Source organism: Camelus dromedarius, chromosome 3, assembly GCF_036321535.1.
Source record: "Camelus dromedarius isolate mCamDro1 chromosome 3, mCamDro1.pat, whole genome shotgun sequence".
Taxonomy (NCBI): Eukaryota; Metazoa; Chordata; class Mammalia; order Artiodactyla; family Camelidae; genus Camelus; species Camelus dromedarius.
Window position 1 is genome coordinate 110097919 of NC_087438.1, and position 1153433 is coordinate 111251351.

General features: G+C 40.9%; 5 protein-coding genes and 3 non-coding genes across 16 annotated transcripts in view; 4 read left to right on the forward strand and 4 right to left on the reverse strand.

Annotated features, from left to right (window-relative positions):
* Positions 1 to 94499: 94499 nt before the first annotated feature.
* SGCD (sarcoglycan delta) lies at positions 94500 to 935320 on the forward strand. 7 transcript variants are annotated; one of them, XM_064484486.1, is made up of 10 exons: positions 94500 to 95027; positions 420348 to 420511; positions 460281 to 460401; positions 592633 to 592821; positions 743613 to 743714; positions 809284 to 809371; positions 816039 to 816158; positions 852774 to 852846; positions 930736 to 930859; positions 932421 to 935320. In XM_064484486.1, exons 3-10 carry the CDS (start codon positions 460315 to 460317, stop codon positions 932592 to 932594), a joined length of 957 nt encoding a protein of 318 aa, XP_064340556.1. In that variant the 5' UTR covers positions 94500 to 95027; positions 420348 to 420511; positions 460281 to 460314; the 3' UTR covers positions 932595 to 935320. The 7 variants fall into 7 exon arrangements, with proteins under 7 accessions (XP_064340556.1, XP_064340555.1, XP_010985556.1 ...); XM_064484485.1 differs by lacking the exon at positions 94500 to 95027 and adding an exon at positions 389330 to 389788; XM_064484487.1 differs by lacking the exon at positions 94500 to 95027 and adding an exon at positions 401151 to 401201.
* On the forward strand, positions 662797 to 662869 carry TRNAV-CAC (transfer RNA valine (anticodon CAC)). Its single transcript has one exon. It is a non-coding gene; the product is annotated as a tRNA-Val (tRNA).
* Positions 768351 to 768457, forward strand: LOC116152429 (U6 spliceosomal RNA). Its single transcript, XR_004136060.1, has one exon. It is a non-coding gene; the product is annotated as a U6 spliceosomal RNA (small nuclear RNA).
* Positions 899822 to 899894, reverse strand: TRNAA-GGC (transfer RNA alanine (anticodon GGC)). Its single transcript has one exon. It is a non-coding gene; the product is annotated as a tRNA-Ala (tRNA).
* Positions 935321 to 1050357: 115037 nt separating the features above from the next.
* Positions 1050358 to 1111729, reverse strand: TIMD4 (T cell immunoglobulin and mucin domain containing 4). 2 transcript variants are annotated; one of them, XM_064484488.1, is made up of 9 exons: positions 1111577 to 1111729; positions 1077637 to 1077978; positions 1075177 to 1075449; positions 1073754 to 1073837; positions 1072627 to 1072686; positions 1055859 to 1055905; positions 1054303 to 1054396; positions 1052940 to 1052979; positions 1050358 to 1051865 (listed from the first exon to the last, which is right to left on the reverse strand). In XM_064484488.1, the coding sequence occupies exons 1-9, from the start codon at positions 1111641 to 1111643 to the stop codon at positions 1051793 to 1051795; spliced, it is 1080 nt and encodes a 359-aa protein (XP_064340558.1). In that variant the 5' UTR covers positions 1111644 to 1111729; the 3' UTR covers positions 1050358 to 1051792. The 2 variants fall into 2 exon arrangements, with proteins under 2 accessions (XP_064340558.1, XP_010985553.1); XM_010987251.3 differs by lacking the exon at positions 1111577 to 1111729 and adding an exon at positions 1082136 to 1082232.
* LOC116149537 (enhancer of rudimentary homolog) lies at positions 1094604 to 1094873 on the forward strand. The gene has a single exon (XM_064484617.1). The coding sequence runs from the start codon at positions 1094604 to 1094606 to the stop codon at positions 1094871 to 1094873; it is 270 nt and encodes an 89-aa protein (XP_064340687.1).
* HAVCR1 (hepatitis A virus cellular receptor 1) lies at positions 1111661 to 1129995 on the reverse strand. The gene is made up of 8 exons (XM_031442019.2): positions 1129750 to 1129995; positions 1127500 to 1127832; positions 1124054 to 1124710; positions 1123708 to 1123800; positions 1118229 to 1118284; positions 1115278 to 1115392; positions 1114359 to 1114395; positions 1111661 to 1111782 (listed from the first exon to the last, which is right to left on the reverse strand). The coding sequence occupies exons 1-8, from the start codon at positions 1129793 to 1129795 to the stop codon at positions 1111680 to 1111682; spliced, it is 1440 nt and encodes a 479-aa protein (XP_031297879.2). The 5' UTR covers positions 1129796 to 1129995; the 3' UTR covers positions 1111661 to 1111679.
* A 22650-nt stretch (positions 1129996 to 1152645) lies between these two features.
* HAVCR2 (hepatitis A virus cellular receptor 2) overlaps positions 1152646 to 1153433 on the reverse strand; it is a 17407-nt gene continuing 16619 nt past the window's right edge. For both annotated transcript variants that reach the window (XM_031449408.2, XM_010987247.3), the window contains one exon: positions 1152646 to 1153433. This exon is cut by the window's right edge and continues 2210 nt beyond it. The gene's annotated coding sequence lies outside the window, so the exon portion shown is untranslated.

Here is a 1153433-nt window from a genome sequence, read left to right on the forward strand (position 1 = left end):
TCTATGGTTTTAGAGCAAATTGGTGCATCAGGAATGTTCACTACTCTTTCTCCTCACTTGCCAGGGTCATAGTGACACTGTCCACTGTGCTGATTCAAACTAGGAGCCTGGAGGAGCAGAGCAGGCAGGACACGGTGCAGGAAAGTCATGCTTCAGGGCCCCACAAGGCGGGGCGATGACAATAAGCAGGCTCTTCCAAAAGACTGTTCTTTTTGTCTTTACTTCCAAGTGTGACTCCACAAATTCACCTTAGGACAGATATTCTCATAGGGAGCCGCTGTGGCCTTTAGCAGACAGGGGTGTCCTTCATTCTTACAAGCCTGTTCCCTGTCAAGAAGCTATGGGATCTCGGATGCGAGAGTAGGACACTTCCGGGCTTGACAGACAGCTTCTCTGCAGGTTCCTGCAGTTTGCCTTTGAATAAGCCACTATAATTCTTTCCTATTTTGAAAAGTCAAAGCAATTAGAGACTTTGCATAATATTCCATTTATAGAACCTAAGAAATCAAAGATTTGGTCTGTGACTGTCTAGGTTTCTATCCACACCACCCACCCTGCCCTGCATCAGTGTGGGTTTGTTGAAGAACAAAATTAAGAAGCATCATCCATCGTCGCTTGAACACAAACACGCCTAATTGATCTTAAGTCCAATTGCGATTGTTGTAGCAGAAATTCCTCTGCATCAGCAGGAAGGGGCAACAGCTTGGCTGGGGGCCATCCATCTCTCCTTTTTTCTTACCACTTTTTGTGGAGTCATGAGTCGATCTCACATTTGGGCATGGGATGCAGGTGTCAAAATAGAATTCAGAGGCTAGGTCTGATGATGAGCTGACACACTGATGTAAGGTCCCAGACATGAGTGACTCTAGCAGTCTCTTGGTTTGAGTCAGATTTACAGTTTGTTCATAGTGGTCCCTGGGAAATTACACTTTGATCCATCTAAATGTGTTTTACAGTTGCTTCTCCAGTACTGAGGAAGGATGGCGTGGTTCTTGAGCAACAGGGGGAAAAAATCTGAGCTTGGCTGCTGCCATCTGTTATCTTGATCAATGTCACTAGCTTTTGCAGGAGGAAAGGAGTTCAAGTTACCAAAAACTTAGAGGGATCTGAGTGGAAAAATGCATCCCCACATTTTCTTTTTTTTCTGAGACATTTTCCTGGTAATGTTTCAAATGGACAACCAGAGCCATTTCCCTGGACACAGGAGGCAGGGAGATATGCCAGTCTAGCTCATGACAGTTCACACGACAGTGCCACGCTCACGTATGGACATGTGAGCACAGTATGTGTTTAAAACAGGCCACAAGGTCTACCATTGCCCCCTTTTCATTTGCAAAAGCAAGGAAGTTATTCGCTGTCTCTAAAGCAAATGTCCCCAAAGTTACAGAGGTTATCTTGTAGTTGGATGAAGACATATGCTCAGAACCTTGCTCAAAGAATTCCCTCTGCATCCAGCAACAACAACAAAACAAATACATGCATGCCTTTGATGCGCCCATTTCCCACGCACTCCTCATCCTCGGAAGGCTCTTCTGAATAAAGGACCCCAACTGTATCCAATTTTAATGGAATATTTCAACCAATCAACCACCAAGTATAATAGCAGCCAGTCAATTGATTAAGGGACAAACCAAGCACAGATTCATCAAAGCCACTGTTTTGCTTCCTAATTAGTACTCATAATCACTGTGCTGGGTGTTTTTCCCTCCAAATTCATCAAGGTCTGATTTAATTGTCACAAAAACCTGAATAGCAAATTAAAATGGGCGTTCCAGGCATTTTGGCTAAAAGCAGGGATGATGAGGCTTACCTTCTTACTCAGGAGAGGACCTTCAAAGTTTCTGGTCATTTTTAGATAATTTTCTTTGGCATTTCCTATGGTCTGGCTTTCCGCATCGTAAACCGGAGGGAGGAGTTGTGGGGAGGCCACGCATTTGTTTTTCTAATGAGTACGTTGCTTCAGTGATTTCCCAATTACAGTGGAGCACGTTGGGTACCACAATTGCTGGCCCACGTTTTCAAAGACTGCCTCTTTTGTGAAGGGTTCTGGGGAAATGCATTTGCTCCTGATCTAATGGTAAATGTGTAAGTTCATCATTTGACACAATGAATAGAGAATCATAGATGAATGCTCTTGGTTTTTCTTTTCTTTTTTTCTCTTTTTGTCTTGTCTCTATGGAAAGGGAAATGGAAAACTTAGAAAGATATAGTTTCTGTTTCCAGGCATTGTCCTAGATTTGCCCAGTCCTCTCCATCCCCTCCTGGTCCTAAAATCTTCCTTGGCAGGTAAAGGGCAGGAGATTCTCACCTTCCCTGCTTCTATTTCCTACTACATCCCTGCCCCCAGTGCATTCTTCATTCTGCAGCCACGGTGACCTCTTACAATCTAAATGTGACCCCATCTCTCTTCTGCTGAAATGCTTTCTGTGGCTCCCTGTAATAGGTAGAATAAAAGTGTAAGTCCTTATGTTCTAAAATGCCCTAAATGATACAGTCCCTGTGACTTCTCTGATCTTCCACTGCTCCTCTGACTTCTCTCCACACCTTACCAAAAAATGCATGTGTGTATGTGCTTGCACACACACACACACACACACACACACACACACACACACACACACACACACACACACACACACACCCCTTCCAGCTTCTAGCCAAGGGCAGTGGGGGAAGAAGGAAGGGACTAGGGGACAAAGGGCTTTCAAAAATGCCCTTCACTCTGTCTCTAATGTTCTTCCTCACATTTTCCCCCTAAACCTAGATGCACAGAATTAAGTTAATCATAATCTTGGACTCATGAAACACTCTTTACATTGGTAGTAGTTTGGAAATTAGAATATCAACAATAACTTGCATTAACCTATTGCTGAATGCAAGCTCGTGTGCTTGATGCACCATGTGGCTAAACAAACTGAAACGTCGGAGTTTGGAGCAGAGAAAGGTTTATTGCAGGGCCGAGCAAGGAGGACGGGGTGGCTCACGCCCAAGGAAAGCCCAAACTCCTAGAAGCATTTTAGCAAAGTGTATTTAAAGGCCAGGCAAGGGAAGGGGGTGTTGCAGGGTACGTGGTCAGATCATGCACAATTCTCTGATTGGTTGATGTCGAGGGATCAGGGTGGTCAACACTATCAAGCCATAGGTGCCAGGAGGTCTGGGGGCTATGCGCTTTTGATCAAGTAGTCAATTTCTTCACTTCGGTGATGCTTTTTAGCCTCCGAAAAACTCAGGGAATATGCATGAGATACTATTATCTGGGTACATCAGAGAGGAGCTAAGCAGAGGCTATAGGAGAGGGGTCTGAGCCTGGAAGGCCCCACAGGGTCCTGCTCGGTTACAAACCAATGAGATTCTCCACTTTTCTGATCTCCTGCTTCTTTCCATCCAAAGGAACCTCTATCACAATCTTGAATTGATCTTTCCTCTTTCTCTCTCGGGTTCCTTCCTTCCATCTCTATGTATTCTTAAAATGTATGTTATTTAATTACGGTTTCTTTTACTTATTACAATGGTATGCTGTATATAATCTTTTGTGGTTTTTTTCTTACTTTTTTACTCTTTCTTCTTTTTACCTTTTTAAAATTCAATATTGTTCAGATTCACCCACCTGATTGTAATAGCTATACCACACTCTTTTTGACTAGCACATAATATTCCACTGAATGAATATACCTCAGTGAATTTATCCATTCTTCGGTTGATAGGCATTTGGGCTGTTTCCAAGTTTTTGTTACGTGTTTAGGGCTACCCACAAGACTTTCTGTGGTATATGTCCTAGGACAGGGATTGTGCTGAGTTTTAGGTACATGAATGTTGATTTTATGCTATAATGGCTGTCCCAAGTGACTCCACTAATTTATACTCCATAGCAGTGGCTAAGAGATCCATCCCATAGTCCTATCCTCTCCAGTGGCATAAATCAGCAAGCTCAACAATACTGTCTTTGTTACGTGCTGTTACAGTGGTATCAAATTGCATCTTATGATCTTTATTTCTATTCCTTGATCATCCATGAGTATGAATGAGGGTAAATTCTTCCCATTCTTCAATATGTTAAGTCCTATTCAAACATCAGGTCTCAGCTTAAATGTGTTTCTTTATATTGGCTTTTTTTTTTTTTCAACTCCCTAATTCAAATCAGTCCTCTAAACCTTCTCTACTCTAGGCATCTATGGGCAATTTTTTTTTTCAGTGCGGGTATCTCAATACTATCTTCTTTGCCAAGAGAAGTCCCCTTTATACTTTAGATAGTTCTAAATGTATGATGAGTAAGTTATATAAAATGATGAGGCCAAGTAATTTCAGAAGTGGGAGAATCTTTAGAAATTGTTTAATCAAATCTTCTTGTATTAGTTTAAAAGTGAAAGAAACCCCATTCAAACTGACTTTAAAACAAAAGGAACATTCATCAGTCAATGTAACTAGTGTTTCCAGAACCTGAGATCCAGGTCTGGATGGATCAAGCTGTTAAAACAGAGTTACTAGAACTCTGTTTCTGTTATCGTCATTCAGCTGTGCTTTTGTCTATTTTTGTTCTCTCCTATTGCAGATAGCTTTTTCCATGCTGCCAGGCAAGATATCTTGGTACCACATGCTTCCCATCACCAATACTGTAACTCCAGAGATAGAAGGATTCTTTTTCAACATCTGTGTAAGAAACCAGGAAATAATAACAGAAAGTAACACAGCTAGCATTTGTTGGCTATTTGCTTTATGCTCCTAGCTTTGCAGTCATTCTTGTGTGAAGTTACACAGTTCTATGAAGAAGCCACTATTATTACCTCTACTTAGAAACTGAGGCTTAGAGAAGTTATTTAAGCTGTCAGAATTCACACAGCTAGCAAGCAGCAGAGCTAGATTTAGAAACCAGGCAGTCTCAGTGGGTGTCATGTTTCTTGAGTTCCTCACTGGCCGGGGCGTGCGGCACCATGAGTGACCCAGTCTTTGCCTCACTTGCATGTCAGGCCAGGGGTGTATAGTTGTCCCTCTGTATCTGTGAGGGATTGGTTCTAGGACCCCCAAGGATACCAAAATCCGTGGATGCTCAAGTTCCTTATGTAAAATGACATGGTATCTGCATATAACCTATGCATGTCCTCCCATATACTTTAAATCACCTCTTCATTCAATGTAAATGCTATGTAATTAGTTGTACATACAATATAAATGCTCTGTAAATAGTTGCCTATGTGTAAATTCAAATTTTGCTTTTTGAAACTCTGGAATTTTTTTCCAAATATTTTTTATCTGTTGTTGGTTGGGTCCCCAGATGCCAGACCCATGGATAGAGAGGGCCTTACTGTACGTGTAGAGAGGACCATTAGGTCTCATGGGTCAGGGATGGAGTGCCAACCCCCGCCCCAGCCCTCCTCCAAAGGGGAGAGCGTTACCAAAACTAAAGGGACAAGAGGGCATTCTGGGAAGATAAAGCAGTGGTAGTGCCCACAGCCCACCACATCTCTCATTTGACAGGCAAGGACGTGCATTCTGGAGAGAGGACATGTCTTTTCCAAGGTTAAGAGCCACAGGGATGTTATGGTGAAAACACAAAGCCAGACACTCTGACTCTTAGACATGCTTTCTCCTCTGGGTCCCTGGACCTGCAAAAGAGTAAAGGACTGCATCCCCTAGGCCACAAGTATGAGAGAATCCTCCCCTCCCCCAGGCTCTGTGCACAGAGCACACAGTCCATTGGCTGAGTATGCTGGTCTGAATTCACCGTGAAGGATCTACAATACACAATTTGAAGAGGCTGTTTCCCAGCCCCTACCCTGAAGTATCTGTAAAAGTATTAAGGATTCCCCCCTGCTCCCATGGTGACAGCAAGAGCACCGAGCACCAGGGGCTGCCGTGGAAATGGTGGGCTCGTGGCTCCACTGCGGTTGCCTGAGCAGATGCCTGATGCATTGCCGCGCCTGTCACTTACTGTTTTAGACAGATCCATGCTTCCCAGCATCAAACTAGATTGAATTTCCATAAAAAAGAATAATCCCTTCCTCGGCTTGTCAGAAGCCCTGCCTAAAGTTAGCAGCAAATGTAATCTGTTCTGTACATGAGGCTTTTCCTTTGATGCACGTGGTCGTTGATGAAGGCAGTGATTCACTTCAAGTCTCCCCATCTCTCTTCCCACATCATGCTCCTCCTCCCACCTCCGTGTTCATTTCACTAGCTGCTAAGGCAACCCCAGCTGATTTGGATTAAAATGATACAGACGGGTTCTCGGACCCCTGTCTATGTTGGGTCTTGGAATCCTGAGACAGAAATTTTCCCCTTTAATTGAGTTCTCCAGTTGAGTTTTGCAAATTTCCTACCAGCAAAGAGTCTTTCTCTGACTTTCCCTTAGGCTCAGAGAATCCTATTCTGGAAGGAGCAGATGGTCTGTGTTGAACTGAAAAAGAAGAGGCCTGGGCTGGAAAGCCAGGAGATCTGATTTCTAATCCTGGCACTGCCTCCATGGTCTCCTTACTCTTCCTCTCTTAGTCTGTGGTCTTCGTACAGCGGAGACCTCAACCCCCTTGAGCGCAAAGGACATCAAGGCAGGCATCAAGTCCCGGCAAATATAAAAGGTGGGTTTGTAAGTTTTGTGTGTCAGCCCAGCCTTAGGAAGTTTATGGCATGTCATACTGTTCGTGGTTTGAGCCAAGAAAAATTTTCCAAAGGACAAAACTTGCAAATATTTTGATTTGCAGTTTGGGTTTCACGCTAGCCTTTCTGAATAATCTGCATTATATTGTTACATTCCTCCAGACACAATCTCCGAGGGGAAACTGGTATCACATCAACTGCCTCAAGAACTGATATTACTTACCGTATTTTGAGATGAGATGTTCTTTAGCCATAAATGTGAGCACTTAGGATTAACTCCCTTTCCTCATTTAAATCCAATTCCTTGTGAAAACAGCTAGCGGAAAGATTTATGGCTGAGGGTATCTCGTGGGAAGATTGACTCTGAAAGTTCAGGGTTGGGGCAGATGCTGACAAAGTCAAAATACTGATTCTGAATAAGAACTTGGCTTGTAAAGGAGTTTTGGATATGAATAAATCCATATTCCACGAGGGGCGATGACATTGTTCTAAACTGCAGCTTTATGTGGCAGTATTCGCGTGAGAGCCGGTCCGCAGACATGTTCCCCAGGCTGCAATAAGCAACACACTTAATACTCCTTCTCCCAGGACAGGTATTTTCAGAGGACATACCTGCCTTGTGCCAGGGTCTGTGTTAGGTTCTGGGTCTATACCGTTGACCAAGGCAGACAAGATCCTTGCTCATTTGGAAGTGTGGCAGGATGAGTAACGGGCCCCTAAAGACGTGTCATCATCCCTAGAATCTGTGAATGTTACCTTATACAGCAGAAGGGACTTTGCAGGTGTGATTAAGTTAAGGATCTTGGGCAGAGCAGATTTTCCTACATTATCTAGTGGACTTAATGTAACACACGAGGGCCTTTATAAGAAGAGGTAAGAATCAGTGGGAGACATGACAATGGAAGCAAAGGAGTGAAATGATGCAAGGAAGGGGCCAAGAGTTCAAGGAATGCAGGCGGCTTCTAGAAACTGAAAAAGACAAGGAAAGGGATGCTTCTTTGAAGTTTCCAGAAGGAATGCAGCCTCGATTCTAGATTTCTGACGTCTAGAACTGTAAAAGAATAAATGTGTGTTGTTTAAGCTGCTCAGTCAGTGTAATCTGTTATAGCAGCAATAGGAGACTAGTACAGGGGCTTACATTTCAGATGGGAGCCATGGCTAACAAACAAACCAGTATTTCTCAAGAGGGGCATGACTGGCCTTTGGGGTGGGGCTGGTTCTCATTGTTTAACTTGCTCAGGCTTTGTAGGACATTTAGCATCCTTTAGCCTCATCCGCTAACTGTCAGCAGGGCCTCTCATCATCATGTCAATGAAAACTATCCCCACACATTTCCAAATACCTCCACGTGAGGCAGCATTGCCCCTGGCTGAGAACCACTGATTGGGAGCACACAAGGTGGCAAGAAGATTTTGAAATGGAGTGACGTGGTATGGAGGGACTAGGGTTCTGCTTTATTATAGACTGAGAATCCTCAGGAGGGCCCCTCCGAGGAGGTGAGACCTGAACCAAGGTTGCACTGTGGGAGGGAAGCAGGCTGGTGACCATCTGGGGCAAGGTGCTGTAGACTCAGGGGAATACCATCATATGTAAAGGTCCTGAGGCAGGAACACGTGTTGTGTGTTGGAAGAAGAAATATAAGGAAGGGCAATACAATGGATTGAATGTATACGTCCCCTCCCAAATTCATATGTTGAATTTTAATTCCCACAGTGATGGGGTTGGAGGATGGGGCCTTTGGGAAGTGATTAGTGCCCCTATAAAAGAGACTTCAGAAAGCTCCTTTGCCCCTTTTGCTGTGTGAAGACATGGTGGAAAAATGGCTGTTAATTAGGAAACAAGTCCTCACCAGACACCAAAATTTTCAGCTCCATGATCTTGGACTTCTCAGCTTCCAGGCTGTGAGATGTAGATGTTTGTTTATAAGCCACATAGTTTGTAGTATTTTTCTTACAGCATCTGGACCAGACTAAGATAAGTAGATTGCCTAGATCTAGGAGAGGAAGGTTGGAGACGAGACCAGGAAGGAAATAGGTCTAGCAAGTCATGGTAAGGAGTATGGCTTTTATTCCAAGCAATAAACTCATTCAAAGTGATCCCCATTGTCAATGCAAGACACATTAATTTGATGTGTTCACTGGATAGTTTGCTTTTGATGCACACATTTTAATGGATTGCAACCAGAGTTAAACTGAAGAAACATGGGAGTGGACGAAATAAGAAAAAGAAACAAACGAAAAGAAAGGAAAAGGAAAGAAAAGTTCGAGAAGTTTTCCACTGGATTCTTTAAACAGTAATATTTATAATATTGCTGAAGGTATTTTCTTATACTGTAGAGTGCTTTGCAGTTTACAAAATATTGTTTTCATATCTTGTCTCAGTGAAGGTTTCCCGAATTTTGTGAAGTACACAAGGGTTGTCTGTATTTTCCATAGGAGGAGCTGCCCACAAGGATAGCTCCAAAGTCCCACATCCATTAGCCTCATGTCCACTATGCAGCTGGCGCTGCCTCTGTAAAAGGGTGGAGAGCTAGAAATGCTCTCAGTCAAGATGTTGACTTTTTCATCTGTTTCACTTGTTTCTAACCATTCCTTACGTGTATAATACTCTGGATTTTCCAAAGTGCTTTCCCATCTCACTTTTATTTGATCATTACAATAATCTTGGAAGGGCATGTGCCTCTTTTATAGAGGAGGAATCCAAGGCTCAGCACTCGCAAGAGGTCCCAGGGAGCAAGGCTTCTGACTTTGAATATGGTGTCTCTCCTTCCCTTTTCTTTCCTTCCCTTTTCTCTTTTCTTTTCCTCTCCTGGACGAGAAAACAGTCCTTTCAGAGTAGGTTTCTTCCCTTTCATTGCCCTTCCTCTTTTCCCCTGTCTTTGTGGACATAGGTCTTGGACTCCAGTACACACAGACCTGAGTTCGCTCTGATTCTCAAGGTGTGAAACCTCAGGCACATCCTGTGACCTTCCTCGTCTCCATTGATGTCTGTAAAGCGGGGATACCAACGCCTGTCTTCCCTCAGCAGGGTCCTCAGAGCACAGGGCCTGCACTAGCAGCATCAGCATCACCTCTGACTTTAGAAATGCAAATTCTCTGGCCGGGCTTCAACTGGCTGAATCAGAGACTCTGGGGTGGGGTCCAGCATGCTGGTTTTAACAAGCCCCCAGGTGATTCCGATGCAGCCGAAATTTTGGAAATCACTGCATCCGAGGGACCAAATAAATAAAGTAAATGGCACATTGTATATAGAGAGCTGGGAAAATAGTAGATGCTCAATAAATGGCAGTCATGGTTATTATTATTCCAGGAACAGAGAGGCAGTCTAGTGTCTCTTCTGATGGGCTACACTGTTTCTCCAAGCTTTTTTTTCTACTGTTTCCTTTTCATTCATCCTTGTTTAATCTTGCATATAATTTCGATTTCAGGACTTAATGCTGGCACATGTATTTTTAAGCAGGTAATTTGCTGGGCAATGACTCAAACTTTAGTTACATCTAAGGAAGCTAATGTTTTATTACATCAATCATACCCTCATTGTTGGAACTCAGTAGATTAATATGGCCCATTTGATGAGGCAATAACATGCTTCTTTAGCTGCATTAATTCTGTAAAACTTTCGATTGTGCATTATGTTGTTTAGTTAGTAGGAAATTATAGCAGAACTATATTCCTGGAAGTACTCAGAAAAAAATCTGTGTTTTCATCCTAGGCCAGATCTGAGGATGTCCCAAATAATGTGATACAAGTCTACAAGTTCCCCAACAGAGATACTATCAGTTCATCCTCCTATCCCCAAGAACCATACTTACTCAGCCAAGATCATCCTAGTAAGCACAAAACATAATCACCATCCTCACTTCTTCCAGAAATTTAGATCCTGTAAGTTTCTCTTCCCTCATTTGCCAGAGAGCCTAGATGGCTGAAAAAAGATATTCATGAACATCTGTGCGATACTTTGCAGCTCACTGAGCAGTTACATGGGAGATGGCAGGCTGGTAAGATACTGTCCCTGTTTTATGGACTAGCACATTGAGTCTCTGGGAAATCAAAGCAGCTTCCTCAAGCTCTTGCAACTTTGGCAAGATCACTGGGATCTTAGATAGAGGTCCTTTGGCTTCGGAGTTTGGGATTGTTTTCCTACTGTGCAGCTGGAGTGCCCCGGGGTTCTCTTAGTTAAACTGGAAACGTCTTAGCCTGAATATGAAAGAAGGTACTCCAGTTTGACTTGGCTCAGTCACAGTTCGGAATCATGGCTCCCACGCAGATAACTCAGGACAGGCAAGTGTTATACAGAACGCCAGCCCAAACCAGATAGAACCAAATACAAGAAGCATCTGGGGTCTGGAGCCAAGAAAGGAAATAATGGCACTCATTCATAATTTTGGAAGCAGTTACAATATGTTAGGCAGAGTATTAAGCATATATGTACATTATCTCATTAGGGCTTTATAATTGTCCTATGCAGTTGGTATTCTAATTACCCCCATTTTATAAATGAGATGTTTCAGGCTTAGAGAGGTTAAGTAGCTTGCCCAGAGTTATTAGACAGATAGCAAGCTGGCAAGGTGGGAGGCAAGTTCTGTCTATCTGACTCCTAAACCTGTGCTCTTAATCATTCTTATACTTGCTGACGAGGCAGCAGGAGATTGAGATCATTTCCTAGTCTCCCTCCTCACTCATCAAGTTTTCTCTTTGCATCCCACCCGCCTCTCCAAGTTCTCAGTGATGAACGGGATAAAGAACACTATGTCTTTTTGTCTATCAATCGGAGGTGCTTATCTAAATGATGCAGGTGTCAGAACCCATCCTGGACCTCAAGATGTACCACCACACCACAAACGGGCTTCTGGGCTCTGCTTCCCTGTAGTCTAACATCGTAGCACTTGCTCTTCATCAGTTGCTCTGGGCAATTGGTCACGCAGTGAATAAACACATCAACTGACTTAGACTTCTTGAGCACAAAGGGAAAATAGATATAAGTGCAGTCAGATTTATTACGGCCTAATTTAATAAAAATACCAACAAATGAATGCACATTTAGCTGGGAAATAAATATCAAGGATGAGGAAAGCTGACAGCAGAGTAGGTTGTAGGAAATTAACATTAAATGGTTTGGGTTGACAGTGACTATAAAACAAAATTGCGCCTTGGAGACATCTTGAAACAATTTAACAAATGTGTGCTTTGAACATGAGAGGAGGCAAATGAATCAAGGCAGCTTTGATATAGGACAGGGGTCCACAGAGCTGTGGAGAGCAATCACTTGCATTCTGTCCTATACATCTGCAAAACGCCATCTTGTGCAAACCAGGACCAATCATCTGAAGATCATTTTCCCAAATGTAACGGACTTCTCACACCAAATGGAGCTCTTCTATAAATTCTCACCAAAGATAAATAAATAAAAATTGTTGTTCTTGACAAGATCTGTCTGATGCCTGGCACAGCAAAAGTCGAGTGGCTTTTAACTTTGTCAGATCTGGGTATATATCCTAGACTTGCAGCTTAATAGCTGTGTGATCTTGACCACGTTGCCAAACCTCTCTGAGCCTTGACTGTGAAAAAGAGAACATTTACTGCAGAAGGTTATTGTGCGTATCCCAAACAGCTACTACAACGCCTGATGTGATGTAGAAACTCAGTAAATCTTACTCCCTTAAGATACTCATTTATTCAGCACATCTTTATTGAGTATCTCCTACATGCCGACAGTAAATTTGGGGTCACTGAATGAACTCTTCCTTCAGGAAGCTTATGTTACAGCATATAGAGACAGATGATAAACAGATAAACTATATAATGTGTTAGGTTGTATATCAAGGCAAAAATGGCAGTGGGGTGTGTGGGAAGGGTGGGTTACAATTTTAAAGAGGAATATCAAGGTAGGCTTCATTGATAAGATATTTGAGGAGAGTTGCCAGATTTAACAAGTGAAAATACCAGAGTTCCAGTTAAATTGAAATTTTAAATAAACCAGTAATTTTTAGCATAAGTATGCCCCCAAATCAAATATCCTAGATATCACACGTCCCAGGTATGGTATGTTGCATGTCACTGTTTATCTAAAACCTCAGATTTCACTGGGTGTCTTATAATTTATCTGGCGAACCTACAACTTGAGGGAAGACTAGCAGAAGTTATGTGTGTATATCTCTGTCTGTCATTGTCTCTCATCACAAAAGCAAACTGATAAGCTTTTTATTTTTCTAGTGGAAGGACAGGGGGTTGAGCCCACCTAAAAGTAGAGGAAATTCCTGGTTCCCATCCTGTGCCTGATGGACGGGGAAGGCTCATTCATTGGAGTGAATTTACGGCTGTCCTGTTGTAACATTTCTGGTCCACTCTCCAGACCCTCACCTACAGACAGATAAGCTCATGACGAGTTACCCAGTGGTCCACTCAGAAATCTCTGCTGGTCTGAACTTATGGGGCTCAACTCTCTTGTTCTGAGCCTCTCCAAAGACTTTTTAAAAATACATTTTTAAATTTTGGAATAATTTCAGATTTACAGAAAAATTGCAAGATAGTACAGAGAGTCCCGGTGTCCACCTCTCATCTTTCCTCTAAAGATAGCATCTTACATTAGCGTGGTGCATTTGTCAAAATGAAGAGGCCAGCTTGGTCCTGATTTTACCAGATTTATCTGCTGATGTTCTTTTTTCGTTCCAGGATTGAAGCCAGGGCACCACGTTGCGTTTAGCTGTCATGTCTCCCCAGCCTCTTCTGGTCTCTGACAGCTTCTGGGTCTCTTCTTATTTCACTTGACCTTGACAGTTTTGAGGTTTCTGGTTGGTTTCACACTTTGTAAAATGGCGCTCAATGTGTGTTTGATGTTTTCCTTCTAACTAGACTGGAGTTTTGGCTTTTTGGGGGAGAATAAGACAAAGTGCCTTTTTCATCATATCACTTTGGGGTCACATGACATTAACATAACTTCTGTCTAATAATGTTAACTTTGATCATTTGGTTAAGGTGGTGCCTACCAGGTTTTTCCACAGTAGAGGTACACTTTTCTCCCTGCCTGGCTTGGGGGTGTAACGGTATTGGCAAATTGGGAGTAAAGACAACTTCCCATTCTCCTGGTTGGAGCCCAGTTTATAGGAAGGCAGAATATTGTCTGTGTAGCATGGTTTAAGAGGCAGTCTTAAGTCTCCTTTCTTTCCTACCCCACTCCAAAATATCTCTCTTATCCACAAGATGCCTGAAATTTCTGCATTGGAGTTCCAATCTTTCTGTCTTTTAAAATAGTTTCCAATTAAAATAAAATTATACTCTGCTTCATTAAAAGTGACCTTTTATTCCCATTGACAATTTAGGTAAATCACTTGCTTCCATTGGCCCCCCATATTTGGTCATCTGTAAAGGAAAAGATTGGACCAGACTGACTGATTCATTTATTCTTTCACCAAACTTGCAATATGCCAGATAGAGTTGGACCTAAGGGATTCCTCCAGAGTTTAGGTTTTGTCTTACAGGTCATCTGGAAGCCCTGAATGTTTTAACATGACCTGCAATGTGATTTTTTAGGGTGATACTCTTGGGGTCATACTGGTTCCCGTACGTGGCAACAGAGCAGCCCTGGGGTGGGGAGACAAAGCAGGGGCCTGTTGCATCCAGGCGGGCCCAGGATGGACAGTGCCCAATGCTGCACTTGACAAATGAGGTTCTGTGCCTGCCAAAGTCTGAAGCCATAATCCCCAAGGGATCTTATGGAGTAATTAGGAGGAGACAGCTTCAGGAAGACTGATTTTTATTTTTTAAGACCCTTGTCATTTGTGTGCAGAGCCGGCCAGGTTTACTGACCTGTCACATGCTGATTTTCCAGCAGTGAGACTGGGTTGTGCTGAGTCATCTTCATAGCCTCATGAGGTATGTCTTGAAATTAATAGCAAAGACTTTTAACAGATCTGCCCATAGTTGGAATGCCCTGTTACTCCTGCCATTAGTAATGGTATTAATGATTATAGCCAATACTACATAACTCTTACTGTGTGCTGGGCACTGAGATGGATAAATAGCTTTCCGTATCTATGTCTATATATATATACATGCATAGACACACATACACCCTCCCTGACTTCATAAGCACCCTATGAGGTTTGTAGTATTATTATTTTATTTTATTTTAGACTAAAAGGTATTGTAACGTATCCAAGGGTCATATAGTTATTAAATGACAAAGACAAGATTTAAGCCCAGACTTCTGGCTTTAGATTTCTGGCTCTTAACCATACTCTCTGCTCCTGATTTGAATATATCTTCTCTGCCTTCTTCAAGATAACTCCCCAGGTAACCACCAGGTCCTATCCCTACTCCGTGCCTCCAGATTCCTACATCTCAAGGTCCTGCCCTACCAAGTCTGTCTTCCACAAGTCTTGCGCATGAACTCCCTCCTGTGCCTCCACCCACCCCAGGACCTCTCGGGGTCTTTCCCATCCCCCAGCTCCCTTTCCCTGGGTATCACTGGCTCAGCGATATATCATAGATTGAGCCGATATGATGAAATAACTTACTCTCTAGGGAGGTATTCACATTTCGAAACAGGGCTACTAGCAAAGTTGATTTGTGAACTAGGTTCCTGCTTCTCCATTCTTTGGCCATTGAATAAAGCTTGTGCTATTCTAGTCTCAAAAAAAAAAAAAACAAACAAAAAAACCCTAAACCAAAAAACAAAATAGGGCTACTAGCTTAACCCAAAGGAGTATATTCTAATAGAAGGCATCAATAAAAGACAAGTAATAAGGATAATAATAATACTGTCAGCTAAGCAGCACGTAAATGCAGCAGCTAGCCTTTACTGAATACTTCTTTTTTTTAAGTCACTAGAGGTGGAGTCATTTGCCCAAGCTAATACACCGAGGAGCTGGAGACTGGTCGGCAGCAGTGAGCCTTCAGCAACCCTTACCCTTGACCTTGATGCAGTACTGACTAGATACCCCTCAAATGATACTGCACCCCCAGACCCAATTTCATATAATTCAGTGCTGTTCAAAATCTATCTGTGGAAATAAACCATCTGCAATTTTTGTTTCCTACCTATTATGGATTAGTATTTCTGACTTCTACGGTCACATGCCTGGATGCTATACCCAAGTCACCTTGTTATCAACATCTCTAAATGCTTTCTCTTAATTTCCATACTCACCCCAGTGGACTGGTGACCCACAGCTCACAGACTGGCCCCAGTCTGTGGACTCTTCTTGGAACACTACTGATCCAGCTTCATTATTTGAAATACTGTCATTGTATGTCTAGATGTAACTGAATTTTTATTTCTTTGTAAAGTGTGTTAGACTCTCTGTTCCAAGTGTTGGTTATTAAACCCATAAACATTAGGCAGGCCCAAAGCCAGGCAAATCTGGATTTGAATCTGATCCTGCCTGTCCTCCCTGTGTGATTTTGAGTAACAACTTCTCTGAGCCTGTTTTATCACCAATAAAATGGGGATAATAATAATATTTGCCTGGATGGATAGTTGTGAGAATTCAGTGGGACAGGGGTGCCTGGGAGACAGAAAGCACTCACTAGATTTTTTTCCCTACCACCCCACCCCACCCCACAGACACCAATTAGACTAATGCTAAGTGGACGTAACAAGAAGATCATCTGGTGTGCACATTAGGGGGCTGGTAGACTCCCATAAATTGTTAACATGTGTTCTAATGACTGACCAGTGCTCAGACACTTCTGATTATGGAGAAAATCCCATAACCCACTCTGACCTAGGGGACACAGTTATCAGAAATGGAGACAGCTTGTGTACTTGAAAGGAGAAGCTCTCTTTGAGCAACAGTTTCCATCCAGCAAAGCAATTCATTAGTCTTGGGGAGGTCGAGGCTCCTCTGACCCTTCTGCTCCTGGGAGCTGCTGCCCCAGGCTCACCCAGGGAGGACACGGCTCCAAGTCGCCACACAACAGATGAAGACTGATGTCAAAATATTAATTTAGAGTCAGCACTGCTGATGTAAACTAAACATGGAGTCAATTAGGTTGTAATTCTTCTCATTTCTTAGCCTAGAAGAGGAAGAGAGTTTTGTTGGCAGGTGCCCCAGCTGCCTGAAAAGTTAAGGCAGGGAGCCGATGGGGGCTGCCTTGTTGGGGAATCCACCAGCTAATATCCTGGAAATTATAGGATTGGAGAAAGCTAGAGCTGGACAGGGCCTTAGGGATCAACTTGCCTTTTAAAATTCGAGGGATAAGGCTGGCTAAGCGGTCAGGCCTTGGAGTCAGGTCACCTCCTCGATCTGCCACTCATGAGCAGTGTGACTTGACTTCCCTGAACCTTGGTGTCCACATCTGTAAAATGGGAATTTAAAAAAGGCCCACATTATAGATGATGGCGTGTGGCGTAGTCTCAAAGACACGCCTATCACTGGTTCTCTAATTCTCAAGGGTTCAGAGAAAATCTTTTTCTCACAAGACTTTGATTCGTTCCTTTGTTCACCATGTTTTCTGCACCCGTGGTAGGTGCACAGATGGCGGGGGAGAGCAGAGATAGACCTTGTCCCATCCCCGTGGAGGGAGCAGCGAGACAGGCCTGGTCAAGTCACCACACTGAGCAGTGTAAGTGTAACAGCCACACGTGCTGTGGAAGAACTATTCTTGGTGCTGTCAGAAGGTGTCCCAGGGGCATCTGATTGAGTTTGGGAGGCCAGGCCAGGCTCCTCTGAAGCAACAGCCCGTCTGAGATCTGTTGGATGAGTAGAGGTTTGGCACATGGGCAGGAGCAGGGTAAGCCAAGGAAATAGCATGACTGAGTCTCTGTGCTACCTGCGGAGAAGGGGGCGGTATGCAGAGGGCTGGGGACAATAGCAGGGCTTGAGCTTGGACAGGAGGGCAGGGGCCAGGCTGGGGGTGTGGCCATGCTAAGGCTTTGTCGTCTGCATCCCGAGAGCAGTGGGGAGGCTGAGTTTCACGAAAATCAGTCTGAGTGCAGTAAGGAAGGCGAGACTGTGTTCTCAAGAGTTCCCTTGTCCTCAGCCCGATGTCCAGGCTCTACCCTCTGTGTTCCTCTTCCTTGTCTGTTGGCTTCATTCCCCTGCCAGCCAGCCCACTAGAGTCACACCTACCACTCTCCATGCTGCCCTGTCAGCTCTCCCAGTGCCTTCCCCTCCATCCTTTAGAGGCACCTCTCTTTGTCCTGGCTTCACTGGTCCTCCTAGATGTGTTCCATCCTCTCACCCTCCAGTCGTCTTCCCTGTAACCAGTCCTCGGGGAGATTTCCCGCCTCCGTAGAGTCACCAGGACAAGCAGCACTCAGTACATGATGTTTTAAAATTTAATGAAGCCCTTTTGCATTTGTTCCTCTATTAGCTCCTCATTATAACCTCATAAAATAAATTAGAGAAGAATTATTATCCCCATTTGCTAGCTAAGAAAACAGTAAGAGACAAGTTAAGAGACCCATGTGTGCCCATGCAGATGGTAGGTAGTGGGGCTCCCACTTGGAGGTTAGGTCTTGTAACTCTGAGTTCTTTGATTTGTTTTCTTTTTTTTCCTTTTTTTTTCACTTAGGATTCATTCTTATTGTTTTGCTTCTTTATTTTTTTAGCAGCCTTATTGGTAAACTGAACATGAAGTGCATACTTTGATAAGTTTTGGCATATAAATAGACCTGTGAAATCATCATTCTCAGAAGTTTCCTTATGCCCCTTTGAGCCCCCTCTTTCTGCTCCTCCATGCACCACAAACCCCTCACCAGGCAACCACTGATCTGCATTTTATCCTTAGAAATTACACTTTCTAGTATTGCATAAAAATGGAATCATACATCCTTTGTGCTGTTTTTCTGGCTTCTTTCCCTCGGCATGATTGTTGTGAGTTTCATCCTTGTTGTTGTGTGTGCCGATAATTCCTTCCTTTTCATTGCTGAGTAATGTTCTGTTGTGTGGATATCTAACCAGTGACTGTCCAATCACCCGTTGAAAAACATTTGGGTGGCTTCCCATTTGGGGTTATGACAAATGAAGCTGCTGTGAACATTTGTGTGTAAGTCTTTGAACCTTGACTTTCTTTTCTCTTGGATAAATACCTTGGAGTTGAGTGGCTGGATTGTATAGTAGATAAATTTTAGCTTTTTAAGCCAGATGGAGTGTACTGTTTTCTAAACTGTTTTACAAAGTGTCTTTGCTATTTTACAATCCTCCTGGCGGGGTGTGAGAGTTCCAGTTGCTCTACATATTTGTCAGTGCTTGACATGGTTAGTGCTTTAAATTTTAGGCATTCTCGTAGGTACAGAGTGGTGTCTCATTGTGACTTTGTTTTGCATTTCTCAAATGATTAACGATGTAGATTTTAAAGTGTTCCTGCTTGTTTTCAGGACTTATCCTATTCGGTTTTAATAATAAACCTCTTTGGTTAAATCTGATACATGTTATTAGATTTGTCTGTTTTCATGAATAAGATAAGAAGATGGCTTTTTACATTTTAGGTGTGATCCCATGATACACATTCATCGAGAGTGCCATTTATCACATCGTACAATGATCTCTTCTTTGTAAATCTGCCTCTTCTCCACTACACAGTGAGCACCTCAACAAAAAGTCTGTGTCTGATTTATTTTCACATCCCCCATGTCCATCCCAGTGCCAGGCTCATAGTAGGGGATTTGTAAATGTTTATTGAATTGAAATTCGTGTTTATCTACAAGAACTAAGCTCTATGGTAGATGCTCAAAAGATATTTAGAAGTTTAAGTGAATAAGTGAATTTTGGATTTGAAGCCATATGGTGTTGACCAGCTCTTGTCCTCTTTCTTATCCTCAGTTTTCCTGTCTCCCAAATGGGCAAGTTTGTTCAGATGCATTTCAATCTTGCTAAGGGTTACCAATGTCTCCAGACCTCACCTACCTACAAGAACAAAATAAGGTCATATTTGTCTTAATGCTCAAATTGACTCTGACTCATGCTCAGATGAATGAGGAGTCTGGTCCTGAGATTTCTTACCCTCAGTCTCCCTCAGATTATCACTCTAAGAATCATCCTGCCTGGATGAGAAAGATGCATCTCACAAGAGGATGTAGAACCCTGGGGTCACCCTCTCCTTCACCCTATTCCTCCCGATGTTTTGAAGAAAGATTTTGCTTTGCATTCAATTAATTGTTTCCCACACTTAAAATGAACAACAAACAAAAACCCCGCTCTAGGCCATTGAGATGGGCCTCTTACGAAGGCCGTTTCAGTTGAGATCTGCCAGGGAGGCTGGGTCAGGGAGGGTATCACCTAAAGTGTTCTCTCTGTACCCCAGCCTACAACCCTGTCTTCCCACAAGGGTTCTTCTCTGGGCCCAAAGGAATCCTCTGGTAATCCACTTGGCCTCAGTCATAACCAACCCATTCTCCATCAGATACCTTCTATTAACATTAAACCTTAAAGGGAAGTTACCCTATTGCCCTTACTCCAAAAAGTCTGCTTGTTTCTTTTGTAAAATTGTTATGTGCCAATAAATCCCTGAGAAAGGCACCCCTAGTTGACTCTATACCACCACCTCAGCTCTAGAATGGTATTTTTCAGAACGTGTTCCGTGGACCATGTATCAGAATCCTTGGGTTCTTGTTTAAGATTCTTTAGCATTACTCCAGAACAGAATCCCTGGAGAAGGGCGCTGAGTTTTGCAGTTAAAGCATTAGGTGTTCAATATGCATATGAAATGTTTGAAAACCTGGCCTTAGACCCCCTACTGCCTCCCCAAATTGTAATGATAATAAGTAGCTGTGCTTCTCCCCCAAGAGAGTCCAGTTAGTACTTGGTTTTCTCCTCTGTAACTAAAAGTTCTACTCAAGTGGCTCCTATTCATAAGGTTACTTGACCTCCCTCTTTTCCCTCACTGGTCTGCCAAGCACCTGAAGAGCTAGACGCGGTGCTAGGAACTGGGCTTCATTCAGCAGGGAACGAGGCTTCATTCAGCATGATTCCCGGCCTCACTGAGCTTGCATTCTAGTTAGAGGGACACAGACAAGAAATAAGTTAAAAAAAAAAAAAAAAAGAAAAGAAAAGAAAAGAAAGATCAAGACAGCTACAGTGCAACAGCACATTGAAGGAAGCAGACAGAGAGAGGTGATCATAAGTGAGTTTAAGCGAGGAGATGGGGAGCACAGTCAGAGTCAGGACACCCTCTCAGAGGAGGATGTGAAGTGGGTGGGGCCTAAGACAGGACTTGACAGCCAGGCATTCAGGTAGAGGAAATATGCAGTGCAAAGGCCCCGGGGTCAGTGGAAGGTCTTTGCTCCAGAAATAGAAAGAGGCCATTGTGGCTAAGGTATGAGGGGTGAGAGGGGGAAAGGAAAGCAGGCACACAGTTAGTTATGGTAAGGGAGCTGCAAGGCAGAGAAGTGTTCAGTGCTCTCTAACAAGAGAGCGAGAGCGATAGCAGTAACAGTCAAGAAAGAAACAACTGAAGAGGAAGGGATGGGATGGGTTTGTCCGCTCTCCCTAGGGAGGATTACCAAAATGAGCAAGCAGGGAGGGAAAGCAGTGAGGTGACCATACGGGCTACTTTATGGAAATAGGAAGTGAATTCATTCCTGTGGAAGGTAATTAAGCCAAGCGAGTGAGCGCAGGTTCAAGAGTCAACACAGTTTATTTATGGAGATGGAGAGAAGGCAAGGATCTGGTGACAATGCTGGGAGATGAGATTAAAATAAATGTAAAAAGGGTTGGCATATTGACTGTGTGACCTTATACTGTTCTAAAATTTAATTTTGTCCAAAGACTCATATTAAATATGGAAAGTCTGTTGCTGCTTTAGAGTCATCTCATATTCAGAACAATGTCCTTGCAACAATCAGATCATTTTCACTCCGTGGCTATGCTAGCAGCAATGTTCTTTTTTTTTTTTTTTTTTTTGGTCTTTTGCCTCAGAAATATTGCAGTCACCACCTTTAATCTTTTGAAAAGTCAGATCCTTTCAACAAGGAAAAAAATTACTTTTTTTTGATGGAGTGGTGAGGTAAATGATATTTTATTGTAAAAATTATGTAATTACTTTATTGCAGGCAAACCTGTCCTCATGCAGAGGGCTGCGTATTAGAGGTTGAAACTCTGTTTCCTTTTCTCAAGTTCTTAAATGAGACGCCAGCAGAGCTCTGAGAAGAGTGTTAACATTTGTGGTCAGTTCTTGGGGTGGTGCCTTTGTGAGAGATCCCAGGTGCTAATCTAAGACAGTGGACTTCTTTTTCTTTAAAAATTATTTATTATTGGATGATTTGTGCAAAGATCATTTTATGTTGCATCTAAAGCCTCAGTTGTATTGGTCTAGGGGAACCTTCAGGTCAGGAGCATTTTAAATGATATACCCAGCTTAATTAAATAAGGCAGGCTTCCTGATGGTGGTGAACTTTTAAGGTAGCAATTACAAACTCAGATGTTCACACATGTGTGAACCAGGGCTCACTGTCTTTTTTCTCCTAAACCTTCAGTAGACACATACATGTAGAACCTTTGATTTCCTTCTAACTATGCTATTAGATAAAATGACGGCTGACACCTGGCCTCAGTGTCTGAGAGACAGCAAGGAGGAGTGGAGACTGTGGCATCTGGAGATTACCTGTTCTGCTAAAGGGGCAGGCGGTCTCCATTCAGCCCTAGCCGATGGTTGCCTAGAAGTGTCAACCCATTACTGCCAGTCATCCCTTTTCTTTACAGGGAAGCTGGAATTCTGGATTTTTTTTTTTCAATGTGAAACCTCTATTTTTTTTTTCCCAATTATCCACTACTTCAGACATTTTATAAACTCTGTTTAACACTAGTGCGTTGCCTAAATCCAACACACTTCTGGGGACATTGCAGCCCACTGGCCTCCGATCATGCCTCTGTCCAAGGAAACCTCTCTGTTTCTCTCCAGTGCACAGTGTTCCACTGCTCTCCCCCCGCCTGCAGTCTTAGCGCAAATTTAGAAGAAAATCAAACGAATTATATGTTTATGAGCTCAAAGACAAGTTCTTGCTGGATATTAGAATTTCCAAGAAAGGTCAAATTTGGCGTCTTATAAAATGTTGTCTCTATTACTCATTCTTGAAGAAGCCTGGTTTTATTCACAGCCATGGCTCTAACTTAGTTTTGAAAAATACCTCTAGCTCTGAAAAGAGATATTTTATGTGACACGGTAGCAAAACTCGGATATTTTCCTGTTTAGATTTATGGCTATTTCTTGCTCTCGGAAGGGCTGCTGCTGGCTCCGTCAGTGAAATGGTGAATTGTCTCTGACAGCAATGAATTCACTCAACGTACTCTTAAACCTTCCCAATTACTGGCTTTTTCCTAAGCCTCAGAGTACATTAATCATGTAACTGAGGAAAGACTTATTATGACCTTCTTTTGTATCCATTTTAGATCTATCCTCTATGTGAAAAAGCTGTCTGTAGATGTGTTCACTATTTTCCCTGAGAATTTAGGTAAATCAAACAAGAAATGGAAATGGAAAGTTGAAAGAGGAAATTAAAATCTTTTAAGGAGAGCGCCATGTCTTCATATTCTTGTTTAACTTAGATTTTGTCTTTGCCTAAAGAGAGAGCAGGAGTGAATGAGAGTTCTGCCTGTCATTTTAACCTCTGTCAGGAAGGAGTGATGGGAGACACACCAGAGTCTGCTTTTGTTCAATTAGTTTATATGCTCATGTGCTCCCAATGTGAGCATCTTATGGAGAGTACAGAGTTTAAAACTGCATATTTTTAAAACATGACCCATAAGCAAGCCAAGCACAGCATTTGATGCTCAGTTGAGCTACATAAATGTAGTAAGTCTTATTAAGAAGCTTATTACAAAAGCCTTATTGAGAGATAATACTTTGATACCCAATGTGGCCCTTTGCTGATATATTTTTCAAGGATAGACTTGATCGTCTACATTTTTCACTTGACGTGCTACCGTCTGAGTGAGATGTTATCTGCAGTATACTCAGTCACTCTCACCCATCACCCTCTTCACCATGACCTCCACTGTTACTGCACCCACAGTAGGTGGCCCCAATCCGCACCTCTCTTTCCACACTCCACGCTGCTGTCACTCGTGTGGGAGAAGTCACTGAAGAAACTGCTTTCATGGGTTGATCCATTGAAGCATTAAAAAAAGAGATAATTATATGAAAGGTGATTTTTTTTCTTTCCTATTTCCCATATTCCGTTTTTGTTCCCTTTTGAACATGAACACTACACTAAGTGCAGACCATTTAAAGGAACACATTTCTGGCCTGGTGAGCATGTGGAGGATATTATAACATCTTAGCCCCCCCCCCCTTTTTTTTAATTGAAGTATAGTTGATTTACAATGTTGTGTTACTTTCTGGTGTACACCACAATGATTCAGTGATATATATATATATATATATATATATATATATATATATATATATATATAAAAATACACACACACATACACATATATATATATATATGTGTGTGTGTGTATATATATATATATATGTAGATATTCTTTTTCATTGCAAGATGTTGGATATAGTTCCTGTGCTGTACAGTAGGGCCTTCTTTATCTATTCTGTATATAGTAGTTTGTATCTGCTAATCCCAAACTCCTAATTTGTCCACCCCCCAGCTTTTCTCCTTTGGTAGCCATAAGTTGGTTTTCTACCTCTATGAGTCTCTTTCTGTTTTATAAGTTAAGTTCATTAGTGTCTTTTTTTTTAGATTTTACATGTAAGTAATATCATATGATATTCGACCATCTTAGCTCTTTGTTTGCTAAGGGCTTGTCATAGAGAGAAGGATCCATCCATTAGGTGCTGGAATAGCATTTAAAATGCCCTCTTTAGGAAAGTAGACTAGGTTTTGTTTTGCTTTGTTTCATTTTAAGGATGACTGGGAAGAGGTGGCCAGAAGAGAAAAAAGCAAAAGAGGAGCTATGGAATTTTTAAGGGGAAATTGGAGAGAAGGTTGAGTTGTTCCTAGATATTCAAACTAGGCGGCTATCCAGGGTTAACTGAATACCTATTATCTGTGCAGTTTGGTGTTAAGTGCATTAAAGGGAAATGAAGAGGTGGGAGGAGCTGACAACCAACCTGACGAGAATGAAATGGCATTAAAAGTACATGGTGGAGTAGTTATCCAGTTCTTAGAGCTTGAAAAGTACTTAGAGAAAGTACCTTTCTTGACTCACCAGTTACTTTAAGTCAGTGATTATGATCCTAATCTAACAGATAAGGAAGCTGAAGCCCGCAGGGCGTAAAATAGTTTGTCCAGCTAGTTGGTAGCTTCGCCTGTTTTGAACTCAGATGTTCTGACTCCATTCTAACCGTGGAAGCATGAGTGAAAGACAGTTCTCCATCCCATCTCGGATTTCTTGGTGTCTTGTGAACAGAACTGACTTCCTTTGCTCCAGACCATCTTTTCAAAGATGTCTGTAGAGCAAAGAGCCTTGAAAGGTGGAGACTGTTTTCCCCTCAGGAGCAGAAGACGGGTTTTTTTGTTTACTGTCCATTACAGTGGAGGTGATATCCTCCTCTTGGGCAAAAGGTCTGGCCCATTATTGAAGATTTGTGTTCCCTAAGAATCATACTTTATGGATTGAAGGGTTATTAGAAGCTCTACAATCCAACCCCCTTAAAAAAAAAAGCTTTATTGAGATGCAATTTAAATACAGTCAAATCAACCAACTTTAAATGTGCAATTTGATGACTTTCAACAAATCTATGTAGAACTGCAACCACCAACACAATCAAGGTATGATGTACAGTATTTCCTTTACTCTCAAGAAAGTTCTTTGTGCAGTTCATTTCCTCTACCAGTCTCCTGCCCTTGGCAACCACAGACTTCTGTTACTCTAGTTTTCCATCCCTATGGTTTTGTCTTTTCTAGGATTCCATGTAAGTGGAATGATACAGTATTCTGTCTTTTATGTCCAGTCTCTTTCCCATAGCAGAACGTGTTTGACGTTCACCTGTGTTGTGGTGTGGATCATTCCTCTTTATCACCGAGTAGTAGTATGTGTACATACATCAACTTGTTATCCCGTCACCAGCTGAGAGGCATCCAGATTGTTTCCAGTTTGGGGCCATAAAGTTGCTAAGTATAAACATGCAAATTTTTGTGCAGGTATATCTTTTTCATTTCTCTTGGGTAAATTTGGAGTAGGATTGCTGAGTTATATGATAAGTATCTATTTAACTATTTAAAAATAGCCAAACCATATTCCAGCAGCTGTACCGTGCCTGCATTCTCATTAGAAGTATATGAGTTTTCCAGTTGTCCTACATCTTCACCAACACTGGCATGATCAATCTTTTCAACCGTAGCTATTCTAAGAGGGTGTGTAGTAGTATTCTGTGCTTTTAATTTGCATTTCCCTGATAACTGATGTGTTCAGCATATTTCATAAACTTATGTGCCATCTGTGTACCTTTGGTGAGGTGTTCAAATCTTTTTGGCTATTTTTAAAAAGCTGTCCTGTTTTGTTTCTTACTGAGTTATAAAAGTATTTTTATATATTCTGGAAATAGGTCCTTTATCAGATGTTTGTTTTGAAATTATTTTTCAGTTTCTTTACAGTGTCTTTTAAAGAGGGACACTTTTACTTTTGATGATGTCCAATTTGTCAGTATGTTCATGTCTGATCTCTTTGTGCTTTTTGTTACCTATTAAAAAATATTCACTTACCCTAAGGCTGCTTATATTTTCTTCCAAGTTTTCTTCTAGTAATGTTAGAGCTTTAAATTTTACGTGTAAGTCTATCATCCACTTCAAGTTAATTTCTTTCATGTGGCATGAGCTGAGGGCTAAGGTTCATTATTTTACATGTTCAATAGTTCCAACACCATTTGTTGAAAAAGATTATCCCTTCCCTACTGAATTCTTTGGTAATTTTGTTGCAGATTGATTGATCATGTTAAGTATGGGCCTATTTCTGGGATATCTGTTCTCTTCCATTAATCTATATGTCTTTTTTTATGACTAAGGCATTTTTAAAAATTGAAGTACAGTCAATTACAATGTGTCAATTTCTGGTATACAGCACAATGTCCAAGTCATGCATGTACATACATACATTGGTTTTCATATTTTTTTCTATATGTCTATCTTTATACCAAATACTATGTTGTTTTAATTATTATAGCTTTATGGTAAGGTGAAATGATCCCCCAGTGATGGAAAGGCACTTGTCCCAGATCACACAGCAAGGGAGCTTCCAATCCAGGACTAGCATTGGCTTACACCTACTCCCAACCGAGTTCTCTTCCCTACATTGCCTCATGTTGCCATTTGTTTCTGAAATCCTGCCTTCACTCAGTTTCCCTATGGCAGAAAAGAGTGAAAATGTAGTGATCTATTTTTTTATGGTAAAAATTCATGAGATTTTTGCATTTTGCTCAATCACATACTGTTCTGTGTAATATAAAATAGATTTTTTTCCATCTACCCCCTTTCTTATCCTCCTCCCCGCAAATCCAAGTAAACTTGATCCTCTAGGAAAACGAGTCCCTTCTATCATCCATATACCTCTGGCATGTACCTCAACTAAATGGAATGGGCTGATGCAAATCAGGAGTGATTACTGGGCCATGAGGACACAAGCCAGCAGTGCCATAAGGTCGGCTGGCCAGCAGACTCTCCAGAGTCACACCTGGGGAGTTTTCTCTCCTTAATAAGAACTTCTCTGATAGTAGCAGATGGTTGGTACAATATGGAGAAAATAGTCCACACAAGCCGGCTTCTTTTGCTAAACTTCCTTTTTGTTGTCAGCAAACATGAAACTCAGGCATCTGACGAGTCAGCCGACACGGGATTCCCAAATCGGTGTCCTCTCTCATGCGTTCTCTCCACTCTGTGTTTTCTGCTTCAGATGCAAGGATTTGCACAGACCTTGGAGCCTTCCTTCTCTGTGTCTGGAACGCTGGCCATGTGAGTGACAGGAATCCAGCCATAGAAGGAGAATCCTGAAACAGCTTTCACTGAAATGTTGGCTCCAGCTGAGAAGTAAGTATTGCTTGAAATAAGGATCTTAACCACGTTTCATCCAGATTCCACTACCATTGCAGTTTTGTGCTTCTTTAAATTTAAGCTTATAGGGTAATCGCTCCATCCTGACTTCAAAGGCACAACTAAAATATTGATTGAGAATCTTGTGCTCCGGGGAAGAGTGCATGAACGTATGTGTGTATACGTGTGTGTGGGGTTGGTGGATAGGGATGGAATATCAAAAACTGCATTTTATTGAAAAGATTTGAAAAATCATAATTAGCAAGCCCAGAAGGAGAAAGCAAGGGAAGGGTCATATATCACTTGGAAATAGATTATATATGATAGAAGCTAAGGAATTTGGTAGGCTCACTCTTCTACGTCTAAGGTAACCCTTTCCTCCTTCCCTCTCCCCGCATAAGGAAAAAGAAGATCAATGTAGTATAGAAAGTTTATGGAGTCTTATGCACTGACAACCCAGTGTATTTAACTGCTAAGTATAGTAAAATCTCACTTAACTAAAGGACTCTAAGAATGGTGTTCGAGTTATTTTACTTCTTGATTGAGGGTTTAAATAGACTCTTCCTCTTCAGCTTTTATTGAAAAAACTCCCCAAAATGTATGAATATACTTCCCTGTCTTTGTAATGCTAGGGAACATAATTGTGTTCTTCTCCTGATTCAGGATCTGAAGATTTAGGTAGGGGTCATTTGGAAAATGCATTTTTCCTTTTTTTGGGCTATAATAGCAGTGGCGAAACTGTGGGAATCCCATTGAGTGAACAAGAACCCCAGCTCTCAGTGATCTTATTGTGAAAAGAGAAAATGGCACTGCATTTATGGTTTGGGGACTGCATTGTGTAAAGCCCCCAGCCCCCTATATATCATGCACAGCCTGAGATGTTTTAAAGATTGTAGTTTCGAATCATCGCACCGATCCTAGGAGGTGGTTATTACCATCCTTGTTTTATACCTGTCGAAACTAGGGCTAGTGAGGCTGCATGCCTTGGCCAAGGTCGTAGAATGAGCACGAGAGAAAGCCAGCAGCAAATTCTGAGCTTTTTCCCTGTAGTTCTTGCCACTGGGCCCAATGTTGTCAAATTTCAGTGATTTCTTGCAACTTTGCTTTCACTTCCCACTGGTCCCTGTGCACTGAAAGATTCTGATGTAGGTTTGCCCTCTTTTGGTAATGCCTCATGCTAAAAACTGTCCCCCTCAACAGCTATTATCTCGGGACCCAGTATCAGCTAGCTCTAATCTGAGTATACGCACGTTTTGGAAACAGTCATACAGAGAAGCACAACCTACTCCATAAGGACAAAGTGTGTAACAGTGGCAGGAGGGCCAAGGGGATTCTGGCGTATGTGTCATTCCCCACACCCAAGTGCCACACACAGGCAGCCCTCACCTACTCCGTGTGTAGAACTGGCTGGTCCTGGGGGAGTTGCCAACAGCTTCTCACCACGTACCATATCCCAGAGCTTTCAGCTTTGAACGGATGTGGCAGACATTGGGATTTTGTCTCCTAGAAGGACAAGGGTCACTGCATGACACTAGTTGCTCCAGAAAAGGAAATCGAGTTGATGGAGGTCAGCTATCTCTTCCCATCTTCTCATTAGAGCAGCATTTCCACAGAGAGGAGTGTATTTACCATTCTTCTGAGCTGCAACTTACAAGCAAGCTGTAACTTACAAGCATGCGGGTCCATTTGTCTGCACCATAAAAATAACCTTATACTCTTGAGTTAAAGGGCACAAGCCAGGGGTTGTTTGAGCCTCCTTGCCTTGTCTTCCTTTAGAGGTCCTGAGGTTGGACCTTAAATATTTGTTCCCTGCTTTGGGCTTCTTTTAGGGATACATCAAATAGATTGCAAAGCAAGGAATAGAAGTTTATTTCTCAGCCTGTTTTGTTTTTAACTGTTAAAAATTAAAAGCATCACATTTTATTATAGAAAATCTGGAAGGAACCAAAGACTATAGAGAAGAGAGAGAAATTGTTTTAAAATGCAAATCTAGTCATGTCACTCTGCTGCCTAAAACACTTCAGTGGTTTCTACTCGTACCTAGAATAAATTCTAAACTCCTTCTTGCTTACAAGATTCTGCACATTGGTATGTTTTATTAAATTTCTAATGCACTTTATATTGTTATGAGCATCATTTCATAAGAACTTTACCATTCTATTCCAAAAACAAAAAAATACTTGAAAACATCATTGTCATCACCTGACCACGTTATATGTCTATATCATAACATACTCATTTTCCTAAAGTTGAATAATTAGGTTATTTTCAGTTATTTTCTGTTATAAAGAGCACCGGGAGGAATGTCTTTGTATATATTTATAGGCATTTTTAGATGGGAAAGACTGTGGCAATTAGGAGACAGAACAGGTCATTTAAATGAGATAATGGATCAAAATACTTAACTGTACTTTTATGTACATTGTCATAATGAATGTAAATTATGCTACCTTCAGATTCATCTCATTCCAGCACTGACTTTCGAAGTAAACTGACTACCTTACGGTATTACTAACCAGTCTGTCCCTTAATCCTGCAATTTATGATTGTAAATGTTATTGGTCCAAGGTTGGCTATTCCAGTATTGTTCATGCTATAGACTGTGTCCAAATCCTCTGAGGAGGATGTGCGTGGTTCCTTCTTTCTGTTAGAGGCTATGTGGCCATCAATACCATCTTGGGGCAGACGTCCCAGGAGTACACTTCCAAGTGCATCTTCAACAGCCTCAGGGGAAGGTGTTATTAAAATAAATTATTTTACACTTCAGTTGCTGCCTTAAGAGAAGCCTGAATCTTTCTCTTTTTTATATTTTTAACAGGAGCTTCGTGGGAGTTTGTTTATGTTTGACAGGGTCACGAAAAGATGGGAAGGCCAGAAAGAACCAGTTGCTTTTTTAGTTGCCGCTTGTTTTTCTTTTTTTTTTTTTAATCCTATTCCCTTGCTATTTGAATACACAACTTAATCTTTTTATTTTATATTCATTCTGTTTTGGAAAATACTTCATCACACAGTAAAAGAGAAGAACACCCTATTTTTTTTTTAATCTCTATTTTATATATTTCCTCTCTGATCTTTATTATTTCCATCCTTCTGCTGACTTTTGAGTTTTTTTGCTCTTCTTTTTCTAATTCTTTTAGCTGGTGGGTTAGATTGTTTATTTGAGATTGTTCTTCTTTTTTGAGGAAGGCCTGTATCAATATAAACTTCCCTCTTAGCACTGCCTTTTCTGCATCCCATACATTCTGTGTGGTTGTGTTTTCATTTTCATTTGTCTCAAGGTATTTTTTAATTTCAGCTTTGATTTCATCATTGACCCATTGGTTTTTTAAATAGCATGTTGTTTGATCTCCATGCTTTTCTTTTTTTCTCCTTTGTGTCTCTGTAGTTGATTTCTAGTTTCATGGCATTGTGGTCAGTAAGGATGCTTGAGATAATTTCTATCTTCTTAAAACTGTTGAGGCTTCTTTTGTGCCCAAGTACATGATCTATCCTAGAAGATATTCCATGTGCACTTGAAAAGAATGTATATCCTATTCTTGGGGGGGTGTCATGCTCTGAAAATACCCACCAAATCTAATTTTTCTATTGTATCATTTAATTTCTCTATTGCCTTATTTATTTTCTGTCTGGAAGATCTGTCCTGTGATGTTAATGCGGTGTTAAAATCTCTACAATGATTGTATTTCCATCAGTATCCCCCTTTATCTCTGTTAGTAGTTGTTTTATGTACTCAGGTGCTCCTGTATTGCATGCATATGTATTAACGAGAACACCCTTCTAACAGGTAGGAAGTGTTTGGGGAAGGGAAGTCTGTGAAACAGCAGCAGGAGAACACAGCTGATTATTCAGGGCCAAAAGGGGAGCCACCATCCTTGCCGCCCTGCAATTTGCGGTGGTACTCTCAGTCCCATCTTTCCACTGCCAAGTCCTACATCTTGGTTCCAGACTCAGACACCTACATGGTCCAGACAGATGGCATAAATTCAGTCAGCCAGTTTGGGACAGAGGAGACTGGAAGGATATTTTATTTTATTTTATTTTATTTTATTTATTTTATTTTATTTTATTTTATTTTATTTTATTTTATTTATTTATTTATTATTATTATTTTATTTTTCCTGTTATCTTTTAAAATTTTTTTGAGCTTTAACTAATTAATTTTTAACTTTTTTTATTGAGTTATAGTCAGTTTACAACATTGTGTCAATTTCCAGTGTAGAGCACAATTTTTCAGTTCTGCATGAACATACCTATATTCATTGTCACATTTTTTTTTTCGCTGTGAGCTACCACTAGATCTTGTATGTATTTCCCTGTGCTATACAGTATAATCTTGTTTATCTGTGGAAGGACATTTTAAGAACACTGTGCAGGCCTTAGAGAACATGTCTACAAGCTAAATGCAGCCCACATGTGACTTAGATGCATGTCAGTCTAGCTCTGTATGCGCAGGTCACATGTGACTCAGTCTGATGTGTGTGTGTATCTGTATACGGCCCCTCAAGTTTACAACCTTGACGTCGCCTTGTTCACGAAAGTAGTTTGTGGTACTAAACAGAACGCTTAGCCTTTTTGTCAGAATGTTTGCATTTGTATTCATACCTCAGTTTAGGGCTTCTTCAACAACAGGGTGATGGGGTGGTGTTTAGGGATACCTATTAACATCCTGCACATGTTTTATGGAATACATTTGGGAAATGGAAAATGTTTTCCTGTAGTATTTATTATGCCTGCACAGCCATATAAGATATAATTACAGGCATCTCCTGCTTAACATCAGTAATCTATTCTTGAAAAATCAGATATCTATACAAAAACACTCACCCAAGATGCATATTTCCTGTTATTTTAAATGGGAAAAGTTATAATGCATTATTCATCAACCCCAAATCCCCAACTAATTTCCTAAAACACAATTTAAATGCACACACACATAACAAATTATCATTTAAGATGTAAAATGCTTCAAACATTGCTTCCTGATAACCAAATTATCAATATGATTGTTAGCAAACAGTTGGTTTGGGTACAGAGCATGATACTCTAAGTCTCTTTGCACTGGCAACATTCCCTTTGATAATAATCAGCATACTCTTAAAAAAATGTGATTCTGATATTCCACTTTTCGTATTTGGAATGTAACTTGACAGTTGTCACCACACGTTGTTTTGTTTAGAATGTTGTACTGAGTGTTTAAGACTTACATATAATTTTTTTAAATATATAAAGGGAAGTGAAAAACCATTGTATTGAAAAATATGTAAGTGCTATGAATTTGTGTAGTATTTTTTTTTAAAAAGAGTCATTCTATTAGGAAACATTAACTGTAGAGGCTGTCAGATATGACCATAATGACACAGTTTATTGTTCACAGCATAATGACATAATAAAGTGCCTCGCTAGGCGTCTAGTACAGAGTCTGAGACTTGGTTGGTGCCCAAACAATATTTTAACTCTTACTTTAAAAAAAAAATTCCATCAGTAAATTCATCAATTAGGATTATGTTTCTATTTCCATTATAATTAGAATATCTCATTTATTTTAAGAAACATTTGTGAGCCTCAATCATAAATATGGGTTTAAATTTTCACCTACTGTAAATTGAAGGCTGTGTCTGGGTACTTACTAGGAAAAAAAAAAATCCCAGCCCACAAGGACTAATCCAGGTGTGGTTTCAGATGCAGAGAAACAAAATCCAATAATCAAAAATAATTATGATGAAGTATGCTCCTAAGAGATCTCTTCTGCTGTAGATAGTCACTATAAATTCTGGACAAAATATGAAAAAACAACCACTTGAAGCATCTGAGAATGAGCAAAAGCAGACAGATTCCAGAGAGTGATAGAATCTTAGAAAAAAAGACTAGCATAGGATAAATTTCCTATTAAAATGAATTCTAGTCTGAGGGCATGCAAAGTAGGTTCCATGTGGCATCTAAACCTTTGACAGAAACTACAGGTCTGCAGACTACACTTGGAGTACAAATTACTCAGCTAAGCAATAAAAGAACTAAATAAATTTGAGCTGCTGCCCATCAGGCACAGTTTGAAGTAGGATTCCAACCAAGTTCATCGTCTCCTTAAACAAACCAAAAATGTTAACAATTTTGGGAGCAATGTAACAGAATTCAGTCTCTATGACATAACATTGCAATGCCCAGAATACAATCCAAAATTACTTGACATACAAAGAATATAAACATGTGACCCATTTTCAAGAGAAGTAACAGTCAACAGAAGCTAACCCCAAGATATGTCAGACATCAAAATTAGCAGACAGAATTTTAAAGTAGCTATTATAAGTATTATTAATGAGGTACAGGAAAATATGATCATGAATAAGAAAATAGATGATCTTAGCAGATAAACAGATAATATAATAAAGAGACAAATGGAAAACCTAAAACAAATGATACAATATCTGAAAATAAACAAATAAAATTAATCTGAATCTTTAATATAAATCTTTTACCTTCCAGGTAAAAGGTACTAAAGGGTATGTGTATTCTCAAGTCACAGAAAACATTTTTACAGTCTTTTCCTTGATGCCTCTTTCAGTTCTCCATGTGGTTGGCAAGTGCTGCCCAATGAAGTGTTCTTTTTACTACCATATTTTACCACTTCCAGTCTCCCCCAAGTTTCTACCAACATCCTACCTGAAAAGCTTTTCTTGATTCTTCTCTTTTCTTTTTTCCTTTCTCTTCCCTTTTCCTTCTCCCTCTGAACTTTTCTGGATTCTGTTATTTCTCATTGTCCAGGAGCTCCACAGGAATGGGGACTCAAATTTTGCCCCAGTAGGTAACACTGTTTTTCCTTTGAAAAGAAAGGAGTAGACATGAGGTGAGACATACAGTGACTACTCATGGATGTATTATTTGTTCCTAAACCTCTGCCGGTATATCCATGGGCTTGTATATCTGAATACGTGTCACATTTATTGGTGTGCCCTGTTCTCTAGTGTGCTCTGCTTTCGACACCCTTCTTTTCCATTGATCATTATTATTTATTTAGCTGCCAAGTTTTATGTCTTTCCACTGCCTACACTACTGTCAACTTCTACTGACTCACTGACCTCCAAGGCCACCACTGCTTTGGAATCATCTAGTTTTCCCAGGCCACTGACTGCATCCACTTTTAAAATTATTTCTTTATTTATTTACTTTATTGAACTATAGTTGATTTACACTACTGTGTTAGTATCTGGTGCACAGCATAGTGATTCAGATACACACACACACACACACACACACACACACACACACACATATATTTATATTCTTTCTCATTATAGGTTATCACAAGGTACTCAACATAGTTCCCTATGCTACACAGTAGGCCTTTGTTGTTTACCTGTTTTGTATATAGTAGTGTGTATCTGCTAATCCCAAACTCCTAATTTATCCCTCCCTCCCCCCTTTCCCTTTGGTAACCGTAAGTTTGTTTTCTATGTCTGGGTGACTGCATCTGCTTTTGTCCTTTTTCAGCTAATAGGAAAGTCATTACCCTTTCTTATGACCATGCCTTCAGAGGGAGTTCCAACAGCATAGTTGTTGAATTGCTAGTGATCTAGTTTTTTCCTTTGTACTATAGCTCTTGCCCTTTAAGAAGTCACAGGTGAGTAGTGGAGCAAAGAGTGAGTTGAGGTTTGGTGAGAGCCAGACTCTCAAATGGAGGACCTGTTCAGGCTGGATCACTGTATTGTACATATATTTTGATTTTCTGTATATCATGATGTTCTGACATCTTAAAATACCTTTCTAGTCAGGGAGAAACTGCCCCTCCCTGAGGTAGCCAATTCTTAGAGACAGCAAAGGGCCCAGTCAAGATTATGCCTTTGACATACAAACTAACCAATCCAGAGCCATCCCTCCCCTATCTGGCCCTTATACCCCTGGAGTAATAGTCCTCTGCCTTAATCATCCTGGGACCAGGTAATAGGCAACTAAGGATCAATCCTGTAGCCTAAAGACAGCTGGAATTATTCAACGTAGCCAATCCTAATTCTGCCCTGCCTTGCCTTTCCCAAGGAAACCCCAAGAAGGGCTGCAGCCTGAGTGTTCTCCTTGCTCCCATCTTCTGCCTCCTGACCACTCTGGTGTCTCTCCCATGTGGCCCTGGGTAGTGTGCCATTATTCATATATTTAGGACTTGTGAGTTTAATAAACCTTAGTTTTTCACTTGAGCTTCTCTTCCACTTGTAGCAGCATCTGACTGACCATGTCATCAAAGAATATAAAACAATCACTCTTCCTGATGCTTCCGCAGGATTCTTTTCCATCCAGGCCTTCATTGTCCCTTCTCTCAGGCTGGCCTCTTCCAGAAAATCCCTATTCATCAGGCTGACCTGAATCCCAGCTGTAGTCTAGTTTCATGTCCTAACCCACCATCCTTCTTTGTCCTTGATAAGTTGAGGGATGTGATTGGGTGTAAATGTTTACAGTTAACCCAGAACATTCTGTGATGGTGAAAATCTAGAGAGACATTTCAAGAAATTTCATGATGTCTGGCCTTCTCAGAGCATACAGAGGACCTCCAGTGAGATGTATGCCTGGCCATAAAAGTATTCTGGGAGGTAAGATTTCTCCTCTACTCTCTTAGGGCCTCCAGCTGGGACTGATGTAAGAGATAAACAAGAGAAAAGCATACATATTTTATTTAATAAGTTTTCCATATACACGGGGGTTTTCAGAAGAAAAATGAAAATTCAGAGAAGCAGGTAGGATCCAAAGCTTACATACTAGATTGGACAAAGAGTAGTAAATTTTGGAAACATGACAAAACAAAGGGGTTTGGGCTACAGCAGTTAATTATAGAAAAATACCTGGAGAGAAATGGTTTGCTTAACAATGTGTTTGTACAGATCTCTCCTGGCTCCCACTTCTGGTCTCCAGTGACTTGAATACCTTCCTTACTTCTGGTACAAGGAGGGCACCTTTCACCTGGGAGTTTTATCTCCTGCTTTTAGGGAGAAGAAAGATGGTCAGAATGCCTGTCTTGTGTCTGCTATTTCTCAAGTGCCTTTAACTCAAAATGATCCATGTGCCAAGGTGGCAGATTTTAGGATGACATGCTCTGAAGCTCTGCAATTTCCAACGTTTGAAGGTGCATTTTGTTCACAATTCACAGACACAGGCCATTTCGTTTCTTTAATTTCTGTCAAAATATGGTAGTAAGTCAATGAGGCATCATGTAATTCATGATGTCTTAGAATTGAGGAGCTATGGTGGTTTTAATTAGGGCTGGGGTGGTTAGTTAACTAGGGTCCATGGTGGTGGTGGTTCTAACAGAGGAAATGGCATCTACTGGACCCCGAAGGGTGGTTGTTCCTTTGTCAGATGGTGGCTGACGTAGAAGGGTATTCTGGGAAGAGAGAACAGCATAAGAAGACCCCAACAAAGAGGGCAAGTCTGGGGCTTTTGAGGCCTTGTGAAATGTTTTAGATCATGAAGATGGGTTTTATAGATGGGATGGGCGATAAATTTGAAACCCTAGTTGTCTTATTTTGTTGGCTGAGAATTGAAAGCTAAGAGCATTTATTTTCATCGGATACTGGAATAACTGAAGGGTTTCACGGAAGAGTTTAAGTCTTACTACATTGAATTTTCAGCAGTAAGTAATAAGTGATAAGATCAGTAGGGTAGTTCCGGCAGTGGCCTAGCAAGAGATGATGAGCATTTGATCTAGAAACTGTAACAGAGAGAAGTGGGAAAAGGGGGAATAAAGTGACCTTCCAAAAACATGCCATGTAGGTGGTTTTGGGGGAAAAAGAGGTAAAAGGTGAATCAAGAGTTTCCACCTTGGGGACTGAAGAGATGATGGAGTCATTTATTGAGAGAGTAAACACAGGAAGAGAAGCAGACTTAAGATCTTACAGCATGGGATGAAAAAGACAGAGGTATACTATATGTACACAAACTTACAGGTGCCCTACGTGGAAAAGAATTAGATAATAAGAAGTTCTGGGGAATTTCTTGGGACAGGGATTTGAACTAAAGACATGGACACGTTCTTTATTTTATTTTGTCATTCAAAATTTGGGGGGGGGGGTCTCATCTGTGCAAGGTTTCATTCTCGGTGCTAAGGATACACAGATGAAAAAGATACAGTTCCTACCCTCAGAGAAATCACAGTTTAGGGGAGGAGCTCCATGAACTCATCCAAATCCCATGTCTAGATGGGTGTGATTAAAGTACTATCATTAAAGTATGATGAGAGTCCCATGGCAGACCCTGCTCATGCCCCGCCTTGCCTGCTCAGCTCTTGACATTCCTGGGCATGCCGACCCCACCACTTCCAACTTCCAGCACCTGCCTCTTCCTGAGAACTTTCTCTGGCAGGGGGAACCCTCTGAAAGTGTCAGGGAGTTACCACCACCTCCCCAACAGGTAACACTCAACCCATGACTGTGAAGAGTTGGGAGATAAATAGCAACCTTGCCTCTCAGTTGGGGTAACGATGAGGTGTACTCTGCTCTGCATCACATGTTTACCATTGAGATTGAGCCCTAGTTGTCCACTGCATTAACTTGCTGGTTAAGTCCCTCTAAATGGACTTTGTTTGCTTTGTGTCTCCCTTTGCTCTTCCACTGATGCTTCTGGAAGCCTCTGCTCAAGGGAACTACATACATGCACGTGAATCCTTGGCTCAAAGGCTGCTTCTGCAATAGCTTTTAAACACATCCACAAGCTCTGTGACATGCCTCCCATCCACAGATGGGATCTAGGTCCCCACCCATTGAATCTAGTAAAGTTTTGACCTGTAGAATGTTCTAGAAGTAATGCTGTGTGACTTTTGAGCCTGGGTCAGAAATGGCCACTTACCTTTTCTCTTGTTCACTGACATTTGCTGCTGGAGTTCTGAGCTACTGTGTGAGGAGTGCTGGAGAGGGCACAGTGAGAGGCCACACAACGCGTCCTGAGACTCTATTTACTTACAGTGAGATGCCGAGCGAGCCTGAGCCCTTGATGTCATTCTAGCCCAGGCACAAGGCATATGAGTGAGGAAGCCTCCTGGGGACTTCAGGCCCCAGGATTTGAGTCACCCTTAGCCGTTCCAAGTCTTCTTAGCTGGATTTCCAGGCAGAGACCAGCTTCTCTGTGCCCTGCCTGAATTCCCAGCCCACAGCATTCATGAACATAATAAAATGGTTGTTTAACACCACTGGGTTTGGGGGTCATAACACAGCTATTGACTTAAGATAGTACTTTCATGAAGGAAGCATCACGAACATCTATGAGATGCTTGGAAATAGGAGTATGAATTACTCCATCAAGGGAAAGAGTGCAGCTCAATTATTTTCTCCCATGCAGAGGTGATGTCTTTTACCTAAAAATGTGTATATTCTGTATACAGCCTGTCTTCCATCATAGGACCCGTCTCAATTGATATTATCTGGAAACAGTGGCTTTCAGGAAGTTACATGGTCTGAATTAGACCAATAAATTACAAAAGAACTACCAAGGGGCCACTGGCTAATAGGTTTTCAATAGCTTTCCCAATTTAAAGGTATTTTCTTGTGCTTTATCATTAGTGATCTACATACATTTGGTTAGAAATTTCTTCTATATAGCACAAAGAGCTGTATTCAATATCTTTTACTAACCTTTAATGAAAAAGAATATGAAAATGAATATATTTGTGTATATGCGTGATTGGGACATTGTGCTGTACACCAGGAATTGACACATTGTAACTGACTGTACTTCAATTAAAAAAAGAGAAAAAAGTACATGGGACCTGAAAAAAGGCATTACAGCAGAGATTCTGCCTGAGTGAAGCCCTAGGTTCTATCTAGTTTGAACATGAGGTGAAGGGGAGGGGAGGGTTCTCAGGTGATTGGAAATGATTTCTGCGTTGGATGTGATGTCTGTCGTATCCAATCACCTGGTGCCTGTTTAGGATTAGACATATGACAGCAGGTGGAAGTGTGCCTTTTGATCCTGAAATGGCAACAGACCCTCACGTCTGTAGTTTCATTTGACAAATTTGGCAGGAGGGAAGAGGTCTGGAACCAGAAGCATCTGCCACTGAGTTGGGAGAGCTGAAATAAATGCTTTTATGAAAGCCTTTTCCTTCCATTGCCACCCAGTGAGCTTACTGTGGACACAAGATTAGATCCAAGTATGTTTATCAATATTAGGATCCTGGGATCATCTGTCTATGACTCATTGGTGTTTCTGAGATTCAGTTTGAATCTGTTCAGTTGACTTCAATTCAAGAGACATTTACATGGCTACCGGGCGTTAGGTGTGTGTGTGTCTGTACTGGGGCCTTGGAGGAAACCTGAGTAAAGTGTAGTTCTTGCCTTCAGGATGGTCATTCTCCCTCCTGTCATTGGACAGCTGCCTCATCACCAGGTGAGAGGCCTTCCCCAACCTGAATGGACTACAGTTCCATGAAAAATAAAAAAGGAAAACAGTTTCAGTACAGAAGAAAGTGATGTCACTATTAAATACTGTGGTGAGCAAGCTGATTTTAAAAGCAATGGAAAAATTCACAGAGGGAAGAGGTGATAGTTTGTATACAGATGAACAAAAGCTGCTTTAGGTCATAAATAATCTGAAGCAAAATAGAAATGACAGTTTGAGGACAATATTTGTGAGAAATAATTTGGTTAACATCCTAATCATGAGAAGAAGTCTTACCAATCAGCTAAAAAAAATACTAATGGGTAGAGAATATGAACCAATAATTCACCAAAGGTACAAATGACTAATAGAAGTATGAATAAATGAAAAGAGTTAAAGAGATGCCCCATTTTACCTATCAGATTTACTGAGATTCCTTGGAAGCAATAATATGCATTGGGGTGAAAGCGTGGTGAGGCGCACTGCCAGTAGGAACAGTATTTCTGCACACTTCTGAAAGCAAATTGACAGTCTGTGTCAAGACACTAAAAGAACTCAGAAGCTTTTTGGTTCATCAGTAGCACTTCTACGGAGCTGTTCTAAAGACAAAAGCGATGAACTCAAAGGTTTATGAAAAGAATAATTCTCAAAATGAGGTTGATTATAAAAGTAATATAAAAACAATCTAAATGCCTCCCAAAGGGTGTGGCTGAATACATTTGTATACATGCGTAGCATGTAGCAATTGGTAAAAGTTAAATTTATAAAGGATATTTGATGACATGGAAAAACTCTTTGTCAGAATGCTGATGAGCAAAACAGAGAAAAACAAAATATTAACAGTTTGTTACCAATTTTGAACATGTATTTGTAAACACTACAAAACAAATATGCCAAAAATGTGAAAATGTCTGCCACTGCTGAGCGGTGAGACATTGGGTGATATTTACTTTCTTCCGTTGAACTCTTTGGGATGTCCTACGTCTCTACAATGAACATTGAGTTTGTTTCTGTTGCTGCACAAGGTACCACATATTTAAGATCTTAAAACAAGATCACGTGTTACCTCCCGGTTTCTGCAGGTCGGAAGCCTGAGGTTGGTTTATTTGGATTACCTGCTCAGGGACACAAGGCTGAAAGAGGGTGGGAGGTGAGCTGAGGTGAATTCTCATCTGGAGTATAGGGTTTTCGTTCAAGCTCACTTAGGTTGTTGGCACAATTCCGTTGCTGTGATTCTAGGGCTGAGGTCCCTGCTTTCTTGCTGGTTGTCAACCAGGGACCACTCTTAGCTCGAGGCTGCCCGCGGTTCTTTCCCATGTGACCCCATAGGCAGGTCACAACGTGGATGTTCGCTTTCTTCCAGATGAGCCTGAGGGTGTGAGTGTCCTCTTCTGTGACCAGCTGCAGAAAACTCTGCTTTTAAAGGGCTCACTGATTAGGTCTGGCCCACCTGGATAATCCCCTCGGGAAATGTCCACTACTTTGGAAACTTAATTACCCCTTCCAAATCCTTTTATAGCGGTACCTAGATTAGCATTTGGGTCAATACCGGGAGAATATACATGAACACCAGGGGTTTGGAATCCTGGGGGCCAGCTTAGAATTCTGCTTACCACAGCACGTGTTAGCAGGTGAAGCTTTGGGGGAAAACACCAGACTGCTTGGATTTTAATTCTTCCTCTGACTGATCAACAGACTTGGGGCAAGTTACTTAACCTCTCTGAGCTTCAGTGATCTTTAAGGTGGGAGAATAATAGTAATCATAATAGTAATTATCTCAAAGAATAATTGTAAAATTTGTCACATATTTAAATGTACTAATATTTTATTACTTAATTTGGCATGAAGTCTGGTTTTCAGGCTCAGGATCAGAAAATACAAAAGCAAAATTAAGAAGCCCACAAAAACTAGTTAGGCAGAAGACAGTCTGACCAACTGTAAGAAAGAACTTCAGATTTTTCTCTTTATCATTCTCTATTTTAAGTCAACAGCTAGGAGCCTGTTTATTCCCTACCTCTGTGCAGTACTGGTCTGCAGCAAAGTGAAGTAACTGAGCACCCCTCTGGCTCTCCAAACCCTTTTCTTGATGCTCTGCTTCCCTCTCCAGTAAAGAAAAGCATTTTGTGCTTCTCCATAGCTGGGAAACCTTGTTAAAACGCAAACGTTATCTTAAAAAGAGAGGCCACATACGGTAGTTTAGCACGGCTTGTGTTATTTTGAAAATTCTGTAATGGGAGCCCAAAAGAAAGAGGTGATACCCTGGTGAACTACCACCCCTTCTAGAGATAAGAAGATGGCGAAAGTCATGAAAACATTAGTTTCTTGAGAAAAAAAAATCTGAGAGAAAGAATAATAGAATCTCTCTTCTAGAAAGACCCTGAGTCCCGGTAGCCACAGGGTACTACAGTCCCTGCAAAAGGTTGCTCACTGCCTCGCTTGGATTTATTTCTGGTCATTGGAGAGTTTTGTTTGTCTGTGGAAACTCCTGCTTCTCTTCTTGGCAGTCCCACATGGCGAGTTCAAGCCTGCTTCTCCAGGTCAGCCTTTGGGTGCTCGACAGCGTGGAAAAGGGGATGAAGAAATGCCAAAAACAAACCATGCTACTTTTGAGCCCAGCCCACCCTCTTTGCATTCTGGGCTGTTTCTACTCCCTGCCACCCAACCCCACACTTCATCTCTGCCCACCTCCCTGGCTGCTATCTCACCTCCCTGTGTGAGAAGAAAATGACTGCAAGCAGGTCACATCTGCTTTCAGGTTTCCCAAAAAGTGCTACATGTGAGGAGGGCCAGGTTACTGGATGCTGGGTTGAACCTTTCCTTCAACTGGAGCTGAAGGAATCATGGAAGCATGTGGCCAGCTGAATGAGACCAGGTTCTCTGGCAGATTTCTGTGGATTTTATAGACCTGGTATTTTTTAACCCAGAGTGTGTGTTGAGTGAACACCTTTGAATGGAATGAAACAATACCAACTCCTAAAGATGAATGTGCTAATATTTTGAATTATCTAAGAGTTATTCTCTCATTGTGGATTGATAATACAGGTATTTCGAGTATGAGTTGGGTTAAAAAAAAGAATAATGTCCTATAAAATTACATCAGTATATATATTTTTCGTATTTATTATGCATTAGGCACTGTGCTAGGTGCTTTACAAACACGATCTCATTTAATCCCCATTAGACTATAAGCTCATGAAGGCAGAGCCAAAGCCTTCGCTGCATGTTGTGGTATTGGTGTCTAGCAGAGTGGCTGGCATGTGGCAGTGGATAATGTCTGTGAATTACTTCGACATAGATTTATTTAAGGAGCAACGTCTTTGTGCTAGAGCAACCTGTCAAACAGGCGCTGGATGCTAATGCTGAGTACGAGGCATTAAGCAGTGTATAAAACACACAGAAATCCTGGTCCTCATGGAAAGTAGTCTTTAAGAAGAAAGACTGGATTCAGGTTTAAATTCTGTTTCTGCCACTTACTGGCCATGTGACTTTGGCAGTTCTTTCCTATCTCTGGGACTCTGTTTTCTCACCTGTAAAATGGACATGATCCTAGTAGGATCTGGGTCTTAGAGTGTCTGGAAGATAACAGAGCACTGCCTGGCCCATGGTGTGTTCTCAGAACATGGCTACCATTATTTTTATAACAGTCATTCTATAAGAATTCGTTGAACGAATGGATGAATAATTTTTCCCTCCACTCGGTTAGATAGGAGGTATATTCTTTCTTTCATAAATAAGGAATCTGACCTTGAGAGGGGTTAAGTTCTTTGCCGAAGGTCACTCTTCTGGTAAGAAGCAGCATTGTGATTGGTATCCAAGTCCATATGACTCCAAATTCCATTCTCTTCCACACTATTGGTGCTGCTGTGTTCCTGTTAATGGTGAATGCCAACAAGGAACATAAACACATAGGATGGCATTCCTGAGAGCAACTCAGGCAAGAGGGTAAATGCCGAGCTGTTTCCCAGTAAGAATGGGGCAAGTGAGGTTAAAAAACAAAACAAAACAGTATTATAAAACTCTACCAGAGTCCAGCTGCCAATGTGGGAGTATTACCCAGTCTAGCTGTTAAGTGCTGTTGTGTGCCAGTTGGAAGTGGGCTGCATTTTCTTCATGTGACAGCTGGTCTTGGTAGCAAGGAATGCCTCGAAGTTGGCAGCACAATTTAGCCCAGAAACTGTTTGACTTGATCACAAGTATGCAGCTGAAAACCTACAACCAGAGAGATGGAGAACTCAGAACAGAGTCTGACAAGCAGGCAAAGGAGAAATGACTCTTTATTATTCTATTTCAATAATTAAAGAGGCTGCACTTGGCTACAGATCTCCAATTTAGTAATATGTGTTTCCAAACACATTATTAGATGAGGTGTACATTCACTGATCTACTGATGTTGCTTTTGATCAGCTGGAGACCTTGTCCTTGCAGGACTTGTAAAATGGTTCCATTCAAGGTATAATTAATACAGAAGTAACAGTGAGTCTTGTTCAGGTTTTCTTTAGACTCATCTCCAGTGCCACCTCTTCCAGGACAACTTCTTTGACTTATTCATTCGTTTGTTCATTCATTCAGGTATTTATACAACTTAATAGATATTTACTGAGTAGTACTATATAAAAGACTCTGGTAGAGAGCTTGACAAAGCCCTTGCTCCTATGGGATTTGCATTCTGTAGGGGAGACAGATAATAAATAGCAAACCAACAAGTGAGTAATTAAAATAGTTCCTGACTGTGATCATATCTGTGAAGGATAGGATATGTCATATGCTTCTCTGAAGTGGCATTTGAGCTGAATCCTGAATGCTGGGAAGGGATGGTCATGAACAGAACTGAGGAAAGAAACATTGTGGGCCAAGGGAAAGGCTAGTTTAAGGGTCCTAAAGAAGAGAAAGGAGATCTTTGTGCCTATATCTCACAAAGTTGGGGAGGAGGGGCAGAAATCAGGATAGAGTTTGACAGGGCCCAAATCATCTTGGAACTTGTGGGACTTGGATTTCCTTCTAGATGCAGTGGTAAGTCCTTAGGACATTAAGCATGGGGATGGAGTGATCTATTTTTTTAATATTCTTAAAAGTACTCTGTAGAGTGAATAATAGATTGTTGTAGCCATAGTGATCAATGGAATGGAATTGAAGGTCCAGAAATAATCCTTATATTTGTAGTCAATCTTTAGCAAGGATGCCAGGACACTCAAATCAGGGAATGAAGAATCTTTTCAACAAATGGTACTGGGACAACTGACTAGCCATATAAAAAAATGAAATTAGATCCCTGTCTATATCATAAACAAAAATAAACTCAAAATGGCTCAAAGCCTAAATATTAGAGCTGAAAGTATAAAACACTTAGAAGAAAACAGATGGGTAAATTCTGATCTTGGATTTTCTTATTATGACACCTAAAACATGTATAATAAAAGACAAATTGGATCAATTTAGCTTCATCAAAATTAAAAACTTTTGTTCATTGAAGGACATAATCAAGGAAATGAATGGACACACCCCAGAATGGGAGAAAATATTTGCACATCATGTATCTAATAAGGGACTTGTATCCAGAGTATATAAAGAGGTCTTACAACTCTATAATATAAAGAGAAATAACCCAATTTAAAAATGGGCAATTGACTTGAACAGACATTTCTCCAAAGAAGATGCAAGAATGGCCAGTAAGTACTTGAAAAGACGCTCATCATCATTAGCCATCTAGGAAAGGCAACCACAAACCACGGTGAGATACTATGTGACACCCACTAGAACACTAGAATAGTTATAATAAAAAGAAGTTAGGTAATAACAAGTGTTGGCTAGGTTGTGGGGCAATTGGAGCAATTGTATACTGCTGCTGAGCATGTACATTGGTGCAGTCACTTTGGAAGAGAGTCTGGCAGTTCCTCAAATGTTAAAGGCAGACTTACCCTGTATTTCAGCAATCCCACTTCTAGATATGTGCCCATGAGAAATGAAAACATATGTCCACACAAATGTTATACAGTATTTTTCTTAATAGTCTAAAAGTAGAAACAACCCAAATGCCCATCATCTGATGAATGGATATATAAAATGAGATACATGTATACAATGATTTATTATTTGATAATAAAGATAAATGTAATGCTGACACATACTAAAACATGTATGAACATTGAAAACATTCTGTGAAAGAAACCAATCACAAAGACTGCCTATTGTTTGATTATATGTATATGACATGTTCAAAATAGGCAAACGTATAGAGACAGAAGGTAGATTAATGGTTGCCTAGGGCTGAAGGGTTAGGAGTTTTGGGGATTACGTTTATGACGAGAGCGTTTTCTTTTTTGCATAATGAAAATGTTCTAAAATTGATGGAGGTGATGGAGGAGCGCTCTGTGAATATAATCAAACCATTTAATTGTACACTTTAAATGGACGAATTGTCTGGTATATGAAATATGTCAATGAAACTGATTTTTTAAAATCATAGATAGGAAGGCAAGATTAGAGATAAGTAAATAAATTAGGAGGCTGCTGCTGTTGTTCAAGTGGGAGGTGGCAGTGGCTTGAACAAGGGTAATCTGGTCACCCCATCTATTAATGTCAGGTCAGGCCAAAGTAAATATTCTTCTTGTTTATTCTTGTTTGTCTATCTCTGTCATTAAAACTTCTCACATTGCAATGAAATGATCTATATAGCTGTCTGTCTCCCCTACTACATGTAAACTTCCAATGAAGGACTTCATTCTTATCTTGTTTTAGTTCTCTGTACATCAAATGTCTGTATACACTAGGAACTGAATAAATGTGCAGTGAATTGATCTGGGTCAGCAGTTGATGGCATTAAAGATGTCTCAGATGTCTCTAGAAGGTATAAAACTGAGAGCAATTAAAAATGTATGCAGCACTCTCATTTTCTCTCATCCTCATCTTTATCTAGAATTGATTGCAGAGAGTTTACCCAAAGGAGAAAATAATACACAAAAAGAAAGTTTTAGCGGTCGGAGTAGAAGGAAGTCAAAGAAATAAAACTTTCCTTGTTTGCAGACAACATGCTTGTCTAGGTAGAAAATCCCAAAGAATTTGTAAAAACAACACTCAGAATAAGTGAATTTAATGAGATTATGGAATATGAGGTGAATCCATGAAAATCAATTGGATTCTATACACTCGCCAAGTACAACTTGAAATCAAGAAATTTAAGTAATGCCATTTACAAGTACTTTAAAATGGAATACATATGTATGAATATAAAAAACCACGTATAGGATCCAAAAATGTAGATGAAAGATCTTAATAAACATAGGCAGACCATGTTCCTGTTTTGGAGGACTCAACATCATAAAGATGTCAGTTTTTTACAAGTTCACCTATAGATTTAATGCAACTCTAATGAAAACCCCACTGGGGTTTAACAGATATAGACAAGCTGATTCTAAAATTTATATGGAAAGGCCAAGAACTAGAAAGGCTGAAAACAGTTTTGAAAAAGACAAAGTTGAGATTATACCACCAGACTTTAAGACCTCCCCCCTATAAAGGGTCAGTAATCAGGACAGTGTCGTGCTGGAGAAGAGATGTGTGGAGATTGATGGGAGAGACTAGAGCTCTGAAGGAGACCGACCCACACTCCTATGGATGACTGGGTTGGTTTAGTATCAGGTTTCTTGTGATATAGTTTACATATTATAAAACCCATTCCTTTAAAGTATGTAATTCAGTGGTTTCTGGAGTGTTGACAGAGTAGTGCGACCATAATTCTAATATTATTTTTGAAAACTTTCATCACTCAAAAAGAAACCTCGCACCCATTAGCAGTATTACCCATTCCCCAGATTACCAGGGCAATTAATTTTTTACAAAGCTGCAAAAGCAATTCAATGCAGGAATGACCGTCCTTTCAACAAATGGTATTGGAACAATATGTAATAAAAATGAACCTTATACAATAATTAAATCAAAACCCATCATCAATCTAAACATAAAATGTAAACAAAAACATTTACATAATTTTTTTTATTTTGGGAGAGTTAATCAGGTTTATTTATTTTTAATGGAGGTACTGGAGATTGAACCCAGGACCTCATGCATGCTAAGCACGTGCTACCACTGAGCTATACTCTCCCCCAAAAAACATTTACATAAAAACACACAAAAAAAATCTTCAGGACCTGGAGTTAATCAAAGAGTCTTTAGCTCTCACACCAAAAGTACAATCCATAAGAGAAAAAAAATGAGTAAGTTGTACTTTATCAAAATTCAAAACTTTTTACTCTGTTAAAGACACCGTTAAGAAGATTGGGAGAAAGCATTTGCAAAACACATATCTGACCAAAGCCTTGTATCCAGACTTTAAAAACTCTCATAACTCAGCAATAAATAAAACCAAACAAACAATTGAAAAAAATAACATTTTGCAATGGACAGAAGACTTAAACCTTACCAAAGAGATTATAGGTGGTAAATAAATATATGAAAAGATGTTCAATATTATTCATTTAGGAAATAGAAATTAGTACTCCAGTGTGATAAAGAATGACACACCTGTTAGAATAATTAAAATTAAAATACTGGAACTATCAAATGATGACAAGAGTGCAGAGCGACCAGAATACTCCTCCATGGCCTGTAGGAATGAAAAATGTTCAGCCACTTTGGGAGACAGTTTGGCAGTTTCTTCAAATCATATGACCCCATCAGTGCCTCCCCTGAGTATTTACTCTGGAGAAGTGAAACTTATGCAAAGACCCATCGATGAATGTTTATGGCAACTTTATTCATAATTGCTCCAAATTGTAAACAGTGTCAAGCCCTTCAGTGACTGAAAGGTTAAACAGACTGTCCCACATTCACACAGTGGAATGCAATGCAGCAATAAAAGAAACAAACTATTGATAAATGCAGCAGTTTGGATGATTCTCAAAGGCACTGTGCTAACTGAAAGAAGCCAGGCTCCCAAGGTCACATACTGCATGATTCCATTTACATGACAGTCTTAAAGAGACAAATCTACAGGGAAGAAGAAGAGAATGACCATTGCCAGGGCTTAGGATTAGGGACAAGGTGTGATGAAAAACAGATAGCTTGACTACAAAAGGAGCTTTGAAGGTGATTAAACTGTTCTGTATTTTTATTGTTGTGGTTACAAGAATTTATACATGTGTTAAAATTCCTAAAATTTTACACAGAAAAAGTCAGTTTTCCTGTAAATTATTTTAAAAAATAGAAAAATAATGCAGCTTTCCTGAACCTCAAGATCTCTGGAGACAGACTCACCTGACATTTAGTCTAGCTCTGCTCCTCCTAACCTGGGTGAATTTGGGGTTAATGCTTAACCTCAGTATTCTCATCTGTAAAGTGGGGATACTAACTACCTGTCACCTGATAGAGAAAGTTAAACGAGATAGTACTTGCAAGACACTTAGCACAGTGCTTGGTGCGTGGTAAGAGCTCAGTAAAGTTCAGCTAGTGTTTTTGCTATTATTTCTATGCCTTCTACTTCTTATTGTAGAGAATAATGCCAATGATAAAAATTAGTCATATTTTAACCACTAAAATACTAATGTTGGGACATTTTGAGAAGTAGTAACATGGTTTGCAGCTCTGTGATATTTTATCTGAAATTGCATCCCAGAGTCAGACAGGCTCAGTTTGCTCCCCAGTGCCCTCAACAATCAGAGGCCACTGTTCTGCATTACCCCAGTGTGACTGATTTAGCTCCATCTAGAATCTCTGAGCCTACTGTTCCCTTGCTGGTTAACCTTGGAAGAAAGTTCAACATAATAGATTAAGAGAAAGCCTTTTGAGAGGTCCTATGCATCTTGACTCTGAGATGGTTTCCAAAACCTAGTATAAATTACCATTGCTACTCTGTGTGTGTGTGTGTGTGTGTGTACACGAATGGCAGTCTTCCAAACTCCTCTGCCAGTATCTCACAGCCACAGAAGGCTGGATTTTAAGCATTTGGAATTCCACTTCTTATCTTCCGGCAGTTGGCATTGAGAGCCCAGGACAGTTTCATATGTAAGTGCCTGATGTCACTGATAATCTATAACTGATAGAGCCCAGATGCCTGACTGAGCATGTCCAATCACTTAAGTTAATAGAGAAGCTTCATCATGTGCCTGTAATCTTTGGCATCTGACTTGCAGTCCTGTTCTCCCCCGACTCCTGAGCTGGCAAACTCCCTTCCACCTACAGTCTCCCAGGCTGGAGCATCTTTCCAGGAGACAGCAGAGGGTCAACTCCTGGCCCATCTTGTTGTCTTCTAATAACTCTAATAGCCCTGCATGCTTGCCACTTGAGAATTGTATTAAATAGAGCTTCCTGGTGTGTATGTTAGGATTTGTTTAGACACGAATCCTGTGATGGCCAGGCTGGGAAGATGCAGTGCTAGCTACACAGAAGGAAGTTGCACAGCCCTGGACAAGTCTGTTGTTTCTCTCTGGCCTCAGTTTTCACAACTGTAAATGGAAAGGACTGGATCCAATGGTGTCTAATGTCTCCATCACTTTTTTTTTTTTAACTTTTTTTAAAGTCTCCATCACTTTTAACATTTCAGGATTCTAGTTCAATAACAAAGTTGTGTTGTTGTTAAAAAAAAATTCCTTGAAATCTAAAACACATTGATCCACATTCTTAATTTTTTTCTTCTTCTTCAAAATAATGATCACGTCTAAATTGAGTTATGAATACTATAATCTTTGTTGTGTGATTCAGTGTGGCTACAAAGAAATTAGTTCTTGAGCTGTCAATAAATTAACACGGGTTCGTGGTTATCTTCAATTCAGATTTGACACAGGCGTGAAGGAAGAGCTTGGAGAACCACATTTTTCACATCAGGAGTGACTGAAGAGGCATTAGGTTAGTTCAAGTGCATGTATTCTGTGCTGGGAGGTTGGGGGGAGGAGGTAGTGATGATGACTGAAGGGTTAGGAGAGAAGGAAGGGGATTACTAACCTCATGTGACAGAACAGTCACAATTAGACAACCCCTTCCCCGTCTTGCTTCACCGGAACGTGTTAGCTATTCACCTTCCAAATCCACTCCTGAACCAGAAGGATGTGCAGACACAGACAACATCTTTAAATTAGAAAGGAGTGGCTAAATGGCCTTGCTGTTGTTTCAGGAGAATACAAATACCTACATGTACCGCTCCCGGTACCAGGGCCTCCAGGAGGGAGTTGGGATGATGAGGACAAAGCCTGTGCTGGCCGACTAGGTCCAGGGCATTTTTTCCAGAGCCAGTGGTTTACAATTCCACATTCACGAATGTAGACTCTTCCCAACAGTGAGATAAATCCTTGCCTTCACCACACTCCTCGGTGGGGACAGCTAGAGGACCAGCAGAATATAAGGAATGCCAGGTTTTTTGTTGGAAGGCAGGAGGTTGGGTCTTGACTTTGTTATTTACCAATTGTATGACCCAAAGGAAGTAATTTTAACCTCTGTAATTCATTCCTTTATTATTTGGTTGAGTGAGTATGTATTGAATTCCTGCAATGCTGTCCACTGGGCTAAGTATCAGGATGACAATGAGACATCCTTCTTGCTTTTATCAATTTCAGAAACTCAATTACTGCCAGTAATACTTGATATATGTGTCAGGCCATATGCATTTTACATAAATTATGATAGTAAATTCTCACAATACTCCAAAGAGTTATTATCACCATTTTTCAGATAAGAAAACTGAGGCTCACATAGGTAGCTTACTCAAAGTCATGGAGCAAGTGATAGAAATAGGACTTTTGGTCCCGAGCCTTAAAGTTTAACCATCGTATCCACTGTACCTCTTGATTTACTGATCTGAAAACGTAGGTAATGCTACTGAACTAAATTTATTTCATAAGGTTTAGTGGAAATTTTTAGTAAACTCGAATGTGTCATTAAATGTATTCAGTGATTATAATAGGTCAACTGAATGGTGGAGGAGAAATAGCCCAGGGATGGATACTTCTCTGCTCTACATTTAATAAATCGTGGAGCGTGGGCAAGTCACTGCAGCAATCTGAGTCTTCATTGCATCAGGCGACCAGATGAAGGGAATTATGGCCACCCTGTCTTTCTTGAAGATTGTTGTAAGGATCAAAAAAAAGCTGGGGATGTGAAATGTTGTGTATGAATTAAGGGCTGTGAGAATTTAAGATCTTTGTCAATATAGTGTGAACATTTAAGTTGTGATGGGCAAGAGGGACACTCCCATGGAGTCTCAAGATATTCCCTGTATTTATTAATTCTGACCATCTGAATCTTGACTTCCAAAGAAGTGAAGTTAAACAGAAAGAGCAATGGCATAGTTGTCTCACGAAACATTAGAGTTGCCAAGTGACTTATAAACTTTGGAATGTGTTCAAAGGTAGTTTCCAGGTCCTACCCTCCAGATACTCTGGTTTGTTGGCTCTAGGCTGGCTCATAGGAGTCTATGCTTAAATTAATACTGATTCAGGGAAAACAGACTGCACGTTGTGAATCTTCCATCTTGTTCAAGACACACCCTTTACAGATGGAACATGGGGATGCCTGGCTTATAGGAAACACTTCCTAAAATGAATTCCCTTTCTTGCAAAGGAATTTGTTAATTCAACAAGTATTTATTGAGTACGTGCTATGAGCCAAGACGTGTTCCTCATGCTGAGGGTACTGCAGTGCACACGCTTGCCCTGGTGGAGCTGACATTCCCTTGGGGGAAGATGGATGGCAAAGTGTTAAGTACATTAATACATGGCACAGTGGGTCTGGTGTGCAGGAAAGACAGATCCATGAAAGGAAATTCAGCAGGATAAGGGGATAGAGTGTTACAGGTGGGGCCAGCCTTCCTCATAAAGTGATGTTTGAATAGAAACATGAAGGAAATGAGAGGGGCCCTCCAGGTAACTGAGGCTAATTTCAGCGAAGGGAAATAGGTACAAAAGTCTGAGGCCCAAGTGTTCTTGGCATATTCAGAGAACAGGACTGAGGCCATGCCCTAATGCACAGGAAGTCATGTGTACACACCGTTCTAACTCTTAAAAACGAAAATCTGCACCTGCTCCCAGCTCCCAATTTCTTAACCTGGCATTCAGAGCCCTTTGCAGTCTGGCTCTAATCTTCGATCTTTTTTCAATTTTTCTTTTTAACGCACATTCAGGTCCAACGGACCTCCTCTGGCTTTGCTTGCCCTCCCTCCCTCGGGCCTCCCCTGCCCTTGGGGCTCCCTGACTCCCTCTAAAGCAGTGGTTCTCAACTGTGGGTAATTTTGCCCCCAAAGTGAATCTGGCAATGTCTTTAAACTTTAGAAGTTGTCATAGTTGGAGAGTTCTACTGGTCATTTAGTGGGTAGAGGCCAGGTATAATGCTACATGCCCTATAATGCACAAGAGAGCCCATGCAACAAAGAATTATTTGGGCCAACATGTCAATAATACCAAGACTTGAGAAACCCTGCTCTAAGGCCTCTTTATTCTTCAAAGATGGGGCCTCTTTTATGCAGCTTCTGGAAGTCCCTTACCCCAGCCCTACAGGATTCTCTCTCTGAATTATGTGGACCTTATATACTGCCTTTTATCATCATATCCATCCTGACATGATTACGTGCACAAGTTTTGGAATTATACAGCACAGATTTCATTCTCATCCTATCTCTGTGATCTTAGGTACATTATTTAACTTTTCCAACGTACCTTTTCCTTATCTGTAAAACAGGACAAGTGCGTTGTTGGGAGGATTAAATGTGTTAGTGTGTGTAAATCCCTTAACCACAGTGCCTGATACAGGGCCTAATAAACCTTAGTTATTATGATAATAACCATTATTTAATTTCCTTAACTGGTTGCATGACCCTTGGAACCAGCAATTCGATGTTGTGCTTAGATCCCTTATGCTTTCTTGTATCTCCAGGTCCAGATGAGTTAGAGTTGTTTACCGAATTTTTCTTGGTAATTGTAAGCTTTGAGTAAGTGTTGGGTATATTCCCAAACAATGGGCTCCAAAGCTGGGAGCACAGGCTAAGTGCATCACCTTTTGAGAAAATAAACTGCTCACTTAGGTCAGTGAATAAACTCTTCCAGCTCACCGAATGCTGATGCTTGATCCAGGACAAATCCATCACTAGGGCTGCACCTGAGTTTCTGGGGATAGCTTTCCTCTTTTCTGTGTTAAGATAAGAAAGATAGAAAAAGAAATAGTCAGAAAAGAATTTAAGCACAGGCTCAACCCGATAAGAAGGAGGATTGTGTGGGGGCACTGACAGAGGAAGCAAGAAAGAGAAGTGATAAATGGTCTTAGGACTGAGGGAGAGCTGTTCATTTAGAGGGTGCAATCCTGTATGTGCCCTTTAAAAAAAAATAGTCTGCTAGTATGATTTCAGTGAACTCTTGGTTGAATGTGTCTCTTTCCCTCCCAGCCCTCCTTCTGAGTAACTTGCTGATTTTCCAACTTGTAATCTAGAAATCAAAGCTGTGAAAAAAGACAAGCAGAGGCTAAGATACTTGTATAAGCAAATGCGTGTTACTTCACTGCCACCTAATTTATGTTTTAAGTAAGTCAAGATATTTAGCCCTGGACCTCGCTTAAACTGAGGGAGACTTACAGAGCTCCAGACAGAAGTAGAGATCTGAGAGTCTCCCCTTCCTAACCCTAACACCAGGCTTCTGAGAGGCATCAGGAAGGGCTGGACTTTTTTTTTTCTTATAGGCAGACACAGGGTCCAGAGGGGATGCTGGAGACAGAGGAAGTCCTCTGTCGGTGGATGGATGCTCCAACTGCAGCCGTTTTTTTTTGTTTTTTGTTTTTTTTTTCCCCAGTTCTGAGAACATCTTTCTCTTCTTACTTTGGGATCTTCCACTGGCTTCTCGGCCCACTCGCTTCTTCTGTCCAAAGCCTGCTCACCCTTCATTCACAGCTTGAGCACCTCTTTCTCGGGGAAGTCCTCCCTCACTGCCCTTGCCCAAGCTGTTTTTCCTCTCATTCAGTTCCACAGCACCCCTCCCTTCTCCTCCCTCACACTTACCACAGTTGTAAAAGGTATAAATCCTCCCTACCTTGTAAACTCTGAGCAGAGACGTGACCCAAGACTATCTTATTCGCCAGTCAGTTTTCTGTGCTCACAACAGTGCCTGGAATGTGGTAGTCTCACACTGAATGTTCATTGAATGGGTCAATGAAGTAGAAGTTATAAGTCCTGGATTTAAGCTCATCTCTGTCCTTGACCTGCTATGTGACCTTGAGCAAATGTTTTCTTCTGTAAAAATAGTTCATAGCTCCAAACCTTTTATGTGCACGATTCTACTTAGTCCTCACAACCACACAAGAGGTGAGTACTGTTTGCTGTCCGTATCTTGTAGATTAGAAAACTAAGACTCAGAGAGGTTAAATATTGGGTCCGAGTTTATGCAGTGTTCAAATCACCATGCCCTAGTGGTCCTTCCATTTCCCTACATATAATGTGAAAGTGCGATGCTAGGTAACTTCTGAGATCCTTCCTAAGTCCTACTTTTTGTAAGCTCGAAATCCTAATATTAAACTGGCACTAGTAAGGTAGAGTGACTAGGAGGTGGGGATGGCTATTGAAAGATTAGTTTAAAAATGATATATGATATTTGTCCTTGTCTGACTTATTTCACTAAGTATAATCATCTCTAGGTCTATCCATGTTGCTGCAAATGGCATTATTTCATTCTTCTGTATGGCTGAGTGGTATTCCATTGTATTTATATACCACATCTTCTTTATCAGTTCATCTGTCGATGGATGTTTAGGTTGCTTCCATGTGTTTGTTGGCTGTTGTAAATGAGAGAGGTGATTAGGCAGACTTACTGACCCTGGCTTATTAACAACAAGGGAAAGACAGTGCCAGGCTGTGAAAAAACAAGTTGTTTCTCTTATCCTGCACCTGTCTCCTTAATTCCAAGAACATAGTCATACAACAGGACGATTTATGTCCCACAACTGCTGCCTTGATCAAGGACACACCCCAGTATCTCTTTCTCTGTTCTCTTTTTTTCCCGCCGAAGTTTCTGTTTTAGGGCTGAGCTTTATGGGAGGAAAGAGCCCGGAACAGAAGATGATTGGCACTACTAGAATAAAGATGACGAGGGCAGAGCCTTCTAATAAAAGACCCGGTGTCCAGATCAAGGGGCTGGAGCTGTCTTGACCAGCTACCTGGCTGACAGCTCCCTGTTGAGTGTTTCCTTTTTTTCCTCTCTCTGAGCAGTAAAGCAGCTTTCTTTGTTTCACTTTGTCCCTCTATATCTGTCGAGAATTCCTTCTCAATTGGCAGGCAAGAACCCACTCATCTGAGGTGAGGGGCTTGTCCACCGATTTGGTGGGCTTGCCCACACATTTTTTGGCTTTCCAGTTTGGGGGTTTTCTATCCGCTGACATAAATAGTGCTGCTATGAATATTGGAGTGCATACATCTTTTCTAATTGGAGTTTTCTCTGGGTATATGCCCAGGAGTGAGATTGCTGGATCACAGGGAAGTCAGTTTTTAGTTTTTTAAGGAATCTCTGTAATGTTTTCCATAGTGGCTGCAAATTACATTTGAATGTGTGTGTGTGTATATAATATGTGTAACTGAATCACGATGGTATACACCAGAAAGTAACACAACATTGTAAATCAACTATACTTCAATTTAGAAAAATGATTATAATGATCTTGGTCTGGGGACATGAGGGCCAGGGGACAGGGAAAGAAGGTCCACTCATCAGTGACATGTCTTTTCTTGTTCCAGCTTACCCAACAAGTTGAACGACTCCAGCGTGCTTTAGCAGCCGGCATAGCACTTGCTTGACAAGATTTGACAAAGATCAGGCAGCTGTCAATAGTTTGCCAAAAGCTAAATGATGCAGGCTGAATGCAGCATATCATTTATAGTCGCTCGCTCTCTCACGCCCCTTCTTCCCACACTTGTATTTTTTTTTTAATCTTTCTTTTCTCTGGAATTTCTTGCTTTTTGACAGTAAAGCAAATGAGCTCTGTGCCGTGAAGAATGGAAGCACTGCTCCTGTGCCTTTCTCTGCTCGCTGCCTTTGTTGAGTCATGCATGGCTTCCTGAGTAATTGGAGACGACACCAGGTGTGAGGTGAGGGACGGGCAGAGTCTAGCCCTCCTGATGGTCTCCATCTGGCTTTGGAGAAGTTTGGATTCAGAGATAGGGTCGTAAGCAAGGACAGGAATGGTATTAAGGGGCAAGGTGACAATGAGCCACTAAGAAAATGGGCAGGCAGAACTTCCCTTAGATTTTTTGGGCTGGCATCACTGGCAAAGGGGGAAAGTAGATGCTGACCGAGCTGCTGATGCTGTGGATTCTGTCTCAGCTCCGTCACCGACCCCTGTGACCTTGGGGAATTTACTCTTCTAGGCTCAGTGCTTCTCTGTCTCTCAAGAGGAGATAATGGAGCATCACGGTGGTCCAGAGGCTTAATTATTGTTTGCAGAAGAAGACTTGGATATCTTTAGATGAATGGCACAGTCAAGGTGCTGTCCAAGATAGTATCATTTTGCTTGTTAGTTAGCAAGATGGCTGATACCTGTCATTGTGTATTGGGTCTGTCTTAATGGAGGAGTCACTGTAAAGAGAGGAAGGAAGAAATACGAGGCTGGAGAATGGCCATTCCATGGATTTTTTTGGTCCAATTGACCATGCTTCAAATTTCTTTTTATTCTGAGTGTTAGCTACTGTGGCCAATTAAAGATGACCACCAATTCTTTGATTCTCTTCCTGGTGAGAAAAGAAATTTGTTTCCACTTTCCTGAACCTGGGCTGGCCTGTGACCACATCACCACTGGGATGTGGTGAAAGTGACACAAGGCAAAGCTGGTCTTTAAGAGGACTGACCGGCTTTCCCTTCATCTCCAGGGGCCCTGGACCACCATGTAATCATTCCAGCTGCCCTGTTGTCCAGCTGTGCGCATCCTGTGATTCTGTGGAGAGTGGTCACCAAGGTGACAAACAGTGAGGCCTCTGTGGGTCTTCTTGGACCTCTAACCAGACCAACTGCCAACATGATGTCACGTACAGCATGATAGTCATCCACCTGAGCCCTGCTCAGAGTTCTGTTCCACAAAATCATGATCCATAGTGAGGACAGTGTGTAACATGGGTGTGGAGATCTGGAGGAGTTACCGTTTATTGCCTGCCTGCTGTGAACCCACTGCAAGGCCTCATTTAATTTTTATTTTAATTCCAAAACTTAGGTGTAATTACTCTAGTTTTACAGGTGAGGGAATTAATTCCTAGAAGGAGCAACAACAGAGGAAGCTCTTGGATTTGCATCCAGGTGTGTATGAGGCCAGAGCACCTGGTCTTTCCAGGATGGCACCTACCCCCACTGGCACCTCTTTCTTGACGGCTGGTCCCGGTACACGAGGCATCAACTTTAATACTTTGTTACTTTGGGCTGAGTCCCACCCAAATTCCATTCTTATGCAAACACAGGAGGGCATGTTATCATTCAGGACTCAGTAATGTGAATAAACTCTCTGATCTTTGCTTCTGGATTACTCTTTGCAAGAGCAAGATGTGATCATCTCTAATAAAAACCACCAACATTTATTGAGCAACTCTCTGCTCTCTCCTCCTTTCTCATTTAGAATCTTCATCTTAACCTATGGGAGAGATACTGTTATCCCCCCTCCTTTCACAGATTTGGTCCAGGATTCCCTACCTGGCTTATCCGGAGCCTAGACTGGATGCACAAGGATCCTGTTCTGACAGAGTCTCAGGATAGGTGTTTCCATGAGTTCCCTGCATAACCAGCTGTGTGTGGACCCTATTGGTCTAAGCCAGCTCAGGAGGAGGTGCTGACGTTAGTGGTTCCTGGGTAGGTTACTGTTCATGCTACCCAGATCAGTCATTTGCTTCCCCTGTGCCCAAGTTGGCCACACCCTAAGAAGCACGGTGCTCCAAATCAGAGGCTCTGCTCCTGGTGTGGAGCACCAATTCCCTCTAGAGCATCTCCCCTCTAGCCAATTCCCAGATAGGTCACAGTTGATGTAAAGAGGGTGGCTGGCGCATGCCGACCCTTGCTCGCTGGACACAAATGAATCTGAGCTCACGCACTTACTCTTGGTTAGGTGAACAGTGTTACCTGCAAAGGGTCTCAGAGCTAAAGGGACAGTAAGGCATGATTTGTCCAGCCCCTCCCTTAATTTGAGGTAAGTCAACTCTGATTCATAATCTCTTAACGGGCGTTTTCTAGGCCTCCTCAACCCCCACCCTCTCTCTTGCTCATTGCTCTTTAATTCTCTTTTTTGGTGGTGTCTTTGCCTGGTTTTGGTATCAGGGTGATGGTGGCTTCATAGAATGAGTTTGGGAGTATTCCCTCCTTTTCAGTCGTCTGGAAGAGTTTGAGAAGGACTGGTATGAGTTCTTTGTATGTTTAGTAGAATTTCCTGGTGAAGCCGTCCAGTCCTGGACTTTTATTTGTAGGGAGGTTTTTTATTGCTAATTCAATTTCATTTCTAGTGATCGGTTTGTTCAAGTGGTCAGTTTCTTCTTGACTCAGTCTTGGTGGACTGTATGTTTCTAGAAGCTTGTCCATCTCCTCTAGGTTATCCATTTTGATTCCATATAGTTTTTCATAATATTCTTGTATGATATTCTGTATTTCTATGTTATTTGTTGTAATTTCTCCATTTTCCTTTCTTATTTTGCTTATTTGTGCTCTCTCTTTTTTTCGTCTTTGTGAGTTTGGCCAGAGGTTTGTCGATTTTATTTACTCTTTCAAAACACCAGCTTTCGCGCGCTTCTCTAACTGTTGGCGATAGCCAGGTATGGGCCCGACACTCCAGCACCACCCATTTTCAGGGCTAGTTGATTCCGCGGGTGAGTTGTTTCACACTCCTCAGCAGATTCCTACTTCCACGGCTACCATCCTGCTGCTCATTGCCTTTAAAATGCTGGTCCTTCCCTCTCTTTCTCCAAGACCCCAAGCTTAAGCTTTCCTTCCAGCCTTTGCACTTGCTGTTCCTTCTCCCTGGAAGACTCTTCCTCTGGATCTTCCCGTTTTTGACTCCTCTTCTTTCGTAGTCACTTACACAGCACTTGCCTTGTCATTGTCCTTAGCCCTTTACATATGTTAACTCATTTAATCCCCATGATCATCTGAGGAAACTGAGGCACAGAGAGGTTAATCACTTCCCCAAGGTCACACAGGTGGCAAGTGATAAAGCCAGGCTTTGAAGCCGTAGACTGTCTGGCTCCGGAGGCAATGCTCTCACCTGATTCCATGCCGTCTCTCTTTCCTGGCGTTAAGGCCTAATTCAAGGTCACATGGTACTGTTTGATATTCCCCACAGATCACTGAATTTGCCGCGTTTGCTGATTTCTTCATTGCTGGGCCCCTCCTCAGGGTGTGCACCCTGTAAGTGCAAGAGTTTGAGTTGTTTTGTCTGTCATCACATTTCTAGTGCATTTGTCGAGTGAATGATTAGGTTAGAGACCCGGCTGAGAAACTGGGTGGCGAAAAGGTGACTGAGCAGGATGGTAGCCGAGCTCCAGCCTGATCTCTCCATTGTTTCCCTCTCCTCCTTATTTTACCAGTTTTGACTTTTGTTCTTTCCTAACGAAGTGGCCCCTTTGAGTAGGAAGAGCACACAGCTAGCCAGAGCAGATCTAGTTAGAGTCTGGTTTTCGCCAGCTGCTGGCAGCGAGACCCTGCATGGGTTGTGTAGCTGTTCAGAGTCTGTTTTCTTTCCTGAAAATTGGAGGAAATTCCCTTTTTCCTTACAGAGCTGGTTTCACAGGGCTGTAGTAGTAGCCATAGCTAATGTGAATCGATCCCACCTCTGTGCCCAGCCATGCTCAGTCGATGACCCAGATTGTCTCATTTAGAGCTTCTTAAAACTCTGTAGTGGGGTGGGGTGGGTTTAGCTCAGCAGTAGAGCACATGCTTAGTATGCATGAAGTCCTGAGTTCAATCCCCAGTACCTCCATTAAAAGAAAAGCTATATTCAATTTCTTATAATGATCTGTAATGAAAAAATAATCTGAAAAAAAATATATATATAACTGAATTGCTTTGCTGTCCACCTGAAACTAACATTGTAAATTGAAAAATTAAGAATTAAAAAAAACTCCATAGGGTAAGTAGAGTGATAGCCCCATTTTACAGTTGAAGACACTGAGGCCCAGAGCAGTTGGATATCTTGTCCCTGTAAAAATCATACTTTGAACCCACACAGTCTGATTCCAAAATCTGTGCTCTTAACCACGATAAAAAACTCATGTAAAATGCTATGAAAAATGTCAGTGATTATCATTGTTGAAGGTCCTTAACAATGTGGAATTGGTGATTACCTCTTGGGGCTAAACCTATAGCCAAAGCAGCACTGTGTTTGGTCTGCTCTGGGTTGCAGTGAGCATCTGGTAACAGATGTGCTTTAGCCTGGCAGGGGGCTGACAGGTTGGCTGGGTGGGCAGACACTAGGCAGAAGGAAAGGAAAAAAAAAAAAAAAAACCAAAATGAAGGTTAAACCATCTGAAGATTTCCTAGAGCAAATGTCTCCCTTTCCCACCGAACATTAGCTGGCATTTAAAGAAAATTATATTACCATGCAACTTCTATATAGAAAACGGGCTTATAGCTGGTGCTGCATGTTCCATATCTTTTTAAAAACCAGAGCAATACGTTGGTAGAATAAACAGTTGTACTTGAGCACGTAGAAGTTGAGATAGATGTTAAAACACCCATGTCCTGTGGTGTGTACCAGTAGGAGACATTAGAATCATTTTTACTGATTATAGTAATACACGGTGCCATTGAAATGAACAGCCTCGCTTGTTAAAAAAGAACCATGAGTATTATTAGCTTCTTTGGATGACAGTAGTTCCTCATACATTTTTAATGTTTTAATCTGCAAAACTCATTGATGTTTCATGTTGGAAGTGCATGGCGCACTGTGTTACGGGGCAGCCATTTAGGGACTAGAGCAGGTGAAGGTGGTGGGCAAAGAGGGTGAGGGGCAGGGAGGGTGAAAGCACTGATTCGGTTCCAGCCAGGCTGAACAAGCATTTCAGATCTCAGCTCTCTGCTCATAAATATGGTACCTTAGGAGGAACTGAAAACTAACAATTGTATAACATGCTATAGTTTTCACAGGCTTTTGCATACTTTCTTTCACTTGACCTTGGAGTTTATTATCCCCGTTACAAATGGTGAAATTGACAAGCAGGATAGACATGTGACCTGCCTGAGATCATCTCATTAGGTCCTGGAAGGTCCAGGTTCTGACTATAAAATTTTTGTTTGATGTATTACATTTTGCTCTCTCTGCATAATACTATTTGGTCTTATTCCATGATAGGGAGTAGAAACAAAAGACTTGGCCTGTGAATCCAGTGATATTGCTGGTGGCCTTCATATCAGCTCAGCTAACAGAAATAATACAGTTTATCTCTCCAGAATGGTATTTAACACTCTTGGATATTTGTTCACTCATTCATTTGTTCATACATTCTACCAATATGTATTTAATATCTATCATGTGCTAAATGTCTTGTTAAGCATCAGTTACTGTATTATAATCAAGATAATCAATAAAGCTGTGATCATTTTGAAAATGAAGGTAAAGTAGCACTATCTAATGTAAATTGGTGCATACTTTTTTGGAAGGCAATTTAAAAGTACCTTAGAATGCTGAATGCACAAGTTCTTAAGCCCAGAAATTTCACTTCTTGCTGTCATAGAAAAATACTGCCATGTACACACAAAGAATCACATGTGAATACAAAGAGACATGTACAAGTGTAGACACTGCAACATTATTTATTATAGCAAAAGCAAAGCAACCCAAATGTTCCATAGGAGTCTGCTTAACTAATCTGTTATAATAAATATAAGTGGAAGAATACTATGCAAGGAATTTTAAAATGAGGTAAATCTGCATGAAGTGTCATATCAAGATTTCCAAAGCTTATTGTGTTATGAAAAGAGAAAAATACTTACAGTAGATATAATTGATGTTTTTAAAAATCAGCGAAGCAATAATGTCTAGCTATATATTTATCTATCTGTCAGTCAAGAGATACATACAAATACATGGAGAGTCAGAAACACACACCTTAACATGGTTTGGAAAATTACACTCCATACAAATGTTACCCATAGGTGGTGGGGGGAAGGATTGGAGGGTTAAGATGAACGTAACAGATTAAGGTTCTGCTTTATCTGTACTATTTGAATTTTTTTACTCATGGAACTAAAATTAAAAACTATTTCATCTCATGTGTTAAAGTGAAGAATACATTTCTCAGAGGTGATGGATGAATCTAAGCTCTGCATCTTACTCAGTTTGGCTGCTATAACAAAGTACCATAGACCGGTGGCTTATAAACAGCAGAAGGTATTTCTGACAGTTCTGGGATAAGGCTGTTCTTTAGAAATATGGAAGGTAAATAATGAAAGAAACATCTAAGAGATTTGCAAGTGGCTACTTGTAAGGAGCTGGAATTGGAGGAGAGAAAGGGGAGAGCAGGTGACAGCTCTTTTTACATGTAAGCCTTGTAGTATTCTTCAGTTTCTAAACCACATTGAATACTACTTCGATAAAAAATTTTAAAAATACATTTTATAAAAGTCATGGATTAGAAAAATGAGAAGAGAAATATCCCTCCCCACCACAAAGGATTTTTCGAGGTAAATTTTTTCCAACTTCTATATCCCCTGCATTCATCTTCTGATGTGCTTTGGGGAAGACACTAACACAGACGCTTTCAGAATCAAAAGTTCTGTGTTTCATTTCATTGCTTTGTTTCTCAACCCAGGAAACTTTTTTTTTTTTTGCTTAATTTTTTTTTAACAAAAATCTTTCTGTATTTGGTAAAAATCAGTGCTCACAAGCATAAAAATAGAAGGGCTGATTTTAGTCACTGTCCTGTATATGCAAACAACCCTCTGGTGATACAATAAAAAATGATTCACTAATTCAGTGAAATATGAAAGCAGGCAAGAAATGTCATTAAAGTCTTTATATGAAGCAGGCACTGAGCCCAGCACTTTCTGTGCATCATCTCATTTAAGCCTCGTGACAACTCCAGGGGTAGGGACTGTTGTCATCATTTTGAGGGCTTTGCAAGGCTGGCGGTGGTTTATTCCCCATCCCTTACTCTTCAAAATGCTATGTAGCCTGCCAGTTCCCATGGTAGTAGGAGCCAAAAGAGGCATGTTGCCTTAATCTAATTAGATCTCCTATCTAATTTGATCCTTATAGCAACTTTGGAATGAATGCAGGGCAGGCATTAGTTTTTCCATTTTACAGACAGGAAAAAGGAAGCTTAAATAAGTTGAATGATTTGTTGACATACCTGGGGTAGTAAGTGATATTGCTGGAATGAATGAGCCCCAGTCTTTTGACTCCGAGCCCAAAGAAAGTTTATCACTTACAGAGAGAGATATTTACCTTTGTTGTGGCAGACTTGACACACTTCTGTTTAAACTCTTGAGGAGTCCCAAGAAGCTGAGTACCCAGGTCACACCCCCAATCTTCCTAGAGCTTACACCAGGGCCAATCTGAATCTATACAAGTTCTCTGCATCTAGGGTTTTGCTTTTTTTTTAAATCTAAATATATATGAATTTTTCATATTACACAGTGGTGTTCCATTTTCATATAGTTGAAAGCCAGAATTATTCCAGTCAGCTTGGGCTCATTTCTGGTAATTTATACCTTGAAACATCCAAGTGTCATATTTCTAGCAGGAGCCTGAGAATGAAAATCACATGTAGAATCAGAATGCTTTCAGGTCCATTGAGTATAACTGGAGAGGAGGGAGCTTTGCAGGGGAGCTCTTAAATTCCAGAGCGAGACTATAATTAGCTGTAATAGGACCCAGAGTAACTTCACTGCCATAATTCTCAGCAGGAAAACAATTACACTGCAGCCGTGTAACAAGACAGACATGCTGTAAATACAAAACATTCTCTGGAAATATATGCTCTATATTTCTAAATACATGGAAAATTAAGTCAGACACTTCTTTGCTAATTATAATTCACTGCAGTATTACTCCCTTTCTTTTCCTCAACTATTTTCCCTTTCCATTTTAACATGTATGGTTAAGAAAGGCATATCTCACTTAGGAAATATAATAAAGAAAACAATGGTGCGTTTAAGATCTGGTATGTTCCAGAGAGGCAGTCTGGGTTGAACAGAGCCCTAGCCTGGAATATGGGAAATACCAATTTTAAAAATTGAGATATAATTGACATATTAACATTGCATTAATTTTAGGTGTACAACATAATGATTCAATGTATGTATATATTGTAAAATGATCACGACATTAATTTAGTTAACATTTTTAACATTTATCACCACAGAATTACAAATGTTTTTTTCTTGTGATGAAAACTTTTCAGATCTACTCTCTCAGCAAATTTCAAACGTATAATATCAGTGTTATTAACCATAATCACTGTGCTGGACGTTCCATCCCTAGGACTTATTTATCTTATAACTGGAAGTTTGTACCTTGGACCACCTTCACCCATTTTGCCCACTCCACTTACCCCCTGCCTCAGGCAGCTCCAGTCTGTTCTCTGTATCAGCTGAGTTTGGTTTATTTTGTAGATTCCACATGTAAGTGAGATCATACAGTATTTGTCTTTCTATGTCTGATTTATTTCACTTAGCATACTGCCTTCAGGTTTCATTCATATTGTTGTAAATGGCAGGATTACCTTCTTTTTTGTGGCTGAATAATATTCTGGGGTGTGTGGAATATTATATATTATATATATATTACATTTTCTTCATCTATTCATCCACCCAGGTTTAGGTTGTTTCCATGTCTTGGCTGTTGAAAATAATGTCACTGAACATGGGGGTGCAGATATTTTTTGAGATAGTGATTTGGTTTTCTTTGGATAAATACCCAGGGGTGGAATTACTGGATTATACAGTAGTTCTACTTTTTAATTTTTTTTTAGTAACCTCCAATACTGTTTGCCATAGTAGCTGTACCATTTACATTCCCACCACCAGTGTGTGAGGGCTCCTTGTTCTCGACAGCACTGGTTATTTCTTGTCTTTCTGATACTAGCCATCCTCATAGGTGTAAGGTGACATGTCACTGTGGTTTTGATTTGCATTTCCCTGATGATCATTGATGTTCAGTACCTTTTCATGTACCTGTTGACTATTTTATGTCTTTGTTGGCAAGACAGCACTCTTTATCTAGTCCCATCCCTAGTCCTGGGCTAATCATTTTGTCCCAAAGCCACAATAGCAGTTTACACACCAAGTCTGACAAATAGATGACAGATGTCTTTGTTATAACCTGTGCACTATTTGTGGGGGAAAAAATTTGAGCCAATTTTTAAAAACCATAGGATTTCACCAAAAAATCTGGGTTTCTGGCTTCTCATGGAAATGTCAATTGTGGACCTCTGGGTCCACAATTCCTTATAGCAACGGACAGCAGTAGCCAGGTAGCCACTGCTTCCTTTGGCTGAGGCAGATGCTCTCCGGTTTACTGCAAAATTCACTGGTCCATTTTGCTCATTTAAGTTATCTGTGTTGTGATCAGTTTCCTCATCTGTACACAGGAGAGGATGGATTGAATGTTGCAAGTTGGACTGCTTACATATCCATTCATCTTTTAAGATCTGGAATTCTGTAGCAGTGCTAACTAAAAGACTGATTTAGAATTGACTAAATGATACAAGGATTAAAAAAAAAACCCTTAATTATGTATTTTTCCTTCTTTCAGTTTGTGTTCTTATTATGTTGCTTATCGTCTGCTTTTACTCCTGGGAGAAAAATCATGATAAATCACAGATGCCTGCAAAAATGGCAGTGTTTCTCTGCAGGAGAATTTACACCAAGTTAAATGGCTAGTTATTTACACATAAAGCAGTTTAAGCACTAGGAAGTCTCTGGGTTTAGTGGGGTTAAATCAGAACCTTGACATCGTTTTAGCACAGTTTTATTTTCCTATGACCTCTGTGGCGTCTATATAATCCTAAAATCATAGCTATTCCAAAGGAATCACTTCCCCCTGCATTCTGCTCTGCAAAGACTGAGAAGCAAAGAGCCCCGTAGGCACCAAAGAGGGAAAAAACAAATTCCCGAGCTCAAATATGCCAAGTTCTATCCCACCTACATAAGCCTGGGTGTTCTTGGCCCCACCTTGGCCCCCACTCACAGCTCCATGCAGAGAAGATGGACAATGCAAGATGGAATTAGATTTCATTGTAATAAAAGTTAATTTTGGGCTCCTACCCTGGCAGGACTTGCCTTCAGGGTGGATAAGAGCATAGAGGCGTTCACTAACCATCGACACAGCAATGTGACCACATCTTTAGTTGAATTATCAAAATGGAATTCCTGGTGTCTCTGTATATTACCAAAGGCAAATTCGTGTGCCTGCCCAACCATGAGGCCAAACAAACTGAAACATGTAAGTTTGGAGCAGAGAAAGGTTTATTGCAGGGCTGAGCGAGGAGGATTGGGTGGCTTATGTCACAGAAAACCCTGAACTACCCGAAGGGCTTCAGCAAAGCATATTTAAAGGCCGGGTAAAGGGTGGGGGTCGCAGGGTACATGAGCAGCTCATGAACAATTCTCTGGTTGATGCTGAGGGAACGGGGCGGTCAATATTATCAACCCCTAGGCGCCAGGAGGCCTGGGGGCTGCTCGCTCTCGGTCAAGTAGTTAATTTCTTCCCTCTGGTGGTGGTTTTTAGCCTCTGAAAAACTCAGGAAATACGCATGAGATACTATTATTATCTGGATGCTTCAGAGAGGAGCTACCCAGAGGATATGGGAAAGAGGTCTGACCCAAGAAGGCCCTACAGGGTCCTGCTTGGTTAAGTGTAAACAGTAATGTTGCCTTCAGGTAACAATTGTTTTGTTTTTTTCCTTTTCTATTTTCATACGTTTGTATACCTTTCAGGATTTTTTAAAATTAACTTAGTATTTGGGGTAAGACTTCTAGAACTGTATCGAATGGAAACAGTGAGAGCCAAGATCTGATCTTAAATGGACTTTAAGATTTTATCATTATCTTAAATCTTTGTGGTGAGATTTTTTGCTTGTTTTTTGATATGTGTTATCAAGTTAAGAAGGTTCCCTCTATTTCTGTACGCTAAGAGCGTTTAACATGAGTGAATGTTGAATTTGATCTAATCTTTTTTCTGGTATCTATTAAGATGGGACACATGATTTTTCTCTTTTAATCACTTAATGTAATCAGCTACATTAATCAAAGTTCTAATGTTAAGTTAACCTTGAATTCCTAGGGATATCTCAACTTAGTGATGGTTTCTTAATTAACTAGTTGCTTAGTTCGTTTACTTCTAGCCTTTATTTCTATAATGTGTATTTAAGGATAGTTGTATATTTTCCGATAAATATTGCTCTCACTGTATTCCCTAAGTTTTGATGGGTAATATTTCAATTGACATTCTTTTTTAAAGTTTTCTAATTTCTGTTATGTCATATGTGCCATTAATTCCTTTTGAATTTTTAAATGTATGGGGATTTTATATTTTTCTGTGTTTTGTAATATTTAAAATTCTGACTTAACTATATTTTGATCAGAGAAATTTTTTGATAGAAAAATAATCCTTTTAATTTATTCAGAATTGCTTGTTAATTATGTTGTTTAACTCTTAATTTTTTTGGTATGCTTGATCTATCAATTGGTGAGAATGTCCCTCACTATCATGGTAGATTTATAAAATCTTTTGTAATTCTGATCATTTTTACTTCATACATTTTGAAATTACTAATCAGGTTCATTTCAATTTAAAATTGCTTGTCTTTCTGGTGATTTGAACTGTTTATTCTTGGTGATCCTACTTTATCTTTATTAATGCTTTTTTTCTAAAGTCTAATTTGCCTATTATTAGTATAAGTATCCTAGGTTTCTTTTATTATTTCCTTAATGTATATATTCTTTATATTTTTACTTTTTATATTAAAATTCTTTTGTATGATTGAGTATAACTTACATTAGAAAGAGATCTGCTCTGTGGTTGCAAAGAGATCATACAGCTGGGATGACCTTTCAGAGATGTTCCAAACTGGGGTAAGGTTATCTGACCCTGTGATCCTGCGTCTATCAGGCTGTCCCCACGGAGAGGGAAATACACTTGAGTTGAGAGCAGTTCATAGAAATGGACACAGCTCTGAGCCATCTGCAGGCAACATTCCTGGATGCTGATGGAACGGGTGACTTGATATTAGAGAGTGAATCTGGGTGGTACACCAAAGCATCCACTACAGTTAATTGCATGCACTATTCAGATTTGCTTGCTTCAGAAAGTCAGTGTATCACATCTAGCTCTAGTTCTTCTAGAATTCTTTGTTAATTTTCCTGGAGTAATTTATAAGAACAAGATGAGCAGAGTGGACTATACACTCTTGTACTGTATCTTATCTCAAAGCTGTAACTGAGACTTATTTTATCTCTCCCTCCCTTCAGTCACAGGTAGTACCTTTTGTCCTCAGGTGTTTACCCAGTGAGATGACTCAGGTGCTCCTTGGTTCATGTGAGCCTCTGCTCACCATTTTCAGGCTGTGGCAGCCATACTTCTCCAGTTGCAAGGGAGTACCAAGATATGCTCAGGCATATCACCGGGGGGACGATCACTTCCAGAGAGGTGACACTTTCTTGCCTGTTGTTTCGTTGGTACAAGAATCCTGAAGTGGCAGGGAAGCAGTTATAACTTAAAATCTAATAGGACATTTGCTGTGCACTCTGGTGGAAGCATTGCACTCTTAGGACTCCCAGATCTGCAGAGCGTAGAGGTTTGAAAATGGTAAGGGCAGATTTCCCAAGTTTGTCTCTGGGAGTGACAGTGAACAGGGCCATTCTCATTCCATTTCTTCATTCCTGGACCCATGTATGCTATCTATTGTGGATAGAGTGCTGTAGAGTGATCACTGGTTTAGGGTGTGCTTCCCATATTCACAGTGCATCACCTCCAAGCTGGCCCCTCAGGCATGCTTTCCAAAGGCCACTTCATCATTCTATCAGGCCATCAACTTCTAAGTGTAAGGTCTGTGAAAGGACCATGGTCATTTGCCTACTGCCTTTCTTCCTTGGTCCAATGCAGTGTTACATGGGATTCCCCTGCTGATGGACCAAACACCCTGAGTTCTCATGTAGTGGGGCTGGTTGAGGCTCTGTGGGAAGGGAAGGCAAATCCATACCAGGATTATCTTTAGATTTGCATCACAATGAGTTGCTGCTCCTTTTAGGGTGAAAGGAATCCAATATAGTCAACTTACCACCAAATAGTTGTCTCATCTCCTTGAATGGTGGCTGGGTTGGGGGCTCAGTGTGGTTTCTTTGGGGTGTACATTTGGCATTGGAAGTACCTAGATCTACCTTCCTGAGTGGCTGCCCTTAATCGTGGGCTCGTGCCCGGCCACCATGGCTATTCTATTTGCGGTCACATTGTGCCAGCCCTGCGGTAGCCAGTCACTGAGGATGGCTGGTGTCAACTTGACAAGTCGTCAGGTTTGTTTAGTTGATAGTACCTCTTGGTTTATTGGTGTTCTCTGGTGGTTATTAGCGTGTGATTCAAAGATCTTTACTGTTGGTTCTTCCTCCCACAGTTCATTCAGACACCTCTCCCTCAAATCTCCTGGTTCCTGATCTCCCAGTCCTTCTGTTTCCAGGCTACTTTCTTTTCACACAAAGCGGATGACTCTGTGCATCACCTAAAACTCTGCCCATTGAGGGGGTTTCCTCTCACCACACTGCTTCCCTGGGATATTCCCGAATGAGGTGGTCATGGAGCTGCAGTCCATCTTCTGTTTGTACCCCCATATCAAACTATCCAGCCTATGAGCACAGCTTGGCCCTTTCTCCTCTGTTGGCTGGTCACAAGGGACCTCCCTGCAGTGTGGCCTTACACGTTAGCAGAGAGAGAAGCGCCAGCACAACACGTGGATTTCATGCAAATCTGGGTTACCAGCTTGGGTTTCCTATTTATCCCCTCTGACCCTGCCCATGCTTGATCCCATGGGTACTGCCTCCATCTTATGGAGGGTTGTTTCAGGACCTTCCTGAGCTTATGACTTGCTGGATCTGAAAGAACCCAGCTCATGATGAGCAGTTCTGTCCCCATGGTCACTTGATATCCCATGATTAGATGCTCTGTCTCTGCCAGAGTTCAGGTGCATGCCAGGAGAAGCTTTTCTAATGGTGTATAGTTCTCTGCTGCAAATAATATGGCCTCCCTCTATGACCCTAGGGTTGATGATGTGATTCTTCCCTGAGATTTATCATAACATAACTTGATACAGTATCTTTTCTCACCTGAATATCTTTGAAACCCAAACTAGGCATGTGGCCCACCTGTCAGGGATGTTTGCACCGTATCCTAGACCTGTTATAGAGCCTTTTCCTGCTTTGGACCCTACTCAGTGGAGGCAGGATTCCATGTTACTTGATAAATAGTTTAAAGCAACGTTCTTTTTTTTTTTTTTTTTTTTTTGGTGGGAGATGATTGATTGATTGATTGATTGATTGAGGAGATACTGGAAATTGAACCCAGGACCTTGTGCATGCTAAGCATACACTTTACCACTTAAGCTATACCATCCCCTCCAAAGTAACATTCTTAAGTGTGACAGTTACCATTTTACTGCCTTTCAGCTCCAAATTTACTGTTTATCACCGTGCTTGAGACACTGACTGTATCTTAATGGTTTTTCTTTTGTCAGCTTGCATGTAGTTAAGATTTGCCAGTAGAGGGTGCTAGAAGGGGTTTTTCATCCTAGTTCCAACGTGCTTTCGTCCTTTCCTCCCCCTGTGGGTCTCAGCTGGCATGCGAGACAGCCAAGGCACTCCTTGATTTCAGCGGGGATGACAGTGTTACAGAGTGGCAGAGACCAAGAAGCAGCACTTAACTTACAAAACAAAGCGGCCACACCTTGCTGCCATGAAGAGCAGCAGGGACACAGAAGGAGTCAGAATGCTTTGGCCGACAAAGACCTTTGACAGTGGTTAACTGATTGTCTCCCCCAAGTCACAAAATTTATGGACAGCCTACTAGGACACTGCTTGATCTATATAACCCAAAACCCTCTAACTCTGGAAGCAGAAAATCTGACTTGCACCACCACAGTGGTGAGTTACAGCCTCATTTCTAGACCTATGCCTATTCACAGACCCGAAGTCCCTTGACTGAAGGGAAATCTGGGTCTCCTTGCAGAAGGGCCCTGTAACACTGCCACAAGTACATGCTATAAATTTTCCTCCAAGCCTTCTGCAAGGAATCTGTGGCCGTAATAGATTGACTAAACTTTGGAGGAAAAGGAAAATCACGGATCTTTCAGAAATTACTAGACAGTGGCTTTGAATTGGTGCTAATTCCTGTGGACACAGTCAAAGTAAGAGGCTTATGGTAATCAAATAATAGATGGGGTCTTAGTAATAAAGTCCTAATCGCAGGTCCATTTCACCCTGAGACTGATTCCATGGTTATTTGCTCCAGTTACTCAATATATAATTTGAAGAGATATACTGAGCAATGGGTAGAATAGCCTCATATCTCTTTGACATATTGAGTGAGAACCATTATGGTACGAAGGGTCATGTGGAAGCCGCTGAAACTTCTCTTCACTACCAAGATAGTTGACCGGATGCAATACTGTATTCCTGGGAGAATTACAAAGATGGGTGACACCATCGCGGAGTTGAAAGGTATGGGGGGTGTGATACATATCACATCTCCATTTCACCCATCGGGTTGACCTACGCAACAGTTGAATGGATCTTGGAGAAGGACTATATAGACTATCATAAATTTAATCAAATGTTAAATGCAGTTGCTATTGCTATCTTAGATACAGTGTTTTTCCTAGAGCAAATTGACATGACCCTTGGCACTTTGCATGCAGCTACTGACCTGGGTAACGATGTCTTCTCTATACCAATTTTCAAAGACCACCAGGAGCAGTATGCCTCTACCTGGCATTGCCAGCAGTATATATACCTTTACATCTTGCCTTGGGGCTATATCAGTTCTGCTGTCTGCATAATACAACCTGCAATGATCTTGATCATCGTGACCTGCAAATGAGCACACTGGTCTACTGCGTTCATGATGGTATGCTGCTTTTATCCGATGGGCAGGGAGTACAGAGTACTTTGATGCCTTGGCAGAACGTATATACATGAGAGGACAGGAAATAAAGCACCTACAATTTCAGAGACTGGCTAATTCAGTGAAGTTTCTGGGGGGTTCACTCATCGGGAGCAAATCTAGATATTCCCCCACAAGGAGAACTACAAGTTGCTAGACCTTTTGCCACACGATGTGAAAAAAAGAGGCACAATGTTTGGTAAAAGCTTTCTGGACTTGGGAGTCAATATAGCGCACCACATTTGAGTATGCTACTTTGACCTGTCCACACAGTCACCGTGTAAGGTTGCCAGTTTCAGGTGGAAATAGAGGGGGAAAGTGCTCTGAAGCAATTTCCAGGCTGCATCACAAGCTTCTCTATCACTTGGGTCTTATGATCCTGCAGATTCAATGACATATGAAGTCTCTGTGGCTACTAGGAATGCTGAACAGAGCCTTAGACAAGCACCAGTAGATCACAGCATAGACCTCTAGGATGCTGGAGCAAACCTATACCCTCTTTTGATGATAACCGTTATCATTTTGAGGAACAGCTCCTGGTTTACTGCTGGACCTTGGAGACTACATGCCTAATTATGTTATGTCAGATGATCGTGTGGCCTGAGCTTCTTGTCGTGAACTTGGTATATTTGAAATACCCAGACACAAGGTTGGGTGTACGGACCATTAATCTATCACGGGTGGAATGATGTGCAAGGGACTGAGCTCAGACAAGTGCAGGAGATACAAGGAAGTCATGACCAGACAGCTCTTGCTCCTGCAGTAATGACTCCTGTTATATTGCTGCCTCTCCCACAGCCCACACATAAGGACTTTTTGGAAGTTCTTTATGAGTTGACTGAGGAATAAAAAAACTCAAGCTAGGCTTACTGATGGATATCATGATATACTGCTATCACCCAAAGTAGACAGTTGTAGCACTAGACCCACAAAAGGGTGACCCTGCAGGACAGTGGAAAATCCACTTCAAGTGGCACATTGAGTTTTTTCCCCTTGGAGTGAGATGTGGATAAGAGAGATGAATCAGCACTGATTTATAGGCAGATGTGAACAGTTTGGCTGGATGATCAGGTCTTGAAAAGAACAGCATTAGAAGGTCGGTGACAAGGTAGTCTGGGGAGGAAGTCACATGGGTAAACCTTCTGGAATAGACAGACTTTACAGATATTTGTGTCTCCTGTGAGCACCCCTCAAAGTACAGCCACTGCAGAGAATGCCCCTATTAGCCAGGTGGACAAAATGATATGCCCTGAGGATGTCAGCCTCTTTCTCCAGCCACCGAAGCGACTGCTTATTGGGCCATGAACAAAGTGGCAGGGATGGAAGCTATGCATGGCCTCCCTCTTGCCTGGACAGAGGAGGCTGTCCTGGATAACACTCCTGCTGAGGGCCTGACAATAATAGACATCAGCCTTGAGCCCCTCATATGGAACTGTTCTCTGGAGGGATCTGCCAGACACCAGGTGGCACGTTGATTACTGGGCCTCCCCCATCATGGACCGGTGAAGGTAAGTCTTCAGTGGAATAGACACATCTTCTGTGTAAGGTTTTGCCTTCCCTGCTTGTAACGTTTCCACCATAACCACCATCCATGGACACCCCTTGTTCACCACTGTGGCATGCCACACAGCATTTTTTTTTTTCTGATTAAGGAGATCATTTTATAGCAAAGGGACTGAATAAATGAGCTTAAGCCCATAGAATTCACCAGTCTCACCGTGACATCCCCATTATTTATTTCTTTTATAACTGGAAGTTTGTACTTTTTAACTCCCTTTTCCATTCCACCTCCCCAGCAACCACCAATCTGTTCTCTATACCTATGAAGTTTTTAAAATTTATTTATGTATATTTTAGATTCCACATATAACTAAGATCATGCATTATTCATTTTACTCTGTCTGACTTATTTCACTTGCCACATACCCTTAAGGTCCATCCGTGTTGTATCAAATAGTAAGACTTCTTTCTTTTTTATGGTGGAATTACTCACTGATGTATATGTACACCACATTTTCTTTCATCATCCATCTATTGATGGACACAGGTTGTTTCCATATCTTGGCTATTGTAAAAAAAAATGCTACTTTGAACATTGGAGTGCTAACACTTTTTTGAGTTAGTGTTTTCATTTTCTTTTAATAAATACCCTGGGTCCTATGGTATTTTTATTTTTAATTTTTAAAATAGCCTATGTACTGTTTTTTATTCTGGCTGAACTAATTTGTAATAGTTCACAAGGGTTCTCTTTTCTCCACATGCTTGCCAGCACTTGTTATTTCTTGTTTTTTTGATCATAGCCATTCTAACAGGTGTTAGGTGGTATTTCATTGTGGTTTTGACTTGCGTTTCCCTGATGATTAGTAGTGTTGAACACCTTTTCCTGTACCTGTTGGCCATTTTGTATATCTTCTTTGAAAAAAATATCTATTCAGTTCCTCTACCCATTTTTTTAATCGGGCCATTTGGGTTTTTTTGCTCTTGAGTTGTATGATGTTGTGTTCTTTTAACTGTGTCTAAAGCTCTCTGCATGTCAGGTCTCCCTGGCTACCGCTCACCTATACTAGTAGTAAGATAATTGTTTCTTGGTTCTAATAGTTAAGCACTGCTTGAAATTACTGTCAATATTCTGTCATCCCTACTGCTCTTAGGGAGCCTAGTTTGCAACAGTGTTTCCTGTTAGCCTTGGTCTGTAACAGAACAGTCACCAACTGAGCTTCCCGGTGGTTCTGTTGCCCTGCTCATCAGTGTATCCCCGCTGCACTGTAAAACAATATTCTCCGTGTTCTGTGTGTCCTCCCACAGAACACAGTTGGCTGTTGGGATTTCAGGCTTATATAATTTATATATCATAAACATGTCTGCTCATTTGAGCCTTTTGATTTCTCTCTTGCTCAGCTGCCCATGACAGTTTTGACCTTTCTTATTACTTAGTTTGGGCCATTGTGTTCTCCAGGTTTATAAGGGCCATTCTACCTCTGTGTTATCATCGTCTCTGTGGGTCCTTGCTAGCACAGTCAGTCCTCTATCGTGGAAGAGGGCTTCTGTAACCATAAATTCCCCTTTACTCAACTGTGTTCCACCTTCCTTGTCAGCAGCCCCAGAGTCTGTCTACACCGCTATTCTCCCAACTCCTCCTGGTGCATGTTGCCTAGCTGGCTGGTTGTGATCCCTTAATCCTTCCCTATTTTACTCTGTTGCCTGTCACATCATCAGATATTGCAAACCATATTTCTTTTACTTTCTCTAAGTCTCAGCTTTCCCATCTGTAAAATAAGATTATTTCATTCATGATAACAGAATCTTCTCTACTTTTGATAGAAAAGATATTTATTAAAAGACAGAATTTTTATGGGGCGGTGGGCAGCAAACGCTTGGAGGCTGCACACCTGAGAAATATGCCTAGATTACTCTGTCTTGCAGTAGAGATCCTTCTGCTGCTACAATTGCTGACATGGACGTTCAGTCTAGCATCACAGATCTTGTATGTGATGTTACCCATGGACCGCTGTCTCTGCTGATTCTGGCACTTGGCTGTTTCTTCCTCATGCTTACCAGAAAGTGAACTCCACACTATCCCTATTCTCACACATTGCTCCTCCTAAATAGAAGTCCTGAGGATGCATGGCTGGTTGAGGAAGCCTGGATCAAATGTCTATGTCCTAGTTGCCAGGAAGTCTGGAAAAAAATAATTCTGGCTTCTACCTTAGGAAAGCAAAATTCACAGTGTAAGGAAGCCACAAACATAAGAAGGCTGTTTAAATGAAGCTGCCTGGCCACACATGGGACAGCAGTACACCAGAGAAGGAACGCTATTAACAGTGAATGCCTGCTACTCAAATCGAGTAAGTCATCAAGGTAACCTCTAGGCCCCTTCCATCTCCAGCATTCTTTGCTTCTATGATCCTAACGAGAACATTTCTTTGCATTTAAAAGCACACAGAAACATAATATAAAATTAAGATATTTGTAAAACCGTACGTTTATGTAAGTAACTTAGGTTATCTATTTTTAAAGCTAAAGAACATATCCAGTTTCCTATTCCTACTGAGAGACCTTAGGTTACCACAAATGAGATCATTTAAATATTTTAATTTATAAAGTGAAACAGTTCTCATCTCAGTTATTTTTCTAGATATATCCTCCAAACCTCCTGGGCTACCCAGGCATTTAAAGGGTTTGGAGATTGTTCAAGGAATTTAAGTTTTAGGTTAGCTTTTCACACATCAAGGTCACTAGAATTTCGGCTCAAAATATCTGTCTCCCCACCAAAACACTAGAGATTAGAATTTACACCTATAAGCAATACACCTTTACTAAGAGTACAATTCTCAGCTGGGGAGCAGGCATCCCCACCAGTTGAAAATCCTTCCCACATTCTTCATCCTTTAGCAGCATGACAAAGTGGATATGGCATGGGCAGTACATCTAGGGCAGACTATACAATATTCATTTTCCCGTATTCCTCCAGTTTGATTCTAATAGCAAAATGTCCAGCCTCCTGTGTCGCTGGAGGTAGACAAAGCAAGTGGAAGTTCCTAAGAGGAGCTTCTAAGAGGATATCTTAAAAAGTTCTGACTCACCAAAGAGGTTTACCCATTTTTGTACTTTGTTCTTCTCATTTTCCCCTCCCTGGAATATGGATGTGCACTCTTGCATCCATCTCTATCCTTGAAGATGAAACCAGTGCTACGGATAGCTGAACAGAAAGACAGAAGGATTGTGGGTCCGTGGTGACTTCATGGAGCTGCTATACCAGCATTGTGTAACTTACCTCTAGACTTTTTTCCATGAGAGTAAAATGATACGCTTATAATTTTTTTTCAGTCACTGTCTGTATGACTATCAGCCAGACACATTTCCTAACTAATAAAAATCAAACTTAGTTAGGTCAAACCTCTTGGTTCTATCCCTCTCTAGCTGTGAAGTTTCAAGTCTGTCATTTACATCTCTGAGATTCAGTTTCGTTGTGTAAAAAATTGAGGTCTCTCTAGGACATCAGTGAGACAGTATGCAGGGAGGCCCTTGTACAGTGTCTTGCACAAAGTTGGCTCCTCATGACTATTCATTCCTTCCCACTTTCTCTTCAGTTTTTCACAGCAGTGGCTTTGGGGGCAATACAGGCTTCCCCAGGGCCTCCTGGATCATATGACAAAAGTAAAATTGTATATTATACAACTTGTTTGAGCATCTTATTTTGTTTTATTTAAAATATGTCCACCCAAATCAGGATATATATTTAACTGCACTATTAATCAGAATATTATTTAACTAGTTAGACTACCCTTTCTAGTTAAGGAAAATGACAGTGCTAAACCAGTAATAAATTCTCTGAAACTGGAGGGCCTCAAAGGAAGGGACCTTAAGCTAGGGGCCTAGTTTCACAGCTTGTAGGAGGAATTAAAAATTCAGACCTGGGTTGCAATAACTGATATTTCTTAGCCTATCACAACTCAGAGACCCTAATATTTGTCCTCATTTTATCTTCTGTATATTATTACCAGCCAGGAAGACTTAGTTGACATTTACTCGCTGCAAACCTTACTGAATATATTACAAAAATAATAGGTACCTATGTTCCCATTCATCCATCCTTTCCCTTTTTCTCTCATGGAGAACTGTGTAGTTTTCCCTAAAGCCAAGTGTAGTGCAGTGGTTAAGAGCACAGGTTTGATGTTAGTGCATCTGGGTTCATTAGAGATTACTACACATCTTAAACCACATGGATGAATTTCTAGTGGTAACATAGTGGGCCTCATGGTGGGTCAGTTTTGTAGGTATTTTGTAGGGAGAAGACCCTTCACGTTGTCTCTTTGCATAGCAGAGGGCTATGCTGGAGCATCCTTGTAGGGACTGCAATTCTGGAGTCCACTGGTGTCTAACCCAGCAGAGACCTCCTCCTCCTTGTCTTCTGTTTAGTGAATGAACAAATTTGGGCTCAGTAGTGGTAGCAGTAGGAGCAGCAGTATCAAGGGGGAATCATAATAACAACCATAATAATAACAACTTTCTTTAGCATTTTCAAAATATGTTCACTGGGCTGTCATGGAGGCGTGCCACTCAGGTCTCCCTCCAGGAGAGAGACTTGCAAGGAATGGGATGAGCTGGTGGCTTCTAGCTGTCACCCCTTCTGGATCTGTGTACAGCAGAAGGGCCAGGGCATTCCTGCCCAGTGGGGTGCTTCTCTAACAGGCTGTCAGCACCCCTGGATCCCCATGTCTGTTTGGGACTTTCTTGGAGCTGCACTGCAGGATGAGGCTCCAGTCTTCTCTTTCTCCTTTCACAGCTGTCAAACCTGCATTGTGATCTCTCCTCGGCTACTGTTACGTAGTGTATAGCAGGGCTGCCATCTCAAAGTACCACAGACTGAGCGGATTAAACAACAGAAAGTTGTTTTCTCACAGTTCTAGAGGCCAGAAGTCTAAAATCAAGATGGCAGTGGGACTGGCTTCTTCCGAGGTCGACTTTAATGACTGTGATCTTCTCTCCTTAGAACTGATTTTGCTGCATCCCATAGATAGTAGATAATTGTATTTTGTTTCCATTTGTCTCCAGGTATTTTTTGACCTCTTCTTTGGTATCTTCAGTGACCCACTGGTTATTTAAAGCCATGTTGTTTATCCTCCACATGCTTGTGAGGTTTTTTTTTTGCAGTTTTTTTTTTTATAATTGATTTCTAGTGTCAGAGTGTTGTGATCAGAAAAGATGCTTGATATGATTTCAATTTTCTTAAATATCCTGAGACTTGTTATGTAGATTGGCATGTAATCTGTCCTGGGGGACATTCCAGGTGCACTTGAAATGAATGTTATGCTGCTTTTAGATGAAATAGTCTACGTCTATCTACTAAGTACACCTGGCCTAAGTTGTTGTTCAGGCCAGTGTTTCTTCAGTGATTTTCTGTCTGGATGATCTGCCCATTGATGTAAGTGGAGTGTTAAAGTCTCTTACTGTAACTGGTTACTGTCAATTTCAACCATGTGTATTAATTTTTTCTTCTTTTTCTTCTTTTTCTTTTATTCTTTTCCTAGTGATGATTATCTTTAATGTTATGTTTTGATTCCTTTGTCTCTTGTCTGTGTGTGTCTTCTATGGATTTTTGGCTTGTGGTTATCATGAGGTATATATATGATTATTTTAAGTTGCTGACATCTTAATTTCAAACACAGTGCCCAGGGAGTCCCAGGGCTGGTGCCGGCTCACTGGAGGGTGGAGCTGGGTCCCTGGGTCTCTGGCTACAGGGCCCTGGGTCCTGATGATGGTGTCAGCCAACTAGTAGGTGAGGCTGGTTCCTGAGGCCATTGGTTGAGGGGCACAAGATGTCCCAGAGCTGGAGCTGGCCTGGTGTGGGGCAGGGCTGGAGCGTGTTGGTATGTTGGCTGAATCCTGACAAGGCAGGCTGTGGGACTGCTGTGGTCCTGGGGCTGGTGTCTGCCTGCTGGTTGGTGGGGTCAGGGTCCAGGAGAGCCCAGGGTTAGTGTCCACCCACCAATGGGTGACGCCATGTCTTGAGGATAGTGCCAGCCCACTGGCATGCAGAGATGCATACTGGGGTCTCTTGTGCAGGTCCTGGGGGTCCCAGAGCTGGTGTCAGATCACTGGTGGGTTGGGCCAGTCCTGACTCAGCTGACTATAAGATTTGTGGTGTTCCAAAGCTAGTTCTGGCCACCTGGTACATGGGGATAGATCCCAGAGCCGCTGACTGAGGGACCTGAGGTGTCTCAGAGCTGTTGTTGGCCTTCTGATGGTCCTGGCCAGGACCCAGTGGGTCCCAGGACTAGTGCTGGCCTGCAGGTGGGTTAGCTGGGTCTTGCCTTGTCAGACTTCAGAGCCTAGGGTGTCTTGGGTCTGGTGCCTGCCCAGTGATGGGTAGACCTGTGTCCCGGGGTCTCTGGATACAGCGCTTTGTGAGTCCTGAGTCTGGTGCCTGCACACTGATGCTTGGGGCTGTGTCCTGGGTCCTCTGGTGAAGAGGATCATATCCATCTCCTCTCCTCCCCTCTCCTCCCCTCAGGGGGTTGTAAGGCAGCCTGCCTTCTGATGGGTGGGCCTGTGTCCCTGGCCAGCTAGTTGTTTGGCCTGAGGCATGCCAGTACTGGTGCCTGCAGGGTGGTGGGTAGGGGTGTGGCTGGGTCCAGAGGCTAATAAGCTGGAATGAGGATTCCAAAATGGTGCTCGACAGCACCTGTGTCCCTGTGGTAGCATGAGCTCCTCCAAGTGGCTGCTGCCGGTGTCCTTGTCCCCAGGATGAGCTCCAGTTACCTCCTGCTTCCCTGGGAGACTTCTTCAAGCTCAGCAGGTGGATATGACCCAGGCTCCTTTCAAAGTGCTGCTTCCGCCCTGGGTCCTAGAGCATGTGAGATTTTGTGTGTGCCCTTAGAGTGGAGTTTCTGTTTCCCACAGCCCTCTGGGTCTCCTGAAAGTAAGCCCTGCTCGCCTTCAGAGCCAAATGTTCCAGGGACTTACCTTCCCAGTGCAGGACCTCTGGGCTAGGGAATCCAGTGTGACCCTCAGACCCCTCACTTCTTGGAGGCGTCCTCTGCGATTGTAATTATTCTCTTGTTTGTGGTTTGCCCCCAGGTATACAGGTCTTGACTATACTGCGTCTCCTCCCCTTTTACCCTTCTCACTGCAGTTCCTTCTTTGTATCTTTAGTTGTAGAAGATCTTTTATGGTAGATTCTGGTCTTTCTCATCAATAGTTGCTTGTAAATAGTTGTAACTTCATTGTGCCCATGAGAGGACGTGAGATCAGGGTCTGCCTACTCCTCCATCGTGTCCAAGCCGCCTGCAGTCCTTAATCTCCTCTTCTTGTAAGGACATCAGTCATATTGGGTTAGGGTGGACATACTGGGTTAGGGCCCACCCCAGTCTCCTTATTTTAATTTAATTACCTCCTTAAAGTCCCTGTCTGCAAATGCCGTTATATTCTGATATACTAATTTAGGACAACAGCATTTGCATTTTAGGGGAACACAGCTCATCCTGTAACATCTTTACAGGCATTTCCCCTGTGAAATCTCAGTTTTTCTCATTCTGTCATTCTTGTACTTCCTACATTACCTAAATTCACAAACTGACCAAGATTATTTCTCTGAGTACTCTGAACAACGCCATTTTAAAAGTGGAAGGTGGAATGACTTCACCAACCTATCATTACTAGTACAGATTATGTCCAGAATCTACATCTTCTCTCAGCCTAATGTAATTTTTAAAAAAATTTTCCTGGAAGAACTATTTGTTTCACGTAATTGAGCAAAGATGCAAAAATTTCCCTCCAGGTCTTCTTATACTAAATTGGCAAAAACATTATCTAGTTTAATTCATCCTTAACACACTTACATTTATTTATAATTTTCTTTAATTATTAGTAGCCTTTCCTTTTTGGTTTTAAATGAATAACATTTCTAGACTAATGTCTTAAAAGGCTGGGATTTTTGTCTTATTCCTCTTTGTTCTCCTACAGTTTCCGGCAGAGTGCCTTACACAGTGGATACTCAGTGATTATAGCTTCATTTAACAATCACTGATTGTGTGCCTGGTCTAGCCTCTATTCGTAATGCATAACCTAGCACCTCGCATATTGCAGTTTTCAGTGTATATGTATTAAACAAAAAAAAAAAGGGTTAATATTTATTGAGCAATTGCTATATGCTAGACACAGCAGTTTTCCTCGATGGAGGTGTTATTATTATTATCTCCATTTTTCAGATGTGGTTTGGAGAGATTCTGTTACTTGCAAACACCACACAGCTAGTAAGTGATAGATCTAAAATATAAACCTGTGAATTAACGACTGCTTCACGCTGCAGAGGGTCTTCAGTCAGTCCAGCGGCAAGGCCAACACAAAGACTGCAGGAAGAAAGACAATTACTTTCCAAAACTTTGAAACAAGTCCTTGGCCTGTATTTTCACACAAAGTATCATGACTCATTAACAGCAGGAGTTCAATTGTTGTGTGTGGAGGATTAGTTATAGTGATGCAAGACATCTTGGGGAGAACCTAAAAATAGTTCTTCAAAACTTTCAGTGAAGAGGCAGTTGGGGGCAGAATTTAGAGGAAACAAAGTTGACCTTCAGTTCTTACTTTCGTTTTTTTGGTTGCATACCATTTGGTTTGGCAGCTGATGGAAAGTTAAAACTGTAATCAGATTGCACACTTTTCATTAGGAAGGGGTACCTTCTAATGGGCATTGTGAAATACGAGTCTACCACAGTTGAAAATGAGATAGGGAACTTTTTTATTCAGAACACTTTTTGAGGATCTAACTGAAAACAGAGTGTGGAGGTTAGTAAGATTACAGAAAGGGATCACTGACAGTCACTGCCTTCAAGAAGTTTGAAGTCTTATGGGACAGACTGATGTGTAAGTTGAACATAAGTTACCAGCTGATATTTTTTGAGGGCCCCTGCGTATCAGGCACTGGGTTAAGCAGGGCCAGGACTGGGGTGAGGCATGTTAGGTGCAAAATGTAAAATGATGCCAAGAAACTCAGCATTCAAGATAAGTAATATTTTAGGTAATATTTTAAACATCACAATAAATGCAAGCAAATCCATGATGAAAAAATACCAAACTTTAAATACAGACAGGATCAATATTACTGCTTTTTGTTTTGCCTCAGTGGCAGCTCCAGTGCCACTGGAGCTAAGCACTTGGCATATATATCAAACGCATGTAATTTGTAGAGGCTGACAAGTACATATAGAATAGATAAACAAGTTTATACTGTACAGCACAGGGAAATACATACAAGATCCTATGGTAGCTCACGGTGAAAAAGAATATAACAATGAATATACGTATGTCCATGTATGACTGAAAAATTGTGCTCTACGCTGGAAATTAACACAGCATTGTAAACTGACTATAACAATAAAATAAAAGTAAAAAAAAAAATGCACACGTTTCTGCCATCCAAACCATTTGCCACCAGTCAATTTCCCAGGCAGGCAACTGAAAATTTAGAGAGCATTTTTGAAATGTAACAGTTAAGCGCACAGGGACACCTGAATTCAAAGCTCATCTCTGATGCTCAAACGTTTTACTCCTGGCTGAGGAATTTTACCTTCCTGGGCTTCTGGTTCCTTTTTTCTTAAATGGTGGTAATAGTTCTCAGCTCCTAGCATTGTTATTTTAAATGAGCTAATACATGGAACATGCCTAACCAATATTTTTGATAAATGTTATCTACTATTATCATGTTATAAAAACCAGAATGCAGTAAGCTATAGCCATACAAAGATTTTGCGTCAGGATCACAGCATCTTGAGTCATTTAAAACCAGGATGTGCAATATAATTAAAGATGTAACAGGAGCAGTACTCTTGAGTCTTGAGGAGTGAGACAGGATTTGGTAAGTGAGGCAAGGCATTGGAAACCAAGCTTCTATTACAAGCAAGGCATGAAATCATGAATGTTATGAATGTGGATGGCAAATTGTGAGTAGAGCATATGGTCTAAGGAGGATCGTAGGAGGGAACAGAGACGAAGACCTGGAGTTCTGACTCTGAATGCGACAGGAAGTGCTGGAGGGTTTTTGAGGAGAGAAGTGTCATATACTGACCTAGCTTTTAAAAAGATAAGTGGTCCTGGGATGAAAGACTGATGGTGGAGTTGACGTTTTCAGGAGTAATAAAACTTAATATACATGGAGACAGAGAATATCTCATAGATTATGTGAAAGGAGAGACTGATTTGAATTACATTTACAGTAAGTGATATTTTTGAATGTTCCACTGAGGAGAATAGTGGATCATATTTTCAAATTTTTAATCTTAACTAGAGAATCGGGAAGACTCAAAATTCCTGTTTCACAGAGCTTTGCCATATCTTTAGGAAAATATGGTACCCAAGATGTCATATAATTATCTTGAATCTTCAACCCATGGCTCAGAAGCAATGATTCTGCCTAAAATCAGTTTCTGTGCATAGAATAATTTGTTTTATTACACTTGCATTTATCTTCAAATCTCATTTATTCTTAAAATAACAACATAGCAAAATTAAGCAAAATGTTAAAAAATTACCCATAGTCTCACCATCCTTATACAACTGTTTTATCTTCTAGGCTTCCTGCTGTTTCCTTTGTATGCTGTGAATTTTTGCATGGTTGTAATCAAAGCACGTGCATAATTTTGCATTCTGTTTTTTTTTTAAAGCTGACATTACATTATAATTTTCATTTTCCCTTTTCAAAATGTGCATAATCACTAATCCCTCCTCACTAAAAAGGATGGATTCTTTATTATAGAAAATAGAAGAGGTTAAAGGCACCTGGGATTTGGAGTCATATGATTAGGGTTTGAAACCTAGCTTACATTTTAGTACATGTTTGAATTTGGGAAAGTTATTTGAGCTTCAGTTTCTTTGTCTGTAACAGGGGGTAATTATCCTTACTTCATTTGCTGGGAGGAGGAAATGAGATATAAGCTATATAAAGTGCACATGTCTAAGCATAAGTAAAATGCTCAATAAACAGTAGCAACTATTATAACGCTCATCAGTCATGATAGCAAAAGTACAGTTTTATTTTATCAAAGAATATTTATTAAAGGCTCACTGGATGCCAGACACTGTACTAAGCACCAGGGTGAAAAAGTCAGGATTCCTGCCTGCTAGAGGCTTTCAGTGTAGTGGAGGGTGACAGTTGTGCAAATAGATGCACAGTAAAGCGTGTTAAGTCTGTTTTTGTGGTATCTCTTTCTTTCCTACTTCATACTTACTAACATCCTGGTCTTCACGCTGTCTTCATGGGTTTGCTGCTGGACCTTTCGAAATCCCTTTGCATGTTTCTTCAGAGTCAGATTACTGTAGGTCAAGGGCTCACTAGATTTTCCCTGAAAACCTTCTGCAAGTATAGCTGTTACTGACAGTGTCTCTGTGATTATGAGAGCCGGCGCTGCTGTCGGACTCCTGACTTTCAAACACCAGTTTGGCCACTAGATGGGAGACCTCAAGAAAGTTCTTTCTCCCCTCCAAGCCTCACTTTCCTCAGGTCCTCATTGAACGGGATAATGCCTGCCCGAGGGTGTTGTGAGTGTTACAGGAGGACCCTTGTGATCTCCTTGTTAGCTCAGGCCTGGCTCATCGTCAGCACTGAGCAAACGACGACGGCTTTTACAGTCAGCGTAATCAGTGTTGATGCTGCAGCCCTGAACTATCCATGGCTCTACCTCGTCTGCACGTTGCTGTGACTCAGGCAATGAGTTGAGAGGTAATAAGAGGGGTCCTACCACACTCCCCCCCAAAAGGGAAACTGAGACCAAACGTGTTTCACAAGTGCTGCTTTATCTTGACTTCCCTCGTGATTTCCCATTGGTACCCTGCCTCCTTTCTCCCACGTATGGTTCTTCACTGGTCAGCTCCCTGCCCACCGCCCTGCCCGTCGCAGTCTCACATCTGTGGGTGAGCTAGGCAACCCTGCCAACAGTCTGGCCAGAGCTGCTTCAGCTCGGTGGACCCCGCTGGAAACTCTGCGTGTACCTCTCAGATGCCACGCTGGCTCATGGCTAGTGTCGTCCCCACGACAGCCTCTTCCTAGCCTGACAGGCCGTCTCCATTCCATCTGCTCCACTGCCTGATGGGAGGTGGTTTCTTTCATGTCTCCTCTTGATGTTTTAAGTAGTAAAGGACAGCGGAGTGGCAGAGTGTTAATAGGGAGCTGATTCTCCTCGAAAAAAGCAGCTCCTTTCTGCCATGTGCTTTTGCCTCTGCAGTGTCTACACTTCCTGTCTTCGAATTCCCCTGTATCCGCCATGAACACAGTACGTAGTGACAGTCCTACATGGCTCGAGGTTCTGTGTACAGGTGCTTCCCAACACATCCTCATGATATTCACACACTGATGTGAATCTTTACTGATATGACATTCACATAATATAGGACTCACCATTTTAACCATTTTAAAATACACAGTTTGATAGCTTTTAGTTCATTCACCATGTTGTGCAAGCATCATCGCTATCTAGTTTCATAACACTTTCATCACTCCACAGAAGCCACTCCCCCTTCCTCACCTTCTCCATTCCCTCAAAACCACTTACCTGCTTTTCATCTCTATGAATTTAACTGTTCTGAATATTTCCTGTATATGGGCTCATACAGTATGTGACCTTGTTTCTGACTTCTGTCACTTGGCATTATGTTTTCAAGGTTCATGCATGCTGTGACAGGTACCCATTCCTTTTATGGCTGGATAATATTCCATTGTATAAATAGACTGCACTTTGTTAATCTGTTTGCCAGCTGATGAACATTTCAGTTGTCTTCACCTTTTGGCTATTGTGAATGGTGCTGCTGCGAACACACGAGTACAGATTTTTGTTTGAACACCAGTTTGGGGTATATACCTAGGAATGGAATTGCAAGGTCCTTCCTGGTATCTTGTGTTAGTATTTTCTAATGATAAATTAGTTTTGCTAAATTCACAGAATTCAAGTCTTACATATGTAATTTAAGCTTATGAGTTTCCAGAATGCTAAAAAATATCAGTTCCGTTGGTGTCCTGTATTTCGAATTTTTATTCTGGAAACATTTTCTGGGGGAACGAAGATCTTGCATTGAAGTAGTAATATTTGTGTTAGTCAGAGCTACCACCACAACAGAAAGAACTCACATAAAATATGCTTTCCAAAGAAAATACTGTTCTGAGGAAGCTTTGGTGGAAAAATTATACAGCTTTTGAAGACTAAAAGAATAGTTCAATTCTGCCTTGTTTGCTGTAGCATGTGTGAGTAAGAGAATGTAGAAGCCTTTCCTTTAGTCATTCTGAACTGGCTTGACAATATTCATTTTGCTATTCTCTCTTCCAACAAACTGATGAATAGATGAGCAAAATAGATGGAAATTAGGATTTGAATCACCTCCTAATTGTTTTCCTCAGTTCAAATGGCTGCAGTTAGCATACACACATTTTTCTCTACTAAGTAACCTCCAGATGATAGAAAACATCTTTTTAAAGGATTCCCTCTATTTTTCCTCCCTGAAACAAATTGGCACGTGGTCTTCTATATCCACACTTAACATTTTGTTATTGGTTTCCTTACCTACATCAAAGTCTGTTCATGAAGTTTGACTTTATCTGCTTTGGTGAGATTGAATCTATTAGCCACGGAGTACATGCTGTTGACAAAAGAGCGTTAACGTGCACTGAGGCAAATACCTGTGCAATGAAGGGACGTTTTAATAGTGGCATGCTGAATAATCAATTCCACTTTAAGACACAGATCAATATTTTCTTTGGGATGCCTAAATAGCCATTAAATATGAACAGAACAGGTCCAGCAAGCAGAAAAATGAGGAAGAATATTGTTTTTGACCGTAACATGAGGCTTCTAATGATTTCAAATGGGAACACTGAGCTCATTGATGAATCTTAATTAGTTAAGTTTTGTTTTCTTTTTGGTTTTGTTTTGGACTGTTTTGGTTTAAGTATGTTATTATTTGAGGAAAGAATATGAAATACTTCCTGTAGCATATCTCTTGGGGTTTTATAATTCATTGTTTTTAATTTTTTTTTACATTTTTAAAAATAAACTTTGAACTTCTGATCAGCTCTAGATTTACAGAAAAATTAGCAAGCTAGTGTAGAGAGTTTCATATACTCATATACCTCATATCCACTTTCTCCTATCATTAACATCTTAAATTAGTATGGTAGGTTTGTCAGAATCAATGATTCAATAACATGTTGTTAACTAAAGTCCATTTTATTCAGATATCTTAGTTTTTAATCAGATGTCCTTTCTTCTGTTTCAAGATCCCATTAGGATACCACATTACATCTAGTCACGTCTCCTTAGATGTGCCTTGGCTATGATAGCTTCTCAAAGTTTAAGTTTTCCTTGCTTTTTGACAGTTTTAGGTGCACTATATTATTGTACTGTAAATATTATATGAATATACTACAGTTTGTTTATCCATTTGCCTATTGAAGGACACCTTGGTTACTTTTAGATTTTGGTGATGAATGAAGCTGTGACAAACATTTGCCTGCAGGTTTTTGTGTGGAGATGTGTTCAAGTCAGTTGGGTAAATACTAAGGGTGCAATTTTTCAACTGTGTAATAGGATTATGCTTCTCTTTAAAAACAACTACCAAACTATCTTCCAAGTGGCTGCACCACTTTGCATTTCCACTAGCACTGAGACTTCTTGTTACTCAGCATTTTCACCAATAATTGGTATTGTCATTTTTAAAGTAATTTTATGTAGGTGTGTACTGAGTAAATTAGCTAAGTTTTGTTTAGTGATCATCCATATTCAATGGAAAAATATCATGCATCAAACATACGTGGACTTTGTTAGATGCTCTCCTTTATATAATACTTTCGTCACCACCAAAACTTGGCATTCATCACATTTACTTCTAAAGGTATGAAATACAGAACAGTATCTTGGTTATTCGCTTTAACTTTGGATTGAAAAGTAAACTGGGTTTTCGTCTGAACTCTCCCACTTACCATCTTGGAGACTGTGGGTAAACTATTAAGTTGCCCTGCTTCAGTTTCCTCATCTTTAAAACAGAGAACATAACAGATCCTAGCCGAGAAGGTTATATGACTTTAATGAGCAACTTCATGGAAAGCACTTAGCACTTTGCCTGGAACACGGCAACAAGATGGTTATGACTGTTATTACCGTACTGCTGCTATTACAGTTACTACTGCTATGACTGCTACTACTGGTAAAGGCTCTGGTTAATTCTTGAAAACAATACCCTTTCAGCCCTTCCCTTTTGAGCTGCACGGATCTTTTCCACCCAACCATGCCTCGGAAGAAAGAATAGAATAAACACACTTCACATTCATTACATTTCTTGCAGTATGATTTTTTTCCCCTACTCCAAAGAGCATGGTGGAATAGATATTTGCAAAGGTAACCTACGTGTTACAACTCATTGTCTTCCTGTTATTTCTTGTATTACTAATAATCTCTTACATTTGCTCAGTGCTTTAGATTTTACAGAGTGCTAGCTGCACTGACGTTGTCTTATTTGCTCCTTGAAAGAGCTTTCTGGAGGAGGCAAGACATGCATGTTAACCTTGATTTTGGTGAGGTGAGGTAACTTTCCCCAAATTGCATAACAGGGAAAGGCGGAGCCAGGCTTTGAATCCAGGTTTTCTGGATCCCGATTCAGTGTTCTTTCCAGGAAACCGGGCACAGAATGAATCTTCAGATAAATATGCCTGGGGTATTCATTAGTTCCAGTTAGTTCTGGTCCATCTGCACAGGTTCATGGGTGGTGGGGGTCTTCAAAAGGGGCTCCATTGCACTTCAGGGCTTTAAACCAGCTGTCACATCACCAATCCTTGTGTCCCCCTGGCATTTGCCTACATATCATCTATTGTGTGTGTACTGAGATCCCCAACACCACTTCCAAAACATTAGATTGTTCATTGTAAGAAGTGTAGTAGCCCCATTTCTGTACTTTCTCTGGAACTTACCCCAACCCACCTTGCCCACTTTATATCTAATTCACAGGGCTAAGCTCCTAGGAGGTTTGTTGCTACTGTGACTGCAGACTCCTGGTTCTGTCTGATGGTCCAGAGTGGACATTTGACTAATGAGATACCCTCTCCTGATAAAAAGACAGGAGGCCCAGAGACAGTGAATTGTGAAATGCATGGAATCTGTATTATCTGTCACAGGAGCAGAGAGGCACAGAGGTCTTTTGCAGCAAGAGAGGCAAGAAATAGCAGCATAGCAACAATGAGATGAAAAAGAGATATAGAGAGGGAGAGAGAGAGAATATTATGAGATCTAGCAGGATTCCATCCCCAACTTCCAGTCCCTTCCAGAGACCTTGCTTCATTACCTGTGTTTCTTGAGTCTCTTGATTTTTTAAAATCAGTTTCCTGCCCCAGCCCTCAAACTAGCTTAGATTGATGTCTGTAACTCTGACATACAAAGAACTTACAGGGAGAGTGAAATTCTCCTGCTGCAAAATTTCCTTTTGAGCAACAGCCAAGGTAGCTTTCAACAGCAGCATTAACTTTCAAGTGTAATGGGCCACCACTGAGTCAGTTTGTAGATTCTGCACAGGAGGGGGTACTCAAAGTACTTAATAGTATTTTCACCTTGATGTGAAGAACCCTTCAAAGCATCCCAGGATCTCAGCACAAGGGTGTACTTATTAAGTCAGCTATTTCAATCGTCTGCCCCAATCAGAATTCTGTCCTTCTATCTTCCAGCCAGTTTCTGCTTGAAATTTTCCATGACTTAGAAGCAAAGCATAAGAAGAGAGAGTATGGACTTAGGTGTAATACAGGCCTTTGTTCAAACTTGCTCTGGAACATTCTAGCCTGAAAATTTGGGGCAAATTATTTACCCTTCTGAGATTTCCTTCCCTCATTCTCAATGCCTAGATTAAAAACTCTTACTTCAGCTACACGGATGGACCTAGTGATGATCATACTAAGTGAAGTCAGTCAGACAGAGAAAAGATAAGTATCATATGATGCCACGTGTATGTAGAGTCTTAAAAAATGATGCATATAAACTTATTTACAAACCAGAAACAGACTCACAGGCATAGAAAACAAACTTGTGGTTATCAAAAGGGAAAAGGGGGGAGGAATAAATTAGGAGTCCGGGATTAGCAGATACAAACTACTGTATAAAGAATAGATAAACAGGGCCCTACTGTATAGTACAGGGAACTATATTCGGTATCTTATAATAACCTATAATTGAAAAGAATCTGAAAAAGAATATATATTATATATAAGAATAGATATCATATATGCAATGCATATATAATTCAGTCACTTTATTGTACCCTTGAAACTAACACAACATTGTGAATCAACTATGTTGCAATAAAAACACATACAAGTTAAAAAAATTTTTTTATTTCTCGTTTTCTTAACAATGGAAAAGGTAATATATACCACTGACTAACTTACTCCATTCATATTGCTATTAATGATTTCTAAACTTGTAGGTTTACAGTATTACAATAAAAATATTTGTAGACCAAAAACCACCCAATCCTACTTTTTTTTTTAAATGGGGATTTTATGAAATTTAAAGTGTGCAAAACTCCTGCTACAGTACCTACTCCATAGTAAATAATTAATAGGTCATGATCAGCATTTAAAAAAAATAAAATAGATTGAATAGGGAATATTGAAGTGAATCACACATTAAGGATATGTGTTGTTTCATGAAATTTTTATTTAGATTATAAATGAGTGTGTATAGCCATGGTGTAATGTATAAGTCATTTTTATGGTTTGTTTTGTTTTAACTATGTGCTACTCTCAAAACTGAAGAACAGTAGTTTAGAACATGACCAGATAGAGAAATAATTCTCAAATTTACTGCTGCAGATGAATTACCTATGAATCTTGTTAAGATGAAGATTCTGATTCAATCGGTGTACAATGGGACTTGACTCTGTCTTTCTGGCAAGCTCCCTGGTGATGCCCTTGCTGCTGGTCCAAATAAGGAGATAGTGTGTTAGACAGAAACACAGTTTCCAGTGGAAGAACCCGAGGAAGCCCTTGAAGCATTCATTTGTGACTTCAAGAGCCTCCAAGGAATAGAAGAATACAAGATTTTCCCTTCCTTTTCTGGTTTTTGCCTTTGGTAGATGGATAGAAATCCTAACTTAAGCCCATTCTTCACTAAAGTCTGTTGCTGTCCAGCTCCCAGGTGTTGGGTGTTGAAACCAAGGGGCCAAATAAGCTTCAGATTTGTTATTGTGAAAAGCTCCACTGTTGTCTGAGTGTTAGCCCCCAGTTTCCCATTATGTCTCAAGCACATGTGCCTTTCCATATAGTGTCCCCTGCAATTTACAGCAGAGTACTTCCTGTAAAACAGGCTTTTAAGAGCAAGGTCAGGAAGAGTTTCCTTTATTTCACCTTTACCTGCCACCGCATTTCATCAGGCTTCCATCACCTGCACCTGGATAGCTGCCTTGCCCTCCTACTGGTTTTCTCTGCCTGCAAGTGCTTTTCTTTCTTCCTTTCCCCTCCCTCATCTCTTCCCCTGCTAATCCATCCTGTACAGGGACATATTGATCATCCTAAAATGAAGCTTTCATTATTTTCTTTCACTGTTTAAAACCCTTCGGTGGCTCCCCATCACCTAGGCAAGCTCTTTGCTCCTGCTATAACATGTCCTTCTTCATCTTTTATTGACCTCCTCCCTCCCCTTGAATGATCTCATTTTTCCAGATACCTGAATCTTGCCTACTCTGTAGGATTTAGCTTAAATTCCTCTTCTTTCATGAAGCTTTTTTTGGGGGGGGAGGGGGGAACCTCAGAAAGAATGACTCTTCATTTTTGCTGTGTCTCAGCACACCACCACCGAGAGCATAATTTGTGTGCTGACTGGTGTGTGGCAGAAAAAGCACAGGTTTGGCAGTAGGAGACCAGACTAACCAAAACCCGATGTGTCGAACCAAATCAGATGTGTGTGACCTTGGACAGGCCAATTTGTCTTCTCTGAGCCTCTATTTCCCCATTAAGATAATGAGAAGATTGGAGACTTAGAATTCTAAGTGACTGCACCTGTGCCCAGTCACGTGCATATACTGCTAGTTTCTAAGTTTCCTTAGAGATCTCATTTTCAATTTTCCTGTGATAATTTTACTTACTTGAATCATGCTTCTCAGCACTGAACTCTTACCCATGTTTTGAAGTTTTTCTAATTTTAAAATTCTCGCTTATGTTTGTTTTGTCTTTCTTACTCCTATCAGGAAGGAACCTCATTTTATCGTTGGAGCGATGGGGCCCAGGGAGGACCTGCCTAAGGGTACGCAGAGCAGAGAACCGAACCCAACTTCCAACCGGGGCGAGGGCTATGAACCAGGACCTTGCCAGGCATCGCACAAAGTGAGTGCTCACTAATTATGTGTCAGTTGCTTGGAGGTTGTCAGGCCCCTCTTGCAAGACAATTCCTTTCTCCCAGTAAGGAGAAGCCCTTTGGAGGCTGTTGGTTAACGGGAAAAGTGCTTACTCTGGGAAGAAGGCGGGGCAAGCCTAAACAGGCATACTCCCTCACCCCGGGTATCTGAACCCCGTTCTTCGCGGGGGAGACGTGACGGGGTTCAAGGATACTTGGAACCTGTCCCTTCAGCTGAGACACGTAGCCGCCTCCAGCCGCTGCTCCCGGCTGATTCTGTGGAGTGGAGCGCCCCGCCACCCCCCACCCAGCCCCGGGTTTCGCTTAGACTCCCTCCGCTCTGCAAAGGGAGGGGGGAGCTGGGGGAGCCTTGCACACCAGTCTTCCCGGAGCTGCAGGCGAGGAGCCCCGTGCCCTCGGGAGCCTGTCGGCGGCTTCCCCTCGGCTGCGCGGGCGCGCAGGCTCTCCTCGCCACCCCCACCCACGGCTCGCCCTTGCTCCCTCCCTCCAGCCCCGTGGCCAGAGCGCGCACACCGGGGCTCCGGCACGTGGGCGCGCGGGAGGCGGCGGCCGCGGCTGCCGCTGCCGGAGCCCAAGCCCGAGCCCGAGCCGGCGAGATCGCCCTCCATGCTGCGGGCTCTGCAGCCGCCTTCTGCTCAGCCTCTGGCCCGAGCCCAGCCGCGGGAGCCCCGAGAGCCAGTGAAGCAGCCGAGGGGAGACGGACACGGACAGGAGGAGGGGCGCGGCGGGCTGGGGCGAGCCGGGCTCTGAGCAAGGGGCGCCGGCACCCGAGAAGAGGCAGCCCGCCGCTCTCGCTCGCTTTTTGCTCCAGCCGCTGCTGGGGGTTCCAGGCAGCGCGATGCCGCTGCCCTCTTACTAGGTGGCGGCCAACGGAGGCTACCCGCAGCCGGACCCCGTTCGCTGGCGAGCCCCTGGTCTCTCCCGGAGGACGCGCCCGGCCACTCCAGCCAAAGGTAGCGCGAAGTCCGAAGTCAGCCCCCAGCGCCGCCAACTTCCCCGGGAGCCCCTCTCCCCGCCTCAGCCTGCGCCAGCCCTGGAAGCGATGCGCCCCCAGCCGGGCGGCGTGCCCTCTGCCAACTCGCCACCCATGGGATCCACTGCCCTCGGCTGCCCCGCTTGGAGCGCGTAGCCTTCGTCGCGTGGCCCGGGAGAGGAGCGAGACTCCACGGCGTTTCGCGGATTCCACGCGCGCCCGTCTGCTGAGGTCTCCTGAGGGGGCGGTGTCCGTACCCAGGGGTGAGTAGCCCGGTCGTGGTGGCGCCCTTTACCCCCAGTTAGTTGTTTGTAGGGATGGCAGGGAGAAAAGAAAGTTGAGACTCCTTGCACCTGTACTGGGATTTGGCAGCGAAACGCAACATTGGTTCTCCCAATCCGATTGCCTTCGGGGCATCCCCACACGCCTTCATTTCTAAACCAAGGAGAGAGACCTCTTCCGTTTCCCAAGGAGAAAGGGAGCTCCCTAGAGCAAACCACTGACTGCTCCCCCACCAGCCTGCCATTTGGGGTTTTTCTGTTGCCCGCACATTAAGCGGGCACCCGGAGTAAGCGCTTGGAGATCCGCAGCCTCCTGGGCGCTCTGGGAGATCGTGAGCAGCCCGGGCCCTAGGGGAGGCTAAGCGCGCTTCATTAAAGAGAGGCAGCTGCTCGAATATTAGGGAAGTGTGTATGTGTGTGATTGGGAACAGGAAAGGTAACCACAGGAGAAGGCGCGAGTGAAATTTTTCTGTCGCTGACGCGTAGGGTACCCGGGGTGCCCCGCTCCGCGGTGCAGGTTTGGGGGAGCAAGATCTGGGGCAGCCGGACAGAGTCCAACAGGTGGCCTGCGCGGGCTTCCTGTGGCCGGGCGCGGAGGAAGGGAGCCGCTCCCTCCCCCCCGGGCCCAGGCTGCTGCTTCTAGGGGCGCTTCTGAACATGGGTAAGGAAATGCGCTCTCTGCTTTCAGGCCCGATTCGGGGTGAGTGTGTGAGGCATCCAAATGCCTCCTGTCGGAAAACAGCGGCTTCATTGTGTGCCTGACTGAGGTTTCAACTTGGAGGCAACTGAGGGGCCATTCAGCTGGGGCGACGCGGACTTGGCTGGTCCCCGGCCTTCTTCGTGGTCCCTGGCCGCGGTTATTCCAGCTCCCTGGGATGGGCAGCGAGCCAAACCTCAGCATTTTGCTCCCCTGTACTCTCCCAAGCGGAGGGAGAGTTGCAGGAGCACCTGGGGAGTGCAATGCACAAGTTTATTCTTCTTTACCTTTGTCCTGCACTTTTATCCTAAGACTCAGATGGAAGAGCAGAGGTAGGGGTAGGGGTGGGTGGGGTGAGTGTGGGGTCAGGTCGAGTTTGAGAGCTGGAGGAAAGCGACTAGAGAGAGACCAAGTTCCCCACCCACCCACAGAGACTCGAATTGCGAGCTGGGAGAGGGCGTGGCAGTGCTTTGAAAAAGTTTCCTTTGAATGCACCATCCTTTGGTGAGGTGATTTTGGTCCTTGAAAGTGGTGGCACTCCAAAGTAGTATCTTCCAGAGTCGGCCGAGTAACTTCTCCATCCCTCAGTTAGCCCATCTCTAGATTAGGTACAGTCCCCCACCCCATGGCAGAAACCTTGTCTGTAAAGGAGATGCTTAGAGATGGATGTCAGGTTGGAAGATGGTGGAGCAGCTGAAGGGAGGTGTGTGGGGAGGGGAGGTGTCTGGAGGCAGCACACAGAGTAAACACTCAGATTTTGTATGTTGAGATGGTTGATTGGCTTTGAGAAGATTGGATATTTTGAGATACTAAAGCTTTCCCAATATGCCCTTGGTGCTGCCACTCCACTGCATGCCTGTGAGCTGTTTGTACTGTGGAAATGAAGTGATGGACACTCACAATGCAAAAGCACCCTCCACTGCTAGCGCTTGGACCAGCAGCGTCTCCTTCAGGGGAGACTCTGGGTACTAGAGCTGTTTAGCCTTGCTGTTTCTACACCATGAATTGCTGCTGCATCTTTCCAGCCCCCATTTAGTCTTTCTTCCCAAAATTATCCTTCTTACTTGGGCCCACGGGTAGCTGATGGCCAAGAACTTGTAAATAGAGTGAGCCTCTTGACTTGAGGGAGCTGGCTGACAGAGAGACACAGAGGCAGAAGGAGGGAAGAATCAGAGAGACATGTACACAGAGGTGAAAGGAAAGAGGGAAAGAGAGAAGGAAAGATGCAAGGTAGATGGGGCAAAACATAAGAGGAGTGGGGGGTGGGAGGGAGAAGTGGAAGGAAGGGAAGGGAGGGGAAAGAAATCCAAAGATGAGAGTGAACAAAGAAAGGGAAAGGAATGGGAGCAGGGCAGGGAAGTCAGGTGGGGAGGAGAGGAAGGCTGGAGAACAGAGGAGGCAGATGAAGTGAGAGGTACTCGCTTTTTGTATTTAATTTTTATAAGCCACACTGGCATTCCAAGGAAGTGGGCATAATCCACATCCTTAAGTAGCCAGCCCTTGGTTTGTGTTCATTTCTCTGCGGAGTTGTGAATTATGCAGAAATTGGACACCCTCTTGGAGCCCAGCTGCAGTGGAGATGACAAGGATGTAAGAAGTTTAGATTCTTAGTAAATGCACAAATGCATAAGTTCATTTGCCTTTGCTGTTTTTTTTTTTTTCCCCTGGGTAAAAAGGGCTGGAGAATGAGAGGGAAGAGTCGTTCCATTACCAGTATTTGCCAGTGATTCTCTAACCCCTGTTTGTGGAAGAATCTCCTGGATAGCTTCTGAGCAAAGCACATTACTGGACCCGCTCCCCTGGGAGTTTGATTCATTAGGGATGGGATTGTGCTACTGGAATGAATGCCCGTTAATTCTAAAGCAGGGCATCCCTGAGCCACCCTTTGATAAACATGGTATAGATGGTATAACACATTTCTCTAATTTGTTCCCATGTTTCCTCCTAAGAGACATAGTTAAATGCCTCCCCCTGGTATTCTGTCCTCCCCAGAAAAGCTCATTTCTTGTGAATTTCTCTGGATAAAAGGACAAGTCCAAGGATTGCTCAGCCAGGGTTACCTTTCCCCAAACCTCATTAATCACAGTAGCTTCAGGGGACAGTGGACAGCTCTTCTGGTTGACCTTGTCAGGAGTGTTCCAAATAACCAACAGGTATTTGGTGCTCGGCAGGGCACAGTCCTGGTCATTCTTTATACACTGACTAGTTAACACTCAAAAAATCTATGCCTTAGGCGTTGATACTATCATCAGCATTTTCTAGTTGAGGAAACTGAGACTTAGAGAAATTATATTACTTGTCCCAGGGAAATGATATTAGTTGTCTACGGTCCAGCAAGCGGAAAGCAGCAGTGCTGAAATTTGAACCCAGGCGTGCTCATCCTAACTCTGCATTCTAGATGAGTGGAGTTAAAGATGCTTGGAGAGCTCTCTCAAGCACTCTCTCTCTCTCCACTTTATCAACTGAGGAAAATGCAAAGCCGCTAAAGAAACTGACAAGTGACTTACCAGAGATCTTACAACCAGCAGGTGTCAGAACTGGGAACAGCGCCCTGCTATCTTGAGTCTCAGTCCAGCCTTCTCCCCCACGACATCAGTGGTTGTCACATTTGGCTCATCCTCAAGGTCACATGAGCATCTAAATCAAAATCCAAGTTCCTGGACCCTACTAGAGGCTTCCTGATTCCAAACCTTGGGGCAGAGAGCCCAGAAGTCTGTATTTTTAGTTCCTGCCTTGAGTCTGTGTCTGCATATTACCATTTGCCCCAGTTATTCTTTAGCTCTTGGCATCTGACGCTGTGGATCCCTTTCAAATGGCTTCAAGAGGAGAACTCCACGCCCCTCCCGCTTCAAGCAAAACACACACACACACACACACACACACACACACACACACACACACAAGTAGTATACTCTGTGTCTGCCGCAGCCCATGCTGAGGCACCACGGGTAAGGAAACAAGCTGATCAACCTGGAGGCAACTTTGAAAGCTCTTTGAGAGGCGTAGCTGTCACAGTAATGTTTGTTACACTCGTTTTTTTTTCCTGTGCCAGGTTGGAAGGCCTGTAAGGAAGCATCAAAGGGTCCTTTAATGCATCACTGTTGGTGTTTGTACTCATACTTGACACAAAACGACACCGTGAGCCAGGCCACCGTGCTGCTGTGACAAAGTGTCACGCTCCCAATTTAGTGGTTCTAGCCGTCAGGTAGGAAGGACCCCTCTCCTCCCTTCATTATTATGCTTTTGACTCCCTCAGAATATGTCCGTGCCTCCTCCTGCAGGTAACAAGTTGCCATCACGCCCACGCTCCTTCTGGCCCACTTAAACTGTTTTCTCGGTGACCTGGACATCTTTCCCCTTCTATTTCATTGAAAAGTGGCCAAAGGTGCCAGACATCTTGTCCAGCAAACTGTTTTGTCATCTTTCTCTTTTCAGGTCCAAGTTTATGTTCTGAATCTGTCGCTTTTAACCCTGACCTCTTATTCAAGGATGCTAATTGAGCTGAGGTAGCGCTGATAGGCAACTGTGTGTTACATGTGCTTTAAATAACCACAGCCATTGGTGAATAGAATGTAAACCAAAGAGTAACTTACATTGACAATGACCACATCTTTAACATGCTGGGAATTTTTCTCCCACTTCAGTGGGGGAAACCCACTTTTCTGGCATGGCTGGCGGTAGAGAAGTAGACTGTGGGAGGAAACACTGAGTGGTTAGGGCTTGGGCTCTGAGGTCAAGGCCTGCTTCCACCTTGCTTGCTGTTATAACCTTGGCCTGGTTATTGAACGTCCCCAAGCCTCCATTTCTTCACCTGGACATAGAAGCCAATGACAAGATGGCCCTTCTGTGTTTGCTGCTGGGACTTACCTCGGTCAGGGACCAGAGTGCTGAGCCTGGCGTGTGGTAAGGACTCACCCGTTACCTAGTATTTGCTAAACATACGACATGTACTAGGCTCCATTTAACTGAGGATGAAACTGACATCCCAGGGGTTAAGCAACTTGCCCAGGTCACCCAGATCCTAAATAACAGACCCAGGCTTATGATCCAGATCTGTCCTTTTCAATTCTCCCAACTCTTACCGTTACATTAACATGACTCACTGTTCCTTCTTTATACATTAAGACAGAGTGTTGCATATGAAATGTATTCTGGTTTGTATTTTAATTAAACCCATTGCTAGATTGTCAAGTAGAACACTTCTGGGTGGGAATCTTTTGAATTTGGGGGGATGATTTTTAAGTGGTTACATCACCTCCAAGTACTGGTTTTTGCCTTTTCTGGCAGTTGGGATAGAGTTTTCACAGATCCATCCCCAGTTACTTTTGCTTGGTTAAATTCTCCCTGTTTCTAAAGTCTTGGCATAGATGCTGCTTCTTTAGGAAAATCACCCTTGACTCTTTAAGGGCTAAGTTAGATGCCTTTCTAGTGTGTTTCTTCACTTCAACTGTAGTGTGTGTCCATTTACTTCTTTTTATATGTGTTCCTCAGTCTGTTTGTAAGCTTTTTGAGATTACGGACCTGGTCTTAATTGAAGTTGTACCCACAGTGCCCAGGACAGTGCGTGGCATATGGAAAACGTACGGAATACTTTTGAATGACCAACTGAAACTTTGAGCTATTTCTTGGTAGCAGAGAAAAAAGTGGTCATTGTCTTTGAACTCTGAAAGGGAAACATGCAAGCATTGGAACTGGAAACCTTCTGTATTATGTGCCCCCAGAGGCATCAGTTCGTCAGACGGAGGAGGAATGTAACGGTATCAGTGGTTGTCGATTAACTGTGTTGGTAGCTTTGGGCAAGTTCCATCATGATGTTGCTTCAGATGTAATTAGAAGGGACATTCTGATTTATAAGTTAATATGATTTTATCTGTACATTTAATTAGTTGCTCAGAAAGGCACTTTTGTTCCTCAGCCCCAAAATTTTAAAAATTAATAGGCTCCTGGAGTTAGAACCAAAGTTAGAGATAATCTCATTCTACCAGCTTGTACAGGAGGTGAGAAAACTCAGGCTCAGAGAAGGCAAGGGACTTGCCTGAGATCACCCAGCAAGTTAGTGCCATAGCCAGTGTGAGAGACAGAGGTTTTTGGCTGCTCGCCCAGGACTCTTAATGCACAGCCGAGAGTGATGAACACATTAGTGGTGAGATGCTTATTTGCTTTGAAGGGATACTTGCAAGCCTTCTCCATGCTTATAGCCTGGACTCTGCAAAATTCCAAGATAAAGCTGATGCTGAGAAGGAGGGATGCAGGACCAAAATGATCCAGGCAAACGCAGAGTGTCAAGAGACATTTGTGGGAGAGCATCTTGGTAGGTCCTATGTTGGCAAGGTCTTGTAGGTTTCTGGGATTCCTGGTCTGCTTTTCAAACAAGGAAATGTGACTTGACAGGGCTTCTCCTTTGATGTTCTTGAGTGTGGTATGTCAAGAGGTAGAGATGTATAGAAGTTCTTTGCCAAGCCCCTGGCATGTTGGCAACGCAGTGGTTCAGATCACGCTCTCCTTTCTTCTTCGTGCTTTTTCTAGATGAGAAGCAGTTACCTTGAGACCCTTCTCTCTACCTCTGGGTTGCCTTGGAGTCTGACTAAAATAGACCAACCTAAATCCATTCTCAGACACACAAACCTGTTCAGTGGTCTCTGACGTGGCTAACACACAGATCTTTATCATATGGTGTCAGTATTATGGAGGCAGTTAAGACACAGATCGTCGGTGCGAAATATTGTGGATGATCCTTTGGAAACATTATAATCAGTGCTGACAAGGCAGTAGAAATATTTCAACACAGCACCTTCCCTGCCTCCCAAAAGATTTGCCACATCAACCCAAAGTAACAAGACTGGGATCATTCAAGAAGGTGGCACAGTTAAGAATTCTCTTTACCTCTCAGCCATAATCAGTCTGAGATATTGGTGCTATTTTTGATTCGGTGTTCATAGATTGAGTGCAAGGGGGAGGCACCTGTCTTTGTACCCCTCCCACCAGAACGAATTGCTCCCTTCTCTAGCTTGTGTGGGTGCCAGATAAATCCCTCTATTAAAAGGTAATTCCTTTGGACTTCAAATAACTGGGGATTTTCTATGGTCCTCTTAAAATGCCAGACTTCCTGGGTGCGATCTCATTGAGCTACTGGAACTGCCTGGACCTAACATCTGGCCCTATACTTCTTTAAAGAGGCATTTTGACAGGCATTAAGGGTGAACACTGCCAGAACTACCGCCACCAGCCCACCACCTACTGCTGTTTCTCCTGCTAACGCTCATGTTTGCATTTACTGAGGACCTACTATGTGCCCACATGGTTCTAAGTTCTCACACGATTTTCCTTCCCTCTGATGCCTGCTAACCCAACATCGAAGTTATGATTAGGGGAATGATGATATTATCATAGAGATGACAAATAATGCTGAAAAGTATAAATAAATAAGTGATATTGTGAACAGGACAATATTGAGAAGCAGTGCAAAATGGCGGGAGGGAAGGGGACACCTCCTTCCTTCACCCGGTACCAGTCATCCAGGTCTCCAAGTAGGGTCTTTGGAGAAAGGCAAGGAAAGGGCGTCTTGGAAAGTTAACTTGTATCAAATCCCAGAATAGGGCTTTAAATCCAGAATTTTCTTACTTTTAAACTTCACTAACTAATACTGTCTCCAGTTGACTTAGAAAACTCTGAGCTTGAAAGAAGCTTAGGGAATATCTTGTACTGTGACTTTCAAATGACTATAATGTACATTACAAAACACATTTTACATCCTTGCCTAATATATAGGCACACACACAACTGGCACAAAGGTTTAAAAAAAAATACTACATAGTCTTCCTGTGGGATATTTACTGACATTTCCTATGCCACTGTATTGTTACCCACTGTATACACGTCCACATGCAGACGCAGCATAGTCACGCATGTAACTGAAACAAACATTTCAAAAAATAATATTTACCCTTTTTCACTTTGGGTGATACCCCTTGATATTTTCTGTTCTGTCCTAGTTCATTAAAAAGATTATGCTATGACCCACAACATTTATTTTGTGACTCAAATGGGGTGAAACACACAACCTGGAAAATGCTGACCTAATCAGTTCCTGTAGACTCTGAGAGATGCAGAAAGTGAGGCTTGGGGAGATGACGCCATTTTCCCTCGTCTGAGATCCCATGTCAGCCTAGTAGGTAGCAGAGCTGGCGTTAGACCTGGCTTCGGGTGTTCGTCCTCCCCAGGAGTAAAAGCATCTTTTACTGTGGACTCTGGGCCATTACTTAGCTTCAGTCTGACAGCAGGTTGTTGTCACTGATTGCTCATATCTTCTGCTTTTTACCTGGACTTGACTTCCACTCCCTTAGTGTAGAATTTTTTTTTTTTTTTTTGGTGGGGGTGAGATTTGAGTGACAGAATTGATTGGAGGTGTATGGGTTTGGCAGAAGGTGCTCATGGTTGGAAGGGTCCGTGGAGGGGCAGGAATGGTGGTGACCCTGTGACTCCTCTGTGGGCCTCTGCAGACTTTTTGATCCAATGGTTGGGGTTGAAATCCTGGAGGATGGAAGAAGCATTGATGCCAGTTTGGCTGTCCTTTATTCCCGTACCTCTCTCTGTCTCTGGACCCTTTCACAACCCAGAGAGCTTTACTCTTAGGTTTCAAGGCATGAACACAGCACCACATGAGAGCCTGGTTTTGCCATTCCTGGTGTGCAGAGAACACTTGCTGGAAACTGAAGACTGTTGCGACTGGGGGGAGCAGAATTTTTATTTTTAATGGTAAATTTCAATTTGTTTTGCACTGCATAGGAATAGTAAAAATCGAAATAGTACAATATTGGTAAAAAATATATATAAGCATTCTTCCATCCCTGATCCCAGGTCACCGTTTCTCTCTTTTCCAGTACGACTATGTTGCGTGAGTCTTCTGCTTTTTCCCTGCCAGGTATGGGACAGAAAGCACCTGTTTTTCCCTCTTTCACACAGATGACAGATGGGCTGTACCTTGTTTTTTATTTATTTTTTTTATTTAAATGGTGCATCTTAAGGTTAGTTATCAAAACTTTATTTTGAGCTGCCTCTTTATTTTTCTGAGCTGCATAATATTTCATCACATGGATGTGCTGGGATTCATTTAAAATGTAATGATTAAGAATCTAAACCCTGGAGCTAACCTGCCGTGTGTGTGTGTGTGTGTGGATGTGGGCAGGGAGGTGGGGGAGGAGATGGAAGGGGAAAGAAGATATGGGGCAAGTGAAGACATTGCCTCTTGCTCTTGAAGAATCTGGAGACAGCGTTTACTTACCCCAAACAGGTTGAGAATGATAAGCAATTGTGTGTTATTGAGACCTAAGCTGGATGCTGTCTAGGAGGTACCTGCTACAAGATCATTCTATGCAGAAGGGAGAGCAAGTGCAAAGGCCCTGAGATAGGACAATGGGCTTCACACTTGAGGACCAGCAAGGAAGCTAGCGCTCCTTGACGGAGAGGAGTACAGTAGCGCACGTCGACTCCTAGGAAAAAGCTGTTTTAAGGCCAGTCTATAGACTGTAATAAAAATAAAAAAAAACTCTATTTAAGCCACCTCAGCTAGGTTTCTGTAGAAGGTTTAAAGAAGGGTGTATGACTGTTTCTAAAGTACAAGAAAATAGATTTTTTCCTTTACAGAGCCCAGGATTTTTCAAAGTCTCTTGCCTGTCATCCTAGTGAGTTTGAAGGAAGCAGAGAAATGTACCCAGGAAATAAATGTTCAGTGAAGGAACAGACACTTGAATAAGGGAACTAATTAGAAAGTGAACGCACCAGGTTCGGCTCCTGAAAACAGCGGAAGAGACGGAGGCAGCTCCATCCGGATCTGTAGGCAGGGAAGTCAGGGGAAATTTCTGAAACAAGCAAGTTGTAAGTTATCAGCTGGGAAATTCCTTTACCAGCCAAAGTAGGGAGGGAGTTTTACTTTGCACTCAAAGTTACAGGTTTTTCATTTTGAAAATCAGTTGTTTGGATGGAAATAAAATGAAATAAACAGCATGGAGAATTACTAAGAGCCAATTCTGCCCTACCCAGCGTACCTTAAGGAAGCTTCTGGAGTGACTGTCCCAGCGTTAGCCCCACGAGGTCAAAGACAAAAATACAGGGAGAAATGCTTGAAATGTGTGAATACATTGTTTTGAGTGACACATATTTTTAACAACAAAAGCAACTCTTAACTCCTAGCTTTTTATTTTTATACATCATAGTGGAGAACATTATACAGGACCACTTAGTTTGGGGAAAACACTTACATTGGATGTTTTCTATGCACTTATTTCTTTAAAAAAAAAAAAGTAGCAATGAAAAACATCAGTCTGGGTGGTCCTTTTTCTGATGCAGATCATTCAAACTGAAATCCTTTTTGTACTCAAATTGGGCCTGCCAGCTTCAAAAGAGGGCAGTCAGGATAATATGATAAACTGGCCCGGGTGTTCAATCTTAGCTCATCAAGGCTGCGCCAGAATTGACATTTCCGTACCCAATGGCTTGATGCTCTGATTACAAATTGGTCCTGAGTAGCTAGGCTCTTTGTAACTTTATTCACTAAGGAATTGTGCTTGTATCATTAGGTCTGTTTTGGTTTTGAAACCTGGAGCAGGCAATATGCTTCTGGTTGAAGAATGCAATAGAGAGAGATTCATACAGGAACAAATGCAATTTTTTCCATGCAAAATTAAGAATTTCATCTTCCTTTTAGAGAGTGATGATAGCATTTCTCTTCCCACTTCCTCCTGGAAGTTTTACAAAGGTAGCTTAAATTGTAGTTTTAGGAAGGGTATTGAGTATTTATATTTCCCATCATTGATTTTACTTGTGATAAAGGGATGAATTATTTCCAAAATAAGTAGATCTCTAATTGTATATCTTTTGGGCTTAACAAGAATTCTATTCTTTATTCCACTGTATGAACTTTTTTACGTAATGAAATTACCAGCCGTTGTTTTTCGCTCATGGACTTTTTTTTGTACTTGGGGTCTTGAGAGAATAAAAGACAAGGACAATGCTTTCTGTCCTTGGAAAACCTACAGATGGCATGTATTTACCCAGAGCAGATTGAGTGGTGAACTATTGCACATAATTGAGAGTTAAACTGGATGTTATAGACAGTGAATCCACTAGGATTTGGAGAAGGAGGTGGTCAGCCAAGAGCAGCATAATTGGGTGACATTTCCAACACATCATCAAAAAAATCACCATATGATAGGAAAGTAGACAGTTTTTATATGACCACGAGTACATACACTGAACTCTTACAACAGTAAGTTAAAAATTATTATTTTACACTTTCACTTGGCCCAGAGTACCCCAAAGAGCGCAAAGCACCTAGATCATGGATAAACCTAGGTTTCAGTGTATTGCTAGGCTTGGAGCAAGTAAAGGAACTCTCCAGCCCTCCATATGCTCAACCACTGCCCCCAAAGGAAACCACAAACCTGGAACCGAAACCCAAATGAGAGGTATTGAGCAAGGAGCAAGTGAGAAAGACCAGAACTGTTTTGAGTGCAATACCCATAGAGCGTATCTGAGGATCAACCTTGAGTGAGCCAGCTCTCAACCAGAAGCTGAGGAAGCTGGACCCGACTCCTGCATGGTATCAGGACCTGGAAGGGGGACCAAGTAATCTTAGGTTGGGAGCCTCTCCTGGCTTCCAGCGAAAGCAACCACCATTCCTCTTTAGAGGAAAGCACACCTGTTTGGAACTACAGGAAACCCACAAGTGAAGATACGAACAGTGGTCCCACAATCAAAGATGATAAAAAAATATACCAGGAAACCAACCAACATCAGTCAGAGATGTAGGAAGGAAAACAAAACAGAAAACAGACTCAAACCCCTGAGCTTTTCAAGTACTGGAATGATTACATATTACATATCACAATATAAAGTACATTGATATGACTCTTTAAAGGAAGAAAAGGAAATTATTTAAAGTATGAGCATGCAACAAAAGACTGTAAGAAATGACTGGGAAGATTTTACAAAGAACTTTTCAAAAGGGAAAAAGGAGTTAATAGAATAAACCTAATGGGTTGATAAACAGCATAACAGTCCCAGCTGAAGTTAGAGGAAGGCAGATTGGAAGATATTACCCCAGAATTCAGCACAGAAGAGACAGGGAGATGGAAAATCTGAGAGAGAAGTTAAGAGAGAGAAAGGCTAAGCTGAAAAGTTTGTTTTATGTTTAACCAGAGTCTTAGAAAGGGAGAAAATGGAAGAGACATCACGTTTGAAGAGATCGTGTCTGAGAAATTTGGGAGTTTGAGATTTGCAAGTGTAAGCCACTATTTATAAAAATAGATAAACCCTGAATTTCTTCTGTATAGCACAGGGAATTATATTCAATATCTTATAATAACCTTTAATGAAAAAGAATATGAAAATGAATATGTGTATGTAGATGCATGACTGGGACATTGTGCTGTACACCAGAAATTGACACATTGTAACTGACTGTACTTCAATAAAAAGTAAATAAAACTAATGGTATAAATCTTCAGACGTAAAAAGTACAAACAAGATAAATAAAAAGTGAATGTGTACCTAGACATGTTGTAATGAAGTTGCAAATACAGAAAAAAAAGAGGTCTTAGAAGCACGTAGGGACTAGAGTCATATCACCTACAAAGGAACCGCGGTTAATATTGACAGGAGGCTGTTCAGTGACAATATTAGAGGACAGAAGACCTGAAAGAGTATCTTCATAGTTCTCAGAGAAAGTAGCTGTCAAATTAGACTTGTCTCCCTTTTAATAATAAGGAGAAATGAACACGTTTATAGATAAATAGAGCTTTACCCAGGAAACTGCTAAAGAATGTACTTTGAAAGAAAAGTAATCCTGGAAGGGAGGTCTGATATAGAGGAAGGGATGGTGGGTAAAATAAACTGGTAAAAAGTAAAGATCTTGAACGTTGTCTGTATAATATGACATAATGATCATGTTCTAATTTGTGTATTTTTTTTTAAGAAAAGAAACAAAATACCAGATGATTAGAGCATGTATCTCATCAGTCACTGAATCCTATACTGCTCACCTACTTTGGACCATGTCTTCCAACTTCCTCTCTTGCCTTCTCTGTTTCTCTCTTTTTCTTGTCAATCTCATCATAAGTTTGTCAGTTTTACTAGGCATTTCAAAGGAAATCAGTAACTTTACAGATCCTTTCTTTATATTTTGTTCTTGGAAAAACATATAAAGGAAAGAGATCAGCCATACACCAAAAATATTTTTTAAAAAAGCAAACTTGTAAATGATGAAGTTGTGACTAGAACATATTAAAAAACTACTACAAAAGAATAAGAAAAAGATAAACAACCTAATGGAAAAGTGGGCAGAGGGCTTCAACAGGAGTTACCCTGAAAAGAAAGAACATATAACCAGTACGCATATGAAAAGGTGCATTAGGAACTCAGTTGTAATTGGGGAAGTCATTCCTCATTAGTAATTGGGGAGATGCAAAGTGAGACATCACCAAGCTCTCATATATGCCAGATTAGAATAGATGAAGAAGTCTGAAAACATGAATTGTTGCAGAGAACTCTAATACATTGCTTGGGGACTGCAATCCTTTAGGAATATACTTGGGCATTTTCTTGTGACACTAAGCATTGGCTTACTTTATGAACCAGCGGTTGCACTGCTGTGTATTTATCCTCCAGAAATTCTGCACATGTGTCTCAGCTGACACATAACAGAATGCTCATAAAAGCATTGTTAATAATAGCATGAAAATGCAAATAACGAAAATGTCTGTCAATAGGAGAGTGATTAATTAAGTTGTAGAATATTTATGCACTGAATTTTATGGCAAAGAAAATGAGTGAGTTATGACTTCATACATGCACCTAGAGGTGAATAGCAAAACATTGAATAAAGTTAGATTATTTATGGCATATTATTTATAGCAACATTTTTGCATTTTGCTTCAAAACAAGCAACACTGAACTTATTTTTATATTTTTAAAGGAAAGAAATGTAAACAATGTGCAAGGTGTGATGGTAGTGGTTTCTTCCTGGTGGGGGGGCAGCAGGGTGAGATAGGGAAGGGCCTGGTAAGTGGAGTTCTGGGACTGCCTGCCTTTCAGGAGCAGAGGGTTTAGGGATTTAGCTGCCCTTTACCTGTGGAAGTGTGGTTACTGGAATTGACTGGCTGACTTTCAGAAAGAGGGACTCTCACTGATGAGCTGGCTGTTAGAAGCTTGGAAGAGGGTAGCTCAGTGGTAGAGTGCATGCTTAGCAAGCATGACATCCTGGGTTTAATCCCCAGGACCTCCATTAAAAATTTAAATAAATAAGTAAACTTAATTACCTCCTCCTACTAAAAAAAGAAAAAAATTAAAAAATGTGAATAGGCCATATATTTGGAAAAAAAACCTGCCTTTGATGTTTTTGTTTGGGTTTTAATCCAATTCTCAAATTTTGGTATGCATCAGAATCACCTCGAGGACTTTGTAAAATACGGAGTCCTAGGTTTCCACGTGCCCCCAGAGTTGTGACTCAGGATATCTGGGGTGGAGACTGGTGAATTTGCATTTCGAACAAGTTCGGAGTGATGCTCATGCTGCTGATCTGAGGACCACACTTTGAGAACCACATGTTGTCCTCTGCAGCAGCTGCATCACATCCTTAATCTGAATTTCAAGCATCCCGCTCTGTAACTACCATGTTCTAACTCTTTAGCCCAGCCCTTTACTTCTTCTAGTACCCTCGCTCCGACGACACTTTGGCAACCCCAATCTCTAATCAGGTATAAGATAATGGAGAATTTTGTTATTATCCAATTCATGGATGTATGCAGCAATTAGGATGAGTCACTCAGAGGTGGTGTCATTTTCTCTGTGTCTTTAAACTTGAAATTTCTGGAAATTGCCATAAGGTCCTACCTTCCTTTTCCCATATATACGAGAAGTGGAGTTGTTAACTCTTGTAGGTGAAGTGTTATAAAGTACATATAAAATATATTAAATTGATAAACTTGATTTATCTCAGGGGTAAAGGTTTTAAGCACACACACAGTTCACTGCAAGATTTTTACTATTTTCATCAGACCTTATATAATTTCATCTATGTTCTTTCAAAACACAGGTATTTTAAATATGCATCAAATCTGTTTTTATTTTAAGAAAGGATTTGAAGCCATATCATTCTTTCCTTGAAATGAATATGCAAACCATCCCGTGTGTTTGGTGATAATATTTTCCACATTGCTTGTGGAAATGATTTCACATCATCCTTTACTGCCATCCTATGAGATGATTCCCTGATTAGAAAAAGGATCAGAGAATTCAAGCAGCTTGTCCAAGGACACAGATTCAGTCAAGTTGCACTCATACCTGGACCTTCTGCCTCAGCACCCAGTGTTCTTTCCGTTTGCGTTAGACTCCTGATGGTTGCAGAAACTCCAGAGATTGTTTAATTCAGGAATGCCAAGGAGCTATGAACACAAGTGGCATCAGCCATAGAGTATTGTGGAGACTGTCTCAGTCAGACTCCAGCCGATTGTCATTGTATGGGTGTTAGGATTCCCATGTCTTCTGATTTTCTAGCAAAGCTAAAAATACGGAGTTTTAATGATATCTTTCAAGTTTGACAATACACATAACTCATATTAGAAGGAAAATACTAAGGAGGGCCAGCTTCAACACGTCTGGTTTGGCTGTGTGCTGTTGGTTTGAGACCTGTGATCTAACATAATTTGCAGGTGGGAGGCATTTCCTCTGTAACAGTCCTAAACTCGAGCATTTCCAGTGATATAGAGCTTTCTGTAACTTAATGTGGTTGGTTCTGTTGTTGGTCTCTCTCTGCTCTTAGGTCACTGCTTCTGAGCACCTTCATCCTATATCTGTTCATGATTCCATGGGAATCCTTTCACCTGTTTGAAGAGAGGGTCCTTTTTCTCTCAAGCCTCCCATACCCTAATCTTCTTTGCAGGCTGAACATAGTCTTTCAGCTATTCATCCTAAGTCATGGTTTTAGAGCTTCTATATTCCTAGTTACCTTTTTCCAGATGTCTGTAAATCTGTTTAATTTCTCCTAATTAGAGTAGCCCATTGTGTTCCATGGTAGCATCTCATCCACAAATAAAGCTAAATTTTGATGTGCTGTTACAACATCACTCAAATTTCAACCCATTTTTGAGGCTCTGTTTGGAACACTGTGACACAATATCGTCTGTGTCACACTGTCACACATGTTAAATTCATTCTTCAAAGTGGCTCAAGCTGGTGAAGGTCCAAAGGCACGAGCGACCATCCATTGAAAGGACTCGCAGTGCTTCTTGAGACCTCACAAACCGAGAAAATAAATAGCAGTTCTGAAGAACAGCTCTACTTTAAAAAGTTTGTGAGTTATACACCTGACTTGTGATGGAACGCAGCCTCACAAGCGCAGAAGTCTATGTGGCAGCTGTCAATTCCAGTGTCTGGAGTAAGGAACGGTGGGGATGTTCTAATTCAGTGTTTGTGACTGGTCCTCCCAGCTAATGGTGGGAGGCCAGCTAGTTCATAGTGAGAGCTCTGGTTTATTAGAAACTGACTGTGTGCCAAACACTATATGGTAGGACACCGATGAATGTGATCGTGCGTGTAGATTACTTAGCGCACTGTCTAGCAGGTAGTGATTCAAATAAGTGATGGGTGTTTTTGATACTAATATGATACATTCAATTGTCATTTAGTCTTTGTTACTCCTTCACAGGTGATTATTATTGCCATTTGATAAAGGGTAAAGGAGAAGCTTCTCCTTTGATAAAGGAGAAAGACTTAGATTACGTTCTAGGATCACACAGCTCGCAAGCATCAGAGCCTGGGGACGTGCCATACACTGAAGCACATGCTCCCCCTTCTCTCTGTGCAGTCTAAGATGAACTTGGAATCAAGCTGTAATTCTTTGTTTCTTCTGAAGAATTGCCACATTCTTTCTCTGTCCTATGATGAGGTGATGGATTTTAGTATGAACTCAGATGCAGAAATACTTGTTTATCCTTGTCAAGCATTTATTTGTGGTATTGGCCCTAGTCTGTTTAGATCACTTTGAAACTCAGAATTTTCATTCAGTGCATCAAACATGTGACATTCACGTATTTGAGAAGCATACCTGCCTTCTAGGATTTTTCCCCTACTTTTTGACGAAAAGATATTGGAAGTGGGCACAAAAGAGGAGAGGCAACAAAATAGAGCGTTGGACACACTCTGAGAGATGCTGTCCATCCTTTAACCTTCCCAGTTTTATGTCAATCATGAACTGAAGTTCTTTGTATGCAGGGGGTAGACCTCGTATGCACTTACTACCCTAATCTTCTGGTAATCTAGCCTACATTTTTTCCATCTTGTTCATAAGTTTATCAGGAAATACTTTAGAGTCTTTACCCAGACCTATATATTCCACAATTAAGAAAGTCTGTCACTTTGCAAGGTTAGTAAGCTTATTTCAATTCAAAGTATTTGGCATGAATTGTTTTTGCTGAATCCACCGTGATTTTCATTATCACTGCTTTCTGAGACTGATTCATTCTTGTTGGTTTGAGAGAAATAACATATATTTTTACTTAAAGGTTCTAGAATGATTTTGACTTTTAAGCAAACTTTGGGAAGGAGAGGAGTCCTAGAACCTAAAAAAGCAAGTAATGAAGCAAATCATAATTGTTTTAATTAGAATCTGGGCACTAGTAACGATTTTGTGTAATCAAATCTGTTCAAAATGGATGTACGGAGGTACTGCAAGTGGAAAAGATTTTTACCCGATTTGGATAAATAATAGTTTTGGTGTGGGAGGCCTGTTCGCAGAATGTACAGGAAGTTAATACATTACTCATTCTTCTGCATCTTGTCCTCCCAAAGGGCAGAAACTTTATTTAAAGAGAGATAGATCTGGCATGTTCCACACATAGTTTTGCTGTATCTGCTCGGTGGTAAAAGGAAACCACCCTGGAGAAATGCATGAAAGACTGCATTTAATTTGGGAGGGAAAAAATGACTGGTGTTAGTCCCTTTTAATTGGTGTGTGAAGAACCATCTCTCTCTAAAGATTCTCTTTCTAGTCTGAATTTATAGAACAGCATCTTAAAATGGCAGTTTTCTTGAAGAATAAGAACTTTAAAAACCCTTCCTGCTTTACATTATAAAATAGATTTTAAAAAAGATACTGCACTCAGTAGTCTTTGAGTAGTTAGAGATCCTTTTCCACGTAATACTGAGCACTGGGGTGGGGGTGTGGTTGGTGGGTTAATTTTGGCCCTTGGCCAAAGTTGCATGTAAGTCAGAGCTTCTGTGTGAGAGTCTGTGTTACAAAAAAGACTTGACTGCCCTTTAGGTAGGGTATGTGCTCATTAATTCATAGCAGCCCTTACTCCTCCAGGCTGCTGTGTGTATTTGTGGTCCCTGATTGGCTTCTGCAGGCATTTGGATTTGTAACTCCTGGGGTAAAAGGAGGAAGGGTGTTCCTGTGAACAGTGTAAAAAATTGGGGCGAGATGATTACACCTCCACGAAATACTTACAAAACCTTTTAGGTTCTATATTTAGGATTTGCTCTTTTTCTTCCTTTTTTAACCATACGTGACTGATTATTTTAGATTTGCTTAGCACCTGTGTAAATAGAAATAGAAAGTGTTTCGATTAAATATACACAGAAGTAAGTAATAGATACACTTACTTATTTGTAATGATGATATGGTAAGAGACTGTCTGGGGGCATAGTTTTAGGGGAGCAGACAGTAAAAATATTTGCCAACAGGAGTTCTACAGTTTTGAGCTTGACTTATTATCAATGGCTGTGAATGCATGTGTTATTTATAGTCTTTGATGGACGTGCTTGAACACCCTGACAGCCTCTCTCTCTAGTTACCATGGAACTTTGAAATCTCTGTATTTGTTTGTGGTCCAGATTTTATATCAAAGCTCCACAATTTTTTAAAAAGGAAAACATTCTTTTGATTAAACAAGAGCCACAGTTCCGCCCTTTTTCATGTTACCTTTTTAACTCAGCTGGTGCCACCTGTTAAAAGGCATGACTAACTTCATTTCTTTATTCTGTAGCCCGACTGTCCCAAGACTGTGTGTGATGATGCAGATAACTCAGAAGTCAGGTCTACGGCCAGCCCTTTGACCCTGGGCAAATCACGATGTCTCTAAGACTTTGTTTTCTAACTACTTCATGAAACTAGTGGCCTTTTCCACTGAGATTTTATGAGAATTAAATGAGATAATGCATGTAATATCTGCAATACTACTACTAATAACAAAAAGTTATTTAAATAGCATTTACTAAGCACTGTTCTCCCCCTTTTCTCCATCTCTTTGCCAGAACCGTGGTGTAAATGACCATTTGGGTCTTACTTCATGGAGGATAATACCCATTTGTTCTGCCCCTCTTCACTAACCCCCTGCATTGTGTATTCTCACATGGCATGCAGCAGCTGTAGTGATATCTTTATTATCCTGTGCATTTATTTATTTATTACTGTGTGCGTGTGTCTGTGTGTGGACATGTGCTTTTATGTCTCCGGGATAAAAGCCTAGAATTTGAATGGCTAGATCATACAGTAGATACTGGTTTACCTGTTTAAGAAAATGCCAAGCTGCTTTCCCATGTGCTAGTTCCAGTTTATGTCCCCACCAGCAGTGGGTGAGAGCTCTAATGTCTCTGTGTCCTTGCAACATTCAATGTGTCTTTTAAATTGTACTCATTCTAGCAGGTGTTCAGTGGAATCTCACTCTGGTTTTGGCTTGCATTTCCCTAAAGATGCATGATGTTGAGCATCTTTTCATGGGCTTATTTGCTACCTGTAGGTCTTCTTGATGAAATGACTGTTAAAATCTTTGCACAGGTAGTAGTATTTTTTGTTTTTTTAATATTTCATATATTCTTTTTTTAAATTGAAGTATAGTCAGTTTACAATGTGTGAATTTCTGGTGTACAGCATAATATTTCAGTCATACATATACATACAACTATTTCTTTTCATATTCTTTTTCATTATAGGTTACTACAAGATATTGGATATAGTTCACTATGCTATACAGTATAAGTTTGTTTATTTTACATATAATAGTTAATACCTGCAAACTTCAAACTCCCAATTTATCTCTTCACATCTGCTGTCCCCACTGGTAACCATAAGTTTGTTCTCTATGTTTGTGAGTCTGTTTCTGTTTTGTAAATCAGTTCCTTTGTGTCTGTTTTCTTCTTTTAGATTCCACATATAAGTGATATCATATAGTATTTCTCTTTCTCTTTCTGGCTTACTTCACGTAGAATGATGATCTCTAGATCCATCCATGTTGCTACAAATGGCATTATTTTATTTTTTTTATGGCTGAGTAGTATTCTATTTATAAATATATCACAACTTCTTTATCTAGTCATCTGATGATGGGCATTTAGATTGTTCCTATGTCTTGGCTGTTGTAAATAGTGCAGCTATGAACATTCGGGTGCATATGTCTTTTTGAATTAGTGTTCGCTCTAGATACATGCCCAGGAAGGGGATTGCTGGATCAGAAGGTAAGTCTATTTTTAGTTTTTTGGGGAATCTCCATACTGTTTTCCATAATGACTGCACCAAACTGCATTCTCACCAACAGTATAGGAGGGTTCCCTTTTTGGAGTGATGTCTTTGAAAAGCAAACAGGATCTTATGAATCTATGCTGAAGCCCGTCATAGGCTCTCCATTACTCCTAGAACATGGTCTGCGGGTTTCTTCATGGTGTGGCCCCTGCTGCCACTTTGGCTTCATTGCAGTCATGCTCCCCGTAGCTCTTATCAGTCAAGGCATCCTGACCTGCCTTATCATTTCTTGCATGTGCCCTGCTCTGCGTCACTGTCTACCTCCCTGTGGACCCCTTACACAAACACATGTTTCTACTCAGAGGTTTTTCTCCTGTTCCTAGCTGGTTGATACTTATTCCTGTTTCAGACTTATATTCCACTACAGCTATTTCCCCTTCTTCATTATGCACCACTCCCCCAGCTAGCTCTTATTTTCCAAACCCCCCAGTCTCATAGTACCGTAGTACCATACATGTCTTCTTCAAAATACTTAATGCAGTTACGATTTTATTTGTGAGATTACTTAACCAGTATTATCTATCTTATCTGCTGGAGTAAATCCTCCAAGGGGTCAAGGACGATGTCTGTATCCCCAGAACCTACCTGATGCCCTGTGACACCAGACCTGCCATCAATATCTGTTGAGTGGATTAATTTGTGAGAACCAAGAATTGCTTCTGTTCTTTCCATTGAATCCTTACAATGACTCTGTGACATGGATATCACTGTCCATTTCTTACAGAAGAGGAAGACAAGGCTCAGAGTGTTTTTAATGTGTCTTTACTTAAGATGACACAGAACATGGGTAGTGGTGCTGTAATTTGCACTCAGGTTACTTTACATCTAAACCCTGTGCCCTTAACCTCTAGCCCTTACTGCCTCTTGAAGAACCAAGTGTAAGTATGCAAGGTGTGTTGCTCTCCTTACGGTTGAAAACTGGCTCGTCTTAACTAGCTCTATTCCTTTTGTTTGTTTCCGTCAAAGTTCACAAGTTTTATCGGGACCTTTTTTTGTAGCTCATGATCAAAGATGTATTGGGTGCTAAGAAGGATTAGGCATTATGCTGCTGTAAGAAAGTCAAAGTTGAGGAGTGTAAGAGCTCCCCAAAGAAATAATTTCTCTTATAGTTCACACACAATTCTTTCTCATTGCAATGCATGTAAAGCTATGGGAACCTACTAGAAGGCCTGCCATATTCTGATTGGGAGTGGGAGCTGATGAGACGCTTCGCTGAGGAGATCATTTTCCAGTAGACTATGAGGCCCTCAAGACCAAGGACCTCATTTCCTTTTGCAAACCTCTTTCTCTGTCATGGAGCAATCTGGTTCCCAGGTGTGCATCTGTGTGTAGGGGCTCTCTTACTCCTTAGCTATACACTGACAAATACATATAATGCAGGAATCACCATCACTAGTCCAACATCCAGATTTACTACCTCCCTTCCTGTCCCCAAGTGTGAACTTTCTGCCCATGTCTCATTGAAAATTGTTTTGAATTGATGCGCTTTTGGGCAGAGGTCCCCCAATGTGACCACCGTGTTGCCATTGTTTTCATCACTCCCTGTTACTTCTTGCCCTGACTTGACTCACTCACTCATCTTACTTACTTGACCCCTTTGGAATTTGCAGACCATGTATGGATGGCCAGAGAAACATACTTCTTGAATTGGGAAGCCAGCAGCATGATTCTGGAAGGAGAACTGAACTAGTCTTTGGAGTCCTGAGTCTGCTGTTGACCTGAGTTTGTTATTGACCTGTGATTTTGAGTACTTCTCTGGTCCTCTCTTTCCTCATCTATTAACTGAGGATAGTAATCCCTGCTGTGTCTCCTCACAGAGATGTTGTGAAAGTCCAATGAGATACTGCACATGAGAATAGTTAGTAAATGGAGAGGTGCTGTTCAAGGATAAGAGACTATAATTAAGAGCGAGTGTGGCTTCAGACAGAGAGCAAACTGGTCAGGAGCAGCGTGCCCTGTAATTTCTGACACCCGCCGCAGAAGGAGAGGATTAATTAAAAGGGTAAGAGCGTTAGAGTCACGACACACAGGCACAAGGGGAGAAGCTCCCTGCTTCCAATGACCAGCACAGGGGAGTAAGATAATTAAGAGAACATTAGCTTGAATGGAGTCCTGGAGAACTATGCAAGAATTATGCAGATAATTACATTACAGCATATGGCGTTGGTCTACAGATGTATATTATGGCATCAGTTTTAACGTGGAACCTTAAGCAGCCTATTTTTAAACCACTTCATAGTGTTAAAAGACTTTGTTCTGTAGTGAGCTCTATTTTTTCAACAGGCAGGAGGGAGGAAATGTAGTTTCTCTAGCCTTAATTTATAACTACGTGTTTATTGATAATGCATTTCATTTCATACGGCTTAATTTCATGCTCAGTAGTAGTTGCAGAGTTGTCTGGTGACGATTTATGCATTTGTAATTATTTCTAACCTCTGTGTATAATTCTCCCTCAACTTTCGGTGTTTCATGGTTTTCTAGATGCAATTTCTGGCTTAAAGTCTGCCCAGCATTACAGCCGTGAAAGCTGGAGAGAAGCCAGAGGAGTTGGCCGTGTGCAGCTGCCTAGCTCTGAGCTGTGCTTGACAGCACACGTGAACCTTTGTGTCCACAAGTGGGGAGGATGCCAGGGTGCAAGAAGCCCCGGCGGCTACATGTCCGCACACCTTGGTGCCTTTTCTTTGTGATTCACCACGAGATGTTATCATAGCTCACAGAGAAATAGTAACTTTCATTTACCAAAATGGAGTGCTCTACGAGACATTGAATCAAGCTGCTTTCTCCTAGCTGGTAAACATGTTTATTAAAACAACAAGATTAGGAACTTACTGTGCCCTACCTGGGCTGATTCACATAAACCATGGAAATAACATTCTCATAACCTAGAACACAATGTTTTATTTCATTTCTGTTTGTTTGTACTGTTCTGAGACCGATGCTATGAGACTAATGGCACTATCAGACCTCTCAAATCTAACATCGTAAAACAGTTCATCATGGAGTCATTTACTTTGTGGGGAAAACATACGCTTGTCCCTTCACTGCAAATCAGGAGACCATCCAGCATGTTGTCTTAGCTGAGGATTTTCCATCTGATGCATGGTGTTGGATAAATTAAAAAGGGTGGTTTCTAGGGTGGTTACCATTCTTTATGGTAAAAATTGGGCCATACTTTTCTTCTTCTCATGGGTTCTTGGGTGTGCCCATGGGGTGAAGCTGGGTCCTTCTGTGTTCTTAGAACCCTGGCCGTATTTCTGAGAACATACTTGTTCCATTTTATGAAACTCCTCTTTTACAGAGATTTCTCCTCCTCTGTGAATTACTCAGGAGCTGACCCTCAACTTATTCACATTGATGGTCCCAGTGTGAGCAGAGTGCTGACTGTGTGGTGGGTGTGCCATTGACGGTGGTTAAATACGTGAATGGTTTTTATCTTTCCCCACCTCAAAGTCATGGGGAAAAAAAACACAGTAAAACTACAATTTGATGATTTAAAGTTAATAATAAATTTCATTACCTGGCTGGTATTGGTATCTTGTCATTTGTTAAATTACAAAATGTGTATGTAATGGTTAAGGGCTTGGGCTCTAGAGTCAACCACACCCAGGTTCAAATGCTCCCCGTGGCATCTACCAGCTGTATGACCTTCAAAATGTAACAGCCTCAGTTTTCTCATCTGTAAAATGGGGGAAGCAAAAATATAATAAGCAGATCTCACTTATGTAAAACAACCCTGGTCAATCTTAGATCGGCAGGCAAAAGTATGAGCAAATCAAAGGACTTCCCTGAGAAATGTAGGGGCTTACCGCCAGGATGGTGTTTCAGACACATGACACAGTTCCTTGCAGATCCAGAAGGGAGGAGAAAGTTTAGGCTCTATTTGTAATGAGACTTATTTTCATTATAAAAAGCTCTCTGTCTTGTTGCTAGATGACAGTTTTGAAAGATTCTTTCTCTTCCCATGTCCCTCACTCTTCTCTCACAAACAAAAATTGTTCATTGGCCAATAAAAGAGAGGTGCTCTGACTGTCACACGCAACCTGGTTACCTTCACCCAGTGCCCCTGGAGTTGCTGTAGGGATTGAGTGTGATGATTATGTTCCCAAAGTGCTTAGCACGGTCCCTGGCACATAGTTAACCATTGATAAGCATTAGCTCTTGTTTTTATCACTGTTGCCCAGCCACAGTTGTAACTGTGTGTGACTTCAAATTGGTATAAACACATTAGGAGTTTATGAGAAAGGCAGAACATTTTTAAGCAATGGCTCATTAATATTAACCACTACCTTGAGCTGCTGTCTAAGGAATGGCCTTCACCTTCATCTCAGATGGGAACTTTGAAAGCTTGGACTGAGATTGGCATGAGTTGTTTACACTGGTGTGGGGGCGACGTCAACCATAGAGATGACACAGTTGGCATCCAACTGACCTCCTCAAAGCATCCTCAGAGCATCTCAGACCTCGATTATGGTTTTGGGCTAAATGCCAAAGTTGGATATGTGACTGTCAGTCATTCTCCAGAGTAAGTGGTGCTTGGCACCGGGGCTGGCTGTGGACCACAGCCTGGGATGGAAGGCTGTCTGCGGGGATGGGCAAGAAGCTCGTGTTGGGCTCGTTGCTGAGGCTTCTGCCTTGGGGTTGTATGTTCTGACTCAGTTTCTGAGTAGGGTGGTGGCAGACACTGGTCTGGGAGATAAGAAACCTAGGTTGAAGGGGGAGGGTACAGCTCAAGTGGTAGAGTGCATGCTTAGCGTGCACAGCGTCCTGGGTTCAATCCCCAGTACTTCCTCTAATTAACACCCCCCCCAAAAGAAAACAACTAAATAAAGTCACCTAGAAAACATAAAGAAAAAGAATTATTGACACAACATTGTAAAATGATTATAAATCAATAAAAAATGTTAAAAAAAAAAAAAGAAACCTAGGTTGAAGTTTAAGTTACAGGAGACAGGTTTTAGAATCATGTGAGGCTTAGAGCTGGAAGGAGCCTCAGGACTGACTGTGTCTGTAGTAACAATGAGCTAGTATTTATTGAGTTTGTACTATATGGCAGGCACTGTACTAAGTGATTTTCATACATTTTAACTTATTTAATTCTTGTAGTAGCCCTGCAAATTAAGCAATATTTTATCCATTTTCATATGCACCAGATACATGCTGAAGGTTTTGCATATATCACCTCATTTAATTTTTATAATTTTAAGTTGAGGCTGGTGATATTATACTTGGAAATGATAAGGCTGAACCTTAAAGAGCGTAAGGGATTTGTTCAGCCACAAATCGTTCCTAAGTGGCAGAGCCTCAGGGTGAATCCAGATGTCTCTAAGAGCAAAATACAAACACCCAACTACTGTTCTCTCCTCACTCAGCTCTCACTGAGTGTGGTTGAGACTAGCAGCTCTAAGGAGTGTGCCCCGGGATGCTGGGTGGGTCTTCTTCATGTCCTCAGACTCACTGTGTGGGCTTGCACAGCCTCCAGAGTCCATCTGGCACTGGCCCCCATGCGTGTCTGCTCCTAATCCAGCCCGTCCACTCTCCTTAGTGAACACCCTGAATTGAAGTTCCCTGTAATGTTTAGTTTTGTTCCGAGTTTTATAAGCAGACCAAGGATATAACAACCATGAGAGGATGACTTCCCTAGTTATTAATCACCTGTACAGATGTGTGCTCCTTCCTGTTTTTACTCTTCCCTCAAACTACGGGGAGGAGAAGGCCCAGTTTCTGTGTGTGAGTTGTTGACGACTGAAGTCACCAATAATTTGATCATGTTGCCTGAGTGAAATCTGCAAAAAAAGAGAGTTTGCAGGTGTAGTTTCTCATTTCACATGGCCTAGGCTGATTGTGACTGCCCCCTTCCTTTCTTTATGGATGTGATCAATTCTGAAAGGCTAATCGCCTTCTATTTTATTCCTTCATTGTCTTCAGGGAAGTTGAGGGTAAGTTGGGTGTGGTGTTTGGCCACAGGGCTGATGTATTATCCTGTGGTTGAAAAACTTAAGAGATCTGATGAAGCCTCCAATTTGTATAAAACTTTCTGGTACTAAATTTTCATTGTACTATTTAGACATTAACCTTTGTTTAGCAAGTGTTTTCAGTACTGTGGCCAAGGGTCTGAAATGAATATTTTTGTTATGTGTAATATAGAACATTACTGTGTGACAAGTGAATTACATCACCTCTGTCTCTCTCTTCTGTCTACTGCCCCTTCACTTTCTCCTGCTTATTTATGACACTTTATTTTATCTTCTTCCTTCCAGATTGTAACACACTCTACACAGGTTACAGTGATGCAGAATAGCCATTTATATTTATTAATTATTTATGACTTTCTGGAAATCCATAGTGTAAGTGTTTAGGACTTGTGTACAGAGGGCGTGTAGACAAGGCTGCCATCTTCTTTGAATCCGTAAGTCAGCAGGGTGTATATTTCACTGACAGGGGTAATTATGGTGAGACGTTTACCATCAGGAAGTAAACGACCAAATATATTATTGATTAGTGAATTGCTGTATTTTAAAACACATCCTTTCCTTTCTTATCCTCTTATGAACCCAATGGAGAGGCCATCCAGTTTTATCTCCTCACTCTATTTGACCCCCAAACCTTAGTTACCATCAATTACTCCTCAGCTTTTAACGTATTCATTGGGTCCTGTGGCTTCTAAGCCATTGGCTTTGCTGCCAGGGTCCAGGGAAACTTTTCCATGAGGAAACTCCTTTCATGTCTGTGGACGTAAAGTTCATCAGTCTACCTTCTGGGCACCTTCTGGGAACTGACCCACATGCAGTTTCCATCATCCTCCTCATCATCTTCACTATCGTCACCATCATCATCCTCACCATCATCAATATTATCATCACCATCATCACCATCACCCTCACCAACATCATCATCATTATTATCATCACCATCATCCTCACCATCATCACCATCACCCTCACCAACATAATCATCATCATCATCATCACCATCATCCTCACCATCATCACCATCACCCTCACCAATATAATCATCATCATCATCATCACCATCATCATTATTATCATCACCATCATTATTATCATCATCACCATCATCCTCACCATCATCATTATTATCACCATCATCATCATTATTATCATTATCACCATCATCATCACCATCATCATCATTATTATCATTATCACCATCATCATCATCATCTTCACCATCATCACCATCATCAATCACCATCATCACCATCATCATTATTATTATCATCATGATCACCCTCACCATTATCAGCATCACCATCATTATCACCATCATCATGTCTAGCAGTTACTGAGCCTTCACTATGTGCCACACATGATGCTCAGTACCTTTCCTAAATATTTGTGTCATTCTGCCAGGCAAGTGTTATTATCATTGCTTTACAAAAATGAGACACATTTGAGTCTCAGGAAAGTGAAATTATTTGAACAAGTGCAGACAGTCACTAACTGGCTGAGCTGGAATGAGATGCCTCTTGTGTTTGGTTCTGAAGCCTATGCCAGGCATTGCTGTACAGTTTTACTGTTTATAATCTTCCAGACTCCCATACCCCAGCTCACCCAGGGTCGTTGAGGGGGACAGACCAAATACAAGACCTGACAATTGTGAAATAATGCTATCCAGTTGAAGCACTAACCAGCTGGTCATGTTGGCCAAGTCACATATGGATGATTTTAGGTTGCTCATCTGAAAAAAAAAAAAAAAAACATTTGAGTGAAATGCTGCATGGTGTTCCTCCCATTCAAAATTTATGTGATTCTTCTGCTTTCTCTATTGATCACTGTGGAAAACAACAAAAACATCTTTGATTTTCATAAAATTGCTCTCTGCTAATAGTAACAATATGATCTGTGGTGCTTTGCAGTTGCAGTGTACCTTTGCATGTAATGATAATAATAATAATAGCAGCAACTGTCACCTAGTTAGCCCTTTCCCTGTGCCGGGCACTCATGTAATCTTTACGGCAGCACTAAAGGTTTGTCTTCACCTGTATCACTTACCAGAACATACCTGTGTATCATAATACAATTCCTTGTATTATAGCATTTCTCCCAGTACTTAGTTTTTTTAAAATTTTTTGTATTTATGACTTTGCAGCGACAATGTGTGTTTGCTTAAGAGTAAGGAGTACCCTGAGTCGGTGAATTAGATCCCTGTCATCAGGAGCACAACAAAAGTGAAAAGACACTGCTGAATTGTGCTTTACCCTTTCCGCAACCTCCTGCAGACACTGTTGGTGTGAGGAGCCGAATTGGCTCCCTGGGCTTGGGCAACTGCTGCTGAAGGACAGTGTGCTGTGCTGAGAGCACGTATCTCCTGTAACTGAGTGATGCCTGATGTTTGTTTCAAAACAGTATACTTGGTTTCTGTCCTTGTTCTTTTGTTTTGTCGTCATTTAATTCTTTAATTAAACTCTCTTGTTACTGGGATTGAAATCATTGTCCCTTGCCCCAATTTTTGATCATCTTGCTCTTTGAAGACATGCTAGTACTGACCTTTCTAATCTCAGGGCTGAAGGAGTTACAGTGAAACCTGGTGTGTTAGGGCAGCGATGCTCAACCAGGGAGGCTGACTTCTCAGGCGGTGTGTTACCAGAATCTTGAGGTAGAACATGAGAGGGAAGAGGGGCTGTCGGCTAATGAAAAGCATTTTCAGTGTTCTAAAATAACTAAGCAATGAAAAACAATGTTGTTTTGTTAACCAAGCTATAAAGCTTTATAAAATCTCCTTGACTGGTGGGGCATAAAATTTAGGATCTCCCAACAAGATGAGGATTCCTGTCTTCAGGCCAGAGTTTCAGAATGTCTGTAATGTGATGGGCTATGTTCAAGTAATCTACAAGGTTGTTCTCAAAAGCATCATTTGGAAAAGCAAAACTGAACAGAATTGTGAAAAAAATATATAGACCCATTGAAGGGAGAGTGACTGAATAAAGTAATGTCATAGAGTGGGGTATTACTGAGCCTTGATGTGGATGAACTGGTGGCTGATCCTGGAAGCTCTCCAACACACATTCCAAGCTAAAGCAACAAAAACAGCCGGGGCGGAAGGGGGGGAGGGCTCAAGGAATAGTATGATTCCTTTAGTATAAAAGCAACCCCAAACCCTATAAAAGCTATAAACATCTCTCTCTCAATTATAGACCTCTGTCTCACTCTCTTTCTCTTCCCTGTATGATACATGTACATACTTTTTCCTTCTTCTTTTCTTTCTTTTCAAGATACTTAAGAATTATGCTAGAAGTGTTACCTTTGGAAGAGAGACTATAGGGAGGGAAACTTAAAATTTTCACTTTTTAATTTTTTTTTTCTTTTAAAATCGTCTAACCCATCATCTAATCATTTATTTTACAAATCCTTGTTGAATGGCTACTATGTGTCAGGGAGTGTAAGATTCTTAATAATAATGGCAAGATCCCAACTTTCATTAAGCTAAGTCTAGTGAGGAAATAGACAGTAGTAAGAAAAGATAGAAAAGATAATTCCAGAAAGTTTGAAGAACTAAGAATAATAAAAAGGTTGTTAGTTAGAGACTAACCACCACATAAGCAGCTCTTGATCTTTAAAAGCTCCATAAAGCAAACAAAATGAAACAAACAAAATACTTCCAGATGCAGTGCCTCACAGTAAGCTCAATTTTGCAAGTCACCTGTGACTCAGCTGATGTAGGTTGGGATTGGCTGGGATGCTGTGGGTTTACAGGTTGCAGACTGAGCTCAAGAAACAATGAAAAGATGGTTTTGTAAGAATTTCCTTGCAAATGTGGTGCTGAGATTCCCAGCTCCTCCCCACTACCAAGTAGGGGCCATAAAGAACACCTGCCCTCCTCACCTTAAGTCTTGTGGGAAGGTCATCTGCAGGGCGACCTGGGGGAGAAGCTGAGGGAGGTGGTTGTCTGAAGCCAGACTCACACCTGAGAGAACTCAAGCGGGCTGTGGGGGGAGAGTGCCACTCCTGAGGATGGCACTCCTGTGCAAGTCTGGGGGCCAGATACAGAACTTGGGGTATGCCTGTTGGCCAAGGGTCATTGGAGAAGAATCCTGCCCAAGAGGACAGCATGCAGGGGAGAAGGGACCCCAACCTGAAGAGGCTGGGATGTTCCCTTAGGGACAGAAGCTGAAGAGGAATACTCAACTAGCCAGAGGAAGTTACAGTGGAGGCGCCTAGCAGGGAGAACCCATAACTGTGCCCGTGAAGGGTAGAGTCTGCTTAAGGAACCTGCCGGTTGCCGGGAACAGGAAGCGATCACAGGGTGGTGCAGCCCATGTGAGAGTTCACATCCCTGTCACCTCTCCATGCTCTCCTGCATGGACTTAACCAGATCACATGCAGCTGCTTCCTGGAAGGGAAGGAGGTAAGCAGGAGAGGAAAAGCCATTCCTTTTTCGTAGCAGATGGCCCTCCGACAGCAAGTCTATGGCTGGTGGCAGGAGGTAAGGAGACCCTCCCTTTGAGAAAAGAATGCAGTGTGTGTTTGCCTGCCAGGCTGGGCTTTCTAATTCTCAGTCAAGACTGATAATGAGTCGGATGAGGAAGCTCTCTAAGAGTGATCAGAAATGTCATTGGACTGCTTACCTTTTTATCCAGGTAGCACTGCAGCTAACCCACAGAGCAGATTTTAGGGGCCATGGTAAATCAAAAATAGATTCGCTTTTATGATTATACCCTTTGAATTTTGTCCAGATGCCCAGTTACATTAACACTTATTGAATTAATAGATAGCAATCAAAACATTGCGTTAAGGGTTTTATAGACATTATCTCATTCCCAAGAACTCTGTAGGGTAATTACTATTATCCCCATTTTATAGTTGAGCACATTGAAGCCAGGGGAGGTTCAGTGATGGCCCAAGGTCATAGAAGAATCAGTGTCAAAGCTGGGATTCGAGTTTAATCCAGTCCATCTGACTCCAGAGTCTGTGCTCTTAGTGGATCTGAGTTCTTCCCCTTGGAGGAGCCCCTGCAGTGTGCGTGGGGAGTGACCACCCCTCCGCAGCTCCCTCTCCATCCTCCAGGACAAGCAGGCCCAGCACCTTTAGCCACCTCTTGCCTGTCATGGTTTCAGTCTTTCTCCATCCTAGTCACTCTCCTGACCTTGTTGCCGTTAGTCACGTGTGGCCCCCGTGTGGGTGTGAGTCCTGTGAGTTTTGCTTGATCATGTGTGTGTGCGCCTTAGCAGACTCTTCAGCCCCTCACCGTAAGCAGTGCCGTGGAAGGAGGGCGGGCCTCCTGGATGTACGTCCCACAGGATCTCACCTCCCGGTGATTTTCACCCCCATGGCTCAGGAGGACCCTCCCTGTGGGAGCCCATGGAAAGTGTGTCAATTGCTTCTTTATGTAGAGCTCCAGTTCCTTGAATTTTATGAGATTTAGTGAGAGCTGGAAGTGGCAGAACATTAAAGAAACAACAGCAGCTCTCCTTCCCAAGAAACTTTCTAGTAATACTGGAAATAGTTGTGTCGTATGGCCTTGCAAGCATGCACTCATTTATTCACTTGTCTGTGCATCCATTCATTCATACAGCCAGTGCTTCCTGAGCGTCTACTGTGCATTAGATACCGGAATACAATAATGAATAAGTGGAGTTCCCTGTCCCTGGGGAGCTCAGAATCTAGACCAGGAAGTGGGTAAGTAAATCAGTTGTCACGGTGGAAAAAGTACTAAATCAAGGTGTGAACTAATGCTGTGAGAGCTCCCTGGCATAGAGGGCTGAGAGTGTTCAGGAATGTCAGACTGTGTTAGGCATGGCATTGGGCCTAAATTAGAAAAACCACAAAAATAAAAACAAACAACTCCAAAATGGTGAGAACCCCTACTTCTGAGTTTTGCCTTTGTTTGACAGAACATTGTTTATCTCCTGAAGGACTGTGTCTTTGGTGCAGAAAGACCTATTTGACCTTGGAGCAAATCACCCCAGATATCCCTCTTGATTTGCATGTTGTCCTTCTACAAAGCGAGGTTTGAGGCGCTGAGCCAGAGGGTACGACCCTGGTGCCCCTCTCAGCCCTGCTGATCGTCCTGTAGTGCCTCTGGAGAGGTTGACCCATGTAATACTTCGGCCATGTGCTTGCAGAAATAACCAAATAGCTGCACCCAGAGACATATTCAAGGGTATTCACTGAGGTGTTGCTTAAAATGACAGCAATTGAAAATATCCTAAATGTCCATCAATATGGGGTTGATTAAATTCATTATAGAACACGTTACAATGTCTTACCAAACTGTCCTTTAAAAAGATGAATAGGATCTATATGTATTAGTCAGGAAGAGTGTTAATGATACATAAAGCAATAAATAAAAGGAAGCTTATAGAACTGCATATATAATATGATGTTATTTATTTTTTTTAATGTGAGTTAATATATGCATAAAAATTCTGCTGGGATGTGTTCCAAACTGAGCAGAGGTTCTTGTGGGAGGAGGGAGTATGTGAAGTGCCTGGAAGGAGATTTCACTTTCTCTTTTAAGCAAATCTGTATTTCATGCATTTTTAATTATTCTTATAAACAGCCAAAAAACGACAGGCATTTTCAATTATAGAAAGAAAAAGGGAAAGTTTGGAGGGGAGACTTGCATAGCAGGAGAACATGGCTGCAGGTAACAAATTCTTGGAGTCTGGTTCTTTTATTTTGTCTTAAAGGGTAAGGGTTGCCAGAGTGGAACCCATCCTCCTCCTCCTCTAATGCAGCACCTTCGCTCTTCCCACGCTCTCCAGCTGTCAACCTTGGTGTAAGCCTGAAAGAATCTTCCTTACTCTTTCACCTTCCACATCCAACCAATGGCAAACTGTCCTGCATTTATTCTCATTCTTTCCGTAGATTCTTTTACTCTTTGGTCATATGTCAGTCTGGCCTGTTGGCATGGCCCCTTCCAGGTCTGCATCCATTACACATCAGTACTGGCAGCAGAGTAATCCTTCTAAAACCCTCTTGATTAGAAAGTTTACGTGAGTCCCCAGGGCTCATGAGGTAAATACAGACTCCCTCGTTTAGCCATCAGGACCTTTCATTGCTGTGGTCTCACCAGTTGTGTCCTTTGATACCTGACGGGAGATTTCTTTCACTCCTCAGACCATGCTTTGCACTTTTTCTCTTTGACGTTTTTGTTTGTAACACTTGCTTCTCTTTTTTTCTACTATGTAAACATTCATGTATACTACCTTATGTTACAGCTATTATTATATGTATCTCCTCTTTCCATTCATTCATTCAGGGAATCTTCATAGCGTGTACTCAGTATTGTGCGACGTACTGAAGACACAGCAGTAAACAAAACAGTCCACCATGTCTCTACCCTCTCCCCAGACCCAGGCAAAGCCCAAGGAGGCAAGCAAATAAATAATCACAACTTGAAGAGAACTAATGTGGGACTAAGAAAGAAAATAATGGTGACGACATTGGGGTGGAAGGGAGAAGGAGGGTGAGATTAGGAAAAGTCTGGCTGAGAAGGTTGCACATATTTTAAGACTGGCCTGAGGGACGGGAAGGACCCAGCCAGCCATGGACTGAATGGGGGTATAACATAAGAGGCAGAAGGAATATCCAGTAGGAGTATATTCAGGGACAATGAAGCAAGAAAATGCATGGATGTAGAAGGCTCTGAAAGAGAACTTTGGCTGGAGGAAGGAGATTGAGGGAGAAAGTGGCAGAAGATGATGCTGGGAAAGTAAGTGTCTTCAAAATCAGGCCTTAAAAGTCAGGTAATGAATTTGGATTTTAGTCCAAGTGCAGTGACGTGCAAGCAGGGAGGTGAGGTTACAAATCCAGTTTATTCCTTCCTGCATTCCGCTCAGCACCGGTCATATAATTGTTGCTCACTCAGTACTTGTTGCAGCATTGAGTGCTGTGGCTGTGACTGATTATAGAATTAGCCACTTTTTAGTAGGGGATGAATTTAGTCCTCTTTACCGGTTCTTTTCCAGCAAGCTATATCAGTTCATAAAAAGGTAACTTTCCTGGGAATCTCCTGTTTTCAGTTCATTAATCACATGCTGAATAATGGCTCTGCTTTTCTTTAAAAAACTCGAGAAATGACCTCTTAAGTATTCTGAATATTTGAACTTTTATTTAAATCCCAGTGAGGAGTTCTTTATTTCTTTCTTTACCCACAGAAGTTTGAATTTTTGGCATCAAAACTCAATGGAAGTGCTGCTGCATTCTGAACCACAAAATAGATGTTTTTAGTGGCTTTGAGTGCAGATGAACCCTGGTAATTTGTAGATGAGAAAAGTGATGCGCAGAGACGGAAAGTCCCTTGTGCAGAGGCATCCGACCAGTTAGCACTCACGCTTCCTGGCCCCCTGCCGTGCTTTGACGTGTGCTGCTCTTACATCATGGAGGCTTTTCTCTTTCTCTGGATTCTCCTCTAATGCACTGCAATGTTGGTGAGCAAAATGCCTAATAAACATTCGCATTATGCTCCTCAAAAAGAAAAAACTCAGAAAAGTTACTCATTTGACTTTTTTGAAGAAATAATTGAGAATATTGCTCTGGTTTACTCTTTAGTTAGCAACATTCATTAATCTGGAATCTTTTTGTTACAAGTAACAAACCAAATCCAAAATGGAGACGGTATTGGGGTACGTAGTTAAGCCATGGGAGATAGACCTGGTCTCAGGTCCTGTTCATTGGGACCAATGGATAGGAGGTGGGGAGCAGTTCCCCCCTCACGGGAGAGAAGAGTGTTGCTTCTGGGAGAACAAAAGGAACCTGCCAGGTGGAACAGTACGTCTTCGCCACTCCATACTGTCAAGACTAGCTATTTAGACTAGCAATGATAATAGCAAATATCTGTGTAAGACTGATATTTTCAAAATGCTTTCATGTATATTTGCTCTTTTTCTCTTCACAAAAATCCACTGGGTTTTCCAGGAGAGACGAGAGGGACGGTAATTTGGCTGGAGACACGTGAATAAGGGAAAAACTAGTAGGAGACAAAGTCAAAAGGGGGTAGGGAGAATCAGGTTATGTAGGTGGTAGCCCAGATGGATTGGAGGATAGGTCTGTCCAAGTCCAGAATCCATGCTTTATTTACTTACTGTTTTCTAGGTCCTCGTTTGTAGCAACTCTCCTTTTCACGTGTATATTTGATTTTTAGAAACAGTTTTTTTGTGGAGCTAAGCCTTCAAGATCTCCAAGATAGGTGGCAAGTTATTGACACTGGTTTTCCGAAGTGGCTGCATTAATGCATTGGTTTCTTTAGCAAACGTTTTTAATGTCTTTTATGTTCCAGACATGGTGCTGAGCATTCAGGATTCAAAGATGAATAGGGCATTATCACTATCCAAAAGAGACCTTGAGGAGGTTGTGGAGACAGATGTGTAAACAAATAATTTTAACAGTGGAGTAACTGCTAATGAAACTCTGCTCTAAGATGGAATGGGTTGCAAAACACAGGGAGCTTGCTGGGGGGTAGTCAAAGGAAACTTACCTAAAGATAATATTTTTGGGTTGTCTTGAAGAATATTTAAGATTGAATACCTTTTCCCAGGTCCTTGGGTTGGTAGATGGGAGAAGGATGCTGCAAGCAAGGGAATAGCATGTGCAAAGGCAGGCAGCAGGGAAGGCAGTCATGTGGCCAGAGCACGGGGTGTGGGTGTGGAGGTGATGGTGGTACAGAAGCGTTGTTAGGATGAGTATATACTGGCTCCCTCGCCCCAGAGTTGTCTTTCAAAATTACAGCATGCATTTGGATGTTTTGAGTTGTAGAATGCTTGATAAAAATTGGACTCACTCCTTTGTAACTATGCCTCACCTCTCAAGTTCTCAATATAGATTTGGAATGAATTTTTTTTTTCATAAAATTAACATGCAAGAATGGTGACAATAAGGAACTTTTTCCCCCCAAACTGCAAGATTTTAACTTTGAGTTGGGTCTTACCTTTGCTCAAAATTCTCAGTCATTTCAAGATATTTTTGAGCTTTTGGAAGGTTAGCCTTTTAGCTTGATTTCAGGATTGTTGTAGTAGAAAGCTTTTTCACAATTTTAAAGCAGTTTCTACCCATCAGTCAGTGAACTCTCGATTGGGGGTCATATCTGGGGTGCTTTGTAACATTCTTTGCCATTAAAAAATCAGAGCAGAAATGGAAGAACAGGGGCCATTTTTCTTCTGTCTCTGTTTTAGTTTCTTTTGGTTGTTTTAAAAAATCACTCCAAACTTAGTGGGTTAAACAACACACATTTACTCTCTTACAGTTCTGGAAGTCAGAAATCCAGATTCAGATACCTAAAGCCAGGGTATCAGCAGGGCTGGATCCTTCTGGATACTTAGAGGGGAGAATTTATTTACTTGCCTTTTTCAGCTGCTAGTGGCCACCTGTATTTCACTTGTGGCCCCTTCCTCCACATTAAGACCCATCAATCTAATCCCTGCTTCCATTTACCCGAGGGCCTTCTCTTCTGTCTCCTTCTGTGTGCTTTTTATGACGGTCCCTGTGATTATATATCAGGCCCACCCAGATAATCCAGGATAATCACCCCATCTCAAGATCCTTAACCTGATTGAATCTGCAAAATCCCTTAGCCATATAAGTCGTATATAACATCTACAAGTTCCATAGATTAGACCAAGGACATTTTTGGAGGCCACCGTAGCCTCCCAGTCCCCTGCCTGCTAGGCATCCTTTGATGGTAGCAGTTTTTCTGGTAGCTTCCTGACCACATTGATGCCATGGGCATTTCTGTGGTTGAAGGTTGGTACACTTTTTTTTTTTTCCTGATTTGAATCTAAATAGTTTTGAATTTACCGTATAGAACTATGCAAACAAGAAACTGAGTGATCGTAATTTAGTATCACTGTTTGTAAGCGTTTCTTAAGCCTCGCTTGGCAATGACAGTAATACTTAGCATGAAGATACCTTAGTACCTTTAGGGGAACAAAGTGTGTATTTTGAAAGAGCTAATGTGATGGATCTCTCGCGATCTCCTGTGATGTCTTGTATCACTTTACAGCTCCTTTTGGGTACCAAGTCTGTCTGTGTTCAAGCCACTTATGTGTATGTGTGTGTGTGCTTTACCTTCTTATTGGCCTGTGAGCTTCTCGGGGACGGAGCCCTTTTCTGTACATCAGTGTGTGTCAGATAGAGTACGTAACATACCTAAGACATATTTAGGTATTTGTATTAACTTGTTGAGTCCTCACAAATCCTGAGACAGAGGCTCAGAGAAGATGTGTGAAAGGTCTGTAACGTGTCCCAAATCAGACAGCTAGTAAGTAAGATACAGTGCTGATTTTCAAACCCACTCTGATGTCCTGCACCCATGCTTTTACCAACTCCATTATGTTCCTCTTTACTACTGCAGTAAAATATGTGCTGAATGAATAATAATTACTGCTTTATAGCTAGCACAGCACTTTCACAAACATTATCTCATTAGATCCCCATAAAAAAGGCAGGCAGCGATCACCTGCATCTCTGTTTGAGAGAGGAGCAAACAGGCTCAGCGTGGCCAAGCATGAGCCTCTCTTCCCTCATTCACTGTTCACGCATTGTCCTCACAGTCACTGCACCTCCTTGAGGTGCCAAGCCTGGGCTAATCCTTGAGAAAAAGCGGTAAACAGAAGCATCTCTTCCCTCATGGAGCTGATGGTACTGCAGGGAACAAAGCATTACCTGTGTCCTGGCTTCTCCAAAGGACAAGTAGAGTGTTTTGTAGGAACAGACAACAGGGCGCCATGAAACCTGGGACATCATAAGAAACTTCTCTGACTAGGGTATGTTACTCAATAGACTTTTGGTTTCTAGTCATAGAAACTCTATTCAAAATAGCTAAAATGTTTGGATATGTCTTGGCCCACATTCCTGAGGAAAATCTGCACAAGTAAACTAGCTTCTAGGCTAGACTCGGAAGTTTATAGGATGTTGTTAGAATTCTGTGTTGGATTTATTCATTGTAGGCTGCCCTTCCTGGTTATAAAGACGACTGCTAGGCAGCGAGATGTTTTTGTTTTTCCTACTTCTTAGAGACCCAGGAGAAAAGAGGACAATTCTTTCCTGACATCTACAGGAAGCAGTTTCTTAGGAGGACTCAGTTTGGCCCTATGTGGACCACATGTCCAAATATCAGCATGGCCAGGGGTTCAGGGTGCTCTGATGGGCTAGATGGGGTCACGTGGCTCCTGTCCACTCTGTGGCGGAAGCAGGCTTTTATGTTTGACGTGGAGTGGGGGAGAATTTTCCAAGGCAGATTTGTTGAGTAGATCAAATTAACAGGTATTCTCTTCAGGCTCACATAATTAGTGCAGTAAGTTATGATTTAAGATGACCCATGTATTTCTAAAAATCACTCTGAAGTCACACAGTAAAAACCACACAGCTTATGGGAAAAATTGAGTTAGGGGCATCACAATCAAACTTCGTCAGTGACACATAAAACAGAAGCTAGGAATCTGACAAAAATGGTAACACGACTTTGCCCATAAATACTGCAATACATGTGGCACATTACCTTGAAAAAAAAAATCTTAAGTTTGCTTTTGGAGCTGGGAAAGCGAAGGATTTCTACCTGTGAGTTATTAAGAAATTGTAGAAGATAGTTTATAAAATTTGCTATATTTTGCAACCTTGAATTCTGGAGTTTTTGTCGTTTTTTTTTTTGTTTTTTTGGTTTTTGCATTTGAAAATATATCCTTTGAAGCTTGCGTTTATAGTTGATACTTACTTCATCAAAGTTGAAAATGTGGTCCATGCATTGCCTTCTTCTTCAGTTACTTTTGGTAGCACTGCTAGAAATTCTTTTATAGCTTTTTTGTTTGTATTGGTGGCTTCCCCAATAGTTGAAGGCTTTGGAAATTTATTGCAAAGTTTGAAACCACCAAACCTACCACAGCTAGGATGAACTGGAGCCTCTCATGAGGGTTTTGGCAATTTCTGCTTAAGCTCTTCGTATGTAGATGGTGACTTCTCTTTGAGCATGAGAAATATTTCTGATTTTTCTTTCTTTGCTGTTTGGTATTCAATCCATATGCACAATAATCTTTTTTTCCCCTCTATTTCTTTACTGTGGCTTTTTTTTTTTTTAAATTCACAGTACTTGAAATTGTTCCAGAGGTAGACATTTAAAATTTTTCTTATATTGTCTCTGATGGTCTGCAATATTGACTTCTTTATGCCTGTTGCTCAGGAGAACAACATGTCCTATCATTTTAAAATTACTGAGTTATAATTAACGTATAGTATTACATTAGTTTCAGGTGTACAACATAGTGATTTGATATTATTATACATTGTGAAATGATCATCTCAGTAAGTCTAATTACCATCTGTCAGCATACGAAGTTGTCAGAATATTACTGACTACCTTCCTTATATCCCTCATGACTTACTTATTTTGTAGTTCTAAGTTTGTATCTCTTAACCCCCTTCACCTGTTTCATCCATCTCCCTACTCCCCTCCCCTCTCAGCTTGTCCTTTGTGTCTGAGTCTGTTTCTGTTTTATTTTGCTATATTTGTTTTGTGTTTTAGATTCCACATGTAAGTGAAATCATACAGTATTTGTTTTCTCTGACTTATTTCACTTAGCATAACACACTTCAGGTCCATCCATGTTATCACAAATGACAAGGTTTCATTCTTTTCTATGACAGAGTCATATTCCCTTGTATGTGAACACCCAACATCTTCTTTATCCATTCATCTATTAGTGGACATTTAACTGGCTTCCATACCTTGGCTATTGTGAGTAGTGCTGCAAACATAGGGGTGCATATATCTTTTCGATTTACTGTTTTCATTTGCTTCTAATAAATACCCATAAGTGGAACTGCTGGATCATAGGGTAGTTCTGTTTTTTGTTTTAGTTTTTCAAGGAACCTCCATTCTGTTTTCCATAGTGGCTACACTAATTTACATTCTCACCAGCAGTGCACAAGTGTTCCCTTTTCTCCACATCCTTGCCAACACTTGCTGTATATTGTCTTTTTGATAATGTCCATCCTTACAGGTGTGCAGTGATACCTCATTGTGATTTTATTTTTTAATTTCCCTAATCATTAGTGATACTGAACATCTTTTATGTGCCTCTTGGCCATCTGTGTGTCTCCTTTGAAAAGTCTTTTCAGATCCTCTGCCCTTTTTTTTTAACAGCGTTGGTTGTTTTTCTGATATTGGGTTGTATGAAATTTTTGACACATTTTGGATAATAATTCCTTAGTGGATATAACATTTACAGATACCTTCTCCTATTCAGTAGGTTATCTTTTTGTTTTGTTAGTGGTTTCCTTCACTGTGCAAATCTTTTTAGCTTGATGTAGCCCCATTTGTTTATTTTTACTTTTGTTTCCCTTTTCTGAGAAGACAAATCCAAAAAAAAAAAAAAAAATACAGCTAAGACCACTGTCAGAGATTACTGCCTTTCAGCTCTATGCTGTTAGTCTTACATTTAAGTTTTTAATTCATTTTGAGTTTATTTTTGTATACAGTGTAAGAAAGTGGTCTAATTGTATTCTTTTGCACATAGCTCTCCAGTTTTCCCAGCACCATTTGTTGAAGAGACTGTCTTTTCCTCACTGCACATTCTTGCTTCCTTTGTAATAGATTATTTGACCGTATGAACATGGGTTTGTTTCTGGGCTCTCTGTTCTGATCCATTGATCTATGTGTCTGTTTTGTGCCAGTACCATACTGTTTTGATTAGTATTGCTTTGTAGTATAGTGTCATGTCTGGGAGCGTGATACCTCCAGCTTTGTGTTTCTTCCTCAAGATTGTTTTGGCTTTCAGAGTCTTTTGTGGTTTCATAGAAATTTTAGGATTATTTGTTCTAGTCTGTGAAAAATGCCATTAGTATTTTGGTAAGAATTACATTCAATCTGTAGATTGCTTTGGGTATGGACATTTTAGCAATAGTAATTTTTCCAGCCCATGAGCATGGTGTATCTTTCCACTTATTTGTGTTACCTTCAATTTATTTTCACAGTGTCTTATAATTTTCAGAGTTCAGATCTTTCACTTCCCTGATTAAATTTGTTCCTAGGTATTTTATTCTTTATAATACAGTTTAACTGGTGTTTTTCTTCCTTTCCTTTTCTGTTAGTTTGTTCTCAGGGTCTAGAAATACAACATATTTCTGTATGTTAATTTTGTATCCTGCAGCTTCACTGAATTCATGTATTAGTTCTAATGGTTTTTTGGTGGAGCCTTTAGGGTTTTCTCTATACAGTGTGATGTCATCTACAAATAGTAACACTTTTGCTTCTTTCATCCCGATGGGATACCTTTTGTTTCTTTTTCTGTCCTGATTTCTGTGGCTAGGACTTCCAATCCTATGTTGAATAAAAGAGGCAAGGGTGGGCATCCTTGTGTTGTTTCCAATCTTAGAAAAAAGCTGAAAGTTAAGTATGATGTTAGCGGTGGGTTTGTCATATAGGACCTTTATTATGTTGGGTTATGTTCCTTCTATAACTGCTTTGTTGAAAGTTTTAAATTTATAAATGGATATTGAATTTTGTCAGATGCTTTTTCTGCATCTTTTGAGATGATTATATATTTTGTATCCTTCATTTTGTTACTGTGGAAGATTGTTAATATGCTGTTTCATTTGTGGATATTATACCATCCATGCATTCCTGGAATGAATCCCACTTGATTATGGTGTATGATCCTTTTAATGTATTATTGAACTCAATTTGCTAAAGTTTTATTGAAAAATTTTGAATCTTACGTTCATCAGGGATATTGGCCTGAAATTTTCTTTGTTGTGATATCTCTGGTTTTGGTATCAGGTTGATGTTGGCCTAGTAAAATGAAAGTGTTCCTTCCTCTTTAATTTTTTGGAGGAATCTGAGAAGCATAGGTGTTAACTCTTTAAATATTTCATAGAAATCACATTCTGAAGCACTGCGTTTTTGCTGGTGTCTCTGACCCCAGAGAGACTTACAGTAGTTCTTGCCTGTTTGACAGATGCTTTAAGGTTGGTATATAGTTTCCTTCCTATACAGACTGTGTGTCCTTTTAACTGCCATGTTTTCACTGTCTCAAGGCCAAGGAGTTTGTATTCCATCCCATTAGTGATATCCCTCCCTGCTGCAGGTCACCTCATAGTGGGTGGGGTTCCTGTAGACACTGTGCCTTTTGTCTTTCCTATCTGTTTCCATGTGGTCCTTCTCTGTGCAGAACTTGTTCAGTCAGGCATCAGGTCTTCAGGAGGAATTGCTGTACGTGTAGGTATGGATGTGATGTGTCCATGGAAGGACGTGAGTTCAGAGTTTTCCTGTGCCACCATCTTGGATCCCTATTCACAACAGGTTCTCTTGTTTCTTTCAAAATGCTTATTTCAGGTTTTTCCTCAAGAGTTAAAGTTTTCCTTTGCAAGCACTTCTTGGATAGTTCAACACAAGTAGGATGTTTCAAGAGTGTTCTTTCATACAACCAAGCTCATATGTATAAGAATAGCAGGACACAACATTGCAGGATAATGCACACAGTGAACTGGTTGCTGGTGGATGTTTGAGATATGTCTGTTTCCTGTCTGTCTGCATGGCTAGGCTCTGGATGTAGGTTCTTTGTTCAACTAGTGTAGTGTTTTTGGTGGATAAAATTGTGCACATGCAAATGCTAAATTTGTGCTATGGTCAAATTGTTTCCTAATATATCCATGCATTGCAACACATCTGCCTTTTCAAAGCAAGTATTATAGAAGAAATGACTGTAATTGGAAGAAAAGAGAATAAAACCCAGGCCTTCTGATGTTCTGTTTTTGCTCTGCATAGTGATGCTATTAGGGCTAGTAGTTGTGTGAACACTCATAGTGTTTAAAATATAATGAAATGTATTTTTAAGACAAAAATGCTAGAGCCTAAGTGTCTAAACTTGTCACCTTAGAAGGTTATAAGGCTACATATTTATTTTTAGGTTATTGCAACCATTGTTTAAAATGCATTTGGACTAGTTTTAGTTTTGCCAATAGATCCATTTCATGGCATATTAATAAAATCTCTTTCTTTGTTTTATAGCAAAGTTTCTAATAGGTGTCTCTACCTGATCAATATTTTTATTCACTTGATTCTGAAACACTTTGCCAAAAGAGCTGGACTTTGTGAACATACTCTAAACTCTGTAATTCTTTGGAATTATACTAATAGAAGTTGATTTATGACTTCAGCAATAATCATTCAAAAAATGAACCACATCTTTCAAATGTAAGTTTTACTACCATTGAGAATTTTAAAATTAAAGTGCCAGAGAATTTGAAGGCAGTTACAAAAGAAGAGCTCGTAAAATGAATTGAACTTTGTTGGGAAAAGTTGTGTTGCAAGCTTTACTGAAATAGGTTTCTGTGATCTCCACAGACGTGTGTGTATGCTCTTATCATTTTATAATCTGCATGTAAGTTTCTAAGGCTTTATTCTGCCTGATAAAAATCAAAGTAGCAAAACTTGAATAGTGGTTCCATATTTTAATCTTTTTTACATTTAGCAATGTCCTGCCTGGGGTTTGGTTTACATTGAGTACCTGACAGTTAGCTGGATGTCTGTTTTTTGTTTGTTGTTTGTTTGTTTGTTTTTTGTGCCATCCTAGTGGTGTCTTATGCTTAGAAGTTACACAATACAGATTTGATCTTTTGCTTAATATTTACTCTTATTGTTGAATATGCTATTTTGTAAGTAAGTAGTGTTATATTTTAAGTGAAGCAGTCCTTAGTGGGATAAGATGAATTCTGTATTTTGCTTTTTGTTTCCTTTTTTTGAATCTTGGTTGTAGAAATGTGAGCTTATCACACACTTCAGCACATTGCAGATTTCCATGATTTGTTCCAGAAATTCCTGCCTCTTGTTTTAGTTCATCATTTCCTTTTTACCTCCAAACCCCAGGTTCATTCTACTTCTCCCGAAGACACTCTCTCTAAAATGCATGCTATAATGTCCTTACATCTACATGTATTTTGTTTTGTTTTGTTTTTTGGGGAGAGGTAATTAGATCAATCGGTCGGTTGATCGATCTGTCTGTCTGTCTGTCTATCTATCTATTAGGTACTGGGAATTCAACCCTGGACCTTATGAATGCTAAGCATGTGGTCTACCACTTGAGCTATGCCCTCCTCCCCATATGTATCCTTATAAACTATAAATTGCTAGCTTGCAGGGTATGGGGTTCTAATTTACATAAAACAATGTGCTATCATACGTTTTATTTTTTTCTTTTGTTCAACACTGTTCTTGAGATTGGTCCATGTTATTGTTGTAAACCTAGTGTGTTGTTTCTGAATTGTACTCTGTAATACATATTCCACATTTTATTTTACTTATTTTATTTTATTATTTTACTGAAGTATAGTCAGTTTACAGTGCATCAGTTATTTCTGGTGTATAGCATAGTGTTTCAGTAATACATACATTTTTATATTATTTTTCATTATAGGTTACTACATGATACTAAATATTGTTCCATGTGCTATACAGAAGAAACTTGTTGTTTATTTTATATATACTAGTTAATATTTGCAAATCTCAAACTCACAATTTATCCCTTTCCACCCCACATCCCCCCGGTAACCATAAGATTGTTTATTATATCTGTGAGTTGGCTTCTGTTTTGTAGGTAAGTTCATTAGTGTCTTTTCTTTTTTTTTAGATTCCACATATAAGTGATCTCATATGGTATTTTTCTTTCTCTTTCTGGCTTACTTCATTTAGAATGACATTCTCCAGGGATGTCCTTGTTACTGCAAATGGCATTATTTTATTATTTTTTATGGCTGACTAGTATTCCATTGTATACATATACCACAGCTTCTTTATCCAGTCATCTGTCGATGGACATTTAGGTTGTTTCCATGTCTTGGCTATCGTATATAGTACTGCTATGAACATTGGGGTGCATGTACCTTTTTGAATTAGAGTTCCTTCTGGATATATGCCCAGGAGTGGAATTGCTAGATCATGTGGTAAGTCTGTTTCTGTTTTTTCAAGAAATCTCCATGCTGTTTTCCATAATGGCTGAAGCAAACTGCATTCCCATCAGAAGTGTAGGAGAGTTCCCTTTTCTCCACACCCTCTCCAGCAATTATTGTTTGTGGACTTTTGAATGATGGTCATTCTGACTGGTGTGAAGTGATACCTCACTGTAGTTCTGATTTGTATTTCACTGATAATTAGTGATACTGAGCATTTTTTCATGTGCCTATTAGCCATTTGTATGTCTTCATTGGAGAATTTCTTGCTTAGGTCTTTTGCCCACTTTTTCTTATTAAGTCATATGATCTGTTTATATATTCTGAAAATTATGCCCTTGTCAGTTGCATCATTTGCAAATATTTTCTCCCATTCTGTAGGTTGCTTTGTTCTGCTTATGGTTTCCTTTGCTGTGCAAAAGCTTGTAAGTTTAATTAGGTCCCATTTGTTTATTGTTGTTTTTATTTCTCTTTCATGGACAGACTGCCCTAGGAGAACATTGCTAAGATTTATATCAGAAAATGTTTTGCTTATATTTTCTTCTGGGAGGTGTATAGTGTCTTCTCTTATATTTAAATCTTTAAGCCATTTTGAGTTTATTTTGAGTTTATATGGTGTAGAGAGTGTTCTAACTTCATTAATTTACATGCAGCTGTCCAGTTTTCCCAACACTGCTTGCTGAAGAGACTGTCTTTTCTTCATTGTATATTCTTGCCTCCTTTGTCAAAGATTAATTGACTGTAAGTCTATGGGCTTATTTCTGGGCTCTCTATTCTGTTCCATTGATCTATATGTCTGTTTTGGTGCCAATACCATGCTGTTCTGATGACTGTAGCTCTGTAGTATTGTCTAAAGTCTGGAAGGTTTATTCCTCCAGCTTCATTCTTTTTCTTAAGTAATGCTTTGGCAATTCTGGGTTTTTTTTGTGTGTGTGATTCCATATAAATTTTAGAATTATTCTAGTTCTGTGAAAAATGTCATGGGAAATTTGCATATCCCACATTTTAAAGTATCCGATTTCTTACTGATAGACATCTAACTTGTCTCCAAATCACCATTGTCACAAAAATGCTGTCTTTGTTGAATATCTCTGTACATATCCCCTTATAAACCTATTAGGAACCAATGTGAGAGATTCTATGGACCAGAATATCAAATATGAGACTTCTAGGCATATTTATAACCTAATTTATCCAAAAACAACCAGATTTTTTGGAATAGCTGTTTCATTTTATATTCCCCTCATCAATGCTTGTCCTCTCACATCCTTGCCAACGCTTGGTATGATGTGATTTTTTTATACTTGCCTTTATGGTAGATAAAAAGAGGTATCATGTTTTTATTTCCATTTGGATTTATCTAAGTACTTTCTCATATTTAGTGGACATTCATGTTTTTCCTTTGGTGACTTGGTTATTCATATACTTTTGGACAATTTTTAAGGATTCTTAAAGGACACGTTAATTTACTGGAAAAAAATTCTTGTGTCAGACTTGTGGAAATTAAGACACAAAAATAAACATAAAAAAATCTCTTAGTAGATTTGGGTCCTTACATCCCATTTTTTAACCTGTACAGCAATGATGTAGACAAATTCTGGATTCCCTCTTTCTCCATCTGATTACAGCATGGAACATTAGCTCATTGCATGACACTCAGTTCTTTCCCTTGAACAACGTGACACTGTCACTGTTTGAAAAGATGCTCAGGAAGCTCTGTGGCATTCAGAGTCATATTTTGTTGTCTACATATCTGAGTAAATTTTGTGCATTCTGGCAAGATTTGATTTCATATGGTTAGAAAATGCTCTCTTTGTGGAGCCAATTAAAATAGTGACATGGATAGTGCATTATTTTTCTTCCTCTCTATCTTAATTGGCTCTGTTTGAAAGGAAATTTTGAAATCCCCCACTGCAGAGTAAATGTACTTATTTATCCTTTGAAATTCCATCTGGTGCCTTTGCAACAACTGTTGATAATTACTTGTCTTGCGGCTCTTTGGGAAAGGAGGTGCAGTGGCATTTGAATTGATGAGAGCAGTACCACCTCAGATGAGGTGGCATTCCATAATGATGGGATGTGGAATGTAGTTTCACTAGGTGCAAAGGTGAAAACACAATTTCTAGAAATGCACAGTTCAGTATGAATGGTTTACTCGTTAACAATGATATATAGCAGTGACTTTCAAACTTTTTGCGTTTGCTAGACACTTTGGAATATAGAGATTTATTTTTTAGCTCTAATTTGAAGAGAATAAAAGACATGAAATGACTTTGAACAGAATAACTCTATATGCTATAATCATTTTGACTTATCAGAATGTCTCACAGACTTTGGAAAAGTACCTGTGGTTATCACACTTCTGACTTGGTCATTCTTCAACTCAGAGCAATAGTTTGAGTATTAAGATTCACCATGCTGGCTTATCTTCTGTCTGTATATTCAGAATAAAATTATGGAATGAGTTTAGCTTTTATTATATATTCAGTTCCTTGAGAGGTAAAGTAAAACTTTCAATTCAGTTAAATGGTGAACTGTTAGGCTTGGAAATGGTCCCAGACACCATCTAGGTTAACTTTGATAGAAATGAGAAAACTGAGACTCAGAGAAACCAGATTTCCTAAAAGTGAAGAATCATTTTTTGATCATAATTTTTAGGAAACTCAAAAGATAAACATCTTTTTGCTCCAGTTTTGTGGTGACCTTCCTGAAAAATAGGCCATGGAATCCTATGAGTGTTCTCACCTTGGGTTCTTTGGTAATTTCCATCTGTCACACAGCCCAGCAAACCCTCAGATGAAAGGACACGGAAGGAAGTGGCTCTTCGGTGTGATTCTTAGTCTGTCTATGCCCATATTTTTATAAGCCAAATTATAAACTAACAGATATTTTCAATTAATTATCATAAATCTTTGTATTCCTCAGACTACTTGATCATTAAGGTCAGTCCAGCACATGATCCTAGGTAAAGAATGAGTAAGAGAATATAGTTAGTGGTGTGTACCTGCATACCGTGAAACCCAGGAATTCTCCATGGATCATTTGAAATTCTCCATGGGTCAGTGAGACATTCTGATAAGTCAGATGGGTCAGTTGAAATATGGCCTCCATGGAGAGGAAGGGCTGAGCCGATGGAGAGGTAGGGGTCTAGGAGAATAACTCCAGGTTCCTTCCATTCATTTCAATTAATATGTATTTGAATTTCATAAAAGCTTTTATTTTACAAAGTTTGGCTGCTACAGAAAGTTTGAAAAAACACTTGTAAAGCTCATTTAGGGAGAAAGTAAGTTGAGCAAGCAGAGACTACTTCATTATCAGTAGTAATTTTAGCAGCTGTCCCAGAGTACCGAATATGGGCCTCTTACATGGCAAGAGCTCTGAGACAAAGAGGATCTTGCCTCTAAATGTTTTCAGGGATAGAATAAGTCCGTGAGTCTCACTTTTTAGAAAAACGATGCACATAAAAATAGATTCCAGCTCCATGAAGGTAAGAATTGTCTAAAATCAGAAGATTCATCCCAGAGATAGAATGAGTAGAGGGAAAGAGGGAGAGGGACCTCGTTTTTTCTCTGAGCTTCAGTTCTGTCATCTGAAAAATTGGGATATGTGTATCTATTTGTATTTGTCTAAGATATTTTAAAGATTAAATGATGAAGTATGTGTAAATCATTTATGGAAGTGCCTGTATCTGTAGAAAGAAACCCCATAATTGTGAATGCCTTTGGTGGGAAATTAAGGTACTACTTCTCATCCTATTAATGCTTGAAGAGGCAAAGTAGTATAAATGCAAGAAATTTTGTCAGAATTTAAAGGATTTTTTAAAGTTTGTGATATAGACTTAGAATATAAGTAAGTTGAAGGAGAGTTTACATGAATTCATAGATGACTCTCATATTGAGCTCTTAAGCAGAACTAGAGTTATACTCCTAATTCTGGTGACCTTTGGGACAGAAAATCTAGCTTCTTGGTGACTGATATGGCCTAGTACAGAATTTCTATATTCTTAAAACTTAGAATCTACAAATTTTTTTGTCATAGACTCTTAAAGCATAGTCACTCGAAGTATTCTGTATGTTACAGAGGAAATCAATACAAGATGATGAAATTAAGCAACCCAGAATAAGACAGATTCTTTGTCCCAGATTAATAAGAATAACAAATAATAGCACTGGTTCATTCTACAATTAATTCATGTTGAAAATAACATTGCAGCAATGTCAAACATCTCTCAGACCTCAGACTCCAGGAGAGCTAGGGTAAAGCATTTTGTCCTCTGTGCGGAAATGAAGGCTATGAATTGTTTTGAGTATAATGTGTGGTAGTAAAAAAGCTGCAGAAGTAATCTACCATTATATATATGATAAACAGAAGAAACAAGAAAAGTTTGTGTAGAACACAAAATAGGAAGAATTGATCTAGCCTTATATTTTGGTCTTGCCTCCTCGTGAAGTCCTATTTGTGGCTCCAGGCTTATGCTGTTACACACTTTAGATCACTGTGATATTTGCCGATCATAAGGATGAGCCACTATAGTAGGTAAACCAGCCATGGTCCTTGCTGTGGAAATGGAATATTACTTGGCCATAAAAAAGAGTGAGTTTCTGTCATTTGCAGCAACGTTGGTGGATCTGGAGAATATTATGCTTAGTGAAATAAGTCAGACAGAGAAAAACCAATATCACATGGTATCACTGATACGTGGAATCTAAAAAATAATACAAATGAACGCATATAGCAAAACGGAAACAGACTCACAGATATAGAAAACATACTGATGGTTACCGGTGGGAAGAGGGAAGGGGTGGGGGATGCGTTAGGGATATGGGTTAAGAAATATGAACTGCTATGTATAAAACAGATAAGCAACAAGCATGGATTGTGTAACACAGGGGACTTTAGCCATTATCTTGCAATACATTTTAATGGAGTATAAATTGTAATTATAATACTGAATCACTGTGCTGTACACTGGAAACTAATATAATAATAGAAACTAATATAATATCAATCAACTGTACGTCAGTGAAAAACAAGAATAGGAGTTAGGCCAGAGAAAGTGGGAGAGTGGCGGCTTTGAAGTGAATGGGGGAGATTTCTGGGCATCCCTGAAGACTTGGGCAGAAAAAGAGAAGGCAGAACTAAAAGCTGTTGAACCACGTGGAGCATAAGAGGGTCTCAGGATCAGCGGTGAGAGGTGACACTGGAAAGGTAAGCACGGTGGGATGGCTGAAGTGATGCTGTGGAAATCTTTTGGATTTGAGTGGGTAGTTGCTGTATTGTTTGAAGCAGGGGAGAGTCATGATCCAACTGGATTTTAGAAGGACTACTTGGGCTTCAGCTAGAAGAGACCAGTTAGAATCTGGGCAAATGCTTTTGTGGGGCAGTATTGGTCCTGGCTATACAATTAGATGTAAGAACATATTTTTTTGAATTCATGTTTCTCATCCTTTTCCCTGACCCCTTGTCTTCAGTACATACAAAAGAGTTGAGTGCTTTGAAAATTATAAAATATATATATATCAGCTATTAAGAGAGCAGGATGAAATGGGTCAGATTAAATGTATTACTTTTAATGTGAGGTTCTTTCCTAGTTCTTTTGCCATTGTGAGATTTCTCACATCGATTTATTTTTCGTTTATTAACGTAGGATTCTATTTTTCTCAGTAATGTTCAAGATATGCAAATTGCAGATGGGAATATACATGGGTCAGCGCACTTTGGAGAACAATTTATTTTGACATAGTAAACTTGAAGTTGTAAATATTCCTTGACCCCCTATACCTGCTTTTGGCTATATGTCTCGGGAATTCTCACACAGTTTATGGAAGACATATGTATAATACTGGCTTATCCATAGTAATACTGTGTGTGGTAATGAATGATTGACAAATTGGAGTCACCTAACAGGACATCATAGAGAAACTGATATACTGAAAAAGAAGGTTCTTTTTCAGTATAAATAAACTGTGTGTTCCAGGTATTACTGTGACTGCTACTAGTTTCCATTTATTTAGTGCTTACCATATTCTTCCCTATTTTATGTGCTGGGACTGGCCCTTAGGGAGCTAGCTAATATTACTTTGGGGTATGTGAAAGCCATATGTATCATTGATGACAGTGTCTGTCTGGATTGTGTGATCATACTTTCTCTCTTTTTCCTAGAACTATGCTACTTAGGAAATGTTCAGTAAAGAAAAAGGAGTGCAGAGTGTTCCTTTTCTGAACAAAGTGCATTGTTCCATTTACAATAATGTCCCTTTTTAGTCTGAACTCATTCTGTTGCAAATGACAGAAACTGAAGTCCACACTAAAGACAAAATGAGGAGACATTAGCTCAGCTCACGTAACATGGATGGTGCTGTATTAGGTAGGCATGGCTAGACCCAGATGCTTATACTTTTGGTAAGATCTGTCTCCCTGTTTGGCGTCGCTCCCAGGCAGAAACAGCCCTGGACCTGCCTTGCTCCCAGCTTAGACACCCAAGCAGCCAGGAGCCATCCTTTCTGCAGGAAAATTGCAGAGGTTTTTGGATTAGTTTGTCTTGGGTCGTAAAGCCCATTCCTGAAATAATCATCGTGGTTCAGAGGTTAATTGGGGTATTTGATCAGGCAAAGGAGGTTAGGGTAACAATGAGGGAGGAATATTTCTTTAAAGGAAAAGTAAAGTGGGGTCCTCTTTTCAGGGGCCAGGTCAAGGGGCAGGCAGAAATTGTAGCTTCATCATCTGAAGCATCATCAGAGAACACCATCACTTCTCTTCTGTTTTTCGTTCTCCTTCATACGTCTAAGGAAAGAGTGTAATGAATAGACTATGCACGGTTTAAGGATTCCTGAATTTTGCTGAAGCACAGTTGACCCCCAGAAATGAATGGCCTTACCGGTTGAGAGTCTCCTTTCCCCCCCTCACTGGTACTCATCATTGGCAACATTTGGCCGAATGAGAATCAGGGAAGCTTCTCTAAGAGATGTATCAGAAATTGCCTTGTTCAGTGATGGGCTTACAGACGAGACCTGTGCTTTGCCACTTTGGGAACGTCAGCCACTGGAGCTAGTTCATTAGCTACCTTAATTTGCTCAGATACTGATGGAAGCTCAGATGACCACCTTCATCAGAGTGCCGCCAGAATGCCATCCGAGTGCAGGGGGGCTTTGCTCTTCAAATGCCAGTAATGACTTGTGTCGGCTTATGCAGATTTGCACTGCTGGGATACTCTGTGCCCAGCACTTGGCGATGCCCAGATAACATTTAAATCAGGCACTAAGTGTAATTAAGTACTTCCCTCAACCTAGCTCTCCTTTTAGGACATTTTTATTCACTGTGATTTAGGACGTGACAATTGGGTGAGATTAAAGCAGCAAATTGTGCCCATAAAACAAACCCCTGAAAATAGCAAGGGACTATAAAATTTTATAAAGGGAATACTGCACATGCCTCCAATCCGATAAAACTTTTGTGAGCTGGGAGATTAACTGTGAAATAAAAGTAAGCCAATACAGTATGGGCCACATCCAGACTATAAATCGCATATTATTGTTTAGTAGAACTTTTATGTTCCCTCCCCAAATGACTCCTTAGCATCTTGAGAATACCCCCCGTGTAGCATACCATTAATTAGCCTTCAAAGGAATGGGCTCAGGAGACCCAGGGCCACTGTGTGAGTGTAAGGAATTTGGGTTGCAGTATGATAATATGGGAGTATTTGGTCTTTGGGGGAGTTCTCTGGTTCCTGGACTTGCTACCTTGGTTTCCTTATTTACTTGGTTCCTGTTTATGTCCTGTCTGTTGTAAAGAATGGAACCGATTTCCAAGGCTCTTGAAAGCTATTTGCTTTTTGCTTAGAGTTCCAGGGTTTTATGGCTACATGACATTTTAACACTCATCTACTCCAGCACCTCCTTTTAACAATAAAGAAGCTGAGGTTGTAAGCATTAAGTGACCTACCTAGGTTCACATAGTACGTTAGGGACACACTGGATTCTCCTTCAGGGATAATCAGGCCCTAGTCTGTCCTTGTGCCTAAAACTTGTAACGTTTCTTTCCTGTTAAAATGGAAATAATGTATAAGTTACATTATATATAACCTGATTATAATAACAAAATATTCTCTCTCAGAACACTTAGAGAACTCAAAGAATATTTTGAAGTAGGTTTAAAAGAATTCACCTATATTCCCACCAACCAAAGATAACTACTTTTAACATTGTATTGTATATCATTCCAGCCTTTTATCTACATATGTGAAGAAAGAAAAATGGGTACAACTATTTTCTCTGAAAAATAAAGAATAAAGGTATCCCCTGCTTTTTGAAAGTTCACTTTACCCCACTTCACGTTTATGCAAGACTTGCATTAGTACCTGTTTTCTCCATTGAAACCAAGAGGATTTTCGCTTTTATAAAAAAGGCGAAAGGCGGAAATAGCGTTCAGTGGTTATTTTCTTGAGCCATTAGAAACGCAGTGCTCACCTTGATTCGTGAGCTCCTTCCCCAGAAACCACACTCCGCATCTCAGCATCAAGCCACCATAGCTTTGAACGGTGCCTGTGAGCATCTGTGATTTATCTTAATTTCTTCTGTGCGTCCGTAAGCACGATGTGTCCGAAGGCGATTTCTTATTCGCTTTACGCCATTTCCGCTTATGAAAGGTTTCATAGGAAAGGTCTACTTTCAGAGCAAGCAAACCTGTATGCTGTTTTATTCGCTTAGAACATTTACTGGGAAGATTTTTTTATGTGATGAAATGCTTTCTCAAAAGCACAGTTTTTAATAATTCTGTGTTACTTCAAAATAATATGGCTCTTAAATGGTTTATTTTATTCCACTGTTTTTTTTTTTTTTAAACTGCTCCATTTTTTCCCCTGGTTCTGACTATTAAAAACTTTAAAAAGTAAAAAAAAAAAAACAAAACAAAACAAAAAACGAAACTTGGAGAGGTTTGAAAAATGACAGAAAATTGATGAAACATAAATCTTTTTAATGTTTCATATCCAGGGTAGTTTTATGTGATCACTTGAATCAAGTTTTATATGACAATACCTAAGTTTTTCCTACTGGGTAAGGTTGGATAATATTATTTCTAGGTCAGTATAGATTTATAAATTAGGTAGATTTCTCATCATTTAAATTTGCTCTCCTGCCATGTGCATGCTAGCTTATAGATACTAGGCTGCATAACTTTAAAATACATATGTCAGTCACTAGGTTTCCTGTAGCATCCATTCGTTCATTTATTCATCTGTTCTTTCATTCACCTTCTTGCCTTCTAAATATATATGCCAAGCACCACGGTGCTGTAGGCAATAAAAAGATGAATATGGCCTTGTCTTTGCCTTCATGGGGTTTATACTTTAGTTGAAGCAGCAGGTCGGTGAACACTTCACACATTACAAGGCAGGACATCTTGTGGAATAATGGGAAGGCATGGATTCACAGCCTGAGGATGAAGGGGGATTTTAATGCACAGAAGACTGTCCAGGCAAAGAGAACAGCAAAGACACAGAAAAGTAAAAATACCCAGAGTGCTCAAGGAGTGCTAGTGTGGTTGGCGAAGAAGGAAAGAAATAAACGAGAGGTGTCAGACTGTAAAGGAAGATGTGCTGCTTTTATTTGCTGTATTTAAATATAAGAAGATAAACATCTTTTTTTTTTTTTTTTTTTACCTAATTCTGCTGGTGTTGATAATTCAGGTGGGCAACTATGGATTATCAAGAGGTAAAATGAGCTGGAGAGGGAGTTTTAAGTTGTGATCTCTTCATGTTACTTAGTGTTCTAATGTCTCTTGATCTTTGTTTTTTGAATATGGGCTCTGTTTCTCAAGGGTAGAATGGAAATAAGCAGAATAAAACATGAATTGTACCCGCAATATTTAAGTATTGTCACTGAAGAGAGTATAAGTAACTATTTGCTGGAGTTTGCATTGAACTCAGTTTTAGGCTTTCCTCCCTCACATTCAGACAGCATAAAATTTAGACTCATACTTCAGTTAGTTGGATTAATGGAGACTTTCTGAAATTATTCTTGAAAGAGAAATGCAGCTTTATTACTTTCATATACATAATTTGAATTAAACTAATAAAGAATTGCCTAATAGATGCCCTGATGAACCTGCTTTGATGAATACATGAAAATAATTTGTAATTAGAATAATAATTTTATGCAAATGAAAGCTGACGAGTTTTTCAAGTGCCTGAAGATAGTTTGTTTTCTGAAATGGGAAAAATGCCTCTTAGAATTATACAAATACTGATTTTTGCATTTGCATAGAGCCTTCTCATTTTTCAAAGTATAGTGCTTTAAAACACACCTTCTCATTTGGTCCTTACAACAACCTCAGAAGTTAAATGATTTGCCGTAGGTCACGAAATCAGTAATTGGCAGAAGCAGGCATAGAACGTAGGGACCGTGCTTCTTAGTCCTTTGTTTTATATTCCAGTTTATACTACAGATTTTCTTGGTATTTTCTCTTTCCTACTAGTTATGGTGTAGATGACCATGTGTTTTGGACTTTTCATAAATTTAGGGACATTAAGGATGGAGGTACCCTTATTATATTTCTGAAAACAACATGTATAATACAACCTTACCATATGATTGACTCAGTAAATTGAAACACACCCATAAAATACAAATGCTGAAAACAAACCTTAAATCTTACTGTCTTAGGATTAAGGTAAAATTTTTCCAGTTTTAGAAGGTATCACTTCAGGTTTTCAGTTATTAGCAAGATGAGAATTCTTTAATTGCATAAAGAAGACCATAGCTCTTGAAAAGTTGGAAAGTCACCCAAAAGGTCATCTGTCAAGAATATACTCCAGAAAGAAATATATAACTTTATATTGTTTCCCTTTATTGGCTACTTTAATGAGTAAGTCTGTAAAATTTAAATTTTCAGAGGTTTGCAGTAATTTTTGGCTTTTCATATAGGTAACAGCAGGGAGACTATGACCAAATCCATTATTGCAAGGTTAAATAATAAGATGTATGAGCAGGCACTTAAAATCAAAATGTTTTTGAAGAATTTTATTAATGTAATTGCACATCTATATCACAGTGATTTTATATGTTTTACTAAAAATGTTGCTGTTTCTTCTAAATGTGTGTATCTGAAAAAAAAAAGAAAGAAAAAAGGCAACTCCATACCCTAAAAACATGAGCAATATGGAACATCCCTGTGTCATTTCCTCATTATATTATAGAATTGGTGCGAAAAAACTCTTCCTTCAGGTCCATGCACTAAGATTTGTTGCTGGAAATAACAGGTCTAGTTTCTTGTTCCTCTATCACTTTTGTATAAAAGCATGTTGACAAGCTTGCTCAGTGCAGCATTATACGTCAGCTGCAGTCTAACAATCTTACAGTATTAGAAGTAACATTGTAAATTTCTTTGCACCGCACAAAGCTTGTCTCAGCTACTTAATATAAGGCTTTCCCATCTGTGTGTCTTCCATGACAACTTTTGAAGAAACTGATGGGATTTATTACACTTTACAGTGAACAAAAATATAATGGGAGTTCTGAATAGGGTGGAGTGACTTGTGGTAGAATAATGTTCCTGTTGAGAACAACTAGAAAATATGGATAACCATTTAAATAGTTCTGCTTGAATGCATCAGAGAGTTTTTGAAGTAATGAGAACTAGAATGACTAAAACCTCAGAGATGGAAAACCATGGAAACCTGAGCTCATGATTGATCTCTACATTTCCTCTGGGGAAATTTGCTACTTCTGGACATCGGAAGGAAGCAGACAATATGGGCCCTGCCCAGGCAGAGGGCTGCTATTAAGGGAAAGAGAAACATACAGAACTTTTGGTGAACTCATGGAATGAAGTGCAAGAAAATGGTGACTTCACCTGAGGAATCTCAGTACAGAGCCTGTTTTCCCTTCAACATATTTGCTGAATTCTGAAAGGGAATGAAGAGGGTGACCAAAAAAAGAAAAAGAGATAAAGCGAAGTTAAAAACTTCTGGGAAGTAGAATTGAAGAGACAAAGATTCGTGTTGAAGAACTGCTGAGACAGTGAACCTGGTGATCATACTGGAAGTCCAGCTGAAAGCTGTACAAGACGACACCCCAGGGGGAGTAGATGTGTAGACGCTGATGGAGCCTTACAAAACTACAGCTTAGTCTCAAAGCAGGTTAGTCCTAGGTTGGGTAAAGGTGATCAACTCTGACTCTTTCTGCACAGCAAAATAGGAGGAAAGGAGGTAAGTATTTTCTGGAGGAAGATAACATAATATGAAACCTCTAGAGTTTTTAACACACTGACACTCAATTAAATATTACTAATAAACAAGAGAAAAAACTCAATAGATTATATTCACAGGTGATCTGGAAATTGGCATGGAAAGACAGATTTTTTAAATGGATTTTATTGATGTGTTTAAGAAAATAAAGGAACTGAGTGACAAGGGATAAAAACATGGATATTTCTCACCAGAGAAGTAAAATCTGTAAAAAAGAATCAAACAGGAATTGTAGAATCAAACAAGACAATACGTAAGTTAGTTAGTCAGTAAATGTGTTTGACAGCAGAGGACAAGAACAGGTAACCTGGTAGACAGCGCAATAGAACCTGTCCAGCTGAAGCACAAATAGGAAATGAAAGAAGATAAAATAAATAAAGGAAGGATAGAGTTATGAAATATAATTTAAATGCTGAACATCCATGTAATTGGATTAGAAGAAGAGTTTGTGGCAGAATCAATATTCAAAGAAATATTGGCTATGATTGTTCCAAATGAAAAGGGATATCAGCCCACCCATTCCCGAAGCTCTGTGACTCACAAGTAGAATAATTAGAAAGAAAGTAAAATGTAGGCATATCATACATATCATAGTAAAACTGATGAGAAACAAAAACAAGAAAATCCTAAAAGGAACCAGCAGCAGGGTGAAAACCAGACAGAGAAAAATGCAACTTATTATTTTCAAAGTAGAAACAATAATAACTAACAGCTGACTTCCTAAGAAGGACAATAGAAACGAAAGGATAATAGAATTATCACTTAAGAGTGATGAAGGAAAATAACTTCCCATCTGGAATTTTTTACCAAATGAAAAAGAAAGTAAAATAAAGATTGATTGATTGATTGATTGATTCGAAGAGGAAGTAAACCTATCTTTATTTACAAGTGATGCAATGACCTATGTAAAAGTAAAGACATTTTAGACAAAAAGTGAACAGTGTATCACTGGCATACTTGCCTTAAAATATAAAGTAAAAGGTGTTCCTCAGGAAGGAAGCAGACATGCAGGAAAATATGAAGGAAAATGGAGTGAGAAATATATGGCTAAATATAAATATTGATAGTATGAAACAATGATAATAACATCTTGAGTTAAAAGTGTATATAGATTTGAAGAGGGAGGGTATAGCTCCATGGTAGAGTGGATGCCTAGCATGTATGAGGTCCTGAGTCCAATCCCCAGTACCTCCATTAAATAAATAAATAAAATTAATTACCCCCTACAAAAAACAAAGTGTGTGTAGATTTGAAATCAATAATGCAATAATGTGTTCACATTATTGGTGGATTATAAATTAAAGTAGTCTATGTTCTAGCATTATCAGAAAGTGGTAAAAGTAACGTTTTTGACTGTCATTAGTTAAGGATGCATATTTTGTAATTATCACTAGTAAATAATTTGTTCCTAAGAACTTACTGGAGGAAAAATAAAATAATATAAAATATTTTGTTAATCTAAAAGAAAGAAGAAAAACTGGTATAGGTGAGTCCAATAGAACATGAATGATAAAATGATAAAAAAATAAATAGATCAATAATCATAAATAAATTGTATCATTTCTTCCAATTAAAAGATATTAAAAACTAAAATTGTCAGACTATATTAAAAGTAATCCCATGTGTGTTCTGTATGAGAGACCCACTTTTAATATTTGGACACAGAAATATTAAAAGTAAAATATGAAAAAGCAAGACACAAACAGTAAGCAAAAGAAATCTTCTAGTTTCTTTTTTTAATATCCAGGAAAGTAGATTCTAAAGCAAGAAGTATACTCATATAAAAAGGAAGAATAAATAATATTGAAGAAGATTTTACACTCCTAAGTTTGAATAAGCGACAAAGCCAAAAACATAAAGTCAAAACCAAAATCATAGCAAGCAACTTCAACATACCTTCTTCATAGCTGATAGAACATCCCTAAATCAATAAGGATATTGAAAATCTGAACAACGTATTTAACGAATACCACCAAAATAATAGATACAGGGTACTGCGTCCAAATGTGGCTGAACTCATAATTTTCCAAGTGCATAAGAATCATTACCAAACAGACCATATTCTGGTTTATAGAGCAAGTCTCATCAAATATCAGAGGACTTAAATTACTCAGATTATGGTATCTGATTATGAAGAACTAAGGTAGAAATAAAAACCCCAAAGATAACTGGAAAAACATGAATTACTTGAAAATTAAACAGTACACTCTAAATAATGACCTGTGTGTCAAAGAAGACATCTCACTCGTAATTAAAAATATTTTGATATGAATTTTAATGAAGATATGAGTTATCAAAACTTGTGGGATATGGCTAAAGCAGTACGTACCAGGTCACTGATAGCCTTAGATTAATTTATAAGAAAGGAATCACAGCCTAAAATAAGTTATCCAAGCTTTCATCTCAAAAAACTAGAAAAAGAATAATAAATTAAACCCCAAAATGTAGACAGGAGGAAATAATGAAGGTAAGATCTAGACTTATTTAAAGAGAGAATAAATGCATGATTGAAAATAATTAACAAAGCCAAAAGTTGGCTCTTTACAAAGATTAATAAAAGTGATAGCAAGACTGATCAAGGAAAAAAGTTACCAATATCAAGAATGAAAAAGACAATACTACGTCGTAAACACATTAAAAAAGATAATAAAAGCAAAGTACATCAATCAATTGAAATTCAAAATGAAATATAGAAATTCTTTGAAAAACAGAACTTAAAAAAAATAATAGAAGATGAAACAGAAAATTGGAATCTGTTATTAAAAATCTTCCCACAAAGAAAATGCCAGATTTATATGGCTTCACTAATGATTTTTATTAAATGTTTAAAATAAAAATAATGAATATTCAGAATCTTTTCTAGATGAAAGGGAAGAAGTCACAATACTCTCCTCCTTATGTGATGATTCCTTAACACAAGGATTATAAGAACTTTAATAACATGAGGGACCTAGACGTTATGCTGTGTTATAAAATAATTCTAAAGGAGTTTAACCCTTACAACAATCTTGATCAGAATAATGAAAACTATTTCATTATATATATATATTAAGCACTTGACTATACTATTCAAAATTGATTTGTAATTGTCTATCATCTTAACAAAAGGGTTCATAGAGTTGTTACTGGATTTCTGTGAATTTTTACGTAAGTGGACAGAAGTACAGAGAGTGGTACTTCAATTGAGTTCTACTGCTTAAAGATCCTTTGATGATAAACTTGTAACAGTGGAAATTTGTGCTAATGTGAGATTCAGAAGACCCCAGAAGGTTTAGAAGGTTTTAATTTTGGTACAAACTACCCGTGACCTTAGGCAAATAATATAATACCTCAGAGCCTTTGCTTCCCTATCTGTCCATTGAGGGGTATGGGCTCGAAAATCTTTAGGACCTTTGATAAATTTGATGAAATTTGAGTTGTATTTCTCTTCCACCTTTAAGAGAAGCAAATGGCAAGATGTGGAGAGATTATTCAGGCATAGAATTGCCACAATTATTAGCAACCCAAGAGAAATCATAAAAGCTACCCTGCAAGTGAGTTTACTGATTTCCTTCATGCAGTGATGCTGACAGGTAGGATTAGATAAACGGGATGAGTTCACAAGCTTGTTTATTTACCGAGTTGTTCCTAAGCCTGTGGGGGAACATAGGCAGGCACCCAAGGCAACGCATTTGTGTGTCACAATCTCAACGCACCTTCTTTTACTTAAACCCTTCTCTATGTGTTCTAAGTAATTTTTCTCTGCCCATACACCTCCGAAACTCCACTCAGTTCTTCCTTTTCTCTTGTTTTCCTAAGAAGGTCAACATTATTGAGTCTTTTCATTTTTATTATGCAAGTGTCTCTGAGTAACTCACTGATAGACACCTGTTATAAGTGATTAATGTTCACCCAGTTCTACTGATTTAAGATACCTTATTTCAAACAAAATGACACAACGTATATCCACACGTGTCATAACCATGTGGTTATATATTTTCCTTTATAAAATCTCTAACCAAAAAATTTGATAGGCTGCTTCACTAATGCTTTCTTCATGTTCAGTACAATAGACTTAACCTTCTAATCAGTATCACTCATTGTACTATCTATGAGAAATAATTTGCATGAATTTTAATATTAATCCTTTTAAACAGTAGAAATTGTATGGTGTGAATTGTAACTGTTTTTACCAGGTTACACTAGGGCCTCGTCTGTAATCAGAATACATATTACTAAATTTCCCTCCTTAGACAAATTTTCTTTTCTCATGACACATGTCCTGTTGGTGTTGTTTAAATCAGTGATCTTAGCCTCTGTCTGTGGGAAGTGACAGACATGGGGATGCCAAAAACAGCTGTGTTTTTGAAACAGATACTTTCATAGCAAAGCTTTTAAAGTAAAGCGAGTGAAATTATTTTGACTGTTCTGTATCTTTGCTCTGTGATCCTTGCTTTGAGATTTCTGGGGGAAAACAGACTGTTTCACCATGGTTTATAAAACCATCATTGTGGCTTATCTGTGATAAATATGTTCATTCCAGATGCAAATGAGTTGGTTTTAAAAGAAAATCTAGGGAAGACAATCATGCAAGTATTAAAACATTAGTTTGTCTTTTCCTTTGTTTTCCAGGCAATTTCCATGTGAATTTTAGATGTTGTTGCTTTACCTGCTAAAATTCTTACCTTCTTTTGCTGGACAAGCCATCATTGCAGTTTATGCCTCATCATTGTCAAGAGACAAATGTCCTCTCTCTCTCTGTCCAAGGATCTGTTATTTACCCTTTTTTGTACATCAAGTAAGCAGCATATGATTCATATATCTATTTGATAAGCATCTTTCTACTAAAAGGGTTAACATTGAGATCTTATTAATACAGAGGTTCTACTTTATTTATTTTATCCCAGTAATAACTGCCAATCCCTTTTCTGCTATTTTAATCAAATATAGGTGACTGCTGTTATATGGCAGCAAAGCATAATCCCAACCAAAGTGCATTTTTTTCTTCATCACAATCATAGAATTTCTACTTCCCTCTTACTTCTCAGAAAGGACGATAACTTTAGGCTACTTAATTTCCTCATCTCCCTCTGCCTTTCATACCCAGAACATAGCACTTTCCAAATACTTTAATCTTCTCCTTTTTTGTTTCTGTTGTTGTTGTTGTTGGAGGTGAGCACATTTAAGAAAATGGATCTGCTTTGTAGGTTACTGTGTGTTTTGTAAGTCCTTGATTAGCATTCTTATCACACATTCCCTTAGACTGTTTTTGTTAAGTTTTGTTATTCAATGCTGTATCCTCTCTAGTTCATCTTTTCTTATTTAAAAAAAAAAGAGAGAGAGACTTAATTTGGGCTCATTTGTTGTTTGCTTGGAGTATTTTTTGATGACGCATGTGTATGATATACTTTCTCAGTTAGGACAAGCCCTAGATTCTCTTTCTTTCAACCTGATTGGTTACCTTGGCTGGTAGAAGGTTCTTGAGTTGCAGACTTTGCAAGAATGTACTCTGTGGATGCTTTGGCTCCAGTACTACAGATGAGAAGTCTGATGCCTGTCTGATTTTGGTTTTCTTTGTAGGTAAAAGAATTCAACAACTCTTTCAGTTTTCAGGTTTAGATCTTTGTTCAATTCAGGGAAGTTTGTTTTTTCCCCTAGTATTGGTTTCTAAGCCGTAATTTCTGTTATTGCCTTCATCTGCTCCTTTTTCTTTTTGTATTTTGCTGTGTGTATCATCTTAGCCTCTTAGTGTTTTCCTTTTCCTTTTGTGTGTGTGTGTGTGTGTGTGTGTGTGTGTGTGTGTGTGACTTGAAATACTTCCTGTGCTTGATCTGCCAGGCCACTAACTGTATTTATGTAATCAATTCATTCTCATTTTTAATTCTTTTACTGAATTTTATAGATCAATAATCATGTTTAAGTTGAAGAAGCCTTTTGAGAATTGCACTTAAATCACTACAAGTGCCTTTTATTTAACATTTTTTATTGAGTTATAGTCATTTTACAATGTTGCGTCAAATTCCAGTGTAGAGCACAATTTTTCAGTTATACATGAACATACACATATTCATTGTCACATTTTTTTTCACTGTGAGCTACCATAAGATCTTGTATATATTTCCATGTGCTATACAGTATAATCTTGTTTATTCTACATTTTGAAATCCCGATCTGTCCCTTCCCACCCCCTGCCCCCTTGGCAACCACAAGTTTGTATTCTATGTCTATGAGTCTGTTTCTGTTTTGTATTTATGTTCTTCTTCTTTTTTTTTTTTTTTTTTTTTTTAGATTCCACGTGTGAGTGATCTCATATGATATTTTTCTTTTTCTGGCTTACATCACTTAGAATGACATTCTCCAGGAGCATCCATGTTGCTGCAAATGGCGTTATGCTGTTGGTTTTTATGGCTGAGTAGTATTCCATTGTATAAATATACCACATCTTCTTTATCCAGTCATCTGTCGATGGACATTTAGGCTGTTTCCATATCTTGGCTATTGTAAATAGTGCTGCTGTGAACATTGAGGTGCAGGTGTCTTTTTGAAGTAGGGTTCCTTCTGGATATATGCCCAGGAGCAGGATTACTGGGTCATATGGTAAGTCTATTCCTAGTCTTTTGAAGAATCTCCATTCTGTTTTCCACAGTGGCTGCACCAAACTGCATTCCCACCAGCAGTGTAGGAGGGTTCCCTTTTCTCCACAGCCTCTCCAGCATGTGTCATTTGCGGACTTTTGAATGACGGCCATTCTGACTGGTGTGAGGTGACACCTCATTGTAGTTTTGATTTGCATTTCTCTGATAATTAGTGATACTGAGCATTTTTTCTTATGCCTATTGATCATTTGTATTTCTGCCTTTTTAATTTTACCTTCCAGGCACACTTGTCTCTCTTCCAAGAGGGAAAGTTTGCCGGGCTCACTTCTCTGCCTACTTGGCCTCCCAGGAGGAAAGGTGCTTTTCTTTCTTGACTCGCTGGGACTCAAGTTTCCTTGTTGGAATGTTCTTAGTTGTTGAAATCATGTATGTGATCGAAGGAGATCTCTCACCTTGAGCATATAGGACGTAGGGGCAGGCTGTTTCTCTTATCCAATGATAGGGAGCCGTTTTACAGTCTGCTCTCCTTCCATGCTCCAAGTCATGGGAGTAGAGAAGACATACCACCTTCATTTAGCTCCACCCTGGACATTTAGAGCTCAGGGGGACTCAGCATTCTCAAAAAGGATGAAGTTGAACTCCCCTTACCCCACTCTTCTGGGCTCTATAGATCTGGAATCACCATACTTTATGTAGGGTTCTGAAGCTCTCTGGCCTTTGCACAGAATTTGTTTGAAATTCTCTCCAAGGGGATTTCAGTAGATTCTGCTTCTTATGGGACATCTGATGGCATCTTCTGGCTTAAGAAAGGCAGATGGCTGAGCAGATGTGGGAGGACAAATAATATAGGTTGTGTTTTTAGAACACTTTCTCAGTTCCTTTATAATAATAATAATAATTGTATTTAATAGGCTATAATTTACCATATTATACCTGCCACAGATTCCATTATATAGATGCTAAGTTAGGATTGAGAAGAAGTAATTCTGGGGACTTGGATTCAAGTAGTGGCTCAGACATTAATCAGTTATGAGATATAGGACAGGCTCTTTAACCCTCTATGCCTACTTCTCGTCTGGAAGATTGGAATAATTGTCCTACTGCCTCTTTGGAGTTGTTACTCTTCAGGGGCTTCTGCCGAACTCATTACTTGCTTCTCTTTCCCTAACCTATTTTCCTAGGACTGTTTTGCCGTTAGGGCTGTCCAGGCAGCCCTGCTTATACTGTCTCCTCTTGTTTCCCCAGGTGCTGCAGCTGATGGGGTTAGGAGTAGGCAGTTGTGCTTTGCCCAGAGCTGGGGATTTAGAGACTCTTGAGTCCCAGCTGCCCTCCTGGACCAAGGACAAGCTAACATAGATTCTAGGTACTACTGTGGGTGGCCAGCCATCTCAGCCGTATGTGAAGAGAAGCCAGAGAACCCGCTGGCACAGAGGTGAAAGCACATACATCCCAGAGAGAGAGAGAGAGTGACATCGGGAGAGAATTTCCTTGGTTCCTGATGGTTTTCTAGTTCCTAGATTGTCTGCCTCCATCGGTTTGACTGCATTTTCTCTCCTTGGGATTCATGAGTTTGCTTCCAGATTAGTAACAAATTCCACCTGTTTCCTGTGTACTTAAGTTACTTTGAGTGAGTGTCTATGGTTAACACCCAGAGGATTCCTAAGACCTTATCATTATAACTGGTCAAGTGAGTATATACAGAGAAAATAAGAATGTAAAAATGTCTTAAAAAAAATAAAGATTCGTACTTCCACACCACAGACGCTTATGTATCTGTAATCTAGGTGTATTGTTTGTTGTGTGTGTTTCTTTCTTCCTCTCTTCTGTCTGTGTGTGTATTTTAGTAGCTTCTAAATTCTAATCCAAGGCTATTAGTCCTGTATCTAAGTCATTCTAATCAGAAGTTAGAGTACTTTTTTTTAAACAACTAGTCGAGATGGACTTCAGCCATATTTTGGAGTCGATATCCTTTTCTTTCCTAGTGTTTCTAGACTTACAGCAAAGATGGGGAAAAGAAGCCAACATGCTGGCCCTTTGAAGTCCAGCCTCCATCTGCCGTTTCTCATATTTATTTTCTGTCTAGGGAATCAGTCTTCTTTGGGGGAATGGTGTATTTTCCCATAAAGGAAAGCATGTCCATGGGGGGAAAAATGTAGTTTCAGCTTTGGTAGTTTTTTCTCAACTTATATCCCTAGGAAAGGAAACATGACACAATGCATGTTTCCTCAGAAAGTCACTACAATAGGTGATCTGTCACTCCCAGCAATGAAAAAAGAGAGAAACAATCCCTGTATCGAGCTATTCTTTTTAATCATTCATCCAACATGGAGATAGGAAAGAACTTCATCTCCCAGGTTGTGTTCGTCAGTGTCCAATCAGGAAAACAGATTGTTCAGTGTATTTCAACAGAAGGGTTATAATGATAGAGAATATTCAGTATATACATGAGGGGAAAGCTGACAGAGCCATCAGGGGCATGGGACAGCCCAGGGATTAATAGGAAGCTTGGAGAGGCTGTGAGAGGAGGGGGTATCACCAAAGCCCAGAGGCCAGAATCATCAGACAGCTGTGAGACCAGAGGCAGGGCGGCCCAGGCAGGAGTTGGGACTATGGAGAAGAGGGCTCTTGGATCCCTGAGGGACATGTTCCTCTGCCCGAGAGGGGATGTTACACAAGGCAGAGTAAGAGAGAAATGAATACTGACTTCTCCCCTTCTGCAACATTCTTGTGCCTCTCATTGGATGAATCCACCTAGCAGACAGTTGGAGAAGGAGCCTGGGGGATGTGATTCCATGAGATGCAGAGCAGAACAGGGAAAGAGTGGGAGATGGTTATAAGAGCTAGCAGGCAAAATCTACCATATGCCCCTTGGGACTCTTGAAATCTCCCTCATCTCTGAATGTCCCTATTTACTTTTTCTCAAGCTCCAATCCAGGAGGAAGATTTTAGTTTGGGCAATGGCTTTTAGCAGTTGATAGTCCTACCCTTATAAGGAACACGGAAAATACCTGAGGGCATTTGTTTGTTTGCATGGTGACTGAGGGTTATATGTGCTACCGGTATCTATGGGGCTGGAGACAGATACTCCATGCCCTATAGTGCTTGGGGTAACCCAGTGCAATAAAGAACTGCCCCATCCAAATGCCAGTAGTGCCCCTTGGAGAAACATGGTGGTTTTACGTTACAGAGTTACCTGAACTGGGGAGAGCTGCCACAAGAAGCTGTAAGTTCGCGGTCAGTAAAGGATGCTAAGTTGAAGCTGGACAGCCTTGGCAGGGATGTTGTAGGGAGGATAAAGAACTCGGTGTGAGAACAGAAGATAGGATTGGAGCTAGACTTAACCTCTTGGTCTCTTCCATCCCTAAGATTTTTATAATATTTTTGATAATTATGTAAATAGCAATATTTTTTTCAGTGCTTATTATGTATCAGTGTATGTGTTGCATGTGTACACACGGTATCTCATTTATTTTCCCACAATAAAATAGTGAGCAAGATAATACTATCATTTATATTTTGTAGCTAAGGAGAGTGAAGCTCAAAGGGGTCAACTAACTTGCCCAAATTACTCTATTAGAAAGTGACAGAGGAACAGAAACCCAAATCCGTCTGACTCTCAAATCTGTGTCCCTAGCCGGTACGTACTGAGGCCTCCCTGTTACACTTCCTATGTCCACCTTGTCTCTCTGGGTTTTAAGCATTCCCCTTGGGATCTGTGTTACGAATTATTTTTGTATCATCTGTGTGTTTTTCTTGCTATGGTTGCGGGTGCTCAGGGCTCAGCTGTTCCAGCAAACCATTCAGGACGGACTCAGGCTGTGCAGCTCTCACTCGGTCTCCAAGATGTTAATTCCTGGCGTGTGACCCTGCTCTTTCTCCTGACACCCTGGGGTTTATTCATTACTCACTCGCACATACTTTGCCAGTCATGACTGAGAGCCCTCTGTGTGGACCGGTAGCAAAGCAGGAATTTTCTGAAAGTCCCTGCCTTAGCTGAGCTTTTCTCTCTCGTACAGATCGACTCAATGGAAATGAGCACAACCAGGATCCATGTGCCTTCATTCACACAGACGTTTATAGAGTACCTACTGTGTAGCAGGCATGTGTTTGAACACGGATACGACCCTTAAGTCTCATGGTGCTGACAGTCTAGATGCTGTGCTGCCCAGGAGAACTTTGCACTGTTCAGTGGAGCAGCCTCTAGCCACGCGTGTCTGTTGTGCTCTTGCAATGTGGTAGTGCAACTAGAGAAATGAGTTTTCAATTTTATGTGATAGTAGTTAATTACAAATTTTAATTTAAATACCATCCATGATCACCTGTATTGAACAGTGCAGGTCTAGAGAGAAAGCTATAAAATAAAGAAATGGCGTACAGTCATTTAACATTGATGGAGTATTTGCAGGGGGCACGTCAAGGGACAGAAAGAAGAAGACGACTTGGCATATTGGAGTTCACAGTCTAGGGAGGATGCAGACACTAAGATAGATATTTGTCGTTTGTGTAGGTTGAAATATAGTCTGAAGAGAATGTGGAAGGGGAAAAGTGAGGGAGTGACTGGCAGCCTGAAAAATCAGGGACTGTTTTAAGGAAGAGGAAACTTCAGAGCTGGACCTTGAAGGGTAGGGGAGTGAGTTAGGTGGAGAGGTGGCATTCGTAGTAGAGCAAGGTTTCTCAAGCTGGCCACTATTTTGGGCTTAGATAATATTTTAATAATAGATAGACATTTTGGCTGGGTAATTCTTTGCTGTGGGGGGCTGTCCTATGTATTATAGAATGTTTAACAGCATCCTTGCCCTCTGCTGACTACATGCCATAGCATCGCAGCCCTCATTTGTAACAAACAAAAATGTCTCCGGTCCTTGTGAAATAGTCTCTGGAGAACAAAAGAGCCTCTGGTTGAGAACCTCTGGTGTAGAGGGAATTCTCTGGAAGCCACAGGTGTTATACATAGGGGAGTGAGGGACTAGGGGCAGGAGCATGAACAGGGAGGCTGGTGCCCACGAGCATGAACAGGTGAGTGTGCGGCCGGGTATCAAAGGTCTTCAGGTACCATCTGTGGAGTCCAGACTCTCCCTGTAAGCAGCAGAAAGCTGGGAGGGATTTTTATGTTGGAGAGTGGCAGGGTTGATTTTATTATTTTGGAAGGCAAACCTCAACCTGAGTGTTCTCCATCACTTTGTGCCAGGTGGGAAATAAAGGAGGTTGGAGAGCAACTGGAAGCAGACTGTATGGGGGCCAGTGTCATGGCTAAACCAGGTGGATGGTGAGGCTTGATCAGAGGCTGTGACAGCGCAGATGGGGATCAGCATAGCTATTCAGCAACACCTCCGTGAATCAGGTCTCCCCACTGGTGTCTTGACTGTATGAACTGACAAGCACAACTTTGGAATGAAAGGCTTTTTTTTTTTTGCCAACAGCATTTTTCTTTCTTTTCTTTCTTTTTTCTTTTTTCTTTTTCTTTTTCTTCTTTTTCTTTTTGTTTTTCTTTTTTTCTTTCCTTTTTCTTTTTCTTTCTTCCTTCCTTCCTTCCATCCTTTCTTTTCCTCCTTCCCTCCTTCCTTCCTCTCTCTCTCTCTCTCTCTCTCTCTCTTTCTCTCTCTCTCTTTCTCTCTCTGTGTCTCTTTCCCTCTCTGTCTCTCTTTCCTTTCCTTTCTTGTATAGTCAGTTTACAATGTTTTAATTTCTGGTGTCCTGCATAGTGATTCATTTATACATGTATATTCCTTTACATATTCTTTTTCACTGTGAGCTTTTAAGACATTTCTGTGGTTTTTTTTTTTTTAACTTCATAGTCTACACAAACTTTACTGTTTTCTTTTGAAGTGGAACTCTTTTCTAGAGTTTAGATTTCATACATAGATTTGTGGAATCGAAAGTTACGGAAAATATTGTCTTCCAAACTTTCCGTCTATTGTGATATTGAGACAGAAGGTTAAGAATAGGATTTTCATCTTCATTTATTATAGATCTGTCAATTTGTGATAGAAATTATTCTGTCACAATTTGAATATATGTAGGGGTGATAGACATGTATTTGTCTGTTATGGTACCTGGGTATAGTAAGCAAAATGTTAGCCCTTTTCATGAACAACTTGAGGACTGGGGAGTAATGATTATAATTGCTTGGTATGAACATCTCGAAGCAGAAAAGACAGCAATGAAGGAATAGAAACCCTGGGATTTTTAGGTCAGTATCTCTTTTAGAAAATATTTTACTGTTATATGACTTATTAGTCATGTGACTTACACAAGCTCCTGTAACTCAGGACGTGGGATAATTAGCACAGAAGAGTCTGTAAGTTGAGGTTCTGAATATTCAGGGCTAGACCGAGCTCTAGGGCACAGACTGTGTCAGCACTGGCATTGCAGCCGTGACCAAACGAGTAGATGGATAAATAATAACCCATGTGTCGTATACAGATACATTCTACATACGAACAAAAATGTCTGGTTGGTTTTCTTAGGTTATTTTAAGTGTGGGAAAGAAATGTCCCTGGAGATGTATCTTTTTTTTTTCTGAGACTTAAAGGTTTATTGGAATAAAGAGCAATCTTCCCCAACTGAATTCCTCTCACTAGCCCACAGGTCCTGGTGGTTTAGCTCTTTTAATTTTATTCTAGCTTGTCCATTTCAGTCCTTGTAGAAGTAGAACATGTACTGTATGTATCAACACACCAAAACTTGTGTTTGGGATCAGTCTTTCCTTTAGTTGGTTTTTACTTCTACAACAGGAGGGTAAGCTCCTTGAAGTCAGGGGTCATCTCCAGTATGTTATTCTGTGAGCTTTTAGAAAAAATAATTGAGAGTCACTTGTGTTTGAATGCTCAAGTTTGTGGTTAATATGCTTGGATGCTGGGCCAACCAGTAGGTTATGTGTATGAAAACTAAAACAAATCCCAGATGTCAAACTGGCTGGGAATTGTGTTTCTTATGATAAAACTATGATCCACTGCTTGAGATAAGTCCATAAATCTCATAAAACACTCTCTGTAGCCTTCTTAGATTATTTCTCCTGGGGCAGTCTATAAAATATGTCCTGGTCATTTCAAATATTGTTGAAAAGAAAGCTTCCATCGTTTTATGATATAAACCATTTGCTTTATTCTTGGGGGAACAGGTTCTTATCTACTTATTTGTTTGTTTTTGTTTGTAATGGAGGATTTCTGAACATATAGAATACCACATATCACTCCAAAGGACTCTTTTTGTGGAAAAAGAATAGTTTTCTTTTTTTTCCTGTTGGGCTTATCTTGGGGGTGGAGTGGGGAGGGTATTGTGCCAAAGACATAATTAGGAATGGAAGCTGCATTTATTACTGGAGACAAAAATAACACCTTATAATAGCGGCAATACGTTGTCTCTTCGGATGTCTATTAATTGAAATTGTTAGGTCAGCAACCAGCTAACAAATCAGTTTTGGATGAAATGAACCCCTCTTTGGCACATGAGACCTCTTTAGGAGTTCTAAAGGCTCTGTCCTGCCTTTTTAATTTCATCTCCCTGACTTGTTTACAATCAGGCCACATACCCCGTGGGCTTCCGTTTTGCTTTTTTTTTCTTTCCTACTCAGAGCAAGAACTAACAGTTGGCGTCTTGATTCTTTGATTTATCCTTTTTCGTGTGCCTTGTTTTTGTCATTTTAAAATTTTTCATTTATTTCCAAATCCTGTTATTTCTGACCATTGAAAAGCAACACCCACCAGAATGCTATTTTAAAAGGTGCTTGTGTAGCACAAGCAGGTGCTGGACAGTAAATCAATCTGGTTGCATTTTGCTCTCATTAAAACTTTGCACCCCACCCCTGTTGGTAAAGGGGAGAGGAAGACTAATGTGGAGAGGCAGACGGAGGCACCCTCTCTGCTGTTGAGAAGAGTCTGCAGTCTTCATATGGGAGCTCCCAACTAAGTCCTCTCTCCTGACTCTTCTTCCTGTTTAAGAAAATCCAGTGGAGATTGGATGATGCCAGGCAATCTGTCCTATCTGTGAGAAACAGATAAAAAAACAGTCATCTACTTGAAAAACAAAAGAAACATTAGAGATTATCTAGCCAATGGGTTATCATTTTGATTTTATTAGAACTCTTGAGCCAGTAAAATCTTTCATAAAATAGTAATGTTTAAAATAGTAATTATGATGATGGAAAATTTTACTGAGTGCTTTCCAAGGCTATTATTATTCATGAAAGAAACTGGAGGGTAGGAGAAGTAATGTGTTTGCTAAAGTCACACAGTTATTAGGTGACCAGATCAGGGGCCTTGATACCATCATAGAGCCAGCTTCACCAATCCTGAAACCTTCTGCTTCCCGACGTCTTTATGTACTAGGTCATAATGTGTTTTTGTTTTTTTTTTTAAATTACATTAGCTACTGACTATCAAATGTCTTATGCGAGCTGAACACCATTCTGAGTACATTGTCAGAGAGCTCAGCTATTTGGTATAGCTGATAATTGACCAATTACCTTTAAGTCTCTGAACTGTTTCTGAGAGCCAGCCAGGCACAAACCTAGGAGCTAAGGTGTATGGTCTCTGTCATTCTCAATAAATGCATAGACTGGTGCCAGAAATGATGGGATACATTTTGGGATTAGAATGGCTACACTAGGAAATCAGAGAGAAAAAAACATGGTGAAACACTTTTCTACATGTCGTGTTTGTTTTTAATGGGGGCAGTGGGGATTGAACCCAGGGCCTTGTGCATGCTAAGTATGTGCTCTAACCACTGAGCTATTTCCCTCCCCCTTACATGTCATTGTATATTAGGCTCTTCAGGTTACTATAACAAAGTACTATAGAGTGAGTGACTTAAAATAACAAAAGTTAATTTCTTATTGTCCTGAGGGCCGGGAACTTAAAGATCAAGGTACTGGCAGAGTTGGTGTCTGTAAGGGCCTGCTCCTGGTTCATAGATAGGTGTCTTCTCGCTGAGCTGCATGTGGCAGAAGGGACGAGGGAGCTCTCTGAGGTCTCTTTTATAAGGGCACTAATCCAGTTCATGAGGGCTCCACCCCCATCACCTACGTAATCTCCTCCAAAAGGTCCCACCTCCTAATACCGTCGCAGTGAGAATTAAATTCAACACAGTGGATTTCGGGGGAATGTAATCATCTTGTTTCCAGCACATTGTTAACTCTAACAGGGAAAGGACAGAACCTACCTTGGTTGTGTGCTTAAAATTATTAAGATGAACCAAGAGATTGTCAATATAATCATGGGTCAGTAAGGAAACCATTCTGTTTGGAGACATCCCTGGCTGAACGTTGAGTTTAGATCATCAGCCTTTTCCAGCAAGTCTTAATGTCACTGATTCTTGAAGTAAAGGAACAAGCTTGCTGATTTTCTCAGCTTTCTAATGCCTGGATTCATACCCATGAGCTCTAGACTCCCAGATAAGGATTAGAAAGCAAGAATGAAAAGTGAGAAGGAACAGAGCAGGAGAGGCAAAGAGGGAAAAAAAAATGAAGAGAAGAGAGGAAGGAGGAGAAAAGGGCCCAACATTTCTAGGAGGGACACGCATCTTGTGGAGAGTAAACAAGACGTTAAGGAAATAAATGAAAATCTTAGGTCCTGAGTGAACATCAGGTATCCATAAACATGGCAACAGATACTGAGGATTACTTCATGAAAGCTTTATCTTTAATTCCTGAAGACTTGATACATGAAAATGTCACAGAGTAATAGTCATCTGAGGTGAGACTTTCTGGAATGTGTGATCTTAGCAAGTCAGTGGGGCTCTGTGAGCCTTGGTTGGTTCTTGTATAAAGTGAAAGGTCATAGTGAAATGAACCTGCTTTTACAGTGCTAAAATTCTCTTTTTCTCTTTTCCTTTCAAATTGGCTTAAATGTTGGTCGTTTATTGCTGTAACAATTATTTATCCACGGTTATTATTTTCACTGGATGTAATTAACAAAGAATGTATATGCTTTGATGTTTCCATTTTCACTAAAGATAATGAGGATATTAATTTAAGATTGCACAGTCGCCAGTAAAATAGCCATTATAAATCTGATTGTTGCTGCCTTAAACCAAGTAAACCATGTATTTCTTTCTTTTTTTCATTTTTTGTTCTTAACAAGTAGTCTTTCTTCATGTTCCTTTATTTCTATGCAGAAGCCAATACACGGCTTTTAATAATTTGGGTTTAGTCTTGCTCTTTAAAGCAGAAGCTTTCCCAGATGTTCTGCTGTTCGATGGTTGTATATGTTACTTCAGTGTTGTTTTTCCCCTTCTTCCAAATGTTAAGTCTATTTTTTAGGACAGCCTATAGAGTTATAAATGCCATTTTGTTTTATTTATTTCATAATAGTATAGGTATCTTTCTTTGACTGTTGTATCAGTGATGTTAGTTGCCTTTAGTACAGTTATAATTAACCTTTCTAAGTTAAATAAAGGTAAGACGAAGAACTGAATATTGACAAAATCCATCAAAAATGTTGATAAACATTAACTCCATGAAAAATTGCTACCTGAAAATGTTGGCAGTAAAGGGTAGATAAAAAGATTTGGCTGAAAAATATCAATCGTGATTTTATGGGGCAGAGAGGTTTTCTCTGAGTAATTTTCCTTTAACGTGTGCTTTGTGAGGAATAAACTTCATTCAGTTCTGGATTACAGGTGCCAGGGAACTACCAATAAATCACCAGGTTTTCCAAAAATGCCCTTTCCTCTTTGTCATTTATCTGATGCTGGATGTAATCACTGTATGCAGAAGTGTGGCACAGAATGTCTGTTTCACAGAACCAAACCAATGTTGGGGTTTTCAAACTGGCACCCAGTTCCATGCCTGGGTATTGGCAGACACGTCAAAGATATTTGTGGAATAAACCTGGATCCTTAAGAAGAGACATGTTCCTTAGAGAATAAATTGGGCCAAGGAAGAAGTACTAATCTATGGTCTATTGTTCAGAACGCTGCTCCAATGTCAGTGTGACCTCCCCACGGTAATTCCTTATTGAAGGCTGGGGATGAGCATCCTCAGACCATCTAAAACCAAATAAACTACCATAGAGCTATTCTCTAAAGTTATTGTCACTGCTTAATTTCCTCCAAAAATTTCCGGTCACCAAAAAAACCAGTATGCAGCTGAATTCTGCCTTTAGCATGTCCATAGAGAAATATAGTTAGTTAGAAGAGCAGTCCATTTGAAGCATCAGAAGTGCATCTCAACACTGTAGACCAGGGTTTCTTAAAGTATCATCTTTGGACCATTTAAATCAGAACCAGGTAGGATGCTAATAATACATCTAGTTCCCCAGACTTTGCTGGACTGGTTCATCACAATTTTGGGAAGCAAGCTGAGAAATCTATGTTTTTAACTGGTTTTTCCAGGGTATCTTTAATCGCATGGAGTTAAATCATTATCTTCTTTTGAGTACTGTTACTGCGGTTTTAGTGGTGCAGCCATTCTGGGAACAAGTCAGGCATCATCATGGTTGTGCTTTGTGCAAGAAAGGAATGCTTTCAATGAGAGACTTGGAAGGTTTGCTTTAGACTCCGATGACTCCTCTGTCTTCAGGCACTTTGATTTCAGTTGTGGAGGTAATTGATGGTAAGATTGAAAAGAAAAGGAAAGGAAGGAAGAAGGGAGTACCTGAAGCTGGTTATGTTGGTCATTGCATCGAATAAGCAAAACAGTGCCTTGATGACAGTGAGTACGTGGAGGGGAAGTGAGAAAAGAGGTTAGACAGGCATGTTGGGCAGGTGGGAGGTTCGGCATGTTATGTGATAAGCTTAGAAGGTTTTATTTTATTTTTCTGGCAACGGTGAGCCACTGAAGGTGGGGCAGGGGAGTGAGATGATCAAAGCTCATATTCAGCAGTACAGAAAGAAAGACAGACTATCAAGTGGACTGCAAAGGAGCGGGCACTACATTTGAAGCTGCAAGAGGTTTCTGTCTGCACTCTTGAAAAGAAAAGGCCTGTGCACGCCTGAATTCAACTGAGAGCAAAGGGCCAGCTAGAGACTAAACACACAACACCTCCTGATCAGAACACCCTGTGAACAGGTTCTAATCAAAGCTCTGAGTCTCATCACATCTCAGCCATACTCCCAGGGCACTGCTGGGGGGCAGCACTTTTCTTCTGGGTACTTTTGGTGGTGTGAAGCTGGCACCCTGTTTGGTATTCTTCTGAAGGCTTGTTGGTTGACACTGTCAGGTCAGAACATTGGCTTGTGATTTGGTAGATTTCCAGGGAGATTTCACTGGGATCCTGTCCTGGCCAGACTTTTCTTTTGATTATGGAGCAGTTCAGTTGCCTGGGAGCCTCTCGATGTGCTCCTTTGGACACCAGTGGCAATGTATATACATTTAAAAGCCACCGTAAAAGAACAGGTGGTAAACAGTAGTGACATCGTGGAATCGTCCCTCACCTCTCCCCACTAAATCAAAGTCCTCGGTCATTCACCATCTATTTATTTTTTGCATGGAGAGATGAGGGGTGACTCATTCATTCTTTGTCAGTTAGTCATCCAACAAGGGCTGAGCACCCACTATGTGCCAGGTGCTCTCCCCCAGATGCTGGGACTGTGGGATTTCGAAACAAGAACATGCACTAATATTTAGAGACAAGCATCTACATGGCTAATTAATGGTCACCATTGTTCTTGGATAAAAGCACAAATTCTTCATCTGGCCTCTTGGGCCCAGTGCTTTCTTCCCCTCTGTAGTTTCCAGCCACATCTTGTTCCCTTCTCTTTATGTGCGACATGTCAGCCATGTTGCTCTTGGGTCTAACAGCACCTTACATATGCCAAGATCCTCTCCATCTCAGAGTTTTCCTGTTTGCTCGTTCTGTTTCCAAGAATGCCCTTCTATCTCCCATTTGTCTGGCTAGCCCTTCACTCAGTGTTAACCATTTACCTGAAATTCTCACTTTTCCGATGCCTTCTTTGTCCTCTGAGGTAAGATTTCTGCCTCTTGCTGTGTATTCTCATCACTCCCTGTGTTTTCCCTTCCTGTCTTGTATCAGCAGTATAATTGGTTATTTTTCAATTGTTGCTTAATTTCTGCTTCCTGTCCTAGACTCTTAGCTTCATGGGCGTAGGGATAGAGGTGGAGTCATTCATTGTGGTAACCTCCACATGCTGCCCAGCGCGTTGATTGAGTAATTGAATGAATGAACGTAAAGTCGTAAGTATAATAATTAAGTATATGTGGAAACATAAGAAGGGATACCATATTCATTTTGGAAGGACCAGTCAAGGCCTTGATACCAATACTTTAAAACTAGTATCTGTTTACTATACAAAATAATGTCCTGTGTATCTTCAAGATCTTAAATCATCAATCGCAAATTAAACCTCATTGACTGTGTTTACTAAGGTGGTAAACATTACTAGTATTTTAGAAAGTGTTTCAACAAAAGTCAAAATGGTTTTGTATATAAGTCTTAATTGTAAGAAAATAGAATAACCAAAAGGTTTTGAATCAACGGGACATTTTCCTAGAAAGCAGATAAAATAATCAATGATTATTTCTTACGGTTCATCAGTTTCCATATAATCCTTTATGGTTTTGACTAAACCTTCTACTTGATTTAAGAACTTTAACACATGTCTTTGATTCTAGCGTTATTATTTGTTTCAGTTAGTGTTAATTTTGTATTAGTACACATGCTGTAAATTACTTACCTCACTTATTTTAATTTTTTTTCAGACATACCTGTGTTATTTCCACCAGCTCAAATCATATTCAGACCAGACTACATATCTTAGATTTCCATGTTTTCTTGCTCTTTAAATTGCTGATGATCTTTGTCATTTTTGTTATTTACCAATTTTTGCCTGTTTGTTATGTATCCTTTAAGGTAGTTCTTAGAGAAAATTAGAATCCACATTTGTGAAGTTGAGACACACTTGCTATTCTTAACATAAAGTTAAAATCCAGAAGGTCTTTCTAGAATAGTAGTTGGACACTGTGTGAAACCATATACATGATGCATAGTAAAAACAAGTTCATTTGAACCGTTATTGCTGGTTATCCGAAATATGTCAGTAATTAATAAAAATTGGCAGCAAATAAAAATTGAAAAGCAAAAACAGAAGCCAAATGTAGACAGATTCAGCGTGTTGGAAAACACTGATTGGTGCTTGCATTTACAGGCAAACTGGCTAGAAATTTTGAAGTTAGAAAATTTAGGGTTCAGTCCATTGAGCAAATTTCCTCAGTATTCCCCATGTGAAAATCTTTGTACTTGGCTTAATTAGAAAGGATGAAAGAAAAAAAAAATGACTGGTCTTTTCTTTGGAAAATTTGAAATGTGTTTAGAAAGATAAAAACACACATTATCTAACAATTGAAGAGCACTTAGAACATGGCGCGTTAAGTAATAGAAATAATTAGTTATTGAGATGATAGTGAATAAAAAGTCTGAGAATTACTGAAGGAGAGCTTCTTAGAGGAGATGAGTTTTGAGCAAAATGTTGAAGATACAAGAGCTTAGGAATTTGTAGGGACAAAGCAAGGCTGTGATTTACATAAACTTACTTTGAATAGAGTGAATAAGCCATATGCAGGTCTCAGTAAGCATATTAGCTTAGCTAATAAGGTAAGGATGGAAAATCACTGAGCAGTCATGTGGGCTTGTGAGCATATGGCTGGTGTGAAAGTAGCTTGGGTAATAAAAAAATACAAAATTTTAAGAAGTTTTGAGGATTTATACCTTTAAAAAATAAGTTCCTTGTTAGCTCGTTGCTGGAACACAGCTACTGCACAACTGTCTTTATTTTTATATATTGCTCTCCAAATCTTCAGTACGTATGTAGATTTTACACTGATGCAATCATAGTGTGTAGCATTTTGTATTTTGCATTTCTCATTTAACTGTACACCATAAACATTTTCTCCATTTCTGTATAGTTACAGTAATTTAACAGCATGAAACTCCATCATGATGATCTGTTGCAATTGACTAAATCATTGCCTTATTGTTACATTTCTAGATTGCTTCCTGGTTTTATTTTATTCCTACTAATGCTGCGATAAATACTGCTATACATATACTATTTTTTTCCTTCAATTCAATTATTTTAAGAGTACATTTTCCCAAAAACAGATTTATTGGGAGGGTTAAAACATTTTTATAGTTCTTGCAGTTTGTCGTTTTAATTTTAGAATTCTACCAGTTTTGCTCTGCCTCTAGCAATGTATATGGGAGCTGCTTTTCTTTTATCTGTGCCAACAATATATTTAATCATCAGAAATGTTTTTGCTAATTTTATAAGCTTAAAATGACACTTTCATATTAATTTAATTAGAGTTTCTTCCTTGTGAAGATGATAATTTTCTTAATTTGTTTGCTTATTATTTTTATTCTCATGCATGTAAATTATCTATTCAAATCATTTGGCTTTTTGGCTAATGAACTCTTCTTTCCCTAATATCAGAATTATTTAAAGAGCATGAGATTTTTTATGAAGGGCCAAGGGAAATTATTAGCTCAAGAGCAAAACAGGAGAACTCTTTTGTTCTTCCCATATGAAGTCTGAGCATATCTTAATACACAAAAAATAGCTACATACACTAATGCCATGTCCAGTTGAAACAGAGGTAGTGGGTCCACTTTTTCGGGCTTCTCACTCTCCTGGCTGCTGAAGCACCCCAGAAGAACAGGCACTGACATTATTTTACAGTAGGAGATGTATGTACTTGAAAAAAATAGCCTATGACAAAAATTCACATCATAAATTAGAGCAAAGCAAAGATGTTTTAGAATAGAGACACAATGAAAGACATTTTCACTGTAGATTTTCTAAAGAACCAGGTACATAGAATGTATTTTCTCTTATTCAGTTCAGTAAACACTTTATAAAGACATATTGATTACTACAAGGGGAGCAGAAATGAATCAGGTTATGATGTAGCCCTGAACAAGCTTTCAGTATAGCAGGGGAGATAAGAGATGTGTACAGATAGCGTCAAGATGTGGGAGTATGAGAAAATTCTCCACTGGAAAGCAAGTGCATTTTACTTACAGATAGGAGAGCAGGAGAATTACTTTATTGGGATGGCAGGCAGAGATGATCTCAAAATAGTAGTAAGATTCCAATGGGCAGAACTCAGAGTTGGGAGGAGTGGGTATTTCAAGAAGAGAGGAGGAGGAAGAGGCAGGTAATGGCAACGGGTGTGAGGAGGGGCGACGGAATGTGGACCAAGTTCGGATTAGGCTGGACACCCCTCAAGTGAGAGGGACAAGGCTGAGACCATGCTAGGAGGGCAGAGCGAGAGTTGTGGCTTAGAAATTGTGTATATCCACCTTGCTTTGGGAATGGAGCTATTCAAGGCAGGGAGTGCCAGGATCTCAGCTATCTTTCTGCCTCTTCCAGCATGTTTTTTAAAGAGGTAGTACATTTTTATTTTGCAGCTTCCATCTCTACACATTTTTTTTCAAGAATATTCTATGGATTGTCTGTGGACAGGAGAAAGAACAACATGACCTAGTGGAAAGAGAACTAGACTAGGCGTCATGAAACTGGATTATAGTCACAGCACATGTGGTTATTTGGGAGTAAGTAACTCTGTCTCTCTGGGGTTCAGCTTTTCCATGTGTACAATGAGAAGGGACTGTATATTTTTAAAGTTCCTTCTAGCTTGAATATTTTTCAAATCTGAAATGTGCTTCAAGAAACCTTGGAGACCTGTGTATCTTTCTATCTGATCTCTCTCTCTCTGTATATATATATTTCTCTCTATATATCTATTTATATTTATATATATATAAATTACATATCTACCTATCTATCTAATCTCCTGAAATTTTATCTTGAGAATTTAATTTCTTTGTTTTCCAGCTTTTCAGTATTCAGTAGTTCTCTGCCCCAATGGAAATGACCCGGGGGAGTATGCCAAAACAATTAGCTCTTGTAAATTCAGCAGGATTTAAGTGTATTAACCATTCTCTCACTTGGCAGCTGGAGGAGTAGGAGTGTGTCATGTGATAAGTGACAACTGACAGGAGGGGATGATGATGATGATGATGATGATGATGATAATAATAATAATAATACCAACAACAACAACATAACAATAGCACTTACCGTGTGCTTTCCCATATACGAAGTCCCTTATTCCTCACCACAACTCTACACAACCTGTGCCCACTCCACAGATGAGAATGCTGAGGCAGAGAGACCTCATTACTGTCTTAAAGGTGCATAGCTCATTAGTGGCAGAGGCAGGATTCGAGCCCAGGAATCCTGACTGAGAGTCCATGCTTTTATCCACCACACAAATGTCTGTGGGACTGGGTTCCATCCGGGGAAAGCACAATGATCTCAGTCTCCATGGGGTACGGGCAGAAGACCTGTGAAAGGAAAGATACCAATGTGCCAGTGGGACTCTTACGACTTCATGTCTTGCTCAGAATGTCGCTGTTGGGATTATAATTAGAACTGATGAAGACAACGTAAGCCTTTCCCTTACCTGAACTGTATTTTAAAGTGTAGAATTGCAGGCATACAACAGTAGCCTGTATTGATCTCGCTGAAAGGGATTTGCGAGTGGTGGATTAGGTGGTTGTTTTGACTAAGACCAGAAGGTGCAGCCACCGAAGCTGGGAGAGTGAACACCATCCGCTGGTTTTCCAGCCCCTGCGTCACATGCTCAGGGACCAGCGCTCCTTCATACAGTTCCCAGCACTGCTGTTTGAAAGGTCCAACTGTAATCAGAGTCCTCATCTTTTGCCGGTTGCCTCTGAGTAACAGTTTTTCTATAAATCCCTTAGAAAACTACTTTGTTTTTGTTTTCTCTGAGTTTAGCTCATTGACTTATTGCAAACAGGCATTGATGGAAGGAAGGATATAGCCGATGATGGACAGAGGTGATTTGGTGACCAATTAAAGTAGTGCATGTGGATATGTTGTGTGACCTGGAAACTGCCATCCAGGGAAATGGTTTTAGTTATAGAAGTTTTGTAATTTTTTTCCTTCAGGTGACTATTACCTGAAAGTTTCCTCTGCTAAAAGGTGGCTTGTTGAGTGGTCAAGATCACATCTTTTGATAACAGACAGCCAGGGCTTCAATTAGCAGCTTTATTCTTTTTTTTTTTTTAACATTCATTTTTTTTATTGAGTTATAGTCAGTGTACAATGTTGTGTCAAATTCCAGTGTACAGTACAATGTTTCAGTTATACATGAACATACATATATTCATTGTCACATTCTTTTTCACTGTGAGCCACCACAAGATCTTGTATATATTTCCCTGTGCTATACAGTATGATCTTGTTCATCTGTTCTACATATGCCTGTCAGTATCTACAAATTTTGAAATCCCAGTCTGTCCCTCCCCCTCCCCCTTGGCAACCACAAGTTTGTATTCTATGTCAGTGAGTCTGTTTCTGTTTTGTATTTATGTTCTTCTTTTTTTTTTTTTTTTTAGATTCCACATATAAGCGATCTCATATGGTGTTTTTCTTTCTCTTTCTGGCTTACTTCACTTAGAATGACATTCTCCAGGAGCATCCATGTTGCTGCAAATGGCATTAATGTTGGTTTTTATGGCTGAATACTATTCCATTGTATAAATGTACCACAACTTATTTATCCAGTCATCTGTTGATGGACATTTAGGCTGTTTCCATGTCTTGGCTATTGTAAATAGTGCTGCTGTGAACATTGGGGTGCAGGTGTCATCCTGAAGTAGGGTTCCTTCTGGATATGTGCCCAGGAGTGGGATTCCTGGGTCCTATGGTAAGTCTATTCCTAGTCTTTTGAGGAATCTCCATACTGTTTTCCACAGTGGCTGCACCAAGTAGCTTTGTTCTTAAAGCATGTTTGTACGTTGTGGACCAAATGGGATCACCTTCCACACTGGCCCGGAGCTTGTCATAGAGCTTAAATGGGATAGCGTGTGCACACTGATGAGCCCGGCCCCACAGGGAACATTCGATAACTCTTAGCTTTTAATGGTAGTAGTAGTGACAGTAATAGAAATGTCATCCTAAAGCAAAACCCATGCAAAGCGATAAAGCAGCTCTGAGTAAATTATCCAACACCTACTTGAAACCTAAACTTACCACTTTTAAGCAGGAAAAAAAAATTCAAGGTCAATTTTAAGAAAACATGTATATCCTGAGTTTTAAAAAGCTTACTCTCTTCTATCTTTTCTTTTTTTTTAATGATTAGGAATTAAGGCAAAGGCTTGTATGTAAGACTAGTCATTGAAAGTTATTTTTAACCATGACAATTACAGAGAGTCTAAATATCCAGCTATAGGAGAATGCTTTAATAAATTAGAACACAACTTTAATATGATAGGATATTTATTTTGCAAAATATAAAAATATGCTTCAAAATAATATGTAATGATAAGGAACAATATTGCTTAATATTTCAGAGAAAAGGTGAAATCATACTATGATTTTAATACTGTTAAATAGATTAATATTAAATATGTAAAATAAATACATGTTTCCCCAGATAAAAATGGGCATAAAATAATAATAATGCCCATTCATAGAGATTTTGTGAGGTTTATTTGATGATTACTACACGCCTGAAGTACCACACATATTAGCTCTGTTACTTGGACGTAGGCTAAGATTTTATAAAACTTACATGAAGTAAGTTAGTGTGCCATGGCACACTAACCATCCCTTAGTGAGAATCTGCTGTCTTCCAGGCACTGAACAAGATGCTGAGAATACAGAAATGATTAACTAGGGCCCCTGAGCATACATTCCAAGAAGGAGAGGTATAAACATGAACAATTGACTTAGATCTAAATAGTTAAATTCTAAAGTCAGTTCCTAAGAGCCCCTCTCTGGACAAACGAATTTTAAGTTCCTCCCAGGTGAATCCGCTAAACAGTAGGGCACAGGCTGGGTTTCAGCCCCCGTTGCCCTCTGAGCCAGGCATGTCCATGCTGGGTTCAACTTACCAAGTTTATGCAGAAGCCCTGAAAATACCCTTGAAATGTCCTGAAATTGACCATGAAGCACAGCAAATAAAATTTGGTGCCTGTAACCCTGGACAGTGATTATTTTGCGCACTGAGGTTTGAGAAATAGTGAACTAGATTCAGTGATGGAACAAAAGAAAAAAGTCTATAGGCAGTTGTCTGGATAATCCCCGGCACTGAGTGAGAGAGAAAGGGAGAATTCCTAAAGTGTTTCAGTTCACCTGCAGGGTTTTCTCCATTCTTCTTGAATATTAAGTCTCTGTAACATGGGTGCGTATGGATATTTTTACTTGTTCTTTTGGGCATGATGTAAGATAACATGTAGGAAGGCATGTAGCCCAGGAACTGATATATGGTAGATGTTTACTGTTAATTGATCTAAATCTCAACCTTGCTTGATCATGTCCACAGACGTATTTTGCTTTGAAAAGTTAGTGTAGAGAGGGGATTGCTTCCTGTGTTTTGTCTTTCCTTGTGGTGGTCCTGCTAAATAACTGAGTAGCTGTCACTCCCAAGCCCTTGACCGTCTTTATCTCTTTTTCCAAAGTTAGGGAATCGGCCAATGAACTAAATGGTATGTGATGTAGCACCTTTGGGATACGATGCATGTTAGCACAGGGTTCTGGACAAAACTCTGAGGTGCCCAGAGGAGAGGCAGAATCATTTCTGGTAACTAGCTCACGTTCAGTCTTTCGCTATAAATTCAAACTAAGTAAGCAATGGTGGTAAACACTGGCTTCAGTATGTGGGGAAAAGCGTCGCCTGGCTCTTTGTTCCCAGTGGTGTCATTATTACTAGTTCGTGTGCATCTCACCCTCCCCTCCTGGGAGTCAGAACTCTTCAGCTGCAAATTCGTATTTGATGTTCCTGTTCTAACCCCAGATTACTACACCGGGACAGCTGGAACAGATTGAAAGAGAGAAACTCTTAGGGGAAAGAAAATCATTAGCCTGTCATGAGTCACCAGGACCTGATGAAAAATCAGATTAGGAAGGGCTTAAGCTGCTATGGAAAGCCAGTGATATGCCACTGGAGTGTTAATCTTGAATATTTCCACTCTGCTAAACTCACCTGGAAGTACTTTAACATTCACCAGAGGTAGGCGTCCCCTCTTCCAGAAATGATACCTTTCTGTAAAAAGCATAATGAATTATCTGAGAACTGATTTTCAGTACGCATTGTAGTCCTGCCGTCCTTACACATGTGGAGTGGTGAGCAGGGCTATCTGGACTCACATCCTAACACTTCCCTTGACACGTGACTTCACCTCTCTGTGCCCGTTTCCTCATCTGTAAAATGGGGACTATAGTAACACCTACCTCCTTGCGGTTTTCTGACAATGAGTTAATACTTGAAAGCAAATCTGGCAAAGGCTAAGCACTCAATAAATGGAGAGAGACTTTTATTACTGTCATTATTATGAGGATGGACACAAGTTGGCAGGTATTGGTGGGTGTAATCATTATCAAATCTCCCATGATGAAAGTCCTTATATTATTAAATACTTGAGAAAATACTTACTCTTAGGAGGCAAGTTGCTTTTATAGGAAGGATAAACGCAGTTTCTTTTTTATGCTCCATAATTGACTTGTTCCAATTCTATTTTCTACAGCTTACGATGATTTGTCCTAAGTTGGCAGTTTATAGAAACCTTCACATGCATTTTCCTCTCCAAACCCTGTGAGGATGGTGAAAATGAGGCCTTAGAAAATTAGCAATTAGGCCAGCATCTCTGAACTAGTGAGTGGTTAAGATTAGAACCCATGTCCAGAAATCCCATTCCTGGGCAGACACCTGGAGATACATTTTGAAAAGATACCTGCACCCCAGTGTTCATAGCAGCACTATTTACAGTAGCCAAGACATGGAAGCAACCTAAATGTCCATTGACAGATGACTGGATAAAGAAGCTGTGGTATATGTATACAGTGGAATGTTACTCAGCCATAAAAAAGAATAAAATAATGCCATTTGCAGCAACATGGATGGACCTGGAGATCATCATTCTAAGTGAAGTAAGCCAGAAAGAGAAATAAAAATACCATATGATATACCATTAATATGTGGAATCTAACAAAAGAAAAAAAGGACACTATGAACTCATCTACAGGACAGAAGTAGACTCACAGACATAGTAAACAACAAACAATGGTTACCAGTGGGAAGAGGGGAGAGAGATAAATTGGGAGTTTGAGATTTGCAAATATTAACTACTGTATATAAGATAGATAAACAACGTTTCTTCTGTATAACACAGGGAACTATATTCAATATCTTCTAGTAACCTATAATGAAGAATATGAAAAGGAATATATGGATGGATGGATGTATGACTGAAATATTATGCTGTACACCAGAAATTCACACATTGTAATCTGGCTATGCTTCAATTAAAAAAAAAAAAAAAAGACTGGAACCCATGTCTTCAACCCCACTTTGATCACTCTCATTGTTATCCCGTGTGGAGGGGAGCCAATGTAGTAAAAGTGTCCAGGCTTTGGAGTTGGTTGAATTTCAGTTTGAATCATAATGCTGACCCATACTATGGTTAACAAATTGCGTGGATTCATGGAGCCTCAGCTTCCTTATGTGTAAAAGTGAGAGGACAGTGCCTTGTCTAGACTTGCTGTGCAGATGAAACACCAACCAGCTCATATTAGGATAGGCGCTAGCCCAGCTTCAAGTCCACGACCATGACAGTGTCTTCGTTTCTTCAGCATTGATGATGTGCCAGGCACAGTGCCAGACTCATTTTTTTTAACCTAACAAGTATTTCATCCAGGAAAACCTGTGTCAGCGTTTGATTCCTGTTGCACCAAGACCTCTTGCAGTCCATACGATTCCATTCCCAGCCATTCGTGATGATTCTTCCATTTCTGTGAAAAAGGAGAAGAGACAAATTGGGGAATGAACTGATAAAGGGTAGAAAAGAAAAGCCAGCCTCCTCTGGTCTTAGAGAATTTGTAGAATTCATTAGCACCTAAGCAGCAAGGGGAAAAGTTCCCGCACAATGACTTCATCTGTTCGCTCCTGTGAACTAGGTGTTCTAGATAAGAACATGAGCTCAGTGGGTAAATGGTGCCCCATGTTGTACCATCCAGGTGATGTTCTCTAATTTATCCAGAATTAACATTTTGATTGTGAAACAACTGCTTGGTCTAGAGGGGGGTCTCTGGATTTGACTGTGAGCTCCTGGTGCTTTGTTAACATAGGGTGCTAGGATTTTAAGGTGAAATGATAGAAAAGGCAGGAGAATGTTAAAGTTGCTAGAAACATGTCAGGGAGGTGCAAGAATTTGCCTGTTTACCCATTGCGGATCACTGTGTACATTGATTTATTTGTTTATTTGTTTGTTTGTTTGGCCTGTCCAGGATCAAGGAATACAAGTCAGGTATTTCTCAGCCACTTGACTTTTTAAATTACATGGTGAGCTTTAAAGGAAGTGCTGCTGAAAAAGCTAAATCCTACTGCTGATATAAGATGAAACCCCTTAGCCATTCAAGCGACTTGAGCTGTAAAATAGATCCCAAATCTGCCCATTGCTCTCCACCCAGTGCTGCCAACCCAGCCACCTTCGTTTCTCATCTGGGTTTCAGCTTTGGGCTCCCAACTGGGCTTCTGTAGCCATTTATTCAGCCTCGTAATCCTTTTTTTTTTTTCAACACAGAAATTAGAGGGATTTTTTTTTTTTTAAAGACACAGATCACCAGAGAAATGTTTGTTTAGGTCTCCTGGCCATTTTTGGTATATTTTTAAAAACATGTTATTGAGTTATAGTCGTTTTACAATGTTATGTCAAATTCCAGTGTAGAGCACAATTTTTCAGTTATATATGAACATACGTATATTCATTGTCACATTTTTTTTCACTGTGAGCTACCACAAGACCTTGTATATATTTCCCTGTGCTATACAGTATAATCTTGTGTATCTATTCTGCATATGCCTGTCAGTATCTACAAATTTTGAAATCCCAGTCTGTCGCTTCCCACCCCTCTCCCCCTTGGCAACCACAAGTTTGTATTCTATGTCTATGAATCTGTTTCTGTTTTGTATTTATGTTCTCCTCCTCCTTCTTCTTTCCACATACAGGTGATCTCATACGGTATTTTTCTTTCTCTTTCTGGCTTTCTTCACTTAGAATGACATTCTCCAGGGACATCCATGTTGCCGCAAATGGCATTATGTTGTCAGTTTTTATGGCTGAATAGTACTCCATTGTATAAATATACCACATCTTCTTTATCCAGTCATCTGTCAATGGACATTTAGGCTGTTTCCATATCTTGGCTATTGTAAATAGTGCTGCTGTGAACATTGGGGTGCAGGTGTCTTTTTGAAGTAGGGTTCCTTCTGGATATATGCCCAGGAGCGGGATTCCTGGGTCATTTGGTAAGTCTATTCCTAGTCTTTTGAGGAATCTCCATAGTGTTTTGCACAGTGGCTGCACCAAACTGCATTCCCACCAGCAGTGTAGGAGGGTTCCCTTTTCTCCACACCCTCTCCAGCATTTGTCATTTGTGGGCTTTTGAATGATGGCCATTCTGACTGGTGTGAGGTGATACCTCATTGTAGTTTTGATTTGCATTTCTCTGATAATTAGTGATATTGAGTATTTTTTCATGTGCCTATTGATCATTTGTATTTCTTCCTTGGAGAATTGCTTGTTTAGGTCTTCTGCCCATTTTTGGATTGGGTTGTTTGTTTGCTTTTTATTATGTCATATGAGCTGCTAATATATTCTGGAGATCAAGCCTTTGTTGGTTTCATCATTTGCAAAAATTTTCTCCCATTCCGTAGGTTGTTGTTTTGTTTTGCTTATGGTTTCCTTTGCTGTGCAGAAGCTTGTAAGTTTAATTAGGTCCCATTTGTTTATTCTTGCTTTTATTTCTATTACTTGGGTAGACTGCCCTAGGAGAACATTTTTGAGATGTATGTCAGAGAATGTTTTGCCTATATTTTCTTCTAGGAGGTTTATTGTATCTTGTCTTATGTTTAAGTCTTTTATCCATTTTGAGTTTATTTTTGTGTATGGTGTAAGGGAGCGTTCTAACTTCACTGATTTACACGCTGCTGTCCAGTTTTCCCAACACCATTTGCTGAAGAGACTGTCTTTTCCATTGTATATTCTTGCCTCCTTTTCTCTTGCCCCTTTTTGGATTGTGGTGTTTGTTTTTTTGTTATTGAATTGTATGAGCTGTTTGTATATTCTGGAAATTAAGCCCTTGTCAGTTGCATCATTTGCAACCATATTCAATACCTTGTAATAGCCTATAATGGAAACGAATATGGAAAGAAATATATATATACATATATATGTAAAAATAAATCAGTATGCTATACACCAGAAATGAATACAACACTGTAAATTGACCATGCTTCAGTTAAAAAAAAAAAGAGGGAAAAATTCAGGTTAAAAAAAAAAAGAAAAGACATAGATCAGATCTTCTTACCTCTCTGCTTTAGGATCTTCTGATGGCTTCCCATTTCACTTCCTGCACTTTTAAATAAAATCTAGATTTACCATCATGGTCTGCAAGACCTGACAGACTCTGACTCTCCAGTCTCTCTCACCTCTCCCTTATGTAACATCCCCACCCTGGCTCCATACAATCCATGCTTCTTGAGTTTTTCTCTCTCCTCCTAGAATCAGCCAGACTTCGTTCTGGTTTGTGTCTTTGCATGCATCGTTCTCGCTGTTTAAGTGACTCAGGCCTTCTCAGTGTCCATCTCTTGGTCCACATCATCTCTTCAGGTAGCTCTTACCCTTGGTGCAGTGTAAGGAGCTGTATCTGCATGACCCTAAGGGATGTTGGGTTGTTCATTTTTTCTCTTGTTTATTGTCTCTCTCTCCCTCAACTACAGTCCAAGTTTTACTGGCGTGAGAATGATGTTTATTCTTCTTCTTATAAGAACACCAGTCCTGTTAGATTACGGCCTTGTTGTTGTGATGTGTATAATGTTAATTACCTCCTTAAAGGCCCGGTCTCCAAATGAGAGTCACACTGGGAGTTAGAGCTTCAACACACAAATTTGGGGGGAAGGCACATTTCAGTCCATCCTAGAGCCAGTGAACTTAACCAAAGCACTCAACTCTTGCTCTGATAACTGGAGTTTGATCAAAATCATTATAACTTCTCTGGCCGTCAGTCTCTTATGGATTTAAAACAGAGTTTTGATTTTTTAAATTTTTAGAATAGCTTTATTAAGGTATTTTTGTTATTCGGTCATTCATTGATATGGTTATTTAGTTTTTAAAGATTTCTCACTCTAAAAATAAGTATCATTATGAAATAAAAACTGCATAGTTCATCAACAGATTCAGTCATTATTGATATAAAATCGAAACAGGGTCATTCCAATACTGCCTTCAGGGAAGTGGGGACAGTACAGTGACTTCCTCTGGGGCCTGGTCGGTACTTCACTCTGTAATGATTTTCCCATGGTTTTATCGCCCCTCTTTTTTTCAAACACAGAAGAATGCAGTTTTTCTTCTTGCTTCTTTAGGACTTCACCCATCAAACAGTTATTGCTTATTTGACATATGCCAGGCATTCTATTTTCAAGTTCAAATTCACCGAATGCTTGTTATGTGTCAGACGCTCCCTGAAAGCCATTCATTCGCTGTAACTGACTCTGTCTTTCCATAAGCCTGGGTGGTTATGCAGAGTGGGGAACTGAAGTTTTCTGTGGGTAAGCAGTTTGCTTGAGGTCCCTCAGTTGGAAAGGATGGAGTAGGTATTTGACTCCCAGTCTGCTGATTTTCAAGCTGGGATGCTTAGTTCTTAAGTCCCTGAGATGAGCTGTTCCTTGTGCTCTTGCGAAGACTCTCTTATGCCTTCATCTGCTCTTGTGGTTTTGATTTTTTTTCCCCCATTGACTTCTCTCCTTGGTGTCTGGGCCTCTCCTGTGCCAGCTCATTTCATCTTGTATGATGTACACAGTATGCAAGAGGGGGCTCTGCCTGTGGTTTTACTCTCAAGCTTAATTGCACTGGCTCCTCTTGCCTCTTGCCAATTGCATAGTGGCAAATGTAGAAATCATCATGAGACTTACAGAAGAAAACAGGTTGCGAAGTGCACCTGCTTGTTGAAGGATGCTTTCCTGTTCCACTGACATTACCTGGACTTTCGTATGCAGTTGCTTTGTGCCTTCCATTATTTTTAATTCCGGCTTAACAATTAGAGCTTGCAAATTGAATTGCTTTCTCTGAGGAGCTACAATTTCTCTATTTGGCAAGTACCCCTGGCCCCCTCCGCCTTGTGCAGCTGAAATTAACATGGTTGATTTTGTTCCCTTGGACTGCAAGCTGGCCTAATCAGTGGGATCAGGATCACACTTAGTAATTGCTTCCACAGAGTCTGCAGGGAGAGAGGATGTGAGTGGTGCTCGGACTGATGAGCACGAGAACGGAGGTTCTCCAGGGAAGTACATGGGAGCTTTAGGCCACAGTCTTGGGGATTAGAGAGCTGTCCCTCTTCGCTTGCACTCAGAAGTCTTATGGTGTTTACAGAAACCCATGAAGGGCCCTGCTGCTGGAAGTGCCCAGATGAGTTCAGAGACCTGGTTATTTGTTATGGCTCACAGATGCTACAAAGGGAAAACCAGATTAACCCTGGATCTTCTAACTCAATGCCAGCTCGGTTCCGATTATCATTTATTAGTGAAAAACTTATGATCTAGTTAGTTCTTTGGTAGTCCCATGTTTCATCTCAGAAAAGCTGAATTGATTTTAGTTCCACAAATGAAAGAGGGATTAATGTCATATTTAGAGACCCCAGGGTGCAACATGAAAGGCAGTGTAGCAGCATGGGTGGTGAGTGTCAGGTCACTGAAAGTGTTTGGGAATCCAGACCTCTGACGTCCTTTGGAATCCTGAGATGCACGGTCCACCCTGACTCCCAGCCTCACCGCTCAGTGGTCCCCACATGGTAGCATCCCGTACCTATACGAACGAACCTGATGGTGTCTTTTATGCCTGTGTGCCTTTGTACCTCCTCCTTGCTGTTTCCAGGAAGCTGTTTTCTGTGGTCTTCTGTGTTGTTGACTCCCACCTAGGCTTCAGGATACGAGGCAAGCGTTACTGCTTTTCTATACCAACCCCTAGATTGAGGATTGAATTAGAGACTGTTCTGCTCCCAGTGCTTATCTCTACTGTAATCCCTATTGCTCGGGATGAAAATTGTTGGCTGCCTTGTCCTTTACCCCTTATGTGAGCTCCATGACAGTGCCATCTTTATTTTTAAAATCATGTGTTGAGGACATAATAGGCATACAAAAATGCTGTTAAATAGGTCAGTGAAAAGAAAATAGCAATTGATTATTTTTTTGCATATAAAACTGTTGAATTTTAAATATATTATTTTGATTAGTACTCAAGGTTTCAATAATACTATTTTTTAAGCCTTATAGTATCTAATTTTCTCTTTTATGTACCTTCTCAGGTATGTTCTTTCTGGGAATCATGCATGCTTTTCATAGACTATTGTCAGTGAACATGTGGATCCGTTTTTAAGAAAGTCAGAAGGTATTGAACTAAAGTTTAATAGTGAATATAAAAAAGTAATGCAGTGTAGAGAAAACAAATTTTGTTTATGTTATATCAAATACATTGTATTGAAAAGTCTCTTCACTGTTTGGTGAATAGTTTGCTGAATCATATAGAGCCCTTACCCTTTTTTTTAGACATTGTAAAGTTTTTTTTTGTTTGTTTTGTTTTGTTTTTCTGGCATTAGTAGGCATTCGAGAGACCTCTTTTCCAATAGAAAATGCTTCTGTTGCGTAAGGTATGATAGACTGCGGCAGATGAAGACATGAAAAGAATTGTTCTAAGTGCATCCCAGTACTTGAGATTATGATTTATGTTAACCTAGAGCCCAATTTGAAGCCCAAGTTGAAGACTCTGAGAGCAAAAGTCTATCTGCTCATTTTGCAAGCCCCAGTCTTGTTACACACTGTATTTCAGCACTTTCCAGGTTAAGCAGGGAAACCGCAGTAGCACAGAGACATGTTTAGAGAGGCTCCCAAGTTGCCCCTTTATGATCTATGAGTATCTTTACCTTTCATGGAACCTACCTCTGCCGAGTGCATTTCTGTTTCACTTTCTCTTTCTAGTAATTGTAGACGAGGTCTACCTCCTTGGCCTCTGGCTACTTGAGAAAGCGAATATGGAATGGGAGGTGATTAATGGTTCCAGTGACTGGTCTGGAGAACGCGTTTTCTTAGAGACTTTATTCTGAGGTGTGGAGGGACCTCAGCCTTCTTTTCACGCCTCTCTGATTTTGCTCTCGGTGTTCTCTTAGCAGTGACTGCCCTTGGCTTCTCTGCTGAATAAATCGTCATCATTCTCCAAAAGCCAACCCAAACACCCACGTAGAATTAAAGACTCCTTTCCTTTTACTCCACCAGCTCCATTTTTTGTAATTATTACTAGCGCTTACTTTATTTTGTCTTGTGTAATTATTAACTGTTTACATATTTGTCTCCTCGGAGGCAGTAAATACCCCACGACAGGGTCCTTTCCATCTTTGTGCTCCTCTGGTGCTGATTGGCTGCACATAAAAGGTGCCCAGTAAACATTTATTGATTTGAAATGAGTGTTTCTTAGAGCCGTACTACATGTCAATATTGAACTTAGGGTAATGAACCAGTCACAGCTCCACGGGCTTTTTAGAAATGCAGTTGTCTGTATTTATTGATCAGAATACAGAGACTGAAAACGTGGATGATGGGTGAAACATGAGTAATTGTGTGGTGAGGATAGAGGTGGTGCTCCAGTTTAGGCGTCTTTGTAGACTCACCATGCAGTGGTCCTAGGGTTTTAGTTGTTGTTTCTTCTGTCTTTGTGAAAAATTAGTGTTTAGATGATTGCACAAGGGGCAGTTCTGTGACATGTATCATGCCCTGTAGCTCATGTCAGGTACCTCTGACAATTCTGTACTGTTTTTTCACAGTTCTGTCTTTTCTTCCTGTGACAGGAAACATCGCCAGGGCTCCCCTATTACTCTTTGACACCATGTTTACGATGAAGACGTAGTGTCACATGGTAAACACCCTGGGACAGATGCCCCACCAGTGGTCCATGGAAACATTGCTGAGAAACTTCTACTTTCATCATGTTTCTTTAAATTTTTTTTAATTTCAATTTAATTTTTTTATTTTTATTTTTTGTTGAAGTACAGTTGGTTTACAATGTGTTAGTTTCTGGTGTATAGGAAAGTGATTCATATATACACACAGGTATCTATGCATTCTTTTTCATGTTCTTTTCCATTATCGTTTATTACAGGGTGTTGAATATAGCACAGGGAACTATAGTCATCATTGTTTCTTAAACAGTCAGGAAACCTTTATCACTAAAATAATATGTGCTCAATGTGAAAAATGGAAACAATTTACAGAAGTATAAATGGTGTGACAAGTAAAAGTCTTCCTTCACACGTTCTCCAAATCCTACTCTACCACCACCCCCTCAGAGAACCACTGTTTCTATTCATTTAACAGTGTTTACACACACCCCTGTGCGTGCACACACACACATCATTTTTCTTTACAATTACCATTTTGAGCGCACATTTCTCTAATGACAGAAAACACAATTATAGTCAATCCTAGCAAAAGTCTTCTAAGTTAAAATCCTGACAGTTAAGTTCCCCTTACCTGTCCTGCTTCTCTGTGGCTTATCTAAATGCTGGGACTTTAAGGAGGGTCATCGCTTCTGGAGTGAGGAGACAGCTGGACCCCAGGGGTCTGTTCACCCCAGAATTTTCTAGAGTGTGCATCATCCTGCCCGGTTCACGTGTGCCCCCCGTCTCTGGGCATCCAGGTAGGTACTGGTACTAGCACTCCCACTGGGTCCATGGCACCATCTGCTGGTCCATACAGGACCCCTCCAGGTGTGTAGGCTTTCTTCCTTCTATGCTAATGAGGAACAATTCTTCGAGGACTTGGGAAATTGTGTGCAGCTACCTTGGAACTTCTGTACCTCTCACCTGCACCCTCCTCTGACATCCAGCTATCTCTGTTCTTGAAAGAGTGAAACCCTCCTTTGAAAATGCTCATTGCCATGTTCAGAGGGAGAGTGAGCACCACGCATCTCTGCTCTCAAACCTTGTGCCTGTTGGAGGATTCTAGTTCTCCCATCCCCTTAAAGTGAGCCTCATGGGAGAGGGCAGAGTAGAGGGCCCTCAGAGATTACGACAGTCTGTCAGCCTCTTTTTCCTGTTCTCCTACCCAGGGAGTGGTATTCCACCACCTCCTCTTCTAGGGCAGAAGACAACAAACAAAAAGTGGTTTGCAAGTAATTTACAGGTGGATCTCAGGTTCTAAAAACAAAAATGTCCAGAATGGGATGTCTTTTTCTATCCCCAGTTCTGCTGTGACTTCTTTACCTTAAGGGGAATGGTGTACCTGAGGTGGGGTTACAGCATATAAAAGAGTTTGGATGAAAGCATACTCATTTACTACTCACAGAATCATCCAGAACTGTGTAGTGCACAAATGCACACATCTGTCTTGTTCTTATTGCTTTCTTTCTGTTTGCTGTTTGCATAAATGGGATCATACTTAACATATTCTTTGTGACATGCTAGTTTTCCCTTAGTAATATGTGACAAGCATATTTTAATTGCCACGTAGTGTTCCTTAGCGTATTAGTTTGCTTTGGCTGCCGTAACAAAACACGATAGATCAGGTAGTTTAAACCACGGAAGTTTCTCTGTCATATTCCTGAGGCTGGAATTCTGAGATCTAGGTCTAGCAGGGTGATTTCTGGTGGGAGCCCACTTCCTGGCTTGCAGACCCCTGCCTTCCAGCTATACCCTGGCATGACTTTTCCTCTGCGTGTACATGGAGAGGGAGCTCTCTCCAGTGTCTTTTCTTACAAGTTCACTAATCCTATCTGATGAGGACCCTACCCCTTATGACCTCATTTAACTTTAATTAAGTCCATAGGTCTTATCTCCAAATGCAGTCATCTTCTGGGTTTGGCTTTCAACATATGAATTCAGGGGGGACATATTTTAGCCCACAGTATGTAATATGGAATATGATAAATGCTATTTATGTTATGAATATCAATCCTTTATTCTAGATGTTATAAATTCTTTCCTGCAATCTATTACTTGATTTTAAAATATTTGATATTTTTCATCATATTAGATTTTGCATAGATAATTTCTCATTTGGCATGGTCACATTTAAATATGTTTATAATCCAGTGCCTCACAAAATATACCCAAAGCGGAATAGGAGTCATGGCATCCAGTGGCCCTGCTTCTTTCCAAGCATCTCTCTTACCCAAAGCTCCTTTCAGGTCCCAATTTCTGGACTGCAGCACAGAGCAGAAATACTTAGAAGGCCTACTGTTGTAAAAACAATCCAAATAAAAGACCAGTTAACATAACTCAGCCTGCTCTCCTTGTGCAGAAAAAAGCAGAAACCCTTCTGTGTCTCCTTGCATAGTCAATTCCGAGTCAGGGCTGTCCTGTGGCGCGTGGAGACTGCCTCAGCTCTCCTGCAGAATGCAAGTGGGAGGCTCAGGAAGGCCTTTGGCCTGTGGAGCACTGCGTTCCAGTGGGCTTAACTGGAGGCTTCGTCTTTTTTTTCTTTTCCTTTTTTGTTATGAAAAAAATGAAACATATAAAATTACAGGAAATAGTGCAGTGAAGAATGTGAACTCATCACCCAGCCTCATCTCCCATCCACATTCTCTCTCTCCTTTCTAGTGGATTATTTTGAAGCACGACTTAAATATCGTATCATTTTATCTGTAACTGTCTCAGCAAACTCTGCTTATGTTCTAAAATAAAAGCATTTTGGGTAAATGTACACAGAATGTCGATATCCCACTTAAAAGGTTTTTAACAGTTCTTAAATATTAGAAAATATCTAATCAGTGTTTAAGTTTCACCAATTGTCTCCTGAATCCTTTTAAAATAATTGTTCAAATCAGGACTCAGATAAGATCTTCACATTGCATTTGATTGATAAGTCTCTTAAGGGTCTCCCTCTTCTGTTTTCTCATAATTTATTTGTTGAAGAAACTAGGTCATTATCCTGTAGTTTCCCGTATTCTGTGTTTGGCTGATAGTCCCCTTGGGGTGTCTTTTGATACGTTCCTCTGTGTATCTTGTAAATTGGTGTTTAGTTCTGGAGTTGCAGTTCTCAAAGTGTGGTCTGGGGATGCATGGAAGGGGGTCTCTGAGAAACTTTCAAGGGATTCATGAGATCAAGACTATTTTTATAATAATACTAAGATGTAAGTTGCCTTTTTCATCCTCATTCTCTTACAAGTATATGGTGGAGTTTCCCAGAATCTGTTCGACATGTGGTTATCACCACAGGTTGGAGGCAGAAGCATATAAGAGAATCAAGTTCTCTATTGAGCCAGGTACTAAAAAGATTTACAGAAGTATAAAACAATCCAGTGTTTTCTTTGATTTTTTTTCCATTTTGGAAAAATGCTATTTTTCATAAAAAAAAAGATACTATTTATGTTAACACATAATGGGTTCATCATTATTTTTAATTAATTACTAAATAAATATTTAACATTTGTCACTTTGAGTGCTATTTATTAATTTATTCAGTTCTTTCTTATATAAGTATGGACTCATGAATATTTATTTTATACTTAGGATTATAATCCAATACTATTTTATATTTTTTTTGGTTCAAATTTTTCCAGCTTTGGTTTTTGGGATTTGTTTCCCCAAAGACTCCTGTGTCCCCTTGGCACATCCCCATCACATTTTAATTTTTTAAGCTCATTGTTACTACATGATTGTTTAGTCTCATGTATTTCCTGTATTTCTAGAATGAGCCATTTCTCTAAAGAGTTCCAGTTCCTTTGATTGGAGATTGGTTTTACAAACCAACATCTGGGCACTAGGTGTGCTCATTGCCATGTGGGTGTTGTTTCTTTCAGGCCTTCTCAGCTAACAGAGCAAAGAGATACATGTGCATACAGTAACCTGTGTATACACACTTAACTATAAATACTTGTACATGTGAACATCTTTATCTATATTAAGCTAAACACAAATTTATGCTGATATCTCCGTCTCTAGTCAGGTTCCCCGTGGATCATTCTAACTTTTTCCCCTGGCTTATCTGTCAGTTTCTACTCCAACAGTTAGAAACATGGCTGCTAACATCCAGCATCCGTTTAGTTAATTGTTCTATTCTAGTAAATGTGTCACAGTATCAGAGTTGTTAGCTCATATCCTCTTGGGAAACAACTTTATCAACTAGAGTACAGTGTTTTATATGCAGTTCCTTTTGCCCTTAGTCTTACAGACTCCATTCGTTTCCACAGTTATTTAAATCATCGCCCTTTCCTCCAGCTCCCTTCAGTGACGTTGTTTCATGTATTTGTAATATGGTTAGAGTTTTTTGTCATAGAATGCATTGTTTCCTGGAATCCCCCAGCTTCCTTGGTGACTTTTGAAAATTTATATACATTAAGGTTCACTCTTTGTGCTGTGTGTTTTGATAAATGGATGGCATGTGTCCATCATCACAGCATCTCACAGAATAGTTTCACTACTCTAAAAATCTCCTATGCTATAATTATGTTATCAATTTATTCTTTCATAAATGATAGTTTGTGCTGTTTCTTAAAACTCATTGCCAAACCTGAGATCATCTAGACTTTCTCATATGTTTTCTTCTTGAAGTTTTATATTTTATTTTACATTTAGTCTATTATCCATGTTAAGTTATCTTTTTATCTCTGTGAAAGGTTTAAGTTCTGAGTGTAGATTCTAATTTTGGAATATACATATCCAGTGGTTCCAGCATCATTTGTTGAAAAGATTATTCTTTCTCCAGTCTGTTGCCTTTGCTCCTTTGTCAAAGATCAGTTGACTATATTTGGAGTGTCTATTCCTTGGCTTTTTTTACTGTCCCATTGATCTGTGTGTCTTTTCTTTGGCCAATACCCTGCTGTCTGGAATATTGTAGCTTTATAGTAAGTCTTGAGGTTGAATAGTGTCAGGCTTCCAACTTTTTTCTTATTATTGTGTTTCCATGTGAACTTTAGAGTCCATTTGGTTGATATCCACAAAATAACTTGCTATTTCAAAATGATGTTTTTATAATAAAAAAAAATTTATGAAACATTCACATGATTCAAAAGTCAAATCTACAAAACATCTATTTTGTCCATTCCAATCTTTTTTCTTTCTGCCCTAAATAGATAAATATAAATATATGCACACACATGTGTGTGTGTTTGTGTGTGTGTGTGTGTGTGTGTGTGTGTGTGTGTAAATGTCAGTGGCTGTTTCCCTACACTTTGCTAATAGCCTTTTGAAACTTTTGGATTTTTTCCAATTTGATAGGTGAGAAAGAGCATCTTAGTGCAGTGTTAACCCACATCTCTTTCATGAGCAACATTGAACATAATTTCAAATGTTTAAATGCCATTTGCATTTTATTTCTTATGAATTTTCTGTTCATATCTGTACCTAGTTTCTGATGTTAATGTCCTTTTTCATTTCTCTTTCATAAACTCCTTATATATATTAGGGATGTTAACTTGTCAGTCAGGTAAATTGCAAATATTTTTTCCTATTGTGACGTTTCAGAAAGTTTATGTTTTAAGCTTATAGCAAATGCAAATTGTTTTCATTTTCTAAGTCCTGTGGGAGAACTATCCCTTTATCATTTTAGCATAATCATGTTCAGTCCATATGGTTTTGGGGGTATGTGGCTAACCTTTCTTCCCTAAAGGTAGGGGTGAGGAGAAGAAAGAAACCCCAGAGGTTTTCATGATTCCTGTGTGCCTCCTTCACCCAGGCCCGCCTAGTCAGATAGCATGTCCTTCTAGACACAGTGATTCTCCTGGCAGGGGAGTAGGGCACGGGCCACTGACACCAACAGGAATCCCTTGGGTGTGAGTGAAACAGATGCCGAGAGGAAGGCCTCCATGAGACTGAGTTGCTGGGAGAAATGTCATTGTCCCTTTGAAAAAGTCTGCTTGAAAATGAAGTCACAGTATAGGAAAGAAGAAAAAAAGGAGAAGAAAGAGAGAAAGATGCATGAAGACAGTATTTGAGCTTCTGGGTCTAATGATATCTCCCATTTGGACAACTTTATCAGACAGACCAGAAAATTCCTTAATTTTGCTTAAAGTATTTCAGATTTTTTTTGATAACCAAAAGATAACTGACTAAAGCAAAGCTACCTGTTTTCAAGGATGCTCGTTATGTCTGCTGGTGGTGGGTGGTATCAATTCAGATGAGCAATTATATAATCATGAAAACTGACACATCGAATGTTAATAAAATTAGAGCAGCATCACAAAGACTCTTCCAATTAATTAACGGATAAAAGTATCCAATTGTATTTGTCATTAGTTCAGTTTTTTGGTAACTATGAAAGTGAAACAAAACAAAACAGAAATCTCTAAAATATTTGCTTGTACTTCTGTAAAAATAATTAATTATGAATACCAGGGAATAATTTATCTCTTCCTCCACTAACACATGATTGTAATGATGTCTGATCAGCTGTTGTACGTATCTTTCCCCTAAACTGACTCCAAGTTTATAAACTCCATTGAAGAGGTTCCAATTTCCCTGGGTTCATGTATTCTTTGTAGTCACCTTGAAAGCTGTGTCTCTCAAGCCTTGTTCTATTTCTCAAATGACCAGTTTCCATCCTCAAAAATGGGTCTGGTTGAAGAGAGAAGTTTGTACAAAGAAATGGTATATTACGTGAGGATCACGTTAGGAAGTCTAGGCATAAGGTAAAAATGCATATACTCAAAACCAACCTTGAACAGCACACAGGAAATTTCCATTTGAAAAATAATGAATTGCCTCTCCAGGAGTTGAATATAGCCGACGTTTCCTTCAGTTTTGAACCAGGTGGCTATTTCTTTGATTGAGCATCAGATAAAATACTCTGCTTTGTTCTAAGCAGCATGCTTTAGGAAGAATTCCTATCTTTGCATACTAGAATAATGCTCACACAGCAAGAAGCTCATATTGAGGTAACAACAGATTCATGTCTTCCAAATGGTGTTAGAGTCTGGGGATATGTTCACTGAATCCATCAGGGAGAACTGCCCTCATTGTAAAAATTATTTCTCTTTCTCTCTCTCTGTCTTAAGTGTGTATAGTTGAAGTCTCAGTGTGTACATGTGTCAGTGTTACGAATTGGGTGTTCCCATCTCCCCCGAGTTGTATGTTGACGCCCTGACCCCCAGTGTCGTGGTATTTGGAGATGGATCTTTTGGAGGTAATTAGGGTTAGATTGAATCATGAGAGTGAGGCTCTCACAACAGGATTAGTGGCTTTCTAAGAAGAGGAAGAGAGATCTCTGTCTCCCCTCATGCTGCTCTGAGGAGAGGCCCCGTGAGCACACAGTGGGAGGCTGATGGCCCACAAGTCAGGGAGAAAGTTCCCCCCAGAACGGGACCGTGCTGACCCTGGCCTCAGACTTCCAGTCTCCAGAACTGAGAGAAATCAGTGTCTGTGGTTTTAAGCCACCCGGGCTATCATATTCTGCTCTGGCAGCCCAGGCTGACTAAGAGAAGTTATACGAGTTAGTTACTATCGGATGCTCTCCTTCTGTCAACAGTGAGAGCAAAATGGCATAGGAGTGGTGACTTCTGACTCAAAACAAGACAGCCTGGTTTTCTTTTCTGTAAATGCAGCCCCGGGAGTTAACAGGGTGGACACTGAGTTGAGGTGCCGCAGCTAGGACCTGATGTAGCCCCAGGTCTGGGCCTGCACACTTCAGTCTGGGCGGCTTCCTCGTTTTTGGTCCCAGCATCTCACAAAGCGCCCGAGACACTTCTTCCCTTGACTTAGTTCCACCGGACACTCCATGGCCTTCTGTTAAATGTTGTGCCCTTATCCCCCTCCCAGACACATAGGTTGGCTCAGGCTAACTTGAAATGAGTTTCTGTTACACCCAAAAGATGTTGATTAACATACTACTATACCTTGAACAAACACAACCAATTATTCTTTGAGTGGTATGAGTATCTTCTAGTAGAACTGAAGTTTTGAAACTTAATAATTAATTTCCTCTCCTCTGCAATTTAGAGTAAATGACAACGCTGCAAGGAAAAAAAGGAAAAATACCCGCCCCCCGCCCCAGCTCATGAAGACCTTGCCTTTTCTTTGAGTTTGTGTTGTTCTTTTGGACTTTGCATTCCTTCTTTGCATGTAGCCCTGCCCCTTCCACTGGCTTCCCACTCTTCTGTCTTTCTATAATCTTGTATTTTTTTTAAGCTTATGTTGTGCTTTATTTCCCCTCTTCATTGTAAATTCTCCATTTTCCTTAATTTAAGTTCTTTCTACACGTAGTGATTAAAAACTAATCTTAAGCAAGTTTGTTAATTGCCAGAGGGTCTTGCTAGGGCTTAGTGTGTGTGTGTGTGTGTGTGTGTGTGTGTTTTAAACAAGCCTTTTTATAACATATCAGAAGAAAGTTGTGACTCAGAGATACTGGAAAGAGGTGTCATTCATTAATAAAAACCTTTTCACAATGATGGAAGGAAAGCAAATTCCATAGTAAAAGGATGAGGGAGAAGGAAATGACCTCAGAGCAGTGTCATCCAGTCACTCCTTAATTGCTTTCTACCAAAACTTAATTGAGGAACCTTGATGCCTCCATCCTTTCCATTGCAAGTGCTGGCAACAGAACAGACTGTAAGGAGATGATGGGCAGTGACTAACCTATGTCCACGTACTCAGTTAAAGAGAATCCTAAGGAACATTTCTATATATTATAGGAATGGTTAATTCTGGGTTATCCCATCCATGGCACTGGATGGCTCGGCGGCATTAGTTATTTCACCTTTCGGTACGTCCATTATCTTATCTTTAAACTTGGGCTCACTTGCCTTGACTTCAGTGAGATGATGACATAGGAAACACTTGGCGAAGTCATTTTTCTACTTATAATAACTATTACCAAATTTTTATCCACAAATTCCACATACCGGCTGCCTTTTATATCATCATTGTGACTTAGTAATTTGATTTCTATAGTGGAAAAGTATGAGATATGTGCCTTCTTCTCAGTGGATTTTGAAGAAAAATTAAAGAGTCAAGTTAAAAGGCCCATGACTGGTTTTACAAATTACCTTCCCTTTCATTTTGCCCAGATGAAGTTATAACAATGAACAATTTTATTACCACCCCTTTTCTCCATAAATATGTAGCCTTTCACCCCACTTAACCTTCAGCTAGAAAATGTTGCTTAGAGAAATTTCACAGTTGTAACCATCATGGTGATACGATGGGAGACTTCTAGGAAGATGTCAAATGGCTTTTTGTATTTCACACAACCTCCTGGGAGAAAGAGGCTAAGAGTCCCTCAGCAAAGGTAGTTCATTGTCTGCAAACCCATTTTTCACACCAAGCCAAGGGTTCACGGAGGACCAGGAAAGACTCCTCTCTGAGTGATGCTGACTCCTCAGGTCATTGCAGTTTCTCTCTTATCTTTGACGCTCTTCTGTCCTGAGGGCTCACTTTTCTTGGCCTGTTGACCATGTGCTCTGGTCTGAATAGATTCACTTTTTTTTTTTTTTTTCACACATAAACCTGAGAAGAATGGAACTTGGAGTTTTCTTGGTTGGTAAAGTAACTAGCTCTGTAACCACTCAGGAAAGACAATGCCTGATGGTGAACCAGCATCCTGGGGATGCAGATTCTTTGACACTCTTTCCATTGAGAGGTGGGGTCTGTTTCCCCCTTCCTCCAACCTGGACTTGCCTGTGACGACTCTTGACAAATAGAGTGTGATGGAAATGATGCTAGGGCAGTTCTGAGCCTCACCTTTAAAAGGATTGGCAGCTCCCACTTTGCTCTCTAGGAGCTCAGAGCTGGTTTGTAGAGGTCCAAGTACCCTGAGGCATCCTTGCTGTGAGGAGATTTAAACCAGCCTCATGGAAGGGCCATGTGGACAGGGAGAAAGCTGCCCATTTAGTCCTCAGTTGTTTCGGACTCCAGACTTCATGGAGCAAAAATGAGCTTGTTTTGCTGTGGTTTGTCCTAATTCTTGACCAGTAAAATTGCAAGGTATATTAATAATAACTTGTGTCAAGCCGCTAAGTTGGGGAGTAGATTATTACAGAGGAATAGATAACCAAAACATCCACCTCTGTGAATGATACACCCTTTAAAAATAGTGATACTGTATCATTACTTTGTATATTCTAGCTCCTAGGGTAGTAGCATTCATGAAGTTGCAGCTTGATTAATTTTAGTTGATCAGATGAATAAATGAATGAATGGAGGGAAGCCCTTGAGAAGGCAAGTACATTTGTTTCATGGAGCTCTGTTCTAGATGGAGTGGGGGAGACAGATTTCTGTTTTTAAACAAAGAAATACTCTCAGGTGGTAGTGAGTGCAATGAAGGAAAAGAAGGTAGGATAAGAGGACATTTGGGCGGTGACTGAGTAAGTTGTGCTGTACCTGTAAGCCACATGGACTGTGGTGTTGATGCTTTAAAAACCAAGAATTTGGCATCTTTGTTCTCTATTTCCATACACCCCTGGATGGCAGTATCCCATCTCCAGGCTTGGAAAGGGATGGTGCCAGAGTAAAAAAGGAAGTCTGGGTGGAAAAGGCATCGGTCCTCACCACTCAGAAATCACTCGCTGGACACAGGCATCCTCGCACTTCCCAGCACTTACAAGAGTCCCCCCCTGCATGGAGTGTTCTTTGCTGCTGAAAGCTGTCTCATCTTTTTTCTCGTCAAGTTAAATATTCCATTTCCCGACGCGTAAATCTCTTCCTCCACTGTGTTACCGATCTTTGCTTTAACAGCACCTCTCTCTAATGCTTGCTTATCTTCTCTAATACGAAAGCTGTTTATATGGCTGTCCCCCAGCTATTTGAGAAATCAGTGGAAGTAAGGGATGTATGTCTTATCACCATATCCAATAGAACACTTACTGTAGTGTTTTGTGGTAGAATATGCTTAGTGTAGGCTTGTTCAAAGCAAGAAGCAGAGGAAAGAAATAAGGAAGAAGGCCATACCTCTTTATTTATGTAGGTCTGGCACATAGAACGTATCCGATAAATAACTGATCAATTGGTGAATCAGTGTGTGGATGAATTAATTAATGCATGGCTGACATAGCACCATTTTTAGTATTTTTGATCATGAGCCAGTTCATTTTTCAGTTCAGGTCATCAAATCTCCCCTGTTAAATTCCTAAAGGCAAATGTATTTCTGCAAGTAGTGAGTAGTCCCCATTAAAAATCTGAGTATCACATTTTTCATAAAGTGTGAAAAAGACCTGATTTACCAGTGTTTTAAAAATGGTCACCGGATCATGTCCTCAAGTTTTGTGCACTTAATTCAGTTGATGTTTTAATAGAAACCAGATTCTCCCACGGTGATAGCTGCTCCTGGGGAGTAACTTAGGGATTTTTAGAAGTTAATGTTTTTCCTTCCTTCCTTCCTTCCTTCCTTCCTTCCTTCCTTCCTTCCTTCCTTCCTTCCTTCCTCCCTTCCTTCCTTCCTCCCTTCCTTCCTTCCTCCCTTCCTTCCTCCCGTCCTCCCGTCCTCCCTTCCTCCCTTCCTCTCCCCTCCCCTACATCCACCATCAGGACATAACCTATAACCATTTAAGTCCATTGACTAAGATAGTACTGACCTGAAAATGCTAATTTTTACCACTGAAAGTGCTCAATTTATATCTAGGAAACATTTTATGCAGTGAGATGCTTTAATGTAAGATTCTCTCTCTGTGTCTGTCTCTCTCATATCTGTCTACTTACATGTCTTTCCATCTATCTATCTGTCATTTGTCTGTCTATCTGTCCATCTGTCTTTCTGTCTGTCTGCCTGTCACTTAACCTATTTAGGTACAGCCCAGATAGAGAATTGCAAAAACATGTTTTCTTGATACACACCGGTGGTCTCTTTGCAGGTAACAGCTTACTTAAAACTTTGCTTTCTCATATGAGTTTCCAGAATTAATTAGGAGAATGTAATGGCATTAACTGTGCAATTCATACTTGAATAGCAACTTAGATTACATAGTATGAGTTGTAGAGTATGTTATGTCAAAAAGACATCAGGTATATTGTCTTCGTGTTACAATGGAACTGGGTTCCGTTTATATCATTTTGTTATGTCAGACAGCACTGACTAGTGCAGATATATTAATAGATGCCCCAACTGTCACCTTCCTCTTCTGAATATCATCATTGGTAGAAGTACAAATGTTAGTAAAGGCACAAAGCAAATTTCTGATTGAAGGGGAGAAAATGACCTTGAATGAGTTGACACAGTTAAAAAAAAATGAATGATTCTGATTCAGTACATTTGAAGAATTAAGCCCTAGACTTTAAGCTGGGACATTAGAATGAAGGACCATATCATTTGTTATATAAATATCAGGAACTGAATGCTTGTTTGTTGTTTGCTGTTTGTTTGCTTGGTTTTCTGGCTGTAAAGAGAACATTGTGCTCATCCTAATTGATTAAATACCTTGTTTCCCCATATTCTTTAATTTTGGATTCAAGGCTTGTATGTAATCCATTTGATGGTTTTATTTGCTTTTTTCTGTAATGCAGCTTTGCTGACTAGGAATTAGTTTACTCTTTCATGTCTGAGGCTCTGATAAATGGAGGAGCTTAGGCAGACAGCTCTTTTATCCAAGAGCCCTTACCAGGCTGGTGATATTGCTGAAACCTGCCTAGACTCAAAAAAAGGCTCAGGGACGGATAAGAGTCTTGCAGGGAAGTAGAAACAAGGGAACACTTTTTTGCAATGACCTCAAGGAAAAAAAAAAGAAGAAGAATTTACTCATATAGAAGTCTGTGCCAAAATAAGAGGATGAGAGTAGGCTGGTTCTGCTTTGGCTGATGAAAGGATGGTGAATTGAAAAAATCATCAAAAGTGACATTGTGGGCCAACTAAGAAATATTACAGGAGACTGTACGGCCGATCAGTTACAGAGTTCACTGTCCACTGGGGAGCGGCTCCACTAATGTTTGGGGAGTCATTTTATGTAAACTGTAGTAGGTGGCGTGGCGATGCAGCCGTGCACTCGCTGGGTGCATCTCGCCCTTGCTGTTCTCCTTGACTTTGCCCTTGACATTGGTCTCCTCCTTTTTTCATGGATGGACCCATGTCAAGCACATTCTGGGGGATACAAAGATGCAGGAGACACAACTCCTGCCTTCAAGGGAGTCTCAGCCTGATGGAAGACACAAAAGTAAAACTGGAAATGTTCTTCTGTATTTTTCATTGTGCTTGGAAGCAGATTCTGAGAAAATCACAGGACATCAGTGGGGAAGGGAGGCCTTGTTATTATGTTAATAAATGCGCTGTGACTTTTATTATTGTCCAAAGATATCTGTTCTATCTGATTTCTTCTATTTTTAGAGTACCAATTAATTCAGAGCTTTAGAAATACAATTCCAAATGGCTGGTATCTTTCCCTTTCTGAGAAATTCATTTTGCGCCCTGTCTTTTACCTGTCTTAGTCACACATATCAACTTAAGGCTTTGACTTAAAAATCTGATATGAATATGGCAACACACACAGTCTGTTCTTTGGGATGGATCTGTAATATTTTTAAGATGCGCATCAGTTGAATGATCTGAGCTTGTGAAAAGACTGTATCGTCAGCTTTCTGGATGAACACAAGAGTACCTGGGGAGTTCATTGTGTTCTTGGATGAAAGAGAAGGGGCTTGTTGAGGGGTGAAAGCAAAGGAAGTCTCCATTGTGAGCTGACATCTTGGTGGGTTTCTCTCCTGACTGCTTTGAGCAGTGTATCATTGGAGGGTTCTGCCAGTGCTCTTGGCCTTTCATGTGTCATGACACATAACCCAGTGGAGGAATACAATGTTAATGACCAGTGCTAATGTTGATGTTGACTTCTGATAGTTTTGGGGTTCTGGTGCTGGCAGCCTGCCTGCACATTGATGAATAGTGGCCCCAGTGCCCTGTCCCTTTGCTTGGAAAGCTCTTCCCAACATTTTCCACATGAATAAATCATTCTGGCCTCACGGACATCTGCTGATTTTGCCTGCCTGGAATCCATTCCCCATTCTTTCTGTACCATCTTCATTTTGCTTAGGAGAGTCACTTTTCCCTCTGTGTGTATCTGGGAGTGGGAAACTGTCATATAGCGTTGAGCTGGGATGATGTCTAGAGGCAGACTTCTAGGGTTTGAATTCTAGTTCTGTCAGCTCTGCTCCCGTAGCATCCTGTACATGTGCCCATCATGTGTAGTGACCACACTCATTTGTTCTCATTGATCTTCCAGTGTCTGCTTCCAATTTACTGAGCCCCTTGGGAACTCCAGATGAGTTACCATTTTTCATGTGGGTGACCTCAGCTGCTAGTCCAGAGCCTGGAGCCTGGAGCCTGGAACAGGATGGAAGCTGGCAGGATGAAACAAAAGGCTCCCTGTCCCATAGCATCACACAGATTGCTGCAGAATAGGTGTTGGTCATGCTCCATCTGTACTCTTCAAATTTGAATCAAAAAATATTTTGATAGTTTGATGTTTGGAGAACTATGTCTTCTTCCACCTAAAAAAAAAAAAATTCCTATCATTTCTCTAGCTGCTTTTTCCTTATAATTTTCCCCCCAGATGTGCTGTAACTTGGCATTCAGATCATTGAATGAATGGTGAAGGTTTAAGTCCTTTGGGAATTGTTCACAGATTTGAAGCTGTGGTGATATTACCTTATTAGTCGTAATTTAATGTTTTTGTTCAGCATAGATAAGGTCTTTTCGACAAGTTGAAAACTCGTGAACTCACACTCTTCATGTTTTTGGCACAGACATTTGTGATGGGGGCTTCTTGAAGGTATTAGTGGAACGTGTATCATGACTTCTCTATTGTAAGTAAGAATATCTTAAAGAAGAATTTTTCCCTCCCCAATTAAGTACTAATGTCACAGAGGAAGGAGGATGGAACAGATTGGTATATGAATTTTTCCAGTAGCAGAAAAGTTAAAATATAGTTCATCGAAAGCTCTCCTGGTCAAATGAATGAAGATTGACTTTAGGGAAAAAGAAAAGTGAAGGTGAAAGGAATTTAGAAAAATTACAGTCCATCCCTTTACTGTGGTGGGTGCATAAACTTGCCACACACTTCTTTTTGGCCTTGGTCTGCTGGTGTCTTACATCACAGACATTAGATCACACCACTGCGTTTTTAAGTGCTTGCGTGCAGAGTTGTCCAGGTAGCAGAGGGAAGGTGCCACCTCGTACGGTCTGAACCTTGATTTCAGGATGACAGTTTTCTTCTCACTGTTACTTACGTTTTGCATGAATTGACAGATGCTCCTAATAATTCTTCTCTGACTTGAGTCCGTTAATTTTTTTCCTGGATCTGGTTCTGCTAAATGTCCAAGTGTTAAGACTGGAAGGATTCCAGTTGAAAACAATACTAGTCCTGTTATTTCAGAGTTTATTAGCAGCATGCGTTAATAAGTAGTTAAAAAATCGACAACTCAGTGGTTCGATGCTTGGGTCTCATCTTAGTTTGTTTAGAGAAGAAAATGTGTTTTGAGCCCTTTCATCTTGTGTCTTGCTACAACTGTGCTGGAACAAAGCAATTTTAGTAGCAAAAATGGATTTGGAGCACAGTTTCTTGTTGAGTATTGTAGAATTTGTTCGAGAAAAAAAAAATTGCCTGGCTGGAAATATCTTTGCTTCTCTGCTTACATGTTCTCATCTCAGTTCTGATGTTATTTGAGCTATGGTCGACATGCCTCTTTACTTTCCAGTAGTTAGGAGTAAAAATGTTCATTCTCGATTTTCGTTTTGTTCTTGTGCCTTTAAAGCTTGATTAAAAGTCGGCAGGTTGCTCAGAGTTCTCAGTGAATAGACAGTGTCGTTAGCTCTTTGATAATGTTCTCTGTGTTCTGTAAACCAAGTAATCAGGTTTAACGTGTACTTGTTGTGTCAAAGTTCCCAGAGGGTTTACTAATGAACAACAAAAAGGCAATATATGTTGTTGTAATGAACATGCATTTCGCTTAAAATAATTTGAAAATGAACATTTTAGCCCCATGTGCCTCTGACCTTAGAATCCCTGGGTTTCCTCTCTGTCATCATTTCAGCCGTGACATGTCAGGGCGAATTAACCAAGGCCATGTCTCTGTCAACATTTTAATTACCTGGCTTTGTTGATGACTTGCTGAAATTGCTTTCATCTGGCAGGTTGAAACACAGCGAATTTATAGTAGCACTCAAAGACTTCTTGATGTCTGTTCCTTGTCATAGGAAGATTTTTTTTTCAACATTTAGAAAAATACATTATATTTTATGATTAAAAAAACACTGTGCTGTACACCAGAATCAGACACACTGTAACTGACTATCTGACTATACTTCGATTGAAACAAAACAAAACAAAATAAAACACTGGCCCAGGAGAAGGAGTTTTTATTGTTTGGAAGCTCCAGTGGTTTCAGGCATCATAACGTATTCACTAAATCAGGGTCCCTCAATTTAGGCACAGCCTCAGTTGTGGGAGGCTGTTCTGTGCATTGCAGGGTTTTTAGCAGCATCTCTGGTCTTTAATTACTAGATGCCAGTAGCATGCGCTTTCCCTACCCCACCCCAGTCATGACAATCGAAATGTCTCCGAATATTGCCAGATGTGCCCTGGGGAGGTAGGGGAGAATCACCCTGGGTTGAGAACCACAGCTCGAATTTATAATCTTATCTAGATTTTATTTTATTATTTCATTTCATTTTTGTTACCCTTTGGTGTGTTGCTGTGACATAGATTGTCATGTTTCATATAGTTTTCCCCTAAGAAGTTTCTTTCTCTTGGGTGTAAAAATAAGTTTTCATCTCTACTGATAGTTTGCCTAATAGCTTAGCTTCCCGCCTTTATTTAAGCCGGTTTGATGACGAGTTGAATATGCTGATTCAACTTTTAGGTCAGAATGAGCTATTAAGAGCGAAACAAGACATTGTTTTGGGAAGGATTCCTGGTGTTCCCCTTATTTGCTGCAAGTAATAATAAATCCTTCCTTCTGCTTTAAGGAAGAAAGAACGAAACAATAAATTCTTTCTATATGAATGCTGAAAATGTTTTTGTAGCACATTTAGTAATATTTGAGCTGGGACCCAGAATGAAGGTGCTCTGGTGAAGATCTTCCCATATTGACATCCCCTAATTATTTCCTAATATGAATATCATGTGTCTCAAAATGTCATGATTTTCAATATAGCAGTAAGATTAATTATTATAATGATGGCTGATATTCACCACGCACTGATCATGCCAGGCAATGCAGCAAAGCTTCACTTGTCTTCAGTCACTTAATACTTGTAAGTACCCTGAGGCAGGTATTATCATTGTCACTCTTTTATTTAGAGAGAATAAAGAGGCTTCAGAAAAGTTGAGTCACTTACCCAGAGTCGACTGTTGTTCACAGAAGATGCTAGGAGTTGCACCAAGGGCTTCTAACTCTGAAAGATTCTGCTGTCAATTTCTGTTCTGTTCCGCCTGTCACTTGTTGTTCTTCCCCTCATTCTTGTACATTCTAGACCACCTTTAACTGACAGCATGCACAACTCTGCCAGAGGGTTTCCCCCACCTCTTCTGAGACAGCCCTACTGTGCACGTTCAAGGCAAGCAAGTTTCAGAGAATTCACACCCACTGCTCCTTCAGCAACTCTAAACTAATGACTGAAGGGAGTGGTTGTATGCATACCCTCGGTCCCTCAATTGTAAGGCAAGAGAGCTCTGAGGCTGCTACACTGAATCCCAGAGTTTCCCGGGATCCTTAAACCCGTGATGGTAGTGTGTTTGCTTAATAAAGTGTCCTTTATTAGGCGCCTTCCCTTTCCTCTTTCACCGCCCTTCTCCCACCAGCATTTCACTTCCCAAGTAAACTACTTGCACTGGAAACTTTATCACAGGGTCACCTTCTGGGAGAATCCAACTCTGCTGGTTATCTTGCCCAAAATTTACTTTGATGGAGAAGATGACATATGGTTGATTTTGAACCTATGAGAGTTCTACATTAATGGAATAAAAATTTTAACTTTTACATTTCTATGGAGTGGTAAACACGAGTTGAGATATTTTCAGCAAATGTATCACAATGTGTTTCTTATGTCGTGTGTATTTATCTATTACACTAACATTTAATCTACCAAAGTGTAGAGTCACAGGACTAACCTAAATAAAGTGCCATGCGGCAACTCAGTCCTGTTAACAGTCAGCTTGTCGATTTCCAGAAGGTCTTTGGTGACTTTGACATTTTTTAATGGAGCTTTATTTGTATACAATTTCAGTCTAAAGAACCTGGGTGGATGCTGTATTTTCTACTTCATTAAAGGGTTATGTTGAATGTTGTGGGCTCCTTATTCTTAAGAAGCTTGAAACCAATTACAGGAAACAAAATTTGTACTCCTTAAGCGAACTGAACAACACTATAAATAATAGTAGCATAATTTTTCAAAATTTTACAAATTACACAGCACGTTCACGTGGAGCATTAGAGAAGCTGGCTTTATAATGGAAAGATTCTTAGGCAGGAAGCCTGGTCTGTTGGTTTCCGAAGGCTGTCATCACAAAATACCACAAATTGGGTGGTTGAAGACAATGGAAGTTTATTGTCTCACAGTTCTGGAGGCTACAAGTCCAAAATCAAGGTGTCGGCAGAGCTGTGTTCCCTCTGAAGGCTCTAGGGGAGGAGCCTTACCTGGCTCTTTCTCCCACTGGTGGTTTGCCACTGATCTCTGGTGTTCCTTGGCTGGTAAATGCACCACTCCAATCTTCTGTCTTCACGTGGCATTCTCTTTGTGTCCCTGTCTTCACATGGCCCTCTTTTTTTTTTTTTTTATTTAAAAATAAATTAATTTAAATTCTTAGTTGTGTCCATTAAGAGTAAACTTTTGACCCTTTTCCAAATCCCCCCACATAACAACAACAACAAAAACAGTCAAGGAAGGTTCTATGTTGGCACTGTTTGGTCTGGTCCCATTAGTACCCCCAAACCAGTAGAGTACTAAAACCACTTCCCTTTGTTATGCTTTCTTAATGCTGTTCCTTTTGTAGGTTGAGCTTATATCTAGCCATCTTGATGAGCTCATACTGATTCTATATTTATCATTGATTTTTTTTTTTGGAGTCCCTTTGTAGCAGTATCTGTCCAAAATAATTTTTCATTTTCCTTTCCAATCATTAAACTTTTATTTCTCTTATTCTTTCTTGGTTTCACTGGCTAGGATCTCCAGTAAAATGATAAATAATAGGAAGGATTCATACTGTACTTATCTTTAATATAGGTGTTTCTCAATTTGGGCCATTAAGGACACTGATACCCGCTGATATTTACTAAATAAATTTTATTCAGATTTTGAAAGTTTCCTCTCTCTATCACTTTTTTGGGAGGATATTTGTATGAATAGGTGTTGCATTTTATGCGTTTTATGCATTTTCTCCACCTATTGCAGCTTTTGCTGTGGGCCTCTGCTTATGTGGGTACTAGTCATGTTGATTAGGGACTCGTCCTACTCCTTAGACATGATCTTGACTACATCGGCAGCACTTTCCCCAAATAAGGTCACATGTTGAAGTACTGGGGTAGAGGACTTCAACCCCCTGTCTCTTCTTTTGGGGGGGACCCAATTCAACCCAGGTTGTAGCTCTTTGTCTGTTTTTAAGTGGGCACAGATTATGTTGGGCAGATGCATCAGCCTTTCTGGGCCTCAGTTTCCTCATCTATAAAAGACAAGGCATGATTAGACGTCCTATAGCTCTGAGATTTTTTTCTTACTTTTCTTAATCCATCTTGAACTATAAGCAGAAGAAATTATTATTGTTGTTTTGCTGTCTTATACATTCAGATCCAATAAAGTCAAGGCCACACTATTTCTTGATAGCAAATAATAGATTAAAGCCCACCAGTACTCTTTCCCTATATAAGTAATTTCTCTACATGACAATCTCTTTTTAAGTGTAAATGATCCAAAAGGAACACCTCTCATTCCTTGAGCACCTAGTAGATCTAGGTCTATGAATCTCAGTTCTCAAGGTGTGTCTAAACCACCTGAGGACCTTAAAAAAATATAAACACCAGGCCCAGCCATTGGAGATTATGATTCATGTGGTTTGAGTTAGGGTTCATACATTGAAATGTTTGTTTTCTTTTTTTTAAGTTCTCCTGGAGACGCTCATGTGCAACCATGGGTGAGAACCACGAATCTGATAGTCATATTAAATGTAAGTTGTCTAAAAACTTCAAAGACAGAGACTAGTTTGGATTAAAACAATCCAAGAAAAGCACTTTAAACATAAAGACACGTAAGGACAATCCAAAAAAGAAAGGAAAAGATAAATTAGACTTTATCAGAGTTAGGAACTCTGCTCTTTGAAAGACACAGTTAAGAGAGTATAAAAATAAGCTGAGAGGGAGAAAATATTTGTAGATGATGTGTTGATAAAGGTCTTGTATCCAGAATACATAAAATTTTTTTAAATCTTAATAATATGAAAACAAAATTCTCATTTAAAAATGGGCAAAGAGATTTGAACAGACATTTCACCAAAAAACAGAGAAGGCAAATAAGGACTTAACAAGATTTTAATTTATTCATTAGAGAAACACAAATGAAGAGACAGTACTACACACCTGTCAGAGTGATTAAACTTTTAAAAAAGAATGACCATACCAGTCATTGACAAGGACATATGGGAACAGAACTCACAACAGAACTCTCAAACATTGTCTGTGAAAATGTAAAATGGTACAAACCTTGGAACACAGTTTGGCAGTTTTGAAAGAAGTTAAACATATATCTATTATATGACTCAGTCATTCAACGTTTCAAGTATTTACTCAAAGGGAATCAAAATACATGTTAATACAAAGAGTTGTATGCAAAGGTTTATGGCATCTTTATTTGTTATAGACAGAAGATTGAAAACAACCTAGATGCCCACCAGCAGGGGAATAGATAAAGTGTGGTATATCCATGCAATGGAATACTAATCAGCAATAAAGAGGATGAATTATTACATGGAAAAACATAGATGAATCTCAGGATAATTTTGCTGAGTGAAAGAGCCAGACCAAAAAATTGTATATTTTATGATTCCATTTATTTAAAAAAATCCAGAAAATGCAATCTATAGTGAATGAAGGCAACCTATTTGATTGCTAGGAAACAGAAGAGATGGTGGAGGCAGGAGAAGAAGCTTACAAAGGGACGTGGGATGACGGAGTGTGATGGATAGGCTCATAACGTTCATTGTGGTGACGGTCATGCATGTATGCCTGTGTCAAATGTGTCAAATTGCACTGTTTACATAGCTCTAGTTTGTCTTCTGTCAATTATACCTCAGTAAACCTGTTTTTAAAAGCACAATTTTGAAGCAATCTGTGTGCAGAAGCCTTCTAAATTTATGCAGTCTTTTATCGTTGTCTTGTCTACATCTAATTCAAGAGTGCTGTTTTATAAACTCACCTTGATTGAGTCTTTATGAAATATTCAACACAGTTTTGGGGAAATCAACTCTTTTCACGCTCAAAATACATTGTTTCATGTCATGTTTAATTAAATTATCTAATTAAGATAGAAAGCAAAATTTGATATGCTAGCAAAATTGGTGTAATTTGTGTTGGAAACAAACACAATCCATGTCTGGGAAGCAGTCAAATTTTCTGATAGCAGAAGAAGCTATGGGTCAGTTAGAGCTATGTTCAGAGTGTCTGTGGACCAGCAACATTAGCATCCCTGGGAGCTTTTCAGAAGTGCAGCATCTCAGGCCCCACCCCAGACTGAATCAGATTCCTTGGGTGATTCCAATGCACATGAAAGTTTGGGACGTGTTGCATTTGAGAGTAACCTATTAACTTTGAGAATTCAACGTATCATGTCCATCTGGCAATACATTTTTTTTTTCTTATGGAAGTGGAGAGCTTTAATTCTAAGTATCAGTTAAACAGAAAGGGAGTCACTCATTTTTCTACTGGTAAAATTTTTATTTTTTTCAGATCAGGCTTTATTGAGGTATAATTTACATTGATTAATAGTCACCAATTTTATGTGAACAAGCTAATGAGTTTTGAAATACATCTATAGTCCTGTAACGCCATTCCAAGATCAGGATATAGAATATTTCCATCACCTCATAATGTCCCCTCATGCCTCTTTGAAATCAGTCCTTTCCCTGTATTCTTTAGCCTTTGATCTGCTTCCTACCACTACAATTTTGCTTTTTCTAGAATTTTCTATAAATGGAATTACCTCATATAGTGTTTCAAAGTTTTTCACTTAGCATGTGCTTTTGAGATTCATTCATGGATAAGTAATTTGTGCCTTTTAGTGTCGAGTGGTATTCCATTGAATGGATGCACCTTAGAATTGGTGGTGGGAGGCAGGCCTGAGCCTAGTGTCCAGGGAACCCTGCTATAACCATGTAGCTAAAGAGGCTGCCATGATTGTGACCTTAAAAATGGGGCTCAAAATTAGAAACGTGGACTCTATTGGTGGGTATACATATAAGCCCCCACTCCCAAAATCCAGATGCTAGTCACACCTTACAGCAGGGAGCTGACCAGCTCATCTTTTCATCCTAGGGCTAAGAATCCAGAAGGTTCCCTGAAACTTTCACAATCCCCATGGCCCTGGCCACTGTGAGATCACTAGGGGTGCAGCCCCTCCCGCCATACCTGTAGTGCCCTTTGGAGAGGACTGAGGCTGGGCAAACAGAGCAATTTAGCTGTTATGCTGAATATTTACTTAAAGGTCTTTACATATTACTGTGTGGGGCAAGGCTAGCGGCTTTCCTTCTCCCCAGCATCCTATGTGAGGAAGATCACGCCAGTCAGTAGGAAAACCAAGATGTGACATTTTCTAAGGGACCCTGTCACACAATGTCAATTTTGGACCAATTTGCTTCTAGTAGGATTGATTTTGGAAGGTTATCCGAAAAATCCAAATGGTTATTTCCTGCTTTTAACCGACAATCCTGACATTTAAACTTTTTTAACCTGCTAATACCTTTCATCCTTTTAGAAAGGTTACATCTTGGTTTCATCAAGATTTTTAGTTGAGACACTGAGTCATACCTCAGTTGAAGCTCAACTACAGTCTTAATTATAGTTACATTCCCTAAACCCTCTCTTGTAGTGATTATAATTGGCCCCTGGACAACCATATCAGAACTAGGAGCTCAGGACCAAAATGAGAAAGATGCAAGTAATCGGAGGATTTGCAAACATTAATTAAGATACTGAATTTCAGGTGTGTCTTTGAAAGAATTCATTCCCTTTTTGCAAGCCATTGAAATCTCACTTCGCTGGATGCCTTGCAAAGTATTCTCGATGAAATGCATGCTTTATGGGAACCATTCTTCTCCCTGTGTTTGGGTGTACTTACGCAGAGGCTCTCAAGAGATTCACTTAAGATTTTCAAGTTTTCTGCATTAGGTATTTCTAAAGAGTAAAATCAAATCCAGGGAATATATCTTTTTTGAAGTAGAAAGTCTGAAACAAAAATAACTTGATGACTGTCACAGACAAAGCAACTAGAGCCCTGAAGTATAATTCAAGGTTTTTATGAACTCCAAGTTGGAGCTTACTCTTTGGCAAAGAAAAAAAAATGAGTCCTGAGTCTAGAAGTGGTTTCATGCGAAAACTTAAGGAAAAGAGCAGAGAACCTGAAGGTGGACAATGACTAATATATGTATACATTTTTCAGTTCTATACATTTTTCAGTATGCACATGCAAATACGAATAGATGATAGACAAGACAGACAGACAGACAGTTCATCATTATCTAACAAATATTTATCAATTGCCTGGTCCTTGCCCTTATTCAACTTACAGTGTAGCAGGAAAGACTTAAAATAAACAAGTAATTAAAACAGCTTTGATAAGTCTTATGATGGGGTTGGTGCCTGCAGGTACAGGAATATATATTAGGAGGAAATAGTTTAGTTTATGGGAAGGCCTTGCTAAATAAATGATGTTTAAATATATTATTTCTGCATAATATCTTCATCTTATTTAACTTCCAGCCTTTTGGGAGGCAACAGAGAAGGTGTTCGGGGCACCATTTCCTGTTCCTATGGGGTCTGCAGGTCATGTGGAAGTCACAAGCCCCCTCTCTTTGTCAGGGTCTTTCTGCCTTACTTTAAATTCCATGGGAAAGAGATCTGAGAACCAAAAGATTTTACCTGCAGATGGGGGGGGTCTCTTAAGTTCCCTGATGGAATCCATCATTTCCTCTTCTGAATGTCTCCACTTTATTGTTTTTCCACTAACATGAGAGTCACTTCCAGGCTCCCACAGATTCCACGAGTCCTTCTGTGGCACCCCCTCATCCCCACCCCAGCTTTATGTTAAATAGTCAGGTAACCAGAAACAATAATTAATAACAATGGCTCACATATGGAGCATCTGCTTCATACTGGCCACCATGCTGTGTGCTTTACAGAAGAGCACCACACTATTCCCGTTTAACTGTATGTACTTGCTGCTCTCTGCCACCCCCTCTCAAGGTAAGGAGACAGAAATAAAAATGTGAGCCACGTGGGTGATGCTGCTAGTAATTCCGCTCAGAGAGCTGGAGCCTCAGACAGGTCTTAGGAGACCTGACACATTTCCCACGGCACTTGGATAGTTTGAGCATCTTGCTGAGAAGAACCATGTGTGGTTTCTAGAGTGCAGATGGTATTCTGAGCCTATGCAATTGCCACTTTATTAGCTAACTTTTGAACGCAGCCTTGGATATTCACACCCCACATACTTGCCTTATTTCAGTCAATTGTTGACACAAATAATCAATAAACAATCAATAATAAGAATAAGAATGAATTTTATTTGAGTCAAACTGAGGACTGGTCTGGAAGCCCACTTCCCAGATTACTCTGAGGCCCTGCTCCAGAGAAGCATGGCTTCCAGCAGTTTTATTTTATTTACTTAATTTATATATATATATATATATACACGTGTATATATATATATATACACGTATATATATATATATATACACACACATACATATATAATTGAAATATAGTCAGTTTACAATGTGTCAATTTCTGGTGCACAGCACAATGCTTCAGTCATACATGAATATACATATATTCATTTTCATATTCTTTTTTTTACCATAAGTTACTTCTAGATACTGAATATAGTTCCCTGTGCCATACAGTATGAATTTCATATTTAGTAGTTAGTATCTGCAAATCTCGAACTCCCAATTTATCCGTTCTCACCTCCTTCTCCCCCTGGTAACCGTAAGTTTGTTTTCTGTGTCTGTGAGTCTGTTTCTGTTTTGTAAATAAGTTTGTCCTTTTTCCAGCACAGTTTTATAACTTGCCAGAACAAAGAAACATTAACAAGTCAGGGATACATTGCTTCAAGGTCTCAAAAATAAATAAGTAAAAGAGCAGACCAGCACGTAAACAGAGAGTCAACTTGGCCTCAACATCTGGGAAGGGAGTCTTACCATCAAGGGAGTACTGGCATTGGCATCCCAGGAAGAGAGACGTTTAATCTTTGTTTTTAACATGCACATTCTTTACTTCTGGTCAGTATGCCATTTTCCTGAATAATTAAAGCAGATGTACAATGTAAGTTTGATAGGCCACAAACAGGCTATTTTAGTTAGCATTAAATTCCAGTTAATTCATGTATGAGCCAGAATGACTTCCCTATATCTCAGTATGTGAACATTTCTTTTATCACAATCCTTTCAGAATTTCCCTAAGATGGAGACATGTATCTGTCTTTTAAGGGGCACTGGAAATATGGCAGAGAGGCCAAGGAACCTGTCCACATGTATAGTAAGCGGCAGAGAGAAGCTGTATGCCCCACTGATGCCCGGGGTGTGCTCCACGTGTTACTACCTTCTTGCTGTCAGCACTTTGTTAAGAAGCCTGCAGATTTTTGGTTGGATCCCTAGCAAATACTGCTTTTCAGTTAGTGGAAACAGAGTCCAGAGGGGATGTGCCCTTTGGTAGCATTTTAGGAAATGTTCTCAGGGAAGCAATGAGCTCCATCTTTGTTGTAGAGAAGCTTTGAAAGAACCTTGCAGAGACCTGGATGTATCTTGGAGCCGACTCTTGGGATTCTCTGGCTTGACTGAAGGCAGGCCTTGCCAGCTGAAGCCAGAAGCCAGGTAAAATGTAACCATAGTGAGCCAGTGTCATTCCCCCAGGACCTGGAGGCTCCATCCGGATGCAGAGCTGTTGACATGGCTGCTCTGTGCCGCCTGGCTTCCCACCTGGCTGCAGTTTGAGACAGCGGGTTCTCATTATGCTTTACTGTCTCTCTCTCTTTTTTAACGTCTTCTTGAAATTGAATTAAATTTGCTTCCTTTGTGGTGTGTGTTGATTTTTAAATGACTTCCTGGTGGGTTTTCTCCAAGTTCTTCAGCCTCAATGCAGAGGTTCTCAGGGTAAAATGAGGGATCCAGCCTGATGAGAAAACAATGTATTATTTTCTTACCTTCAAGTTTAACTCAAAGATGCTGCGCTTTGACCGATCATGGTCTTTATTTCCCCAAGTGATTTTGCTTTTCCCACTGGGATGGCTTAAGTCGATTACCCTCCTCTAGCTCAGGCATTGGTAGTCTTCATTCTCGGGACAAAAAAAAATGTGTACTCTCCTCCAACAAAATTGCCAGTTTATTGAATCATTTGTGTTTTCCATGGATACTGAGATACCCTCTCAATGGGAGAGTTGGAGATGAGGGTCAAGCTCTCCTGTAAGTGTATCACAGGGATCAGCTCAGAATAATACCTTCTTCCCTGAAGTTCTTGAGAAGGGATCAGAATCAGTAAGGTCTTAATAGCTGTTTATTTGTTTATTCCTTCATTTATCCATTCAACAAAGGTCAGGCACATAGGAAAGATAGATAAAAATCCTGTTCTCATTGAAATTGCATGTCAGTGGGGGAGACAGACAACAAACAAACAATGAAACAGTAAGTCTGTCAGTGGTCACTGCTAAAGAGAATACGCCCAGTGGGGATAGGGCGTGGGGGGTACTCAGGTGGCATCTGGGTGTGCGGAAGTGTGGACGGCTGGCTACTAGAAATTTTAAATTGGTCACCAGGGAAAGTTGCCCTCTTAATATCCAGAGCAACATTTTCCAGAGATGAAAATAATAAGTGCAAAAAGTCTAGTGTGTCAGAGAAAAGCACAGAGACCAGGATGACTGGAGCAGAGTGGCCTGATTGGAAGGGAGAGCAGTGGAAGCAGAGTCCAGGGGGTGATGGGAGCAGGATGTGGTGGTCACAGCATGGACACCGGCTCTGCTCGGAGCTAGGGACAAAGCCATGGGAAAGTTCTGAGCAGGTACAGACATGATCACCATTATGTTTTAACCCAGTGGCTCTGGCTGCTGTGTTGAGAATGCTGAAGGCTGACAAGAATGGTGTCAGGGGGTTTGTTTAGGAGATGGTTGAAATAATCCAGGCAAAAGATGGTGTTGGTTTGGGTTAATAAAATGAAAAAGTAGCTTCCTGAGCTGGATTGTTGGTGTGATTTAAGTATTATCTTTTTTTAATTGAAGTATAGTCAGTTACAATGTGTCAGTCTCTGGTGTGCAGCACAGTGTCCCAGTCATACATATACATACATATATTCGTTTTCATATTCTTTTTCATTAAAGGTTATTATAAGATATTGAATATAATTCCCTGTGCTATATAGAAGAAATTTGTTTTTTATCTATTTTCAAATATAGTAGTTAACCTTTGCAAATTTCAGACTCCCAAATTTTCCCTTCCCACCCCCTTGCCCCCTGTAACCATAAGATTATTTACTATGTATTGCAGGTCTATTTCTATTTTGTAGATAAGTTCATTAATGTCTTCTTTTTTCTTTTTTTAGATGCCACATACGAGTGGTATCATATGGTATTTTTCTTTCTCTTCCTGGCTTACTTCACTTAAAATGATGATCTCTAGGTCCATCCGTGTTGTGGCAAATAGCATTATTTTATTCTTTTTTATGGCTGAGTAGTATTCCATTGTATAAATATACCACAACTTCTTTATCCAGTCATCTGTTGATGGACATTTATATTGTTTCTGTGTCTTGGCTGTTGTAAATAGTGCTGCTGTGAACATTGAGGTGCATGTATATTTTTTAATTGATTTAAGTATTATCTTTAAGGTTAAATGAAAACATCTCTGTATTTGAAATTAACTGTTGCATCTTGACAACTGGAGCTTTTGAAAATGGAATCTGTATATAGATTTAACTGTATAAATCATTGATTAAGCACTTATTAAATACCCAGCGAAATGATAAGATGCTAGAAAATCTTCTCATGAACAAATTATCTTAATCTCACTAGACAAGCTACAAAAACACGTGAACATAACATTCTGGAGAATATGCTGATGGTTATGGTGAACCAGTGGTGATGTCATTGTAGCCCACTGAAATGTTCTGAAACAGTTCACGTGTGGCATTGGGTTAAGGTTGTAGCAGATGTGAAGATCAACTCCCTGGGAGTGAGTGGCTGAGGGCTTATCATGGAGGATGCTTACTACTAGGACAGAATGAAGAAGGAGATCCAGTTTTGGAGGAAGAGAGTGACTTAGGAGGTCGGTGCGTGTTGGTAGAGGGTCAGCAGCAGTAGCTGTAACTGTAGTCATCACGATAGCAGCAGTAATAGTAACAGTGATAATGGCTGACATTTACTGAGGTCTTATTATGTGCCAGGCTTGACATGCAGTGGTCATGGAATTCTCAGTTTGATGGATGACAACAGATTTTAGTTCCATTTTTTTGAGATGAAGAAAACATGGTTTAGAAACACACATTAACTCATCCAGGGCCGTACAGCTAGCAGGTTGGCTGAGCCAGTCCTACATCCCCAGTCTCTGTGACTCCAACCCCACTCCTCCATCTTAATGATGACACATCAAAAAGTGGAATGTGTTCAAAACGGGCTTTGTAAAATTCCTAAGTGAAGTTGAGGACTGTGAGAACTGAGGAAGACCCTCTTAACAGGGCATCATGTGAAGTGTCAGCAGCAAGACAATGTTGAGGCAGGAGCGCAAAAAGCGGTGCCTTGTGTCTAGGGAAATAAAGGAACTTAGCAAAACGGACTGCTTATGGGAGAGATTTGTGAATAAAAAGGCAAAAATCTAAAATAGCTTTAACATGGATTATTAACTGAAGTGGTTTAAAGTCTAGGTGAGAATAGGCTCAAGTTAGTTGGAAATAGATAGTAATTATGTGTCAGGTGACAGAAAGGACAGTGTTTACGTGTGGGTGTGATGGGTGATGGATATGTTGAAGGAGGTTAAGTGGAAATAGGAGTCAGAGTCTGGGTGGAGAAGCACCTTTGGCATAAAAGAGTTGCCTTTCTGAAATAGCAAGGAAAGTGAAGACTAATTATTATAGAGACTAGAATTTACTCTAGTGCTTGGAAAAGTGTCTGGTAATCCTGGGCTGGTGGTCTCAGGGAATGAATGAAAAATAGAGGCTGTCTCTTGTTATGAGGCTAAAAGCTATGTTGTCAGATCTCATGGTTGAAGGGGAGTTTGAATGTAAGCACTTAGATTATACCACTGTATTGTAATTAATTATTTCATCATACACTTTTAAATGATCTACTAGTTAATGAGCATGACCTCATGTCCCTTTCTTGTCTTTTCTTTGCTTCTTTGTCAGAAGGAGCCCTGCTTGAAGACAGGGACATTTCTAATTGTTTCTGAGCAATATTGGGTACCCAGTGTGTAGGCTGTTGTCTGGTATAAAACCAGGGCTCAAAAATAGTTGTTGCCTGAATGAACGGATTTAGTCATTAGCATCTATCTTAGTCCTTGGATGCTGACTTTCCCTTGGTTACTCCACTCTCTCCCTACATTTGTGTAAAGCTTTGCAATTTGTAAAGTAATTGAAAATTTTTTCAGCCATTATAATGATACTGTGATTTGGGAACTCTGTCATTAGACCCATTTATTAGATGTGGACACTGAGTCTCTTACCTAAGGTTCTAGCGCAGTGCAGTTGCTTAGAGCCTGAGCTTTGGAGTCAGAATCAATCTAAGCAGTAGCTCTGCCGTTTATAAACTTTGTCCCCTTGGCAAGTTTCTTTATGTCTGCTGGCCTTAATGTTCTCATCCATAACAAGGAGACATAAAACTACCTTTCACAGTGATTGAAAGGATTAAATATCATAATGGCTATAAACCGTGTAACACAAAACGGCACAACATAGGAACTTGGGGAGAGAGCATTTCAGGAGGACGTTTGCACATGTTAGCGCACATACTCTGCAACCAGACAGCCTGGGTTTGAACCTCAGCCCTTCTGCGTGCTGCTGTGAGGCCGTGGGCCACTACCTAACCTTTCTGTGCCTCCGTTTCCTCATCTGTAAAATGTGGGTAGTGATAACACCACCTAACTCACATGGTTGTTACGAAGATTAAATGATTTAATGTCTGCAAGTTACTTAGAGCAGTGCCTGGCATATGTAAGTGCTGTAAGTGTTAGTTAATAACGTGATATCTGTTACAGTTATGATGGTCACAGTATCAGTGAATGGTCCTCTGATTTCAACTGATGTATCACCAGTTAACTTCCAAATCTTATTTACATTATTAGCTTCTGCCTCATCCCTCACCAGATACTTTAAAGAGGTCTGTCAGTTAATAAACGTGACTTCCATGTCTTGTTCTTTCTTTGGTTTCCAGAAGAAGCCCCAGTGTCTAGTGATGGGCAGAAAAGGAGAAGCAGCAAGGGTGTTAGTAGTCTGAGGATTGTATCATCTTCCCCATCCTTGTAAAGGACACCTTAAAATGAAGATTTCCCCTAAACAGCACCTGCTCCAAATTCTTAACACCAAGAAATCTACTATAGAGGCATAGTGCTCCCACGTCAAAAACAAAAAACAAAAGTGGTTTCAGAGTAGACGTGTGAAAAATGCCCTCTTGAAATGCTCTCAGGATGATGTCTTTTTGCAGGTGACCCTTATTATACACCTGCTGGCTCGGCTCCAAGGTCACTGCCCTTGATGATTATTTCAGCTGATCACTATCAGCAGAATGAGTGGAGTCCATTTTCACAATTGTTGCTTTCAAAGCAAATTACTCGGGATGAAAAGCTTTGCCGGGTCAGAAAACAGATAAATATTCTCAGCAGGAATAAAGGTGGGGATGGAGCCTGTCGCATGGTTGGTTTAGCCCTGTAACTTCTGCGGAGAGACTTGGAAGGAAATGGTTTGGAGGCAGAGAGAGGACTCAACAGAGGTGTTTGCTGTAAACTCCCACTCAGTGATGTGAGGGGCAGTTCGTGCTAATCAGGCTGACATCAGGACATCCCCCTTGATATTTAAAGGCCCTAGTTTACAGAATTATAACATTTTGGAGCAAAATTTTAAAATTTTTAATGTAATGGTCCCGCTCTGTATTGATGAGATGTCCATTGTTAAAGACCATGGTGGAAATTGCAGGGTTCTGCACGTACGTCTAGAATGTGGTCCAAGAAATCTAGAGCCTGCTTCTGTGTCTTTGGGATGTGCTGCCTTTCTGCCAGTCCTTATTTATTCAGAAAACTTTTATTAGGGACTGTGATATGCTAGACCTTATGCCAGGCACTGAGATGATGAGAAATGCCTGGGTGGGGATCCCTGTCTGCCTGGAGAGCTGGATAAGTGTGAACAACCATGGTTAAAAGGAATGTAGGTGCCATAAAGAAAATCCTGTGGGACCACAAGCAAGGAAGGTAAAAAGAATTGTGATTTTTTTTGAGCATCTACTGTGGGCCAGGCCCTGTGCTGTGGAGTGAGGGACTGAGAGGAAAACAGGAGAGAGTTGAGACTCTGGTAGATGATGGGTTATGATGGAAATAATCACACCTGGAAGTGAACGTGTTTAAAGAATGGCTGATCAGGGCATGGATTGCCGAGGGAGGGACGGTAGCATAGGGTTAGAAAGGAAGCTGAAAAGAGTTCGGTCATGGGGGTGTCCATAAGTGGGAACCACCCAAGTCTCAGCCACAGAAGAGGTATATTATTAGATTTGCCATACTGAAACTCTGAGGGTAGCGAGGAGAAGTTGGAGAGGGAAAGCAGGAGGGTCAGAAAGTCTGGTTAGGAGAAAACAATAGTTGCCAAAGCAAGTGATAGTAAGAGCTGGGCAGTTATGTTAGAGGAGAGAGGAGATAAGTGGACACTTGATGGAAGCAGTGGAATGACAGCCCCTGAGGAAGGAGGAGGGCAGCGTGCCTTCTCTGGTACCTATAATTTTGTGCATTTGATGCTGCAGCTACTTAAGAAAGATGAGGCTGGGGAAGAAGGAGGGAAGTTAATGAGTTACTATTTCCTGAGGGAGGAGGTACCTGCAGCCTTAGTTTCCATCTGTCTAAGAAAAACGAGAACATCCACAGTCAGGGTGATTGTGAGGATTAAATGAGATCATTTATATGAAATCTCTAGCACGACGCCCAGGACATCACACATACACACACACACACACACACACCCCACAGAAAACTCCCTAGCCCTGCTGACATCTTTAAAACCCTGCCCCACATTTAACCATATTTTTCATACTAGGAACATAATTTTAGAAGTCCAATAATACTGCTGTTAAAATAGAGAGGCAGCCAACAGACAAATGACTTTGAATAGAATTCTTCCCAGAATTGTAGATGAAAGTTAAAAGATGTTATGCATTTGAAAGGAAATGATAATGTGCATCATGTACTTATCTTTTGCCAGCTACTGAGTAGTTTGGCCATCCTTCTGTTTGTCCTAAATTTTTTATTAAGTACTTCTCTGAGGAGCGTGTAATGCCAGATGCTATACTGAGAGAATTAACTGCCATAACTGTGAAATACTTTCCCTGGTGTGTTAGTGGACTGCCATCGATGTTGAAAACATGGCTGGCTTGGAAGGGGTAAGGTTTAGGTTTATAATATAGTCCAAGAAAATGTTGAGATCTTTGGTTTCAGCCATCCAAGGCTGAGTTCTCCCTCTCTAGGAGAATTCTAAGCCTCACTTGGTAGATGTCCAAGTCAGTTACTACCATCCCAGCATGTCTCAGTTAGCCAAAATTTCCATTAGCAACCTTGCTTCTGCACTCAGGAATGTTAATGCCAGCCTACCCACCCCCTCTTCCCTTGGGACTTCTCTCTCAGCACCCCATAGTGCCTGGGTATTCAGGATTTCATCAAAATGAAAATTAGAATGGGATAATGGTAAAAAATTCTTTAAGAGTCATAAAACCTGAATTTTAATGAGACTTCTTAGCTGTGTGACCTTGGCAAGGCAAACCCCTTTGAGTCTCAGTTTTATTGCCTCTACAATATGATTACTGATGCTACGTGCTCAAGGTTGTTGGGAAATTTAAATGAGATGACTGTATATAGGATCTCCTGAGACAAATCCTGAAACAGGTAGCTGGTCAACAAATGTTGATCCACAAAGAGTTTTTTTTAAAAAAAAAAAACTATTTTCAAAGGATTTACATGTTAGAGAATCAAGGTGAAAATCCTTTCTGAGTCTTCTATGTTATGAATGTCAGATTTCTTTGGAAAGAAGCCTGAATTTAGAGTTAACAGATCATTTGAATTGGAGACCTCTCAGTGTTCATTCAGTTATCCTTTGGGCCTCAGGAAGTTTAGTTTTGCAAAATGCCAGGCTTAGGGAGGCAAAATGCCTTATTATGGCAGCAGATTCACTCGTGGAAATATCTTGCTGATTTCTGGCAGTTTATCCATCAGATGTTCTCTAAAATGACACACGCAAGAGTTATAGCAACTGCCATTTTTGAGAGCCTTTCCTGCTCCAGGCACCATGCAAAACTCTCTACATATGACTTGTCCCTTGTCCTCTCTGCAGCACTGTAAGATGGCTTTTCCTCTCCCAGCTTTGCAGATAAGGAAGCTGAGGCTTGGAGAGACTGAGTAAATTACTCAAAGTGATACAGGTAACAAAGAGTCAGACTTGAACATCAGCGTGTCTGATGCCTTTCTACCTGTTGAACCTTGGCCTTGTATCCAGAGCTGTAGAGAGAGGTATCCATAGGGTAGGGGTACTCAGCGTGGGAGGTCAGCCTGTTAGGCTGGAGATGCTGCTGGATCTGGGTAGCAGCTGAGTGGAGCCAGATGCTTATAAAGGGGTTGTGAAGGATGGCTGAATGGATGGTTGAATGGGTACTTATCACTCCCAAGACCTCCAGGGAGGGTGTGCCTATAGTCTGCCCAGGGGCACCTGGTGGAGGGGATGAGAGGTCATGAGTCCTGCTCTCACCCTGCTTGCTAGGCTGAGCACCTGCAGGGCCACATCTGCTGTCGCGGAAAGTGCTGTTTCTAATTTGCACAAAGGCACCTTATGGGCTGCCAGCAGCCCAGCCCTTCCTCATTGCGCAGCCACGCCCGCCAACACTCCATCAGCACAAGGAATCACTAGAGGTGGGAGGGAAGAATGTTAGAGAGGAAACCCAGACCCATTCCTTAGCAAGTGGTGTTCAAAGGCAGGTCACAACGAAACAAAATATTTAGGAAAGAAGAATCAAAGGCAATGAGGTGTCTTCAAGGACTAAAAATCCACCAAGTGAATACTGATCCACTATTTGAAAGGCCCATGACAAAGCTAGGGAAAAACTGCCCCTTACAGTAGAAACATGCTTAGATACCCAGTAAGCAGCCACCAGTAGAAGAGAAACTGTAAATATTAATGATGTGACCGGGCTCAGCACTTTAAAAGGAGCTTTTATTTTTCTCTGAGTATCTTTTGTAAAGAGGGAAAAAAAATCTTTAAACTTTAAAGGGATGTATTTTTTCTACAGGATAATGGAGTTTAATAAACCATTGCCTCTTGTCAGACTCTCTGCAATGGACTTTATATGCTTTTGGAGAGAAGCATTTGAGAATTTACAAAGGCAGGTCAGACCTAAGGTGTTAGAAATTTATAATAACAAAGGAAGGACAGAATGTAAGAGGCAAACTGAGACAATAGAAGATGAGTTAAGACTGCTTTATTTTGTGACATGATGAAATTATCAAGGAAGAAACGGAAGAGTAGGGAGCCAATGGAGCTGTGGTTTCGGGACTCTCTGATTGTAAAGTGTAGGCTTATAAATGAAGAGATGCTTAAAGGAAAATGTGGATTCATGTTTTGACTTCTAATGCTTGTTAAAAATAATCTGCACACGAATGACTGTCAACTTTAAAATCAGTTCTTTGGAAAACATTCTAGATAGTCAGCTAAGTAAATCTTTATGTCTATTTATTTCTCTATATCTTTGAAAAATATTTATATATCTTGACCTTTGTTTTGGCTGCCACATGACATATTTTTAACCATAGGAGTGTCCAGAAGTCAGCTTGCCATATAAAAGCATGATTTCCTTGTGTTTATTGACTAAATATAACATCCAAGTTTTTGAGCTTCAGAAAAACCTTGTTCAAACAACCATGTTAAATGACAACAATTGTGTAATAATATAAGCCTGATTTCTCCTTGGAGTTGTTGTGAGATCAAATGGCATTATAAACTCATAATATTTTTAGAGGTGGAAGAGACCTTTTGGTTCTATCCTGTAAGTGTGATAGGAATGTGAGATACTCCTAATTCGTCACTACGTATGGCCATATTATTACATATCTGCAAATCAAAATAGTGAGTTGTGCATGGTTTTTAGCCAGGGCTCACTGAGCCATGCAGAAATCTACACTTGCTTCTGAGCTCTGTTCTTTGGGCATTTCCTGGTAGTGGTTCTTTTGCAGAACTTGTCACTGGGAGATGGTTGAAAACAGGCAAACCTAGCTAATAATGCAAGTTCCCTATGAGGGGAGTGAAAACCAAATATTTCCCGTTAAGAATGTTTAATTTTTTTTTAAAGTGTAACAGATTAAGATATAATTTACTTATCTAATACAGTTCCCTTGTTCAAAATGCATACACTTCAGTGGTTTTTGTATATTCACTGTTGTGCAACCATTGCCACAATCAGTTTTAGAACATTTTCATGATCCCAAAAAAGAAACCCCAAATCCATTAGTAGTCACTCTCCATTACCCTCCTCCTCCCAGACCCTGGCAATGACTGATCTACTTTATGTCTCTGTAGATTCGCCTGTTCTAGACATTTTGTATAAATGGAATCATACAACATGAGGTCTTTTGCAACTAGCTTCCTCCACTTAGCATGATTTTTCAAGGCTTATATATGTTTTAACAGATATCAGTACTTCATTCATTTTCATGGCTGAATAATATTCCATTATATGGATATACTGCTTTTTATTTATTCATGAGTTGATTGACATTGAGCTGTTTCTCTTTCTGTCTACAATGAATGATACTGTCATGAACGTTTGTATACAAGGTTTTCTGTGGACATATGTTCTCATTTCCTAGGAGATCAATTGCAGAGTCCTATGATAACCCTGTGTTCAGCTTTTAGAGGAACTGCCACACTTCCCCAAAGTGGCTGCACCTTTTATATTCTCACCTGCAGTATAGGGTCCTGTTCTCCATATCCTTGCCAACACTTTTTGACTGTCTTTTTGACTCTAGCTGAGGAGTGGGTGTGACATGGTGTCTCATCTTGGTTTTGTTTGCATTTGCCTTGTGGCTAATGTTGTTGAGCGTATTGTCTTGAGTGGATTGGCCATTGACAATTGTAAACCTTCAGAGCTTGATGAGGGACTACCAGAGGTTCTTGGGCATGCCTCAGTAGTTTGTTAAGACCTGCAGGAAAAAAAATGACAGGAAAGATTCAGGAAGAGAATCAGGGGAGTGAATTTCTGGTAGAGATGTAGAAGAGGGTTATTAATGCACTAATAAGTCAAGAAGGATGGGAAAAAGCTATCTTCTTCTCTATGAGAATATGGGAAGTGTACCTATAAGTACTTAACTGCATATAAAACCTGACACACAGTGAAATAAACATATGAGCTTTAGTTTTCTCATATTAGAGACATCATGTAGAAAGGTAGGTGGTGGCTGGCGTTGGTTTAGCTGCTTGTCAGAGTCACAAGGTGTCTGCTCCATGCCCAGACACCATGTGTAGTTTCAAAGTAAGTGAAGGGCTGTCCTTTTTGGATATAGTTCATCTAGGAAGGTAAATGCTTTTCCTGGAACCCTAGATACTTCATTCATTAGTAGGACAATACTTCATTCATTTTTAAAACTTTATTGAGGCATATTTGATACAGCAGAATGCACGTATTTAAAGTGCATAACTTGATAAGTTCTGATATATATATCTAGACACACTCATGAAACCACCACAATCAAGATAATAAACATATCATCTCCCCAGATTTCCTCTCTCTGTGATTCTTTTTTGACTCTTCTTGCATGATCTCCAGACAAAAACTTTTCAATTCAATTTCTTGGTGCAGATTCTATGCGATTTTCTGTATAGGTGATTATGTCATCTGCACATAAAAATGGCATTATTTTTATTTCTTTCTAATGTACATGCTTTTAATTTATTTCTCATGCATTATTGGACTTGCTGGCATCTCTACAACACAAAGCTGATTAGAAGTGATAAGAGTGGACATGTTTGCCTTTTGTTCTTGATCTTGGAGAATGTTTTTCATCAAGAGGTACGGTATTATCTGCTTTTTTTTTTTTTTTTTTGATAGATGCCCTTTATCATGTTGTATAAGTTCCCTTCTGTTTACAGTTTGTTGAGCATACTTCTAGGAATGAGTGCTGGAAATGTCAAATGCTTTCTCTGCGTCTGTGAACATAATCATACTGTTTGAAACATATCTCTTTATATGGTAAATTATGTTGATTGATTCTTAAATGTTAAACCAACCCTGTGTTCCCGGGATAAATCTCATTTGACATTGATATATTATCGTTTTTATATATAAAAAGGATTTTTTAGTTAGTTAGGAAGGTCTGTAGTTTTATTTTCATGTAGTATCTTTACCAGGTTCTGATATTAGAATACTTTTGGCTTCATATACAGATTTGGAAAATATTTCCTCTCTTTCAATCTTCTGGAAGCATTTATTAGAATTGCACTGTTTGTTCCTTACATGTTTGGTTAAGAATTCACCAGGGAAAACATCTGGGCCTGGAGTTTTCTTTGTAGGAAGATTTTTAACTACAAACTTAATTTATTTAATATTCAATTGGCCGTTTAGGTTATCTGTTTTTTCTTTAATGAACTTAAGCAATTTGCATCTTTTACAGAACTTTTCCATTTCTTCTGTGTTGTCAAATTTGTTGACATAAAATTGTTCATAATTTTACCTTGCTGTCATTTTAGCATTTGTAGAATCTGTTGTGATGTCACTTTTCTTATTCGTGGTATTGGCAGTCTTTGTCTTGATCAACCCAGCTAGGGATTCTTCAATTTTACTCATCTTCTTAACAACCCAGGTTTTGATTTTACTCTTTTTCTCTATGTTTTCTTTTTTCTGCTTTATTAATTTCTGCTCTTTTAAATTTTATTCTCTTACTGTTTCCTTTCCTCTGCTTACTTGTGATATTATTTGCTTTTATTTTTTCCAGCTTATTATGATGGAATCTGAGGTCATTGATTTAAGACCTTTCTTGTTTTTTAGTATCGGTGTTTAGTGTTACAGATTTTTCTCTCAGTATTACTTCAGATGCAGTCCACAAATTCTGACTAGTTAAAACTACTTTTTAAATTTCTTTTTAGATTGCTTTTTTAAACCAAAAGTTATTTGGAAATATACTATTTAGTTTCCAAATATTTGGGGGAATTTTCAGTTTTCTTTCTGTTATTGATTTATAATCAAATTCCATATTGGTCAGAAAATATACCTTGATTTGAATCCCTTTAAATCCATTCAAACTTTTTATGGCCCATATATAGTCTATCTTGGTACATATTTTGGATACAGTTGAGAAGACTGTTATTCTGATGATGTTGTGGGGAGCATCTATAAATTATCAGTTGGCTCAGGTTTGTTGGTAGTGATATTCATGTCTTCTGTATCATTACCAGTCTTCTGTCTGCCTGTTCTACCAATTAATAAGAGGGGAGTGTTGACCTCTATGGCTATAATTGTGGATCAAGAACAGTAGTGATCTTAAGGTACAGATAATATTCATTTATTCATTACTTACAGTGCTAACTTCTGGGAATGTAAAGATGATAAGGAAAACATGGGTCCTGTAATCATGAAACGTACAGTGAAGCAGAGAGGGCATCATTTTTTAAAATAGCTCTGATTCACCTTTTCATTTTCTTTTTAATTTGCACTGGCCCTTCCTCCCTGGTCACCTTCCATTTTCTTCCCAAGTCTCTGCAGTTGTATTTTTGCTTTATTCTTTCCTCTCTCTGAGCCGTTCTTCCTACTACTGTTATGCCAGTCTTCTAAGGACAATTTTTAATTGCATTCCTCCATCCTTGCTAATCCAGGCTGTGACACAGTGACTCATGGAGTTGCCATGTTTATTTGTCATTGACATTTTGCATCTGATAACAGAGCTCTTTCTTTTATCCCCTTGTCTCCTTATAGTACTTCATGCTCAAGCTTTTCTTGGTTTCTTTTGAGATAATCCCTAAACTACTCATCCTCTATTTATCCTTATTGTCTACCACTTCTTGATGTAAATGATTTTTTCTGTTCCCTCTGTGTGCAATCATCTCTCCGTTTCCTGACCTCTTCATCAGATGTGGGTTACATGAGGTTACACAGCTTTTCAACTAACAGGACACCTTTAAGGAGTTAATATTTTAAATAGCAGATTTTATTTATCATTCCACTTTGTGTCTCTTCATGGCCAGCGTCGGTGCCTTGCACTTCATTTGGTTATGCATATAGTAGAAAACCAACAGCATTTATGTTGAATTTCATTGAGATACTATTCTTTCCTGTTTTTAAAACATCTGCCACTATTTCACTTTGAAAAGTCATTACCAAAAAGAATAACCACATAATATTTATATTTCAGTAAGATTATACCTCTTAAAAAGTTTAAAAAGCACATCACTTTGCAGTTATAATTTCATGACTCACCAGGGGAAAATACTTCTAAAAGGAAGGCAAGAAGCAACTTATCCAAAGTTTTAAATTATTTAGTCTTCAGTTTTAAATACCATCTCAGAAGATTTAACATGGTGTCTATTTTTAATCTTTAGGACCTTCCTTCTTTTCAGCCAAGATCAAGTTTTATATAGTCCCAACACTCTACAGGGAAACAGTTCACCATGCCCTAGACTTCTTTGAACGCTTACACCATTGCTCATATCAACAGGAGGCTTCTTGGAATTCTGCAGCAATTTTTATGACCATATATGTTTTATACAATGTTGCACTTTTTTTTTTTTTTGTCTTATTCTGAATTAGTTTTTCAGAAGGAGATAAGCGCACTCCTCATCTTATAAAAAATGAACACCTTCTGGTCTTACTCGTTGTAGGGAAAGAATTTTCTTGAGGATATGGAAGAACAGAAAGGGCACTTTTTACAATTTACCGCAGTGTGAGTACAGATATATATTAAATATAACAGCAGCAGCAACAAAAGCTATTGGATTTCTAGAAACGTCTTGAAGAATAGGAGAAAAAGCTTAGTGACTTCAGATTTGTAAAAGATTTTTCACATGACACAAGAAGCAAAAAACTATAAAAGAGAGAAATTGTTTTTGCTCTCCTACAAGCACAGTTTAAAAAAAAAAAGATGAAAAGGCAGAGTGCAGTCTAGGATAAAATACTTGCAAAACAGTTACCAAACAAAGGACTTGTACCTAGACTATATAAAGAACTTACGTAACTCATTAATAAGAAAAGCAACCCATTGAAAATGGGGCAAAGATTTAAACAGATGTTCTGCCAAAGAACAGACACAAATGGAAAATGAGCACATGAAAAAAATGCTCAGCATCATTAGTCATTGGGGAAATGCACAGTTAAACCACAAGGAGATACCACAGTGCACCGCTAGGACATCTAAGTTAAACTGAAAAATCCTGAAAGTACCAAATTTTTTTGAGTTTGTGGGACAACTGAAAGTCTCATGGATAATTGTGGGAATGCAAAATGGTACTGTTGCTTTGGACAGTTTGTTTCCTAAGAAGTTTAAATATACATTTCTTAACTTACAACCTAGCCATTGTATTCCTAGGTATTTACTCAAGAATAAAGAAAGCAGATATCAACACAAATGGGTGTTCACTGGGGCTTTGTTTGTAGTAAGTAGCCCCAAACTGGAAACAACAAAAACGTCTAGTAACAGATGAATGGATAAACAAATTGTGATGTATCCATACAATGGGAGACTGCTTGATAATAAAATAGTTGATGCATGCAACGCTGTGGATGAGCCTAAAAATGATCATACTGCGCAGAGGAAGCCAGACAGAAAAATGAGTATGGTACAGTATGATTTCATTTATATAAAATCCCAGAAAATACAAGGTAACTTATAACAGCATATAATTCATGTCAGTGGTTGCATGGGTTGGAAGATGGTGATTGGAGAGGCATAGGAGAAAGAGATTACAGAGTGATACAAGGAAACTGTTGGGTCTCTGGGAGATGTTTTTCATTCTCATTGTGGAAATAGTTCCATAGGTGTGAACATATGTCAGAAATTATCAGACCATACCCTTGAACTCTATGTAGTTTAATATATGTCAGTGGTAACTCAACAGATCTTTAAAAAAACTAAGTAATATAACTAAAGATAATAGAAATGAGCACTTTGCAGGGCATTCTACTTGGGAAACTTATCTCAGACTTAAGCTGGTACAATTACACTTAAGGAGTCTTGGAAAACTTGTTACATTTCTCTAGGTCTCCATCTGCCTTCCACCAAGCTGCAGCCATTTAAAGGTATTTCTATATTCTCAGAAACCAATGTTTTATTTTTAACCAGAAATTAGATTTTCAAGATGGCTCAACTTTTTTTATTTTTAACTTGCCCTTCAGAGATATCATAGGTGCCTGGTGGTCCTGTGACAGTCCTATCATAGCCTTCTGAGGAGTGTGCAAGGTCTCCTAACACCCACTTCTGTGGGCAACACTTCTGTTAACAAATCGATGATATTTCACAGGACCTGCTAGGATTGTAGAGATGCAGCTATGCATCTCTATGTGCAGGAATGCACACCATTTTAATGTTTGGAGGACTGACAAGCAAATAAAAATTGAAGACATATCAAACATTATCTGCAAATTGGGTCTAGTAATCTCTACTCCTTCCCCAGCCTCCAGCTTAATTTTCAAAGATGTTTTGAGGCTTTCCAAACATCTCCCTCTATATTTAGAATGACATCAGTACAAGAACATCTGTATATTGTCCCATTTTAGGAACAGCATCACACATTTAAAAAAAAAAGTTGCAAAACACAGTGAAAGGAAAAGACATAAATGAAGGTAATTGTGTTATATTTACGCACAAGTTACCTTCCTTCTAAAGTACCTTAATACAATACTTTGTGTGAAGGAGAACCTTGGAATTTAATTTGACACGTAATACACTTTTTAAGTCAAACCTTTTGACCTTAGAAGCAAATTTATGTATTTGTTTTTAAGAGTTGCAATGATAGTTTCTTCATCTAAAACTTAGCTGTGTTTCTTCCTTATCATCCTCTGTTGGTGTTAATATAAGTACACAGGCAAATGTACTTTTACCTCCATCACACTTCATCATGGTGCTTGGAGGTGTAGGTTTACTTAGGATATTAAAAACATTTCATCCTTTGATTGGCAGCCAAATGACAAGAAGCTGTTAGAATATTTCCAGGCATTACATGGACATAGATATTCTACCTTTATTTGATGATCTTCACTGTACTTAACTAAGATGAATTCCTTAGGTAAAGAATACACCGGTTAGAAAGGCTAATGAAAAACATGGAGCAGTTGGAATGAACTGACAGATGTATTTTTATGCCCACTGTATACTCAGCACTGTGGATTGCTTTCCCAATCTTCAAGGAACTTAGTGTGCTGAGATGCTCGGAAACCTTTTAAACTCAACTGTCTTTTCTTTTTATTTATGAAAGATATGCCAAGGTCTTATGGGCTTTAAAAAAAAATTAAAGCCTGAACAATTTCAAAGGATTTCTACAAATGCAAATGCTGTTAAGAGGAAGGCTGTAGCTGTTTGTGTCAAGATTAAATTAAATCCAATTGTGTCTTTAATTAGAAGTGTCTTCAGATCATATCAACACTGCCATATCCAGAAGCCATCAGCGCGGGTTTTCAGATGCTAGGTGACACTGAATTCCCACATAGTGTCCTAGAGGGTTTGGCAAGTTACTCATAGCCAGTTTCAGTCAGTGCAAGAACACCTTTCTAGCAGTAGGATTTTGCTGTTAGTTTTCAGTGTAAGATAAAGTTCTTCCTTTTCAGGAACTTTGAAGAGTGTGAGTGATGTAAATCAGAGCATAATAAGATCTGTTGTCTTTCTGTGCCTCTTTTTCCTCATTGGTTAATGAGATTCTGCAAATGAGTATCTGCAATTCATGAGTTAGAGTGGCTCTGACGGTGCCCAGTCCAGAATAAGCATTCAATAATTATTAGTTATTCTCATTTAAAACCAGTTTACTACAACTAGAGAAGCTTAAATGGTGAAGTTTTTCAATATATTTTGTTCCATTGTATTCAAGTAAAAATTCTTAGTGTAAATTAATGCGTCTCAGGTTGTTCTGTGGATCATTCATTCTGCTGCATCAATTAATACGTTTAATGTGAAGAGAAAAGGATTCTGTGATTAAATAAGGTTGGGAAACAAACCTCTGATTAAGTACAATAAAGTTAATCAGGTTTTATTGCTGCAAGCCTTCTCAGAGCCTTGAATATAACATGCATTATGACTGTCCAAAAGGGTTATTATGTAGAACTTATGTGTTAGATCGCACTCCTTCTGATACCATTTGTCTTCCCTGGTATCTCAAAGTAAACATCACCTTCTGTTTAGCAGAGAAGGTAAAATTGCAAAAACACTGTTATCTCTTACGATACAGTACCCTCTCCAACCATGTAACATAGAGGAAGCCATTAATGTGGGTGACTACATTATTTTAAGACAGTATATGTTCATCAGTGAGTTTATGTCAGAACTGAAATTTTTAGTGTAGGGGTTGGAAGTTTGTAGTAGTTATGGTACTTTGGGTTGCAAGTAACAGAAAAAACTAAAAAACAAAAAAAGTCCAACTACAAGAATATTTATTATTTCATCCTATAAGAAGTCTAGAGATAGATTCCACGGTTGGTTGTTTCAACAGTTAAGTGACTTGTCATGGACCTGGTTTCTTTCTGTTTTCCTGTCTACCATCCTTAGCATGCTGGCTTGTCTTGTATGGGCTGCCAAGTTCAAAGCAATTAAAAGCATCACAACCAGAAAACAGTGACCAGTTAGAAAATTGGAGCATCCAACATTTTCCTTTATTCAGAATGGGAAGATATTTCTAGAAGTCCCCAAATAGATGTTGCTTTATATTTTACCGGTCAAAATTGGATCACAAGTCCATGCCTAAAGCAATTACTCTGCAAGGAAAAGGAAACCACCCTGACTGGCTTAGGATAATCAAGATTTCCCCCTGCAGCGAGGACTAATTCAGCATCCGTGAAGGGTGTCTCCATCTAAAGAAGGGTGAACAAATTGGCATTCTCTTAGCAAGAAAGAAAGGGAGAAATGACTGAAATTTGCCAGCCAGTGGTGTCTGTCACAGTGTTACATGGGGCTCAGATTCTTGTTAACCTATGTAAATTGTGGGTGCTATTTTCAGGTCAGAAAGATTTAAAATAGTCACATGAATACGTATATAAAACTGGACTCTGTTACTTTTGAGGACGCAAGAGGCAGGTTCAAAACTGAGTCTTGTTTTATGTTTTAAGCTGAAGAACATGTTACTTTTTGTTTCTTCTAGCAAGTTTGACTTGGTTTTGGTTTATTTGTGCCCACTAACAAATAAAATGAGGTTGCAGTTTTATAATCAAGTTTAAGATTGATAAATTTTGTATGTCACACAGCAGAGTGAAAATACTGTCAGTACTCAAAAGGAAATAGCTATTTTCAGGTACCACAGATGCAAAACTTAGTATTTGGGACTGGAGACTAAACAGACTGAATTGACCAGTATTTCTGATACAGGAAAAAAAATGGGGGAGGGGGCATGCTGTGAGAGGATGGCCGTGTCCCAAGTCTTGGTTGAGTCCCTGGGGACCCCCCACCCCAAGTAAGGGTTCCTGGCTTCGCACAGGAAAGAATTCAGGAGTGAGCCATAGTTAAGCAAAGGTAGGTTTATTTAGAGTAGTCTCGGAAGGCAAAAGAAAGGCCAAGAGATGCGGGGTTGGGTGCTTAGTATAAAGTGAAATTAGTTACACACTCCATAGACAGCGTGTGGGCTATCTCCAAAGGTGAGGCAGCGAGAGGCCTCAAGGCATGAGGTGCAGTGTTGCTAGTTTTTATATGTTAACAGGTGGGAGGGTTATTCCAACTGCTTTGGGGAAGGGGCGGGGATTCCTAGTAATAGGGCCACAGTCCTCTCTTTGAGCTTTCATGGTTAGCCTAGAAACTGTCATGGCGCCTGTGGGTGTGTCATTCGCCATGCTAATATATTACAGCGTATATAGTGAAGCTCAAGGGCCATTGGAAGTCAAATCTGCCATCTTCGGCCTCCACGTCTGTTGGCAGTTGACTTTTCGCTATCTTGGTGCTAACTGCTGTGTCATTCCTTTAATGGCTGTGCCCTGCCCCCTTCCTTGCTGTCTCATTTTTTCCCTCGCTGCTGTAGAAATTACCTGGTTTTTAGACAAAAATCTATACTTTTTTTTTTTCATTCTAAAGACCAACTGTCTTATTATGTATAAACTTCAAAGTTAAAAGCATGGCCAAGGCATGTCTTTAATTAATGATATCAGACAGCAAACTGTGTTTCTAGACTGTCAGCTGCTCATTTTGTGTGATTCTTCATGCCTCCCTTCTGGGAGGCAGGTGCTAATGGGTGCTCATGCTTACTACTTTGTGAACTAGGCATTGCTGGTTGTACCACTGGCAGGGTCAAAACGATGCTGATTGAGAACATTCTTGTGACAGCCTTTGCTGATGTTCTTGTCTTCTCCAGATTTACCCCACAAAGATGGGTGATTGGAACAACTGAGTAATCATAGAATTTCCTTTGGATACAAATGTTTATCCCTGCAACATAATCTTTCAGGCTTCTAACGTCTCTTATCATATGAGTTACAGTTTTAAAGGAAGATATTGATAAAATAAAATACAGGGAATAAGGGAAGTTTTATTTTTCTTTTCCAACCAGTACATTTTACCTTATTATGTTCAAATGATGATGAAAATAGTGGAAACAAATTGCATATAGCTTTTAAATTTTCCAGAGAATTTTTGCATTAAAAAAAATGTCATCCTCACCACAATTCTGTAAAATAAGGCGGTTGTTTTAACAAATTGATGGATTGGAAGAGTCAGGTATGAACATGGAAACTAGCTTCCCTCTACTCTCATAGGCATTCCATTGTTTGGTTTCATTTAAATTTTTGTATTTTATGTTGTCCGTTATAGTAGGAAACACAGAGAGGTTTTATTGTTGTATTTGTTGCCATTTTCTAGCTGGAAAAGCTGAATTGGGGAGTTTTGCATAAGACATCCATGTTTGTCTAGAAAGTAAACAGCAGAACTATAGGCATTCCAGAAGAATAGCAGCTATGCAGGGTTTAAGAGCTCTGAAGTTAACCGCACCTCAGTTCAGGTCCCAGCCCTGCTGCTGAATGTATGTGTGACCTGGGGCAAAGAACTTAACCTTTGGGTTTCCATTTTCTTACCTTTAGAATGGGAATAAGTTCATATCTACCCTGTAGATGGTTGTGAGGATGTAATGTGAACATGCCTAGAAAGTGCTTAGTGCCCTGCATGGCCCAGAGAAATCTCCATAAATGCTATGCCTCTAAAGTTTCTGTTCCTAGGGAACAGGTTCTTGTCTCATGCAGGAACAATTCAAGCGTGAGGTATAGTAAAGTGAAGTCAAGTTTATTTAGAGAGGTACACACTCCATGGACAGAGTGCGGTCCATCTCACTCAGAAGGCAGAGCAGCATAGGAGACACACATTCCATGGGCAGAATGTGGGCCATCTCGAAAGGCAGGAGAGAGAGTGACCACGAGGTGTGGGGGTTGTTCATTTCTATGGGCTAGTTAATGTATATGCTGATGAGTAGGAGGATTACTCTAACTATTTTGGGAAAGGGGCTGGCATTTCCAGGAATTGGGCCCCTCACCCTTTTGACCTTCTGTGATCAGCCTAGGAACTGTCATGGCGTCTGTGGATGTGCCATGAGGATCAAGGTCTACTGCAAGTTGAATCTTCTGCCATCTTGGTTCTAACCAATTTGTCCTGTCCTCAACTGCTGCATCATTCTTTCAGTGGTTCTGCCCTTCCCCCTTCCTCCTCTCTCATTTCCAGTGATACCATGCTTTAAAAATGCTTAGAAAGGTTATTTTTGAAATTAAAACTGTCTTAGTAGCTGTTGCTCTGACTTAACTATCAGGTGGTTGGAGTTTCCCACAGGCATGGAGATGGTGGTATGTGCAGAAGTCTTGAATTTTGCTACCTAATAGGCTGTTTGAAAATTCGCTTTGATACTTTAACACATATCTCCCTTGGTGTGTGTCACAGAGCACTACCAAAACCTGTCAGTCAGAGATATCACACACACACAATTTCAAGGCACCATGTTATGGGAGAGGAGGTGGTGGGATAAAGAAGTGTTATGATTTACATTGTCCTTATGCCTGAGTTGGCCCCTACACAGTTTTACCAGCAGTTCTGACCTTGTGACTCGATGTAGCTGAACTCCAGCCAGCAAACCTGCATTTGCATTTGTATTCTCACCAGGGAAGTTTTGGAAATGTTCTCTCTGTTTCTGCCTGTATGAATCTGGCCCATACATTTCCCCTGCGGATAAGGACATGATCTGTTAGTATTATCGGAACCAGATCTATCCTTCTACTGTTCTTATTTCAGAATTTTCGTTGTATTTGACTCCTGGGTGAACAGACGTGATTCCTGGCAAAGATCACCTTTGTTACTGCCCTAAGTTAGTCATGTGGGATTAAGAAAATACGGATTCAAAGACCTCTGAACCTGAAGGAGGTTTTGGAGACCATTTAATCAAATGTCTTTATTTTAGCGATGCGGAAACTGAGGCTCAGATTGGGGAAGGGACTTTCTCAACTGGACAGTCAGACTAAAATCCAAGTGTCTTGACTTCCAATCTAAAGAATTTCCATAAATGTTTCCACCTGTAATCAATACCCATTAAAAAAATTGAGAACTAAAGGATTCATCACCCCCCCCCCCACAGACTTATTTGATAAATGGGGAAATTCAGCAAACTCCTACAGGATAATTAATGGCAGAACTGGGACTGGAATTAGGATTTCTTGACTCTCAGTTCAGTGCTCTCCCCAATTACATCGTGTACATAAATGTGCCCATAAAGGGAATTCACTCTCACTAATCGTGTTTGGATGTTGTGCTTGCCCTATTCTTCTTGGCTTCTTCCTTTTGTATCTCTGATATAAGGTATCTTGCACACAACTTAACACCTCTGTTATGACCCAGGTGACACATAAGATGATGAGTCCTCTCCCGAGGTGAGTCATAGCTCTCCCGTGTGAGATGAGGAAGCTTGAGAGACACTGCTTTCATTTACTTTCAGGCCACTTGTTTGTCTTTCTGTGTGTCTAAAAGAGTCAACAGTAATCACTCTGCTGATGTATGATCTGATTAGTGGTGCCGGGGCTGCTGCTGTCCTCAGGAACCATAAATCCCGCACAAGGCCTGCCCCGTTCTCTGCCACGATGCCTGGGAGCCTTCCAATTTAACCTTCGGCCGTAAATTTGGCTCACCGTCAAGTTTTAACTTCTATAAAAACTGTTCTGTACTGTTACTTAAGGGCTTTTCTTAAGAAAGATTTCTTAGAAGTTCTGCAGTTTTACAGCATATGCCTGTGTGCAAGTAAGGATGCTCAGGTTGGAATATTCTGAGATTTATCAAAAGTTTTTTATTTTTATTTATTTATTTTTTAATCCTGCCTCATCCCTGTCTCCCTTCCCTGTAGTCTGTACCCTTACAGTTGGTAGAGTTCTTTCTGGCATCTAGTTAGGTATTAACTCTAGAGATAGGCTGACTTGAGTTCAGAATTCTGTTCTGCCACTTCTTAGCTGTGATCTTGAGCCAGTGAGCCTCTCTTTCTTAATCTGTAAAATGGGACTAGGAATAGCCCTTCCCTCCAAAGGGCTTGTGATAATTAAATGAAATAATGTGTATAAAGAACATAACAGAAGGCCAGATGTATAATAAATGATCTGTAAATAGGTTAGTGATGATGATGGTGACAGTAGTCATGACCTGTGTCGAAGGGTCCAGACTTCCAGTTATAAGCTGAGTAAGTTCTGAAGGTGTAACGTGCAGCCTGGTGACTGTTGTGAATGATAATGGTCGTTTGAAATTTGCTGAGATACTGTATCCCATACACCCACACAAAAGGGGTATTGTGTGAAGTGATGCACACGTTGATTAGCTTGATTGTGGTGATCATTGCTCAGTATATGTATTTATCAAAACATCATGGTGTACACCTTAAATATGTACGATTTTTATTTGTCAAGCATAGCTCAGTAAAGCTGGAAAAGTAGTCCTGATGTGTTTTGTGTAAGGACTTTCAGTGTAACTTTCGTCAGAGTAATAATGATGTCTTATGCTTTTTGCCAACTTTCTCCTCCCCGTAGCTTTGAGCATAAATGCATGTCATGGGTGGAAGGGCAAGTAATTAGTTAATAAACACAAATCAACACCCACAAAGTCTAAAGTGACATGCTCTTTATACCTGAGATACATGCTCACTTTTCCCCATCCAGCAAATAGTTAATAATTGCTTATGTGCTAGACATTGTACTCAGTGCTGAGAATGTAAAGACAAAGGATAAATTTCCTGTCCTCAGCAACCTAAGTATTATTATAGCCTAGTATAGCCAATTAGATGTTAAGATAATATGATGTTTGTTGAGATATGAGGAAGCATAAAAAAATCAGGTGTCACGAAAGCCCAGAGAAGTGGGTGGGGTGGAGTGGAGAAGGGCAATGAGTGAGTGGAGAGAACCTACTTGAAAACATAACGAATTACTGAGCTCAGAGGTACGGCACTGTGTCTAGAGGTGAAAAGTACTAGGGATCGTAGGTGCATACATTCCTGTGCTCTTGCAGGTATGTTATGAACAGAATGCTTATTTTCCATACTTTGAACTCTGTACAGCCAGTAATCTTGCATATTAAATGCCAGCTCTGGTGTTTGACAATATGAACAAGCACTCTCCAAAAGGAAGAGTTGAATATGTTATTTTCATTGTAAGCAGGTTCAGAGGAGTTTAGCTGTGTGACTTAAAAAAAAAAATCAAGTGATGATTAGCCTTTCATAATCAATGATCCATCCATCTCAGATAACACTATAAAATTTCACACCAATTATCCGAAACATGACTCTGTGGAAGATCCAGGAAAGCAGAAGAAATAGGATGAATGAGGGTATTTTTCTGTGCTTCAATTTTACCATCTATGAGAAGGGTCTGAAATGCTGTAACAATATTCCTGATTAAAAAACAGAAACTAGTATGCACACTTGGAAAAGTTAGAAGTATAAGCAACTCTGTTTATCATCGTCATTGTTATTTTTGCCAGAAAATTTATTACAGAGAGAAAGGGCTCACTTCTGCCTTATCTTGGGCTTCTGGAGAGTGAAATTTCCAGCAGTATTTGCATTTATATAAATTCCTTTATTGCATGTTTTCATGGAGACTGTTTAGGTTACACGTAACAGATACTGATTCTGACTAGTTTAATCCAAAAACAGGTAATTTATTGGAAAAAATACAGAATTAGTTCATAGAATTTTGAAGCTGGAACTCCAGCTAGGTCTTAGAAGGGGCGAGAAGGAGGATCTAGAGTTCCCTATGGCTGCTTTCTGTATCACTCTTTCTGCAGCAAAGAGATTCCCCAAAATGTGTTTTAGCTCCCAGATGATATCAGCTGAGACCATCCAGAAATTCTAAATTCCCCGATGAGAGAATGTGATTGGTGGAATTTGGGTCACATGTCTATCCCTTGTCCAATGATTATGAGAATTGGGTTCATTTGGCACAAACTTGACTACAGAGGAAGGAGTGTGTGTGTGTGTGTTGGTGGGCAGTGGGGGGTGTTGTGTGTGCATATGTGCAGCCTTAGAAAGGGTCAGACAGGTTACCCCAATGTTCTCTGCTCTGTACCCAGATACCCAGGGTAGTTACAAAAGGATGCTCTTACGCTGAAGATGGGTAGAAAATGCTTCGGCATTAAAGAATAGTAACAAGTTGAATATGGGGAGGGCTTCATCAGACAAGCTTTCTAGACCAGCCGCTGAGACTCCACCTTCCCTGCCGGCTTCTGTGAATGCGCTGTCAGGGAGCACTCAATAGGAGGGCTCATTGATTCGAGATGTTCCCCTTAGAAGTGGCTGCCAAGTGAGCTCTGTCATTTAGAACTAGACAGAGCATGCTGGCTGCAGGTTTCCCAGAAGGCCTGGTGAAGCCCTTGGCAAGGAAGCCACATTCCTCCTTTCTCTGCCATCTGAAATCTCCTGATGGGAAGTCTCAACAGGAAATGTCCTGGTTTCCTTTTTGTTTCATTGAGACAGTGCTGCTCAAGGAACTACACTACAGCTTCAACTGTGAATCTCATGGGGACACAGGGGATGTGAGTGTTGGGAGAATGGAGGTTACAGGTGCCTCTCTCCTTCACACGTGGATCGCTTCCTGCTTCCTGAGAAGTTTGCAGGGAAATAAAACTTGTATTATTCCAGTCATATTTTCTCTCTGCCTTGCAAAGTAATTTCCGAAACACTTCTGCCTTTCTGATTAATCTTCTGCTACCAATAGCTCTTCATGCTTTGCTGTCCCAGGTTCCCTGTTCCTTGGTCTTTCTTTTGAGTAGAAAAATGACTTATGAACATAGCTGCATTTCCAACTTTACTACCACATTACTCCATTTCAGGTTCTCTGAGCATGTTAAACTCCGACTGGCGAATGATACCTGTCTCCCCACACCAAGGTCCCTTCACCCCATCCCAGAACTTCCCTTGCCTTCTCTGTGCAGATGCAGGCTCTTGAATCAAAATGTCTGTGTTCCTTTACTTACTAGCTTTGTGATTCAAGCTATTCACCTTCACTGTGCTTCAGTTTTTGCCTCTGTAAATGGTGGAAAATAATACCTGGAATTCTTCTAAGGATGAAAGGAGACTGCATATGTGAAACTCTTAGAAGACTGCCTGGCATGTGTTAAACTCTGAGTAAATGCTAGATGTTACCGTTACTGCCCATCTGCATTAATGGTGTTATGATTTATTAGACTTCCAGGTTAGCTAGTTATTTCTGGTGCCCTTCTCTGCCATCTCTCTCCATCCATTATTCATTATAATATTTGTAATAATAACGATAGTAAAAATGCCTGCATTTGTTGAATGCTAAGCATTTATTATATGTTAGGCATTAATTTATACTAAGTGCTTTCCTCCATTAGCTTATTTAATCCTTTCAATAACACGATTTTCATTTCAAAGATGAAAGTGAAGCTCAGAGTGATGAGATAACTTGTGTAACATCATACAGTTGGTGGCAGGGCCGCAGTTTATGTTCAGGGGCATCTGACCCCAAAGCTCATGTTATTAACAACTATGAGACTCAGTAGGAAAATTCAGTCCATTTTGTCTCTGGAATAGTTCCTGCCTCTCAGTCTCAATTTCTGCAGATCTCTCTTGTGATCCTAAGGCACATCCTATCTGGTCTCCCTGCCCCCAGCTTCTCCTACTCAACGCATCCTCTAGCCTCCTCTTGACGTTGTTGTTCTAAAATGCTCCAAAGATCACAAGCTTTGAATGGTTCCCCATCTGTGAAACAGATGAGTCCTTCACAACAATCTTCCCAACTCCACCCTTATTATCCAGTCTTACCATTGATTCTCCCCTTCATTTCTACACCTTCGCAGACTGTGGAGTCTGTCTTCATAGACCTTCACCCTCCTCATCTGGTTACCTTGCTGGTCCTCTCAGACCCCGTTCAGACTCCTATCTTTTCTCTTTCCCAACTCCTCTAATCGCAGAATGACTGGCTTCTTTAGTCTTGTAACACTGCATTCATGCATTTGTACATTAATTCCCATTGTGTATATTTACCCTTTTTTCATATCTGTCTCCAGCACTAAGCTGTGAGTTCTTAGAAGGCAAAGAACTTCTCTTAGGCATCTTGTGTTCCTAGCTGAGTACCTGGCCCATATTAGACCACCATAAACACTGAATGCAGAAAGAAACTAGTAAATGAAGTCACCTACAGAGAGACTATTAAACTCTTAAGGTAGATCTTTTGAGTCTTAATTTTTAAAAGTAAGAATGATTCCCTTCTCGTTTGTAAATTTTGGAAGTTTGGGCTTTTTTGGTTCTTCCCTAAAAATGAGACCTACTCTAGTACATTAAGACTCAATGTTTCTATAAAGAAGTTTGGGGCCCCACATACAATTGTTACTATCCTCTGGAGAGGTCGAATCCTTTGAGTTTTTGCTGCATAGAAAATTCAGAAGGTGGTAATTGAAGTGATTAACAAGAGAATACGGGTATTTAAGTAATCAGCCTTCCAATTACTCATTAGATGTCTGTATCTCCTAGATAGGAGAACTGTTAATTTAAACACATTCATTAAATCTTGGATCTTATTTTCACAAGATGAATCAAGTCAGAAAGACCTTCTGAATGGTGGGTGGTTAGAGGAAGGAATACTGGAAGGGTAGCCAGGAACCTGCTTTCTTACTCGGGGATCTTGCAGCATCAAATACATTGCCTGTCACTCATAGCCTGTTGTGAGTAAGACCATACCACTGACCCTACTTCAGGGACATCTCAGTGTGGACTGAGAGACTCTGTTCCTCACTTTGCCCAAACATCTCAGGGCCGGTGCACAGAGAGTCGTCACCTGAACCATTCTACAGACTGGATGGACCTGGCTTGCGAAGCAGACTGGGGCCAAACAGACTTTCTCTCTCAGAAACATGAGCTAAGAAATATTGATAGAAGAAGGTAATCAGCCAAGTGGGACCAAATGTTGAGAGTTCTTGATACAGAGCAGCATATTTTAGGGACAGTCTGTAGCAGGATCAACTGGAATTTCTATTACAATGCAGATTCTCAGTCCACACCTCCTGATTTTAGAGTCAAGGGTGACACAGATGGAAAGGCATGTTTAGGAAACTCTCCCTCTTATTTGCATTACAGTTTCCTAATCGTGGTTATATGGCAGGCTAGGAAAACCATGATGGGCCATGGGCAAGCTAAAGCTACTGGCGAGCAAGCACAGTTTAGAAGTAGAAGCTCTGTGGAGACAGACAAATAGCCAACGTGATTTACTGGTGCAGGTTCTTTGGATCCAGAAAACCTGGCATGTCCAAGCTTAAAGAGACAAGTGATTTATTGGAAGGATGTGAAAGTTCACAAAATAGAAGGATGGAGAACCAGGCTCAGAAGAGGAAGGGACACGGGGAAGCTGTGGAGTAGCTGTGGGATGGGAGGAGCTAGTGGTCTTACCAGGGCTGTCCTCCGTGTTCATAGGGATGAGCCCCAACCCGTGCTTTCCCATCTTTGCATCACTCAGCTCGGTTGACTTGTCAACAGGGGTGGTGCTGAAGTAGAGAAAGAGTCCAGTTGGCCTAGCTTAGGTCATACACCCATCCCACTAGCTGAACAACCTGCTTGCCAGCCTCACTATGTCTGCGCACCATGCAGGAGGGGAATTCCCGAAAGAAGATTGGGGTGTTCCAAAAGTGTGAGGAAAAAAGTTGCTAGATATCCCCCTCATACAGCAAATATCCTGCAGAGGATTAAGACTCATGTTGGAAGAGAAAAGAGAAATGTCAGTACGTGGAGAATAGTGTTAATAAGCAAAGTTCTTTAAACCCTTACTGCTCATGTCCCAAGATAGACTTTAGACATAGAACCAGGTCCTGGAGCCCTTGGATCTGGAAGCCTAGTTGCTGAGTTTTTCTTTATTTCTCGTATGTGCATCTCATTCAGGTCACCACTCACTCAGCCCAAGTCTGTCCTTTCTGTTCCCTGCGGCTAAAAGTGAAATAGAACTTTTGAGCTCTCTCTTAGGAGCTGAGTGATCTTGGGCAGTAAGTGTCTGTCTTCTTGGTTCCTTTTGTTTGTAAAATGAGGAGGTGGGCTTATTCAACTCCCTATTTCCAATTTCTGCAAAAATGGTACTCATGTCCCCCTTTTTTTCATCTTGCTATTGATGATGACTATAAATGCAGTAAACAGGTAGCCAAATTCCAGAGGAAAATAATTTTAAGAGTATTTTTTTTCAATATGTGTTTCTAAAGCTATTACCTGGTGACTCTCTCAATTCATCCTACAAAATAGAAGTGAAAACATTATGACAGTGCTCCCAGCTAACCTTGGGTTCTTTAGTCTCCATGCTTCATGTCTGGCAGATAAATGGCATGCAGGTTGGATGCAGATGCCCACAGGATTCCAGTATTGGAGAAATGCTGGGACCTGTAATCCCTGTTAGTTCACCCGCGGTGGTAAGGCACGATCCACTTTAGGCACGGTCTCCCTGTATTTTTCTAGTTAACAAGAGAGAAATCCTTCAGCATGTTTTCCCCTGCTGTTAGTAACTGTGAAAATGTGGAAACAGAATTGGAACCTAAGTCGTCTTCTTGCATTTCTCTTGGGAATTACAGAAATAGTCTACAAAAAGAGATAATACTCTCGTGTGTAATTCCCCAGCAGAAGATACATTTACTTAAGGGACTCTAAGATTAGTCAGCTCACTTATGTGTTTCGCCATGGGTCATTGCTTATTTTGAATTGTATTTTGAGTTCTTTGGAAGAATGAGGTAGACATGGAATCTGTCTCATATCTAGGCAGGAATTGTAAACTTGGATGCTTAGAGGGGCCAGGCAGGACATGGAAGAGTGAAGTAGTTGGTGTTACAGGGAGAACACATGCCCCACACATGTGAAGGCTAGATCATCCCAAGGCAATTGTTTGCCCTTTGAAAATACAGGTTTTTGTACTGTCCCACCTTTTCATTTTTCAAGATGACCTAGAATTTGGGATCTTTGTGTAAGTTCTTTTAATTCTTAGCAGCTAGTTTATTTAAAAAAGGAAAATATTTAAGTCAAGTAATACACATCTCTAGTCTGGATGTCACCAACTGTAAACTCTATTCTAAAAGATCCCTAACCCATGGAATAAAAGAATGAAAAGGAATTTAGTCTTTCAGGTGTTGAGATACATGATGCTAAAACCTGAACTCTTTATGATTATCTGGCTACTCAACATGATGCGGTTGAATTATAAGAATAGTTGACTAAATTTTTTTTGCATTTGATTACTGAGATCATTTATCAGAGAGAGAGAAACAGTAAAAGAGAGACATAAATTGGCCTTTATGGTCCTGAAGGCCTGGATTTGAGTCCTAGCCGACCGTAAATTCACCTGATGAACAGGGTAACTTATGTGACTTCGTTCATTTTTTTCTTTGTCTGTAAAATGGGCCAGGAGTACAAACATCATAGACATAGGTGAGTATTAAATGAGATACTCTCTGTGGAACTTGTGTACCACGTGAGCCTCCTGGCCCTTAGCCTGACTCCATTTCCAAAGACTGGGTCAGCTCAAAGCCTACTGTCCGCTCAAGTCCACCGAGGATTCTTTTAGTCCAATAGACCTGCGTCCCCATGGCCCTCTCCCTCTTAGACTTACGTTATGCACAGACACAGACTCTGATACTTGTACACTTTCCATTATGTAATGGAAACATTCTGTGGACTGGTAAGCCTGATACAGATTCCTAGGGGTTCCAGCCCAGGGATCACAAATATTTCCCTATTCCTCTGCCTCTCTCTTACTCTCCATCTCATCCACCTCCCTCAGTCCTTTCTCCTGACGCTTGACTCACACCACCGTGGGCAGATCCTGGGTAGTATAATCCCCTCTTCCCTTCTGTTTCTTTCACAGGTGGGGCCTCACTTGGCTTGTCTGCCTTACCCAGCCCCTGTGGGTCTCTGGTGATTAATATGTTCCTCCACCTGACCCTTGATTGTCTTCCCAAAACTCTCACTATTCATACAAGGCTCTGCGTGGCTCTTTCCCCGTTATCTCCACATGTCTTTGAGCTGCCGACTATGGGGCTGTCTGACTAGTCCCTTTTTTCCTGAGCCATGCTTGGATTTTTGCTCACTACCTTGGTGAGCTCATCAATTTCATGGCTTTTATCATAGGTCTCAATGCTGATGACACCCTTGTTTTGATCTCCGGCCTGACCCATCTGCTGAACTCCAGACTGCTTACCTAACACCTCCCCTTAGATATCTAACAATACACATCTGAAATGCTAACCTGTCCAAAACTGAACTGAACTTCTGATCTTTCACACAAAACACTTCCAGTAAGATAGGATGTCAGTTAGTGTCAGATGTCGCTAAGAGGTCAGGTTTTATGATGACTGAGAATTGACTTTTGGACTTACTAATGTGGGAGGCAGTAACCAACAGAGAAAGATTGAAAGCTTGATGGGATTTAAGAGAAAATGGGAGGGGAAGAATTGGAGACAACAGTAGAGGTAACTTTTAAGTTTTGTAGTAAAGGGAAATAATAGCTGGACAGGGAAGTGGGCTCAGGCAATTAAGAAAAAATGATGACTAATATACAGCATATTTATATGCTAATGGAATTGATCCAGTAGAGAGGAGGAAACTGGAGTGAAAAGGAAGAATTGCTGGAGTTATATCCTTGAGTAGGTGGGAGGAGATTGGATCTAGTACACAAGAGGGATGCATGAGCTTAGAAATACAAGCAATTTTCTGTTGCAGCAGGAGAGGTGATAAAGGATATGATTAGGTCCTTGTGGTGTGAGGGGAAGGTGAGGTGGCCCTTCCCTCATGGAAGAAAGGGAAATTCTCTTCCAATTGTTTCAGGTTTTTTGGTGTTTTTTTTTCCTTTTCAGAGAAATAGGAGGCAAAATCTATCAGCTAAGAGTGAGAATGGAAGACTTGTTGAAGGTTTGAAGAGAGAGAAATTTGGGGAAATAATTAAATAGTTGTCTAGGAGGATTAGAGGGTGATCATGTAGGGAATTACAGAATGTTTGCTCTGCTGGGTTCAGGGCCGTTGAGATTTCTATGCAAGAACTTAGTGAGACCACGGTTGTGTGCTTTTTTCCACCCATGACAACCTGGGACATTGGCCACCTACCTTTGAGGATTACAATGCAGGGGGTGATGAAGGACCTGAGAATATGGGGCTACTTTTGATGACAGGTGTAAACAGGGGTAAGACATCATGATATTCCTGCTGCTGGACTTGGGTCAGATGGAGATAGGTGAAACTGGGTAGTAGGAATTCGAGGATCAGGTTTCCCTTTCGAGCCCTAAAGATGGAGGCATGGAAGCTTGGGGCAGGGCCCTTTGAGAATAAGGGGTTGGTGTCATGGAACTGGTGAGGTAAGGTCTCAGGGGCTGAGGTCACGGTGGAGACAAGAGTCAGAGAAAGTTGAGCTTTATCCAAGCTGATGGATTCCCTCCTGCCCATCGCAGGTATTTAATGCTTTACAGAAAATTAGTCTTCCTAGAACCCCTACAAAATAAGGTGCAAGAGCGATGTCCACGTGAGTGGCCACTCTTCACATCTGGGATTGACACTTTGTGTTCAGTTCTCAGGTAGCAATGCTCTGAGGGAAGTTTTCAGATCTGATTAATTAAGCGCTTCCTGGTTGGGTCTTTTGTCTTCAAATACATTTCAAAACCCATTCTTAGCAAAAGTTTCTCTTTCATTCTGAAATGTGATTGCTAAGTGAATTAAATGGAGTTCTTTGAATAACTGGAGGGAGAGATAGTAGTTGAAAGTTCTCTTTAACGGGGCTTATTGTTTGAATTTAAAATATTTGAGCTTGGCAATCCCCAGTTGGGGGTTCATGAAATAACAGTAGTGCAGACATCACAGTCTGCTGTCATCTTTCAGTCTTCACAAATGTCCTGGTGGTAAGTGAAACCTTGCATTTAAATAAATACATTTGGACCTAATTTCTGCCTTTCATGCTGTGAAAGAACTGTCAAATTTGAAGTGTAATGACTGTATGATTTCTTGTAATGGCACCAAAAAACCCTGAAAAACAGATTTGAATGTCATCTAAGTGAATGCTCTGTGGGATGCAGACCCATTAGAGAGTACTTTCCCTTTTGGCTTTTATACAGCAAAGCAGGAGCACATTGCAAGGAAGCAAGTGTAAAGTGGTGTCTCCGGAAATAATAGGCAGAGTGAAGCCTCACAGAGCCCAGAAAGGGAAAAAACATGGGCATTGTTTTAACCTTCTCCATTTCCAGGAGAGAACTGACCACATCTGTCTGACCTTTGACCTAAAACCATTCTGCCTCTTACGCTTTGACTTGTCTGGTAAGACGATCAGAAATCCTCGATTTTCCCAAGCTGGTTGGTTTTCCTCTTTCCCACTCCATTTTCCCCCGTGATGTATTAATATGTTCCAGAAATTCTGACGTTCTGTTACCTATACCAGATCCTCAGTCCTTTACCAGATCTCTCTAGGCTTTCATTTGGGGTGGGTCACGTGATCCTGGATTAGAAGAGAATGTGCTGGAGTGGAGAGGCATCTGGGTTCTGTTCCGGCTCTGTCGCCAGTTGTGGGTGTTAAGCTGAACACCCTAGGTTTTGGGACTCTACTGTCCTCCCTTTTAAAATGAAGGAACTGGTATAAATTTGTCATTTTCAGCCTATGTTTCCTTGAGTCCCAGGATTTTTCAGAGATGTCTCAAGGGTCACTGTGGGGTTTGCCAACCAAGAAGGTGGGGTCTTTCCCCTCACCCATCATGTAAATTTGTGTTTGAGAAAAGAATAACCCCCAAGCCTGAGGTTTGAAAATCGGTATCTTTGATAATCTAGGATTTCTTCTGGGTTCCATATCAAATTATATGTGTAACTCTTTGTTTCTTCTTAGAAGCAGTTTTCAGCAAAACCACACACTGTTATTCAAGTATGTATTTGAGCAAAATGCTGATAATGATGTATGTGCATTTCCTGATTGTGTGAGGGCAAGGATCATGTCTGTCTGAATAATGCTGAGTCACTAGCATCCAGTCTGTAATATAATACATAGCAGATGCTCATTAAATCTGGATGGACGATTGGGTAGGCAGATACAAGAACACAAATCTGATCCCGATACTTTTGGTTTGGATTCTTTTTTTTTTTTTTTAAGTGAAGTGTAGTTACTTAACAATGTTGTGTCAATTTCTGGTGTACAGCATAATAGTTCAGTCATACATGTACATACTTATATTTGTTTTCATATTCTTTTTCATTATAGGTTACTATAAGTTCCCTGTGCTGTACAGTATAAACTTGTTGTTTATCTATTTTATATATAGTAGTTAGTATCTGCAAATCTTGAACTTCCAATTTATCCCATCCCACCCGCTTCCCCTGCTGATAACCATGTTTGTTTTCTATGTTTGTGAGTCAGTTTCTGTTTTGTAAATATGTTCATTTGTGACTTTTTTTTTTTTTTTTAGATTCCACATGTAAATGATATGGTATTTTTCTTTCTCTGTCTGGCTTACTTCACTTAAATTCAACTCCAAAGCCTCTTCCATTGACCCTTTATATCAGCCCCTTTTCCTTCTGTTCTCCTCTTAGTTGGTAACTTCTAAGCAATTTGTGCCAGGGTTACTTTTGAGCAATTACTTTGTGGGTGAATTGTCCCTGATGCCCCAGGTGAATATTAGAAGACACTGTAGGATATAACTTGGAGAACATTTTTCTTTAATAGCAAATGTGAAAAAAATGAATGGAGTAGTAAAAGTGATATGAACAACACCCGGTACTTTTCTTACACATCTGTATTTGCTTATTGATTCATCTATTTGTTTATTGATTCAGCAGACTTTTATTTTTTACTCTGTGCTTAATCCCACGTTAGGGGATGGGGAGTTTACAGTCTTTATTTTTTAATTTATTTTTACTGAGATGTAATTGGCATATAACATTGTTTAAGTTTAAGGTGTAGAGCGTGTTGATTCGATCCATATATTGCAATATGATTATCCCTGTAGTGTAGCTAACACCTCTATCACATCACATAATTGTCATTTCTTGTTCGTGGTGTGAACAATTAAGATCTAGTCTCCTAGCAACTTTGAAATTTATAATACAAATATAATACAGTATTGTCTGTAATCACTGTGCTGTATGTTATATTTCCAGAACTTATTTATCTATTAGTTGCAAGTTTGTACCCTTGAACCTGACTCCCCAGTTCCCCTAACACCATCCCCATGCCCCTAGTCTCTGGCAAACATCATTCTAGCCTCTGTTTTTATGAGCTCAGCTTTTTAAGATTCCATGTGTAAGTGATATTGTACAATATTTGTCTTTCTCTCTCTGACTTAGTTTGCTTAGCATAATGCCCTCAGAGTCCATTCATGTTGTCACAAATGGCAGGATTTCCTTCCTTCTTGTGGCTGAATAATATGCCATTGTGCACATATATATATACGCACACACACACACTACAGTGTCTTTGTCCATTTATCCATTGATGGACACTAGGTCGTTTCCATTCGTTGGCTATTGTGAATAATGTTACAGTGAACACAGGAGTGCAGATATCTCGTCAATATTCTGTTTCCATTTTCTTTGCATATATATCCAACAGGGAAATTGCTGAATCATATGGTAGTCCTATTTTTAACTTTTTGAGCACTCTTCATACTGCTTTCCAGAGTGAATGAGCCAACTTACATTCCCAAAAACAGTGCACAGAGTTTCCCTTATCTCCACATCCTCACCAAGTGCTTACCATCTCTTCATGGTCTTTTAGACGAGGCACACGTTTGAAAAGATATTATTACAACACAATATGAATAGATGCCATGAGCAAGAGATCATAACAGTGCTTTGCGAGCTACATCAGTGAGTATTTCCCCCAGCTAGGAATATCCATTAGAGTCTCTCCAGAGCTATTAACCAATAACACTTAAACAATTCAGAGCTTTTTGGTAGATGCTCCCAGGGTTGGTACTGCATTCAGTGTGTTGTCCTTTCTGCCACCCTTACCATTTCAGCACTCCCTTCTCAGAGTTGCAGAGTCTCTCCTGGGGCTCAGGAATCACAAGCTCATAAGGCTGCTTTCAAAGGAGACAAGCCGCCAGGGTGGTGAGAGAAGGAAGTTCTCTTAACACACTTCTTAGGATGGAAAATCACTCCTAGATGCCTCTAAGCAGATACTGCTCATGTCTCATGAACTGGGTCACATGACTACCTCAGAGCTGCAGAGGGAACTGGGAAAATCAGCATCTAATTTTTAGCTTCTTAAATGGGAGGCTGGCAGGGAAGAGAGAGATTGGAAATGGCTATTGAGGAGACAACTGCTAGGATCCAACAAATTAGGAGAGTCAGGAAAGATATTACCAGAAAAGGTGATACTGCATCTATGTTTTGAAGGAGTTGCTGGAGCTCGCCTGGAGGAGAATAGGGGGATATTCTTGGTAGAGAAACACGGATAGACATGCAAGGGCATGGGGTTATGGAAAAGCTCCATGTGTTGGAGGACCAGAAGAAAGCTTAGTGTGCTTGTGAGACACGTTGTCATGGGAACATGGCATTAAACAACACTGGAAAAAATGACATAGGTAGATTTGCATGCTATGCTAATGATTCTATAGGCCATTTTGATTATAACTTCAGAGTGAAATCTGTTCCTGTTGATAACCCTAGAAAAACATTGGGGGAAATTATGCAAAGGAGAAAACCTGTCACAGCTTGCTTACTAAGCAGTCAATTTTGATGTAAAATAAATGATTGAACTTGTTGTTACGAAAATACATTAAGTAATATCTGTGTAACAGGTGATTTTGTTTTAACCAATCGATGTGTCTTGGCACTAATCCTATGGCTTTAAGAAAGTTAACTAACATGAAAGAGCATTGTTTCAAAATCCTCTATTTTTAGAAACGCTATTAGCAGAAGCATCAGTTCTAACCTTTTTCTTGTTCTCTCTCTCTGTCATGCACATTAATTAACACTTCCACCCGAAAAGAATGTGTTTCTTCCCATGCCCTGGGAATGATATTTTAGAAGCATGCTTTAGATTAGACTCCTTGAGAAAAATAAATAGGGGAGATTTAAAACTCCTCTTTGCTGCATGTAATTTCCTGTTTAGATTTTCTTCTTCAGATCACAATTAGCTAGAATTTATGATATGCTTGATGAAGGGCGATGAGGTTGAAACTTACCTTTGCAGGGTCTTTGAAAAATAATTTGATGACCAGTTAAATGGCACATGAAGATTGTGGGAGAACTATGATAAATACTAAGGACAATAATGTTTAAACACTTTGGAAATTCCCTTTTGCAGGCAGTTTACGTGGAACTTAGAATTCTTAACTATTCATTAAATCAGGATTATCCCCCCCGCCCAAAAAAAATACCCAACAAGAGAAAACATAGCATGGTAAAACTGCTACTCATACTTGAATTGATGAAATTATGCCTCTTTATAAACTTGATGATTTAGCTTTTACTAATTTAGATTGGTTTACCCTAACTCATCAGAAACTATATTTCTTTGGTTACTCACACATAATCTACTAAAATTGAATTTGCATTGTTCATTTGGGTCTTCCATGATATTAGAGATTTTCATTTGATATTCATATTCCAAAATAATCTAACTTCCCCAGTTTTTGAAAGCTAGTAATTAAATTTTTCTACAAGATTCTTGCAGTTGGGTCCTCTTTTCATATCAATTTATGAAAGCATCATATAATAGAGCACAGAGAATACTGATTAAAAACAACAGCAGCAAGGAAATAACCATTTCTTCCCAACCGTATAACGCAGTTGTTATCTTTTTGCAAGTTGTCTTTTAATAAGTGTTAGAACCTATCCTAGTAAGAATATCAGTTCAAAATGTAGAAATAAGATTTCTGATAGAATATTTTACCAAGAGTATGTGAAACCCTTTGAAAATACGAATAGTAAGTAAACTATGTTTTCACTCTTCAATAAAGCAGCTAAGAAAGTATTTAAAACTGTACTTTATCACCAAATGCTGGAGTTTGGGGATATAGCCCTTGTCCCAAAAGTTGGTATAAAAAACGAAGGAAACACACATATTGAGTTAGTTTTATATGGCTGGCTGGACGTGCCTGTCAGAACGTGGCAATGTGAATTAAAACACTGGGCTTTCTGTGGTCCCTGAAATTGAGATTGAGAAGTTGAATCAGAAACCGCATGACCTGGGAGAGCTCAGCTCCGACCTGGGAAAGTGGTGCCTGGAGAGGCTCAATGATTTGTCGGAGTTCCTCAAATAGTCACTGCTGCCCTGGATCAAGGACCAGGCGCATCTGAACTTCTTGAGAACGTTAACTAAGTCCTCTGCTCATTTTATGAAACCACTTGGTAAGGAAATACATTCCCATTTTCTTTTGAAACACACCTGACCTCACAAGTCTGAAAGCTTCAGGAGTCTCTTGTTTGGCATCTGTCCAGGAAGAGGAACCTCTTAAGCTCTTCAAAAGGAAACCTTTGCATCTGCATTGCACTGTGGCTCTCGGAGAGCTTCCATCTCTGCTTTAACATTTAACCTTCCTCCTTAGGAACGTTTTTACCTCCCTGCACACTGAGAATCTCTGCCCCCACTTTATGGGATCAGAAACGAGACAGTAAAGACTTAATGGAATTTTATCTGGAATAACAGATTTCTTATTCATAGCTGTTTGTAGATTTCCCAAAATTTATCCTGCCTCTCTGTTTGTTCATGGGTTGCTATTAAAAAAAAAAAATTAAACAGTCCTATGCTAAAGATTTGACCAACTTGAAACTGTAGACTTCTGCAATTTTTTATCTCTCTTAGTCAAGTTCCAGCGTTTTGATTCGAGATTTCTAGTGTTGAAGTATTTCCATCACTGACTGTGTGCCTTCTAAGGCACTTTTTCCTCTCTAAGGCTCAATTCCTGCTTTTGTAAAAAGGGATTAGTAGTGATAACTCTGCCTTAGAGATGTGAGGATTAACTAACGTGTTTAATAAGGCTAGTACATTTTTTTATCCCTTCAACTAATCTTTATTTAGGCACCTACTATGTGACAGACTTCACTCATATTGAGGCCTCATATAAATGTTAGTTGGTGTTGGTAATAATGTTTCCTCTTTAAAATCAAAAGTTATTTATCCATACTTTGAACAGCATTATTTTCAAGCCAAAAGTAATTATGATCATTATCTATGCCAGTATTCTTATTTTACAGTTGGGGAAGCACAGGATAGTTAATTAGTTTCTCAGGGTCATGCATAAATTATTGGCAGATGAATGTAACCATTAAAGTACAGTTCTTACAGACATATAAGCCAAGTCAAGAGCCCCACCTTGGCTCCTTAGTTTTTCTGTGATCTGGGCTGCTGACTTCACGTTTTGACCCTCAGTACCCTCATCTGCAATTTAGCGATGATAATGGTACCCAGCGGGATTATTTTCAAGGTTAAATTTGGTAATTTAGCATAGTTCTTGGTATATAGTAAGTGCTCAGTAAGCATTAACAGTTATTCTGCTATACCTTGTTTTCTCAGAATTAAGCATGTTACAGTTGTTCATCATAAGCAGTCGCAGCAGTAGCACTTTCCAGGTAGGTGCCCAGGGTTGTTTTGTCCTCTACAGCTAATACAGAAGAAAGCTCTACTTAAATGTTGGGCTGTTTGGTAGCATTTTGTAGAAAGGTGTTACGTACAAGTAATCTCACCAGCCCTGTGAGATTTCACAATTTCACCCCAGCCCTGTGTCTGCACTTCAGATATTTTCAACCAAATCTTTGGACTATGATTATGTTTGCAGTAGAACTAGCTAAGCATTACTGGAACCTGAGAAATGAGGATTGGAAATTTTTTTTTTGTATCTGATTTTGTTTATTGTGTGATTTCATGTGTTCTGTGTTGCAAGAAACAGAAAAAAAGGTTTCTAAGAGGATGTCATGCTTACTCTTCCAAAGCAAGCTGCAGGCTTTTCCTAAACATTGCTGGGTTCTCAGCCTACCTCTGTCTCTCTTTCTCCTTTAATTTCTTCAGTTTCTCCTTTCTTCTTTTATTGACCACTGGCTAGTTCCTTCCATATATTTTTTATGTAAACTCCAAAGGAGAAAATCTTTTTGGACTAGCCAATTACCACTGTTTTCATGGGATGGAATTTTTGTTGTTGCCTGTTTTGTTTTATTTTGTTTTCAACAAGTTTTCCTCATAGGTTTCTAAACTACCTATTTGCTGATTGACCTTGTGTGGGTGAGTTAAACTGCACTGGTTCGACCACAGTCCACCCATTGTTCAAGAAGACACTTGAGCGCTTCATATTTAGGCAGGAGCCTCTGGCAGCATCCCACCCCAGGGATGGTGAGTGATGAAGGGCCTCTGGTGGGCGTGGATTACATACTCACAAGTTAAAAACAAAACTCTTTTGGACTAGCCAGTGGATTACAAACTCGCTTCTAATGATTGATAACAGAAGAATAAAATTAAATGTAATGAGTAGTTTGCAAAACATCTACTAGGTATGAGATTCAGGGCTACAGAGAAGTTGCAGAGAAATATGATTCCTGGGAACAATGTGTTTGTCTTTGTCACTTCATTCAGTTTTGGTTAAATACGTGTTTCTCCCTGGCTTGAATAGAAAGCAACTTTCAACTCACTGTGGATGTTCTCTTAGAATCAAGGGTGTTTGGGAGCACAAAGACCTCAGCAGAGCTTTGGAGCTACAGCTTTGTGTCCACTGGTCTTTTTCAGTTGACTTCATGCCAGCCTTGACTCATGAGCTGTCAGAGAGGAGATGCATTGAGTTTTCTCAGGGACTTCTCACTCTGCTGCGTGGGCGGGCTAAGTGCGTGAACGGTGCACGTGGGTGAGGAAGTGTGAAGACGTGTTTATGTGTGTGCCTTTGGAAAGAATGTCTTTCTTCGTCTCCCATGACTTGGCTTAAATCAGAAGAAGAAAGGATTTGAGGGAAACATGCATGGAAGTATTTCTATGGCTGTTGGGTGCCTTCTTTAAGTAGGAGTCTGTCTCTCTGGCAGCCATGCTGTAAGTCACTTCCTCATGGCCTTGTCCACTCTTGATACAACAGAACTCACCACTAAGATGTGTAATCGGCTTCTTTGTAGAATTTCAACCTCCTTTTACTGTGGTAAGATTCATATAACATAAAAATAGCCATTTTAAACATTTAAAAGTGGACAGTTTGGTAACATGGAGTACATCCATGATGTTGTGCAACCATCAGTGGTTAAAGTAACCATACTTTATTTTCCTATCATATTTTATTTGTTTATTCATATGTTGTCTTATATGTTTAATAGAATTTTTGAAAATAGAGTATTACCTCTTAAATGCTTATCTAGAATACAGATGAAGGAATTTTCTAGACAGTGTTTTAATGTAAAAGGTTGTACTATGGTCATCTAAGCCAAGAGAGCATAGAGGGGAGAGAGAGAAAGCTATTGATTACAGCGTCACTTTTTGATTTGTGATTATTTTGTATAGTTTTTAAATAAAGCTATTCGCTCAAAGAAATAGTGTAAATTAGCATGTTATCTTTCAATCTAATGTGCACCACTTATGTGTTGAACATCATTCTTCATTCTAATTAGTTGTTATGTTTAATCTTGTGCAAAGATCACAGACTCACAAGTTAGGAGACTGTCACTTACTAATTGGCCAGTCTTGAACATAACAATTTCCTTGTCTGAGCCTCAGTTTCCTCATCTATAATGTGAGTGGGATTTAGCTGGTCAACAGGAATCCTACTGTGTTTATGTGCCTGGCGTTGTCAGATACTGGAGACACTGTGAAAAATAACAGCATCTTTGCTGTCTTTCTTGAAGGATCGTGGAGAGAATTGTGTATTATCATGAAAGAATTTCTTCATAATATAGCATCATGCCAGAACAAAGTATACAGATCATCATTGTTACGTTGTAAGTAAGTTTCAAAGTCAAACAAACAAACAAAAAACAACAAACTTTGCCCTAAGACAATAGGGATGGCACTCTTTATTCTGGCCACCTAGAATCATCTTTAAAGAGAGGCTAGACATAATCACATGACTGTCACACCCAGTTGGGTGACTATAATCAAAAAAGACAGATAATTGCAAGTGTTGACGAAGGTGTGGGGACACTGGAACTCAGAGGCACTGCTGGTGAGAATGTAAAATGGCACAGCCACTTTGTAAAACATTTTGGTAACTCCTCAACCTGTTGAGCATTACCATAAAACCCAGCAGTTCCACCCCTGAGTAGCTGTACTCGAGAGAACTGAAAACATACGTTCACACAAAAACTTGTATATGAATGTTCACAGCAGCATTATTCATAATAGCCACAAATTAGAAATGGTCCAGATGTCCTGTCTGTTGCTGAATGGTTAAATAAAATGTAGTCTATCTATACAATGGGATGTATGTACTGATGTATGCTACAACATGGGGGAACTTCGAAAACATTTTGCTGAATGAAAGAAGCCAGACACACACAAAAAAACCGTATACTATATTATTTCATGCACATAAAATACCCAGAATAGGCAAATTTATAGAGCCAGAAAGCAGATTGGTGGTAGCCATAGGCTGAGGGGAGTGAGAAATGGTGGTGCTGCTAATGCGTATGGGGCTTCTCGAGGGTGATGAAAATATTCCAGAGTTAGGTAGTAGTGATCATTGTATAACTTTGTGAATATGCTAAATACCACCAAGTTAGTTGTATCCTTTAAAGGAAATTGTAAGGTGTGTGATTTATATCTCAATAAAATATTTTTTCAAAAAATTAAAGGCTAGCCATGCACCACAGTGGCTCTATCCTTCCGCCATCTCTCCAGGAACATTGAAAGGAGGGCAGCTGCCCTTAGACAAATAAGGCTTGAAATGAACACTGTATCAATCAGAGAAGCAGAAGCCCTAGATGACATGTGTAGGATTTACACAAAGATTCAACTTTCACAGTTGCCAGGGCTGGTTACATAGATGGAAGCCTGTTGCTCTGGTGCCTTGTGCTGGAGTCTGGAGTCAACCAAGCAGGCAGTAGGGAAAGAAAAATGTATGTGAGGTAGAGGAAGCAAGGACAAACTGGAACTGCAAGAGGACAGGTCTCTCACTGCTTTCACACTTCCAACGTCAGTGTTAGCGGTAACCTGCAGGAGAAGCTGGTGACCTTCATCCGGCAGCTAAACACACAAGAGCTGCAACTCTGCCTTGTGTCCTGCACCTACCTTCCATGCTTAAAAAGGTGGCAACTGTTTCACTTTAGGCTTCCAGCTCTCAGACTAGGTGTCTCCTGTAGCCAGTGCTGCAGGGATGGGAATTCTGGGAAGCAGAGCTCCCGTTTAGCTAACTTGGCCCATTGACAAATATATACAAATACTAACTGGATTAAAACAAAGCAGATAAAATAAAATCATTTTAGGGAGAGGACCAGATTCTAGCTGGAGCAAACATTTATTTTTCAAGCACATGGTTAATGCTCAGTTATTATTAGTTACTATTAGCTTTCCAGAGATGTATGTTGAGTGCAGCTGTCAATCATAAGGGACTTTGGACAACTAAGGAAGCCTAGGAGAAGAATCATAGAGGGAACCTTGGCAGGACCCAGCCTGCTCACCTGACAGGTAATGCCCGCTCTGACTGGTAGTAAAGCATGTGGCTAACTCTCCCTGTACCAGTGGGCTTCAACCCTCTCTTTGTTTCATTCCTTTTGCCTCCATAAAGCCCATGGAGCCATTGTTTGATTCATTCAGTGCTATGTCCCCAGTGTTCACTATGATGTCTGGTACAGAGTGGGTGCTCAGAAAATATTTTTTTGAATTCAGGTGTGATAAGTACTATATAAAGGTTATTCACTTAGTAGCAAGAATTTTGTGGAGTATGGTTTGATTGCTAGTTCATAGATGGGGATATTGAGGGTCTAAAGAGTTTGCTAGACTGGCACAAAGTCAGAGAGCAAGTAACAGATTTTGAACCTGTTTCTCCATAATTCTAAAGAATGCATTGGTTGGGATACACTTTGCAGATCCCTGGTCCACACTGCAGCTCTTTTCTTCTCCCTGGCTTATACATCAGTCTCTTGTGAGCTTTGTTTTTGTGACTCAACTTGGACAAGTGCAGATAAGCCTAGGAATTAGGCAACAACATTTCTGAACTCCTTTGGGCTTTGAGAGCCACAAATCCTATACGATGACAAATTCACCAAATTGATCATCTTGTGGGTGTCCACCTACACTGTCGGATTTCAGCTCTCTGTCTACAAACTTCAGAAGATGCAATCTGTCTTACACTCTAGTAAGTGCTCAGTAAATACTTGTGAAATGAAGGAAGGAAAGGCTAGTTAACTGACTTTCCACATGTATTAGAACACATGCCATACTGGTAATAAATCATTAGTAGCTTCTTCATTCATGAAGGACACACACAGGAAGCATGATTTCATTTTTAAATCATTGATTAGCTTTAGGCTAATCATCTGGTGACTGTTAGGTTCTGAGAAGGTGGAAGATAATCTGTCTGCAATTGTCTGCAATTCTCCTCCAGATGCTTCAGACAGGTCCTCTGCTGAACTCTGTAAAGGAAAAAAGTGTATTTTCCACTCTTCTTTGTAGAAGGTAGTCTCGTTTCAACCTGTGAATCAAGTGCCTGTAATACCCATAGCTACTTTATTCCATTAAACCTTAAAAAATAGTTGGTTTGCTAGGCAAACATTCAGAAGATAGAAAGTATGCATTTTCCAAAGGGATCTTCTTTAATACTTGGTGGTAAGTGGGGACCTGATGGAACAGTGCTGTAAATATCTCTATAAATAACCATCATTTTCTCCTTTATTCACCCTCTCTTCCGCAGTGAGAGCATTCTCATGCAGTTGTGGGGGAGAGCTTTATCTGGTGGTTAAAAATCTGTCTGCATATCACCAGAATGCCACTTTGAGGATGGCATGCATTTGAAAAATAAGATTATAAGAGCCAAAGTGGAGACTAGAGAGTCTTCTAGGCTGGGATGAAAAAATAATAGCAGTTGCTTCCAAGGGCACAAAAAGAGTGTCTCTTTTTAGAGAGATCACCTATGCTTCAGCTTCTGAGAATCGCTGCGCAGTTCTTCCAGGTTTCTTCAGGTCCTCAACAAAGTGAGTGGCACTTGAACTTTGCCTTGAATCTTTCCTGGTAGACATTAGGGGAAAATATTAACATTCTTACCAGTATTAGGCACAAAAAAATCCCTAAACAGCTTAATAAATGAAGGCAAAAATTTTTTCCCAATGTTTTGGATTCTTTTTCAGGGAAATCAAGATGAAGTCTTACAATTTACAAATTATTACTAGAGGATGAATGTGTTGGGGTTAAATCACAGTATAATGTGTTAATAGTCTGGGGGCCAGTGGCAAGTGATGGCCATTTTTGGAGTAGGTTGATGGTGTCATGTATGCTCATTTTTGTTTTCAGATGGAAATTATTTAACCACTCTTTAAAACAAAATGTTGCATAACATTATTAATTAGTGGTTTCCAAATTTTGTTCTCTAGAAAATGCAGAGGGAATACCTGTGGATGGTGGTCTAGATTCATCGTCTTTACCTGCCCAGCCCTGCCCTCCAGTATCCTCAGCTAACATAATGTCCCTTTTTAGTATTTTATAGGTTGCGGTTCTGCCTAATGTGTCATTTTCTAAAAAGGCTCCTCTCCTCAATAAGAAACTTTAAGAATCAGTGATTGAGAGAAAAATGCAAAAACCTTAAGTCTTCTTTCTTTTTTCTCTTTTAAATAATAGGATTGCCGAGTTCTGGTGACAGATGGTAGTAAAAGAGGCAGTGTTAGAAATCCAGCAGAGACAAGTTAGATGACAGATAAGTGGAATTAGAGAAGAAAGCCAGCCTTGGGCTGTGGTCCCAAGATGGTCATTAGACCCCCCAGCTCAGGGACTTTTAGCCAAGACAGTAGCTTTGTGGTTGCATATCATGTCAAGTCTGATAGTAAAAAATGTCCACAAAGGGCCATGAAGAAGCCCAACACCAGATGACAAATTTGAATGAGTCAGTGCAAAAGAGCTGACTAAAAGATGGACTATACTTTTGCCTACTGATAAAATAATTTTTCCTCCTAGAGGAAGAAAGGAATAAATGGTAACTAATTCATCACTTTGTAGGAAAAGAGAAAATGAGCCATGTGCACAAAAAAATCCCCAATTTTAGGGGAGTGTGCTCTCAGAATGGAAGATAACCCCTCAACCCAGTGATTCATTTCCATTCTGTTTCTTCAATTGCTTTATAACCTGCTGTATAAATATTTGGTCTTTGTTACTTGGAAAGGGGCACTGTACATCTTTTGCATGAAAATTGTGAGAGGATGATTTCAGTGTTTAGCTGTTTGTTCCATCACTGAGCTGACTTCAGTGGCTCTCACTTCAAAGATGAGCAGGATGAAGGTCAGCTGAATAGTGATGAATTATATGTAATTACCTGTATGATCACAAACGTGATGTTGTGGTGTTTAGAAGGGTCATGGTCCACATCAGTCTATAAAATCTGGGATTCCTAGGGTCTCTGAATGTCCAGATTCTTGAATTTTGACCACTGTTTTCAAATATTTCTTATTGCGTTTTAAATTTAAAAATCTTTTCCACCAACTTTATTTCTGTATTTTCTTTTTTAAATTTATAGAAGGTAATCTTTCAGGAGGAAACCAAATATATTCCTCCAGAAGAATCCTTTACCAGGGCCTGCCTAAGATTACCAAATCGTAAACAAAGATAAATGGAATGAAATCTAAACATTCTCTTGACGGCAGTGACCTCTAGGTACGAATAAGGTCACTGTGCTATTTCTGTTTCATATGCTCTGATTCTTGCTCATACCTGCTAGTGTCCAGCATCCCACCCACTGGAAAGTCTTCCGGAGAAGACAGAAAGCATTTAAGTGGTTTATCTGTCAGCCACATTCATGATGTAGTAACCAGCATGTCTTTCTTCTCTTGCTCCTGCTCCAGGGTTGACGTCCTCTGCTTATGAATTCATTTGTTAGTGCCTCCGTCCTCCACCATGCCAGCACCACCATGAGAACACTAAATGTTCAAAAGCAGTGTGTCCCGAAACTCTGAAAGTTTTCTTGTCCAGGGATTAGACCAGAGCTGTGTGGCATGTAAAAATAGAAACGGTAGCCCTGTCCTCCAGTCGGTGTCACTTTTGTCACCTGGGCTACACCTGCTCTGTTAGGCTCTGCATCTCATAGGGTCTCACATGAGAGCACCCTCTTCTGCTACTGCCTGTAGCCTTCTCTCGAAAGCAGTGGCCTCAGTCTGGGGAGCTGGATAGTCTTCAGCACACTGCACACTCGATCTCTGGCCCAAGGATTTTGTGCATAAACTTTTCTCTTTGCAATTGCCTATCCTCTTCATAATTAGACTAATCATGGTCAGTGACTTCACTCATTCTCATCTTTGATGGAGCTGAAAGCTCCCTTGTTTCCAGAATTTCACAGTTCATATGTGATTTGAGATTTTTTTTTTTGATATTGTCATTGATAATTTTTATTCTTCAATACATCTTTTTACTTAGACTGAAATAAAAAGAATTTGGATCTCTGCAGTTTCACAGGAAAAAGTTCACAAGATAGAAAAGAAACATAAATTCAGGTAAGAATAATTACAAAATAATCACACCTATTTTAGTCACATAATAAAGACAGCCAAGAACATTTTCTATATGATGAACATGTATTTTTTCTTAAATCTCACAATGTGCTGTGCCATGAATGAAAGAATATCAAGATGAAAATAAACTTTGATAATTCATATTCCATTGTTTGAAGGAAGATCATGCTTAAATCAGACTGGTAATATGATACCTGATGTTTTAAATATAATACTAATTATGTGTAGTTTATTATCTCTTTTTTATCTTTTTTTTTGAACATTTTTTATTGATTTATAATCATTTTACAATGTTGTGTCAAATTCCAGTGTTCAGCACAATTTTTCAGTCATTCATGGACATATACACACTCATTGTCACATTTTTTTCTCTGTGAGTTATCATAACATTTTGTGATTTGAGATATTTTTGAGCTCACCACGTTAGAGAGATGAAAAGACACCAGATCTGCATGAAACCTCCCAGGTGTGTTCAAGCATGTCATCTCTACAGAGGGAGTTGTAGAGGAATTAGTAGAGACTTGGGAAACTTAAGGAAGGGTGGATGCAGTTATGAGTACCACTAGTGTTTATTGCAGTGCTTCTGTTAGCTTTTGTTCACCTTCAAAGCATTTCTCCATGCTGGCAATAACATTGGGAAATTACACCCCAATGTGGAAACTGTTTTCCACATTTTTCTTTTAACGGTTTGTGCTTCTCATTGGGGCATGAACACCTTGGGTTCTGTCCAAATGGTGTTCAGGACAAGTTTCTTCCAACGGTGCCAGGATGAAGCGGTACAGCCTGCTCTGTGCACAGTAACCACACAGTAAGTCATTTTGTTCCAACTCACATGGTGTTTGTGGCTGTATTTTAAGCACAACTTGGAGGCCAGATTGTTGTGTTGAATATATTTCCCCCTCATTACATGGTCATTTGTTCATGCGAATTTCCTTTGGAAGGGAGCATGATAGCCAGTTCATCTGAGTCTTGACTGGCCTGCTTGGAACAGGAACACAGGTGGTGAGGAGAGACGGGATGGGTGCAAACCAGACCAATTCGTGAAAGAGAATGGTAGGAGGAACTGGGAATGGTCACCTAGGTGAAGGGACAAGTTGGACGTGAGTCTGGTAAATAGCCGGAGGGATTTCACTTGGAAGAGGGATTCCACGTGATCTGTGGGACTCCAGAGAGCAGAATGTGGCACAGGAGATCAGAAGAAAATGCGGAAAAGTCAACTTGAGGTCAACATAAGGGAAACTTTGTATATTAATTGTTGATTGAAAAATAAACGGACTGTTTAATGAAGGGTTGGCTGCTCTGTCAGTTGGAGCATCTGTCTAGCAGCTGGATGGTGAAGGGAGATGACTTACTCTAGGGAGAATGGTTGAAGTTACCTCCAAGGCCCCCTCTACTCCAGGATGCTGTCATCCCAAACTTCCTTCAGTGAATCTCTCAGGTATTCTGTTAACATTGACCTCTTCCCAGCCTGACTATTCTTAGAACTTATCATCTGTGTCTTCTACCTCTTGTCACTGAGCACATTCAATTCAAAATTTTAATACGTATTATACCTTCTTGTTATTTAATTGTTTTACATGCCTGTTTTTTTTTTCCTTCAACAATTATAAGCACCTTGAAAGTCAGGAAATTGTCAATCATTTTTTTTAGACAGGACTTGTACTTGTTACACTGAATTACCTTTGAAGTAGGATTCTTTTTTTTTTTTTTTTTTTTTTTTTAATATCTGAGGCCATAGTATTGTAGAAATGTGGTTGAATTAGCAGACATGCCATGAGTGGACGATTCCTGCATAGTCTGTGCTCACCATGCAATATTCATGAGCAGAGATACAAAGACCATTAAAACTGCTTTCTTGGTGCTGCAGGTCATTACTGGGCTCAGGAATATAGGCTGGAAATGCAAACCCCAGGACAGACCGTGAGAAATCACTACTGAGCTTTTATGGACCATAAAACTCATAAAATCTCACCATTAAAACATTGGTCCTTTGGGATCACTTATCCAATGTCATCATGTTATTAGTGAGGAAATCAAAGTCCAGAGACATAAACAACTTGCCCCAAATCTCAGTGATAGACTGGCCAGAAACCCTGAACTTGGGTCTTCTCATTCCTTTCCCAGTGTTGTGCCTTGTATTACCTGTGTTACCCTTGTGGTTCTCACGGTGTGCTGGGAACCCTTTCACAGGTTTGCCATCGTGTTTTGATGAAGTTGTAAATCTATGTCTGTAATAAATGGGGATATATTACTGTCACTACAATGGGTATTCAGTTGCCTTTCAGCATCCAGGATAACGGTACTGGTCTGACCAAGATCTTACATCCGTGTAACAAGTAATCCATTTTCTCCTAGGCCAGATGCTGAGAGCCCAGTGTTGGAGATGACATTAAGCTGTTCTTCTTGGCTCTTCTGCCTCCTGTTCCCAGTGCTAGATGTATCATAAAGTCTAGTCAGATTGGTATTCCACATGAGAGCCCTGCCCCAGTGAGTGCTGGATCCTTGATCACAGGCAGTAAAGAAAAATGAATGATATTTTAATGACCAAACATTCTCTGCTCTATAACTTTATATATAATAGTTAAGCAGATTTTTTTCTCAAACATCTCCAAACTTAGTTTTTAGAGATTATATGTATAACTTTATACTTATATATTATATTTCATTATATATACATATATAATTACAATCACTATATATTAAGTTCCTGCAAATATTCTTCACCAGACTCTGATATGACAATTCACTTTTTAGGAGAGAAGCATTCCTCTCCTTCAGGTAATTTGATCCCTACAAGAGATGGAAGGAATTTCAATGCCTACAATGCTACCACCTGGCAGTAAACTTGATTAACAATTCACTTGGCTTACCAGCTTTGAAACCAGGCAAGTCTTGGCAAGGTTTTAGTTTGAAGGAATCTGCATTATTTCACATTTTGAACCCAGGGTATTTATTATGACATTCTTTCAAGTTTGCATAATTCAAAGTTGCATAAAATTAGACTACAGTGTTTTCTCAGGAGGGTGGGAAATTAAAAAAAAAAAGTTGGCACCTTTGAGCAGGTGGTATAAATATGCAGGAAAAGTGGAAGATTTAATCCTTGTTCTTAAATGGCTTCAATTCTATTAGGAAAATGAAACAGGTGCATATAAAACATATGAATACAGTCCAAAGCAGTGTTTCTCATCCTTTTTGCCATTATCACTTCCCCAAAGAACGTTTTCAGACATTTTTTTGCTAATTAACCCCCCACCCCACTCCAGAGACATTTTATACCACAGATCTGCTGTATGTCTGTTTATGTACTCTGTATGTGTCTGTGCTTCACGCACAACTACAGTAAGATTTTTCATTCCTCAAGAACCAGTTTTCATCCCCTTAGGGGCATGATTTCCCCCATTAAGAATGTATGATTTAATATAATACATGCCTAAATATATGATAATAAAATAAAACGCAGATTAACTACATTTAAGACCCTGAAAGATCAGAGTAGTACATGGGGCCTGGAAGAAAATACATAAATCAGTGGCTACAGAATGTAAGATCAAATCAGCAAAACCACAATTAATCTGTATTTAATTAAATGTCTATAAAATATATTATTGTACAAATTCCAGGTGCTGTTCCATGTTCAGCTCTTAAAAATTGGATTACATTTGAAAACCATTTGTAAGTAAGATTTTCTCACTCACCTCTTAATAATCCCAGAGCCTGAATCAGATTCTTAAGCAATCGTAGTCAATCGTATAGCAAATGAGTTACTCCTAACCAAGGAAGTTCAAAAGCTGAATAATTTAAGGCATTTCAAAAACTTTATAGCAAAAATACATGTATTTAAAGTGGGGCATGGGTACATCTAATACGTGTGACGTAATGTCAGGTGGCACTTCCAAAAATAGGCTTGGGAAGGCTTCCTGATGGGAGTGAAAGCTGAGTCACATCTTGACAATGCTGTGGGTACCACATGCCAGAACTGATACATGGAAGAGAGAGAAAGGCAGGAGAAAAAGCAGAAAGGAGGCAGCTCCCCTTTGGGCTTAAGTGGTTGGTATCTTTATACAAATGTAAAAGAAAAACACTTGACAGAATTAATTATCTTGAGTTAAGCATCCCTTTTTACAAGCCCCCCAAAAGCCATATGTTTGTTGTACAAACTGAGTTCTTAGCAAATGTGAAACATACAAAGATGCACACACAGACCCACCCTGGAAGCAAAGAAAATAAGTACCATCTTTTGCTGTTTCCCAACAGAATCCTGTTAACTTCCCATGAGCTCTGTTTAAGGATGTTTTTAGTTAGGGGTGTTTTGGGGAGAAGTGAAAAACCTTATGAGCTACAACAAAAGATGCAGCAGAAGTTGGATGTAATATAATTGCTTCCAGAAATAAGTCTTGGATTTATTCTGCTTTTATTTTAGTAGATCAGTTTAGTGTTTGTTTTAAAGTTCCTAACAATCTCAAGTTACGATTTTTAGTACAGTTTGACATGATATCTCTGATCTTGAGTTTTCACAATAGGTTGCCCCAGTTCCCTGGTCATCATGGCAAGTGATAATCTTTTTCACAGACAGAGGGATGGGAGGTAACCCAAACTGAACTTGATTTTATTTTGATCTTCAAACTCAAAGAACTGTATTGATCTTCACTTTCCCAATCTCATTTCTTGTTTCTTTCAACATGCTTCTGGGAAGTCTGTAATATTAGGGCTAAGGGACAAAGGATGCATTGTTTTTGAGGAAGGTCTGTAAAGTTTGCTGTGGTTACTTTCAAGTTTACATTCACAGAATTTCAGGGAAATGAAATTGAACTGAATTAGGATGTTGGTAACCATAACAGCTTGCAGTTATGGGACATTAGACTGTTTTAAATTTCAGAGTTGTCACCTTATATAGTCTTACAAATGCACACAGAGTGGGAAGGGTCAGGAGTCACATGTGCATTCTAGACCCAGAGAAAGGCAAGCACGAAGGGAAATGACTTGCCCAACATTACATGGCTGGCCTTTCTCTTGACTGCCTTCCTTCTGTTTGCTTTTGCTTAACCTGCGACCTTCTTGCTCTTCTATAATTTCTCCTTGTCCTGCTAAAAATTACACACGTATTGAGCAGTTCCAAGTCTGATATAATGAAAGTAAAATCAGTCATTGTACATAAAAGCCTGCTGGCATTTGAATGTGACATTTTGTCAGTAACTTTCTTGTCTACCCCCTAGACATGCACCACTCTTGTCTGCAGTGATCTTTGATTGCACGTCTCACCTCTAACTCCATTTGATCATGGCCCAATGGAGAGCTTGTTACCCACTACTGCTTGAGAGGGATTAGCTTGACTCCCTCTGGGTGAATAGTGTAACGTATATGAAAGGCTACCTCGGTTGCTCCCTGGTGTTAAATGGGGTTAATGTGGTACAGACCTACCTCGCAGGACCATTGTGTGGAGTGAATGAAAGTTGGTTGCATGTGAGACATCTAACATGGGGTCTTGCCCACCGTAAGTAACAACTGAATACTAGATAGTCTCATTGTTGTGATTAGTACTTAGAATAATGTTATTGAGCAAAGTTGAGAATTCAGAATTGAGAATCCCAGAATACATTTTCAGTGGAAACATCACCTGAAGCCTAGCCAACTGGAAAGTAAACTTTTCTAGATAGCAAACAAAATGTCCCTGGGAACTTTGCTCGTAGAAATACTGAGATACCAGGCCAGAGACAGCTCACTAGCAGAGGACTCAGCCTTCTCTCACAGCAGAGAGCCTACTTGTGGAAAGATGGCCAAGAATGTGCACCTCTACGAAGGTCGGCTGTGAGATGCATCTGTCTATTCCCAGAGGAGGCTTTATCTTTTTGTAGAGGGTCAGAGCTGTTCTAACATGACCAGTGGTAAGACTTTGTCAAAGAGCTGTTGGGCTTCTTTCAGTGTATCTGGTTACAGAGGAGAATTCCCTTAAAGTAAGAATTGACGTGGATAAAGTTATATGATATAACTTACCTTGGAAATCATGGGTCCACATACTTCTTGAAAACCAAAGTTTCCTTTTCTACCTCATCCCTACCTGATTGGAGCAAGGTGGTAGAAGACAGAGACTAATGAATCCTCAGATAGATCCAGTTGGTGCCAGCCAAGGGCTATTAGATTCCTATTTCTGGCCCAGTTTCTCTCTCAGGCTTCCCTTCTGTGCCATCCCTAGCAGTCAACAGTGGTCTGAATGTCCATGCTTTGTTTTGTCCCTCCTCTTCCATAGATCAGCTTGGTAAATAAGTCTGTACGTTCTCTCCTTATCCTGTTTGAAGCACATGCTTTAGGAGACGAAGGAGAATAAGGCTGAAATCGGTTCCTGTAAAAAACTTGCTGACATGCATTGTTTTCACAGTTTCCTGGTCCCTGTTTAGAAGTTTATTTTTAGATAACACTAATAAAACCCTCGCCAGTTTGAATTCATGTTCCAGTTCATAAAAAACACTGGATTGACAGACACTGAGAGAGCTGAAAATAACATAGGAGAGATCAGAATAGAATTTTGGAGCTAGAAGTAGACATGAACATCATTTAACTCCATCCTTTCTTACTACAGGCAAAGACATGCAAGTTCAGAGAAGTTAAGTGCCCCCCCTAAGGTCACACCACTAGTACGTGGTTGAGCTGGGACGTGAACACCTAGTTTTCCTCTTGCTGACCAGTGTTTTTCCACCATCGAAAAGAATTCTAATACAACAAGCAGGACCAGTGGTATAAAACTTCTAGAGAGGGATTTGCCTCAGATGAAGTTTACTTAGCCATTCTGGTTCTGTCCTCCACTTACTTATTCCTTCTTAATTATTATCATTAATTTGTATTTATGGATTGCTCTCTGTTGGGTCACTACTTCACTAAACAAGACAGTATTATAAGCCCTCTTGGAGATTATACACTAAAAGCTCTGAAATGACAAAATGTGGCTGTAATTTAAAACCTGGTTCTCCAGAACTTTACCAACAGTCCTCTTCTAAACTAGATCGTTCATTGTGACAATCAGTTCAACACCAGGCACAAGGCCCTTGGAAGGATGAGAAACTGGTGTCTTTTCCTTTTTCTTTCTTTTTTGCATTATTGCCTCCTTTGCTTTATTATTTCTTTTGAAGGCTGGGCTGAGTCGTTTATTGATTTCTTCCACAAATATTTGGTGAATGATGACTATATGCCAGTATTAGGCTGAACTCTGGGAAACAGAAAGAGGAAATACTGACTCCCTGTCTTTAAGGGGCTTACCATCTAGCATAGGGGAGGGGAGACCCCTGGTAGGCAGAGTGCCAGTCGTGGCGATAGCAGTTTCCTGGCTTTCTCATGGCATGACATAGACAGAAAATGATATTATAATGGCAAAGGCAAAGGGCAGGACCCTGGTGGTAATGTGGAAGCCTGGAGGAGGTTATGCTTGGAGCTATGCAAATGACTGTTACGTCCTGGGTACCTCAGGCCCATGCAGCCAGCCTGGGGATGAGATGATCAGCTTCCAGGCTCTGACGTGCTGGTTCGGATGCACTGCAGTCATCTGGGGACGGGAGGTGTTTTCCTGAACTGAGGAAGGTATAGCAAAAATGGAGGAGAGAAGATTAACCTGAAAGACATTTGGGAAGTAGAACTGGCATGACTCGGGGAAGAAGTCAGGGATGAGTCCTGAGTATCTGACCTGACCAGCTGGTTGTACGATGGTACCCTTATACTGAGATGGTGCAAATTCGGGAGTGGAAAAGGAGGAGGAGGAAGCCATAAATACCCTTGAATTAGGCTCTTGGATGAAGTGCAGCCAGTTTCCAACCAACATGACTGGGACCAGAATGCAGAATGGGAGGCTGTAGCCAGAGCTGGGATGGGTCTGGCCTGCTTTCAAGTCTGCTCAAGTTTGACAAGTTAAGGGAAAAACAGCTATTTTGGGGTCTCTGCCTTTGCCTCTGATTCCTGATATGACTATTACTTATATGGTTCCTAATTAAAGAGTAAAGTTTTAAATAAGAAAAAAAGTAGTTTTTATAAGTTTATAGGTGAGCATGATGAGTTTTCATTGGATGTTTTGTTGACTTGATTGCTTGTAGCCATGTATTGTCTCCAATTCTCATTACACAAGTTGATGCTATTAGGTGAGGTCAAGTGACCTGCCAAAGTCCACCAGTGGACCTTGAGCAACGTGGTGGGAGCTTGGCTGAATCCCCATCTCCCATTTGAGTCTTCATCCCTTACTTCTCAAGTCTCTATACCTGGGTGAGCAAAATCCTGGGTGTAATGAGGATACCGGCAGCAACAGGGCAACGTGGACTCTCTCCTGAAAGGCATTCATTTATGTGGTGTTTGTGATTTTAAAACATTATTTTTGTGTTAATATTTAACATGGCTTAATAAAGAACAGAATATAAAATTCAAGTGAAAATGAAATTTCAAAGGAGTTGTGCAGTTTGCAAAATTATGTTTGGCAAGTATTTTCTGATGTTTACATGCATGTGGGTATTTTTCAGCCCTGCCTCTCAGGTTATGATCCCAGACTCTGGGGGTTCTTATTTCCTCTCCCTGGCTAGTGAAAATATTTTGCTGCAAAAGCTTGCAAACCCTTTCAACCAAACTGCAGCATTTTCAGCCCCCAAAGAAAAGTAAGTTGTAGAGAAAGAGGGCATGTGAGGTTGACTGTGTCATCTGGAAAGACTGATACTTCACCGGAGGATCCAGCCCAGTCAATGCCCACTGAGAAATTTGGACATCAGACAACACCCTGGTGTTCAGTGGGTAATGAACAAATGCGTATAGTGGTGAAGAGATCGATTTCTTGATGGGTCCTATTAGCATAATCATACAGCATGAAGCATAGTTATTGTTTGGGTCAGGACAGGGCACAAGCAGGTGATTCTCACCGCTATTAACAGTGTATCTCCTCAATATGTTAGAAGATGGTCTATAATGTGGAATTCTCACACTGGAGAATTCAGGTCCTGGAGGAAAACAATCAAGATCTTTGTATTTATATATTTTTATTTAATCCTTTCAACTTCGTGTATGTTTTCTAAAGCACATAATATACAAATGTAATTGTACATGTGTAATTTATCACAAAGTACATATTTTAGGGGTATATACTCAGTTTTATTAATGGGGTGCATTATCTGAAAGGTTTAGAGACAGATCTCTGGAATAATTTTCTGTGCTTTGACAGTAAATCAGTCGTGTTCAATCTTTGGTCCATCACTTATTGTTAAGATTGAAAGTTGTCTTTGAACCACAAAAGCTGATTTCTTACTTCAGCTAAGAGAGCTGAAAAATGGCAAAGATGGACATTCGTAATTATTTATTACACGTGCTTTACATAATAGGCTCCTTGTGAATGGACACTTCCACACAAGGCCCTTGGAAAAACCATCACCCGATCGATATATTAATGTGACAGGCCTTGCAAACGGAGGAATGTCATTGCTTTTTTTAATTAGAGTTCCAGAGAAGCAAAGATAAGGAATCAAGGAAATTGGACAAGCGGATTTGGCTAATACGAGCAGTATTTCTTTACTGGGAGCACTTAGTATTTGTTTAGTGCCTTTTATTTTAGCAGTGTGCTTCCCTCCACCCCCAGTCGGGAGTCATTTACCTGTTTTAACTAGTAACCGGATCATTATTTTCTTTATATAACACCTTATAGCTTATAGAACACTTTTATGATGTTTGATACTTGCAATCACCCTTTTAAGTAAATAGGATCAATTTAGAATCTGCACACTGTGGGCGTAGAAAGTGGGTCTTAGAGAAATTGAGGGTCTCATTTCAATTTGAGCTTAAGTCCTTAGAGCCCTCAACTGGGGTGTTTTCCAACCTATCACCCTATGGGGAAAGAGCAGTCCAGGTTAGATAATTAAGAAAGTGTTCTCTGGTGAGACAACAAAACAAAACAAAACAAAACAAAACAATCCCTCAACTTTAATCCCATAGTCCATCCCATCTCTCTCCCCTGCTCTTCTTCTATATTGTCTTCCTTTGCGTATAGAAAGAACACATAGTTTAAAGAGACCCAGAACCACTTTACAGGTTTTATCCAACCCAAACAGATCGAGCCGAGCCACAGCAAACCCGGGAGGAAATACGAATCACTAATGCACAAAGGAAGATTTAAAAAAAAAAAAAAAAAAAAAAAAGAAGGAGGCTACTGACAGAGGAGAGGAGCCTGGGGTGGGATGTAGCCCAAGAGTTTTGGGAAGATGAAGGATAGGACTTACTGCTTGTGGCAGGAGGACTTTGATCACAGCTGTTAAGCAGCCTCGTCATGCCTGTTTCTCCTCTTCTACGTCTTTTAAACAGATACGGAGTGCTCAGCCAGAAGGAAGTCCGTGGAAGGATGCCCAGGAAGCGGTCTTGCGTGTTTGAGAGCTTAGCCTTGATCTGGGGAGATTAAACCTGAAAACGGGAAGCAGGCAGAAAACCAGCAAAGGCAGAGCAGAGTAGCAGGGGAAAGAAGAGCAAGTATGGAGTTAAAATATATGGTTTCCAGCCATACTAGCTATGCTGTACCCTAGTTGAGCGGCTGGGCGTTAAGTCCTTCTGCGTATCTGAGTATCTCTTTAGGTTAAAGGAGCGAGTTGAATTGGGGTCTCTAGAATCTGTTTTAGTTCCAAATTTTCATGATTTATTCTTTAACCCGAAATCAATTATACATGCAAAAGATACTGAGAAAATGCAGTTGACTTCTAGAAGGCTTGTAAAATGCTGGTGTGTTTCCTGGGTCCCTTCCTACGTACCTGGCAATGACTCTCTGTAAGGAAGGCTTTGAAGAGGATTAAACTTGTGAATAGGCCAGAAGGAGCAAGGACTTAATGAACCAGGAGTGGAATTGTGCTGATCCCTGACTAAAGTTTTGCCAGTTCTTAGCAAAATGAAGAAATGATAAAAGTTATACTATAATTTTGATCATAGTCTAAGTTTATTTCCAACCTACACTAGAGCTAGAATGTTCTTTCCTTTATAAAACAATGGTGAGAATAATAAACACATACACATGTATTATTATTCTTTCCAAGAAAATACAAAAGAAACATCTCCCCCCCTCCCCCACCTTTCAGGTCATTGAGCTCCCTTTGTTCAGGCCACTGACAACTCCCTACTGAACTAGCTTCAGTGGATTTTAATTGACAGAGGAAAGGCCAAGCCCTCATCCTGTGTATTAGCCTCCTCAGGCTGCTGTAACCAAGTACCACCAAGTGAAGTGGTAAAGTAACAGAAATGCATTACCTCCCCCTTCTGGAGGCTCACAGTCCGGAATCAAGGTGTCAGCAGGGCCAGGCTTTCTCCGAAGGCTCCCGGGGAGGCTCCTTCCTTCCGTCTTCCTACCCTTTGATGGATGCTGACAATCCCTGGTATGCTTTGGCTTGTGGAAGCATCATTCCGCTCTCTGCCTCCGTCTTCCCATGGCCCTCCCTGTGTGTGTCAGTGTCTTCTAGAGCATTTTCTCTTTGTGTCCACATTTCCCTCTTGTGAAAAGAACACCCATCATTGGAGTATACCCCCGACCCATCCAGTATGACCTTATCTGAACTAATGACATCTGCAGAGATCCTATTTCCAAATAATGTCTTCACATTCTGAAGTCCTGGGTAGATACGAATTTTGAGGGACTCTGTTCAACCCAGTGCATCTGCCATGAAAGGTTTTTCACAAGTGTGTTCTCACTCTCTTAGACCTCATCTTCCAGCCACTTCATCCTGTTCACCCTGCATTTGGCCACCCTACGTGGTTGCTTAAATATGGATGCTGGATTTCTGGTTGCAAATAATTTGCCCTCTGAATATAGCTAACACATATATTTCAGCAAAAGAACAGTAATGAAGCAGGTTGTTCAGGGAGTTGGAAGGGAGACATATATCTTGTTTAATTATTTTAGAAGAACAAATTGGTGAATATTTTAGTATATTTAGTATATGCTGAAGTGAACACTAAATCAGTGAATAAAATGAAAGTAAAGGATATACCTATTTTTCCTGAAAAAAAAAAAAAAAGAAAATAAAGATACCCTGAGGTCCAATAATTCCTTTTCCTAATAAATGAGTCTAAGGAGAAGAGTCAGAGAAATAGAAAATCATTTGTGTGTAGAGTTGTTCTGTAGGGAATAATTTTCAATAACAAAAAATTGAAAACAAAGGAAATAGTCCATGGAAGGGAATGTTTAAATAGATGGGAATGTATACATTTCTGTTCCCATTAAAATTTATGCTTTCAATATTTTGTTTTTAAAAAATAAGTTAACTGTGGGAAATGCTTACTATAAAATTTCAAACAAAAAACCCTGGAAATGAAATTATATACGGTATGATCCTAATCATTTAAAACAAGGGTTTTCAACCAGGTGTGATATTTGTCTCCAGGGCACACCTGTGATTTCCGAAGACACTATTGGTTATAACAGCTGAGGGAGAGGAGGACCTGCTTCTGGCATCTTAGTGGATAGAGGTCAGGGATGCTGCTTAATACTCCGTGGTGCACACGACCACTCCCTACAACCAGAAATTATCCAGCCCCAAATGTCAGTATTGCCGTGATTGAAAAATCCTCAACTTAAAACACATTGCTTTGTCTTTGCATTTTTGTCTCTTATCTGTAAAACAGAAATAACAATATCTACTTCATAGGGTTATGATGAGAGGTAGGTTAGGTAAGTGAAGCACCTGGGACAGTGAGTGGAGCATGGTTCATCATTCAGGATTAGTTATTGTTAGCTATAATCCGCCACAGTGCAAAGAAGGAGAGGAAATACACCAGAATATTACGGTGATAACATGATAGGAACTGTCCATCAAAGGCCATTGGGAACATGTCTGTAGTTGAAGAAGTCACAGCTGGGGGTGGTAGCGGCAGACACCATGGAGCATCATGGGGTGTCTTAGCAAGAGAGTGTCAGAAAGGACTATTCTAAGGTTTGGACTGTGGTTGGGTGACTTGTGGGAGATTCTAAGGAAGCACCACTCTAAATTGGGTGCTGCCAGAAAGTGGGGGCAGCTCTGTAACTGGGCATCTTAGTAAATCTTATCTGTAGGGAGGGCAGATGAGAGTGAGGATAGAGATGTCGTTGATAAAGGAGTATCAGGCATACATATTGGCTGAGAGAGGGAGGGTTTGGTATTTTATAGGAGGCACTGTTACCTTGTCGTCATCATCTAGGCTGAGACAGAACTGTGGAGTGGCCTTGCTTTGTCTCATGTCATCGTGGTCTCAGAGTGATCTTGTCTGAGGCTGGTGTTTTGTAAGATGGTTGACATCCAACAGGAGAGTAACACAGCTAGCTGTGAGTGGCAGATCAGCCTCCAAGTGTCAGAGGGGCTGCCCTTCCTTCCTTCCTTTTCCTTCCTTTCCTTCCTTCCTTCCTTTCTTTCTCTCTCTCGCTCCCCCTCCCTTCCCCACTTTAAAAATATTTTCTAACTTTTCTGCTTTGAACTTGCATTGCTTTTGTAATTAGAACAAATATATGTTAATTAAAAATAATAAAAAGCATGCTCATGGAAAAAGGAGTCAGACCTGCAATATTCTAGAATAAAACTCATGTCTATAAAATAGGCATAAGGAGATAATTGTGAATAATTTGCACTCTCCCCAATAATATTTCATGACCCTTCCTTTCGAGGAGTTTGAGGGAAAAAAAGGAGGAATGTAGCCATTTTTTGATGCCCCAACTCCCCAGTGGCTCTCTTTAATATAGCAGTTGTAGGGAAAGGTCCTTTGTGGTAATGGCTTTTTAAGTGAATTACACATACAGAAATTGAGTTGCTTCTTCAAAGGAGGATATGAAATTTAGACGGCATTATGTATCAATCAACTGGATCTTGATTTATAGAAAACAGAATGTAGTTTGTCTGTATTCTTTTAAAGGAAAGAAAAACAACATAACAGCACATGTGAAAGAAAATGTGAATGTCTTCAGGGTCTCATGTTCAATAACAAGCAAAAAAGAAAACAAAAAACTTGGAATTTTTCTCTTTTAAATCTACTAATGTTCAGGACAAATAAATGTATCTTATGCAACAACTGAAAGCAAGAATCTTCAAGAGCATCTTGAAAATATACATGAGTTCTCTTTATATTCTGAATCCTTTGGAGATTGAATTTGGGGGGATCTATTGAACTGTGAACAGATTTTTAGTTGTTTTTTAATCTTTATTCAATTTTTAAGTGTTAAAAATATCCCTTCATTATATTTTCAAACAATACAAAAGGGTATAGAATGAACCATAAAATCTTTTTTTCTTTTCTGATTCTATTTTTCTAAGAGCCTTCCAATTCTAATTTAATTCCACATTTGTTACAGATTTTACTGTCCCCCCCCCCCACCTTTTTTAATTGGTATGAATCCATTTACTTTCAATCTTGAAGTACTGATGCTCTGCTTGGCGTGATAAGACAGTGTGTGCCGTGAGGCTGGGACCACGCCTGGCTTTTCTCCCCGCTGCATCTTTTCCGGTGCCCAGTGCTGTGTGCACTTGCTTCAGTGGTCTGAATGGGAGGACACCTCCCACAGAGCTGCAGAAATCCCTTATCTCGGTGAACACTTTTGTAGAAGGCCCCATGACTCAGAAGAGAGAAATTTTGTTATTTTCCCTTTCTACATCTCTCATAGCCTTTCACAGAGTCTTTGCAATTTAAACTCATCATTCCCTGCCAAATTCCCCCGTCCTCATTTTTGCTACTGCCTTGACTCTATTTCATTTATTCATCCCATTTAGTCTTAACTCTTAAGGTAGCTGAGTTCTTGAAATCATCTCCCTTATTAATCTTTTCTCCCCCATCCATTTCCACATTTCCTCCCCCTAAGGTATCTTTCTAAAATATAGTCCTGGATCCTTTCCCTCTGCAAAACTTCTGATGACTCTTACTGCTTCCAAGATGTAGTTGTCACTTTGTAGCATAGACTTCAAGCTTTTCTCCATGTTCTCAGCCTCTTTTCAGATTTTAGTTACCCTCACTCACTGCTCCACAGCCTTTCCCCTAAGCATCATTCATTCATCCAGTCGTTTCTGTGTGCCTGCTATGCAGCCTGGTGATGTACCACTTCTCCTCCATTGCCCACTTTCACTGTGTGCTTTTATTCACTTATTTTATTCCCTCTTCAGAATATCCTTCTCTTCATTTTCCATCAGGAAGAATTGTGTCCTTTAATACCCAAGGTCCCCGCTATGCAGAACTTCCAGGGTCCTCCAGATTGACCTCCTTGCTCTCTTCTGTGTGTGTTGATAGTGTTTTGCTCGCACCCCACAGCATGCAGGCTCCCTTATTTTGATGACATGTGTCTTCCCTCTGCCCTTTTCATCAGCCACCCTCTCTTACTAAAGGAAACTCAAATGTTGGAGATTCTTTCATTCCTCCATTTTCCTTTGTTTTCCTCATGCCATGGAGCAAGGGCCTGCTACCCGGAAAGCCCTCTGGACGACTCGAGGCATCTTAGGCACAAGACGTTGATGATGAGTGGCTCTTAGTCAGTGGGGTGTACTTAGAGAATGTGCAGGAGACCAGGAAGGTCTGTGATGAACGACTTGAACAACGTCAACAACGGAGGTGAAAGCAGTCTGCCTGGACCCTTAAGAATGCTGTTGAGCAAAGTTGATTTTCTGTGGCTGGAGGACAGAGAGAGAAGAAAACACATTAGGTAGCAAAGCACACGATAGCTCCTGCGATAACGCTGGGGTGTTTTGGTCAATGTGAACGGTCTTTTGAATACTCCCTTCAATAGGCCAGTGAGTGTCATCCTTGAAGAGTGGGGTCGACCAGATGTTGAGGCATCTGTGGAGGCCAGGCTAGTGTGGTCTCACTTTACCTCACAGATTCTTTATAATGAAAAAGTTCTGTTGTACACTTATTATGATGGCCTGACACTAACATTCCTCCTCAATATCATTATCTAAGAAGCTGAAACAGAGCATCTGAAAAGTCCCTTCCAATTCACACATTTTGCAATTTGAGACCATTCACACATACAACTACTGAAAATTATTGAGAACTTTAGGGTTAAGACACTCTTGCCCTCATTCCTTGGAATGATTTTGAGGTAAAAGTTCACATTTAAATGAGAACCATTACAGTGATCATGACCCCTGGCGTCTGTATCAGATTTCTTGGTAAGCCTTATATAATCTTGTTTTGCAGCTGTGAGTCTAAAGTTACTCGTTTTTACTTTTCTCCTTTCTTCTCATTTATTGTTGCCAAGGTATTCTCATTTTCCATGATGGTTAGAATAGCTTAACATTTGCAAATGGCTGCACGTGGGGTTTCTTTGTACATTGATGGAGTATGTTTCTAAACTGAATAATCATACGGTATTTGAAACAAGTCACATGAAAGGTAAAATTACTAGCCACCAAAGAAAAGCTCTTCTGATTCTTTTTAGCTTTCTTAAAGCTTTTTGAAAACCAAAGGCTTTTTTTTTTTTTTTTTTGGTTATTTGCAGTGGTTAAAATTTATTCTGTGTCTCCATAGTCTTGAGTTCCTTGGGAAGCTATAAGAAAATAGAAAGAAGTAGAAAACATTCAAATAACTATTTTGTTCAAAATTGCTTCAACTCCTTAATGGATTTTTTTTCTACTTTTATTGAAACATCATAAACATTTGTCTACGAATATATTTCTATCTAAACAGACTCAGTTACACATGCACCAGAAATATTCCATATCCTTTGTCATTATCTTCACTTCGTGTCATTTATACATGTTTCTATGTGAGATGTAAACATTGTAGGGTTTTTGTTTTTTAACTGCTTAGGAGCTCTTGAAGAATTGAAGCAAGATGAGCCAGTCTTGTTGGATAGGTGTTTCTGGTATCCTGCTAAATAGTACATTCTCTTAATTAAACATCAGGAAGTATTGCTAGCTTTTTGGCACTGAATAAATTCCAGGTTCATATTAAGTCTGGAAATAGGTTCACTATTCTTAGCATTTCATTTGGCAAGATGATGTCTAGCTTCAAAATCAGGAAACCGGGGTTCAGGTTTGCTTTCCACCACTTACTGTCTGTCTTTCTGCCATTCACTTCCTCTCCAGCTTGACAGCAGGGCAAGTTTTCTCAGCCTATGGTTCCATGACACTGGACTATTTTATTTTAGCACTTTTCACACTTTTGATTCATATACTTAATTATTTCCTGACTGTAGGTTTTCTCTAGAATGTAAGTGTCTTGAGAGAATGAACAGATTTTCACCAACTCGGACACCTTATGTCATGAGCCTGACTCTGGGCATTATCTGCCTCTACTGTCGGGTAGGCATCATCTGAAGTATTTCCCTAGGCAAATTTTATACCACTAGGCATAACCAGAAGCAGTATATTTAGGTTAGCTTTATATGCTGCAAGGGACAACATTACATGTATTATTTTGACTCATTTTAGTTCAAAGATGATTTGACTTACCCCCAAAATAGCCAATCCTAGGAGCTATGTTTCTGGGGAAATTCAGTTAAATAGAGGTCTCCAATAACTATCATACCTTGGACCATCCTGAGATCAAACTATTTCACCCGAGTGGCGAGGCATTTCACTGATTTTCAAACTGTTTTTAATTTCCTTCATTTAAATGTCAGGGGCATTTGGCTTATCTCCTTGTATTTAATGAATCATGAAACAAACATGGTTATCAGATGAACCTCCAATATTTGGAAAGAGTAGTTTTATTTATAAACCTTCGCATTGACTCATAGGCAGAAAGATGGAGGCGTTCAAGGTGACCACCCTGAGAGAATGGATTCATTATTCAGTTTCTACCTTTTCCCTGTCATCCATCATATTCTCTGTCTCACCACTGAATGTCAAGGATAAGAAGGGACCTTTCAGGTCCCCTGCGTCTACCTCTCCTGCATTCTCATTTTACCAATAAGGAAACAGCCCGGAGAGGGTTAGTGAGCTTCCTAAGGAGAGACCACTGACAGAGACAGGGATCCACCAGGAAGCCAGACTCCAGAGTTCCTGTATCATCTGGCCTCTGCCCATCAGCCCGACTTCCCTTTCTCCTCCTTGTATCCTCTCTCACTTTCTTCCGGCCACACAGGTCTTGGTGTGGCCCCAAATCATCAGGCTCACCCCAGCCCCAGGGATGATGACATTTGACGTTTGTGTCTGTCTCAAAGTCTCTGTCCCACATGCTTACATGGCTTCTGACTGTTTTACCAAACGTTAGGGTCCCCCCTCTCCCTCTCTTACTTCCTCAGCCTTCTTCAGTTTGCTGCTTTGTACTTACTATCAGAAAGTGTAACGCTCCTTTATTTGTTGTCTACTTATTGCTGTTTATCTCTGCCCTTGGAATACAACTTCACAAGCCCAGAGCATCTTATCTTTCACCATCATTTCCAGAACAGAACCTAGTCAAATGGAAATGTCCAGTAAGTAATTACTAACTGAATGAGTAAGTTAATGAATGAATCCCATTCTGACAGTCTGGTGCTGCTCAGTGGTCAGGCGTATGGGCTTTGGCTTTAGGTGGGACTGACAGCTTTGCCACTTCTGTGAGTACACCCTCGGGTAGGCAGTTTACTGTTCTAAGCTGCAACTTTCTCAGCTGCAGAGTGGATTAAAAATGACAGAGAACTGTATTCAGTATCTTGTAGTAACTTATGGTGAAAAAGAACATGAAAATGAATATATGTATGTTCCTATATGACAAGCATTGTGCTGTACACCAGAAACTGACACAACATTGTAAACTGACTATATACTTCAATTAAAAAATATATTAAAAATGAATACATATCTTGAAGGTTTGGGGAAGGTTAAAATGATATGAGGCCTATAAAGGATTTGCCCCAAAGCCTGTGTTTTGTATGTTTAATTAAAACTTCAGTCATTCATATTATTCTGTCAGTCGTCCCCAGATTAGTTCCAGGGTAGACTGTGCCAGGTCATTTGGGGAGACACATTGGCAAAATGGTGGAGTTTTCTACCATTCTCTATCCCCCCCCCCAAAAAAAACCCACCAATTTTGACAGTCACTCATGGGTGAGAATGACTTTGAGGAAGTCTGGGAGTCCAGTGGAGAAGTTCGAGCACAGTATTGGAGCTTTAAAAAAAAAAATTCAAGATTGAACATATTGAAGAGGGTCAGAAGAACAGTTTTACTTTACGGGTGTCACCCCCCTGTCAAGGAGGCAGAGCTCAGTGCCAAGAGAGACCTTCTTGGCCAATGATTTCTTTCGTGGGTTAAACTGAGAACTTGTGAATGAGCTCCTGGCTTCCTAGCTGTGGGAGCTGCTGTCCGCGCTGCGCACTTTGTTCTTGCCCCATTCAGGATGCTGGGATGCGCCGCATGGCTGGGGCGGTGAGGGGCTCTCAGAGGGCATCAGAGGGGCGGGGATCCTACCAAGCATTTCACACATTCCATCAGGATGCCCACCCAGGAGCTGCTGGGGACACCTGGCCTGTGGATTCTCCCACCTGGCACATGATCACCCACTATGCTCCACATGCCTCCCCCACACAACACCCCACCCTGTGGCCAGCTTCCTGTGTGTGCCTCAGAGGCGGGCAAATGCACACCTTTGCACACAGCTAGCCAGCACTGGCAGAAAGCTGACCAGACTCTGTGGGACTAGGAGAAAGCATACCAGCCTGAACATTCAGCACCATCCTGGGGAAAGCAAACAGGAGGGAGATTGTCAGCACCCAGCCTGGCTTCGTAGGGTAGAGAGAAGGCAACTGATTTTAAGAATTCCCACCTATTGTATTTCATTAAAGGTTATCACACAATTTTGAATTTAGTTCCCTGTGCTATATAGAAGTAATTTTTAAATCTGTTTTTGTATATGGTGGTTATCAGTTGCAAATCTCAAACTCCCAAACGAATGTATGTATGTCTGTATGCATGACTGGGACATCATGCTGTATGCCAGAAATTGACACATTATAACTGACTATACTTCAGTTAAAAAAAAAAAAAGAATTCCCACCTAAGCCCTCTTAGGGAACAGGAACTATGGAATAAGTGTATCCAAAGAAGAGGTCTGAGAAATCTTCAGAATCCCTCGCAGGGCTGACAGAGATATCTCTATACTGAAGCCTGCATTATGAGAAGAAAGCTCTCAAATAAACTTAATTTTTTATCTAAAGGAACTAGAAAAAGAACAAACTTGGCCCAAAGTTAGCAGAAGGAAGGAGATAACAATGATCAAAGCAGAAATAAATGAAATAGAGAATAGGAAAATGATAGAAAAGCTCAGTGAAACTGAGAATTGGTTCTTTGAAAAGATAAACAAAATTGACAAGCCTTTAGCTAGTATTACCAGGAGGGGAAGAGCGAGGACTCAAATAAAATTGTAAATGAAAGAGTAGACATTATTACTGACACTACAGATATACAGAGGATCATAGGAGACCACTGTGAACAATTACATGCCAACAAGTCGGCTAATGGAATGGGTAAATTTCTAGATTCATATAATCTACGAAGACTGAATCGTGAAGGAATAGAAAATATGAACAAACCAATAATGTATAAGGAGATTGAATCAGTAATAAAAAACCTCCCCCTCAAAAGCCCAGGACCAGATGTAAATTTCACTTTTTAAATTTAAATGGGGAGTATTTAAAGAATTAATGACACTCCGTGTCAAACTCTTCCAAAAATTGAAGTAGAGGCAACACTCCCTCACATTCATTTTATGAGGCTAGCATTACCTTAATACCAGATAAGGACACAAGAAAAAAAAATACAGGCTAATATCCCTGATGAATATAGATAAAACAATTCCCAACAAAATACTAGCAAACTGAATTCAACAGCACATTAAAAGGATCATACACCATGATCAAATGAAATTTATCACCAAGGATGGTAAGGATAGTCCACCATACACAACTCAGTAAATGTGACATACGACATTAATAGAATAAAAGAAATATCATATCATCACAGAGTAAGTATTTTTACAAAATCTACATTCCTTCATGATAAAAATACAACAGATTTTTAAAAAATATTTTTATTGAAGTATAGTCAGTTTACAGTGTTGTGTCAATTTCTGGTGTACAACACAATACATCAGTCATATAAGAACATACATATATTTGTGTTTTTTTAAATTTTTTATTGGTTTATAATCATTTTACAATGTTGTGTCAAATTCCAGTGTAGAGCACAATTTTTCAGTTATACATGAACATATATATATTCATTGTCACATTTTTTTCTCTGTGAGCTACCATAAGATCTTGTATATATTTGTATATATTTCCCTGTGCTATACAGTATAATCTTGTTTATCTATTCTACAATTTTGAAATCCCAGTCTACCTCTTCCCACCCCCCACCCCCTTGGCAACCACAAGTTTGTATTTTATGTCTATGAGTCTGTTTCTGTTTTGTATTTCTGTTTTGTTTGTTTGTTTGTTTGTTTGTTTGTTTGTTTTAGATTCCACATATGAGTGATCTCATATGGTATTTTTCTTTCTCTTTCTGGCTTACTTCACTTAGAATGACATTCTCCAGGTCCATCCATGTTGCTGCAATTATTTTATTCTTTTTTATGGCTGAGTAGTATTCCGTTGTATAAATACATCACAACTTCTTTATCCAGCCATTTGTCAGTGGAAATTTAGGTTGTTTCCATGTCTTGGCTATTGTAGATAGTGCTTCTATGAACATTGGGGTGCATGTATCTTTTTGAATTAAGGTTCCCTCTGGATATATGCCCAGGAGTGGGATTGCTGGATCATATGGTAAGTCTATTTTTGGTTTTTTGAGGAATTGCCATACTGTTTTCCATAGTGGCTCACAGATTGAATATAGAAGGAGCATACTTCCATATAATAAAGGTCATATATGACAAGCCCAGAGCTAATATCATACTCAAATGTGAAAGGCTGGAAGGTTTTCCTCTGAAATCGGTAATGAGATGCCCATCCTTATTAGACATACTGCAAATCCTAGCCAGAGCAAGTAGGAAAGGAAAAGAAATAAAAGCCACCCAAATCAGTGGGGAAGAAGAAAAATTTTCTGTTTGTGGATGACATGATCTTATATATAGAAAACCCTAAAGACTCTACCAAAAAAACTGTTGTAACAAATAAAGGATTCAGTGAAGGTGCAGGATACAAGAACAACATAGAAAAATCAGCTGATTCTATACAGTAATAGTGAATTATTTGAAGAAGAAATAAAACAATTTTGTTTACAAAAGCATTAAAACAATAAAATACTTAGGGATATATTTAGCCAAAGAAGTGCATGATTTATACACTGAAAACTATAAGACATTATGAAAGAAATTGAAGAAGACAGAAATAAATGGAAAGATATCCTCTGTCAGGTATTGGGAGAATTAATATTGTTAAAACTTCCCAAAGCCATCTCTAGATTCAGTGCAATCCCTATCAAAATTCCAGTGGCATTTTTTCACAGAAAAAGAATAGTCCTAAAATTTATATGAAATTGCAAAATTGCCCCATTAGCTAAAGCAACCCTGAGACAGAATAATAGAGCTGGAGGTATCTCCTTTCCAATTTCAACCTATATTACAAGGCTGTAATAATCAAAACAGTATGGTACTGGTATAAAAACATATAGACGAGTGGAACAGAATTGAGAATCAGAAATACACTCATGCTTATATGATCAACTAATTTTGACAAGGGAGCCAAGGATACTCGAATAGAGAAAAGGCATTTTCTTTAATAAATGGTGTTGGGAATAATGGATAGTCTCATGCAGAAGAACAAAATTGGACCCCTCTCTTATACCACTCACAAAAGTTAACTAGAAATGTATTTAAAACTTGAAGATAAGACTTGGAACCATAAAATTCTTAGAAGAAACAGAAGGAAAAAGGTCCTCGACATTGGTATTGACAATGATAAATGATATCTTAGATATGATAGCAAAAGTACAAGCACAAAATGCAAAAATAAACAAATCGGACGACATCAAACTAGAACGCTTTTGCACAGCAGGAAAAAAAAAGATTAACAAAATGAAAAGACAGCCTACAGAACAGGAGAAAATATTTGCAAATCATAAAACTGATAAGGGGCTAATATCCAAAATATATAAAGGAAGTATATAACTCAATAGTAAAAATGCAAATAATCTGATTTAAAAATGAGCAAAGGACCTGGATAGACTTTTTTCCAAAGACATAGAAATGGTCAACAGGTACATGATATGGTACTCAACATCACTAATCATCAGGGAAATGCACATCAAAACCAAAATGATCCCTTAAAACACTGCAAGCAAAATACTACGAGTGCACCATTTTAATCTTTACTAGTTATTGTGAGATTGCTGTGTAAGTTAATCAGCACATTTGTAAATATTTTGTTTGCAGGAAGAAAGTTTCTGAGTTACAACTCAGGAAAAGCCTGCTGAATTTATGTTGTAAGCATTACTTTTCACAGTATAAAGATGAAAAGACAATAGAAATATCTTCATACTTCCTCATCCCCTCATTGCAACAAAACCCTTAACTGGGAGAATCTTATTCCCCTCTCTTTCCTCTTCCTCCTCCACTTCCCACTTATTGTCGCCTTGTATTATTCAGAGAGCATTTGGAGTATGGGTCTGAGTAGGGAAATGCTTTCAGATAATCATTAGCCCACATACCCCAGCAACATACTCAAAAGATGGAATGGAGTGTAAAGTGCTTTTATAATACAATGTTGTTTAAGGCAAGGGTTGACTCTTCTGTTCTGTTTTGACATGGCATGTCCTGAAATAAATATCAATTCAATATGAGGGAAAAAAACCAAAATGAGATCCTACATCACATCCATCAGAATGGGTATCTTCAAGAAGACAGGAGATAACAAGCACTGGTGAGGATGTAGAGAAAAATGAACCCTGGTGCACTGTTAGCGGGGATGTGAATTGGTACAGCCAACGTGGGAAACAGTATGGAGGATCCTCAGAAAATTAAAAATAGATAACACCAGATGGTTCACCAGTCCCACTTTGGGGTATACATTGCAAAGTAAGTGAAATCACTCTATCAAAGAGATATCTGCACCCCCATGTTCATTTTAGCATTATTCACAATAGTCAAGACATGGCAATAACCTTGTGTCCATCAGAGATGCAAGGATAAAAATATAGCATACGTATGTAACGAAATATTTATCCATAAAAATAGTGTTGCATGGATGAAGCTTGAGGGCATTATGCTAAGTGAAATAAGTCAGACAGAGAAACAAATACTGTATGATCTCACTTACATGTGGAATGTAAGAAAGCCGAATTCATAGATGCAGAGAACAGATTGGTGGTTGCCTGGGACTTGGGGATGGGTGGGAGAGATGGGGAGATGTTGCCCAACGAGTACAAAGTTCCACTTACAAGAGGTATTGGGGTCCAATGTTCAGTGTGGTGACTGTCATGAAGTATGCTGTACTGTATACTTGAAAGTTGCTGAGAGAGTAGATCTTAAATGTGCTCACTGAATACACACAGACACACACACACACAAAAGATAAACTCATTGTTTGAAAGTAAAATAATGTGGTACTATCTATTTATTATTTCTTTATTTATTTTCTATTTGAAAAAGCTCACAAAATTAAGGAGATGCTAAGAACAAAGCTCAAAAAGGCTCAGAATTTAAATGAAACCATGATCGAGGCACCAGGAACTTTAGGATACTCTCCTTAGGATATCATCTTTCTTTCTCTCTCTTTTTTTTCTGTCCTCTCTGATACCTGTCAGGATTCAAATTTCACTGCATGTGTCTCTGATCAGTCAACTTTTGGTAGGAGTGGATGGCCATCTTGATTCTTAAGTCCTACCCCGTCTTCCTTCCTTGGGTGGGTCCAAACCAAATCACCAGCTCGTGTCAGACAGTGTTGCAGAGTACAGGGACACATTAAGTCAGCAGCTGCCTCGGTAGAAAGTATCTGACAGTTGTAATTTTGGAAGGCAGTTGAGGGTTTCTTTTCCTTGGTGAGCAGCAAGCCATGAAAATGGCCTGGATTATTTGGCAGCAAACCCACATCCCCAGAGCTGTATTGGTGAGAAACCTCTTTAATAATCCTTTCCTTTCCTGTCTTCTTCTTCTTTTTTTTTTTTTTTTTTCATGACACTGAACAATGCAGGACAAGAGTTCCCTCAAGTCAGCACTCCAGCACATTTAGTATCCAGCAAGTTGACAAACTGAGTAACTCATGAAAGAGTTGTAAAATGTGGTACAGCTTTAAAGAAATAAGTAGTTATTTTGTATGTGTCTTCCCTTTTCAAAAAATTGACTGTCAGTTGTTTTGTAAAAAAGAAGCTCTTGGTAATTGGATTGTTTTGTGGTTAATATTTATTGAGCACTGCAGTGGAAATTTCTCATTATTTTTAACTGTTTAGCATCTGAACCTTATTCCCATGTTTGGAAAATTCCTTACTGTGTGATTCAAGGCAGGTGTCACATCCTTTCTCCCATTTATACAAGCTGGAAATGTTGGCTTCTTGCTTTCCCCACACTCTTACAATAAGGTGGGCGTCTGGCTTACAGTCTGCCAGTTGATAGTTGCTTGTGTCTCCCCTAGACTTGGACTTGGACTAATTACTCAGTGAAGCTGGGTGCCCAGAGAGATGTTGGACTGACAGGGTTTCTGTTGTATTGATAGGGGAGTTCCTGGGGCAGCATTGTCAGCACCCAGTGTTCACTGTTTCTGCTGTCCCTAAGCATTAGAAACATCCCCAGGTGCCATGTCTAATGCTCGGGAGCAGTAGTAGCAATGGTGCCCTCACATCATTCTGTGACTTGATTTGGGTAATATACTTGGTCCTAAGGCCCCTCGTAGGTTTTGAATTTTTCCAGTAATTCTTTGAGTTAACTAAAACCCTTTGGTCAAATTCTTTTTGCGCTCAAGTCAGCCAGAATTGGTTTCTGTTGTTCGCAACTAAGCTTTTTGGCTGACACAAGGCATTTTGTACATGTCCTTTGATACTTTGTCTTTTCCATACTCTAGTGACTTTTGTTTATTCATCCATTTACTCATGAATCAGTTGATTATTTAATGTATGTGTTCAAAATATATTTGTTGCCAGGCATAGTCCTCAGGACTGGGCTACTGTGTTTAACCAGATGGGCGAGGTTACTGTCCGCGGGGGACCTCACTGTTGTAGAAGACTGATGATAAACAAGTACACAAACTAGTTGACATCCGCTAGGGATGAGTGCTGTGCAAGAAACTTCAGAAAATGATGAGTTAGAGAGTGATGGGTGTGGGCTCAGGGAAAGCTGTCTTGAGAAGTTGTGTTTGATTTGAGCCCTCAAAAGAAGGCAGCCAGAAAAGGAGCAGGTGAAGACCGTCCCAGCCAGGGAACTACAAGTACACACTAGCTTTGTACAAGGATGGAGAGAGGATCAGTAGGTCCAACACCGAAGCCAGCAAGTGCATAGCTCTCGCAAGTGCTGGAGCCAAGGTTTGCATCCAGATAATGTCTTACCAAGTCTGTTTTCTCAAAAGCTCTCAGGCATACCTTGTTTTAGTGTGCTGTGCTTTTTGCACTTTGCAGGCACTACATTTTTTACAAATGGAAAGTTTGTGGCAACACTGCGCCTAGCAAGTCTGTCAACACCATTTTTCCAACAGCATTTTCTCACTTAGTGTCTCTGTGTCATTACATTTTGGCAATTATCACAATATTTCAAGCTTTTTCATTATTATTATTACGTTTGTTACGGTGATCTGTGATTAGGGATCTTTGATGTCACTACTGTGCCTTGCTTAAGGCTCAGGTGATGGTTAGAATTTTTCAGCAATAAAGTATTTTTTTAATTATGGCAAGTACATTGCTTCTTTTAGACATAATTGCACCCTTAATAGACTACTGTATAGTATAAACATAATTTTTATTTGCACCAGGAAACCAAAAATATTGTGTGACTTTCTTTATTGCAGTGGTCTCTAACTGAACCCACAATATCTCTGGGGTATGGCTGTAATTTGGAAAACAAAGAAGCAGAACCAGGGAAGCCAAAAAGTTAAACTGATTTACACTAAAAAAGGCAGATGGATACTTGAAGGAGAGAAGCTTGGATCTCTAAAAGAAGAGGAGAAAAAAAGGAAAAGACCAGAAAGGGATGAGTTTGAGAGGAAGGACTCTGGGGAGTCTGGAGTGCTCGGAATGAGGTAACTGTTGTGGCTGCTGTGCTGGCGTGAGCAGACCTGGGGAAGATGGATGTGCAGGGCACTAGGGATCAGCTTTGATGACAGAGATGCAGTCTCTCCCTTCATGGAGCTTACAGTTTAGCGTTGATGATGGACATTAAGTCGATAAGCAATCAACACGTATCTAATTACAAATGTGATAGGAACACTGTGCAAGGTGGTGTTTGACTTGATTATAAGGGGAGTGAAATTTTTCTGGGAGTGGGGATGATCCAGGAAGGATTCCCTGAGGAAGTGGCTTTTAATTGCTGGGGATATAGTGAGGAGATGAGAAGGATGCTAGCTGAGATTCATAAGTTTATAACTCATCCTTGGTCCTGTACCATATTAGTAGCCAAGTCAGGATTTGAGCCCAGCTTTCCTGTACTCAGGTCGTGTGCTCTTTCTTTGGACCACAGTGATAGGAACTGGCTTCTCTCATGCACAGATGCACACATCTCCATCTACAGACACTCAAGGGCTACGTTCTCGGTTGCCTTCTTGGCCTGTACGATGCTTTCTGCAGGGGAAGTGGTGATTGCTAATGACATTCTGGGTGCCTGCGATACTTCGATCACTTTATCAATCAAATGTGGCAGTTGGTGGCAGTCGCCACCACCTGTCTCTTTCTATCAGTGTCACAGAGGAGTTCACTATGGGCCACAGGTGCCAGCTGTCAGCCTGAAACAAACCGGGATCTGCCCCAGGATAAGTGTGTTTAGGGAGTTGCGTCAGATGGAATTTCTCATCTGACAGCCCCTTCTGAGTTTGGGACTCAAAAAAGGGAAAATAAACAAATTACAGATGAGTAAACAAATGTGTGTCTGTTAAGAAGGCGTCAGGCTGGCTGTTCCTGCAGTTTCATTAATCATTTTGCCTTTTTCTTCTCCTCTTGGCCCTGGGTATCATGTATGGTCTGTTGAAATATACATGAACTGAATAGGCATCTACTTAATTGGGCCACTAACCAATGTGCTGAGACTGTGGCAGTTTTTCTCATAAGCCAGTAGCTATTCCCTGCAGGGAAATGTTTTGACTGGAGCGTTTGAGAAAGAAGGGAATGGGAAAAGAAACTGAACTAACAGTTTTTGACACCCCCCACCCTGCTGCCCCACAACGCCAGGCACTATGCCCGTCACTTTACACGTTCATGTACTATTTCATTTAGTGTTACTGATATGTGTATACATACGAAGCAAACATTATTATTCCCATTTCACAGATGAAGCAGTTGTCACACTGAGCATTTAAATAGTTTTTCTAAGGACCCAGCTAGTAAGAGTCAAAGTTGGGATTTAAACATCAAATCCGATTGTTTTCTCCTCTTCATCACTAGACTTCATGACCCCCGTCATCCGTCTTACAGCCAGCATCACCGTTATCACTCAGCTGAAGCTGCACTGTTTGAGAACAAAATAATGTCAGTATGGTGTCACACTTAGCCAAGACAAAAATAATTCGTGTCCCCAAACCACAAAGAGTTTAAATGCAATTTACATCTTGATCTCAGGTCTTGAAAGTTGCCTGATGCCTCCTTAACAGACACATGTTTGTTTGCTCACCTGTAATTTATTTATTTTCCCTTTTTTGAGTCCCAAATATGAAGCATGCTGAGTAACAATTTCTCTATAAAGAGATACGTGTTTCTGTCCATCTTCCCCAAGTTTACTCATACCCAAATGTTTCATCTGAAGTGCTCCATAGTCCCCCAAGGTCTTTCTCCAAAATTCATCCCTTTCTGGACCAGACTTTACATTCTCTCTCCTCTTCTTTCACAGATCCGTTTTTCTGTCCATCAAGTAGCCCCTGCCTTTTTTTGCTGTAAATCCATTTAACCTTTTTACTTCCCCAGTTCCAATTCTTTTTTTTTAAATATATTTTTATTGAAGTATAGTCCATTTACAACGTTGTGTCAATTTCTGGTGTACAGCACAATACTTCCCCTACCTAGTTCTGTTTCTTGACCTTACGAATTATAGTCATTGAGAAATCAGGCCTTGGTAACAGATTACCTGGACTCAGACCTTGGCTCCAGCCCTTCTTAGGTGTCTCATCTTGGGTAGGTGATTTTCCCAAGCTGAGTCTCAGTTGCTTTCTGATAAAGATACTAATATCTGCATTCTTGGATTGATGTGAAGATTAAATAAATTTATATGCACAAACTGCTTAGAACAGCACCTGATACAGCAAGCACTAAAAAATTAGCTAGTATTACTTGAATTCTTATTGCTGCTGTCTTGATATGTTCATGAGGAGCCAAGTACAGGAACCCAGCATGCAAGCACATTTTCCTTACAAGGTAGAGGGAGGGAAAACTATGAATATGCCCATTTCGTTTGTTGGGGGGATATGTCTCACAGTTATATTACCATTAATAATCATTGATATTATTTAAGTCAGTAAAAATTATGGTTCTATTGGCCTTAATCATTGTTAATAATTTTTAGGTCAACAGTATTGGTATAATATTAAGGTTTTCCTGAACGCTTGTATGTTCAGTGTCTCACATATTACTTACCGTTAGCTATATTACCTTATTAATCCTTGCAGTAACTCTGAGACAGACATCATCATTAGCCCTTTTGACTGGTGGAAAAAGTCAGACTCTAAGAGGTGAAGTAGCTTTTTTTAAGACAGTGCTTATCAATCTTTTTTGTGTTCCAGCACACTTAGAAAATAAAAATATTGTACACTGGAGTAAACTGTGGTGGAGGTAAAAGACCTAAGGGCTGAGACCTCACTTGTAACCCATTATTAGCACAATGGCTAGAATGGTGTGGTCTAAGGGAGAGTTGGGGCAGGGATTCAAGTCTGCCTGAATTCAAAGTTCATGCTGTTGGTGGAATAGCTCCCATTGGACCATTCTCCCACAGATCCTTATAAATTATGGATTTGTGTGTGTATATCTATATAGGTATAGATAGAGATATATAGTGAAAATAATGGAGGCTGACCTAAAGCAGACAGAAATTGGAGGGAAATTGATACCTGAAAGGAGAATGGCACTGGGTGAGTTTTCTGTTTACTTATGGCTTTTTCACTTCTGCATGAGCTAAAACCTGCCATCAAGCTGGCATGTGGAATTGAAAGAAAGAATTTGGGGCTACTCGAGAAGCCGAAAAGTGAAGGAGAACATTTTAGAAAGGAGAGCAGCAAAAAGGGGAGCCCCTAATTCTTCATATAAACTCTGCGTGAATCTCTAAATGACCTCTGAAGCTCTACATGTGTGAAAGCTCAAAGAATTAACTGAGATTTCAGCTGATGCCCACTTCAGTGGAGGCAGAATTTGGACTTTGAGTTAAGTCAGATTAAATGTCTGCTAAAATAAGCAAATGACAACAACAGTAAACACACCTATTCAGAGGAACATTACAGAACCCAGATGCAATCAATCATATAAAATATCCAGGATACTATCCAAAATTACTATTAGGTATAGACATATAAATAAGTAAGAAAATGTGAGCATACTCAATGCAATAAATGGAGAGAACCCCAAGATGACTCAGATGTTAGAATTAGCAGACAGGGATTTTATTTTTTTCATTTTTTTAATTTATTTTTTTCATTTTTTTTAAATTGAAGTCTAGTCAGTTTACAATGTTGTGTCAATTTCTGGGGTACAGCATAATGGTTTATATATATATACACACACATACATATATCCCTTTTCATATTCTTTTTCATTAGAGGTACTATGAGATATTGAATTTAGTTCCCTGTGCCATACAGTAGAAACTTCTTGTTTACAGACAAGGATTTTAAACCAAGTATTATGATTATGTTCAAGAGTGTAGAGTAAAATTTGCTCACAATGCATAAGCAAATTCATTATGCTTATATCATCATGCTCTTTATCATCATGCTTTGTTTGGTACCTTCCAGGTTTTTCTTAGTATACTGTTTCCCAAATAACAGATTTGAAAAATAAAGGACAGAGAAGCACCTTGCCTAAATTCTTCACACAGCTGTGACAGAGTTAAGATCACTCAGTAGAATTTTCTATAGAAGTTAAGAGCTCCCATGCTGTGGTTGACCTGCCTTGATTTGAATCACTTATTAGCTAAGTTATTTAATTCATGTAAGCCTCATTTTCTTTAAATAGTTGCTGTAATACTGACTCATGCTATTACAAGTAAAATGCTTAACAAAGTGCTTGACACTCAGTAAGTGCTTAATAACATTTTAATTATCATCATCATCATTATTATTGTGCCACCACCAGTTCCTACACAGAACTCAGCTTAACTGATGTGATTACTGTATCAAGTGGTAAAAAGGGGAAAAAATCTACCATAGGAGAGTGCTCATATTTTGCTCCATATATGTAGTGAACATTTTTTAAGCACCTACTTTGTATGAGAAGCTGTGCTTGATAGAGAAGAAACATAGCTGTGTAAGACATAGTCTTTGCCCTCTATGAACTGTAATACCTACTTTTAAAAAGTAAGTAATTTGCATAGAGGGAAAACTGAAACCTCCAGGACTGCATTTTTTTCCCTAATTTTTGGTATAAATGAGATTATTAAAATTTCAAGAGTGTATGAATCCCCTTGAAGTCAGTAATGAAAAGTAGTTATTCAGCCCCTACGGGTCCTCCCTTATTTGGGGGTCACTGAATCCTACAGGAAGTCGAAGCAAGTTTACCAACCACTTCTCTGAGAAATGTTCAAAGCATAATTTTGACCCTAATCTTAGGGGGATGCCGACCTCTGAGATCTACTCACAGACTCTTTGTTGGCAGAAATCGCTTCCTCTAGGGGTGTAACACTAGCTACTTCAAAGCAGTGCGTTTTCCTGTTGAATAGGTCAGAGGGAAAGAACTTTTCCTCCCTTCACGCTGAAATTTACATCCTTGAGATTTCCACCCATGCACTGGTCCTCATTCTGCACTGCAGGGGGCAACCTGCTCCCTTCTGTGTGACAACCGCCCTGTACTTGAAGATGGTTATTGTGTTCTGCCTCGGCATTCTGTCAGCTGAATGTCTCCATTTCTTTTGGTGGTTATTCTTTTCTCATGGAATCCAGACCCTTGATCAGCCTGTTCCTTTCCCCTAACTGTGTAATGGCTCTGTCAGTTGTATCCTTTAATCACAAAAGTAACATATACTTACTGTAAATTAAGGTAAAACCAAGTCAAAAGTTAGAGAAACCAAAAACTATACAATTCTGTGTGAAATAAAAAGTAAATGTGTCTATGTGCCCCACTTAGGCAAATTACATTCCTACAAACAACTGTTAAGAGTTTGTGGATGCCTTCAAATGGTATCTAGGCATATGCGTTGTGTTTATCTGTATACACATACGTGGTTTTTTTCTTACTCAGATAGAATCACACTATGTGTACTGTCTTACAACCATAAAAAACTTAATCTGTTAGAGACATTGTTCTATCTCAAGTTATCTCATCCTACCACATGGCATCAAAAGTTAGAGTCCAGAACAGAACGTGAAGTCTTTATTATTTAACTTAGAATCAGGACTATTGTGGTGGTCATCATTGTTTTATTTGTTCAACCAATGTGTATTGAAGGTCTGCTGTGCTAAGTTCTGGGATAAAGACTGCTCTAGGAAGAAGTGAACTTACCCTCAAGAAACTTGTGATCTAATGGCAAATACAGATAATCTGACAAAAAATTACAAGGGAGTGTGGCGAATCTGTGATTGCACTAAATTTGTCCCTAAATTTCAGTTATGTTTGCCTCTCCTTTTCTTCTGTCTTTGTAAACTGATGTATAACATATATTTTTGAAGTCAGACAGATTTTGGGGTAGATTTCATTTTACCTGCTCTTAAACATGCTATTGAAGATGTAGGAACATGCAAGCTGAGTACAGATCTCACCGTATAGATGGTAGTTGAGTTAACAAAGACCTATCAGGAGTTTTTGTGAGTATTGTTGGCTTTATTCTCTATGATTTTGAGAGCAAAATAAATGTCACATATACTAATGGATAGAAGTTACAGAGAGAGAAGTTTCATAAAGTTCTTGTTCTGAAAATGAAATCAGAACTGTCTAAAAATGAATATTTGTGGGAGTAATGAGAGATTTAAGAGATACAAAGGGCAGGGCATCAAGACAAAGTGATGAGAAGGGGAGGTTACGAACAGTAGGAGGGTGACAGGGACAACGCTTAGATTTCTGGCAAGTGCAGGTGGGTGACTGATGGTGTCCACTGAGGCAGGAAACACTGGATTGTAAGCAGCAGGTTTTTAGAAGTAAAATCCCAATTCCTCTTTGGGGTGTGTTCATTTTCAGGTGCTTTTGAGTCATAAGGCATTGCTAGATGATTTACATATTTTATTTCATTAATTCTCTTAATCATCTGGCAAGTTAGATATTATTTTTACTCATGTTCTATTTGAGGAGTTAAAGGCAGTACAGTGAGATTAATGGCCTGAAGTCATGTGGCTCATTAGGATTTGAAACCAGATCTAGACAACTTCCAAGTCTCTGCTATTTCTACTCTATTTTTCTAGCTGAGAGTTTAATCAAATATTTGCCAAATGGTTATGTTGTTGGTAAATATGAAGGCTCTTTTTAATGGTATCTTGAAACCTTAAAAAATATTTTAATGCACATCTAGATATGCCCTCCCTGATTTCTTATTTCTCAGTCTTTCTAGAGGTTTAAATACTCAGAGATTGATACTCCTAGCTTAATCAAAGCAGGTCTTTATGCCAGAAAGACATAGAGTCCTAGTAGTTTGAGAGTTACTATTTAAATAACCACAATAAAGTTATCTTGTGACATTCATCAGCCACTCCCCAGACTAGTTAGAGCTTTCTCCAGAATGTGTGGCCAGCCAAACCAGCTGGATCATTAAGACAGAACTACATATAAATTCATCCTCTGGCCTCTTGCTGCGGGAAACTGAGCGCAGTTGCCACGTGGGGTAGTGGCGCACGCTAGTGGTGATGCTCGTGTATGGATTATGAGAATATTGGGCCTTTTGCGGGTGAGCCTATAAAGCCCCTCATTTTACAGATGGGGGATGGGGTCACAAGACCTGGCAGAGAAAATAGCTAGAGCAGCAGAGCTGGTAATAGATTTGAGCCAGGAGCCCAGCTTTCCAGCCCATCACTCTTATTCCATCAGCAAACATACATGATGGACAGAGAGATGGGCAGGTAGACATGTAGAAGGACAGATGGACAGATATGGAAAGAAAGGCAGGTGGGTAAATGTCTTCCCTTTAATAGCTACTAGAATGCTGATGCTTTACTTGTCGTCTTTTAAGTTTAATTCTTGTAACAACCTAGTGATATTGGTATTCTTAGCCCCATTTAGCAGATGAAGAAACTGAGGCTGAAATTATTAGCTAAATATTAGCATCAATGCCTAAGTTATATATCTCAATGATATATGTGTACGTTTTTTAAGGATCTTGGAAATTCCTGATAATTTGTGTCTATTTTTATAGAGTTGTCTCAAGAGAAGATGGAGCTTTCTATATAAGAATCAGGCTACAGGGGGAAACTTAATGACTTTCCTCAAATTCTTAGAGTCTTAGAAACACTGTGATCTTTGGACCCAGATCTGGATAGGACTCATTTATCTACTAGTTTTGGGCCTCGAACAAGTTACTTTACTTCTTCGAGGTTCAGTTTCTTCACCTGTGAATTGGATGTAAAGTTATTAATCTTCCAGAGGGAGAGGAATATCCTAAAGATGTAGTTGGAAAATTAATGCAATAACAGTTAAGTTCAAGAACCAGCAAAGTAGAGATGGAGATGGGAAAAAGCAGGAAGGACCCTATTCAGATCTTCGCGCACTGCCTGCTGCAGGTGCATGCATGTTGGTGCTGAGCAAAGGGCGGTCCTTTGTTTACTGTGACTCAGTGAGGGGCGAAGAGGAGGGACTAGAGAGGGCTGAGAGCACAGGCTTTCAGGCTCCGGTGAACTCGGGTGAGAGCGTGACTTCTCTAAGCCTCACTTTTCTCATCTGTAAAACTGCAAAAATGGATAATTGTTATGATTTCATAAGATAATACATGCAAAGTTCTGAATGCAGTGCCTAACATACAATAAATGCTCAACAAATACACGTTTCTAATTAAGTGACAGCCTAAGTCAGAGGCAGGAGGCAAGAAAAATACACACTTCCTATTGCTCATGTTTATTGCTATTAATATGGACCCCAGTCTCTTGCCTTAACAGATTTATTTTCAGCCAAATTATAATGTTTTTTGTTTGCATCATTCAAGCAAGAGCAAACTCTTAATTGGTTTCCCTGTGGCATGGACCAGAGAAATCAAACTGGCTTGGTGCCCTCTTATACAATCAGCTGCAAACCTTCTGTAAGACATCTCATTAGCTCCCCTGTGATATTTATGAAACCTGGGATTTGCTAATGATTTTAAATGGGGTTAGACTCTTTAGTGGGTGTTGGAGAGGGGAGTGGCGGAGAGATCAGAGGACCTTGAGAGACTTTAAATGCAAATCTTTACTGAACCATTTTTTGGTTATCAGTTACCCAGTGGGGTGTCTGACAAATACAGTATGAGGTCTTATTCCCCATCATCTGTGTGATGGGGTACCATCTGGGCTGGTAGAAAGAGACGTTAAGCTATATGATTTGGCTGAACTAATTAGTCAATGAATAAATTATCAAAACTGACAATTGCAGTTCAAACCAGAAGTGACCATGGGTTTTAAAATTTTTATTAGCTCAGCTGAGTCTCTGAAAGAGTTTGTTTCTAAAGAAATGCGTTACATGGGACCGGGAGCATGATTTCCCAAAACCAACAACAAAAATCCTGATTACTCTTCTTTGTCTTTTAAACCACTGAATGCTGCACTGAAATGAAAAGCAAGATGCTAATAAACATCTGAGTTTCTTAAGCCAGATTGATGACACACATTAGGTCAATTTAAAAAAGGTACTCCTTTGTCTAATCTATCCTTGAGACGGATGCCTTTGTAAAGTCCCAAAGGCACAGCTCTATAAATTTTCTGCTCAGGAAACATTGATGGCTTTCTATTATTAAGATATGTAGCCTAGGATCCAAGGACCTTTCTAATCAATCATAAGAAAGATGACTAGTCTTTATTGGCTGCTGTGTATCAGACACTTTGCTAAACATTTCTGTGTGAATTAGATTATTTAATCCTTGGAACACAGTTGTGAGTTGAGCATTATAATGATCCCTATTCTATCAAAGGAGTAACTGAGGTTTTAAGAGGGTAAGTAGTAATTTGTCCAATGTCACGTAGCTAGCACCTGGTGGAGGAACATAGGTGTGAATGTCTGTGTTGGCTCTGCCCCAGGGGTTCACCAGTTATGGCCTGTGAGCTAAGAATGCTTTTTCCACTTTTAAATTATTGAAGAAATCAAAACAAGAGCAGTATTCTGTGGTACGTGGCAGTTATATGAAACTCAGATATCTGTGTCCATAAATGAAGCTTTGTTGGAACACAGCCATGCTCATTTGTCTCTGTGTTGTCTGTGGCTGATTTCATGTTACAACAGCAGAGCTGAGTAGCTGTGTGACAGAAATCATCTGGCTTGAAAATATTTATTATCTGGTTCTTTACAGAAGAAGTTTGCTGATGCTGATCCCTGGTCTGTCTTAAGCTGTGCATAATACTGCCTCCCACTGTGCTGCGAGGCCCTTTCTAGTCTAGGTGCTTGTGTGCAGATGCTCCTTGACATCTTTCATTCTCACCATGCCTGCTCCAGGAGCAGAATTTAATGTCAGCTCTACCCTCTGAGTGCCTCATGTATTTTCAAGTCCAGATCAGACATCACTTACTTCATTTTGGAAAGTTTTGGTTGTGAAAACAAATATATGTATATGTGTATGTATGTATGTATATATGTGTGTGTGTGTGTGTGTGTATATGCATGACTGAGACATTATGCTGTACACCAGAAGTTGGCACATTGTAACTGACTACTTCTATAAAATTTAAAAAAAAAAAGTTTTGGTTGCAAAAACAGGAAACCCTATTCAAATTGGATATTTTAAAAAGAGAATCCATTAGCTCTTGTAAGAAACATCCAGAAATGTGTCTCATTGAAGTTACAGTTTCATCTGGGACAAAAATGATATTATCTGAACCTCTCTCTCTACTCTGTGCCTATAAATTAACCCAGTTCTTGAGGTCTACGTAATTCATGCCCCTCCTGCCATACCCAGCTTTTTTCTCCAGACCTCTTGTTTCCCATCACCTAGTCCAGAATGGACAAGTAAACAGTCTGTGTTCCAGCCTTCTCAAAAAAAAAACTGATTCTCACAATGATTTAACTGTCTTAGGTCATGTGTCCTACTGTCCTCAACCTAAGGTCTGAGGCCAAAAGAAGGAATTATACTGATTGGTTCAGAAGCGGATTAAACACATTCCTGAACTGATCACTGATGGCTGAAAAGATGGAATGCCCTGGTTGGATTAAGTCAATTTGTGCTTATCTCTAAAGCAAGGTGTTAGGTCAGCACCACTGCAATGACATAGATGAGAAATTTGGGGTGTAATTGATTAAGAAGAAGCAATGGAAAAATCATTGCTAGGAAGGCTCTCCCAAATTTTCTCCATCTCCATGTCCCAAAGCCTCGAAGACTTCCATCTACCTGCACCTGCTCCTGGCAGGAGGAATTTTTCTTTCCTTTTTACTCTCATAGCCTTTCCCACCTGAAGCTTGAATGATAGTGAGTTGTATATATCCTCTCTCTCTCAGTAACTGTTGCTATTTGATATTCTTCAAATAGAGTCTGTTATAATTATTGATTCCTATGCTGGAAATAGGAAACCTTCTCACCTAAACATTTTTTCCTTTGAGGAATCCTTATTTGGTTTTAAAAGCATATTTTGTTGTCCCTGTTAGGAGAGTGATGAATACTGCATATGAACTCGCCAGGCTCTTAGAATGTTCATTTCTGTTCCTATCCCCACAATCTCAGCCTCTGGAGTTCCATGGGATGGCGAAGACCCAGGGGCAGAGCTGAAGATGCTGGGAGGGTCAAAGACAGAATGTGAATCAGGAATGTCTCCTTCATCCATCTCTCCAAAGATACGGATTTCACATTTTAGCCTGACAAATGTGACCCATGTCATTTGGCCATATCAAAAGGCCACACCACCATTTTTTTTTCCCCACATCAAAGTGGTGAGATCAAAATCGCCCATACTTGCCAAGACAAATGTACAGGATCTTTACAGAGGAACTATTCTTGATAACCCAAAGCAGGAAATAATGCAAGCAACCATCGATAGTGGAATAGATAAATAAAACGTGGTGTATGCATGTGATGGAAATCTCTCCAGCAATGAGACAGATGTTTAGGTCTACAGTCTACAACCAGACCTAATGATATGAATGAATGTCACCTATTTAATATGGGCCCAAATAATCCAGACGCCATAGAATCTACTATGTGATTCCATTTATACAAAACACAAACATTGCAAAACTACCTTCTGTTGTTACAAGTTGGGACGGTAATTATCCTAAAAGAAGGTAGGAGGGTAATTTCTGGGTGCTGGTAATGTTATGTTTTTTGCCTCATTATTGGCTACACAGATGTGTTCATGTGATGTTTCATCAAGGTACACATTTATGATGTGTATACTTTTCCGTAAATTTTTTGTTTCAATGTAATTGAAATTAAAATGAAAAAAAAAAAATGCCAGGCAGGCTATTTAAGTCCTACTATACTTTGGTGTTTCCCCATGTCTCTAAGGTGGGGCAGTGCTTTGAACTGCATCCCTGGATCTCCAGGTGGCCCGGGCAGTGATGGGCATCCTTCCTGTTCAAGGAATAAAAGGAGGTCTTTAGGTGACTGTAGACCCAGGCCTTGGCTGAGCTAACTAGCCAGGGTTCAAGTACTAGTGAACTTCCCTGGTCCGAAGCTCTTGTTTAAAATACCCACATGTCCTATTGTCGTGAAGCAGAAGAGTCTGTGACCTTGAACTTTGTCCAGACTCTGAACTTCACAGTGGATGCTGCCGCTCCAGCTGCTGGTGGCTCTTTCATGGGATGAAAGGGTTTATCTGGCAGCCTGCAGTTAAACTTTCCTTCTCTCCCTGAAGGGAAAGAATGAATTAACAGGTGTTTATTTTCTCTCTCTCTCTCTCTCCTTTGGACTAATCGCTTCTCACTTTGCAGTCTGCGGACTCATACAATTTGTGCTGCAGCTACATCTTTCCAGGTAAAAAACAGTAATCTGGGAGCAGTGCCCCTGAGAGTTTCCATGAACTGAGGAGGAAGGTGCAGATTTGTATTGTTAAGGTCACTTTCATTCCCTTACTGTGAATACCACCAACATGCCTTATACCACCTCAAAGTGGATATTTTCTTACTCCTGGGAATTTTTTTGAATGTACTTGAATTTGCCCATTAATGCTTTATGTTAATTGGCCTTCAGGTGTTCCTATTTCTGTCTTTGAACAGGTCAGTTCCTCCTAGCTTTTCATCATTTTCTTGGCCACACAGTAAATGTCCTCCATTTATCAATGCCTGCCTTGGTCTTGCCGGTCCAAAGGATGCATCCTGTTTCAAAATGTGGTTTCAGTGATGCTGAAAAAGGAGACGGGGGTGGCTGTTTGCTCTGTTGGTATTTGGTGTTCCACTTCCGTTTGCATCCTGGTGCTGTAATGAAATATCATGTGGAGTTCCTATAGGGCTGATAAGCCATCCTCTGCCCCTAAAGATAGCTCCGTCTGTGCATTACTGCTTTCCAAGAAAATCTCTGTCATTATGCAGAGTGTTATGCATTTCCTTTCAAACCTAGTCATTTGCATTTTTTGCCTTTGAAAAGGCAAATTTGCTTTGAAAAGTGTAATGAAATGTGCCCAAATGAAAAATGGGCCCTGAGGATGGCTGGTGCCAGCATGGGGCTTTAATTAAATGATTAGATGGCAATTTGATATGACCAGCTTTTGAACTGCATCATGTTATCATTTGGCTTTGGGAGGGGAGAACGCAGCTCGACCTTTCAAAACACTGAAAGATAATATGAACTTTGCTTCCAGCCCCCATAGAGCTGTGTGCAAAAAGGCGTTTTCTAATTCTCTGTTCCTTTTTCTCTGACCCCAGTCTCCCAGTTCTCAAGGTTTCTCATTTTTCCTGAACAAGCTGTGTCCTTGAATGCTCCCGTGACTTCGCATAGTCTGTTCCTGCTGCTTGGAGTTCCCTTTACATTTCTTGCTTTTCTAGGGAAACTAGTGTTTCCTCAAAGCACAGCTCACTTAGCACCCCCTCCCTTTATCGAAGCCCTCGTTCATGCCCGTAGACTGGGACTTCATACTGCATCACAGACAGTGGCTCATCACCAGCTGGTTAGTGACTACAAACTCAGTGAGACCAGCAGCTCCTAATCTTGCCCACCAGTCTCCCCAGCACCCACCGCAGATCCGACACACAGAAACCACTCAGAAAAATGTCAGCTGCATGTCGTAGCTGTGAGAGTTCAGTGAGCTGATGGAGCTGTGTTGTCTGTTAGGTGCCTGGTATGAACGAGGCACTTAGTAAATAAATGCTAATTTCCTGGACTCCTGTGGTCCTCGTCTTACACCTGGCCGCCAGGTCATCTTGTATTTTCCCAAACACATTCAGGTTTTTCTTGCCAGACTTAATGTGAACTTTGCACATATGCATTAAAATACTAAATTGATGCTGAAGTTTAACCTAAATATCTCTGTTAATTATTTTTTACCTAATACCTAGTGAGCATTTAATCTATTCGAGGAACTGTGCTCCAAACTTCTTGTCCATTGCCTCATCCAGTAGCGAGAGCTGCCCTTTGGAGGTGGACATTCTTACCATCCTTATTTTATAGGTCAGACATGCAGGTGAGGTTAAGCTAACAGGCTAAAAAATCTGGTCAATGGAAGACCTAAAACTATGTTAGCTGACTCCTAAATTTCGATACTTCTCCACCATACGGATAAAAGATCTCCCGTACCATTTTTCTACTTGTGAAAGAAAACAGGGAATTATTTCAGAGAGTTTTTTTTTTAAAGTATGTCTCCTCAGCAATTATAGACAGGTTTTTGCAGAAGTTTACTATTTCTTAAACTTCGACTCCTGAAGGCAAAGCGCACTTTTGCTTCCCACCTCATAAATCAGCTTTCAGCTGAACTAATTGCAGAAGTGCACGCACCTCACACAACACAACGTAGAACAACACCCACACACATATCCACAGTCAAGGAGCATGCAGGAGCTAAGCTGATGAGACATGAACCATACAAAACAAAGATAAAATTAACCCTGCTAAGATGTGCTAGATCTGTGGAGCAGCGCCTGGGGTCCACTTGGTGACCCAAGTCTAGAATTAAAGCAATTCTTAAAGACCTGTTAGTAAAATAGGGAGACAAAGCTACTGGTAGAGGTACCTTATGGTTTTCTCTTCAAATTAAATGACTGAATGTAAAACTTCCAAAACATGGATTCTCGGTCTATTCTGTTGACAGTGGTAGTCCCAGGGTGCATGGTGTATTAGTTAGGGCCCTCCAGAGAAAGAGAACAATGGGAGGGGTGTGTGTATACACATACACACATATATACATGTACATGTAACCCCTATGTGATAATCCCTATAGAAATGTACAGAAAGAGATTTATTATAAGGAATTGGCTTCATGATTATCAAAGCTGAGAGGTACCACGATCTGTAGCTGACTAGCTGGAGACGTGGAAGAGTCTGTGGGGAGTTCATTCTGAGTCTGAAGTCCTGAGAACCAGGAAAGGCAATGGTGTATTTTGTAGTCCAAGAGCTAACAGGCTTAAGACCGAAGAAGAGCGATGTTTTAATCTGAGTCCAGAGATTGGAAAAGACCAATGTCCCAGCTCCATCAGGCAGGCAGGAGGAGTTTCCATTCACTCTGCCTTTTTTGTTCTGTTCACGTCTTCACGTGATAGGATGACCCACCCACATTAGGGAGGGCAGTCTGCTTTACTCAGGCCACTGATTTAAATGTTACTCTCACCCAGAAGCCCTCTCACACAACACCCAGAGTAAAGTTTGACCAAATGTCTAGACACTCCTGGGCCCACTCAAGTTGACACAAAATGATGCACTTCATAAGTATTTGATGATTTAATAAATACACAAATTCAGTGAATGCAAAGTTTTTAGAATAGAGGCTGGACCAGAATAAATGCCAAATTAACATTGTTATTATGAATTTTCCCCAAAGTATTTGAAGTATTCTTGAACCAGGGTGGACTTACAGCACATTATATACAACACAACATGCAATATTTCACATTTGGACATTTGACTTTCAGTTCTAATATTATTTGTGCAAACACTCCATTGTAGGCTGTATTGGACACACTGTCATATTTCTGGTTCTCCTTTGTGAGAAATAGTTACGTAACTTATTGTTAGCACACTTATATGTGATGATAGTTCTTTCCAGAATTGATCTAAGGTCAAATATTTCTGCTGTGTGTTAGCGTGTGTGTGTGTGCGCGCGCGTGCATGTGGTGGAGGAGAGGAGTTGTGTAGACACATTATAGGAGTGTGCTGCCTATTTGTAGATGTGTTCATACACCGACATACCATTGCTTTGATGTTCACTAGTCAAAATAGGTACAGTATTAGAGCAGAAGCTTATGAACAGGAATATATATATATATATATATATATATATATATATATATATATATAAATCTATTAGTAGTTATCTCTTAATGATCTCCTCTTTATTGGCTCTGAAAGGAAACTGGAGATAGAAGTAAATATAGGATCATCTCTATCCTCAAACAGCTTACTGGATTAGCTATAAAGACAGTTGTGTAACAATTAACTGGCAATGCAGATCTATAGGGAATCAAGTGTACTATACAGAGTATTGGCGGTGAGCACCTTTGTAATTCAAAGGAAAAGGAATAAGTATTACTGGTAATAGTTGGAGGAGGCAGACATGGAAAAAAATTGCATTTCCACTTTTAAAATTTAGAATGCTCTTTTCAGTATCCCGTTGAAATTGCATCCTTGCTCTGCTTGGGTTGGCTCTCCTCCCACAGCTTCAGTGCTCCGTTCCCTCTGGTTCATCTGGGGGGGGAGGGGGTGTGCCATGGGCTGAAGTATTCGTGTCATGATTTAGTTCCCTCTTGCTGTTTCTTGCGACTCTATCACAGATATTACTTGCTTGCAGGAGGCGATTTTATTGACTTGGCAGCCGGCTTGTTTGAAACAAGATTATTTTTGAAGTTAGGAACATCTATGACCAATGGAACGCTGACTTAAAAAAAAAATCAGGCTAGATATAATCAGCTCTGAGGAGAAGGAATCAAAACTGCAGATGCATAGAGATTCTTCTCTGACAGATGACGAGTGCTCAGACTTTGAGCTTGTGTGGAAGATAATGAAGGCACTGGGGTTTACTTTCATCATTTTGGGAATACTGACTGTATGAGTTCCCCAGGGCTGCCATAACAAATTACTTCAAACTTGCTGGTTTCAAACCACCAAGAAATGTATTCTTCCATGGTTCTGGAGGCCAGAAGTCCAAAATCAAGGTGTTCGCAAGGCCATGCTCCCTCCAAAGGCTCTAGAGGAGAATCATTCCTCGTCTCTTTCAGCTTCCGGTAGCCCCAGGTGTTCCTTGGCTTGTGATAGCGTAACTGCAGTCTCTGTCTCTGTCTTCACATGGCCGTCTCTTTGTGTCACTGTTTCTCCTTCTCTGTCTTCTCTTCTTTTTATAAGGACCTTTGTCATTGAATTTAGGGTCCAACTTTTTAATCTCCGATGAACTCATCTCAAGATTCTTTATTATATCTTGCAAAGACCCTTTTCCCAAATAAGTTTATATTCACAGGATAGAACTTAGATATATCTCTTGGGGAAGGGGCTGCAGTTCAACGCAGTTGACTTACCTTCCCTGCTTCTTGGGCCATTTGGATGTAGAGAGGAGCTACAGTGTTAATAACATGGCATTGCTAAGAGCCAAAGGTTAAAGGACATTTTGGGATAAAATGTGAGTGACTTGACAGGGTAATTTTCAAAGTGTGTTTGAAAATGTGTATGTTAGTTGCTTCTCTATTACTGGGGAAGCCTCCATGCATGAATAACACTAAACTTGAGTAGCAAAAGCACTTTCCAGTCTTTATAATTCAAATCACTTCTGTTCAATTAACCTTTTCTCAGGATATTCAGTGACTTTTTTCTTCCTTTTAACTAATATTTTGTTCAAATACTAGCTCTCTTCATTACTTCAGATACAGTCCAGAACATGAGTTAGGAAATCTGTGCTTTTTAAATTAGATATCAGTCTTACGGGGAAGTTTGATTTCAGATGAGTAGCATTTTTCCATTTTGATACACATATATCTTATTGCCTAAGTCTATGTTACAGAATAAAGCCAGCAGAAGCCCAGAAAGTAACAGACAAGAACCTGTTGTTTCAACAGCTTTATCCCCAGAGCCCAGTACAGTGCTTGTCATGTAATAGGTGCCACATGCTCTTGTTGAATGAAAAATGTTCTATGACAATATTTTCAAATGGATTAAGTGATGTATTTTGAGTCAAAATATGACCCACTCATTACTGACTATATTCTAATATTGTCTCTCCCTTCCTACCTAATTTATTCTTCAACTGGGGATCAACAGTGCCATTTTGATCATTTCTTCATGCTTAGTTACAACATATGAAGACAGGTCAGGGAGGATACCTTGATTGTTCAAGGAAATTTTGGAGCACTAGGCTTTGAATCCAAAAACTTGGATTTATATCCAGAATCTCGCTAGTTTTTCACACTTGTTGTATGACCTTGGGTACATATGCAGCTTCTCTAATCCTCTGCTTTCTCATCTGTTCAGTCATTCAGCAAATATTTATTGACTCTCTTTAGAGATCTGGTGCTGTTCTGAGTGTTGGATGTAAAGCAGTGAACAGTAAAGACCAGCGTCCTCACCCTCAGGGATTTCAACCTAGTGTAGGGAGACAGATTATAATACAAAATAATGAAATAGTAAAGTGTATTGGGTAAGTGCCATGGGGGAAAGTAAATCAGGAAAGGGACAGAGAATGCCGGGGGCAGAAAACTCATGCAGTTTTGACTAGTTTGGTCAAGGAAGGTGTCACTGAGAAGTGACATTTGATAAAGGTCTGAAGGAGTTGAAAAAGAGAGGCTTGCATGTATCTGGCGGGAAAGCATTTCAGGTGGAGGAAGGAGAAAATAAAAGTCCCTGTAGTGGATGCTGTGGTGTGCTGCTCAGATTCCCGCACCGGTCCTGATGCATTCGTTCCCTACTGGGAACTCAGCTGATTCCCTCTTTGGTAACTGCCTCCTCCAAGGTCACACTCTCTCCCAGAGCAGCCTGCATGGAACTGTTATCAGTGGAGCCTGGCTCCCTGCCTGAAGGCAAGATTACAGTTCCGGAGGTCAGATGTCTGAAATGTGATTCACTGGGCCAAAATCAAGGTGTCAGCAGGGCTGCGTTCCTTTCTGGAGGCTCTAAGGGAGAATCCATGTCCTTGCCTTTTCCAGCTGTAATGGCTACCCTCATTCCTTCGCTTATGGCTATCTTCTTTCATCTTCACAGGCAGCCACAGTGGGTCAGGTCCTCCTCCCATCGAATCACTCTGACCTGGCTCTTCTCCGACTCTCTTTCCCACTTTTAGGTTCCATGTGATTACATTGGATCCACCCAAATACTCCAGAATCATCTCCCTATTCAGCTGAATAACAGCCTTAACTCCATCTGCTACCTTTGTTTCCCTTCATTGTATAATATAACATATTCATAGATTCTGAGGGTCAGGATGTGGATGTCTTTAGTTGGCCAGTATTCTGCCAGCCACAGGTGGGAGCATGAACACAGCATCCATCACAGCACAGAAAGCAAGAGCTGGCACAGGTTCAGAGGGGTAGGGACATGTGATGCTGGGAACTCATGGAAGTTTTTTTTTTTTTTTTTCTCATTATTTCATTTTTCTCAATAAAGTCAGGAGGGAGGTCAACAGCTTAAGAAGAGAGAAAAAGCTTTGGAAGTCCTCTAGGACAATGGGGGATGAGTTTACTGGGATAATGGAATAGTATTATTAGGCAGATGCTGAAGGCTCTGATCTCTCCTACCTGCCTCCGAGAATTGTGTGGGTTGCAATGAATAATATATATAAAAGCATTTTTTAAACTCTGAAGCACTATATTAATGAAAGTTAACTTCTATCGGTTGCCTGTCCTGCACTGGTTCCTGTTCTGTGTATTTGACATGCATGGACTAAATGATTCCTTGCAACACGACAAGGAGATAGACAGGTATTAACATTACTGTCACTTCCATGTTATGGATGAAGGAAGTGAGGCTTTAAAGGGGTGAAATATCCAAGGCCCCACGGCTGGAGAAAGGCAGAGATGGGCAAGAAACCAGACAGATGCTCAGAGTCCACCCTTCACCGCTCCTCTCTTCTGCCTTCGACCTCATGCATCAAATTCCCATCCAGAATTTGTGTTCCTTGAGGAGCAAGACCAGTGCCTTCTCCTTATCAGGAGGTAACGTTACTTACTGCATCTAATAGAGGCAGACAGTGAATATCCCTGAATGAATATAAGCATGGTGACAATAAAGAAAAAGTCAAAAGCATAAATCTTGACTCAGAGCACCATTTGAATCCTGGTTTAATCATTTACTAGAAATATTGTGCGGTCAGCAAGTCCAAGCCTTGGCTTCTTCACTTGTGAGATGAAATAATAATGCGTGCCTGCAAGTTTTGCTGTGAGGAGCTGAAGTCCTGTAGGCAGGAGTCCCTGTGCCTGTCACAAGAATACCCATAGTGGGCCTGGGTGGCTATTCTGATAGACGCTGTGTTGAGAAGGAGGAGGAATTTCTCCTCTTAACCCCAAGCGAAACTCTTCACATATTCCACTCCAGGACCATGCCGTCCCCAAGACCCCCCAAATTTGGGAGTCTCTTCTCCAAAGACCACATCCCTCACCCTTTTCTTCTGTCTCTGCCTCCTTTTCCATAACAGAACTTCAGTGTGTACAATTCAAGGTCTGCCCAAATGCAAGTTTACCACCAACTGTGGAGAAACCTTACTGTACCACTTGGCTACAGTGAGGTCATTTATGGGTCCCTGGCCTGATTTCTCAGTTTAATTGACAAAGCTGAATATGTTAAGCAGCCTTTCACAGTCATCTGTGCTTTTCTCCCTGTTTCTTCATCCATGCGTTTATTTCACTCATAGTTATGAGCCAGGCCCTTTGCCAGGTGCCCGGGGCCAGCGCTGAACCGTCTCTTTCATCCTCTCTTCGGTTCCTTTCCCTATGGTTTCTCCAGGTCTTAATCCTGAGTCTGGGCTGGAGACATTGCTTAATATGTCCCCCCATTTCATACAGCTTACAACAGAGGGGGTCTGGGCACTTAGTTCTCTTGATGGAATCTTTCTCTTTGAATAGTGTCTTATTGTCCTAAGACCCTCCAACTTCACAGGTTTGAAATCTTTCTGTTTTGTTTTCTTGTCTTTGATATGTGAGCCTCCTTTGTGGAGCTGCTTTTAGAGTAACTTTGGGTGGCTCAGATTTAAGTAAGTGCTGAATAACATTTTATACCTACAATCAATGTTTTAGGAGGTTTTTTTTTTTTTTAAATATGACTTGAAAGTGTTAGTAGTGCCGTTGTAATAGAGAGATTTTCTGTTTCACACTACGTAGCAGGCAGTACACTAAGCAGCCTACATATTTACTTAGTCAGCTCTCATAGCAGCTCCAAGAAAGGGGGATGTATTCTGCCATTTGGTTTCCATTTGCAGAAACTGAGACACTGAGGGATTAACTGATCTTCGCAAGGTCACAGACTACTGGATTGCAGAAGGTTCTTGTTTAGGCTTTTTTTTTTATTTGAAGTACAGTCAGTTACGATGCGTGAATTTCTGGTGTACAGCATGATGTTTCAGTCATACATACACAAACATAGATTAGTTTTTACATCCTTTTTCGTTGTAGTTATTACAAGATCCTGAATACAGCTCCCTGTGCTATATGGTTGAGCTTTCAAACTGTGACGTTTGACTCCAAAGCCCTTGTCCTAGGGCTAGAGAGGAAAAAAAGCATATTTTAGTCAAAAACAAACAAAAATCACTGATTATGGATCAAAACCAGAGATTTTGTGGTTCTGTGGAGTTTCCCGGGGCCTAATCCCAAAGACTTGACTTGGTCTTCCTCTCCCGTGGTCCCCGCCCCTCTCCTCCCCTCCTCGGTGCTTTCCTTCCCTTCCCTTCCTTCCCTGCTCTCTCCTCCTCCTCTTCTTCTTCCCTCCTCCTCCTGCTCTCCCTCCTTTGTCTCCGCCTCCCTCTCTCATGTTTTCTCTCCACCTCTCCTTTGATGCTCAAGATAACATCCATCTCCTTTTCTAGAAGCCCGGCCCTGCCAGGGCCCAGGGGTGGCCCTCAGAGGGGCTGACAGAGCCTTTCCTGACCTCTGAGGGGCTGGCTCACATCGGGGGTGGGGCACCAGTGTTCTGGCCCCAGGCCAGGTGGGCTGGATGGCTTTTACCCAGCATGAGGTGCAGAGTTCAGGCCAGCATCTCTCTCCCTTTGATCAGGCTCCAACTCCACGGTCTCTGAGCAGATCCTTTGACAGAAACAGTAAAAACCTATCATCCCCCCAGCTCACCCTAGACAGTCATTTTTAAGATGGTTTAGTTAAAATTCATATTCAGAAAAAAATTAAATGCACCTGAAAGGGGAGCGGTGAACCTGTTTTGCCTCACCAAGCCTAAAGCCTAACGTCTCTAGAAGCACCGGCATTTGGGGTGTTGCGCAGATTTAAGACTTCCACAAAGATAATCACTAGGCCCTGGTTTTCCGTCTGCGTATCTACAGGGTCCTCATGCAAGAGGCTCTCTCCAGGACCAGGTTATACCCTCCCCAGGGCTCCAGCTTCTGTCCCAGAATGCTGAAGCAGACACATACACAACAACCAGAGGTTTCCAGCTTCGGCTCTGTGTCCTGCGTCCCTGTGATTCCATGACTGTAACTGGAAATTCCACGTCTCACTCAGGCATTCTGATGATATGATGATGGGGCTAAGAATGATTTGGGAGGAAAGCTGTGAATCCAGTAATTAGAACTTTCAGGGACACAATGGTTAGTTATAACCTTTTTCCTGTCAGTTTCACTAACGGAAGTTTTTGAGGTTCTGGCAACGTGTCAGGAGTAACGCAGCTTACCTTTCACTTGCCTCAGATTCCTGCCTAGCTGCTTCTGTAATTCAGTAGCTAATATTTGGAGAGGTATGCCTTGCTTAAAGACAGACAAATATGCTCCACTTAATTCACTTTAAAATTTATCTTTGCTTTAGGCATTATTCTGTATATTTTGTTTTTATTTTTGAGCAATTAGATCTCAATTGAGTCTTTAAAAATAATTTTCCTTGCCTGATGAGTATTTACATTTTTCATTTTAATTCAGCTGCAGCTTTAATCTATATACTTTAGATGGGAAATGATTAAAAATGTTTCCCTGAAAACAAAGTATGAATCGCTGTAGCTATCCAGGTAACCAGTTACTCCTTTGGCGTTTAACTGGCCGGCTATTGAACATTGCAGCTAACAAACCCTGCGGGTACTTTTTACTGAGGACTAGTGGAGATTAAAAATCCAATTAGCCATGCTATATGTTGCTCACCTCCTATCACCTGGCAAGGTTTAATCTTTACTGGACAGAAATAAAGAACAAGAGTTATCAGTTACTTCAGAAAGTAGAAAAGTCAGGCATTTATTAAACCCAAGGTAGGATTTTTTTTTTTTTGGTTTTGGTTTTGGTCTGTTGTAGAACCATTTTTAAAAAAAATCTGCACTTAATACAAGCTTTTACAAAAGATATAGGTTCTCAATGAAAAGAGCTATTTAAAAAAAATTTAAACACGTGAAAACAGAATGGTATTTGATATGATAGAGACTGCTCACTTATCTGCTCAGTAAGTGGAGAACATGGAAAAAAACTCATGCAAGTTACTTAACAGGTTTCTAGAAGGAGTTAAGCAAGTGGTTGTGGTCTGAAGGCTTTCTAATAATAATCATAAGTACAAATAATTGTTCAGCACTTACTGTGCGTCAGATGCTTTATTGCATTTAATCACGGCACCACCACGTGAGTCAGGGATCATTAGAATGCCTATGTTACAGATGAGAAAAATGAGGCTTTGATAGGTGATAAGACGTGTGCCTGGTCACCGAGCAATCCAGGGTAGAGTCAGAATTTAAACTCAAGTCTGTCTAAGAGCTAATTTTCTTGATCGCTCTATTTTACTGACTGTAAACCCCATGATGCCTTACTGAACTTAAGAACACCGTTCTTTAACGTGTCTATGGTGTGTATGTCATTCCCTGCAGAGCCCACACCTTAATTACCAGTCTAGTGTATATTTGGGCTTTGGCCTGCAAAGGGCACTGACAAGACTCTTCCTGTCCTTCTGCTCAACTGAATCATGGTAAGGACTCCTGGTACCCTCTGCTAGACACTGTTCCAGTGGTTTCTCTGCAGCTACTGTGCCTCTGATGAGCCCCGCAAGCCTGTGTGCTGGAAGGGCAGTAGCAGGAGCAACAGGAAATACAGCAGCAGTAGAAAGCAGCAGGCTATGCACGCTTCACCCGAGTGTGGCAAGACTGAAATAAAAAAGTGCCCCTGAGCCATTCAGGGAGATGAGCGGGGCCAAGGCATAGGTCACCCCATGTGGGCATCCTTCACCGTGGGTGGGGTGGTAGAGTAGGTGCTTGATTGGGCCTGCACTGTGCATGCAAGACAGGACTAAGTGGCATGGGAAGACCTAAAGGAAGCAGAAAATCTGGGCTCTGATGCAGGAGGGTGTTTTTAAGAGACTGGTTCCTGATGAAACCACCAGCTCTTAAATATCGAAATCTTAACGCTATCTTTTTAAAGTTTTCACCTTAGTGATCCATGCACTCACTTCAGCAGTGCTGCCAATGCTCATTTGCAAAAGCCCTTTGAAAAATTACTTTCAGAATTATTTTGAGGCACACAGGAAAATCTGACTCAAGAGCAGGCCTCAGTTCTATTACCCAGTTTAGTCACCTGCCTGCTCCTGGCCCTGCGCTAATTTGAACTGTTTCCAATAATCAGTGCGAACATTCAAGGACAGAGGTTTTCTGTCGGTGTGTTGATGAAAGTACCTTATACACCATTAAGGCAATTCCTAAGCTTGTCTTTGGATCCTCCGTAGCGACCAGTTTATCAGCCAACACATCACACATGTTCAACAGAAGTCTATTGACTTTAATTGAAAAGGAAAACAAACAAAAGTTCCAAACGCTGGCAGTATTTCTGGAATAATGTAGCATCTTAAGACAAACACTTTTCATCAGCAAGCTTTGGGATTTATATTCATAATTTTATTAAATCAATTACTTGGTTTCTCCCTGAAGCATTTGTCTGGTTATAACTGTGTCTGATTAAAATGAGTCAAAAAGTCGTTAAATCCCCCATCCATGGATCAGTGTATCTGAGCCTCCCTGTTTTGCTTGAGAGTTGCCCTCACTGGCTCCCAGAATGATTTAGGACAATAACAGTGGTGATGATGATGACATTTCTTGAGCCCTAACTTCATTTTAGGTGTTGTTCTAGTCATATTTCTTGTATTGTCTCATTTAATCCTCACGACCTCCATAGGAAAAGATGACTATTCTTAAGCTTCCCATTCTGCAGATAAGAAAACTGACTCAAGGAGTGGTTTGTACAAAATTCCGTATCTAATAAAGGTGATCTGTTACTGAGGACGAAACCCAGCCTTCTTCATTCTCTTTTCTGCTCTTGTGCTGATGTACTCAGAAGGTGCTCTGTTAAAAAATCAAAGTTGACTGTTCCATTGTATTTTTCACAACTCTTTCATCTTTTTTCACATTAAATAAAAATGAGCCCAAATAGTCAGAAAAATAAAAAGCCCCTGAAATTGCAGCACCAAAAAGTTGATGCTTTGGTGTGTGTCATTGCAAATATCCAGATTTTGTTCATATTCCATAGCCCTACAGCCCTCATTGTGCCTGACTTGATTTCTTTGGAAGATTTTGGTGAAGATGCCTGCAAACATGCTTGGCTAGTTTCTTTTACAGTCACTTAATGCTCTAGGCAGAGGAGAACCATCTGTATGTATTTGAGATCTGTTTTGCTTTTCTATGATTTTATGACCAGAGTGGTGTTTTTCCTTAAGATAGTTGGATATTTCCTTTTGGCCAAGACATACTTCATTGTCTTCCTTTCTGCCATGAAGGTGGGAAGGGAAGGAGGCACTTTTTATGGGTTTATCTGACGTGCTGGCTTTGTGTTCTGCAATAAATATCCATTTGCTAATTTAATCTAAAAACACTTATTAAGGTTTCTCGGTACAAAGATAAGGGTGCTGGGCCTCTAAGAATGGACTAAGAATGCACAGTCTGTGACAGAGCTAGGATTGGATGGAAAATTGTGACTGGGAAGGCCATGCAATTTCATTGCATCGCGTGGCCAGAACTCCTGCATCCCTGCTGATGGGTCAGCACCTGGGATAGCTGCCCAGCTCTACTAAGGAAAGGCCGTTCAGCTCCCGTCTGTATGTGTAACTTCCCCCCACGACTCATGCAGGTGCATGTCAGGGTAGATTTCACATTCCTTCTGGGTCTTGGGACATCCAACCCTGGAGCATAGTAGCAACCCTGTCTGGCGAAACAGGGAGGTTCTGGAATTGTTCATGACTGACTGATTGCAAGGGGGTGAGGACTGTTGAAGCAACTTTCAGAGAATGGGGCCAGAGTGCCCATTGCCTACTCTCAGAATGCTCAGACAGACTCTGCAGTTCTTGTCCTGTACAACAGAAGATGCATGTGTTGACCCTAAACATTCTCTCTAATTTCTGCAACACTGGGCCTAGATCTTGCTTTGCAATCCCTCCCTTTGTCTTAAGTAGATTTCCATGGTATATGGTCCTGTACCAACATCTCTCTCCCCGATGCATCCTAGCCTTTAGCCTACTTCTCACTATCAGAGGCACTTGCTTCGTGACCCTGGTCCCCTCCCAGCAGATGAAGGATCTTCCCTGGTAGGGACTGTTTTCGCCTCTATGTCTATCGTAGTTCAGATCCTGCCTGCAGCTAATGATGCACAGTGGATAAATCTCTAGCCATTGCAATTGGGACATTCTTCCTTGTTTCCCACTACACTTCTCTCTATTGCCGTATTGCTTAGCTAATGTTAATAAATATGGGTAGGAGGCCTCAAAGGAAAGAGACTTTCCTTGCCTGTATTCTCTTCCTAAAGTGATAGTTTTGCTTCTTTGAGTTAAAGCTGTTTTTTTTAATTGTCGGTAAATGTTTGCAAATCTGTTAAATGTCTTAAAACAGCATCCATTCACTTAAAACACAAACCTGGAGAAATTTCTTGATGTCAGGAGAAGTATCTTGGAGTCTTATGTTATATGTATTCTTGTCAAATCCCAATTGAACCACCACCCTTTTAAATAAATGCCCACCTAGCCAGTGTGAGTCCACACTGACTTGACTTCAACATCCTAAATGTTGACATGTATTCCAGTCTCAGAGCCACAGAGAAAGCAAAGTTTGGTTTCACACTCTGGGATCAAGTTCTGTATCTTCCCCTGCCAGACGTGAAAACCGGGGCAAGTTCTCTGGCTTATCTGAGTCTCCACTGAGACTAGATGAGTCCTCATCTAAAATGAGGGTAATAATACCCTTTCTTACTACTAGAGGGGATACAGGAAATTGATAAGGCAATGTGAGGGATGGCACTTATAAACGCTAGCCAGAAGTCAGAATTCTGTTTTCATGACAGCATTTTGAAGACATTCCCATTGAGCCATATTGGGATTCGGGAGACTGTGGGATGCGACATGGCGTGTATCACTCTGCCAGGGTTTGAATCACCTGCTGTGTGCCTTTGAGTGAATATGAAACCTCTGTGAGCCTCACTTCTCTCATTTTTAAAACGAGAGTGACAGTAGCAGTCCTAAGGGTAAGTGCTTGCTCAGAGTTGCCCAGTATTACTACTAATTTGTTTTGTTTTGTTTGTATTACTACTAATTTTGATATTAATATCAATAGTAATACTGGTTTGCATCAGACAGCAGACAGTCACCTAATGTCGACTGACTTCTTGAGGTTCCATTCCACCAATCAAGATTTCACCAGCTGTTGCTATTACCAGTCTTGCGTTTTATTTTCAGTTCTCTTACAAAGGACAGTTCAGGTTTTCTAAATAAATACATCTGTAGAAACCCACACATATTTTGTGTAGCTCCTTCTTTATTGTCTCACACATTGGAGATTTGCTGTGATCATTGGTGGGTAGTTTTTCTCCGGATCACTTCTTTCCTCTAGCATCTTCCCTCGTTTCACGCTCCAAGTTGAGAGAGTTTAATAATTTGCTGGTAGCCTCAACGCCTAGTGGCTGTCAAGCTGCCTGGGGAACCGAAGCTGAGTTACGCCTCCCCTGTGATGAGTGTCTCTGTCCATTTAAGGTCCACTTATCATCTTGAGCCCTGGGCTTAGTGAGAGAAGACTTGTTACACTGGGAGGGAAGTTTCCTGTGTCATAAGCAGAGGTAGAGGAGCATGTTGTGAAACCAGCTGCCATGAAATTGAATTACAGGTGTCGTATTCTTCCAGCATCAAATTGCTCCATTTTACCATGGCCCTTTTCTGTTTGTTTGGAACAAATAACTGCAATTTACTAGGATGCCAGGAGATGACGGTCTAAGCAGTCAGAGGTCGTTTAAGGTTTCCATAATGATGGAAAATTACTCCTATCCATTTCAAGTGTGGTTTCTCTCCCAAGCCGCCGCATTTAAATGTGAAGAGAGGAAATCCCTCACTTTTTAATACTGTTCTCTCAGCACAATGCTCTTTAAAGGCACTCCAGGTTCCTTCACTGCTCTTAGCCACACACCCAATCAGTTTTATTTATTATCCTCTGGAATATGCTCAGTAATGACTTCTGAGGCAGCCAGGAGGGAATGGACAATTTGCTTTCGCTGCTTTGATCTCCTCAACCCATTTCCTCTTAATTTGGTGGCGATGGTGTGGAGCTTCTGGAAACAGGAGTCCCAGAGACACTTACGGAGGAGATCTGCAAGACACCTTTCTTCTTCCTTATAACTGAACATTGTTGGAAGTGATCTCTATCCTCACCTTCCTCTTTCAATGTGTTTTAGCTTTCCAAGGAGCATTCTTGTTTTCTTTTCAAGAAGAAATGTGAACCATTGTAAAGTTTTTTTTCCCCCTTTCTCCAGGACTGTTCACAGACAAACTGCTTCAAGATTGTAGGGTGGTTGGGATGTGCTGGTGGTGGTGATCATTTTTATTTAAAACAGGCACTAAAGTGGTCATCACTTTCTCAGAGCCCAGCAAAGGCAGAATGGGATAAAAATGTGTATTTTTGGTGGATGTTCTAAAGTTAAAAATAAATGGCTGAGTTTCCTAAAAGGGTAACTGCCTAGTGTTTGAGAGATTGCTCATGAACGGAAACTTGGAACTAGGTGGAGGATTTGCTTATTTGTTACGTGTAGCACATCAGTGGTTTCAGACTCCGTTCCTAAGACACTGATGGTCTTAGTCATTTTTTTTTTACTATATAAATAGATATTACAACATTCTTTTTGTAAAATTCCTGTAATGAAGAAGAGAGGAATTTTACACTTGCATCCCCACCCTCTGGCCTATTCCTTGGCCCATTAGTACTTGTTGAGTGTGTGTATCTTCCAGATACTTTGACATGATGCACATTTATTGCTGCAGAAAGCCATATATATATGTGTGTGTGTGTGTGTGTATGTATGTGTATATATATATATATACACACATATATACTCACACATATAAATATATATTTCTTTGTGATGGTTTTAACTCAATGGGATCATATTTTATTATTATTTCTGTGTTTTTTCTCTTAACACTATATTTTGTAGATTGTCCACATCAGTGCATATAGATCTAGGACTTTTTTTTTAAACACCTTTATTGTGGTATGATTCCTGTATAGCAAACTACACACATTTCAGATGTGCAATTTGATGAACTTTGACAGATGTATACACCCATAAAACCACGGCCACAATCAAGATAGCTAACATTTCCATCAGTCACCAAGAGTTGCAATTTTCGAATTCCCAATTTATCCCTTCCCACCTCCTTTACCCTCTGGTAACCATAAGTTTGTTCTCTATGTCTGTGAGTCTGTTCCTGTTTTGTTGATAAGTTCATTTGTGTCCTTTTTTTCAGATTCCACATATAAGCAGTATCATATGGCATTTTTCTTTATCTCTTCTTTTTAAGTGATTATTATTCCATGATATGGATGTACCTATTTAACATATTGATGGACAGTTCAACTGCATTATTTTACTTTTATGAAAATGGTGTAGCTGCGAACATCTGTGTGTATGTCTTTTTATGCATGTGCGTGCTAGACCCCTAGGATAGACATCTAGTTTTTATTGCAACAGTACATTATTGGAACCTGGATTAAAGATGGTTTATGGAGACAGTGCTAACTGATACCAATTTGCAAGAGCATGTGAATTTTGGCCCATAGAGTTACACTGGGCAAAGGTATTAAGTTAAATTAAAATATAATGGTGATTTGTGTTTATTTGCCTGTAAGAAACTCTGTCAGTCTGAACATGCGTACTTCATGATGGAGAGAACTGGGAAATTTTTTTTTAAAGTAAATAGAAGAATTCATGGTAATCAACTTTTGGATCATTTCCCATAAAGTTGAAAATGAATGTGTGCAGGGATGGCTGAGGGACATTGAGTCAGGATGGTTGTACCATACTAGGCAGAAGACATGTGGTATGAGGACAGTATGAATGATGTCTGGGATGATATTTGAAGCTGGATCAGCCTGGGTTTGAACGCTGAGCCTCTAACACAGGAGGCTTGGGGATCCCTGGTAGCTCACTGTTTCTAAGCTTCCTTACAACAGGGTTGGCCATAACCTGCCTCTTGGAGGTAGTCATGAGGAGGAAAGGAAGGAGCTAGTATGTGTAAAATGTCTAGCACAGTACCTGCCACCCAGTGGGTCATCTACAGTATATCATTTAGAAAGTATTGTTATGCTAAACAGTCAGTCAATATCCTTATATATTGGCCAAGTTTACTTATAATCTCGCTGTCTGCTATTTGCTCCATAAAAGAGACAGCCAGATTGGATAATCTTAAAGATCCTTTGCAGTTTTTTCATTTTGACAAGTGGTTCTTCCTTTTGAACAATGAAAGCTTTGTCCATTGTCTTTGTAAGCCTTTTAGTTAACAGGACACACACACACACAATATAGATTTGGTTGACAACACCATAGGATTCAGACCCTTCCAAGGGAGAGCCTCAAAACAGTCAAGGAGTCAGTCCCAATCTGGAGCAATCCAGGTGTGAGCTATCCCCTTTACCTAAGACAATAGTTGATCTAAGAAAAGAGCCTTCCCGTTCACTCTCCTAGCCCTCAACCCCTCCCATCCATCCACTCACTCATCCTCCATCAGGACGACCACACTATTCCATGACATGGATGTAACACAACTTATTTAACATATTGATGGACATTCAAATTGAATTATTTTGCTTTTACAAAAACTGTGTTGCTGTGAACATCTGTGTGCATGTCTTTATATGCACGTGTGTGCTAGACCCCTAGGGTAAACATGATGACCACTTGCCCTCAGGCTCTGTCTCTCTCTCCCAGTGGGTACTTGTGCGATAACCATTACACTCTATTTAACTGTTATAACAACAGCTAATCCACTATCATTTATTAGGGCATTTATATGCTAAACATTTTACATACACTAATTTGTTCATTCATTAGCTGATAAATATTTATTGAATGTGGTTTATGTGCTAAACATTAATCTAAGTGCTGGAGGTACAGCAGGAAACTCAATAAACTTTCTGCCTTCATGGAGAATTTATTTATAGAGTTCCGGATAGACAACAAATAGATAAACAAACAACTGATATCATTTCTTCTAACTACAAATCAGTATGAAGAAAAATAAAGCAGATAATGATGAGAGAGGCTAATTACATAGAGTTGTCAGGTGCCCTTTCTGAGGTCCACTCAAGCCATGATTTGAATGATGTGATTATAGCACAGATTTTGCCATATATGTATGCACAGATGTTATGTATGTGTGTGTATATCACTGCAAGGCAATCATTACCCTCCCCAGTTTACAGATTAGTAAACTGACTTAGAGAGGTTAAGTATGCATTAGATCTGTTTTTCAGTAGCATGTAACAGAACACCCATCAAACAATGACCTAAGCCAACAGAAATTTATTTTTCTAAATGAAAGGAACTCTGGGGAAGGAGGCAGCTCTTGACTTTGATTAAGCAGCTCTGTGACAGTGAGGTTCTCATCTCTGTGATACTCTCAACCTCCTCCTCTTAGACTTAGCATGGCTTCCACAGGCGACGTGTCTGCATTTCAGGCAGGAGCAAGGAAGGAGGAGAGGCACATGTTCCCTCCCATCTCTCTCTTTTATCAGTAAAGAAAGTAAACTCGCCAGATGGCCTCTGTAGTCTTGTTGGGAAGATCCTGTCTCCTGGCTATCCCTTTCTGCAAGGAAGACTGAGGAAGTGGTTATTTTAGATTTGTCTTTTCTGTACAGGAAGAAAGTCAGGAAGAAAAGGGACGTGAGTGTTGGGTTGCTGTTTGCTTTGCCATGAGTTACCTGCCCAACAGCACATGTGGTAAGCCGGGTCCATCTGGAAGCAAAGTTCCTTTCTTCTAATTTGTCATTATTGGGTTCATTTGGGATAGCCAAACTCTCTTACAGGATCTGAAGAAGGTGACTCATGTCAGGGGCAGCTCCTACTAAAATAAAAGCAGCACCGCCTGCTTTTACAGGAGGTTACAACAAAGATTTGATTTCTGTATGACTATTATTGATAATATCACTCTCTTCTAAGTGTAATTCCCAGACGTGGGAATTTTTCTCGCCCATCATCTCCTCTGATCAACCTGTTCTTTCATAAGTGTTTGCCTACGACTGATGCAAGAGGGTGCAAATCCAGAAATCACAAACATCCTTGCAGATGCAATTTAGATACTGGTGATAGGGAAAATACTGGAGTGACTAATGTGTCTTTTGAAGAAGTACTGATAGAGTATTGCCTAGGAGATGTCCAAAGTTACAGAATTCTTCATACATATGGAGTGTCCTTTGGTTTATAATTATTTTTACCTGTATCGACTCATTGGCTTTGCTCAGCTAGCCTGGGAAGTGATGCAGAAATCCTTATTGCCATTTTACATGGCTAAACTGATACGTAGAAGAAACGACATCACTTAAAATACTAAAATAAACAATATTTCCTCATGTATTTACACACACACACACACACACACACACACACACACACACACACACACACACAACTGCTCTGTTAAAGCAGATTCACTTACTCCCCTTCAAAGAGAAGACTACCCTGAATCCTCTCCTATCTAGAAATTCTCAGCTGTCGTTGGTGAGACACAGAATAATCATTCCTAGACTCTACATCTATTCACTTGCTCTAATATATTCTTCTTTAAATTTTTATTTTATTGAGTTATAGTCGGTTAACAATGTTGCATCAATTTACAGTGTAGAACACAACTTTTCAGTTATACATGAACATACATATATTCATTGTCACATTCTTTTTCGCTGTGAGCTAACACAAGATCTTGTACAGATTTCCCTGTGCTACGCAGTATAATCTTGTCTATCTATTCTGCATATGCCTGTCAGTATCTACAAGTTTTGAACTCCTAGTCTTTCCCTTCCCACTCCCCTCTCCCCTGGCAACCACAAGTTTGTATTCTATGTCTATGAGTCTGTTTCTGTTTTGTATTTATGTTCATTTGTCTTTTTCTTTTTCTTTCTCTTTTTTTTTTTTTAGATTCTGCATATGAGCGATCTCATATAGTGTTTTTCTTTCTCTTTCTGGCTTACTTCACTTAGGATGACATTCTCCAGGGATATCCATGTTGCTGCAAATGCTGTTATGTTGTCATTTTTATGGCTGAATAGTATTCCATTGTATAAATAGACCACATCTTCTTTATCCAGTCATCTGTCGATGGACATTTAGGCTATTTCCATGTCTTGGCTATTGTAAATAGCGCTGCTATGAACATTGGGGTGCAGGTGTCATCCTGAAGTAGGGTTCCTTCTGGATATATGCCCAGGAGCAGGATTCCTGGGTCCTATGGTAAGTCTATTCCTAGTCTTTTGAGGAATCTCCATACTGTTTTCCACAGTGGCTGCACCAAACTGCATTCCCACCAGCAGTGTAGGAGGGTTCCCTTTTCTCCGCTTGCTATAATATATTCTAAAAGCCTTTCCAAGTGAAATGGTCAAATCACCAAGTCCTTTGCAAATATTTTCTGGCCATTTTCTAATTGAAGGCAAGAATCATATGTGCTCATTGTCAAAGGGAGAAACAATTCAAAACGTTTACCCTACACAGTGAAATGCTTACTAGCAAGGGAAGATAAACACTATTAGTAGATCCTTTCAGACATTTTTTGATAACCATTTATAGTAGTTCTTGTTTTGTAATAAGAATTATTACTGATATCACTACTAATGGAACATGGCAATGATTCATGACTTTTGTTACCTAAGACTGTGTTATGAACAATGTATCACGATCTTTCCATAGCAGTGTACCTACATCTACCGCATTATTTGTAATGGCTACACAGTAGATTATTTAAGGATGAATTACAGTTCTTGCAGCCAATCCCCTAGTAATGGCCATTAATTTTTCCCCCAACTGTTTAATATTAGATTAAGCATTATTAAACATATATATGTGCCTTTAAGCAGATGTTAATATTTCCACAAGAAAACTACCCAGAAGAAGTGTTGCTTTGTTAGAAGGTAGGTGTGTTTAAGATTTTACAGTTATCATAGAATGACCCTCTGTCGGTAGCATGAAAGTGCCTGTTACTTTGCATTCTTACCAGCACTAGGTGAAATGCATTTTCAGTCATTGTTAATCTGAAAGACAGAACGATTACATGCCCATTTTAATTTGCATTTCTTAGATCAACATCCATTTCCGTTACCTTTTCATGTGATTGCTGGTGACCGTTTTTTTTTGTCAATATCTTTGTATGCCATTTACCCATTTTTTGATTAGAGTGTTTGGGTTTTTTGATGAAATTCTTTAGATATTATAAACATAAACCCTAGGTTTATCATCCGCATGGTCAATCTTTTTTCCCTCACTTTGTCTTCTGTGTTTATGGTATTTTTTGCCATACCAGTGTAAACTTTTTAATATATTTTAATGTGTTGATCTTTTTCTTTCTTTGTCTCTGGCCTTATGGCAATGAAAAGAAAAGTCAGAAGCAGTCTGTTGATACAGTAGTGTGAGTTGGAAACCCACTTGGCGTGGAGCTTTGAGTATATGGGCCTTTGTCAGACTTGCGTAGTTATCATTCTGTAGTTGGTTCTTACCCATGCCCATGTGCAGTGTAGTCCAAACCAGAATTTAATAACCCATAGTATGTTTGTACCGATTTTCTGATTTTCTAACCATTTTAAAATCAGTCCTGAAAGATGAATGACTGATTTTTTAATATAGTCCCCTTTGAATTTAGCTTGACTCTGAGAAGGTTTTTTAAGGGTGAGTCAGTGGCTCAGTTACAGAAGCACAGGAATAACTTCAGTTCTCACAAAGTTTCATGCTTTTGTTCTGCCCGAATGTCCTCCCTAATGAATGGAATTGTAGACTGAACCCAAACTTGTCAATGGCGATGGGTTTTCCAAAGGAAGGGGACCTGAATAAAAATGATCTGGTGAGTGAGAAAAGAAACACTGTGGTATTTGGCCATTCAGCTAAATCTGCAAGTTACTGAGGAAATATGAGTGTAAATGACACTTGGAATAAAATATGTAGCATCTGTACCTGGGTATTCTCTGATTATAAGTGTGGAGTTTGAAATCTTGCAGATCTGGCCTAGAATTCTGGCTTCTCCACTTACTAGTTACGTGAGACAAATTGTTGAACTTGTCAAAGCCTTGGTTCCCTTATCTGTAAAATAGGGATAATGCCTGAAACTGCCATTACCTAAAGGTCACTTACTTTTTATCATTTCTAATGTCCGTTTCTCTGTTGTTTCCAAAAGTCTGGGTGATCTGTTTTAATGTCAGTCCACTCTGGCTCCGGGGGCCGGCACTATTTAAAAATCATCGCAGATGAAAGTGAGGGAGGTGAATAAAAACGGAGTAAAACTGCCATTAATTTGGCATTTTATAAGCAAGTTCTCTCTGGCAGTCAATTCATGCTGTCTGTTAAAGTAGCCCAACTTTTCATTTTTATTTTATTTCTTACATCTCAATCTTTCGTGACTTAAAACTGATGACATCCGAATATTTCTCAAGCAGTTACTACATATTTATGAAGAACAGTTAATCTGCGGAAAAGTCGAGAGAGAGAGAGAAATCATAACATTTTAGGGCTGAGTGATTTGGGGCTCACATATAGTAAAGGAAATTGAGACTCAGGCAAGTTATGGGTACTGGCCCAGCATCAAATATTAGTCATCAGGGTAAAAAGCAACCACGACAGAATTGTAATGCAGCTCGGAGGTCTGGGGCTGGTTTTGTTGTATCCTGTATCCCATGTAAGGATGAGGGATGAATACAAGGTGACTTTCTCATCCACACATCCTCTTCCTCCACAGTGTCAGGGGCTGCCTGGATGTCCAGGAAGGGTGTTCCCACAGATTATAATTCGTGGGGTGTCCAACAATGTCCAGGGCACAGACAGGTGCTGCTCCCCCTGGGCAGCTGGCATCAGTGAGTGCACAGTGTGCTAAAAGTAGGTTTGCAGTGCCCTGCTGGACACAGCCTGCAAGGTCAGCTACTGGAAGCCTCAGCGGGATGATGCCCTGTTCATGTAGATGGAGTAGATGGGATGTCGGAACTTGCCTGGTTCCCAGGGGTGTGGAAGATGGACAGGGGTCCCTGATGCCGCACAAGGGATGGGAGGTCTCTCAAGGGGCTTTGTCTGCCTTTGGCATGGCCTTCCAAATCTGGTCCTCTTGTCAGCTGAACCACTGGATTCCCTTTAAGCAAGAAGGATGATGCTGAGTTAGTATATCAATGAAATGTGCTAAATAATCTGAAGTCCACAGTGGCTCCTGTTTTTAATCCATATATGACAAACATTAATGCTGATTTTGCTTCCCTTGTGTAGACTCAGCCCTCACCAGGAATAAATATCAACCCAGACTGTTTATGCTGTTGCCTTCCTAAGGAAGCTCCAAAACAATATGCACTGTTAGTCTTCAACCCTAAAAATATAAGTGTTGTTACCCAAGAAGAGGTTCTTATCTCATGCAGGAAAGAATTCAAGAGCGAGCCATAGTAAAGCGAAAGTAGATCTATTCAGGGAGATACACACCCCGCAGACAGAGTGCGGGCCACCTCAAAGGGCGAGAGGCAGCCGCAGAGCACAGGGTCATCTAGGAAAGTGACGTGTGGGGGTGGTTAGTTTTTATGGCCGGGTAGTTTCATGTGCTGACAAGTAGGAAGGTTATTCCAGCCACTTCGGAGAACGGGCAGGGATTTCTGGGAATTGGGCCACCACCCATTTTTGGCTTTCCATGGTCAGCCTGGGAACTGTCATGGTGCCCGTGGCTGTGTCATTTAGCACGCTAAGGTGGTACATGAGGCTCAAAGTCTACTGGGAGCCGAATCTTCCACCATCTTGGTTCTAACCGGTTTACATCCTGTCCTCAATGGCTGTGTCATTCTTTGAATGGTTGTGCCCTGCCCCCTTTCCTCCTGTCTCAGCATTTTATGTTATTTTTACAAAATTAATCTTCAGGAGCAGACCTATTTCTTTGGAGAGAATGTGGGGCAGGGGGAAGGTTGGAGTTAACATAAAAAAGAGTTAAGGTGGGAAGCGATGGAGCTACAAAGCTGCCCTTAAAAGAATGTTTACTGCAGGGAAATCTCTATTTAAAGACCCAGTTAAAAAACTGGCCTCTCAGGTGACCAATTAGATCATAAGGCTGGCCTCGTCCTGATTTCATTATCACGCAGCACAGCGTGTTTCCGAGGGGACTTGTATTTCCTTAGTCATGCAGCGCTTCACAGCTGGGCTGAAAATACTGCCACATTATTTTTGAATGCAAGGAACTTGTGATTCCAGACTCTCCTAGGATTTTTCAACTCTCTTGGCTGAACAGATTGACACAATAACAGATGGTCCACATTGGATCATTGCAGCTACCTTGGATATTAAGGATCAAACTCTTTGGAATAACAACTAATGCATTAGGCTTTGTAGACAAGTGGCTAACGGGCATACATCTGTGCAGAAAGGCTCTGCGTTCTGTAACAGAGCTGTAAGCTCCTTAAGGGAACACAGTACCTGGCACACAGCAGTGCTCCGTCAATGCCTCACATATAAGAATGAATTGACTGGGGGGAACTGGCATGACTGTTCCTCCCGTCTCTGGTTAGGGTAGATTAGGTCCCCAGGAAGTGGACCCTGGACAGAGATTAAAATATATTACTTTTATTAAGGAGGGGATCAATACTTGTGAAAGGGGAAGGAGAGAAAGATTGAGCGGATGGAGAAGTCAGGCTACGATGCAGTTTTAGAGAAGCCTCTGCCAGCCTCCTGGGGAGTTCTGAAGCTGGGATGTTTCTCTGCAGTTGCCTGTACCTGAGGTGAGGAAGCTGGGCTCTGATGCCCCTCCCTGGACCAGTCATTGGATGTAGCCAAGCTCACAAGGGCAGTTCTCAGAGAGGGTTTACAGCCGAGGGCTGTATGGGGCTCTGGGGAGTGCCCATCCTGATATGCTCTGAGCTTGTGTTTGGGGCACCTCGTGGGGCTGGCTCAGATGAGAGTTACCTGACCATGATGTGGACTTCTGGTGATTCTGGCTGATACGAACTACTGAAGATCTCATATCAGCTGCAGAGACATTTCTGGAAGACCACTTAGTGCATGGACTGCAAATATGATTACTCTTTTCGTAATTCCTTTTTTTATATTAAAAAATACCGAACTTACATTTGAAATGAAAGTCTCTGTATTTGGTAAGAGGATACAAAAATAATTTGCCCCCAAACACACAAACAAAATCATTGCCTCAGAAGGTATCAGGAGCACGTGCTGGGCATCCTGGGATACAGATGGCTTCTCAGTTGAGGAAGAATAGTCAGTGGCAGGGACCCAGTGGTTAAGAATGGCACCATATGGGAATCCAGCTCACAAAACCCAAAGGGACACAGCAAATTCAGGCTCAGCCTGGATCCTCGTCTACCTCTGGAGGAGTCCCGTCTGGCTCATAGGAGAGGTGTGACAGCAGGCGCAGGTGTTCTCCATGGTCCAGAGGATGGAGGAGGGGAATCCAGCCGGGATAAGCCCGAGCCCAGTGGGGAGAGGGCTGAGTGTGAGTTAGACGGTTGGCGAGAGCCAGGGAGGGGCCGCATGGCCTGAGACAGACTGGCTGCTTGGTTTGGCTCTCTCTCATGCACTCTTCGGCAGTGTTTACCATTTGTTCCACATACACATACACTTTGATGCCCTAAAACAGATTAAAAAAAATTTCAAAGGCAAGGAAAAGGTTTCACTGCTTTTACAACCTCCCTGTGTTTAAAACAGTACATGGGCTATTCTAAACCCACACTTTGGGGTCCAGCTAGATGGATGGAAGGGAAGGAAGGACAGAAAGGAGAGACCTAGAGGAAACAGAGGACCCTGAAATCTTCAGCTCTCCTGGAATGCTTCTCCACTCCTTAATCCACTGAATGTTTATTTTGCTGTTAGTCTGAAATGTGCATTTCACCCGCTTCCACTTTCTTTCCCACTTCAAATTCTGTACTCGCCCCTAACCACTCACAGCACCCTGTCCTTTTCCTCTGAGGCACCCGTCACAGTGTATAAACATCCACTTGTTTTGTGTGTTTTGCTGTTTGATTTGTTTCCCTTCTGACGTTCAATTGCTTGGGGTGGGGGGAATCTGTCCTTCCACGTCAAGCTTTGTGTCTGTTGCGTGCCCATTCTCAGGACGTATTGTGTGAACAAATGAATGAAATGAAAGAAGGATACAGAGAACTTCTTGCATTGGTGAGGAAGTAAATCAAACCCTAGAAAGTTCTCAGTGACCGGTTTTGTAGTATATTTCAGCTTTCTGTGAATGAAACTGACATAAATCTATTTGGACACCAAAAACACTTTTTTCCAATCCCAGTAGACTCATTTGAACTTGTGGGGCGAGTAGGGTTTAGTATTCACAGAGACCAGATCTGAACACGGTCTCTCACTGCCCTTCCTCTGACCATCTCTCTCTCCAGGTTACCATTTGTCTCTCAGCGTGTCTGCTCTGTCATTTTACGTGTAATTAACTCTGCCCGTGATAAGAATTTCTTTGACAGGTTCCCCAGCCAGCAGAGTAAATTTAGAGACCTAATTACCACATGCCTGAACTCTGGGCTTGCTTTGAGCCCTCAGCTATGATACTGCAGATGAATGACTTGGCCCGGCTGCTTTCTGGGGGTAAGGCTTTTTTGAAATTATGATGACTCCTATCTCCAAAGTATTGCAAATGCCAGCAGTTGAAATTGGGCTCTGAAATAAGGATGTGCTGGTTTTCGACTTGACATGACTCTGAATTTTTGCGGTTTGCATTTCTGCCTCAGACAGACAGCCAACAGTGAAGAAAAATAGCTCAGCCAGGAAATCTTTTGTAGTCAGGTTTCCGTTTGTTTGTTTGTTTGTTTTTTCTTTTTTAGTAGAGGGGAGAAAAGAAACAGGCTGCTCAACAGTTAGTGAGATTCAGCTTGTGTTTTTCCAGCATTCACACTTTCAAGTTCATTAATAGCAATGATGGTAACCGTATTTGGCAAGTATTTTTCTGTGCTAGCCGCTGCACAGCACCGCCATGCACGTTAGGTCCTCTTACTGCTCCCATTTTACTGATGAGAAAACTGAGTCTTGGCAGTTGGGTAACTTTCCTACGAGCTGGCAGAGCTGTGACTCCAACAAGGCTCTCTTGGACTCCACAGCTTGTGCGTTTAACACTACTATATTCTGTGATGAGAAACTATCTAGGCTGAAATTCTTGGCCAGGATGAAGGTCTCAAAGAGAGAGAGAGCCCCATAGAAATTTTCTCGGGTTTCCAAGGACAGGTTCGGGCAAACACACAAAGAGTATTTTTAAAAGGATGTCAAATTTGTGCTCTTTGCATTTTTTGGCAAATTTCAACTCTAGTGATAACCATGTGTTGCATTAATAACCCCCAGGGTTCATGGGGCTCTTCTGTTGTTCTACTTAGAACAAGTTTACATAGAAACCTAGGGCTTAAGAGGCTTTATCTAGAATCTAGAATGACTTCTTGTCCCTCCCCTGGTACCCCCAAGTCTGTCCATGGCAAGTGATTGCTGTTCCAGGCATAAGTGGGTGAAAATTCCCTGACCTTCTTCACTGACCCATTCCAGTCTGTCAGTATCATTAGTGTGACTCTTACTTCTGTCTTTACAAACATTAAGCCATCTCTTTCTTGTATGAAGGCATTGTTGCTTCATAATAATTATTACTGTATTTGTAAAATATATTCCCCTTTCCAAAGCACATTCTTGGTTCTCTTCATGCACATTCACTTGGTTTTCATTTGATCCTGTGTCAAGCAGGGCAGGAATCCTTTCACTTCTTTACTCAGTAGGTTTTGCTGTGTCTCCAATTTCCGTGAAAACATCATGTCCATTTTGCAGACAAGTAAACTGAGTCTCAGAGAGAACTAATCACTTTCTATGCATCGCTCAGTCTTACAATGCCCCATTTAGGGCTTTCTCTAAACCTGTGGGTGATCTGATGTTTGAAGAGCAGGCTCTGTACTTCATTTCCTAAGCCATGGATTAAATTTTAAAGGGCTACAGCTCACAGGGACAGCCTGAGTATCATTTCATGTATGTAATAGTTTCTATAATCATTATTCAACAAAGAATCCCTTTGCATTAATCCGTAAACAATCCTTTTCCTTTGGAAGCACGGTGCATGTTTGTATTTTCTTTATGGGAAATCCTTGGAATGGCTCACCACACCTCCCTGATCTCGCCGTTGCATAACCCTGCTTGCTATCCCAGCATTTTCTCTTCCTCACACTCCTTCTGTTCCCTCTTGCTTCAGAGTCTTCATTTACCCCCCCAAACCTCCGCACCTTCATATCCTTCCTACGAACGCTTCTGATCTCAGCTTAATTATCAACAGGGACGTCTTCACCATCCTCGGATGTGGAATCTTAGCACCAAGCACCTCCCCTCCGTGTAACCGGTCCCAGTCTACTGTTGCATATGTATTTATGGAAATGTCATTTGTTTAATATTTCTGTCCCCACCTGGACTGAAAGCAGTGGAGGAGATGCCTGTTATTGTTCATCCCTGTGAGCTGCTTTCATGTAAAGGTTACCACCATGTGCCTGACCGCAGTAGGTGAGGTGCTCCAAAAACAGATGTTTGGATGAATGAATCAAAGTAAAACTTAATCTAGTGTTGGAGCTTCAGTGCTCCTGGGTTACTCAGATAACTCCTGTGTTAGTTTCCTATTGCTGCAGTAACGAATTACCAACAATGTGATGATTTAAAATAGCATCTACTTATTATCTTGCCATTTCCATGGGTCAGAAGTCTAGGCTCGGAGTGACTCAGTGAGATCCTCTGCTTAGGGTCTCACAAGGTCAAAGTGAAGGCACCGCTAGGCTTGGGCTGTCATCTGGGGGACAGTCTGCTTTGAGGCTTACTCAGGTTATTGGTAGACTTCTGCCTGGTTCCTGGCTGTTGGCATTCCTCACTCTTGGTCACAGATTCCCTTTGTGCTGGTAATCTTTTGCCTTCTCCTTCTGCCTCATCTCTCTGACTTCCTATTCTTCCCATTCTTCTGCTTTTCAGAATCTTCAGTAGCTTACGAGGATAATCTCATCCTATTGACATATGCTAGGGATCAGGACACGGGCACATTTGGAGAACCATTTCCCTGCCTACCATCAGCCGAGTGCCTGTAAATTTGTATCTGACGTGTCTTAATGAGGACAGTGGCATTTGTGATAGAATGACATTTGTGGAGGGGTTCTTCCACATCTGCAGATGCCATCGGATTTGGTGGATAGCTTTCCTAGAAATGGAGCTAATGAAGTTGGGGACTTCACGGCCTCAAACAATTGAAAATAATGGCATTCTCACTCCATTACTTTTGAATGGTAGTAGTTCACATTAACATGCTGGTTCCTTGCCGAGCAGGAGTGCTGATTGAATCAGGTTCACAAAATGGACAGAGAACAGAAATGTGTTTCGTGGCCGACAGCTGCCGGCTTCTATAGATGGCTGTCCCTTTGGAGTTACCCCTCACTTACTTGTGAATGCTTTCCCTTTTTCACAGGAATGCCTTCTCCTGGGTGTTTGCCCAAGGTAATGGTCTTTCTCTAAAAGGGAGTTTCCTAAATTTGGATGCTTCACAATTTTTTCCTTGTGTTTTCAAACTTCTGATGCTCTTCTTTTCCTCTTGATGCAGTCAAGAGTAGAGTGAGATCGCGCCTCAGGGAAGATAATTATTTCAGAGAAAAAAATATAGGTAATTTTTTCCAATCATTCCATTGATCTACCTTCCTTAACTTTCCTTCCTTCCTTCCTTCCACCCATCTAGCCTTTCTTTCCTTCTCTCTTTTTCATCCATCCATCTATCCATCCATCCTTTCATTCATTCCCTATGTTTTATGACCAAAGATTTGAACTCATTTACCTTTTCATTTATCCATCCTGGAGATGGTACACTCACTTAAAACACCCATTATCAGGTCAGTGTTGGAAATATTATGAAAGGTCTTCTGTTCCTGAACATTTTCAGTGGATGTTAGCATCTTAAATGGATTTATTATTTACCAAACTTGTTTCACTATGCCCACACTCCCCCAGCCTATGTAATTAACATGCATGGAACCAGGGGTCTCGGGAGCACATGGAAAATGGTGAGTGAGAACAAACAAGAGCTCTAAAGTACAAGAGGATTCCTGGTGGCCTGTGATGCACACAGCATCAAGCTTGCCAGGATTGACGCATGGAGCACGTGCCCTGGCACAACTTGTGACACCAGTGCACCATTCTGAGGAGCGGGAGGGATGCAAACTGAGAAGAGCATGCAAAGCTGGGTCAAAGGTTGAAAACTGATCATAGGTAGAAGTGCAAAGAAGAGTCTGGGGCTCAAGGCCCTGATTGTTTCTCTCTGAAGAAGCAGACCTATCCCGGAGAGCCTAGATTCATGCAAATAGCTTCATGCTCTTTCCTGCTGAGACTTCCTTCGATAGTTGTCTCATCAGATGCTTCAATGTCTGAAGAGACACACAATGATTATTGTGCAACGATTTGCACAGCGATCATTGAAGACATTGAAGTTGACCCTTAAGGAGTGTGATTTGACGTCAAATCAAAGTAACAATCCCTTTTTTGAGCACTTACCACTTGCAAGGCCCTACACTAGCCAGGACAGCAGCGGTGGGGTAGATCTTAGGATGTATGAACCGTGTTTCCCGAATGCAAAACCCTTACAGAATTGTCAATAGAGGGACTGGAAATCAGCTTTCTCATTAAGGTGCCTTCACAAGTGCTCATAAGGGCCTGTTAAGAACAGAGTGTGGCCAATCTAAGGGCACTGATTCTACAAGAGAAAGGAGGCTTGAGTGGCATTCACGGAGAGTTAGGTGACTCTTGGGTAAGGACTTGACAGAAATAGCTAACTTCCAAAAAAGACCATGTTCTTAGAATTTGAACCTTCATTTATTAATATACTTCCTGAGTGTTCCTGTCTCAGGTAATAGCACTTAATAGCCCCTCAACTCTGCAATCAAGACAACGCCAAGTCAATTGTGAGTCTTCAACTTTCTTAATTTCCCAAAACTCACTAGTCTCTAAATTTTATCTTTCTACCTTCAGAGTAACTCTGAAACCTACTGCCCTCCTTGTGCTCCAATGTCGGTGTTCTGGTTTGGTTCCCTGTTATCCTTTGGCTCGTTTATGGAAATAACCTCCTAATGGTTCCTGTTGCTCAACTCCAGCCCATCTCCAATTCTGCTGCCAGTTATCCATCCAGAACAGAGTCCTGATTATGTCACTTCCCTGATTATAATCCTTCAGAGGTTTCTCTCTGCTTACGGTATAAAGCTCCAGACTCAGCCTGGTGTTTATCAGACCCTTCACAATCTGGCTGCTGCCTGGCCTTTCAGTTTCATTCCTTGCCCGTCTCAGGGCTCACGCTAGTCTTGGCTCCATCTGCCAGTTCTGCCAAATACTTCCCCACAAGGCGGTTATCCATGCTCAGAATATCTTGCTCTCCCTCTTACTTCTCTCCAGCAAATTCCTATTCATCTTTCCATTTGTAGCTGACATGTCCCTCTCTCCAGACAGCCTCCTGTGGTTCGCATCTACTTTCTTCCACCCCACCCACCTTTCCTCATCAGCACTTACATGTATGTTGTTCATATCCTGGTATGCTGATAACAACAGTAATGATGGCAGCTTCCATTAATTTACTGTGTGTGCCTGGCTGTTCTGGGCACCACAAGTGTATTCTCACTTAATCACCCAGCAACCTTATGAGTAGATATTGTTATTCACCCATTATAGATGAAGAGACAGGCTCAGGAGGAAGTTAAGTGACTCTCCTAAGTTCCTCAGCTGTTAAGTGGCAGAATATGAGTTCAGACCCGGGTCTTTTTGACTCAAAAGACTGGATTGTTAACAGTTGCATCCCATGGCCATCCAGAGTATGGTCACAGAAATGATCCCTGGCAATTAGACTTTCTGATGCAAATGCCTCTCTCCTTTTCTATAAGTTCTGAGGCCTTCTTTTCAAGTATCTGTAACCATGCCTGATCTGTAGCAATAGATTCTTAGAGGGTATCTTTTCTTTGAGTGAGAGAATGAAAGAACAAATGAATAACTGTTAGATTTTAGTAAAGGCTTAGTGTAAGTTTAGAGTGTTTATTTGTCTAGAAATGTCATAAGAGCTTGAAATATTTTCTTAGGTACAGTTCATCCAGAAAACAGGAAGGACCCAAAGAGGAGATGAGTTAGATTTTTACTGCTTTCTTGTGTAGCTCTATCAGTTAAGAATGACAACAGGTAATGACCTAATTAAGAAAACTGGAGATAGCAATTGCTGTCCTTGGTTCAGGAGCAGCATCTCTGCAATTCTTTGTTTTATCTCTGTGCAAGTTGCCTCATGATCACAAGATGACTGCTGTAACTCCGGACATCACATCTACTTTTCAAGCATAGAGAAGGAGAAAACAGGAGTGATTCCAATCATATATTTTTTTAATTAGAAGAAAATATTTTCCAAGAGCCCCCAACAGGTCTTTCCCTGCATCTCCTTGACCCAAATCATGTTCTAGAGTCACTCCAGCTGTCAGGGAGATTTGGAAAGTATATCTCACTTAGGAATAGGTACAGATCAACCTTGAATGAGGTCAGGGTCTTTTAACAAAGAAAGAGGAGAGCTAGATAATAGCTAGACAACTAGTAGTCCAACCAAAGCATGTATGCTATTCTTCTTAATCATTCCAACTGACTTTATGTTTCAGTCACCATCATGTTGTACTTCCCAGTTTTTACTGCCCAACAAGAAAGGTAGATAATTCAAATTATAAGAAATGGAGTAAGTGATATTATAAAGTTTAAATGATGTTTGCAGGGGTTAACAGCATGCCTTAATCACTGACCAGGCAAGGTTAAGATTTTTAAGCTCCATTTTCCTCCTCTGTAAAATGGGAATGATAAAAATGACATCACAAGGTTACCATGAGGATTCAATCAAGTAACACTTTTCCCCCCTAGAATACTAAAAGCATTCAGTCCATGTTGCTGTTATTGTTATTGTAATTATTCCAGTTTTTGAAGCACACATGTTCCTTTTCAGTTGGCAGAAAGGTCTAACAGTGAAAGATGGAACCAGTAGACCCATCTCCTCCCTCCCATTATTAAAGATACAAGAATGTGGAGTGTTGACCTACTGACTGTGTGCCAAGGTGCTCCTTTCCTTCCTCCAGTGGAATCTTGAACTTTTCAATGTTGTTGTTTCACTAATCCTCAGTGAAAAATCCACCTGGGGACTTGCAGTGTGGGAAAAGCCCAATCAAGTCAGTTATTCTTCGTTTAACTCAAGGGTGGGCAATTTTTTTTCTATAAAGAGCCAGATGGTAAGCACTTTAATCTTCGTAGGCTCTACTGTCTCTGTCAATGTCACACCAAAATAGCCATAGACAATATGCATATGTTGCAATAAAACTTTACATAGGGACACTGAAATTTGAATTTCACGTAATTTTCATGAGTCACGAAATGTTATTCTTGAGTGTTTTTCAACCATCTAAAAGTGTGGCTAACTTGATCTGGCCTCTGGGTCCTTGTTTGCCTGCCCTGGTTCCACTGCATGCCCTTGTGATCTTTTCTGTCATACTAGGTTAAAGTGTCATTCACTCCCTCACCCCTGGCATCTACTTCCTAATTGAATATGGTGAATTTTAGTATTGGCAGGAGGAATTTTAATGTGCAAATTACTGATTCCTTTTGTGGGAATGACAGCACAAAATTCAAAAGCAATGAAGTTCATTTTGCATTCTGTAAGAAGATAATGTATAAATTAATATAATTCAGTATAATTAGAATATTCTTAGTTTATGAGGAAGCAGGAAATAATATCACACCCTCAGCAGGTGGTAAGCAAGATTCTTCTGATCAGTCACCCTTGTGTGTCCACCCCCATCTCTTTGTGTCACTAGGCTGGGCCTTTAAAATGTGAGACTGAAATACCCTTGCATATTTTGCACCAGGAAGAATCATAATTTGAGTTGTAGGATTCCACCAGGAATAAACAAATGCTAGACTGATAGCTCAAGAGAAAAAAAATTTGAGATCATGATTTGTTCCTTTTGTTCAGTTTCTTCACTCTTCCAAACCAATTCCTCAAGCCTCACCACCATTTCTGGGCAGCAGCCTTGAAGTCTTGAAACTCATTATGTCAGGTTGAAAATGAGAGACAACAGCTGTCAGAGCCAGCATTTCATGCCTTTGACTTGTTTCCATGTAGTGAAAAAAGCACGCTTGCAAATTGTACAGTTGGGAGGATTCACCATTGCTTAAACTCACCGTTCTGAGCAGTTCTGAGTTAGCATTGCATTCCCCCTAAGCTGTTTTGCACAAAAAAAAATTCCTGTTTTATTTTTCCTGCAGCCCCAGCAGCATTTTTAATATCAATAATGGTACAGAAGCAAGGCAGCCATAGAATTTCTGGGTATAACATATAAAGGCTTGAAAAAAGGCAGTGCTTTTATAAAGATGTAAAGAAATACCGCTCCTTGCTTAGTCTTCCTCCATCTGTGTTAGGTAAGGAAAGCACACGGGGGATTGCGTGTGATGTTATTACAGATGGTTGTGACGCCTGTGGGGTAAGCGGGGTTTCCACACAACTCAAGTATGAAAATAAGACTTAACCTTGCAATAAATGCATGCCTTGTCATTTTACTTATGTATTTCATTTTATTTTTTATTGAAGTATAGTTGATGTATAATATATAAATTACAGGTGTACAGTAGAGTGAGTCACAATTTTTTTGCATTTTTTTGAAGTATAGTCAGTTTACAATGTTTCAGTTTCTAGTGAGTGAATTTTTAAAGGTTATATACTATAGTTATAAAACCCCTTGTACAATATATCCTTGTAGCTTGTTTTATACATAATAGTTTGTACTTCTTAATCCCCTACCCCTGTGTTTCCCCCTCTTCCTTTCCCCACTGGTAACCACTAGCTTGTTCTCTATGTTTGTGAATCTGCTTCTTTTTTGTTATATCCACTAGTTTTGTTGGATTTTTTTAGATCCCCCATATAAGTGCTATCATACAATATTTATCTTTCTCTGTCTGATTTATTTCACTTAGCCTAATACTCTTCAAGTCCATCCATGTTGCTGCAAATGGCAAAATCTCATTCTTTTTATGGCTGAGTAGTATTCCATCATGTGTGTCTTCTTTATCCTTTCATCTGTTGATGGACACTTAGGTTGCTTCCATATCTTGGCAATTGTAAATAATGTCGCTATGAACATTGAGGTGCATTGTCATTTTATTTCTTTGGTGGCTTCTACTCTTTTTCAGTCATATATAATTTAAAAATTTTCCTATTCTCCTGCCTTTAGGCCTTTCCCAACTTCCAGCCTCTGTATTTCAGAGACCTGACCCATTTGATAATTACTAACATTTATTTGATGCTATGCCAAGCACTCCATGCATCTCACCGTTTAATTTTTGTAGCAACTCCTTGTGATAAGTATTGTTACTACTCCCATTTTTGAGATGGGGGAAATGAGACCATGTCCGTGAACAATTTGCTGCCATACATGCAGGAGCCAGGTTTCAACCCTAACACTTGGTGAGTCTTCTTCATGCCCTTCGCCAACCCCATACTAAATCTGCTGTGTGTCTTTCTTGAAGCCGGCAGTTCTCAAACTCGATCGTGTCTCAGAATCACTTGGATTCTGGAGTTCTGGAATCGGGCCCAGGAATCTGCCTTTCTGACAAGTTCCCAGGTGACGCTGATGCTTCTGCTTCCAGACCTGGAAGCACTTTGAGAACCTCAGGGGCAGTCACCTCCCAAGTCAGGGGTATTATCCTCTTTGTCTAGTTGTTCACTATTTGTGCAAAGGCTTCGAAGGTGTAAAATGCTACCTGAATGCAAAGCACTATGTTTTAGAGCATGATCTGAGCCAAACAAGTTTCATTTCATGAGTGAACAGAACAGGTACACAATTATAACACACACACATGAATAAATGGTTTGATACTTCAGAGTTTCATTTAAAGCTTTCACTGCTTTGTACAGCTTGCCTGTGCCCAAGCGGTATGAGGCATCTTCCTGTGATAGGCAGGTTAATCTCTTTTAAGGACTAAGCTGTTCTCCTTAAACAGCATAGCAAGGTACATGACACTGAATGTGAATTCAGACTCCAGGAGATTCACACTGAATGAAGTTCCTAGCCAACAGCAGGGAGCTGCCCAGGGAGATGGCTGTTTTACAGGTGTAACCCCGAGCTCAGGAGGGAGCCGGTGGTGTGATCAAGAGATTTTAAAAAGATTCCGTGATATGCTAAAAGGGAAAGGAAGCAATGCCTAGGAAAAGATTCTTTTGAATAAGGATTATTTTTCACAGGTGACACTCAGTGTGTGATGACAAGCATTCTTTTGAACTCTCTGTTCATTTATAACTATCATCTCCCTTCCTTCAGAAACTTTCTTTTTTATATCTGGTTATAGAATGTTGGTGATACCTTTGAGATGGTTTAAAAAAAAAAAAAACAAGATAATATGCTTCATTGCTATTCCTTGTCTTTGTTCTTGCTGCATACGTTAAAACTGTTGTGTCAGCCAAGACAACTCTTTTGACTTTTTGATACTTTATGTATTTATGTTAAAACACAAAATAAGGTTCCTCATGTTTTAAAATTTTCTGTAGACAAACTACTGAGTTTGGTGTATGAAACATTTATCAAAGAGCTCTTACCAAAGTGTTCGGAATCATGGCAGGCACCAACCACCCTTAGATAGACAGGTCTACCTGGTTATATCTTGCCTTGCTTTACTGCATTTTGCAGAATTGTGCGGGGGAGGGGGTTGGGTTTTTTGTTTTGTTTTTTTTAATTGAAGGTTTGTGGCAACTCTCGAACAAGCAAGTCTATCACAGGCACAATTTCCCCAGCAGCATTTGTTCAGTTTCTCTCTCTCAGTCATACTTTTTAATTCTCACAATGTTTCAAACCTTTTCTTTTTGTATTTGTTATGGTGACTTGTGATCAGCGATCTTTGATATTACCATTGCCTCAAGATTACAATTCGCTGAAGGCTCAGGTTAGCTTTTTTAACATTTTTTAACCATAGATATTTTTTCATGAAAGTATGTGTACTTTTTATACATAATACTATTGCATGCTTACTAAAGTCAAGTGTAAATACCACTTTTATTTGCACTGGGAAACCAGAAAATTCATGTAACTCTCTTTACTGTGATGGTCTAGAACTGAACCCACAATGTCTCTGAGATCTGCCTCTGTTAGAGTCTTTCCCTGCACTCAAAGGTCTCAACCCAGAGGATTTGTTCTCACAGAGAGGATTGTTAAGAAAAGCTTTCTCAAGAAGACAGAATTTGAAATGAGTCTGGGAAATAAGTGAAAGTTGATCTGGCACCAGAGGAAAGATTTTGGGTGTTTGTTATCCATCCGTTCAGCATATTCTTTGAGCATTCACTAGGTGGCTAGGTGCTGTTTAAGGTTCTGGGATACGTAGGTTGTAAGCTGTGGTGTCTGCCGGTTTGGAGTTTAGGTTTTGTTGGAGGAGACACACATCAAACAAAGAACCCCATGAATGATCCTCTGTTCTAATCTCATCATAATAGGAGGTGGATGAAAAGGAAATAACAGGGTCCTGTGAGAACAGAGCATAGTGAGAGAAGGACCTAATCTTTGGGGTCAGAGAGGCTCTGGCTCAAGCTGAGCCTACTGGAAAAGGAGTCAGTTGACTGAATCCTGGGTGAGGGAGGAGGTTCCAGAATGAGCAGAGCCTCAAGACAAAACAGAAACAGATTCAGAGATATCGAAAACAAACTTCTGGTTACCAAAGGGGGAAGAGGGGAGGGAGAAAAGAGGAGTTTGCAATTAGCGGATACAAACTACTATATATAAGAGAGATAAACAACAAGGAGCTCCTGTCTAGTGCAGGGAACTATATTCAATGTCACATAATAACCTACAATGAAAAAAAAATGTATGTATAAACTGAATCACTACACTGTACACCAGAAACTCACACAACATTGTAAATCAACTATAATTCAATTGAAAAAAAAAAAGACTTGGAAGAGCTTAGTGCTTCAGAGGAAGTCAAAGTCCACCCATCCTGGGAGAGGAGGAGTGGGATGAGGCTGGAAGGCAAGCAGGGACAAACTGGGCATGGGGCCAAATAAAGCCAGATCAGGATGGTAGGGAGGATGAAGGATAAACGTGGGTCTGCCATCCTCAAGGACCTTTTAGGTCTGTGATAATCTGAAAGTTCTGTCTTTATGGTTTAATCTTGATTTTTCCAGCTTTATTGAGATGTAATTGACATATAACGTTATGTAAGTTTAAGGTGTACAGCCTGTTGATTTGGTACATTTCTCTATTGCAAAATGGTCACCACTATGGCATTAGCTCACACCTCCATCCTGCCACATAATTACCTTTTTCTTTTCTTGCGATGAGAACATGTAAGATCTATTCTCTTAGCAACATTGAAGTGTATAATACAGGATCATTAGCTACAATCACCATCACTCTTTTTCCTTCCTAAAGCTTTAATGAAGTAATCCTTCTTTGCTTTTATAGGACTAAGATTATTGTTGGGAATAAAAATCTTGTAGTTGAAACTGATAACTGACCACAGGCATTCTGTCTTCTGAAGGATCAGTATGAAGCTTTAACAATAAAATAGGTATCAGAGGTGTTGAAATTCATGTTTGTGCCTTTAAAACTAAACTTGAAGATTTTTAAGAACTTAAGTCTTTTATAAATGATCAAATGTAGTCCTTGATTCCTAAAAGTGCCTCTTAAAGAATGACTCTTACTGTGAGAGTGCGACCCAGACACCTTTGCCCCTCAGCCGTGAACTCCACCACAGGTGCAGTGCCTTGTGATTTAAAGATGTGCTGACAGTGAGGTATCACGTCACACTTATTACAATAGCTATTATCAAAAAGACAAAAAATGACAAGTGTTAGCAAGGATATGGAGAAAAAGGAGCCTTTGTACACTGTTGGTGAGAATATCGACTGGTGCAGCCATTATGGAAAACAGTACGCAGTTTCCTCAAAAAATTAAAAATAGAACTACCATCTGATCCAGTGTCTCCTTCTGGATATTAATTTGAAGGAAATGAAATCATTACCTTGAAAAGATATCTGCAGCCCCACGTTCATTGCAGTATTATATACAATAGTGCTCTCGCTTGCATGTGCATGCGCTCTCTCTCTCTCTCTCTCTATGTATATATGTACACATATGCATACATGCAATGGAATATAATTCAGCCATAAAAAAGAAAGAAATCCTGCCATTTCTTGGAGACAACTTGGCTGGACCTTGAGGCTATTATGTTAAGTGAAATAAGTCAGACCAGACACAGAAAGTACAAATAGTGTATGATCTCACATGAGGAACCTTAAAACACACACACACACACACACACACACACACACACACACACATACACACATACATACATACATACACACATACACACATACACACACATACACCCCTACCTCATACATACACAAAACAGATGGGTGGTTCCCAGTGGCAGATGGTGGAGGGGAGGGCTGGACGAAATGGGTGAAGTTGGTCAAAAGGTACAAACTTCCAATTATAAGATAAATAATTTCGGGGGATGTAATGTACAGCATGGTGACTACAGTTAACAATAATGAGCTGTATATTTGAAAGTTGCTAAGAGAGTCCATCTTAAAAGTTCTTAACACAAGGGAAAAAAATTGTAACTGTGTGTGGTGATGCATAACTAAACTTACTGTGGTAATCATTTCACAGTGTGTACATATATCAAATCATTATATTGTACACCTGAAACAAATACAATACTATATGTGGATTAAATCTCAGTTTTAAAAAATGCATTGAGTGATACCTCCCTGCGGGAAGTAGTCTTCACCTTAAAGAGGGCAGTGTTTTCATGATGGGCGTTCGCATTTCTCCTTCACATTCCACTCTGTGTCCCCAAAACACTGAACAGTTCTACTCAACACAGCAAGTTTTAAATACATATCTTCTTAAAAATCTGATTAACTCATGAGGTAATGGACTACAGAGTCTCACCTCCTGGTTAGCGGCATAGTCCAAAACACCTAGGTTTTAAAAGGCCACATAGCCCATATGGCTGTTCATTTCCAAGCTGTTCTGTCAGCAGCAGAAACCAACAAATCTAGGTCAAAAGGCCCTAGAAGCGATGTGTGAAGTATCCACATGTGCACAGAGGCTCACGGAGAGCATACCAAGCTGGTTTGAGAGCCCAAACAGAAGCACAGTGACCTGACCCCATCCTATCCAGTTGTGTGAACAGCTTCTCTACCAGTCACCCTATGAAAACAGGCTTAATTTTCCAAAGAACTTTTGCCTTTCAGTGTGTGGCTCATGGAGAGTATGTGGCAAACAGCAAACTATACACTCAGAATGTCTTCAGTCAAGATGGTGGCATTTAGTAGCTGGAGTGGCTTGAAATCTGGAGGAAAGGCACATCAGTAATGCAAAGCACTTGCACAAGCAGATTTTGGCAACAAATTGCAACAATGTTCATTGATTAAAAAAAAATCTACTGTTTTAGCAATATCCGGATGTATATTACAGTAGTATTAGCTGCAATCATCATACTAGAAATTTCTGTTTTTTAATCTAGGCTTTTGAAGGCTACTATTTTCACTATTGCTGCTATTATTAATTATTTTTATTATTTATTATTATTATTATTTTGGTTTCCTCTTGGTCTTGAGGAAAGTATTTTTTGAAAATTATAGATTGTCTCCTGTGTACTGAGGGGAACGAGCATCTTTGCTTAGATTTCAGTAAGATCTCCTGATGGATCCACATAATTGACCAAATTTTGAGAAGATCTGGACCTAGGTAGTTTGGTCACACAGGAGAGTCTTCATTCAAGTTTGTGACGAAACAAATCGATAGACAATTTTTGGATGGATCAGTTACCACCTTGGTTCAAGGGACTAGCATATACTCTGGGAAGTGTGCCTGTGTTGACTGAAATGAACATCAGACCACAGGGCTGTGTGCATAGTAGATGCTCAGTTAAAGTTTGTTGACTGACTATTTTAAGTATGAATAGAATCACAAACACTTTGCAGTCATCTTTGTCTTATCCTTTTTTGTTCTGAGCCCAAAACAGATCCTAGACTTTATGACCAATAATGTTATTAAGGATCAACTAACATATTGGGATAAAATAGAAATTGCACATTATCATACACTCGTCATTACTCTCATGGGAGCCTTTAGAACCTGTGACTATTTTTAAAGTCTTTAAGGAGGTTTTTTTCTTTTTCCTATCATGTAAAATTACCCTCTCAAAAGGGGATTGTATTCTGAACTCTCCAGAGGCATGCTTTTTGATAAGGTTGGAAGTTAAGAATTAAACTTTCTCCCTAACTTACTTTTCTTTCTTCATTCCTCTCTCTCTAACCGCACGGAGATTGTCATGTTGCTTTTCCACCTCTCTTGTGGTTGAATCTTCAAAGCTCTCAGATTCTTTTTTTTTCAAATTGGTAGTATGTCTCTGAATTTTAATTTTCTTCATCTTCTCACAAAACACATAATTTTTTTTTCCCTCTTCTGGGTTAGATGCTACTTTCAGTTTAAGACCAGAGTTCTTTCACCATGAAAAGCGAACTGAATCAGATAGAAGTAGACCCCTAGAAACCCAGCTTACTCCTTTCTTCCCCTTTCTGTGCCCACTCAGGAGAACTTATCCTTCTGGTTTGGTACAGATTACGCAAAAGCCTGCCGCTGTTCTTTTTGCTGAGGAAGGTCAGGTTACGTGTTTTTCACCAGGGCTGCCTCAGGTGGTACAGATTTAGAAACTGCAGCTTGTCTCTTCTCTTTTTAATAAGGGAAATTTCATGAGAATGTTGAAAAATTAACACCACTAATCCAGGAGAACTCTTCCCACAGGCAGGGGAAAAATAAGCTAAACATATTTTCATATCATTCATGAACACTAATTGGTGAAAATATAATGCTGAGAGAAACAGCCTACTCAGGAACTCCCCCTTCCACAAGGCAAAATGAACTAGAGCTGATCGAAATCACCATCGCTCCAGCCAGGGCTTTGTGTTGGTTATCTACTGCTGTGTAACAAACTGCCCTCCAGTGAGGTGGCATCAAACAGCCGGCTCACTATGCCTGTGGCTCTCTTGGTCAGGTAATCAGGGCACAGCAAGGATAGATTTTCTCAGCTGTAAAATGCCCAGATCCTCAAAGCCCTTAGATGTGGGATTGCATGATGACTGGGGCTGGAATCGTCTTTGGAAGCATGCCTTTTTCTTTTCTGAATTTCTGATGATTTGACATCTGGGGCCTTCCTGATGCTGGAGTGACTGCCCTCCAAGGGTCAGCTAATTCTTAGAGATACTAGACACTTGCTCTGCTCAAGAGCAACTCTTCCGATGCAAGCTGACCCCTCCACAGTATATACCCCACCCACATCCTTTACCAACCTTACACTCAAAAAAGAAGCATGCAGAATGATAGATACTATAGTGATCTTCTTTGGAAAATAGTCTGCCCCTTTAAGTTGCACAGCAGTCCTATGTTCAATCTGAAATTTCCCGTCGTCCATGCACAGTATAGATTATTTTAAAATGCATAAGCCTTAGCTTATGAGGTTGGGAAGGAAACTTCTAAGCATTGCGTGTGCACGTGTCAGAGGCTGCCTCTGGGTAGGACTTGATTGTCTTGTGTGTTAGGATGACAAGCGTTGGTTGCCTCGGGCATTGGAGATGCTGATGCTTTTCATAAATATGAAGATCTCTGTAGCATAATAATTTTACAGAGTGATGGAGTTATTGCAGTTTAATGTAATAATCAAACTTCATGAAAATAATTCCTGCTATCTTAAAAAAAAATAACAGGAAGCCAAATGTAGAATTCTAGTCAGTTAATTAGCTAAATGAACTGCAGTGATAAATCTGGGCATGTTACACATAGTTTGACTTTTAAAATAATCTGTTAAATATTTTTTTTTATTGTCAGGCAAGAACATAACTTAGGAAAAGGCGCTTTTTAGTTCAATTCAAAGCTTATTTAAAATTCCACGTGTGTGTTTTCTGAAAAAAATGCTGACTAGTGCCATTTCTCTGCTCCCTGGGTTCTTCTTTTGGCTTATATTGTAATTAGAAAAATGAAGAGTTTTCATTTGATGGCATCACCACAAAACATGCTCCACGTATTTCATCATCCATTGGGGGCACGTTTTCCTCTGTGGTGTAGATCTGTCTTGTCAGCCTTAAATGGTAGGTCTGGCCATGTGCATTACAGGGTGCTGTGCAGGAAAATACCCGTAATGTACAAAGCAGCATACATAAAATGTCTTTCTACCCTAAAAAGCTTGTTAAGTCCCGGGATTTTGCAGGAAGCTTAGTAACAGCACTAACTTACACTGTTTACGACTTACCTGCTGGGATCCCCTAATGACAAGGTGCACAGTGGAAGGTGGCTGTAAAATGAGCCAAGTGCAGACATTCTTTGTTTTCTTTGATGATCTCATTAGAAGTGAGTGTTCGAGCAGCTCTGTCTTACTTGCAGCTCTCAAATGTTCTTAAAGAACCAAAGAAAGTACTTAAAGAACCAAAGAAATTACTTAAAGAACCAAAGAACTTGTGTTTGTAGAAAGATGGTGTCTCTGAGTTTACAGTACCTTCACCTGCAACTAACACCCTCCTCCAGCTCGCATACTCAGAATGAGCACTGAGCCCAGACATCTGCTGGATAATGAGAAACCTTAGTGTCTATGACTAGTTTGCCCACATTTAGGACCCTACCCATTTAATCCCCTTGGGAGTGTTATTCCAGGGCTTTCGGTAAATTTTGAAGACAAAGACTGATAAACCGTTGGACAAGTAGGATTAACAGCTGCGCCTTCAGCAGCTCCTGTGGAAATCATTGGTTCTTGTGTTTGTCTCCTCTGCTAACCAGTAAATGCCTCAGGAATAGATTTGGTGTTCCCTCCATCCTAGGATGCCCTGCCCAACTCACTTAATGATGTGGGCTTCATGTGTGGACTTAATGTTATTTGGGAAATTTGATCCTTTTAAACTGGCTTCTTCAGTGATTTGTTTTTCTTTCATTTATTTAGCAAATATTTATCAAGAACCTCACTAATCATCAGGGAAATGCAAATCAAAACCACAATAAGCTATCATTTCACGCTTGTTAGGGTAACTGTTATTAAAAAATAAAATGATTTAACAAGTGTTGCTGAGGACATAGAGAAGAGGGGAACCCTGTGCACTGTTGGTGGGAATGTAAATGGGTGCAGCCACTATGGATAACAGTGTGCAGGCTCCTCGGGAAATTGAACTAACGTGCATACTATTTATTGCATGACCTCTTGGGTTTACATTCGAGATGGCCCTGGGCAAGAGGCCAGCAGCACAGGCCCGGGAGGCAGACTTGGGCATGTGTGGGCTGGCAGATCTGGGACCCCAGATGCGGAACAGAGTCCTGAAGTTCCTGGACCCTTGTGTGCCTTGTGTCTGTGGGGAGGGGTGTGGCCAGAGGAGAGCTCAACAGAGGTTTTTTAAGCATGAAGCACCTCTTTCCCTATTCTAAGGGAAATACTGCCTGTAGATGTGGTTTTTAAAATTGTTTTAAAAAGCAGAAAAATAATTTTTTCTATGAAGCCCTAATTTATGAAACAAATAAAAGAAAGGTATTCATATTGATGTCAGTGGCAGAGACTAAAATGTGCCCAGATTGGTTTTGCTCCCTGGGTCTACATTCCGCCTTCCCTCTTCCCTGTCTTCATGGTCTCCCGCTCTTCTCGCCTCCACCCCATCCCCAAACTCGGTGATGCATCGAGAGGGAGCTTAGGGCTCTGACTTCGGACTTGACCAGTGGCTCTGAAATGGGAGTGGGGATCAAAATCCACTGGAGGGCTTATTAAAACACAGGTGGCTGCCCTCCCCACCCCACTAGGGTATCCATTTCAGAAGGTCTGGGATGGAGCCTGAGAATTGTGTTTCTAGTAAGTTCCCAGTAAGTGATGCTGGTCCAGAGACCACATGCGGCGGACACTGGATCAGAGGATGATGCCTCCGCCTCCAACCAGTGCTAATTCTCCTGCAAGATTTTGGAGCTTCTGTCTTTCACTGGAACCATCCAGGGGATGCCTAGCATTTAGATTCCATGGAGAAATAAGAAAATAAGACAGGGCTTTATTGAGAAAACTGCAGGGTCTCTCACTTGCTTGGTGTTTGACATAACTTCCTTCTCATCTGCTCGATTTTGGACACCAGTGACATGTGTGCTCTGGGAGGTGATGATTAAACGGTCACCTGCGGCAGTTAGGGAAGGTGCATTATCCCACATTCTCCATTTAGAAACGAAGCAGCTGTTTAAACAAACTATCTTCAGATTAGAAAAAAGTCTTCAAAACCATATGCACTTGAAATGGGTGGAGAGGTTTTTGTCACTGCTTTTTGAGTCAAAAAACAGAGACTGATTTGTTTTATCTGTAACTGGCTAAACTTCAGAATCTTGTCAGTGATTCATTAAATTTTGTTTTTCTTGTGTGTGTGGTACAAAAAACTGTTTTATATTCCATTGATTCATTGAAAAATGATAGATTCCTGTTGTACTCTCGTATTGAGAATAATTTTGGGTCTGAATAGTTTCTTTCTACCTGATGTTCTCAATTTCGAACTGTTCATCTTTTCCATTGAAACAATATTCTTGTTAATTAGCAATTCCGTTTCCAAATACTTATGTTCTGTATGAGGTATTACTGAACATCTAATTTGCTTGAGCTGAGTATTATTTTTTCCATTAGATACGTGTATTATCTTGGCCAGCAATTACATTTTTAAGTGAAATATATTAAGATGAGGACTAGATGATTATGAGTTAAAAAAATAATCATAGGAGTGACTGATTTATTTGAATTAAAACTTAAAAATAAATACAGCATGCCAAGACTCAGGCAGAGCCCCACCTTCAATGACTGACCCAGAAGGACCAGTGAGGATGAAGGTAGTATCAAAAAAACACCCCTAGAGTTCTAACATATATTGTTAAGTATGAAAAGCAAGGATCAGGAGTTTTGTTTGGTGCTTAGAAAGTTTTAAACTTTATTGTTCTGAAAGGATGTCACTGGTTATCGTATTCCTTATTATCATGGCAAAATACTATTTTTTTTGGTTGTTCTTCTCTGAACTCTAGTATTGTTATTATGTGTGTTCTTATTACAAGCAATGGTTGGCATAATCAAATATTTGAGTTATTAAACCTGCTCCATTTTGGGGAAAAAAAAAAGTACCCCTGGTAGTACAAAAATAGGTAACCTCTGAGAAGCTTAAGTTCGGTCAGAAGATACGATCGGTTTAACTGACAGTGAGACCCAGAATCAAAAAGAGGAGGGAAAGAGTCTCCTGATGTGTGGAGTCTCAACTTGAAACGAAGCGAAAGGGGAGTCAGATGGTGTTAATGGGCCGTTTCGTGGCCTCCCTAACACGTATGTTGCTGTCCTAACTCAGTACGTGGCTGCCTTTGGAAACAGTCTTAAAAGAAGTAATTTAGTTAAAATGAGATGATTAGGGTGACTCCTGATCCAATATGAGTGGTGCTCTGATAAGACATCGGGACACAGACACACGGAGGAGAGATGACAGGAAGATAAAGGGAGGAGACGGTCATCTATCAACCAAGGAAGGAGGCTGCAGAAGAAACCAACTCTGCTGACACCTTGATCTTGGACTTCTAGCCTGCAGAACTGTAGGAAGATAAATTTCTACTGTTTTAGCCACCCAGTCTGGTGGTCCTCTGCTAGGGCAGCCCTGGCAAACCGATGTGGGTGGGTCTCCCAGGTGCTGCGCTATGAGGATGGCGTGCCCTGTGGGCGGGCTGCTTGCATGCTCCCCGAGGAGAGACGCACTGTCACTCAGGCCCCGCTGCGAGCCTCTGTCTGCTTGTGCCCCCCTGGCCCCTGTTACTTCACCCTTGGGACGCCAGCCTACCCTGAATACACTCTGCTCCACAGAGACTCTTCTGTTCGACTCCTAGAGTAACTGCCGGGCCCAGGCCAATTTTGAGCATGCTGAAATTACTCAGAGGGGCCCTTCAGAAAGCAGATTTTTAGACTCCACACCTAAACGATTCTGATTCAGTAGGTCTGCTGAGGACTTCAGCTTTTTTAACAACTACCTTGGCTGATTCTGCTGCAGGAGATCTAAAGGAAGGAAACACTGTTGATTAAAAACTGTCTTAAACCCATCCAACATTATAGAAATTTTCCATGGGGGTCGGGGGGAATCAAATAGAACATTCTAGTATATCTAGTAGTCTAGAAAACTCTAGTAGATTTTTATTGCCTGTTTATTTTATTCATGTCACCTCCCTGCTTAAAATCATTTCCATTTTACTTAGAACCAACTCCACAATCCTTGCTATGATCAAGGAAGACCCGCGGAAGAGTCTGTACCAAAACGCCCTTATCATGGGGTAGTGTCATCCCATCTCAGAAATCCCTCATGCTACCCGCTCCTGACTTCCAGTTTCTTACTGTTCAGCTCCTTGTGCCTTGAATGCTTTTTCTTTCTGGCTAAATCCAACTTACCCCATAACCGAGCCTAAATGTCATGTCCTCTGTAGTCCCACCCTGTCTAATCAGTTTCCCCATTAGTCCTCATAACATGCCATTAGTACTTTCCTCCAAGTAGGTGTCATAACTTGAAGTGACGTATTTATCTGTATAGTCAGTTGCTTGCTTTCTGCCTTTCCCAATAGCCTCTAAGCTCTGTAAGGGCTTTCTTTTGTATTGGTTTGTCACTTTAATCCCAGCACCTAACAGCTTGCTGGCACAAGATAAAAGTTAGATAAGTATTTGTTGAATAAAGAAAGGAAGAGGGTTGTGTTGATAAACCCTGGGAGTGTGAACAGGGGTTTTAGAGGTCATTACATCACTTGGAAGGAAATTTAATTCACACTCCCTTACTCCTACCCTCATCTTGAAAGGTCCTTCTCATCAGTTCTAATGATGTGTGTTTTCAAAGTCCTTTCCCTCCTCCTCAGAGCTGTCTGACCTGGGCTGAGGCTGACTGCAGAGTTGATGGAAAGTCAGTTACCCAGTGGAAATGGGAACTTAAAGTAGCCTCACCCAGTGTTTGATGCATCTGGGCACATTGCCGAGATTTCTGACAAGATAAATGACCTACTGGTTTCCACCCATCCTCCTTCCAAGTCAGGAGGATTGATATAGAGGTGGTCAAAGCAGCTTTTGAATGGAAATCAATACTGTTTAATATCTAAATTTCATTTCCAAATGTGACTAAGGATAAGCTACTGGATTTTTGTTGGCGGTAGAATTATTTTTAAAGTAATGATCCTCAGGGCCCCCATAGATTTTCCAATTACTGTTATAAGGGGGGAAAACCTGCTGCAGATGACCCCACAAGCCCTTGCCTTTATTTGCATATTAAAGATGTTTTGATATTTTTCAAGTGGAAGATCAAAGCGTTAGGGCTCCATTAGTCACTATATTCAGGACAAAGATAGAAACATAGGTTTTGTTTTAATTTGAAAGCAAGTGGCCTTATCTTGTATTTCATATTATTAGGGTCTCAGGGAAGTCCATTTATATTTTGCATGCTAAATAGACTAAGAAAGAAGAAGATTAAGCAATTCTCTTGAATTAGTATCTTCAAAGAGTACATAAATGGAAAGTGTCTTAATTAGTTATGCTAGTCCTTATTTCAGGGTAGGATGCTGTTTGATATTCATAGCTAGAGGCAAAGCATATTTAAAACTCTACAAATATGTATAGTTCTTAAATATAATATTTGTGTTTTGAGGGTAGCGATTATTCATAATATATCCAGCACTTGGACGTTGCTCTTTCCAGTAGCAGGACACTGCTGCTACTCCTACTGTTAATGACAGCGATCGTGAAAATTGGTGATCCCTCCGATTTACTGAACAATCACAGTGTTCCCTGTATTAAATGAGGGGCTTTTCACCTATTATCTCACTGTATAATCACAACCACCGGGAAGATATAAGTGCTAGTTTTGTCCCCGTCACAGACCAGAAGAGTGGCAGAAAGCAGCAGGGATTTGCGCAAGGTCACCCAGCCAGTCAGTGGTGGAGCCCGAACTCAAACCCAGATCAGCTTCCCGAGAAAGCTTGAGCCCTTTCAACCCTTCCAAGTTCTGTCTTGATTAGGAAAGAAAAAAGGAAAGCTTGCTGCTTGGCCTTCTTTCATACGTTTCTGTCATGTGACCTTGTCAAAGAATTTCAATGGAGTACAAATGCTCTGTAAGCTACGTGGGTGAGCCCACCTCCTTTATTATTTATTCATTTACTTACTTATTTTCTTAAATTGCAGGATAGTTGTTGTATACTAGTGTGTTAGTTTCAGGTATAGAACAGAGTGATTCAGGTTTTTTGCAGATTATATTCCATGATAGATTATTACAAGATACTGGGCATTAATTCCCTATGCTGTACAGTAAATCCTTTTCGGAGCCCACCTCTTAAAAGAAATACATACAGAATTCTTGGCTCCAGTCAGATTGAATTAATCCCCGTTTTCCCAGATCATTGTCCATCCCTGCCTCGGGTTCTGTGAACACACAGGGTGGGGAGTGCAGTCATGACACAGACCTAAATGTAGACAGAAGAAAAGTCATGGCTTCTCAATAGGGGAGTGACTGGGGAGTTCGGGGAACCACAGCCCGGTCAGCTGGTCTTCCATTGCACGGTCAGTTCTAGCGAGCAGGAGGGAGTGGGGCCTGGAGTAAGCTCCATGAGGGCTGCAGCCCCTTTGAGCATAAAGCTTCAAAGGCTTCAAGATCAGTCTGCAGAGTGGGGAAGTCACAGGTGGATAATGGGAAACTGACTCTAGAGTTCCAGCATTTCAGGAAGCACCTGACACCAAAGACAGCGGAAACATTTGAGAAGGGTCTCGATCCTCTCTTGGTGTTGGCTGCATTCAGCCACTTCCCCTTCATGCCTCTCCTAATGGACTTCTGATTGATCTTGCTCTCCAGCTTGCATTAGGATACTTTGGGCCAAGCCTGCAGTTCACCGAGGGTATTCTAACAGAATTAAAAAAGATCTCAAGGAAGGAAATCAAATCACACTAAGATGAGAATTAGGTAGCTTTCAAGAGTCATCTTCATTTTTGTTTGTTTTATTTGTTTTGTTTTTTTAATGCCAGGAGCCGCTTCTCGGGCTCCCTCCGTCTCTTGGACTCACATTCCAGGATCCATGATTAGGTGCCCCCCCCCCCCGCCGCCAGATTTTTTCTGAGCTGTTCCGTGATATGATGGTACAATCAGTGTTTCAGATCCTGGGCTCTAGTATCAGGTGAGCCTGAGTTTGGACTCCAGCTTCTCCATTTACTGACAGCAAGTTGCATAACCTCTTGTATCTGCACTTTCCTCATCTGTGAAGCCGGGGTAAGAATAAGTCCTTCAGAGGGGCTGTTGTGAAGCCCAGTTGAGAGAATGAACATTTAGCCCTTTGCACCATCTCTAGCAGAGTTAACAGTCAGTCAGTGTGAGCTGCTATTATTATTATCATTATGTTGTTGTTGGAATGTTGTTGGAGTCTCTATTGATCGTGTGTAGGACCCGAATTCCTCCAGTGACTACTGATATTTCACCCTATTTTCTAAAGGAGGTCACTGACAGCATTTATATGCATTATGGCATTTTCTGTCTTGGCATTGATTTTGAATTCAGAACCAAAGTCAAAATGACAAATCCCTTTAATTTTTTTTATTTGAGGTCAAAAGTCTTTCTTTCATTCACTGACTCGTTCAAGCTGGGTAGATAGTTATTGCATGCTTGCAAGCTTGTTACAAATGAATTGTCTGGTGGATTTAAACCTCTCTTCCTCCCAGGAAATGAAACTGCACCACTTTACTGAGCCTGGCGATATATCTAATCATTTACCATAGCGGGGAGCCAGAGAAAGTTGGTTCTGTTCACTTGACACTAGAAAGGAGGAATCATTTTTCCTAACGTCCACCACTCCAAGATAAAATATAAAAATGCATTCCTAGATTTTCATCCTTCAATTCGGGCTGCCTTGCCTGGTGGGGAAAAATCAAAGATGAGTATCAAAGATAAATGAATGGATTCTACTTTGTTTTAAGCTTTAAAATGGAATTCTGCTGTTCTAGGGTGGCATTGAACATTCTGCCAGCTGAGGGGTTCTCAAACCCATGCTGTCCAACCACCAGAAATACCTGCTAGGGGGGGAAAGTTCTAACACCCACCCCACCAAAGCCAAGGGCACCAGTACCCTCCTGTTGGATTCTTGGTTGTCTTGGGGCACCTGGGAAGTCTATCCTTTTCCTTTCATAGTGTGACCAAGCAGGACCCCGTGGGGCCTTCCCGGGACAGACCCCTCCCCCATATCCTCTGGGTAGCTCCTCTCTGAAGTACCCAGATAATAGTATCTCATCCATATTTCCTGAGTTTTTCAGAGGCTAAAAACCACCACCAAAGGGAAGAAATTAACTACTTGATGATCGTGAGCACGTGGCCCCAAGACATTCTGGCGCCTAGGGGTTGATAGTGTTGACCGCCCTGTTCCCTCAACGTCAACCAATCAGAGAATTGTGCACAAGCTGCTGATGTACCCTGTGACCCCGCTCCTTTGCCTGACCTTTAAATATGCTTTGCTGAAACCCTCAGGGGAGTTCGGGGTTTTCTTGGGCATGAGCCACCCTGTCCTCCTTGCTTGGCCCTGCAATAAACCTTCCTCTGCTCCAAACTTCAGTTTGGCCTCATGGTGTGTCAGGCACACAGACTTGCCTTCGGTATCAGTAACTTTGCCAAGTGATTTCCTATTCTGTTTCTGCTCAGCCTTTATGATTTTTCGGGGCTGATACTTAGCAGGTGTGTGCTGAGACGACTGTACATTTTTAGAGTCTACTGAAATAGCTCGTAGTGGTTAACCAGTGGCCTCTGTTCTAAGAATCCCTCTTCCGAATGCTCCTTCTCCTGTCTGCCCTGATTTGTTTCCCAGAATCCCTCAGTACCACCCTTAGCTGCAGTCCTTTAACTAAAGTGTTGGCCCCTGGCAGGACGGGAGGCCCCCGGACGGCCACTTCTGTTCTGCAGCACCAGCTCCCATCCTGCTTGGTAAGTTCTCTTGCCACACTGGGTGGTAAATATGTTGAAGAGATTCCCGCACACAGGCTCCTTTCTCTTACACAACAGACCTTGCTGGCCCTTTAAACCTTGAACCCAAATCCTTAGCAAGGTAGGACCTCTGTCTCCTTTCTTGGAAGGGAGGGTGGCCTTAATCTTCAAGCCCTCCTGATTTTGGAGGGAGAATATTTCATGGCCCTCTCCCTGGTGCATTTAAGGAAAAGAAAGCAGTTACGTTTCCCCATCAGAATGGGCCGAACTTCCTTCCAGATTTTGTCACAGGGTCTTGTTTGTTTTCTACTGAAATAATCCGCATCTCACTCAGCCACCTGTTCCCCTGAGAAGATCACTAGAATTGTCCACTCAAGAGCTAATTCTCCTCAAAGGGGAGGAGCTTGATGGTTTTCAGACTGGGACAAGAATAGAGTTTGGGAATGGTGGGCAAGGTGACAGATTTCATCTGCAAACAGTCAGCACGCAGGTGAGAAGCAGCCAGGGTAGCATGCTAGTAAAACCCCATATTCAGGGAAGGCAGCATGTGAATAAGGGACTGATCAAGAAAAGTGGTACCAATCTTGGGAATGAGGTGAAAAGGCTGGGAGGGGAAGTAAGTCCCTTGGATGTCTTATTGGAGCATTTCTGAATGGGCCCACTTGTGAGTTTTTGAATTGTCTGCAGGAGTGTGACTATGACACACATCCATGTGAGTTTGACTCACCACACAGCATTAATTAAAGGCTTAGACTTGGTGATGTTACATGTTAACCTGGAGATGTTTGTCCAGGAGAGAAAGTTTCTCTCCAGCAAGGTAGTGACTTCACTGTCCTCTAGGACATAAACCAGTTTTGTTTCTCTAGTAATGTTATTACAGGATTCTTTTTTATCCCCCCAAAAATGGTGATAAATGCCCAGTTTCTCAAATGCCCTTTAAGCCAGCTTTACCCAGGATATCAGTTTCCAAGAGCTGCCCTAGCCAATTGCCACAGTCTGAGGACCTTCACGCAGCAGAACCTTACTGTCTTATGGTTTTGGAGTCCAAACTGACATGCTCTCAGTCCAAAATAAAGGTGTAGGAAGGCCATGCTCCCTTTGAAACCTGTAGGAGAATCCTGCTTCACCTCTTGCTAGCTTCTGGTGGTTGCCTGGCAACCTTTGGTGTTTTTTGGCTTTCAGCTACATCCCTCCCATCTTTGCTTCTGTTGTCACCCAGCATTCTCTCTGGGCCATCAGATTGTTTTCTTACAAGAATACCAGTCATAGTGGGTTTCGAGCCCATCTTGCTCCAGTATGACCTCACTTTAACTAATTATAACTGCGAAGACCCTATTTCCAAGTAACATTACATTGGAGGTGTGGGGGTTGGAGCTTGGATTTCAACATTTCATTTGGGGGTGGGGGGCACAATTCAACCCATAACAGCCATCTTGCTTGTTCTCTCATGAATGAGCTAAATCAAAACTCCAATATATGTTCCCTGGATATTTATATGAGAATCCTGTGTTTAACACTTTGGAAATTATACCTTGACCATCTTTGGAGGTATCTGAGGGTACTAAGAAAGTTGGAATGGAGGGCAGATATGAGATCAGCCTGAAACTTTTCATGGACACTGACTGGAAAGAAGGAAGACGTGTCTCTAATTCTGCCACGAGGTCAGCAGCGGGTGGAGGATGTGTCCCCTGATAGCACATACACCTTCCTCCTATGAAACACTTGTGAAGGCAGGGAAGGTTCTCTAACGCCCTCACTAGATTATTAGATGAGACTCATCCTGGAATATGTGTTGGTGGACTCTTTCAGGGGGAAAATGACCCTGTAGGTTCCAAGCAACCAAGTTCACCGATTGTAATGCCTCGCACAGCTGCCCTGCCTTTCAGCTTTCCCATCCCCACCACTGCAGTTGCTAATTTCACGGGATCCCTGCCATTATCCACTCCTACACCTGTGCAGGACCTCTGCCCTGTGGCTTAGATTATCTCCCTGCTCCTGGATCGCCCTTCTCATGGCTGTGAGTTTCATCCTTGGCTTCCTAGCTCAGGTCTTGGGGATGTTAGTCCTTGTGCCTTTGGCTTCTGTGCTTGGTACCCATATTCCCTGCCCCCAGACCTCCTGGATATTCATTGCTAGGAAAGCGTTCAGCCCATATTAGGTATACAATAACTTTGATTAAACAGATAAGCAAACAAGTAGGTCATGGCTGGCCCAAACGCTGCCAACAAATCTACTTGCTTCTTCAGACTCTTGTCTTTGTCATAGATCTTTAAGAATTGCCACCTTCTCCTTGGCAGGCTTTTATGGCCCTCTTGCATTGTCTGTTTCTGTCCTCTGAGTTATGGCTCTGACACCTTTTTGAACCTTTGAATCTCACTCTATTCATAGGCTAACAACTGTCTATATTGTTAATCTCCTACCTGTGAAATGAACATCCTTTGGCTTCTCTCAGTGGGAATGTGTATTTTCAGAAGGCCAAGAACCAGCATGGCCAAGAAGACCAGTTTTCCTTAGAGACTCAAACAAGTTTTGGCAAAATTTTCTTCTTCAGTGATCTTGCTTTGCTTAAGTTTAGATATTTTACTCTTTGGTCCACTTAGAAGCTTGATGAGTTGGTTAATTAGAGCCACATATATTATTATAGACTCTGAGAGATTTAATTAAAATGTGCTAATGTGTAAAATCAAATGTGCATCATTGGTTTCTTAATTTTACCCAAGTTTACATAGAGGGAGTAAATGGTACTTACCATAACTTTGGGTTTGTTGTGGAAAATCTACACAAAGTAGCAATTAGATTCTCTGTTTATTACACAATATCTTTATCTTCGGTTAAGATTTAACAGTTGGAAGTCTAATACAGTAATTATCTTGTGGCTTTTGGCAGACAAAATATTTACAATATTATAATTTAGTGTGAGAATATGCCTGATGGCTGTTAGGATGTCAAAACATGCTAGGCAGCTCTACAACCTGTTTGTTAATGTTAAAACCCAATTAATGTATAAATTAAATTTATAAATATATTTTTACCAAAAGCACAATCAAATGTGGAACTGAAATAATTTTTCAGACAGTTGATGTCTAATGAATTTAGGTGATTATAGTATCTACTCAGCTGTAACTTTAATCTGTAAGAACAACAACTTCAATTATTAAGTTGTTAACTGTTATCACATAGTAATTTGACAAGCATTGTGCTAAGTGCTCTACATATGTCATCTCATTTAATCTTTGGCACACATTTGGATGGAGGGACACTTTTAACACCTATTTTATAGTTTAGAAAACTGAGGCTCAGTCAAATTAACTTGCTTTTATCTAAGTAATTTACTAGCTGTCGGGCAGATGGTCAGAAACAAAGCCTGGACTTGAACCCACAGCTGCCAGATTCCAAACCTCATGTTCTTAACTACATACCACTCATGACTGCCTTTTCCAGAAAATGCTTTTAGTGATGTATATTATTATGGCTTGTTTTATGTCTATAGCTCACTCACATAGTTTCATTATGCTCTGTTTCATTTCTTTACCAAACAGAATCATGATTAGCCTGCATATCTTAGAGAATGCTATTAAAAGTTTAATGATTAAAAATATGCATATTTATGCATCTTTGCCATTGTGCCTTTCTTGTTAAGAGAGATTTAGGGATGAAGAAAGGGAGAGGAGGAATTAATCTAGGCATCCACTCTATTCTAGACATTGAACTGGACACTCCATGTAGTAAGCCTTATAATGGTTTGCAGTCTTCAGTCCTTTATCCAAACCCTACAAGCCAGATGTGTTTCAGAATTTAGAATTTTTATTTTTAATTTTAGAAAAGCAGTACAGTGTGCTTCTCCTGCTGGGATCTTGGGCAGCGCTCTGTCATCAAAATATGTTGGTTTTTTAATATCAAAACAACATGTGGAACATATACACATCATCCAACGTGGAATAAATACATCATCTTCCTAAATGGAATAAATAAAGATCATCCCTGGTCCCATGTTGGTTCAGGTCACCTTATACTACCAGGTGGGTTCATGCCAGGTCAGGTTTGCGACCAAACAAGTTCTGAAGACCTCTTATTTTTCAGGTCTTTTGATTTCAGAATTGTGGATTATGGATTGTATTATCCGTACACCATAGTTCAGGAAACTGTGACTTAGAGAGTTTATGACTTGTGTTTCGGTCACAAAGCTTACAGATAGCAGAGCAACACTCACTAGTTTGTTTTATTCTTTATATTTCACATATAAGTGAAGTGTGTATCTTCCTCTGTCTGACTTAACTTCACTCAGCCTAATGCCCTCCAGGAATGCATTCATATTGATTTCTCTTATTTCTCTCTCTTCTATATCTTTTCTTGATTTATTGCATTAGCCATAATGTAATTATATAACAGATTGTATTGAAGAAAACAGAACAAAAAAGAATCGTAATTACCTGTCTTAAGATTTCTGTTGAATTTTAAATTCACAGTAAGATCATCATTGTGACAGTGGGAATTGTCATCCTACTCCAGACTTTAATGGGAATGCCTATATTATTCCATCCTTAAAATGAAAAATAAATTTATACCTGTACTACCTACATTATACCTCATAATTAGCATTTATATATTGTTAAAAGATGATCTGTAACTCGATACTTTAAAAACAAATGTAGAAATAACTATATATGAGATATGTTAGTATGTATGTTTAAAGACAGATGGATAGACAGATATTAGATACAAACACATGGGTTTCACAGATACTGTTAATTTTTCTAAACATATCATATTTCTGTATGGTATGATTACACACATATTGGTGAATTATTTTTAATGGGATGAAGGCCATAGAGAGGAAGGGTATTCATTCCTCAATCTGTTAGCCATGTCTACATCATCCATCTGTCCATCCATCCAATAAATATCTCCCATTCACCTAGAGAGTGTTGAGCACAAAGCTGAGATCTTGGAAACAGATTTTAAAACTCTTTAACCCCCACAAGAGTGGAGTACAGGCCATTTTGTCTCTCATAGCCAGTTCCCTTCTTCTAAACCTAGTTCAGCATCACACACAAACATTTACTTTTTTTCTCACCAAACCACTGATGGCAATTTCTCAAGTGGGAACAGAGAAATAGGAAACTTAAATCTCAGCAGTTGGTGCTGTATAATTTTTCTAAGAGTTTCATTGAGTTTTAACCATGTAATTTCATTTATCTATAATTCGAAAGGTTCATTATCTTTTTCATGGAGAAAAATCTGTCAGACAGGGAGATACATAATGCCCACAGAAAGACATTACATTTGTCACCGTAAGGACAAAACTGCTACATATTAATCCATCACCTATTTCCCAGCTCAGCCTCGTTTGACACATTTAATGAAAATCACTGATGGCTCCTGGTGTGATAAGCCCACCTCCAAAACAAAACAGAGAAATTCGAACACTTGCATATTTCACATTGAAAGAGTAATGGAAACTTCACTGGCGATGCTTCTTTTGTGATTTCAACAAATATAGTTAAAACTACGGCTAAGGAGCTCTAAGTCACCATACGCTCTGTTACTTCTAGGTTTGGACTCAGAACCTTGAATGTTGACAAAATTAACATGTTAATTTGAGTTTTCCCTGGATGTTTCAGTTTAACTTTTGATTTTTCTTCCCTCAAAGACTCAAAAGAGTCTTTCATTTAAAATGTATTACTTAGGGAACTGTTTTAATGATCTCACTTCCTTTCATTTAACAGGCAAAATCACATTTCTTTGAAAAATGATATCTGGCGAGAATTTGATTATTGAATGGAGATAGGTAATTTCAGGATGTGTGGAGCATCTATGAGGAATTTTGGAAAGGAATCACTGACTCCATTCATGTGGCTTATTTCGTATGAAAGCAGCCAACACACTATATTAGGAAGTAAAACTGAAGCTTTATTGACATGGCAGATGTAAAATGCAGAGGGAGAATCCGGGCAACTTGTAGTAGCAGCCTACCTGCCCCTCTTCATTCCTTTCTCCCTCCGCTCCTCCCTGCGTATCCCTCCACACGGCCATCGCTGATGTGCAGCTTGGACTGTTTTAGCCCTTCTTTACAAATCTTCCGTACCTCCCCATTGCCTGCTAGGCCAAGTCCAGGTGCCTAGACCTGCCATTGAAAGTCCAGCATGATCAGCCCAACTCCTGTCTCAACTCTCAGCTCCTGCTCCCTGTGTACTTCCTTGACCCTCTGCCTCTGGAAGTGACAGACTCTCACCTGTCTCCCTGTGCATGTCTACCTCCAAGCCTGTGGGCCCGCTCTGCCCTCGGCTTGCAATTCCCTTCTCAGGTTTTCCGTCTCCTGTTGCTCAGATCGACTGTGAAACAGTCTCTGATTCTTCCAACTAGATATGACCTATCTGTGCCATTTTTTAATGTATTCTTATATACACAAGAGGGTTTATATTGTACATATTATTTTATTCTTTACTCATTTCACTCAGTGATGCATCTGAAATATCTTTAAATGCTAACTGAACATATATACCTCCTCTTCATTTTTTAATGTAAATATCTTTGTTGAACAATTTTGAAGAATACACGAGAAATGCCATTGCTTCTTTGTTCTTAATTAAAGATGAAACTGCAAACCTTAGGAAAAGACCGAGGGAGCTAAGAACTTCACTGTTCCTACGTTTTTATACAGCTTGTTTCATGTTTTTAACCACACCCTCTCAGATCATATGGGCACACCATAATTTAACTAACAGACCCTGTCTTAATGGATATTTAGTTGTTTTCTGTTGCTGTAAAAAAAAAATCTGTTACAATCAATGCTGCTTATTATAGAAAACACTCTTAAATGATTATAATGGAGAACTTTGGGGAACTTTTGCAAAGATACTAGTAGAACCAATCCCTAGCAATGAGATTGTTTTCTGTCTTAAATTATAATTATGTTTATTGGTGTCTGTTCATCACCACCCCTTCCCTCAAAGGCCTGCAGGCTTCGTGATGGGAGAATGAGTGACTGTCCTTATCAATTCTAGATTAATTGCTTTGTAGGTGTATCTCATTTAGTCCTCAGAACAACCTCGTGGGGTTGGGTACTCTTATTTTCATCTTATACTCTAGGAAACTGAAGCTTAAAGAGGTCAAGTAACTTGCAAAAGAAGGAGGCTGTATTTGAACTCTGTTTCTGAGGCTGAGTCTGAACTTACCCCTAACTGCTGTGTTCTGCTTCTAAACACAGCTGGCCCTCTGGAGATACGTGCTGTGCGATTATGCCCGGAACAAAGCACGGGCCAGAGTTTCCCAGGAAATCAAACAGGCGTTGGTCATGTAAAGAAAAGTTGTTTCTTCCTTCAGCCACAACTTATCTTAGCAATTCTGTTGGTTATTTTCCTGGAGGATATCTGTCTTCTGGAAGAAATCACCAGGGGGGAAAAAAAAAGATCTGTTTGATGTTGTGCTAATAACCAAAGATCCATTAGCACGTCCCTGAATAACAGTTTACTTGCAAGTTTTTAACAGAAATTCTAAGTACCTTTCTTTGATAGAAAAACAAAGAGGGAGAGAAAAGCCTTTTATGATGAAAAAAAGAGTTTGACTAAAAATGTCACTCGTTTCTGAAATGTTTACTGAGCATGTACTGTCTGCCAGGTGTCGTGCTACCGTCTGGAGGAACAAGCAAGAGTGGAGACACCTTGAACAATAATAAAAGCCTGAATACACGTGTGGGAGCACAAGGCGGTCATGAGTGCTCTGCGGGGATAATTCTGAGTCAGGGATGGCTTCCTGTGGTCACGTGAGAGCGGCACTCTGCTGTTCAGGATGAGAGTTAACCCCGGCGTGAGCCCGGGGTGGTGAGTGAGAGAGAGCAGCAGAGACGAAAGGCAGGAGGCTGAGCGGCAGGAAGAGCAGGAGTGGCCGGGTGTGGGTGAGACCCTCAGGGGCCTCAGAAAGTTGTGTGGTCTCAGCACCAGAGATGAGAAGAGTAGTTCACGGAGAGGTTGCCACTGGGCGCTGTTGGTAATGATGTTTAATACAATAGCTTTACTGACGCGTAGTTCACAGACCATACAGTTCCCTCATTTAAGTGTACAATTCTGTGATTCTTTAGTATATTTAGTTGTGAAACTGTCATCTCAGTCAATTGCAGAACATTTACATCGCCCCAGAAGGAAACCGAGTACCCATGAGCTGTCATCCCCCACTTCCACCTGCTCACTGCCCATCCCCTCAAAGCCACCAATATACTTCCTACCTCTAGGGCTTTGCCTCTTTTGGACATTTTATATAAGCGGAATCATACAATATATGATTATTGTGTCTGAGTTCCTTCGTGAACATAAGGTTTTCAGGGTCCATCCATGTTGTAACGTATCGGTACTTTCCTTTTTTATTGTCAAATAATTGCTGAATTTTATTGCCGCATAAATGATGATGATGTTTTACCTTTATTGCTGTGTAGTGATTTCAGCAGCTTCTAAAGATACCTTAGAGACTTAAGTCCTAAAATAAGCTTACCTTTAGGACAAGAGAAATGTGAAATTATATCCTGTTTATTAATTGCTATTCTTCAGACATTTAAGTATCATGTAACAGAATTATTGTAAAGGGCCAACTGTGACCTCTAAAATGAGATTATAAATAGTTTCTCCTCTGAAGGAATAATAACTTCAGCATTTCTCAATGTTTAATTTTTTAGAATATTATCAGATTATGTAAACATGCCGTCTAACCTCAATTATAGAAAAAAAGTGGGTTAACATAGATTTGTTATAATTTCCTAGTAATGGATAGAAATTTACTTTCAGGGCAGTAGGTAAGGATTTTTTTGGCAGACAGTTCGACCTATTTCTTTTGGAAGAAATAAGTGGAACAAAGTTACCTTCCAGTGAATGTTTCTAAATTGTTTCAAAACATAATACTCAGTGTGATCTTGCCTTTAATTTTCTTCTTCTTCTTCATTTTTTGTCATACCAAAATAAAAAGATAGAGGTAGAATCAGATAGTAATTACTTTTTCCCTACTCTGTGAGAAACTCACTCTGGAAAGTAATCTGCTGTCAGATTACTATGAATTGCATAGTGAAAATATGGTACAACTGTGGGCTTTTCCACCCCAGCTGTCACTTCTTTGTTTCCTGGCTAAAAGCTCATCTTTTTTCCCTAAGTGTAGCACAGTGGAAAGAGCACAAAATTAGAATGAGAAACAGCTACACAAAAACAACTTGAATTATGACTCTGTGACTCACATATTTTCGGCAGATTATCTAAACTCCCTGAGCCTCCATTTCCTCACCTGTGAATTAGGAATGATGGCATGTCTGACTTGGGATTCTTGGAAGGATTGAATTAGAAAGCATATGTAAGCATCCACAAATGTGTGTGCCTGGCGTACAGTAGGAGCCCACTAAATGGTAGTTATTAAAGAAGGGTTTGACTCCACGTGCCACATATGGTTCTTTAGTTGTTTATGCCCGCTTTGCACATTAAAACAGTGTCTCCATGTTGCCAAGGACTGTGCACAATATTCCTGTCACCCAACCAATCAAATATTAGAGTTAAAATTAAAATCAGAATAGGAGCTCTCAAAGACAGGGATATCTCTAGCTCATTAAAAGTTGTCTGCAGCTGACATTGAGTAGGTATCTCAATAAGTATTTCTAAAATTAATGAGTCATGCATCTACTATGTGGTTAGCACTATGGAGGACATAGTAAAATGGCCAGCATCTGGTCACCTTCTCAAGCAACTTGGAATATGAGTTCGATAAGTACTGGTGGATTCTTTAGTTGCCAAGGGATTGAGACAGGCTCAGGTTACCTAGAGGAAGTGTGAGAACATTCAGGCAGCTGTCTTAGGAATGCCACAGTAGGAAGCTGTGGAGACGTGGACCATCATTCAGAATGGCCAGTCGTGTTATTGACTCAGTACATCTTCAGGTATCTAGCAGGCTTGACTTTTCAAGAGGCTTTGTCACATGCACGTCTCCTGTGTCTATCTCAGCTTCGCTCAGATTGCAGTTGCTTCTTCTGATGCTACTACTCACCTGGCTCGCTTTCTGGCGTTCAAGCTTCACAAGAAGAAAGGTCTGGCTGGGTCTCTGGTTGCAGTACAGGGTTGAACATCCCCATAGCAAAGGCTCTTAGGACAGGTCATCCCATGGTTCTCGTTGCCCTGTGGTTGGCTCCTGCTCCCATTGCCTCCCACAGTGATGGTGATTACATCAGCCATGGCCACTGGCCAGGCTTTCTGGGGTTTCAGACGTGCTGATCTCAGTATCAGGAGGTGCAGGAAGCTGTGACACTTCCAGCTTCTCCTCTGTAGAAGTGAATGGATGGCTATCAAGACGGGGCAGTTTGAGGTAAAAGCCAAGAGACAGACAGGCAGTGCATCTTTGGTGGAGAAGATAGCCCACTGGAGTGCATGATTGAGGAAGACAGAGGTAAAATGTCAATCACAAGTTGTGTGTCATACCATGTGGTGCCCTCAGGGTGTGTACAATGCTTGCTAAATGGATCATTGAAGGAAGAAACAGCGGGTCTACAACACTGAGAAAGTTTGTAGGGGAGATGGAAGCAGAGAGAACTCTGTTTTGGGATTTCCAGCCCACTTGTCTGGTCTCTAGTCCCTCTCTTCCAATTTTGAGTTGCCTGACTGGATTCTCCAGCTCTCTTGCAGGTGGGACTATGTTTGTTCAAAACGCTATAGCCATGGCTCCTGAAAAAACTCTATTTTAAATATCAGAGAGATTTCCAAAGTATTTCCCTGTAATGATTTTTCCCTTTGATACGATTTCCTTTTATGGGAATAAAGAATTCTGGGGTTAAATCAATTGAAGAAACACATGGTGAGTTAGGATAGGCTATGCTATGGTAGCGAATTAACTCCCAAATATCAGCGGCACAATTCAGAAAAGGGTTTTTTTTTTTTAATCCTTGCTTCTGCGAAGTCCTAGTCCTAGGGCACCTGGAGGATTTTCCAGCGCAGCAGGCTTCCATATGGTGACTTAGTGATGGGACTTCCATCACATGGCTCTGTCACTCTAATACCATAGTGTTCGTGATGTCCCTGCAGGAAATAAGAGAGCTGGGAGTTCACACAGAAGCCTTTCTTTGCTGCAACCTGAAAGTGACACTCATCAGACACACTCATGTTTCATTGGCTGGAACCAGTCATAGGTACCACCTAAGGGCGGAGAATCTTCCTCTGCATAGAAGAGGTGGAAAAACCAGATGTGAATGAGCACCAGCAATCTCTACTACTCAAGTCCAACTGTATCACATTTTTCAAACTGGAGGAAATTTTTTGGTGCTTTGAATGTGGCAGCATACTTTGCCCATCTTCACGGTGGGCCCATTCTTTGGAGTTTTTCCCAAATTCATTTGCTCATAGAACTCTCCCTTCATGAAGCAACTTTCAGTACTCCTGTTTCACGGAACGTATTTTGATCAACACTGAGATAATTTCTACATTTCCTTTCTCACCGCTGGGATTAGCATCATTTTTTTTCTCATCTCCCTTGTGGTGGTCTTATGGGTAAACCTTTATTATCATAGAAATTGCTGAAAAGTGTGCTGCTTGCCACTACCCTCCCTGCCTTGCCTAATTTCAGTGTCTGCAAAGAGCACATTCAGAAAGGCAGGCTGTTGGAATATAGCAGAAGTGATTGCTGGGTGACAAGGAGAGAATTGCCGTCTGGTGGTAGTTTGGTTCATGCTGTTTTAACAGTCTATTGGCCCTTGATTTTAGAAGGCTAGGGGATGAAAATATTATCACTCATGTGAAGTAACAGCTGTCACCAAGTTTTTTTAGCTACTGGGTGACATCATTGTCTGTAAAATGAGGAGCAGAGATGGTGGCTCTAGTCGGCTGTTGTTAGATCAAACTGGGTTGGGTTTTCAATTTATCAAAGAGCAGTCACTGAATTTCTGATAAATGCAAGCCCCATTGCCGGGCTCTGAGGCAGGTGAAAAGAGATACACAACCTAGTACTGTGCGTGGGAAGCAGCAGTAAGTGCTCATTGCTAGATAGACAGTAAATATCAGTCAAAAGCTGTTTGTTGAGGGCATACTCTGTGTCCCACACTGTAGTAAGCTCTAGGAATATGTTAAGGAACAAGAAATTGACATGGTGATCATTCTCATAAAGGCAACAGTTTATTCGGAACAAATATTAGTCAAATAATCAGTTACAAGTGTGTGAAAACAACTTGAGATACATGTTCTGGGTGAAAGGGATGTATGAAATCCTAGAACAAGGAGCGTGTTAGAGTCAAGGGGGGCAATATTTAGTCTGAGCTCCCAGGATAAGGAGGAGTTAGCAAACTGAGATGCAGCCAAGGGTCAGATCCAGAGTGTAAACATATCACCGTGTGAATCTGTACACTTTCAGTTATACAGACTATCTTTTGTATATGAACGAATTCTTTGAACCTAAGCTTTTCAAGGACTTAGTCCTTAAAAAGACCTAAATGAGATTATTTGGGGCAGAGGGTTGTATAGCATAGTGGTAGAGCACATGCTTAGTTCAAGTCCTTGGTTCAATCCCTACTACCTCTATTTAAAAAAATAAACAAAACTAATTACCTCCTCCCCAAACAAAAACAACAACAAAAAAGAAATTAGTTGAGTTCAGTCATCAGCCCCCTGGTGGTATCAAGCCCAAATCACAACTGATTCCAAGGATAATGTTACCTTGTATTCCTTAGTACCTGGGTTCTATTAGATAGAGTTCCCAAGGTAACCTCTTCTGAATAGGCAGCTGCAAAAGAGTCCAGGCATAGTGCAGTATGGCTCTTCAGGAAGAATTTGACTGATGGTTTAGGGAAAGACTTGGCAAACTGTAGTTTTAAGGACCAGATAGTAAACATTTTAGACTTTGCCTGCCATATGGTGTCTGCCATGACTCAGCTCTGCCATTGTCATGCAAACATTGTTGTACTGCTGACTAACATTAAAATACATATAAGTAAATATTTATTTGATAGTAGATAAACTCTTAAAATTATTTATTTATTTGTGGCTGGCCAGAAAGACAAGTATTTTCACTTCATTTTTTCCCCCGAATCTTATATAATTTCTGGGTTACATGACTGTTGATGGCCACAATCGGAGTATTAAAATTGGGGTTAGAGGGGAGGGTATAGGTCAGTGGTGGAGTGTGTGCCTAGCATGCACGAGGTCCTGGGTTCAATCCCCAGCACCTCCATTAATAAACAAACAAACAAACCTAATTACCTCCCCCACTAAAAAAAAAAAAAAAAAAGTTGGGATTAAATCTGCACTCAGCCCAGAAATAGCCCTTGAACATAGACAATATGTAAATGAATGATTGTGCCTGTGTTCCAACAAAACTTTATTTATAAAAGCAAGTGGCAGGCTGGGTTCAGCCCACAGGTCATAATTTGCAGACCCTGAGCTTAATCCACAATTCCTGTGTACCTGATTTTATCTGCTACCAACCAGCCAGATTTTTTTCTCAAATGAAGAAAGGCATTTTGGTGACATCTCTTTGGTATTTCAAACAGGGTCAGCAAATGCGATGCAGTTTTAGAAATAGAAAAGCGTTCTGGCCCCTTCCTTCAAAAGCAATCCTTAAGAATGAATTTTGAATGAATAGAAAGGTTCTTTGAGGACCTGTCCACTTGGCGGGGGGTGAGTGACATAGAATGGTGCCAGTAGGAGTACGGCTCCTGCCCCACAACTTTAATGGGTCCAAAACTGATTCTCATTTTACTAGGATATGATGGCAGTTGAATAGCAAATATCATGATGATATCAGTCCGTCCCTTAGATGAAAGCGATCACATTTTAATATGCAACGTGCTCTCCATCAAACCTCATACCTGGTAGGTACTTAATATGCTGAATACATATTTTTTTAATGAATAAATGAATGAATGAACAAATAAGGGCTAAGACCGTGCTACTATTTTTTGTATAATGTATCAGTCAAGATTCAAGATTTAGGTAAAAAGAAATAGTTGTACTGCTGACTAATATTAATATAAATATGTACATATATATTTAAGTGTTTAAGTAAACTTGTTTAGCCACAAAGACAAGTATTTTTATGTCAGTGTTGATGGCCATGATGGGAGTATTGAAGATGAGGTAGAATGTGCACTCAGCCCAGAAATAGCCCTTGAACATTGGTTTATGATTATTTTTTTCTAAAATCAGACAATTTTCTTATGGTTTTACCTTTTTCTGTTAAAAAAAAAAAGTACAAAATGATTTAGCAAATAGCGCATACGTTCTTGAGTCAGCCAGAACTGAATTAAAATCTGACTTCTTGAATTAGTAGCTATGTGACCTTGGGCGAGTTATTTATCGTTTCATATCTCAGTTTCTCCCCATGCAAAATGATAGTGATTGTAATTTTCAGCTCATAGCATTATTACAGTGATTAAATTAAAGAACTTAACACTCTGCCTTAATTAGTGCTGAAAACTGCCTAGTGTGTGTAGGAATCATTCAACAAATGCTTGCTGTGATGATAATAGTGGTGGATTCTATCAGTCAGAATATTATTTTTGATTTTCTTAAGCTTCTATGTATAATGAAGGCAGTGATCCAATTGAGTCATAGAAATGTACATATCCCATATTATGAGATCTAAGAAAGTTGGGGAGAATTTTTTTTCTTGAAAGAGATTTAATATTTCACCTGAATCATAAGGTGAAAAATTTAATAATCCTCCTTCACGAGGAAGAGAATAAAGCATGATGCAGTCCCAAACCTACTGTTGCTTGTCAGAGAAGGATTGTCAGTGTTAATACTCACCATTAGGAGGACATAGGACTCAGCACAAAGTCACAAACTGAATGTGCTGCTTGTTTAATACACTTTAAATGTGTATGCTGGAGGAGGTTTTGCGGGGGTGGGAGGATATGAAAAAAAATCATACAATTTTCATTTAGCTTTTGGGCTTCTCTGATCTTTTTATACTGCAATTTAAGAATTAATTTATTAAGGTGACCATTTTCAACCTCCTCGTCTGCTTTGAATTTGAATACAAGCAGACTCTGCATTTGTATTACCTGGTATATTTAATGTTGATCAAACAAATTCTGTGTTCAGCTGAATATAAAACAGGAGTAAATATGGGTCCTGTCTAATGGACTAATAATATAAGCAAGTTTGGAGACTAAGCGACACAAAACAGAGTCAGATAAGCAATTAACACCGCTTAGGAACCCAAGGCAACAATTAAATGATTATTTTCCAGTGATCCAGAAGCAACAGTTAATAGAACAGAGTAACCACTGATAAATACAGATACACACACACACACACATGCATATGTACACACATGCAAACGTTCTTATAGTTATCTTGTCATTCATTCCAGGTCAATTTATTGAGCCTATTTATATGGCCAGCATTAGAGATACTACAGTAGCGGAACCAGACTTGGTCCTTATCCTCACACTCTAGCTTGCCCTCCAGCAAAGGAAGATGATTAGTGTCAGGAGAAAGAAGTCCAGGGTTCCACGGGCATGTATGGCTGCCAACTCAATTATCTTCTCTCAGAAATGGAATTTAGAAGCCAGCTAGGGAATCATAAACAAGCAGGAGGAACAGAGGAGAAATCAAACAATGATCACTGAACTAACAAGAAGAACAAGCAATGGATTGTTTCCCGTTTCTGTTCGGTTGTCCACCTTTCATTCCAAATCTGCTGGCTAGCGCTCTGGTTCTCCTGACACAGAATTTTTTTTTTTAATTTAATTTTCTACAATCTTTTGATCCTACCATTTCCCTACTTGGAAAGTTATACTGTCTTTTCTCTCTGTCTCAAATCCTGTCCATTCGTTAAGAAGCCCGTCTACCTCGGTGAAGCCTTTCTTAAGCTCCTCATCCTTCATAGACCCACGTCCCTGACTTCCCAATACCTGGCAACTCAGTAGAGCACCTCACACCATGTAGTGTTTCGTTACTAGTTAATGTAACTGGCGCTTGATACCTTCTGCCTTTAGTTTTCCATTCACTTAACTAGAATATGTGAAAGGAGTTCTTTTTCAGAACTAGGTCCTGTGGGAAGATTGGGTGGAAAGGGTGAGTGGGATTTGCACAGGGAAAGGAAAATAGGAATGACTAGAGTGCCTGCCTTCCAGGAGCCTTCTGTGGATGAAGGATGCTCTGTTGTATGTGCAGGTGATGGTGGGTTGAGTGGTGTTCCCTGACAAGATCTGTTGAAGTTCCATCTCTCAGTATCAAGGAGTGTGACCTTATTTAGAAATAGGGTCTCTGCAGATATAATGAGGTTTAGATGAGGTCAGTCCTAATGCACCATGACTGGTGTCCTCATAGGAAGAGGAGAATGGATGAAGATGCCCGGGGGAAATGCCCTGTGACTGTCGAGGCAGAGATGGGAGTGGTGCGTCTGGGAGACAAGGACCTCTGACCCTTGGCTACACCAGACACCGAGAAGACAGGCATGGCCCTGACAACACCTTAATCTCAGACTTCAAGTCTCCAGAACTGCGAGAGAATACAGTTCTGTTGTTTTCAGTCACCCAGTTCGTGGCAGTTTGTAATGGAAACTAATTCCTCTTGATGGTTCCCAGGCAGGAAATGAGGCGAGACTGGGCCAGTTCAATGCTTTGGATGTTCTGAGGAGAAAGCAGTCCTCTTCAGAGGGAGTTGGTTGTCTACTAAGGGAAATTTCATAGATGGGCAGTGGGTCTGGAGGTTCAGCAGGGTTTGACCATGGAAGATGGGAAGGAAGAGAAAATTATGTTGCACTTTTAGGAATTAGTATGAGTGATGGCAGAGACACATATGAATAGAATCATAACATGGATTGTGTCTGGGGAGAATTAAGTACTTTAATTTTCTGGAGCATTTTGTGAATGCAAAACATAGTTGAAGATGCACCTAGAAGAATAGACTAGGATGAGACTGTAGAGGGAAAACCTTCAGTAGCAGGATACGAAGCTCTATCACCATTTACTCGATAGTCAGAGAGAATTGGCAAGTAGAGTGACAGAAGTCTGTGTGCTTGGGAAGACTGATCTGACACTGCCATATCCAGCAAGGTGCTCCAGCTGGAGTGTGCACCAGCATCTCGTGGGAAACTTGTTAGGACACAGATTACTGGGCTCCATCCTTACAGTTTCTGATTCAGTAGCTCTTTGGTGAAGCCCAAGAATTTGCATTTCTAACAAGTTCTCAGGCGATACTGATGCAACTAATCTAGGAACCCCCTTTGTAGACCCCTGGTATTGAGAGATGGGGACTTGAAGAGACGTGAAGCCAAGAAACCCTTTGGAGGTTAATGCATGAACAGACAAAAGGTAAACAACAGCTGGAGGAGTGGGAGTGGGCATGAAGTCGGGGCAAGAGGTTTCCACCAGGTTGGTCTTGGCATCTCATAAGTGTAAAGGTTTGGGGAGAGAGAAGGCAATAGTTATTCCAAATCCTTGGCTCTAGGAAGTTATTGTAATGCTTTCTTTTTGTTTCTTGTGTGTTAGTCTTGTTATTCTCATCAAACTGAAAACTCCCTTGAGGACAATGACTGTGCCATTTGGCAGGTTTATAAAAAAGACTCTCTTTGTCTTTGGTAGAATGGTAACTAACATTTATCGAAAGTATAATGTGTGCCAGGCACTTTGCAAAGATGACCTGTTTTACACACAGTGCCACTTTATGAGTTGGGTATTACTGTTTGTTTTATAGAAGAGGAAACTGAAGCTGAGAGAGGTTGAGTAACTTACTTGAGGTCACACAGTAACTCAGGGGCTTAACCAGGATTTGAACCAGATTTTCTGATTCCAGAGCCCATCCCCTAACTCCTACATTATAGAGCCTCACTAGCGAAGGTTTAGGGGCTTAATAGATGCTATATCATTATACCTATTTATACTATATGAAAACACAGAGTCAAGGGGGAAAATTAAGTGATACAAATAATTATAAAAAAAATAAACTCACCCATAAGTCCACTAACCAGTGATAGGCACTGCTAACATGTTAGTCTGTATCTTTTCAGATTTCTCTCTAAGCCTGCACATTTATACATACGTGGATTATACCATACTGTTTATGCTGTTTTATAATTCTTTAAAAAATTAGCAGTACCATGATCAATTTCCTTGTCGGTAAATAAACTCCTATAACATCAATGTCAATGGCAATTTATTTTTATGTTTCATGACTATGCCGTAAGTGAACCGTTATGCTCTAGTTGGGCACACAGAAATACGCCTTGATACTCAGACCTATGGATGGATCCTTAACCTGAAGTATACACCTTGGAGCATACAATTCCGAAATTTGTTGGAAGGGATAAAAGTCATGTAGCTAAATGCTCCCATTTAATAGATGAGAAAGCCAAGGCCCAGCGAGGCAAAGTAGCCGTCCTGCATTCACAGATCAGAAACTAGGACTCATCCACCCATCCATCCATCCAATAGTAGTGAGCACCTACTACGTGCAAGACACTATTCTGTGTACAGAGAGTACAGCAGTGAACAAAAACAGACCAAAGACCCTGGCATCTTTGGAACTAACATTAAGATGAGGAGTTCAAAGCACAGACTCTCCTTTTTTTAAATGAAGTGCAGTTGATTTACAAATGTTAGTTTCAGGTGTACAGCACAGCAGTTCAGGTATACAAACACACGCATATGTATTTTTTTGCATTTTTTTTTTGCATTCTTTTCCGTTACTGTTATTCCAAGATTTCCCTGTGCTCTACAACAGGTCCTTGTTGTTATCTATTTTATGCATATTAGCATATCTGCTAATCCCGAACTCCTGATTTATCCCTCCCCTGCCCTTTCCCGTTTGGTAACCATAGTTTGTTTTCTGTGTCTGTGAGTCAACACAGTCTCTTTTTATAGCCCCACATGGCCAATTTTCTAGACCGCTTGGTTTGGTGTCTCCGATCAGGGATGCCAGCCAGATAAAACTGCTCAGTGCAAGACAGGATCCTTCCCTCACCGCGTGTCTACCCAGGGAAAACTGCATCTTTCTAACCAAAAGGAGCTGGTGGAGTCTGCTGAAACCCCCTGCAGGGGCGTGTTCCTCCTCCACCGCTCGGAGGTATTTAGGTATGCCCTGCCAGTTTTGAGCAGTTCCCGTCTCCTGCCGGACTCCTCACACTTGAAGAAACACAGTTTGTTTCCCACAAAAGACTGCAGTTGAGCTGAAAAATGCTTCCCTTTGTTTGTCTGGGAGCCACCCTCCGCTGAAGGATGAGGGTGGCAGAGGGTGTGCAGCTGTTTCTTTTTCATGCATTTCCAGTAGGGATGGCATTGCATTCAGAATCCAGACCCAAGAGATTTGCTCTGAAATCTTTCTTTCCTTGTTCTGATGGGTATTCCTCCCCCACATCTTTTGAAAGCATTCCCTCAAGCAGTGCATATCTAGATTTGCCCTCTTAAGTATAAAATATCAGAAGATGTCATATTGACTCAGACATGGGATCAGGCCATGTAACTGGGAGTCAGAACAGCTGGGCTTCAGTTCCTACTTTGACTACATACGAACATGGGCATATTAAGCTTTGTAAAACTCAGTTGCTTCATCTGTCAAAGAGGGCTAACCTTACGTAGTTCATAGGGCCCTGTACTTCTCTGTCATAGTGCTTACTATATTTAGTAATGTCTTTTATCATTTTCTTAGGTGACCAACTGTCCCCTTATGCCCAGAACTGAAAGGGTGTTTCGGGGATGCAAATCTATCAGTCCTGAAACCAGGGAAGTCCCAGGCAAACAGGGATGAGTTGGTCACCCGAAGTTATGCAGTAAACATTTAAGAAACTGCTTAATATATATCTCCCCTACCAGACTGTGGGCCTCCTGCAGGCAGGGATCATGTCTGTCTTGCTCTAAGCATAGTGGCCGATACATTGTAAGCACTTGGTAAATATTTGTTGAATAAATGTGTCACAGGGTGCAATGAAAATTAGATTAGTTAAAATGTCTGGTTTAGCGCACAGCGAATCATCAACGCGTAACAAACATACGTAAGTTTTGTTATTTTCTTGTTGTGATCACTCTTTCGTCTCACGTATCTTACTGGCAGTTTCTACTTTTCATGACTGTTTTCTACATGTTTCCAGTGTAAACTGCATAAAGTAATTAGTAGAACATAACGGATACCATTAGTACCCATTCTGTTATTTTGGGAATTGAAGTCCTTCAAAGGAATGTCATCTAAGGTGTTTCTTACACTTTTTTTCTTTGTGAGTCGTTCTTTGCTTCCCTACTTTGAAATGCTAATATTACGAGTCTCTTTTCTCTTGTGCATCTTTTAATTTGGAATTCATTTCTGCCATCTATCAGTACAACTTCAAACTCCTGCCAAAACTTTATAAAGTGGTTAAAGCAAGGAAGTTTATAAACCAGAAGGGTAGAACGGCATGACTATTCGGGTGGTTCTGCAAGAGAGGAACAGTAATGCAGTTTGCCTCTCTGGAATCCAATAAAATGGATTGTAAAGTGATTATTTGCTGTCGATTTCTGATGGACATGTGTTTCCCCTGAACGTTCATAAACCTATCCTCATTCTTGAGATAACATCATAGAAGGAACCTAAAGTGATTATCTTGAAATAGAATTTGGACAGTGAAGTGTCCAAATGGTGTCTAAGATACTGACAAGACGGCGTAGGAAATTGTCTGAAGAACTGTTAGAATGCTAAGACTTTTTTTTTAAAAGAATAAGGATGCTACTGTTTATGCAGCATATTATTCAAGGAGAGCCTGGATATGTGTTTTTAACTATGTTATCTCATTCAGTTCCCTGAAAGCCTTTCTCAGTGAGGCTGCATCACCTCGGATGGATGAGGGCGCCAAGACTTAGAGGAGCTAAGTACTGCTAAGTACGCGGCCCATGCTGACAGAGCTGGCCAATCACGGGATTCGGATTTGAATCCAGATGTGTTTGACTCTGAAGCACGTTGTTTTTCCTGCTACATCATGCTGCTGCTGTTTGTTGAGTAAATATGTACCAAGCGTCTCTCTCCTGCTAGGCTCTTTGCCAGGCACCAGTGATTCAGGGTAGAGCAAAGCAAACACTGCACCTGCCCTCCTGACCCTTCCAGCTTACTGGAGTTCCAGACATTGATCTAGTTGTAGCTCAGGCTCCTCAGAGTTTTATTTTGGAGACTGAGTGAGAGGTGCAGTGCTTGGCATGTGGAGAGAGTGCCCAATATTTGTTAGCTGACATGGTGGTTATTAAATTACAACACAGATGTGTGATTATAAATTGTGTTCAAGTGCTCTGAAGGAAGACCACATGGAATTGCAGAAGCATACAAAAGAAGACCTGATCTAGTCTAGAAGGTGGATGAAGTCTTTCCTGAGGAAGGCAAAAAAGAATATAGGGAGGAGAGTTAGCTAGGCAGAAGAAGCAGCATGTGCAAAGGCCCTGAGGCAGGAGAGAGCACCATGTGTTCAGGAAAGTGAAAGCAAGTGTGATGGAGATTGTCAAGCAGTGTGACTGCAGTCATTTTCTCTGCAATGTTTCCCCCCTGAAACCTGGCATTTCTCCAAGTCTTTGAGTTCACTTGATGGTATCTTCACAGTTCTTGGATTCTAATTTCCTAACTCTGTAAACAGGCAATTCTGCCCATCAAATTTATCTAAAATGAAACTTACCTATACATACTGACTTAGAGACTTATCTTAGGGCACAGAGAAATCTTGCTTCTATTGTGTTCCATCTTTATCTGAAGATTAGGTAGTATGTTGATGGGTGCAATTTAAATCCAGGGAGACAGTTCTGTATTTAAAAGAAAAGATAATTGGGAATGAGTCATTGTCAGTTGTCTTTTTAGAGAGCAAACAGTGAGGTGGAGAAAATTTGCAGACATAGGTCTCGCACATACTAATTCCTTGACAATGTAGCTAGACGAGGCTACCTAGAAAGGGATTTCCTGGGGGTAGTAGAGACCCAAAGTAATCATGTTAAAAAGAAAACTCTTCTAGCGAACATAATACTTATCTTGTCATTGTAGACATATTGCATCTGTAGTGGCTTCATGGTACAGAGAGAAGGGGGAAAAATCAAGACATGAATAGAATAAATAATGTTTAAGGAGGGTTAAAGATTAATGAGACTCCTAAAAAGAAAACTAAATAGGACACAGGACTTCTTGTTACTATTCTATCTTAAGCTTCTTTCAGGTCTGATGTGCAGATTATACTGGACCTGGTAGAATGAAGAATTGGGTAGAAACTAGGGAAAATGACTTTCTTATAAAGCTAGTACAGAGATCGAAGTCCAACAGCCAATGAGAGGAGTCTTCCGCCCCCAAGTCCATATCCTCAGTTTAATCGTGAGAGAACATTAGATAATCCCCAGGGGAGAGACACTCTGCAAAATACCCGACCACTGCTTTTCAAAAGTGTCAAGGTCATGAAAGACAAGGGAAGATGAAGAAACTGTCCTAGATTAGGGAAGACCGAGGAGATAGGACAACTAAAAGCAGTGAGGTGTCCTGAATGGAGTCCTGATACAGAAAAGAGGTGTTAGTGGAAAAAACAGTGACATCTGAAGTCTGCAGTGTCGTGAAGGGTTGCATACCCATGTTGGTTTCTCAGTTTGTATAAATACACCATCATTCTTTAAGATGTTGATATTAGGGGAAGCAGAGTGAGGTATATACAAGAATTATGTGCTGTATTTGCAACTTTTCTGCAAACCTAAAATTATTTCGAAGTGAAAAAGTTTTAAAAATGTGCTCCCCCAACACAAGAACCGCATGGCCGAAGCTTTCGCTTTACAGATGAGGAAACTGAAATTTACAAAGACAACATGCCCACTTAGACTCTTACTTCATTACTAACTTTGCTAAGATTGGAGAATATGGAGGTAAGAAATATTTCCCACCCTGGGGGATCTTTTCTCTGGGTTTTGTCAAAAGGCTTGGAAGATCTTAAGAAGAGATCTTTCCACCATGTTATATATCTAAGCTGATTTAGTTTCTTTTCTATTTTCTCACATGTGCAAAATGGCATATATTCAGTCAAAGGCTAAATCTATAAATCTTAAAAGATCTAAATCTATACAATTCTGCAAGAGTTGGCATCTGACCACCTCCCCAGCATCATCCTCTCTACAATTCAGCCATTCTCTCCTTCCCCCAAATGCATCATACACTTTCCTGCCACAGGAACATTTTATCTGCCTAGAGAGTGGCAAATCTGTCCCCGTACACACGCAGTACAGAGATTTCATCTTTAGCATATACATTCCTCCAGGAAGCCTTCCATAATGGTTTACCCCACCACCTACCCCTAAGAACCAATTAGTCCACTTAATTTTTTTTTTTTGTACTTGTAGTAGCCTGTTCCTCTCTAGTGAAACAGCCAGCACATTTAGCCCTGCATGTTCATTTTCTTTCCCCTCTACAACACACTATGAATATATACATTTGTAACTGACTGTCTGTATCCCCCATTTTAAAAGAGCAACTCAAACACTGTTTGTTATTTTTAATCTTTGTATGCCACAATTCCTACTCCTCAGCATCCTAGTGCCAAAAATAGATGCAGGATTCCCACATAGATACAATGAGTGGTATGTATCTTGGGGGAGGTTTTCTTTTTGCATGACGGTCCTGAGGCATGTTTCTTTCAAATTCACTGCTAGATTCCCAGGGTCTAGCAGAGTACAGGCACATGGTAGACATTTCGGCTACCAACTGAATTAATAAATCCTGTGTTGAGAACTAGGCAGTGGAAACATTCCTTTGAAAACCAACTGAGCAATTAAGGGAAAGCAACATTTGGAAATCTAACGTAACTAGATTGAAATAATCATGTGTTTTCTCCTTTCAACCTTTACGCCTTGTAGGGTACCCACGGAAACTTGTTTTACTACAGAGAAAGTTGTTTTCCTTTTCTGCTTCACAATCATGAAAGAGAAAGAAAAGTAACATATCGCAGGAGATACGTTTGCAGAAATGCTTCCGTTGGCTCTTGTCATGACTCCTGTGCAAAAGAAGAAAGAAATCTCTAAAGTACTCTAGGAATGAGAGAGTTTGATGTCAGTCCCTTCAGAGTCTTCTGAATGGCACGTTGTGAAGATAAGTTACAGTGAATGTCAGGTCATTTGTGGGAGCAGCAGGCTCCAGAGAAGGGGTTATATGTGGGAGAGAATGGAGCTGCAAGGCAATCAAATTAGGAGAGGGGAGTCATCCAGGCTTTTGAAATGGGTTTCTGCTGGCCAGTGGCAAGAGCGTGAAGTGATATAGACGTAGGCTCCCTATAAATCTTCTCTTCCTTCTTCTTAATCATCTTCATCTTCATCATCATAATTATCGTCATCTTCCTCATCTTCATCCTCATTTGTGTTTCATCACTTGCAGAGTCTTCTTGGCAAATACTGACCAGACCATTAGCTAGAAAATTTTACTGGGACAAAGACTTCTGCTGTAACCAGAGGAGGATTTACTGAAAAGCTAACGCCTCTTAAGCCTCCGTGCCTCTGGCTTGGAAGAACCCCTTCCAAGAATGTCCACTTGACTTTGTGTGTGTAATTTTGTATTCCCTTTCTTCAAGAGCATACTCTCAAATTGTATAAGCTTCAGGCCCCATAAAATCTGGATCTGCCCCTGTTGATAATTATCCAGGAAGAGGAATTCCAGCAGAAATACCAGTGCTGAGTACACGACAGCCTAGATGACGTGTGTTTTTATGCCGCGGGGGATCCTGCTCTAAACTAGCCGACTGCATACCAAGTGGAAACATTAGATCCTCGTTGAATTAAAATTGGTGACTGTGAAAAGCCACCGCTTTACACTCTGCTGTGTTTGCTGTTGCAGGAAATGAATTCAAAGACCTAGACCACGTGGTGTTGAGGTCAGGATCTCTCATCCAGCTATTTGTGGACTTCCCATGCGTGCGGGCGGAGGCATGCCTTTATTTCCATTTAGATGACATTTTTTTAATCTTTTACGGTGGGGCATCTACTATTAAATCTTACATCAAATTATTTCAGGGCTTTTAACATCTGCTGAATCTTGTGCCATCCTGATGGAGCTCGTTCCACTGATGTGTGAGCCTCTAATTTAGGAATGCACTGGCTGCAGGCCCATTTTGATTTTATAGTAGCCTATTAATAAAACATCATCATATTTAGAATCTCAGTTCAGAGAAGCATTACAGCTTCTTGGGAATTCTGTCATCCCTCTGATGTATACACTGCAGAATGTTCTGTTTTTCCTTTAGAAATACCATGTTTTGAAATATTGTTTCTTCCAGTATACTTCCCAGCATCTGCTCAATGTTAGGATGTATAAAGTATTATCAGATGTGTATGTAGGGGCAGGTCACACCCATTATCCCTCTGTAAGTTACGAACCTGGTGAAAAATCCACACAGGACTCATGGGCAAGCTAGCCTAGCAGTGATGGCCTTGACCAACAGTGCCTCTGATTCCAGCTGACTTACCCACGTGGTGACACACTGAGCCTCTGCAAGGGGTTGACTGCCTGATACTTGGGTCCCTTTCTTAACTTATTGGTGAGATTTTTTTTCTGTCATCCTCATTTTGGCATGAATGAGTGAGTCGAGGTGGGAAGACAGGCAGAGTGTGCTTGCCAGCACTTCCAAAAGAGCAGGTATTGCTGTTTCACGGGGAAGGGGAGAAATACCAGAAGAGGGATGGTAGGAATTAGCAGTAGGGGGGGCATGCTCCTCCTACGGTATAGATCCATCTCTTTAATTAATTTAAGAATAGGCTTGAAGCCATTCATCCATTTATTTAACCATCAACCATTTATTGGGCACTTATTATGTAAAAAGTTCTAGACCCAAATATCTTTTCACACTTTCTAGGTATGAAAGATACATGCTGGCAGAGGGCATTCTCTCTGTAAAAAGATCTATCCTTGAGATATGAGGCATTTGCTGCTGGGGGTGCAAAAAGTTTGCCTGTGAAATAGATAATCAGATGCAAAATAGAATGAAATAAACATGAAAATGACGTAATATCTGAGCACTGTGTGGGGAGGTTCCAGGAAAAAATGGTATCTTCTGACTGTGGATTACAGTTTCACACAGGCAGGGACTTGGACTCAGCCTTGAAGAGTGATGGAACTTCACTATATTGAGAATGGCAGCCAAGGACATGCTAGGAACAGGGAATGAATAAATAGGTGGCAAGGGAAAGGTATAAAGCACTTGATCAAAATGAGGAATAGCATAGTGACCAGTCTAGAAACGTGGAAAGTTGAAGTGAGGTAGCACTGAGAGCCTTGGATGTAATCATTGCAGTGGTTCTAACGTGCCCTGGTCTTTCTGTAGTTGCCCCAAGTAGACCATTTCCTCCTCCAATGCTGAAAGTTTGGTAGACTCAGAATTTTGAATTTAGAAGGAATTGAAAGAGTTTCCTTGGTGATGGTAGAGAATCACAATAGAAATTTAATTTTTTTAAAGAAGTAGGTGTCAGATGCCCTAACATTACTTGCTTTTGCCAATCATTGTGGGGGGTGTGTGTGTATGTGTAGGTATTAGGGTAGCCCCTGGGGTAGTGTCTATTTCACAGATGACACAATTAAGAAACAGAAGTACTTGTCCAAGGCCATGCAGCTAGTAAGTGGCAGAACGGGGAATTTAACACAAATCGGTGTGACTCCACAGACCATGTCTTAACTGTGACCAGTTTTTGCTGCCTAGTAGAGTGGGTCAAAAGTCAACATACTCTAAGTGTCTTTCTGGAAGAACTAGAGTCAAGACACGAAGCTTCCGGTGTTACAAATTGCGTTCTCAGACCGTGGAACAGACATCTCGTTGCTAAGATCCGTTGCTCTCAGAAAATGAAATTGGATGGCACCTGCTTCTAGCTAAGTCACACAAGTCGGGGCCCAACTGTTTCACCTTGATTTTTTTTTTTCCCTCAACCGGATGGAAAATCGGGCAATTCCTCAATTAATTGTCACCAACTCTCTTGCCTCCCCAGCGGCAGATGCCTCATTTCTCAGCGGTTTGGCAAAACTTCACCTCTTCTGTATCCCATTTTCCTAGCTCAGCACTGGAAACATGGGGGCAAAGGCACAACTTTCAGCCAGGCTGGTTCTTGCTTCTTAAGATGCTCTCTTAGCAGAGAAAGAGCACTTTCACCACTTTGAAAAAGCTGCTTTCTTGTCACCTGGTGCATGACCGTGGAGACCTCTAGTTCTCGTTCAGTATCTCAACCCATCTGGCACCAATTGGAAGGAAGGGAAATTTCTTCTTTGGATTGTAAATCAACACACCAGCCTACCCTTTTTAGAGCCAGTTAGAAAACAGGGTCAAATCCAAGACTCTTTAGAAAGGGATCATTACCATGTTTAGGGACCAATATTGGCCTCCATTTCAGTAAATATTAACTGTACTTTAGCAGTTTTGTACCATAGTTTTGGGCCGAGAGAAAGGCAAATCCCAGATTTGTCAGTTAATCAACAAACATTTATTCAGTGTCTACCAAGTAGAAACACTGTGGAAAATATTGACGGGTTTTAAAACGGACTCTTCCCTACAGGGCCCTACAATCTATCTAGGGAGAGAAGTTAAAAATACATTTAAGTAGCCGAGGACTGAAGTTTTCTATATGCTTAAAGAGACATTAAACAACCTGTCTTTTCAGTGAAGGAGGATATTTGCTGTGGCTTGGAGAAATCAGATTAAGACTTCTTGGAGAAATCGGAATTAGGTCTTTCAGAAGAGGTAACATTCAGATAATTGGTGAGGAAGAAAGAATAAAACAGTTCAGGTAAGAGGGAGTGGAATGTTTCAGCCTAGAGCTTTGAGCACATTAGATACTCAATAAAGGCTGTTAATAAAATAAAATTAAAACTTCATATTTCAGTCATGTCCCTCTACTGCCATGTCTGATGCTTTCCTAAATACTTCCATGTCAGAATAGAAGATGGTACTGTTGCGGAAAAATGTGTTACAGCTCGGTGTTACAGCTCAGTTGTGACAGCAACCTGGATCCAGGCGAGAGACCAAGCAGCACTCGGAGAGTTGAAGAACTCAGGTTTATGACGCCAGCTGGCCCAGAGGAGTAACACCCCAAGCTTTGGACCCTGTCTGGAGGTTTACACAGGCCTTTATAGGCTGCCAGTTTTACACTTTGCAACATCATATGCAAATAAAGTATAACAGAAGTTGACCAACCAGGAACAAGCTTTGTAGAAATAGACCAATCAGAAGTGAGGGGAATGGACCAATCAGGAGTGAGCTCCCTGCAAATGAAGTACTACAAATGGACCAATCAGAAGTCAGGGAAGTGGACCAATCAGAAGTGAGAGTAATAACCAATCAGGAGTGAAGGAAATAACCAATCAGAAGTGAGCTCAGGGAACCAATAGAATTTTAGGGGTAAGTAAGCCATTTCAGAAGCAAAAACTGTGATAGAGCCTCTGGGCCAGGCAACTGGATGGTGCCCGCATGAGAGTAATGGCCCTGCTTGAGGGTCCTGCCGGTCTTTTTATGGGGCTTCCCGCCTCAGTATCACATGCCTTTTTAATGTTTAGAGGGGTACTCTCTTAGGGAGGATGGATTCATTCACCCAGCAAGTCTTGTTTAAATCAGATTGAATCATGAGTTGCCTCTACTCGAAATGAATGGAAGCTCGGACCCAGGAGACAGATGATGCTTCTTGCTTTTCCTTTTTTATGAAGCAGGGTATCTATTAGTAAGTCTCCTTACTGACAGCTGTTTGATCATAATTGTGGCTGATTCCCTGGGAGAAAGATGGGACAGTGGAAATGGTTCAGTGTAAAGTATGAAGAAGATCAGAAGCGTTCCATAGATTTACAGGATTTCTTTTCCCAAAGAAGGATTTGGCATCAATTTTTTAAAATAATACTTCGTTTTTATGGAAGTAGTACATGTATATTGTAGAAAATTTGTGAATACAGACAAGCAAAATTAAGAATTAATCACATTCCTACCACTGAGAGCTCTAAACAATAATACTTTAATGCGTATCTTTCCAGATATATATTATACATACACACACATTTTGGCATTTTTCACAACCTGAAATAATATTATACATATTATTTTGTGATCTGTGTATATTCAGTTCATGAACTTCACTTTTCCATTTCAGTTTTCATCTGATCTGATACCCAGACCTCATTCAGATTTCCCCAACTGAGTCAAATACATCCTTCAAGGCTGGTTTGCCTAAATCAGTATTTAATCCAGGACCACACGTGCATCTGACTGTTGCGGTCCTGTTTTATTCAGCTGGGGCTGGCATAACAAAATGCCAGAAACTGGGTGGCTTAAACAATAAGAATTAATTTTCTCGCAGTCCTGGAAGCTGGAAGCTGCAGATCAGGGTTTGGGAGGCTCTGTTTCTGGTGAGAGTTGTCTTCCTGCCTTATAGATGGCCACTTTCTCAGTGGGTGCTCACATGGCCCCTCCATGTGCACATGTGCAGAGAGCGAGCCCAGGCACAAGCTGACGCTAACCCCACCCTTATGACACCATTTAAACTCGTTTACTTCCTGAGAGGTCCCATCTCCAAACACAGGGGTTAGGGCTTCAATATACGAATTTTGGAGGGGCACAAACACTGAGTCCATAATAGGTCCTTAATTTACAATATGTTAATTTCTGGTGTACAGCATCATGATTCATTTATACACACACACACACACATATATATTCCTTTTCATATTCTTTTTCATTATAGGCCATGACAAAGTATTGAATACAGTTCCCTGTGCTATAAGTAGAACCTAGTTGTTTGTCTATTTTATATATAGTGGTATTGTAGTTAGTATCTACAAATCCCAAACTTCAATTTACCCCTCCCTGCCTCCTTTCCCCTCTGGTAACCATAAGTTTGTTTTCTATGTCTGTGAGTCTGTCTCTGTTTAGTAAATAAGTTCATTTTTAAATAAGTTGATTTGGTCCTTTTTTTTTTTTTTCAGAGTCTTCATGTAATTGATACCACATGGTATTTTTCTTTTTCTTTCTGACTTACTTCACTTAGTATGATGATCTCCAGGTCTATCCATGTTGCTGCAAATGACATTATTTTATTCTTTTTATGGCTGAGTAGTATTCCATTGTGTAAATATACCACAGCTTCTTTATCCAGTCATCTGTCGATGGACACTTAGGTTGCTCCCATGTCTTGGCTATTGTAAATAGTGCTGCTATGTCCTTATGACTCTTTAATCCAGCATAGTTCCTCTCCCAATTTTATTTATGACTTGATTTGTTGAAATATGTTAATCTTTCAAAAACACAAAATTATGCTCTTATCCCTATAAATTGTTTAAAAGGCGGCCCTTTCATGATCAGTACAAAGGCTTAGTGTGGAACAGTGTGGATTGAGGGTCAGAGTGTTTCTCTTGGCCAACTGCTAACTATTTGGGGTCTTAGGAACATCATCTTACTTTCTTGGGCTTCCCTTACTGAATTGGACCAGAATTCTTAAAATCAGAATTTACAAGGAAGAAGTATGGGATATCGTGTTTACAACAAATTCCCCATAAGACTCTGATCCCTAGGCAAGTTTAGAAAGTAACAGGGTAGATCATATTTGATGCTTTTTTTCACCTATGCTTCTGCTGGACACTGTCTATAAAAGTATAAACTATGTAACTCTCCTTAATTATAAGCCACATTAGATTCCTATGTCTGCTGCAACAAAGTGCCACAAATTTGGTGGCTTAAAACAATACATACTCACTATCCTACAGTTCTGGAGGGCAGAAGTTGTAAAATCAGCTATCAGCGGGCTGCTGTCGTCTGGATGTTTGAATGCTAGATAAACAAGGATTTTCTGTAGTTGAGTATCTCACACATCTTTCGGGAAACCTTTGTATTTATTTGACCACAACATTCAGGCATTTCCAAAGGCCTTTCTTCTTCATATACTTGCCTATATTCATGATTCTATTTCTTCTCACTTTCCTGACCTCCAAGCAGTGTTTTTGTTTCTTAAGCAAAAATTAACTCTTGAATTATTTTGATTTATGTAATTCTATATTATGTTAGACATACACAAAGAGGGATAGTAGTGGGTTGTTCTTTTTCTTAATATAGAATCAAAATATGCAGCCGGGCCAGACCCTCTGCCTCAAATATAGTTTAAACTGGAAAATTCTGGGCAGCATGGTTGGGTTTTTTTTGTTTGTTTATTTTTGTTTTCTGGGGTTTTTTTTTGTTTTCTTTTTTTCACACACTCAGTTCATAATTATGGTTCAAAATGAAGCTCTTTTGACCCCTCTCCCCTTTGCCCTGTTGTCTGTAAGAAGGAGTCAAGACTAACTTAAAACAAGAATTTCTAGGCTCAAAGGAGTTACAAGATGTTTGCCTTCCGGTGATTTGGGAGTAAAACCTTTCTCCAGTGCTTTGCCTCTAGCAGTGCTGGCCTCTGTTGTTCTGCGAGTCCCCCGCAGATGGATTCAGCCCCTAGGCTGTTTCTTTCCTTTCTTTTAAAGGACAAAGTAAGGGAGTGTCTGATAGACCATGCAGAAATGAGATGCCTTATAACAATGGCTCTTCCTTAAGGTGTGACTTGTATCTTTGACATCTACACAGGACACTGCTAAATTGGGTCTCTTCCAAATGACACTGGAGAAAACTGGAAAAGTGTTCATCCAAGACTCTGGCTTCTGTTCTGTCTCCCCTTCCAGTTAATGCCAAAAGCAGCCCATTGCGAACAGGGATGAATTAGAATTTAAAGTAAAGAAAAAAGTCTCTTCTTGTAAGTGAATATGGATCTGAAGATTATCTGTGTTCAACCAGTCACAGTGGCCCAATTTTAAAGGAATGCATCTCTCTTGTACCTTTACTATTGTTAGACAGTGAAGAAAGCAGGTTTCCGGGGACAATGTTCAGATTATATATTTTATAGGGAACTTACTCTAACAAACCGAATTTCTCTAAAAATTAGATTTGAACAGGCACGATTGCTTTGTAAATAAGCAGCAATCAGTAAATGTTTGCAGGACTTCAGTTGGGTATGATTCTTCTCTAGAGTCTGAGCCTTACACGCCAGTTCAGCAGTGAGGAGGGAGCCTGAAAAGTTAATTCAGCATGCAGGTAATAAACCTCACTATAAGTAAAGCATGATATTAGATGCTTAGTGGAATAAAAAAAGAATAAATAGTTAGAATAACTGCTCTGACTTCTAAGAACCTAGAGAACACTGAAGTATATAAAAATCCATTTGAGTTATATTCTTTTTTAAGGCTGGAAGAGAATTTGTAAATCACTTCATCTAATACGTTACTTCTATAAATGCAAATATAGACGAGACTCAGAATGTGTGGCAAAGCTGGGGTCAGATGCTGTTCTTGGTATTCATTTTAACTGTATCACTTGGGCTTTCTTTGCAAGTGGCTTTGAAAATCTCCTTGTTGCAGTATCCATGGAGTGTGATGACTTGATACCTACTTAGTGTAAGGGTGGTCAAAGGAGTTTTATCAAGGGAGGGAGGAAATTAGCCTATAACTGAGTAGATTTGAAACAGTCTACATGGATTGTCATTAGAGTGATGGAAACTGTTATCCACAGAAAACAGTTTGGACACTCAGTAATAAGGGAATGATTAAATGGATTATCTCATAACCATCAAAATGAAAATGTAGTAAAATAGTTAATAGTATAGAAAAAACATTCACGATGCACTTTAATAAAATTTTTTTTAAATTCACGATGTAGTATTATGTAAAAATATACACTGCATTATAATAACATCCCATTAGTATATGTATTGCCTGTCATTTGATGCAACAACCACTTCTTCAAACCTGTCCTAAAGATGAATTTGCAAAACAATGAAAAGATGCAAACAAAAGACAGTTTTTTGCAACAGTGTTTATAATAGCAAAAGACTGGAAACAACCTCCAAGTCCATCATTAGGAACACATGGGGAATTACGTTGGTGTCATTGAGATCCAGGGTATTTTGTATATGAGAAATGCAAAATGATTGTGAGACAGATGGGTTTAAATAAAATCACTATCGTTCTGAATTTGATTTGTAAATATCAGTTTGAACTTATGGTGACTTTCTCTGGAAACAAAACAAATTTAGTGGGCCTGTCCTCTGAGAGGGGTTAGAAGAAAACGAGCACCAGTAAGTAAGCTGGGCTTTTTGGAGATATGACTGATTCAGGTCTGAGTTAGAAAATGTATGAACGGAATATGTACCATCTTGTCATACAGGGAAGCAGGCTGACCAGCAAAGGCTATTGAGGATATGTTAGAAAGGGCCAGGGAGGCAGCTTCAGTATGTTCCTGCAGCCAAAGATGGGAGGGTTTTAGCTTCAATAAGGGTAATAGCTGGAATGATTGGAAAATGGCAAATATATTTAAATCCCTGCCTCCATAACAGTGCTTAAAAAAAACAACAAGAACAAAACAAAACAAAACAAACTATTGGTCACCTTTGGATTATGATTGGGAACCAACACATTATTCTGAAAACTAATAAAGGGAAAAATTAAGCAGTTATCCTGTCTTTCTTAAACAGATGATACGTCGGAGGAATCAAATAATTGATAAGGAAGAGATGCTCTTTTTTAAAACTGCTAAGTCTGTATATAAGGAAGGAGATAGAATTAGACTGTCACCATTCTGTAATGCTTAATGCAATAACAGATCTACAGAAGCTGATAACATCACACAAAGGGGCAACCAGATTCTATGTGCCTCTTAATAGAAGACTCCTCTACCTATGATGTCATCCCTGCCCCCAAAATGAACCTGATTCCGATCAAGCCTTTAGATATAATTCCCCACTTATATTAAATACAGGATACGTTGGGGCATGTTAAACTTTACCATGAGGGTAGAGTATTAGCTACCCTGGGCAAAACTTGAGGAGACAAGCAAGTTTCTCCTAGTTTCTTCTAAAAAGGTTTGGAAGAAGAAAGCTGAAGCAAGAGAGAGAGGGAAACTCGTTTAAAGAGTTTGAAACCCAGTGAACCTCAGACTTTAATTAGTGTTCATGTGCATCACCTGGGTTCTTGTTAAAATGCAAATTCTGCCTCAGTTGGTCTCAGGGAGGCAGAGGGTCTGCATTTCTAACAAGGTCCCAGGTGATGCCTGTTGCTGCACACTTTGAGGAGGTAAGATTTAAGAGACCCACCAACCCATAGCCGTGTGTACATCTCAGTTTTATCCTGAGTTAAACAGTTCACCTAGAAAATTCATGAGACAGTGGAAAGATGAATTTTAAATATGGATGTTTAATGATATGAACAAACTATTGTTAAATGTGTAAGTGAAATAATGGTATTAGATTGTGATTAATGAAAAGCACATTTATTTTATAAAAATACATGATGGAATGTTTCCGGTTGAAATGATATGATGTCTAGGATGGCTTCAAAATAACCTGGAGAAGGGGGAAACTGGATAGGAGTACAGATGAAATAAGTTTAGCCAAGAATTATTCATTATGTGGAGTGATGGGTGCATTGGATTTTTTTTTTTTTTACACTAGTCTGCCTGCTTTTGTATATTTTTGAAAATTTCCATGACAGGTTATTTTATAAATATCTATTGCCTGTGCAGAGGGAAAAAAAGATTAGAAATACACTCTTCAAAATATAATAGTGGATGTAGGTGATTTATATTTTCTTTGTGCTGCTCCGTAGTGTCCAAATTTCTACAAGTGTCTTACTTTTAAAATCAATAAAGTTGCTGTTGTTTAGAGGGAGAGGCCACTGGTAATTGGCTCAGCTGAAACTGGCTAGTTTTAATCAAGCAAAACCCAGCCCTGGCTAGAGGAACACAGGTTAATTTAATTAAGGTAGTCTCCCAGCGTGCACCGCGTCGGGAGAGAGCGGGAGAGAGCAGACGAGAGAGCGCGCGCAGGAGAGAGAGAGGAAGCGAGCAGGAGGGTGAGAGAGCTGGAGAGAGGGCGAGAGAGAAAGCTAGCAGGGGAGAGAGGGAGAGAAAAAGAGAGGACGAGAGGGAGAGAAACCAGGAAAAGGAAGGCAAATTTATTTAGCTGCTTCCTCTGCTAAGGAAACTTACACTGTGAGAAGAGGCTTGGTTTACGGCAAGGATGTAGCCTCAGAACTAAGGACTTGAGAGCTGAGGGAGAAAAGTTTGAGAACTCTTGAGCCAAGTTATTTTAAACCTTTGCCAGAAAAGCTGCCTTAGAAATCCAAGCGCGCAGCAAACATCAGACTCTGCTAGCCGGGAGTGCCACCTGAACTGCGCTGTCTTCACACGTGTTTGTTACCCGTGGCTCTGTGACATGTGTAAGGTAAGAGAATGCAGTGACTTTAAGCCCCACAGGCTTTTTGTTTGTTTGTTTGAGGGAGGTAATTAGGTTTATTTATTTATTCTTAGAGGACTTGCTGGGGATTGAACCCAGGCCGCATGCGTGCTACTTGGGCATGCGCGCTACACCTTAAGTTGTACTCTGTCCCCCAACCCAGCCCCCCCCCCCCCCCGGCTTTAGAGGCAACAGGATTTGGGTTCAAATCCCGGCTCTGCCACTGAGGTGCTAAGCAGTAATGAAAAGGGGATTTGTCTTACTAAGTTTGAATTTGTCTGTTGGTAAAACAGAAATAGCAGTGCTTTTGTACAGGCTAAGAAATACAGTGCCTAGAAATGGTACCTATGTGATAAACAGAGATTGTTCTTATGGTTATTGTTAGTATAAAATATCTACACCTGACATCTAAACCAATCTTGAATCATTTCCCACTTTGCGGACTTTATCTTTTCTCTTCCTTTCTCTTTTTTAGCTGTTAATGGACCTCAGATTTGACTCTTTTCACCAAAAGAGTGCTGAAATGTTCTCAAATCATAAGTTATCTTTATGCATATGGTTGTCACAGAACTGTTAAGGTCATGTATTTTCCCAAGAGGCTCCTGATAAAATCCTATATAAAATAGAAATAAAGAAAAAAAAAGAACTCTTGTTTCAGAATAATTGTCCTTAGATATTAACCTGGGCTTTTTGTTTAAATGATTTTTAAAAGTTAGATTGCCAGAGCACCAAGCAGTCCAACTGCTTACTTAAGTAACTTCCTGGAATAAGTAACTCCTGGGGGGCAGGAGTAGAAGCAGTAGAAAGTGAGGATAAATGGGAAGTCTAGAGTTGGATCCCAGAGAGCCTTGAATGCCATCCTGAGTTGTGTAACTTCAAATCGATATGCATTGAGGCACCTGCTGAAAATTTTTGAGTAGGAGTGTAATTGATAAAGATTGAAATCCAGTCAGATTTCTTTGGAATTGTTTTTTAATCTGTATAATCTGTATGTTGTAAGTGTAGAGACTGGGAAGGAAAAGATAGAAAAAGTTTGGAACAGCTCAGAGGCTGTTGCTGTCGTCGAAGCCAGAGGACTGTAGACTAAAAGTAAGATGGTAGAAGAGAGGATTATTTGGTTGGTGTCTAAGGCTCTTCACATATTGTTTGTTTGTTTTTGATGAAGTTTTATCTGAGACTTCTTGGAAGCTGAATTAATGAGACTAGATGTATAGAAAATGGGTGCTCGCAAGGAAAATTGCGTAACTTCATTAATGCTGGAATCTATTGGTTTAATAATGGAAAAAGGGAATAAGATCAAAAAATTTGGTGATGATGAATTCAGGATGGATCCAGTGTGGTCTGAATACTACTGTTTTATTCTATATGTTATAAATATAAAGACTGGAGAATAAAAGATTTTTTTTACTAAAAAAATTAAAATATGACTTAAGAATTTTGATGATTAAATGCATTTAACTGAGGTAGCAGAAAATTGATGTCACAGTTCTTCTGGAAGCAAAACAAAGCCGTAAGAAAGGGTCACCAAGATGTGTGTTTCCTCTATAGGCAACCTCGGTCTGACACGACCAGTTCCTACTACTGGACTAGCAGGTTCTCTTTGTCTTTGCTCCATGCCTGGACTCCCAGGAAAACTGATTTAAAATATTTTCATTTCAAGACTTCATCCTCATCTAAACCAAAGCACTAGTCTTAAAAACACGTTTTTAATTGGGATGGTTATTGTCAGTAGAAAATAAAATATCCTATAAAAGTGTGTCTGTAAGAAATATAACTTCTGCCCAAAAAGCACCTTTTCTCGCTAAAATTTTCTAGGAGTTCATCCAATATGATTACAGGCTCTCCAGGCTGTGCCCAATCTCTATGATTCTTCAAGGCTAGGAGACCATATGCCTTGCCTTTTAGCTGATGACCCTGGAGTAGAAACAAACAAAAACCTTAAAATCAAACAAACAAACAAACAAACAAGACATAATTGGAAAAAAGAGACAGAAACGGGGGTTCATGAAATCTGTTAGGTCCTGTGCCTGTTTCCTGTGGGCTGGCTTGCTAATTTCTTTTAGGATTTACTTGTTCTCAGGCCTGACCCTAGAAGGTAAAACTCAGTCTTTCCTCAGAATAGCAAAGCTGCAGAGATGATTTTCTCACATCTGAACTCAACTGTTAGTATGTGAACTTGTTATTTTCAGTATATACAAGTGAACAAAGTAAAAGAGAAAAGGGCTTTATTTGCCAGGAAAGTTCTCTTACCTATTAACTGAGGCTGGAGGAAGCCCTACCAGGTATGTTACATTTAGTAGATTAGTAGGTGTTTTAAGCTGTATCTTATTCTACCCCTGTGCTGCCTGACCGCTCTTCTGGATCGGAGAAACCCAATATTGCTGGCTGAAGGCTGCATTGAAATTCATAGAACAGAGTTCTTATCCCGAGTTCTATTCAGGAATAAGGATCCAAATAGCTTCAGTGTCTGCCTTAAAGGACTGAAGGAAAAGATCTAAAAATAAACCCATTGCATGAATGTTAATGAATTGGACCCCTGAGTAGAAATAAAGCTATTTTCAGAGGGAAGTGTTAAAATGTAGGAATCGGAGCATGAATTCGTGCTATGCCAGGTGGTAGTAAGGAACAATGCATAATTGCTGTTAAATAATTGGGAAGAAATAGGAAACTAGGAGCAGGAGAAATTTAATGTAAAGGGAAAGTAAGAAGCAAAGGCAAGAAACATCTGATGGGTTATCTGGATCTTTCCGTAGGTGATCTGACCGATTTGGGGACGTGTGTCGGGGGTGCTCTTACAGGCGACATTGCATTGTGTTATAGAATAATGCCGTCCTAGAAAATTGCAGCTGAAAGATACTTGGTAATGATCTATTCCAGGGGTTTTCAACTTTTTTAACTGGTAGAATTCTTTCCTTAGAAATTTCATTCATAGATGAATAGCAAATCATTTTATTATACACTTGAAACATTACATATCAATTACACCTCAATTAAAATAAATCTCACTGAAACCATTGTCTAACCGACAGCCTTCCTTTCTCAACCTTCTCCACCTGCAATGGTCTGAAATGCCTTTGTGAACTGTAAAATTCCATAGGATATGGCCATAATGCCCCCACCTTCCTTTTTTTTTCTAATTTTATAAGTGAAATTCAAGAGCCTAGCTTATGGAAAATTTCAGGAGGCTATAGATGGCAAAGTTAGGATGAGATGTTCTGTCTCCTGTATCTTGTCTAATCTCACCTCTATTACATCACACTATCCCTCAAACTTTCTGTTCTACTGAAATCTACAATGATAATATGACAGTGGAATTTCTGATGGATTTTGGTGAGTAGAAAGCAAAATGGTAGGCAAGGAAGCCGTATTAAGAGCCGTCTGTAACATTCCAAATATGAGGTAAGATGGATATTAGAGTAATAGTGGTAGGGACAGTACAGAATATTTGTTACAGAAAATCTCACAGAGGCAGAGTTGATGAGATCTCGTGGTTGGCCAGAAAAATGTGAAGAGTCCATTGCATGATACTCATTTTTGTCACTTTCTGCATGCAGTTTATCTCCAGATTTAAACTGTTGACCATGATGATAATCTGAATAGCAGTTCAAAAGCTGTTGTCGGCTTTGCGGCTTCTACACAGACAGAATCCCATACTGGTCTGTTTGACTATTTCAAATCTGAAATCTTTTCCAGATTTGTCCTTTTGATGTGAAAATATCATAGATCAGTAGAACTTATTTTGGCTTTGGGTGCTTGTTTTAAAATGAAACAAGCTTGTTTAGAAACTCCAAGAATGGTCATAACTCTTTTTTTGTGGTTGGTATGCTGAAACAGGCAGAGATTTCAATCCCTTGGAAAATTGTTGAGGTGGTTCTCTGCCATTTCTGATATGGTTGCTTCAAAACTAACAGGTTTCTTCTTGTATGCTCTCTTCCTCCATGTGTCTTTGCTTTGATACAGCAGGAAGTTTTTTTTCCTCCCCTTTCACTGCTATTTTTGTTCTTGTTTTTTGTTTTCTGGGAATAATCTTAACTTGTGCTCTTTCAAATGGGTGTTTCATTTACCATAGTTTTATGTGGTCTATAGTATAAAATTTCACTACCTTTCTCAGTTCAGAATAAACCTCTCAATACAAAAGAAGTATTTAAGAGAATTTCTAAGAAGTCTGGGGAGGATGGAAGTGAGAAAAATAGAATTCTACTGAAGCAGTATCAAAGACCGAAATTAGTCCCCAGGTTTGCTTAAAGTTGCTAGCTATAATGTGATAAATTTTGGTTTATTTGGCATCTCTTGATGTAGGCGTTATATCAGCAGTAGATAATCGTACTCTTCCCCAATTCCTTCCCACCTTTTAAGCATTTTAATTTTTATTCAAACTTTTGTAGGTTTTACAATAATGGATTGCTCTAAACTTGGGCAGTATGTATCCAGGTAATAACTTGCAAAAAGAGTTAGAAAAATGAGGTATGTCATAGCTCCCCTGTGGGCATTTGCTGGAGACACTCTGATTATGTCTGGGCTTGCAGTGACTTTACAGGGGAATAAAATAACTGCTGTTTTTTCAGCATTTACCATGGGCTCAACACTGGGCCAAGTGCTTTACATGTAATACCTCTTTTAATACTGCTAAAACCGTCAGGAAAATATAATTATCAATCCCATTATATGTTTGGGGAAAATATATTTCAGATAGGTCAAGTAAGCTGCTCAAGTCACAGAAATGATTTCTTGGACTGGGTTCTCCTGAAAGCAGCACTGAGACAAAGGTAGTTTTCTGGGAAATTACTCCTAGAGTGTGAGTGGAATTACAAGGAGTGAAGGAGAAAACCAACATGTGGCTGTTACTGGGCTGGCCACCATGAGGAAGTCTTTAGTTAGAACTTGCTGAAAGCATAGTCTGGGGAACTTTAGGAAATGCGTCTTGAAACCATCCACTTCCGGGATGAAAGGGAAACATTTATTCATTGGCTGGTGTCCTTCCCTGAGTTCTGGATTGTACATTTCTGGGTGCCACACAGGTTCCCAGTAGGGTTTCCCACCATGGTGTCAGAGAAGTCCTTGCAACAGGTACATATCAAGGGCCCAAGGTGAGATGTTACAAGTTTGCATGGCTATGAAGCTGGATAAAGCCTGCTTGAAACTGATTGTTCCAGCAGTGGCTGGAATAAGGGGTGGGTTGAACTGTGGTTCATGGGAGGAACCAGGTGTAGCTGGTTCCCAAAGGAACCAAGTTTTAAACATGAGCCAGTCTGATTCCAAAACCTGTTCACTTCACCCCCATATGTTGCAATCTTCAAGAGCAATATTGGACTCTTTAGATTTGTTCTTCTGGGATCTGTTTTAAGCATATGATCGTCTTTCTTGACGGAAAAGAATGCCTTGACTGGGATGGAATGTAGGTGCAGGTGGTCTCCAGCACTTCTCAGCGTCTTTGCCTCCTTTTCCTTTCTTGCTGCTCTTGGGGCCCTGGTCATGCACTGCCATTCCAGTCCCCACGTGGCCCACTCTTGTTGTGTAACATGCATCATGCTTGTGACCTGTCCCTTCCTGTAAGAACATCCCTGTTGCAGTCATAGTATGATGGTAATGGAAAAAGCCTGGAGTTTGGAGTCCAACCCGCATTTTAAATATTCTTCTACCTCGGAGAATGGGGCCTCGACCAAGTCATTTTCCCTCCTCTGGGACTGAGTTTGTTATTTGCCAAAGGGGAGGTAGACTTCCTACATGACATGATTATATATAAAAGGAGTAAGGATGAAGGGGGGGAAATGTCTCTGAAAAGACATGGCTAACTGCCTTTTCTTATCCCCTCCCTCACTCCTCCCCTCCCTCAATCCTTTTGTCCTGTTCTGGATACTCTGGGGACTGATGCCCTTAAACAGATTTTAGGTAAGACTTGTGGCTCAATATGAGCTTTCTCTGACAATCTTCGGCTTCAACTTGCTGAACTGAAAAGATGTGATAAGAATAAGTCACCACTTGGCAAACTCCTTTCTGTTCTGTAAGACCCGTGTCAGATGTCAGGGCTCTGTGAAGCCCCACCCCACCACAGCCCCCGATGGACACCTCGGAGCACGATCAGTTGCCCACCTCTTCCTTTTTTCAGTAACTTCCCTTTCTAACCCCAGCCCTCTTTTGTTTTTATGGAGATGAAAGAGGACAGTTGAGCAGCAAAATGTTCCTGCAGTTAGCAGTAAGGCCCAGATCAACCCTCGGTCATGTTCAATTTATTCTTCAGGATCAACATTTCTGTTTATTTTTTTTTAAATTTTAAAATGTTATTTTAATTTTTTTAATTGAAATATAGTCAGTGACAATGTGTCAATTTCTGGTATTCAGCATAATGTTTCAATCATATACATATATATTCGTTTTCATATTCTTTTTCATTACAGGTTATTAGAAGGTATTGAATATAGTTCCCTGTGCTATACAGAAGAAACTTGTCTTTCTAATCTATTATATATATAGTAGTTAATATTTGTGAATCTTGAACTGCCAGTTTATCCCTTCCCACCCCCTTCCCCCTGTAACCATAAGATTGTTTGCTATGTCTGTGAGTCTGTTTCTGTTTTGTAGATAAGTTCATTTGTGTCTTTTTCTTTTTTCTTTTTTTTTTTTTAAGATTCCACATGTAAGTGAAGTAATCCAGAAAGAGAAAGAAAAACACCATATGGTATCACTCGAGTGGGATCTGGGGCCAGCATTTCTATTAAAACCTCAGAGTCCAGAGCAGTAGGAATATGGGAGTGACTTCGCGGGTCTAGTCAACTTGTCCTCAAGTTCCTTTCACTGTTGGGGAGCCTTGTCTTCCACTCTTGGGGTTGATCCTCTAGGACTTGCTGCCCTTACACACACACTGTACTAGGTTGGCAAAGAGTCCTTCTCTTGACCTCCGGGAATCCATTCTTTAAATCTGCATTTGCTTTCCTGACTCCTCGTCCCCACCCTCCTGCCACTTCTGCTGTGTAGGAAGTGGCCTCCCTGGCAGTCCCCTCCCCTTTTGTGTCCTGGCACCCCTGTGTGTGTGCAGTCATTCCCAGCCAGGTCACTTTCTGCTCCCGGTCAGAGCACTGGCTGTGGGTGTGGGCAGAAAGGGGGATGCTTTGCATTCTGACATGATTCCTAAGAATTCTAGGGTTTGGCCTTTTAGATATTAGACCGTCTCCAGTCTCTAGGGCTAGAGATGAAAAGCCAAGGTAAAATGACGACTTTTGCAAAGATAGCATAGAAAACTAATAAAATATGAAATGTAAACACTATGTGACTACTTAAAAGAATAAAGTAGATCTATCTGTACTGTAATGGGAGTGTCGAAACATTAATCGTTACCAAGGAGATGAGAAACATGTCCAGCTTATCAGCAGATGTCTCTAATACCTGTGTATGTGAGTATATGTCTTTTTAAAATTCATTTCTTTACTGTAAAATGGGTAGCATTCGGCATCTTTATTTCTTATAGAAGCTCTTCCTTCTGACATTTGAAATCCAAGAATGATGATCATTCTGGTACCTAATTATCTGAGGTCTTCATTTTCCCCTGTTGCAGTAGTGCTTTTCTTTAGCTGTGCCAATTAGATCAAAATCCCAGCTTAGAACTAGGGATTGGTAAATTACTGTAAGAAATAATTCAACAAATATTAATTGAGCAACCTACAAGGGAGAGGGTGATATAAGATGGACTCTGCTGGGGATTAAGATATTTTTTAAGAAATTCTTTAAATACTTCGGGGTTTTATTTTTTAAGTGGCGTGTGCACTAATAGTGCAAAGACTGCCACAATCTACCTTGATTTTAGAGGCAAAGCACTGAAAATCTAATTGCATTCAAGAAAAATGATGTTCAGATTGATAGATCGGCCTGTTGTGGCTTCAGCAGGACACTTGGCTGTGATGCAGCAGGTGTCATTTCCTGCTGATCAATATGGGGCACACAGGATGAATCTATGCATGTCCATGCAGTGAAACCTCCAATTTCGTGTGGGCACTTTCCTCACGGGCGTGCCAGGAGTGGAATAAAGGAAGACGTGAGAAGCCAGGGGAAGCTGCAGGGCTGATGGAGAGAATCTCGTTTTAACCCAGAAGTGATGCTCACAGTATAGGAATGTACCTTTGCCTGCACTGGAGAAGTTCTCCTCTGATGTTTCCTTATTTCTCCTTTGAGTTACTTCTAATGTCTGTATCTTTTATATTGGAAAATGAAAGTAAGTCTACCATTGGGCCATTTCAGTAAATCTACTTTAATTACTTAAATTACACAGTAGTATTTTTCACCAATTTCTGTGTCGTCTTCTTTGGCACATTTAGCAAAAGAGATTGTAGCTTCTAGCTGAAATTCAAATTGTAAAGTTTCCTATTTTAGAGATGTTTTGAAAATCAGATACAAAATATAATAGATATAAAAGATCCAAAGATAATATAGTAGAGCCACACATTGATTAAACTACAATTTATATAAATGTGTAGGATGATCTATCAGATGTAGATGTCTCCAACTTTTTGTCTCTTTTCCTCTCTGCCTCTCTTTATCTCTCTATAAGAAACTGTGTATGAGTTTGCATTACCTGTAGTATAAATAATGAGGGCTTACAACCTCACAGCATTTTTATTTCTCTTTATTATATTCATAGATCTATTATTATTAGGGTTTTGGATAGTCTAGCCCATGTTCAATAAATATTTGTGGAATAATTGTTACAGAAATAATTAAGTTTCTTTTTGTGAATGTCTGTGGCCAGAATTGTTTTTTTAAAAGTTGAGTGTCTTTCCTTGGTAGCCAAAGGTAGAAGAGAATTAGAACATCGCTACTATATCAAAATGTTTACCCCACCTTCCATTTCACCCCAGCTTCCATTGACCAGACTCTGATAACTCTGTCCAGTGATGCATTTGTTCTCCAGCTGCAAAGAAAGATGTCTTGTTGCTCTTTCATATGAGAAAATGTGTAATATGCTGGAAAGGACATGGTTGAGTTGATTGCCTGGAATTTGTCAGTATTTGAGAAGAATTCACTCATGGATTTTGATTTTTCTTTATTTGAGGAAGCTATGGTCCAAATGTCTGTCTTCAGGGAACTGGTTCCATATACTGTGAGATGTTTAGCTAGCTTTTGTATCCATCTAGATTCTAGCAGTTGCTGGGAAGATTTTCAGAAGTCACACGTGTGAAATACTGTGGATGCTTGTTTGCTCAGCAGTGTTACCCTCAGTTCCTGATCCTCTGCAGTGCTGGTGCTTTGTGTAGTAAAACACCATTTGTTTTATTTCTTTTTCATAAAGCAGTTATAGTTTATACAGAGTAATACATAAGGTTTTAAACAACATTTCCATCAGGAACTCAGTGACGGCTCACTGTTGTAGATGTTTAATCTTTTTTCCCCATCTATCACAGCCTTCTCTCACCAACATTTATAGTTCAAAAAAGGCAAAACCATGTTGGATTAAATGGTATTTTTCCAGCAATGTTCAACCTGTTTTAACAAGCAAAGTGTGCTTTATTAGTTCACCCAAAGCCCCAACCTATTGCTTTAATTTGCTTTAAGGTTTGTGTGCAATTCCTAACAGTAATCAGGAGAAAAGATTAATTCATTGGCTTGGATTTTCTAGATTTGGTAAATTTTAGCTACTTCTCCATCTATCTCAAGGTCTTAGTGCTGTTGCAAACCCAGTTCCCCAAGATGTCAGAATAATTAGCAGAGTTGGCTAAAAAGTGGTGTGTAAGCCTCTCCTTCCACCCTAGACTTCATAAATGAAAATGAAAGATTGGCCTATAGGAGGTCATGACCAGTTCTGATGCTGAATAGTATTATTCTGCTGTCGGTGGTGGTAAGTTACTTTGACATTACAAAGAACTGTTTCCTCCAGTCTCATAATTTGAATATACTCTAAATTTTTTTTATTGTAGTATAGTCAGTTTACAATGTTGTGTCAGTTTCTGGTGTATAGCATAATGTTTCCATCATATATATACATATATTCATTTTGTATTCTTTTTCTTTGTATGTTTCTACAAGATACTGAATGCAGTATAGTGCAGGGAACTACATTCAGTATCTTGACTATCTTTTTAATACTTAGCAGGCCCTAAGTAAACACTGCATGCATTGATTCATGCCTTTATGTCTTAGTTTAACACAGGAAAAAAAAAATTAAATGTTTCCCTTTTAATGATGGAAGAGGTATAAAAATACACATGGTCTCTTCCCTCTATTTAGAATTAGCCTCTATCTTTTCACAAATAACGTGATTTGCTTAAGTGTTGAATAAAAAAGAACCAAAGTGTAATTTAAACCTAGTGTAATGTGTTTCGACCCCAGCCCTCAGCAAAACTACATCGTAATGAATGATACATGAAGTATTCCACAGCAATCTTAGAAGGTAATTTATGATGAAATATTAGGTTTGAAACTACTATAGAAAATCTTGAGAATCATCAGGCCACATCTGGAGATGTTTCAGGGAGTCAGCTAGGTGGAATATTGTTTTACCTCCCAGTAGGCTCAGAGAAATTCAAAGTATAATTGAAATCTCTCTTAGGAAATGCACAGATTTGCCTTTCATTACATATTAATATGGCTCTAATTGCTCTATAACCATCAGCGATTTAGTTGTATTATTTAAAATGTGCATGCATAAATACATGCTTAATATTTTGATTTTTTTTGTGTGTATAAAAAGCTTGCTTAAAATATTAAATGAATACAGTGACCTAAGCCCTTCTGAAGGCATTCTTCTTTCATAATATTTTATGGAGTATTAATTAAAAACTGTTTGCTAATTGTCCCTCGTTAGGTCACATATCAATGGAGTTTTTCTCTGGACAAGATACTAGTTAAAATTTCTCAAATACAGAGTAAGTTTATAAGCCTTTATGTTACATGAGAATACAGCTCAATTGTAGTCTACATAAACTCAGAGTAAACTCCATGGGAATTTTTAGGTGCAAAACAGTCTTAGATTAATTGTACTAGCTTGGATTTGCATAAGGCTTGATAATTTCCATAGCTTTTTTTATCCCAATTTCCATCTGATCTTCGCAATAATGCCCAAGAGGGTAGTAATAGGGATATTGTAAGCTTTAATTTGTAAGCCCCTTTGTTCAGTCTAAGAGGAACCTGCCTAATATTGAATCCCACTTCAGAGATAAGGTTCAAGTGTATTTTCTAGACTTTCTCCTTATTCTGATTCTAGGTCACTGGGCTACACACTCATCTGTGACTTCTGTGCCTTTGATTGTGTTCTGTGGTTATTTTTTTATGTGAATATCCAAATGGAGTTACGAGTAAATTTTTCATTCAATAATTTGATTTTAATACTGACGCAAGTATTCTCCTTAGGGAATCACATTGAGTCATCAAGTGTCCAGTCTGCTGTGAACAACAGGTATTTAGTAAGACATAAATGGTAAGATCTTTTTAAAAAATTTGTATTGAAATATAGTCAGTTACAGTGTGTCAATTTCTGGTGTATGGCATAATGTTTCAGTTACACATGTATTTGTTTTCATAGTCTTTTTGATTATAGGTTACTACAAGATACTGAATATATTTCCCTGTGCTACACCGTATGAACTTGTTGTTTTATCTCTTTTATATACAGTAGTTAGTATGTGCAAATCTCAAACTCCCGATTTATCCCTTCCCACCCCTTTTACCCTTTGGTAACCAAAAGTTTATTTTCTATGTCTGTGAGTCTGTTCCTGTTTTATAAATATGCTCAATTGTGTCTTTTTTTTTTTTTTTTAATTGAAAGTATGAGGGATATGTGGTATTTTTCTTTCTCTCTCTGGCTTACTTGACGATCTCCAGGTCCATCCATGATGCTGTAAATGGCATTATTTCATTCTTTTTTGTGGCTGGTAGTATTCCATTGTATAAATATACCTCATCTTCTTTATCCAGTCATCTATGGACATTTAGGTTGTTTCTGTGTCTTGACTATTGTAAGTAGTGCTGCTGTGAACATTGGGGTGCATGTATCTTTTCGAGTTCCCTCTGGATATATGCCCAGGAGTGGGATTGCTGGATCATATTGTAAGTCTATTTTTAGTTTTTGAGGAATCTCCATTCTGTTTTCCACAATGACTGCACCAAACTACATTCCCACCAGCAGTGTAGGAGGGTTTCCTTTTCTCCACACCCTCTCCAGCGGTATCATTTGTGGACTTTAGAATGATGGCCATTCTGACTGATGTGAGGTGACACCTCATTGTAGTTTTGATTTGCGTTTCTCTGACAATTAGTGACAGTGAACATTTTTTTTAAGTGCCTGTTGGCCTAAATGGTAAGTTCTTGGATCTTTCCAGAGCAAAGTCCTGGATTTGATTGTTTAGCTCCATGCCTTGGCAGTTTTTAAATCTTTCTAAACACTGGTTTCCTGATTTTTAAAAAGGAGATAATGCTGGTTCGTGTTTTATTCAGTTCTAAGATTAAATGAGATAATGTGTGTACAGTATTATACAGAATAAGCATTGAGTAAATGTTAGCTGACTGTTTTTTCCTTCCTCCTTTCAAATGCTTTTTAACCCAGGAAGGAAGAAGCTATGTGGAGTATTGCATAGAAGAAGAAAGTTTTACACATATTTTCATGTAATCCAATTTTTTAAAAAGCAAGGATCCTGCTGAGAATATATGTACCTTTCTCATATAAATCAGTGAACAAACTTGTTTTTAATTTTTTTGGCAGACTTATGAAACCAATTAGCTTTGTAATATATATTCAACTTTAATGGGCAAGTAAATAATTAATGTTATTGCCTTTGTAAATTTAGCTTTGCAGTTATAAATTAACGTAATTAAAAGACTAATGTTTCAGTATGCATTCTACTAGCCAAATTTAAATCAAGCAGTTAAACTGTAGGTTTTCTGCACCAGATGAGCTCAGCTCATAATGATACAGACGACAGACGTAAATTTGTTTTTCATGGTCAGGTTCATTGCAAAAACATGAAGGAAAATACTTGCAGTATGTGTAATCAACTAAATTATTCCGAGCTCCACGTATATATTTTAAATTGTTTTTCTGGGTCTTCTACCTTAAAATCAGAACTTAAACACTGTCACGTTTCCTTCTCTTCTTGAGGAATGATCTCTCCTTGCAAAAGATGATACAGGATTTCGTCAGAATGTTGTTGTGCTGGTAATTACCTACATTGACCCAAATATCTGAAGATGTTCTGCTTATGTGTAGGGATGGGACCTCAAAAGCGGAGTTGAGATCATTTAAATGAAAGGTTAGCCATTTTTTCGTGGCTTGGATTTGGAAGGCTAGCTGTGTGAAGTTGAGATTGTATAAAAGTAGTGATGGAGAGAAAGGCTGACCGGGTCATGCTGTATAGAATCCACATGAATGTAGAAGGGTAAAAAGCTGTAGCCTGTATCTTCCCTGAGGTGGGAGACAGGTGGATTTTTCCCCTCTTTGAATTTAGCTCCCTGCAGTACTATCAAACAGATTTTAATCTAAAACGGTATATTTTGTGACTCTTGTTCCCAACTGAAAGAGTAGAAAATGGAACCTGCTTTGTGGAGATAATTGAACTGCAGACATTTTTAATCTTTGAGAAATACTGGCATGTAATTAAACATGCGCTGCCTAATGATCTGTATTTAACTGTCCACCGCACCGAAGCCGACTACTAGAAGAACAATTCTGGAGCGTATTAGAAGGGGCACATGTATCACATAGATCTCTTCTCAGAGACAGATACAACTGCTGCTCTTTCTTACCCCCTGATGTGTCTGTAAAGTTAATCCTCCCTTTAGTGACGCTCAGTGTACGAAAACACAATATTTTGACATTTTTCTTTAAATGGTCACTCTTTAGTGATGTGTATTTTAGTGTATCCAATATATTAAAGGTGAAAGATTTAAATTAGTAGTAATTTTTGGAAAATACATATCCTCTTGCTTATGCTTTTTTCTTTTTTCTTTTTGCTTACAGAATGTATTTCTTTCCCTTAATGTTAGATCTTCGTATAAAGAGATCTTGGTTCTTGTTGGCCTATGTACAATTAAAAGATTTTCAAAAAGAGATATATCTTGACTCTACTTCATTTTTCTGCCCAGAATTGTTTTTCTTCTTTCCCAAGTCACCGCTCATTACTTCTGATGTCTGTTATGAATACTTAAAAGCAAATAAAATTGGCATTTGCAACTAACATAATACGTATCATTCTAGGAAACAGGCAGTAGCTACCTCATTAGCCCATCAGTTTACCTTGGAATTAGACTTATGGCCTCTGCTTCTAAATCTCATTTTGGATCAGAAGCGGTAGGCCCTTCTCCTTAAGGGAAAAATGCAAATCACAACACGTTTTTTCATAAATTGAAATGGGCTCATGGAACCTCAAGCAGCCCATTCAGGTTTCAGGTTGAAACTTCTGTATAATTAGCAGCCAAGACTGTCAGTTCTCCCTTTATTATTCTGTTCCAATTCAACAGTTCTCTGTAAAAAATACTTCTAAATGAGACTCTGCCATTGGTCCCTATTTGTTCATATTAACTTAAATTTGTGTAATTTCCACTTTGTAAAATGCTAGTCATTCTTCAAAGCAAGCCAATTACCTCCTTTTCCATGAAGCTCTCTGTCTTCCACGTACCCTCAAGTCAACCACAGGTAGTTAACCTTTGTCTCTGTCATCCCCATTCTCAACCCCTGTCTCACTTAATGGATGTGTCTTTTGTGCAAGTTAATATTTTCTGCCATTTTATTGTTGAATTTGCACCTTTGTTTTTCAGCTGACTCTCTATGGAAACAGCAATTCAAGGTTTTTTCCCATACACATTTTATTGATTGACATAGTGTTTATAATATTGTAGAAACATGTACTTTTGGAAGCAAGAGTAACTGAGACAAATAGGTTTGGGAACAAACCTAATTGCCTCTTGGTATGTGTACTAGTGAACTGAGTGGGCTAGAAATGCGTGAGATGTCAGAAAGCAGGCCAGTAGCTTCATGGGACGTGGGAACAAGTCATGTATCTTACACAAAGTATGAAGAGCGTTGTCTAATTGGTAAGTTGGTGTATTGTAGGCCACTTAAGAGAGTTTCTGTTGCAATAAGAAAACTAATCCATTCTGATCCTGGGCACTGCTAGTTATTGACAAGTAATATACCAAGATGCATGCCTTCTAGAAGCAGTACTGATGTTTGATTTTAATAAAGTGAATTTTCAAAAGTGTGCCATAACTCCTTTTGGCTCTTTGCATTCCACAGCGTTATGTAATGACATTAAAATGTCTGTCAGGCACTTATAAATAGGTTTTAACAGCTTTTGCTATGGAGCCAGTGGCTGGGGACTCTTGTCTCTTAATAATTATACAATTTTCTCAACTGTAACATGGAGATAATATTGCCACCAGGTTGAGTTTTTTTTATGAGATTGGATGTCTTATACATGTAGCAAGCATTAATAGTGAAAATTACTGGGTGTTTGTTTTTCATATTCTGTATGGAATTACCTTTATAATACGTTCTCTTATTTATTTGGAGGATCCTTATAAGACTCCTGATTTTCTTTACTTTAAGAATATTGAGGTCCTGGCTATGATCTTTGGCAGTTTTAAGATCTATAGATGAAGTTTCTACTAAGTATTATTGCCTTTTCTAAGCAAATGTATTGCTTTTATTCAGTAGAGCTTTGTATCTGCAAACAGGAATAGGAACTCATGGATGTGAGAGGTTAAGCATGCTCAGTATTTAGCCACACTGTGAGTGAGACAAACCAACACAGAGCCATTAAAAGGCACCACAACTTATTATGTAGGTTTTGTGTTACCCTTCCCAGTGCTTAAAGAGGACATAGAGAAATGGAAAGTTTCAAAAACGGCTCCTCTGTATTATTCTACTAGTTTCCCTCCAACAACAGCAGTAGCACCACCAGATCCTCGGTGAGTGTAAGCAGCAGTGTTCTGGTCAACCAGCTCTCCAAAAAGAAGAGCCTTGTTCCATGGCATTTACTGATGTTCAGAGAGCACATATTCCCAACATGTCTGATTTCACAGTCCTAGTGATGTAACAAGCAGCTCCCAAAGCGCCTGAGAATTTAACACGTGGCTCTTGCTAGCTGGCTTCAGCATGCCACTGCGTGGTCTCATCGCCCAGAGTCACCCTTTAGCTGCTTGCCTGTTACGAAGTGAAACTCTTTCTTTTGGACACATGCTTCCCTCTTCTCCCTTTACATCTTATCTTGTTGGTTTCATCTTCTTTCTTTCAGCCCCAGTGCAGACGTCAGTCATTCAGTTTTGTTAGGTTCTTCTCTGGTTTCTCTGTGGGAGGGTTGGGACAGCAAGGAAGTGGAGTGGCAGAGGGGAGGCGGGGGGAGCCAAGCCGGCCAGAGGTCTCGCTCTCCTCTTAATTCTAAAAATAGGTTTATCTGTTTAACTCTTTCATGTAGCTTACACAGCTCTGTGTGGTCTCATCCCCAATTAATTTTTTTCATTGTGCAAAATAAATTATAACGTTCCATCCTAAAAATGTATAACTCATCTATCCATAAGGGACTTCATTTTAATTTTATTTTTTATTGAAGTATAGTGGGTTTACAGTGCTGTTTTAATTTCTGGTGCACAGCATAGTGTTTCAGGTATACATATATATATATATATTCCTTTTCATATTTTTTATTATAGGATATTACAATCCATTGATTATATAGTTCCCTATACTATGCTGTAGAACCTTGTTTATCTATTTTATATACAGTAGTTAGTATCTGCAAATCCCGAGCTCCCAATTTATCCCTCCATCTTCTCTTCCCCCTGCTAACCTGTAGATTGTTTTCTGTGTCTGTGAGAGTGTTTTGCAAATAAGTTTATTTGTGTCATCTACATATAAGTGATATCGTATGGTGTTTTTTTGTCTAACTTACTTCACTTCATATGACAATCTCCATGTCCATCCATGTTGTTGCAAATGGCATTATTTTGGCTGAGTAGTATTCCATTGTAAGTTTCTTGAAAACATAGCATTCTCTCTTGTAGGCTCTCCTACGTGCAGTTTTTTTTTTTCTTTCTGCCTAGAAAGATGTTGAATCTCTTCCTCTCTTGTGCTTTCATTTAGCTGTATATTCTTCAGCCTCAGATCTCTTGGAAGCCCTTCCCTCTCTGATAACAAAGGGGGAGGTTATCCCTCTCTGATCCCAAAGGGCCCATAGTTACTCTGCTAAATCATTTATCACCCTCTGTCTGACTCACAGTCAACATGGTGACATGTGTTTCAAAAGCCCTCCAAATGAGGAGCCAGGGCTTGTGAGGACACCTGTGGATTAGAAACACAGATCCTGCGTCATCTGATGCAGTTCAGAAGTTCTCTAAGACTGAGTTTTCCTCGTTCGTGCAGTATTGTGGGTGTCGGTTCCTGCACTACCTGGTGCTGCTAACTCACCTGTGCTTTGGGGAATCAGGGGCAAAGTGTAATATTTAACATATTCCTGTGTGTCTGACTTTAAAATGTGAGAAGCAGTTCCTTGACATGATTATGAGTTTGGACTCTGAAGCCAAACCACTGTGATTCAAATCCCAGAGTTGCTGCTTTGGGGCACGCTGCTTGCTTTCCCGACCTGCAAAGTGGAGATTACAATAGAACCTTCCTGATACGCTAGTTAAGAACAAAAAAGTGAGTCAATACGTATGAATGGGACTTCAATTTTATTATTACTGTTCCTGAACATTTTTTTTCTCTTCACTGACTTCTATAAGGCTTTATTTTATTTCTTCCCTTGCAATTATAATGGCCGCATTTCTACTTCACTTACTTGTACTGAGTTCCTATCCAAAAAAATCCCAACTATCATTTCCAACAAAAATTTAAATAAATACTTTTCACTCACCTATAATGTTCTTTCCTTCCTCTGCTTACATCACTCTTTGGGTAACTCTTCCCAGGCTCTGGGAGACCGTAAACCCTGGAGTTGGTTATTGGCATCAGCATAATGAATTTCAGAAGGCATGAAGCAGTTTCCTGTTCTCCGGTTTCCTCTCAGAAATGAGCTTTTTCATGTACTTTGGCAATTTTTTTTTTTTCGAAGAAGTACTCTCCTTCATAGCCAAGATAACTTTTCAAATTAATACCATGATCTGTTCCATTCTGAGGAGTAATTATCTGTAATGTTTTATTTTTAGAGTAATATCCAGTCATTTTCAGAAGCTGGAGCTTGTCATAAAATCACTGAAAGATTAGTGTGCTTCTGAACCACTTGAGGAGAGGGGCTCAGTTGGTTCCAACTCTGCTTGGGAAGTGAGTTTAGCATCCAGGTTGCCAGCTTGTCTCCATGGTGAGGGTAAATATGTTGTGAAGAGGCTGAGATTTGGGGTGGATGGGGGCAGGGCAGTGAGAGAGAGAACGTTTAAATAAGAAAACCTTAACTCAAAAATACAATTCCAGCAAAGAGAATAGATTTCCACTATTAAAGGAAGGAAAGAAATTATTACCCCTGGAACATTCCTGGATCAATGGACCCAACCTCCTCATGAACGAGAAAAGACAGAAGACTCTAAGTCATCCACAAATCATTGCCAGATCCATTTTCATACGTCTTTTTGAGGGCTTGTGAGGTAAAGGCTGTACTTTGTGTTTCCAATATGCCTAAGACCCTGAGGCCTGAAGGAACGTGGCACTTCACAATAATAGAAGGGTGGCCAGTGGATGATGCAAGGTGAGACTGGTGAAACTGGTGTCAGATCTGATTGTCTAAACCATGGTAAGGATTTGGGACTTTCTCCCAAGAGCTGTGGGGAGTCTTAGCGGAGTTTAGGCTGAGGAGTGGCCATGGTTTATATTTAGAAGCTCATGCATGCTGTAAGGTAGGGAACCGATTGGGGTCAGCCAGAGATGAATCGTTTGAAGACTAGTTGGAAGTCTGTTACAATCAGGCAAGTGGAGAACTGGTTTTAATGGTCTGGCCTGGGAGGGGTCAGTGGCTGGTAGTAGATGGTGAGCTCTCCTTCATGTGAGAGGCATTGTCGGTACGCCTTCTGGTGGCAATTTTGCTAGTTTCTTAGCAAGATGGTGTGTTGCTATTCATGTGAAAGGACTTAGAAAAGAAGCAGTTTATCCTTTACAGTGTGTGTGTGTGTGCGCGCGCGCGCGCGTGCATGGACAGGTGTATGTAATTTTACCTTCAGTTGATTGATTTGAACTAGATGTTAGAGGTGGGAATTCCTTTATGCCTTCCTGCGGGACTATGAACAAGTTCAAGGGTGGACTCATTTGTTTTCCTTTTTAATAAAACATTTTCTTCCCTTAGAAATTTCTCAGCTTAGAACTTCCAGCCTGTGAGAGGTAAAATGAAAACAGACATTTTTGGATTTTTACCAAAGAGTTTGTGTCGGTTTGTGAGCATCACTTGGCGCCAGATGGCTGAGAAAAATCATCGGGCATTTCTTTAGACTTCAGTGTTTTCAGAGAGCTTTATGAGAAGTGGCTAATTTAGGTTCACATTTGCTTGGGAGGGAGGGAGGGACAAATAAAAGCCAGCCATGTAAGGCACATTTATGTAATTCATAGGGCTCTGTGGAATCTTAATAAATATTAAATAGTAGCTTAGCTCGTGCTGTGGTGGGAAGGATGTGGTTTTGGAATTAGAGTCTGCACATCTGTCTTTCCCTGAGCTTCACGCTTAGACTTCAGGAATTCTTATTACGGGCTTTTCTGCGTGTTTGTTTAGAAAATTGAATACCAAGGTGGTAGACCTGTCATAACCTTCCTCCTCTCAACAGCCATAAGTACTATTTTACTTATTTTATTTTATTTTAATTGAAGTACAGTCAGTTTACAGTGTGTCAGTTTCTGGCGTACAGCATAATGTTTTAGTCATACATATGTATATTTGTTTTCATATTTTTCATTACAGGTTACTACACGATATTGACTATAGTTCCCTGTGCTCTACAGAAGAAACTTGTTTATTTTATATTTTATTCAGTATCTCCAAATCCCAAACTCCCAGTTTATCCCTCCCCACTCTCCCCCTGGTAACAATAAGTTTGTTTACTATGGCTGTGAGTCTCTGTCTGTTTTGTAGATAAGTTCATTTGTGTCCTTTTTTTAAATTTTTTTTTTTTTTACATTCCCCGTATGAGTGATACCATATGGTATTTTTTTTTCTCTGTCTGACTTACTTCACTTAGAATGAGGATCTCCAGGTCCATCCATGGTGCTGCAAATGGCATTATTTTTTTCTTTTTTTATGGCTGGGTAGTATAGCGTGGGAAGCTGAGGCCAAATGAGTATGTGACTTGCTTAATTTGAAGAGCAGGAATTTGTTGTGAAGGACTCCATAGTCACTTTTTTGAAGTTAGAGGACAGCTTTCCTCTCCTGTCTAGTTAGGAGGCTGTTGCTTTTCCTAGCCAGGTACTTTGCGGGCCTGTGATGTGTGTCGGTGTTGTTTTATAAACTTTCTGTAATCTGTCTCCTGATGGGCTAAATATGTTTCTAAATCTAATTTAATCATTCTGGTTTCTAACGTGATTTCAATGACAATTTATTTCCAGTGCGGTGGTTTTGCAATTATATTGGAACCTCAGCTTATGTGCACTTAATTTACGTGAATTCAACTGCACATACATGGCAGATGAAGGGAGGACTAGTTAAATAGCGTGGAGGATTCTGTCCCCCGTTCCATGCAATGAGTGCATGCCCCACAGTATGAGGAAAGGCTGGAGGCTTCTTCTTTCTCTGTCTGTCCCAGCTTTTCACACCTCTTATAGGGTGAAGGCTTGGGTCTAACTGTGTGATAATCTGCTGTTTAAAATTACTTATTTTTCACACTACAAGGCCATTAACATGAATCTTTACTTGTTCAACCAAACAAACTGTCTGTTACAAAACTGAAGGAAATGTAACCAAAGGCAAACTCTTGTTCCTGCTGCACCATGAGGCCAAACAAACTGAAATATCAGAGTTTGGAGCAGAGAAAGGTTTACTGCAGGGCGGAGTGAGGAGGATGGGGTGGCTCATGCCCAAGAAAACCCTGAACTCCCTGAGGGGATTCAGCAAAGCATATTTAATGACTAGGTGAGGGGTGGGGGGCACAGCTCGTGCACAATTCTCTGATGGGTTGATGTTGAGGGAACAGGGTGGTCAGTGCTTTGAACCCCCAGGCACCATATGGTCTGAGGCCATGTGCTCACGATCATCAAGTAGTTAATTTCTTCCCTCTGGTGGTGGTTTTTAGCATCTGAAAAACTCAGGAAATATGCATGAGATACTATTATCTGGGTGCTTCAGAGAGGAGCTACTCAGAGGATATGAGGGAGGAGTCTGACCCTGGAAGGCCCCACAGGGTCCTGCTCTGTTACAGAAAGAGTTTTTTCTTTGGATTTATCTCTTCGTTTAACAAACAAGTAATGAAAACCTACTGTGTACCATCACCGTTGTAGGTACTGGGAACACTACTGGGAAGAGAGTAAACCTACTAAAATACTCCTGCCCTCACAGAACTGAGAGCTTAGTGGTTTTTGAAAATCTCTAATGTCAACCTCAAGGTGCTGCCTAAGAGATTTTTAGGATAACATTGGTTCTGTATGATTTTCACTCTAGGTGCTGACGTTTTAAATTAAACCCACTTGAAGACAGCTTGGCAGTTTCTCAGTAAACACACACTTTTTACCTCACGTTTCCACAGTCATGCTCCTCAGTGGTATCTACTCAAAGGAGCTGAATACTGAAGTTGGCACAAACACTTGCACATGGGTGTTTAGAGCAGATTTATTCATAACTGCCATAACTTGGAAGCAGCCAAGATATACCCTTCAGTAGATGACTGGATGAATAAAATAAGGTACATCTAGACAATGTAGTCTTAGCACTGAAAAGAAACATGCTATCAAGCCATAAGAAGACATGAAAGAAACTTAAATGCATATTACTAAGTGAAAGAAGCCAATTGTAAAAGGCTACATACTGTAGGATTCCAACCATATGACTGACATTCTGGGAAAAAAGTTATGGAAAAAGTAAAAAGATGAGTGGCTGCCAGGGGTTGTGGGGAGGGAAGGATGACTAGATGGAGCACAGAGGATTTTTAGGGCAAGAAGCCATTCTGTATGATACTATTATAGTGGGTACATTTGTCAAAACCCGTAAAATGTACAACAGCAAGAGGGAGCCCTTGGGGAAACTGTGGACTTGGGGTGATTCTGATGTGTCAGGATAGAGCCATCACTTGTGACAAGTGGACCACTCTGGTGCAGGATGGTGATGGCGGGCGGTGGCTGTCCCTGTGTAGGGGCAGGACATATATGGGAACGGCCTGTGCCTTTTGCTCATTTTGCTGTCAGTGTAAAACTGCGGCAATAAAGTCTATATGAAAATAAACTCCTTCCCACCTGAGCTTCTGTCAAGCGACAACTCCTGTGTCCCACGTATTCTTACCAGCTTTGTGATAATAGTTATAATGCAAGTTGGTAGTTTTACCAGGATCATGAAAGTCATTGTTAAGGTGCCACATGGTGTGGCTTGGTCACGAAAGATAGAAACTGGGCGTCAGAGACCTGGGTTCTTGACATCCACCTGGCCCTGACCGCTTCTGTGCCACAAGCCTCTCTCCTCTCATCTGCAAAATAATGCAGTTTAATTAGCCGATCCCTATGGCCCCGTCCAGTTCTTTCCTTTGTGTTCATCTGTATATATTTCAGTGTTCACTTCTAGAAGGTGACATCTTTTTTATAAATATAACAGTGCCATTATTACCCTAAAAATACTAATAATTATTTTCTTACCTATTAAGCGGGCAGACTAACACCTTGACTATGATCTCTTACAAGAACTCTGTCAAATATCTAGTCACTTTAAATTGCTGATTCCATTTTTCTTTCATCTTGTTTGTGAATCAGGATGCAAATAAGTTCCATCCTTTAGATTGGCTTTTATGTCTCCTAAATCTCTCTTAATCCATAGTTTCCCCATCAGTCCCCCCCCCGCCTTTTTTTTTCCTCCCTTGCACTCACCTTGTTGAATACAGTAGGGTTGTTTGTGCTGCAGACAGTCCCACAGTCGGGGTGTTATTGATTGCATCCGTGTGATGTATGTAGCAGATTTCTCTGTCTCTCACATTTCCTCTAAGCTAGCAGATTGAATTCAGGCTGTGTGGCTTTGGCTAGATGACTTCCTGGGTGAGGCTGTGTGCTTCCATCAGGAGGTCTGTGAAACCCCGTTCCTTGGTGATAGCAGCAGCCATTGATGATTATTACTGATAGCTCATTTTTCATTGGGGATTACAAAATGTCCGTATTCAAATTTTATTTTTTTGTTCTTATTTTTGGTGAAAAATTTCTACAAATGGAAACTTTTCTCATCAGTATTTGGTTATAGGTCAATAGGTCACAAGGAAAGCAGGACAAAAGCTCGATTTTCTCTCCTGACCACTTTAAAAATACTGATTTGGTTCTCTGTTATCTTCCAAAGGTGGCCAGTAGGGTTCTTTTTCTTCTTCTGTAGTATCACTGTAAATGCATAGACTTAACTGTATCTGCGGTGTTTTATTCTTTGTAGCCATTGCCCTCATTGATGTTCTGGTTTTCCCATCCATAATTTGCATTTTTATGAGTGTTGATGAATTCATAGGCTATTTGCATTTTTTATAAATTTCGTATTGCTGCCCCCTGCCTATTTTTCTAGACAATTATTCATGTTTTCCCTTCCTATCTTTAGATGATCTTTATATATTAGGAATATGAACTCTTTGCTCTTACAAAATGAAAAGATTACCCCTGTGAAATTATGTAAGCAGTGCAAGAATATGAATAACAAACTAGGGAACCAGATTTACAGTTTTTATCACAAAGATGAGCTCACAGCTCAGCAGGGGAGAGCAGAACAGTAGTTGAGGGCTGAGACCCCAGACTCAGACTCTCATAGGTTCCGGTCAACACTCTGTGATGTTGTGTAAGTTATTTTAATACTCTGAGCCATTACCTTTTCCATATCTAATATGGGATTCCTGATAACATCACCTCATTAGTTTGCTGGGAGCATTTCATGAGCAAATACAAGCTTAGCACAGTGCTGGTGCATAGAAGCTTATAAATGGTAGCTCTGAGATGCTTCTGTTGGTCACCAGTAATGATGGAAATCAACTGAACTTTAATTAATAGCTTGCATGTTGGGCCATAATTCCACCCCTCTTACCCTCAGATTATTTGGGTTTACTCAACACATCAGCATAGTGGGAGACTCAGTCATTCTTTAGACCATAACCTTTGCTTTTGGCCATCACAGAGGTAGCAAGGAAATGGTGTAGCTTTGTTTGGAAATCCATCAGCAAAGAGTGTCATAAATGATTAATTTATGTCCAGGTACAGATGCATCTATGCTGGCTCTGTGTTGCCTTCTTACTCTGTACCTCAGAGAAATCAACAACACACACACGGAGTTCACGCTCTGAACGACTTGATCTGGTGGGCAAGACATAAATGTACTGTCACACATATTACTAGTTTTTACTCTCCTAGAGTTCTTGTAAGAGATCATAGTCAAGGTGTTAGTCTGCCAGCTTAATAGGTAAGAAAATCCATAATCCCGTGAATTAATTACATACTTTGTGTTAATTCAGACATAGCATTATTGTGTTAAAATTGCTCCTAACAAAGAACCCTTTGAGGCGGGTATTATGATTTCTGTCTTGCAGATGAAGCACTGAGAGGTTGAATAACATGTCCAAAGATACAGATAGTGGGTGGCTGAGCCAAGAAGCAAGCTTCTAACCAGTGTATTGCCTTTTAACTTGATGGTATCAAGGCAAAACTATGTCCTTGTTTCTGGCTTCCTATTACAGGGTTACTGAACATCCATCCTTTGTGTTCACAGTGGATTAATACAGTAAATCTAACTCATGTGTGTGACCAAGAGTCAGAGGCTGGTGTTCTGGGGTTGAGGTGATGCTTTCTAATGATTTCTTTACTGGGTTAGTATCTAGAGAAATACGGAAAGTTGCCACTTAAAATAGCCTCTGGTCATTTAATCTCTCGTCCATCTAGGCCTGTGGTCCAGTTGTATCTCCAGGCTAACAGATAAGGAGCGTGTGGTGAACTCAGCGATTGTCTGGGATGAAGGCAGCACAGAATACCCACTGTCTGGATTTGAGGCCAGGCTGGGTAGCCGGCTGCTGCTGGGAATTTTGTTAGTATTTATGTAGGATGTTGGTCCACAGGCATTTGTGGAAGCTAGTGGGTAGCTGTGAATCAACACATGAGTCATGCAAAGAGCAGATGTATTTAGAAAACTTCTATGTATGCTTGCTCTTAGGCTGGGAACAAAGACAGCTTCTTTGGCAACGAAGGCCAATTTCCTGAAGCAAAGGGTGGACCTGTATTTCTAGATACCTGAAGTAGCAGACATCAGACTTGGAGGGCTAGCGGGCACGTGCCTCTGGAGAGGGGCGAGGGCGGGCATCATTTGTTCTTGAACACTTAACTATTAAAAGCACATCTTGTGAGCCACTGCTTTTATTACCTACAAATTGTCGGAGTCTAACCCACTTTACAAAGTTTGAGATAAATATTTCATTAACCAGCAAAGAAGAATACAGATCAGCGGTTACTCCTGGTGCTAAGAAATTCCCTAAAATTCCACTATAACGTTTAGTGACTTTTCTTCTAGGTGCCTTTTGATTTCATTGTTCAAATTAAAAGGCTGACCAGATAAGGAAATAAGATGCTAATGTACTGGTAGGAGATGAGGTAAATAAAAGTCACCTTATATACGCCTTAAAAATCCAGTGGCATGGATTTTCTTTCGCCACACCCCAGCAGCTTTATTGTTGGGTATCCAGACTACGGGTGGATAGCAGGCAAGGTCTTTAATACGTAGACAGAGGCAGGGTGACGGGAGTTACAGGGAAGCACCTAGACCTCCTAGGTATATTACACTGTGTATGCATGGCATTGCTGCAGGAAATGCCAACTCGTAGAAAACGTAGTTCATATTTCACAAATCGATTTGGTCCCCTATCCCTGCTGTTGAGGGAGCAAGTGTCCCAACGTGTGGTGTGACCTCTGGTATGACTTTGGAAGAAGCGTGCCCTCTCCCATCTGTGGGCTTGCACTGTCCTCAGTAGAGACGGGGCTGGGCAGTTACATTCTTTAGGAGACTGGACTCTCCCTTTGGGGTTCAAAATGTGGCATTTCCAAGTGTCTGAACTAGGTTTCACCAGACACAGAATCTAGGAAAGAATCGGTGGTGATTGTCTGCCTGCTGGGGGAACACCCCCAAGTGCCAGGTTTGAATCCTGTCAACTTCAAGTTGCGTGATTTCAGGCAAATCACTTGATGTCTCCACACCTCAACTTCCTCACACAGCAATGGAAGTCACAGACGTTTGGCGGCGCACGGCTGGCAGCACGAATGCCGTGTGTAGGTGTGTGAGGTGCAGGCTTGGGTACCTTCGTGGTGTTTGTATTATCACAGTTCTCTTTGAAAGATTTAAGTCCTTACAGCGTTGGCTTTCCTAGACTGAACCCTGCTGGTGCAGTGAGATAGATAGTTCATCCCTTCCCCTGGTACCCTTCTGCTCTGGAATTTTAATCGAGATTCACTTTAAAGATTTAAGTCTCCTGTCGCCCTCCTACTGTCCCTGGCCCTGCCCTCTCTGGTCACCTGCCTTTCTCGGGACCTCATCTGGGTACATGTGTGGATCGATGCCTACATGTGCTCTATGCTTACAGGAATCATTTTTAACACAAGCCAAACCATTAGGCGTGTTTCACACTCTGCCACTGGTACAGCCACTAATTGATACCTTTTGAAAAATGACATGTTCCCTGAAGCGTTCAAGGCTGCCCGATGGGCAGAAATGCTGCCCGCCTCTGTGATTAGCGCCCTAACCATGCAGACACTGGTGATTTAAGATTCATGTTGTTCTTTTTTGACATTATTCCCTTTGACAATATGACTGATATATATGCTTTCTGTTTAGTTTGCCATATATCAGCATTCATTCCATTACAGTTTCCAAAGATTTCAAAAACAAAAAAGCAAATTTCTGAAGCTGTGTTGCCTGAGTGCAGTGCTCTCTGTACCGTACCATCCACGTAGCATCTTGTTAACGAATTGTGGATTTGTGTATTTGGTGAATACTTCCTGTTTCTTTGCTGAAGGAGGTAATTTTACCAGGATCAACTCAGAGGAGGTGTGTATTGGGTGAGCTGTGGGGAACAAGCTGAAGAAGGGAGCTTCTCTCCCAAGAAAACCAAGAATTATCGGATTCGCTCTATGAAGCAGAAATTAGGCTCCTTCTATCAGCACACCTATATCAGCATATGGGAGAATCAACAACTTTGTAGGTGTTTTCTGTGTATCCCAGTATCTGGACAGATGTTAGGCAATTGCAAAAGACAAAAGTGCTGGAATGAAAACTCCATGAGGGTAGGAATAAAGTCTAATATCCCCTATCTTATGTCTAGTCTTTGACAAAAACAATGGTACATGTTACGTCCTCAATAAACGTTTGTTAGTAATGCGCTTCCAGGCAAGTCCTTCAGTGACTTAGAATGGAGTGTAAGTAACTTTTCCCTGAAGCACCATAACTTTTTATGAGGTTGTGGTATAATGAAACCTGAAAGGTAGATGACATATTTTTATGTTGTTACTACCTGAGCATAGTTTAATATCAGGAAGAAAGATGCATTTGAATAGACTGGAGACTTGAATTCTCAAAGCAGTCAGCACAATTTCTTTAATAACGCCATATATCATTGTGCTGAATTATAGCATTGTTTGCTTTCAAAGTTGGGTTTCTTGGCTTTGGAATGCAGGAATAATTGTAGACTGTGGCTTGACGATTATCAGCTTGCTATAATACTAGGGCCACAATCATCTTCAAATTGCCAGGCATCAGCAAGAGGACAAGAAGTGAACCAGAAAACTTGGGTTTCTCATATTACGAAGTTCTGCCGTCTGCCCTGGGGTGTGGGGGCAGTTGGGGTAATGCTATTCATCTGAGCCTGGAGATGGTCCAGAGAAAGTTGCCCAAAGTCACATCAAGGGCCACAAAAGTAATTTCATGTGATGAAAGATGGGAAAGACTCAGATTCTGGTGGATGTGAGATGCAAGTAGATAAAATCATGAAATGTGCACAATGTAAGTCTGCAACCATATAGATAAAATACTAAGAGTAGCAGACCTTTACTGAGTACTTATGTCATGACATAATGAATGATTTATCTCTGTTACCTCCTTTCATTTTCATAACATTCTAAAGGAATAAGGAATTCCTGTCGTCTCACTTGTATGTAAAAATTTGATCCTTCAAGAGGCTAAGTTTCTGAGCCAGGATTTCATTCTGATGGAACCAGGATGTGAGTTCTCTGAGAACCCCAAAGCCTTCTTCTTAAACATTGCACCCTGTTTCTTAACCAATTTTAAACTACTCAGAATAGGGGAGCCTTTTTATTAATTAAAAAGGAAAGTGAGCATTTTTTAGAGCTGGAAAATCTTTGGAGGGCATGTAGTTTTGCCCAGGGAGCAACAGATTCCCAGGGAGGTGGCGGGATCACCTTAAAGGCATGAGGTGGTGAGAAATTAGACCCAAAATCCTTTGATTCCTGCCCCATGCCTTTTCCCTGAACACATGTCTTCCCTTTTCTTTGTCTAATCTTGGGTCCCTGGTTCTCATGTTCCCTCAAGTAAGGCAGAGACTTAGATTTGAGGGAAGGACAAGAAATAAAGGCAGGGAGGAATAGGCAAGGAAGGCTGAGAAGGACACAGAGAAAGGGGCAGTGGAGCTGCTGGATGAGGAGGTGAGCAGCACCGTCCCAGTCTACGCAGCATCCTCTCTTCAGGTGTTTCATTTTGGAAATCATTTTGGATATTTCACTTGTTTAATCCACAAATATCCATAATATGCATGTTTTGTGTCACATGCCAGCCTATCCCAAAACCATGTCTAACACGAGCCCTGGAAGGCACTCACGTAGTTATAGGGTGTCAGGATCACTGGGGACAGAATGCTTTTGGTTCACATCTGGTTCAGCCACTTGCCATCTAAGTGGCCTTGAGAAGGTTTACTTGACCTTCCTCCTTCATTCGTTTGCTCAAAATTGGATACTGAGCCGCACCTTTGTGCTGGGCTGTGCGGGGAGGAGTGCTGGGCATGGGGTAAGATTCTAGAGATGGCATTCCTTGCCTGTAGGGAACTTACGTCTTATGGGAGAAGGTGGGTAACAGTAGAGCGTGTAGGATATCAAAAATCTTCAGTGAATTTTAAACAGTGAAGGGGGAATGAGGAGATGTGGTTAGTGTTTATACTTTTAAATAGGGTGATTGCAAAGGGCCTCACTGAAAAGGTAACATTGAAACAAAGGTAGGAAATAGAGGAAAGAAGAGCATTCTGGGGAAAGGGAATGGTGAGGACCAAGTCAGGTTGGAGGCGTGTCAGAGGAACAGCCCTGAGGCCAGCCTGGCTGGAGAGGAGTAAGTGACACAAGAGGAGCGGTAACAGTGACGACTTCGTGGTGACTTTGGCTCTGAGTGGGGTGGAAGGTTTTGAGCAGGGGACTGTCACTGGGTTTCTCAACGGTCCATTTGAGAGTGACAGCCATGGCTTGAGCACACCTACTGTGCAGCCGTGTCGACCCATAATGATGCCCTGGACCAGGGTGGCCATACAAAGCAGGTGGCAAGAGCAGTTAGCTGCTGCATTTATTCTGAAGATAGAGCCGCTGAAATTGGCCTATGTTCTGGAAGACCTGGGGTGTGTATGAGAGAAAGGGGTCAAGGTTGACTGGGAGAGTTTGGGGCTGATCAGCAGGGTGAGTGATGTTGCCATTGACTGAGAACTCATAAACCAGGAGGGGTGCGGGTCTTCCTTGTCTTCAGAAGCGTGTTGGTGGTGATAGAATTGTGACTTCAGTTTGCGCAGATGATGTCTGGTATATCTGTTAGAATTCCAAGTAGAGTTTCTGAATAGTCAGTTGGTAGGGGAGTCTGGAGCTCAGAGCAGTATCTGGGCCTGAAGACACATCCTCAGAGTTGTCAGTGATATAATAGGTCTTAAGCCACGGAGCTGGTGAACAAGTGTACATAGAAAGGAGGCTCAGGGCTGAGTCCCAGGATGCTCTCGTGTTGGAAGTTGGGAGCTTGAGTGGATCTAGCAGATCTAGCCACGAGGGACAGCAGACAAGTTTGGCATCTTAGAAGCCAACTATTTCAAGATGAAGAAGTGATGTACCGGTCCCTTATCTCATCTTAGCATCAGCCACAGGGTTAAGACCTTACTTGTGTTTACTAACATTTTCTTGCTTCACTGGTTGACATATGGCACAGGTAATGAATCACCCTCTGACCTTTACCTTCCTTATATGTTAAATGGGCATATTTGGCTAGTCATGGCTTAATAAAACATCCAGCCTTGATATACTATGACCTTTTCTGATTCTGTGTGATTTTGTAGGATCAAGACTGAATCTATTCCGGTACTATGCCTTTTTATGCCAGTCAGAATATAATGTATCTTTTGTCTAATTTCTTCAAATCAAATTATCTTGAAATTAATATCACTGTTCTGTTGTTGTTGTTGTTTTGAATATCTTCTTTTACATGTGATTTTTTTGTAGACCTGGAAGAAACCTCCATCCTCCGGGGCTTGAAGAAGGCTGTACAGGAACCTGTGTGGAGGTTAAGAAAACCATCCCTTTGGTGGTGGCCTGAGTGGATTATCTCAACCCCAATGTTGCCCTGAAATTTGTGTTCAAGATTCAAGAAGAGTTGGACTGCTAAGGTACGGACTTGTGGCTTTGATATCTCTTTTAAGACAAACAGATGTAACGTTATGTAGTCATTTTCACAGCCTTTTCTGGTCTTCATCCCCCCTTTTCTTTTTCTCTTTTCTTCCTCCCTTCCTCCTTTTAAGCAATGATCTGATCTTCTGTTACCAGCTTGTGGGATGTGGTGGGATGGGTAAAAACACAACAGGGGAAGCTGAGGGCTGCACTGTCTCAATAATAGAGCTGATCAGAGGGCAGTAAGTCAAAGCATGAGGAGAAATTTATGCAGGTGTCTCTGAGAGAAAGAAAAAAGAAATCGGGGTAGTGCCTATGTGATAAAATTTCAGGTCTACAGGTAAGTAAAGAAGTGGTGCATGTAATACACTGTTGATTCCCACTCTGTGTGTCCACGGGGAGCTTTCAGCAAAACGTATTGTATCTTATGGTTTTGGAGGGAGTTGTCTTTTTATTTCTTTTGGATACGTACCTATGCTGGGGCAGATTCTAAGTCGGATAAAGAGCTTCCTTTTTTTTTTCTGGTTACAAGGATAATCATTGTGTGTGTGCGTGTGTGTGTATGTATACACACGTGTAATACATGCATACAATTTGTTGAGTGGCACCTGATTGTTCTCTATATATACGTGTGTGTATAAAATCTTTATATATGAAGGGTGGTGGGGAAAGAGGGACAGGACAGATGGAGGGAGCGAATCCTACAGAAACTACTGCTAATCGTGTGCTTATTGTCAGTCAGGCATTGTGCTGTAGGGTTTGGGGGAAACAAAGTCACAAGCACAACTGGTAACAACCATCCAGAATGGGGATTTGTGTTGTGGGAAACCAGAGGAGAGACAGGTAAAAAGGTTTTCTAATGATGATGTAGCAAGGAAGGGTCAGGGGCCAGACTCTTTAACAGACGTATTCGAATTTAAGTGTGTGCTCACCTGTCATGTGGAATAGTGAGACTGTGTATGGTGCTGGTCAAAAGCACTGGGGAAACAGGGTTTAACAGCCTAGGACCACATGGCATATCCAGGAGAAATTGGAGAATGTCTCTGACATTCTCTTGACTGTCACTTTCATTTCCTTCAAAGAAAAAAAATAAAGCTCTCATTCACCCAAAGAAAACTAAGATGTTGAGTTGGCTCCCTTTTCAGGGCTTCATAGACCTCCTAGCTTGTCATCGTTTGTGCAATGTGGAGGTCCAGAGCTGATGAAAGTCACATTAGTTACAGCCACAGACCTGCTTTGATTTGCTCTCATTGTATCTCTGAATTGCTCATTGCTGGAGTAGGTGCGGTGCATACTTTCAGCCGATCATGAATAGACCTTCCTTTGAGGATGAGGCATATATACTTTCTGGTTTTTGTAAAATCCTTTAATGCCCGTATACTGAGGTCTGATTTTAACTTCGCTCATGGTTTCTCTGAAAGAGTGCTAAGCAACTGGTAAAAATGTGAGGGTGGTATTTCAAACTCTCCTCTTCCCCTTTATTCATAGTTTTTTAAAAAGGATTTTTGCAAAGGAGATGAATTATTTTTCCCTTTTTGAATCAAAGGGTATCTTTAAAGCAGTTTGAATGTGAATACTATTTGTGAATTCTTTTTCCATTAACATGGTTTCAAAGGCCAAAAAGGTAATTTGACAATCAGAAAGGAAAAACCTACAGTGCATATTTTTGAGCCCTTGCACCATGTAAACATTCTACATAATAGATGTACAGTTGTGGTGCCTTTCTCTGCCCACACGTCCTTGATCTGTTGGAAAGGAAAGCTACAAAAGCTCTTCTCTGCTGTCCTAAAAACCTACAGAAGCTTAGGGGTTTGCGTTGGGACTTTGATGACTGAGTTTTTGGCTTTGAGAGTGTTGATCTTTAATTCAGAATGCCTGTGTACTGTCAGGAATATTCGCTGAGATGCCAACTGTTTAAAACATAAATTCAGCAGAGAAACTTTTGAAGGATTTGAAGGACTTGGTCATAAAAATGTTCCTGGTTTAGAGACCAGTCAACCCTTCAGGAGAAAATAAAGCTCTGATTATTGACGAAGGATGCAGGGGAAAGAAATGCTACTTTGCAGGACGTGTTCATCACAGGGCTAGATTTGGCTATCAGGTGTACAGGGATATTCCTGCCCCTGCTCACAGACCAACACTCAGTTTCCAGGAAGGAAGGAAGAGAGGCAATGTTGGTCCATCAATCTACCATAATGTTTCCTGGCTCTCATGCTCCAGCGCATGGAGCGGATTTCTCAGATGTTTTTTCAAGTGAAGACGGTATAGAGACGATGGGCTCAGACTTTAGAAAAGACAAATCGCACTCCTGCCTGAGTATTAGAAAAGCCGTTGAGTTTTTCTAAGCCATTACTGTTCAAAGTGTGGTCCATCAGCCAGCAGCCTCAGCATCACCTACACTTGTCAGGTATGCAGACTCTCAGGCTCTTTACCCTGCTCATTAAACAGAGGCTCTTGGAGTGTGAGGTCCAGGAATCTGTTTTTAACATGCTCTTCATGTAATTCAGATATTTTGCTAAAATTTGAAAAGCACAGTTAAATCTGTTCCCTGGTCTCTGAAAAAGGGCATTTTTAAAAACATCTCATGTCTAAAAACTAGGATGCTCTAAGAGTATTAATGATTAATATACCTAAGTGTGTGTGTGTCTATAAACACATACACCTGTATTTATGAATATATATGGTATTTAAGGGGGAAAAAACTTTTTCAAATACCTAAAGCAAAGTTACTTAGGTTTTAATTACTGCATTTGAAATTTAGAAAGTGGAAAAACAGATATAAAAATAATAAAACTTAATGCTAGTATAACTGTTGTTACACATAAATGGGTCAATGGGACAGAATGGGGTTCTGAAATAGATACACATTTGTATAGTCAACTAGATTTTGGCAAGGGCACCAAAACAATTCCTTGGGATAGGAAAACTTCTTCAACAAATAGTGCTGGAACAACTGGATGTTTGTATGAAAAGTAAAGAATCTAAACCCCTACCTCACTCCATACCAGAAATCAGTTTGGGTCAGATCACAGGCTGAAACACAGAAGGTCCAACAACACAGTAGAAAAGTTAGAATAGCTTTGCAGCTTCGGGCGGCAGAGATTTCTCATAAAGGACACCAGAAGCACCAACTGTAAGAAGAAGAACACATTAAAAACATCTACTCGATAGAAAGCATCACTAAGAAAATAAACCCCATGACCCACAGACAGTATTTACAACATATACATCTAATATATACATGAAGAACGCTTCATAAAGCACCATGAAGAATGGCCAGTAAACACAAGCAGTGAGCTCTGATAAATTCCTAAAATAGAATGCCCATCAGCAACGTTCTGTCGATAGACGTTCCAACACGGATGAATCTCAAAGTCAGTATGAGTGAAAGAAGCTAAATACCCAGAAATACTTACTTCATGATTTATAATTGTGAAATTATGGAATAGTCAGAACTGTATGATGACAGGAATCAGATCAGTGCCTGGCTCTGGTGGGGGGGGATGACCTGGGAAAGGCACCAAGGGAGATTTCTGGGGTCATGAAAACGTTGTGTGTCTTGATAGTCATTTGTTAAAACTGCTTAGATGGCAAATTCACTAAACCCTTCACTGTGTGAATTACATATGTTAAAATGTGTAAAACAATTTTTTGAACTTCCACTTTTTTGAGTACTTTGTCGAAAGGACTGTTCTTAATATGTAAATACTCATTTAATCATAGGAACGACTCTGGGGTTGGTATTATAATACCACTTGACCGATGTGGAAACTGAGAGTGAGGAAAGTAAGGTAATGGGCTTCAAATCATACTGCTTGGTCACAGAAACTGAATTCAAGAGCCCCAGACATGCTTACCTCCAAAACATACCTTAACCCCCAAGTTACACTTTTGTCATAAATTCCCTGGCTCTATTTTAATTCTTGATCAACTGTGAGGCAGAAGTCCCCTGCAAGATGCTACCAGGATGGCCAGTGAGGGACAGAGGTTATTAAATAGACAGGTTAGGTATTTTCTGGGTAACTGGGGTTGTAGGGGTTGGCGATAAAAAGCGAGCAGCAAATGTTACTACTGCCTTCAGGGATCGTTGCTTTAAGGCACTCACACAGGTCTGTGTTCTCAGGGTGATCCTTCTAGATTACAGAATATAATATAAATAGTAGTATCAGAAACCTTAAAACACGCAGTTACGAGAACATGGTATGACTGTCTGATGACTGCCAGAGGCAGAATCATTTTATAAAAAGCACTAGAGTGAGGCTGCCTGGGTTTAAGTGCAGGCTCGTCCGCTTTCTGGATGGGTAACCCGTGGCAAGTCGCTGAACTGCTCCCAGCCTCAGTTTCTTTATTGGTGGGCTGAGGGTGATTCTCATGCCTGCCTACGTGATAGAGTCAAAGTGACACTTAAGTGAAATTATGTTTGCAAAGTGTTGGCGTATGCAGGTTCCTTACAATCCCTGTGTAAATGTTAAGCTGCTGGTTTGGTTCTGAGACATCATATGACATTCCTAAGCAAGAGAAAAACATTTTATTCCTTTTACATGGCCTCTGAGTCACTGTGTATATCTCTGCATTCATTTAATTTTAGCTGAAAGCAACATGCTTTGATTTTCTAAAAACCGTATCAGTTTCACTATAAGAATTTGGACACTCAGAAAGAACTTGACCTTGTTGCCAAAAAAAAAAATCATTTAATTAATATACAGGAAATTGTATTGTGGAAAAAACTGTCATTCAATGTAGATGTTACATTTTACCTGTCCAGAGGGACTGAATAGGAGTTGAAACTATTTAGCATGTTTAATGGATATCAGCAAGGTTAATTGTCTGGGGAATGGTTAGGAGCTGAATTCCTTTACGTGCCTCCCCAATTTGTGATACTGTCATAATCGTTTTCATGAGACTTGGACATAAGTCTTTATTTTAGCTGTGCTTTTTAGAGTCTCAATTTCCAGGGTAAAAATGTTATAATCAGAGGTGTTACAAATACATGCACGCTAGCAGTGCTTTCCTTATAAATTACAAATTAGTCTGTTACCAACTTGCTCTATAAGGTAGAAAAATCTCCAGACACCTCCAAAAATGTTATCAAAGGGAAATTAAAAGCTGCTTTTAAGAATATTTTTTGTCACTGTTTGGATCGTTACCCCTAAGCGTGGTGAGGTGAGGGATAAGGGTAAGAAAGAACCCTGCTGATACTGTCAGGGGGCTGTGTGAGTGTGAGGTGTGTTTCTTCCTTTGGAACCATTCTTATCAGTAAATTCTTTCTTATGCTGGTTTTATGCAAGTGTTGGTATTTTTGTGGATCATTTTTGCCCTGGCCTGTTTCCTTGGATGTGGAAATGGTTTTTTGTACTTTCTCTGTGCCTCCCTGCATATCAGCAGAATAGTGCCTGACGTATCACATCCCCTGACGGCTCTTCCCTTATGGTTTTCCTCGGCCCTCACTGAATTTACCCTGAAATTCATCATGCATTGAAATTTCATCTCAGATAATGAATATCTTAGTGTCAAACACAAAAGCATCAGCAGAACAGCTTTCTGAAAAGAGAAGACTCTTGCTGGGGGATCCAGGGTGTAACTTCCTACAGCTGGCATTATTTGTTTCTTTTATTCACCCAATATATGGTGAGCACCTATCATGAGCCAGAGATGGTGCCAAGTTTGCTACTTATGATTTACATAACACCTGTCCACTCCTGGTTTTCAGTTTCCTCATATGAAAAATGGGAGTTTGGGTCAACTACGCGTGAGGATATCCTAGATTTCAACAAATCATGTTGCATTTAATTTCATATAATCTGGCGCAGCAACATTGTCTGGACATGTCTGACAGTTGCCTGCGAAGATGATTCAAACATGGACTACTGAAGTCCAAACAGATTTGAGCTGAAGAGATTATAAAAATTCTATACAAGACTTGTTTTTAGCACTTACTCTATGCCATGAGATTTCAGAGTCCCATTTAGAACACCTTTCTGTGGTGTTATCTAGTTGTTCCGTCTGTAGTTTCTAGAGGGCTTTATTTTTTCCTTTCTGCCTCCAATAAAGCTCTTAAGAGATTATTTCATTTTACAGATGGGGAAACTGAGGAACAGAAAGGTTAACTAAGTTTCTTAAAATCACCCTGGTAGAGTAAGAAAATCTCTTTGGGTTGAGCCCTTAAAAATGCCTATGAATAAGCCTGGCTGTACTCACAGAACTTTTTACCCTGCCCTAAAGCAAACCTACTAAAAGAAACCTGCTTTAATGTTCTTTGATGCTTTTAATACATCTGAACGTGGCAGCACCGTTTTTGCCCTTCTTTTTCTAATTCAAACAGCTACCATTTTAGGAATGGTCTCCTTTTGACAGTTACTAAAGAAGAGATATGTGTTTCTCCCCTGGAGTATTTTGTTTTGCAGTCTCTTTGTTTACTTCAGCAGAATTTTACCCAAGGCCTTTGAAACTAACAAAATTGGATTGGTTGCTGTGTTCCAAACCTGTCCAGATTTAGGTCTTATTTGCCAGGTTAAAACACCCTCCCTCCACCATTACCACCACCACCAATGATGGCAAATATGGGGGTTTGAATTTTCCCTGCAATTTCTCATGGGTTGTTCTCATAACTAGGCAAATCTAATGTAAGCTAAAAGTCTATACCCTGCAGCTTCATGTCTCCAAGTGATCCCCTCAGAAAGACTTTCTTTTTAGCTTGCATATCGCTTCCCCTTTGCTTTGCTGCTAAACCCACCCCCATGTTGGCATTACTTATTCATGACACCTTTTTGGGTGTTCACCGCAGCATTTTCCTCAGCTTTAGCCTGGATTGCAGAGTTGATCTATGCCCATCCCATAGATCTGTTGTGAAGTTCAAATAGAAATAAAGTGTTTTCGAAAACATCTGGAAAACTCTACCACCCCATTGCCTAAAGAGCTATCCAGACCTTTGAGTACAACACACAATCTTCCCATTTCATTCTGCCCTTTTGCATCATCTCTTTCTGCTGTTTCCCTACCTCTCCCCAACCCCAGGCTTTCTATGAGCTTCAGTGACCCTCTCCATTTTTCTAAAAACATGCCATGTTCTTTTTTATCACCACTACTTTGCAGCTGCTGGTCCTTTTGTCATCCCTACCCACCCCACCCCCCCAAGATCCAGTTCACTGCAAGTCTTCTGGGACTTCCTTGAGCCATATGTCACTTCTTCACTTTTCATTTTATTGCACTTTCTTCAAATCTGCCCTATACCTTACTATGAAGAGAAGTTATTATAATTGTGTGTATAAGTCACTCTTCCTCAATGGAAAGCAAGATCTTCAAGACAGACCTTTTTTAATGAATGTATCTTCTATTTCTCAGCTCTGCCTGGAACATAGTAGGTCCTCAACAGGCATTGGAATGGGGAAAGTGTGTGTCAATATATTGCAAAATGGATTTAATTTAGAAATAGGTAATTTTCTCCTGGTTCTTTTAGGATTTTTAAGTTCTTTTATTTGTGGTGGTTTTTAATTGTAGTTGTGATTTCCACTTGCTTGACCTGATATTTCCATGTACATAGTATATCTTAGGGATCTTCTATCCTTAATTTCTTCCTGGCAAACATAGCTATTCTTATTATCTTTCTTTCTTATGCAGGACTGTGCTTTGCAGCCTTTATTAAGTCTTCATCATTCTGACTGGGCCAGGGCTCACACACACCTAGCACATGTACTACCTCCCACCTTTCCTGCACTCTTGACAGACATCACTAGTCAATCCCAGCTCAGGAGTCCTAGAATACTCCCTGCATGTCACTCCAGAAATGTAATGTGATTGAAGAAGAATGTCATAAAATTAGTGACCACAATGAATGGTTATATTTCTGTTTCTGGGGAAGGGAGCTTTTACCTGTATTATTATTATATATCAATTTTCCATCAGACTTTACTGTGTTATTTGAAAGTAATTGAATATTGATATTAATTTATATTAGCATGGAAGCTAAAACCCATTTGCCATTTCTGGACTGGAAGATTTTTTTTTCCCAGAGCTTCCAGTTACTCTTTTCAAGGTCACGACCTGATTGCTTTCAGAGAAAATACATTTAAGGACTCTCTACCTTCCTTATTTCTGAAGTATAACTTATTTGAGAGATTATGGATCTTTTATTAGAATTCTGGGAAAGTTTAACAAGCTACCAGTCTTGATCCATTAAGACTTCAGAAGTCAAGAAGCACTTCTGCAACATTTTACCACATATGGAATGTTTGGAAAGCCATTTCTATAGTTTGAATTTTGTATAAATCAATGTTAATATCCCTTGAAATTTTTCAGGTTTTAAAACATTTTTGTAACAGACCACTTTTGTACCATTTTAGACTCCTAAAGGCTAGGTTTAGTGGCAAAGACCTCTTAATTGTATCTCTGACAGGTGGTGTCTTCCTACAGACAACATTTTGACGTCATTATTGTTGGTCTAACAAACAACATATAAAAGTCCGATGGAAAATTGATTTATAACCATAATAGAGCTGGTAAAAGCTCCCTTGCCCAGAAACAAATATAATCCATTTGTTGTGGTCACTAATTTTCTAACATCTTTTTTCAATTATATTACATTGTACCAGTTTCTATAATGTAACCGCAGAATTTCTTCCCAGAAAGGGATGACCACATGTACATATACATGGTCTGTATACAATTTCAGGTTGTGTTTAGATCCACTTAACTTCGTCCATGGATTAAAAGTTTAGAACCCTTCCAGAAGTGATGTAGAAGGCATTGTGACCCTAATTTTAAGTAGTGATCAGCCTCTTTTAATGACTTATAAATGGTCTTACAGGATATATTCTTCTGTCTTTGACTTCATGCAGCATGATGGTTTTGAGATATATTCTTGCTCTTGTATTAGTATGTTCATTATTATTTCTCACAAGTGTCATTGTGTGAATATGTCATAATTTTTCTTCATTCTCCTTTTGGTGGATATCTGGGCTGTTTCCAGTTGGAAAATAATAAAAAATCATGCTAATGTAAACATCTGTGAATAAATCATTGTGCAGACATTAATTTTAATTTCTTTGAGGTCAATATCAAAGAGTAGAATTGTTGAGTCATGGGGTAGGTATTTATTTACTTTTATAAGGAACCACCATATTGTTCCTTTTTTGCAATTCAGTATCTTTATTAGTAATTATATATATATTTACTGAAATATAATCAGCTTACAATGTTGTGTCAATTTCTGGTGTACAGCGTAATGCTTCAGTCATACATGAACATACATATATTTGTTTTCATATTATTCTTTATCACCCTAAGTTACTACACGATATTGAATATAGTTCCCTGTGCTATACAGTATGAACTTGTTGTTTATCTGTTTTATATGTAGTAGGTAGTATCTGAAAATCTCAAACTCCCAATTTATCTCTCCCCCCGCCCCCATAACCATAAGTTTGTTTTCTATGTCAGTGAGTCTGTTTCTGTTTTATAAGTAAGTTCATTTGTCTTTTATTTTTTAGATTCCACATGTAAGTTATAGCTATAACAGAGAGCCCAGAAATAAACCCACAAATTTGGTCAGTTAACCTTTGACAAAGGAGGCAAGAACATACAGTGGAGTAAAGACAGTCTCTTCAGCAGATGATACTGGGAAAACTGGACAGCCACATGTAAATGAAGTTAGAACACTCCCTCACACTATACACAAAAATAAACTCAAAATGGCTTAAAGACTTAAACATAAGCCAAATGGTTCTTCAATGTAGTTCACTCCCACCCTGTATCCTCCCAAGAAATGTGTGAGAGATCCAGCTGTTCTGTCTGCCTGCTATCAACCGTACTGTTAGCCTTGTTGATTTTACCCATTCTAGTTATGTGAAATTGTATCTCTTGTTTTAATTTGCATTTCCCTCTTGGCTAATGTTAAACCCTTTAACTTGTGCTTGTTGGTCATTCATGTATCTTTTGTCGAGAATCTGTTCAAGTTTTTGACCTAATACTTCTTGTGTTTTGAGTTGTAGGAGCTCTTTAAATATTCTGGATATAAGTTCTGTGTCTTTTTCATATTGCAGATAGGTTCTTCCAGTCTGTTACTTGATTTTTTCATTGTCTTAATGGTGTCTTCTTAATGGCAAGAGTTTTTAATTTTGGTGAAGTCCAGTGTATTCATATTTTCAGTTTATGATCTGTGGTTTTTGTATTTACCAAAAAAGCTTGGACTGACTGACTCAAAATCACAAGGATAGTCTCCTAGGTTTTCTTCTAGAAGCTTTATGGCTCTTGGTTTTTCACTTAGGACTGTGGAATTAATTTTTCATTTTGGGCTGTTTTAGTGTCAAGTTGAACACAGTGGCTTATAGGTTCATCAGAAATTTGACTAGTTTCCCCGACTCAAAGCAAAGGCCCTCCTTGCTCTGCCCACCCTACTAGCCTCAGCAATTGCTCTCAAGTATGAAATCATCCTGTGGAGTGTGATTCTTTTGGATTCCTTTGAGTCTGTGGCTCTTCAATGTCTTTTTTTTTTTTGAATTGAAGTATAGTCAGTTTCAATGTGTCAATTTCTAGTGTACAGCACAATGTCCCAGTCATGCATATATATAAATATACATATATACACATACTCATTTTTTTCATATTCTTTTTCATTAAAAGTTATTATAGGATATTGAATTATTGAATATAGTTCCTTGTGCTATACAGAAGAAATTTTTAAAATCTATTTTCAGATAAAGTGGTTAACATTTGCAAATCTCAGACTCCTAAATTTATCCCTTCCCACTCCCTTCCCCCTGTCTGTGAGTCTGTTTCTGTTCTGTAGATGAGTTCATTAGTGTCCTCTTTTTTTTTAAGATTCCACATATAAGTGATAGCATATGGTATTTCTCTTTGTCTTTCTGGCTTACTACACTTAGAGTCAATGTCTTCAAAGAAAGGTGTATGCTAGTTTTAACTGACTAGTTGTTATAGTTGTAGCAAGAGTGACATTTGTTCGTGTACTTCACATCCTAATCATAAGTGAAACTTTTACTCCCCATTCTTAAATAAAAAATGACCATCTGACTTTCAGAAAATCAGTTGCAGAGGAGAGAAAAACATAATCATGATAAAAGGACAAATATTACTAATAAATGATGTGCGATCATCACAAAAAAAAACTAATATGAGGGCAGAAGACTATATTTAAAATGGACTTATCAGTATCCTTGATAATAGTAAGAAAGATAATGCATCTGTAAGATAAGCACAGAACAGTATAAGAAAGGAAAAATTAGTAAGAAGTATCTCTTGTAAATTAGGTAATTTTTAATCAATGAAAGGGTTGAAAAATAAAGTATAAATCTCTTAGGACATTGAAAAGACAAAATTTGGTAGAAATAAAGAGTCAACTATAGTAGATCAATGCAGAGATCCCATTAAAAGGACCTCCAGAGAAGACAGATAAATTTGGGGAGTGGGGGATATTTGACTATCAAATTTTAAAACATTGTTCTAGGGAGACAGTGAGTTAAATTTACACATTGTTCTAGGGAGACAGTGGGTTAAATTTACACATCACAAGCCAAGTGACATAAATGGAAAGTAAACAAATGTTCCTGGTGTATCAACTTCAGTTTTCAAAATTCTAAGAATAAAAGGATCTTAAAAGCTTCTGGAAGAGGGAGAAAAAAAAAACCTCCTAGAAAAAGAAATTATTTGTAAACTAGTATCAAACTTTTCATGAGCAACACTAGAGACAAGAAGAAAAACATGGAGCAGTTTCTTGTATTTTCTCAGGAAAAAACTATATTGAGCCTAGAATTCAGCTCTAAGCCAAACTGTAAATGAGAACAAGATAAAGGCATTTTTAAAGCATCAAGAACTCTGGTCGTCTTCATGCACCCTTTCTGGCTAGATTCCTGGCAATTAAGAATGAAATTTGGGAAAGAATTCTTAAAGGTATCAAGAAATGGTGACGCTAATGAAAAGCCTCTCCAGAAAGTCAAACATGATGGTTGTGCGAGTCTAAAAAGTTTTTGGTCAAAACTGAAGAAGTCCCAGAACTCTTAAGAGGCCTTCAAGCAGAAAACTGAAGCAGATTCCTACCGAGAGAGAGTTTAGCCAGCGAGTCAAATTGTTGGGCTGTGAAGAAAGCTTGTGTGTTGTCTTTAAAGAAGAGAAAAGACTAACAATTTCAAACCACAGACTCAATAACAAATACCAACTCAAGAACAATAACAAAAATTGTACAAGGAAACCATGGTCCAAATCAGAAGCATAACAATAATAGCATTTAAGCTTTGTGGTCTAGGGGTTATGACATCAAATCCAAAGATAAATAAATTGCATCTTGGTGTACGATCTGCCTCTCCAGTCAACAATTTACGTAAGTCATCATAAACTCTCTTTTCCAGTTTTAGAATCAGCTCATAAAGCAAACACACAAGCAAGTTAACCAAATGTTATAAAACCTTGACGATGAAAGTAAGGGCAAGACTGACAGATACTTATAGGTCACGAGCTGAAGGAAAGGTACTTGCATGAATATCTTTAATGAAATGGGAAGATGAGATATTTTCCCCCTGGGGTTAGTGAAACAAGACAGAGTTTTAGATATGTTACTTAAAGGAACAAATATAGCTACAGAAGAATAAAATAGAGGAGTAAGTGAAATCCTTATATTTCATAGAGTTAACAGACAATATACTAAAAAGGTAGATTATGAGAAAGTATTACAAGTCTTCAGAAGAAGAGTTAGTGAGACCACCACCAGAGAATTAAGCACAAGGGCTGTTAAAGATGGCTCATGGTTTCTGGAAGCCCAGATGGGGAGAGTGAGGAAGTGAACTCTTGTATTTCAGCATATTTTCTTTTTTTGCCCAGTACGTATGTTCTTTTTGGGGAAAATATTTAAAAGAAGGAATCTACTCTGGCTTCCAGGGAGATGCCTCCTGACCCTCAAATACTCATTTTGTCAGAGTATACGATTCAAAAATGATGACCATGACTCATCCAAACATGTAATGAGTCTATGTCAGAGGTTTTATTCAACTCACTAATGAATGAGAATAATAGGAAAAGAGAAAACCCAGATCAAAGAGCATTTTAAAGGAACAGAGTATCTGTGTAGTCCATCGCAAAACGTGTTTGGAAATGAACTTGAATGAGAGGCAAAACGGATTCATCCTATAGAGAAATCAAGCTGTCACCTTTAGAGGGTCTTTTCCACAGGTCATAACTCTGCATGTTAACAAGTAGCTTCTCAGAGTCTGAGCTCTCCTGAACTAGTTGAAATTGCAAAGTTGAACACTGATAAATTCTCTTAGCGTGTTACTAATCCTTAGGTGAGTTTGTTAACCCATGTCCAAGTCTAACTTTGAAAGGGCACATTTTACTCTCTTGATTGCCCAGTTTTAGGTAACGTTTCTTTCTAAAAAAAAAAATCTCAAGTAGTATCCCAAGAAAGTTCTCCTGATCCTCTCACCATCTGATTTTTCCTTCGCCCTCTGTGTGCGTCTGCAAAGCCAACCTCTGCTCCGGCAACAACATTATGACAGTGGTTCATTTTTCCTTGCTTGCTTCCTCCCTACTGAAAAGCAAGCTTGCTGGGCACAGGCCTTCTACATGGTAAATTCTCAAGATATTTGTTGAAATAATGATTTAACTTTAAAAAGTTATTGGCTGTCTTTATAATGCAAAGACAGGGAATTAGAGATGAGAACACAGGAGAGGAAAGATCAGCAAATGAGCAGCTAGAAGGAGAAAGCTGAACTCGCCTACACAGTCTGTTGACAGGGCAGTTTGCAAGTTGTCCCGTAAATAGCTGGGGGGAATTCTGCTGCCTTTGAATGCAGTTGCATTCAGACGTTAAAGGAAATAAAATTCACACAGGAGGACTGCCAGGTTAAATGACTTGCTGAAGCCCCATCTCTTTCTTAGATCTTTTGTAAACCTTTCATCTTAATGCCAAACATACTCTTGAATGAGACAAACGGGAAGGTTTCAGGGAGGAACTGTCTTCCTGTTTATTTCACACTTGGGGCTAGAAAATGGGATCACTTGTACTTTCTTAAAACCCATAGTCATAACTTTTTTTTTCCCTGCTGGTAGAACGGCCCCTCTCCCACATGTACCAAATGCAGACATAGCACCTGGAAACTGGAATGCCTTTTGGCTTGTCCTGTTTTACTGAATACATAGAATTTCTGGTCAGCTTCAAGAGTCTAAAAAGTTATGTCTAATCAGGAGAAGATGTTGAAAAGTCCTAGCAGCTGTTTGACATCTACACTATTTTCTGTTGTATATGTCTTCCCCTGCCAGCCCCCAATTAAAGGTCTTATTTGAAGCAGCTTAGATGGACTCCTGTTGACGTAACTGAACCGTGGTCTTTCAAGTTAAACTTACTGTATACTGTGATAAACACACTGAATTCTGTCTTGGATGCTACTGTCCAGATGCTTTTGTGCATCATTCTAGCATCAAGACTGACAGCTTATCTCAGGGTGCCAGAGGCTGTGCTCCCCCCTTGGCACCCCTTTGCCAGTCTCGGACAGCCCTGGTGATGGGCTGTGCACCAGTTTAGTCCTTAAAGCTCTCCATCTTGAGTTTGATGACTAGATGGCTGTCCAGTGAAGGTCAAGTTCTAGTTTGTAAAGAGGCTGGAGAAGGGGCCAGAAATAAGGTGACATGGCAAGGTAGGGCCCATGAGGTGCTGGAGGGCTGGGCTCTGCCTGCAAGAGGCCAGCACTGCTCTGCTTCAGCCAGTGGCTTTTGGGTACGTCACTGAGCCTGCGGTGTCCGGGGCCCTCTTTCATCAGATGCCGGAAATGCAGATTTGTATATGCACTTGCCTCATTCTCAGCCTGGTCTGTGGACTAAATGAGTTGTACTGACAGACTCCATTCTCTGGGGAGCCAGTTTACCACCCAGGCCTAAGTCTTGAAAACAAAGACCTTTTTAGCTTCCTAGGTGATCTCCCTGCAATCATCCTGTTCTCTCATTCGTCCACCACACTGCAGCTGGACTGATCTTTTTAAAATGCAGGCCCAGTCACATCTTTTCTTTGTTTGAAACCCTTCAGTGGCTTCCTGTTAGAGTTAGGGTAAAGGGCAAAGGCTTTATCACAGTTTACGAGGCTCTTCCTTGTCTTCAGGGTTCCACCCCGTCACCATCCTTAATTTCATTCTTTCTCTCCCCTCTTTCTGTGACTCCTCTTGGTTTCTGTAAACTAGCACACTGGCAGCTCCAGCCTTTCACCTGTGCTCGCCTAGCACTTGGGCTGCTTCTCCACCCTGCCAGCCATATGCCTGCCCTTCATTTAGGGAACTTTTGTACACCTCTCAATGCTCAGCTTATTCTGTAAGAGGCCTTCATTAAGCCCCTCTACCGGGCTCTTCCATGCCCTTTATATGCAGGCAACGTGTCCTGATCCTCTGATGTCATCAGGTACATGAAACCCTAAATGATGGTCATAATTGCCGACCAGACTGTTGTTTTCCTTAGTGGACAGGATGATGTTTGTCTTGTTTGACGGTTTATCTTCAGCAACTGGTACAATGTCACATACGTAGTACAGACCTTTATAAAAAGGCATTAATTTGGCATCGGATTAACAATGCCTATAGCAAGTGGGGAATAATATGAGGATGTTGGATTTCATTAGGGGAGAAACTGTGGCTTCACCACACTGATCTCTGGACTGGTGGATTCTCTTTATTATGAATCTGTTAAAAACCCGTTGATTTTGAGAGAGGAGGCAGTGCCAGGCAGCAATCTTGCTTTCTCTAATAACAATCTTGTTTTACTTTCTGAAAGATAGGTCTGTAATTGTTCTGGTTTTCCCAAAAGGCTCTCACTGATCTTTAAACTTCCTCTGTGATGTGATGAACTGGAAGGACTCTCAGAAACTCTAAGGTATAGGCTAATTTCATGTAGCCTCATGGTTGCAAACTTTAGCACCTCAAGGGCTCTTAATGTTAACTGGAATAGAAAAATACAGTGCCTTCAGAAGGTAAACATTTTGGGGAAAGAAAAATATAAAACATTTTATTACTCTGCATTTAAGCTGAGAACAGAGGACATAAACCGTTAAGGAATGCAATAATATAAATCTCAGTCCATCAAGGGCAGCCAATGGGGACAGAAGCCAGAAGGAGCCAGAGAGAGAGAGGCTGAGAGAGGAACACAAGCAATTCCTGCTACTTCCCCTTTTCTCCTCCCTCCCTGGATTGACACAAGGATGAAGGTCTAAGTAAGCCACAGTTTCAGGTGTTGTTTACTGAGAATTTGGGATAGACACGTGAGGTAAGGCGGGGGTAGTAGCCTCAGTGTGCATGATAGTTCCTCCGAGGAAGCCATTGTACATGTGGATCATTTAAATCAAGTATCGGGAGCCACTGGCCAGGGATGATTATCCATCACTTGAAACGCACATGACAAGTCCAAACTGAGATGTGCTGGGAGTATGAAATACACATTAGATTTTCAAGACTTAGTTGAAAAAAAAAAAAAAAGAAATGTGAAATATCTCTAACAATTTTAACAACTTTATTGAGATATAAATTCACATACCTGTGCACTTCACCTATTTTTCATATATTAAATATTGATCACCTGTTGAAAAATGGTAATATTTTGGATATATCAGGTTAAAAGATATTATTAAAAGTAGTTTCACATTTTCTTTACATTTTAATGTGACTGCTTGAAAATTAAAAATAAAATGTCTTACATTCTAGTTCTGTTGCATGGCACTGACTGAGATCATAGCTTGTTGAAGAAAATGCAACCAAAATACCTTTTGCCCAGTTAATACATATCCTTTTATTTTTGAAAATATTTTTATCGAGGTATAGCTGATGTGCAATATTATATAAGTTTCAGCTGTTCACAATTTTAAAGGTCATATTCCATTTCAAGTTATTATAAAATATTGGCTATATTCACTGTGTTGTGCAGTATATATGTGTTGCCTATCTATTGTGTACATAGTTTGTACCTCTTAATCCCCTCCCCCTTCCCTTGCCTCTCTGGTAACCACTAGTTGGTTCTCTGTATCTGTGAGTCTGTTTCTTTTTTGTTATATTCACATGTTGTCTTTTTTAGATTCTGGCAGACAAGTGGTAACATGTAGTATCTATCTTCCTCTGTCTGACGTCTTTCACTTAGCCTAATACCCTCCAAATGCAATGCGTCTTCTATTGACCAAAAATACGTTAGGAGCTCTCTTTCTCTCTGAGATAGTTAGAAAATGATCCTGCTGGGTGTTTACTAACAAAAGTATGAGAAGGAAAATGGTATAATCTCCATTTTCCAAACATGTTAAACCTCTCTGGGTATAAACACAAATCAGCGTGTTTTCATGGCACTTGCTTTTTTCTAGGCGATCATGCTTAAGTTGCAAGATTGTCCTGTTCAAATGTTTCAAACCTTGTTCTGGAAGCCCTGCTGGTGTACAACTTTCTCTCTGCTCTGTGAACTGAAATGTTTCACACTTGCCAGAAAGTCTTATATCAATGACCTTGGAAAGAAACTGTCATAGTGAAGTGAATCAAAAAAAATTTTTTTTCTTTCTGCCAAAAGCAGGACTTTAGTTTCCTTACTGACAGTATTTGGGAATCCAGGACCTTACGGCGTTTTTATTATATGGACCTTGGTTTTATATAACTCTTATAAAACTGCATTTACATTTTCTTTTACTATCTTCATGAAGGAAAGTAATTAGAAATCAAGTCTTCAAGAAAATAAGCAAATATCACTGGCATTCTTTAACAATCTAAACTCTCCTGCAGTTCTGCTCCTTATGGGATTGAAATTTTTTATTCCCTTATGCTTCATGGGATCTTTGTGTTGAGTAGCCTGGCGGCAGACTGGTAGGTGACCTTGGCCTTGTCTTGGATATATTCAAGGCCAAATGAAAGGAGAGGTATGTGTATATCCAGGGGATGTCTAGGCCACACCCAAGACCATTTAAATCTGGACTAAATCCCATCATGCATTAGTATTTTCATAGCTCCTTGGGGTGCTTCCAGTGTAGCCAAGTTTGAGAACCACTGCTTCAAAGATTATCTAGCCCATATGTTTCTTGGAAAGCACTTGGAAAGCAGCAAAACACTTTTTTTAAAATTTTATTTATTTATTTATTTTTAATTGAAGTATAGTCAATTTACAATGTTGTGTTAATTTCTGGGGTATAGCATCATAATTCATGTGTCTGTGTGTGTGTGTGTGTATACCACTTCATATTCTTTTTTATTATAAGCCATTACAAGATATTGAATATAGTTCTCTGTGCTATACAGTAAGACCTTGTTGTTCATCTGTTTTATATATAGTAGTTAGTATCTGCACCTCACCTCTTTTTATATATGAAATACTATGAGAAAATTCCATAAAAGCTGTGCTGTTCTCTACAACAAGGCTGGCTCTGAAGCCCACCTACTTGGTCTGCCCCTTGGTCTGTACTTGAGTAGTCCCTGCAGGGCTTCTCTGAAACCACAGGGCTCCTTGAATAGCTGACTGGAAACCACTGATCTTATCTGAGATCCTCACTTGACACTCAAACCACAGTCCCATGACTTGCCCAAGAACACTTCTGTTTTCTTCTTCCTTCACCGTCGCTTTTTCGCCTCCACCCCGACTTTCTTTCCTCCCAGGGAGGACTACAGCTTCTGGGATGTGAATCAAAATTCAAGGCTGTCTTGGATTACAGTGACCTTGCCTCTCACATCCCACCCTGTTCACCTTAGCCCTCCAAGCTCTTGGAGGCAGTGAGGAAGACAGCTGAGAACTCCCTAAGCACCGGGTATTGTTGGTGGACTAAATAAATAATGTCTGACAAATATATATGTGGCCATTTTTCATATGCATGCGGATGCCACTGTGATTAATGGAAAATAAATTCATTTCAAAATGATATTTGCATACCAGCTTTTTGTCATCACACATTTTATCAATCAATAATGGCAATATTAATAACCCTTACTGAGCATTTACTGTGTGCCAGATGTAGCACTTAGTGCTTTATCTGAGTTCTTACTTTATTCAAGTACCATAAGGACCCTGAGAGGTAAGGATTATTAATTATCTCCATTAAGAATCAGAGAGGGATAAATTGGGAGTTCGGGATTTATAGGTAGTAACTACTATACATAAAATAGATAAACAACAAGGGCCTACTGTATAGCACAGGGAACTGTATTCAGTATCTTGTAATAGCCTATAATGAAAAAGAATATGAAAAGGAAGATATATATATATATATATATACACACACACACACACACATACATACGTACATATATATATAACTGAAGCATTATGCTATGTACCAGAAATTAACACATTGTAAACTGACTATACTTCAATTTAAAATTTTTTAAATAGAGAAAGACTTTAAAGAAAAATTAAAAAAAAAAAAAAGGAAACAGGCAAAGAGGTCAAGTGACCATATCATTTTTCTATAACTAACACCATCTGACTCAAAAACTTTGCCCTTAACCACTCAGCAGGGCTGCATCTCAGTAGATAATTAATAATAGAATTAATTTTTTTCAACAGTCACTTTTTCTTTTTAAAGGGATCTTCATTTCAAGAGGGCTGAACATCACTCCACTGCAACATGCTGTTCCTCATACTGTTCCTCATACTGTTCCTGGTTTCTCTCAGTGAGCTCTGGACGTAGCTCAACCCTCTTAGGAAAGAAGGGTCAGTGGAGGGAATGTGATTAAGTGAACCAGGTCAGGTTTGCAATTTAAGTAGGTGGGAAAGCCTGTATCATCATCCTAGTTTTCTGAAACATGCTGCTCTCTGAGGCCAGCCTCTCCTAACTCCACCCCACTGCTTTTGCTAGAAATGTAACTACCAAAGTGTTTCTTTACTATTTGAGAACACAAAAATCTATCAGGAGCAAAGTGGTGAATGACTATTGGCGTTAAACTTTAGGGTCCACTTAGGGAGGGAGGGAGTCTGCAGTAGCCTGGAGTATGCATGCTCCCTCTAAACGGGGCAGCTGATAATTCAGCTCTTAAGAGAGCGTGAGCTGTCCCATGTTGCTAGGCCTTCAGTATTTTTCCGGAAAATCTGGAAAATTGGATTTTGATGTCAAATAATCAATTTTCTAATGTTGACTTGCATGATACAAAAACCGCAGAGGCCAAACAAATGATGTTTTTAATCTAGTTCTGGCTTTGGGCCTCCAGGTCACAACTTTTATTTTTAATGGGGAAGAAACAAACAAAAAAGCAAATAGGGGAAAGCAGCCCAAACCTGGTCATGTTGTGAGCCAGGCCTAGAGCCCAAAGCACAGGTGCCCAACTCCTGCAGAATTTCTGCGACTTCTGGTTCATCAGCTTCCTGGCTGCTCAGAGGCTCCTCTCGCTCTGTGCAGACTGACTTGAGCCCTCTTGCCAGTGACCAGGAGAGTTGAGATGGCACTGGGCTTCCTGCCAAGGCTCAGTTTCTCATTAACTTTAGCTTGATGAACACGTCAGTATGCAGGAAGCTGGCAGCTTTGCTGCAGAGGTAGCAGGCCTCTGAGGTAAGAGGAAACAGAAGGTAGAAGATAATGTTTTTCTGCTTCATGTGGCGGGAAAGCCTTCCGAGGAGCTATCAAAAAATCAATTGACCTGCCAAAATTCTACCAAACGGGCGTTGACCTTTTCCATATTCACCGGGGTATTCCCTCTTGATTGCTCTTTCCACCTACTTTTACCATCCCCAGCAAACTGGCAGAATCCAGAAGAGATCTTAAAGATACTTGAAATGCAACCCCTTTGTGCTGAAAATATGTGAACTGGGGCAGGGAGAGGAGAGAGAAGTTGCAAAGAGCACTCTGTCAAGTTATCCAGAGTAGTGCTAAGTCTTCCTGACTGACAGTTTTTTTTGCAGGGGTTCCCAAATCTGGTTGTGTGGGAGAATACCACTGAGAGCATTAAAACCCAGCGGTGCAGCTCAGCCCCAGGCCTGCTGAATTAGAATTCCAGGGGTGAGGACCAGGAATGTGCTTTTTTATTTTTTCAGGGCCCTGGATTCCACTAAGGCAGGTCTTCCATGGACAGGTAGTTGGGAATCACTAACTTCTACCTGTGACTTGAAACCCAGGTGGGTCCCCACTGAGTTTTAGTGTAGACGTTCTTAGTGGAATTCTTGCTATTCACGGTTCTCAGTAATATGTGATTGTAAGGCAGAGTGGTTTCCTTTGGCCTTCGAAGACAAATTCAAGAAAGTAGAAATTGTTATACATTCTATAGAAATTGGTTTATTGTCTTGGAGCCCTGATACTTGCCAAGTTTTAGTTACAGTGTGCTCCAAGATTTATTGTGCTTGAAATGCTCAACCATCTTGTAAGCAACGTTCCTAAGATCTCTCTCTAAGGCAAGAATCATGAAATGGACCAAACTTACTGAAAAGCAGGTTTTTGATAAGATGTTTGAGTTGAGCCCTTGAGGTCTTTAGTGTCTTTTCTGGCCATGAATGAATAGTCATCAGTGTAGCAATAGTACGTAAACAGTAAATATGATTGCATCCCAGCTGTGTTGCTAGAACCGTGCTAAATGCTCTTACACAGATTATCTCACTTAGTGCTCATACGTGCTATGAGGTATGAGTGTACTTTTCAGCATTTTACTAAGGAGAAAACAAAGACTCAGATTATAAAATTTGCCCTGAGAAAGGCAGTTAAGAATAAGCAAAGCCAGGCACTGAACTCCAAATCTGGCCCCCTCTGCTTCTGACATCGGTCTAATGGGTGACTGTCCACTTAACATCCTTTAAGAAGACTTTCAGTCTCACCTGTTCAGAACCTCCATCCATCAGTATTCCCCCACCTCCACTTGGCCAGGGACTTTACAAAAACTGAAAGGTAGTGTTTAGTCAGAGGGAGAGACATTGTTCCGCCAATCAGGAACACCAAATGTACTCTGCATCACAAAAACAAGAGACTTTCTTCATTCTGGGTGATTTCCCTTCATTGTGTGAGCAAAGCATTGTTCTAGCTTTGTTTCACCAACAGATTCATAACTTTGATAATTTGTGCTGCAACACAATGGATTTTGAAAGTGGAACTTTTTCTTAATGATAAGTTAAAAGTAACTATAATTAGTATAATAGTTCAGTGTTTTGACTGGGTCCTTTGCTTATATAACTTCCTGTTTGATAGGAAATATGGTGCAAACAGTTTTTTGAGCATTTGAATTTGGGAATTTTGAAATAATGTGTTACTAACATATTAACATCTGGCTTTCTATTCAAATTTTGAAATAATGTGAATTACCCAAAATAGTCATCAAGAAGTGCATAATATCAAAATTGGTGATCCAGAGGAACAGGAACCTGTATGTTTGTTATTTCTGCATCAGGATACCAGTTTAACCAGTAGCCACAGCCCTGCCCCCCCCCCCCCCAAGTCTTGCCATTATTGTGAAGGTGAATGTTCAGAAGTTGAACTTGAATTTCATAAATGCTGCAGGTAGATATTTCTCTTTGGGCTCTTCATTGTTTCTAGAACTTTTGAGGTTGCTCTAGATTTAACCTGAGGTTCCTGTTGATGGAAAGGACTGTGTGTTGGGCGCTAGTGGTTCAGATACTGAAGCTAGTGTGTTCTTTACTGAGTCACACTCTGGTCCACCATTTTTCCTCAGTAGAACAAGGGTGTTGAATTTCATCGGATTTTCTCTGAGACGCTTCCCTTCTCTAACCTATGTATCCCCACCACTCTTAGGCAGTGTTTGGCATCTACCATTTGGGAAAGTGACTTTTTTCTGTGGAGTTAAATTGGCCAAAGAAAGGAGTTTCCCTTATTCTTCCATCTTCTGAATTGGGATGCAGATGGCATACTTAAACTGAGAATGTAGGAGAGTTTAGAGTAACCCTGAATAGTGCTGGTCTCTGGGGGAGCTACAGCCACTTCCAGTCTTGAAGGAGGAAGGGGAGGGAGTGTCAGGAAGGAAGAAATTTTCCTCTTTCCTTCTAGGTTCTTCTGGCTCTTCTAAGAATTAAATTGACATGAGACATATTAACACAATAAAATCAAACAAATTTTCATAACCTGTGTACATGATAGAGACCCAGAAAAACTGAGTAACTCGCCAACATGGCCAAAGCCCTCACCTTAAATACCATCTTAGGGTAAAGATGAAAGAGGATGTTCGGGGGCAGTAGTTTGGGGTTTCAAAGAGGGAGGAAGGCATTTCACATGGAGATGGAAAGCAGATGTTTGCTGGGCCATGCAGAGGCAACAGGACACAGAGTGTACTCTGATCTCTAGGTCCTGTAGAGTTTCTCCCAGCACACACAGCTAGCCCATATTCTTTGCAGATAGCTCTATTCTGGGAAGAGACCCTCTGTCTAAATTCTTTTAGGCAGTTAGGGGGAAAGTTAAAGTTTCTTCCTTGTCTTTTTGTTCTTGATTGTGTTCAGCTTGAAATAATCGACTTGCTAAAGAGACAGTTGGGAGTGGCTGGAGTCAGAGGTATAGGTAACCTAACCCTACTCTCCTTCTGCTCCATGATCCCCTGCTAATGGCCCTTATTGACCAAACCCAGCCAGAAGTATTGAAGACCAAGGAGTCCACTGATGAAGGCCATTCAGATCAGCTCTCAGGGCACTGGGTGTAATAGAGAAGGCAAGAGTCATTCTTCAATGGCAAATGGAAGAAATTCATCACCCTATTTGCTCTTATTAACCTACTTAGCAGACAGAATCAAGAATCTGGAAGGGATTTCACAAACTTAGATTTGAGACTTTCTACAAATCACAAAGCATATTAGAGTGATGGAAAGGACTAGATTTGAGATCTCCTAATTCTGACTACAAGTCTTAATCTCTGCCACTACAGCTGTCATTGAACTTCACATCATCTTTATTAAATACATGGATGTGAACAATGTGATTTTTCCTTTAGCCATTCTTCAAGGTGGTACACTTTCCTATCATGGTTTCAAGAAGCAGCATGCTATCTTTGAAAAAGAATGGAATTTGGGGTTTCTATCCCAGTTCAACAACTTTTATTCGCTTATGTGACCAGCCTCGTTTCTGTTATTACAGGAATGGTAATATCTGTCCTGCCTATTTCACAAGATTATTTGAAACATCAAAGAAAGTAATCAGCTCTGTAAAATGGCATGTGCTATCTATACAAAAATCTGTGGTTGTTAATTATAAGAGTACATTCATAAATAAAAGCTGTGAATCCTTGTTAAAGAATAAAAATGTGAATTTTACTTATTTTTTGATGCTTGGAATATCTGTTGAATAGTTAATTAATTTAAACTTTAAGTTTTAAAAAGATGATCAATTTCTAATTATCAGCTCTTTGAGATTAGGTTTCAGGCAAACGAAAAACTTCTAGCCACAAAAAATGTCACTTGCATCATTTGCAAATATTTTCTCCTTTTCTATAGGTCATTCTTTTATTTTGCTTATGGTTTCCTTTGCTGAGCAAAAGCTTATAAGTTTCATTAGGTTCCATTTGTCTATTTTTTCTTCTATTTCTATTGGCTGGGTAGACTGCCCTAGAAGAACATTGCTGAGATGTTAGAAAATGTTTTGCCTGTGTTTTTCTGTATTTATAATGTCTTGCCTTATGTTTAAGTCTTTAAGCCATTTTGAGTTTATTTTTGTGTTTGGAATGTTCTAACCTCATTGGCTTACATGTGGCTTAATTCCAGAATACATAAACAGCTCATACAACTTAATAAGAAAAAAACAAACAACCCAATCCAAAAATGGGCAGAAGACCTAAACAAACAATTCTCCAATGAAGAGATACAAATGGCACATGAAAAAATGCTCAGTATCACTAATTATCAGTGAAATACAAATCAAAACTACAATGAGGTATCACCTTACCTCAGTCAGAATGGCCATCATTCAAAGGTCCACAAAGAACAAATGCTGGAGAGGGTGTAGAGAGAAGGGAACCCTCCTACACTGCTGGTGGGAATGTAGTTTGGTGAAGCTGTTATGGAAAACAGTATGGAGAGTCCTTAAAAACTTAAAAATAGACTTACTATATGATCCAGCAATCTCACTCCTGGGTGTATAAATAGAGGGAACTCTTAATTTGAAAAGATACACGCACCTCAGTGTTCATAGCAGCACGATTTACAAGGCCAAGACATGGAAACAACCTGAATGTCCATGGACAGATGATTGGATAAAGAAGTTGTGGTATATATACAATGGAATACTACTCCGTCATAAAAAAAAAAAGAATAAAATAAAGCCAGTTGCATCAACATGGGACCTGGACATTATCTTTCTAAGTGAAGCAAACTAGAAACAGAAAGAAAAATACCATATGATATCACTCGTATGTGGAATCTAAAAAAAAAAAAAAAAAAAAAGACAAATGAACTTATTTATAAAACAGAAACAGACTTATAGACATAGAAAACAAAATTATGGTCCCAGTGGGGAAAGTGGATGGGAAGGGATAAATTGGGACTTGGAGATTGGCATGTACTAACTACTATATATAGAATAGATAAACAAGAAGTTTCTTCTGTATAACACGGGGAACTATATTCAATATCTTTATTGACCTAAAATAAAAAAAATATGAAAACAAATATATGTATGACTGAAACATTATGCTGTACACCAGAAATTGACACTTCAATTTAAAAAAGACAGAATCCCAACCACTATATATATCATATGCCTTCTCTCTGAACAACCCATTAAAAATACAACATATCATACCTTTTGCTTCAAGAAGGATTACATTTTTTCAAATTGTGATAACCACTTTTTTCTGGGATATTAACAGTGTTTATGAAATATTTAGTTGAATTTATTACTTCTGTTACCCATAGATGTAATAAATATTGAATAAATAAAATTCATAAATTAATGCAGAAAAGTATCTAAGGGAAAGTAAAAGTCACTAAGAATCTCCCAACTGTAGAAAGCAGCACTGTGTGTTTTTAAATACACACAGATGTTTTTCTTCAAAATGGGAATCCACCGTTGTAACATTTTCATTTAATATATTGTTAACATATGTTCAGTGTCATTCAGTATTTTATGATGATTTTAATGGCTCCATAAGAATACCTTAATTTCTTTTTTTTAATTGAAGTATAGTCAGTTTACAGCATTGTGTCAATTTCTGGTGTACAGCAGAATGCTTCAGTTGTACATGAATATACATATATTCGTTTTCACATACTTTTTCACCATAAGCTACTACAAGATATTGAATATAGTTCCCTGTGCTATACAATATAAACTTGTTTATCTATTTTATATATACCAGTAAGTATCTGCAAGTCTCGAACTCCCAATTTATCCCTTCCCTTAACTTCTTTAACCAATCTTAGATTGCTAAATATGTAGAGTCTAGAAAGTGTTTTTGTTTATACAGAAAAGGTGACATTTTTCATTAAGTACTTATGGAAGACTGAAGTTAGACATTAGGAAATTGTAGTTTGTTTTTTGGTTTTTTTTTTACCAAGGAAATGAGTTCTTCAGCAAATTATTTTTCAGTAAATATTTGAATCAGTATGATTCACTGTATTATATCAGCTGAGACATATTTTTACATCTTTAAGTCAAATTTTTCACAAGAGATTCACCATGATACAATAATTACATAATGAATAAAACTATCTCAGAAAGGGAAATATATCATCATCTTAAATAAGCTAAATTTTTTAAAGATTAAATGAAACTAAAAGGCAATCTGTTTTCTAAACAGGAATGTATCATTGTACAGGTGAAGATCTAGCCCAGCATCCATCTTACATATACTAATTTCAGATTCTTAAATAATTGATTTCTCTAGTTTTTCTGTTAAAAAAAAAAAAAAAGCTCCACTTCCTATATTTTATTCCTTCAATTCATTTATTGAAGTAATAAAGTAAAAATGTCACATAATTACATTTATTTGAAAATATTCTTTATAGTCTCAAAGATGTTTCAGTATTAATCATATAAATCAACAACCATAACATTAAATGCAATTATTGTTTCATTCGCTTCATACAAGGGGCTGTTTCGTAACTCTATGTGCTTTTCTTTAACTATATTTTCTAAGAAGAAGCACCTTAAGACCTTAGGGGAGAAATACAGAAACATTCTTGGTTTTAATTTTCAGCCTTAAGTGCCATTAATGCTCTTAGACTTTTGCTAACATTGAACTTGATTGGTTTATTATTTCTGTGCCTCTTCTCCAGTTGTACCCATCCTCACCTAGTAAATATTTTCTTATCATTTCAAGTCACCTCATTTAATATTTTCTAAATCTTACCTTCCAGAGCATGTCTCCTGTTCTTGCCTCTTCCCTCAGTTTCTTCTCTGAGGTCAGAAGTCAGCAAACCTTTTTCTCTGAAGAGCCAGATAGGAAATAAGTTAGTCTTTGTGGACCAGAAGGCTTCTCTTCTTGTCAGAGGACAGCTATAGATGCTATGTGAATGAATGCACATGGCTGCGTTCCAGTAAAACTTTATTTGCAAAGACAGCATGCTGGATTTGCTTTTGGGCCTTAGATGTTGGCATCAAACGTTACTTTGTGTATTTTTATTTACAAATATTTGTATCTTTCTTTATAGATGTGTACTATGAATTTTTTTTTAAATTGAAAATTTAAAAAAAATTTTTGAGGGAATCAGTGCCCAAACATATCAAATATTGGAGCTTCTGTTTCATCGTGAAGATACTCAGTTGTCTATTATGCCACAGGGAAGAGAGAAAAAGCTCTTAAGAATGACAGAGAACAGGAAATACTTTATTTCTGTGAATATCCACCTTTGTATCACTGAGGCACATTCTGTTTGCTAGTTGAAGAATTTTTCCATTTGCACTCGAACAACATAATAATAATCATAGCGCACATTTATTAAGAGCTTTCTCTTTTCTAGGCAACTTACTAGGAACTTTATGTTTGTCTCACAGCAGATCCCAGAGGTATGTGCTCTTGAGTCTGTTTTATGGATGGGGAGACTGAGAGCTTCAGTCAGTTACCCAAAGCTGGGGAACTGCAGGAGTAACACTCAGCCTGGCTCTCTTCAACACCAGAACACAGCCCTTTCTATATTAAGTTTTTAGCCACTCTGCTTGTACTTACCCTTTTTACTGTAAAACCAAGAGTGAGTGATACAGAAAAGGGGGGATGTACTATATGTTTGTGGTATAGACATGAACATTTCCCTCTTTCCCTTTTCTCTTTCCTGGATGGCCCTTAATTTCAGATCACAACTGTGTTTCAAGCCTTTAGGCAAATGTTTTTCATAAAGTTTGAATTTTTTTTCATGTTTCTGAACAGAGCAAATATTTAATTTATAAGCTATAGTGTCAGATGTATAAAGATGTACCTCTATCAGCCTCCCATCCCAGTCCTATCTGCTGAATTCAGTCAAAATTAGCCATTTGTTAAGTTCAGATCAAATTAAGGTCCCCCCTGCCCTCTTCTGTTCTGTCCTGGAGTTAATTTTAAGTGTCAGGGTGCCTTAGCCCAGATTCTCTAGGAAACGGAGTGTGTGACAGAACACACAGGTTCATGATTAGTGTAGTGTGCAGTCCCAGGGTGGTGTGAATGAAGGAGAAAAAAGTGAGACGTGCAAGGAAATAAGCAAATAAAGTTGGCAGATTACAGAACTGGCTGCAGTTTGACAGACACGGATGGCTCGTTCCCATGGGTCAGAGCTCTGTCTGCCCTCCTGGGTTTTATCAAAGAGCATCTCTGGGCTACATCCCATGTGGAGGCAGAGATGCTGGAGCCCCCTTCGATGTGGATGGAGGCTTTGCTGCAGCCCCGCCCTCCTGTGGGGTGACGTGAGGGCAGGTGTTAACAAACAAGGCCACAAGGGTGGTGCACACAGCTCTCCACTGACCAGACAGCCAAAGGCCAGGGAGGCAGGTCGGGCTGAGTAAATTTCATGACGAGCATAAACCAAATCCAAAAAGCAGGGTTTTCCATAGACCTTTGCATTTGCAGGGAAGTGGCCAAGCTCCTTTTTAGACTTGACTTCTTGTTGTTCTGGTTTATTCTCCTGAGAGTACAGTCATCTTCTCAGGTCCTACCATGGTCTCTGAAGAAATGGTGCACGTGACCCATGGCCACTCCCTCTTCACTTTGACCTTGAGGACTATTCGGCCCTCCAGCTTACTGTCTCAGCTGATGCCTCCTACCTGCTCAGAGGATAGAAAGGCTTGATTGTTTCCCCCACATTGCTCTGGGTCTCTGCGAGGTGATTCATATGTACATCGAGACACTGGCTTAGGGCAGACCTAACACCCTCAGCCTCCTTAATTCTGAGAGGAAATGGAGCACAGCTGTCCTCTAAAATCCTTAAAACTGAGTTGGATTCTATAATCTCCACACACTCGGGACCTGGGGGAGGAGGCGAGGTAGGAGTTTATCATATCAACATCTGATTATCTTAGTTTTGTTTTGTTTTGTTTATCATACTTCCCTTCTTCTCAGCTAAGAGATCCACTTTACTAGGTCTATCTGGTGGGAATGTTGTCATATTTCTGTCTGAATTTTTCCTATCAGAGGTGGATTGCTTAATAGCCAAATAGTTTTATGTGCCTTATTTTTTTTTTTCCTGTTAATGATCATGATACTCTTTATCCCACTTGGAGAATGCTGGATTCCACTTTCCTGAATGAGGGATCATGAGAAAACACTAAGGAAATGGAAGTTTAGGGAGGTAATAAATAGTTAAGACACGAATGTCATCTCACCACTTGTGAATGCAAATTGAGGAGTGAGACACCAGGGAGTGAAGTCTGCTTCTCTTTTAAGTCTTGAGGAACCAGACCAGGGCTGGTGCCTTTATAAGAACACATCAGGCTTCCTGGAGGAATCTACCAGCTTGGCAGTGACCTTGGTTTCCTCTGTCTCAGAGTCCGTAACAGACGCTGTCATTAACCGCACACAGTTTGCTCTGTAGGGAGATGTGTTCAGTCCTGATCCTTGCCTAGAATGTCTTTTCCATCCAGCATGGAAGGCCTGCTGGGTCTCAGGCACTCTGTGGTACTAGCGTCATGACTTTTTTTTTTCATTTCTGACTTGAGGTACTACACTCCTTGGGCTCCTTATGCTGAAATTTATTCCCTTAGCACAAAGCCATGACCAGGCATCACTCAACAAGCTGTCAGAAATAAGCATGAGCTGATTTCTGGGTTTGGAACCTACCAGTGCTGTTATCAAAAAAAAAAAAAAAAAATCATTTACATTTTCTGCACTTCTGAACTTTGCCTGCCTTGGAGAATGGCAGGGAAGGAAAGCTAATACAATTTGATAAAAATGGCTAAATTGAGTCTATTTACAGTCTCTTGCAGCTTTTAGAGCTGAGAATTTAAATAGAGCCACCGAGTCACTCATAAATGTAAATGTATGTGTATTTGGACAGAGAATGGGAGCTGAGAGTCATTTTTGGACTTGAGGTTCAATTTTCCTGTTGGAATAAATATTGAAGCTTAGGTTGACTGCATTGAAAATTCTATCAATTGTTGAACTGGCTTCTTCTTCTCCTTTCACTGGATTTTTAATCCACAGGATGTGAATGTCCGGGTTTTTTTTTTTTTTTTTCCTCCTCTTTCTTTTCTCTCAGCCTTTTCAGCGTTGTTCCCCATCCTGTCTCTGCAGCTCCCTTCATGAAATGGCTCTGAACCCGGTGTCAGCATCATTGTTTTACAACGAGGGAGACCCCATTGCTGACTATTTCTATCCTGCTCCTGCCCATGCTAGAAATACCAAAAGAGGGGCAGACATGGAAATGCCTCCCATTTATATTAATTTGGTATTTGGTTCTAGTACTGAATGGGGATGGGTCTTGAGTTGTATTTCCAAGTCAATACTGAACTCAAACGTCAGTCATTTTAGAGGATACATTTTCCTTAAGCATTACCTTTCTGGTCTTTTCAATATCAAATCAAAACTCCTTGGCATGTGCACATACATGTGCACAAAACAGTGTGCTGGGCTTTCCAAGGGACGTGGAATAGACAGCACTGTCTCCAAGATCTCATAAGCTTATTTGAAGAGGCAAGACAACTGTCTTTATAAACTCATGGATAACTCAAAGATTACAGTAACTGAAGAAGAAATTACTTTCCTCGGTCTCCTCGCCTGGAAAACTAACATGATAATGATGTTTTCTATTTTTCAGAGTTACTGTGCCAATGAAATGAAATAAACTATTTGATCAGAGCCGAAAATAAAATAATTGCTCAATACATTTTCTATTTGTGTATGTATGTGCGTGCATGCATGTGTGTACATATATACACATGTGTATGAATATAATGTATTTGCATAGTTATGAAGTGTAATTTTTATAATTGTATAATTGTATGTCTACACACATTTTTAGGAAATTTTTTATTGAAATATAGTTGGTTTATAATGTTGTGTTAGTCTCTGGTGTACAGCAAAGTGATTCAGTTATACGTACGTGTGTGTGTGTGTGTGTGTGTGTATACTTTTTTAGATTCTTTTCCTTTGTAGTGTACTACAAGATACTGAATATAGTTCCCTATGCTATACAGTAGGACCTTGTTGCTTATTTTATATGTAGTACTTTGTATATGTTAATCCCAAACTCCTAATTTATCCCTCACCACCATGCCTTGGCCCTTTAGTAACAGTAAATTTGTTTTCTATGTTTTATACACATGTATTTTTAATTCAAGAAATCTCACCAGACTGTATATACTTAAGAGTCAAATTGTAATGGTAGCCAGGACTTCGGAGGGAAGGAGTCTTTGAAGCTACAGTTTTGCGTGTTTCATGGAGGTAATAGGAATTTATTTGGGCCATTAAAGATGGTTTCCAATAAGGAGGGAAAAGACTTGCCAACAGCCATCCTAAGTGCCAACACCATCCCTTTATGTTCCATCTGCTCTTTAATCTTGGTACTCAACATTGTGTGAAATAAACTCTTAAAAAAAAAAAAAACAAGAGAAAGATCAATCTCTTTCAGAGATACCCAGCTTAGCAAAGAAATTGTTCAGCCTCTGTCCTCTAAGAAAGGTAGCGTAACCCAGCGTAACCCTTTTTTACATGACTTTAGGATGTTATTTTTGTGTTGCCAAAAACGCAGGGTGATGGAGCCCAGATACTCCAATCTATACAACACACTGGCTGGAAATCTGTTAATTTTTCCTGGTTGAATAGCCAAGCCCACAGGTGGATGAGCTTGTGAGAGTGCCCTGGACTTGGCAGGTATTGACAGTGGCCTTCTGTTTCTGTATACAGGATTTAGATATTTTTCAAGTATTGGTCTCTAAGGATACATGCATCAACCTCTTTGAAAGTTGTCGATAGGCTATTTTAGGATGAAATGCCATTATCTTTTCTGGTCTGCTTACTATTTTTTGTCTCGAGTATCCCCTGATTGTGAAAATTTAGTAATATATATTTTTCAAAAGGAGAAACATCTTAGTTGTCTGAAGAAGTTTAGACCAGTGCATCTTGCGAAGATTGTCATGGAGACTTTAGGAAATAATGAAAACATTTTTGAGAGAGATGCTGAAAGTATGACAAGGCAATATTTTTGTTCCTCCTTGATGGAGCTTGGTGCAAAAATATTCCTCTCATAATCTGCCCTTGGCTGTTTTCTTAATTTCTGAGATCCTAGCCTCTCTTTGTCTTCCTGGGTCTATTATTTGTTTTGCCTTTTTGGGGTTCTCAGAGCGCTCTGGGATTTAATGGGTGTTTTCTTATTATATGCACTTCATTTCCATTACTGTGTCAGCAAAGTACATCACTTACATGTCTCTTTTTAAATATAATAGTACTTGTTGCTTCATAGGGACATAACCCACTTAGGAGAGACTACAGTGCCTGCAGCTTGCTGGGTGTGTTGATGAAGCCAAGTTTATCCACAGCCGTTGTGGAGCCACGCTCTGTCCTCCTGTCTTTCAGAATGAACAAAGACTTATGCCCAAAATTCAACTAATTTAATGTGAAGTTTTGGGGGAGAATTTTTAGACAACTGTGGGCTCTCTCTGCACTGAGTGCTTTCCCTACATCACTGAAATCCTTCACACTGAAAAATGAACTGAGTCACACCCACAAAGTCGTGTTCTTCATAACCATTGCACCCACCTCCCAAACTTGCCCACCACTCTCAAGCCTGCCTGGTGGAGACATTTGTACCCCACAGTGATGTAGAGATTTTAAAGTTTTCCTCTAGTAGCTTCTCCCTTTCTCTGCGATCCTCCCTTCTGACTACCCCCCCCCCAACTCTTCCCCATTCTCCTCTGATGTCTGATTTTTGCTTCCCTTATTCTCTGGCCCTGCTTTTTCCCCAGCTCAATGTCTCCATAGTCATATGGCCCCAACGGAACACGCGCTCCTCACCTCAGCCCTCCCAGGGCCCTTGCTGCCTTGTTTCCTCTCAGCTGTGCTGCCAGATTCACTTCCCAGGATCCTCCCCTGGCTGCTCGTCTGCAGCTGACCGTCCACTTTTGTTCCCCAGTTACCCTCTCCCATGGTGTTCTTTAATTTTCTTTCCTGACACTGATTGGGATTGGTCATTATGTGTCTATGTATTTGATGACTTGTTTCATGTTATGATCCTGTGCTAGATTTAAAGCTCTGGGAGGGCAGAACCCTGTCTGTTTTCTCCTTGTTACTTTCCCCATCAGCTACTACAGGACTTAACGCACGGTTGGTGCTGGTTGATTTTTGCCGGATGTTTGCATGCATGGATGGCTCATGTTGGTTGATTTCAGGGGGGAAGTACACAGTCATGTGTAGGTCTCAAGTGCATGGACTCGATTAGCCGCTTCATCTCTTAGCTGCATGTTCTTGGGCAAGTCAGTTAAGCTCTCTGTGTCGTAGGAAATGGGGGGAAAATACATAATAGAATGATTTTTGAGGAACAGACGAGATCATGCGTAGAAAGCATTTAACAAAGTGCCTAGCACGCACACAGTTATCTAATGGTAACAAGGATAAAATGAAACCATTTTTTCAGGACTGTCTGGTTAGAATAAGTAAATACTCTTAAGTATTAGACTCATGTAGGGCAATATTATTAATTCAATTTGCAATATGGCTTTTTTGTGATCAGATGGAGAATATTAGAATACTTATTAACTCCTTGGGTGGATGTAGAATTTAATTTTCTTCCTCTGTTGAGTGTCATCTCTCTGAATGAGTAAGTAGCCCCAGAAAAAAACCTCAACTTTTCCCTCTCTAAAATTGTGTTCCATGGCAAGTGGAGTCAGGCCATGCCCCCAAAAGGCTTGCAACACATTTGTTTTACCTTTTGAAGCTAAAGAAAGCCAGCACATCTTGTGTGTGCTTAATAAAGAAAAATTCACCAGATTTCATTTGTGGATTCTAATAATCCTTATGGAGAGATTCACTGTCCCCATTTGACAGATTAGAAAACCAGGACTGCCCTGATTAAGGGAACTGCCAGTTCAATAGAAGAGAGATTTATTAGACACCTGTTCTCTGCCAGGTACTCTGGGAGACAGAGGAGTCAGCCTGGGGCTCTCAGGGGGCAGAGGTTCAGCAGAAAGAAACAGACGAAACAGACACGTGTAATCAACAGTCACTGGGCTGCGGACCAGGAGCCCTTCCTGCGCACCCTCTGCCTGTCCTGGAGGCCGAGTGTGTTTACGGGGGGGGGGGGGGCGGTGACACTGAGGGCATCAACCCTTGTAAGTAGGAATCAAAACAGCTAACTTGAGAAACATCTGATCTCAAGGCCTAATGAAGAACTTCCCAAGCATCACAACAGTTCGTACAATGCTGAGGCTTTCCTGCTTTCTCAGTGTCAACACCGTAAAACTAATTGCCCCCAGGCTCCTTGATTATCTGCAACCCATCTGCTCCCTTGACCACTTGAAAAATGAACAGGCCTCCTGAAGGAGGTTTGTTTATGGAAAACGGTGGAATTATAGCTGAGTGGTCACTGGCCTACTTAACAACACCCGGTCAGGCCTCTTCTTGGACTCCTGGTGCTGTGGGGTCCTGGGTAAATTGCTAGCAGTCTTCTCTTCCCATTTGCTCCTCTACATAACTGCACATTTTGTGTACTTTTGTTCTTCCTTGGAGTGGAAACGGTTCATTTGCATTATTTGCTTCTGCAAATCACTTAAACCTACTGAACTTCATTTCCTCATCTGTACAATGGAAATAATAGCCATCTGAAAACCTCCCTCAAAGGGCTTTGGAGAATTAGTCCAGAATAGGGTATGTGCTTTGTTTTGCTTTTGATTTATATTCTGATTGGAGGGGGACAAACTATAAACAAGCAAATTACTGCAGATGTCAGGGGGTGAGAAGTGCTGTGAAGAAAAAAGAAGCAGGAATTTGCAGACACTTGCTACTGTGTATAAAATAGATGAACAACAAAATCCTACTGTACAGCACAGGGAACTGGATTCAATAGCTTATAATGGCCTATAATGGAAAAGAATATGAAAAGGAATATATATATACATACATATGTGTGTGTGTGTGTGTATATAAAAACTGAATCACTATGCTGTACACTAGAAACTAACACAACATTATAAATCAACTATACTTCGGGGGGAAAAAATAAGAAGCAGGGGCTGGAAAGAATAGGAGTGAGGTGCTATTTCAGATAGGGTGAACAGAGAATCACCCTGAGACATCAGGGTATTAGCATGTGAGTTCTGGAGGGTAATGTTCCAAGTGGACTGAATTGCTAAGAGCATGTGCAAAGGCCCTGAGGTGGGAATGTGTTTGGTTTGTTGGAAGAATAAGAAGGAAGCCAGTGTGGCTGGAGCTGAGTGAGCAAAGGGGAGTTGGTAGGTTAGTCATCAAGGGAGGTGATGGAAGGGTGTTTCAGACCACACAGAGCCTTACAGACCTTGGCAAGAACTGTGGGTTTTATTCTAAGTTCAGTGGAGAGCCAGGAAGGGCTTGGGGAAGTGGTATGACAAGGTCTGATTGACACTTGAAAAAATTTGCTCTACCTGCTGTATGGGGAGTGGACTGTGAGGGGGCCAAATGGAATCTGGGAAGACAGTTTAACGTGTGTGTGATGGCTTTGCTGTTTCTGAGATAGGAAACTGTCGTCTAATGGGAATGTAGTTTCCAAGGGTGTCAGCTGAAGATGGATACAAGTATTAGCTGGTAAGCTCCACACAGGTGGATGACCAGGGGCTTTGCAGGCAGGCCCTCGAGAATCAGCACAAGCAAGGTCTGAAGGGAGATGGAGTCACGGAAGAGCCATTAGCCGTGCTCCACTCCTTGTGCCTGTTAGCGAAAAGTTCCATACATGACATCATTGCAGACACTGAGGGTCCTGCAAGACCCTGAGAGGCAACACCGTCTCTGCCATGATGTCAAACAAGGGCTTCTTTTGGAGCCAATCCACAAGTATGGTGGAGGTTTTTTTTTTCCTGTTCATAAAATGTTACGAATTTATAACCTGGCTAGGTACAAAAAGGCTGTCCAGTGATACATACAGTTAAAAATGCGGGCATTTAGAAGATGAGACAACGTCAGTACACAAAAAGCCTGATGACCCTGATGTGTAAAAATATGCAGCCTGCACTGAAAGCAAAGCTAAAATCATTAAAATTGCTGTTCTGAGTGTGGATATCAAACCTTCAGTCTACCTTTTAGATTTTCACAGCAGTTTATAAATTCATATGAAAACCTTGATGATAGTACTGCTAGATAAATGTCTAATGGCAATTATTTTAGGCATGTAGTAAATATAGTTAACTCTACTTGTTTTAGAAACCTAATCTTGTTTTAAAAGCTGGTCAGTATTTGTGGAAACTGTTCAGAAAACATGTAACTCTTACACAGCCACCAGTTGGCTACCTCGCGGCACGTGATCAGAACAGAAACATATGTCACCGTCCTGTACCAACTCAGAATTAAAATGCAATCTTTTCTACTCATCTTCTTTAAGAAAACTGCATGAAGGATGCAGACAGGACAGTGACTCAAAGCACTGTTTCAAAAACATGCACTTTCATGGGGCACAATAAAGAAATCTCAGCAAAAGTTTCAAGTCAAAAGAAAGATGCGTTTCTATCACAACAACACGGTTGTGTACCATCCTCAGGGAGGGAGACTGGAAACATGATGCGATCAGGTGTGGAAAATGCAGAGTTGGAGTTTATTTTACCCACTTGAGTGTTCAGGGGAAAATTTTGACCCTGATACGTATCCAAAGCCTTTGGCAGAGTGTCTGGGCATGAGAAGGGCTCCGTCAGTGTTCTTACTTTGGTTCCTGCAGCAGGTGTGAGAGAACGGAATGGCAGGGAGAACTTCTGAGGGCGCCAGTGCGAATTAGGTCTTCCCAGTGTCTTCTCCCTTTGCTTTGTGCCAATCAGGCAGTACCGGAAAGCCTATTTATAGTCCTTCGTGCTTCTCTGGAGCGACCATGCAGTGCCAGGTAAGACAAATCGGGAGGAGGAGCAGAAGAGTGTCGGTCACATCAGGAAAGTCATTTGTTAACATGGGCAGAGACCGTCACCCCGTTGTCCTCCCGCCCTGGCTCCGCTCCAGGCTGTAATCATGTTCGATCTACCCGTAAATTCCCCACGTGGCTTTTGCAGGGAAAGAAATCGCTGCTTTTCCCTCGTTCTCCACGAGTGCTTTCTCTTTGCAGTGCTTGGAATTCGTACTTGGAAGAATCTGGGCATTTATAAAATGCTGCCAGACGCCTTCCATTAGGTACCCTCTTAGTTCATTTCCAAGCTGGGGAATAACCTTCTGCTTCCTTGGTGAATGAGTGGCCTGTCTTAGGGGCTGTCTGATTTCTGTGGGCAAGATTTTTTTTCCCCAAAATTTAAAGGTTATGTCTCATAGCTTGGACTTGAGGAACAGAAGTGTGTAATTCCTCAAGGAGGAAAATAGGATACCAAAGCTTGTTAATCAAAGATGCTCACGTCTGCTGCTTTTCACTTGGTATTTCAAGAACTTACAAACAAAAGACAGAGCATCTCACAGGGCAGTGTGCCGAGTGGGTCTTCAGAGATGTAATGCATTTCAGTTTCAGTCATTGGTGGGTTGGTTAATGCAAGTGTGTGGCACTTACTGTAATGGATGAAGTGAATCCACCCGCAGTGTTCCCCACTTACCTGTAAGTCCCTTGATTTTGACCAATGGATCTAAACAGCTACTTTCCTAGTGAAATTAAAAGATAAAGTCTAATTTAAGACCTAGGTTGCTAAATGCAGTATGGTATCCTGGAATGAATCCTGGAACAGAAGGAGGACAGTAATAGACAAATTGGGGAAATCCAAATAAATTCTGTGGTTAATGATAACATTTCAATTCTCAAGTATTGCACCAGTGTTAATTTCTTAGTTTTGCTGAGCGTAACGTGGTTATATGAGAACTTGAGGACAGACTGGGTAACAGATACACAGTAGCACACTGTATTATCTCTGGCACTCTATTGTAAATAAAATTATTTTAAAATTAAAATTAAATAGATAATGAATATGATATAGTGGGAGATGGTTTGGGGATCTTGTGCCTTTCAAATCCTGTCCTAGAGGCAGTGTGCCCTGTGTACGTACGATTCCTTGAGAAGCAACTGTGGGAGAGTAGTGATGAGGATCAAGTTATTAAACGCAGGCTATAAGCAGTCAGTAGTGCTAAGTGGTGGGTACAGTTTGGTCAGCACTGTATGGGTGAAGAAATTAAGGCTTAAAATGGGAAAATAAGTCCTCCAGAATCAGCAGTTGTTGATAGTGGACTCAGAATGGTAGCCCTGCTCCTTTATACATACACACCTGCTCTCAACAAGGAGTGGAATGCATTGCTTTCAATTATGGTCTTAGCTTTTATTAATTGTGATCCTGGCAAATCGCTAGCATCCTCTGGCTCTCTGCTTCCTCATTTATAAAACAAGGGGATTGGGTTTGATGACCTGTAAGGCTTCCTTCAACTCCAAGATCCTCTGACTTGGTGACTTATCTATAAAGTACATTTTAATTGAAATGTTCCTTTTCAGCTTTTCTATCCGGTGGAATCCTTTCAGACCTGTAGAAAATAATATTTTGATCTGAAGGGGGCTTATGTGACATTTGAGTTTTCATCCACATTCATTATTTTCTCGGAATAATCCTGCCATCTCCTGATTTCTGGCTAAACATTTTCTAATCCCAGAAAGTGTGAACCCTGGTAAGAGAAATTTTATCAAGGTTATAGAACTCAATTTTAAAAGCATGTAAGCACCTTTTCTGTGCATTGCTCTCATAAATTTATGATATCATAAATTGCTTATAAAATTTTCACTAGTGTTTTTTGGCGTAGATTTATATATAGTTTTATCCTAATACATAATATTATCGGTACAGGAATGAGGAGAGATTGACAGTGATAAGCTGTTCGGAAAGTTGTTTCATATCATGGGTTTGTTTGTCAGAGTAAAATCACTATTACCAAATTTTATATGAATTACTCAGAAAAGACTTTCTGGATTAATATGAATTTCATAGATTAATATGAATTTGATACTGTTTATTGTATTTCAAATATCACGTTAGTAACCAACAAGCTGTTTATTAAATCTCTGACTTAGGCAAATCAATATTAAGCAAAATGGAATAAACTGGTAATGAAAAATTGGAATTTCTGAATCTTGGAAGAAATTTAGCCCAGGTGAATAGATTTTTAAAATTTCAGTACTGCTTGATTATAACCCACGTTATTATGTAAAAAAATAAAAGGACCAAAAAAGAGTCATGAGCACTCACTAAAAGATCATGTCCTAGTATGCAGTGTGAAAGCATTTTTAAATGGTTTTTAAACTAACGTTCTTTGCAAGATCTTTATGATAGCTAGAGTGCTTCATTGCACTGGTGCATGCACAAATACACAAATGCCCAAATTAATGTCATGTCTGTTCTTGACAGAAATAAATGAAAGAAGCAAATAAGCAGTTATTCAATGGAAAGGAATGAAATTGAAAGAGAAAATAATTGTCATTTTGCTAAATGCTGTTATATCCAGGAAAAAAGAGGATGGAAAAACTCAGTAAGTACATAAGCATTTGCATTTGTTTCAACACACAAGATTAAACTGCTATCTTTATACATTACTGCTTTCATACATAGAATCATTTTGATCCCTTCATTCCCATGACCCTTTAACTAATACTGAGGTAGAAAAATCTTAGTGACATCCTAAAATTCCCCAGACTATGTTAAATATCTAAATTTATTTCCTTTACTTGAGAATAATGAAGTAATAACTTCTTTTTTTGTTAACTTGACCTTTAATCGTTATCCCTTGGATAGTAAATTTTATGAACACACTTTGTATATACTTTTTTAATGATGATCAATCATATGGAAAATTAAGTTTCTTTGTATTGCACCTGCAATTATTAATTTTGTGACTTTACAAAGTCAAGAATCCTTAATGAGTCCCAGTTTTTTTGTGATACAAGGAGCCTAATTTTTCTTGCTGGATTTACATCAAGGGCTTAAGGCATTTGAAAGCCTTTTGTCAAGTATACAGACCTATATTCTGGGCGGTTAAAATAGTTCACTGCGTCATTCAGTATTGGGTCCTTACTGTGTGCTGGTCACTGAATTCATGGCGCCTCAGTGAGCAAAGTGAAAAAAAGAATCTGTATTCAAGGGGTTGAAATTTTAATTAGAAAAGACAACCAATAAGAAATCAAGTAAGATACTTTCAGGTAGAGATAGGAACTAAGAAATCAATTGAAGAGGATTGTGGGTTGGCAGAAGGGAGACGTGTACTTTAGATAAATGGTTGCAGATACACAGTACTGTATATAAAGTAGGTAAACAACAAGGACCTACTATACAGCATAGGGAACTATATTCAATATCTTGTAATAACCTATAATGGAAAAGAATCTGAAAAGTAAACTGAATGACTATTCTATACACCTGAAACTAACACAGCATTGTAAATTAGCTATACTTGAATGAAAAAAAGAAAATGGTTGCAGAAAGATTCTTTGAGAAGGTGACCTTTGAGTGAAGAGCCAGCAGTGAAGGAATCGAAGGAAAGGACACCCAGGGGAGGAGCAAGCTCAATTTAAGGAGCAACTGGTAGGTCATGCAGTTGGAGCTTGGTGAACTTCGGGGAAGAGTGACAGAAGATGGGGCAAGAGAGCAAGGGCCAGATCATACAGGGCCACCTACACCATACTGTTCTGTAGTTTTGGATAAGATTCATGATCGTTTTAAGATTTGAAGTTACTTCATGAAAGTTCCTAAGAGCAAAGTACAGATACTCATATAAAGCAACTGGCTCTCTTGGTTTGTTGAAAAATAATTTTGTGTTAGCACTTTCTTTCAGGTAGCCACGAAGTTAGTCACAGGTAGAATCTGTAGATGAAAGCAGAGTATTCAAAGACCAACATTTGGCCTCTTCCTCGAGTCTTCCCTCAACTCATTGCTAATTGGAAATCTCAGTTGTTATTTCTACCTCACAAGTACCTCTTCTCTCTATCCCATCGTCTTTCTTCCCATTGCCAGTGTTTTGATGCAAACCATCGTCGTTCCTCTCCTGGACTAATGAAACAAATTCCAGAGTTGTCCCCTTGCCATCTGTCTTCCAAATGGCTTCCAAAGTGCTTGGTTCTAGAGTCAGATTTTATCATGCCATTGCCTTCTCCTTTTTCCCATGCCCACCCCATCCCCAGCTGCTTAAAACTCTTCCATGTTTTCCCATTCCTTATGAAAGTCCAAAAGTCTTTGCATGGTACTCAGGGGGATTTGTCTTTCCTTCTTTCACCTTCAGACTCACGGCCACAGATCCCTAGACGCGTCATGTGGGACCTTCATGCACTTCCCAAAGTTGCATACTCTGCCCTTCCCACCCTCTCCCACACTTCTGCATATGTTCTTTCTTTTACCTAGAATGTCCATTCACCTCTCAAAACTCTTTCTCTGTTTTTTTTTTTTAACTTTAGCATCCAGGATCCAGTGTGATAACAATCAAAATATTCTTGTTACTTGGTTGACTTTATATTTTGCCATAAGCCTCTCAAGGTCAGGGACCATGTTCTACTTACTTGATAGCTATCGTACCTGGCAAAATGCTATCACAGAACAGGCTATTAATAAATGCTTGCTGATGGGATGCATTTTAGACCATGCTATTTGGCTCTGCCAAGGTTACAGAACTCAATTTTCAAAGCATGTAAGCCCCTTTTCTGTGCCTTCTGTTTTCTAACCCACTCTGCTTCTGTCTCCTAACCTCTCAAAGGGAGATGATGATGCCCCCCGAGTGGTGGTACAATGATTGCCTGCATGAAATGCATTAAAAATGATAAACACAATTCCTGATGTAAATAAACTAGTCACTAAATAAATGGGGGGGGGGTGACTTGTTACTAAGAATACTGATACAATTATTAGAAAGTGGAACAAAGAATTGAGGACATGGTTTCTGCCCTTCAGACTTTGAGTCGCTAGTAAAGCAGGATCTGTGTATAAAAGTTAACTGGCAGCCTGCCTGATTTTGGATTAACAAGTACTAGAATATGTTTAATTTGGGGTATATTACAACATTCCATATAAGGGGAAAACAAAACACTCAGGGACATGGAGGAAAGCATCAATGCTGATGAGACTGTGTGACAGGTATTGAGCTCATATTCTGGGCCAGCCTTAGGGCTCAGCTTTTCACATGTGTTAATCTCATTGAATACTTGGAGAAACCCCTTGGGTTGGGTACTTCACGTATCTCTCTATCACAGATGAAGGCTCAAAGCTCAGAAGTCCAGTAGTTTGCCCAACACCACACCAACAGGGCATGAGGGAAGCCAACCTCCAAATGCAGGTATTCTGGCTACAGAACTCCAGCATGTAGCCTTTTTGTTGCGTTGCTTCTGTAGAAGCATCCTGGATGAGGTTAAGATTTGACCCAGGCCGTGGGACGATACAGGGGTTGAGCTTGTAATTAAAAACAAATGGGTGGCCAGGAAAGGCATTCCATGTGAATGGAGGGATGGATAAAGCTAGGCGACTGGGGTGGGTGTAGCAGAGGAATTACAATGATTCTGGGGTGGCAGCATTACAGATCAGTCTGAGCAGAGCAAAGAAATAATATGAAGCAGTAATGAACACAGGATGATCAAACATTATCACTCAGGCCGTCATCAGATTCTGCCTAGATTCCTCTAGTAGTGTGGCTTCTACATTTGTCACTAAGTATTCAGTCCCTTCTGTAATCCTGGAGAAATGGACCTTCCAATGATACTATTCTCAAAATACTAATGTCTTACCAAGAAAATACTGCTACAATGGCTTTCTGTTACCAACCTCATCAAATTTATAGGCTTTGCTCCTGTGATGGGACATGCCTTTTTGACACCCGTATTTTTCACTATTGGTTTTGTCAGACCAGAAGCTTCGTATAGTTCAGGCATGAGACAAATTGAGAGATGTAATTGTGACTCTGAAATTTTGGAATGTGTAGACTAGTTTTAGTCTTAGAGGGCAGCACAGTACAGGATTTGGGGATGTAAGGTGGGGGGAATGGGAAAAGCAAATCCCAACAGTGTTTTAAATGACTCACCAAGGGAACTTAATAAAAGCATATGCCAGTGGTAGAAAAAAGATGTCACAAACGTCATGGCTTCTTCTCTGAAATTCCAGAAGGACATTGATAATGGTTGAGGTTGTAAGAACAGAATGGCTTTCTTGGAGAAGAAATGGAGACAGAGAATGAATTATGGCTGATAATTGACTTTTAGGAAATGCCTATTGTCAGAGGGTTGAGAGTAAGGGTGGAAAAGATCAAAAGTGATTTGGTGAGCAAGAACAGTAAATGTACTGGGAGAGAGAAGTGAGTCCAGGGATAGAGTGAGTTTTAATAAGGAGATGTATGAAATGAAGCAACATTATAAAAGCAATTGAAGAGAGACAATACATTTCAATGACACCAGCCTAATTGGTGGTTTAAAGTAGACTTGATGGGTGAGTAGGGGAAAGACACTATAAAGGAACCAGGAATATTTAAGGTGAATTTTATTTAGATTTAACTACTAACTATTTATCAAGCGTGTAATCCTGAATTTTCCGAATACATGTAGCACTTTTTTAAAGAATTGACTATGCACGTCAGTTCTGAATGTACAGAAAAACAGTAGTAAAGTAAGTAGTAAAACATCAATGGAATAAATAGAATTTTTACAAATGTATCTGGCTCTTTTTGAGGGCATTCTATTCATAAAAAGTATTTTGTGTGTCTTAATGTCACCAACCACACTAGTTTTTTTTTTTTTTACCACCAATATAGTCTCATTTCTGTTCTTCACACAAAGCCAGTTTCCATCACTCATGTCCTTATCCTCTTGCAAAGAATATTATCCAAAGATACAATAATTAACCAAGAAAAATGTATTATTCTCAGAGACTGTGACTTAGTGGAAAATAAAATGCAACAGAGAGTTTCTGGTTTTAATTCATCTTTTGAACAAATAAGTAGGGAATCAGTAACCACTTGTGCAGGAAAGAAAAATGGAAATATACTCCAAATAAATTCAGTTGGAAATCATGGGCTCAGAAAGATACCCTGTTACTTAGACTTCCTTTGAGAGTCAATTAATATAACTTTGATGCTACTGACCAATAATGAGGGAAGGAAATTAGATTGTATGTTAAGGGTGCACAATGACTGTGCTCTCACGAAGAGTCAAGATTTGTGCTCGTTTCTGATGGGCACATCCTTATCTAAACCAGCACGCATGTGGCTGTTGTTCAGTGGATCATTTGTTTTATACATATATATATATATTTTTTTTTTTTTAATAAGGAAGAGACATTACTCACGGGCATAGTACAAGTAGAATTACTGTCGTGTGCCAAGTGAACCACTTTCAGAAAGCTGGTCGCAGTCTTCTTGATTTCTCTTGTTTTAACTTAGCGTGGTGGAGTATCGAGTTCAGTTAATAACCTTTCATTTGGTGGTGACGGTGAGCTCGGCGCTTGGTGGTGGCATGGCTGAATCTCCTGAATTCAGAGACTTGAATGTCATTGTGCAGAAATTCTCCTATTTTATTAACTCCCACCAGCCAAAATTGTCTTGTTTTTATATTTTAATGTGCTGGAGTCTATTCTCAGGACAAAGTACGTAGAGTTATTTACTTAGAGGCTTTGTTCAAATAGCAATATACTTACAGGTATGAAGAATGGGAAGAGAAATAGTTTAGGAGCATCTCCAAGACAAATCTTAGGCCATTTTTTTTATATGCCAAGAGAGAGAAATTGCTTTTTTTCCCCCCAAAGATTCTATCCCATAGCAAGCTGTCTTCCATTTTTGAAATCCTATTTTCAGTCTAGTTCTAGTATTTATTTGTGATTTTTTAAAAAAGAAATAACATTTAGTATTTTGCTTACTTTGGCCAGGGGAAATGGGAGGGGTTGGATATCTCCATGCATTTATCCTTCAAGACTCAGAAATATCTTACCTGCAATAAAAGTAATGATTATTATGACTGAATTTATAAATCTGTAGAAATCTGAGGGCTTTCTTTATCCTGTAGTGTAGGCTGCAAAATATTCTAGCAACATGTTTTGTAATTATATGCGGAAAAATGTTGATTGTGGGGTTTTTTTCAGGCTAAATGTGTCTGTCTTCAAAAAATATTATTTCTCCTTCAATTCCCTTTTTTCTCTATTTGCCTTCAGCTTGGGATAATTATAAGGTGACACATTGTCAAGGATGAAGCTTTTGCTTTTTTTCCCCCTCTAAACGACAGTGTATACTACAAACAGCTGTTTGAATGCCAGCTCTAAAACAAACAAAAATGAGTGAATTTTAGAAATTCTTTTTTAAATTGTGAAAATATTTTTAATGAAATATATCTTGATTGTCTGGAAAATGGCTTTTGGATCTCTCTTATATTTGCAATTTCTCTAGCTTAATAAGCTTCAGAAAACACAAGAGTTGCCAGCTGATCATTAGGTTCTCCTGCAGGTGTTTGTACACCAGTCATCTAGGGAGTTTGTGGAATCCACTTTATTAAGCTGATGTACAATGCACTGCTTCTGTTTCAAGTGTACAGTTCAGTTTTGACAGGTGTATACGTGTATGAAATTACCACTGCCACCATCAAGATAGAGAGCATTTCCGTCACCCTGCCCAAGAATCCTCAAGCCCTTTTGCAGTCCACTCCCCTCCTAAACTCTCTCCCAGTCGCAGGCAGCCAGTGATCTGTTTTTGGCCCTTGTAGATAAGTTTGGCGGGGTAGTCTTTTAAGTATGCCATATTAGTTCAATGCAGGATTTGACTGATTTGACAAGACAGAAAAGCAGTGGGGAGGGCTTAGTGTGAATTATATTCCCGTTGTCTAAATACTGACTATACAGAATGCTGTTTTGATAATGCTTCAAGGGCATCAGATCAGATAGAGAAGACTGATAAGGAGATAGCTTAACCTGTTCTAGTATAATGCCGGTTAATCACTGGCATGTCCAGAGCTGAGTTCTTTGAGTGCACTTTCAAAATAGGAATAGGTGCATATGAAAGTGGTCACAGCTCACCCCCTTTATAAATTAGTTGCATCTCTGTACATACATCTCAGGTTAATTTTCTTTGACTTGCTATGTACACACTACAAATGCTGTAAGTGGATTTCTTAATGCAGTTTTATTTATGTAGGTAAAGGATAAATGTTACCCATCAGAGCCTTAGTTTTCCTCTTCTACAGAATTCTAGGGACAGCTAATATGTGCAGAATACTTAGCAAATGGGAAGCTAACAAGTGTTTAACAAATAGTAATCATTATTATGCCAATTTGGTGGTATTAGCAGAGATCACAGCACACACTGAATTGAACTTACTAGCGATTGTCAATACACATATGCTGTTTGAGTTTCTGGCAGTGTCTAAAATTTCACACTACTAATACTTTCCCAAAGAGTCCAATGCTCAGTCACTGTTTTCAGAAATGAGTACTTTAATCAAAGCCAAAGCTCGGTCTTAGGCTAATAAATAAGAAATACTTTGGAATCAAAATAGAAAAAATGTCTGTGGACGTGTGAATGACAGTACTGTTTCCTGCTGTCATCATCACTTCCTTTGGTGCTATTTTTAACACAAAAATAAGCATATGTGTGATAGACATTCTATCATGGTTTATTAAATGGTAACTACTAACGTTTTTAGATGTGCTTTTACACTTTAGATATGCACGTATGTACATGTAGATTATTAACAAAAAGGACCTTACACCATTTGTGCAGTCTTTGTTTTTTTTTTTAGCCTAGTGTACTGATACATATTTGGCAATTAAAGTATTTGTATTTACTCATTCCTCTATTGCTAGGTATTTGGGTTACTTCCTTTTTTGTTTGTTTTCTGCTGTTAAAAATAATGCTTCACAATGCTTCAGAACTTCTTGATGATAAGTTCATTTTTTATTAGTTTTATGTATGAATTTGTTCATTTTTTAATAGCAAATCTCTATAAGCAAAGAAAAATTAAACAGTGAATTTCAAGGTGAAAAAAACAATGGTTCAATAAATCTTAGGGTACATAGTGCTTCTAAAAGTATCACTTCTAAGAAAGTATTTTAGTGTCAAATGATGTGCATATGATAAATCTTTTAATGAATATTCATGAACTGCTTTGCATAAGATTGGGCAGTTTATTCTCTCCCCTCCACCGCAGTGGATGTGTATTAGTGAGTTACTGATTTTCCAGCTTTTTTCATATGATGTTATAGTTGCCATATGCAAACATTTAAAAAACAAGAGAGTATATTCTTTTTGAGAGAGGTAGTAAAGGGGAGATATCCAGAATATTTGGGTTGAAGTGCAGCAGCTTCCTTGCCACTTGATCTTTAAAGAGTCAATTAAATGTGATGTTCCTCAGTTTTCATCTCTCTGAATGTATTCTAGCTCTTTCCCCAAAAAGCATTTGATGATGATGAATAAAAACTCTTAAACTATAAAGATAATCGTCTTAATCGTATTAAAAATATATACAGAAGCTACAAACAAACTACAGTAAATATAATATTTAATGTTGAACTATTGAAAGCTTTCATCCTAAGATAGGGAATGAGATAAGCATGCTGGCTATCACTGTTGCATTTAAATATTGTACTGTTGCTCTTAGACAGAGCAATAAAACAATAGTATAGAGTAGAAAATGTACGGACTAGAAAGAAAGAAAAAAATGAACTTATCACTATTTACAGCATGATTGTGGATATGAAAAATCAAAAAGGAATCCATAGGCAAACTCTTATAATTAATGTGATTTAATAAGTTTACTAAAGATTGTGGATATGAAAAATCAAAAAGGAATCCATAGGCAAACTCTTATAATTAATGTGATTTAATAAGTTTACTAAATGCATAATTAATATATAGTTCAGCAACAAACATTTAAAAAATTAATTTAAAAGTACCACTTATGATAGTATCAGAAAAATCTATTAGTTAGGAATAAAACTCAGGAAAGAGATACATAATCTTACTGCTAAAAAGTACAAAATATCATTCGGAAATATTAAGGAAGATCTAAATAATTTGAAGTCTATACCATGTTCGCGGACTGGAAAACTTGATGTTGTAAAGATATTAATTCTCATTGATTTGACCCTTAGTTTTGTCAATAAAAACAGATCCCAGTTTGGGTAAGGAGAGACTTTATTCAAAGGGAGTATTAAAATAAGGAGAAGAAAGTGATTGCAGTAGGGAAAGGGGTACTGTTGCAATAGAGGCAGGCATTACCTTGACCATAATATCTGCATGCATCTCAAAGGTCAGGCAGAAAAAAAAAAAGCTTTTCTTGTGTAGTTAGGAGTAAACATGACTAGAAAGAACCAGGTGTGGAGGAGTGGGACAGGCAGGTAAAGTGAGCGAAGTAACCTGGTCTCACAATTGTTCAGGGAATGTTCTTCTTTGTAATCAGTTGATTCTTGGGGGAGGGGCCCTTTGTTATGCTTTGAAATGCTTGCTTAACCTAGAGGCAAGTCAGAGTTCAGGGGTCTGGGAGGAGGAGAGAAGCCTGACTAAAGCTTAGTTCAGTCAAGTTAGCAGACAGGCATTTTGCCTAGATCAGTCAGTGTGCACAAAGAGATCAGCTGATCACATCTGAGGCAAAGAATGAGAATTTGGAGGATCTGTGTCTGGGTTTATTATAGATAAACAAGGTGGGCACCTGTGAATCTTCTCTAAGTCATGTAAGGGATGGTAGTTCTTTGCAGAAAGCTCTTTCCTGGAACGCAAAAGTATTGGGGAGAGTTCTTGACCTTTACTATTTTCCAGCAGTCCAGAACTCAGGTAAAGTTCAATTCCGTCAGTTCAGTGCAATCCCAATCAAAATCTCAGCAGTTTTTTTTTTTTTTTTTTGTAGAAACTGACAAACTGATTCTAAAATTTACATGAAAATGCAAAGAACCAAAAATAGACAAGGCAGTCATGAGCAACAACAAATCTGGAAGACTTAACATTATAAGATAATAAGGCCTATTATAAAGCCAGAGTAATTAAGACAGTAGTCTGTTGGCACAAGAGTAGAACAAATAGATAAAGACAACAGCTAGAGAGTCTAGAAACAGAACCACTCCTATATGGTCACTTGATTAATGAGTGGGATAGACGGATTAAATGACTGGTCCCAATTCTTCATCCCGCCCTGTATCTGTGCTTAATTGAGATGTGACTTTGCAGTTTCTTCCACTAAAAAATCAGAGTGTTTTCTTGCCTCTTGATTTTGAGTTTGGCCGCTTGACTTTTTCTTGGCCAGTGAGATGTTACCAAATGTAACATACAAAGAAGGTAGAAGAAAAAAAAAAAGCTTGCACATTCTGCTTCTGTTCTTTTCCTCTTGGCCATCCTGATGAGGACTCAGCCAGGCTGGCCTGCTGGCAGGAGCTGTGTGCAGCAGAGCTGTGTTCCTACTGTGGTCCAAGCTAAGGCCATCATCCTCGAGGTGGAACACTGGAGTGTCCAGGAAGGGGCAGATTTCAAAGAAGGATGGCTATTTAGAGAATAAAAGAGGCAATTAAGTCCAGGAAAAATGAAAAGTTGAAACGGAATGAAATTGAAATAGTACTTGACTTAGCTTAGTGTAATGAGCAATGTTTGTATAGTCACAATAATGATTTTTAAAACCCCATATAGATTTAATTAAAATGGTAATGAATCTAATATCAAGTGAAGAAATAGGAGAAGTTGGGTACAGGGTGACTGTTGCTTATAGAAGTTAAATCTTCATCTTTCACAGTAGCTGATCAGTGGTAATAGCTAAATATGGACGATCAATAGCTGCAGTGTGATTACATTAACTGGAAACATGAAAGCAAATACCAGAAGGAATAGCGACAAGGGTTGAAAATGTTTCTGGAATGTGGGAGGCTGGGAAAGGAAGCTGACCGGACAGATATTTTTCATTTTATTAGTTGATTTTTAAATTATGTACTAATAGTACTTTAATTAGATATTTTAAAGTATTTTAAAAAATAGTTTGAAACAGAGGCTATCCCAGTCTTCCCTCCTTTTAGTCCCTATTGTTGCGATGTGCCATCATGTTTTTATTGATTTCCCTTTTCGCCCCCTGTCTAAAATTCATGATTTTCCCTAAAATATCTAGAATGTGGAAAGTCTTCCTATTGAGCTTTTATTTAATTCAGTGCAAGTAAAAAACATACAGCTGGTTCTGAAGACCACAGTGTCCCCACCCCTTGAGTTCCTCTGCCCCTGCTAGTTGGCTGCAGCCAAGAATTCATGTACTGTGTCTGTAAGCAGAAGACAAAACCACCAGGATAAGGACACGGGTGACAACGTGAGGACCGCCAGCCCATGGTGAAGCCTTATCTCAGAAGCACCTAAGTGACCCAGCGCTGCCCGCTGTTTCCCCAGGGCTGAGAGTGGGTCCTGCATCTTATTCACAAAGTTGACTGGAATTGAGATGAATACTCTAATAGTCAGTATCCTTCTGTTTTTTTTTTTTTTTTAATAAGCCTTCAAACACCCATTCAAAGAATGATTATTCCTCAGGGACACTTACTTTTTGCATATCTTTCCTTTTAAATCAGTCTCTCTGAATTTTCTTATCTGTAAAATAATTGAAACCTAAATTTTTTGTTTCCAAACGCTCCCATAGTGGTGGTGGTCAGACAGTAAAATGACTTGCTTTATTATACTGTATCTATTTCCTTTTTTCTTTTTTTCTTCTATCCTCACTCATTAATTCTTATTTTAAAAAATGTATGCATCGCTATCCTTTTTTTGCCCTTGATTGAAATGAAGGCCTGTAATTGTCTGATATGTACGAATTAACTTGAAGTTAAGGATAATCCAGCATCTAACTTCCCCCCAAGGAAAACTTGCTGGAAACAGCATGATTCATTTTTAACAAATGTCACAAAGGCCCTCTCTAGCCGGTCCTCAACAAATGTCACCGCTTTTGTGAGTCTTTTAAGAATTCAGTGGACTGTGATTTTTACAAATCAAAATAAAATAGCCATATCTCCCAAGTGCTTTCTTTCCTGTGTTCGTGCCTGCTGTGTTCAGAACTCGCTCAGGACTTGAGGGTGTTTTTGACCTGTGGTAAACATCCGTGATTAGACAGGGAAAAACGAGCCTATGACAGAGGTATTCACTTCTAAATTCTTCTAATTGGCCACTCTGATGACTCCTAGTGCCACTGGAGGGTTTCCCTGGCAGAAATACCCGTTTCTGAATTTGTGAGATTTAGTCGACTCATTCGTTCACTTATAAATATGAATTTAGCACCTCCCATGGCAGGGCATGGACTAAGGAGCCGATCATAATGAAGAGAAACATTCTGTGCAAAGTGAAGGTAAGATAGAAATACGGAGTTACAGTCAGAATGCTGCGGTGTTTGGATCATGATTGATGGAGGGTGGGTGGAGAAAGCAGACTGAATGCTACCTGTATGTGACAATGTATGTGTGGTACTCTTGGCGCCATGTGGTCTGTTGTCCATTCAGGACCTTGTTGAATCACCCTTCCCCCCACAATTCAAATACAGCTTCCTCTCAGATCTTGCCAAGCTGCTTTGGGGCATGTGAGAGCACCCTGCTGCTCAAATGCCACCTGAGGCTAAGAAAACATCTGTGGTGCTAGGACTCTGGAAGGTTTTATGCCTCTTGAGGCAAATCCATCCTTCTGTTTTCCTGAGGCGTGCTCTGACCGGCTGCATCCTGCCCTCCCTGCCTACGTACACAGCAACCAGTTTTTCTCGAGAGTTCTGCTGCTTCCTTGGGCTCCAGCCTGCAATTCATTCACGGATGCTCTCTGCTCTCTTGTCTCCTTAAACTGATACAAATTTGTCACATGTGCACTGGTAGAGCTCCCCTTTTTCATGAACCTAAAATCTGTGTTCACACCTTGCCTCCCATCTCCTCCACATCCCAATTGGGAATGTTCATCTGAATTGGTGTGGTGTGGAATGGAGAGTCAAGCAGGTAACTCTGGCCTTCCCCTGTCAGAAGTTTTCCCACACTGATGGCCTTTGTGCCTGAGTAGTTTCTCTTCTCTCCTCAGAGAATGTCCTAGTCTGTTGAAACTCAAAAGGCAGGAATTTACTTCTGTTTTGTCTTCATGATAGTATTTTTCATCTGCAGAAGCCGTGAGAAGAGAATGGCATGACCTGTGCTTTCATGAGGGAAAGGGACAGTGGGTAGAAGGAGGTATGGCTTAGCTCCTCATACCTGGTTAGTTTTGCACCAAAACCTGATGTAGACAGAAGAGTAGAGAACCCAAGATGAATGACCACAGTGGACAGAGGATGCCTCACACATGGGTGTTTGAAGATGGCTTCATGGAGGAAATGGAATTTTACTTGGATAATGGAGAACGGGTGTGATTTCAGTAGGAAGGATTTTGGTAGAAGAGTGACTGGAAAGGCTTTTGTAGTAAAGAGAATGGCCAAATAAAGAGAAGAAACCTGAGAGGATCTAGGACCTGCATGACAGCAGTTTCCTTCGAGGTAGAAGGTTGAAAGCATTCTGTCTAGAACGTAGTCTCTGAAGCAAGGTGTGTGGGTTTGAATCTTGAATCTGCCCTTATAGCTGTGTGACCTCAGGTGAATTAGCTTTTCTGTGCCAGAGATGCCTCATATGTAAATGAAAATAATGCTAATGCCTATCATGTGACGTTGTATGACGATTAGGTGCATCATAAAAGAGTAAAGTTCTTAGAACTGTGCTTGGGGTTAGGAAAACACTGTGTATTAGCTACTATGAGAATTTTGTCAGGGAAAAGAGGGGAAAGCTAAGCTGTAGGAAGATCGTGAAGGGCCTTGGATGAGATGAAGAAGGAACTGGCCAGAGATGGTTTACTGAAAGAACTGTCATGGCAACGCTGCTTAATTGAAAGTGATGATTCTCAAGTAAAATTGCTTGTAAGACTGATTAAGTAGCTTGTTAGAAAAGAAATTCCCAGGCCACCATCTCCCTCCAGTGATTGTGATTTGGTAGGGACAGGGTGCAGGGAGAAATCTGTGTTTTGAGCAATGAGAATTCTCAGAGCTGGGTTTGAGGGGACACAGGTAAGATACCTCGGGTGCCATAGTTAAGGGGTCCTCTTGCCTCCTTATGGGTGAGCTGGTGCAGTGTGACCCTCAGAGTGAGTGCCTCCTTAAATGTTACCCTTGGTGGCCTCATTGAGTTCACTTTGCCCAGGGGCTCTCAGATTCTGATGCTGGTGGAGGGAAAAATCATTCATTCCTTCATTAGATGTATTTCCCCAGTATCTGCCGTGTACTTCGCATTATTCCAAATGCTTGACTAACATGAGTGAACACAGCAGACATCCCTGCTCTTGTGAAGCTTACATTTTAGCAGGAGAGACAAAAAAATAACAAACATAGTGAATAAGTAAATTGTATATTATGTTAGAATAGGATTTGTTCTGCAGAAAAAAAATTAAAGTAGAGCAGGATAAACTTGGTAACTCATACTCATACCTGGAGATGCTGTGTTGTAAAGGAAGACTCGGGCTAGTTCTGAGCTTCAGTTCCAGGAACCTACTCAGATCCATCAGGAGTGGTTTTCTGTAGCCTCCTGGATTGTAACCGTATTCTGAAACTACTTTCTCCCTCAGCAAGAGTGTGTTCTAGGAGCCCCTGGCACTGTCTGTGGTGGGTTCACCCAGGAAGAAAGGGGCTAATTTCCATCCACTTGCCTCCAGTAACATGCGATGCACCGAAAGTTTTTAGTTCTTTCAACAACTCCTGTTAAGGAATTGTTGTGGAGTGTATTTGCCAGTGACACAGAAGTTCTGGGGTTTTTTTTTTGTTTTTTTTTTTGGAACTAAAAACCACCCAGTCACTGGAAATGATTCTGTGAGGAAAATCTAAAGGGAAATTGACTGTAAAATATCACCAACATGAAAAGGCAGGCTGTAATGCTAAAAAATTTAAGGAAGGGTGATAAATTCTATCATCTCCTTAGTATTTGTCACTCACAGATGTCATAGAATTTTCGAACCAGAAGGGGACCTTGCTGATCATCTAGCAAAGCGGATTTGAAATGAGAGTTAGAAATGAGGAGTGCAAAGATCATTTAATTAAGAAAATCCCCTTTGTAAAAGGAGTGATAAAGGGAGAGAGCCTCCATTACTAAAAACAGGGGAGCAGTGCCGAGGGCTTATCCATCAGAACACGTGGCAATTAGAAGTTTGAAGATAGAAAAGTGGAGGAGACTAAGGGCAGGAAAGGACAAGAATAAATCAGGAAAATGAATGAGGCCAAAAATAAATAAAAAGGAGACAACATGCACTGGAGTTTTGAAGTTGGTTAGATTCTGTGCTGTGCCATTGCTGATGTACAAACAGGAGAGCGTGTTATTTTCTGCAGGGTATCTTAAGGCTTCTTATGAAAGCAATTTCTTTGAATACTACATTAAGTAAATGAGCCACAGTGAAAGGCCACGGAGTCTGTTGGCCGGGAGCACTGGGGACAAGCTTTAGAGGATGGACTTTTCTCATGCAGCGGTTATGCATTAAGCAGCAACCAGGTTTCTTTTGAAAGATACTGACACTGAGTACGCCTACGTGTTTCCCTCTCTGGTGTTTATCAGAGACCTGCATTCGGACTTGCTGATGCAGTCTGTTACCTGGTGTGGAGTTGGGCTTGGGCAGTGCCGCGAGGTCTGACTAATTCAGTTGTCTTATCCAAATGGTCACAGGGTCCTGGAGATAGAAATCTGCCCCATTGGTTATAGTGAGCTAGGGGTGCATACTCAGGCTAGCCAGAGAAAATGCTGTCAAGGAAATCATTGAGAGAAAGTTTAGCACACAGTAGGTGCTCAATAAATATTCATTAAATAATCAAGAACTGGTGAGCCATCCACCATGTGTTTCAGGCAGATCTCCCCCAAAAAGCATCTGCCTGGAAATAGCACTTTGGAAGGAAATAGGATTATGGGGGCTTGAGTGAAGGGAAACGTGTATGTTTTACCATCTGTATTTATTGCTGTCTACTTAGGGTAGGTAAGAATCTTCCAAGGCAATAATATCTTCGGTTAAACTTACAATATGCCTACGTTATTCCAGGTGCTTGGCAAGTATATGTGAACACAATAGACAAAGATAATTACTCTTGTGGTGCTTCACAGAAGAGACAAAAAATAAACATAGTTACTAAGAAAATCGTATGTTATGTTATGTTAGAAGGTGATACGTCCTATGGAAAAAAAAGGGAAAGTGGGATAAAGGTCATAGTTCCCACTTTAAGCTGCTCTGTTTTAAAAGAGGACTCAGACCAGCTCTTAACAATTTGTCAGTTGTACCAGCTCAAATCCATCAGGAGTGGTTACCTGCTATCACTGTCTTTATAATTTAAAACTTGATAGAGTTAGCGTCTGAAAAATGTTTCTTTAAATACAGGATACCACTTTGAATATATATGATTTTTATACTTTTCATATACAAAGAATAAAGGATCACTGATTTTTGCAATATTCTTGTGAATTACATGGGCATGTCAAAAGGTGAATGCATTTTTTTCTGACTTTTTTTAATCATGGTAAAATATACATAACATAAATGTGCCATCTTAATCATTTCTAAGTGTGCGGTTCAGTGGTATTAAATGCATCCACAGTGGTGTGTATCCATCAGCGTAATCCATCAGCAGAACTGTTTTAACCTTGTAAAACTGAAACTCTATACTCCTGAAATAATAACTCCCCATTCTCCCCTCCCCCCAGTCCCTGGTAACCACCAAGCTGCTTTCTAGCTCCCTCCTTTGGACTGTTCTAACTACCTCAGATAAGTGGAATCGTGCAATATTCGGTCTGTCGTTACTGGCTTATTTCATAATGTCGTCAAGCTCACCTAGACTGCAATGTAATTTCTCTGTTTTTTCTTTTCTTGCATATGCCCTTGATACTGTATTTAAGAAATCGTTGCTGAATCTAATGTTATGAATCCTTTTGCCGTATGTTTTTTCCTAAGAGTTTTACAATCTTTGGTCTTACATTTAGGTCTTTGATCCATTTTGAGTTAATTATTGCACATAGTGTCAATTAAGGATCCAAGTTTGTTCTTTTGTGTGTGAATATCTGGTATTTCCAGCACCATGTGTTTAAGGACTATCATTTCTCCAGGGAATGATCATGGCACCCTTGTTAAAAATCATTTGACTGTATGTGAGAGTTTATTTCTGGACTCTCTATTACATTCCATTGGTCTGAATGCTAGTACCACTTTATTTTAATTACTGTAGCTTTATAGTAAGTTTTGAAATCACGAAGCATGAGTTTTCTGCTTTGATCTTCTTATTCAATGTTGTTTTGGCTATTTGGGGTCCTTTGAGATTACATATGAATTTTGTGATGGGTTTTTCTATTTTTGCAAAACTGGTCAATGAGATTTTGATGTGAATTACATTAGATCTGTAGATTGCCTTAGGTAGTATTGGTATCTTTATATTATTAAGTAATCAAATCCATGAACATGAGTTTGTTTCCATTTATTTAAGTTTCTTTAATTTATTTCAACAATGTTTTGTAGTTTTCTTCATTCAAGTCTTTTATCTCTTTGGTTAACGAAGGTGAATTAATTTTATTTAATAGTTGGGAGCTAAGTGATAGGATCTTAGTTTTGTAGAGTTGATGATGTTCAGGACAGTAACTCAGCACCAACTGATTCGTAGGGCAGTAACTCAAATTACACCTTAATAGAGATGACAGAAGGGAAGATAATCAGGGTACTGAAATGAAGATCCCAAAGCTGGGCTCTTGAAGACAGCCAGGTATAATACCAGTTTCCTGAGAACAGTTTCTAGATTTTTATGACTCAATGTACTAATGATTAACTGAGCACTGATACATGGATTTATCTGTATCAAAGTCACAGAAGGTGAATGAATAGTAGTGACATTTATGTTCATCATATAAATACATGTTTGTATCTAGAGTCTAGGACATCCTCTTCCTGAGGCTCTAAGTTATGGTTTAAAATATGTTAGGTATGTTATTGGGTTGGGTGTAAAACCTACAGTTTATAGGACATTAATTTTACGTGCCCAATCATTTGTTTTACATGTCTGGTTCTCTCCTTTCCTTATTGCTAGGATTCCCTCCCTTCCACTTATTTTGTTGAGAGAACCCAAAGGAAACAAAACTGAATTACGGCTCATGGCTCTTTCATTTCCACTCTTAGTGACTCTACTGGTACACTGCTAAAGGCCAGAAACCACAGGCGGAGCTCAAGGAGAGAGACAGTGAAGCTGTCAATCAGGATCACAGCTCAGTGGGAAGCAACCAGTGGGCCTTGGGGCTCACTGGGAACCAGCCAGTCACTTTCACAGCTTAGCTGCAGGAGAGCCTGACTGGCAATCAGCCCCCAACAGAGGGGTTTGGTGTTCCCTGGTTAAGTTGCATCTGTCTCTCCTTCAGGAAACTGTAAAAATAAAATTATGTGCTTTAATATAATTCAGAGGTGAATTATAATGACTGAGGAAGTTGTCAGAGTATATAAATTGTAGAAAGTGACTTAATGATCCAAGGAAGAAAAAACAATAACCAGCTCCACTTTTCCTCCTTTTTTCAGTGGGTTCCTATTCTGCAAGAAAAGGGGAACTTAAGAGAGATAGTGAGGGTCCTTATTTAATCACTCTGGGGCAGTTTCTTCAAAAAGGAATGATGTTATAATCTGACGGTCATGCACTTGAATACTTAACAGATACCCTAGAGACGATTTGTGAAATTTTATTTATTTATTTGTGAAATTTTAGCACAGTCAATCAGAAAATCCTAATAATGGGCACATACCTTTAAGGAGCTCTGTTGGTCATCTGTGCTGACAGTGGTTGACAAACTTCTTCTGTAATGGGTCCAGTAGTACATGTTTTAGACTTTGTGGCCATGTCGGCTCCATCACTGCTGCACTGTCATTATAGAAATGACTGTGCAATACACGTAAACTAATGACAATAGATGTATTCCAGTAAATGTGATTTATGGACACTGAAACTTTATTTTTCATGTAATTTCCATGTCACAAAATACTCTTCATCACTTGAATGTTTTAACCAGTTAGAAATGTAAGAGCTGCTCTTAGCTCTTGGGCAGTACTTTGTTGATCCCTGTCTCACACAATTTAATCAACAGAATGAACTTGTTTTCTAAATATAGTCAAAGCCTGATTCTTTAAGCAGGTTCATGGAGAAGGGCAAGTGCTTAAAGAATCTTTTTCTAAGGACCTTTCCAAGTCACCATTGTCATCACCGTCTCATTACTCTAGCCATTCAGGAACATGTCACTTCTCCATGCTTTCCCTGTGGCACAGCTCAGTGCACAGTTGATCAATTAAGCTAGATGTTACTCTCTTCTCCAGTTTTCTGTGGTATTTTGTAAAAATGGATCCTCTGGCTCACAAGCTAGTATATGTGTCTTCAGTCTAGTGACCTCCGTGGGATGCATAGCTCCCTTCTTGCTTCTTTGCGGCCAAAAAAACACACTCTTGCTGCCCACCCAGTATGTCTGTCCCCCTTACAGGCCAGACATAATAGAGGACAGCTCAGAGAGAGAGACAATGATGGCTCCCCTTGACCACTAGTGTAAGGCTGGATTTCCAAGCCTCAGCACAGGATACTCTGTTTACCAAAGACATACCAAAATGTTCACTCCCTTTTGAGGAGACCCAATCCTTTGCCCACAAAAAAGGGACCTCATTCTTCGGTCTGAACAACTAAGAAGCTTCATCTTTTATACTTACTCAGATTAATCCAGAGTGCTTTTCTGGAGCAGTGTGTTTTGCACATTGATTTTCTTTCTTTTCAGCTTTATTGAGTTATAATTGACAAATGAAACTGTAATATATTTAGAGTACAAGGGGTGATGTGATACATGTATACATGGTGAAAGGATTCCCAACATTGAAATAATTAACGTCTGTCTCTCTCTCTCTATACATATATATATATACACTTACATATATGTATATATAAATAAACATGTATATACATGTACACAAATCTTTCCCTTTTTTGGTGAGAACATTTAAGTTCTACACTTTTAGAAAATTTCACTTATATATTATAGTGTTATCAACTTTAATTACATATTTTACATTAGATGCTCAGAACTTACTTACTTATAGAAAGCTTGTACCCCATACTAGCCTCTCCCTATTTCCTTCACCCCCCTACCCTGGGCAACCATCATTCTACTCTGTTTCTATGGTTCGATTTTTATTTTAAATTTCTTTAGATTCCACATATCAGTGATACCATGCTATGTTTATCCTTCTCTGGCTTATTTCACTTCACATAATGCCTACCAGTTTCATCCATGTTGTTGTAAATATCAAATGGCAAAGTTTTCTTCTTTTTAAAGATTAAATAATACTCCATTGGGTGGGATACATATGATACACACATATATTATATGTGTGTATATTTATCAGTTTTCTTTCCATTCATCTGTTAACAGACACTAAGTTTATTTCCATAATTGAACTATTGTGAATAATACTGAAATGCATGTGGGAGAGCAGATAGCCCTTTGAGATAGTGATTTTGTTCCCTTGGAATATATATCCAGAAGTGGGACTGCTGGATAATATGGTCGTTCTGGTTTTAATTTATTGAGGAACCTCCAGTGCTGCACCAATTTACATTCCCACCAGAGTGTACAGGTGCTCACTTTTTTCCACATCCTAACAAGCATTTTTAATCTCTTGTCTTTTTGTTACAAGATATCTGAACAAATGTCATAACTCAGTTTGGTTTTGATTTGCATTTTCTTCATGATTAGTGATGTTGAACAATTTTTCATGTTGGTCATTTCTATATCATCTTTTCAAAAATGTCTATTCGGGTCTTTTGCCTGTTTTTCAACTGGGTTATTTGGTTTTGTGATGTTGAGTTGTATGGGTTCCTTGTATATTTTGGATGTTAACCCCTTATGAAATACGTGGTTTGCAAATATTTTCTCCCATTCCATAAGCTGGCCTTTTATTCTGTTGGTGGTTTCCTTTACTGTGGAGGTGCTTCTTTGCTTGATACAGTCCCACTTGTTTATTTTTGCTTTTGGTATCAGATCAAAAAATCACCGCCAAGACTAATGTCAAGTAACTGACCTGCTGTGTTTTCACTCAGAGTTTTATGGTTTCATGTCTTAGATTCAAATCTCTAATGCACGTTGAGTTGATTTCTGTAGATGGTGTATGATAGTGGTCAAGTTTCATTCTTTCACTGGTGGCTGCCCAGTTTTCTCAGCGCCATTTATTGAGGAGACTATCCTTACCTATTGCATATACTTGGCTTCTTTATATTAAATCATTGACCACGTATGCATTGGTTTATTTGGGGGTTCTCTATTTTGTTCCATTGATGTATGTGTCTGTTTTTATGCCAATATAACAGTGTTTTGATTACTAGAGCTTAGTAACATAGTTTGAAACCAGGAAGTATGATGCCTCTAGCTTTGTTGTTCTTTGCCAATATTACTTTGGCTATCTGGGGTCTTTTGTGTTTCCATGGGAATTTTAAGATTGTTCTTTTTCTGTGATAAATGTCATTGGATTTGCATTAGGGATTGCATTGAATCTGTGGTTGTTGGTAGTATGTACATTTTGACAATATTAGTTCTTTCGATCCATGAGAACAAAGTATCTTCCCATTTATATGTATCTTCCTTGATTTTTAAAAAATTAATCCCTTACAGTTTTTAATGTGTAAGTTGTTCACCTCCTTAATTTTAAATTTACATCTAGATATTTTATTATTTTTATGCAATTATAAATGGGATCGTTTTCTTGATTTCTCTTTCTGATCATTATTAAAGTATAAAAATGCAGTTGGCTTTTGTATATTGATTTTTGTATCCTGCAACTTTACTGAAATCATTTATTGGTTCTTAAAGTGTTTTGGTGGAGTTGTTAGGGTTTTCTATGTGTCATATCGTGTCATCTGCAAATAGTGATAGTTTTACTTCTTCCATTCTAATCTGAATGCCTTTTATTTCTTTTTTTTGGCTAATTTCTCTGGTTGGGACTTACAGTACACTATTGAATAAAAGTGACAAGAGTAGACATCCTTATACTGTTCCTGACGGTAGAGGTAAAGCAGTTAGCTTTTCACTATTAAGTGTGATATTTACTGTGGGCTGGTCATACATGGCCTTTATTATGTTGAGGTACATTTCCTTTATACCCACTTTGTTGTGTGTTTTTATCATAAATGCATGTTGAATTTTGTCAAATGTTTTTTCTGCATCTATTGAGATGATCATATGGTTTTACCCTTCATTTTGTTAATGTGTTGCATTATATTGATTTATTTGCAAATGTTGAAACATCCTTGCATCCCCAGAATAAATCCCACTTGATCACGCTGTAAGATTTTTTTAATGTTTTGTTGAAGTCAGTTTGCTTATAAGGACAGAAATTTCCCTGAACATGCGAAGATTTAAAATTTTAAGTACACAGTCATTTGAAGTAAATTATTTGGGCATTTAATACTCTCTGTAGAAGGATAGATTTAATACATGAAACTCCCCTATTTTTATTATTGTTGGGAAATTACTCACCATACTGTAATTTAAATAAAATACATGGAGGTTGGGAACAGTGAAAGATAATACATTCTATTTTAGGAATTTAAACTATTTTACATATATAAACTACCAGTGAAGTAACATAATGGCAAAATAAATAATTAGAATTTGAATTGATTAATACAATGCCTTAATGTGATGCATATTATAATATGATTTAAATTTATTAGGAATATAATACTTAAATTGATTGATAATATTATAATATTATATTAATATAATACCCTGAAGAAATTAAGCCCCTTTGAAGTCCTGGTCCTGCCTTTCCTGTTTGTGTACACTTGGGCCAGGTAGTTAAATCATTTGTGGCTCAATTTCCTAAACCTAAAAGTGGAAATGACAGCACAAATCCCATAGGCTTGTTGTGAGGAGTAAAATCAGATAATTGTATAACACATATTGATTACATAGCATGTGCTCAATGAATAATAACTGTGCTTGTGGTGGAAGTGGTATTGGTAATGGTGATGATTGCTGTCATCAAGTTATAGAGAAAACTGAACCAAGCTGCAGAAACAGATTAAGACACTGTCCATTACTGCTAAATTTTAATGTTCTTTAGGGAATGTTTATTTCTCTAATAACTATTTACCCTATTCTCATTGTAAATGATGTTTCCAAAATTGTTAACCAGATGATTAATATTTGGTTTTGATCTAGTAACTTCATTTAAACCCTGTGCTAGCAATTTCACAAAGCCATTACCACGTTCAAACAGAGAAAACTTCATTAGTCTTGCCGCATGCTTCCATATGCTGAGCATTAATCATTGTTTAGCTGGGTAAATAGAGGTTTGCATTTTATTCTTGATGTCATTAGGGAAATTAGTGCAAATGAGAAATTTTATTCTAAAAAAATCCCTGAAATATACCAGAGCCTTTTACATCCAAATGTTATATGATATCGTTCAACATTCTTTTAATCAGAAGTGGCTTTTTTGTATATTGTTAGAAAACTTTTATGACATTCTTTTTATAGAATTGGAAAGTGAAGGAAAGTGCCAAGAGAATTAAATCATTCATAATCTTCCCTCACCATCCAGTAGTAACCACTGTTAATGTGTTGATGTGTATGCTGTTTTTTCCCCTGTGAATATATATACATATGCTTTGTATTCAGGTCTTGTCACTCACCTCCAAACCTACTCTTCTGTACCTTGCTTTGTGGTGCTGTGGCTGGAACTGGGCAAACCATAATCCTCCCTTGCTATTGGTTACCTGGTAGGTCCTGCCAACTAGAATAAGAGGAAAATTGGAACATGATGAACTGATAAAGGGAATTGTTTTCTCTTTCCTTGTTATTCCATCAACTGCATTTTACCAAGGGCTCTACTAATAGGGCAGCAGTTGATTTCTCTGTTGGTTGGTATTAGATTCCATATTATTCCCACGCTCTCAGAATGACACTTATGCACTCTTTCCTGAAGGCTGTGGGTTTCAGCTTTCTGGAGCCCCCCTCTGACCTCTGAAGGCACCAGCACCAAATCAGGAGGGCCCTCCCTCAGAATCCTAGGTCCTAGATCCTGAGTTTCCTTGAAGCGTCTCAATTCTGATCATTGCGCTTTCATTCCTTTGTTACCCCAGACCTGGGGCGGTAGTTGATTAGTACAGTTACTGCCATTGTGAGATGTTTCCCTTTGCCTTTCCAGTGCTTCTGCATCTCGTGAACCATTTCCATGGAATAAATTCTGTTCGTTAAAAAGAACTGACAGACCCTGACGGGTTTGCTCAGTGTAAAGTTAATTCTCAGCTTTTTCATCCAGTTTTCATCCTCTGCTTGAAGATTACATAGAAGACTCCAATCTACCTTTCACAAACCAAATGTAGACCCTATGCATCTGCAGGTACAGACATTTCAGACTATAGTTCATGATGCTGCCTACTAGCTAACTGGTCAGTCTTTTCAGTACCACAGTCTTTGCTCATCATGATTTGTACAGCTGTTTTAATATTACAGGCATTTAGTCTTCATTTTATAAAAATGAAGGAAAAGAAAAGTAAGAGTTGATACTGAAGATAAAACTCATTTCTCATGAATTTAATATAATTTGTGGAAAACTTGGAGCTCATAAAAATGGAAGGAGATGTATTGTTCACCTCTAGTGGATACTTGGCCTTAAGCCAGTCAATACTCGTGTTATATTATGTGGGAAAGGAACAAAAGTTAGTAATTATCTCAAATGCTAGAAATATAAAGATTATGTCTGCAACACTAGATATAATTAGGAATCCAATACATATCTTATTTCTGTGGGACTAAACCTGACCATAGAATACCGAAATGGCTGAAGAATTTCACATATTTAAGTCTCACATGCATTTTGCATTTATCAAAGATGGAATTTTCCACTAATATATTTCTGTTAAACTGACATATGGACTAGGCAATGCTTTATAATCTGCCTTTTCACTTAATCTGTTATGAACATCTTCACATGTCATTAATCACTTTCCCAGTAAATGATTCTTAATAACCATTTATTTAAATAATCCTTCATTGTCAGATATTTGTTGTTTCTGATTTTCCAATATAAAAATAAAGCCATTAAACTTTCCTGTAGATAAATATATGCATAAATTCTTAATGATATCCTTAGAAAATTTACCCTGAAACTGCAACTGAGAAGTTAACATTTATAGGCCTTTTAGTAGTTTTTTGATGTACACTGCCAAGTTGCCCTCCAGAAATGGTGTCTCCATGACATTTCTACCAACAATGAATGAGGATGTGCATTTCCCAACCCTCACTAATTAATTTGAAACAACAAGCACAAAGAGTTTTAAAATATTTTTTCTCATCTAATGTAGAGCACTCTCTTGGTTGATATTTTTAAAAATCATCTGTTGAGTTACTATTTGTTTGTACTTACTAAAATCTTCTTTAATATTTTAGAATTGAATCAACTTCTTCCTTCCTCCCTTCCTTCCTTCCCTCCCTCCTTCTTTTCTTTCTTTTTGTGCGTTGCTTGGCTTTTATAGCTGTACTAGTGTTAAAAGAGAGCCAAAGGAGTGAACGTGATTAATAAGAAAGAGACGGTATAAAATAAAGGCCAAGTAAAAGGAAAAAGCACCATATTGTACAATGAATTTTAAGCCAAAGCCTGTGAGAAATTATGGTTTATGTTCTTCTCTTGCTTACAAATCTTAATTATGTATGATTTTTTGCCTATTTATTTGGGCATGTTAGTTCTTACCTCTCCCAGGTTCTCTTTCTCTTTGGTTTATTTTTAAATAATTAGCCACAGCCAAAAAGGGAGGAAGGAGAGGGAGGGTCATAGTCCTTTTGGGTAGGCTGCACTAGCAAAATATCATAGACTGGGTAGCTTATAGGCAATATCAATTTTTAAGTTGTCCAGTTCTGGAGGCACCAGCATGATTGTGTTCTCTGGCGAGAGCACAGATTTACAGCTCTTCCAGGTTCATAGTTCTCCTTGCTGTGTTCTTCGATGGTGGATGAAGCTAGGGAGCTCTGTGGAGTATCTTTTATAGGAGCATTAATCCCATTCATTAGGACTCCACCCTCATGAATTAAGCATCTCTGAAAAGCTCTACCTCCTAATACCATCATCCTTGGGGGTTAGGATTTCAACATCTGAATTTTGAGGAGTCAGACCATAGCAGGGAGGGAGGGAGAGATGGGAGCAAGAAAGGAAGGCAGGAAGGGAAGGAAGAAAGGAAAAGCCTACCCTCTTTTTTGGCTTCAAACATGTTGGCTCTCACTTCTTTCCGCCTCATCTCTTTATCCAGCCCCCAGCTCCACTCCCTCGTACATCCTCTTTGTAAATATACAGACATATTAAAATTCAGGTAGTTATTTCCTATGTTGAAAACACCAACATCTGTTCTTTTCTGCTTCAGAACTGTGTTTATCCTTTTGTTCATTTTTAAGACACCGTGTTTGCATGAAAGAAACAAAGGCATTTTGAAAGATGATCTTGACTGATAAGGACAGGTACAGACGGTGGATAAGTAGTTGAGGAGTTCTTGGAGCAGGTCCAAGCAGAAATTTGGCCTTGTAATAATTGTGTATAGATGATTATTTTTTGTATTTCCATTAGAAGTAAATTTTGTATCTTCTTCTTTATTCAGTAGAAATAATTTATGAAGTCCTTGGATTGTGAGACACTACATTAGGCACTTTGCATTTATTAACTTATTTATTTTCCCCAACAGTCTTATGGAGTAGGTACTGTTACTACTGTGTTGATAAGGAATCTGAGGCTTGGGTCAGTAATTTAGTGAGTGGACTGTTGGGCTGGGATTCTGGGTCTAGTATCCCTACCCTTGCCCTTTATTGCCTTTCATAAAGGGGTGTCCATGGACCGTGGGCCTCCCGATGTGACAGAACTAATGATTTCCCCTTGGTGGTTTATTGAGGACTCAAATGGTACAAAGAATTCTTACTGGGATTTTAATGGGCATCAGTAGGAAATCTCTCTCAATATCCTTTTTTTATTTGCAGTATGACAAAGTTGTCTTTTGTGCTTCAACTTTTATAAGGTTATGGACCTGACATACATTGAAAATGGCAAGTGCATTTAGAATCAGGACTTTTTAGTGAATAGGAGTTGTAATGTTTATCTACTTGGCTTAAAAAAAAGCTGGCACTTATGTGTTAACCACACTACCTCAGCACAGGCATATATATCACACACACTCATATACCTTCTGGCCTTAGTGAAAAAACCCTGAACCTTCTGCTTGTGAGACTAGACATGACCTCTGAAGGCTCTTCAGTATGTAGCTTTAGAATCCCTAGCTATTTGAATGGATCACGAGCTTGAGATAATGCTGACTTGCTTTCCCTTATCTAGTCTCATCCCTTCCATAGAAGAAGAGCAAGTTGAGGCTCACTGAGATTTTTGACTTGGTTACTTTGGCTATCATCTCACAACCAGCCTTCTGTCGATTTTTGAGTCAATGACAGAAACAGTGTTTGCCTCACAGATTTTAGAAGGAATAAATTAAATGCGCTAAGCCAAGTCCTTTGCTTAGTACCCTGCATTTACTTGGCTTTTAGGAAATGGCAACTATAAGTCAGGTTGTGGCCTCACCACCTCCATGCTGTCTTCAGTCCTGATGTTAGTAGAGGTGCAGTAGAAGAAAGAACAAACGCTGACCTAGGACCCTGGGAAGTCTGCTGTCTCAAGTCTGACAGCCATCTTTGGCAAATTCCTTTACCTCTCCATGCCTTGATTCCTTCCTTTTCAAAATAATGACATTGGATTAGCAGTAATTTTGAGTTTTTGTAGATCCTTCACCCACCAGAAGTCTATAAACTTGATGAACACAGGGCTGTCTCTCAGTTTAGCTACAATATTCCCAGTAGTAGTAGTCATACATAGTAGGCACTTTAGTGCTGAGTGGATAAAGGATTCATCAATTAATGACTGTCATTTTATCTATCCATCGCACTCCACAGAAGTCATAAACTCAAAAAGTTCTGTCCATATTCAAAGCTTCATGGACTTTAGGTAATTGGGTCTTGGGTTAAAAAACATATTGTTTACAAGTTTTCATTTAATGTTCTAAGAATCTAATAAAGACCCTATTAGAATGACATGATATAAAAGAAATCAAAGAAAATACAGATAAATGGAGAGGCAACCTGTGCTCATGGATTGGAAGACATAACATTATTAAAATATTTATACTATCCAAAGTGATCTACAGATTAATAAAATATCTATGAAAAATCTCAATAATGATCTTCGCAGAAATAGAAAAAAATCCTAACTTTCATATGTGCTCTCAAGAGACATCAAATATTCAAAAGTCTTGAAAGATAAGAATGAAGTTGAAGGCTTCCTGGTTTCAAAGCATATGACAACAATAATCAAGATTGTGTGATACTGGCATAAAGACAGATATATAGTCCAGTAGAAAAGAATAGAGCCCAGGAATAAACCTTCACATATGTGACCAAATGATTTTCAACAAAGATACCAAGAGTACACAGTGGGGAAGGATAATCTCTTCAACAAATGGTGTTGGGAAAGTTGGCTATCTGTATGCAGAAAAATGAAATTAGATCCTTACCTTATACCATATACAAATATTATCTCAAAATGTATAAAAACCTAAACATAAGACCTACAACTATAAAAATCCTAGAAGAAAACGTAGGGGAAATTTTCCACTTGTTAGATTAGGCAATGATTTCTTGGATATAGTGCCAAAAGCACAGGGAACAAAAGTGAAAATAGACAAATGGGGCTGCACAAAACTTAATATTTCTGTGCATCAAAGGCAATATCAAAAGAGTGAAAAGGCAACCTGTTGAGTGGGAAAAATATTTGCAATCATATATATCATAGACGTTAATACAGAGAATGTATATAAGGAACTTCTATAACTCAACAACAGCAAAAGTCCTAATTAAAAAAATGGGCAAAGGACTTGAATGGACATTTTTCCAAATACGATATATAAATGGCTCAAAAGCATGTGAAAAAATTGCTCAACATGACTGATCATAAGAAAAATGAAAATCAACACCACAATGAGATACGATCTCACACCCATTAGGATGGCCACTATCCAAAGAATAGAAGATCGCAAGTGTTGGTGAAGACAAATGGATACTAGTAATATTTTGCACTATTGGTGGGACTGTAAATGGTGCAGCCATTATGGAAAACAATATGAATATAGACTTACCATTTGATCTAGCAGCCTCAACTTCTGAGTATAGAGCCATAAGAATTCAAAGCAGAATCTCGAAGAGATATCTGCACACATGTGTTCATTGATGTGTTGTTCACAATAGCCTAAAGGTGGAAGTTACCCAGATGTCCACTGGTAGAAGAATGGATAAAGACAACATGATATGTACATAGAAAGGAATATTATGCCATCTTTAAATGGAAGAATATCTTGTCCCATGTTACAACATAGATGAACCTTAAGGACAGTATGCTCAGTGAAATGAGGTAGTCATAGAAGGCCAAATACTGTGTTATTCATTCATATGACATATCTAAAATTGTGAAAAATCATTAAAAAAAAGGTAGAAAGGTTGCCAAGGACTTGGGGAAGGCAGAGGAGGGAATTAGTGATTAATAGATACAGAGTTAGAGTTTTGCAAGATGAGAAAGTTCTGGAGATCTCATGCTCAACAATGTGAATATATGACAACTGTATTTTTAAGTGAAATATGTACTTAAAAATTCTTAGAATGGTAAATATAAAGTTGTGTTTTTTACTACAATGAAAAAAGATATGACAGAGCATGACATATAAGTATGCTATAAATTGCAAATACCACGGTTATTTTTTAAATGGCATGTTTTATATTTTGAAAAACTGAGGAATACCAGAGTACCATCTTTGTGCAAGCAATAGCCCAGGACATAGATTCAGTAAACATGTTGACATGCCTTTTCAAGCGCACTGTAGCAACGAGCAAGGCTGGAATCAGTGCTTAGCGCCAAGATGTCTCAGTATGATTTTGAAGTATCACCATAGGAGGTTTCGGTTGGAAGCCCACAGTTTTAACAGGGAAACCACAGTCTGTTGGTAAATTTGCCAGCGTCCTAGAATCATGGCAATTGCAAATGAGTCCAGTTTGGGAGCTAATGTGAGTGAGTGTTTTCTAAGGGGAAAATGTGTTATTAAAATCAAATAAGTGCTTTCGTGCTGCAGGAGGGAAGAGGATGAGCCCATAGTTCCCAAGTTTTGTTTTTTTTTTTTTTTAATCCAATAAGTGCTTTATCACTTTCAGTTTTCTCAGACTGAGCCAGGGATGTTTGGGAGTTATTAAGAGATTTGAAAGAATGCTGAGTTTTTGATCTTGTCAGGACTGAAAGTGCTTTATAAATGTCAGAGTTGGTGTGTGGGGATCTAGGACACTTGCAGTGTGTACCTTGTGAGAGTCAGCTAATGAGGCCACAGGAGAGCAGCCATTGGAGCGGCTCCTGGATTGGCCCTGGCTTGGAAAACAGCTCTCTGGGGCTACTCAGTGAGAGAAGTTCACCTTGTTATTGTTGTTATTGTTGTCGATGGTGATGATGATGACTGCAAACAAGGATCCAGGTTTAAATTAGCTCATTCTAAGCACCATTCATTTGCAACCTTAAAACTTAACACTGCTTCTACTCTGGCTGCCTTCTTGTTTAAGGGAAGACATCACAGAGGGGTTTCTTTCTGGACCCTTACTGTCAAAATGATCTCTGGATTGGGTGTGACCCCACTCAAAGTTGAATTCCTCTTGGATGAGTTTCCTTATACTGGCTTAATGTTCCTTGACTCTCCAGAACTTAGTACTCATCTCAGTATAATTCCTAGCACATAGTAGGCTTGAAATAAATACTTGCTCAGTGAGTGAATGGAAACCAAACTGGCTTACAGTTGTGAGTTTACAGTGTGACTCTGTTGCTGCTTTATATGGTCTTTGATTTTTAAATGAGTCTGAGATTTATTATGGCCTTTGAGTGAACTGAAAGAGGTAGAAGGCTAATGATGAACTGTTGTAGTTGTAGTTTGTTTTTAGCACTGAAATTCCTTGACCATCACTGATCAAGCTAAGGCCACAGGGGAACATTCATACTGGAAGAGCCCTTTAAAGCCTCTCCTAAAGTATTCCACTGAGAGAAGACGCTTGCTTGTGGTTCCACATAATAAGGTTATAGCTCCCAGGTTTTGAAGACTCAGCTCAACCCTCCGCTTTATGTAGGGTCTCCCAGGAGTACAAGGATCAGGATACAATGGGGAGTACTAAACGTGTTCACGGACAGTACAGTGGACTAGCAGAGGTCCTTTTTGTTAGTTTGTTTATAAAGTAAAAAGACTGTCGTTTGAAAGTGATTGACTTTATTGCAGCTGGGTATGGACAAGGATCTACTCTGCTAGCTTTTTCTACGCCCCATGCTCAGTAACAGTGTTTCCACAGTATGTTTTATTAAACACCAGTGATAAGTGTCTTAATTGATGTCTTCTATGAAAAGTAGATTCTATCGTCAAGCAAGTTGGAGAAATGATAGATTTAACAAATGAAGATTTCTCAAAGCTTTGATACTTACCTGCTTTGGAACCTCTAGGAAGTTATCAATGAATACATCAAATCACAAAGAATTTGACCATAAAACCCTTTTTTTTTGTAAGAGTTTTCCAGGATTAGTGTTTTATAGAAGTCACTGGGGTAAACCATACTCTAATTCTGAATGTAAATTCACATGTACTTTTTATTAGTTACTATATTTTCTGTGTCATTCTCTGTAGCATTTTGTTCAATTACATTATGTCCATCTCCTCTTTTTTTAAAAATTTCTGTTTGGAGACCAAGCCTAGATTGTCAATATTTAGAATTTAAAGTTTCTTCATCCCTAAGATAATTAGAACCTCAAAATAACCATCTTCTTCTATGGACCATACAAATAAAGAAGTACAAATGAGTAGTTCATGTGTAGTTGGATATTTAACATTGAAAAAGGGTGGCATCAGAAGGGCAACTTCTTGAGACATTTACTTGATTGTGAGACAGTACAGCTATAAATTCTTGAAATTGGAAAGGTATTTATGGTTTTATATCCCAACCATTCTTCACCTGTTTGGTCATCCTACATTTCTTGAACATATTCTATGTCCCAGACATTATGCTTTATACTAGGGAAACGAAGATGAATAAAACATAATCTCTGATCCCATCTGATTCTTGACCTCTCTAAAAGTAATACGTAGAGAGTTCAGGAAGATTTCCAGCTGGAAGTGAACTTTCCAGTTTTTTTGTGTGTGCAAATGTCTGTTTTTTTCCACTAGAATAACAAAAGGCCAAGTAATGAAATAACTTGCCTTTGATATCACAGTTAACTGGTAGCAGTATAGAAAATAGGACACAAATATTTGGATGGAGCTCAACACTCCATCTAGTGTTCTAATATTATAATACAAACATGAGGGAATTTTTTTTTTAAATTGATGATTAAATTTACCGCATGCCTATCATATGGTAAATACTGGTTGGCATTTTGAAGATTAAGACCCATTGAACTTACATTCTAGAGGCTTCCATATTGCTTAAAACTATAAACTTACTCTCGTGACTACATTGATGGCTAATTGGAGATGCCTGTAAAAGCAAAAAGTGTGGTTTGTGGAAGTTGTCATCCCATTGTGACTTTTGGTTCTGATCCTCATTTACTAGGTCATGGCCAATGAGGTGGATTACCACTCCCAAACAACTATGTTTGGACCTATATCTGCAAGAGATAAACCCACCAAAGTGTGAGGGGTTTAACCTGTCGCTAACCGGGGATGACCAGTAGAGAACTTTCTGTTGTGTAGTCACAGTAAAAATACCATCCCAAAAACAGGATTATGATAATACTTGACAGCTCATGTCACTCATGTACTGTAGTTAGAGTCACTTCTTAAGGGCTTGTGGTATGTATAACAATGTGCTTATCATGGCAGGTGATGTAAGTATGTATGTAATATAAGGTATTATGTATTTAATATAAAGTTGCAATTTAACCAAGGAGGTAACACACACTCACAGTACCACATGAACTAGACTATTTCCTGGATTGATAAACCATGATTATTTGCCAAATGGATGGTGTAGACAGTGAATTGAATTTAATTTCTTGTATTATTAAACCTCCTACGTGTCTGTCAGCATATGTGATCTTAGCAAGTTATATCACTTCCTTAAGCCTCAATTTCTCCATCTGAGAAAGGGGAATGATAACAGTAACTGCTCTCATGGAATTGCTGTGAGTAGTAAATGCAGTTATGTGGATGCTCATACATGACAAGTTAGGTGATTGGTGTTAAACTTTAGTTTGTCTTTTCCTTTAACTCCAAAGGAACTTAGAGAGCCAAGATCTCAATGAGGTTGCAAGATACGGTTTAAGTAACCACTTAAAAATCAGTGGAGGAGATTTGTAGCTAGATTGCAAACTTGTGTCAGATATGTTGTCTGGCAATAAATGATGTAGAAATAGAAATAAGTATTTCTAGCACTATGTTTTCAAAAGACCAGAGAAAAAGTCCCAGAAGCTGTCATCCTATTGCATCTTTTAGTTCTGATCCTAGTTTACAGAATGCATGAAAACGCTGTATCTTAGGATGTTGACTACACACATATTATTTTCACCTAAGTAATATCTATTTCTTCTCTTCCAGTAATTGGTCCATTGCCCTTTCCACATCATAGCAGGAGGAGGTAAAGCAAAAGCTAATAGTGCATACCCAGAATAGACTGTTCAGAACTTCCAGACACACAGACTTCCCCAAACAACCTGGTTACTTTCTTGTGAAAGCTCTGGATTCTGAGGGCTACTCCATGACTTTTTATTATATTCCTTTTGTCGGTAGGCTAGTGAGAGTTAAGGTTCTTTGGTTGGAAGCAACAGAAACTAACTAATAGAGGCTACATTTGAAGTAAAGAGGGAATAGTCGAAAGGCAAATAAATGAAAAGTTACCATGAGTAGATAAGGCTGATAAAAGGACGGAGTTTATGCTGAAGAACAGTAGAAGACAATGTTTAAAAGGTTGGATGGAGCTAGATTGCTTAGGTTGTTAGAAGATAACCATACATGCTCCACTGTATAAAACAAGACTGTACTATAATGTCAGAAATCTATTGAGAGAGTAAATGTCTATAAATTTTACTTTTTTTCCCCTAGTGTTTATGAGTTCCCTAACCAATGGGCGGGATGTCCTAGATTCCATAGAATGAATTATATCTTCTGAGACTCTAACTTGAATGTACTTTTCTATAAAAGGACAGGATAATCACCTCTACCCTATATGCAATACAACAAATTCTTAGCATTTTTGTAATACCAATGCCTTGTTAACTTCAATAGATCCTAATACCCATATGTGTGATGAGGATGTGTCATGTGTGAGGGGAAACAATGGACTAGGAATCAATGGGATTCTAGACCTAGCAATATTACAGATGAGCTGTGTGAACAAGGACAAGTGTTTAAACATCTCTGGGCCTCTCTCTTGTTTGTCCTGCCCTATTTTGCTAGTCATTGTGAGGCTTATGTAAGATAACGTTTGAAAATCCCATATAGGCCATAAAGAGCTACTTTTCTCTATATAGATGTGTGTATGCATGTTTATAAATAAAATACCATATAGAAAGTATAATTTTAAGGTCATTTTGATTTCTCAGTATGGTTGAGTTACCTTAGGATGCCTGATCTTGTGGCTCAGAAACTGCTGAATGGGCTGTGTTACTCAAATTTTAGTTTCCATAAAAATTTCTACCAGAATAGAAAAACAAGACCATAAAAATGCCATCATCAGTGAGTAATCACTGTCTTTGAGGTATTTGTCAATTTTTTTTTAAATCAATTTTGTCTTCTACGTCAGGCATTATGCTTAAGTGTTGTTCATGCACTTCTTTCCCTAAATAAACTTACTAATTTAGAATAATTTTAGACTTATAGAAAAATTGTGAAGGTAGTATGGAGGATTACCATATACTCCACATCCAGTTTCCCTTATTTTGTATATATGGTTTTTCATGTAATTTTAAGATGGGGATTATGATCTTGTTGTTAATGACATATATTAAGTGAAGTTTTATATTTGTTCATAAAGATTGTCTTTTTTAATTTGTATGGTTCTATAATACTCTACAGTGTGGTATTATAGTATATTCAGTCTTTCATTTTCATTTCAGGCATTTCAGTTTTTCTTAATACTTTGCTCTCTAATGCCACCATGAATATGCCACAAGATTTTATGCATATGTTGTTTAATTCTTATAGAAATACATTTTTGGGTAAACTCCTAGTTTTCTTGGGTAGAAAGTGAATGCATATAGAGTTTTGTCGGTAATTGCAAAATTCTTCTCTTTAGGAGTTGAATAGTTATGCAACTCCACCTAAAAATATATTAAATTATTGGTTTTGCTATAGCCTCAGCAACATAATTATTGGTTAGGATCTTAAATGTGTCTAATATGATAGGTAAAAATAAAATAAAATACATTTTTAGTTAGTATATGATGAGCATGGTTAAATGGCGTTAAGCAGCACTTTAGAATTTAAATTTTTGCTAAATCAAGTAGAGGATACTTTTACACTTAGCCAGAAGAGTGTAAGAGTTAGATATTGTGTATGAAAGCTTTGAAAATGGATAATTTTGTTCATTTGAAAAAAGATTTGTTGTTGTTCTTAGATTATTTGTGTAGCATATAGTGAATAGCTATATGTCCAAAAGGATTGAGTCTATTTTTTAAACATGAAACTGCATCATATTATTCAAAGGTGACTCCCTAGGATCATGAAAAGATTCATAGTTTTTCCTACTCAGTCAGCCACACGGTTACAGGCTCCATTATCAGTATTATTGAAGATAAGACCTAAAATTTTTTAAAAAGCAACAAATTAGTGGGTAACCACAAGTCAAAGCATACAATAAAGTCACAAAAACATAAAGAAACCAAGCTGATACAAAAAAAAATTAACAAACCACAAAAGGAAAAAGAAAGGAACAAATACAAAATCACCTGGAAAACAAAATTTAAAATGGCAATGAACACACATCTATCAATAATTACCATAAATGTCAATGGACTAAAGGCTCCAATCAAAAGACATAGAGTGGTGAATTGGATAATTTTATAAGAGCCTGCAATATGCTGCCTGCAAGACACCCATGTTAGCATGAAGGACAAACAGATTGAAAGTGAAAGAATGGGAAAAGATATTTCATGCAAATGGAAATGTCAAGAAAGTGTGGATAGCAATGTTCATATCAGACAAAATAGACTTTAAAATAAAGACCATAAAGACAAAGAAGGACACTATGTAATGATAAAAGGATCAATAGAAGATCTGTATTTGTTGTTGTGCTTACCACAGTAGCAACTGGTCACCTTGATAGGCTTCTTTTTTGTTCAGAAAAATCAGAAAGTGAGGTGAGAGGCAGAATTGGTCTGTATGTATACTTACATTCTTGTATTCATTAAAGAGTAATTTTTGAGAATCCTCTATATAAAACCGTGTTTTTAGATATTAAAACATTAGACATAGAATTCAGCATTATCGATAAACATGCAATTTAACTTGAGAGAGATAAAAGATAAATACGTGAGGAGAATGGCAAGCATAAACCCTAAAAATACAAATTATGCTTACTGTATAAGGGAAAATTGAGAATAGGTGGAATTAATGCAAGAAGACTTCTTCCATGAGAACAACTTCAATGCAAGATTTGAAGTGAATCATTTTGCTTCTCACTACAAACTGAAGATCCATTTTTCTTTCCTCAAGAGCTTGGCTGTAAAGGGACCCAGTAGAAAGCAAATGCAATAAACTTCAACCCTGTTCTAGATTCTAGTTATTATAGGTTGATAAAATACTCAAAAATTAGATTATTTGTGCTAGATGACTCTGAAGCTTCTTTGCGTTCCTCTGTTTTCAGCCTTTTGGAGTCCGCTGACATAGCCGTTTTTCTGACTGGTTTCTGGGAATTAGAGACGCTTATATTTCAGGACCTTGGAGAGCTACCATTGGCTACGGGTTATGTAGATTTACCTAAGGGTCACTGAAAGGATTTGGGGTTCCCTGGTTCCATTGAAAATGTTTACTGTACTGCCTGAAGGATAATCTCTTCTGATTTTCTACATCCAACAACCATAGATATGCCTTAAAATATGTAGCAATTTCTCTATTGATACATAGCATATTGCTTGTTGCTGCTCTTACAGTGACTTCTATGCGAGTCCTCTTTGTACATATATCCTTCTATACTGGAACTTTCAACTTCTGTAAAGATGAATTCCTAAACTTGAGATGCTAGATTGGTTTGTTTATTTTTAAGCATCTTTATAATGCAGGGCAATCCTTATTATAGTCTGAGCTCTCTCTTAGGCCACCACCTATGAGTCTCCTGCATCATACCTAGCACTTCCAAAATGAAATATGAACTTTTTCAAAAGAGAGTGGACACATGCATTTGATACAGTTTTGGTATTTGTATTCCGTAATACTAATCTTCAGGCCTTTAAGAGCATATTATTGTGGGAATGAGATGAAAGTATTTTGAGGAATTCAGGAAAATAATACCTTAATGATATGTGTTCTGAAAAAATTAAGTAAATGAATGTAATATGTTAATATTAAGGAATTTAAGGCAAAAAAATAGGTAAGCATGATTGAAAACAGAATGCATGGCGCTTTAAAAATGGCATCTCTGAAAGTGGCATGCTATTATAAATATTTTTTTAAGTGTCTTGGTATTAGGCATTATTTATTCAATCACTGAAAAGATAAATTCACTGTTTAATACTGTAGTGAAACATAGTATAGTTTTAAGGATTACCTAAAAATAACATCCTAATTGTTCTGAAAAGTATAATCATACCTTCACAGATCAGCAAAGAGCAATATTAGCCATTGGTTTTCTACGCTAACCATAAAAATTATTTAATTTTTTTTCTTTTGGCTTCTCTTCTATTGAATTTCTGGTACAAGGAATTGATGTGGGTAATCTCACAACAGATTTTAAATCCTTTTAATTTTTAATATAATTTGCATTATTTTTACACAAAAATCAGTAGTTCTTCATTTCTTTTTCTTAGGTAAGAGCTAACCTAGAGCTTCTTGACCCTTTGAACTCTGCCGAACTTTTAACTGCCCTAATTCTTTTTAATGAGGCAAAATTATAGACAAATTTAAAATTATAGACAAATGTAAAAGATGTTAGTCTTTTGACCCATTCATACTGAACTACAGAAAGAAGAACAGAGTAATAGCTACCCTGAGAATGTAGGAATAAGTGAATCTGGGTATGTATATGTGTGAGAGATTTTTAAAATTTCTTTATCTTTTAAAATTTATTTTGTCTTTTCATCATAAACTAATGGCTAACATCTTGTCATGATTAGCCTAATAAAGAAAATTACCTGTTTTTAGAATTTTAACATTAGTAACAGTGTTATAGTTATTAAAACGATGTTTTGATACTGTCATTTAAACAGTATGAAAGACATTACATCAATCACTCCATGTAAATAAAAAAGAGACAGAATGATTCACATTTACTTTAACGCTGGCCAGAAGAAAAAAATGCTATAGATTTGCTAGCATCTGTTCTATAGGACGGCGACAGTTTAATAGAACTTAACCTCATTAGATTTTGAGTCTGAGATAGAACAGTGTTAGAGCCAGCAGTTTATATTTGGCTAAACTTAATTTGGCCAACTTCAGTTTCCTAAAGTGGGATTTTGCTGAGGTGACAATTGTATCCTAAACCCTGTCTGAGGTCTTGGTGAGGCTGACCTGAGTCTTGGGTGAGAAAGACCAGACTCATGAGTTGGATTCAATTCTTACCCTGTTTCTTGGTCACTTAGTTTACAACTCCCCACAACTATTTCTTTGCTGTCTTCAAAACTCTATCTACCAGTAGGTGAAAGAATGCTTAGTCCCTAATCTCTGTGTGTAAATTGTGTGTGCATTCTTCCTGCCAATATAAAGAGTAAGTATACTAGCGTATTTTAGAGTTTGCATACTTGTCCCTGTTAGTAAATTTCCTGGAAAAAAATGTCCTATTATTTTCCAGCTAATATTATTAACATGTGATTGACACATAACTTTATGGAAGATGAAGGAGGACATACAACATGTTGATTTTGTGCACATACATTGTGAAAAGATTATTACCGCCATAGCATTAGCTAACCCATCAGTCCCATCACCTATTTACTATTTCTTATTTATGGTAAGAAAATTTAAGATCTGTTCTCTTAGCAACTTTTACATATATAATGCTGTATGGTTAACTGTAATCACCACACTGTATATTAGATCTCCAGATTTTATTAATCTTATAACTAGAAGTTTGTATTCTTTGACCAACCTCTCCCCATCTCCCCTGTCCCTGGCCCCTGGCAACCACCATTCTGTTCTCTGCTTCTATGAGTTCATCCTTTTTAGATTCTATAGTGTAGGTGTTATGATATAGAATTTATTTTTCTCTGACTTATTTCACTTAGTATAGTGTTCTCAAGGTCCATCCATGGTGTTACAAAGGCTATGCTCTCCTTATAGTCAGCTGTCTCTCACTTCCATCCCCATTCTACAGGACCTGGCATAGTGTTTCCATGTAGCAAACTCACCCATCCACTCACTCATTAATTTACTCACTGTCCTGTCCTATAATTAGCCTAAAAATAGGTGCTTTGTCAAAAGAGATGAAATATTCATAAGGAATGACTATGCTTTATGCATCAGCGTTTCTACGGAGTTTCTTACTCTATTTTCGTAACATTATTTAGTTGAGATTTCCAAAGCTATAGGTCAAGAGACCTCGATTCTCCCTTTGTGACCTTGTAAAATTCACTAGATCCTTATCTACTTCAGTTTCTTCATCTTTAAAGAACACATCTGTTCAACTTTCCCTATAAGAAGAAAAGTGTGAGGATAAAGTTAGAAATGAGTTGTGAAAATACTGTGGGAAAATAGATTTTTTTAGAAATGTTTGTTTAATTAGGTAAAATTAGAAAAATAAACATATTGACAGTATACTTATATACACAAAAAACACATATATATACTCATACATGTGCATGTGTGTATGTGTGTGTATGCATATATGCAGTGCTTCTTTAATTGAGACAGATTTCCCATTCTGGTAGTCAGACCGTAAGTTATACTGACTTACTGTGTCATGAAAGCATTCTGAATCTGATTTTTTTAAATACAGTTCCTGCATTGATAAAGAATATTTTCACATGCTTCAGGATCACCAAGTCTGCTGAAATGAGACCTTGTGATTTGAATAGCTCAAGCTTCATTCAGAAGTGGCCGCAATTCTGTAATACTTTATTGAGATCAGACTAAAAATAGAAGTCGAAACCTTATGTATATTGCTCTCTCTTAGGTGATATAGCTCCACATACCTTTTCTGCCATCTAGACCTTAGTCGATTCAGTGACAGTTGAGGCCATCTGTGTAAGATTCAGTAATGGTGGAAACAGTTGGTAATCTTTGTCTGTTTCTGTAGCTTTCAAAGGTTTTAGCCCTGTATAAAGGAATTATTTCAGATCAATTCATACAGAGGTGCAATTCCCAAAAATACCAAGGCAACTAAGGAGCACTTTGCAATGGTAGAAACAGTGCCAATTTAGCATGCAATCTTTGCATTGAAATTTCCCAGGAATAGGGTTACCATGGCTGAGGTCTTAGGTTCAATCCCTCTATAGATTTTGATGAATGCTTTAGGCAGAATATAGGACAAAATAAATATCCACACATTGCTGCTTTCAGTTAAAAACCTGGTTATCATTTTTGTAACTATTTGTGAATTCACACATACTGGAGCTGTCATAGTGATTTCAAGGTTTAGAGAAGGAATGTTTCCAGTTTTATTTGTTATTTGCTTTGCAAAGTTCAGCTTTTATGAATACATATGTCTGGAGCTTTATCTCTGTGGAACTGCTGCTCCTAGGGTTTTTGATTCGCACTTCAGAGTGCTAGCAAGATACTGGAGTTTGTTACATTTTGATATTGTATGTGTGTGCACCCACTTAAATCTTAACATGTCCTGATGCTATGAAGAATTCACTCAGATATCCAATGGTCTATTAGGTAGGCTAGCTTTTTCTGACTTTATCACTGTCAATCAAAAACTTCATATACAAGCATGAAGTATCCATTGCAAATAATCAGAAAACAAAATTGTGTCTTACAAGAAAGCATTAGTAAGCAATGATGTGATGGTGGACTGGATATGCCAGTTATATACATGTATTGACATAGTAACTGTAATCATCACATTAATAATAGTCATTTCCTTATGTTTATTATCCTCACTCTTATTTTTGGAGATCTGGCAGACTGTTGGGAATGGCATCCCTAAAGATAAAGGTAGGACAAAACCATATGATGATAATAGCTAAGCTTTTTTGGAAGTTCGTATGTGTATTTTGAGGAACTTAAGTACATATCTACCGATTATGATAACAAAATGGTGACTTAAATGGTATTATTCACAAATGAAAAGCTAAGTCTCATAGAGGGGAAATCACTTGCCCAAGGACTTGCAATTAATGCAGGACAAAACTAATGCTGAGGGCTAGATCAGTCTGTCTCTCAAGCTCATGGTCTGAACTCCTCTCCATTGTCTAAAAAGAGTGGTTGGAGCAACTGGTGGTCTAGAGAATGGGAGATTTTGAATTTTGTGTGAAATGGGAGTGTGAGGATCCATCTTGCTGCAATGGTTAAGGTTATTTTGTATGGCTCTGTAACTGGGACCAATGAGTAGATGTTGCAAGCACGGAAATGTCAAATCTGCTCTTTTTATTTATTTTTTTTAAAGAGTCTTCTGGAAGAAATGAGCTCCCTATCACTGGAAATGATTGATCTCAGACTTCAGGCAGAAGTCAAGCAGCAGAGATTCTCATGGGGGACAGAATGATGATTTTAACATTCTGTCTACTAAGATTCCACACTTTAGGCTTTAACTGTTGGCAAGTGTTATTGGTGGAGGCAAAGCAGAAAATGTCAAGAATTCCTACCTTCCAGGATTCCTATATAGAGAGATTTCACTTTATGCTCGTTATTCTATTGAATTTGTTAATATTTTCTTTTGGAGGCAGAGAAAGGGGCAAGTTTGGACAAATTCTTACACTCAGCAGTCTCCATTAGTTCTTATTGGAGATAATGTGGCTAGGGAGGTAAATTTGCCATTTTTGGCAAAAAATTTTCAGGTAGAATTGGTGCTTTAAAGAGCCATGAGTGGAGTCAAGTGGTTAGCTTTTGAGATGAGATTCACTCTGGACTTGTGTTTCTGAAATTTTCACAAATTCCATGTCTTCCCGGGGTGGGGCATAAAATGGAATAGTCTCCTTTAATGTTACTTGGAATTTCAGAGTAAATAATACATTTTAAAATACATACTAGCGCCAGAAATTGTAATTGACTATGTTTCAATTAAAAAAAAAAAGTAGTGTATACACATAAAAAATGCGTATTGAAAGCAGGATAGAGATATAGTTCTTTGACATTTAAAGATGCATAATTTAAAATAATTTTATTTCGTTGGAAATTGTTGGGCCCATCTGCTTGCTGGAAATATTTTTTCCTACATAATGTGAAAGATAAAGCACCATGCAGGTTACCTTTCTTGTTGATCGTGTTTTATTTATTTATTTTTAAATGGATTTCCTCCACCTGGACAATTCTAGTAAACCTCCCTGGTCACCTCCTGCATTTCCCCACCACCCCCATCTACTACTTTTGAGATCCACTGCTTTTGATATAAATAACACAATAATTATGATAAATATGAAAGTAGGCTTCATACTTAGACTAATGTAAGTAATTGGTTGGCAATGGGCGGTATCTTCCTAGCTTGAGTGTATTAGTTCATCAGATAAGGAAGAAAGAGTTGATAAAGTTAATGAGAATTAAGGAATTTTGACTCTTTGAATGAATTGAAAGTAATAGCATTCATGATACAGGATTATGAAAACTCAGGGCCTGTTGGATAGATTGATGATAGATAGATAGATAGATTGATTATGTGGTTAGTGGAAACAGCTGGATGGGTGGTCAGCATGAGAGAAATGTCTAGAAATTAGATGCTACGAGAAATTGGTCATATAGTGTGGAAAGTCCCCTCTTCAAATAAAGAAGCCTGCTGTGATGAAAGCAAACTGAGTTACATTGGCATGGTCTAACAAGGGAGAGGGACACACAGTCCCAAAATGAGACTGTCAGGGGAAGTGAGCACATGTTTTCTATCGCTCGTGGTTTAGGCTGGAAGTTCTTAGGGCAGGATTTCAAAAATTGGGCAAGATTTTTGTCATGTTGATTTCTTGAGGAAATGGTACAAATTTCATGGGAAATAGGTTGGGCTTAGCTTGAATTTGTGACAACAGGGGCTGGAATGCTGTGTTTACAAGAATGGAGAGCATAGGGCTGGCATTAATGATGCCATGGAAGAGTGAACAGCAGGATATGGTGACAGATTGAATGCAGAGGGGGGACCTAAATGACATCACTGGCTTGTGGCTAATGTAAACAAAACAGCAAGATCTAGATTGTGTGACATTTGCTTTTTGTCCAAGGACAACCACAAATGGAACAGTAATCACAACATGGTATGTCTTTCCAAATAAATCAACATATGGGACAAGGTATGCATCCAGTGAAGGTAAAATTAAAAATGACCCATAAGTTAATGAATCCAATTATGATCTATATCTTCTTCGACTTCTGCTTAGCTTTTTATAACAAATGACACCACAGAGAAGTTATGGATTTATGTTAACAGTTCTCATTTATCCACTGCCCTCTTACTGTGTAACATGCATTGTGCTAAGTGTTTTATATGCATCATTTTATTTAGTCCATGTATGTACAATTTCCCCCCAGGTTTACAGATGGCAGCATTGAGGTTTAGGAAGGTAGAGATGTTTGCCCATGGTTATATAGCCAGTAAATGGTAGAGCCAAGATTCAGTCTTCATCTCTCAGACCCAGACCTCTTAAGAATTTGGCAGCCTATCTCAGAATTAACTTTCAGATCATGCCCTACCCTGGGGGCAAAACCATCATTCCTCAGTTAGCCTTTACAGTGGACAGGGCATCAAGGGGTGTGGTCAAGACAAAAGGGGAAGATATTTGAGCCAAAAAAGAAGCATACAAACAAGCAAAAACACAGATACGTTTTTAGTGATCCAACAGATTATTGATCATTATCGTTAACAACCACACTGCAGTGAGACTGATTTCCAGATTGTGTTTTAGCCCCAAATGGCCACATTTTCATCTTGTAAACTGACCATTTTATAAGAACTAGTAAGTAGTCCATCTCAAATGAACTAAAGGAAAGAGCTATTGTAGAAAGTCTGTTATAAGATAAAACAAAACAAGCCCCACCCTCCCTCCCTGACTTCAGCTCTTTGTAGAAATTAAGTGTGGCTTTGATATCTCTTACTGAGTTATAATTCAAACCAGATAATAAGGATAAAGGCATGTTTTATGTTAATTTTACTGTGGGCATGTCCTTTAACTTCTTTGTACCCATGTATCATCTCTGAAATAGGAAGGAAAATAACGTCCCTGACAGCCTGCCTTGTTGTGAACCGCTGATGCAAGTCTCTGAAAGCCACTGGAAACCAACACAGCACACTCCAGGTGTCAAAGGGGTCTTCAGTTTGAAGTTTTCCCTTTTTCCCTTGGTGTTTCAAAGTTCAGTGTTAGTTAAACCTTAGTATCCAATACAAGACCTGCTGCTTGACTCAAAATTTCCTTTCGTGATAAGAAATGAAGCTCTAATATTTGAAATATTAATTTCTTAATACACATGAAAATAATTGGCACACTGTGATGAATAGGGTGTTTGCCAAGCACATGAAGATTTACAGAAAAATCTCTTTATCAGCCCCGTCTGTTTAAAAGACTGATCATTATTTTTATTATTACTAGAATTACAATCACTTACGCCAATAAAATATTAACAAATGCATACTGCCATTTGAGAAACTGAAGTGGAAGAATATACATTACCAGAAGTCATGCCATTTTCTGCCAAACTCAGTTTTGTCTTCAGGACCAGTTACTCAGCGTCCTAAGTGCTTGCTGCTGTTGCGAGCTCAGAAGTAAACAATTGGTTAAGAGAATGAATGCTAGGTTTGCCTGTAGTTGCGAACCCCCAGTTTGATTGTTTACTCTCTCAACAGTATCTTTAAAATCTCTGTTAAATAAAGGGATTGAGAATCAGTATTTACTGAGATAGCTATTGGAACTGACAGAAGAGATTAAGATTCAAAAATAGGGAGAAAAGCACAGGTGATAAATGAAAACTGGAAATCAGGGAGAGACTCCCTTATCTTTCGACTCAAGAGTTTACATCAGTTTTGCAAAAGAACAGCAATATTTATAGCACATGATGACTTGCACAGAGGCATGATTTCTACTTTTATAAGTGAAAGAAATGAAAAGATGTCAGACATATCGGGCATTTGTCTGAAACCATTTTGTATGCAAGTGTTGAATCAGGATATAGGGAGCAACCATCCCTTGTTGTATCTCCAGTGCCTTGCCCAGTGTTGAGCATGTAGTATGCACCGAGTCAATGTTTAGTGATTAAATAAATGAGTTCGGTAAGCCCAACACAGTTCCTTACCATCACCTGTATCATCAGGATCCCTAATGATCCTACAGGATATTTGGATATGCAAACATTCCCTGAAGAGTAAGTATCCGCTCCTCAGCATCCATCACATAAAAATAGTCAGCTCTGTCCCATTTTGCCCACTGAAACAGGGGTTGAAAAAAGCCAAGAGAGCTGAATTTGAGCTATTGAGTGTAAATGATTGAGGCTAGACAAGGAAACAGATTAGAAGAAGGGTTGTTTTAAAAGGGAAAGCATAGGGAAAATTAAGGAGAGGAAGGATGATGAGCTTTGGAGTGGGGCGTGATGAGTGTAAGGTGCTCCCATGATACACAAGGAGAAAATTTAGTAGGTGATCGGCAATGGTTAGAATTAGCAGTAATTGATGGAGCTTGGGTCCTTTAATGGAAATGCCCTTACATACCTTTTTGAAAGGTGGGTCCAGGGAACTTGTTAATAAAGTTGAACATAAGGTAATCCTGGAAGAGTTTACTAAGCCAGAGGATTTACTGACTCAAGATAAACTTCTCACATTGTCTTGATAATGTGGACTAAGAAATGGAAACTGGAGCCATCGTACAGGGTACTAGGGCTGTCGACTTATATGGAGTTGGGTAGAAGGTAGGCACCACAGTAACCTAAACTATAGGATTAATTCTGTTTGGTGGGAGCAGGACTCGTGTTCTGTATAGACCTGCCACTCAGGAGGATGGGAAGATTGTTTTCGATCTTGGTGCTTTTCCTCTTCCCAGTTCTCACAGATCTCACATGCCTGGGACTTCCTGCCCACAAGTCTCTGAGGTATCCCTATCTTTCCTTGGTGTAGATTGATTAAGTAAGACAGCTTGAGGTATAGGTTTGGTAATAATCCTCAGAGGCACTGTCAGTAGGCATTAGAGCATCCGATTGGGTGACAGAAAATATAAGTTCCCTAATCTTGGCTAATAAGAGCAGGCTGAGAAAAAGCAAGAGATTCTGTCAAGGAAAATGAAAATCGAAAGTAGACTCAACACTGTCTACATCTAAAATAGTTGAATGTACCCAGAAATTTCCTTTAAAACTTTCATAAGCCTCTGTTTAACACCCTCCTGCTTTGCTACAATTAGGTTAAGCATTCATGCTGTTTTTTTTTTTTAAATTAATAATGAATGGGTTAGAACTCTTACATGAAACTTTCTATCCAGTGAATAAAACCCTTTAGCATCCCTTCTTAAATATTTCTGCCTGGACATTTCCAGTATGTGCTTCTAAGAACTGTTTAACCCTTAGCTCCAACTATTGGGCAGCTAGCTGCCTAATACTGAGGCAAAACTCCATCTCTTTATGTCCTTATCCGTGGATTCCTGTTCCGTCTCTCTTGGGGTCACAGTCTAATGACCCATCTTACGTTGGTAATCCTTTCATTTTCCATCTGATGATTTTATGTTATTAATTCTGCCTTCCTGAGAAACTAATGGCAACAGTGTTTAACTTACATAAACTGTGTTATGACTGACATAACGATATCATTAGCACTCCGTTTATTCCAAACTTGGAATGATTTGGCAGACTGTGAAATCTTAGTGGAGTTGCAGCCCCTTCTGATCATATTAGCATGCCTATTAGTATCTCCTGTAATGAACAGATCACATTTTACTTTAGGCAGCTCTGGGACTTTGCATTGCCCTCATTCACAATTCACTCCATGTGTATTTATTGACTAGTATTGTCTGGAGTTCTTCCTGTGTTTTCCCCTAGCTCCCCTGTGTTTTCCCTTTCATTAAAAGGACCATTTATCCCATCAGAAAAGCATGGAGACAAAGATAGAGGATTCTCATTTTATATACACAAAACAAATGCCTTTTAACTCATCTCTGATGTATAGTGGCTGGAAACCGAGAGCTGGTGTGGCATTGGCTGAAAGGATTTTTTTGATGCATAGTTTTCCCTCATTGGAGGATAATGTGTATATTTTCTTGACAACAGGAGACCAGAGAAAGCTTGCTACGTTACATTTTATTTTGCCTATCTTAATAGAACCATGATAAAACGTGTATCCAAATAGGAAAAGACTACATGAGAAAAATGGATACAGGCTATATCCATTGCCTATGTAAAATGCCCAGGTTTGCTTCAGATTTTACCCAGAGAAAGACAATTATTTGTACTTTGTGTTTGCAATAAAGTATAATAAAAAAGGGGTAATAAATGTTACGTCTGAAAGCTCCTATAACTTCAAGTAATTAAACATCATAATAGGAATGTTTTAACCGCAGCTTGCCTGTCAGTTATTTGGCATATGGATTTCCGCTTACTTCGGCTGAATCTGCTGTGAACAAGATTGTGTTTAAGAGGCAAGCACTGAAAAGCTGGGGATCCTTTTAGTACTGGTGAAGGGAAATAAAAGGCTGAGAGGGTGTTTAAGGGTACCTTTGGGCATTCATTTAACTTAAAGCTAGTTAGTGCATTAACAGAGGCAAGAAATTGAGGGGCATAGGTGTCAGAATCTTAGAATGTCAACATTTATATATGCAGATAAAAGGAGACACGTGGTTATGATTTGATCCAGTCCAATGAGAACACAGTTGCCCTGTTTCAAAGGAGTTGAGAAGTAAATTCTCAAGTTTTCAAAAGACAAGTTCTTTTTGTTCCCTCCAAAAATGTAAGAAATTGTGAGACTGTCTTCCAAAGTGACTGACATTTTGTACCCCGCCTCAGCAATGAATGAGAGTTCCTATTGTTCCACATCCTTGCTGGCATGTGGTGGTGTCAGTATTTTGGATTTTCGCCTTTCTGATAGATGTGCAGTGATGTCTCATTGCTGTTTCAGTCTGCTGTTCCTTAATGACGTATGATGTTGCGCATCTTTTCATATGATTATTTGCTATCTGCGTGTCTTTGTTGAGATGTCTATTCACATCCTTTGCTCAGTTTTTAATTGGCTTGTCTGTTTTCTTTTCTTTCACAGTTGACCTATACTACTGTATTAGTTTCAGGTCTACAATGCAATGATTTGATATTTGTATATATTGCAAAATGATCACCACAGTAAATCTAGTTAACATCTGACGTCATATATAGTTACAATTTTTTTCTTGTGATGAGGTCTCTAAAGATGTACTTTCTTAGCAGCTTTCGAATATGCCATACAGTATTATAATAATAATTGGTTTGTCTATTTTCCCATTGTTGAGTTTTAAGAGTTCTTTGTTTATGTTGGATTCCAGTCTTTTTTAATACAGGGGTTTTGCAAATAATTTCTCCTAGACTGTGGCTTGTCTTTTCATTCTCTTAACCCAGTATTTTTGTAATTATTTGAAAATGTAGATTCTAACTCTGAAGCTTAGATTAATATCCCAGAGCAGAGCAGAAACATGGATGGGAGGCAGGAGCCCAATCCATTAGTGCCCCTCCCTGACTTCTCCATAGGGAGGTCATTAGGACACTGGACAGCACGACACCATTTGAAAAAAAAAAACAAAACCAATCCTGCTGTAAGCACTTGATCAGGTGATATTTGAAAGGGACTCAGTTTGGTAGCCATATGTGCCCCCTGGAAGTGTAAGGCTTGGGTACAGAAGAAATTTTCAGTTGTCAGAATAGTTTGAAGAGAGAATGGTACTCATGCGTAGTAGATAGGGTTGCTGTATTTAACAGATAAAATTTAACAGGCCACCATACATTGGAATTTCAAATACAGAACAAATAATATTTGTATAAGTATGTCCCATGCCATATTTGGAATATACGTACATGAAACATTTTTAATCATTTTAAATTCTAGTTTAACTAGTCAGCCTGTTTTGTCTGGCAGTCATAGTACTAGACAATTCTTTGTCCTAGGAGTGTCCAAAGTTGGGTGTCCATTTGGTAGAAATCTTGTTGAGGAGTTCCAAGGTAAAAAGAGTGTTTTCAAGTGTCTTCCAAATGAGAGATTCTATAATTCTGGGTTGCTATGTGAATGAGAAGGCAAGACTTTGTGGTGTAGAGAAAGCTAAGACTGTTCTAGCTCTTTTCTCACATCCTCAACCTCTCTTGAAGGGTCTCTGTGACCTAATAAATGGATTTAAGAAAACAGTAATAGTTAACATGTCCCTACTTAATAAACATCTTCATTTAATCTAGAAGATAGCAGTGTCTCAATTAACAGGGGCTTTTTCAAGGAATAATTCCTGATACTTGGCATTATCAAGGAAGGTGAGTCTGCAGTAGGTGTGGTGATTTAGAGACGAGAAAACTGTTCTCAGATTTGAAGTGTGGTCATTCTCAGTCTTTGCACCAATGCCTGATTTTGCTAGGCAAGAACCTCCTGTCTCTGCTCTTGGTCCCTGAGCTTGGCGCTCATGTCTGTCAGTCACAATCACAGTATTTAGTTCCATTTGCTTCAGTGATTGGCTCACAGATCTAGAATCAGTAGTAAAAGTCTAGACAACTTGTAAGAACTGATAGATATTTATTGGATTTAGACCTGGGCAAATGTTATTATGGTGCTTCTGGAAGCCAAATGCTCTCACATAGAAACTGAGCATAATGACACTTGGAGAGGAACACATCCAAGAGATGGAGGAACCACATAGGGTTATCATCATATGATCCCTTGGGTCAACACCTGTACCTGAGGTTTATGTCGCTTGCAACCAGAATAGTCCTGATGGAAGAGTAAATGCGCATATTCTACTAGGGTATAATTCATCTCACATGGAGGATTTTTACAGAGCTGAAGAGTATTTCCTGTAATATCAGTGAGACTTGATTGTAAATCAAAGTCTGTAACCTGATAATGTATGGTCTTTGCCCTTCCTGAGTCTCTCTGGTAGGATTTACATAGAGAAGAGAAAACTATTTCAAAGAGGAGGAACTCTCAACAGCAGTGACTGAGGCTCGCAGTTTGGATAAGTAACGGAAGCCCATTTTTGCAAACGAAATTTGAATAATTGTGCGTGTGGCATGGTTGACCTGGGCTTTATAATTCCATTTGGTGCACAACTTTGTTCTGAGGCAGAAGATCAATAACATTGCAGCATGTGACTCTTGGATAATTTCTATCAGTGTTTAAAAAAAAAAAAGAGGAAATGAGTAAGCAAGGGAACATAGTCATATCTTAAAAATATATCTTATCCCTTTGGTTTGACTTTTCACCTCTACAAGCTACCTGCCTATAGGGCAGGAAGGAAATGGGACTAGAGAAATAGGCAGAACTGGGTAGGTTTCCGACAGCCAATGTTAAACATGTGTTTGCTGAGCACAGTGTCGCTCAGAGCTTTGTCAGAGATAAATAGAGTTGTTCTTCAATTGATTAGGAATTAACTTCATTTCTTAATGAAAGAGGCAGCTCTTTTCTTCTTCTCCCCATTAAGGATAATTTTGGGTAAAATACAACATGGTGTGTCCTCCAAGTGAAATCATTGTAATTGAATTATTCAGAACCTTAAGGATTTTGATGAACATGAATCCATTACATAAAAGTTCATTAGAAAGCTGGATGTACTTCAAATAACAAGGTTATAATTGGGTATCGTTTTCTTTTGTTTCAAGTATTTTATTCTCTGAAATTCTTTATAAATCTGAGAATTCAGAGGCCTATACTCTCTCTCTTATTATGGGAATTGGGAAATCTAGAGAGGAGTGAGGTTTCCCTGAAATCAGTGCATTCTCCCTCACCTTCTCATCAACTGTTCTTGAACTAAACAAACATAGTTTAGTGCATATGAATGGGATATATTGTGAGCTGTTTCTTCTTATGAAAAAAAAAACTTACATACTTGTTGGTAATGTAATATACCCAACTACCTTTTTAGAAAAATTATTTTAGAAAAATGGTTGAAGGAGAAAAGTCTGAGTGATAGAATTTTTTTATTTATAAATAAATCCTTCCCCTCACACAAAGATTAGCAGATCATGAATTGGTCAAAAGATAGATTTTTTTTTCCCTTAAAATGCTCTGTACTTGGGAATGAGACAAGATCACAGCGTGTGCCTTATTACACACTCAAGATGAACCTCATTTACTTTGTCCTATTATAACTTTGCTACCATCTGTAGTTAAGAATATCAGCTGATCATTTTACACATACAACTTAGTTACCAGCACATGTTGCTAATTTTATATGCATTTATTTTTAATGCCCCCTCCCCTCCTGAAAAACCAGGTTATAACCAGTAGGGTAATGCACATCTGAGTCAGAATTCTGAGCAAAAAAAAAATAATAATTTTTAATTAAATTTGCATGTTTTGTCTCTAGAGGGATCACCTGTACTGTTAGATCAAATACCAGCATACAGTTGCCCTGGAAGAAGTAACTGAAGTAGCTGCTGAAGTCACTCCTGTTCTCATGGTTCTCCTGGTACCTTGACTCTGTGTCCTTTAAGCTAGACTGACCATATAATTTATCAAACAGATCGGGGCACTTTTGAGAGAAAGGAGGATTCTATTAATAAATACATACATTAGAGCAACTGGCATCGACTGGAATACACGTGGCAAAACAGGATCTGTGTTCACCATAATTACAATGCTTTTAAAGACAATTGTTGAAGTCAATAATTATTCAATAAATACACACACCTAATATGTGCCAGATAGTAGAGATACAATGTAGAAAAAGAGTCATAGATCCTGTCCCCAAGGAGATTATAGTCAGGTGGGGAAGTTAAGAACCAATAAAACTCCAAAGGGGAGAAGGAAAGGATAACAAAGAGTCGAATAAAAGGTTTTACCCATTCAACTTTGTATTTGTGATTTTACTTTTTTGTTGGGCTTTATTCAGTGAAGTAAGACAGCCCGCTGTCTCCTGCAGTAGATGGCATTCGAGCCCAGGTCCTCATCACTGGGTGGCCATGCATCTTCCAGCCGTGTCACTAGCTCATGGCTCAGAGCGGCCCCAGTCTCTGGACACCTGCCTTAGTCTCTTGGAATTGGCCCTTTCCACCTCTAGGGCTGCAGAAAGCTGGTTCCTGTGGCTCCAGCCCAGTCACTGTGGCTCCAGCCCTCTCCCTGTGGGTCAGGCACAGGTTAGATTTTATATTCTCTTGGCTCTTATGGCTATTGAGTGCTTGCCATGTATCTAGGAGCTGAATTTTTAATTTATCAAACTTTAATCACTTTAAATGTAGTGAGTCATATGTGGCTCTACTGAACAGCTCACTTTGATGTTAAAATGTGTCAAGCCTGGCTTCACTACTGGCTAAACAGCCCCCAGGACCACAGAAAGCCAAGAGCCCTTATTTAAGCTGGTACCCAAGTGTGGGCTGATTGCTTTGCCCAAACATTCGTGCCCTACAGTCTATAACAGAGGTTATTAATAAGCGTGTGGCACTGCTTCTGCCCTGACATGAGACTTCTGGAAGAATTCCTGATCAGTGTTCTCCAGGAACTTCTCAGTGAGATCCTGGGGTTTGGCCTGTAAGGAAGCTACCATTTTTGTCATCAGACCAAAGGCATTCCCAGTGGTGGCCTGAACACTTTCCAACAAAGAAAGAAAATGTGAGGACTCCTTTGATGACTTGCTCCATTCCTGGAATCATTCCTATTTGGTCTGGGGCCCGGTAGCACATCTTTGACTTGAAAATAAAGGATCAGGTTTGGTTGATCCGATGAGGAAGAGTACAGTTCAAAATAAGAGATAAGAAAAACTTTAAAAAAAAGAATCTGTTAGTTAGAAGCTAAAAAAATATTGCTCCTATCACAGATCCACTATGAAATTTGAGCAGATGAATGTGAAAATAGATTTTGTACATTAGAGAGGGGAGAAAGCTTGTTTTTCAACGTAGTATGTATAAAAAACGCTTAGGAAATAAAACCACGGAGTCTAGTTTGTGCGTGAGTGGTGCATGGCTGTGTGGCACATACCCTATCCTGCTTCACGGGGAAACTAGCTCTGGGTCCAGGTATTTTCATCTACTCACTCTGGAGTCTGGATAAGTCACTTACCCTGTGAACTTCAGTCTTCCCGCCTATAAATGAGAACCATTCTATCCAGCCCTTCACATGTGGTTTTGTGAGATTTTGGTGGGGGTAATTAAATGCTTTAGACCTATAAGCGGAGTGGAAGCATAAGCTCCTGTAATGGTTTGTTGGGGCTCTTTCTGTGCTTTATTTTTGTTTGTGGGGTCCATTGACTTTGATTTTATTCCCCATGATTAGTGGTTGCAATTTCAAAAGGCTAAAGTTTCCAAGCAGGCAGCTTAAATAAGGACTGTGGAGAATGGAGAGGGTCTTCCACATCCAGAAGGGGCAGCCCTACCCAGGGCCAGGCTTTTGCCAAACGTGAATGTGGGCCTCGGGTTGCCAATGTTTTTAAAATAACTTGAAGGCTAACTTTTAATAAATTCTGTTGGACAAAGCTTATTTATTGTCCATATCTAGCCTGTAGGCCACCAACTTGCAACTTGTGCCCCCATTCCAAAAAGGATTTAAAATGTGTTATATTCAAACATAGAATGCAACAGGGGAAGAAAAAAAACAGAAGAGGGAAGCAAAAGAATAGATAAGCTGTCTTCTTTTGATCAATAAGAATTTCTTAAGCTCTCTTAGGCTGAATGCTTTGGGGGATGCTAACAAAATAGAAAACATTGTCTTTGACCTCAAAGAGCATGTAAGGCGCCTGGAGAGAGATGCAAATGAGGGAAGTCTTCGAGAATAAGAAGAAGCCAAGATACAATTAGGTGTGAGAAGGGTCGGTACAGCCAGCGCCACTCAAAGTGGGGGCTGCAGGCCGGTGCCGCATTGCACTGGCGTTCGTCTGTTACGGGAGGACTGGAATTGAGAGTAAGTGCTTAGAAACTGCCAGACCAGTTTCACAGAGTGCTTTTTGTTTGTTTAATTTCATTTTTTTTTAATTAAAGCTTATATTTTGTGGGGTTTTGTCTTGTGTTTTAATTTTACATTCTCATTTCCTCATAATTCATATGTATTGTGTATCACAGCAGCATTTATCAGCGGCAGGTTGACTGAAAAAAACAAAGAGCAAACAATGACAACAAGTTGCTGATTCTTCACACCAGTATGCTGAGAAGCACTGGGACATAGCAGCTTGAGAAAGTCGGAGAACAAATAATTTGCTATTAGATGACAGTTGTTGGCTCTAGATCAGTTTATTAAATGATTCCTAAAAGGCTGTCAGGAAAATCACCTTAAAATGGGTTTATGACAGTTCACCAGAGCTGTTTCACTGGGAGAGACAGGGCATAAGCTGGCAAATAGGGAAGACAGTTCACTGCCCTTAAAGGAAAACTTAAGCAATTGCTTGTAAACCATTGAGAAATTGAGATCAGCGGAAACTCAGAAATTTGAAACATGAGAAATGGATTTTGGCCCAGTGACCCTGTAAGTCCACAGCTAACTGGCCGTTGGGAATTCATAATAAAATCAAAACTATTGGGGTGGAGGAGGGGGTCCTTAATAATTTAGCTAATAGGATACATTGGAAAAATTAATCATTCAGCAAGTCGATTTTCAGCAATTCCACTTAAATCCAGAATTAGAGAAAGTATTGTTGAGAAGGTAAGGTAGATCACAAGTTTATCTCCTTACCATGTTGACATGGAGGGAGAGTAGCTCGTTGTGGGTTGACAGGGAAAGTCCATGCGTGGAGTGTGAGATGCAGACAGTGGGGGGATTTAGCCAGGATGGAACCATTGGTTAGTGCCCATTTCAACTCCTTCTTCTTTAGGAACTTTCTTAATACTTTCTTCCATTCCTCTCTCTTTTATGACATCATTTGTTCTTACTCCTGATCTAAGGACTTAAGATTCACCATTTACTAAATTAAGAAACTGAGTTTGCTTTGTCTGTTGGAGACACAAATTCTCAAATGGGTCTTCCCCCGTTCACAGACATTCATTGAATGCCTACCCGGTACAGTCACTACAGTACTGTGTGCTGAAAATGTGTTCTCTGAACTAGTCTTTGCACAATGTTTATTGTCAGTTACACCACTTCATAGTCCCCTTTCATACCATTTCATCCCAAAATCTAGTAAGCAGGGTACAGGTTGGAAGAAATAGGTTGTGGAGAGCATGGTGGCTCTCTTTAGTGGCACTAAAACCCACTCTGTGGGGTTCTGTGTAGGGGTGCAGTCCACTGCAGGGTGTTAGAAGCCATGTGGAGTGTTCACACAACAAGCCTATTTGCACACGCTCATAGACACTTTATTCATCATAGCCCTAAACTAAAACAGACCCAGACATTCTACAGCCCGTGAATATGGTTAAAGAAACCGTGCGGCATCTGTACGTGGGAGTACCACTGAGCAGTAAATGGGGGAGCTGCTGATAAATACGCCAACTTGGATGCATCTCTCAGAAACTAGGCTGAGTAAAAAAAGGCAATCCCACATGGCCACACACTGTTTGAAACTTTTTATATCACGTACTTCACATAACAAAATAACAGAAGTGGAGGTCTGATTGGTGGTTGCCGAGGATTAGGGGTGATGGTGCCTGGTAGAGGGGGTGCAGGTGGTTATAAAAGGACAACACGAGAGATTTCTTCCAGTGCGACAACTGTTCTTTGTATTGACTGGCTGTGCTGACCTAAATCTCACCACGTGATCAAGTTGCATGTAGCTAAATACATACACGTAACATATGCATGTAAAATCTGGGAAATCTGAATAACACTGGTGGTTATATTAACATCAATCTCCTGTTTTGTGATATTATAGTTCCATGAGATATTACTTTGAGGGCAAAAAGGGTAAATGGCATCTCTGTATGACTTCTTCAACCTGCGTGTGTGAATCTGCAACTATCTTAAAATATGTTCCCAGCATTATTGAGATGTTACTGACATGGAACATATGTAATTTTAAGGTGTACAATGTAATTATTTGATACATATACAGAGTGAAATGATTACCACAGTAAGACTAGTTGGCACCTCTGTCCACTCATGTAGTTATCATTTTTGTGTGTGATGAAATGGGTTTCTGTGTGTGTATTATTTTAGGTCTTACTCTCTTGACAACTTGCAAGTGTATCATACAGTGTTGTTAATTAGAGGTTCCGTGTTGTACATTAGATCTCCAGAACTTACTCATCTTACAGGTGGACGTGTGTATCTTTGGACCCACATCTCTGTGTTTTCCTCTGTCTCCCAGCCCTGGGAAATCACCATTGTACTCTCTATTTCTGTGAGTTCAGCTTTTTTTAGATGCCATATTTAAGTGAGAATGAACAGTATGTGTCTTTCTCTGTCTGACTTACTTCACTTGGCATAATGTCCTTGAGGTCCATCCACGTTGTTGCAAATGGCAGGATTTCCTTCTTTTCATGTGGCTGAATCATATTCCATTTTATCTGTGTATCTACCGCATTTTCCTTATCCATGTGTCTGTTAATGGGCACTTAGGTTGTTTCTGTGTCTTAGCTATTGTGAATAATGCTGCATTGAGCGTGGGGTGCAGATATCTCTTTGAGATAGTTATTTCATTTTCTTTGGATATATGCTCATAATAAGAATTGCTGGGTCATATGATAGTTCCATTTTTAATTTTTTGAGGAATCTCCGTACTGTTTTCCATAGTGACTACACCCTTCTACACTCCCACTAATGGTGCACCAAGATACCCTTTTCTCTACATTCTTGCCAACATTTGTTGTCTCTTGTCTTCTTGATAAGAGCCATAAAATAAAACATTTAATTAAAAGATAAGCCAAGCAAGAAGGCATTAGTGAGGGAAGGCTGCTCAGTGCGTGATCGAACATGAGATGTCAGAACATAAGCAGGGTGTGAGGACTGAGTGCACATGAAAGGGCAGCCTGGCATGGGGGTAGGAGCCCAAGCAAGATGAGGAGTGTGTGTGGGAAGGTGGCTTGGAGTGGGGAGTCAGGGCTTAAGAAGGCAGAGAAGGGTTTTCATGCACAGGGCGTCAGGGCTCATGTGAGGGAAGCAGGGCCTCCATTTACAGTGGCACATGTGTGGTGAGGCAGGCTACCAGGAAAGCAGTAGCCAGGTCTCGTGTGAGGAGGTAATCCACGTGAGGGAAAGCACGTGGAGGTGATGGGAGCCTGGTTACATTCAGGGAAATTATCGAAGAAATGAGTATACGTTAAGAATAATAAAAGCTAGATTTTTTACTGTTAAAGATATGAGTCAAGCATAAAATAAAATGAATGCATTGTTGTGCAGTTAGAATTAGAAGTAATGTTATAATTATGCTATGTTCGTGTGTATATATATGTGTGTGTATATGTATATGTGTGTATATATATATATATAAACACATAAATACTTACAAATTTCTAATGTCTTTCTACTGAGATGACCCGGAAGCAGTGACATCCCAATGGCACTAGACACATGTATCACCCAGTTCTTGACTTCTGCATACCATTCTTTGCTAAAAGAACTAAGACTGTGAAGAAATGGCTGATTCTAAGGTTATACCACAGAAAGTATAAGATAAGCCTAAAGCATCTTACTTTGCAATAAAGCAAGCAAATTCTCAAATAATGATTTAAAAAAATGTCAGAAAGACACAGAGGCCAACTCAGAGGAGCTTGCATTGACTAAATCTGAGACAATAATAACAACAAAATAAAGGACAGTAAGTGGGTTATAGCTCATTGAATTAAAAACTCACACACGAGCCCATACTAATACAGATGAGTAAGTTACCAGATTTGAAGATTAATGAGGAATAGAATATTTACATTATTCACAGTATCTCCCTCTAAACTACTTATTGATTTTTAAAGAGTTACTTTACAGTGGGGAAGCCTGGCAGAAATCACCGTAATTAAGTCAGCCAAGTGACCAAACATTAGTAATGGGACAGATGATGATTGTGGGTCCCCTGGTGGGATGCAGTAATAAGAACAGAGCATCACTTCTGTGATATTACTGCTAGAGATGCAGACCTCAATCTAATCAAGAGAAAACATCACACAAACTCAAATTGAGGAATATAGTCTTCAGACAATCCTGAAATTCAAGGAAAAAAATTGAGGAACTATTTCAGATTGAAGGATAGATACTAAAGACACATGATAACAGGGTTCTTTCTGCTATTAAAAAAAACATTTTGGAACAGTTGGAGAAACTAGAATGGAGTCTGAGGGTTAAATGGTAGTAATGGAACAGTGTTCACTTCCTGCCTTTGATGGATCTGTGCTATGTTAGAGACTATCCTTGGGTAATACACACCAACATACTCCATCGTAATGCAAGATTAGGTTGGCAACTTTACTTTCAAATGGTTTAGTGTGTTTTCTTTAAGTTATTTCTTCTGCATTGGCAGTATTTGTGTACGTTTGGGGTTGTTCCAATTTTAAATAATAATAAATAAAAATAAACCAAAATTCCAAAAAAATTACCAGAATCACTTAGGAAGATTTTAACAGCTCAATTGCAAATTTTAGCATGAAACAAATTATTTGTGCTTTGTAATTGTGAACCTGAGGTGTCATTTCTCACTTTAAACCATTATGGAGAATTTAAATGATAAGTACAGGGAAGCAGTAGAATGAACCTCCCTGCACCCATCATTCAGCTTCAACAGTTCTAACATATAGCTGATCTCATTTCATCTAAACCTCTTCTCTTCCCCTAAAAGTATTACTTAAAAACAAATTCAGGCATCATAACATTAATAAATACCCTGCTGCATGATAATATATGATAATAATGAATAATAATGAATAATATATGATAATATATCATGTATTTTTCATATATAACCACAGTACCTCTGTTTCACCTTAAATGCAAGGGAGATTTCTCAGCCTCTTCAAATAAACAGTGTCAAAATTTCTTCATTTATCTCAAATGATTTTTGCAGTTGCCTTGTTCAAAATAAACAAGGTCCACATGTTGCATTCGATTCACATATTACTTAGATCTCATTTAATCTGTAATAGTTTCCTCTTTATTTTTTTTTTTAATTATTTGTTGTGTTCTTAAATTTCTCACCTTCTGGATTTTTGTGGGTTACATCCCCATGGAGTTATTTAATGTGTACATCTTTCCCCCGGTACTTTCCGGTCAAGTACCCTTTAGGTTAGAGCCTTTATCAGATTCAGGTTCAAATTTGGAGTTATTTTGAAGGTGGTTCATGTATTTCTTACTGCTCTATTTTAGAGGGTACATAACATCACATTGCCTGTCTTTTTCTTATGATTAATCACCAGGTTTTTATGTTACCGGTTTGGTCCATCTGTTACAAAACTGACCCTGAGGTTTTCACCTTTTGGGTTTATAAGCCCTTGAGTCAATTCCCTGGCTCCATTATTTCAATAAGCAATGCAAAGTGATGCTATATCATTTCTCACACATTTATTAGTTGGGATTTCTCTGTAAAGAATAACTTCCCTGAACAACTAATTACTTGATTACCCTGTGGTGCCATTCAAACAAGGAGAAGTAAGTGTTTGACTTCTCCTTTATCTATCATCTCAAACATTTTAAAGATGATGTGATGACAGGAAAATTTTTAAACTGATGAAAATATACCCGAGGAAGCAATGGGAAGTAAATACAAGAGAGAAGACTGTGAAAGGAGGCTTCATGTCTTTGTTTTTTAATGTACTTAACTGAGTACCTTCCTTTTTAAAATTGTTATTATTACTATTTTTTTTTTTAGTGGAGGTACTGGGGATTGAACCCAGGACTTTGCACATGCTAAGAATGTGCTCTACCACTGAGCTACACCCTCCCCGTTATGTATTTAACATCTCACTAGCTCGCCTCCCAGGGTGGTCATACCGCTCACCCCTTCCACCCACAATGTTAGCGACTGGCTGTCACCTTCATCAGGGGATACACTGATGAACCAAATATGTGTCTTCCTCCAGCTTTCAAGAAAATAATTGCTACACATGTTCACTAAGTTAAATATTTAGAGGCTTTGTTAATGTGAGACAAAATGGATATTGATTCAGCTTGGGGGAAAAGTGCAAACCACATTTGTAACCACAGTGACAGGATGCAGATTATAGTATGTTTGCATCTGATACATTCAAATGGTGGCTGCCTTTGCAACATGCCAGATTTCTAGCTTTTTATTCTTAACTGTAGTTCATCTTTATTGTCTATAATAACATTGGAGGATTATCAGCTCCTTGCTGTTACACAGATGATCCGTCCACTAAACATAATTCATGCCCATCACCAAAGTCACTCGTAATGTTTCTGTGATCTAAATATTTTATGTTGTTTACCTTTGTTTGCGCCGCTTCCACGGAGTGGTCTCTAGTCAGCTGTACTTGCATAAAATCAGCACATTTTCATCTCTGCTGCACAGATAGTGGCAGGAGACTGATGTTTGAGAGGGAAAGGAACCCTTGAAAGAGTAAAATTCTGTTGAAAAAGAATCAATAGTTTGTTTTCTGTTTGGAAAAAATAGAGTTATAGATTTTCCCCCCAACACACAATATTGATGGGTTCCATTAAAGCCCATGAGAAATTTGATTTTCAGTGGAGTTGTTCTTTCACATATGCTGAGCAGATTGATTTAGGAAGTTGTTGTTCACACCAGTTGAAGGCAAGTGTAGAAACTGCTTCACATGAACAAGGGATATGTGAAAACTAAGAGAAGTTTTTCAAACCCGCTAACAAAGGACATAGTACCACTGTATTCTAAACCATTTGAGTATATGCAAGTATATTTAAATAGTTTTTTTTAAATGTCTGTTTCTTTTGGGCGCAATATGACCCCACTCAGAAGTGAAATACCAACAACGTAATTCAGCACATCTTTCCGTAAATGGCTTTGCACATTCCATGAGTTTTTATCATGCCAGACCCCGGAAACAACAAGAATAGCATCCAGTCATCCAGTCCATGGGTAGTGCCAGCTCACATCTTAATAATGACCACTTGAGGCCTGAAACATATAATTAGGCTCTCAGCACTGAGCATCGCAGTGAAGGATATCGCTAAGTAACCAGTCTGCCGACTACTTAATTAGCATAAACAAACAAAAAAAAAAGCACCGCAGACTGCCCATCCTGGGGCACCAGTGGGCCCCTTTTCATTCAAAGCACTTTGTGAGCAATTCTGAAAAGAGGAAGAGATAATGAAGATTATTACCCTATTGCCCTGCTAGCCACGCTTAGCATTAGGACTGGAAAGAATAAGAAATTAGAGGACCATGTTAACCCTCTTTCATATGAATTCTGAAAGTCATGAATTGTTAAGCACTTTTTTCTTTTCAAAATATAATAAGCATTCTGTGAGGACCTAGTCATTAGAAGTCATTTCTTGGCCCCTTCTTGAGTTTCCTCTGGTTTTTCAAGCTCATGGTGAGATTCAGTGTTAAAGGAGCCTCTGACTTGATCCAGTAAGCAATCTTTTCAGAAATTTCCTGAAAAAGAATTTTGGCAAAATAGATTACAGTCACCATGTGTTCAGTAATCGAATTACAGTTTTTGGCACCTGCTCTGTGTTTAGCATCAGAGGTACAGACAGCAGTTGCTTCCCTCATGGAGTTTACATTCTCATCACACCTGGACAGAAAATAAGCAAACAATTTAATGTGATGATCAGAGGAAGAAAATGGTGACATGACAGAGAATAATGGTGTTGGAAGAGATTTTTTTTTTTAACATTAAAGATTTTTAAACATGGGATTGAAGTGATCTCATTTACTTACTTTCAAAAATCATTTTAGCTCTTGAGTAAAGAAATAATTTTAGGAGAACAGGGGAGGAAAGTAGGGAGACTAGTTAAGAGGTTATTACAGCCATTCCACCAAGAGATGTAGTGCCTCAGACCAGGGGATTTCATGATGATGGAGAGTAGAGTACTGAAGGAGTCCTGGATGCATGTTGGAGATAAATGCAGCAGAATCAGCTGATACAAAGAAAGGAAGGAATCAATATGACATTTAGCCTTCTAACACAGGCACGTTGATAGATTATGGTAAAATTAGTGCAATCAAAATTCCCAAAGGGAGGTTAGTCATTTCAAAGAATAGTTTTGGAAACAATCAACCATTACATTTTTAGTCTTGTATATTATCCCTGGTTCTCACATTGGATCCTTCTTTAAAGCAGAAATTGATTCATTCCATTCATATTTATTGAGAACCTACAATGCCTTGTGCTCCAGTAGGCCCTGGGGATCCAGTCCCTGCTTCACGGAGGAAACCGATGTTAAACAAATAGCAATACTGATGAAACTGTAATTTATAAACTGAAATAAATGTCCAAAGGAATAGAACATGGTTCTCTGGGACTACACACACTCACACACACGCAAATACACCCCTTGATCTTTAGAGAGGCAGGAACAGGGTGGGGACATTGGGAAAGGCTTTCCTGAAAAAGATGTCTTAAGCTCACTTCTAGAGGGTAAGAGATAAATAGAATAAAAAGTGTGCCTGTGTGTCAGATGCACAGGAAAGAGAGAATGTGTGTGTGGTGGGGAGGAATGGGATTCCCCAGGTAGAGGAAACAGAATCTCCCAAGGCCAAAAGGGAAGACTATCTGGCTTCTAGAAGTTAAAAGGAAGTTCAATGAAGTCCTGAGAGCAAGAGGAGAGAAGTGGAAGAGGAAGCTTGAAATGCAAGTAGCTGCTAGCTCGTGCTGGGCTTTGTAGGATGATAATCAGGATTTAGGACTTTACCCTAAAATAAAGCCACTGAAGTATAAAAGCACAACTCTGGCCACATTTAGGCAGGTACAAACACCATTACAGATACCAGACGGGCACTGGTGATGACAGTAGGGTCCTGCTCAGTTACAGGAGCTCCTGGGGGCGCCTCTGTGGACACGTAGCAATTGAAGCTTTGGGTGTGGATGGCAATGTGTGGGGTGACAGGAGAGAGGTGCTGGGGCTCGGTCCCGAGGAGCTTTTCCGTTGGTGGCCAGATGGAGGAAAGGAGACTTATAACAGCAAGACAAAAGGATGGGCAGCGGAGTAGGAAGCAAACAGCAGAGTGAGACGTCATGGAAGCAGGCAGATGAGAATGTTTCAATTAGGAGACAAGGGTACCAGCATCCGATGCAACTGAGTGGAGGTCACGTAAGATGATGACTGAAAAATAGATTAGCTTAGCAACAAGTAAGTCACAGTTTTGATGAGAATGGATGCCAGACTGGAGTGTAGTAATAATCCTGTTTCTGTAGTTGGTATTGAGCAAATGTCTAGAACCGTTGTTGTTGTTGTTGTTGTTGTTGTTTCTATGTTCTGAGACAAGTTCCAAGACAAGCAGATGGTCTAAGGCGAAAAGCTTAGGACCTGATTTTAGAAGACTTTAATTCAAGTTTTGGTGTCTCTGCTTATCAGTTGTGTGAACTTATGCAAGCAGACTCTCTCAGATTCTCTCTCACTCTCTCCAGCTCACTTATGTAATTCTGTATGAATTGTTGAAATAGAAATTACTTAATAAGTTTACTGTAAAGAACAAAATAGATACAATATATATGCATTGTCTCACTGGTGACTGGTACACAGGGAACACAGTCAAATGAAAATACATGTATATTTTCTCCATTTTTCCAAACTCTCAATAATGCATATTATTACTCTTTTAATCAGAGAAAGCCAGAATCATCAACTTTATTTTTACGAAGGAAATGTATCATTAAATACATCTTTGAAAAATTCTGGCTGTCTAACTGGTGAGAAAAATTCCCTGGCCAAGTACCTGTATAGGTTTTAAGTTATGTGCCTGTAGATTTTACACATTAAAAAATGATAAGATAAAGAATTTTTGTGTGTGACGTGACTGTCTCTGGGCTCGCACAGAATTTTTTTTTAACTATGATGAATGTTGAGACTTTGATTCATTCTCCTGCTTGGATATACTTCTATGCCCATGAAACCCGGCATTGTCAATTTTGATTTCCTCTTTTTTGGCATTTACTATGAAGTCAGATATAATTTATAAAGAAACACTGAAGACTACCTTTGTCACTACTGATATTTCCCAAAGATAGTGAGGCACCTTTATAAATTGGAATCTGATGTTTACACAATGGAGAAATTGATAGATACTCTTCCTATGGTCTATATGGAAAAGGTGTGAAACCCACAAGGACCACTGAGAAAGTTAATGAGGCTTCAGTTGAAAGATGTCGAAATCCAACGTATAAAACTCCAAATAATTTGCTTTATCCAGAGGCAGGGGAGCATAGAAAGAATATTCTGGATTGGGAATTAGTGTCCAGATCCTGCCCTACCTCTAATGAGCTGTGAGTCCCTCACCAAGCCTTTCCCTGCTCCAGGTCTGTTTGCTCTGGGAATAACAAGATAAATAAAAAAGGAAAAGACAAGAGGATGAACCAGTATTCACTTTGTCTATAAGACAGACCAACTCTAGGATTCTGTGACAAAACCCAGAAATCCCTTTAAAAAAGACTCACTGCGTTTTCATGTTTGTTTACACAGTATTAACTGTTTGACATAGAAGTGGAAGCTGGGAGTTAGCGATCAGGGAAAATTAAAACTCTTTTGTTTGGAGTCAGTGCCAATAGAAAATGACTCCAGACAGAAAATAAAGCATATCTGAAATTACTAAGTAAGTCAATGGGGGAAGTAATGGTAATAAAGAGACGACTAAGTATCTTGTTGCTGTTTTTATAGACACTTAACTAAGAGTTTGAAAACAGGCATTGCTCTGGAGAGAGTTTAATGATTTCTTTTGCTTTAGTTTATTGAATTTAGCTCAATTTTATGGTTTACCAAATTACGCTTGTCTTAGGAAACTTAGGTTAAGACATTATTTTTTAAAATAACACATTTTACATTAATAAATGTAGAAATGTGGAAATCTTTTAGCAGAAATTAGAAAAGCAAATCATGAAAGGATCTTTTCATGTTTTAAAAAAGCAACCAAATATCACATTTCTTTTGTGTGTGTATAGTTCTCACTGGTGCATTATAGGCAGTGATGTCACAGATTTTTTTTTCTGTATCTCTTTGTGCCCAAAGCAGATCTGGAAACATTCTGGTTGCACAGTAATTGCTTTTAGAAGGGAAGACCATGTTTGCATGCAGAGGAATATGAGGGAGATGTTATTGGACACTCTGATCTTTCCCCTAGACCTAGTGTCTCAAAGATAACTATGGTTAGCAGTTTGGAGTGGATCTTTCCAGGCCTTTTGCTATAGATTTTGCATTCACAAATGAATACTCATGAAAAATACATAGAATCATATAGTGTTTTACATTTTTGTTTGAAATTGATTTTACATGACTTATACTGTAACTTTTTTTTCATTTTTTAAACTCAATACTATATATTGGACATACACCATTAATATTCACTTTATTCTATTTAGTCTGTAGTTACTCCCAAATACCCATAAACCATAGTGTATCTAACTTCTCTAAGTAAAATATTCACTTGAAAATGCCCTTAAGTTTAGATGTAAAGTTAATGACCTTGCTTTACTTCATAACTGTAGTTTGAATATGTTTACATCCACTAATGTTAATTCATTTTTATATTAGTATTTTGGATCCAGTAATGTGAATATGTGGAATAAGAGTGACTAAATACTGCAGAACATTGCAGAAGCTGTTGTGGACCTCCAGATTATTTGTCCTTTTCAAACAACAATAATCATAAAATGAGATGGTTAATTGTGACAAGGAGATGGTTAATTGTGAAAAGGATCTGAGACTAAATTGTGATGCTGGCAAACGGAATTACTTTTTGGACTGTTCTGCTTATTGGTATTATGATGCATGAGTCTTCAAACTTTTCTTCTGAAGAACCCCTAATGGCAGCAGAAAGCAGTGGGAACCCCATGAGGCTCAAACTTTGCCTCCAGCAGTTTGCTGACAAGTAGAAAATGTCTTTGAAGTCTGGCATTTTATCTTATGTATTCATAGCAAAGTCTTAGTGTCATAAAAGAAAAAGATATTTTAAATTACTTATTATCTAGTAAATTTGACACTGCAGGAAGATGCAGCGTGTTTATCCTGTGGCTTTGAATGCTGGCTAGTCTACTGATGGATGCCCTTGGAGTCCACGAGCCCTGGTTAGAAACAGACACAAAATGCTGTTTTATAAGATGCTACTATCTAGAAATATCTGGCAAAATTACTCACATCTACTCTTTTAAAAGAGAATATCCTTGTAATGCACTAAGAACTTATTTTTCCACAGATATCTTTGTCAAGGCTCTGTGCTTAAAGGTAGCAGAAACCCACAGGACAAACATCAGCTGTTTAATGATGCATGTGCCGGAGTAGGAGTGTGGATGAAACGGAGACCAGGATATCTCCCAGAGCTGAAAGCAGAGTTGGGCTGGAGCTGGGGCCAGGAAAGGGGACAGAGTTCTGCGGGTGACTCGTGTTCTCTGGCTCTCTGGGCCGACTCCTGTCTTCTCTCCACTTTTCTCTGAGTGTAAGATCCAGTCTCTTTGTAGACCCAGGCCCAGTATGTGGGGCCTTCCCACCGCTCCTGCAGGAATGGGTTGTCTATTCAAATGACAGGGGAACTGAACTAGTATTTCTGAGTTCTAATTTTATATTCTCAAGAAAGAGCATGTGTGCCAAAATCAGCCCCTAACACAGGTATCCTTAATTTGGGATGGGAATTCAAGACTAAGAAAAAAACTCAAAGATGAGAGATGTATCATGAATAAATTTCCACTCTCTTAAAATTGGCCCCACTGCCTTGTAGTTGTCCATTCCCATTGCTGTATAATTTTTCATCATCCAAATTTTTTATCTTGAGCACCTGTAATATATAACAGCTAGAAAATTAATTCATCAAAAAACATACCGGGCCTGTGTTCGGGTCCCTCAGGTAACAGAAACTAAAGTTAGAGTCCTCTGTTAACCTCAGTTAAACAAGAGCAAATGACAGAGTTCAACTGCCCTCCTGTTGAAAGTCAGGTTCAGTATGGTGTTCTGAAGATGATCCTGCAAATAATTATCACTTAGATTTAGACAGCTTATTCAAGAGAATAAAAAACAAACAAAACAGTGTTTTCCCCAATTCCAAAAGATTCTAAACTTTCTTTAAATGGTTATATAGCAAATGTAGCAAAATCAGTGAAGTCACCGTCATTGAGTAAAATAAAGTCTCCTTATTAGACTCTTCTTTCATTTTTAATCAATTGTCTTATGTATTTGAGGAAAAGAGGTCTAGGTAAACTATCACATCATCTGCAAATAATGTCAGTTTTATTTCCTTCTTTTCATGCCTTTCATCTCTAGTTCCACTGTAATGGCTAGAAGTGACAGTGGTAGGTGGCCTGTGTGTCTCATTCCTGATTTTAAAGAGAATGCGTCAGAGATGGAACCATTTACAACTGTTTGCTCTGGTTATTGTTTTTATTAGGTGCACTTTATCAGGGTAAGCAACTTCTTGTCTCTAATGAAATAAGAAATTGTGTGGGTTTTTCCTAAATAGATGCTAAGTTCTATAATTTTTTGGTATCATCTGAGATAATCGTATTAATATTTTTTTCTCTTTAAATCTGGTATTCTGAAAAGCTGTTATGAATTTTCTGTTAATTAGTCATTCTCACATAACTGAGTTTAACCCAGTTTTATCATGGTTATTATAATATATTACACTGTTGGCTTCACTTTGGTAAGTTTATTAAAGCATTTTAAAAATTTATGTTAATTAGTGTTTACAGACCCCTAATTTTTCTTTCACATGATGTTTTTCTGGATTTGGCTTCGGGCTAAAGCTGACCTGTGTATCCTTTTCTGTTAAGTGGAAAAAAGTATGTGAACTTTGGATCTGTTTCTTTTCTTTCTTTCTTTCTTTCTTTCTTTTTTTTTTTTTTTTTTTTAATGTAATGGGTTTGCTGGGGATTGAACTCAGGACCTTGTGCATGCTAAGCTTGCTCTCTCTACCAGTTAGCTACACCTACCCACCTAGATCTGTGTCTTAAAACTTTCTTAGCACTCATCTGTGACATCACTATCTGGTTTCCACTGGAGGGGTGGATTCTTGAGTCAAATTTCTTAAGTTATTTTTCTAGGTATTTCATTTAGGTCTTCAAAACTGTCAGCATAAACTTATTGGTAGTTTCCTTGTTGCTGCTTTCACAGTTCTGCTTTTTCTGTCCCATGTCCTGTTTTCATTCATAATATTTTTTATTTATATTTTCTTTCTCTCCTTGATGAACGTCACCAGAGATTTGTTCATTTTTTCAGGGTCACCTTTTGGCTTTATTGATCTATACTGTATTCTGTTTTATTAACATCTAGTGCTGACTGCCTCTTTCTCCTTTCCTTGTTTTATACTGTTATTTTCTGAAAAAGTGTAAGTTGAACAGTTAGTTCAGTAATTGAGATTTATTTTCTAATAGGTATTTTTGTTTTGCAGAAGCATAAATTTATGAGGTAATGAAAACACCTCCAATATAAAGGAAATGCTGATTTTTATCATCTGCATGATATCTAAATATGCTTTTAGTTTTTGTATGCATATATTCATTCATGAAGCATTTATTGAGTGCCCATGCTTTATCCCGTTCTGTGTTTTGCAGGTGAAGAAGGCATAACCTAAAAAAATCAAGAACTTAAAGCCTTTTTCATTTAATGATAAAAACTGTTACTTTATTTTTGTTTCATTGAGATATAACCATCACCCACTAAAGTGTGCAAATATTAAGTGCTTAATTCATTAAGTTTTAAAATTGTGCATACTCCAAACAACATGCAGAACGTTCCTTTCCCCCAACCCCCAAATTTCCCTTCAGCCCCCTTCCAGTCCCACCTCCCTGAGAACTATGGTTTCTATCATCATAGATCAATTTTGCCTGTATTTGAACTTTATATATTTGGACCACACAGTATACACTCAGTGTACACTGTATGTACTGCTTCTCTCACTTAACATCATGTTTTGGACAGAAATATCCAGCTGTTGGATCTGTCTTGGTTTTTTTTTTAAATCTTCTAGTATCATTTCATTCTGTAGATAGATGATGGTTTGTTTATCTTCTCTTCTGCTGATGGGTATTTGTTTCCCCCGCCCCCAGTTATAAGCGGTTTTGAATGAGGTTGCTCTAAACTCCCTTTACAGTTTTTTGGTCAACACACATTTTCATTTCTATTGTATAAATACCCAGGAATCTAATTGCTGGGTCATAGGGTAGATATATGCTTACATTTTAAACCACAGTTCTCAGAATATGGTCCACGGACCCCTGGGAACCTTAAGACCATTGCAAGGGATTCAAAAGGTCAAAACCATTTTTGTGATGATACTTACAAGGAATTTGCCTTTTTCACTGAGTTGACATTTACAGTAATGGTGCAAAAGCAATGCTGGATATAAACGAATGAAGCCTTGCAAGTAGTAGTGGTATGGCTGTGTTATTCTCCACCACACACCTTTAGAGCCCCGGTTTCAGTTAAGAATGTCCTTGATGAATCAGTAAAAAGTACTAATTTTATTACAACTGACTCTTGAGCGTTCATCTTCTCAATAGCCTGCAAGAAGAAATGAGCAGTACACAAAAAGCACGTCTGCTGTGTACAGAAGCATGATAGTTAAATCAAGGACAAGCAGTTGTGCAGGTGTTTTGAGTTGCAGGCTGAACTAGCTGCCTTTTTTCATGGAGTGCTATTTTTTTAATTGACAAACTGATTATGCAGACTTGTATATTTGGCAGATACTGTCTTGTAAATGAACAAAGTAAACGTGTCACCTCAAGGACAATAACTGACCGTGTTTGTGATCAATGATGAAATTTGAACTTTTTGAAGTAAAAATTAGAATTTCAGAAAACATGTATTAGCTACCATGAGCTTTTTAAGTATTGTTCTTTTCCTATGAGTTTGGTGGTGCTGTTACCAAACATGTTATGAAAAGATTATATAATGAAATGAGTCAACATTGGGAAGATCCACATAACTCAGAGAACCAATGTCTTCCAAATGGTCAGTGTACTTGGTGTTAAAAATCATACATGGGATAAAGCTTAATTGATAGGACAAGATAGACTAATAGATTTTAATGTAGTTGAGTATAAAGTATTTTATTGATATGGTTTGATTCCATAGTGCAACTGACTTTCACGAATCTACCACTAAGTGTTTAGCATCAACAAACATATCCATAATTATCTGAAAATAGTACTTTCTTTTCCAATGCCTTTCTCCGAAAGCCAAGATTTTCTTCATATACTTCAACTTAAACAGTATCAAGAGAGTCAATGCAGAGAAGGATATACAAATCCGACAAAACTTCTATTAAGCCAGATTTTGAAGAGATTTACAATAATGTAAAACAAGGCCACTCTTACTAACATTTTTGTTTTGACAAATATTATTTCTCATTAAAATATTATATTGTTAAGTGAATTAATAAGGAAATATTTTAAAATTTTCTCAGTTTTAATTTCTAATATGGTAAATACTGATAGATAATTACCATGTAAACAAAATCTCCTTGGTCTTCTTAATAACTAAGACAGTAGTAGAATCCTGACTTAAAAGTTTGGGAACAACTGTTTTATAAGAAACTAGCAAGTGAGTGATTGCGATTACATCATTTTACATTCTTACCGGCATTGTATAATCATTTCAGTTTCTCTACGTCTTCTCCAATATTTGCTACTTTTAATTTAAAAATAACCGTTCTGTTGGTATGAAGTTATACCTCATTGTAGTTTGTTTGCTTTTCTCTGATAGCTAGTGATGTAGGGCCTCTTTTCATGCCTAATGGCCATTCCTGTATCTTGTGATTTGTGTGTTTGCATTTTGGCCTATTATTTTGTTGGATTATTCATCATTTTATTGTTTTGGAGAGTTCTTTGTCTGTTTTGGATATAAATTTTCCATTAGGTATATCCTACAAATGCCTTTTTCCTACTCTATAACTTGTTTACTCATTTTCTTAATGGTATCTTTTGATGAGCAAAAATTTTAAATTTGATTAAGTCTAATTTATCATTTTTTCTTTATAGTTTTTGTCTGCCTACCTAGACATTACAAATGTATTCTTTTTTTTTTTCTAAAAGCTTTATTGTTCTGGATTTTATCTTTAGATTTGTGATCCATATAAAATTAATTTTGGTGTATAGAGTAAATGGATCAAGGTTTTTTGTTTTTCTTATAGCTATCCAATTGTTCTAACAATAGATTTAATTTATAAAAACCCTTTCTTGCTGAATTGAGGGCAATTTCTGTTGATTACTCCTTTACTTTTGTATGTATCTATTTTATATCAATGACACAGGGTCTTGATTATTGTAGCAAGTCTTGAAATCAGATAGCTTAAGTCCTCTAAATGTGTTCCTTTTTTAAACGACTGGTTATTCAATATTCTTTGCATTTCAAAATTAATTTTCAAATAGTCTTGTTTAGTTCATCAAGTAGCTAACAGGATTTTGATAAGAATTGCGCTGAATCGCTATGTCAATTTAAAGAGAATGACATCCTAAAACTACTGAGTCTTTCAAACTATGAACACGACTTAGATATCCAATATTCATTTTTAGGTCTTCTTTAAATTCAGTCAGCATTATTTTATAATTTTCAGAATATACTTTTTGTACATATTTATTCCAAGATAATTGGTTATGTTGATGCTATTATAAATATTTTAACTTGATTTTCTAGATGCCCATAGTTAGTAAATATTGATCTTGTAACCTGTGGCATTGCTAAATTGGCTTATTAATTCAAGTCAATTGTAGATACTTTTGGATAATCATGCTGTTGATAAATAACCAAAATTTTTACTATTTTTCTAAATTTTATCTTATTTCTTTTTCTTGCTTTATTGCATTATCTAGTAATTCCAGTAAATTTTTGAGTAGGAATATTGAGAATAAGCATCCTTGCTTTTTCCCCCTGATCTTAGGAAGTTAGTTAAGTCTTTCATCATTAAATATGATTTTAACTATATATTTATCATAAATATTTTTTATAAAGAGGAAATCTCTACTTTTAGTTTGCTGAGTTTTTAATCATAAAGGGTGTTAAATGTTATCAAATGCTTTTTTCTGCATCTCTTGGAGTGGTTATGTTCTTTCTCTACTGAAGTATATTGTGATGTGTTTTGTTGAGTTTCTAATGTCATATCCACCTTGCAATTTGGTCGTGATATATTACCTAATTTACATGTTGCTAGATTATATGTGCAAATATTTTGAGAAGGAATTGTGCCTGTTCAAAAGGGATGTTTTCTTATATTTTTAGTTCTTTGTTTTATTAACAAGGTTATATTGGCCTCATAAAATGAATAGGAATTTATCTCATTTTCTGAGGTTCTATAGTATTAGGGTTATGGATTTGACTTTCTAAAAAATTCTGACAATGTTTTTCTTTATGAGTTTGGGGCCTCTGTTTTTAGATACATACATATTTATTATATTTCCTTGGTTAATTGACCTTTTATCATTATTTCTATCAAGTACACTTGATAGAAATACCTGAGTCAAAGGAAAACTCAAAGTTAATGCTTGCTCTGGTCAAAATATTTGATAAAACCTTCCAAGAAGTTTACTTAGAAAAGGCTTGGTCCTGGTGAAATAATTTTAACAAAACAAAAAGAGAATCAGAAAAAAATACTTTATAACATTAGAGATATAGATGTATTGGTCAACAAATTAAATCAGCTTGATGTAGTTCACTCCACAAGTTTTTTCTCAATTAAAAAATTCATCTATGTTGATATCACGCTAATAGTCTGGTCCCAAACATGGAGTCAAAACATCCTCAGGATGAAATGGCAGAGTCCAGAGTAGGGTCAGAAGTGTCCCGATGGTGCAGGACATTCAAATAGGAAACATAAGTTACAAAATACTACACACCGTGTCTCTTTGCTATTTTATTGCAAATATTAATCCTGTTCTATGCCCAGCTCTGTTACTCTCTGTGCAAGCTTCAACCAGTCATGAACTCTCTCGAGCTCAATTTCCTATAAATAGGGAGGGAAGATCACATTTTCCTGGTTCATTGCATAGAGCTAATCTAGTAACGGGTAATTTGGCACTTGACTAATCACCTAATAAATGATAGCTTCCTTAGTAAAGGTAACTCCCATTCCATCATAAGTCTCCATATTAGTAGTAGAATTCTCACTGTTCTTCCCAAATTCTAAGGCTTCGCTTAAAATTCCACCATCTCTTAATCTTCTTCCTGGACATGTCATGTTTTAAAATGGATACTCTGCTCTGAAGCCTTCATCCCTATTCTAACTGTTTGAAGAAAAGCATAAAGTTCGTGCCAGTTAAATGAAAACCAAAACAAAATTCACCGGCAAGTGGATTGGTCTCTGTCCCCAGTACTTCTGGACCCCACCCTTTTTTTCCCCATGTTTTATAGCAGGTGGTCAGAGGCCAGTCTGAGACAAAGCTCTGGTTCCCCTCCCTGGGAACCAGGAGGGGCATCCTATACAGTGATGCTGTGTACTCAGGTGCCTCTTTCAATCCACCCTCTCTCACCCCAGTGAAGTCAGTTCCAGAGACAGTACCTGGTAGAAACCTCGGCAAGGATATAACTGCTGTTGATAATGGTCTACGTCTACTGATACATACAGTCCCGGTCAAGTAAATTGGCAGAACCTAATGACGTACGATAAAATTTAGATCTGCAAAATTTGACCAAGCCAAATTTAAAAGTTCAAGTTAGAGTTTGATCTTTGAAGCTGTCTTTCCTTTTTTGTTTTTACTTATAAATTATGGAAATTCACAACAATATATGAAGTAAGCCAAGGCCATAGTACTACTAAAGGTAATTTGAAAGATCATACTTTATAAAATAAGTTAGCTGATAGGGATCTTGGAGGTTGTGTCTAGTTTCAACTTTAAACTTTAGAGCTGAGGCCCCCAAATTGAGTCACCTCTCCATGGTCCCCCAGTTGTTTGCGGAGGCAGGGTTAAGGCTTATGCGGCACGCAGCGCGCTTGGTATAGATAAGACTTCAGATCCTGATGTCTGAGGACCTGGGCTTGAACGTCCAGTGGTCTTCTTCCTAGTTATACAAAGGAAGTCCCTTCCTGTCCCTAAGTCCCAGTCTCTTTGTCTGCAGTAAGGACGCTGAAGCACCTACTGGATAGGACTCTGAGAAGGACTGAGTCACTTCAGGCAGTAAGAACACTTTATAAAGTGCCTGACACTCAAGAAATGTTAGATATTGTTAGCGTTGGCCCATGGTTGCATAGCTGGTGGGAGAGACCCTACCCTTTCTATAAGTCCTTTATCTAAAACGTAAACACCAATCTCTCTCTCCTTAGCATCAACCAAAGTCAATCAACATTCAAGTAATAAGGCTACACATGTTGCCTGTGCCACTGGCATTGATAAAATAGGTTAAGCTAAAATAAGGAGTTTCTAATGGAGGTAGCTTTTTAGAAAGAAGGAGGACCATCTGAACTCGCCTCAAGTTACTCCACAAAAAATCAACAACTACCCTTGTCATCCCCGGGAAGAGGCAATGGATCATTGCTTTGGGGAAAGATATTTCTGGTTTCAGGGTGTTACTGGAGAGCATCACGAGCAGGGAGTTTAAATCAGACTATGACCTGCCCAAGAAAGCTCTAGCGCTTGGGGCTGAACTTCCATGGCCTTTCCAGATGGGAAAGGGTTGTCTTGCTGCCGTCCTGTCTGGTGGGGGATCTTGGAGCTTGTGGGGGAAAGTAGATTGGCCTAGACCTTTGCTCTGGTCTGACTTGATGCAAAGAAATAGCATAGTCTCTCTGAGACAGGAGTTTCTAATGCTGGGATCTTTGGACAGGCCTTGGAAGACAGTTGTTTGAACCCTTTGAAAATTATATGTAAACGTGTGTATTTGTTTTTCCCTGGCATGTATATAGCTTTTATTAAGTACTTGAAGTCACCCCTGATTTGAAAATATTAAAAACGACTACTTCGGAGTATCTTTGAGCTTAACAATAAGAGAGATGTATATGTGTGTGACTTTTCACTCGCCAAGGAGAGCAGTCCTTGGGAGCTATTTCTGTTAAGAGACCATGATCCAAAGGCATGTCCCAGAGAACATGATGGATTCCTGCTGTCCCCTTGCTCACAGTCTAAAGTTAGCTTGCTAAATGAAGCAGCGGCTCAGGCAGATTTTGCAACAGGTGCAGTGGGTTAGCCCTTGAGTTGCCATATCTTCCCGAGAGCTCACGACCAGGCAGCAGACCATCACTCTGGTAACTGAACATGACTTCTGGGAACTTTTAACTTGAAGCTTATGTCTAAGAGAGAAAGGATGAAATCCAGCATGAAACTTTTGCTTTCCTTTCTTAGCAGAAGCAAAATTTCACTTGTCTTGGAATTTTCTTTTTTTTTTTTTATTGAAGTATAGTCAATTTACAATGTTGTGTTAATTTCTGGTGTGCAGCATAGTGATTCATTTGTATAGATATACATATATATATCTTTTCATATTCTTTTTTCAAAGTGTTGAATATAGTTCCCTGTGCTATACAGTATGACCTTGTTGCTTATCTATTTTATATGTAATAGTTGATATCCACGAATCCCAAACTCCCAGTTTATCCCTGCCCCCCACCTTCCCCACTGGTAACGATAAGTTTGTTTTCTATGTCTGCGAGTCTGTCCCTGTTTTGGTAAATAAGTTCATTTGTGTCTTTTGTTTTTTTAAGATTCTACATATAAGTGATATCATATGATATTTTTCTTTCTCTTTCTGGCTCACTTCATTTAGAATGACAATCTCCAGGTCCATACATGTTGCTGTAAATGGCATTCTTCTTTTTTATGGCTGAGTAGTATTCCATAAAGAAGTATTCCACATCTTCTTTATCCAGTCATCTGTCGATGGACACTTTAGATTGCTTCCATGCCTTGGCTATCGTAAATAGTGCTTCCGTGAACACTGGGGTACATGTGTCTTTTCAAATTATAGTTTTCTCCAGATATATGCTGACAGGCCTGTGGAAATCCATAGATAAGGCCCCCATTATAACAACATCCATGAGAAAAGCACAGGCAGGCAGTTCCAAAGCTGAGGAATGCCTTTTGTTCTTACAGAGACTCAGTCTTACTTTCTGCTCAAGACTGTTTCTGTTTCTTGGCAGTAGAGTTCTTGCTTGCTGGCTTGCTTGTTTGTTTTTAACATTCAAGAGTCAAGGGGGATTTAATACCAGTTGCCTTTTAGAGCGGGGGCAGGCAAACTGCGGCCCATTAGCCTATTTTTATAAATGAAGTCTTATTTGTGTTATGAACACAGACACGCTTACTTGTTTATGTATATTATCTCTAGCTGTGCATTTTGAGGGCGAAAGTGGCAAACTGTAGTAGTTGCAAAGAGATGATATGACCTGCAAAGCCCAAAATATTTAATATTTATGGAAAGAAGTTTGTGGCCCTTTGCTTTAGAGGGTGAAAAGTTACTCTAGAGAGATTGGACTTTTTCTTCCCTTCTGCCTTCTCAAGGATGAGTTTCTCTGTAGTGAAGAGAACAGTAGAAGTGGGGTCAGTGAGGGGGAAGTCGGGGAGGCTGGGGAACACACGGGGGATAACTTCCTTCTTTTTGCCCACAGGCCATCACCCAGGGTGACACGTCCCCTAACCCCTTCTTTCCTCAGCCTTCCCTTAACTTGAAAGCGCAAATGCAGAGTAATTTCTAGGCTTGTTGTGTTTGTTTATAGTGTCTCTCTCCTCATTTACAGGACAGAGAACAAAACCACCAGCAGGCTGACTTGAACTCGTTTTTCTCGCACAGCAATAAGAAGCAATGCCAAGATCAGTGAGGGGGGTATCAGACGTCACAACAGGGGAATGTGGCTCCCGGCAGCCTGTCAGCTCTCTGCCGACTGTGACTGCACTCACTTTGGGTCAATAGAGGGGTCTTAGCACCAGCATAACTTTTTAATCGGGCTCCGGTGTAATTCAGTGATGGGCTCTTTCCGTTTTACTGCCTGCGCTAAATTGGTTTCTCCTCCGCACCTTTCAAAGGGTCTAATCATCTAGAAGAACAGAGTGTTTAGCCCCACTTCTGCCGTGGGAGAAGCGGAGGCTGGGACATTTGCCATGCAGGACACTTTGACAACTTGGCTTTGGGATTTTTAAAAGTGGGAAAGAATTCACTGCTGGCAAATGGAGATGAGGCACTTGCGGGTTATCATGGGATTCCAAGAGAGTGAGAAAAATTGATAAAAAACCTAAAATAAGTCCCTAGAGCTAAAATTAGCAGCGTGAGAACTGCTGCTACCTATGTAAGGTTGTCGGATGTCTTGTTTGGTGCATAGGTGAATGAGAACTCCCAATTCTGTCCTCCCTGGAGTGTGAACATAATTCCCAGGCCACGGACCACGTGGGCCAAGCTTGTCATGTGGGAGCGCCCTCGGCATCCCTGGGGCCTGCTGTGGCCTCAGTGTGGGGGCGATGCCAGGGCCCTCCCGTGAATAAGATGTAAAACCCAACCTCAGCACTGGGCCCCAGAGCTTAAGAGGGAGGCCTGGTACCTGGGTGAGGCTAGAGCCACAGGGACGGGAGGAGGCACCCCCTTCAGGCACAAACCTTGAGGGGGTGCCAACAACCTTCAGGGGATGCAATTCAGATAAATCCTGTTTTAGTGCCAGATTTTTTGGAAAAGATCAAAATTGATGTAAAAATCCACGATTAACAAAAGATTAAAAGTATTAAATAACAAGTTGTTTGCCGTGTGACCCTGTGTTACAGTGCAGTGGGAACAGTTTATCAGTGGTCCTCAGCCAGAGTGGCTGTCCTCCTCCCTCCTCAGCCCCCCCCCCCAAATACTTATGAACACATTAGGCCACGTGGGACTTAACATACAGTCATTTCGTGTGTGTGAGTGTAGAGCTTTTATTACGTTTTTGTACTTGATTCAGAATATGAGAAGTTATGACTCGTGCTTCCAGGAGTGCATGGTTTTCCTTAGTCTCAGATCCTAGTGTGACTCCAGTGCACTGTGCGAGGCTGTTGTGACACACTGGCCCTGCTCTCAGCTGAACAGGCACAGACACTAGATCAAGAGGAATGTTCACCGAGCCCTTTAATCTGATCCCAGGGGCAGAGTACAGTGAACGCAGGACCCCGTGGCTGAAAACCCAGGATGGCTTTCTCTCCCATATTGTTGCTTCTCCAAGAGACGTGGAGTGAAGAAATTTACCTCTTTTTAGACATCTTCCTCCTCTTTCCTTGTGGCTCGGAGCTCCCAGAATCTGTACGGTGTTACAGACTCAAATGCCTTTAGAGTTAGAGCAGGTTTAGCAATTGAGGGAAACAGATTTGGTAAAGACTGCAGTAAAGGGCAGTGTGTGACTGTGGCTCAGGTCCAGCCAAATACCAGCAGACACGGAGACCCAGGGTTCTGGACTTGCTCATTTTTTTAGGTCAAAAAAAAAAAAAAAGTTCTGATTGTAAAATGTGGACAACTAAAACCAGAAATAACTTGAGCCAAATAGAACAGGTCTGAGGGCAGATTTGACATCATGGCTTGGCCTTTTGCTCCCCCATCTCAGCCTCCCCTGCTTCGGCAAGGACGGGGGCGGGGGAGCTTCACATCCTGAGGGTGCAGAGGTCTTCAGAGAGAGGATTTTCTAAAACAGTGTTCGTCACTGGGGGACCCTCCTGTTCCAGGATTTTCACAGGCCACGCATCAGCACAGAACAAAGTGCCAGGATTTCTTTTGGATTCTTTTTCTCATCCCTTTAAAATGTCTCTTTTAAAAGTTTAGAGTGTATATTCTATGTTAGTACAAGTGCGTGCGTATAATTGATAAATGTTCATAGAGATGCGTGGTGAAAACGTTTTTATTAGTGTGGTGCACATAAAACAAGGGCAGAGAGTGCTAAAGTCAAGGGAGCCAGACCTTCACAGTGCCTAGGTCGGCTCCTGCTCCATGATTCCTGCACAGTGTGATGCTTGCAATAGTGAATGTCTCCTTTTCTTCATTGGGTAGCGTTACCAAAGGCTCCATTTGCGGTTCTAGCTTCGGTACGTGCCAGGTTCCAGGATGGAAAGGACATGACGATTGGGAGGGACAAGACATTCTATTCTAGCTGGCATGCTTTTAATTATTTTTCACACATGAAAATAGGTTTGAAAGGAGCCGTTCCCACACCCCTCCCATGTCGGCCCCTTCTTTGTGAAATAGGTGTCATCATTGAGGTGCCATATTGGTTTGGTGGATGACTTGAAAATGGAGCAATGCTAAATGTGCCCTCAGAACATGAAACTCTTTGTCAGAACCTCACATAAAACCGTGTAACTCATTTTTTCAACACTTGCCCTGTGCCAGGTGCTGTCCTCAGTTCCTTACGTACACGGTCGGTTCTTAAAATGGCACTGTGTTGGTTTGAGTTATTACGCCCATTCCTTAAGAGGGTGATGCTGACCTCAGAGGGAATAAATGACTTGCCCAAAGTCCTGTAACTATATCAGGTGGTTTCAGTCCAGTGTGACCTTGTTCTCAAAACCATTTTACTCTGTAGTCTTCTATGTCCCAACCAACTCAGAGTGAGTGCCAGGCTTGCTGGTACATGCACTCCATCTCTCTCCCTCCCTCTCTCCCCCCCACCTCCTTCTCTCTCCCTCTCTCTCCCTCTCTCACTCCTTTTCTCTCCCTCTCTCTCTCTCCCCTTCTCTCTCTATGTCTGTGTGTGTGTGTGTGTGTGTGTGTGTGTGTTACTACAGAGACTCTCTGTTTATACGGCAGCTCCACATCTTCTGGGTTAGTCCGTTTTCTTCTAAAGAGACACCTTGGCATGTCATGACGTAGCAAACAGCTCCTTCAAAGGCACCTCCAAATGGTGAAAGAGGACTGTGACGGTATTTATTTCATTGTATACAAGGCTTTGAATTTCAAAACCTTAGCCACGGCTTAGAACTTTTTTCAGGGAAAGTCAGTCGGTCCTTGCAGAGGATGTGGTCACTGGGCACTCACTGTCACCTCCCCCCCTTTCTGGTGTGTCCTTCCGTGCCGCAGAGATGGTGTGTACCTCATACCTTTGTAGTTTTTTTAAACAAAAAAGAGCAGTTGTAAAATCCTGTGTCAGTCTGTGTGGATTCACTGCACTCTTTCCATGGTGACATAGCGTTGACTTACCCTTCATGCATTTAAAAAACACTCATTGTGTGTGTGGTATGTGCCCTGAACTGTGTGGGGCATAGGCTTGCATTTTGTTAATGAAAGTGGACAGTAAATCCACTTAGAATATATAATGGATACGTGTCAGTAGTAAAATATATGTCATGTCAGCTAGCAGTGACGTGTGCAGTTTTTTTTTCACTTTAGATGATCAGCATGCATTTGTACTGCTGCACTGCTTAGCATTTCAGGAAACGTACATCGTTTGGGTCACAGGTACTCATCCTGCGTATCCCACTCTGATACAGTGATATCAAGTAACTTGAATAGGTGATAAGATGGTGAAAATGTGTTCAGAGAACCTGGATACATTGACCTGGGCTCAGGGTTCAGATTCACACTCCTGACAGCTGCCCGTGCTGCTTCCGCCAGATGATGTGCAGAATTAATGACAGTCATGCAGTCACATTCCAAGGCATGAATGTGCCAAACTTTACATGCCATTCCTCTATGATAAGCATTTAGATTGTTTTCATATTTCTGTTATTAATCCACAAAGCCACAAACATCCTTGCGGCTGCTTCTCTTCCCTCCTGTGCAAATACATTGTAGCGAAAGAGCTCTGTGGGTTTGTTTGTTTGTTTGTTTGTTTTTGGTAGGTTGTATTGTTTGTGAGAAATAAACACCTTACGGCTGTTTGGCCTTAAGAAGTGGGAGGCCCTGCCAGGCTGTGAGGCTTTTCCAAGATTTGGTATCTTGAGGGATTTCAGGCCAGGGGGTTAGTGGATGGAGAGTGAGGTGGGTCGCAGGGGGATGGGCAGGCCAGGTAAGCTACCTGCCCGTCTACCCTGGCACAGTGTCTTTGCTGGGTTCCCAAGAGCCTCCTTTCCTTCTTCATCCCCCTCCCTGCCTCTTCCTCACCCCCTCTCCCTCTTATTATTAATGGCAAGCTGGCGGCAGCGCAAGCAATGTTATTGTTACCTCTCTTGGCCCTTGTCATATTTTATTCCGAGCCTGAGGTTTTGCCAGTTGTTAGCAGCTAAAGGGTATAAAAATAGCCCACTTGTTGTAATGAAGGGCATAAAAATGCAGAGAGGGCTGTAGGCTCCCTGCGCTGGCCTGTTACCCTCTGCAGCACTGGCTGGCGAGTATTGACCACAGCATAACAAAACTTCGGGGAGTAAAGGAAGGACGGGAGAGAGCACTTGGGTGACAGATGACGGATCAGCTTTGCCCTTTGAAGAGGCGGGGAAGACCCTGAGTGGTTTTACAATCGAGCTCTCATTTACCCACTCTGTGCCTACCTTAAGAAATAGCAGGCTGGATCTTTTCTTTCTCTGGGATAATTAGGTGCTTTGCATCCTCAGTGAAGGATGTTTAGCTTTATAGGGAGCTGGCTTTTTCTGCTGTGCTTATGAGATGTGAGGGTATTTGAGGGGCAGTCGATCATTCGCGTCTTCAATTATCTGTATCTCACTTGTGCTGTGGGTGAGGTGCTGTGTTGTCACCAGGCACAAACAAGACACGTGATCCCTGAGTTCATAGAGTTTTAGTCTGATCTGTCAGATGGATGTTAAGCATACAGTTGTATACATAGTAAATGAAGCATTGAACTGGGATGCGTGTTGTGAAGGCAAAAATCATGGGTATAAAAGAAAGGGGAAAAGAGGGGAAAAGATCAGATTAGAATATCAAGGAAGGCGGTGCTGGAGCTAGAACTTAAAGATGAGAAGGAGCCGGTCATGAGAATAGAAGTTAGAACATTCTGGCAGAGGGAAGGCATGTATAAAGAGACTAAGGTGGGACAGGACGTGGAGGAACTCATCAGTGTTCATCACACATCAGTGTGACTGATGCGTAGTAAGTGAAAGAAAAATGGCCAAAAAACTGCATGGTTGGGTGTAGGCTGATCCCTTGTTCTAGAGGGTCTCTGAACTCTGGTATGAACATTGGGCTTATTCTAAAGCAATGGGAAACCATTGAAGAGTTTAAGACACAAGGCTGGTGGAAGTGGCGTGGCATGTTTTTTAAGGTTCCTCCGCCTGTCCTTGCTTGTATAGACTGGAGGAGAACATGCCTGGACACTAAGGACTACTTAGGAAGTTCTGACCACATAAAAGATGGTGGGGACTCCATCTGGTAGGATGGTGAAGGACATGGAAACAAAGAGGATCAACTCAAAGTATTTTTTTCAGGCAAAAACCAAGATGACGGGGTGATGGATTACAAGTCAGGAGTGAGTAAGAGAGAGGCCTTGTGGGACAGGGAACTCAAATCACTGTTATTGGTGCAGTCATTTTGTGGCGATTTCACAAGTACCTTTCAAATCGATCTTCTTGGAAATTGTAGGTTGCTTTATTTACTTCCTTTTTTTCTTGGAAGTATAACCACAGGACACACTGTGTAATATAGTTAACTTTCCCAAAGTTATCAGCCATATAAACTCAACATTCTCCTCCAGTGTTTCTTTCCATGGTCAAGTTGCTTGCTTTGGGTTTTTTTTGTTTTTATTGTTGGTTTTGTTGCATTTAGGAAAATGGCTTGCCATAGTTGAGACTGAGTTTCCATCTTGAAGACTATCAAAAATTTCTATGTATAAACTAGATTAGTCATTTTCAACTGGAGGCATTTTTGTTTGGAGACAATTAAAGAGTTCTCTGCATAAGTTGGGCTAGTGGCTTTCTGATGGAGGCAGTTTTGTCCTTGGGGGGAACATGTGTCTGGAGTTAATTACCATAATTGAGGGAGGTGCTAAGGCATTTAGTGGGAAGAGGCCAGGGGTGCTGCTTAACATCCTTCAACACACAGGATGCCCCTCACAGCAAAGAATTATCCAGCCCAAAATGTCCATAATGCCAAGGCTGAGAAAACCTGGACCAGAAGGATGTTTACTGGCTTGGGGTCCGGGTGTAACCAGAGGGGGCTTAGCCCGCATGGGTGATCACAGTCCATTATGGGCAGGGCAGGAAACACAAAGGATCCTAAGTTCTTTTAAATATCCAGAAGCCTGCAACATTGTCCAGGTTGTTCAGTTCTATAGCTTTTATTGTATAAATAAAAATTCCATGTGGGAAATCAGATGTAGAGCTGTAGACCCTGTTAATAAAAATTGAAATGTTCAGCTAATAGCTTCAGTTCACATTTAGATTGTCCTATTAGCAAATCTAACACTGAGAGCGTATACCCAGTAGATCCTTCTTCAGATTTCTCCCAAATTAGATCTGTACTCTTTTCCCTGCTTGTTAACTTGACATAAGAAATACTTCCCCCAAATAATCCGATGATGAAATGGGCAAGGCATATGAATGAACAGCTCACAAATGAAGAGATGTAGGAAACCAACAAATAAGAACAGAGCTTCAAGAGCTTCAATCATGAAAGAGATGCAAAATCGAACAGTCAGGTGTATCAAATTCATCTGTGCTTTTTCTAAAAAAAAAAAAAATCTAGGAAGTAAGAAAGGATGCTGAGGTTGGTGTTTGCGTCTTCTGTCTACCAGAATTCATTCCTCTTTGTTTTGGGAAAGTGTCCATGAGAAGTGTTGGGAAAGTACAAGCATCCTCAAGTACTTCTCAGGAGGAAGGACTATTTGATGCTCTCGACCAAGTCATCTTATTGGGGAATATGAAGACGGAAAGTGATGAGAGTACCAAGTGCATCTCCTATGTTACTTCTCCTGGATGGGAATCTCCAAAAAGCTACAAAAACTATAGCTACCTAGTCAGGCAAAAATTGATGGCTCCAGGTAGCACCATGTCATGATGGCCAGCCCCAAAATAATCCACACAGGAATCTACTACTGTGTGAAATTTTTGGAGCCTAAGTTATATACTAATGAGTACTCCTGAATATATACTTAATAAGGATTTTTCTTCCTTGTTTTAAAAAATATATATTTTATTGCTGGAATATTCTCTAATGCATTGTCTAGTCTTTCCTTCCTCCCGGATAAGATGAGATACCACATTGACCAGTATGTACCAACTTCAGCAGGGTGCATTTTTGTTCATGTTTTAATGAGAATGAAGAAAAATAAAACACATCGGCCAACAACTGGCAACAGCGTTGTGCCCCAAGTTTGCCTCTTGTGATGCTGAGAACTGCTCATCCAACAGATTGGTTTCTCCACAGCACTGTAGTAATAGGCATCCAATGCCATTATCATGGGAAACCCATAGAGCGTGTGGTTTGGGAATAAGCGCATGCACAGAACAGTGCGCAATTAGAATGGAAACTTTTAAAAACATTCACCTGCAGGTTGAAGCTGGAAGGTGCCAGCAGTTTCAGGATTTCTTTGTGAGCCACAAAGCCTTTTGAATATTTTATATTTCAGAAGACCTCATAATGGCATTTTTGTTTCCTGGTTTTCAAGTTGACATTTATTCAGTCTAATGGGAAGCCAGATTTGGGAAACATCCCTTCTCTCTCTGGGTTCTGCAGTTATGCAGGGCAGAGAAGAAACAGTTTTACTGCTCCACTGGATATTTACAGTGGGATGATATTTTTCTTGTTCGGGGGCTGAACATACCCTGGTGTGCTGTTTTAAAAATCAATCATAGATACATTTACATAGTTAGTACAAGCACAGGCAGTCCACAGAGGGGGCGCATTTCAGTGCTAGGGAAAAAAGAATTAAGAATACCTTTCCTGCCAGTAGCATTTTGGACCCAATGTGCTCCACCCTTTTCTCCTTTAATACAGAGGAATTTTTTTTTTTTACAGTGAATTAGTAATTAGTTCCACACTGCATTGTATTAATTGGAATCAAAAGTCATTATTAGGGCAAACCCATAGACCGAAGCGGTTTAATTAGGAGGCAGTTCCCAGAATTACAGACATAGGCGTTAGTGAAAACTCAATATAGTGTTACAAAGTGGAATTTTCACCAATTAACTTCCATCTACTCAACATTCAGCATTCAGCAGACATTTCCTGAGTACGTACAGAACTCTAGAGACTACTAAGTGATGTTGATAGAAAAATAGATGTGGGGGAGAGAGAGAGAGGCATTTTGCATGTTGGTATTTTGGAGAGTGTTATATTTAGAAATATAAATGGTGACCTCTAATTCATGTAGGGAGTGGGTTATTAATTGAACTATCGCAAGGCTGGTTTCAGGATTTATGCACCATAAATATCTTGCTACTTATTTCTAACATCTCTTTGTGATAATTAAGATCAAGAAAAAAGTGTGAAAAATGTATAAATTGAATGCAAGGAATGATAATCCTAAAAGGATTTGGGGTCATTGAGTAGCATGGTCAGTGAGTGGATACCCTGTGTACGTGTTGGGCGGGGGTGGGGGGGACGAGGGTAATGGTAATAGTAGGAAGGAAGATTGGGAAGGAAATGGTTCCTGTTTATTTTGGAAAAAAAATTATTGAGTGACTGCCATGTGTTAGGTCCTGTTCTAGATGCAGAGATGCAGTAGTGAACAAAATAGACCTCCCCCTAGGGAAAAAAAGATCTTTGTGAACCTTATATTCTATAGTGGGGGGGAGAGAAGGGGAAGAATCCAAGCAGGAAATAAACATGTGCAATATATAGAATGTCAGATTAACAAAATAATAAGTCAGGAGGAATGATACGGAGTTGTGTATGTGTGCCTTCTGATTTAAATCTAGAGATTAGGGCCAGCTTCAGGCATGGCTAGATCCAGGAAATGGATCAAATGATGTCATCCACACTTTTATTTTTCTCATGCTTGATTTCCTTATTCTACCAACGGCTCTATTACTACAGTATCTCTGTGAGTTCCAGCCTTACATCATCCAAAGTCTAGCAATTTTAGCAGGTAAAGTTTCTGTTTCCCAGTACTGCTAACATAAATCCCACAGGTGAGTGTCATTTGCATGGTTCAGGTCCTATCCCAGATATGAACCAGTCATTAGTGAGAATAGTATGCTGCTAGACTAGACCTGAGTCGTGTGACCATTTCTGGCACCCAGGGGTGCAGTCAGGCCCAGCCAAAGCAAGTAAACTGGAAACAGGGATGAGGTGGCTTTCTAAGCAAAGTAAGGATGATTCTCTTGTAAAAGGAAGGCAGAATGAGCATCTGAAAGGCAAAATCTGATAGCTTTGACTTGCTCATCCTAAAGCAACACATCATCCTTTCCGAAGCAACACAAAATAGAGCTACAGTGTTGGTAGTATCTGTGTAGGGAGAAGAGTTTTTTATTTTATGGGACAGCATAGTTCCCATAGTGGGCATGTTCCCTGGGCTGTGGTAGACACTCATACTTGTACTAAATAAGCAAATGAATAAATGAATGGCTTAGACACATGATCGTGGCTGCCTCCGTTAAATATTATTTGCTACTATTGGTAGCAGGGAAAACTGCAAAGCAGCTGTGTGTATTTAACTGCCTCATAGAATGAACAAAGAGAAGGGACTCAGTTAGCTTTAATATGGTCGGGGACTATTAGATACTTAAGTGAATAATTACTGGTTTGGGCCAAGAGGTGTTTTTATCCTTTACTCTGATTCTCTAAGTCTGGTTTATATTCCTAAAATTACTTTCTTTAGAAAGGAAAAGGAAATTTCCTTCTTTTGAAGAGGGAAATTGGTATGCTTTGTATGTATCCACACTGAGACATTCCATTGGATACTTAAAATTTAAAAACACTTATTTAATTTTAATTAAAATAGATTATCCAACTGGTAAATCTCTAAAGTAAAGAAAACATATTCTTTTTGAAGATGACTGTACATGGGATCATCTGAAATTCTTAGCCCATTTGCTGTACTTCAAAAACTATTCTGGGTGATTAAATTACAATTGCTGGAAAGATGAAATGGAACACTTTCTGTTATGCCCAATAACAAACTCTGCAGACCTATATTCCTTAAATTACTCCCCAGAAAACTTTGTATATGACAGGGACATGTAACTAACTAGAAGCAAATCCTCACAAGGTGGTCATAGGGGAGGATGGTTAGTGTTTCTCCATGACTTTGCAGTCCATTAAAGGGAAGATGATCAGTATTGGTCCTGGTGAAAAAACCAGATAAGCATTTTATTTATAAATGGTATATGAAAACTGAAAAACTAAGTTGCATTTCTTGGCCCCCAGTTGAGTTCTACTCTGATTCCACATTAATGAACAGATCAGTCTCCTGCCTCCTACTTTAGTATTTATGACACTTACTTGTTCAGGCATCCACTCTTGCTAGCATTTTTTTTCCCCTAGTATTCACCATGGGATAGAGATTGTGCTGAGCATGTTGCTCCATTGTCTCCAACCGATATGACACCTGCTGATCTCATGAAGTTCTTTCCCTCTGTTGATTATTGGTGACAGTTGGACAGTGCACTTTCCTTGGAAATAACTTTTCCATTTTAACAGCAGTTAATTGTCCCAACTCAGTGTTTCTCAAACTGGAGCCTGCACCAGAATCACCTGGCGGCATGTTAAAACAAATTGTTGGATTCCTCCCCAGAGTTTCTGACCCACTAGGACTCGGGTCCTGTCTAAGTTTTTGACTTTCTAAGATTCTGAAGTGATGCTGATGGCGAGGGACTCCCCTGAAGAACCACAGCTCCACCTCAAAGAAGTAGTTGGTTATGATGAAAATATGTCTGGTATCGTGAGGGAAGAGTTACGTGTGGAATGAAAAGTGTTGAGCTCCACCCCAGTTCTTTCATTTAGGGAATAGAATGCTAATTTAGCTACTAACAGCTTTGATTTCCTAAATTGTTAACTCGTAGTTATGCGTGTGACTTCGTAGGGATGAAAGTCAAGAGAGGATATGAAATGCTTTTGTGCTGATGATACGTTGTATAGAAGGATGATGAACATGGAGTATTTGGAGAGCTCACAGGACCTGTCAGTGGGTATCTGTTGAGGGGAAAGGTTGGACATAAAATGGTCCCTTTCCTTCATTTATTTATTCAACAAACATTGATTGATCATTTTAGTTACTAGGAGAGAGAGAGAGAGAGAGTGCACAATGAAGAAAAGCGGAGGGAAGCTATGCTTCATGGAGTTTGCATTCTAGAAGGAAAATAAAACAAGGTAAACACACAGCACATTCTGAGGTAAAAAGGGAAATAAAGAAACATAAAGTGGAGGGGGTTGGCCATGGGTGTATGAAGAGAAGCAGTTTTAATTTACACAGAGTACTTAGACTTTTATATTAAATATAATAGAGGTTTTCGGTCTTTGCTGTGCAAAATCATCTCTTCGGGAGCCTGATCAAAATTTAAGTTCCTTTTCTCCACCTCAGATAATTCTATTCAGCAGGCCTGGGCTGGAGCCTGGGAATTTGACCAAAAGGTGGTTCTAATGCAAAGAGACTTTTAAAAAATGTTTAATCTGTTCAAAGAATTTACAATGTTAACTTATTTAATCAGTAACCTAGAAAGTGGAAGTCCTTCATACTACTGTTTCTCAGAGATGATCGTGTTTAATGATTTGAGATATTTTTCTGCAGGTTTTTTTTTTGTTTGTTTCTTTTCCTTGAACATATATTTAATGTTTTAAGTTAGAATCTCACTAAAACCCTGTGAACTAGAGAGTGATAGGAAGGTTTAGAAATGTAGCTAGAGAGAGTTAGAAAGGAGTGGGGAAAAGGTTTGAAAGGTTAGAAATAAAGGGAAAAAAAGTGAGGACTAAAATCCAAACGGAAAAATACTATGCTACATCACTTGTATGTGGAATCGAAAAAAATGACACAAATGAACTTATTTACAGCACAAAAAGAGACTCACAGATAGAATAAATTTATGGTTACCAGTGGGGAACAGAGGAGAGTAGAAGGATAAATTAGGAGTTCGGGGTTTGCAGATACTAATTACTGTAGATAAAATAAACAACAAAGTCTTACTGTATAGCATTGTAAACCAACTGTACCTCAGTAAAAAAATTAAAATAAAATAAAAATCTATATGGGAGAGAGGTAGTGAAAAACAGAAGCGTTGTAGGTGGTGGGGTCTCAGGGACCCAGGTGTGATTTGGGATTCTGGCTCTTTCTTACCAGCCAGGTGGTCTTGGACATGTTACTTACCTTTCTGAAACCTTAGTTTTATACACAAACATGCACACATATCCCAACAAAGGAGATGTGTGTGTGCATCTGTGTGCACCTGTGTGCAGGCACACACATCCTCTCTGTTGGTATTGTTCTCAGGGTTAGAGATGATACATGCCTAACTCCGAACTGCGTTTGCATCATCTATGATGGCGGTGGTGATGGCAACTTGCAGCATATGAGGTTGAGTTAGAATAAATTATTGAAACATTACATGAAGACTAAGAGACACTGAAAGTGTAAAAGTTATACAAGGTAGATCTTGACACTCAGTCGTGTGCCTCAGAACATCTTTTAAATACAGACATATGCCAAGGAAAGTTATTGGGACAGAAAACAGTTTGGAAGCAGTTACTTGGGTAGAAAAACTCCTGGGAGCTTTTCTGCCACTGAATTCTCTTTCCCTTTGTGTTTTGTGAGTAGTTGTCAAAGACCTAAGGCAACCAAGAGTCCCAAGGCCATCGCTTAGCACATAAAGCATCTAACAGTGGAACTAAGAGTTTTTACATGATTCCATTTGTACTGTTAGGGATGCTTTCTCCTCCCTCCTGGATCCTGGAATAAAGAAACAGTTTTTTGCCTGCCTGAAATGTACTTTATTTGGCAAACTCTCTGGTTTTTGTTGCCTGTTCTGAGTGTTTATTTTTTACACTGTGCATTATGTGATACACCCCGAAGAGGAGTGTTACGTTCAGTGTTTGTCCACAGGAGAGCAAGGGAGGCTTTTTAGTCCTGAGACTCTCTGTATCTCCAAAATGGTAGAAAACCTGGACTGGCCATCTCAGTCTTTGTGATTTCATGGCGCTGAAGATCAAAACAGGCGCCCGTAGTTCTTTCCCACAGATGAGTGAAAGATACATCTGGGTCCTGAAATAAACATGTCTTTAGCCCACTTTTTTCCCCCAACATTTTTCAGATTTCCAGCATTTTTGTTCCAGGAAATGTGTTTCATGCTTCACTTCTGATTTTGTCACTCCTTAATTAACTTGGTTGGATCTGGAAACTGGCCCCTTGGATGTTACATGATTGTTCCTTTATACGTGTCTATTTTTCTGTCCTGTAGAAAAAGCCCTGCAGACAATTCTTTTTTTTTTTTTTTTTTTTTTCTGTCTCCACGGATTTCTAGTACAGGATTGGGCACATTATTGGTGTTAGGTAATGGCTTGATTAGATTACACTGATTAAAACAAGGAGTTAGAGTTCTTGTTAGCACTCTGCATTTCTTCTGCCGTGAAATTTTCCAAAATGTGACCTGTAGAACATTAGTCCTATAAAATGCTCCATTAAAAAAGAATCAGTGGTCTCCTGAGCATTTATCCAGAGAAAACTGTAATTCGAAAAGACACATGCACCCCAATGTTCACAGCAGCACTATTTACAATAGCCAAGACATGGAAACAACCCAAATGTCCATCAACAGATAACTGGGTAAAGATGTAGGGGGTATGTGTGTGTATATATATATATGTATATACAATGGAATACTACTCAGCCATAAAAAGAATGAAATAATGCCATTTGCAGCAACATGGATGGACCTAGAGATTATCATATTAAGAGAAGTAAGTCAGATAGGGACAAACAAATATCATATGATACCGCTTGAATGTGGAATCTAAAAAAAAAATACAAATTTTGTTTGCAAACCAGAAATAGACTCACAGACATAGAAAATAAACTGGTTACCCGAGGGGATAGTGAGGGGAGGGATAGATTAGGAGTTTGAGATTAACAGGTACACACTACTATATATAAAACAGATAAACAACAGGAGCCTATTGTATAGCACAGGGAACTATATTCAATTTCTTGTAATGAGCCTTAAGGGAAAAGAAACCAAAAAATATATATATGTATGTATATATATGTATAACTGAATCGCTTTGCTGTACATCTGAAACTAACATTATAAATCGACTACACTTCAATTAAAAAACAAAGACTCGGTGGTCATATAGGCTTAGGAAATGCTGTATGTGTTAGACCCCTCTTGGAGGTTTATCTCAGTTGCATGCTGAGAAAGACTCTGAAAAGCTAAAAATCCTATCCCCATTTTTCACTTGTGGATACTGGAGTTGAAGAGGGTTTGTTTGTCCAAAAACATTCCTTGAGTAAGCGGTGGGGCCAGAGTTCCCAGAGAAAGAGCTAGAGGCAGCTGTGTCCCTCCCGCCACGCTGACATTTCCAGCCCTGTGACCTTGAACAGGTCACTTCTTTGAACATAAATTTCCTCCGTGATACGTACTTTGAGGAAGATAATCCTAAGCTACCACATCGGGATATTGTGAAAGTGGAGTGAAATGTTGTATGCGCGAATGCATTTTATAAATTACAAAGTGCTATGAAAATTACATTAGTCCGCTACTCGTATAAAATATTAAACCATGGCACCACTCTACTTCAATTTCATATTCATTAATAGGAATGAGAAGTGGTTTAGCATAGCAATTAAGGACACAGACCTCATCATCTGGCAGGCCTGAGTTCATCTCATCCTTAATTGCTTATCCACAATGTGATTTGGAGCAGTCACTTACCTTCTCTGAAGCTCAGTTTTCTCCTTTATAAAATGGACAATTCCAGCTCCTAAATTATAGGGGTGTCCTAAGGATTAAATTATATTTGGAAAACACTTAATACAGTGTTTTCTAACTGGTGAAGAGTTAGCTCTTAAAAAAATTAATTGGAATTATTACCATTTCCTTATTTCTCTATATTGACCTAAGTAGCCCCATAAGAGGGTTTTGTAAGCTTCTTTTCCCCATAGACACTGGCTGGAGGACTCCTCTTTTATTGTTTCACTTGTTTCAAGCTGCTTTTATTTACAAAGCTCTTGATGTCTCCTCTGTGCCAAGCAGATTTGTTTTCATTTTCTGACATTCTCTCCCCTCTTGTCTTTTCTAAGCAGTGTGTCCCACGTCCACGTGGATCTACGGTTGCCCCTCGTGGCTGAGGCAGCCTTTCCCTCCCCTCCTTTCCCTCCTCTGTCTTCCCTCCACTTCTCCTCCTTGAAAATGTGTTGACTGATCTCACACCAATTTTACACATAATGGTTAGTTTTTGATTCATGGTGCTTGAAGTTTCTGATTGTAAAAAGCCAGAGCTTTTATCTGGGAAGCGGCAAAGACTTTTCAGTTTTAAAACACTCATTTCTAAAAGAGAATGTTAACATGAAACTTAATTTATACTTGATTTCCCACACTTTTCTTGCTGAGTTTATTTTTCACCTTTTCTTCAGAAGTTGGTTGCAACAGTCTTCAGAGTTTTTAACCATGAAAAAAAAGTGTTTACCAATTCTAGAATATATAAATAAAATATGTAATATAAATAAAATAAGGACCAGTGAGTAATTAAAAGCATAATGTATTAGTTTTGATTTGCCAGAACCACTTCCCTTCCGAATGAGATTTAAAAAACTCCACAGAAGGTGATAGTGTGTGGCTGAATTTAGTATTACTTGAAGAAGAAACCTATCAACTCAGGCATAATCCACTTATTTGTCAGTCATTTTAAGATCTTGGCTACAGGAAGATTTTAGCCTTTGTGTTGAATATAAACCATGACACAGAAACACAGGAAACCAAAAGAGAAAGTGCTTTAGATTCAGAATTGGATTTGTACTTACTAGGCACTATGTCTCTCTGAGCTTCAGTTCCCTGCCTGGAAATAGTTATTGCAGAGATTGGCAAAGTATGGCCCCTGGGCCAAATCTGGTCTGCCATCTATTTTTATAAGTTTTATGAGCTAAGAATTTTTTAATGTTTTTAAATAATTGAAAGCAAACAAACAAACAAAAAGGAAAAATAGTATTTTTTGACATACAAAAAATATAAAATTCAAATCTCAGTGTTCATGAAAAGTTTTGTTGGAAGGAGGCACACCCATTCGTTTATCCATTGTCTACAACTGCTCTCATGCCATCACTGCAGAGCTGAGAAATTGCAACAGACTGCAGCATACAAAGCCTGACATCTTCACTATCTGGCCCTTTACAGGGGGGAAAAAAAGTGTTCCAATCCCTGAGATTACACTAACCACACAGAGTTTTTATGAGATGAAGAAAGATACTGTAATGAAAGCACCGGGCACACAGTGGACTCAATAAATGTTGGCTGCTAGGCTTATATGTAAATATTATTTTAATAAAAAGAGCCTCTGCATCTCCTCCAGTTCCAGTTACAAAACATAATAACCTATAAGGTCAAGTTTCCCAAAGTAAATCAGAGTCCCTCAGAAAGGCTGTGAGCAATCAGATTGGAAGTAGCGAAACTACCTGAATCTTACGGGCTGAGCAATGTTGTTATTTAAGTGGCTTGTAGAGTTGGTTAATAACATTTTGGAGTTCTGGGAACATAGGCTGTTAAAGTAGTCACTATCTCCATTTAATAAATCCTGAAAACAGGTTTTCCATTCCTAAATGTCGACTCCAACTTCAAATGTATCCTTTCTCTGCTGGTGCAACTCATTCTTGAATCTGTAAGTGCTGTTCAGTTTGGCTTCTGTGCAAATGTGTGTAAGAAATCCAGCACAGGCCATGGCATCCTGATTTCTTTCTTTTAAATATTTGCACATCTCTTTTAATGTTGTCTTTTTGTACATCCTAGAAATCTTGGTTAACATTTTGTGAAACTCTCCAGAAAGTGCAGCTTTATAATCATTGAATTAGTGATGAGATGTCTTAAGTTTCCCGTAATTAGGTACAACAAAGAGTTTTTGGGGGAAGAGCCAGTTTAGTCAAAAATATAAATTAAATGCAAACACAACACTAAATCTAGAGGAAGCTTGCTTATTGGTGAGGAGTTTATTTTGCTTGAATTTGGAGTATGTAGAATTCAGCGTACTAATTATTGTAGCAGCTTGCTTCTGTCTTCTGAAATAGTCTATAAAGATTCAGCCAGAGAATAAAGTTTGGGTGGACTTTTCATTGGTCAGTAAGCACTTGAGATATTTATGAGCACAGAGTAACACTTGAAGATTAAACTTTATGAATCAAACTTGTTGACTGCCTTATAAATATTGCTTTGTACTAAGCTCTCCAATTCACCAGCACTGTCTCTACCACTGCTGCCTTTCTGGGCACGGTTTTCGGCACTGCCTTTCTTACCTCCCGTCATCCAGCGATTACTGTAGTGTCTGCTCTGCCCCAGGTGGTGTGTGGCTCTCCTAATAACTGACGAATGGACAGACACATGTCCTCAAGGGCTGACATGATGACTAAACAGTCACGGTAGAGAAGAGCAGTGGGACAGGAGCAATTCAAAGAACTTTGTGGAGCACACAACAGAGGACTTAAGATAGAGCTAGGTACAGAGGGAGGAGAAGAAAGAGAAGGCTTCCTGCAAGGAGGCACCTGCAGACTGTTTCCTGGATGTCATGCAGAACGTACAAGGTTGAGGTCATCCAGTGCCTTGTGACCCACGTTAGGAAGTTCACACGGCATCCTAAGAGAAATGGAAGCTTTAAATGGTTTATCTGAACACTGAGGGCCAATACTGTTCAAGAATTAAAGAATGCATTGTTGGAGGGCTAAGTGGAGGCAGAGAGACAGAGAGGGATGAGTGATATGGGAGTCCTGCATCCAACTGGTATTAAGGGAGGATAGATTGAAGAACTAGTATTAAATATTAACTTCTTATGTAATGTAAACTGGAATAGCATAGTTCTGCTATAGAGAGCTATAAAAATGAGCTGAGGCCTATAAATGTATCCACTAAATCATGATGAAATGAAGTTGTAGTAATTAAGTTGCTGGGAAATTAGCAAAAATAACAGTAGACTGGTTCACTTTGAAAGTCGACTCTTGCTACCACAGCATACCTCTGTTCTGAATGTATTTAAATACAAACTAATGGGGCGACTCAAAAAAATAATAATCCTAGTGCAGAATTTAGCAGTATCTCCTAATAGTTGAGCACGTATTATATGAGAGCTCAGTAAGCACTCAAGGAATGTTAGCTATCGCTATGTATGTTAAAACTACTTTTATTGAGATTATTTTGTTAAACCCTTCTATAGTCTCGTGATGTGGCTTCTGTAGTTCCCACTTTACATAGAGGAATTCAGGATAAGAGGGTTTAAGTATTTTACTATTTTCCTGGCTAAGAGGTGACAGCACCAGGATAATAATCCAGGTCTGTCAAATTCCATCTCAGAGCAAAGAAATTCGAACCCCTGCGAATCTCAAACAAGGTGGCAAGGACAAAATTTTCCCCTCATTCAATTTTCCATATTTGGATATAAAGAACACTTTCAAGTTCGTGCATTAAAACTAAAAGGCTACAGTTTCAAAATCAAGTAAATTATTCACACAAAGTCTTGAAATGCAGTGATTTCCCAAAAAGTCTCCAGAACCCCCAATACATTTATTCAATGTGGAAATGTTTTATATTTTGACTTAGGTTCCCCCCAAAGTGGAGAGTATTTCATCGATGCTAATCATGTTACTAGAAACTCCAGTTTGACTTTCACCTTTTACGCTGAGCTTCAGTGCTGCTGCAGCTCATCTAATAATAGAATCTTTAAGAGTTTCTTTAAAATAAAATATTGATGTGTGATAATATCTTAGTGAGAGAGGATTAGATGAAGTGGCTTAGCTCACATGATCTCTTATAAATGTGTTAAATGGAGTGGTTAAAGGATTGACCCATTCCTTTAGCTATAAACCCATGCCGATTTATTATTCTACACCCTGGGTCTGGAAATGTATAGAAGTTGTAGTGTTTATTCATTCATGGGCAGGTCTCTTTCCCGTAGAGTCCTCGCAGAATGCCATTCATGACGTCCGTCCAAGAAAGTGATCCTACTGGCTAAGCAAGAGAGGGTTTTTTTTCTCTCTCAGGGGCCAACACACTAACTAACCTCATGAGATTGATGTCTAAGGTAGAAATAGCAGTTTTTAAATTTACAGTGTCAGATAAGTGTTGCATGGATGGAGGGAACATCTACTCTTCCCTCTAGGGAGGTAAGAGGGAACTTAATGAGAAAGATAATTAACGTACTAGAAATCAAAACAAAGAGTTTGATGAAACAAATTTCTCGGTGGCATCAAGCAAAGTCAGCCCAGCAGAGACAGTTTTGTCAGTGGTACCAAGATACTCAAAGTCTTCCCAACAAAGACCATAAATGCCTGGAGAGTAGAGAACCTCGTCTGTTATATCTGCTGTATCTCTAATGCCTGGCATAGAACGGCCACTCATTAAACAAGCGGGGAGTCCAAGGCTGAGACTCCTTTCCGTGCTTGAGTGAACTCTGCCTGCTTTTTCCCTTTCGTGGCTCCCCTTCTTTGCATCCATAGATGACCCTGTGGATGCTTCACTCTTTCCGTTAGATGTGCCAACATAGCATAGTTTGTGTTGAATATGCTGGTCAGGTAACCAGTCTTTCCTTTTATGCTTTTTTGCATTTCTGTTCTCATCCATTTAGTGTTTATGCTTCTTCCTGCTTCTTGATTTTGGGAGTGAGCAGCAAAGCATGTCACTACAGCCACTAGGTACATTGTACATAAAGTCTATTTCTATACATCTAGTACATCAGCACTCTGTGCTGTGCCCTAAGATAGGATAATAATGCAGTCCAGCCGGATTGGGCTCAGCCTGTTACTTCTAACAGTTTCTGCTAATTACAAGAGATGGGCTCAGGATATGACAAGAATGTTGAAGTTGATCAAGATGGAAGCATGAGGGAAAATCGCCTTGCTGTTGAACCCTGCGATCCTCTGAAATTAGAGAAGTGTTTTACTTCCACCCATTCCAGCAGCTCTTGAATGAGTACTTGCTCTGTTAAGGGCAGGGTAAAGGGTTTATAAGACAATTTTTGCCTGCATTTAACTTAGAATGGTCACATTTTATCTTCGGACCTATGCTTTAATTTTTTAAATAGCCATATCTATTTCTATTTAGCTTTTATTAACATAATTTATAGAAATACTTAAAAAACAAAAGGACTTCCTGACTGCTTAAGAGGAGGTAAGGAGAGTAGTAGATAACTAGACAGTGCATCTTGGAACAATAATTGTATTTCGGGAAGTGATTCCCAGCAGAAAGCACCCAAGTGATTGAAGAGGTGACAAGAGTGCAATCACAGTCATTGGCCCCAGGAGGCAACAAGATACCAGAAAATGAGAACCTTTTGCCCAACTCCTACACTACGTCTCTGTGGCGCTCTGGCCATGTCACTGCAGGTCTCACTTTTCATGTAAGTCATGAAAAGTTTACCTTGATGGACTACTGTTTCATTCTAGATCAGAATATGCTGTAGCTCACCATGTGTGTGCTTTAAGAATTATGTGAAATTCTCTTGTCTGCAATCTATGAAAACGATACTAGAATTTTTTTTATCCTGTTGATGTGGATTGTGCTTTATTTTTTCCAGATTTATTGAAGTACAGTAGACAATTAAAAATGATATATATTTAAGGTATGCAACATGATTTTGTTTATATATATAGTGAGATGATTACTATAATCAGGCTAATTAACACATCCGTCACCTCACATAGTTCCCTTTTGTGTGTGTGTGTGTGTGAGAACACTTAAGATCTCTTTTCTTATTAAATTTCAAGTGTACAGTACAATATTAACTATAGACACTGTGCTGTCTGTTAGATCCTGAGAACTTACTCATCTTATAACTGAAAGTTTGTACTCTGGCCAATATCTCCCCATTTTTCCCAGTCCACAAGTCACGGTAGCCACCTTCTGCTCTGTGTTTCTGAGGGTTTGACTTTGGTAGATTCCACATATAAGAGAGATAATAGAGTATTTGTCTTTCTGTGTCTGGCTTATTTCTCTTAGCATACTCCAGGTTCATCCATATTGTCACAAATGGCAGAATGTTCTTCTTTGTATGGCTGAATAATATTTCATGTGTATGTATATACTTACACACATATCACATTTCCTTTATCCACTTACCTGTCTGCGGACACTTAGGTAATTTCCATATCTGGGCTATTGTGAATAATGCTGCGGTGAATGTGGGAGTGCAGATATCTCTTTGAGATCCTGATTTGATTTCCTTTTGCTATATATACCCAGAAATGGGAGAGCTGGATCGTGTGCTAATTCTATTTCTAAACTTTTAAAGAATCTCCATACTGATTTCCTAGATAGCTGTACCATTTTATGTTCCCACTAACAGTGTAAAAGGGCACCCTTTTCTCCATACCCTTTCCAATGCATGTTATCCCTTGCCTTTTTTTGCCATCCTGATGGGTGTGAAGTGATAACTCATTGTGGTTTTGATTTTCATTTCCTTGGTGGTTAGTGATGTTGAACATCTTTTCAAGTACCTGTTGACCATTTGTATATATTCTTCTATTCTTTAGAAAAATATCTGTTCAGGTTCTATACCCATTTTTATAGTGTAACTTGGGTTGTTTTGGTTTTGGTTGGTTGGTTGTTTTTTGCTAAGTCATAAGAGTTCCTTATGTTTTCTGGGTAGTAACTTTGTATTAGATGTATGGCTTGCAGACATTTCCCCCCATTCCATAGCTTTGCTCTTCATTTTGTCGATGGTTTCTTTTCTTGTGCAGAAGCTTTTTAGTTTGATGTAGTCCCACTTGTTTGTTTTTGCTTTTGTTACCTGTGCTTTTGATGTCAGATCTGTGAAATCAAAGACTAATGTCAAGGAGGAGTTTTTCCTATATTTTCTTCTGGAAGTTTTATAGTTTCAGGTCTTAAATTTAAGTCTTTTAATCCATTCTGAATTAATTTTTTTGTGTATAGTTAATTAGAAGGCTCTAGCGTTACTTTTGTGCATGTGGATATCCAATTTTCCCAGCACCATTTATTAAGAGACTGTCCTTTGCTCATCGTATATTCTTGGCACCTTTGTCAAAGATTAATTGACTGCATCTGTGTGGGCTTATTTCTGGACTTTCTATTCTGTTCTGTTGGTCTGTGCATCTGTTTTTAATCCCAGCACCACACTGTTTTGATTACTATAGCTCTGCAATATAACTGAAATCTGGATGTGTAGTGCCTCCAGCTTTTCTCTTCTTGCTCAAGATCCCTCTGGTTATTTGGGGCCTTTTGTGGTTCTCCATGAATTTTAGGATTTTTTTTTTCAATTTCTGTGAAAATGGCTTTGGAATTCTGATAGGGACTGCATTGAATCTGTTGATTGCTTTGGTTAGAATGGACATTTTAACAATATTCTTCATATCCATGAACATGGGATTTTTCCATTTATTTGTGTCTTCAGTTTCTTTTATCACTGTTTTATAGTTTTCAGAGTACAGATCTTTTACACCTTAGTTAAATTTATTTTGAAGTATTTTAAAAAATCCTTTTCTGATAGTTTGTTAGTGTATATAAATGCAATTGATGTTTGTGTATTGATTTTGTATACTGTAACTTAACAGAATTTATTAGTCCTAATATTTTTTTGATGAAATCTTTAGGGTTTTCTCTATATAAAATCAAATTGTCTGCATACAGAGACTGTTTTTAACTTCTTCCTTTCCAATTTGGATGCCTTTTACTTATTTTTCTTGCCTGACTGGTCTGGCTAGGACTTTCAGTGATACATTGAATTGAAGTGGGCATCCTTGACTTGTTCCTGATCGTTCAGCTTTTCACTATTGAGTGTGATGTTAGCTGTGGACTTGTCATGTATGGTATTTATTATATGGAGGTACAGTCCTTACATTCCTGGAGAGTTTTGATCATGAATGCGTGTTGAATTTTCATCAAATGCTTTTCCTGTATCTATTGAGATGATTGTATGATTTTTACCCTTCTTTCTGTTAATGTGATGCATAACTTTCATTGATTTGTATATGTCAAACCATTCTTGCATCCCAGAGATGAATCCTACTTGATCTTTTTGTATCATCCTTTTAATGTGCTCTTTTTTTTTTTTCGAATTCTAATTTTTTTAAGCTTTAATTTCTTTCTTTTCTTTTTTTAATTGAAATATAGCCCATTTACAATGTTGTATCAATTTCTGGTGTACAGCACAATGTTTCATATACATACATATGACTGAAGCATTATGCTCTATAGGTGTGTATATTAAGGTGCTCTTAAGTTCAGTTTGCTGGTATTTTGTTGAGGATTTTTGCATCTGTGTTTACCAAGGATAGTGGGCCTGTAATGTTCTTTTCTTTTAGTGTCCTTACTTGCCTTTGCTATGAGGGTAGTGCTAGCCTTGTAAAATGAGTTTGGAATTGTTTCCTCCTCTTCAATTGTTTGGAAGAGTTTGGAAGGACTGGCATCAATTCTTCTCTGATTGTTTGGTAGAATTCACTCGTGAAGGACCATCTGGTCCTGGGCTTTTCTTTTTCGGAAGTTTTTGATTACTGCTTCAATGTCCTTACTAGTAATTACTTTGTTCAGATTTTCTCTGTCTTCATAATTCAGTCTTGGTAGATTGTATGTTTCTAGGAATTATTTATCTCTTCCAGGTTGTCCAATTTGTTGGTGCATAATTGTTCATAGTAGTCTTTTCTGATCCTTTTTATTTCTGTGGCATCAATTGTAATGTCTCCTCTTAGCTTTATGATTTTATTTATTTGCGTCCTCCTTGCTTTTTTTCTTTGTTAGTCTAGCTAAAGGTTTGCCAGTTTTGTTTATCTTTTCAGAAAAACAACCCTTAGGTTTTTTTTTTGTTCTTTTCGATTGATTTTCTGTCTCTTTTTATTTCTCTTCTAATCTTTATTATTTCCTTTCTTCTGCTAACTTTGTCCTTTTTCTAGTAACTTAAGTATAAAATTCGGTTGTTTACTTGGTTTTTTTCCCTAATGTTGACATTCATCACTATAAACTGCCTCTTAGAACTGCTTTGCTGCATTCCATGAGTTTTAGTGTGTTGTGTTTCATCGTTGTTTGTCTCAAGATGCTTTTTGGCTCGCCTTTTGTTTTCTTCTTTGACCTGTTGGTTGTTCAAGAGTGTGTTGCTTAATTTCCACATATTTGTGGATCTTTCAGGTTTTCTCCTATTACTGATTTTTAGTTTCATACCATTGTGGTCAGGAAGAAATACTTGATATTATTTCAGTCTTAAATTTGTTGAGACTTATTTTGTGGCCTAGCATATGACCTATCCTGGGGATTGTTTTGTGTACGTATGAAAAGAATGTGTATCCTGCTGCTGTTATATGGAATGTTCTGTATATGTCTGTTAGGGCCATTTGGTCTGTACTGTTATTTCAAACTGCCATTCCCTTACTGATTTTTTTTTTTTTTTTTTGTTCTGGATGATTTATCCATTGTTGAAAGTGGGGTATTGAAGTCCCCTACTACTGTTGTATTGCTGTATATTTCTCCCTTCCATTCTGTTAATACTAGCTTTATGTATTTAGATACTCCAATGTTGAATGCATATATATTTGCAATTGTTATATCCTGTTGACGAATAGACCCTTTTATCATTATACAGTGACCTTTTATTTTCTCCTGTGATAGATTTTGAGTGAAAGTCTATTTGTCTGCTACAACTAAAGCTGTTTCAGCTGTCTTTGTTTACCATTTGCATGGAATATCTTTTACCATCCCTTCACTTTCAGCTATTTGTGTCCTTAAGGTTCTTCATCTTATGGTTACCATGAAGTTTACCTAAAACATCTTAGAGTTATAACAGTCTATTTTAAACTAGTAACTACTTAACTTTATACTTGCATACAGAATCACTCTACACTTTTACTTTTCCCTTCTGCATTTTATGTTTTCGCTATCACACTTAACATTTTAAAACATTGTTTATCCATTAACTAATTATTGTAGTTACAGTTATTTTTAAAACTTTTGTCTTTTAACTTTGAAACTAGAGTTAAAAGGGATTTATGTACCATCATTACAGTATTAGGATATATATACATTTATTTTTACCAGTGATTTTTATACTTTTATTTCACATGTTGTTTCTTAGCATTCTTTCATTTCAACTTGAAGAATTCCATTTATTATTTCTTACAAGGCAGGTCTAGTGGTGATAAACTTCCTCAGCTTCTCTTTGTCTGACAATAATGGAATATTTTTTAAAAAATTTTAAAGAGTATATTGGTTTTTTATTAAAGCATAGTTGATTTACATTGTGGTATTAGTTTCAGGTGTACAGCAAAGTGATTCAGTTATACATATACATATATATATTCTTTCCATTATAGGTTATTACAGGATATTGAATATAGTTCCCTATGCTATACAGTAGATCCTTTTGTTTACTTATTTTATATATAGTAATGGGTGTATTTAAAAACATTTTTTTAATTGAAGTCAGTTTAAAATGTTTTTTATAGTCAGTTTACAATGTTTTTTATAGTCAGTTTTCAATGTTGCATCAATTTCTGGTTTGCATAATGAAGTATAATTTCTGAAGCATAATGTTTCAGTCATCTATATATGCTTTTCCATATTATTTTTCATTATAGGTTACTACAAGATATTGATAGCACTACACAATAGAAACTTGTTGTTTATTTTATATATAGTAGTTAATACTACTTATTACTAGTAATGTTCATTATTAGTAAACTTCTAAACATTCATTAAGCACATATTATATGCCAAACATCATGGTAGTTGTGGATTTGCCCAATGATGTCTTCTCCATCACATATACAAATAAACTCCTAAGGAGTAAATGATTTGAAATGTATAATATGTATTTTCCTCTCCTTGGCAGCTTTTGATTTCTTTCATATATATTTGCTGGGTTGTGATGTTGAATTTTGAGGCTTGGCCTTTTGTTTGGGGCAGCACTCCTCATTCAGAGGGCTTACATTTAGCTAGGAATTCCTGAATCCAGCTGTAATATTTGGTGTCACTGAGCACTGATATTATTATAAAAATAAAGATGAGTGATGGTATCATTTTTTTCAAAGTACAGGATTTATTTCTGCCTAGCATGGAGTGCCTATCATGAAATCTGGCCCATTTTTATTGATCAGTAAATTTTATTTCCAAATAAAAATGTGTATTTCAAGAGTTTTACTTCCAGCAAGCTGTAAGACAATGAGAAATTATGGACCAGAATGAAATTTTAGAGGAATGGATCATTGTTTTGTGTTGAATAGGAAAGAATGCATGGAACCATCTATACAACTATGCCAGTATTTGCTTTACACTGTTTAATTTATTTTAAAAATGATATATTTGCAGTGTGTTTCATTACTAGTCACATTAAATTATCAAATATGTCAATTCCTCTTCAAAGTAATGATTTAGCTTGAGAATCCCTCATTGTGCACTATGCATATATTTGAATTTCCAAAACAGAAAATGACTTCACCTTAGACGTTGTGTCTGGCCAATGGAGATATTCTGAAAACTGTGGGTCATTGATTTGTCACTGAGCCAAACTTCCTGGTCCAGATTGCCTCCACACACACACACAAAGTGTCTTTAAAGTCCACTAGATAATTTTTCCTTTGGCCATTGAAAAGTAGGATTGGACTTGCTCTGTTTCAAAAAGCCAAAGCACAGTAAGTTTCATTTCCCATCAAGTATTATTTGGGAAATGAACCCTTAAATGAAAGGCTGGCATAAAGTTACTGTTTTAATTATCTGCCATCAGTTTAACTCTAATTCATCTGGTTTTGGCTTGTATATAGCAAATATTTTTTCTATCCTTTGATTAAATATTGCCTTTCAATATTTCTTAAAGAACCTTCCCTTGGCAAGATGATGAATATGTCTTGAGTGCCCTGTCATCCATAGTTTACGTGGGACTTCACCTACTGCTTTTTCTCAATTCCTTAATTAACCTACTCTGTTCCTGTGATGGAGATGGAGCTGATTCCTTCCCTTTAGTTGCTAGGGTTGTCGTATGAGCCAAATATGGCCCCCACTAGAGCTTCATACCCCTGGTTGTAGAGATTTGTCCAGGGCTACGTAGCATCCTTTCTGGAAAAGATCTTTTATTTTCCCTATTAAAGTGAGCTTGGGACCACCTGTGGACATCTTACTACTCAATGGAGAGAGCAAAAGAGAATGAAGCCTAGAGAAGGAGAGAGCTTTGATTATTTTTTACCTGCTACACTCCATCCTACCTTAAGATCCACTTGGGGTTAAAGTAATATTTAGGAACTCCCATTTCTTTTTTTCATTAGGTTAATTTCAGTAGGTTCTGGCTGCCATAACCGAAAGGGTCCTGACGAGTGCCTCTTTGCAGGCTTGTGCCATGACAGCTTTGTACCTCTGTATGACTCCATCTCAGCTTAGCCTGCCCTCTCAAGTGACTGGCCCAGCAAATCCTCTGCCCAGTAATCATAAACACCCTACTGTACAAGAGAAGAACACCCCTGACTCTACACTGGATCTGTTACTCTAGCACTAACCCCTGTGCTGTGTCACCTGTGCTGAGTCATGCTGATTCTGCACTTTTGTAAAAAGAATGTTGCCTGTAGCCTGAAATATACAAGATAGCCTGTTTCCAAGGCTCTGACCTTTAAGGGTCTAACATTTTTCTATTAACATAGAGATAAAAAGTTGCAGATTAAATGCAGTCTGAAAACCCAAGATTTAAAAAAATGGAGTTGTATACATGCTCTTTTGCTTGGATTAAAAAAAAAAAAAACAACTGCCTTCACTTAACAATATCTGTTGTGCACGTTCTGTGCGCTAGGCATGGTAGAACTAGGAAACAGTAGTGAGCAAGGAAGCCTAGTTTTGATCCTTATGGAGAATATTGTCTATCAGGAAAGACTGACATGAGTCAAGTAAGGACACAGGTAAATATATAATCATATGTCTGGTAAGTGCTAGTTTGGAGGTATATATAATAGGAGAGAGTTGGTTCTGGGGTTCAGGTAACCAAATCCTAGAGACAGTGATAAAAGTATAAATTTGAAGATTGAATAGGAGTTAAATAGAAGAAAACAGGGGAGTGAAGGTAACATTCAGGAAAAAGAAATACTTTCCAGAAAGAAAGAGAACAGCTGTTTTGAATCTCAAGTGTAAAGATACATGATGTCTTTGAAGCACTGGAAGAAGGGGGATTGGCAGCAGGTAAGACTGAAGAGGGAGACCAGGGACCTGATCAAGCCAGGCCTTTTAATCATAGTGATGGTGGCTGTCTTCCCCTTTCAAGCAATGATAAGGATTTTAGTGCACAGAATGACACAATTATGTTTATACTTAAAGTGAAGCTATTACTATAACAGTGATTCTTGAGTCTGGCTTAGAGTCATTTTCATTTTGGTGGGGGAGGGCTCAACACAAAATACTGTCACCTGGTTCCTGTCCCATTTCAATAGAATCAAAGTCTCTGGGACAGGCCTCTATCTCTGGTTATTTTGAAAGCCCCCTTCAGATGACTCTCACATAGAGCTAGGCTTGAGAATCACAGATGTAAATAAACTACGTAGGAGATGTAGTTTAATAAACGCACCTATGATAGAGAGGCATTAGGAGCTGGCTTCTCTGGTGCCTGAAGATTACTGCCCCAAACCTAGTATTATCAGGAACTGCATTCATGGAAGTGTTCATCCTAAATGAGACAGGGAGTTGTTCCTCTGCCCCTGCATTAGACCGCACATCTACAAAGCATGCTCACCTCTCAGCACCAAATTTTAAGAAGAAATTAGCCAAACTGAACCATTCCTGGAAGAAAGCAAACCAGAGTTAAAAGGAATCCAAACCATAATGAGGAGAAATGATGATCCAGTGGTACCAGATGAGTTTAAACTGTAGTCAAAATACCTCCTAAATAAGGATGATTTAGGGTCCCTGCTTTCAAGTAAGTCAAAAGTTGTTATTTGTTCAAAGGTTAAATATGAGAACCAGGTACTTACCCATCTGAGACTTTGGGGAAATGGCAGGAGACGAAGCAGACAAAAACCCATGTCCTCATGGACCTTATGTTCTAGCTTAGAATGGGGTTTTCTCATTCATGGGATCCTTGTGATCAGAATTTCGGACTGACCTTCATGATGAGCAGCTGTAGAATCTGAATGTGCGATAGGGACATATATTTCAGTTGTTAGTTTTAGAACTTTAAAAGTAGACCTTTCTGAAAAGTGAAAAGATTGATGTGTAAAAGAACTCCAGCCAGAGTGGCCATCCTAGAGGGGATTTAGAATCTAGTGGCAAGTACTGAAAGGTGTAGGAGGGAGGAGGCTAGTCCAGTGATCTAGTCTAGCGATCTCTAGGGTCCTTTACAAAACTGAAAACCAAATAGTATAGCATTAAATAATAGCAGTCCTTCCATAGCTTGAGCACTTACTGTGTGCCGAACACTTTGCTAAGTGCTTTATTATGTGTTATCTCACGGAAACTTAACAACACTCATGCAGATGAAGAAAACGGAAGTGTCAAGTTATCATCTTTAAATGCACGACTCTTACAAATATAAAATGAAAATATGTCAAAGATTTTATTTGACTCGTTAATAATGAAGGAATCAGTATGATGGTAAGACTGATTCCAAGACCGCTTGAAGACCTCTTTCTTTGCAGGTGCATTCATAAAGGAATGTTAGCTCTACTAGATACAAAACCGGTTAACATCCTACAGGGCGATAAACCATCACATCTGTGGTTATATTTTCTATGGAAGAGAAACAACTTGTATCGTTAACAGACAAAAGTCTCCCAAGTTAACATTCAACTTTAGTAAATTTGGGATCTTTATTCAGTAGTAAACAGTGAACAAAACAAAGCACATTCCCCCTTAAATAATTCTTGAGAGGGCATATTAAACAATTAGCCCTTTGTTTGACTTTGAAAGAAAGTGACTACCTTTTGGCCTTATTTTCAAGTTTTTGGTTATTTTTCTTAACATTAAAAGAGTAACTTTTCAGGATTTTCCAGCTGGTAGTAATGAAGCTGAGTCTCAGACTAAGGTATCCCACCCCAAATAGCCACACTGAGATGAGCCATGCAGCAAGTCTTTAGAGAAACGTCAGAGCAGTGTCCTCTGGATCACATCACCGTTGTTCTGCCTTTGTATAAAATCAGACCTTGGTTTTTCCAGTTGTTTTATGTAGCTTTTTTATTTTCACTGTTATTTTCATTGATTACCAGAACATTTGTAAGTTACTTGAAATTAAGAACTTCCCCTCCTCTTTTGTTTTTCTAAAAGAAGTCTGCCATCCCGACATGGTTAGTAAGTAGTGAGTGGTGCATTAACCACTTGCTTTGATTGCTTCTGAAACAAAGACTCTGGGACCTCAGCTAGAAATCGGATTCTTGAGAATTTGTAGCAGCTGTTTCCTCGGTAAAGTTTCTTCCTCAATTTACAGGATTTTATTTTGTCGTCTTTGTCGTTAATTTGGGACACTGCAGTTGCCAAACGTGGAATGGCAATTGTTAATGGTCTTCTATTTTTAGAATGGTAGTCTTGAGCTCTTAAGGTTTGGAGAGAAGGTCCAGTTCTCTGCAAATGGCACTTTGTTCAGCGTCATGAAACTGACTGCAGATTTGGTCTCACTGTTTACCTTTAATTTAATCTTGAAGAAAGACTTCAGTGCTATGTGTAGAGAATAAGTGAAAAGTAGCTATGTGATTGGTTCAGTGTTCCAATAAGGCATTAGACACTTTCCTATGTTTAAGGTGGTAGGTCCCTGTTATGTAAAAGTTAGTTGGCAGAAAACTTCACTAGCTAATCAGATAGTTCAGGAACTCTCAGACTAGATGTGAAAGTACAATTTTGCTTTTTGGTAAGAGAAAGGGTCTGATTTTTGCTTGATTAAAAAAAGTGAAATTTATTTACAGACAGTGTAACAAACATTTTGTATGGATTATCTCACCAAATCCTAACAATTCTGTGTGTTACAGTCTGTTATTATCCCCATTTTACAGATGAGGAAACTGAGGTCCAGAGACGTTAAGCAAACTAACCAGGATCCAGAGCCAAGAAGAAACAGCTAGAATTAGACCCAGGCCCTCTGATAGCAAGCCTACTTGTGTGACAGATGATACTGCCTTTCCCAGTTGATGCTGGGCTAGAGAAAGCACACTGAAAATTAGCCCAAATCCTACTTTCTAGCATCAGCTCTAACATTATGAGTCTTTGCACTCTGGACAAGTCATCTTATCTATGTGGACCTCCATTTCCCTGTGTAAAACGAAGGATTGAAACCATTTGGATTGGATGGTCTCTGGGGTTCCCTCCTACTGTGGAGTTCTTTGTTTCTGTAATTACATCCTGACCTTAGAGGCGCACATGCCCCCTTCCCCCCACACAGATACACACACTGCTTCCCAAGGCAAAATTGAATCTTTCTGAAAGTACCCACTGCAGTTTGATGCAAAACTCCAGATCCCACCAAATCTATTATTTACAGCAGCCCCTCAGGAATACACAGCACTTTTAAAATAGGGCAAGCCAGTTCTTTAAAATAAGTTGCTAGTGGGATAGGAGTTTTGGAATATCAAAAAAAAAAAAAAAAAAAAAAAAAGACAAGAAAACACTGGAAACAAATGAGGCTCTCTCAAAATCATCTTTTTTTTTTTTTCTATCCTGTTACCATGACAATTTATCTTTAACTCTTCAGATATGGGATTTTCAGTGTGGGAGAAGAGGGGCATCTTCTTCGTATCTTTAGAAATGTCTTCTGTGTTATATGGAAAGAAGAAATCCCCATAGTAGACCACAAAATCCAGCAGAATGTACATGGGATATCTTGGTGAAGCGGCAGCCAGAAGAAAATCACAGGTACATACAATTAGGACCCATTTTGATTAAAGGTGCAGTCTTTTCTCGCTGCTTCCTGTAACCACACATTGCAACAGCCTGCAAAACATTACTTTTTTTTTTTTCGCACTAGCACAGTTATAAAGCAAAGAGCCACAAAAGTGCCTGTGAAATAACTGCATTATTTTTAGGTGCAGCAGCAAGAGATGCACACATCAGGATGGGGGGACAACTCTGAAGTCCTGAACCAGTCTGGAAATGCTAAAAATATGGTTTCCCCTCCAGCAATTGAAATTTTGAGCAAAGACAGAGGTATCAGGCAGGTAGGGGAGATCCAATTAGAATGCCCATCTCTCAGCTGTAATAGGCTCCTTATCAGGGTGAGAGCTCCAGGGGAGTTACAGGGGTCAGCTGGGGACCGTGAGCAGACGGAGCCAGTTAAATGGGGGCAGGGATGAGCTTAAGGAAGAGAAGACTGAGCTCCAGGATCTAGCACCACGGAGCAGGGGCCAGCTGGGTGGAGAAGGGCCAAGAAAGCAGAACTGGTTCTAGAAGCCGTTCGCTTTGTGGTCGTGAGTGTGAGCCCAGTAGACGCCACGGGCATGGATGCAGGGTAGTGAGTCTGTGCTTGACACATGTGTTTCCCATTGAGAGCTGGAGGCAGCCCAGTAGCTGAGAGTTGGCCTGACAAAGCCGTATTGAAGCACAGAGTACGGTTTCAAAGCAGTCAGAAAAAGAACGGGAATGCTGTTCAGGAAATTCTTCAGGCATGGGCAGGGACTTGGCTGCAAGTCTCCAGCTGGAAAATCTGACTGGGGCAGCTTCTGAGCACGGGCTGGGCCTGCTCACCCCCCGGCCGGCCGAGGGCCGCCCCCTTCCAGCCTCTCCGCGCTCGCCCGGACCTTGGGTGATTTTCACCAGCCAGCCGCTTTGTGCAGCAGACCAGAGAGGTAGGGGACTGCTCATTCTTGCATGTCCACGCTTTCCCTTCACTTTCTAAGCCTGCTGTTTGTTGGTAAGTACTCTGCATTTCGGGGGTACGGTTGGGGGGGTGTGTGCGAACAAGTTAGAACTCCATCACTTAAACATTTGGTGTGGGCTTGTGAGCTTTCTGTCCCCAGCCCCCTCCCAGATCTGATTTTCAGCTGGGCAGAGTCACTTTGGAAAGTTAGGATTTGGCTGGCAATACGCTTGTGAAAGAGAAAAGTATGTGAACTCTTGTGCTCTGACCCTGCTCCAACTTTCTGTGACTTTTCTACATGAAAGGACAGTCCGTGGGCAGGGAAGATCATTTTAGATGAAACTGTGTTCTTTGCTTCCTGAGAGTTTGGAGATGGGCATTTTTAGCTGAAGTTGGCTCTTGTTTTAGGAGGGAATCGGAGTTTGAAGTTTCTATTTTGGATTACACTTTCAGAATGTCGAAACAGATAAATGCGTACAAGTTCCTGGCACCTTTTATTATTATGTGGGATTTTGACTGTCATTAAGGAGCCCAGTGATATATTTGCCTAGAAATATGCTGGATCTACATTTGTAATTCTGTTTCTATCATCATTTTCAACTTTTCTGAGTTGAACAAGTAACCGGCAGTCCATCTGTCAAAAAATACTCTTATATTGTATGAAATATAGACAACTTAGGAGTAACACAAAACAGTAATTTACTTAAAATCACTGTTAAAAGATAGAGACCTAATAGTGGGAATTTTATTTCATTGATTTATTGCATTTTACCCCTTCCTGAAAAGAGTGCTTTTGTAAAAAAATAAAATTTTAAACAATATCTATCAGCTATAATCATATTTTCATATCTATCAGCTATAATGCAGTGTAGATTTTTACCCACCCCCGCCATGAAAGCTTCCCCTTATTCAAAGCTTAGCATTTAGAAAATGCACAATATAATATAATTGCGTTTAAGAAACTGGTTCAGCTCAGAAACAGCTGGACTAAATCTCACGACAGCTTTGTGATTGCTGGAGGAGCAATCAGTGACAGCAGTGGTGTTTTCCAGAGGGGGCTTGGCCAAGAGTCTGGCTGGGGAAACAGATGGATGAATGGACTCTTGGCTACTTTTGAAGAGCAAAAGAGTAGTCCACCTATAGCGTGGACCTCTGTAAAAACAGATGTGTGTTTACTTCAGTTTTAAGATCTCTTAACAAGTAGCTGATTAATGGGTGAATAAAGGGTCAAGGGGCTGGACTTTGTCTTATTTTGTTGGTGTAAGACCCAGGATAACTGGGCAGGCATTGTGTTTTGTTGGTAGGAGGTCAGCCTTCTCGGCCAGCAATTTCACTTTCTCCATAGTTTTGCACTTAAAGGAAGGAGTTGGGGAATGACTGGCGGCTGGGATTCGTCTCCTAAGACATCCACACAAATATCCTCGTCATGAACCTCCTCTTTGGGTTGGTTTGGAATGGGGAGAGTTTGGGAACTGCTGGACGTGGGACAAGAAAGGAGGCACTTTGACAGCACTCGTATTGCCTACTGAGTGAGCAAGATGCCAAGACAGATTAGGAGCCAACGTGAACCGCAGCCCAGCGCACCAACAGTGAAAAAGGAGACTCTGTGAGCGCTAATGTCACACTCCTCTAAATTTAGCGCTCGCCAGGCTTTGAGCAGAGCAGCCGTGAAACAGCAGCTTCAGGTGGCAGGGGTACGAACAGCATTGCCTGAACTTGGAAGGAGCTCTACAGCTTGCCTCTTTTAGACGCGTAAGAGGAGAAAATCAAGCTCCCTTGACATTTGCAAAGAAAGAAAAAAAAAAAAAAAAAAAGGAGGTGGGAAGGTGGAGGAGAAGAAATCCAGGGCGGAGGTACAAGCTACAAGGAGGGAGGGATGGCCACACCACACACGAGGCAGCGGGGGGGGGAGACCTGTGCACAGGAGTGAAACACACATACTAGAACAGCGAAGCCCTCAGGCACTGATTTGTTCCAGTTGGAGGCAAAACCAAGGCCTCAGTGGAGAGAACTGTTTTACTCTCTTCCTAATAGAAGAGCCCATGGTCAGACTGCCCTGCTGTGCCTTCTGGAAGTAATCAGAAAACACATTTTGTAAGAAGGGCATTGCCCACGGGTTCAGATTTCCTAAGCCAGGAGGGAGCAGGCTCTTAAGGCCTTATTTTTAACCCATAGTTGTTCCGTCCAGAGATATTCCTGCTGGGAGTGTTGAGTGAAGGGACCAGGTGGAGATGGGTGAGGGCTAGAAGTCCGCACAGTTTGTCTGGGCCCTGCCCGTGGACACCTCATTATTAAGACACTTTTGAGAAGGATATGAAATGATACATATGCTTTATTTTAATGAATGAATTTATTTACTTTATTATTATTATTTTTTAATTTTAAAAACATCTCCAAGGGCATGTACCACATTGTTGGTGAAAGTGTTTAGTATTAGTTTCATAAGGTAAGGAGGTTCATGGAATCCTGCATTTGACCATCTGGAAGGGATTAGGGCCATCCAGTAATACAGAATTTCTTGAGTTTGAGTAACATAAAGACCCCTTAGACCCCTTTTAACAAGGTTGGGGGAAGAGATCCATCTCCATGTTGTTGATTTAACAATTTTTATTATACTGCCATTCACATATGTACAAACCAAAAACACCCACCTAGCTATTACCTCTCAATTTTAATCATTCTTAAACAGCTGTCACACTAAAGCAAATTTATGAATTAAATACAGAGAAAAGTATTTAATTTTTGATATATTTTTATTGACGTATAGTCAGTTTACAATGTGTCAGTTTCTGGTGTACAGCACAGTGCTTCAGTCATATAGAAACATACATATATTCATTTCATATTCTTTTTCACTGTAAGTTACTACAAGGTATTGAATATAGTTCCCTGTGCTATACAGTATAAACTTGTTGTTTATCTATTTCATATATATTAGTTACTATATGCAAATCTCAAACTCCCAGTTTATCCCTTCCCACACTCTTCCCCCCACCTCCGTAACTGTAAGTTTGTTTTCTGTCTGTGAGTCTGTTTCTGTTTTGTAAATAAGTTCGTTTGACCTTTTTTTTTTTTTTTATTCCACACATGAGTGATACAATATGGTATTTTTCTTTCTCTTTCTGGCTTACTTCACTTAGAATGACATTCTCCAAGTCCATTCATGTTGCTGCGAATGGCACTAATAATATTTAGATTTTCAACACTGGTTTCTTATGTAGAGGATGCTTTCCTGGAATTTAATACGGCTTACACCATGAACGTGGGGCTACAGTTATCTGGAGATTATTTTGATCTTAGACACTCATACTCTGATATCCTGAACACACACTGATTTTTCCGTGACTTTTTTTCTCTCCTAATCTCCCTTAATTTGCATGCCATGATGTCTTTTGATCTGCTCCTTGAAGGAAGGTGCCATTTTATGTTATATCACACTCTGCTCCTTCCTCTGTTCTTAACGATTTGAATCAAATCAATTGTTGCCAATGTGATTGGACGCTGAAGACAAATGCAGACCCCAGCACTGTGTAGTGGTAGCCATTAGTTATGAGTTGGATATATGAATCCTAGGACAAAATTTGTGTAAATAAAATAAGGACTTCAGAAGGGAAAAAAAAATATAAGAAAAAACTTGGCAGAAAACGCTGAGAGGCCCTGAGAAGATCTGAGGGTCCCTGGTGTCTTGGAGACTCTCCCTTAAGACATACTGATTTTGGCCAGTTCTGGTTCCATGGAAGAACCCCTGCAGGGATCTAGGGAGGAATGGCCCTGGAAACACTTTGTACACTTTTCTAAATCGCCAGCCACTTTTATCTGTTTCATATATTGGGATTTTTTCAGGATATTTCATTTGAAAAGAGAGTTCCAATGCTGCATCAGTGAAGATTGCATTTGGCTGCAAGTAACAGAAACTCTGCTCATAAAATTCTGACTGTGTAAGGCCTTACTTTTGTGCACACACATGTGGACCACACCTGGACAGTCCAGGACTGATGTAGCAGCTGAGCAATGTCCTCAGACACCAAAGATCCCTTTCTGCTCCACCGTCCTTAGCTCTTGAGCTCAACTTTACACGCTTATCTCCATGTATCGTGTTCAAGCGAGGACAGAGTTGGGTGGACATGAAGGAGGAGAATACTCCTCCTCATGAGCCTTTTCCCCTTTTATCAGGAAGGGATCCCCTCCCACACAGACTTCCCCTCATGTTTACACACCCAGCACTGGGTCGTATGCCTACTGGCCCCGTGCAATTACTTTACCACGATGGGTGGAGACCAGTCACATGTCACCCTCTGTATGTGGAATAAGTTCTAACAGTCCATTTCTTCTGTTTTTAAGGAGTGAACACTGAGACCAGAAAAGACACATTACCCACCTGAAGAATGCAGGCATTTGGAGACAATGGCAGTGTTTCTTACTCCTTGACTCTGAGTCTGGTGTGGACTACATGTGACCTGTGTTGGCTTAGTAATGACCGCTGAGTGATACTTCAGAAGCCATGCTAGAGAAAGGGACAAAATAGAGTCTTATAGTTAGAAGGGCCCTCAGAAATCACCTGGTTCCATGGTTTCTCAAAACATTCTGAATCAGAATTTCTGAGATTAGAGTTGGGGAATCCCTCTCCTTTTAAAAGCTCCCCAAGTGCTTCTCTGGAAGCCAGCTAGATGCTGATCCAGAGAACTGAGTTTAACACTTGTGGCTAAATTAGCATCCACCATAAGAATGCCATTTATAGCATCGCTGACAGATGTCAGCAGATGTGACGGCAGTGGAGAACCTCACTGCAATGTGAGGCAGCTTGGGGTGTTGTTTTTATCTCAAGCCTCCTTAGCCTGGGCCAGATTTGCATCTCTGTAACCCTTGGCCATTGTCACACTCTCTTTAGTCACATATGAAGGTGGTAGGGGTACTTGGTGCAGAAGTGAGGTGAAGAGAAGGGGTAAAGGTAGAGGTGGTCAGAAATCATGGGATAGGACCTGAGTCCACTAAGAGCTGAATGCCAGTCTTCCCATCTGTGAAATGGGATCAGATGGCTATAAGCTGTTGCCTCTTTCTCCCATTCTATGGTTTTTGTCATTCTAAAGCTCTCCCATTTCTTTATGAATGTCTTGAATTATTTCATCTATCCCTCATCTTTTACTACACTCTTCTCTTTACCCTGCTCTGAAAACATCCCAGGTCACCTCCTCCTGACGAAAATATTGGTCCCTGAACTCAGTTCTGTCATCTGACAAGTGGATGTTCCATGCACAGGACACCATGTGTCTGTTACCTGAAGGGGAGGAGGGTGTTGTCAGGGCGGAGCAGCACAAGAAGAAACCAGAGTGGAAGGTGGAAGAGACTTGGAGCAGAAGGAAAATGATTATATAGTGAAGTGAGCCCAGGCTCCGAGGCACACAGACCTGGACCATGACCCTGGCTGTGTGACCTTGGACAAGTTACATCCTCTGCATCAGCCACAGTTTTATCATCTTTGAATTGGATGTGAGGGCATCTGCCTCGTAGTGTGCTGTGAGACTGTGCTAGGAGACACTCAGCGTGGAGCCTTGCATACCGTAAGGACTGAAGTATCTTGCTGTATATACTTAATATGAACTCAGACAGCGTGAGGCAAACTGACAAAGAATGAACTAGGCGGATCAGAAGGAAAAAAATGAAGCATCGAGACAGGAGTGGAGGAGAGAATGTTTCACGCTGAGTGATCCAGGTTCCTTTTTCTATGTTGCCTTAATTTCTCTGCAGATTCCATGATCCTTTTTCTTTCATCTTTGCTGCCACACAGAAAGGCAGTTGTCTTTCTTATTGTTTCAAATTCCTTTTGCCAAATGGGAGTCACCTTTATTTATCTAAAGGAAACTGGCCTGATGTGCATGCTAGATAGGTCTACAGCGGGGGAGGACCGTGTCACCGCAGTTCACTGAGTGTGTGCATCCCATAAGGTGAGTTTGCTCAAAATCTTTGCTGATGGTTGTCCTAATGGAGCCCTGGATGTGTAGGTGGACATGGAAGCCGTGGCTTTATTCTTCTTTTTAATCGATAACGCCGTGGTCCCTAGTAAAGGAGCACAGTTTTCTGATAGAACCTCTGTTGCCGGGGATTGGAAACTCCCTCCATGTTGGGACCACGTTTCCTCGCCGGGGTGCTGGGACCGGACTCCCTTGTGAGCTCCCTGACTTCCAGATAATACATTTCAGAATTCCCGGAAACCCTGCAGCTATTTCCCAGAATCAAAATATTTAAGCACTGAAACTGTTCATGGAATTCAAAGGTATGTAAACATCCGGGGAGCTCCCTTCTCCAGGCCAATCATTCACTGTTGTCCCAACTCTGAACAGTGTGTGGTCCTGCGCCAGCATCGTCAGCAAAAGAAGATGCTTAAAGTCGAGAAGTGGTGAGGAGCAGGGCCGCACTGCCCTTTCCTTCCTGCTCTCACCTGTCATCGTCCTCTCTCCTCTCTCATGCTCTGTCCTCTTCCTGGCTCTTTCCCTCTAGGTTTTTACTCTGTTGCCAGTTTCTCTCTTCTCTCCTGTTTGATCGGGATGTTTACCAAAGTCATCTGCTTCCCTCAGTGGGCAGGAGTGTCAGAGACAGACCAGAGTCTTGACAGCAGAACTGTTACTGTGTAATGACAAACATCACCTCCTAGGCTGGCTGTGACCTTCAGAGCTTCTCGGCCTCCCTTCTGTTGCTGACAAAGGTGTTTCCCAGGCCAAGGAAGCAAACAGCAGGTCACAAACTGGCAACCCCGAGGGCTGACCTGTGGACACATTTTGACTCATGAAGTGTTTTTTAAAAAATTGAGTTACTTACAAAGCACTTACGTATAGTGAGATGATAGGTACAAATTCGGATTATCTAGGTTATCTAGAAAAGCTGAAGAAGGGCATCCCTGGCCTGATTTCTCACCATGTAGCTGTTCGCCAGGGTCAAGGTGGGGGTTCTGGCCAGTGCCTGGTCCTCAGAAAGGGCATGTGTCCACTTCATTTACTGACCTCACCTACCTGATCTGACATCAGTAAGTTCTCAGTAGGGTTTCTCATCTGAACCGCAGACTATAGAAAGTGACTGACTTAAGTGACTGTGTTTTCAATTCTTTCCAGTGTGGTCCATATATACCATTAAGAGAGACGTTAGGACATTGTAACTTAGTTCCCTCGCAGGGCACTGTTGCGACAGGCGAAGTAAGTATCTTCTATGAAGAAATGCAGTGCAGCAGTGTGGTGACCAAGAGCACAGGTCTCAGAGTTACACGTTCCTTGGAATCACCACCTCATAGAATTGAACATGGGATTAAAAGTTTTAAATGTGATAGAAATCAGAACAGTCACTGCCCTGGGGCTGGGAATTGAGTAGGAAGGGGCATGAGGAAACTTTCTAGGGTGATGGAAACATTCCCTTTTTTTTTTCATATTTTTTTTATTTTAGTGTCATGGATTTACACTGTTGTGTTAATTTCTGGTGTACCGTGTTCCCTATCTTGATTGAATATGCTTTATACAGATGTACAGCTTTGTGTAACTTGAGCTACACAGTTAATATCAGCGTATTTCACTGGGAGTAAGTTACACCTCAGAACGCATATATACATGGGTGCATGTGCACATACAGACATATGTGAAGGTGTGCCAGGTGCTTAGCAGAGTGCATGATAACTTGTAGCTATTTTTATCCTGCTTGTTTCTGGACACTTTGATTTAAAAAAAAAAAAAGAAATGACATGACTAAAAATGAGATGAAGAGTTTGTCCTTTCAGACCACAGATTTCACGGCAGGCATTTGAGAACACAGGTAATAGCTAAAGCTCTTTGCCAAAGCCAGTTGTCAAGGGAGAATCTACTGGATCAATGCTAATTTTATGGAACTATTGAATCACTACAGAAAGATGTGCCTAATTTGTTGTAGCTGTTTTTCATGATGCTATAAAAATTTATGGGCTTCAGAGACATGTCCAGGATGGCTTATTGCCTGGGGGAAAAAATGCCTGCACTTAGAGTAACATGCACCACCATGGCTGAAATACAGTAGTTGCTCAAAATTATATGAAGAATTTCCTTAAAGTAATATCCATGTTGAGAAATTCGAGCTAAAACAGCTACCAAAACGTTTTTAATTAGTCATCACACTGTTCTGAGTAAGTATGCACACACATCTGGAAGCATTTAACACAAGAATTAGAATATATTTTTCAGCCAGGCACTCTCGGTTCAAATTCTTGCTGTGTCTTTAACAAGCTGAGTGACCTTGGCTAGGTTACTTAACCTCTCTGTTTCTCAATTGCCTCAACTGTAAAATTGGGATAGTTACAGCACTGCTTCATAATTATATGTCTGTGAGGATTCAGTAAGTTCAGTATAGCGTTTAGAACAGTGTCTGGCACATGGTAACCCTTATGCAAATATTTCTCATGAGTTTTACATTCTTTGTGTTAGGAAACGTGGCTTTGTTGTGATTTGCCTTTGGGTATTGTTCAAAAGGCGTATGTATGGTGGTTGATGAAAGTCATGTCAAACAGGAGTTTAAGTTGAGAAGACCAGAGTCTGGAATTTGTGGGAAACATACTGGTTTCCAGGTTAGCAGACTTTGGTCTTAAGACTAAGTCACTCTCTGACCTTAATGAAGTCACTTCACCTCCATGAACCTGGTTTTCACATCTGTTAAATAATGACTTGAGTTGTGTATTGTCCACGTTCCCTTCAAGCTTTGGGTCACATTCTCTGATCTTAAGTGTTTGAGTCATGTTCATTATTATGTTACTGCACAGCTTGGTCCCCAAGTCACAGAAGAGCTGTGGTGGCTTGACTACAATTGTCACCATCTGATTCTGGTCAGAATTATTTGTGGAGATTTAAGAAGCACTGGATTTCTACAACACAGGGTAGCTGGTTTGCTGAAAAGGATCTGTCGTTTCTATTTAGCAAGCTGGTCACAGACGAGGCCACGATGGCTACACATGGTGTCCTTTGCATGTGAAAGTGACACTATTAAATTTACTGTCCGTGTTTGAAATTATTTTTCCCGTTCAAGATGTTCAGTTTATATTCTTTCCTGGTTCTCAACTTGTGACATCAAGACCACATTTAGAATGATGTCTGAGTTTTCTGAGATCCAAGTCTTCTGTGACTCTCAAGGTTCCTTCAAGTCTGCTCAGATGTTACTTTCTCCATGAAGTCAGCCTTTCTCATGCTTTTAAAATGTGAACCCGCTGTGCTCTCCACCCCTTAGCACTGCTGCTGCCCCTTTTCCTGTCTTTGTTTGTTTGTTTTTTACCAATAGCACCCATTCTCTTGTAATGTAAGTTTCAAAGATAGTTTTCATGTGTGTTGTCTGTCTCTCCCATCAGTGCCTCCCGCCACTGCCATGGAATCAGGGATCTGTGGTTTCACCTAAATGGTCATTTGGGATACCTTGCGTCTTATTCGGGGAAAGCTAACTCTTTGCCCCTTTCTGTGTGTAATGGAAAGAAAATTGGGCCTGAGTCTGAGCCCAGACCCTAAACAACTTACTAGTTAGGATCCCTTCATTCCTTAGGACCTCAGTATCTTAATCTATGAAACAGGTTTAATAATATTGATCTCCCAGAGTGTTGTCAGGAACATATGAGCTAATGTAGCTGATGATGCCTCGTAGCAGCATGTCTGTGTGTCTCACAAATATGTTTGTCTGAAACGACCTCAGCTGACACCTCACACATCTAAATCTCTAGCACAGTGGGAATGAATGTTCATAATTATAATGAAATATCTTCTAATTCATCAGAGATAAGTATTTTGAATTTAAAGATAAGGCACATTGCACTTTGGAGGAGAACGTTAGTTAACAGTATCTATAATCACACACACACACACCCTTGACCAAGGAATCCAGTTTCTCAGGGCTTCTCTAACAGGAATATTTGGATGTGCTTCATTCCTGGGGCTTTAAATAACACTCAGATGCAGAAGACTTAAACATTTCATTTCTAAGCCCAGTCTTCCCCCTGAATTACAGATTCATTTCTAAGTGCCTTTGTGACACCACCCCCATGGATTCTTCTCTGCATTTCAGCGTCAGCGTGGCTGAACAGAGCCCTCTCTCACCCCTCTGCACGTGGATCCATTTGCCCCCTGCCCCGTGCCCCTACTGTTCTCCCCACACTCCCCATCCTGATAAGTGGTCCCACCGTTCACCCAGCTGCTCCTGCCAGAACCTTGGCATTCTCCTTGAGTCCTGCCCTTGACTCGCACACACCCTGTGTCTCGGGAAGCATCCGATCCTTTTAGCTCTCCTTTCCAGATAGATTCCAAGTACAGCAACTGGCCACCTTCTCACTCAGCCTCTACCCTAATCTGGGCTACCGTCACCTCTCTCTGGGCGACTGCAGGAGTCACAGACCCCTGGTTTCTCTACTAGCATTCTCTTTTTTTAAATTGAATTTAAAATTTAAGTTGGTGTACAGCATAGTGATTCAGTTACATACACACACAAACACACATATAATCCTTTTCTTATTCTTTTCCATTATAGGCTATTACAAGATACTGAAAATAGTTTTCTGTGCTACACAGAAGGATCTTGCTATTTATCTATTTTATATACAGTAGTTAGTGTCTGAAAATCCTGCACTCCTAATTTATCCCTCCACCATACCCACTTTTCCACCTGTGGCAAATATAAGTTTGTTCTCTACATCTGTGAGTCTGTTTATGTTTTGTAAATAAGTTAATTTGTGTCCTTTTTTTTACATGCCACATATAGGTAATACCATACTGTATTTTTCTTTCTCTTTCTGGCTTACTTCACTTAGAATGACAATCTCCAGGTCCATCCATGTTGCTGCAAATAGCATTATTTTATCATTTTTTATGGCTGAGTGGTATTCCATTGTATAAATGTACCACATCTTCTTTATCCACTCATCTGTCAATGGACATTTAGGTTGTTTCCATGTCTTGGCTATTGTATATAGTGCTGCTGTGAACATTGGGGTGCATGTATCTTTTTGAATTAGAGTTCCCTCTGGATATATGCCCAGGAGCAGGATTCCTGGGTCATATGGTAAGTCTGTTCCTAGTCTTTTGAGGAATCTCCATCCTGTTTTCCACAGTGGCTGCACCAAACTGCATTCCCACCAGCAGTGTAGGAGGGTTCCCTTTTCTCCACAGCCTCTCCAGCATTTACTGTTTGAGGACTTTTGAATGACGAACATTCTGACTGGTGTGAGGTGACACCTCACTGTATCTACTGGCATTCTCAGCCCCTGCAGCTGTTCGATCCCTGAGAACAGTGAGAGTGATTCCACAGTGGAAATCTGATCACTCCTGTGCCTCAGTTCTCTGAGATTCTGAGAGTTACTGCCACAATCAGTGTCATACCTATGGTTTCACTGTGGCTTGTCAGACCCCATGTGCACCCCTTCTGCCTGCACTTCAGGGCTTATTTCCAAACACTCTCCCCCTTGTTTGCTCTGATCTACTCCACTGTCCCTCAAACATGTGAGGGGAGCCCCACCTCAGGGCCTTTGCATCTGCGGGTACTGGTTCCTCTCACTGGAATGCTCCCCGAGATGTCCTCTTGCTTTACTTCCCTTGACTGTCTTACAGACAGGAGCCTCCCCAGTCACTGCCTGTCCCCTTCTGCCACTTTTCTTTTATCATCATAAGACTTCTCCCAATAATATGTATGACAAGTTAGATGTTTGTTTATCTGCTTTATCATTTCCTCCACTGAAATGGAAGGTCCAAGAGGTGGGAACTCTTGTCTCATATGGCTGAATGTCTAGTGCCAGCACATTGTAATACCCAATAAATGTTTATTGTTTAAATAAGCATTGGTATCAGAAGATTACCAGAAACAGCCTCAATGTTCACTATGAAGGAGTTGGTTAAGTTAAATGTCATGTATGCATATAATTTAAGACTAGCTTAGAAAGACAGAATTCTATATGTTTTCCTGGGACTGTCACTAAGCTATACTAAGTCGACCAACTTAGATTGGGAACAGTTAAGAGTGGAAAATAGGCCCTTCTTTGTGTAAGAAAGAAAAACTTAAATACGCGTGTATGTATGACTTGAATGTATGTATCCAGTTAAGCCTGTAAATATATTGACTATTTCTATAAGGATAAGAAAAAAGCTGGAATAATTGCCTCTATGGAAAGGGTGGGCTTGTGAATGAAAAAGAGACTTCCTTAACTGTATGTTCTATGGCTCTTTTAAAAACACGCAGTTGTCTAATTTTTTCAGTAAGGATTGTTCAGAACTTATGTATTCCAATTCTTAGAAGACTAAAAGATGTAATACCTAATTTTAAATTTATCCAAATATTTGTTTAAGTAGAACATGGCATTCCTGGCCCATTTCACATACATCAGCATTTACTTCCCCGGATGAATTTTACAAGGGAAAATAACTGTTGATCATGATGTCAAAGCTAAAAGTGAGGAGTCTGTTATGATTGTCAAAATTGTGCCAAACATTAGCGGTCCAAGACTAATGCCTTGTACGGGTGGCTGAATGAAAACAATCCTGGAAAGCAGATGGTTTTAAATCTGAGACCTCACAATTAACATGGCTAATGGAAAACCATTTACATGCCAAGAGAGTCCAAAATGACTCCGATTCACAACAAACTCTAGAAACTGTAATGAACCTGTGTAAGAACGTTTTCCCTGTTATTTATATAAACTGGTCACAGTTGTAAACAGTGATGTAGTTCATGTTGACTTTTAAATGTTCTGGAAATTGTCACATGCAGCTGTGGCATCGTCAACAAACACCAGCTCATTTGATGTGTATCACTTGTCTTATCTCTGAATAAGTTAATTTCATTATTAATCTAGCCATATTGATCCTTTACTCTTGCTGTCACTTGTAAGGCGGAGTATAGTTAGTCCACAGCCTCTCTCTCCAGACCCTTCACTTCCCCCTTTCCTCTGAGCTCCTTCAGTGCTCACTCTGCTGGCCCATCCTCCTTAACTGGAGCATGCTCTTAAGGCCCAAATGCTTGCTATGTCTCCGATGGGAAATTTGTTCCACCTCAAGGTCTCAACCTTAGTTGTCACTTGTTCAGAATGGTCTTCCATGACCTGTGTGCATCACCCTCTGCTGTCTATTGTGGAACCCTCGTTGTTTTCTTCCTCCCACCTAAATTTAGTTCTTGTGATTTCGTCCATTTACTTGTTTATTGTCCATCTCTTCCATTAAAATATCAGCTTGATGAAATCCCCTACTCGTGCTTTTAAAGACCTGTGTACCTCTAGGACCTGCTGTGGTACCTGGCACATAGTAGATGGTCAAAAGTTGTTTTTTTGTTTTTGCTTTTTTTCTGTTGAAAAAATAGTTTGGGATGGAGATTTTCTTCTTCGCCAGGTCTGTGCTTGTCCATGTTTCTTTCCCCAACGGTATTTAACTCTGTAGATGATTGCACGCATTAGCACTCCCATAAATCCCCCCATGGAACATGTGATGCCTGATGGTTGGAAAGAGTCTAGCAAACACTGACAGAATGCCTGCCAGTGCCTCCTTGTCCTCAGCTCTACCCTCCTAGTAAAGTGGATCACAGCTCATAAAATTTTATAGGCCCCAAAGAAAAATCATCAGGAGACTAGATAGCATCGATGTGTCTTGAGAAAGTTGACTGATTTGTGTTTTAATCATCCCTCAAAACATTATGCATTCTTGCGCCGCAGACTGATAATGAAAATAGTATAACTGTTGTCTCAATAACTCTTTTATTTTGGGAGTAGAAATGAAACATGTGTTCCTCTCCTGGAGGAGAACCCAGCCGAAACAAAAACAGTGACTGCAGACAGAAAGTGATGGCTTTGGACAGTGCTGTTCTAGAATATGTGTTCAGCCTTGGGATGCAGGCCAGCTGTGTGTGTTTCTGCCCCAAGACCTTCCATCATCCTGTGTCAACTGGTAAAATGTAGGAAGGAGGGAAACACAAGATTTTCTAGTAACTCTTTGGTACCTAACAGATTGAGGAAAGGGAATGAACGTGAGTGTGACCCCTTGAGTATGATGGCCAGTTTCTGTGGAAAAATGTCCAAGGCTTGTCAAGTAATGAGATTCAACACTTTGAAGCTCAGTGTAGTTGAGCCTTAGGCTGGACGTATACTGTGACTTCCCTAATTAGAGGAGCCACAGCTACAGGGCCCAGGTACCACTTTTTGCTGGGCTTGGCTCAAGGATCTTTGTGAAGACTTTACAGCGGGCATAGGATTTGTGCAAATCTGACAGCTCCCATGACTGATGTTGGGCACTTGTGAGGCCATTGGTAAAACTTTCATGGGGAGTGGACTCTGAGGTCTTGGTGGTGTGTGCACTGGAGAAAGTGACTCAGGGCCACACAGCCTAAGAGGAAGTTCTTGACAAGTGCAAGTCATAAAGATGGACCTTGTCCTCGAGATTGCCACATTAAACTAGTGTCAAGGCCTTGATTCTGTAATGCTACTGTTACAGCAACCTGAATCCCATTGAGAGACCAAGAGACACTCGGAGGGTTGGAGAACTCAGGTTTATCATGCCAGCAGGCCCAGAGGAGTTAACACTCCAAGCTCTGGACTCCGTCTGTAGGTTTACACAGGCTTTTATAGGGTTTTAGTTTTCGATTAATTTCGTGCCATATGCAACTGAGGTGTTAGAAATTGACCAATCATGAGTGAGCTTTTGGGAACCAATGGTAAGTTTCATTTTCCTAGAAGCAAGCCGTTTTACAGAAGTGCAAAAGCGGGAAGGCAGTGGCCCTGCCTGGGAGGTCTTTCTGGTCCCTTTGTGGGTTTGGCTCTTCACTACGTGATCTCAGGTGTGAACATCTGAATGAGTGAGACCATGAGGTTACAGCCAAAACCATGCTTCCAAAAGGCCTAGCCAGAATGTCCTTCTTTGTAAACTCCAGATCTATTATATTTGGCAACTACTGAATTAGCCATGATTATGGGTGATTTTTACATTATGGCATTGCCTTGACCATCGGTTGTTCCTCCCTATCTAATGACAAAGCAGCAGAAAGTTTCACTACATTTGTTCCCTGGGAAATATAATCCTATTGTGTTTTGTGTGAAAAAACAGATCATCTTTAAGTCACTTGGGTTTGTCTGTAACTAGGTGAACACTGAAAATTGCTTCAGAAAGGAGCAGAGAAATGCTTTGGAGTCAAGCCTACTTAACATCAGTATAGTTGTGTGTGCCTTTGGACAGGGAGGCAGCTTCTGTACGCTTCCACGCCTTTGCTTCTGAGTTTACAGCTCTTTACTTATTACCGGAGGATATGCTTTGTTATTTAGCATTGGTTTGATTTTTATTCATTTATTGAACCAATGATGTATCCTATCGTATATATATAATTATACATACAGATGTATAATTACATGTAATTACATAGATGCATGCACATGCCCTCATTGTTTAGGTGATACTAGAATTCAAAGACGTTTCAAATACTTAGAAGACTTTGGCATCTGTTCAGAGAGATGACATATATCACTAAAATATGTTGTATGACAATGTAAAGAAGTCCCCAAAGACTGATGGAAGATACTACTGTCTTGTGATTCTCAAGGAAAAGGTGTATTTGGATAGAAAGATATTTTTTTCAAATTCGGCTGCCTGGTACACCCTTACAGACACAAGGCTGCCTCTTAGGGTTATAGTATGCTGGTTGAGGTTCATTTTTGCTAAATTATTCCATTTTGGGGAGTATTTTTATGCATAATTGGTAGAGGGAAGGGAAAATAAGATTGTTAATCACATCCAACACCAAATATTTATTCTGCACCTTTTGTGGTCAAGGCACTGCTATAGTATTATAAATCACATTATGACTCCCTTGTTTCAAATTCTGCCATGGGTTTTCACTGACTTTTAAGTACCATGAACTTCTTTTTATGATCTCCAAGGCCCAGCACCATCCGACTCCAGGCAACTTCTCAGCCCCACCTCATGCCCATCTCTGCTTCCCTCATCTCAGCCAGTCACACAGACCTTATCTGTGTTGAGGACCTTCCCTTTGCTGTCCTTCCTCTGCCTGAGACACAGGTTTGCCCCAGCCCTCAACTTCGCTGTCTTTTCTTGTCCTTCAAGTCTCAGTGTAAATGTTGCATTGTCAGAGACTTGTCTCTTGAGGAGTCCACATAAAATCCGTTCCGCCTGGCGATACTTCCTTTAACATCACCATGTCTGTTTCAGTGTGGGGATCTCACATAGTCCATTTTGTCACGTTCCACGTTTACTCTCCATCGTCCCCCACCACCCAGGCTGTGAGCTTCATAAAGGCAAGGGGTAATTCTCCTTGCTTGTGGTATCTTGAGACCCTTCACGCCATGTATGGAATTTGACTGAAGATCAGTAATTATTTGATCAGGGAGTAGGTGCATGAAAGACATTTAGATAGATCCCTTTTGAGATGGAAACTGGAGTGAAAGTGGTAAGTTGAGTTTAATTCTCGTCAAAGTACAAAATGAAAGTGTGACACTAGATATTGTCTCTGTGATGGAAGAGAGAGAACACTAACTCATAACGTGAACTTGGAAGACACCGAGAGGAGAGTTTGGAAAGACAAGACAGTGATCAAACGCATAGGAAAGAAGCCCTGAGCCTGCCGTGGCACGAAGGCCAAAGGGGGACAAACTGTCCAGGGGATGGGGAGAAGTTGGCAACACCCAAAGCTTCAGAAGATCCAAGGAAAATGGGCCTTCAGAAAAGTGCATTGAAGTTTGATCAGGGACATCGCTAGTGATTTTTGAATGGGCCATTTCAGCAGGCAGATGAGAATATGCGATTGCTAACATTTGCCAAGGACCTTGGACATTGACGACCGGGAACCTTGATCATCAATGAGAGTAAAATAAGGCAACATGTAGAGGGGATTATAAATGTTAAGCGAAGATTTTGTTTAATGCCGAAAAGATTTGAGCACATTTAAAAACCAAGACACCAAAGGCTGCAAAGAGCATAGTAGTCAGGATATTGCTGGAAGAGGATGATGGAAACAAAAGGTCCAGGGTAGGGATGCAGTGAACTGTGAGAGATGATCATGTTTATATTTAGGATATGGGGGAAATGAGTAATCTGGGGAGAAGTAACAGACGTGGAGGCACATGGTGGGCCGAGGATGCTTTTCTGTGTTGGACGTAAATTCGTGTTCCTGAAACATGGTCTGAAGCCCTCTTATGTTCAGAATCGATTTGGGGGCTTGTCAAAAATGCAGATTTCTGGGATGTACCCACAGACTTACAGAATTATTCCTTGGTGTGAAGACTCGGAATGTGTATCTGTTATTTCCCAGGATGGTTCTTGTACCTTCAAAAGTCTGAAAGTCACTCCCAGTGCAGCGTAACTGATTGGACCTTGCATTGAGCTCAGCTAAGCAGTGATGTCTTGGGGTGATGTTCCACTGAGGTTTGGGTGTACACGTGGTGCCTTTAGGGGAGGGACCAGAGGAATATCTAGGTTTTGTGAGGTCTAAAGCTTAAATAATTTGTGGGGCTGTTCTAAGGGAAAAAAAAACTAAAAAATAAGAAACATATACTCAAATTAAAGACACAACTATGTATTAAGAATGAGAAAGTTTTAAAAGCTGACATACCATAAAATCCAGAAATATAATGTTAATCATTTCATTAACTGACATATTTTTCCTACAGTTTTGTTTGCATATCCTTTGATGGCCTCTTCATATGACAGCTACTTGACACTGTCATTTTCTGTATAGACAATAGAAGGATAATTGTCTCCTATGACAATTTCAATAATACTTAGTTTTTTAAAAATTACTGATGGTCGTGAAGCAAAAAAAAGCATGCAACTTTACGTGCAGATTGCAGACACACGGTGCACATGACCTGAGAACACAAGAATTCTGATTAATCCTATTTTCCATGATTCCCCCAGTAAAAGAAAAACTGTGGAACATTTATTTTATATGCTGCATTGAGTGTATTCTTGACTGGAGAGAATCTCTGTTTTGACTCAGTATCAGTGAGAATTGAATTCTACACTTGGAATCTTATGTAACTGGTAACTTAAAAAAAATTTCAAACAGCCCCAGTAATCACGTATTTCTGGTGCTGGCCATCATAGGACATGTAAACACTGTGTTGTGTCCTTGAGTCCTGTACGTTCATGACATCATGCTTGGTGAGTTGGTGCCAAGGGTGAAAGATTTCCTGGAAGACAGCCCTGCACCAGGAGAGCTGGTGATAATGTAACTCTACAGGGAAGTGTCTGCAAACCGTATAAATATGTATCGTTGTACCCAAACTATGTGAACCCCAATTCAGCTTCCTCTTGGTTGGACCTCCAAAATGTTTGTAAATCCTCCAGAGCTACCCAGCCTAAAGGGAGGTTGAAAAACACAGGGTCTTAACTAATTGCAATTAAAACATCTTACTTGAGTTGATTTTACAAAAATGTATGACGCTGTTAACATACTACCAGGGCCACGTCCAGGACCAGGAAAGTTCAGTTTCACCCTGCACAGCAAACTTCACCTGGGAAGGGCCAAAAAGAAACACAGGTTGCAGATTGTCTTTCCTCTTATTGTTGTTATTATTTCAGCATGTTTCAGTTTTTGGTTAGAATAATGCATGTATCTAGCATATCTACATTTTCTTTTTCCAAGCAGAATTATTGATAACAGATGTCCCCATTACGTTATTGTTGATCTGGCAACACTTTCTAGTATAATCATTTGTATAAAATAGCTCACTCCTTTCCCCCTTCCTTCCCTCCTTCCTTGAATTGCAGACTGGAATGTTTTGTTTTATGTGACTTCTAAAGTAGGCAGGGGGCACAGGGGGATACAAGAGCCTTCACGACGTACAGAATAGGCCACGACACCGTATATCAGAGGACCCGCATTCTGATCCCTGCTCAGGTTCCGATTCCCTATGTGACTTGGAAGGTCCCTACTTCCCCTTCCTGGCTTTCGGCTCCTCGGCTGATCAGTAAACGTGGGCTGGGGGAGGCAAAGTCAGTGGTTTCCAGGAGTCCAGAGGTTCTGCAGAGGTGCCTCAAGGGTGGCCAAACCCTCTTTAAGCAGAGGAGCTCTGCTGTTTTGCTGTTTTATATGTGCTAGAATTCATTTCAAGATTTTTATCTCGAAACGATTGTATTATGGGGGAGAAACATGAAGGCCATTCTTTTTTGGTAAGTTGTCCCAAATGCTTGGAATGACTGGGGAGCTTTGTGATGATTCCAGTTCCATTGGAGAGCTCAGAATTTTATTTTATATTTGTTAAGAGTTCTTTTTGGGTGGGGAGAGGGTATAGCTCAGTGGTAGAGTGCATGCCTAACATGTGTGAGATCCTGGGTTCAATCCCCAGTACCTCCATTAAAATAAACAAACAAACCTAATTACCCACCCCCCCAAAAATGTAAGGAAAATAATTTTTCTTTTGTGTTTTTTTTTGGGGGGGAGGGTGGTAATTAGGCTTATTTATTTTTAGAGGAGGTACTGGGGATTGAACCCAGGACCTCCTGCATGCTGTGCGTGCTAAGCACGCACTCTACCACTGAGCTACATGCTGCCCCAAAGAATTTTTCTTTTGGATTCTGCTGCATAGTCATTGTTGAGAGACATTGTTCTAGATCAGTGGTTTGCAACAGCTTAGGATTTAGATCTATGCTTTAGGATTACCTGGGGGAGCTTTTAAAAATTCTGATGCCTGGGTCCTACCTTGAGATGATTATTTAGTTGCCCTGAGTGTAGATGCTTTTAAAAGCTCTCCAGGTAGCTCTGTTGTGCATCAGAATGGCGAACCCCTTGTGGAGATAATCACTGTGTTTGGTCAAGTTCTAACAATCTGTGGGGAAAAAAAATCATGTGTGATATTCATATCCACAGCCTCATAAATATTTATTGAACATGTCATTTCCGTTTTATAGCTGAGTTATGTCAGGCTCCCCCCCCCCCCTCCTTGGTTGGGGCAGATGTCAGCGAAAAGGCACCTGGGGTGGTGGCAGCAACTCTAGCTTCTGAACACTTGTGTGTCAAGAATTTCTCGCTGTTCCTCACACCACAGGGGTCAGAGACCACTAGTCTTGCCCTTGCTCTGCCACAAGCCCCGCTGTCATCCCCAAGTAGGTCACCTTCTCTGGTCTTAATGTTACTGAGTCCAAACTCCTGCTCACCACACAACAGGCCAGTAAATCAGGAGATGAGGTGTTGGGGCAAAGAATAATGACTTTATTCAGAAAACCGGCAGACCAAGAAGGTGGCCGACTAATGTCCTGGAGAACCATCTCCCCCAAGTCAGAATTCAGGCTCCTTTTGTACTAATAAGGGGATGGGGTGTGGTTGCTTGTTGCAAACTTCTTGGTGTCAGAATCCTTTGTCTTGTAGCTGTCCACATAGGTCAGGTCATGGTGTCCCTGCAAACCTCCAACAAGACAAATGTTATTTTCTCTTCTGCAACTTTTTTTTATCTTTATATCAACAGGCAAGTGTTATATACTCTTAAAGGTCAGAGCCTTGAGAACGGGCTGTCCTGTATAGTTCAGATTATAAGCAACATTCTTTCACAAAAGGTGCAGAACTAGCACGACTAAGCCCAGGAAACAGAGCACAGGCTTAGAGACAAAGGAACAAGATCCAGTATGGACTCAGATTATGTTAAATCAGCAGACTCATAAAGTTAGTTGATTAGAATCAAAGGACCGTGCAAATAGGATTCTAAGATTTTGTAATGGTTTCTTTGATTTACAGAATATGATTTCATGGAAAATAAAGGCCTACTCTCCTTCAGACTTGTAAGACCTTTTTTTGCCCTCTTGTCATTGATCTTGCTGTGTGAGAAGCCAGCGAGAGATGACATTGTTGTGTTCCCGTGTTGTAACAACACAGCCCTGATCCACGGAGTTGGAAGGAGCTGCGTCAGACGACTGAGACCCTTTCATCGACCCTTTCATCGTGTGGAGCGCACTGCTTGGTTGGGAACCTGGTGCTCTGAGCCTGCAGTGGAAATTTGCAAGGATACAAACAAGAACTTCCCCCTGGGGTTTGTCTTGGATTTTTCTAAACCCCCAGATGGCAGTACATTTCATCGTAGACGGGAAATCATTCATTTGCTCATCATTCACGCAGTCACTTTTTCGCTTAGTCATTCCACACACACATATTTAAACCCATACTCGTCGTAAGGCCTGATTTTGGCGCTAAGATAGTGTTGAGAATAAGGTAGCTTTTAGATAGGTTTTAACTGAGCATTTCAGTTGGCCTTAAGTAAGAACTCACATGGTTTTTCAAAAGGAATTCCACTGATGCCTAAAGGCCATGAATTCTCTGGAGAATGCTTAGATCTTACGTGTATATTTTAACGATTATATAAAAACCATGAGATAATTATATTCTGAACCATCTGGAAGATGACCTAATAACCACGGGTATGATTTTAGGACCTACATTTTTGTCTGTCACTGTGGTCCCTTTGGCGCAGCATTATCACTGATGTAATTGCTGTTGACTGAAAGATGAAAATAAACAGAGACAGGCCTTATTCCTAAAGAATGCAGTATGCCTACATGAGGGCCAACTGAAGTAAAAGTCCCAAAATAAAGGCTGGGCAGTAACTCGAGTGGAGAAAAGCAGTCGGGGCCATGTTGTCACATGGTTCACAGCAGAGTTAGGGATGCTGTGCAAAAGCCCTCGGTACCACTGTATCCTGTTAAGTTTTGCAAAGCATCATTCTTTCCAGTAGTCATTTGTTTCCCATTTTGATTGATATGCATTGGTGGCTTTGTTTGTATTTAATTGCAAAATTTGTTTTGGTTGGAGAATTTCATGGAAGTGACACATTTATTTAGATCTGTGTCGGCACCTCATTAGCAGTGCTAGTATAAAGATAATTCCTGTCAACAGCAGGGGTTGGGGAAAGCTTCCTTACTTTAAAGGGGACTGGCATATCACTTAATATTGGCAAATATTTTTTTCTAATTTATCTTACTCTGCTGTAATCGCTGTTTAACTAGTTCATCCCTCCCATTAGCCTGCAAGCTCTTGGCAGGCATGTTCACACCTTACTTCCCTTTGAGGCTCTTTTATGTTTATTAAACGAGTAGAGTTGATAACAATTAGAATTGTCGAACTTACAAGGGCTACTTGAAAGGATAGTGAGATCTCTGTCAAGGGAGGCATTTAAGCACAGGCTGTCACTTTATGAAGATCCCTGCATCCAGTGAGGCTTAGTCTTTGTGACCATCAGTACCACTTTGAACTCTGGAATGGATGGAAGAGCAAAAATTGCCCTGATTTTTGCTCACAGAATGATTGTATTTGAGATCATTTTACCCCCTACCTCAGTTGCCTAAATAGTGTTAGTACAATACCATGATGAACTGCTGAGGTTAATTTATTTTCTCAGGTGAATTCTAAATGTGACCCTCAGGACTTTGAGTGCCTTCCTCAGAGAAATGTTGGAATTCTAAGAATCACTTGGGCAATGGTCCCCTAAGGGCCCCTCTCCTCCCATGGGATGTATGTTGCTGTCTCAGTGCGTCATGAGGGATGTCTGCATAGAACGAGAGAGCAAATCAAGCATCCAAGGGGCCACTTTTGTCCAGAGGAAATAGATTTTCAGAATTGTCAGGAGGATGGAAACATACTGACAGCAGTCGGCTGTATCTCTTCATCAGTTGATTTTTCCCCCCATTCTTCCTTTCTCTCTCTCTCTCTCTCTCTCTCAGCAGTTTAACGTGCTCCTCTCTCGCCCCGTCTATTTCAGATGCCTCAGGAACAGTACACACACCACCGCAGCGCCATGCCCAGCTCTGAGGGGCCACAGGTTTACAAAGTGGGGATTTACGGCTGGCGGAAAAGATGCCTCTACTTCTTTGTCCTTCTGCTGATGATTTTAATCCTGGTGAACCTGGCCATGACCATCTGGATTCTCAAAGTCATGAACTTCACAATTGTAAGTCAAACCACACGGCTTGCTTTCACTCTCCTTGGGGGAAGGGAAAGCAGGGGGCAAGAAGAGGGAGTGTGGAAAATGAGGGTAGCAAGAGCCCAAATAACCTGCAATTTGGTGTTTTGTTGAAAAAAACATTGCTGTTCAGGTCACTTGAGGGGATTGACTTCTTTCAGATCTCAGTTCTTCTGAGGCTGCTAATCCGACTCTGAGACATTTACCTCCTGGACGACCCGTCGCGTATGGTTTCCCTCCATTTTGATAACCGTGTTTCTGTATCCTGCAGTTTAAGCACTTTGAGTAAATAAATGCAGAGAGAGACGTGGGATAAATTCAAAGCAGTACGTTTTTCCCAAATTTTAGTTGTGATGAAGAAAGGTTTGTGAGGAAGAGGGTTGATACCATTGGAGCAAAATTCATCCTTGGAGCTTATCTAAGACTTTGCATGGTTAGTTGAGAGTCTCCTTGACTTTCAGGAGGGTATTTCTCTGTGCCACTGCCTGTGTAGGATGGAAATGAGAGGAGCGTCGCCGTGTATCATTGTTTCGGGATTTGGGTTGATGCTTCTTTGAGGAAGGTCTCGCTGTTGGTATCTTGGGCCACTACACAGATTGAACATTTGCTTGTTGAAGTTCATATGAAAAGAGCATCCTGGCAAAGTGATTTCTGGAGTTATTCTGAGGTTCTTCCCTAGAGCTTTTCAAGAGATCATAGCCATGTAAATAATGGCACTTATTAGTGAAGGCATAGCGGGCAGTGATCTGCTGCCCTGAAAATACTTTCTTCTTGTGACGTCAGAGGTAAGTAACTAGACTGGTAACAAAAACAACTCTCGTTTATAAGGAAATTTGACCATAATACCATTAGCAGTCAGAGGTGAAAATCCAAAATAAGATAGTGGGAATTTGCTGCTTCTGACACCCTGTGTGTAGACGTATCCTCTTGCCTTTTCTCAGGCCGCTTCTTCTGCTTGGGCTGCTTGGCTCCATCTTCCCTGCCCAGTAAAACCCCTCCTCTATGCTCCTGGAACTCCATTTCTGTATTTATTATTGTACTTGTCATGCCAGACAGTTTCTACGTGTGCTTCCCAGGCAGAGGGAACTTTGAGAATAGCAAGGGCATCTCTTCTCTGTGGGCCTTCATCCATCACTCATGGGAGGAGCTATTGGTCCTTGACTTGGGAGGACTCTGTAAACCAAGGTGAGAAACAGTGCATCAGAATGGCTCACTTTTTAACATTTGCAGCTAACACTAGGAAACTGAGCTTCTGTTTGTGGTGATAAGCCTAAAAGATGATACAGGTCCATTTCCATGAGATTGTAGGGGTCCCAGATAATATGTTCTCGAATGTTGGAGCACATTAGCTTCTACCTCTGAATCCGAATCAGTAAACACTTTTTGAACTTGGACCTCCTTTCTTTATAGACAAGCAAAATTCAGGGGAGAGCTAAGCAGGAGAGAGAATGATGTGATCAGATTTGGAGTCTAGATACCCGATCAGGCGAGGATGCACTAAGATGGAGAGTTTCTCAGAGCCGAAGGCTCAAAAAGGTGTCCTGAATTTTGATCTTAAGTCCAAGGGACCATCGTTGTCATGGGTTGATATACATGTTCTGTTGTGTTTTTTTTTTTGGTATTTCAAAAACTTTCAAGTAGAAAAACTCCTGTATTGTGATGTAAAACAGGAGAAGACCAAAGCTAGGGCAGTAGAATGGAGACTAAAGATTCAAAAGACATTTGAAAGATGGAATTGACACAGCTCAAGTACCGCATGGATAGCAGAGCTGAGGGATTGAAAGACAGTCTGGAACACTCCCAGTTTCTGGCTGCTGAGATGGTTCAATGGTGGGGCCAAAGGGAAAAAAAAATAAACAATATAGAATTTGTTACCTTCCTACTGGGACTTAGCTGGGACTCATGTATCCCCCATAATACCTTGTATGGGGTTAATTTTTTTTTTTTTTTTTTACCTAGTTGGGCATGAAATTAATTTCTAGAACCTGAAAGATTTGAGGGTGAGTGTGGAGCAGAATATGACCTCAAACCTTGATAAGTCTGATATTACTCACATATGGCTTCCAGTGTGTGCTTTATCTGGCAGGCTTAATAAAGAGAGGTCTGCTGCACAAATGTCTGCTGAGTGGCAATTGACTCTGAGTGTACACGAGCTTGGGGAGCAATATGACATTAAGGTAATAATCTATACAAAATAGGCCATTTCCTGTAGTTAACTAAATTGATTGCCAAAGTTGAGAGTTCTTAAAGCTTTACCAAACCAAGTACTTACTGAGGTAAGAAGAATACCATTATTAGCCGTAATTGGTGCTTTATAATAGTAACGCATTTGAGCAAATAGAGCTGAAGTGCCAGAAAATTGGTCTTTCCCTGGGTGTTAAAAGCATATTCTCCATCAATCATAGTACAATACATATCCTTTTAGAATTATATTTCTATTCCACAAATAATAATTTACCAACATTGGAGATTTTGGAAAAGAGTGAGGTATGAACCAATGTTACATTGGAGAGTGTGGAGTCAAAGAGGAAAGAGAGCAAGAAATCAGTGAGATGACAGTGAAGCCCTTTATGCGAGGATTTAAAACTGTTGTCAATAGGAAAGAGTGATTATTTTTGCAAACCTGGAATGTTGAATAATTTGGGACCTGGAAAAGCTCACACTATAATCAAGCCCTCTGAGTCATAACAAACCAGGAGAATGATGTCATCTGAAGGCATTCCTGAGGACTTGGCAATTTATCCAAGATGGGATATCCAGAATTTTGCTTTGTTGTCAGATTTGTATTCAGTGCCGTCCCCAAGGGTGTATGCTGAAAGAGCCCTTCCATTATAACAGTCTGGACAAACATCCAACCAAGTTGTCTTTGTCCCGGCTATAAATCAGAAGAAAAATTATTTTTCTCTTCTCTGCTTTTAGCAGAATATTCTGGCACTCATTAGTAGGCAGGACAGCAAGCTTACACTTCTCTCCATTATTTTCCCCTACATGGAGGAGTGTTTACCTATGCTGTCAAAAGCTGTAGGTTAAGCCGTCTTAGTTTATCACATACTGTGCAGGGCCAGGGAACTAGTATTGTCTGTTCTGCACTAGTCACTGAGCTTGGCAGTTTAAAAAAAGAAAAACAAACTCCCATTTAATTTGCCAAACAACCCTACAAATTAAGTATTATTTTTTTTTTCCACTTTGGTAAAATAAAACCCAAGGCCCAGAGAAGTTGAGTGACTTGTTAAAAGACACACAGCTAGTAAATAAAGGGTCAGATGCTTGACTTCAAAGTCCACCCATTTCCACCACACCATACTTCTTCCCACTAACAGCTATGATGATCTGGCTTTTCAACAAAACTCTGAAGCTGCCAAAATGGTTGATCATCTTTGTTACCCACTCTGTCATCCAATCACAAATTTCCCTCCCATCCAAGATACCTACTGACCTTTTCTGCCTAGGGTAGTTCCTTGTAGTTCTGAATGTTCATTCTTTAACCCAGGGGTCTCTGCACTACAGCTGGTGAACCTCTCCCTTTACTGCCTCCACCTTTTGTTCTAGCCCCTTGTTATGTTTATGTCAACATTTCATTTAAACTTAATGATGCTCTCTCTGTCAGACGCTGGTGTGAAGACTCAGTGAGCTAATGCATGTCGGCAACAGAAAGCCATGGGGGGCTCCGCACCACAGTGCAGTGGTTGAAGGCCCAGAGTCTGGACACAGATACTCATCTGAGTTCTGCTACTTACTTGGCAAATTCCTCAACCTTTTTGCACTGCAATATCCTGGAGTAATAGTAGCTACCTATTCATAGGACTGTTGTGCAGAGTGAATGAAGCGATTTGATGCATGGAAAGTGCTTACAACAGAGCCTAGCACGTTGTAGTTGCTTTACGTTAATGTTTGCCGTCATCACATCATTGTCATCATCGTCATTTATTGAAATCTCATCTTGTACCCTTGCAATTTATAAGTACTATCTGACTTAATCCTTATGCAGATGGGTATTATTATGATACGAGTTTCACAGGGGAGGAAGGAAACTCAATAACTTGATTTGGGATCAAACAGCTAAAAAGTGGCATGAGCAGAGATTAAAATCCAAGCAGGCTGACTCAGGCGCTTCGTGTATTAACCAGTGTGACACATGGTGGGGCAGTGCGGAAAGCCCTAGCGTGAGTGTCGGGGAACTCATGAACTCCATGAACTCCATCACCTTTTCCTTCTGGGGCTCAGTGTAGAAATTAATGCACCGAAGCAGGTATTCTTTAGGACTGAAAGGCATCTTCCTGTTTGAACTCTACCATTTTGTCTTTCGAGCCTTGCCTTGACCATGTGAGATCTCACTCTGTAGAGGGCTGCCACTCCTGCCAGTGCATTCCAGCAGCCCAGTCCAAGTAACTTGGCCTCAAAGACCTCCCACAGTACTGCAGTATTGATCATCTACACTGTCATTGACAAGTGGTTATTAAGTGGCAAAACTTAAAAGGATTGGAAGTTATCAATAGGTGGCATGATCTTACTTAGTCCAGTGAGTGTGAAATCCCTCGCTGCTAGACGAGAGGAATCTTAGGAGTCCCCTGTGCAGAGATCCTCATTTTGCAGATGCCTGAACCAAAGTAGACGGCGAGGTTGCCTGACCCAGCTTCAGCATCCCAGCATGCTGGGAACCTCTCTGGAGCAGGGATGACTTTCTATTCATCTTTGTAGCCATGGCCCATTGTCTGGTGTGCAGCCAGCTTTCAATATGTATTTGGTAATTGTCAAATGCTTTTGACAGTTTTGTGCAGACCACGTACATGAGACAATGGATATCAAGTACCTGATCAGTACTGGGCCCATGATAGGTCCTTGATAAAGTACAGCTCTCTCTACCTGTGTTTAATAGATCCCCTAACTTCTATTTCTCTTTCCATTCATTAAAATGACAAAATCCAAACCACTGTTTCTTATGATGATCTAATAAATGAATGTCCAATTGTTTAATAAAAACCTAGACAGAACTGACTGGATAGTTTTCCTATATAACCCTCATAAAGACCCTATGAGGTAGGCACCACTATTACCCTTATTTTACAAATGAGGACGAGGAGGCTCCAAGAAGTGCAGTAACTTGCCCAAGGCGGTGCCGTCAGTGAGCGATGGAGCCGGGATTGGGTCGCAGGGAGCCTGGCACCAGAGCCCATGCTCTTAATCAGTACACTATCCTGCCCATTTTCCAAGGGCTATTTTTCATGAAGACAAATTGCATTTGTTCAGTGCAATGTCTAAAACATGATTTATTTACCCTAAAGTAAGATAAAGATCCACAGAGGGTCAGAGGAAGGCATTCTAATACTTGTAAATTGGACACCTTGTAAAACACTAAAAGCCAGAGAGAACGGCTGGCGTGTTCCATAACTCAGAGCACTGACACATCATCCGTTCGGAGAAGGCTCAAGGACTGTGACCCGGTCAAACTCGCTCAAGTGGAGGGGAGTGAGGAGACATGTGCCGAGGGTTGGGAGGGGGGTCTCCTGGGTGCACGGATGGGCCTCAGAGTCATGGGACCCAGAGCACTGTCAGGACCCTGGGCCATTCTGGGGAGCCTCACCCTCTGGCTTTCCTGGACCCCTTGGCCCCGGTCTCGCCCTGGAGCCTCGGCTTCTGTTTGCCTTCCAAGGTCCCCCTCCCTGTGTTGTGCTACCAGGTATCTCCCCGCCTTGATCCAGGTCTCCTGCATCCTGGGAACTTCAACATGTGTGTGCCTTTTTCTTTTTCTTTTTCTTTCTTTTTTTTTCTTTGCAGCTATGAACTGCATTATTCTTTTTTTCTTAACTGAAGTATAGTCAGTTTACATTGGTGTATCAATTTCTGGTGTACAGCATAATAGTTCATTCATACATATACATATAAAGGTTTATTTTCATACTCTTTTTCATTATAGGTTACTACGAGAAATTGCATGTAGTTCCCTGTGCTGTACAGTATAAACTTGTTGTTTATCTATTTTGTATGTACTAGTTAGTATCTGCAAACCTCAAGCTCTCAATTTATCCCTTCCCACCTCCTTTCCCCTCTGGTAACCATAAATTTGTTTTCTATATCTGGGAGTCTGTCTTTGTTTTGTAAATAAATTCATTTGTCTTTTTTTTTTTTCTATTTAAATTCCACATATAAGTGATATCATAGGTATTTTTCTTTCTCTTTCTGGCTTACTTCACCTGGAACGACAGTCTCCAGGTCCATCCATGTTGCTGCAAATGGCATTACAGCAGTCGCACACCCGGGCATATATCCAGAGGGAACTTTAGTTCAAAAAGACACATGCACCCCAGTGTTCATAGCGTCACTGTTTACAATAGCCAAAACATGGAAGCAATCCAAATGTCCTTCAACAGATGACTGGATAAAGAAGTTGTGTATTTATGCAGTGGAAAACTGCTCAGTATGCACGTGCCGTTGACCTTTTCTCAGTAATGACCTTTCCCTTTCCCACCTCTCCCAGCTGGAGTCTCTTGTTGATACCCAGGGGAAATCCCAGAGAGGGAACTGCACTGGCTCAGCAGAGTTTACACATCATGTCGTACTTGCTTGGGTGCCCGTCAACCATGTGTGATGCCTGATCAGTAGTGGCCAGAGAGGGGGAGGTCATGTAGTCAGAGTCCTGGCCCCTGAGCATCCAGGCCGGGACTTCCTTCCCATGAGGTCAGAAATTCACTTGCAACTCGTCTCTACATTTGATCTGCCATAAACATTACCCTTCTGAAGCTTTTCTCTAATTTCTCTCTCTCTCTTTTTTTCATGGAAGTCCACCCAGATTAAGCTCATAACTCCCTTTTGTGTTTGCTGTACCTGGTGTCATGCAGTGAGGGGACAGGTAGTACTGGGTTTTTTAAAATACTTTCCTGGTTCCCCTATGGAGACAGTAACCCTCAACTGTCCATCTTCATATGCACAGCTTTAAATAGCTCGCTTAGCATATAGTAGGTACTTAAAATGTTTATTGAATAAATGACTGGGAAAAATTATGAATAGCCCGTCACTTTAAATTAAAATGTGTAAAGATGGGTTAATAGGGCTTTATATGGCTTTTAAATTGAAGTATTAGTTGATTTATTAAGGTAGACAGATCATAAATGAGATGAGTGCTTGAATTTGATTATGAACAGGTATTTTTAATAGAGACACTCCCTCCTGTGTATCGACTACCGGCTACATTTTAATTACATGAGAAGGAAGTGTGAAATAGAGTAGAAGCAGGCGACGTCATCCTCATTAATACACAGATTTGCTCAGCAAATGAGAGAAAATGATATTATTGGCTTTAGTTACACTTTTCATTTAACACTGTTAATGAATATGGTGTGTGTGTGTGTGTGTTTGTAGCATGTGATTCAGCTTGGAGGCCAGCTTCACTTGGGAACTTGGAAAGCCTTTTTCTGTTGAGAACACTGTGCCTCCAGCTCTCAGTGTTCTGTCTCTTGTGGTCCCTTTTTCATCCATTAGCGCAAATTCATCAAGCTGAAAAATTGCCAACGTGCTACTTTTAAGGCGGCATGAAAATTGTAATGCAGAAAAACAAAGGACAAAAACAGTCCTGGGATATGTGTCTGTAATGTCCTCTTCGGTCTGAAGCTCACTGCATTTTATACCTCTCCAAAAATGCAAATCATCAAGGATGATCTTGGTCACTGTAATCGTTGCAGAATAAACCATGCCTGGTACAGATTTGTACAATTTATTGGGCACATTTGCTTCAATTCAGTTCGTATTTCTTAAGCACACTGTTTGTGCAGTACATTGCGATTTGTCTGGTCATTTAAGATTATAGTCAAGGAAGTCCTGTACTTTAATAGATCATAATTTACTAGGCAGAAAGAAACATGAGTCATTTTAATATGTTCTGCAAATGACAAATCTTTTAAGAGAGTATAAAAGAAGAAATTAGTTGGTGGTGAGGGTATAGCTCAGTGGTAAAGCGCGTGCTTAGCATGCATGAGGTCCTGGGTTCCATCCCCAGCACCTCCATTAAAAATAAATAAATACATAAACATAATTACCTCTTGCTCCCACCCCGCCCCCCAAAAGAAGAAATTAGCTAGAGCTGGAAGGCACTGGAAGACTTCTTGAGTTGAGTCTCAGAGGATGGATATGGCCTTTGAATGGTGTTTAAAGCTGAGAAATTAGCCTGATGGTAAAGCCTGAGGTTTTAAACTCGGTTGGGACATCCCAGACACTCTGGTTCCAGTGTTGAGAGCCCAGGCCTCTGGAGACAAAGGGTGGGGAGGAGAAAGAGAAAAGTTGGAGCTGATGCTAGTAAAATTCAACAGAATGCAAATTTTAGATGCTCTTGAGAGGTCGAACTGAGAAACTTGAGTTCCAGTTATAAACATGACTGGGCAACATTAGACTATTATTAATCATGACCTTTCCCACTTACTATCATTTTCATATACTCAAAATTCACTTTTTTATGATTCTAGAGTTGAGAAAAATAAAGAATGCCAGAAAATCTCCCTGGAAGTATTTCTGTCTTCTTAAATCACACATAGCCACTCACTCATAGGATTTTTAGGTTTCTTCGGTCACGCAGCTGTGAACTCTGAAGGACTCTGAGAAATCGGAAGTTGTCTTCACAGCTTGGCCATCTCCCCACTCTTACTGAGGCATTATGCAATCGTAAGAGTGAAGTTCCACATCCCAAGGGGCGTATTACCACCAGAAGCTGGAGGAGCAGTCCTTCCAGGGCAGACAGGGGTTTATTCAGACTGTAAAAGAGATGCAGTAGTAAATATGAGCTTTTGCAGGTCACTTGGATTGCCTGGGTCACCAGGTAGGAGTTCTAAGTTCAGAGAGGCTTTGTAAGTATTTGGTCTAGAATGGCATTGTCCAATATGGTATTAAAATTAAGTAACGTTAACAATTCAGTTCCTCGGTCACACTAGCCATATCACAGTCAATAGCTATGTGGGGTTACTAGCTGCCTTCATGAACAGAGCAGACAGAAAACACTGCCGTCATAGCAGAAAGCAGGTCTGTAATCTGCTAGCTGACCTCTTAGCTTGGTCTTGGAGAGCATGCGGAGTGAACATGGGCGAGGCAGTTTTTCATTTCCCTCCACAGAACAATTTTTGCCTTTCCTTTCTGTGCCCTGGGCAGTTTTTAAGACCTGGAACCAATGGATTAAGGTAGGAAAGCAAACAAAACAACTCAGTGTAACGGATGATAGAGAAGAAAGGTTCTTATAATCCGATGAACAGATGGCCCAGCAGAACTACATTTATAGCAGCTTTGTTCCTTTTCCTCACGCCCTCCTCCGTCTCCTCTCCTCTCAGTATTCCCACTCGGGTAGGTAGTCAGACTGTGATACATCTTTCTTCTTGCCCGTGAGGGACAAGGTGGACCTTTGATTGGTGAAGAGCTGTATTGAGCGGGGCAGGTCAGGGACCACTTCTGAGCCTCAGTCTCTGAACCTGTAAAAGATGCAGTTTGACCAAATGATCTGTAAGGTCCTTGACAGCTCATCTAGTTTCTGTGTCTAATTAAAGGATCCTCCCATACTCTTTGACTCAGAATGAGAGAGACTGAATCTTTTTTTTTTTCCCCTCTAACAGTGTATGTGTGTGTACATGTGTTTGCTTACACTCTTTATTTAGTCAAAAATCCAGGATGCTAAAAGCTAGGAAATAGAGCTCATTTGCTGTATTTTTTTATGTTTGATTCTTAACCCATTCAGTTATTTAATGAGTAATGAGCCTTCCTATCCATTGCTGTACAACCCCCCCCCAGAACTTAGTGGCTTAATATAACAGGAGTCTCCATTTAGAGTGGAGCTCAGTGGGAATAGCTTCCCTCTGCCCCCTGATGTCATCACCTGAGCTGGAGAGACTCCAAGGCTGGGGTTGGCTCAACACTTGGGGCTACAATCATTTAGAGGCACGCTTACTTACATGTGTGAGCAGTTCATGCTGGGATCTCTGCAGCCTCCACATGGCCCTTCCATGCAGGCTAATTTGGGCAACCTGTCCGCGTAGTGTCTGAATTTCAGAATGCGTGTTCCACTTAAATGAGGTAGAGGTGCCTAATGCCGTCATGACCTAGACTCAGAAGGCAGGTTGCATTACTCCTGCGCTCAGTTGATGAAGACAGACACAAAATCTGTCTAGATTCAGGGGAAAGGCACACAGACCCCCTCTACCTGGGGGAGTTACACAGTTCTGGAGGAGCTTGTAGGACGGGAGGTTTTTGTGGGTTGAATGGCAGCCCCCAAAAGATACATCCTTGGCTTAATCCCTGGAACCTGTAAATGGTACGTTATTTGGCCTTATGTAGGTTAAGGATCTTGAGGTGAGGATATCATCTTGGATTATCTAGTTGGGCCCTAAATGCAAAAACAGTTGTCTCTATAAGCATCAGGTAGAGACAGATTTGATAAAGAGGAGGAGCAGGTGGTATGGCCATAGAGGCGGAGGCTGAAGTGACTTGGACACAAAGAATGCCCACAGCCTCTGGAAGATGGAAAAGGCAAAGAAGGGATGCCCCCCCAGACCCCCCTGGGGGAGTGGAGCCCTGCAGCCTCCTTGATTTCAGACTTCAGGCTTCCAGAAATGGGAGAGGATGAATTTCTGTTGTTTTAAGCCATCATTCTGTGGTCATTTGTATGGCCGCTACAGGAACTAATACACAGATAGGGTTCTGGTCATCTTTGGAAAGGACGGATTCATCCCCGTTTAGGATGGTTCAAATTTTGGGGTTTTTTCTGGCGGTTTATTTGTTTGAATCAAGATTGAAATAAGACCCACGCAGTGTAATTGGCTGACATATCTCTTAAATATCTTTTAGTCTTAAAATGTATCCTCTTTTTTTTTTTTTTTTTAGTAAACTTTATTCTTTCAGAGCAGTTTCAGGTTCATAGCAGGATTGAGCAGAAAATACAGAGTTGGCACATAGCCGTCCCCACCCACATATATATACTCCCCTACCCTCAGCATCCCTCATCAGTGTGGCACATTTGGTACAGTCAGTGAACCAACATGGATATATTATTATCATCCAAAGCCCATAGTTTACATTAGGGTTCACTCTTGATGTTGTACATTCTATGGGTTTTGATAAATACATAATGACATGTAGCCACCACTATAGTAGCATACAGAATAATTTCATTGCTCTAAAAATCCCTTGTGCTCCATCTATTCATCCCTCCCTCCCTCTCTCTCCCCAGACCTTTGGAAACCACAATCTTTCTATTGTTTCTGTATCTGTGCCTTTTCCTGAACGTGATTTGGTTGGAATCGTATAGTTTGTAGCCTTTTCAGACTGGCTTCTTTCATCTAGTAATATGTCTTTTAAATTTCTTCCATGTCTTTCATGGCTTGATAGTTTTTTTTTTTTTTACTGCACATATATTTTTTAATTTACATATATGTGCTATTCATTGTTTCTAAGAACGTTTAGAGCTTTAGCTTTTTAAACTTACATAGTTATCAAAGGAATAAAGCCAATGTTGCAAGAGTGACATGCGTTCAGTAGCTCGAATTTCAAATTCAGCTCTTTTCCACAGGCTAGAGATACTGGGTCTGATCCTGTCTCATGGTGCTGGGCTGTAGCTCCCAGCTGGTGTGGGTAACCACCAGGGTGAACATCCAGTTCACTTACAACCATCCTGTACCTATACAGCCGTTCTGGTTTTCACTTTCAGTACAGTATCCAATGCATTACATGAGATAATTCCATACTTTATTATAAAATAGGTTTTGTGTTAGATGATTCTGCCCAACTGTAGGCTAGTGTAAGTGTCTTGAGCACGTTTAAGATTGGCTGGGCTAAGTCGTGATGTTCAGCAGCTTAGATAAGTTAAATGCATTTTCAGTTTAAGGTATTTTCAAGAGATGGTGGGTTTTCAGATTATAACCCCATTGTGAGTCGAGAAAGATCTATACAGTCTGCGCAGCAACAGCACCACCCACTGCCGCTGGCCGTACAGGTACCACACGTTGTACCGAGCCCTGTGCCGAGTGCCCACCTGTGTTCTCGCATACTGCGTGCGGCGACCCTGCGAGGGGGTCCTGTTACCTCCCCTTTATCTGCAAGGAGGCTGAACCACAGAGAGCTTGCTCAAGCTGCCCAGCTTCTTCAGCTAGTAAGTAATGGCGTCAGTCTATATCGTGGATGTCTGTACACGTATATGTGCAGGTACACAAGTATGTCTAACTTGAACGTTTATGCAGTTGACTTTCTTCAGATACGGTGACTGCCCAAAAAATAAATGTGTCGTAACCAGTAATGTATTTACTTGCAGAATTTCCAGTGGCTCTGAGGGTCATTGTGTAGCCAGGAGTAACGAGGACTGGGCATTTTAAAACTACTTGAGTGCTGGTTCAGTCCTTGACGACTTAAGCAGTTTTAGCTGCATGAATATTTTAAGGAGTTACACTAACTACAGAATTGGCGCCTGTGTTATAAGAATCATAGTTTGGTTGCCTTTTGAATTATTTTTCTGCCTTCACTAAGCCACATGTGAATAATCTAGCTAAAAAACAAATTTTTTTGATACATAAAAAGTGAAATAATAGGAAAAAAAAAAAGTTCTCACTAGGAACATAGCTTTTCTTTTTAATGGGGGAAACCTAACCAGAATGCTTGTACAGATAAAATTATGTGCTTTAGCCAGCTTTATTAGTGGAAAACTTCTTAGTGTCTTTTAACATTTGATTCGCTGATGGTGGGTGCTCTGTGTTTACTGTTATAGGGTGAATGGTAAGTGGAACTTGGGGTCAGTTTAAGCCTTTTCCAGGGGAAAGCAGTACAGTAGAGCACTGAGTCATTTAATAGCCATTTACTAAGTATCCAGTGTGAACAGACAGCGTGATAAGAGCCCTGATGTGTGGTTCCCTCCACAAAAAACTAACAGTTCAAAAAAAAAAAAAAAAACCAATATCATTATCATCACCATGTCAGCAAAGTCATCACCTTATTTCAACGAGCATTTTTAGGTGCTCCGACATACCAAGAGACACAATTAAAGAGCACAGAATTCCACTCCATCCTCATACCAGCCTTCAGGTTTGTAAAAGTTCTTGGCACCTTCGAAAGTTGGTTCATGTCTGTTGCATTATGTGATTCTCTACAAACACACCCATGGTGAGACATGGCAGGGATAATTTGATTTTACCCTTTTGATTGAAGGGGCAGCAGTGGATGAGTGATCTGCTTAAGGTCTCATGCCTAATAAGTAGAGCAGTCAACCTCCCAACTTTAGAATAAGTAAGAAAGAACAATGAGCAATTGAGCTCCGCAGCAAATGCCTTTTGCAGATTCAAGCCAATCACTGAGCCAACGTCTGTGGGATATGTGGTAAAAGACTGGGCACATTCTTGTCCCTTAGCTGGCCATCATATTCTGGTTGGCCAGTCGAAGAGGGTTTTGACCTTTAGTACACCCACTTAATTGGCCACTATAGGTAGCATGTTTTCTCTCTCTGACAGATCTCTTAACTCCAAGATTAAAAAAAGGAAGCACTCTTCCTAAGATCCACAGAGAGAGGGGAATAATCATTTGGGCCGTTCACTTGTTCACTCACTGGGTTAAACCCACTTTGTGCGACACATAGTTGTTTGCTGTTTTGGAAATTCGCATAAGCAATTTCAGACATTCACAACTGAAACCTGTGTTGCAGTTCTTGGCTTGGAGGGTTTCCTGAGAGCAGGGATAATTTGTCTTGTTCATTTACTGGTGGAGAGCCTTGGCCTTCTGATTTTTGTGGTTTTCTTAGAAAAATAATTTCCTGGCACCAATTAAGTGAATGAATGGTTTCTATTTGAAACCTTCAACTCTTCAAGTCCCGTGCTACTCTGGTTAGTATCCAGGACAGCTAATGAATGAGTAACGGGCATTCACTCAACAGGTATTTGCTGAGTTCTTCCTGTGGGCCAAGCACTGGACGAGGTGCTGGAGGTACAACAGGGAACAGAAGTAACCGCAGCCCCTCCTCTGAGAGCTTACTGTCTAGTGAGGGGACGTAGTCATGTGATCAAACAAGTACATGGGAAAACGCTGCCATGATAAGGCGATGCTGCAAGAACTTGTGAAGGGTGATTTGGTACAAAGGGGGGGCTTCCAAGACATGGTGATGGTACAAATACTAAAAGTGAAATGGAACAAAGGAAAAAGAGATGACGGCAATCTAGTAATGTATGTGGATCTTTAGAAAATCTGATAACAGTAGTTTCCTCTGTGAAGGGAGTTGGGCAGTGGTGGGAGGTGGGATGGTAAGGCAGGCGGGAGCCAGTGGAAGTCAACTTTTCCTTGTTTGACCATCTTCTATTGCCTTTTCGCTTGAAGAATGTACTTATGTAATACTTGTGAGATTCAGAAAAGTAATAATGAGCTAAAAGGAGAAAAAAAGAAGAAAAATCATAAATAGAAAAGAAATAAGGATGTCTCAGGACAGCTGCTTTCTTTGAGGACCATTTGGCTACATCATGGTTGAATTAGGGACCTCATCTGTAAGGATGAATACGGACTGTAATTCCCACGTGTAATACAAATACTTCCTGCATTAGAAAAGGGAGGTTGTTTACAGTAAGTCTTTTGCTTTTTCCATTGGCACCTACTGAATTTGGCTACTCACAGGTCCCCTAAAGGCAGCATTTGCATGTATTATTGTCGTTGGTAGAATGACTTGTACTGAGAGCTTATTCTATGCCAGACATGGTACTGAGCCCCTAACATGGAGTTTATTATTTAATCACTATAACAAACCTAAAAGACGGATCCTATAATTATCCCCCTTTCCCAGATGAGTAAACTGAGGCTTAGAAGAACGATCCAGTCCCTCCTCCCATAGTTGCAGTAAATGGCAGAGCTGGGATATGGAGGGAAACTGAACCCTGAGCTTCTAACAGCTCTGCCATACACCCTCTCACAATACTCTGCAGGCTGAGAGGTCAAGGTCTTCATTCCTCAGAGCCTCTGTCCCCATGCTGGGGCATTACTGGGATGGTTCAAAGAGTCAGCAGCAGGGCACGTGGAGAACACTGATAGTCTGCAGTCTCCCTATGATGATTTCTAGACCTTCTAAGTGCACGCACATTAGGATGAATACTTCTTACTCCCAGCTGGTAGTGTACCTCCTACAGAATATACCGAGAAATTGTTTTCTCTTTGTGTTTTCTAATGGGACTTATTGATTCTCTTCTCTCATGTTGGACAAATCACTTACTGAATTTAAAGAGGTTCGGAGACCTCACTGCCGGCAGACTTAATTACGCCGGAGCACATCCTCTCAGTCTAGACTGCCCAGCTTCTTGGCTCATTTTCTGCCATGCTCTCATTGTCCAGAGTTCTGAAGCCGTGGTGCCAACTGACGCTTTGGAAGGATCCTGATGTATGAAAAAATGTGATGTCAGAGAAGGAGGAGGTATGATTAACAGGCTTTAGAGAAGACAGACCTGGGTTCCAACCTCAACTCTGCTACTGTTGAGCCAGGTGTTATTGGAAAAGTAGCTTAACTTCTTTGAGCTTTGGTTTACTCATTTCTAGTAATGGGATTCATAATATGTGCTGTGCAGAGTTGTGTTCAAGATTGGAGCCAACCAGAGAGTAGAGCGTGGTGGACACCCAGTGAATGCTTATTACTATTATTGTTGTCAACTTGAATGCTTGGAGAGTTGCCCTTCAAAGAAGAGAAAAGGATTCAATTGCTAAAATTCAGCACAGGGTCACAAGCTCACTTTTAAATGAATGACTAATGCAATCTTGAAAGCATATTTCATTTGGGTGTGGCTGAAAAATCACCCCAGCTACAAGAACTGTATCACTCCATTATTTTTTTCCAATACATTATTGCTGATTCAACTTGAAACAGAACTGTGTGAAACACAGGAAACAATAAAGCCTATAAAGAAGCCAATACTAAATAAACGAAATAATTGTGTATTGTGGTATGTCCTCCGATGGAAGTAAAGAGAGAGATGTGACAGCGTATAACAGGGCATGGCTCGCTTCAGACCCAGATCAGCATACACGTCTCTGGAGAGGTGAAGTTTAGCAGGAGCCTGAAGAATGGATCGAGGCAGCCAAAGATTGCAGACTTAGAGAAGAGCAAGTTCAAAGGCCCCAGTGGGGAGAAGGCAGGGTGTAGGCAGTCTCCTGTGGTGGTGAGAAGAGGGAGTTGCTCTTTGGTACTCATGGGAGGAAGAAACGCTCCTAAGAGGCAGTGAGGGAACAACACACTTGCACTTGGCACCCAGCTCTGTCCTCTGTCATTTACGAGAAGCCATTTGACCTTTAATGGTTTGTTCCTGATGTGTGTGATTTGATGCTCACGTAAGTTAGTTCAAAAGCCTTGCCCTTTTGGAAGCCCCATGCCTATAGCTGGTTCATTCAAAGCCAGTATCCCTATCTGTCAGGCAGACTGATTGTCCAAATGCCCTGGAAATATTGGAGATGGTGTGATGGCTGTTAACCTTATTGGCTGGCCTCTGAGATGGCAACATTGTAGAAAATTTTTCAGTAAAGGATGCATTGGAGAGCAATGTATGAATATACATTCCATTTGGGTTTTTTGCAGAGTCCATAGCAATCTTAAAGTATCATAAATGGGCTCCATTACCTAATCAGGGAATTCAAGCAATCTATTAATTGCCATTTCTGATTATTTGCATTTAATTAAGGGGTACTCTTGAGAAAACGAAGGACAGCATAACCTCAAACTATCGCTTTACATCTTGGATAATTGACTATAATTTCTGTCTTTGCTGCTCTCCAAAACTGTTTATTTCTCCAGATGGTTCCTAAAAACTATGATTTTTACCTCTTTCCTTTCAATGGATAGCCAGGGGTTTCTCATAAAAGCTTACACGGTGTAGTTTTCTCGACTAAATTAAAGCTTAATTAGCCAAAATCCAGATCTGTAAAGTGTATACAAGCATAATTAATTTCAGTTAATTGCATAAATAGCTTTCCCATGCAAACAGTAATCTTTTCTCTACTGACCTCTAAACATCAGATTTCAGGTTATCTCTGTTTCTAGCCTTCCCTGGTAATGCTAAATCAACTTGCATAATTCTAAAAGTATTACTCTTTGCTTTGATTTATGACTTTTATCATGGAAGTCAGTGATTACCTCGGCAACCTTTGTTTCACATTTTGAAAATGCAATGAAAAAAAGTGTCCTGGAAGAGCATTGCCTTTGTGTCGATGGAAGCCCAAAAGAAAAAATCAGAAAAATAATTTCGATCTGTTCTCCTAAGCCCACTACTTCTCATAAAGTTACCTAGGCTTTTTTAGTCTATTTGAATGACAGTTCAAATTACATTGATCAGCTAAATGTCAAAAAGAATAGCTGTTATTTTCAAATCTCCCAATATTTCCAGGACCTCTCTTCCTGAGAAGAATGATAACTTTACCGAACACTGAGGATGAGTCTCTTGCTGTGGACGCTATTCCCTTTGCAGATGTCTGGAGAAAGTCATATTTAATCCTAAGGAATTATTCTCTAAAAACATGCCTTCTCACTTGATTGGCAATTAAACTTTCTTGGGAGTCCCTCATCATTTCCCTGACAAGTCTTGCATATGCACTGAGGATGGTGCAACTCTCCCTTCTCTCTTCCTTGTTCATCTTCTGTAAGGAAGTGGTTGTTGCTTGTGGTGATCTTTCAGAAGACCTGGGAGCTTTTCTCAGGAGCACCCAGCCAAAGTCACCATCTGTCTCGCTGGCCTGAATGCCATCACATGCCCATCTCTGGACCAGTAACTGGCGAAAGGAGCATGATTGCAGTCATTGGTTTGGGCATGAGTCTGGAGTCCCATGCCTGGTACCCAAGGCCTGGGCAGGGAGGTATGAGAGCAAAATGAAAATGAGGTTCATCCCAAGGGAATTGATGGAGATGTTGGGAAAGCAATCACAGGTGCATCTCACGGAGCTGAATTTACTGCATTTTCCTGGGATTATAACAGCAGAAGTCTGGGGAACCTCTTGACTTTAGAGTGACTTTTGCTTCAGGATGGTCAGTGTATGAAAATTTGGAATCTGAAAAGTGCTCTTTCTTGCTACATTTCTCCAAGGCTCATTAACAACCAGAAGCAATTCAAAAGGAACATGTTTTCAGTGACTATCTTATTATTAGCTTCAGGGCTACATTTTTTTTTGATGCAATCCACGGAATATTTAGAAAGAACGTGGCACTTCGCAAAATTGGCTTTGGGGCCGTGCCTGGGTTATAGTTGGATGGAAAAGTGTCTGGCGGTTGCATGAATTGAAAAACCTTTGTTCCATCTCTAGGCTGCTGTTAGCCATGAGCATTTGGGGGAAAAAAGAGAGAAATCCAGTGTGTGTGTGACTTTCAAAGGCTCTGTAGAGGTTCACTATATCTTTTTAGTCTTGTATGCAGAACGCTAGGAAGGTCGTCTTCCCCTCTGTGTATGAGGACAGCCTTCCTACCTTTGTGGGGTTTCCTCTCATTTCAGAGGATAAGAAATGGGAACTGGCCATTGTTAGTAACAGGAGAGTGCTTCAGGAATAATGAGAACCACAATTCCTTTTCCATGAGGATCGGTAAGGCAAAGGTACACACATACTTGGTAGCTTTTCCTAAATAGCTATCATTACCGTTTTCTTTCCACAACCATGTGGAGTCTCATCCTTATTAAAGTCAGGACACTTGAGTTATGGTCTGGGCTTTGTTACAAGCTCTGGGGCCTCGAGTACACTACTTGTACCCTGTGGGCATCCTGGTACCTGCTGATAAAATGGACAGTTTCAAAGGCACCCAGAACCAGGTTATATCTCAGATAGCTTTAATCTTTAGAGTTGTAAACATCTGGAAGAAGGAAATGTAAAAACACAGACTTGTGGTTTAAAAATGGCATCTTACTTAGCCTTTCTTAACTCTCTCCTAAAATGTCTGATATGGCCGAGGATGAGGAATTATCCCATCATCGAACTAGGAATGGCAATCAGTCTCTCATCAGACTCCTGGAGGAATTTTCACGAACCTTTAAAGTTTATGAAACCGTGTTAAAGGACCCAGTTAAAGATACTGTATGTTAAGCCATAGGGAATAGAGAACCCCTCCCTCTCCTTTGGAAGTTCCTTAGGTGATGCTTTAACTTTGGACCCATATTTGTGCCCTGGATATAAAATCCAGTATCAGTAGCATCTGGGAAGATGAACATTTCCTCTTCTGCATGGGTGCTGTTTTTGAGTCAGTCTGCTCTTCAATTCTCTTCCCCTGCAGGGAACACACACATGCATATGTACACGAGACATATATGCACACATACACATAGATATACATATACACATATTTATACATGGCCATACACATACACCTGTACACACACACACATATATGCATACAAATATATACACACACGTGTGTATATATATACATAGACACACATATAAACTAGTAAGAGGCTATAATCTCAAAAAAAAAAAGAAAAACACCTGCCAGAAATAGGGAAAGAGCCAAGGCATGCTGTGTTTTGGGAGATGCAGTTCCCATATATAAAGCTCTTTAAGCAAGAAAAGGCACAAGGATTCATGTATAGTCAAGCAAACTGCAAAAAAGTTGTCCTTCATGAATTTCACATGTTCACAGTGTGAAACATGAGCGTCTTCCCAACATCTGCAGGAAACTTTAAGCTGCAGTTGTGAGCAAGGCAGTCAGTCAGTGTCCGTGGGGGGCAGAGGACGCACCTGAGGGCAGCATCACATCTAGGTAGGTCTTTTCTTTTTGTGTGAACAGAGGCAATACAGAGCCTATAGAAAGGCGGGGGGAAAGAAAAAACAACCCTACAAGATAAGGAACAGAAATATCACCCATCACCGTGAAGACGTGAGAAAAAGCACTGCAGGAAGTGATGTACTTTACAAATCAGAAGAAAGATTTAGAAGACTGAGGGGTAGGTGGCGGTGAAATGGGGAAAGGTTACTGTGATTTCTGTGTGACAAAAGCATGGAAGTGCACAAGGACAGGTCAGGTCAGAAAAAAGGTCTTAGAACCAAGGGAAATGACATAGGAACCATTGTAAGGGAACTAAAAGGGCAATGATGGAAGTAAAACCCGCTAGGGAATCAGCAAAGATTCATATCGAGAAACAGTAAATCAGCTGAAGTGAAGAGTAAAAACGAAATGCTTTCCCAGGATGAATAAGAAAGAAAAAGTGACAAAGCAGAAGAAAATAAAGATAATTACACAGAGGATAGAGAATGGGTTATAGAACTTGTTTCCAAGAACTGTAGAAATTCCTGAGGAACAGACTAAAGCCAAGACTAACACATCAAAGACATAATCGAGGAAGATTTTTCGGAGTTAGACGTATTTAAAGGTTTCACTGAGAGCCGGATAAAATAAATGAAAAGACAACCACACGCAGATACATCCCAGGCAAAATACATGTTTGCAGTGTGGAAACACAAAAATCTTACAAAAGAACAAAAGTCATGCTGCTCAAAGGATTCTTCTTTAGAGTAAAGCAGAAAACAGTGGACTAGCTAGACACTTCTGAAGGGAACAGTGAACCCCAAGAATGTTATAGTCAGTGAAATTGTTTACCTTATAAGAGAAAAACTAATATGCTTTATTACTATTCTAAGCCTCACAAAATATCTCTTCTGCCTTCCCTGTTTGATCCAGACACCTGAAAACTAAGGACAAATAAAGAACCCTCAGATGAGAGGGATGTGATATAAAATGACTGATAGGTAAGCTTTAAAACCATTTACAGGGGAAATATTTCTGAAAGATTCCTGAAAATTATAAAATAGAATTGTAAACAGGTAAAAAATGTGTGTAGTATGTTAAAATGATATCCAAAATGCCGGACTGCATCACAAAGGCCCCAGAAGGGTAGACAGGGGATGCAGAAAGGGGAGATGTAAATGTGGACAAAGTTCTGTGTATTACATAAGCACAGTGAAAAAAATACCATTTCTCTCTTCACTTTCACAGTAAGTGAAGTGTGACATTAAGAATATTTTTAAAATAAGCAAATAAAACAAAAAGCTTAAGAGTATATTTCTTCTAAACCTGGGGCCAGAGGAGGAAGAAATTTTGATGCAGAAGCCAAGACAGATAGCACTCAACAGACAAACGAGCATGAAGGGTATCAGATTAATTCAAAAGACTCAGTCCAATTAGATTGCTAATTCTAACACAGAAACAGTCATGTAGCTTCATGGCATATCTGACTCTGCAGAACATCATTCAGTCATGGATCTTGGATGAGGGAGGTTCATTTAGACACTCTCTCCCGCTGCCTCATACAGTGTGGACGGTCCCCCCTGGATCTGCTCCACAGCAGCCATAGGCCATAGTGACTGGTCCTAACCACAGCCAGGCAGGAAGTCAGGGGCAGGCTTGGCCACGGTAGAGCGCGTGCCCCCCCCCCCCCCCAAATGGTGTCCGGTGTGTTCCACCCTGCTGTGCTTGCTATTGTAAACCAGATAGTTCCTGGTGGTGCCTTTCAGGTTTGTTAATGCAGCGTAAGCATTGTGCCAGGGATAAACAGCGTGCCTTATCTATGTTTGACCTTCAGAAATGCTATGGAATCTTATGTGGAAACCATTGTTCTTAGTTCTCTGGCACTTTAAATACTTTTTTTTTTTTCCCTTTAGATGAGAAACTTCTTGGGAAGCACTAAGACTCGCTCTAGCTTTTACTGACAAAAAACTGGGATTTCTCTTCAGTGTCTTCCTCAGGAATAGTCTGTCTTGTATGCAATAGTGCGTAACTATATTTATTATTTTTTATCTTCCAGTATGCAGTGTCTCTTCCAGAGAAAACCCTGTCCTAAAAAGCAGGAGGAAAGGCTTCTTTGTTACTCAAAGTAATTTTCTCATTCTTTGGGGGCCTCTGGAGCATTGTTTCTTAAATAGCAGTAACACTTCATCTCCCTCCAGCGGTGGGGTAGACCAGATGATCCCCTGGGACCCCGTCTAGCTTTCAGCTGTATGGGTGTTTGTGGGTAGCTATGTGTATGAGAGAGGGCTTGTTTTAACAAAAGAGATAACAGATTATTACCCACTTCGTAACAAGGGGTATAAACTGATGATTTCTTTGCCTACCCCAGGCCTTAGAACTGAGTTGAGAACATAGTTGATATTATACCACAGAGACTTGGGTTTATGACATTGTGCTTTCTCATGTCTCCTAAGGTTACAGGAGGAAACTGAAGAGGAAATTGCGGGCTTTGGATTAGGAGTCAGGAGGTCCTAGTAGCAGATCTGTATCTAATGTGGCCTAAGGCAGTTCACTTAGATTTCTCTGTGTTAAATTTCCATTTGTGAAATGAAAGCTTTGGGTTAGATTAGGAATCACGGACTGTTAATTGACCAAACTGGCTATCGGATTGTGTTACTGGGCTTTCAGGGAATTGAGATTTTTTTGTCGTCGTTAATACGGAAAGCCTTTAGAGGAAGTGCCTGTGCCCTGTGTTTCCCCGCAGTCCTCACCACTCCCTGTCGCATGACCCCCATCCATGCCACTCATTTATGTTTGCCATGTTAGCCTTTATAGATATTTGATAGTGATGTCAAAAAAAAATTTTTATGTTTCTATCATTAGCTTTTCTGCTCTGCGAACTCTGGACAGTCAGTGTGCAAAGGTATTTTTAATAGACTTTGGGGGTTAAAAACTATTTGACTAATTAGAATGGATTGATGTGGAAAAAAATGTCAATCTAGGAAGACACACCAGAGAAATTCCAAATGGGTTTTAAAATGGAAATAGAAAAGCTGAATCAGGCTCCTTGTTTTCAGGTGCCTTCTCTTTACAGTCATTAGTTTGGCCTGAACTACACCAAAATGGTCCTAATGGCCCCAGTCACAAGAGCTATTACAGGTTGTCTAACTTGGTTAAATTCTTTTCTGCTTTAAATTGTTAATGATTCGGCATTTCACGGTTTGAATCAGGTGCTCTCCGAGGGCACCTTCCTTAAAGGTCAGTCACTCTCCAGAAACCTGCGTCCAAGATTAGGATTGCAGATTCTGCTCAGTGACCTTGGGAGAATAATTATGTATTAGACACAGGACTCACAAGGCACTGCTCTATGGCAGGGGACTCCTGGTTGGCAACGCCAGGAAGAAAAGCAGAAAGGCTGGTGCAAAACAGGATTGCTGGGAAGGGTAGGGACTATGGGATTGAGAACAGCTCTCTAACAGAGGGATGCGAGTTGCTGACGAAGAAGGTGGAACATTCCTTGTGTGCCAGACAGAGTTAAGAGTTTCACGTCCCTTACCTCCTTTCAACCTCGCTGGAAGCCTAAGAAGTAAACCTGTTATCCCAAGGTAACAGATGAGGAAACTGAGGCTTGGAGAGGTGAGGTAACCTGCCTGTGTAAGAGTGCTTTCGGAGTTTGCATAATATTTCATGAAGAGCATATAACTATTCTCTGCACGCCAGTGCCTGATGCATGATTTATGCTTTTTGTTCATTTATTATGATCTGGTGTCTGCAAATAAGTTTCCAGTAAATGCTGACATGAGAACCCTTTTGTCACCTGCATGGGATTGTCAGTATGAAACATACAAGGCTGGAACATACTCCAAGAGGGAGAGCAAGTGGATGCAAGGTGTTTTTTTTTTTTTTCTCTTGGACTTTTTAAGGAGAGATCATTTTATGACATCAATAGGAACCAAGAGCGGGGATGGGGTTTTTGTGAACCATCCTAACAAGCGATGAGAAAGTAGAATATTAATGGAGTCAGCAAACCAGTGTGCATTTAAAAATAATTGGACTCTATATTTCCTAAGATTCAGTGGGAGGCCAATAGAGGATTTATTCTATTTTTTTTTTCCTACTTGCAAGCAGCAAGTGGATGATTCATGTACTGGGGGAAAAAAAAACAATGATTTTTTTTTTTTAATGACATGCAGTTACCAGCTTAAGTTTCTATTTTTACACAACCCTAGTCCCTGGGCATGCTTTTCCCTTGTTTAGGAAACTTACAACTACAAGTATGTTCAATTCGTTTTCTTACATTTCTACTAAATATGGAGAACATGCCTATATTGCCACGCCTCGAGATTATTTTAAGCAGGATTGAGAACAATTCAAGCAGACGGTGCTTTGGTGTTGCCAACATGTACAACCAGATTTTTAAAAATTCATTCTGGGAGATATTTATTTTGGGAATTGTTTATTACAATATAAGTTGTTTATAGAATACTAAGGCAAATCGTTTTAGGATTGATGTAGGGAAGCACTGAATTCCTTTCATGTTGCTTAGTAAGGAGTGAAAAACAAGGAAGGAGGGCTGTAAGTCTAGGACATGTTTCACATGAGTGATGGTTTCCTCTTGGAAGCAGTGTACATCCAGGATGAGAGCCACAGGCAGGAGAGAAGAGAGAGATGTAAGTGGCAGGTGTGTGATGTCCCTGCTGTTGAAATTGTTCCTTTGGGGAAGCGGGGGGTGGTGAATCTGGATTCAGAAAGCAAGCCTCCTCCTTGGTCTCTAACAGAGTGCCTCTGGGAACCCAGGGTTTGCAGTGTTAACTCTGAGTCAGCGTTTTGTCTCTCACTGCATTGGGGAAATGTATCTCCTTTTAAATGTTTCTCCTGCCACTCTTGCCTTCCTCTTTACTTCAACCCCTGTCATTCAGGCCGTCTTTAATCTCCTCTAATTCCCATTGGCCTCTGCAGGCTTGGCCTTGCCCACCTAATCCTTCTTAAATGCTACTTTAATGTGTCACTCCCCTCCTCAAAATGGTCTTTTTTTTTTTTAATTTTAATTTTTTAAAGCTGATTTCTGGTTAGGTCTGTCTGGCCCTTTCTTTTTTTAATTGAAGTACAGTCAGTTACATTGTGTCAGTTTCTGGTGTACAGCACAATGTCCTGGTCATGCATATACATACATATATTTGTTTTCATATTCTTTTTCATTAAAGGTTATTGTAAGATATTGAATATAGTTCCTTGTGCTATACAGAATAGATTTTTTTAAATCTATTTTTATGTACAGTGGTTAACCTTTGCAAATCCCCAATTTATCCCTTCCCACGTATAGGTTTTTCATATATTTTTTGAAGTATAGCCAGTTTACAACGCTGTGTCATTTTCTGGTGTACAGCACATTACTTCCATCATATAGAAACATACATATATTTGCTTTCATATCCTTTTTCACCATAGGTTACTGCAAGATAATAGGTTCTTGATTCAACTCTGTGAAGATGAAATTACCCTGTGCAACTTGGAAGGCTCCCTAAGCAAGCTGCCCCTCCCATTGTCCACTGCACTTTTCACATTCTCGGAGGAATGTTCCCCCATCCCCTTAGGGTGATGTATCATGCTCCTCCCATCTCCATGCCTTTAGGTCTGATGCTGACAATATTATCTTTGAATTTTACAGAACAAAAGATGGAGGACATGTTGACTACACTAATCTCTTTTTCCTATGTTGACTTTTGACTTCATGTCCCCATCAGTTTTGTGCCATTATTGCAAGAATACACTCTCTTCCTTAATTATCTTAATAACTAGAAAATATGGGGGCAGGGTATAGCTCACGTGGTAGAACACATGCTTAGCATGCATGAGGTCCTGGGTTCAATCCCCAGTACCTCCTCCAAAAAAATAAGTAGATAAATAAGTAAACCTAACTACTTCCCCCAAATAAACAAAAAGAATAAATAAAATTAAAAAAATAATAATTAGAAAATGAAACAGTGTTAATGACTAATTGCCAAGGTCTCAAGACCACTGAGGCAGAGTTGGGCATGTGTAGGTGTGTTGACAGTGAACTTGTATTCTCAACCGGGCCCTCTTTGAACTTCAGCTAGCTGATTGTGTGACATTATAATGGTACATAGCAAAGTTACAGAACATGGTGAAATCTAAGAAATGTATTGCCAAAGACTGTCCACAAGATCAACATAGTAGTGTTTTTGTTTTGTAGTACTTTTATGGGGGGGGGGGTTACCCATTATTTGAATTGCCTAACTTAACTTTGACACAATTTTAACAGATAAATGATGCAGTGAGGAGAGATGGTCTACAGTCACCCAGCATGGGTAGCTTTTTCTATCGTTCTTAGCTGTCATCTCACCACCTCAGTCCATCAGGAAGCTATTGGTCAGGGCTCAACTGATTGACTTTCTCCAGGAAGTTGTCTTCACCTGCTTTTAGGTTTTGCCACCTCCCCAATTCAGTCTGCTCAGAAATGAGAGTAGTCTAGATCACCACAGGTAATGTTTCCATGTAGGCTATTTTTTATATATTTCTTGCCAATGATGTATATACATCAACCAATAATTTAAACCCTTGAACATGGGAATCACAATTTAACAGGAAACATACATGCTTTGGGGGAACATAGGGCTGTTTTAGCTAGTTCCTTCAGAACTGTGGGGCTTAACTTTGTCTCCTGTGAATTAAATATGTTGAAGCTTTTGAAACAGCATTCAGCATTTTGTCAGGGTAGTGAATGCCTTCAGTTTACTACTCGTTGGGTATTAGAGTTTATCTTGTTCACTCTTGACGCATCTCTTTCAAGCTTAAAGAGCTCTGAATGGCGGGGTTGCATGTTCCTCTTCTATTCCCTTCAGGTCTTTCTAGATTTCAATCATGTATACTACTTTGCCCATGTTTTCATCCTGAGACACTCTAATGAAGATGACATTTCATAAAATGTAGAGAAATGTAGTGATTTGCATCTTTTGTGCCATCCCGGAGGGATGGAATGGCGATTCTTAATCATTAGTGATATCTGCTGTTTAAATGCACAGTTAACAGTCGATCATAATTTAGTTGTCCAGACATTAGAGCAGGTTTCATTTATGTTGGTGTTAGCATTCATGTCTTTTAGATAATTTGTGGAAGAGTATAATTTCCTCTCAAAGATATCTGTACTTGCCAATCCAATTACATTTCCAATTTCCCATTTCTTCTTCTTTAACCTCCAATAATTCTGCTGGACTTCTATAGGAAAAAAAACATGATCTCCTATTATTTTTATATGTATCCTTAGCAATGCTAATTTTAGTTTTAATGTTTCCCCTTTAGTATCTCTTCTTGTATTGATTTGGTAGGAGTTACATTTAATCACTTAAAAGTAAGTAATGCATTAAGACTGCCCAAGGCTAGCCTATATTTAGAAAAATCACTCCATTTAAGAATTAATTTAACAAGAGCCTGTTACACTTTTTACTCTGGAAATTCACCAGGAATTTTTTTCCATCTCTGTGAAAGCATTTATTATCCAGAAGAAATTAGGCCTAATTTTAGAGAATGCCACATTGAGCAAAACTCCTTTAAATTTCCAGAAATCGCCATGACTATAACTATAATAATAATGTTTAAGATTCACAAAATTTCAGCACTGAAAGAAAATGAATGGACAGCAGTTGTAATTAACAGACTAAATCTTTGCTTCAGATATCTTAGCCATTTTAAACAGTAAAATGAGGCGCAGAAAGGGAGTGCTATTGTTAAGCAGGGGTGCCCTCCTTTCATGAATATTTTTGTTTGGGTTCGGGTTATGCTCATGGCTGTCGGGAAGAGCACGCTCTGCAGTGGTCAACATGGAGAGGTGAGCATGGAAAGACCAGACGGTGTTGTACTGGTGAGAAAGTAGAAACCAAGACCCTGGATACATCATTGAAGATACTTTGCTGAGAAGGGGACTAGAGAAATTGAAGCGAAGCTAGAGGGGGAGGTGTGGTACCAACAGACACTTTATTTTTATTTGAGACTGGCCATAACTGTGATGCACATCGTACCCTATGGAGAGTAATGATGTGGGAGGAAGAGGGAACAAAGATCTGACGAGGGAACAAAGTGTTCAGAAGGCAAAAGTGCGCATCAGGGACCTCAGCGCTGAGATTATTCATTTCACCCCCTGGCCCACAATCTGTTTTTGCCTTTGGGGTGCTGTCTTACCCAGAAACTGCATCACAGAAGATACCTGTGGAACAAGCCCACCCATGCCTGGCTTGGTAACAATAACTGGCATTTGGGGATCTTCAGAGCTGTGGAGAAAGTGACAAAGACCAACTGCAGCACAAAGCAGAAGTCATCTGTCACCTTGACTTGGCGGCAAAATATGAATGTTTTTCCTGATCAGCAGTTTTTGAGATTTCACTCCTAGAGCATCAGAAACCTATCAGATTGTTGGCGACCTTTATTTTTCAGTGCTTGGCCCATTCATTCATGGATAGAAAAAAAAAAAAAACTGTTTCTGATTTTTGCTAAAAACAAAGTAAATAATATTTTTTAAAAAGTCTCAGTTGTTTCTTAAAGCAGGAGCCCCCTGTATGAATAAGTAACACCCACCAGTGATAGCATAGCACTGCTACAGCCAGTGTAAGAGACTTTTTAAGTCAAAACTTGCAGATTCTCTTGCTGGTGTCATTCAGGTCTGAGAAGGGCAATTTTAAATAAATACGTGTGTCATGTTGGAAATGAAACACAGCCAAAGTGAATATTGAACCCACTTACTATGAGACAGCACTTTTCACACTTCACACTCTTTTGGGGAGACCTGTGTGTGTGTGTGTGTGTGTGTGTGTGTGTGTGTGTGTGTGTGTGTAAAATACCAAATTTATAGCTAAATTGCAGGTAAAGTTTCTTCTCACTCTCCCGTCCCTTCCCTCCCTTTTTTCCCTCTCTCTCTCTTCCTTTCCCTCTCCCTCTGTTTCTCTCTACTCACATACCTGCTTTAAAAAAAAGAAATTGAGAATCATGTCCCTTTGCTTTTAAATATTTCTGTGTGTATTTCTTAAGACAAAAGATACTCTCTTACATAAGCAGAGCAAAACAACCAAACTTCAGGCCACTTTAAATTGCTACAATTCTATTATCTAATCCACAGTCCATATTAAAACTTTATCCGTTGTCCTGATAATACCCTTTCCGTATTTTATGCAGTTTTAAAAGTATTAATAATGTTATCAGTGGCCCCCTAGTCCCCCCTTACAGTCATTCAGAAACTTTGAGAGCAAGATGGTCACTCCCCTGTAAATATCCGAGACTAAAGGCATGCTGTGTTGGCATTCTCCCAAGTGTGCTTCATAAAGTGTTCCAGAAAATGCTATGGAAAATAAGGATTTTGAATTCAGAGTTGGGGAAGAGCTTATACAATACTCACCCTGCCCTCATTCCTTCTGTTCCTTGGAGGTTTACAGAGTACAACATAAATGTAACAAGAGTCCAAGCTCCTACTGCTCACCTCATGGACAAGCAAATAAATTGAGGAATGAGTTGTTGGGGTGAAGAATAACAACTTTATTTAGAAACCCAGCAGACTGAGAAGATGGTGGACTCTTGTCCCAAAGAATCATCTTACCCAAGTTAGAATTCAGGCTACTTTTATAATAAAAGCGGAGGAAGTGTGGCTGGTTTTTTGCAGACTTCTTGGTGCTGGAATTCTTTGCCCTTTGTTCTTGCAGCTGTCCACTTAGGTCTGGTCCCAATGTTCCTATAAACTTGCAATGAGACAAATGTTATTCTCTGTTCTACAACTTTTTATCTTTATGTGAATGGAAAACTGTTATACCTTTAAAGGTCAGAGCCTTAAGAATGAGTTGTCTGTCTATTTCAGGCTATGGGCAACATTCTTTTACAAAAGGTGCAGAGTCAGCACAGGTAAGCACAGACAACAGAGCATAAAGGTTAGCACTAAAGGAATAGATCCAATATGGAGTCAGGTTTGTTGTTCTCTGTTACAGGAACTGTGTGGCCTTTGAATCTCCAGGTTTTACTTTGGTCACATAATTGGCCAGGTGATAGATGAGAACCACAACTGATCATCATTGAAAAATAATGACCAAAAGGAAAAAGATAAAGCTTACTTTCCTAACAGTTTCCCCTAAGGTACACACATCTTTAAACCACTGAAATAAAAGATAAAACATTATGGAGGAGAATAATTATATGTAAAATCCCAAACCACCACCTTAAAAAGTAAGTCAGTGTTACAGCTATAATGAAGTTAATAGCTACTATTTAATTAAACTTTAAGCTAATTCGTTTAATTAATTCATCTGATGAGCATATGAATATTGTCAACATTATTGTGAATCTTTGGAGTATGGTTTTAAAATTTGAAGGGAGTAATCTAATGATGCTCAACATTGCTTGTTGACACTGCAAATAAATTTGATATTTATTGGGTGCCGAACTCCCATTCACATTGTAAAACTTACCCTGATTCTTGCAGAAGGCTCTTCTGCACACACCACCCCCCTCACCACACACACCAGAGGCTCGCCTGTTCAGTATTCTCATGACACATGGTGTTTTCTCATTAGAGCACATATCCCAGTCATAACGTAGTGATTTGCTGTGATTTATGTAATATCTGCCTCTCTTTAAATGGTTGTAAGCTCCATGAAATCAAGGACTATTTCTGTCTTGATCACTACTGAATGCCCATAGCCTAGTGCATGGCAGACATTCAGGAGATGATGGAAAACATGAATGTCTGTTCTCCCTGAAAATAAAGCCAGCAACGCACTTTGGGATGGAAATGGTGTGTCCTAGTGTGTTCTTGTCTTCAAGCCCAATGAAGTGTAGGTTTAGGCACCTGCTCTCTAGCAATAATATCTTACTAGGTACTCTCATGCTCTGTTATAAAAATTTTTAATTACTATATAAGCCTGCATTTTCACTTCTAGGCATAGACCCCAAAAGAGTGAAGCAGGGATACAGACAGATAATTGTACACCAGTGTTCATAGTAGCACTATTTACAAAAGCCACGAGGTAGTATCAACGCAAGTGCCCACTGACAGATAAATGGATAAACAGAATGTTCTATATTCATACAGTAGAACATTATTCAGCCTTTAGAAAGAGGGGCATTCTGACACACTGCAACAGAGGTGAACCTTGACAGTATTATGCTATATGAAATAAGCCAGTCACAAAAGGACACGTCTATCTGTTTGCCCTGATATGAGGCAGCTAGCACAGTCAGATTCATAACCGAAGGAAAGTAGAATAGTGGTTGCTAGCAGTTAGGGGGAAGAGAAAAATACAGTTACTGTTTAATGGGTACAGAGTTTAAGTTTTACAAGATGAAAAGATCTCTGGAGGTGTGGATGGTGGTGATGGTTGCACAACAGTGTGAATGTACTTAATACTGCTGAACTATACACTTACAAAGATTAAGATGGGAAATTTTATGTTATATGTATTTTGCTGCAATCTAAAATAGTAAATATGTATTTTTTAAATTTATGCCCAGCATTATATAGAGCCAGCCTCAAGTCAAGACCTCCCTAACCTCATTGCCATCAGCAAGCGCCTAGTGTGTAGAAATTCTGATATAAGCCTACTTTTTTTCTAGAAAAAGACAGCCTGTCATTTTCCCATCACTTTACATAAACAGAAGAATCAGTCCCTTCTTACTTTTCAGTCTTTGTCACTTGCTAGCTGTGAGCTCTTTGATAATCAGTTTATTTCCTCTTGGACTCAGTTCTTCACATGTAAAAAGGGAATATAATCTATTTAGTGTATTACCCAGTGGGTAGAACAAGATTTGATATATGGAAAAATTTCATAAACTGAAGTTCTATACAAGTGAAAAATAATGTGTACTTTATCATATATAAATAGGATAAAATATAGATAACCCTAAAGAATAAAATAAAATCACCCGCAATACCACCCTCCCACACACTACCATTTTATCATTCATCCATTTTTCATCCATGAAGTCACTGAGTGTCTACTATGTCCCAGGTATTTGCATCTACTTCCATTCTATCTACTTACTTATCTTCCCATAAGTCTATACATTGATTATTTTATTCAGTTATTCTTTTAACATTTAATTATTAAGAGTAACTATCATTTGCCAGGCACTATTGTGGGTTCTGATGATGGAAAAGAAACAAAAGACAAAAAACAAAAATCTGCCCTAAGTAAAGCTTGCATTCTAACGTGGTATCTGACATTAAGCAAGATAAAAAGAAATGCATAGTATTTTAGATATTGATAATTTCTAAAGAGGAAAAATAGATGGAGATTAGAAAATGTCACTGGAGTAATAGAGTTAGAAGTTTAGATAGTCCAGGAGAAGCCTCATTTAGGTGACTTTGAGTAAAGACCTGCAAGAAGATGGGTAGCTGTGTAAGCACATGTCTGGGCAAAGATCATTGTGTCAGTGGGACTGGCATGTGCAAAGGCCCTGAGGTGGAATGAATAGCATGTTGAAGAAATAAAGGAGTGTCCTGTTTGGCTAAGGCAGTGTGATGACAGATAAAAATATTAGGGACAAGATCAGAGAGTTAGCAGGGGCCACATCATGGAGTGTCTGTAAATCAGAACAAAGTCTGAGCTTTTCATCCTGAGTGACAAAGAAGCCACTCTTCAGAAGAAGAGGAACGACCGGGTTTTTTGTTTATCAGCATGTCTGTGGCTGCTGAGATGAGAAGGCACTGCAGAACGACAGGGGAGAAACAGGGATGAGGTAGGAGGCTATTACAATAATCCAGGTGTGAGATGATAATGGTGTGGACCAGAGCGATGGCAAAGTAGTGAGGAATTATTTTGTAGAGTTGGCAGGATTTGCTGCTGGACAGATGCTGGTTTTGAGGGGGAAGAAACAAAAAAGAGCAATCCAAGATGACACAAGTCTCTGTACTTGGAAGGTTCTTTCAGAATCATTGAGACCATGATTTTCGATACAAAGAAAAAACAAAACGTGGGTTGCAAATAACAAACGGTCCATGGTAAGAGCTTATTTTAGGCTTACTGCATCTATTGCTTGGCATTATCTTCCTGTGTCTGAACAAAAGCAAAGAGTTCCAAAGTTTGGGCTCAGCCAGATCTAGGGCCCATGCCAGGCACCACATTTGTGGGCTTTTGTGTCTCCTGCAGCTATTGGTGGTGGGAGCTTGAACCCAGCCCTTCAATTTTATGTTCTCTGTGGAAATCATGATGGCACGTATCTGCTTTGGACTCTTTCCAGGATCCTGTGGGCTCATCTGGGTTCCCTCTGGGTCTCAAAAGAATTCCTGCAATAATAGTGTTACTGCAGAGCATTGAGTTTACGTGAGTTAAATCCAGACAAAAAGTGCTGTTCTGCTTAACCAAGTTTACCAAGTTTTAGAGACTGGTAACTTGATCAGAACACAGTTTATATTTTGTATTCATTTTTCATATTAAAAAAAATGTAGGCACAGCCTTCTTTTTTCAGCTTAAAACAGAAGGGGTCGAGCAGGCTGAGTGTACACAAGCTGGAGGAGTACACTCTTTACACACTCATTCATTCGTTCAAAGAAAATCTTACCAAATAACGTCTAGGAAGCATTGTGAGGTGAGAAGCTTTTGTTTGTTTGTTTGTGTGTTTTTAGTAGCACTAACACCTGAGGAGCAGATACTTAAGACTGTGTGGCGTAGAAGTTAGCATTGATGTGAGTTAAATACCATTGCAGTGACGTCCTAGCCATGTGGTGTGAAATATATCTCTAAACATTTCAACTTCAGTTTCCTCGTCTGTAAAATAGCAGTGGTAGTACTAAGCTCACAAGACGTGTGTGAAAGCAAAGGAGTGAGTGTAAAGCCTGTCTGCAGTACAGAGCCTGGAATTGGCTATAGACAGATTGCGGGTTTTGTCCCAATCTGAAATTCTGAGGAAGTACACGAGGGCAAAGCAAAGACAAGGGCTGTGCGGGAGTGTCTTTTGCCGCCCGTAAGTAGAAGCAGAATGCTTTTCCAGTCTTGCCTGAGCTGTGTGACTGGAGTTTGTGATACTGTTTCAGTAACGTAGGTAACAGAATAAATTGAGAGTAAATAATATAATTCTCCAAATAGCCTCTTGCCTTTCTCTCCCATGACATCAGCTGAAAATAATGGTAATTGAGAAATCACAGACATAAAAATCTCAGGAAGAACTGAGCTGGAAACATCCACAGAAGCCGAGCGGAGACCAAGGTAATCAGGCTTGTGAATTGCCTGCAACTTGGAAGTGGTTCTGAGGGTCTCTAAATAAAAATAATGAGGCTGTGAAGTGAGAAAATGGTGTGGCTGCAAAACCAAGTGAGTTTAGACACTCCTCCCATCATCATGTAGGTGGCTCTGGGAAACACACACACACACACACATACACGCCACACACGCACACACCACAGATAAAAGGAAACTTAATCTTCCTAGTGCAGAGAATAGGTGTTCTCTGAGAATCCTAAGCAGCTTGGAGTATCATTTTTCACCCTTCGGGCAAAGAAAATCAAATGAGTCTGCACCTTTCACACAGAATGCAAATATGTGTTTTTACCCTGGGGTGGTAGTTTTGGAGGGCTGAGCACAGGGCGTGGCAGCAAAGTTTCATTACAATTCACCCCTAAGCATTAGGTTCCAGTGTGAGAGCAGTGCTTCGCTCAGATAAATGCTCTCGTGTAAGCATGCATTTATCTAGTCGTCATCACAAAGTACTTAACACTTTGTACCCCTATATGTGCCGCAGCTAGTTAGGTTGTCAGTGTCTTTGTTAAAAAGCACACTTTGTTAGAGAAGTTGTGGAATCAGAGCATCTCGGAGCTGAGAGGGATTGGTGAGGAGTTTGGTACTTAACAGTTAAGGAAGTGCTGTTTTTGGTTATGATTGTGGTTCTGGAGGCAGTCTGCCCGGGCGTGGATCCCATCTGCAGCACATAAGCCTCTTTGACTTTGGCTAAGTTACTTAAACCTTCTGAGACTCAGTTTTCTCATCCATAAAGTAGAATAATAGTAGTGTAATCCTCCTAGAGTCGTTAGAAGAACTTGTTAGTCCAAACCAGTCCAAACTCGTACTGCTCACTACATGACAGGCCAGTAAATTGAGAGGCCAGTTGTTGGGACAAGGAAAAGTGACTTCATTTGGAAAGCCAGCAGACCAAGAAGATGATGGATCAGTGTTCCAGATAACCATCTTATCCAAGTTAGAATTCAGGCCTCTTTTATACTAAAAGGGAAGGGGTTATGGCTGGTTGTTGCAAATGTTTTGGTGCTGAAATCCTTTGTTCTTGCAGCTGTCCATGTTGGTTAGGTCATGATGTTCCTGTAAACCAACAAGCCAACTGTTTCCTGTTTTGCCACTTCCTATCCCTACATGAATGGAAAAGTGTATACCTTTAAAGGTCAAGCTTGGGAGGCAGAGCCTTGAGAATGGACCGTCCTGTATATTTCAGGCTACAGGCAACATTCTTTTCCAAAAGTGCAGAGCCAGCATGACTAAGCCCGGGCAACAGCATAAAGGTTAGAAATAAAGGAATAGATCCAATGTGGAGTCAGGTTTGTTCTTCTTTGTTACAGACTGAACGACCTAATCTGTGTTAGCACATAGTAAGTGCTCAGTGTACGTTTTTTATTATCATAAACATTATGTTTATATTATCTCTTTCAGCTTTCATAGCTTGATAAAGTATGCATGGTTTTTATTCTTATTTTTCAGCTATTAAACCAAAGGGTCGGGAATGTTATGTTACATAAGTAATCATAGTGAGACAGGAGTCAAACCCTGGTATGTCCCATTACAAACCCCTTGCGACCAGGCAACATTGTGCTGGCATTTGGTCACTCTCCAGGTGTTTATGCAATGTTTCTGAGGTGTTCGTCTCCCACATTTCCATGCCATTCTCTGGCCTCAACTTTCCTCTGCCAAAAGAAGCTGACAAAAAGATGGCAGAATTACTTTGTAGGCTTCAAAGACTTGAATGAGCTCCTTTGTGTTCTTTTTTTGTCAGAAACAAAATTAAAAGTCTATCAAGTTATATACAGACATAAGAAGCAAGACAAAGCTGAAGACCAGCTTTAATAGATTGATGGGAAGGTAACTTTTGTGCCTTGAGATTCATTTATAAATCAGGCAGGGCTAAATGTTACTAAATGTTTCTATCTCATTCTCATTCACTTACTAGTAGGTTGTTCCTCAAAACCTAGACCAAAAAATGGTAGTTTTCAAGAGCTTTGATGGGATGTTTACAACAAAAGGTAATAAACATTAGGAACACTCAATTTGACTTGTAATAATTGGAGCAAAACATTTCCTAAAGCCAGTTGAGGATACATTGACACTCGTGTTTAGTCGGTCACCTTTCCAAATTCTGCTCACTAAAACATGTAAACAAAAGCAGATTTCTCGCGTCTAATTTAAGGTTGCTAGAACTGATGATTTACATAAGATGTTTTATAGACTTTCAAAGGTTATAGTACAATTTTAGGAGGAAAACCAACTATTAGATTTTTATTTCGTTAATAAGGGCCGTTCAGTAACTAAAAGTAGAATACTCTGTGGTCATGGTGACTAGCTACATTTAATGTAATTGACTGCATTCTTAGCAAGCCCAGCAGCCATTTTTATAACAAATTACTATAGAGTTGATAAACATTCATGAATGCTGCATAGTTCAAAAGACTGATACTATGGTAAAAAAAAAATGACTTGGAATCTGAAAGGTTAACTACGATTCCATCATGCAACTTAGAGCCAAGAAATTCTGTGTTTGGCACTGGAAATCATCATAAAGAAAAGTAAGACTCTTAGAGAGAGGAATGTTTACTGGAAAAACAGGATTCCTGGAGCTATTCTGCTTCTGGTCTTATGTGGGGCTTGGACAAGTCACTGTTCCTCTTAGCAATCTTGATTCTCTTGTCTTTAAAGGGGCATCTTTCCTTGGAGTCTAAAGTGAAATTGATCCAGAGCCCATAATGCAAAACACAAATGTGCCCAAAATGGCTCTTTGAAAATTCCTTCATGTTAGAAACGTACGTGTCACTTCAGGAGTCTGACACAACCAGTGTTCCTCCAGTATTAGAACAGACCATGGTTCCCTAGATTAAGCACCACATGCCAGGTATAGCAATTGCCTTATGTTTGGGGATAATTACATGGAAAAAAAAAAATATATATATATATTTATATATATAAAATGTAATGCCAGAATAGTGTAAATCTGGCAGACACACTCGGTATGTGAGAAAGCTGTAGGAATGAGATCGCTTGAGTATCAAATCTCTCTCTTGTGCTCTCTGTAGAGTGTGTGCTGGTGTGTGTGTGTCTGTGTGTGTACATTCGTATGCCTGTCGATATGTATGTATTTAGTGGCTGAAGTTGGGTTGTTTGGGTCAGGTAAATGCTGTTGAATCTATATGTGCACCCACAGTAAAACTCAGAACAAGGAAGAGGACCAGAGGGAGTGGATACTTCTGGTACCCAAGTGGACCATACTCTTCCTTAACTCCAAGCCTTTGAGTATATGGTCTCTCTTCTGGGAACACTGGTCCGCTTGACATTTTTCTTTACTTCCTAGCTCCTATCCTTCCACTAGCTCTTAGCATAGGAGTCCCTTCTTCCAGGAAGCCTTCCTTGACCCCTTGAATCCAAATTGGATGCCTGACCCCCGATGCTTCTATGTCATCATAGATGTTTACTATCAAAGCCTTTCTCACACTGAGTGGGGTTACTTGGTGACTTTTCCCCTTGCTACTGGGATAGAAATCCCATGAGAAGGATCTTTTTATCTATCTTGTTTTTGGGGTTCTATTGTTTTCTGGACACTATTCAGAGTAGTGGAGATAGAACGGTAAACATGTGTTTAGTAATTGGATAAATGTACAAATAGGTTTTTAAAACTTAAGTTCCCAGAGACAATAAAACCTTTAAGGTCTTATCTATACAGAACAACAGTAAAAAGTATCCCTTAATAAATAGTGTTTTTCAAAAGTCACATCCTAACAAAATGTCCCCGTTTCTTTCTTCCACTATTATAGTCAGGTGTCATCAGATGTGCTTTAAGGTAGATTCTAAGAGAGTCTGAGGAGAATGCCGGATTCTAGGGTAATGTATCTAATATAAGACTATAATGACAACCTGAGCCACGTTTATGTACAAACTTTGTGATTCCAGGCCTTGGGTGATTAGAGAAGGGACCTGGCCTGGACAGTGAGTCAGGCTGGAGTAGGCACCGTAGGTATTGAAAACCAGGGACCCCAAGGCGAAGCTGGAGTTGTCAGGTGGGGTGGGAAGAGGAGTCAGGGTATGGATCCAGGCCGGGGACATGGCAGGTAAGGCAAGTTCACGGGACGGGGAGAGAAGGCACATCGTACGTCTGGGTGGGCAGAATGCCTTCTGGTGCATGGTGAGAGGGCTCAGGAATCCAGCCAGAAATGCAGGCTTTTAAAAGTACCAGAAGCTCACTCAGAAGTCTGGGTGATCAGAGATCTGCACTCAGATAGTGACCTGCCATGGAAAGGACAAAAGACCCAGGAATTTGAGGACCTGACTTCTGACTCCATCTTGGCTAGCTACCAGTTCTTGGCAAGTCCCCTCTCCTTTCTAGCTCTGCTCTTTCTACCTATAAAATGAGGGAATTTGGGGCCACCCCCTAAAAGTCTTGACTTCTCTGAAGACAGCAGGCAGTGGGACTCGGTGGTAACTTGCTGGTCCATGGAAGGCTGTGAAGCATCCCTTTTCTGCTTACGACCCAAGTCATTCTCAAGAGGGAGTGGCCTAGAGCCTGGGAGCCAGGGGAAGTAAATAGAAGGATGAAGAGGGCTAGGGGTAGGGAGACTATAAGGTAGCAGTTCCTCACAAGGATGCTGTGTTTGAAGTCAAAATTAAAACCAACAGGAGGAAAGTCACTTTAAATTGAACAATTATTACTGACATTTCCTTTTCACGATGTATTTGGACCCAGGTTTGGAACAGTGGTTGAAAGAAATGTGTGAGGATATCAGAAAAGGGGTTCGACTTGGGCCATCGGGAAACTGTTTCTGGAGGGGGCAAGACCACATCAGGGTCTGCAGACAGCAAAGGACTTTGACCAATGCTTACAAGGTGGTGATAGAGGTGGACTGAGTCTTCCAGGTTGAGGGAGCAAATACCTTGAGCAAAGAACCAGAGCTCCATATTCTCAGAGTGATAGATTTAGATGCACTGTTACACTTTTAAAAATTATAGACATTCCCATTTGTTGAGCACTTGACCGTTGCCAGGCACACATGTATCATCTCCTTCTCCTGCCCAAATGACCCTACAGGTCTTTTCCATTAGTACCTCCATTGTATGAAGGAGGAAATGGAGAGATTTAAGGAGACAAGAGATACGCCCATCACAAGCACACAGCTAGTTGGAGTCAAAGTGTGAACTCCAAATCCTTAAAGCTTTTTAGCAGATAGTGATGCCTGAAATGTTTCTTATTCTGTTAGGTATAAAATTGGTCACAAATTCTTCCAACCTGTATTAATGATACATAGTTATTTGGCTTTCTTTAGTTGATACATTCATGAGTGTTCTTGAAGCATTGAAGGCCCCAGCCGCCACCTGATGGTCAGGGCAGCAGTCTGACCTAGGGGACCATGTGGTGGCCGTGCTCAGCACCGTGGGCTCTGCGGCCAGACTGGTTGGGGTTACCCGCTGGCTTCTGACTGTGTGACTCAGGGCAAGCCCCCTGGCCTCTTGAGTCTAGACTTTTCCATCCATACAACAGAGTGGTGAGGATGGATAAGTTAATTTAAAAGGCTCGTACAGATGTTACATGGCACACGGTGAAAACACAACGCACACAGCCAACCCTTAGAATCATCATCCGTGTTGTCACATTTGATAGACTTGCGTGTAAGTTTGACTGCAACTTTTAAAATGTGCATGATTTTTAAAGTCAGGTAAAATTCAGGGAATTAAGTGTCTCATCTATAAAGAGGGGGGTCATGATTGCCCCTGATAATGTTACATGCGTAAAGGAAGTGAAGGATGTGGAAATGTTTTCTGTAACACAAAGCCCCATGCACACGTGGGGGTATTTTTTCTGCTGCTCAGCTGCCCAGGACTCCTTTGCCATCTCTGACTTGAGAGAGCTCTAGATACGGAGGTATGGGGTGCTCCCGTCATGGAGCATCGATTGTCCCAAGTTTGAGTGTCTTTGCCTTGGGATCAGCCAAGACACATCGTAGTCTCATCCTTGTGTTTCAGAAATCATTAGCGCTCCCAACAAAGTATTTCAGAACCCAGTTAAGGTATGTTTATCCATTCCTGTTTCTTGGTTTTTTGGTTATGTTTGGGGAAGTAAACAGCAGTTAAAAGGATATTTTTAAAATAATGCCACTTATGAGCTGTCAGAATGAACATTCCAGAATATCTAACGGATTTTGGGATCTTGCAGCATTGGAGATGCATCTAGTGTAGACTTTCAAATCAAGAAGACCTTTGGTTCTCTTCTAAGCATTAGTACAAATAAATGTTTTTTAAATTTTTATTTTATTAATTTTTAAAAAATATTTTTAATGAAGTACAGTCAGTTTACAATGTGTCCATTTCTGGTGTACAGCACAATTCTTCAGTCATATAGGAACATACATATATTCATTTCATATTCTTTTTCACCATAAGTTACTGCAAGATACTGAATATAGTTCTCTGTGCTATACAGTATAAACTTGTTTATCTATTTTATGTATATTAGTTGGTATCTGTAAATCTCAAACTCTCAGTTTATCTCTTCCCACCCCCTTCCCCGCCGGTAACCGTAAGTTTGTTTTCTGTGTCTGTGAGCAAATAAACATTTTTACACAGGGAAAAAAAAAAGACCTTTGGGAACAAGCTTGCCTTCCCTTTCCTTCTTGTTCCTGCTCCATAATAAATGATCTTATTGTGAAGTAGGGAACACGAAAGCCCATGAGCTGCATGCATTTGGATGCGTGACAGCTCCAAATGATGTCGTTTAAAAAAAGAGTGTTCTTTGTTTAAGTGTAAGTGTAATCAGTGTGTGGAGACAGGTCAAGGTCGTGGAAACTCAGATTCCGTTCCCCTGTGCGGTGTTAAGCATTGGACTCAGAAACAACCGCTGTGTCTGTTGCACTGCACCCTGCCGATGATGAATGTGCTTTTAGCTTAAATAATTGGGAGGGGTGGCACCTCAGGGAATGCTAAACATATTTTTAATTGCTATATAAATATGTCATTTCCTTGCAAATTCAGGTTATGCACAGGAGATTATACAATACCAGAAGGCCTCCAGGCATGATGTATTGCACCTATAAAATGAGTTGAAGGACTAACAGGGCCCAGCTGAAGATGAAATGTTCTTTGCTACCTCTGTCTTAGCAGATGAAGAATAGATGTTGAAGCATGACATTGCTTTATAAAAGCAGAATTATTGTTTGGCGTAGAGTACCGTCGCTAAATAATTTTCCGAGATGTTGGAAAGCAAATACATGTTCCATAACCAAAAAAGGGGGCCCAGAACAATCCCAAGAAAAATATCCTTACTTGGGAGAATGCACATGATGAGGGAGAAATAAGCACTGACTTTGGCACGAAGCAAATATAATGGCGCAGGACGCTAGTTTCCCGTTGCCGGTCTTCATATTAAGTCTAAAACGGACCTCATCAATTTTGATGTCTCTGAGAGCAAAGACTCCTTTAACTCCAGCTCTTGTGCTCTGCCCTTTTCATTCTAACTCTTCTTCTTACAAAAGAAGGAGAAAAGGGAGAGAAATTCTAAGTAAGACTCAAAGGTACCAAGTTGTGCCAAGTCATCTTTTCACAGTCAGTGGAAATCGATGGATTATCTAGCTAGGTAAGAGCTATGTAAGTTGGATTTCACATTCTGAGTCTACAAAGAAGTCATATTTAAATTTTGGAGTGAATGCACTTTTTGTTGACAGCACCACCCACCTGCGATGCTGAATTACCATCAGAAGCAATTGTGTGACAGAAAGGCGAGGTGGCTGTTGAGATACTGTAAGCACAAGAGCTGTTTGCTCTTTTAAAAAGCCTCCTGGTGATAGTATCCTTGAACATCTCTGTTTGTGCCACGGACACTGGTTCATTAACAGAAAGACAATCAATGGATTAAATACGGAAGGCAGACTGATTCCATGACTAGGTGCCAAGCAAATGGCAGTCTCTGGCAAACCTAGTAGACTGATATGGACCACAATCAAATCGCTATCAGATACACCCAATCACTGATCATTATTTTATTTGCTGGGGCCTGGAGGTGTCCTTTAATTTAAAGCTGAAAAGAATCAGAAATCAATTAATGACTGATTGCTGTTTCTCCTACAAATTGATCTTAAATTTGGCAGCTTGAAGACCTTATGGTGCCAGAATCTATGCATGGGCTACATTAAAATATTGCTAGGAGTTGAGATCAGTTAATTAGGCCAGTTCCTCCAGTTTCTTCAGTTGCTTTAACTTTTAGCAACTGTAAAGGAATGATGGAGCTCTCTTTGTGTTTTAAGTATCTCCCCAAGTATTTCTGAAAATGAAAACCTAGTATAGATATTATTTTATTGAAACCAGAAATCCCAGTGCTAGCTTTGTAAAAATCCATGTTATCTGTGCATTTACTAAAATTGCATCACATGTACATACCTGAAATGTTGACTTGATTTTGTTGTGGGCACAGGAGAGGGAGGAAGGAAGTTAAGATGCCTGTCCAGAGTGAGCCTGTCACAATGCTTATACGTTCCCACCACCCTCGGCCCCAAATGCATGCACACGAACACTCAAATAAATATTTGAAGAGGCACAAATTTCTGAAACTTTCTCTTCCGAAGCCCCTCCAAAGATAACCTTCCCTTTTGTCTTATTCCCATGGTCCTCTGTTGGCTACCTAATCTGGGAGGCTCAACAAACTCTTTCTCCTGCGAAACATATCTCCATTTGAAATGATGTCCCAAAGGGTCTGCCTGAAGGTAGGCAGCTGGCAGGAATTCCTGATCTTCCACTGATGAGAGGAGACATTCCTTATGTCCCCAAACTAGGATTGTCCCTCATCTCATCCAGAGCCCGAATGCCTACCCCAGACATCATCTAAAAAGATTAAAACTCTTGCTTATGGCAACTGGGACCAATTCCAGAAGGATAAAGCTCCAAGGACATTTCTCGACGTTCTGGACATTGTTTGTTTTGTCAGTTGTACTACAGCGTGATGATTAAGAGCAGATCCTCTGGAGCCAGACTGCCATTACGTTCGAACTATGTGAACTTGGGCAAGTTATTTAAATTCCTTGTGCCTCAGTTTCCTTCTGATAACAACAACCCATACGTCAGAGGGTTGTCGTGTGACTGAATGAGTTAACAGTGCCTGGCATGTAGTGTTCTATCTATGCCTGTGACTGTTACTTATTTTGGAAATTACACAAGGGGAAAAAAAAGAAATTCAAGTTTGATATGTTCTTTGAGGAGCCTTTTTTCTTAAACTGTAGATGAAAATAATGTTTTGTGCAGTACCGCTGTAGTTTACTTATTAAGTGATTATTTGCTGTACTTCTTTTTAGTTCATAGTTAACATCTAGGGCTTTATATAAACTGTTCGAAAAAGCACGGTAATGGGTCCCTACTTGCAACCTTGGTCCTTTGAGAGCACAAATACTGTGTGGACTCTCAAGGATTTCTCAAATGCAAGCAACATTAGGTCACCCTGAGTGAAGATGTACCCTTTTATGGTTCCTGTTTCACTTGACACCTGTCTTGCAACATTACCACCATCATTTCCACATGAAAGTGATTCATGTCAACACGATATTCACAGATTTACTCCATCCACACGTTCAGCAAACATTTATTGAGTCCCTGACACCAGAAATACAGCAGTGAGGAATAAACAAGGTCTTCTACCTCGTAGAGCCTACAGTCTGGTGGGACAGGGATGCCCTGGACACATATGGCAGAAGGGACATGTCACAAAGAAGCACAGGACAGGGACAGGGAAGACCTGCCTGAATCATGAAATATCATCTGAGCAGTGCCTTTACTCTGCTGTTGATCTAAACTCTCAAGTGTCAGGGGTGCATGTTTTCACAAAATCCCTAGGCTACATGCTCTCTGTTGGGGAACCAGAGACAGCTTGTACTGGTTCATGAGAGCCTATCTTTAAATTTTCAGGAATTTTTCCAATTGAATCAGTTACTAAATGCATTATTAAAATGAAATTATTTATAAATGTGCAGTTAAACAAATTTATTAAAATAAAGGTAATAAGTACTTAAAAATCATCACTTCTTAATCATGTTCACTACATTGTGTGGCTATTTATGTTCTTGAGGATATTTAGACTATGGCATCTGTAGAGTGGAAATACTACATAGCATAACAGCATACCCCATGCATGTCTTCCCAGCTCTGAGTTCAGTGAAGTCAGGTTGATAGTTGATAGCTGTAGTCAGGCTGGAATCAAGGATGGGGAACTTCTAGGCGTGGCAGTAGTGGGTGAAACCAAATTACAAATTCAGACCAGACTGTGATCCTAATAGTAGTATTAGGCCAACAAACTTTTTAAACAATTTTACAAGTTGGGTAATGATCTCTTCTGTACATTGAGTATATTAGCTTTGATAGCTACAGAAAGAATGAATTCAAAGGGTCAGAGCATCAGACAATAGCTGCAAGACCAATGTGCAAATCACCAGAGCATAGAAGAGAGATTATGAGTGGGCAGAGGGCCTGAAATTGATAAGTGAGAGTGACCCTTGCTTTACTCATCCACAAAAAGGACACATATTGCCTCTGACCAGGGCCATGCCATGACTTTTGAGGACTCCAGTCACTAGTGCTTTTGTGGGTTCCTTCATCCACAAAAATGCATTAAAATTACATTTGGCAACAGTGTTGGTATATAAACCAATATGCTAATAATATATATAAATTATTTTCTTCCACCTAAAAGCTCATCTTTTTCCTTCTGATTTTAAAAGAAAGGAAACCATTTTTGCAGACCTTTACAAGTACTGTGGGCCCTTGGCTTTGTGCCTGCCGTACTTAATGGCGCAGTCATCCGGGCTTCTGCTCCATACATAAAGTTGGTGAGCAGGGGAAAGGGTATAGCTCAGTGGTAGAGTGCCTGCTTAGCATGCCCAAGGTCCTGGGTTCAGTCCCCAGTACCTCCATTAAAAAGTAATAAGAATAAGTAATAAACCTAATTACCTCCCCCCCAAACAGACAAAAACCGATAAAAAGCAAAAAAAACCAAAACAAAACAAAAAAAACAAAAAACAAAGTTGGCGAGCAAATGAGGGAACAGCTGGGCAAGCTCTTGGAAGTTCAATGCTCTACAAAGGTAGTCCTTTTTAGAATTCCTGTTGGATAGGACAAGCTTGAGTGATCACACCATGGTAATTACTTCTTTATTAACTGGCTTTATCCGTGGATTGAAAATCACAGCACTGTCTTTCCAGAGGATTGTCTTCTCTTTTTTCACTGTAAAACAGCATGTGTGTGATTGCACGGGGTAGGTGCGTGTGCATTGCGGACGTAAAGGAAGATCTACCAAATGAGTGCTTGCGAAGGATAGTTATTCAGGGCGTGCTGCGGCAAGGGGGTTGGCCCTCATCACCCGTGCTTAGGCAGAGACTCAAAGGCAGGTAGAGGAGTAGAAAGGCATCAGGCACCCCTGCTTTGGAGGCTGTTGGCCTGGGGGAAGTTGCAGGCAGACTAACTAGAAGTGGGGCATCTGTGCAGTTGGTTAGGGAAGCTTATTTGGCTTTCTTTGATTTGTTCTAAGCTGGAAATGGGGACAAAATGAGGGAAGCTGTCAACTATAAAGTCCTGGCCATTTGGAGCTGGTTGTTAAGGAAGCTATTGTTCAGCCTCTCGCATTATCACTAGACATAGCAATCTGACTTCCTAGAAATCTGACTTTAAGCACGGCTGACTTCCTGGGTGGTTGATTGTGAAGCCTTGGGCAGGTCACTGTGATGGCAGGTCAGAGTTCTCTTGGTGTATATGATCTGGCCATTTGTATATTCAGTCTTTCATCACGTACTAAGCCCTGGGCTAAATTGTACCTCTAATTCTCTTAATATCCCTGTGAAGAAGGCACTCTAACATTTGCAGAAATGAACTAAGGTTAGGTGATTTGGGAGCAAGAGGCAGAGTCTTAAGTCCATGTGTGTCCGTCTCCAAAGCCGGAGGGATTACAGCTTCTGCACTTGCAAAGGGAGGAGATAGACTGGGTGATCTCTAGAGCCTCTTCTCCATCAAATTATCAAATTGGCTGACTCCAAACGGGTCTTCTCAGTTATAACCTTAGTTGGTCTGCCAGAGCAACTCCTTCCTGCCAACCCAATGACGCCGTGACTTTAACTTGGACATATCCTCAGGACCTAGAGGATGCTCTTATTTCTTCACCTAGGATTTGTGAAACTCAAAAGAACTGAAGTCATCCTACCTAGCCAACTGAACACTTCCCAGGAAGCGAGAGCCTTGGAGGAGTTACGCTTGCCTACTTTCCCAACCACAGCAAGACATTTTCCCCGGAATGATTTAATTTCATGCACAGAGAGTGCTTTGGCGTGGGCGAAGAGAACGCACACTATCGTGTCATTCAGTCTTGCCTGCGATTTCTCAGCTTCTTCCCAGTGCTGTAAAAATGATTAATTCCTCAGGACGGAAGCCAAGGAAATCAGGAAAATAGCAAAAATATTTCGACTGCAATTGTAGAGCGCATACACTTGTCACTGGAGTGATGAGAAAACTACTGGGTTGCCTCTCATTAGCAGCAAAATATTTTATTTAGATACATGGTTTTGTGTATGTTTTTATTACTGCAGTGCAGAGGAGGGTACCAGGAGGGTTTGGGGCTTAGGTAAGCAGGGCGATGGAGGGAGATTCAGGGGAAATATTTCATGCCCTTGTTGGGCTTCTCAACTGTGGGATACTGAGGCCTTTGCCAAGAGTACTGATTGGTTAATATGTATTGAGTGTTCCCAGTGTGGAGCACAGTAGGGTGCTTTACGGTATGGGACTTGTTGATCTCTGGGCAGTATGGCTGAAGCTGTTCCAGAGGCAGGCATATGTGAGAGACAGAAAAAGGAAGAGTGTGTTCTCCCAGCAGCAATGGTAACTTCCATTGACTGATGTCTTAGTGTTGCCAGACCTGCTAAATGCTGTCCATACGTTATATTCCCTTTGACGTTCACTGCACCCTAGACATAGGTCATGCTTATGATTCCTCTTTTGAGGTAACTGAGGTATAGAGAGGTTAAGTAACTTACCATTGTCTGTAGGTTAAAAGAGAAATACTCTGACTCTTAAGCTTAACAACTAACCACCAAGCTCTACTGAGTCTCCAGAACAAAGAATTTCTGGGCCAGAAAAAAAAAGGATTTACTGATCACTTTTATCTGAGGCTTTCAAACTGTCCTACAGGAGCCTGAGGGGTTTGCCAAGGAGGCCAGAGGGAAGGCTGTTGACCAAGTTCCCACCCCTGTATCAGCCCGAGTGGCTTGGCACCTGGGTTATATGTTCACTTCCTGTAAATTCTTTAGAGAGATGGTTCCTTTAGAGGAAGAGGAGTGAACACTGTTTAAAAGAACAAAAACATGTGTTCTATTTATTGTCTTCTTTTGAGAGCAGGGGACTGGCAAACATTTTCTGTAAAGGGCCAGATAGTAAAAATTTTAAGCTTACGAGGCCCGTATATGGTTTCAGGTGCGTATTCTTCTTTGTTTTGTTTTTTGTAAACCCTTAAAAATGGGGAAAACAGTTTTTAGCCCACAAGTTGTACAAAAACAGGCCACAACCCTGAACTGACCCACAGGCTGTAGTTGGCTAACCTCTATTTTAGAAGTTAAATCCTAAGTTCAGAGAGCAAAAGAGATTTGCAGAAGAGAGGCCATGCAGCCAGGAGCTCAGATTGTCCAGAGTAGCTGTGTGGTCCCTGCTGGCCAAACTGGGCAGGTATATCTCCACTGTGTGTCGTAGCCCCCCAGACACAGTGCTTAGTGCTTCAGAGTTTGAACTGACATACTTGAATGGGGTCCCTGTCTCTCCTGACGGTTGAGAGTCTATGGAGAGGCAAGACTCAAACACAAGATAAGTTAACCAGCAAAATGGAACCCTCCCCAAAATAGTATGCAAGCCATTGCCAGGAAAGTGACTGACGTTTCACATGCAGAGTTCCCATGAAGCAGGGCCAAGTGATTTCTGACAACTCCTAACCCAGGGCAGGAGCCCCTCCCTGAGTTTCTGGGCAACTGTCCTCTCCTGCCTGTGGAGAACTGGTTTGGAATCTGCCCTGAGGCCTGCAGAGGAAGGATTATTAACACAGTGCCCTTATGCTTTTCAGCCAACAACCAAACCTTTTTAACCCCTTTTTACGAGTGTTCCAGGACTTCTGAGAGCTGGCTCTCCTGGATAGATTAATATCTCCCCCAGGGCCCTGCGTGAGCTTTCCTTATCAGCCGTTCCTTTTGCTCTGTCATGCGTGTCCTTAGTTTAGCATGCAGCCGTGTCATCGGGGAGACGTGACAGTGTCAAGTGAGAGGACTGGGGGTGTTCTTACTCACATGCAAGTATTAATCAGATTAATACCATCATCCAGCCAGGCTCTCAGAGAGAATGCAGTTCAGTTTGATTTGAAGGGAAAAGGAAACAGAAAAACCACAGTGAAGGGTGAGGTGAGACAGAGCAGGCCTCCCCGGAGGTTTCTTGGGGAGCCTGTTTGGAATAGCAGGGCCTGTCACAAGGGGTCTTGTAGCATGAACAGCCCGAACGTCTGATGATTGACAGCGGACTGAAATGATCTATCAGTTTGTATCTAACTCTGATGCTCAATGGCTAGGGTTGATGGGAGAGGAGGAGGTAATAGAGGATCCTAGAAAATCATCTTTCTTCGTAGCTCTGTGCGAAAGAGATTTCTGGCTGTTGACTAGAACACTCCGAACCTCCCCTTCCGTGACGTGGAGCTGTTGACGGTGGGTGGCTGCACACCCAGGACTAAACTCCCCAGACGCTCTTGCATCTGGCTGTGACCACGTGACCAGTTCTTACTCACGGGTTATAAATACCAGTACTGTCTACCACGTACATATCTGGCCCTACCCACACTTTTCCAAGTTCTTTTTCTCTTCCAGCTGGCTGGATAGAGGATGTCCAGGGTGACCTTGAACGCCATCTATTGAGGGTGGTCAAGCACCCGTGAGTCTGGGTCTCTTGGTGAACTATCTGATATGGTAGACACAGATGGCTATTTTAATTAATTAAAATGAAAACTCCAGTTCGCCAGTCACAATAGTCACATTTCAAGTATTTGGTAGCTGTGGGTGGCTAGTTAGTGGCTGTCATACCGGACCACACACATAAAGAACATTTCCAGTACTGCAGAGAGTTCTATGGGATAGCTCTCCTCTGTGTATTTGAGCTTTTCCATATTTTAACACTGTTTTAAACATTAGCCTCCTCTGATTAACACATCGGTCAGAATAAGAATGACACAGAGGGTTTGCTGAGCCCCAAAAGACAGATACTTGGTTGGCACCTACCATGCGTCAGGCACTGATCTGTAGTCTGGGACTAAGTCACTGAACACAGCCGACGAAGTGCCCTGCTGTGAAGCTCACTGAACTTGGTCATATGACTTGGCTGTAGATTTCTTAAGGTGCAGGTCAGGGCTGTTGTCTTTGTAGCAGCAGTTTGTCTTTCTCTTTTGTCAGTTCCCCAAACCTCGTCTGCATTACATGGAGCAGGCTCACGGCACCCGAGGCCTGGCTTTGGAGGCTTGGAAGCCCCAGTGAGTGGCAAGGACCTAAGAGGGAACAAGGCTCTGTGAGCGTGTGCGCGTCGGCTCTCTGGCCGCTATAACAGTATCACAGCGTGGGCGGCTTAGAAACAGCAGGGATTTATTCCTCCCAGGTCTGGAGGCTTGGAAGTCCAGGGTCCTGGTGCCGGCAGATTCAGTATCTGGTGACAGCGCTCTCCCAGGACACATCCGGCCGGCTTCCCACTGCGTCCTCTCGTGGTGGAAGGGGCAAGAGCTCTCTGTGGAGTCTCTTTTAAAAGAGCCTAGTCCCATTCAAGCACCTCTCAAAGGCCCCAGCTACTGATATCATCTTTGGGGGTAGGGCTTTCAACATACGAATTTTGGGGACACAAACATTGACTGGAGCGCCATCCTCAATGATGACCATGGCCTTTCTGAAGCCCTCGTGTCTGGGGACTCCCTAAAAGCAGGTCTGAGTAAAGCAGTCTGATTGTATCTGCTAGAGGCAGGCGCTTTGGCCCCCTTGGCCAAGGCAGTGAAGGCAGGACAGGGAGGAGAGGAGCTTGCAAAAAGCAAGTTGATGACCCCAGTCGTGTTGAATCGCCCGTTGGCCCTCTTCCTTTGCGCTCACAGTGTGGGGCAAAGTTCTGACACAGTGTGTGGACTTCATACCTAACTTTCTCCACACGTTCATTGTTTACCTGTCTTCCACACTAGACAGTACCTCCTGAGGAGGAAGGGATCGTGTCATATATTTTTTGATTTTTCACAATCTGGTATAGCAATTTCTAACGTGTATCTTATCCACTGTAGGCTTCGTGGAGGTTGATAGATGTTACGTGAAAAGGGGGCATGGGGGCCAGTGTGTTTGGCTAATACTGCTTTCAGTAAGCAGCTCTCATTTCTGCAGGGCTTCTCACACCATTAGTTTGGTAGTACAGTGGTCCTCAGAGTCGGGCGTGCATCCATCTACCTGGAGGACTGTTAGAACACAGGTCACTGGATGCCACGCCCTGAGCTCCTGGTTAGTGGGCTTGGGGTGGGCCTGAGCTTTCGCATTTTTAGCAAGTTCCCAAGTGATGCCAATGTGACCATCCAGTGACTGTACTTTGAGAACCACTGTGGCGGGGTGGGAGGGGGCAGTGTTTTTGACCCTCAGAGAAAAGATAGCTGTTTTCACCATTTCCTGAAAATGTTTAACTAAAGGTCATCTTAAACCTAGAGTTCTGTCTGACTTTGGGTTATGCTGACCAAGTTCAGACTCAACTGTCCGTGGATTATAAGTTAATGCCCCCACATTATGGAAGGGATATCTGGGCAAAGAATTACTCGAAGCACAAAAAATGTGTTGCTAGTAGTAAGATACAGGCCTCATTCCAAAATAATAAGGATGGAGTAAATCAAAATTTGGAGGTAGACTATTACAAAATAGCACAGTGGTCTCCTGGTTATAAAATGGGCTTGAGCACAACCTGCGTTGCCTGGAAAAGTTCTGGTTTAGAACTCAAATCATTGACATTATTATTGTGTAAAGCCGCTCGGACACTTGGGCTCTGCAGATGTTCTAGTTCAAACACACATGGCTTGGCCCTGACAGCATGCAGCTTTTTGCCTCTTGGACTCTCTTCTGTGATTTGAAATGTGTTCTTCATAAGTCTGCTGAGTTCCAAGTACTGGAAAGAACAGATGTGGGCCTAAAGGAAAAATTAGCTCTTGCTAATGTTGCTCTGAAAGGCAATGCGTGTGTGTATGTATGTATGTGTATATATATATATATATACACACACACATACGTACATATACTTTTATTTTTATATCTTGCTGCATTAGAATGAAGAGCTGCATTGGGGTCTTTAGGTTTGCGACGGTGGGATGGCTGGAGCAGCTGGCGGACGACCCAGCGCCATGGGCTGTTGTACACTCACGGTGATATTAATCACTCAACTCAGTGCTTCCTAATCTCTGAGATGCTACAGGTGACATAGAAAATATATCAAGCACATTTCTTACCCTCATAGAACTTATCATCTGGGAAGCAAGACATACTCATCGAGTCATTAAAGCAGAGGTTTTTCAACTTACTTGCATAGCAGCTAAGCAAGCCAGTAAACCAAGATCCAGATTCCCAGCGCCCATCCTAGACCTACGAAATCAGGTATCAAGAGGATGATACCAGAGAGTGTGCACTTTTTACAAGCCCTCTAGGTGATGGTCCTGACCAGGCAGGACTGGAGTCCACTGGCTATCTTGAAAAGTGCTGAATAACTAAAGATGCTTTATTATCTACTAGGGTGATAAGTGGTTCTCAGTACGGATGACCTGTTCTGTATCCATTCAATAAGGTAGAGTCTGCATATCCCATCTCATTCTTTTACTGGATGATAGGACTGAAAGGTGGGGAAGCTGGGCAGGGCTCTTCTTAGCAGAGCTGCAGAGAGGGCATCTCTAAAGAAAGCTGAGAGACAAGGAGTCAGTTGTCTGACAGCACAGCTGTGTGACAGAAGCAGCCACGGGTGGGATCACCCCACAGGAGTGGGTCAGGGTTGGTAGCTCTGTTTATTTATCTAGAACCTACTAGGTGTGACGCTGTTCAGGGCCCTGGCAATATGATCGCAAGCGAAACATGCGGTCTCTGCCTCCCTGGGGCCCTGCAGTCTAGTGGAGATGTACAAAGAAATTAAGTGCTCATGGTTTTCTTTTCCCCCTTTTAAAACATTGTGATACACTACATATAACACAAAATTTACCTTTTTAACCATTTCTCAGTGTACAATTTAGTGGCATTAAGTAGATTCACGCTGCCGTGCGACCGTCACCACCATCTATCTCTAGACCTTTTTCATCATCTCAAGCTGAAATTCTGTGCCCATTAAACAGTAACTCCCTATCTCCCTCTCCCCTCAGTTCCTGGCAACGACCATTCTACTTTCTGTTGCTATAAATTTGACTGCTCGAGGTATGATAATACAGTATTTGCCCTTTTGTGCCTGGCTTATTTTACTTAATGTAATGTCTTCAAGGTTCATCGATGTTGGAGCATCTGTCAGAATGTCATTACTTTTTAAGGCTGAATAAGGTCCCATCACGTGCAAAGACCACATTGGTTTATCCATTCATCCATCAGTGGACACTTGAGTCATCTCCACCTTTTGACTCTTGCACATAATTTGCTCTGAATATTTGTGTACAGATATCTGTTTGAGTTTCTGCTTTCCATCCTAGTTGTGGAATTGCTGGATCATATGTTACTTCTGTATTTAATTGTTGGAAGAAATATGCCCTCACTCTGCACTTTCCCCATTCATCCTTCCCTCCATTGTCCCCAGGGAAGTGAAGCCAGTGCACTGCATTTCAGCTATCAGATTAAGAAACTAAGACAAGAGATTTCAAGCCCAGGGTCAGGTAGCCACTCATGCATCCCTCTGAATCACAGTTCCTCCATCCCTGGTACAATTTTCCATAATCCTGTTGCCATGCCCCAGAGAAAGAACTGCTGGTTTTTAAGAACTTGAACTCTTAATGTTCTGCAAAGGCCTGGGGCAGAGGCACTGGGGAGTTCTAATCTCAGCTTGACTCCGTATTGTACGGCAGCCCCAGGCAGGTCATTTAACCTCCACAATTCCCCGTGTTTTCTGACTCACTGGGGTGGTTGTAATGACCTCCCTTGGGATCTAGTGGTAAGGAATACATAATAATGGACTAAAGGATGTTTGCAAAGCCTTTTGTCAGTTGCAAAAGACTTGGACTTTCTTGTTCCCCTGCCTTTGTGCCTGCATCTAGAACTGTGGTCCCCAAGTGGGTTGCTGTCGGATGAAAACCTTGCTGCTCCATAGGAGTTCAGCTAGTGTTTCATGTTTGTCTGTAGTCCTTGCACTTAATCTTCTGCTTGGCGGAGGGTTTGTTCTTCCAGCTCCTTGGGGGCGAAGATGGAAGAGCACTTGGAGAAGGGCTTAAGATTTCCTGCCATCTCTCACTTTGCCTGAATATTCAAAATTGAGCAAAAACAGTATGAAGAATGTTGTTTCCATTCCCTTCAGCCTTCCCCATGTGTCAGTGTGTGTAGTGCTGCTGTCTTCACACACATCTCGCTGTGTTTGACCTACACTGTCCTCGATGGGGAATTTAGCACTTCTTTGCATTTGTCAGGGAAATTCCAGCCACACAGAGAGCCTTAGAGAGGAGTATCGATTGTACAAAAGGTTTCATAGGGGAGCCAGAGCGAGAAGGGTCTCCTGTGGCAAAGACCTTGACATTATCCTTAGGTGTGTCTTCCTTCCTTCCTAAGTCACATCACACTGGGGACTGCTCCCCTCCCCACCCCGCCGCTGCCTTTCTCCTCTGGTGCATCCAGGATCTCTTCTCATTTTCTCCCTCCTGCATTTCACCTCTTTCGTCTCAGATCCCCCTCCTTTCCTCTCCCCAAATCATACAGAAGAGCATGATCATCCCAGCGTTCATCTCAAAGGGCTTCTCCATTTTCCATCTGTACCCCGCTTAGGCAATGGTAGATTGTACTTTTTTTCTTTTACTTATGCAAAAATAGGTTTGTACAACAATATAAAACCTTTCTCTGTTGAGGAATTTTAAACGCTATCCTTTAGAATATCTTGGAAAATTGTCACTTCCTTTCTTGGGAGGAAAGACACAGAGGTAGACAGAAATCTAAGATTTCCCCCAAGATCTTCACCCTCTGATACACATGTCTTATATAATTTCCTCCATTTCAGTGAGGGAGGAACCTGTAAATATAATGAGAGATCACCCCTGTGAGTGTGTTACAGGACACGACCTCGGGGACTTGGCAGATGTAATTGAGGTTGCCAATCAGTTGACTCTGAGTTAATCAAAAGGGAGACTGTCTGGATGGGCCTGACCTCATCACATGAGCCCTTGACATTCAAGTATAGAGGTCAAAGACTAGGGAGCTCAGAGGTTGGAAGTGCAGAAGGGGCTGTAGAGGGGACCACATAGCAAAGAACTGAATAACCTCTGGGACCTGAGAGTGGCCCCCTCGCAGTCAGCCAGCAAGAGAAGGGGAGCCTCAGTCCTGCAGCTGCAAAATGCTGAATTCTCCCCACAACTCCCTGAGCTTGAAAGTGATCCAAGTTCCAGAAGGGGACACAGCCCAGTTAAAACTTGGACATAAGCCTTGTCAGATCCTGCAAAGCAGATCCAATTCTGTGCCTGGACGTCTCATCTCCAGAAACCATGAGTTAATAAATGAGTGTCGATTTAAGCCACAAACTCTAGGTAATAATCCATTACACAGCGTAGAAAATTACTACGTGACCTTTATTCTGGCCTCATTTTCCTCTCATTGTGTATATCAGAATGTTCTTGGGTTTTTGAAACAGAAGTGCTGGTAAGGAACAGGTTTTTCTATATTTAATGAAATAGTCTTACTTTGGAGAAATACAAAGTTTACAGATCTGTGTCAGCTCTCACCTGCCTGATATCATTTCTTTGGCAACTTTAGTAAACAGTGAAATAGCCAGGTCTAGAAATGACAGACTGAAAATGTCCTTCCTCCCTTTGTCATTAAATTTTTCCCTTCTCCAAAGCTCACTTAAAATCAACTTCTTCTCAAGGGTTTCTAGGTATTTCCTTCCCCTGGGAAATCTCCTTCCTCTTAACAGTGAGTTCTTCAAATCTGTGCCTGAGTAACAATTTCCATTTTCTCGTCCAGCTAGTTTAGAATCCTGTGTATTTAATGTTCCCCCCTTTTTGTGTTGCTTCCCCATCTAGAAGCCTGGATACCCCAGACCATGATTTCTGGCTCCTTTGTCCCCCATTGAGTCTTGCCATGTGTCTGATGCCCAGTGGGTGATCCCATATACATTTGGATTGATTAATTTTACAAACCAAGGACCAAAACTTATTACTAAATAAAGTCTGTCAACTCCCGTTTGATTCTTTATCCACTCCTGTGTTTAGATATCACCTGCTGTATTCAGCCCCATTTTTCCTAAAGAAAAAAAAAAGAAGAAGAACCACCTCTGGGCATAAATCCCTCTTTGAGAGAGAGAAATAATTTGAACAGCAGCTGGTCCGTGGCATTAAAGATTGAATGACTGTAATGTGTTCAGTCCATGGTCGGCTTGTTAGGAATTCTGTGTAAGGCGAGAAATAACCTGAGAGCCAGGGACCTTGGAGACAGCAGGGAAGAGGGCTGTCGGTGGCGGTGTCCTTCCTTGAGGCGTCCTGTTACAATTCCTGGGCCGTGAGCATGGACACCCTCAATGGCTTCTCATTAACCGCAGGGAAACATCCAGCATCGGGGGCACGTGGCTCTCCGCCCCTCCCAGCCTCATCCCTGTGCTCCTTCCGACCCACTTTGGCTCACCTCCTGGCAGGTCCTCTGTGCCCCACGGTTGCCTGTTCTGGAGTGAACTTGCCTGCTGCCTCTTCCCCAGTCCCGTTCATCAAGTGATTTCTGCGTTTATCCTTCAAGACTCCAGTCCAGTGTCACCTTCACACAGATTCCCCTGACCTCCCCAGGCAGGGACCTTTTTCACAAACGTTGATGGAATGCTTTCCCTGTGCTGGGCACTTCATATCAGCTATGTCGCTTGATGCTCTCAGCAACTCAATGGGGTGGACGTTACCCTTTTTTAACAAAGGATGAAGGCAGGGCTTTAGGAGGTTAAGTTACCTGCCCCGGTTTTTAAAGCTCCTAAGCCAGGGCTTAAGCCTGGAACTGTTTTGATTCAAGGTCCTTCTCCTGACCCCCATGCCAGGCTGCTGCCTGGGCGCCCATAGCTCCGTATCTGCTGGCTCCAGGAAAGCTCTCCTTCCTGTCACTGTTGGTTCAAAGCCGTCTCTGTTGTTGGTCTGTGAACCTCACTGAGGTCAGGATGGTGTTCTCTTCAGCTTGATGCATATCCTCAGCACCTCATCAAATGTTGGACACCCCTGAGCTTAACAAATGAGGAATTAATATAATAGCAAAAGGAAGGAAGTACCTAAGAGGAACTCTAATCTCCTCTGAATTGAATTTTCTCTGTTAAGGCCAGTGATGGCCTCATTCCGGGAGCCTTGAATGCAGCTTGTTTCATTGAAGGGAAAAGGAGACTTTCCAGGGAAACCCCAACAGCGTTCCCACAGGGTGGGGGATGAAGGGGGGGGGAGGGGAAGCCCGTTTCTTTCTAAGTCATAAGGGTTTTGTTGTATCACTGATGTTTCATTCCGCTTATTTAATCAATACTGGATGAAGTTCGTTGTATGTCCTTGTGGAGAGTTTAGGGGGATGGTTTTAAGACATGTTTCTCCCAAAGCTCATTTTCACAAACTTACCGCCTTATGGCATCATATATGATACACATGGAGAAGAAAGATCTTTCCCCTGAAGCAGAGGGCGATGGTGTTTAATACTTGGTCTGGGGGGTGTTAAGTGTCCACCTCGGGGATGGTGACGTAGGGAAAGAGGAGCCATGTGAGGTGATACGTGCTTTATATCACCACGGGATATGTAATTTGAGATAATAAAATCACACCACGGCCTAATAAAAAGTTCATCACTGTCCCCTTAACCGTTTTATCCTTTCATCTTTAAGGATGAAGGTTTCTCGGTGATTTAAGCGTTGTACAAAGGGTAGGAGGCAGCCAGTAAAAACACAGTGGTGCCGCCACCCCTGCGCTCCCTGGACCTGTATGGACAGGGCTTACAATCACAGCAGCCCTGGAAGCTTGGTTTTACCTCGTCAGTTTTCTGAACAGGAATCCACGCTGATTTTCATTTGCCCAGCACCCCTAGTCCTGTGCCAGCTTCCTCTTGTCCCCCTTCCTCCTGTCACCACCTTCCCCTTGCATCCTCAAAGAATCTCTCTCTCATTAGTCATCCTCTTCTCTTCCATTGCCAAGGATGCAGCATCCTTCCTTTCCAAGGCTAAGACCCCTCGGTCTAGAGAAGCACGGTGAACCCTGAGAGCAAGGGTCAGGTCCACCACTCGTGGAAGGTGGCTTTAGCGAGTTTCTGTGCTCCTCTGTCTCAGTGTCCACACCCACAGACAACGGCCTCTCTGTTGCTCACATCTCTAGTCTCTGCCGTCACGTGGTTTCTCCCCCATGAAGAGTTTGTGTTCTCTTGGCCGTAGGAAGACAAACTTTCAACAGTGCCATAATAAAAATACCTAAAAATATACTTAATATTCCTTTGTCCTTTGAAAATAAATGAACTTTCTTTGACTCTGACTCTGAGTCCTAAAAAGTCATGCTTACTTTCTCCCTTTACTCTGGCGATATTGCAAAGAGAAAACCCACTTCATGTCTCCACTTTGTCGTCCCCTAGTCATCCACTCCCTAACCCTTTACAAGCCCCATTCTTCCCTCCTCTGTCTTTGGAAATTAGCCTCTTGAGAATAACCAGTGACCTGACACCCAAATCCAGTGACTCCTGTTCATTTTTCCTTCTCCTTGATGTTGCTGTCGTGTTACACCCTCCGGCGGTCAAATTCTTCTCTTTTGAAGCCACTCTGAGTATTTGTCTGTTTTGTCCAATTGAGTGCGTCCTCCTCATGTTTATTAAAGATGATGCACTTCTTCTGGTCTCCCAGGCTTCGGACCATAACATAAAGTGTGAGTCACCCATTGCTTTTATTTGTTCACTCCCAACGATCACCACGCCCTGCCGAGTCCTCGTATGCAGTGTTCTCCTTGCCTTACCCCCCACCCCCCAATTCTGGAGACAGATGAGTTGTGTTGACTTTATGTCCAGCCTCTTAATAGTTTTGTGGCCTTTGACAAACTACTTAACTTGTCTAAGCTTTAGTTTCCTCATCTGTAATAGAATAATAATATTATTATTACAGTTTCTACCTCCAGGAGTTCTTGTGAAGATTAAACAAAACAATAGTTCTATTTATTCACGTACTAAGTAGTCAATACGTGTTACCTATTATCTGCTCCAGGCCAGTCCAGACCCCAAGTAGCTTCTTTTGTTTTTGTTTGACTGTTTTTTTCCCCTTAACTGGAACAAGAGGCAGTCATCCCATTTTAAATTCTGTTATTATCCCTTCCTCCAGCTTCCTTTCATCCGTACTAGACTCCACACACAAATAGCGGATCAGTTTCAATACTGTGCAGTTGTGAAGGTTTAGGAAGAATACAGGCTTTGGCCTTGGCGGACCTTAGCTTGAATCCTTACTCTGCTTCTTATTAGTGGGATACCTTTGGTCTGGCTTCCAAACCTCTCTGAGTTTCAGTCGCTTGCACTTAAAGATCACAAGAGTCGGGGGTACCATGCAGGGCTGGTGCAGGGAGTAAAACCATCAAGCCCGCAGCATGGTACCCAGCGCAGACTTTGTGCTCAGTAAGCGATGACAGTTGGTCTTATATCATCCCTTACCCTGGCTCTTGAGCACAAAGAGAGAAATCCTGAATGTACTGACGGACAGGCAAGCTCACGCACGGGTCAGCCTCACCTGTCCCTCTGTCTGCCCCTGCCATCTTGCTTCTTAGTGTCTCCTTCTGTGAACTGCTGACCCCTTTCCCAGTCTCTGTCCTCCTGTTTTTCCACCTCCTCCTTTCTGGAATCCCAGTACCCTCTTCCTCTCTCTTTACCCAAACCTCCTGTTCTCCCAGGGCAAGATCCAGTGTAACGTCCTGAAATGAAAACCTGCGAGGGATTTTAAGATCATTAATAATCTGGACTTTGCTCTGCCAGTTTACTATTGGACCTCTGTCACAATTAGAGTTTAAATACATCGTATCAATGTATAATAACTGTAAAAATGATTTTATAGTTTTTGAATTATTTTAAAATGGTATTTTATATTTGTTTATTTATTTATGTATTTATTTTCCTAATGGCTTTTTCTTGCTTGCCTGTGTTTCTTTTATAACACCGAGAGGGATGTCAAGCAGCTATACACTAAAGGCTCAATAAACTCCTGTCGGTCATCTTCTAGATGGATTATTTTCCATGGAATTTGCTGCTTATGCACCATCTGATCCTTAGGTCACACCATTTATTTCTTGGCCCTTGCACAGAACCTTTTTATCCAAGAGGTCCCATCTGCTCTGCAGAAATTAGCTCATGAGTCACATCCTTCCTCCGCCGCCTTGTAATCTGCGAAAGCAGGCGGGCAGCCTCTCTAGGATGAGGGGAAGTCGGGGTTGGAATGGAGCACCAGGCAGAAGTTTGTCAAATCCTGGTTCAAGTTACTGTCCCCAGAGTGTGCAGAAAGACTGAGCAGGGACAGTTGTGTTCGTTGGAAGGACCAAGGTGCTTGGGAGCCAGACATGACCGGGCTCAGATCCCAGTGCAACCTGTTGTGTGCATGGAGACCTGTGGTGAGTCAGTCAACCTCTCTGAATCTTTGTTTCTCAATCCATAAAGCAGGGGTAACAGTATGTGCCACCAGGACTCTGGCAAGATGAGAGAGATTGCCCAGAAATCCCTAGCAGGGTTCCTGGTACAGAGCAGGCATGTAGCACTATTTTTCTTCAGTCTCAGAGCAGTTTGGATGCCTCCCAAAGAGAACACTGAAGAAATTATTGATGCATGTGCCAGAAACTTTGCAAACAACTTCTTATCCACACTCAGACCTGCTGTAAAGTCTTTTTTTTTTTTAAGTTTATTCTTTTGCTCTTCTTACTTAACTGGAGGAAAACTTGATAAAATATACCTGTGAGTTAGGGCTGGTTTTGTCATTTGCACCCTGAGAGCCAGAAAGAATACCTTGTTTCCCTTTATTTTGAATTTTCAAGAACTGATCAATTTTTACGTTTCCTTAAAGAAGAGAATTCAATCAGGCAGTCTGGAATTGGGCTCATATTTTGTTTAGTCGTGCATTCAAGGGTGGATCTTGAGAGAATGTTTTGTGTTTTAGGTTCACCCTTTTAAAGTGACTTAGGGCAGTGGCACGTTGACATGTTGGACTGGATGGAGGTCAAGGTAGCACCCAATCTGGCCACATCCCACCTGGGTGAGACACAGCGTGGAGGTTTTCAGCTTCCTCATTATTTTCTCTGGAAATGATTAGGGGTTCCTCTGTTGACCACATTTACAAGAATTTCTTAAGGATACAATTAGTCTTCATATATAAAAGAACTTCTAAAAACTGTAGTTCTACATGAATATGAATAATATAATAGTTTTTTTCTACCCATGTTTATAAATTAGGAAATAACATGGTAATAGAAACAGCAACCAAGATAGATATTTTTGAGGCTATTCTTTGTGCCTCATGACTTAACTAATTCAAACCTCAAAGAATCCCATGGATTAAGTTCTGTTATTATTTCCCTTTTACTAATGAGGAAAAGGAGGCACAGGGATAGGAAGTTACTTTGACCAAAGTCTCGTGTGATAAACAGGGGTGCCAGTATTCACACGTGGGCAGAGGGTCTCCGGGGCTGATAAGCTTAGTGGCCATGCAGAGAAATTCCACATTCTAGTATTTCTTACTGTAGCATGTTTAGTAATCACCTGTTGTGTGTCAGGTGGTGCAAATCATGGAGGATGCTAGAACGAACCAGACAGGCCTGGTTCTTGACTTCATGGAGTTCCTAGCCTAATGGCCTAGATTAAAAAAAAAAATAGTGAATGAGGAAATAAATAATTGCACATTGTGATAAATGCTAAAATCAGCAGGTGCTGAGGTAGGGAATAAAGGGTCAGGGGAGGCGTCTGAATTGGACAATCAAGGAAGGCTTCTTGGAAGGGGTGATATTTAAGCTAAGACTTAAGAGTTGAGAAGGAGGTAGGCTGACACATCTGGGACACCTTGACTTAGCTGTTAAATAGATAAACACAGCACAAAGAAGACCTAATATAACATGTTTTAGACTAAGAGGACATTTCAGCCTTTAAACCCAGGGAGGTGGATGTAGCATCTCACAGCACTTGAAGGGTCCTTTTCCACAGTTGAAACCTTGACTTTCTTAGAGCAGCTGCTCAGTTACATCACTAGCATTTACCTGCTTCTAAGCCTTCTCAGGATGTAAAGCAGACGTTGTCTTTGCTGGCCAGGACATTCAAAATGGATTTCTTACAGGTTAGCCTAGGAAATGGGGGAAAGGAAGTCTTTGGAATAGAAGCCAGTACCTTAGCAAAAAACTTGGGACTTAGAAACAGAGATGAGGGTCACGTGGGCTGCTTTCCTTAAAATGGTGCTGCGGGAGAGAGAGAACCAATTCCTCTGAATTTAGCTAATGCACAATTTCTGGGCTTTCAAAAAGCTGAATTTCAAACTTTGCATCGCAACCCATTTCCTCTGTAAGAGTATAGTGTGGTGTGGCGCCCTGCCAATCCCTTCCCTATTGCTAGGATTGCCCAGAGAATATTTCACATACTTAAAGTGATACTCTGTATTAAACTACCCCGAGCACTCAAGGGAAAACCCGTTATCAAATGGTTCCACAAACATTTTATTACAGTCTTTTTTTTTATTAAGGCAAGTTTCTTGCAGATTTCTACCACGCACCACAGTGAGATGTCTCATTGATTCCCTGTTTCTTGAAATTTATGAACCCAACCTAGAAAAATAATGTCCATCAATAGGGTATCAGTTAAATTATAAAAACTCTATACAGTTCAATAATGTGTATCATTTAAAAAGAATGAGGTTAATAAGACAAAATTATCAAAACAGGGTATTCTTCATAGAGCATTGGCAGGAAGTAAAGGTTATACGGGAGGGGCTGGCATACTTTTTCTGTAAAAAAAAAAAAAAAAAAAGCAGATAGGAAATATTTTAGGCTTTGCAAACCATATGGTTTCTGTCACAGCTCCAGGTCTCTGCTGTGTTTGTATGGAAGCAGCCATAGACGGTACGCCAACAAATGAGCGTGGCGATGTTCCAACAACACAACTCTTGTTTACAAAGTCAGGCAGTGGGCCTGCAGGCTGTGGTTTGTAGACCCTTGTTGTAAGCTATGTAGCGTGTGAAATAATTTGTTACTAAACAACAATTAAATATTTGGATGCATGAATACCAGATTGTTTAACATTGATTATATTTTAGGAGTGGAATAATGGAGTGGTTTTCCCAGCACTTGCAAATAAGCAAAAATTGCTTTATAATCAGGAAAACAATGAAGATACTTCCATATTTTAGGAGAAAAAAATACCAAGCTTTGCACTAATTCTCGGTGGTTCATTCCAAATAAGTTATGTTTAATGTGATTTTACTATGCCTTTAGAGCATTTCCTGGTACTTAATTTTATTCTTTGAAGGCGGCACTGAGAAACATAGAATTAAACTAATTAAATGTATACAAGAGCAGAGTGTAATTACCCTCCATCATGAGCACATTTTCAGTACTGAAGGTATCTAGGTATAAAGTGAAGGTCTAACCTTCGTTATACTCTGGTCTCATATTCTAGAAGATAAGCCTTGATGCAAACCCTTAGGGAATGCAAATTTTCAAATAAAATAAAACCTCAGGGCTATAACTGGTCTGGTATTTCTCTGCCACTCAAATTTTGCTTTATCAGGGTATTGGCCTTCTTTTGCATGATACTGTGCTAGATTAGAAGGTGCCCTTGCTTTTCTCCTAACCTGTAAATAAACACAACTGGAAGGAGAAAGCAGATTATCTAGAAGTTAGTTCTGTGTGGTTATTTCTTTTGCCTGATGACAAGCGGTGCAATGAGATTGGAGCCCTGGATCAGTGGCTGAAAGTGACTAACTCGGTAGATCTCATGTGATCCTGAGGTTCTCAGCTGTTGATCAGACTGAGTGCTTTGTAAAGTTAGAGACTCACAGACATAGAAAACAAACTTACTGTTACCAGAGGGGAAAGGGGTGGAGGGGTAAATTGGAAGTCTGAGATTAGCAGATACACACCACTATATACTGAAGAGATAAACAACAAGGTCTTAACTGTACAGCACAGGGAACTATCTTCAGTAACTTGTAATAACCTATAATGAAAGAGAATATGTATGTATAGCCAAATCACTGCGCTGTACACTGGAAACTAACACAATGTTGTAAATCAACTCTACTTCAGTGAAAAAAAAAAAGAATCCTTGATTGGTCTTGAGATGAAATGAATGGACATGATTTGCAGTTGAGATGCATTGTCCAGGTCCAGTCATGGAAGAAGAAAAGTAACATGTAGCCCAGGTTAGATCTTATTTTAATTAAAATGGAAGCAGAAACTCAGCTCTTAGGTATTGAATGGCCTGCCCGGTGCTTGACTCCAGAATACCCAGCCAAACATTTCCCCTGTCTTGTAACGTTCCTGTAGCAGTGAAATCTGTGGATTTCCAAAAGCAATTCAGTGAAGCAAAGCTACGGTTTTAATTTACTCCTAATTAGAGAAGTCTCCTGAAAACTTTCAACTAAAATAGGCTTTCTGTTTTCAAATACAGAATCACAGATTGGCAAATACGTATTTAGTGAATGTATGTCTGGTGGTTCATCAAGTTGGTAGAAAAAATTAATCAAACGATTTTCCTGTTTTAGAGAAAGTATAATTATTCCATTGTCTCTCCACAGCTATAGTGAACTTTCCAATAAATACCACTGGGCATGTAAGCTTTTCCTCCCTTTAACTACCCTGGAGAAATGTCTAGGAGGGGGATAAAGTGCTTTAACACCTAAGCCTGTTTGTTTGTTCATTAACAAATATCTAATAAGGGTGCCCCAGTATGATAGGTCCTGTGCTGTGTGCTGGGAATATAGGAGTCGTTTAACTTGCTGTGTGATTTGGGGCAAACTTTTCATGTCTCTGTCCTCCTTTGTCCTGTGACTCATAAGACAGTCATTTACATGAACTTCTCAGCCTTAGACGGATCCAAAATGTTAGGCAAATTTTTAGTGCTGTCTTCAGTCTTAGAGCCCACTCATGACCCCGCAACCTTCCAGCAAGGGCTCTGTGTCCTTTTAAATACTTAGTCATTTAAGTGAGTGAAAAATGGCACCTGGGGGTTTTCTTCTTCTATTATTAGCCAATTTGAAGAATGCACAATTTTGGCTGTAAGCCAAAGGTAGTTTCAATTTCACATCATGGTCTTTGATGTTGTTTGCTCAGGAAATTATTTTGTAGTGTCAGAAAGTAAAAGAAAAGGGCAGGAGGGAACAATCTTTTTTTTTTTTTTTTAACTCATTTTAGGGAAGAAAACCATTTGAGGAAACTGTTTCCACAACACACGGCACATGGATAACGCAGCGCTGCTGCAAATGTTCTCGTTGAATTCCTTCATCTTATTTCCCAAGGAAGATCCTCAATTTCTGTTTTTACCCTTGGTCCAAATGCCACAAGTTTATTTCCATCCCCATTTCACTTTTGGAGATAATATCCCAAGCAGCAAGGCAGTAACATACCTCTCGAGTCATTAATAAATGATTGTGGCCACTTCAGAATGCAAAACACTATATAAACACTTGGAGATAATGACGACAGGAGTACCTCCCAGGGAAACGGGGAAAGCAAATGAATTATTAGAAGTGTGTTTAGGATCTGAAAGCAATTTTCACAGAATGTCTTGGGTGTTGTCTTAGTCTGTTCAGGCTGCCATAACAAAATACCACTGACTGGGTGAGTTAAACATCAGAAATTTATTTGCTCATGGTTCTGGAGTCTGGAAGTCCAAGATCAAGGTTTTGCATTGTTCAGTTTCTCGTGAAGACTCTCCAGATGGAAATGGCAGTCTTCTCTCTGTGTCCCTATGTGATGGGGTAAGGGTAGAGAGATCTGATATTTCTTCTTTGTCTTTTTTTCTGTTTCTTTTTTTAAATAGGGGCACTGGTTCTATGTGGTGAGGGCTCCACGCTTGACCTCATTTAACCTTAGTCATCTCCTTAAGTGCCCTGTCTCCAACACAATCAGAAGGGGTACGGGGTGGTGTTGGGGCTTCAGCATATGAATTTGGGAGGGGCACCACTCAGTCCTAGCAACATATACTAAGAAATTGAACTGCTGTTGCTCCAGAGCTCAGTTATCAATTTCACACTATGCCTTCTTCCCCTCACCTTTTGTCTCAGTTGGTCCAGGATAATCAGAAGTGCTTCTAATCTTCTTCCCTCTGAGAAGTGTGGAATGGATGGAAAGATTCAAGACAGAGGTTGGGTGACTTCTGCCTGTTGACTTGTCAACATAAAAGGCAGAGACTCAGGGATCTCAAAAATCATGCATGCTCAACCTTACATCCAGGTTTTCAGATGGAGAAACTAAGGTTCAAAAAGATGAAAAGGCTTGCATTTCATTGTGATAATTAGTTATTGATATGACCCTGGAGGTCTTCTGACACCTGTCCCAGTGCTCAGCAAGGTGATGGATGTGGTTGTGCTCTCAAATGAAAGGTCCTGTGTAAATGAGTTCCCACTTCATGGGATAAGTCAACATCAGTTAGGATATTGTGGCCACAAAAACCAGAAATCGACTTTGATCATAATCAAAAGACTATTCTAGCTCACAGAATCGAGGGGCAGGGCTTGGTTTGGCCACTGGACGGAGTCCTGTTGGCAACTCCACCGTCGATAGGGTGGGAACCCCAGTCTCAGTTACAGGATGGCATCCCTGCTGCTGGCGGACTGGCCCTCTCACCATCACCTAGAGTGAATTCAAACCAGTCCCTTGTCTTTGAGGGACCTTCGAGGAGGGAAGAGTGCGGGAAGGAGGTTTTCAATCACCGTTTTCTAGTTCATGCATGTGTGCCTTTCCTACCTGGGGGTGATAAAGGACGTTATTACCCCCCCAACTTCCATAAAGGAACATAGGCCTTGTCTCTACCTGTAAATGGGGGATACTCCAAAATAGAAAGTGGTTAGGCACAGAATATTAAAAAAATGAAAGCAAAAAGTAATACCTGGTACCATCTCCATCCAAAGAGCTTCAACTGTTGAAAATGATTTGTGCCAGTATAGGTTCATTTCAAGTGAAAGTTTCACATTTCAGTTTTCCCTTGAGTCCTGTTGTCTACTGTTAGACTCATGTACATTTGGCATTGTCATTTATCTTCCCATTCTGTTCCCATTCAGAATGAAACCGAGTGTGAACTCTCCTTCTATATATGTTGATTTCAGCATTCTCTTTCCATCGTGGTTCTAGAGCTGCATTGCCACTTGGGTGCTTCAGAATGGAAGTAAACTTTATTGAGCCACTCTGTTAGCTTGCTACAGTGAAGAGGCACATCTCTGTGCACACTTGGGGGTACTTTCCAACCACCTACGGAATTTAGACATACGTGTCATTCACGAGCTGGGGGCTGAGAAATTATATATGCATCTGAGTATTTGATCACGAGGGTTCACTCTTTGACTTGTGGATTCGACTAAATTAGAAGTAACCATCTCAGTTACTTTCCCTTTAAACAGCAGGAGCTGTATGTATCTGAACTAAAAGAATGAGAGTTTGCTACCAGCAGTTTTATGGTCCCAGATTACATATCCACAGAGAATTTTCAGTGTCCTACCTTCTGTTCCCTGGGGCACAGCCACGAAGAGAAATCCGGGAACTGAGATTCTGTTGGTGAGAAAACATCTGGATCTTTCTTTAGTCCCTGACACCAGCACCTCCATCACTTTCTTTTTTGGAATCAGAATCGTAGTTTCTGTGAAAAAAGAACACTGCCACTCAGCATGGCATCTGGATGTGACTCATGGACCATTAGAAGAATGTGATAAAATTGTCCTTCTCATTGCTGGCAAGTGCTAAGGGTGAGGTGGCGTTGGGTCAGCAACTGGCTGGTCCTTGAGAAGCAAGGAAGTGTAGGGATGAGTGGGTGTCATTTGCAACATTTATTGGTTTGTGTTGTGGGACTAGGCAAGCTGGTACTGCGGATGGTTAAAGAAGTTTCCAGAAGCAAAGGAAAGTGAAAGAAAAGTTTATTAGATACGCTGAGGCAACAGCAGGCAGACAGACGAGAGGTGTCTGTGTGCCCCGAGGGTTGGTTGCTGAGGTCTTTTATAAGGGAAGGTAACCTTTAATTCTTTGTGCTTATGTGACATCAGGCACAAAGGGGATCACAGGGTGTGTGGTCAGTGTGCACAATTCTCTGATTGGTTGATGTTGAGGTAACAGGGAAGAGGGGAGTCATGAAAAGGTAGGGCTAGGGATTTTGCTAGAGGATTGTGACTGTCCTGGTGGCTAGACTTCAGGTCATTGTATAGGTGATCATTATCTCAGCTAAGGCTTTGTTATCTTTAAAGGGCAGCAGCCTGAGGGGCCTTGGGGCAGGAATCTGCCAGATGTCCATGGACCCCACAGAAGCTAGGGCCCAAGCTTTTACTCTACATGTTGGGAGAGGAGTGTTCTTTGTGTTTTCTGGTTTGTGTCTTCATGACGTTGATTAGGGCGCAGGCAGACATCCTATGACTGAAGCCCCCTTTGGCTCTCTGTGGGGTCTCTTACTTGTTCTTGAACCCCACCGTTTCCCAATTGGACAAGAGGAAACAGAGCACTGTCTTGATCCGTATTCTTGTGTTTTCCTGAAACAACTTTCTGGACTAAGACCTGGCCCCTTTCCATAGTTACAGAGCAGAATGGCTTTTCCATTTCCGTAAGTGATCTGTGCCTAGGTAGGTGTATGTTATGTGACTGTGCCCTGAGCATTGAGAACACATTTGTATACTGATACAGTTATCCTCGCCCAAGGAAAAGTCATACCAGGAGACAGCAGCAGTCTTAGTTCTGTTAGATAGTAGCTCTCTTGTGACCTGGCTCTACCCCCATCCTCCACCTCCATCTCCCTCCACCCCAAACACCTGAATCCAGTCCATTGGCCCTGGTATATCTGACTTTAGCTGTCTCAACCTGTTCCTATGGTAACATTGCAAAAATATTTTCTTTGAACTTGCCTACAACTTTACCATCTTTTTTTCTTCTTGACACCCAAGTCTTTTTTCTCTAGATATTACTTACATCCTACTTCATTTTGAGTGCAGAGCAATGATGGACCCACTGTTAGGGTTTGAATGGAGTCAGATTAAAACTGTCTAATTCCTACCATGTCAGTTTACATAGGAAAATGTGTAGTATATCATAAATGTGGAGGAAGCTATTTTGAATGTGAAGCAGATAATACATATGTGAACCACAAGGGAAGTACCAAATGAAATTTGTTCTTGGGGCATTTTCACTAAACTGGACCACTAGAAGCTCAGAGATGATTGGAAGAATGCTTCATAATGTCCCAAAGGACTCAAGGTACTAATTTTGTGTGAATTTCACAGGGCTGTGAATTTCTTTGCCTGATATTTCTATACACTTGCCATAAAAGTCCATCTCAACTGAAGCCAGTTTCTAATTTCAGCTTCTCCTTTACGAAGAAACTTACTCTGCCTCTTCTCAACATGCCGGGGCAACCATGTTCAGGTTTTTGCCCAGATAGGAGATCAGCGTGGTATTTCCCTGGTGCCTTTGTAAAGAGATCTTTTGCTGAGTAATTCCCAAGACAATTAGCCACAAGCCCCAGGTAGTATCTCTTAGAAATGAAAGCTGCTTCACACTGTAAGAAGGATGCTACTCTTTGGTGGTGTTGACAAGGCGAAGAATCATGTTGGATGTTATGAGTCTGCAAGGGCTATCTCTTGGTGATCCGTGCTTCAAAGTGGTTATGATTCAGTTCTAGTCAACTGACATTTATGGCTTTTAGGATCTAGGCTGGGGCTTTCGATTCAGCTCAATCAGATGTCTGCACACGTGCACCTGTTATGTTTAAGCTTCTGGATATCTTTCAAACCTGTTATTTCCCCTAAATCAAACGCTTAGTTCAGCAGAGCCTGAAAATTAAAAAAAAAAACCCACAAAACTTCAAATGGTCCCAATGGGACACTTCACAGAAAACTGTTATAAAAAGGCACAAAGAACGTGCACAGGAGGATTTCAAATCGAAATAGCCTAATTTCTCTCAAGCCCTCTAAGCTGTTATTAATAAAGAGGGTAATCGTGCAGCCTGGATTACACAGTGTATTCAAGGGTTCTCCAAGAGTCAGCTCAGATAAAGCATAGTAATAACCAAGTTGCAGAAGTGTTGCTGGGAGAGCAGAAAGACTAGCACTTTGATAGCATGGATTTGCTTCCTGTCTCTGCATCTACAAACTCTGTGACCTTGGAAAAGTTGCCCGTCTCAGAGTAGCATTGATTTCTACATCCGTAAATTGGGAATTTTTTTTAATCAATACACAAATATTTATTGAGCCTCTGCTGTGTGCCTACTTACTGCATAAATCTTTGGGGTTTCAGGTGAAAAAACAAAACAAAAATCAGACCATACCCTGGCCTTGATAAAGCTTATATTCTAACAAGGCTTAATTGCAGTTAATATTATTTCATTCCAGATGTCTGCTGAGGCAAACTGCCTTTTGTGATTTAAAAGAAAGAGCAACCACTTTTTATGTGCCCACTGAGTATGTCAGCAGCCCTCTTGGTATCTTCAGGAATTCATGGAAGAAAGATATATACCTTTATTCATTCTATTTCTGGTTCTGAATTCTTGCCTTTGCTGTATTAGTGCAGTTTTTGGGTTTCCCCGCTGATAAACCGTCCCTGTCCGTAGACTGGTCACTTTCCAAACCGTCTATCCTGAGAGTTTTACCAAGACAAGGGATGGGTCCAGCAAACTGTTATGTATGATTTGGGATTACAGAAGTAGTTTCTATCACAGATTCCTTAAAATTTAGGGGGGAGGGTGTAGCTCAGTGGTAGAGCACATGCTTCACATGTACAAGGTCCTGGGTTCAATCCCCAGTACCTCCATTAAAAAAATAAAATAATAAATATATAAATCTAATTGCCTCCCCACCACTCCCCCTGGAAAAAATCTTTGTATAAAAATTTAGATACTCTTCTTGTGATAAGGCCTTTGGCTGTGCCCTCATCCCCCAGAAAGTTCTGACTGGCTCCGTTTCTCTGAAGGTCTGATCTCCCCCAGTTGCTAAGCCCTTCTCTCCTTGAGTTCAAGTGCCTGAGATCTTGCCTGGTGACCCACGGCGGTGTCCAGAGCCTGGTATCACATACAGGTATCCAGCTTGTTTGGAGGGATTCTGGCACTTGTTAAAGGTATATTTTCCCTTCCCCATTATGTGGCCCTTGGTGCTTGCCAGGCCAAGTGATGGATTTGTCTTTGTTTTATTTCACAACCGTTGACAGCTTTCTTCACAACAGTCAATGAATTTCACAGACACAGGTCATCAGGACTTTTTCTGTGATGAAAGAAGCTCAGCCACGTGTGTGACTTTATGGTCCCTTGGCGTCATCTTCATGCTTAGACAACAGCCTCCCAAGCAGAGATGCAGTATGAAGGGCAGAACTCGAGAGGAGAGGGTGGGTGACCACGTGAGCAGACGGGTCACATCTCAATAGCCAGAGTCTGAATTGCTTAAATGGTCCTTTAGCCAACGAGAGCCTGCAATAATATGCACTTGAGGTTCTCAGTTGGGGCCAGAAAAGACTCGTTATGAAATGACAGGTGCTACTTAAAAAACCTGGGGAATTCCTTCACTTGGTACGTCTTGCCTTAGGAGAGTTTTCTGATTTAGGCTGTGGTTTAAGGCTAAATCCTAATACCCAGTGAGCAAGCTTTTACCAGGTCCAGCCCTGGGGATAAATGTGAGACGACAGTGAGTGCCCTCCGGAATTACAGAGATAAGGACAGCCTCATATTATGCGAGGCCAGTGAATCCATGAAGCGCTTTTGGAAACTGACACCTTCCCCCCACCCGCTCAAAGTGTTTTATCAGCACTTCGCTCACCCGGTTTCCCATGAAGGTCAGAAAGTTAACTGTATCGCCCAGCTGCCGGGCCTGATGGTTCATGTCTCGGTCTTACCTCCGGGCCTCTTTATTCCAGTCCAATTGCTTTTTGAGGACTTAGCACTGCTCATGGGGGTCGGGGGAACTGTTTGCAGGGAGCAGGAGCCCAAGTGAAAATAAAAATCAAGCTGTGTGAGGCAGAACTGCCACGTCTGAAACACAGTATCGTGCTTCGCTCCCCGAGCGTGGAATCTAACCCATCCGTTCCTTTCAGAATGAGGTGACCCAGTAACACTGTCATTGTTTCTTCTTCTGTCTCTGGTTCCTCTTTCTCAGTCATCCACATAAAGTCTGCTTTCAAATAAGCGTCTGTCAAAGGGACCTACTTCTGCTTTCCCACCTTCCATTCAAATGTGACTGATGGCAGCAGTATCACAGCGGCCACTAAAAGGAATCCACACGTGAAATAGAAAAGGGTTCACTGAAAATGAGGATGCACATGGATCCTTGATAGCCGTAAACAAGCTCAGCCTGTACCTCCTCAAATCTCCACATTCACGAATGCCATGCTGTGTAATTTCTTTGATTTCCTTATGTTTAAAGCAGAGTATCTCAACAATGGTATTTCTGATATTTGGGGCCACGTTAATCATTATTACAAGGGTTGTCCTGTGCATCATAGGGCATCAGACAGCATATCCAACCCCTGCCCGCTAGATCCTGTAGCACACACCCCCCACACACACACGCAAATGTGATAACCAAAACTATCTTCAGACATTGCCACCTGTCGCCTGTCAGGCAAATTCCTCCCTTGTTCTGATTGAGAACCATTGCTGTGAAGGGAGGCTAACACGTCTTTCTGTAGATTTCTAGGAGGATTAAAGGAAATCGTATGTCAGCTGAGACCAAGAAATCTGCAAGTTGTATAAAACTGGGAGGCTAGCAGTATTTACCCACAAACTGATTGATGAACACCAAACTCCTAATGCGGGATTCGTCTTAGTGAGGGTACTTAAGTCCATTTCACAAGGGTGCTTGGAGACAGTTACAGCCTGCAGCTGTCACACAGGCCCAGAGTGCAGGTCTCCTGCTGTCCCAGGCACCTTACGGGTGTGGGTGTGCCTGGCACCTTACATCACTTCTTTTACGAAAGTCACAATTTGGATTGTGAGGATTTTGTCTCTCTCTCTCTGGAGTAGTGCCTGGCTTTTAGCTTATGTACGCTGAAAAATAATGGTAAGGGCCGGGGAAAAGAGAAGGGGGATGTCCTCTCAAGAGTAGCCTCAAGCCCTGGTGGTCACATAGGCACGGGCTGAACCTCACCGTCCTTGTATTCACTCTTCAGTTCTGTTTCAAGCTGGGTGCACATCTTGACTCTAAAAGCCTGCTAGCTGTGTGACCTTGGCAGGTGGCTTTGCTGTTCTGTGCCTTGGCTTCCTCGTCTGTAAAGTGGGGATATCAACAGAACATGCATCATAGAATCATGCTGAGGATTAAATCCAGTAACATACGAAAAGTGTGTACCGGGTACATGATGCTCAGTGAACTTCAGCTCGTACGATTGTTGTTGTTGTCATCATCATCTCTGTCATCATAGTGAGAGTGTGAAATCAGCTTCTTTTGGAGCCCACATGCAGAAAGCTGAGTTTGTCGCACTGGTCTGGTCAGTGGCCCGTTTTGATTACGGATTTGCACAAGCTGCTAGTCTTCTGTGTGTAGGTGTTTACCCCCTTCACCCTCATGCCCTACTTCCACCGCCCTTCCCCACCGTCATACAAAAGCATTCTCAGGTAGTTACTGAGTCTCTTTTTTTTTTGCACGTGTTCTTACAAAATGCTTATCATTTTGTACACACTGACCTTTCATTTACAGAAGCAGTATTGTGCTAGATCTGATTTGTTCATTCTCTCCTCACTCAGCCGGTTAGTTACATGGTGGCCGATGAGGCACACCAGTGCGTTTTGCTCCCATGTCCTCCCAAAGATAAGGACACAGATGACCTCTGACTCTCCACGAGTAACACAATGATGAATATCCTCATACAGAAACCCTTAAGACCTGCAAGAGGCTCTATTTGGAATATGTAGTGTCCACCCATTCCTGTCCAGCAGGAGCTGAAATAGGAAAGTATCTGCCTTTTCAGTCTTGCCGCACTGTTTTCGCCCTCGCCCTTGCCTTCAGTTTCATTCAGAGCCATCACATCAATATGTCAAGAAGATGACAGTGATAAATTCATCTCTTTATTGCATGTTTTTATGTGATGGATATTTTATGTGTCGGGGGTCCCCCAAACCACCCTTAGGTTCGGTAATCTCTAGGAGAACTCCCAGGACTCATCGCACAGTCACACTGATGGCTGTGTGTTATTTCAGAAAATGCTACGAGGCGTGATTGACAGAGAAGGAGTGTGCAGAGGGCCGAGTCCAGGGGAAAGCGGCTGCAGACATCCGGTGCCCTCTCCCAGCGGAGTCACACCAAACGCACTTCATTCTCCCAGCAACGAGCTGTGACCACACTGGTGACGTGTTGCCAGACGAGGAAGCTCATGAGAGACTCAGTGTCCAGGGCTTTGACTCGGGCTGGTCACGTGGGCAGCCTGAGCCTGGGATGCACCAGGATTCCAGAAGGAAAGCAGATGTACCGCGTAAACTCTGCCGTTTGTACAAACAGTTTAGGAACAGCGAGCCATTCTTATCAGTCCGGGAACGGTGGGAAGCCCCTCAGATCCACGTTCCCAGACGCCAGCCGAGGGCCAGTCTTAGCAGCAGGCCTTTTTGAGGAAAGCAGTCAGGCCCTGCTATCTTAACTCTTCTCTGCACGCTGGTTTTCAGTATCCCTCAGTGCACACAATGGCAGGGGAGCAGAGGACAGTACTCTCTTTTTAAAACGCAGAAACTGAGGCTAAAAGAAGTGAAGTAACCTGCTCCAGGTCACAGAAGAAAAAGAGCCAAGATGTACCGCAGTCTTCCTAGAAATCTGTCTCTTTTTTCAACTGCTCACAAAAATTGACCATGTCTCTGCCATTAATATAAGCTTGTCCCTGGTAATTAGACACGAGATTTGACAATCTCTTTCTTTGCTGAGAATAGCTTGACTTGTTATTTTTTTACTTTAGAAGCAGTTTCTGAGAAAAACGTTAATTAAATTGACATAAATACAGTGGATAGGCATTGCCACCGTCCTGAGCAAGGGACATGATTCTGAGATGATGTAGATGATGGGTATTTCGAACCACAGAGAGCAAAAGCTAAAATGTTGATGACAACAGATATAAAGGTGGTTTAATTTCTGTGTTGCAATCCATTGAGGAAATCAGTGGGGTCTCTTTTCTGAAGGTTTTCTGGTTGGGAAAGAGCTCCTGGCAGTGAGCTAAGCACGCTACATGCATCATTCCCCTTGTAGGTGCGGATGCCAACGCTTGTAGACGTTAGACTCCCCAGATGCCACCTGACGGGTAAATGAGCAGGGATTTGAACCAAGCAGATACCAAAGCCATGGCTTGTCCACATGCTCTCCCGCCATCCCCAAACTATTCTAATGGTGATCTGGGCATATGACGATGGGGAACAAGTGACCCTGAACTAAGCAGGAGAACAGAGGACCGAGTTGGCTTGGCGACTGACCCGTCTTGAAACCCCAGCTTGGCATGGGCTTGGCAAGCATATTTTTATGCATCAGTCCTGTTATCTCTGAAATGAGGCGAACCATCTCTGCCCTACCAACTGTACAGTATTATTGTGGAGTTCACATAGGACAGTCTAAGTGATCTGAATATTTAAAAGGGGCTTATATCAGATACGACTCCTTGAGTCACATGTGTCTTTTGTCACACAGGTCTTTTATCAGGGCATGAAACTGAAAATTCCAGGAGTAGGTTTCCCAGGTGGGCAGCTGGATGAAAGGGCTGAAAGGATGCTGACACGAGTTAGCCTACCCCCTGGCCAGCTTTCAGGCTCCATTTTCCTTCATGGAAACCCCTTTCTCAAAGCGTCTCCCCTTATGGTTACAAAGTGGGTGGAACAGTCACTGACCTGGCTGTCCTTGAGTGTCAAATGCCTCAGGAAAGACAAGGGCAGCTTCCGACATCACTCAAACTGGGATTCCAGAGTTGAGTCTTATTGCTGGTGATTGGCCTCAGTTGGGTAACACACTGGGCCATAAGCCATCCCTGTCACCAGGAGATGCCCGATGCTCATTGGCTACTCTGGGGCCACAGTTCCACCCTTGAAACTGAGGAGGGAACCAACACCATCAGAAGCGCTTGGAAAGGCAGTATAGAAGGTGTGGGTCTCCAAGTGGTGCTTACATTGGTGATAGAGATTCAGTGGCATCCTTGAAATACTATACGTACCTAATCTTATTAAAACACTGTAGATCTAAGAAAGCAAGGGGTCCCACAACCTGGCTGGTGTGTAACTGGGCAAAACTGAGATGCTTACTTCTGAACATGGCATTTAGGGCGGAGGGATGGCTCTGCACAGACTCACCATTTCTAAAACATGCAGATGGAAATGCAATTTAACAATGCAGGGACTCCCTCCCTCTGCAACCTCATTTAAGGCTTTATTTTTCAGCTCTTGTCATATTGGCCCACTTAGGGAAAGGTAACTATATAAGGTAATTATGAAGATAGTCTTTAATTAGTTTTGGTTTCAAATCAAGGTGTTTGCTGCAGACCCGGCCAGCAGTGCTGATGGACAGTAATGAATGAAACCCTGTGATTAAAACATCTGTCACTGTCAAGCAGGGTCGATTCAGGATGGGGATTGGCTCCACGTCGGGAACATGATGATGGCCACAGAAAGCCAAATTAGCCAAACTTAATGTCCCTCTAATCATTAGGCGATGGGGCTGACAGTGATCAGTCACAAACATGCACCGATGAGCAGTAATGAAGTTGCTACCAGATCAGTTCAGCACAGGTTTTTCAGGCTAATTAGCTAGAAAATGTTAATTTAATCAAAGAAACATGTATTCATTAAAGGTGTGTAAGAGAGCTGGAGGGGAAAATTGGCTCAGTCATTGAGGAGGTAAAATTATAGCTGCCAAGGAAGTCATCTCAGCTTCGAAAAAGCGTTCCCCAATTTACTGTATCTCTTTAGAAAATAGCCTAGTTACGCTGAAGCCTGTCACGTGGTCTTTTTTCCTTCAGATCCGATTATTGTGAAGGAGAGAGCCTCTGCAGAGCCATGTAGAATTAAACCAAATGCAGATCTCGTTTTAGCCCCCGAGGATTAATTAATTCCTCTAGAAATGTTCTTTTCCTTTGATTCATGAACTGTCAGACCAGAAACAGTTCTTGGGGATTGTCTAATTCACACCATTCTCTTTCAAAGAAGAAAAATGAGCCTCAGAGAGACTCTGTCACTTGCTGAGAGCCACACAGCATCTTTAAACTTGTACCTTGGACACACTGCTCCTTGTGTAGTCGACGGAGTGGAACTTGTGAATTAAGTATTGCCAAAGGTATTTCCCCTTTTCCTCACTAGTCTAAGGACATCCCCAGGCTTTTTTTTTTTACAGAGAGACATTTATCTCACAAGGTTGTGATCCAGCTGTACTTGTAATTGTGAGGAAAATGAAAAAAACTGTATGATGGGCAGATGTCATTTGACATTATTTCTTGGCATAGGATGATACACGTGAATGTGCTAGAAGTGATGAGTGCTACTTAGATATCAGCTCTTGCCGCATCAAGTGGTAGAATTATTTTCTGTGTACAATCTTGATATGTCTTTGGCTGGTGATGTGGTGACATAGACATTCCTTTGCAAGTTCTATGTCCTGTTACCAGCACATGTAACCAGAGTCCAGTATGCTCACATCCCTGGATTAGTAGCCACTTGATAAGTTAATTTATCCATTCCTCCACCCATTTATTCTCCAGATACTTCTGTAGATGTTTAAGGTGGGAAACGGTATTCAGTTTCAGCCTTCGGAGAATTCTCTGTGGGTTGAGAGAGAGACTCTTGGCTCCTAGTAGTTATCTAAGGTGTTTTCTGTCCAAAAGTCTTTGGTCCTCATCTGGAGGTGAAATTCTTTCTATCCATCGTTCAGTGCTTGTTTGAATATTCTTTCCTCTAAGGTGCCATCCCTGGCTCCCACCCCAAGTACCCCATCCATGTGCCTGCCCAGCACTGTCAGCCTGTATTTGCTGTGGCAGCTGTCACTCAGATTTAAAGCAGTCTGCTCAGTTTCCTGCCTCTCTCATTAGAACACAGTTGCTGAAAATGTGGTCCCAGCACCACTCATACCAAAATCACTGGGGCTGTTTGTTAAAAATTCAAATTTGTTGGCTGTTTCCCAGACTTAATCAGAGGGGAATAGGTGTTAAGCGGGTTTTAGTAAGTTTCTTAGGTGATTCCTATACACTCTGCGGTCTCAAAATGTTACCAAACAAAAGTTCATTGGCCCAACACACCATGAGGTCGAACAAACCAAAACGTTGGGGTTTAGGGCAGAGAAAGGTTCATTGTAAGGCCAAGCAAGGTTGGGGTGGTTCATGCCCAAGGGAATCTCGAACTCCCCGAAAAGTTTCAGCAAAGCGCATTCAAAGTCCAGGTAAGGGAGGCGGGCCGCAGGGTACCTGATCAGCTTGTGCACAACTCTCTGATTGGTTGATGCTGAGGGAACAGGGTGGTCAACACTGCCAACCCCTATGCACCAGAAGGTCTGGGGGCTACATGTTCTTGATCATCAAGGAATTCATTTCTTCCCTCTGGTGGTGGTTTTAAGCATCTGAAAAACTCAGGAAACATACATGAGATACTGTTATCTGGGTGCTTCAGAGAGTTGCTGCAGCAGAGGATATGGGGGAAGGGGTCTGTCCCGGGAAGGCCACACGGGGTCCTGCTCAGTTATAGAAACACGTCTTAGCCTCTCCTAGCTCCTTTAAGAATGGACAGGCACATGAAGTACTCACTGTGCATTTGTGGAATGAATGAATGAATACATGAATTTTCATCATAAGAAATAAGTAGTGAGATTAAGTAGCAAGAACATTCCTACAGACTTTGACTTTGAGCTTTGCTAGTGTAGGATCCCATGTCTTGTCTCCTGAGGCTGCAGAAGCTTAGATGGAAGCAATAGCATTTCGGAACTTGAAAGGTTCTTCAGAAATCCTCCAGTCCACCACTGTGGCTCAGATGACCACACAGAAAGAGACTCGCCTAAGGTCACAGAGCACAGTAGTCTGGCAGAGACTCCCTCGGAATCCATGCTCTCATTCAAGTCCTTCACCTTTCCTATCCCACATGCTCCCTCTGCCGTGGTTTACCCAGTGAAGGGGCAGAGACATTCTTGCTGCCATACCTGTCAAAGAGAGATCCAAACTGTCTCTCACTTTGTAAAGAAATAGAAGCACATGTAATTTTTGATAGTTCCCAGACACCTAACATCCACCCCTCCTAGAGGCTCCCCATTTATAGCTAAGCAAGTCATCCAAGTCAACTTCATGGGCAGGTTCTTACCAAAATGTCAGGGTACTGATGCTTTCAAGCTGTGACAATTAGGAACTCCAGTCTCATGGAATCAGAGCACATTGTGGTTGGAACAATCATCACTATCGTTTAGTCCGCTTTATTCATCCCCATTCAGTTGCCACAATTTTTGCTGCATTCAGATACCAAATATTTTCCTTTGAGTGAACTTAAAAAAACTTTGGATTCATCCCGAATAGTAATATTCCTGGAACCTCAAGTTTGATGTCCTAGTTGTCCTAGTTTTTTTTTTTTCCTTATATTTATGTTAAAATAGTATTTTAAATGCCATCCTTGTATGTCATCTTATATACCGTCAGTCACACATGCATCACACTTTGGGATTCAGCATCCTCATTATTTTAGTTGTGTTCTGTGATCTTCCCATTATACCCTAAAGGGGAGTATTCTTAAATTTTTGGAAGAAAGATTTTATGGTCAAATTTAAATGAAAAGAAATGAAAGAGTCATCTTAACTCCTTTGCAATATTGTGTCTGGCAAAACACATTTGACAGTTTTCGATGTTAACATCATGCCCAGAGCTATTTGGTTATTTTTAAGAAATGACAGATGGCACGAAGGTTGCTAAGGTAGAAATGAAAGTTTCTGTTTATGTCTGGCAAATTTTATAGCATATAAGGGCTGTTTCGTTGCTGTGATTAAACAATGCAAACAGTGTTGCATTAGCATCTAAATTTGACATCATTTTCAGGAACATAGAGTCTTAGTAACAGATGGAAATGATTGATATTTATCTAGCAACAAAGGGAAGTCCCAGTTTTACTGCTAGATGTTTAAATATGGACTAGAGAGGGAGGTTGTAATTCAGGGGAAATGAAGGAGGCATGTATATTTCCCTTCCAAGAAAGTGACATTGGTTATCCTCTCTTCCTATAGATACATGAGTATAAGTAAGCATATATTTATATATGTGTGTATGTGCACAACGTTATTTTTTTAAACTTTTGGGACTGATAAATTAAAGTTTTGAAATCATCTCTTTGGACCCGTTACAAGAAGATGTTTGAATAAGCACTCCAAATTGTTTCTAGCTGCACATTTGCTAGGTTTGAAGCAGAGAAGCTATGAGAATCCTGGCAGCCTATAGAGAATTATGTTTAGAGGGAGGGAAGCCTTATGCCTCAGTGTGCGACCTAGAGGAGGCATCGCACCGGGAAGGCTGGCTTTGCAACCTGGAAATGACAGTACACTCGGCTGGGAGCTGAGGGATCTCCGTGAGGGTTTTGAATTAGGAGAGCATATTTGTCAGATTTAGGGACAGTAGGAAATCGAGCATTTTTGGAAAACCATAAATGAGTTAATGTAGTGTTCAGGACAAGCTGTGAATTGGCCTCTCAAAGGAGGTTTGTAGTAACAACCTGCCGTAAAAATTACCACTGCCTCTCCGGCGGTTTCCACCATATGGTCCTGCTCCAAGAACTGGCATTTTCTGGCCGTCCGTGTAGCTTTAGGACCTCGTATTCTGCAAGGTGGACTTTGGCTCCATTTCGATGTGCTTTCAGGTGGGCAGTGTGCAGCGAGGGAGGGAAGCCTGTGGGAAGTTAAGTAAAGATGGAAAGATCCCTTTCAAAAGATTGTTTTCCTGTGTAGCAGCGAGGAGAACGTAGCTAGAGAGGTGTTGGTATTTCTCAGTGATGGAAAGGAAATTTCACCTCGATGCCTGCCTCTCCCAGGAAGCTTGCTTTAGCTCCTCCAGCCTGTTTTGTGCTCTCTTCTCTATATAATATCAGAGTCCCTGCAACCTCCACCGTGAGATTTAGCAGTGAGCCCTTTTCTGCCGTCTCATCTGTCCTCTCCACCCCTCACAGGGAGCCCGCATCCAAGGGTGTCCTGTTTTCTCTGTTTTTAAAAGTCTTTTGTACCTTTTACAGCCCTCGTTTAATTATGACAGCTGGATAGGCTATGAATAATAAGAGGTGCTGTGGTAATTATGGTAATAACAACAGTCATTACAGCAGACATTCGCTGAATACCTTTTAGGTGGCAGACTCTGTTTGAGCTTTCCAGGAATTGGCTCCTGATTTAATTAATCTTTCAACAACCCTAAGGGGGTTAGTTTTATTTTCTTCACTGAAGTCATGGAGTGTTGAGTTACCCAAAGTCAGAGCGAGTCCTCAAGCCCAGGCAGTCTGTCTCCACAGCTCCCACTGCCCCCTTTCCTCGGGTCCTGGAAAATGAGGAGCAGCAGCGAACTTAGTTTTCTAGAGATGCTAGACCACTCCAGGCACTGTTCCCAGTGCCCTCGAGGTAGAATCCCCCTTGACACAGTCACCCGGTGAGGCAGGCGCCCGTCCCCATCCCCTTCTCCATCTTAGGGAACCTGTATGGGCTCAGGGGGGTTGTTAGTTACTCATTGTCACGCAGCTGGTACGTGGAACAGCTGGGGAACCTGTTCTGTCAAGGCACTGTCTTCAGGACATACTTTGATATGCACCAGGGCAGGAAACATATTATTTACTTGAAGGCTCCCCCTTGGGGAGGCTTACCCATCTCGCAAGAAAAATGGATTCTTCCTGGTTTTCTTTCTTGATCTAGGGTAGTGCTTCTCAATCCTTTTTTTCATTACGGTCCCCTCATAAGCAGATCATACTTGTGTCTTTTTTCATAACATGCCTCCGTACTCCAACCAAGGAAGGGTTAACACCGCAGATATGCTGCCTGCCTGTTTACATATTTTATGTATATCTTTGCCTTCTGCTTGCAGAGAAGACATTTTAGCTACCAAGAGCTTATTGGCATCCTCCTGGGGATGATACACGTGTAGCCCCAGTGATCACCCATGTGTGAGTCTTTCTAGCCCCATATGAAGCTGGTTGGCATGAGCTTTTGGACAGCAACGCACAGGAAAACTTTGATTAAACTGAGAGCTCAGTGTGCAGGGTGCTACACTTAGTTGACCAGGAATCCTCTGTGTTTGTACCCTTGTTGACTGTCATGCCTGATTGTATCAGGTTGCTCGGAGAAAGATAGAAATGAACAGGATTTGCCTTCTGTCTCCAGCTCGATCATTTGAAGCCCAGGACTCAAGGAGACTCATCTTATAGAATGTCAGTTGCTTTTTTTTTTTTTTTCAATTGACATCAAGTTCACATAACCTAAAATTAACCATTTTAAAGTAAGCAATTCTGTGGTATTTAGTATATTCAAAACTTTGTCCAAATGCCACCCCACCCCCCACCCCAATCTGGTTCTAAAATATTATCATCATTCCAAAAGGAGACCCTGTACCCATTAAGCAGTCACTCTCCGTTCCCTCGGTCCCTGGCAACCACCAGTCTGTATCTGTCTCTATTCATTTACCCCTTTGAAACACTTAATAGAAATGTAATCATATAATATATCTCTCATTACCTTAACCTAGCATAATGTTGCATTCATGTTACAGCCAGATCAGTCCTTCATTCCTTTTTATGGCTGGATAATATTCCTTCTTATGGCTAATGCCACATTTTTTAAATCTATTTATCAGTTGATGGATATATAGGCTGTGTCTATCTTATGGCTATTAGGCATAATTCTGCTATGAATAATTTCTTTGCGAATTTTTGTGTAGGCATATGTTTTCAATTTTCTTGTATATTGAGTGTAATGGATGGATCATATGGTAACTGACATTTTGAGAAACTGCCAAACTCTGGTTTTCATTCCCATGAGCAACATAAAAGGATTCTCAGTTTTCCCACATCCTTACCAACATTAATAGTTCATCTTTTTTTTAATACTACCGTCTCACTGGGTGTGAAGTGATAATCTCATTGTAATTTTCGTCTACATTTCCCTAACATCTAATGATGTTGAACAGGAGTTCACGTGTTTATTGGCCATTTGATACATTTTCTTTGAAGAAATGTCTTTTCAATCCTTCCCCCACCATCTACTCAGTTTAAAAACCAGGTTGCATCACACACCAGTTAGAATGGCCATCACTGAAAACTGTAAATGATAAATGCTGGAGAGGGTGTGGAGAAAGGGAACCCTCCTACACTGTTGGTGGGAATGTAGTTTGGTGCAGCCATTATGGAAGACAGTATGGAGATCCCTTAAAAAACTAAAATAGACTTACTGTATCATCCAGCAATCCCACTCCTGGGCATAAATCTGGAGGAAACTCTTAAGTTGACAAGACACATACACATCAGTGTTCATAGCAGCACTATATACAGCACCCAAGACGTGGAAGCAACCTAAATATCCGTCAATAGATGATTGGATAAAGAAGTTGTGGTATATTTATACAATGGAATACTACTCAGCCATTAAAAAGAATAAAATAATGGCATTTGCAGCAACATGGATGGACCTGACCTGGAGATGATCATACTAAGTGATGTAAGCCAGAAAGAGAAAGAAAAATTCAATATGGTATCACTTATATGTGGAATCAAAAAAATGACACAAATGAACGAACTTACAGAACAGAAACAGACTCAAAGACATAGAAAACAAATGTAGGGTTACGAGGTGGGGAAGGAGGGTAGAGGGATAAATTGGGAGTTTTAGATTTGCAAATACTAACTACTGTATATAAAATAGGTAAACAGCAAAGTTCTGTGTAGCACAGGGAACTATATTCAATAATTTGTAATAACCTATAATGAAAATGAATACGAATATACGTTGAAGAACTGTTTTTTCAAATACATATATATATTTAGAGAGAGAGAAAGAGAACTGAATCACTATGTTCTGTACCAGAAACTCACACAATATTGTAAATCAACTTTACTTCAAAAATAAATAAATAAATAAAACCAGGTCATCTTTTTATTGTTGTAAGAAGTCTTTATGTATTCTAGACCTTAGACTTTAATCAGATACATAATTTGCAAATATTTCCTCCCATTTTATGAAATGTCTTTTTGCTTTCTTGATGATGTCTTTTGAAGCACAGTAACTTTTAATTTTGGCAAAGTACAATTTGTTGACGTTTTCCTTTTCTTGCTTATGCTTTTGATATGTTTAAGGTACACTGGCATCCTAATGTCTTCTTGCAGCTATTAAACCCTTCACCAAAAGGACTGAAACTTTAATCCTAGGATTTCAGGCCTTCTAGTAGGAGGTGTCAAGACTAGTTTTGGTGGGAGTGGCCTTGCAAAGCTTCTCAAGCCAACACATCATCAGCCACCTACTCTGAACCTAGGAAAGCCACACTAAGTGCATAGGAGATGAACCTCTAACAAGTGTAGTGTTCTGGTCATAGGTACAGCTTTGGAGGCAAACAGATTTGGATTTGAATCCATCACTGACTTGCCAGCTGTGTGTCCTTGAGCAAGTTCATGGACCTCTCTTCGTCTTCTTCTTCTGTAAAGGGAAGATGGTAATACTCTTCTTCACAAGGACATTTTGTAACTAGCTCAATACAATGTGGAGTACCTAGTGCATTTTTGATAAATGTTATTGCTAGGTATATTATTAATACTTGTTATTTTGTCTTCATGAATCAATACATAGATACAAAACCGAAATGAATGATCATTCCCACGTTCTGTGGTTCTGCATTATCTGTGCAGTGGTTCTTCTTTTAATGTGAATAATTGAAAGATGATTGCACAGATAAACCTCCTTTTGCAAGCAAACTTGGCCATGGCCATGTAGCTCCATCTCCCCACTGGGTTATATAATGACAGACCTATTGTTCACCTGTATGAGTGCAGTGCAGGTTCTCCTAGAAACATGTGTGGAATCCAGCCAAGGCGGTTCCCCTGCCTCAGCTCCCTGAAGTTGATTAGTAGGATGTCATCAGGTCTTGGGGTTAATTTCATGCGCCCCTTGAGTGCTGCAAACGGGTAAATTGCCCACAGCCACTCAAGTTAGAAATGGCTGATTTGGATGGAAGGAGTGACTTTTGTGACTCTCTGCACTGGCATCAGAGCCCTTCCTAACTGTGAAATTAACTCCTTATCCAAGAAGGGAGCTTGCAGGGCTGTGTATGAGAGCTGGAAGCTTCTAAATCTGGCAGTCCACTTGGCCTCAAATAATGGTGCGCTTTCTTGGGTGGCAGGAGCAATTAAACAGGGTTCAAGAGGACAGAACGCCGGATTTAGCTCAAAATGTGGCAGCAGGATGGTTTCTAGGGGTGACTGAGTGAAATTCTTCTAAGAAATTGTGTAATGTTTTTCTTTATTCTCGGAGCTAATAAAATTTATTCAGATCAGTTAAGTATGTTCTGCAGGTGTGACCGCCTTAAAAAGTAAGGATTCTGCAGATACTCCTAGCCCTGTAACGAATTGAATTGGAACTGAGATAACCTTGTTTTACACCTCAGCTCTACTGTTCCCCACCTCCAGACCTTTCAGATATCTGCACATCTCTGGAAGTCTGTTTTCTTAACTGTGCAATGGGAAGACTGGCGTTAAAAAAAAAATTCTTTTAGTGGTTGTTAAATTATTTCATTTTTCAACATTAGTGCATATGTACCACAGGGTAAAATTCAAAGATACAGTTCGAGAATATATTTCAGCCCACAGTACCCATGCAGTTTTGCAGCTTTCTCCTCTCTCTTTCCAGGATATATTATGAGAAATTCCCTAAGTGTTCAAGGCATCTTTGAAACTGTCATTTATAATCGTGCCTAATAAGCCCTTATTCACTAGTTATTCATCTGGGCAAAAGCCCTTTGCCTGCTATTATAAATGCTCTGAATTTCATTCATTATTTAAGTTAATAAACAGAGTTCAAGTACTTACCTTAAATCTAGTGCCGTGCCAGGTGTTTGAGATATGATAGAGAATAAGACAGAAAATGCTCATGCCCTTTTGGAGTTTATATTCCTAGTGGAGGAGACAGGTAATAAACAACAATAACCAAGAAAAAAAAAAAAAGCAATTTCATCAGGTAGTTTTGTTTTGTTTTTTTTTTTTAAAGAAATAGTTTGTGTTGGAGCAAAAGAGGAAGTTACCAGAGGGGAAAGGGCAAGGGGAGGGATAAACTGGGAGTCTGGATTAGCAAATACAGGCTACTGTATACAGAATGGGTGAACAGCCAGGTCCTACTGTACAGCACAGGGAACTATATTCAGTACCTTGTAGTAGCCTATAATGAAAAGGAAAATGAAAAAGAATTTATTTATGTATAGCTGACTCACCATGCTGTACACCAGAAATAAGACAACTTTGTAAATCAACTGTACGTCAATAAAAAAATTAATAAAAAGGAGGGAGTGAACCTACTTTAAAGGGGGCATATATTTTCATGTGGGTAGCCTTCTTTCCCTCTTCTTGTGCACTGTTTGCTTTTAATATATGTTCATATTTGAGACCAATACTGTAAAGAGTAACAACAGTTTCACAGACCCTTGGTAGAATGCATGGCTGAATTCTTGTGGGAAACAGTTCTGCCAGCGTGAGTGAGTCAGCCACAGCCACGCGCAGCCCTGCAGTGGTCCCACCCCAGGAGTTACTAGATTGAGTCTCTGTTGCCACTGTCTGGAAGTGTGAGTGTTAGAGGCTGGGTTGGGCTGATTCAAGGCTGAACTTTTGGTCGTCTCTTGCAGTTTTATTTGCAGGTCTGTGTTTTCCTACACTCAAGGTCACAGCTGATCGGGTTTAAATTACACTGTGTAACATGTAAAGACCCCAGGACCAGGAAGGGGGTACACAGGGATCCATTCCCATCTCTGGTGCTAACTTGCTGTATGTCATTGAGAGAGTCACAAAACTCTTCGGGGATTCCATTCCTCAAGATGTAAAAATGAGAGGGTGACTTGGCATGTCGGGGCATCAAGACTTAAACCCATGTACCATGTGCAGTATGGAACACTGAGTCAGGGCCCCATGAGGGAGCCACCTCTGATTATGTCTGCCATGGGCAAGGGAGAGGGGAAGTCATGTTCCCTGGACTTGCATTTGCCAACCCAGAAATGGGTTCCTCATCCAGTTCCTCATCCAGCTGCAGAAATCTTCTACCTTCCTCAATAAGAATCTCAGTCAGTTGAGAATTTCTGCCTTCTGAAGCTTAGCTTTAAAAAAAAAAAACAAAACAGATTCTTGGGGTGGGGTGGGGGTGCAGGTATAGCTCAAGTGGTAGAGTTCAGTCCCCAGTGCCTCCTCTAAAAATAAATAAACAAATCCAGTTACCTCCTGCTGACTTGTGACACTCCCCAGATTTTCAAAACTTTTTCTTTGTGTGTGTGCGTGTGTGTGTGTTTGCTTTTCCTCCCAGCTGTCAACTAATCATCATTGAAGCAATGACGGTAGCCGTCAGGCTTTGCGTATCCCCTCAAGAGCCCGGGAGCCCTGCTTGGAAAATAACATCTCTATCTTTTGGGACAGACGGGCTGCCTCTGCTGAAATGCTTAGCTTAGAAGCTGGCTAAGCTTCCAGATGGGTTCTGACACAGGAGACCATCTGCTCTTTCGGAATGGGGCCTCCAGCAATGCTCGTGGAAGGAGCACAGCTGGCTCCCTGCACTCGGAGGCTTACTTCCCTCTGAGAGGTGATGTAGTTGGAAAGGCTGACTGTCCTGAGATGTCATGGGGATCCTTCTGTGCCTCCCCCACCTCCATCCCCTCCTCCAGACGTCCCTGCCACCCAGACACATGCTTCTAGTAGCAGAGCAATGTCCTCCTCTTCAGCCATCATGAACCATATTTCCTTTCTGGAGAGATTGTGGTTAATTTCATTACAGTCTATAATGGATGAAGAACATTCTGCACGAAAATGTATCTATCCACTGTAATTACATCAACATTTTTAAGCATAAAAAAGTGTTACAGAAAGAACTCATTTCGCATCTATAACCAAGAATGCTCCATGTGTTTTTTACAAGAGGATAATAAAGACATAAATGGGATAGATGGGGCTAAGTAGTTTTACAGATGGTGGTTGCATATTAAAGATTAAATTGCTGTCTATAAATAAAACCGCTTTTACAGTAACTAGGTTACTGCTTTATCTTAATTTAGGTATAATTGCGAGCATTAGCGTTCTTCATAATAGCCCCATGAATGCTCCTGCAGACTGTAAACAGGACTCCATGGATTGCTAACTGATGAATTCCCTTTGCCACCCAGAGGCCCTAACTTAAAAGGTTACCCTGGAAAGTCTGCTTAACTTTGAGTTCTCTGATCCAGGGGATTTTAGAAAGATCTTGTGGGGCTCCATAGGAGGTGTGAGACATCTCAGTTTTCACTGTGTTGTGTGTATGGGTGTGTTTGTACAGTGCACCAATGTGTTTCGATCTCCAGTGTTGTTGGGTTTTTTTTTTTTTCCTTTCATATCTTAATCACAGTGACTATATTTGGCCCCAAGATCTCTAGATCTTAGCCTCCCATCCTTCTGGTGAAATGAGAACCATAAAGTCAAAACAGTTACAAAATTGAATTTATTTTGAAGTGGATTCATTTGATTTGGGGGTGAGAATGTAAAATTTAAAACAATCTCACCTTTCAGATGGGAAGGGAGAAGTAAACATGTAATTTGCCACCTTTACTGTATTGTCACTTTGCTTGGCCTGGCGTCCATCACTGAGACTGGGACAGCACAGTGGCATGACCGTAAGAGTAGTCTCAGGGGCTCGACTGCAGGGTTTACCTCCTCCCTTTGCTGTCTGCTGCCTCTGTGACCTTGCACCAGGCCTTTCATCTCTTTGTGCTTTGCTTTCCTTCTCTGCAGACTGGCAGCATCATGGGATCAATCACATGGGATCACTGTAAGGATTAAATGGACTTATTCGTGCAAAACCATGGCAACAGTCCTAACACAGTGATAATTCGAAAATGCCACATGTGCACACACGTTTTTACCATCACATGCTCTTGAGATCCTTTTATTTATTAATTCCTTAACCAAATTAGGGGAGCATGTACTGTGTACTATGTGGTATGCTAGTTGTTAGGGATAGAAAAATATAAAAATGCCATTTCCAATTCTAGGAGCTTTGTTTTGTTTCGTTGAGTGAAGGTAGATTTATTCAGAGAGATACACTGAAAGGCAAGAGAAAGGCCATGAGGTGTGGGGGTTGGGTGCTCAGATTAAAAGTAGGTACACACTCCATAGACAGAATGTGGGCCGTCTCCGAAGAGGGAGAGAGGGGGGCCGGCCCCAATTCTAGGAGTTCAAAAGCAAATAAGTTCCAAAAAAAGCAGGAGTCTTGTCATTCTAGTCCAACATGCTTGGTGCCTGGCACGCTGCTGAGACTGAAAAGGAGACTTGCCGAATGGACAGACTGGGTCAGCCAAGGTCCTGAGCCCCATCCCCAGAGATCTCAGGAAACACAGGCACAGAAGATGTTGCCCCCAAAGTAAAATGGTCTTACTTTTGTCCAAAGAAGGCCAGAGAGGTGCTGGGCAGCGAAAATGAGTGTCCTCTGCAGACCCAGGAAACATGAGGGATGTTTGGGAAGAGCTGCTTTAAGAATACGTCACAAAGGCAGGTGTCGTAGGGTAGGAGGGTTAGAGAAAAATCACAGTAGGAGTGAGAATTCTAATGGACCTTAAGGAGTGGGGAGGGACCTGATGGCTGAAGACAGCTGGGACAGCACTGTTACTACAAGGCGAAAAAGAAGGACAAGCCCAGATGCTGGCCGGCTTCAGGACTGCGGAGGAGAACAAATCGCCTTCAGGAGTCGCTTTCACTTTCTGGTTTTGTGGTGTATTTCGTCACTTCCCCCAGTAGGTTTACTGTCGTAATTAAATTTATCCCAGGCAACGATTCAGAAACACAGTATGTAGTGGAAGGGGACAGATGGCTGGAGTTCTGCCTCCCTTCACTGGCTGAAAAGAGCTGGGTTCAGGAAAAGGCTGGCTGGCTAGGAATAACTGTTGTGCACATTGGCCCTTGGTAAAATTCCTGGAGTGGAATGACTTTCTGAGGATGAGGTAATGTAGGAAAGACTGTGAATCCCAGGCCCCTCCCACTGGAGCCCAACTACAGAATCATAGAATTTTAAAGTTGGAAGAGGTCTCAAAGCCCTTGACTCCAACACCTGTATTTTATGGATGGGGAAACTGAGACCTGAGCACATTAAGCAAATATCTTAAGGTTATGGATGGGGAAACTGAGACCTGAGCACATTAAGCAAATATCTTAAGGTCACGCATCAAATAGTGGGAGATCTAGAACTTTAACCCTGACCCCCACAAGAGATGGTAGAGACCATAGTTACTGTGCCCAGGGTGCTCAGAACACAGGAGGGTACTGAACAAACAGAGACAGAACTGTAGCGGTGGAATAAAGTAACTTTTCACAAGTCCACAGAGAATTGAATAGTGTTTTATTGGGAGTTCTGTAGAATTACAGAGATAAATATTTTAGTGATGTTAATTTACACCACTCCTACCCACCATCAAATCTTTCCCTAAAATATAGATGGGGAGCTATGATTTGGGTCATATTGTCCCCATATAAATTGAATCATATAAAATTGCCGGTACCTGACCATTTTGAACACACTGAAATGGAAATGTCTGTAATACTCACTCTAATGTGCTGTAACACACGAATAAGTGCTTATTTGATATTCTAAGAACACAGCAGTGTGACCAGAAATAATTTATACTTCCTGAATCCCCTAGCCAAATTTTCTAGTCTTGCTATGGTCATGTTGCCTTAATCGAAATTCATTTTTCTATTGGACTCTCGGCATGCCTCATACAATATAAATACCTTAATGAGCAATCTGGATGTTATAAAAAAAGGTAATAATATTAAAAGAAATTTAAGTAGTATTAATCACTACTTGTTACTGAGTACTCACCATATGTCAGGCACCATGCTAAATGCTTTATCTACATTATTGTATTTAATTTGTATTATTGCCCTATGAGGTGTAGCTATTGCTTTTTTTAATATTTTATTTTTTAAAGCTGTTTCAAGTTCACAGCAAATTTGAGGGGCTGGTGCAGAGATTTCCCTTCTGTTCCCTGCCCCACTCATGCATAGCCTCACCCATCATCAGCATCCCCCCACCAGAGTGGTACATTTGTTACATTGGATGAATCTATACTGAGACATTATAATCATCTGATCACCTGAGGTCCATAGTTAGCATTACGATTCATTCCTGCTGTTGTACCTTCTCTGGGTTCAGATAACATGTATCCATCATTTATGGTATCTGGGTTCAGATAACATGTATCCATCATTTATGGTATCATACAAAGTATTTTCACTGCCCTAAAAAAATCCCCTGTTCTCCTCGTATTCATCCCTCCCCTTTCCCCAACCCCAAACCCTGGCAACCACTGATCTTTTTACTGTCTCCTTAGTTTGCCCTTTCCAAAGTGTCGTATAGTTGGAATCATATAGTATGTAGCCTTTTCAGACTGGCTCCTTTCACTTAGTAATAAGTATATCAGGTTTCTCCACAGCCTTTCATGGTTTGATGGCTCATTTCTTTTTAGCACTGAATAATATTCCATTGTCTGTACCATAGTTTATTTATCCATTCATCTCCTGAAGGGCATCATGACTGCGTCCAAGTTTAGGCAGATATGGACAAAGCTTCTATAAAAATTCATGTGAAGGTGTTTTTGTGTGTATGGACATAACGTTGCAATTCCTTTGGGTAAACACCATGAAGCAACCTTGCTGGATCCTGTGGTAATAGATTGTTTATTTTTGTAAGAAAGTACCACACACTATCTTACTAAGTGGCTGTACCATTTTGCATTCCCACCAGTAGTGAATGAGAATTCCTGTTGCTCCACATCTTACCAGCATCTGGAGCTGTCAGTGTTCCAGACTTTGGCGTGTAGTGGTATCTGTGTTGTTTTAAGCGGCATTTTCCTGATGACATGTGATGTGGACCATCTTTTCATGTGCTTGTTTTTACCATATCTGTATCTATATCTATCTATCTATCTATCTATCTGTCTGTCTGTCTTCTTTGGTGAGGTGTCTGTTAAGGTCTTTGGCTCACTTTTTAATCAGATTGTTTGTTTTCTTAAACATTATTTTTAATATGTGTTTTATAGGAGAAGAATATGAGGGTCAGTGATATGAAGCAGTTTCTCTCAAGGTCAAACCAGTTTCCAGACTCAGAATTCAAACCCAGGTCTGTCTGAATCGAAGTCTGTACCTTGATGCCTGCTCTGTTTTACTTTTGTAAAATTCCATCCTACAGCCTCATCAAGATTAGTCATCCTTTCTCTGTGTGAAGCCCCCCAGTGACTGGAATTCAGAACTTCAGATACCTTTGAAAGGTTGTAACTGTTCAAACGTTTCTTCTAATTTGTCACACCCCCAGATGCCTCCCATTCACTGTCCCGCCCGAGGCAGTGGCTAAGCCCCACGCTGTCCTTACTGCGTAAGACATCAGTTTCAGTTTGACCACCTGCCTGAGTTTCCACAAAGTAAAACGAGATGGCGTTAATTGGAATACTCTATTGGGGATGAATTATATCGATTTCTTAGTCAGAGAATGATGGTGGAAAGCAGCTATTTAATTTCTTTACGAGTATGCTCTGCGGTATGGCACCGAACAGCACAAGCTCACCATGGGACACCTTTGGCAATTCTGTCGTGTCACGCAGTATGGCAGGGTGAGCTGGAAAGACATGCTTAAAATATCTCACATTGCCTGGAGATTAGTATTCAGGACATTTCTGCACATACACAAGCTTACAGTCTCGGCAGTTGTCGCCTATTCTAGACAGGCAACCACCCATGGGTATGTACGTGGGCCAGAACCACCTTATTCTCAGGAATGCTTAAAGTCGGCAAGAAGATGCCCAGCCCTTGCTATGTTTTTCTGTAAGGACCTCATCACAGCACTCAAAACTTCTGTCCCTTTTTTCTGATGGAGTCCACACTTCCTAGGAGTGTGTCCTTCAAAAGATCAGTTCAGTAGGATTGAACAAATTTTACTCGTGAAAGAGTTCTGGGATCAGGTTAAGTTTCTTAAACACAGTGCCGCAGATTTTGTTACTTCTTCTCAATGTTTAATTTCTCTTCATTGATCAAGTCATTAGAAACATGTTTGTTTCACATTAGACCTTAAGCTTTGTAAGGGGAAAATTTGTTCTGTGTTTCCTCACGACTCACTCTCCAGTAACACCAGGCATCTTCAACATATGTTGATAAACTGAATGAATGAATGAATGAATGCGTGAAGTGTGTGAGTAAAGGAATGCAATGAAGGGAGTTTGACAAATAACGTTAAGGAAGAGACCTGGGAGATCTCCAGAGGAAGGCAAATAGGAAGACCAAGAGGAGAAAAAAGAAACTTTACTAACTTGAGAATTTCTCCAAAGCTGAGCTTGCTGTAAACTCTGGGATTGTTGCGATTCCTTAAGATGGATGGTTATATTTATTTTTAGCTTCTGAGAGCCTGAAACTGTTTGTTCTCCAGATGGGAAGGAGGGTGAGAGCATCTGGGAGTAAACTTACTGTGAGCACCCTCTTCACACTCCCCCTCACACCTTGGCAGCTGGTCAGAGGAGCCCGGGAAACAGTTGCTACTCTATTTCAATATTGTTCTGTCTTACGCCTCTTGGAAAACTTCCACGGGCTGCGATTTGGTTGCCCATTTTTTCCTGAGGATTAGATTTGCCACCTTTGCTGGCAGCTTGGCTGCTGCAGTTGTCCAGAGCAGTCCATTTTTCATGTCCACACCGTCAATGGGAACCCAGGTGGCAGCACAAGGAAATGTGGACAGGTGTTCAAACCCCGCCTGGACTCTCACTTAAGTAGAGCTTTGCGCACTGGATGGGAGAGGCTTGATGGAAATAAGGCAGCAGAAGGCAGGGCATCTGATTCAGAGAGAGAATTCTTAAACTTGTATTAGAAAGTCAGCCACAACTCACTCCTCATGCTCCTGCACATGTAAATAAGTCTTATACAAAGGGAGCACACAGCACGCTGAGACAGTCATGGGAAGATCGCCTGGATTAACTGTGAATCCTCTTTGGAAGGAATTTTTGTGTTCCAGATTAAGAGATTAGGAACAAACAGGATTCTGAGTGTTTTCTATTCTTACTTGAGGGGATAGTGGGAATCTCATTGCTCACAAAGCATTAGCATTCGTTTTCAAATCACATAATTTAAATATCGTGTAGAATTTCAATTACTTTTAAAATGAAAACTAATTAAGAAGAGTGTAACTGGAACTTAAGTCAATGGTAGAAACAAATTAATGTGATATATATATATATATATGATTTGAATAAAAATTTATGCAGAATCCCATCATTCTTGAAATTAGCACTTTATTTTCTATCTTTCTAGAGATAGGCAGACAGACTGGTGTAATCTTTCTCCTTTCCTTTTTGCCTCCCTTCCTTCCCTCCATCCCTTCCTTTCCTCCCCTTCTTTTTATGTGTGTACATACCTATGTATGTGACCATACTGTTTTCCAATTACCTTTTTCACCTAAAAATTGATAGGTTTGATGAGTTGATCAGTTTAACGCCATTGATGTTTTGGGTCTAGGCTCAGTGAGGCATGTGACGAAACCTCTTATAGTTACCAAGTCCAAACTCGTTCTGCTTGCTGCACAACAGGCCAGTAAATCAGGAGACCAGGTGTTGGGGCAAGGAATAGCCACTTTATTTGGAAAGCCAGCAGATTGAGAAGATGGCAGACTAATGTCCCAGAGAACCATCTTCACCAAGTCAGAATTCAGGCTCTTTTTATATTAAAAAGGGGGAAGGGGTATGCTTGGTTGTTGCAAACTTCTTGGTGTAGGAATTCTGAATCCTTTGTTCTTGCAGCTGTCCAGGTGGGTCAGGTCATGGTGCCCCTGTAAAACCTCCAACAAAACAAACATTACTTTCTATTCTGCAACTTGTTATTTTTATATAGTGCAAAAGTGTTAATATCCTTAAGGGTCAGAGCCTTGGGAATAGGCCTCCTGTGTATTTCAGGCTACAGGCCAAGCTCTTTCACAAAAGGTGCAGAGCCAGCCAGACTAAGCCTAGGAAACGGGGCACAGGGTTAAAGCCAAAGGAGCAGATCTAATGTGGAGTCAGATTTGTCTTTTTTCTATTACATTGTTACATACTTGTGGACAATGATGTGGATGGCAGGACAATTAGTGGAGTTCACCACTGACTGAGTAGTTGCACCTGAAGGGCCTTGATTAATATATGGATATCAACCAAAAGGGAGGTCCCGGTAGTGTTTGTACAAGTATGTTTAGTGGGTACTGTGTTCAGATGCTACCTGGGAATGTGCCTTGTTAAGGAATTTCTCCCTCTGCCCACATTCTCTGCCTGCCTTCTACCAATCAGATTGCGCTACCACAGTGAACAGGCTTTTTAGGTCACTAGCTTTTTGGCAAGAAGAAACAAAGTTCCCTCTTGGGTTATACATGGAAAGAAATCTCCCTAATTCTTCAGAAGCCAAATATTTTATGATACTTCCTAGATGATCCTGTTAACAGCTTCTCCTTTCTATGACCCAGGGGTTTTAGAAGACATTTAATGAATGTGGGCCAAATCAGTGAAAGCCAATAGGACCCTTGGCTCTTCATCTTCCACATTTGTTATAAAGTTTAGAAGAAGAGTTAGAAGTTCTTCTAAATAGATTTCTAGATGCCACAAAGCTAAGATACTGCACTGAATGACACAAGATTCAAATGAACTCTACAGTGGTTTCATGAAATGACATTGAAATGATGGTTCACATCAACAAGGTAAAAGACAACACAGCAATATGAGATATTTTATCTGTGCCATCTCTGAAAAGCTGGACAAGAAAGGTATAAAAGAGATGAATTAGTAGTAATGTACGTGAATGAGTTTGGAGACAGAATGACAACCACAAGTCACTATGTGCCCACTAAATCCTAAGCTACATTGTGTGTTATAGTTTTACTTAATGACTACGAACGCTCAAGTTTTATTTATACTATCAGATAGCATTTGGAGCTTTTGAACTTTTTTATTGAAGTATAGTCAATTTACACGGTGTCAGTTTCTGGTGTGCAGCATAATAGTTCAAGGAGCTTTTGAATATTTTTAAATACTGCATTCTAAAACTATCATTGCCAAATTGATGTGTGTCCTGGAGAAGGCAAACAGAATAACATCCTTTTAGAAACTGTGGTATACGAAGGAAAGCTGAAGAAACTGAATCTTTTTACCCTGATGTAAAAATAAAAAACAACAGTAACAAAAACCAGAGGAGAAATAAGATAGCGTAACACTTGAAGCACCTTCACAAAGGAAAGGACACAAGATCATCCATGGATTCCTCTAGTACAGAACGGATAGATGGATTCCCCCTTTATGTGGAGAACATGATGGGAACAAGTTATAGCATCTAGTTATGGAACCAGTTAATTTATATAGAAGCGAGCACTCTACCATCAGTGTTCCATTAGAGAATGGAAAGTTGTATATCACGGATGCTATAAAAGGAAGTGTTACACTTGTCCATGAACGTTCACAGTGGCTTTCTTCACGGTCAGTGAAAACTGGAAAGAACCTAAATGTCTCTCAGTAGGTTGGTGGATAAACCAGTGGTTCTCAGCTGGGGGTGGTTTTGCTCTCAAGGGGAATATTCAGCAATGTCTGGAGACACTTTTTTTGTCATAATGGGAAAAGGGATTGCTGTTGGCATCCATTGGTTTGAGGCTGAGGCTACTGCTAAACTCCCTATGATACAAAGTATAACAATAATTATCTGTCCCAAATGGCTGTAGTGCCAAGGGTGAGAAACCCAGGGATAAACAAACTGTGGTACGTCCATACAATGGCACTGCTCAGCAATAAAAAGGAATGCACTGCTGATACATCCAGCAACATAGATAAATGTCTCAATTGTTATACTTGTGTGAAAGAAGCCAGACACGAGAGGATACATGATGCAAGATTTCATTTGCACAAAATTCCAGAAAATAAAAACTAATTTACAGTGACAGAAAGCTGGTCAGTGGCTGCCTGGGGCTGAGGGTGGTGGCAGGGGATGGATTGTAAAGGGTAATGGAGAGGCTGTTAGGGATGGAAATGTTCTGTAATTTGTGGTGATATTTTTCACTGGTGTAGATAGCTGTCAGAACTCATTGCATTGCATGCTTTTAAAAAGATGCAGTTGACGGTATATGAATCATACCTCAATAGCATGGTGAAAAAACAAAAAGGATGTGTTACATTGAAATGGACTGCACTCAGGATCTTCTACTTTGCTTCCCAACTCTAAGACACTGCTATTCTATCCTTTAGGCCCATTGTGTTGCCAGTCTAGTAGACATAGAAAAAGTTTGTGTAAATGCTTTTTGCATCAGTGTATATCCAGTAGTGAGACAGAGGCCACACAGGAAGTTAAAGAGGGGAAGTTTAATGTGAAGAGTTATTAAAATCTGATGAAAGAATAACTGTAAGACATAGGGAAATTCTGTATGCTGCTCTTGGGCTGAGGGAGTTCACCCAAAGAAGGCCAAACTTGGAAGGTGTTACCAAGTCCAAACTCGTTCTGCTCACCGCATGGCAGGCCAATTAATTGAGAGATGAGGTGTTGGGGCATCAAATAGTGACTTATTCGGAAAGCCAGCCAACTGAGAAGATGCCAGACTAATGTCCTGGAGAACCATCTTCCCCAAGTCAAAATCAAGCTTCTTTTATACTGAAAAAGGGAAGGGGTGTGGTTGGTTGTTGCAAACTTCTTGGTGTCGGAATCCTTTGTTCCTGCAGCTGTCCCTGTAGGTCAGGTCATGATGTTCCTGTAAACCTCCAACAGGACAAATGTTATTCTCTGTTCTGCAGCATTTTCTCTCTATATGAATACGAGGAAGTGTTATACCCTCAAAATCAGAGCCTTGGGAATGGGCTACCCTGTATATTTCGAGCTCTAGACAACATTCTTTTACAAAAGGTGCAGAACCAGCATGACCAAGCACAGAAAACAAAGCACAAAGTTAGAGCTAAAGAAAGAGCTCTAATATGGAGTTGGATTTTTTCTTCCCTATTAGAAAGGGACCCTCTCCCCAGGGTTCAGGTTCAGACTTTATTGGAGAAGATATAGTTCAGCCCACTGGATAGTATCGAGGTTTGCTTGTTGATTTGAATCAGAGCTGGTCTGCAGTCACTGGTCAGGTGGCACAGAGCCTTCTGAAGTGCAGAGGAGAGTACAGCTGATCAACAGCTGGTGGTGTGAGCGTGCAGGTGGAGGAGGTCCTAGGGTCCAGGTAAGCCATGCGTGGACCTGCAGAGGGAGTGATGGCCCAGTGGTACCATTGGGGACCCTCCTGACTCCAGGAAAGCTGAGTGGGGGCCTGTAGCGATAATCAGGGCTCTGGGAGGGCAGGGTCCTGGAACATATGGCATCCTTGTCAAGAAAGCTGCGAATAGGTTATTGTTGTCAAGCCAGGTGGAGGCTGCCCTGTGGCCAGGAGACAAGGTACTCTGGGCATGTGGCTGGCTCAGAGCTTCACAGGAAATCCGCACACCCACAGTGCCAATCCACCAAGCAGCTGGCAAAAAGAACAAATGGCCTTCCTCCTGCAGTGTTCCTGCAAGGGAGACTCAACATTACCTTTTCTGTAAAGGAGGCCTGCTTACAGAAAGCCTGGCCAATATTAAAAAGCACATATTAAAGGGTGAATTTGGAGTTGAGAGACAGCTAATTGATACTTGGCACACTTACCGTTATGAGTTGAATTGTGCCCCCCAAAGGGATATGCTGAAGTCCTAACCCCTGGTGCCTGTGAATGTGACCTGATATGAAATAGGGTCTTTGCAAATGTAATAGAGTTCAGATGATGTCATCAGGGCAGGCCCTGATCCAATATGACCGGTGTCCTTATGAGAAGAGAAAATCTCTGAGTGAAGACAGAGGAGAACGCCATGTGACTGCTGGAGTAGAGATCATTATTGCATCTTCAGGCCCAGGAGCATGCAGGATGGAGGCCCGTTACCAGAAATGTGGAAGACATCTGCTGAGAATTTCAAAGGGAGCACGGTTCAGATGACACTTCGATTTTGGACTTCTAGACTCCCGACCCATGCAAATAAATCTCTGTCATTTTAGCCACCCACTTCTTATGACTTTGCTATGGCAGGCCTTTGAAACTCATGCAGCTTTGGTCCCAGGAAGTGGAGAAACAGATACCTAAAACTGCAAAAGTGGCTTTGAAATTAGGTCACAAGCGGAGGCTGGAAGAGCTTTGAGACACTTGGTGGAAGAAGCCTAGACTGACTTGAAGAATTTATTCATAGAAATATAGATGTTAAAGGCGATACTGGTGAGGGCTCAGAAAGGAGAGAGAGGGCTGCAGAGAAAGCCCCTCTTCTCTAGGGGATGCCCAAGACAGCGATAGTCAATAGCAGAGCATCGCTGGGAATGTGAACATCGAAGGTGCTTCCGGTGAGGTCTCAGAAGTGAGACACCAGTTACTGAGCCCTGGAGGAAAGACGATCCTTATTATAAAGTAGCAGAAAACTTCTGGGAGTAGAACGTACAGGCGATGAACTTGGATACTTAGGTGATGAGATTTCCATGCAAAGTTGGAAGGCGCAGCATGGTCCTACTTTGCTGCACATAGTGAAATGCAAAAGGGAATAAACTGAGGAATGAACTGTTAAGCAGAAGAGAACTCCGGGGGACCCAGGAAGCTCAGAGTCAAGGAAAAGCCCCCACCCGCTCACGGAGGTTTCACCGGGAGCATGGTCCTGCTGACCCCTTGACCTTGGACTTCTAGACCCCTCACGATGCGGAGATGATACATTTCTGCTGTTTTTAGGCGCCCAGTTTGCCTTCCTTTGTTAAGACAGCCCTGAGAAATGAATACATGTGGCTAGTTTCATTCATTCATTCAAATTTTGATTTAGAACACATTTAGTAATTATGTTTGGTTTGTTGGTTAGAATATAGACAAAATTGTATTTTACATATTATAATAAAAAACTACATTAATCCAAAAGAAATTTGGTCTCAGCGAACGTGTCTTGATTGAAGCCCCTGCCGGAGGAAACATTTTCAGTTTCTGGGTTTTGGCGTTGCTCAGTGGTCTGCATTTTTACTGGAACGCAGACCGAGAGCACATTTGTTCTGCTAACTTTCTTGTTTGCTTTCCCACATGTGACAAGTCTGTGTTTAACTACTTTATTCTCTTCAGAAGCAGTATTTATTCTAAATAGTCAAGATATCAGTGTGCACACTTTATTTTCCTTTATTTGTACAAGTAGTTCTGAAAATAGCCACCTTTTTTGACCTGCTTTGTTTCTTCAAGTCAGTCACTATTGCTGTACTGTTGGTCCCTAAAATCATTTCTGGCATGTATGAAAGGATGACTTGACATTTAATGATTAAACATGCAGCAGTTATTTCACAGGAATTTTAATTTCTTTTACTATTTTATTTTATTTCATTTGGGGGGGGTAATTAGATTTACTTATTTATTTATTTTTAGAGGAGGTACTGCGGATTGAACCCAGGACTTCATGCAGGCTAAACAAGCGCTCTACCATTTGAGCTATACCCTCCCCACCTTTTACAACTTTAAAAAGCTAAATAAGAAACCATTTCAATGAAAAGAACAAAACAGTAAATATTTGACACATTTATTTAAAAATGGGTCATATGGTAAATCTATTCCTAGTCTTTTGAGGAATCTCCATACCGTTTTCCACAGTGGCTGCACCAAACTGCATTCCCACTAGCAGTGTAGGATGGTTCCCCTTTCTCCACAGCCTCTCCAGCATTTGTCATTTGTGGATTTTTGAATGATGGCCATTCTGACTGGTGTGAGGTGATACTTCATTGTAGTTTTGATTTGCATTTCTCTGATAGTTAGCGATATTGAGCATTTTTTCATGTGCCTTTTGATCATTTGTATGTCTTCCTTAGAGAATTGCTTGTTTAGGTCTTCTGCCCATTTTTGGATTGAGTTGTTTGTTTTTTTTTTTTTTTTCTTACTAAGTCATATGAGCTGCTTATATATTCTGGAGATCAAGCCTTTGTCAGTTTCATCTTGGGCAAAAATTTTCTCCCATTCCGTAGGTTGTCGTTTTGTTTTGCTTGTGGTTTCCTTTGCTGTGAAGAAGCTTGTAAGTTTAATTAGGTCCCATTTGTTTATTCTTGCTTTTATTTCTATTGCTTGGGTAGACTGCCCTAGGAGAACATTTTTGAGATGTCTGTCAGATAATGTTTTGCTTATGTTTTCTTCTAGGAGGTTTATTGTATCTTGTCTTATGTTTAAGTCTTTGATCCATTTTGACTTTATTTTTGTGTATAGTGTAAGGGAGTGTTCTAACTTCACTGATTTACATGTAGCTGTCCAGTTTTCCCAACACCATTTGCTGAAGAGACTGTCTTTATTCCATTGTATATTCTTGCCTCCTTTGTCAAAGATTAGTTGACCAAAAGTTTGTGGGTTCATTTCTGGGCTCTCTATTCTGTTCCATCGGTCCATATGTCTGTTTTTGTACCAATATCATGCTGTTTTGATGACTGTAGCTCTCTAGTATTGACTGAAGTCTGGGAGAGTTATTTCTCCAGCCTCTTTCTTTTTCTTCAGTAATGCTTTGGGAATGCTAGGTCTTTTGAGATTCCATGTAAATTTTATGATGATTTATTCTAGTTCTGTGAAATATGTCCTGGGTAATTTGATAGGGATTGCATTAAATCTGTAGATTGCCTTGGGCAGTGTGACCATTTTAACAATATTGATTCTTCCAATCCAGGAGCACGGGATATCTTTCCATTTTTTAAAGTCTTCTTTAATTTCCTTAATCAATGTTTTATAGTTCCATGTATAAGTCTTTCACCTCCTTGGTTAGATTTATTCCTAGGTGTTTATTACTTTGGGTGCTGTTTTAAAGGGGATTGTTTCTTTACTCTCTTTTCCTGTTGATTCATCATTAGTGTAAAGAAATGCAACTGATTTTTGAACATTAATCTTGTAACTTGCTGCCTTGCTGAATTCTTTGATTAGTTCTAGCAGTTTCTGTGTGGACCTTTTAGGGGTTTCTTTGTATAGTAGCATGTCATCTGCATATAGTGACAATTTTACCTCTTATTTTCCAATTTGGATCCCTTTTATTTCACTCTCTTGCCTGATTGCTGTGGCTAGGATTTCCAAGACTGTTGAATAGGAGTGGTGATAGTGGGCAGACTTGTCTTGTCCCAGATATTAGTGGGAAGCTTTTGAGCTTTTCACCGTTGAGTACTATGCTGGCTGTAGGTTTGTCATATATAGCTTTTATTATGTTGAGATATGTTCCCTCCATACCCACTTTGGTGAGAGTTTTTATCATTAATGGGTGTTGAATTTTATCAAATGCTTTTTCTGCATGTATTGAGATGATCATGTGGTTTTTGTCCTTTCTCTTGTTGATGTGATGTATTACATTGATTGATTTGCGTATGTTGAACCACCCTTGTGTCCCTGGGATGAACCACACTTGATTGTGGTGTATAATCTTTCTTATGTGCTGTTGGATTATATTTGTTAGTATTTTGGTAAGGATTTTTGCATCTGTGTTCATCAGTGATATTGGTCGTAGTTCTCTTTTTTGGTAGTGTCTTTGCCTGGTTTTGTATCATATATTCACATCTCTGAATGGGGACTTTGGGTCTGTTGAGATATTCACTAAGGGCACCAAATTTATACCAGTGTTTTGGCTCACAATACGGAAAGTACAGAAGCAAAATAAAATTCTATTTTGACCCCACTGTCATGTCTGCCTTTGCCTTAAAGCCCCCTGAAGGTGGTATCTGAGCCTGGGGCACATAGTAACCTCGAGATTGGAAAGCAGAATCTTTCCCCCATTAATGTCTTAGGCAAGGTAGGAAAAGGTAAATGTCACTCATGCCCCAGTCATGATTGGTTGGGAGACTTGCCTTCCCCATGGGAAGCTTGGGAGATGGGAGGCCACTGAAGCCCTCTTACCTTATTTTCTCATTTGGAGTACATGTGGACAAGTGACGGATTTCTTTCCAGGCCCTTCACCCTAGCTGGGTGATCTTTGGCACTTTGATTAACATCTCTAATCGTCAGATTTTTATTTATAAAGTATAAGTAAACATTATCTTCATGTAGATGTTGTATGAATTAAAAGAGTGACTTATATAAAGGATAAACCCCGTTACGTTTCAAGAGCTCAGTTATCACCATCATGATCATTATTACCGTCACTTATAAAATAGAGACAATGGTGGTTTCTGCTCAAGGGTATTTTGAGTATAACATGGGAGAGCCTTTGTCAGGCGTTTAACCCTCTGATGGGCGCATAGTAGGTTTTCAATAAATTTTAGTTTCATCCTTTCCCTCAAAACCTGAAACCACTTAGGAAGATACCCATTTTAGCAGAAGATTATTAGAGGCTGAAGACAGTGGCCTTTTTTTTTTCTTTTAAGGCATTCAACCTGAATAACAAAGAATAACATAAAGCTCTTTGGAAAAAAAGATAATTGATATTATCTTATTTTCATTCAAAAGATAGCAGATAAGAGTGGAGGGAACCCTTGATCAAATGCCAAACTTAAGAAAAAAAAAAAATCTGCAGGTCCAGGCACCTGATGGAATACTCATTTTTGCCTCTTCTATGTCCCCCGCCTTCCTGATCTCCCTTTCTCCCATGTGCCATTTTATGTGTATATAATTGCGTACACATTATATGGCTCACACTGTTCTGAATGCTTGAATATGTATACATGAGAAAATCTTCCTTCGCTCAAGTGTTCTGTTTTCTAGAAGAAAGCTTACCACCTAAGTGGAGAGTTCATAGTATGTTTTACTATTCCAGTCATTCTAATTCCTTAGAATCGTGTTTCTCAGACTTTGTGTATGTATGATAATCACTTATAGGACTTGTTGAAAGAGAGAGCCTCCTAATTTCAGTGACACTGAACTAGGTGAGAGTCGAGATGTGGCAGCTTTTTCCCATTTTGCCCATCTGTCCTTGGAAGAATGGTTTCATTTCCCTGGGGCTCAGAAACCCTCTAGCTCAGTGGGCACATTTTGCACATAAAGAAACTAAGAGCCCTGTGAGTTTCTATAAGATTTCCTGTTTTCCATGTCTCCTCGCAGCAGTGTCTATTGTAAAGAACCACAGGTTAATATGAATTAGCAAGGCGATAAGTATTTGATGATTTAAAGAAGCAGATATAATGCATTTAATATTCTCTCGCTGCATTGAGAATTAGAAAAGGCTGGTAAATATCTTGGCAATTTTTTTAAGCAAGGCCATTTTCAAGGATTAACTCAACTGATCTGGAAAGGCCTAGATCCAATTGGACAACAGACGTTTAGCTATTTCTGTTTCCCTCTGCAAGTTACCTAGGATTTCCTTTCTGTGTTTCCTGGAGATTTGAACTCAAGCAAGAAATACATATTGGCCTCAAAGTTGCCCTGCTCATTTACAGGGAAAGCTTTTTCAGAGACGCTGAACCTTCCCCCGCCAATGCAGACGACTGAAATGTCTCTCTTTATTGCATATGTCACCACTATAATGAAACCAAAGGCACCACTAACGGATTGATACCATCAATAAAGCCTCTTGTTTGATTGGGGTCTTTCCTTTCAAACCTAAGCTGAAGGTCAATTGGAACAATGATGGAAGGCAGTTAATTCCCTGTTTATAAATATAGACTGGGAAATGCGGTATCGATTGTTGCATTTCAAGGAGGGGACAACTGCTCTCAAAGGCAGGCAGTCCAGGGTGATGTAATTTATAAGGCCAGAGACTACAGCGTTGCTGCATATGTCAAGTGAACAGTGATTTATTGGACGAAGACCACATTATGGGAAATGAGTCTGAAATATATGAGATATAGTTCCTGCCTTTTAAGAGCTTAAAAAATTTAGGCATCAAATCAAGACCTAGACATATTAAAAGATTCTGACATAATTATCATAACTGTGGATGTGCGAACTGCTTTGGGAGTTCAAAGAAGGGAGAGATCCACTTGATCATGGGCATTGCAATAGAATTCACAGAAGAAATGGGATTTGACCAGGACCCTGAAGAGTGGGGAAATTTAAGGGGTACAGTCTCAATTACACATTTCACAGACAGATCAGAAAGAAATGGTGCAGATGGTCTCATCAGGGTGTGTGGTGACGATGTTGTTGAAGGAGTGAATGAGTGAATAAATGAATGAATGAATGGCTATTCTGGGGCTTATTATATATGAGCCTGTTCATTCCATAGCTTGAAATGATTGAGCTAAGGGATTGCCCAGTTGAGGACACCACAACCCCAGATTTCCAAAGTAAGAGATAGGTCACGATAGCATTTCCTGCAGTGTGTTCCATAGGATGTTAAAAGATGTCTCATGAAAAGGAGTTCCCTTGCCAAATAGAAACGTTTTCCAAGACGCTGGGATAAATAAAATTAAACAGATTACATTTTGACTACAGCCTTCTCAGAACCTTGAACTATAGCCTTGTTATTCTCTAGGAGTTTAATAGACTATATGGCATTTCCCAAGATTTGGCCACAGATAGAAAAAAAATTAATTAAATGTGCTTGGATATCTACATGCATACACAGAGAGATAGGTAGGAGAGTAAATGGTAGGTTGGTAGGTAGGCAGATAGAGATACGGATTTTATTTTTCCAGGGCATCTATCTCATAGAGAAGGTGTTTCCAAAGCATACTTTGGGAAGGACTCACCAAAACAGGGGCTTTTCTTGCTAGATTGTTACTAAATCTTCAAATACCTTTCAATGTGAAGTTTTGCCAGTGTCCAGATTGTACATTCCTTATGACAACTCTTCCCCTTCATAATGTCAGTTCTAAGAAGCCTATGAAAATGTCATACGTGGCATAAGATGTGCATTGTGTTCTCAAAAACGTACTGTATTTTTAATAGTAAAAGTTACATATAGTTTGACAATTTGATGGATCTGTCTTTCTGTCCTACTAAACGCAACAAATGCCAAAATGAACATCGTGTCCTCATAGGAGTCTGTGTAAGGAATAGCATTACCAGAAGTTCTGGAAGAACGAAAATAAAAAGAGCTTTCTATTACTGTTAAATGAGAGTAAACTTTAATATGACAAACAACTGGCTAAAACAGAAGTTTTCACTTTTGACTAAAGCCAGCCATTATGAAATCCAATTTTCTCAGGAAAGCCTCCATCCTACAAATTACTTTTCATATATAATATGACGTTAGGAAATTCACTTTTGCCATGGGACTCGACTCAGAAGCTGATTTTCACAGTCTCATTTCAAATAATTAAATCTCAGGACATTTATGGTAATATACTCAAGGGACAGTATACCTTTGGGAGGGAGTCTTGGAGCGGGAAGTGTACACTTGCTCCTTTGACTTTTTTCTCCTGAAAAGATCCTTTGTGATTGACCAAGTGCACTTTTTATCTTCTTCATTCCTGGGATGAATCAATTTTGCATTGTCCTTAGAGATCTGTATTAAATCAAGAAAGTTAAGACCCTAATTGTACCCTGAGACCTTGAGCTTCCCACCTATATAGTTCTTACAGGTACAGGCCATGGGCAGACTATGGGTGAAGAGCGGTATATAATAGAATAACATATGTGAATTTATTATAGCCATTTTCAACTATATGACACAGAAGGAGAGAGATAGGGTGGGGGCAGGGGTTGAGAAATGGCAAACAGATTCTTCCCCCTGTTCAAATGAGACCTTGGCGTGTTTAGTCCCGTGGGCACAGCCAGAATGCAAAGAGAAGCAAAAGAAGCCAATTATGAACTTTAATGTTTCTGAGAGTCCCACCCCTAACTTTAAGGGATGATTAAAACAAAAGTATTTCAGCATTAACTTAGACCGTGTATGTGTGTTTTATTTTCACCTTATCTGCTCACTTCCCTACTGACCCCTACTTGAGATGCTGCTCTACTGAAATACACAGAATTACATAGCTTTAGACCTGAAAGAAACCAAAGAGATGATTAAGCTTAACCATCTGTATTTACTGTTAGGAAAACCAAGAACCAAAGAGAGGAAATAAATTAAGTTTACTGAATTAATTTGAGGAGGGTAGATAAAATTTTCGTCTCTTTAATTCTAATGTAGTATCTTTTCCACTATGTTTAGAAATCAGATAACTGTGCTCATTAGAATTTTGCATGGAAGGAGGCTAAGTGGACTTTGAGTGGCTGGGAGGAGAGGTGGCAGCAGAGACAGTACTGAGGAATGTTTAATCTTATGAATAAAACACAATTGTTCAGAATATAGACTTTGTCTATATTTTCATAGTGATATCCCCAAAGGAAAGAAGGCTATAATGTAATTTTTGGGCTATGAGCTCATGCAGAATTGTGAATAATAGACAATTATGATTAATATGAATTCTAATTATATTCTGATTCATCAAGAGTTTGTTACTTTTGAGGAAATTTAGCCCTGGAGTAGGCTCATTCTCTCTTCTTTCAAATGCCTCTGTATACTTGGACTTGGAAAGGTTATAATGGCACTTTGGAAGAGAGTGACCAGCCCTGGGAAACATCAGCGTAAAGCATGTATTGACAGCAGCAAAGAAAAAGTGTTAACTTTTCCCAAAGAAGTCCTGTTGAGGGAGCAGCTATACAATTCTTGATTCTCGAGCAAATGACAAATTTGTAATCAGGGTCTATAACCGTTAGGCTTTGAGGCACCATTTTTCACCTGAACTGTATAGTTCTTGGGATGCCTCTACATGGAGATGGTGTGGTTTGTGTTGAGGTCAGTGCAGTGTTTATTGGAGGGAACAACACAGAAGGAATGAGAAGATCTTTGTCCTCCTCATCCCCAAAGCACATGATCTTACAAGAGTCACTGAACTTCTGTTTGATTTCCTCCACCCAAAATGAGGGTAATAAAACCTGCTTAACTCATGATGATTTTAGCTACACTTGCTATGTGCCAGGTACTGTGCTAAAGACTTCATATGCACGATCTTACTTAAAACTCAAAACAGATCTGCAAGATAGCTACTACTGTGGTTTTCATTTTACAGATGAGGAACCAGAGACTAAGAAAAATTGTATACTTTGCCTCCAAATTACTCCTCTTTGTAAGTGAAAGAACCAGATTTGAATCTATGCTGCCCACCACCATTTTACAAATGAAAGTACTTTGAGAATAGGTGTATACAGAAATACAGGGAATTTTTTCTTTGTTGCTCTCTTGAATACTCTCGTAGAAATCAAAGCAGTGTCCAGAAAGAGTAATTTACCATATCCCTTTTTCAGAAGTAAACTTGGACTAATGCTTTACTTTTCTCCTCCAGCTATCCTTCCCCTGAGCAAATATGGCTTGTACAACACATCACAGTTCATGAATGTTCCATGTTATGTTTGTCAAATAATGTAATGACATTTAGGAGTAGGCAGAGTGTAATGGAGGTGTTTAGGCCCCCAAATAATTGAAAAGCTTTTGTATTGCTATTGAGTTTTTTTTAAGTCAAAACTCCAGCAATTCCCTGGGTCTAACATGAATTACAGCATTTTTCTTCAGCTGAGCTGAAATGCTACATGGGGTAAGGTCATCCTGCACATTTTAGATTTGTTGAGCTCTGTCTGAAGCAGAGAACCCAGTGTCTTAGCTTCAGCTTGAGAACAAGTTGGCTGTTACTGGGTGCTCACCCACAGTGCTAAGACCACAGAACCACATGTTTACTAGAGGGGGTCAGGGTTACTCTCGCCAGGAGATCACCCACTTACCTTTTAGTAGGTCGGTGCTTCAAGTGTCCTTAGGGCTTTCCAAACTGTAATGTGCATATCAGTCACTGGAGAGCCAGTGAAAATGCAGATTCTAATTCAGTAGGTCTGGAGTGGAGCCAGGGGATGCTGGTACGGCTGGTCTACCCACTGTTTTTTGAGACTCAAGATAGTAAAGGATACTTCTATATCCTAGTGGAAGGAATTAATGTCAACTTAGGAGAAAACTGGGGTGGGGGAGGGGGACTTGCTACAATTAGTTGTTGTAAGTTTTGTAGGAACATTGGAAAATTAGCAAAATTTGTGTTTAGACATCTCCTTAAATATGAACATATGCTACATCGTGTTGCCATCTTTCCTTTTGTTCACTCTTATTCCTTGAGTCATTAAGTGTTCAAGCTCTTCTTCCCCAGAGGCCTCCACGAGCATCTCTTTGCCTTTCCCATGTGGCCCAGATGTCTAGGCCTTCTCCCTCTTATCTCTCTCTCTAACCCACATCAAAAATTAACTGTGACCTGCCCCATACTCTTACAACCTTACCATCAAGCTGGTACCAATAAAATCAATTCAAAGCCTTGATCCAAAATGAATAGTTGAGAGAAGTCGGATGGAGGGAGATGGTGAAGCAGAGGAAATTCCATGCTGCCCTTGAGATGATGGCAGGCAACGCTGGTTACTACCTGCAGTGATGAGACTCGCCGAGCACCTGCTCTTTCTACTCAGCAGACAGTCCCTTGTACTGACTCCTCTAGACTCTCTGGCTTCCATACTGACATTTTCTTTTTGTTTCAGAAGTTCTTGGTTGTTCTGTGTTTGTAAAGAAAAAGAAAGTAATACACTTATTCCTTCTCCTTTGGGACAATATCTTTCCAGTCTCTCATTTCTTTGCAGCCTCCCGAGTTTTCTTTGCAGCCAACAATGTCCTATACACATTGTAGATAACACCAGAAGGCAGCTTAAATTATTTTTCAATATTTTCTGAGAGTGAAAACGCCAAGTCATATATTTTGGTGAAGTGATGCAACCAAAAAAAGTTCAGTGTTTTCTTAACTGGGTAGCTGTAGGTGAGGACTATTGACAAGGGAAGTCATTTCATCTCTCCTATTGGTAAAGACTCTCCAGAGAGAAAACATTCCGAGAAATAAATGTATTTTATACCCTTGTCCACAACTATTTATTTTCAAAACACTTTACAAACACTAATTAAAGTGCCTACTAGCTTTAAGAATAATGAGGACCAAAAAGGCATTCAATTGCCCTTTGGGCTTTAATGGAAAAGCTTTTCTTGTTTCTGGTGGTTCTTAAGTCATTTACCTAACTCTTCCCACTGACACTTTAAGGCAAGGCAAGGCAGAGAAAATGTACAGCAAAGTGATTAAGAGTTCACCTTCCAGGGCCAGGCAGGACCTGGGTCTGATTCTCACCAGGTATGTGAGAGGACTTCAGATGCCCTAAGCTTTGGTTCCCTCATCTCTGTAGGGGGGCTGCTGAGAAGTATAAATCTTTTGATGCAGGCTGTGCTGTCTTCCTTAGGCACAGTGGGTGAAGTGCCCATGACACTTCTTGAGTACCACAAGAATATTTTAATTTCTTTTAAAATCGAAAAGAAATGCACTCAAAAGTCAATGTCTGACTTTATGAGTGAAATGCTTATGTAATGAAAAGCATAAGTAATCTGCTTAATGTTCATAACAATGCAGTCATCGAATATAATTTTGAATACTTTTTATGAAAAAAGAGGCCCTAAAGGCAAAAGTGCCTAGGACCCCACAGAGTCACAATGGGCCTTACTGTATGTAAATCACTTAGCACAGTGACTGGTGCTGGGAAGCACACTGGGGTTGGCAGACTTTCTCCGCGTAAGGCCAGATAGTAAACGTTTTAAGCTTTGCAAACCAAGGTGGTCTCTGTTGTGTTGTAACTACTTAACTCTGCTGTTGTGTCACAGAGGCACCCATAGGTATCTTATAAACCAATGGGCGTGGCTGTATTCCATGGCTTTATTTATTAATAACAGGCAGCAGGCTGGATTTGGTTCCAGCACCTCACTTTGCTGATTCCTGACTTAAACTAATAATTATTGATATTATAGAAGTGGATTTTAATTGTATCCATTCAGTTTTCTGTGAACCATCCCCTAGAGAATGAGAGCAAAAGCAGGAGAAGATAAGTGCTAGGTACATCGGGGGGCATTCCAGATAGCCACAAAGAAGCACCCCTTCAAACCTCAGTTATTCAGGATTCATCTAACTGGAAGAAGCCATCACAGCTTTCTGCGCTGTCCTAAGGAAAGAAGTCAAGCATAAGATAACAAAATGCTGTGATCACACCTCAGTGTTCCCATAGACCACCTTGTATGGAAAAATAAACACTCCTAAAGCAGTCTCTCCTGAGGACAAACGTGTATTTCTACAAATCCATAAACAGGAATTGTACACAGCAACGTGCCTAGTAATGCCCTGCAACACTCCGCTGTAATTTGAAGCCGAAGAAGCTCTCTCCTTGTGATTCCTGGGACTCATCAGGCAATTGTGAAGACAGAGGCTAGTTAATAATTATGTAGGAGGAGCAAAAAGATCTTCCCAAAGACTGAGCCTCAGCTCAGTGCAAAGAACTATGAGCCCCTGAAGAGGTGGGCATGACCCCATGCATTAAAGGTCTGTACAGGACTGGAGAGGAGAGCCCTAACTCACAGTCTCTTTTTTTAAGTATTTAAGAGATTATTAATTCATATCATTTTCTTTCCATTTTCTTTTCTTTTTTCTCTCCCTTCTCTTTTTTTTTTTTCTTGAAGTATAGTGATTTAAAATGTTGTGTTAATTTCTGGTACACAGCATAGTGATTCAGTTTTATATATATATATATATATATATATTCCTTTTCATGTTCTTTTTCATTATAGGCTATTACAAGATACTACATATAGCTCCCTATGCTATACAGTAGGACCTTGTTTTTTATCTGTTTTATATATAGTAGTTAATATCTGCAAATCCTGAACTCCCAGTTTATCCCTCCTTGCCCCCCATACCCCCCCAGGTAACTATAAGTTTATCTTCTATGTCTGTGAGTCTGTTCTTGTTTTATAAATGAGTTCGTTTGTGTCCCTTTTTTAGATTACACATGTGAGTGACATCATATGGTATTTTTCTCTTTCTGGCTTACTTGACTTATTATGACAATCTCCAAGTCCATCCATGTTGCTTTTATGACATTATTTTATTCTTTTTATGGCTGAGTAGTAGTCCATTGTATAAATATTATACAAATACCACAACTTATTTACCCAGTCATCTGTTGATGGACATTTAGGTTGCTTCCATGTCTTGGCTATTGTAAATAGTGCTGCTATGAACACTGGGGTGCAGGTATCTTTTCGAATTAAAATTCTCTCTGGATATATACCCAGGAGTGGAATTGCTGGATCATACAGTAGCTCTGTTTTTAGTTTTTTAAGGTGTCTCTGTACTGTCTTCCATAATGGCTGCACCAAACTACATTCCCACCAACAGTGCTGGAGAGGGTGTGGAGAAGAGGGAGCCTTGTTATTCACAGTCTCCTGAAGTCAGGACTTTAGTTCTCATTGACTTTGGCCTAGGAAGCACATGGCTAAGTTTCTTGGCTGTGTATGTGCAGTGGTGGTGGCGACTAGAAGTAGGAGGAAAGGGAAAGACCATAGCCTGTAGGGGTAAATTTGGACTCAGATCCACAGCCTGCTGCTTACTTTGTGGTGTTTGGAAGGTTGTTTTAATTGAAATCTCAGTTTTTGTGATGATCAAAGTGGAGTTAAAAATATTTATTTATCCACCATGCATGGTAACTGAGAGGATTACCTGAGATTTTTACATGTAAGGACCCTGTGCCAGTGATTGACATGAAATAGGTGCTCAATGAATGGCTACATTTTAATTTCTATTAGAATAATCGCTCCAGGGAAAAATGACAGCAGAGAAGGGAGGGTCTAGAAAGTATAGGTGCTAAAACTTTGGGCTCCAGAATTTGAAACTTCTCTCTGTTCTGTTGGTAGCTGTGTTATATTGCACATTTTTCTGATTTTGAGTTTCCTTATCTGAAAAATGGGTGTAAGTAGAATATACCTCATGAAGCTGTTGGGAATATTAAATATGAAAATGCATATAAGGCCTGGCATAGGGCAAAATGCTGGCATATTATAAAGGTTTATCCCCTTCCTCCTCATCATCATGACTGCTTCACAAGCCATGTTGTTAGACAGATACCCCACAGGGTTTGAGGACATCTTATGTTGCCTGTATTATAATTGCTTATGGTGATAATCAAACTTATCAAGAACTTGCCTCCTTAAATTAGCATACCATATTTAAGGAGATACCCAGAAATGTATAGTAATATATTTCAGTGAGATTTCCAGACACTAAGTTATTGATTTTCATGTGAAAGGATGAAATTAATCTAAAGATGTGAGTTTCAGTACTTTGGAAAATCAATATATGTGAAATAACTTATTCCTTAATAATTCTGGGTACTGATCACCATGGCAAAAAATAAAGTGCAATAGCTAATATGTATTTACTACTTTGCAGCTAATTTTCTTAAGAGTCACTTAAATGCATTATGCCATCTAGTTCTCTCCACAACCCTAGGATTCACAATTATGCCTGGTTTTTTAAATTGAGATCAGTCCTTTCATGGGTTGGTATCAAGTGACTCCTAAACATCCATTTGATGGAGACTGAAAGCAGCTGCAAAAACAGAAGTGATTCCATTAGCTATTGCTAATAATAATTGCTTGACTCACTTGCTGTAAGGAGAGACGCTGTGAGGGCCAGTGCTGTAGAAAAACACATTCAGGGAAGTACAGACGTGGCAGATCAAGTGGAGGTCTCTAATGCTGCTAGTTCTGGAGTCTCCCAAGCTCATATTGGTTTAATAAATTCAGAAAGTATGCTGGTCATAAACAGAGGCACATTTTCTCAGGTAATCCGCTTCTACCAGGGAGTAACCTATAAATTACATACAAAACTTCCAAGCCAGGCTAGGGAGCTGAGGGCCTAGGAAAAAGAAATTGGCTTATATGGAGAAATAGCCTCTTTCTGAGTATGAACATGCTCTCTCCAATTTAAAATTCATTTATTTCTTGAGCACCCTGGAAGAAAGAGAAAATATGAAAGTACTTCTATATGTTCACCGTTAACTTCTCAGCTCCCTTCTGGGATATTATTTGAGAAGAGTATTAAAATAGAAGAATTTTTTTCGTAGGCTATGCTTCTAATTAATTATAAATAAATGCTTACTGTACAATTCATAAAGTAGCTGATGTTTTGAGATTTTTTTATATCATTTATCTTGCTCTGAATTTTCTCAAAAAGACGTTTTTGCCAAGTTACAAATTTGTGTCGTATCAAAATATTTGAACATGAACCAACATGTAATACCTCAAAGAAATCAAAATAAGGATTAATTTGATTCAAATTGTGTTCATCTGTAATAATGTTAAATGTTGCATTTCTTACTCTAATGTAAGAAGCAGTAGTTTACCTTACTTGAGGAAATGTTTGGAAGGATATTGGGTGACTTGATAAAATAAAGGAAAAGCTTAACAACTTAAGTTTACAGAAATGTAGAAGCTAGATTATCTTTGGGGAGCTCAGTCAAAAACTCTAAATCATATATTTTGGATACTGAACCTGGAGAATTCAGGTCTTCAAATTTAAATTCCTAGAAGAGGAATTTAATTGGGCCATAGTAGCTGTATGGCTTCTTGCCCATTGCTGAGGTATGAGTGTCAATATGGTAGATAAACAGTGAGACCTTCATGGGATGGGAGAGAGACTAATCTTCAGAAGAGAAATTTTAAAAGACATAATTAAATGCAGAGATATACCATACTCATGGACTGTAAAACTCAATATTATTACAGTGCCATTTCTCCATTTCTCCTTCGGTTGATCTATGGTTTTAACACAATCACAACCAAAATAACAGAAGCTATTTTTGTGTATGTGTTTGTAGACTGACACATTTCTGAAATATATATGGAAACGCAAAGGAGTAGAAATAGGCAAAATTATCTTGAAAAAGAAAAAAGTTGAAAAGCTCACAGTGCCAAATTTGGTATAAAGCTACAGAATCAAGACAGCGTGATATTAGCAAAAGAACTGGCCAATTGAAAGATAGCACAGAATGGAAAATTGAGAAATTGACTCATACATAAATAGCATATATATAGTCACTTGATTTTTGACAAGGGTATCAAGGTAATTTAATTGGGGGGGAAAAAAACGTGTTTTTTGCAAATGGTATTGGAAAAAAAAAAGTATTTTTTTAAAAGGGGGAACTTCAGCCCCTATCTTGCAATACACACAAAATAAATCTGAAGTGGGCTATAGACCAAAACTTAAATGCTAAAATGGTTAAAATTCTAGAAGAAAACATACATGATTATCTCCATGAGTTCGGGATAGGTAAAGATCTCTTAGGACATAAAAAGCACTAAATGTAAAAGAATAAATGATTAATTGGACTTCATCAAAATAAAACCTTCTGCTTATCAAAAGACACCATTAAGGAAATGAAAAAGCAAGCATGAGGCTTAGATTTTAAAAATTGCAATACCTATATTTGATAAAGGGCCTATATCAATAATATATAAATAATTGCTACAATCAACAATAAAAGACAACTCAAGAAAAATGGGCAACAGACCTAAATAAACACTGGACAAAAGAAAGTTTATGAATGGCGAATAGACACCTGGAAAGGTCCTCACCAGCATTAATCACTAGGGATATCCAAGTTAAAAGAACAATGAAATAGTATTCCACACATGCTAGATGGTTAAAATTAAAAGACTGACTACACCATATGTTAAGGATATGGAGTAACTGGAACTCTCATATGGTGCTGAGAGTGTAAACATTACAAACACATAGCAGAATTGTTTTGTACTTTCTTACAAAGTTAAACATACACTTACTCTATAACCCAGCAGTTCTGCTTCTGAGTAGCTAAGAGAAATGAAAATGTATATCCACGGGGGCTTTTAAAACAATATTTAGAGTAGCTTTTTCATAATTGTGGAAAAGTGGAAATAATCAAATATTCATCAATGAGAATGGATAAATTGTGGTATATCTGTACTCAGAAATAAAAAAAATTCAGAACTACTGATACAGCATTCCAGATGAATTTAAAAATACACGTTTAGTGAATGAAACCAGACACAAGACAGTACATACTGTATGATTCCATTTATATGAATTTCAAAAACAAGTAAAAGTAATCTCTGTGATGGAAATTGGAACAGTGTTTGTCTGTAGGATGTAAGAATTGACTGAAAGGAAAACTAGCGGAGTTTGGGAGTGAGAGTATTCGTGGAGATGGTGGCTTCATGAGTGCGTACGTTTGTCGAAATGTATTAAGAGACAAACTTAAAATCTGTGCATGTCACTGTACATAAATGTTCTTGTGATTAAAAAGGAAGAATAAAATGGTTGATAGGATTCCAATAAAGCCATCTACTATCATGTACTCCATTTACCTAGTGCCTAAACTGGATAATTCCACCTAGTAAATCCCAGCCAAGATCTCATTGAAGATTTGAGTGACCGTTTCAGCCTTTTCCTCCCTTTTAGCAACTTTCCAGCACTTAGCACTTTTACTTAAAGATGTATTTTTTTTAGTTTTTTTTCAAATTATTTTCTTTCCAAACAGATGATAAATCCCTTCAGAGTATCATCTGTATTGGTGGTTCTCAAACTGCAGAATGTACGAGAATTACTCAGGGAATTTATTAAAATACTGATTCTCAGGCCTCATCTTGCAGATATAATGATTCATTAGATTTGGCTTTGAGCCAAGGAATCTGTTTTTAAGTAGCATTCCAGATGATTGTCCTGGGGGAGGGTATAGCTCAGTGGTAGAGCACATGCATAGTATGCACGCGGTCCTGGGTTCAATACCCAGTACCTCTGGTTAAAAAAAATTAAATAAAAAACTTAATGGCCCCCCCACACACAAAATAAAAAGCTTAAAAAATTAAGTGGAAATTTTTTTTATGTAAATGTTAACAACAACAAAAAAATTTACCCAGATGATTGTCCACTGGACTACCTTTTAAGAAATAGTGGTCTATATCATATTTGACTCATTTTGTCATATCACAAGGCTTTGAGTGCAATGTGCCAAGAAATAAGCTGCTTAATTAATAAACTAGATGAGTTTGAATCCCTCTGACACCAGTTTTCAACTGTGTATAGATTTTTTTTTCCCCTGAAACTTCAGACACAGTCTAGGACTGGACTTTGAATTGCAAGATTATATTTCCCAACTCCTTCATTTTTTCTCGAAATGGAAACAGGCCCAGAGAGCAACAGGGACATTCCCAAAGTGAGCGAGATCTGCATGGAGTCGGAAACTCACATGCCCTGACTCCTGACCCGACTCACTCAGTTATCCCTGTTACACCACAGCTTTGTCAAGGTCGGAAAATGCAGTGGTTCTCAAACGGGGGGTGATTTTGTCCCCCAAAGGACATATGGCAGTGTCGGAAGATTATTTTTGATCATCACAAGTAGGAGGAGGATGGGGGAGTGGGGTGTGCCTGCTGTTTACTGGATCGAGGCCAGGGATGCTGGATGCCTTCCAGCGCACAGGACCCAGCATGGTCCCTGCCACAAAGAACTGTCACCCCAAAATGTCCGTCGTGCAAAGTGGAGACACTGTGGGATGGCCACTGTGGAATTCAGTGGTCCCAAATAATGCTGCTTCGAAATGATTCCGCCTTATGTAAGCACGGTGCATCAAGATCTCTGTCAAACACGCCAGAAGCCGCACCGTGCGCTTTTGTGCTCATCCTGGCTCTAAACCCGAGCAAATCCTGGCTGCAGCCACTCCTCGCCTGTAGGCAGCTTGGACGGACTCCTTAGCGCTGCCGTGGCGGTCCGGGTCAGTTCTTTGATGCAGCAGCTGCCAGGGAACCGGGGCCACCGCAGCCCTGCCGACAGCGCTCTGGTGAGGTGGGAGCCGCTCCAGCTGGTCACAGAAAGAGCAGCCAGCTGGGTTGGAAAGGAAACAGATTTAATTTGGGTCCTGATTGAAGCAGAAACCAGTTTAGAGATGTGCCCTCTCTAATTTGGGATTTTTAAAAGGCTAATTGGGGGAGCAGGTAGACGGGGAACCTCAGAGCTCAGGCTGTGAGGAAGGAGGGATGCTCAGTGTGCGCCCAGGGTCTATTTGACCTAGTTCGGCTGTGCTTTTGGGGTAGTAGTAACTTGGTAGACACGCCCTGGGTCTCAGGGGTTCAGCCATTTGACCTTGGGAATTTCCTAAACTGCTCCAAGCCTTAGTTTCCCTGACTACAAAATAATGATCATAATAGTGCCAATACTACCAAGTTGTTATAAAGACTAAAGGAGCTAATGCATGGAGAGAAAGAGCGTGGTGTAGTGACTGATATGCAGTAAGTGCTAAATAAATGACAGCTATTTGCTAATATTTTCTCACACTATTAACTGGCAAAATATGCCTGGCTCCACCCACCTCCGATGATACAGGAAGCCCCCCTTTTCCTTTTTACACCCAAGGATATGTTGGCACAGGTTTTCCCTGCCTTAAGTACTACAAGTTAGCCTGTCTTCCAAGTATCCCCATCTGTTATTTTAACCGTCCTCAAAGGTTGTCAACCGACCTTGACACCCCTGCCTTTTCCCCACAAATCAGTCTTTCAGCTGCAGCCACCATTCCCCCAACTCTGCTCTTCTTGCCTGAGCTGACTTCCCTGCCCACAGCTTCCTCTGGAGGCATCCCTTCTGTGTCAGGACATGTCTTCAGGATGCCAAAGCTCCTGATGGTGGTTGAGGACATGGGTTCTCCCAAGACTGGTGGTTTTGGAAGAGGTCAGACCATATCTGGGATCCAAGCAGAAGAGGAAGAAAAATCTCTTTGCCACCCCATGCCTTTTTTTTTTTTTTACCCCCCCCCCCCCATTGGCCACAAAGCAGCCTATGTCTTATTTGGAAATCTGTGCAGACTAGTTCTAGCAGCTTATTCCTCTAGCCTGTGTCTCCAAAAGACGTCATTCCATCCAAAAGGTAGGAGGAGACAAGATTCTCTACGATTCTCCAATTCTCCGTTTACTTCCAGCCCCTCCCTCAAGCCAGCACGTTCAGCAAGTCCCACAAGTCCCGCGGTAGCAAGCAAACACTCCCCCAAATACCTGAGCTGCGATGCCTCCTGGAGGGCTCTGCAGAGTGTCTGTTTCTTTGGCAGCTTCACGCACCCAACTCAGGATGTTACAGTTTTGAGGAGACCTGTTAGAATCCTAGAGGTTTGGGGTGGGGACACAGAATGAGGAGCAGTGAAGCACTTGGTAGAGGCAGTGGCCAGACGTGAGAAAGGCAGAAAGAGGGAGAAAAGAAAGATGTGCAGAAGGGGCAGCACGTTTCTTGGGATAGGATGCCCTGGGGCTTGCAGGTGAAGATCCCTCGGGCTGTAGGGTGAGAAATCCGAGAAAGGCCATCTAGCTGCTTTGTGGTGGTTTGCCCAGCCTGCAGGCAGCAGTCAGCTCTTCCTCACCACTGATGCCAGAGCGGGCTTGGCGAGCCCAGGTCTCCAGGTGATTTATCAGCAAATCAAGCCAAGAACTGGATCACTTCCAAGTAGCCCTCTGAGTGGTTGGTTCTTGAACTTGGGGTCTAGGAGGACAGCGTAGGATGTGCAGAGACCTGCAGGTCTGTCTTGTCTGTCTGTTGGCACCTGCCAGTTACACTTCTGGGGTTTGCATTTGGACCCAGGGAAAATCATTTTGAGTTAATCTTTGAAAAATTCATATAGTAGTGAAAAATAATGCATTCCAGATACGAATTGGGTGTGCACAGGTGGGAGACACCAGGGTGGAAGCAGAACGCCGGTGAGAGAGAAGCTGAGAAAGGGAGGGGATTAGAAGAGAGAAAAAAAATTCAGTAATCATCATTGCTCACCACTTACATCCAGAAAAACTGAATTCTGGTATAACCATTATACTCAAACATGGCCGTAAGGAGACTTTAAGTTCCAAACTTTGAAAGAGAGGCCGTTGGAGTTAATTTGGGGATCGGGGCATAAAAGAACTGTATCTGAAGTTGGAGAAAAGAAAAATGCCTTCAAGAAAACAGGGCCTCGTGCAATGCTTCTTTGGCTAAATGTTGCACACGGGGGAATTGAAAGGCAGTGAATAGTAAATCCCCAACTTCTTCAGCAGGATTGTTGCAGAGGAAAATTGTCACCCGAGGGAGGAAGCCATCCTGGCAGCTTCCTGTAACAGTGACTCTGGGAATCCTAGTCAAGTACGGGCTGATAGGTAAACTGAATCCTTTTGTTTTAAAAGTACGCATCCAGTCCAGCTGGTATGCTGATCTGAGTAACAGGTTTGTCCCAAAATAGATCTTAACACTGTGATCTCAGCAGGGATTTCTTTTTTTGGAGAAAGGTGTTTTATGGGCCTACGAGAAGATTTGTGGGATCATCCAATATCCTTGAACTGCAGGCAATAGCGATTTTAGACATTGAGTGTTAATTCAGTGAACTTAAGGAGGGGGAAAAAAAAAAGGAAACCCATACAATTGTCAGTGCTAAATGAGCTGAGAAGTAGTTTGAAAGAGTATATCCGACTCAATTCTTTCTGTATTCTGTTTTTACTTGTAAGGAATCAGTATTGTTGAGCCCCACTGAGTGGAATGGAACCAGCAAAATATGGTATTTGTTTAGACACGTGTATGTTTTTATATTAGACTATGGTGGGACCAGTACATTGAGCAAATCAAGCGAGACTCATAAGATGCTATCAAACAGCCAGGTTATTCTCCCAAACGCAGTGTAACCCATCAGAACCCACTCAGTACACCCAGCGCTTCCCCTGACCTTGGGTGAATGAAGGACACCCCCCATGGCTTCTCCAGTCACTCTCAGATAACCAGTCATCTGGACAGTTCAAGTGACAAAAACAACCTCATTTCAGTCATTCCAGGAGAGGAGGGAAGAGGGCAGAAAAGTCGTCCCTGACTGGTTCTGTTGTAGTTGGTGCCAGTATTCTCCTCGCTTGGCCTCTGCTACGGGGACTGTATCTCAGAAGGACTTTGAAGGGACCTCTCCCTGCCTGTTGCCTTGATACCAACAACTGCATCTTCCTGGCTGATTGCCATGATTTTCTCACTGTGTGTTTTTAGATTTTTTTTGTATTTGTTTCGTGTCCATTTATCACAGAAGCGGTTCTATTAACTGTGTTTTCTTATTTTCTCTGTTTTGGATGCTCTGTCATTTGGGGGCCTTACAGACCCAGAAAGAGACCATCCCTGCCAGGGCTATTGGTGGACCCTTGAACAACACAGAGATTAAGAGCACCAACCCCTGCACAGTTGAAAACCTGTATATGATTTTAGACGGCTACCCTGCCGGCAGTCATCCATCTGCAGATTTAACAGTGGTGAATCATGTCGGACTGTAGTATGTTCACTGAAAGTAAACCCATGTGTTTAAGTGGACCCATGCAGTTCAGCCCGTGTTGTTCAAGGGTTGACTGTAATTCACGAAGATAATCACGTGCCTGAGGGCACACCTTTCACGTGCAATCCCAAGTCTATAGTCCCAGCCACCTCCTTATCTAACCCCCACACACGAGTTCAATATTTCCCCTGCCTGCAATCATCCCAGGGTCAGGTAGCAGACAAACAGAGACCACCTCGATAGCCAGAGCCCACTGGGATTATTCAACGTAGCCAATCCAAAGCTTTACTCTGCCTTGCCTGGCCTTTCCTGGGGAAAACCCAGTAAAGCCTCTGGCCTGGGCTCCCCCAGCATTCCTGCTCCTGCCTGACCAAGCCTGATGCTTCTCCCTGTGGCCCTGGGTGGTGTGGCCGGCCCCGTTCTCTCAGGAAGGGAAAGGAGTAATTGCTTGTTCCAGTGGCACTGGCCTCCTGGTGTCATCAGTCAGTCACCTCCAGAAATGGAGCACCGTGGCAGCAATCTGGGCACACGTCATGGAGCACTTGGTATTGAACAATTTGCAAAAGCTTTTGTTGGAAAGTGGTCCTGATGACCTAGCAACTGGACTTCGAATCCCACCTTGTACAGTTTAAAAATAATCAAGAGCAACCCCACAATGTGGCGATGGGGCCATAGACACTGCATCTAAATTTTGTTGTAATGAACTGAACTAACAGTAATGGAGGTAAAATATACCTTTAAGTCACTTATTTTCTCTGTCATTAGCTGCATGACACAGTATTTCTCAAAGGGTATTCTCTAGAGTATTCATTCCATAGACAGTTAATAGACAGTAGAGAAAAAAATAGTGTCTTCATCAGATACTCTTGGAATCTCTGGACCACACTGCCACTGCCGTCTAGGGAGGGTTCAGAATAATGAGGGATAGACATGCAGGGGGACCCGCAGGGAGAGCACGGGGGAGGCAGCAGCATCAGTGGGCATGGAGACTGGGGTCTAGACTTTAAGTGTGAATGTTGTCCTTTACCAGCTCTGTGAACCTGGAGTGTTGAACAGCAGTTCTAGTCCTCAGAAATAACTCTTTCTATAGGATCAGCTGTGACTACTCCATGGCCTGTCAGATTTCTTTATTTTTGTTATTTCACGGAGATGGATGAGAAGCGTGTATCGGGAATTTGAGTGGGTCCCTTCCTCAAGCCAGGAGATGGCCTCGGCCACAGACCCTGATGGCAGTCACTCATGAGGTCAGTCCCCTTCCAGCGAGGTCATTACAAGAGCAGGTGGCTGTGCGGGCAGCTCTACTCTCACTGTGACGCTCACCCACAGACATCTCGTGGAAGCTCCCGAGACTACTGCAGTGAGCTTCTGTCCCGACAGGAGTCCAGGTAGCCACCCCAGTGGGAGCCTGTCCCCTAGGATATCTGTGTTCAGGCCATTCATGGGAGCCACAGTCCTCCCTCCACCTTCCCCATCTCGCTCAGTTGCTGTCCCCTGGAAATCCTTAGAAGTAAAAGGCTGCCACCTATTACTCCTTTCTGGTAATCCAGCCACTTCCTTCAGTTGTCTTTAGCCTGAGAGCCAGATCTACCCACTCAAGTGTTTTATTTGATCTTCTCAGTGTGGAGAGAGAAAAGAAGAAAAAAATTTTTAATTAATAAAATTTTACATTAAAAAATAGATTTTAAGATTTTACATTAAAAATAGATTTTACTTTAAAAAATAGATTTTAATAGATTTTATGTCCCTTTGAGGGTCCACACTCTCTCCAGGCCTCCACCTGGGCATCCGTTTCATTCATTCAAGGCACCTGCCCAGCCCCTTTGGGCACTGGATTTGGGGAGCCCTGCCTTCGACTTTAAAGCACTAAGACCTGAGGAGGAGTCACTTCTTTGGCTACTGTCCATCATAGCGTCTTACTTGAGCTCACAACTCCGAGAACCCCTACAGCTCCCTTTTCACTCCAATACAATGACTTACGTATAGAGAAGACAGAAAAGGCAGTCAGGAAACAATCAACCCTGGCTTTTCAGAAAGTCTTGGCATGACTTGACTCTTCCCCTTCCTTTGTATAATTTGGTTCCTCTAGAGAAGCTGGAAGGCACAGTTGACACTAACTACCCACTCACAGGTCGCTGAGTGATATTATAGTAAGTGCCAGAATCTGGTTTCCTGGTTTTCCCAGTGCTTTCCATGAAGTAGTAACCTACCTTGACCCAAATATATGAAGTTGCCGTAACTTTAAACCAAAGCAGACACCACCAGCTGCTGTCTCGATGAGTGTGGTGGCCTAGCAGGAGCCATATGGGTGGAAGGGCCAGCTCTCCAGCAATCTTGCCTCACACTTTTTCTCCACACCCCACTAGGATGGTTGAAGCAGCAGCAAGGCAATTTGCTGACACAAATACTCTTGGCAGTCAGCAGGGAAGCACCATAAGAGTGCTTTCAACTGTACACAACACTTTGCCTAGATTAAAAAGAGTGTACCTGACTGGTAGATCTAAACAGAAAAATCCAGAGAAATCTAAACAGAAAAACCCAGAGAAAGTAAGGCTCTGATTAGAATTTCAGTTCCATTTTTCTGGGATTCCCTCAGTTTTGTGGTTCTCTTTAGTTGGCTTCTCCACAGATGGTTTCACTCTTGGTAGCAAAATGGCAGCAGCTGCTCCAGGCATCACATTTGCATCCCACACGTTTAAAGCATAAAAGAGCTTCTCCCCTCCCCACTACTTTGCATTAAAATACCTGGGATTCACTCTGATTGGACCAATTTAGTTCGCATGCCCAGTTGGAGCCCATCACTGTGCAAAGGGAATCAGATGACCATGATAGGTTTGAGTCAGTCACAGTCTTCCCTTGGAACTGAGAGAGGAGGCACATCTATGCCAACTGCATGGCTTTGACCACATATGGTAGGTGGATGATTATAGTAACTGCTCTACTAGCTTATTGAGTTAAGTAGACTGGAGGCGGGGTGGTGATAAAGTCAACATTTTCTGAAGCTGGACTCTCTCCCAGGAATACTGCTGGGCACTTTACTCTCCTAGCAGTTTGCACTACTGAAAATTTGTTGTGCTTTTTAGAAAACTTTGAAAGCTAAATCTCAGAAGGTTAAGAAACTTGCTCAAGGTTTTAAGAGACCCATTCGGTATTAACACGCAGATTTTATTGCCTTGAAAGGTCATACCTACAGAACACTATGTATGTAAAAGGTCACAATATTCCCTGAGAATTGGGTGACAGCAACACTATCAAGTAATAGATAGATGGCTTGGGGAGCTGATTCTAACCTATTCACTAACAGTGCTGCATGAGATGGTTTTGAACACGTCTCTGAATCTCTCTCGGCATTGGTTTTGTCACCTAACAAATCGAGGACATCATAATAGAATGGGTTCTGTAATGTTGGGGAGAAGATTAGGATAAAGGATGTAGTCTCAAAGCCAAGAGAAGATTCATAACAAAAACAAGTTTTTCTCTCACCTAGAATATTGGTGTTTGGAATTCCACTGTGAGGCCTTTATTCCTATAATTTAAAGTTTCCACTGTTAAAAAAAATGTACACACTTTAAATTCGGATGCATTAAGCTAAGGCCTTCATCTCAGAAATGTATAAGGACTGGCCAGTGATAAATGGATAAAGAAGGACAGGGAAAGGCTGTTAGGGGTCGGGGGACGGGGAGGGTTCTGGACCTGGAGCTGCTGACCAAGTGAAAAGTCTCAGCCAATTGTAATCACTTAGGAATTTGAGCCTTGTTGCTAAATCCTGTGATTTTCTCAAGAGAAACCCACACTCTAAATGGCTTAGTTTTTGTGTTGTTTCATGGTCTATTTAAAACACTGGCCAGATCCAAAAAACTGCGTCTGCTGGCCCAAAATAGCCCACAGGTGCCTAGCTGGAAACTTCTGTTGTTATTATGTGTCTTGATCTGTGTGAGCCTGAGGTTTTCTTATCTACATCTGTCAGAAGAGGGAGATGATCTTAATACTTACCCTCCCGGGAAGTTAGCAAACAGGGAGAATGTAAATATTCCTACAGTGAATTTCAGATCCCTTCCAAAGGCAAGTTATGTAAAAAAAAGACTTGCTAAAGAGGTGTCTTTCACAGGAGCACCTGAGGGAAGAGGCACACCTGGGCGCGGAACCCAGGGTGGGGATTCAAAATCGGCTTACTCTCTTCCCCTTGGCTTCCACCAGCAAGCCTGTGAAGAGGCCCTATGCTTCCTTTTGCCTCTTGATCCTGACTCATCACACATATCACCTGTTTGGGTCCGCTGTTGGGATCGGGTCCGCTGTTGGGATCACGACCGCTAGTGACTCAGGAATCAGCATAACCCACAGAGCCCCTGGAAGGAGTAACTTCCTCCTTCCCCACTGTTGTGTCTGGCCATCTGACTATTGAGTTCTCTTTCTTTTTTTTTTTTATGATTTTTATTCCACTAGTGGTTAGTTACTTTTTGAGAACACACACTAAGCTGTTATTTCTCGGTCAACATCCTGTCTAGTGAGCCTTTTTCTTAGTCAGGTCTCACCAGCACTTTATCTTGCAGAAATTCCTTAGTGTTTGTGGCATGTCAGTGTCTGTCTCTTTTTCCTCCTTTCCCACATGGACATACATAGTCTCTCTTTTTATGTACACCCAGGATTATTTCCATGAGAACTTCGGAGGTAAGGATGAAGGAGAGTTCTGTGTGGTGTCTTGGCTCTCCATCTTGAACTAGACATTTCTCTTAAGGTTTTTATTCTTTTTGATGCTATGGTGGAGAGAATTATTTTATTTTTGGATTTTTCATTGCTAATATATAGAAATACAATAGATTTTTGCATATAGATCTTGTATCCTGTGACCTTGCTAAACTTGTTACTAATAGTTCTGATAGTTTTTTTTTTAATATTTGTGAATAAGGACAGTTTTAGTTCTTCCTTTCCAATATGAATGCTATTTATTTATGCTTAACTTCACTGGATAGAACTTTTCAGTACCGTATTTTTTTTTTTATTGAAGTATAGTTGATTTACAATGTTGTGTAAGTTTCTGGTTACAGCATGATTCAGTTATACATATATATACATTTTTTTTCCTTTTCATATTCCTTTTTATTACAGGCTATTTGCAAGGTATTGAATACAGTTCCCTGTGCTGTATAGTAAGGCCTTGTTGTTCATCTATTTTATGTATAGTAGTTAGTATCGGCAAATCCTGAGATGCTGAATTGGGGAAATCAGGGGATCAAGTATCAGAGTCCAGGGCTGTGGAGTGGAAGAGATCACTCAGGGCACTGCAGCCTGAATGGTCACAGCAATATGGGTTCTTGCTGGAATTTTTCAGAAATTAAAGTCCTGAAAAAAAAATGTCAAAGAGTAGGAAAGCTTTAAATCTGCACTGCCTGATATGGTAAACATATTAACCATGGGCCACACATAAAGCTATGGAGGGTTTGAAATGTAGCTTATCTACATCAAGATGTCCTATAAATGTAAAATATACACCAGATTTTGAAGTCTGGGCACTAAAAAAGAAAAAAAAAAGTTGGTTACATGATGAAGTGACAGTATTTCAGATATATTGGATTAAATAAAATATTATTAAATTTAATACCACCTTTTAAAACATTTTTTAATGTGGCTATTCAGAAATTGCCTTTGTGGCTTGTATTCCTATTTTTATGGGACATCATTGGCATAGACCTGTCTATGCAGAGCGGTGCTTTTTCTCACCCTGCTTCCACTCTGCAGACTCTCTTGTAATGAAGAATAATGGGTTCAATGATACCTAAATAAAGTAGATAAAAAGAAGGTTCTAAAATATCATGTACTCAATGTTTTCGTTATATAATCTTTATTTCATGCTATACATTGCTGTAAGCATCATAAAGTAATAAGCAGATATTTACAGGGTCCTAGATAGATGCTGTGTATTCCATATTTTATGGAAAACGTAAGAGACTTTTCAAGGGTAATTTTTACTTTTTGAACTTAATTCCACTTCATGCATTGGCTTTAGAACTTCACTTCTCTATTGTCCATTCAAAGAAGCGCTGTGCTAGGTATCGAGAGTCTGCTAGAAAGTCTCTAAATACTTGTTTCAAAGACTGCTTCCTGACCCTTCAGCCTGACCTTGGTTCCAAAAGCACGCTCTTGAGGTGTTGTATCCAGTATTAGAGATTGAAGTGAGCAATATGCACACTCTCACAGATGGCCTTATGGCCAAAAGCACAGGTCACCATGCAGCCACCCTGACTTCATTGCTGTTAGTCATCATCAACACAGATCATTTTTTCTAAAGCACATGAACTGTATTACATGTTATTTGATTATCCTTACATGAAGAACCATGCAGCAACATTCTTGTGCAATTCAGTGCCCCGCAAAATGAAACAAAAGATACCTCACAACTAATTCTAGCCTTCCCCTTTCTCAGAAAATGGCAATGATAGTCCCTAACAGTATTTCCCTTTTTGCTGTGGCTGCCAGGAAACTTGGAGGTAAATCCAGTCATCAGTTACAGTAAACTCTCTTGTTAAATTTAATAGAAAATCACTCTCTGCCAAAAGGACTTGGATCTCTCTTTTGACCTTGATTTTAACTGTCATTCTCAGGGCCTCTGATGCTCAAACTCCCTGTTTTGCCTAATGCTGTTGATACCGCACTTAGACAAATGTTTTTTTGCAGGTGAGGTGTAACCTACAGATAGAAGAAAACTAGAAAAGTGAGATAATTTTCACTCCGTATGCCATCAGCTCCATTAATGCCTGGAGCAGAGGGCCGAGAAGGACACTGAGGCTTTCCCTAACAACATGGGTTGGGTGCTATGGCCTGTCTATCCCATCTGCTCTGCATTTCAGAGCGGGGGTGGCATCACATATAACCACACTTGCCATCCTTGGTCGAATCTACAGCTGTGGACTGTGGCAAAAGAAACTTACCCACAGATGAGGTGACCCTGAGACTCTGGTCTTACAACAGCACTGTGATCAGTATAGGCTGACCTGTCAGAGTTGAGAGCTGTTCTCTAAGTACTGAAAGGAATGAAGCGCTGTTCTCCACTTGAGGATCCCACTTTGCCTGGGCACCTCCTTTCCATTGCTTTATTTTCTCCCTAATTCTGATCCCAGTACTTTGAATGCACATGCCGTATGCTCTAAGTTTTAGAATCCCATTCTGGAATGTCATTGGCCGTTCTCCTGTGGTGCTTGGATCTCATCCCCTCTAGGAGACTGATAACTAATGAGGGCAGCGACATGTCTGACTTGCCTTTTTGTTCTTCTGCCCCCACCCCCTGGAACATACTGTCCACACCAGGCATGATACAGCACAGTGTTTAAGAATCTAACCATTAGTCTTAGGCTTGATTTCAAGTCCCAGCCTCAGTGCTTACTAGTTATTTGTCCTTGGGCAAATAATTTGCTTTGTAGGCTTAAGTATATCTTCTACATATGTGGTTAATAATGGAACTACCTCAGGGGTTGTTACAAGCAGTCAGTGTATATTGAATGCTTAGCATATTGCCTGGAGTATTGTAAGGGGTAGGTGATATTTTTCATTGTGTTACTCTGACTGTTTTACACATACTGACATCAAATAATGATTACAGGATCTGTGGACAAAGTAACTATAATGTTCATTTTTTTTTCCCTTGAGGAAAGTGTCAGATGTTCCTTCTGCCAGTTACTTTTTTTTTTTTTAATTGAAGTACAGTCAATGTTAGTGTCAGCCATGTGTCAGTTTCTGGTGTACAGCAAGTGTCCCAGTCATGCATATACATACATTTATTAATTTTTACATTCTTTTTCATTAAAGGTTATTACAAGATATTGAATATAATTCCCTGTGCTATATGGAAGAAATTTGCTTTTTATCTATTTTTATATATATAGTGATTAACCTTTGCAAATCTCAAACTCCCAAATTTATCCCTTCCCACCTCCTTTTCCCCCGGTAACCATAAAATTGTTTACTGTAAAAACAGACAGTGATGATCGCTTACTGGGCTTTGGTAAAGAAGAAACTCTGTTCTCTCGACAATAAATATCCTCTCTACAGTCAAAGTATGAAGATTATATTGTAAATGAGAAAGATTACAAGCACCTTTTAATCCTCTTTGTATCATCTGCAGAAGTATCAAGCACTAAAAAGAAGGGTAGCGTTTGTAAAATGCTTTTCAAAGCACTTACGTGCATATTACCAACCTGCCTTCCCAGCAGGATAGTGAGTTAGGCAGAGAAAGGCAGTTATTATCCCTTCATTCAGTTGCAACACTGAGGTCTATAGCGTTTGAATTGTCTAGGACAGAGCTTCTCAACCTCCGCACTTTGGGCCAAATAATTCTTTATTGTGGGAGGCTGTTCTGTGCATCATGGTATGTTTAGCAGCAAATCTGGCCTCTACCCACTAGATCTTGTTAGTTCCCCACATGTGACAGTCAGAAATGTCTCCAGACATGGCCAGATGTTCACCCAGGAGCCAAGTCACCCCTGGTTGAGAACCACTGGTCGAGGGCCATGCAGCAGTGAGAGGGAGAACTCGTCATAGACGCCTGCCTTTGTCCCTCGAGCACTGAGAGGAATGTCAGGGCGTGGGAACAAGGAGGCAGACAGAGTGCTGGCACTGGGGCCTGGCGAGCCGGCAGAAGGGATGTGCAGATGAACAGGAGGAGAAGTTCCCAGGAAAAGAAGACAGGTGGGGAAGAGCTGACCTCGTGCAGATGCCACTGAGCAGAAGGATAAAGGCTTTTCTGTTCACATCGTGGGCTGGAGGTGTTGGTATCTTGGGTAATGTTTTACAGACCGTCATTGGCAGCTAGATGCGTGTAAGAGGCAGGAGTCTTGGCCTGGAGTCTTAGTAACGTTTGCACCCACATTTGGTGTGGGTGGCCTCCACAGTCTGACGGGAACCCACTCCTGTAGGATGGTCTCGGTCCAAGTATCCGCTCTTGTCATCTGACCTTCTGGCCTATCCACAGTAGCTTACCCCACTGAATGCTTTTTTGTTCCAATCTTAGTTTGATGATTACCAGGAACAGTTTGTATATTCACATATCACAGTGTTTGGGACAGGACTGCTTTCTTGTCCAAGACACTATAGCCAGAGAGCAGTTAAGGTGACTTCAGAAAATCTGGTCCGAAGTGTGACTTTTGCAGTCTATTCACATATGAAGTGTGAGGGTTGGACTTACCCCAGCAAGCTTCTGGCTTCTTTGTTCCCTCTTCCCCCATCCCTTCACACCCACTGTATCAATTTTTATTAAATTAGAAAACTTAGTTCTTTATCTGAACCAATGGTTCTGTTACCAAAGCAAACTTGGGTCCCCTCACCTGCAGGCAGTAAAGCCAGCCAGCTGACTCTGGGTGGTGGTGAGGGAGAGTGCAGCGTTTATTGCAGGGCACCACGCAAGGAGTCCGGGGCAGCTGGTGCTGAGAACGTCTGAACTCCCTGATGAGTTTCAGGAAAGCATTTTTAAAGGCCAGGTGAGGGAGGGGGAGTCCCAGGGTATGTGATCAGCTTGTGCACAGTTCCCTGGTCGGTTGATGGTGAAGGGGACAGGGCGGTGTGACAGGGGTTAACATCATCAGTCCTTAGGCACCAGGAGGTCTGGAGGCTGCGTGCCCATGGTCACCAGGTACTTAATGTCTTCTTTGTGGTGGTGGTTTTAGAGTCTATAAAATAGCTTGGGAAATGTACATCAGAGACAGCTGTCTCGGTATTTCAGAGAGGAGGAAATGGGGGAGGATTCTGTCTCAAGAAGGCCCTCTAGGGTCCTGCTTGGTTACAGTTCGACTTGAGTCCCTGGTTTGGAGGAACTCTCGGAGGTTTCTGGTTTGGGATCTTCGGGTGTCGGTCTGTCGTCATATCCATTGTCTTATTTTAATTCTCAGCTTCATGAGTCCAAGCTGTATGCTTGACCCCATCTCTTTTCTTTTTACATTTTTACCATAAGCCTTTTATTCACTCTGTTCATTCACTTATCCATCTATCCACCCAACAAGAATTTATTTAGTTGTCTACTGTAGGTCAGTCCATGGGCAAGTCCCCCCAGTGCCTTGAGCCCCGCATTGAACACTGGTGTGGGCAATTGCATTTGACCTAGGTGTATTTCATTTGTCAGATGAAAAATAGAATTGTTTTTCGGTTGTCATAGAGTCAATGACATCACCTCTAGAGTGTTTTTCCTGGATGCTGGGTGCCCTTGGCTGCTTCTGCACCATTTTTTTGCAGCAGTTCCGTTCAGTTTGATTAGAATGAAGAGGTGTTTCTTCAAGGCATTCCCGGGACACATGTTCTCAGACAATTGGGACCACCTGTACAGAATAGTGTAAAAATCATTTTATTAAATCACTGTGTCTTTATTTTGACCAGCTGTATGATACTGGGAAAGTAGCCTCTCTGAAATCCATTTCATCATCGGCAAAATTAGGAAATTGTACTTAATGACTGCCCAGGCCTTCTGGCTCTAAAATAGATTCTAAATAACTGCAGGAATGTTGAAATTTTTATATATCTGAGGCATTCTTCCTGGTGACCTAAATTTTTAGGATTCTGCGAACACACCTCTGGAGTGAGGTAAGGTCCCTGTTTTAATTCGTTGCTTGACATTGTGTATTGTTCTGTTGCGTGCTGAGTTTCAAAAGGCCTGACTGATTGGGGCATTGTTCACTACTGACAGAAAGGTAACGTAGAAAGAGCACCAGGTCAGGGGTCAGGAGACGAAATCGTGGCCCTGGTCCTGCCACTCACTACTTGTGTGACTGGGCAAGTCACCCCAGAGCCTTAGCCCTGAGTTCTTTTCCATTAAAAATGGCAAAGTTAGGTTACAAGATATCCAGGGCTTCTTTTTGCTTTAAAATTCTTCATTTTTATAAATACATATTCAGTTCATTTCTGATCTAATCCATCTTCATGAAGTGGAACCACAGACAGTACACAGTTTGCCTCAGTGGATCGCCGGTATTTATGATTTCATGAAATGCGAGAAGTCAGTGTTATCACAGAGACATGCATTTCACTGAATGAGACCCACTCAGGACCAAATCCACTGTCATTTCTGACCACACAGTGGTAAGCCCAGTTACATCAGCTTGTTTCTTTCCGTTCTAACAAAATGCCCCCACCCATGCCTTTAGGCCTTGGGCTGGCCGCATCCTGATTTCTGTCTCTCCCTGGGGCCTTGTGTCTGTTTCCACTTAACAGAGTGGAGTCATGGCTCAGGTCTGACCTCCTATTTATGAGCATTTGATTAATCATGACAGATGTATTGATTTTTGACTGTGATTCAGCTTGGACTTGTGGAGTGGGATTCAGTCCAGGCACTCTTCAGGGTGCATGGCTGGGGGTGGGGGGTGTTTTGAGTGCTGGTCTGTTACCTGTCGGTGTTTTGCCTTGATTCCCAGTGTCGTGAGTCAGAACTGTGCACTTGGTCCGTCTCTTTCCCTTTTACATTTGTACTAAGGCATCTGCTTCATGCCATTTATCCATTTATCCATCTCCCAACCAACAAGAATTTATTGTCTAAGCCAGGCCTAAAGAAAAGCAATGAAATAAGATTGCTCTTTCAAGGAGGTCACCCACTCTTGGGACAAGTTTATGAATCAAAATCCATCACTACCAGGCAATCCGATAGAAGAGCTAGTTAGCTATAAAGAAGATGAGAGCAATGACTAATATTTCAGTGCATTTTATGGTTTAGTAAGTTGTTTTTTCCAAGTATGTTAATTCCAGTGCAAAGCTTTATGATGTTAGATATCACTCTTTGAGTTTATAGATGAGAGAGAATGACTTGGCTTTATTGATTTGTGAAAGATAACACATTTATTTCAAACATTGATTGACCTCCTTCCATATGTCAGGCATTGTTCCAACAATAAACAGAGCAATGTCCCTCTCTCCGGGGAGCTACGATCTAGTCGGGGTACTAATCACAGACAAGTAAATAAAAGTGGTCAGGGAAGGCCTCAAGAAGGAGATCACATTGGAGAAAGACATCAATTAAGTGAAGAAACCAGAAGTGTCCAGAGCTTGGGGGCAAGCATTCCAGGCAGAGGGCACAGCAAGTACAAAGGCCCTGGGGTTGGTCCTATTTAATGTGTTCAAAGGATAAGCCAGAAGGCCAGTGTGGCTGGAGTGCAGTTGTGTCCTTCTGACTTTGCCTCCAAGCCCCCAAGATCATGGACTTGCCTGAGACAGAATTCTTCCTTTTCTTATATTCATGCTTGATGTTGAACAGGAATCCACCCCGTGACATTTTTAGAAGACAGCAAAGCTTAGATGTCTGGCTGTGAGGGAAAAGGGGTCACCCTAAGGTTGAAGAGAGAGAATTGATACAAATTACAGGTGACACAGTATGCCCATCTTAAATGCTCACTGACTCTTGGTACTCAAAAGGGTGGTTTATGTTACCAGTCTTTTTTTCTGTGCACCGACAGCGTGAATGGAGTGAGAAGCCTAGGAATCCTGCAGCTTCATTTGTATGTAGAATCAACCCCAGCGGGGGGGTGGGGGTGGGGGGTGGAATTCAGGCTCCTCCCTGTCTTCTGTATTTCTTACCCTCTCTCCTGAGAGCAGTAGCCTCTGTAACTCACCTGGTACCTTGTACATGCTGTCTGCTGAGTAAAGTATGTTGTCCTGACCCTCAAAATAAGATTCAAACGCTGCTTCATCCATTTCAACTGTGATGCACTCTTCTCTACCTGCCAGCCCAGCCGGTTTGTTTTAAATGTCTGGTTTTGATGTTTCTTTAAAAAAAAAAAAAAAGATAAATAACTGGTACAGCAAGCACATTTCTAGGTATTGAATTTCTGTAAAACCCTGCTACTCATTATAGCGTTTCTCTGTATCAAGTTTGCAAAGTTGACATCATCCCAGGAGATGAGAATCAGCTTATGGGCATCTCCACTAATATTTTTATCCACTTGGAGATGGAGCTTAGAGCAAGTCTCATCACACGGAAACCCAGAATTTGGAGCTAAATCCAGGTGAGAGAGGAGTAGCCTGATGCCAGCTAGAGTGGCTGTCTCCGCCTGGATGTTACGTGTTGCAGGATTTGAAGCTCATGTCTACACTAACAGAAACTTGGTGAATACTTCCACTAGTCTGAAATTGACATTCCAGAAGCCAGGTTTTTCCAATATACGGAAACTGACTCGGATGAGTCCCACATTTCTGGCCCAGACCTAAGGGAAAGAACTCCACGAACTTTAGTCTGGATCCACTCAAGAACTGATTCTCTAGCACATGATGTGATTATGAAAGAAGGGGAAAATCTGAAATAATCCTAGACTCAAGAATCTCAACCCATAAAGAAGGATTTTTATTCCTAAAAAGACAGTATATTAAGGCCAAATCTCTTTCTACTTTTAACTGAAAGAGGGGAAGTAACATTTAGAAAGCAGCCCAACTGTGCTATTTTCTCTGCAGGTTTGTTAAAACAGTCAGACTCAACCACCGTGATTGCTTGTTGATTTCTTGTAGAAGAACAAACCGAGGTGCAAAATACTAAGTGACTTGCCCCGGATCGCATAGGCGATCAGGAGTAGAATCAGCATATGAGAATGAGTCTTTTTGAAACTAAAGTTGCTACCGCACTGCTCCGTAAAAACAGACATTTTAAAATCTGAAGTTAAGAAAATACTGAGTTATCCCCTAAGCTAACATCTTCATTGTATAATGGCTTGTTAAACTGTACATTTTTGTCAAGCTATTCATACTCCCCTCTTATTCAGCCACTGAGAAATGGCTTTTTTGTGTTTCCCAGACGGGTCTCATTCCCACACGTGTATCAGTGATGGCGGCGGAGTGCACTTTTTTTTTTTTAAGGCTTGCCCATTATGAGGCATTGTATGATAAGAAAGGTGGCTTAGATGGTCAAAAATGATTGGAGACTTTTCTGAGCACGCTCTGGATGGAATGAATAACACATGGCAATTTATGTTGAAGGGGTTCTTTTTACCCAAGCTTGGTAATTTCCAGGGGTCATCTTGGTTAAATTAGATTTTAATTCTGAAATACTGTTGCTGGAAATGTTCCCAGTGGCCAAGTCATGTCTCGCGAATAATAGGATTTAAGCCAAAATTGAAAGTGCTGGGAAAGCAGATAAGGCATATCTACCACGTCACGTTTTTTTTCCCTTAGTACAAAGAGTTTTACAAGTACAAGAATTTGTTCCCATAATGCATGTATCTGTCGTTCCTGAAGAACAGGCCCTCCCCAGATGAACTTTCTCTAGTTAACGTGAAGTCTTCTCCACTGTACCTTTTCAGCATGACCTGAGGGATACTGTATTCTTTGTACTCGTGTTTTATGAATCTTTCTTTCTGCCGTGTTTTGAGTATAAGGTTGGGCGCTCTCTTGCTTGTTAACTTCTCTGGCATACTTGTGCTGTAGAGCACGTAGGAAAAAGTGAGTCTTTCTCACTATGTCTTTCTTAAACTGACAGAGCATAGAAAGAGCCATGAACAAGATAAAAGCAAATCTCTCAAGATCCTTCTGTAAGCTTGTAGAATATAAACATAACACGAAGAAGCATGCGACCTCCAGCTTCTAGTTCACTGCAGTAACTGTAAACTCTTACTGAACCGTGCCCGACGAGTTTACATTGTATTAAGGGGTTGATTTCCCAGTACCTGGGAGAGCCCCCATTCCCATCAAGGTCAAGGTTACCTTAAGCTTTCTGTCATTGTGACATAGCTCATTCAGACATGACCACCTTGTAATCTTAAGCCTGGCATCCTAATCTGGGAGAGATCCAAAAAGAAGTTCTTACCGGGTGCTTGATAGCTCCTAATACTGTCATGTAGTGAAACTTCCCTCTCCTTAGAAGCAGAAGTGACCAACAGGCTATGACAGTGGTGACTGCTGTTCCCATGCAAGGACTCAGAAAGTCTTAACATCTTTCTGAGAGTAAGGGGTGTGTGATGGGGGTGGAGATTATGTAATAAGGGTGAATCCTTTCTGAAAATTCCTTTTAATTCAAAGTCATGCTCACGTGTTTGTTTGATACACTTCTCCTCCTATGAACTTGAGGAGGATAACTTCCTCTTTTACTGTATTACTGAGAATTCTCCAAAGAAACAGAAACAATATGATGTGTGTATGTGTCAATCAAGAGATTTATTATAAGGAATTGGCTCACATGGTGTTGGGGGCTGAACCAGTGCCAGCCAGCTTCTGGCCCAAGAAGAGCCTGGAAAAATTCCCACTTACTAGAGAAATGATTAGCCCTTTTGTTCTATTCATGCCTTCAACTGATTGGATGAGGCCCACCTGTGTTATGGAGGCCAGTCTGCTTTCCTAGGTCTACCCCTTCAAATGTTAATCTCATCCAGAAACACTCTCACAGACACACCCAGAGTGATGTTTGACCAAATATCCAGTCACCTTATGACCCAGTTGAGGTGACACATAAAATTAACCATCACAACTACCATCCCAAAAAAGGTTTAAAAAATGGTTATGATTGGGTTCACAATGGGTATTAAGTCTGCTATGCTATCTGCTCTTCCTGCCCAGAGGACTACCCTGATTCTGGGTCTCTGAACCTGTTCATACTATTAGAGATGCCCTTCTTAAGAGATGCATAGGGCATATGAGTGATACCTGACATGGTAATTAAAAGGGAATAAAAAGTAAATGGAATCCTTTCAACCTGCTTCAGGCTCTTTAATATTTGATGATTTAATTCTTTGCTATTGAAATGATTAAAGTACTCTTTTGACCAGACAGGAAGGCAGCCTCTATTTCAGCAAACCCTGAAACATCCTCTCTCCTTTCCTTTCCTCCTGGATTACTAGCTTTCAGATACTGGGTGAGCTCTAATCGCGTCAGTTTCCCTTAGGCACTGAGACAAATTTAGCAGCAAACTCCTTTCGCTTCTTCATAACTCTCCCTTTATCTCCTTCATTCTCCATCCTCTGGACACTGGGAGCTACATTACGGACCATCTTTCTCCTTCTCTTGCACAAGCCTCTCCGAGCACATCAATTCAAGTAAGTGTGAAATTATGTGTGGCAGAGTGTGGCTGCCATAGGAGATCAGAGAATGTAGTCAGAAAAGGAAGGAAGGAGGAGATTCATGCGAGCCAGGGAATGGGGCAATGGATGGTGTAGTGTAGGGTGTTGTTGAATATTTATAATGTCCCAGGCACTGTGCTAAGCAGATTAGTGCACATGAGCACACGCGCGCACACACACATACACACAAAGAGTGCTCAAAGAGGGATAACCTGATCCTTATTAATACAGATATAAAAGGTTCAGGAAAGGTCCAATGACTAGTAAGCGATGGGACCTGAACTCAAAAATGGGTCTTTCTGATTCTAAAACTCATGGTCTTGATCATTGTGATCTCTGAATTTGGTTATGCAAAAGGAGTGGGGAGTGCATTCTAAGAAAAAAAAAAAGTGATTTAAGTTGACCACAATTACAGACTCTATTATCAGCAGTTCTTTTTCTAGAACATTATTTCTGAAATCAATTTGAGGTAGTGAATTCATCGAAGTTTTGTCTAATCCTTTCATGAAAGTCTTGTTGGAATTTTTCTGAATTAAAATACAAATTGGTTCCCAACGTTTCCTTCCTTAATACATTCCATTGGCACAGATCAGATAAAGAATAAAACCCCAGACTCCTTAGTAGCATCTTCTCTAAGATGCTCTGTTGATCTGGTCCCTTCCAACCTGTCCAGATCAGTCTGCTACTCTCTATCTCATGTAGAAGTAAATACGGTGCCCCTGTAGTCACAGTGGCCTTCTTGGTGTTCCTCAAATGTGCCAGACTCATCCCCTCTGTCCCTGGAGTCTTCCCATGGCTGGCTTCCTCCCTTCATTTGGGTTTCTCGTTTCTTCTCAGAGACAACATCCCGGACTTCCCGTGGAAAACTGACATTTCCCTCCCTCCTCAGCCTCTCCCGTCTTGTGCTGCCTCATTCTTACCTCACAGCCCTTCGTAGCTCTGGCTTGTGCAGTGCTCTGAATATAGGAGGACAAGTGCATGCCTTTGTTCACTGAGCACACAGGATTCTTCAAGGCTTCAGTGATTCCCTGGACTATGTTCAGTCGTTCCAATATTTCGGGAACGTGTGCGTGAAGTGTGGGGAGAATATGAGTCATTAGGGGTGTGCTCAAGGGAAGCAGCCATAGACATCTCCTCGGGGCGACTGCTGCTTCTCATTTTTTAAGGCAAAGGGTGATTGTGGACATTGGCGACCCATCTGAAAGACTGGAGCACGTGTGACACCTCCCTTTGGAAGGCCGATTTGGGCATCAAAACTTGAACAGAAGGGCCAAGTTAATAGGGCAGCTCCCGTGCCGGGAGTACACATACCAGCATTTCTGTTTCTGAACTTACCTCTTGAAACCTTTCTCACAAGTATCACAAAGGCACTGGGCCCTTTGAAGCTGTAACTTGAAGTCTCATAAAAGACACTGTCGTGTACACCTGACAACTTTTCCTAATGAACAGAGGGAAGGCAGGACAGCTTTCCTGTAGCTCCCTCGGGGTGTGTGCCCCGGTGAAAAGATCTATTTTGGAAGGGATTTGCACAGCGTGCCTTTTAAATACCACTCAAGCCCATGTCTTAATCGGGCTTTACTGGTGGGGAGCGCTCACCAAGCAGCAGGGATTGCCACGGCGGGATTTTAATCTGAACACTTGGCGTCGGTCTAATCATACTTCACTTATTTTCTTTTATGTGTCTGCTTAAGATAAATGAGCCGCCTCCTTTCTCAACAGCAGCTCAGGATCCATGAGCTCACATTTTTCACCTGGGACAGGGGATGTAGCGACTTAACACTTTATTATCCATCTCTCATTTTCTTCCCGTCAAACGATCGATAAATTCTCCACCGATGTCTCTTTTTAAAGGTTGCTTAAACGTTTCTGTTTCAGAACAATGTGTTGGTGTTGGTTTTCATGCCTAAATCCTCCCCAAACCTGGGTGTACATTTTGGAGTGATTTGTAAAGAGTTTTTGCAAGAATGTCTTTGGCAAAACTGCAAGTCACACAAGATGCTCTCACAGCAGCGTCCCTGGGTTGTGGGCACCGGTTCTCAGTGAGGGCTCTGATTTGTTGTTGTCCGAAGAGCATCCCATTCCCGTGCATCATCGAAAAAGACTTCAAAGTGGAAAAGACCTTAAAGGTTCTACTGTCCAGCTCCCTTTCCCAATGTGGGAGGGAACAGAGGCAGAACGGTGAGGCTCGTCCACGTTTCCACTGGGAGAAGGGTTGAGGCTCAGCCTAAGTGATTCCGTGGGACGTGCTTAAGTCTCCTTACAAACATTCTTTAAGGAAAATCTTTAACCTGTGCCTCCAGGCATGCAGCAATCCCCAGGTTGGTCTCTCTGTGTCCCTGGGTGGCCAGCAAACACAGTCCTGGTCTGGGTGAGTGGTACTTAGGGCTTGATGACTTTTCAGCCAGTCTTCCTCTGGGATGCGCACTTGTGGTTCTCTGCAGCTGACAAGACCGGTCACCCAGGTCCTGTCTCCCTACCCTGCGTCAGGAAGCATGAGAGGTGGGTGGGATAAAAAGGCAGCGAAGGTGCTGTCCCTGCTGCTGGAAGCTTGCGACCTAGAGAGAAAGTAACAGGAGAGCGTGGTCGAGCGCGCCCTGGCTGTTGCAGCATCTGCTCCAGTCTGACTTAAGCTCGCATTTCACAGGCTACAGCACATCTTGTGGCCAAACCCATCACTAGTGGGTAAGGAAGTATGATCGTCCATGTGCCCCAAGACACAGGGAGCAGCGAAGTGTTCCCAGCGGTGGCTGCTCTGTCTTCCTGTATCCCTGGCTGACGTCCCTGTTCAGCCGTCGTGGACATGTAGCTTGGGTAAGAAACAAATCTGGATCATTTGAAGCCACTGAGGATTTTGTTGTTACCAAGGTATAGCCTAGCCTCTTTCGACCGAGAGACATGGATTGTGTGAGTTAATGTTCAATTTGAAAGATAAAATTATCTTGATTCCCTTAGTGTTCGTATCGGGAGAGTGAGACTTAGAAAGGATACCAACAAGTGGTCGAGAAAAACATTCTATCCTTGCAATCTGATTTTTGAATTCATATTCTGAGCCAATATACCATAATGCTGTGTGTGTGGGCATGTGTATGTGTGTGTATGTATGTGTGTGTTCCTGAGGAAAGGTGGTTTCTAAAGGATGAAGGAATATCAGGGAAGACTTCTCAGAAAGTGACAAGTATGCCCTAAAGGACAAGTGGGAATGAAGCCATTTAGAAATAAAGAAAATTAGGTGTATTCCCTGTGTGTGTGTGTGTGTGTGTGTGTGTGTGTAGGAATCCCCCCTCTTTGGGTGACTGACTCATCCCCAGAAGACGTATAGGGCAAGGAATGCCCATCCATATATTACTACTGGCAACCGGGAAATACAGAATGCTTCAAATACCATGGCCACGGATCTATAAATCACTAAAAACTACTTTATGAGATGTTATAAAACATACGTGAGAAATCACAGTTCTGACCCACTGAGGCAGCAAAGCAGTTTGACAGACCTGTGTCTTACATCCCTCCCCTTCACTCACACACTCACACACACACACACACACACACACACACACTCTCTCTCTCTGTCCTAACCAATCTATGAGCTTTAGCTTTGTGGTAGCTGGGAAATAACAAGGAGAAGAAAGAAAAACAATGTCACTTGACATCAGTGGTAAAAGAATGAACAGGTGAATCAAGTTGAAATGACTTAGCAAGTGATCAGAAGCTGTGACCCAGACACCGAGGGGTCATCTCGTCCCTGCTGTTGTGTTATCATCCAGCACTGCTGATGACCCCGTTTTTAATCCTCCCTAGAAAAGAAGATCAGTAGCTCCCGTGGTCACCTGTCCCACAGTTGAATTGTCTTGATCACACAACACTTCCTGGGTCTAATGCAGCCCTGTCTTCCTTCACACCACTCCTCCCTCCCCAGGCTCGGTCCTTGATGAGGATAGAACACTTGCCAGCATCTTCCTTTTATCTCCGCACCAGGTATGGACAAATAATAGAGTTGTTTCTTATCAGTTCCCTCTCAAACCTACTGCTTCTTCCCCCAGCACACATATCTGAACACATCTTTTTATTTTTTAATTATTTTTTTTCTTGAAACATAGTTGATTTACAATGTTGTGTTAGTTTCCAGTGTACAGCACAGTGATTCAGTTGTACATTTATATCTCTACAAACATATATATACTTTTTCATCTTTAGGTTATTATGAAATACTGAATATAGTTCCCTGTGCTATACAGTAGGACTTTGTTGTTTATCTACTTTATGTACAGTAGTTTGTATCTGATAACCCCAAACTCCTAATGTATCCCTCCTCCCCACCATGAACACATCTCTTATTCATTTGGGGAATTTCAAAGCACATAATTCCATCTCCTGAACTACATTCCTCTTTTCTGGGAACAGAACTGCATGTCTATTCCTCTTTAAAATAAAACTTATTAAGGTTAAATATACATACCATAATATTCACCCTTTTAATTATACATTTTGATGATTTTTTGGTAAATTGAGTTATGCCAGTATCACCACAATCCAGTTGTAGAGAAGTTCTGTCACCTCTATAAAAATCTTTGAACCTGTTTACAGTCACTCCTCACTCATAATCCAAGACTACCACTAATCTCCTTTCTATCTCTATGAATGTGCCTCTCTGGACATTCTGTATAAACAGAATCATACAATACATGGTCCTTTGTATCTGTCTTTGTTCACCTAGCATAATGTTTTTGGAGTTTGTCTGTGTTGTAGCATGGCTCAGCATATTGTTCCTTTTTATTGATACGTAGTATTCCATTGCACAGATATAGAATATTTTGCATATTTATTCATCAGTTGATGGGCATCTGGGTTATTTCCACTTTTTGGTGATTAAGAATTTTACTGTAATGGACATTTCTGTTCAGGTATTTGTAAGAACATAGATTTTCATTTATTTTGGGCAGGTAGCTGTGAGTGGAATGGCCGGGTCACATAGTAACTCTGACTTTTTAACAGTGAAACCCATTTTCGAAGTGCCCTGCACCATGCTGTGTTCCCACTAGTGGTATATGAGAGTCCCTGCATCTCCACATCCCTGCCATTATGCGTGTTACCCATGTTTCATCCTTAGACTAGAAGCTCCTGGAAGAGAGGGTCTCTACCTTCATTCCTTCTCACTTAGCATTTAACACAGGGCTGGGCACACAGCTGGAGTTTAACTGTGCAGCATGGAGTGTGGTAGTGAAGGACTTTAGTTTTGCAAAGAGACTGTCAGTGTGTCTGAACATTCATTTTCTCAATTGTGGGTTGGGGTTAACTGTGCCTACCCCCTAGAGTTATAATGAGGATTAACAACGATAATGTCAATCAAGGCTTTGTCTAATGCTTATGGAAATGGCAGCTTTCATTGTTTTTAATTTGCTTGGATGTGCACTTTCTGAAGTATCCCTAGTTGAGGTTCTTTCTTTGTTGCTCCTGCAGTCACGTCCTTAGCTATAGACAGTGTACTGGGCCTGAAAGATTGAATAATGAGTGACACACTGTCCATCATCTCAAGGAATTTGAAGTCTGGTGAGGAAGGACATAGGTGTCCATGGATCATTGCACTGCCGTGTGATAAATGCTATGATAGAGGTGTGCCAGGAATATGAGGGCACCTCCAGGAAGGACCCCAGCCCCAGAAAAGACATCTGACCAGAACCAAAGGACTGATGAGAGCAGCATTAGGGGTGGGAAGAAGAGCCTTGCTGGCCAAGGGAAGGACATTTGCAAAGGCTCAAAAAGGGAGAGAATTGGGGGAAATGGCTACCATGCTTTGTGACGGAGTGAAGGGAACCTGACATGAGATGAGGCCGGGGAAGTGGCCGGTGCCAGGTGAAGAAGGGGCTACCTGTCACGTTAAGGAGTCTGCCCTTCACCTGTGCTGGCTTACTTTTTATAGGCTGACAGGCTCCGAAGAAGATGGTTCACATGTGAATGACCATTTCTAGGTTAAAAGGAGGAAAGTTGGAGCAGTCTCAAAATCTATAACACTCGGATGCAATATTTCTCAGCTTTTTTTCATCATTGCCTGTCCCTCCCCCGAGAATATTTTAGACAGTTTTCCCCCAAAATGCACCCCTCCACCATGAAATTTTAATTCTGCAAATACACTGTGCCTGTACTCTATGTATAAGCATATGTGTTCTTTATGCATTAAAAAGAGAACACTTTTTTTCACCTTCCCCCAGTCCCCAGTTTTCACCCACTGGGCACTGTGTCACCCTGGTTGAGAATGCTTGCTCTAATATTTTGGCATCTGCTCGAGGGATAGGCTTAGGTTTTCACATTTTTGTAATTCCCACAGTACCTTTCAAAACGCCGCTTTATTTGGACTGAAGATGCCCTATCACGTCACAGGCATTTGCTGAGCACATGCTATGAGCCTAGCAATGTTTTAGGAGTTGAGACTACAGCCAACTAAAATCCCCCCCCCCCCTTGGGAAGCTTGCATTCCAAAGCAATCTGTATATGGATACAACTGTTTCACTCTTCAGTCAAAACCAAGTAATGCCTAAGTGGGCCAGAAAGAGAAAGAGAAATACCATATGATATCACTTATATGTGGAATCTAAAAAAAGACAAATGAACTTATTTACAAAACAGAAACAGGCTCACAGACAAAAAAAAAAAAACAGACTTACGGTTACCAGAGGGGGAAGGGGATGAGAAAGGATAAATTGGGAGTTAAAGATTTGCAAATGCTAATTACTATATATAAAATAGATAAACAACAAGTTTATTCTGTATGGCACAGAGAGCTGTATTCAATACTTTGTAGTAACCTATAATGAAAAAATATGAAAAGGAATATATTTATGTGTATGTATGACTGAAATACTCTGCTGTACACCAGAAATTGACACAACACTGTAAACTGACTATACTTAAAAAAAAAAAAAAAAAAACTCAAAAAACAAAAAACACCAAGTAATGCCTACCATTAAAACTGCTCCAGCCAGACAGCCCTGACACCTGCTTACTAAAATAGGACTTGGCATTCCTTCAAGCTTGAGAATGTGCTGATGGAATTAAAGACCTGTTTGATGCTGATGCAGCAGGAAAATGAGAGGAGGAAGAAATAACACTGTCTTTAAATGGACATAATACTAATTCTCAGCCCTCATCCCACAAGGGTCAGCAGGGCATCCCACAGCACCGAGGGTTTTTTGGACATCTCAGTGTTTTTGCCCAGCGCTAGTGGGGAGGCCCTTGCGAGCACTAGTCACTGTCTTTCATCAGCAGTGGCTGAGAGCTGTGGTCCCTTTAGGTCTGGAAAAGGAATCTCTCTGCCCTTCCTGGGAAAGGGAAACTTTGGAGAGGCTGGAGCCCTGCAGCCATTTCCTTCTGAGGTCCTAACCTGTCCTGGGGACACTGGCAGGACAGTTGCCTCTGGAACTCATGGGAATTATGAGCTCTTGTCCAGTCCCAGCTGAAATCTATCTCCTCTTCTCTGTCTTGCCCCCTGTGCCCAACACGCCTGGCACAGTCCATTTAATGAGAGTTACCTTTTACAAGAGATAAGAAACCCCACTGCTTGCAGGCTGCCTCTGCTTCTTTGCTCTCAAAATCTCTAAGCCACATAATTACAAAGCCCGAGAAGCTATTTGAAATGGTGATGAAAGGGGCCAGGGGCCGGCATGAGAGATATAAAAAAAGGAAACAAATGGATATTTCAGTCTATTGTCCTGCCACTCTGAAATCTCTTTAATTATTCTAGACTCATTTTGTAGAAAGCTTTCCACTTGAAACAACCAAGCAGACAGTCTGAACCAGATAAAGAATAAAGAGCAGATGCCAACATCCTTGGACTAGCCCAGAGGGAGAGGCTTTGTACATTCCACCCACCTCTGCCCCTGCTCAGGCCGCGTCTCCCCCGGAAGACCTTCCAGGAGGCCACTCCAACTGGCCTGGCGAAATGAGGGGATCTGCTCTTGCATCTATGGAAATGTCTGTGTGCTGAGCATGGGGGCAGGCACTGGGGATGCAGCACCCCGCAGGGCAGCAGATTTCGCTGGGCTGACGGCGGGCTCCTGGCTTCCCCGTTCTGTCTCAAGTGCACTGGATAGACTTCAGGGCCACTGCTGGCCCAGTCATGCCCAGCTAGCCAGCTGCTAGAATTTTCATGCTTACCTTTAGGAATAAAGTTTTACCATTTGAAGAGGGAAAAGCAAATGATCTAATTCTTTCTAATTACTTCAGGAATGGCTGTGACTCTTCTAAATGCCTCTTCTGCATCTTCCTGGGAAGAAAGTTTTGCTTCGAAACTGACCTAAAAACTCCTATCTTAATAATATCCATAGTGTCTTAACGCAGTTGAAGGTGGAATGGTTTTAAATAAGGCTGTTCTCAAGCGGTTTTGATGTGAATTCAATCCAGTCTGATTGTTCGAGAGCTATAAAGGAGATTTTAATGTGATAACACATTTAGTTGGCTCCTCTAATCCGCTTTGTGTATTATTTTGGAAATAGAGGCTGGTAACAAAGATTCACACTATTTGAAAGACCTCTCCCACCAAATACCTTGGGCAGACCTGGGAACTGGGAAAGAAACTGGAAAAAATGAAGTGATGATACCCAGAAATGGGAAGAAACGTAGACATTAGGCAAGTTGGTTGTAGTTTCTTACCAAAAACAGGTATTGAAGCAAAGGTTAAATTCCAGTCACAGAGGAGTTAATTAACTGTTAGGTTAAGTGAGCATGTCTCGAGCGTTCATCCTTCTGGGATCCCCTTGGCTGTTCTTTGGCTGTGTGCCCCCCTGTATTTGTAAATCTCTCCAAGGACAGAGTTGAGAGGGGACTCCTTTTGTTCTGACTCCCCATGGCTCCCGGCACACAGCTGTGCACACAGTTTGCTTTCTACAAATAGCTGATGATTCATTCTGCTTGTGGCCCTGGCCCTGGGAGACAGTGGGTTGCAATGAAGAGCCTTTGACCCCAGGAACGTGGAGTAAAGGTGATTTACCGTAAGAATGGATGGTGTTAGTCTTGGGGTTGGAGATGCCCCTCTGTGCAGCTGCTGAGCGCACTGACCAAATAAGCGAAAATCAAAGTGACATGAAGAAATCCCGCAGATACCGTCAATGTATTACTTTTGTGTGTGTTAGATCAGGGGACAATAGTGAGTACCAGTATATTGTCTGAATTAGAAAGGCTGGGGTTCAGATTCCTGGTTCTGCTATTGACTAGCTGTGTGATTGGGAGCAAGATCCTTACCCATAGTTTTTTCATGTGTAAAATAAGGAAAATAATGACTCTCATAGACTCATTGAGCAGATGACATGAGCTGATGTAACTGTAGCATTTAGTATATGACACAGTATCGACTTTTGATAAATGATGACTTTAAAAATAAATCCATGAGAACATATTTTTTATAATTTGTGTTTTTATTACAATTGAGGTATATGTAGAAAATTACAAAGTGCAGGTAAGCAAAAAGAAGAAAACAAAAGAATCCCTCATTTTAGGCAAAAACAGTTAACCTTAAGTATATGTCTTTCTAGAATTTTTCCCTTGGGAAGTTTTCTCTAGAGTTTTTCCTGTTATGTGCACATATGATTACATGTATGTATGTGTATGAATATGTATATGTGGATACTTAAACAAAATGCATGTATGTGTTTCTTTGTTAATTGATGGTTTCACTTAATAATGGATTATGAATGTTTATCTATATTCTTAAATATTCCTCTATAGGAGCAATGTCGTATTCTATTCCAGTGTATTTACCCTTTTAACATGAAACTTTTAGTTTCTAAGTTTTCATTTTTTTCTTTTATAAAATGACATAGTGATGAACAGCTGTATAGCCAAATACTTGCACATTTACATGATTATTTCCTAATGATCAAATTCAAGAAGTCACATGGTAGTTTCGGTAACAATAAAGAAGTCGAGGTTAAAGCCTGCAGAGTGCAGAGTATAGTAATCAGCACCCAGTAAGTCATCGATAAGTGTTAAGAGTATGTGATTTATGTATGTACTGTAAGAGTGGAGGGAGATTTATTTGAAATGAGCTTGCTAATTACCGCAAATATAATCTTTTATTTGAGAATACTTGGGAGTTCTTGTTTGTTTAATAAACACAAATCACATAAGAATAAATAAATAAGCCAGTTTAGTCTATTTATAGATACCAGGTTTAGTATATGTTCATGTTACGGAGTCCAAGCTTGTGCTGCTCACCACAGGCCAGTAAACTGAGAGAGGAGGTGTTGGGGCAAGGAATAGTGACTTTATTTGGAAAGACAGCAGACTAAGAAAGATGGTAGACTAGTGTCCCAAAGAATCATCTTACCCAAGGATAGATTTCATGTTTCTTTTACACTAAAAGGGGAGGGGATGTATCTGGTCATTACAGACTTCTTGGTGCAGGAATCCTTTGTTCTTGCAGCTGTCCATGTAGGTCTAGTCACAATGTTCCTATAAACTTTCAACAAGACAATTGTTATTTTCTGTTCTGCAACTTTTTATCTATATATGAATGGAAAAGTGTTATATCTTTTAAGGTCAGAGCCTTGAGAATGGGCCCTCTTATATATTTCAGGCTATAAGCAACTGTTCTTACAAAGGTGCAAAGCCAGCACGACTAAGCACAGACAGCAGAGCAAGAACTTTAGAGCTAAAGGAATAGATCAAATATGGAGTCAGGTTTATTCTTCTCTGTTACATTTCTGTGAAAAGGTCTGCTTCTCCAACTAACGGAAATCATCAAGAGTAACCCAAAACAGGAAAACATATCCTTTTGTGGGAGCGGGGTTTGTGTAGATATTTCCTTTTTCTTTTTTTCCTTTGTTGTGAGTTCTGCTTGTTGCTAGTGTGATGTGAACACGCCCTCCAGCCTCCTGCCTCTCACACTGAGTTTAAATGCACAGTCTGGGGGCCCTCTGGCAGAGCTGTCCCCACAATTACCAAAAATAGAAATACACAGATGGCCTGCTATCCCTGAAAAAACAATAGTGACCTGAAAGATCTGTTCTCATCCACAGACTAGTGCTGTTATAAAGGAGGCATGGGGGGAAAATGCCCATTTCCTACTTGGTCATTCAGTGCCCTCCACCCTCCATATGGTGTCTGTACTGAATGTCTGGAGGTGCAGAGTACCTGGCAGTGCTGGAGAGCAGACGTGGTACCCTCAAGTGAGAAACTCCAGGAGTCTGAGAACACCCAGCTTAGTGAAACAGGCTGCGTAGTGAACAGGGGAGCGTGTGGTTCAGGCGGACATTCACCTCCAGCCAGTGGCAGCCGTGTGAGAAGGCAGGCTCAGACTCGCTAGGGCTCCCAGTTTTCAAGAGATGCTGAAAGCCTGGATTTTTCATTCAAATCTTCCAGTTTTCAAGTGTTATTAGAAAAATGTAGGCATAATTTTTTATAAGCATCTACATGTTTGTGTATGATTCGCTTTATGAAAGATGATTCATTTTATTAAACCGAGTCCTCAGCTTGCTGACTGCAGGTCTTGGGATTTGTCAGCCTCCGTAAGTTCTTTTTGCTTTTCTTTCTTTTTTTTTTTTTAGTTTTACTTTCTATACAGTTTTTATAAGTTATATTCTATTTACGGTTTTTACACAATACTGGCTATATTCCCCGTGTTGTACAATATATCCTTGTAGTCTGTCTGACACCCAGTATTTTCTACCTCCCAGTCCCCCACTCCTACATTGCACCACCACCCCCCCAAACTGGTAACCACTAGTTCTCTGTAGCTGTGAGTCTGCTGCTTTTATGTTATATTCACTAGTTTGTTATATTTTTTTAGATTCCACATATAAATGATATCATGTGGTATTTATCTTTCTCTGTCTGACTTATTTGATCAAGCATAACACCCTCCAAGTCCATCCATGTTGCTGCAAATGGCAAATTTTCATTCTTTTATGGCTGAGTAATATCCCATTGTATATATACACCACACCTTCTTTATCCATTCACCTATTGATGGTCACTTAGGTTGCTTCCATATCTTGGCAATTGAAAATAATGCTGCTATGAACATTAGGGTGCATGTATCTTTTCAAATTAGTGTCTTTATTTTTTTCAGGTATATAATGAGGAGTGAAATTGCTGGGTCATATAACTAGTTTTATTTTTGTTTTTTTGAGAAACCTCCCTCCTGTTTTCCATAGTGGCTGCACCAATTTACATTCCCACCAACAGTACACAAGAGTTTTTTTTCCTCCACATCCTCGCCAACACTTGTTACTTGTGTTCTTTTTGATGACAGCCATTCTGACAGGTGTGAGGTGATACCTCATTGTGGTTTTAATTTGCATTTCCCTTATGATGTTGCACTGGTTTTCTGAAATTGCTCTTTGTGTGTTGTGGGTTAAATCAAATGAGTAACCATTGCTGGTGTTACTGAGAACACAGATTTTTGGTATGGGAGAAAGGTAATAATGTCATTGGTCATCTCAGGAGGATACTGAATCACCAATTCAGTATTTTGAAGATCAATAAATAAAGGAAGAAAAATCAAGCATCTATCAAGTTCCTATATGAGCTATAACTTAAGGTAAAACATATAGGTGATGGCATGTCATTTCTCTTGATAGAATATCCCAACTAATAAATTAAGAAGAAATAATTATTTTATCACCAATTTGAAATCTCTAGTGAAATGATGGATCCTCTAGACAAAGATCACCAGTGGCTGATGACATCACAGCAAAAGATGTTACATACCTCCTGATAGAGAGCATGTGAGAGGCAGAAAAATGCTCTCACCTCCAAAAACGTCAGTGTCCTAATCTTAGAACTGATGAGTATGTTACATTAGATGACAGAAGGGAATTAAGGTTATGATAGAATTATGGTTGCTAATCAGATGATCTTAAAATAGATTATTCTGGTCTGCCCAGTGAAATTTAAGGGTCCTTAAAAGTGAAAGAGAGAGGCAGAAGATTCATTGTCAGAGTGATTGGATGTGAGAGAGAGTCAACTGACCGTTGCTGACTTGAAGATGGAAGGGGCCACAAGCCCAGGAATGTGGGCAGCCTTGAGAAGCCAGAAAAAAATCAAGCAATGAGTCCTCCCTTAGAGCCTCCAAAAAGCAGTGCAGCCGCCTTGCTGGCCCCTTGACTTGCCCGCTTTGAGCCCTGGGTCTGAATTCCAGCACACAGCTAATGCTGTCTTAAGCCATTGAGTTTGTGGTTGTTTGTGACGGTAGCAATAGAAAGCCAATATATTCCATTTCCTAGGATATTATTTAGTCTTACTAGAAAATTGAGCCTGAACTGATGATGTGTCTTGATCTAACCATCACTTTATAGGAGATACAGGGGACATAGGAACACATGACAGGCAATTATGGGAATGTTCAGCAGAAACCTAAACTCTGGGAAATGCTTTTGACAAATTACATTTTGTTTATCAAATAGAGTGTCTTTAATGTGTGCGAATGGAAGAAAGAGAAATTGACTGACAGGAGATTTGGGAGATGACCTGGTGTTTTCTGTGTCAATCAGTTGCAGTAGGGAGCTTGATTCAAATAAGCAAATATAAAGAGAGAAAATATTAATGAGATTCGAACATTGCCACTGGGTTTCTGATGATATTTAGGGGTGATTTATTTCTCTGGTGTGGTGATGGTATCACGTTCTCTTTAAACCAAGGAGGTGGGCATAGTAGCTAATGTACAGACCAGTAGCCATAAACTGATCACTGTGGAAGGTAAATGACAGTCACCTAGGTATTTGCTGTTTATCCTTTCTACTTTTGTATATATTTTAATATTTCCATAATAAAATATTAGTAAAAATGTTAGTAAATAATTCAACTCCTTAAGTGTTTTGTGAGCCAAAGACACCAGGTCCAAAGGCTGGATTCCACAGACTGACAGTCTGTCATTTCTGCATAGACGGTAAAACCGGATTTCTCACTTTAACGAGGGAAATCATCCTTTTCTCTTTTTCCCACTCCCCTCCTGCCTCCATTCTCTCAGTGCTGCCTAGTAAAAAGGGTCTCCATCTGAACTAGTTGATCTCTTGAGGGCATTTCTTGCATTTTGCTTGTTTGGAAAATTTGCTCAATTTTCCAGGATTGCTTGGAGTAGATTTTCTCAGAATAAGTGAGCAGAGAGGGTAATGTGCATGATCATACTGAACAATGTTGCCTAGTATTTTATGTCTTCATTTGGACCCCTTCTTATCCCACCTCTCAAAAAAAAAAAAAAAAGAGGCAATAATTTTGTTTCAATTTTTAAAAGACTGAAGTATTTTGAAATTTTGGCTAATCCAATTTCCCATGTTACCTCTTTTTCAGGATGGAATGGGAAACTTGAGAATTACGGAGAAAGGTCTAAAGCTAGAAGGAGACTCAGAATTCTTGCAACCTCTCTACGCCAAAGAAATCCAGTCCCGACCAGTAAGTTTCTGTGGAGAGAAGGAATTGTTCTTTCCCGAGGCTCTAAATCTGGGGAAATTTATCTTGCCATCAGCTGAGTATAGAGGGTTGGGGCAGAGGGCAGCGATGCAGGTAGTGAGATGCGTTCAGCTCTGACGTCTTGAGTGTAATCACCGCTCTCGTACTGTAAGCAAATGAGACGTCCTCTCTGTGCCTCTCTGAGGGTAATAACCTTTATCAATGAAACTTACAGATCATGCTGCAAAGACAGCAAGAAAATCGATGTGGAAATGCCTTAAGCACTACACAAATCCAAGGAAGTCTTGCCGTTGCTTTTATTGGTCAGGTGCTACAAAGCCATCTTTCGAAACTGACCTACAATAGACCTAGAATTTTATTTTTTATGAGAAATTTGGACAGTATAGCCAAGGTTGATTAGAACTGGTTTAATATTTTTAAAACTATGCTCTGAAATGATATTTAAACAATCAGTCTAGAGTGTGTGCCCATGCACTTTGCCTCTTCCAGGCTTCATCTTTATCTAGTGTAATTCACAGATTGGCCCACTGGGGTCGCAATTAGTGCTGCCTCCATCTTGCAGATCAAAGAACTGAGGCTTGGAGAAGGAGTTTGTCCAAAGCCACCTACTTACAAAGCAGTAGAGCAGGGATTTCAACTCAGGAAATCTGGTTGTAAAACTTCTCTGTTAACCAGAGCCTCCTACCAAATCTCACTCTTCCTTTCTTTCTTTCTGTCTTGCTTTCTTCTTTCTTTTCCTGATGAAAGTGATTCCCGGACACCTTGATTTTATTAACCAATATTATGAAAGTTAATTTTCATTCTTGAGTATTTTGGGGGTTGGTTGTTCTTTGGCTTTCATGTTTACTTTTTGGTGAGGTAGTGAAGTGTGCTGGTTGAAAAGGATCATTCATGCGTTCGTTTGCTCTGCCTGGGATTGGTTTGTGTCTACCTGCGAGCAGAAAATAACATGGAAGTTCCCCAAAGCGTCGTTTACATTGTGGGCATCAATTAGCGTAATTAATGAAATTCAGCAGCTTGATGCAGTGGGTAATTTTATCTGAGTGCTATCTAAGCTGTTGATTGTATTAAACTGGAGTGCAACTACTGAATTGCCAGTAAGTTTTACCTCTTTGTGTGCCTGGTAAAAGGGAGGGAACCATGATCTTAGTATCAGCAAAAAGAGAAATTAATTCAGCCACCCAGTCAGTGAATATGAAATGTAATGGGGACCCCACCACACACGGCTTAAGCACTTAAAGTACCAAGAATATTGTAAACAGACCCGTGGTTTTTGAGGAAGCTCTACCCTAGAAGGAATAGTGGGATGAAACTCTAACAAGGGGGACTGGGTGGTGATTCTGCGTTGGACTGAACAGGCAGTCGATTTCACGCATTTAAGAAATAGCTGTTATTGCATTGTTCTTGATGTGTATTTGCTTCTCCCAACTTAGCAGGCAGATTAGTGAAATCATCGTCTGAGTTACTGGGTGTGCTGTAGGTCAATAACCTCACCTAGATTAAACTAGTTTATCTCACTAATTTGGACTGGTCATTTCCCTCCTTCTGTAAAGTGCCAGATAGTAAATATTTTAGCCTTTTATTTGTCTTCTTTTTTGCAATGCTTTCAAATATAAAAACCATTCTTATCTCGAGAGTCATCGAAAAATAGGCTGTAGGCTATAGTTTGCCAACCCCTCTAGCCTGTATTAGGGGTATTTCCATAAATGCGTCAGTGGTCTGGCTGGACTGCTTGTGGTGCCGGAGAGCAGATTTTCAGAACATGGGTAGAAGAGCTCATATGTGTTAAGTAAAATATCCTGACAAAAATTTCCTTGGTGGAGAATTAGAAGCACATAAAGGAATTCAGACACTTGTATTACAAGACTTGAAAAGGTTACCTCGTATATCTCTCAGGTCCATAGCCAGGAACTAGACTCTTGGCAAACACATCAGCCAGGGTATCTGAAAATCAACAGTCATCGATCCCAAGTCAAAGATACACTTGATTGGAACCTTAAAAAGTAATGATAATCGTGAAAAACTTGCTCTAATTTTGAAAAAGCAGTGACTTGAATCCAGTGCTTTCAAATTCATGTTTAAAGAAAATTAAAGGACTGGAATTCACTATTTTTCCATTGTTATTAAGAAAGTATTTTTCCTTCCAAAAAATAAATAGTAAATAAGTACAGCTTTTAGCCTTATGTTTCTGATAACAAAGTCATTGTCTTCTCAATGAAGACAAGAAGACATACAGATATGCATGTGTAATAAAACGCATCATTAAGTCACGTGGGCTCTACTTGAAGCGTGTGTCCAGATCCATCCACCCTTCTCCATCACATGTCACACCCCCCTCCCCCCGTTAAAGCCACCGACCTCTCTCACCTGCACCGTTGCTATAACCTCCTCTCTCTCTGCTGCCTTTCGCTCTTAGCTTCATAATCCAAATCGTAGCTGAAGTAGTCATTTCATAGATCAAGTCTCTCCACCTCTTTGCAAAGGGTTCTCTGTGGACTTCCCATAGCACCTGGAATAAAATCGGAACTTGTCATTAAGGCCTAGAAAATTTTCTGGCAGATGTTTTCCGTGGTAGGTTCCTTCTTGTCATCCTGGTCTCAGTTCACATGTCACTGTTTAAAAAAAGACCTTCCTCGACCAATCAATCCCTTTAGCACAACAGTCATATATAAAACATCACCCTGTTTTTCTTCTGTCTTGTAACTGCCATCATTTGACATTCACATTTGCTTAAGAACATACATTCAGAAGAGCAGGCGGTTTTCTGGATTTTCCCTCCCATGATCCCCAGCCCTGTTGCTAAATGTCTGGCACGTGGTATGTGCTCAGTAGATATCTGTGCAATTGAATGATGAATCATTAAAAATGAAAGTGTCCCTTAAATCTGTCTCACAGGGGCAAGCACTGTTAACAATTTAGTATATTTTTTCAGACATTTTCCCTGCGTATATATTTTTTATCAGCACCTATACTTCGCATACTGTTCTGTACTTTTCTTCCTCCAAATAATAATAGTAAATTGTTATATGTAAGTAATATTCAAAACTTTAAGAGCTGTTTTGAGGTATAATTGATACAGAATAAGGTACACATATTAAATGTGTGCAAGTTGATAGATTTTCACATCTGTGTGTATGTGTGAAACCATCACCACAACCAAGACAGTGAATATATCCATCACCAAGAGCCTCTCCATGCTTCTTGCTAATTCCTCTGTCATCTTACACCCACCCTCCTTCCCGCAGCCCACCCCTAAGCATCCACTGATCTGCTTTCTTCCCTACAAGTTACTTTTCATTTCTTAGAACTTTACATGAATGTACTTAAGACAATTTGCATATCTTAAAAATGTTCAGACTAAATTGTCATTTTATCAAGATCCATCTTTTTTGTAGCCAGCTATTTACTGCCTAACTGTATCCAACTTAAAGAGGATTTTTTTTTTCTTTTTTTGCCTGCGATTGAATGTGTCTAAGTTCGGCTGAGGAGAGACAGGAGAAGTGGCTCAGGGCGTCGGCCTCTACTGCTTCCCTTTGGGATGACGTCAGAGCACCAAGAAGGCATACGAGGCACAGCAGCAAAGAGAGATTCGTCTCTTTTTGAATTGTCTCAAAAAGTGAAAACAGGTTGGATCAGGAAGGTAAAAGAACAAAATGAGAACCTAGAGATTTCATCTCTAGGGCTCTCTGTCCATCAGACACAGGGATAACTGCCGGCTGAACAAAATTGAAGTTCCAGGAGGAAAGAAGGTAGAGGGGTGCCTGGTAAGCAGGCACGCAGTAGAATCTGCCAGACTTCCTGAATCCGAGCCCCACGTGATATTCACAAGAGCCTCACATGGAGTAGCTTCCATTCCCCACTCTGTCACCTTCAGCTTGCTGGTCTTCTTCCTGCGTCACCTGACCACTGCTTCCAGACTCCCTGCAAGACTCTTCTCTGTAGGCTGATCTACACTCTCCTTCCTCCATAGATCAGAGCTGCTTCGCTTTCATGGGGTGTCTCCTTCTGCTTTTCCCAAAGAAAAGAGACCTGTGTCCAGTTGAACAGGATTAGTCAGCTCTTCTGCGTGAGGATAACTAATGAAGCAGCACTTGACTTCATTTTGGTTTTGTGTTTCATTGATCCGAGACGAGCTGAGATTGGTGAGGCAATCTACGCCATGCTCGATACTCGATCCGATTTCATTACTGAAGGTGGCAACCCTGGTGAAGTCACTAAAAACTGATTAGTGTGATAGCAGTCACTTGGGAAGATAAATTAAAAGAGCACATGTTCATCTGTATGAAAACTTCCATCAGGGAATTGAATGAAAGCCCTGGGATTCTCTAGCTTTAGCTGTGCGGACACATAGCTTCTAAGTGGTCACGTGTCATGCCACTCAGGAAACAGACGGGAAAGGACACACGAGTTACTCCACCAACACATCCAGAGACCCCTTGTCCCTAGGAATACTTGAATGCATTAGCACGGGAACTTGTGATGGTAAGGGATTTAATGCCGTAAAACTATTTAAATCCCATTTCATTGTGGTAGGCATCTTTATAATTGCAAACTATAGCTACAGATTTTTGGCAGGAGCCACTAGTAGATAGATTGAATGCCTGAGTGCTAAGGAGACCTTTCATCACAGTGTCATTTGGGACAAAAGTGGCAGATCCATGCTTCTTCAGAGAGACATCGCACCTATCATCCCATGATACTGGAACTAGATGGAGTTTTAGCGTAACTTAATGTGTAGTGACATAACTTAACGTGGAAGGAAAACCAGCATTTATTGATCATACTGTATGCCAGGCCTACAGCAGTGGGAAAGTTGTGCAATGAGTTTTATCTCCATACTCCTCTCAAACTATATTTGGAGTGGATATAAGGGTCCTAGCCCATTTCAATATTGCATTTAGAAGTTTAGGAGAGGAGAGAGGAGAAAGAGAAGTTGGAGGAGGGGTACAAAAATTAATTTACTTTAGCAGACTAAAGTGGAAAATTATTATATAAAGTTTAATGGGATTTATGTCTTTCAAACGTTCTACTATTTAAAAACTCACATGTTCTACCTACCAAAACCTATTAATAGAATTATGAAATCATACATGGGTGGGGTTCTTAAAAGCTGCCTATACCAAGAGACAGTATAACACCGTGGTCAAGCTCATGTGCTGTATCATTGAACTTGGGTGGCAACCAATGCTACTCTTTGACCAAGGAGTCATCTTTGAGCCATTTCCCTCTCACAAGCAATAACTTACTGCCAAAGACATTAAGTCCCTGACTTAATTCAAAAGTATTAAGAAAATGAAATTGGAAACAGCAGAGGATAATGCAACAGGACCAAGCTTAAATAGGGCTGATCTAACCCTAACTGAATATTCTCTATCAATTGATTGTGAGCGTTCGGTGAAGTGATTTAAGTGACCCACTTTATAAACTACTAAGTAAATTTTTTTTTTAATTTAACTTTATCATCATTATTATTTAATACTTGTTTTTTAGTGGAGGTACTGAGGATTGAACCCAGGGCCTCATACATGCTAAGCATGTGCTCTACCACTGAGCTACACCCTCCCTCGAAGTGAACTATTGATATGAAGGCTTATGACAGAGGTCACAAACTGAATTCAGCCCATAGATAGAGTATTTAAATGTCTGAAGATTAAACTTTTTAAATAATCTACTTTTTTTTTATTCCTGTTGGGAAAACAAACAAACAAACAAAACAAAAGCAAAGTCTGGCAGAGTGGTCTGATGCTCCTGAGGACTGGAGTTCAGTAGAAGGTGCCTCTTCTCAGGTCGGGGTGTGCTCTCTGTTGTGCCAGAGCCGCCATCAGTCACTCCTGGCTTACACCCCGCCTGCCTACGTCGTTTCTGTTATGGCCCTTGAAGCCCCTTCAGGGTGCAGCCCCTGGTGTATGGGCGTGAGGCTGTGTCTGTCTCATCATGCAGGAGTCCAGAAACTGGGTTGACTTCTTAGGATTTGTAGTCACTTAAGACTCACTGCTCCTCATTTCTTGTTGCTCTTTTGCCCCAGTTTTCTCCTAGTCATCTGGCTTCTGTGGGTTTTGAAAAACTGTCCAAGTTCAGCAGCAAGGGATAGCAGTCTCAGAGCTTCCAGAGGCTGAGGTTCTGGGCCGCCACAGCCATTCCCTCCCGGAACCTCCTAGAACACGCCTCGTTTTTGTCTTTATTTCGTTAACCATGCCAGAGAATGCCTGGGAAGAGGCAAACAGAGAGGAAAGCTGATTTGGATTCAGCATGCTCTGCACAAGGCTAAATAAAGTAACGTGGATGGCAGACAAGTACAAGCTTTGTCTGAAGAGGCTCCATTGACAATATCGTTAGAATGGGAAGAGCTGTGTCTCTGCTTAGTTCACACTCCGAATGAAAGCCGTGATGTCTTCTCGTCAGTACGCGAAACAGCTTCAACTCCCAGCTGAACATATTGCACACAAAACAGTCTTTTCCATGCCACTTGCATGGAACACGAGCATCTTGCTGTCTTTAATTAAGAAGTTAACTGGACCATGAAGTATTGCCCAAGTAAATAAAAGTGATTTGTACTCAGTCAGAGGAGCACATTAGGCATCTTTGCATTTCTTAGCTCACACATAAATTACGGAGATCATTAAAAGTTGGAAGGGTCATCTATAAGCCCATCTGTACTGTGAAGCCGACTGCCATTCCCCAACTGTATCTGTCTTTTTACGTGTCGTAATTTATTGTGGACAAAAGGGTGAACCAGCTGCTTGCTTTTTTTTTTTTTAAAACAGACACACAAACTGAAAAGATCAGCACTTAATCCTTTGGTCGGTTTGTTTGTTTATGCTGAGAAGCAGAGTTATTCGGAGGTCTTAGAATTAAAATGGGCTGACGAGGTTTTTGCCCTTCCTTTAACTGGGGAGGCATTGACTGTGCATGCTTTTCTGAAATGAAGTTCCTACTGGACATACAAGAGTTACGGGGGCTTTGATCAAATCTCAGTTGTAACTGTACCAGCCGGAGTTTTTCATAGAAGAGGTCGGTCCAAACTTCACGTAAGGCTGGGAACGTCTAATTATATGATTTGAGGGCCATTGAGCAAGTAGGCTGCCCCACACCCTTTCTTGTTGTCTGCTGTGGTGCCCAGAGGTCCACCACTGGAATCTCATTTACTGGAAGACTCAGAAGTGTGTAGTCATGCCAAACCCCTACTGTAATCACTCCTTCCCCCCATGCACTTACACATTTCCACAAAGGATTTGAAGTAGGTTAGGAGAAATATGGACAGTGACAGAGTAAGAAAAGATATAATGGGTTAAGATCAAGAAAAATATAAATTAGAATAGGAGGCGGGGGGGGGACATTTTCATAAATACAGGAGACAGGCAAGAGCACGTGTGCAGTTCCTCTTGCTAAGCCTGGAGTTTGGTTAGGAAGTGTCCAAACAGGGAGACACAGTCACTTGGATAAATTCTTTTGTCTGTACCCTCTAGAGATGACTACAGTGTCCTGGATGGGAGGAAGGTTAAGGCTAGAAGTTCTATGTTCTAGAAAGCACACTGGATTCGAAGTTGGGGACTCTGGGTGCGCTGCTTGTCTTGCTGGGATTCCCTCCATGCTCTGGAGCATGTCATTCCTCGTCCCTCTCAGTTTCTGTGTCCAGGATCTTAAAGAGGTTGGACGTGATCAGGGGTTTTCTCGAACATTGTTCTTAAAGCCATAGAATCTTTTTGAAGTCAGATGTTCCTTGGAAACCCAAATCCAGACCACATGGAAGCTGAGCTGCTATGGTTGGGCAAGGGCTGGGGAGCTACAGCCTGTTCCCCTGCCCACCCAGGCTCCCTGTCATTGGCCACAGGTTGCCAGGGCCCTGGGGGGGTCCACGCACCACAGTCTGAGAACACCAGACTGGATGCAAACCTAGCCTCACTCTATCCAGGCTTCTGCTCAAATGGCACCTCCTGATGGACAACTTCCCCTTATCCCTTGGCTTTATTTTCTGTCATTATAGTATATCATGTCATATTGCTTAGGTATATTACTTTCTAGTTATATATTATATGTGTCTATTACACAACTAAATATTTATGTACTTACCTGTTTGCTTCCTCTTATATATTAATATAGAATCTCTTTGATGTCAGGGACCAAGAAATGCAGTTATGAAGTGATGTTTAAGAGCAGGGTCTGGAACACCAACTTCCTGGATTTAAATCTTGGTGCCACCATTTACTAACTATGTTACCCTGAGCAAAGTATTTGACCTTTTCTGTGCTTCACTTTCCTTATCTGTTAAACGGGCATAATAGCCCTACCTTGTAAGCTTTTCACGGGATTATAAGAGTTCATTTATTTTATATAATTATGTAAAATCTGTTGTGTAAATTTTACTGTTTCTGGAACATAACCTTGAGTATAAAGTACTGTATAAAATTGCAATATGATTTATTGTTATTAACATTTAACATTGTTTGCTTTGGTTACCACTGTGTCCCTGGTTTCTAACTCTTACCTATCACATGGAAGGAAAGCAAATTGTTGTCATTGTTTGTTTGGTTTTTTAAAATAAATAACTCTTAGGATCCTTTTAACTGAAAGATTCTAGAAGAGCCTCTCAGGTAGGGAGGTAAAGACAAATTTGTCTTTTATAGGAGCTTTAGATTGATTAATTGTCTGTCAGCCACATACAAAGTATCTTATTATGGAGAAGATGGTGTGAGCAGGACAGACAAGGTGGAAGAGATAAAGGTGGTACTAAAAGCCCATCTTTCCCCACTGTGCTCTTTTGCCCAGCTGTAAGCCTTCATCCATGCCACCCATAGGCTGATGGAAGCTCCCAAGTATGGAGCTGTGTGTATTACTACTGCTACCAATGTCTGATCTTAATTGACTGAATATTGTGTGTCAGACACTGTTCAGAAGTGCATTACGCAAAGCATGTCCTTTCATCTTCACAGCAACTCTATGAGCAGGAACTGGTATTATTCCTATCTTACAGATGAGGAAACTGAGACACAGCAAAGCTAACTTGCCCACAGGCTCACAGCTAGAAAGAGTTGAGAGTTAAACCCAGCCATGGCTGTCCCCAAAGTCAGGACCAGTCACTAAATATCTGTTGGACAAATGAATGAACCATCATAAATGTTACTGTGTATGGTGGGACTTCGGGACTCAGGACTGGGAGGACATGTATACATCTTTTGGGCTAGCATCCTAGACCCTGCAGAAATGTCTCCTACAGCTACTCTGAGAGCTGGTTCTCCAGCTCCTTCTGAAATGCTTCTGCTACTGGGAACTCACTGACTTTTCTAACTGAGCAACTCTTAGCTGTTGGGGTGCTCCGCCTTACACAAAGCTGAAATTCACTTCCATGGGACCCCTACCTGTGGATACTTGTCCTGTCTTCAGTAGTTTTAAAAGAATTTTAGTCTCTCCCAAATGGCTCTAATAAGATTTCCAGACAGGAAAGCTGAAGTTAACAAAATTGACACTTTCCAGCCCTTCACGTCTTCGGGCTTCCCTTCATCATCACTGTGGCGTGTCAGCACCGTCTTACTCTTTTGGTTTCAGGAACATCCCAGCCACGTGTAATGACTACTTGATGTGAGACTTCTTGCTTATTTCATAGATAAAACTGAAGGTGGAAAAGCACACACCAGAGTCTGCTGTGGTTTAGTTTATGTTTCTTTAATGGTAGGAAAAGCCCTACTTTGGTTAGGTGGCATCTCGCAGCCGATAATACCTTTTGAGTATTGGGGGAGAATAATGGGGAGAGAAGCCAGCTTTAAGGAAGAGGGGCATTTTAACACATTCGTGAGCATTTTGTTGTTCTTCACTCTGGAAAGATTGGGCAAAATATGTCACTTAAATTATGTTCTTAATGCTTCCATCGAATTATACTCATCTCCTGGCAACTGGTTCGACCCAGCACTGTATAATTGTTGTGAGCGCATTGCACTGTTAGTCTACATTTTAAGAGAAAGTGTTCATTCTCAAAAAAAAAAAAAAAAAAAACCCACTGATGATTTTTTTCAGGAGATGTAATTTCAGAGGCTGAAAAAACACTTCCTTGCCATGTGAAATTATAACCAAATACTTACTCTTTGATTTTGCGATCTCCATCCGCTGCTGAGCGTAGCCTTTGATGCATCACTCTGAAATAATTACCAGTGATGTTGTAAATGGCAGTCGCCTAAATTATGTGTGGGACTTTCCACTTCCATGAATGATTCTGTTTTTATCAGCAAAGATTATGCCTCGAGGCAAATACCAACTGGTCCACAAAGTAAATGAGGCTTTTAAGACTGATGAATATTTTGCAGATGTGCTTGTTGCCTTTTGGAGGGAGATGAAGGAGAGATAGATGGTGATGAAAGTCGCCATGCTGAAGGAATAAGATACGCAGACTACCATGTTTCTTCCCTTGCTTGATGCAATACGGTGGCTTTCTCTACCTAGTAAGCTGCAGCTTCCATTTTGTAACATCAGAGTCATGGAAATAAAGTGTTAGCTCTCTACAGTAATAGACAAGTGCAGATGGTATGATAATTACAGTTTTCTACTATCAAGCTGTGTAGATTGGTTAAGGCTCAGGCAGTTATGTTAAAAAAAAATGAGAGCAGTATTATGGAGAGATGAATTATCCTTAGGTAACAGCTCACTGATAGAGGAGAAATGGAGCTGGCTTTATTTTTAAATTGTTTGTGCATGCGTAGTCAGATCCTTGGATGAATATAGAGTTCCCATGTTTGCTTCTGACTTTAGTAGTTAACAAACTAAGGTTTTTCATTTCTTTCATAGCATTGTCGGTTATTTTTTGGCTGGTCTTATGTGAGTTTTCTGAGATGTGGAATTTACCCCCCCCCCCAGCCCCTTGCCTTCCGTCACTGCCACAAAGCATTGGCTAAATCATGAAGTGTTTCTTTCACCCTGTCTTAGGAGCACTCTGCTTAAGGAGCCACAGAAAGAAGTTTAATGAAAAGGAAACAGAGTTTGACAACACTGCAACAGAGTTAGTACAAGAAGATGGCTGACGCCAATACAGTCTTGGATTATACGAGACAGCTGTCTGCTCCCAGTGGGTGGAGGAAGGTTGGGACTGTTTCCAGTAGGGCTCCAGCCTCCCGGGCTCATCACAGGGCTCATGACATTGTGGAATCCAGCAGGGTTAACTTATGGTTAAGTTACATGGTTTTGATGTTTTAATTTGGCTCTTATGGACAAAAATGCAACTGTTTTTAAAATTACCCTTGAAAAGCCCTTACATGCCCACAAAGTTTAGTATCTGTGGCTGTATGTGCACACCCTTGTGCAGTAAATGTAGTGGTCAGGAGAACCATGGAGGCTAGGCTGAGGAGAGGAATAAAAGACTCTCTGCAGATGCCTGGACCATTCTGTTCTTGCCATAACTAACAAATTGCAACCAGGAAATGGGGAATGGTGAGAAAATGTTAAAGTGTTGCTTAGTACCTGTAGTTTTAATGTTGTATGTCTATAACTTTAAATAATCTTAAAAGATACGTTGTTGTGGAGATTAAGTGAACTAATAGGTTTGAAATTACCTAACAGAAAGCCCCGCCCATAATAATTGCTCATAAGTATTTGCTGATTTTGAACCTAAATAATGTGTGATTAGGCCCTTGTGTTGTAATAGCTCAGGGCCACAGTTTTAATGTAAAATTAGCTCATTCATTCCTTAGGGTAAGCCTAGAAAGGACTTATCATTTTGATCTTCTGTTTAGAGATGAGCAGTCAAATAAAGGGTTAAGGAAGAATGTGAACCTAATACTCCAACCCATGTTGACTCTTAACACCCACATTCTTTTTTTAAATTATTTTATTTTTTTAATTGAAGTATAGTCAGTTACAATATGTCCATTTCTGGCATACAGCACAGTGTCCCAGTCATGCATATACACACATACATTTGTTTTCATATTCTTTTTCCTTAAAGGTTATGACAAGACATTGAATATAGTTCCCTGTGCTATACAGAAGAAATTTGTTTTTTAATCTATTTTTATATTTAGTGGCTAACATGTGCAAATCTCCAACTCCCAAATTTATCCCTCTCACCCCCTTCCCCCAGTAACCATAAGATTGTTTACTATGTCTGCAAGTCTGTTTCTGTTTAGATGAATTCATTAGTGTCCTCTTTTTTCCCTTTTTTTAGATTCCAAATGTGAGCAACATCATAGGATATTTTTCTTTCTTTTTCTGACTTACTTCACTTAGAATGACTTTCTCCAGGGCCATCCATGTTGCTGCAAATGGCATTATTTTCTTCTTTTTTATCACTAAGTAGTATTCCATTGTATAAATATACCACAGCTTCTTTATCCAGTCATCTGTTGATGGACATTGAGGTTGCTTCCATATCTTAGCTACTGTAAACAGTGCTGCTGTGAACATTGGGGTGCATGTATCTTTTTGAGTTAAGAGTTCCCTCTAGATATATGCCCAGGAGTGGGATTGCTGGATCATATGGTAAATCTGTTTTTAGTTTTTTGAGGAATCTCCATACTGTTTTCCATAATGGATGTACCATACTACATTCTCATCAACAGTGTAGGAGGGTTTCCTTTTCTCCACACCCTCTCCAGCATTTATTGTTTGTGGACTTTTGAATGATGGCCATTCTGACTGGTGTGAGGTGATACCTCATTATAGTTTTGATTTTCATTTCTCTAAGAATTAAGGATACTGAGCACTTTTTCATGTGCCTGTTGACCATTTATATGTCTCCATTGGAGAATTGCTTATTTAGGTCTTATGCCCATTTTTGGATTGGATTGTTTATTTTTTTTGTTATTAAGTTGTCTGAGCTGTTTATGTATTTTGGAAATTAATCCTTTGTCAGTTGCATCATTTGCAAATATTTTCTCCCATTCCATAGGTTGTCATTTTGTTTTGCTTATGGTTTCCTGTGGTGTACAAAAGTTTATAAGTTTAATTAGGTCCCATTTGTTAATTTTTGCTTTTATTTCTATTGCTTGGGTAGTCCACCCTAGGAAAACATTGCTAAGATTTATGTCACAGAATGTTTTGCCTGTTTTCTCCTAGGATGTTTATAGTGTTTTGTCGTATGTTTAAGTCTTTAAGTCATTTTGAGTTCATTTGTGTGTATGGTGTGAGGGAACACCCACATTCTTAACTGGAATGCTGTCTTACCTTGGGATAGTAGACAGTACTTACCTACTGGCCTGTGCTGTTTACCTGGCTTGTTTTCCCTGCAACCCAGAAAAGCACAAAGGACCCTTGCTAGTTTCATGAAGAAGAAAGCATCTTACTTCCTTCTTTAGCCAATTCCTGCTTCTCCGGCCATTCCCCACACCCCTACAGACAGCCTCTGTGCTATAGTTCTGTAGGGCTCTTACAGGCACAACTTCCTATGAAGGCCCTTTTTTCTCCAGTCCAACTACAGACCCCCTAAATTGTGCCATCTCCTACTACGTCATTACTTTTCTCTGGTCATACCTTCTGTTAGATTTATATTTTAATACCTATTTGGAAATAATCAGGGATCCAGGTGCTAATTAAGTCTGACTCCAAAAAAAGTCATTATATTCTAGAAACCATAGATTTTATAGATATGATTTTGTTTAGAACCTCAGACTACAAGTTACTAGATTTTCATTCTAAGCCCACCAAAGTAGAGTTAATATGAAATAATTAAAATCATCTTAAAAGATATGTTGTCTTAAATCATCCTGAAAGGTTAAAAACCTGTACAAATTTCCAAATTCCCAAAGACTTGGCCTTTGTTAACTCTGGTTCCTTGTCTGAAACTACAAACCGCAGAAAATGTGAGTGATGATTTTCTCAGTTCTTCCAGTTCTCCAAATGCCCAGTACCATCCTAGCTTTATAAAAGAGAAGTTAACTCATTATGTGTAATTATGTCTTAGGGCACTAGGGCTTAATTACCTCTGGGAACTACTCTGAAGAAAAGAGTCTGTCTTCTTCATTCTAAATTCAGCTTCTTTTACAAGTTCTTTAAATATTTTATGTACAAGGTCTCACTACATTCTTAATCCTTGAGCTGCTTTTTTCATTTCTTAACAACCCAAACTGACATATTTGCAGTAGAGTTAAAAATACAGTGACGCCCACAATGCAGGACGTGTTCTTGGATAAAATTCTCTTCCTCTTGTAAGTTGAATACTTTTCTTTCACCTCCTTCAGGTTTAATGGTGGCTGTGCATGTCATTCAGTTAAACTGTTTAACTGTGTAGTTTCTTGGTCCAGTAGTCATTAATGGCAGCTTAGGGAATAGCTCAATGTTTTCCTATTTGTATAATTTGTAATTAAATGCAGACACATATTTGAACATCATCTATATGCCCATCATTCTGGGGAATTTTTTGCAGTAAAGATTTATGTAATGAACTTACCCGTCCCCATTGAGCCATCAAGTGTGCCCCCACCTGCACAGCCAGTGCACACAAGTAGAACCCTAACTTTTCCATATGTTCTCAGTCTTACTTTAACACTGCTTGCCCTCACCCATCCCCTACTCTGTTCCCTCGCCTTCCTTCTAAGTCAGCCTTCTGCTTGTGGCCTCGTCCTGAGCTGGTTTGTTACACTCAGTTCCACTTCTCCAGCTTTCATGTGTACTTTCTCCCACGACTGTACAGTGAGTTCTCCCTGTTTGACTCGATAGCCTTGAACTTTCCTGGATCATCCCCTTACCTGGCGCCCTCTTGTCCCCAAATGGAAATGCTCTCTCTAGATATCTGCATTATCACAGGAAGACTTGCATCAGGGTGAGTGTGAAGGAAGCACAGCATAGTAAGAAAAAATTACACAGTTTAGAGTCAGACTAAAGCTGGGTTTGAAGCTTGGCTCTGCTACTCACTAGCTTTGTGATTTGAGCCATATTACTTGATGTCTCAAGCTTTAGTTTTGCTGTCCACAGTATGGGGTAACTGATAGCATCATAGAGTTGTTTTGAAAATTAAATGAGAAAACATACATAGGTGCCTAAAACAGTGCCTGGTATTTAGCCCCTATAAATGGCCACTGTTGTAATTAAATGCTTTGTGGTAGAAGAAAACCTGGAGACCTGTCTTAAAGGGTTGGTAGTTTGGGCATTGCTGTGTCTTTGAAAATATAAATAAGATTTCTTATATTCCTCTCCATTTATTAATTCCAGTTACATTGGTCAGATGGCTGATTCTGAATCCTACCAAAATTGTACTTTCTGAGCTGAAGCAAATGGAAAGGGAAATCTCTCTTTCCCAGGAGCCAAAAAAACATTTCCCAAGAGGTGTCTGTTCAACCGATGCATGCAAATGCTGCCTGATGGTTTCATCAGATGTTGTTCAGAACATCACACACCAGCGTTAGCCTTAAAGAATGATACTGGGGCTGTTGCCTCTTGGTTCACAGGGTGTACCCACAAGGAAAACAGAAACAAAAGCAGACGCAGGTAGCCCCACTTGGCATGGTTGATTGACTTTAATAGGTCCTGATTATGCTGCTCATATTCCATGAAATTAAAAAGCTTACAAATGTTATGAGCCATTACCCTTCCATTTAAGGGAGCTTATGACATGTTAGCAACATTTAATGAAATTCTTTTCAAAATGCCATCGGCAGACTCGATGAGATTCCATGTTGAAATTCAACTTGAATTGTTTGAGAAAGTTTGTTCTATACCTGCCTGTCTTTGTCGTAGTGTGTGGAACCCATGTCCAGGCCAAAAGAAGTCTTCCATCAGTTAGAGGTGATTTGCAGAGATCAAGAAGGATTTCTGCTTTGACCCTGACAGTGCTTTCCAGTTTCCAAAGAGACTGCCATGTTTGTGATTGTGCTTACGGTGGGAACTCAGAATAGCCTACATTTTTACACCTTGACGCATCTTAAAACTTTAGCCCTGTCTATTTAGTTCTGTCTGTATTTGTTGAAGGTCTAAAACATTCTAGCAAATATTCCAGAGTATAATTTTCTGCCCTGTCTTCAGTGAGCTCTTAACAGTGTAATTTGGGAGATAAGACTTTGTGCAAGAAGACAATTAAAGCATAGGAAATGAGATGATTGAATCCTAGATTATGTGGTACTGATTATTTATACAATAAAAGCTCATGAAATAAAAATAGTACAGTGGATTGAGTGGGAATTTTTAGAGAGTATAAGAAAGATGAGTAGTGAGACTTAAGTTATTTAGAAAGAATTAATACTTACTGTTGAATCTTTCATTTTAACTTTTATGATGGGGAAGTTTAAGGGCAATAATCATTTAGTCTTTTTGATTCTACAGGGATTGCTCCTCATATCACTATCTTGTTGGTGATGCCCGCTACTATTTTTTGAGATCTTTTTGGTCAAGAAGTATACTGTGTGCTTTTCTGTACATTTCCCTGAAATCCTCTCGGCAATCTTCAAAGGTAGATTACATTTTCTTCATTTTGTAGGCGAGGAGAACTAAAGTGTGAAACTGCTAGGTAATTTTCTCCAGCTGATCTTGGAGCAGTGGGAATTCAAATCCAGTTAAGAACCAGCCGAAAGCACGTGTTTTCTATCTCTGTCTCAGTCTGCTTTGAGAAGAGAGGATGTCCAGGAAGCCCCCATTCTATCCCACCGTTCTGTGAACTCCGTGCAGGCAGGATCCTGCTGTAGGACTTGTTCAGCATTGTATTCATTTGTCTGTCAGAGTGATGGACACTCAACAAATACTTATTGAAGAAATACGTAATTGGTATGTTAAATAAGCACAAATCGTAATTAAAATGCAACTTTATTTTTGTCTTCACTATTTCTTTGAAATTTGAGTTGGAGTGGTCTTCCCCTCTACCTCCTTCATAAAAACTTGGGCAATTCCTAGTGGATTTTGGCCCCCTGAAAAGTTAACAGTGTGGTGCTACTTTAAGGGACAAAATACAGGCTCAGTTCAGAAATTTTAGGTGTTTCATCTGAGATATTTATCAACTTCAGACCTCATTCAAAGTTAAGTATTTGTTTCTTTTCCCTAGATACAGTCTTTAGTTGGTGTTTCCCTACCTTTTGAGAGTAAAGATAAGGATGGTTTCAGCTGTCTCTGCTCTCATTTTCTCTGGATTTGCTATTTGTTGACTCCAGTTTAAGACCCTTCCAGGATAGTGGTGGTGGTAGAGGGTGGGACGTTTGTTACGCAGCTGGGTGACTTTGTGCCCTCTGAGACTGGTAGACGGTTAAGCTGACTTCTTCCCTCATGAAGCATTTCCTGGAATCCGTGGAGATTCCCAGCCCCGGAGGTGTGACACATCTCCTACTCCTCCCCTGGGGAAAGTGGACAAAGCATTCCATTCCTGGACAAGGTGCCTCATCCCCGTCTTCCTGTCCACACAGAATCTTCTCGCCTTCCAGGAAGTCCCCTTCGCAGAACCTCTGATGTCTCCTGCACAGCTCCCTTTACCACTTGGTCCACCTCTGTTTTGTGAAAAACAGTCGTACATCCCCTCCCTGGCAAACTCTGAGAGCACACACGCTCTTTCTGAGTTAGCAGCCCTCTCCTGCTTGCAATACTTGTCATTCCCACGGGGTTCCCTGCTGGGAAGTCTGTGATGTCAGTGATAGGAACACAGGTCAAGATCTCAGGGTGGATTCGTTGGAGCCTCTTCTCATTGGGCTTAAGGTTAGAAAGGAGCAGCCCCCGCACCTCCAAAAATATGTATTCACAAATCCCTTCACCTTCCCATCTTCTTGAAACTAGTAAGGATGTTCTTGGATGTTTCCCATGTCAGTTCTGCATATTTTGATGTGATACCTTACTCTGGAATTTTACATCAATGGCATCTTTGTGCTCAGTGGAAACCTTATTTTTACTGTCTTCTAAAGAGTTCCTATGATTGGCTGACGTTCAGAGTGAAATATTTAGGAGCGCTGCCTTAACTAGTCCTGCCCCAGTCCTGTATATAAAGTTCTTGGCACCATGACGGAAACAAGAAAATGTTTCCACCTACTCGGGATTCCCAAGTGAGCAGAAAGAGAAACAAGGGCACCGCTCTGCTGGAAGAGAGATTCTGCTTTTGCAGACTGCCTTGCATCTCACCAGTCTAGACCTGAAGATGTACCCTGATTTCCCTCCCTGTAAGAGTTAACTACAGGAGAGGTGATACATTTCCCCTTGCTGATGAGCTTCTCCAGGCCGGTTCTGGTGTGCTTTCAGAAGGCGTCTTGGTTAATAAATCTTTCTCAGCTTCCTCATAGCTCCAGGGTCTTGAGGATACTACACTGGCAAAAACAGACACTGAGTAAGATCAGCTAAGTGGTTGGTGGGAGGTGATTCCACTGGATGCTCTGGTAACGTCATTTGGAAGAATGCACTTTATTTTTGTTTTTAAGGAAGAATTTGAAAAGCAGATGAGAAAAAGTGCAGTGAAAAGACACTGTTTCCAGTGGCACGGAGCAGAAATTGGAATTTAATATGTTCTGCGTTTGTGTTGGTTGCTTTCTTTGGATACCTTCCCTTGCTGGCTCCATTATCTTGGCGTATTTGAGGATGAGGGGCCAGGATGACTCGGGCTTCCTGTGCTTGGAAACGCCCCTTTCGTGGTTGAGTGGAGGTACTGCCTGTGAGTTTGCTGCAATTTCACTCGCTCACCTCTGCTCCCACAGCTCTGTGGTTGCTCTGCTCCCAATTTCGTACACAGGACAGGCGCTGGGTAAGTGAGTGTAGCCTTAATGTGAATTCAGCCACCTCCCTTTCTCCTTGCCCTGTGCTGCCTGTCATGTAACACTTGAAAAAAAAAAAATCTCTGAGCTACTTCTGTTTGCTTAGCCTTGTATTAAACATTTGGACACAATTTATGGCACAGAACAGGTGCTCAATCAATCATTATTGAATTGATGGGAAGAGGTCAAGGGGGAGGGGGAGGGAGGAAGGCGTTTGGGGAGAGAGGCCTGCCATCGCCTGTCATGTCTTGTCTTAGCCCAGTTTTGCAAGGTTTGCACTATCCCTTCATCTTTTCAGATTCCTCTGTTCCATTCTTAAATTTTCTCTAAGTAATTCCTAATTGAAACTTAATTCCAATCAAGCTGTAGATAAGTGCTAACAGTTGCATATATTAAATCCAATGGATGTGTGCATTATGGCAAAGGACCCCAGAGGACTCCGATTTCAAAACAGTACTTTTTGGCCCTTTGTCAGAGCCTTTGGGAAGATCTTCTAAGAGGGTGTCCTGAGGTCCTAAACTCATGGCAGAGAATCCATCACTTACTCTGCGCATATCTGTGTCCAGCCTTGGTGTGTGGAGTGGTGCTTCTGAGAGCTGGAGGGAAAGGGGGAACATGGCTGGTGGACTTGGCACTCTTGCTTCTCCCTCTTTCTGTGAGTTTCAGCCCTGATACATTTCCAAAGATGGATTTCACCTGAAGGGCAACAGGTATATTGGGAAAACCAGAGTCTTGGGGACCACATGAGTCTCAGACAAATTGCTGAACCTGTCAAAGCGAGGTTTTCCTCAATTGTAAAATGTAGATGTGAGCTCACGGAGTCAGGAACCTTACAAGCACCATGCAGAACGTTAAATGAATAATTCATTCTCTATTTTGCATATGCAGCATGCCTTCAAAATACGAATGATTGCCAGTTCTGTCTTTAGGGAAGGTTCTGAGAGGTCTCGAATTTGTCCAAAACTGTTCAGGCAGTCAGGACTTTAACTTCAGACTCCCTGACTCCAAAGTGCATATGCTTAACTGTGAGATCACATTGTCGAATTATCCCAAACTTGGTACAGCTAAAGATAAAGCAGAAACAGTGTATGGAAAGCCCTTAGCTCAGTCCCTGTGTCATGCGGCATCCCCAAATGGTAGAAGCTATTATTATTCATTATTTTTTTTAACTTATGAGTTCTCTCTGTTTTTTGAAGGGAGAGTAAGAATTACAACTTTCTCTCTAGGGGAGGTAATCGGTACACCAGATGTTTTTTGTTTCGTTTCTCTTTGTCCATCTTTAGACCTGTGGCAGAGCTTGGCTGTCTTCCAAAGGATGTCTTCCCTTTTTGTGTGTAAGCCATATCATTTAAATAGAAGTTTGACTTCTGTTCCTCCCTGAATACTTATATGAGAATCCTGAGGCGTAAATTCTTCTGTGCCTGGGTGGACCTTAAACTCACGATTCATTTAACAAGTATTCATTGATCCTCACACTGCACCACACTTTGCTGCTTTTTCTCACCACATTCCAAAGTGCAGATCAAATCCCAACAGCCACATTCTCCAGGTGGAACCAGAAATGCAGAAGTGTAGTATTTACCCAGTTGCCTTGCTCTCAGCATGGTGGTCATGCATCATTTTGATGGCAGTCAGCTATTTACTTTCCCCACAGAGATGTATTGAGCATCCCCTGGGTGATAGGCAAGATACTATGAGTTAGGGATAGTTTTTCGAAGGATAAATATTTTCTTGTTCCCACAGAATTAATAATCTAGTTGGGGGCAGGGGTGGTGATGAGGCTAAACAACACAAAAACAAGTAAGTAGCGATTGTTTTAAGGGCTATGGGGAAAGCAAAGCGTGCTGAGATGGTGACCGATTACAGAGGAGAGTCTAACTTCGATATTGGTGTTACAGAAGCCATTTCTGAGACCCAGGGAAGCTAGCCATGGCAAGAGCAGGGAGCAGGAGGTTTCAAACCAGAGGAATGTGAATGCAGAGACTCTAGGGCAGAAAGCTTGATGTGAGCAAGGGGCAGAAAGAAGGCTAACACAGCGAGAGGAGTAAGGAAAGGAGAGAGACAAGCTGAGTGCAGCAACCACAAGCACGTCTGTGTAGGTGATGTTGGGCGTTTATCCTGAAGAAGCTTCGGAGTCAGGAAAAATTTTTAAGCTGAGAAAGGATATTTATTGTGTTCATGATGGGTGTGTAAACAAATGGACCATAGGAGGGAACACCAGTGGGAACAGGGAGATCACAGAGGGACCAGCTTAGTGGTTTGGGTAAGAGATGATGGCTCCTCTGAATGGGATGCTGGCAGAGAAGATGGAGAGGTGAGAGATTTGAAACATATTTTGGAGGAGCTTGGCTGGTGCTGCTGAGACAGCCCCTGGGAGTAGAAGAGGGAGAGAAAGAGAGGAAGTGATGATGATTCTTGGATTTCTGTTGGAAGGAGTTTTTTCAAAGATGTGTTAGTCTTGCCGAGATCGTAAATGAAGTCCCTAGCCTGGATGGAGGGCAGTGGAGGAAGGCATTGCAAGGAAAGAAAAATGAGATGTAACATTTATGGAGCCCCTGAAGTATGGCAGGGACTCCACTCCCCTTGCATATGCCATTTAATCTACTTTATAGCAATCCTATAAAGTACAAATCACGACATGCACATTTTACATAGAAGGAAATGTAGCCTTAGGGAACTTACATAACCCACCAAAGGTCATAGAGTTGGCTAATGAGGGAACCAGAAATTAAACCAGATCTGTATCTTTCTAAAGTCTCATCTCTTTCCCCAACAGCGTGCTATTATCCGAGGGCTAAGATAATGTCATACAGCTTGATACTGTATTCCTTGAAGTGACTAGCATTATGCTAGGCTTCTGCTGAATTTTCATGATATACTGGTTAAGGAATAGGTTTTAATCATCAGGGCAAACATTTGCCTTTAATGAAATGCCAAAGGTTTCAAAGGCTAGTGAATCTTTAAAAATGTGTATTTCAAGATGGGTTGATCAAAGCAGTAGACAGAATATTAATGGCAAAGTTAGAAAAAAAAATTATTTCCTCCCCTCCCCAGTAAACTTGGTGGTATAAAGCATGCATTCTCCCCATCCCCCCCAAATACTTTAAACTTTAAATACAAGCCACACTAAAAAGTGCTCACAGAAGTTCCAAAATGCATTGCCAAATCGTTGGTGTCAGAAGGATTGAGAGGAAGGGAGAGAATTTGCTGTATGGGAAACTGGTCACAGGATCACGTCATGTGTCTGGAAAGGTGACTTCTGTTGTATTTAGCTTTGCAGATTTCTCCGGGTCAAATCCATTTAAATTTTGAACGTCTTTTCCTTAGGCAAATGACTGTATGTAGCTTATATATGACAAAGAGGACACTTTTATAACTAAGTTATTGAAACTTTGGGAAGCAATTCACAAATTGTAAGGCAGCAGGTCCAGTTTGGAGGGTGCGTGTGTGTGTGTGTGTGTGTTTGGGGATGGAGCAAAGGATTTCACAGTTTTTTTTTTAATGTTTTCGGCAAAGTATACCATTCCCCAGATTGACACACCCCCTGCCACTCCTTTTTGCCTTAATACAACGGTTTCACCTATATATAATAGCTGGCTTGCCTTTCAAGGTGGTTTCATTTGCACTGGATATATTAAACTCCGTCTAAATGCAAGAGTTTATCAGAATGATTAATCTGCATTATATGAGTGTAACTTGACTTTCTGGAACCAGCTTATAGGAGTGCAGTCAGCTTTTCGGAAAAAAAAATTAAGTACTTTTTCATATACTGTCAGGTAATATGCATTACACATATTAATTCACATAATGCTCCCAGCAACCCAGTGAAGTGGGTACTACTCCTATATTCCAATAAGAAAAAGAAAAGTGAGCCTCAGATACGGAGTAACTTGTCTTAAAGCTAATAAGGCACCCAACCAGCACGCCTGCTCTGAATTTAGAGCAAGCCTGAGCCTCTTGTCTATGCCGTCTCTTTGTAATAATAACCCACATCGTGACTTCTGCTTGGCAGCCTTGCAGCACACTGACTCAAAGTAAAGATTTGTCCGGATTATCACAGCAAATCAGGGGCAACTGCAGAGCGAGGATTCCAGAACAGGAGAGCTGAGTCAGAGTCCCCCGTCCCCCATCTCTTAAGATTAGAACTTGCAGACCATATCACCTTGGTATGTGAACTCAGGAAGATAGAGGCAAGTATCCAAGGTGGAGACAAAAGACTAAAGTCCGGATGAAGGCAAGACCAGGTCATGGATCTAGAAACCAGAGAAGAATCTGATTGTAAGAAACTTCTCCAGGCAGAAACTGCTTTTATGATACCAGCCGGAACCCTAGCTAACTTCATCAACCAGCTTTCTCAACCTCAGCACTAATTGGCATTTGGGGCTGGAAAATTCTTATTGTCAGAGGCTCTTCTGTGCACTGTAGGATCACTGGCCTTTACCCAGTAGATGTGAATAACAAACCCCCATACACTGGTCATAACACTCGGAGAATGTCGGCCAAGTGCCCCCTTTAACAACCACTGATCTAGACGAAGGAAAAATGCAAGAGAATCCATGCATTCACTCACCAAACCCTTGCTAAGCGCTACGCAGTTTGAAGTATCATGTGACTTCAGGTCTTTTTTGTAAAAAAAAGTTCAGTGAGAAAAGACTCCAGACTTAGAGTGTTAATCTGGAGACTTCAGACAACATGGCACCGTTGTGGAATGCATGTGCTCTGGGTCTAATCCATTTAAAGTTTGGACATCTTTACCTCAGGCAGTTTGCTAACTGTCTTTGAACCAGTGTCCCTCTCTGCAAACTAGAGATAGTAATAATAATACCTAACATATGGGTTTGTTGTGAGGATTAAACGGGATAATAAAAGTAAGAGGCTGGACCAAGGCCCAGACACGTAGTTAAGTACTCAAGTGCTCCTATTGTAGGTGATGTCTGTCATATCCAGCGAGACACAGAGATGTTCTTTGGTGCTCTGAAGCACCAGTTGCTGAACCTACTTCTATGGCTTTGCTTTGAGGACAAGTGGCCAAAAAATGGCCACTGAAATGGTTGTTCTGTGATAGTAGGAAAACTTCCACAAACTCTGGTAGACCCTGTGGAGTCAGTCTGACGGGCGGACTGGCTTCATTTCCACTGCAATTTCGTTGTTAAAGGATTTAAGAGATTATAACAGCATCTCTTCAGGAAGCAGCTTGGAAAGCTCAGCTGGGTGTACCCCAGGGAAGAGGGATTTTTCTGAATTAAGTCTCTTCTTTGAGGAGCAAGATGTGTGTGTAAACATGAAGTAAGGAAGCGGCCCTCGATGCCAAGTTAGCAAGGAGCTGGTTATGTAGTCTGAGGGACACCCTGAGGAAGCGCTTTGTTCATTCGCTACAAGTAGAAGCTTCTAAATTGTCACCACCCAGTACAGATTGGGAACAGGACGATCTTGTAGTGACAGTTGTCTTGGGACTGGAAGAAGGATCTCTCAGGGGTTTGGGGAAAAAAGAAAAGGCCGTTTCTCTAGGGTGGAAAGTAAAAATAGCTCGTTCTGCCTTACTGGGCATCTCCGGTTCAGCCTCCGCACGAGGACATCACAGGCAGTGTGTGCCATCCTTTTGTCTTCATTGTGTTGAATTTGAAGGTTTTCAGGTAACTGGGTATAGTCCCATCAGTCCTAGGCGTCACCGCTCACTGTTGTTTGGCCCATCAAGACATTGGAGTTTTGTATCCAGCAAGTTTGAAATAAACTCAGTGCTGGCCTGTTGGCAGCAGCAGATGAACTAGCAAAAGAAAAATAAAGGTCACAGTGGTTTTACTCTTGGCCAGAAAACGTAAAAGGAAGCTTTTTCAAAGGCCAAAGAAAAAGTAACTCCACTAGACAAGGACAACAGTTTCTCCATGAGTACAGACCCTGGGATGTTTTATCAGGAGGTCATGATGATGATGATAATTTTCAGTATTATTCTGAGTTAGGAGTTCCAGCATGTATACACATCGAGGTAATAATAGGGCTCGCTTCGGCAGCACAGGTACTAAAGTTGGAAGGATACAGAGAAGGTTCGCGTGGCCCCTGTGCAAGGATGGCACGCAAATTCACAAAGTGTTTCATATTTTTGGAGATTGTCATACTAAGTGAAATAAACCAGAAAGAGAAAGAAAAAATACTGTATAATATCACTTAAATATGGAATCTTAAAAAAAATGACACAAATGAACTTATTTACAAAATAGGAATAGATCTACCAACATAGAAAACAAACTTATGGCTACCAGGGGGAATAAGGGGTGGGAAGAGATAAATTGGGAGTTGAAGATTTGCAGATACACACCACTATTTATAAAACAAATAAAGAGAAAAGTCCTACTGCATAGCACAGGCAACTATGTGCTATGGCTTATAATGGGCTATAATGAAAAAGAATATGAAAAGACATATATATGTATCTGTATAACAGAATCACTGTACTGTGCACCAGAAACACGTTGTAAATTGACTATACTTCAATTTTAAAAAGACTTGGGGAAAAGCAAAGGTAATAACAGTAGCAGTGACTTTAATAACTACTATTATTGAGCATGTTAACTGGCCTTTTACTTTGTTTCCCTTTATCTTCACACTCAGCGCTAGATAGGACCAGCCTGACTTTTTAGGAAAGGAAACGTGTCAGCAAGGTGAGGCGACTTGCCTGAGGTCACACAGCTGGTACGGGGAGAAAGCTAAGCAGTCTTCTGCCCGGGTGCCCTGTTCAAAAGCTGCCTCTGCCACTTTCTCTGTAAGTTTTGTCTCCTTTTTGCATGTCGGTTTCTTTTACTGAAATGAAGAATTTGGACCAGTGAGTTCTTCAGAAGTCTCCTTGCTTTAATACCCCCTTTAGTCTAGGTAATAAATTTTTGTTTAAATGTGTATCCCAAGAAGTGAAATATTTAATAGTATCCTGAGACTTCTGTGGGTTTTTTTTTTTTTAATTGAAGTATAGTCAGTTTACAATGTTGTGTCAGTTTCTGGTGTACAGCACAATGCTTCAGTCATACGGGAACATACATATATTCCTTTTCATATTTTTTCATTCTAGGTTACTACAAGATATTGAATATATAGTTCCCTGTGCTGTACAGTATGAACTTGTTTATCTCTTTTATATTTACTAGTGTGTATCTGCAAATCTCAGGCTCCCAGTTTTAACCTGATGGCAAGGCAGTAGATGATATCTTCCCACACCCAACCTTTATCAACAAGTCCTTTCTACAGTGAGAAGAAAGCGCAACGTGCTGAGAGCGGTAGATTAGAATAGAGTTAATGTGGGTTCATGAGGAACCTCCGGTTTCCAGACCCAGGTTTGCCACTGCAGCCATGGCTCTGACCAAGTCCCTAAGCCTCTCTGAGGCCTCAGTTTTACCACCTAGCAAATGGGAGTCAACATGCTCAGCTGGTCACACAGGATTTGAAGGTGGAAGCGTGCCTGTGTGGGTGGCAGAGTCCAACACTGGGAGGTGCTGAAAGAGAGTTGAGGTCACAAATGAAATAAGAACGGAGTTCATGGCAGGAGAACTAGCTTCGGCTCCTGGGTCTCTAATTCATTGGTGAAGGTGGCCTGTGGGTGTCAGTTTCTTCATTTGGAAAATGGAAGCATTCGTCTAGCTCAGCATTTCTAAATCTATCTATCAAGGAGGAATATCCTTCAAAACTGTCTGAGAGATACACGTTTGGAAAGCAAAGCATGCTTTCTCCCCCTGCTTAGATGTTAGCACTGGCATGTTCTGAGATGCTCTGCAGTAAAGAGGTACATTTCATTTTGTTTAACTCATTTTCTGAATTAAGTTGACCGTGGAACTCTTTTCTCTGGAATGCTTGTTAACCTCCCATGAAACGTAATTGGAAATTCAAGATCAGGTGGTGTGGTTCTCTGAGAATTACAGAGAGAGATTATGATTTATCTGTTATATCTGTGTTACAAGTGTTAGGGATCATTTTTTTTTCCTTCTCTTTTTCACATCTATCTCTCGTCTAAAATTAACTTTGCCTTCTTAGTTGGAGAGCCAACAGGCCTCTGTGTGTGTGTGTCTGTCTCTGTCCCTTAGCAAGTATTTTGAACACCATTGTGCCTACTACTGTGGTAGATTCTGTGGACAGTGGAAAAACAGAATAAAATAGAGTCCTTTAACATCCATTGTGGACTTTACTATCTATGAAGGAGGTCTTGATGCTGAGTGATTTTCAGATTATTTTATTTCATTGAATCCTCTGGTGCTAAATGTGATAAAAGGAAAAAAATAGAGCTCATGAGCTGAGGTAATTAGAGAAAGATGATGAAATAAATGAGATTTTGTCTAAAGTTTGAAATTAAATGACATAACGACGTTGTCAGGTAGGAATACTGTGGGACAGTCAGGAATGGAGCTAGAATTTGAAGGGCGGGAAAAGTATCTGGATTTATTATGGTGGACCCCCACAGCCATGAAGTTTTTGAGCAAAGAACTAGCATGGGGGAAATGAGTCTAAGGGGGAGACATCTGAGAAGCGAGATTAGTAGGGCATTTGGTGTAATCCTAGGACAGGTGTCTGGATATAGGAAGGTATTGTCATGCAGGAAAAAAAAATACATAGGATTTCAAATAAGAAAAGTGGCACATGTGTCCCAATTTTTTTATCTAAAAAGTCCCCACCTTTATAAATACTTTCTAATTAATTTAACGATTTATTTTAAAGTAAATGTTTTACATCTGATACCCTTCTGTTTCCACTACCCATTCCCCCTCCGCTGAGGCAGCTATAACTACCCACGTGTTGCATATCCTTCCAGAGAAAGTTTCTGACCCTGGGCACTGCTGATGTTCGGGGATGGATAAGCCATTGTTGCGGGGCTGTCCAGTGTACTGTAGGCTGTTTAGCAGGCATCCTTCACCTCTCCCCTCTGGAAGCTAACAGCCCCTCCTCCTCAGCTGTGATAAGCAGAACAACTCTCAACAAGGCCAGATGCCCCCTTGCTGGGGGGGTGGGCAAAATCACGCTGGCTGAGAACCACAGTTCCAGGGGTGTTTAATAAAGAAGAATCGCTGAACTAAAAGGTGCAGGCAATGTTGGTATGATTCTTTACATCAATAGAAGCCTGGGAAGATTAAAAATTGTCTTCAAGGACTCAGGTCTATGTAAATGGAAGAAGACTTAAATCTTTGTTAGTTATGATGCTTTGGGCTGCAAGTATCAAATATGCCCACTTCAGCTGGCTTGAGCGCGAAGGAAACCTGTTAGCTCACATGACAGGTGGCCTTGAGACAAGTCAGACTAGGTTTGGTTGATTCGGTAACTTCCAGTGTCATCATGGACTCAGTTCCTTCTGGGCTTTGGACGTGTCACCCACGGCGTTAGACTGGTTCCCCAGCAGGTTATAAGATGGCTGTCAACAGAGGCTGTGTCTAACCTCTTCCTTATTTGTGTCCAGTGGTAGACACAGCCAGATGCGCTAAAGGTGAACAGTGTTTCTTTCCTAGGAACTGCCAGAAATCCTCTCTTCATGTATTACTGGCCCAGACTGACTTAGCACCCTGCCCTACACTCCATTCCCTGAACCCCTCACTGACAATGTAGATAAGGTCTGTTTGGTAGGGGGGCTGTTGGGTTCTTAGCCACAATATCCCCCATACAATTTTTGAAATAAAAAAAAAGATTATCAGACAAGTATGGAATATGATGAGTTCAGGGTAATATCTTGTGCATTTTGAGCCAATGACCATTTAAATCATTGATTTAGGGTTTGGGTGATTGAAGAATACCAAATGGAACATAAGTTGGATTATGAGAACACCCAAAGGAAGAATTTACCAAGTATGTGTGAAGAGGGGAAAGGGACACAGAGGGCCAAAGACCATACTCTCGGGGGAACTTGGATATTAATAATTAAGTCAAAGTTGTGGGTGATTGATTGGATTTGCTTGTGAACAGGGCTGGTTCAGCCACCCACTCGGCATGGGATCTGGGCCAAAGTCACTTTTCCTCTCTGTTTTGTTTTCCTTGTTTGTAAGATGGGGAGAATGAACCCTTCTTAGGCTGGTGAGAGGATTAAACGAGGCAATGAGTGCAGAGCACTGAGTCAAGTGATGGTGTCAGGGAGCATTAATGAACCCTCACTGGTGATGTTGTGTGAGGTGACTGTTACTGAGCTGGGAGGAAGAAAAGGGGGAGAACGGAAGTGAAGAGAGGCCGCTGGGAGAGGACAGCACGTGCCTGAGATCCTACAGGAGGAGATGACTGCTCAAAGCATCCTGGAAGAACTTAAAATAACTCTCTAAAATACCATATATACAGGTGGCATTACAGAACTTTAAACATTAGTTCATCCCTGAACTATTGATGGTCAGGCCAATTTACAAAAGTTGCCAACTCAGACGGGAAGTTATTTTGATCATCCTTTACTTCCCACTACCTCATTCCCTTCCCTTTGCCAAAAGACAAAGTCCAAACATGTTTTAAGTATCAACTAAAATCTGGGAAATATGTTCAGTGTTTTTAGGAATATTAATATTTCATGAGAATTTAAATATGGTGTTACCCTGCCCAAGGTACAAGATCATCTTTGATCACAGATTGATACTTAAGGAAAACATCTGTTCTATGTTTTTGTTTTTTGTTTGTCCCCCCCCCCCCCCCCCCAGTGAAAACAGTGTAGAGTATGTCCATCATCAAAGCAGGATAAGCTCAGATTGTCCACCTAGATGCAACGGTGGTGGTTATTTTACAGCCCTGGATTTTATAGACCTATTAAACATATGATTATACTGTTTAACATACTTGCCTACAAATGTTCATCCAATCCATTAAACACACTTTTCTCAAGCACCTACTATGTGTGGGCCGTGGCTTGTACAGAGATTCCTAGGTGAGGTAGCGGATGGGACCTAGAAGGACCTAGCATTCACAAGGCATGTGTCCTACTCCTGTAAATGAGCTAGAGGCAGGAAATGCTAGATGGAGATATGTGCGTTATTTTGTCCAATCCGCTTAGCCACTTGGTTGCGTTACACCACGTGCACTGTGTCTACTGTTAACGCGGGCATCAACTTTTCTTTGGTTACGTGATCTTTAGGTGCGTTGTTCAAATGTTAGGTGTTCATTAATAACCTCTCAAGCTCTTGGCTTTCTATGCCATTGTCTAAACTCAGAGCTCATAGACGGCTGGACTGAAATTCTTACGTCTAATCTGACGATGGTGCCCACACCCTTTCTGCGAAATAACTCTACTTCAGGGTGGACAAGAAGTAAATCACTGCCACCAGGAGATGTACCGTCTCACAGGCAAGTGAAAACGGAACACAGATAACCATCATCATCATCAAAATGGTAACTAAGAGTATTGAGTTCTTACTTAAAGCCAGGAACCAGTCCAAATATTTTAAGTACGTTAACTCATTCCGTCTTCACAGAAAGCCCAGTGAGATTTCCATCATTATTAGACCCATTCCGTGGATGGGGGAAATTGAGGTACAGAAAAAAGTAAGTAAAGGCTGATGCGCAGAGTTAGAAAGAGGGGAATCCAGGGTTTAAAACTAGCACATTTCTCTCAAAGCTCATAACCACCTGCTACCCTTCATAGCCATACCTCAAGGTTGCAGGTGCGCAAGTCCTAAGAGAAGCCCAAATACATTGTAGTTTTTACCTGTGTAAATGGGAAAGATGTAAGGGGCAGGAGGGGTGGGATTTGGTCCTGTCTTTAAAGAACAGGAGGATTTGGTTGTGTAGAGTTGGGAAATGGGTGTTGCAGGATAAGGGCTTTCTAGCTTTGAGCAAAACGGGAAGAGATGCCGGTGCCTACAGGAGGTCACCGTTTCACGCTCTAGTTGGCTCGCTGATAAGCTATAGGATGGCCTTGCTCCCCTTCCATCCCCAGCCTCACCACAAACATTGACACCTGAGCAGTGCAAACCTGGGACACACTGGCAGCCCCGGGAGAGTTGACTTTATGTCCATTGATTTATCCTCAGATCCCTCTGTCCACAGATACATCACCCAGCACTGCTGCTCCCAGAGTCAGTGAAGGGAGGTTTATGACTCAATTTTATTGGCTCGCTTGTGCAGAAAAGTGGCTTCAGATGTGGAGGAGTCATTTGAAATAAAACATCATTATTAGATTCCCTCTCCCTGAGCCTCTTCTCTTGGCTCGTGGTTTCCTCTGAGTTAAGGTTCACACCAGGACTCACTGGAGACCTTTTCCTCTGTGGACTAAAGACGGTCCTTTATTAGCAAATAGAAATTTAAGAACTGGCATGATGCTTTTTTTTTTAAACATAGCATCAAAGGATTTAGGAATTTTTGTGCTGCATGAAGATGGCACTTAACTTTTCATTTGTTTTTTTGCCTTTGTAGGTCATCTCCTTTGCTAAGTAAATAGTTCTGAGATGAAGAGAGGCATCTCACTTAGTATACATGTTCCTTCGTGACATGACTCTCCTCCCCTTCCTGTGTTTCTTCTGTCTTTAGCTCTTATCCTTGTTCCTCATACCTAGACATGATCGTGCCCCCAGACCTTTTCTAACCTTGTCCCCATAGTCACCTAGACCCATGCCCCTCCAGTAACACAGGCATCCCCTGCCTCAGGGCCTTTGCACTTACTTTTCTTGCCACCTGGGAAGTTTTTAGGTGAGGTATCTGTCTGTCTCATTTCCTCCCTTCATCCAGATCTCTGCCCAAATTCTCAGTGTCAGTGTCCTTCCAGTAAAAAATTCGCCATTCCCAACACTTAAACCTTGTATTTTTCTTCTTAGCCCTGAGCACTGCTGGACATATTAACTGATTTGCTTTCCTTCTGTCTCACTGCACTCATTTCCTGTAAATACACACTTACACTCTGACCTTCCAGACTACCGCTCTCACCATGTCACTGTTAAGTCCGTCATTTCTGGCTCCTGCTCGTGAATGAACGTGTCTGTCCATGGGCGGGGGGCAGGGGCTTTGAATTCTGCTTTGCATTCTTTATCTTTAATATCTGACCCCCGGTGAAAACTTGACGGTTGTTGAATGAGTGGAAGTGTGAAACAAAAAGAACCGAAGGAAAAAAAGGAAGAGGAGGAGGAAAGAAAGAGGAAGGAAGAGAAAGAAAGAAACCATTCACAGTTCTGCTTTTTTTCTGTTTGTTAGAAGGTTGACCGAGTCGCAGTGACATCCAGTTCTAAGAGGTATCTGTCCTGGTCCAGCACCCTCTCCATCAGTACTTACCGTTACACTCCACGCACCACCCTCCATACGGAAACCACCCTTTCCTCACTTGGCATTCCGTGCTTTGTCACATTTTGCTCTGCTCCATAACTACTATCAATTTTTTCCCCTTCTTCTGAAGCCTGATGGAAGTATCGTCTTGCCCTGAAGCCTTTCCTGACTAACAGGAATGAATGGAGTTCTTTGTTTCCCTCTTCACTTGACCTGACCTGGTACACTGGGGCGTTTGATTTGGCCTGTCTCACTCTGAGGGAGTGGCATCTCTGATGCGCTGCCCAAGCCTTTGTCCATAGCACAGACATCTATAAGCAGACCTTCCCCTCTATGGATTTGCCATTCACATATTGAGAGTCACCTGGAACTCATGCCACAGATGGATAAGCACATGCTTCTCTCCAACCCTCCACTTTCCTCTTCATTTCCCCTGATGACAACTGGGTGAAAGCCTGTGGGACAAATGTGTAAATAAATTTGCTCTTAGTTTCCAATTCAGAAGGCTTGGTCCTGTCTGCCTGGAGTATTGAGTTAAGAGAAACTGGGAAACTGAATCTGAGCCTAGTAGACAAAATGGATGGTTATCGATTAGCAATGCCTGCCTTGGGCACAGGAGTGGAGACATGGTGGTACCACAGTTTCCTATTTGCCACCCCTACCCTAGTAGGAGCTAACATTCTGTATTTTTGCTTCTGGTGAACTGACTCAAAACAAGCATAGTTCTATTACTCATTCATCTTTAATTAGAACCAAGTCCAAAAAGAAGGCTTTTCTACTTTTCTTTACCTGCCATATATTTGGTCCAATTACAAATGGACTTGGAGGTCCTATGACTGGGGAAAACAGCTGACCTACTCAAAATAAGGATCAGCTTCTTAGAAAACAAGAATTTCTTCCTGGAGTCAACACAGAGTATGTCCATCTGTTACTCTCTCTGAGCTAGCAATAATATAATTAATTATAATAATAACACTAATAATAATACGGGTCACTTTACAGTAGAGCACAGCTGTCCTCTGTGTTTGTCACCAACCCAAAATACTTTAAGATTTTTTTTCAGAATCCCCTTTCAGCCACTAATTCATCTAAACCCTTACCAAACTAATTTATTATTTTCATTCTGCCTTAAAAGATACCAAGCTATACAAATCAGTATCTTCTTTCTCGTGCCCTAAAATCACTTGTTGGCACATTTTGGAAAAGGTCACGATCTTATTCATTTGAGGACCAGCCCATGATCATCCCATTCATGCCTCCATAATCCTTTCTATGGAGATGTAATTCCCATAACATAAAATGTTCCTTTCTAAAGCATGCGCTTCCAAGGTTTTTAAATATATTCCCTATATTTTGTGACCAGCTCTGCTGTCTATTTCAGAACATTTCCTTCTCCCCCAAAAGAAACCCCTTACCCATCTAGTTACTCCCCATTCTCTCCTCCCCCCTACTCATCCCGTGACAACCCCTGATCTGCTTTCTCTATCTATAGATGTGCCTATTTGCATCTTACTTAGATGAAATCATACAATATGCAGCTTTTTGTGTCTGGCTTCTTTCACTTAGCATCGTGTTTCCAAGGTTCATCCGTGTTGCAGTGTGTACCAGCGTTTTATTCCTTTTTTTGACTGATTTAAATATTCCGCTGTTTGGATGCACCACGTTTTGTTTATCCATTCATCAGTCCGTAGACATTTGAGTTGTCTCCACTTCTTGGTTATTCTGAATAGTATTGCTATGAATATTCATGTCCAAGTTTTTGCGTGAACATATGTTTTCAGTTTCCTTGGGTGGGTAGCTAGGAGTGGAATTGCTGGGTCCTGTGGTAATTTGATGGTTCACTTACTGAAGAATCATCTGCCAAACTGTTTTCAGCAGTGGCTGTATCTTTTTACATTCCTACCAGCCATCACTGGGTTTCCAGCACTTCATGTATTCACCATGACTTAATGTTTTCTGGGTTTCGTTTTCATTATAGCCATTCTAATGGGTATGAAGTGCTATCTCACTGCCATTTGTGTGTGCATTTCCCTGGTGACTAATGATGTTTAGTATCTTTTCATGTACTTATTAGCCACTTGCGTATCTTCTTTGGAGAAATGTGCATTCAAACCTGTTGTCCACTTTTTAATTGGATGGTTTGTCATTGTATTCTTTAGTTATAAAAGTGCTGTGTATAGTCTGGATACTAGACCCTTTTAAGATATGTGACTTGCAAATATTTACCCTCATTCTATGAATTGTCTTCACTTTCTTGATAGTGTCCTTTGGCACACAAAAAAAAAGTCTTCGTATTTTGATAAAGTTCAGTGTATCTATTTTTTCTTTGATTGCTTGTGTTTTGGGTATCATATCTAAGAAGCTTAATCCCATGTCATTCATATTTGTATCCAGGTATTCTTGTCGTAGTTTATGGACTTAGATCTTACATTGTGATCTTCAATCCAGTTTTAGTTAATTTTTTAATACGGCATGAGGCAGGGGGACAGATTCATTCTGTTGCATATGGACATCCAATTGTCCTGGCACCATTTGTTCAAAATGGTAGTTTCCCCCCACTGAATGATTTGGGCATCTTTGTTGAAAATCAGCTATAAATCTGTGGGTTTATTTCTGGACTCTTGATTCTTTCCATTGGTCTGTATGTATATTCTTAAACCAACACCACACTTGATTACTGTAGTTTCGTGATACGTTTTCAAATGGGCGGATAGGAGGCCTTCAAATTTTGTTGTTCTTTTTCAAGTTTGTTTTGGCTATTTAGAATCCATCACCTCTCCACATGAATTTTAAGATCAGTGTGTCTATATCTTATTTTTAAAAAGGCAGTTGAAATTTCAGGAGGGATTACACTGAATCTCTAGATCAATTCGGTGAATATTGACTTGTTATCAGTATCAAGCCTTCCAACCCACGAACACAAGATGCTTTTCCATTTATTTAGATCTTTAATTTCTTTCAACAATGTTTGGTAATTTTCAGTGTACATGTCTTACACTTCTTCGGTTAAATTTATTCCTGACGGTTTTAATTCTATTATCAGTGGAGTTGTTTTCCAATATTTCTTAAAGTTTAGGTATTTCTCCTTTTGAAGACTAACCTTTTCGGCTTGTTAATTCCCATTTCTTAAGTCAGTCATCATATCTCATACATCTGTTTAACTGCCCGAACAGTGATTTGAATGCCTGACACCTAAAACACCCCCTAATATGAATGATGGGGAGGGAACGGATACCAGAGATGGGCCCAGAATGAGGTTCCATAAAGTCATTTACCTTCCTCCAAATAAGCTAAGCCCAGTCAGTCTTTCTGTGTTCTCTAGTAGGGCAGAGAACACTTTAACAAGATTAACTTTATTACTCATGGTTATTTGTTATCTAAAAGCTTCCATATCATTTTTTGTCATAGTCTCTCCCTTGAAGGTTCTTTCTTTCTTTTTTTTTTTTTTCTAGAACTTATCCTTTCCCATGATTTTCTAGACTCCCACTATCCCAGTGTCCGACTCAGATCTGCACATCCTTGTTACTTTCCTACTGCCATGTTCCAGAGTTTTTCTTCCTTCACCATATCCCTCTGTGTACAGTAGGTGTCTACAAACCAGGGAAAGCATCGTGTTTAGCAATGGCTTAAAACGGCTTCCAACAAATACTGAGATCCTCGTGGGTTGGAACTTTATTTAATGGATTTTTACACACCATTAGCTCCTCTGTCTTGCTGGAGTATGTGCTAGATAAATGTCTGTGAAAGGAACAGGAAAAGGATCTTTAGACCCAAACTTGTTTCAAGTAGGGTCAGAACCAAGGTGGAATCAAATTATATACATTCTACTCTTGGCTTGGTTGAGAAATATATTAGACCTTTCTTAAACATTTTCTTTTTTATAGACAACTATGTAAATGAGGACCTAATGTGAAAATGTTTGAAGACTTAAGAGAAATAGCCACTTTTCTGTAATAGGTGTTACAGGGTATACACTAGAGAGTCAATCTATGATTTACTGCATAATAATTTTTGTTGTCTAGATACATAATGTCAGAGGATCTGGAATTAAGTGGACATTGTGAGTGGTAATGTCTTGGTGTGTCTACTCTTAATTGCTCGTGCCTTCCCCACTTTTAGTGATTTTTCTAGCTGTGGAGGCTAAGTGCCTTTGATTTTTCTTTTTTTTTTTTTTCCTAGTGGGTACTCTTTATTTGAGAAAATCAACCGTGGCTCTAAAATTCCCATCTGCAGAGTATTTCTGTCTTCTAAATATTTTCCCAGGAAGCCATCAGTTGGCTGATCATTCTCAGCCTGCAACCACAGTTACATCTGCAGCTGAGGAGGATGTTGGAGACTCCATAGCAACACCATCTGCTGTTCACAGAATGTTTTCTCTCAGATAAAGATGGGAGGTGTTAGTCATAATTAGGCAAGTTGCATGCTGGGATCAGATGCTGATTAGATTTACCAGGATTTCTGCACCAATAAGTACTTCTGGCCCTCTGGGTATTCATAAATTCAGGGGAAGTTAGAATTAACACTGCTATTGCCAGCGATAATTTTGCATATTATAACAGGAGTCAGCAAAGTAAAGACCACAGGCCAAATCCAGCTGGTGGTCTGTTTTTATAAATAAAGTTTTATTGAAACACAGCCACTCCCATTCATTTATGTATTGACTGTGACTGCTTTCATGACATAGCAGAGTTGAATAGTTTCGACAGAGATTATATGGCCTGCAGAGCCTAAAATATTTACTATCTGACCCTTTAGAGACAGTTTTCTTACCCTTGTACTAGAATATTATTAGAACACCAGAGATTGACACATTGTAATTGACAGTACTTCAATTTTAAAAAGAAGATTTTTTGTTATTACTAGATTTGTATGACTTTGTCTCAAGCACATGACCATTTTAGATTTGAAAATGTTAACTTATAACAGAGTATCACCACCTCCAGGAAGCCTTCCGTGATGCTTCCCCAGCATTCTCTATCAAGCTGGGCATAATGGTCTTTTCCTGGCCTCCTCTAATACTATGGGCAAGTCTCAATTGCTGCATATATGTTACTGTTTTTAATAACTTAATATCTAAAACTAAATAATTTTTGTGTCTGTTCCCTGTAAACTTGTGAAAATTCTCACATTATATCCTGATTTAGATAGATGTTCATCGAATAAAGGAAATACAATCATTCTTGGGGAAGGCGTATGCCTTATTTGTATACCTAGTGCCTAATATCAGTAGCTAGGGCAAAGAATGCACTTGGGAAACTGAATAAAGAGAATGAATGGATTAAATGAGTTCTTAATTTAGAAGGAGATATGATTTAACTTTCTTTTAAAGGCAGTTTGGCATAGTGGTTACGTGTGTGGTCTCTAGACTCAATTTCTTTTCTTTCTTTCTTTTTTTTTTTTTTTTTTTAGTTGAAGTACAGTTGATTTACCATGTTGTGTTAGTTTCTGGTGTACAGCAAAGTGATTCAGTTATACATATGTGTGTATATATTTTTTCATTATATGTTATCACAAGTTAATGAATATAGTTCATCTATTCTGTACATATTAGTTTGTATCTGCTAATCTCAAACTTTCAGTTTATGCCCACCTTCTTCCCCCTCTAGTAACCATAAGTTTGTTTTCTATATTTGTGAGTCTCTTTCTGTTTTAAAAGTTCATTTGTGTCATTTTTTAAATATTCCACCTATAAGCAAGATCATATGATATTTGTCTTTCTCATTGGGACTTACTTCACTTAGTATGATTATCTCTGGGTCCATCCATGTTTCTGTAAATAGTATTCATTCTTTTTTATGGCTGGGTAGTGTTCCATTACATATATATATACTACATCTTCTTTCCCCAATCATCTGTAGATGGACATATAGGTTGCTTCCATGTCTTGGCTATTGTAAATAGTGCTGCTGTGAACATTGGGGTGCATGTATCTTTTCAAATTAGAGTTCCCTCCAGATATATGCCCAGGAGCAGGATTGCTGGATCATATCGTAAGTCAATTTTTAGTTTTTTAAGGAGCCTTCCTACTGTTTTCCATAGTGGCTGCACCAAATTCCATTCCCACCAACAGTGTAGAGGGGATTCCCTTTTCTCCACACCCTCTCCAGCATTTATCGTTTGGTGGACTTTTTAATGATGGCCATTCTGAGCTGTGTGAGGTGATACCTCATTGTAGTTTTAGACTCTAGTTTCTTGATGTAGAACTCCATGTCCACCACTTACGACTTCCATGTCTTTGGTCAAGTTATTTACTCTCTCCTGTTTCAGTTTCCTCACCTGTAAGATGGAAATAGTAATATACCCTCCCTCTTAAATTGTTGTGGAGGACGAAATTATATTAATTCATGTAAAGTTGCCGCAGAGCACCTGACACATACTAAATATTCAATAAAAGATGGCATTACTGGTGACTCATTATTTACTTTAATCAGAAGTCAACTCCCTGTCATGTCACCATTAATTCTGTCACACTTCTGAGTTATTACTTGTGAGTACACATGCAGATAGCCTTCAGACAGATAACCAAGAGAGTCCCTTACTCTGTGTCAGACTGACTGCACTAATTAAGCACTGGGGATAGAAAATGGATCGAATGTCTTTATGGTCTTTAAGTGCTTCCTAATCTAGTGCACTGAGCCTAAATCTGCCCCTTGGGATAGGACGTGTCTTGCTCAGTCACAAAGGGGATCAGACATCGATAATCACTGAGGATCATCACCCTTCCTGGTACATGTTTATGATGAGAGAACAAAACCTTAAATGAAAGAAATGATGTTGTATCTAAGGAAGGTCAGATACCAGCCCAGAAGTCCAGTTTTGTGGGTGGAGAAACTTCCCGATCCTCAGTGTACCTCCAGACACTATTTCTGTCTGCACTTGCAGATGGCTTTAGTTTAAAAACAAACAAGCAAACAAAAATTCAGATTTTTCAGAAAAACTTCTGTACTCACTCCACTTCATTTGGGTGATATGACTGATAGTACCTGGAAGGCAAAAGAGAGCATTTGGTGGACGGAGTAGCAGGACCATTTGCCATGCGGAGAACGGGCCTGCAGACGTGGGTTGAATCCCAGCTCTGCTATTTACTAGTTAGGTGATCTTGGGCAGGCCCCTTCCCCTGTCTGTTTTAGTTTTGGTAAAATGTGAACGGTCATGGTATTCATCAGATGGCTGTGGGATGCAGTGAGATAACATAGCGTTTAATAGTGCGTGGTGTATAGCAGGAACCCAATAAATATTAGCATTTAAATGACAGTAGAAGTTACATATGCAGGAAAGCCAGGCCTTCTAGAGTGTATTAGTTATCCAGAGGGGGAGTGTGTGAAGGTGGTCCTATTTCTAATGGAAGAAAGATGAGAGTTTTAGCCTCCAGTCTCAGAAACCCTGGTCCATTTTCAGAATCACCCCCTGAATCTCTCAGACCAGGAGGTTTTCCCACCATGAAGCCAGCAAGCTGGGATTCCTCCATCTGCCACCCTCGCCTCCCCTGGGCTCCGTCTCTGCTCCGTGGCTTCTTCAGGCTGTGCACTGTGAGAAGGGTATCGGCGGGCCAGGTGGCGGCGTCTCATTGGTGCTAGTAAGCTTGCAAAGAGGGGCTTGGTTTAGCACAGACTGGAGCATTAAAAATAGAAAGAAAAAAAAAGTGCTATCTAGATAAAGATTGAAGCTACTTCTGCATTAAAAAAAAAAATCAGTGGTGGCACATTTCCACAAGAAACAGAATAGAAGAATAATCAAAAAGACAGACTCAGAAATAAAAAGTTTCAGATTTGCTGCTTTCTAGCTATGAGACCTGGAGTGAGTTACCTGGCTCTCCTCAGTTTCCCCATCTGTGAAGTGGAAATAGTGATGCCTACCTCTCTGGGGTCCTGGGAGAACTGAAAGGTTGTGCGGAGACCTCAGGAATGGTGCTGGTTAGGCAGGGTGTCCAGTTCCTGCATCTTCATAGGAAACATGTGTCCGCTCTAATCCTGAGTCTATTAGAGACCTAGGAGTTTACCTTCCCAAATGTGTTTCAGGAGGACTTTTAACTCTAGATTCTAAAGGTACTGAGAACACTGCATTATTATAAAACAGTGTCATTTTCTGTCTAATGATATTTATCAGTCCTAAGAGGTGAAAAATTATGGGTATTTTCATATTGTTCCCTCCAACGGAGAGCAGAAAGGTCAATATCAGAAATTTTCATAAAAAGCCTCCAGTGATAATAGAGGTCAGAGTTTAGAAATATAAATATGCATCACCATGGTGATGGAGTTAGGACTCTGTTATGATCTTGTTTCATTTACACTTAGTTATTTCTCTCAGTTTTCTTTCATCACCTTTTTTTTTCCCTTCGAATTACAAAACAATTAAAGAATTTGGCAAGGAAACGGAGCCAGATGTAACAGTTTCCTCTTGCATCCCTTAATAGAAGCAAACATGCTGTAATGCCATTTTTCTCTTCTCCGCGAGAACTGCGCCCTCCCCCAAATTCTCGTTGCGGAGCAGTAACCAAACCCGTTGGAAGTGGAAAAGCCCTCGCTCTCCATGGAATGTAATTAAATTTAAATAATGTTGCATCAGCCAGTTGCAGAGGGGAATCTGGAAAGAAATCCTCCCATTTCTCAAAGTTAGTTTTTGGCTGCACCCAGAAATCCTGCTAAGTGTTGACACAAGTTTCCATATGGTGGTGGCATTAAGGCAACTGTGGGCTGTGTTTATGCTGTGATGAAGGAGGCTCATGGAATCCATACAACTGAAAGGCTTTATACGGGAAAACAAAGTTGAACTGGATTTTAATAAGAAACAACATAGTGTAGTAAAGTCATTATGGACATCAGCTTCAGAGTAGACAAGTTTCTAACCAGTTTAAATTTGTCTACTGCCTGTGGTTCTGTACATGAACTTAGGTGAGTCAGTTTACACCCTTAATCTTTAGTTTTCTTCTCTGAAAGACAGATAAAGGTTGATCGTGTTTATAATTAACGAGATTGTTACTGGATTGAAATGGTCCAGTGCGTGGAAAGCTCTAACTCCAGCACAAAGTATATACTCAGTAGTAATGGTGCTGGTGTAATGATTTATTAGCCACGAAGTTTCAGTAACAGTCACATACATGGTATCCACTCCACGTGGAGGAGAGAAACGTGGAGGTAAAAATCAGTCCTAGTTTGGGATAAGACTGAATTAAAGAACACGTGGACAGATGTTCCTGTTGTAACTCCTCCCCTGTGTACAGAACACCATGTTCTTCTGTTGGCAGGAGTTGGTTCTTCTACACAGTGGGCCTTTTCAGAGGTCGTTTCTCAACCCTGGCCCTGTTTCCCCCTCTGCAAATGAAGAAGTCAGAGTAGGTGATCTTTGAGGACCCTTCTGGGTCTGGCTTTGTGGAGATTCTCCCAGGGTTGGTTCAAGCCATGTTTGAGCTATTGATAGAAATATTCATCCTTGCCTGACTATGGAGAAATAAAAAATGGTTCTTTATCTGAAGGGAATTAACAAGCAGGGCAGTAGCGAGAGACTGGCTGAAATGTATCCATCCTTACGTTAGTCCAAACAGGAAAAGCAGAGAAACTCTTGGGAAGGTTTTGCTGACTACTCAAGCTTGGGTAACTTAGTTTTGATGTGTTGGAACACAGATCAGAACTGCTCCTTTTAGGGTAGGGATCAGTGTCATCTGCTTCTGAAGGCAGAAACAATCAACTTAATGGTATTGAGTAGACTTACGTGGTTTTCCAGTGTCTAAGCAGGTTCCCCAGGTCAGCCCTTCCAGTAGGGGTGCAATCTGCAAATGGACCAGTTTTTGTTACACATCACATTCTTTTTTTTTTTTTTTTTTCATTGACATTCTAAAATGCAGTCCTACAGAAAGAACACTAAATTTAGAGTCTTAAGACTTGGGTCTCAATCCCAGCCCTCATGTCCTTGATCTTGGATATGTTACTTGACTTTTTTCTTTGAATTTCAGCTACCTTCTCTTTAAAAACAGGGGTAGTATCCATCATATTAAAGGATCATCATGAAGATTAAATAAGACAACCCATGCTGAGCCCTGAGCACATAGGGTATACATGCCTGGCACTTGATAAATAAATAAATGAATTTTATTCTCTTATTGAAGGAGTATCTACTGAGCACTTTCTATGTGCCAAGCACTGTTGGAGCTTCTTGAGATGCATTAGAGACCAAAACAGACCAAGATCCTGTACTTTGGGAGCTTAATTTCTTGTTGGGAGAAACAAACAGTGACCAATATGCAAAAGATCTTGTACAACACAGGAAATATAACCAGTATTTCATAGTAACTATAAATGGAGTTTAGCTTTTAACAATGATGAGTCACTGCTGTAATCTGAAACTTACATCTATAATATTGTAAGTCAAATACACATCGATTTAAAAAAGAAAAAAACGTTTAAAATAGTGAACATAATAAAGTAAGTCAATTATGTATATGAGAAGGCAACAATATTGTGGGGAAAAGAGAAAAATGCAGCCTGGTGTACAGGATATGAAAGGCCAGAGGGAGTGAGAGAGGTTGTAGGAATAAGTTGGGGGGATCAGGGTTGCCTCCTGGGAAGTTGCCGTTTGAGCAAAGGCACGGAGTTGGTGAGGGAATTAGCTACGAGGATGTTTGTTGGGGGAAGTACAGAAGTACCAGGCTGAGGCACAAAAGCCCTGAGGCAGGATCAGCCTTTCTCGTTGAGGAACACGGAGGAAGCCAGTGTGACCAAGGCAGTGACGAAGGGGACAGCACAAGGAGATGAGGTCGGACATGTCACGGGGACAAGACTCACGCAGGACCTTGCAGGCCGTTGTGAAGGCTTTAGCTTTTACTCTGAGGGCAGGGAGGAGACATTGAAATATTTTGCAGAAAAAACCCACAGTATCTGATTTAGATTTTCCGAAGGACTACCTAGGTTGCTGTTTTAGGACAACAGTAGTGCAGAGAGTGTGGAGAGGGAGGCATGGATAAAAGCAGGGAGACCAGTGGGAGGCTGTTCAGAATTCTGGGGAGCAGGTGATGGGGGCCTGAACTGTGGGTGGTAAGAAGGGGTCAGATTCTGAAGATAGTGCAAAGAGCCTTCTTTCACCTACCTTTAATTTCTTGGATGATAATAACAATATTTACCTAATTAATTCAAAGAGCTATTAACAGGAGGAAGATGGTGATGACAGACAATTATTAACACTTACTCTGAAACAGGCACTGTGAAAAGTACCCATCACAACTCCGAGAGAGGTGTAATTCTTAACTCTGCTTGACAGAGAATCTGAGGCATGGAGAAACCAAGTGATGCTCCCGAGCTCGCATATTCCCTCAGTGTTAATCCGGGAGTCAAACCCCCTCGGTCTGACTCTGAGCTGTGCTGTGAGGATGTGGTCTGTGCAGTGAGGAAAGCTTCCTTAAGCCTGTTCTCTCCTCACTCCCGCACATTTTTCAGGCTAAGTGAAAAAGAGCTTTGCCACACTCTCTGTCTGTCCTGTCTGGAATCTTCATCAAAGAATGAGGAAGAGAAATAGGATGCTTAGCGGGAGATGAATGTTGTCCTTTGAGATGCTGGTTTGTTGGTTGGTTGGTGAATTGATTTATTGGAAAATAAGAAAAAAAATAGAGAAGAATCAGTTATATCAAATTACTTTTTTTTAAACTCTCCCAAGGTCACAGTGCATTTTTGAAAAAAATGTTAATTGTGGTAAAACACACTTAAACCGTTTTTATATGTACAGATCAAATTAAGTGCACTCACATTTTTGTGCAACCGTTTCCACCATCCATCTCCAGAACTCTCTTCATCTTGCAAAACTGAAACTCTGTCCCCACTAAACACTAAATCCCCACTCCCCTCTCCCGCTAGGCCCTGAAACCCACCGTTCTCTTTTCTGTCTCTATGAATTTGACTTCTCTGGGTACCTTATGTAAGTGGAGTCATACAGCATGTGCCCTTTTGTGACTGCCTTATTTCATTTATGATGTCCTGAAGGTTTATCCACATTGTAACATGTGTCAGAATTTACTCCCTTTTTATGGCTGAGTAATACTCCATTGTGTGCATATATCACTTTTTTTTTTAACCCATCCATATGGTGATTGAATCAAAACACATTTTAAGAATCTTACAGCACATTGACTGCTTGAATTTAGAAATCTCATTGTTTTATAATCAAGGAGAGACTCAAGGGTAGAAAGTCTCTTCTGTGCTCCTAGACTGTACAGAAGAGAGATCTGAAGGTTCAGAGTCTCGGGACTGGATTTGCCTAAATTAACAGGACGGCCTCAGAGCTCACAGAACAGAAATTGCTGTTGACTTTTCTCCCCTAGAATCATAAAGGCGGAGTGTTTTCTGCTGTACATTTTCATCTCATTCTGTTTCATTTGTCCTAAATTAAGCTAATCATTTTGTTTGCCCAACAGTTTGCTTTTTGGGTTGTATTTAGGTTTTGTGAACATTTTACTTTCCACAGTAAGTAATAGATTTGTTCAAATATTAACCTTGAGGAAATGCGGTTTGACAGTTCTTCAGAGAACCTATAAAACTAATTATAAGGGAAAGTCATTTCAATTTCAGTAATTAAAGAAAAAAACCTGCCAGCACTGGATTATTCTCTTTCAACTCGTGTCATAGATCCGTCCATCATTACAGTCCTACACGTGCTTGTTGACCAAATTACATGAATCAAAGAGGTGAAAACCTAATTTTTTGGTATTTTATTCAGACTTTATTCTTAAATAAAATATGCATAAACATAGCTTTAAAAAAAGTAATAGTTACCTACCAAAATGAAGATATTTCTGGCGTTGGCTTCTGAAAGTTGCTTACATGGTTTATTTTAGCTGTCTTAGATGGCATATTATTTTATTATTGGGGTCAGAGCACACCAGCTTTAAAGGGCCCAGCATGTTGTAGAATCATCAAATCTGAGGATTGAAGAAACAGCCTAAAACTAACCCAGTCCTCACACTCACCCTGGGCTGAATCCACTCCGTGGTCTGCGGTCCCCTAGCCTTTGCTTGAATGCCCCCATCATGTGTTACCCACACTTGAGTCATCTGGGTACCCCGGCATGATCTGAGGCCTAACAATGTATCCTCCTTATTAGCTTTATTTAATATTTTCTTTTTACAGGACTCCTGTGTTCCTTTGATACTTTAAAAGAGAAATATAATACTACTCTAAGTGAAAAACCAGCATGATTTCCCCTGGATCAGAAGGCAGATGTGAAAAATAACTAAAAATAACTAAATAGCCAGATAGGAAGTTTGAGGCCAACTCTATCTTTGGTAAAAATGAAAATGTGGAAGTGTTGTGGAGACATTGGTATCATTGTAGGCCTCAAATGAAATACTATCTTTAACATTATGAAGGGTAGAAGTGAGATGAAAGGCCATAAATCTTTTGTTTTTACATTTTTTAAATTGAAGTATAGTTAGTTAACTCTGTTACACGTATTAATGCCCTGCTCTGGGACACCTAAAATCGTCTAAAACACTACTGAGTCGCAGAGCTTGGGAACCAGGCCTCTTCCTCTTGTTCCAACCTTGGGAACCACTTGGCTATTAGAAGTTTCTCCTCTCATCAGGTTGACATCTGTCTGTATCCACGGTTCACCCAGAAATTAACACACTCCTCAGAGACATCCAGAATAAGTTCCGTTTCTCTTCCCATGACAGCCCTTTGATTACTTGTAAATAGTTCTTACATCTTCGCTAGGCTTCCCTCGGCTGGATGCTCCCATTTCTTCCCATCTTTTCTCATGTGAAATGAGTCTGTGGCAGTGTTTGCCCACTTGTGTTCTTTCACTATCTCTACTGCGTGTATCAAGATTCTCCAGAGAAGCAGAACCAGGTGTGTGTGCGTGTGTGGACGGATGGATGGTTGAATGGATATGGGTGGGTGGGTCGGTCGGTCGGTAGGTAGGTAGGTAGGTAGGTAGGTAGATAGATAGATAGATAGATAGATAGATAGATAGATAGATAGATACTTTTAAGGAATTGGCTCAGGAGATTATGGAGGCTGGCAAGTCCAAGATCTGCAAAGTGGGCTGGCCAGCTGGAAGCCAATGTGCAGCTGAAGTCCAAAGGTCATCTGCTATAGAATTCCCTCTTGCTGAGGGAGGTCAGCCTTTTGTTCTATTCAGGACTTCAATTAATTGGGTGTGGCCCACCCACGTTATACATGGCAGTATGCTTTACTCAAAGTTCACTGATTTAAATATACATCTCATCCAAAAACACTCTCCAGGTTGACACAAAACTATTAACAAAATTAACTCAGTATTGGTAATTTGTCCAAAGTATGATACAAAGCTAACTGGAATGTGTAAACCCTTGCACATGATAGATTCAACTTTTTCCTGAAACCTTGAGCTAAGCAGCCCAGAGATTGGGGTCAGTAAGTGATAGGTGATACGTGATGATAATGTGATTATGATGATCAGTCCCGTCGCCACCAGTGGCTAAGGTGGATTTGCAGTGTGCTATCTGCTAGGCACAGTTCCCATTGCTTTTCTGACATTATCTCATCCTCATAAGAACCTACAGAGTAGTATCACTTTTATTTCTATTATATGGATACAGAACCTGAGCCACAAAGGAACTGAGTAATGGTTTACATGGAGCTTCCACAAGGTAGGGACAGAACTCAGGCTCAGGTAGCCTAATTCCAGAGTCCTTATCATTGCCCTTAAGTGGCCCCAGTCTCCGTTCTTCCCCCACTGAGCCACTGACAAGCATTGTAGGATATACAGGGTGACCATAAAGTCTGGAAACGTAAGTGACTAACACACACACTTGAACACGTATGTGACAAGTTAGTACCCATACTTGACTGCCTTGACTCAGAGTGGTTCCATCATTCCACACCAGAGTGGTGAGAGTCTGCTTGGCTGCTCATCTTGGAACCTGGATTGGCTGTATGAACGTGGGTCGTGGGTTCCCTGTGTGCCACATTTAAACCCTTCTGACTTGCTAAATGTGCAGGCTTATTCTGTAATAAAGAGACATGAATCGTCCGAGACAATGCATCACAGATGTTCGTGCAGGGTTAAGGGAAGTTTGTTAACACACCACATTTATTGCAATTTCTAAGTTCATTGAGCTATGCATTGATACTGAAAAACAGCACAGTGACCATACATATAACACAGCATACATTGTGACATAGTACCATAAAGTCATTTTTTATGTATATACACCAGTGGTGACAGACTTTATGGCCATCCTGTATTTACTGTCTTGGTTGCTCCCCTTTTTCTGCCTCCTGTGATGTGTAGGGTCCAGATCTGCACACAGTATTCCAGATGTGCCCTGACCATACCTGGTAAAGCAGCGCCATCTCCCTGTTCTTCACTGTTTTAGGTTCTAGAGTCTAAAAGCGTATGGACTCCTCTGGCAATCAGTTAAGTCAACAAACTCATGTTGACGTTGGTATTCATTCATCTGACAAGCATTTTTCATATCTACCTTGTACGCGACGCTGTTTTAGACACTGGAGACACAGTGAGGAATAAAACAAAGCCCCTGCCCTCAGTGATCTTTTGTTGCTCTACAGGAGAGACAGATTTTTAAAACACAAGCAAATAGATACATAAGACATGTTATGTTGTACTGAGGTAAATGGAGAAAAAGAAAGCTTCCCTGCTCTTTCTCCAAAAGCTATTAAAAAAAAAAAAATGAAGAGGTTACTGCATTAGCCAGGTGGACATCTGGGGAAAGTCATTCCAAGCACAAGGAATAGGAAATGCAAATACCCCAGGAGGCGGGTTGTTTGAAGAAAAGAAGGCCAGCCTCCCTGGAGTAGCAATAACAGTGGAGTGAGGGGCCTGGTAGGGAATAAAGATTGGAGAGGTGAGAAGAGACCGCATCGCATGGAATCTTGCAGTCTGGGGTTTGAATTTAAGCCTAGTTGTGATAGAGAGCTACTGGGGGATTTTTTTTTTCTCCTCCTCCGTGGCAAGTGACATAATCTGTGTTGAATTTGAAAAGAATTACTCTGACTGCTTTGGGGATAATAGACTTCAGGAGGGCAGCAGCAGAAGCAGGGGAATCAATACGGACTACAACAGCTATTTTTATATGTCCGGGATAGGCTGGTTTTTAATTATCTGTCTTATTTGATTTATAATTTAATTGCACTGCAGTCAGAAAATGTGTTCTGTATGAGCACCGCTTGTTTGCAATTCCTCTGTGAACTAGCACAGTGTCAATTTTTGTGAACACTTTAGTGTATCTGGGAATCATGTGGGCCCTTCAAGCTAGTTCAGTATTATTATTCAGACCATTCACATCCTTGATGTTACTTGGTTGGCAGATTCTATCATTTTCTAATAGACTTTTGTTAAAATCTCACACTAGGGTTTGCCAAATTCGCCTCCTGCTGCTGACAACTTTTAATGACAGTTTTTAAGCTGCGTTGATAGTTAAGTGTCTAGTCATGATTTGTATAACTTCTTGTTAGAGGTTTTGTTTTATATGTAGTTCCTACTTATGCATTAATACCTTTTGCCTTAAATACTAGTATTTGTCTTATATTAACATTGCTAACACCAGCCTTCCCTTAGTAAGTATTTGGAACATCTTTTTGCCATAATCTTTATTTTCAACCTTTATGTGTGGTTTTGCCTTACATGTTTCTTTTATAAATAGCATAGCCTTGACTTTGATTTTTTTTATATATATATTGATGGTGGCAATATATATATTTTTTACTGCCACATCTTGGTTTGTGTTTATTCTCTAGTATTGTCTTTCTTTGCTTCTTTTAAATTTATTTTTTTAAAAACTTTGTCTCTCCTTCTGGTGGATGAATTTTTTTCTATTCCTTCTCTTTCTCCTCCACTGATTTCAGGACCATAGATTGTATTTCATTTGTTTAATGACCACTTTAATTCATAACATGCATACTTAGTAAGTAATCATATCTTCCCTCTTACATATGATATAGACAGTGGTCCCCTTTAACTGTCCAATAACCTCCCTAGCACATACTCCTCTTCTTCCCCAAGCCCAACACACAAACTGTTACCAAACTCAGGTTTGGCTGCTTGCCACTCAAAAGCCAATACTCAAGAGATAAGTGCTGGTAGGAAAGGAAAGCTCACTTTATTCAGGAAGTTGGCACCTGAGGAGATGGCAGACTCATGTCCAAAAGCCAACTCTGAAGATTCTGCTCAATCATGAAAATTTGTTAAGGGAGAATCATTTGGGGAGGGGTCAGAGTCTTCATTATCTTCCATTGTGTGTAGACTTTCTTCTGATTGGTTGGTGGTGAGGTAACAGGGCACTGCTCCAGGAATCTTGTGCTCAGCCTGAAGTTACCATCCTCTGTCTGGGAGGGCCTTAGTTCTTATGGAAGAACTCAAAGGTATTTTTACATGTATTCCTTGAGGAGGAACCAGGACCCTGCCCCAAGGCTGCACTAGTGTTTCTTGACTGTTCTTCCCAAGTCTCTGTACTCCCTCCCTTCCCTGATGAGCAACTGTTTGGTTTGCCCCTTGGAACTCAGGGACAGTCAAGGAGGCAGCAATAAGCTTATTTACTACAAACAAGAAACAGGGACACAGAAAGGATTTGTACCTGGGAGGGCCCGACAGGGTCCTGCTCTGTTTCAAAACCTCCCAATAAGAGATGCTCTTTCTTACAGAGGACTCTTGACGCTCCCTCTACTTTGCCTGAGCCTAGCACAAAATCACCATAGCCTGCTCATTGACCTTCCTGTCAGCAGGCCTGTATCTGTAGTCCACCGTCCAGTTAGCAGTTCTGTTTCTGGCACATGCAGAGGGTTGCCCAGTTTCTTTTTTAATTGTGGGAAAATACACATAACATGAGAGTTGCCCAATTTCTTTTTTAATTGTGGGAAAATACAGATAACATAAAATAAAATGTACTTTTGGCATCAATTTCAAGTGTACAATTCGGTGGCATTAAGTACCTTCACAGTGTTGTGCAACCACCAGCACCGTTTAATTCACAACATTTTATCACCCCAAACAAAAAAAACTTGGATCTATTCAGTAGCCACTCCAGAGTAGCCTCTCCCCCCAGCTCCTGGCAAGCACTCGTCTGCTCTCTGTCCCTATGCTGTGATGTGCCTATTCTGGATATTTCATATAAATGGAATCATACAGTATGTGGCCCTTTACATCTTACTTCTTTTACCTAGCACAGTGTTTTCAAGGTTCATTCATGTTGTGGGCTATATGAGCACTCCATTGCTATTCCTGGCTGAAAAATACTTCCTTATGTGAGTATACCACATTTGCTTTACCCATTCTACTGCTGCTGGGCATTTGGGTTGTTTCCACCCTTTGGATATTGTCAGTAGTGCTGCTGTGAACATTTGTGTGAAGGCTTTTTTAAACACCTGTTTTCAGTTCTTCGGGGTTTACGCCAAAGAGCAGAACTGCTGAGCGATGTGGTAATTCTATGTTTAACTTACCGAGGAACTGCCCAACTGTTTTCCATAGTGGCCGCCCCAGTTTTCTTTCCCACCAGCAGTGGTTGAGGGTTCCAGCTCTCCACGTCCTTGCCAACATTCATTATTTTCTGATAATGGTGGTGGTGATGACAGTTGCCATCTCAGTGGATGTGAAGAGTTGTCTGATTTTTGAGTCCAGCTACGACTTACTGGTTTCCATGTGTTGTTGCTCTTGGTGTCGATGTTACCATAGCACTGCTGTAGGCTTGGAGCCCAGGGACACATCAAAGCCTGAACTGATCTCTCCATTTCGATTGGAACCTCTTATCAGTTCTGGCCGTGTTTTTCAACAACTGAGTTAAGCACTCATAAGCCAAAGTACTTGGCCACATGATACTTTTCTGTAGAATGAGGAAGGAGATATCTTTGTGGGCTATTATAGACTGCCGCCAACTTAACGAAAGTTTAACTGATTTCCTCATTAGACCTCTCCCCTTTTCAATCACGCTAATACAATGTAGCAATACTTAGTTAAGTAAGGAGAGCTGAGAACACATGTGCTTTTCCGACAAGAACTGAGCTTTGTTTTCAAAGGATTAATGACAACTACAAAATCGCTCCTCTTCTCTGCCATTTGACCTGCCCAAGAAGTTAGACATTTTTGACCTGCCAAGAAGGAAATTAAGAGCACACAAAAATAATTAAGAAACTTACACATTGCCTGTATTTTTCCATACTTTTTTATTTCATGGTATGTCATGTTCTTTTATGAATATATTTTTGTATTTTATATTCATGATATTCCTGATTATGAACATATTGTATATTCATGTTTTTTTATGGTTGTGAAAATAATGCATGCTCATTTCCTTTTTTTTTTTTTTTTTTTTTTGAGCAAGAAAATTAAAATCACATATTATCCACCACTTCTTAAGAGCTGTGAAGACTCAGGAGGCATGACATGAAGGTCTCGGTGCTGTATTAAGTCTATAAGCCTGGGTTCTCAGTCAGGTTCTGTGTGACCTGGGGATTATTAATGCTTAATCTTTCTGTACATCGGATAATTACATGGATACAAAGTGCAGACAGTGCCTCAAGTATGAAATACTTTGTTTGAATACCCCCTTTCCTTGTCTGCTTACCCTTCGTGAATTCCTCACCCAGGTAGACCTGGTGTAGGACCCCATATGGAATTAGTGTTCATGTCCTCACTTTGAGTCAACACTTACCTCCCCTGTCTCCATCCTCCACAAGCCTGGATCTCCAGGGCAGCTGGAGAGAAAGGCTTACCTGTAAGGAGCACTTTTGTGGTCAAGGTGCCACCCATGCCTCCTTAATCACTCCAGAGAGTCAGCTACCCTGCCTGGACGTAGATGCTGTGCAGGACCCTCGCCTTAGGCACTGTGCTGTGTGCCTTGTGTGTGTATTATCTTACTGGTCATGGCAACCTGTGAGGTGGGTACTACCCTCCCTCCACTTGATAGGTGAGGCGACTCAGACACGGAGAGGCTAAGTCACCTCTGTTGGTTCACACCATTAGCCCATAGAGGAGCCACGTTCTGTACCCGCTCGTCTGCCTAACATTGGGTTCTTAACCACCAGGGACAAGCAGAAATGTTTCATGTCCTCATAGCTCTTCCGGTGTGTTGGGGTGGGCAGAACTTAGCAGCCATCAGCATCAGGGGCGGATGTGCTTTTACGTATATACATGTATGTGGTTAAAGGTACAAGCGTGATGCTACGTTTCTTACCTGTGCTGTCTCAGTTAATCCTTCCAGCTCTGTAGGGGAGCTACTCTTACTGCCCCGTTTTCCACATGATTGTCCCCATTTTCCAGTTGAGGAAACTCCAGGCTGTGTGGCCTAGGGCTCTGAACTCAGAAACATCAAAGCTGGGTCTCAGCTGAGGTCTCTGTGTTACCGAGTCCAAACTCATTCTGCTCGTCGCACGACAGGCCGATAAATTGGGAGACGAGGTGATGGGGCAAGGAATAGCGACTTTATTCGGAAAGCAGGCAGACCGAGAGGACGGCAGGTTAATGTCTTGGAGCACCATGCTACTCAAGTCAGAATTCAGGCTCATTTTATACTAAAAAGGGGAGGGGGTGTGGTTGTTTGTTGCAAACTTCTTGGTGTAGGAATTCTTTGTTCTTGCAGCTGTCCAAGTGGGTCAGGTCATGGTGTCCCTGTAAACCTGCCACAAAACAAACGTTATTTTCTATTCAGCAACTTGGTATCTTTATATAGTGCAAAAGTGTTAATATCCTTAAGGGTCAGAGCCTTGGGAATAGGCCTCCTGTGTATTTCAGGCTACAGGCCACGCTCTTTCACAAAAGGTGCAGAGCCAGCCAGACTAAGCCTAGGAAACGGGGCACAGGGTTAAAGCCAAAGGAGCAGATCTAATGTGGAGTCAGATTTGTTCTTTTCTGTTACATGTGCGGTTCCAAAGCCCAGCACAACCACAATAGCACAGCCAAAGGAAAGGCTTAAGTGACCCAGGGTTAGGAGTCCAGGTGGGCTGGCTGGTTGTTTGTTTGGTTTCTGTGTCACTGGGATTGATAGGTTAAGAGACACAGCCTCCGTTGAGTCTGTCAGCGTCGGGCTGGGCGTGTGTCTTCCCTAACAAATTACACTGCAACTCTCCCACGACGAAAGACAGATGTGAGCGGCAATTGTCTTTCTCTCTGTGTTAGCAGCGCCTACCCCCACTTGTATTTGTTTCTGAAAGGCTCACATCCTCTTTACCCAGACTGCTGCTCAGAGATGCTTTTGCCTCCCCAGCGGGCCACGCACCATTCTGTGAAAGGTCAAATCCAAAGCAAAAGGCTCACTGCTTGAGGGAGGAGGACGTGCAGACACAGCTGAGGAATGTGTGGGGGCCAGCCCCAAAGCCTGCGCTTGTGCTCCCAGGTCTGGGGTGCTCAGGCCACTGCGAGGGCACCACGCGTGGAAGAGCCCTGCTCACAAATACGGCCAAAAGTCAGGCAAGTGTGGCCTCCAGAATTTCTGCAGCAAAGAACAGGAGTAGAACAGTTTTCACGTGTCGCTTTCCAGGTTAGGAAAAACAAACTTCCATGAAAAAAGGATATCTTAATCTTGGAGTCTATTGAGTTTTAATGCTGTAAGATTGGACTCAGCTTGACCTCCTGGGGCAAAGACCAAGCTGCATCCGTGCACTGCAGGCTCCCTGTTGATTGACTTTCTCAGAAATCCTGGTCATGTCTCCCTCCCACTCTGTGAAGGCTTCACTAACCATGCCAGCCCCTACCAAAGTCTCCCCTCCATCACAGCTCTTACACCTCCAGTGTAGACTTCACATTCCATGGCATTAGAACAGAGAGGAAGTGCTCGAGTCCAGAGGCCTGAGCTCTCTGCAGTTCACCAGCAAGCAAGCCTGGACACGTCATGCCCCACACCTACCCTCAGTCTTCTCATCTATAAAATGGCAGTGACATTACTCACTAGGATTGACATTAACCCATCCAACAGGTGTTATTGAGAGCCTGTCGTGCATCAGGTTCTCCACTAAGCCTGCTCGTGGCTTTTAAAGAGATAAATCCAGAGATGTTTAACAGATGTATTAACAGATGTATTCAAAGTGACTTGTGAAGTAACACTTCTCCAAATGTGTCCTGCCATGTTTTCTACTAATATGTAGTTTAAGAAAAATAAAATTCTATAATTAAGTAGATTTTCAAACTCGTGGGTACACAAAGCTAAACAAAATATGTTGATGTGGGAATTCAGGAGCTAATAATCTCCTAACAAGCATGGTGGAGCTAAAAGGTAGAAAAAAATATGTTGAATTTCCTAAACTCCCTGTCCCCACCCCTGGCCACAACAAAACCTTTTTTGTCAGATTTTTATTTTATTTTTAAGAATGGCTACAAACTGTTCCTACAACTCAATATCAAACAAACAAACAACCCAATCAAAAAATGAGTAGAAAACCTAAATAAACATTTCTCCAAAGAAGACATACAGATGGCCAACAAGCGCATGAAAAGATGTTCCATGTCTCTAATTAATAGAGAAATGCACATCAAAACTACAGTGAGGTATCACCTCACACCAATCAGAATGGTCATCACCAAAAAGTCTACAAATAATGAGTGCTGGAGGGGGTATGGAGAAAAGGGAGCCCTCCTACACTGTTGGTGGGAATGTAAATTGGTGCAGCCACTATGGAGAACAGTATGGAAGTGCCTTAAGAAATTAAAAACAGACTTACCATATGATCCGGCAGTCCCGCTCCTGGGCATATATCTGGAAAAAATGAAAACTAATTTGAAAAGATACATGCACCCCAGTGTTTATAGCAGCAGTATTTATAATAGCCAAGACATGGAAACAACCCAAGTTCCCAATAGACGTTTGGTGTAAGATCACACACACACACACACACACACACACACACACACACACACACACACACACACAGAGGAATATTACTCGGCCATAAAAAAGAATGGAAGAATGTCATTTGCAGCAACATGAAGTGAAATAAGTCAGACAGAGAAAGACAAATATCATATGATGCCATTTATTTGTGGAATCCAAAAAATAATACAAATGAAACTATATACAAAATAAAGAAACCTACAGACATAGAAAACAAACTTATGATTAGCAAAGAGAAGAGGGAGGGAGGGACAAATTGGGACTATGGGCTTAACAGATACAAAGTACTGTATATAAAATAGGTAAGCAACAAGGATTTACTGTACAGCACAGGGAATTATATTCAACATCTTGTAATAGCCTACAATGGAATATAATCTGAAAAAAATATAAAACTGAACCACTTTGCTGAACTAACACAATGTTGCAAATCAACTTTACTTCAATTTAAAAAAAGAATGGCTACTCACATATTAAGAAAAAGCTTTCTGCAGAACACTAGGAAATACCAGAAAGAAGGTTCAAGCAGTCGCTGAAGCTGGCATCATGTTACATGCTGGGAGGGTGAAATTGCCACCTGAGATAAAGTATAGGAAAGTGCGTTGGACGTTGACGGGCGCCCCTTCACAGTCTGTCTCTGATGCCACGTTGGTTTTGGATTGTTATTTGAATCTTAATGCTATCTTTCCAAAGACAGCAAAGGCTCAAGGTGACTTTTTACACCGCTGTTACAATTCCTAGCACCGTGTTGGGCGCATAAAAACGGAACCAGTTGAGCTCTGACTTTGACTTCCCCAGCCAAGCAAGGATAAAACATCTGCCTCTTTACACATCTCCAAAGCCACCTCTGCACCAGCTGCCCTCCCTCAGAGCTCAGTCCAGGCTGCAGCCTGGCCCGTGGGCTCTTGGGTTGGACTGTGGAAGAAGTCATTCTTAGCCGAGGTGTCCCATGTAACCCACAGATCTGACCTTACCCCCAAAGAGGAGAATATCGCATTTTCTCTTCTCCTTTGGGGTTCACTACATTTCAGGAACCTTGACTAGCAAATGTAAATTAACTGAGAATGTTGTCTCCCACTGACTTGTTTACTGTATATGTAATGAGAACCCCTCCCTTCCCCTCGCCTCAGCACCCACCCACACACATACCCACACACGCATGCCAGAAGAATCACTGACTTTTCTCTCCCTGAGAAATTTTGTTCAATTCTTTGTAACCTTCAAACTATGAGAAATTTAACTGGAGATGTTACCTTTAAGTTAACGATTGCATGAGTGTATGTCTGCCCTCTTACAGGAACCCCAGTAATGCTTTCTAGAGAAAGTAGAAAGTGAATTTTAAGCTGCCAGAAAAAAAATCAACATGAAAATGCACAGATTCTTCTGTGAGTTTTGTCAGCTGAGATAGTTTAGTTGTGAACATTTTGCTAAAGGAGCTTTTAGTGTTCACTGTGGATGTACAGTGGAACTTAAAAGCTGTGATGTAGAGTGAAAAGAAATGCCAATTCCACGCCTCAATTTATCAGACTCAAAAGCAATTCCTACTTAATGTGTCCCAGGTTGAATTCTTAAGTCCCCAACCTCCCACATAACGAACACTCCCCTCAAATACTCTTTCTCCCACTGTTCTTTGTCTGAGTAAGGAGCCTACTGCTTCTCCAGTTGCCAGGAAATGGAAGAGCCATTCTTGACTCTACCCCTTCCTCATTCCCAAACCTAGTCACTTACCAGTTTTAAAATATATATATTTAACTTCTCTCCTTGTCTTCCCTTCCCCCACTCCAGTTCTGGCTGTCATCATTTCTCACCCGGATGAGTGCAGTAATCTCCTACCTGGTTTCCCACATCAAGTGTTGCCTCTTTCTTGTCAGTCCTCACAACTTAGCCAGAGTGACCATGTTTAGATGAAAATCAGCTCAGATCCCTCCGCTGCTTAAAACCCTTCAGTGACTTCCCACTTCTGAAGAAAGCTTAATATAATTTAACTGGCTTATAAGAGCAAAGTGGGCAGATGGATCTATCAGCTACTTAGACGTACCACAAACCATAGAAATAGCAAAGTACAGCATTGATGCAGAAACAGACGATGGAACAGGCTCTGAGACAGACTCATGTTTATTTGGGAATGAATATATGGTAAAGGGAGCACCACCTACTGGCAGGGAAAGGAATAGTCTCTTGGTAGGTAGTGTCGAGGACAGTGGCTTGTCGGAATTCCCACCTAAGCTATATACAAAAGTGAATTATACGGGCAATAAAGACTTTGTATGAGAAGTGAAACTCAAATGTGATAGAAGAGAACGTAACAAATGAACTCAGCCAGGAAAGGATTTCTTTGTGAAACCCCAAGGAACCATCTTTAAGGAGAAATAAATGCATTTTCTTACATCAAGATCACAAATTTCCGTTCATCAGAGGACAGTGTGGGCAGAGTTAGCCAAGCTGATGGCAGACTTGGGGAATCTGTTCCCCTCCCTCCTTTGATCTGTAAACCACAACCACATTGTCCTTTCTCTCCGTCCCTTAAATATACCAGCCCCTGCCCACCCCGAGCCGGTGCACATGTTTATCACTGTCTGAAAAGTTCTTTCTCCTTCGGTTCAGCTAACTCATTCCCATTGACCTCTATGATCTCAGCCAAAACGCCTCTCTCTTAAGAAGACCTTTGCTGACTGCCCAGCTTCGGGTAGGTTTCCCCGGCATGTGTGCTCATTTCAGCTTGCACTTCCTGTTCGTTGTACTCATTGCAATTGCAATTATGTAATCGTCTAAGGAACTCTTAATTTCGTGCCGGTCCTCCCCACCAGGGCTTGTCAGCTCCAGAAGAGCAGAGGCCACCTGCTCAGTACTTGGAACAGTGCTTTCTGCCTAGAAGATGCCTTTAAAATGTTAATGGAATGAATCAATGCCAGTTGAAAGAGAGCATATTCCATATCATGTGCCAGATGGGTCCTCCAAACCCAGAGAAGATGCCAGGCATCTTTCAGCCTTTATGTCAGCAACAATTGGGGGAAACGATTTGTGCCCCTGCTTCTCCCTGTCATCTCGAGTCTCAGTGTCTCAACTCTCATGTGTTATCGCCTACAGTTCCTTGGACTCCAGTGGGTGGTGAACAAGTCTTTGTTGATTACAGCTCTGTCCTGCCTCCTCCCACCGCTCTCAGTTTCTTGTGCTTAGACCAACACAACAGCCATGCTTCATAGTTTGCCTTTTGAAAACTCTCTTCATTTGTCAACCTTCATTTAATTACTTTTTTTGTTGACAACTCTCACTCTCTTGACTCTTAATTTGATCTGAGCGTTCAGCAGCTGTTTATTGAAAGCTTAGTGGGTGCCAGGAATTTGCCAGGCATTAGAGAAGTTGGCAGTCCCCTTCCAGTGTTGACATGCCAACATAACCCCACAAAAGAATCACTGAACAGAACAGCTCACCTTCGTTAAATATCGAGAGGGACCTGAATGCACCCAAATCCAGGCACAGCATAGAGAGTATCTGTACAGGGATGCTGTGATGGAAAAACTGAACCAGTTCCCAGCTTAGTCTGAGTCAGTGTTTCGCAGTGTAGCTTCCTTATTCATGACAAGAAAACGTTTTCAAAACAGTAGAAATCCACCCATGCCCCCTTATAAAAAGATATTACCAAGTAAAGTAGAAATAACCATCCGAAAGTACTATTTTTTGCTTTTTGGTGGTTTTTTTTTTTTAATTGAAGTATAGTTGGTTACAGTGTGTCAGTTTCTGGTGCACAGCTTAACGTTCCAGTCATGCATATACACACATAGATTCCTTTTCGTATTCTTTTTCATTCAAGGTTATTACAATACTGAGTATCGTTCCCTGTGCCGAAGGTATTGTTGTAAAATACTTGTCATGCTTTTACAAGGATCAGTTCAGAAACAACTAAAGCATCCTATTCAAAATAATAATGATGCTAATGAGATATGCAATGGTTGCTGGGGATAAATTCACAAACTACTTTTGGGGATGATGTTAATGACATCTAAATTTGGGTCAGTTTCCTTTTTCTAGTCATATCAAGAGTTAGTATTATTTAGTGAACACTGATCACTGTAAACAGTGTTATGGTTCCTACCACAAGGAAGCTGGTGACTTCTGATTACTGTGTTTTCTGGGAGCTGCCCAGGGGAGAATGAGTGAGAGCGCTGGGTAGAGAATTGGCCTTGAGAGGCCCACCCACCATTGTCTAATTTGATATTCCTAAAGTCAAAGTCCCATGGAAACAGATTTGTTTAAAGGAGAATTTGCTAGTAATGTGATCCACTCCAGAGTGAAATCACCTGTCTGTGACATGTTAAGCTTCCTGCCTTCTCAGAGATGAGTGCCATTCTGAGATCCCTTCTGAAGTTGTAGATCTTGGAATTTGGCAGTGTAATATAGCTTTCAAAAAAAAAAAAAAACCACTTAAAAAAATTTTTGAGTAGTTTTATGTATACAGAAAATTTGTAGAGATAGCACAGAGCGTTCTTATATACCTGGCAGCCCATCTCCCCTATGACTGGCACATGGCATGAGTATGGTACCTTTGTCTCAGTTAATGAACCGATATTGATACATTATTACTAACTGAAGTCCCCCTTTATCCAGATTTTCTCAGTTTTGACCTAATTGTCTTTTAATATCCAAGGATCTCGTCCAGGACCTTTATTGGTCATGTTCCTTTAGGTGCTACTTGGCTGTGACACTTTGTCATACTTTCCTTGGGTTTGATGCCCTTACCAATTTTGAGGAGTATGTTTTGCAAAATGACCCTCCCCTGAGATTTGTCTGACATTTTTCCCATGACGAGATGGGGGTTATGGGTTTTGAAGACGAAGACCCCAAAAGTAAAGGGTCACTCTCTTCACCTGTAACAAGGATGCATACCAGCAACATGACCTCCCACGGTGGACATTGAGCTCGATTGCCTGGCTGAGGTGGTGTTTGTCACATCTCTCCACTGTGAAGTCCGTATCTGCCTTTCCATGCTGTATGCTTCAAAAGGAAGTCACTATGTACAGGTCCTTAAGGAGTTGTAGGTACATCTTTAAGGAGTAGGGCGTCAACTCTGAAAATTGTTTGGAGTTCTGCATGGGAGATTTGTTTATTCCCTCACATTGATCTAGTGAATCATTGATTTATATCGGAATGAACTCATGGGTATTTATTTTATGCCTTGGGTTGTAATTCAATGCTATCATACTTGTTTTGTTGTTCATATTGTACCAGTTTTGGCCATCCAGAGCTCTTTTACTTGTCCCTGTGTCCCTTTGACATGCTCCTGCAATGCTTTTCTCTTTGTTTGTTTGTTTTGCTTTTGAGCATTTCCTTCCGTTCTGGCACTGCAGAATGTTCCAGGCTCATCTCTTATATTTCTTGCCCCCTGTCCTTGAATCGACAATTTCCCAAGGAACCTTCCTACTGTAGGTTTTGTCTGTTTCTTTGTTACTACAGTTGATGGAAGTATTTTGGTAGCTACTGTGCTGGGCCCTTGACATATACTGTCTTTGTTAATCATCGTATCTTCACCATTAGGTAGCCTTTAACTTCCTCTCATAAATATAGAAACTAAGGCTTAAAGAATAGAAATGGTTTACCCAATGCCACACAGTTAATCAGAAGTAGAGTTGTGATTCAAACCTAAATCTGACTCCGGAGCTCCCACTCTGCACCATTACGTCTCAGGCCAGCCTCCCCTGTTTTCTCCGTCAGCATTAGGTGGAAACCATGCTATTGTGAACTGCCCTGCCTTTTTGTTGGGAGGATAAGAGAAGCCAGCCGCCTGCTCCTCTGGGGAGACGCCTCAGGCTTCCAGCCGGGGTCATCCCTTCCTTCTCTGAACTTCATTCCCGCTGAGAGTAGAAAGCCTTCCCTGAACTTGGAAGTTGTAGATGTGCTGTCTTCAGGTTTTCTCTGCTTATCTGCACTCCCAGATCAGATCGCTAGCTCCTCCGTGGGCAAGGAAAGTATACAACCGAGCAGGATTATCAAGCGAAGTAACTTGAGAACACACTGTGTTGATCTGGCCGCCATGAAAAGCAAGTATTAAAATCTGTGCCTTTCCTACCAGGAGAGCATAGATCCCACTGGAAGTGATATCACATTATGACCATGGTTATTTCCCATTGGCTTAGTCTCCCGCTGGGCAGGGAGCTTCTCCAAGATCAAGGTCATATGTTTCCCGCTCTCCAGGGCCGAGGGCAATATATAGCGTGTTCTAGACAGTCGGTATATATACAATGCTGAAGAGAAGCTCTTGGGTCCTGGACATACACTACCTGCTCTTGACTTATAGGTTTAACCTGCTTTCCTCTTAAGAAGGCAGAGGCATGACATGGCTCTAGAGCTGGACAGACTGACAGCAGTGAGAGATGAGACCCCAAGACAGCACGTGGAGGACAAAACTGAAGGAGGGGTAAACTTACAGGGTCACAGAGAAAGGAAGAAAAACTCATGGAAATAACTGATGAAAAGTGGGTCAATGAGAGGGGGCAGGCCCAGCAGAGCTGGATCTGCAAACCTGCAGTGGAGGAAGCAAAATAAGGAAAGAAAGTGGGAGGATCCATGGGAAAGAGCCCTGGAAAGGCTCGGGAACTAGGAGCCCCTGTAGGACTGAGAGCCATTGTGTGGCATAGTGGAGCAGGGTCACTTACCCGCGAGGCATGTTGGGCTCAGTGCCCAGGGCCCACAGGAGTCATAGTGCACCCTGGAGTGGGGCTGACAGAAAGAACTGGTTGGAAAATCTGCATAAAAACCAGTTAAACTCAGCATCTATCCCGAGATGGCATCCCCAGTTGACCCACAACTAGGGAAGTACCTCTTTCCATCCTAGCAGAACATAGGAGGCTGGTTTTCTGGAGAGTTTAATTAGAACAACTTGGCTCTGGATGTTAGACACCGAGGAAGTCTGGAGTGAGGCACTGAGAACAGGTTTAATTGAAAGTCTGTCGACTGAACAGCAAAATGCCAGTCCTCTCCTCCTCCAACATGCAGGACTGATTTCTATATACCTGGCAGCCCACCACCCTCCTGGCAGGAGTTTAGAGAATTCATCTTCGATGAAACCAGCCCACAGGTACTGACTGCCCACAGACAATGACATTGGAGCTTCTCCATTGCATTAGCCAAATCCCCACTACTGTACCCTATGGCAAGGTTTATGCTTCCAGAAACACAGACCTTCCAGGCAGTATTTTTATTCCCATCTAAGAGAGGATAGTGTGCCAATCAAACAAGGAAGGGATGATATTAAAATGAAAGTTCAAAGAATAAGAAAAAGCTCATGAAAATTAAAAGTGTGATAGTAGAATAAAAAAAAATCAACAGGAAGATTGGAACTTAACGCTGAGGCTGTTTCCCAGAAAATGGAACCTAGAGAAAAAGGACTCAACATTAGGAGGGGGAAATAACCCCAAACTAGAAAATAAAGCATTTTTTTACCAGGTATATGAGAGGATTACAGCCAGGTGTCCCAGGATAGAATGAGGCTCTTTGTCTGAACCCTGACGTAGCAAAGACTCTGTTTCCCAGCGTGTTAACATAATAGATCAATTGATGCTAAATTGTAATATTTCGATGTGGCAATAAAATGGAATGACTGGTTTTATTTTATCTCTTGCTATAAACCTTGATCAAAGCTGTTGGGAGTTTTTTTTTTTTCTCAATAGAATTATTTGAATAGTATTCAGGGCAGACAGATAGTATTTAAAGGTATGGGGATTTGAACGGTAATGGTGAACTGGCCACATGGAGGGAGATCCTTTGAAATCAGGAAACAGAATATTGGAGATAGAAGATACGCCTGACTTAGTCCGCAGATGGGTTGTGAGGATTAGGCAATGCAGAGAGGTCTTTATCTTTTTCCGCCTTCTTCCCTTCCTCCTCCCTGCTTCCCCCCCCCACCCCTTCTCCACCTCTCCTTCCCCCTCTGCCTCCTGCCTCCATCACTAACCTGCCCTGTCCTCACCCTCCCCTCACCCTCATCCTCCCAACTACAGAGGACCTGCTGTGTGCCTGGCGCTGGACCAATGAGTTCATTACATAGAGAATTTAAAATTTAAAAATTTTAATAAGATGCGTATTTTAATAATTTAATAACAATATGTGCACCATCGCACCTATCAAGAAAGTGAGGCTTCGAACCCTTTAAGTAACTTGCCCAAAGTCACCCAGCTAGAAGGGGGTAGAGGAAGGAGTGGAAACTGGCGAGTTTACTTCAGGGCTTCTACTGCGCGTGTGGCCTGGAGACAGGACTCAGTGATGCTATTAGCCCTGAGCTGCTGGCGATACGGACGTTGCAGAGAACCAACGGCGGAAGAGTTGAGTGATGTGCTCCAGGTGACACACGGGTCAGCGGCAGTGGACTTGATCCAGTTCTCCCGTTCCGGGTTGCTCCTCTCTCTGCTCCGCAGTGCCAGGTTGCTGAGCGTGGGGAGAGTTAGCACGTTAACTCCTGGAAACACAGGGCCTCCCGTGCAGGTTCCAGGTTCTGATTTCTCCTATTACTTGTATAGGTCCGGCAAGCCCTGCCAGAGGCAATGCCAAAGAAAGTATTTTAGGCTAATATTTGTTTCCTGATAGACAGGGAAAAAAACAAAAAACAACCTTATGTCAAGATTAGATTCAACGTATTTCTTCCTCCCTGAACCAATTGGAAAACAAACAAACACTTCAGAAACCTGCTTTCATCAGGCACAGTTTTAATCTCAAGCTATTGTAGGGAGATCACCGTGAAGCAGCGGTGGCCCTGGTGTGGCAGAAGTCCTCCCTCCTCAGCACTGGGACAAGAGTTCTTCCCCACGGTTGACTGGTTCTCATGGCTTGAGTGGGTCCTGGGTACTGGCTGTCCGTTTCAGCAGTGAACCCTGGGTGAGGGAGACCCCGGCTCTGGACCATTAGTCCGTGGAAAATGCCTTGGGGACACCGCCCCATCCCCCCCCCCCAACTTGTGAAGTCACCTCAGGCCATGGTGGGGGCTGCCCATCAGCACAGCCCCTGCCACTCTGCCACCTGCAGGCTCGGCTGGGGCCCCCAGTCGCCAGCTTTAGAAGGAAGAAAACATTAGCCCATCATTCCACGGCCTTCCTACCTCCAAGGCTCCATCTTTCCATTCCAACTTGGGAAAATCATTTCCACCTTCTTTTCAGGCTTAGCTCAAGCAAGAAAGCCACCTCCTTTGCTTCTCAGTCCACAGCCTTAAGCCTCGAGCAGTCTCACCCTTACGGAAAGTTTCCATACACGCTGTCGGCAGCTCCCTGATCACCCTTGCTGTCCTCGGCTGGGTATGGGAGGTGTTGGCACCCATGTCATTGTCCCCATTGGAATATAAGACTTTGAAGGTGAAGAGGGAGCCTTATGTATCCTCCTTTCCCTCACAAATCATGGGATGGTAGTTTTTCTGTATTTGAGATTCAGTCCATAGTGGTTTTACTGAATTTTCAGGCAGATTTATGCCATGTGGTAAGAAGGGTTTAGAAAGACGAGGATGGTCACCCACGTTCTTTGTTCTAGAAACAACTGTCTGGTTACTGACACGTTCTTTCTGAGTTCCATCCTTTAGTTTCTGGCTTTAGTTTACTCCTAGAAAGGAGGAATGTCTGAGCCAGGGACTGGCAACCTGTGGCCCAAGGGTTACATCCAGCCCTCTGCCTGTTTCCTTATAGCCAGTGAACTAAGAATAATTGTTGCATTTTTAAATTATTGTGGGGGTGGGGGAAAAAGGAAGAAGAATATTTTATGACAAAGTAAGATTATATTAAATTTAAAATTATATTATTTGGAATCCGAATCTCATTGTCAGTGAAGAAATTTATATTGGAATTCAGGCATACCCGTTTGTCGACTAGTGTCAATGGCTGGTTTGCGCGAAAACGGTGGATTTGAATAGTTAACACAGAGACAACGTGTCCCATGAAACCTAAAGTATTTATTATCAGGCCCTTGATGGAACACCATGCCAGCCTCTGTTCTGAGTCATTCTCAAATGCGTGCCACAGTGTGAAAGAGGAATCAGGTGCCCTTTGTGACAAAAGACAGATTGGTTGGAGGCACAGGGTGCATGGAGGACAAGAAATCTGGAGAAAGAAAAGAAAGAATTTGTAAATGATAACCATTATATTAAAAAAAATTTAAAAATAGATAAGCTTTTTTCTGTATTGGGCAGGAAACTATATTCAATATCTTATAATATAACCTTTAATGAAAAATATGAAAATGAATAGAATATATGTATGTATATGCGTGACTGGGACATTGTGCTGTACACCAGAAACTGGCACATTGTAACTGACTATACTTCAATAAAAACAAAAAAGAAAAAAGAAAGAAAAGGAAGAAAGGGGAGGCAGAGGCGTCCTCTGAGATGCCACATCTCCTGGGCTTTGTATCCACATGTGACAAACATCTCCACGAAAATGTCTCCATCTTCCTAAGGAGCAGCAGGGTGCTCACAGCCCGTGGATGTGCCAGAGGGGTAGACCTGGGCTGTGCCACACAGCATCTTGCTCTCCACTAAGGGCTCTCCTTGGTTCCTTTGGAGAAACTGTGAACCAGAAAGGATGAGATTAGGAGAGTGTCAGTGACACCCAGTCCTTCCGTGGACCAAAGCTAACTACATCTGCAGTAAGATGGAAAGGGCTCTGTGTCCCTGTTGTCTCTTGATTCAACAAATGTGTGTGTGTGTGTGTGTGTGCGCGCGTGTGTGTGCATGAAATCTATTTTGGGCATGTTTGTCCATCTGTGCGTCTCTTTGGAGAACATCCATTTTGGCTAAGTGCCAAGTAATGATCATGTATATGGGGATTATTAAACATTGAGAATTTTCAAGTAAATACACATCGTTTAGAACTTGGCTGAGATCAGTTCAGCCCCTTGGAAAGCTGGGAGTACAGTTTTTTTTTTGTTTAGAAATCTGCCAGTTTCATGTGTTTCTCCTATTTTCTTATTATAGGGTAATGCTCTGTACTTCAAATCTGCCAGAAATGTTACGGTGAACGTTCTCAACGACCAGACTAAAGTGCTAACTCAGCTGATAACAGGTGAGAACAGAGAGAACTTAGTGCCTGGTCCACGCCTAGCGCTCAGGAAACAGAAGGGAAGGTTGAACGAAACACCATGGGATCTAAAGAAAGGAGTGTCTGCTAACACATTTCAGAGTGTGGGAAAGCAGAATGGTGTGTGTGTCCCATGATTCTACTCAAGGATAGTGTCTCATCACATATACACATTGAACTTATGCAAATCTGATGATGATTGTTTGCGGGGTGGAGAGGAGAAATAAACTATTTTTCATGCAGCATGGCCCCTAAACACAAGCCAGCTGCTTCAGCTGGTGCTCAACCACGGAAAAGCTCTCTGCTCCAGAGCTGGAGAAGCTGGCAGTGTTGGATTAATTGGAAGAGAGCACAGTATTCGAAAACCATGCACATCATACTTCATGGGTTGTAAAAGGGATTTTTAATGGGAGCTTGAATCCAGGCCATATTTGCGGTGCATGCTGACTTTGAACCTAGTTTAATTGCAAGATGCAGATGTACCCCCACCAAACAGGGCCGTGTGGTTCCTTTTAACAGAGCAGATCTGCTCTGAACAGCTGCAGAAAGCACCCACTGGGCTTTAAGCTGCAGAGTCCTGAAGTTTAAACAAGGATGGGTTATTCACAATCATGATTATAAAGATGAATACGGACCTCATGGTCGTGGTCACGTGTTGGGCAGTGTGACCAGTGCCCCCTCTGCCTCTGTAGGTTATGAGCAGCAGTAAACCAGAGCCATTATGCACCCCAACACTGGAAGGAATAAGGGAGGTGATGTCTGAATGGCATGGTTCTACTTCCAGACAGAAGATGCCATTTGTTTGGCTTCAGGGCTGAGAGAGAAGTGTACAGATGGACGTTTTGAGAAGCCAGGGGCCCAAATGTCCTGAAACATTAATGTGCCAAAAACATCTGGAGCCCTGCTAATAAACCTGCCACAGCGAAGCAGGTGCCTTTGTGGCCAGAGTCTTGCTGGGGAAAGAGCCTCGCTCTGCCAGTGCACGTGGGGCAGTCTGCAGAGTCACGGCCAGTGGGTGACGCGGACCATCTACCACCGAAGGATCTGCCGCGCCGCCAGGCAGAGCCCAGAATCTATGCACGCAGCTGGATCCACTGCCTCGCTTCTGCAACATCTGGCCAGCAGTCACAATGCTAAATAATTAAATAAACAGCTTCAGTAAGCAGTGATGGAAGCGGCGTGTGTGCATATTGCCTCCAGGAGGGAAGTAAATCCGACCTCCAGCTCCCAGCTCCCTGCGTTCCAAAGGAACTTACTTAGCCCGTTGATCACTTGCCATTTTTGTGTAGTGGGAGATTTCGTTTACAGAGGAGATTTTGTTTTGATAAAGCTGGAACTGCCCAAATGACTTGTTCAGCAAGAGTCGGTCTCTCTCTCCCCCTCCTTCCTCCTCCTCCCCTCTCCCCTCCATCCTTGCCTCCTTCTTGCCTCTCTCTTCCAACTCCCTTCTTTTCTCCCCTTCATCCCTCTCGCCATCTCCCTTTGTCCACCTCTGCCTCCCCCACTCCCTTGCTGTCTCTCTCCTCTTCCCTCTCTTTTTCTATGCCCCCTCTTTCTTTCTCCTCCTCACCCTCCCCTCCCTTCTCTCTCCCTCTCTCTCTCCTTCTCCCTCCCTCCTTTTCCTCTTCTGTTGCTTTCTCCTCTCTCTTGCCTCGCTCCTCCCTGTCTTCTTTCTGTCTCCCCTGCCCAGAGCAGGCCCCTGGAGCTGAGACCCCTATCTCTCCCTCTTAAGGTAAGGCTCAAGGTAGCTAATATTAAATGAGATGGGAAAAAAACCCATCCCAGCCCCAGCCAGCACATCCTTTCAAGGTGACTTCTAGAGAGGTTAGTAGCTGTGTTCAAATGGAAATCCCAGCATATACACCCACGCACAACCACACTGAAGTTTTCCTTCGGGATTCTCCTTTGCCGTTTGTGCGCATGGTGGAAAGCACAGAGAAGTGCCAGGAGAAGACAGCTCCCAGGGCCTCTTGCACTTGGTGGAGTACTTACCCGACAGCGAATGGCTCCTGCGGTCCACGCGGCCAGGTTTACTAAGGCAGTCCTGAGGATTCAAGAATTCTCCTGCTTATTACCTAAAGAATGTCTCAAGAGCCCAGAAGGAATCCCAATGTGAGCAGTTCAAGTCATCTTTTCTCATGAAACAGTGCTCTAAATGACAGTTCCCAGGCGAGACCACCACCGTGTATCTGACCCTTACTGCCACTGATACAGTGTCATCTCTGTCGTGGGTCCAAACAGGGAACCCTCTGACCTGCAGGGAGGAAAGGTGTAAAAAAGTCTTACGCAACATTTTGCCAGAGCAGGGACAGGCCCAGGGATCAATGGAGCTGGGGCAAGTAGGCTGTGTGGCCCCAGGTCTGTCCAGCTTGCAGGTTGACCGGGAGATGCTCGTGCGTCCTGACGGATTCCAGTTCTCACTGCTGAGAGTAACTGAGGAGGCGCTTCACACGTGGACCGCCACACAGATAAGGGCTGGCCTGAAGGTTAGTTTCAGGCTACAGATAATGATCTTTTCCTTGCCAGAGAAGAATGATCTTTGAGCAGTCTCCAGCTCCATTTGCTTTTCTCTCTAGAATCTTTTTTTTTTTTTTTCAAGATTTTACCTTGTCCTAGGAGGTTTGGCAGCCCAGGGGTAAAATCAACAAAAGGATAAGCCATCTGCACCCTGGAGCCAGTGGTCGCTGTTTGGGGTTTTAGCTAAAACTACCAATTACTGGGTTTCATATCCCCAAATGGTTCTGGCCCCTGGTAAATTCCATTCTGTGTTCTGAGAAGCCCTGAAAAGCAAGATAGCTCGCTTGTGTCTTGTGTTCTCTGATGGCTGCAGTCCCTTTAAGACATTCTCCGGTGTGTCTCTCACCTCGTTCGTCAGATCAGAGTCAGTCAGTTTACACACAGCCCTGCGCTCTTGACTCCTCAGGGGCCGTGTCTTGTTATTGTCCAAGTCCCTGGAAGCCAAGTCCCAGTACCTGCGTCCCCCAGTCACACTGCTGCTTTGCTGTCTGACTGGATCCGGAGTGGGCAAACTCTGCTCACCCTGTGCCCACGCTCAGGTCACTCATTCATTCATTTATGAGTGCTCTACCTCCTGATCTCCAGTCTCCCCCTAAAAAAAAAAAAAGGGTAACAACTCCAAAGCATTACCAAGTAATACAGATTTCACTGAAGGTTTTGTCCTGACCAAGAAGGGAATCACATCTGAACCCTCCCTGAACAAGCTAACGGTTGCTAACAAAGCCCAAACTGCATCTCTGTTCCCTCAGGATCTCTCTCGTCCTCATCTCCAGCTTCCTACCCCTATCGCCCTCCAAAAGCTCCGGCCTCCTTTTCCTTTACAGGCAAATAAGCATCCCTTTTCTGCTGGGGAACAGTTCCAAGAGCGCAGTTCCACACCCAGGTCTGCCCTCAGCTCACTCGGTGACCTCGGGAGAGCCCCGAGCCTCTGTGCGCCTTGGTGGTCTGACTTACGGCGGGAAGGCAGTCACAGAAGACAGGGTGCAGGTCCCGTCCCCTTTGGAAGTGTTGCCATGTCTGCTGTTTCCATCGCCCGCTCATTCAGGAGCCTTTCCAGGGTCCTCCTTTTGGCCGGAAGGCCAGTGTGGATGTGCTGGCAAGAGAGCAGGTCTGCTGATTAACACGATGATGCAGATCAGGCAAGTGCACTAGGAGATGGTGCCCATTAATTTTTTCCACTGTGTTGTGACCACTGCGTTAGAAAAATAGTGATGGTCACTGTCACAAGAGCAGTCCCTTATATTACACTGCCCTTTTCCGCCTACACAGCTCTTTTTCATAAAACACAGTATAATTCAATCCTTTTATTAACCTTTCTGTGAGGTAAAGGGAATCGATGGTGGTAGTATAATTTTACAGATGCAGGAAATGAGGTCCAGAAAGATCAAATGATTTGCCCAAAGTCACACTAGCAGAAAATGAGAGAGTTGGGACATAATGTCTACCTTCTGATTCTTAGGCTGATAGTCTTGCCAAAGGGGAAAGCGGCCCCAGGCATCCAGGGGCTGGCCTGGCTCTGTCAGCCAAGCCTCGGTGTTCTGTGTGAGCACAGGTAATTTCACAGAACATCAACACCGGACGAGGCCACTTGGTGGCCATGAAGGATCAAGACAAAACAGAAAAAGAGGCAGCTCTGATCATGTCTGAATGTAGATTAAAAATAGAAACCTGTACCCAAACCACAGGATTGACCAAACCTTCCTCTATCCTAGCTAGTATGAGTCTGTTCTTTGTCCATTACAATTTTAGCATTGCTTTGGTTGTCTCCACTCTAGATAAGATTTACCAAGAAACCAGTTGTAAAATTACTCCGTTTCTGACAGGATCTAATCCACAAAACCTTGCTTCCTTAAGCCCTGCCAAAAATAACCTATCATAATGCCAGATCCTATAATAAATTCTTTCTTCTTACTGAGAAGCCCCATGGCTCCCCATGCTGTGTGTTCTTTTATGGTACCCCAACTTGTTCAACCACAAGTGCGTTCCTAGTGATCCTTGCCTGGATGGCATTGAGGGCCCGTTCACTACTGCTTTTTTACAAATGAGTGACACCGTCTTGAAGAATAACCATAAGGAAACAAACATGCTGTGTGGCCAGCCCTCCATAGCCGCAAGTTCTACATCCCTGTATTGATCGAAATATTTAAGGGGAGAAAATCCAGAAAGATCCAGAAGCAGAACTTGAATTTGCTCCATGCTGACAACTGTTTTACATAGCATTTGCATTGTATTTGTGACTATTTATACAGCACTTACATTGTATTAGGTATCCTAAATAATTTAGTGATGATATAAAGTGTAGGGGCGGATGTGTGTAGGTTACATGTAAATGTTACATCATTTTATATAAGGGACTTGAGCATCCATGGATTTTGATATCTAAGGGGTGTCCTGGACCTAATCCCCCACACATACTGAGGGACAACTGTATCAGAATCACCTGGGCAGTTTTGGAAAAATACAGGCTTTCTGAACTCTACCCTCAAGTTTTTCTATATAAAAATAGTACAAACAACTTATGCGGCTCAATTTAAAAACAAAACAAAACAAACAAACAAAAAAAAGACCCAGTCAGAAAATGGGTGTAAGACCTAAATAGACATTTCTCCAAAGAAGACATACAGATGTCCAACAGGCATGAAAACATGCTCAACATTGCTAATTACTAGAGAAATGGAAATCAAAACTACAATGAGGTATCACCTCACACCAGTCAGAATGGCCATCATTAAAATGTCCACAGGTGATAAATGCTGGAGAGGGTGTGGAGAAAAGGGAAGCCTCCTGCACTGCTGGTGGGAATGTAAATTGGTGCAGCCACTGTGGAGAATAGTATGGAGATTCGTTTAAAAACTGAACGTAAGAGTTACCATATGATCCAGTAATCCTACTCCTGGGCATATATCCAGAGAAAACTCTAATTTGAAAAGATACATGCTCCCCAACGTTCAGAGCAGGTCTGCTTATAATAGCTAAGACACGGAAGCATCCTAACTGTCTATCAACACATGAACAGATCAAGAAAATGTGAGATATATAGATACAGATACAGATATATATGCATGCACACATGATGGAATATTATTTAGCCACAAACAATGAAATATTGCCATTTGCAGCAACATGGATGGACCTAGAGGTTATCATACGAAGTGAAGTAAGTCAGACAAAGACAAATATCATATGTTATCACTTATTTGTGGAATCTAAAAGAATGCTACTAATGAACTTATTTACAAAGCAGAAATAGATTCACAGACACAGAAAACAAACTGTTGGTTACCAAAGGGGAAGAGGGGAGCAATAAACTAGGAGTTTGGGATTAATAGATACACAGTACTGTGTATAAAATAGATAAACAAGGACCTACTGTATAGCACAGAGAACTATGTTCAGTATCCTGTAATAACCTATAATGGAAAAGAATCTGAAAAAATATATATATATACATATATCTATCTGAATCAGTTTGCAGTACACCTGAAAGTAACACAACATTGTGAATCAACTGTGCTTGAATTGAAAAAAAGAAGAGCTATTTTTGCCATATAATCAACCTTCTAAAATTTATTTTTTTATTGAATGAAATTCTAGCATGAAAGATTAAACAAGTTTCAAGGCAACTGATTGCCACATACTGTGGCCTTTTCTGCCAGGAAGTGACTTATATACCAAGGAAATAGACTTGAGTGGTGTCAAATGCAGCCAGTGGGTCAAGGGTAAGGAGCCAGACTGATTTCAGCTGAATTTAACGGTGCCCTTTCCAGTAGTTGAGGTTAGCCAGAGATCTGCTGGTCCTTCAAGAGATGGTGAGGTTTCCGTGCTTTGATACATGTAAACCAGAATCTACAAGTATTTGACCGTAATTCGGTGGTTAGCTGAGGGAAATCTCATTCAAGCATTAGTTTGGAAGAAGGACATGATCATTTTTAAAATCATAGGCGGAGAGCATATGATGAAAAGTAATTGACGAGACATGGCTAAAGTCATGAGACTAACTGTCACAGTTGGCATCTGAGAACCAATCCACTTACATTAAAGTCCAGTGCAATCTTGTCAAATGTACGTGTTCTGCAAATAGCTCTTTGTAATTGAATGCAGCAGGACTGATGTGTTCTCTTTCTCCCCCTTCTAGGTCCAAAAGCCGTAGAAGCTTATGGCAAAAAGTTTGAGGTAAAGACGGTTTCTGGAAAACTGCTCTTCTCTGCAGATAACAACGAAGTGGTCGTAGGAGCTGAGAGATTAAGAGTTTCAGGTAAGGAAACTTTTAACTATTTAACTGGTTTGATGCTACTGGGTATGATTGAGAGCAAAAGTGGCATGGTGTCCAGAAGAGTGATTTAGGCCAATTACCTCCATTCCCTTGAAGCAAGACAGATGGCACTCCCAGCCCCCACCTTGAAAATGTCTCAGATCATGGGTCTTGGTGGCACACTGGCCACACCAATCTTCGGGTGGGGATGTGTGCTCGTACCAAGAAGTTATAATAGTCCTCACGGATTGGCAGTTTTGCGGGAAGCAGTTGAGACCTGTATACATTGTTACAGTGATCACTAAACCTGGTTGTGAATTAAGAATCACCTAGGGAACTTCTGAAAAGTTGAGGTTCGTAGATCCAAGCATGACTTACTGAATTAGAAGTTCTGGTGGAATGGCCCAAGAATTTATTTGTGCAAACATTTGCAGGAATTTCTGTGGTCCCACTGTTAGAATCATTGAATTTGACTGTGCACTGGAACAGTCGGTCTAGCATGGTGGTTTAAGAGTACTGGTCTTAGAGCTAACCTGGCTCTTAATCCCTGATCTGTCATCAACTGTGTGACTTTAGACAGGTTACTGACATCAGTGAGTCAGTTTCCTTTTCCGCCCATTCGGGCTAAGAACATCTATCTTCTCAGGTTCTCCCTAGGGTTCAATCGTATCATCTTCGATCGTGTTACATGCACCTAACACATTGCTGAGCACAAGATAGTCCTCGGCCAGTGGTAGCTGCTGGTACTGCTATGAATACTCATGCTACTGTTAATATTAATCCTGCTTTCCTTCCTCTTGCTCCCTAAGAGTTACTGAAGTGTAGCAATTAAAAGCTCAGACTCTGGAATATTAACACTATCTCTGTCCTTTACTAGCTGTGTGACTTTAAGCAAGTTATCTAACCTCTCTGTGCCTATGTTTTACTTATCTATAAAGTGAGGGCAATAGAAGTATCTACCTTCTCAGACTATTGGAAAGACTGAGTGAAATAATCTATGTAAAGTAGTTAGTAAGTTGGCTAAAAGATAGGAAGTATTCACTAAGTGCTCACTGTTATTGTCTTTAATTATTGTGCTATTTTTACTTGAAATTGTTATTTTTGTCCACATTATTAGTTGCACTCTGTATCTTCTTTCTTCTCCATTATGACTGTCCTCTTCTGGTCATCACCTCTAGCCTCAGTCAGTCAGCTTTCCTGGTCTGCCTGTCTGTCTCTCCATCACTGTTATAACATGCTTGCATATCTAACTTCCTCGCTGGATGACTCCTCAGTTTCTGTCCCCAGGCCTGGCATCTTCCCTGAGTTCTAGGTCTCCCGCTTCATCTAGATGTTCCACCATCCTCTCAAACTTTGTGGATCTTGAGTGGCTAACATGATAGAACACACACATACACACACACACGCACACCCCCTCACACCCTCTCACCCTCTCACCCTCACACCCTCACACCCTCTCACCCTCTAGTCTCCCACCCTCCTGTGTTTGCCCTCTACACCCCTCCCACTCTAACACGTCCCATTAGGCTCCCCTGTATCGGTCTGTAAACTTCAGCATCGTCCTGTCCAGCATCAGGCTCAGCAGAGTCAGGAAACGGAAGTGACCATCCTCGGGGAGCTCAGTGGTGTGGGAGGGGTGCTGGGGGCCGAGGCCACCAGCCAGGGGCAGGCCAGTCGCTGGCCAGGTGCTCACTGGGGTGTGATCTGGAACAATTCCCTTTGTCTCTTAGGCCTTTGTTTTTTCCTGTCTGTAAAATGAGAGTTTTCAAACAGTTTAAAAAAAAATTAGCAATAGAAACTTTTAAAATTTCATACCAAACCCCCCCAATAAATAAAATATATAGAAGACCGAGACTGCTCTGGATTGTGGATGGGGATTTTTGAGGCACAGAGGTCAGAGACTGGAGTCTTAGCTGAACAGCTGAGTAGATTCCTTCTTTCCCTCTCTCTGTCACTGGGAGGCTTCTTAGAATTTATGCTTTTTTAGTTGAAGTCTAGTCAGTTTACAATGTTGTGTCAATTTCTGGTGTACAACATAATGTTTTCAGTCATACATATATATACATATTAGAATTTATTTTTAATTTTTAAAATATTTTTATTGAAGTATAGTCAGTTCACAGTCTTGCACCAATTTAAGCTCTTCAGTGAATAGTCTTTTAAAAAGTTACTCCAGTGACCACTTGCCATGGCTCCAGAGCCGTGCTCTATGTGCATTATTACAGCTATGTCTCGCCAACACCTGTGACATAGGCACCATTTTTACCCCCATTCTGCAGACAACAGAACTGAGCTATAGGGAGGGGTGAGCCGCGCTAAGTGGTGAGAGCCAGGATTCCCAGCCAGGTATCTGAATGCAGACTGCTTTGCGTTAAAGCGTTGCACGTTGCTGCCTCCTCAAAATTGTCCCCGTTTTAGACAAGTAAACTAAGGCTTGAAAAGGTGGAGAAACTTGCCAAGACCAGGCACCAGTACGTGGGAGGACTGAAACCCAAATCCTCATCTCCGGACTCCGCCGTCAGCGCACCTGGCTGCATGCGAACGTAGCGCTCAGACCCTTGCCAACTCTTAACAATGAATGTTTTTCTCTGTTATTTGTAGAATTGGCACTTTCCATGTTAGTTCAAAGTTTTTTGGGGAAAAAAAGCCACAGCAACTTGAGGTTTTCCCTTTGTTCGAGAGTATTTTGCTACACCAGCTCTAAAATAATTGCCCAGGGGAGAAGGTGATGGTATCTCATGCCAAGATCATTTTGTACAAATGGTGTTTGGCATTTCCCATTAGACTCTGGTGTTTTCATGAGTCACCTCACTGCTTTAACATCTGACTTTGCAGAGATACAAGTACTTGAGATGTCCAAAACGCTGTGATTTAATCTCAATGGACAAAACCCTATGATGGTCTCATTTAAGAACTTTCCCCACCTCCATCCCTCTGTGATGTAGACTGAGGGTTGGAAGAGTATCGTAGTTTCGTCACTTGAAAGCAGGTGGCTATTTTTGCTTGTGTTGTTTCCCTTGCAGAATGATTTAGGGTAACATCTGTCTCTCTCCATCATCAGAAGCATTTGCTTTTTGTGTGTAAAAATGTAGAAGTGAGGCATCATAATAAGCACCACGGCTGTGACCAGTGCTGAAAAGATTAGGAAATGACCACCCTGCATGTCTCATAGCAACCTACTCAGTGAAATGAGCCTCGTGTGCTGTAGAAATGAGCTTCCTGTCATCTGGGATCCAGCCAGATGGTGTGGAGCGAGAAGTTTAGGCAATTTCATTTTCAGCCTAATGAGAAGTTTGTCTTTTTGAATTGTCAGACTGTGCAAGTTGTTGGGAGGAGTGAATGTGGATGTGTGTTGTGTGGTGGAATCTAACATACCTGGGTTTGAATCTTTGCTCAGACATTTAGGACCTGAGTGACCCTATCCATGTCTGTTTTTCTCTTTAAGCTTTAGTTTCCGCCTGTATAAAACAAAGAGGGGGGACAGAATAAAGAAGGGGAGTAAGAATGAATGAATATAATAAGAACTTATGTAAATAAATCAGTTATTTGAGTTGATCATTGAGTAAGAATAAGCAGTAGGAGATAAAAATAATCCTAAGAAGATAATGCCTCTTGGATATAGTAGATCAGCCCATGGGCTCAGGACAGTTGTTTACATTCTTCTCTGGATGGCCACACCCACCTGCTCAGTTTTCAGGACAGTGACTACCTTGGATACACTCCAAGGACCTTAAATAGTCTGGCAAAAGGACTCATAGTCATGCATCATAAAGAATGGTCCAACTATCTGGAAGCGTTTATCCTGGAAGAGATATGGAGTAATCATGTCAGCAGATGATAGTTGCTGCCCTTTCATGAGGGTTAAAGAGAGCACATCCTTCCTAGGGTAAAGAGAACAGGAAAGAGCTGTGTGGTTGGGTGGCCAGCAGAACGGGTTTAATCCTGATGCCTGTCATTTGTCAGCCAGTGCCTTGGGATATGCCGCTTTACCTGTCTAGGCTTCCTTCTACTCTGTGACATAGTGTTAAGAGTGCCCGACCCTCCCCCGATGCTGGGAGAACTAGGTGGTACAATTATGTGCAGACTGACAGCAGCACGGTGCGTGGCACCAGGTCAGCACTCAGTACGTGCTATTGTTGTGCTGGCGGTGGTTTTGTTGGCCCACTCAGGCTTCGGGGAACCCATCAAGTCCTAACATTTTACACAGCCCTCGTGTGTTCCCAGAAGAAGGTACCCAGAGAGAAATTGGCTTCGGACTTGTAGGAGTGTTCAAATCTCGTTTAAGTTTGGACTGGTGGGTTTCCTGGACACAGCTACGGTCAGAAGAGGAAACCCCTTTACAAGATGGGAACCACTACACAGCCCATTTCACCCAGGCGCATGTCAGGGGCTGGTCTTACTAACGTGTATGTTCTCAAGGTGCCTTTGGATGAGGAAGGGATTGAAAGCCTGAGTTTATTTCCCAAAATAGTAGGGTATCTCCTTCTACTCAAAGACAGCGCTTCTCAAAGTAACTTCAATGTGGAGCATCAGCTAAGGTCTACTTGTTCGACATGTGCGTTGTCACGCCCTACCGCAGACCTGCTGAATCAGAAACTCAGGGTCAGGGCCCAGCAAGTTACAGTTAAACAAGTCCTCCAGGTGATTCTGACGCATGCTAAAATTGGTGAGATACCAACCTAAGACAATCACAGCTAAATCATTTCGCCACAACTTTGCTGGTAGCTCTCAGTTGAGTTCAGGCTCAGCTTTTACCACTTTGCTCCAGAACAGCTACAACATAAATATAGCCAACATACATTGAGTGGGGCTTACTCTGTGCAAGACGCCAAACTCATCCCTTGCCAGGAGTAAATGCATTTGAGCCACACAACAACCACACAAAGAGAGAAGTGGCTCATTGCCTTGACTTACAGAAGGGCAGACGGGGGAACAGGGTGATGTGAAGTTGCCCTAAGTTCCACAGAGAGGAACTGGCAGCGTCAGGATCTGAACGCAGGTAGTCTCACCCACGGTGCACGATGACTTCTGTCACAGAAATTTTCAACTTCCCCGACCCCCATAGCCCATTGGGTTGCATCATGCCAAGAGGGAATGAGAACTGGGCAACCGTTCTCCAGCTGCTCCTTCCCTTCCTGGCTTCTAGAGACACTGCCCTTCCCACCACTGCCCCACACGTGTGCCTGTTCCTCCGCTTCCTTCACTCCCTCTTCTTTCTCCTGCTAAATGATGCCAATTCACACTTGCCGTCACACGTGGACTTCTGTGCAGTTCAGTCCTTATTTTTCTCTTTTCCTGTTTCTATGGAAAATCCCGCGGTTGCATCCAATTTCAGCAGTTGCCCTTTTCAGGGGACCCCCACATCTCTATTTGCCTTAAACTGTCTTCTCACTTCTAGTTGCAAATTTCCAAGAGCCTGGTCTTGTCTGCATGGATGTTCCCCATCACTTTGACTTCATCACCTACAGATGAACTTACATCTCCCTATCAAACTCCCCGCCTCTCCAGCACCCACTTCCTTAAATCTCCACATGGGGCCACCATCCCCCAGTCTTCCAGGTCTTGCTTTCATTCAGGTACCACACCCTGTCTTTCTTCATATGGGCCTCAATGTCTTTGTCAGCCTTGGCTTTTCCATATTACAAAGGTACCTATTTAGGTCTTACACAAGAGAATTTGAGTTTATAGCCGGGCCTGTTCATTCAATTACCAAAAAGTTATAAAATTAGCATGCAAGATGAGTTTAGCTTTAATTACAGAACAAAGGTATGAAATACCAGACAGGAATGGTCTTTAAAATGCAGCAAAAAAAACAGGCCGTGTGAAAGCTAGCGCATCTAAGAGGCATCTTTGTGGAGACACCAGGGAAAACATGATTTTGATCTTCATTAATGACCAGTTTCACTGAACAATGAATTGGACATTATAGCACTTATAAACGAAGCATAATTATAAAGTGTTATTCTAATTGTTAATTAGGCCTGTTTATACTCTAGATTAGTTTTTTAAATACGTCCTCTAGATGCCACTTGATGCTAATTATCTGAGTTACATTATTATCAATTGAAAAACATTTTTAATTAAATCTAAAGTCATTTAAATTAGTGTAAGATTTATAGAAATTTGAATGTGGTCTGATGCCTTGTTTTTTTTAAGACCACATCAGATGATACGTTTAGCATCTGGAATTAGTTTTTGATGAAACTCTGGGCTGCAACGTGGCAATTGATAATTATAATGAAAAAAGTACGGTGTTCTTAGTTGTATTATTCACTAAGGGCATGTGTGTATTATATATATATACATACATACACATAGACCTTTATATGTAAGATGTCTCCAAATCACTGTTAACTGGAGTCTCGGAGACACTGAGAAGAGTGTTACCGTGCCTTCTCTTTCAGGGAGCCGCAATGCACACGTAAGTATCTGAGAGCCAACGTGGAAGATAAGCTTCTTAGAAGGATAGAAACAGAGTGACTGTGGAAACTATACATGGTGGGATGCTATTCCAGAGAGAATTTGGGAAACTTCCTAAATGAAGAGAGTATTCGTGCTAGGTCTTGAGTATGGATTGAAGGGGAAGAAAAAAAACACATAGGGAACGGGCTTTCTTGGCAAATGGAATCAGCCGTGTTTATCAGTCAGGACTGATTTGGTTGTAAATGCCCTAAATCCAACTCAGAGCCAGCGGTGGGGAGAGTTTATTCCCTTCTGTGAAAGAAAAGTTCATTGGTAGCAGGCTTGAGGCTAGATTCAGTGACTCAAATAATGTGACCAAATTTCAGTCTCTCTCTTGCTCTTACCATCTCTTAGCTCTGTTTTTCAATCTTGTATTTTGTCTTCAGCTCTGCTGGTAAGCTGGAGGAGTACTTACCTTGCTAATATAAATCCAACAATGTCCTTATTTTCACTCTAACTGGACTGACTTGGGCCATATGCCCATCCTTGAATAAGACCGTGGTACCAGAATGATGGAATATGCTGATTCATAGTGGCTCATATCCCCACTGCTGGAGCTGTAGTTGGAAATCCTGAGAGTTAGATAGAGAGGGGTCATTTCTCAGAAGGAAAATTGAGATGGTGTTACCAGGAGAGGGACTGGGTTCTCGGTAAAGAAAAAATAGCAAATATTCAGTGTATTTTTATTACAATAATCAAAGGTCTGCTCATGGAACATCATGAGTGCTGTACACACGACAGTGGAACCTGGATATTCTGGAGGATGTTAGTGGAAGATACTCCAGGAGTTTTCGCCCCCTTGCTTGCTCAGCCTCAGATACCCCAGCTTCTTTGCTTCATCACCAAGCATGTTTTCACCCCCCAGCATGTACTGACTCTTCCCTCTGCCTGGAATCCTCTCCAGTCTATGCATAAAAGATCTCTTCCTTTATGGCTTAAATGTCAACTTCATCAGAGAGGTCTTCTTTGACCACCTTATAAGAACAGCATGCTCCAGCTGTCAGTGTCTATACCAGCAGCTGGCGAAGTGTGTCCTGTGGCTCAAATCAGGCCACAACCACTGCTTGGTTTGGTAAATACTGTTGTACTGGAACACAGGCAAGCTCATTTGTCTTGTCTGTGGTTGCTTTCGCACTACAAAAGCTGAATTGCATAGTTGAGACAGATCGTGTGGCCCATGAAGCCTAAAATACTCATTATTTGGCATTTTACAGGGAAAGTTTGTTGCTTCCTAGTCTGTACCTTCACTCTGCTTTATTCTCCTGCAGAGCAATTATCATAACATGACATAGTATGTGTGTATATATGTGTTTCATTTCATCCTGTCCTCTTCATTAGAATGTAAACTTTATGACAACAGGAAGTTTAATTTTTCAGAGTCTAGAATAGTGCCTGGCACATAGTAGGTGCTCAGTAATATTTGTTGCATGAAAGGAGTGAAATTTTTGAACACTGGAATGTTGGATAACTGATCTGGATGGTACAGAGAAATGAGGAGAGTGAGAATTGGCACCTAAGTTGAGATGATCGTAATACCTTTGTTGAGGATTCATAAGGGCTTAAACTAGGATAAAGAGAGAGAACAGTGTGGAGGGTATAGCTCAAGTAGTAGAGTGCATGCTTAGCATGCACAAGGTCCTGGTTTCAATCCCCAGTACCTCCATTAAAATAAACAAATAAATAAAACTTAATTACCTCCCCCCAAAATAGAAATAAGAAAGCCTTTCAAAGAAAAAAAAGAGAGAGAGAACAAATGGGAAAGATATCCTGCAGGAGAGCTAATGAAACCAGATGAGGAGGGTCAAGAGGAAAGGAAGTTGGGATGTTTCTGGTGCTGTGTGCCTTGTCAGACAGACATCGGTGGTGTCGTGAACAGAAATGTATGGGAGCAACAGCAGGTTTAGGATCAGAGATGAATTGTTGAGCTTTGGGTGCACTGGATCTTGCTGCTTGGCCCCTTCTCTAAGGGAGAGGCCGCAGGGGAAATGCCAGCCTGAAAAGCCCACAGTAGATGCCCTGTTGAGCAGAAGGATCAGAGAACCAGTCAACAGACTGAATAGATGGAGTCCAGAGAGGAGGTGGCCTCAGAGGGCAACCCGGAGCAAGGACGTAGAGAAGCTCATGAAATAGAGCATCGCTGACAAGCCCCCAGGCCCCCGGGTCGTTTGTTTCTCTGATGGAGGCTCAGGGCTGGTTTACTGAGGCCCTGAGTGCCTTCCTGGACACGTGCTCAGATTTTGAGGGCTCCACCCCATGTTGTTATGCTTTTCCTAATCCACTCTGCCTTTCTGCATGAGAAGGAATTCAGAGGCTTTAGAATGTGGCATGACTGGGTTCTGCCATACTTACCAGCCACGTGATGTTGGCCTTGTTGCTTGGATCACTTAGGCCATGTGTGTAATAAACAACCTCTCCCCTTTCCTTTTTCTTTGCCTCCAACTTTTTCTCTTCTCTCTCTTCCTTTCTGAAGTGTCTCACCAGTGAGTGGAAGGAAGCATGAGAGAGCCTACAGGTTTCTAGTAAAAAGTGGAATATACCTCCTCTTATGCAGTGGTGACGATGGAATAATTCAGATGTTGATCCTTGGGAGAGGAGAGCCTACCTACCTAATGGTAGCATTTGGGTTACAAATTGGAGGAACCTGCAACTTGCCAGGGCCCTCCTGCCCTGCATGATCCTTTGCAGTGATCTGCTGGGGACTCCACTATTTAAAAAGAACTACTGGTGATAGAGTTCTTCTGGTACCTCATTCCAAAGTCGGTGTATTATTTACAGGGATATGGGAGTAATGTATTAGATCACAAAGATCCATATCCCATAAATAATGTAGCGAGAAAGCCAAATACAAAAGAGTCTCAGATGAACAGCCCCAGCCTTCATAAACCAGAGCTACCTAATGAGAAAAAAGCACATCTGAACAGCAGAAGCATCATAATGTGGTTTCATCCAACATGCTCCTGGGAGCCTAACTCTCATCGTTCTCCAAAACAGAAAAAAGAGCCAGTCCCAAAGCCTTGGTGATTCCAGCGCCTCGCTTCACACGCGTCCACGCCTGTGCACGGGCATCGTGAACTGCTGTGGCTCAGCTTTTCCCCCAAGCATAGGGTTGGTTCCTGATGCAAGAGGAACACGCATTTGCCGGGCCCCACATACATTCCCCTTGGGCAGGAGGGAGCTGTGATTTAGTGTCAGCCTGATGGATTAATCGTTCTGTGCAGACGTCCCCAGCTGTCCCAGCAGCGCTGCCTTAGCAGCCCTCCCCAGTTGCTGAGCCATTGTCTCCCTCCTGGGCAGGGCTGGGGGGAGGAGGAGAAAAGGCAGTTGGGGACATTTGTCAGCTTTCTCGTTTGATTAAAGAGTTGATGAGCTTCACTATTTGGCTGCTTTCAAGAGAACCAATTCCAGCACTGGCTGAGGGAGGGCTGTGTTTGTTGTCTTTGTTTGTGGAACCGACGCAACTTTAATTTCTCTATCAAGCGACAGCTAATGTGCTTTCAGGCATCTGTTGGCTAGTTTTACCCTCAAAGTTTCTTTTTCTTGCCAGTTAATGCCAGAAACAGAGCATTTTCGAACGAGGAGATAAACTTCTCCCGAGCCATCTTCACTGGCTTTCCATAGAGTCCCACGGTACTGTCTCCTTTCCCATTAATTATAGTCATTGTTGGGACATTCTTACGTAACCCACAGTCACTTGAGTTGGATTTTTTCCTCCTTTCTTCCCAGCAGAGGCCAAGGGGAATGTGGGTATTCCATGGTGACACTAGGAATTTAATGAGATGACAGCGTGAATAAGAAACTCTCGGTGTGCAGAATAGGGAAGGAAACTAACTCGATTCTCCTTTATTGGAGGGACTTGAGTTTAATTCTGCTTACTTAAGTGGGAGAAAAGAGGGCTAAAAATACTTCCTTTGGCTCTGTAGGCTCCCTGTCCCCTGTTTCTGTAGGTTTTTGTCTTGTACCGTTGTTAACTCCTTCTGCACCCTGTCTTGCCGAGGAATAGTGGGTAAGGTGGTGAGGGTGAATCCACACAAAAGAAACAAGGGGAGAGAGAGGAGAGAAAATCCAGACCCCTTCAGGACACAGGAGAGAAGCAAATGCCTGAGTATCTTCTTTCAAGTACAGGAGTGTTGGGCAGCAGGGTGGTTAAATGGGTATGGCGTCTGCAGACAGACCACCTGGCTTCCACTCCCAGCTTTCATAGGACAACCTTGGGCAAGATCCTAAATCTCTGAAAACCTCAAGCTACTCATCTATATGATGAAGGTGACAAGAGGACCCCACGTAATATAGGTAAAGTCTTTGGCACGGTGCTAAGCACGGAATAAGTACCCAGTCTACTGATGCCTGTTACTCCTACAAATGCCTGTTGAGCAGCATTTGTGCAGCCATCCCCAATCGAAGTTCAGGGCAGGGATGTGAGGACGCAGCATAAAAGTTCCTTGATCGCAAGTAGGTTGTAGTCTAGGAGGGAGGTTGAAGCACATGCCCAGTGAAAATATTAAGTAGCTGCAAAGCGTTTTTTTAGAGAGTTAAGCAAAAGTGTGTAAGATAGCATTTGGCTGCAGTTTGCGCTGAGAAGACTAGCTGGTGAGTGCTGGAGACAGCAGGGTAGAAGACCTGGACATTGGAGGTGGCCCAGAGAATCTTCGAGAGGAGAAATGGAGGGGAAGTGTGATGGATGGGGGCAGAGGCAGACCTAGCAGATGCAGGGGGAGTGAGCCACAGCCTCCCAGACAGCGGGAGCTGCAGAAGCACGTGCGCGGCCCTGAGTGACAAAGGAAGTGCAATGAGCTGCTGCTGTTGGTTTTTTCCCCAGCACATAAGCACATTTGGATTTATCTTTTGGGAAGAGATGGTCATTAGAGTAAACAGGAATTGCTTACTTCTCCAAAAGCCTGAGTTAAGACAGCGTCTCAGTGTTCTGCTAGAGAGCCTTCCAGGGCTGTTCTCCTTCTGGCAGTGTACCGTGCAGGACGTGGGTGAGATGTTAATGGAAATGCTCGATCTGATTTTCATTCTGTAAGCCAAAGAGGAAAGTCAAGTGGAGTTGGACACCGAGAAGTGATTTATGATGCGGGAGCTTTCCTAGGTCAAAAAAGAAAGGAGGTGACATCAATGGGAAGGTTCTTGGCAGGAGCTGAGCCAGAGGGCAGGCAGTTCTCACTGCAGAAATTACAGAAGTACAGAAAGAAATTCACTCACGTTCAGCAAGTATTAATTAAGTGCTTACTCTGGCCAAGTGCTGCAGTGACCAGAGGGACAACCAGGGCCGTTGCCTTTCTGGAATCCAGAGCCAAGCAAGAAAGAAAGATGTGTTAGATGTTTACAGTAGAAGGATGTGTCTTATCACGGGAGAAGTACCAGATTATAGAAACCTAACTCTAGAAGATTTTAACCTAATTCTGCAAGTAAGGGAAGTCTTCCTGGAGGAAGTGGTGATTAAGCTGAGACCAGAAGGGTAAATAAGGATTAGTCAAGGAAGAGGGAGTCAGAGGGGCCGAGGGTTGGAGCGGCAGCTGTGATATCTTGGGGAAGCATGACCTTTCGGGAAAAGCTGTAAAGTCCATCACAGCCGGAGGGCAGAGGTCAAGGTCAAGGAGCAGAGTGCCCAGATGTAAAAAGAAAACAGACTAAAACTGTAATGGCTAACATGTATTAGAGTGACTGCTTACTCTGTGCCAAGTACTGTTCAAATCTCAGTCTGTTTACTCGATTCTCACAACAGCCACCTGCGATAGGTTATATTATTCTCATCTTACATATGAGCAAACTGACAAATAGAGAGGTGAGTTCCCCGAGGCTGTGTAGCAAGTTAAATGGCAGGAGGAAGCTGCAAATCCAGATAATCAGACTCGAGAGCATGTATTCTGTTTATTTTTTCTAACACCTTTGTTGAGATGTAATTCACATTACCATACAGTTCACCCATTTAATTGTGCAATGCAGTATTTTAGTATAAATAGCCTATGCTTTTAGTGTATATCACATACACGTGGCTACAGATAACATGTGTACCTTCCTAATTATCATGTTTCATATGTTTGTATGGTATGTGTATTTGGTATGTCTGTCATATATATGTATGTATATGTTATGGGTATACACATTAAATGTTATACAAATTATAAATACTACAAATACCCAGATCATTATGGAGATGTGCATGTGTCTGCGTCTATTATAAAACCATGCTATTCTAGTGAGCACTGTGTATCATATTAAGGGATAGACTTCAGAGTAGTGAGGAGACGCTGAAGGGCTTCAGACTGGGAAGTTACAAGACCTGATTTGTGATTTACAGGGTGCGTTGAGGAAGATCAGCCTGCGGGGCTGGGGGCGGGGGATAAGCTGGACAAATCAGCTAATCATGGGACCAAATGCATCCATGGGGTCTGTGCTTGGTGGTTTAATTCAAGAAGACAGTCCGAAAAGAAAGTCCTGCAGCCTGCTGAACAAGACTTGCAGTGCATGGGCGAGGAGCTCTGAACACAGTGCAGTTCTTCCCACTGAGTTGCTTGATGGGAGCTGATCAGAGGTCAAAGCACATTTCAAGTACTTGCCTTGTATCACAGGCTTGTGGAAGTGCTTGCATTTAACCAAACAAAGGAGAGAACTGATACGAAATCAATATGCAGGGTGCTTAGGAGCTCTGGAGGAAGGCAATGTGCTTTTCTCCTCTGGCTGCTAAATGGATCGCAGCTGCCAAGGAAAATGACTTTCCCTCTTGACTTCCTATCTGTCTAGCTGCCTGGTTATTGGGGAGCGTTCAGACTTGAGTGCTTCAGTGTATGTTTAATGAGGGCATCCTTGCATGGACAAGTTCCCCAGGCCTAATTCTTCCTCCCAGGACTCTGAAAATTTGTCTCTCCGTAGCAAATCCTAATCAAAGATTTCTAGTGGAGCAAGGGAAGGTGCCAGGGCCTTGCATTTATAAGGCACAGTCTGCCTTTCTTTGGGAGCTTAAGATGTGAGAAATGTGCCAGAGAAACTCAAGTGCAGGGCTGGGCACCTTCAAAGTGCCCAGGGCACCGGGGCCCCAGGAATTCCATGGAGAGGACTTTGTTGAGAAGTGGAGATTTGAGTTAGCCCTTGAAGGATGTCATTGGATGAAGTTAAGAAAAGCAGGAGAAGCTGTTGGAGGGAGATAAAGAGAAGACGACTCTGACTCTGGTGGTCCAGCCTGGTAACTGATCATGAGTTCAAAACCTCAGTCCAGTCACCTGGACAACTGAGGGAGTAAAAAATGAACTATGGATAAACAATAAGGGTGAACTGTGGGTAACAACGCTGTAGAGCATAGGGAACTATATTCAGTATCTTATAATAACCAATAATGAAAAAGAATATGAAGAATATATATGTGTGTGTGTATGTGTGTAACCGAATCACTATGCTGTGCACCACAAACTAACACAACATTGTAAATCAAATATACTTCAATTGAAAACAATGAACTATGGGATAGCAATTAAGCTGCCTGATGTTGAAGATGAATCTTTTTCTCCTTTTCTCTCTCCGTCTTTGTCCTGTCCTCATTTCCTACTTTCCTTCCATGATGCTCAGATGGAGCAATTAAACAAGTGTGAGAAGCCAGTTTGGGGGAATGTCTGTGCTGCCCCGGGACATGGGTGGGCTAATGCACACGGGCTCAGGAGATCCTAGAGAACTGAATGCATCATCACCCTCTGTGTAGTAGCATGGAGTGAGATTGGAATACTTGCACGTTTTTGGCTGTCACCTTATTTGGGTCTCAGAACCATCCTTAAAGGTACTCAGGATGGGGAGAAACAAAAAAAAAAAAGAAAAAGAAAAGAGAGAGAGAGAAAGAAAAGAAATCCCCAAATCTCCATCTTAGAGATTAAGAGATGAAGCCTGTGGAGTAAAACCGCTTCCCTGAGGCCACTCAGCTAGTGTGTGTTTCTGCCCTGACGTCACTCCGTGACTCAGACGAGACAAGTCACCCACACCCACAGTAACAGCGGTTAGACCCTGCTCTGAGTACCACTGCAGATGATGCAGGAAGTTCGGAGAGATTTGACTATGACCTCTGAACACCTGCCTGATATTTATGTTAGCTGGTCACCCAAAAGCAAGTGTTCTTCTCCCTTTTTCTGCCGTGGACCCTTTTGTCAAGCTGCTGAACATCTCTTCTCAGAATTATATTTTTAACCCATTATACAAAAAGCCTCAGTTTACCAAACAAAATCATGATAAAGTCATAAACATAAAAAAAATTTTATGATGTAATAATATATGTCTGTCTTTGTTAAAAACATCTTAAAAGATGTAGTTATATCCCTAATAATTGCCATCATTTCAAAGTAGTGATAAGCATAAACGATATGTTGAGATGTGCACTACACTTTTACTCTGATAAGAAACCATCTGTAATTTCTCCGGGTGACAGAGTCACAGAGTGATAATTATTGAAGTTCATTTTCTACATTGCAATCAAAGGACGTCCTAGATTTCAGTTAAAGATGAGGGAAAATAATGATGTAAAATCCTGCCCCTTCAAAGTTCACATGCCTAGTGAACTCTATCCATGAATCCCTGGTGTCTGTCCCCAGGCGAGGTCCCCTGTTTGAATGTAAGTGCTTAGTGAGCACTTACTATGTGCAATCTCTGTGTTAAGCTGGGGATTCAGCTGCAATATAGCAAGAAGAAGACAGAATGCCACACTCAGAGGTACGTCTGTATCATCTCATGTTTAATATCACAGAGCAGATGAAGGCGCTTACTGTTCCGCATGGAGCTAGCTCTGTCGTTAGATTCTGAAGATGGGGTTAGCTCGGAGCTGTTAGGGGGGGAGTTTCAACACACTAGTCCTAAACAATGATTCTCACAGGGACAGGTATGCCTCCCAGGGAAATGTGTACAAATGTCTACAGGTATCTTTGGTTATCACAACTTGCAATAAAGCGGGAAGGAAGGGTGCGTTGCTACCAGTATATAATGGGTAGAGGACAAGGATGCTGCTTAACATTCTACAATTCACAGGACAGCCCCAAATAGTAGTAATACCAAGTGTGAGAAGCCACGGACCGGAGGGAAGGTGTATAGAACACTGAGTGAACACCTACTGTAAATAAACCTGAGTGCTGCTGGCTCCGTGTCCTTCGTCCCCTTGACAGGTCATGTGTGCTTAGTGATTTCTCAAGATTGTGGATTACATTCTTTCCCCCTCCATGGTGCCTGATGTCAGGACATACACACACAGCAGGTACGCAGTGAGTCTCAGTCACTGGGGAGGGTGACCTTTCTCTCTCGTGCGCGCCCGGGCCGCGGCCCTTGTTTTTGCCTTCTTCCTTGGCAGAAGCAAGGAGCTCAAGATGGAGCTGTGCAGGAGACGGCTCTTTGGAGTGGAGGGAACAGAAGTGACAGGGTCGAGGTTGGAGTCTCTGCCTCCCATCCAGAGGAGTGTGATGGCCTCCTTTCATCCGTCAAGTAAGGATTGTAGCAGCCTGGACAAGACATTCCTAACAGGAAGTTCCATTACTTCCTCATGCCACGTATATTAAGCCTTTCGTGTAGATGAATATCCTTTCCCTCACTTCTATAATCTTGCAGGCATAATCGCCCCAAAAAGGCGTTATGACTTCACTGACATTGGTCAAATGCCCCACGTGCATTTAACTCTGCGTGAAACCGTTATGACATCCCTTGTTTTTGATGCTTCTCCCGCATCCCTGCCCATTGAGAACAGATGTTGTTTCCTCAGTACAAAAACCAGCTCTTACAGGGGCCGAGGAGAGCCTGCACCTGTCATCCCAGGCATTTAAAATGGCAAATGCCAAGTCGTGTGCTAAGTCTTAGCTGCGTGGCGTGTAGACTGTTACAGTGACGCTCATCACAGAGCTCATCGTTGGGTCAACAGTGTAAAATTCTGAGATGTGCTGAAATTGGTAGTATTTCCTTTTCTTCCTTTAAGGCTGATTTGGCCCAATCTTGAAATAATTCCTCAAGTTAGAATCACTCGCCTGTTAGGAGGATGATGTCTGAGGGGTCCCTGGGTCTCTGAGTATCCTTTGCGCCGGTGGACTGGGGTGGGGATGTCAGTATCGTCCATTCAGCAGGCCTTTTCCTTGAGCTGCTTGCATTTGTCACGAGCATCTGGAAGGAGTTTTGCGTTGCCTGAGTAAGAAGATTCAGAAAAATGAGACTGGGCATATTGATTGGACAATGTCCGGTGTCCCTAACATTGGACCTTGGGGTGGGACTTTTTGAGAGTGTTACAGACAGAGAGTTTAGCAGATACAGATGGAAGTCTTTCTTGCCTTTAGTTTTAAATACTTAGCTTGCTAATCTGACTCTAATAGAGCCTACTTATGCAAGGGGTCGTTTTTAAACACTGAGAGGGAGTCTTTATTTGATCCAGGTAGATTCCCCAAGCAGCACTGTTTGTTACTTGCATTTGTATTTTGCTGTGCAGGTTGAAAAGCTCATTCACTTCTCATTTGGTCTCCGTGATAACGTCAGCCATAGACTGGGCAGTGGATTATGTTCACTTTGTAGATGTAGAAACGAAGCCCAGAACAGTTGAAAGGCTTAGACTCACACAGCAAGTTTGGTGGGAAATTCAAGGTGAGAGACCCAATATTCAAACATATCAACCAGAATCATGCTGTAACATGACATAGGAAAAAACACCTAAACAATGAATTAAAAGACCCAGGTTTTAGTACCCGCATCACCATAAATTAAAGCTGTATCTCTGCCTTAGTAAAGTATAGAAGCAATATCTGCAGTTTGTTGGGAAAGACTGTACCCCATCACCTACAGAGATGAAGTGGCAAGGGCCAAGAGTGGCTCAGTTCAGTTATCAAAATGTAGCTATGAGATTGCTTAGAAGTTCAGGATATAAAAGTGTAGCTCTTGGGAGTGTCTTTAGTCAACTTCCGTAGCTCACTGGTAACTTCTCATTTACAGTATGTATTTCTTAATATACAGGACTTCCAATATTTACCTTCCATTACTGATCGGAACTTGGATTAGGGTTCATTTTAAAAATAAGAGGTAGCAAATAAATAAACGGAACGGGCATCCTTGAGAGGTGAAAGCTGATTCACATTTAGTGGAAGACGTCACCGTAACAGCTTTTGTCTTATCCTTCCAACATCCTGATCACCAAACCACAGAAAGGAAGTACCCAGAATATTCTAAAGTCATTTCTCAGTGAAGGAGCTGCACACAGCCACCACATTTGCTCCACTGGGGACGTAGAGGAAGGAGGTGGATGTCCTTGTGAGTCAACCATAGGGTAGGTTTTAAGTAGGAGTCCCCAGAACACACCTTCTGACCCCAGTCATATTTCAGCATCAGGTCCTGATGCCCCACTTATTGCAGTGGGATCGCAAGCAAGTCAGCAACCTCACCAGGCCTTCCGTGCCCAGTGGAGTGGTCAGTCCTGCTCTCCGAGTCATGCTGGCAACTAGGTGAGACAGCCGTGCCGCACTTAACGCAGGTCCTCAGGCACACTGAGCTCTCTCAGCAAGTTATTTTTTTATCATTCACAAATTAATCTCTTCTCTCAAAACCTGTTTCCTCATCTGCAAATGGAGACGATAACAGTGCCTGACTTGTTAGATGTTAAGATAATTGAATAACTTAATACAGATAAAGTGCCGGATTCAGGTTAGAGTCAATTACTGTTCTTGTGAGAACCTTGAATGCTTCCTATAATTCAACAGTTAACATGAATATTTAAAACACTCATGCAAAATAATATTTTCGAAAGAAAAACTCTGACTGCCCCACAACATAACCAGCACAGACTTCAGCAATAAAAGCCAAAGTAAAGCTGATAAAAAAGAATTCTAGCAAAGAAGCCCAAGAATGGTATTCTTTTCCCAGTGAGTCACATAATGGGGAAAATTGGGCCAAGCATGAGATCATAAGGGGTCCAAGGATTGCTGAAAATATTTGAGGCATAATAAAGAGACAATATTTTGGAAGAAAGCAGTAGGACCACAGAAGAGTGAGTTCGTGCTTTGAAAGAATATATTCACAAGGTTATCCAGCCACCCATAGAGGGCAATTCACAGAATTCCCCTGGGAAAATCATTAAGACCAGAACCTTGAAGTACATTTCTGCATTTAGGGCAAAGTTTCAAATATAGACAAGCTGATTGGCCCGTATAAGCAAATCATCACCTTTAGTTTCTTAGATTCCAAGGGATGATCAAGTAGAACAGCTAAGAGGATGAAAAGATAGAATAATCCAGGCAGGACCCTTTTTTTTTTTTTGTCTGTGAAGAGCCTGGCAGTAAATACTTTTCATTTGTTGACCACTGGGTCTTTGTCACAACTACTCAACTCTGCCATTGTCATGGGTGAAATCTGATTCCAAAGACTGAAAAATCGGTCTGTAGACCATTAGAGGTATGAAAGGATCGACTTGTTCAGCACTGAATCTCAGCATTTTCATCGTGCCTGATACACAGTAAATGATGGATGGATGGACCGGTGGATGGACCAACCCAGAGATGGACAGGCAGATTGACAGTGGCCGTGGCTTATGTCTTGTTTCTAAACAGGAACATCAGCATCACAGTTAACATTTATTGTACTCTTACTGCATTGCAGGCACTGTTCTGAGTTAACCTGCGTTAACTCGCTGAAGATTTACAACAACCTGGGAGGTAGATTTTATCATAGCTCATCAAGTATTTGTCATATATTAGATGCTTGACCTTAAAGGAGCCACTTAAGTTCATCTCCCCTGATCCTTTCATATGGGTGTTTATAAGAATTTACAAGTATGTGAAAATCCCCATGAAATGATATCCAGGGATTAAGTCATTGTTGTTTCAGACCAGCTCTTGTGCGTGTGAACAGGCTGAGATGGTGCAGGATAAGAAAGCTTGATGTTTGGTGTGAACTAGCCCAACTGGCTGTGGGCATATTGGAAAATACCAGGGCACATTGTGGGACCGGTAGACATTGCTACGGCTCCTCATTCCAATCTCTGGGACCTGTGACATTGCCTAACCCATCGGAGGCACTAAGTAAATACTGGCTAAAGGAAGAAATGAAGGTATAAACAAGCAAACAGGGAAAAAGAAAAGAAAAATCCACCTGCACCAGCCCAGAAAGAGCACTTTGTCCATAAGACACTCTAAGCCAAGACATGGAAACAACCTAAATGTCCATCAACAGATAACTGGATAAAGAAGTTGTGGTACATTCATACAATGGAATACTACTCAGCCATAAAAAAGAATAAAACAATGCCATTTGCAGCAACATGGATGGAACTGGAGATTATCATACTAAATGAAGTAAGCCAAAAGGAGAAAGAAAAATACCATATGATATCAATTATGTGGAATCTAAAAGAAAAGGACAAATGAACTTGTTTACAAAATGGAAACAGACTCACAGACATGGAATACAGACTTATGGTTACCAGGTGGGGAAGTGGGTGGGAAGGGATAAAATGGGAGACTGAGATTTACAGATACCAACTACTATATAGATAAACAACAAGTTCATACTGTATAGCCCAGGGAACTATATTCAATATCTTGTAGTAACCTATAATGGAAAGGAATATGAAAACAAATATATGTATGACTGAACTATTGTGCTGTACACCAGAAACTGACACAACAGTGTAAACTGACTATACTTCACTTAAAAAAAAAAAAAAAAAGACACTCTGGGTGTTAATAGGTTCTCCCAGAGACTGAGATATAGATCACAATATAAAAAGATGGGAAATGCCTGATCTGTTTATTATTGCCTCGAAAGCAAAAACATTTTCGTAGTGCATCAGAAAGGCATTTTTCAGGACAACTTGGTAATTCATCTCTATTTCCTTGTTTACACCATGCATTCCGTTAAAAGAGAGATACTAATGTACTTATGTTAAAGCATGTGGATTTACAGCCTGGGATAAAATATGTTCATAGATAGTATACCTTAATCCTGTTTAAGGAAAAGGAAGAATCAACTGGCATCAGATTAGTATTGATTACCTGTCACTTGGATTGACAGAGCAGCCCACAGTACTCTTAGCAAATACCCTAATCGAGCTATACAGCTCTGCAGACGTGGGCATGGACACGTGCTTTTTTCCCCTTCCTTCTTGAGAAGAAAAGCAATTCAACATCCAAGAACATACTCTTTGGTGCTGACTAACTCAGACCTCATAGACAGGGTTTTTTTCTTATTATGTTACGTTGGCACTGTTTATAGGAGTAGAGGAAAAAGCAAAAAAAAAAACAAAAAGTGTTTGCCCCTGGCTTGTCAAACAGAGATGCTCAGTGGCCTCAAAGCTGGCTTACACCAAGTCACACCAAAAGGACACTTCCCAGCCTGCTCACTTTCACAGCTCTCGTCTGGTAGTGAGAATTGGCTGGCTTTGTTGCCCTGTGGATTTCCGTGTCATATTGAGCAGGCATTGGGGGTGGAGTGGTAGAGGAATAACCGTCTCTCTCCAAAGACAGCCTTGTTTGTGGGCTCCAGAGAACAGTCTCCCTTCTTTAGTGATGTGGTGTGTGAGGGACAGATAGTCATGACATAGACTCCTCTGCCCCACGAGGAAAATAATGCATTATTTAGGGTAAGTGACAGAAGACAAAATCAATCAGGCTTAAAATAAACATTAAAAAAAGAAAAGAAAAGAAAAGAAAAACGGGAATGTGCTCACTCACTAAATACTTGACATTTTCAGGTAAGACATATTTCGGTGTTTTTAATATGTTCCCCCCACCCCTCCACATTGGTTTCCTTTAGGTAGCTTCTTAGCCGACATCATCTCAGAAAAAAGGAGGAACTCTGTTGTCCAGGCAGCCATAGCAACCCTTGCAAAGAGCTGATTGGCCCTGCTTGGGTCACATGCTCTTGGATGGAGCACTCTTTTTGGGGAATCAGATAACCTGATTGGCCAGCCTGGATCATGTTCCCTTCTGTGTATTTGTGGGTGGTGGGCAGGGACATGTGATTTTTCAGCCCTAGTTAGTTTCCTCAAAGCAAATGATTGTTCTAATATCAAAAGTAGAGTGAAGGAATGTTCAACAGACATGGTCACTCTTCCACTGGTCCCTTGCCTTATAGGCAGATGTGACATCTTCTTTTGAAGTTCTTTCTTCAGACTTTGTTTCTTGCAAAAATCTCAAAGATTTGCAATGATGGACACAGCTGAAAATTAAACTTTAATTTTTTTTTTACTGCCTTTTTTTCCCATAGCTATATCCTCTAATTCAAGTTCCAAGGTAATTCAGTACCAAGTCAGGGTTTGTGAGCTGGGGAACTAGTTTATCTGAGTTCTTATCCCAGCTCGACTACTAACAAGCTTTATAATAGTGGGTGAGTTATTACTTAACCAGTCTAAGTCTGTATTTCTCAATTCATAAGGTTGCCATGAAGATGAAAGGAAATACAGCTGTAAAGGCACTTAGCATGATTCTTGGTTCTCAGTGTTAGTTGTCCTGGTCTTGTATCTGTCATTTACCGACGCTGTCCTCTGTGTTGCTTAGTTTCAGTTTTCAAGCTAGAGTCTGACTGGCCAGGTGTGGACAGGTAGCATTTCCAACAGGACCATCTAGATGACCCTTCAGCAGAGAAGTGGCTGTGAGTAGGACGTGCCCAACCAAACATGACTACTCTGTGCTCTGTTCCTGGAGGAGGAGATTTTTGGAGTCTGACTCTTAATTCCCAAACTCATGATGGAAGGAATAACAGGTCCAGCCCTGAGTTTAGAACATGGGCTTTGCAGCTAGATTTGTCTGAGTTCATTTTCTGGTTCCCACACGCACCTCAGTGAACTTGTTACCGAGTTCAGACTCATTCTGCTCACTGCACAGCAGGCCAGTAAATCTGCAGATGAGGTGTTCGGACAAGGAATAACGACTTTATTCGGAAAGCCAACAGACCAAAAAGATGGGCGACTAACGTCCTGGAGAACCATCTTCCCCAAGTCAGAATTCAGGCTCCTTTTATGCTAAAAAAAAAAAAAGGGGGGGGGGTGCTGGTTGTTACAAACTTCTTGGTTTTGATAAGTTTAGTTAGGTCAGGTCATGATGGTCCTGTAAACCTCCTCCTTATTCTTTGTCCTGCAACATTTGATCTCTATATGAATGGAAAAGTGGTATATTCTCAAAGATGAGAGCCTTGAGAATGGGCTCTCCTGTCTATTTCAGGCTCTAGGCAACATTCTTTTACAAAAGTTGCAGAACCAGCATGACTAAGCACAGGAGACAGAGCGCAGGGTTAGAGCTAAAGAAATAGATCTAGTATGGAGTCAGATTTGTTCTTCCCCATTACAAACCCTTCTGAGTTCCTGTTTTCTCATCTAAAAATAGGGAGATAACAGCATGTACCTCATAGGAGTGCAGTGAGAATTAAATGTGTTAAAGGGAAGTGCTTGGGAAGATGCCTGTCAAATAGTAAGCACTTAAAAGCTGTCAGATCTTGATATGACTTTTATTCTCTAAATAGGACTCTGAACTCCCACTGTAATCTGATAGGAAATTCCATCTCCATCATTACTGGGTTGCTCGGAAATTGAGGAAGCATACATGGTGTCAAGAAAACATAGGCAAGCCTACTAATCCTTGATCGTTTAAGATCACCTCTCATATTTTCATTTTCTTGGCCTGTGTGGTCTTTGAAACAGCATCGACTCAAATTTCATGCCATAGAGAAAGTCCAGGAATCTTTGCTAAAGCTCTGGGCCCCTGTGCCAGGGGTCCTGCCTTCCAGGGGCATGACACAGCTGTCCCTTCTGAGAGTTTGTCACCTCTGTAGGGTGGTCTTCAAAGGACCTTAGATCTCTCAATTCTTCTAAGTCAGGGGCAAAATCTGCCTCCCCACTTGGCTTCCTTCCAAGGCACTCCTCTCTTTCCCCGTCACCTGGAGGACAGCCACTCTTCACTAAGTTTAGGTCTTTACAAAGCTCAGGAATAGCTGCTGGTTTAAGGGAGCTCTGCTTCTGATCCACTGGACACCTTCCATCGTGAAACTCAAATGTGTTTCACTAAGTTAAAGCCAATCCCAAAACTCTCTACTGAATGATTCCACTTAGAAGACTGTCTAGAAAAGGTAACACTGTAGGACCCAAGAACAATGGGAGCCAGGAGTTAGGGCTTGAGACAGAGAGACTGACTGCCCAAGGGGAGCCCCAGGGGATTTTCAGAGTGAGGAGATTGTGCTGTGTTTGCTTAAAGTGGTCGATACAGGACTCTCTTTGTCAAAACTCATACAACTGTATACCACAAGGAGTACATTTTACTTTGTGGAAACAGACAAACATCAAACAATGCAGAGGCCCTGGCTATCTGCTTGAAATGGAAGGGAAACAGAAGTATAGGGGTAGCAAACATAGATCAATATTTAAAACAATGGCCAAGCCACAGACAGAGCCAAAGAGGTGGGCTCCTCCTCATTACACTGTGTTAAAAAGTTGGGCTTCCTGTTGTAGGGAGCTCAGTAAAGGTCGTAAACCAGACAAGAAACCTGCCACAGCAGGGCTCTTGGAAGGTGCACTGAATGCAGTCAATTAGAGAGGTTATGAGAGAGCTGTTAGAAAGAAAAGCTGATCGGAGGCTGTCCCGCTGAGACCACGTAACCATTTCCTCTCCTGGACAAAAGTAAGTAAGGCGTAGCTGATGCTGGCCAGTCATACCTCTTCCCTCCAGAAGCTTCTTTCTTAGTCTGCAACTTTTCCTGCTTAAGTGAAACTAAATTCAGAACATGGAGGTTTGTTTGTAGCTACTTGTGTAGGAAAGCTCAAACACTCCCATGGCATGGCTCTTGACTTGCAGTAGCTTATGTGATAATGAAGGCAAAACACACTCAGTGAACCATCTCACAAGATAGACTGAGATGAGCGCTCATCCCCGTTACCAGTTGTGTGTTACACACACACAAAAGAAGGAGCAGTTAGTGACAACTGAGAGCAGACCCGGGAAGGCTTCATTATGGAGATGGTGTTGGAGCTGGGCCTTCAAGGATTAGATGCACTGAAAAGGAAACAAAGGTACTTTCTGGCTGAGAACCTCATGATAAAAGGCCCGGGAGTAGGGAAACACAACCCCGCTCCCCATTCAATGAAAAGCTACTTCAGTCTAGTAAGAAGGCACAGTAAGTGTGGTTTTCAACTTTTGGTCCTTTGGTTGAGAGCAAAAACGTTCTAGGTGAAGAATCTGAGCCCCTTAAAGGGTCAGTTTGCTTTTCTCTCCTTCGTCTTGGGTGGAACGGTATTGCACCTTAGGCAGGGAGTCATACCTCTTCCCAGGGCAGGGAGGAGTAACAGAATTCTCATAAGGTGGTTCAGACACATAACAGGAAGGGACTTGTCCCGTAAGAAGGAGTCCAGTGAACAGCTGCTGGTGGCTTAGCGCCCTGGGGCAACGTACCTGAAATCCTCTTGGTCTTCATCTCATGCTGGGAAGCTGGCTCTTACAGCTCCAGATACTATGTTGATATTCAGGTAGAAAGAAGGGAACCTTCCACATCTGTACCTTCCTATTAGGAGGGTAGAAGCTTCCCTAATGCCACCCCATTTAGATTTCGACCTATATTTCATTAGACGGAATCATGTCATATGGTCACCACTAGCTTCAAGGGAGTCTGGGAAACTGATGATTTAGCTGGGCATTTGGCTTCCAAGAAGAATACTGGTTATTTTGTTGGCAGGGGAGAAATGCGAGCTGATAAAATAACATGCTAGCCATACTAGGGATAAAGTCAGCGGATAAGGTAAAAGTCACTTCATCCGAAGTACTGTTTAAGTCACCTGTGAAGTGTGTCCATACAGAGGCTTGCTTTCATGATAATTCTGAAATTTAATCATTCAGGTGTGTTAATGCTTTGAGACGGTCAGCGCTTTAATTACGATTTCAGCTTGCTGGTTTCGCTTTTCAAGTCCTCATCCTCCTCATCTTCTGAACATGACTTTATAAGTTTCTCCAATTATTTTTTTAGGCAGTGTTTCTTCACGGTCCTCAATTAGTGTTTCAATTTCCTTCTCCATAGGACAGCATCACCCTCAACCCACCTGACCACAGGAACAAAATGTTCTCCTTCTTTTTCAATGACCGGGAAACCCTTAAAATCCTATTCGTGTTGTTTTCTTAGGTCTCACCTGCATCTGGTGACACTCTGAGTCTTGATTGCTCTCACGCTGTGAGAGGCACTTGAGAGCTGAGATCTGGACGGAGGAGGAGGCTGTGTATTCGGGGCCCCCACCTTACCCTTCCTCTCACGTAGAAGGGCAGGCTTTCCCTGACCTGGTCGCACAGTTGCATAAGCATGCCCTCCCTTTCTCCCCACACTCTTGGTCTGATTCTGGCCACCGGTCCCAGGACTAAGAGTGCAGTGCCACAGTCATCCCATTCATGGGACACACAGTGCATCATTTTTTGAGAGCCAAGGAGTCTCTCTAATGCCCAGCTCTGCTTTTCATGTCAGGAAGGCTTCTCAGCTTGCTGTTGCAGGTGCTCTCTTGTTCATAAACTGTCCTAATTTAAGAGATTGCCGTATTCTGATGTTCCACCATTGTTATCCAACACCGGTGAGTTGAAATTATTTGTTTTAGTGTGTGGTTTTATTTACTGTCAAAAATAATGTAGTCATAAGAAACTGAAATGAGGTTGCTTGCTGCTTGGATGGTTCCTTTTATTTTTTCCAATTTTGGCTTAATGATACACCAACCATGAGTTCTGGTCTGTTGGTTTCTAGAGTAGAGTTTGTTTAATTAAACTGCTTGTCTCTTCATATCTTGCCAGAATATTTTTATACATGAATCTGAAATTGCTCTGTGGTTGCACATTCCACACAGTTATTTAAAATGTGCACCTTGGTGGTATGGCTGGTTCAGTTAAATTGTTAGAACATTTAAAAGGAAATGCATCTTATTTTTCTCTGTCGTTAACATTCACATTATTTAATGGTATTTTTGGTTATTCCAGCCTTCTGTTGTTGTCATCAACATCATTAGTAAATGATAATGTCATTTATTGAGCACTTTGATGAACGAGGCACACATAGCACTACATGTATATAATGTGTGTGTGTGTGTGTGTGTGTGTGTATAAATTCTCTAATCCTCACAACAGCTTGATGAGAGAAGCACTATTATTATCCTTGTTCCACAAAGCTGGAAACTGAGTCTAGAAGAAGCTAAATAACTTGCCCAGTGGCGTATTCCTCTTCACAGTCTTCCTGTGCAACCCTGAACTTGTTACAGTCTACTTTCACTGTGTGTGTCGGTTAAAATCCCCAACCTAGATGAACCCGCATACCCCCCTGCTGCGTGCCGGCATCGAGGCAGCGGAGCACGTGCTTCTCGACCCAGCCTGGGTCACAGAGCAGTCTGCTGCCCCTGTGAAAGTTTGGTTACTAACCATTACTGGGTCTTCAGTCTAGTCTAATATTCACCATCCAGTACTCAGCTGTCTCGCTATACTTCTCTTGTCAAAAGGTGGTAGCTCTTGGTATCACCATGTCTTCACTTCCCACTTTCTCCTCTGCCCGCAGGAGTCCACCTCCAGCTCTTCATAGAATGGCTCCTATGATGTAAATGACCTCCATGTTGCTAAGTTCCATGGACATTTTAATTCCTCTTCTTACCTCTGAGTACCAATTAAGCACATAGGTAACTCTTCCCACTTTCTTGAAATGCTTTTTATTCTTGACTATGTTACCCCATTCCTGGTCTCTTTCTGCCTCTCTAGGCATTTCATTTCAGCTTCCTTTTGATGGCTTATTGTCCCATACCCAAACTTTCAGGGTCAGAATCCCTTAAAAGTCTGACCTTGGTTGTCTTTTTTACATCACTGTGGCCATTTATTGGATAATTTCACCTGTTCTCTTGGTTTCCATGATCATTTGCATCCAGTGGGTCTAAGTTTATATACCAGTGGTTAAGAACTCTACCCTGAGCTGTATACCTGTATATCCAGTCCCCTACATAATACATCTTAATCTGGAAACTCCACAGGTACCTGAAATTCAACAGAGCTGAAATTGAACTTGTGGTCCCCTACCAATACCTGGACATGTCTTACTCCCTCACCCCTCCTATCACTAAATTCTTTCAATTCTGCCTCATCAATAGCTCTCACATTCACCCTCCCCGACCCTTTTTTTTTTTTTTTTTTTTTTTTTTTTTTTACTCTGAGGTCTTTAGGCCATCATCATTTCTCACCTGGCCTATGAAAATAGTCATCTGATTTCCATGCATTTGCTCTTGACCGCCTATAATGCATTCTCTACAGTATACAGTCATACCTTGGAGATATTATGGGTTCAGTTCCAGACCATCACAATAAAGTGAATCTCCCAATGAAGTAAGTCACATGAATTTTTTTGTTTCCCATTGCATATAAAAATTATGTTTACACTGTACTAAAGTCTATTAAATATGCAAGAGCATTATGTTTTAAAAACAATGTACATACCTTAATTAAAAAATACTCAGTTGCTAAAAAAGGCTAGCCATTATCTGAGCCTTCAGTGAGTTGTAATCTTTTTGCTGGTTAAGAGTCTTGCCTCGATGTCAGTGGTGACTGCTGAAGGTTGGGGTGGCTATGGCAATTTCTTAAAATAAGACAACAATGAAGTTTGCCACATGGATGGGCTTTTCCTTTCATGAACGGTTTCTCTGTAGCATGCAGTGCTGTTTGATAGTTCCTTACCCACAGCAGACCTTTTTCAGAAATGGAGTCTGTCCTCTCATACCCTCCTGCTGCTTTGTCAACTAAGTTTGTGTAGTAGACTAAATCCTATGATGTCATTTCAACGATCTTAACAGCCTCTTCACCAGGAGAAGTTCCCATCTCAAGAAACCCCTTTCTTGGCTCATCCATAGGAAGCAACTCCTCGTCCATTAACATTGCGTCATGAGATGGGAGCCATTCAGTCACGTCTTCCAGCTCCACTTCTCATTCTAGTTCTCTTGCTGTTTCCACCACATCTGCAGCGACTTCCTCCACTGAAGTCTTGGACCCCCGACAATCATCCATGAGAGTTAGAATCAACCTCCACCAAATTCCTATTAATACAGATAATTTGATCTCTTCCCATGAATCATGAATGTTCTCAATGAAGTCTAGAATAGTGAACTTTTTCCAGAGGTTTTCGGTTTACTTTGCCCAGATCCATCAGGGGAATCACTATCTGTGGCAGCTATTGCCTTGTGAGATGTATTTCTTAAGTGATAAGACTTGAAAGTTGAAATTCCTCCCTGTTCCATCGGGGCAAAGAATGGACTTTGTATGAGCGGAAATGAAAACAACATAAATCTCACTGTACATCTCTGTCTGAGCTCTTGGGTGACCAGGTGCATTGTCAATGAGCAGGAATACTTTGAAAGGAATCTTTTTCTCTGAGCAGTAGGTCTTAACAGGGGACTTAAAATAATCAGTAAACCATGTTGTAAACAGATACACTGTCATCCGGCTTTGTTGTTCCATTTATAGAGCATAGGGAGAAAAGATTGAGCATAATTCTTAAGGACTCTGAAGTTTTCAGACTGAGAAATGATCACTGGCCTCAACTCCAGGTCACCAGCTGCATTAGCCCCTAAGAGAGTCAGCCTGTCCTTTAAGCTTTGAAGTCAGGCACTGACTTCTCCTCTCTAGCTGTGAAAGTCCTAGATGGCATCTTCCGATATAAGGCTGTTTCATCTGCACTGAAAATCTGTTGTGTGCTGTAGCCACCTTCATTAATGATCTCAGCTAGATCTTCTGGGTAACTTGCCACAGCTCTGACATCATCACCTGCTTCCTCACCTCATACTCTTTTGTTACAGAGACAGCTTCTTTTCTTAAACCTCATGAACCAGTCTGCTAGCTTCAAACTTTTCTTCTGCAGCTTCCTCACCTCTTTCAGTCTTCATAGACATGAAGGGCATTAGGGCCGTGCTCTGAATGAGGCTTTGGTTTAAGGGAACATGGTGGCTGGTTTGATCTTCCCTCTGGACCACTACAACTTTTTCAGTAAGGCTGTTTAGCTTCCTTATCATTCGTGTGTGCGCTAGAAGAACAGTTTTAATTTCCTTCAGGAAGTCTTCCTCTGCTTGCACAACCTGCCTATTCAGCACAAGAGGCCCAGCTTTCAGCCTGTCTCGGCTTTTGATGTGCCTTCCTTACTAAACTTAATCCTTTCTAGCTTTTGATTTAAAATGAGAGGTGTGCTGCTCTCCCTTTCCCTTGAAGACTTCGAGACTGTCGTAGGGTTATTAACTGACCTAATTTCAGTATTGCTGTGTCTCAGGAAATAGGGATGTCCAAGGAGAGAGAGAAAGACAGGGGAACGGCCGGTTGGTAGAGCAGTCAGAACTCACACAACATGTATTGATTACGTCTGCCATTTTATATCTGCATGGTTCATGGAGCCCCTAAACAATTATAATAGTGATATCAAAGATTGCTGAACACAGATCACCATAACAGATATAATAATAATGAAAAAGTTTGAAATATTGTGAGAAAGACCAAAGTGTGACACAGAGACACAAAGTGAGCATATGCTGTTGGACAGATGGCATCCGTAGACTTGCTTGACACAGGGTTGCACCAAACCTTCAATTTATAAAAAATATATATAGTATCTATGAAGCTCAATAAAACAAAACCCAGTAAAACGAGGTTTGCCTGGAGTCAGGTCCTGTAACTACTAGAATTATATTTGGTTGGAAATAACAGACACCCAACAAACATGGGCTCAAACAAATCAGGGAGTTATTTTTATTATGTAATAATAAATAATTCTGGATGTAGGTCATCCAGAGCCGACAGATCAACAGTATTACAAAGGGTCCAGATTCCTTCCATCTCACAATATCTTAGATAGAATAGCAAATACGAAACTTAAAAAAGTTCTTTTTGTGTATAGCACAGGGAACTATATTCAATATCTTTAATAACCTTTAATGAGAAAGAATACGGAAATGAATATATGTATGTATGTGAATGACTGGGACATTGTGCTGTACACCGGAAATTGACACGTTGTAACTGACTGTACTTCAATTAAAAAAAAAAAAAAGTTCTCTTAAATTTTAACATGGCCCCCCTATTCCAGCATGAACTTGTCACTCACGACCTCACCAGTCTCATCTTACAACGGCCTTGCTCTTCCTGCTCCAGCTCCACGGATCTCCTTACTATTCCTTAAAAGCAGCATGCCACCTGTTGTCTCGGGGCCTTCACACATGTCCTCCTTCCTGATGTGCTCTGTCCACACCCCTCCATCTAGACTGTCTCTTTGCCTAATTCCTCTCCCTTCTTCATTTACCCAGGAAGCCTTTGAAGATCCTCCCATGACATGGCAGGCCCTCTACTCGGTGCTCCATCAGCTCCCTGTCCTGCCTCATAGCATTTATAACAATGTTCCTCCGTCTTTTTTCCAGTATCACCCTTCTCAGGAATCATTTCAGTCTTTTTTTTTTTTTTCCTGATTACTCCCCTCCAATGAAATTGTAATATCACAGATACTGTACATCTATTTATGTTCTGTATGCATTTCTGTGCTTTATACATGAGTGGATTAGGATTCATTTTGTCCTCCGAGACCAGTTTTTGTACCTTTGGGGGGTACATTACCCTCATTGAGAACGCATGCTTTATAATAATATTTATTAAAAAAATCAGTTTAAATTTGTTCCCTAAGATCTTTCTGTCTGGCTATAGTAAAACTCCACAAGGGCAGAGAGCAGAGCTTTACCCTAAATACTGCCTGAGCACTATGCCATGCACCTAGTAGGTAATTGTTAAATATTTATTGACAACAAATACTACAGCACTGGAATGCTATAGATTTTACATATTTTGATCCCATAAAGAGGAAGTCTGAATCTGTTTTCCCCACCACTCATTTATGGAGTAGGCCCTCCATAAATATTTGTTGAATGAACTAGTTGTCTGCAATTTTAGGTTAGGAGAATCTGTCCTAATTCCTAAATATATATATTTCGCACAAATCCTAGAAAGGACTTGTAATGACTGCATATATTTTGTGTTAAAAGTTTATTAAATGTCACCAGCAATCAGGGAGACACAGTGGGATTAAGTTACTTCAAGTGACATTTCCCACCCAAAGATTCTGTCTCACATCTGTTTGTTGCTCATGTCTGGGATGGCTTTCAGAAATTAACAGCCCCCTTCAAAGTGCTTCATCCTGAAATTTTTCAAACTCTGCAAGCTCACTGATGACTCAGTTCCTTTTAAATGGTGGATTAAACATAATCCAACCCATTCCTTGAAAAGAATTCCTTCCTGCATAATGCTGTGAAGAGAAAGCCAGAAGTTCATGTTTGGAACAAAACACAAAAGCACTGTTTCTGTGGAAAGTTCTGAGGAATTTCCTGTGATCAGTTCTCCCATAAATCAGTCTCTTATTCCTACCATGGATAATGTGCTGTAGAGGAGATAGGTTTTCAAGAAAATGGGTCTCAGACACGAAAGAATGTTTAAATATTAAAGTGTAACCGTGTTCACTAGCCTGGACTTACAGAGGCAAAAACCATTATCTCATGTATTTTAGAAGATTTTAAACAATAGGAGACATATGAGCGAGTATTTAGCTAAAACTTTGGAGTAACCAGAAAATTATCTTTCACAGAAGACAGTGTTCATTATTCAAGGAATTATGACATTATGCATAGTTTTTTTGTTTTTTAATGCTGGTAAGCAGTACGAGAGACTTAAATTTTCTTTGTTATGTTGTCTGTACCGTCCTAGGAAACATAGTTGGACTCAGAGCCGCTTCTTTTATTAAGCAAAGGTAATTTCAATTGCAATTAAAATATCAAATACCAAATAAGCTAGATTTTATTGGAATCCCTACCCCTACTTTGTATAACAAATGGGGAAATAAGACCCACAGGCAAAGTGCCGAAGGTCACCTATGAGCTAATACAAAACCAGCACTGAAAAATCAGGTCTTTGGTTTCCCAGTTCTCTGGTATTTCAGGAAATCAAATCATTCCTTCTCTCATTTTCTTATCACCATTTTAAAATGAGATTGACATCATTTCTCTATTTTATAATCTAATATTGGAGTGAAAATATATCCTTATCTTATCAAGTAAAATATGGCTGTTATTAAGGACTGTCATTCAGGATAGGTCTACCCAAGCCACAGGAACTGGAAAACTTCGAAGGCTTTGACTTCAAACAGTGGTCATCATGTATTTTAACTCTGCACGTGGAAACTGGTTGAACGTTTTAGTTCCGCGGTTTAAACCCAAAGATGATTTTTAGTCTGTGTTCGTTCCTACAAAAGCATTCATCACAATTATGCCAATATCAGTATTTTTTTTTTCCTGGCTCACGGTGGGTTTATCAGGTGGGTCCTGATTTTGGCATAATTATATATCAAGAGAGACTTTACCAGGCAAACTCCATTATGTTAGGTTAATTCCTTCATCAGTTTTCTAAACAGTACACTGAAACCATTTCTGTCTTTTTAAGAAGCTTTTCTTGAAATTTTCTGTAAGATCAGTTCTTTTCCATGTGCAATAAAGATTTCATTCATCATAAATTTTTTGATCTCCAATTTTACTGATTATAACTTCTATCATAGTAGTTTTTTTCTTTTGTGGCTAATATTTCTCTCTAGTCCAATTTTCCTGTATCAGAATTTGCAGATCTAAATTTTTCTTCCAGTATTTAGTTCATGGCTGTTTTTAACAGGTTTTTAGACCCTTTAATATTTATTTTTGTTTAAAATTTAATTTCCCATTGACTGTACTTCAATTAAAAAAAAAATTGAATTTCCCCAAATCAAGGTTTTTGGGTTTTCTTAATTAGCCTCGTCTACAATAAATTTTACTCCCTACCACTTTCTCTCTTATGAGGTTTATTTTCTGAAGATTATTTCCACCAATTAATTGCAGTTTGAATTGGACAAATGCCTGTTTGCTTAAATTTGCTTCTTCCTTAAACACTAAGAACATCTTTAGCATTTTCCTTTGATATTCCAGGCTTGCTACATTTTCCTGGTAGGGAACAGAGGGGGCTGTAGACAGTCTTCTGTTTAGATTTTTGCCTTTTGAAATTTTAAATTTGGGGAGAAAACAGTTTAGCTTTGATATCGCTCATCCCATCCCTCATTTTACAGTGAAGGAGAGGGTTATCTGACTTGGCCAACATCACAGAGATGGATTTCAGGTCTCTTGACATCCAGGAGATTCTATGGGAAAAGCTTGGATAAAATGAGTTTTGAACTTGAGTGTAGTTTCCAGAGAGGAGAAGCTAGCTTTTTTGATACTATGGCAACAAACTGCATTTGCAGTTTTTGGTTTTGTTTTGTTTTGTTTTGTTTTTGGAGGAATTTACCCCCTATCTGAACAAGTGGGGAAAATAGAGCCAGGGAGCTGATTTTTGTGATGATTCAAAACACTTTAGAAAGATCCTGTCACATGCTTTATAAGTTCCTGATTGATTGTTTGGAATTAAGTTATTGGGCAGAGAACCAGCTAATGGAAACACATTGATGAAACCATTTTTGAGGGACATTAAATGGAACTTAAAATAAAGCTGAAATGGCTTTATGGATTTTTCACTCAAACTGTTTGTGAACATTTATTGCCACTAAATTATATTGTGTGCAAAAGAAGGAATCAGTAGGTATGACTTTAATAGAAACCTTTTAGAAATAATAAAATTGAGAATAATTTATTCTCTAAGAGGATAGAGGAGGGGTTGGGGGAGTTCATCCCGATGGACGAGGGTCCACTCTGCAGCTTTTTAGAAAAGTGAAAAATGGAGTGAAAATCAGTGCTCTGATAGGACTTGGAAAGATATGGTCATTTTGAAATGTGTTAAGGTCCCATTTCATTGTACATGGGAAGTTTTTGTTTTTAGAAGAGGAGTGATCAGGATTTAGCTGGTATTTCTTTAGGGTGTAAACCTGGGTATTTGTTATCTCATAAAAAGATGAGTAAGTAGAGAGTGACTTAATCTGCCAAATTAAGAGTCTAGAGTGGGGCCGAGGGCATCTCCTCCAGAGCTGAAATGCTGGGGTTCAAATCCTGGCGCCCTCTCTTCACTTGTGTCCATAGGTAAATTTCTTGACTTCTCTGAATCTTACATTCCACATCCATAATAACATATATTAATAGTCCCTGCCTGGCAGGGTTTTTCTGATGATCAAATGAAGACAGTTTTCAATAGTTCCTACTTCATAGCAAGTGTTTTAAAATTGTTATTTTTTTTTTAAGAGTCACAGAGGACCCTGATAAAAGGAGGAAAGAAGAGGGTTCATGAACATGTTAGTACTAGTGGTATGACTTTATTAACTGTAGCTGAGAAGTCCCACAATCTGCTATCAGTAAAATGGAGACCTAGGAAGGACAATGGAGTAATTCAGTCTGAGTCCACATGCCTTCAAATCAGGGGAGTCAATGGTGTCGATTGCAGGCCAGGTCTGAAGGCCTAAGAACCAGGACCACTGACAGCAGAAGATCACTGTCCCAGCACATAGGGTCAGGCAGGAAGGGCTGGATACGTAGGTCCTCCGTCCTCCACTTTGCTGACCTATTCAGGCCCTTAAGGGATAGGATGATGGCCACCTACATTGGGGAAGGCAAACCAGTTCGCTCATCTGGAAACACGCTCACAGACACACCCAGAAATCATGTTTAGCCAAATACCTGGGCATCCTTTGATCTAGTCAAGCTGACCCCTAAAATTAACCATCACAGTTAGAAAGAATCAGGTGACAATCACAAGAGCAAAACAAATAATATATACATAATGAAACAGTGAATTTTCTTGTGAAATTTACAGCAAAACTTTGTATTTAATGGGACCATGAGTACATTTTGATATTTGAAATGATGTGCTTTAGGGTCTTGGAAAGTAAAAGTGTCTATGGTCAGAGAAAGATCTTAAATGTCCCCGCACGAAATGTCTCTATGACAACTGCAACTGTCAATTTTATGGGGCTGTTGCAGGGAATAAATGAAATAAATATATATGATGGTATCTAGCAATGTGGTAGTCGCCCAAAAATGTTAGCTGAGAATAAAAAATAATATATTAACCACCAGGGTATTTTTTTAATGACCATATATAACGTTCAACCAAAGCAGCATTTTCTGATTTTACTTGCAATAGTCTCTCATTCATATCAAAAGGATTAAGTATTTCTATAGTTGCTACAAAAGCTAAGAAACCAGTTAATTTTCCCAGACTCCTCAGTAAACCAGGATAAATCTGGACTTGGAATAACAGTGCTTAATGGAGGATTTCTAGACTTTATAACAATGCAAGAGGATTCTAGAAATTCATACATGAATGCAAGATGTTATTCCACCCTTAGAGCATCAAGGAACCACACATATTAAAGAAAAATTAATAAATACAACCTTTACTTCAAAGTATAGGATGCTGCCTAGCTAAGTTTAATTGAAAAACAAATCCAGTGCAATTGTCTGTGATAAACTGAGGCTTAAATGATTTGAAGACATTTGGGGAGCAGACAAATCAGATAATCAGCCTTTATGGCTGGAAAGGTTAAGCTGGTACTGATAAGTTGTAGAGATAAATGCTTATAGCCAGGTCAGGAGCTAAATGTCAAGATTGGATTGGGGATCAATGTTAATACTCAAATGGTAAAATCGCTGGGCTTCAGATGATCTCTCGGAGCGTTCTGTTTTGTCTAACTTTTCAGGATAATAGTGTGGCACGTGATTGACTGGAAAACCTTTGCTTAATTGTCATTAAGCAAATACCTGGCGTTCTCACAGTAGTCTCCACCATCTAGCACGCCGCTTAGATGTTGTGTGTGTGGCATGATTTGTGCCCTGCATTGTAATAACGGAGCATCAGCTGCTGGTTTTGAAAATATTTCCGGTTGGATGACGATTAACAGTGTATGAGAGACAAGAGTCAGACCAGGCCATTTCTAGGCATTTTTTTGTTTGTTTTTTGAAGCCAACACGCAGCTTGCCTCATGACCTCACTCTGATCTCAGCAAGAACGCTTTCAAAAGAAGTTCCTTGTTCTTTTGAAGGCTGTTTGCATGGTTGATTGAGTGCTCCCCTTTCACAGAGCCCTGCCCTCGAGCCAGTGGCAGAATGTGTGTGGTTTGGGTTGTGTGCAGGATTCACTGCATTTAGTGCCATTCAATGTGCTGACTGTGCCCCGAGGTGACACGGCCAACTCTCCAACCTGTGTTTGCTTTTTCTTTTGTTTACAGGAGCAGAGGGCACAGTGTTCCCTAAATCCATAGAGACACCTAATGTCAGGGCAGACCCCTTCAAGGAACTAAGGTAAATTTCTGACTATGGTTTGCATTGTTGAAGTGGCTGTTTCCTTTCTCTGTGCTGCTGGTTGATGATCTGTTTTGAATATCTATAATGTAACAGCGTCATGAATATGTAAATTGAGAGAGGTTAGAAGGGTGTGAAGATAACTTGCAACCAAGAGAAAACTTTCTTAAGGACTTTAAGGTCTTAAAATGGAGTTTGAAGGAGGAGGTCGCCAGCCTTGTAATTGTGAGATTTAGGATTCATTCATTTGCAGTGTTTACTTCCCGTTGTATTTTGTGGCGCCCAAGAACCTGTCCAGTTGAGAGAACTAGTCAGTGATTGGTGCTGATGAGCCCAAAGAAAAGTGGTGTTTAAAAGAAGTCGAACTTCTGTGAAAAGCTCTCCGTTGTCTGGAATGATATGGTACTAAAACAACCTTCTGTGATTATTCCACGTGCTGGTGTTAGTCAGTTACCCATAAGTGTGCTGCTTTTAGCGGAAAAGGACTCTGCGATGCTGTGTACTTACCACCAGCAAATGCGGAAAACAAAAAGGAACAGTAGGCGTGCAGACAGACATAGCCTAAAAAGCATTCCTGTCACCAAAGAACCACCTGTGGCCCCCTAGAATGGTATGATACAAATATAACTTCATTTTTTTAATAGCTTCATTTACTGTGTACGTATAGCTGGGAAGAATTCAGTGAATATTGGCTTTCTTTATTTCTCGCAGTTCTTTTAATTCAAACCAATCATAAACCATCATAAATAGTCCCAAATAACTCTTTCATTAAGACACCAACTGTAAGCAAATGCATCTGTATTCCACTCGTCATCTATTCTCTTTCACAGCGCAGTCCCAAGAACTCTGTTTTACTAAAACAGCAGCCTACATGTTGGAGCTTGTGTTTTCCCTAAGCAGAAACACACCCTCAGTAAGTGGAGAATCTCTCACCTCATTACAAAGTCATAGCATTCTTGCAAAGCCTCTAAGCCTTTATGAATGTAGGGAAATAGATCGGGCCAAAAGCAGTGGGTAATTGGCAGGGAGTGAGAACCTTCTCTTAGCAAAATCCCATATACAGTGGGCTGTATTTTTTAGATGACACACCACACTGCTACATTTTACATTTTACTAGAATAACGGTTTTCACCACGGCTTCCAGATGCCAGAAGTTACCTCGCTCTCAGAAACCTAGATCCTCTGTTTCATATTACGTGTCAAAGCTGAAATCTTTTAAGCGCATCCTCCCAGGAAAAGCTGAGGGGGCTGATTCCCTGAGAAGACGCTGAATCCTTGTGCCTGGGGTGTCAGAGCTCTCCCACCAAGATAACGGGCCCTCTAGTTCCCTTTCTTTTGTCAGTCCTTCTTAGGAGCAGATTGTTTTTTGTTTTTTTTTTTTAACAGAACTAGTCAAAAATTTGTGGTGATCAGCTCAAAGATAAGTGCTGTCTAAAAGAAGCTGAACTCTAAATATAGTCCAGAATTTTTTCCTATGAAACAAGTTCTCTGTTACCTGGAGGACTTGGGAAATAGAAGAGTAAAGGATTTAGGCTAAATCTGCTTTAAGCAGAAAAATAAACCTTCTGTAGGTAAAAAACAAGCACAGCTCGTAACGGACTCTCCAAGCATCAGCCCACTGTAGGGACCCGTGTCCTGAAGAACATAGGACAGAGTCCTTGCTCATAGAATGATCTAGATGCACTTAAACTGTCCTCTGTACGCAGCCTATGGAAACAGGGAAACTTTCTCCAGGAAATTAAACCTCCGGAATTTACAAGTAAGTCTTCTAAGTCTAGTGCCATGAAATAAAGACTTGAGGAAGTTGTCCCATTTCCATCACTTATCCTAAAATGACAGGCATATTCCAAGGAGGCTAGAAATAAAATGTTCTTAGAGGAAGCGTATGAAGATTTTTAGTGTGTCATTCTAAAACTGGTCTTTTGTTTGCTCCGGTTCAAGTTGTGTTGATGCTTCATAGCCTGAATTGAGTCAGGAGCCTTTTAGAAGGTAATCGTTTAATCCCTTCACCCTTCTGCAATTTTTTTTCCTTAAAATTACACTTTGTGGCAGAATTTCTGACCAATCAAAAGGATCATCAAATTTGGTTGATAGGTTAGCCCAGACCAGCGTGTCTGTGGATGTTTCACATTTGTCATTTAGTGGGTGCCGCGTTTTACCCTGGGCTGTTGCTTGGTGTTGAGTAAATAGGTAATGAACTTGGTGACTAAGTCTTGTGGCCTCTGGCTTTATGGTTGGATCCGTTTTACGGATCGAGCACGTTCATGCTGGTGTGTCTTCCGAGCTTAGGAAAGTAGAGAAATCTGAGGGAGCTCCATGGACTTGTACCGAGGGCTGAGTGAACTGTTCAGGTGAAGCACAAACAGGGCACCCTTTGGTGGCAGTGCCATCGCGGGAAAGGGCGCTGAGCGGGGACTCAGGCACCTGCTGTGTGGCCTTGAGCTCATCCTTGCACTCTGCTGTCTGTAAGAAGTCAGGTCACTTGAGGTTCTGAGCTGTGAATCCCTGTATATTATTTTTATTTTTTTTTAATTTTTAAATAATTTTAAAGGAAGAGTTGCAAAATTCATGCGAAGTATTCCCATGGACCCTTCACCTGGTGTCCTCTAGTGTTAACATCTTACATAACTGTGACAAATTTATCACAACTGCGAAATTAGCATCATAGTCCTATAATTTCTTATTTTACGCAAGATTTGTTTAAAAGGGTGCCGCCACCTGCATGTCTTCTAGGTTAAAAAGTATATAAAATGGAGTTTAACAGAAAAGGTATTTGTTGAGAGATGAATTCATGGATCTTTAAAACTCCCACTGCAATTCAGCTGGAATGTTTTTGACGAGAGTTTTTTGGTTTTTTTAAATAACATTGTGTACCCAGACTTTCTTGGTCTTACTTGTTAACGGGAAACAAATGGAGTTAAAGACCACAGCTTATTTATATTTAGACTGACTTCTAAAATAAACAGGCAAAACTTAAATATCCATCCCTGTCCTGCACTGACCCAGGTAAGCAAACTTGAGAAAAACAGCACGTATTTTAGAGACCTGCTCTGTTGGGATCTTTGGTTTCCTTAAACCCCTGTCTTGGCTTGGCTGCTGGAGGTTTTGTTTGTTCTCTTCTTGTTTTTTATTTCCTTGTTTGTTAAGGTCAAGCCGATTTTAGGCCTCTGACATTTCTTCCTGGAAGACCTCAACTCTCAGCTAAGGAACGGTAGCTTCCCCTCTGCTCGAGTTTTGGCTCACTGATTTTCTTTTCAGAGTTACTATAGTTACTTTATTTGCAGTGTTTGCTTAAGAGGCTTGTAAATAATCCAGAGTTGAGCTGAAAATCACAAAAGAGGGTTGTTTCTCTCCAGACAAATACGGAGTGTTAGCAAGGTCTGCGCGCAACACTCTCAACTCAGGCATGTTTGTAGACCCTGCCCCTGCAGGGCAGTTCTGAAATAATGATGTGACTCTAGACTCAAGACTGTACTTGAAAACATACTGGATATTACAGCTATCCCTTGAAATAAGAAAAGCTAACTTTGAATGGAAACTGGGTTTGAATAAATTCATGACCTTAAGATGTGAATATTTTAAATGTTCACTTGTTCACTAGTTTTTTGTTTTGATTTGTTTTTTTCCTGGAGTCTATATATAGACAAATGGAAAAATCCCTGATCTCAGGCTGTGCATTATCTGAGACTGGAAATAGGTCATTCAGTATTACATATGTATTTTCTATAAGAACAGAGGCTACCTTTGAATGTCTACCTTGCTCTAAGGATTCTTTTCAACTGTGGAGTCTCCTTGTAGGATTCTGATCTTACCAGAATAGGAAATGTTAAACTATTAAATCTTATTTCCCAGACATAAGCCATGACAAATGTGGAAAAAAAAAATAAAAAGGAAGGGGAGAATGTTTTATAGACCAATGTCCACAGAGAGCCAACTCTGTTCCCCTAAATATCACCAAAAGCTTGGAAGGAGCCACGGAAGAGCAAGGGCCCAAAAGGTCTACATGAAAGAACTCTTCATCAGTTGATGCACGCGTGTGCTTCTTCCATACGTACAATGTTAACAAGAATGGTGACCTGATTTTCCATTTCATTACATATCAGGAACTGTTTGCCAAGTATTGTCTGACACTTGTGAAGAGTCCAGGCATGTGCTAAATACTTGCAATGTGGAGATACATGAGTGCTCAACTGATTTATAGTTAAGGAGCATGAGACAGAAAGGAACCCCAAAATAGAAGGTCATGAGATAGAATAGACGTAGGAACCAAGTCAGAGGAAACAGAGGATGGCAGAATCTACCTAAGAGAGTTAAAGAAGGCTGCCCAAAGGAAGTGGCATTTTAGTGGCAAGAAGGAAAAAGATAAAATTCAAAGTAGGCCTTGAAATTTAAAAATGCATGTTCACTATGGCCTTTTAATGCAGAGGCAAATAGCCCACCATATTTCTGTAGCTCCCAAGAATGTTACCATGTTATTTATTAATATGAGAGTTTGTGATTTCCTTATGACAACTGGGTTCTTTAATAAATTGCGTTGAAGGCAGTTTCAAATATGGTCCCAAAAGATTAAAGATGGTTACGAGTTTCAAAAAGTGATACATAACATAATTCAGAACTGAAAGATTCACTGATACCAAAACCATTCTGTAGCCACAAATAAATAAGGCATTTCTTTGTTACTGTTTATTTTTCCCCATAACACTACCAGAGTTTTAATGATAGCTGAAACATTCTAAGATGGATCTATTACTCTTAATAATGCACCCGGACACTTGGAAGATTTTTTTTTTTTAAGAGGTGGGTGGTTACTAGATCTGACTCCTTAGGAAATGTGTGAATTCAAAGTTCGTGTTTATCATAGGGAAGCAAGGATTACACAAGGCTCCTACAAGTTGCCAAAAACAAATTTTTCTTTAAGTTTATTTTAGTGTCTAGAGCCAACTCAATATTTATTGATTCTCAGCGGTTTATAAATTCATGGGATCAGAACAGTCTGTCAGAGTTTCAGGGTTCAGTTAATTAGAGGCTTGGTAATCTTCCTCCCTTTTGACCTCTTCAAACTTCACAATACCGAAAGCAGTGAATCGACAGTCCGATTTAAAAAAAAAAAATTTACACACACACAGATGTAACGAGAGAGAAAGGTAGACAGAGAGACCCAGAGGAAGAGCAGGTGGGAGTGGGAGAGGGAGGGAGCCAAGAGAAGCTGTATGTTGAGCTCTGCAGCTGTGGGTACCTGGTAGGTGTGGCCATTGCATTGTGGGAGAAATGTGTAAATCCTCTCCCTTTTGAACATTTTGCAGACATGTTCTGTAATTTTCTTGATTTCCTTTTCCCTCCCTTCCACCCCCCAACTCCATATACTTAGACTCACTTTTTTTTTTTTTTTTCAGTTTTGTTTTGCATGTATGAGATATAGGATGATTGGATGATACAGCATGAATAGTGATGCGGTTCAAAGAAGAACTGAAAAAAAAATAAGAGTGGGCCAAATAATAGCGCAGTTACTCACTCAAGGGCCTTACACAGTAGCATAGTGGGGAAGCAGTGTCCATGCTGGTCACAAGGGGCTCTGAAGGTGTCCTGTGTTGGATTTGACCTTGGACTCGGCACCTGTCTGCTCTGTGACCTTGGGCAAGTCTCTTAAGCTCTCCCAGCCCAGGGCCTGGAACAGAGGAGCAGCTCAGTGAAGGTGAATTCAGCACATGTTCGTTCTTGGGAGGAGGGGCACGCAGCTCTCTTTCCTGGGGCTCAAGAACTCAGACAGGAGTTCCCAGGGTTTTGTATTTCTTCAACCCCGAAAAAGTTTCCGCCAAATCATGGTGACCAGCAGTTGTTTCTCATTTAAGGACAAAAACAAAAGACAAATGGGTAACTCCATCTACTATTAACTGCATTTCTGTAGAAGAAAGGATGTAAGGACACGTAGTCACAGAGTAGAAGGCAGCCTCGTGTAACTACATAACTTGTCATTGTTTTGCTTCCATTTTCTAATTTGCCAAAAATGCTAGTGGACACATCACAACTCTTGTCTTCCCGCATCCCACAGTGCCTGCCGAGAAAAAAATGAAGATCTGAAAGCCACAGGCTAGGGCTTCATAAGGTCCACTTGACTTTAAGATTGTCCTCTTTGAAATCCCAAAACAAATACACACTGCTCATCTCCCAAGCCCACTCAGTACTGTGTATGCCCCTCTTCTCTCTCTCCCTTCTATATTCCAACGTGCTGTCATTCTTCCTTTTTCTCTATTAATATCAGTACAATAGTTTGAATTAATCTGCATATTTCCTTTTTCTCCCTTACCCCCAGCCTTTCTCCAAGTGTCCTTGTCACCATGGTTTTCTTACTGTATAAAAGGAGAACCAATTTTCATATTTGAGGCATTTCCATCTTTCCCTTTGCCTGTTTATCAAAAGCTCTTACATTACACGTGTGACAGAGGTTGTATCTTAAAGTTATTAAATCTGTGTGTCTGCATTCCTTTCCTCTGTATATTCTTTTATATATATGTATATATTTTTTAATTGAAATATAGTCAGTTTACAATGTTGTGACAGTATCTGGTGTACAGCATGACACTTCAGTCATATAGGACCATACATGTGTTCATTTTCATATTCTCTTTCACCATAAGTTACTACAAGATATTGAATATAGTTCCCTGTGCTATACAGTACAAACTTGTTGTTTATCTGTTTTTTATGTATTAGTTAGTGTCTGCAAATCTCGAACTCCCAACTGACCCCTTATTCTGATTCTGACATTAGAGGCCAGGGAAGCTTAGAGGGCAGAGAACATCAGAGGGGAAGCTGAGGCTGGCACACAGGGGAAGTCCCATTCAGACGGGAAGAGAAAGTGGAAGGCTTGTCTCTTCCGGTCTCTGGTGAGTTGTGGGAAGACGAGGACAGGATGTAGGGCGAGCCGCTGGTGAAATATGTGTCCTGATGACCTTTCATCTTTGACTCATGGGGAGAAGAAAACCATTACATAGGTTGTACATAGGAAAGTCTAAAGCAAAAAGGCCATTGTGCATTTTCATTTGGGATTCTAGGAGGAAGCCAGCTTTAAGGGCGGTCTCACAACCGCCTGGATAGAGGGGAAAAGAGGACCTGATTCAGTACTCTTGAATGTCCTTCAATTCCTGGGAGGAGGACGGTGGGGGAAGGGCAGGTTGGTGAAAGTGTCCGTGTGCTGTTGTGTTAAGGAGTGCAGACGGATAACTGATGGCGAAGGCTGGCCAGTCCTGGGGAGCTTCTCTGCAGTAGGGCTGAGGGCTACCAAGGAGGCATTCCAGTTTGGGGGTGCAGTGGGAGACATGCCCAGACCTCAGGATCTGCCAACACCATTCAGGCCTGACTCAGTGGGTACCGGGGAAGCACAGAGAGCATTCACCCTTGAGGACTTGGGCATGGGCTGCTAGCCTGATGCAGATCAGAACGACATCTCTGGGAATCAGAACTTCGTCTGTTCCTGTCACCACAAGGTCACAAAAGTCCTCTTCCCTCACAGCCATAATGACATCCTGAAGACAGAGAGGAAAAGTGAGACTAGTTATTTATCCTCATGAGAAAGCTGAAACTTTTCAATTACAGAGAGGATGCCAGAATAGATTAATGTCCTCCTTCCCCAATAATCCATAAGGATAAGTTTGAGCAAAAAATTAAGTCAGGTAAGAGCAATGAAGAAATACCATTTGCTTTCCTGGATGAATGTGGTTTGTACACTGGCCAGCCTGCAATACTGGGTATCATGCTAGTCACAAAGTATCTTCCATGACTTTGCCAAGCTTCAAAGGCCGTGAGTCTTCCCTGCTGTCTTGTAGTGACTGCTGGGTGTGATGTGAGCAAAAGGACAGAACGCTTTCAGGATCCATCATCAGGTACCTGTGATTAGTGACGCTGATTCCTCTGCAAGTCTTGAGCGAGCACCGACTGGAATTGTGGTCCAGATCGGATGTTCTCAACCTACTCCCCCAGAGCAGTCTCGGAGTTTTACTTTTTTAAACCAATAAGATACTGGGGGAAATGCCTTAATAACCAGAACGTTTCACTCTCAAAATCATTTCTCAACTATCTACTAAAGCTAGAACCATCAGCCATGTGCAGTGACCGGATGTATGTCCCTTAAGGGCCAGCCCGTTTTTGTCTGTATTTGACAGAGGCAGCATGACATACTGTTATTATTGTCTAAGACAAGTGGCTTTTATTTTAAAATGAAAATCGCATCCTTTAATTTTTAAACGTTGCAGTTTAAAATGTGAAAAAAAAATTCAAAAAATAAAACCATAACTGGGAAGGATATATAAAATTTCACTTTTATCCATGTTGTCAGGGCAGTCATGACATCATATGCTAACCTCTCAGCCTTTGAGCGGAGTGGGCATGTGTATGTATCTGTCCAGATTCCTGCGTGGGGCTACCTTCTGCCTCAAAATAGAGCTTCGTGACTTTATTACAGTTTTTATTTTGATTAAAATGTCAGCAGCTGCCACTTATTATGGAAAGTGTGTGGCGTAGATTGTTCCATTATTCTTGAAAAACACACAATTGCTTTTGATCTCTCCTTTTTCCCCCCAGTAGGATTGCCCTGCTGCTTGGATAGACAGAAAATCTTGTTTAATTACACCCTTCATGATCCTGGCTTGAAGCCAGCCTTGTTTTATTCCAATTATAACCTTTTCAAAACAAAGAGTAATGGGAGTTTAGAGAAACAAGCTGACAACAATTTTTACCTGAAGTTGAGAACTAGAGGTAATTTTTTTAAAAAAGGAACAGCCAGTGGATGTCATGTGTTTTCTTAATCCAGAACGTGGGGATTAATCTGTATAATTTATAGTCGGTCCTCCAGAACTGTGGGTTCAACTAACCACAGAGTAGGTAGTACTATAGTGTTTACTACTGAAAAATATCCATTTGGAAGTGGACTCGTACACATAAAACTCATATTGTTCAAGGACCGACTGTAATATAAGTGGAAGTAAGACCATTGGGGCTTAGAAAGAACTAGATAAATTTGCCTTACTTCCTGGCCATGGATTATATGCCATGTTGTGCTAACCAGCACGCCTTTGTTTTCTGTCCTTCAGTGGCTCCCACTGATTTGAAGATGAACAAAAACATTTACACACAACCTTAAAGGGGCTGATCTGGCCCTGTGTGATGCCCTGGACCTCTCGTCTCCCATTACCCTTCTGCCTCCTTCCAGCCTTTTCTTAGTTTTGTTTCTCCCTCTGCAAAGACTTCATTGCCACAGGCAATAAGAACAGGGTAGTGAAAAACAGTGTGTCTGGCTTCCCATGAGGACATGAAAAGCCTCCAACCACAGAGCCACTAATCTTAGACACCAGGCAGACGCCACTGGGATGGGACTTGTCTGTACCAACAAGGCAACAAAAGTTAAGACAGTAAAGGCCCTTTATTGTTACTGAACTTGGCTTCAGATTCTTACCACACAAAAGCCAATAATTTGAGGGGCACGTGTCAGTAGAAAGGAAAGTGCTTTAATCAGAAAAACCAGCAATCTGAGGAAATGGTGGACTCATGTCTAGAGACTACCTCCAAAGATTCTGCTCAGCTATGACAGATTTCAGAGGGTAAAAATGTGGGCAAGAATGTGAGTGAATCATTGAGGCTGGAGGTTGGGTTCTGCATCCTTCTCCATTGCGTTAGGCTGGCTGACTCTCTCTTCAGATGTTGTCTTGCCCCATGATCTGCCTGCAGGATTGCTAAGGGTGCTGTTGAGGGGTGAGAGCTAATCATTCCTTAACGATTTAATTCTCCATCCTTCTTTTTATCTAGGAAAAGAATCAACGGGTTAGACAAGGCATGATATACATTCAGGAGAGCATAAGTCAGGAGTTAGTTTCAATTGGTTAGTGATCACATTCCTATGCTTAGGTACATTCGGGTTACAGGGGGGCAGAAGTGGGCGGACATGAAAGGAGCCAAAGAGCTGCTTTCGTTACGGACTGAGACCCCTTATGACAAACCTCCTGAGAGCTGGCACAGTCGGACCAAGAGGCTGCCGCTTCTTGGAGCCACAGACCTGCTTCCCAGAACGTGCATCCTCTGGCTGGCGGAGACCAGAGAGAATATTCTCACTGGTGACAAAGCCAGGCTCTTAGACAGTGAACAAGACGCATACCTGTGGTTCTCCTCCTTGTGATGAATGACACAAAAGACAGGGAAAAGAGAAAAAAAATGACTGCCGCTGGGAGGAAGAGGACCGTTAGAAAATAAAAGTTCTCCTAACAAATCTTGACCAAAGTTGCTAGACCTGAGGAACTTACTCACGCGAATATTTTCTCCTGCTGATCTAAACGTGAAAAGGAGGGGACAAAAAATGTTTACCTTCCTCTCTGGACCTCAGAGTATTACAGAGAGAAACCCGGGAGAGCTGATCTTGGTAAAAATCCTTAGGCTTCTCCCATTTATCCCAGTTTCCCGGGATCTCATCCACCAGCTCCAGAGCAAGTACGGTATCTCAGATCTAGGTCGCCAAAACCGTCTGGGAGCAAAAGTAACTTTCCCCCTCCCTTTCTAGGTTCTTGGCTGAGACACCTTTCTAATAAAAGATGGATTAATAGTGGAGAAAAAGTTTAATGACATGTATATGTCCTGTATACTTGGGAGATACCGAGGAAAACTGAGTAACTCCCCCAAAATAGCCCAAGCCAACACCATAAATATTACCTCTCGCTAAAAACAAAAGATTTGGGAGAGAGGGTTCAGGGGAGGAGGCCAGTTTGGGGAGGTTACCAAGAAAAGCACAGGAAAGTAGGGTAAAGTTATTAGGCAGATTTAAATCATTGCCTCCTACATTGATAAGAGTTTCTAGAAGTTCAGTTGTCTTTTTCTTTCTGATGCAGAGAGGGAGACCCCTTGCAAATGGAGATTTCCATTAAAAATGTAAATATCTCTTACGAAAGAGTAACATTTGCTTGGTTTCAGAGCTTCTCCCTTGTCTGCTCTTTCTTAAAAATAATCAGCCTAAAATAATCCTTATGCCAAAGAGGTATATTTTGGGGTGATTTCTTCCGCTCCTATGCCCTGCTTCTCTTTTTCTTTATCCTTGTGGATTTGTGCCTTTTTGGGGCCCATTTATTGTCATTGCATTAGCATTTCGGGAAGAAGCAGAGGTAGACTTGGGTTGAGTTCACTGTTTAACCAGAAGCCTCCTCAATTTGCAGGCTACAACCATTCTCCCCCTTCTTTGCTCCCTCTACAGTGCCTTAGAGGCATCACTTAGAGCCTTGCTGTTCTCTTTTCTTGAAACAGTCTTCTCTCTTCTTTCTGAATCACCCTGTTCATCCTTTAACACGTTGTTCCGCCATGTCACCCAAATCTGAGTGACAGTTGTGTTTCCTCAGGGGCACCCGATTCACAGCGAGCGATCAATGTGTTAACTCTCACTTTAAACTTCACTTCCTAAGGAAATCCTTTCTGGCACACCCCAGGCTCATACTGGTCTGCCTGTCACAAACACGCATGCCCACTACACGTCTTCATTTTTGGATGCACTGGCCCAGGTGCCTTCCACGTTTGTCATTGCCCACGAAGTAACCGCCTCTTTTACATTTGTTTGTAAAGGAGAGCCATCACAGTCTCCTGGAGTCTCTCATATTGGCCACTTGCTTATTTAGCCCACGCCAGTCTGTCTTCCAGCCATACTAAGTCATTTCCAAAGAGAATAATCTATTCTTTCTTTTACAAGCTACTTTAAAACTTTAGATATCTTTTTTGCCCATAGCTTCTGCAGTAGACACACTCCAGTAGAACTTTGCTTAATGAGAAGCCTCTAGTCCCTATTTATTTTCCCAACCCCAGTTATCCTAATTCATAGAAGGATCAAGTCCCCTTTCACCCAGTTCTGCATTTCATCTTCGCCTCCTATTCCCAAAGGAAGATGAGTTTCCAGGTCTTTGGATTTTTTTCAAAAATACAACCTGACTCATTCAAGATAATTTTCCTTGCCTGGTATCTGAGCTTAGGCACTCTCACTCTGGATAACAAAGCACAGAGGAATTTGAATCCTTTGATAAGCCAAGCACCATACCCCTAACCTTGAATGGGAAATAGATGCTAATAAATGCAGGGTCTTAAAAGTGTGAATTACAGTCATTTCGCACTCCGTGGCAGCTTCATGCTGAAGAAATAGCTTAAAACTTCATTACGATGCTTGTCCCTTCATTAAGTGCAGATGACATTCCTCAGATAGATTTTTGCAATGACATCTGAGGGGAGACGTTGAGGAGCTCATTAGTTATTCATGGTGGAGAATATTGACTGTGTACTGATTCAGGGGAAGTGTTGACACCCTTCTTAACATTATGCATCTGTCTATCCATTTGTGGTTCTCCCTCCGGTCCTCATGGAAGGCTCTTTGCGAGATGAAGAAAATGCCCTTCAGCATTTGAATGCAGATGTCTGTAAAGTGTGCAGGATGAGCAGGATCAACATGGAGAGCAGGAGGCACTGGGCTTCTGATTACCCAGCCCTGCTCATGCCTGGGCTGCTCTGTGAGCACCATTTGTGAGACGCAACCACGATGGACCGAACACATCCTCCTCTTGGCGCTTGAGGAGCTATTACAATACACTGAGGATTTCAGGGGCTCGTTCTAAAGCTAGAAGTCAGTTCTTAGCGAAAGATGTACGGAAGTTTTTTGCCTTCTGTCACATAACAGTCTCATAGCTTGAGCCAGGCAGTGACTAAGTGAACTGGCAAAGGCACACTTCCCCTTCTTTGTGTGAGGTATGATATTCTTTCAAAAAGAGAATTTTGTTCTTTATTCTGATGACCCCAAATGGCTAAGGAGTGAGGGCGATGGAACCAAAAATAAGATAGAGCAGTATGAGAAAATGGTTTTGAATTGTCTGTGAAGTGGTCAGTTACCTCCTTTGATAGTCATGAGCTTCCCACGACTGAGAGACTGAAGATAAGGGAGACGTCACGTCAGGACTATTGCAGAGGTGTGTCAGGCAGCAGAAGGAGGGGAGATTTTCACTAAATGACCTTTCAGATCTGCTCTAATAGGAAGATTCTAAGATTCGGGCTTCAAAGTGCTGCTCACAGATAGGTTTTTACCAGAAACCTCTCATTAAGTTTAAATTCCTTGAAAAGTCCTTGTATTCATTGGGGAGTTGCGGGACAGAATCTATGACTGGCATCGATTAATCCCTTGTCCTTGTACTATGGGTGTTGGAAGAACAATTCACATTTTTCAAGTGCTCTGTAAATTCCAAAGCATTTTCACAAACCCCCTCTTAAAAGCTCCTTGAAGTGGGATGAAGGGGGTGGACTTCGTCCCCATTGTACAAATGAGGAGACTGGGGGCTTAATACGTGACAGCTGTCTGTTTGGCATAACGAGAAGATCCTGTCCTTTCTCAGGGCTCAGTCAGATTTTGAGGTCTCGCGGAATCTCTGACACTGGCGGCAGCGTGGAGTAAAACTTAGGGGCAGAGCTCTCAAGTCAGACCGCCAGACTCTGGAGCCTGGTTTCACCACCCACCGGGGGTGCCTCTGGGCGAGGTTTTAAACCGTCTTTCTGTCGCAGTTTCTTCAGGAGATGAGAACAGCAGCAACTCAGAGGGACTTGTGCACGCTCGATGGCACGACGTATGTGAATTACTTCGCGCATCGCCTACAACCTAGGACTTAAATGTTAGTCCTGGGGCCTTTGCTGTTGGAGCGACAGATCATTACTCCTCCTTGGTTACGGTCCAGGAATGTCCCAGTGATGGGGCAGTTTTGCTACAACCTGTGCCTCAGAGAGTGTGGTCAGCAGGTCTTTCATTTACAAATCAGTGCAGTCAGGACAACAATAAAACAAACATGAGCCGATGAATTTGCCCCAAATTAAAAGTGAACTTTAACCCTGTCTTTGAAATTGTCTCATAGCAAAGGCTTGTGCAGTTTCTATTAAGCCGTGAGAGAGGCAACCCTTGTCCTAAGGAAGAGTTACACAGACAAGATGACGGAAGTGGTCAGCATTGTGGCTGTGGATGAAGAGATTAGTGTATTGAGAACTCACACAAAGAGCTTTGGATCTTTTTCTGACTTTAATTCAGCGAGTGACAGTGATAAGAAATGCTGTTTAAAAAGGGGGAAAGAATACCATTTAAGTACCTAAACAGTTTAACATCAATTAACTCCAACACCATAGTGACCAAATACTCCCTCCCTCTTGGCTCCTTCAGCCATTTACGGGAGCGACACAGGCTTAGACTAGCTTCCCTCAAGGACCTGACTGAGCAGAAAATCCCAGATACCAGAAGCCTGGTTTGGGTGCCTTTTAACCCCTTTGCCAGCTGCTACCAGGAATCAATGGCTCTCTCATAATTCTAGCAAGAAAGTGAGATCATAAACCTAATGAGGTTTTCGTTTTTGAAAATTTTTCACACTGACTCTTTTGTATCATTCTAGAGCTTGCCCACTTCTTTTGACATCTGTCCATAAAGTTTTAGACCCTCCAGTAAAGTACACTGTTCTGAGTTATGTTGTTTTCTTCCCCCGAAGGCCATGATGAGTGCTTATTTTTCATGTGCGTTGGATGGATTTTTATCTCATAACCATGGGTTGCTGTCATTGAGTGTTTGCTTCCTCCATGCAGCCTGTTGCTGGGCAAGATTAGTCTGTAGGATATAGTGGCTACAGTGATTTTCTAGTAGAATTAATTCTCTTTGGTAATACCAGTTAGGTAGACACCCCCATGGCCATGAAAAGCAAACCCCAGGTGTCACTTGAGCAGAGTCTACTAATGAATCTAGTGGATGAATAACACACAGGTCAGAATGCTGTTTCCCCGGGTCTTCTGGGGCAGCCCTTAAAACAGAGTTGAGGAGTTTCAGCCTGAGACCTCAAGATGAGGTCAGCAGTGCTGGCCCCTTGGTTCACCAATACTCGTGTGATCTAACTGGAAAACTTTTAAGATCCAGAGACACAGTCCATGAGGTAGGACAATGGGAAGCAGCCTTGGAGGGCCACCCACAAGTGGAAGCCATCCAAAAGTCTTTGAGATGAAATTTGCCATGAGAATTTGAACACTTCAGCTGACCAGGGTTCTAGCTGGATCTGCCAGTCTGGGCACATAGCTAGAACCCAAATAAACCCATTCCTTCCACAAAGATTTGAGTGCCTGCTAAACACCTGACATGTCCACTAGGGATACTGTGATGACCAAGACGGTTGTGCTTCTTGCCCTCTCGGAGTTTATCTTCTAGCAGGGGGGACCTTGATTACCCAAGCAAAGTCATCAGCATTGACGGAGCACATCCCTAGGCCTAGCACCCACCTCTATGCGTCTTATCTCGTAGTCCTCACATCAGAAGAGGCTCCTCAGGGGGAAAGCCTTGTAAACATCATCCCTTTGCAGATGAGGAACTGTTACCTAACCAAACTTGGGTCCTCCCACCCTGTGTACAGTACAGCCAATCTACTGACCCCAGGTTGTGGTGAAGGAAAATACAGCATTTATTGCAGGGCACCAAGCAAGGAGAATGGGCAGCTCATGATCAAAAGACCCAAACTCGCCGATGGCTTTCAGGGAAGGGGGTGTTAAAGGCAGTGTGAGGGAGGGGTTGCAGGGTGCCTGATCAGCTCCTGCACAGTTCTCACATTGGTTGGCATCAAGGCGAAGTTTCAAGCATCATCAACTTTCTGGTTTCAGCCGCTCTCATGTCTACGTGCTTGCAGTCAGCAGTTCTCTGCTGGGGGTCTGCTTCCTGTCAAAACAACTTAGGAATGTGTGTCAGGCCTCCATCTATATCTTTCAGGGAAATGGGAGTTCGCTGATTCTCCTGGGTAGCTGGTTTATAGTCTAAAATTGTTACCAGTTTCCCAACCCAACAGCTTTTCTTTGTTTCTACATCTTCACATTTTCCTAATTGTTAACTCTTGAGCCAGCCTGTTGAGACTCAAGGGAGGCCTGGGAGACTAAAGCAAAAGCCTTTAACTTCAAAGGACAGGGACACAAGGGGCTTGTATACCATTTCAATCTCCCCTTTTCTTTGATACTTATTCATCTTGAGGGAACAGGTTCAGGAAAAGAAAGGGAGCAGTTTTGGGTAGAGGGGTTAATCATAAACTTGGCAGGGGAACTCAGTTTTAGGGTAACCTGGTTTCAGAACCAGAGGCACAGAGGTTCATGGTCTTGTGCAAAGATGTTAGAGGAGGCAGGGGGAAAAAATTTCACATTGCCTGACTTCAGCCTCTTTTTTTTTCCCTGCTAAACCATACCGCCATGCTAAAGGGGTCTGCTTTCAGCTGGAGGACAAAAGGAATTTCATTGTCTTTATTACATTTTCTGTGCCTTCTGTTGCATTTATTTATAAAGGCTTTTAGACTTTTTGATCTGGGAAAGGAAGTAAAGGAAGTTGAGAACATAGTATAGGGAAGGAAAAATCATTTTCCCTCTTTCCTTCTAGGTTCTTAACTGAGTCCCCCATTAATAAAAGATAAGCAAAGGAAAAACAAGTAGAAATTCAATACCATGTGTGCCTCCTGTGTGCATGGGAGCAGAACAGTAACTTCCCAGAATGGCCCCGGCCACCACCTTGGGTACCATCTCCAGCTAAAGACAAGAGATGTTGTGGGGGTGGGGTTGGGATGGGCAGGGGAGTGTCAGCAGGGAGCCAGTTATGGGCAGTTGTCAGGCAAAGCCCAGTAAATGATGGTATGATTGTTAGACAGACTTAAGTCACTGCTTTCCCCACTGACAAGTTCCTAGAGATTTGGTCCTTCTCCTCTTCCTGGTACCGAGAGGGAGACCCCTTACAAATGGAGATTTCCCTTATAAATGTAAATGGCTCTTACAAAAGGATAACCTCTACTCAGCTTTCAAAGCTTTTCCGATGTCTGCTGTTTCTTAAAAATAACCAGCTGAAAATAATCCTTATGCCAGAGAGGCATATTTTGGGGTGGTATATTCTGTCCCCCTTTAATAGCAAGAAAAGCCCGAAATTGAACGTTCTGGCCGTTGCCTTGCTGAGATCTTGCCACAAGGGAAATGGCTGTTATTACAAACACAATCATATCATGTGAAAATGCACGAAAACAGATCAGCAAAATTTACTTTTCAGTCACAGCCTACTAACCTTTGGGTCTTATCTCTGAATGGAGATTTGTAGGAGCCAACCAGAGAGCATGAAACACTGGTCTTCATGGCCTTTCACACTGTGTAATTATTACTCGTTCACTTGTGTACTGTTTATCTCCCTTACTGGGTTGTAAATGCTAAGCCGGTGATTCTCAACCTTTGCTTTGTGCAAGAATCAGCTGAGTTTAAAAATAATTCTGATTCCTAGTCCCCATTCCAGAACAATTAAATTAGAATCTCTGAAGGTGCAGCTCCGATGGTGGTATCGTTTAGAGCATGCCTGGTGATCCCAGGGTGTCGCCAAGGTTGAAAACTGAGTTCCAAGAGAATGGGTACAGGGTCACATGCCCTAATGACCAGACACACGCTGCGTATTGTAAACTCTGAAACAGCGCCTTGCGCATCAGTGGATACTTAGTACATGTTGAATAAGTGATTGGCTGGAGAGATGGAAGGATGGGTGGGTTGAGTGAGTGAATGAGTGAAAAAAAACCCAGTGATTCTGAGTTACTGGAGTTACGTTCATAGGATAACTGTTATTAGATGATTGTGTACAGTTGACCTTGTAATAGTTCAGATTCTGCGTAACACTGTGCCAAAAAAACGATCATTAGAGGTTTGAGATAAGTATGTGAAAAAGTAAACAGCAGACTGCTGGGCGCCCTCATCATCTGGAAGTGAAATTTACTCTGCCTTCCTATTATAATCCCGCATTAATCTACAGTCTTGGCACACTCCCATTTCTACTGAGCAGGCAGCCAGTGGTTCATTACTGCTTGTTCAGTGAATCATATTTGTCTGAAGGAAGCAAAGATAACAAAGAGGAAATTATAGTTTGTGTGGAGTGATATGATTGCTTGTAAACCGAACAATAAAAGAGGAGTGTAGGCAAGCAATTGAGAATTCCGTCTCAGTCCTCCGAATGCAGAAGATGCGCGGAGTGAGCAGTTTTTATGCCCTGTTCACATTTTAATTGGGGGTGGGAGAAAGACGCTCAAGTATCTTCCACCCCTGGGCAGCCCACAGTTTCCTTGTTACAGCGTTGATTACATCCCTGGATGATTCTGCGGATGCCAGTGCAACGTTGTACACACTGATTTTATTCTAGCTCTTAACTCACATAAAAAGTACCAGTGAGTCTGTGTACATGCTAGGGAACCATAGAGAAAGTAGCATTTGTAGAGATTTCTGTCCGTGCACCTAGTACAGCTTTGTCCACATGTTGCCTAGATGGCAGCTGAGGTTATCCTGTCCCTGATATCTACCTAAGAGTGATCGATGCTGAACTCTTTTTGCCAGATTAAGCAAAATGTAATGTGCTTCCTGAGGACCTCCTTGTAGCTTCACAATCCCCTCTGACTTCGGACTTTTATTCTGTGAATGTATTCAGCTTAAGACTGAGAACCACCACTAGACCATATATCCCTTTGTGCAAATTAGAAAGAGATACCCCTTTCTTGGATCACTTCCATCTGTCAGAAAACTGTCATAATATAGTGATTTTTTTTTTTAAGAACAAGATACTTACTGCCATGGTGCACTGGAAAATTAGAAGTGCACAAATCTATGATGTCTAGGAGTTGACTGGCCCCGCCACACACACATACGCACGTGCGTGACCTGCATGACTGCGTGTGGAGTCCCAAAAGAGCGTCTCCCCATCCTGCTCAAGTTGTCTAAGTAAAAACACATAACTTGGACTTTGGATCTCAGCATTTTCCATTTAATCTCTACCAAAAAGACGACTCACACAAGGCTCTGGTATACAGAAGATTTTATTAAAGTTTTGGGAAAGCAGAACAAGCCAAAAATCAATAGTAAATATTCTTGCTTCAGAAAGCCCCTAGGCCTGGTCCTCTATCTTTTCCAGAGCAGTCTTCCTTCCTTCCTCCCTCCCACTTCCCTCCCCACTTCCCTCCCTCCCTTGCCCCTCAGATATCTGAATTCTTTCTGATGCATACCAGTTTAGTTATCTTTTCAGCAACTCATGTTCCTACAGACCCATGCCCTTAGGGTCTTATCTTTCCCTCAAGCTGCATAGCAAAGTATTTTCCCAAACATAGAGAATCGTTTTCCTAAGCTATATTCTGGGGCAAGCATTAAGAATTTGTCTTTAAATCTTGCTCCAAATATTTACACTGGAACTGGGAGTTGTTCAGTAGAGCAGCTGGTTTCTATCTAGCATTCTGTAGGCTGCAAGTAGGAAGGAACCATGACAGGAGGACAACTCTTAAGAGTTGAAGATGCATATGGCCTGCTCTAATCCTTTCATGCTATGAATGGGGAAATCTAAGCCCAGAAAGAGAGTCACACAGCTCAGTGGGGTGGTTAGCCCTGGAAACAAAGTCTCCCAGTTCCCAGGCCTGGGTACGTTTTAGTGCGACACTGCCTTTTTCACCATGTCATCTGTACTTGCTGTTCTGCTCGTCCGCCAGCCTGCCATCATGACTATCAGAATCTTGACATTAGAGTCAGACAGTCCTAGCTCTGCCGCTCAGAAGTAAGGACTTAACCCCTCTGAGTTTCTGTTCTCTAAATTGCAAAATGGGGATGCTAGTACCAAAAGAAAGAAAATCCAGGTTGAAATGCACTCCTTGGCTTTCAGAAGGCTTTTAGTGTTTTAGAACCCTTTACTTGATCCACTCAACTAGCAAGCCTACCTTAGGAATGCCTGGATATTCGGAATGCAAAGATGGTTAAATCATGGTCCCCACCGCCATGAATAGTAAACATAAACATCAGTTTTATAATAAGCCTAGGTATGAGTTTTATCAAATGCCTATATACTAAGATAGCACAGGTGAAAAGACATGCATACTAGGTCTCAGAGGTGAGTAGGAATTCACTGGAAAGAGGAGAAGGTAGAAGCAATCCTATAGGGAGAGGTGGTGGCACTTGGTACAACATAGAGACGTGAAAGCACCTGCATGAAATGTTGGAAGTGTAATGAAACATCAGCAGAGTATTTGGGACAGAGGGTGATAGCAGATGATGCTGGAGGAGCACGATGGGAACGGGATGAAGTCTTCAATGTCATGCTAAAATATTTCGATTTTGGATTTTGACCTACAACTGATGGGGAAAGCAAACAATCGCAAAAGAGGAAGTACTATCACATTAATTATTACAGTGCTTTTACCAGTGTCTCACTGTTACCCTGTTCTTGATTAATTCTCAATTTGGGATTCCTGATGAGGAATATTCTGGCTCTGAGCTGTCCACCTGCAAATGAATTGCCTCCAATGAAGTAGCCAAACCGAACGCTGTCATGAAGGTGAAAATATAATCCCAGCAGGCTTTGATTTAATTGAGGGCTTACATAATGAAGGAGTTGATGGTAGCTAAACTAACATGTTCCCTGCCACCGGATTTAATGAAAACCAGCTTAAAGTGCATCTAAGAAGCGCGAAGGGCACGGTGCATTTTCTGTCTGGCACATGTGCTGGGACAGTAGTTGCTGAGAGTCAGTTATGACACATGGTGCTGACTTACTCAAGGACATCTAATTTAAAAAAGGGAAAAGATCATGTAAAATGTCAGTTTAATTTTTTTTTTTTAAAAAGTGGTACCAAGACTATAATGACATAAAAACATAAGTAGCAAGTTCATAGATCTGCTCTGTTTTCTCGTAGCACGTGATAAGCACCTGAAGATTTCTCAAATAAAATTTTAGAAGGCATCCATAGAAACATACATACTGAATAGCTTCTGCTGTGGGCAAGTAGCAAAAAGAGGGATTCTTTAGGGAACGTTCACGCTGGAACGGTAAAAAACGAACAAAAAAGTGTTGACTTTTGCTTTACCCCTGTTCTCCCCCAATCAAACGACGTAAACGCAAAAATCTTTTCAGCTCCTGCCAAAAAGGCAGGATCTTCAGGCTATGCCGTAGCTGAATTCGAGTTTAACACAGCGACCAAGTGCAAGGAAAAGAGTGCAGTGTGGGCCAGGAACATCAAAGGACTGGGAGGGGAACTAACTGGAAATGTGGGGCGCAACCAGCATGTCCAGCTGTGAGGAGAGACAGAGGACGTAATTTGGTCAGCAGGGGCGAGGTCCTCTGTGGCTTTTTTAGGGGTCAGGGCCTGGGGGGAGCTTCGTTTTACCCTTGAGAGTACTTCGTAAGGACTGGGTGCGGTCTCAGCACCGAGGGTCTCCAAAGCATCGCCACAGAATGTCTCCACGCTCGTGGTGGGTTGACGGGTGTGCTTCCCTTTCCCATGTGCATAACTTAGAACCCTCTAGAAGCAACAGTAAACCAAGTGATGCACGTCAGTGCAGGAGGGTAAGTGCCAAAGACTGGGATTAACATACGCACGGGAAAGTCATGTTTCTCGACAGCGGGGTGGGTATCTGAGTGCACGACAGCCAAGCACACGTCTTAAAGGAAACAGTGCCCAATATACCAAGATGTTTGGTTCTTCCAAGGGAACCACGCTGGACTACGGGAAATACCTGAAGGTGAGGGATGTTCATTCTGTGAGATTGTAATGGGTTGAAAAGGTCTTTGAACTCGTGAAACAGACACAGAGCTTCCCATCCAAGACTTCATGGGTTCCCTCCTTTTTGCCTAACTCATTTCTAGATGGAGCTTAAGCATCACTTCCTCAGGCTCCACCCCACATCCTAATCTGTTACAGCCCCCACCATTCTCCTCCCTAATATTTACATCATTTCCTGTTGCACAGTCACTTTTAGGCGTGTTTCATTCACGTCTGTATTCCTGATTGGCCAAAAGCACAGTAAAGGCAGAACAGTTTTCTTTCCTTTTTATCCCCAATGTTTAATACGGTGCCTAACACACAGTAGTTATTCAATAAATACTTGTTGAATTGGAGACAAACAAATGAGATTAAATCAGAGCCAGCTAGTCCTGTTAACTCTGAGAGATGGGCCGTCCTACAGACATAATTATATTTGCTGTATTACAGGACCACTGACATGGGTCTAGATGTCTCTACTCAACCCACAGACCCTACTCCCTGGGAACATAACTAACAGGAACCACAAAGTCAGCCCTTGCTAAGCACCCAAGCACCTACACAGTACCGTGAGCTTTGGACTCACGCAGACCTGAGTTGAGACTCTGGCTCTGCCCTTACTCGTCATGTGACCTTCAGCAAATCGCCTGACCTCATTTGCCTTATCTGTAAAAGAAAAACCATTAACAGATTCATCTCATAAGGCCTCTCTGAGGTTTGGTAAGCAAACCTAAGTGCCGGCACAGAGAGGCACTTAATTATTCCGAGTCAAGGCAAACGTTGGAGAGCTTAAGATTGAGTCCACCCAGAGAGGAGACCAAACTGTAAAAATGACAGTGCAATGAACTGTAACTCATGTTTTTAGTAGTTGATTGTCTCCTGCACAAACTTGTAGGATTCATTACCCAGGGACAAGGTTTGTTTTGTTTGTTCGCACGTGCACAGGGCTTGGCACACAGTAGGTCATTAATAAACATTAGATGGATGGATGGATGGATGGACGGTTGAATAAATTCCCAGATAGGAACTGCCAAACGATGTACTAGTCAGAGAACTTTATGGTCTATACTAGAATACGAGTTAAAATACTAATTAGAGCACTTCACAGCTTACCCTAGAGTTCAAACTATCAAGGGTTAGCATAAGGAAGGGTGATGGCATTCTAGGTAAAAAGGGTGGGGTGAGGTGATGAAGTAAGAACACTGCGGCAAGAAAGAAAGCCTAACCCTGTGAGCTTCCAAGCAGTCATAGAGAATTTTGATGGGGACCAAATAGTCTTTCATGCCCCGACCTCTGTTTCACTTCCCTGGGCTGTGGACTCCAGCTAAGGTGAATTATTTGCAGATTCTCAAATTCTTTCTCTTCCCACTTGATCTTTGAATAGTCCTCTGCCTGGAACACTTCCGTATCCTCGTTTTGCCTAACTGCTCCTTACTCTTCGGGTCTGCGTTTAGACATCCTCTCCTCCTGTAAGACTTCTCTGAACCCTCCAACTAGTTTCTGTCTTTAATGCAATCATAGTAATTATTCCTCTGTATTGTGTTTCCATGCTGAGACGTTCCTTTCTCCCCAGGAGGCTGCGGAAAGGCAGGGATATTCACACTAGCCAGCCCCTGGCACGTGTTAGTGTTTGCTGAATGAATAACATGATTCTGAGATGTAACGCCTAGAAGAATCATAGGAATATTGCTGGAGAAATAGGAACATTGTAGGGGATGGTAGGAGTTTGAGGCTGAATAATGAGGGGTTTTTGTTTTCTTTAAAGTATCTGTGAGCCCAATGAATAAAAATATCTAGTAAGTAATAGAACAGGGTGCAGAAGAGAGGGGGCAGGGCTGCATGGATGGCATCTGGAGAGAACAAAGAGTGAAAAGACAGACACGTTCAGGGACGAGAAGGAAGAAAAGGAGCTGACAAAGGAGTTACGTTGCAGAAGCCAAGAAGGGAAAAACATGTCTCTCAGAGGAGGAGATGTGATCAAAACCTGCAGGTGGAATTTTGAAAAGCCATCAAAGCAGAGGGCAGATGCTGAAAGGAAACAGGTGGGGTCCCCTGTGCAGGCATTCCAGCGGAGAGGAGGGTGGCCAGGTAAGAACTCACCTGGGCTACTTGGCCAAGGGCAGCTCTCAGCACAAGTTGACCTGTGCCTGTGAAAGGCAATGAAAATAGAGACATAGCAGAGGAAAAACTAAGGGAAGTGGGTCCGAGCTGTAAAGTCATGGGCCGCCTTTTCTTCTGTCTCTGAACCTTCTTTCTTCCTTACGCTCCTCTGGTCCAGGGAAATAGGCTGGAGCATCAGGCGGTGTAGAATGCTTCAGCGGCTTCCCAAACATTTGGTGAAGCATCATGCCGCGGAGAGGTTGCAGAGGAGTGAGAAGGGCCACCGATACTGTTGCTTGGCTTCGTAGCTGCTAGGAATTTTGGTATCTCAATCTCTAGAGCACCTTCAGCTTATCTCTGTGCTGCCTTGGATCCCTTCCTAAGCTGCCTTCATGTGTGCCCGCTTCGTCGAGAAGTTAATAGTGCGGTTGGGAAGACGACAGGGATGCTGCCATTTCCTTTAGCGTCTCGGCAGAAACCAGTACCCACAGCAGCTACTTAACAGATGTTTACTGCAGTGAGATCGAGCTGGGCTGATGTTCACTTGTGCCATGAGGCTTGACTTTCATGCTCTTTCTTTAGAACCACTTCAGAAAGAATATTACTCTTTCATGAATTACTAAGAATAGTGACGACCATATGTTGGACGCTGGGCAAAAAACTACATGTGTTTTATGTTCAGAATCATGCTATGCGGTAGGTACTGCTTCTCTCCCCATTTCATTGCTAAGAAAACTGAGGTCTGAAGAGATTAAGGAATTTATTAATCCAAGATCTTGCTGCAAGTACTTGGCTAAGCTGCCATTTGAACTTAGGTTTGGATAAATCCAATGACCATTAGGCTGAAGACCACTGTTCCTCACATGGTCCATTTTTCTCTCATCATCTCCATGAGGCATGTCACTGGAGAACATGAGGACCATAATCACCTGCAAGACACTGCTTTCTCACCTTTTTCCTCATTTGCCCTCCAGTCCTGATAGAAACAGCGTTGCTGGCATAAAGAGCACAGACGCTACCTCATTTGGCAGTAGAACCTTGGCGGAAGGTCCCTCTAGGCAGGCTGGCGTCTGATACACGGTGGGGGGTTCCAGCCTGCTTCATCCTTGACCATGATCCTCGCTGAACACAGAACAGCCACAGTCCTTGGTACAAAGGTTACCCAGCTGCTAACAAGTTTGTGAGTGTCTAGGGGACACAGTTGTGACTACTTATGAAATCTGCTTTAGACTCATCGAATGGTTTGCACTCAGGGCTTCAAGGTCACCATGGGAGTCACTCCTTTGAGTAACTGGGGACGGCGCCGCTCGACTCTCTGATCAGCTGTGCTATAGAGAATTCTACAGGCAAAGCCCAAGCAGTGGGGAATGTGATCTTGAGGACTTCCCAGGGCCAGTCCTTAAAACTGACGGTTTCTCCTCCTCGCTGTGAGCCTCTGTCAGGATTTAACAACCGTGGCAATGATTTATGAACCTGTCTGATTCCCTCCGGGGGCAGTCCCATTTTTCAAAGCTCTTCCAGGCTCCAAGCAGCTCTCTGCGCAGTGGCCTTCCATCAGGCGCACCGGCTCCAGCAATTGGGAGCTCTGGATAGGCTCATCCCTCACCAGACAGTGCAGCCATCTCCTGGGACCTGGCGCACAGATGAGTAATGGATTTAGAGAAATACACTCCTGTGACAAAGGGAGAAGATAAATTAATAGAAGAGGCCAGGCAGGCCAGAGGCTGAGGAACATGGAGACAAAATTCCAAGAGACTAAGCCACACGGTGGGAGCACTTTCTGTGCCTGGAGCACCTCAACTCATCCCTCCCTCTCAGCCAAGGGAGTTGGCATTTGAGCCAATGGAGGCGCCTCCAGGACTGAGAAATGGTCTCAGACCCGGGTCGAGGAGATCTGGAAATCAGAATTAAAAACACACACATTGAGGTGAAACAGATTTTCCTCATTTCACATCTCTTCATTCCCTGTTCCTTTCTTTTCCTCTTTAAAACCCATGTTGCAAGGGTCATGAAACAACTCAGAGAAAGAGGACAGGGAGCGGTTGATTGGAGGGAGAAAATTCAACTTATGCTGGTATTTTGTCCCTGAACTGAAGTGCCGTCGGGGACTCTTTTTCCTCAACTTTGAATGGACCCAAGATGTCACTGTTATCAGAGCTGCACATTGAAGAAGACAGCGGATAATGTGCTGGCAAAGCAGGCGGCCTCAGCCGGGAAAATACATGCCACTTCCCTTCCCTGGCCCTCCTGTCCCTCTTCGTCAACTCGTGTCACAAATCGCTATTCACTGACAAGTTGCACTGATACGAAGTCAAGCCTGGTTCCGGCACAAGGGAGGCATGCCATTCATGTAGGGCCAGTGTCTGTCCCATTGCTTAGCCCAGGCACAGACACACACAGACACACAGACACACAGACACACACACACACACACACACACACACACACACACACACACACACACACACACACACACACACACGAACCCCCAGCACAAGCACAAGCACCACCTCCCTGCAGAACAGGAAGAATTGCAGAACACTTCCGCATTGAATCGCCTTGATAATTACGTTTAGATACTTGCCATTTTTAGCTTAATAGCTGGGACAGGTAAAAACTTGGTATTTAAATCTTCATTGAATGAAAAGGTGACCTACTGGATTTCATCTACCTGGATTTATTAACTAACATATTCAGAGTAGTCCCTGCGTCTAATGGATTTTCATAGATGTTGGCTTGTTTGATCTTTACAACCAAAGCAGCAGCTCGTGGACCTGTCCTCTTACTTAGTGTTCTTCAGGAGTAAACAAGAGAAGCACATTCTGGCCTGATTACCTAAAAGAGGACCTTTTGGAAAGGATTTCAAGAAGCCTCCAAAATCAACAGGAGACTAGAAAATGAAGCCCAGAAGCAAGAAGTAACTGTGGTGGCTTTAGAAGGCCGGGAAGTAGGAAAGCAGAAATCTTGGAACCGGAAGAGTAGGATCAGGAAGCTTGGATGCACAAACCCCACCTGGTTTCCATCTCTTTGTCCTTCTGCTTAAGAGTCATATTCCAGGGGTGGGGGATGGTGCAAGGAGGGTACAGCTCAGCGATAGGGGTGTGGGTTTAGCATGCACGAGGTCCTGGGTTCAATCCTCAGTAGCTCCATTTTGGTGAAGGACCATTTTCCAGTAATGAGCCCCTATGTACCTGTCACCTGTCTTCAACAATTATCAACTCATAAACAGCCTTTACATCTCTTTCTCTTCCTCGCGTTATTAAGAAGGAAATCCCAGACATCACAGCATTCACAAGCCATTTTTTGACCAGTTTATGACCTTGTCTAGGATGCCTCTGTTTTTATATAATAAATACTTTTAAATTGTTCAGTATTTTTTGGTGTGCAATATAAAGGCACAGATTGAGCTATTTTTGAAAAAGGGTCTACAAATGTTTGAGTAAAACAAAACCTTCACTTAACTGCACTGTAACCTAATAAGCCTCGGGCATTGTTATGCATGAGTTTGGAGACGTGATTTATGATGAATGCACTTCTAAGTATGCAGTGTCCCCAGGCTCAGCCAACAATTGCCATGTGCCAACCATGTGTCCAACAATCTACTCAGCACAGTCACCTCCCTTTGTCCAGAGCCCTGTAGGACATTAGCACCAGGCAAGCTGAGGCACAAGTGTGCTGAGTGATGGATCTGAGGCCAGTCAGACAGGAGTAGGGGCAACTGAGGAAATACTTTGCTGTTTTAATGAAACATGGCTTTCAATACCACCTAAGCTTCCTCTGCCTTATGCAACATAATGCTCACATTCTCTTTGGTAGATTTCACTTTTTCTACTCAAGTTGTCAGTGAAACCCAAGTTCAGTAGCTGCATGAAGTTTGGATAGCCTGACAGAAACCACGAAGAGAGACCTGGAGGGGAACGAGTGAGTTTAGAGCTAAGATTTATGACCACGGAAATAAGGAAGGCAAGAAATCTTATTACATGCTCTGACTGCCTGGAGAAAAAGAGACCGGTGCATCCTACATCCCCAGGCTTTAGAGAAGAAGTGTGTGATCTGACCTCAAAACCATCATTAGAATTTTTTGCAATAGTTTAACTTCTGCCTTGAGAAATGGGTGGGAAGATGGAAATGAGAATATGAAAACATTTTTAATTTCACGAATGTTAGTAGGCAGTTACACATTTATTGCAAAATCAGCACACTGGGCACACCAGTACACCTGCCAGCATAGTATAATAATTTAATGGTTAAGAGGCAGGAAGGCTTGACCTCTAACTGGCTGGTTGCTCACCCCTGTCCCCTAGTCAGTTTTTTCTCTTTGTTTCCTTGTTAGTAAAATCAGAAGGGCAGACTACCAGAAATTTCCGTTGACTGCATGTAGGTGTGTCATTCAGTGTATGGATTTTGTGTTGGTGTTGTTTACATTTGAATCAGCTGCCAATATTTACAAATTGCGAGATATCCCATCTTTTCTGGATCCCTAGTCTCACATGTCAGGAACTGGGGGTCTCCAAAAGAGCTGCTGCCTTCGGAAGGTTAGATGGTCTCTCATTCTCCCCAGTCCCCACCACTCCTTATTGTCTCCCTGACGGTGAGGCTGAGGGCCAGTTCCCATTTCTCACTGTGCTTGGGGTTGACGTCTGACATATTTTTACTCTTCCATTCCCTTTCTGATCCCTGGAGACTTTTGCACTTATAACCTGGACTTTATGAACTCTCGGGTCTTACAGGTTCCATGGTTGTCTGGCAAAATCCAACATCCCAGATGGCTAAGGTTGCAATATGTTGTCTAATTAAAGTTTTCCAGCGGCGGAGCTTTGGAGTCCAAGCTGTAGGACTCACCTTTTCACCCAGGTGACTGTAACTTTCAGAGGAAATGCTGACTCTGGGATCTGGGAGGTAAGATGAGGGCTTTGGCGTCCTGTATTCTGTTTAATTACGTCTGCCTGCCTTTACTTTGCCTTGGTTTTCAGCATTCACTGAGAATTTTTTTTTTTTTAACTTCTTGGATATTGATATTCAAAGCTGAGCTACACCCAACTAGAGTGTTCTGGACACTTGCTTTATCATCTTCTATTTGCCTAGTCTTTTACAATTTTTAAAATTCTCTCCTGAAAACCATTTGCTTTTCACAGTAATCCTCTGAGAGACAGAGCATGTATTACTATACCTGTTCTGTGAAAGTGAGGACAAAATAGGATTCTATTAACAGAGGTTTCTATGTTGCATCCTTTTCCTTTAAAATCAGACCTCAAGACTTTGTTTTTAAAGCTATTTCCTAAATATAGAAAGTAAAATGTGTTTATTTAATTAAAACATCATTCTCCAAGGTCTAAAGACATACAGACCACATTATTCTCCCTCCCCACTGAGACATAATTGAAGATTGATATGATGCAGTTTATTAATTAGACCCGTGTGGTTTTCCCACAGAGAAAAAAGGAATGGGTCATCTTTTACACCAGCTGATTTAAATAAAAATCCACTTGGATTTAGCCTCTTCATGCTGGTGCTATACCAAAATGACCAGGTTGTGAAATGTGAAGTATTTCCCTTTAACTTTCTCAGGGACAAAATATGAATTGTCATAGCAAAATATATTCCTTCTCAGAGCACTGAGTAGTATGCAGGATTTGTGTATCCTGATTGACTGACTTAACTGCAAAGTAATCCAGATGAGTTGAGTGAAATCTTTAGAAAAAATACAAAGAGTAGTGTGTCCTCTCCTTGGTTTCAGAGGACACTGCTGGGTGTGTATGTATGTGTGTGCGCTTGTGTGGGTTAATTTTATGTGTCAACTGGACTGTGCCATGGTATCCAGATTTTTGGTTAAATATGATTCTAGATGTTTCCGTGAAGTTGTGTTTTTCAGTTAGGATAGACATTCAAATCATTTGAATTGAGTAAAACAGATTACCCTCCATAAATCGAGTAGACCTCATCCAATCAGTTGAAGGCTTTAATAGAAAAAGACTAACTTCCCCAGAAGAAGAGAAAATTCTGTCAGCAGGCTATTTTTGGACTTGTATGGCAAACCTTATCCAGCCTTCTGGTCTACCCTACAGAGGTGCGACATCATTGTCCATCATCTCATAAGCCAACCCCTTAAAATAAATCCCTCTCTCTCTCTCTCTCTCTCTCTCTATGTATCTTTCTATCTTTATATACATATACACACGTCCTTTTGGTTCTGTTTCTTTGGAAAAACCTAACTAACACACTCTCTCTCTCTCTCTCTCTCTCTCTCTCTGTATCTTTCTATCTTTATATACATATACACACGTCCTTTTGGTTCTGTTTCTTTGGAAAAACCTAACTAACACTCTCTCTCTCTCTCTCTCTCTCTCTGTGTATCTTTCTATCTTTATATACATATACACACGTCCTTTTGGTTCTGTTTCTTTGGAAAAACCTAACTAATGCAATGTGTGTGTGCACGCGTACACACATTAGAAAGAGAGGTTGTGTGTGTGAGATTGTATGTGTGTAATAGCCTAAAAGAATTAAGACTCTAAACCAGGAGTTTGAAAATGTTGGCAAATATTTTAGGTTTTGATGGACATATGATCTTTGTGGCAACTACTCAGCTTTGCTATTACAGCTCAAAAGCAGCCATAGACAGTGTCAAAGAACTGGGCATGACTATGTTCCAATAAAGCTTTATTTACGAAAACAGGTGATAAGTCACCTTTGGCCCATGGACTACATAGTCTGTAGATGTCTGCTGTGCTCTCCAAAGGTGTCGTCTAATACTGTCATTGCAACAGTTACTGGTGGATAGATAAAATACTGAGCATTTACCACATATTGAAGCATTTTATGGCATGTAATGTCTACCCATTTCAACTACAACTCAAATGTACAAGATACAAAATCCTTATTTTTCTGTAGCAACTTAGTATCTAGTTCAGCTCTCATCCCACCAGAGTAACAAAGCTTAAACTACTATTTGGGGTGTTCACAGTCTTTTCCCCGGGCTTATTTTGTGCGAAGGACGCATGCCCGTGTTAACACTTGCTATCTTCTCTCCCTGCTGACACCCAGTGAGGTGTCCATTGCCTCATCTGGTCCCTGGTCATCACAGGTCACCACTGAGATACCTCTCCTTCTTGTCTGCAAGGCTCCTTTATGTCCAAAGAGTCTTTGTGCTGTCTGCATGCCACTCTTGTTCATTTTTTCTGTTCTTGGATCACACAGGGGCAGAGAAAATTTCTTAAGACAGTTTGTGGCCTTACTGCCTGAAAACACTGGTTATCCAACCTTTCCCAGGGTCTTGCCCCTCATGGGCTCTTTCCAACATTGGGATAAACTAGATATCATAAGCTTCTCTTTCTCTTCTTCCCCTGACCCTTTTCTTCTCCAGGCTCAGACTATGTTCCAGTGGCCAGTGCCCAAATTGTCACCAGCTACCTCTATCTTTCATTCCTCCCTGAGCACAGTCAACTTGTCTCTGGTCCAGGAGTGAGGAAACCTCACTCTCTTACTCATCATGTCTTGAGTTATTTCCAATCCCCTCATCTTCCAAGCTTTTCACATCCAAAAGGCACCTTTCTTTCATGGTATCTCGTCTCTGAGCCAGTGAGCAAAATGTTCCTGGCTCTTGGATGGGAGACAGGGCCAAAGTGAGAGAGAAAATGCCAAGATAAAACACTGGTAAATATTTGATAAAACTAGCATGTCACATTCAATCCTCACAATACCCAAAGCACAGTGAACCCCTCTACCTGCCTAATAGAACTAGAAAGTAGAGTTTAGAGAAAGTGAACCATTTGTCCACATAGCAGACTCAAGAAGCAAATGAAGATCATTTTGACTCCAAAGCCAGAATTTTGAACACCCAGTGGGTTGTATTAGCCTGGTATTTACACTGGATGCTCTGCTGTTGGAGTAGACTGCAGTCTGTGGAGTCTGGCGTTAATTTTTGAGTCAAGATCAAAGGAAAATGAGCAATGCAAAGCAGTGTCTTGGTGTAAAATAAGGGACGTAGGTGAGGACTGCATGTCTAGAGAAAGCAGAGATTATTATGGGTTAGAGTAAGACTTTCATGAATAGGCAGTAATTGAGTTTCGTATTCGAGGACTAAGATTCATTTGATGGGGACATGTAAGTTATGGGGAGGAATTCTGTATCTTCCTGTCTTGGAGGAAGATGCCTGGTCCATGGTCATGAGTATATGTCCAGTCACTTGAGAGAAGTCACTAGCTTTAGGCATCAGTACGTATTCCCAGTGACATGAAACACCTATATTTTCTTCACCCCAAGCATGAGGGCTCTCAAGTTATGCCAATGTTTATCCTCTCCTTGGAGCACTTGGGAGATTTTAAGCTGCTCCTTATCTTGAGACTCTATGGAACTGCACAGGTCGGGCCAGGAGAGGAAGAAATAAGTCTGTAGTTGTACCACTCAGATACCAAGAAAGACGTGGAATTTCTCATTGAGACCTTGCATTTCCTCTCATGATGTCTGAGAAGATAAGCAATGGTCCGTTTTGTTCTGGGAATCCTCTGGAGAGCTTATTTGGATTTCTAGCTGGCTGACCCTATACTCCTCGGTACAGTGTCCTGGGCCCACAGGCACAATCTCAGTTTTGAATATGTTGCCCCTCCAGTTCTTGTTTGACGGCCATTTGTTGAAATACTTGGGGGAGGAAAACTGTTCTGAAGCATGCCTGGAGTTTCCAAATTCCAGTCCTCTTACTCTCCTATGTTGTTGGCTTAACAAATAAACTAACACGCAGAAAATGAAATCCTCTCCTCAAAAGATGAGCTCTTGTAATTAAATACCTCTGGTTTCAAGAGTCTATTTTTGAGCTAAAAGTGAAGTTTCTGACTCATTATTCTAGGGTCTCTTAGAACCCTCTTCTCTCTCCACCCCCCTACCCCCCAACACACACATTTGCGGCAGACGTGGGAAGCCATCTTTGATCCCATAAGTTGAGGTCTCTGGCTCTTTGCTCTCTGGACCTATTAGATTGCAGTTGCCAGTTATTATTTTTTTACATCTGAAGGTTACTTGTGTGTTTAAAAACCAATTGCCTTATGGGGTGATGGCTAAGGAGCATGGCGCTTCTTCCTGGGGTGACAAAAATATTCTAAAAGTAATTATGGTGATGGTTATACAACTCCATAAATACAATAAAAGCCATTGAATTGTACACTTTAAATCAGTGAATTCTGCAGTATGTGAATTATGTCTCATAAAGCTGTCTAAAATTTTTTAGATTAAAAAAATGCAAGAAGAAATGGCACAGCTGTCCATGACTGTGTGACTGAGGAGGTAGATGGAAACTGCTAGAAGGTGTTCCATTCCCCGAACACTGTACTTTGTTGTCTTCCTCATGTGTCCTATACTATGAAACTCTATGTCACTCTTTGTTCCTTTCCCCCAAATATCATAGGTACCTATTTGACCTAGAGAGTTCCAGCTCATCCTTTGGGAAACAGTTCAGACATTACTGTTTCCATAACCAGCCATATGCTTGTATTACATCATGAAATTTCCTTATCACAGCCTATTTCATACTCTGTCCCAGTTGCATCCTCACCAAACTGTGAATTTTGTGAAATCAGGAATCACTTTCATCATGTTCTTGATGATATGCCCAGTGCTCAGAACGGTGCCTGGAAAATAGTGCAGAGTGGATGGATGGATGGGTGGATGCATGGATAGATGGATGCATGCGTGGATGCATGGATGGGTGGATGCATGGATGCATTTATGGATGGATGGATGCATGCATGGATGCATGCATGGGTGGATGGGTGGATGCATGGATGGATGGATGCATGGATGGGTGCCCAACATATAGCCCAGTTTAGGATTTTTCTTTCCTAGGATAAAAACTGATGGGAGGTACAAAGAAGGTGTTTTTCAACTCTTAGGTGAGGGGTAATAGAGAGGTGGGGATGTTACCATTCAGATTGGTCATTTCATCTTCTCAGAGTCTTAATTTTTCTGAGTATTCCTCTGGGGATAGTGGCTCATCCACATTTGCTATTATAATTGACCTAGCTCTGCTATCCTGCTGTTCTCCCTGCTTGTTTATAAATTAGAGAACATCTTTCAACTTGGTGGGGGTGCTGTGTTCTAACACAGGAACAGTTAGATGGCAGTATGTGTAAGAAAATTTAGAGACATCACTGCAGCTCAAATGGGATGCCTCATACTTTCTTTCAGGGCGTGAAATCACTCACCAGGACAAGATCAGATGGAATTAGAGCTTATTTGCCAGACCAACAAAATTTTTATTGAAGTATAGTTGCTGTGAAATATTATATGAGTTACAGGTTTTTAATATAACGAGTCACAAGGACCAATAGTTTTTAAGCAGGCTAGGAACAAGGATTATATGTTGCAAAAATGAAGAATTCTCTGGGTGACCATTCTTTCCTTTCCATCTGTTTCCTCCGTAATGGTACCCACAGTGGTCTAACATGGCCACCAACTCAGTGTCCCAAGCCCAGCTTTCAAAATATATCAACCTTTCACCAAAATGTAGCAATCAGTTGGAAGGTACGTGAGAGGCCACCTGGTCCAACCTGCTACTTTGTGGAAGGGATTCCTGCACTGTGTTCTGAACAGATGGAGTTCAGCTTGTTCTTTGTGCATCCCTAATAACAATTACTCATTACCGCGAGAGAAAACCAATGTTGGCGTAGGAAGTTTATTTCAGAGGAGCAGAGCCTTAAAGCACACAGTTCTGAAGGCACACCAGCCTTGGATTCATCTCGCTGCTCCTGACCCAGCTGGGTGTCCTTGTGCAGGTTACTTAACCTCTCTAAACCTCATTTCTGTATCTATACAAAAGGGAGGTCAATATTATCTGATTTATTGTATTATTAGGGTTAAATGAGAAAATGTGTGCAAAGCATTTCACGTATCTCCTAGTACACAGGGACAATCTAATGAGTAGTAGTTTACAAATCAAACCAAAATAGGTTTTTTAAAGGTCCTAAGACTAATGTTTGCATATAAAGGTCAAGAACAACAGAATGAGGTACAGCTACCATGATTGTCAGTCTTGCCAATCTCTTACTCTCACAGCTACAGCATCCTGTGACTCTACTCTGGATTTGAAATGAAGGACTTTGAACTCATTCCCAGTTAAAGAGACTTGGGAGTGAGGTATTGCTAAGCAGAGACAATGATGCTTGGATGGTTTGATAGTTGTCTAGCTATAGAGAATGGGGGTTTTGTGGGAATCATGACATAGACTGGGCCACTCCATTTTCTTAAGAAAGAACAGTGAGATAGTAAAAAGAAGGCAAAAATTCCTCAGGAGTCCCATTGACACCCTTGGGTCATCTTGCTTTGCCAAGCCCTCTGTTTCTACCGCAGTGCCTAGTTTATAGACTGCCACTGAGCACCAAATGACACAGATCAATCAGTTTGGAAGGAAAGGGCATGTCTTCACTATCAGTACCCACTTGCAAAGCTCCATGATTCCAGTTGTGATTTGAGTTCATTTTTTTCTATTTCTAAAGCTTGAAATTACCTAGCTCATCGAGTTGGTAATCGGAATCTCTGCCTGATCTCTAAAAGCAACTGGCTGCTTCATCTCAAACAAGAGCGTTGTTCCTGATTTTTCTGAATTACCTTGCATTGTCATCAAGAGATACCCTTACAAGTAAGAGAGTCATGAGTGAGGTCATGATTTTAGCAAACCAAGAAAGGAATAAAATTTGTAATGACTCTTCAAGATCTATTGTCACCTACTTTTACTTCTTAAAAGATGAGTCAGTATTAGAACTTGTTTCTTCAGACTGTCCAAGAGATACAGGGGTCAGAGCTCCTGAGGAGTATTCAGGAGTACTTCCCAGACGGCCAAGGGCATGTCAGCATTCCCCACAATCTAGATCTCAGTGAGAGTCACCGACCTGATTCATAGCACATCATGTGCATGTGGGCTGAACGTAAGGTTGGTATGAAACGGGCTTCCCAACAACCAAGAATGAGGACCTCAGACTTTCTTTTAGGACCGTAAGTCACGGCTTTTTGGTCGCCAGCTTTTACCTTGTAGCACCCCTGCCTCCAACTGCAGAAAAGCATTTGGGTCTGATTCTTCTGGATGCAGACATCTTGACGCTCAGGAAAAATATAAAGGCTATTTTCTGAATGAAAGGACTTTAGGGAAATTGGGGTTTTTCTTTTTTTTCCCCTTCAATGAATTTAGTCATGACCGATTCTTAGAGCAATCGAAATGACTGATTTTATTTTTTCCTAAACCCTGTGCTTTTGAACCTGTTATTCCTTCACCTGGCAGACCCAATAGGCTCACCCCCAGATTCTCTTGATTGGGTTAACTCCTGCTTCTCTTGAAGTGTCACTCACTCCTGGACCTCCCCCAGCATCTCAGCTTCTGTATCTTCGCATGCAGCCTGCACTGCTGTCTTGTCATTTAGCTGCTTGCCCACCTGCTCCCAGGAGACTGTGTACTCCAGCTTTGTACCCTCATGGTACCGAATAACTTCCCAATAATGGTTTGTTCAGTAGTTCTGACAGACAGCAAACTACTCTAATTGTTTATTTTTCTCATTCAGGATATATTTATTGAGTTATTATACCCAAGGAATAGCAAATTGTAAGGGAATGAGGTTCTAAAGTCAGCAGAGGAAACAAATTATAGGTTAAAAAATTACCCCTTGGAAATGTCTTAAATTGTGCCTAGAGTACATGGTTTTATATGTTCAACCCTGTATAATAATTCTAATGCACTCTAAGGTATGGTAGCCACTGAGTTAAAAGACAGAGCAAAGGGCTGCCTAAATGCATATATCTGGGCAGCCAAATCAGTCTGCATTTAAGTATCTGAAATTCCTAACCGTGAATCAGAGTGCGTGTCGTGTTCCTTTCCAGCTGAGGATTTCTTCTGATGCTAAGTCCCTATAGTCTGAACACATATACAGATACTTGTTTTAAGAACAAAATGAGATAATAATGATAAAGCCGCATAGAATGGGTCCTGACACCTTGCAAATGCTCCCTAAAGATTTGCTCAGTTGAAATGTACATTTTACTTGATTAGAGCCATGTACACGTTTGTTTTTGAAAATTATAGAGAAGTTAAGCACCTGTTTTTTGGCTGTTCTTACTCTGGCTTCGTGGACTGGCTGCCTCTTGAGGCCTGGGTCATCCTGGAGCCCGAGAGGCAGAGACTTTGGTTTCAATGACAGTGTTTGCATTGGATGTGTGAACCACGTGACTGCACCATGTGTGGCCATGCCCTGCCAGCTGCCAAGCAAGACAGGCAAACATGTCCCTGGCCTTGGGGACTCCCGGGTCCAGTATGAAAAACATAGATTGAACAGATAATTTCCAAGGGGCGTCTTTTATGAAAGAATGAAGGCAAAGTAGCCAAGAAGCATATTACAGTCTAGTCTGAGGGTCAGTGAAGACTTCTCCAAGGAACTGGTTTTTAAGATAAGTAGTAATTAGCTAAAGGAACAGTAGGGGACAGTGTGTAATAGGGGAACAGAGGATGATCCAGAGGTAAGAGAGCCTAAAGAAAGAAGTCCAGTCTGGTTGGAATGTGGACGGTGGGCTTAACCATTGCCTCCTCCACCCCATGTGTGTGCCATCCTTGGTTAATCTGCCTACCCTCTGTCTTCTCCGAGGCAGCCAACAGTGGACGGAGAAGAATATACACTCATATTAACCAGCCTCTCTCTAAGGTTTAAAAAGCCCTAACCTCAGCTGGGCTGTAAAGACAGTGCAGAAACTCTCCAGCATGTCTCTAGTCCATTCCCCGCCCGAGTCCTAGAGTTTCTTCATACCCCTCCTCTCTCTTGAAAGCATCAATAACCCAGTCACCGTGCCTCCCTCTCTTCTGATGGCTCTGTTTGCTTTTTCATGAAATAAATAAATAAATGCATTCAAAAGGGAATGTCCACACATGTCAATCTGGAAATCTACCTGTGTGTTTCCCATCTGCCTTCTTCCAGTTACGGGGATCAGCTGTCCACACTTCTCACTGACGCACCTCCTCCGCTCCTGCAGTGCATCGCAGCCCCCTGCCCTTACTCAGGGATATTAGCTTGACAACTGACCACCATCCCCTCGCCCATATCTTCACCTTCATTCCTGTCGGTGGTCAAATATACTGTCATCTCCTTGGAAAAGTTGTCTCGACTCTGTCTCCGTTTCCTTCCTTCCCATTTTGCCTTGACCCACCCCGGGGAGGCTTTCTCCATCACTGCCGAGAACACCTTCCGCAGTCAGCAGGGACCAGCACCAGAGGTGGGTTTTCCTGGAAACTAACAAAGCTGATGCTTCAGAGGCCCTCACTGTCACAGGCCCTTTCAAGATCCTAGACCTCACCTGTGTTCTCTCTCTCTCTCAGAGAGTCCCCAAATTACATCAGCCTTGGACCCCACAAAACCTGGACCTACCCCTCACTTCCACATTGACCTATCCAATGGTCAGTGTTTCTGGTCTTTTTCTTGGGAAATCTTTTCTTACTAAGTTCTTTGCTTCAGATGCCCTTTCTCTAGATTCTACCCTCAGCCCCACCCCGGTCTGGCTGCCTCTCCTTCTCTGTGTCTTTGGCGATTTCTCCTTATCTCCCTGCCCCTCTAATCATTGTGATGCCCCAGGACTCACCCCTGGGACCTTATCTGCAGTCATTCCCTAGAAAATCTCATCCAGTTTCTTGGTTTTAAATACCACCTGTATGCTGATGACTCTTAACTATGCACGTTTAGCCCAGGACTTCTATCCTGACCTCCAGATTTGTATGCCTACACAGTTACTCACTTTCCCTGTTGGAAGTCTAATAGGTGTCTCAGGTACTTACTTAGAATTCCTGATTTTTTCCCCACCAAGCCTGACCTCCCATAGTCTTTCTTGTCTTTTCTTGTCAGTGAGTGATAATTCCATTCTTCCATGTGCTCAGGCAAAACAAAAAACAAACAAACAAAAAACCCTCTTTCTTTCGTGTGTGACTTCCAGTTGGTCAGAAAATCCTGTTGCCTCCATCTTTAAAAACAGTACCCAGCATCTGACCACCCCGCATCATTGTCAGACACTGCTCTCTTACCCACAGTGACTGGATTATGTCAGTCACCTGCAAGCTCATCTTCCTGCCTCCACAATTGAGTGTTTATGTTTTCTGTATTTTAGTCAAAGTCAGATCATACCACTTCTTTTCTCAAAATCATCTAATTGGGGGCAAGGGCTAAACAGAGCGACAGGAGGTGAGCCAGGGACACCCAGGGAAGACCAGATGGTGAAAGGGATCATGCGTGCTTTTCAGGAGTTAGACCGTCATCGTCCGTAACACGGACAGCCTCTGCAGAGATTTAAAAGGGGACGCGCCCAGATTTTCATTCTGAAGTGATGCTTTGATAATACGTGCAGCCCGGGAAGAACAGAGCAACAGGACTTCTAGTGCCTCTAGAATAGGACAGCATCTCCACGCGTTGCCTGTGCTTGTTTGTTGTTAAGTAAGGAATTAAACAAATCCACTCCCAATTCTTTATACTTCTACAAACAGGTAAAATCCTAAAAAGCAAAAAAATTCAGGTAGGTAGATAGAAAATCTATAGAAACAATTCAAGCCAAAAAAAAATTTGGGGGGGAGCGGGTGGGTATAATATTAGGGTTGCTTCTGTGATTTGATGCTCATGGGCTTCCATCATCTTGCTCCTCTGTTTGCCCCACTTGTGAATGAGGCCAATGCAGATAAAGTTCTCATCAGTCAGTGGAAATTGCCTGATCCTTTTCTGAGTCTAGATCTGTTTGCGTTGGATATTTCAGGATGTTGTTGGTAATAAAACTTTGACTTAGCACTTCAACTGCTGTTTAAAACAGTGTTTAAAGGCCAAGTGGCTGAAACTTGCTTGACTCATCCCAGTGGCCCCTCTGCTTGGGGTTAACTTTCTTCTCCTAAAAGTACAGACCTACATTTCCCATCCTCTTAACAACTCATTTCTCAGCTCAACATCCTTCTCTCCATGAACTCTTTTATCATTAATTCTACCTGGGCATCAAGTCAATGATCCAGCAAAAGTGTGGTTATGTTCCCTTCTCCCTGGGTCGTCCCCAAACAAACTCACGGAGAGATGTATTGGAACTCAACCTAGTGAAACCAAAGTGAAAAGAATATAACATTCTTTGGAAAATAACTCTCAAATTTAAAAAAAAAAAAAAAGTGGGTTTTTGTTTGTTTGTTTTTTGTTTTTTTTTTTTGTTTGTTTTTTTGTTTTTGCATTTTATTCTTCAGGAAACTCCAGAGTTGCATTGACTTTCTACAGCTTCTTTCTGATATGGTAGGAGTTCTACTGGAGAGGAAATTAAATATCCAAAGTTTACTATGTTAATGTAGGCTTTCTGTTACCATTGGTGGGAGACAGTCCTCTTGGATCTCTTGTGTTTCTGCATGTCTTGTGAGTGAGGCACTAGCTGCCTTTTGTCCCAGTCTCTCTTCTTAAGGATGTTTATAGGGGGCACAGCTTGAGGAAATACAGGGTCTTCTCCAGAACGTAGAGCAGCCATGCTTACTGTCCAGTATAATAACTGTCTCCCTCCAAAGCAAAGGGCAGGCAAGTTGCTGCCCATTAAAGAAGATTTGGGTTCCCTAAGGTCAGGGGTCCTCTCTGCATCTGCAGGCATTCATTTAGACCCACCTGTGTTGCCCCCACCCGTGGGATTTGGGGCAAGGGAAATTGACTGTGGTATGGTGATGTGTATGCTGCTTGCTGCGCCGTGAGAAAAGTCCCTTGTCTGTGACCTAGGAGTGTCATGTGTTCTGCTGGCATCCATGAAACTCGGGCTACCTTGGTGACTTGCGAATAAGGTGAAATGCCAAGACTCTGCAGCTGCTGACAGCTGTGAAAAAGACACTTGCAAATAATATTTTAAACGTGAAAAATACTGCTTTAAAGTCTGTACTGGGTGATTCTGGAACATGAAACATATGCCTCTGTGTTTGTCCATACTTTTCTCTCTCTTTCTCTCTCTCCCTTTTTTTTTTTAAACTTTGCTCAAAGTATTCCATCTGCTTGGAATTTCCTATCCTTCACGTATTTACCTAAGTCACTGAAGAGCTATCATTTGGAAAATTTTCTGAATGGTATCACTTTTTAATACATATGTAAGAAGTCAATAGCTCATGTTGCAAAACCTGATTAAAATAAAAGGATGTGACTTGAATCGTATTTTGCACTATGCTTGGCAACCACTTTAATAAGGAATACTTTTGTTCCACTGTTTATTATGTACCTAGTTGGTGCCAGGTATAGTGTTGGGTCTTGAAGATACAAGAATAGGGAATTCTCAGTATAATGAGTAAAGGAACATAAAATAATGAGATAAAGATGAGACAAAAATCCATGCCAGCATGGATTTTATAATTTTCTCCCACCATTAACACTTCATGGAGAACAAGGTTGCCACAAACCATTTGCAATTTATTTAGAATTGTATGATACCCTGTGCCTCTGACCCACCATTCCTCCTTGCCACAGGGGGAGAAATGAACTGTGTCTACCACAGGGACAAGTGTATCCGTATGAACTTTGGTTGTAAATGAAAGAATGCCTAACTCAAGCAGACTTCAGAGGATGTGGGGGTGGTAATGGCCGGCACACATAACTGAGAAGTCCAGGGGGCGGCATGCTCAGACACTTCCAGATGCAGACACTCGAATGATAGAACCCAGTCTCCATTGACTCTTTCCATTTCTAAGCTCTGATTTCCCTTGTATGGGTTCCATTTCCCCAAAGGCTCTCCTACAGTTCTGTCAGGATGCCTCCCAAACTTTCATACCATCCTTTAATTCACTGAAGGAAAAAAAAAAAAAAAAAAAGAATCTTTTCTCGAAAGTTCCATTAAAAATCCTGGAATGAAACCGCAGCAGCCTGACTTAGATCACATGCTTATTCCTGAAGCAGCAACGCCAAGGGGAATGCAATGCTCACACTGGCCAGGGCTGGGGCATGTGACTCTTCCCAGAGCTGGAAGTAAATATAAATCTACTTAAACTATATTGCTTGTATATATGGAAGGAGTGGATCCCCAAAGAAATTTCTGGTTACTGTAACTAGACGAATGGAGGGCATACAGGGAGGGGAAAAAAAAAATGTCTGTTGTTGACCTAAAGGTCTTTTTTTTAATTCTCAAATAGAGAAACTGTCCAAACATTTCTTGAAATTATCGAATGCGTATAGCACAGTGGGAAAGTAGGTTACTCAAATCTGTTAGTAAAGCAGGCCTCACTTAAACAATGATTGCCAAGATATAAAACAATATCTTCATGTTTATATTGCTTTAAATATTGGTCTAAATTGCATAACTCCATTAAAATCTAGTGACAGCTTAGCTGCACATTTTCCCACTTTTTTTTTTTTAATGCAGCGAAGAGTTCCGGTAGGAAGCCTGAGTCATCACCTCGAGGTAGCACTGTTCCCCTGGAGGTACCTTTCATAAGTTAAAAAAAAAAAAATTCTTAAGTACTAGCCTCAAAAACATAACCTGCTATTTCCTCCCTGTTAACATCAACCCAAGGAAACAAATCGGATGTGAAAGTCTGAGATAGACTGGAAGAGAAATGACATTTTTGCTCTTCCTTGGAGGTCTTGAATTTACAATAACCCACCCATTGTAATAATTCAGAAAACTGTTATTAAAAACTTCTGCATATCAAATGCCATCATAGGCATCCTTAATATGATAGTTAATCAAAGTAGGTACTTTTTATTCTCATAAAGTTGCAATTTCTAAATCGAGCCATCTTCTTCTCACAATAATTTTATAGGTAGGTTGCTAAAGAAACCTACTTGTGATAATAGAAAAAAGAATAGGTATGAAAAACTGTATTGTTTTAAAGAAACCTGCTACCCTTTTCTGAGGGAGATTTTTATGCCCATGTCAGGAATCACATGATTTATGCTGACCAATGAAGTGTGAGTAAAAGTGACAGATGCTGCTCTCAGCAGAATCTTTAGGGGCTTTTGCTTGGTTCTGTCATTTTCTCTCTTCTGCCGTCGTATCAGAAAATTGGTTTTGTTAGCCATTGAAATGCTGGGTGGTTGTTACTGCAGCGTAACTTGGCCTAAACCCACTGATGCAAAGCTGAAGATTTCAGAAGATATTGCATCAAGAAATGTGATTATGCTCTCAGTCTAGAAATAGCCTTGTGAGCCCCTCCCAACTGAAGGTCAGAGACATGTAGCCTGTACCAATTAGGAAAAACTCAATATTCTGAGTGCGGGCACCGAGCTGTGTGTGACTAGCTGGCATCGATTCTGCCTAGACGTCACATACGTCTCAAAGAAGATGAGTTTCTTTGTCATGACTTCGTGATCACAGGTATTGAATAGTCCCTTATCACTTCACTTCTACGATTTGATTTTGTGTCTTGGCCAGTCCTTTAATAGTGATGTGACTTAGATCTTGCCCTTCATCATGATTTTGCAGTACCTTGTTTTTATTCACAGTGAGTTCAAATATGTTTACGAAAATACTCCAATCAACCTGATGCAGTCATGTTCAATTTTAGCCGGTAGTCTAAAGCAAAAGCCACTTGAAGGGTATATTTAAACCCTTACTTTCCCCTATTTCTGTGAAGGATACAGTGGTATAGTGTATTATCTATCTTCTGGGTTTAAAAATCTCAAATTCTATGTTATGTATAGCCAGTACGGTTTCCAACCTGGAATAAAAAGCAAATGGACCTGTTCATTTATTTAGAACATTTATTCATATGGAGAGCATAGATCTGCCACTTAATGTGAAGTATCACTATCCTCCACCCTTCTCCTTCTGCTGATGTCTCAGTTATGGGAGGAGTGCTAACTGCACGACGAGGCTTCAAGGTAGTGGCAGCTGAGTCCTTGTCGTTCTCCACCTACACTGACATCTGCCAAGATGCCTTCATTCGTCCAGATCCCAGGTCATCGCTGCAGGCAGTGTAGTACTGCGTCCCCTGATCCCGACAGTACGACCTCCACTTTGTCCACTCTCTGTGACCCGGGCCTGCTGCCCTTAGGTGGTGGAACCTTTTGCTCCCTCTGGTGCCACGCTCAGAGGCACACTGAAGTGCCCTCGGTCTGTCTGTGGGACCCGCCTGGCAACCACTTCTTCCTGGGCGCTTGACAATTTGCTAGCCTTTCCTGGGGAGGGGGGTGGGAGTACATGTTCCTTCTGCCCTCAAATTCCCCAGACTTACCTGGAGCTTTCAGTGGTCTGCCCGTCCCCGCACTTGGACTTGCCTGGGGCATGAAATAGGGGCGAGGACCCATGCTCAGGAATTCTTCGTTGTCTAACCATCTTCTCCTGTGCTGTACCCCTTTCTTCCTTTATCCAGGAAGTTGTCGATTCAGTCTGGTGATAAGTTGCTTTGACCCTTCAGCTGGTCTTTGAGACCTGCTGTTTATGCTCTGACTAGTCCTCTTGAGATCTGAAAGCCAAGAACGTGACTGTCTTCCTGCCTGCATACTGCTGTGTCATTCCTTGCTTTGAAGTAGTTTGTATAGAATACTGTGCCTGTTACCTAAGGAGGAAAAAGGGTTCTGGGATAAGAGGAAGTAGCATGTGCTCCAAAAAAGCACAGTCATTATTATTATATCAAGATACTGTTCTGACACAGAAATGTAGATGTCAATATATTTGTAGTCATAGATTACACAAAACACAATTTGGGGCTTTTGGTCTATAGCATCTTTTCATCAAAGGCCAGACACTTCTGCATGGAAAGTAATACTTGTTTTCATTGTTCTTTCCATCTATTCCTGTCTGCAGACTAGAAGGTGTTTAAAAGAGTATTACAAATCTCTGGCAACCAAAATGCATTGAAACACGTTATCTGGTTTCATGCCTACTCTGTTCCATGAAAGTATTTCTCTAGAGTCACATCCTCTTCTTTTATGTTAATTATTAGTCCCAGTAGAGAGTCCTTGAATGTACTCAAATTGCACGTGTTTTAGTACATTACCAGATCTTACAGTCAGGACCGATCTTTAGTCTTTCAACAAGCTAAGTTTCATGGTTATTCTCAGTAATGGGTGTTACAGTTATCCTGGGTAACTTAAAAGAATACAGCCAAAACGAACACAGTCAAATGAAGAATCAAAAAGAACAAAACGAAATGAATGTGAAGCATTTGTTCCTTGCTTATGAAAATTACCTTACATTTATATTTTATGATAAATAATTACTCCTTTCCTTTTAGAGGTGATCTTCACAGGAGAAGAAATCTGAGCTAGATTATTGGACAAGCCATTAATGATGGAGATTGAGTCAGTCATGGTAAATGGTCATGACAGGGAAACTAAAAAATAACCTTTAAATGTCATTTTTTTTTTCAAATGAGAATTGTATACTTGAAAAAACAATTAAGGTTATAAAAAGGGGGTTGAAGTTTGGCTGTATCATGAATAAACAACGCATTTTATTTCTCTGAGCTGTATTTTTGTCAACAGTAGAAGTTTGGACTATGTCAGTGTTTCCCAAAGTGTGGCACGCATACCCCTGTGGGGTGACTGGACGGAATTTTAGGTGATATATTAAATCATAGAGTAACAAAGCCATTCCGTCTCAACTCTGCCATCCTGATCAGGGCAAGGCTAAAGTCTTGTTGGTGCCTGTGGGAGTTACTGGTGTTACCTCAGTGTTACTTCTACCTTTTAAACCAAGAGAACTTGAACTCAGAGCATTTTGGTTATGTAACAGTTTTTAGGTAAAACATTGTTGTGTTTTTATCGTATTAACTCCTTGCCTGTCTTCTTCGGGACAAGGAATGTTGATTTCCCATTTATGGTGGTAGAACAGAGTTGCCTTTTTAAGAAAGGTGTTCGTATAAAAAGACAATGAGGAAATAGGGTGGACAGAATGTGCATGGCTGTATTTTTAACACCATTAGATAGGTGCTCCAGAAGGACTTTTCTGAGAGTCCAGCTCTGTGTTTTGTTTCGTCCTGGCTTTGGCCAAGGTGAAAGGCAGCACGGTGCAAGCTGGGCTCCCCACCTCCCCTTCCAGGCAGGAAGCAGAGTGCAGAATGGCGAAACACGCTTCAGACTATAAACAGGGCACATCTTTTGAATGACAGCATTACTTCAAGGTTTCAGCAGCTGGATGCACACACACAGCAAACATATAAATGGATGTCTTCAGGAGTAGATGCCAGATTTGCATGAATTTGCAGGATGCAGCATTGGTCTTTAAAGGTGTTTTTTTTTTTGTTTTGTTTTGTTTTGTTTTTTTGGCTTGTTTTTGAATGGGCAGAAGTGAGCAGATGGGAAAGTTGCCAGACTAGGTATAGACCCTGGGATATCCCTAAATTCAGGACAATTTGCGGAGGTCACAAAGACCACGTGGTGACCAAAACAGTAAGTAAGAGCCTGAATCCGCAGCGTTGTTCCACCGTGAGCACAGCAGTGAGCCAGCCACAAACACACTTTGGAGTTTTATTGAAAGGAGCAGAGGGTTTCAGTGAGGACGAGACGGCCCTACCTTCCCCCTCCCTCATTCACCTGGCAGTGAACATCCTCTCTGTGCAAACAACATTGTAGTGAAAGAACCTACGTGAATATAAAGTACACAGCAGTTAGAGTCAGAATAACTGAAAGCATCATCAGCTCCACTTTGGGAGAAAACCCGGCAAGGACCAGGGGAAAGGGGCCCGTGGGGAAGACAAAGATTGAGAAGACTGAGGTCTTGGGGGAAGAATTCAGAGCAACATGGAAAGGATGTAAATGATCGTGTACACTTGAGAGCTTCTGGGGAACTGGTTTTTTTCTTCCTCTGAGTCACAACTGCTATAAACAATGAATTGTGTTCTTTCACATCTATCGTTCCTTCCTTTTTTCACCCATCAGCAACACTGCCAGGCAAGAAATTTGGGTGTGGAAAGAGCAGAACTTCATTCTCTTGGTTATCTGTGCTGTGCGCTTGGGGTGCAACAAGAGGGACTTCCCTGCTGCTTATCTGATTTCCCCTTTATTCTGGGGAGTTGGGAAGAGAACACGGAGAGCAGACTACGTCTCTCAAATCCAACTTCACACCCCCCAGCCATCAGGGACTTTTGAGAGAAGCACTTGAGAAGTACGGAGAAAAAAATCCAGGCTTTGTAGTGTTCAAGCCCTCATGTAATATTGCCGCTGTGGGCCTTGGGGAATGAGTTCTTATTTCTTAAACTCTCCCCTCCTTATCAGCTTTGTCCACGGAGGATTCCAGGAGGTGATTCTAGCCTGATGGTAGGAAATGCCTAGAATCTGGATTCTTTTCTCCATGCCTTTCTAAAGTTTGTTTGTTTTTGGAGGGGAGGTAATTAAGTTTACTTAATTATTTAAAAAAAAATTTTTTAGAGGAGGTACTGGGGATTGAACCCAGGACCTCATGCATGCCAAGCATGTGCTCCACCACTGAGCTATACCCTCCCCTCTCCATCCCTTTCTTACTGGTTTCAACAGTAGATGAAGTCAGGAGATTTTTTTTTTTAAGTGTTTTTCAAAATATGCACACATTTCTGTATAGACCAAGGCTTGACAGGAACTTATGCTCAGTAAATACTCAATGAACAATTGTATGCCCTTGCCAGGCCTGACACCCTTAGGAGAGCAAGTTAAATATGCCTCTTGGAGAAAACAAGTATTTTTTGGCCCGGGGTCAGTTATCACTTGGTCACACCAGGTCACACCAGGTCACACCCTTCCAAAACACCTACACTTTCCAAATCCAGAGCAATATCCTAGGATGTTCTACAGTGTTGTTGGCCCTGTAGAGGTGAGGTTCTGCCCTGCTGTAGTCAACTCTGCTAGGGCAGTATGCACGGCTTCCAGCCAACGTAGCATTAAGTTCCTCCAAATGTATCTTTCAATAACTATCTCCCTCACAGAGTGGGCAGAGATAAGAGACATAATGAAGTAGAGAGGGGGGGAAAAAAAAAAGCAGCTGAAGCATGCGTCCCTGGCAGCCGTCGGCGTCAACAGAAGTACGTACTTTTAATCCCTCGTCTTTTGCTGGCGGATGACCCTCTGCGTCAGCAGCGGTGTAATCGCTCCACTTTACCTCTTGCCGAGACTTCCGGGAGATGTCCCCCGCCCTGGCCTTTCTTGGCTTGGTGAGAGAGCCCCTGGAAGCTACTATTTCAGCTGTAATCCAATACATGCATGTTTTAAAAATCAGGCTGTTTGTTTTAATGACTTCCTGAAACTCCCCAAAGGGAAATGCATCATAAATAAGTATCTCTTCAGAGGTGCTTGGAGCCTCCTAGTCTGGCCAGGTGTTGCAGGAAGGGATAACACTGCAGACTCAGCAGATCTTGAAGGAACAGTTCAGATGACCTGTTCGTACTCAAGAGTGTTACAGGAGTCAGATAAGACAGTCATTATTAATCAGCTTATATTAGATAAATTAAAGTTTATTTTATCAGGCAACATTATCTTCCCACTTACCAATTCCACTCAACTTTCCTATTAAGTGGAAAAATGTTGAATGCAAATAGAAGAAACTAGGCAGACTCAGGTTAAGAAAAAATTAAGAGTATTTGTAAAGTTACTGGGTTTCTCCCAGAATCTAAGACCAGCGTTCAATTTCTCAAGAAATTGGTACCAGGATCAGGGCTCTGCTCAGTCTGCTCTCACAGCTCATCAAGCTACGGGGCAGGATGAGCCAGTGTTGCCATGGTCCACACCACGTCCTTGCTTTGGCACGTGCCCGTCCCTTAGGCTGGCAAGGCCCTTCATGCTCCTTCAGGTTGGCGTCCCCATCCCCTTTCCCAGAATAGCCTGGTTCTCCAGCCAGTTGCTCTCTGTCCCCTCGCTACTCCTTTGGAAACTATCTTGTTTATTACCCTAAACTTGAATATAAGTTTCATGAGGAGCTTGCTCACCTCTGTAGTCACATCATCTAGACATTGCCTGCACACAGTAGGTACTCAGTAAATGTTGGCTGAATGAATATAGAAATACAGGCTTGGCTGCTACCATTATGGGTCATCAGGCAGTTGAAAAGGAAAGAGCTCTGTGAGCTAGCAGAGACTCCCCAGAACGTCCAGAACCACCTGGCTACCTTAACCGACCTCCAGTACTTTCTCAAGTAAGCAAGAGGATGCCCATCACACGCAGGCCCTGCCTTCGTGCTGCTCAGCCCTAAGCCCTTTACCAGTCCAACGCCAACTCACGGAGCCGAGTCACTGTGCTATTCACAGAAGACCAGGGCACGGGTCCTGAATCAGGGCAAATCCGTGCTCCAGGTATCTCTTCACCCCAACACACATGAGAGGAATCACCAAGCTTGGGCTCAATATTTGCAGTCAATCCCCATTATTCTTGGATGCCTTATTTGTGAATTCCTCTACTTTCTGAAACTTTTTACTTGTAATTCAAAAATCAACACTTCCAGTGGACTTTGTGGGCAAGTGCAGAGCAGTGAAAAACGTTAGTCACTCAATGCGTGTGTTTCCAGCTGAGGCTGAACTAGGTGATTTTCTGCCTTACTGTTTTAGCTCTTGTGCTATAAACATGTGTTCTTTTTGGGGTCTATTTGCTGCCCCCCTTTAGTGACTTCAGTGACTGTTCGTGACTTTGCTGTCCACATGGCCCCCAGGCAGAGTGCCGAAGCGCTGCCTAGTGTTCTTAAGCACAGAAGGTTGTGACATGTGCCTTATGGAGTAAATCCGGGTGTTAACCAAGCTTCATCAGGTGTGAGCTGTAGCGCTGTCCATGAGTTCAAAGTTAATGAATCAACAGTATATATTAAATACAGTGTCTTTAAACAGAACACAAGGCAAGGTATTGATCAGGTGACAAAAATGGTATGACCTGAGGCTCACAGGATAGAACCTGTATTTCCTCCTAGGAGCAATGGTTCAGTATGTGTAATTTCATTGTTCGCAGTGACTTTATAGAACATAACTATCAACTATCATGAGTAATGAGAATCAACTGTATGTCTTACTCTAGTGAGACTGACTTCAAGGACTTTTCGTACCCATTTTATTGATTATATCAAGCAGGCCTTCCCAATGTTTGCTTGAAACATATCTTTGTTGTTTTCAAAACAAGCCATTCAGAACACACATCTTTGATGAAGAGTGTGCACCCGTTCGATGAATCATTTGTTTTCTTTTGCCACTTGCCTGAGTTCATCGCCGGTCACTGGCGTCAAGCTCGTGAGAACTGTATCTACGTCCATGAATACTTGGGGCTAATAATACTCTGCTTTTCTATTGCCGACTAGAGAAAAAGAGATTGTATTTTTCACAGTTCACTGTTGACAGGCCCGGGAAGGGGCTCACTGAGCTGTGAAAGTTGACATTAGGTACACAGCCACTCAATCCACATGGCAGTGAAGGTCCATGAAACGTGTACGTTCTTTATAATGTGTCTGGTCATTCAGCATATTGCCTGTCGCTTGTCTTGGACCAAAAAATAATTAGGAGGTAATTGTGGGAAGGGCAAGATCGGGGGTAGATCAGATGAATAGTGAACATTAAATTCAGTGGAATCTTCTTACACTGAGTCTGGAAGAAATGGAAAGGACAGGAGATGGTAGCCTTTAAGGCGGGAAGAAGCTCATTGGCAAAGGGCGATTTGGTCGGTGAAGCCAAATTTCAGACTCCGTGAGGATTATGCAGGGACAACTGGAAAGAGAGGTAGACGCGTCACGCTTGCGTGTGTAGGATGTACAAATTGCCTCCTTCGGGGGCCAGGCTTGGCTTGGTCCTCACGCTGGCTTCTCCCCGTCCTGAGTGACTAATTCATGTCGCCACTCCCTCATCAATCTGGCCTCACTCGGCAAACGTCTGCTTGGAGTGGCTGTGGGAGCAGCCGAGGTCCAGGTCTGGGGACGCTGCAGAGGGTGAAGGCCAGGTCTCTGGACTCGGGTATAAGAACGCCCAGGTTCGACTTACAGTCCTGCCGCCTACTGCCCGTGCAGCCTTCGCCCCGTCAGGCCACCTGTCAGGCGTAAAGCACAGATGGCACCAGCGCCCACCTCGTCGGGCTGCCGTGAGGGCTGAAGGCGATAATCTTCCTATCGGTGCTTTGCGCAGTGCCTGGCAGAGAGGGAGTCCTCGTCGGAGAAACAGAAGCGGGGCGGCCGTGCCAAGATGTCCTTAGCAAGGAAAGAGTGGTAGACGAGGAGGCGGGCGGGCCAAATCCTGCAGGGCTCAGAGATGGCCAAAGTAAGGATTTTACAACTAATTCTTAAGTGCATTTAGGAAGCCTCTGCGTGGTTTTAAGAAGGGCACTGACAACACGTTTAGAAGAAAACAGTGTTAGTTCTAATATCATTTTTGCAAGGCACTTGTAACTAGAAACAGTGTAACCTAGCCTGACCCCTTTCATTCCCTTCACTTCTGACCGGCCTCTGAGCCACCGTGCAGTGTCCCTCCATAGTCCGACGTAAGAGGGACCGCCAAGCTGGCCCCCTGCTGATGACAGGTGCTGGGAGAGGAAGTATGTACCGTAACTGACACCTAGGGTGCGCTCGCCTGCATGGGGCTCACAGTGTTTTATTCAAAGGTCACCTTGGAACCGCCTTCTAAAATTTTATTATCCCCCTTTTATGGAGGAGAGACTGAGGCTGGAAGTCTCACAGGTGGGATTCAAATGCGGGTTGTCTGCTGGAGGGTGCCGTGGCCTCTCCCCGTTTCCACAGGGAGCCTGAATGCGATGCAGTGACAGCCCTGAAGTCAGGCAGTGCCGTAGCTCGTACCTCTGTGCCTCAGTGTCCCTATCAGAAAAGTGGGGCCTAACACCACCGATTTCCACTGGTGAGCCATCAGTGATGTATGGATGCAGAGTGGTCCACACGGGGCTGGACACCTAGGAATGGTTCCATCCGTGCTCCACGGTTCTCTTTCGTCCGCTCTGTTGCCCGTCTGCTGGTGTGCTCTTGGCGTCTAGTGCACTGAGGTTGTGGCATGTTTTCATTTGTTTCCTGAAAAGGCAGCTCCTTTCCATTAAGCAGCTGCCTCGTTGTCTCCAAGACAGTGTCTTGCATGCAGAAAACATAGCCCATCCCTCCGCAAAGAGCTGTGTCGTTCCGTGGCTGCTAACCGCCACCCTGGGTGGAGGTGGATGGGGGAGCTGGGCCCCAACTCCTCCTAAACTAGTTCTCACCCAATCATGCTTTTTAATTAAACCTTTCAGGGTTTAATTAGGAAACGACCCGAGTCATCTTTACTTCTGAAAATCTGTTTGTGGTTTGGCTTAATTACGTGGTGAGATGTCATATGATTTCTCCTCGTGTGTGAAATTAATCCACCGAATATTTAAAGAAGGAAAACCTCTAAAGCACTGACCTGGGCATCCGGCTGACAGCCAGTATACAGCTGGAAGGAGTTCCACTTAAAGGAATGCTCGGAAAAGCCGGGCAGGTTTTCAGTGGTCATTTTATACAGGGTACGTCAGAGATAACGGCCTCTTAACCAGTACGTCTAATCATGCAGCCTTTAATGGTGCCTCGTTACAAGGAGAAACAAATGTAGCTTCTCATCAGAGTACTTTACTCCAGTTCCAACTCCCCCCCAAGCTCGTACACGCTGTTCTCCAGCGACATCCTGCTCTGTCCCTCCCCGGAACCACCAGACTCCTTTATGCTTCAGTGGCTTTGTACATGACACAGCCCTCCCTGCAGTGCCTGGTCCTCTGCATCTCTGTATTAACCCTGTCTTTATTTTCTGTATTCCGATGTCTTGACATCACTGAATCTTGCTGGGAGGGGCTACTGCCCCCTCCCCCGGCAAGGGTGAACTGATTCCTAGAGATAGCAGGCAGCTCACCAGCCCGCAAGCACATCTTTCCTGTGCAAACCGACCAATCTGGAGTCTATACCATCCCCACGCCTCCTCCTCCCCCTTTATCTTATATTCTGGACCACTCTCTCTCTGCTCACATCACCCCAGGACAACTCAAGACAGCCCCTATTCCCCAGGACCTGCTGAGAAAATTCAGACTAGCTACCTTTCCCCTGTCTTGCCCATTCCTGCTGCCCACGGAAGCCCCAGAAAACGCTCTTGCCCTTGTCTTCCCTCACCCCTCTGCTTCCTGACTCACCCTGACACTCCCCCGAGCGGCCCCCGCAGCGGGGCATGGCATGCCTCGTGTGTCTAGGGACCTGTGACTATAATAAGCATTTTCCTTCATGATAGCCATTTCAGTGTCTGTGAGTCTCAGCGTTCCTGGTTAAAACAAATCTCAGGGACAATTAAAAAAGCATCTTTCTAAAAGGGCAGCTCAGAGGCACTCAAATAGGTACGCCTTCCCCATTCCTCTTGCAAAGGTGGTAATACAGACACACGTGTCTCCCTCCTCATCAGGCTGAGCATTCCCAGATTCCGTGTCATGTTCATCTCTGAACGCCCAGCATTTAGCGCAAGGCCTGGTGTGTTTGTGTACGGAGCAGACACGAGGAATCAGTGGATGAACTGAAACCAACACAGCCTGCCAGGCTGGATCCATTAGTAGATGAAGCATTGAACAGTGCAGTGTGGGTATTTCCCTAACTCTCCTGAACCCACGTGGGGCAGTGTAGCTTGGTGGTTCAGAGCACAGCTTGGGGTCCAGCGTCAGCGCCCAGTCCCAGCTCTGCCACGTCCTCCCCCCATGGCCTTGGTCCGAGTATTTCACCTCGGTGGGCTTTGCTTTTTTCATCTATAAAATAGACATGCTAGGCGTCTCTATCCCCAAGTGGTAGATTAGAAAAGGCCACAATTCTTTTCACAAACTCTTTCCTCGACTGCTATCTCCTGCCCTTCCTTTACCTCCCGACGCCTCCTTACCCCTGACATCATACAAAGGCCACTCCTTGAGAGAAACCTTCTCTGCCTGCCTTTAATTAGGGCACATCTCCCTCATGCAGAAGTCTTTAACCCTCCACCCTTCTCCTTAGTAATACTTGCTGTTACAATTTTTCTCCAACCGTCATGGCTTGTGAATATGGTGTCTTTCCCATCAGACCGTGTATGAGTCATGTTTCTCCAGAGCAGCATAACCAAGAGGATGTGTGCACAGTATGGAGAGAGGATTATTTTTAGCAATCAGTTCACACAGTACTGGAAGTTCAGCGTATTCAAAATTTGCAGGGTTGGCCGGCAGGCTGGAGACCCAGGGGAGAGATGCAGTCTGAGTCCTAAGGCAGTCTGCTGGCAGGACGTTCTCTTCTTCCAGGGAGCTCTGCCTTTGTCTTGTATTAAGGTCTGTGACTGATTGGGTGAGGCTCACCCACATTATGGCGAGTCACTTGCTTTGCTCACAGTCCACGGATAGGTTAATGTGATCGAAAAAATACCATCTTGACAACATCGAGAAAAATGTCCAACCAAGGCCCTAAGTGCCTTGGCCTAATCAAGTTGATAAAAAGAAATTAACGATCATAGACTAACCTGCAGGAAGGCAGGATTCAGTCTAACGCGGCTACCTGTTAAACCTGGCATGTCATGTGCCCTGAGCAAATCATGAGTGACCACAGAGCACGGCAGGGTGCGGTCCCGAAATGCCCAAGTAGTGGTCCAGGGTGTTATTCTTCACAATCCAAGCTTTCTTTTTAATTGAAGTATTCTTTTTCATACTATTTCATTATAAGTTATTACAAGCTATTGAATATAGTTCCCTGTGCTCTACAGTAGGCCTTGTTTTTTAATCTATTCTGTATATAGTAGTTAGTATCTGCTAATTCCAAACTCCTAATTTATCCCTCCCCATATCCTTTCCCCTTTGGTAAGTGTCAGTTTGTTTTCTATATCTGTGAGTCTGTTTCTGTTCTGTAAATAAGTTTATTTGTGTCATTTTTTTTTTAGATTTCACATATAAGTGATGTCATACGATATCTGTCATTTTCTATTTGACTTACTTCACTTAGTATGATAATCTCTAGTTCCATCTATGTTGCTGCAAAAGGCATTTTCTTTTTTATGGCTGAGTAGTATTGCATTGTGTGTGTGTGTGTGTGTGTGTGTGTGTGTACACACATATATACATATACACACACCACAGCTGCTTTAGCCAGGCACCTGTTGATGGACATTTAGCGTGTTTCCATGTCTTGGCTGTTGTAGATAGTGCTGCAGTGAACATTGGGGTGCATGTGTCTTTTGGGACTAGTGTTTTCTCCAGACATATGCCCAGGAGTGGGACATAATTGCACCTTTAGTAGTGTCAAGATACAGAGAGGCAAGAGCCAGGACTAGGACCTTAACTGGCTCCCGTGGAGGAAAGCAGGGTTCTCAGAACACGCAGTCATCATGGCTGTCCTTGTAAGGTCTCTGATGGGGAGGGTGGCAGGCAGAGGAGACAACAGGTGGAAGGAAGGGCATAGGACCTAGGCACAAAGGACAAGGGTAGTCGAAGGGACACTGTCTGTTTGAAGTGTTCCTTAGGCACCTCTGTACTGAAAGGCTCCCCTTGACCCCCTTTTTTCTAGGATCTTACCACAAACACTTCCCAGGAAGGGGGCCCCTCCAGATGTGTTACTGCTCCAGCCACACTGATTCCAAATGCTTTAGGTTCCTAGTAATCCCAGAAGCTCCACCGCTTCCTCTGTCTGCATGAAGGCGATGGGAGAGGCCGAACTTTGAGAGCCCTTGGGGAGCCAACAGAGGCCACATCTGTATCCATTGCTTTTTTCTGGGAGCCTTTCAATAATCAGTCCCCGAGCACTAATTCAACGACCGTGTATTGGCAAGTAGAAGCTACAGACCTTAGAACTAATGAACTAGTGTCAGGCAAATGCCAGGGAGGGGAAAAGTAGGGTAAGTGGGAAAGTGAGCCCCTGGGGAGGACCCTAAGGTGTGACTGGTGGTCAGAGACCCCCTCTCTCTCCCAACCGCTGTTTGGAGCAGGTGTCTGAAGGAAGCAAGGGAACGAGCTGTGTGTAGCTTTGGGGGAGTGTGGTCCGAGCAGGGGCAGCTGTGCATGCGAAGGCCCTGAAGTGGGGCAAGCTCTGCGTGTTCAGCACGGAGCAAGCCCACTGAGGCAGCTCAGAGCGAGCAAAGGGATGGGCATTCAGCAAGGCGTGTGCAGAAGCCGCAGGCGCTGTGAGGCATCGTGTCTGACGGTGAGGGCTGGAGTTCCTGTCCCGGCTCGCTGGCTACCACTTACGGGTTTGGGGCCCAGCAGTGCAGTCAGGGCTTCTCAGAGTCAAGAGGGATCCAGCAGAGGGCGCCCTGCAGCACCCTGATCCCAAAGTACATTCTTCTAGGGACTTCTTTTCTCATCTACTCAAATGGGTCCTTTGTTCCTAAGGCCCGCGTGCCAAGAACTTTGGCTCACATGTGCCACCGTTGAATAATTTTGTCTTCTGGGAGGAGAAAAGCAGGGAGACCAGTGAAAGAGGTTCTTGCAAAAGCCAGGGAAGATAAGATGTTGGCCTGGCCCAAGGCGGTAGCGCCAGACCTGCTCGCGGCTGTTGAACGGGTTTCTACCTGCCTGTGTTTCTAACCCCCTCTGCCAGCACTGCAGCCACAGGGTGGTCAGTTCTCCTTCCTCACCCGCTCTTTGACTGGATTTTATTAGGGAGCCCAAATTCCTCTCAACTTGTGTCTCCCCGTTCTGAAAATTCTAGGAGGAAAAACAAACAAACATAGCGACAACCAAGTCCCTGGGAAGAGAACAGGGCAGGCAAGGCCAGTGTATCTGGAGGCTGCCCTGGAAAGGAGGGAAAGCTGTGAGCACTCACGCCCAGCAGTTTCTGTCTTGTCACAGCTATCAGCAAAGCCCTGAGGACAGCATTGTCATAAAATCTATACAGCCCCCTACTCTGGGTTTCAAGTGTTGTCAGTTTCCTGGGCTGCAGGCTGAGAATTCATCACGATAAATTATTCTGTTGCTGCTCAGCTCAGGGATCCTGTATTTCCCTACCTGGTCCCTAGCTCCAAAGGCAATGGGCTTTACCCCACTTATAGAACCTCAGAGAAGGAAGCTTGGAGGTCATCTTGCCCAACATTGCATTCCGTTCTGAAATTATTCTTCCAGCCTCCCTGATAAATAGCCATTTGGCCTCACTACATCCTAAGGTAGCCCGTTCCACTAATGGAATGTTTTGCCCTACAACCAACTAAATCTCTTCTCCTAACCCTTGACTCCCTGACCAAGCTCTAGGGCAATATGGGGCCAACACATCTGGTCCACTTTGTGCAGGGAACCAGCCACCTCCTTCCCTCCATCGTGCCTGCTGAATGTTCAGTCAGCCTCTGAGTCACAAACACATCCACCTTCAGAATGAAAGCTTTCTGCAGTGAGTGTCTTGACCTGCTAGTAAATTAAACATTAAAGAAAGTGTACCTACTTGGAGCGGAGTTCTAAATAGCCTTTTGCTTAGGGAGGATTAAAAGCCCCTTTAATGCCAGCACTCTCCAGTCTAATGGAAAGGTTAGAGCTGGATGAAAACCTGTGTTTAAATGATCTGTATCTTGCACGACTACTGCAAGGAGGGAAAGGGAAGGGGCCCCGTGATTATCTGAAGTGGAGAGACAGGAGGAGGGAGGGAGTCATTCACGTTCATCCCTTTGAGCTGGCATCTCAGTCCTGCTTCTCTGCGTTTTTACTCGGCATCTGCTCATTCCAGTCCCTAGCCCTGAGCTAGGGGATCGGGTTTCAACGGTAAACATTCATTCACTCGTTCATCCCACAAATACTTCTTGTGGACCTGCAAGCTGCTGGCACCATCCTACCAATGGGATGGAGCAGTGGACAGAACAATGGGGGAAAAAATCCCTTATTGCACCTAACGTTCTAGGGAGGGGGAAAATAATTCCATTAGACAGAAAGGTAGCACGGAGGGTTGAGGTCGGAGATGAGAGATGAAGGGTAGGGAGAGTCCAGATAGTGCAGGGATTTGTGAGCCGTGTAGAGTTTCCATCCTTCACCTACAAGCAGTGAGGATCCACTCGAGTGTTTGACGTCAGGGTGTGTGTGTGTGTGTGTGTGTGTGTGTGTGTGTGTGTGTAGTGTAGTGTAGAGTGTAGAGTGTGATCTAGTTTATATTTGGAAGAGAATGGATTCAATGTAGAGAACGGATTGGAGGGAGCCATAGTGAAGACAGAAAACTATTACAGTGGTTCGCAGGAACAGTGTCATTGACTTGGACCAGCATCATAGCAATGGGCGTAGAAACAAGAGACCAGATTTAAGAGATCCAGGAGAGGAAGCCAATGGGTGTGTCATGGTGATTTGAATTTGGGAGGCAAGGGAGAGAGAAAACATGTTGTTTTGAAATATGTAAGTTAATTGTGCTGCCATTTCAGAGTGATATTTTTAGAAGGTATAAATATTTGTTAAGCCCTTATCCGGGGCTTTCTGAAAGCTTGTAGGACCTCACCCTGAACAGGCCGAACTGCATGGTCATCAACCCAAGGCCATCTCCAGGAAGGATCCAGAGAGATGAGTAATTTCTCTCCTTCAATACCATCCAGTTTAAGATCTCCTGGTGAGCTTTGCTGAGAATGTGTCTTGTGCCTATCACAGAAAAATGAAACTGCACTCACATTTTTATCAGCCTTTCACGTGGTGCTCTGCGGGACTTCTGCAGTGTCAGGAATGACCTAGGTGGTGACTAAGAGTGGCAGTGCCACTCACTGGGAGGGGGAGCCCTGTAAGAGAACCAGACCTTGGGGACATGTTGCATTTGAGGTGAAAGCGTCATGAAAGTGTCAATCATTGTGTAATTTACCCGGGGAAGGCTGGGCTGGAGGTTTCCTGTTCTGAGCTTCTGTGACTCATTACTGGATGGTCTTGGAACTATCTGGGCTTCTGACAAAAGCTGTGTTAGCACAGAATCCATTGGTTATAAAGAAACAGGAGTATCAGAATCCAAAGGCAGGTGATCCTTGTGGGTTCCTTCAGTAGGGATTGGGGCTCCCTCTGGAAGTCAGGCGGTTAGCTCGTTCTCTGTACACGAGTGGTCCCTGCTTCTGCAACTGGGGAAACAAACTGCCCACCCCAGTCTTAGTCAGAGGCTGGCTAGTCCCACAGTCCACTCCAGAGCTCCAGGAAAAAGCCCTAGTGCCACATCCTGGCAACGTGTGCCACCCCTGGCCCTGACATGTCATGTCAGCACAGGGCATCTTCACCCAGCCCAGTGCAGAGGTGGTGGGGGCAGAATTTCTGTGTAAGGATGAGGCAGTCCCGACCAATTGACTAAAATGTCTGCAACAGGAAAATTAATGCTCTTCCAATCTTGTAAGAAAAAGAAAAGGCTCTCTGCTTCACAGTCAACTCTTAATTATCTTGATGGCTATTAATTTGTACATCCATATTTCTCCTTGGTTAATTATTAATCTTACACTATTTTCTGTCACTTTCCCTTAGTACTGGATTTCCTTTTCAGATTCGAGGCATTGCCCAAGAATTGTACACGTGTCACCGTTGGATCTTGTTTCGTGTCTAAGTATTATTTTTATGTAACCCACCTTGAAGGTGGTTATGTTTAAAAATTCTGAAAAATCCCTAAAACATTTCATATATTTGCATCCTTCTTTCTTTTCCCAAGACCAATGAGGGTGGTGAGCCTCTGACCCTAGCACACCTGCCTGCTACAGCCTTCGTCTCTCCTGAGTGCCACCCCTTCCACCTGTGTGGTCCCACCTAACCTGCATTATTTTAAGCCAGACGGTCCCACCAGGTCTTGTCCTGATAAAGGACCGTCTTGTCCTGATAAATGCCCTTCAGAGGACAGATTCCACTTTCCTTTCCTGGGTCCTACAAGGTCCTCAGGGCCTTTTCCTATCTCCTCTTTTACCCTCCCTTCTTCCCCCCACATACTAGACTCCTGCTGCTTGCTGTGCCTGGAGAAGCCGCCTTCCCCATCCCTGGTTCCTTTCTCCCTGGGAGACTTTCTTAAGCCCCCCCCCCCCCCCCCCCGTCAGTGAGCTAACCCCTCTCCCCCAGGCGCAAGGCCTCTACCTTGTACCACCACTCTGAGCAGCAGTGCTTTCCTGCCGTAGCTCGGTGCTCAGTTTACACTCTTGTCCGGGAGAGGTGGTATAATGACCGCAATGTTGGGATCAGATGCTTGGGTTCCAAATCAAGTTTTGTTCCTACTAGCTGTGTGAACGTGGGCAAGTGACTTAAATGTTCTGTGCCTTAGTTTTCTCATATGCGAAACAGGGTGAGTGGCAGAACCTCTTCAGCAATACTCTTTTATTCTCAGCACTTAGCCAGGCCTCAGTAAGTGTCTATATAAGAGAGACAGTCAGTGTTCAGTATTTGATTAATAACAATAACAAGTAACGGCAGATGTGACCGAATGTAGGTAGACCAGTACTAGCCCCCTGGTCAATTCTTTAAGACATCCGGACCTCAAGAACATTCACGTTCTTACAGTAATTCAAAATGGTGGTTAAAAAATTGGCAAAATGATGTCAGAATATTGTTGTTTCCAGGCATTTATTGGAAAGAATACAAACGTTGATGTTAGATTTGACTTTGGATCCTCTCTCTTTGGAACCCGTACGTTCCAAAAGGTAGATCCCTTTCTTCTCTGTGTCTCAGTTTGTTCGGATATGAGATGGGAATGACAATACTAATATTGTATAAGTCATAGGCTAAATAAGATTAAATTACCTACCACAGCGGCAAACAGAGCAGGCACTCGATGTGTTTCATAGAAGTTTCCTTTCAAAGTAAACATACAAAGAAAATAGTTTGAGGAGGGGGAACAGGTAAAAGTTTTCTCTGTGACTCAGGAACAGGGAATGACTTGACTCCATCAACAATTAAACAGCTAACATCTTTGAACTCAAAACGCTCCGGGCACTGTTTGTTCTAAAAACACATTCAGTGTCTCACTTAACTGTCCCCCGAATCATGCAAGGTCTGTACTAATATTGTCATCCGATAGCAGCGGGTAAACCGAAGCTCGGAGAAGTGTTTAAAGACGCAAAGGTAATCAGTCAGAAGGAAAAATGACCTCGTGGTAAATTTCGAAGTCTTCTCTGAAACACACAGTGACCTGGCATCTTAGAACGGGAAGGGAGCGGCCAGCCGAGGTCGACATATCTTCCTTTGCTCAGAAACGGAGCTTCTCCTAGTAATGGTACTTTCCTCCTGTCTCCCCTCCCAAGTGCTTACAACAATAACAGCTCCGAAGGACAAGGTTATTGTAAGGGGTGGAGCCACCTCTCAAAGGCTTGGCCGCTGCCATGGCTTCATTCATCTTCAACAGCCCCTAGACAAGGTACTTTTAAATAGTGATTGTTACTCACTTCTTAGCCAATAGATAGCCCACCCGTTGCTTAAGAGCATTATTTCGTCAGCTTCACTGTGTACAACGGCTATGCGCCCTCTTCCCCGATTACCCCGGATCCAACCACAGTAATAGACGTGCTCTAAAAGCAGCTGGGTGGCAGAAACATCTCTTTTATAACAGGTTTGCACCATAACTGTTGGAAATTACCTGATGATTAACGTTGTCTAACCCAGGGAACTCTCTTGCAATGAAGTTCAGGATTTATCGATAACTGTGGGATAATCCTCTGTATTTGTTTACATCAGTAATTAATGTGGTTCAGTAGGGAGCCCTTGAAACCTCGTATAAGGAAGATTCATCCCCAGTGGCATAGACTGCAGCCATATGTCACCATTCAAAAGGTAATTGGTACATTTCATTAGAAAGTAATTGAGAGATTTATTTTAATGCCTCATAATAAATAATCGTGATAAACACGATTGTTAGCAGAGCTGTGGGCACCATGGAAAGAATTTCCTTTACATCAAAATATGGTATACACTGTAAATCAATCTTGGATTTTTTCGGAGATGCTCGTTAGCATACTGTCACCTTTCCTGTGAAAACGAGAGTTTCTCTGTATGGCCACATGTCTTTCCTGTTCTCACGATTTGCCTTACAACAGGGAAGACCCTGGGTCACTCTACATCCCTCAAATGACAGTCCCCAACATGTCTGACCAGACATGTTTCTAATAGTGGGTTGGAGCAGAGCACTAAGAGGCAGCAAGACTGGGCTGTGAGGTCTGTCACACTGGCTAAACGGACAAGATAATAGACATGTCTTAGGATTGTAGCAGCGTTAAATGGTGTAATACACATAAAGGCTTAAAACAGAATCTCGGACTACAAGAAGCACTCAAGGAATGATGAATAATTAGTACCATCATTATGACGATGGCCATCTCTGTCTATGCAGAGTGAAACCATTCCACCCCAGTTGGTGGAAGAGCAAAAAAAAAAATCCCCCAAAGCCATCTGCAGATTGAGATGAAATCATACTTTTAACAGGGAACCAAGTGAAAGAGGAAAAGAATGGTAGAAGAAAAGTGAATGGCACAGTCTTCATTCCCTGTTTCCAATTACCAAGCCCTGTGTGAGAGCTCTCTCTGCCTCCTGGGTCACCACTGCACAGTGAAAAGGTAGTGCACGCCTGGGGTAAGCACTATTTTAAACATAGCTCTAGGAAGTGACTATAGAATCGTCATTACCTTTATTTTACAGAAGAGTAAGCTGAGCTCAGAGAAGGTAAGCTCTATTCCCAAAGCACACAGCTACCAAGTGGGATGGCAGGCCCCGGGTTCTGTGTTTACTTACTCCGCTTTCTTCCAATGCCAAGCTTCAGGAATTAGGATACAGAAAGCCGTGGGACAAAGTTGACGCATCTTCCTGGAGCATGTTTTACCTAAGGATTTTAAAGTAGAAATCAAGGAATGTAACTAATTATAAAGCAGACCACTGGCTTTCCATTAAATAGGGCTAGTTTATGCTGCAAAGCACACTAAATCATATTACTTTTAAAGATAAATACAGTAGACTTCGAAGAAACACCAGCCTTTTAGTGGGTCCTGTGCCCCACAGGGGATGCATTAATCCTCTATGATAATTGATAATTCATTAGAAGGTTTTCAGATAGCTACTTTGAAGCCAGATGGTCCTGGTGGCCTGAGTCCCACCTCCACGAGTCAGTGCCTGGGTAGCCTTGGGCAAATCACTCAGTCTTACTGAACCCTCATCTGTTTAATAAGAATTTGACCACATACTGTATAGGGAGTCTTGAGGATTCCCTGGATCACATGAAAATCCAAAAACATCAATATGTAGTGATCGTTCTTATTAAACATCTACAAATCACTGTCTAAACATGCTTTCTGGTTTGTTCAGCCACTGGCTTACAAGTAATCCTCCAGCTAACAGTACTGAGCCTCAGACAGAACCATCAGCCTTTCTCTCTATATTGCTTTCAAACCTATTTCCAATAAACAGCAAGGACCTACTGTATACAGCACAGGGAACTATGTTCAGTCTCTTGTAATAACGAAAGGGGGAGTAATCTAACAAAAATGTATATGTATAACTGAATCACTTTGCTGTACCCGTGAAACTAACATTGTAAATCAACTACACTGCAGTAGAAAACAAAGCTAAGAAAAAAATATTTCCAGCTTTCTATGGTATCATTTTAACTAAGAGGATCTTAAAGCGGGTTGTGAAAAATTGTCAAGTATATAGGAATGGTATCAACTAAATTATTTATAGTATGGTTGGACCAAAAACAGAAATTTTCAAGTATTACCAAGTAGAGAAAAGCATTTACTTTCATTTTGAGTGGATACATTTACATTATCCAAAATGTCTTTTAACAGAAATAAGGTATTCCATAAGTTTTTTTATTGTAGTCAGTTTTCAATGTTGTGTCAATTTCTGGCATACAGCATCATAGTGTAGACACACATGAACAAACATGTATATCCGTTTTCATATTCTTTTCCGGTATAGGTTACTACAAGATATTTAATGAGTAATTCCCTGTGCTCTACAGTATAAGCTTATTGTTTATCTGTTTTACATATAGTAGTTAGTATCTGCAAATTTCGAACTCTCAATTTATCCCTTACCCTGCCGGTAACCATAAGTTTGTTTCCTATGTCTGCAAGTCAGCTTTGTAAGTAAGTTCATTTGCCTTTTTTAAAGATTCCACATAGAAAAAGACCATATTGTATCACTTCTCTTTCTAGCTTCCTTCACTAAGAATCTCCAGGTCCATCGATGTTGCTGCAAATGGCACTGTTTTATTGTTTTTATGGCTAAGTAGTATTCCATTGTATAAATATACCACAGTGTCTTTATCCAGTCATGTGTTAATAGATAGACACTTACGTTGCTTCTGCCTTGGCTAGTGTACACAGTGCTGCTGTGAACATTGGGGTGCATGTATGTTTTTGAATTAAGAGTTCCCTCTGGATATATTGCTCAGGAGTGGGATTGTTGGATCATATGGTAAGTCTATTTTTATTTATTTTTTTGAGGACTCTCCATACTGTCCTCCACAGTGGCTGCACCAAACTGCAGTCCCACCAGTAGTGTAGGAGGGTTCCCTTTTCTCCACACTGTCTCCATTACACTGATACCAATTGGGCTTGTCTCAATGGCTGTTGGTTCATTAGTTTATCAAACAGCCCAGCTGAAGTATGGGAACAGTTATTAAAGTGCTTTTCTCAAAATAAGAATTCAACTTTGAACCCTTGAAGATTCAGTGAGATCAATGAAGAAATAGTTTGATACATATACATGCTCTTTGAGTAAAGAATCCCACTGATTTGGCCAAGTTTTATATATATATAATATCAAGAACATAAAAATGCACATGGCCCAGGGAGTACAGTGGACCCCTGAATTATCAGCCTAGTTGTTCTGGTCACAGTTACAGTTACTTTTCCCTCAGAAGCAGCATCATAACCATTCTGTCCCCCTCAGTGGGATGGTAGGTTTCCATATTAAAGGTGGTCCGTCTGCGTAAGTCACTGGTTTTCCACCACTGCCACAAATACGCCTCAGCATTCCGATTTAGTTTGGTTGGAAAGTGAGTGAAGCTTTGAAAGCTTCCCATGTGCTTCTGACCAAGGTGAAATTTCCTAGCCCCTGACCCCAGCCAATCCAGGAGCTGCCTAAAAGCAGCTGCTTTAATTGACCAAAGCACCACGAACTTCACAAGCCTTCCCACCGTTTAGAATTTAGATCCTAGATTGTTTTGAATGTCACTCCCCAAAGTAACAAAAGCCATCGTCTGCACTCTCAGAGGGTGGGAGCAAAATATAACCTAAAACCTTGTCTGGGTTTGGAAGTGATTAGTATAGACTCTTATGATGAAGGAAATGAAAATGAGAAACGTGGGTAACTAACCGCTGTTTCCATGAAAAATACAGAAATGGGAGAGAAGTCAGTCGTCATGCAAACAAGAAACAAATTTTCCTGAGGTGCTAAATAATTTCCTGGTAGCAGATGTTTCATGACACCAGGCTCTGCCTCACACATAAGCCACCTTGACTGTACTGGAATATACACCACCTGTGTTCCCTTAGCAATAAATAACTATTACACGAGTAAACAATACCTACAGTAGGAAAGAAAGGTTGATTAAAAGAATGCTTTGTGATGGTCTGCCTTGCATAAAAGCAAACTGGTTTTGCTCGAGACAACAGATTATCACTGCTTTTCACAGAGAAATGGCCTTTAAATAAAAATATACAATCCACTTCTTAAATCTTTACAGCAGAACCCTAGAATATTCTGCTTGGCGTTGGGGGGGGGGGGGGGGGTCAACGCAGCTTGCATGTGAAGATAGAGCTCTCAGAACCAGCAGGTTCATTCACACAATTTAAAGACCTCATGCAGACATGAGGGTCTTGAATTTCAAAGTAACCCTAGCCTGACTTAAACGTAGATCCTATAGCACATGCAAAAATGCTCAATATCACTATCAGAGAAATGCAAATCAAAACTACAATGAGGTATCACCTCATTCAAAAGTCCACAAATGACAAATGCTGGAGAGGCTGTGGAGAAAGGGGAACCCTCCTACACTGCTGGTGGGAATGCAGTTTGGTGCAGCCACTGTGGAAAACAGGATGGAGATTCCTCAAAAGACTAGGAATAGACTTACCATAGGACCCAGGAATCCTGCTACTGGGCATATATCCAGAAGGAACCCTACTTCAAAATGACACCTGCACCCCAATGTTCATAGCAGCACTATTTACAATAGCCAAGACATGGAAACAGCCTAAATGTCCATCAACAGCTGACTGGATAAAGAAGAGGTGGTATATTTATACCATGGAATGCTACTCAGCCATAAAAACCGACAACATAATGCCATTTGCAGCAACATGGATGCTCTTGGAGAATGTCATTCTAAGTGAAGTAAGCCAGAGAGAGAAAGAAAAATACCATATGAGATCACTCATATGTGGAATCTAAAAGAAACAAACAAACAAAACATAAATACAAAACGGAAACAGACTCATAGACATAGAATACAAACTTGTGGTTGCCAAGGGGGAGGGGTGGGAAGGGATAGGCTGGGAGTTCGAAATTTGTCGATACTGACAGGCATATGCAGAATAGATAAACAAGATTATACTGTACAGCACAGGGAAATATATACAAGCTCTTGTAGCTCACAGAGAAAAAGAATGACAATGAATATATGTATGTTCATGTATAACTGAAAAATTGTGCTCTACACTGGAATTTGACATAACATTGTAAAATAACTATAACTCAATAAAAAATTGTTTAGAAAAGCCCACATTGCTCCTCCCCTCACTTTTTGCAGGTGCTTGGTTGATTTCAACCAGCCTGTATTGGAAGGTAAAGTTGGTTCCATCAAATACAGTGTATTCATGCCACAGCAGCCATTTAAAATAGGACGCTATGCAGTGGATGTGTTAGGTATTGACTTAGCTAAGCTTAGAAAGAAATGTGTTTCCCGGAAGTGCCCCCACTCGAGTTACGGCAACACCAGGAGTGATACTCCATTTGCACCGGGAGGTCAGTGCAGAGCCCAGGCTGCTGAAGGTCACCCGGTGGCTCCCCGTGTTCACTTGGGCCAGTCCTTGGGACTTAGAGGTGGTGAGAGATGGTCAGGGGTATCAGTTCATCCTGGTAGGCTGTGGCTCATCCTCCCTCTCCTCCACTCACATCCATCTTCCCTTCAGCCTGTTCTGCTGACTTCAGACTCCAGCATCCAACACAAAGGCAGCAGCCTTACACAGACCATATGCCCAGTTTCTGCAACTGCATGAGTTTCACTTGCTCTTATGAACCTGTCTGTATCTTACTGATAGAAGCTTTCTCTGACTGAACTCTGATTGAAAACCCTTAGCCCAGATCTGGAAATCAGAAAGTTGGCCTACCTGGAGTTTAAAATAATAATACATAAAGAATAATAAACTGCCAATAAATCTTGCCGCCTTTAAAGATGAGATGATTTCACTATTTAATTTCCAAATCTATCACAATGTCCAACAGTCTTATACCAACCAAGTATAAGTTGTTGCAAACTCTGCTGGTAAGGAATATTTTTTAAATATTTTAAATGCATTGATGAATTGAAAATTAGTTATGATTGGCCAGAGTCTAAAAACAAAAACAGCATAAGAACCCAGAGACAGGATCTGAGCACTGAAGCCAGCTGTAACTTTACAAATGTGCTAAACTAGAGGAAATCTGGTTTCAGTTTTATGGACTACTGGGTATGGGAAGAAAGCAAATCACAGGGCCCACTCAAAGCAGGTAGTCTCTTGAGAGATCCCCAGGTGTAAGTGGAACCCCAGTGTAAGGATGAGATAGAATTGAGCCTACCTGGTCTTCCCCACCTCTGACCTTTCCACCCAGAGGCTTGCAAGGGAAATAGCCTGTCCTGCAACCTCAGGCAAAGGAGTTCACAGTGGGTCCCAACTGACGGTGGCACCAGTGACTGATGGAAACAGATGCACATCCTCTCAAGAGACAAAAGTAAGTCTCCACTTCAGCAAATAAAGACCCAAGAAATATGAACCCACACATTCAAGTATGAAACATACTCAAACAAGGCGGCCAGTTTACAGGCACAAATACGGGCATCAGCAGAGAAGGAATGTCATGAAACAAAAGGGAATTAAGAGTACAAAGCAAAAGAATGTAAAAGCGGCTCACAAATTAGAAAATACACAAAAAGGAATTTCTAGCAATGAAAATATAATCTCAGTAAGCAAACCTCCAACAGGTGTGATGAGAAATAAGTAAAAAGGAAATTACAGGAACATGACATCGCATCTAAAGGATCATCCAGGAGGGAGGGAGGCAGAGTAACAGGAAGTCTAGGGTGACAGAGAGAAAAAACTATTTTCAAAGTCCTGTCAGCTGAGTGTTGTCCAGAAGTGATGAAAGACACAAAACTACACATGTAGAGAGTCAAAAATTCAGGCAGAGTCAGTAACATGAAATCCACACCTAGGCATGTCAGAATGACCCTGCAGAACATCAAGGCTGAGCAGCAGCAGGCGAGACGAGAACCCAACAGAAGGTCTAGAAGTGAAGTTAGGTGGATGGCTGACTTACTTCTTAACATTAGTGAGAAGCAAAATACAAAGGAGTAATACCTTCCACCCCTGAGAGAAAACAACTGTCAGCGTGTGCTGTGTAGCCAGAGAAAACCCCTTTTACAAAAAAAAGAAAGAAAGAAAAAAAGAGTAAATTAACAATTTATTCCAGAAACACTAAACTGAGGATTCAGCCCCAGCAAACCCTCACTAAAAGAACCTATCAACCAAAGATTTTCGGAAAATAGGAAGATTGAAAGTTAGAGAAGGAATAAGTGAGGCAAGTGGAAACTACATAGATCTGTGTAAATAAACAATAAACAGTACTCCTGCTGGATTACGCATCACAGGACCAAAATACCTAACAGTACTCATAAATCAAGAATAGTACACATAGACTGCTGCATTTAAAAAGACAGTCTATTAAAGATACAAGATTGTTAGGAGATTAACTCTCCCCAAAACTGAACTATGGATTCAACACAGTCCCAATCAAATTCTCTACAGGCTTTTAGGACATATATGGAAAAGGAAAGGACCTACAACAGCAAAACCAGTCTATTTTCCTTTTGCAAAAGGCTAGGCGGGTAAATGATTACAGCAAAGCAGAGACTTTAGAAATAGATCTACCCGTATATGGTTAATTGATCTTCAACAAAAACACCAGTGCTATTCAACAGGGAAAGGATTTTTTTTTTTTTTTTAAATAAACGCTGCTGGAACAACTAGATACCCCTACTGAGAAAAAAGTGAACCTCAATTCTACTCTTAACAACTAATTCAAGATGGCTCATAAATCTAAATATAAAGCTAAAACAACTTTTAAAAGCTATATAAATATATATAAACTAAATAAGAAATATATACATATTTATTACATAAAGCTAAAACTATAAAATATGTATATAGATGGAAGGCGACAACTGGTTTTAAAAAAAAGCTAGAAAATTACATGGGCGACTACCTTTGTGATCTTGGGGTGGGTGACGGTTTATTAGAGAAGATACAAAAAGTAATGAACAGTAAATATATGATAAACTGATACTGACCAGTAGACATTGTTTAAAAATGATAAAGCCATAGATTGGGAGAAAATACTGTACATATAGATGCACAGCTCTATCTATATATCATCTCAATTTTCTGAAAATTCTGAATATTCAGATATATAACTGCAAAAAATAACTTTTATCCAGAATATATAGCAAATCAGTAACAAAAATGCAAATAACCGAATTGTGAAAAGAACAAAAAGTTGAGCTAAAGATTTACACTGGTCCTTCCCAAAAGAACATCTTTGAATAGCCAGTAAGCATGTAAAAAACTGCTCAACATCATTAGTCATCAGGGAAATAAAATTCATAATGAAGATGCATTTTATAGCCATTGAAATTGCTTTAATTACTTCAATATTGGTGATAGGAATGTAAGATTGCACAACTAACTTCGAAAACAGTTTGGCTTTTTTTTTTTTTTTTTTTTACTGTATTACTCTGCTGTGTAACATATTGCCCTATAAACTTAGCTGCTTAAAACCACTGACATTTACTATCTCACAGTTTCTGAGGGTCAGAAATCGGCTTGTGAATTAATGATGCCTCTGACTTAAGATCACTCAGTGAGGACGTTATCCAGGGCTATGATCTCTTCGAATGCCTACACTGGGGAAGACCCATCTCTACATGTACTCCCGTGCTTACTGGCAGGACTCGGTTCCTGGAGACTACTGGATTTACTGGATCTAGAGGCTTAGTTCCTCAGGGGCTAATGGGCTCCCTCAGTTTCTCAGGTATCTTCACAGGGCAGCTCTCAGCGTGGCAGCTGGCACCCCTTTGAGGGAGGGAATGAGAGAAGGAACCCAAGATGAAAACCATGGTCTTTTTAGAACCTCATCTCCTAAGTGACACTATTACTCTTGAACTTGTGTAGAAAGAAGTCGCTCTGTCCAGCCCACATCGAGGACAGGGAATCAACCAAGGGCATGAATAGCCAAGAGACAAGGATCCCTGGGGACTATTTTACATGCTGCCTTACTACACTCAGTAAAGACACACTTATACTACAACATAGTAATCCTACTCTACCTACTTATTTTTAGAGAGATGAACACTGTATCCTCCAAAAAGACTTGTGAAAAATAAGCCCCCATCTTGCAACAACCCAATAGCTACTAACAGGAGACTGGATAAAGGGTATAGACTTTCAGTTATAAGATGAATGAGTTCTAGCGATCAAATATACAGCGTGGTGACTGCAGTTAATGATCATGTATTATATACTTAAAATTTGCTGAAAGAGTAGACCTTAAATGTTCTTACCACATGGGAGAAAGAGGTCAATCATCTGAGGTGATGGAGAGGTTAATCACCTCAACTGGGGGACCCATTTCTCGATGTAGACATAGATCGCAACATCGTGTTGTTCACCTTACATACATATGATGGGTTTTGTCCATGAAATTAAAAGACCTGTATGTTTCACTGTATGTAAATTTTTCCCCAATAAAAGGTCACCTGAAATCAAAAATGATCCAGTTACATGAGAGATGCATCTGAAACATAACCATACAGAATGGATGACAGGTGTTTAAGGAAAAATATCTTGACTTAATAGACATAATACAGAACATAGCACCAACAACTGCAGCACACACATTCTTCTTAGACAGGCATGAAGATTTATAAAAATTGACACCTATTGGGCCAAAAACTTAGTGTCAGTTTTTAAGTAATTCATTTTTAAAGGAAGTATTTTCTGACTATAAGATTATCAGTTCAGAACCAGTACAGAAAATACACACTAGAAATATAACATAGCAACTCTCACCTATTTAGAAATTTAGGACAATCCTTCAAGCCTCACTCACCACAGGAGAAATTATACTAAAATGATAAAATATTTACACCTATATTACGAATACTCCTTTGGGATCCTGCCAGAGAAACATGCACATCCTTAAATAAATACATGAAAAATTAGAAAAGGCAACAAGAAGGCAGAATATTTTGATTAACTAAGATGGCAACACATTTTAGAACTGCAGAACTACAGAATTACCCTAATCCATCTAGAACAAAAAAACAAGGAAGATTCAAGAACAAGAAACATAAAATTGAATTGACAAAATGAGAAGTCAGCTCTTTGAAAAGACCAATAATTGACAGTACTGCTCAAAAGGAAAATAAGACAAGAATAAAAAATATTTAAAACAGCAACAAAACAGACATAATGACAAGTGTTGGGGGCATTTTTTAACTTTGCCAAGAAATTTAAACCTTTGTATGAAATGGAAAAAACACCAAGAAATCAGACAACTTTCTGAAATCGACCCGAGAAGAAACGTAAAACCTGTATAATCCCTACAATCACTTTTTAAAGTGGAAATAAGATGTTTTCCGTGCCCAGGAGGTTTATTAGTAAGTTAAATATGCGAGGGGTAAATAACTCTAATCTTAGAAAATGTCAATATAAAAGTGGTAGAACCTCTCAAAGATATTATAAGAAAGAAAAATTACAAGATAAACTCACTTATGAACACACGTGCAAAATCCTAAACAAAATTAAGACCTACTTTCAAAAACTGATAGAAAAGGTGATACGTAATGACAATATCAGATTAACAACCAAAAACTTAGCAGTGGATTATTATTAGAAAATTGATATAATTCACCACATTACTAGACTAGGGGGAAATGTATTACCTCAATATATGAAGAATTAAGTAGTACTTAATAATATTAATTCCCATGACTGACTGATAGAAACTCATAGCAAAACAGAAATAGGTGGAAACACTCTTATCTTGATAAAAAACTATTTTTAGGATTAAAAAAAAAACCTAGCACAAAAAAAATCTTACTTAATGGTAAATTTTTGAAAGTTTTCCCTTTAGAGTTGGGAGAAAGATTGCCATTTCCCTACTGTGTTGGACAGTCCTAGACAGTACAGTATTGAAAAGGAAATAACAGATATAAGAAATAAGAAGATACAAAACTATCATAAATTAATTAGTGCCTACAAAAAAACCCCTAAAATAACCAGTGTACAAAGTATGAAAAGTAAGATAATCTACCTAGATGTTAACTGTAAGATCAACTTACCAAAAAGAAAGAAAAAAAAAAAACAAAAAAACACCTGGACAGCAATAGGAAAAAGGAGTAAGTGTAAGAGAAATGCTTTTCTTTTTTTTGCTGAAATACCATTTTCCATAGCCACAAGACATTATGCTGAACCCACATAGAGACAGATGCAGTGATCATGGTGTTAACATAAATCCAATCAAAATTCCAAAGGGCTTCCCTCAGTTGAAACTTCAGTCGATGCTGAAATGTATTTGGAAGACCAGGAATGGCTGGGACATTTATAAGAAGGTAAGAGGACTTGCCTTATGAAATGTAGAGAATCTTAAAGTCATAATAAGCTAAATATTTACTTAATTACTGTCAAAGGGATAGATTGAGTAGAGCAACAGAACAGACGGGGGGCCCTGACAGAGATCCAGATGTGTGAGGCAACAGCATTTATAGCAGAGCTATGTAGGGGCTTTTCAGTGTACCAGGCTGACATCCTTGGTCTGCATCTGTTTTGACCCCAGCCTCAGATCATACACAAAAATGAATACCTGATGAATAAGAGACAATGAAAAGGCAAAACCTAAAAGTTTGGGAAAAACTACAGAAGAAATTTAGGACCTCAGTGTAGGGACGGACTGCTCTAATAAGACACAGAATGCACAGACCCCAGAGGGAAAGATAACAAATGTGTTGATTTTAATATGCAAAACTTTGTTCATCCAGAGATGCTAATCAGAGAGGGAAAAGATAAACTACAGCCTCAAAAAAGAAATTTGCAATACACAGACCTGCTAAGCGATTCTTCTTCAGAATATATAAAGCATCACTGCAGCTCAGTCAGACGACATCACAAACACAGAAACAATTAAAAGAGACAACAGACATTTCACTGAAGATGAATCCAAATGGCTTCGAAACAAATGGAAAGATAAGCTTAACTCCATTACTAATCTGGGAAATGCAAATTTAGAAGACAGCAGCATCCCATTTCACAGTCACTTTCTAATAAACACTATCAAATGCTAGCAAGACAGTCGCAGACACAGAACTGGTGGGAAAGTCAGAGCTCTAGCCATGCATACCCTGGGAGCTAGCAACTCCCTCTTCCCGTATTTGTCCTAAAGGAAATTTACACAAGTACACCGGATCCGCACGCAAGCCTGTGCAGAGATGACTGCACAAACAGAAACTTGCAACCAGTCCAGATGTCCCACCAAAGGATGGCCAAATAACTCACCATGTATCATCACACCAGGGAAACAATAAATTACAGCCATGCTACAGCAATGGATACACCTCAGGAACAAAATCTTGAGGCAAAAAAATGAATAAATCACTAAAGAATACATACATAGAATTATTCTGTGCATAAATTTCAAAAACACGTGATAGTAAACAATGTATGGTTTAAGATGCAAACATGTAATAATATAATAGTAAAGAAACACAAGAAAGCAGTTAACAAAAACCCTATTAGGTCATTACTCTTCAGAGAAGGAAATGGGTAGGATTAAGAAACAGGGCTCAGGAAATTACAAAGCTAAGAATTGTTTTCCTCTTAAAAAGGACAGTGAGTATATGCAATGCAAAGATCCGCTACATGGCTGCTCTTTTTACCATATTTATACTTGGAGAAATCTTTTGCCTCAATTCCAAAACTATCAGCCAGGTGAGAAAAGCAGCTGTCTCCTGTCCAGAGCATCTCCACCACCTGCCGTATATGAATGTGCAGAGACTCATAATTTCCTTATAGTTGTCTTATGGTCACTCACTGACATCACCTAGTTTTTGTGGGCACCTGAGAAGAGGGCGTTTAGAACAATGGTTCTCAAGGTGTGGTCCCCAAACCAGCAGCTTCAGCATCACTTGTAACTTGTCACAAGTGCAGGAGTTCAGGCACCACCCTAAACCCGCTGTATCAGACTCTGGGGGTGGAGCCAGGCAATCTGTTTTAACAAGCCCTCCAGGGGATTCTGACGATCACGTTTGAGAACCATGGTTCTGGAGGGCATGACCCAGGTGGGGACCTCCTGTCCTAGACATTCTTCCACTCCCGGGCTCCTCAGTCCTCCGAGATGGGGGTTACACTTCCTCCTAACGGAAGCATGTTCATTTCAAAAGCCAAAGGGACCCTCCATGGCCACCCCTCTCCCCCAGTCAGGAGGAAGCCTCCTTCCATCTTCCTTGCACAACACCATCTAAGCAGTGGTGTCGTGGTGCTGCATCTAAGGTCAGAAACTGACTGACGTCACTGCCAGACTGCTTCGTCTGCTCCCTGCAGGCTTCACGGGGCTCTCGTGGGAGCTGTTCTCACAGCGAAAAGATTAGCATGTGAACAAACTTCAATTTGCCTGAACAACAGAGGCCGCTGGGATGGGGTATAAAATACAAAGCCAGTTACCGTTCTGTGTCTGCGGCCAGGGACCCGTCAGAGCCTTCCCCATTAGGAGCCAGTTTCAGAGCAGCCGCCTTTCTTGGCACCCTTCCAAGGTACATCCAAGGCTGTGAGGAGGGAAAAGCAGCGGTCACTCCCGAGTCCACGTCTCTGGCCCTGGCGCCCTCCTGCTGCCCTCAAAGCCCGGTGGCGGCGGCGAGAGTTGAACGGATTCACATGCCTGCCTGACCTGCCCGCGCTCCATCTCACACCATTCTCCAAGCTCTGTATGTTTTTTTCGATTTCAAGTTTTTCCCCCTCAACTATCTTCTTGTATCAGTCATTCACTTTGCATGCTACCCACGGAATAGGAGCACATTCACTGTATCCTGGATTCGACGTCTCTGAAGGTGACAGTTGCAGTAAGTTACGAGGGCTGTTACAGAGGAGGGGCTATGTCTCCCTGAGCCCTGTGTGGTGCAGGCGCCTTCCCCTTATTTACTGGGACTGGTTTGGGAAATCCAACTGCAATTCCACGAAGAAAGAGGTGGCATTTCATTACAAAGAGCAGCGTGAAGATACGATGGACAGAGAAGTCCAGTTTTCCGGGAAGTGGCGTGGAATACTGGACAGCGAGCTTGGGTCTGACGCTTGGCCCTGCCCTTGCACAAGATACACCGCCCGGAGCAAGTCCTTTACCCAAGTCTCCTCACTTGTGTAATCGGGACTAAAAGAGGACCCAAGGCACAGGGTTTGGCTCTGTTCCGTTTTGACTGAGGTACCTGAGTTCACAACGTTGTGTTACTTTCTGGTGTTCAGCATAGTGATTCAGTTGTGTGTGTGTGTGTGTGTATAATATATATATATTCTTTTCCATTATAGGCTATTATGATTATTAAATATAATCCCCTGTGCTATACAGTTGGACCTTGCTGTTTATCTATTTTATATGTAGTAGTTTGTATCTGCACATCTCTAACTCCCAGTTAACCCCTCTCGACCCCGTTCCCCTCTGGTAATCCTGAGTAAAGGCATCGATTTTTTTCTGTCGAGATTGAATGAGATAACACATCTAAAGCACTTCCTGCTGTGCCCACCACCTAGTAAGGATTCAGTAAAGCAGCTGGTGTTTGTGGCAAGGAAAGTAAGACCAACAGAACAGGTCAGAGCAGGTTCTAGATGGGTGAACCCGTTCCAGAGCTCAGCTCTTTCATGAGGAACTTGTGAAGGTTTTGATCACAGAAGGGACATATTCAAACCTGCCTTTGGGAAGATACATTTGTGTGTGAAGTACCCTGGGGAAGAAAGGATGAATTAGAGGCAAGACTTGGGAGGTTACGGCAGTCGAGGTTAGGGATGAACTAGTATACTGAGTAGAGAGAAGCTGTGCCTTAAAAGCTGACTTAACTGATGCAGCGAGGGAGGGAGGGACACGGGAAAGGGGGGAATAGGGAAGGGGGCATGAGGACCCCGCCCCCGGGGAGGGTGGGAGACGCAGGGCCACTGGGAAGAGGATGAAGCACTTTGGAGCCGGGCTGCCAGGACTATCAGAAGGGAAGCTTATGCCCTAAGGGGGAAGGTCTCAATATTAGTGAAGACAGAGGATGTTAACATGTCAGTAGGATAAGGTGTGGGAGTCATTCAGACCTTGAAGGAGAGAAATAAAGAAAATGATAGAAAACCACTTTCCTGTTTCCAAACCTAGCGGGGGGCGGGTGTCAGGTGCAAAAGAAGTGCACAGCTGGGTTGGATTACGGTCCTCCACAGAGCTGTCCTGCAACGTCACTGTTCCCAGCTACCCTAGCACCAAGACCCCCTCCCTTGTCACAGTGAGAAGGACCACGGGCAAAGGAAGTCAGCCGGAATTCGGGGTGGAACCACACCCGGCTCATCACCCCCTTGGCTCAGGCCTCGCGAGGAGGAGAGGGCAGGGGTCGGGGGGTTTCGCCACACACCAAGGCGTGAGCTCGGCCTGGAAGAAATGAGCTAAGGAGGAGCCCCAGCCAGTCCTTTCCTGAGCACTCGGGACCTGCTGTTTCTCTTTCTGACTCTGAATGAGTCACTGGGGGAGAAACACAGAAGTCAGTGGAGAAGGCGCTGCCGGGAGGCAAAGCTCAGGGACCCAGCCCTGGGAAGATCCAAGAGCCCCCATCTTGGCACCAGTGGAACGTGGCTGGGGATGATCGATCAAGGGTGGCGTCCCACTGGTCCCCATGCCCATCCTGCCACTCACTGATGCCCCCGAGTGGTGGCAGCAGAACAGGGCGTCAGTCATTGGCAGAGAGGGTGATGTTCCTTTATAACTAACGCCTTCCAAGTGTCGGAAAGTTACGAATGTGGAAATAAAATGCAGAAAATCGCTCTGATTCAGAGCGATTTGATGGCCATCATTGAGGTCCGTGCTTCCTAAGTCAGGGTGCTCTCTGTGTAACAGAGAAGAGAATCTTCATTTGGGTCTATTTGGTGATAATATTAAAATCTGGACTATTTAGAGGACGGTTGAGTTTCAGTTCCTATCTTTCACATTACATGAGGGAGGCAAAAATCTTTCTATGAGGCATTATCCTCTTTTGCCGTAATACTTAGCATCCGGTGTGGCTGATTCGCTTTCTCTCAATTTACTTAATGTACAGACAATAAATTTCATTCTGTTGGGGGGGGGTGGTTACAATTATGTGAGTTTTCATCGAGACATGGAGGCACGTCACCACTGTTACAATCAAGAGACACAGTAGTTCAGCACAAAAAGTCAGCTGCTCCTCGCGCAGCCCTTTGTAGCTAAGTCACTTCTCTCCAGCGCCTTGCAATGCCTTGCCTGTTCTGAATCTTCTCTGGACAACTGCATATTTGAGTAAGACCTGAGGTTTCTTTCCAACTTGCTGCCATAAAAACAGCAGTAATAGGCGTAATAATGGTTAACACATATTACATGTTTCTGAAGTGTCAGGCACCACATGAAGCTCTTCAGAGATGAGGACACTGAGGCTCTGACACATTTTGGGAAGGAGAGGAGGCAAGGAGGACTTGCCCAAGGTCACTGAGTGGCAACCCCCTGGCTGAGTCAGGCATGTCTAAGTCCTACGTCTGTTTTCTTAACTTCTATCCAGTCCTGCTTCCAGGAAAGAGAGAAAACAGGACAAAGTAGAAGGAGTACCTGCCAGTTTCAGGAAGCTCAGTTTAGCCCTGAGATTGCCTTTCCCTAAAAATAAACAAAACTTATGGAAGAACTTAGTTATTTGTATCAATAAAGCAATACTTGACTGGGGTGTAAGAGAAAGTGAAGCCAGGACCCTAGAACACCGTCCTTATCACTGTTGTGATGAGCACCGAAGATCAAGCCCAGGTATGTGGTCTTCTCCCTCACACACTTGGCCAGGTTTGTAAAGCAAAGCAAGAAAAAGTTCCTGATCAAATACTGAAATGTTGGCTCAGTGCTCAGCGCGTCAACTGCCTCTTTAAAAAAAAAAGAGACAGAGAGAGAGAGACAGATCTTTCATCTTAGTCTTGTGTCTATTCCAGGTTGGAGTCTCCCACCCGGTCTCTGGTGATGGAGGCCCCGAAAGGAGTAGAAATCAATGCAGAAGCCGGCAACATGGAAGCCACCTGCAGAACAGAGCTGAGACTGGAGTCCAAAGATGGAGAGGTAGGAGCGAGAGGAGCCCACGTCCAGAGAGACGCCGCTCCAGCAAGCCCAGGTTGCCTAAAATGTGTCACTCCCACTGGAACAACAACAAGAGCCCATCCGAAGGTTTTATTTCTGGGACAGACACGTTGAACAGCACGATTACAGGCCAAACCCACAACATATAAAAGTTACAACTCATTATTTGTAAAGTACAGAGATAATCGCATATATTGCAAGAACAGAATTACAAGGACGGCTGTGCAAGTGGATGCTTTTTCCCACTCCTCTCTCTCGTCCCCTTAGAATCAGCTGTACGTGGCTGGTAGGACTACGTGGTATACCTCACACATCTGTTTAAAAGAGGATCTTAATTTACCTCTCGCCTCCCTAAAGTTCACATTGTATGCTTCTGCTTTAATGGAACATGGGAAAGTCAGATCTCACAGCCATCCCAAATCAGAGCAAGCCAACCCTTCGCTAAAGTTCAGGTAGCAAGAGGCTAAGGGACGAAAGACTGTGAATATTCAGTCTCTTACCCCAACACGATCCCACGTTGGTGAAAAGAATCAGTGTGTTTTGCAAGCAAAGTAAAACCCCCAAAAGAAAATAGGCCTCAACTGCAAACTTTTAAAAATGCCTTCATTGTGTTCATAAGTGAATTTTTCTATTGAAGAATTTTTTAAAAAGAGGCAAAAGCATTTTGAAAGCCAGTTCCACCTTTCACATCTACTTCGAGGCTGTCCGTCTCCACCCGCTTCAGTACCCCAAGCCCGCCTTTCAATGGGTTTGGCATTTGCTATGTTTGTTTCAAAAGAGCGAGTCATTTGATAGAGCTTTCAGTGATCAGAACTGTCTCTGCACACAGCTGCAAACGCCAAACCAGACACATTTAGAAGGAGTGCCTACACCACAGATGCAGTTTATAATCCGAGTCAGGACTCTGAAGGAACCGGTTATAACCTTAGCAGCCATTTAAGGCTGGAAAGTGCTGCGTATTCTTAAAGCCCCTCCATGCACACAGATGTGCTTAGGGTCTGAGATGCCCCCCAATAAAGAAAATTGTTCTGAATCTGATTAAGCCTAGATTCAACTGCCAACTTGCAGGAAACATAGAGAACAGAGGAAAATCCAGAATAAGGGAAATAATAGAACAATAATCCGGTGTCTTCAACCAATCAATTGCAAAGGAGAAAAAAAAAGTACAGGAAATCCTGTAGATTGAAAGAGACTAGAAAGATACATATGTGGGGAAAAAAAAGGTTCACCTAGCATTTCCAAATTTATTTCACTCTAGGAATCCGTTCACAATCTACATTATCATATACGTTTGCAAAATGTTTGCAAAATGCTAATCTATATATGACGTTACCAGGGCAACGTCATCTTGCTACAACATAAGCTTCCGGGAGGGTAGAGAGACGTTACCTCTCCCGTTCCTCTCCGGACCTCCAGTGCCTGCAATGCTAAACACATAGTAGGTGCTCCCAATTGATTTCGACTGAACATCCATCCACCGTTTCTGAATGTCTCGAGGATACATGACAGCCTCTAACTCTCCCTTCCTGTTGACTCTCTTTAGATTAAGTTGGATGCTGCGAAAATCAGACTACCTAGACTGCCTCATGGCTCCTACACGCCTGCGGGAACGAGGCAGAAGGTCTTCGAGATCTGTGTCTGCGCCAACGGCAGGCTGTTCCTGTCCCAGGCAGGAACGGGCTCCACCTGTCAGATCAACACAAGCGTCTGCCTTTGAGGGACGGTGCAGAGCGGACGCTGTCGGCAGCATCAGGGCCTTTTTTTGGCTTTACACACTGGCTGCCAGCTCTTTTTACTAGAACACAGAAAGCCTATCAAAGACCTTGTGCGTGTGTGCGTGCGTGTGCGTGCGTGTGTGCGTAGATATAAATATATATAAATATATATATAAATAAATATATATATCCTCTGTATAAAAAAGGTTTCAGTACAAAAGGAACCATGGGTGACCCTGTGATATCCACCGTCATTTCCATCCCAGCCCCACCCCCTACATGATAAATCCGACACGAATTCGAGCCCTACTCCCCAGACCCTTCAGAATGTCACAGTGTGTGGACACTTACTGAGTATTTACCTATGTGTTGGAGTAACAGCCTGTCTTGGCCTTCAGTGTCATTACAAGGCAGTGATGGCGGGAATTTGCAGGTCACGCCCGAGGGCTGAGACCCTTGTAGTAAAAGCAGACGTTGAGTTTCCATTTTTAGCTTTGATACAGCTGGCCACCTGCTCTCTCTTCAAGGTGGGATAGGGGCAGTGCCAGCGAAGGGCACCAGAGGAAGTCGGAATGGCTGTTCTGCTTTTGCAGCCAGATGTATTGGGGCTTCTGTAGTTGGATGATGAGGACGATGGATTTTAGCCAAGTTTGAACTGCTCACCCAATTCCTGCTAGCTTACTTCCTTCAAACTCACATATTATCCCACAGTCAAAATAGGAGCTGTAAATCAGCGCAAAATAGAATTACAGCTGCTCCTCAGCCGGCTGGAAGCTACTCAAAGCCCTGACAAAGAATAAATGGGCGATATGTCTCTGTTTAAAGGAAGAAAAAAAAAAAAGGCTGTTACATCCTCACTTCTGACTTGATCCGACAGACACCTACCTAAAATGATCTGGTCAATCAAAACCCTTCGGAGTGGAACCTCTGCCCCAAGAGAAGCTATTTGGAGGTGGAACTCCAAGAGTAGCGTCAGGAACCTACTTACTTTGCACAGGTTCCTCTGGATCGGTAGGTCATTCAGAGACATGCCTTTTCTTTTTAAAGGCATGCACAAACTCTCTGCCTTCCATCTTCAAATATATTTTTTCAGGGTCCGGAGAGTCATAGTTCTAAATTTACCATTCTATTTTCTGTAAGACTAGTGACCCAGCAGTCACAGATCGAAAGCACCACGTGGCCCCAGAAATGCTCACTGAAAGTGCATACAGACTGAGTCAAGTGTCTCCATGAGAACCACTGTGTCCCTGGGCCCAGCGGCACCCGCTCCCTGTATGTGGAAGCAGCTCCCTAATTCCCGCCATCAGCTACCTCTCATCCGTCCGCGCTCATCCTCACGCTCCAGGGTCACCCTGGCCAGCTCTTGTGCTGGGACAGGGGATTACACCGTCTCTGTTCAAAGAGGGGGAAACTGTGCCTTTGCCTTAAGTCAATGCACTCAGCAAGGAGAAGCACACCCTGTTTATCCTGTCGTTACCTGTAGTTTACTTTGAGTGATTGGAGGGGTTTCAGAATGCCTGGGCATCTCACAGCCGGTAGACCAAGTGGCCGACGGATGTGGACTCCACGGAGCCCGGCATGGAGACGCAACGGGCTTCGACAGTCCCGGATGCCGTGCGGCGAGCAGTGGCCCCACGGTCCTAAGTCTAGTTGTATTTGTAGACCTGAATGGCATTTATTTTTTTTTTCCTCAACAAGGTTCTACTTTGTCTTACTTCACAAGCAGGGGGAGATTCGCCACAGGAAACAAGTAAGGTTTCTTGTATTTGAGACGACACTCAAGCCTCAGGCTGAGGTTTGCACACGTGGGACGTAAAAGCAGGCTGTGCGTGGCTCACTCACTTAGAGGTGGGGGCAGGAGGGATGGGTCTAGCCTGCGCGGCGGCCCTGCTGGCGCCCAGACCCCAGGCTCCCTCCCGTCTCTCTTGCTCAATATCCGTATAGGAGAATTGGGTTGTTCGAGAGTGAGATGATAAGACTGCTTCATTTACCGCACTGCGGTCTGAAAAAGAAAACCCCCAAAAGATACCCAATTGCTCTGGGTCAGTATTATATACATCCTGTAGGATCACGCTTCCAGAATCTACACGTATCACATCCAGAGGCTTTTCCAAGCCAGGAAACGCCCTCCACGGCGACTGGAGGCACCAACCGCGTACCATTCAGATCAGCAGTCGCAGGTCTGAGGTCCCTTGTGGCTAAAAACCTGAAGACAGAGGGTTGTTTTTGTTTTGTTTTGTTTTTTAAGCAAACAGACCATCTTTGCATTCTGTCATCTCAAGTACATAATCTATGGATGACAAGGGAATGGAAGGTTCCCTGCAACCTCTGCTGTCTACTTTTGTTCTAATCATTACACAAAAGTCTGAGATCAGCATCTGGGGCATTTTATGCCAATAGAAAAGACGGATGTGATCCCACTTGCAAAATTTAATCCTAAAGGTAATCAGATCTCAAATAGAATAAAAAGAGTAACAGCCACCAAGAATAGACATCTAGCGCCGATGAGGACAGACATGATAACACACTCAGATTTGCATTTGTGCTAAGTGTCCACAATACACCAGGTAACAGGCAGGAAGCTTGGAATGCATTGAAGTGTGTATTTCAGTTCAGACTTTACAGTTTGGTAAATGCATCTTGAGTCCTTCAATGTGTATTTTTTTCTCCCAACTTCCACCAACTAGAATAGTTGTCTACAGTCATAAGAAAAAGCTTTACCTGAATTCTGGGAATAATAATAAAAAAAATCTCTTTTACATTAAAATCTTATAACCTTTAATTTTAAAAAATGAGATTCTTTCTAATCTCTCTGAACAATATTTTCTAGACAATCACAGCTTTCAGTGTATTCAGCAGTGGGTGGCTGAACCGAGAGTTCAAATGAATTTTCAATATTCTAGACGTTCTGGTGTGTCAACCTTCTTCAAAAAAGATTTATAAATTAGATTGATCTCCAGTTATGCTTACCACTGAGTTCTATCTGATAGCCACTCACTTAAGAGTTCATTCTTAGGGAGGTTTTCAAAAACCCTTATGCTGGCCATCTGTCTAGGTGGAAACTGGATGGGTTTAAGCTTGTAAACTTGACTCGGTTTTCAACTTCCTTTAGGCCAGTTTTTCCCTTGGATGACTTTCATTGTATATCCAGCATCACAGACCAAAGACTGCTTGGGGCTTGACCCTGGAACAGGAGTCAGCACACTCTGGTCCCCTAGACCCACTGGGACTGATCATCCGTCTTTGTAAATAAAACTTGATGGTAACACAGCCACGCTATTCATCCATACTGGACCAGGACGGATATGTATCTCTGCCAGAGACCTCGGGGTCCCATAAAAGTTACCAGTTGGTCCTTTATGTAAAAAGTGTGCTGACCCCTTGCACTGAGGTCATTTATCGCCTCATTTGGGTTGCAAACAGCAGGAGAGAGAGCAAGTGATATTATGAGTGAGCCGACATTTCCACGTGTGCTTGGGGATATAAATACTTGATCAGAGAAAAAATGGGCCACCTTAACACCATGTGTAGAAGAGATCCACTTGTCTGGGAAACAGGCTCCCAGGATTCTTGGGAATGGGGAGGATGCAATTAGGGAAAGGTTTACTGGAAAAGGAAAGCTTTGATCTTCCAAAAGCTTTTCCCTAGGACCCCTAATATATACGTGGTCTCTCTGGTCAGCATCACTGTGTGACAAGAAGTAAAGGAGGGGGTCCTTTGATTTAAATTTAGTATCTCTGTCCTGATGAAATATTTCTGCAGTCTCTGCTCATCTTCCCCTATTCCAGAAAGATGCCCATACCATGGTCTCCCAAAGAGTATTTCTGACCTGACACATCTCTTTGGCATCCATCACCTCAGTTATTCATACGTCCCATGGACTTGCTTTCCTATGACCACATCAGGCCTGAAGGGTTGATAGGACCACTAAATAATTAAAATATTCAAAGAAATATCTTAAAATACGTAGGAAGAAAAAATATAGAAGACTTATTTCATGAAGCTATTGCTGGGGGTTGCAGTGGCGGGGGTGGCGGTGCAGACCCACATGAATGCCAGTTTGACATTGTTTCCAAGGATCTGGGTCATTGGTTCTTTGCTGTAATAGGAGTACAAAGAAAGACCTATTTTGAATTCCAGCATCTCTGCCACTGTGTAGCCAGGCAGGTTCCTCCAGAGACTGGTCCCTTCAGCCTGCATCCCTATCGCTAACCTAGGGCTTTCTACTCCTATTCGATGTTGCTAAAATGACATCAGTTATGAATGATTCTTTGTAAGTGTGAGTATTCATGTTGGGGAGCAAAGTTGCCTTTTTTTTTTTAAATAAAAATGCCCACCACTGACCAGACCCTAATCAGTGTCACTTAAAGGGGTCCTTCAGCATTTTACCTGGATTCAACTAAAAGAGGATTAAATCAGCCTTCACAGGAGCAGCTACACAAGAGTACCTTGCTTTTGTTTATTTTAGGCAAAAGACAGCCTGATGTTTGGACCAGGGAGGTAAACAGACCCCTTTAAGCACCTGATCCTCATTTTCTAAGGCGCTACGAAAGGTGACAATCTCGTCTCAGTGAATAGTACACAAGACCCCTCTCCTCTCCCCTGCACCAGGAAATCTTAAGCACAAAAAAGATAAGGAGAGCCCTTCCCGGAATGATACATTTGCATGGCGCCCAGTAGCAGGTGGGGAAAAAAGTCGTAATAAAAGGAACAACCTTAGAAAAACGGGCCTTTTATCTCAAAGATAAATGTCTCTCTTCCGCTCTTTCATCACCTGCTCCTCGGTGGCAGGCTCCCCCCGCGCCTACAGATTTCCCTTAAAGTAGTCAAAGCTACCGCATGGGGATGTCAGATGCATCTCTTTCTTGCTGGTAATCGGAATTTAAAATTATACAGTCGCCTCTGAGTTTCTCATTCACAAAGCTAAACCACTGATAAGAGATAAAGCACTCTGAAGCCTGGGCTGCAGCCCCGCAGCCCCTGCCCACCGCCTGCATTAGCCCTTTCAAAAGCAATGTGATTTCTATGCTTCTTCAAAGCGTTCTTCATAATGGAGCCCTTGATATTTCTCAAGGCAGGTCTGAATGGCAAGGGGAAAATAATTATTTGTGGGAGGTCCTTGTTTTGAGTATTGTATAAAGGAAAACATCCCGTTTGGGGTGAGCAACGCTCCTTGGTCTTCTCCCCTCCTTTTACACACACAGACAGAGTGGGAAGTTAGCATCTTCCCTTGAAAAAAAGAAAGCAGAGCAAAGACACGTGAGCCCTTGAGGCCACGGGAAGTGTGATGCCCGAACAGTGTTAGCGACGTGATCGACTCCATCAGTAAAAGGTCTCAGACGTACCAGTGCCGACTCTTCACCTTCTGCCCAGCAAGTGGTACTATCAGTTCCACTTGCATGAGGTTTGCGATTCAACAGAGGAAACGCTGCTATAGGCAAGAAGTATTTTTAGAGTCCAAATCCAGCTGTCGCGATGGGAAACCACAGAAGCATTCCAAAATGCCTCCTCAGGCGTGTGGACACCCTCACGGGGCAATGAGGGGGTTTTGCTTCATCGCTAAGGTCAGATAAATAAAACAGACAGGAGGCTGCCCTCTTGGGGGGAAGAGGGAAGGAAACATCTGTCTTACCTAAGATCTACCCTGCACTCCTAGGCTTGTCTCATAGTCCCGCCTCTTCCCATGCCTCTGCTCCCTGCTTCCACATCTGGGTTATTTTACTGCAACAGGCAGCTCAGATTTCATAAATTCTAAGTGGGTCAATTCGGTTACACAGGATCAGTAAAGCGAAGAATTGTCTGAGGGCAGGAAGATGATATTTGTTGACATAGAAGGCACTGGTGCCCCTTTACTCCCTAAATGTGTGAAATTCATGAGGTCCTGACACTGGCGAGGGGCGGTGCAGAGGCTCTTTTAAGACATCTGAGCCAAGTTCTGAAACTTCTCTCGAAAAAAAAAGAATCCTACTCACAGAATTTTGCATAAAATCACAGAGGTCTCCTTGGACCTGAAGCCTACTCTAAGACAGAGTAGGAGTTGGATTCTATTTTCCGATTATAATCATAATTTTTTATTAACTAATATTCATTGAGCTCTTACTCTGTGCTAGGCTCTGTGCTAAGTGTATTATCTGCATTCACTTATTTCATCCTCGGAGCAATCCTTTGAGTTGGCTTTCATTATAGTCCCAATCTACAGATGTGGCAACTGAGGCTTGGAAAGGAAAGGTTAAGAAAGGTGCTCAAAGTCACTCGCTAGAAAGGGGCAGAGCTGGAATGTGGGTCTAACTCCAGACCACTATGCTTGGAAGTCACCAACATGTTCAACTATTTTTCGAGCTGTTAAGAAGGGTCTCCTACCAGTTTTTAGACTAGTCCTTCTCGGGTGGATGAGCCTATAGAACTTTTCTCTCCCTCCCTCCTCTCATCTGTGACGGCAGCCGGTACTGAAATAGAGATACCAGTGGTGAAATTACAGAAAATATGTCTGAATAATAGAATCTGGAGCCAGGAAAAACTAGTTTGCTCCATTATTCTTGTTAAGTCAGACTCCTTGTCCTCACAAATTCAGAGATGCCTGGGTTGTCAGCTTCCATTTAAAAGAAAAGTATTACTCGATAATCCATAGGTGTGGCTAAACAAATCCGCATTTCCGCTCACATACAGCTCCTGCCTCTGTACCTCACTTCAAAAGACAAAGGTCTTCTTTTAGGTGACGTCTTTGATACCATCTGGTTATCAACCTTCCCTCCCTTTTGGGGCGAGATTCAAGGAAAGATTCATATGGAAGGGAACTCAGTTGCTCTCGTAATCCCTGTTCCCCTACAAGACAGTGTGACTAGCAAGGACTCAGCTGGCACTTGGCAGTCAGCACCCACGGGGGCCATGCTGGCTGGGATAATGGCTGGAGTCCCCCACCCCTATACCTTGTCTGAGTTAGAAAGGGGACCCACTTGTCATTTCTTGTCTCAACAGGGGCCCCTTTAACCTCGATCCTGTACATTGGACACCGGCGTCCTAGATTCCACAACAAAGCTGGTGGCATTCCCACTACTAAGGGAGAGGATATTTGAGTTCCTTCCAACTTGCTGGCTTTGGGGCCTTTCATCTTCGATGCCAAGGGATCAGGGTTTGAGCTCTAAGAGTTAAGAGACCTGAAATATTGTGAAGAATGAACTCAGCCAGGGACCATGTGAACAGGAGGCCCTGCTGCCAACCTGCCCTCACCCAGAGCCGAGCAACCACCGCAGCAGAGGACAGGGTCCGTCCTGCTTCCCGTGCTTTATCAATAGCCCGTGTCCGAGCCGCTGGAGGGCTGTGGACAGAGCTTCTCCTGCTCCCAACACAGCCAGCCCAGTGCCACCCAGGGTCCCGCGGTGCCCTGTGGTCCAGCACCTCCCCCCGCAGCCGCCAGACCTCAGTAAAGGGACGGGCTAAGCAATGTCAAAGATCCTGCTTTTACAGTTACTCATCCTGGGATTTCCTTTTACTGGGGTCTGTGTACAAATGGCAAAGCAGGAACTGGTACCTTTCATGGGTCTCGTGGAACTAACATCACCAGAGCCAGAAATTAGGTTCCCCGGTAGAGAGGGGGAGGTCCTCACAAAGCAGGAGGAGGAGCTGGCGAACCTGAATTCAGGGAGGACACAAAACTAACCTAATTTAGATCCAGTGTTTGGCGAGGGGGGAACAGAGTTTCCCATCTGTTAACTACCTCTCCAGTCAAGTGTCTCCCTTTTCAAGGCCACAAGGAAGCAGAAAAACACTTGTTAAGGAGGTCGTGTTTTAGAAGGGAAAGATGGAGGACTGTCCATCAGTGGGCTGGCTCAGTGTACCCCTGAAGAAGCCAGATTCTGGTGCTTTTCACAGCAAAGATCAGGTCACAGAGGTCCCATTTGCTTGGCAATTTTGAAAAAGGAACCCCATTCCCATACATCAGTTGAGTTCAGCCTTGGGGTTATTTTTTGTTTGGTTTGGTTTGGCTTTTCTCCCGGTTTGGGTGTGATGTAAGAAGAGCTTTTCAGTTTGGTTTTGAGTAACATCAACCCTTGCACACTCTATGCAAAAATTTTGTAAGCATTGCAATAATGCTATGAATTACAAGGAACTATTTTAACTTTATTACACTTTCTGTATAAAGAAATTTGTATTTAATATTATTTCAACTGCAGTCTTGTAAAATATATTAATAAAAATAATGATTGGTAAGAAGGAAAGCACCCTTGTCCACTTCTTTAGGGAATACCACTGTCACAGTGGCTACATCAGTGACTCCTGCTGACTCGACCTCAGAAATCAATGTTCAGAGTAACTTCTCTTTCCCATCTCTTTGATTAGTGGCCTAACAATTTTGTTTAGCCATTTGCGTTCTTAGGAAGAGATTCACACAGGCTGCTTTATCAATGAGAGCTTAATATAAGGTAATACACAGCCTGGAAATAGGGAGTCCCCAGGAACTGGAGAAGATCGAGGGAACAGCCCTCCTCGACCGCTCTCCCAAAGACCTGCCCAGCCTCCTTTTGCTACAGTTTCCCACTCTCCCCTCTACATCAGTGAAGAAGCCAGTCGGCTTGCTCCGTATTAGGTATAACATTTTTAATCAGGCTACCTTAGCATTCCTGGTCAGCATCTGGATGAGCCAACTTTGAGCCAACTTTAAGCCAACTGCCCATCCCTGGTCCACTTTTCATCCTCTTACAAAGAATATCCAAACCCTGCTCCTCCAGTTGGGGACAATTTATGGTAAGAAAGGATATCATGGCAGAACACACCACAGTCAGCCCTCCACTTTGAGTGTCTCCCCTCTCCTGGCCTTCCACGATGCTGACCAAGTTTTTGCACCTACTATTCCACCCACTTAGAATGCTCTTCCATGTAGCATCACCCTGTCACAGGACGTTATCCCTCAGGGTCCCATGCTCATTTCATCTTTTCTCTGCAGTCCTTACCATTCTTTCTTGAATCTCCCATTACTTTGTTCTAATTTCTTTATATTTCTATATGGCACTATGATTTACCTATTTACCTATCAGCCTGGGACCCTAAGGTGCTTGTATTCATTTTTACCTTTTGTGAAGTAGTAATGACATATCTACATCGCCTCTCATAATTACACGGTAAGGTGGAAAGGTCTTTCCTCATCCAGAACATCAAAGACTGAATTTACCGATCCAGTACATGACAGACCCTGGGCGCGTTCCCAACTCCTTTTTCACTGTAGGCTACATCCCATCACACTTAGCTCCTTGACCACAAATGACACTGAAGCAACATTACAGAATCCTCAAAAGGTAAAAGCCTATAAAAATTTTTTATTCACAGGCAGAGTGCAGCTTATCTCCAAAGATGCAGTACTTTTATTTTATTGGTTTCCTTTTTGGGGAAAACTTACCCCCCAAAAAATCCATATCAAAGAGAATGAAATCAGAGAAGACACCATTCAAGAGACCTGATGTATTCATGCAAAGCATATGAAGCACAGCTGAAATGATACAGAAACATTAATGACAAGGAAAGGCTGTTACACGTGAGTCACACTGATTGACATCATTGTTGGTATAAAATTAGAAAGCAGATCAAATACCAAGTAGCTAAAAAGAGCTCTGTGCATGTTCTTCCATTGAAGGAACCTTTTTTACCTGGCACATAGGTCTACATCAGTAACTCACATTTCCTCCTACTTGACACCTTTGAAAAAAGATGTAAAAATTCTGTACTTCAATTAGCAACCAAGCCCTACTTTATCCAAGGAAGAGAGCCCAGGGTACAGAGGCGGGGGGATGGGGATGACAGTGCAGAGACATGAACACATTTCAGAAAAAACCTTGTGTGCAACCATATATGAATTAGCTTCTCCAATGAAGTCCAACGACAGGTTAATTTTAGTCTGTGAATGCCAAATTTTAATTATCCTCAATGACACCCAGTACTTGTGGTTGAGGATCAATTTCCAGCCCCCCGTGAAGACTCTCATGACCATCAATGAGAGACAGTAGATCAGACTTTAAGACTTCCGGGCGCAAGTAATTAAACATAATGATAGAATCCTTGTGAGACAGTTTATAGAAACTCTTATAACAATTTAAAGTGGATATACAAAATGTGAAAATGGAATCTTCTAAATTATGTAGGAAGTAAGCATTCTGAATGACGAAGTTTAGGATAATAGGTATTAAGTCAAGACAGAAACTAACACTAAATCATCCGTTGTCATCTATTAAAACACTAAGTCAAAAGTTGCATTTAAAACCTTGGTGGGCAAAAACTAACCTATAAAACTTGAATAAAAAGAAAATCAGTATTTTAAAGTAGACTTCATGGTAAAAAGTATTAGGAGAGATTAAGATCAACAGTATGTAATGAAGTTCCTCTCTGGTTGATTAGATTTAAACTATTCTTCTGAACAGGTGAGTAGCAAAAACCAAAAATCCAAAACTTCAAAATATAAGAAGAAGAAGAAAATTTGACAAATAAAGTGGGAGATTTCCACCACTCTTTCTAAACTTACAAAGTGGTAATGCAATAACGAAAAAAATCACACACAATGCGCACACACACACACAACTACACGTGGCATCAAAGAGATTGCCCCATGATCGTATAAAAGACATACATATAATCTCAAAATGAGAACGTTCAAAAAACGTTTTCAGACTATATTCTCTGAAAGTAGAAAAGGAGGATATGTTTATATTAATACAAAAATCCCAGAAATTTCAGAAGTGAGAAACACTTCCCTACTTGGTAATATGAGAAAGGAACCCAGCCTATTTAAAGAGCAATAATAAAACTCTACCAGTTAAGCAACTTGGCCAAAGCAGCCTTCAGTCATCAGAAACGCATTTAAACTTATCCTAGAGAAATGAATAAACAAAGCGTTCAACTTAAGACTCCAAAATAATCAGCAGAAGAAAAACCAACAACACATATAAGATGGCATAAACAATTCTAGATTTTACATCTTAAAAGGTTGAAGTCAAAAAGATGATAAAACTCCATATGAGCTCACTCATATGTGGAATCTAACAAAACAAACAAAACAAAAATACAAAACAGAAACAGACTCACAGACATAGAATACAAGCTTGTGGTTGCCAAGGGGGCGGGGGGCGGGAAGGGATAGACTGGGATTTCAAAATGTAGAATAGATAAACAAGATTATACTGTTTAGCACAGGGAAATATATACAACATCTTGTGGGGGCTCACAGCAAAAAAAAAAATGTGACAATGAATATACATATGTTCATGTATAAGTGAAAAATTGTGCTCTGCACTGGAATCTGACACAACATTGTAAAATGATTATAAATCAATAAAAAATGGTAAAAAAAAAAGATGATAAAACTGCTGGTAGGTGTTAAAAAACAAAAACAAATTTGAGACACATATACAATTTATAAAATGTTATAGCAACTTGTTATCTCCTTATACGAAAAACAGAAAGCCTCAATGATGTGCCATTTTAAAAATTAGCCAAAATTAAGAAAGTAAAAGTTAGTACTTGTTTCTTAAGTAAAAGTAAAATAGTTTTACTTAGGATTTCTATCCAAGATACACCTTTCCTATTACTAACTCATCTTTTATATGTACAGCACATGAACACAGACATTCACAAATTTACGCACAAAGGAAACCTACCGTGAGATCTGCTGCAATCCACATGGAAAAATGTAAACATTTGTGAGAGAGATTAATGAACAGACCAAAACTGATAAAGACAGTGTTTTCCTTCGGGTTAGTTTACACATTTAACAAAATTCCAATCAAAATCCCAACAGAAATTTTCTGGGAAGTAAACAGAATAATTCTCAATTTTATCAGTCAAAATAATTTTTTAAAAAAATCCAAGGACTATTTCATACAACAAGCCACTGAAATGACACAAACCAAACAGACTATTTAAAAGCACAAAATAGCAGTAATTAGATGGCAATGTTTCCAAAACAAAGTACAAATCTATTGCATTTGGGGTTATTTCCCCACCAAGAGAACACCCTCTCCTTTCTTTGGCTTAGCCCTGCTCACCCTACGATCTGGCTCAGACATCATCCCTTAAGGCAGGTTTCCCTGGCATGCTTTTCCCAATGGACCGAGCCGCCCTTTGTCTGCACTCCCAGAGAACCCTGGGCACACCTGTCACAGCTTACACTGTACTGAAGCAACCTATTCACTCTGCTGCTCACACCACTAGAACGTGGGCTCAAGAACAAAGGCACAGCTTCCTCATTATTTCATCACCTGAGCTCAGCAGAGCACCAGGTACCTAAACAGAAATACTTGACCAGATCGGAAGACCCAGAAACGGACTCCAGTGAGTCTAAGACTTTGTCCTCTCACTTCAGTGGACCGTTCACTTTAAGCACCCCAAAGCAGAGAGCCAGAGCAAGAAGGTGATCTCTGTGCCCACTCAGCTCACAGGTGGGCGTCCTTGACAATGAAACAAACAGCTGCAGATATAAGACAATGACAGCGTGTACCTGGTGCCAGGGACGCGGGTGGCTGGAGTGCCCTTATGTGCCCCTAGGAAAGGTGCTTGATTATTTGATCGTTACTGGGGAAACTGAGCAACAATTTTTTTCCCTTTGGTGAAGGGAAAGAGGGGAAGCTTCAGATTCCCACCTTAAAATACCTCCAGTAGATTAAATAGATTTGTTCATCTAGTATCTATTGAATGTTTATTCTCTTCTAAATGAATAACACACACTCCTTGCCCTTGACTATCTCAAGAATCTACTTGGGTGGACAGAAATCCAAAAAGGCCAATTAACGACATAATTTGGAAGAACTGTGGAAGAAATAGGGGGGGGAAAAAACCACCAAATAGGAAATTGACTAACAACCAACCTGTGATCGGAGCAAGATGGGACACAGGAAAGGGCCGAGAGGAAGGACCGGCACATTTGAGCATGTGCCATTCGGTTAGGTTCTTGCTTCCTTAGAGAAAGCTTTTAAAGAATAAAATAATAGCAGTAAATGGGAGAAATGGTGAAAAATCACGTGCTTTTAGGAGCTCATACGAATTACAAAGAACACCATCAAGATATCACCAAGCAAATGATCCAAGGAGAGAAACACATAATTTACGCCAGCAAAAATAGACAATATTTTTTCCAGTTCTAAGACACTGGAAGATGTAACAGAATAAATAACCACTTTTCAAGATCAACAAAGGATTTGCCTACCTTTTCTACCAAAAAGGAATGATGAGACAAATGCACGCCTGCACACGGGTGCGACGGACACTGGTGTGCACTTTCAGAAAGTAACAGGTCGGTGTTTATAGAAAGTCGTAAAACTGTTCGTACCCTTTGGCCCAGTAATCCTAGCATCAAAATTAATCAAGCAACAATATTTAAGTAGGGAAAACTTGTTGACAACAGTGATAAACACTGCAGGAGAACTTAAAGATGGGAAAATGAGCGGCACTGCCTGACCGGATGAAGTGGAATGCTTCTTAATTACATCGTGGTTATTTCAACTTGATGGAATATCATGCTAGCTTTAAAAAGGGTTGTGAAAATTTTATTAAACGGAGGCAAAATATAATGTTGAGTGTATAAAATAATGTATACACACGAATCAAGACTTCTAGGGAAAGTGAAAAGGAAGCAAGCCGATTTATTTGCCTGGTGATGCTGCAGGTATATTTTTCTTCATCTCGTCCTTGTATTTACATTTGCTTAATAAACTTTTTCAAAACAGACTAGCATCTGCTCTTTTTCTGTAAAACAGTTATCTACACCTATTTTGACCACACAAATAATCTACAAAAAGGATAATAAACTGTTTAGTAAAGTATCATTTTTTTCAGTGTGGAATTTGCCTTTTCCCAACCATAGGGGCAATAATAGGTAAATAAATCATGGCACCTTCAATCAATGGAATATTGTAAACATTAAAATAATCTTGGAAACCATAGGACAAAACCACATGCTTAAAATAAGTCAAACAGACCTAGAATTACATGAAAGCTAACTGCAGCTATATGAAAATATATTTTATAAATATAAGTATTGTTAACGATGAAAAGGGACCACTGATAATTTTTGTTGTTCGGCATACACACTCATATTGCCTTATTTCTGTTTTCCTAAACTATAGTGACTTTAGAACTGCTAATTTTGTCAAATGGATGATCAGTAACCACTTTTAAGCTTAGCCAAAAAAAAATTTATTACTTTTCCATTTTCAGCCCATTTCAGCCCAGGTCCACCAATGGTCCATTTTGAAAAGACCTCTGAACACAGAGAATGCCTGGGGATTTAAGGTGGGCTCTCCTTCCATCGCACAGAAGATTAAGATCTTTGAAAATGTTCTTCTGGTCCCTGTGAAGGTTACAAAGCTCTACTACATATTTGATATCAAAGAACAGACCACACATCTAAGCTCCATTTGGGCACCAAGGTTGTAGGAACTTGGCTCCCCTACCGGACTTCAAGCAAGAACCGGGTGAGGAAGGGTCCTGAAGGGGGAACCCAAAGTAACTTTTACCATGACTTGAAATGGATAGTCGCCTTACATGGTGACGCCAATAATTGATACGGTCCCATCTCGGAGACTTTTTCTGATCATTAATATCTCCATTTACTCTCTTCTCTCAAACTCTCCCAAATTCCTCCTGCCTCAACATTCTAGGTTTGTTTTGCCAAGTTAGACCTTATAGTCTCTAATTTCAAGTGGTTTCATAGAGACTTAATACATCTTGAATCCACCCCTCCCATGATTTCTAACCTTTATAACCCACCTCCTTTAGCTCCCATGATACTGCACATATGACTCCTCCTTCAACATCTGACTTCTCCTCTCTATGAAAGACTCCATAATAGATAACCCACCAAGGTCCTCAGAATCCAGGAGTTACTCCCTTCTCTAGTACAACAGACAGTCACCATAGGGGTTCTTCTCTACTCTTTAAAAGCTAACTGTCTGTTATATACTATAATCTGACCCAACTAGTTTGCATTCCTTAATCTTTCCCCCTCAAGCCAAATGGGTATTCTCCAAGAAAATTATGTTTCTTAATAAGAAAGGAGCTTAACATAGAGTGATGGGTACAGACACTGAGGAAGGGCACTGATTTTGTTGTCAACAAGACCTGTGTCTAAGCTAGACCAGCATCTAAGACCAGGTTCCTTCATAAAGAATGCCAGGTAATTCTGATCTCAATAATCTGAGTTCGTGAACACTTTATCCACCTCTACTCAGTTCTTTTATTTTTCCTAAACATTGTTTGTACAGTTTACTCTTCTCCGTGAAAAAAGAAACATTCCTTCTCTTGAGCCTCTTCCTTTTTTTCCTGGATCTTGCTATAGTTTGCCCATCAGCATAGTCAGATCTCCCCTGTGACACGTACAAACCCAGACGTGTTCACTCGACCCTGCCCACCTCAAGAAAATTCACCACCCAAATTCTTGAAAAGTCTATACTCACTTCTTCCATTTGCACACCTATATTCTCCAATCTAATTTTTGTCCCTGCATCTAATATGATATTGACCTCTGAGAAGGTCACCACTGACCTCCTAGTGGTCAAATCAGAAGGCTTTCCAGTGGCCACTTCTCCATTTTGACCCCATCCGGTCCCGAGTCCACACCCTAAGACCATGATGGTGGCCACAGAGCGTCCACATACTCATCCTATCTTCTTCCAGAACCCCATGGACATCCAGACTGCCGCCGTGACGTCCACAGGACCCCAGGAAACATGAACTGTCAACAATAAATAATGGATAAATTAAACCACAGCACTCAGACCTCCTTAGCTTTTGTTTTCCATTTTGATGAGTTTGGTGATTTCATGACATTCCAGACAGATCTCTGACGTCTATTACAAAACCTGCATTACTGACTTCATTCCTCTGACAGCTCTATCAAGATTCTGAAAGTTACAGAACCATTTCCACAGAGAAAGAGAAAGGGGCCCAGACCAACTCCTGCCACCGCGGTGGTAAGTCTTTACCACCAGCCTTTCCTCATACTTTCTCCTCGCCTTTCACTGCTTCTTTAGGTCTTAGGTCTTTTTCCCCAGCTTTGGACATCAGTCTTTTTTCGTCTGTACAGTAAGTGCAGTTGGCATAAAGGCAATAACCTTTCTTTAATGCTTCTTTTTTTTTCTGCTGCTGCCAGAGTCTTCACATAAATTGCCAAATGATCCTTTTAAATTACCCCCCTTAATTGTCACAGTAACTTAATAAAATAAGCAGGACACTTACATCATCTTGCAAATGGGGAGACTGAGTCCCAGAAAGAGTCAGTGACTCTCCCGGTTTGCATGCCCAGCAGAGGCAGACCTAGACTCTCTTCTGTGCACTTGTATTTACTGAGCACCAACCACATGGAAGGGGCTCCAAGCCCAAGTGCCAAAGACCTCCAAAAGATGTCAAGTCAATCTTGTTTCTTGTCTGGCCATTAGTTAGTTATATGACTGTGAAAAGCCTTGAGCCTCACCTCCTTCTTCTATAAAATGAAGGTGTCCACTGAATGCTTTCCACTAGCCCTCCCATCTGGCGTTTTCACACAGTGCCCTGTAAACTCTTTATCACCAGAGTGACCAATTCTGAACAGGACAGGACTAGCCCATCCATTCACTGGCCGAGTATTTAATGAACACGAGCTAAGTAGTGGCCGTGCTTCAAGGCGTTTGGGGATTGTAATAAACAAGGCAAGCATGGCCTCCACCATCATGGAGTTTATGATCTAGTGGGAAGGGGCAATGTAAAAATATCCAACAAAGAAAATTTCCAGACACTGAAAATAGTAACAGTAATAGTAACAACAGAATTAAACTTCTCCCTGTGGAAGGTGTCGTCTGAGATGAGATTTGACGAGAAGTCAGGCAGACAAAGAACTGGGAGAAGGGCACGCAAGGTGCAGGTTGTTAGTTTCATTACTTAGAAAGGCTGAATATTCAACTGCTCTGCTCTACTCCGTTCTCCTCTGTGAATTAGACATAGGGAATGTAATTACTGTCTTTTACCTGCTGGAAGAATGTGAATATTATCCTACCCTCCAGGGAAAAAATACTCTTTTTTAGGTATGAAGGGTGGCTTCTTTAAGTGACCATCAAGGACTGCGATGAAAAAAGCCAAAGGGCAGAGGGAGTGCCTTTGCAACTAACAACAAGGGAGGGTGCAGAGATCCTGTGAGGTTAATAAGAAGGGGACAGAAATCAGAGGTCACTAGTAGTGGACATTTCACACTACACCATGCCAGGGAGGGGCCAGATTGTGTCACTGGAGGCTGCACCCTGTGACCAGAATCTCCCACCTCGGCAGACCACTACACTTCAACGTTTAGTCAAGGTGACGTAAAGAGCTGACATTTTAACGCCCACACATTTTAATGCTTTGATCTAAACACACATCGTAATTAAATATTCAGAAAGGAATCATATAAAAAGTAATAAGATGATCTCTAAAACCAGATAAACATAGTGTAGAGCAGAAACTGATGAAAATTCAAAGCATGTTGAGACTAAAGCTTTGGAGTGGCTGATACCCAGGACCAGAAGCAGACAGAGGTTGCCTGAGGGCAATACCCTTACTGCTTAAAACAAAGGAGAGGGAAGATGAAAGAAGACGAGGAAGCTGCCTGCTGCCTGCATAGGTAATGAGGAGCTTCCTTCTCGCAGGATGAAGAGAATTAGACACAGCCTCATTACAAGCACCTGGAAGAATCCAGAATTTCCCCGATGTTACTCTGGGGGGTGACAACTTGGCAAGTAATGTAAAACTCAGTTCTAGACTCAGAACTTTTGGAGGTCCTAGAAAACTCAGATTAAAAAAAAAAAAATCATTTCAGTCAAAGAAAACCACCAAAACAGAAATGTGAAGCTGAAGGATGAAACTCCAAAACATATGAATGAAGCTAATGCTAAGAAAGGCAAGCAGTAAGTCGACAACTTTAAAAATTCAATCCAGATGGATTAACGTTGCAGGACAGTTTGGAAAAGACTTCAATATAAGTAGTTATTGTCTCAGTTAAAACATTCTTAAAATGGAAAAACATATGAAGCAAAAAAGGGTAAGACTTCTGCAAAAGTATCTGGTAGAACTTTTGGAAATAAAAATTAGTCAATGACTGAACTAAATAGTTAATGGAAAAAAACCTCTGGAATGGCCACAGTCAAAAAGAGAACCAGCAAATTGGACATTAGTGTTGAAGAATTCAGCTAGAGTGCAGCAGGAGAAAGGAGTAATAACTCTTCAAGCCTTCAGAAAGATGAAAATTAGGTGCAGAGGTATCAAAAGGTCTAACTGGAGTGTCAGAAGACTAGAAGATTTGTTGGAGAAGATATTCAAAAAGATGTACGCTAAGAATTTTCTAGAGTAAGAGATAAACAGGAATGATCAATTTAAGATGCACTCAGAGTACAGAGCAAGATAAACAAAAATAAATTTAGAAATAGGCGTAAACAAAACTGCAGAAATTATACATAAAGAGAAAAACTGGGGAAATTATGTATAAAGAGAAACTCTTAAAAGCTGTCTGAGTAGAGAAAAAAGTACAAGGAAGTAAACACCATCGGCTTGTAGCATTTAAAGTGCTGGTGGAAGACAATTATCAAAATAAAATGTTTTACATAGTTTAACTATCATTAGACATACAGTAGGAGAAAATTAATGTACACATACTGTATATATGTGTATGTGTGTATATATGTATGTATACACGCGCGCGCGCGCGCGCGCGCGCGTGTGTGTGTGTGTGTGTACGTAAAACCAGGATAATGGAAAACCCTCTAGAAGACCTCTCCAGAAAAACTACCAAACAAGGAACTCAGAGAAGAAAAGTTATCATTGCAGGAGCAAAAAGACAAGAAAGTTGAAAAAAGGAACAAAGAACAGATGATTCAGTTACAAAATGGCTAAAGCATTCAAATAAACATTTCTCCAAACAAGATGTAACAATGAACAGGAAGCACTTGAAAAGACGTTCGATGCCATCAGATACTGGGGAGGCGTAGACTAAGAATCACAAGACAGGCTTCACACCTCACAGAAGGGCTGTCACAGACAGGCAGCAGCGCGTGTCGGCAGGAATGTGGAGAAATGAGAACTCTCCTGCACTGCTGCTGGGGTGGCGCTTTGGAAAGCACTCTGGCAGTTTCTTAAAACAGTCAACATAGAGTTCACTGCATGACCTAGCCATTGGTAGGATCGACTCAAATGTCCGCCAGTTGATCCGTGGAAAACCTACATGTGGTATGTCTTCATACAATGGAATATTATTTGGCAGTAGGACGAAGCGAATTACTGATGCAGGCTACGACATGGGTGGGTGTTGATAACGTTACGCCAAATGAGGAAGCAAGACACAGAAGGCCACACAGCACGTGATTCCATGTACATGAAATGTCCAGAACAGGCAAATCTGTAGACACAGAAGTTAGTCAGTGGTTGAGAGGGGTCTGGAGAAGAGAGGAGAGTGACTAGTAATGTATGTGGAGTTTCTTTTTGAGATCATCAAAATATTCTGGAATTAGATGGTGATGATGGTTGCAAAACTCCGAATGTACTGAAAGCTACTAAACTGTACTCTTCAAAAGTCTGACTTGTGTGCTTTGTCATTTATCTCTCAGTAAAATTGTTATTTAAATGTTTGAGGGTGGCTGGCTATAGGGAAAAGTGTTTCTGTGGAAATGTATCATCTTAACAGCATATGACAGAAAAGACAAATCTGAATATCTAAGCATCTGCCTCAAGAAATTACAGTGAGAATAATAAATCAAACTTAAGATAAAGACAAAAACAGAAATCAATAAAGTACGCTACAAACATATACAGACAAATAAGAAAAATTGTTTCTCTGGAAAGATTAATACATTGATAGTCTCAAATAATTAAGGAAAAAAGAGAAGAAACACAAATTAACAACATTCAAAGAAAAGGAGATTATTACTACAAGTCTTCAGACATGAAAAAGTTCATGAGAGGAAATTATGAATGACTTTACACCAGTAAATTTGATTATCTGGATGAAATGGGAAAATCCTCAAAAATGCAATTTACCAAAGCTGACAAAAAGAAATAGAAATTCTGAATAATTCAGTATCTCCTAAAGAAACTGAATCCATTACTTGAAAACTTCCTACCGAGAACTCTCAAGGCTCAGAAGTTTTCACCAGTGAATTCTTCTAAACATCTAAGAAGAAATAACTCCAATATTTTGCAAAACTTTCTAGAAAATATTAATGGTAGGACGTGTCTTCACTTTTTTTTTTGAGGCCAGAACAACCTACTTCCAAAATATAACAAGGACTTTACAAGAAAAAGAATTACAGACCACTCTCTCTCATGAAGGTAAAATGCAAAAAGTCTTAGCAAACTGTTTAATTCTACGGCACCAAAGGCATAAGCAAAAAAAGAAAAAATAGATAAATCAAATTTCATCAAAATTAAAAACATTTATGCAAAGGACACTATCAAGAAAGTGGTGAGACAATCCAAAGAAGAGGAAAAAATGTTTATAACTCATATACCTGGTAAGGACCCAGTATCCAGAGTATGTAAAGAACACCTACAGCTCAGAACCAACCAACCACCAGCCTTATTTAAAAATGGGTAAATACTTGAATAGACAGTTTGGTTTTTCCTCAATACTTTAAACATATACTTACAATGTGACTATGCAATTCCACTCCTAGGTACGTACCGAAAAGAATTCAAGACAGATGTTCAAATAAAACTTGTATACAAAAAAAATTATAACAGTGTTATTCATCATAGCCAAAAGATGTAAACAGGCTGAACTCCATCAACTGATGAGGAACAAAATGTTGTATATGCATTTAATGGAATATTACACAGCCATAACAAGGATAGGTACATGCTACATGATAAACCTTGAAAATGGTATGCTAAGTGACAGAAGCCAGTCATAAAGAACCATGTATTACATGAATCCAGTCACATGAAATGTCCAAATAGACAAACCCATATAGCCAGAAAGGGGACTACTGTTTCCAGGAGCTACATAGAAGGGCAAATGGGATGTGACTGTTTAATGGGCACAGGGTTTGGTTTTGGGTGATGAAAATGTTCTAGAGCTAGACAGAGCGATGATATTTGCACGAAGTGTGAATATATTAAACACCAATAAATTTTACATTTTAAAGTGGATTAAATGGTGAGTTTTACTTTATATTAAGTGCACCACAATATAAAAATGCAAACTGCTTCTTCTCACACATGAAAAGACAAAAAACAGGATCAGATGCTGGTGATTCCAGGATGCAGAAATGTTTTCACCATCAAAAAGAAATCAGTGTAACTCACCATACTAACTGGGGAAAAAAACAGAGGGAAAACATCTGACTGTCTGATAGGTCCAGAAAGGTAATTTAAAAATAACTTTGTGATAAGGTTAAGAAGAGAGTTCGTCAAGTTAACTGGATACATGATGACAAAATAAAAATGAAGAATGTTCTATACATTAGCAAAAGACAATTAGAAAATATATGTATAGGATGAATTCTCCCATTTAACCTAGTAACAAGATCTGTGGAGCACCTAAATATAAGCCTCCCCAAAATTAATGTAAAAATATATTAATCCTATCTGAAGAAAATGACCACATGTTATTAGAGAACATATGAATTTCCAATAAATGGAGAGATATTCCTTGTTAGTACATGGTGGATTCAATATCATTAAAAAGCCTATTTTTCCCAAAGTCATCTAATGAATTCTCAGTGCAGCTGTGATAAACATCCTAGAGTCTCTCACGGAACATGACAGGGTGATACTTCAATTTATAGAAGAGTATCGGGCCAAGGATGTCTTAAACAATTTTAAAGAATACTAAGTCAGGAGACTTCAACCTAGCATAGAGTTACTATGAGGCTATAATGATTAAAATATTGCTCTACTGAACCACAGATAGGCAAATAGATCAGTGGAACAGAATAGAACGCCCAGAAGCAAATCCAAATGTATATTAAAATACATATATGACAGAAGCGGCATTGAAAACCAGCGGTACTGTTGGTGGGAATGCAGTTTGCTGTAACTGTTATGGAAAACAGTATGGAGATTCCTTAAAAACTAAAAACAGACTTATGCTATGATCCAGCAGTCCCACTCCTGGGCTTATATCCAGAGGGAACTCTAATTCAAAAAGACACATGCACCCTAGTGTTCATAGCAGCACTATTTACAATAGCCAAGACATGGAAACAGCCTAAATGTCCATCAACGGATGACTGGATAAAGAAGAGGTGGTATATTTATAAAATGGAATACTACTCAGCCAAAAAAAAAATGTTACTCATTTGCAGCAACATGGATGTAACTGGATATTGTAAACCAGAAAGAGTAAGAAAAATACCATATATAACTTATATATGGAATCTTCAAAAAAAAAAAGGACAAAAATGAACTTATTTATAAAATAGAAACAGACTCACAAACAGAAAATAAACTTATGGTCACCAGTGGGGTAGGGGGTCGAGGGAAGAGATAAATTGGGAGTTTGAGATTTGCAGATACTAACTACTATATATAAAGTAGATGTGCTTAAGTTTATACTGTAGAGCACAGAGAACTACATTCAATGTCTTAGAGTAACTAATGGTGAAAAAGAATATGAAAATGAATATATGTATGTATATGTATGAATGAAGCATTATGCTCCACACCAGAAACTGACACAACATTGTAAACTGACTATACTTCAATAAAAATTGCAAAAAACCAAAAAAATAAAGAAAAAGAAAACTAGTAGTAAAAGATGGTATATTCAATAAATAATGCTGGGGAAATTGTTTTCTGTATGGAAAAATAGAATCAAATTACATTTATACCTCAGCAGAACATTTCCAGAAATACACTTTAAATGGATGAAGGTCTAAATGGGAGCATCAAACCTTAAAACATGTAGCAAAAACTATTGGAATATGATTTTCTTTCAACAGGATCGAAGGGATTTCTTAGAAAATGTTAACAGTAACAGAAAACACATGCAGATTTCATTAGCTTAAAAATAAAACCTTCTATACAACAAATAATTTCATAAAATAAAAAGACAAGCCACAGACTAAAAAAAAGATATTGGAAAGCATTTACTCATCAAAATTTTGGTATCAAGAATGTGCGAACAGAGGGGAGGGCATAGCTCAAGTGGTAGAGTGCATGCTTACCATGCATGAGGTCCTGGGTTCAGCCCCCAGTACCTCCTCTAAATACAAAGAAAGAAATCTAATTACCTCCCCACCTCAAAAAAAAAAAAAATGTGAACAACTCAAAAGGTAAAAGACAAAGAAAACAAAATTGGGGGCGAACAAAGGAACTCCATTGCAACAGGAGGAAATTGGAAGGACCAGAAAATACAGGACAAGCTACTCCATCTCACCAGTAACCCCAGTAATATGGGAAGTACAAATTCAACCTATGCATGAATCGTATTGCCTACTCCTCAGATTGGCTGGAAATAGGAAATCTGACAACAGCCAGGGTGAACAAGGGTGAGGAAAAGAGGCAGGTCTACAAAGGCAGTAGGAAATCACATGATACAATCACACTGAGAAGCAAGCTGGCAGGAGACTGCAAGGGCAGTCACTCCACGGCCAGGTATGCACCCAAGAGACAGCCACGCACATCAAGATGAGACACACGAAGGTGGTCCCTAAGCACGGCTCAGTTACAGGAAAACAAAAGAGGAGAAACCCTAACTACCCATCACCAAGACTTCGGGTAAATAAATGGCAGTATTTGTATACAATGAGGGTATTACACAGCAGTTAAAAAGACAGACCCTCAGGTAAACAAACATCTCAAAATTAACCTTGAGTAAAAATTATGGGTGATGTATACAAGATGATAGTAGGGAAATGAAACAATTAAGTAGACAAAGGAGCACTATTTATCATTTTTACTTCCTGGATATGTTTCTTAAAAGCATAAAACACAGAGAACAAGCTTACGACCACCAGGGGTTTAAAAAGGATGGGAAGGGATAAATTGGGAATTCGAACACCTCTCGGGGAATTATGGAGATGTTAGCTATCTTCACTGTGGTGGTGGTGGTTCCATGGGTGTACATCTATGAAAATTCATCAGATTGTACATCTGAAATATGTATAGTTTACTGTACTGTACAGGAACCATATCCCAATAAAGGTGTTAAAATGATAACTAAATTAATAGAAAAATAAAAGCATAAAAAATATGAATAGTTGGCTAGAAAGGACACTCATGACCTTTAGGACCATGCTTACTTCTGGTCAGAGGGTGGGTAAAAATGAGCTCAAACTGTATTTCTATGGTTTGGTTTCTTAAACAAATAAATGAATAAATCAAAGAGCTAAAGCAAATAGAACAAAAAGTTAAGGTTTGGTATATCTGGCTGGGTATTTGTTACACACGCCTCTGACCTTTAGAGAAAAGTTTAAAATCTTTCATTGAAGTTTTCCTTTTTTTTAAACAAAGTTCCTCTGTGTTAGCAATGTCTTGATTTTCAAGTTCCCTGATTTTGTCAGCATCAGAGGAATATGGCCTCAGAGTTGGAAGTGGATTGATGTAAAGAACATCTTTAAGCTATTCCTTATGGAATTGTATCATGGACTCTGTGCCTATCAAAAAAATGGGAAATAAACAGTAACTCAAAGAGAAGAGGCACCAGATTTAGTCCTAAACGTATTCATGGCAGCTCGTCACTGAGAGAAAGCCAGAAACCACATTAAGATCCAGCATCAGGGAAATAATAAATTATCATGGTTCAACCACACTACAATATTCTACATAATAATTAAAAAAAAAAACAGATTTCTTAAGAATGTGAATGACATGAAACAGTAGCAAATTTTACAATTTTAGACGTAAAATTAACTGAAAAACATACGATGTGAAATTAAAGCCATAGGATATTCTGAACCAAGTAAACACATTAATAGGAAGAAAAGGCTAGAAAGATCCCTCAAGCTCTTAGTGGGTTTTTGTCCTTCTAATTCACTGTTACATACTTTCCCAGACTTTTTCAAATGTGCAGTTACTCTTTTTACATTTAGAAATAAATCCATTAAAGACCCATTAAAATGGAGAAAAGCAATATACCTCTTCTCGAAAGTAAAAAGAAATTACATTTTTACCAAAGGCACTTTTCTCTCTGTCTTGGATGTTAACTGGTATTTTCTTTTCTGTTTTGACACATGCTGTGTCTGCTTAAAGTTTTAATCTTGATTAAAAAAAAATAGGACAGGTTGCGTATTTACCTAGGCATTAGGATGCAGAGCCTGGGGCATCCCTCTCTATTCTGGTAAAGAGAACCTTTCTCTTGTCTGATCGTCATATAAACACTCACTGAGCTTCCCAGCTAGACTTTGGCATCCTGACAGGTGGATATTTTGGTATTAAAAAATTCAGCACTTAGAAATGTTAGCACGTTATTTTCTAGAAGAAGAAAACGAAAACTGCAGGATCTAATTAGGCGAGCATTGGGGTCCCTCTGTGCTGTTCTCTTAGGAACATAACAGGAAGAGAGAAAGGAAGGACGGAAGGAAGCGGAGGGAAGAGGGGCGTGGCAGGGGTGGTGGTGGTGGTTTGCAGCCCAAAGCTGCTACGACAGTTCAAAGGCTTTCCAAACTGACTGGTTCTATTTGCAACAGAGACTGGAGCAAACACTTAATTTAAAATTAGTAAGAGAATGAAGGCATCATACAGAGATTTAGAAATGGGTTTGAAGTCAGTTCAGATTGGGGTGACTGTGACCAGGAGACTCATTTAACACCCTGGGTCTCTGTTTCCCCACACGGAACATGGAACAAATAATCACACACAGTGGACATGCGCTGGTTCTGCGCTGCCCAGCGCCGGCGCCCGCGGCGGGACCCCTCCCCCAGCCTCCGCGCTGCTGCGCGGGAAGGAAGCCTTGCAGCTGTCCGTGCCCGTTCCCCCGGCCGCTGCGATCTGCCCCGGGGTAGCCACGCAACCCAAGGCTGGCCAGCCGGACCGTTCAAGTTGGAGTTGAACGGGAAAAAAGAGGTCTTGTCTTTGGGTCATGTGTCTGGAAATGGGGTGCCACCTTCCTAGCCATGCAGAGAAAGACTAGCTGCTGCCAGTAATAATAATAATAGTAATAATGGTAACACATGCATAGAAGGGGAGAGATGGAGAGAAATCACGAGTGAGGGCAAGAGAGGCAGGATGGAGGGTCTCAAGCAAAAAGCAAGGGCACGGGGTCAGCAGGAGGTAAAACATCCAGTAGCAGTGGGGTGGCCAGAGAGTAAGGGGAAAGGCAGGAACAAGAGCAGCTGCAGATAAGGGAGAGAGAGAGGTGTGCTGGAGAGCACAAAGGGAACACGAGGATGTGAGCCGCAGAGAAGAGAAGACTCCATCAGAGGGAAAGGAAGGGACTGGAAAGGAGAGGTTGTAGGGAGTCGGGAGAAGGGGAGGAAAGGGGCAAGAACAAGGGATAGAGAACCTGAGGGACAGAGATGCAGGGAGAGGTGGGAGAGAGAGAAAGCAGAGTTAGCTCGAACACCTCCTGCGCGCTCCCTGCACACAGCATCACATCTGGAACTCCCGTCTGGCACGGCAAGTCTAGGATGCTTTGATCTGTTTCCAACCTTCTAGCCTCATCTCCCTCGTGTCTCCTTGAGCTCTGGGGACACTCTCTCACCTTTACCACTTCTTTGTCCATGGCTCCTATCGCCTCAGTCTAGAATGCTCGCTCCCCACCTCCCTTCTCATTTTGACCTATTAGCCTCATTTCAGGGTGAAAATGCAAACAGACCATCTCCAAGAAGCCTCCTGAGATATGCCAGTTGGAATTCACTTTTTCTCTCAAAACCACCTGATAACACTACTTTATTATGGTGCTCATATGCCATGTATGCCTCCATTAGTTTGAGAATTTAGAAAATAGGAGATATGCCTTGCTTATCTTTTAAGCTCCTGAAATTCTAAGTGCTTTACACATAGAAGTTGCCCAGTAAGTGTCACCTGCATTCACGTGAACTTACATTTATAGCTGAGGAGCTGTTGACATTGTCATACTAGCTCACCAAAAGGAACACCCAAACAACCTAGGACAAAGCTTAATCTCTTGTTATTGTGGGAAGGGAGACCACGACCTTGAGTCTTCCTACCCTCACCAATGGGGAAGGGCAAACGGGGGGGGGGGGCGTTTATGGTACTTAAAGTCTACTTAGAAACATGTCTTCAAATGCAGGGAACTTGGTTAGGATTGGGTAAGAATCCTGACATAGTAGTTTGGAATTCGTGGGAACTACTGTGAGAGTTTTGAGGGACGTGTTCAAAAAGTCTTAGGATGAAAACTTGTTTTCTCTTTTTTTTCTATTGGAGACTTGATGACTCTTCAGGTTGCACGATGAAGTTGTTTGCAGTATTTATTTTCTTAAGCATGCATTTTCTGAAACAGTAAAGTTATACTGCTGTAGACAGTATACTAGTAGAGTCACGTTACTGTGGACAGTAAGCTGGTTGAGAGGCAGATGGCTTCTTTCTTAACTTCAATTAGAATTTGCCAGGCGCCCAGTAACAGCACTGGAAGGATGGATTTTAGAAGAACACCAAAGGAAGTGAAACATACCTAAGCTTCTTTATTGCCTCGTCATCCTGTCTTTCCCATTAGTCAGTTGCCTCATTCTTTTAAATGAGCAGTAAGTATCGTGTGATTTCAACACTCAGACCCTACTAAGAAATTTCAATTCACATAATTTTAGAACTTTCAAGATACCTCTAAGGCTCCGAATGTTGGAGAAGAACAAGAGAATGTGATAAAGATTGGAGAATTTTTGGTTATGCCAAGGACGCTAAACGAGCTTATTTTTTGCATCTAGAGGGCTCCTTTCAAGAGATTCTGAGGCCATGTCTGGGCTTAGCAGACATAGCACGATGATTGATTACTGATGTCTGCCAAGCGCACAGCAAGGGCAGTGGTGGTCTGCATGTTAAGTATCTGCCATTTCTAGGTTCCTCAGGAAAGACTAGCCTTACTGTTTCACCTCACTCAGATTTCTTCTTTGGCTTTGCTTTGATTTCTGCTTCTCATTCTTCCTGATCAAGCCACATCAATGTCTAGTGGCCACTGTGTCTTAACTGCCAAAATCTTTGAGGGAAGGCTCTGGAGGGCTGCATGAAAATACGAGTATTATTTCAAAGGAGTGACATAGTCAAGTGTCACTTTTAGATGACAGCCAGAATAGACTCATCTGACTCAAATCCTGAGGAAACTGAGGGAAATGAGGTAAATCAGAATATTCTGATAGGGATACAAGGCTAAAAATACTATCTTCGTGCTCCCTGGCCACTGATTGGCCCAGAGGTGGGCATGTGACCCAAACTAGCCAAGAGAACCCTTCCCCAGGATTTTGTCATCTGATGCTGGGGAAAGAAACTGTCTTACTTCAGGGGCACAAAATCGGGTTGGTTTAAGCCTGAAACTGTCGCAGCAATGTCGCTTCCCCATACCTTGCCCTACATCTGCTGTCTGGATGAATCCAACCTGCAGAAGGGGAAACTGGGGCTAGCTCAGACAGAGGAGTATCACCCAGAAAGCAAGATGACAGAAACTGGACAGCTCTAGGTGAACCTTGAAGTTGATCCTACTCCCAGTCTTTTCAGCTGTGTGAACCAATAAATTTCTTTTCTTTAAAGTTGTGGTATATTTATACAATGGAATACTACTCAGCGATACAAAAGAATAAAACAATGCCATTTGCAGCAACATGGATGGACCTGGAGATCATCATTCTAAGTGAAGTAAGCCAGAAACAGAAAGAAAAATACCATATGATATTCATATGTGGAATCTAAAAAAAAAGAGAGAGAGAAAGAAAGAAAAAGAAAAAAAGAGGACACTAACTCTCTAATGAACTCATCTACAAAAGAAACAGACTCCCAGACATAGTAAACAATCTTATGGTTACCAGGGAAAGGGGGTGGAAAGGGATAAATTTGGGATTTTGAGATTTGCAAAAGTTACTCACTATATACATTACACATAGATAAGAAACAAATTTCTTCTGTGTAGCACAGGGAACTATATTCAATATCTTATATAATAACCTTTCATGAAAAAGGATAGGAAAATGATTATATGTGTATATACGCATGACTGGGACATTATGCTGTACACCAGAAACTCATACACTGTAACTGACTCTACTTGGAATTAAAACACAGACCACCTTAAAAAATTAATATATACATAAATAAATTTCCTTTCTTTAAGCCACTGTCTGAGTCAGTCATTTCATACTTTAAAGATCCTGAGTAGTTTTCATCAGGCCCACATCCGAGGATCAGTCTGAAACTCCACGCACATACGTAATTTTGTGGTCCTTCAGGGAGGGTCCTCATCGGTCTTACAGTCATCCACTCATACGTCATAGACTCCATAAGCTGGAGACAAAGATTCCCCCTTCCCTTTGTAAACACATCCTTTATACTAGTCCGCTCTCTCTTCTGTGCCACATGAGACCCAGATTAAAATTCGCGGAAATTCCCAAGAGGCCAAGTGTGCCCTGTAGTGATGCCTGCACAGGTAGGGGGACGGAAGGGGGGAGCAGTCTCACTAAGCCGCCTGGGGAGATGAGAAAGGAGAAAAACATCCACATGACCCCTGGCGACCTCCTTCAGACTCTGAAAATGCTCCAGGGCTGTATGTTAAATAGAAATAGTAAAAATCAAAACCTGTCAAATGTTTCTGAAAAAAAAAAATTTTTTTTTTTTTTTTTTTTGTGAAAAGAATGACAACAGGAAAAGCCTGCTTCCCCCAGTGATGGCAGTACTTACATTGGCCTCTAGAGGTCAGGTCTAGGCAGTGAAATCCTCCTGATAGTGCAAATGGGTCATTGGCTTCCTTAGACTACTATTTTGGAAACTGTTTCCTGGAGCCAGAGCCCATAGGGTACCAGTGAGATGCATCAGGGACCTCATGAGAGTGAAGGAGAAGGTAAGAAGACAGGATTTTGAACTATCATCTTGCATCAACCAGAATCTCTGAAATATATATATATCTTTTATATATTGGGCTCCCAAGGAAAACGTATTTGGAAAAGGTTGTGGCTGCTTAAAAAAATTAAAACCAAACTCCTCTAACAATATAAACAGCATCAATCCAGGTACTGACTTCTTAGGTGTCTCACGTACTGAGGGTCTTAGATAATGGAAGAACGTATCAATGGTTTCATGCCCAGAGAGACAACTTCTAGTATTGAAAGTTGTGTGCAACGTAGTAACGTAAAAGCATCACCCTCTTCTGCCAACACTTTATTACAGAGTAAGCTTCTGCTCGTCTCACTCCCCAGAGCACGCACCAGTGGACAGGCTCTGTACTTGTTATAAAGTGAAAAGAAGGTTGAGGTCAGGGCACCAGTGTTATGACAGGGGTTTAATCACCTGGACTTAGACAGGCTTCATGTGAAATTCCACCATTTGAGACCATGCGCTCAGCATGCAAAGGATCCTCTATTGTTGCAGCACGGAGACCCCCATACACAAGTGACATTTCTCCAAGACATTCCCTTTATATGTGATCAATAATGCAAAACCCCATCTGTGCTGGCACTCCCTGGCGCAAAGGAGAGCTAGCAAGAGGCTATGAGGGAGCACTGGTACACCAAGCCTACAGATGTGCTGTGGTTTTATACAATTATTCCCCAGCACATCAGGAACTAAAGTTATGGTGACCTTGTTAATTTTACAGTTCTGTCCTTTTCCAATAGCCAGCAAGGGCCTTGAAAGAGAGGGAACATCTAAGTCTTTACCCTACTCTCCATCTTCAAAGCAGACTTTCTTCTCTCCCTTGCATTTAGATTCTGTTCTTCTGCCCGAGGTAGTCAGTTCAGGGAATTTTCAGAGACAAAAGCCACTCAAAAGAATATAAATGTCAAACACATGTAAATTTCCCCTGCTCCATTCCCCCACCCCCACCCCAAGTCAGGAATGGTATGTTTCAGCTGGCTGACATCTCTGGTTGAGGACCAATCATGCAGGCAGCATCCTTACCATGTAATGACAATCAGTTACCAAAAATGTGCAGGCACTGATAACAGGATGCAGAAGGGTCAGAGATGAGTGGAAGAAAATGGGCGTTTCAAACAAGTACACAGCAGCTGCTGCTGACCTTGGCTTAAGATTGCATCCAAGACATTTATTAATTTTCTGTCGTAAAATAAAGGAAAGCGAAGTGAAATCATTCTGGACTGGAAAGGGGGAAGAACACGACTGTTTAAACGGCATTCCCGCAGTTACATTAAATTCTTTCAGAAACGTCCTCACTCCCATTTGTGTCGGTTCCGTCAAGATGAAGGAGGCGCTAAGGAGGAGGGAACATATCTTCAGATTTATACCTTATTTGAAGAGGATCCTACAGTTTTTTACGGAACTGGACAACTAAACCAGGTACACATAAAGAACAGATGCACAAAAGCTTTCCGCAAACTTGCAACAACAACACAAAGAGTTAATCCTAAATATATACCCTCCCAAGGAGACAGCAAGGATACAAATACAAAAGCAACTGCAGCAGCTACCTTTCCCTGTGAGCCTCCTATAATCCAGACGCCTAATGCGAAAGGACTCACAGGCTGGGCGATAGCCTCCCCCTTGTAAATGACAGACCAAGGGCTTAAGTCAATGAACTTGTTCATGGTCAGGCAATTAACATGAGACAGATCCAGGATTTAAAAGTAACCTTTCTGACTCTTAATTCAAGAGTCATATTCTGTGCTCTCCATTTAAAAAATAAAAGAAAAGATAACTGGTGAACCAGAACGGTGAGGGGTCAGGAGATTATGTCACATGAGCTGAAGAACTGTAGCCATTTAATCTGGAGACAAGTGGCTCCGTGGGCCTTAAAGGGGCTGTGGGAAAGTATCTGAGAGGTCAGCTCATGGGTGAAGAGAGATCATTTCTGTATTAGACATGTTTTATTAAAAACTAACAAGAACATATGGGTTCTCCTGCCAGCTGTGATCAGAAACCTGAGTCAGACTAAACTTCCCATTAAGAACAATCGTAAAAGCTAGGTACAGTAAAAGGGGACAGCCCCAACATTTGATCTTCATCAGAGACAGATAAGGCAGCCAGGATTCAATAGATCAAGTTCCTGAAGAGAAAAAAACATACTGAGAATCTCCCTCCTTTACACCATCAAACCTGTCATTTTTTTTTTCCCTCTGCAGCATCCCTGCCCATCTTTAGAGAAAAGGATACCAACAAATCAAGAAAGTGGCAAATCAAGAGGTTCTGTGACTCTCACTGGGTTGGAAAGACCAAAGTAAATTACTCAAGGCTACCAACAAAGCCAGGATTTAAGGGGGAAAAATAACTCTCAAAGGCAGATAGCTGTCACTTAGCACAGTCAGTTAGCCCTGTCATTAATGCAGTGACATTGAAGAAATACTAAAAGACCTTTTTAGGCAGAAGGAAGATGATTTCTAGTAGAACACTAATGCAGAAACAGATGAAGAGCACCAGAAAGGATAAATGGCTGGATAAATCAAGATGAATATTGACTGTTTAGCAAGACGCATCTTGCGAGATTAAATTTCATATAAACACATCCACATAGATGACTGAATACATTTTGTATATAATTTTAATACGTGACAATAACACAAAAAGTGGGAGAATGGTAAATGGAGTTAAAGTTTTTATGCTTTAGTTTACTCTAAAAGTGACGACAGTAAAATTTTATTAGAATAAGGCCAAGATTCATTTTGTGATTTAGGGTAAAATCCGAAATGAAATAAAGGAATGCACAGTTAAGATAATCGAGGGAAAAGAGAATTCTATAAAAATATCTTTTTATTAATTCAAAAGAAGGTAAAGATAGCAGGAAAAAAGAGGGGAAAAAAATGGGACACAGTGGGACATAGTAAGGTAACAGACTTAAACCCAAATATATCAGCAATTAATTTAAATACAAATGAACTAAACATCACGATCAATCTGGGCAATAAAGAACAAAACTCTACCATATGTTGCTTCCAGGAGACATCTAAAATATAAGACCCAGATGAGTGAAAGTACGAGGAGATGAATCCTGCAAATACTAATCAAAATAAAGCTGGTAGAGGTACATTAATGTAAGACTAAGAAGATTTCAAGAAAAGAAGAATTATTCATGATAAAGAGACACAACTTGTGATAATAAAAGATAACTTTGACTGGAATATACATGTGTATACATCTAATTACATAGGCTCAAAACATAGAAATCACAAACTAACCAAACTAAAAGGAGAAATAAAAGTACACATTCATACAGCTTTAGAACTCACATCTCTCCATCACTGATAGAACAAACAGAAAAAGAATTAGATATCTTTTTTGAACAACCCAATAAACTACCTTGACCTAATTCATATATATATAATTCATATATATATATAATTTTTATATATAAATACACATATGTAGAACACGCTGAACAACTGCAGAATATAGTCTTTTTAACTGTAGCATCTTTACCAAAATGAGCAATGAAGCAAGAATGTGCCTTCTGAACACAGTGGAATTAAGTTGGAAATCAGTAACCTAGAGAGAACTATAAAATCTTCAAATGTTTATAAATGAAGCAAGTGTTCAAATAAACCATAAGTCAGAGGATAACAAAGCAAGTAGAAAATATTCTGAACTGATTTTGAAAAGATAAATATGAGAATTTGTAGAATGCAGCTGAAGTAATACTTACAGAAACATTTATAATGTCAAATGCACATTTTAGGGGAAAAAAACTGAAAAACATACTTAATTATCTAAGAAGCCAGAAAAAGAACAGCAAATTAAATGCAAGCAAGAAGGAAATATTAAGGATAAGAAAAAAAATCAATTAAATAGAAAAAAAGGAAATTCTGCTTTTTGAAGATGATTAAGAAAATTGATAAACAAGACTGATTACAAAGAAAATATTTCAAGATTTAGAAATTGATATCATTAGAGATTTTAGAGAGATTTTTTAAATAATGACCTTTAGCTTTCAGATAGGATGGAGAAGGTCTGAATGGTCCATTGTTCCCATCATATAAACTAGAAAGATAACTGGATCTTCCCCATCCTCATCATTTTTAAGACACAGGAGAGTTGCAGACACAAAGTGATCTAAGAAAATTAAATTACAGAGGAGTCTAAGGTCTTTCTAGGTGAGCAGCTATCAGTTGCCAAATTTTATTCTGCAGGTTCTTCACTGGGGCCAGTGAAAACCTGAACCTGGAAGTCTTCTGGGATACAGAAAAGCCTGGAGAGCTTGTAAGGCTGACATGAATGGACTGAAATCATTAGAAGCTCCCGATGCAGAGAGCTTGCTCTTGCCTGCCAACTTCCCCCATGGAGCTTCTGCTGAGCGTGTGGCAGGGGCACGAAGTTACACTGGAAAGCACAGAGAGCACGCTGCGTCTGAGGGGCTCACATCACAAAGTCCTACCGGAGGGAGTGGCTTGTAGTTACATATGCAGGACAGACGAGTTAGCGCTAAAGACACGTGACAGGTGAAAAGAACATAACTAGAGCTAATCCTGACTGGATTATAAGGACATGCCCTGCCTTGTAGAAGATAATACTTACTCCAGGGCTCCAGTTTTTTCATTATGCAATTTCTAGAACGTGATAAAAAGTTATGAGACAAGTGGGGAAGCAATATGACTCCTAATTAAGAGAGAAAAAAAAACTGTCTATAGAAGCAGATTCCTAAATGGCTCAGATACTGGAATTAGCAAAGACCTTAAAATGACTACGTAAATATATTAAAGAGATCAGAAGAAAATGTAGACAAAATGGATAAAAAGAATGAGAACTCTAAGAGAAAAATCAAATCTCTACAACAGAAGCAAGAGGAAATTCTAAAACTGGAAAAAAAAAAACAACTATATATTAAATTAAGAATTTATTTACTGGACCAAAAGCAGAATGGACATAGCAGAGAAAAAAATACCAATTATTTCATCCAGGTCATCACAGTCAAATTGGTATAAACCAAAAATAAAGGGAAAAAATGCAACACGGGTATAAAGTAAATTCTTAAATAAGGAAAGAAAGAAAAAGGAAGGAAGGAAGGAAGGAAGGAAGGAAGGAAGAAAAAGAAAAGAAAGAAAAGAAAGAAAGAAAAGAAGGAAGGAAGGAAGGAAGGAAGGAAGGAAGGAAGGAAGGAAGGAAGGAAGTAAATAGGTAGACTATATCCAGGAGAACAAGAATAAAAGTGCTAACTAGCTTTTCATCAGAAAACAATGGCAGATAAAAGACAATAGAATTGACTTCTTTAAGTGCCCAAAGGAAAGAAAAATCTAAAATTCAAAAAAGCCTGTGTAATGACAGTTTTAGACAAATGAAACAGTATGTCCCCCGCTTCTCAGGCTGAAATGACACTTGGCGTCAGCACAGATCTGCAGGAAGGCACGAAGAACCCGGAAAAGGTCATATATGTCCGTAAGTGAAAAAGTATTTTTTTAACAGTTAAAATTACTGACTATTAAAACCCACAGTAAGAACAATACATTGAGAAGTTCATAGTACATGTAGAAATAACACACATGACACCAACAGCATTAACGGGAGAGAAAATAAATGCGATGATAGTCTTACAAAGTGTTTGCTTTGCTCGTGGAGTGGCAAAATACTCAATTACCTTGGTAACGTGGGGTAATAAACTGAAGATGTGTATAGGAATTCCTAGAGCAATGGTTCTCTATCAGTGTTAATTTTTCCTCCAAAGGGACATGAGCCACTTTTGGTTAAGGGACGCAGGGGCATTTCTACTGTCATTTAGCAGGAGGAAGCCAGGGAGGCTGCTAACATCCTACAGTGCCCAGGACAGCTCTCACAACAAGCAAGGATCTGGCCCCAAATGTCAACAGGGCCAAGGTCGAGGAAGCCAAAGTTCAAACTGGTTACTAAAGTAACCATTAAGGGGGGGGGGGCACGGGTAGCTTAATCTGGGATGATTAAAAAAACATAGTATTAATCCAGAAGTCAAGAGAAGAGACAAAGGAAATATGGAACAAATTAAAAAAAGTAACAAGCCACCAGCCATAACAGCAATTATATCAAAGATTACATGTAGTCTTTTAATAGATAGATACTCCATCTATTGGCATAAGGAGGTTCATAATAAGACAGGCTGTCCACCTCACACCAGTCAGAATGGCCATCATTCAAAAATCCACAAATGACAAATGCTGAAGAGGCTGTGGAGAAAAGGGAACCCTCCTACACTGCTGGTGGGAATGCAGTTTGGTGCAGCCACTGTGGAAAACAGTGTGGAGATTCCTCAAAAGACTAGCAATAGACTTACCATGTGACCCAGGAATCCCGCTCCTGGGCATATATCCGGAAGGAACCCTACTTCAGGATGACACCTGCACCCCAGTGTTCACAGCAGCACTATTTACAATAGCCAAGACATGGAAACAGCCTAAATGTCCATCAACAGCTGACTGGATAAAGAAGAGGTGGTTTATTTCTACAATGGAATACTACTCAGCCATAAAAACCGACAACATAATGTCATTTGCAGCAACATGGATGCTCCTGGAGAATGTCATTCTAAGTGAAGTAAGCCAGAAAGAGAAAGAAAAATACCATATGAGATCGCTCATATGTGGAATCTAAAGTAAAAAACAAACAACCAAACAAACCATAAATACAAAACAGAAACAGACTCATAGACATAGAATACAAACTTGTGGTTGCTAAGGGGGTGGGGGGGTGGGAAGGGATAGACTGGGGTTTCAAAATGTAGAATAGATAAACAAGATTATACTGTATAGCACAGGGAGATATGTACAAGATCCTATGGTAGCTCACAGAGAAAAAAATGTGACAATGAATATATGTATGTTCATGTATAACTGAAAAATTGTGCTCTACACCGGAATCTGACACAACATTGTAAAATTATTATAAATCAATAAAAAATGTTTAAAAAAAAACAGACTGTCAGACAATCTGGCAGACAGTTTTTCCAGACAGACTGGAAAAAATAAAATAAAACAACTATATTTTGTTTACAAGACACACTTTAAATATAAATACAGAGATAGGTTGAAACCAAAAGGAATGAAAAAAATATGCATTGCACTCTAATTGTTAAAGCTGGTGTGACTACGTAAATATCAGACAAAGCAGACTTCAAAACATGGAGTATTATTAGAGATAAAGGAGAATTTCATAACAATACCACAGTGGGTTAATCAAGAAGGTATCATTCCAAGTACATATGCAAATAACAGCATCACTTCCAAATGCACGGAGCAGAAATCAAAGCTAGACTTGATGGAACTAAGAAGAGACAGATACATTCACAAAGCTGGAGGTATTAACATATCTCTGTGAACTAGCAGTTAATCAGCTTAACAGAAGTATTCAGTAATGTTCACTATCAGGCCAAGAAGATTTTGACCAAAACCACTAACCAATTTTACCGAATAGGTATGTATTAAATATGACAAACAACAACTTCAGAATACACGGTCTTTTCAAGGGCACGTGTAGTATTTTCCAAAGTAGATTATACGTCGCTATGTAGAGCAGGTCTCAAAAGTTTAAAAGCAATGAAAGAAACAAAAAAGTTGCCTGCCCATAATAGAACTGAACCAGGAATCAATATATAAAGGCAACTAGAAAATCTCCAAATGCTTGAAAATTAAATAATATATTTCTAAATAACCTGTGAGTTAAAGAAGAAATAATATTTAAAGTCTGTAAAACTTCGAAGGAAAAACAATGAAAATTCAACACGCAGAGTTTAGAGGAAATCTTATAGCTTTCATTGCGTATATTAAAAACACTTCAAATCAAATCAATTATCAATCTAACAATAAAATCGGGGGGCGGGGGGACGTGGAAATGAAGAGCAGAAATCAATGAAATAGAAAAGAGAAAATCAATAAGGTAAAAAATGAATTATTTGAAAAAATTATTAAAACTGAACTTCCTTGCAAGACTCACCAAGAAAAAAGATAAAATTAAAAATGTGACTATCAGGGGGGAAAAGGAACATCACTACAGACATCAAAAGATAAACAAGAGATTATGAACAACGTTATGCCAATGAATCTGACCAGCTAGATGAAATGAACGAAGTGCTTGAAAACACATCTCACCAGAATGGAAACAAGAAGAAAAACTGAATATTTCTGTATCAGAAAATTTAGAATCTGTAAGTTAAAACCATTCCACAAAGTAAATTCCTGACAAGATAGCTTCAGTGGTAACTCTACCAAACCCTCATGTAGAGGAATAATACCAATCTTACAGTCATCCAGAGACCAGAGAGAAAACAATCCCCCATTCCTGGTGTGAGGCCAGCATTATCCTGATACCAACATCCAACATTTTTTATAGGAAAAGAAATAAATAGAGATATAAAACCCCTAAAACAACATCAGCAAATAGAATAGAGCACTGTATGAAAAAGGATAATATATAATGACCAAGTAAGCTTTATCTCAGCAATGCAAGGTTAATTTAATATTTAAAAATCCATTTAGTAGATATACTCCATATTCATAAATTACAAGACATTATTCTTAAGATATCAATTACCCTCCCTCCCAAAATAAGGTATAAAATCAATGCGATCACTATCAGAATCCTTATAGGTTTCTGTGTGTGTGTGTGTGCGCGCGCACGAGCGTGTGCAGAAATTGACAAGAGGGTACTAAATTTCCTTAAAATATAAAAGATCTAGCCTAGCTATGAAAATCTTGAGGAAAGATAAATTTCAACAACTTAAACTACTAAATTTCAGGACATTCTAGAGGGAAAGGGTATAGCTCAGTGCTAGGTATGCACAAAGTCCTGGGTTCAATCCCCAGTACCTCCAATAAATAAAAAAAATTAATCTTCCCCCAACCAAAAAAAAAAAAAAAAAGACTTTCTATAATGCTACAGCAATGTCTGGTCCTTCAGTGGAAATGCCCAGCACAGCACTGGGCACAGATGGCGCACTCAGTACCACCTCCTTCCCCAACAATTTAGTCCATATTCACAAAGCAGAAAGGGTTAGGATAATCACTAACCCACTTGCTGGCTTTGGCTCCTGGAGTTAGGCTGTGGTCACCCATTTAACAGACGTGCATGAGGTACCATCGGTACCACCTATCGGCAGGCGCGCTGCTGGGCGTTGGGGATTCCGAGATGAGGCTACAGAGGGAAGCAGCCCGGACATTCTCATTGCGCGTGATACTGTGACAAGCACACTATGGACAAAGGCTCAGACAGCGAGTGAAAGAAGCATCGAACCCTTTTCGTGGGAGTTTGGAAAAGCTTCAAAGAGGCAAACTAGCACACCCGGCACTTGAATGGGACTTAATGAGAAGAAGTTTATCAGCCAGGGCAACGAAGGACAAGATTAGTGTTTATCTGAGAGAAAGGTCCTGGGGCTCAAGCACAAGCCGATGACGTGATGGGAGGTAAGCAGGCGGCAGTTTCTAAGCGTGTTTTGGCGAGTGGCTGGCACCGCTTTCCTCACTTCAGGATTTTTCAAAGACTTCCATCCCTGCTTTGTGATTCTGCATCAGAAAGGCCTGTTTAACATTTCCTCATCTTATCTGATCACAGATAGCTCTCTTCAATGTTTTCAATCGAAAAAAACTCAATTACTTCCAGATAAGAAAAAACGATCTCAGGTCACATTATGAAGTGAACTTGTATGCCAAACCCAGGAAGCGATAGTTAAAAAATAATGCAAGTTTTTATGAAAGGACTAGCCGCATGGTCATACTGATGTTTTAGGAAGCTAACTGTGACAATAGAGACAGTTTGTTTGAACTATGATAGCCACAATAATAGGGTTTTAAAAGAACCATAATCTCTGCCAAGAACACATTCTAATCTTAAATCCTTCCTGCCAAGACATTCTTCCAAGTGTCTAACTTAAGTCCTTCTTGCTGCAGATTAAGTCCATGTAGCCCCTCCTATACAATTTAATGTTATTTTCCCAGCAGATTATTATGATAGCAGAGAATTTTCCCCCTTTGCTGACTCCAGTAGGACTCTAAGTAAATACCAATACACCAGAGAAATGCAGGCGGAGAACACGATGAGTCCGTTGATTTCCAAACTCAAATGTTTCCGAAAACAATGAACTATTCAGCTTCCTGGGTACTTGTTCCAGGGGCTGTTCTTTTCTAGATAAAAGTACTATTTCTAAAGCTAAATGGGTTCTTTCTTCCAGAGCCTACTTCTCCTTTTATGTAACTGGTCTCTTTTGCCTCCTGACCATGACTGTTTGCACACACACAGCTGACAGTGCTGTCCAACAGCTGGGGAGCAGGCTCGTCCTCCCCAGCTCCCAGTGGCAATGCCAGACCAGGACGCAGGAGAGCTGGGATCAGGAGTCCTCGGCCACCAGCTGTGTGGCTTTGAGTAGGCACTGCCCCATCCGTGCTTCCTACCGTCTGTGTCTGATGAAGGTGTCTGGAGTACATTCTCTCTAAAGCCTGTACCATCTCTGTGAGCCCGAGAACAGCTCCTTCATCCCTTTAGGATGCCCGTCCTTAAAGGGGCAAATCCTCAGGGTTGGAGAGCCCTGAAGATGCTGTCCCTCCCATGGCTCCTGCCCGAGCACAGTCCCAACAGAAAGTTATGCAGCACTGAGCACGTGGTACTCAACGGACTTCCCCAGCCTCTCCTGGATCAAGTGAGGTCAAGTCTGGATGTTTAACCTTTCTGATCTAAACCATCCCCTCCAACAGCCATACAGAACATTTCTTTTTCCGAAGAAGAAAGGGTTTATGTGTCTTTCGGGACCATAAACCTAAAGACACGTAAACCCTGTGCATCTCCCAAGAGACCTTCCCTCATCCTGCTGGCGCTGATCAATTAACTGAGACTGGATAATGTAGGCAAAAGAATCCATGTCCGAAGAGAACACTTTCATGTTTTACTTCAGAGACTGTAGCCTGTTATTCTACAAGTTCCATATCTAACCCACAAATGCTTTCTTCTTTAAGTCTGAGTCAAATTATATGAGAAAAATTCACACAACACTCCAGATTGACTATTTCATTCGAAAAATCTGAAGACCCACCTGTGCCAGGACCCCATCACCTTGCTGGCATGTAACACCCTGGCCCTTTACTCTTTCCCCATTGTTTCCCCGATATGTTGCCAAGGGAAAGCATGCTTCATCATGCTTCTGCAGCCTTTTTGTTGCTGTTGTTGAAGGAAGTGGGGAGGGCATAGCACAGCGGTTAGAGTGCAGGCTTAACACGCACAAGGTCCTGGGTTCCATCCCCTGTACCTCCCTTAAAAATAAATAAAAAGTAAATAAATAAATAAATAAATAAATAAATAAATAAATAAATAAATAAATAAATAAATAAATAAATAAATAAATAAATAAACAAACAAACAAACAAACCTAATTACCTCCCCTCCTCCAATGTGATAAATTAAAAAAAAAAAAGGTTTTAAAAACAAAAGACAGAAGAAAATTTGTATCAATACTGGTAAAACCAGAAATATACTAAGTGTATCAAGAAAAATGGAAAACAGTTGATTTCTATGGGGAAGAAGAGAGCATTGCTTCTTGCTTAGGCAGATGTGAACCCATGTGACTCTTATCTACCCAGTCCCATGGACATTTGAGTTTGAGACAGTCTGGGGAGCTCGGGGTAGGGGATTCCAACCTGAATGTGGATCCGCTGTCCCTTTTCCGTGACTCAGTCTCCATCTGTGAAGAAAGCTGGTTGGACTAGATGGTCCTTCCTGGCTTGGACAGAAAATCCAAGATTCTAGATTCCAACAAAGCCAGAGAGCCTCTGACAAGGACAACTCAATCTGGGTCTAGCTAAAGGTATTAACAGACAATACTGACACCCAGTGGTCCATTAACCAGTTCGAATCTGATGCCCTGAAATTCCTGAGTAGGACTGGGTGCTCAGACTCAGAATGAACTTTCTTCATGTCCTAAAGACACCAGAAACAGGAGGCCACCAAAAGCTAGAAGCAATAAAACAAAGAAACAAACAAAACCCCCAGTCTGTGCTGTTTTGTTTTCTAAACGCTTCTGATGGGGATCTGGCTAAATCTTGGTTTGACTTAACTGTATCCATTATACCAAAGCATTTGGATTCAACAATGTATTTCTCCTACATAATGGAAACAAAAATGCTTTTGAAGATGCAAGGCTTATTTCCCAGGAGGTAAAAGCCCAACCACCCTGAACTCATCTATCACGATTTCTTTGATTTATTAATCAGTCTCCTAAGCCCTGAAAAGTAAATGATAAACACCTCCAGTTACAAGGACAGGATTCTGTCTGACTAGTTCTGAACCTCCCAGCACAGCCCCAAACCCTTCACTTCAGAATACTGACCAGGTTACTACAGGTTCTCCTGCAGAACGGGCCCGAGAAACACATTTTGAGCTTCTTTCGTTTCCAACGAGCTAACAGTTCCCAGAGTTTTAAAAATCAGCAAGATCTAAAATATAACCTTTGGTGACTTTAGTCTGACTGCTGAATGAAAGGAGATAAGTGAACAATGAATTTGAATGCTTCTTATTTCACATCTACAGCCTTGATTTTGGGGGCGGTGGGGGAAGACCAGCAACCTGGCCTTTCAATCATAACACAAGTTGACATCTCAATGGAGTTCTCTAAATCAGACTGCAGAATAATAGTGTTGGGGAGAAATGTGCAAAGAGTTAAAGTAAGTTACAAAAATATCTAAGGAGCTTGCCTTTTTATTAGTGGAAAAATCACCAGCTGGCAGCCTGGCATCACTGAAAGGCTCAGGACATAGACTCAGGTAGAGAGAGAGAGAACTGATTCGGAGAGTCTCCCTCCTCTCCTAAACAATAAAAGCAAGAGAAAGAACAGTATCGGGGGGGAAAAAAAAAACAACAGCCTGAAACAAACAAGGAAATCAAATGCCAAAATCTCCACAAGGTAGAAGGGACATCAGTTCCTATCCAATCCCCAGAGGTTACTACAACTCCCGAGAATGTCCCTCGATACTCCCAAACTGGACAAGAAATGCAAGAATGGTATCCTTTTTGTCTCTTTTGACATCAAGGAAGTGCTTAGAAATGGCCTGGGTGAGGAGAAGTAAAAGGGAAGTGAACAGTCACATGACCTGCTTGTGTAGAAGCATAGGCTCCTGGCCCCCATGCTGCACTGGAGGAACCATCTAGAACATATCACCCTACCTTTCATCAAGTGCAGCAATCCCAGGCACAGGACAGAAAATGAAACTTAAGGAAAAAAACCCAGAAACCAGTTCCTCTAAGGCTGCACGCCAACCCCAGCTGAACTCTCCTCCCCGCCCCCATCCCCACAGAACAGAGCGAGGGGTTGGGACGGGGCACAACCTGTATCTTCCAGCTGCAGCTGGAGGGTAAGTGAAGTCTCAGGTAATAGTGGGAAGAAGGCGGGGAGATTTCTCTCAAGCTGCCCGAGGAGGGAGGGAGTCTACGGAGCAGCTCTCTTAAGCAAGAATAATGCAAAAAGAAGCAAGGTTGTAATGAAAATTCCCAAGAAAAGATGGCGTTCAAAAGATTAATATCTCGGTTTCACCGAAAGCATACCCCGAGGATCACTCCCAAGTGCTCTGTCCAGGAGAACAGATTAATGAGAGGAAGATTATTTGGAAGCGAAAAGCAAAAAAAATTAAACCTCTCCCAGTCTAGCCAATAAAGCTACAGAAGTAAACATAAAGGGATACGGTAAACCTAAGGAAACCAATTAAGAGCCAAACTAGAAGCACACCATTTTAGAACTAATGAATAAATTAGAAGCAGCAAAAGAAGAACGGAAACAATTGAAAATGAAATTCAGGACAGAGAAAGAAGGCTTAAGATAATCATAGTAGATAAGGAGGAGGGAAATCAAAAGAGCAGATAGCAGATACCAAAGCAGCAGCTTTTTAAAGAGAAAATCCCTGAGGTAGTGTTGTGGGTTGAACTGTGTTCCCCAAAAAGAGTTATTGAAGTCCTAACCCCTAGTACCTGGGAATGTGAATTCATTTGTAGACAGGGGCCTTGCAGATGCAATCAAGCTAAAAGGAGGTCATGCTCACTAGGTGGAACCTAATCCAACATGACCTGTCCTTGGGAGAAAACAGGGACACCGGGAAAAGAAGGCCGTGTGGAGACATGGGGACACACAAGGAGAGCGCCACAGGAACACAGAAGCAGACCAGCACAGTGCGCCAAACAACACTGCTTACACCTGTCTGCCCCTTTCTGTCTGGTCTCTAGCTCACAACCTGATGTTGCCCAGAACCAAACCCTTCATCCCCCTTCAGACCTAACTCCACACTACCCATCAAAATCTCCCTGACTCATGCTGGGATTTATAGTCAGAAATATACATTTGGTCTTCATCCCCATTTCTGGCAATGAACCTTTGGAATTTCCAGAGTGATGAGAAGATAAAAGTGTTTTCTTACGTTAACGAGGGGCTTTTAGACCACACTCAGGGATGGCACCTAAGGATGAGGAGTAGCTGCCAGGAGACGCAACCAAGGGATGAGAGGAAGGAACTTCCAGTTCCACCCTCATCTCTCCCACCCTCTAGGGAGGGAAGAGGAACTAGAGGTTGAATTGAAACCAAGCAGACCTACAAAGAGGCCATCCCGGTGACAAGATTGCCTAGTGTGTCCTCTGCTTACTGGTGATGAGAAAAAACTGCGGAACTATACCAGGGCCACCTAGACCCTTCATGAGGGGAGAGAGAGAGAGAGAAGCAAGCCGCAGCAGTTGATGCAAAAAGCCAACGAACGCAGAAAAAAAAAAGGTAGGACAGTCAGGCAGAGAAAAAAAACACAACTTAAATAAATCAGCCGCAAGGGCTCCCAGTTCTATCTCAAAGGTAAAGATAAATTCTAACACACATTCCTCAGTTGTTGTGCAAAAGCCCTGACCCCAACTGGATGGAGAGGGGTGACCCTGAGCATGTAGCCCTCAGGCTAGCTGGAGTCTGAGGACTGATAATGTTCACCCCTGTGGCCTCACCTGGGTTACCTCACCGCCCATCAAACAGAAGAATGTGCACAAGCTGATCATGTTCCCCATGACCTGGTGCCTCACTTTGCCTTTACAATCCCTTCCCCCAAGCCATCAAGGAATTCAGGTCTTTTGAACATTCGCCATCCATATTCCTTGCTGAGTACCTTGCCATAAATGCTTTACTTTCTCCTTCACTACAACCCAGTGTTAGCAGATTGGCTTTGCTACATGATGTAATGCTAACAGAATCATCACGAGTGACCAATATTTTTATCAATCATGCCTATGTAATGAAGCTTCCATATAGAAAATTAAAAAAAAAAAAGGACAAGGTTTAAAAAGCTTCCAGGTTAGTGGAGGTTTGGGAAGAGTGGCGTGCCCAGAAAGCGTGGAAGCTTGGGGTCCTTTCCCCATGCCTTGCCCTGACGCATCTCTTCCATCTGGCTGTTCCTGAGTTGTATCATTTTATAATGAACAGGTAATCTAGTAGATAAAATGTTTCTCTTGAGTTTTGTGAGCCACTCTAGCAAATAAATGGAGCCTAAGGAGAGGGAACCTCCGTTCTATAGCCAGTTAGTCAGAAGCACAGATGGCAAAGTGGACTTGCAAATGGCATTCTTACGGGACAGAGCCCTTAACCTGTGGGAATATGAAGGGATCTCCAGGGAGACAGTGTCAGAATTGAGTTAATCCATAGGACACCCAGCTGATATTGGAGAATTGCCCCACCCCACTTCATGAATCAGAATTGGTGGCCAGAATCCTTACACGCTTCCTTTCCTCCACTTATACTGTTACATACGCTTCCACTATTTTTTTTTTCATTCTCTGCAAGTCGGTCGCATTCCTTTCCAAATCATCTGTCTCCAAAGACCATCCTGGTCTTCAGTGATCCCCTTACTGACCAACAAGGAAGGGAACGAAGAGACATGACAGAAGGGAGCAGGAGGTGTGGAGGAAAAGGAAATTTCACAGAAGGCAATCCCAAAATATTAGCTACAAGGCTCCTGAGTGGAGATTCTTGGAAGTATCTGTTTTCCTGATCAAAAGGGACTGACGAAAAATTCACAGAGACGGAAACTAGATTCAGGATTTCCCAGGGCTGACGGAGGGGGAAGGTATAGCTCAAGTGGTAGAGCACATGCTTAGCATGCACAAGGTCCTGGGTTCAATCCCCAGTACCTCCTCTAAAACGTAAATAGTTAAGTAGACCCAATTACCTCCCCCACCAAAAAAAGTCAAGGTTTCACAGGACTGGGAAAAGGGGAAGAATGAGAGTTACTGCTTAAAAACTTCTATTTGGGGTGATGAAAACATTTTGGAAGTCATTACTGATGACGGTATACAACTTTGTGTTGTTAATGTCTGTGTAATTGAACTGTACACTTAAAAATGGCTGAAATGGCAGATTTTATGTTATATATATTTTACCACAAGAAAAGAAGGGGAGATTGACACAGCCTTTGCTATTTCATGCCCTCTTGGTCCTTTCTTTCTGTCCAGGGTACAGATAATGCCCACATTCGTACCAGAGCCAACTAGTCACCATGAGGCACCAGGCACACGGATGGAAGCCCACATATTAAAGATGAAAAAAGAGACAGTATCAGGGTCCCCGCTGGCATGAGCAGCCTCACCGTCCCAAACTAACTCCCTCCAGATTTTTTATGATGAAAGAAAATTCAAGTCCTCTTTAAGGTACTTCGAAAGTTTTCAGTTACTTGCCACTAAATGCACTCCTGACAGATACGGCTCCCCACTGCCCACTCTAGGAAATCAGATACCTGAACACGGCATGGAAGGTGCTTCCTGGTCCAGCCCTGAGCTCCCTCTGCAGACTTATCGCACCCTTTTTTTCTCATGGGAACCCCAGACTCCACCTTTGCCTTTCTCTTGATGTCACGTTCATGTCTCTGCTGCCGTGGCTTTGCTCATGGCAGGTCCCGACAAAGACTGCCAGCTCCTACCACCTCCTCTGAGCGCCCCTTCAAACCCAGCTCTCCAGCAAGAAGTGAACACTCTCCTGAAACCCTCACTCCCTTTGTATGCAGCATCTCACCAGTGTCCAGTCCACTGGCAAGACTTTTCAGATCTACTTTCATATACATCCACCAGAAAACCACTTCCAACCATGACCACTGGTGTCCCCAACCCCTGGCTGCAGGCTTCAATTAGTGCTCATCTGGACAATCAAAACAGCCTCCAGCTGGCTTCTTTACTCTATTCTTGCCTCCTTCCCCTTATCAATTTCTAGTACAGATGCCAGAATAGGCTTTTAAAAAATGTAAGGCAGATCATATCATCACACTGCTCCAACTCTCCAGATGGCTTCCTGACACGTTAGAATAAAACCCAGCTTCCTTTCCCTGCTTGGCCTACCAGCCTTTCCATGATCTGGCCCTATCTGCGCCTCCAAACTCAATTTTTAATCCCTTTTCATATGTTTATTCTAACCATGCTGGTTTTCTGTTCCTTGAATCTGCCAGCGTAATTCCATCCTTAAGACATATGCACCTGACATCCCCTCTGCCTGGAATAGTCTCTTGCCAAATCTCCATAGAGCTGGTACCCTAATTACTAAGAACTCTCTACTCAAATGTCATCATCACCCAGAGAGACCAGCCCTGAGCACCTTACCTAACGGAGGTACCCACAATACTACTCTCAAACATTCACTTGGTTTCTCTGCATAACATTTCTCCCCTGCCCCCTCCCCCAAGTTTGCATTTATTTTCATTTTCCTGTTTACTACACAACTCTCCACTGGAACATCAGCTTATTAGGGTCGGGGCTGTGTTCTATTCATCCCTTTATCTCCAACATCCATCACAGCTCTGGGCACTCGTAGGCACACCATCTACTTTAACTTGTCCCGTCTGTGTCCAACCTGGGTGCCTGCTTCACTGTCACCAAGAGGTGGATACCGGCAAACCCCAGCGTTTTCTCCAGCTCGGCCTCCTCCTCCTTCCATCCTACTCCCTGTACCTGTTCCCAAGTTCAGAACATCCAAACAAAGGTAGGATGAAGGAACATTTCAGTTTCCGGTCTTATGCTGCGTCTATCAGGAGGCTGTAATCTTACTGAAACTAACAAAAATTGTGCCTCACCAAAAAGATTTAACTACTGTGACATGATTTTGATGCTAATGCTTAAATCATTTCCGTTTTTATTCCCCAATTCTTTAGAGGAAACAAAGCCATCTTGAATCCTTCTTGCAAAGGGGTATCCCACACATGTGAAAATACAAAAGATGAAGTTTAAAATCTGAATGAAAAGAAACACTGGTATGCTATTTAAAAGGACTAGTTACCAGGATGCTGTGCGTGTAAATAATAGCTACCTATTCTATTTCTTTCTGCTGTAAAGTTTTCAGCACAATGACTGCCACTGAAATCTGTTTCTAAGTTTCTGGATAATGCCTTCCCAATGCCAACCTCATTCCAGACTTCACAGCTCATGGAACTATGTCCATGATTGACGTTCCAATGATTAAAGTTCTCAGCAGCAGTACTGCTCCAGATAAAGTTATTAAAACCATAACCCCTTAAATGCACATTGGTGCAGCCTGAAAAGGCTACGAACTGTAGGAGTCCAACTACAAGACAGTCTATAAAATGCAAAAGTACAGAGACAGTAAAAAGATTACTGGTTGAATGTAATTAATGCAACTAACAGTACACTTAAAAATGATTAAAAAGGAGCGGCCAAGATGGCAGAGTAGAAGGATGATCTTAGCTCACCCTCTCCCCCCTGCACACACCACGAGAGACATTCACGACCCACCATCCACTCAGAACACCTGCTGAACTTTGACAGAACATCACCGTCTTCAAAATACAAAATTCCTCACAAATCTGGTTGGAGACAAAAAAAAAAAAAAAGAAAAAAGAAATGAGTGCAGGACCGGTCCTGCAGGGAGGGCGCAGCAAAGGAGGAATACCACGCTTACTCTGGGAATGCCCTTCTCCAATGGAGAGGTCAGCGGGGATGAAGGGGGAACCTCCAAGGCTCAAAGCAGTGACAGCAGCCCTTGGCTGACAGAACTAAGAGAGAGGGCACAAAGGGTCCCTGTGATCCCCAGCCCTAGACTCAAGCCAGCAGGGGTGGGCTGAGACTGGCTGCCGAGCTGGGAGGAAGGCTGGGGCCGACTGCGCAGAGACAGCCTCAGGGGACTGGAGTGTGCTGTTCCCTATGGCTGGGCGTGTATACAGAACAGAATAGCCTGGGTCTCCCATGGGAAGGGGGGGAGAGGAGGGAAGAAGGAAGGAAGGAAGCCACATTGCTGGTGCACAGGAGGAGGAAAGGTGCAACGTGGCTGGCTGTAGCCTTTGTCTTGTGTCTTGGACCCACGGAACCCACTGCTGGTGCATTCTCCAGACAAGAGAGGTGGGGCTCGGCCATAGCCACCATATTTGCTGGTATAAGGTTCCAAGGTGGAGGTGGGGTTGAAACCTGAATCTGTATCCAGGGGCTCTGCAACCTCATAGGCGAAGGTGCCTTTGTGGACGTGTGCCTCTAAGACAGATGAGCCAGGAGCAGAGCTCTGGCACACAGCGAGGGCGAGGGCTGGTGCAGCCATTTTCCGCTAGCCTGCCTACCGTACACGGATGCAGCACTGAGGATGGTGCTGCCCTGGCAGCGCAACCGCACAATCACTGCAGGGCTGTGGGCTCCACTGCAAAGGCCTCTAAGATGAACGAGTGGCGTTCGCACAGCAGGGCAAGTGCAGGAGCAGCATTTGGTGCTGGGGACGGCGCTGACCCGATAGTGCGCCACTATCCTGGTATGTCACCCAGAAGTCGGCAGAACTGCACTGGTAGCTCTGAGCGCAGAGAACCTGGGGGCCACCAGAGCAGAGCGCTGACATTCCGGCGGCTAAAGCAGGGACAAGGGCAGAGTCCACAAAAACCAAGAACTAGTTTTTTGAAAGAGTAAACAAAATTGATAAACCTCTGTCCAGACTCACTAAGAAGAAAGGAGAGAGAACACAAATAGACAAAATAAGAAAGGAAAATGGAGAAATTACAACCAATACCATAGAAATACAAAAAAGAAAAAAGAAAAAAAGAGAGAGAGAATACTATGACTAACTATATGGAAACAAACTGGACAACCTAGAAGAAATACACAAGTTTCTGGAAACATACAGTCCTGCAAGACTTAATCAAGAAGAACTAGACCACTTGAACCAATGGATCACTAGAAATGAAACAGAATTAGCAATAAAACAAACAAACAAACAAACAAAAAACCTCCCTACCAACAAAAGTCCAGGACCAGATGGCTTCACTGGGGAATTCTACCAAACATACAAAGAATTTATACCGGTCCTTCTCAAACTCTTCCAAAAGAATGAAAAGGAGGGAGTACTCCCAAACACATTCTATGAAGTCACCATCACCCTGATACCAAAATCAGACTAAGACACCACCAAAAAAAGACAATTATAGGCCAGTATCACTGATGAACATAGATGCAAAACTCCTTAACAAAATATTAGCAAACAGAATCCAACAGCACATAAATAAGATCATACACCATGATCAAGTTGGATTCATCCCAGGAGAACAAGGATGGTTCACACACAAATCAATCACTGTGATACACTACATCAAGAAAAGAAAGGACAAAAATCACATGATTATCTTGATACAGAAAAGTATTTGATAAAATTCAACATCCATTTATGATTTAAAAAACTCTTATTACCAAAGTGGCTATAGAGGGAACATATCTCAACACAATAAAAGCTAATTATGACAAACGCATAGGCAGCATAATATTCAATGGTGAAAAACTGAAATCTTCCCACTAAAATCTAGAACAAGACAAGGATGTCCACTCTCACCACTTCTATTCAGCATAGTCTTGGAATTTCTAACCACAGCAATCAGGCAAGAAAAGGGACAAGAAATAAAAGGGATCCAAATTGGAAGAGAAGAGGTAAAACTGTCACTATATGCAGATGACATGATACTAAATATATTATACACAGAAAACCCTTAAAGAGCCACACAAATACTACTAGAGCTGATAAAAGAATTTGACAAGGTAGCAGGATACAAGATTAACATACAAAAATCAGTTGCATTCCTTTACACTAACAATGAATTAGCAGGAAAAGAAAGTAAAGAAACAATCCCTTTTAAAATTGCATCCAACAAAATAAAATACTTAGGAATAAATCTGACCAAGGCAGTGAAAGACTTATAGATGGAGAACTACAAAACATTGATTAAGGACATTGAAGATGACTTTAAAAAAATGGAAAGGTATCCCATGCTCTTGGACTGGAAGAATCAATATTGTTAAAATGGTCATACTACTCAAGGCAATCAAATTACCCAGGACATTTTTCACAGACCTAGAACAAACAATCCTAAAATTTATATGGAATCACAGAAGACCCAGGATTGCCAAACAATATTGAAGAAAAAGAACAAAGCTGAAGGAATAACCCTCCCAGACTTCAGACAATACTACAGAGCTACAGTAATCAAAACAGCATGGTATTGGCATAAAACCAGACATATGGATCCATGGAACAGAATAGAGAGCCCAGAAATAAACCGACAGGCCTATGGTCAATTAATCTTTGACAAAGGAGGCAGGAATATGCAATGGAGAAAAGACAGTCTCTTCAGCAACTGGTGTTGGGAAAACTGGATAGCAGCATATAAATTAATGAACTTAGAACACTCCCTCACTCCACACACAAAAATAAACTCAAATGGCTTATAGACTTAAATATAAGACAAGATACAATAAATCTCCTAGAAGAAAATATAGGCAAAACGTTCTGACATAAATCTTAACTATGTTCTCCTAGAGCAGTCTACCAAGGCAATGGAAACAACAGCAAAAATGGGACCTATTTAAACTTATATGCTTTTGCACAGCAAAGGAAACCATAAGCAAAACAAAACGACAGCCTACGGAATGGGAGAAAATATTTGCAAAAGATGCGACTGACAAAGGCTTAACTTCCAGAATATATAAACAGCTCATACAACTTAGTAAGAAAAAAACAACCCAATCGAAAAGTGGGCAGAAGACATAAATAGACATCTTTCTAAAGAAGACATAAAGATGGCCAACAGGCACATGAAAAAATGCTCAGTATCACTAATTACCATAGAAATGCAAATCAAAACTACAATGAGGTATCACCTCACACCAGTCAGAATGGCCATCACTAAAAGGTCCACGAATGATAAATGCTGGAGACGGTGTGAAGAAAAGGGAACCCTCCTACACTGCTGGTGGGAATGCAGTTTGGTGCAGCCATTGTGGAAAACAGTATGGAGATTCCTCAAAAAACTAAAAACAGACTTACCATATGATCCAGCAATCCCACTTCTGAGCATATATCCAGAGGGAACTCTAATGTGAAAAGATACATACACTGCAGTGTTCATAGCAACACTATATCCAAGACATGGAAACAACCTAAATATCCATTGACAGATGACTGGATAAAGAAGTTGTGGTATAGTTAAATAATGGAATACTATTCAGCCATCAAAAAGAATAGAATAATGCCATTTGCAGCAACATGGATGGACCTAGAGATTGTCATTCTAAGTGAAGCCAGCCAGAAAGAGAAAGAAAAATACCATACAATATCACTCATATATGGAATCTAAAAAAGAAAAAAAAGACACTGTGAACTCATCTACAAAACAGAAACAGACTCTCAGACATAGTACACAATATTATGATTACCAGGGAAGGGGAGTGGGAAGGGATAAATTTGGGAGTTTGAGATTTGCAAACGTTAGCCACTATATATAAAAATAGATTTCTAAAAAATGAATAAAATGCTAATTTGTTATGTATATTTTACTTTAATTTTTATAAAGGTAAAGAAAGTGAGTTATTACCAGAGGTTCAGTAGGAGAAGCAGGGAAGGATGACCAGCTGAACCACAGAAGACTTTCAGGGCAGTGAAACTATTCTGTATCTTGCTTCAATAATGGACACATGTCATTATCTATTTGTCAAAACCCACGCCACCAGGTACGAACCCTCCCAATGTTCATAGCAGCATTATTTACATTGCCAAGATGTGGAAGCAACCTAACTGTCCATCAATAGAAGACTGGATAAAGAAGATGTGGTATATATTATATGCAATGGAATACTACACCAGGCCATAAAAAAAGAATGAAATTTTGCCATGTGTAGCAACATGGACGGACTTGGAGGGCACTGTGCTAAAAATAAGAGAGAAAGACAAATGCTGTATGATATCACTTATATGAGGAATCTAAAAAATACAATGAACTAATGAATATAACAAACAGATACAGAGAACAGACTAGTGGTTACCAGTGGGGAGAGAGAGGAAGGGCTATTTAGGAGTTGGGGAGTGAGAGGTATAAGCTATTGGGTGTCATAGCTATTGGGTGTAATAGACTCAAGGATGTCTAACACGGGAGATGTAGCCAATATTTTGTAACAACAGTAAATAGAGTGTAACCTTTAAAAATTGTATGAAAAATAGGAGGAGGAGCTTGAGGGGGAGGGGTGCAGCCGGCAGAGCCGGCCAGCAGGCAGAGTGAGCTGAACAAAAATTGTACAAAAAAATTAAATAAACAAAGATAACAAAAAAGGAGTGAACTCTAATACAAACCATAGGCTTCAGCTAATAATAATGCATCAAAATTGGTTCATCAATTGTTAAAAAAAAAAAAGTTCCCCACCAACACAAGATGTTACTAACGGAGGAAACTGAGGGTAGGTGGGGAAAGGGGACATATGGGAACTCTGTACTTTCCACTCAGTTTTCTGTAAACCTAAACCTGCTCTGAAAACTAAATATTAGTTCCTTTTCTGGTCATCAGTGTCTACTCAAATAGAAATTTTTAAAAAGTCCTTAGTGACAAATTACAGATTTAGGTTAACATTACCTTAATTGCGTGTTCAGACTTCTTGTCAATTACTGAATGAGTTTTCTGTTTAATAAGTGTTCTTAAATATCAAGCAGCTGATTTGGGCAGATATTTTAAGTGCCTATTCTTTACAAGGGTCTATGATAGACACTCATATGCTTCTAAATAAATAAATCAAAGTATTTATTCAAAGTCGCCCTGAGGGAGGGAAAAGAAATATTTTGTGGCATTCTTCCTGGGTGCAGAGGTCACCTTGCTTCCGAATCTTTCTCCCTGGCAATCCCAGAGGAAGTAGGGGTGTCTCTCCTACCTTCTGTACATTTTTATGGATTCCTCGGCTCCTCTCAAAAGACAGAAGATCATTTCTCAGAGCAAACAGCCACATTGATATTCATGGGATAAACGGTTTGTAACTGAACAGCAACACGCCGCTAATGTAAATTTCATACACAGCTTCCAAAAGGTTAAACAATGCGGCTGGGCTTGACTGTGCCCAGAAAGCAAATGACAGCGAGGGGCCCAACCGTGGTGCCAGGCCGAGTCCTCCTGCACAAAGTTCTCCCAGCAGCAGGGTCTTGCTGTCTGCTTGGGAGGGGTGCTATTAACACTGAGGCCCCTGGAAATGAATGACTCAGCGCACACACAGCCCCACTCAACTTTCTCAACCATGGGTAAAGGATGAAGGGGGAAAGGGGAGTGCAATTATTCTCAAGTCTGCTTCATGAGTATGTATTTTAAAACAGCCTTCCCAAATGTGCTTGCTGTGTATCAATATCCTCTCTACTGGTCCTTAACTGAGCATTCTGACTCCACCCTCTCTAGCTCCATCAGTATTTATTGGGTGCCTTCTGGGTACCAAGCACCCATTCAGGGACTGAGGGTGTAACAATGAGGAACTCAGACAACATCTTTGCTCCCAAGGAGTTTATACACTGGGAGAAGCAGACAGGAAAGAAGCTAATTTCAGATTGTGTTAAATGCTATGGGGAAAGATAAACTGGATGATGGTGTCTCAAGGAGAGAGAGAGGGTGGCAGGACACTTGTGTGTCAAGTTTACATAACTGGGTCATGAAAGACCTTCAGAAAGAGGTGAGATGTAAACTGAGAATAGGATGCTGAGAAGGCGGCAACCATCTAAAGACGTGTCGAAGGATGCAGCGTGTCCAGAGAGGAGTGAGGGGGGACAGCGTGGGGACCAGGTCGTGGAGGGTTCTGAGTTTTACGCTGCATACAGTAAAGCAGCAAGGAAGCATTTTAGTCAGAAACACAAAGTAACAAGCTACTTCTTTTTAAAAGATCGATTTCACCATGCAGTGTGGAAAGGATGGTGGAAGAACAAGACTGGAGGGGGAGATGCACTGGGAGAGGACGGGAGGAGACTGGGTGAGAGGGCGTGGTGGTGGTGGTCTCCTGCCCAAACTCGACTACAAATATGCCCACCCAGGGGACAACTGGGGGTCCTAACCTAGCTGAGACCCAGCTTGGCAAGGGGCCAATTCTACCTGGGAAGGGGAGCCTTTTGGCCATGTGTTCATGCCAAGAGAACACCTTTTTCATGCATGAAGTTGACCTGTTCCATCTGGGGAGCCCCTTGAACCAGGGTAATGGGGAGAAGAGCCTCAGTGCAGAAAATACCCGAGTACCACTCGCAGGTGGATTCGACCAGATGTGAGTGAAGGACAAATGAAGGCTGACCCTCCAATTTTGGGCTGGAGCATCATGGTGGGTTGTCGTACTTACTGAGATGCAGAAGGTTGGAATAGAAGAACTATGTATCGCTTACAACCAAAAGTCCTGTTTCCAACATGGTAATTCAACTATCCGTTAGACATCAGATGGGCAATGAGGAAGGGGGGCGGTTTAGGGAGAGGAGAGGACGGAACTGAGTTGGAGGGTGGCAACAATCAGAAGTCAGACAGAGGAAAATGAGCCATCAAATCCCAGGCTTGACGCATTCAGCCACCAACATGCCCCAATGCAGTGCAACGGGACCCGAAGACGGTGTGCTGCAGAAACGGCCGCCTGGCAGGTGGAGGGTGGATGGTGCTGGCTCAACGTGTGTTTTATAGCTCATTTTCAATCAAGGGCTCCCATATTAATCCAGACAGTAGATCATCCACAAATTTAATTAACTGTATTCGTGCGGAATCTCAATTTGACCATAAAAATCTAATGCTTAATATAGTTGAAGGTTCAATGGCCTTTCTTTTTAAAAGGAGACACATGAAATGGCCACAGATTAATTTTTCCGGTCATTCCCCATATATCAGAGTTATGAAGACAACAGAGGAGAGTGGATAGTACAAGTCTGAATAATGGATAAAACATGAGATTTAACTACCTTTTACCACACTCTCCCTAAACATTGTTTTCTCTAATTAACTAATTGTTTGCTCATAGTAACATCTAACAAGTGCCCTCTTGAAGCAGCTTTCAGAATCCAAATGTCTCACACCCACATACAATTACCACATCACCTTCTAGCATCCTTCGCCTTTGGGTACAGACAGGTACTACGTGCATATGCTATTAATAATGAAAGCAAAACACTCTGCAACCATTTTGGCCAGATCCATAAATATTTATAGGGCCTCAGGAGAATTCATACACATTTTCAGGTCTGCTAATTTAAGAAGTGTCGTCACAAAGTGCACGGGACCTGGATTTAAGTCTTGGCTCTGTCATTTGCAGTCGTAATTGTGGGCTATCCCATGACCATCGGTTTCTTTAGCTGTAAATAGGAATACCCTGCCTGCTTCACTGCAGAGCTGAGCTGATTAAACGAAACGAGGGTCTGTCAGATCATCTGCCATCTCTACTGCCAGAAAAAGCGAATTCAAGGACATTACAAACTCAGGGTTGTTCTGAAATAACTTACCTGGCAATTGCCGGAATGTCCGAAATTAAATGTGTCCGGCCCACCTGACACAAACACAATGAAAAGTCTTTTTTTTTTCTTTCACACTAGCACATAGCAGGGGATTCACTGATACTACTTTCCTGTGGTCCATGCCGCTTGCACTCCTCACTGCAGGAGACTCCAGAGATTCATTTGTGCAACAAGCTCATTTTAAGTATGAGGAAAGCCAGGCCCAGAGAGGTGACATGACATACTTCTGGTTTCACAGTACATCTCCCTCAGCCTGAGTTTCCCCATCTGTTAAATAAGGGGCTTAGACCAGGTAAGTCATTTTGAAACTGCTGGAGCCCAACCACGAGGGTCAAGGGGGAGACAGAGAGAACATGGCCTGCATTCACCCAGAGAAGATCCACTTAGCAGGCACTGTGCATTTCAGTGCTGGGTAACATGAATTAGAAAAGAAGGTTTCATACTGCTGACAGCAACCACAAACTATTTTATTTAAGGCGCCTCATGGTTCTTTAGAGTTGACTGAATCATGATGGCAGGCTCTTTGGAACCAGAATAAGGTCTAAATGTTAACACCTTCAGGCAGGTCACAGCTGTACCGTTCACCCGGCCCCCACGCCTTCCCTTCGTCTTATACCAGCCCACTTTGCTCAATCAAGTTACCCGCTTGGCCCAAAGTGCCCCCATGCCCCTGCCATCTCTTGTGCTTGGGGGGAGCCCTGTGGTTCACTGGCTTAAGTTCTTCTTTCCATGCTCAGGATGCCCATGTGGCTCTGAAATGTAACAGCAGCTTAGACAAGACAGTTCCCTTCTCTCCCCCAGAGCAGTGTAAGCAGTCCAGGGCTACGTGGTGCTTCCAAGGCACCGGGCCCTATGTCCCTCTGGTCTTCTTATCCTGACATCCTCAACCCGCCATCAAGCACCTACAAGCCCAGATGAAGCTCAGGATTCCCAAAGAAAGGCAGGAGGGGCCCTGGGAGATGGCTGTTGGTTTATGCCCCATCTTCTCTATTAACTTGTAAACTCAGAGAGCAGAAACCGAGGGGGACGCATCTCCACACCCTACCAGATGCCCTGTTATATGCAAAATCTGTGTTAGTAGCAGCGTTAACACTCATTCACTGTAAGAAGGAAACCAACAGGGAAAGGAAGGATTCTAAGTAAGAAAAGCAGTTTGAGTGCGAGGGAGCAATTCCACGTTGGACGTGTTTAACTTGAACGTTTGTTCAGTTAGGTTGACGACTTTATAGACCAGTCCATAGTGCAGGGGCAAAGACTGGGCTGTGAGTATAAATTTTGGGTAATCAACATGTGGGTGGTACCTACAGCTTTGGATGAGATCCTGAGGAAGATGGATGTAGACGGAGAAAAAAGAGGTTAAAGAACTGTGTCTTGGGGGACATTAACTTTTCAAGTTGAGGTAAGGAGAAAGCAGTAAATAAGCCTGAGAAATAGCCCTTAAGGGAGGTGGGGAGAAATGATGATACTTCAGACAGCAAAGGAAGGTTTTGAAGAAAGCAGTGATGATCAATGGTGTCAAATGCTGCTAATTAGCTAGAAAATAAGGAATCAGAAGTGAGCATCAGACTTAGCACGGGGAAGGCATCGGTCATTGACTACTGACTGAGCAGAACGTTAAAAACAAAAGGCTGATTGAAATAGGCTCAAGGAGGAAAGAACCGGAGACAGTAAGTATAGATGATCCTTCCAGGGAATTCTGCAGTAAAGAGAGGCAAAAATGTTGTGTAGCCGACAAGGCAATGAGAGGAGGAGGACCAAGAAAGCTTTAAGGTGTGAGAAATGGGAGCCTGTCCCATTGCTAACTGGAATGATCTAATAGAGAGAGAAAACTCAGTGATGGAGTTGAGAGGGAATGACTGTAGCAATGCCCTTGGGCAGGCGAGCGGTGACTGGGTCTCACTGGAGCAGGGGAAGAACTGACATTCAGTGCCAGCACAGTTCATCCTCGGCCACAGCTGGGAAGGCAGAGTGTGTGGCTATATGGATGTCCGTGCTGGCTAACGGGCAGTTGAGATGGAGGAATGAGCGGCGTATCTTTTCAGTGTCTCAGTGGAATAGCAGCAAGACCGTCACTGAGAATGAGGATAAAGGAGGAGGCATTAGTTTTTAAAGAAGAAAATGAGATACCAAAGGGTTATCTAGAAATGAGAGAGTGAATGGACTCAGATGGTAGAGTATGCTTGCCTGACGGCATCAAGAATCCCCTTGAGATTTATGGTTATGGGTTTAAAGTGAGACCAGATCCAGACCTATTATGTTTTATTCCTACCACGTTTAGCTGCATTAAGTTGTTTTGAGAATTAAATGAAAGTATATGCCAGGGGTTGGTAAGTCACAGCTCACAGGCCAAAGGGCCCCACTGCCTGCTTTTGTAAATCAAGTTTTATTGGAACACAGTCACACCCACTTGTTTAAGTACTGAATCTTACTTTTCCATTACAATTACAGGGTTGAGCGGTTGCAACGGAACAACATGGAGTATCAATTCTAAAACACTGGCTATCGGGCCCTTTACGGAAAAAAATGTGCAGAGCCCTGGCACGTGCGATCATTTACAACAGTCTGGTACAGTGTAAGCTCTCAATAAGAGATCGTATTTTTTTTCTTTGTAAAAACCTACTTCAGTTTGTTCAACAAATTGTGAGTCGTTTCAGCAACACGGATGGCCCTAGAGAATATCCTACTAAACAAGTCAGACAGAGAGACAAATGAAATATGATGTCCATTATATGAGGAATCTAAATATATATTTTTTACAAACCAAAAATAGACTCACAGACATAGAAACAAACTATGGTTACCAGCAGGGAAAAGAGGGGAAGGGGGATAGAGAAGGAGTTTGGGATTTACAGACACACACTACTGTATATAAAATAGATAAACAACAAGGACCTACTGCATAGCACTATATTCAATTTCTTATAATGAGCTGTAATGGAAAGGAATCTGAAAATACATACACGTGTACGTGTATATATAAGTGAATCGCTTTGCTGTACACACGAAACTAACATTGTAAATGGACTACACTTCAATAAAAAATAAGAATTAAAAAAAATGATGAGAAGTGGAAGTTATGAAGTCCAATAGTAAAAATCTTATAGCACATAGACAGCCCTGCACAGCAGCTCAGATTTCCAAGGGGGCAGGAGCAGGGTTTTGATACAAAGCATGGGGCTGAGCGGACTTTGGATTCCGAAGTCACTGCTGATGCTAAGACCAGTACACGTCATGCCAAGCACAAAACAAGCTTCCAAGGCTCTCACCTACAGAAGATGCCCAACTAAACCCAAGATTCTGACAGCAGGCAGGGAGGACAAGCCTGAAACTAAGAAATCCTCAGAGTACAACATTCAAAACTAGAGTTATTTTTTTATACATCCCTAGTGGCTTTAGAAAACTAAGAGCCATGGATTAGGAAACCGATTAAACATGTCTAAAAGTCACTGGCAACTTTCTGTTTATTGAATGAAATATATAGAAATAGCCGTTTGTCTCGAGTTGTACAAAGAAATAAAAGCATTTCATAAAAATGTGCTTGTATACCACACATTCAAACGCTAAACACTCTCTATTTCTCTATACATCTCAAACTCTAATAATATTCCTCTAAATGCTTCAATGCTTCCGCCCCAGCACTGGATGTAACATATGGTAGAAACTAGCACCTTCATGAAATGTACTGCCTTATTCTGTGTATTAGCTCAAGACAGAAGGCCCAAAGGGCTCCTACCTGGCTGAAGTCGGGCAACTGGCAGGCTGTGCCAACTGTGGAGACACGGACTAGAGCAGCTCCCAGCTCGGTTCAGCTGCATCACTCAGGCTTGATTCCTGGACCTGGCCACCAGCTAGATTAGAAAGGTCACAAGATTGTTTCAGTATCTCACCTTCCTCTATAGAGTAGCTGTGTGGACTCAAATGAGAAGATGTGTTTACAGCACTTAGCACAATGCCTGATACACAGTAAGTTCTCAGACGTTAGTTAAAGGGAGTAGTCATGATTGCCACTGTATCATACAAACTGCAAATACAGAATTACGGACCCTTGGAAACCTGCTTGCAATTGTGGATGACTTCATTTCTACTATAGTGGAGAATTCTAAAATTCATAGTGTTGTTTGATAAACCGGAAAATGTAAAAGTAACATCTAATAGGACTTGGCCTCCCTAAAATGTAGATTTTACATCCATGTTTAGGTGTCTTATGTTCAAGTTCATTTTATACGAGTTTTACCTACTTATAAAGAAAAATACCACCCTTCTCAAAAAACTACATAAAATTTTTAGTTATGAAGCTGGCTGTGTTAGATACAACCGCCAATGGACCCTAGACATTTCCCAAGCAAACTACGTATAGAATAAAATATTAGGAGTGTAACTTAAAACATAATAACTGAAATACCTAATTTAAAATACTGTATCTGATTATTAATAAATCATTTGAGGGGTTTTCATTAAGATACAGTTCACATATCATAAAATTTACTTTTCTCTTGTGTACAATTCAGTGGTTTTTTTAGTAGATTCACAGAGTTGTGCTACCATGAAAGCACTGTGTAATTCCAGAACATTTTTCTCATTCTTTAAAGAAACTTCATACCCATTAGCAATCATTTCCCATACCCCACCCCTAGCCCCTGGTGTTTTGGGGTTTTTTTAAAGGCATGGTAATAGTATGGTTATTTTTTAAGACTTCTTATATTTTGTGCTACTAAACAACCAATGGATCACTGAAGAAATCAAAGAGGAAATCAAAAAATACTTTGAGGCAAATGAAAATGAAAACACAATGATCCAAAACCTCTGGGACGCAGCAAAAGAAATTCTAAAAGGAAATTCATAGCGATACAAGCCTACCTCAGGAAACAAGAAAAATCTCAAGTACACAACCCAACCTTACATCTAAAGCAGCTGAAGAAGAACAAACAAAATCCAAAGTCAGAAGAAGAAACCATAGATTAGAGTAGAAATAAATGAAATAGACAAAAAAAGAAAAAAAGAGAAGATCAATGAAACTAAAAGCTGATTCTTTGAAAAAATTTTGGAGAAAAAATTTTGAAAAAATTGATAAACTTTTAGTCAGACTCATCAAGGAAAAGAAAGGAGAGGGCTCAAATCAATAAAATCAGAAGTGAAAAAGGAGAAGTTAAAACCGATACCACAGAAATACAAAGGATCGTTAAGAGGCTACTATGAACAACTATATGCCAATAAAAGACAATGTAAAAGAAATGGACAGTTTCTTAGAAAGCTACAATTTTGCCAAGACTGGACCAGGAAGAAATGGACAATACAAATAGACCACTTACCAGCACTGAAATTGAATCAGTAATTTAAAACCTCCCAACAAACAAAAGTCCAGGGCCAGATGGCTTCACAGGGGAATTTTAACAAACATTTAGAGAAGAGTTAACACCTACACTTACCAAACTATTCCAAAAAGTTGCAGAGGAAGGAACATTTCCAAACTCATTTTCTGAGGCCATCATCACCCTGATACCAAAACCAGACAGATATCACAAAGAAGAAAATTACAGGCCAACATCACTTACGAATATAGATGCAAAAATCCTCAGCAAAATACTAGCAACTTGACTCCACCATTGCAGTAAGAGGATCATACGCCACGATCAAGTGGGATTTATCCCAGGGATGCAAGGATTTTTCAATATCCGCTAATCAATGAATGTGACATATCACGTTAATACACTGAAGAATAAAAACCACATAATCGTCTCAATAGATGCTTTTGATAAATTCAACATCCATTTATTTACGATGAAAACTCTCCAGAAAGTGGGCACAGATGGAATATACCTCAATATCATAAAGGTCATATATGACAAACCTACAGCTGACCTCATACGTAAGGGGGAAAATCTGAAAGCATTTCCTCTAAAATCAGGACCAAGAGAAGGATGTCCACTCTTGCCACTTTTTATTCAACATTGTTTTGGAAGTCCTAGCTGTTGCAATCAGAGTAGAAAAAGAAGTAACAGAAATCCAAACTGGAAATGAAGAAGTAAAACTGTCACTGTTTGCAGATGACATGATACCATACACAGAAAACCCTAACAAAGCAACCAGAAAACTACTAGAATTCATCAGTAAATTTGGTAAAGTTGCAGGATACAAGATTAATATACAGCAATCAGTTGCATTTCTATACACTAACAAAACAGCAGAAAAAGATATTAAAGAAAAAATACCATTCACCATCACACCAAAAAGAATAAAATATCTAGGAATAAACCCACCCAAGGAGGCAAAAGATCTGTGCTCTGAAAACTGAGACACTGATGAAAGAAATTGAAGATGACATAAACAAATGGAAAGGTATACTGTGTTCTTGGATTAGAAGAATCAGTATTGTTAAAAAGGCCATACTACCCAATGCTCTAAACAGATTCAATGCAATCCCTATCAAATTACCAATGACATTTTTCACAGAGCTGGAATAAAAAATGTTAAAATTTGTATGGAAACACAAAAGATCCCAAATAGCCAAAACAATCTTGAAAGAGAAGAATAGAACTGGGGGAATCATGCTCCCTGACTTCAGACTATACTACAAAGCTACAGTCAACAAAACAATGTGTACTGGTACAAAAATAGACACAGAGATCAATGGAACAGGATAGAAATAAACCCACACATGTATGGTTAATTAATTTACAACAAAGGAGGCAAGAATATACAATGGAGAAAAGACAGTCTCTTCAATAAGTGGTGCTGGGAAAACCGGACAGCTACCTCTAAAAGACTGAAACTAGAACATTCTCTAACACCATATACAAAAACTCAAAATGGATTAAAGACTTAAATTTAAGACCAGATACTATAAGACTGCTAGAGGAAAACATTGGCAGAACACTCTTGGACATAAATCACAGCAATATATTTTTTGAACCAGCTCCTAGAGTAATGGAACTAAGAGCAAAAATAAATGAATGGGATCCAATTAAACTTAAAAGCTTTTGCACAGCTAAGAGTATCATCAACAAATTGAAAAGACAAGCTACAGAATGGGAGAAAGTATTCACAAATGATGTGACCAACAAGGAACTAATTTCCAAAATATACAAACAGCTCATACACCTTAATATCAAAGAAATAAACAACCCAATCAAAAAATGGGCAGAAGACCTAAATAGACATCTCTCCAAAGAAGACAAACACATGGCCAACAAACACATGAAAAGATGCTCAACATTACTGATGGTCAGAGCAATGCAGATCAAAACTACGATGAGATACCACCTCACACCAGTCAGAAGGGCCATCATTAAAAAGTCCACAAACAATAAATTCTGGAGAGGGTGCGGAGAAAAGGGAACCCTGTTACACTGTTGGTAGGAATGTAAATTGGTGCAGCCACTATAGAAAACAGTGTGGAGATTCCTTAGAAAAATAAAATTGATTTACCATATGATCCAGCAATCCCACTCCTGGGCATACACCCAGAGAAAAATATAATTCAAAAAGACATCTGCACCTCAGTGTTCACAGCAGCACTATTTACAATAGCCAAGACATGGAAACAACACAAATGTCCATCAACAGATGACTGGGTAAATAAGATGTGGTGTATACACACACAATGGAATACTACTCAGTCACAAAAAAAGGATGAAATAATGCCACCTGCAGCATCATGGTTGGACCTGGAGATCATCCTTCTAAGTGCAGTAAGCCAGAAAGGGAAAGAAAAGTGTCATATGATACTGCTTACATGTGGAATCTAAAAAACAAAAAGACACAAATGAACATATCTACAAAACAGAAACGGACTCACATAGACAACAAACTTGTGGTTACCAGGGGCTAAAGAGGATGGGAAGGGATAAATAGGGAATTTGAAAATTGCATCTCTTGGGGAGTGATGGAAATGTTAGCTATCTTGATTGTGGTAGTGGCTTCATTGGTGTATACATCTATCAAAAAAATGTATGGATAGATAGAAAACCAAAAACTAAACACAGATATAAATGTGTGTGTATTTAAAAAAACATGTTTACTGAGGCATAATTGATGAGGATTAAACTGTACATATTTAAAGCATACATTGTGATGAGTTTTGTATATTGCATAAATATACATGAGTAAAGCCATGAAGCCATAATCACAATCAAGAAAATAAACATATCCATTCCCTCCAAAAGTTTCCTCATCCCTAGTTACAATCTAACCCGCTCTAACTCCCCCCCAATCCCCTCCCCAGGCAACCACTAATCTTCTTTCTGTCAATGTAGATTAATTTACATTTTGTAGAATTTTCTATAACTGAAATCATACGGTATGTACTGTTTTTGTCTGTCTTCTTTCTCTTAGCATAATTAGTTCATCTATACATGTTGCTTTTTGCATTGATGGTTCATTATTTTTTAGTGCTGAGTAACATTCCTTGGTGTGAATATACTCCAATTTGTTTTTCATTTACCTGCTGATGGGCATTAGTGTTATAAACAGATTTTGCCTGTGACAAATAAAGCTGCTATAATCACTTGTGTACAAATTTTTTAAGTTTTAAAAACCTTAGAGTCTTTATATTTTGTAATATATAGTAAAATAGTTAAAGATGAAATTACATGGTATCTGGGAATTGTGCAAAATAACCCAGGAATGGGGATATATTTAAAATAAATTTAGCCATGAATCAATAGTTATAAATTAAGGTAGTATTTCTATTTTGTATGTGTTTGAAATTCTCCATATAAAAAAGCTTAACTAAAAAATCTGACAAATGAAATTTCAGAGAAAGCATTTTAATCACATCTACCTAAGATAAACTCGTTAGATATGAGCCCGAAAAATAATTAAAAGCAGACCCTTGATAGCCACAAAAGATGGAATACAAAGTTTACATTCCCAAACATGCAAACATGAAACATTTTCTTTCTGCAACTTTTTGTTCAGTCTTACTACACTGGTATCTAACAGATGTCTTCTCTAAGTAACATATAGTTAGGTTTTGTTTCTTACCCAGTCAGAGAAGCTTTGACTTCTGATTGAAGTATTTAACCTATCAAGATTTAATTACCAATAGTTGGATTTAAATATACACTTTTCCTTTTTTTTATCTCATCTTTTGAGATTTTCATTTTTCATCTTCCATGACTTATTTTGAATAAAATACATTATTCCATTTTTTCTCATCTGTCTGTCAGCCTTCACTGTTCTTTTAGCATTTACCCCTGACATCACAGCATGCATCATTCATGTAGTAAGCCCAACATAAATCTATTTTACTGCTTCCCAGATAATAGAAGAATCTGTGAACACTATCTCCATGGACCTCCCACATTCTGTACTGATATCCACATTTATTTTATTTCACTTATATTTCAACCACCACAAGATACTGTTATTGTTGTTTTATATCTAGTCATTATCCCTTTAGATATACCCATGGATTTACCTTTTTTTTTTCTCTCAATCTTTTCTTGTATTTCTAGGTTTCTGTCTGAGATTACATTCCATCTTTCTGAAGAAGTTTTAATTTCCCTTTCAGTATGATTCTTCTAATAATGAATTCTGTCCTTTTTTATTTGTGACAGCTTTATGTTTTGACTTCATATTTGAACAATATCTTCAATGACTATAGTTCATTTTTAGCAGTTTAAAAATGTCATTTAATTACCTTTTGCCTTCCATTCCATTTACTTTTATTTTGTTTTATTGCCTCTGGCTGCTTTTATAATATTCTCTGTGTCTTTAGCTTTTAGCAACTTTACTGTGTGTATAAGTATGGTTTTTTTTTTTTTTTGGTGTATCCTTATTATTCTTTCATCTGTGGCTTGATATTTTTAATCCGTTTGGGGAAATTCTCAGCCAATATTTCTTCAATATTTCTTCTGTCCCTTTCTTCTCCTCTTATTACAGGACTTCAATCACATGCACAGTCCACCTTTCCACATTATTCTATATGTCTTTCATTTTCTCTATTTTCTATCCTTCTTCTCGCTATATCTGAAATTTGAATTTTTTTTTCCGACCTACCTTCCAGATCAGCTATGTTTAATCAGTTGTTAAAGCCATTAATTGTATTCTTAATTTCCGTTGCTGCAACTTTCAGCTCTAGAATGCGTATGTAACAAAAATGAGTTCCAGGTCTCTGGTGACCTTTTCCATTATTTTAACATCTGTACTTGCTAACGCCAATATCTGGGCCACCAGTGAGTCTGTTTCTACAGTATTTTCACCTGAAGCTCTGGACAGTGTTGCTTCTCCAGAGGAGATTTTCTTTTAGCTTCTGGCAGGCAATTAAAACTGAAACTGCTCACCTTACCACAATCAAGGACTAAGCAATTCAGTGCTGAATTTCAGTCTTTGAAAACCTGATATATTCCTGATTCACCTTTATTCCTAGGGTATAGTCACCCCTTCAGAGGTCTCAACTGAACTACAATTTTGGGTTTTTTCTCCTGTCTAGAATAATGAAAACAGTTAAGTACCAATAATAAAGCCATTATAGATTAACAAATATTTTTATGAAAAACCCTGTTTCCCATAAAAAAAATTGGTAGAAGAATTATATCATTTTACATTTTTTGCGAATATCTTTAATGTTTAGCTTAATAGAGCTGGGATCTGTTACCTGATTCTGCATTCAATCTGTTGCCATATACTGTTTTTGTTCAAGTATATGAAAAAAAATCCAGCATCACATAGACATGTAAGTGAAAATGGAAGTGTCTTAACAGTCTTTTCAGATAACTATGAATTTTCCTGTTTGATACTACAGCTAAACTAGAGGAGGAGGGGTTTCTTAATGGTTAGTTGCAATGTGAAATCTGAAACTGTATCAATAAATTTTTTTTTTTTACATTTATATCTAGTGGTCTGTCTTGCACTTTAAAAGATACTTTACTCATGAATGATGGGTAACATTATACCTTGGTGATTTGGAAAATATTGGCTAACCAAAATAAACAGATCTTTCCAATGTTGAAACATTGCACCATATGTTAAAAAACACATTTGTTAATATTACCACCATCTCATCCAAGAAGTTTAAGTACTGAAAAGATCTCAGACTCTTGGTGGCAAAAATGTGTGTTTGCCAGAACTTGAATTTTCTTGTTGGCAGCAAATATCAATTTTTTTCTCGAGCTCACTTTTTTCATCTTCAAGACAATGTTTGCCAGGGATAAAGACTGAAAAACAATATATGCAAGGTACTCTTTCAAGTAACAGTGGTGTTGCATGAAATCAGTGGCCACTTCAGCTTGCAACCCAATCACACGTGTGCTCTGGTACCAGTAGAAGCACTTTCTGTGTAGTTCCCATTTTGTCACCCAGAATATTAAAAAGACACGTTCTCAAGGATCAAAATTGAATTACTATGTTTTAGTGATTCAGCAAGAACGTACTTCGGTGAAACTGGCTGGCATACATAAATGCATATATTTAAGTACACACATATACAGTCAATCCTCACTATTCACAGATTCTTATTTGTGATTTTGCCTATCTATTAAATCTTATTTTTAACTCCAAAATCACTACTTGTGGTCCCTTCACGGTCATTCATAGACCCATGCAGTGTGGAGAAAAATTTGAGCTGCTCAAAGCACACAGTCCCAGATGAGACAGAACAAGGCAACACTCTGCCTTCTGGTTCAGCTGTTGTCATGTAAACAAATGTCCTCTACACAGTCTATTCATGGATGCTTTCTTGCATTTTTATGCTTTTTCTTGGAGATTCTGCTGTTTAAAATGGCCCTCAAGCACAGTGCTGAAGTGCTGTCTAGCTTTCCTAAGCACAAAAAGGATGTGACGTGCCTCATGGAGGAAAACATGTGACAGGCAGGCTTCCTTCAGGCACCAATTATTATGCTGTTATCCAAGAGTTCAATGGTAATGAATCAACAATATATATTAAATAAGGTGTCTTTAAACTGAAACACACATATAATAAGGTTATATGCTGACTGGTCGATGAAAATGTCATGATCAGAGGCTCAGAGGGACGTACTCCTACACTTCGTCTACCAGGAATGGGTCAGTGTTCACTGACTCTGCCTGTACTGATTTACCATGGTGAGTAACGAGCATCCCCCATACACATGTATATACGGAAATGTGTTTATGTGTTAAATATACAAATAGTACGTGTATGGCTGTAAAGAATTCAGTGATTACCAGTAAGATCTGGTGCCACTACTTTGATTTGCTCTAAGGTACAAGCAATTTTATACCATTCCTTTATACCATTAGTACAAATGTCAAACATGGTAGAAAAGAACACCTTATTATTATGATGAAAATACTAAGATGTCCTTCAGAGGTTTAAAAAAAAAAAAGGGTTTCATTACCAAGCAGATTAATTTCTGCCTTAAAATATTTCTGCATTTCCCTGGCACCATATATATAAAATTTACTGTTGTTACTTTTTAAACATTCATGGAGGTTGTGTTTCCAAATGTTTTCAAGATTGTAAATTCCTCAGGACTGTAGTAAGTCTTGACAACAAATATTTAAACAGAAAGAAAAGTCATGCCTTGGTTTTGCTTTGTTTCTTCATTTCTTAATGAGTACTTCTTTGTTCATCTCCTTAATATGATTAATTGTTCCTATGATATCTCCAGATTACATCCATTGAGATATATCTTAGTTTATACATTACCCATTTACACACTTAAGGCAGAAAATGATTATATCCAGAGCATGACTTGATGGAGCAATAAATGGAAGAGAGAAACTTGGTTTCAGGTGATGGCAAAATAAAATTAAAGGGAAGAGAGACATTTTTTTACTTTGAATTACAGATATTATTGCCCAAAGGGAGAAATAGACAAATAGATCACTTATATTGCCTTCATGTCTAAAATGTACTTTGATATGAAAGGAGAAAGGGTTATACTTAAAAAAAAAAAAGAGAAAAGGGTAGGCAGCGTGAGTGGATAAAAGAGAGAAATTGGAACTAAGGATTAAAAGTGAAGAAATACTGAGAAATTATTAATGGAACATGTTTAGAAGGTGATTTATACAGGAGGTTATCTTTCAACAAAGCCTATCATTCTGACCTCATGAAGCTTCCTCTGTCACCGCTTTCTTCATGTACTAGTCATGCTATTAGGTTAGTAAAGGTGAGGTTTTCATCTTTGATGAGACGAGGCTGTAAATAAACCGAACTGAATTGGAACTGCCCCTCTGGGCTCACAGGTGCTCTGTAAGACCAAGTAACCCGACTGCGGGAAAGGGTACTGACTCTCTCGGAGGGGATGGCTATTCACTCTGGCAATTCTCCTGTAAAATACTAATTATAAGGCAAAGAGTTGGAAATGTTTCCTCTCTTCTCTTCGGGGGATAAGGGGAGAAAGAAGAATGGAACAGCGGGGTATGATTTTTGGCCTTGACTCTGGAGCACAAAGTGTCAGTGGTCTTTAACCATGGGAAGCAAACTGGTTCAGGCCACGTGGACTAGAGCCAGGAAGTGGTCAAGAGGCCATGCTGGCTGATGCCAGGCAGATGTGACTGTTCTTCCCTGAGTATGTTCCAAATCCCTTCAGTTACAGCTCAGCATTGGGCATGACTTGTCTCAGTTGTACTGGGCCGGGGCAGCGGCGGGGGTTGGAGTTAGGAGGGTCTAAGCCAACAGTTAAGCACCTCTGTTGAGCCTGCGCGGGGATGGGACCAAGAGTCACCGGGAAAGGAAAGTAGACCCAGGGCAGTCGTGATGCCTTGAGGGTCACCTGCCGCAGAGCCAGCAGCAGGGCTATTGGGGAAGGAGGCCAGCATGGCAGGAACTGAAGACTTATGCCCCTGAGGAAGTGCAGAGAAGGACAGAGGGCCTTCAAGGGGAAGTCACTTCCAGCAGTGAAGCAACAGGGGATCGTGCCTCAAAAGAGCTCTTAACTTCTTCGGCAGCTCTACGGTCAGCAGGTTAGCAGACGAGCTTGGGCTAAGTTTTAATGTCTGTGTTTCTTACAGATCATCTTTTCATTAGGGTTTTAGAGCCTTTACTTGGGAATGAGAAAATGATGCAAGGAAGCAGAGTCTTCGATTCAGTACAAGAGCATCTCCCTGGCTGCACAGCTGCTGGGGTGCTCCCCCTGCGGGACACTTCCCTTGAAGGCCTTGCCTTTGTCTCTCCTCCACTGGTTTCCCTGAGACAGGATCAGTGCCGCCCTGGATGGCAACGCACAGCCTCGTGTGTAATGCTAACTTTATTTCGCCAACTTTGAAATTGGTTGTAACAGCCTTTCTTGGCAAACAAAAGCCTCCTACAGCAGACAAACACAATGACTGAGAAAGCTATAAAAAGCTCAAGTGAGAAAACTGGATGAAGTTGAAACAGATTTCATCTCTAGGTCTCCGCTGATCTCCACAGTAAATATTAAAGCTAACACGTTTCCTGGCTTTCCTTTGATTATGAGTCACTATTGTTGCTCTGGTTTCCCATCTACTAGTACTTTCTTAGTTGGGACCTTCTAGTAAAACGCTCAAAATGGGCATTTTAGAAGATAAACAGGTCCACCTACTCAGTTTCTAAACTCATAAAGTTGCGGGTCTTCCAGGGCTCACTTGAAATTATACACGTGAAAAATGAGAGTCCTAAAAGCCAGATTTTGGCTTTATAAAACATGTATTTAAATTTTGTTCTATAAAGAAAATAGGCATCTGGAAACTAAGAAAAAAAAATTTACACAGAAGGCTCGTTCAGGAGAAAGCAGTCTGGCTAAAGACAGCTAATGAAATGAACACAAAGGTCCATTCCTATAACCTGATCAAGTATTAAACTTCATTCCTACACTAACAGAAACAAGAAAGTTGAAGTAATTAAAATCACTTATTCTGAAAAAGAGAACACTGTGGTCATGATTTTTAACCATCAAACATTGTAAAATCCATTAGCTGGAAAAAAAGTTTACACTTACTCTATGTAACCCCAAAGGTCTGAATTTAGGTATTATCCAAAAAAGCTATACAGAGAAATAATTTGTCTAAAAACAAGTAAGAACATTATTATCAAAAAAAAAAAGTAACCAATTTTTGAACTGATATTCACTGAAGGTATTTCATCATAAGACACTGATACTTCATTGGCCCCTCAAACATGAGCTATTAAAATAGGTAAGTAATTTCAAGCTTATTTTGTATTTTTAGTTGGAAAAGTCTTTATTGAAAATACAAGTCTTGATTTCTGGATTTCCTAAAGCAATTCTGTCAACTACAGAAATGAAAATCTTTCCACCCATCGTCTGAAAATCCTCTGACAACCATCCCAATAGACAGAACACAAGTAAAAATCCATTTGTTAAAACTAGGAAACAGATCAATGCTTTAAAGTTCAAGTTATGTGTAGGTAGGGAAATAACCATTTTGAAACCAGCAGAGCCAAGCTGGAGCCCATGTCAGAGCACAGTCCCACACAGAGTGTGTGGGAAACAAGAGTACACAATGGGATGCTAACACTGGTGAACACAGACAAAAGTGCCTCTATACAAAGATGATCCCACCCTGACTGGCAACGTTCTTATAACAGACCAGTGTATCAGAGCACTGGCTACTGGGAAATAGATGGGAAGGGGTCTAAAATAGCTCAGGCCAGTGTGTGTGTGTGTGTGTGTGTGTGTGTGTGTGTGTGTGTGTGTCTCCACGTATGTACAGAGAGGGGAGGTGGAGGTACTCAGTGGGTAAGGAAAAACCAAAACAATGAAAAATGAACTAGCACAAAATGAATCAGAGAGAAAATGACAGACACAGAAGAGAAGCAAAGACCCCAAAAATATAACTGTAGTCCTTGAAGGTAAAAACAAAACAAAACAAAACAAAAAAACTAACAGTTATGGATTTTAAATGTGAAATAGAACTTGTCACCATCCAAATGGAAAAATGATTGAGGAAACTTTGGCAAAGAACTAGTGGTCTTTTTATTTACAGATGAAAAATATACTTAATTTTAGATCTGAGACTAAAACAAAGTGGCTAAGTGTAGAAGGAAAGTACATAAATGTTAACTGTTCTGTCAAGGTAGAGATATTATAATTTTTAAAAAGAAAAGAATAGAAGAAGAAAAAGTATAATAATCATTACCTCAGAGGAGACAGGTGGGTGATGAAAGGAATTAGTATAAAGATAACCAATAGTACAAAATACATACCTTCCAAAACAAAAACAAGAAATTTGAGAGAAAAGATCACATAGAAAAATAAACACAGTAAATATATCAAAATAATATATTTGATGCCAAACTTAAGTCATATCAGTAAATATAAAAAAGACATGATCTACCTATTAGAAGAAAAAGATTTTCATACTGACTCACAAGGAAAAACTTATCAGAATAGAGAGTCCGGAAATAAACCCACACATATATGGTCAAATAATCTACAAGGAGCCAAGAATATACAACAGATACCTCTCTCTAGGTATCTGTTGGGGGTTGGTTCCAGGACCTACCACGGATATCAAAATCTGTGGATGCTCAAGTCCCACAGCCAGCCCTCCACATCCACGGGGTCTGCAACCTCGGATCCAATCAACCACAGGTCATGTGATCAGTTTGCAGGTTGGTTGATTTCATGGCTGCAGAACCTGCAGACACAGAGAGCTGACTGTGTGTTTACTGAAAAAAATTCACATGTAAGTGGACCCATGCAGTCCAAAAACCCCTGTTTTTCAAGGGTCAACTTTACAATGAGAAAAGGACAGTCTCTTCAATAAAACGATGATGGGAAAACTGAACAGCTACACGCAAAAGAATCAAACTGGACCACGACTTTACCCGATACACAAACGTGACCTCAAAATGGGTTAAAGACTTGAATTTAAAATCTGAAACCATAAAACTCCTATAACAGCATAGGTTAAGCTCTTTGCCGTAAGTCCAGGTGAAGACTTTTGGGATCGGACACCAAAAACAAAGGCAACAACAAATAAGCAAGTGGGACTACATCGAACTAAAAAGCTTCTGCACAACAAGGGAAACCTCGACAAAATGAAAAGGTAGCCTGCTGAATTCACCACACAGCTGAATCCTGCCAACGACCACTTGAGTGACACGAGCCTTGAGATGGCCAGAACCTCCCTGGATACCTAGATTGTGGCCTGAAACAGACCCTGAAGCAGAGGATGCAGTTAAGACTTGCCCAGATTTCCTGACCCACAGAAACTGTGAGGTGACAAAATTTCGCCTAAGCCACGAAGTTTTAGGGTAACATGTTAACTGTGATTCTTTTTTGGACCTGTAGGAAACAAACCACAGATACAAAAGGCAGTGCTTGGACAATTAGAGACATTTGATTTTGCATATGTGGTATTGATGTGCAACTTCTTTGATGTAGTAATACAGTCGGGGCTCTGTAAGGAAAAAAAATTCTTAGGCGACGTGTGCTGAAATATTTAGGGGTAAATGCTTTCAAGTAGTTCAACCAACAAAAGCGCAACAAAATGCACCCATAAATAAGTGTGTGGCTGAGTGTGTATATGGAAAGAGAGGGAGCAGAATGCTAATAATTTGTAAAAGTACATAAAAGGCATATGGATGGTCATTGTGTGCATCAGTATTAGGTAAATTATTATATAGTTTCAAAATAACACTGTATAAATTAAAATTTAAACTCTTTTAAATTAAATTAAATTAAATTAAGACTCTTCCATAGGTTTTTAATTCTTCAAACTAGAAGTTTACGTATTTAGGATGAATATTGCTGGAATTTTCCAGTATCAAAACAGAATTTGTGAAAATGACTCCATGGTGAGGGACTGACTCCAGAGCCCTCCCCAGTCAGCCCTCAGCCCTCAGCGCAGCTGGAAGGCACTGTGGAAATAAAGCCTCACGAAGAACACAGAAAGCCACTAAAATAAATCACCTTGAAGGTCTTATTCCATCCCGAGCATCTACGATCTTATGCTTCTTGACCCACTGTAAAATTTGTTCACGACTCGATGGCTTCGCCTTTATGTAAAAACCACCCTCAAACACTTGAAATCCCACACCTTCTAGGAAAAGCTACTAGAGAGCTAATTAAGTATTTTGAGCAAAAATGAAGCTCTCCTACCTCCAATTTTCTTTCATTTAGGGAGTGCATTAGGACTCCCCTGAGAATCTGGTTCAAATGCAGATTCTGATTCAGTAGGTCTGGAGGGGGGTTTAAAAGCCTGCATTTCTAGTAAGTTCCCAGGTGAGGCTGCGACCGCTGCAGCAAGGACCACGTTCCAAGCTGCAGGGCCTCAGTGCAGCTTCTCAGCGGACTGTCATTTAAAGTGAAGTTCAACTCTCAGTCATTCCAGTGCTAGTAATTTACCTGTGGATTCACTTTGTCAAGAAAGGAAAAACAGACACAGAAAGGGGTTTGCTATAACAATCATATAATTGCAAAAGAAAAAAAAATAGAAACACTCAATGTCCATCAACAGGAGAATGACTGAATTATGGTTTATCCATATAAGGCAATGCACGTCACTTTTTAAAAGCTGCCTACCTTGTGATCCAACCATTCTAACTCTAGGTGTTTTCCCAAGAGAAATAAAACACTCCCTCTCAAAACAAAACAAAAAAACCTATGCAAGTATGGTTATAACAGATTCACTCACAATTGCCAAAAATTGTTAAGTCCAAGAGCCTATAAATAGGAAAATGGGTGAGCAAACTGTGGTGTAGTCATACAATGTAATACTACTCAGCAACTGTAAAAACAATAAATAAGTAAAACAAAAAGCAGACTACTGCTACCCTCAACAGCATGGATGAATCTCTAACACATCATACTGAGTTGAAAGAAGACTTACATAACTTCCTATTTCTTGATAGGGATTTGAGTCACAAAGGCGGGGGCATGTATCAAAACTCATCGCATGTTACACTTAAGGTTTGTGAATTTCCTTTTACGTAAAACTTATCTCCCCACAGGAAAAATGGAGGCCAATGTTGAACTCTAGTTAATGATACTCACAGGAAGTATTCAGGGGTAAGTGAATCACTGTCTGCCACTTTAAATGTATCAAAAAATAAAATGGATTGTGAGACAGAGGGATGGATGTGTGATAGTGAAGTAAAATGTTAATGGTGGAACTTACGTAGTGGGTCACATTTCTTTAACCTTCCTGCACGTTTAATTTCTTTTCATACTGAACTGCTGGGAAAAGTGAGAAGGATGCGTGTGGACATGGAAAGATCAGCAGGCAATATAGTCATGCGGAGAAAAATAAGATACAGGTACACCCACAGGGGCGTGTGTGAGATTTCTGGGCAGACAGAAGGAGACTTACTTGCTGTTAAGTCTGAGGAATGGGGAGACTTCCACTTTCTGAAAGGGAGGAAAATGAAAGTTAAGAAATGCAATACCGTCAAAAATAAAATTACACAGGCAGGGGAAGTAATGACCCAAAGCAGCCAAAAGTGAGCTCAGTGTGGTACGTAACGATACGTGTGTTGGAACACAACACAAGCGCGTCCGTCTGCTCTGGCCCTCACCACTCAGAGACATTCAGCACCTCCCTTGAGCCTGTTGCTCGGTGCTGTCAGCTCTTATGATATTGAGAAGAATCTGCCTAATTTTTTCAGTTAAAATCAATATTCTACTAGTTGCTGGGGGGTAATGATGAAAACAGCTGAGTCCCTTTCCTCAAAATATTCCTGAAAGAGTGAATATTCACATACCTAAATATGTTGGGGAGGAGGGGAGACCTCAGTGACAGACTGAGTGCCTAGAACGCATGAGATCCTGGGTTCAATCCCCAGTACCTCCATTAAAGTAAATAAATAAAACCTAATTGCCTCCCCTCTACTATAAAATAAATAAATAAATAAAGCAAGCAAGCAAGCAAACATATAGCTGGTTGTAATGCCAGCTTTGGGGTGTCTGCCCAGCCAATGGCTTCCTCCCTGGAGAAGGCTTCTCATAGGGGTGTAAACCCAGGCAAGTTCTTCTTCTACTTGACCTCAAGCCTCCAGGCAAGGCCAACTAGGATGAACCCAAGATGGTCTAATCAGATGTCTCTTTCATGAGTTCAGAATTAAATTACAATCTACCCATTAATTTTTCCTGGTGCTGGACGTATAAGCTCGGGAACTGAGATGCCATTTTGCACCATGTCACCACGTGCAACTGAGAGGCACAGAAAGCTGGCTGGCCAAGAGAGAGTGCATGGGGGCTGTGCAGAGGGAAGATGAGAGTCAGTGAAGCCCCCAGAGACCTACAAAGAACGGCTACCTGATTTCTATTCATGCCCCTGCACTCCTATTCCAGGTGCCTTGTAAAGCACACTTGTGGGTCACTGCCCCTAGGTCCCATGAGGACTTTGAAGCTGTTCATAAAGCTTCCTTTCTTTGCAACAAGAGGAAGAATTTCCCTTGCACCTTGAAACGCTGTAACTAAGGCAATTATTGCAGAAGAATGTGCAAAGTGCACTTCCGGAGGCCAGAGGAGACCCCACCTGAGGCTCTGAGAATTCAGAAAACATCAAACTACATAGGCAGTCACCTGGGAGCACAATGCATGGGCTTGGAGGCTCTGAACTAAGAGACTTCCCGTTCTGTGACTCCCCTCATCCATCTCTCCCAGCCAGGGGTCCAGCGGGACAACGGGGTCTGCAGATGCTGAAGTCTTTCTCAATCATCACTCCGAAATTAACTTTCAATCTTGCTTCACAAACACAGCCTTAAGACAAGCCCCTAACCACTACTTACAAGTAAATTTTCACCCCAGATCCTTTTTTAAAAAAATAATTATGTTTTTATTTATTTATTTTTAACAGAGGTACTAGTGATTGAACCCAGGACTTCGTGCAAGCTATGCACGCACTTTACCACTGAGCTATACCTTCCCTCCCTCCAAATCCTTCTTATTTAGAAGTTTCCAGGAAAGCAGAGATTCTGAATGATTAAAAAGTAATATCCAAGTATGATTCATGAAATGCGCTCTGTATTTCTCATCCTCCTCTGTTGTACCAGTGGACAAATAACAAACTGCTGTAGGTTCGGACAAGTAGAGACTGGGGTTTGCTGATGTGCGGCGCTCATGTACTATGAAAAATGTGCCGGTTTCCATGTGCGTGGCTTTGGACACGTGTGCAGGAAAGCTGAAAGCTGGCTGTCAGGTGCTGGCTTTCCAAGTGGTTGTGGTCATGGCTCTCTGTGCTTCCTAGTCCAGCTCTCCCTCCTCTGGACATAACAACCTCTCTTTAACAGATACAAACACCCAGCAGAGCAGAGTTAACTTTCTCGGGACTCAACGCCTGGGTCACACTTATCTGAGACAGAGGGACTCAGGAAGATGTAATCCAGTATTCTGGTTTAAAATGAAGGAATTTCAATCCCCCTTCCAGTCCAGTAACTTCTCAGTTGCACACTAGCAGTAAGTAGTCAAGATCAGAAGACGACAACGTGTATTTGCTCATTCCCCAAGTATCTCAGTGCGCCTGTGTCAGGCTGTCTATGTGCCACGCTCACGGGGAGGCCAGAGTAAGTATGTCAGGAAGTAATGTATTCTTTGAACAAAAAGAACACAAGCTAAGAGTACATTTCAGGTAGTCTGGTTGGGAAAGACCTCTGTGATATGATGACATTCGGGCAGAAGCCTGAAGAACAGGAAGGGACAGCTGTCTGGGAAAAGCACATTACAGACAGGGCTCAACAGCACGTGCAAAGGCCCTGAGGAATGACAATGCCAGCAAGGTAGTTTCTAAGAAGTTAATGTCACGGAGTGAAAAACGGGCCTTGATGTGGATTAGCAAAGCACATTGTGAATGATGGACAACTGTCCTGAGTCCATGACACTCACCGATAGTCGTAAATCCCTTTCCTGTCCATGTGCCTGTCATTTTTCAAAGCTCCAGGGTATTTTATTATTAGAAAATAGTGAGCAGTTGTTTGGAAGCAAAATGTTCTTTTTCCCTCTGTGTTACCTGACTTACTTCATCTGCCAGGTCAAACACTCAATCTGTCAAACAAGCCCATTGCTTATGGATTTGATACATAATGACCAGAGACTCACAAAAAATAATCAAATAAAGCAGCCTTAATGTCTTTTATTAAACTCAGCGTGTCAACAAAATTTAAAGTGTAAACTTGGGATCAAGACCAGCCAGTACAGGTAACTTTCAAGCTGTCTTTTGCAGGAAAAAACAGATGTAACAATGGAATAGAACTTAAAGTCCAAGGTACCCTACCATCCTACACACAACACACATACACACACACACACACAGAATTCCTTACATGATAAAAAGTCGCATTTAAAAGCAGTAAGAAAATTATGAATTGTTCAATAATGTTGATGGGACAACTGGCAAGACACTGGGGAAAAATATAAATGCATTCTTTTACCAAAATGGATTCTACCAGGGGACGGTGTAGCTCAGTGGTAGAGCACGTGCTTAGCATGCATGAGGTCCTGGGTTCAATCCCCAGGGTTTGTGTTAAAAAAAAAAAGTGAAAAGTAAATTAAAAAAAATTAATAAACCTATTTGTTCCCCCTAAACAGCTCTAAAAAACCCACAAAAAAACAAAAATTAAAAAAAAAAAATTCCAGTGGATCAAAAGGTGAAAATAAAATTGTGAAAGTCAAAGAAAACATTGCATTAAAAAAAAAATAACAACATTAGAGTGGGCAAAGCTAAAGCAAAATATATAACCCAAAAGCCTCAAAGGAAAAGATGAACAGCTATAAGTACATAAAAATTCCAAAACCATACACAATAAAAAGACAAAGCTGGTAAGGAAGCACAACATGACAGTACAGAGAAACTCCTCCGTGCGCACAAAGTTCCGCAAAACCAATGTCAGAAGAGACACTCCTCCGAAAGTGGAAGTAGCATGGATAGACACTTGGCAGGAAAAAAAAAATGCAAATGGGCTTTTAAACAAATGCACAAATGCACAGTCAAAACCAAATAAATTTCATTTAAAACTGTGAACTATCATTTTGTCCTATTAACAGATACCAAAAAGTTCTGAAAACAAAGTGTTGGTAAGGGTATAAGAAACAGGCTTTCCTATGTGATTGCTGGTCCAAGTGTCAACTGGGACAGTCTTTTGGGGGGACAGTTTGGCTACATCCCTAACAATCTAACATTCCCAGGCCCTTTGATGTAGCCATTATATAATTTAGGCAATTTACCCCACTACCTATGTCCTCACACGTGTAAAGATGAATAGCTAAGGCTACAGTATGATTTCTAACAGCAAAAAATGGGAAACAACCTAACCATTCACTGATGAGGAAAGAGTTATGTCCAGGACGGCACAATCATGTATTGTAATATCGTGCAGCCATTAAAAAGATTAAGCCAACTTGGGATGGGGAGGGTATAGCCGAGGGGTAGAGTGCGCATGCTTGGTATGCTCGAGGTTCTGGGCTCAATCCCCAGTACCTCCATTAAAATAAATACCAACCTCATTACGTCCCCCTCCAAAAAAAAGGGAGAAAGAAAAAGATTATGGCAACTTACATGGGCAGTAAGACTTCCAAGATATAATGGTAAATAATAAAAGCAAGACAAAGGTATTACAGATACAATATGCACATACCAACACACGCAAGGAAGTACACCAGCAAGAATAACCCCGCAAAACATCTGTCACTCCCAATGTGCCCAAAGGTCAGTGGCTTCATTAGCCCATGATCATATTGCCAGTGAGTAGGGAGGCGAGGCCTCAAACCCAGATCTGTCAGACTCCTACTAATCTCATGCTGCTCATCATGACGCTAGATGCCATTTAACAAAAGCTAAAAGGACCCAAGTAGCAAGAAAAAAAATGGCAAGAAGTTTCTTCCTACCATCTACTTCCCAAACAGCAAGGTGTAAAAATGAGCAGAGCGCTAATCAAGAAACGAATAGAATTTTTACCAGAAGGCATTTTCATCTTTAAGTCCTTGAAGGGAAAACGCTGATACAGTAGAAGAATGTTTAGCCCTGTCTCCACCTCCCAGGTATACTCTGAAAAGACAACCAGGATTTGTCAACATAAAAAAGAGTATTTTGTCACTAACATGAGTTTTAGGTACAAAGCCCATCAGGCTGGAATTCTCACCTACTGGCCATCCAAGAGACCTGGTGTTTTCCTTGCTAGCTTCAACTCAGTTCTACCTGGTTTAAAATATAAATAAATCTCCAGCTTGTTTGACAGCTTTATGTGTCAAAAAAAAACCTACTTATCTATCGCCAGATATATAAACATCCTTCCAACACACAGCCAGCTCGTTGGGAAGGACTGAAAATTCCCTTGGATGAGGTCTGAAATTTGCAGCCCTAGGTCCTGGCAAAAATTGCTTTCCAGCTCTTGGGTTAAGGTTTTCTATGCCAAACCAATCATGGTAGCTGCCTAGCCCTCCTGTGAGCCTTCTCTGTGTCGTTTCTCCTCAGACTGTCCACAGTTTGTTATTTTCAGTAACAACAAAACAGGATGAACAATATGCCTCTGCTTGTTGCCTACCCAATACTCATCTCCCTCTTCCCTTGTTAACAGAACCCTGATTTTGTTTCGTCAAAGAAATACCCAGTTAAATACTCAATCTCCCATCCTCCATTGCCGCTAAAGGTAGTCACATGACCCAGTCCCCACCAATGAGACTAACGTAAGTCACTGGTGGCGCTGTCTGAGGACCTCCTTAAAAGTGACTGGACGCTGGGTCCTTTCTTCCTTTGCTCTCACTCTCTCTTGGCTGGGATGCAGATACGACGACCGGAGGTGGCTCTGCCATTTTGTAATCCTGAGGTTGAGAGCCACACACTAAGGATGGTAGAACAGGATCACAGAAGGAGCCTATGTTCTTGAAGACATCCTTGAACAGCAGCACCAGCCCCACCTCATGACTTTCTATGTGGGAAAGATAAACCCTCATTTGGTTAAGCACTTTGGACAGGTTTCTGAAACAAACAGTTGAACGCCATCCCAAGGGCCAACCACCTGTCCTTTTGTGAAGTCTCTTTTGTGAATTTCAAAGCAAGTATTAGGAGAGAATCCACTTGTTCAAGCTGACGCAGGGAAGGAAATAATGACATAAGGACAGGTCCGCCCTCTTGTGGGTAAAACACGCAGATACATAACCCACCCTAATACAAAGCAGAGTTAAATAAGTGATGAATGGAAGAGCCAACAACTGCTGTGGAAACAGAGGGAAAAATGAAATCTGACTGGCCATGGGGGAAAGTTTAATAGCAGAATCTGTATCTCATCTGAGCCTTGAAAAATATACAGAATTTTTATAGCCAAAGAGCCTACAGGCTAGAGATACAGCATGAACAGGGGTTTGCAGCTGTGCTGGAGAATGGCAGGTGAAGGGCTCCTTATCTGCTCTGATCACATCAACACTAACAATGACAGCTGTCATTTACTGAGTACTTACCCTGCACAGCTCTTTTACGTGCATTTTCTCACTAAATCCTTATTACAAGCCACAAAGAGGTACTATTATTATGTTATTGTCTCCATCTTACAAAGAAATTGAAGCATCAAGAAGTTAAATCATTTCTCCAGGTCAACAGAGAGAATAAATGGCAGAGACAGGGTCTTGGCAAGAATCATTCTGGTTCCAGAGCCCAGCACTTAAGTCTCTTCGTCCAAGTGCTTGATAAAGTCCTTATGAAGGACGTTACTACAAGATGAGGGTGGCTACTGGCACATGGAACCAGGTGGAACCCAAACCCAATGGCTAAGATGACTATGAGTTTTTTAAGAGCGCTGTATTGTCAAGAGCCTGGATTAAAAGTAACTATTTACTATATTACTGTATATATACAGGGAACTATATTCAGTATCTTGCAGTAACTTATGGTGAAAAGGAATGTGAAAACAAATGTACGTATGTTCACGTATGACTGAAGCATTGTGCTGCACACCAGAAATTGACACAACAGTGTAAACTGACTGTACTTCAATAAATAAAAATTTTAAAGCAACTATTTAAGACTTAAAACCATACGTGGACCTCCAAACATCACTTGTCAAGAAAGGAGCTGAGTCAGCTCCCAAGTAAAGTATGTAATCCTTACCCCCACAACACGTGGGACCAAGGAGAACACTGCCAGCAGAAGAATATCCCAAAAGGCAGAGACAGGGTCTGGGAAGAACACTGTGCAATGAAAATGGTCCCAGGGAGCAGAATGGAAACCTCTTGAAGGAACGTCCTCCAATCACAACCGAGAAAGCCCCAAACATGTGAGCCTGAGGGCTTTCAAAATTGCCCCACACCAGTGACGACTGTGTATCTCCCATTCTTCCCCCATTCCAAATGGAAATGATCATTAAAATTATCCTGACCCTGCCTCTTTCATCACTGTGTATTGCAGACTTAGGTGAAAAAGAATTTTGTTTTTAAAAAAAAAAAAGTCCTGAAAGCATAATCAAGAATTATAAACTTCTGTTTGCAGCAATATTACACATTGATTCTTGAAGGCCCACCACCTCAGAACAACTAGATCCCACATATAGCACACTTTTAATTTCATTGCTGGACCCATAGGAAATGAAAGTCATTCACCAAGAGGAAGTAACTCACATATCTACCCCCACCACCGAACAGAACTTGAATGAAAGCCATGAGCAGTAAGCATATAGGGATGGTTATGGCTACAGTGAGGAGGAAGTGTTTTACAGTCAGTGTTTCCACTGTCAGACTTAAGTCAACAGCAAATTGGATGTGGAGGCTAAATCAGAATTTCACAAAATAAGCCAGTGATTCTGCAATGAACTGAAGTGGCCCCAATAGTGGTACCACGCCTTGTTTCACATATTAAGTAATTGTTATTACACATTCTCTCTGGAAGAAACCATCTTCAATTTAAAAATCAACTTTATATATTCTACAACCACAGATTATAAGACGTGCAAGGAAAGGAACCACCATGAGGGAGAGTCAGCAGAAAAAAGCAGTAACAGATTTGAACTCTTCTTTCCCCAAGGGCTAGATATACTAGAATCAGATCTATAATTTATCATGTTAGTTTATGAAGTGATTTTAAAAATAAGAGAGAATCAGAAGACCAACAAAAATAAACTGGTAGTTTTAAAAAAAATGAACTCTTAGAAATAAAAGTATTTTATTACTTACACACAAAATGTATTATATAAATGATTGTACATATTTACTATACGTTATTTCCCAGGGTAGGACAAATAGAGACTAAATATCCCTAATGAGAAAATTTGTGGGTTGGACGATAGATCTGGAGAAACCACTCAAAATGCAGCATAGAGAGGCAGGAACAAAAATTCCCAAAATGGAGATTAAGGATAAAATGGGGGGGGGGGGGGGGGAGAAGAGAGAGATTCAAAAATCCAAAATAAAATATGAGCAAGGTGATTTTAGCAGGTAATTAACCATGATTATGTGAAAGCAAAAACTGTTTAACAGAGAAATAGAGGGGAAAAAGATAATTTTATTATAACATTAAAAATTCAAATAAAAATCAACAATTATGATTAAACCAATCAGCAAAATATGAATAGAAATTCCTTAATCTGATAAAAGAAATATAATAAAACCTTCTGACAGATACTAAACTCAGTACTGAAAGGAGAGAGACACTTGCTTTAAAAGTCAGAGTAAAGTTCATCACTGCTTCTATTTTATATTAAAAGGGAATTCTAGTTAGAAAAGCAAGGCAAAAAACAAGTCCACCAATACCACTGATGAATATAGATGCAAAAATCCTCAATAAAATATTAGCAAAAGAATCCAACAATACATTAAAAAAAAGATTATACATCATGATCAAGTTGGGTTCATCCCAGGGACATAAGGGTGGTTCAACATACGAAAATCAATCACTGTGATACACCACATCCACAAAAGGACAAAAACCACATGATCACCTCAATAGAGAAAGAAAAAGCATTTGATAAAATTCAACATCCATTTATGATAAAAACTCTAAACAAAGCGGGTATAGAAGGAACATATCTCAACATAATAAAAGCTATTTATGACAAATCCACAGCCAGCAAAATACTGAAAAGTTGAAAGCCTTCCCACTAAAATCCAGGACAAGACAAAGAAGCCCACTCTCACCACTTCTATTCAATATAATATTGGAAGTCCTAGCCACAGCAATTACACAATAAAAAAAAAAAAGAGAGAGACATCCAAATTGGAAGAGAAGAGATAAAACTGTCACTATATGCAGATCACATAATACTATATATAGAAAACCCTAAAATCTCCACACAAAAACTACTAGAGCTGATAAAATAATTCGACAAGGTAGCAGGATACAAGATTAACATACAGAAATCAGTTGTATTGCTTTACATTAACAATGAAATATCAGAAAAGGAAAGTGAAGAAACAATCCCTTTTAAAATCACATCCAAAAAATTAATTACTTAGGAATAAATCTGACCGAGAAGTGAAAGACTTAAACGCGAACTACGAAACACTGACTAAGGAAATTAAGGAAGACTTACAGACGTGGAAAGATTTCCCAAGTTCTTGGACTGGAAAAATTACTATTGTTAAAATGGCCATACTCTCCAAAGCAAACTACAGATTTCATACAATCCCTATAAAATTACCCAGGACATTTTCCACAGAACTAGAACAAATAATCCTAAAATTTATATGGAATCACAAAAGACCCAGAATTGCCAAAGCAGTACTGAAGAAAAAGAATGAAGCTGGAGGAATAACCCTCCCAGACTTCAGACAATATTACAGAGCTACAATCAAAACAGCTTAGTTTTGGTACAATAACAGACATATGGATAAATGGAACAGAGAGCCCAGAAATAAACCCACAGACTTCTGGTCAATTAATCTTTGACAAAAGAGGTGAGAATATACAATGGAGTAAAGAGAATCTCTTCAGCAAATGGTGTTGAGATAACTGTAAATCAATGAAGGTAGAATATTCCCTCACACCATACACAAAAATAAATTCAAAATAGCTTAAAGACTTAAACATAGGACAAGACACTATAAACCTCTCAGAAGAAAACATAGGCAAATTATTCTGACATAAAACTCAGCAATGTTCTCCTAGGGCAATCTACCCAGGCAATAGAAATAAAAGCAAAAATTAACAAGTGGGACCTAATTAAACTTATAAACTTGCAGAGAAGGAAACCATAAGCAAAACAAAATGACAACCTACAGAATGAGAGAAAATATTTGTAAATAATGCAACAGACAAAGGTTTAATTTCCAGAATGTATAAACAGCTCATACAACTTAATAAAAAAAAATAAGCAACCCAATCCAAAAATGGACGGAAGCCCCAAACAAGCAATTCTCCAATGAAGATATACAAATGGCCAATAGGCTCATGAAAAACTGCTCAATATCACTAATTAAAAGGGAAATGCAAATCAAAACTACAATGAGGTATCACCTCACACTAGTCAGAATGGCCATCATTAAAAAGTCTACAAAGAATAAATGCTAGAGAGGGTGTGGAGAAAAGGGAACCCTCCTACAATCCTGGTTGGAATGTAGTTTGGTGCAGCCATTATGGAAAACAGTATGGAGAGTTCTCAAAAGACTAAAAATAGAACAATTTGGTATTTACCACTTTGGTAATTACCATATCATACCATTACCATTCATGGTATGATATGGTACCATATTATTACCATATGATCCAACAATCCCAATCTTGGGAATATATCCAGAGGAAACTTCAATTCAAAAAGATATATGCACTCCTATGTTCATAGCAGAAATATTTACAATAGCCAAGACATGGAAACAACAGAAATGTCCACTGACAGATAACAGAGAAAGAGGTTGTGGTATATTTATACAATGGAATACTACTCAGCCGTTTGCAGCAACATGGATGGACCTGGAGATCATCATTCTAAGTGAAATAAGGCAGAAAGCGGAAGAAAAATATGGTATATCACTTTAATGTGGGATCTAAAAAAAAAAAAAAAAAAGACGAACTTATTTACAAAACAGAAACAGACTCACAGACATAGAGAACAAACTTATGGTTCCCACGGGGGTTAGGAGGTGGGAAGGGATAAATTGGGAATTCGAGATTTGCAGATACTAACTACTATATATAAACAATAATAAACAAGTTTATTCTGTATAGCGAAAGGATCTATAGTCAGTATCAGGTAGTAACCTAAAAAGATTATGAAAATGAATCTATGTATGTGTATCACTAAACTATTATGCTGCACACCAGAAATTGATACAGCATTGCAAACTAACTCTACTGCAATTAAAAAAAATCAAGTCCTTCGCTTCTCGGCCTTTTGGCTAAGATCAAGTGTAAAAAGACAAGCCCATTCTGCCCACTGAAAGGATCAGGAGGCTGGGATTTCCCACTAGCAATGGGCATACCTGATATTTACATTTTGGTCCCTAATAGCATTCTGCACTGAAGGAAACCAGGGCTGATTCCATGGCTCCAAGATATGGGCCAGTTTGGGACAAGATGAGCCTGTAAAACTCTGGAATATGCCAGAAAGTAAGGAGATATTCAAAAAGTGATGAGAGCACATCACAAGGACACTGGAGCCAGCTTCGGGCACCAAAATAATTAGGGACAGTAATGAATTTATAAACCATTGAGAGAAAATACAGGAATGAGTTAATTCCTATAAAAAAAGCCGATAGGGAAATAGAGCAGAGTCATTATAGTAAAATGGTAAGGTCGGACTGGTGAATATGGAGCGTATGCAGCAGTTAGAAAATTAGCATTTTGCAACCATCCTAATAAAGATTGGATCAGGCAAGAAGTATCAATGTTAATTAAACCCATAGGGAAATTTTTATGACAAGCAGGATATTTGCATAGGCTTTATTATTAGTTATGAGGCAGAAATATATCTAAACTACCAGTACAGTAGAGAAATCAGATTAACACCTTAACTGAGTGATCAAAATTAACACCACCAAGGAGGCACAGAAGAACATCAAGGTGCCACAAGATGTGATACCCTCAAAAGGATACATCACTCACCCATGGAATGTTCTAACAGTGTGTAATTCAAATGCAATCACAGGAAATCATCCAGAAAATGCAAACTGACATTCTCGTAAAAATGTGTAGAGAGGGGTGGAGTGGGGCATGGAGAAGAGCCTAAATGCAATGTGGTATCCTGGATTGCAAAACTGGTGAATCTGAATAAAGCCTGCAATTTAGGTAATAGTAGTTCAAAAGTAGGATTGTTTCGGGGGTTGATTTTTGTGGTTTGACTTCGAGATCAAGAAACCAGGTTTGTTCTATCCCTCTGTTTTGCCGTCCTCAGTGTGGTGGCTTTTCCCCTCAGGCTGGCAGTCTTCGTAACCACAACATGGCTGCCAGCAGTCCAGGCATCACATCAAGATACAGTAATGACAGAGACAGAAATGGCAAATATCTTATGTTTCTTTCTCATAAGTTATAAACTCTTTCTAAGTCTCCAGACAAGTTTTCCCTCATGTCTTCATGACCGATATTGCATCAATCACTCAGTTCCCAAACCAAATACACACATTCCATGTTAATTTTGATTACTGAGAAGAAAACTTTAGTGTCATTCTTTAAAGATTTTTTCCTTTTTCTCTCAAAATTAAAAAATTAACTCTTCACCCAACGAAACTCAGATGTCCTACTTAAAACTCATCATGTTCAATCCTCTCTTTGAATAGATGCGGGCCCGGCTGACATACTGAGTATTTGCTGAGTTCCTGCTAAATGCCGGACATTGCGGTAAGCACATCGTCACGTTGAGTCCTCACTTAAAGTCTCAGTAATTCTCATTCTATGAATGATAAAAACTAAACGAGAGGAGACAAGCGGTGTGTATAGAGTCAGTCACCTGTTGAGTGAGTGGTAGACTGGAACCATATACTCTGATCATGGAACAAATAACCGACTCTTCAACTCAGACCTGTGTTCTCTCCCTTTACTGTTCAAGGGAGGAGGAGTTATCATTTGAGATACAGATTCACATGCCAAGAAGAGTTGGAAAACATTTCCCTAGAATAAGATGTTTTCTTCTCCATAAACTATGTAAGAAGAAGAGATGGTAAATTTCAGGCTTCTTAGGACCTGCTCTCCGTCCTAAGATGACTCCGTCATCGGACGTGTCAGAGCAGGGCGGTCACCACAGCCCCACAGGCCACATCAATTTCCAGATCCCTAGGCTACCCACAACTTCTATCCAACTTGGCTACAAATCAGAGGTTCCCAGCACCCCCTGCCTTGTTTTCCATTCTTTGGAACAGCTATAGAACTCGGGGAAACAATTTTACCACTTTAATAAAGGATATGATAACAGATACAGATGAAGAGCCAGGAGAAGAGGTGCATTGGGTGTGGTCCAGAAGGGTCCCAGGCACAGGCGCTTCTGTCCCCATGGAGTCGGGGTGCACCGCCACCCTCCAGGCACGAAGATGTGTTCACTACCCCAGAAGCAGCCCCAGATACATATCACTGGGTTTTTGTGGAAGCTTCCTCATGTAGGCGTGATCAGTTAGATTTCTAGCCCGTATTCCCTCTCTGGAGAACAGGGGGACAGGGCTGAAAGGTCCAAGCTTCTAATTATGGGTTTGATCTTTCTAGTGACCATCCCCCATCCAGGAGCCCACCGAGAGTCACCTCATTAAAACAAAAGCCCCACCAACCCACCCAGGAATTCAAAGTCCAAGACCAACGTATATGTTTCTTAGTATTTCAGTCTGACAGCCCCATGGTACTCAACTATGCAAATCAACTTTCATATATACTGGGACACCCTGGCTTCCCTAAATGGTGGATACATCAAGGATGTCAACAACCCAAGGTGACTTAGGGTCAGATGATTAAGGAAAGGGCAGCAGCCTGACAGGGAAAAACTTTAGGAAGAAACAGACGATGAACCTGGCCGGTGCGACAGAATCTGAACAGCCCAGTGCTGGGGAGAATCCTGGGCCGGTGGCGCGGGCGTGATGGATGGACCCCTCCAGGGCCACCTGCGATTGAAGCCAGACTGTCAAAAACACAGTACAGCAGGAGAGAGAAGCAAGAAGTTAGATGGGGCTGTCAACCTGCCAGGGGATATGCAGCAAAGAGTATCAGACTTGCGTGAAGAGGGGAAAAAGAGCGTGAGGTGGTGGATGAGCTTTTTAAACAGCCTCCAAGGACACCTGTGAGAAGATGTGGGGCGTCTGATGTCCTAACAATGATGTGTCATCACCTTCCAGGAAGTGGTGTTCTCTGCTGGTGCCAGGTCTGCAAGCCAGCCGAGGGCAGCCAGCTGAGGGTCCCCACCCAGTCCCCTGTGGAGACCCAAAGGCGGTGTGCTCTGGACAACAGGAGGCTTCTGGAGTTTTCTCTATAGGTGCTCAGCAACAGTGGACAAGCCGGAACTGTCAGCCAGTCCACCCCCATTCCAGCCTAGGAGGAAGGCACGCACTCTGGGCTGTCAGGAGGGCTTGGCTCTGCTCTGGAGTCATGACTGATAACTTCTGAGAACCATAGGGCAGCTGCTTCATTCATTCCAGCTCAAAACTGATCATGGGACAAGCCTGTTCATCCGCAGCAGATCTAGGAATCTGGAAACTCCAGGGAAAACCAGTGAGGTCGCTGTGCTCACACAATGTGCTCTACAAAGTCCTAGGCGTTCTGCGAAAATGTCTCAGGGACACTGCTAGTGGGCAGTGGGGAGAAATAGCAAGCAGGGCCTCGAACAGTGTCTTTACATGGGTGTCTTTACAGCTAACATTCACCAAGATCTTAAAATATGCCAAGCGCTGTGCTGGGCGTTTCACATGTGTTCTCCCTTAGTTCTCCTGGCAACCCAAATGAGGTGACGCTATTGACATTCCTATTATACAGATGAGGAAATTGAAGCACAGAGAGGTTAAGTAACTTGCCCAGGGTCACACAGCAAGTAGTTGGCTGTAGTGAGATTTAAATCCAGGTCTTTGCCACTGAGTTGTGCTGGGATCCTCTGTAAGCTTCCCTGTTTTCTCCCTGCGCACAGGAAAGAGTTTATCTAAGGTGCCTCACAGGCAGGAACCTTAAGACCGACAGGCTGAGACTTATCAAAATCTGATGGCAGCTCCTGAGTCGTGAGAGTCATGGCTGCTCTGCAGTTTGCTCTGCCACCTGTTAAAATGAGGAGAATATTAAATACTGACCTCTCGTGGCTCAGCCAGGATTTGTGAGTCTTGAGGACTTAACGTCTGAAAATCACCTCCTACAGTTACAGGGGAAACTTCACAGTAATCTTCCCGCAGACATCACCCTGTTCTCTGTCTCACACTGTCGCTAATAAAGGAGCAGGGGCCAATCTGAGGGCTTTATCTAGGCCACCACCACGCAGGTCAGTGCCAAAAAAAAAGCAAAAGGGAGAAATAAGGAGAAATGGGGCTGTTGGTGGAGATGATGGTGAAAATGCTGAATAAACGTGGGAGTCAGACCAATGAATGTTGCTTTTCATGCTAAAGAGGGAAACGGTGTGACTTCTGAAGAATTGCTGTGTTTTTATGAGACCATGAATGTCCTGTTTTTCCTACCTTGCCAGCAAGAAGACTCAGTTAAATTTTACGGTCCATTTCAGTCCATTTTCTCACCTTAGGTTTTTGGCAACCAGTTTCTCCATGACAATAAAATTGAAAACTATCTGAAATGAGGTAACTGGGCCTTGTTATGATCAGACTTCATACTCTTATGGAAAAGCAGGTAGAAGATACTTAATAAATTATGTTTAGAATGAAGAGAAGACCCATTGGCCCAAGAAACACGTGCTAATAAAAGACATGGTCCTTTCTTATCCAGGATTTGCTCAGAAATCATTTCCACGCAAGGACACAAGGTCCAAGAAAAAAATTGCTTTTTTATTTTTATATTCGATTTATAAATGTCCAAGTTTTAAAAATTAACTTCATATTTTTATAAGACAGAAAGAATAGGAAACAAACGTGGAAGTATTAGCATCTGGGTGGTAGGCACACAGCTCTTTTTCTGTGCATATCCTAATTTCGAAAATAAACCCAAATTGCTGAGAGAGGAGACCAGCTGGCATGGGAACTAGCAGCCCTGGACAGCCTGACTTTTGTGATAAAAACTGCTCTTATTTTGAATCTGAAGTTGGGTGAGATTAAGATAAGGAGCAAAACTCTTAATCTCCAGTCTTCTGATCATTCAATCATTCAGAGACATTCATAGAACTCCACTGGATACCTAGTACTTTTCCAGGTCTTAAGGACATAACGGTGAACAGAACAGATATGGTCCCTACCTTCCCTGAGCTTCCAATCCAATGGAAGCAATGGACAAGAAATAAACTGAGGAGTGAACAATTACACATGTGATAAGTGCTCTGAAAAAAATAAAAGGGAATAGCACTGAGATAGACCAGGGGCCCTTGCCCAGTTTAGACAGAGTGATCACAGAGGGCTTCTAAAAGGAGGTTCTGTTTAGCTGAACTGAAGCCAAAGGAAGAAGGGAAGAATAATCAATGGTGAGGTCACTGGATACGTACTTGCCCTGAAGCCAGACAGGGCTGTGTGAGTCTGAGGGCAGAGCATGGCCAGACTGGCTGGTACACATCGCTAAGGAAGGAAAGGACCTGAGATGAGGTTCAAGAAACAGTCAGGGTCCAGACCAGGCATGGCTTTGGACGCATGGGAAGGAGTTGGCCTTTTAGCCAAAACAAATGTGGCAGCCACTACACATCTTAGTTGCAAGGGACTACCATGCTCTCAATGTTGAAAAAGAGCGCTCTGGCTGCTGCGTGAAGACTTGGCTTCAACGTTGCTAATACTGCAAGCAGAGAGATGAGTAAGAACCAGGATCAGCTAATGGCAAGCCAAACCCACTGCACCACCTGATTGGGTAAATAAAGTTTTATTGCAACACTGCATGAGCGTTGTGTTTACTGTCATCTATGGCTGCTGTCCCACTGTAACAGCAGAGTTCAGTGGTTCAAACAAATACTGGATGGCCCACGAATCCAAAAAATATTCACTATCTGGCCCTTTACAGGAATAACGTACCAGCCCCAGCACTGGAAGCCTGCAGCAGTAGCCACAATACTGAATGGCGGTAGCTAATCAGCATTCAACCAACGAGAATTCCTGAACATCTACTGTGTGCTTAGAAGAAAGACAGGAGCCAGGATATAAATGCCATATAAGGCCAAGTGGTAACTCTCAGTTGCATCAGATCCATCCCCTCACTGACCCTTACAAAAGCTCTTGAAATGCCTCAACCATTCCCTTCTCAACATTCAAGCTTGGTTCAAGTCCTTACCCCCGCCATACTGTTTCCCCTCATTTCCTCACACCGTATGCTGCATTTTTAAACTCCAGCCATGAGTATCCCCTATGTTCAATACTTTGGCTTTGACTTACCTATGAATATCTATGGTTTTGGCTGACCAGTACATTTTTTCCCCATGGTTATGAAAACGCAAAATATCCCCACCTTGTCCCCTACCCTCTGAGGTACCAAGCAAGCCTCTCACCCAATGGGAGAGCCCTAGGTCCAAGGCTACCACAGTTGGTTCAGGGATAGAACGTGGCACTAACAGAACCTTTTCCTCAAGGGCTTCTGCTGAAATGAGTAAGAATTATTGCCTCCAGACTTGGCTGCAATGGTACTAAGAAGGCTCTAAGTCTAGGACAGCCAACCTCCTGACAAATGTGGCTCACGGAGACACACACAGCCCACCTTCAGTGAGGGGAGAGGCCCAGGAGAAAGCAGCACGTGGAGAACTGGGAGTCCTGAAGGTGCCCCCTGAACCCTGCATCTCACAAGGCTTCCCATCCTAATCACACAGCCAATAAATCCTGGCTATTTAAGCTGACTGAGTTTCTGCCATTTACAAGAATTCAGACTAAAGTAATAAGCTTCATCCACTGAGCAATGATCTCCACCAAAAGAGGACCGAGTCAGGGCCATTTGGTGTCTCCACAACCCTCAGCCTGGTCCCAGGGAAATTCAGCTCGCTGGTGCGCGAGGGGCGGGCGGGTTGGTGGGCACCTAGGCCCTTGACGCTCCAATCTTGGCTGTTAGGGCTTCATCTGCAATCAGATCTTGCTAAGAAGGAACCCAGGGAAGGTTAGTCAGCACCTAGATACTCTCCTTCCGCTACCTGTGGGGCCGCCTTGGCGCATTCGCTTGTTTTGTGATTTCAGGCAAGTCCTTCATACCCTAACGTTCGCCACCTTAACATGAGGATGCTGACCTTTCTGAACAACCTTCCCTGTTCTCTGATTCCTGAACTTAGGTCTGTCCAATTCCTCCAGGAAAAAATGAGCATTTTTATTTAACCCGTTGCTTTGGGACCAAGGTGACTGTTTTCACAGAGCATTATTTGATCTTGTCCTGAAAAATTTAATCTCTGAGCCACATGCAGAGGCAGGAGTGTGCTATTTACAATGGACTCCTCGTTCGCCCCGACGTGGGCAGCCTCCACGCAGCCGGCAGGGGCGGGCTGAGGGGAGTGAGAGTACTTTGCTTTTACCGTGGCTACGTGTGTCTCATGAAATAGCTCAAATGCTTCTTGAAAAACATAACAACAAAGTATGAAAGGGAGATTTACAAATGTCTTAGAGGCCAGCATAACTGATGAGGGATTTTAAAGCTGGCTGGAAAATGTTATTTTCTCATTTCTTATATAATCACCTTATTTTTAAAAAATCAGATCAGATCAAGAAGTTCTCTGACAATGATTTCTCGTTTCCGACCCTTAGTCCGATTTCTCACGAGCTCTGTTATTCATGGACTATTCCGGCTACGATCCAGGTCAGGATCATCACTGTGTTTCCCAGCTGGGGCACTATTAGCATTCTAAATGAGATTTTTCTTTGTGCATCCACATTCCCTGCATTGCAAGACACTTACCATCCTAACCAAATGCCAGCAGTGCAGTCCCCCATTATCACTGATGGTCAAAAAACAAAACAAACAAACAAATTCTGTGCATTTCTAATAACCAGAGTGGGGCCAGTACTACCTCTCTTAAACTCTCATTTTACAAACAGATTGAGACCCAGGATGTGACATGATTTCCCAAGATCACACAAGCAAGACAGAGCTAAGAAATGGATCCGAAGCCACATATTTTGACCATCCAACCCTAGCCTTCTTCATGCTACCTTAACCCATCTCTGATAGCTGTGGGTTTCAATTCTACAGTGGATGCAGCTATACAACTTAGAACCAAGTTATTAATATTAAAACCAGTACCAACCATTACATCCCAATTATACTTTTGATTGCACTTCTTACAATGTAGTTCAACAAGGTTTTTCGTATTCAGGAAGGTCTTCATTACCATAAGTAGCTCATCATACTTGCATTGGTTAGTGGACAAGGAATAGCCTATCAGAACCCAAAAGCAGCATTCTAATTCTTGCTCATTGGCTCTCAAGGGAGCAGAGGGATGAGCTGGTGGGAGTGTACCCAGAAGGCAGAGATCAAAGATGTTCAGCAACTCCGGAAGCTAGGGTCCGTGGAATCCTAGCATTTCTGACATTGGGAGCAGTATTCAGTCAATGTTCATGTTTTCCCGTGAGTGGCTCCTATTAGGTGACCTACACTACTCAGACAGGGCCAGGTCTAAATACCCAGCAGTAATAATTTACTACGTTGCAATCTGCTCTTCCCTTGCCTCTTACAGCTCCCCAGTCACATCCCGTTACTAGGCTTGACAGGGGCAAATAAACAGAAAGGGAAAGAAATGCACTCCATTAATTAAAGTTAGTAGCATTTGCATTCCGCTGTCCTGCCTAGGGTCCCTGGCAACCAGGATGGAAAACTCTGCCTGCATCTCATGTGTCTCCGACTCCTCCTTACCCTCGTGCATACCTGATCCATCAATATTGCATGAAGGTGAGAAAGGACAGAGCCTTCAGGACTCTGTGTTCTGGTATTTTCGGAGCAAGTCATGAGCCTCTTTTAGTGCATCTGCTCTCTTTGAGCCGTGCTTCAGACAAGCACACATGATCAATGATGGAGTGTCGCCCAGTCACTTTCTCAGAGGTTTGGTGGAACAACAGGTCTCCAGTGCATTTTAACAGCAATACTCTCTCTTAATCCAGAGTCTTTTTTTTTTCTTGTACAAGAATTTTGAAGACAAAAAAACAGATTTATTCAAAAGTTTACCGAAATGTCAAGAGAACAAAGCTAAGGCCCCAAAGTTCAAATACTTTTTAGCCAAAAGCACTTAGAGCAGTATGTAAAATTGCATGGGGGTGCCAATTTATAGTTAATAACCATCAGGACAAAATGAAAAAAACACATATATGCACACTCTAAAGAAACATGTAATGGCAGGATTTTCTTTTTCATACTTTATAGTGCTATTAGGAACTCATTAGGGGGTCAGTATCATTTAATTTCTCTAAAATATCCCATTGTGGTTTTGCTGCCCAGGGATAAATTTTTTTAATGTTCCTTCATATTACATAGGTCACTTAAAATTCAAATCCCCCCCCCCCCCACCAAAAGAGGGTCAGTTTTGAGCTATGAAAAGTCCCTGTTCTATTTTTGACAATAATCTTCCTGGGGAACCAGAGAAACTAGTCCGCGTCCTGTAAAAATGCTGGCGACTGAGCGCAAGGATGTCCTCTCAACGTGCCCTCCTTTTGTAAAGCTGAGAGCTACTCAAAGTGTTTATCCAAATCCATTCTTCAACAAATATCTGTCGCAAACAAGGAAGAGGCATACAAAAATTTGCTGTCAGCAAGGAAAGGACAAAAACCACTGTTCATGACAGAGAAAGAGAGAAAAAAAGAGAAACCCTAAAAAAAAAAAAAATGTGATTATCTGGCATGCCTTAAAGCTAGTCATAACTATTTTAAACTACTTTGCATATAAATATCAGTTATCCCCATGAGAAAACGTAAAACCCCAAGAGAAGTGCCTAGAAGTGACTGAGTTATAAATCTGGTGTCACAGTTGGGAACGTTACACAGGAGAGAAACTGTGGGGAAAGGTGACTCCCTTTCCCCACACCCTCTAACTCGCCTCCAGTTCTTTCTCGTGAAGCACACTGGCCAAGTAAAAACTTTCCGGTTGTGGAAAAAACAACTTGGAAAGCAAATCAAAATAACTGCATCAGACAAAAATCAATACGACAGATCTTCAGCTCAATTACTTCCCCTCTGAGGATGGAGAGCCGCGCGTGGCGAGGGATTTGGAAATAAGCTCCTGGTATCTCTTTGGTTTGCTTCAGCACGGGGTCACCGCTCAGTCCACGCCACTGTTTCATTCTCCTCTTCCCAAGGCCCGGCCTCCATCCTCAAGAGGCAAAATGACCGGGGAGAAGGCTGTTGTCTGGCTGCAAACTGCGGATGGTAAAGGAGTGGAAGACCGTATTTTGAAAGGCTTGCCAGAGTGTGCAGAGAAGTGTTTTCAAAGCTTAAGTGAATAAACTTCAATCAGTTCAGCTCCAAAATCCTTTGACTAATAATAAAGATCTCAAGTCCTCCGACCCCAAATAATGAAAATCTCAAGCAAGAGAAAATCCTTTTTGTATTCCCTTTAAGACCCCGGCAAAGCATTAGGACACCAAGCTTTTCCATATATGTAAATATAAAATATACATACATAAGATATAAATATATGCAAGTAGGTTCACTGTTTAAGGAAAATCAAGGGCAGAGAAGAAGACATTTTGGAAGAACAGTCATCAGAAACATTGTGGGCAAAAAAGGCGAGAAACTGACAAATACTCTCTCCTTAACCAACATTTACTCAAGGTCCTCTAAGACGCTGTCAACTAGGCCTCATCCTTGGACCTTGTTCTAAAGAGCAAGAGCCTAGCTATTTCACTGGGAATCCTCTGTCCTCTGAGGATAACTCAGATCTGATCAAATTGTTCATCCTCTTCCAGCCCCCAGCTGATAACTGATAACTCTGGCCTGCCTTCAGCAAGAAGCCTGTGAAATTGGCTGAGCCAGAGACCTCCCTTCACCCCTGATGTTTCCGATTAGTAATTTCCCATCCACTGGCCCCTACCTGGCCCCTTGACTCTAAATACCAACTTGTCCAGCTCTGGTTTGCTTTGACAAAACTGCAAAAATGCAACAAATATGAAAAAGTGTCCCTGAAAGGGCGTTTCTTGGATGGATGGCATGTATATGAGCACCTGTTTGTTTTTTGTGGGTTTGCTTTTTTTTTTTTTTGCATTAATTGACCTTTAAAGTCTGAAAGAGGCATGAATGTAGGCCTGTCTTTTTGTTTTAAAGTGTTAGCTCGACGATTCTCTCTCTCCTTTCTCTCTTCCACACAAGGCTACAGGAATTCAGGATTTCCAAGGCCCCTGTTGACCATGCCTTAAAGGTGGATCTTCTTGGTTCAGAGAGGGAGGTACACTGCAAGAAAATATGACCATCCCACACAACTGATATAAAAAGGAACTTTCAAGGTGGTCAGGCCACTGTTACCCTAATCACTTCAAAGTTTTCTCCACGTAGAGTCTTCTCCGGTGATTAGTGAGGTTTAGAATGTTGTTGTAATAACATTTTCTCTTAGTCATCTTAGCAAATGCTCCGAGAGTAGAAATGAACATTTGGAAAGATCGTTAACCACAAAATCCAGAAGACAGATTTGTGATCTGAGGGTGGGTCAAGGGGAAGAAGAAAATTTTAATGATACAGGAAATGCAATTAACCGAGAAAATGCCCATCCTCCTGCATTCCGATTTATTAAAGATGTGGGGCTTGTTTTGGAAATTATCTATCTCGTAGGATGAAGAGCAGTGAGAGAAACTAGAAAGGCAGTGATGAGGACCTGGATTCTGGCCTCTATCCTGACCATGTGGGTAGAGTAACAGACACTGGTGGGAAATGGTAAAAGGTGCACGGGAAGGGGAGGGTGGGGGAGGGTGGACGTACAGCCCACAGAACCCATGAGATGTCCAGCTAAGACATGGCGATGGTATCCCTGGGCAACGTGAGCCATCGAAGGTTTTGAAGAAAGTGAGGGCCTTCACTGGAGTTGTGGTTTAAACAGTTCCCTGGAAGCACTGGCCTTTGATGAATCAGTTGCGGTGGGGCGGGGAACACCATAGGCAGAGAAACCAGTTAGGAGGCTCAGGTGATACACAGAGGATAAGGAGGGCCTGAAGCGGCCCAGGCAGTAGGGATGGGAGATGATGAATACAGGAAGCCCTGGAAGCAGAAGCAAGAGGAGAAGATGCTGTTTGGAACACGCTGGCTTCCAAGAACGGCATTTGGAACAGAGCTGTTTGCAGCAGCAGGACACGAGGGTGAACTTGTATCAGAAACACAGAACCCGAGAATCAGCTAAAAGTCACTGAATTCCCACTAGGCTCCAGACCCCTTTAACTCTATATGAGGTATAGAAACAGAGCACATTCATCTGCAAAACTAAACATTATGTAACCTCCTGCAAAAAAACAAAACAAACAAACAAACAAACAAAAAAAACCCACACAAAGCACGTAGCACACATGGCGCTTTGGAGCAGCCCTGCTCAGTGGTCCAATCCTGGAAACGGCTTTACGTGTTCCCAGCCTCCCTCCCTCGCCAAACTCTCCCCTTGTACTTGGGTTGCTTGGCTACAGTGCCAGCCAGTTGCTAGGGGAATCCGATCCCCTCCGGCCTCTCCCGAGGAGAAGGCGCTGCCTGCTCACGAATGCTGCCAGCGAAGCAAGGGCGGCGGCCCCCAACCCCACGAGAGCGCTTATTCAGCGGCTCCCCGTCAGCCCATCCCCCAGAACTTCAAAGCTGGTGGTTCATTCCTCTGCCTCCACAAGAGCCTTCTTGGTTCCCCTCCGTCTTCACAGCCCCCAGTTTGGGAGAAACATCTCCTCTCAGTAGAAGGTTCTAGAAGACTCGAGGAGACCCCAAAGTTGGAGCCTGATCAGCTTCCCCCAAGACTCTTCATCTAGCTTCGGGGAACCATGAGCTCCCACTCCGCTTCTTAAAACTGCACGTTAAAGATACTGGGAAACTTCCTAAACGCCTACCAATTTGCGATGCGTTATTAACTTAGGGCTTCTCGGCCTTTCCCGCTCCCTCCTCTCGGGAGACGGCCCGCGCTCAGCCTCTGGAGTGTGTATCTACTATTGCTTCCACCTGTGCGCCCATCCCCCACACCTCGTGCCTTTCTCTCGCCTTCGGAAACGGCCAACACTCCATGCAGTGTATCTCTCTCTCCAGATAAACCCACCATTCCTCAAAATAAATCAATAAAAATGATGGCTTCTCAGCCGAGCACCATTCAACACTGATCTGTGCACGCTGGTATTGGACGCACCACAATCCTCTCAGGTCAGCAAAGAAGAAAAATGCGCAACAGAGTCCACTCTTTCAGCCAGGAGAGGGGCCCCGGACGCTTGGGTGTAGATCAGATAGCTCTGGCTGAACGCTGTTTCTACATCCTATGCGGTCAGTCTCTGCAGTGCCCGCTGGTTTGCCCCAGTTGTGCACAATCAGGGGAAACCAAACTCGCAACGAAATTATTCCAGTCACTACTTGACTTCTCTTCTATGGAAATTGGTAAAAAAAAAAAAAAAAAAAAAGTTTTCTGCTAATGGCTTGTTACCGGGAGACCATTTTTCCAATTACCCACAAAGAGCACATGATTAACCCTGTGATTTTATTCCAGTGAGACCGTTCAAAATCGCACTTCCTGCCATCCACAGAGGTTAAGTGGTGAATTATAAATGGCGGGATGATAATGAAACTCTCAGAACAAATGTCTGTAAGCTTCAACTAGGTTTTCTTGGTAGGGTGGAAGGTGGGCAGAGAGGGGGAAGGGCGGGTATTAATAGTGTGCCGGTCCGACACACTCAACTGGCTTGTACAGAGCAGCGAGGACGCCCCCAAAGCCTCTATCCGAGATTTTGCCCTGATTCCACGCAACCAACATCGCTAAGCCACAGCGTCCGAGAGACTGTAGAGTTAAACCGCAGGAGGAGCCAAAAGCAACGGTGCCTTACCTGGAGCTGCTTCAGAACTTGCACCAACATGGCAGCTCCCCGCAGGAAGGGAAGCCAACTGAAAGGAAGGCCCCGCCTCGTTCTCCCGATAACGAGTTCCCGCGGGATCCCCGCCGCCCTGACCCAGGTGCGTCTGCCAGGTGCAGGTGATAAAGAGGCAGATGTGGGGCAGCTGGTCCTCGCCGCGACTCAAGGCCGAGCCTGGGCTCTGGTTGCAGCCCCCCCACCCCCAACCCCACACACACACACACACACACACCAGTAAGCCACACAGAAGCAGTAGTAGCCCCTGCGGGCCGGTCAGAAATGCAGAACCACCCGGCCCCACCCCAACCCACAGAATCTCCATTTTAACAAGATCCTCAGGCAATTCATATGCACATGCAAATTTAAGGAGCACGAAGATTGAGTAGCACTAATGAGAAATGCTTGCTGCAGCGAATACAGAGGAGGAGAGTCCCTCCCTTGGCAGCCCAGTCTTACAAAATGTTCGAAACTTAACTTTCTTACATCTTGGCCTGACACTGATGCTTTGGGAAGAAATTCCCGTAGAGAGGCGCAGCGCCCCCAGGTCACCCAGCACCCCCGGGAGGAAGGCTCTGGTCCAGGTGCAGTCACTAGCTTGCTCTTAGGTCTCATCAGGCAGATTCTCTGCCCTTTCCGGATCTCACCCCACGGGTAACATCGAGACTTTAGAAATAGGCCGTCCTCTAAGTGCCCACCTCGGCACTGACAGCCTACAGTTCCATCAGCGAGACAGAGAACATCCACTAAAAGGTCCCAGATCACAGATAGGAATGCCCGCCCACTTCTCCCCTTCACGGACCCCTGGATTCCACAAGGCCGTCTTGCCAGAGCTTGTTTTGGTCTTTGTGACTTTTGTGCTTTTGCTCAGCAGCCCATCACTCTGCCAGAAGACCCTGCATTTACTGGGGGCCAGCTGGGCTGCGTTCCCTGAACGCTGCTTCAGGGAGTCCACATAGGAAGTCTAAAGACACAGATGTCTGGAAGTCTAAACTTTCCTGCAGATAGCAGCTCTCTCCCAGAAAGAAGGAACACACACGCACCCCCCCCCCCAAAGAGTCTGCGAAGATGAACATTTAGCTTTTCTGGTATGTCATGTAGTAATAAGCATCTTGGTTTTCCACAAGCCACGGTGGCCTTAAGCACAGCTGATTAGTCTTAACACAGAATCCCAGGGTAAAATGTCTCCTTCGATTTGCCTTAAAGTTCAGGGACCCCCCAATTATATTTAACGTATCCCTTTTATAATACCCTGACATATTCTCTTTCAGGCTCTGACTATCACCACTATTAGGAAAACCACTGGCTGTCAGCTCAGTTCGCCTGCTGTCTAAAATGTTCGCTGAAGTTACAGGGCACAGCCCTGCTTTCTGGTCATTTCTAGCTACTGGGACAGGTGCTTCCTCGTCCAGCCCCTCAGCACTCTTCTTCAGGGCAGCCTTCTGGCTTTTGTTCACTAAGTAAGCATCTCCAGTTCCTCCTAAGGCAGTGTTTGCAATCTCTGCAGTAGGTACCCAGCCCTGTTAAAAGAGCAGCATCTGGGCTTGAAACCAGTATTCTGGACACGGGAGAGAAGCACAGGACTCAATCACGGCCCTTTGGCTGGTTCTCTCCTTTGAGAAGGGGGTGAAAGGAGACCATCACATGGCAGGATGTTTACTGGGACGTAGCTGGTGTTTTTTAATTCCTATTTGTCTCACCAGGACACCCAGCCCATATGGTGGGATCTCTGGGCTCCCAGACTTCTGGGGAAAGTTTGCGTTGCCAAGTTAAGAGCAGAAGTTGTCCTCAGACCATACTTCCTGTCTGTCTTTCAGGATCCTGTGCTTGTTGGCAAACTTGGAGGGTGGTAAGAAGAGCAGAGAGAGGGCAGTGCCAATGTAACAGGAAGGTGGAGGCAAGAGGAAAACAGAGGAGCTGCCCTAAGGATGGGCAGGAGATGGAGGTAATCCACAGAGTAGCGGAGACCTTTAAGAGACGTGGCCTGTTCTTAGAGAGGGGGCAGCTGCCTGGGGGGTGCTTGGGGTGGGGCTGGACCCTAGTCATGGAGATTTCACCTGTATAAACAAATATTCCTGGGAACACGCTTTGCACAAAAGCAACTGAGATGTTTGGTTTGTCTTCAAGAGACCCCACTCCCCCAGCTCGGGCTTGCTAATGGACACTTCAGTGGAGGCTGTGATGGACTGAAAATAAAGGAATCTTACCCCCACTCTCTGGCAACCACTCATGCCTCCAGAACTTGGATGTGACCCCTAGGGAGGGGAGGGGCGCCTCCATGAATGACTGAAATCTACTCTTCCTGCAGCCTCCCAGGTTAAAGGTTTAGAGTCTGATTTAGAGAAAATGAAATACTTTGATTTTTTTTAAATTTGCATATTGTTTAAATTTTATTTCCATTGTTTAAAATTGTAACTGTATCAAGTATTGCAAAGAGACTCAAAAGAACAATTTCTTGCCTCAGCAAAAGTGCTATCTAATCTACAGATAATGCTTTGATTTCTCTTGATAAAAGGAATTAGAACAAATATAAAGCAGTGTGACTACTTCTCATGTCATCTTTATCTGTGTCTTACTTTCTCCCTCCGATAAATGGGGATAATAATGCCATGACTTCAAAAAGATCCCTGGAGAATTCGAGATTCCCGTGCAGATGGCCGTATTACATTTTTAATAACACAGGGTTATACAGAGTCTGCTTAGGATGTGGGTTAAAAGCTTGAGTTCCAGGGTCAGAACACCTGGGTTTACAGCCTGGCTCTGTCTGTGCGTGTGGTTCTGGATAAGCTAGTTACCCTTCCAACGCTTCACTTTCTTCAACTATAAAATGAAGATAATAATAGTAGCTAGTTTGTTGGGGGTTGTGAGAATTAAATATGACCCATGGAATGTTCCTAGCAAAGTGTTCAGTGCACACTAAGTGTTAATTAACTATTCCACGTGGAGGAAATTGACATGAAAACATTTTACAAAATTAAACACATCATGCAAGTGTTAAGTCATCATTATTATGTAATTCATATGTCAGTTGATTTGAAAATTTCCCGTTTTTTTAAAAAAAGAAATTAAACATCTGGACCTAAAACGTATATAATTATAACAACAAAAGGAGAGAGAACATTTATATCCACAGATGGGGACTATTACTCATTTGGGCCTAAAAAGGACCCAACACGGTGCTGTAGCTCAGATCCAGTTTCCGTAAATACTCATGGGATGGTCAAACGATGGAGCGTTAAAGTACGGTACTCAAAACTTCTTGTGTGCACATATGTCTGAATACAAACATCTCTAAAATTAAACAGCTTTCCTTCATCTGCCAGGCAGATGATACAAAGGTCTAATCAGTAATTCATCTTGGCTAAGTAATGCATTACTCAGCCAAGGCTATGACGACAATCCTGTCAGGAAGCCTTGTTTGGGCTAAACAAGACAGCTTAATTTAGTGCAAAGTGAATAATCCAACTCTCTATAAATCATTCATTTCAGGATTAAACATTATGGATTTCTCCATTAAATATGCATCCGAGGCCAGGACATGTATTAACTTCTATATTGCTTGGCCCTGAGGGATAGCCAACCCAGTCTTTGAAACTACCAGTCCACGGGGCAGAACAAAAGCAAGGTAAAGGAGAGTTTCGGAGAAGCCAAGAATGTAGAAGCTGGAAGTCCTCCACGCTGACCTTTCACATAATCGGGCATCCCCTCCGCACCTCCTCTGAAGGCTGGTCACACCCTCCTCCCTGTGAACACTACTGTGAATGGGGAGTTTACCGTCCATTTTAATTAAAGCTCTTCCCATTTCAAATGGCAGGAAACCCAACTCAAACTAGCTCAAGCAAAAAAAATGGGAATTTATTTCTTCATAACGTGGAGTGTGATTAGCCCAAGTTCATACTTTAAGCCTTGATACCATCAAGGCGCAACCAAAGTCACCAGGGTTTGTTTCTTACTGGCTTGTTTATTCTGAGCTCCACTTCCCCTCAGGTAGACTCCTCTTGTGGTGGCAGAATGGCCGCTGCTACCTTGCGCTCTCTCCTTCAGGGCCAGGTAAAGCTCAGCATCCTGGCTGACTCACAGGTAACTCTTAGCACTGTTTCTCTGTCGGCTTGTGCCCGTCCCGGACCCACCCGTTACTGTGAGGGCCGGGGTATGGGAATGCAGTGTTCTGACTGCCCAGGCTCCGTTTCCGTGCCAAGGCTGCATGGGGGATGAGCCAGCTGCAAGAGGACTACACAGCGATGGGAGAACAGAAGAGAGGTGTCAGAGGAATCAGTCCAAACAGAAAAGCAGAACAGATGAATGCCTGGTGTCCAGAATCCGACTCTTCATAATATTCAGCACTGATGATTATTCTGAGTTACCATACTAAAGCATCCCTTTGGTTAGACAAAAATTGATTTCTGGAATTTCCATTCCCAGTCCTAACTTTGCCTTCCAGAATCACATACAAACAGTTTAAGGAAGGCCTTTAACTGTTTATAGACAGACATCATATCCTCCCTGGTCAATTTCTCCCCCAGGTTAAATGTATCAACATACCAGGAAGTATAGACTTTTTGGAATGAAAACAAATCAGTGCATGCTGAGGAGTGGACACTAGACTCTTATTGTGGAACTAAATAGAACCTTTTGTTCTGCTCATCTTTGTTTCAAAGAAAATGGTTGTATTAATAAATTTGATAATGATTAGCATTGGCAAGGCTTTGGGGGAAATAAACATTTTCAAGGATAATCAGTTCTGGTAATGTGGATTTAGGTAATTTAGACCAACCATCCAATTAAAGACACAAAAAAACCTGAACAAAATATTTTAAAATATTCTTTTTAATATAAAAGAGCTCATAAATGTCAAAGAGCTAACAAAATAATGAAAAAAACCCCACTAAGCCTAAAACTAAAACTATGCTAAAGCAAAGAGCTACGTCAAGAACTCAAAGTTGCTTTTGCTTCGGAAGCATTTTCCAATCGGGGAGGAATACCTGCAAAGCTGGATTGTGGTTTTGGCTGCCTCATGAGGTTAGAGGAAAAGTGTCAAGGTCTAGAATTCACCAAAGTCAGGGACGTTTATAGACCACTGTCCAGTTTAAGTTAGGACCAAAAGGGCTATACCCTCAGGATAAGGTGAACCAGGAGTAACCCTTTCATCAAATGGGCTTACAACCTGGCTCCAAGTCATGAAGTCATCCACAAAACTTGAAGCGTTGAACTTGAATTATGATAGTCCTAGACTGGTGACATCTAAAAGTGCCTGGCAGAAGCCAATTCAAAAATTTCATTCTGGAGAAGATCGCATTATGCTGGAACTCAAATTATTCAGACCAATACTGTTCAAATGCAAAACCTCCATATAATCAAGATAGCCAGACATGTAAGAAATAAGACACCATGAGTAGGAACCTACAAAGGACAACAGAAACAGAGCTGAAAAGACCTCAAATAGTGGAGTTATCAGACAAGCATGCTTAATATTTTCAAAGAAATAGAGTTAAGCTTGAGTTTCAAGTCCATTTAATAGGGGAAAGGATAGTTTCTTCAACAGATAGCACTGGGACCACTGGATTTCCATATGAAACACTTAAAATTGGACCCCCTACCTCATACTACATTAAAAAATAAACTTAATATACCTTAATTAAAAAAAAATTAAAAAGAGAGAAAAGCAAGCTCAAAAGGAATCAATGACCACAATATAAGACTAAACCAAAGCACTCAGAAGAAAACATAGGGGTCCATTTTCATGACCTTGGATTTGGAAATGGATTCTTAAATATGACACTAAGGTAACAAACAACAAAAGGAAAAAAGATAAAATGCCCTCCTACACTGCAGGTGGGAATGCAGTTTGGTGCAGCCACTGTGGAAAACAGTATGGAGAGTCCTCAAAAGACTAGGAACAGACTTACCATAGGACCCAGGAATCCCGCTCCTGGGCATATATCCAGAAGGAACCCTACTTGAGGATGACACCTGCACCCCAATGTTCATAGCAGCACTATTTACAATAGCCAAGACCTGGAAACAGCCTAAATGTCCATCAACAGATGACTGGATAAAGAAGAGGTGGTATATTTATACCATGGAATACTACTCAGCCATAAAAACCGACAACATAATGCCATTTGCAGCAACATGGATGTTCCTGGAGAATGTCATTCTAAGTGAAGTAAGCCAGAGAGAGAAAGAAAAATACCATATGAGATCACTCATATGTGGAATCTTAAAAAAAAAAAATACAAAACAGAAACAGACTCATAGACATAGAATACAAACTTGTGGTTGCCAAGGGGGTGGTGGGTAGGAAGGGACAGACTGGGATTTCAAAATGTAGAACAGATAAACAAGATTATACTGTACAGCACAGGGCAATATACACAAGCTCTTGTGGTAGCTCACAGCAAAAAAAAAAAAAATGACAATGAATATATGTGTGTTCATGTATAACTGAAAAATTGTGCTCTACACTGGAATTTGACACAACATTATAAAATGACTATAACAATAAAAAAAGTTAAAAAAAAACAACTAAGTAGACACAAAAAAACAGACAAAATGAACTCCACTATAATGAACAACTTTTGTGCAAATATATATCTACAAAAAAAAACTTGTGCAAATGACATCAAAAAAGTGAAAAGATACAACATTGTAAAATGATTATAAATCAATAAAAAATGTTAAAAAAAAAAGTGAAACGACAACCTACAGAACAGGAAATGTATTTTTCAATCATATATCTGAAAAGAAATTAACATCCAGAATATATAAAGAATATATATAAAGAATTACAACTCCACAACAAAAAGACAATCTCAATTTTAAAATGGGAAAAGGACTTGAATAGAGAATTCTTCAAAGGAGATAGACAAATGACCAATAAGCATATAAAAACAGGCTCACCAGCATTAGTCATTAATGAAATTCAAATCAAAACCAAGAGATACCACTTCATACCTACCAGAACGACTAAGTTGTCTTTTTAACAAAGGGAAATAACAAGCGTTCGGGAGGCTGCACAACAATTAGAACTCTTGAACATTGGTGGTGGGAACAGAAAATGGTGTAGCCACTGTGGAAGACCACCTAGCAGCTCCTCAAAAAGCAGAACAGAATTACCATATGATCCAGCAATGTCATCTTAGGCATAAACCCCCCAAAATCTTAAGCAACGACTTTAACAGATACTTATACACCAATGTTCATTCCAGCATTGTTCGTAGTAGCCAAAAATGTAGAAACAACCCAACTGTCCATCAACAGATGAATGCATGAACAAAAGGACAAATACCATATGATTCCACTTACATGAAATATCTCGAATAGGCAAATTCATGGACAGAAAGTAGAATGGTGATTGCCAAGGGCTGAGGGACGGCGGGATGGGGAGTTACTGCTTAATGATTAGAGTTTCTGTTTGGGATGATGAAAAGGTTTTGGAAATAGATAATGGTGATGGTTGTACAACATTGTGAATGTAAGGGATATCACTGAACTGTACACATAAAATGGATAAAATGGCAAATTTTGTTACATGTGTATTACCACAATTAAAAAAAAAAAGCTAGAAACCAGAGCATTTTTCTTATCTTCTTCATCATTTGGTGGGGGTGGAAACCCCCACAATGAGCCAAAATATATAAGATGGGTTTAAAACCCAAATAGAAAGTAACCCAGGATATATCCTAGGGGCAATAAACACTCAATGCATTGTCTGCATTCCACATTCCTGGTATTTTTAAATCAGGATTCAAGTTGAAAATGGTGCCCTTGCCATGCTCCAAGATTCTCCATCATACTGGAAATCCAACGGGGTGGCTGGTACCAAAGACATAAATGAGAGGCAGGAGAGGACAGCAAATGACAGCCCTGAACAGGTGTACAGAAGCCACAACAGTGAGCCAGCATCACCTTGGAAGAATTTAGGATGGAAAACAGAATTCAGCCGGAGCCAATCCTCAGGGGTGCTGGACAAAAAGAGCTGTGAACTGGGACCAACAGCTGAGAGTAAGAACCACAGACAGAGTGGGCAGTGCCCTGGGGTTGACCGTGATGGACCAAGAGCAAGCAAAGTCAGAGCTGAGCACAGGGCTCAAAGACAACGATAAATCAGGGTCAGAGTGTAGAAGAGCGTGGTAAGACAGAGGGGTGAGGAATCGGGATGGCTAATAAGAGCACTGTTTGAACGTGAGCCTCTGAGCCACCCTCAGAGGGTCTGCTGCCCCTGCTTCACATCTCCACCCACTGAGGCTATAGAGAACCCAAGTGGTAGGACCCTATTCCTGACTCAATGAAGCAGCATCTTTTCAGGGTTGGACCCAGGGATGTGCATTTTGCCACGTTCCCAGATGGCGCTTAGACCCTCTAGAGTATGAGAACTGCAGATCGAGGGATATTCACGTGTATCCTGCGATATATAGGACAGCCCCAGTTTCGGCTTTCCAGTTCTCCCAGCGCACAGGCTCTCACCTCACCGGGGGACCATGCAGGTCCCGCCAGCAAGGTTCAATAAACAGGCTCTGAGTGGGGAGGGTGTAGCTCAGGGGTAGAGCGCATGCATGCACAAGGGCCTGGGTTCCATCCCCAGGACCTCCACTAAAAATAAATAAATAAATTAATAAATTAATTAATTAATTAATTAAACCAACCTAATTACTTCTCTCCCCCAACCAAAAAACTAAATAAATAAAATAAACAGACTCTGAACTGGCTGGGGCTGGGGCTGGGGCTGGAACCCCTCCCCCGTGCCGGTGCGTTCCAGGCACTGCTACACTGAATGCTGACTTGCGAGGAGGGCCCCATTTTTAGTCCCAGTTTACAGATGATGGAGCTGAGACTGAGAGAAGCCAAGTGGCTTGTCCTGGACCACCTGGCCGGGCAACAGCAGCTTCAGGTCCTGGACCAGTTTGACTCCAAGACTTGTGCTCTTTCCATATTGCCAACGTCCTGCCAAGTTTTCCAACAATCGTTTTAAAAAGGTGGTTGGGGGGTGCGGTGGAAGAGGAGATTGTACCACAAGTTGATGGTGAGTCTTTGGATAATTAAAAGCTCTTTTCACCGCAGCACGCTCAGGGCATTATGGGGAAGGCAGCCTCCGTGGTCTTTTCTCGTCATCTTGATGCCCCAGCGGGGAGGTATTGTCAGGAAGTGTAATCTCATTCCGGCCTTTTTTTTTTTTTTTAATTCCATGTCCGTGAAGAAGGGTCTGAGATTAAGTTTGGGAAGAGATTGAAAACCAAAGCTCAGAGGAACAGATTAAAATGAGGCAGAGATATCCTGAATCAGGAGGAAAAAAAAAAAAAGATAGGACTTTTTTGATGGAGCTGCTGAAGGAAGATAAGATGCTGAAGGCATCTCAGAGGGAAGGGGGGGGGAGGGAAAGAGCAGAGTGGAGGGAAGAGAGATAAACGGGTGGAGAGCAGAGATAAGGGCCGGGCCAGGGAGGAGGACGCAGGACTGGGGTTCTCCACGGGAGAGGGGGCCAGGCCACTTCCTTTCTCTTTCTCTTTTATTTAGGTTTCTCAGGGTCCATTTTAAAAGGGAGGGCGAGGCTATATTTATAATATATATTCAATATTTGATCCTGATCCTTCAATCTCTGTGCCTGAATATAGAGCCTCATTTGGTGGTAAATCTAAATTTGAGTCTCTTCAAGAATGTGAGACCCAGGCCCGAAGCCCCGCCTGGCCTCGTGTTCTTTACATGCCCCTCCTCCATCTCCAGGTTGGTCGTTAGCAGACACAGGCAGAGGGAACACCTGATTTTACTATGGTGATTAGGGGGGACCAATAACCCCCAGCTGAGTAGGATAGCATTCAATTAGGATAATCATTGCAAGATCATGAAGGTACTTCATATGCCAGGCGGGGCCAGAGCACAGAGGTGAAGTCCCCGGGCTTTGAAGCTACTCCAGAGTCTGAATCCCAGCTCTCCAGCAGATGAGCTCCTTTGTGTCTGAGCTTCCATTTCCTCATGGATAAAATTGGCAGCTTCCTCATAGAGAGATTGCTACGATTAAATAACATAATGCATTTCAAGTGCTTAGGATAGTGCCTGGCACACAGAAGTGCTCCAATCACGTTAGTGATGACTGCTAGCCTTGTTATTGGGTCCAGGTGCAAAGCTGGGTGCCCATGGTAGGCACCGCATGAAGATGATACTGACTCCATTGGATTGAGGAATCAGGATGTTTGATTCTAGAACTGTCTCGCACACGATGAGGAGAACCAGACTGTCACTTTACCTCTCTGTGCTTCCATTTTCTTCCTTTATAAAATGGAGACATGCCCTTAAATGCTTAGAAAATTCTGAAGCAGCACAGAAATACAGAGGTGATTATTTCCATTACTCTAACTGAGACAGGAGGGAAGGGGGCAGGCCACAGCCACTCAAGGAATGACAGCAGTTTAACACCAAAATGGTGGAAGGTTCACCTCCTAGTGGGCCTTAAGGATTAAGAAGTTTGACTTCTAGTAGACCCTGAGCTTCATTATATGCTCATTTTAACAGCGTGATCAAATAACATGCCCTCAGGCGCCACAACAGCCCCAAGGCTAACAGCAAAAGGCCAAAGAATGGGCAGTGGCCCAATCCCTGGGAATCCCCGCCCCTTCCCCAGGGCAGTTGGATTGATCCCACCCATAGGCCTGTGAAGCTACTGAGACCATAAGAAGTGACAACACCACGCCTAGTGGCCCTCTGCGCTTTTTCTCCCCCTTTGGAGACAGCCCGCAGTCTGTCTCTGGAGTGTTTACCTACTTTTTAATTGAGCACCCAATTCCCACACCTCTTTCCTTGCCTTTCTCTCGCCTTACACTCTATGCAGTGTGCACCTCTCTAAATAAATCTACCTTAACTCAACAGTGGCTCGCACTTGAATTCTTTCCTGCATGAAGCCAAGGACCCACACTCGGCAGGGCACGTCCCAGGGCCTCAACCGAGACCTGGGACTCGGCCCTCCTCACGCCCGACATCTGTTTTTCCTGCATCATAACATTGCACTTTTACCAAGCTGACGACCCTTGCTGAGCTTATAACATTCCACTGCAGCCCATAATTTTTGCTCTAATTTACCTTCGCTTCCTGGGGCTGAATATTTCCACCTCCTTCCTCCGTTGACTCCAGACCCTTGTATCAAAGGCATCATTCCACAGCTTCAAGGAGGTGTGCATGCAGAATTCCAAACTTTCATTCTTTTTTAGCCATTCTTTTTGCCTCTCAGGTACATTAGAAATGATTCAAATTTCTGGATTATGCATTTAGCATCATGAAGATGAAAATGGCTTTGTAGACCGTAAGCTGTCTGGGAACAGGGACCAGGACTGTCTAGGTGCTTTACATCGGCACCCAACAGGGCCCTTTGGCATGTAGGGGACACCCAATAAGCTTTGGTTGCACGAGTGAACATGGTAGAAATTAAGATTGTTCGCCCAACAGCCATTCCCAGTTTCTTCCGTGTTGATTGATCCTAAGTTTTGGCTGAATGGCAAAGTGCACAGCCCAGGCAGGAACTGAGTAACAAATGTTGTAACTTAGTCCCAGATAGCTCATTACCCCCTTACCAAAGGATGGGCCTGTGACCCAGTGAAATACATGGCCAATGAAATACATGGGGAAGTCCTCAGGTAACTACTATGAAATATTTCCCTTCTAGAGAAAAGAGAACAGTCCTATTAGGGAATAAGTCCCATTTGCCATCTACCTTCTTCCATCCTGCTTGGGATGCTTTTGTGTGAGGCACAGCACTGTGGCAGCCATCTTGCAACCATGAGGGAAGAGGTAAGAAAGTCACAGAATCGCTAGTATCTCACTGGCAACTAAAGAACATCACTCCCCATCTGGCTCTACAAGGACTGAGTTGTCAGCCACCACAGCTGCTGACCTTCAACACACCCTGAAAGACGTTCAGGGTGGAGATCAGTAATGAGGCGCTCTGTGCTCTGGGAAAACTGGCAGATCAGGCCTTCAGATAGTTAGCAGGAGAACATTTTTCTGAACCTGGATTCTTGCATCTTCGCATACTTAGAAAAACACTGAAACCATCAACCAAGACTCCTGTTCCTCGTGACTAGCAGTGACCTTCTACAGAGATGTGTGCATGGTGGAACGTACTCCCTGTGCCAAATTCATATAAATACTGGGTCTCCCATTATACGTAGGTACCAGAGGCCAGACAGTTGCCTTTTTACCAAGTTCCTTGCTCTGCAGCAGAGCTTTCCATTTAACCAATCCTTCATGTTTCTCTTAGAATCTTAGTGCCATCTCCTCATTATCCCTCTGAAATCTCTGAACAGATTAATAGCACCACCTTGACACCCCTAGTCGTTCCTTCTCTGTTTATCTTTTCTGTTTTTTCATTATCGCTTGCCACAGACCAAATATTATCTCTTGGTTTTTAATTACTTTAATGGGCCTCGTCCATCGTAATTGGGACATTTAGGTCATTATCTTGTCTCCTCAGATCTTCCTGAGCAATTTTATTGATCGTTTCTCGGAGCAAAATCATGTGGGGGTATTAGACCCACATAAACTTGTAACTTAGGCCAAGAGTTATCCTGATTAATTAGCAACATTACTTTCTGGTGCAAAGCTGCCCTCCCTTTAGAACGTGGGCTTGCAAACAGGGCTGCATATTAGAATTACGTGAGGTGCTTTAAAAACTCCTGAAGCCTAGGTCTTCCCCTGCCAATTAAAGCAGGAGCTCAGAGGGGAGGCCAGTGTCAGGATTTTTTAGGTTCCCCATGTGATTCTCATGTACAGCCAAGTTTAAAAATCAATGCTTTAGGAGCTAGGGATGATCATACTAAGCGAAGTCAGACAGAGAAAGACAAATATCATATGATATCAGTTATATAAGGAATCTAAAAAAAAAAATGACACAAATGAACTTATTTAAAAAACAGAAACAGACTCACAGACATAGAAAACAAACTTATGGTTGCCAAAGGGGAAGGGGGATGGGGAGGGATAAATTAGGAGTTTGAGGTGAGCAGATCCTAACTACTACGTATAAAACAGATAAACAACACAGTCCTACTGTGAAGCACAGGGAACTATATTCAATAGCTTGTAATAAACTATAATGAAAAAGAATATACATATATATGCACAACTGAATCACTATGTTGTACACCAGAAACTAACAACATTGTAAATCAACTATACTTCAATTAAGAAACAAAAATCAACACTTTAAACCAGCACTTTTCAATCTTTAATGTGCATAGGAATCACACAGAGACCGTGTTTAAATGCAGATTCTGAGGGTCTGGGTTTGGGGACAAAGAGTGCATTTCTAACAAACTCCCGGGTGATGACAATACCGGTCTGAGCCCCACATTTTGCGTAGCAAGGGTGTAGAATCCAGATTTAGAAGTCTGTTCTAATGCTGGAGCTGAAATTAAATTCCCCTTGGGTCCAATTGCAAAGTCACAGAAAAAAATATACATTCCCTGCAAAAAATTCAAGAGCAGGGGCTGGGAATGAAAGGACTCAAGGGTTGTTTGCAATTTCTGATTTAGCTATGGCCTTGGGTCAACAAACCATCCCAGTTTGTCAGGGACTGAGGGGGTTCCCACGTGCAAGGATTTTGAGTTTTATAACTGGGACGAGTTGGTCACCCTAGTTTAGGGTGGCGTTCCTAGAAGAGCAATGGGAAAGTTGTGCACCCCCGCATTCTGGTTCCTCTCTCTGGGAGCAGGAGCCCACCATAGAGTCAAGTGTGCGCTGGGAGAAATAACTTAAGGAAAAGAAGTGTTGAGTTGCATGTCCAAAGAGAACTTAAAGAAGGTGACTTCAAAAGAGCAAATAATCAGGTGGACCCAGGTGGAGTTAGAAAATTTCAAGGACAAGGTTATGACACGGCCATAGAGGTGAGTCCCAGGTACACGGTTTAGGTCTCTGCGCGAGCAAGGATTTGCAGCCTGGGCTCTCATTCCCCCTCTCCGGGCCTCAGCTTCATCAGCTAAGAAATTCGGGAGTTGAATTGAAGGATGTGTAGGGTCTTTCCTGCCCCCCTCCCCTTCCCCGTACTCCTTATGCAACATGGGTAAATCTACAACCACAGAAGAGCAGCTTTCAGCGCAATGAGAAAGTGAACCCACCTTCTGTTTTCCGAGCAGCCATCTCCAGGGCTCCCCAGGCTCCTTCAGGACGGCATTACATTCATCTTACTCGGAAACACTTCCCTTTGCTGTTCTTTGATGCTTGGAGAGTTGAGAACTCATGGTGTTTTTCTTTTTTTTTAAGACTGTAATGTGTTTACAAATCTAAATGAAACTCTATATTTCAGACCCAGCCTTGTGGTTACAAGTGGCTTCCTCCTTTGGCTCTTGCCTTCACCCAGAGAACCCAAGCAAGTCTCAACTTTCTTTGGAGAGACAAAAAGCCTCCCCAGCCACCCACTGCCAGATTCCTGTTAACCTTTCATTAAGCCTGCTGACAGCTGGCTCCAGCTCTTCACGAGTTAGTTCAACACAGGCCCATTTCAATAGGTCCCACCTGGCTTCATTAAGATTCCTGCCAGCTTCTCCACTAGCAGCTTCCTCGGCAAATGCAAATAAGATTCCGAGTAAATAAGCTGGGGACAAGGGAAGATTGAGCTATAAAGGGGTTGGCGTGGGAGAACCATCAAAACGCTCAGGATGCCGTGGATCTGGGCAAACTAAAACCTATTGCAGATCCACGCGGATCAGGGTTTCAGTTCCACGTACACGAAGACTTCAAGGACTGTCCTCACTGTAAAGTCCACGGTCGTGGTTAAGAGCATGGAGTTCTTCAGGCCTGGTTCCAGACCGGGCTCTGTCACCAGGGGGTGAACTACGTGACCGTAAGCAGGTTGCTTCCACTATCTCTATTTCTGTTTTCTAGGGAATAATAGACCTGATTCACTGGGCTGATGGGAGGATTCAATGAGAAATTGCCTTGGACACACTTAGAACACCCAGAAAGCAGCAAATGCTCCTTATAGATTGGATGGTTATCTATTTCATTTGGCCTAGAAAGGCCAAGGTCGAGGGGACAGAATTAGGTTGCTCTAAGTCCTCCAGGTCTGATTGTGGTCCCACCATGTAAGTATCAGCTGTAAGAGCCACGTCTCCATCAAGTCCTTCCTTGTGGAAATGGAAACACAACAACACAACATGGACTCCATGCTATTGCATTTCTCACGTGTGTTTTGTCTCGTTTAGGTTTTTAAGCTCCTTAAGGGAAGTGGTTCTTCTGCCACCCACCCCTGCTGCCCCACAGATACTGGAAGTAGTCTGTCCTCAGCTACCAATTCATCCTGATTGCACAAGGAGGGAAAAAGGACCAACTACCCAACAGCCTCCTGTGATCAAGGAGCCTCAGTACAGGAGTTGTGTGTTTATTAACTCATCGTTTTGTGAATCCCACCCCCCACTGCCTAGATCTTTGAGTCTCAAACTGGCTGCTGTGTTCTGGTCCGGGGCCATGGTTTGCTTGCCTAGGATACCATTTCACTACTGTGAATGTTCGTGCCTGTAAGTGGAAACACACACATTCCAAGGACCACATCCCTCCCCACTGCTTCACTCCTCTGCATCAGCTGCCTGGCCTCTGAGTTTGCCACCCCAGCTTGAGGCAGAGCCCACCCCCCACCCCCACCCCCCAGCCCACAGGTGGAAATCGGGAGCGGGGAATCTCACACCTGCATTCAGAAGATCCCTCTGCTGCAGCGTGGAGAAGCTACCGTAGAAGTGCAAGCAGAAAGGGATGCCAGCTTAACCTAGGTCTGACAAAGACTTCCACTGGGACCAGGTGCAAACGCCCGCCCCTCCACGTGGCCACGCCCACCACCGCAGAGCCTCGCTTCAGGGAGAGTCTTTTCTTAAAATCTCAATCCCCCTGTGAGGCGTTATTATGCTGCAATTGTTCTCAAACTCTAACGTGCACAATCACCTGGAAAGCTCCTTAAAACACAGATTGCTGGGCTGTTTCAGAGCCAGTAGGTGTGGGGCGGGGACGAGAATTTACAGGACTGACAAATTTCAGGTGTTGACCAATCTGCTGCTGCCGGTCTGAAGGGCATCGTTTGAGACCCCCAAAGCTACAGCAGTGGTTCTCAGCCCTGGTTGCATGTTAGAACCACTTGGAGCGTTAAAAAAAAAAAAAATCAGGTAAATCAGATGTCTAGGCCACACCCCAGATGGATTACAAAAGGATAGGACTCAGAAATTGGCATTTTAAAACACTCTCCAGTTAATTGCAATGTTCAGCTCAGGTTGAGAACTATAGAGGTTTGTAGAGGCCATTGCCGGTTCTAAAATACTGCAACTACTCACTTAAATGTTTCTTAATCTGACCAAGGAGTTGCAATACTATACTTGGGAAAAGATTGAAGATGGGCCGTTTGCAAAAGAGAAGAATACTCACTGAGCAGAAATGCTCTGTTCACGAGGTATTGGCTGTCTTCTTTTTCTAGTCAGACTCAAGTTGGTGGGGACATTGATGGTGGTGGTTGGGAAGACGGGCGGGGAGCATGAGCAAATTTCGGCGTGTCTCACTCACAAAGAGTAGAATCTGACTATCTAGACAAGGGCACCTCGTCCCACTCCATTTTCCAGATGGGGACACTGAGGCCCTGCACCTGGCTCTAGAACCATCCACCACCACTAGCCCCTACCCCCAGTTTCTAAATTTCAACTTTGTATGCTGGTCAAGCCATTTCTGGAATTTAAATTAACATAGAGGAGAAAGCCAAGCCAAGCCAAAAATAAAAAAAAGTGCTGCTAATTGTTTCCTTCATTAGGCCAAACCTGCCACGCCACTCAGCACAGAAAGAGTGAGTGTGAATGAAAAATACTACAAACCATATCAGCAAACATAGAATGCTTAAACCACCAAGTCATCAGTGGCTACCACCACACCCCCAGTGAAGACAAGCCTGCAGCCCGGCCTCTGCAGCCACTCACAGTGGTGCACCCTGAGCGGACTCAGAATAAGAAAGGGCAGGACACTGGCCCTAGCTCGCTAGGTGCTTGTCAAAGGAATGAATTCAATGAGCCCAAATGTTTGCTTCCTCCCATACATAGAAAAGCCCTAAATTCTTTAACTTGAGATGCCTGGTTTTCTTTAGATAACAAATAATCTTTTATTGTTCCAACTACCTGGTCTTTGTTGTAAAGCTCCTATATATCCTGGCTCCTCCCCTACCTCTTCAGAGCAGTCCCTCAGAGCCATCTGAGAGGCTGTCATCCCAGCGGGTTGTCCTCCCGCAAATAAAACATAACTCTCAACTTTTAGGCTGTGCATTTATTTCAGTCGACATGAGGCAGAAGGCATGCTGCCCTGGGCAGGTGTTTCCCAAGTGTTCAAGTGACGGGGATTTTTGGTATTATTATTATTATTATTATTATTATTATTATTATTATTATTAACTGCTGGATCTGTATGAACTAACAGTTCAAGGAATCTATAGCTGATCCAGTCAAGTCATGAGACTCATCTGGTTTTTTTCCCTCTTCTAAAAGTAATGTCAAAAGAGTAGAAATAAAAAACATGCTCACCTTGAAAGACTGTGGGCAGATTTCCTTAATGCTGCTATTGCCCTGAATGTACCAGAAGTATTTCAGGCAAATTTCTTTCAGATCTGGTTGACATGCCAACCCTTCTGCCCAGCCAGAGGCCTCTCACTCATATGCAAATTCTTTCCACTCATCTATTCTGACAACTGCTGGCTTTAACCTCTCTTCCATGGTTTTACATGCTACTGGCTCTTAATGTGTTTAAATAAACCTGTTCTTTTTGAGGAGCCAATTGCATGAATTGTATTTAGAGAAACTGATGGGTGACTGCCTCACTGTCACATCCACGTGCTGGCCCTGCTTGGATGTCATTCACCACATTTTCCTGTGATGAACTCTTAGCTGTTTCCAAAATTAAATTCCCCAAAGCAAGAATTAAAAGGTAATGCCATGACTATATGACCTCTAAAGATACTCCAAGGTGAACAGAAAACAGATAACCTAGGTGACTTGGAGGTGAGTCAAAATGACAGTGTGAGTCGATGTTGTTGCCTGCATTACTGATGATAATCAATATGTAACACATGATATATCATCAGTATGTCACTGGTGATAATCAATAACCCAGGGATGGATACCACACCCGGAGTGGGGCACTGAATTCTTACATCTGGCCATAAAAGGAGAGATACAAATGCATACAAGGCGAAGACAAGTAGAGGAGAGAAGGGACCAGAAATCGTGTCCCAGAAGCAAGGCAATGTGAAGAAATGTGAGGTTCCCCTTCCAGTGTCTGGAGCATCACTGCCAGGTAGAAGAGAGTGTAGACGTGTTCTATGTGAGCACAAGGGGTCCAACTAGGACCAGGAGGCAGATGCCATCTGAAGACAGACTGTGTTTTAAACATTTCTAAGTCTCAGAAGTGCCCTGGGGTTGAGTGGACTTCCTTGGGTGTGGTAGTGAGTTCACCATCACGGAAGGCATTCAAGCCTAGTGTGGAAGATCACTTAGCAGTGACGTTGCGCAGATTAAAGGATGAGGCAGAGAATGTGGGGTCTCTAAAGAACCTTTCACCTGCCGAACTGAAGCAAGACAGGATCAATGACACCAATAGATGGTTTTAAAAAAAGAAACCTTCAAAGACTTATTTTGACAAATCACATGATATACCCCCATCCTCAATCCTAAGAAAAAGTGGGTACATCAGAGTGTGAAAAGACCATCTTCATCTTCTCTTCCATTGAGGACATTTTTACCTTCTCCAACATTTTCTAGCCTGTGAAGAGAGAAGAGAGGCTGATTAAGAGAGGCTGAAACACCAAAACCAGAAATAAATGGGTGCTGCTCAATTACAAAGCAACTAACCAACTGGCCAAAGGCTGTTAGAGTTAAAAGGGCTCAGAGCTCATCCAGTCCAAGCCTCTCATTTCACAGATGGGAAAACTGAGGCCACAGATGTGCCAATCTATTGTAATAAGGGAATGTAAAGTTTCTGTATTGGCAAAACATAAAACCATGATCTAAACGGGTTTATTTACCAAGAGGATCTTCAAGGATGACTTTGAAAAGTTACCTGGCTAACCCTCTTGGGAATATTTATTTGTTAATAGATATTGTGGTACTGATGCAATTATTAAGTGAAAGCAAAGTCATCACAGTTACACCAAATCTTTTCATTTCTTTTGCAAAAAGCTACAGAACAGGACAGGTGTCTGAAATCCCTTTCCAGAGACTCTTCAAATTATTAAACACAACAACAACAACAAAAAACAAAACAAAAAAGAAATATCCAAATGTTACAGTCACAGATTACCCAGACATATAATCAGGAAACATGAAAATGATATGGCTTCTACAATTTATTAGAATTTATTTCTCTTTCAGTAAAGCTAAGACAATATTATTAAAAACAAACAAAGAACTGCTCCCATGGTCTAATTTGGCAGAGGGATTAAACCCAGGAATGACATTGTACGTGTTTTTTCATTTTCCACACTGCCAACTCTCCTCTCAATGAACTCCAATTTAACAATGTCCTTTTAAAATGAGTCACCCAGAGTTGAACAAATAATGCGCAGAGTGACATATCACCTTCCTTCGTTTGCATGCCATACTTCTGTTAATGCACCCTGCCTCTGTATTTGCATTTTGGACAAATAACACAAGGTTAGACCAAGACAGAGGTTAATGTGATCTGAAGCCTCACATCTTTTTCACCTCTGATGCCACATCTCTCCAACCCTGTGTTTAATCAGAACACAAGCAAAGTCATTAAACCACTGACTAGTATCTAATCATTTGTAACAGCGTGTATAATCATTACAACAATCAGTCATGCAAGATGAATTACCTTGTGTGTTTCTGGAAACAACTGGCTTCCATGAGTTTCCCTGAAAAGACAAGGCCACGTTAGAAGCAGAGTGGCTGTGCTTATGTGAAACGCTGGGGGAGGCCCAAGGCTACTTTACGACGTGCACAGGTGGTCCAAAGGTGGGAATTTTTAGGACCTGGATTTGGCAGAGGAAGCCATTCCTTTCCCCAGATCAGACTGCTTCTTAGGCTCCAGCTAGTGCCCATCGTTTACAGGGTTGTGCCAACATTGTGGGCAATGGTGTTAAGTTGCTTTATTCTGGAGTCATTTGAATGTCATTTGAATTAAGGCATTCACTTGGCTTTAAAACACCTTCTTAGGAGACTACCCAGAATTTCCAAAACTGTAACATGCCTTTGTGTATGAAGGCTAAGGTCAGGCTTCCACTAACTTCTAAATTTCCTTCTGCAGTGCTCCTTAGGGGCAGATGTGGAGACACACCGATTCCACTGCTGGTGCTCAAACAGCCTGAGATGGTTACTACTAGTCATGGCTCCTCACTGACTCCCAGTTTCCACTAATGACTACAGAACAATTTTTTTTCCCCATTTTACAACAGGAGCAGGTGCCACGTGCCTATACGTTGCATGAAAACTACAAACTGCTTTATGACTCCTTCTTGAATGAAACTGTTTTTGAGGGAAGGGCGGAATGCAAGTTCAAGGACCAGATATGAACCTCCATGTAACTTTCTGGAGGGGGATGGGGGTAGTTAGGTTTACTTATTTATTTGTTTTTCAAGGAGGTACTGGGGATTGAACCCAGGACCTTGTGCATGCTAAGCATGCGCTCTACCACTTGAGCTAAACCCTTTCCCTGAAATTCCATGTACTTTTGCACATGATTTCAAGTGATTCAGTTGTCCACTGAGGTCTGTCTGTGGACCCTAGGTTAAGAAAACTTGTTTTGAGGAAATAAGTAAGAAGATTGGGATCATTCATGGCTCTCTTCCTGGGGCAATCCTAGCCAGAGGATGAGGCTGGGCCACCCAGGAGAGTGATAAAAACAGTGCTTTCGACTTAAGGCCATTAGGAAGATGAAATGAGCGAGGCAAATCAAGGGTGAGAACCGGCACAGAGTAAGTGTCCAATAAATAAAGTTGTTCTTATTTTTTAAAATTTTCTTTCCCCAAATCTAAACTCTATCAGGGGAACGAAACGCGAAGCCTTTAGCATCTTAGGCAGAATGAGTTTACCTGTTACCTCCTTGACAGGAGTGATGACAGAAATGGGACTCTAAGGAATGGAGAAAGGGGCAGGAAGCAAAATCAATCCACTCCCAGATCCCACTGGAGCTTCCAAAGCTCTGAAGGTTTCATCCCACCTGGTCCTGCCCTCCTTACCTCGGAGACGAAAGGCCAGAAGCAGTAGCAAGAACACCAGCCCCAGGGAGGGAGCGATGATCATGAGCAGCTCGTAGTTGTTGGCCATACTTATCTGATGAGACACAGGGAAAGCATGTGGGCCACTCATTTCTGAACAGCCTCCTCATGTGAATTTCCTGTCACTATCACACCTTCCAGGGGCTGGCAGCTTCACTGCATCCCACCACCTTCTGCCCCAAACATCTCAAGATCTAAACAAAGCCAGTCTTACAAATTAGACCTTGTTAAAAAAAAAAATATTGGAAAATCTGGAACAATTTTATCCAGACCCCCGCAAATTTTCCTAAGTCTAAAACATCAGGCAGCTGGGCTGTGGGGTCTGAAGATTTTAAAAAATCACTGGGCTGTGAGCTGTGCTCTCCACTGTCGAATCTCCTTGCTGGCCAGTTCCCAGATCCTCTCGGCTCTGCCTAGCCCTGTGCAGCTCTTCTCCTGGCTGACTCAGACTTCTAGAGGCAATAAGATGAAAGATGAAGTGGAACTCAATTTCAAAACGTCTGCAGCAGTGGTTCTCAAAGTATAGCCAGGGGACCCATGAGATCAAAATGATTTTCCTGACACAGAATTTGCCATTTTTACTGTCATTCTTTTATGAGACGTACAGTGGAGTTTCCCAGAGGTTACAGTTACGTGACGGGTGATGTGAAGATGTCAGTGTTCTGATGATGTAATATGCAAGCCGATACGAGAATCTCTCTCTCCTATTGAGCCAGGCATTAAGGAGACTTGCAAAAAATGTAAAAAGAATCCCACTTTTCTCAGTAATATTTTTTCACTTAGGCAAATGTAGTTATTTTTCATAAAATTTTATTTACGGTAACGTGTCATGGGTTCCTTATATTTGTTTTTAAATGAATGTATATTGTTTTTAATTTCTCAGCTTTTAATTTTTATGAGTGTGAAGGGGCTCTGACGACAAACAGTTTGAGAAGCACTGCTCTGCAGGCAGCATCTAGCTCCCTGGGGGCTACACCAGCTCCCGCTGGCCAGGCTCCGTCCCCTCCCTGTCCTTTCTCACACATCAGCAAGGGCAGGAGAACAACCTCTCGCGGAGGAGAGAGAAGAGGGGAGAAGAAAAAAGGAATGGGACCTTCACTTTTCCTTTCTAGGTGTCTGTGCCACCTGAAGGTTTTATATAAATCAGTTTGAATCACTTTTGTAATAATAAAAATGAATGACGGGGACACCCAGAAAACAGAGGAACCCTGGTGACAGGTGTTGCTTCTGCAGGATGTCACTAATCTTGGGCCACACAGAAGGGACATATAATGATTTCAATGTCTTTGCATATTTTTCTTTTTTCTTTTCGAAGTATCTGTATGTGTAGAAGTAAGGATATCAGCATTATTTCTGCCAAGAGTACAAGTCTATAAGTGCCTTAACTCTTTCCTAACAGTGGCAATGCGTTTGGCCCTTAGATCTATCTGCTCTCCCTAGTTCGTTTCTGCAAACCTCTACTGTGGGTTTTAAAAATCTAAGTCATGTACTTCAACATACTTCACTGAAAATTTTACCTGTTCTGATTCAACTCCATGTTGCACAAAATATATCGTCTCAGATGCTAGGAAGGAGAAAGAGAATAAAGTGTTTATATTTCCTGTGAGAGAACAGAATGCCACATCCTGAAACTGACATTTCAGTGGATGTATTTAATCTTTTAATCCCATCTTTCCTTCTTTACATAATTTAATTATGCACATTTGTTTTGATATGGTTTTATCTAAAGCTCATCTGCTATCTAATACTATCCCATAGAACCATCCCCATTTTATAGATGGGTAGAGTGAGGCATTAGGCAGCAGGCAAATGATCTAAATTTTCTGTAAGCCCCAGCAATGCATTCAGGATGTTTATCCAGCAAGAAAACTTGTCAGTCTACCAGGTAACAAATGTTTATCAAGCATTTATTATAGGCCATGGATACGATACGTTAGCTGTACCACTGACTCTGTCAGTGGAATTTACAACTTAGTACAGAAAACCAAACTGAAACAAATAATGTGAATACTTGAAGAAAACAACTGTGAAAAATTCTGGGAAGAAATGATATCATAGGGGCATGTCATAAGGGTGGCTGACATGTTCCAGAGTGTCAAGGAAAGCATCCTGGAGGACGGGAAATTTAAGCTGAGACAGAAAATCTTTATTCATAACTGATAGTTGAGTTCAACGAAGGAAACATCCTGAGACTCCACTGAGTGCTCAGTGCAGTCTAGGCACTAAGAATGCAGAAATGAATTACAGCATGGCTCCACCCTCATGAAATTTACAGCATATTAGAGAAGGGAGACCGGAAAGTTATTTCAGCCTAATAGGCCAACGGTAAGGATGGACAGACTGCTGGGGTGGCTGGGCAGAGGGCGAGGCACTTAGCCCAGTGACAGCTATCGAAATTAAGCTCCGTGAGGACAGAGGTCCTCTCTGCCTGCTCAACAATGGGACTCCAACACTGCCTGGCACATACTTGGTGCTCAGTAAGTGTTTGTTGACCGAGTCGCATCTGAGCTAAGATTGTGTAAGAGTTAATAAAGCAAGATGGGGAAGGCATTTTAGGTAGAAGAGCAACAAAGCTACGGAAACAGGGAAGAGGATGGTTCCCACCCAACTGGCAAGGGTCACTGAGGGTGTAAATGAGAAGTGGGGAGCGGCAGGGGTGGGACCGAGACGGACTCATGGAAGGTCTTCTGTTTCATGCTGGTAAGTCTCCCTTTAATTCCGTAAGCAGTGGGTAACCACAGAGACGTTTTCAACAGGCTACGGTCCAGTTAGAAGGATAAGAGAACAGCCAAGATGCGATTATCGCCTGACTCCAGGTCTGCAGTTCAGAGCTAGAAGAATGAAGGGAAAGAGACGGATTCCAGAAGTGCCTAGGAGAGAGATCAAGAGGGTATGTGGGGCGAGAAAGAGATGGGAGGCTTAGATAACTCAAAATTCCCTTCTTGAGACACCACGCCATTGCCTCAATGGTCCCTGAAGACCGGGAAGAGCAGAAGCAGCGAGGCAGGGGGAGAAAGCACGTGAGCTCAAATTCAGAGTCACTGAGCTTAAGGTACCTGAGGGTCAGATGGGCAAACAGTATTTGCATAACAAGCGGCTGATGGATCTGAAACAGAATCAAACTCACCAAAAGGTTGGAGATGGAGATACTGATTGAGGAGACCCAGTATCCAGGGAGCAAACAGCATCCTCAAAATGTGTAAGAAACCCAAGGGCTGCATGTCCAGAGAGAGAGAGAGCAGCAGGAACCCCAAGAAACCCCAGCACGTAACAGGCAGGCAGAGGAGAAGGAGGAAGAAATGGGCAGAGGGCAGAAGGTAAGTGCAGCACCCCGGAGCCAGGCCCGGAGACTGTCCAGGAAGGATGCAAAGTCATGTGTGCAGTGAAACGTCCCATAGAAGCAGAACAGAAAGCCACACATAGACCAGCCAAAGGTAACACCTATCCAGGCTAGAAATAACTGAAACGGGTCACTTTTGCCCCCATGTTTCCTCGCACTCAAGGCAAAAGGAGGAATGTGATAGGTTCCGGGAGGCTCATAATTTGGTACAAGAGAGCTTATTTGTTCGACAGGGGAAGGGATTTGCTGACTGCCCAGGAGCACACACCTCAAAGGGGGAGACTCGGCTTGTGTTCATATCCTACAACACAGTTTCCGATGTTTTCCTCCCTGCCATTATCTCCTGGAGCTGGAAATTTGCAGGCAAGTATTCACAGTTCCAACCCTGTTCTGTCAAAATCCTGTTGTATTACAATCATTTGTGATGGATAAGCCTGAAATGGAAACCGTCAAAGAGGAAAGCCAGCCTGGGTCAGTTTTGTCGTAGCTAATCTGTATTGGAGATTAGAATCGTCCAAGGGGAGAGACATCTTGTGAACACAAACACTGCTAAGTGATACCAAACAGGACTTTTTCTCCTCCTCCTCAAAATGCCAAAAGCCCAATGGAAGTACTCACAAGGCTGCACTGTTGTACACCAAACAGCAACAAGAAACACACACTGATGGTGATTTTTCTTCCCGGTGAAAAACAGCGATGCTAACGGCTAGAGGGTGGGAGTTAGACAAGTTATGACTCTTGGTCGTCATGTCGTCTGGGTTCTCCTGGGCCTCACATTTCCAAAGCCCCGAACTCTGCCATGAGCAAGTTCAGGCAAAGGCAAGGGCTGCTGAGAACTTGCACGAAAAGCAATTCTGTGAGAGGCGGAGCATTTGAATAATGATCTCCCCAGCCCCAAATCATGTTCAATCAGAACCTCAGATTGTGACCTTATCTAGAAATAGGGTCTCTGCCAATGTAATTAGTTAAGGATCTTGAGATTAAATCATACAAGATTTTGGAGGGGCCCTAAATCCAATAGCTGGTAACTTCACAGGAAGGGAAGAGGTCACAGAGACACACAGAGAGAAGGTTACAAGAAGACAGAGGCAGAGACTGGAGTGATGCTGCCATAAATTAAGGAATCCCTGCGGCACCAGAAGCTGGAAAAGGCAAGGAAGTGTTTCCCTCTAGAGCCTTCAGAGAGAACATGCCTCTGCCGACACCTGGATCTCAGACTTCCAGCCTGAGAACTGTGAAAGAATAAATTTCCGCCCACTCCCTTTTTTTCTTTTTTAAATTTCTGCCCTTTGAAGCCACCTGGTTTGTGATACTTGTTACCGCGGCCCTGGGCAACCGATACAGGAATGAAAAGAAGTCGACATACGAAGAAAGTGAGTGGTCTTCAATGGGGGTGACCAGCCTAAGAGTTAGGAAATGGGCTCTGAGCTTATGTTTACTCTAAGAACAAACGGAATTAAAAGGTCTGGCGTTAAGCTCAAAAGAGCATCACTCCAGTATCATCTTATTACTAACATCCCATTGAACACTCAGTCCTCAGGAACAACTCCATGGGTCAGATGCTACCCCATCCTGCCAGTGAAAAAACTGAGGAATGACCTAGGGCAGACAGGTCATGGGTGGTGAAGCTGGGATTTGAACCGGTCTGACTGCTGTCAACACCTATGCTCTTAACAACCTTATTATACTCAAGTTCAAGCATAATTGTACCAGGTAAATAGCACGTCCCACTGAGGCAAGAACGAATGTTCACTATAACGATTTGCATTGAATCTAGAAAACAAATAGTCCAGAGCAGAGGGTTCAGTGCTTACGCTGACTGTGCAAGTCAATCCATTAGGGATGGGGAAAATGAGAGCTTCCGTTTACATGTAGTTAAATTGCATCCTTGAAATATTTATTTGGGAAATATAATGGACATACTAATACAGGGGTGTGTTTGAACAAATGATCAAGAAATGTTTTACTACTAATAATACATTACTAATCTGGTCAAGAGAGGAAGAATGAGTCATGCGGAAACCATGGGAGGCAGAATAATGACAGCCAAAAGTGTCCATGTCCCAACCTTCGGAATTTGTGATACGTTACCTTACATGGTGATTTCAAATCGGGAGGATTTCAAATCGGGAGGATTATCCTGGGCTATCCAGAAGGGATCAACGTCAGGATATGTGATGTGGAAGAAGAGGTCAGAGGAAAACGGAGATCTGAGGCTGCTACGTTGCTGGCTGAAAGGTGGAGGAAGGGGCCAAAGGCCAAGGAAAGCAAGTGGCCCGTAGAAGCTGGAAAAGGCAAGGAAATAGACTCTCCCCTAGAGAATTCAGAAGGCACGCAGCCCTGCCAACACCTTGACGTTAGGACTTCGGACCTCCAGAATAAGATCAATCTGTGTTGTTTCAAGCCACTGCCATGCTGCTAAGTTGTCACAGCAGCGACAGAAAACTAACACAGAGACACCGGTCTCTAAGATCTTCCAAGACAATGGCGGCTCTGGGGACGGGCACCAGGGACGAAAGGAAGATTGACTTTTTAGTGAAAAATGTTTTGTACGCTTTGCACTTTTGCCACGTGTGTGTATTATCTATCTTAAAATGAATTAAAGTGTAACAACAACAATAAAAGAATCTTAACCTTAACCATGCTTTTCCCAGGTCCATGTACTGACCAACGCTTCTGATGAATACCAGATTTTTGTTTACATTAAAAAAATACCAAAATGCGGACCCCTTGGCAGCTAGAGTTCTCACTGCAAAGGAGTACATTGGCTTGCTGGTTTAATTTTAGGCTCTTGAGTTCTGGGTATGCATGGGTTCTCTGACAAAAGGGAATTCCTATAAAACTTAACCCCTGACCTCAGAGCACTGTCAGGCTGCCACACGGCCTCCCTCACATTTTACCACCACTAAGTATCTCACCCAGACTTCCTGTGACCTTGCGCAAGATGTTTCCTCTCTCTGAGCCACAGTTTATTCATCTGAAAATGCCAGTACTTCACCAACTGAGCTCCTATGTCCTTTTTGACCTTTCGATCGCTGGATAACTTGTTAGAAAGAATTTGAATCATCTGAGAAAATTATCATTCCATAGTAATTTTTTAAGGTATAAAGCTATCCCCTTAAAAAGGGAAAGAGTCTGTAAATACTTACATATATATATATATATATACACACACACACACACACACATATTTCTTGTTACCCAAAGAAAACGAAGAAGAAACACTAAAAGGCTAAATACATCTGACTTTGAGTGGAAATACTGTAGGCAATTAAATTTTATTCTTATTAGTACTTGTCTATAATTTCTAAATTTTCTCAAATATGACAATTTTAACTGTAAAATATTCTGTGTATCATGTGTTAATTACTGGAAACTCTGCAAGATGCCTCAGTCAAGGGCCAGCTGTTAGGGTGTGTGTCATTTCTCTGAAGCCAGGCCACAGCGATGCTCTAAGTGAAACTTTGAAGATAGCTGTCAAAAACTCATTAACCCACAGCCAAAGAAGGGCTTTTGTGGTGCTATGAGAAAAGTCACCTCTTCAGATCGGAGTACTGACATTTAAAGATGTAACAGGATATATAATATTAGTTATCTTAACAGGTCAAAAATGATTTGATTTTTTAAAATAATGAGGACTGGTGAAGTCCAAGTAGAATTTGTAGACTCTTTAATTGTATTGTGTCAATGCAAATATCTTGATTTTGATAATATACTGTAATAATGTAAGATATTACCACTGAGGGAAGCTGGAGGAATGTATAGATGTCTCTCAACTATTTTTGCAAGTTTGTGTGAGACTAAAATTATTTGAAAATAAAAAGGTTTGTTTTTTTTTTAAAATGGCATCAACATTAGCAGTTTCATACAGTTCAATCTAAACCATGCATGATAGTAACCTTGCAGCAAAGACTTGTTGAACAGAAATGTGGAATGAATTTTAAAGCCAGTTTTAAAAGGAATAGAGAATGATTTTGTAAACAATTTGAAAATTTTTGTAAAAAATAATAAGAGATGTTACTCTGTTTTAAAGGGAAAAAAAACCAGATCTGAGCGGATATAGCCCCAGCTGTTCACATTAATTATCTCTTCACCTTGATCATTTGGGGCAAGGGCTGGGGAATGTTTGGAATATAAAGAACTTCGACTTTATAGTGTCTTAACTTTTTATGTCACAAGAGCATGGACTTATTTTGGAACCTGAAAAATCAAGTTAACAAAAGTAAATGTTAACACTAAGGTACAAAAACACCATCTTTACCTTCTAAGGACTTCTCGTCGAGTAAGGTAAGGGCCGATGTTCAGTGCACACTCTGGAAAATAAACCTAGCGAAACACACTCCCATCTGCCCTTTTGAAGGAATGTGTCCTGTTTCTGGACGGTGCAGATCAAGGGCTAACAGATCACAGCCTGAGGGCCAAATACAGCCTGAGGCCTGTTTTTGCACAGCCTGAGAGCCCAGAAGGGTTTTCATATTTTTAAGGTTGGGGGAAAAAAAAATCAAAAGAAGAACAACTCATCACACACGAAAACTGCGGGCGATTCCTATTTCACTGTCCATCGGGACAGTTGCACTGAAGCACGAGATACCCCTTGTACCTGTGTCCTCTCCAGCTGCTCTTGTACCGTGGGGGCAGTGGGGCCGCTGTGACAGGGACAGCACACCTTGGGAGGCCTGGAAGATGTACTATCGGCCCTTCTCAGAAAGTTTGCTGACGACCAGTAAATCGGTCTCCTGGTGCAGGTACAATGCCCGCCCATGGAGTCAGGGACTTAAATGTGTTATATCTGAGTACAATTTTAACCTTAAACCTTCAGAACGTCCTTCAGACCCTGGGGTGTGGGGAGATATCCTAAGGTGGCCGACTAGACCCCACTCTCTCATTCAGATAAAACCAAATGTGCTGTGTGTAATTCTGGAAGGGCGCTGGATTTTGGGTTAGAAAATCTTTTACAAATCCCTTTCAAATCTCACCCCTGTTTCCATCCCATTAGCAGAAATGTGCTTCAAAATTACTAGGGACTTCCTCTCGGAATCAGTTTATCGCGCACTACTGCAGCTCTGGCATAATGAACACTTCAAGTAAATTATTTCATTTAAGGCTTAGAAACCCCATGTTACCGATGTAAAAACGGAGGCTGGAAAAAATTTCAGTTGCTCACCCAAGGTAACACAGACAGCAAAAGGAAATTTGAACCCAACTCTGAATGACTCAAAAGTCCTGATTGTAACCACTCTGAGAGAAAAGAAAAAGAGCATATTCAAATCCTGTCTGAAAACATGAACTCTCTAACCATTGGGCTTCACGCCAGATGCCACCTGGAAATAAAAGCTCGATCTTCTCAGTGGGTACACTTTAAAACTCATATTACGTATGTTGACTCATCTCTGAATCATCATTCAGATGAGTAGAGACTCATCTGTATCTACTTTTAAAACAAATTAAGTTCTGAAATAAGTCAATTCAATGATACAATCTTCACACAATCCTACAATTTTAAAAGTGACAGCTTCAAGGCTTCAGAGAAGTTTCTTTCACTGGGTGCAGTTGGCTAATGCTGCCCCCTTCTGGATCACTTGTGGTATGGTCTTAAAAAAAATCCAAAAGTCAACGAAAGGCACCAACAATCAGTCTGAGTGTTTTGGATTTGAGAGATATTCGAAATTATCCTGACTCCCTTTTTTTTTTTTTTTAATAAAGAGAAAAACTAAAATCTAGATGTCTTCACTCACACAAGGTTTCACAGTAATAAGTAAAAAAGGAAGTGCCTAGAAGACACACTATCCGACCTTACCAGGCAGCACTCAGGCAGATCTGGAATTTCAAAACCCTTTTTGAAAACAGAAACACGCATTTATTGAATGCACATACTTCCTTTAAATTTTGGAGACCTCTGCACGTCTTTTAATATGTGGAATGATCAAAAAGAGAACTATGCACCTGAATAAATCAACCCACAGAGTGTTACATGCGTGAGTCGAGTGAATTAGCTCCAAGGGCAAAATTGAGTCCGTTTTTTTTAATTTTGAAAGGAAACAGACCAAGTTGTGAAGGCACCCAAAGTGGTGCATAAAGAGGAGGCAACGCGGCGATGACTTCACACTTCACGCAGGCGAGGTAACAGAAGAGAATCAGAGATTCTAGAACACCATTATTTCAGAGTCACCCAGTTCCAGACTTGGCCTCAACCTCCCACTGCCTCCAAGGATGCGCCAGCAGCAAAAATCCCCTCATCTTCGTGAGAGCTTGGAGTTCACCCCTCAGGCTACTGCTCTCATGTGCCCATACCTCTGTCTCGGTGGAGCACAGACAAGCCCTCTCTGACTTCCCCACTGGACTCCTCTCTGAAGGGCAGTGCCTAGCACTGCTCTGCCCACACCCGCCGACCAGTAAGTCTCGACTGAGGGAGGTGGCGAGGGGGCACATTCCACTGAGAACCCTCTGGATTTCTAACAACAGTAGTAATAAATGGATACCGTATAAGCACTTGCTATGTGTCAGGCACAGAGTAAGCTCCTTTGCACGTTTGATCGCAGACTGTTCTGCGGTGGGTACCATTACTGTCCTCACCTCACAGGGGGGCTGCTGTGGCGGATGTCAGGAAACTGGCTCACGGGACAGAGCGAGGAAGGGAGAGCGCAAACCCCAGAGCCAGAATTATCCACCCACGGAGCCCAAGCTCTTATCCTCTGCGCTCTGTGGCCTTTGGTCAATGTAGCAAGAGCTCACACACACTTGCTCTGAACAGACCACTGCCGGGAGGGGGAACGACCACGCTATGTCGCGGCACAATGGGAAGCGGTCCGGTCAGACTGCAGCGCTAGCCTCCCTCCACCCGCTGCCTAGGCGGGAGCGGTTTCCGGAAGGAGATCCTGACCTTTGTTATTTCTGTTAATGATGATGAGTGCAGTGGAAGCAGCTGAAAATGCACAAAGCCCTTCCACATTTATTATCACATTCAAAATTTATTAATTATTTTATTTTGGGGGGAGGTAATGGGGTTTTTATTTATTTCCTTATTTTGAAAATTGAAGTATAGTCAGTTACAATGTGTCAATTTCTGGGGTGCAGCAGCATGTCCCAGCCATGCATATGGAGGTCCTGGGGACTGAACCCAGGAGGAGGACCTTGTGCTTGCTAGGCACACGCCCTCCCACTGAGATACACCCTTCTCACTATTACCACATTTGAACTTTGAAATGAATCTATGGGGCAAGCAAACTTGGGCCAAATTATTGGAAGGGGAGTAAATTGAAGCTCAGAGAAGTCCTATATCTTGCCCAAGGCTGCACAGCTAGTGATGGTTGCTAGTAAAACGACTGAACAATGATATCTGATTGCAAATTCCACTTGTGTTCCCTTCTGCGGTACTGCAGGGCACCACAGGGGTCAGCGGTCCACAAGCGCGGGTAGGTTCTTGCCAAAGGGCATCAGTACCTTTATTCATTCGTTCCCAGCGGGGAGAACAGACACTTCACCTCATCACAGAGCTCGCTGAGGTTTATCCACTGATCTGAGCCTCCTGTGAAGCCAGGGGTCTCTCTCCACCACCTGACTTGGTGTCAGAGAGACATTTGGGTCTGCAGGGTGGTGGTCACCCAGTTTACCTGGTTGAACACTCACGAGGACCCGTCTTAGGGCCAGCTCCGTGTTCAGCTTCAGTGGTACCCGACTTTGCTTTCTCTGTTCACCCTGCCACGGCCATGCCTCTCTTAAAGCTTGGCGACTTTCTCTCATCTTATTTGGTTGACCTTTCTGAAGGTGAGCTGCTTGCTAGATGCTAGAATTACATGGATTCAATTCCAACTTTATTAATAAAAAAATTTTTTTTTGGTATGGTTGTTAGAATATAATGCTATTGTGAGAGAAACCATGAGAATCCACTTTTTGTCCTTTTCCTTTATCCCTAGACTGCCGGGCTACCAGCTGATTCCAGCCTGTGAACAGCACTGGGCATGAGAGATAAAATAAATCGGCTAATGCCTCACGAAAGATGTTGACTTTGAAATCAATTGCATCCAATTTCTTTCCTCCTAACAATGGCATTTGAGAGTGAAAATGAGCTTTACTTCATTCCCCTGCCTTCGTCCTGTTCCTTCTGCTGAACTTGTACTGAGAAAGGCAATTCCTCTTCCAAGTTCTTTGTGCCCTTGATCACTTGAGGACCAGAGAGCATCGAGTTCCGATGGGGCTTCACTCCATCTTCAGTTCAATAGTGCGGTGTAGGGGAAAGAGCTCTGATCCGGGAGCCAGAGGAGAGTCCTACCTAGGACCGACTTCCTCTCCTCTTGGAACTTTTTTCATGCCTCTGTGCCTCAGCTTCCATCCATGTAGAATCAGGCGAGTGTACTACACCAGCAATTCCTAAGTGCCCTCTTGGAGCCAGGACTGGGCTGGACTAGCTTCAAAAGAATCTCCTGCGAAAGTGTTAAACACACCATTTCTTGGATCCACCCCCAGAGGTCCTCATTCTGCAAGTCTTGAATGGGGTAGGAAATCTGTGTTCTCACTAAGCTCCCTGTGGTTCCGGCCCACGGCCGGGTCTGGCACAGATAGACTGGCTGATGTCAGAGTTCTTGGTCCCCCAGTCTTCCCCCACATCCCTGGGTGGTCAGCATGAGCTCTGACTGCTCTCTACCTCCATTTATTTCTATCCTTACCCTTTTCTCTTATCTCCATTTCTAGACCAAACCCAAATTGCTCCGTTTCTGAGTTTGCCTCCCCTTCGCCTATATCAGGACAAACCTTCTCTCTCTACCCTGACTCCTCTGTAAATATTCACCCTCCAACTCCTGGAAAGAATACCTAACATTTATTCTCTAATAGCTGCCCATCTTTGGACTTCAAGGTGTCCACCACAGAACTAACACTGTTCCTTTAATGGTCCCCCCAGCCATGGTTCACAACCACCTTTCTAAGTGCCTCATCTTATTTGACTGGCCTTTAGAATTTCCTAATATTTAACGACACCCTCCATAACCTTTGCTCCGGGACCCCTTTCTACTTTTGCTGTCTCCCTCTCTGCCTCCTTAGCCAGCTTTTCTGCTTCCACTAGACCCTCTCCCCATGTAGCTGATCCTGTATGGAGGTGGGGGCGTCTGCATTTGCAAGCCTTCATCCCCATGTCATCTCACACAGTATCTTAGGCAATGCCGCAGAGCTTCCATTACTCCCTCTGCTACAATAGAATAAAGTGTTTAAGAGCTCAGTTTTAAAAACCAAGAGACTGGAGTTCTCTGGCAAATTTCTTAACCTCTCCAAACCTCAGATTCTTCTCGATTGTAATGAATGTAGTAATAGAATCTTCCTCACAGATCGGGATGATGGCCAACAGTGAGGTGAAGGCCCAGCATTGGCCTATGAAAAGCGCTCAATAACTCATTTATTATCAGAGACTCAACATTAGATGGATACCCCTGAACTCTCCCTTATGAGATAACATGTATAAAAGTGTTGGTATAGTGGCAAGTCCCCATCCAGCACTTACAATGTGAATCGTCATAGTAATTATTGTTTGATCAGAGGGAGGTGCTCACCATCAAAGACACTGAGTCCCTACTGAGGTATTCATAAATCACCCCAGCCCCACATTTCCAACTGCCGCTTAGACGTTTCCCAGGGGCACTCCAAACTCAAGATCTCCCAAATAAATTTCACTCTTCCTCCTGGGGTTCCTGTACCATCAGCGGCCCCATCACATGGATCTAATCTCCCAGGTACAGAGAATCAATCATCCTTCATTCTTACTCCAGTCACCAAGTCCTCTCAGTTCGAACTCCTAAATGGTTTTGAGTCTGCTCCCTCTCTGTTGTTACTGCTGCCATCATTCTAGTCTAGACACTCATCTCCAGCCTGAATTATTGCAGGAGACTCCTGGGGAGCCTCTGTGCCTCCAGGCTTACTTTCCTCTAATACATCTTCCACACTCTCGCCAGAATGATTTTTCCTAAAGCAGAATTGAAAATATCATCCCCTACTCAAAAAGCATGAGTGGTCCTCGTGACCCTGGAATGAAATCTAAATTCTTCAGCCCATCAGTCAAGTCCTTTAAGAACCTCGGCCATTCCTAGCTTCCTGTCTCCTTTAAACTAGACTACTAAACAATCTCCAAAGATTTCAAGCTCTTATAAGAGCAAAGCCCCTAGCTTTGCTCATCTGTTCCCCCTACCTGTTCACCCTCTTCTGCTCAATGAAATGTTCTCATTCTTAAAGAACCAATTCAAAGATCACCGAGTGAAATCATCCCGGCCCTCCTTTCCCAGTTAGAGTTCATCTCTCCCTTCTTTGGGCCCCCCAGGGTAACTTTTGCTTCTATCCCAAAACAAAGCTCACTGGATGATTGTTTGCTGTGCACAAGCCTGTCTATCCCACTGAAGTGTGACTCCTTTAAGAGCAGAGGTCACAACTGACTCATGTTTATATGTTCTGGGCCATGGTCAGAGAAGCAACGAGATAAGCCACGTTTAATGCATGATAGATTTGAAGGGCCTTTACCAAATACCATGTTGCCTATTTCCATGTATCCAAGCCAAATGCCAATATGAAAATACACAACCCCATCTCCAACCACTTTTCTCCTTGAAAATCTTTGGATTCCATGGAAAGGCTAGCTTGCTCTGGACCTTGAAGCTTCGTAAAACAGAAAGAGACAGTAAGAGAACAAATGCTGCTAAAAGTACCCCGTTCCCACACCCCCTGCCCCCCCCACCATCCTAACCCTGGGACCAAGGAAAAGCTACTATAAGAATCTCAAGGAAAGGAAAATGTTACTATTACCAGAGCAATGTTCTTTTTTTTTTTTTTCTTCCAGTTTTACTGGGTGGACAGCCACGTCCTCATGCATGTTTAGATGCATTAAATTTCAAACCGTTCTACAGCCTGGACCTCATGCTTTTTGATGACTGTAATGATCCACCTGGAGGACTGAGAAAAAGTGAACCTGAGGAAATATGAAAATCTGCCCTCAGGACAGTTCTGATGAGAGACAGGGGCTGCAGTCCTGGGGCGAAGGTCAAGATTACCTGGGAGCAGAACTGACTGGCCTGGTCTCAGCAGTCTCCCTAACTCACTACAAGCCTCTTGCAACTCGCTGGCCCTTTCTGGACCTCAGTTCCTCAACGTCTTCAGTTTCCCAGTTTTCCACAGAGAACCCCTCCCCAGGAGTTCATGGGCCCAAGTTTAAAACCCCTGAAATCCCGGAGTGAGTCACAGCTTTCCCTCTGCCTCGCTGTGTGATCTTAGGAAAGTCACTCCACATCTCTGAGCTCCATTTCTAGGCAGCCTCAGAGTGGAGGTGAGGATTTGCTGCCCCAGTTTGGGCTTCTTCAGATGATGTCCAAACACTTTAAAAGTGGAAGAGGGCACTGAAGCAGGAAATATACACTTGGAGGTGTCTTATCAAATAAATAATACAAACCAGGAAGCTCTTGCATAGCAAACTCAACCATGGCTCTTTTGCAGGCATAACTTGATTTCCAAGCCTAAATTATAGTGTGGAGCCTCCCGAGATTGAGTGAAATGAGAAGGACAGAACAACTTGGAGGCATCAGAAGATTAAAGATGTCCACTCACAGGAATAAAACCAATAACCCAGAGTTCTGTAGAGTCATGGAAAAAGGAGTCAGTGAAAAGTTTTCAGAATGTCGGATTTTCTCTAATAGTGGATAGAGAATGACTATGGGGAGACATTTTAAAAAGCTTTCGTAACTTCCCCAAGTTTGTAATTTTGTCACTCATTGCCTGTTTCCTGGGTGGGATTTTTTTTAAACTACTAGTTTAACTATTAGTTTAAACTACTAGTAGTTAAAAAAAATCACACACACAGAGAAAAAAATGTGAAAATGAGTGTGTATATGTCCATGAATGACTGAAAAATTGTGCTGAACACTGGAATTTGACACAACATTGTAAAATGATTATAAATCAATAAAAAAAGTTAAAAAAAATAAATAAAATCATTCACCTAACACACACACACAAAAAATCACACACAAAAAAGAAAAGGTGGTCAATATCACTAAACATCAGGGAAACACAATGACATATCACCTCGCACCTGCTAGAATGGCTACCATGAAAAAGACAAGATATGACAAGTGCTGGTGAGGACGTGGAGAAAAGGGAAGCTTGGGCACTGTTGATGAGACTGTAAATTGGTGCAGCCACTATGGAAAACAGGATGGAAGTTCTTCAAAAACTTAAAAATAGAACTACCATAGGATCCAGCAATTCCACTCCTGGGTATATATGCAAAGAAGATGAAATTATCATTTCAAAAAAAATCTACACCTGCATGTTCACTGCAGTATTATTCACAATAGCCAAGATATGGAAGCAAACTAAACATACGTTGATGGATGAATGGATACAGAAAATGTGGCATATATATATATATATAATGGAATATTATTCAATCATAAAAAAGAAATCCTGCCATTTGCAACAACATGTAATAAGTCAGATAGAGAAAAGACAAATACTGCATGGTCTCACTTATATGTGGACATCAAATTCATAGAAACGGGAGAATGGTGGTTGCCAGGGACGGAGGGGTGGAAGAAATGGGGAGATGTTGGTCTGAGGGTACAAACTTCCAGTTGTAAGAATAGGTTCTGGGAAATCTAATGTACAACATGTTGACTGCTTAACAGCAACAACAAAAAAAACCCCATAAAACCAAACAGCAAGTCAGTTGGGAGCTGGCAGGTGTGGCCTCTTGCTCCCCTGCTGACCTGGCCTGAGAGTGAGAGTGAGTAGAAAGGGAGAGACATGCAGAGACACGCAGATGAGAGGGAACTGGAATCCATCATGAGGACTGTCATTTACCAGCCAGTAATCATGTACCAGGCCTTTTATCATGTATTTCCTCACTCAGCAGCCCTAGGAGATATGTACAGCCATTATGGCCACTGTACATTTGGAGGAAACGGAGATTTAGAAAAGGACAGAACAAGAGCCTGAGATTCTAAAACCAAAGCAAAAGAAAACAAAACCAAAAAACCAAAAAACAAAAACCCAGCATAAAATGGTGGGGCTGCATCTCTCACTCTCTAATCCACTGCCACCCAGAAGACTGTGAGAAGAAAGGACTGGAAATAAAGGATTTGGGATGTTACTAAGGCAGTAAAACTGAGGCTGAGGCATAATCGGCAGAGGACTTAATCCCAGGCCACCTGATTTTATTTAGGAAATGACGTAGTGACAGGGCTCTCTTCGCCCTGGTTTCAGAGTCCCTGCCCAGGACAGAGAATGTGTCTTTGGGGAGAAATTTGGGGCCATTTCATACATTCCTGCAGCCAAGCAAGAAAAGAAATTAATCTCAGGCTGGATGCAGTGATTTGAGTTCTTAGCTACCTGCAGGGGTAAGAGTTCATATTTCCTGAACAGACTGCCTTTAGCTGAGGGCAGAATCTATGAGAATTTTTATATTTTTATTATTGTTATGGTTGCTTGAACATACGTATACTCATTGTCACATTATTTTTCGCTGTGAGCCACCACAGGATCTTGTATGCATTTCCCTGTGCTTCACAGTATAATCTTGTTTATCTATTCTACTATCCTTCATCACTTTTCTACTTGCTACCTTCTCTTCTGTCAGAAGACAGCCCCCTACCCTCACCCCAACCCATGACAAAGAAGGTTTGGGTCTTTGGCACCTGGTTATCAACCTGTAGTCCAGATTTCCCGTCTTCCCGCTGTAGGAGTTCGGGCATGCCAAAGCTTCTCAAAGTCAGATCACCCTTGCATTTCATCTTGATTTACAGTCTTCATTCAAAACCTACCCCCTTCCACTCACTCTTGTCTGTCCCCTCCAATTCCATCTTCTGAGCCTTCGTCAGTGATGTTACATTGCCTCCTCCTCAGAGGTAAAGGATGGTTGTTTTCTGACTAATAAACAGAAAGACACTCTAACTCTCTGCTAATCAGACCAACAAAAGAACGAGATGACGTTCGCTTCTCAGGAGATTGAAAAAAATTAAACAAATGGTCCTATGGAGTGTAGGGACGATACCGGAAAACAGATATTCGGGGGGTGGGGGGCAGGGAGTGGGGAGTAAATTGGCACGGGGTTTCCGAAGGACAATTTTGTAATAGCTATTAAGTTTAAAAGCCCACATTTCTTTCAGCCTAGCATTTCTCCTTCTTGGTCAGCACCCTAGCTAGAGAAACACTTGCATCAACACTTAATGAGGCCCTTGCCTGCAAGGATGTTCACTGCAGACTGGAACAACCTAAATGCCCCTCAGTGGGCAGTGGACACTCTAAGTACCCAGAGTATAAAACAATGTAACAGCACTTTAACATAGTGATGCAGATCTACATGGACCACAAAACAAAGTGGCCCAATGCATACTGTTAGGCAAGTGAAAATGCAGAAGGCTACACACAGTAAGATAGTATTTCAAAAAAATCCATACACAAAACAAAATTGCATATTTCTGTATCTACACCCACACATAAGGGAATAGGAAAAGTTCTAAAGGATGATCATCTTCAACTAACATCGGTGATTAATTCAGAGGAGGAACTGGGATTAAAGACAGGGAGTCAGAGAGAATGTTATTTCTACTTAAAAAAAAAAAGTATCTCTAACAAAAATGCACGAGTGGCATATTGGCGTGATTTAAAATACAGTAGCAATATTTTGGAAAATGAATGGGTGACTTTCCTCCTAGGGTTCCTAGTTTCAGGACGGAAGTGGCTGAGGAAGAAGGTGGGGGGAGGGGTCCCAACAGAGGGGTTTCAGAAACGCGGCAGAGGAGGGAGGGAGCCAGCTTTGATGCTTTGATCATGTTTCACTTTCATCTCAGCTTGTGGGAGGCTGCAGGATGTGACCACAGTGGGACCAAAATAGCAGCATCCCAAGACAAGCCTGCGGCGGATGACAGACTGTTCCCACTGCCAAAGACAAACCACTCGCAGGCACATAGCCCCCTTACCTCTTGGCTGAGAAGTCACTGACTCACTCACGTCCCACAAAGTTGACTGGACAACCCAACCTTCAGATGTTGGAAAAAACAAAGGAAAGGAAAAAACAAACATAAGTAGGTGCCTGTCTTCCTATTTGGTGGGCCCCATTGTCCCCCTAAACTGACTTCTGTCATAAAAAAAAAAAAGGAGAGCTAATGTTCACTGAGCATTTAGTACACTCCTGACATTGTTCTAAGTGATCTATGTGCATTCTCTCATTAATCCTGAGAAAGAGACACGGGATAGGTGTTTTATCATTCCCATTTGACCAGTGAGGCAGCGAAGGCACAGAGAGATTAAGTAACTTTCCCAAAGTCACACAGCAGGTAAGAAGCACGGTTTGTACCCAGGCAGTGTGAACCACCCTCCTACCCTGCCTCCCCTTATCTTACTATCACAAGCATTGATTTCTTTACCCCATAGATGTCTTTTTCCCTCTGCTTGATTATAAGCCCCATTAAGGTAACAGCTACCATTTGCCTGCTTAGTAAAGTGCCAGGCATGAATCTAAGTTCCTTATATGCATGAAGTTACACAACCGGGGCCAGAGACCCCCGGGGAAAGTAGCACAATGGGCAGTCAAGCCCAGGCAGTCCCCTATCGCTTCTCCAAGGCTGTGAATCATATCTTATTTTCAGGGAATTCTCTGCCCCCGGGCCCTTGTAAAAATACCTTAAGAAGTCTGGCTGGATGGATGAAAGCACAAGTGAATGAAAGAATTCTCCCTCCCCTACAAACAGCCAGTAAGTCAAGTGAGTACTCCCCTCGGGGCTTTCAACAAAGAAGACTGGTACGCTTGGAACTGGGGTGAGATGGTGGAGCACCGCCAAGCACAGGGTGGGAAGGCAGATATTCTAGAGAATGCGTCAAGGTCGTGGGTCTTCTCTGTCTGTCTGTCTGTCTGTCTGTCTGTCTCAAATCTATAGGGACAAATGAGTCATCAGTGAGTTCTTGACACCAGTTTGTCCCAGGCGGGCATCGTGGTGCACAGGATCCAACAGTCATCTCTAGTCATCCGATTCAGTGACGCTCTATTCAGTGTTCCTCCTCAATCTAAGGGGCGAGGAAAGAAAAACAGAGAGCCAGGGCCACATACCTTTGGCTGTGAATAAAGCAGTGTCTCCAGAAGTCTCCTCAGTGCTTCTCTGAGAGGTGCTGGAGGGAATGACAGTTTCAGACTCTGGAAGAGAAAAAAAGTTTGACAAAAAGCAGCAAAAAATAAGTGTGCTAAGTGGTGGGATTCGGGGCTATTTTTATAGTGGTCTGTGCTTTTCTATAACTATTTCAGGTTTTCTTCAAGGATTGCAAGTCATTCTTAGAATCTAGGGAAAAAAAGACAAATGTTTTCTAAGACGATTATTTTAAAGGCCAAAGGAATAAAAGGTACGTATAAAAATAGACTTAGGGTTCACGGACTTCAGGTGACTACTCAGAGTATAAGAGAATTAGCCAACTCAATACTGTAAAGTTTAAATTAGTCCAGACCTTATTAAGGCAGCTGAAATGCCTCAGCTTTCAAGCTATCTCACGACCGTTTTCTAATATTCTTATCTCAAAATCAGAGGTGGACACATGGTGGGAGCTTTGATAAGCCCTTATCTGGAGCTAGTAATTCAGTGAGAAGTCCAAGATGCAGGATCAGGAAGGATTCAGGAGGGAGGGAGGGAGGGAGGGAGGGAGGAGAAGAAGGAAAGAAAGAAACGGAGACCTAATTCATCATCAAGGGGAGTTTTAAGGCATCTGGTGGACTTTCCTCAACCAATTTCTAATGCTCAAGTCAAGACTTAAGCCCTGGTAGGATGGAACTGGAGTCTGACCCAGGGTGACGTTTCCTTGTTCTTCAATAAGCGTCTCCAAGACTCCTGGGAAGTCAACTGGTGAACCCAAAATGCTGACCCTTCAAAAGCAGAATGGGAAAAAACAGCAACACAAAAGGAAACTGTAAGACAACAAAAAGGAACAATTTAGTGAAGCCACACACACACACACACACACACACAGTTATGGGCTGAATTTTGTCCCCCTGCAGACTTGTATCTTGAAGCCTCAACCCCCAGTAGCTCCGAATGTGACTGTATCTGGCGTAGAGCCTTTAAAGAGGTAATTAAAGTAAAATGACATTATATGGATGGGCCCTAATCCACTCTGACTAGTGTCCTTATAAAAAGCTAGGACACAGACACACACAGAGGGAAGACCATGAGAAGACACAGGGAGAGGACAGCCATCTACAAGCCAAGGGCAAAGGCCTCAGAAGAAACCAACCCTGTTGGTACCTTGATCTCAGACTTCTAGCCTCCAGATTTGGGAGAGAGTAAGCTTCTGTTGTTTAAAGCCACCCCATCTGTGGCATTTATTATGACAGCCCTAGCAAACTAACACACAGACGCAGACACAGACACACACCGACCGCAGAGCAAACTGCTGGGCTGCCCCATTCAGTAGGAGAGCCCTCTTCCCAGGGATCTAAGCTACAAGTGACCAGCAGAAGGTACAGAATGGCCAGGTGACCCAGGTACCTGCAGTGAGGATGGGCCCTTCGGTGGGAAGCTCAGGGGTCAGAAGAACCGTGTCTTCCTCAGGAAGGGAGCTCAGTGTTGTTGGAGGGCACGTGGTTGCCACTGCTGTGAGGGCAGTGGTGGTTCCCGTCTGAGGTGGTTCCCTGGCTGTGACCTCAGGTGTAGTCATGACCGTTGTTGGAAGCACAGCTAGGGTTGTCATCACAGGAGTGGTGGCGGCGGTGGTGGTGGTGGTTGGGCGGCGGGTGGTTGTTGCACGCGTGGTGGGGGGAGCTGCAACCAACAGAAGACACATCTGGTACCAAGCGGAGACAGAGGAAGAGGGAAACAATACAAATACAGCTGGCATCCGCCCGTGTCTCTGCGTTTCTGCTGCCTTCATCTGGTCCACGTGCCTGCTCCACTGTCTTGCCTATGAAAACTGAGTTTCCTAGCTCTAGTCTTGGCCTTTTTGATCTGTTCTTTACACTGTGGCTAGAGTAATTATTTTAATGACAAAACTAATTACGTCAGTCCCCTGCTTAAAACTTTATTTTACTGGGTCCTCCTTGCCCTTAAGATAAAGACCCAGCCCCCGACCTCACCCACAAGGCCCCACCTGGTCTAGATCTTTCCTTCCAATCTCAGGTCTTAGTCTACTATTCTCACTGTCCCCCAGCCCACTGGCCTTTCTTCTGTTCCTTGACCCAGTTAGTGACCTTCCAGCTGGAGGAACTCGGTACCTACTGTTCCCTACATCTCTCTCTGCGTTAGACTAACTTCCACTTAACCCTCAAGTCTCAGCTGAAAGGACACTTCTGCAAGGAGGTCATCCATGTTCTAGAATAACAACTTTTTTTTTGCCTTCTCATACTTCACCTTCACAGTATTTGTTGCATTTCCTAACGACACACCTCTTTCTTGATCATTCTTTAATGTCTGCTTCTCCTAGTATGCTGTAAGCTCCATGAGGAGAAAGTTGCTACTCATTTTGTTCTCAGCTACAAATCTAATACCTACCACAGTGTCCGCATGTAGCAGGTGCAGAAACATTGCATGAGTGAGTAAATGGACGATCGCATCAAAAGGGACCCCAAACGTAACATTCCAGTCACGCAAGGTGAGTGAGCGCTAGAGATTGGCTGCACTCATTGTACCCCTAGTTAACAACAGTATATTGCACACTTGAAAATTTGTGATTCAGGCAGAACTCATGCTAGTTAAAATAAATAAAATTATATCTACAATAAAATTAAATTAAAATCTAAAAAAAACACACACAAAAAGCAAGCTCAAAGAAGGCAACATAGGGTGAAAATGTAGTCTCTTTCAGACATTAAAGATTGGTTCATGTCCACCACTCACCCCGTCAACATTTGAATTTGGGTTCATTCGCTATAGTTACTCTACAGATACAACCCTCTCTTAAATTGCCAATTTTCCATTAACTTTAATGGATCAGAAAGGCACCATTAGTTGCCAGTGAACTTAGATGTGACCTCATAGAGTATTGAGGTCAACCAGTATTTTATAAAATAGCTGGTTATATCAGGCTTGAAAAGTGAAGACTTGGATTGGCATCATTTGACTTCAACAAATCCGAATAACACCTTCTGTCTCACAAAGTGGCTCTGAGAGACCCATACACCAATGCTTATGAAAACTCTCTAATGGGAAGCATCCACATCAGTTGTTCTCCAATTTTAGAGAATTAGAGCCACCCAAGATGCTTGTTAAGCGTCTGGATAGCCAGACCCTGCCTTCCAAGATGCCAGTCCCGTTAGGAACAGAGCCAGGGAACCCTCATCCCTGGTGCAGGTTAACACGGAGCCGACGTGGAGACGCCTCATCCCAGACAAGCAGGAAACGCGATCGTTGCTAGCGCACCTCAACCACAGGCCGCGCCCAAGCAGCTCCAGTCTGTAGGAGTACCACCATATTTCCAATTTCATCAAAAGCAACCGACAGTCACAGAGAGAACACTTCAAACCTGCTGTAACCATCTCCAAATCCCCCTCACCTGTTCCCTCTGCCAGAAGTTGCAAACTGTTCATTTAATGGGCTGAAGCTGGCCCACGGACACATTTTATTTCATTCACCCAGTATGTTTGAAAATTTTGAAATCTTTGCCAAGATGCCAAAATCAATATAGTTCACATCAAAATGGGGAGACCAGCAAACCCTGGGCCCAAATTTCTGCGGCCCCCTTGATAAGCAGCAGCTGCTTCAGATGGAACCTGCAATTCACTAGCTCCCTTCCCCCACCGCTCACCCTCTCCTCACTCACTTCTGCGGCCTCCTGGGCTCCCAGGGGAGCTTGCTCCAGACTGTGGCGCCTCTACTGGTAAACACGCCTCCGATTTAATCTGCCCACTCTTTACTGAAGCAGCTCCAGCCTCTCCAACACCACCCACTGACTCCATCCGTCACCCATCCACCACGGAGCCTCTCCTTCCGCAGACACGCGCCCCTGGTGCTCACCTCTCCGCAGCTGCAGCCGAATGTTCTTCTTTACGTCGTTGAACCAGCCAGGCACCTCTACGCGGCAGCAGTACACACCGCTGTCGCCTTCGTTGGTGTTGAAGATGGTCAAGGAGATGTCCCCTCTCCCGATACTCCCTTGAAGTGCATATTTTGCTGACTTCTTCCAGAGCACACGCGACCCGTCGGTGTAGAGAAACTCCTCGGTGCATCTGGATTTGGGGCACTGGCCTTTGCCCCAGCACATGCTGTTGCTGTGATGAGACCAGGAGGAGTATATGCAGGGCAAAGTCACTGACTGACCCAAAAACGCTGTCACGACAATCTCTGATGCCGCCGGAGCTGTGAGGAAAGATGAGAAAACTAGGTGGTGAGGTGCTCAGACCTCTCAAATATGCTCCACAGGGATTGTGCAGATGGATACTGCCGGGAAGATGAAGAGTCGTGGTGTGCACGTTTCTTTGGCCCAAGTTCTGGCATGCCCTTCGCTGCTGCTAAGCTCCTAACCCCACACCCTTCCATCCTTCAAGTGGAAAGAGTTGACCACCTGAGTTTCTGAACTCATCTCCACAGCAGGACCTTTTTGCCGATTTAAAAACTCTGATCTTGAGTACCATTCAATACACCAGTAAATTCTCCAGTGAAAAACCCTGACTCTTTAACCCAGTTCCACTAACTCATATAACAAGGTCCCCAAACCAGCACTCTACCCAGTGTATCTCAATAGGCAGTGACATGTCCTACGGACTTGGATGCCTCAAATGGGTCTCCTTCCATCTTCCACATGCAGGCCATGGCAGGAAGACAGCCTGTTCAACTCTATTCCGCTGTCCAACTCCCCTTTTACTGCTGGATATAGAAATTAATTGCTCTGGATCATTTGTTGTTAGAGAATATGAACTTAGGCAGAGTTTGTGGATTTTTTTTTTTTAATGTTAGAACTGGAGGAGAATCACAGGAGTTATTTAGAATGGCAGCTGTGACTTTAAAATGCTGGAGGATTAGGTTTAACCATGTTAGCTCTATGAAATAAAACATATCACCATCTCCAGAATGAAGTATCTGTGTTTCCCAACTTCACCTGCTCCTCAGCATGACCTGGGGGAGCTTGCTAAAATTACCTATTTTATTGCCCAACCTTGAGTCAGAATCTCTGAGGTTGAGATCCGTGGAAGTGTACATCACCAAGTTCTCCAGGTCATTCTGATGTCACTGACCACTCAGTGTTTGAGGACCACCGGACAGCCTCTTCTAAGACTATCTCCATCTCTGAGGATCTGTGAAACATTTTCACTGCAGCAAATGTGAAGCCCCTTGGTTTAACTGAGCATCAGTGATTGTTCTAAACCAAATCATGCTATTGAAGGGAGAGCCAGGCAAATGTAGCTCCAGATCATAAGGAGGACATCCTGCTCCTTCTTGGGTACCTAGATCTCTGCTCACTGTGATCTTCAAGGTATCCTCCTGTAAGGCTTTCCACCCACTAGCGCTGCGAACCCCGTTGGCTACGTTGTATGAGACATGGCCAGCAGCACCCTGTTTCTCCCTGACCCAGGTGTCACAAATTTCCAGCTATTCCTCTCTGGGAGAAGGTGAGCAGAGCCTTAAGAGTTGCCCAGGGAGGAAGCAAAACGAGATACTTGCTGGGTTTTTCAGAGTGGACTCACATGATCAAAGGTCAGTCCAAATTCAGACCAGCCTGGAGCCTTCCCTGAACTCATCATCTCCTTCCTTTGCCACAGTGGAGATGTTTCACAGACTACAAACGCTGTGGAAGCCCCGCAAGAAGCCAGGAAAAAAATTATCATCACCCTCAGCTGTGTTAGCTGTGCAGAACCCGCGCACTTGAAACCAATACCTTCTAAAATATGAGCTTGTTCCTATGAACATTTGGTAAATTAATAAAAAATATGGGACAGAATTATTTCTACTGGAGATTCAACGTCTTATTTTCCCAAGTACCACAATGTAGAAGGGGGCATCAGACTTACTCATAAAGAAAGACTCGATAGAAAAACTGGCAAAGGATAAAACAGGCAATTCAAAGGTAAGGAAATATGAATGGCCAGTAAATTTTACCTATTAGACTGGTAAAAATTTAAAACACTGATAATATCAAGTGTTGGCCAGACAGGGACCTAGGAGATGGCTTAGCCTACCTGGAGTGAAGTGGGGTGTGAATGCAAATAGCCATATTCCGGGGCAACGTGGCAGTTTCTGTCAACACTAAATATGCATGTGACCTACCTGAGCCTGGGCGATTTCCTATTTTGTTCTCTATTCTAGAAAAGCACACGTGCACGAGGAGACCCATCTGCCAACGTGACCGTAGCGTCATAGGTACGCCAATGAAATGAACAACGTGTGTGGGGGCGTGGCCAACCTGCGGCACAGTCATTCCATGGAACCACATCTAGAAAATTAATAGAATCAGAGTTGTATCCGTCGGCGTGAAAACGCCAAGCCTTATGAATGCATGAAAAGGGGAAATTTCAAACAGACACATAAAGAACAAACTCTTTTATAAAATAAATAAACCCGTTCGCAGATTTTTGTGGGCACAGATGTGTGCAGGTAAATGTCTAGAAAAGTTTCTGGTGGGACTACACAGCCAACTCTGTCAGTACGTCCGTGATCAGAGGCGAGGGCCTGGGGTTGGGGGTCGTAGTGAGAGGGATTTTAGCTTTACAGCATTTTAATTTTTCCACCAAGGGGGGTTCTGTATTACTCATTAGATTAAAAATAAATGTTTTTTAAAAAAGGGAAGCAGGTGTGGCAGTAAAACACCCATTAGACTTACAAGGAAAACCTCACTCTGCCAGTTACTGGTTTTGCTTTCTTTGGAAGACAGCCACAACAATCCTAACCTTATTACCACCACAAAACAGCGGGGCCAGATGATCCTCACCTCAGAAATGCTTCTCAAGTTCTGACGAGATGAAGTGTTAGATGCCACATGAAATTACTAAACGATTAGTGCGAGTAACCAAGCACTTCAGAATTTATAATTAGGATAAGAAACTATTCCTTCCAGCTGTAAAAGTATCCTTGGAGCAAAGGATCATTGGTATTAAACCAATTTCCCTCTTTTAGGAATCACCCAGGATAGTAGCAAAAACCCAGATTCCGGTGCCAGCCTGGTTCCTTCTCTAGCTGGTGACCTTAAGCAAGGCACTTCCCCAGTCTGAGTTCTCGGTTTCACCATCTACGGAATGAAGGGTTTGACTTGGCATCTTTTAAGAGCACATCTTGCTCTGATCCTCGGTAGGTGTGAGCAGTCAGTGTCTTCTAAAACGGTTGTTTTTAAAAAGGCACACACACACAAAAAAACCAAACAGAGATCATTCACCAGATGCTGCCTTCTTCTAGTACAGTTGAAGCCCACTCAGTCAGTGTCCAGCTGGCAGCTGGAAATGTGGACATAGCAACTTTCAGCATCACCAAACCCTCCATGCCGACAGCTCCCCGGACAAGATAAAGACCAATCAAAAACAATGATAAAGAAAATGACAGGAAACACTTTCATCCCCTTAACTCCAAAAGAGGGTCTGGGGAGAGAGGAAGCTAAGTGAGCAATTACTGCGGGGTGACAAGTTCCCTAACGGGGGGACTCCAGGGAGGACTGGAACTCGTAGCAGAACCACTTAAACCAGTTAGGAAGCTACGGGTGGTCAGGAAAAGCCTGACTTAGGTGGAGACCTGAGGATGCATGGAGTTACAGAGGAAAGAAAGGCCGAAAGAACACTATGACAGAGGCTTGTTTCTCGTGGAATGTAGGTGTTTACACCTGAAGCACATTTGAAAGATTCATGTGCAGGTAACGATGAACTTTTAAAACTACAAGGGACATTAGACATTGTCTAATCCTAAAATCATGGATAGTTAAACTGGTCTTAACCAGGTCCCTCATTTCATGCACGGAAGGGCCATTGTCCCCAATGTCAGTGGTTAGTGACCGAGACCTGACTCCCGCTCAGCCCAGAGCCTTCTGCCCTACAGCAGCAGGATGTGAAGGTTTACAAGGGTCCATGCCAAGTGGACATTTGCATCATCCCAAACCTGGGAACAACGTGTGGAAAAGGTAAACCTCACCTTGACGCCTGACCCCCAGCAAAATAAAACAAAGCAAGAAGCAAACAAAAACTCCTAAAGACAAAGAGAAAAATAAGAATTATAATAAGGGCTTTTACCAGAACAAATTCCCCTGGCTCTGACTGTGCCAATGATACCTGCAAAGGAAGTTTCCCCATTTTATCTGACCCTTTATTTCTGTGTCTCTATTTAAATTGCCATTTCTGGTATGAACTTAAATACTCCCACCCTAAAATCCCCAAACCGGTCTCAGAATAAACCCTGTATAACAAAGGAAGGGAGAAACTCTCCAAAGAAGAGACCCGAGTGGAGGCAGGCATGAAGTGGGCTCCTGCCTCGCCGAGGCCCAGATCAGCCATGTGAATCCATCCCAGCGACGCCGGCGTGGACGGCCTGTGGACACTTACTCAGATAAAGCCGCCCGAGCTCCATCACCAGCCAGAGAATCAGAGGCCCTTGGGACATTGTGACTGTTGGCAGGCTCCAGAAAGCTGTCGGTCTGTCCCAATTCCATGTCTTATACTCCAGTTAATGCTGACAGGGCGGGACCTTGGGGTTTCATTTCTCTTTTTGCCTCATAATCTTCCCTTTCCCCCTCCTGAAGGGCCTTGCTCATTCTGGGATGTGTGATAAAATGTGCTGTGCTCTCTCTCCTGGCCGTGAGCATGTGTGTGCACACGTGTGGAGCGGCGGCGTGGGCGTACGTGTCCTCCTTGTCGGCTCGGGTGTGTGTGTGGGGTGTGTGTGAGGGGGGTGTGGGGGGGGGTCCTACAGGCACGGTGCGCATCTCTGCGTGTGCATGTGTGTGCACGCGTGTGTCAAAGATGCGTCAGCCACGGGCCTCCTGCCTACTGTGCAGCTGATGATAAAAGGCAATTAACTCTCCCCTCTGGTAGTGGTTCACACCTGGACTCCGTGTCAGAGCCAAAGGAGAGTGAGACAGGAATTTGGCTCTGCTCCCATTCTGGGCTCTCTCTCACCCAGACTCTTGGCCCCCTTGCCCTGATAATGGAGACAGAAAAGCAGGACTGCCATTGGCCATCACATAAGCCAAAACCACGGAGTTTATGGGGTTGGGAAAGAGAAGGTCAACAGAGGCAGCCTATGGTGATAGTTACAAGACAGGCTGAGGTAACAAACAAGCCCAAGGTCTGGGCCCAATTCCGCCACTTGGGAGTGAAGCCACTGGGTGGGGAAAAGCACAAAAGACAATTCATGAACTGGGTTTCAGGCTTGAACCAGATGAGATTTATGACCCTTCTGGACTCAGCCATACATCCAGCACCACAGAACCTGTTAGAGGAGGAATCAAATCAATGCTCACCAACCAGGTGTATTTTCTAAAACAGGTTCATCTCATCCTCGTTAGTTCTTGAATGCTTACTCACATGCCAGGCACTCTGCCACATGATCTAGATGTATGATTTAACGGTCACAACCCCAAGAAAAAGATAGTATTATTTTCCCCATTTAACAGATGAGGAAACTGCGGCTTAAAGGAGTTAAGTCAATGATGTTCACAGCAAAAATGTTGCACAAACAGAGCTCAAACCCAGGACTTTCTGATCCCAAAGTCCCTGCTCTTAATCACTGCACCCTTCTTGGATCTGTGACCCAGAGGGTAATACACCATGAGACCAAGCATACCAGCGGCCAGCTCCTATCTAGCCCCAGAGAAGGAATTTAAGAATGCATGAATATTCAAGATATTAAAAAAATTCTTATTTGATTGTAACCAGCCAAACAAGGCTTAAAACTTCAAATTGCTCACCCTGAAGGTATTGGTGAAAATACAAATACTGGGTGAGGCTATGGACTCAGAGAAGCCAGAAAACAAGGAGGAAGGAATGAAAAGAGAGGGACTCAGAGACAGTCTTTCCACTGAATGACCCCAGAACTGTCCTTTTCCCACCCTATTCCCAGGAAACTGGGGGACTTAATCTCTGGATACAGTAAATGCCCCAAATAAAACACTCAAAGGTACTGATATTTGGGTGTCCTCTGACAGTATCACCCAGTCCCTCTTTAATAAAGGCACCCGTGCACGAATCTCAGTCACACGTGCTTGCACTATCAATTAGTTTTTAGGGTGTCACTGTATAATATGAACAGACAACCAAGAACCTTCAGACATTGTGGGCAAGTCTTCAGTCTGAAAAAAATATAAAAGCAACAGAAAGAGCAGAAGAAAACTGAAACACACACACAAATATCTTTCAAGAAAAAAACAGAAAGAACAGAGAAGCTATAAAAAGGAAAAATCAGAGAAAAAGAGCTCTTAGAAATTAAAAACATTATACTTAACCCAAAATTTTGTGGAAGGTTTGAAAAGTAAATTTAAGGATGTTTTTCTAGAAAATGGAACCCATCTACGAAATCAGACGACTAGAGGTGTTTCAGACTGCTAGGTATTTTGAAAATAGATTTTGTAAATCTTTGACAGATAGAACATTTGAAATGAATTTGGATGGATAATTAGGAAATTAAGAAAACGGAAAAAACGAGGCAATTATGACAACCAGGAACAATAAAATGTTGTAAAAGAAAGAATATGTAATTACAGTACATTTATTCAATGTGAAAGATACTTATAAGGTCAGAATTATAAAAACTCTGGCTACTGGTTTAACATAAAATGGTTATATGACTACATTGGAAAGATAGGCAGAGAGAAAGTCGGGGTGGGTGGGTGCAAGAATGTCAAACTGTTATTTACCCTTACAGGAGGTCAACAGATAATGCCTAGATTGATCAAACACTATCAGCCCAAGCACATTATTAGTAATATGGAGGTAAGAAACAGAAGAAAAAAACTTGAAGAGTTTAAATTTTATCAGAAGGAAGAGGAAAGGAATTTACTATAGTCTAGTAATAAGCCTTTTAAAATAACTAAATTACTCTAAGTAATTTACAGTGTTTTATTTACATGTCATTTAGACTACATGAATTTGTCAAATGTACACACTGAGCACACCTAGCACCCAGATCTTTGTTTCTGATACCACTCTCCAGTAGAAGGAACTAGAGCTCCTTGGAAAAGTGGCCGATTCTAGGACAGAGGCAGGAAATGTTTAAGGTGAGTCTAGCATCTTACAGCACTGGAAAGTATGGAAGTGCTAAACAAATTAAAATAAAAATCTACAGTTTAACAGTAGGATTGTTAAAGGGACAAGGAGAAACTAAAAGAGCTCCCAAGGACCAAAGCTGGAACAAAATTTAAAAAATAGAACTGGATTATAACCCAAAGTATATAATAAATACCAATGAACCCAGATGGATATAAATAAGTGATTGAATCAATAAAGTGGGGGGAAGGGACACATCTCCCTGGAAGAATTGCAAATAACTCATGCAGATACTCCCTCCTCAAGGACGTGAAGCGTTAACTCCCACTCCTTAATTGTGACCTGGACACAGTGAACTTTCCCCCAACAAAATACAGTGTGGAGAGGGAGAAAAAAAGACTACCTTCACAGCGGAGGAACTTGGCAAACCCTGCTGCTGGCAGGAGGTCAACATCAACATCAACATCAGAGATAAGGCATGTTGACAGTATGGCCTTATCTGTACGGCCCTGGATAAGATGTGACGTAAATGGCCCTTGACCTCTGCGGTTTTCCTCCCAAGAACCCACAACCCAGGTCAAGGTACGAAAAAAACATCAGACACAGCCTAGCTGAAGGGCATTCTACAAAATACCTCTGGACATTGGTCAGTGATGGTTGTCAATGTTCATCCACGAATTGTAACAAATATACCAGGCTAACGTAAGATGGTAACAGTAGGGGAAACAAGACGTGGGGTGTATGGGAGCTCTCTGTACTATCTTCACAATTTTCTCTGTCAATCCGAAGCTGTTCTAAAAGTTTGTTTTTTAAGAAGTGCATATATTTTTATCTTAGAAATGAAAATGTTAATAGTAATTTGGAATCTGGAAGGAGTCGTGCACTGGAAAATAGAATAAGCTTTGTTTTCTTCTCTTTCCAAGATAGGATAAGTGGACAGGCTTCAGAGAATTCACAAACATACTAATATTGGATGCTTCATTTGTATTACTATATTAAAGCATATTATTTTTGAGAGAGGGTCCATATGAGTCCTAAGTGTTTCATGTCTCTGCCAACTTCTTTTTCTGTGTGTGGAATTTGCCTCTGGAGACCCGGTGCTCCCTCTTTCTCAGTCAACACAGTTCAGTCGGCACTGATTTCATTTGTGGTCAGGGTGATTGGCTCAAGGATGGACAAGTGACCCAAACAAAGCCAAGCATACACAGCCTTATCACATTTACTGGAACTTTTGAGCAACAGGGACCCTTTCTGTCTTCCACTGTTCTTTGGGCTGTGAGGACATGAGCTTGAAGCCACTGTTAGTCATCGTGCCACCAATGGGGGCAGTCTGCTTGGTCAGAGAACCCAGCAGGCAGAAGGCAAGTGGAGAAAGAGACAAAACCTAGACCTCGACAAGGTTTGAGCCTCTGAAATAAGGCACATCAGTGTGCCAATAAATCCCATTGGGGGCTTAAGCCAATTTGTGTTGAGCTTCCTGTCATTTGGGATCAGAAGACCCCCAAGTCTAAACCTAGAAGGACCTCTACAAAGTGGCAAGTTAACAGACAATAAAGCACATTGTGATAAGATGTGACAAGGAAAGGACAGAACACCATGGAATTGTTGGGAAAAGACTCCTAGCCCAGTTTCAAAGATGGAAGGAGAGAGTCAAGGACACCGTTAAAGTCTAGACCTAAAGCACATTGGAGATGACTGGGGTGGGTTAGAAAGAATTTCAGGCAGAGTGAGGAGCATATAAAAGTTCAGTGGTGATAACTGCAAGGCACTTGTGACTAACTGAAGAATTTCAGCTCTTCAGGTATGTATTATAGTATTTAGAAGTAACTGTGGAACTTACATGTTCTCAACAACAACAAAAAATTAAGGGAAAAAAATTAGCATAAAATCACATAGGGCTATGTGTAGACCAACAATGAGACCACAGAGTGGCCCAAGGACTACGATTGGCATGTGTATGTGTCCATTTCACTATGGCTGGACCACAAGGAGGAGGGAAGAAGTGGAAGTACCAAGGGAGGAGACTGGACCACAGATGAGGTCAGATCACCAAGGGCCTGAAAAGCCGCATGATGGAGTATGGGCACTGTCCTGATGGCAAAGAGGAATCCTTCTTTGGTAGATGATCATTGAACTTGAGAGCGAAACCTATAAAAAAAAAAAAAAGAATTGCACAATTGGGAGTCTTTTCATTAAAATGGTGTTCAGAATTCACTAGTTGTATGATCTCTTAAGTCTTCTCCTGCTTGTACAGTCGCTGACTGTGTATTCTCTTGAGGTCAGGAAATGACTTTAACCTGAGAAGGGAGCAATTTCATGGATTCTCTTAGAGTATTGCCAACCTTCTTATTGTCAATCAGGGAGGTCTACTCAGCTGGCTTCCTCTCAGTCTGTGACCCTTGCATCAGCTTCCTTATTTTCTGTGATTTCCTGTGGGCTGGGAAATCAGACTGCATGGGTTCCATCTTGACCACATAGTATCTGTGTGGCTCTGAGCAAGTTACCTAATCTCCCTGTGCTCAATAATCCCTCTGTGAAATGGAGATAAGACTTCCTACATCTTGGATTGCTATGAGTAACAAATGAGATGGTCCATGGAAAGAAATCAGCAGAGTACCAGGCAAATAGTAAACACCCAACAAATGTTAGTTATTATTCAAGTAGTTGCTAGTTAGGTGGTGGTAGAGGAGCACAAAAGAAAGAATGACCTGTTGTAGTGGATATCTTGTCATTGCCTCCTCAACATACCTTCCTTTGTGGATCCAGTCCAGCGTCTGAGCAGATAGGTATAACCCAATCATTCAATCCCTTCGTGAGGATTGGCACAAGGCAAAGAAAATAGGCTGGTTTACTTGGAGAGGCTAGTTCAAAAACATAAAGAATCATGAACCTTGGGGGGGAAAAGGGGCAAGTGAAGGATCCCTAATTTACTCATCCATCCAAAGCCTGATACACGTGGCCAAGCCTCTGCTTGCATGCTTTCTTCCAAGCAGTCCTTTCTGCTTCCACACAGCCTTAGTTGTTAGGGAAATGAATATTCACTAAGCTGCAGCTATCTGCCAAGTGCTGTGTTGATCACATATAATCTCAACTATAAACCTGTAAAGGAATTATTACCTTTTACACATATATACAAAGAAAGAGGGATTGCAGAAATGTTAAAAAAAAAAAACTCACAATATAGCTTTTCTTGTCTAGTATATTAGTTACAGCTTATTTGAGGACAAGGAGAGAGGGTCACTCACAGTGCCCCAGGGAACAGGTGACTCCTGACAAGGGCACTCGTGATCTGGAATCCTTACCCCATCAAGAACCCCCCAAAGCATCACTTGTTCTGCTCCTTTCTCAGGTGTCTCTTTCTGTTTACCTCTGAACAGCTCCCTGGACGAGCTTTCCTCATGATTTCAGCTTGCTCACAGTCCACGACCTACACCACAGCCCCATGTCCTCTCTGTGACCCTCAGCTCAGTTCTCTGAGCTCACTGACTCATGCTCTCAATGATAAATCCTGGATTCCTGAAAGAAAGCTCCAGTCCCTCCAATTCTCATGTTCCTTGGGAGACCTCAGATTGTAGTTCACTGGCAGGCCTGAGGCTGGCTACCCTAGGATCAGCCATGCCCAGGAGAAGAGAGATCTCACGGTGCAGAATACAACCCTTCCATTTGCAGTTTGAGCAGTGAGGGCTGTGGATGGGTTACGCTCCTTCACAAGTGGCTGGGGTGAGCTGGCAAAGACTAAGAACTCCAGTACAATAAGAATTTGTTTATGTTTGCTACCAAAGTTGTCAGTTGAATCACTTAGAAATCCATTCAGTTGTGAGTAACAGAGATCCAATTCACCGAAGCCTAAACATACAAAGGGTTTGCTTTTCCACTCATAACAAGGTCTGGATGTAGGCGACCTATGGATTCAAAATGATGAAGGACCAAGGCTCTTTCCTTTCTGTTCCCCCATGTTGATTTGGCACAACATGATCACAGAAGGGCTGATAAACTCCTGGACATCAAGTTCATCTTTGGGAAGGAGAATGAGTCAGAGGGCTTCCACATCGTTATTCCTTGACTTTTACTGAGGAAGGGAAGACCTTCTAAGGAAAGACCATATAACTTATTATCCAGAACAAAGCTACCAGCCAACTCTCAGATCCAACCTATGCGATGTCTATGACTGGCTTAGACCAATCAAGGCCACCCCCTGAGCCTGGGGTAGGGACCCAGGTTCTCTGAGATCAAGGGATGAAATACACTGGTTCCTGAAAAAATATTAGAATTCTGTTAGGAGAAGGATAGGCTGTTGGTTGAGCAATGAACAGCGTCTTCTTTAACAGAGCACTCCTCCAGGACAAGGAACCACACGTAGGCACCCCCTTGCAACTGGCCCAATGCTTCCAATAGATACGAAGTTCTTTCTGAGTAAATGAATGAATGAACAAATGAATGGATATTTTGACTCATTAAAGAGAAAAATGAATACAAAATAGAAAGAAGACTGGGGTGGCTGTCAGGAGATACAAAGATTTGAGAAATATCTGTGAGATTTCTCACATTTCTGAACCTCAATTTCCTCATCTCTAAAATAAGATTGAAAAATCCCTTCACCATAAAGTTGATTTGGGCGTTAAATGAAATGATTTATGAGTAAATTCTTTGAAGTCATAAGGAATTCAGAAAAACGGTTTCAATTTATAAGCAATGGAAACAAAGATAGGAGGAAACTGGCATGAGTCAATCGACCTTAGAAATCATTCTTACAAGGGGGGCTCCCGCAAATAGAAAAGGAGAAATGGAGCCTGGGAGGATACAGGTTCTCACTGGTACAAGAAGTCATTGTTATGTTGATTTTACCCTCCGAAGATGGAAGAGAGTTTCCATCTGAATAAGATGGGAAGTGCTGAAATCTTGGAAACCTAACTCGTTCTTCTGGCAAGTCTAGAATTTGGGTTAAGAAACTGAAAGTGGGAGACTTAGATATAAGAAAGAAAAAGGACAGCATTCAGCTCCCCTGGGGATATCCTAGCTGGCCCAACCAAAATGAAACCACGACTTCCAGGTTACATTACTATATTGTGGGACCTCTGACGACTATAGCTGGCTGCCTTTGGCAACTGAGTTCAGTTTGATTTCAGAGAGCTTAGGCATAGCTGTTTTTACAAATATTTCAGTTAACTTCAGGCCTGTGGTGAAGCAGCATGCCCCACCCCCACCTCCACGATGTTTGGTAACGGCCATTTGACTTGGCCAGTGCCCGTGGCAGAAGTGTCATGGGTCACTTGTAGGTAGAAGCCTATAAGAATTGGTGTGCAATTCGCTATCCCCCACCCCCACCCCCGACAGAGCAACTGGCTCCAAACCATGAGAGCTCCACAAGCCTGGGTCCCTAAGTGAGAGTGACATCAAGCAGGAAGCCCTCCCCTGATGCCCCTCCAGGGACAGAAGCAAAAACAAAAGCAAAATTGTATTGTTCTAAACCACTAAATTGTCTAACTCCAGTGTAATGTCATGGATCCTCATACTGCTGCAGTCTTGTATGGAAACAGCAACAAGAAAGGGTTACAAACATTCTTTGAAGTGAGAAAGCTCAGGACTGGAGGCTCTGACCCTTACTGGCCACCTGGCCAACCATGCTACGCCCCCTTTAGCCTTGCCCTTGTTCCTCTGTCAGCCTAGACCTGTGGTTCTCGGATCCGGCTACCCATTAAAATTACAAGAGGAACTTCAAAAACACGCCCAGGTTCTGCCCCAGCCATTGTGATTTCATTGGTCTTGGGTGGGACCTAGGCATTAATTTTTCTTTAAGCCAAATGTGCAGCTCAGTTTCAGAGCTGCTTGTCTAGAATCCCTTAATGTTATTTAACTGGTTCACCCTTCCAACACTCAGACTGAACCTTCTCCAAAACGTCTTCCCAAATCCAAAGTCCCCACTTGAGCTCCAGGGGCAACGTGGGCACAATTGACCTCTGTAATCAGAACATATGAAGATTATCCATGTCCACATCTACTTTCTAACCAGAGTATCATCTCCTGGAATACATACTAAAATCTTCCTGCAGCCCCAGCACCTGGCAGAGATCCTGGCATCAAGCCATACAACAAGGTATATACCCAATATCTAAACAGAGAAAAGACCACTGGATTAAAATTAAGAAACCGTCAACGGCCTTTGAGAAACAGGTTTAATAGAGGCATGAAAGAAATGACACCATTGTAAACTGAGAAGTGAATGTGAAACTAAGTTAATTATTTGAAGACGTTGTCTTGACAGGAGAAATAGAAAGTCAGGTCATGATGGTCAAGACAACGGGTCATTTTTACGATGGAACAAAGCAAGTTTTGTAGTCCTGGGAAAGATATCATTCAAAAGGAAAAATATGTTTCTGCAGAAAAGTATAATTTTTGTTAGTCAAGGATTCAGAAATAGGAGAAGGAGGTGGAGAAGAGAGCACAGGTATACAAAATGTCAGACATGGTTATTTTTATCTGGGGAGATCTGGGTGGCAGTTTTTTTTCTCCCAGCAAGGTCTCAGTAAGTTTGTGTTGAATGGATAAATTTTCTTTAGATGAGTGAATGTGTGCATTTTCCCCACAAGTGCAGTGTTGAGTTTATAATGCAGGTTAAGGAACAATTACCATCACAGGTCTGCTCTCATATTTTCCCCTGATATCTCCATATCTACTTCAATTTTTATCCAATGTATTAAGTAAATGTCATTGGGTATGTTAAGTATCCTTTAAAAATGCATAGAACTGTTTGTATATTATGTTTTAAACTTACAAGATATTTTCCTATATATCTCATTCTGCTTCCTTGTTTACTCAAAACTATGTTCTGGAGATGTAACTGTATTACCATACAAACATTTATCTGACACTTTCTAATTGCTGCATAATATACCATGATACGCAAAGCCCCTGTTATACTCATCCGTTCTCGTACTGATGGACACCTACTTTACCTCCGACTTCCAACTAACACAAAAAAATTTCAATGAACAACCTAATACATGGCCCTACATGGACCTGAGAAAGAGTTTCTTAGGGTTAAGTTTCCAGACAAGGATCTAGATAAATTATAGGCTAGTCACACACTTAATATCAACAAGTACTGACAAATCTCTCTCCGGTACAACTGACTAGTTACACTCTGTGCATGCGATTCTACTTCCCTACATCCGTGCTAGCAATATTACCCATCTGTAATTTTTGCCATGCTGATAGATGTGATGTGCTACTTCATTCTCTTTGGATTTCTTTGATTACTACTGAGTTTAATCATCTCGTCACTTACTGGTTAACGGTTTATGTTTCCCCTTCAGTGAACTGACTTATCTTTGCTCGTTTTTCTGATCGTTTCCTTTCTCTCAATCTCTGTGTGTATGTGTGTTCTCTGAACATTAAAAGTAGTTTCTTCTGCTCCACCATCCCTCTGCCAACTTTGGTCACTGAATACTTCGCTGAACCAAAATCCTTAACAATAACATATTAAAATCCATCGAGTTTTATCCTCATGGTTTCTGCCTTGAAGCTTTTGTCTGAGAGTTCCTTTTCCATTCCAAGATTACTAAAATAGTTGTCTATTTTTTTCCTACTAACTTTATAGTTTTACTTTTGAAATTGATCTTCAATCTCTCCAGAGTTCACCATACATATGGTTTGAGGTAGGGATCCAACTTTATTTTTTCTCTATAAAAGTTAGTTTTCTCACTATTTTCTGCTAAAAGTCCATTCTCTCTTTAATGACTGGTGATGCCATCTCTTTCATATGCTATGTAGAATATCAAACAGGTAGGAAACCATGTGTGAAAGTGTCTGTTTTCTATGCTGTTTACTCAGATGCACTGGGGTTTCTTCTTGTTGTTGTGATTTAAGTGATTTAAAGTTTTTTTCTTCATAAAGGTTTTGTGCATCCTTAATTAGGTTAATTACTACATATTTTATGCTCTTTATAGATCATGTGAGTCATACCTTATTTTTACATTTTCAAATAATTATTGCTGAGATAGTAATTGTTGTTGACATCTTAGCTACTTTCTATTTTGTATTCAATTATTAAGGATTACTTTTCAAAAAAAAGTTATGAAACAAAAGAGGAAAAAACACATATGAAAAGTTTGCCTTTGTAGGAACAAGGATATTTCTTCCTCTAAAACAGGAAGAGTGACACAAGAAGGGTCAAGGTCGCAGAAAAAAATGTAGTGGATTAAGTGAGGGAAGTTAAATGGTTTATTCTTCAAATTGAAGTAGTCTTGATGGTTTTGAATCTCATACCTTGAAGCAAGAAAATACTGTTCTGTTTAAAAACAAAACAAAACAAAACCCAGGCCAATCACTGTAATTAAGGAGTTACAAGGAAAACAGCCCTTTCTAAGAAGAGTTATGTAATACAAGAATGGAACAACTAAACCTTTAGAGTAAAAAGGAAACAAAAATCAGAGTGAAATCCAAACAATATATTCTCCATCTACTTCCTCATCTATAAGATGAGGTTGTGCTAAATGATATCTAAATTTCCTTCTGCCTCAAGTCTCTGAAAATATTCCTTTTAGAAGATGAAGAAGCGGGAGTGAAAAAAAGAATTTTAAGTATAAATTAATCTCCTCTATTGACTTGCGTGTTCTATTGTTTTCTCCGGCAGAAAAGTTATTCTTCACGGGAGCTCCAGAGGAGTAAGTTTAGCCCATATAAATGCACAGAAACAATTTGGGAAGGGACACTCTGGGAGAGGAACTGGATTATTTTTGTCACTGTCATTTTTGCTCGTTACTGAACTCCTTCCCTGTCACCAGCTCTACCCCCAATCTAATACTGAAGCTCTTGTCAGTGAGGTCCATGTATTTTAAGAGTTTTCTAGTTTAGGAAGAGAAGAGGAAGAGGGGGAAGTGAAACTTCTGGAGTTGCAGTGCTAAAGAAAGCTTTTTCTTTCAGAGCTTTTGCTGCCAAATTTTTGCTCAAAGTTCCTCTTTGGTGAGGTAAGACTCACCCCCCCCCCCCATATTCACATAAAAAATATTTGAGACAAAGTACAAGACTCATCCCTGAAGTGTCTTGAATAACAGATGGCTTTTTTCACTTGGATGAGCTCCATTTCTTTATTCCTCCATCTATGCAGCAGATCCAATCCCCTTCCCAACAGCTCAAGGGTAACTTGGAAAGAAACCAAAGTTACACTTTTGAAGAACAGTAAACCTTATCTCAAATGGCCATCTCAAAACGTAAAAATATGGTTTAGAAATAGGTGGAGACAGAAATAAATTAATAAAAGCAAATACAAGACTACTGTTAATAACAGCACAACATTGGAAATAACCTGAGTGTCACTGGCCACCGGTATGATGAATTATGCTGAGTCATCCATTTAAAGATTCAGCGACCATTAATGAGGAGGTTGTAGGTATGTATTTATTGAGGTTTAAAAAAGATCTCCAGGATAGAAGTGAGGGAAAGGATCTTCATGATAGAGTGTGACAATCAAGACAGAAACGATTATGCACAATCTTAACCCATTTTGAAGAATACACACATACACAGACACAAGCCTGAAATGATACAAAAGAGATGAACAGTGGTCTCTGAGCAGAGGGAAATGAGATGTTTGGTATCTTTCTCCTTCATCTATCTATATTTTTAAATTTTGTGTAACAATTAGCTTACATTCTTATACTAAAGCAAAAGATTTGAACAGAAAGAAAACAGAAAAGAAACCAAAGATGAGTGAGCATTAGAGATATACGTACTAGTCTCAGCATGTGAAAAGTCTGACAGTAGAGTGCGGTGGTGGTGCCGGCAGCCACTGCAGCAAAAGAGTTTGGCGCGATGCATCACACCATCTTGCTGGTACAGCCTACAAAGAGGCCAGAAGGCAGAACTTACGCTGACTATGAATCTACGAATGAATGCATGGAAGGTGTTTGTGAAATGTATGAAGAACATCTGAGAAGAATGAATCCCAACAGCCCCTCTATCACATATGACATCAGTCAGTTTTTTGATTTTATCAATGATCCGGCTGACCCCAGTTACCTTGTTTACAGAGCTGATACCCGGACATACCAGCCTTGTAACAAAGACTGGATTAAAGAGTAGATCTATGTGCTCCTTCATCGGCAGGCCCGGCAGGCCGGGAAGTAGTTGAGTCTGGAAGCGTTAGGGCGGTGGGAGTGGTCTTGGAACACAGGTGTGGACAGTGTGCTGTAGTGAAAGTTTCATATTACAGTAATCCTGTTTCCATTTTGGTACATTCTGGCCGGGATTGAATGTATTAGATGAAATGTGAGGATCTCGTTCCATCTGAAACGTCCATTGCCCTCCCAGCCTGTTTTTTTTTTTTTTACTTAAACATTTTTATGATGATTTAGATGGAAGTTAGTTTTTGTCAGTTAATGTTGGTTCCAATCCTTCAAGCTGTTCATATCTGCTTTATAACATTCACTGTACTAACCCTTTTCAAAATGGGGTGGGGGTGGTGACACAGTTGAGTTATGTCCTCAAGATAAAGTCTTAGTGGAAAACAAACAAATGTTCTTTAGTTTAAGAAAAAAAAAGTCTGACAGTAGAGAAGTCTGACTTAATCACCAAACTTTCTTCGTGCCTCAGTTTCCTTTCCTGTCAAGTAGGAATAGCTGCCTTCCTCTGGCACTGAGTTTTCGTGATAAGTCAAAACATCCTCCCACAAAGAATTGATAATAAGTTAGACATACGCTTGCCGTGAGGCCCAGCCATTCCATCAGTAGGTATTTACTTAAGAGAAAACATGTCCACACAAAGACTTACACATAAATGCCATAGGGTTATTCTCAGCAGCCAAAAACGGGAATGTTCCTGCAACAAAATGCTATTCAAGTTTAATAAAGAACAAACTACCGATACATGCAACATGAATCTCAAAAACATTATGCCAGGTGAAAAATCTAGACACAAGAGACTGCAAATTGTACTGTTCCATTTATATGAAATTCTTTTAGAAAGAAAGGTGGGGGGCAAAACCATGTGACAGAAAGCAAATCAGTAGACCAGTAGCTGATCAGTTGAGGCTGGAAGTGAGAGGAGGGAGAGGGGCTTTGCCTGCAAAGAGGTCCACTGGAACATGCTGGAGTGATGGAAACATCTGTCTTGAATGTGATGGTGGTTACATAATGGGACACATTTGCCAATATGAGGTAGCTCATATGCTTACTATGGGTGAATACTGGGGAAAGGATATGGCTCAGTGGTAGAGTGCATGCTCAGCATGCACAAGGTGCTGGATTCAATCCCCAGTACCTCCTCTAAAAATAAATAAATAAATACATACATACATAAGTCTAATTACCTCCCCTCCTCCAAAGAAATAAAATAAAATGAGTAAATCTTTTTTTTAACATTTTTTAGTTATTTAGTAAATCTTAATGTATGTAAATTATACCTCAATATAGCTGTTTTTAAAAGCACGCAGCAGAACTTAAAAAAAAAAAATACCATCCACCCAAGTATGTTGCAAATATATTACAAAATGTAAAGCTCTAAAGAAATGTAAGGAATTTTTAAGTACATTTCTTTTTGAACTAAACAAAGTACAAAGAAGCAACCTTGAAATGCATTCAGCTAGTGACAATGCCCCTTTGAAAAATGGGGGAGTGGGTGTGAGCAAAGATAAAAAAGAATTGCTCTCTGTTCCTTTGATTTCTTTTAGGTGTGTTAAACTTTACATAACAGTTCAAGGGAAAATATATCTCCTCTAAATTATTTTAATCCTATTCTCTGCTCAGTACTTGGTTGGAAAGCAGAGAGGAGAAAGTGGAGAAAAATCTTCCCCAGCGTGAGCCCCAAGTCCTGCCACTGGAAACCTAGCAAAACAGCCATAGTAAAAATTTGAAAAACCTTCAAGTCCATGGTTTGTGTTTCTAATGACACTTTGGGGAAACTGAGTCTGAGACTGTTAATTACTTGCTTGAGGACACAAGCTAACAAGGGATAGAGCCAGACTCATCTGACTGGTTAGAGCCTGGGCACCTGGTCGCCACCTGACCCTACCTCAGACAGAAGCTCCCTGTGGACTAAATACACAGTAAGAACCAATGAGGACATGGCAAGGGGTCTGGGAGGAGGAAGTCCTTTGGAAGTAAGAAGTGCAAAAGGTGGGGTGGCCACCCAAGGAGAAGGAGTTCAAAGGGGAAACGGCAAGGTGCAGAAGCCAGGTCCTCCCTTCACAGCTGTGGTCTGCTTGGCCTCTGGTGCCCCTTACCAAGGGCATAGGGAAAGGGTGCCCACATGACACAGTCTGGACCGTGCCAAAAGTGACTGCCCAGTGTGTCTCAGTCACGGGATGGGCGTTCATATGCTGAGGGCTCCCTGAATCTCTGGGTTGAAAAGGAGCAGCTAACTACACAGTTTCTGGGGAAAAGAGGGTGGGAAGGGAAAAATTTGGGAGTTTGAGATTTACAAATGTTAGCTACTATATAAATAAATAGATTTTTAAAAAAGCTTCTTCTGTATAGCACAGGGAACTATGTTCAATATCTTATAATAACCTTTAATGAAAAAGAATATGAAAATGAATATATGTTATGTATATGCATGATTGGACACCAGAAATTGACATTGTAACTGATTACACCTCAATTAAAAAAAAATTAAAAAAAAAAAAAAAGGAGCAGCTAACAACCCTACTTGTTAAACTACGTCTGCATTTTGGTTCTAAGCTGCCTTTTGCCTCCATTCCCAGGTTTCCAGGCTCCGAATGTAAGAGAACCATCGAAGCCAGCCATGGGTGGCTTTGCCTCACCAAGTGTTCCCTGTTCAAAGAAGGTGGCCTGGAGCTGTTGAGGAACCTGTAGGAGGCCACAGAGGTTTAAACCCTCATTACACCATTTTATTTCTGGCGATGCTTCTTAAAGATAATATGCATTGGTTTAGTATTATGATTATTACAAAGTGATGCATGATCATTATGTCTCTCTCTTTTCTTTATTTCCTACAATAGGACCAATAGCTTATGATCCCACCACTAACTGACAGTGTTGTGTTGTAGATCCTGCTGGTCATAATCACACGGGGCATGTCTATGCTTTAGTGACCAGCTCTTTTCATTTACTGCACCATGAACATGTTTCCTGGCCTCAAATTTTAATTTAAACCCTCTTTCACTGCATATTTTAATGTCTTAAGGATTGGTTACACACTGTAAGGATATGTCATAATTTATCTAAATAAGTCTCCTTTAATAGATAGTTAGGTACTCCCCAATTTTTTACTATTAGAATTTTAATAACAGCACTTATGAAGTTTTTTTTTACAAAAATATTAAATTAGATCTAATCAAGCATTTACCTCTAACTTTCATTTCAATTTCTAGGAAATGGAACAATCCGAAAAGTCCACAATGTGGGACACTTCACAGAACAACTCATCTAGTTTTTCAACAAGTCAGAGGCATTAAAAAAGGGAGAAGTCACTGTTATAGATGACAAGAAACTTAAAAGATGTAACAACAAAAGGCATCCTCTGGGGTCTTATCTGAATACTAATTTGAACAATCAAACAGACACTTGGGAGAAACAAAGAAGTATGGACTGGTATTAAAGAGTCATCGATAATATTTTATTTGCAATAATAGCAATTACGTACGAAGTTTATTTTATGTTTTGGAGATGTATACTGAAATACTTAAACAATAAATGGCTATCACTTTAAGAAGCATCCTTGCCCCTAAAAAATGTCTAGAACTATGAGCAAAGAAGTGGGAATTACAAAAGCAAATGAAATGACAATCATGGCATTGAAAACTATCACAAATGAAATCACTGAAATAAAAACTGGGTGGATGGGCTCAATATGGGAATGGAAATAACAGGGGAAAGCAGCAGAGAACTTCAGGACAGATTTATAGAATTTACCCAATCTCAGTAACAGAGAGAAAACGGACTGAAAAATAATGAACAGAGTCTCAGTAAGCTGATTGATTATAACATTCATATCAGTGGAGTCCCAGAAGGAGAGGACACAAGGAGTGGAACTGAATTAATGAGAAGAAATAATGGCTGGAAACTTCCTATTTGAGCAAAAACATAAACTTATGAATTCAAGAGGCTGAGATAAACCTCCGACAAGGGAAATGAAAAAAATAGTTCCACATCAAGAAAAATCATAGTCAAAGTTCTGAAACTATGGACAAAGAAAAAATCTTGACAGCAACAAGAGAGGTATGATACTTATTGATGGGGAAACACCAATTTTAGTGACAGTGGATTTCTCATCTGACACCATGGGGGCCAAAAAAAGCGGCGCAACATTTGGAAGTGATAAAAGAAAATAACTGTCAAACATGAATTCTGTATCTTTCAGGAACAAAGTGGGAAATAAAAACATTCTCAGATGAAAAAGAATCTGTTGCCAGTAGCTCTAACCTAACAGGATGACTTAGGAAGTTGTCTAAACAAAAAGGAAATAAAAATGAAGAAATCTTAGAATATCAGAGGGAAGAAAGATATGGCAAGCAAAAATATTGGTAAATGTAATCAACTTTCTCTTGAGCTTTAGAAATCATTTTTTAATGGTTGAACCAAATTTATAACATTATCTAATGAGGTTCTTAATTGATACAGAGGAAGTATTACAGACAATTAGAAATAGTAGAAGGTTGAGGAAGGTTTTCTACACTTCACCCAAACTGGTAAAATAATGACCCCAGCAGACTGTGGTAAGTTATGCATGCCTCATGCAATCCAGAAAGAAACCGCTAAAAGGCTATACCAAGAGACACACTCAAAAACACTATAGATAAATCAAAACGGAGTGGTAAAAAGTGGTCAAGTAACCCACAAGAAGACAAGAAAGAGAAAATAGAAAGAACACATAAGAAACTGAAAACAAATATGAAATGGGAGACTTAGACATTAATGCATCAATAATTAAGTGAAATGGTCTAAATACATATTTTTAAAAGAAAGATGGGAAGAGTAGATTAAAAAGCATGACCGATTTATATGCTGTCTATGCTTCAGATATACAAATATAAGTAGGTTGAAAATAAAAGTGTAGGAAAATATACTGTTGTGGGCTGAACTGTGCTGCCCACCCCTCCACCAAGTTAATGTTGATGTTGTAATGTCCGGTATCTCAGAATGTAACAGTGTTTGGAGACAGGGCTTTTAAAGAGATAACTAAGTTAATAGGGTCATTAGGATTGGCCCTAATCCAATATGGCTGGTATCCCTAAAAAAAGGGAGTTAGGACACAAAAATGCTCAGAGGGATGACCAAGTGAAGACACAGTGAGACTTGGCAGCCACCTATAAACCAAAGAGAGAGGCCTTAGAAAAAAACAAACCTGCTGATACCTGGTCCCAGACTTCTAGTCTCCAGAACTGTGAAAAAATAAATGTCTATTTGTTTAAGCCACCAATTTTGTTATGTCAGCCCTACGAACCAATAAAGATACCAAGTAAACAGTAATATAAACATTAATCAAAGAAAGCATGAGTGGTTATATTACCATCATAGAAGTAGACTTCAGACCAAAGAATATTACCAGAGACAGAAAAGGACATTAACAGAATGCTAAAAGGGCCAGTCCAGCAAGACATACCAATCCTAAACGCGTATGCATCAAACTACAGAGCTGCAAAATACGTGAAACAAAAACTGACAGAACAAAAAGAAGTAGAAATTTTCACAATTATAGCTGGAGACTTCAACACCTCCTCTCACTAACTGCAAGAATAACTAGACATAAAACCAGCAAGGATGTAGAAGAACTCAACAACGCTCAGCCAGCAAGATCTAATCAACATTTAGAAAACCCATCAGTAGCAGAATACACACTCTCATAAAGTCACCACAAAACACACACCAAGATAGACAATACCCTAAGCCACAAAGCAAACTTCAAGACATTTAAAAGAAATGAAATCAGATAGAGTATGTTCTCTTCCCACAATGGAATCAAACTAGCAATCAATAATAAAAAGGTCACAGGAAAAGCTTCAAAGACTTAGAAACTAAATAACACACTTCTAAATAACCCATAGATCAAAGAATAAGTCTGAAAGAAATATAAAAAAAATACATTGTGCTGAATAAAAATTATGCCAGAACTTGTGGGACCCAGCTAAAGCAATGTGGAAAGGGAAATTTATAGCACTTTTCTGCAGACATTAGAAAAGAGGAAAAGCCCTCAAACTGGTAATCTAAGCTCTTATCTCAAGAACTTAGAAAAAGATGAGGAAAAGAAACCCCAAAGAAGCAAAAGGTGCAAACTTCCGGTTATAAAATAATTGTCATGGGGATGTAATGTGCAGCATTGTGACCACAGTTAATGGTGCTGCATGGCATATGTGAAAGCTGCTGAGAGCATAGATCTTAAAAGCTCTTGTTGTGAGAAGAAAAGTTATTTCGTAACTATGTATGCTGACGGATGTTAACTAGACTTATTGTGGCGATCATTTTGCAACATATACAAATATTGAGGAATTATATTATATATCTGAAATTAATATAATGTTATATGCCAACTATACCTCAATTAAAAAAAATAGAGGAGCCAGAAATAGACCCACACAAATATGCCCAACAGAGTTTTTGACAAAGGTGTGAGTGCAATTCAATGGAGGACAGATAGGCTTTTCAACAAATGGTGCTGGAGCAATTGGACATCCATAGGCAAATAAATGTACTTTACCCTAATCTCACAGCTTATACAAACATTAATCCAGGGGACACAGCTATGGGGATGGAGGGGAGGTGATAACGACAATGAGGGGATATAATCAACAGGCTGGACTAATTGTAGGGGATGGATTAAGAGCTCTAGGCAGGAATGAAGCAAGAGGGAAGAATCCAGGATGTATCTGGTTGTTGAACTAGAAGCTGTTCAGGAGAGTGGCACTAAAAGATGCTAAGTTCAGATCCAGACACAGAAATCTCCAGCAGCCTGTGAGATATCCTGGTGGAGAAGCCCAGTTGGCAGTTCGTGACAGGACCTGAAGCTCAGGAGAGAGCTATAACTCTAACAGAGATTTGGTGGTCTTCAGTAAACAGGGAGATGACAAGAAAGAAGCAAGCAGTGGGTTGAGTCCTGAGGGACATTAACACTTAGGGAGACAGGGAAAGAGGATCCAGCTACAGACAGCAAGAACAAACGTAGAAGGATAGAAGAAAGTCAGGATAAATGACACTACTTGCTGAGAGCAAAATGGAAGAGAGAGTTGGAAGGAGCATGATTTGGTCAGTGGGGTCAAATACTACAAAGAGGTCAGATAAGATAAGGATTGAGAAACAGCCTTTGCAGTTACACTGAACTTTTGCCTGATGGCTTCATTGGAGGAATAGAGCCAGAAGTCAAATTGCATTAGTTTGAAGAGTAAATGGGAGGCCGGGAAGTGGATATTTGGAACAGAAAAGTTTGGCTCAGATATAAAGCAAAGGGGAAGGGGAGTGGCCAGACGTTGTTAAGGGGTCAGGGGAAAGTTGTTAGGGGCTTTTGTTTGTCATGCTCACAGACAGAGGGGACGGTTCCAGGAGAAAGCAGAAGGCTGGGGATAGAGATGAGAATGGAGTGCATGTATGTCAACATATCTTATAAAGTTCTCATGGTCATGGCTTTTGTTCAAAGCTTGAACGAGGTGCTTTTCCGCTAAGATCAAAAACAAGGCAAGGATATCCCCTCCCCTTTTCAACATACTGGACATTCTAGCTAATGCAAAAAGACAAGAAAACACAATAAAATGACACAGATGAGGAAGAAAAACAAATCTCTTTGTTCACATATGACATGATTTCCTATGTATAAAATTCCAAAGAAGTGATCAAAAAAAAAAAAAAAATCCTGAAACTAATAAGCTGTTAAAGCAATATTGCAGGATATAAGTTTAATGTCCAAAGTCTCTTGTTTTCCTATATAATACTAATGAAAAATTAGGAGTTGAAATTAAAAACATAATACCTTTTACATCAGCACACACACAAAAATACTTAGGCATAAAACTAAAAATATATAGAAGATCAATATTGGGAAAGCTGCAATACTCTGATGAAAAAAATCAAAGATTTAAATAGATATTCCATGTTCATCGATCAGGGAGCTCAGTATTGTTAACACATCAGTTCCTCCCAACTTGAGCTATGTACTTAGTGCAATTCCAATAAAAGTCCCAGCAAGTTACTTTGTGGATGTAGATAAAATGATCCAGAGTGTATGAGGAAAGGCTGAAGACCCAGAATAGTCAACACAGTATTGAAGAACAAAGTCAGGAGATTGATGCTACCCAACTTCAAGATTTATTATAAAGCTACAGTAATCAAGACAGTATGGTATTGACCGGAGAACAGAAAAATAAATCAGTGGAACACAACAGAGTGCCAGGAAAGAGAACCAAACAAATATAGTCAAATTATCTTTGACAAAGGAGCAAAGGCAGTTCAATGGAGAAACGATTTTTTTTTTCAGCAAATGGTCCTGAAATAACTGGATAGCCACATCAAAAAAAAAAAAAAAAATTTTTTTTTAGATGTAGACCTTAAACTTCACAAAAATTAACTCAAAATGGATCATATTCCCAAATATAAAACACCAAGTTATAAAACTCCTAGATTATAACATAGAAAGTCTAGGTGATCCTGGGTATGGCAATGGCATTTTAGGTACAACATCAAAGACATGGTCCATTAAAGAAAAAAGTGACAGTTGGACTTCATTAAAATTAAAATCTTCTCCTCTGCAAAAGACACTGTCAAGAGGATGAGAAGACAAGTGACAGCTTGGGAGAAAATATTTGCAAAAACCGTATCTGATAAAGGACTGTTATGTAAAATATACAAAGAACTCTTTAAACTCAACAATAAGAAAATGAACAACCTGGCTAAAAAATGGTCAAAAGATCAAAGTAGACACCTTACCAAAGAAGATATGCAGATGGCAAATAAGCACATGAAAACATGTTCAACGTCATATATTATTAGGAAATGCTAATTAAACAAGATGACACTACATACCTATTGAAATGGTTATAATCCAACCAAAGGCCAGCAAGAATGTGCAGCAATAGGAGCTGTCATTCATTGCTGTGGGAATACAAGGTGGTATAGCCATTTTGGAAGACAGTTTAGTAATTTCTTACGAAAACTAAACATACACTCTTACTATATAATCCATCAGTCATGCTCCTTAACCTGCATATAAATGTTTATAGCAGCTTTGTTCATAATGGCCAAAACTTGGAAGCAACCAAGAAGTCCTTCAAAAGGTCAACAAATAAATAAACTGTGTTACATTCAAACTATAAAATATTATTCCACAATAAAAAGAAATGAGCTATGAAGCCACAAAAAGAAACAGTAACTTTAAATGCATATTGTCAAGTGAAAGAAGTCAATCTGAAAAGGCTACCTACTGTACAATTCCAACTGTACGAAATCCTGGAAAAGGTAAAACTTGGAGACACTAGAAAGGTTAGTGGTTGTCAGAGATTTGGGGGAGGAAGGAGTAAGTAAGTAGAGCGTAGAGGATTTTTAGGGCAGTAAAACCATTCTGAATGATACTGTGATGGTGGATACACGTAATTAAACATTTGTCAAAACTTGTGGAATGTACCACACAAAGTGTGAACCGTCACGTAAACGATGGACTTCAGTTGATGATCACTTGTCAGTGTTGGTTCATCAGCTATGCCAAATGTACCACACTTGGGAGAGACGTGGATGGTGGAGGAGGCTGTGTGTCTTGAGGAGAGGAAGATTGTCATATGGGAACTCTCTGTACTTTCCACTCAATTTTGCTGTGATCCGAAAACTGCCCTAAAAAAATCAAGTCGACTGAGACATGTGTGAATCATTCATCACCCAAGTATTTTTTAGGCTCAAGCAGGTGCAGGAAGTGCTGAGACTCCATCTCAGCAGTCAACAGCACAGAACAGAGGTTACTTTCGAGCATTTCCTCAGACGCCCAAGGGACTTTCTTCTTTGCTTGTTTTTACAACTGGTGGAAGACAGCGTTTAGTTCTTAGGAGGCCCAGGGACAGTCAAACTAGACAGCTGTGGGCTGGCTTCCTGAGAGGCTTTCAAAAAGCATGGCAGCCTCCAGACTTCTTGCTCCCAGGGCTGCCACCAACATCATGCTGTTGCCCGGGAAGTCAGACGGAGGACAGATCTGCTGTCCCCCAGCGCCCGGCCCTCTCCTGCCTTGGTGGTTCACCTGCCCTGGCCCGGCCCCATTTCGATATTTTCCTGTTTTAGTTTATAGCTTTTATGCTTCTCCAGAGCGCTTGTCACACCAAACAAGAAAACACGCTGTCATCTTCCCTCTCCAAGTCTCTCTGGGTCAGTGGTTCTCAACCTCAGCTGCAGATTGAAATCATCTGGGGAGACTGAAAAAACTAGCCATACCTGGGTCCCACCTGCCGAGGTCCTAATTCAATTGGTCTGAGTATGGGTAGTTGGCCAAACTTCCTGGGTGATTCTTGTTTTGGGGTGTTTTTCTTGGGCAGGGGTAGTAATCAGGTTTTATTTATTTATTTATCTATTTATTTAATGGAGGTACTGGGGATTGAACCCAGGACCTCGAGCATGCTAAGCACGTGATCTACCACTGAGCTACACCCTCCCCACTACCCAGGTGACTCTGATGTGCAGCCCAGGGTTCACACAGACTCCTACACTCCAGCCAGACATATGAAGAGGGCTATTTCTAGTTTTAGAGACACTCCTCCCTACCCCACCCCATCCCCAGCACATGCAGGAAGGCCCTAGGAAACAGTCTTGCAGTCAGTTAATTCACTAGTTGCCATGGGTGTATCTACCATGTGTAAGCTAGGTGCTGAGAAACTACATGCTCTTCCCTCAAAGGGCTCAGTATAAAAAGCATGATCAACCTAAACACCTCCAGTACCAAAGACTAAGTTAGAGGGTCATTATTTATGGTTGCAGGTTGTACAGACCATATCTGACAAGTCTCTGCATTGGCTCAGGGCTGTGTCAGCCAGAAGGAGGAGGGGGCCTCTTTGTAATTCATTCAAAGGCGCCACACATCCAAGATGGGGTGTGCTGGCCTCATCAGAACGACCTGAGCTCGGCACTAGCGCCACGCCTGGCACGTTGGAGGTACTTTGTGATGTTTGTCGAGTGACCACAACGAGCTGCACAGAAGTGTTTGTGAGAGGGGATTAATTCTGTCTAGGGGGTTTAGGTGGAGCAGGTGTGAAGAGGTGACATTTAAGCAGAACCTTGAGGACTGACATGCCCAGTGGAGAGCCAGGAAACGAGCATCCATCTAAGGTGGCTTGACCTACGGAGTGGAGAGTGAGTATCTGAGGCATTTATATCTGCTGGAGCACAGCGGGCAGGGGCTGCAGGAAGCAGACAAGGGAGAAACTGTGAAGCGCTTACGACAGAGTAGGGACTTTTACCCACTGGGGCGCAGTGGGAGGATTTTCAGCTAATGTGTAGCACAAACAGATCTGGGTTTCTTAGGTTACACTCGTGGCTGTGTAGAGGATTCAGGGGACACTGGGGAAAGGCACTAGTGGCCACCAAAGACTCCAGCTCAGAGTTAGAAAGCCCTTAGGGTCCTCAAGAACTCCCAAGGGAACTTGACAGTAGATTCCCCAGGAATTCTAAGTTTTAGACTCTTCCTCCCACAGCTCCACATACACCCTCACATTCTACATCAAGGCTACGAAAGGCACCATCTTGGTTTTCGTAGGCTATAATTACTTTTGCAGTGGGTGAAGCAGTGACTTAGTTTAGACTTCTTTACATAATCTGCTGTGATCAAGAGTCAAATAAAAATGTGGGAGTTTGAGATTTGCGAATGATAACTACCATGTATAAAAATAGATAAAAAATAAATTTCTTCTGTGTAGCACAGGGAACTATATTCAATATTTTGTAATAACCTTTAATCAAAAAGAATATGAAAATGAATATATGTATATATTATGTATGACTGGGACATCGTGCTGTCACCAGAAATTGACACATTGTAACTGACTATACTTCAATTAAAAAAAAAAAGAGTCAAAGAAGAAACAAAGTCTTGGAAGGATGTGTATCCTGAGGCCTGTGCCCCACCAAAAGCTTTCCATAACCAACTGACAAAAGGCCTTGATCAGAAGGAGAACAAATGACGAATTTTTATTTTGTGCCTTCCTGAGAACACTGTGAACCTAGAAGAAACATGTCTGCACAAAGGAGGCTATGAAAACCAGAGTATAAATCAGTTTTCCCTACATTTCAGAGGGGAATCCTATATTTTAGGGGCTCAGAATGAGGAATTTCTTTCACCTTCCAAAGTAGAATCACAATACCTACAAAGTCTAAATATAGAGTTTGCATGCTCACTTCCCGAGATTTACTTCTCAAGTAAATAGAAACGAAGGGTTACTGCATGCTCTTATTTCTACATATTCTTTCATGAGGTCTGAATGTTTTTGTTGAAGTGTAAAATAACTTGTAGCAGCTAATCTTCTGCAATTTAAACAAACACAAAATAATTTCTTAGGTCCCACCTTTCTTATGGAATCAGAACCTCTAGGAGCCCGGCCCAGGAATCTGTATTCTAATGAGCTCCCCCCCAAGCTGATCTAACTCATTGCCTCCCCAGCTTCAGGCATCTACGTAACTTTATTATACTCACACTGCCCTTCTACTATGGTTCACTCAAAATGTTGTAGATTAACTTTAAAATTGTAGTTACCCTAAATAACATCCATTAAAGCATTTATTTATCTCTTATTTATTTATTTATTGAAGTATAGTCAGTTACAATGTGTCAGTTTCTGGTGCACAGCACAAAAAGCACTAGTTTTTTTAATTGAAGTATAGTTGATCTACAATGTCGTGTTAGTTCCTGGTGTGCAGCACAGTGATTGTTCTGCATATATATGTATGTTCCTTTTCATATTCTTATTCATCGTAGGCGATGACCAGGTATTGAGTATAGTTCCCTGTGCTATACATCCTAGGACCGTGTTGTTCATCTGTTTTATAGATAGTAGTTTGTTTCTGCTAATCCCAAACTGCTTGTTATAGCGAAAGTTAAAGAGTGGACTAAATGACCATGAATGGGAGAGTTATCTTTAGCTGTTATGATGAATGAGCTAGAATTGGATGCAACAACATAAATAAGTCTCAAAAAACACACTGAGTAAAGAAATGTAGCAAAGTAAATCATGGTTTTGATGCATTCCAAAAATGCACATTAAAACACGTAACTATTTAAAAAATCCACTGTGGCCTAACTGAAGGCAGCCCCTGGCCCCCTGCACTCGTTCAGAACTGCAGGTTTGGAAAGAGTGGGTTCAGCTGCTTCTGGGCTCCTGTGATTCAAAGTTTGGGGTCAAACTTTGGTACCCTAACCCACTTTCTCCAGGACACCCCCTTCCTAGGCCTGGGTGCCCTCACACACCTTCCCCTAAGTGTCCTCTTCTGTCACCCCAACCAAACTGGCCTTTTACATCTGAACTTAGGGCAGTGTCACTAAGGCATCTTAATAAATGGTAAAATATAATCTACAGGTTTAACTCTCTTTTTCCTTTTCTTTTCTTTTCAAAATAAACTGTTTATTTTGGAATAATTGTTGATTTACAGAAAAGTTGCAAATACAGTACAGAGAGTTCCTGTAAACCCTTCACCCAATTTCCCTTAAGGTTAACATCTTGCATATTGATGGTATATTTGTCAAAACTAAGAGGTTAACACTGGGACACGACTATTAACTAACCTACAGGTTTTCTTCAGATTTCACCAGTTTTTCCCTTAATGTCCCTTTTCTGTTCCAGGATCCAATTCAGGACAACAGGTTTAACTCTTAATAGCAAAAGTGCTTTGTTTTTGAAGAATGTTCTCACAGCTCTTTGCATCAGCACTTTGTGAGATACAACGCCCGTTTCTCCAGCTGCATTTCTTTTCATTCTTCATCACTCACTCTGCCTCAGCCACACTGATATTTTCAGTCCTTGGAACATGCCTGCCTTTCTCCTTCAAGCTTCTTCCTACCTCAGGTCCTTTGCATGTGCTGGATTTCTTTCCTTTAGTTTCAACTCAAATGTCACCTCTTTCCTAGAGGCAGTTCCTGACCAACGTAGCTAAAACTCTGCCACTCCCCACCTCCCCTCACCTTCCAGGCATCCTCTATCAACAGCATTTTCAACCAGAATTGACGGTGTGGGGAGATCTCTCCTACTGATTTGGCGTTCTTCAGGACCTGGAGTTCAGGGTTGTTCTCTGCTCTACCCCCAGCACCTGGAGGAGTGACAGACATGCTTGGTTCTCAAATCTTGCCCTGTTTGCCCCTGTCCTGAGAGTCCACAGCAAGATAAAGATGCCTGGCCTCAACTAAACGATGAGAATAAGGAAACAAGTCAGTTTCTACAATGAAAACAAAAATGCGTTTTTATTAATGAGTGGACATACAAACAGAACTTATGATGAAGAGTCCCTTACACTTTCATGTACTCCCAAGATTATCTTCCTAGCCATCAGTGACAGATTGGTTCCTCTACTTCTTAACGATGTGCAAAATGTCCTAAATTTAAATGTATGGTTTTAATTACATCAGTGTCCTAATGTCCCAAGACAGATTATAGAAAATGGAATCTCAGTTGTCTCAAAAGATCAAAAACAAAAGGCGATCCATTCTATAAGATTGATACATCTACAGAAAAGACTTTGATACTAACTAAATACCTCCCCTTCCCTCCCTCTAATCCATCCTCCCTTTCAGTTATTGATGAATTTTTCTACAATATAAAATGATAGCCAAATTACCCAATATCAACTTTTCCAGAATAGAAACATTATTCAAAAAACTAATGGGGCACATATGGCAAGAGACTGATGAATGCGACACCACTGAAATTTACTGAGCACTGAAGCTGGATCTCTTATTCCTACAAACTCCTCACAAACACACACACAGACTTTTCATTTGTGTAGTGTTTTTCACTTTTCAAAGACTTCTCACAAGTAACATGTCATTGGAATTACCACTATACACCGAGGTATGTACGGAAATAATTCTAATAGATGTAAAACAAAATTAGGCATAATGATTTGCCCTAATGTCACCCAATGTTACTGGTAAGAGTTAGGATTAGAACTCAGGTCCTATTTCTAGTTCTGTGTTCCACCCGCCACCCCGCAAGCTCCATGTATGGTTGCACAGAATGCTACTGGGTATATCAGTAGTCATTGCACTCGTGGGTTTCAAGCAAATTTTGGAAATGCTGGATTAAACAAAGTTAACCAAGTTCCCAGAACCTTTAATATGCCCTCATCAAATTCCAGGAAGGGTCTGGAGAATAGAACATGCACCATGCATTTCAAACCCCACAAGTCACAAAGCAGGCAACAAGCATGAACATGCAGGCAAGGGGAGGGCTGGGGGAGGAGAGCTGCGATGCCATCTAACGGGGCCCTGGCTGCACAGGGATGCAGTCCAGTGTTGCTTAGTCTTTCCAGAGAAGCTACCATTCTGGGCTTCAATTTGCAACCTCCATGTTTATGCACCTTGTCTTGAATTTAAAAGAAAATCACTGTAGTTGGAGCATAATTTTTTAACCCAGGTCAGTTTGGTACCACCTGTGAAAATCAGTGTTCAATATTCAGCAATCTCCTTTGCCCATATAACCTTTTTTTCAGAAGTCCTGTAAGTTTCCTAGAACTATGCAGAAGTGTCAAACATGTTGCTCAAAACCAAGCATCCAGCCCACTTAGACCACTTTGGTGTGAGTAGCTCTGAACACCAAGCATGAGTTGTTTCAGGGTTTACTCAAACTGAAATTAAAATCCAGGCTTGTTAACTATTCATGTAGAAATGCTTCTGGTGATGAAAAAGATCCTTACCATTAGCCTTTGTCAAACTCTGCTGGCAAAACCAAAACTTTAATTGAATCGTTAAAAAGCAGTAACAAAAAAAAGTTAATTCAATATGAAAAAGATCCTTCATCCTCCCAAAACAATTTTAATAATCAAAGTGGTTTGAAGACAATTTAGAATTTCAGTTGAAACTAGGAACACTCTCAAACAACAGGATTGTATTTGCAAACCAACTTTCCTAAGGCAGAAATCTTTGTTCCCTGCTCTGTCCCTCTCTTTTTTTCCATTTATTTATTTCTGCCCTGCTTCATTCTAAAAATTACTCCAGAGAGCCTGCTAGTTGTCTATGGAAGTGCCTAGAACTTCAGCACAGATGGAACAATGTAACAGACACAGCACAAGTCACACGGCCATTGATTTTCTTCCCCTGGTGTCTACATGGTCCACTCACTACCCTAGCTTCTCCGAACTGCTAAAATACCCATCCTGGTCCCAGGGAAAGCACTTAATGCCTTATATTTCCAGAGCCATGAGAAACCAGATCTGCCTCTAATGGTAAAATCACACTCGTTTCTATTTCCCCATTGGGTAAATAAAAACCTATGCAACCCATGATTTGAAACCATTGGGGGCCTTAAGGAATAGAACATTTGGAGTTACTAGATAAAAAATAAAAGAGAACCATAAAATGCTTTCAAGTGAAGCTCTTTAAGTCCCAAATCATATTTACTGATTTCAAGTCACATCCAACTCTTCTTGACAGCTTGGGTGACCAAGGTAGCAATGCTTTTTCTGTCTCCCCAGTAAGAATTCTTGATGGATACAGGATTTATAGGTCTAAAAAGGATACACAATTCTAAGGGGTACATTCCATGTTTTGGCAAGGGCTCTGCAAAGACTAGAAAGACTGAGCTAGTTAACAAAACATTAGGACTACAAAGATTGAGCTAGAGACACGCTATGTAATGTTACTGACTTGTTGGAATGCCAGGTGAAACTGACCGAAAAATTGTCCTGCACCAGATGTCAATGGGGATGTCTGGTTACTATCTTCTGCAGTCAAGGTCATAACGCCTTAGAAGGCCACTGGATCTTAATCCACGACTTACTGACTGTCCTCAATAATGTAGACATTGTCTTCTGCTCGGACATGCTTTACAGCTGCATTTTTCAAAGCTCCAAAGTGACTGTCCTTAAATGATATCATGCTGCAGAAAGAATAACATGAGTAAGAGAAAAGCAGACCACTTCTAAAGTACAAGCAGCACATATGTTTACGTTCAGGTCAGGCAAGTCTGCGTCGTTGCAATTCCCAGAACCCCGTTCACACAGCCTGGGGAATGAACAGAAGCATCCAGGCTTGTGAATATGAAGTTGCAGGAAATTCTGTTTAATAAGCAGGTAGAAAACTTAAGCAATAGTTTCACAAAACTCCGACTGGTCTCCTTCAAGGGCCTCATGTACTAGAATACAAAAATTGAAAATCCAGGAAGGCAGACATCAGATTGAAGTGCTAAATCACGATGCATGTTGTCAAAGACAGCTAAGAAGTGGTTTGGCTGGTGTTTTCCCAGCTGTAGGCTGTAACACTTTAGAGAGGGTTATTCAATCTATTTAGTGGTCTATGTCCTGTGTTTATGATAAACAGACATAAGTATACAAAATATCAGAGCATAATGGATGGAGTAAAATAGCATCGTTTCACCTAAATGTGTACCGGATCATGGAGTCAAAAATCTTACCATGTCTGAATGGTCCACATTAGAAAGCCAGGGGTTAGATGAGTTTTATAACACACGCACTCGCACATCAAGTGTAGGAAAAGGTCATTTGTGCAGTTTTGAGACAGCTGCTATATTTATAATTTGCATTTAATGACTACAGTGACTATTACCTAAGCCTGCCCAGAAATGATAGGAAATGTACTGGATCTTCATTCAGCTCTGATCTTTAAATGGACTAGTCATCCGTGTATGGAAACAGTTCAGGTGTCAATAGTTCAAAATGAGTCAGTGTGGTAGAGCTGCCCAAAAAAATAATGTCATGAGGAAATGCTTGTTTTTGTTTTGTTTTGTTTTGTTTTGCATTTCTATTTTACGCAACATTTGCTACAATGCATATTTTCTTTTATAATTAAGTGATTAAAAGTGGGATTTTTCCCCCATTTCTTGGGGGGAGGGAGGTAATTAGGTTTATTTGTTTATTTATTTTTAGAGGACGTACTGTGGATTGAACCCAGGACCTCATGCATGCTAAGCATGCACTCTACTGCTTGAGCTATAACCTCCCCCCTAAAAGTGGACTTTGAAAAAAAGTTAACAGTGAAAGGACAGAAATCGACTAAAAAGATGCTATCTTTCACAATTTTCTGCCTGGAGAGAGTTTGTTTGTTTTTTTCTTCTATTCTTGGAAGCAGATAGTCAAAAACTTCTATAAGTATGGGTTTTGGACTTTAAAAGACCTAAGATTGAGTCTGCTGACCTTGGATGTGGCTTAACATCTCTAAACCTGTTTTCCAATCTGTGAACTGAGAACAATAATAGTGCCTACCTCACAGGTTTGCTGCTGAGAAGGGCATGGCTGCAGTAATAAAAGCCAGCATTCACGGAACACTTGCAACATGTCGGGCGTCTTTCAAGGCCCGTTCTGTGGGCTGGCTCACATGATTAACTCAGACATAGGAAAGATGCTGTGCAAACATCCAACGCAAGAGAACTAGGAATAATGGATGGCAGCTTAAGAAGAATGGATTTTGAATCAAAGAAAGACCTTGCTTAAAGCCCAAGCTGGACCCCATAAAGCAGGCTATTCTGATTTGAAAGTAGTGGTTTCCTAACCATTGCAGGTGTTTGGGCAAATGACTCCAGGGAGACATATACAGAGAATTTACCTTTTAATTGGGCAGTGGGGACAATTTTCAAAAATTGTAAATTCAAGTACCTATGATACAATGGAAAAGAATCTGAAAGTGTGTATATATATATATAATATTATATATATAATATATATATATATATACATATGTATGTATATAATTGAATTGCTTTGCTGTACACCTGAAACTAATACTGTAAATCAACCACACGTCAGTAAAAAGGTAAAATTTTTTAAAAAGGAAAAAAAAGGGCCAGATAACTAATGCAAATGACCAGAGCAGGCTGGGTGTGGAACACGAGGGGACGATGGGAACTGTGGAGACGTCGAGGTACCTGCCTCACCCCGGGGCCTTTGGGCTTCTTCAGCCTGGAGTTGTCTTCCTCCAGGCCTTCACAGAGCTGCCCTCTACTCCTCTGGGGCTCACTCAGATGGCCTTTTGCCCTGCTCTATGCTCCCCATGGTGTTTCTCTGGATGTACTAAAAGTACGCTGGTTATTTGTGTGTATGTTTTCTCTCTGGTTTGATCATCTCTTTGGAATATAGTAGGCATGTGACCAACATTCAATAAATGAAGCACTGAATGAAGTCAAATAACACACCACACAGCCCATTCAAATGTCCCACAAAGCAGAATCTGCAGTTTAGTTCTCTTGCTCTAGGAGGTTAGGGTTGAGGCGCCCTTTCTGTAGCAGTCCTGGCACAATTCCAGGGAAATGCAGGGACACTGAAAATACCACTGGAAGACTGGACAGCAATGGAGGTGCTTCTGATACTAGATTTTTCAGGATCCGGACTATAAAATGGAAGGTTCAGAAGGAAAAGAGGAGAGGGACAGAAAGAAATTTTTCCGTAGTTTTACTAGAATAAGAACATCAAAGATCATTGACACAAACCATCTTAAACTTACCGTAGAAGCTCCACCTTGCCTCCCAGGCACAAATATTCTGAATTGGGGAAGAACCGAAGAGAAAATTAAACATGTCAGCCAAAGAGTTCATGAGGTTTCTTTTCAAACAAGTGTATTATTTCTGTTATGACTTTAATATGAACAAAATCTGTACAGAACTCAGAGCCTGAAAAAATTAATTTAGAAGAAAGATTAAAAAAAAAAAAGGGGAAAAGAAGCCCAATCTAGTCTCCTCCTTGATAACTCCAGGTAACTTTTTTTGAATCTGCAGGATCCAAACAAGCCCCTGAGTGTAAAGTATCTCATGTTTATTAATGGTTTAGTATAATATTAATATTAATAATAATAATAATAACCCACATGTCCTGGCTTATTTTAACATAATTACTATATTTCATTGTAAAAGTGGGTGATTGTGTTTCTTTCGTAGGCAAAAGACCACACACACACACACACACAACTGGTGGAAAGGAGACCAGGACGCTCCACATGGCTCCCTGGTGAAACTTTGCTCTAGCCCTAGCTCTGAAGTCAGTTATCCCTCCCAGTGCCTCATTTGCTTCTTCTGTTAAATGGGTGTTGTAACACCCTCAACAACTTTGCCCCATAGACGAACAAACATTGGTTCTTGAGGGAGGGGGAGAGGAAGAGTGAACAAAGCTTGCATGTCACAATGGTCTGCTGCCTTCCAAATCCCAGCTCTACCTAACCAACTCTTATTTCTCAGTATTTAATTTCTCCTATGGAGAATTTAAATATTCTATTTCTCTCCACGGGACAACAATTTTAAGACAAATAAAGAAGAGCAAAGTTAAGAACCAAGGAAATTAGGTGAAATTAAAATCACGTGGCACATGGGGGGGCACCAGGCAGTTTGGCTCAAGAATACTCCCAGAGGCACAATTCTTAAGTGACTTACTTCTGACAAGCAAGACAATCAAAATCGTGACCAATAACACTATGGCGGCAATACAGAGTCCAATGTAGATTCCCTTATTGTTGGTCCTCCATGGACTTTGTACCGTCACTGCAGGCTAAGGAAACATCGGCAGATCAAACAAACAGCTTGTTAGAATTATGGGCAGAAAACATTTCCTAAAATAATGTACCCAGACACATTTACCTTTATTGGCCCTTGGCTACATCTAGATTATGAGGGACAAGACCCAGTGACCTGAGGTTATAACCATGTGGTGAAATTCTAAGACAATTAAAAATTCAAAATGTTTTTGGGGTTGGTGGAAATGTATTATAGCTTGGGGTGGTATTTATCTAAGTATATACCTTTGTCAAAATGCAAACTCTGCGATTCAAACGAGTGTGCTTTATTATATGTAAGTTACACATATGTTTTTAAAATTAATAAGCTATTTCCAAAAGTAATCTTCTTATGATATTAAAAAAGAAAACAACAATCTTTATTCACATATAAGTTGATGTGGTGGCGTTATCTGATGTTACTTGAATGTGCTCAATTATGGAATTTAGCCCTTGATTACAAAACTTATTTTTTTTTTTTAGCTAGAATTCGAGAGTTTATGTCTTTATAAATGGACTGGAAAGTAGCTGCTCATAGACATGGCTCTGATTAACAATTAAAATGCTGTGCAATTGGATAGAAGTACAGAATTTTGTTTAAATCTCCTAGTGCAGTTCAAAAGGGATCACCCCCTCCTGGAATAAGCCTGAAATACGCTCGACCCCTCTACATAGTTTACCTCTAATCCTTAAGAGGTCCCACAGGGCAGATATTTTAACAGAAAGAAAGCAGAAGATCAGAGAAAAGGATCGAGTCCCAAGTCTCTTCCTGAATAAGAGTTTAATCTCTGGAGTCAGAATCCTAGCTCTTTTACTTAGTTGCTGTGTGACCCTAGACAAGTTATTTAGCCTCTCTGTTTCTGGCTATCAAATGCAGATTAAATACAATTCTTGGGAAAGGTGCTTTTAGGCACTTCCTGATAAACACTACAAGGATACAGAGGCATTTTAGCATCTGAGGTGTCCTTGAGTAAAGGGGGAACAACCAGTGTCTTAGGAGGGGAAAAGCTGTTTACTATCTTACTTGTGGGGAGTAAAGTAGATGGAACATCGGGTTAAAAAGGGAAGCAGGCTTTGCTTCCTTTTTTAAAATATTATGTTACATAAAAACTGCATGTTCATTTTAGAATGTGCAGCTAAGCATAAAGAAAGGAAAACAAAAATCCACCATAATCCTAACATCCAGAAACAGCCACTATTACCATTTTTCATTACATACTCTTCTAGAATTTTATCCTTCTAGTGTTTTTCTTAACAGAAACAATGACTATATTCAATATATAGACTACAGTATATACACCGTTTGACAAGTTAGTTTATCAGTTGATGATCAATGCTGACTTAACACTAAATGCGCGGCAGTGATGGCATTCTTCATGGTAGTAAGTGGGCATGCCTTGCTAAGTAATTAATCCCTTATTATTGAACATTTAGGTTGTTCACAACATCTTCGTTATTATAAACAGCAGCGATGAACATTTTTTTTTCTCATACTTCTTCACGTATTTGTTCAATTCTCTCCTTAAAACGGAGTTCAGGAAGTTGACCTACTGGGTCAGAATATATGCTGCTTGGTTTCAAGACACCTGGGAGACATCTTGGCATCTTCGGAGTCAAGACACAGAAAGCCCACAATTTTGCTACCGACTGTGGTGAACTTGCTTCTAAATTGCTTCTACTTGTTGCTAAACATAGTTGTCCTACAGGTAACTGAGGTCAAGAACAATCTTACCATTCAGAATGGTTTTTTTTCAATCTAGCATAAATCTGACTGCACAGTAATAGAATAATCATTTGGAATAATAGAATAATCATGGTGGCAGTTCTGCGATTTAACAGGCATATACAAACTCAGCCCGTGTCCATCAGCTCAACCAGTGCCCATACCAGGAGAGTTGCTAAAATCTTTAACATCATTCCCATGTTGTGGTGTTGCTGTCACTAAGGTATGTGGCCTAAGGCCATTTGGCCTTACGCTAGATAATCCTGCTTTGCCTGAGCTTGAATTTCTCTTACAGTGACCATGCTGTAATTTCTCACCGCTTGCAATCAGGATTACGCTTATACTTAAAATTCTTTTTGTTTGCGGCTTCAAAGAGCGAGTTGCACATAGTAAAAGGAAAGTTCTTCCTCCCAAAGGGAATCAAGAGAAAAGGTTCCACTGATGAATTTTTCTAGCTTATTTCCAAAGATGAGACTTGGATGAACATCATGAGACTGGGCCCCCTTAGATTTTCCTCAAGCAAACCATAGGAAAAGCATGAGAACGTCTTACAGAATCACGAAGTTGTTCAAGACATCAGGATCTTAGTAAGTCTTCAGAGAGGGAGGTTTATGCATATAAAGATAGTGGTGGCCTAAAAATTTTTATGTAGAAAAAAGATGTGAGGGGGCCTATGTCTAAGCAAACACACTTTCATTTATGTAATATTTTTATCTGGGGGGGGGCCTCCACTCCACTCCATCAATTTGCAGCATGTTATTTCCCTAATGATGACTGAAGTCACCGTTGGTATGTAAACTCGTGCTCTTTGAATTAATGCATTCTTTTTTTTCCTAATTTTTGGCCAGGAGAAAGCCTGAAGTGTGTGTGCATGCACATGTGTGCGTGCGTGAGTGTAGAGTAAAGTACCACTTATTAGGTATTTTTAATAAACTGGTGCATCTATACAGATTTTTTAAATTAACTAAAGCATCCTTATTTAAGAGTCAAATTCTTTTCTCCCCCAACTTTTTTTTTAATTAGAAAGAATCTGTCTGTAGATTAGTTTTAACAGTAATAATCTCTAAATGTAACATGCTTCCAGGGAGACATGCAAGGAATATGCTTACACTTTGGTTGTTAGGCTGAAGGGCACCTGAAGACTTGGTCACAGTGTCATTCCCATCTGTAAAACAAGAGGGACAATTAAGCAAAAAATATTGACTTTTCACTGAAAACACTATATAGATTCACATTGCTTTCTGGTAATGAATGAAAAGTTGAATAATACTACAGCCAAATGCTGGAGGCATTGCAAGAGTTACACCAAATTATGAACATTTATTAACTTAACCAGTAAGGCTGTGTTTCTTAACCATTTTGTCAAAGACCTTTTGACAACAAGACCCCTTTTTTCTTCTTTATTGAAAAATACATGTACACACAAAGGTTTACCTACAATTTTAGGAGTGACAGTGGCCCATTCTCAGGACCAGTGTAAAAATTCCCATCTAAAGTTAGGTAATCAAAATTTTCACGACAGTTAAAAAACTGCCAATGAGTGCTCAGATGCCAAACGCACATCCAAAGATCGGAACCATCCTATTTGAAATGGACATTACGTTGGTTTTGCATTCCAAATGTGAGTAAAATGTACTAAGGTATCTAAAAATGTGGCCTACAACCCCGACATTATACGCCAGCTGCCTAGACATTGATCCAGAAGTACTTTGTAAAACAGCTGTTAATCAGCCCCAAGACCAATATATCTTACACTACCTAAAACCCATCTATAAGTGGATATCACGCCTGAAAGTTTTGAATGTCCGAATTTTAATAGGGCTTTTAAATATCTCTTTTGTCACACAGAACATAGACTGTTGGCCCACCTACGCAACCATAGGTCAAACACGGGATTCTCTTTTTGCTGAGTATCTAGCACACACTAAGCACTCTACATCCTTACAATTTTTTGAATCTATTTTATAGATGAGGAAACAGACCTGAAGTGGTTAAACGAGTTTCCAGCCCCAGTAAAGGACAAGAACCTCAGCTCAGGGCCCCACACGCATTCCACTCCCATCACGGGAAGATACTACGGGTCTGGGAAACTCCCTGACTACTGACTGTAGAACCTCAGGGGCAATGAAAGTGCACTAACCATACCCCCCCAACCTTTACATTACTGCACCTGCATTTTATTCATTCTGACACTACTCCTTAGAGAGCCATGGACAATACCTACAGTAGATCGTCATTCTAAGTGAAGTAAGCCAGAAAGAGAAAGAAAAATACCATATGATAGCACTCATATGTGGAATCTAAAAAAAAAAAAAAAAAATGAAAAAAGGACACTATGAACTCAACTACAAAACAGAAACAGATTCACAGACATAGTAAACAATCGTATGGTTACCAGGGAAAGGGGGTGGGAAGGGATAAATTTGGGAGTTTGAGATTTGCAAATGTTACCCTTTATATATAAATATAGATTTACAAAACAAATTTATTCTGCATAGTGCAGGGAACTATATTCAATATCTTGTAATAACCTTTAATGAAAAAATATGAAAATGAATATATGTATGTATATGCATGACTGGGACATTGTGCTGTACACCAGAAATTGACACATTGTAACTGTCCATTAAAAAAAAAAGACAATATCTACAGTCTAGGCTCTGTTTATGATTTGTGTTATAACCTTAAGTAAGTCCTTCGGGTATTGAATGGGTGACGTAAAACCAGCATGGACTTGAATCACATAAAATTTGAGTTCAGTGCTGATCTTGTCCCTTGGCAATATGACCTTGATCAAGGTCCTTCGCATACACATTTATGTGTGTGTGTGTGTGTGTGTGTGTATTTATAAAAATATATATATATTTATACTTATAGCTGGGGCAACCTTGAACTATAAGATGTTGATAGCACCCGTCTCGTCAAGTTGTCACATTAGATGGTGCAGGTAAAGCACTTAGCACCATATTAGACAAATATCAGAGCTATTACTAATCTTTGAGGGAGCAGTGGGGGAGGGACGCCGTGCAATGCACTTTGCAAATATCATGGCCCTCATCCCTCACAAACATCCTGTAAGGAACACACCACGACTTGCCCACAGGCACGCAGCTAGTAACTGGCAGTTGAACTGGAAGCTGTCTGTCTCCAAAGCTGAACTATAGGGTACCCCCCGCCACAGTCTGGCAATGGCAATAAACAAGGCCTGCCCCAAAAGAATTAAATGAGATAATGTATGAGTTTGCTGCACATCTATCCGTCAAAAGGTGGGTGGCAGGCAAGATGACGACCAAAATTCCTTCCAGAGTAATGTTCTTTGCTTCTGGGAGGCTTTAGCTCACTGAAGTCTGGCTCGGGCACAGTAAGCATTTGGCCGGAGAGCCTCAGATACCCTGCCAAGACGGCAGAAGTCCCTTAAGTCGTGGGGACGCAGCTGCTCCAACGTCTGTTCCACTCTGGGAAGCTCTACCTTGACTAGGTTTTAGGGACATATTTTAGAGAACAATTGCCCACTCCTCCTGTCTTCCTCCTCACAGCCTCAGAGGGTGGGGTGCAGCTGCTCCTCCTGCTGTTACCTTGTATTTTTATCCACTTTCACTTTGTTTTTGTGCCCGGAAACAGTTCCCACTAAGGATTCCACTTTCAAAACCAAATGTCCCCATTAACTAATCCCAATCGAATTGGCCCCTCTCTGAGTCTCAATGTAGGTCCATTTTACATCAGCCAGCTTCCAGGAATGACTGGCAGAAGGTCCGCCCTACTGGGGGTCCCCTACCGAGTGGCACCTCCTGAGTACAGTGAGTCATACCCACGAGGAGTCTTGCAAAACGTGACTTTGTCTGGATGCAGCACAGGCACAAGGACGCAGAAGCCAGCTCAGCACTAAAAAGGGGTTTCGTGAGTGGTGCTCCCCCAGTTTACTGCCACGGGTAATGGAGTTATCTGGGAGAGATGACAGGATTCAGTATCACCTGTCTCCACCACAGGAAAGACAGGCCAATCTTGTATTTCAAAGGAATATGGGACCTGCCCAGACTGGGGAGAGCGGGGAAGACTTTTTGGAGAGGAAAAGCAGAATCTCAGAGGGACATGCCTCTTCGGAGCCTGGGTGGGCATCCTCAACCCAGCTCAAAGTGTCCGTGTGAAATGAAAGCTCAATACGACAGCAAGGGGGCGCCTCCTGGGTGTATTTAGGGTCTGGGGCTTAGAGGAAGCATAAATACAGGTGATCAGTTTGGTCCAGACCAACTTAATTTGGATTTAATTGTTATAAGGTGCTGGCCCAAGGGAGCAAGCCCAGTAATAAGTTTAAAGTCAAGTCTAGTTCATTTAATTGAGAAAAATGTGGATGTGCACATGGACATCCCCAAATCGTACAAGCTACCCGCACCAGCCAGGGGTATGTATCTCTGGACATTCTAAGTAATAGTCCTATTTGCCACTATATCTATCACTTACCCCCTTTTACCTGTGTCCCAAGCTCTTTATCTCATTTAATCCTGGCAAGAATCCTACAAGATCAGCAACATTCCATCCATTTTACAAATGATAAAAAGAGATTCAGAGAGGATAAGACATTTGTTCAAGTCACATAGCTGGTTGGAGTAGTCAGGGTCAGCACTTAAGTCAGATCTATCTTATTCCAGAATGCATGCTCTTAACAGGGTGCCAATGATGATGAGAGTTTTTGTTTGTTTTTGTTTTGTTGAGGTAATTAGCTTTATATATATTTTAATGGAGGTACTGGGGATTGAACCCAGGACCTCGTGCATGCTAAGCATGGCACTCTACCACTAAGCTATCCCCTCCCCTGATGATCCTAGGTGTTCAGGAGAGAAACTAAAGTTACCTGTTGGGCATGAGTTCAGTGCTCCCACAACTTTATATCCAATCTGTCCATGAATATTTTAGGCAACTAGTGTGTACAAGGTGCACAGAGCACAGAGAGGGAGTGGAGGTAAAGGTAAATGTCCCTGCCCTGGATCTGCTCCAGTGTTCACTTCCTTCTTATACTGTAAAGTTCAACTCTAAACACAAACTCTTTTGGAAACTATCAGGGTAAGTACCAGAGTCAATGAATACTATCCCCAAGGAGGCCACACAGACACAGAGACCAGCACTTTCCTTCTGAACCTCTGCTTTAAACAAAGTCAGTAACTTAGACTTGGTCACCAAACCACATGCTCTAATCCACCTTTGCGGGCACAGACTAAATATGAAGAAGCTAAATCAGTAAGAAGAAAGTTAACAGATTCTCTAGAACAAAGCTGTTTCCCTAACAAACTTTTATGGCTCCAAAACTCCACTTTTAACCTTAAAGCCGTCTCTTCCAAACTCGGTTCATAGCCCAGTCCTTCAGATCCCTCCTAGTTAAATATACACATGGTGCAGTGGGAGTCAAGGGAAATCAATATGTTCCATCAGATATTTTTTAGCTAAGAGGTTGTGACATCTCTGTTACTCCTCAGAATCCAGAGCCACCTCAAAGTTCCAAAGGCACTGGAGTCTTTGAGAATCTTCACTAAAAAGTTTTATTTTCAATCTTAAAAATAGAAAATTTGAACCCAAACTTGTTCTCAGAATGGAAAGTTATTTTCCTATCTGTAAGTCCAATTATTCTCCATTTGCGTTAAACCTAAACTTTCATCTATCGGAAATTTGAAGTATGAACTGAATAGCCTGAACTGAAAAAAACAAACGTGTGTATTTGAAGTCCCATAAGTCCTTAAATTCGATATTTACTTTTTCATTGGTATAAATAACGTTTCTGTGCTATGTTACTAAATTAAAGGATGCTAGAAGCAAAACTGTGTAAGTCACTGACACCCTGAAAAGTCAGGGTAATTGTACAGTGGCCTTTCCAGCGAGGATGTCAGAATAGGACAAATTCATCCAAACATAAACTCTGTGTTCAGTATAGAAGATAGCACAGGTCCAAAATTCAAATTAATGGAGACAATCCAGACTCAACCACTTTCTATTTGTATGACTGTCAACATTGAGCTTAGACTCTGTGCCTCGATCACCATAGGTATAAAGTAGCAATGAATCACACCCCAGTGCATATGGGTGTCCTAAGAATTAAGTGACATAATACTTGTAAAGCACTTAACTTGGTTCCTGACACAGAAAACAGAGTAAACACTAACCTTACTGAAATCTCATCCTCAAGTGTTGGGTTAGACTTGAGAAGGGATTAAATGACTGCTACTCAGAGCTCCTTGTGTGGACAGAATCTCATTCATCTGTCCCTGTATTCTGGCATTCCCTATTTTTTCTTCATAACGCTGTGGGCCAAATCCACACCATTCTCCTTAGATGGCTGAGACCAATGAGCTGGACTTTTTTTTTTTTTTTTTTGCTACTATTGAATTCCTTTGAGAATCTGACAAAAAGCTATTGTTACCCCCTCACTCTTAAAATGCTTACATGTACAAAAGATGAATATAATATGGGACAGGGCTTCACAGAGATTGGAACCCAGGTAATAACTCTTCCCCTCGATTCTAATTCTGCTTTACACAAGGCCCTGGATGGTCTACACCCTCTCAGTAAAAGCCCCCTGGGCTCAGAAGCACGTCTGTTTACCTGGCTGGGGTTTCTTTGTGGGTCTTGGCTTTGGACGGGCGGTGGTGTTGGCCCAAGTTGTTGTAGCTGTCATTGGAGGCCTGGTAGGTGGACCTAGAAATCAACAGGAAAGCAAGGAGTCAAGCAGCAAGAAACAAGCGCTTGTGCTGGGCTTCGCTCTCAAAATGCTTGTGTGTACAAAAGATGAATACAATGGGGGACAGGGCTTCACAGATTCTATGAAGCCACATTTGGAACCCAGGTAACAACCCTTCCCCTAGATTGTATCTCTGCCTTAACACAAGGCCCTGGATGGTCTACACCCTCTCAGTAAAAGCTCTCTAGACTCAGAAACATAACTGTTTACCTGGCTGGGGTTTCTTTGTGGGTCCTGGCTTTGGATGAGCGGTGGTAGTTGGCCTAGTTCTCTTGGTGGTGACAGTTGGCCTGGTTCTCTTGGTGGTGACAGTTGGCCTGGTTCTCTTGGTGGTGACAGTTGGCCAAGTTCTCTTGGTGGTGACAGTTGGCCTGGTTCTCTTGGTGGTGACAGTTGGCCTGGTTCTCTTGGTGGTGACAGTTGGCCTGGTTCTCTTGGTGGTGACAGTTGGCCAAGTTCTCTTGGTGGTGACAGTTGGCCTGGTTCTCTTGGTGGTGACAGTTGGCCTGGTTCTCTTGGTGGTGACAGTTGGCCAAGTTCTCTTGGTGGTGACAGTTGGCCTGGTTCTCTTGGTGGTGACAGTTGGCCAAGTTCTCTTGGTGGTGACAGTTGGCCAAGTTCTCTTGGTGGTGACAGTTGGCCTGGTTCTCTTGGTGGTGACAGTTGGCCTGGTTCTCTTGGTGGTGACAGTTGGCCTGGTTCTCTTGGTGGTGACAGTTGGCCTGGTTCTCTTAGTTGTGGTAGTTGGCCTAGTTGTCTTGGTGGTGGTGGTTGGCCAAGTTCTCTTGGTGGTGATAGTTGGCCTAGTTGTCTTGGTGGTGGTAGTTGGCCAAGTTGTCACAGTTTTGATAGTTGCCCTTAGAGGAGCTAGAAATCAACATGAAAGCAAGGATTAATCAAGCAGCAGGAAACAAGAGCCTTGAGCTGGGCTTGTACAGCCACACCACCAAGGAGACTGCCCCCAGGCAGAACTGGGCACTTGTCTTCCATGAACTTGAGTTCTTGACATTGGCCAACTAGAATCTGTGACTGAAGAGAGCTTGAAGACGTGTTCAGTACAAAGAAACAGCTGAATCGAAAGGATTATATTTGGGAAGGTTTACAGGTAAAAAATTGTACCTGGGATTTGTAATGAAGTATTTTGAAAAGACTAGGCATGCCTATCAGATTGACATATCTTCATACATATCCGTGAGGTAGAGGAAAATGTCTAGAGTCTGAAGCTGTTCTTGTCCTGTCAGTGGTGTATGACTAAGAGCTAAGTAGTGGTTCCCAAGAGCCAGAGTGTTTACCAAATAAACAGCATTCAGTTCAGTCAGTCTGAAGAGTACCCTCCCAACAGACCTGCACTGTAGATGAGGGCTAACTCACACCATGAGCATATGGTAGATAACACAGATGATTTACACATTTAGTTAGAAGGTGGACTAGACCCTTTAAATTCCCCTCCAAACTAAGGGCTGACAATAACAACAGGCAATGACTTTGACTCTCCAGAGTCAGAGGTGGTGGAGGGTTCCAGACCACTTAACTGAAATCCTCAGAGCCATCCAGAGAAAGAACTGAAATGAGAATGAAGCCTGGCACAAAAGCAGATCATTGAAGGACCAAATTAAGAATGTGTACTTTTCCCTCACCAGGCACCTTTTTATCCCCCACAAGAAGTATCCTTAAATTTCAACTCTACTAACTAGAAACTCGAAACTCAAGTCTCTTGGATAGGGGACAACTGGTTTGAAAACTCTCCTGAGGGATTCAAGTGAAGTTAATTTGGGAAACAGCTAATTTTTGCCTTAAAGAAAAGAAATGTTTTTTTCAACAAATATTTGTGGGTGCCAATTATGTATGAGGCATTAGTAAAAGTTTTAGGCTTCACGGTCCTGTGATCTTGGTAGTAATTGCTCAGCTCTGTCACTGTGGAGAAGAGGAAGCAGCCATGGACAATAGATTAATGAATGGGTGTGGCTGTGTTCCAATAAAACTTTATTTACAGAACTCTTGGTGAGCCTCTTTTAGAATCTTATCTGGCCCTGGGGCTACCGTTTGCTGACCAGTGTAATCAGAGGCTTTTAAGAAGAGTGTAATCCAGTCTCCTTCCTTCAGTTTAAAAATCTGAATCTAGAGGTAAAAAGTAAGCAAGCAAGAAATCTGATCAAAGGATGATAGTGGAAACAAAGAAAAGGAAACTTAATTGGCTTGATTTACTAACATGTCTTCCTTACTGGTAAATATATCCTGAGGAAGAAGCTAGGAAACTAAGGGTAGAAGGAGCTGATGAGGAAAAATAGGAGGTTGAAAAGTAAGCTCATTCTGTGAAAAGTGCAAGAAAACTTAAGCAAAGAATTGGCTTGGAGGCTGAGAGTCACCTTGGTTTGGTTATGGGACCATTTCCCACTGGATGGAGCGGTGGCTTTATAAATAGCCACCAGTTAAAGAATTTCTAAGCACTATAAAAGTCCCCAACTAATTTCCTTCTATGTCATTTAAAAAAAATATTCAGTCAGACCAATAATATAATTTCACGACTCCAAAAATGTTGTAATTGTAATCTCTTCAGCCTACACTGCCTCCTCACACCTGTCTACAGCACACGATATTGCCAGCCTCTTTCGGCATCCTTAAATTGCCTCCTAGATACAGTTTCCCCAGAGTTAGCCATTCTCTCTGTCAGAATTCACCTTATTTGTTGTGTCTTCATAAAGGACACAAGCCAATTACAAAAGTTGGGAGGTTGCAATATGAGGTTCATTTTAATTAAAAAAGACAGAGCTTACGAAGGCCATAGGTATTGGGTTCTACTGTCAACGTAAGACCTTAGAGAGGGGAGATTCACTAGGAAAGAGCACCAGAAACCAGGAAATCCTGAAGAACCTACTCCTTTCACTAAATGGTAAGAAAAATTAGGATGTCTACCTCAAGACGGAAAAATGTAAACTTCCCAGATTTGGGGGTTTTGTGAAATTCTTAAAAGCAACTGGTGAAATTCTTAAAAGCGGTTATTGAGATGCAAATGTTTTCATATTGCAATGAGGTCATTTTCATTTTTAAGCAAGCAACTTGGTGATAGGATGTGAAATATGCTTCAAAAAATCCAAGACAGGGCGGGGCAGTGGGGGGAGATGGTAGAAACAACTACACAGGCTGATACAGTGTGTTTGCAATGAGACTCAGTTGACAATTGTCAAAGCTGAATGACACATCTACTTGACAGTACCTTATATTACCTATTTTATATGTATGGAATTCTCTGTAAGTCTTAAAGTGTTCAGAAAGGACCTTAAAAAATTCTTCTAAGACATCATCTCAAAGTAAAGGGCAGTTCTTCAAGTGGAGGAAACCCAGCTTGATAAAAATCACTGTATTTCACTGTGGGACAGTGAATGCTTTTTCATAAACCAACTAGTGTTTTCAAAGCACTGCTTCAGGAGATCTTTGGCTGACTGGGAAAATCCTCTAGCCTATGGTCTTGAATCAAGGTTGGTCTTAACACTTCATTCTAGAGAAATATAAATTATCCTATCCCAAGAGTTACTGCAAAACAGGATTGTAGGAACCTCCTCTTTCCTTATTAAAGGAAGAAGTTAATACCAAACAGAAAACTCTTATCTCTGTGAACCCACAGGAAGCGATCAAAGGGAGAAGGAAGACAAGCTCACCTGGCTTTATCTCCAAAGATATGGTGAGTTTTCTATCGTTGAACCAGCCCTTCCTTTCAATACGGCAACAATACAGGCCACTGTCCTGCACAGTTGGATTGTCTATGGTCAGAGACACGTTCCCGCTCCGAATATTTCCCTTTAGTGAATAACGCGGACTCTGCTGATAGGTGACACTGTATCCATTAGTCCAGATCATTTCAGCTGTGCAGCGAGACCAAGGACATGGCCCACGGCCCCAGCACATGGTTGCGGCTTTGCCAGTATAGGTGCAGGGCAGTACAACAGGCTGACCCACCATCCCAACCACTTTTACGTAAGACATGACACCATCTGTAAACAAAAAGAAACCGGAGCATGAGGCCTCAATATTTCAATTTTAATTTTATTTTCCTTTTTTTTTCTTTATATAGGTTTTTGTTGTTGTTGTTGTTGTTGTTTGTAATCATCTGACAATATCTTGAGTTTTAAAAATTTAGGAATAGCGTTTTTCTCTGTTACATATTCTTTAGCAGCATTACTATTTATTAGATATATCATAGATGAAATGTAATAGAAACGATTTTCTATATTCAGGATTGTTTCCTAATAGGATAGATTTCTAAGAGAGAAATTACCAGGATATAGGGCCGAAATATTTCCGGTCTCTTGGTGAATATGACCAAATTTCTTTCCGAATGAAACAAATGACATTCCACGAATGCATGAGTGTGTATTCCACCCTGTGTTTGACAGGCACTTGCTTACTGAATAGGTAATCCACACACATGGCTTTTCCCCTTCCCTAGATTGAATCACTCTCAGTTGAAGTCTGTTTTAAAAACTCTATTGCCTTTAAAGTTTGAATTTTCAATTTTTATTGCAATTTTTAAAATGGCTCTTGCAAAGGAAGTCACCTCACAATGCCTCTGTCATTAAAAAAAGCAGAGCTAATGTCTAGCTTAAAGCATCGCTGGCTAGAAGGCCTCGTAAATGCTTTAGAAGTCAGTTTTTAGAAAAATGGGTAAACAATACTTTCAGGAACCGGGACTTATCATGGGTTTTAGGGTCAATTCAAAAATTTTAAGCAGGGATCCCTTCTGGTGAGTTGATGACAGTCCTGCAATGGAGCGAGGTCCACTTACCCAGAGGAAACCAAAGAACCGGAGAATAGTCAGTCAAATGCTAAATTTTGTCACTTAAAAACAAGCAGAGGCAGGAAAACTCTTGCCTGTGGCTGTGGCTTTAAAAACTTGTATTGCCAAATGCAGACCAGGTAGTCCCTAAAAGAAATCTGAGGTACAACAGCTAATCATAGCTGACTGCTGTGAGTTTGGGAAATGCTCTGGGAATAAAATGCTCGCTGTTATGTAAAATAAGAGTCATTTGGAACTCATTGTTATATTTCAACTCATTGCTACAAGCTTATTTGTAATTCATTGTTACATAAAATAGTTTTTTCACTAGAATTCTTATGATATTTAATTTTGCTTAATATCACTTTTGTATTACAAAAATAATACATGCTAATTATAAAAACTTAAGGTATAGGAGCATAATAAAAACCAAACTTTTCCTCATAGTCCCACCTCAAGAGATTGGTGTGTTTTTTTCTTTACAGTCTAGTCTAGTTTCTTTTGATTGATTGATTGATTGATTGATTGATTTAGGAGGTGGGGGAGCAATTCAGTTTCTTTCTTTATTTTTTAATGGAAGCACTGGGAATTGAACCCAGGACTACACCCTCCTCCCCGAGAACGCTTTTAAAATTTAGGATATGTCCATTCCTTAATTATTCCTATCTCACAGAATATTTTGAACAAAAATATTTTGTTTTTAAAAGAAATAGCTGTACACGGTTTAAAAACTCAAAGGGCACACAATAGTACAATACAGGGCTCACCTGCTTCCCACCAGATCCCCATTCCTTGTCCCCGTCCCCTCCCTGCCATGATAACAACCATGACTGATTTCTACATACACTTGAGTAGTTCATGCATGCACAAACATCTATCTATTCCCTTTTGATTTCAACACAAATGGCAGCCTCTGTCGTACATGGTGCCTTGTTCACCTACCCACAGATGTTGTAACTCATAGCATGTAAGCAATTTCTTTGGCTTAAGGTTTCAGCCTGGTTCTTTGCTCACTAGTTAACCCCATTATCTTCCAACAAGGCCCAAGAACATCTGTCTCCTCCACCACACCCACACACCCCCTATGCTCCCCCATCCCCAGGGCTTCCAAACCACAGCCCACCTATTTACTTACTTGTCAGAAGTAGGATGAGGCCTGGAATGGCTACCCAAGGATGCATGATGGTACCAGCCTGAAGGAAAGAGAAAGCAGAGTGAGTGGTTGGTGTGCCGCCCAACCTGATAAGTCAAAACGAGTCTTAATCCTCAGACTGCAACTTCTTTCACCCCCAAAGAGCAGATCGCGTAACCCCACCCACTGAGAAGGAGACCATGCAAAGGCTTCAGGTCTCTGTTAGCTCCAGGTGACTGGGGGCTCGGCACCTTCCAACGGACAGGCAAAGCTGTCCTCTGGAGCAGTCCCTTCTTTCCCAGCTCCTAGAGGACTCCCGGTGCTGACAGAGGAGATAAGGGAGTAAACAGGAAGGAGACCAGAGGCATGCTCAGCAGGAGACCCCAGAGCGAAGACCAGTCACCCCAAGGCAAGATGCACTTATCATTGGCCTCTAAGATGAGAGCCAGCTGGCCTTCAGGTAAGGGCGGGGTACTAATTCCTGCTCTGTGGACACGATGGCCGGTCCCCAGCCTCAGAACTTGACTATCATCAAGTCCTCCATTAGCAAGTGTTGCCTGAGATTAAAAAATGCACAGCGTGAGAGCTGTGAGTTTCAGTTTATCTGAGGACTTACTGAGGACTATCTATGGCCCAGGAGACTGCCTCTCAGATAGCTCTGAGGAACTGCTCCTAAGAGGCAGGTATGGGAGGTGAGCATATATGTGATTTTGGAGAAGGGCAATCAAGCACACATCTGGGTAGAAGGTTGCAGCTAGTCACAAGGAACAGATATCTCCGTTAATGACTTTAGTGCTTTTCTGAGTACGGGAAGATGAAAGAAATTTGGATAAAATTTTCTCCTAAAAACATCTGTCTGAAGGCCTGTTCTACCAGTTTTCCCAGAGCACAGATTGCTTCATGACTGAGCTCTGTCCTGAACTCCCTTCAGGGTGTGTTGAACATCAGCCACTACAGTGGCTGGTGACTTAATCCCTGTAGAACCAGATGGCGAGTGACCCTCTTTATCTGGCAGTGCCCCCTTATGGTTACAAATTCAACGAGTTCTTGACTATTTTATCCCATGTTGCTAAGAATGCTCTTTCCTAGGTCAGGCCAGGATTTTGTCAATAGGCCACTCAGTGTGCTATTACTGGACTGTGCCCTGCAAACAGCAGCCAAACGTCTCTGGACCACCTGTCTTACTAGTCTGTTAAGTTCCAGATAGAGAGTTGCTTCTTGTTGCTTCTTCCCATATCTGGGGTTACACTATTATAATCTTGAGGTCATAAAGAACTATATATTTGGTCAATGATTTCAAGTTGCCTAGCCATCATTTTTATCAGAGGCTCAGCCCCACATCTGGTAATGCAAGAAACAACAATCTTGTAAAGATAGGCAGAATACAAATAATACAGCTAGTAGCATTATTCATAGGGTCATAAGTAAATATTTAAGCCAAGAGCTCCATCGGGGGCAGCCCAGTATATCCGCAGCTCAGCTGACCCAGTCTGTTCTGTACCAACCTCTATCTTAAAAGTAATGATATACTGGTATTATTCATAAGGCACCCAGCCTAATTGTTCCCAATGTAAGCGGGGATTTTAAACTTAAACAACTGCAGTCTGATGTTAGTCATATAACTCCATCCCGTAATTGAAGGAGGGTCCTACTCCTAGTAATCAGGAATCTGTATTATTTGACTGAAATTTAGCTTGTTGCTCTGATGGAGCTCGAGTGACTTTAAAAGAAAATTCTTATTTATAACCATGGTCAGAGGAAGTACCATTGATTGGCCAAGTTGAGTAGTAATATCAAGTGGCCTGAACAGAACGATAACATCTCTCTTCTAGAATAAACTTCCTAAGGCCCATCCAGTTAGAGCCTTGCAGAGGATAAATCCACCAGGGTAACCAGAAGTACTGAATGTAGGTAATTAGTCATAAGCCCAACAACTGGATTAGTTTTTAAACTCTGCATAGGATTTATGCCCATGATAGAAAATTTATGCAAAAGTCTAAGAAATTGTTATAAAGAATTATATTATGTTATAAAGAATCATATTATGCAATTATATATAACATATATTTATTTATATATTAAATATATATATTAAATGTATTATGTATAAATAAATATTTATATAATTATAATTGTAGAATGCATTATTATCTAATATAATTATTATATTAAAAACATTACAAATAATCATATGGGTCAGGTCCAGCATCCTCAGATAGCCATCTACTCCTGATGTCATCTTCTTCTTGTCCTGGTGTGAATGTAGCTTCTGTTTTAAGGTGAGTTTGAAGTTAGCAGTTTTCTATATAGACTAGTCCAGTGCAGGGGCCCTTTTGAAGCAGAAAATATGAATCCAAAGGTCAATTTCCTTCAGTTTTTTTGTGCATGAGCTAGTTAAGAGCACCAGATAAGGACACTTCAATTTAGGTTGGAGATAGTCCTTTAAATGATGGCTTTTCCAATATGTATAATCTCCTGGTTGTAGATCGTGGGGCATCTGACCTGCACCCAAGGATAGATTACTGTGATAAGCTTCAGAAACAAACCTTCGAGTGTCCTTTTAATAATCCAATTAAACTTTACAATAATGTAACATAAAAACAGGGGGCTATCTGGGAAGCGAGTCTTAGGCAGTAAACACAGACCTCAATTAACAACACTAGAATTTAATATCCACTGAAACATAATTTTTCTGTCTGAAATTACCCTGATTCCTATCAAATTAAGACAAATTTCTTTGCAAAAATAAGTCTGGCTTCAATACTTGGCCTGATTATTTATACAAGTGTAATTAATTAATCATATAGGCTTAAAAAAATTGGCTTTGCTAGAACTTTTTATAAGGAATCTCAGATTGAATTTCTAAGATTTCTCAAGGCCAGGAAAGGCAGCCCAAGGGCTTGCCCTCAGATTCCACCAGCAATATCTGTAGATTTGGGTGAGGGTGAATTCCTCTCTTCTCAAGGTCTGAAAAATATCTTGAGATTCCTGCATCTGTCAGGAGGTAGCCTCCATTATTCACCTGATAAGGCTGCTAGTAACCTAAGGGTTTACAATTTCAGAGGGATCAGGTAGAGAGAAAAGATAAATGTTTCAATTCTACTTACAAAGGTATAATTTACCAAATGGCTGTAAGTCATAATTAGCTTAAGGGGAAAGGTTTCCTTATATCTGGAAAACAGATTAAAAGCCAGTAATATTTCAGACAAAAAAATTATAAAATTATAACCATATTCATCAATTCACTCAGTCCTATGTAACTAATTCTTGATCTTTTGTTGACAGTTTTATGAAGCCATCAGGATTTCCACTGGAATTTTTAAATTTCTTACCCAGTTCAGTGTGTGACCTGAATTTTATCAGAAACCTATGCTTGTCCAAAGTCCTTTCTGTTAATCTTCTTGAAGACAAAGCATTTTTGCAAAAGCATCACAGTCAAACAATAACTTTCTATGAACAACAAAGACTTTAAAAAGTCATGGTTAAAGATCTGCTTACAATGCAATTGACAAAGAAACTTGTTTACTGCTGTGACATACAACATTTTAAGATAATAATCAGAGCTACAACTGATAACATTCTACCAAGACAGAGCAGGTTTTTAGGAATTCCAATAGTTCCTAGAATACTTAATAACATTTCTCCCTGCAAAATAACCTAAGAATATTTATCACCACTCATTTGCAATGCTTCCCATGTAATTTAACATACCAAATAAGCCTAATTAGTTTAATATTTCTCTCTTTGATAAGGAGAGAAAACAATTCTCTTGAGGTGCTCTAGGGCCCTTTGGAAAACCTCAAAGTTAGCTGGAGGTCAAATGAACTTCAATTAGAACTTGAGCTTCAGGAAGTTTGTCAAAAACATCAAAAAGTTTTAAAACACCTGATCAAATAGCATCATAGGTAATGTGAAGCAATACTTACTACTTAACCGAGTGACAGTAAGAGATTTCAAAGGCAAGTATAGAAAGTTATCACAGATTACTTAGAATGTAAAGAAAATGCACAATCTGCTCTAAAAAACAGATCAATATTCTAAGGAGATTTTGCCCTTTTAACTTCAATTTATTCTAATAGTAGTCAGTCCTGACCACACATAAAATTCCTTTTTAAAGTTTCTTTTTCTTCTCACAAATCTTATACAACTTTCTATATCCATATTAATCTGTCCCTTATTTTCTTTCCCATTTAGAAATAATTAGCTTTAGGACAAAATTCTTTTCTTTTTCCTTAGCAAAATGCACGTGTAATTCTTAAACCTTCTTTTTTCTTGCATATTAACATAGTAGTCTTAATTACATGTATTAATTAGAATTCTCAACTGTTAAAAAAACCCTTAGTTTGCAGTCAAAACTAAGAAGTAAGCACTTACGAATTGTCTTCTACATTAGTGTTATGTAGATTGGCAAACTTTAAATACTATTTATAACTTCTAAAAAAAACACATGCTTTCTTAAAGAAAAAGTCTCAGTGTGGCGTCAAATGTATTTATTAGTAGTCCTAAATATCTGTAATTTCTCTGTAGAGGAAGCCTATGTTCAGTAATTAATATTCCAGTTATCTTATTTCATTTGGGAAAGACCTAGATATTTAATAAACTTCCATCATTTAACTTAATTCAGAAAAATTCTCAAGTTTCAAGTTACCAAATATCTAGAAAGACTATTTTTAAATAGATAGTCCTAAAATACAGTTATTTATAAAGAATTTCCCGAAAAGCTATTTCATTTACATTTAACATAAATATTTCATCATACCAAGTTATTTTTTTTTTGCTAAGAGATATAAGATCTTATTTGACCTCTAGTAAACTCAGTTACAAGAAAAGGATTATACTTAATGTTGATAGCTCTAAAGACATGTCTGTATTAATTAAAGCAACAAACTCAAACTAACTTTAATACCAAATATTAATTCAATACTGAGTATTTTCTAGTTCACATGAACCTGAAATTCCTTTGGGTTAGTCTCTTACATTTCTAAGAATTTATATAAGCACTTAATTTCCTTTAAGTCAATTAAATAGGGCCCATTTATAAATTAATTTTGGTAATACTCTCCAGAAGTAGAGACATACCATATCTATAAGGTACACAAAGACATATAGACAGATACAACTGGAGATCTTATAGCTTCATTTTTAAAACTTAGTCATGAATTAGGTATTATAATATAAACCTTTATATAAAATATAAAGTTTATAAGTAACAGTTGAAAAAAGTTGTTTACTTGCTTGAGCTTTAAATGACCTCTTTCCCCTCCATGCCCCACCTCCACTTTTTTTTTTCAGCCTCAGGACTTGGACATGCTCTAGATGAGATAACAGTTCCTGAGAGCCCTGGTGGAATATTTACCTCTTGAGCCACAGGGAAAGAAATGCAAGCTTCTCCTAGAAGGACTTGTTCACCTAGGGTTAGAACTCTTAAAAGATGGAGGCTGATGTTCTGAAGCCCCTCATTTAGGAAAGACATTAAGCCAGCCTCCCACCTCACCACCTAGTCCAGACTGCACCAGTACCTTTTAACTGGGGGCAGAGGCAGGGGAGCAGGTATGCATTATACACCTCCAAATAAAACTCAGGATCACCAACCAATAGTCAGGAGACCTGAAAACCAGGAGAGGTCTACCCAAATTCATCTGGACTCACGAGGAGGCAGACAGACACAGGGGCTCCGCTGTTACCAAGGGCTCTGGACCCTCACAGAGTTCAGGCAAAGGAGAGAAGTCTGCCCTGCTACCCTTTGTGGCCCCCAAAACTGTCAGCTGAAATAAAAATGCACAGTGTGAGAGCTGTGAGTTTCAATTTTATCTGGGGACTTACTGAGGACCAGGAGACGGCCTCTCAGCTCTGAGGAATGGCTCCAGTGAGGTGAGGGACGGGGGACATCAGCATGTTTGTAATTTTGGAGATATACCCTCAGGCACACATCTGGGTAGAAGGATGCTGCTAGTCATGAGGGACAGGTATCTCAGTAAATGATTTTGGTGCTTTTCTGAGTACGGGAAAATGAAAGAAATTTGGATTCATCAAACTTTCTCCTAAAAATGTCTAACTATCTGAAAGTCTGCTTTACCAGTTTTCCCGGAGCACAGAGTGCCTCATTCCTGAGCTCTGCCCTGAGCTCCTTTCAGGGTGTGTTGAAGGTCAGGGACGGCAGTGGCCACTGACCCAATCCTTGTAGAAGGTGGGGAGGGACATTCTATAGATGACACAAGAATTAATCAGAAATGTAAACCATGATGCCTCACCATGCCTGCTGCAGGAAGCGAGGACACAGACCACAGCTCACTGAAGGAGACCAGGACAATGTCAGGAAGCAGAGTCCGGACCAGGCTTGGGTTCAGACCCCAGCTCTGCCACTTGCAAAGCTGAGTATCCCTGCAAGTTACCGAGATCCCCCAGGCCTTGATTTCTTCATTTGTAAAATAGCACCAAAAACACTTGCTCCCTCAGAGGATTGTGCTAGTGAGCAGAAGGGCTGTGGAAGAACTTAGAAAACCCAACTTAAATATGCATTGATATTAGTCAAGGTTTTTGGAGAGTGAACTGTGTAGCAGGCTCTGTGCCAAGCACCCACATGTATTTAATCGTCACAGAACCCCTCAGGCTGGTGCTGTCACTGACCTGATTTTGGAGGAGGACACTGTGGCTTGGAGAGCTTAAATGGGCCTAGATTCCAGAAGAGGTCATCTCACTTTTGCTCTTTATCATTAAATCATACAAACTGTGTCTGCCTTCCTTGTATTTCATTAACCCCTCTTCTGATCTAAAGACTCAGTAACTTCCTCACAGGGAGGCACTTGAGCTCCATTTCAAGGCTTCTTGCAGCCCATGACAGGTTTCCTGGAGAAGGTGACGGTGGCCTTGGCATCCTGTGATGACGCGTTCTGCACTGTCTGGGAATTAAACCCCTGACTCCAGCGGCCTCTGAACTCAGAAGAGATCTAAAGCTGGATGCTATAAACTGGTGGCCCAAATAGTATATCTGGCTTACAGAAGTGCTTTGTACATATTGTTTAAAATTTTCTCTCTTAATTAATGGCCAAAAGTTAAAAAAAAAAAAATTCCAGAGAGCTCATGTGAGAATTCAGCTTTTCAGTTTTCTGTGACATAAAATGAGATGGCAACACATGGCCTGCACTACCCCTTCCCCTTAGAGTGTGCCCTCTCCAGCCCTGCCCACAGGCCTTCAGTCTCTGAAGAAGACCTGGGTGGGAGAAGGCCCCAGCCTGAGACCTCCCTCCACCTACTTGAACACAAGCTCCCTTCTGTCACTGGGCCTTCACACAAGCTGTCCCCTTGAACTGTGTGCTGAAATTCACCTCGTCCATAAAATGAAGAGGTTGGACCATATGTCTTTAATAGCCCTCCCAGCTTTATGATGCTAAGCACTTGAATTCATCCAGGTAGCAACAGGAGTTCTACCGAGGAATAAGCACATTTCTGGGTACCTGCTTTCCTCTTGTTCTCTGCCTTAATACAGGGGGCATTACTGACCGTGCTTCAATCACCACTGAAGGTGGGGGGACAAATTCTGAAATGCCTCACACAGAAGCAGGTCATGCCTTATTTATTTGGGATACATTTTATGGCTACTTTTGTTATATTCTGAGACTCAGTCAAAGCCCAGTAGGTCAGTGATAAAAATTTTCTAATTCAGTTCAATTCTACCACACTTATTACTAATACATTGAGGCTAACAAGGTATGATTCAACACACCAAGGATGCAAAAAATCTAGGACTGTGCAATCAGGCCAGCAACTAATAAACTTGGGCAGAATGATGTAAATAGTAAATATATAATCAGACTGTGTCATTACCCCACTTACAACCCTACCATGGTTCTTTCAGGAAAAAAAAAAGAAAAGGAAAGAAAAGGAAAGAAAAAAAAAGAAAAGAAAAGAAAAGAAAAGAAAGAAAAGAAAAGAAAAGAAAAGAAAAGAAAAGAAAAGAAAAGAAAAGAAAAGAAAAGAAAAGAAAAGAAAAGAAAAATTCTACCCTCTTTCCCAGACTTCCTCAGTGATCTGGCCGCTGCCTACCTTTCAGATTTCTCCTACCACTGTCTCCCTGCTCAGGGCTCTAGCCACCTGGGGTTCCTTCAAATGTACCTCTACTTTAGGACCTTTTCCCCACCATGATCTCTGCCTAGATCCCCATTCCTTCACCCCACCGGTTTCAGATTTCTGGTCCTCATTCGGATCCTTCTTAAACATCACCTTCTGAGAACTTCTCCTGGTCCCTCTCTGTAAAGTAACCAACCAGTCTGTTTCCAATCTCTACATGGCATTTACTACCTTGTTTCTTGTGGTGTGTGTATGTGTGTGTGTGAGAACCATCTCTCTTCCCTCTTATACAGTGATATCCAACAAAACTTTCTGTGATGCTGGAGTTACTCTATATGAATGCTGTGCAAGTACTTAAAATGTGGCCAATACAACTAAGGAATTAATTTTTTCCCTTTAATTTGATTTTAATTTAAATTTATTTTTTTTTAACTTTTTAAAAACATTTTTTATTGAGTTATAGTCCTTTTACAATGTTGTATCAAATTCCAGTGTAGAGCACAATTTTTCAGTTATACATGAACATACATATATTCATTGTCACATTTTTTTTTCCGCTGTGAGCTACCACAAGATCTTGTATATATTTCCCTGTGCTATACAGTATAATCTTGTTTATCTATTCTACATTTTGAAATCCCAGTCTGTCCCTTCCCACCCCCTGCCCCCTTGGCAACCACAAGTTTGTATTCTGTCTATGACTCTGTTTCTGTTTTGTATTTATGTTTTGGTTTTTTTTAGATTCCACATATGAGTGATCTTATGTGGTATTTTTCTTTCTTTTTCTGGCTTACTTCACTTAGAATGACATTCTCCAGGGACATCCATGTTGCTGCAAATGGCATTATGTTGTTGGTTTTTATGGCTGAATAATATTCTGTTGTATAAATATACCACATCTTCTTTATCCAGTCATCTGTTGATGGACATTTAGGCTGTTTCCATGTCTTGGCTATTGTAAATAGTGCTGCTATGAACATTGGGGTGCAGGTGTCTTTCTGAAGTAGGGTTCCTTCTGGACATATGCCCAGGAGTGGGATTCCTAGGTCATATGGTAAGTCTATTCCTAGTCTTTTGAGGAATCTCCATACTGTTTTCCACAGTGGCTGCACCAAACTGCATTCCCACCAGCAGTGTAGGAGGGTTCCCTTTTCTCCACAGCCTCTCCAGCATTTGTCATTTGTGGGCTTTTCAATGATGGCCATTCTGACTGGTGTCAGGTGATACCTCTTTGAAGATATGATTTGCATTTCTCTGACAATTAGTGATATTGAGCATTTTTCAGTGCTTATTGATCATTTGTATTTCATCTTTGGAGAATTGCTTGTTTAAGTCTTCTGCCCATTTTTGGATTGGGTTGTTTGGTTGTTTCTTAAGTCATGTGAGCTGCTTATATATTCTGGAGATCAAGCCTTTGTTAGTTTCATTTGCAAAAATTTTCTCCCATTCCATAGGTTGTCATTTTGTTTTACTTATGGTTTCCTTTGCTGTGCAGAAGCTTGTAAGTTCAATTAGGTCCTGTTTGCTTATTCTTGCTTTTATTTCTATTGCTTGGGTAGACTGCCCTAGGAGAACATTTTTGAGATGTATGTCAGAGAATGTTTTGCCTATATTTTCTTCTAGGAGGTTTATTGTATCTTGTCTTATGTTTAAGTCTTTGATCCATTTTGAGTTTATTTTTGTGTCTGGTGTAACGGAGTGTTCTAGCTTCATTGCTTTACATGCTGCTGTCCAGTTTTCCCAACACCATTTGCTGAAGAGACTGTCTTTATTCCATTGTATGTTCTTGCCTCCTTTGTCGAAGATTAGTTGACCAAAAGTTCATGGGTTCATTTCTGGGCTCTCTATTCTGTTCCATTGGTCCCTATGTCTGTTTTTGTATAAATACTGTGCTGTTTTGATTACTGTAGGTCTGTAGTATTGTCTGAAGTCTTGGAGAGTTATTCCTCCAGCCTCTTTCTTTTTCTTCAGTAATGCTTTGGCAATTATAGGTCTTTGATAGTTCCATATAAATTTTGTTATAATTTGTTCTAGTTCTGTGAAATATGTCCTGGGTAATTTGATAGGGATTGCATTAAATCTGTAGATTGCCTTGAGCAGTGTGACCATTTTAACAATATTGATTCTTCCAATCCAGGAGCATGGGATATCTTTCCATTTTTTTGTCTTCTTTAATTTCCTTAATCGGTATTTGATAGTTTTCCATGTATAAGTTTTTTACCTCCTTGGTTAGATTTATTCCTAGGTATTTTATTACTTTGGGTACTATTTGAAAGGGGATTGTTTCTTTACTTTCTTTTTCTGTTGATTCATTAGTGTAAAGAAATGCAACTGATTTTTGAATGTTAATTTGCTACCTTGCTGAATTCTTTGATTATTTCTAGTAGTTTTTGTGTGGACCTTTTAGGGTTTTCTGTAGATAGTATCATGTCATCTGCATATAGTGACACTTTTACCTCTTCTTTTCCAATTTGGATCCCTTTAATTTCTCTCTCTTGCCTGATTGCTGTGGCTAGGACTTCCAAGACGATGTTGAATAGGAGTGGTGATAGTGGGCATCCTTGTCTTGTCCCAGATTTTAGTGGGAAGATTTTGAGTTTTTCACCGTTGAGTACTATGCTGGCTGTAGGCTTGTCATATATAGCTTTTATGATGTTGAGATATGTTCCCTCTATACCCACTTTGATGAGAGTTTTTATCATAAATGGGTGTTGAATTTTATCAAATGCTTTTTCTGCATCTATTGAGATGATCATGTGGTTTTTGTCCTTTCTCTTGTTGATGTGATGTATTACACTGATTGATCTGCATATGTTGAACCACCCTTGTGTCCCTGGGATGAATCCCACTTGATCATGATGTATAATGTTTTTTTATGTGCCGTTGGATTCTATTTACTAATACTTTGGTAAGGAATTTTGCATCTATGTTCATCAGTGATATTGGTCTGTAATTCTTTTTTTTGGTGGTTTCTTTGCCTGGTTTTGGTTTCAGGGTGATGGTGGCTTCAGAGAATGAGTTTGGGAGTGTTCCCCCCTTTTCAATCTTCTGGAAGAGTTTGAGAAGGATTGGTATGAGTTCTTTGTATGCTTGGTAGAATTCCCTGGTGAAGCCGTCTGGTCCTGGACTTTTATTTGTAGGGAGGTTTTTTATTGTTAATTTGACTTCATTTCTAGTGATCGGTTTGTTCAAGTGGTTAGTTTCTTCTTGATTCAGTCTTGGTGGACTGTATGTTTCCAGAAACTTGTCCATCTCCTCTAGGTTATCCATTTTGGTTCCATATAGTTTTTCATAATATTATCGTATGATATTTTGTATTTCTATGTTATTTGTTTTAATTTCTCCATTTTCCTTTCTTATTTTGCTTATTTGTGCTCTCTCTTTTTTCTTCTTTGTGAGTTTGCCCAGAGGTTTGTCAATTTTATTTACTCTTTCAAAAAACCAGATTTTGGTTTGATTGATTTTTTTCTATTTTTTTAAAATCTCTGTTTTATTTATTTCCTCCCTGATATTTATTATTTCCTTCCTTCTGCTGACTTTTGGATTTTTTTGCTCTTCTTTTTCTAATTCTTTTAGCTGGTGGGTTAGATAGTTTATTTGAGATTGTTATTCTTTTTTGAGGAAGGCCTATATCACTATAAACTTCCCTCTTCGCACTGCCTTGCTGCATCCCATAAATTTTGCATGGTTGTGTTTTCATTTTTATTTGTCTCAAGGTATTTTTAATTTCAAGTTTGATTTCATCATTGACCCATTGGTTTTTAATAGCATGTTGTTTAATCTCCATGCTTTCCTTTTTTTCTCCTTTGTTTCTCTGTAGTTGATTTCTAGTTTCATGGCATTGTGGTCAGTAAAGATGCTTGAGATAATTTCTATCTTCTTAAAATTGTTGAGGCTTGATTTAATTTTAAATTTAAATAGCCAAATCTGGCTACTGTGTTGGCCAGCACCCCACACTAGACCATTAACCCTTTTAAGGCAGGCCTGCCCCATTTCATCCTCTGCTCTATCCCTGAAACATGTAAGGGACCCAATAAGCATCGACTGAATAAACTGTGGAAACACAAAGGCCCAGGGAGAGACGGTTCATTGACTGAGGGAGTGAAGGGGGGAAATGGGAGGAAATCCCTTAAAAAAAGTGATACCTGAGGATCATAGCTGGATAATGAGGGAAGGGGCCGAGGGTGTTTTAAGTGAAGGAAATGACAAGCAAGAACCAAGATAGGAACACAGAATCAAGGTGCTGAGAGGTTAAAAAGCGGTCCAATTCTATAGGACTGAATTTTCTGACAAGCCCATCTCCCGCAAGAGCCTCCACTATGTCCTAAAGGCTCACAAAGAGCACAATGGATTTTTTTCTATTTGAGATAGTCAGCTCCATAAATTGCTACTCTTTAGAGTCAACGTTGTGATTCCTTGAAGGATACACCCCAGCTGAGGGATAAGGCTCAGGCACCCAAACGTGAATTTCCAGCTTTTCACTCCCCAGGAAAAGGAGCACCCTGTAGGCACACAGGGGTGACCAGATGGGGCTAACCTTTGAGAAGGAATGCCGAAGCTGCTAGGTTGAGAAGGACCAGGACCTGTCAGGAGACTACTGCAGTATTTCAGGAGAGAGGACGGGATAGCAGCTCAAACTCTGAGTGTTTCAAAACAGAGCCAGCAGGCTTTCCTTCAGGATGTGGAGTAGGAGCCTCAAGATGACTCCAAGTGACCTGGGCCTGAGCAACTGGAAAGACTAGGGGTGCCACCAACTGGTACAGAAAAAGCTGCATGTAACAGTCTGGGAAGAAATATTGTGGATTTTGGACAGGTGGAGTTTGAGATGTAGTAGACACCAAGTGGAGACAAGAGTTCAGGAGACAGATCTGGGCTAAAGATACATATTTGAGAGTCATAGGCATAGAAATGGGATTTTAAAGCCATGAACCAGAAGAGATGTTCAAGGAATGCTCTTGGCTTAAGGACTATGCCCTGGGGCCTTCTGCAAAAGGTGGAGGTGGAAGAGGCACCGATGCACAAATGGAAGCAAACCAAGGAAGGAATAGAAAAAGCAAAAACTAAATGGGATCCTGGAAGCCAAGAGAAGCAAACACATTAACAGTGAGGCAATAATCATGAATCAAATGTTGTAAAGGCAAGGGGTTATTAATGACCTTGGCAAAAGCAGTTTTGGAGGAGTTGAATGATTCTTCACTTTCCCTATGTATATGACATCTCAGGAAAAAGGTTTACAAAGAAAGCAAAAATCAGAAGAGAAGTGAAATTAGGATTAAAAGAAAATTTTCTTAGGGTGATAAAAAATAACAGCATGTTTGTATGAGCTGGAGATGCTTGAGTGGAAGCAGGAAAGAGATTTGGGAGAGGAAAAATTTGTGGAGCAACAGAGGGAGAGAATCCAGCACCCAATTAGGGGATTCCGCTTAGACATGACCGGGGATGGCACATCGTTGACAGCAAATGGATCGGGGACTAAAGCATGACCATTTGGAAGTACACAGGTGCCACTGGAGGTAGGGGGTCACGAAAGTGAGACGAGCCCAAGGGGCTGATGTTCTCCGGCCACCCAAAGCTGCGGGCTACGGGGGAGAACCCACATCTGAGGATAGCTATTTTTCAGTCTTCTTGGGTATCTATAGTTCAGTCAAATATCTTCCCCACCTTATAAGCATTCAATGGCTTCTCAAGGTCAAAGCCCAAACTCTAAACGCTGCCCATCTTCTCAAGCTGGCCACAGCCTTCCATCCCAAACCTCACAAAACTCCAGCCAAATCAAACCTAGGTACCTGCGAATCTTCACAAGCTCAAGAGTTTCTAACATACGTTGACTACAATCAAACCTGCAGAAGTCAGAAGCCAGTACTGGGCTCCCCCTTCACACTTTGCAAATATGCTTCCTTTATAAACCACAGAAGTCAATGAACACAATCGCTGGCTGATACAGCTACGCTCTTGACACACATATTCCCTTGACCATGAGATTATGTAATGTCCACCCGACAGATGAGGCTCAGCTCAGCTCAGCAAAGGGATGCAGTGACTCTAAAGCCACACAACTTTCAAGGAAGCCTACTCGAGTAAAAGTGTGCCTCCCTCCACAGGTACCAAGTCCATCTGGTGAGGTTTCTTTTCTCCTTTCTATTCCCCTTACTGATGTTTCCTGTCATCAGTTAAGCTTGAAAAGCTTAAACAACTCCGCTGTGTAGGTCCATGATTCCACTGAAATGAGACTCTTATCTCCCAAGAAATCCAAAGAACTCTTTTGTATGTGAATTTCCCTTAATTTCTATTGGCTCAGTCATCATTGTCCTAATAGCCCATATAAAACTGAGAAATCTCAAGCAGCAAAGTTCTACTTTTCTCTTCAGTGTAAGTTTCCATAGGATTGTACTTACAAGTGAGTTAGGAGGTAGTTTTTCAGCTCTTCTGGTGATCTGTCACTGATTTTTCTCTCTTTTCTCTTTATGGATGCAGACAGAATTCCATTCTTTATCTCTTTGCCACATCTTTACATAAGGATGTTGGGAAGTATCTTTTTTTTGTTTTTGTTTGTGTGTGTGGTTTTTATTTGTGGGGGTATAATTAGGTTTATTCATTTATCTTAATGGAGTTACTGGGGAATGAACCCGGGACCTCATGCAAGCTAAGCAGGCTCTCTACCACTGAGCTATACCCTCCCCTGCAGGAAATATCTTTAAAAGTCAGACTTCTCCAGTTTGCCAGTCTTTTTGCTGGATTTGATCCACTTATTAAATAGGTTACTGGGAGATCTTAATGGGTTGGCATTTGCTCTCTGCTAGGCTGCTTTTATTTTTTAATTTACTTTTATTGAAGTATATTTGATGCACAATGTTATCTAAATTACAGGTGTACAATGTAGTGATTCAATGCACAATTTTAAAGGTTATATTCCATTTATAGTTATTATAAAATATTGGCTATGTTCCCTGCATTGTATAATATATCCTTGTAGTTTATTTTATACATAATTTATACCTTTATATATTTGTACTTTATATAATATTACTCCTCTACCCTTGTATTGCCCCTCCCCCTTTCTCTCTACCCACTGGTAACCACTAGTTTGTTCTCTACATATGTGAATCTGCTTCCTTTTTGGTTATATTCACTAGTTTGTTGTATTTTTTTATATTCCACATATAAGTGTTATCATACAGTATTTATTTTTCTCTGAATGACTTATTTCACTTAGCATAATACCCTCCAAGTCCATCCATGTTGCTGCAAATAGCAAAATTTCATTCTTTTTTATAGCTGAGTAGTATTCCATTGTACATATACACCACATCTTCTTTATCCATTCTTCTGTTGATGGACACTTAAGTTGTTTCCATATCTTGGCAATTGTAAATAATGCTTCTGTGAACATTGAGATTCATGTGCCTTTTTGAATTACTGCTTTTTTTGGGGGGAGGGGTATACCCAGGAGTGGAATTGCTGGGTCATGTGGTAGTTCCATTTTTAGTTTTTTTTAGAAACTTCCTTACTGTTTTCCACAGCGGCTGCACCAACTTACATTCCACCCAACAGTGTACGAGGGTTCCCTTTTCTCCGCATCCTCACCAACATTTGTTATTTATGTTCTTTTTAATGATAGCCATTCTGACAGGTGTGAGGTGATATCTCATTGTGGTTTTGATCTGCATTTCCCGGATGATTAGCGATGTTGAACATCTTTTCATGTGCCTGTTGGCCATCTGCATGTCCTCTTTGGGAAAATGTCTATTCAAGTCTTCTCACCATTTTTCAATAGGGTTATTTCTTTTTTGATATTGAGTTGTATGAGCTGTTTATATATTTTGGATAGTAACCCCTTATTAGTCACACCATTTGCAAATATTTTCTTGCATTCAGCATGCAGTCTTTCTTTTTTGTTGATGGTTTCCTTTGTTGTGCAAAAACTTTTAAGTTTAATTAGGTCCCTTTTTTTTTTTTTTTTTTTTGCTTTTATTTCCATTGCTTTAGGATATAGATTTTTAGAAGCTGCTATGATTTATGTCAAAGAGTGTTCTGCCTATGTTTTCCTCTGGGAGTTTTATGGTTTCCAGTCTTACATTTAGGTTTTTAACCCATTTTGAGTTTATTTCTGTATGTGGTGTTAGAGAATGTTCTAATTTCATTCTTTTACATGTAGCTGTCTGGTTTTCCCAGCACTGCTTATTGAAGACTGTCTTTTCTCCATGGTAAATTTTTGCCTCCTTTCTCATAGATTAATTGAGAGTAAGTGTGTGAGTGTATTCCTGGGCTCTCTACTCTGTTCCATTGACCTATGTGTCTGTTTCTGTGCTAGTACCATGCTGTTTTGATTACTGACCTTCGTAGTATAGTTTGAAGTCAGGGAGCCTGATTTCTCCACCTCTGTTCCTCTTTCTCAAGATTGTTTTGGCTATTTGGGGTCTTTCATCTTTCTATACAGATTTTAAAATTGTTTCTAGTTCTGTGAAAAATGCCATTGGTATTTTGATAGAGATTGTACTGAATCTGTAGTTTGCCTTGGGGAGCATGGTCATTTTAATACTATTAATTCTTCCAAACCAAAATGTAGTATAACTTTCCATCTCTGTCACCTTCAATTTCTTTCATCAGTGTCTTATAGTTTTCCAAATACAGGCCTTTCACCTCCTTCAGTAGGTTTATTGATAGGTATTTTATTCTTTTTGATGTAGGCTCTTATTAAAAGATTCAGCACAGATGTTGATTTGGGGTCAGACTCTAAGCCTGAAAAGCCATATAGATTTTGAGACTGTTTTTACACGAAGGGACCTTAAACTACTTGAGGCCAAACCCACTGATTTATAGATGAATAATCTGAGGATCAAAGAAGAATAGAGCAGGGGACCCACTCAGCAGGGTACATCACTTGGGGCAAATGCAGAAGTGAAAGCCACATTCACCTACCCATGCTCCACTGTTCTTCTCCTTCAACAAACATTACTTCACCAAACATTTATAAGGCACCCCATACTAAGCAATGGAACATTCTAAGCACACAAAGCAAACCCACAGCCTCTGCCTTTGAAACTTTAGGAAAACAAGCCACTATCTTTAATAAGAATGAAGTTGTCATGGAAAATAAACTTATGGTTACCAAAGCAGGAGGGGAGGGAGGGATAAATTAGGAGTATGGGATTAACAGATACATATCACTTTATATAAAATAGATAAGCAACAAAACAGATATGATAATAAGATAAATAAAATAGATAAGCAACAAAGATTTACTGTATAGCACATGGAACTATATTCAATGTTTTGTAATAACCTATAGTGGAAAATAATCTGATACATATACACACATATATATGTAACTGAATCACTTTGCTGTATAACTGAAACTAACACAATACTGCAAATCATCTATATTTCAATTAAAAAGAATGGAGTTGAGCTACACTGTGCCCCAGTATAATTTATATTCATTTTTGAGATATTAATATCATGTCCATCGATGCTAAAGGTAAAGTCTGAAAACTGCAGGAGAGCTGAGCTCCTGTGCACACAGCTTGAAGGCACTCCCGTGTGTAAAGCAGAACGTTTCACCAAGAAATTATGAGGTGATGGGTCCTTTTTCTTCCTCCTCAAAACCAAGACACTGTTTTCTACTTAAAAACACTGACAAAATCAGATTTGTTTGGGGATGAAAACTTTCACTTTGAACCAGTGTGCCTTGCTGCACAGCCATGTGATTTTGAGACGGTTCCTCCACATCCACTTTAGGGATGATGGGTGATCAAAAAACGTAATAGCATCGGGCTTTTATCAGCTCAGGTTAGGGGAGCTTGCTAAAGAACTCAGTACTCTCCCAAACCAAAACCACTGTAGGACTTGGGCACCAATTGAACTCCTGCGCAAACAACAGTTATGCAAAATGTATGCTGAGCTCTGTTGAAACATTTGTCACGGCACTGTGTGGGTGGCCATCAATGGGACTTTACACAATGTTGACAAAACCCTCTGCATGTTAACTATATTTATGGATAAAGAATGTCGACATTTTATTGGGACACACACGGAACTGTTTCCAAGAAATAGTAAGTGAACAAAACAATTCACACAACAGTATGTTTCACAAGAACCCATTTTTGTAAAACACCGCAACAAAAATGACCACGTACGTATATGCACATATACCTATACAGAAAATCATGGGAAAGACGTACCTGGATCCCTGCAGAACTGTTCCGGGTAGCTCTCTGGTAGGGAAGCAAGCTGACACAAAGGGGAACTTTGAATTGAAGGCTATGTATTTATGTGTCATTTGAGCATTTTACAACAAGAATGTCCCGATGTACTGCTTATATAATATAAATAAAATGTTTTAACTAAAGAAAACAAAACACAAAAAAACAAGTTCCCAAACTGCATGTTCTTACAAAAGTGGAACTTTTATATTCACGTAACATGTTTTTCACAGCCTTATTACAACCATCCTTTTCTTTATCCCAGACAGAAGAGAAAGCAACTTTCGTTGCCTAAAGCAACATTCAGACAACACCAAGCATCTAGAAAGATTATAAAATAATATTTTAGTAAGTATACAAGTGCTTACCCTGCGAAACACATTTTTCTTCCAAGTAGGAAGTACGTCGACTCACTGTGTGTTTTTTTGGAGGGCCGGCTGTTCAAACCCACGTCACCTGTGTCACATTATGTACTCATCCACTTGTCACTTACTGAGCGCCGGCTCTGTGCCAGGCTCTCCTTATCGTATGAGAGTCAGCTGGAATTTCATAGAGGTAAAATGAAGAAATGGTAACAACAAGGATTAATATTTCCAGGAAAAAGAAAGTCATCAAAAATTGCTCTTCTGTATCATTCAGCATGCAGTATGCAGGTCTGCTAACGCTGACTGCCTTTTATTATTGTCATTTGCATGACTAACAGGCTGCCCTGACGACTCTGACTTCCTTGAAGGAAAAACTTGCAAATCTTTGTAGTGTCTGTGGCACCAGTGTTGCAGCTTGAGTTTGCAATAGAGCAGGCATACATGCATTCATTCCATCAGGCTGCAAAGGCTGATTTAGCGCCCACTACAAGTCAAGCATTGCATAGGGCCCCTGGGATATGAGATGAATGGCAGTTTACTTTTCGGCTGAGGGTCGGGGAGACAAATCACGAAAATGTAAACGATTAGAACGTCAGATTCAAACACATAAGGTAGGAAATAAACTGGAGCAGAGATGAGCAGGTTGGTACTTTTGATAGGGTGTTCAGGGAAAGCTCTTGGGTGACATTTAGGCTGGAAACGCAAGGACGAGAAAGAGGCAGTCCTGCTGACAATCTGAAAGAAGCTTTCTAAACACAGGGACACAACTGCATTAAAAAGGCGCTGAAACCAGAAGGAACTTGGTCTGTTCTAGAAGCAGAAAGGAAACTAGTGTGGACGAAACACAAAGAATAAGAGAGGTTGGTGAGGTCAGAAGAAACCCAGTCCCATGGGAAGCTGGTGAAATGTTTTAACAGAGTCATTGAACCTAGCTGATGTTTTTTAGAAAAGAACAAGAGATACTTAGGCTGCTGTGTGAAGAGAACAAACCAATAGAAGAGCAAAAGGGTAATTGGGGGTACAAAGCTACTTCTCGGATGGATGGAAGGAGGGAGGGAGGGAGGGAAGGAGGGAGGGAAGAGATAAATGAATGTATAAATAAACTGTGATTACGAAGGAATGTGGCCTATGAGAATAACTTGGCCTAGGCATTTTAGCTTAAACTGGTTCTTGAGTCAAATTTCAAAAGCCAAAACAAATTATTTTGAATGAAAAGAACATTGCTGGAATAAATTTTTGTCTAAAATGACTGTCTTGAGAAAGATAATGTACATTTATCAATACAGTAACATATTTGTTAATAAACATATTATTGTTCTCTAGTCATGATACAAATCAAATACAATCCTATCTTTTGACACAGCAATTCCATGTCTAGGAGTCTACACCTTGGAAGTACACAGATGCACATAGATTTTTGTATAAAGGCTGTTTGTTAAAGCCTTATTTGAAATGGGAAAAAACACATGCGTGGGGAAGTGATTTATAGACGATGCACACTTGTTCCACTTTACTACATAGCTATCTAAGTAAAGGCTGCTGTTCCATTCTGACAGGGAACGATGGCTTTCCATAACCAGTGAGAAAAAGAGTGTGTGTGTGTGTGTGTGTGTGTGTGCGTGTGCGTGTGTGTGAGAATGGCCCAGAACTGTACCAGCTCTAGAGCCACAAGCCAGCCACGGGCAGCTACTGAGCACTTACAATGTGACTAGTTAGAATCGAGATGTGCTGTAAATGGAAAATACTTCCTGGATTTTGCAGACTTAAAATCACAAGGAAAAAGGCCATTGTACTTCTACTGGACCGTGGTGGCCTAGAAGGATTACTCCTGGGGAGTGGGACAGTGGAGAAATTTTGATGGGGTGGACAGGGAATAGAAACTTTCACCTTTAACTCTACTAGATTTTTCAAAAAGCACTTAATTTAAAATTTTAAAAACCAGTAGTAAAAAGGGAGGGTGTAGCTCAGTGACAGAGCTCATGCTAGCATGCACAAGGTCCGGGGTTCAATTCCCAGTACCTCCATTTAAATAAATAAACCTAATTACCTCTCCCCACAAATAAAAACAAGCAAACAAATGAAGCAATAGTAGGAATCCAAGCAAAATTCGTAACTTAGTGAATAGTCTTGTACCAATGTTAATTTCTTAGTTTTGAACCAACCTACTATGGTTATGTAAGCAGTTAAACCAAGAAAACTGGTGTTCACGGGAACACTCTGTACTGTTACTGCAATTTTTCTGCAAATCACAAATTGTTTCAAAACAAAAACTTACATAACAAGAAGGGAAACAAGCACTCTAATTAGATGCGTCTTTGGCTTAGAGTTTCTTACTCAGAGTCTCAACGTACTGTAAAGCAATCGGCTCCAAATTAGCTCACCCTCCCAGAGTCCCTTGTAAACATGTTTGCTTGAAACAAGGCAGCTAGGGTAACTAAATGTTATTTTCCTTAGTTTTCACCAGAAATTCCATCAATTCAGAAAACTCTTTTCTCCCATGGTGATTAGAGGCTGCTGCTTACCTAGCAGGAATTATTATTGGATCAGGAGGGTTGCTCTTAGGACTTCACTGAGGGCTGGGCAGCTGGCAGCTTTTAAAGTCCCCTCACCATCGGATTCTTGCTTCAGTCCTCAGATTTAGCCAACACTAAGGTCAAAAGAGGTTTGCTAAAAACTCGTGGTGAACTTTGGGATAAAGAAATGAATAAAAAACCTATATTATTAATATAACAACGTTCACCTACATTTATACAGTTGTTACTTTTTACCTAAGGGTTTTCAGAACAAGAACTAAATTCAGTGTGTAAGTGAGCAGGAATGGGAACTAAGACTGTGGATAATAAAATTAAAAGCATATTAGATATGGAGATATGGATATATGGGTATTTCAGAGCTGACCAAATGAAGATAAATATTGCAGGGGAATGTAAAATGCTTCTATTTTACATGAACTAGATTTAAAACATATGAAAAATTACAATTACAAGGGGGGAGGGGATAGCTCAGTTGTAGAGTGCATGCTTAGCATGCACAAGGTCCTGGGTTCAATCTCTAGTACCTCCATTAAAAAAAAAAAAAAACCTAATTACCTCCCCCATGAAAAAAATTAAAATTTTTAAGTACAGTTACAAAATGTAGACATTACAAAGGACAACTTACCATGAGCAGGTTGTTGAGTATAGACCATAAAGCTGTAATGTTTTCTGAAGGTGACCAATGAACAAAACCATTATATTAAGATAATACGGATATTTAAACAGATGTCCCACCACCACCACCACACCTGAATAGCTTAAATAACCAATTTTTTTTTTAATCTCACTGCTTTCTCTGGAAAAAGGGTCATACCATAAGCACAAGGAATTTGGGCAAGAATTTACAAAAGAAAACCACTACCATGTAAATGAGTGACTTGGAATGACCTTTGTAATTACAGGCAACATGACCGAGAAGATATAGAGGATCTAGTATTCTGAAACTACCATTTCTGACTCATACTGCTCCACGGCACAGGTGTTCCAGTGAAAACAGGTCACAATCCGAGCCCTCCTTAAGCCTGAGAACCTTGCAACCAAATGGTCCAGCCCCCACTACGCAACTGCGTCCCGGGAAAGGATGATGGCAAATCTTAAAATTCACAGGTCTTGGGCATCTCTGCTTATCTCTGGAAGAATCTAGACTTTCTCAGTAGAAATCTGGAGACAAAATTAATTTGTGTTCAGTTTTTTAAAATTCAAATTTAAATGAGAATTAAATTTAAATGGGAATAGGCATGGGCGTGTGTTGTGCCCCAAAATAAATTAATGACACGTTGAACCACTTGGAATTTCTGCCTCGGGAATTCTAAAACTAGAAATGATAGGCAGACAAAACCTTAATTTTTCAGAATGAAATGACCAGAGGACCCCAGCTTGTCCTGTGGGTCTCTAGGACAGAGCTCTGGAAAGAAAAACCCTAAGGCACTTCTAAGAGAAAACCACACATTCAATCCTGTTAGACTGGTTTTAATTTTTACCACTTGTCATCTCCTGGACACTTTGGGGTAGCTTTAAAGTTTGTTTCCCTTTCTGCCATCTTCCTCGTTTGAACTAATTGATGAAGAGTAGATCCTATCCTGAAAACCGGGGTCCCAATCCCTGCTGGAACACTCTTGACACATCTAGAAAGCTGCCACACTCTGCTGCCAGCCTTGACCTTGAACTTAACTTGTCCAAGTCTTCATTTCTTCATTTGTGAGGAGGGTGGATAGGAAAACATAGCTATAATACTTAAATTTATTTTTTATTTCAAAAATACGGAGAATATAATTCACAGGATTATAGAAGCACATAAAATAAAAAAGCGCAAGTCCGTCTCTTGACTATTTGCCCCGGTGGAGTAACCATATAAATTTGAGTATATTCTTCTAGCTTATTTAAAGGCAAAAGAAAAAATTAGCATTAAGTCTAGAGAGGGTGTGGAGAAAAAGGAACCCTCCTACATTGTTGGTAGGAATGTAAATTGGTGCAGCTACTATGGAGGACAGTATGGAGGTTCCTTAAAAAAAATAAAAATAAACTTAACATATGATCCAGCATTTCCACTCCTGGGTATATATAATTTAAAAAGACACATGCACCCCAGTGTTTACAGCAGCACTGTTTACAATAGCCAAGACATGGAACAACCCAAACGTCCATTGACAGCTGACTGGATAAAGAAGATGTGCAACACACACACACACACACACACACAATGAAATACTACTCAGCCATAAAAAAGAATAAAGTAATGCCATTTGCAGCAACACTGAAGGACCTGGAGATTGTCATTCTAAGTGAAGTAAGCCAGAAAGAGAAAGAAAAATACTATATGATACTGCTTATGTGTAGAATCTTAAAAAAAAGGACACAAATGAATTTATTTACAAAACAGAAACAGACTCACAGACATAGAGAACAAACTTACGGTTACCAGGGAGTAAAGGGGGTGGGAAGGGATAAATTGGGAATTCGAAATTTGCAGCTCCTGGGGAGTGATGGAAATGTTAGCTATCTTGATTGTGGCTGTGGTT

Bases quoted from the DNA above. Each gene is read 5' to 3' on its own strand.
- SGCD (XM_064484486.1), top strand. From the start codon at position 460,315: ATGGAAAGGAATGAAATTGAAAGAGAAAATAATTGTCATTTTGCTAAA. The intron at 809,372-816,038 runs GTGAGAACAGAG...TCCCCCTTCTAG, and splicing joins GCTAACTCAGCTGATAACAG to GTCCAAAAGCCGTAGAAGCT. The intron at 816,159-852,773 runs GTAAGGAAACTT...TTTTGTTTACAG, and splicing joins TGAGAGATTAAGAGTTTCAG to GAGCAGAGGGCACAGTGTTC.
- LOC116149537 (XM_064484617.1), top strand. From the start codon at position 1,094,604: ATGCATCACACCATCTTGCTGGTACAGCCTACAAAGAGGCCAGAAGGC.
- TIMD4 (XM_064484488.1), bottom strand. From the start codon at position 1,111,643: ATGACCTTGACTGCAGAAGATAGTAACCAGACATCCCCATTGACATCT. The intron at 1,055,906-1,072,626 runs GTAAGGGGGCTA...TCTCCTTCCTAG, and splicing joins AGTGACTTCTCAGCCAAGAG to CATCTGAGACGATATATTTT. The intron at 1,054,397-1,055,858 runs GTAAAATTTTCA...GTGTCTCATCAG, and splicing joins ATGGAGTTGAATCAGAACAG to ATAAGTATGGCCAACAACTA.
- HAVCR1 (XM_031442019.2), bottom strand. From the start codon at position 1,129,795: ATGCATCCTTGGGTAGCCATTCCAGGCCTCATCCTACTTCTGACAA. The intron at 1,127,833-1,129,749 runs GTAAGTAAATAG...TTTTGTTTACAG, and splicing joins CCTCATCCTACTTCTGACAA to ATGGTGTCATGTCTTACGTA. The intron at 1,118,285-1,123,707 runs GTAAACAGACGT...CTTGTTTTACAG, and splicing joins CACAAAGAAACCCCAGCCAG to ATGGGAATGACACTGTGACC.